The 1031820-nt window shown below is 41.5% G+C and overlaps 4 protein-coding genes and 1 long non-coding RNA gene across 18 annotated transcripts in view; 2 read left to right on the forward strand and 3 right to left on the reverse strand.

Moving 5' to 3' along the window:
• TBC1D7 (TBC1 domain family member 7) overlaps nucleotides 1-2398 on the forward strand; it is a 19668-nt gene extending 17270 nt beyond the window's left edge. For all 5 annotated transcript variants that reach the window (XM_060163673.1, XM_060163671.1, XM_060163675.1 and 2 more), the window contains 2 exons: nucleotides 455-584; nucleotides 1617-2398. In XM_060163673.1, the coding sequence (XP_060019656.1) occupies nucleotides 455-584; nucleotides 1617-1703 (217 nt within the window). In that variant the 3' untranslated portion in view covers nucleotides 1704-2398. The remainder of the gene's footprint in view (nucleotides 1-454; nucleotides 585-1616) is intronic.
• Nucleotides 2399-2509: 111 nt separating this feature from the next.
• On the forward strand, nucleotides 2510-18828 carry LOC132527702 (uncharacterized). Its single transcript, XR_009543051.1, has 3 exons — nucleotides 2510-2740; nucleotides 3010-3102; nucleotides 18741-18828. It is a non-coding gene; the product is annotated as an uncharacterized LOC132527702 (long non-coding RNA).
• A 5705-nt stretch (nucleotides 18829-24533) lies between these two features.
• Nucleotides 24534-327407, reverse strand: PHACTR1 (phosphatase and actin regulator 1). Of its 8 annotated transcripts, XM_060163677.1 has the most exons (13): nucleotides 273617-273872; nucleotides 229167-229331; nucleotides 133144-133224; nucleotides 106706-106873; nucleotides 104410-104613; nucleotides 90262-90583; nucleotides 67414-67652; nucleotides 65517-65673; nucleotides 38505-38560; nucleotides 33600-33661; nucleotides 28973-29113; nucleotides 26195-26271; nucleotides 24534-25373 (listed from the first exon to the last, which is right to left on the reverse strand). In XM_060163677.1, exons 1-13 carry the CDS (start codon nucleotides 273870-273872, stop codon nucleotides 25358-25360), a joined length of 1944 nt encoding a protein of 647 aa, XP_060019660.1. In that variant the 3' UTR covers nucleotides 24534-25357. The 8 variants fall into 8 exon arrangements, with proteins under 8 accessions (XP_060019660.1, XP_060019664.1, XP_060019665.1 ...); XM_060163681.1 differs by lacking the exons at nucleotides 24534-25373; nucleotides 273617-273872 and adding an exon at nucleotides 327178-327407 and having other exon boundaries at nucleotides 25858-26271; XM_060163682.1 differs by lacking the exons at nucleotides 24534-25373; nucleotides 273617-273872 and adding an exon at nucleotides 326682-326795 and having other exon boundaries at nucleotides 25858-26271.
• Nucleotides 282130-563634, reverse strand: LOC132527706 (phosphatase and actin regulator 1-like). 3 transcript variants are annotated; one of them, XM_060163687.1, is made up of 3 exons: nucleotides 563506-563634; nucleotides 527130-527276; nucleotides 282130-282190 (listed from the first exon to the last, which is right to left on the reverse strand). In XM_060163687.1, exons 1-3 carry the CDS (start codon nucleotides 563606-563608, stop codon nucleotides 282153-282155), a joined length of 288 nt encoding a protein of 95 aa, XP_060019670.1. In that variant the 5' UTR covers nucleotides 563609-563634; the 3' UTR covers nucleotides 282130-282152. The 3 variants fall into 3 exon arrangements, with proteins under 3 accessions (XP_060019670.1, XP_060019669.1, XP_060019668.1); XM_060163686.1 differs by lacking the exon at nucleotides 282130-282190 and adding an exon at nucleotides 418663-418731; XM_060163685.1 differs by lacking the exon at nucleotides 282130-282190 and adding an exon at nucleotides 470070-470191.
• Nucleotides 563635-932561: 368927 nt separating this feature from the next.
• On the reverse strand, nucleotides 932562-939623 carry EDN1 (endothelin 1). The gene is made up of 5 exons (XM_060163688.1): nucleotides 939082-939623; nucleotides 937363-937531; nucleotides 935890-936048; nucleotides 935620-935733; nucleotides 932562-933804 (listed from the first exon to the last, which is right to left on the reverse strand). The coding sequence occupies exons 1-5, from the start codon at nucleotides 939143-939145 to the stop codon at nucleotides 933702-933704; spliced, it is 609 nt and encodes a 202-aa protein (XP_060019671.1). The 5' UTR covers nucleotides 939146-939623; the 3' UTR covers nucleotides 932562-933701.
• Between the last annotated feature and the right edge of the window lie 92197 nt (nucleotides 939624-1031820).

Consider the following 1031820-nt stretch of genomic DNA (forward strand, 5'->3'; position numbering starts at 1 on the left):
TATTGATACTTTCTAGCCATGGTTCCTTTTTTCCTTCCACTGCTGATTGTGTCTGAAATAGATTTCAAACGGCTGATCTGTGTTGTTTTCCTTGGTGATGATTTCTTCATAGCTCTTCTCTGAAGCTCATGAACTCAGCCCTCTGTATCCGCAGATGCGCATCTGCAGATTCAGCTGATCCTGTGCTGTGTTTATAATTTGTGGTTGGTTGAATCCTTGGATGTGGAATCTGCAGATATAGAAGGCTGACTGTACCACCTCATTTTACACAAGGGACTTGAGCCTCCACGGATCTTGGTATCCACAGCAAGTGAGTCCTGGAACCAATTCCCTGGGGATACTGAGGGACGATGGTACTTAAAAGAAAATGTAATTTGATTTAATTTTGAAATTTGAGCTGTTTAGATAAACATAAACGTCAAACTCATAATTTGATTATATCTTTATTTTGCAGGGTTTGGGATAAAGTCATAAGTGGATCCTGTAAGATACTAGTTTTTGTAGCTGTAGAAATTCTCTTAACCTTTAAAATAAAAGTAATGGCACTGAACGGTGCAGAGAAGATAACAAAGTTTCTGGAAAATGTAAGTGTACTTTGTTTTGTTTTAATTTTGAATCTAGAAGGGAAGTCAGTTTAGCAAGCCAGATTTTTCTACTGCATTAAATTATTTCAGAGACAGAGTATACTTTTACATCATAAGAAACAATTTTCCCCTGGAAGTTTCAAGTTGGTCTGTGCATTGTAGTGCAGTCCTTTGGGGTCAGTGGTCTGAGCAGCAAGTCTCCATGAGTGTATGCGCCTGGGACTGGAGTCTCATCCCCTGATGTGACCCCTAGGATGTTTGTCAAGAAAAGGAAGAGGTGAGATCTTTATTTTAGGGTGACTGATCTTTGTTGCTGGAAAAGGAAACCTGATGTTTTGAGGGATTTTGTAAGTCCTTTCATTTCTGTTGCTATCTCTGGTAGAGTCCCAGTTGGATTTGTTAATGTGCTGAAATGTAAACTTAGAGCATGTTGAAAAGGGTCAAAATGAATCTGTTTTTCCCCGTCTTTGTATCTTAGAATACCCTTAACCAGGCAAGAAGAGGTGGAAGTAAAGAGACTTAGGTGTGAGTGAATTTCACCGGACCCCAAATCTATATATTTTAATCAGTCAATGTTAACAGTTGAACAGTGGCCCAGTAAATAAGTACTAAGTGAAGGTATGTTGGATCAGAGAACCGTCATCGTTGTAATAATTAGTGGCTCACAGTGCCAGGGCCACTGCTAAGTATTTTTTGTGAATTATGTCATGTAACCCGGTAAAGAGCCCTGTGAATTGCGGCTATCATTTGCCTCATTTTAGAGACGGGGATCTGAACCCAGGGAGCTCAGATAATGCCCAGGAGTCCACAAGTAGTGGGCAGTGCAGGATTCGACCCTAGGCGGTATGACACAACTGCTCCTTGCTGCGGCCTCAGGTGGCGCATGAAACAGATCCTGGCACTAGCCTCCTGTGCGATCGCTTTCTGAAAAATGCTGAAAACTCCAGTGGAAATGAGATTTGTACCAGAATGAAAATGAGGGAGATACTGAAGTCGGAAACACATTTCAGAGATTGGTTTGCTTGTTTACAGATCCCCCAGGACAGCTCGGATGCGATTGTGAGCAAGGCCATCGACTTATGGCACAAACACTGCGGGACCCCGGTCCACTCCGCCTGAACATTCCTGACATTGTGGACAGTCTGCCAGGCCTGCCCAGAGGGCTTTTTTGGGACATGGTCTACTAAACTGATAATAGGGTTCTCACTTTGGTACTCAAAGTGTAATTGTTTTCCCAGCAAAATTTATTTAAGATACCTGGAGTCGCTGTGTTGTGGAATGGCATCTTCTGATTACACAGAACTACAGAGTTCAACTCTGAATAGCATTTTAAAAAAAAATTATTTATTGAGGTATATAGGTGATTTACAATGTGTTAATTTCTGTACAGCAAAACGATTCAGTTATACATTCTTTTTCATATTCCTTTCCGTTATGGTTGATCACAGGCTATTGAATATAGTCCCCTGTGCTTATACAATAGGAACTTGTTCTGAACAGCATTTTGAAAGCGTTGTTTGAAAATAGCTCCCAGCTTGTACAGCAGTTGAGTCAGGGTGGGTGGGTGCTTCAGGAAGCAGGGTGTAACCAAGCTTGCCCTGCTCCTCTCTACTTAGCACCAAGCTAGTTACTTTCTAAGGTCTATTTCTGGAATGACAAACAGCTTCCTTACGTTGACAACTCAGAATCGGCTTTTGTTGATACAGTACCTCTTGAAATCTAAGCAGAGTTTCTAAATCTTCTGAAATCTAAATCTGTTTTCTGAGACTTTGTCTTGCTAAATAGGTTTAAATAAAGGCCTTACATTTTTTTTTCTCTTTATGCCAGTTGGAGTGAAATATTACTGAACAAAATGTGTCTAAATTTACCTGCTAAGAGAGGACTTGTTTATTTTGCTGGACTCATGCTTTTTCTTGATGGGCCGTTAAATGTTGGGTGAGCATCTGGGGAGGACTCTGCTACCCGGAATAGGAATGGGTGAAAGGGCAGGTTCAGGTTAATAGCTAATGCCCCCACCCCCACCCCCGCCCCGGCCGTGTCGTCCCCTGATGGTAACTATTGGTTGAACAGTTGCAGGCTTTGAGCTGGGCGAGTGAGACGGGGCCCTTTGTTTGAAACTGATTCATGCACCTGTCAGACCTGCAGGAGCCCGAGTGGTGAGTTGGATTCTCCACGCCCCCATCCCTCTGCCCAAGAAAGAGGAGACATGGAATTATGGAGCTCTCACTCTTGAGAGTTCAGTCCCTGCCTAATGTGGAAAATAGCTGTAGAGAGAGTTCAGAGCACACGGAGTTGTTGAAACCAGCTGGCCCATGTGTAAAGTCACATATCAAAGAGTATTTAATTTTTTTTAATCAAAAATACACTCATAAGAAAACTTCTTAAAGCAAACTGTGCTTACAGTTAATACTTTACATTTATCCAGTGATCGCCTCTGCCCCGAAGAACTTTGAATCCTGGAGTAGGGGATGTGAGCAAAAGCGCATGAGGAGTTCCTGCTGCACTTGTCCGCTACCTAGTGAGTGAACATGGGGTTTATGTGAAATTCACAGAAGTCATAAGCGCTTTACTTCTATCTAATTTACGAGCCACATACGGTTACAAACCATAAAAGTTTGCACAACTTTTTGGTAAAGATTATAAGGTCAAGTGATGTTAGTGAATCCCAACTGCTGGCTCCCACCTCGGCACTGGGAGAAGCAGGGGCAGGCCTCACAGAGCAGGGGGGAGGTGGGGGGAGAGGGAGGGAGTGCACCTGGCGGGGAGGGGGCTGAAGGGGCTGGAGTTCCGCTTAAAATTCTGGTGAGGGTCCAGATGAGCCAAAACGGAAGACTGTTACCCTACTGCTGAGGGATAGAAAATTAAATATTCTGCAAGTACAGTATATGCTGTCAAACCCTGTTCGGCAACACCTTGTCTGCTATAGGGTGTGGGTCTTGGGTCTTGTTTTGTTTTGTCAATCTGATTATCACGCGTTTTCCTTAGACAACGAAAGGGCTGCATCTGGGCAGAATTTAAGGCCCACTCTAGGGACACAGAGTAGGTGAGGGTCCAATTCCATTTCAGTATCAGAATTTTATTTTACTGAGAGTGCAGTATTTTGAAGATGTTTCTGCTCACTGCCTGCTGCGAGAAGCACAGCGCCTGATGAAAATAGCCCCACGTTCCCTTTATCCGAGACATTTTGTCCGGATACTGCAGAAACCCAGGGTTTCGGTTGTGGCCAAACCTGTGGCGGCTAATGTGTGGGGTTCTCCCCCTGCCTCGGAAAACTGGGATTTAACGTTACTAAGTTGAGTTTCTAGTTCTTCCTTCTTACAGCGTCGCCTTAAACATAGATGAGAGAAGCTCTAGATCTGAGGGCAGGGAAGGTTGGGGTGGGTGTGTGTGGCTTTTGCCTGATGACAAATCAAACTGACAGATTGTACACACGCAGGCTTGTGTGTGTGTGTGAGGCCACTTCAGGAAATGAGGTCAGGGTTCATTAGCATGAAGTGCTTTTTTTGTTGTTGTTGTTAATGGAAAGTTTGCCTGAAAACTGTGGGCAACCCTCAGATCCCGTGATGTGTGGAAAGAGCTCTAAAGGCCTCCATCCTCTTTTGTTCTGGGTGTGAGACGAGCCGGCCTCGTCTTGAATTGCTGCAGCATCACCCTGGGCCCTGTGGTCGTCAGCTCCCCACTGTGACTGGGGGTTTTTTCCTCCCTGAAAGTGCAGAATGTGGAGTGAAGTCTCTGAGGATGGGGAGGGTAAAAATAGAGCACGTGTGCCCAGGACTATGTCCAATCTCCTGCCTAAGTGACAGCCTCTGAGCAGCGCTGCGGCGTCCTTCAGCCCGAGGCAGCCTCTGGGAGGGGTTAGGGGTGTGGATGGCTGGCAGGGCCTCTGCCTCTGCCTTTTGCATCCTCCAGTGGTCCCAGAGGAGAAGCAGCTTTTGTCTTCAGCTGGGTGTTCTGGGTTTGGAAGGCCTAGAGGCTGCTTTTCTTTGCCTTGACAGGTGAAAAGGTGTCTTTGTAGCAGGAGTTGGGGACCTTTTCCTCTGGTGGATGGAACAAAGAGCTGTTTCTCCTTTAGAATCTGTGCCAAGTGAAACTGCTCGTGGCTCCTGGCAGGAGGCCAGATTGAAGAGGCCAGGGAGGGGTGGGTGGAGGAGGAGGGCGATGTGAACAGAGAGGGGAGGAACTTTCCCGGAGGCCTGCAGGGCAGGTTGGGGTGCCGGCCCCTCACTGCCTTCCTCACCAGTCACTCCCTTTCCTTTTTGGTCTGCCAGCCTTGCCCTATAGAGGTTAAAAAGTGAGTGGGCGGTTCCTTGCTAGGTGAGGTGACAGTTCCTCACTCGGGGCTGGTCTCACTGTAGGGCCACCACCCAGAGGGGGGGGTTGGAGAACGTGATCAGAGGACAAGGAAAAAATCCTTCAAGAAGCTTGTCCCGACCGAGCAGAACCCCCAGCAGAATAGCACAGCAGGCGATCGGGGTTCAGACCTCAGCATCACACCTAAGGCCTAGGGATTACTTGGTCGTTTACCAGGAACTCATACAGGGGTGCTCGGGCCTGCTGGAGCTCATGCTAACCTCTGACCCTCCTGTTTGGTCTCTTTCTGCTCGTCTCCCGTCACCCTTCTTTCCCTAGAGTTTTACCAAGTAGCAACCGGGTACTTGTTGGAAATGTTGGTATCCCTTCCCTGCCCGCCCCCCCCCCCCCCGCCCTCTGGGCTTAATGCCATGAAGGCTTGTGAGGGTGGCAGTGAGGAGAGCTTTGGATGATTCGCTTCCGTCAGAAGGCTGTGTCCATGCCCCGGCAGGCCTGCGTCCCCACCTCCTCTCTCCCCTTTCCACTCTGTGGTTCACTTGTTCTCGTCTTCATTCTCATTCAATCATGAAATAGATTTGAACACACTCCCATTAATGGCCCAGGTACTGAGTTTAATTGCTAAGTTGTATTTGCCCTGTTGGAGCTTGTAATCATGCAGGGAAGACATATTAAACAGGTATGTATTTTGTTTTCTCAGTCTTTAAGAGGACCTCTCACTCCTGAGCTGCCACACAAGGGTGGAGGTGACCTGGGCTTGCCCAGAAGCTCTGGAGGAAAGTTAGAGTTACTCTGCAATGCATGGGTCTTCGTCCCCTTCTCTTATTCATGCAAGAGTGACAAAGAGCCTTGGAAGGGGTGGGCGCTGGGGAGGGTCTGAGCCTCTGCGCTGACCCGTTAGTTCTGTGACCCAAGATCACTCAGTCTGCAGCTCAGTTTCCCCATTACCTTCAGGAAGGTACTGGAATTGCTTACTCCTCAACTTGCTGTGAGCATCAGGTGAGCTTAATGTGAAAGCACTTTAAGAAGTACAGGGCTTCCCTGGTGGCGCAGTGGTTGAGAGTCCACCTGCCGATGCAGGGGACGCGGGTTCGTGCCCCGTCCGGGAAGATCCCACATGCCGCGGACCGGCTGGGCCCGTGAGCCATGGCCGCTGAGCCTGCGCGTCCGGAGCCTGTGCTCCGCAACGGGAGAGGCCACAACAGTGAGAGGCCCGCGTACCACAAAAAAAAAAAAAAAAAAAGTACAGAGCTCTGAGGAATGTTGAACAATTTCGAATAGCGTGGTTTGCAAGCCTGTGGCCAGGCTCTGCCTCTGTTTGAATCTGCCCTGGGCTTCAAGGCCTATCTGAAACTGCCCCTTGTTAATTTCCAAGCTGCACGCACGTGCCTTCTCCTGCTTCTGAGCTTCTGTAATGTTTCATGCATAATGGTTCAGGAGTCTTTGGTTTGGTGGTCTCGAACTTTAATTAAACTCCATGTGCTTTCCCTCTAAAAAGCAGGCTTCTTGCGTCCAGGCTGTGTCTTGGTCCCTTTTGCACACTTCTGCTTTACCTAGTATAGTTCCTCATATGTGTTTTCTCCCTGAAACCGTGCTGTGCCCCACCCATCTTTGGGCATGCTGGTATCATCTTGGTCAGGAACACTGTCTCCCCACTGCAGGGCTACATCCTCCTATCTCTATTCAGCTCAAGCATCCCCTCCTCCAGGAAGCCCTCCCGACTCTCTGCCCCTTGGCTTCTGCCCTAGGCTTGTTTCCTTCCATGGTACTCTGTGTCTTTTTTACCACATTTAATACATTGGTTTAGAATGACTTGTTTATATCGAACACTAGCCTGTGAGCCCCTCGAGGGTATAGATCATGTCTTATTCTTTTCTTTTCCCTCGGTGCCAAGGACATCTCAGCCTGCCTGGGCTCTCCCTGAGTATTAGGTGAATACATGAATGCCTGACTCCTCTGGTGACAAGTAACAGAATTGTTCTGGAGCTGGCTTGCTCAAGGAGACTTGATCACAGGATACAGGGGGTGAGGTTCAGAACCCACTGGGGGTAGGGCTAGAATCTGGGACAGGACTAAAGAGACTCTGGCCCCCTTTATCTTCGACCTGCTCTGTGTGTCTGCTGTTTCTCTCTCTGCTGTCCGGGTTGCTCTGGTGGAAGATGCCTTACCCTGAGGTCCTAAGATTATCTGGTATAGGTCCAGCCTCTGGAGACAGTCTCTGGGCCCCGTTTCCTAAATCCATGGGAAAGAGCCTGTGGTCCATCCTGGGTCTGGTGCTGCCTGTGGATCGATCATCCATCCCCATGGAGACAGACTCACGGCCCCCAGGAGCCTCCCTATGTCCATGGCAGCGCAGGGCCGGTGAGCAAGGGACACTGTATAGGGGCCACTGTGAACGGGGAGACACTCTCAGAAGCTCCCACTCCATTTGACAAACCTGGTGACTGGACATGCCCTGCACAGGTGCCAGGAGGGGTACCAGGCGCCCTCCACCGTGAACTGCATCTGAGTGGTCTCCCTTCACTGCTTATTTCTGGTTTCTGCCGGCCGGTCTGAGGGTGGTATGGCCGGCCCTTTGCAATGAGGTGGGCAGAGTGGGGATGCCCCACTGGCAGCTTTGGCAAGCAGCGTCTGGCATGGCCAGGTGTTTCCTTGGGAACATTTCCGATCAAGTCTAATTCTGGAAGTTGACGGGAAGTGGGCTTTGCCCGGCTCCTTCCCCTGCACCTGAGTCCAGTGAGAAGGCTGGTGGGGGGGCAGGGGGCGGCTGGAGCAGCTGTGTGTATTCGCCTCTGATAGCTTGGAAAGATGTATGCGTCCCCTGGGGTGTCCAACATTGCGTCTGTAGACTGAGTTGGGCTCTGGCCAGCCCCGGTGGCAGTCGGGTGGATCTGATAAAGTCGGGGTTGGCCGCTGCCAAGGCTGGCTGACTTCGGGATCAGAAGGGAGGCACACCTGGACTTGAGCGTCCGCTGGAGGAGAGCGTGCCAGTCACCTGGCCGACACTCCCCTCCCCAGTGCTCAGAAAAGAAAAGCGAGGTTCTGGGTGGTGACGGGGGCTATACCAGGTCACCCACTGGGAGCTGAGAAGCCTTTAGAACGCAGGCCTCCTGGCTCCCATCCCTGTCTAGAGCGTGCTTCACCATGCCAAGCTTCTCCCTCATCCTGAAACACTGCCCTTACCTGTCCTCTGAGCTAACACCCCTGAGGAGCTTGCTGGCTGGGCACCTCGGCACGGTGTCCTCCTGTGTAACATGATAGTGATGGTAGCCACCTTACAGGATTGCTAGGAGCGTGTCAGTGCCTGGCGCATGTAAGCACTCAGTAAACATTAGGTGTTACTGAGTCACAGCGATAACGGGTAAAATGTGTGTTCTCTTCCAAGAGGCGACACTGTGACTTACAGTCTCACTCAGCATCTTAGAGAGGATGCTTCCTGAGAAGTGTTCTAGGAGATCAGAGGCCCACTGCAGGTGCTTTAAGTCTTCCATTTGTAAAGCTTACATACATGGCAATCCCCTAGGGCCCCTGTTAAAATTCGGATTCTGATTTAGTAGCTCGGGGGTGGGGCCTGGGGTTCTGCATTTCTAATATGCTCCCTGATGATGTTGGTCCTTGGGGACCAGAGTTTGAATAGCAAGGAGGCAGGGACTGTAGATTTCAGATTGTACCTTGTCAGAGCTTTAACCCGGGTTGCTAAAGAAAGAAAAGCTACAGAGAATGCTACCTGCCTGTGCCATTTTCTCATTTTTAAGTCAGTCTGGCTTCATTTCTAGGTGATGTTGGGGATATTGCTAAAAGTTTATATTCAGGATATGATGAAGTACCTTATAATCTCAGTAGTGAGACACAGATGTCCTATGAATTATTTGCTCTCCTCGCTGGGTCACTGGAGGTGGTTTCACTCTCACCTTAATCACGAGTCAGCTCGTTACTGAGGGTAGCTCTGTGGCAGCCAGCCACCCATATCTATCCTCCCCTTCCTTACTAACCAAACCTCAATTTTATTTGAGGCAGGAGTGTGTTAACAAAACTTTATTTCCCAGTCTTGATGCAGAGGAATGGACAATGAGATAGAAGCAAAGTCATTAGGTAGGGCTTACAGAAAAGGTTTTTATTCACGGAGGATTTACCCCACGGTCAGGTAACCGTTCCTCTTACTTCCTGCCTGGAACACATACAGAATGACTGGAACTCCAGCAGCCATCTTAGGACATGAGGCAACCTCAAGGATGGAAGTCGCATGGTGAGGATGGTGGGGCAAAAACACAGAGCTGTGGCACATTGATGGTACCACAAGCCCTTCCCTACTTAGCTCCAGACTTCCTTTACATTAAAACGAACAAAAAATCCGGTTGTTTCAGCCGGTATTTGACAGGTTTCCTATTACGTGAAGGGTGCTAAACCCAGTGGTAACTGACCCCACCAGAGCAGGTGCAGTTTAGCAGGGCAGACACGGGCTTAAATCTGTGTCTAAAACTGTCATTCTTCTGAGCATCCTTTGTGGGATCCCCTAGTCATGTAGAGGCAGGGGAACTGGATTGAGGGTCAGGAGCCCAGGGTGCTCAGCTCAGCTTTGCCATTTCCTAGTGGTAGGATCCTGTTCCTTTAACCTCAGTCCCCACTCCCGTAAAATGGGGGCGATGGATGACAGAGTCCAACATAGTGCGAGGTGCAGAACTCACTCTGCCGGTGTTGGGTGAGGGGTGGGTCTCAGGATGAAGGAGAGGATGCAAAGACCAGCTGGCCGCAGTGGCCGATGCTGATGTGAGCAGCGAGGGGCCGTGCAGGGGTGCAGCTCGGGGGCAGGCACTGATGCACCTGTCAGTGCTTCCATTAGAGGTGCCCACCTTGGTGCCCCGAGGGCCACGGAGCACTGCAGCCTCTGCTGGAACCGAAAGGGCTTGGACTGAGTGCCCCGTCTGCGTGAATGAGAGGCTGGTTTTGTTCAGAGGAAGTGGGGTGGCACGAGTAGCCTTCAGCTGGCCTTTGGGAAGCCTGCCTCAGGCCTTCCTCCGCCAGCCCTGAGCTTTAAGCCGAGGCCTGCGAGGTGGCTGGCAGCATCTCGGCTCCAGCACTGCTTTGCTGCTGAAACCCACAGGACTGTGCCCCAGCTCCTAACTTTGGGGCAGCCGGATGGGCTGGGGGGTCAGCAGTGAGTGTGCATACTCTCCTGCTGCCTGGAACCTGCAGTGAGCTGTCTTCAACCACAGCACAGCTGTCCACACCTCCTTCATCCAAACCAGAGCACCTTTTTGCTGCCACTTTCTCTCAACCGTCTTCCAGACCTGAAGCCATCTCCCCATCTTCCTCTCTTGCCCACCCCAATTCTTTACGTTGGGCGCCTGCACTATCTCCGCTCACACGGTGCCAGCTGGTCCCTGGAGGGCAAAAACCATGTCCTTACGATGAACTGAAACTATCAAGAGGCATCTTATCTCCTTGCACACAGAACGGAGGGCCGAGGCCAAAACAGGACTGCTGGCAGTTGGGGAGGGCCCCACAGCTGGGCCATGTGGGGCTCCATCTTTCTGACCAGCCGCTAGATGGTCTGAAAATGCCATTTCCTTGCTGCAGCCTCTTCTTGATTTTTTGATATGATTGAAACAAGGTCCGTCTGAGTGGACACGGTCCACATGGGTGAGTCTCCTTGCTCAGGGATGACAGAGGCAACCAGCACAGGTATGTACTTTCAATCCCCTGCCCACCTTTTTAAAAAAAATAGTTGTAACTAAACTTTTTAATGGGAAAGGGCTATGTGCACGTGGGAATAAAAGGCAACCAGGATAGGAGAGTATGCGACGCACGGCCCCTGTCCCTCCACCCCAGTCCCTTCCTCACAAGCAGCTTCTGTCAGCTGAGACGTGAGCGGGGTATTGCGCATACTTTCTAGGACGAAAGAAGGGACAGCACAGGGGCGTGCCCTGCCCGCTCTGGGGCTGTCACAACCAGGTCAGTGGGAGAGAACTGAGGAAAACCCAAGACAGTTAAACTGCGACCAGGGGCTTTTCTTGTGTTGCCCCGGCTGGGAGGGTTTGGAGCGGGGGCTGAGGCTGGCGGGGGTGACGGGAAGCATTTTAATGCTGGCTTGGAACAGACGTCAAGGCAGCACATAGTGTGAACGAGGCCAGCCCCCTGGGGAGCGGGGCCAAGGCCTTTACCCTAATGCTTTGGTGGGGGGAGTTTGAGATAAGCCCAACTCATGTGTAAAATACCTTTATTTGTGTAGCTGAAGAGACGGGGCTTGCCGCCTCCTGGGTGGAGACTCTGAAATCACAGCCCTCATAAGGATGTAGCCTCGCGTGGGACCCCCTGTGAGACCCGCCCTGGACAAGGTGTCAATGACAACCATCCTGCTCCAGGCTGGTAATTAAGGAACAGATGGAATTTTTTGTCCTGTCTTCCATCATTTTGTCTCGTGTGTGTCTGCGTGTGTGTGTGCGCGCGCTTAATTAAAGAAATTTAAAAAAACAGCAATGATCTCACCACGTAGGAAACACTGAACCTCTGCAATTACAAGATGCAAAGTTGCAATCTCTTACGGAGGAGAAAATAAATGGGTGTGTGCAAGTCCAGCTTGGAGTAGCATGCGTCTTAGCTGGTTGCCACAGCCTGGGAGGAGAATCAGTTAAATTCTGCTTTTGTGGTTTACTTTTCCTTCCTCTGCAAACGGATTCATGAGTTCACGTAACAAGACCCCTTTGCGTTAAACCTCATGATTGGATGATCATGGCTTCCTATTATGAAATGAGAGCATTTTTTGATTAATGGCACATAAAGAGCAGAACTTATTTTTAAAACCAAAAACAGCACTTAGGAAACGGCCTGGCTGCCCACCCACGACTGATTAAGTGTCAGATGTGTTCTTCCTCTGTGGACCCAGCGGCATGCTGCTCTCTTCCTGCCTCTGCCACAGTGCTAGGTGGACCCACGCCGTGCAAGAGCCTCGTTCGACATCATTTCCCTCGCAGGAAGTCATAAGTATTGGCTGACAGGCTGGTGGTGGGAGGTCCCCACCGGCGGGCACACAGGCAGGCAGTGCACAGGAGCAGGGAGGAAGAGCTAGGTTAAGGAAACAGCGTCTCCCTACCTGGAGGCTGGGAGGCAGGTGGGTATCTTTCCTGATCTGTGGTTCTCGGTGTCAGAAGGTGATGGTATCACCTAAGACAGGGAACTGGGATAACTGGAAGGAAGCTGAGAAAGTGTGAACTCAGCAAAACGGAGGCGAAGCAACGCATGCATCGGCCTAGCAGGGAGGTTGAGAGCAATGCTCTAGAGCTGAACACACTCGGCTTTGGAAGCTGTGAGGCCTTGTGAGGATTAAATAAAATTGTGCATGAAAATGGTGCAGTGCGGTGCCAGGTACACAGTGAGTGTTTAATGTTTGGGAGCTGCAGACGGTGGCGGCAACAGGAATCAAGTGCCCAGACAGCTGCAGTTGGAAAGTGGGGTGCCACAGTCAGGTACCACAGGGGACGACTAGGCATTCATACTGTGGCTTTTTTTTTTTTTTTTGGTATGTATGAGTGTTCTGACTTCTCAATAGAGTTCTGAGGTCATCAAAGTGAAGGCTCTCTTGGACTCTATTCAGGGAAGCTTAAGTCCACGAAGCCCCTAGTTAGCGCTGGCTGTCCCTGAGGGGGGTCACCGCAGCATGGTCACGTGGCCAGCCCCCTCTCAGGGCTCCCGGGCCACACACACCATGGGGGTCTGCTCCGGGACCCCTAGGCGGGAGAACCGGCCACACTGGTTCCGAGGATGGTGGACTGGAGATCGGGATGTTATTGGTCAGATAGTGGGGCCCGCTGCAGACGTCAAGCAGGAGAGGGGTGCGCGGAAGCTTGTGTTTGGCCAGAGGACTGGCAGCAGGATTGGACTGGCTACAGCCACAGGTATGGAGAACCACGAGTGTGAACATGCAGGCAGATGAGGACCTTAATTAGAGCAGTGGAAGAGCTTCTAGAACTAACTGGCAAGTGTTCACGATCAGCTGGAAGCGGAAAGGAGGGAGGTGACTTCTAGGTAATGCCATTCACTGAAAAAGGAAATAAGAGGAGAATGGGACTGGGGCAGAGGGGTGGGGTCTGAACGTAGGAAAACGATAGTCTGGGACACACAGAGTTTGAGGTGCTTGTGAAACGTGTGTCAAGCATAAGAGCTAACATTTATTTAAAAATTTTTTTAATGGAATATCAGTTTTTATTGGATTATATAAGATGAAAAAAATTAAAGACTAAGAAACTTCACATAAGAAAGGTAATTGAAAAAGTAGAATATAAGTGTAAGCACATATGAAATTAACATTTTGTGAAAAGTACAAATGATAAAACTTGGTAGATAACTCAGATATGAAAATCCAGTGGGGGAACTACGGATAATTGTTTCTTGGTAGGTTTGCTTAGTGTTGCAAATTTTATATTATTTTGTAAGGAAGTCATAAACCATAGTTGCTAAACATGATAGCAAAGCTTGAAGTTTAAAATCTAAAGACACTGTTTTCTTTCTGTAGTCAAGAGAATCATGTTTTTGAAGATTAATTAACTTTTGGTACCTCTTAATCCCCTCCCTATATCTTGCCCCTCCTCCCTTCCCTCTCCCCACTGGTAACTACTAGTTCTCTATATCTGAGTCTCTTTCTGTTTTGTTATATTCATTTGTTTTCTTTTTAAGTTTAGATTCCACATATAAGTCATAACATACAGCATTTGACTTTCTCTGTCTTACTTCATATTACCCTCCATATCCATCCATGTTGTTACAAATGGCAACACTTCATTCTTTTTTATGGCTGAGTAGCAGTCCATTGTATATATATACTATATCATCTTTATCCATTCATCTATTGATGGATACTTAGGTTGCTTCCATATCTTTGCTATTGTTGATAATGCTACTATAAACATTGATTGGGGTGCATGTATCTTTTCAAATTAGTGTTTTCATTTTCTTCATATATACGCCCAGGAGTGGAACTAATGGATCATATGGTATTCTGTTTTTAGGTTTTTGAAGAACCTCCATACTGTTTTCCACAATGGCTACACCAATTTACATTCCTACCAACACTGTTCTAGGGTTCCCTTTCCTCTATATGCTTGCCAACTTTTGTTATTTGTGATCTTTTTGATGATAGTCATTCTGACACGTGTGAGGTGATATCTCATTGTGGTTTTGACTTGCATTACTCTGAGGATTAGCGATACTGAGAATCTTTTCATGTGCCTGTTGGCCATCCGTATGTCTTATTTAGAAAAATGTCTATTCAGGTCTTCTGCCCATTTTTAATCAGGTTGTTTTATTGATATTGAGCTGTATGAGCTGTTTATATATTTTACATATTAACCCTTTACTGGTCATATCATTTGCTAATATTTTCTCCCATTCCTTCCTTAGGTTGCCTTTTGTTTGGTCAGTAGTTTCCTTTGTTGTGCAAAAGCTTTTAAGTTTAATTAGGTCTCAGTTGTTTATTTTTGCTTTTGTTTCCTTTGCCTTAGGAGACAGATCCAAAAGATACTGCTACAATTTATGTTAAAGAGTGTTCTGCCTGTGTTTTCTTCTAGGAGTTTTATGGTTTCTGGTTTTACATTTAGGTTTTTAACCCATTTTGAGTTTATTTTTGTATATAGTGTGAGAAAATGTTCTCATTTCATTCGTTTACATGTAGCTGTTCTATTTTCCCAGCAACACTTACTGAAGAGACTGTCTTTTCCCACTGTACATTCTTACCTCCTTTGTCGTAGATTGACCATAAGTGCTTGGGTTTATTTCTGGACTCTCTGTTCTGTGTCTGTTTTTGTGCCAGTACTATACTGTTTTGCTTACTGTAGCTTTGTAGTATATCTTTTTTGTTGTTAACATCTTTATTGGACTATAATTGCTTTACAATGGTGTGTTAGTTTCTGCTTTATAACAAAGTGAATCAGCTATGCATATACATATATCCCCATACCTCTTCCCTCTTGGATCTCCCACCCTCCCTATCCCACCCCTCTAGGTGGTCACAAAGCACTGGGCTGATCTCCCTGTGCTATGCGGCTGCTTCCCACTAGCTATCGATTTTACATTTGGTAGTGTATACATATGTCCATGCCACTCTCTCACTTTGTCCCTGTAGTATATCTTGAAATCAGGGAGTGTGATACCTCCAGCTCTGTTCTTCTTTCTCAAGATTTCTTTGGTTATTCAGGGTCTCTCATGTTTCCACTCAAATCTTAGATTTTTTCTGGTTCTGTGAAAAATGTCCTTGGTATCTTGATAGGATTTGCATTTGATCTGTAGATTGCCTTGGGTATTTTGATTATTTTAACAACGTTCTTCCAATCCATGAATGCGATATATCTATCTATTTGGGTTGTCTTCAGTTTCTTTCATCAGTGTTTTATAGTTCTCCAAGTACAGGTTTTTTTACCTCCTTAGGTCAGTTTATTACTAGGTATTTTATTGTTTTTGATGCAATGATAAATGGGATTGTTTTCTTAATTTCTCTTTGATAGTTTGTTGTTAGTGTATAGAAATTCAGCAGATTTCTGTATATTAATCTTGTATCCTGCAGCTTTGCCAAATTCATTGACGAGCTGTAGTTATTTTTTGGTGGCATCTTTAGGATTTTCTAAGTAATAGTATCATGTCTTCTGTAAACATGACAGTTTTACTACTTCCTTTCCAATCTGGATTCCTTTTATTTTTTTTTGTCTAATTGTTGTGGCTAGGACTTCCAATACTATGTTGAATAAAAGTAGTTACAGTGGGCATCCTTGATCTTAGAGGAAATGCTTTCAGCTTTTCACTGTTGAGTATGATGTTAGCTGTGGGTTTGTCATATATGGCCTTTATTAAGTTGAGGTATGTTCCCTCTATACCCACTTTGAGAGTTTTTAATCATAAATGAATGTTGAATTTTATGCATCTGTTGAGATGATCATGTGATTTTTATTCAGTTTGTTAACGTGTACTGTATTGATTTTCAGATGTTGAGCCATCCTTGCATCCCTGGGATAACTCCCACTTGATCATGATGTATGATCCTTTTAATGCAATATTGAATTCAGTTTGCTAATATACTTTGTTGAGGATTTTTTTGCATCTAGGTTCATCAGTGATACTGGCCTGTAATTTTTTTTGCTTGTGATATCTTTTCTGGCTTTGGAATCAGGGTGATGCTGGCCTAACAGAATGAGTTCAGAAGCATTCCTTCCTCTGCAATTTTTTGGTGTAGTTTGAGAAGGACAGGTGTTAACTCTTCTCTAAGTGTTTGTGAAGCCATCTGGTCCTGGACTTTTGTTTATTGGGAGTTTTTTATTACTTAATTTCATTTCTGGTAATTGGTCTGTTCATATTTTTTATTTTTTGTTCATTTTTAGGAGAGTGTACATTTCTAGGAATTTGTCAATTGCTTCTAGATTGTTCACTTTATTGGTGTGCAGTTGTTCATAGTAATCTCATGATCATTTGTATTTCTGTTTATAGGTTGTAACTTCTCCTTTTTCATTTCTGATTTTATTGATTTGGGCCCTCTTTTTCTTGATGAGTTTGGCTAAAGGTTTATCAATTTTATCTTTTCAAAGAATTGGCTCTTAGGTTCATTTTTCTCTTCTGTTGTTTTTAGTCTCTATTTCATTTATTTCTGCTCTGATCTTTGATTTTTTTCATTCTACTAACTTTGGGTTTAGTTGTTCTTTTTCTAGTTCCTTTGTAAGGCTAGGTTGTTTGAGATTTTTGTTTCCTGAGGTAGACATGTATTACTATAAACATCCCTTTTATAACTGCTTTTGCTGCATCCCATAGATTTTTGGATTGCTGTGTTACATTTTGATTTGTCTCTGGGTGTTTGATTTTTTTTTTCTTCAGTGATCCACTGTTTAGTAGAATATTGTTTTAGACTCCAAGTGTTTGTGGGTTTTTTTGCAGTTCTTTTCTTGATTTCTAATCTCATAGCATTGTGGTTGGAAAAGATGCTTGAAATGAATTTCATTTTTCTTAAATTTACTGAAACTTGTTTTGTGGCCTAGCATGTCACTATGTAAACTGGTGCAGTACTTTGATATAAGGATTGTTTACCTGGCTTTCTTTTCATTTCCATTTGCATGGAATATCTCTTCCCATCCCCTCACTTTCAGTCTGTGTGTCTTTAGATCTGAAGTCAGTCTCTTGTAGGCAGCATATATACAGGTATTGTTTTTGTATCCATTCAAACACTGCCTTTTGATTGGAGCATTTAATCCATTTACAGTTAAAAGTAATTATTGATAGGTATGTACTTATTGCCGTTCTCTTAATTGTTTTGGGGCTGTTCTTGTAGTTCTTGTTTCTTTTATTCCCTTATGATTTGATGACTACCTTTAGTGTTATGTTTGGATTCCTGTCTCTTTTGTGTGTATCTATTATAGATTTTTGGTTTGTGTTTACCATGTGGTTTATATATAGCAATCTATATGTATATATGTAATTACATTGCTGATCTCTTAATTTCAAATACATTTTAACAACCCTGCATTTTTACTCCCCTCCTCCCACATTTACTTTTTTTTGGCATCATATTTTACAACTTTTTGTATCCCCCTAACTACTTATCACAGATATAGATGATTTTACTACTTTTGTCTTTTAACCTTCCTACTAGCTTTACATGTGGTTGATTCACTACCTTTACTGTACTGCCTTTACCAGTCAGCTCTTACCATTCATAATTTTCATGTTTCTAGTTGTGGCTTTTTCTTTTTCGCTTAGAGAAGTCCCTTAACATTTCTTGTAAAGTTGGTTTGGTGGTGCTGAACTCTTTTTATCTTTTGCTTGTCTGTGTAACTTTTTTTTTTTTTTTTGGCGGTACGCGGGCCTCTCACTGTTGTGGCCTCTCCCGTGGTGGAGCACAGGCTCTGGATGCACAGGCTCAGCGGCCATGGCTCACAGGCCCAGCTGCTCCACAGCATGTGGGATCTTCCCGGACCGGGGCACGAACCTGTGTCCCCTGCATTGGCAGGCGGACTCTCAACCACTGTGCCACCAGGGAAGCCCTGCTTGTCTGTGTAACTTTTGATCTCTACATCAAATCTGAATGAAAGCCTTGCTGGGTAGAGTGCTCTTCATTATAGGTTTTTTCCCTTTCATCATTTTAAATATATTATGCCACTCCCTTCTGGCATGCAGAGTTTCTGCTGAAAAGTCAGCTGATAGCCTTATGGGAGTTCCCTTGTACATAACTTGTTTCATTTTCCTTTTAATATTCTCTTTATCTTTAATTTTTACCATTTTAATCACAATGTGTCTTGGTATGATCCTCTTTGGTTTGGTCCTGTGCTTCTTGAAGGTGGACGTCTATTTCCTTTCCCAAGTTAAGCAAGTTTTTAGCTACTATGTCTTCAGATATGTTCTCTGCCCCTTTCTCTCTCTCCTCCTTCTGGGAGTCCTATAATGCAAATGTTAGTGTGCTTGATGTTGTCCCAGAGGTCTCTGAAATTGTCCTCGTTTCTTTTTATTCTTTTTTTCTGTTCCACCTCGGTGATTTCCACTATTGTCTTGTGGGTCACTAATTTGTTCCTCTCTATCTAATCTGCTGTTGATTCCTTCTACGGTATTTTTAGGTTCAGTTATTGTATTCATCTGTTTGGCTCTTCTCTGTATTTTCTAACTCTTTGTTCGAAACTTCTAACTTCTGTATCTGTATTCATCCGTTCCTCTCCCGAGCTGTTTGATTGTCCTTGTGATCATTACCTTGAACCTTTATTGGCTAGCCTGTCTGTCTCCATTTCACTTACTACTTCTGTGGTTTTATCTTGTTCCTTCACTTGTAACCCATTCCTCTGTTTCCTCATTTTGCCTAATTTGCTGTTTTTATTTTTATGTATCTGGTAGGTTGGTTACATTTTCTGACCCTGGAGAAGTGGCCTTTTGTAGGAGATGTCCTATGCATCCCAGCAGTGCACTCACCTCTGGTCAGCAGAGCTGTATGTATGCTGTAGGGGTGCCCCCTATGTGGGCTGCCTGGGTTCTCCTGTTGTGGTGGGCTGACTGCTGCGGGCAGTCTAGTAGGTATGGCTGGCCCCTGGTCCAGTTCGTTGCCAGGCTGCTGGTTGGTAGGGCTGGGTCCTGAGACAGTTGGCTGTGGAATCTCAGAGTGTCCTGGGGCTCGGGCTGGCCCACTGGTGGGCAGAGCTGCGTTCTGGGGGTGGGGACTGGGGTTCCCAGATCTAGTGTTGACCTGCTGGTGGGCAGGGCCATGCCCCAGGGGTCCTGGTGTGTGGGGCTGGTCCTGGGGTTAGTGTCGGCAGTCTGCTGGGCAGAGCTGGATCCTGGCGTCCGGCTGCAGGGATGGGGGTCCTGGGGCTGGGGCTGGCATGCTGGTGGGTGGGTCCCAGGGCTGGTGTCGGCGCGCTGTGTATGGGGTTAGTTCTGGGGCCCTCTGGACAGGGCTGTGTCCCTGGGCAGCTGTGGGCTCAGGGGGTCCTAAGGCAGCAGCCCTGCTGGTGGGTGGGTCTGTATCCCCACGCTGTTAGTTGCGTGGCCTGAGGTGTCCCAGTGCTATTCCTGACAGGCTGACTGGCAGAGCAGCTAAGAAGCTGGTGCTAAGAAGCTGGTGCTAAGAAGCTAGAGAGGATTCCAAAATGGTGCTTGCCAGCCCCGGTGTTCTCCTGGTAGACAAGCTCCCAGAAATGGCTGCCACAGTGTCTGTGACCCCAGTGTGAGTTCCAGTTGCCTCCTGCCTTTCTGGAAGGCTCTCCAAGATCAGCAGGTGGGTCTGACTCAGGCTGCTTTCAAATTACCGCTTCTTCCCTGGGTCCTGACGTGTGAGCACCCTTTACAACTGGAGTCTATTTCCCGTGGCCCCCTGGCTCTCCTCAAAGTCAGCGTGCTGGCCTTCAAAGCCAAACGTTCTGGGGGCTTGTCTTCCTGGTGCAGGACTCCCAGGGTGGGAAGCCTGATGTAGGGCTTGGACCCCTCACTTCTCGGGGAGAACCTCTGCCATTGTAAGTATCCTTCCTTCTGTGGGCTGCCCACCCTGGGGTGTGGGTCTTGGCTAAACCTGCCCCTGCCCCTCCTAACCGTCTTTTTGTGGTTCTTTCTTTATATCTTTAGTGGTAGAAGATCTTTTCTGCTAGACTCCAGTCTCTCTCATCAGCAGTGGCTCTGCAAACAGTTGTAATTTTGCTGTGCCCACGAGAGGAGGTGAGCTCAGCGTCTTCCCGCTCTGCCATTCGGCCAGGTCCTCAAGAGCTAACATGTAGTGAGGCCTAACTCTGTGTCAGACCCTGTGCTGAGCACCTTACGCATATTTAATCCTGCCAGGCTAGAAATAGGTGCCATTATTCCCATTTTGCAGCTGAGGAAGCCGAGGCACAGTGAGATTAAGTAACTTGTCCAAAGCTGCACCGCTAGTAAGGGGTGGAAGAGCCAGAACTTGAGCCCAGGGCATCGATTTGACCCACACTGCTGCTCTGTGACATGTGGACACCTGGGTCAGGAGCCCAGGGTGGGCCTGAGTGGCAGCTGTAGACACGGAGTCATCTGAGGCCAGGACAGCACTTAGGCCCGTGGCGCCAGCCAGGGGACGTTCCCAGCATCAAACAATAATCAGGGGTAAGTACCCACATCGAGGTGCCCCTGAACTTGGGGGCACTGTAGGGGACAGTGGGCCGTTTCTTAAGCATCACTGCTCAAGCCTACAAGCCCCTCCAGGATGCTTTGCCCAGAGGAAGGGGGAGGCGGGACGGCATAATCGGGTTGACAGCAGCTTTAGGACAAGCCCCCACGGAGACACGTGCGACAGCGCAGGTCCCAGTGCCAAGCAGCCCTCCAGGAGGCCAGCCCAAGGCAGGGAGGGGTGGCAGGTGTGGCATCCAAGCTGTTCTCCGAGAGCCTTCCCCAGCAGGACTTACCCAAAGCTTACTCTTTGCTAAAGACTAAGTTTAGTGTTTGAAAAATTCAGATAAACCCAAATCTTAGAAAGCTGATGTCCTAAAGGACACTACAGGACACCTAGTTCAGTGTCCCCACTTTCCAGAGGAGGACATTGATGCCCAGAGAAATTAAGTGACTTGGTCAAAATTGTCCAGTTAGATGTTGTGGCAGGGCCACCACTTCGTAATATGATGATCCAAGGGTGGACACACCAGGTCCTCTACCTGTTGAGAACGTGTAGCCATGACCTTCTTCGTAAAGAGCTTTCTCTTAGGATGATGGCCAGTTTCCTTCTGTGTTGCAGGCCAGAGCCTGTTGGAGCTGTTCTTATTCTAGTCCTTTCACTCCCCTAGGCAGCTGCAGCCAAGTTCTGACTTAAGGTCAGAGAATTCTGGAGTGAGGAGACGGCAGAATGATGGAGAAGCTCTTAGCCTGCAACCTGCAATCCTTCCTGTAAACCGCTTGCTGCCGCTTTCTGCTGTGGCCCCGCCAGCTTGGCGTCCCTCTTCCTGCACAGGTGAGAGCTTGCGCAGACTGTGATGCAGTCACACGGACCCCCCAATAGGGCTTTGCCGCTGCTGCTCAGCAAAGAAAACAGTGCACCCCGCTTGTTACAAGGAGTGGTCACGCCGATCTTCTGAGGCTGGTGATTCCCAGGCACAGGGAAGGTGGCTCCCATTGGATTGATCTCCCACGCCCTTGCTGCTCAGAAGTGTGATTCCTGGACCAGGGGCATCAGCACGGCCCGGGAGCTAGTTGGAAATGCAGAATCCCAGGCCCACCTAGCCCTCGGAGTCAGCATCTGCGCTTTGAAAGGACGCCCAGGTGCTTCCTGGCAGTGGCGCAGGGGAACGGCGCTGTGCCAGGTCCTCTTGCCCAGAGCCACCTTCCTAGGTTACCAGACCAAGGGCATATTATCAACAATCCCACCACCTAAAACGCAGCCAGCAAGCACTGCAGCCCTTCCTGCTTCCCCTAAAACCTTCAAAAAGACAAGACAGGACCAAAAGGTTGAGCGGAGAAGGTCTTTGTCCTATAAAGCAAATTCTCAGGTTGCTCAAGAAAGGGGGCAGACGTAAGTACTCAAAGAACAAAGCTGCCTGGGGCCTTCCCTCGGGGCAGTAACTTATATTCATCAGGACAGAAAGGACAGAAAGTTGGTAAATACATTTAGATATTCTTTAGAAGTTTGGAAGAAAAAAACTTTGGTACGCTAGGACTCATCTAGAAAGTTATTTGTGTCCAACAGTCCTTCCTTCCCCGATAACACCAAATAACACGAGCTGGTTCTGTGTCCTCATAACTTGCTGTTGTGCCGATGCGCTGACCTACCCCTTCCCCCGACCCCTACCCCAGCCAAACCAAGAATTTTCGGTGGTTCCTGCTGGTGGTCGATAAAACAACACAGGAGTCAAGGAAATGATTTGTTTTTAAGACTTTTTTTTTTGGTTTGTTTTTAAAGAAACTGCATACATCATTAGAGACAAACAATAATTTAAATACCATGCAGTTTCTGTATGTACAAAACCTAGGCCATAGAGATCCAGTTTAATTTGTGTTCTATTCACACTGTCTTCCTCATACAGCCGGTGGCTGTTACAGCAGAACACAGGCGAGTGCTCTGGTACAAAGACAAACTATGTACAGACACCCGGGAAGCAACTGGAAAAAAGCAACCGGTTTGGGGATCAACAGACAACTGGGAAGAAAAAGTTGTTTAAGGTGACCTTCGCCCACTGGCTGTGCACAGGGAGAGCCTGAAATTCCATTCACCGAAGCACACACCATGATTTTCATTCGGCAAATATAAATACACGTTGATAAGCAGGAGAAAAATAAGCTCGGAGGTTTTCATCACATCAACCGTCACGTCGTTTGGTTTCTCTAATCTGACATAAAGGCTAAAGTTTTACAGAGCTTTGAGGCCCTTTGGGGAGGAAAATATCAACAATTTCGAAACAGTAAGTAGGCTGATGGCCGTCTCTTCCGTCATGGATGGGGTGGGGACTTTGGGGCGATTTGATTTCGAGAGGGAAACATTTTGAGAAATCTCAACGTTTTTCTTCTGATGCTAATGCAAATGAAAAAGGCTCTAACTGCAGCTTTTCCAGAAAAGGGATGCTTTGTAAACCAGCCAGCCCATCTTCTCTTTCCCCCTTAATATGGAATCGTCATCTTGGAAAGAAAGAAACACATTTTTCAATTGTCATAACAATGTGGCAACAAGGAAATTTGGATAGATTTCTATAAAGACCTCAAGATTTCAAGGAAGGAAAGACAGCAGAGGGCTCACCCTGTGACCTACGGAAGTTGCTGAGCTGCTTACAGCGGGCTTGGAAGAGCCCAGCTCGCGGGTGGTGACACGGGAGGGGCACCCTTCCACTTGCAGGGAGTTACTTCGGGACAAGGCTGCCCTGCAGGAGGAGAAGTGGAAACTGCGTTCAGTTTCTTCCACGCACAAAGTGGCTACAACCGTAGGGCACTTTGGGCGGGCACCCGGGACCGCTGGCTAGCTGCGGGGAACTCGATTTAGGCATCGTGTTCCCGGGGAATCTGAAAGGCCCGGAACCAAGGCCAGCAGAGAAGCCACTGGCCTCTGCGAGGCGTCCAGGCAGCGGAGTGAGGTCCCTTAGGACTCGCTCCTGGGCCAGGGGCAGGCTGACTGTCGCTCCAGGCCACCGCGAGCCCCAGGAAGCCCAGACTCAGATCCTGGCCCGGCGGGCACCTCAGCCTGGAAGACGCGCCCGCCGCGGAGGAGGTACACGGCAGGGCCCCACGTCCCTTGGCGTGCCGCCTGCACTTTCAAAGGTCAGTAAAGCCGCGCTACAGCCCTGGCCACATCTTCCCTGAATCAGTCACCCCACCCACGGCCGTAGCTATGCGGATTCACCATTCAGAGAAAAAAGGATGGGGTGACACGTCCTCCTGGGGCTGGGCGCCAGGCGCTGCGAGGAAAGCGTGCACCAGCTTGGCACGAGCCGGCGGGCACTGCCTGGAATGCTGCCCCAAGCTCCCTGCCAAGTGCACGGTGACGCCGGCCACAGGGGCCGTGAGCGCCAGCGGAAAAGGACCTGGCCTCACCCATGGCTGTGGAGCCCAAGAGTAAATTGATCCCACGCGTTTTGGGGCGGGGACCAGTTAACTCTTTTTTTGTGAAGCCCAAGCTTGGCATCTTTCTAAAGCCTGGGCCTCTGTGGCAGAGAGCAAGCCATCACTGGGAGAGCTGGTAGGACCTACAGGATCACGGCAGGACGCCAGGCAGAGCTGCACGGCTGAGGGCCCTACAGGCTCCATCAGGAAGGAAACCGGAAGCAGCCCAAGCGGCCTCCTTCAGAGCGCAGTCAGGGTTGGGAGAGGCCCCTCCTCCACTGCACATCCTACCCTCACCTACCCTGTCACCGCTGCTTTCCTGTGGTCCCGAGAGAGGAGGGTGGTCAGAGATACATCTCCAGTCACCCTCACCAGCATCAAGGGGGAGAGGAAGGATGCTCCCCAGCGAAGCAGGCATGGAAGGTCCAGCACAGCAGGTATGGCTGGCGTCTGCCCAGCGCTGGGGCTTCTGCACAGACTCTTCAGTGCAAAGCAAGCCTGGAAGGCCCTCAGGTGGTTCTGGAGGACCAGTCCACCAGCAGCCTTTCAGGAATGGTTTCTGGCCTGCAGGCATCGGTCCTTGACTCAAAGGCCATTAACGGCCAAGCCACCCGGTCACCAGCCCTGGGGCACGCAGAGAAAATGAACATGGGCCAAGCAGTTTGTCACCCCAGCCCTTATGCCCTCAAAAGGGGTCTCATGCTCACACGTGTGATCCCACCACGCCGCCCGTGGCTGTTGGTATGTGTAAGATCACCCGTGACACCGGGCTTTGCTACTGACAACTTTCCCCTTCTAAACCAGAGCTTCCTGGAAGGCAGCCCGGCTCAGCCTGAGGGGACAGGACAGGCGCTCGTGCCAGCCTTCCAGGCCTGGGGCACGCACTGTCAGCCACAGGCTCCCCCAGAAAAGGGCTCTCCCTTCAGTTCACGGCCTGGGTGACGGCTGGAGGGAGAGGAGGACGCTGCTCCCTCAGCAGCCGCCGCCTCGGGGCCCCCCCAGCCACATGGCACACCTGGAGCCAGTGTATCTGGCCAAGTCTAGAAGGCCAGCCGGCTCGCCCGCTTTGCACAGTCATCCCAGGCCAGATCCACCACCTTGGCTTTCCTTGGACTCTGCCTCCAAAGTGTCTGTCGCCTAAGGCTCGCCGGAGCCTGAACAAACGTGGTACCTGCCAGCCTGGCCGGAGAGGCCCAGGGCTTCTCCTAGTGCTGGAAAGTCTCCGGTGTCCTCGGCCCTGCCCGGGGCAGGGCACAGTCCCTTATCAGCAGTGGCACCAGCACCTCTGACCACGGAGCCGTAACCATCGCCATCCTGTAACCATCGCCATCCTGCTTGTGTTTCCTTTTCCTTTTCTTCTTCTTTTAAAAAAAGGTCGTTCAGAAGATTTACATCGTAATGGGGAAGTGAATAAATACCAGCACTTATGGTTCTTATAAACTTATGTTTTGAAGACAGCATAGCACTCAAGAGGAATTCGACTGTTAAGGTCGGTGAAACCTAGGAAAACAAATAATTCAGTCAAGACCCGGGGGCTGCGAAAGGTGTCGGATTGGACACTCCAAGATCTCCATCCTCGAATTCCTTGTTTCTGACAGCCACGGGGAGGCTTAAATCTCCACAGTACCCCTCAAGAACTTCAGGCCCACCGAGTTCACCTTTGGCTTTGGAGAAGTTTAGCCTGGAGCTCCCGGGGCCCTCAGCCCAGGCAAGGACTCAGCAGCAAGGTGGGGACCCCAGCCTCGCGTCTCCGAGTCAGGCACTGTTTCTCCAGATGTTCACCAAAAGAGAGGGTCAGAAGAACTCAGTCAGCGGCTCCGTCGCTGACTAGCCCTGTGACCTTGTATAAGCCCCTCCTATCTCTCTGTGCTTCAGTTTCCCCAGGTAGCATCACACACGACTGTCTGGGAGAAGGACATGGAATCAGGCGTGATCCCGCTTCCCAAGTCCCGTGTGGATTCGGTACTTTATCCTAGTTTGGTCTCCGCTGACTGGCTGTACATTGGCAAGTGATCTTTTCTCCTCAGCTTATGTTCTCATAAATACCCACCATGTTGGTGGTCTGGCATTTAGCAGATCTTCAGTTTGAATGAGTTAAAAACGAGGCTTTGAGAAGGCTGCGTTCAGCCTGGGCCTTTCATGCTCCTTCCCTTACTTTCAGAAACCACAGTGGAACCTGTGGATCCCCACGTAGCTCTTTCTTTTATCTTCTCCCCTCACTGCACCCACCTCACCACTTGTCCTCCAGAAGCAGCTAGGATAGCTCAGTTTGCGGGTAAATGTTATAATTGGAGGGGAAAAAAAACCCACTTGATACTAACCTTGTTAAATGTCTACTCAATTCGTGAACTTCCATTTCAGTGCTTTTAAATTCATTGAGCTCCTTCCGAATGGCAGCCTGCAAGGAAGAGAAGCCCATGAGAGTGCAGAGGATGGAAAGCAGCTCACCTTTTATTCCTATGTTTTCTTTCTTCGACAAAGCCATACACTTGCATAAAACGGATTCTTCCACCGGGAGAAACAAAATCACCTGAAGTCTACTTTTATGATTATAAAAGTAATGCATGAGAAAATGGGCAAGGGACTTGAACAGACATTCACAAAAGGCCAGTCAACGTATGCAAAGGGGCTTGAGCTCATCAGAAAACAGGGAAATGCAACTAACCGTCCTGAGAAACCACTACACACCCTCCCAAAAGGGCTAAGATGATACCACGTGTTCACCGAAATGGGCAACGATGAGAACTCTCATAAGCTGCTGGTGAGTGTGTAAATTCATACAATCACTTTGGGACACTTTGGCATTACTACTAAAGCAGCGAACCCTCTCCACACTGCAGGACACACACATTCTACTTCTAGATTCAACCTCAGCAGAAACGTGTGTACTCGTGAATGAAAAGACATGGAAAAAGAACGTTCCTAGCAGCATTATTCCTCACAGCAGCACTGTCCAGCAACAGTAAAGCAGGTAGACACATTTTGGAAGACTCGTAACTCTAAATACTATGGTATTTCTCTTTACAGTCCTCTTTGTGCGTATTTTATATTAAAGATACACACTCTGTACCCTTCCATTAAAAATGTAATAACACAAGCGTTTCTTCCTAAGATAGTTATTTGTAAACATTTTAATGGTCACACGATAGTTGACCGTATTCTTGTTGCTGTGATCATTAACATGCACTGTGTGCCAAGCACTGTGTTCAGTACTTTGTATTCTCTATCCAGCCTGATCCCAGAGCGCTATGCTCCAGCACAATCATTGTTTCATGTCCTCACCTACGGCTGAAGTCCAGGCAATCTGCTTCTGAGGCTGCTGGTCCGCTAGTCCTCAAAGCGTTTTTATCTCCTTATCAAACCATTAGCAACGAGGGCCACCACCTCAGGCCCACTGGCCTAGCCAATTCCGTCTACCAGAGCAATGCTAATACTTGGGACAAAGTGGACATGGTACCACACTTGCTGCTGGTGTGGCTGTCCTCCAGTTTATTCCTTTCTGGAAATTTCAGCCGTATCATCTCACTCTTACTCTCACAATTCTGCCTCAAAAATGTGACTGAAGACAGGAGATTAAGAACCCTGACAAGGTACTTCCATAAGCTTCCTTTTCTTTTTTTCCTTCCCACTATCCCCCAGGCAGGAAGGAGCTGACTTGACGTTCCCTCTTCTTGGTTGGGGGCTTCCCTCTTCGTTCCTTCCAAGGAAGCTCCTCTGCCTTAAGGCAGTAAAACCACATGGTCTAAGAGAGACCAATGGGAATGTCTTCTATGCCATGGAAGGAATGCTATAGTCTGAGTCCTCCAGATGTGGCCCTTGATATGGGACCAGAAGACTATACCAGCAATTGGTAAATATCCCAAACAAAAAGATACATTGCTCTACTCTCCAAAAATGTATCTTTGTCTTACAATTACTAGTTTTAGTGTAGAGTGAGTGCCTGTCTCACCTCTCTCCTGACCTGTATTTGTTTTTGTTTTTTAAAATTTTTTTATACAGCAGGTTCTTAGTAGTCATCAGTTTTATACACATCAGTGTATACCTGTCAATCCCAATCGCCCAATTCATCCCCCCACCACCCCCTGGAAAAGTCTTTACATAGGATCAGAATGGCTCCTCCCAAGGAAGGAAGGAAGGCACTCGGTTAAAGTGCCTGGCTGCGGGGGTGGGAGGTGTGGGCACTGCCTCCCAGCAGCCCCGGAGGAACTGGATAGGCTCCCTCACAGCTGCTTAGGATTCTAGCTGGTACCTTCCCTAGACGTTTGCCAGTTCCCTCAGCCTTGGTCAGCGAGCACGCTGCAGTGAGAGTGTGAACAACAGAGCGAGGTCACATCTACGTGACACAACTGCCCGGGGGGGGACGGAGGGGCCTGTCTCCTGCCCGAGGTGAGGGGTGCTGGTTCTTGGGGCTGCTCACCATGATTCCTATAGAGGGTAGAGGTGAGGTTTCCACTCGTCAGGACCTGGGGGCTGGCCTGCCCCGGGGCGGGGCGTGGGGAGGGGGACAGTTTCTGGGAGGTGCCTCTGGCCGCGTCAGTTCCCTCCCCCTCCCCGCCTCCCAAGTGCAGCGGCTTCCCTGGGCTCACACTCCAGCCAGAGGCCAGGCTCCGGGTGACCTCCTGCATGGCCTGTGAGGAAGCCACCTGCCCCGGGAAGGGATGGGGCAAAGGCAGGACTCTAGGAGAAGGTGCCCGGTGTCCCCGAGTCCCCTTCTTGTCACTTGCACACTGCACCGCGTTATTGTCTTACACTTTTTTTTAAAGGCCCTTACCCTCCAGTTCCTCATGGTGCCTGGGTAAGAATCACAAAGGACCCCCAAGCAGACGTCCCCTGAGATACGTGTACGGATGAAAGGCATCTGTCGTGAGCCTTCTCCAGGGCAGGGGAGGACCAGCTCAGCGCCCTCTCTGCATGCTGTCTGGAGCCCTTGGGGAAAGGTGCCGGGAGCAGCACCGCAGCCTGCCCGGCAGCCACTCAGCCCCCGGTACCGACCCAGGCGCCCTGGCTCTGCGCCCAGGCTCCACGCAGTCTCCGGGCGGCAAGCTGGAGACCCACACCCGGCTGGCCGTGTGGGCCCGCCCCCTCCCCGCCCCTCTTACTTTGTCGGCAGCGGTGAGGCGGGTCCAGGGCTTGTCGGCCCTGCGGTCATAGTCCTGAGCATCGGCCACCTCCACGTAATCGCTGAAGCGGATGAGGATCTTCCGTTCTCTCAGCTCTTCCACTGTGGGCCTCTGGCTGAGCTGCGGGACGGAGAGATGGATGTGGTCAGCCTATGACGTTTAGATCACTTGGTCCATCCGTGAATTTATAGGTGGGAAGACGAGGTCCAGAGAGGCAGCTGATGCATCACACACGTGAGGGGCAGGGCCCAGGGGACACAGGGCTCCTGATTCCTGGACTTCTCCAGGACTCCGTGAAGGAGTTTACTAACTCATGAGCGCCTCCAGGCCTATTCAGCCAGCCAGGCTGTCTCTTAATAACACTGCAGCGTCTCGGTCTGTACACGTGGGGTGTCTGTGCACGGGTGTGGATCTTCCCACGTCTGTCCTACCTTTCCCATCAGGTGACAGAAACCTTACACAACAGTTTTTCTTTTTTTTTTTTTGCGGTACGCGGGCCTCTCACTGTTGTGGCCTCTCCCGTTGCGGAGTACAGGCTCCGGACGCGCAGGCTTAGCGGCCATGGCTCACGGGCCCAGCCGCTCCGCGGCATATGGGATCTTCCCGGACCGGGGCACGAACCCACGTCCCCTGCATCGGCAGGCGGACTCTCAACCACTGCGCCACCAGGGAAGCCCAACACACAACAGTTCTATATTCTCGATTTGTGAATCCACATCTGTGTGTTAAATGTAGTGCTCTCTGCAAGATGGGTTTGTAATACTTTCTGTGTATGTGTCTTAGACACAAAGAAAGTGTATGTGCAAACGGTATGCAAACTCCGGGGTGTGCAGGAATGAGAGTATGTTGGTTTATGAGGTCAGGGAGACCCTACCCCTCAACAGCTCAAATGAAAGGTGAGTCCACAAAGGCAGAGCTAGCCCGCGTTGATGCCAAAGAAGACTCGGACGGGCCCTTTGGATAGGTCTGTGGTGAAGGAAGGAAACAAGTGAATTATTCAACCATCTCCCAGTGTTACCCGCTAGCATCCTTCCTTTGTACTTTAACAACATAAGGCTGACATTTCTATTATCTCTTCCTGTCACCAGATTTATTTCTTCTGGAGCAACACAGTTGCTCTCTCTTTAGGATGCTGTCAATTCATGTTCAACCGATGTTAGTTAAAAGCAATTTTTCTCTAAGCCCTAGACTGTATTTAATTCTATTCACAGAAGATGCAGTCAAATAGAATCTTACCACAAAGGCCTACAAAACAAACACACGCAAGTGAATCCAAACCACCCCGGCTGTTTTGACTGTATATCACGCAGCTGCCGTACACCTTGGCTGGTGCCAGGGTGTCCCAGCTTGCTACCAACCGGCCTACGATGGAAGAGCATCGTTAGATGACTGCCTGGCTGGTGCCGAGCAGAACGGTGACAGCTACTGCGAGGCTCCGGACAGGACCAAAGCAGCCTGCGGGTCCCCCTTGGCCAAGGGAGGAAAAACCTGGGGCTCAGAGGCCTACTGGGCTGTGGCACTGGTCACCTGTCTAGACGCTGTGTAGCTCCCCCACTCAGAGTGGCTGCAGTCTGTCCCGAGGTGGCCCTGGTTTTCCCGGGACAGGGCATTTTGGCATCAGCTGTGACCCGTCACAGGAAACCAGAGGTCTCCCACGCTCTATGGTTAGGGGTGCTGTAAACAAAACTGGTGGCCTATCCTGACTCCAAGATGTGAGTGCAGGGCGCTCTGTACTGTCGTTAGAGTACGTAGGCATTTACCGTAATACCACAAGGCATGAAGACTTCTACTCCAAGCCCCAGTTTGTGTTTCTAAGGACTTACTAGCTGGCCCTGGGGTGTTAGACAAACAGTACTATTTTCTAAGTATGCCATGACAGGAGAAAGGTTGTTAAAGTCGGAATTTCTAATTTCAATTTCTCACAGTCATGATGTGGATTCTATTAATAGCCTGTCTATGTAGAGTCTGGAGTGAACAGAAACCTAGAGGTTGGCTCTGAAGGTGAGGGGCTGTTCTTCATGCCTGAGTCTGGTGGGGATTGGACACGACCTCTCCAGATCAATAAGAGACCGGGCCCCAGTGCCACCAGGGAGTGAGTGAGGAGGACGCCGAGTTCTCCTGCCGGGAGAACCACTGCCCGGACTCTGCTGTGAGCCAGGGCTCACACCTCTGGCCACACGGGGCTCAGGAGAGGTGCCTTTGGCTCCTGGATGGCTCTAGCCCTTGGGGTGCGTGAACCCAACTTCCTTGCCTGGACACTAAGGAAACGATCTTTGCAGCCAAAGTTGGTTTTCTGCGGATGCTGGGCTGGAAGAAGGGGTGGGGTGCAGAGGTTGGTAGCGTTATGTTTCCATCTACGGCAGCAATAATATCGTTTGCAACCAATTACTCAACAAAAGGGTACGTTGAGACCCCAATTCCACTATTAATACAACCTGACCCAGGTACATTTCTTCCCTTCCTTCCCTCCATTCCTTCCTCCCTTCCAGCCATCCTCCCTCCAATACTTCTTCCCATTCATCCATCCAGCCAGCCAGCTAGCGAGTTTTTGGAAGTGGGAAGCAGGCATTTATCCCAAGATAAAGCATGGAAATTTTAGGTTAGTCTCAATTTGGCTGAAGAAAATGCCTGGTCTGTGGCTCTCAGCATCTGCTACTGTGTTTTATTTTTCTCAGTGTCTTAAATAGAATGATACTGAGGAAATCCTCGGGCTGAGGGTAAGCGAAGAGCATCCCCCACCACTGGCTTCTGGTCTTGGTGTGATAAAGGCTCCCGAGGAACAGAACGTGCCCAGAGCCAGGAGGCGACATGGATTCCCTACCTGCTGGCATGCTCCACATCTCTGTTCACAAAACCAGATGTGAACGCTGCTTCTGGTCTCTCCCTCATAAACAGTTTATCCCTTCACTCAGGCTCATTATTTCTAATTCCCCAAGCCAGTCCCAGGGGAGGCAAATGCTGAAATTACAAGGCAGTTTTCCTGGGAGAAGGAAAGAGAGGTAACCAGGGGGAGGAAGAGGCAGTTATCGATAGACTTGAGGACCTGCAGAAACCCCACCCCTAGCATTACCCCTCCCGGGGCAGATGGGTGTGGGAGGAGACCCTCTTCTCTCGGCCCGTCCTGCCAAACTATGCAATTAGTCAAGCTTTCCCTTGCAAAATCGAATGCTCTTTTTAAAGAGATGAGAATTAGGTGCATGTCCAGATCTTTCCCTATTACTAGTTTTTAGCAAGAAACCCTACAGTTTAGGAGAATTTTGGGGTCCCAGCAATCAAGTCCAATGAACTTTATGAAAATCTGATTAAACATTTTTTCTGAATGTCTAGACCTTTCTCTATCAGAAACGAGGGGTCATCAGCAGTCTCCCTTTGATAACCTCATCATTTCAAAGACACACTTAGAATAATGCATCTCCCCCGGTCCCCCTCACTACTCAGTCTCAGGAAAAGGGATGCCCTGCGTCCAAAGGCTGGGTGGTCTTAAGGATGTTAAGAGTCAGACCTTGACTGGAGGGAGGGCACCTGGAGGAAGTGAGGGCCCTTAGCTCTTGTTCGAGTTTCCCACCAGGGGACACCAGCCCGTCAGCGGCTTGTCAGGCCCTTGCTTATCCTACTCCCTTTAATTGGGATGGTGTCTGGCTTGTCACCATATGTTTGGGATGCTCTAAGGGCAAGAGAGTGTTGAGAAACACAAATCATCACCTGAATAATTGGTACGATATTTCAGGATCTCTGAATTTCTTCCTTTGCATAATATTTCTAGGGAGAAAAATCTATTAACAAACCTTTAGAAAATTAATTTTAATGGGTCTCTTAACTGTCTCTAAGCTTTGAGTATCTTTCTCTCAAGATGGTCACTGTAGGAGGCTGATGAAAAACACTCTAGTCAGACAGAATATAGTAGTACACCTTCTGTGTCATTAATTAAAGCTGTCAACATCCTCCAAGAGTAGCCTCAAATAAGAGTTTATTATCAAAGAGGCCACTCAGAATTAGATCCACTTGGGTCTCCATGACATTGCCAAGCCATCTACTTTGGGGGTTAAAAACATATAAAAATTCTAGCTTTCTTTTATCTAAGTGCTTTTCAAACATCTTCATTAGATTTATCAATACTTTTGGCATTTTCCTAATTCAGTAATTCAAATCGGATTTAGCATAATAAACTCAAATAGTTCTTAGGTAACAGTCAGGAAGAGTATCAGCGGAGACAAGGAAAACTCGCACTTTCCCAGGGTCATAGCATATAACTGATACATTTGAACTTGTGGTTTTGATAATGAATTTCCAGTTGCCTCATGGGGTTACAGTGAATTTTTAAAAACAAAATATTCACTGTACCTGCAAATAGAATGCACCTGACATCAAGTTGCTTGGGGGTAGGCCAGTGTCACCAGCCAAAAGGACTGAGGGTCATGAAGCTGAGTGGACCACTGGCCCCTGGAGAGGTCCTGGAGAGTCCAGAGAGCCGCATGCCCTGACACCCGAGGAATGGAACCATTAATGTCACTTCCAATGGGCCAGGCAGCTGCAAGGCCAACACAGGGCACAGCAGGGGAGGGTGGCCCCCTGTCCCGCCCCAGCTCGGCATGGAGAATCGTCTCACCTTCCGAGTTAATCTCCTCTTGATCTCTCGTTTCTCCTCTTGTTCCTCTTGTTCATTCCGAGCTGAAAGAAACATTTAAGACGCTTTAGATTTTGGCAGCAGTGTCGCACAAAGGTGCAAGCTCTGCAGGTTCTAGGCCAAGCAGCTCGGTGTGTTTTTTTTTTTTTTTTTTTTTGCGGTATGCGGGCCTCTCACTCTTGTGGCCTCTCCCGTTGCGGAGCACAGACGGGCCCAGCCGCTCCGCGGCATGTGGGATCTTCCCGGACCAGGGCACGAACCCGCGTCCCCTGCATCGGCAGGCGGACTCTCAACCACTGCGCCACCAGGGAAGCCCCAAGCAGCTCAGTTTGAAAAGGAGGAGAGAGTTCCCGTCCCCTACCCTGGCCACCCTTTCTGCTTGTGGGGACACTTTCCAAACTGCCTGTACTGTTTCAAATGGGTGGTGAGTGGGTTGACCTTATTTTGTTTTACGTCACACGGGGTTTCAAGTCTGCAGGCCGAAACGCTGGGCCAAGAGGAGGGGCTACGAGGCAAGGAGGTAGGTCCTGAAAGAGTGGGGTACTGTCTGCAGTGACACAGGCATCCGGGGAGAGGTAAGGCTCCCTTCTTTGGACAAGACCTGGGCCTCACGCAGCTCTGCCTCAAGCCTCACAGCGACCGAAGGGGACTCGCTGTGATGTGGCCCTGGTGCCCGGTGCCCTGCGTGGATGGAACAGAAGCCGGGCCCCGCGGGGGCGCCTGCCACCTGCCACAGAAACAAAACGAGGCACGGCTGATGCCAGACGCAAGGCTGGAATTTCAAAATGCTCACCTTTCACAAGCCCTGATTCCATGAATTCTTTGAATCTTCCAAGAAGTCCACAGAGCACGTGTGAGGCCACAGTGTGGGATACAACTGCCTACATGTAGACTTCTAAGGAGCGTCTTAGGAGAGCAGACCCCAGAGCTTAAACCTTCTCAGCTCAACATGTGGGGTGACTTAGCATCAGGTGTGTAAAGCGCCGAAGGGAGCAGAGATTCGGAGGACAGAGAACGCGGGAGTATCTAAGTAACGCAGTGACCTTGGGTACCTCACTTTCCTCCCAGGCCTTGCGATGGAAGCACGGATCGCAGCATAATACTGTCTAACTTGAAGAAAAACCACGAACGTCAGCCTGGCTCCCATGCCTCTGCTTCCTGTCTACTGCACTGAGGGTGGCATCAGAGAGAGACCACCACTGCCACTTGATTTTGCACCGGCTGCATCAAAAGGGCCCTTGTTCCCTCATTTTGAAGTCACCGTTGGAAATTATGGTTCCATAACTCCATTAACTTGCCGCGCAGTGCGCACTCACCCTTGAGTGGTCTCAGTACAGGACAGGGCTTTAAAACAGGGACCCCCTTGTGCCTAGAAGGGGGGTGCCCTCGCCCTTCCTGCCAGCCTGATGGCAGCAACCACAGCCTCAGCTAACTCACACGGCAGGTGGCAACAACTCCCGCCAGAAGGAACGGCGGTGGCTCAGAGCACAACTCACGTCCTTGAGTGATACCCCCGGGGGCACGGTTTGGCCAGTGTGACTGCCTGTGGTGACCGGGATCTTGGACCTTGGCAGCTCCAGAAATGGCCACATCCTGCCGTGGGCCAAAGTCCCCAGGGGTCCCCGCTGCCCCAAACCCCACGCGAGAGCTCCTTCCTTTGAATTGAAAGGTCCTCCTCCCCCCACCCCGCCCCAGGGTTCCTTTTAAAAATGAGAATTTCTCTTGGATAGAAACCTGTTCAGCTAGTCAGCCATCACTATCTTAGTATGAACTAATGTATCACAGAGAAACTGGGAGGCAGACTGCCAGCCCCAGAAGAAGGGAAGCCCCCAAGAGCTGCATTTGCAGGTGGGAGGGAGGACGGAAGGAAAGGTCTAGAGTGGATGGTGAGCGCCCGGGGGGCAGCTCGAGGGCACTGGGTTGAAATGTACAGACTTGTAGCCATATCAGGGCCAGGAGGGGCCCACGAGACCACCTAGGCTACTGCTCGTGGTCTGGAAATGAGGATAGGAAGGTCCAGGGGGGTTGAGCGGCTGGCCACACACTCCATGGCTAACAGAGAGACAAACAGTCCAGCTCCTTTTCTTGCTTGGCTACGCTGCCTCCCCCCATCCCATTTTGCTCAGGGCTAGCCCTCTCCTCCTCACTGGTTACTGGCCTCAGACTCCACTCGGAGCTGCCTCCTCCTACAGGCCCCCTCCCGAACCGTGAAGGTCGACATCCTGCCCAGAGCACCGAGCCCTCATCGCCTACAGGTGTTCCTGAGGTCCCTCCGAGGGCTAGGGGCCCCAAGCTACCACCTACGGAATCTATACCTTTAGTTCAAAGCCATTTACAAACCCAGGGTCATGAATTCTCAGGCAGCGGGGACCAAGACAGCCCCACTGGGCAAGTGGGAAGGGAGACCAGGAAAAGCCCTCGAGGTCATGGCCTGCTGCCACCATCAGAGAGTGCACTGTGTGCTCAGATGTGCCCAGGGTCTCACTGGCTGCCCAGTGGAGCCAGTACTGCCCACAGGGCCGGGCAGCCTGGGATGGGAGTCAGGCCCGGCTTGCAAAGCTCCACCGCCCAGCTAAGCCACCGCTCTGGGCCTCTCTCCTGCACACTTAGAGATGTGGTTCATCCCTTGACTTAAAAGCCCAGATGATAATTCTCAGAATACACTGTTTGAGGGTTGTCCTCTGATACCACGAAACATTTCTTGTTTAACAATCACACAAGATTTTAAAAAGAGAAAGAAAAAGCTATTTCGGAAAACAAAATTTCAGAACGCAGGAGGAAAAAAAAAAAATACCGACAGGAAAAATAAGCTCCTTTCCGGAAAGTTCTGAAACTGCGACATGATGACCCTGTTTGAATGTGGTCAAGTGATCCTTCAATTTGCAACTGCTCAAACGGACAAACACGCAAGAGGCAACAACGAAAGGGAACTGTGGGAACAACTTGTAAGCCCCTGGCTCCCCTGAACCTGAGCCCCCAGGCTCACTGGACGCAAGTAACTGTTTCTAAGACCCGAGTGTCTTTCTGGAGGGTGAGAAAAACCTAACTCGAGGGGCCTGCCCGCCGCCTCTCATGGATCTGGGCAGACGAGGTGTGGAAGCTGGTGCCTTTGGGAAGCAGGTGAGCTGGGGATTCTCTGCCTTCTCTTTCCAAAACCTGTGCCCTCGCCAAGAGAAGTGCTGTCTTCTGAAACGTGAACAATTCCACAGACGTTTTTAGCCCCTTCACATTTAAGAGTTAGGCTGGGGACCATGTGGCCCTGTAAGAAAGTTGTACAGAGATTCCTTCGGCAGGACCACGGATGCGTGTGAGGCACATCTGGGGGAGACGTTTAAAAGGAGAAGAAGAAAGCCCGTTCACCAGATTTCTGGCTTTAGGAACAAACGGACACCTTTTTATTTTTCTTTCTCTCTAAGGTAGACAATTTATAATGGATCAGCTATCAAGTTGGGGCAGAAAGGGAGACACGCCGGCCAAATGCTTCCCCAACCAGGAAAATCATCTGAAAGAATTCGAATTCTGTTTCACGGCAAAGTAAACTTAGAAACTTTTAAAGGCACCCCCTTCGTTAGGAACTTCCTAGAGATCTGGGAAATGGGGGAGGTGGCCTCAGGACTGAGGAAGGTCAAGGCTGAAAGGAACAGCCACTGCGAGGCGAGGGCGTGGCCGAAGCCGGAGCAGTGCGGCAGGATGACGGTGGAGGCACAGGGCACGCAGGTGGGTGCCCTGGGGCACGGGTCCTGTGGGTCACGACACCGGCCCCCCCATCACAGCCCTCGCCCGTGACATTCAACAGCAAACCATCTGGCGCGGACCCAGTCGCAAGGCCACAACGAGCAAGGCGAGAAAAGCAAAATCAGGAACACTTTCGTTTGGTCGAAGTGGAAATACCCAGCTACTCACGCAGGGGCCTCACGCGACCGGGGCGTGGGTGTGTGTGTACGTGCGTGCGTGCGCGTGCATAGCACAGAAGTTCTGTAAAACTCTGCGTAGCATGTATTTCTCTTTTCTGGAGCAAATCAGAAAGGGATGGACGTGTGGGGAGAAAGGGTCTGAAATTAAACTAAAAGTATCTGTTGACCATCTAGAGGGCAGTGTCGGTGAGAGTGTAGCATGATGAAGCTGAGAGGTTTTAGTTTTCAGTTGCTGAATATCTCCCCCTAAATGGAGGCATACTGGTTGGTGCCCATGAGATGCTTGGTTTCTTTCAGCATTTTAAAAATAGGTATTTTAAGCACCACATGGACTTTCTGTATTTAGGCAAATATCTCTGTGTCCTGAACCAAAGAGGCTTTTTTTGTCCACAGACACAGTGACAGCGAGTTTTCTTCAATGACAGCCTGGGCAGCTATACCAGCGGCCAGTTGGAGGAGGCCTGAGAGGAGGCCAGGAAGGATTTCCCCTTGGAAATGCTCTCTTAGACTTTAGGTTTAATGCTCAGAGGGAGGGGGGATTTTATCCCCAGCAGCTGGCTGCAGTGGAAAGTCACACTTTCTGGTCTTCGTTTTCAAATGGCTACTTGCCCTATTTTAGCCATCCGTATCATATTTGCAGTTTTTCAGCCAGTCTGGCTTTAAAGGTGACCCCAACTCTCACTTACTAGTAAGTTCTCTCACTCAAACCTTTCAGCTTCTCTGACTTGGCAGCCCGCTGAAGGGCAGGTTCTTGCAGACCCTGAGGTCCTCGCGAACCAAGTGCATTCGAATTTGCCTGCTCTGTGGGGATGCTCTCTCAGATGTTCGAACACACAAGGGCGAAGCCTCCACCACCAGAGAGGGTTTCGATCGTTTCCACACCACCACACAGGAGAAACCCTGTGGCCTGCCATCAAACAATAACCAAAGCCACCACGAAACAGCAGCGCTCGTCACGGGCTCGGTCACTTACGTTTCAAAATGTTCCTCTGCTCCAACTCCTCTGCAGTTGGCCTCTGGCTCAGTCGCCTGCGGAAGAAATCCAGGAAAAGTTTTTGGACCATATCATAGCCTCCTTGGGTCGTTAATCTCCCCGGCCGTCGCAGACACATGGGGCAGGGTCAGCGGCTGGAGGCCCTGTTCCATCCTGTGCCCTGAAAGACTGGCGCTCACCACCAATGCCTCCTGAGTTCCTCGTTTTCAACCCCAGGAAAGGCACCGACGTGATGTCACGTGGAGCCGAACCCCCTCCCTCGGCCCCTCCCCAGCCCTGCTCCTCCGGGCCTCCAGGCGCATGGACTCTTCTCACAGAAGTCCCTTTCTTTCGTGTGGCCTCCCAACTTCGGGAGCATGGCCTCTGCTTTTCTCCCCCCGGCCCCGAGGCTAGAGCTTGCCTCTTGCCATGTTTGTGCAGACTCAGAACACAAAGAGGCTCACGGCCCCATGGAGACGGGAGAGAGCACGTCTGTCTGCAGAGAACAATAGCTGCTCTTTTGGTCCCCACCCATTGCCACCAGAGCCTTATTAGACACAAGGTGGCAAATGAACAGGAACAGAAATGACACTTGGTGCCGGCACGTAATTTAGCCACAACAAGTGAAACATCACAGCCAGGATATGAACTTGCTATGGTGCAACAGCAGGGGCCGGGGGCAGACAATGGGCGGCACCAGGTAGGGGCAGAAGTTGCCAGAGAATGGGAAGGGCACCGAAGAGGAGACTACACGTTCTTAGAGATGCTTTGACGGATCTGACTCCAAAGGCAAGGGAAATGAGCAAAAACAAGTGTGACTACATCATACTAAAAAGCTTCTGCACAGCCAAGGAAATTATCATCAAAACAAAAAGGCAACCTACAGATGGAAGAAGATAATTGCAAACCACATATCTGATAAGGGGTTAAAATACAAGGTATATAAAGTGCTAATACAACTCAACAATAACAAAAAGCAAACAACCCGATTAAGAAATGGGCAGAGGGGCTTCCCTGGTGGCGCAGTGGTTGGGAGTCCGCCTGCCGGTGCAGGGGACATGGGTTCGTGCCCTGGTCCGGGAGGATCCCGCATGCCACGGAGCGGCTGGGCCCGTGAGCCATGGCCGCTGGGCCTGCGCGTCCAGAGCCTGTGCTCCGCGATGGGAGAGGCCGCAGCGGTGAGAGGCCCGCGTAACACCAAAAAAAAAAAAAAAAAAGAAAGAAATGGGCAGAGGATCTAAGTGTCCATAGACAGATGAATGGATAAAGAAGATGTGGCACATACATACAATAGAATATTACTCAGCCATAAAAAGAAATGAAATTGAGTTATTTGTAGTGAGGTGGATGGACCTAGAGTCTGTCATACAGAGTGAAGTAAGTCAGAAAGAGAAAAACAAATACCGTATGCTAACACATATATATGGAATCTTAAAAAAAAAAAAAGGTCATGAAGAACCTAGGGGCAGGACGGGAATAAAGACGCAGACATAGAGAATGGACTTGAGGACATGGGGAGGGAGAAGGGTAAGCTGGGACGAAGTGAGAGTGGCATGGACATATATATACTACCAGATGTAAAATAGATAGCTAGTGGGAAGCAGCCGCATGGCACAGGGAGATCAGCTCAGTGCTTTGTGACCACCTAGAGGGGTGGGATAGGGAAGGTGGAAGACGCAAGAGGGAGGAGGTATGGGGGTATATGTATATGTATAGCTGATTCACTTTGTTATAAAGCAGAAACTAACACACCATTGTAAAGCAATTACACTCCAATAAAGATGTTAAATAAATAAATAAACATAATATGTTGCTTTACAAGAAAAAAAAGGCTAAACAACAAAAAGAAACTGGCAGAGGATCTGAATAGACATTTTTCCAAAGAAGACAAACAGATGGCCAACAGGCACATGAAAAGATGCTCAACATCACTAATCACCAGGGAAACGTAAATCAAAACCACAATGAGATATCACTTCACACGTCAGAATGGCTATCATCAAAGAGACCACACAAAACAAATGTTGGCAAGCATGTGGAGGAAAGGGAGCCCTCGTGCACTGTTGGTGGGAATGTAAACTGGTGCAGCCACTATGGAGAACAGTATGGAGGTTCCTCAAAAAATTAAGACTAGAATTACCATAGGACCCAGCTATTCCACTTCTGGGTATTTATCTGAAGAAGAGGAAAATCCTCATTTGCAAAGATATCTGCACCTCCATGTTCACTACACCATTATATACAATAGCTAAGATATGGAAGCAACCTAAGGGTCCACTGATAGATAAAGAAGATGTGGTACATACACACAATGGAATATTACTCAGCCATGAAAAAGAACGAAATCTCGCCATTTGCAACAACATGGATGGACCTTGAAGGTATTATTCTAAGTGAAATAAGTCACACATAGAAAGACAAATCCCATATGATTTCACTCCTATTAGAATCTAAAAAACCCCCAAAGAAACGAACAAACACAATAAAACAGAAACAAACTCACAGAGATCAGATCAGTGGTTACCAGAGGGGAAGGGGAGCTGGGGGGGGGTGAAATGGGTGAAGGGGGTCACTGTATGGTGACGGATGGTAACTAGACTTGTGGTGGTGATCACATTGCAGTGTATACAGCTGTTGAATTATAATGCTGTAGACCTGAAACTTATATTTAAAAAAAAGAAAAAGAGAACCACATGCCCGGATAAAGTTCCAGGAATGATCACGCAACGGGCCTCAGCATCACAGAGATGTTTGTGTTTCTGAGGCTCTTGAAAATTATTTAACAATCCTGCAGCTAATTACTCAGCATTCTGCTTCCCCCATTGGGATGAGGTGTGTGTGAGACGAGAAAACTGTGGAAGGAGTTTGAGGCCCCTCTGAGTCCTACGACGGGACTAAGGGGTAAAAAAGAGTGCCGTCCCGGCAGCAGAGGCTACAGCCCCTCCCGAAACAGTGGCAACTGGCGTGTACTGTTGGCAAGATGTTTACACCATGGACTCTGGAGACCCAGAGTGAAGATAAGAAGTCCACGGAGTTGCCAAGTGTAACTATTTTAAACCCAGTGCTCACTGACAGCTCATTCTGTGATTCCCCAATATCATCACCACTTAGGCTGTAGACAGGGAATGGGCCTCAATGCCAGAGAAAGGAGTTTTGATCAGATACCTGTCTGCAAACCCCTTAGCACCCTGGAAACTGCTGGAAATGGTATTCCAAAGTGTTTTTAAGTCTGTAAGAACATTTTCACGTCTATTCTTCATTTTCTTCTCAAAACATCCCATGAAGGGATTACTTATCCACCCTGATAAGGGCCCTCTGGGTATCTGGAAATTCATGCTGGAGGTTCCAAATTTGGACTCAGCAGTCTTCCTGTCCTTTCTAAAACAGCATTCTCAGACTGTAGGAAGAAACTTGAGATTACACAGCTGGGCAAGCTGGTGTCATAGGTCTGGAATGCAACTCCTGACTCCACTTAGAATGAGTTTCTTAGAGGCTCTGCCTCACCTTTCAATTTATTTTCCCTGAGAAAACTGGTTTCTTTGGTAGGGACGCACAGCCACCTTTCTGGGACCATTTAGTAAAACCCAGGTTTTTACATGAAGCTTGGGTTTGGGGGCCGTATGTTTTGAAGAAGCCCTCCAGACTCAAGGTGGAGTTTGCATCTCAGAAGGTGGGGGGGAGTGTTTTGGAATCTTATGCCCTGAAGTGTCTGCAGAAGGTTCCCTCACCGGCTTGTGCTAAGCAGCCCGTGGATCCCACGACCAGAGGCGTTGCCTGCTTCTATTCTGGCCTTTTTCTGTTTTTGTTCTTCTTATGTGACATGTTTGAAGGGGACAAAACAATGCGTGACTGAAATCTAACCAGAGAAAATGCTGCTATTAACTAGGCAGCCTTATCATTAAACACACGATTTCAAATGAGGCCTTCTATTCACGTTTCACTTCTCTCGAAAGGGTCTGAGGACATCCAGGCTAATCACAGATATAAAATGTAGCTAAGCCCTCCCGAAAGGCATGTACTATAACTAGTTGTTTTGACTTTGAAAATGAGATTCGGTAGGAAAATGATATTGTGGCTTAATGACAAAGTGCTAAACAGCTCAGGAGTTAGGGGACCTGGGTTCCACTCCTGGCTCTGCCCTGAACCCACCTGGACAAGGTATTGGACCCGCTCAGCCCTATGTTTTTTTCTCTGCAAATAACAAGAGTAATTGAATAAGCTAATGCTGATTTAATGCCTAAGTACAGGCGTGGTTCTAAGAACTGCACATATATTAACTCATTTAATCTTCAGGTCAGCCCCTTGAGGTAGTACTATCAGCATCTCCACTGCACAAAGGGGAAAAGGGAGGCACAGGAAGTTGCATACCTTGCCCCGGGTCACAGAACTAGCACAGGGCAGAGCCAAGACTTAAACCCAGGCCCCCGGCTCTACAGTCTCAACACTCTTAACCAGTGTACTAGTTGCCTATTGCTGCTGTAACAACGTACCACAGATATAGTGATTTAAAACAACACAAATTTATTATGTTACAGTTCTGGAGGTCGGAAGTTTGGAATGCGTGTCTGTGGGCTAAAACCAAGGCGTCAACAGAGCTGCACCCCTTCTGGAGGAAGGGAAGAATCTATTCACTTGCCTTCTTCAGCTTCCGGAAGTGCCCTGCCTTCCCTGTGCCTCTTCCAAGCCCACAGTGTCGTATTTTCCAATCTCAGACTGACTGCAAGCGTTCTTGTGATAACACTGGACCCACCCAGATAATCCAGGATAATCTGTTCAACTCAAGATTCTTAACCACAGCCTCAAAGTCCCTTTTGCTATGAAAGGTTATAGGCTCCTAGGCTTGGGGATTAGGACACGGATGTCTTTGGGAGGGGGAGATATTCTGTCTACCACAACCATTAATACCCTACGCATCAGAGATTGCAAACTGATGTCCAGTGGGTTGCATTTGACTCTGCAAGTTCCTCTCCTTGCTCAGAGGTTACAGTTTTTGCCCCCCTGAATGACTTTAGAGAGGGTATGTTTGTTCTAGTTAGCCCGGTCCCCAGCCCTCGCTCAGATAATACCTGTCCTGCTTTCTTCCTTTCCAATCATTCCTGTCCCTGAGTTTGAGACCCCTGGATAAGATCATCAAGTCGTAAGAATCCCGACTTCTGTTTTCCTTCTTTCATCCACCCATCTACCCAACGCTGACTAAGAACCTCACTGAGGACTGAGCACTGATAGCTCTTAGGAGCTCAAAGCCTAGAGGGGCGCGTTAGTGATGAAAGTTTGCAGGTTAAAACTGGAGCTATACTTTTCAGGAGCTGGACTGCAATAGAATGCCCTCGAAACGGCCGGCAACTTGGACGTGATTTAGACCCTCATGGCAGTTTAGAAGACGCTACAGACTCTCTCAGTGTCTCAGCTTGGCTAGCAAGAGGGTCAGCCAAAAACAGATCAGCAGATGTGTGCGAGGCGGGCTGGGCGCCAGGCAAAATTGTGAAGGGGATCATGTTTTTGTCAGGGTTCTGTCTCCTGGACCCTTCCCCTCTCAGGTTCTTGGAATTACATCATCACTCTTTCTATGTCATTCCTGTCAAGACCGGTTCTTAAAACAGATGCTATATACTTAGCCACATTCAAATGTAAATTCATTCATTCGTTTCACAAATTATTTATTGAGTGCCGGCTCTGTGCTGGGCATCGGGGTCCAGTGACGAGCAGAAACAGATCAAGGTCCTGCCCTTCAGGAACTTAGAGACTGGAAGGGGCTGGGAGAGGCAGACATTAATCACATAGTGACAGGGGGATAAATTAGGAGTTTGGGATTAACATATGCACAGTACTATACATAAAACAGATAACCAACAGGGACCTACTGTATAGCACAGGAAACCATACTCAACATCTTATAATAACCTATAATGGAAAAGAATCTAAAAAAACAATATATATGTGTATAACGGAATCATTTTGCTGTGTACCTGAAACTAACACAATATTGTAATTCAACTATATTTCTTTTTTTAATTTAATTTTTTAGTTTATATTGGAGTACAGTTGATTTACAATGTTGTGTTAGTTTCAATGTTAGTTAGTACAGAAAAGTGGTTCAGTTATACATATACATATATCTATTCTTTCTCAGATTCTTTTCCCATATAGGTTATTACAGAATATTGAGTAGAGTTCCCTGTACTATACGGTAGGTCCTTGTTGATTATCTATTTCAACTATATTTCAATAAAAATTTTTAAAAACTACCAAAAAATTAAAAAAAATTCACATGGTCATAGAAAGAAGTATAAAACTCTAGTAAGAGGTTCCATGGTGAGGCATCTGGGGCAGTGATACTGGGACCTGACAAAATTAGGAGGTCAGGAAAGGCTTCCCAGAGGGAGTGATACTGTGTCTGGGCGCAGATCTGGAGGATGGAGGAAGCCAGGTTCCTGGAATGGACAAAGCAAGGGGAAGAAGGATGGTGGGAAACAAGCCAGGAGCCAGGCCATGTGCCCATGGAGGCTATGTTAAGGAATCTGATCTCCCAAGGAGCAATGTGAAGTCACTGAAGAGTTTACCTTTAAGGATAGGAGAGGGGAGGAACAAATGAACATTTCAGGTTTACAATAGATCACATTGTCTGTTGTACAGAGAATGGGTTGGGAGACCCAAGAGGCAGTTTAAATAGGAGCCTCGGAGGCTACTGCACACCTGGTAGAGGATGACGGACACCTGGGCTAGGCTATGATGGTCGATGTGCAAGTTCTTAGGGAGTCCAGCTGACAGACCATGGAGACACAGCAGCTACGGACAGAGGGGGAAGGAGGAGGTATATTGGATATCTCTTAGGTTCCATAACTTACACAGCTGGACAGATGGTTATATGCTACTCACCCAGAAGGCGGAAAACACTGGAAGGGAACTGGGGCATTTTGGGGGAGGACAAGGGAAGGGTGGAAGGGAACCATGAGTCTGAGTTTAGATCTGTTGAGTCAGAGCGATTGTGCGATGTCAAAGTGGACGCATCCAGTAGGCAGCTGGATATACAGAGCTCGGTGGAGAGGAGATGGCTAGGCCAGTGACAGAAATCTGGGGCTAGTTTGCAATTAGATAATATTTGAAGTCAGGGGTACGGAGAGAGCATAGAAGAAGAAGAGGAGAGGGCTTAGGATGGAGCCTTATAAAATTCCAATATTTAATTCTCAGACTAAGGAAGACACACCTGCCAGGGAGTTAGAGGAGGGGCAGGGCACGGAGACAGGATGAAAATTAGAACATGGCATCCTGGAGGCAGAGGAAGACGCGCGCGGCCAATGAAGTGGGCAGATGAGGCCTGGGAAGACTGCCCACTGGGTTTGGCACCGGGGAGGCTCTTAGCGAGCTCACCTAGAACTCTTTCAGCGGGTGGTGGGGACAGAAGCCAGGCTGCAGTGGGTTGAGAACAGAGGTGAGAAAATGGACACAACAAGTAGGAAGGCCTCCTCCGTGAAACCTGGTTTTGAAGGGACCAGAGAGTTGGAGGTGAAGGAGGCTCAGGTGAGGTTTACAGTTTTTTAATGGGAGGAGACTGACATGTCTAACAGAAAGAACCCAGATTAAGTGGTGGTGGTGCCGGTGAGAAGCTAAATATATAAGGAGGGCGGAGGCTCCACGGACAGTGCAGGAGTCCTGAGAAGGCAGGAGGGGTTGGGGTTTTAGGGGCAGAGAAGACCTTATCTTTCAACTGGAGGAGGGACAGCCCTTCACTGTGACAGGAGGCTGCAGGAGAAAGTGCGCCGTATGGAGGTTTGTATGTTTGGTATCGGAAGAAAAAAGGGTGCTCCCGACTGATGGCTTTTACTTATTCTTTCAAGTTGGACTGTAATAAAGATGACTTACACTAGTTTAAAATATTACCTTTCCTTGAGGGATTTGTCTTTGAACAGAGCCAAGTTCACGAAGCAAACGGGTAAAGCTCTAGCTTCAGTCACCAGAATTTTAGGGGCACGCCCGGGGCAGCCTGCCATCTTCACCAGGTGAAGCAGCCATCTGCTTGGTTCCTTTTGTTTGTTTTTTTGTTTTTGCATTACGCGGGCCTCTCACTGTTGTGGCCTCTCCCGTCGCGGAGCACAGGCTCCGGACGCGCAGGCTCAGCGGCCATGGCCCACGGGCCCAGCTGCTCCGTGGCATGTGGGATCTTCCCGGACCGGGGCACAAACCCGTGTCCCCTGCATCAGCAGGCGGACTCTCAACCACTGCGCCACCAGGAAAGCCCTGCTTGGTTCCTTTTAAGATCTACCTTGTGTGCAAGCTTTGGTTAACAGAAAGCTGAGCAAAAGGGCACGATGACCATATTAATGAAATGGGCAGTTTTATGAATAATCCCGAGGAGCTAATAATTCCGAGAAGAAAAGCAGAGATGCCTTCTGAATGCACTGAATCTCTTACGCTATCCTCACCTTGACAGTAAATTTAAGTAATTGTATCTGATTTAGACTAACATTAAATTAAAATTTTTCCTGATTAGATATTTAGACATGACCGTTCACATGCTAGATGACACAGGAAACTCCTTTTTTGGGAGCTAAACATTTATATAGAGTGAATTACCCGAAAGTAAAGGTTTAATGTCCTTTCAAGTGATGTGTTTAACTAGCTCTGCTATTATATATGTGACCCTGGTTTACACAACATCTCTGAGCAGCAAAACTGTTTGCACGCCTCAAATGATTTCTCCTTTACCGTGGATCACGGCTAAGTGATTTCCACTCACCGTGAACTTGAAAATCACTGGCTCCCATTTAAGTGCCACTTGCCATCCACTGCCACACACGAGCCTTTTATTTTCTTTCAAAATGTAAGAATGGATCTTATTCTTTATCAGTCTGAACAACTCCATCGACACCACTGACCATAAGAGAAAAGCAAACAAGCTAACATTTTTCTGTGAAACCAACCAACCAACCCCAAACAAATGGCACTCAGGTGTGTTGGCCTTGGAAGGAGGAGACTGCTAGCAAATGCAGCAGGAAGATGCTTTAAATATATGCAGAGCAGCGGAGAGCTGTCTTCGAGCATTACAGCATCTCCCCAGAGAAGTGACACGACCCCTGGAGGTTTTGCTGGTTTGACTTGACGCCGACAAGGATTCGTTCTGCGGCACGGATCTAATGAGCCTTCTCCAGGCTTCGGAACAGCAAGGTCACCGCTTTCACTAGTATTTACAACTGCTTATGGTTTGGAGGGCCCTGATTTCAAAGTCTGGATCTCTGAAGCTGTATCTGCGTTTCAGGAAAAAAGAAAAGCAGAATTGACTTCGGTTTGTTTGCTGCATCTCAGAGGGAGGTAACTGCCTTTTCAGACAGTTGGAAAGAGAAAAGGCAAAGGTGCTCGTGGAGATTGACAGAAAGCCAGGTCCTCTTTCCTAAGGCAGGAGAAGATGGGGGTTCCCCCCCATCTTAGACAAGCACGCTGGGGCCAGGTAAAGGGGGGAAGCACTGAATTCCATCCCCTGCACCTCCTTTGGCATCTTTCCCTAGGACCTGTCAGTGCCATGAAGCCTGGGGCATTTCTGTCTGGTCCTGGTCATCACGACATCGCCAGTTCCTAGGAGACCACCGAGACCATCGCAGGTGCTCATTTAGTAATTATCTAACCCAGATCCTACGAGTTCCGATGCCACACATGTTCCCTGGATGATGTCATCAACACTCACGACTTCAGTTAGCATCTGCGTGCCAGGGACTCCGGATTCCATAGCCCTAATCGTGCTTTTGAGTTCCAGACACCTTTCCAAACTGCCTTCTTAGACTCCTATAGGCCATCAAACTTAAAGGGTCCCAAAGGAATTAATTTACCTTCTTCCCCTCCTGTGAAGGTAGTTTTGCCAACTGGACACATTATTTTGTCTACCAATAATATTCTGACTCCCAGGGAGCTGCCCAGGAAACTGGGAATTATCCCCTCTGTACTTCACCCCCGGGGGTCACTCAACCACCAAGTCCCAACCATCTTTCCTTCCATCCCATCACCACCTCCTCCAGAAAACAGGCCTCCAGCATCTCCCCCATGCTGCCACCCTATCCTCTTCCACCCCAGACAGAATGGTCTTTCTAAGGGGCACATCTGATCCCTCCACTCCCGGCTTGAAAGCTATGCACACCTTCCCGATGCCTGCAGGGAGGAGTCAAAATACCCAAATGTCCTCTAAGGTTCTTTGTGATCTGGCCGCCTGCCAAGCATCACCCCGCCCTATTCTTTAGTCGTACCCACCTCCTCTTGGTTCCTTCCAGATTTGCATGCCCTTCCTTACATCTAAATATCCTTTCTCTTCCTCTTTATCTGGCGAACTGACAATAATCCCCAAGATTGCAGCTTAAACCTCAAATATCACTTCCTCTGTTCAGCATTTGGTTAAGGTGCTTTCACAGTCTACGACAATAGTCCTGTGTCTCTTGTATCCTGGTGCTTCTTATTCTTCCTACTGCTCATCTCGTCCACTGGAGCCCAGAGCTGAAGCTTTGTGAGGTGCGGCCATGTCTGCTCCATCCACCACCAGGGCTGCTTCATAAGTGTACGACCTGGGCAGTTGCAGAGAAACCCCCCACTCAGAAGGGTCCCGTGCCTGGAGCTGAATGTTCTTGAGGTCTCAACCGCCCATCACAATCTGGCTTCTGTCCACACCACTCTATCGTGCTGGTTTTCAACCAGGGACAACTGTGCCCCCCAGGGTGCATTTGGAAATGTCTGGGGACATTTTTGGTTGTCATGATGGGGGAGGATGCCTTTTCTGATTCCACCAGGCACAACTGGTCACTCCCTCTGCTGCGTCCTTCCATCTTGAGCACACCTCATCCACCACACTGATAACATCCACTTACACAAAGACCTCCTCAATTAGACCACGAATGCTTCAAAGGCACAAGTTACGTCTTATTTACCTCTGTGCTTCTAGACTTAGTAGAGCGCCTGGCGCGTGGAAGGGACAAGTCATAATACTGCAGCCTTGTTGTGCCCGTGGGGATGACCAGAACCCCTTGCTCCCGGAGGGGCTCCTCGGGGAAGTTGGGCAGCACTTTGCTTTTACACCTCACTCAGTACTCTGCCCTCTACCCTTCTTCTCTGTAAATGAGGCAGCGTGACTTTTTTTTTTTTTTTGCGGTACATGGGCCTCTCACTGCTGTGGCCTCTCCCATTGCAGAGTACAGGCTCCGGACGCACAGGCTCAGCGGCCATGGCTCACGGGCCCAGCCGCTCCGTGGCATGTGGGATCTTCCCGGACCGGGGCACGAACCCGCGTCCCCTGCATCGGCAGGCGGACTCTCAACCACTGCGCCACCAGGGAAGCCCGATTTCCAGGAATCTGAGTCAATAATTTTCCCCTTTTTCCCCCTCCTCCTCATTCCCCTCAAGCTGTTAACAAATAGCCCGGCTATAGCATAAGAAAGAGCACAGGCTGGGGAAAATGCACTGGGATTTGGAGCCCTGCCCTCCTGGCCTATGTCCACCATTAGCCAGAAGGCCCCCTGGGTACATCACAGTGCTTTACCTCTCCCTGCACCCGAGTTTCGCCAAATGACAAACAGCCATAACAACAATCTGAGAGAACTGAATGAGAAGAAGATGTGAGAGTCCCCTTTAAGATTAAGTATAAAGCATGAAATATTATTTCTGGTAACTTGAAAAAAAGTCTCTCACCTCAACTAGCTAAACACGTTACTCTTAATTCACTTTACTCTTTATTCACTGGAGGCTGTGGCCCCAGTGGCAAAGATAAAATATTGTAAGGAATCAAATCAGAAAAAACATTGGAATAATGCTGGTCGTGTTGAGATGAAATCAGTTTGGGGAAAACAATGGGACTGTGTGTGTTGCATAGCATCAAACTAAAAAAAACAAACAGCAGGGCTTCCCTGGTGGCGCAGTGGTTGAGAGTCCGCCTGCCGATGCAGGGGACGCGGGTTCGTGCCCTGGTCCGGGAAGATCCCACATGCCGCGGAGAGGCTGGGCCCGTGAGCCATGGCCGCTGAGCCTGCGCGTCCGGAGCCTGTGCTCCGCAACGGGAGAGGCCACAACAGTGAGGCCCGCATACCGCAAAAAAAAAAAAAAAAAAAAAAAAAAAAACAAACAGCACAAAAACTGAGAGCCTACAGCCTGAATACTTTTAGTGTTCTTAAGATTATTAGATATAAGCCCCCAAATGAGCAATCAGGAAGATTTCACTTTTAAAGAGTATATGAGTTGTTACCATAGAAATTAGATAGTTAAAGAAGTTAACCTGACTATACTCATCTCAATAAGGCCACGTTTACATGAAGAATCAACCAAAAGAAATGCTAAATCAATGTGATGTCAAAAGATAAGGAATGTGGGAATAAAAATAAATGTCCTCTATTCTACTTTAAAGCGACTGAGGAGACTTGGTCACCTTTATCTTATCTGTCTGTCCATCCACCCGTCCATTTGTCCATGCACCCATGCATCTGCCTGTTCATGAGTGAGCCTGTCCATTCATCCATCTGTCCATCTGTCCATTACATACCAGACATTGGTCTAGGCCTTCAATCAGAGCTAAGCATAACAACTAACAATATTAACAAGAATGACTGGGTGTGGATGATATGATAAAGTTCTGCCATCAGATATATACCGTGTTTTATCTTTTGTCCTTAGCCTCTTCCCAAAACATTAAAAACTGAAATTTGGCCTTTATTTTTGTTTTGTTTTGTTTTTAATCCTTCAATAGATAGCTCTACTGTAAAAGTTAACATTCTCCCTAGGAACACAAAGCATTTTTAAAATAAACTTCCATCAGAATCTTCAACAAGTTTAGTATGATCTGGTGAGAGGTCAAGGCAAAAGACTAAGAGTGAGGGCTTCCCTGGTGGCGCAGTGGTTGCGAGTCCGCCTGCCGATGCAGGGGACACGGGTTCGTGCCCCGGTCCGGGAAGATCCCACATGCCGCGGAGCGGCTGGGCCCGTGAGCCATGGCTGCTGAGCCTGCGCGTCCGGAGCCTGTGCTCCGCAACGGGAGAGGCCACAACAGTGAGAGGCCCGTGTATCGCAAAAAAAAAAAAAAAAAAAAAAAAAAAAAAGATTAAGAGTGAGGCAAAACAAGTGCATCAGTACAGCCCCTAAGCACCACACACCTCACTAGTCAAGTGGGAACAAAAAATATCCTCAAGTTGTCAACTTCAAGCTCATCCTTGGTCCTCTTCCTATAGCGTTTTGTCTGTTCTCCTGATCTCTGCCGTTTCTGAGTCAGTGGTTCTCAATCTTGTAGCACATTGGAATAACCCATATTACCTTAAAAAAGACCGATGGCTGGGCCACGCTCTGGACCAATTAAGTCAGAATATCTGAGGGTAAAGCACTGTTAATATACTTTTTAAAGCTTCCTAGGTCATTTTTCAGCAGTAGCTGGGAACTCCTTAACTGTGGCAAATTCCTGGGCGCCAGACCTACTGAATTAGGAACGTTTGGGTGGAACCCAGCAGGCTGTGTTGTTTGAACACAGGACATGACGACATACGGATCTTCAGGAGATCTGCATGCATATTCAAGTGTGAGAACAAGGGCACCGGCACCTGGATATTCCTTTCTTAACTTGAGCCTTCCCCCAGGTACCCCTGTACTTCTTGTCCTTACTTCTTTAAAGAATATTGCTTCTGATGAACAGATCTCTGGAACAAGGACAAAAAGGGATTCAAATGAAAAGAGGAAACTCCGGGGTTCACTGTTGAGTGACTGTCCTGGACAGTATCATGGTTAGGATGACTTGTGCAGTCTAGACAATACAGAAATGTCATAAGAATATATACTTATTCATCCACTCATTCATCCACAAAATACTGTGGTTCCAGATTTCCCCAATGCCTTGCTTTGTTGGGCGTCAATAAACAATGTATAAAACGCTTGACTACTTTCCAAAGCAAGGCAAGGGATGCAGAGTTGGAAGTAGGTCCCCTGATGCCTCCTCTTGTGCCTGCTCTGACTATGACACCTGGGCGACTCCAGGACCTACAGGGTCTGTGCAGCTCACGCTCTTTTCCTGTTCCCCCCAAAGGCCAATCTGTCATCTTGGGGCCATCAGCACCTCCCAAGGAGAGGCTGAAGGGTCTTATGTGAGACAGAGGCTGGGAGACAGCCGTCAAGCATCCCCAGCCCCTTCTCTCCTCTTCATTCAACAGGACTACAGCTATTTGCCTACAGCTGCCTCTCAGGGCCTCTTCTGAGCTCCTATTTCTGGAACAAATCACAACTCCAGCTCAGATGAGATTTCACGCTGTTTAGAAACCTGGAGATGAAAACACAAAAAACCCCCAAAGAGTCGCAGAGGCTCCAGTAGAGGGGATGTTGATCATCTGACTTTGCAAGGTTTTCTATAATTCTCCTTTGTTAGAAGTCTCATTTCCATACTGTTTCCTCATCTGTGACGCCACAGTTTTAACATAAAGCTTCATTTTAAAACCATTAGTCCTGTAGAACAAAAGAGTGGTAAAGAATATAGGTATCCTCATTAAAGTAGAAGTGCTTAACCATGATAATGTTCCATAAAATACATATATATGATGTAACAGACATCATAATACATATATATACACACATATATATGTATGTAACAGACATCATATATACGTATATATATACACATATATATGTATGTAACAGACATCATATATACGTATATATATACACATATATATGTATGTATGTGTGTATATATACACACACACACATACATCTTTTTCCCCCAGCAGCATGGTGGATTTTAGGAATGTCTAACCAGTTTGGATTTGCACTTTTGCATTTTTTGAAAATCTGTTTGTTAATTCTAAAAGAATCAGGAAAAATGGAGTTCTAATAATGGAATGGGTCTATTTGTCTGGGAAAGGATCTATAATATGGGAAAGGCAAAGAAGAAAAAGAATGTAAAAATGGAGCGTGATACGGCTGCTTCAACCGACTTTACCTTGGCTATACAGGAAACAAATATAAACGCGTTTACTAATTTCTTGGCCTTACCTGTACAATGGATTGGGAGACAGGTAGCTTGTAAGAAGAGACTGTATCCCCTCAAGGATGTTCCCAAAAAGAGACCATGAATTCATAGCACATGTCTAACATAGGATCCTTAGCTCCCAGCGTGGTGGACAGTAGGCCATATCCTTTTCTCTCGTGTGTGTGTGTGTGTGTGTGTGTGTGTGTGTGTGTGTGTGTGTGTGCGTGTGCATACATACATCAGCATTCTATTATTAATCAATTAGGAAACATACCATGTAACACACAATGTAAATGCAGGACAAATTTAAGCTACTTTCTTAGGTAGGCTAAACCTGACATTATATATATGCTTTTTTTTTTTAATGAATAAGCTTATTTTATTTCTGCCTGGACAAAGTTGTATGAATTTACAGCTCCTTCGTGGGAAACGCCTGAGTATTACCCAGGTGCTGCTGTTGACTGTGGGGTGAGAATCAGATTTCATAGGCTGTGGCCCCAAATGGCTACATGTGGTTAAAGACTGTGAGGAGAGAGGGTAACGCGCGAGAGAAATGAGATGGAGAAATGCTCCGAGGATGTGCTGCGCGGACACAGCAGGCTCCAGGCAGAAGGTACCCGCTCAGCCTCATTCAGCTTCCGCGAATCTAAAGGAAGTACCAGGTCACTCAGGGAGGGTGAGCTGAAGGCTTCCCGTGGATGGGACACTGCCTGGGCAGCTTGGGGTGGAATGTGCAGGTGGCAGACTCATTGGTTCAATCAAATTTGGGGAGGGCAGCTCTCATTTTAACTCACAGGAAGAGGTAATGACCTCTCTCAGCATCTTTCAAGGGGGAGCTTGATAAGTTACAATACGCAGACGAGCAACACGAGGAAAATCATAAGAGTCCAAAGGAGGCTTGGACTGACCGTAGGTAAAGCTCTTCTCAACACACTGATCACCTGTCAGTACCCAGTATTTATCTGTCTGCCTGCTGTTTTTTTTCCAAGGCACTAATAAGGCTGCCCGTTTTGAAGAACTATTGTTTTAGTGGTTCATTGGGCACAGAACATAAAATTTTCATGATCACACTTCCTAAAATAGAAGCGTATTCACTTATATTTCAAAGGAACTGCCTTCGGAATCAGAGGGAAAAGCGATTTTCCAGGGTTTGTATCTTTGGATGACTTCCCTTGTTTATATTCTGTCAAAAAAATCACTGTTTAGTTAGCATATATGCAATTTTCAAGGCTATTCTAAAAATCTTTGCATTCTAAACCAAGAAGAGTGAAATGAATATAATGAAGATAAATAAAATGAATTACTCTTATTAGCATTTTGCATGAGAGTTAGGGTTTTTTTTTTTGCCAGTCAACAAAGATGTGAGGGGACCTATGAAAAACAAGTGTTGTGCAAATGTCTCAGCTGTAATCCAGTTCTGCTATTTAAATATTCAGGACTGTGTGCAAGGTCTAAGGAGAGCTGTCGAAAAATCACCTTCAATCAAACCTGCAGCCAAAGTTGGTGGATGAGGGAGAAAGTACTCTACATACCATGGAAATTATCCTGGAGACGAGAAATGCCAACTTCACCGTTGAAACAAAGAACAAAGAAATCTTCCTAAGTATAACGGATTAGAGCTTCACTTATCATCTGAATGACAGAATCACTAGAACAGGCCAACTCCAAACTAAGGCATCAGATACAGAATCTTCAAAAGTACCTGATCAGTCTTCAAAAATTATTAACGAGATTTTCTCAGCTGTGATTAACTATTAAGATGGGGAAATGTCTCTCACTTGGGCACTTCATTTAAATGTTCTTTTAGCTATGTGGGATTGAGGAGGAAACAGTGCCCAGGAAAGAAACTACCTATGAGAGGATTCACAGATTCCTTATTCATGGGCTTTTTAACTTCTGAAAATGTTTCTTAAAGATTTAATTCAAAACCTTTGAGTCATTTCTCTCTCTTTCAGACATGAATTGAGAAAATCAACTGAGATCTATGACTTGTCATACTTTCTAACAAATAACTGGCCTGTTTCTTCCAGTGAGAAGGGAATACATCTCTCCCCTTTCTGGGGGATATTAATTTTTAGCACTGGCTGGGGTCAGAGGTCTTGGTTTCAGATCCCAGTGTAGCCAGATAACTGTACGAACTTGGCTAGCAGCTTAATTTCTTTTGGCCTCAGTTTCTTTAACTGTAAAATTAAGGGTGCTAGAGGCAGTCATTCAGGAGATGCAATTGTGAAGGAGGTAAAGAAACTCACAAATAGACTCCTTGTGATATAGGTACAAAGCTCACTGTGGGAAAAAAAACCTCCAAATAAGCTAATCTGAAAGCACTAGACCAGATTCTGAAGTACTATTCCAGGTGACAGAAGCATCTTTCAACCAAAGTCTGGTGCTTCGTAAGATGCTTTAACTCACTGTTTATTCATTGCCTCCCAGCAGATTCACAAATGGCTTTGAGAGCTCCTTTCATGAATAAAAGTTTGATAGCAATGACACATCCTTATGACTGTTTTAGTTTATAGAGGGATCAAAAGATTGTAGGAAAGAAAAAAAATATGTTACAAGAAAAATGGTCTGACAACTCAAGTTGAAGTTGTTCCTATTAACACATAAATGTTTAGATTATTCAGTGATTAAGTTATCCAGAGCCCTGTCCCGTCTGCATTCTCCCAGGAACATTGAAAGGAAAAAAAATGGAAAGAGAAATAGTCTAAAATACATTCCCACCAATAAAAGGATGTGGCCCAGAAGGACTCCCACTTTCCCCACAGAACCTGCCATCAGTATCTCTTTCCCAGGCTAAAACAGAGAACGATGGGTAACCTTGACTAATCTCTTTGAAGGAGGATTATCCAGCTATCTTTTTTTTTTTTTTCTGGCCACATTGCAGGGCTTGTGGGATCTGAGTTCCCCAACCAGGGATCGAACCCATGTCCCCTGCAATGGAAGCACTGAGCCCTAACCACTGGACCGCCAGGGAGTTCCCTCCAGCTACCTTTCAAATGATACCTCATACAGTGTTGTGCACCATCAATTCTAATAGAATTCCAACAGAATCAATTTGTCGAGGTTCCATGGTCTCCCTTGGTAACTTCTTTCCCTGAAAAGTTAACCTTAAACCCACAGAAAACAAACTTATTCAGCTCAAGGTGCACTGTTCCTTTCTGAGATCTCCCAGTTGTACTTAAGCTAGTTTTTTCTTTAAACAGGAGCAGTGTTTATTTTGGGCCTCATTTTTCTCTAATGGAGATTATTTTGATCTCCTGGCCCTCAGGAGCAGTCCACTCACTGACACAGCTCATGGGCGTATAGTGATGTCGGCCCCAGCACAGGCCCTCACAAACTTTCCACATGATCTGCTCCCTTCAGATGAACCATGACTCTGCACAGCAACCGCCAACTGGCTACCTTCTTCCTTCAGCCAATGTGAAAAGCCTTTTATTTATTGTTGTTTTTGCCAAATGAAAATTGTATATATTTAAGGTGTACGATGTGGTGTTTTCATAAATGTCTATATTGTGAAATGATGACCACAAACAAATTAATCAGCATCTCATTCTACCTCCGAACGGGAGAAAGTCTTTGCAAACGAATCAATGGACAAAGGATTAATCTCCAAAATATATAAACAGCTCATGCAGCTCAACATTAAAACAACAAACAACCCAATCCAAAAATGGGCAGAAGACCTAAATAGACATTTCTCCAAAGAAGACATACAGATTGCCAACAAACACATGAAAGGATGCTCAACATCACTAATTATTAGAGAAATGCAAATCAAACTACAATGAGGTATCACCTCACACCAGTTAGAATAGGCATCATCAGAAAATCTACAAACAACAAAATGCTGGAGAGGGTGTGGAGAAAAGGGAACCCTCTTGCACTGTTGGTGGGAATGCAAATTGATACAGTCACTATGGAGAACAGTATGGAGGTTCCTTAAAAAACTACAAACAGAACTACCATACGACCCAGCAATCCCATTACTGGGCATATACCCAAAGAAAACCATAATTCAAAAAGACACATGCACCCCAGAGTTCACTGCAGCACTATTTACAATAGCCAGGTCATGGAAGCAAGCTAAATGCCCATCGACAGATGAATGGATAAAGAAGATGTGGTACATATATACAATGGAATATTACTCAGCCATAAAAAGGAATGAAATTGGGTCATTTGTAGAGAAGTGGATGGACCTAGAGACTGTCATACAGAGTGAAGTAAGTCAGAAAGAGAAAAACAAATATCGTATATTAATGCATATATGTAGAACCTAGAAAAATGGTACAGATGAACCGGTTTGCAGGGCAGAAATAGAGACACGGATGTGGAGAACAAACGTATGGACACCAAGGGGGGAAAGCGGGGGGTGAGGGGGTGGGTGGGCGGTGGTGGGATGAATTGGGAGACTGGGATTGACATGTATACACTAATATGTAGAAAACAGATAACTAATAAGAACCTGCTGTATAAAAAATAAATAAAGAAAATTCAAAAAAAAAAAAAGAATGGCAATCAGTAATAACAGACAAACAAACAGAAACAGATGTGTAGCTGCCCTTAACTTTCTATCAGTCAGGTCACACTGTAGCCTCCACTCAACTCAGCACCTTTTAGAAGATGTCAGCCTTTCTGGAGGGCTTTTAAGAGAGGATTTTCTATTTTGCCCAGTGAGTTAATGGGAGATGTCAAACGATCTGAAAGCCACTGAGCTGCTCAAAGATTCCACATGTCTGTTATGCAAATGCTGCAAGATTCAATAACTCCATTCTCCTCCTATTTCACCCGATTTAGCTTGTTCTGATCACTCAGTTCAGCTTGGTGACTGGTACTTAATTCCAGTTTTCTTTATGGGAGGGTTCAGAATCCACAGAAAAAGCCCGCTGACCTGAGCCATTCCCTCCCAGGCTTTGCGGATATGAAGATGAGCAGACACAAGCGCCCTCTTTTTTTTTTTTTTTTTGCGGTACGCGGGCCTCTCACTGCTGTGGCCTCTCACGTTGCGGAGCACAGGCTCCGGACGCACAGCCTCAGCGGCCATGGCTCACGGGCCCAGCCGCTCAGCGACATGTGGGATCTTCCCGGACCGGGGAACGCACCCACGTCCCCCGCATCGGCAGGCGGACTCTCAACCACTGCGCCACCAGGGAAGCCCACAAGTGCCCTCTTGCCGCTCCGCTCTCCTCTCTGGTCCCCTCTCCACTCCATCCTTCATCACAGTCAAAGGTGAGGAGGGTGCAGATGCTGCTGCAAGGCTGCAAAAGCCAGGCGGACAAGGAAGCGCCTCCTAAACTTCACTCGGGTCTATTTTCCTCCCTTCTTTCTCTCAAGTGATTCACAGGGACACACGTCCAGGGCACCCTCAGTCAGCCAAAGTTGAACTGAATTCATAGAGCCTTTGATTGTTATTCCGTTTTTTAGAAAGTGCTTTTGCAGCAGAAGAAATTACCTAGCCTGGGAAGGTACCAGCTCACACTTAGCCATCAGCCCTTAGATTTGGGGGGAGATACCATTTGCCACCTTGGAACTAGGCTTCGGTGTATCGAGACTCATAACACTGATTTTCCCAAACCACCAACAGTATGCAAGCTACAGTCAGAAGTCAGGACTACTGCATTTTATTGCCTGTGCTATAAGCATGAAAAATGGATTTCAAGTTTCTCCCTTGAACACTGTATTATGATTTAAAACAGCACATAATCCTCTACACATATTATTATTATTTTTATTTTTGCAGTACGCGGGCCTCTCACTGTTGTAGTCTCTCCTGTTGCAGAGCACAGGCTCCGGACGCGCAGGCTCAGCAGCCATGGCTCACGGGCCCAGCTGCTCCGCGGCATGTGGGATCTTCCCGGACCGGGGCACGAACCCACGTCCCCTGCATCGGCAGGCGGACTCTCAACCACTGCGCCACCAGGGAAGCCCCATATTATTTTATATGCTGCCTATAGTGTGAACTACTTAGGAGCATAAAATACAGATTTAGAATACTCTTTCTTTCTAGCATATTAAATTCTGAATAAGAGAGAATAACACATAATAACACATTAACACCTAATGTGTTATTAGGGGATGATCAGGTCATCACTTTTCCACCTCCCCTATCTCATTCCCCACCCCCCTGCCTCCGCAAAGACAACAGCTATTTAAGAGGCGGCCATCATAAATACCAAGGAGGAAAGAAGAGGGAGATATTGGTAATTTTCAAAGGCAGGTCCTACATCTCATCTGCCCTATGATGCTTGGTGTGGAGCTCATGCTGTATGTATAGATTCAAACTATCAACAATTACCAGTGCTTTAACCTTAAACCCTTCTGATTCCCAGACTCAACACGCATTAAGGAAAAGAAAGCAGTGACAGCTATTTCAACCAATTTCTTCATTCAACTTAATGTGTTTTTCCATCGTCACAAACACTCTGAAAACCAACTGACTAAACTCCTGAAAGCTGGGTCAAAGTTCTTTCTAGGAATAGAGTATATTGCTTTAGTGATTAACCCACATAACCACATTCAAATTAACTTGGACCCTAGAAGACGTGAATTCCCAACTGCTACAGAGAGACACATGCACATGCTCACATTGACATTTATCACACACGGAAGAGTTCTATCTCATGTCATCAAAGTGCACAGTGCACGCCCATAGAATTTAGGACTATACGGTAGATAGGAAAACCTATGGTTTCCAGGTCAGAGATTATATCCAGGGGGCACAGGCTAAGACATCATCCCGGGGCTAAACTTAACCCATAATTATATTCTGCTTGGTCTGTCCAATGTTTAAAAAATTCAGAATTTTCATTTAAAAAAAATCCAGATTTTTAAAAAAATAAGATCTGACAAACTGGTCTTTCATTTCTCCAAAACAACAGGGGACTGAAGCTGAAGAGTGGTGACCCCTTTTGATAAAGGATGGACTTTCCATCTCACCCCAGTTCCCAGCACTCCCTGTTAACAATCTTAGAACTGCCCGCTTCCCTTATGTTCAATACCTGCCTGGCCCCAGGTGTGCATTGGAGTTTGTGGCTCCTTTTCTAGGTAGACCCACTTTATGCTTCCCCAAATGGTATGGGCTGAATTGTAACCCCCCAAAATACAAATGTCGAAGTCCTAACCCCCAGCATCTCAGAGTGTGACCTTATTTGGAGATAGGGTCTTTACAGAGGTCATCAAGTTAAAACAAGGGGATGAGGGTTGGACCTTAATCTAAGATGACTGCTTTCCTTATAAAAAGGGGAAATTTGGACACAGAGATACACACGCTGGGAGAAGATGAAAGCAGAGACCAGGAAGGCCAAAGACTGTCAGTGAACCACCAGAAGCCAGGGGAGGGGCCTGGAACAGATTCTCCCTCACTGCCCTTAGAAGGAACCAACCCTGCCGACACCTTGATTTCAGACTTCCAGGCTCCAGAACTGTGAGACCATACAGTTTTGTTGTGGAAGCCACTCAGTTTGTGGTACTTTGTTATGGTAGCCCTAGAAAACGAATACTCCCAGCAGCTGAAATTAAGTCAGCATCTCCTTTGATTGTTGGCAAGAATCATAGGTGAGTGGCCTGAACCACCAGCTATGTCTGGCCTAGGAAAAGGACATCACAGGAGAAACATCCTTTCCAAAACCCAGCACGGTTTCCAAAGAGTTTCCCCGTAGGGATGCTTCCCATTTTAAGGCAGGGCTATGCCTGCTCCAGCTCAGAGGGAGGCTGAAAACATCGTGGTCAACCATGACTGCAAAAAAGATGATGACAACCTGCTGTATAAAAAATAAAATAATAGAAATAAAGTTTAAAAAAAGGAAAAAAAAAGATGATGACAGTTCACCCGAGTGGGACATGGATATCTTAAGGGTGAAGAGATATTTTAGGGGAACAAGTATGTCACGGAGGCAAATTGCCCGAATCCTTATTTATTCCTGAGCTTAATTTAGATTAATATACTCTTACGTATACTGCAAGGCACCTCCCATTCTATTGTCCTTCCCAGGCTTTCTCTCCCCCTATCTGATCCAAACCTTACAGAAGGTATTGGAGGGGACTGAGGGAGGGGCCTCAGTTGGAGGGGACTGGACAGCTGGGTCTGAAAGGCTGGCTGTTCCCAAGAGAAGGCTTAGGCGCACTGGCTGTTGAGTAACCAAGAACAGATCACGTTTCAGGGTCTTAGCTCCTTTTTAAAAAAATAAGTAGTCTTAGTGACTTACAGGATGATTCACTTTCTAAAGGATGTTTCAGAAGCAAAAGGACAACTCCTTTAGGCATCAGACTTCTATTTAGTCCCTCAAAACTCCATTCCCAATGGTCTTGAGCGCCATCCTTTAGTTGTGTGTGGGGGGTCATTTCTTCAATCAATGCCCCAAGCTGGAAAGTAAGTGGCTTAGGCCATATCAGCTGTCCCCTGACTGATCAAGAAAGAGGTCATCCTCACTATGAACACTGAGAAGTATGTCTCCATGTCTAATTTTTTAAATAATGATTTTTTTTGGGGGGGGAGGAGGGGGTAGTAAGATGTATTTCAAATAAATAACATGGAGTCATGTGGGATGAATATTAATCTTAGGGGAGTAAAAAGCTTGGTAAATGAAGGGAGCTGAAAGTGGACTGGAGAGCTAAGATCACACAGGCTAACCACCTCCTAGGGTTCAGGTTGAAGGGCCCAGAGAAGAGACTCAGAGAGAAAGCAGCAGCATCCTGAATTTGGGGGCTTTGCTGGGGTGAGGGATGGCCCTGAGGTCTCTACCTTTCCACTGACTAGAGAGGTCCTTGGAGAGGAAAGGACCTGCTCACGCAGCCCTAAGAAGGGACCCTCAGACCTGTGGGCTCGAAGCTTCTTGAGAACTCCAACAATTTTATTTTTTAAGCACGTATCCCCACACATGCCATTTCTTTATTTATAAGTTATATACAAGTACTGATACTACTGCATTGATATATATGTGCATTATAACACAGACACAATCGACTTAAAAAGAATGACATAAAATAAATTTAAGTCGAAGTTCTACTATTTCATCCCTCGGACACCCCAGCGGACGGACGTGTTGACCCCTTGGTTCTCTGCAACCGGCCTGAGTCTGTAATACACAAGGAGCAGAGAAACGCACACCCAGCTGACAACGTTCATGTCTCAAGGGCAGCCCTCACTTCTCAAATGGCGGTTGGTTGAAACGGTTATTTACTATCAAAGCACCCAGATGACTTGACGACCAAGGTTTAGGAGAGTCTGCCCAATAGCATCAATGAGAAAACGTTTTTGGAAGAACAATATTTTTGCATTCTTAGGTAGAAACTCTCCCTTAATACTTGACATCATTTTACTTGATGTTTCTGCTCCCTTCCCCCAATTTGGGATTATCCTTGGAGTGCTACATTATTCTTTTATGCTATTAAAACTGTCAGACTAAAATTATGTTTTCTATCTTGCTCATTCCACGAGGACCGCAGACTTGGCCGTAGGCTTTTCAAAGAGCTTGAGATTTCCAGTACATCTTACTACCTCAAATAATAGCCAAAGAAAGCCGCAGCCTTGTAACTTCGGAAATGCAAACTCTACAACAGATTCCTACATACTTTTAGTTACTTTTGATGATAATGAAGTTCACAGTTTGCACAAAGTGATCAGATGATCTAATCCCCTCAGATTAGGAAATGCAGACCCAGAGTGAGCAAACATCTGCTTAGGAAACCCTCAGAACCAGAGCTAGAAGCCAAGGCTCTGGGCCTCAGATTAGTTCTCTCTCTACCATGGTCACCTTCCGGTTCTCAGATTTCTCCTTCATTCTCCCCTGGCTTCAGGATAAATGAGTGGCTGGAAGCACCAAGCTGGGTTCTCATTCAAAAGAGAATCGTCCTTAAAATTCCTTTCTAAAGAAGACCTTGAGACGTGGATTAGGCCTCCCCACCAGATTTGCTGAACTCTGTACAACTTTGTTGACTTGCTCAACACTCCTGATGTCCTTTCCTGATGCCCAGTTCCTGTAATCTGGCTGAGATGCCAAGGGTTAGACCAGAAGGAAATAAACTCCCTAGTTGAAAGAGTGAACAAAGAAGAAATGGAGTCAGAGCTCAACACTTGGAATATGCCCAATGCTGTCCTCTCTACCTCCATCGTTCTCTCCCTGGTCAGTGTGTCTTCTTCTACTGACCAGGGTGAACGAGGGTTGGGAATAGACATCACTATGGTGAACGCTCAGTGGATTTTATGAATCCAGAAAAGGAAAGGTTGGGAAAGGGATGATTTCCAAGGATAAATCTTCAAATGCAGAGAACTTCCTGCAGTGCATGGTGGCCTATGTCTCTTCCCACCTCTGGGTTGTGTCACTGCCATAGCCACGTACTAATCGTGGTGGGATGCTGGTATGGATTCAGGCATGAGAAGCTGGGCTGTGTCTTTTTAGGAGCATGTTCTGGGACAATGGCCTTTTTCACTTTGTCAGTTTCCTCCAGGTGGATGGTGCTCTGTGGTGGACAAGCAGAGTGGCCGGCTGCACACATCTGCTTTCCATATCTCCCACCTTTGTCTCTCTCTCCACAGAAGATGCCACCTTGGGCAGCTAGATGTGTTGGCATCTCACATACATCTGCAGAGAAGTTTTCAATTTTCCCCACAATCCTGGGGCTCTGCTTATACTGTCACAAAGCTGGGAAAATGGAAGTGAGGGAAAGAACTAGAATAAAGGATACCCATGCTCCTTTGTCCTAGTCAAAGGATAAGGGAAATGAACTTTTGGGAAGAGGGGCTGGGGTCAAGGATCTGCTTCTTCTCTTATTTCTAGTCCCCCAGTGGAAAGCCCTATTTGTATCAGGTGTAAAATTGAACAAGCTGGTTCAGGAAGCAGCCTAGAACTATATCCACCCAACCCACTGAACCCCAGAGAGAGAATGCGGCTATATGCAGTGTAGGAAAGGAGACTTGGGGAGCCAGTACCGTTGCCTCCAAGTGCCCGAAAGCATGTGTGTTAAGAGGAGTGAGGCAGCTGCAGAAAGAAAAGAATATGACCAATGGGTGGGAAATGCATGGACAGAGATTTCACTTCAACAGAAGGAACAGCGTTTAAAGTCAGGCTCTTCCACCATGGGACAGGCTCCCTAGAGGAAGTTAGAGAGACTGTTTTAAGTGCTTTACTTATATTGTTTAATTCTTACAACTCCCCATCTTATAAAGGCAGAAAACACAGGGGAAGAGAATAAGTGACTTACACGAGGCTATGGGGCAGTAAGTGGGAAAGTCAGGAGGAAACCCTGGGAGACCTCTACACACTGCATCCAAACAGCGAGCATGGTGCCTGGGCCAAAGTGAAGGTTCACCTGGTGACTATCATTACAGAGGCAGCATCATATATGGCCAAGAGGGAGCTCTCCACAGCCATCTGTCTGACATTACGCAGGTAACTCAAGTTCTCTCTCGTGTTCTCATCTGTGAAATGGGCATAGAAATGTCCATTTCATAGGGAAGCTCAAAGATTAAATGAACGAACACACATAAAATGTTTAGAAGAATGCCTGGCTAATAAGTGTGTCACAGATGTTAGCTAACACCATATAAAGATGCACTAGGTTATGAATACACACGTAAGTGTTTAACGTATTAATATGACATACTGCTTTGCCTGTGTCTGTAATACCCACTCATAGGGGCAATCACTCAAGAAGAGTCCCAGCTCAGTAATGAGGCACCTTTACCCACCACTGATGTCTTCTAGCTGCACAGTCTAGTAGAAAAGTCCACTTATTCGATTGCTTTGTGCTTAAGCAAACCACAGTGCCTAGGTATATAGGTCCTCAATTCTACTGGATGATGGGAATTATTCTACAGGTGCTTATTCTCCCTAGAAATCTTCCTCTCAGCTTGAACCTTTAGTCGAGTGAAATTTCTAAGACTTTGATGAGTGAAAAAGAGGGGACCATAAAAGCAATCCTGCAGAAGAAATGGAATATTTTCCACGGACTTTTTCTACAGGGAGCTCTTCAGAGACACTCAAAACAGATCTGAGGATGGAGACTGAATTCTTGCACGGAAATCCGTGGAGCCGGGGGCTGCGCTGTCCTACCTGGTGAGCTTGGTGCCGATCTGCTGCCTCAGCTCCAGCCGTTCCTCGTCCGTCTGCCTCGGAAGGATGTTCTTTTCTTCCAGCTCTCGCTTGGAGGGCCTGTTGCTGAGTTTGATGGCTAAGGAGTCCTTCCTGCACACCTTCATGGCCAGGGAGCCTGCAGGAAGGGAGACATGAGGTAATAAGGCTGTCACCAACCTGCTCGGGCTCCCCCCAGGGACAGCCGTGGACCACAAGGTGAGAGGCGGGGAGACAGATATAAGAGCCCAACACCTGAGCGTGGTCAAGACCTCGGTCAAAGGAGGAAAGCTACAGTATGTGACTTTCATACAGTTCCTGCAATCAGCATGTCCTTTCTACCTCGCGGTATGCTGGGCATGTGCGGGGCACATGGAGAGCCTGTGATTGGATCTCTGCTCCCCAGGAACTCCCCCCACAATGTGGGCAACATCACAAAGGAGGGGAGGACAGACTGCGGAGTGCAAAACAGAATGCAAAGGGCGGAGGAGGCGCGGCCGCCACGTGCAGGATAAGTGAGGCCAACAGGCAGCAGGCCGGTGGGCATCTGCGTCTGTGGACGCTCAGAGGTGAAGGATAGGCGGGGGAATCACAGGAAACAAAAGAGATCAGCTACAGTGGGGCTGGAGCGTACAGGCAAGTAAAGTTGGGCAAAGTGGGGTCCGTGTGGGGTGGGAGAGGGGGCAAGCTCATGGAAACAGGCAATATTCTGGGTCTGCTTTTCCTTTTATTTCCTCACATCTGGAATAAATCCATGATTCTCAATCAGGAGTGATTTCTGCCCCCACCAGGGACATTTGGCAAAGTCTAGAGACATTTTTGGTTGTCAAACTCGAGTTTGCTGGGGAGGGTGCTACCGGCACCCAGTGGGTAGAGGCCAGGGATGCTACCAAACATCCTACAGTGCACAGGGCATGACACGCCATGACAAAGAATTATCTGGCCCAAGATGTCACTTGTGCCAAGGTTGAGAAACCCTGGTATAAAGCGTTCCATTCTCCGGGCAGGAAACAGTGAGCAGAGGCTGGGCAACAGCTCCTTCCCTCACGGCCCATGTGGGCCTTCGGCTGCCCCTCCAGGGTTCTCTCCTCAACACCAGGACTATTTCCATCACTCAGGTTTAGCGAGCTGTCTGAGGCCTGGTGAGTTGTGAGGCAAGAGGAAGAGACCGGGAAGCAGCAAGTCTGGGGGGCTCCTTTGGACCTTATATAGTAAGTACTTATCTTCCTTCTTTTGCCACTGCTTTTAGAACGTGGGTTTTGGAATGAGACACAGGCAGCTTCAACTCTCAGCACTGCCACTTAGTAGACGTGAGTCTCTGGGCGAGTCCCTTACCTCTCCATTTTCTCCCCTCACCTGTAAAATGGGGCAGTAGTTTATGCCCCTGAGTGTTGTAAGATGTAGATGAGGATAAAACCTTAGCACATCGTCAGGCACACAGTCGGTAAAAGGTTGCTATCATATAAGTTCATGCATTAAAAAGCTGATCACTGAAATTTAAGTTCAGTGGTTGAGGTATGCTTAAAAATGAATTGGTTCCATATACAATGGTTAGTATTTTTATATATTTTGTAGACTGGAATTGAATTTTAAGGTGCCTCCCCTCCTTGCTTTTTTTTTTTTTTTTTTTTAATTGATGGGGTGTTGCAGCCCAAGGGAAGCCATCAAAGAAAAAAAGAGACATCTAAAAGAGGCGAGAGATGGAAGCACGATGCTGTCATTTTTAGAGCTCTGAGGCTGTTCAGAGGACAGTTACCCTTTCATCTTACTAATGAAGAAACAGTAACCTCGGACCTCAGATTAGAACCCACAGAGGTGGGCAGCTCTTCCCGCCAGCCACACCCCTTCCACCCTCAGCGAAGAGTTTAGATGCACCCACTGGTATACAGCGAGCTGTCGTCGTCCTCGTCCTCTTCCCCTTCTCGTGTGTACAGGCAAGAAGAGTCTTCGTAGTCTGATTCATGAGGCACATTTTCTTTATTGTCATCACATTCAATCACAACAGTTGGCACTTGTCTTATTTCCGGAAGGCCCAGAGGTCCTGCTTTTGTGACACTGTCACCCGAGTGCAAACCAGAGCTGTGGTAAGAAGTAGAACAGGGTACCCGCTGCTCAGAGCTGTTTAAAGAGAAAAGAGCACATTTATTCTGGCTAACGTGTCATATTAAATGCATCAGAACCTTTTAAAAACTTAGCCATTATGTCCTAAGAGACAAAAGGTCTACTGGGCAATTCAAGTCTCATTCCTCACCTACCAGCTGACTGTTTTGGGGCAGCTGAGTTACTGGATGCTGGTAGCAGCACAGAATAGGAAATGAGAATTCTACTGCCCTGCGGATGGACGGTGGTGACGGTAGCACAGTAATGCGAATGTACGAGAATGCCACTGAACTCCATACTTTAGAGCGGGGAAGATGGTGAATTTCATGTCCTGTGTATTTACCGCAATTTAAAAAATAAAAAGTTTTAAAAATAAATTTAACTCTTTTTATTTCTGGTTAAGAGCAACAACCCCAATGGTCAAAGGAAGGTTCATTTACAACCCACATGTCTTAAAGGAGTAAAAGGTTATAACTTGATGGTGAAGTGAGAGACCCAGGAAAGAAAGAGACAATACATGAAGCTCCAGCTTTCAAAGCTATACAGCATGACCGGTAGGGGCTGACTGAAATGTCACGGATGGAGATGCAGAGAAACAGAAGAGGTGGGACCATCAGGCTGGAGACCCACGCGTGACATCGGGGTGGACGTGGGCAAGGACGACTCAGACCAAGTTCTCTCCCAAGGACCATGTCAGACCCTCAGCAGACACAGGCAACGCCAGTCTGGTTTTTCAGCAGGTCAGTGTTCCCAGCAGCAATGATGATGATATTTTTGGTTTTACCTCTTTAGTTGAGCCAACTCAGATAAAAAATATTTTTTAATTAAAAATGATTTGGGGACTTCCCTGGTGGCGCAGTGGTTGAGAGTCCGCCTGCCGATGCAGGGGACGCGGGTTCGTGCCCCAGTCCGGGAAGAGTCTGGGAAGATCCCACATGCCACAGAGTGGCTGGGCCCATGAGCCATGGCCGCTGAGCCTGCGCGTCCGCAACGGGAGAGGCCACAACAGTGAGAGGCCCGCGTACAGCAAAAAAAAAAAAAAGATTTGCTTCTTAATAAAAGCCACGTGAGTTTCATTGTAAGAAAATCAGGAAATGTGTATTATCAAAAATAAAGAAAATTAGTTATTTTCTTATTAGAGTCTATCCAAGGTTCCTACAGCAAGTTAGAATCCTTTTTATGACCGGCTCTGAATGAAGTCCAGCAAGAATAATGGAGCCTGAAACACACAGTTAAATTTTATAACTTTTTTCCAGATGAACTTCAAGTGGAATTTATGTCTTTCATTTAAGGAATTTCTAAACATAGGAAACTGAATGCATTTTACCATCCAACAGTGTTTGACGTGTTAAGAAACGGAGTGTGAGGCTATGCTGTCTAGCAATAATTTTACGTTAGAACATCTTATCCAAAAGAAAACTCTTAAGGACACGTGAATGCATGCTAGGTCTCCTTTAAAACTTTCCTTACATTTTATTTTTTTTTAAATGTGTCTGATTTCTAAATCTCAGCTTTTCATTTCTTTTTTTAAAATTATTTATTTATTTTTGGCTGTGTTTGGGGCTTTGTTGCTGTGCACAGGCTTTCTCTAGTGGCGGTGAGCGGGGGCTACTCTTCGTTGCAGTGCACGGGCTTCTCACTGCAGTGGCTTCTCTTGTTGCGGAGCATGGGCTCTAGGCGCGTGGGCTCAGTAGTTGTGGCACACGGGCTCAGTAGTTGTGGCGCACAGGCTCTAGAGTGCAGGCTCAGTAGTTGTGGCGCACGGGCTTAGTTGCTCCGTGGCATGTAGGATCTTCCCAGATGAGGGCTCAAACCCGAGTCCCCAGCCCTGGCAGGCAGATTCTTAACCCCTGCGCCACCATGGAAGTCCCTCATTACACTTGATTGCTATGTCTAATTTAAATTCAATTCACTTTCTTCCTTCCATTGTTTCCAAAGGGCTGTTTTTCTCTTTGTATTTTTCTCATAAGTCTTTAGTGGCACAAATGGCAAATCTAGTTGACACATCATGAGCTATGGTGTTCAAGGAAATGAACTAAATCAACTTAAAAAAAAAACTTCAACCACTGAATAAGATTAAATCAATCACATGTTTATAAAAATGCAGCATCTTAATTAGACATTAGCAGGTTAGGGGGCTCATTTCCCACCTAGTTTAATAGGAATGGCAGTGAGAACAAGAAGGTGGAGTACAGAATGGATGGTCTCGCATGACAAATCCAAGAGCTGGCTGAAAGGTGACGGACTACACCACCTCCCGAGGCGGCCCTTCCATCAGACGACGACACCGGGCTCCAACCGCGCTTGGGTTTCTACACTGGGTATTAAGGGAAGTTGGTGTGGAAGAAGCAAAACTGTAACTCCATGGCCCCTGTTTTGCCCCACCCCTGCTCCCTCCCCTCCCCGCCATTTCTAGTTTAATTATTGGCTCCAGTGAAGGCAGGGCGCTGGGGATACGACAAGAGCAAGAATGAAAAGAAGCCAATAGCTATTCATGTCTGGTGGGAAAAGTCTTTTGAGGAAATAAAAGTTGGAAACTAGAAAGCACAAGAATTCCTTAAGGTGGACAGCTCCAACCTGCCCGAGAGGACAGAGAAAGGAGAAATACTATGCAAAGAAAGATAAGAAACTCAGCTTCCCAAGTAGTCTATGATAAAGAGGAGACTGTGATTTCTCCTCTCTCAAAGATCTACCGGGAGGGGCTTCCCTGGTGGCACAGTGGTTAAGAATCTGCCTGCCAATGCAGGAGCCATGGTTCAAGCCCTGGTCCGGGAGGATCCCACATGCCGCGGAGCAACGAAGCCCATGCACCACAACTACTGAGCCTGTGCTCTAGAGCCCACGAGCCACAACTACTGAAGCCCACGTGCCACAACTACTGAAGCCCGCGTGCCTAGAGCCCGTGCTCCGCAACGAGAAGCCACCGCACCGCAGTGAAGAGTAGCCCCGCTCGCCACAACTAGAGAAAGCCCACGTGCAGCAATGAAGACCCAACGCAGCCAAAAATAAAAAAAATAAAAATAAATAAATGTATTAAAAGAAAAAATGATCTACGGGAAGTGTGAAACCCTGAGAAGAAGGGGCTTATAAGGCAGATCCCTCAGCCCCTGGGGCAGGTCCTGCATATAAGACTGCCCGCCTTGGAAAATAGGGACCAGTCATAGAGACCAGCGACTGCCTGGTTGGGGCATCACAGCAACAGCTGAAGACCTTGCCTGGTTGATCCGGCCAGTCTAGCATGTGACAGAATGTCCAGTTTCCATAAGGACGAAGAAAGTGTTTTCCAGCAAGCTGGGTGAATCCACCAAAAGGGTCTTAACAAATATTCTATTGATAAATATACGCCAACTCTGTGTTAGGAAGAATGCTGAGAAGGAGGAAGACAAATACCAGATGATTCCACACATCTGGTAGCTCTGGAGGACCACAGGGTAGCAAGCAAAGACACAAGGGGAGAGAAGAGTTGGCTGGGAAGGAGGCCGGAAAGGTTCTGATGGGGCCTCGGTATGAGCAGTCAAGACACAGCTCCACAAGTTCAAGTTCCGTCACTGACTCTCTCATGACACTGGGCAGATTATTAACTTTTCTGAGCCTCAGTTTCCTTGGGTGAAATTGGGTCAACGGTATCTTTTTAGTAGGTCTGGTGCACGTGTGTCCCACTGGCATGGCCTCAAGGGAGCCCCTCACTTGTTATTTATAGAAAGGGCCCTTCAAGTGGTTTCCAAACATTCTCCGTTTCAGTCTGTCCTCCAGACTGTCGTCAAAGCAACTTTCGGAAACTCAGATGTAGCCATCTCATCTGTTAGAACCCTGAATGCCTGCCTCGGCTACAAAACCAGTGCTTCAAGAGTGACACACATGGAAAATTCAAAAAAATCCACATTACAAGCTATATTATTCACAGCAAAGAACTAAATCAACTGAAATGTAGCCGTGTCTTACATCTGGCCTCCACCGCTGGTGGTAATGGGCAGGAAGGGGGACACCAGTCCAACAGTCTTAGTAACGCTGGTTTTCTAGAATGGAGTTGTCACTTAGAAGACCTGCTCTAAATAAAAGGTGTCACTGCTAGAGGGAGAACCGTTAGCCTGGAAGCAGTAATTCAGACACAGCCTGACATGCAACGCCTTGCATAATCTGACCTGTATTATTCACCCAGCCTTGCAACCCCTCCACACCTCTGTCCCCATACAACTCACCCTTCGTTCACATGCAACAATGCGCTGCACACTCTTGGCCTGGGATGTGAAGGGATCTCACCTTCACCTGGTTAATTTCTATTTATCTTTCAATACTTGCCTTGGGCAACACTTTGCCTAGTTTCTCAGGAGATTCCACAATTGTGGAAATTGGGAACATCTGTTTGCTTACTAGCTTCCTCTCCCCAACCAAGCAGTTGATGCCTCCAGGGGCAGGGACCATATCTTCTTCATGTCTGTAGCAGGGGCCTGACACCATGGCTGACACTAAGTGGACACTCAGTTATTGTTTATTGTTTTTGCTGGAAGAAAGATGGGCTGGAATCACTGACATCTAGGTGCATTTTAAGTGGTTGACGAGTCATACTCAAAGGGTATTAGTGCAGAGATCATTCTTTAATTTTCAGGGAGTATTTTCAGTGTATTGTATTTTCAGTGTCTATTCAGTGTATTGTATAGGTGCCCCTGACTTGACTGACACTTTTATTAATGGCTTAGTAACAGAATCAAATATGTGGAAGAACTAAGGCAGAAAAGGAAAACAGTAAACATTTACTGAATGTGTTGCCCACTGTTCTGGAGACTTCCACATCTCATTACATTGTTATAGCAACCCTGCAGGAGAGGTGTCACTATCCTCGTTTTATTAAGCAGGAAATGGAGGCTGTGAGAGGGTAATAGGCCCATGAGGGCGTAGGTAGTAAAGGGAGGAGCTGGAATTTGAAGCCACTCTATTTCAATATGCTGTATCCAAACACTGAATTGTGATACTTGTAAGATTGTGTACTTTGGTTAAACACAAACCCCACTAACTGTACACATGCAAAGTGAGGAACACATCACACTTTGTCCACAACATGTGTACAAAACGGGTATCATGACTTTATAAATATTTTAAATCTTACTAACCAGGGTAAGTTAGAGTGTCCTTTCCTGCCACAGTCAGGCCATACCTGGGGCACTGAGTTTAAAGGACGCATCTTAGACACTGGGTTTAGAAAAGTCAGGATGGGAAAAGAACTCAGCTGTTTACCTATTGTCATGGTGACTTTTGTACCAAAATGGTTGAGAGGTTGCAGCAGAGCCTCAAATATTCACTACCCAGTTATTTTACAGAAAAAGTTTTCTGACTCCTCGTCCAAACCAATGGCTTCTAACCTGCATCATCCCACACTCCTTAGCCATATTTGATGTCCACTTACGCTATTATTTACTTCGTATTTTTAAGTCAACACTTAAAAAAAACTCAAATACTAATTTAGCCTCATCTTAAGCAACAATATCTTCGTAATCACTGGTTTTATGTTAAGTGTGTGTTTACAACTTACGTTAAAATAAGTACGTGTCCATTAAAACTTTAAAAAAGCTCGTCTTAAACTCACTTTGGGTACCACCAATGACGTATATATCACATTCTGGTTAAATGTTGGGCCAGAGTCTCTCAGCCTCGGCATGGCTGACATTTTGGACTGGACCCTTCTTTGTAGGGGGGGCTTGTCTTGTGCATCGTAGGCTGTTTAGCAGCAAACCTGGTCTCTACTCACTAGATGCTAGTGGCATCTCCTCCAGTGGTGACAACCCAAAATATCACCAGATATTGCCCAATGTCCTCCGAGGGGCAAAACTGCCCATTTGGGAACCGCTGGCCTGGAGTATGCATGACAGCTTTGCCACCTGCTGCATCTTCAGAGTTGTACCACCTGAGTCTCTTCACATGCAACTTGGGTATTAACTCTCGGGAATTTGCAGTATTTGCTGAAGGATGAACTGCCCAGATCTCATCTCCTAAGTTCCTGACCTGCTGTAGCTCAGGTTCCTGCTCTGGGGCGGTACCAACGAGCTGACACCATGACAGTTCCGCTGAGCATGTTATCTGTGCCACGGCTCTAGTCCCTCAGCAGCTACTCCATTAATGCAAGAGCTCCAAACCAATTCGAGGGAAGCAGCTTTTCTCATTATGTGGCCCAGATCAGTGATGTACAAAATGACACTCCGGTGGCCCGGAAGAGTCACCACATCTTCCAGAGTACCTGTCCAAGTCCCCGGGGAAAAGATGACTCACATAATCAGATCCATTCTAGACCATTCACGTCAAAACTCTTCAGAGATTAAGCACTGAGTTTGCGTGGAATTCAAACGGATCTCATCGCATGGGGGTTGTGGTCACTGTACCTCTTCCAGGTGGGTGAGCAGGAATTAAAACCGCAGGTAAACGTGGAGACCCTCATCCTGACCTCCTAGGCGGCGCCTCCCTAGCTCTTCCTGGATCGCTGCACATAATGGTGAAAAGAGCTAACACTTTAAATGCTCACATAGTGCCAGGGATGGGTTCACTTAAGCCTAACGACCACCACCCTATTAGACAGGTACTACTGTTACCCTCCACTTCAGAGAGGAAAAATGAGGCACGCAGCCACGGTCACAGCGAGAGGGGTGCAGGCATTACTGAACTCGGGCAGTAGGGGCTGTAGAGCCTGAGCTCGCACTGGTGTCATCTGGACAGAAGCAGAGCCCTGAAATGGATTCAAAACTTACTCTTTTTCCAGAACCTTCTCTCTTCCTCACCACCACCCAGTCCTCTCTCTACTGCTGTCAAACAGTTCCAGTCATATAATTCCAATTGAAAGACCTTTGAAGGGTCTCACTGTCAACTGGATAAACCTCACCCTCTTTGGAATGGACTAGGGAGCACCTCACCGTCTGGCCCCATAATTCCTCCCTATCTGATCTGTTGCCATTCTTTACCGCGCACCCAGTGTTCCAGCCGCCAGGCCACCTGTCGCTTCCCGAGCACGTTGTGAGCTTTCCTGCCATCCCCCCACCTCAGAAATAGCCCCTCAGAGTTTGACTGGAGCAGTCCACCCACCCTCAACGAGAGCTCCAATGCCATTTCTTTTGAGCAGCCTTTTCTGATTTTTCAGTGGAAAACAGTCCCTTCTCTGTGCTTCCACAGCTTCCATTCCCACCTGTTACAGCATCTGTCACGTTATGTTACAATCACACATCTAAGCATTTATCCCCTGCCCCCATGGACTGTAAGCCTGTCAAAGACAGAGCCTGATTATTAATTCTCTTCATATCTCAGCCCTGTTTTTGTGCACGTTTTGGGAACTGATGGAAAAGTCAATCAAATATTTGAAGTCTCTAGTAATCAGAGTAGGCCATAATATACTTAGCATCTTTTAATTCACTAAAATAATTATCCCTGACCCTTAGATAGTCTTGCTGTGTAGGGAAAATATCCTATGAAAGGAGAATTAAAGCTGTGGAAATAGTGATCTAGAGTTCTTCCCAAGAAGATAATCCCAAGAGATAAGGCACAGATCTGTGCAAGGAAGAATGCCAGGGTACCCGCGTGCCTTCCATCCCAGGACGGTGTGCGTACAGACGTAACAGAGACAGCTTAACGTCAGCACATTTCCTAACTCTACGCTCTCAGGCCACTTCAGTTAAGACTGTCCAGAGTTAGGCTGCTTTGTAAGGTGAGGTAGTTGGGCTAGATAAGATCTAGAAGGTTTCTTCTTGTATGACATTCTATGATAAATTTAAATTAACACCAAAGGTCCTAAATTATTGTCCAGCGAGGGGGCGGGGGGGAAGATGAAATTCTGTTCCCCATCTGGGTCGCTCCAAATGATGTAATTTTCCTGAGAAATGAAATAGGGATGAACATGCAAAAACCTGAGAGCCCTCCGTAACATTTGCAAGATGTTGGTCACTTGCACCACGTTGGAATATTTCCATTCTAGTAATTAAATACACCAGGGGGCTCCACAAATCAGGACAAAGGAGCAGGCCATCTTTCAAAACAGCAACAATAGTTAACACATAGGGTCCTGTATGGGTCCTATCAAAGTACTTCGTCAATGTTCGTTATCTCATTTAATCTTCCCAAAAACTTGCAAAGTTAGGAAGGGTATTGTTATTACCCTGATTTTATGGATGAGGATGTTACATTTCTGAGGAAATAAGTGATCACTCAGTTGTGATCACAACAGGGATATGGACGTGGGTTTTCTCCCTCCAGGGCCTGTGTCCCTTCCATTAACCACACTGTCTTCTCCCAAAGAACCCTCAGGGCCGTTATTTTCTTGTATATGGACATGCTGACTATGAAATGCAATTGGTACCACAAATTAAAAAAAAAAACATGGGAATATAATAATTATCGAATAACAAAAAGCAAGGACAACAGATGTTCACAGAACTCAGCTCCTTTTTTGCTATGAATTTTGCTGGGAAGAGCCCCAAGGTTGGAGACTCTGATGGGACACAGAGACAGGTTTGAACTCCTGACTTGGGTGGTACATCCGTGTTTGTGTGAGTAGCCCGTGGCTGGGGGCGAGTAGGCTGCAGAGAGAACAGGATACAAGAGAGAGCGGGGCAGAATAATCACGAGGCTGGATAGTCTAGTCTTGCGTAATGGTGCGTCACCAACAAGAAGAAGAAGGGATGCAGTGGGTTTACTGTGGCCACATCAGTGACGTAGTTCCCCGAGGACAGAAAGGTATCACCATCATAGGTGATGCCCACTCCCCTGCTTTATATTTTCTTCAGTGTATAGACGTATATACACAGCATATAATATATTCATTAGTGTATCATCTGTCTCCTCCACTGAAAGGTAAGTCTGTGAGGATGTCAACTTTGTTCTGTCCTGCTTTCTCCCCAGAGGATGGAAGTGCCTGAATGTCTTCCTTCATGAAAAAAAATGAGTAAACCAGGAAGAACAGACAGAAGTTTACCTAAAACAGGACGCCTGCCATTTACAAGAGACACACGAAAACAGGATTCAGAAAGTTTGAGAGTAAAATGCCAGTCCTAAATCAGTAAAAAGCACTCATTTCAAACTCTCTTTGCCTTCACTATGTCCCCATGCCATGCCAGGGAAGTGAAAAGCCGTATCCTCTCTCCTTGGTCCTGTCTCCAACAAGAATAACATTTAATGCGTCTCCTTTTTGGAAAACTCTTTTTTTTTAATTTTTTAAATTCAACTCTCCTTTTTGACTCTGCTAAACCAAGTAGGAGAGACATAAATTGAGAACACAACGGCACGCCTCAGTTTCCCTCCCCCTTCACCGCATTTTCCTATCATCTAAACAGTCACATGTTTCTAAGAAATCCCTAGACTTTGAACATTAAGAGACTGTTTTACCTTTCCTGTTCGTTACTGGTGAGGGAGAGGCAGCTTATTTTTTAATAATTCATCAAGAGATGAATGCAAGACATCTACAACAACTCAGGGTCAGTAAACAGCTGGCTGCCTTCCAAGGGAGCTTTATAACCATCACTGCATCTCCATCACATGATAATAGGTAGATGGAGCATCGTGACCCATCCCTGGGCATGGGGTTACCCATGATCAAGCACCTTTGATACTCTGCTAGGAAATCAGGGGCAGGTTCTGAAATTAAAAATTCCTATTTTAAATCCTTCCTCTTCCTTGAAAATACATGGGAACCGTTTCACCACCATTTTTAAAGAAAAACGTGTCATAAAGGGATACTGCTTTCCCACATATGATTTCAACCGCACCTATTGTTTAAAAAAAAAAAAGAAGACAATAATCTCTTGAAAGGACAGAGAACATTTATTACCCTCCAATATGATGCTGAAAATGAAATTAAACAGGGACAGCTTTCGTCATTCTGACTGCAGAGTTATAAAGAGAGTTTTCAGAAAGGAGAGGGAACAGTCAGACGTTTTCTTCTCGGAGCCCGAAAACGTGTGAGAAATTATGCTACAAATTGCAGCGCCTGCGGCTGGAAAATGACGGAAGTAACCTCTGACACCCAAGAAAACAGTTAATCAGCTTCATTTTAGGAAAGCAGGCACACATTGTGCGCGCTATCACAGCCTTCTGAGATAAGAAACTCAACATTGGAGCCTTTGTGTGTTTTTTTTGTTGGACCTTAGTCAGCAGGAAATGATGCCATTCTATATATAGACCAGGGGACTGAGCTTCCCTGAGTGGAGGATGTGTTTTGAGCTTCTTTTTTTCCAGCCATGGTAATGCATGTAAATTAGTTCACGCACATCCCTGTGTCTGTCCTTCCAGGGACCAATGACCCACACTTCTGAAATAGTGTCTGGGGTCAGGATGTGATGAATGAAACCGTAAGACACCCAGAATCTCACCAACAGCAACCTCCATTTCTGATGGAGGAACCAAACAGTGGTGGCTTTTCCACAGGCCTTTGTCCCTAGACCTCAGCCAATGTCCTAGGTCATGCTCGGCTGGATGTGATGCCAGGAGGGCACGATGTGGAGTGAGGACCATGTTTGGGTCCAGCTGGGCCGCTCACTAGTTGAGCATCTTGCTCTTTTGGTTCTTCATCAGGTAAATGGAGAGACCTTTCTACCTACCTCACAGCTGCTTACAAGATCAGAGGATAATGCTTTGTAAAACGTCAACGTTGGTAGTTGCTGTTTTAGCAAAGGATGTACTTAAACACCAGCAACTTATCAGAAACCATTTATTATGGATGTTATCCACTAGTTTATTAAAACACTTCCTTTATTTTTTATTTTTGGTTCTTTTTGGGGGGTTGTTTTGTAATAATTTTTTATTTTGTAATAATTTTAGCTTTACAGAAGAGTTGCAAAGAAAGCACAGATAATTCCCATATACCTTTAAGCCAGCTTCCCCTCATGTCAACATCCTTCATGACCATGGTATATTTGTCAAAACCGAGAAGCTAACATTGATGCCACATTGCGAAACACTTCCTTTCGCTTTTTAACTTTTTTTTTGGCCGTGCCACGTGGCATGCAGGATCTTAGTTCCTCGACCGGGGATCAAGCCCAGGCTCCCTGCAGTGGAAGCAACAAGTCTTAACCACTGGACCACCAGGGAATTCCCTAGCTTTTTAAATATTTGTGGTCTGCAAAATCTTTTTGGCCAAGGGTTTCCAAGAAGATCAAAGCATCTCTACTTATTCACTAAGCAAGGGCAGGGTTTCTACTCATGTACACATAGGAATTCAGGGGCAGATTCCCCCTTATAAAAATACATTTCCTTTTTTATCCTCTTAAGACTTTGAAAGATGTCAGTGGTTCATCTAGTCTCATTTTAACCTTCTTCTGACCAGGTGGCTCACCAGCCTTGCAGGGGAGGACCTGTCTTGCTCAGGGTGACATTACCTTGTTCTGAAATCTCATTCTGCCTCTTAAAGCAGCAGTTAAATTGCAAAACAACAGCTACAGGCAGCCACTTACAGATGATAAATACCTGCTGTAAAATCCAAGTACTGACCTAAAGTGAGACATTGCTAACTCCGGCCTCAAAGGGTCAGGGACAAATGTCTCACCAGAATTGGAGGAGATGTTGAAGAGACGGTCATCGGTATAAGAAAGAGAATCTTTCCCTGGAAACACATGTCATTTGAAAATACATGCCATTTGCTCTACGATGAACAAAATACCGAACTTCCTCAAATAAATGTCATTTCACAAGCAAACAACATTTAGCTATTCAGAGGTTCATTTTTCCTCCGGTACCAAGGCACAGCTACTCATCATCATGAACTCTGATTTGCAGGTGGAAACACTGACATAAACCACTGCGGTAATTACATCAGACTGTTAAAGCTAGAAGAAACCCCAGGGACCATCTAGTTCAGGACCGAGAATCCTTCTTTAGACTTTCCTGTGACCCTGAAGGCCACATAAAGTAACTGTCACCCCAAAATGTTTTTATACTAAGATTATAAATGAGCTGTCATCTTTGAAAAGTCTAAAGATAATTATGGAATAACAGAATTATTAAAGATTGAAGGGGTTTGCGGGGCTACTGATTTCAATTTCTTCTGTCCAATGCTGAAATTGTTCCTTTTTCAATAATCTTGACAGGTAGTAATTTAATCCCTAGCTAATGTAAGCAGTACTCAGTAAGTGTTGGCAAGAGTTCAAGATGGTTCTGGAAGCCTTTCTGGTTCTGGTTGACCATTGTTGGTCTGGACTATCTGTATTAACACCAATGTATAGCTAACTTCCCAGGAGACGTAAAACCACTCTATTTCTATAAACATTCACATTAGAGATCACTTCAGTATTACTGACATGGAGTTACAGGGTTGGACAGGACATCAGCAGACAATCTCACCTGTAGGGTTTTTCTTTAGGAAGCCTACAAGTAAACCATTTGGGACAGCTGCTAGCCTGATCTTTTCAAAAGATCTCTTGTATTCTCTCCAATGGTTCCCAGGCTCTTCCTTACATCAGATCACAATCTTCTGTCATTTCTCTCATTCTCTATAATTGTCCCTCTAAAAAGCTGGAGAGTAACTGTCAACTTCCTGCCTCTTCTTCCTAAAAATCTCATCACCTGTTTGGAGACAGTGTATCATTCCTTCCTCTAATCTGCCTAGAATATTCTCTCATCCCTTTTCTCCGTCTTCTCCTGGTTCTTTCTATCTTTGAGATTTCAGTTTAAATGCAGCTCTCCAGAGAAGCCCACCTACCAGCTGACCCCCTGCTGTGCTCTCCCCTCCCCCCAGCTCCCTTGCTGGCACTGACTCGCCCAGGTCACACTCCCAGCAGACTCTAGGCCACACCGAGGGCAGCCGCCCTCTGTGTTTTGTTCACCGCTGTATCCCCAGTGCCAAGCACAGAGCCCCATTCAGAAAAGGTGCTCGATAAAAAATTGTTGATGGACCTTCCGGTTGCTAAGGAAACACCGATACTTTCCTTTTTCTTCGCTGGGCCTGTTTTTCACTCAAGGTGTATAAATCCTTAGCCTCAGCGACTGCATGAAATTTTCTCCTGGGATTAAATTTTCTCCTGGCAAATGTCACAGCTTTTCTAATCTAACTGTTCAGGGATTCTGGGATAGGAAAAGGTAGAAGAAGCATGAGTTTATCAGAACTGTAATTTATTTGTCCACTTTTTCTTTTTTTTTTTTTGGTACACGGGCCTCTCACTGTTGTGGCCTCTCCCGCTGCAGAGCACAGGCTCCGGACGCGCAGGCTCAGCGGCCATGGCTCACGGGCCCAGCTGTTCCGCGGCATGTGGGATCTTCCCGGACCGGGGCACGAACCCACGCCCCCTGCATCGGCAGGTGGACTCTCAACCACTGCGCCACCAGGGAAGTCCTATTTGTCCACTTTTAAGGCTCATATGTAGGAAGTAAATTTCTCTCTCTAGGATTAAATGTATGATACTTAAACCAAAACCCAGTGAGTGAAAATAAAACACATTAAAAATATCAATTGGCTGTTGATATACCTAAATGATAATAGTGACACAAACTCAATATTTGGCTTTTTTAGTTTAAACCCGGAGATTTCAATTATTCTTTCCATGTGGCCTTACCTGCTTTACTATCTAATACACACCCTCCTAATAGGCACAACTCTGCCTAGGGTGTCCCACTCATTCTCCTGCCCCTTCACCCCGCTGTTCCCTTCTTCCAGACCTTGCTGTAAAAACCTGAAAGTTAATTTTAGTTTCAGGACAAGGATGCTGAACGGTCAATGATAAATCTCTACAACTCAACAATTTGCTGGAGGAGCTACAGACGATCGTTTTCCCCAACTTTATCACATATGCTGGCTATGCTCCAACAGGATTAAATGAAGAGACGGTGAACTTCAATGGGAAGAGTTCGTAATCAAAGTTACAGCATCTTCAACTCTAGTTTGACATGACAACAAGCAAAGACCTAGGGTTAAGTTTAAAGGATGAACTTTTTTCTTTGCTTCTAATATCTGCAAAAGCAAAACAAAACGGGCACAACTGAGCAACGGGCTGAGGAGCGTACCCACTGCTAGAGCCTATTTGCATCATTAAGGGAGTTTCCAATAAAACATCAGAGAGGAAGGGGTGGGGGAATGAGTGAAACAGGTGAGGGAAATTAAGGGGTACAAACTTCCAGTAACGAAATAAATGGGTCATGGAGATGAAATGTACAGCGTGGGGAATATAGTCGATAATCATATTATATCTTTATACGGTCAAAAGGTACAAACTTCCAGTTATAAGATAAACAAGTACTAGGGATGTCATGTACCACACGATCAATATAATGAACACTGCTGTCTGTTCTGCATAAAAGTTTCTTAAGAGAGTAAATCCTAAGAGTCCTCGTCACAAGGAAAATAATCTTTTCTCTCCTCCTTTTATTTTGCACCCATATGAGGTGAGGGATGTTCCCTATACTTTTACTGCGGTCATCGTTTCTTGATGTATGTAAGTCAAATCATTAGGCTGTGCACCTTAAACCTATACAGTGCTGTATGTCAATTATATCTCAATAGAACTGGACCAAAAAAAGCATTAATTATGCTCACAGATTAAAATACCTTTCTATTTCAAAGATCATAAGAACTTTTTTTTTTGCTGTACGCGGGCCTCTCACTGTTGTGGCCTCTCCCGCTGCGGAGCACAGGCTCCGGACGTGCAGGCTCAGCGGCCATGGCTCACGGGCCCAGCCGCTCTGCGGCATGCGGGATCTTCCCGGACCGGGGCACGAACCCGTGTCCCCTGCATCGGCAGGCGAACTCTCAACCACTGCGCCACCAGGGAAGCCCCATAAGAACTTTTGATAAAATTCATTTAAGAAATGTTTACTGAATATTTCGTATATCATGGGTCCTGTGATGAACTGGGGGGGCGGGAGTCGAGTGGGAAGGCAAGGATGGCTCCTGCCCACATCTAACAGAGAATACACCAAGAGACGCACAACAGGACGCAGTGGGTGCAAGAGGAGGATGTGCAGGCAGAGCTTCCTCTGGGAATCTGAGAAGCGATCACAAGAGGATGTGGTATTTTAATAAAGTCTTGAAAAATAAGCAGAACTTTTCTTTGCAAAATGGGGTGAATTCCAGACAGAGGGAATCATTCAAAAATTTTAGGATCATGAGCAAAATTAATACAAAAGGTTAAAGACACGGTTGCCGCACGATCAACACCACTTAATATTTACATAATGTGTGTCTTGTGAGAACTCAAAGCTCAAAAGTGAAAAAGAACAGCAGAAGCAACCTAAATATCCATCAGGACAAAGTGGGTTAATAATAAGGAAATACCATAGCAGCTACCAGGGGCTCTACATTCATTCTTCATTCATTCGTTCATTCATTCATTCAAAGTGGTTCTCACCCTTGCAGACTGCACCTTCTACTAGGTAAGAAAGAGCAACAAGGAAAGTAAAAGGCAAACGTAGAATGTTAGATGGTGAAAAATGTACGAAAGAACAAAGGGGGACTGGGGAATAGGCTGTGTTGGGAGGAGAGTTGTGATTTGAAATAGAGCAATCAGGGAGGGCTTCACTGAGGAGGTGACTAGAGACTCAAAGAAGGTGAGGGAGGGAGACTTTAGGATACTGGAGGGAAGAGCAGTCTCAACTGAGGGAACAGCCAACGCAAAGGCCCTTTGTCAGGAGGATGCCTAGCATGTCCAGGCCTTGTGGTAGGAGAGAGTAGCAACGTGGAGAACAGCAGATGTAGTCATGGGGCTGACAGGGGCCCAGGCCGTGGTGGGCTTCTGGGCTGAGGCGAGGACTTTGCTTTTTACTCTCTGTGAGCCGGAAAGCCAAGGAGCGCTTGTGCACGTTGTTATGGACTGAACTCCACTCCCACCCAATTCGTGCTTAAATGCTAATCCCCAGAACCTCAATATGTGACTTATTCAGAGGTGACTATGTTAAAGGAGTAATTCGGTTAAAATGAGGTCAGCAGGGTGGGTTTTAACCAAATGACTAGTGTTTTTATCAGAGCAGGAGATGAGGACACAGACCCGCAGAGGAGAGACCGTGTGAGGACACAGGGAGAAGACAGCCATCTGCAAGCCCAGGACAGCGGCCTCAGGAGAAACCAGCCCTGACAGCACCTTGACTGTGCACTTCCAGCCCCCAGAACTGTGAGACAGTAAATTCCTGCTGTTTAAGCCCCACAGTCTGCGGTACTTTGCTATGGCGACCCTAGCGAATGAATAGAGTCATGATCAGATTTTCGTTAAACCTCATCTCTTTGACTGTCATGTTAAGGACAGACCGAGGGGGCAGGAGTGGAAGCAGCAGACCAGGTAGCAGGGACCCGGCAAACCAGGTGAGGGACCACGGGGGCTGAGACCGCAGGGCGGCAGGAGCACGTAGGAGGTTGCCCAGCCTAGACAGATTCTCAGACCTCTTAGGACCTGCTGACCCCTCAGCCACAGGGTATGAGAGAAAGAAAGGTGTCAAGGGTGACCCCGAGATTTCTGGCGGGAGCCACTGCAAGCATGAAGTCTCCTGTCATTGAGAAGGGAAAGACTTGTCTGAAGTGCATTTCCTTAAGACTCTTCCTGGAATTCTTTCAGGGTCCACACGTGTTCACACCCCGCCTTCATTTTACTAAGACGGAAACCAGAGCACCCAGAACTGATCAACGGAACTAAGATGGGAAAGAAAGTTAGTGTCTGATCAGGATTTTCAGTCTGAATTCCAGGATGGACGCCACCTAGATCACAGAGCTGATTGCAGACATTAAAAGTAAACATCGAATAATATATTTCTTTTCAAGTTTGAATCATTTAATTGACTAATGCCTTTGAACGGGACACATTCAGAGCTTTTTCATGTGCTCGCTCAGGCTTCAGGGCAGAGGGAATGGATTGTACAGACATATCGAAGACGTAAAAATTTATAGAAATATATGTATATTTCTCTAATAGTTTAATGGAAACTAAAAATCAGAGGCCTTTGTTCTCTCCATTTGTAGCAAGTCAAGCTCATTTACCCCAGAGGACGAAGAAGGGTTGCCTCTTACACATCCTCCTTTCTTCTTTGGACCCTGTCTCCACCCAGTAGAGCAGCAAGCTCAGAAGATTCTGAGTATAAGGAGGTCGCAGAACGCTTGGCAGAGAGGGGAGGGAAAGGGACACAGAAGGCTGGCTCCCTCCCACCTCCAGCAGTGCCTGGATTCCTAGAGGCTTTGACCTGCTCCTGGCTCCCAAGGGCCACATTAGGAGCTCTGAGCAGAGCCGTGCTTACTGACTGTCCTCTTTCCCCGACTTACTGGGCACGTACATTACATGTCGCAGCATCATCTCTCCATCACCAAACGGGCAAGGGAAGAGAACACTGGTTTGCAGCAGCAGGGGGCAGGGCTCTCATACCACACCCCCATGCCTCCCAGCTCTTCTTCTGGGATGGGCTCAATCTCTCTCCTTGGTGGAGAAGCAGCAGCTAAGAGTGAGGGTCCTCGCTAGGCTCAAGCCCGAGTCCCTGTTGAAGAATGAGGACCAGGGCAGAAGGGGTGGCCCTGCGAGGCAACCACGCTGCTGTGGAAGGAGGCCCTAGGGCCACCCCTGTGGAGTCACCTCCAAAGAAGATGTGACTCATCAGTGAAGAGAAAATAAATGAAGATGATCGAATTCCAGGAAACCGACATGAAATTTCCAACAAGATTGGATCCAATCTGTTTGCAATATGCCTTTTAGGGGAACTGAAGGTCAATTCTGTGTGTTGAAGAATTCTGCTTAACATTCACTGTCATTTACTGGACACTTACTGTATGCCATGTAATAAGACGACTGATGTAGACTGTCACTTGTTCCTCACAAACAACCCCGACGAGGTTGGGGGTGTTATTACTATCCCTGTTTTAAAGATGAGGAATCAAAGGCAAAAAAGACGCGGCATCTCTGAGACTGAAACCCTGGCAATTAGAGCCATGATGCAGGGGCTGCCTCCAGATTGGCCATGCTGCCTCGTGACTTTGATAAACACGGAAGCTGGTCTCTAGTTCCCTCCTTCCCCCCAAATCTAGCGGGCCAGTGCTGTAACTAACTAATGTGATCCTTCAATGTCATTAAGTAGGGTCAGGTTAGGTTAACAGTTAAGAACGTCTTCATACAAGTCAAAACAGATTTAGAGTAATCTTGGGAGAGCAGGAACAAGACGGTAAAGGATCTAGAAACCATCTCAACAGACGATTCCATGAATTTGGGATTATCAGCCTGAAAGAGAGAAGCCACTAGATAAAGGGAACAGTAATTATTTTTAAAGATTTGAAAGCCTCTCACAGGAAAGGAAGATTAGAAATAAGACTGGGACAAGGGATTACAGTAAGTAACACTTTTCACTTAACATAAGAAAGAACTTCCTAGTAATCAGACCTTCTGGACAGTGGGGCAGGCTATCTTGGTACCTAGGGAGGGTCCCATTCCCACAGAGACCAGAGGACAAATCGTCAGAAAGGCTACAACAGGCAGCAGGCTGGCTGCCTTGGTCTTAAAGGTCCCTTTCAATTACAAGATGACTATTCATTCAAATTTATAGTCCAAAGTCAGGCATTCATGCTGTTAAATTCATCATTCGATTTTTGCATTACCCACCATGTTTCACCAGGATCAGACCATGGGTCTGGACTAACACCCTGTAGGGCACGAACGTTCTATGAGATCTCAGGTTCTCTGCGGGCAGAATGCCTGTGCATTCAGTAATGTTCCTTCCTTCTTGCGGTGCTTTTTGGGGTCACTGGAAATTGTCAGGAGAAAAAAGAAATCATCCTTTCTGGATGAAACTTGGCCAGAACAAGAGTGAAATCATGTTGACAGGTAGGAGGGAGAATTTCCAGGTAGTAAAAAGAAAGGTGACATCACTGGAGACAGCGGCAGTTCCTGCACTAAACTGAAAGGTGGCCTGTTCTGCTCCCAGATCCTTCCAGGACTCCTGGAAGACGACGTGGATCCTCAGAAAGATTCTCAGTCTTTGTCTGGCAAGGAGACCTCGCTTTCTCTGTAGGGCTATCTTTTTTTTTTTTTTTTTTCCCGGTATACGGGCCTCTCCTGTTGTGGAGCACAGGCTCCGGACGCGCAGGCTCAGCGGCCATGGCTCACGGGCCCAGCCGCTCCGCGGCATGAGGGATCCTCCCGGATCGGGGCACGAACCCGCGTCCCCTGCATCGGCAGGCGGACTCTCAACCACTGCGCCACCAGGGAAGCCCTCTGTAGGGCTATCCTGATGATATAGGCATTAATTCCCTGTGTCCTGGCTGGTTCACCAGAACAACACTATGCCTTGGCCTACCGTTGGTGGGGAGGGAGACAGGAGGTAAGGAGGGTCTGGGGGTGACACAAAGCACAGGAGATCGCCTTGGCTCAGCTGCCGAGACCATGCTGCCGTTCTTCCAACCTCCTCCACCTGCAACATCCCGATATCGCCTTCCTTTCCTTGCCCATTTGCTGTCTTTGATTCATTTCAATAAAGAACCTGACCCAGTGGAGGTCCAACAGACCTATTCATTGGTTTACACTCGACTGAAATATTCTGTAAATACACACGGAAATCACTGAACTGAGGAATATCACATAACTCATTGGTTAGTACTTTCAATGGAAACTTTAAATGGCATGTTTTAGGTGCAAATGTATTTAGCAATATCCTACTAATATGCTCTCATGAGTATCTTTTTCAGATGCTTATTAACTGGGGGTTACAGGAGACGTGAGGGCAGTAAATGACATTCACTGCTAGCTGTCTTTAGGAAAGCGGCTGTGCTATAGTCAAAGGAGTTCTGGATTTGCAGGAGGACAATCCAGGCTTGATGGCTTGGCCGTTTGACTTACTACCTAGGACAGTGCTTGGCAAAATGTCTATGGGGGTAAGGCCAGCACTATCGAAGTCTTAGAGGAAAACATAGGCAGAACACTCTATGACATAAATCACAGCGAGATCCTTTTTGACCCACCTCCTAGAGAAATGGAAATAAAAAGAAACAAATGGGACCTAATGAAACTTAAAAGCTTTTGCATAGCAAAGGAAACCATAAACAAGACGAAAAGATAACCCTCAGAAGGGGAGAAAATATTTGCAAATGAAACAACTGACAAAGGATTAATCTCCAAAATTTACAAGCAGCTCATGCAGCCCAATAACAAAAAAACAAACAACCCAATCCAAAAAATGGGCTGAAGACCTAAACAGACATTTCTCCAAAGAAGATATACAGACTGCCAACAAACACATGAAAGGATGCTCAACATCACTAATAATTAGAGAAATGCAAATCAAAACTACAATGAGGTATCACCTCACACCAGTCAGAATGGCCATCATCAAAAATCTACAAACAATAAATGCTGGAGAGGGTGTGGAGAAAAGGGAACACTCTTGCACTGCTGGTGGGAATGTGAATTGGTACAGCCCCTATGGAGAACAGTATGGAGGTTCCTTAAAAAACTACAAATAGAACTACCATACGACACAGCAATCCCACTCCTGGGCATATACCCTGAGAAAACCATAATTCAAAAAGAGTCATGTACCACAATGTTCATTGCAGCACTATTTACAATAGCCAGGACATGGAAGCAACCTAAGTGTCCATCATCAGATGAATGGATAAAGAAGATGTGGCACATATATACAATGGAATATTACTCAGCCATAAAAAGAAATGAAATTGAGATATTTGTAGTGAGGTGGATGGACCTAGAGTTTGTCATACAGAGTGAAGTAAGTCAGAAAGAGAAAGACAAATACCGTATGCTAACACATAGATACGGAATTTAAGAAAAAAAAGACATGAAGAACCTAGGGGTAAGACAGGAATAAAGACACAAACCTACTGGAGAATGGACTTGATGATATGGGGAGGGGGAAGGGTAAGCTGTGACAAAGCGAGAGAGAGGCATGGACATATATACACTACCAAACGTAAGGTAGATAGCTAGTGGGAAGCAGCCGCATAGCATAGGGAGATCAGCTCGGTGGTTTGTGACCACCTAGAGGGGTGGGATAGGGAGGGTGGGAGGGAGGGAGACGCAAAAGGGAGGAGATATGGGAACATATGTATATGTATAACTGACTCATTTTGTTATATAGCAGAAACTAACACACCATTGTAAAGCAATTCTACTCCAATAAAGATCTTTAAAAAAATTGTCTATGGGGAGGGACCAGTTTTGTTGGTCGGTTGGTTGATTTACATACTTTAATATTTAATCCATCACAAACTGATGCTTTCAAAAATATAATAAAAATGCAAAACAAATAAAACCCCTTTTTATCATAAGACGAAAAATTATCCTGTCAAATTGTTATGAAGGTATCTAAAAGCTTGTTCTCAATTTCTGTACAATTTCTGCAGATGGGCACCAAGTTTGAGCGGCTGGCATTGGGGAACTCAGCCTTCCTTAGTTTCTTGGCTGACTCAAGTCTCCCTAGGTGGTGTGAGGATCAAGATAATAACAAAGGTATGTATTCATAATAGACTACGAACTGCCATCCAGATTGTAAATTACGACTGTCCTCATTAACAGTAAGGGTAGTTGGAAATGATGGCAATGGCCAAATACATTTCGTTTTTCAGTGAAGGGAGATATTAACGTGAACCTATCAAGTCAGAATTCTTAGTGATAACTTCTCTTGGAGTCATTAATTTTCCAAACATAGAATACTTGGCTGACACAGACGGAGGGAAAAGCCACTGAGAGTCAGGAAACTACAACAGAAAGCTCTCGGCTGTGTCCATCTCGCCCCTGGCTCTCTGCCCGGTGACCGGCTGCGTGCTTTCCAGGCTGCAGTTTTCCTATCTGGTCTGCAGGACCCAGTTAACTAGACTAGGTTGGAATCACATTGGGAAATCTCAGCCACCTCTTGGGCACAAGCGAGGTGGTATTTGAACGCGTGCGCACGCGCACGCGCGCGCACACACACACACACACACACACACACACACACGCAAGCGATCCAGAACCAGCACGAGAGATCTCCCTGGGTGGTGGGGAGTCACGGTCTCCGCTGCAGGCCTGCCCTTGGAATACCCTTGGCAGTTCTCCCTGCAATGCTACTGGACGGAGATTCTGATGAAAGAGGGGACTTCACCAGTTGTTGGTAAATATCTGAGGCTCAAACTCGTATAATCAGACTACGTCTGCCGCTTCCTCCATCGGCAAGAACGAGGGCGTACCTCTCCACCTTTCCCTCTGTTATTTCACCACCGCCCCGCCAGCTCTCATCTCTTCTTATTCTACATTCACATTGTTTTTTACATCATGAAAGTAATATACACAAAGTAAAAAATTAAGCAGTACAGAAAGATACAAAATATAAAAACAAAAGATTTTCTCCCCATCTCCCTGCCCTAGGGGTTACCTCATTAATGATGATGTGCACCTGCTTCCAAACCACGTTAAGGTCTGCAGAAGCACGATAGGTACGATCTATCTATCCACCCGCCCACTCACGCATACTCAGATGTATACATACGCACTACTTTTTCTTTTTGATAAACGTGACTGTTCTATAGTTTGGCAACTGGCAACAGTTTTTTCTTCCATACTGTCCTTGACATTCAGATTCCGGTCTGATTTTACCTTCACCACCCCTCCCGAATCCCACCCCAAGTGGGTGTGAGCCCTTGCTGGCGCTGGTCTGCTCACTCCTTGGTCATGGCCGGAGCGCCAAGCCCTCCTCTCCTGCCCTCACCCCTTCCCTCCGTTACCTTTCCAGCCTCTGCATGGTCATGGCCAGCGTTTTGTTCAGCTCATCTATCATCCTGCAGCCCGAGGGGTGCATGGGGAGGGAGCCGGTGGCGGCAGGGAGGTGCTGGCTGAGGCTGCCGTACTGCAGCTGGTGCTGGATCTGGGAGGGCAGGACGGTGTGGTGGTGCTGGGCCCCGCCCTGCTGGCCGCTCTTCTGGGCCGCGTAGGACGCCAGCGAGAGGTCTGGCCCCCCCATGGGCATACAGATCATGACTTTCTTTGGAGGTAGCGGAGGCGACAGCTTCACTGGCAGACAAGGCAATTTCACAGGGGCGCCAGGATCTGCGGCAGAAGGAGGGCGAGAGGCAGATGTGAGTTTGGGGGCATCAGAAAAAACGTAGCACAGCACGGGTGCCCACGCAGGGACCGTGGTCCTGGAGGCGGGCCCCTGAGATGAAATGCTTCAACCGAAGAACCGGCAGGTGAGCGCTGCTCCACAAGCACCCAGCAGCTCTCACTTCCTGCTCGAAGCACGCTGCCCCCCAGGGCCCTCAGGGACCCAGGTGTCGGTGGCGTGTGTCACACAGCTGCCAGGCTGGAGCTCACCAGCAGAAAGGGGGAACGCGCTCTTCTGCTCATGGAAACCCAAGCACCTTCAAAGAGACCTTTGCTAGGACATGTGCGACGCCGACAACTGCGCCACTGTCACGTGGACATACCCTCTCGGCTGGCGCTTTCTAACAGGCACAGGATTAGCAGCCAGCCCTGGGTTCAAGTCCACGAGGAGTGTCTTCCTCCAGCGGTGACTTTAATGCCACCAACCTTAATTCCCTCACGTGGGGATGCTCGTCCCACCGGAGAGGAGGCTTTCTAGGATTCGTGGTCACAGAGAGGGCTCAGATGCCCCGTGCCGGGCCTCGGTGTGAGCACGGTGGCTGGGCTGACCACTCCCGTGGCATCCACGGTGGGCTCTTCCCACTGTCGGGAGGCTCCGACAGGCACTCTGGGGGCCTGATGGTACCTGCACCCACCCCACCCCTTGGTTCCGTGACGGTGGCACTGAAACTTCCCAGAGATGCTCCAACTTAAGGGGGGCTCCAGGTCAGACAGACCAGCCCTCAGGGTGTCTCTGGGCTGCCCCTGTAGTCCCCTGTCTGGACTTCACATTCCTAAAAATCACCTAGCCCTGGGGACTGCGGGTCCATGGCTGAGTCCTGCGGGCTGTAGGCCACCTGGGAGAAGCCGGGCCAGAGGGCAGTGGCAGGCGGGGCGTGTGTGTGACCTCACACCCGCTGTCCATGCCGGGAGCACTGCAGGCTCCTGCCTCTTGGTCTCTGAGGCCTTCGACTTTTTTCCAACTATCTGCCTGAGTGTGGCCTTCTCCAGTTTGACAGCCTCAGTCCTGCCAGAATGACATTCTTTTGGCACAAATCTGACCCTGTTGCCCTCCAGTTTGAAACCTACCAATGGCCTGGAAATAAAGCCCAACTTCCCGACACATCATCAAGGCCTCTTTGTGTCCCCACTTTATCTCTACAGAGTCTGTGCTGGTTCCCCCGGCTAGAAATAACCTTGCCTGTTGCACCTGAAAAGCTCCTTTTCTCCTGGGACACGGCCTGCTTTCCTCCTGTGGGTTTGACTTCCTTGCTGACCCACGCTCAGTCTCCCTCCTCAGCTAAGTCCCTGGCTGGCCTTTGTCCCTCACATGCTCAGAAGGGCTGCTGTGTCTCCACTGGTGGCCTCGAGGCTCTTCACCTCCACAGATTTCCTCTCCTGTTTCACAGAGAAGCCCAAGGAGGGCGCTCCAGGCCCCTCCTTCTCTTTGGATCGGCCTTCTTTTCTCCCCATCACCCCAGGTAACCACCCTCACTCCTGAACTGCTGGGTTCCCCAAACCACCTGATGTTTCAAACCCCAGAGCCTTGGTTACCTGCCCTCAGTTCTCTGGTTTGTCTTCTGGGTCAATCCCTACTCTCCGTTCAAGATTCAGCTCAAACGTTACCTCCACTGAGAACCTTCCTGATGGGTTACATCACTCCCCCTATTCTGCAGCCATTGGACCCACTGTGGGCAGGTGGTAGGTCAGTGCCAACAACCATGGTGACGATGATGATGACAGTGATAGATACTGCCAACCCTCCCACCATGAGCCAGACAGTGTTCTAAGTGCTTTTCTTATCTCACCAGCTTAATCCCCTCAACAAGCCAGTGACGTACACACTATGATCTTCTCACTTTTTACAGATGATAGTCCTGGACTCTGCAGACACTGTACCGTTCTTCCTGTTTACGCAGCTATCTCCTCCCACACAGAGCAAGGACCGTGAATAATTTGTCATTATAGCCTCAGCATCTCGTACAGTGCCCAGCTCACCTAGCAAGAGGCTCAACACGTTTACAGAATGAGCCGAAGCTGTGATGCTCTGCTATGGGATAAATTTACATGTTGTTCAGAAATAGAAACTTGGACAGCTCATCCTGTTCCTATGAGCCTCCAAGCACAGGACACAAGGTCACCACGTTCAGGACCAAAGCAGGCAGTGCTAATTCCAAAGTGGCTGAGATGCAGAAACTCAGCACCCCTGTCTGGGTCCTGTTACTGAAGGGTACACTCCTGTGGCTCTTGGAAGCCATAGCGTAGACCCAGCAAGTACAATGTGTCCTGAAGTGTTAGGGTTTTCATCCAGGGACCCTTAACCCACGACTCCTTCATTTGTGGGTCTGGTTGTCTAAGGCAGTAGGGACTCATTTGCTTGGGCAGAAGGGCAGCATGGAATTGTCTGCCTAAGAAGGATCAGTGATACACGATGGATTCCACCCATCTTGCTAAGCTACGACTTTCTGCACACACAGTATTTCTTGCCACTACTTCCACAGCAAAACTTACTTGGCTTCATCACCAGAAAAATGGACCAAGTGGATGCCAGGAATTCTAACAAAACAGGCAAGGAAGACATGACCAACAGGATCAATTTAGTGGAGGTGATTCCTTTCATTGTTCTAAGAAACACATGCCAGGGCCCATGGAGAACCCCTTTTTCTCCTTTCCTACCTGCATCTCTCTTCCGGTTGTTTCACTGCACATGGTCACCAATTAAATACGGGTAGAGAAGGAAAGTGAATCATGTCAAATAATTTTTGGCTCAGTGGATGTGGTACAAACAGAGGAAATGAAGAAAAAGGTTAAAGTCAAGTGAAACTGTCTACTTTCAGTGAATTAGCTCTGCAGCCCCCATCTTTCTATAACATGTGGATAACTGAGGAGAGCCTGGGAAGCTCAGATTGGCAGTACCTTGGCAAGACCTATTTTTATATTCTTATGACATCTTTTTTTTTTTTTTGCGGTACGCGGGCCTCTCACTGCTGTGGCCTCTCCCGTTGCGGAGAACAGGCTCCGGACACGCAGGCTCAGCGGCCATGGCTCACGGGCCCAGCCGCTCCACGGCATGCGGGATCTTCCTGGACCGGGGCACGAACCCGCGTCCCCTGCATTAGCAGGCAGACTCTCAACCACTGCACCACCAGGGAAGCCTGAAGAGTTGGAGTTTAATCTCAGCTCTAAGACCAAGAAGCCCTGTAGCTCTGCCTAAGACATTTATCCTCCCTGAGCTTCAGTTTTCCCATCTCTAGAAAGGCAGCACTGCCCGCCTTATAGGTCTGCTATGAGAAGTGAACAGATTAACGTCTACACAACCTCCATGTAAGGGGATAAGTGGGCTGAAATACAGCCTGAGGTCTGGCTTTGAGTCACCCAAGAAGAAGGGGCAGCTTTGTGTAATTCATTTCGCCAAAGGGCACCTTTTTATAATTTTATAAAATCCCCAAACTAGTTAGCAGAGGGCCTGAGTATAAAATACCCACAGTAGGTGGTGGTGGGATGAATTGGGAGATTGAGATTGACATGTATACACTGATGTGTATTAAATGGATGACTAATAAGAACCTGCTGTATAAAAAAATAAATAAAATAAAATTCAAAAAAAAAACACCAAACCCCAGTAGAGTCCTTGATACGTAACAGGAGTTCAACACATGTAGTCTTAATTCATTCTGAAATAATAATAATATGATATATTCCGGGCTTCTCCCACAGGTCATTGTGAGGGTCAGACAAGATAATGTGGACATGCTTTGTAAACTGCAAAGTGCGACACACATCTGCAGCGTTACAAACAGGACTCTTGGTATCCCTGTGACAGTCTACCTGCTTCCCAGCCTGGGAGGGAGAGACAGAAGCTGAGAAATCGACACAGTGTGTGGTGGTTCCATTGTAAGTAAGTGGGTGAAAAAACCTGGTGAAAGTGAATCAAGTAGCAGAGCAAAGAGGCTTCCGAGGCACCATCCTAGAAGTCTTCCATGTTTGTAACATGGCACTGCGGAAAGGGAAAAAGGCAAGGTTGTCCAGGTTTCAGCGTGTCGTTCTGATGCACACAGTCCTGCATCAGTACTGAGAGCTGGTGGAGAAGGATGCAGGACCAGGAGTCAGAAAACCTGGATTCTCTGGGATTAATTAGCTAAGCTAATTAGCTAAGAAATTTAGCTAAGCTTCTTGGGACCCAGGTACTTTTACCTCTAAAAATCCAGGAATTAAAAATGCCTTCTTGGGCTTCCCTGGTGGCGCAGTGGTTGAGAGTCCGCCTGCCGATGCAGGGGACACGGGTTCGTGCCCCGGTCCGGGAAGATCCCACATGCCGCGGAGCGGCTGGGCCCGTGAGCCACGGCCGCTGAGCCTGCGCGTCCGGAGCCTGTGCTCCGCAACGGGAGAGGCCACAGCGGTGAGAGGCCCGCGTACCGCAAAAAAAAAAAAAAAAAAAAGCCTTCTTTACCTTGATAGCACCTCCCTGAATACAATACTTTGCCTCTCTCTGATGCACGACATTTGCGGATTATGGGAGGACACACACTACCTCTTGCATTTATAACGACAGTGGCTGCCCCTGCTGGGGCGCACACAGAGCTCTCTGCTTGCTGACTTAGAAATGGATGAGTCTTTGGCAGCCAGACTGATCGAGAATGCAGTATATTCATAAAACTGTCTCTGCTGATAGAGTGGAAAGAGCAAAAACAACCAGTTCCAGAGAACAAGAAAAATAAACCCAAACTACGTCACAGAGCCAGAAAAGCCAAGGGGGCTATATTTCCAAGCCTGACACACCTCTGGCTTAGGACTTCACACAAGAAAGTGAAAACCCCCGATTACTTTTGTAGTTGAGACTGGTGCCAGAGGACTGTAGTCTATACACTGAATGAGTCTGGGCTAAATGCATACGCCCCTAGCCTCTCTCCTCACTTCTTAAATTAACAACAGCTGGAGAAGCATTTATCACTTTATAATAGACGATTCAGATACACTTGCCAATGATAGTAGCACTTAACGTCTTAATGAACAAAAGTGTTGTAAGAATTTCTCAGTCATTTGCCACCTGGTTCTAGTGGGTTAGAATCTCTGATCTCCTTTCATAGATACAGGCATCCATCCAAGGACATGAAGAGTCTGTAAGAAGTGTACTTAGAACTTAAATAAGAGTCCAGTACCACGAAACCACAGAATCAGATTCCCCTGGTTATAAGAAAGGTGCTTATAGGAGCCCCACCAATCACTTTGGGCCATCCTGGGGATTTTAAGGTAGTCTGGCCTTTTTTATTTTTTGGCCAGATGCCTGGAAAGGCAAAAATATGTTGACTGACCCCTCGTGGTGAAAGTGCTAGAAGAGTATCAAGTGATTTGTATTCAATGCCCTCAGCCTGGCTTGCTCTCCTAAGCCAGCCCAGCACACGGAAACCTCAGCAAACACCTGACGTTGTGGGGACTGTGTCCTGAGATCTTCCAGAATCTTAAAATGAGGGCCGTGATCATATTCGCATCACCAGCACCTGACTGTTTCAGAGCCACTTTCCACAAAGACACATTTTTGTTTTTAAATGGACCCTTCCCAAGGCCACCTGGGGAGATGACAGCAAGTAGGGAAGTGAGTGCCTCCCTGAGATGGTGACATGGGGCAGTGGAGGCGTGGCTCACCAGCTAACTGGGTCACTTGGGCATGTCAGCTCTGCCACAACTACATTCGATTTTGTAAAAGTCAAACTACACCTTATTCATTGTCGGGAAACTGCTCTCAAAGATTCAAAACTGCAGATGTCTCTATAATCACAAGAACAAACACCTGTTCATAAGATCGGTATTTTGTTAGAAATTGTAAGTCATTGATAAAAACACATTCTATCGTTTATTTTTGCAGCAATGCAGACTAGTGTCAGTGCTCCCAGGGAGACCAGGCAAGGAGATGGCCAGGCAATTGACAACTGGGTGGCTGAACCCGAGCCTTCCACGAGACAGGTGTAAAGGCAGGCAAGAAGGTCCACAATGGGCAATGGAGAGGAGCCTGGATTGGACGGTGCCCACCAGGGAGGACTGCTATCTTGAGCATCCAGCAAAAGCTGAGAGCGAGTCAAATCAAAGTCACAAAGTCATGGAGGCAAACATACACATGCTCGCCTGGTCTCAGAACATGGGAACCAGGGGATCTGTCTGTGAAGTTTTAAGCAGTAAATTTAGATCACATACAATGAAATACTACTTAGAGCATATCCCGATTAAGAGTTAGTACATTCATGGTGAAGGTATCAAGAAGTTCAAGCTAGATCCATAAATCTTTTTTTTTTTAAGTCTTAATTTATTTTTTATTTATTTTTGGCTGTATTGAGTCTTCATTGTGGCGAGCAGGGGCTACTCTTCCTTGCGATGCGTGGGCTTCTCATTGCGGTGGCTTCTCTTGTTGCGAAGCACGGGCTCTAGGCACACGAGTTTCAGTAGTTGCAGTACTCGGGCTCAGTAGTTGCAGCATGTGGGCCCTAGAGAGGATTCTTTCTTTTTTCTTTTTTTAAAATGTTTTATGTTATTTTATTTTATGTTTTTGGCTGCGTCGGGTCTTCGTTGCAGTGCGCGGGCTTCTCTCTAGTTGTGGCGTGCGGGTTTTTCTCTTCTCTAGTTGTGGTGCATGGGCTCCAGAGCATGTGGGCTCTCTAGTTGTGGCGCACAGACTTCTCTCTAGTTGTGGCATGCAGGCTTTTCTCTTCTCTAGTTGTGGCACGTGGGCTCCAGAGCACCTGGGCTCTGTAGTTTGTGGCACACGGGCTCTAGTTGAGGCGCACAAGCTCAGTAGTTGTGGTGCGTGGGCTTAGTTGCCCCACGGCATGTGGGATCTTAGTTCCCCGACCACGGATCGAACCCGCGTCCCCTGCACTGGAAGGCAGATTCTTCACCACTGCACCACCAGGGAATTCCCTAGATCCATAAATCTTATAAAGGCAAATGAGGACAACTACAGTTCATCTCTAACCCTACACCCATCTGATGCACGATATTTATTCACTGTCAGAGGTCACACTCAGATTTCTTGCATTTATACTGATGGTGGTAGCTGGTCTAACCATCTGCAGGGTATCCCCATATCCCCATGAAATGCCGAGTGTCCTCCCTGACACCTAAGGCTGGACCACAAGTTTGCCCGATGGATGACTGTCATGTTCTAACTGCTACCCTTACGGGAAGTTGCTTTTCTACCTGGGTTATCATGCTTCCTTCAGACACCACAGAACCCACGAGAATCAGATTTCATTTTTAGCAGCACTCAGAGCCGGAGAACAATGTGCCCAGCTTCTCCTAAAGAAGCAAGTGTCCTGCCAAGAACTCATGGGCAAATGACCACCCAGCTCCTCCTCCAATGCCTCTGCAGCGGGGCTCTATGCCTCTCATGGCCTCCTGTCCTCCTGCAGAACAGCACTAGCTAAGGACACAGCAGGGAACAAGGCAGACTAAATCCCCACCCCCGGGGACACTTCCCCCTCGGACACTGAAACAACGTCCACGAGGAAGAGCCAAGGGCAGCCCCAGTTACATTCATCCATCCAGTTGTAAATCCATCCAGCAGCAGTAGCATCCACCTTATCCGAACATCAAGGAGACAGGCTTGGTTGACATCAAGCAAATGCTGCTAAACGTCCACAAGAGATGCCCTCTTCCTCCTCCGAAGTTAAATACCTCGTTGTGGCTTTCAAGGTTCTCCACAGTTACCCTCAACCCACTGCTGGCCTGATCTTTCTCGACTTCCCTACAGGAATCCCACATCCCTGCCAAGCTGCGCTATTTGCTATGCCTTGAACATGCTATGCCTTGCATGCATGTGCCTCTGTGAGCCCTGCTTCCCACTTCCTGGAAAGCTCCTTACCCACATCCCTACTAGTTTTGCTTATCTTTATGGCCTGTCTTAAACATACATCCTCCTCCATGATGCTTTTCCTGATTCCTCCCAAAGGATTTGATCTGTTACTATTTCAATTTCTTTAGAACCATGTTTATACGTCTTCACGTTAAACATTTTCTGTAGCTTACAACCACCTACAACTCTGAGAAGAAAACACTTTTTGTAAATGATATCAGGGCTGGAAGAGCACTTTGCTCATGGTGCAAAAAATACACAAAATATAAGTGCCATTCAGCCTTACAAAGGAAGGAAATCCTGCCACATGCCACAACACGCGTGAACCTGAAGGACGTTACGCTAGGTGAAAAAAGCCAGCCACAAAAAGACAAACACTGTACGATGCCATTTATATGAGGTACCCAGAGCCGTCAAATTCATAGGAACAAGGAGTAAAATGGAGGTTCCCAGGGGCTAAGGGGAGATGAAAGAGAAAGGGGTGTTTTTAATAGGCAGAATTTCAATTTTGCAAGATGAAAAAGTTCTGGAAATCTGCTGCACAATGTGATTATACATAACATTACTGACTGTACATTTAAAAATGGTTAAGGTGGCAAATTTTATATTATGTGTTTTCACCACAAAAAGTGCCAAGTGAATTAAATCTCCAACCTAACAGCGCTCCAAAAACAGAAAGGTATCTTGTTGCAATCTTTGCCTTGATCATAGATGTCAGAGCAGAAAGCATCCTTTTAATCATGTTTTAATCCATAGATAGTCCTTAGAGGCACTAAGAAAAGAATTTCTGCATTTTGAGAAAAGAAAATCAAGACCGGAATACTATGGAGAAATGGGTATAAAGAGTAAATTCAGGCAAATTTCCCATTCCTTCAAAATCGCAGTTATCGAGAGATTGTGAACCTTAAACCTCTTTAAGAGGCCTCTGGGTTACGATTCATTTTGTCCGTTTAAAAGCACAGATGAGGTCCAGGGTCTCAATGCTCTAATCATCAGTTTTCTTGCACTTTCTGAGTAGAATACCAGGAGGGAAGGCAAGGACAGAGACAAAAGTAGTTAGATGATTTTGGAGGGTTGGAGAGGAAGCTGAAAGAGGAGAACAAAGAGGGTGGGGTGGAATATATTGGGGAGAAATGGGGACAGAGAAACCTAATGAAATTACAGATCAGAATGTGGGTATAGAACAGCTCACTGTAGACACTGTCCTCAAAACTAGAGAGACAGCTCTAAATAGAAATACCGGTTTTACCTTGACAAGCTCTGCAGAGAGGATTCTCATTAGACACATGCTGGGGCTGAAAAAATACCACGGGGCATGGCTGCTGTCTGGCAGGGAAATTTGCAGTTGCAAATACTTCGTAACGTTGAAACTAGCAATCAACCAGTTCTGATAATACAGTAAGCTTCCCTGTATTTCAGGTTCTAAAGACAGTGCAACTATACCCTGGGCCCGTCCACATTAGCAGAAGGACTTGTTTCTAAGGATCAGCAAGAGTTCCCTTTCTTTGCTGAGCTGTCGGTTTCTAACTGTGGTCAAGTGCTTCCCATGTGATCGGCCCCATTCTTGATTCTTAGACTGTCTCTTTCTAGCATGTTCTTTGAAACTCTTTATAATCGAGTGCCTTAAGAACGTTACTTATTTTCGAAAGGCTGGACAGTTTTTTTGTCTTTGAGTTATACAAACAAAGCAGATTTTCTAATTTCTTAAACAGATTAAAAACCAAAGAGAAAATAAAAAAGCAAACCAAAACAAAAAATAAACAAACAAAACCCAAAGAAAACGAATGACTCCGTTGTTACGAATTTCAAGAATAGGTATCTTAGTAGAGATGTTAGAGCATCTCACAACGGAGATCTCTTAGTAGAGATTCCGTTGTTACGAATTTTAAGAATAGGTATCTTAGTAGAGATGGTATAAACTAACGGTTAAGAGGAGGGCTCTGGGGTAAAACCAAATGGGTAGAGTCTGTCTCTGGACTCACTAGCTACGTCACCATGACTGAGTCATCTAACTTCTCTGAATTTCATTTTCCTCCTCTATGAAAAGGAAGGAATAAAGAAAATAGTATCTACCTCATAGGACTAAATGGTACGTTGTAAATTTCTCCAAAAATGGCGCCTGCCATTATTACCCAAGTGTGACTGTCAGACTGTGAAGCTCAGCTGTCACAGAAGTTGATTATCCTTCCTTCCAACGGCACTTGTGGGCTACCTAATCACAGGTACCTTACGCAGAAGGACTGGATTATTCACGCAATGTTTAACATTTGACTCCTGGAGCCAGGATGGCTGGAGAGGTGACTGATGGAGACTTAGAAAAGTAGGAGACAGTATTTTTTGCTTCCGCTACCCTTCTCCTCTGGGGTCAGCCATTATTCCAAGAAGGATGTGTTTTGAGAATCATTATCTCAGATCATATTCGTTATGCAACCAGCTCTGCTGGGCACTGTCCTTCCGGAATGGAAGGGAAGCTGACACCCAACAACTCCTGACCCTGTGATACAGGCCGCTGTGCATACTGATGTTGGAGATAAGAAGGATGAAGATGACAACAAGAGGAGTTTGGGAGAGCAAGAGGGCTTCCCTCTATCCGGCTAAAGAACAGAGAGAACGTATAAGGCAAATAGTCTCCAAGTTAATTACGATTTTCCTGATCAAATGGAAGCAAATGCCAAAGCAGAGATATTTCTGCATATCTTTCCCTGATCGCGCACCCAGAGGTAGCCTCCGCCCAGGCTCACGCTTCCTCCAGTATCTACAGGACCAGTAACCACTGTCACTCTTTACCAGCCATGCTCGGTGACTTTCAAGTTGTTGTCTGTTTCCTTTCAAAAATGTCAACAGAACGACGGACACTGAGAACATGCTAAAACTCTCAACTTAGGAGTTCTAGAATTCTCAGCTTATTAATTCCTGCTCACATGGCCCAGGTGCCTCTAATGAGTACGAGAACAGGGTTAATGGGGCTGCCTCATGGTGAGGCAGATTCATGATGACTGATTGCTGTCTTACAAAAATGAAGCAAGTCTAATGGAGTTTAAACCCAAAAGGGAAGCACCAGACTGGCAGTCCACACACCCCTGTGCCTGTCTTGCCTTCCGCATATTTAAGAGGCTACCAGGTACAATATGGTAAAGACCGTCAGCTTTTATGTATTTTTATCCATTTGACCCAAGCTCTATGGAAGTGAGATGTACAGATAACAGATAAAACCCGCTCTCTTGGGGAAAGAACAACGGAAGCTGGAGAGACTGGGCTGACAGAGCAAGAGAGGCCTGCGGATACCAGGCCACCCAAGTTCTGGGCTCATGGCTGAAGGTGACATGTGCGTCTATTAATTAGGTAACTAGATACATTAGATTTAATGTTAGTTTAAAAAAATGCTGTCAATTCTTCTTTGAAAATGTCTTGTCTACTGGTCCATTCCCTCTCTTCCCACTGCCATCAGTCAGATGCTTTGAGCTTCTATTTCAACAACTGCAGCGGCCTCTTAAAGTGTCTCCCTGCCTCAGGTTGTTCGATTTAATTCAACCAGTGATTTCGGAGAAAGAGACACAGGGCAGGCCTCGGCGGCTTCTCTGTTGGGCCTTCAACCTTCCCCTCTTCCTGTTCATTCTACACAGTGACCCAGGAGTAGACCTTAAAGTCTAGTTTTCATCATACCACCCACTCCCCAGCTCAGAAACCTCCGAAGGCCCTCCAGTGCCACGGGAATAAAATCTAAATCCTCGCATGCCCTACCTGGTGAATGCTCTCTCTCAACATACCCCAAGACGGGCCCGCCAGCCCAGCTCGGCTTCCTTGTCACTGGCCCGAAGCATGGCCACCTCTGAGCCTTTGTGCAGGTCTTCTTTTCTGGAATGTGCTCTCCTCATTCTCTCTAAAAGTCCTTCATGCTTTAAGGGTGAGCTCAAGTTTCAGGCTCTCCTAGAACCCTTCTATCAGATCGTGCTGAACCGCAAGTATTATACCCAACAGTAGTTATTCTGGCGCTCTATTTTTGGATATTTAAAATATATATTCATATCCGTATATATATATCATATACTTATACATTGAACCCTCATGTATTTGTACCCACTTTGATACCTAGCACAGTATTCTGCCTAGAGTTAGATGTGCTGAATAAATAGGTACTATATGCAGGAGTTTGTTTTTCAACATTTAATCTTTCTCAAGGGAAATCTGGCATCTAAGTCTTAAAAGGTACACAGCCCTTAAAACGTACATAATTTATTTCTAGAATTAGAATTAGCAATTCTCGTACCAGGAATAAGTGAGGAAAAACTCAGAGATGCTTATAAAAATACATGCACACTGTTGAGATGTTGCGTTTTTTACAACAAGGAAGATGGAAACCTCTTAAGGGGTCCATCACGTCAATCGGGATCCCCGCCACGTAGCTAACAAAATCACGTTGTGGGATATTCACTAACATGAGAACCAGTTCATAAGTCATCACTGAGAGCAAAAAGCAGGTGATAAAAGAAAATGTACAGTAGTATTTGATTTTTATTAGATAAATGATAGATGGACAGTGGTTATGTCTTACAGGGAGGCTTACAAGGGCTTTTTTTCCTTTGTGGTTTTCTATGCATTTAAATTTGGGGGCACTAAAGTGTTACTAATGTGTTGAAGGAAATTTGCTCTTTTGAACCACAAACCCTGACTTGGATGGATGTGTACATTGATAGAGGAGCTTGACACAAACTTATATTTAAATTGTAACCTAATAAAACTCAGTGCCATGTGAGAGACATCCTGCCACCGTGGAAACATTCATTGAACTAGGAGTTGGGAAACACAGGGTCTAACGGCGGCTCTACTGCAGAATTCCTGCCAGCCCTGGAAAAGTCACTTATTTTCTTGAACCTCAGGTTTTTAATGATAAAACAGGGGAATATTCTTTCATCCCCATCCCATCTTACAAAAGTATATAGAGATCAATAGAGACTATTTATAAAAATAGCAAACATATTGTAAGTCGATCAGTATCAGGTGGGATTATTATCAAGGTTGGAGAAACACCCCTCTGAAATCTTGAATCTCTGATTACACCACAACCTTAAATCACAAAGTCATGACCGATTCGTGTGCTAATGTGCCGTGAAGTGCAATTTCACTAAATGCTCAATTTAATAACTGTGGGTGCAATTTGTTAAATAACACTTGAACAATGAAAATACAAAATCATTTCAGGTTATTACAAGATACTGAATATAGTCCCCTGTGCTATACAGTAAATCTTTGTCATGTATCTATTTTGCATATAGTAGTTTGTATCTGTTAATCCCGATTATAATCTGAAAGAAATATATAACTGAGTCACTTTGCTGTACATCTGAAACTAACACAATATTGTAAATCAACTATATTTCAATTTCTAAAAAGTTATTTTAGGACAACATTCCTCAGCTTGCTCTTCTCTAAAAGTATTTCCCACAATACTCTGCAAATTACTGTCTTTGCCTTTTTCTCCCCCCCCCCCAAAGAGAACAGCACAGACATAAATTTTAATAGAAGAAATACACTGGGCTTCAGACGAATTATTTAAAGACAAAAAATTTAAAGTTTGGCAAACTCATTATGAAGGGAGCAGGCGCTACTCTTTATCTCTGCAAAGATTTTGATGGTGAATCTAATTCACCTACATGGGCAGGTAATCTTTACTTAGCCACATAAATGCCAATGTACATGTTTACAAATGCACACGACTGCAGCCTCTTAGCCTACGACTGGCAGGTGCATATCGCATGCTTCTGGACACGAACACACAAACCCAGGTCACGACGGCATGTACCAAGACACACACAGAAACCCTCAAATGTCCCACAGAGTGACCTGACCAAAGAGGTGCATCGGGCCCCAGAGAAAAAGAAAAAAAAGCACAAGAAAGGATCCCTTGAAGGGAAGGCACGGCTGCGGGTCCCCAGAAGACATCTTGACTCACCTGTTAAGTGGTTGGCAATCCTGGCAGTGGGTTTGGGAGGCAGGGCAGGGGGCTGCTTGAGGAGAGAGAGCTGCTTCACTGGGGTCTCCGCATGGTCTCCAGGGAAAGCAGCAGGTTTTTTGGGGGGCAGGAGCAGGACGGATTTGGCTGAAGGATCTTGGGGCAGGACTCCAGACTCACTGGCAGAGGGACTCTCTTCAGACACTGAGGGGACAACCACATGACACACAGCGACATTACACAAACGCAGTGCAGGTGCGGCCGGCAGAAGCCGGAGGGCACACAGGACAGGGTTAGCGACACAGCAGAGCACCGACTGCCCCAGGCTGTCAAAGTGGGGTGTTAAAGGGAGGACGCCAGAAATCCAATAAAGCCATGGTGAGGGTGGGGGAAGTAGCGGGGAGGGAGAGACAGAAAACAGAGAGAGCTGGAAGGATGAAGAGGGAGAAGAAGGAAGAGGACACTTCCTCAAACCATCCAAGGCTTCATCCCTTCTACCTTGGTGTTTATAATGCAAATTCTACAGGTGCTCCAAAATGTGACTCATGGGACCACAGTGACAACCGACAGACGGCAGGTGTAGCGGATCAAGGACCAGGAGCCCCCTCTGAACCACACCAGCACCAAACGCTGGCATCTTCCTTTGGGCCTGTTTGCCCTTTGCTGGGAAGGAAGAGAGAATGCATTCCGGGGTCTTGTTTTTGCCTGCTGGGTCTCCTTGTGTCCCTGCTCCCCGGGTCTGAGGACAGCCTAGAGGCTGACACTGGGCAGGTGATCCCCACATGCCTGGGGAAGCGGCTGCTCCTCCAGGTTTGGGGCCATCCGAGCTGGGCAGCAGCATCCGGGGGTGCTCTGCAGTTTTAGGGGCTCCTGCCAGCTCCGATACACCTGGGTAAGGTGAAGGATGCTCCAACTCAACACCTTTTTCATTTTCCACCTTCCTTTCTCCTGCACTCGCCAGAAGCATGGTTTTCTGGTTTTGATTCTGCCCACTTCTCATTGCTCTGCCCCGGGCCTGCTTCTTCCTCTCCCCCATGGTGGGGCGGGCGGAGGGCGGGGGGACCAGGACCGGCTCCAGTTAAGAGCTGTCACGGGTGGTAGCACAGCCTCTCCTACCATGCTGGCAACCCAGCCAATGACCGAATGAGACGCTACGACTTCCCTGGGATGACAGATCTCACTACAGCCATCACATCCATCCGATCCCAGTGTCACAAGGAAGGCTGGGAAGAAGTCTCAATATACTGCTTTAGCTGGAACGATCTCCCCAGCTTGGGGAGGAGGAGGGAAATGCAACTCAGATGCATCTCTCCCCCCCCACCCCCATCACTGCTACAGGATGAGAGCCTCCCTGGCCCTCCTCCCTCTCCCCACTCTGGGTAGCAGTGTTTCCGGCAGTCAAAGCCCTGTACACAATCCTCAGGGGAACCAGGTTCTCCCCTGTCTCAGGGGACACTGTTATCAGTGCTGGACACACCGATGGAGCAGCGACTCGCTGGGTCCCAAAGCGAAGCATGGCGCTGACTCTGAAACGCCATCCTGCTCGCCTCCCGTCTGAGTTCCGTGACGCAGACTTTGCACACGGTGTGGGGGAGGCCGTGGCCTCCTCCCCAGACTCCAGATATTCCCAGAGGCCCCATTCCCCAGGCTTGTCTCCTGACAGCAAGGACCTCTCCCTACTGGCTGTTGGGAGGGTACCGTCTTCTGGCTAATGAGGACCACTCTGCAAACCTTGCGAGGGAGTGAGGATCGGCCACTCAGAGGGCTTTGGACCAAAGAGGGAGTGACAGACGGCATCAAAATGATCTGTCAGCAGGATACCGGTAAATTGTAGACGATTAACACATTAATTGATTTTATATAGTAAATTGGCACAATTTACTAAATCGATGTAACTATTAACTGGTATATTGGGATTAGGATTCAAAGGAATACCAGGGCCTTGTGACCAGGTGGACTTAGACAGGTACCTACAGAAGCACAGGGCTCTCTAGCTTTATCTTAACAGAAACAAGGGTTAGAAAACAGACATTTTAAATCATCAGTATTACAAAACAAGACATATCTTCTTTAAAGAGATTAAGATTATAAAAGTGTTTTTAAAGACTGTAGAAAAATAAATGGACACATCCTCCATATTTTTACACTCAGCGCGTACTAACTGGTCACCTTCATCCCCATTTCCAGGAGATCCTTATGTTCAGGGTGGTTCAAGATAGAAGCCAAAGTCCAGCCAGGCTGAAGCCCCCTAACACCGCATGCCGGGGACCAGTTCCATGTCTACCAGGGGCATTACCTGTCCCATCCATGATGTCGGAAGGCTGGAGCACCTCGTATGAGCAGGGATCCCTGGGCATCGGGATTGGCTCCATCTCAGACAGGGCGGGCAGAGACAGCTGGCTGGAGCTCAGGGACTGCCCGTTTTCCAGGGAGTCATCTTCATTCGATATGGAGAGCTCCCCGTCTGTCAGAGCGAGGAGAGCGCAGAGTTAGACCACGCCTGCCTTCCAGGCAAGGGTGACACTCACAGCCTGCTACATGAGTCTAGATGCTTCTGAACAATTTGTATCAAGGCCAGTATGGAAAGTCTACACTTGCTCTTTTGCTTTTAAGGCATCTAACCACCAGGGCGACAATTTCCAGTGATCTTCAGCAATATGCCTGTTTTCTCTCCATTCTTCTAATTACCGACAGATGAATGGATAAAGAAGATATGGTACATACATACAATGCAATATTACTCAAGCATAAAAAAGAATGAAATAATGCCATTTGCAGCAACATGGATGGACCTAGAGATTATCATACTAAGTGAAGTAAGCCAAACAGAGAAAGACAAATATGATACTGCTTATATGTGAAATCTAAAAAAAAAGATATGAATGAACTTATTTACAGAGACTCACAGACACAGAACATAAACTTATGGTTACCAAAGGGGAAAGGGGGTGGGGAGGGATAAATTAGGATTTACATATACACATTACCATATATAAAGTAGATAGACAACAAGGACCTACTGTATAGCACAGGGAACTAGTCTCAATATTCTGTAATAACCTATAAGGGAAAAGAATCTGAAAAAGAATATATATGTGTGCGTGTATATATGTGTACATACAAATATAAAAATGTGTGTACACATATATATGTGTACACACATATATAAGAATGTGTGTGTGTGTATATATACACACACACACACAAACACACATACATATGTATAATTGAATCACCGTGCTGTACACACCTGAAACTAACATGATATCGTAAATCAACTCTACTCTAATTTTTAAAAATTTGTAAAAATCATTATCTACTATATTTTCTATGTGTTTTTTAAATGGAAATGAAAATAAATTTTTCTTCATAATTTTTGGAAAACCTGGAAAACCTGAGCAGGACTCAGAGATTGGAAAACCAGGTCAGGAATTCCTACTTCGAAGAGCAAAGGGCTTCAAGCACTCAACAAGCACCAGGACACGCTACACCAAGGCCCCAGGAAAAACTCACCCTGTCTTCTCTTTATCTCCGCGCACATCCCATTTCTCTAAATGTTTAGGAGCGCTCTAAGCTCCAGCTGAAGGGCTGCAGCAGCTCAAAGACTCTGGGAGGTGCCAGGATTCTCCCAGTGCCCACCAGTGATCCTGCCAGGCGGGGTGCAGACTTTGACCTTGCTCAAAGCTCAGCAAGACGAGGGGCAGCTAGTTAACACCATGGTGGAGGATCAAAGGCTCCCGCACAATGGCTGTTTGTCAAATCAAAATTCCCCCAGTGTGATTTCATCCTAGCCCCGGGGAGTCCTAGATAACTAGACATTAAAGTCAAATTAAGTTTTAAAGAGGACTGAAAGCTATTCCAGTCAGATGAATAAATATCCAGACGAAAGACTCTAAGTTATGTTTCGGTAGAAACACAGAAGCCAGCAAAGCAATTACCTGCCTTAAAATGGGAAGATGGATAATTTACTTGTAGAAATAAAACAGTAAAATGACTCCAAGGTTAATCTTGGATAAATAATCCTTTCCTTTCGTTATGTTCCTCCCAAGGCTTTAATTTTATACACAGTGATAATATGGCCGCAAAAGATTCCTCTGCCCACCCCCTTTGCCCCCGATTAGAATTGGCCTGATGAAATGTATGTTCAACAGAGCAATTTACAAAACAACAGGCTTTAGATAGCATATGGTTCAAGGACATATGATATTTGATCTGAATTTTTTATAAACATAGAAAAAATATATATATAATGGACACCAAAAAATCATCTGAAGCAGACAATATAAAGCACTGATTCTTGAAGATTGTGGGTTTTTTTCCCTTCTTTTCACTTGGCCTTTTTATGTGTCTCAAATGGTAATAGCAGTCACGATAATTGTGATTAACAATATGACGACTTCTTAATAGGAGAAGAGCAGTGCAGACTCTCAGGCCAATGCTATGGAAAGTACACAGCTGAACTGAGCATACGCAGGATGGGAAGGGCTGTGGGTGTGAGCGTTAGTGCATCAGCGTCCCATAATGGATGGTCCCTGGTCCTCTTAACATGCTTTGGTTTAGCTTGTTCAAACTAACACCGTGGGAAGTAGCTCTACTTCAAATTCCCAGTTGGTGGAATAATGATGTAGCTGCCATTAGGTTTAATACATCTCTGGGAAGCCACTTTGATTTTTGATGTTCCAAGTGTAGTCTTGGATAAGACCACCAGAGGAGGAAGGGGTTTCAGGGCTGTTGCCATGTTCTGCTTCTTTGGGGCAAAGATGTGATGGAATGATTGCTATACATTTTAACTGTTAAAAGTACCATAGATGCAATATCAGGGAAAAAAAGATACAACAGAAGTTGCATTACGTTAGATTCTATGAACCTCTGTTTCATCAAGGCAGTTAGCTTAGTGCTAGAAGTTTTGGTGGTAACAGAAGGAATATTACTCACTCCTCTTGGGACTGATTAACTCTTAAAAAATTTAGCTCCCTATGGATTAAAAGTGCCTTTACTAAATCACAAAGGCTCAAACCACTTCGGAGAGGAAACAATCTTGCTAATTCCACTGTCATAATTTCTAAATACACATTTTCATTAAAAAAATGAAAACAGGAGAAAAAAAGAAGAAATAAGACACTGATCTTATCTCTACCCTAACAGAAAATTTGTTTTTCAATATTTTCCATAGTTGTAACAAATTTTATTTTGTGTTTTGTTTTTTAAAACTTTTATAAGCATTATAATTTGTATAGTTATCATTTAATAAATTATACTGAATGAATATACATGTTTATTTAGTTATCTCTCTGTGGTTGGTCACAAAGGGATTTCCAGTATTTTATACTATTATGAAAACAGAAATCTCTGCTGACTACCTTCCTGTATAAAATCTTTTCTGCAATTAGAATTCTCCCCCTTTAGGAGAGATTCCAGTAAATGAAATTTATGTGTATTACTATTTTAATGTCTAGTGACACATACCTAGATCTTGTGAAATTGTTTTCCTACAGGGTTGGTCGATTTACACAGCAGCAATATACAGACCACACAAATTTCTTAGCTTTTGGTCATCTCCTCAACATTTACATTGATAACCATGTTTTACCTATTGACCTACCTACTTACATAAATATATGTATATACATATCTAGCAGAAATAAATTAAAACCATGCAATAGGTACAAATTTATTATTAATATCATTTATGACTAACTAAGATGGGAAGTGACAAAACTGAAATCTGAACTGGATTCATATAACACGGAGATAAAATGACGCTGCTACTGTGAAGCAACTGTTATTTTAAAATTCTTATGACATTTTCAAATGTCCACAAAAGTAGAAGCATTAATGTAATGGACTCCTTATACTCATCACCAAGCTTGGGAATTCCTAATGCTTGGTAATTCCAAGTTTGATTAATCTGAAGACTATTTATTTAATTGGCATATAGTTGATTGACAATGCTGTGTTAATTTCTACTGTACAGCAAAGTGATTCACTTTTACATATATATACACATCCTTTTACATACTCTTCTCCATTATGGTTTATCACAGGATACTGAATATAGCTCCCTGTGCTACACAGTAGGACCTTGTTGCTTACCCATTCTATATAAAATAGTTTGCATCTCTAAGACTGTTTAGGCTCTCCGTGTCTTTTTACTATTGCCAGCTCTGTTTACCAGCATCATGAGAAAAACTGTGTTTTCCCCCCAGGAAGAATTTAACCCTCCTGAATAAAATGAGTCTTACGGACTATTTGTACTTTCATCTATCTAGAGCATCACCACCTCTTGCTGTGATGAACGAGAAAGAGCTCACTGAGTATTGGAAATTATTTTGATGTTTTACATGGTCTTCTAAAATTATCTGGAATAATGGTTTCCAAAATGGTGCAATTACCTCCAAGCATAAAACGTTTCCTGCTAGAATGAATGAAGTGTGAATAGGAGGAAGGGAGAAGGCAGGAGACTAGATGGGTTAAGGTAATGGTTCTCAAACTTTAGTGGGCATCACAATTTCCGGGAGGGCAGTAAACACAGATGACTGGGCCTCATCCCCAGAGTTTCTGACCCAGTAGGTTTCGGGATGGGACTGAGGGTGTGCATGTCTAATAACTTCTTGCGTGACGCCAAAGCTGCTTTTGCTGCTCAGGGTTCCACACTCAAGAGAACCACTGGACTGGAGGTAAGGATCGGACAGGCAGGAGAACCTGGAATAGCAACAGTGCCTTTTCACGATGAGGTTTAGGGCAGGGAATGTTGTTCACCTGGCTAACATGGAACAAAGATGGTTGGTTTAAATCTCAAAGAGAAAGCAGGAGGTTGTATTGTCTAACCATGGATTATGAACTTGTCACAAAGGACAATGGGACTGGAGAGAGCAATAGGGTGGAGAAGAAAAGTGAAATGTAAGGCAGATGCAGACATATCTAAAAGGTAAAATCAGGTCACAGAATTGGTAGAGAAAAGAATGCAGAAGTGAGCGCGGGTCAATGTCATGACTTAAATGATGAGCGGTAGAAGGCAATGGATTAAGACAGAGAACTGGCCACGGCCATTGTCTTCTCTTTCTTGTGGGGCACAAGAAATGAAGACTCTGGTACAATCAGGCTAACACCAAATCAAGAAGAGTGAAGGGAAAGGTGAGAGTGAATGAATTCATTCAACTGACGAACACCTGTTGAGATCTGATCATTAACAACAGGGATCACATACCAGAAACCGCCAACCGTCAGAAATAGATTTGCTATTAGCTCCTTAGGATATACATGGAGAAACTACTGCCAGGTCTGCTGGCTCCAAACCCTGGAGGTGAGCCACACCCCGCCCTGCCTCTCCTCCCACAAGCCAGGCATTGTGCCAAATGCTAAGGAGAAAACAGACATGCCTTGGGGAAAGAGTGGGCCAAGACATGATGCAGAAAGGCAGACAGGGAGGAATTTGTGCAAGTTAGCTGGTGTGAGAGTTGAGATAAAGAAGCAAGAGTGAGAAGTTAAGCCCTGAGAAACGGATGAAGAAAAATAAGAGGTGAAGGAAGGTAGAAGATGTGTGTGCTCAGAATAGATGGAGATCACACAGAGGATCTTGTCTTGCATAAAGTTCTCTTAATGTTCTAAAAATACAGTCTATATAAAAGTTGTGTTCCAGAGGATTGGCTCAAAAGATATATTTCAAAATATTGTTTTTGCTCTAATTCAGTTTATTGAGGAATTACATCCACCTATCACTGGATGTCACCTTTGTGACTATATTCCAAAAGAGTTTTGTTTTGTTATTGTTATTGTTTTGCTTTAGGAATACTCTCGGTTTTAGGGCGACTGACATCAACTACTGATCAATTTAAGTTCTCAAAGCTTAAGGTTAACAAGTTGTGTTTTTTTTCTAATAAGTAGATGAATGTTGCCATGGGGAATGGGCAACAGGAATCCTTTCGGGTTCTCCTGGATACCTCCATGATAACAGTTTCTACTCTGTAAAAATTGCATGAAAGTTAGACATTTTGTTCTGAGAGAGCTCAGGGATCATGGCCCTTTGAAGCTTAAGACAAAAGAGTCTCAATTTTAATTCTGAAAACCAAAAATACTTTAATATAAACTTAAGCCTGTAATAGGGAAGAACAAATCTGACTCCATACTGGATCTGTTTCTTTTAACCTTTGTATTCCATTGCTTTTGCTACAAGTGAAGAATGTCGCCTAGCACCTGAAATATACAAGAGAGCCCATTCTCAAGACCCTGAGCTTTAAAGGTGTAAGGAGATACACAGGAGAGCCCATTCTCAAGACTCTGACCATTAAAGGTGTAACATTCTTCCAATCATAAAGAGTTAAAAAGTTTCAGAACAGAGAACAACATGTGTCTTGGAGGTTTACAGGAACATTGTAATAGGATGTGGACCTATGTGGACAGTTGCAAGAACAAAGGATTCTGGCACCAAGGAGTTTGCACCAACCAACTACACACCCTCCCCCCTTTGAGTAGGAAAGAAGCCTGAATTCCAACTTGGGGAAGATGTTCTTTGGGACACGAGTCCACCATCTTCTCAGTCTGCTGGCTTCCTAAATAAAGTTGCTATTCCTTGCCCTAACAACTTGTCTCTCAATTTATTGGCCTGTTGTACAGCGAGCGGTACAAGCTTGGACTCAGTAATAAGCTCACCACCGAATTTGATTTTCTAGGATATGCACTATGGTTTATATAAAATCCTATGCTTAGAAGTGTATTTCTAGTTGGATAAGAATTGCTTACTTGATAAACAATAGTTGAATATGAGTATAAAGAATTGCTTTACAGCTGTATATTGAACCATTATTGCAATAAATTTCACACAGATCAAAAAACTAAAACTTTAAAACTAGGATAGCAGATGGCAGAGAGAAGGAGCAAGAAGAACTACAATCCTGCAGCCTGTGGAACAAAAACCATATTCACAGAAAGATAGACAAGATGAAAAGGCAGAGGGCTATGTAACAGATGAAGGAACAAGATAAAACACCAGAAAAACAACTAAATGGAGTGGAGATAGGCAACCTTCCAGAAAAAGAATTCAGAATAACGATAGTGAAGATGATCCAGGACCTCGGAAAAACAATGGAGGCGAAGATGGAGAAGATGCAAGAAATGTTTAACAAAGACCTAGAAGAATTAAAGAACAAACAAACAGAGATGAACAATACAATAAATGAAATGAAAAATACACTAGAAGGAATCAATAACAGATTAACTGAGGTAGAAGAACGGATAAGTGACTTGGAAAACAGAATGGTGGAATTCACTGCTGCGGAACAGAATGAAGAAAAAAGAATGAAAAGAAATGAAGACAGCCTAAGAGACCTCTAGGACAACATTAAACACAACAACATTCGCATTATAGGGGTCCCAGAAGGAGAAGAGAGAGAGAAAGGACCAGAGAAAGTATTTTAAGAGATTATAGTCGAAAACATCCCGAACATGGGAAAGGAAATAGCCACCCAAGTCGAGGAAGGGCAGAGAATCGCATACAGGATAAACCCAAGGAGAAACACACCAAGACACATAGTAATCAAATTGGCAAAAATTAAAGTCAAAGAGAAATTATTGAAAGCAGCAAGGGATAAATGAAAAATAACATACAAGGGAACTCCCATAAGGTTAACAGCTGATTTCTCAGCAGAAACTCTACAAGCCAGAAGGGAGTGGCATGATATACTTAAAATGATGAAAGGGAAGAACCTACAACCAAGATTACTCTACCCAGCAAGGATCTCATTCAGATTCAATGGAGAAATCAAAAGCTTTACAGACAACCAAAAGCTAAGAGAATTCAGCATCACCAAACCAGCTCTACAACAAATGCTAAAGGAACTTCTCTAAGTGGGAAACACAAGAGAAGAAAAGGATTTACAAAAACAAACCCGAAACAATTAACAAAATGGTAATAGGAACATACATATCGATAATTACCTTAAATGTGAATGGATTAAATGCTCCAACCAAAAGACACAGGCTTGCTGAAAGGATATAAAAACAAGACCCATATATATGCTGTCTACAAGAGACCCACTTCAGACCTAGGGACACATACAGACTGAAAGTGAGGGGATAGAAAAAGATATTCCATGCAAATGGAAATCAAAAGAAAGCTGGAGTAGCTATAATCATATCAGATAAAATAGACTTTAAAGTAAGAATGTTACAAGAGACAAGGAAGGACAGTACATAATGATCAAGGGATCAATCCAAGAAGAACATATAACAATTATAAATATATATTCACCCAACATAGGAGCACCTCAATACGTAAGGCAACTGCTAACAGCTTTAAAAGAGGAAATCGGCAGTAACACAATAATAGTGGTGGACTTTTAACACCTCACTTACACCAATGGACAGATCATCCAAAATGAAAATAAATAAGGAAACAGAAACTTTAAATGACACAATAGACCAGATAGATTTAATTGATATTTATAGGACATTCCATCCAAAAACAGATTACACTTTCTTCTCAAGTGCGCACGGAATATTCTCCAGGATAGACCACATCTGGGGTCACAAATCAAGCCTCAGTAAATTAAAATATCTGAAATCATATCAAGCACCTTTTATGACCACAACGCTATGAGAGTAGAAATGAATTACAGGGAAAAAAAACATAAAAAAACACAAACACATGGAGGCTAAACAGTACGTTACGAAATAACCAAGAGATCACTGAAGAAATCAAAGAGGAAATCAAAAAATACCTAGAGACAAATGACAATGAAAACACGACAATCCAAAACCTATGGGATGCAGCAAAAGCAGTTCTAAGAGGCAAGTTTATAGCTATACAAGCCTACCTCAAGAAATAAGAAAAATCTCAAGTAAACAATCTAACCTTATGCCCTAAGGAACTAGAGAAAGAAGAACAAACAAAACACAAAGTTAGCAGAAGGAAAGAAATCATAAAGATCAGAGCAGAAATAAATGAAAAAGAAAACAACAGCAAAGATCAATAAAACTAAAAGCTGGTTCTATGAGAAGATAAACAAAATTGATAAACCACTAGCCAGACTCATCAAGAAAAAGAGGGAGAGGACTCAAATTAATAAAATGAGAAATGAAAGAGGAGAAGTTACAACAGACACTGCAGAAATACACAGCATCCTAAGAGAATACTACAAGCAACTCTATGCCAATAAAATGGACAACCTGGAAGAAATGGACAAATTCTTAGAAAGGTATAAGCTTCCAAGACTGAACCAGGAGGAAACAGAAAATATGAAAAGACCAATCACAAGTAATGAAATTGAAACTGTGATTAAAAATCTTCCAACAAAGAAAAGTCCAGGACCAGATGGCTTCACTGGTGAATTCTATCAAACATTTAGACAAGAGCTAACACCCATCCTCCTCAAACTCTTCCAAAATATTGCAGAGGAAGGAACACTCCCAAACTCATTCTATGAGGCCACCATCACCCTGACACCAAAACCAGACAATGATACTACAAAAAAAAAAAAATTACAGACCAATATCACTGATGAATATAGATGCAAAAATCCTCAACAAAATACTAGCAAACAGAATCCAACAACACATTAAAAGGATCATACACCATAATCAAGTGGGATTTATCCCAGGGATGCAAGGATTCTTCAATATACGCAAATCAATTAATGTGACACATCATATTAACAAACTGAAGAAGGAAAACCATATGATCATTTCACTAGATGCAGAAAAAGCTTTTGCCAAAATTCAACACCCATTTATGATAAAAACTCTCCAAAATTGGGCACAGAGGGGACCTACCTCAATATAATAAAGACCATATACGACAAACCCACAGCCAACATCATTGTCAATGGTGAAAAACTGAAAGCACTTCCTCTAAGATCAGGAACAAGACAAGGATGTCCACTCTCGCCACTACTATTCAACAAAGTTTTGGAAGTCCTAGCCATGGCAATCAGAGAAGAAAAAGAAATAAAAGGAATACAAATTGGAAAAGAAGAAGTAAAACTGTCACTGTTTTCGGATGACATGATACTATACATAGAGAATCCTAAAAATGCACCAGAAAACTACTAGAGTTAATCAATGAATTTGGTAAAGTTGCAGGATACAAAATTAATGCACAGAAATCTCTTGCATTCCTATACACTAATGATGAAAACCCTGGAAGAGAAATTATGGAAACACTTCCATTTCCCATTGCAACAGTAAGAATAAAATACCTAGGAATAAACCTACCTAGGGAAACAAAAGACCTGTATGCAGAAAACTATTAAAGGAAGAAATTAAAGATGATACAAACAGATGGAGAGATATACCATGTTCCTGGATCGGAGGACTCAATGTTGTGAAAATGACTATACTACCCAAAGCAATCTACAGATACAATGCAATCCTTATCAAATTGCCAATGGCATTTTTTATGGAAATAGAACAAATCATCTTAAAATTTGTATGGAGGGCTTCCCTGGTGGCGCAGTGGTTGAGAGTCTGCCTGCCGATGCAGGGGACATGGGTTCGTGCCCCGGTCCGGGAAGATCCCACATGCCGCGGAGCGGCTGGGCCCGTGAGCCATGGCCGCTGAGCCTGCACGTCCAGAGCCTGTGCTCCGCAACGGGAGAGGTCGCAACAGTGAGAGGCCCGCGTACCGCAAAAAAAAAAAAAAAAAAAAAAAAAAAAATTTGTATGGAGACACAGAAGACCCTGAATAGCCAAAGCAGTCTTGAGGGAAAAAAATGGAGCTGGAGGAATCAGACTCCCTGATTTCAGACTATACTACAAAGCTACAGTAATCAAGACAATATGGTACTGGCACAAAAACAGAAACATAGATCAATGGAACAAGATAGAAAGCCCAGGGATAAACCCACGCACCTATGGTCAACTAATCTGTGACAAAGGAGGCAAGGATATACAATGCAGAAAAGACAGTCTCTTCAATAAATGGTGCTGGGAAAACTAGACAGCTACATGTAAAAGAATGAAATTAGAACACTCCCTAGCACCATACACAAAAATAAACCCAAAATGGATTCGAGACCTAAATGTAAGACCGGACACCATAAAACTCTTAGAGGAAAACATAGGAAGAACACTCTGACATAAATCACAGCAAGATCTTTTTTGATCCACCTGCTAGAGTAATGGAAATAAAAACAAAAATAAACAAATGGGACCTAATGAAACTTCAAAGCTTTTGCATAGCAAAGGGAACCATAAACAAGACCAAAAGACAACCCTCAGAATGGGAGAAAATATTTGCAAACGAATCAATGGACAAAGGATTAATCTCCAAAATATATAAACAGCTCATGCAGCTCAATATTAAAGAAACAAACAATCCAATCCAAAAATGGGCAGAAGATCTAAACAGACATCTCTCCAAAGAAGACATACAGATGGCCAAGAAGCACATGAGAAGCTGCTCAACATCACTAATTATTAGAGAAATGCAAATCAAAACTACAATGAGGTATCACCTCACACCAGTTAGAATGGGCATCATCAGAAAATCTACAAACAACAAATGCCAGAGAGGGTGTGGAGAAAAGGGAACCCTCTTGCACTGTTGGTGGAAATGTAAATTGATACAGCCACTATGGAGAACAGTATGGAGGGTCCTTAAAAAACTAAAAATAGAATTACCATATGATCCAGAAATCCCACTATTGGGCATAAACCCAGAGAAAACCATAATTCAAAAAGACACAAGGGCTTCCCTGGTGGCGCAGTGATTGAGAGTCCACCTGCCGATGCAGGGGACACGGGTTTGTGCCCCGGTCCGGGAGGATCCCACATGCTGCGGAGTGGCTGGGCCCGTAAGCCATGGCCGCTGAGCCTGCGCGTCCGGAGCCTGTGCTCCGCAACGGGAGAGGCCACAAGAGTGAGAGGCCCGCGTACCGCAAAAAAAAAAAAAAAAGACACATGCACCCCAGTGTTCATTGCAGCACTATTTACAATAGCCAGGTCATAGAAGCAACCTAAATGCCCATTAACAGACGAATGGATAAAGAAGTTGTGATACATATATACAATGGAATATTACTCAGCCATAAAAAGGAACGAAATTGAGTCATTTGTTGAGATGCAGATGGATCTAGAGACTGTCATACAGTGAAGTAAGTCAGAAAGAGAAAAACAAATATCGCATATTAACGCATGTATGTGGAACCTAGGAAAATGGTACAGATGAACCGGTTTGCAGGGCAGAAGTTGAGACACAGACACAGTTGAGACACAAACGTATGGACACCAAGAGCGGAAAACCACGGTGGGGTGGGGATGGTGGTGTGCCGAATTGGGCGATTGGGATTGACATGTATACACTGATGTGTATAAAACTGATGATTAATAAGAACCTGCAGTATAAAAAAACAAACAAAAAACCAGGATAAATTGTTTAAATAAATACATGTATATACATACACACGCATATATACTCACATACATATTTATTGATTTAGTTTGCATAAGAAGGAAGCCAGATGGATAGTTTTAACTTACTCATAAACGTTTACATTTTTAATTTACAAAATAAAATGCTGTACACCCAATATAAGAAAAAAAAGGCAGCATAATAGGGAAATATGAACATAGCTAATAAAATAATGGCTATTCCCAGTATGCAGAGTATTTGTACAAATAAATAAAAATCAAGCCCCAGGGGCCACTTGTGAAATGCACAGCCTGGCTGGCAATGAAAGAAATGCGAGTGAAATGACCCTGTGGGTGATGCTGAACCCTACAAATGTGCTTGAAACAATGTCAAGTACAAAAGCAGGAATGGAGAACAAAATGGACATGTTGCTTACAATGCCCTCAAGATGAAATATGCATGCGTGCTGGCAGAGTTCTGAAGTGATTTTGGCTTTGATATGAATAGAGCTTAATGATCATTAACTTTTTTCCTGTGGAGATGCTTACATACATAAAAAAATAAAACAAAAAATGGCATGCTACCTTGTTAAGTTAAATGAAAACATAATAGTTTTGTTGGAGGAGAAAGCCTTCCTCACTCCTCTGGTTTCTTGAGGAGGTATTTTCCCTGAGCCCGGCTTCCTACCCCTTCTCCACAGTTACCTCATTGCTAGGATGCAACTTCTGCATGAAAGACTGTTAGCAAACTTGCAGTAGAGGAGAATAATGAAATGAAATCATGGTTACACTGGTGCTTCCATTATAAAGAAAAATGACTATGTACGTGAAGCGCCATGTGAGAATTTTAGACTGAAAACACTGGGAAGTGTTCGCTACGCTGCATCTCTGTTGTTAACGCAAATGTGTAGAATTCACACATGCAGGCCTGTGAAAATTCAAACACGTTTTAATTGACTGGTGATCACCAATGGCTATAATTACAGCAAAATCAAAAAGTGAAGCTACCTATGTTAAAGCAAACCACCATCTTGTGAGGACATGGAACAAGAGCCCTAATGCAAGTGTTTGCTAATTGTTTTTTTCCCTTTGAGACAAGAGCTGCTGTTGTAGCTTCCCAGACATACTCTTTTTTTTTTTTTTGCGGTACGCGGGCCTCTCACTGTTGTGGCCTCTCCCGTTGCAGAGCACAGGCTCCGGACGCGCAGGCTCAGCGGCCATGGCTCACGGGCCTAGCCGCTCCGCGGCATGTGGGATCTTCCCGGACCGGGGCACGAACCCGCGTCCCTTGCACCGGCAGGTGGACTCTCAACCACTGCACCACCAGGGAAGCCCCCAGACGTACTCTTTGACCAAAAAGGGCATCTCCACTGAGTGGCCGAAGGGTTACCCCACAGAGCTGAAGGTGTTTTCCCAAGAAGTGTCACTCTGGTGGTGGTGAGCTATGAAGCAAAGACTTCATTCAATGTCTTTTTTTTTTTTTTGACACTGATATACTTTTTCCATTACAGTACAAAAAAATTCACCCATTAAGGGAGCACAGCCATTGTTTTGTAACCCACAGAGGTGTCATTTTTGCAACAATATACAGAGTTCTGAAAAGCTTCTGTTAATCCCAATGACCTTTTAAATCACTGCAATCAAAGCCACTAGCTGCTCTCATTGTCAGTGAAATGATGTGCGGAGCAACAGTTAGCTAAGAAATAATTTATCTAAGGATTTCATTGAAAGATTAAAAGCTTTGAACCTAAGAAGTTGGAAATGGCTCCCTGGCCGTTGGAAGTATTTTCTTCAGTTTGCCTGAGTTCAGGGAGGTGATGTCATTAAACTAAATGGTGCTACAGATATCACCGTGTAGAATTTTAAACATACATCGAAAGCCATACATTTCTAGTAACACTGCATATTCACTACTTAATGTATTTGAATCTTGAGCATTTAAAAAGACAAACTGGGCTTCCCTGGTGGCGCAGTGGTTGAGAGTCCGCCTGCCAATGCAGGGGACACGGGTTCGTGCCCCGGTCCGGGAAGATCCCACATGCCGCAGAGCGGCTGCCATGGCCGCTGAGCCTGCGTGTCTGGAGCCTGTGCTCCACAACGGGAGAGGCCACAACAGTGAGAGGCCCGCATACAGCAAAAAAATAAAAAATAAATAAAATAAAAATAAAAAGACAAACTGAGAGTCTTATTTGCACAAACAAAAACTACAGTGAGTGTCTCTCTGTCTGTGTCTCTTCTGGTGCATTTTCTTTCTGAATGAGGAAAAGTCACTATAAGTGTGTGTCTGTGTGTCTAAAAGTATCTCTGTGCCACCTAGGATTTAGGGCAGACACTGCAGGATTCTGTAGGATCGCTGAACCTATATTTCCGGAATCCGTAAGTTATCTTCCAGTTTATCTTTCATGTCTGTTTGCAGCCAGAAGTCTCTGGATTATTCTGACCAGTTTACACGGAAGAACAATTTTGCAAGAGCCACGAGGTTCCTTTGTGTCTTCACACAGGCACCTTGGCAACTCAGAGAACCCTTCTGAACTTAATACCTTGAAAATCTATGCAAGATGGATTTCAATCTCAGAATGTAATCAATTGCGTGCTACTCTGATTGGATGATTTTAAACACAGAATGGAATGGTACATGTTTTTTTGCTTGGGGAATCAACTTACTTTTTTTTAATAGTTGCTATTGTTCTGGATTTAATATCCTATTTTGATGTTAATAATATTTCCCTTCTTGTTCAGAGGTCTTTGCCTAAAACCCTTAAGTATGTGAGTTGCAGTGACTTCCTATCACAGATGCGGTATTGACCTTGGGTAGCTTCTTTCAGTTACACTTCCTTGTGGCTGTACCCTGCTGGATTTATCAGCATTTTCTGCCTTTTACTGGACCTCATGGTCAGCAAACCACAGCTCATGTGAATTCTCAGCTGCTTCCTCGATCACAAACACCTCATCCCATCAAACCGTGGTGTCTGTTTCCCAGAGGTGTTTCTTTCATCTTTCTGGGTACAGTTATACCTCCTCACCAGTCTTCACGCCAAGCCCATCGGTTCTTACATCATCTATCCTGATGAAGTACGATGGTTCTGACCACTATTTCCAAATAATTACTCGTCTCCAAGGTTTGTAGCTGAAAGAGGATTTACCATCTTGCTATTCCTGGGCATTTTGATATCAAAAATGCAACTGGGGCACAGACTGAATATAAAATGGATGGAATGACACAGTTTCTCTCCTATGCTATTTTATGAGAGTGTGAATCTCACAGAATCATACCTCGTTGTGCAAGGGGCCCTTCAGAGTTAATAGGGAATCCAAGATTTTTTAAGAAAACTTTAATGGCTAGAGTTGGAGAAGGAAAGTGATACGGGCTGGCCGTTTCAAAATGTAAGCAGCTCTGTTTCTTTAGCTGAGCTCTCCAATAGCGTACCCACTTGCCACGTACAGTTACTGTTTTAGTTAAAATTTAAAATGCAGTTCCTCAGTCAGACTAGGCACATCTGAAGTGCTCAACAACCACATGTGGCTGCTGGCTGCTGTGCTGCCTGGCAAAGACGATGGAACATTCCTGTTATTGCTGAAAAGTCTACAGGACAGCACTGCTCAAGACAGACTGAAACATCACGATAATGGGCCTATGAATATGCAAAAGTGAACCCATTTCTGGAACTCGGAGATTAAAATGACGTTGCTAAACTGGTCCACATCACAATGAATGGTCAGTTCAGTGGATACTATTTCCTTTAGAGAAGCTGCAGTGGTGAGAAGGCTGCACCACAGGGAGGAAAGACGTGCTCTAGGGCACGTGTGCATGTCGGGGCCCTGAGAGTAGCAACACACAGGTACAGAGGTGGGCGTGGCCTTTGGAGAAGTCCCGAAGCCTCAGGATAGAATCTCAGCTCTGCCGGGTGGAAGCAGAGAGAGTCTAGGCTTGGGTCAAGGGGAACCGGGAAGGGGAGACAGGCATCTCAGAAGAGCAGAGGCGCAGTCCAGGTCACATGTCTGGTGGAGACCATTGCTGACATTTATTGAGCACGTACTCTGGGCAGGCAACGGTCTAAAAGCCCAAATTGAATTATGTCCCTTGATCCTCCAACAACCCTACGAGAAGATGAGCAAGGGCAGAATGGAGTTGAAGAGTATGCCTCCATGGGTGTACCCAGATCTAGGAGGACCAGCTGCTTGGTAACAGGCTGTCTTCAATCAAGCAGGCTGGGGGCTGGGAGTAGTGAGAGAGGATCAAAGGAAAGCATGGCTTTGCTGGTTGGAGCACAGTAAGATCCTGGGGTTACGTTCAAACAAAAAGCAGAGTCCAGGGAGATAAGAGGCTGCCCTGTACCTTCTACAGACAGAAGATGAGGCAGCTGGGACCAGAATCCTGGGCTTGGGGCTCCTAGGAGAGCTCAGTTGTTTTACAGATATTTATGTGGGGTTAAGGCTTGAATGCCCCCCTGACTTATTTGACTTTATCTGAGTCCTAGGCAAACGTATGAAATCAGGAAAAAAATTTTTAAGTACAACTAGCTTTCCCTTTATTAGCTATTACCTTCCAGAGTTTGGCTTGCCTTCTCATGACAAACACCAGTGCAGGTCAGTGGCTGTGGAATCAAGCATCAGACGTGGGCAGGGATGCTCACCGTGCCTGAGGTACCCTGCCCTGCCCTGATTTCATCGGCAGGGTCCAGGGACAGGCAGCTGGAAGGGTGATACCGTGGTGGGTCTTCCAAGGACAAATTACACTAGGTAGCAGCTCTCAGGAGCTGACTGTACCTGCAACACTTTGGTTTATGGAAACATCTGTCAAAATTAGGGGAAAAGATATCCAGGGGTTATCTCTAAAAATTCTGGTCAATGAGAAATGAGGGTAATTCTGGAGAACCTTTGGGGAAAGGTTTTCTTGCTCTTAGAAAGAGATACCAAGAAGGGGGATAGCCCTCTCTCTCCCATCTGGATGTTGTATCTGCATGTAATGCTGGAACTACTGCAGCCATCTTGTTACCATGAGGGGTGAGAGCTTGAGAATGGCATCCCTTCACCACGTTACTGAGCTGATGAATTCACCAACTCTGGAGCTGCCCTACCACTGGATTTTATGACGTGAGATTCATTCATTCACTCACTCACTCACTGATTCAATAAAAATTAATAAGCACTGACAAATGCCAAGCATTGCTCAAGGCATTTGGGATACACTAGTAGCAGGGGTCCCCAACCTCCGGGATCTAATGCCTGATGATCTGAGATGGGGCTGACATAATAATAATACAAATAAAGCGCACAATAAGTGTAATGCACTTGAATCATCCCGAAACCATCCCCCTTCCCCCAGGTCCGTGGAAAAATTGTCTTCCACGAAACTGGTCCCTGGTGCCAAAAAGGCTGGGGACCGCTGCAGAGGACAAAACACAGGAAGATCATTGGTCTAAATTTGCTTATCGCTGCAGCCTCCTTGAGTTAACTTTTTAGTTACCTGAAACTATAGGCCTTTTAACTTACACCCTGCTGACTGCACACTGGCTTCACAGGTAACTTAAAGAGCCTATAATTAAACAGCATAAACATAATCAAAAGGACACTTTCTATCTCGTTTGATGTGCCTGTATTTGACACTTCGGGGAATTTTTTCCACACTACGCCACTGTCCTTGGACTTCCATAATGCTACACATTTCTGGTTTACTTCCTATTTTTCTGTCCACTTCTCAGTTTTTGAGGGTTTTCTTATTCCCAGATCATTTTTTTTCTAACTTCCAGATCACTCAATGCTGGGTGCCAAGGTGTTTTCTATCAGGGCCACTTATTTTCTCATTTTACATCTTCTTTGAGAAATATCATCAATCTATATGACTTCATGACCATTTACACACGCACAATTCCAAACCTGCATCTCCAACCCACATCTCCCTCTTGAGTTTTAAATCTGTACCTGTAGTGCTCTGCTTAGCCATTTGGATATCGCAAACGCAATGTGGTCAAACCATCGCGATATTCTGTGCTCTGTAATTGCTTCTCTTAGGTCCCCAGCTCAGGGGACCTATATCCGTCCCCCGTATCTGTCCACCAAGTCTCCAAGCCAGAATCCTGAATGTCAGCCATGGCTTCAAGCTCCCCTTCTCTCCCCAAATCTAAGCAGTCACAGGCCTTCCTGACTCTACCTCCTACAATTCTCCAGTCTCTCCTCTCCCCCTCCCCCCATTCCTACTACCCTCATTCCTGCCATTTACCGTCACATCATCTGAATCCCAGCAACAGTCCGCCAACTGGTCTCCCCGACTCATGCCTTGGTGTCCCTCCAAGTCCTTCTCTCCCACGGGCAGAGGGATGAGGCTGCAAGTCCGATTGTGCAAAACACCCTTCCAGAAATCCTCATCAATGCTCTCAGGACAAAGAATAAGCAACTAATATCATATTCCTGCCTGCAAGATCTGCCCTGACTTCCCCTCACCATATACACACGCTGGACACCCTCTATCTTTCATTATCCCCAACGTGGTGCCTCCCCATGTGCTAGTCCTTCTATTTCTAACATTTCCCCAACCCATCCCACCTTCTCCAGGATAATTCTCATCACCCTTCAGGTTTCCTCTCAGACACTGCTCCTTCCAGGATGCCTTCCCTGAGTCTCCAGGCCTGGTGGGTGACGCTTCCACACCCCCCCGAACTTCCTGTACTTTCCTCATCATAACTGCCAAGCACCTGAACCCATTACGGGACCGTAAGTGCTGTTAGGGGAGCCCACCTTGACCCTCCTAGCATCCCTGGCGCCCAGAACGACGCCTGCAACATAACAGGTATTCAACAAACATGCAAGAGACAAATACTTTTGCTGGGGAACACTTGCTCACCGATATAATAATAACTTCATTATTTTTTTGCCTTGGGATAGTGGTTTTCTGAAAGAACACTGTTGCTTAAGAGAATGTGGACCACAATTTCTCTTTATCCGTTTTCATTTAATCTGCTTTCCATTTACCCCACTAGGGCAATCCACTGCATTAGGCGCTGAGATGCTACATAAATGATTCTACGTCACTGAGTCTGAAAGTAAACACTCTTTTCATTTTCACACAGTTACTCCAAATCACAGCTTCCAGAAGATGCCATTTCTAGGTGAGACATGAGAAACAGCTAAAAATGTGACAAAATAACAATGTCCGGTCAAGGCTGTGAAAAGCATTTCCCATAAACTTCAAGAATTTAAAAGTCTACACAACTGGGACACCAGATAAACAACGGGACTTAAAAGGCTCAAGTCTAAGAATTCGTCTCCTCTGATATAGGGGAGAGTTGTTATTTTTATTTTTAAAAGATGATGACCTTTTAATTTAAATACCAGGCTTTTTTCTCATGAATGCCTGAGAAGGGGGGAACTGTAGCCTCTGTATAAGAGAGTTATCCATTTCAGGGAGCTTCTATTTGCGTTGATAATTAAAAATAACACCTTCCAAAACGTTGCTCTAACTCGGTGAAGGAAAAAAGCACACCTCAGTGCACTTTATTATTTGCTGTGAAATGTTATCGCTAATTCCCAGCACACAGTGAAAAGGGAAGTTGCTCATTTGCACACAGTCAGTTCTGTTCTTCCGTGACCCCTGGTCTTCCTGCTCCGGTGGGGCTAGCTCTCCCGCCAGGTCTTCGTGGGACTGCAGTGAGCAACCACCTGGTGACCAGGGGAGCCGCAGCGGCCTCAACTCCATCCCTGCAGGTGGCCACACCTCCCAGCTCCCTGCCCCCATCTGGGGTGTGGCGGTGTGTAATATACAGGGGCGACAGTGTGTCCTTCCACACAGAGAGATGGTCTCCTTTCCCTCTTTTCCCTCCTCATAAGTGATATATCCACTCATGTGAATTAAACACACCCATACTGTACAAAGCACGTGACAGGACTGTGATAGAACTGAGGTTTCACTGGAAGATCCAGTGTTGAAAAATACGGAACAACCGCCATTGTTATCCCTAACATCCTTTATATACAACATCATGCTTATTTGTAGAGATCTTTTGCAATAACCACTAACAGCATTATTTATTAATATCCTCTGATGACCAACAGGCAATATATTACAAAGGTTTTTTGTGTTCCTATAAATTCCAAACAAAGGACAGAAGGTCTTAGCAGGGGTTTTCAGAGTCCACGCTCGCTGGCCGTGAACCCTCAGGCAAGTCTATAACCTCACTGGGCTGCAGCTGCTTCTACTCTACTTTGGAAAAATAACAGAAGCCAGGTCAGGTGACCTCTTGAGATCCTTGCCAAGCCTGAGAAATACCATCACGATTTTACTAATGGCCAAACAGTCCACTGCTTTCAGGATATTTTTCTCCATAACACCTAATAACCACTGTTCATAAGTAGAGTATGTGGCATCCATATACATGAATATACGCCCAATATAATACCGCCTATTTAAACAACAGGTGTACAGACCAAGTCGTGTGTACATGCAGATAGCCTCAGCCTGGCATTTGTTGTTTTTCAATAAACATACTGAGCACTGACTATGTCCCAATAGGACATAGTGCTACTGTAGGCAGTCGGATGCCACAACGTCTGTGAACAAACCAGACAGAGATCCTGCCCTGCCTGGTGGAGCTCACCTTTCAGTAAGGAGAGACCGATGAGAAAAAGGCTAATACAACACATATGTAATGTATAGATTGCAGGTGATAAGAGATAGAAGGAAAAAAAGAGAGAGAGAAAGAAAGAAAGAACACAGTAGAGCAGGGTCAGGGGATTACAGACCTATGGAAGGAGGTGACACTTTAAAATCTGGAGGTCCCAGGGAAGCTCCATTGAGAAGGTGGAATCTGAGCAAAGACTTGAAAAAGGAGTGAACCACGTGGATGGATATCTGGGGGAAAAGGGTTCTAGGAGGAGAGTGGAGCCAATGCCAACATCAGGGGCTGGAAAGCAGGGTTAGCAAGATGCCACAGAGAGGACGTTATGAGGAAGTACCGCCAGGGAGTTGAAGCAAACTTAGGGGTTGGAGGGCAGATCGTGGAGGGCTTCGTAGGCTGTCGGAGGAGCTTGAAACTTCTCTGAGTGAAGTGGGGAGCCACTGTAGGCTCTGAACAGGGGGTGTTGTGCTCTGATTTACGGAGAACTGAGAGAGAGGCAAGTGCAATACAGAGGCTTTAATTTAAAAGAAACATACTGAGTCAATTTAAGGAACTTAAGGGCTCACGAATTAGGTTACAGGTTGTTTAGAAGTAGTAGTAGGACCAATGCTCCTGTTTCAGCCACCCAAGCCCTGCATTTAGGTCTCTGTGCAAATATCACCTCCTCCAGAGGTCCTCAATGATTGCATTTATATAAAATCATGGCTCCCCCTCTGAATTTATCTCCTTACCCTGATGCTTTGTTTATCTTCGTAGTGCTCATCACTCCTTGGCAATATATCATAGGCTTATTTAATTATTTCCTATCTCCTTTAGTAGAATGTAAACTCTGAGAAGGTGAGAATCTTGCTTTTTTGGTTATCACTGTAGCTCAACACTAGAGCACCTGGCTCAGAGGGGGGATTCAGTACCAATTTGTTGAATGAATGAACAAATGTTCCAGGAGTCTAGGAGAACCCTTAAGTTCTAATTTAAAAAAACAGACTACGGAACCGGGGATTAAATAGTTAAAAATAAGCTGTCTACAAAATTATAGACCATTTTCCATCAGTAGTTGGTTTCACATTTTTACTCTTTAGAGTGATGACGGTTCACTGTAATGTTTCTTTGTGTTTTTCACAAAATGGTTATATCCATATTGTGGAAAATATGGAAAATGGGAGAAAAAGAATTTAAAATTTTATGTTCCTCTACATCGTGATTAACAATTTAAAGTCTTCTTTGTAGTTTTTAAAGTTTGCTGCATTTTTACATGGCCTTGATATATCCAGAGATCGAACGATTTTCTCTGATCTTTAAAGTTTTATCTAAACTTTCTTCTGAACTTTATTTTTTTCTATAAATTTATTTACTTATTTATTTATTTTTATTTTTGACTGCATTGGGTCTTCGTTGCTGTGCCCGGGCTTTCTCTAGTTGCGGTGAGCGGGGGCTACTCTTCGTTGTGGTGCAAGGGCTTCTCATTGCGGTGGCTTCTCTTGTTGCGGAGCACAGGCTCTAGGTGCGCGGGCTTCAGTAGTTGCGGCGCGTGGGTTCAGTAGTTGTGGCTCGCGGGCTGTAGATCTCAGGCTCAGTAGTTGTGGTGCACGGGCTTAGTTGCTCCACGGCATGCGGGATCTTCCCCGACCAGGGCTCGAACCCGTGGTCCCCTGCATTGGCAGGCGGATTCTTAACCACCGTGCCACCAGGGAAGTCCTCTTCTGAACTTTAAATGCATGTGGTTGTATATAGAAACCAATAAGAAAATACAAGCCATCCAGTAACTTAAGCTCTTTACATCTACATTCCATTAAATGAAGGATTCCTGAACTAGCTTCTAGAGATACTGAGAACATTTCCCCTCTTCAATCCAAGCTCTCATTTTGCCTGATTTAAATTTATTGACTAGTGTGGGATTTTAACCTGCTAAGAAAAACATAAAGAATTTCGACGAGAACTCTCAGAATAATAAAACCTCATTCGTTCTAAGTCCGCCGTGCCCAGTTACAGATCTCATATCCCTACAGTTTATCTTAATACTTCCTACAAACGAGTACGGCATTATTAAGCAAAATCAATAACATAAAGAGTTGGAAGAGAAAAGCTCATCTACTAAAGATAAACTGCTTCCCACCACCTTAGCAATATCATATACAAAACAGTGTAACTGCAGCATGAACAGGGGCCGGCCCTCATGGATGGGCTGACACAGTAACTGCACATTAGCGACCATACATCTCTGGTGGAAACCGTTTTGCTGCCAGGTGACCAGACTCATGGGTGCAAAATGAGGAATGACCAAGCCGGGCAATGTGGAAGGACTGCCGAAAATCTAAGAAATTTATCTTTGCAGCAAACAACTTGGAAAATGATGAAAGGTTCTTTGCCTCTTGCTGTTCACTCAGGATGTGGCAAGAAAAGTTCATTTGTTTTACTCACTAGAATCCCAGACACAGCAAGTTGAATGATGCTGTAGAAAAGGGAAGGATGAATGACAGGAAAACGATATGTTTAGAGACTAAAGAGGAGACAGGGTGGAGGGGTGAGAAGGTAATTCAATCAGATACCAAGGGGCTAGGTTCTCGGCCACCCACGTTGGTAAGGCCATTGTGAGGGGGGGTTGAAGATCCTTGCACTTAAGAGCTGACAGTGGTGTCCCTTCCTAACTCGTGGGCCTGAACTAGGCTAAGGAACATAAAGGGTTTTAAAAAATATAAAGGATGATGATGATACTACTACTAATAACGGGGTGTTAACAATTTCTTGAGAACTTATGGGATGATAGCCAATATTTTACTCTACATGTTGTTATGGACGGAACTGTGTTACCCCCTCTCCCCCCTGCCCAAATTTATATGTGAAGTCCAAACCCCCAGTGTGACTGTATTTGGACATGGGCCTTTACGGAAGTAATGAGGTTAAATGAGGTCCTAAGGGTGGGCCCTGATCCAACAGGACTGCGTTTCTTTTTTTTTTTTCTTTTTTTTTTTTTTTGCGGTACGCGGGTCTCTCACTGTTGTGGCCTCTCCCGTTGGGGAGCACAGGCTCCGGACACGCAGGCTTAGCAGCCGTGGCGCACAGGCCCAGCCACTCCGTGGCATGTGGGATCTTCCTGGACTGGGGCATGAACCCGTGTCCGCTGCAACGGCAGGCGGACTCTCAACCACTGCGCCACCAGGGAAGCCCCAGGACTGCATTTCTTATGAAAAGAGGAAGAGACACCAGGAGTGTGCACACACAGAGGGAAGGCCATGTGAGGACACAGCAAGGTGGCAGCCGTCTGCAAGTCGAGGAGGTGCCTCACCAGGAACCGATCCTGCTAGCACCTGAATCCTGGACTTCTAGCCTCCAAAACTGTGAGGAAATACATTTCTGTTGTTTAAGTCACTCAGTCTGTGGTATTTTGTTATGGTAGCCCTGGCAAACTAATACAGATATGTTATCTCATGTAATCCTCATTACAATATTATCCACACTTTCAAATACGGGAATAGAAGCACAGAGAAGTTATGCAACTTCACTAAAGTTGCACAGCTACTCAGTAGTGGAACTGGAATTGAATCCAAGCAATGATTACAGGACTCACGTTCTGAACAGCTGATGTAACATAATACAAGGTAATGTGATTAATATCCACAGTGATACAAAATGGATGCTTTTATCAGAAAAACCCACAGCAAATACAAACTTCTATATCTACTATGTGCAATTTTAGTTTCCCTCTACTCCCATTCCCATGATACAAACAATAAGCATTTTTTGAGCCCATCTATCTCAGCCACTTTCTGAGGGGGTCTCGCATCAAGCCTTATGAAGTCCATGTTCTCCTGGAGTTAACGTGCTAGTGAGGAAAGCCGGCCAACAACAGAACAGAAAAAAGCAGACAGCGATAAGTGCAAAGACAAAAATAAAACCGGAAGTTGTGGTGACAGGCGGCGGCCAGCCTGGTCCTTTCCTCCACAGCCAGTTACTGAGACCACAAACAGGACACAGCTCCGAATCCTCGGGCAACTCCTAATGGGGGCTGGCAGGCCCCAGACTCAATGTCCCCTGTTTCTTCCTCTATAAAGTGGACTTTTGCTCTAACAGTCTATGGCTTCTTTGATTAAGTCAGGAAGTTACTCCGGCAATATTTACCCTAACTCAGTTATTAGGTATGATGGAAATAATAAATACTATAATTAAATGTATCCTCTCCTTTAAAGGATTCCTGAAATTTTCCTGTAAGAGACATAAAGTTTGCAGGAAGAAAGGAGGGAGGGGGAGGGATCATTTAACTGGATCTGAACAGGCTTTCGCTAGGACAGTAATCTTTATTTAAGCCCTGGGATGCTGAGCGTGTAATACCATACCTGTGGTCAGACACTTCCCATCTTCACCAGGGAGGGAATATAGAGAAAGGATTTTGAGATGAAACATGGAAACTTAAGGTCAGTATAAGGGAGGGTTTGGGGGGCCTGTACCGAAATAAGACATTGGAGAAACGTGACAAAATGATGCATTCTTTTTCTCTGGAGAGCTTAATCAACCAAAGAAACTGTATCTTGGTATGTCTCGCCCAGAAGTAGAAGGACGATGTGACTCGCCGGAGGGACGCCTTGGGGCCAGGAGGCTCTGCTAATGAACAAAGGCGGTTTGAAACAGCACAGCTTCACACCCTACCTGCTGCATCCCCCGCCACTAGGGCTAGGGTGAGAGCAGCGCCACCTCCTACTTGCAGCGTTTCAGGGTGGCAATGTGTGCTAAGAAAAAATACTTCCAAAGTGCCGTCAGGAGGCTCCATGGCAGGAATGCATGGGGTGAACTGTACCACCAGAGGAATAAGGACCAACTCACTGAAGACAGTGGAATCAGACAGAAGCGCCCAAGTTAGAAACACAGCCTGCCTTTCTGTATCAGAACACAAACTAGGCAAGTAGAAGACCTACAAAAACATGGAAAACTGACTGCATGGTCAGAATTACAGGATCACTGTGATGATCAGGGTGGACCTTTAAAGCGGAACATGTGATTTAATAATCTGGCCCAACAAATAATACTGGCCTCAAATAATAAGATCTAGAACAGACAATTATTACTTATGACTGTAACAAGACTGGAATAACAGTTCATCATTTCTCTTAAAGCCTTAGATGAAGGATGGTGAGAGGAAGGGGAGGGGAGTGAAGAATAGTTAATGGGTAAACCACTGCATACCTTCATATTTAAAGGCAGTAGTTCAATCAGCAAAAGACACAGGATAAGTTCACCAGCAGACACTTTTGGACACATTCACAGCGCATTTGTAATCACTGGAAATATTATCATTTGAAATATGTGTACATTTATATTAAATTATATATAATTTTCTCCACTTTGATTTCTCCTATTGTTGGGAGATGGACGGCCCCAAAAAATCTGTTAGAGAAATTCTAGGTGCTTGTGGATTTTTAACATTTGTCCTGGGAACCCCTAGTGCCTGAAAGAGCCTGAGCAATTAAATTCACCCTAGCTGTGTGTGTTCAGACACCAACAGGCTCACCACCAGTACTGACACCATTCCTTGGGCCATATCATTTGTCTCAGCATCCTATGGTTTGATTCCAGTGCTGAGAAAAAGGGAGCTTTCGTTCCCTCTATAATAGCAATCACTTCAGCGCTGTCTGCTACATCCTCTGATCTCTCCAGAAGTGTCTGGAGTTTTAAAGGTTCAAACTCTGATAAAGTGATACAGAAAACTGAATCCAACTCCAAGAACTATGCACACAGATTCCATGCACGGCTTTTTTCTGGCTCATGGAGACTGGAGTGGTCCCCTTACCTTTATCATAGATTTCCTTCAAGACCCCTCGTTTTATTAGCTCCTCTCTGCTTTGCCTCATCGATATTTTCCTTTCCAGGGCTGCGAGCAAAACACAGAGAAGCAGGGGTGAGTAGGTAACAAAGACGTTTCTGAAAATCATCATATTTTAAGATGTATTGAAATGTCATATATGGGAAAGCTTCCGTAAGTTATACTTTACTAATGTAAGCTAATGATACCAGTTAATACGTTTTGATACTATGATCAGCATTTTAATCCAATTATTTAATCATCAAGACAATCAAATTACCTATGAGGTAGGCACTTTTAATCTCATTTTATTTAACCACGATATATGGTTGAGGAAACTGTACCATAGAGCAGCTCAACAACCTATCAGAGTCATACTGAGAAGAGCATCCAGGATTCAAAGCCAGAAAACACTACCTCTGCCCTCAGCTTAACCTCTGCATCACACATCTTCCTGAGTGTGGCCTCTCCTCATAGGTGGGATTTCTTTTTTAATTACCTAGTGCATACAGATCATGTCTCATTGGGGATTTTGTTGCTTCCCAACTATTTTAAAAGTCATTTGAAAATATCTCCTAAAAAGCTCCCTGGATTGGTACCCAGGTTCCCGAGGAGAGCCTAGGGGGCGGTGGGAGACCTCCATGCGACACCCACCCACTGCTCTCCTCTCTTGGCTCCAAACAAGGAACGGACTGTTCAGTTCCCAAACACACTTCCACTTGACCAGCCATTCACCTGAGCCGACCGTTCGGGCAGGTGGGAGCTGCAGGGGGGAGGAGGGAGCGCTTCCTCTCCGATCAGTGGGTATGATGGAGGGCAAGGCAAGGGGAAACAGAGCCCCAGAGTGGGGAAGTGAGGGCAGCACGAAAGGGCAGGCCTGTGGCCCCAGGTAGGGAAGGGGAAACCAGCAGAACCTGTAGAGGAAGGAAAGCTATTCCAGCAGCTGACATTTCAGTAAACACGGAATGGAGGAGGGGAGAGGTGACAGCAATCACTTTTGTCAACTTGAGATTCTTTATATCCTTTGGATACACAATTATTCAGGGGGGGGAAAATACCAGTTATAAAATAAGGAAACAATTTTATGCACACAAATTTAGATGCAGATTACACATACACACACACACCCCTCAACAGAATTTCATGCAAAGAATAGGAGTAAGGACTAGAAAGAAAGCAAGGAAACAAGAATTGTGATTGCAACTACGTTACCCACTAGCTGTGTGCCCTTAATCAAGTCACTGTGCCAGCCACCACGTGAGGGCAGGAAGGTTGTGCAGAAGGGCAAGGGTTAAAGGTGAGTGGGAGAATCAATGGAGCGGTGTTCTGTTCTGGGAGGGGAAGGAGTTTTATGTCCCAACCCAAATAGCAAGATATGGTGGGAAGAGGGCAGACGGGGTCTCGTGCAGAAGAGGGATGCCCGGGGAAGGGGAAGAGAGGTGCGTGCAGCTCGGTTAGAAAGTTCTGCCTGATTTTAAAAAAGAGTTGCTCAGCAGCATGGTGGGAAAGACTGAACAGGCAAGATGAAGCGGGGGTTTTTAAGTAAAAAGTTTGTTAGCGATCTTTTGGGTGAATAAACAGGTGCTCTGCCATCCTGTACTGAACCATGTAAATGAACAGATTTCTCTTCAACAAAATGAGGATTCCCAGGAGCTTTCAAAACCGTGGAGTAAAGAGGATGAACCTGACCCACGGCACTCGGGGAAGGATCTGCAGCGAGGCGGACAGAGCCCTAGACGCAGAGGTCTGAGATCTCAAGTATCAGCAGAATACGGTCACTGTCAGGCCAACCACTTAGGCATCCGGACCTCAGCTGTCTCTCCACACTCATTCAACAACTGAGAACCAGCTGCCTGGAGTGCAAAGCTACTCTGTCAGGGACTGGAGATGATGGTGACCAAAGGGACAGCCCCTCCCTCACAGGGATTATAGACTAATGTGTGATTCAGTCATCAAATGATGATATCGCCTAATGTGTGACTGCAAATTGAGACGGGCCTCATAAAAGAAGACCTGGTTCCTTGGGGCTTCCCTGGTGGCACAGTGGTTAAGAATCCGCCTGCCAATGCAGGGGACATGGGTTCAAGCCCTGGTCGGGGAAGATCCCACATGCCGTGGAGCAACTAAGCCCGTGCACCACAACTACTGAGCCTGTGCTCTAGAGCCCACAAGCCACAACTACGGAGCCCGTGCGCCACAACTACTGAAGCCTGCACGCCTAGAGCGCGTGCTCCGCAACAAGAGAAGCCACCGCAATAAGAAGCCCACGCACCGCAAGGAAGAGTAGCCTCCCCTCACCGCAACTAGAGAAAGCCCGCATGCAGCAACAAAGACCTAATGCAGCCAAAAATAAAATAAATAAAATAATTTTTTTTAAAAAAGAAGAAGACATGGTTCCATCAGAGCATATGATAAATAACCTCCTCCACTGGGGAGTTAGAAAAGGCTTTTCTGAGGAAGAAACCCCAGAGCTGAGTTTGAAAGATAAATATACCTTATCTTAGCCCAGGGCAGTTGGGTAGGAGCTGACGGAAACACTCCAGATACAGCAAGCTTGGCAACGGCTCCTGACGGAGGAATCAGGGTGCCGTGGACAAGCAGAAAGCAATCTGGTATGACTGTACCACCAGCACCAGGTGTAGAATGATGCTTTAAGATGTGGCCAAAGGGGCAGGGGGCCTGGGCCATGCAAAGGCCTTATTGACCATGTTATTCGAAGGGAAATGGGAAGAAGTGATCAGATTTAAGTATCTGAAAGACCAACGCCCATTTTAGTGTGGAGGATGGGTTGGAGGGAGGCCAGTTACCAGGTGATTACAGAAGTCTGGGCAGAAGACGATGGCAGCTACCCTAAGATGCTGAAGACAGACCCAGAGACAAGGGACACACTCCAGACACGTGAAGGTGGCAATGTTGCCACGATCCGAAGGTAAGGATTGGCCCTGGGGTGTGCGGGGGAGAGAGGGGTCAACAAGGACTCCTTGGTTCTTGACTTGAGTAACTAAATGGACAGTGGTGTCAAAGACCACGGTAGGGGACACAGAAGGAGAATCAGGCATGGAGGGAGGATGGTGAGCTCAATGTCATCAACACCCAGGAGGAGCTATCAGGTATGTGCTCGGGAAATGTAGTGGGATACATCATGAAACAGGGATGATGAGACTGTCCTATACGTGGCAGTGTTTCTCGAACTTTTCCATGTGATTACTCCTAATGGTAAAGGAGTAAGGCCAGGGGCTCCAAGGGTATGACTGAAGTTGCCTGTCCCAAGCATGCCATTTCTTTAATGTATTGAGTTTTTCCTTAAGAACGAAGGTGGAGCTCACAAAATATATCTGCTCTTATTTAAATAAGAAAGTACCCCCCCTCCACCCTCTCCCACATGCACACCAATTTCCACCTTTAACTGACATTCCGGGAAGAGGTGGCTTATTTATACCTTGGCTTTGTCCATTTCCTGTGCAGAACCCTGTGCCCAGAGAGGATACAAAGATCATTGTGAGAAAGGTGGATGTCATGTCATTTAATTTAATCTTCACCACAGTCCTGCGAAGTGTTATTCTTCCCATTATACAGATGTGGCACCTGAGGCCCAGCAAAATTAACTTGCTCAGGGTCACAGAGCAGTAAGTAGAAGAGCAGAAAGAGATTTTAAAGCCTGTGGGGTTCTTTTTTTGCCTCCACAATACCACTTTATTATGGAGATTGTTATTATGTATATAGGCTCTAAATATAATCTAATGTATACCGCTTTAAAAATGGAAGGCAAGAATAAACAACAAGGTCCTATTGCACAGGATACTATATTCAATATCCTGTGATAAACCATAATGGAGAAGAATATAAAAAAGAATATATATACGTATAACTGAATCACTTTGCTGTACAGCAGACATTAACACTGTAAACCAACTATACTTCAAGGGAATAAGTTTTTAAAAATAGAAGGCAATTTTATTACTAGTTTATCTGGGGCTGAGCATCACAGTAAAATAACATAATTACACTTTGGTTCAGGAGCTTCTTCCTTCTAAGACACTCTTCACTATCTCTCTTAACAAGGTATACGTGATGCCTCTCTGCTAATCTTATTTTCAGCAGTTCCTCCAAAGTTCCAGCTAAGTTTAACTGGGGTCAAAGACAAGCTCACCCACTGCCCGAGGGAGTGAAGTAAAATGGGCTCTTGGGGCAGGAGGACAACTCAAATCACCTGACCTGGGCTACTACTAAGCCATAAACCCCCCGGGGGAAGAGGATTCCATGTGGGGAGAAAGAAAATATAACGGTTTCCTTTTCACCGACCAAGGCTAGGTCCGATCCTCCCTCTCCAACAATTCTGGCTTTGGGTAAAACAAAGACAAAAAAAGAAGAGAAGAGAAGAGATTATGAAAAGTTAAGGAAGTCAGAAGACGAGGAACGATGCATCGGAGAAGAGAAAGTATAACGTGTACTGCATCTGTCCAAAGGATAGGAGGAAGAAATCAGGTAAGTGCGCACCGAGGTGTGATAGGGAGCTGATTAACTGGGGGATGTTGGTCTCTGGGAGATGGGAAATGGAAGTTAACAGAACAACATCATTTATCTCTTAAAAGGAAAATAAAACTGAAAAGCTACTTCGTTAAACTGGTGGCAAAAAGCACACAAGTAGGTAACATTTTTATATAAAAAAATAAAGTAAGGACTTAGTTTAAAATAAGAAGATCTACTATATAAGGATCACTCCAATATTATTCAGTTATTAAAGCACAGGGCAAATAAAATCTGAGTGACCACACACGGGCATGTGCTGGTGTAAACTTTTTGGTTATGAAACTGGAACGTAGTGATTGTTGCACGACTCTTCAGTTTTACTAAAATCATTGAGCTGTACTCGTCCAAAGCATTAATTTTATGTTGTGTAAATTACACCTCAATCAAGCTGTTATGAAAAAAAAAAATAGTGACCACCAGGGCAAAAACATGAGTTAAAAACAAAAATAGTAAATCTAAGCAGACGATTAAATTAAACTTTAGGCCACAGTCAGCAAGAGGACAACAGTAAAATACAAGGATTAGATATGTAGCATACAAAAGTAACTTTCTAAAAACAATTATTTTAACCTCTAACAGAATAAAAACAAAATAGAAAAAGCAGGAAGCTGGTTTCTCCCCAAAATGAAAATACAGCTCAGAGCACAACAACGCAACTCCTTGGATCTTTAGAAAAGAACCAAATCTCCAGGCGGTAGTAGGTGCAGAACACTGTAATAGGCTCTTTTTTTTTTTTTTTTTTTTTGCGGTACGCGGGCCTCTCACTGTTGTGGCCTCTCCCGTTGCGGAGCACAGGCTCCGGACGCGCAGGCCCAGCGGCCATGGCTCACGGGCCCAGCCGCTCCGCGGCATGTGGGATCTTCCTGGACCGGGGCACGAACCCGTGTCCCCTGCATCGACAGGCGGACTCTCAACCACTGCGCCACCAGGGAAGCCCTGTAATAGGCTTTTGAGATGGGCCTGTGGTGACTGAAACATCAAAACCAAATTGCATAAACCAGCAAGTGTGCCAAGGCTACTGCAGGGACACCCGGTCTAAAATTCTACGCCAGCATGTGAGACAGCCCGAAGAGGAAAAGGCTAAAAATGACTGGCTGGCTTTTAGAGGCAAACAAAGACAAATAATTAGTTGAGTAGGTCCAAACACATCTTAAAAAGCTTCACGTACCCCTCTTTCTCGCCTGAAATGAGTGCGAGAAGTACTTCTCAATTACTGTACAAAAAAAGGCCCCAGATGGCCCCCCAAAATTATATTAAAAGGTTGGCATGTCCAAGGAAGGCTCTCGAAGCTTGTCATTAAACAAAAGATTCATATAAAAACCATGCAGAAAACCTTGAAAGGCCTTTTTTTTTAACATCTTTATTGGAGTATAACTGCTTTACAATGGTGTGTTTCTGCTTTATAACAAAGTGAATCAGCCCTACATATACATATATCCCCATATCTCCTCCCTCTTGTGTCTCCCTCCCACCCCTCTAGGTGGTCACAAAGCACCGAGCTAATCTCCCTGTGCTATGCGGCTGCTGGCATAGGTATTCTTGCATTTTATCACCATCTATTGACCGTGCCTTTTTATTTTTCGTACTTCTGATACGGTGACATCTAGGAGCCATGCTGATCCTAGAGACAGACGGCCCCTCCCAGGGCTAACAGATTCCTACAGATAGTAAGTGACTTGCCTGTGAGCCTGCCTTTCATATGCAAAGCGACCACTCCAGAGCCCCTATCCTCAATCATCTCCTTTACGGAGTCCTTGCACTACAGGCCAAGGTTCTCCTGCCCTCATCACCCCAGGGCCAGGTACCAGACAACTAGAGACAGTCCTTATGCCCCAGAGCCACTAAAATGATTCACCCTAGCCAGGCACACCTGCTAACCCTGTCCCGCACATTCCTTCCTGTGGAAACCGCAATAAAGGCTCTTGCCTACGTTCTCCTCTCTTTCTGCTTCCTGAACAACCCCAGGGCTTCTCCACGTGGCTCTCCATGGCCTGGCATGACCCGTTCTCTTCGGGATCTGTGAATGTAACAGACTCTCTTTTCAATGGCAATTGTCTCTTGACCTGTGGGCTTCACCATACCTGAATAATACTAAAGCCTACATTTTAAAACACACCTATTCTTGCACTGGTTTGTAAACAAAGGGAAAAACTAATGAGGGTTTTGGTTTTCACAGCTTTATGTTCCATCCTATTGCTCTGAAGTCTGTTTACATTTGAGCGAGTGCTTTAGTCACAGAAAGTCTGGTGAAGGACCGATCCTCAGCAGCAAATTCCACCAAAGCACAGAGACTAACTCTGGTAATGGAGTGACCGCAGTTCTAATCACTACCGTAAACCTCTTTTGAGCCACCACTGCAGTAGATGCCATATTTACTAAAAGCCCGTTCCCCATCACCTCCCCCTAATTATTTTTTCTTCAGTCTCCCTATCCACATGGTACGTGCTAAGCCACGGAATCCTATGCTTCTTTAACATCAGTGAATTTAAAACAGGCATCTTGGATGGGCTTGTTCTGCTTAGTGAATGCCTGAGATGGATGACTTTGTTAAAAATAACTAGGACATTCTCTTTTTATTTTTTTCATGTGCTCACATACACGTGTTCTTTAATTTTTTTATTTATAAAAATACATGAAACATTTTCACTGTAAATAATTCAAGAAACAGAAAACAAACTCCTTTTTCATTGTCCCTCCTTCCATAGAGCCAACTCATCAAGTCTCACTACTGCCCTTCTTTGATATTTTCATTCTCTTTTCCTTCCTCCCTCTCTCTCTCCCTCTTTCCCACACACACCCAACACTATATAAATACAGTTTTTAAAACTATATAAATACAGTTTTTAAAACTCTTTTTTCTCCTCTCATTTATAAATATGTTTTAGAGATCTTCCCATCAGTACATACAGAAGCACCTCATTCTTTTTGAGTACCACATACCATGACATGGGATATAAGCGCCAGAACTTATTTCACCATCTGCAGCTGAAGAAAGTTTAAGTTGCTTTGCATTTTTGGCCTACAAATATTGCTACTGTGAATATGCCTGTTCCGGCACCCATGTGAACAGGTAAACGAATTTTTCTAAAATATATCACTAGGCTTACTGGGCAGGGTATTTTCGCTGTGCTCCCCATACTGATGGAAGAAAGAAACTCTTGTATTTCATAAAATGAGGAAGTGGGGAATAAAAATAATATTGATGCTTTTTCAGTCATCTGGTTCTCAGAGTACCAGAGCAGGGAGTTGTTCATATTTTTCTCTAGGATAAGCTATCTCTGTTGAATTCTCTGCTCAACTGCCTTTAAATTACATTCTGTATGGGATAGAAGTTTGAAGGGGGGAAAACAATTGAGAAATGATGAAATCTGCAGTAGCTTACTGCAGAGTCTTATGCTTTCAGTGGTTAGAATAGTCAACTTGCAAGTAAAGTCTGTAGCTTTTATCCCTTTAAAATTTGACAACTCCAGTGAAAGTGAATTTATGCTAGAGATCTACAAGTAGCAAATGGAGTGAGCCTGCAGAACCTGGAACCTACCTCTACTTCCCAGCTGACATCATCAATACGGAAAATTATTAATATGATGCAACTACATCCTAGAAGGACCCAACATGAAACAACCAACCCACATTTACACTATCTCCAGAGAAAATGCATCCATTTTCCTTAAGATGAAGAGACTCTCTTTCAAAATTAAATGTAAACGGGCTTCCCTGGTAGTGCAGTGGTTGAGAGTCCGCCTGCTGATGCAGGGGACACGGGTTCGTGCCCCGGTCCGGGAAGATCCCACATGCCGCAGAGCCGCTAGGCCCGTGAGCCGTGGCAGCTGGGCCTGCGCGTCCAGAGCCTGTGCTCTGCAATGGGAGAGGCCACAGCAGTGAGAGGCCCGCGTACCGCAAAAAAAAAAAAAAAAAATTAAATGTATACATACAATATATAAAAGAGGGGAAAGGAGAGCAAGGATTTGGAGGAAGGGATAAATCCAGAGGTCTTCCATTTCAAAAGATCAGATGACAAATACCAGTTGATCTTCTATTTCATAAGGAAATTAAGGAGAAAAGCAACAAGGTTGTCAATCTAAATGCTGTGTTGAAGAAAGAAGTAGAAAAGAATGCAATTTTAAACGTCTAGTTTCAGACAGAATGGTATGATGAACACATTCAAGAAGTCCTGTTAATCTAGAAGCAATCTGTATGAGCACCGACTTTTACCAACAGATGATGTTGAGGGGTCCTATGAACATCTAAACATTTTGCTAAATGTAGGATCACTAGGCAAGAAGGTTTTTGATTACTTGATTATCCAAAGAAAGCTTACTGAATTACTAATTCAAAATGAAAAATCGCTTTTAACATATTTGGCAATTAAGGCCGAGTGAGCCTCAAAATCAGAAAGACTGAACAACGTCCAACTGTATAGCACAGAGAACTATATTCAATATCTTGGGATAAACCATAATGGAAAAGAATATATAAAGAATATATATATATAAACAGAATCACTTTGCTGTACAGCAGAAATTAACACATTGAAATCAACTACACTTTAATAAAAAATTTTTTAAAAACCAGAGAGATTGACCAGTTTAGAACTATTTTCTCCTCTAAAAATCTAAACCATGTGGAAATTTCATCTAAAAGATTGAATCTAAGGTGTAATTGTCCTCATCACATAATGAGCATAGATCCTGATTCACATGGTTACAACGTGAACTCCAGCGACAGTCCAAGTGGATGGGGTGCATGAATAAGGTTCCTCATCTCTAACATGGTAACCTACCCAACGTACTCGTGCAACACTGAGTAGCTAGCTTACATAAACTCTTCCCGGCCCATGAGGTAGGAGATGAGATTGTTTATTTACTGTTGTTTGTGATTACATCCAAGTCATCTAGATCAGCACTTTCCACAGTCTGTTCTGCAGAATAGTAACCCCCAGAGATGCTCTGAGGAAAGGGTTGGAGGACAATAGTTTTGGGAAATGCCATGTACCACTGGAGAATCACAGTGTTCGTTAGCAGGAGAGGACCTAAAGAAACCAGTTTAACTCAGTTTAACCCAGTGTTTCTCCCAAATTCATGTGACAGTATGACCCTTTCATGGAGTACCGTGGGTCTTTCATTCCGAGGAAAATCTTCTGCTAAACAATGATCTAAATTCCAGGTTGCAGGAAGCAAATGTGGTTGTTCTGTTGTAAAAAGAAACCAGGGAGGTCAGCTTTTCTAACTCAGCAGGGACACAGGGGGGCCAAGATCTTTCATAAGGAGCTTTCTGGTCAATGTTTGAATCAAACACAACAGAAAACCTAAAGTCCTGCAATATTAAATGAGCAAAGGCATGACTGAAAGATCCAGAAAGATCCTAATGGAGCAAAGTGACCAGCCATCCATCTACCAGTCCTCCTGTGGTCCTAGTAGAGACTTCAGCTGGTAGACATCTGCATTCCAGTGACCTCCCCAGATGGCCAGTCCCCCATCCATTCTCCAGATAAGTAAAGACTAGACTTAAACTTGATCAGCTCAATACTTCAGAGTATCTGTCCAAAACAACAATCTGGGTTTTGACATAATTGGTATTAGGTACTTCTTTCTGACAGTAATGCAGACAGTATAATTTCCTCTGGAGTCAGAGAGCATGAGAGTTGGACATGTCATTAGCATAGACAAGGCGATTTATTTCCCTCTTACTGTGGGAGAAATGCCTGCAGTCAGGTCCCACAGGAGCCTTATCCACTGATGAAGTGTATGAGAAAAAGGATCACAGACTCATTTCAAGCTTAAGTTGTGCTGTTAAAAGCACCTTTTTCATGGATCTTGATTGGATCCTGGTTTGAACAAACTAGCTATCAAAGCATTTGGGGGTCAGTTGGGAAAATATGAATATGAACTGGGTATTAGACGATATTTTAGGGAATTACTATTAGTTTTGTTACCCATGATAATGGAATTGGGGTTACAGAGGACATTTTCTTGAGTTTTTAGAGATGAATGATTAGAGATGTCTGTCATTTACTTCAAAACACTTCAGGAAAAAAAAAAAAAAGCAATGAATATGGCCACATCTTAGTAACTGTTAGGTGATGGCTATATAACTCTACAATTAAACTGTGCAATGATATCATTATACAATTCTCTCATGTTTGAAAATTCTCAGAATAAAATGTAAACGCACAAAATGAATGAATCTCACAAGTAATGCTGAGTGAAAAGAGCAAGACAAAAGAACACACACACCGTGATTCCATTTATATAAAGTTCAAAACTGGCAAAACTAAATATATGGTTTAGCGATGCATCTCTCTAAACTTTAAAACTACAAAGAAAAGGATATGATGACGATAAAAAATCAGGACAGCGGCCACCTTTGGTGGGGAGGGAAATTGCAATCACAGAGGCACATTAAGGGGCTCCCAGATACTGTCAATTTTTTCTTTTTCTTTTTTTTTGATGTGGCAGCAGTTATATGCACTTTATAACCAACTGTTAAACTGTACATTGATGCTTAATGCATTTTCTCAATGTATGTTTTATTTTCCAAAGCAAAAGCATTCAAAGGACCTCGTTACTAATTCTGCTTCTCTTTTCACTGATGTATTAGCCTCTGAAGGGGAGTAAAAAACTCAGCCACCACAGAATGAAATTATACAGTTGGCCAGCAGACAACTCTTGCTGATGAAAGAAAGGGTGATCATAGGCAATAAAAGCCACAAGTTCTTTCCTGGTCATTTCTTCAAATAGTTCAGATACGAGCACAGAATGGTTGCTCTTAATGCCTGCAGGTATCTGGGCAGCAGAAGAGGGACCTGAAGTTTGAGGGGGAGAAAGCTGGCAGAAAGTTTTCGAGGTGAGTAATTTTGCAGAAGTAAGTATTCTGATTTTTGAAAGTAGGTTGAACTGTTCTTGGAGTCCATCCTTGAAGTCGCATGTAAGAAGCAACTTCGGGGAAATAGTTTTGCAAGGATCAGGCTCAACACTCTTGGGAGGGCACCGAGGAAAGCTTATGTTACAATTGGCAGATTCCATCTTCTCTCTCTCTACCCCAATCTGCACAGGAAAACTTCAGACCAAATTCGAACAGAATAACTATCAGTTTTCTCTTCGGAGATTTACAAGACACGGTAGAAATAATTCCTTCTCCATTTATTGGTCCCCTCTTATGGGAACATGGTAGAACAATGATGTAATAAAACTAAGATCTGAAAAGTAATGTAGGTTAAGCCCTGTTTACAACCTTCATTTTGTCTTTTCACCTATGTATCACCTATTACAAGGGACTTTATTTCATTAAATGTGGAACAGGTGGCCCTACGGTGATAGAGAATGCAATGTAATGGAAGTATTTATGTTAGAAATAAAGGTTTGATGTTTTGGTGTTTGCTTCTTTTACTTGCAGGGAAGTGTGTCCTAACATCTAATTTTTTGTGTGATTGTGTACCAAGCTACAATTCACATTTCCATCATATTCTCTGCTACCTCTAACACTCCGGTCAGGAATAAAAAAGAAAATTCATTGATTTAGAGCTAGTTAAGTGACTTTCTCTTCCAGATGTAGGAAGCATAATGCTGTACTGTATTTCATTCTAGACACCTAATTATTACTGATTGCTTTATGACAGAAAGGTATCGCCCAAAGCACTGAAGAAGGAAATCTGAAATCCTGCCCAGAACAGCTTAATAGCCCAGCTACCACCTGTTACCCCAAAGATAATAGGGCCGTTGTTCAAAGGGTTTTGTGCTGTCAAGTTAATGGAAATAGGTTTGCCTCTTTCACTGCTTGTTTTTCCTCTAATGGTCCAATCAACTCTGCTGCAATGAAGTCTTTAGAAGGTGGTGTTAAGATGGTTAGGCTTTAAAATCTTACTTCTCTGATTCTTTATAAGACAGAGAAAGACAGCAGTGTTAGACTGAGGGAATTTATTTGCTCTTAGTATCTAGTCAGATTAAAGTCAACTAATGATTTTGAACAAAAATTTTAAAAACCATAACTATATACAGTTACGTCAAATGTCTACTCAGACAAATATTTTGTCTGAAAGGGACATTTTTGTGTGAAGACTTGATTTCTCCCTTCCGTTGCCATGGTAACACTCACGCTGCATTAGGAACTACTTACTGCGCTTTCCACGTAGTACTTTATTGTAAGTTTCACAACAACTCCAGAGGCTTATCACCATTTTGCAGATAAACAAGATGTTAAGTAACTTGCCCAAGGTGCAAAATTGGACTTGAACCCAAGCCGTGTGATTCCAGTGTGTGAAAACTTAAGCATGACATTATACTGCCGGTCGCCTGACAACTCATCGAGACTATCCGTAAATAAACAAACACGTACAGATAGGCTACAGTGCATATGCAGAAGAACGAAAGATATGCCTTTTGCTATTTTCTGGGCCAAATTTTGTAGCCTGTAAACTCTGATCATTTCTTAAATCATCTTATTAAAGTTTAGCAGTGACTTAATTGTCACCAAATGAGGTTTCACAAATGAATACAAAGCATCCTGCCTCACGCATAAAACTCAATAAGTTGTGCGATTGTTTTTATGATCACGCTGTACTTTAGGAAAAAGTTAAACTGGCCAAAGGAAATATAGAGTCACACAGAAATTTATAATTTCACTCTCTTCTTTAATATGCGTATGTTAAGTAACATCCATGTTCTGGAAGGTAAATATCCACTCGGTTACTTCCCATCAGTCATTTCCGATGGAGAGAATTATAAAGGTAAGAAATGTGCAGATTTGCTATGTCCTTGAAAAACTGAGCTACATCAAGCCTTTTATACCAAAGCAGAACAGAAATGCTCACGAAGAAGAAATGCGTAACTGCATATAATTAAATAACAAAACCTTCCAATCTAAGAGGAAGTCCAAGTAATTTAGAAACATCCTTTCCTATTCTGCATACCAAACACAGTTTTTCATTTCTGTCTCAACCTTCTCCTCTTGCATGATAAGATGCTTCACCCAGAAACAGACTGGGTTTGGCTATTCTTTATCTAAGCATCCGCCAGCTAATGATAAAACAACATGGCCGGGCTTCCCTGGTGGCGCAGCGGTTGGGGGTCCGCCTGCCGATACGGTGGGCGCGGGTTCGTGCCCCGGTCCGGGAGGATCCCACATGCCGCGGAGCGGCTGGGCCCGTGAGCCACGGCCGCTGGGCCTGCGCGTCCGGAGCCTGTGCTCCGCAGCGGGAGAGGCCGCAGCAGTGAGAGGCCCGCATACCGCAAAACAAAACAAAACAAAACAAAAAAACCCAATATGGCCAAATAGCCATGATCTACAAATAGGAGAAGAGAGTTATTAATCTGTAATAGGGGGAAAAACTCAACCATTAGTACCTAGATATTATTCCCTGAAAATCCCGGAATATTTGAATAGCAGGTGTGTGAATCAAACATTTACCCAAGCAGCAATTGGAAAAACTGAAAAACATAACCACTGCCAAAAGAAGCAGAAATCTCTTAACGTATGAAACGAAGAACAAAGGTCTAGAAGCACAGGCTGCTCAAAGCTTTCCTTGAGGCTCTGCTTGTTCTCACAGATGCCATCAATACCCCCTCCCTTTATGACAAAGCAGCGAGACATGACAAGCAGCACGTTGCTCCCTTAAATGAACACGCAGCCTTCTCTGTTCCTCCTTTGTGATCGCAACTTCCGAGTTTTGTTTCTGATGGGTATTTCTGCGCTCCTTTGGAAGTAACTGTCGCGTGCAGAGTGAAAGGTGACAAATGTGCAACGCTTCATTCACCAATGGAAATAGCAGAACTCAATGTCTTTCATTTGCTTGACACTGATTCTTTATGACATCATGAATGGAACTTTTTTTTCCTCCATAAAATTACCCAGCAGTCTCTTAATTCTAGGGATTGACTCTGATTTGAGGAAATGTCTGGGCCAGGGCAGCAACTTAGAATTCAGATGTTGATTCTTAGTACCATCTGGGCTTGAGTGAGGGAGGGGATGAAGGATTTGATGGCCGTGGTCCTGATGGGAATCTAGCTGATCTCAATGGTGTTCAGAGGCGAAGTAAACCATCAACCCATTTTCTTTCTTCCTCACAAACCCACAAAAGTGGCTTCGCTGGCCTCATGGACAAGTTAATAGAAAAATCTTGCCCGAGGGTGTGTCTATACAATGTTACAGGAATGAGCCATGAAAACAGATCAATCAGCTTGATTTGATTGCTTTTCCTATCAAAACATCCTGTCACCTGGCAGCGCTATAACTAGATAAGCTAACCGCTGCGAAAGCGTGAAGACAGAGACAAAACAGAAACTGTCTGGACTTTGTCACACGTTCTGTCAGGGATGCGATCAGCTTAGCATTTTTTAAATGGTGATAAAATACACGTGACATAAAATTTACCATTGTAACCACTCCCAAGGGTACAGTTCAGTAGTTTAAGTATATTCATATTATTGTGTAACCAATATTTTCATCTTGTAAAACTGAAGCTCTATGCCTATTAAACAATAACTCCCCATTCTTCTCCCCTGCCAGCCCCTGGCAACCACCATTCTACGTTCTGTATCTATGAATCTGACTCCTCTGGGTACCTCATATAAATGAAATCATACAATATCTGTCTTTTTTTGTGACTGTCTTATTTCACTTAGCAAGGTACATCTATGTTGTAGCATGTGACAGGACTTCCTTTTTAAAGCTGGATAAATATTCAATTGTATGTGTATATATCACATTTTGTTTATCCATTCATCTGTCGATGGGCACTTAGGGTTGCTCTCACCTCTTGGCTATTGTGAATAATGCTGCTATGAACATGTGTGTGCAAATATCTCTTTGAGATCCTGCTTCAGAAGTGGGATGGCTGGATCATGTATGTAGCAGTTCTATGCTTGATTTTTTGAGGAACCACCATACTGTTTTCCTTAGTGGCTGCACCGTTTTACATTCCCACCAAAAGTGCACAAAAGCTCCAATTTTCCACATCCTCATAACACTTATTATATCTTTTTGGGTTTTTTTGGTTTGTTTTTTAAATAGCTATCCTAATGGGTGTGATGGGATGAAGTTAGTTATAAGATGTCAAAACTCAGGGAGAGGAAAATCATGAGACTCTAATACCTAATGTTTGGCCGTGAGCTTAAATGCTTTTAAAAGTTGCCATTTCTTCACCTCAGGTCACAGAAATAATATCACAAGCTAAAGGTCTCCTTTGACCCTCTGGGGTTATAAGACTTGATTTCTTTATAGAGGAAAAGGGGATAAATTTAATGGAAAGGATGAATAAGAGGAAAGTTTCATTTTTCAGAGAAAATTTTTGTTGTTATTGTCATTTTTATTTCCAAAATAGAAACTTATCCACAAGTGTCTTTATAATTCATGAAGGACAGTAGCTTCACTGCAAATATTTGTACCTCCCTCCATTGTGCGTGATGAAAGTCTTTAATTATATGAGCCAAAGTTTCTAGTTTATGAGGAAACCTGGCTACCTGGTATGCACATGGTTGCTTTCTTTGAAACTTCCATGGGGCTTGAAACAATGCTGTCCATTCAACTTGAGTTCCTCAAATGAAACTTTGGGGGGAAATACAACTGCGTTCAAAGGTAGTAAGTATGGATTCTGTAAGCATTTCAACTCTATGTTTCAAACAGGTAGAGAATATATTTATAATGAAAAAAAGAATTAGTTTGTGAATATGTAGAGCAGGTGTTGGCAAACTTTTTCTGTAAAGGGCAGACAGCCACCAGTCTTTAAGAAACTACTCAATTCTGTCATAGAAACTCTAGACAGTACACAAATGAATAAGGTGGCTGTGTTCCAATAAAACTTTATTTACAAAAACAGGGTGGGAGATGGATTTGGCCTGTGGGTCATAGTTTGCTAACCCCTGTTGTAGAAAACCCAAGAGAAAGAACTTTATAGAGTTCTCCCATAAGTTGAAGGAGGAAGAACAAACCTTCAAGCTGTGTGGCAAAAAAAAAAAAGACAAACGGCAAAAGAAACCTTCTTGACATCATTGCTTTCAAAACTAAGTATAAAACTGTGGCTTTCATATAAAAAAATGCATTTCCGGGCTCCATGTCATGTTCACACTTTTGATCCTTGAGCTGAAGAAGCTTATGATACATGAGAATCAACAGAACCTCGGATGTCGAACCTTGAAATCCTAACTTCTTCCAAAGCTAAAGTTTAACTTTACAAAGAAGAAAATCTCAGGTAGAAATGGCACGTTTCATCCTAAGTCACTTAACAAATTCTTGTTGTCAGTGTGAGGAAACGACGTTTTCCTCACTCACTACAAATGGAGGCTGCAAGGTAACCACTGGAAGGAAACGCTGGACCAATCCCTCTGACATCCGCCTCGTTTTCCCCTTGGAGTTTCTCCCGAAGTGGTGAGAAAGGCTCTCTCCTTGACCAAACTCTAGTCCAGAGGCTCCTCTAAGCCTCTTCTTGACCTGGCCTCTAAGAACTCAGTTTTCAACACTAACGATTTTGTCCACCCCTGACACTACGAGACTTGAAGCAACACATAGTTTCTAGCAGCTCAAGGCTGCATCCCCTGGACGATGACGGTAGCTCCCGAAAGTACCTGCCTGAGAAAGCTGAGTACTGCCCAAAGAACCTACTGTTTGTTCCAGCCGAAACCTGACACAGGCCCCTGGGCTCCCTTTTCTTTGGGCATTTACTTTAGAAAACTGACAATAGTAAATCCTTTCTCTGTGCCTTTGAGACAGAGGCAGATGTATACATATCTTCTACAACCCAGGAGTGTCCTTCTCAAGGATATGGAAGCCATTCCTTTGAAACATAATCATCAAAAAGGACCGAGCCCCTGTCTTCCGGTCTCTGTGGGAGGGTAGGAGCTGAACTTCAGCAAGAGCCAGTGAACAGACACAGACGGCCCATCACACCCCTTAAGGGCCTTCAGGGCTTTTTCTTTAGCTACCCAGTGTTACACGGGGTTCTATTTACTATTGCAGTAATTAGGAATAAAAACTGTCTTAGGGCCTGAAACTAACTAACGTCCAGCTTTCTCTTTGACAGTTACTTCTCCACACCGCCTTCAGGGGACACTGCTCCGTCTTTAATGCTGAGGCCCCAAGAGGAACAAAACTCCCTCCTCTTATCTTCCTTAGCATGTCTTTACACACATCACCCCTTCCTATCCCAAGAGGCCCAAGCAGACTCTCTGACTGATGCTTCACAGGTGAGCCCAAGAGACATGTTTTCCTCTCCCACCACCTGCAGCCTGCTCTCTCACTTTCGGATTTCTAGAGCCATGGGCCTCTCTGTCCAGGTGAATGACAACAGGAACAGACCCACCCATTCTCATCCTCATTCCCCGTCACCACGTGCACGGGCCACCTGTGTATTATAACCACATCTTAGTACAATACAATAGCACAGGATTCAAACCACAGGCATTACCAAATATAGAAACCAGACTATTACTTTATTTTTACTTTGGACAAAAGAGGGTGGGGGAAAAGGTATATGGATGACTTAATCCCAATAATTTAAACCTTCCAGTGAGGCAACTTTTTTTTTTTTTTTTTTTTGCAGTATGCGGGCCTCTCACACTGTTGTGGCCTCTCCCACTGTGGAGCACAGGCTCTGGACGCGCAGGCTCAGCGGCCATGGCTCACGGGCCTAGCCGCTCCGCGGCATGTGGGATCCTCCCGGACCGGGGCACGAACCCGTGTCCCCTGCATCGGCAGGCGGACTCTCAACCACTGCGCCACCAGGGAAGCCCATGAGGCAACTTTTGAAAGTACCATTGTACGCAGAACCTCTGAATTCAGATGGCTTGTGTCCAACTCTAGTTCACACATTCAGTCATTCACTTATTCGGTCACCAAAAACTGAGTATCTTTATAGTTAAGACACTGAACTAGTTTTAGGTGGTTGGCACATTTCATTAACTTGATTTTTTGGTACATCTTGAAAAATTAATTTTTATCTTCTGTACAAACAGAACAGAACCGAACCGATCCCAAATCTAATGCCTCATACTTCCAGGCTTCCGGGGCCCAAAAGACTGTCCACTGCTTAATTCAGCAGCCTTAACTGCTAATTTTCTGTACTGCCTCCCAAAGACGGTTATTCTCCTTTAATGAAATAAATAGTAATCATCACCACTACATCATCGAACACAATGTCATGGACACCTGCTAGGCATCACTGTGTATGAGCCGGACGTGGAGGGTGGTAGGAGGCCTCCGTGTTTGCAGGATGTGCAGTGTAGATGAGGGCACAGGTCTCTGGGGAAGGCTTTCCAGCTCAGGGCCAGGTGGTGGGGCTGCTGTGAGTTCAGGGGAGGGACGAGTCATCTAGTAGGTGCAGCCAGGTGGGACTTCAGCTGGGATCGGAAGGGAAGGCAGAAGTCAGCTGTGTGATAAACTGAGCCAGGAAAGTTCCACTGGTTAATCAGAACTAGAACAAAGGCCTCAACCAGTTCTGCCAGCAAGTTATTATTGTAACCTCTTCTGAGTTAATGATTCTGAAAGGTTCTTTTGAGAGGATTAGTACATGAACCTCTACTTTAATAGAAGAAACTGATACCTGAGATGTGAGTCAATCTTCAGTTTCACATCCATTTCAGTCATGTGGTGAGGGGCCAGGCGAATTTCTTTTCTTTTTGATAATTTCATTTTTTTTTTTAGTTCTATTATTTAATTGAAGTGTAGTTGATTTACAACGTTGTGTTGATTTCGGGTGTACAGCAAAGTGATTCAGTTATACATAGATATATGTATCTATTTTTTCAGATTCTTTTCCCTTATAGGTTATTACAAAATATTGAGTATAGTTCCCTGTGATATACAGTAGATCCTTGATAACTGTTTTTTTTGCGGTACGCGGGCCTCTCACTGTTGTGGCCTCTCCCATTGCGGAGCACAGGCTCCGGACGCGCAGGCTCAGCGGCCATGGCTCACGGGCCTAGCCGCTCCGCGGCATGTGGGATCTTCCCGGACCGGGGCACGAACCCGTGTCCCCTGCATCGGCAGGTGGACTCTCAACCACTGCGCCACCAGGGAAGCCCTTTGATAACTATTTTATATTAATTTCTTTTCTTAAAGAAAAGTCTAGTGCACTGTTTTACTTACAATGGTTCTTGGAAAGGATATGGAAAGAAAAGAGATTAGGGAATTTCACGGAAGTCAAATTTTGAATGACATCTGAGTTTAAGCTCCTTTTTCTAAACTTCTGGCTTTGCGAAAGCTCCTTTCTACATTATTAAAAGAACATGAGAGGATTACATGTTTGTGTTTGAGGTTTAATCAAATCATTGAAATGAATCCTTAAAAATATTTAACAGGTCTACCCAACAGATCTAACAAGCTAAGGAAGCTTTTAAAATATTTTAATTATTATTTTAAAAAGCACAATGCTACATGTTGTCAAACAAAATGAAGTTAAAATTTCATAAAAAATTGAATAGGCTTTTAAAACAGGGTAATAGTAATGGAAAGGATTTAAAAATAAACCTTGCTCTTGACTTAATTGAGAGTAATAGGAATTGTAGCATCTACATAGCTTGTGACTGAAGTTATTTTTAGAGAAATACCAGGGACAGGTCCCACCAGATGCGCTCAATCTCAATGGAAGATTCCTCCCAACCAGAGGCTGATTCTGCTTGCCTTCCAGTGCCCTGAGTCATCATAGGATTTTACACTAACAGGAAGGACAACCAAACCTCAACTGTCTGCTCTGCTTCAAGTCAATGAGCAAATTTTGAAATTTTTTTTTTTTTTTTGTGGTACGCGGGCCTCTCACTGCTGTGGTCTCTCCCGTTGTGGAGCACAGGCTCCGGACGCACAGGCTCCGCAGCCATGGCTCACGGGCCCAGCCGCTCCACGGCATGTGGGATCTTCCCGGACCGGGGCACGAACCCGTGTCCCCTGCATCGGCAGGCGGACTCTCAACCACTGCGCCACCAGGGAAGCCCAATTTTGAATATTTTATCTGTGCATTTCATTCATTCTTTCTTCCAAAAAAACGACTTGGTATGTGTTGATTTTACCACATCCTATGTCCTAGGCACACAGGTAGGCTCTGGTATAAAACCTGTGGCTAATCCTGCTGTGCCCAAGTATTCTGATCCTGGAACCCCAGCTGCAGTAACTGAGTCCTTTTCTCAGTTTCATCCTTGAACTCTATTCTTAAGGACTAAGATTCTCCTGTTTCTTTCACTTTTGCTAGGGATTTTTTTCCTGAGGATATTTGCTGGGGAATGCAATCATGTACTTGAATCCTCAGGCCTGTGTCTGAGTTTCTGTTGTGTTCTTTCCTGGCTCTGATGACCCACCTACCTAAATGGATTCAGATAACTTTCCATTACCTTTTCATTCTCTTAGTGATGTAAGCACCTAATTTCTTATATCATATCCCTTTCTGCACTGAACTTCAGTGATGCCCCAACCCTGATGGGGAGGTTAGGAAGGGGTCTGCTTTGGGCTGGGGGTGGGATCGATTCATCTTTTGAATGAGTTGGGATATCCCAATGAAAATGTCTTACGGTCAAACTGAATATATGTAATTGGAGAACTGACAAGAAATCAGAAGCAAAGGGACAACCAAAGAGGTCTCAGTATAAAATTAAGGGAGAGAACGGGCTTCCTAGGGAAAGTGGACGAGAAACAAGAGAAAGACAATGACTGAGCCTTAGAGACTATCACAGTGATGAAACTGGAAGAAAAATATTCACCGAAAGTGAGAGGGGAGGGCTTCCCTGGTGGCGCAGTGGCTGAGAGTCCGCCTGCCGATGCAGGGGACACGGGTTCGTGCCCCGGTCCGGGAAGATCCCACATGCCGCGGAGCGGCTGGGCCCGTGAGCCACGGCCGCTGAGCCTGCACGTCCGGAGCCTGTGCTCTGCAGCGGGAGAGGCCACAAGAGTGAGAGGCCCGCGTACCGCAAAAAAAAAAAAAAAGTGAGAGGGGAAAAGTAAAGTGGTTGGAAAGTGGGCTGTAACAAATTCTAGGTGTTTTGAATGTTAAGGAGTACTACTACGCTATTTCCTAGAGGTCCTCTATTTCATATGAGCGTTGTTTGAACTATTGTTTGAACAGCACCTTAAGGATTTACTATGTCGTTCATATTCAAAGTAGAATTTTTACCTTCTTAAATGCTCATGTTAAAGTTACTGTCATTTCCTAACTTGCATAGCTGAGAAAAGACACTTTAACTGTCTAAATAAGGAAATTACACATTCAAAACTCGTATGTATCTGCCTATGAACACTAGCCTACAACTGACTTATTCAGATATAGAGAAAATCCAGTCATATTCTCCTATCAAGACCCCAAAGATAAGAGAGATTTTTCTAACCCTTTTTTCCTCTTCAGATCTAAGTCTCAGCTTACAAATTTGAGGTGGAAATTTTACAGGACTAGCTTCCTTGAGAGCATACCAGGTTTTGTTCGTTTAGAATACACCTAAAAAGTTATTTTCAAATGCACCTGTCTAAAATCACAGGTTGGATGAATTTTCTAATGAGGTCATTAAACTATTTTCAAACCTCACGTTGCCAGTTTACGAGAAGGTTCAGTTAAAATTTTAATTTGCCTCAATGGAATTGCAAAATTTATAACGGGCTCATAGTTGCTTAGCAAAACTACGCAAGAAAGAAAAAAAGTCCTCTCAGATTGTGAGCTGAAGCTAAAGGAAGAAAAATCTTCCATACGTGTCCATTTCTTCTCAGTTTAAAGAAACCACTGGAATAGCTGGTAAGCCAGTTACATGAGAATATGATTCTGAAACTCAGATAATATTTTTTCTTCATATTGATGTATTCTAGTTCAGAGGGCTTTCACCTTTATTAATGATTTGAAATAGATTCAACAAATTGTCTTCCTCTGTATGAATCCAGGCATTACTTTAAAATACTTTCCAGAGTTTTAAGTCACGAATCGAAATCAGAGACAAGTTTCTAGCTAGCAAGAAGCCAAAAAAGCAACGCAGCCAGCAGTATGGATGGCACAAATCCATGCATTAAAACTCATGCAGTTAAATCATTCTGAGGGCTCCCCAAGCTCCCACTCCTAGCTAGTTTACTTTAATTTTAGTTACAAGTTAAATGGGCTTGGTTGTCTGGTTTTCTAGACCATAGAAACATAAATTACAAAGCAAGAGGCAGCCTGATAGGAGAAGTAGCATCTCAGAGAAATGGAGATGGGGGAGGGGACTTTAAAGCAAAAAAGACCGAACTGTCCTACACCCTTAATAGCCCCTTAATAGCATCATTATTCAGGGCACGCATAGTAATAAGTGTATTAATAAGGACCCTGAAGCATGAAGAAAATATAAAATTAGGTTTACTGTACTCTAAGGAGAAATGGGAAAACACATACTTCAAAAAGACTTGTATTGAAGATTATCTTAATTCTTTAAGGCGTTTAAGAGAGATAATCTTTTGGTAAAATCACTAATGCACAACCCCTAATTCCCTAATGCTTAATGAAGCATTATGATATTTCTGTAATGATGTAAATTGACATAAATCACATGGAGACAGGATTATGTCTACAGCGATGTAACACTGTGCCTGTGCTTAATTGAAAACATCAAAGAAATTAACAATTTAATACAGGCACGCTGATGTTACTATTTTCTAAGCACTTCAACAACTTTAGTACGTATTTCTGAAGTTCAGAGTAATCACTCAAAGTGACGAAGCCAGGACACAGTTCTACTTCTACAACATCATGACCATCAAGCCTAGTTCATTTACATCGAGATTCCTGAAGGCCAGTGGCAGTTAAAATTTCTGGGAGCTGTCACTAAAGCCATCTACCATTTAGAGAGTAAGAGGATACCTTGGGGGTCCTACCGGTCTCTGATTTTGAGTAATATCCTCTTTGGTCAAACATGACAGAATGCAAGTATGGCTCAAAATAAGCCATTTTTTTGTATAAGCCACTCAACCCCAAAACGAGACGAAGACTAGCACAGAAAGAGAAACAAAAACCATGGCCTTCAAGCATACTGAATCTCTACATGCAACACAACATCAGAGATACATATACGTTTATGTTTTCATACACATAAGTCACTTTAAGTTTTTTCTATAAGTTATAAGCTGGTGTACATGTCTTCACATTATACTAATACAGGGCAAATATCAAAGAGATATGAAATCATGTATTTTACGAATGGATGAGAAGTCAAGGACTTTCTATTCCAATCTTCTGAAAAACAGAAGCTGAGAGAGATTCCAATGATGTACATGCTCAAGTTTGACACTAAGCAACTATGACCAAAAGCTAAAACTCTAGGATACTTTGCAACCACACCAAGAATCGATCTCAGGAAGGTCAGATGCATGTACTACACAAATCTCTCTTACTTTGCATTTTCATCCTTCGAGTCTTCTTATTCCCTCAAAACAACCAGATAGGCATTTCATATGGACCTTGTACTAAGAAGTCAGGTGGGGGAAATGGAAAAGGAAGAAGGATTTCCCAAAGGTTAATAGTTTTCTCGAGGTAGTCAGTATCTGCCAAAATTAAAAAAACTTCTGGTCAGACAACTTACTTCTACTTCTATATGATTCTTTAGAAATAGCGGCAATTGTCTGCATTGTACAGAGCATTTTAAAATACATTAATTTATGCCCCCGACTTTCAGCGCCTACTACAGAGAGAAAAGGCAAATAAGAATGTTGATGCTGGGACTTCCCTGGTGGTCCAGTGCTTAAGAATCCGCCTTCCAATGCAGGGGATGCAGGTTTGATCCCTGGTCAGGGAACTAGGATCCCACATGCAACAGGGCAACTAAGTCCATGTTGCAACTACCGAGCACATGCGCTCTGGAGCCCATACACCACAACTAGAGAGAAGCCCACGTGCCGCAACAAAGAGCCCGTGCACTGCAACGGAAGATCCTGCATGCTGCGATTAAGACCCGACGCAGCCAAAGATAAATAAATAAAGAAATGTTTAAAAAAATATATTGATGCTTATCTCCAACAATTCAAATGCAAATCCAGAAAAATGGGTGGAGGTGTATGGGAAAGTTCTGACATACACAGATTGAGGTGAGGAACACAGATTTTGGAGTCCAACAGACCTGAGTTCAAATTCCATTGACCCTGGACAAGTTACTGAGCCTCTCTGAGCCTCAGTTTCCTTGTTTGTAGATTAGAAATGATGATGTTTGCCACGTAAGGTGACTCTGATGTTTAAACGAGCAGGCAGACACTGAACACATGCTGGACATTTAGCTTGGATACTGTGGTGGGTTACACGTTTTGGTTCTAGGGCTAAGAGGCTTATTCAAGGCCATCCCAATCCTTAGTGGGAACCAGGTCTCCATCTCTTGGTAGAAACCAGTCACCCATTCTCCTGACTTGAAGAGGTGTATCCAGCATTTAGCACTCTTCCATTGGCAAGCAGTATCATAAAGGCATCTGTGGTTATTTTCTTTCCTGCCCATCTGAAGAATCAAGTAGCTAAATTCCTTCTCTTTCATTCTCTCCCTTTCCCCTTTTTTCCTCCCCCACCCCAAACACTGGTCTGGTACTTACCAGATTCAAGATGCTTTGATGTTTATTATTACTTAAACATACATGCAATAATGCATCTTCACGATTTAGTAGACTGAGATAATTTCTACTTCACATACACACATAAATAGAGCTAACTCAGTCATATCATTTATGTTACTTTTGTGTCTTTTTCTCTTCTTCTTGCATGGTTATATGGTGGTCTGAACCCCAAGAAGAAGTCTTATTTGCATAAAAGAAATGTTACTAAATATTATCAAATTCTTAGTATTAAATATTAACCAGGCACAGATGCATGATCTGGACATCTTCCATGTGGAAATATCTTCACACAAAAGGCATTTATTTAACCTGGACTATGTTCAATGTAATATTTTTTTAAGACACAAGAACTACGGCTCTAAATGTTGGGAATTTCTCATTTAAATCCTTTACTACAGAGTAAAATTTTAATGGACTTTTAGGAATGATGTATTTCTTCCTCCGTTGGCGGGAGATAGAAGATGAAGTCCTAGGACTAACTGATTTTTCAGTGGGTTTCTTCCGTGGATTGTAACATTAAAAATAACTGAAAGGTAAACTAGAACACCCTCAAAAAGCTGCTGGCCTTGAAAACAAGATAAAATCAAGTTACAAAAATAATTGTGGGCCATGTCCTGCCCACCATCTGCCACATATAGTGGGGTGTTGCACCAGGACCTTGCTTCAGACAGGATGAGTTAACAAAGACTTTGGAGCCAGATTTGCTGGGTTTGTACCCTAGCCCCAATATTTATGTGCTCTATGGCTTTGGGCAACTCAGGCAGCATGAATCTCCTCAGCACAGAGAGAAAGCTTCACTGAAAACTCATTGCAGAGCGGCGGGGGAAGCCGGATGCCATGAAGCAACAGCAGGGTTCGCGGCAAGAATCACGGCTTGCAGGCCACCCGAGGTGGTCTCATCTTCTTGCAGCTAGTAGACCCTCAGGCTTACGAGCTGTTTCAAGCACACAACCTTGAGAGACTAAGGTGTTCTTGAGACCACCTGTACCAAATCTGTGACTGAACACAGTGAAGACATCTATATAAACGTTTAAGATGCCACATTCGCTGTCATGCGGCTGGCAGGGTGTGGGAACTCTAGCTGGGGACCAGGCCTGAGCCTCTGAGGTGGCAGAGCCAAGTCCAGGACATTGGTCCACCAGAGACCTCGCAGCCCCACATAATATCAATCGCTGAGAGCTCTCCCAGAGACCTCCATCTCAATGCTGAGACCCGGCTCCACTCAACAACCAGCAAGCTACGGTACTGGACACCCCATGACAAACGACCGGCAAGACAGTAACACAACCCCACCCATTAGCAGACGGGCTGCCTAAAATCATAATAACATCCAGGCACCCCAAAACACACCACCGGACACGGTCCTGCCCACCAGAAAGACAAGATCCAGCCTCATCCACCAGAACACAGGCACAAGTCCCCTCCACCAGGAAGCCTACACAACCCACTGAACCAACCTTACCCACTGGAGGCAGACACCAAAAACAATGGGAACTACAAACCCACAGCCTGCAAAAAGGAGACCCCAAACACAGTAAGATAAGCAAAATGAGAAGACAGAAAAACACACAGCAGATGAAGGAGCAAGATAAAAACGCACCAGACCTAACAACTGAAGAGGAAATAGGCAGTCTACCTGGAAAAGAATTCTGAGTAATGATAGTAAAGATGATCCAAAATCTTGGAAAGAGAATGGAGAAAATACAAGAAACGTTTAACAAGGAACTAGAAGAACTAAAGAGCAAACAAACAATGATGAAGAACACAATAAATGAAATTAAAAATTCTCTAGAAGGGATCAATAGCAGAATAACTGAGGCAGAAGAACAGATAAGTGACCTGGAAGATAAAATAGTGGAAATAACTACCACAGAGCAGAATAAAGAAAAAAGGATGAAAAGAATTGAGGACAGTCTCAGAGACCTCTGGGACAACATTAAATGCACCGACATTCAAATTATAGGGGTCCCAGAAGAAGAAGAGAAAAAGAAAGGGAATCAGTAAATATTTGAAGGGATTATAGTTGAAAACTTCCCGATTATGGGAAAGGAAATAGTCAATCAAGTCCAGGAAGCACAGAGAGTCCCATACAGGATAAATCCAAGGAGAAACACACCAAGAAACATATTAATCAAACTATCAAAACTTAAATACAAAGAAAAAATATTAAAAGCAGCAAGGGAAAAGCAACAAATAACATACACAGGAATCCCCATAAGGTTAACAGCTGATCTTTCAGCAGAAACTCTGCAAACCAGAAGGGAGTGGCAGGACATATTTAAAGTGATGAAATGGAAAAACCTACAACCAAGATTACTCTACCCAGTAAGGATCTCATTCACATTCGACGGAGAAATGAAAACCTTTACAGACAAGCAAAAACTAAGAGAATTCAGTATCACCAAACCAGTTTTACAACAAATACTAAAGGAATTTCTCTAGGCAGGAGACACAAGAGAAGGAAAAGACCTATAATAACAACTCAAAACAGTTAAGAAAATGATAATAGGAACATACATATTATTACCTTAAATGTAAATGGATTAAATGCTCCAACCAAAAAACATAGACTGGCTGAATGGATACAAAAACAAGACCCATATATACATGCTGTCTACAAGAGACCCACTTCAGACCTAGGGACACATACAGACTGAAAGTGAGGGGATGGAAAAAGATATTCCATGCAAATGGAAATCAAAAGAAACCTGGAGCAGCAATTCTTATATCAGACAAAATGACTTTAAAATAAAGATGGTTACAAGAGACAAAGAAGGCCACTAAAAATGATCAAGGGATCAATCCAAGAAGAAGATATAACAATTGTAAATATTTGTGCACCTAACACAGGAGGACCTCAATACATAAGGCAAATGCTAACAGCCATAAAAGGGGAAATCGACAGTAACACAATCATATTAGGGGATGTTAACACCCCACTTTCACCAATGGACAGATCATCCAAAATGAAAATAAATAAGGAAACACAAGCTTTAAATGATACATTAAACAAGATGGACTTAATTGATATGTATAGGACATTCCATCCAAAAACAACAGAATACACTTTCTTCTCAACTGCTCATGGAACATTCTCCAGGATAGATCATATCTGGGGTCACAAATCAAGCCTTGGTAAACTTAAGAAAATTGAAATCATATCAAGCATCTTTTCCAACCACAACGCTATGAGACTAGATATCAATTACAGGAAAAAATATGTAAAAAATACAAACACATGGAGGCTAAACAATACGCTACCAAATAACCAAAACGTCACTGAAGAAATCAAAGTGCAAATCAGAAAATACCTAGAAACAAATAACATTGAAAACACGATGGCCCAAAACCTATGGGATGCAGCAAAAGCAGTGCTAAGAGGGAAGTTTATAGCAATACAATCCTACCTCAAGAAACAAGAAAAATCTCTAAACAACCTCAGCTTACACCTAAAGCAATGAGAGAAAGAAGAACAATAAAATTGCAAAGTTAGCAGAAGGAAAGAAATCATAAAGATCAGATCAGATCAGAAATAAATGAAAAAGAAATGAAGGAAATGATTACAAAGATCAATAAAACTAAAAGCTGGTTCTCTGAGAAGATAAACAAAATTGATAAACCATTATCCAGCCTCATCAAGAAAAAGAGGGAGAAGCCTCAAATGAACAGAATTAGAAATGAAAAAGAAGTAACAACTGACACTGCAGAAATACAAAGGATCATGAGAGATTACTACAAGCAACTGTATGCCAATAAAATGGACAACCTGAAAGAAATGGACAAATTCTTAGAAAAGCACAACCTGTGAGACTGAACCAGGAAGAAACAGAAATACAAACAGACCAATCACAAGCACTGAAGTTGAAAATGTGATGAAAAATCTTCCAACAAACAAAAGCCCAGGACCAGGTGGCTTCACAGGCGAATTCTATCAAACATTTAAAGAAGAGCTAACATCTATCCTTCTCAAACTCTTACAAAATACAGCAGAGGGAGGAACACTCCCTAACTCATTGTATGAGGCCACCATCACCCTAATACCAAAATCAGACAAAGATGTCACAAAGAAAGAAAACGACAGGCCCGTATCACTGATGAACATAGATGCAAAAATCCTCAACAAAATACTAGCAAACAGAATCCAACAGCACATTAAAATGATCATACACCATGATCGAGTGGGGTTTATCCCAGGAATGCAAGGACTCTTCTGTATATGCAAATCAATTAATATGATACACCATATTAACAAATTGAAGGACAAAAACCATATGATCATCTCAATAGATGCAGAAAAATCTTTCAACAAATTTCAACACCCATTTATAATAAAAACTCTGTAGAAAATAGGCATAGAGGGAACATACCTCAACATAATAAAGGCCATATATGACAAACCCACAGCCAACATCATTCTCAATGGTGAAAAACTGAAACCATTTCCTCTAAGATCAGGAACAAGACAAGATTGCCCACTCTCACCACTATTATTCAACATAGTTTTGGAAGTTTTATCCACAGCAATCAGAGAAGAAAAAGAAATAAAAGGAATCCAAATTGGAAAAGAAGAAGTAAAGCTGTCACTGTTTGCATATGACATGATACTATACATAGAGAATCCTACAGATGCCACCAGAAAACTACTAGAACTAATCAATGAATTTCGTAAAGCTGCAGGATACAAAATTAATGCACAGAAATCTCTGGCATTCCTGTACACTAACAACAAAAGATCAGAAAGAGAAATTAAGGAAACAATCCTATTCACCATTGCAAAAAAAAAGAACAAAATACCTAGGAATAAACCTACCTAAGGAGACAAAAGACCTGTATGCAGAAAACTATAAGATACTGATGAAAGAAATTAAAGATGATACAAACAGATGGAGAGAGATGTTCTTGGACAGAAAGAATTAACATTGTGAAAATGACTATACTACCCAAAGCAATCTACAGATTCAATGCAATCCCTATCAAACTACCAATGGCATTTTTCACAGAACTAGGACAAAAAAGTTCACAATTTGTATGGAAATACAAACACCCCGAATAGGCAAAGCAATCTTGAGAAAGAAAAATGGAGCTGGAGGAATCAGGCTCCCAGATTTCAGACTAAACTACAAAGCTACAGTAATCAAGGTAGTATGGTACTGGCACCAAAACAGAAAGATAGATCAATGGAACAGGATAGAAAGCCCAGAGATAAACCCATGCATGTATGGTCACCTTATCTTTGATAAAGCCGGCAATAATATACAATGAGAAAAGACAGCCTCTTCAATAAGTGGTGCTGGGAAAACCGGACAGCTACATGTAAAAGAATGAAATTAGAACACTCCCTAACACCATACACAAAAATAAACTCAAAATGGATTAAAGACCTAAATGTAAAGCCAGACACTATAAAACTCTAAGAGGAAAACATAGGCAGAACACTCTATGACATAAATCACAGCAAGATTCTTTTTACCCACCTCCTAGAGAAATGGAAATAAAGACAAAAATAAACAAACAGGACCTAATGAAACTTCAAAGCTTTTGCACAGCAAAGGAAACCATAAACAAGACAAAAAGACAACCCTCAGAATGGGAGAAAATATTTGCAAACGAAGCAACTGACAAAGGATTAAACTCCAAAATATACAAGCAGCTCATGCAATTCAATATCAAAAAAACAACCCAATCCAAAAACACGCAGAAGAACTAAATAGACATTTCTCAAAAAAAGATATACAGATTGCCAACAAACACATGAAAGGATGCTCAACATCACTAAATCATTAGAGAAATGCAAATCAAAATTACAGTGAGGTATCACCTCACACCGGTCAGAATGGCCATCATCAAAAAATCTACAAACAATAAATGCTGGAGAGGGTGTAGAGAAAAGGGAACTCTCTTGCACTCTTGGTGGGAATGTAAATTAATACATCCACTGTGGAGAACAGTATGGAGGTTTCTTAGAAAACTAAAAATAGAACTACCATACAACCGAGCAATCCCACTCCTGGGCATATACCCCAAGAAAACCATATTTCAAAAAGAGTCATGTACCACAATGTTCATTGTAGCATTGTTTACAATAGCCAGGACATAGAAGCAACCTAAGTGTCCATCGACAGATGAATGCACAAAGAAGATGTGGCACATATATACAGTGGAATATTATTCAGCCATAAAAAGAAACGAAACTGAGTTATTTGTAGTGAGGTGGATGGACCTAGAGTCTGTCATACAGAGTGAAATAAGTCAGAAAAAGAAAAACAAATACCATATGCTAACACATATATATGGAATCTAAAAAAAAAAATGGTTCTGAAGAACCTAGGGGCAGGACAGGAATAAAGACACAGACGTACAGAATGGTCTTGAGGACACGGGGAGGGGGAAGGGTAAGCTGAGAAGAAGTGAGAGAGTGGCAGTGACATATATACACTACCAAATGTCAAATACATAGCTAGTGGGAAGCAGCCGCATAGCACAGGGAGATCAGCTCGGTGCTTTGCATCCACCTAGAGGGGTAGGATAGGGAGGGTGGGAGGGAGACGCAAGATGGAGGGGATATAGGGATATATGTATACGTATAGCTGATTCACTTTGTTATACAGTTGCAACTTAATTAACATTGTAAAGCAATTATACTCCAATAAAGATGTTAAAAAATAAAAATTAAATAAATAAATGATTGTAATAGAAAGAGTGTCACTGAGTTTACTAGTTACAACCTAAGAATACAAATCAAAATTAGAGCAGAGCAAGTACACAAGAATGTTCAAAAAAGATTCCTCCTAAAACCACCATAAATCTACACATATAGCAGGAAGTAATTACAGCCAATGCCCATTATTTGTTATGTTCTGTAAGAACACTGGATTAATGAACAGTGAACCATTGGTCCTAGGCGAAATACAGGGTTAGTTCCTGCGAGCCTCTGTCACAACGTTTTTGTCAAGGGATCAATACATGATTGTGTTTCACATGTATTTCTGGGTTTTCTTTATTTTTTTTTCAGCTTTACTGAGGTATAATTGACAAAATTCTAAGATAGTTAACGAGTACAAAATGATTATTTGCTATATGCATACATAGTGAAAGGACTCCATTACATTAACACAGCCATCACCTCACATATTTCTTTAATACATGTTGTTGGCACATTAACCTTGAACTCTGACAACAGCACCATAACTCATACCTGAAAAAAATCTTACAAACACACGTATTTCCCCCATAAGACATATCACAACCCTCCTGCATTGAGGAACACTAGACAGCACTTCAGCAGTACGCTTAGGGGCCATCTTAATCAGAGAAACCACCAACAAAAAGCATTAAAACACAAAAACATGGCACTAAACAGACTGCGAGAAGGACACATTCACCATACGAGAGCCGAAACAAGAAGTCAGATGATCGCCTTGTTGGCCTCAGCTGGGAATGTGTGTGTTGAGGAACTCAAATTTTTCACTGCTCTGCAGATGTCTGCAGATGATTGCAAAAGTGTCCCGAGTACTGATCTTGGGGTTACAAATAAATGTTAGTGAGTAGGTGAATTCGCAAACATCAAATCTGTGAATAATTCTCAACTCTATTCTCATTACAAAAGAAGCCACAATAGGGTGATCATTAAATTGCCCTAGTGCCTTAAGTATAATACTTGATTACAGGAACATGATTTGGAAGGAATCATGCCTTTTTTGTAAGATGAGGCCCAAATCTACAACCACATAAACATTAACACATGGAATCTCGAACCCAGATGAAGGATTACTCACTCATAAATAGACGATGTTACACTGACGCAGAAATATGGAAATCCAGCAGTGGTGGAAAGGGTTTGAAAAGAAGGAATCAGAACGAGATCACTGACTTACACACTAAGTGTGTTCGCCTGGCAGAAGGGAAATTCCTCAGGAATTGTTTGGTGGGTATAAAACTTAATACCACTGCTTCAGTAAAAATTGAGGTCAGAACCTTTAAAAAAAAACTAAGTCAAATTCTCAGTTGTCCTGACCTGTGCTGTCCAGTATGGTAGCCCCTACCCACCTGTGACTATTTAAATTTAAGTTCATTAAAAATGAAACAGAAATAAAATCCAGTTCCTCAATCCTACTAGCCACTTTTCAAGTGCTCTGTGGCTAGGGTCAATGTACTGAATGGTACAGAGTGAGGTGGGTGTCAGGTGAAGGGCTTCAGGCAGAGACCCCTTTGTTTAGTGAAGGAGCCCAGACTGTCCACATCTGGAAGACTTTCCTGTGGCCTGAACACACCCCCTGGTTGAGTCCTCTAGCCTTCTTAGAAAACACAAGCCTTGGCTGCTGGTATCCTAGCTCTTGGGGGTGGGAGAAAAGATAGGCCCCATCACAGGTCAGTATGCAGTCATGCTTATTCATTACGGAGCCCCTCTACCCTAGTGGGCATGGCCCCTATGTCCATAATCACTTTGGTTCAAGCTCCACAATGACTGAGTGTCATTTCTTTTACCAGGACTGCAGGGGAGCAGTTGTTTCTCTGCATGGGGTGAATGACGGGATCCAGAGATCGAATTGCTTCTTATATGATCTTTCAAAGAATCTACCTTTTCTAACCCCACCTGCACCCCTGTCTTTAGAGGTGCCTGAAACCTCCAGCTCCTGAACCTTTCTGGGGTTCTACAGGAAGGACGGTCTGGCCCGTGGCTTCCCCACTGCCAGGAGTTAGTTTTCACCTTTCTCTGGTCTGTTGAGTACACTCATCTGCTTTTCAACTTTGAAACTTTGTTGGATTTTCCCTCTGCTATTCTGTCCTCCACTGTTTTGTTTGTCTTCGTAGGTTCATGTCTCTGCTGCCCTTTAATATCATTTACTGGTGTTTCACGAGGGCGTGGGGACAAAGTCATTGTTCAGTCCATCATGTTACCTGGATGCCCTTAACTTGCACTTCAAGATTTGGGTCTTGTCACAGATTAAAAATTTGTGTCCCCTCCTCAAATTCATATGTTGAAGCCCCAGTGGGATGGTATTTGGAGGTGGGCCTTTGGGAGATGAGGTAATGAGGGTGGGGTCCCCATGATGGGATTAATGTCCTCATAAGAACTTTCTGTCTCTCTCTCTCTGCCACGTGAGGCCACACCAAGAAGGCGGCCATCTGCAAGCCCGGAAGAGAGTCCTCACCCGAACCCAATCATGCTGGTACCCTTATCTTGGACTTCCAGCCTCCAGAAATGCAAGAAAATACATTTCTGTCTGAGCCACCCAGTCTGTGTATTTTGTTATGGCAGCCTGAGATGCCTAATACAAGATGCTGTCTTTAATCAAAAAGCCTTTATGGATATAAATGAAACAATATTTGACTAAGAATCAAAACAAATTTGAATTGCACTAGTGGCCACAAGGCACAGAGGTGAGTGGGGTACCACTGACAATAAACTGACCAAGTAATTGAGTCATAATGAGCCTGCACACTGGACTACCACTGACGTGCTTGCTTCAATGCTCTCAAGTGGTTTCATCTCATAGGGAACACACATAATTATTTCGTTAAGAAAATAAATGGAAATAGACGTTACAACTGCTTTTAGTGAACTGAACCTTGGTGAACACCACTGGTTGGGGAATCCCATGGTACTGGAAGACATGCTCTGTGGTTCTTCCAAGTTGGTTGGAGATACAGCTCTGCCCCAGGATCCACACCTCACGATCCCAATGGTATGCATCTGGTTAAAACACTGGGCAGAGAGAGACCCACACGGATGCTGGAGCACTGCTCACAAATGAGCTCTTTGTGGCTCAACTCCCCCCAGACCCTTTGACGAAGATCTTACTCAGCCTTTTAAATGCTGGGGCATCTCCTTGGGTTATTTGAATATGGGGGAACCTGTCTCCCTCTTAAACTCGAGATAGCAAGCTCCCTTGCCCCTTTGAGACTTGGGCTGTCTGACCTCTGAGCAGGGTTCAATGCCTTCATCTGCAAAGCAGCAATTTGAAACACTGCCCCTCAGGGCTGTCTGAGCCCCCAGCCCCTGACCACAGGCTACTGCGATGTCCTGAATGCAAGTGACATCTACCCAGCGTGAGATGCAGGTAATGAAAGGGATATGATAAGGGCCAGCATTTCTAGCAATGTATGCAAATGCAGTTCATGATCGTTTTCTTGATTTCAACTTGACATTCTTTCATCTGTGCCCAACCCTGCCTCAAACCAGCAAGGACAGACAGAGGTCTGCCAATGTGATGGAAGATATTAACAACTTTCATGTTCCCCAACCAGAGCTGGCTGTAGGATCTGAATTTAAGTGGCCTTCCAGCTCTCATTTTGAGAGACACGCACTCATTATAAGCCTTTAAATGTTTAATGCTTTGCACCTGGGGGGAGAGAGCGAGACACACGCTGTTAAGCTTCTCCCTCCCTGTCCTTCATTTATATTCTGGTGACAACCCCATTCAGTGCTCACTATTTTTCCAATTATAAGAATATGCAGGACTTCCCTGGTGGTGCAGTGGTTGGGAGTCCACCTGCCAAAGCAGGGGACACGGGTTCGAGCCCCGGTCCAGGAGGATCCCGCATGCTGCGGAGAGGCTGGGCCTGTGCACCACAACTACTGAGCCTGCGCTCTAGAGCCCATGAGCCACAACTACCGAGCCCACGAGCCTCAACTACTGAAGCCCAAGTGCCTAGAGCCCGTGCTCTGCAACAAGAGGGGCCACCGCAGTGAGAGGCCCGCGCACCGCAACGGGAAGTAGCCCCGGCTCGCTGCAACTAGAGAAAGCCCGGGCACAGCAACGAAGACCCGACACGGCCAAAATTAAATAATTAAATTTATTTTTTAAAAAAGAATATGCAGATTTGGATTCTCCCAACATCTTTGAAATGCTCCCACTACTTCAGTCTGATCCCTTGGGAGCTTAGCTGTAATCTGGCCACTCAAGGAAAAGGCAATAAAACTCCCTTCTAAATCATTACCGGCACCCAGGAGCTGGAGACAAGCTGAGCTAGCTTTAGTAGAAATTAAGAAAGAAACATTTGTCTTCAGCATAGAAACTACTTTTTCACTTTTTTAGGTCCTTTTTTTTCTCCTTCCAAGTTCCGGGAGCCACCCTCCTTGGACAGTTTGCTCTGTTCTTCATCTTTATGTTACTTCTTCAGAATTCATCCCATGAGTCATTTCCTGGGAAGCCTAAATGTCACACCTCTGGCTTCCAAAGGAGCCTGTTCATTAAACAAATAAACCAGAGCAAACTGCTGCTGTCTGATGAATATCTGTGGAGCACTGTGTAAACTCACAGGTGGTAACCCTTGTTCATCTTCAAAAGGGCTCAAGGCATGATGTGAACTGATGGAGTCGGTATCAGCCTGGTGGGAACATCAGGCTGAAGGATAAGGGGTCTTTCCAGTGGCCCTAAAATCATCCCATATCCTCTCTCAGGAATGGTTCCTAATAGCATCTTCCAACTCCCCAAAGTGTAATTCTCCTTCAAAATGAAAGAAAAAAGTGCACTGAAACTCTTCAAAGTAATTTTTTAAACTCTTCAAACATTTTTTTCAATGTTTTAATTGTCATTGGATCTTTTTTTTTTTTTTTTTTTTTTTTTACTATTTACAAAATGCCGGCAAACATTTCAACACACGATGAGCGAGGGGTGGCCGGAGGGCTCAGGGACAGACTGCTCCCATATTACACAGAGGCAAACACACAATCACACCATAAACACACGGCAGGTCATAATATTGCCTATAACTTCTCTTACAAGACTCTGTGTATATGGATATATATACACACACACACACACACACAGATACAGAGACACAGTTATATATGCACACACATATATACATGCATGTAAATATATATATTTAAAGCCCAGAGTAGCCCTGAACTTCGTGTTACAGGATACAACACTGAATCCAATAAGTCCCCCTCCACCTGCTTCCCTCATCCACTCAGGGGGGAATCTTGTTCATATTCTCTCTGTCACTTCATCCACAGCCCTGTTCAGGTGGACGGCTGCAGCCCTGGTTACGGACCTTTTGAAACCCTGTCTCGAGGGAGAGAGGCATCTGACATGTATCTTCCTGCACCCAGTCTCACCCATTTCCCCCTCTCCCTCACACTGCTGCCAGGGTTATTTTCTAGAGACCACATCAGACCATATAAAATGCACCTCGAGCCCCTTTTGAGACTCCCCATCACTTACAGAATAAATTGACGTTCATCAGATTGGCATATTAGGCCCTATGCCACAGAACCTCAAATTATAATAGTCAACTATTACACTATACTATATGTATAGTATTACATAAAATTATACAATTATTACATATTATATGATCAATAATATAAGATCTCTGATATATTAGAGTGCTTACTACAGAACAACCCTATGAAGGAGGTACTATTATTTCCATCTTACTGAGGGGGAAACTGAAGCACAGAGTGGTTAAGTAACTTTCCAAAGGTCACCCAGCTATTAAGTGGCAGAATTGGGAGCTGAGCCCAGGCCATGCGGCTCAGGAGTCTGGACGCTAACCACTGCGCTCTCCTGTCTCCCCTGACAGGCCTCCCTCTTGGTGCCTCTACCCCTAACCCCTCCAGCACGCCAGTCACCCCCTCCGGGCACACGGTGCTTCTGGGCTGGCACTGCCTCCCTCACCTGGAAAACCTCCAATGCCAGAGAGTAAAATTTCTTTCTCCAGACTGCCCAGACCTGAGTTAACATCATCCTCTCCCACTGAGCACTCCTCCAGCGCCTCTGCACCTTCTCCGGGTCTGCCCGGTGTTGCCATCCACTGCACACCTGTCTGGACACCACACAAACGATTCGCTCTTTAGTCTGGGGAGCACGACTTGTTCTTTATCACCTGGAGGGCTGAAGCTGGCTCTCAACTACTGGTTACTGATTTGAATTATAAAAATGGGAAGGAATAGGGTGACCCCACAGGTCACAATGTTGGGTACGTTTTCGTTAACAGCAGCAAACACAGACTTTAAAATAACATCCATAACAAGAACTACATCAGTCCTGACAAACTATGTCTGGTCTTTCCTCAAACTCTGATTTTCCTACAAATGACTGGGTGATGGCAGGGAGGAGAGGAAGGGCAACACGTCCTGGACCACCATCTCCATCCCTGTCCTGCAGAATTAACCGAGACATGCACACAGCAGTCTGCGGAAGAGGAAGCGACGCCCCGTGCTGCGTGCTCAGGATGAAGAAGAAAGGAAACCTGCTCTCCCCACGTGTCTCCTTCAAATCGCCACCCTCGCACCCCCTCTCACGCCAAGGGGGACAGAAGCAGGCCAGCGACACACTTCAACAGTTAGACCTTCCTGACTCTGCTGAGCTCATTTCGAGCCATCATTTTCCTATCAACCCTGCACGCCAAGAAGGTGCATCTCAGCATCTCAGCAGTGTGGGTGTACGATGCCCCAACAGGACGCCTCATCACTCAACTTTACTGGGCCTTCTGTTTTCCTAGTTCGTTTAAAGGGATTCTTTTCCTTTTAGGAAAGGAGGACAGAATGGAGGGAGGGAGGAAGAGGTTATTTTAAAACACTAGACTGTAGACCAGGAGAGAAGCTCTTTATTCTATTTCTGTATTTATCCTTTATGTGTGGGAACAAGTCATAAAAGCTCTGTATGCCCCTGAAGCACTGTTCCCCTGGGGAACAAGAGAAAGGAATTTCCAGAACTAAGACTAAGCAGAAGTTAGGATTAGAGATGGGTCACGTGACCGTGGCCCCAAGCTGGTGTTTGCTGTTGACAGGGTGCGTCTTCACTAAGCCACCTCGTCATCAAATAGAGGTGAGGTGTGACTTGGGTGCCTCCTTGAAAGAAAGATCCTTCAGCATACTCCGGGCTTCTCTCTACAAGTTTAGATTCCTCAGAGATGACACGGGCAATAGTGATTGGGAAAAAGAAAAAGAGGGGTCAGCTTTTCAGGCACATGTCAGTACTGCTGGAAGCGTCCCTGTAGCTGAAGGTGTGGTGTTCGAGATCACAGGGGCTAATGCGTCAGCACGCGCAGCCACCTGAGACTTCTCCTTGGTGGGAAGCAGAGAAGGGAACACACTCAACCATGTGCTGTAGCTATAGCTCCTGTCCTGACCCAGCGGCCCAGGGAGGCCACCACAGGCGGAGATGTGTGTGTGGGGAGCCCTCAGCACTCCCTGTGCATCAGACAGCATCGACTTCCTCTAATTTGGGGTTCATAATTAAACTAAAAAGGTTCATAGGGGCTTCCCTGGTGGTGCAGTGGTTAAGAATCCACCTGCCAATGAAGGGGACATGGGTTCGAGCCCTGGGAAGATCCCACATGCCGTGGATCAACCAAGCCCATGCGCCACAACTACTGAGGCTGCGCTCTAGAGCCCGCGAGCCACAACTACTGAGCCCGTGCACCACAACTACTGAGACTGCGCTCTAGAGCCCGCGAGCCACAACTACTGAGCCCACGAGCCACAACTACTGAGCCCACGTGCCACAACTACTGAGCCTGTGCTCTAGAGCCCGCGAGTCACAACTACTGAGCCCACGAGCCACTACTGAGCCCACGTGCCACAACTACTGAGCCTGTGCTCTAGAGCCCGCGAGTCACAACTACTGAGCCCATGAGCCACTACTGAGCCCACGTGCCACAACTACTGAGCCTGTGCTCTAGAGCCCGCGAGCCACAACTACTGAGCCCGTGTGCCACAACGACTGAAGCCCGCGCACCTAGAGCCCGTGCTCCGCAACAAAGAGAAGCCACTGCAATGAGAAGCCTGCACACCGCAATGAAGAGTAGCCTCCGCTCACTGCAACTAGAGAAAGCCCACGCACAGCAACGAAGACCCAACAGAGCCGAAAATAAATTTATTTTTTTATTTATTTATTTTTAAAAAAGGTTCATAATAGGTGCAGGGCTCTACGGTGGCCTTCCAATGTCATGAGAAAAGTGACCTATGATCAGGAAACTGCTCATCTTGATCACTGAAAAAGCTCAAGCCAGTTCCAAAGCCAACGGGTGTTTTCCAACCAGTATCCCGAGCTTAAACTAATCCCCTTGGGTTCTCACAGACACACTGCATGCCACCGGGATTTCACTAGAAGAGATGCTTCTCCTCCCATGCACAAGGCCCAATTTGCTATTATATCTTCTGTCATATGAATAATACGCTTGGGAAGGAAAAGAGGGGATGTTGAAAAAAAGTACCTCACTCTGTTCCTTATGAGTTAGAAAAAACAGAGAGAAAGCCTGAAAAGGGAAAGCAGGGAAAGGAGTTTTCCTACAAACTCTCCAATAAAGGGAGAAGAAGTATTTGTTCAGGGCCTATTGTGTGTTAGGAGCTTTTAACCCATAGGTACCCTCACTACCAACCAGCATTATAAGAACTCTAGTTTCCACTTTACAGATGGGGCATCTGAGGCTCAGCACTGCAGGAACAGTGACAAAAGACTGAGTCTAGAATGTGGCTGAGCAGAGGTGCAACCCTGGTGGTTCTAGCTCCAGTGTGGAGGTTCTTTCCTCCCTACCATACTGCCCTGTGAGAAAGGTCCCTGCTGGAGCATGCATCAGAGCAAGGACCTCGTGGAGAGGTACAAAAGCCCCCAGGACTTGGGTAAAAGTCCCAGGAAACCGGCTTCTTGGGTTCTTGCTTTCCTGAGGCCAATGCCTCTGTTCTGGCCTTTCAGAAGGATAGAGGGAGCCACAGTGCCTGGGTGCAACGGATGGAGAACACGCAACTCTTCATGCACATCCAGGAAGCCTAGGTGCTTCCCAGCAGTAAAAATGGACGAAGAAGAGATCGATCAACACCATTATTTCACTTTTCCATTTTAGAAAAGTTTAAAATATTTCTCTGAAGTTTTGATTCCTAGGTAGAAACTGACTGAATATTGAGTCTGTCGTTTGATTCCATCTAGCTTCGAGGACCAGCAGTGAGGAAGGCATCCTGGTTTAAGTAAGAGAGTAATGTGAGATTCTACATGCAACGTGAATATTTAAACTTCTCCTGCTCATAAAAATCAAGCATTCGTGGAGAGGCTCTGGTGTGCATTAATTTATTTGAGACATCTGTTGAGTACTTACCAGGTGCAGAGCTCTGTGTGAGGTGCTAAAAGGGTGAGGAGAAAAGGCAGAAAAAAGAAGGTAGCTAAAAATGATTACAATACCCAAAGGGTGACAGAAGGAGAGAGTGCTACAATCACCGATGAACATAATGGAGAAATGTGATGTGCATGAGCTAAGATTACCAGGTGAATTACTGAAAATTATGTTATATGTCAATTTCAAAGCCCACTTTGGCAGGATTTAAAATACGTACACACATTCACGCATACCCCATCTTCCCGACCAAAGACCACATTTCTGTGAAACTTACAACACATACCAACTTGTCATAAAACAGATGCCAAATAAAAACTTGCTTGATTGTATCAAGCAAGTCAGGTGGTGACTGGGATTCAAATTTTAGCCCTTTAAGAGCTAAGGATATGTTTTAATTTGATATTTAAACTGCCCTTTATTAACAGTCACCTGAGATTATTCACAGACACCCATTTCACAAACACATCCACATGACATTGGTACTGAAGAAAAGACTGTTTCCAAAAAGCGACCAGACTTGACAGGATGGAAAGGTTATCAACTGAAACCAAATCCCAAACCCAATCAACATGGCACCCTGCTGGGGGGTCAAGCCTACAGAAACTAGATTAAGGGGTCTCTTGTCTTTGTAGCTACAATTAACTGGTGACTTTTAGTGTAAAGGAAAACCCAAGAGATGAGGAGAGTGGCTGGTTTCTGCAGAAAAATGTCAGCTGCTCTGAAACAACATGGTGCCCAAGTTCTTCCCATGGGGCACTGGGCCACTTTGCTCCCGTCATGTTGGGCCACAAGGCTCCCTCAGTGAGTGGCTACGTTAGTGCAGGTTGGCTCAGGTTGAGAATAAACCAAGAAGCTTCTGAGCACCTCTTCAATGGGACAGCTCTGACACTTTAAAAAGTGAAAGCATCATGTCTAGATAACAAAACTCACCAGCTGAAAATAGTGTAACTGTGCAGGACCCTATGGGGCCTTCCCGGGACAGACACCTCCCCCATATCCTCTGCAGTAGCTCCACTCTGAAGTACCTAGGTAACAGTACCTGGTGCACACTTGCTGAGTTGTTTTACAGATGCTAAAACCACCATCCAATGGAAGAAATGAACTACTTGATGACCATGAGCCCCCAGACCTAGCTGTGCCTAATGTTAACACCTGTGACACCGCCCTGTTACCTCACCATCAACCAATCAGAGAACTGTGCATGAGCTGATCAGATACCCTGTGACCAGCGCCTCCTTACCTGGTGTTTAAAAAATGCTTTGCTGAAACCCACTGGGGAGTCTGGGGTATTTGGAGCACAAGCCCCCTGTTTTCCTCGCTGGGCCCTGCAATAAACCTCTCTCTGCTCCAAACTCTGTTTCAGCTCATTTGGCCTCACTGTGCTTCAGGCATATGAACTTGCATTTGGTAAACAATAGTGTGACTCGGGACGAGTCATTTAATCTCCCTGTCCCTCAGTTTCCTTATCTGACGACAGGTATAACATTGTCATCTACTTCATAGGGTGTTGTAAGTATGAAATGAGATACTGCAAATAGAAGCCTTACAAGTTTCTCACTATTTCTCTCCTCCTCAGAAGCTATAGCTTTTCTATCTAGTCATTAAACACATGTTTAATATTTTAACTTTATTTCAATTGCAAAAGGTCATGCACTTAAAAAAAAGGTATATAAGACATGGATGTGTTGTATATTATGCTCACACATGTGTGTGAGCACCACTTGGAAATAAGAAATAGAACCTTGTCGGCTCCACGAAGGACCCTCACGTGGCTCTTCTCCACTCCAAGTGCCTCTATTCTTCCTGAAAATAAACACTGTTCTGTCTTCTAACAGACTACCATATTCTCTCAAGGTGGCCTTAAAAGACTTAATGCACGACAAGTGCTCGATAAATGTTGGTTACTGGTTTTTAAGGAAAATACAAGGTACACTCAAGCAGTTTTCTGCTTCCTTCTATCTCATTCCGTAATTGCGCTTATATGAAACGTCTCTCACTCAGCCTGTCTCAGGGCATCACCAGGTTGCATTTGCCATTCTGAATATGGTTTTCAGACCCCACAGCACACCGGGTTTGTAAAACTGTATTAATTTAAGGCACATCCTTCCAATTTCATTCTAGTTAACTACTATCGTAAGCACCCTCGAGAGCAGCCATGAGGAAATGTAGCCTTAATGTTGCCTCTTGTTCACTGGATTTGTCAACACTTTTATAGAAAAACCAGATAATTCCAGCAGCATTTTGGGAAAAAAAAAAAAAGTGAAGAGAGAATGTGTCAAGAAGAAAGTCTGTACACAGGGACCCACCTGATCACACACCCCAACAGCTCCGCATCACACCAGCAGATCTTTTTCTATTTGTCTGAAGCAGAAAAATATTCAGAGGACTTAGTGGAGAGATCACTGTGCATCTGCTGTTCTGTCCCTGGGCTTAGCGAACCCTTCAGAAGAAATGGGTTCATATCCTCTGGCCTAATTCTGAATTCAGCTGTAGCTTCAGAGCACAGTTCCACATGAACTCAGACCCAACTTCACTGAAATCATCCCTTCTCAAGGATACAACGCTTATCTGCATCATCCCACTATCTGTCCCAAGCCCTTTAATGTTCAACCCCAGTGCAAGAGGAGCCTGAAATGGGTGGATCTAAAGCAATACATACAGGAGCTCCCAGGGCACATGCTGGTAATCTAATAACGCACCTTTATACTTGCTTTTCTCTCTCCCTGACTTACTCTGCCTCATTCCCATTTCCTGAGCTCATGTCCCAAATAGAATACCTGCACCCAAACCCTTGCTCCAAGCCCTGCTTTCAGGCTATCGCAAACTAAGACATGGATGTAAGGGAAAAGGAGTAGCAGCTCTGGAAGGCATTCCTTTGTGGGGGACAGAATCAAGTGCCGTAAAGACTGATACCTGGGAGTGTGTGAAGGGGTTGGGGGAGGGCTTTTCTCAGTTCTACCTTTAACCAGCCACAGAGGTCACTGTATGTTAAGTCATGTATTAGTAAAACAAGATCTTCAACCAAACAGCTTTCTGGGAGCATAAAAATAACTCTGGGCTAAACTTGCCCCACATCATTAGAGCATTTAACTATAAGGACAGAGGAACAAGCTTACATTAGGATCGCACACAGTTCTGTCTTCTATGAAATGAGGGCACTGGCCCTAACTTGGGAGGCAGGTAAGCCTAGTTAAAATTTCTGGCTCTGGGGTCAGACAGATCAGTTTGAATTCCAGCTTTATCACTTAGTAAGTGATCATCTTACAAAGCTTTTGTAAACTTTGTAAACTTTTTGTAAGGTAATCTTACAAAAGTTTTTACACCTCTTTAAGCTTCAGTTTTCTCACAGGTATAAGAATAGTACCTTCCCATAGGAATAGCTGTGGAGGTTCCATGAGAATATATATGCGATTTATTTAGCACTGTGTCTGGGATATAGTAAGTGTTTAATAAATGTTCGTTGTTATTATTGTGATGGTGGTTTAAATTTATAACCTTTCTAGGAGTTGTTGGATTACAGCAGAGTTTCTCAACCTCAGCACTAACTGATATCTTGAGGAAGAAAATTCTTTGTTGTGGGGCTTGTATTGTAGGATGTTTAACAAGATTCCTGGCTCTACCCATCAGATGCCAGTCGCACCAACACCTGCCACCACCAAACCCTCATACTGTAACAACTAACAGTTTTCCAGACATTGCCAAATGATCCCGGGACATTTGCCTCAGTTGTGAACTACGGAGCTCGAGAAATTAGATTCTAACTCTAAACCTGTTGATTACTGATTCTGAAATGTATCATGTGACAAATTGTCTTCCTGCTGTATATATATTTATATATTTGTTTCTTAACACTTTTTTTAGTATTCAACTTTCCAAATGCAGCATATATGTCATAATGTTTTATTGAAATATAGTTGACATATAACATTGTTTAAGATATACAACACATAGATTTGATCACTTATACTGCAATAGGACTGCCACTTGGCTAACACCCCTATCCAGTCACATCATTTGTTCTTGAGGTGGCAACAACTAAGATCAGTCTCTTAGCAAGTTTAATATTTATAATACATCTTAATACTTACGGTATCTTGATCCTCTCATCCTCTAATAGAATAACATTTCCCAGGGGGAATTAGATGTCACTAGATGCTCCACATCAAGTTAGAAAGGAGCACCTGAGCCTGTGAGGACCAAGCAATTATTCTTATGTAGGTACCAAGACCAGGAGCTCTAGGGATGAACTCAGACCAGTTGCTTTCCCTACTCTGGAGACCTCTCTCAGTGGTCTCAAGCTAACAGAGAGGTTTCGGAAAGAAAAGAACTAGTCTTTCCTGCTCTTGCGCTAACCCACGAGAGCAGCGGGAACAGTGCCTGGCAGAGGGAAGAGAAAATGAAGCCACCAGGAAGACTCTGCTTATGGAACTAGAGGGCATGAAAGCTAAGCCTGAGTGGCACCAGCAACCTGTGCCTGGCGCTCGGCTCCTTTCAGCATCAGAAATCTGTGCTGTGCATGGCTGTGAGTGAAATGTTTTTGCAGATCTTTCTGTTTCCATTTTGGATTTTCCTAGTATTTTTGTTTTTCTAAAGTTAATAAAGTTTTATTGCTTTTTATCCAGTTGAAACCTGATTAGTTGTCGCTTCTCTTGCTCAATACTTTTATTACTTCTAATAACTAGTCTAAGAGCTGTGTGTGTTTACCTAAACTATCACTTAATCCGCAAACAATGACAGTTTGTTACCTCCCTTCCAATCCTCATAATTTTAATGCAATGTTCTTACTACACTGACTGAGGCCACTAGTACAATGATGAAACAGAAGGCTGAAGAGTGGGCATCCTTGCTCTTTTCCTGATTTTAAATGCCTTTTTAACATTTCAGAAAAAGGGAAGCACTCAATAAATATAAATACGCTAGAGCTAAAAAATAAAATTATTTTAAGGAAGACATTGTAGGAAGAAAAGAAAAACAATTTAAAACTCCAGGAAGGCAAAAAGTTTTCTGAGATGAGAATTGTAGTAATGTATCACCTCTGCAGAGAACATCATTACACAGACACAATAATGTAAACAGTGTTCACTGATTTAACTACACAAGTATATTGAGAAGACTGGGGAAGAAAGATAGAAGACTGGAGTAAGAGTCTAACCTAAAAGAATAAGAAGTAAAGAGTAAATATTAATACTAATAGTAGCATTATATTACAGTAGCATTATAAGATCTAATTTAGAAATCCAGAGTTAAAACTGGTTTCTTTTGAGCAACAGGGCTGGAATAATGAAGTCTGGGACGGGAGATAGCTGTTTTCCTTGTACGACCTCCTGCACTATTTGATACTTTACAACATGTACATAATTTAACTTGATGGGGCTTCAATAAAAGGCCAAGAGGTGTTATGCAAATTCAAGCATAGCAATAATAAAATAATGAATGTCCAGATGAACGATGTTCCAACAATAAGAGAGCAAGTTTTGCTTAAACTGAAGATTCTTTTAAAATCATTTTAATACAGCACTAGCAAGGTCATGGTGATATGCACAACCTCATATAGTGATGTTGGGTTTAAGCTAAAGTCATCTTTCTGGATGGCAATTCGGTAATCTGTGCAAAGAGCCACGCAAATGTCTACTTCCTTTGACATAATTTCATTTTATCCTATGGAAATAATTTTTAAAATGTACATTAATGTTAATGCGCTACAACTGGGGTCAATGTTCTTGTGTAAATTATGGGCGAGTCTTATGTAAATGATGGTATATCCACTCGAAAGACTGCTCTCCAGTCATTCACAAGAGAATTTCTGAAAAGCATGGAAAAGGGTTAGAATATGAAGAGAGAAAGAAAGAAAAAATTAGAGAACAAAACTCTGTAGGAAGGGCAGAATTTCAGCTTTCAGACATGACAGAGAAATCTAACTTGACCTGTGACTGTAAAAAACCAGAAATCTGGACAAAACTTAAAAATCAACTGTTTTCAAATAGTTAAAACACACTGAACAAGGCTGGGATCTATGAGAAAAGGAAAAAAAAAAAAAAGACCTGAGCCCTAAGATCTCCCCAGATTCCTGTCTCGAAGCACTTTACAGATTTGGTACTGATACCTGGATATCAAGTAGAGCTTAGCGGTCCTGTCGAGTTGAAGAGACAGAAATTGAGGAAGCTGGAATATGAGAATTAGAGTAGCAGAGATGAGAGAGCTACACAGAGCAGAGGTGCAGAAATTCTCTTGAGTTTTCAGCTGATATTCAAAGCTTTGAGCAAACTACAACCTCTGGGGAAAGAAAAATTACTGGAAAGGCAGATTCATTTAAATTCTGATCATTAAGAAGAGAGAAAATTCACTGAACACCTGTAGCATTCTGTACAGACTCCAGAAGGCTGTACTCGAAGGGCTAAACTAGCCCTGGAGGAAAAAAACACCCTAGACCCATCCAAAACAAATTTGAAAACAAGCTTTGGAAGGACTGTGCAAATAATTGCTAGCCAGAACAAAACTCAGTACTCTACAGTGGAGTAAAACAAAACACAGAGAGTCAACAATGTGACAGGACAATGCTCAGTATTCAATCAAAAATTACTAGGCAAATGAAAAAGTGGGAAAATGTAAACTATAAACAGGAGAAGAATCAATCAACAGAAGCAGACCTAGAAATAATGGAGATTTGCAGACAGATACTTAAAAACAACTATTTTATTTATACCCAAGGCTTGAAAAGTAAGCATGAACATAAGAGAAACTGAGAAAAATTTAAGATCTAAAAAAGAACCCAAAACTTGGAAAGCTAAAAAATACTATATCTGAATTAAAAGTTTCACTGAATGGGTTTAATAGACGATTAAACAAATGCAGAAGATCAGTGTACTTGAAGACATACGAATAGAAACTATCCAAACTGAAAAACAGAAAAGAGACAAAAAATTTGAACAGAGCCTAGAAGTCCTATGGGACGATTTTAAATGTCCTAGTACACACATAATTTGAGTTCTAAACGACAAAACGAAAGGAGAAGGTGCCGAAAATTTTTGTAAAAATAATGGTTAAATTCTTCCAAATTTGATTTAAAAAACTATAAAAGTATAAATTCACAGATCCAAAAAGCTCAACAAACCCAAGCACGTTAAAATAAAGTAACACCAAGATACATCACAAATTATTCAAAATTAATAATCAGGAGAAAGTCTTTTAAAAAGTAGACAGTTAAGGAGATATCCCACATACAGGTAAACAAAAATAAGAATAATCTCTAACTTCTCATCAGAAATAATGCAACCCAGAAGAAAATGGAATAATACCTTTAAATTGCAAAAGGAAAAAAATAAGTCCATCACCTATAAATCTATACCCAGAGAAAATATCCCACAAAATTGAAGGTAAAATAAAGAAATTTTTAGATAAGTAAAAGTTGTATGAATTCATTGCTAGTAGGCCTCCACTCTAAAGCATATTAAAGGAAGTCATTTAGGCTGAAGAAAATTATATCAGATAAAACTCAGATTTACACAAAAGACCAGAGTAGCAAAATAGTAACTTTTTTCTCAGTTTTTAATTTACTTAAAAGATAAATAACTGTATGAAAAAGTAATAAAGATACACTGTGGGGTTTATAATATAGGTAGAAATAAAATGTATTTCAACAGTAACGTGAGGATTGAGAAGAGAAATGGTATTGTTTACTGTTTTGAGGCTCTTATATTACACACAAAGTGCCATAATATTACATAAAGGTCGTCTGTAAATACAGTGAATCCTAGAGCAACCAAAAGTAATAAAACAAGGGAATATAGCTAATAAGCAAAATAAATGTCCAAAAAAAACTCAATCCAAAAGAAAGCATAAAAAGTGGTACACAGAACAGATGGGACAAATGGGAACTAAGCAAGAATGGTAGATTAAATCCAACCATACTGATAATTCCACTAAAAAAACACCCAAATTAAAATGCAGAGACCCACTACACACTACCTACTACAAACAAAACACACTTTAAATATAAATACAAAGATTGGTTAACAGTAAAAGGATGGAAGAAAGATACACTATTCAGACACAAATAGTAGGAAGCTGGAATGGCTACACTGTATCAGACAAAATAACTAACATTCATGACAAGGAATAGTGCCAGATATAAAGAATGCCATTACATTATGATACAAGTCAACTTTTGAAGAAGACATATATAACAATCTTAAACAGCAGAGTTTCAAAATACAGTCATCAAAAATTGACAGGGGGCTTCCCTGGTGGCACAGTGGTTGACAGTCTGCCTGCCGATGCAGGGGACATGGGTTCGTGCCCCTGTCTGGGAGGATCCCACATGCCGCGGAGCGGCTGGGACCGTGAGCCATGGCTGCTGACCCTGTGCGTCCGGAGCCTGTGCTCCACAATGGGAGAGGCCGCAACAGCGAGAGGCCTGCTTACCAAAAAAATAAAAATTAAAAAAATTGACAGGGACTTCTCTGGTGGTCCAGTGGTAAAGAATCTGCCTTGCAATGGAAGGGACGCAGGTTCAATCACTGGTCAGGGAACTAAGATCCCACATGCCTCAGGGCAACTAAGCCTGCATGCCACAACTACTGATGCACCTCAACTAGAGCCTGCAAACTGCAAACTACAGAGCCCACACACTCTGGAACCCACACATCACAACTAGAGAAGAGAAAACCAGCACACAACTAGAGAGAAGCCTGCGCACCACAACGAAGAGCCCGTGCACCGCAATGAAAAGATCCTGCATGCCTCAATGAAGACCATGCGTGCTGCAACTAAGACCTGACGCAGCCAAAAATTAATTAATTAATTAAATAATAAATAAATCTAAAAAAAATTGACAGTATGGAAAAGGGAAATAGACAAATTCATAATTTTATTTGAAAATTTCAAAACTCCTTTTGCCATGTTTGCTAGAAAAGTAGATTTACAAAAACAAACAAAATTTGAACAACACTGTCAACCAGCTTGACCTAATTGTCATTTATAAGATACCTTACCCCACACTGCAAAGTGAACATTCTTTTCAAGGGCACGTGAAACATTCACCAAGATATTCTATATACTGGTCTATAACATAAGTCTCAATAAATGTAAATGAGCTGAAATCCTACAAAATGTGTTCTGTGATTATAATGAAATTAAATTTGAAGTCAAAAGCAAAATTATTTTAAAATAGTTACGTATTACAAAATTAATACCAATATACATAACGGATAGGTCCAAGAAGAAATCATAAGGAAATTCAGAAAATATTTGAAACTGGATAACAATGAAAATATAACCTATCAAGCTTGTGGGATGCAGCTGACACAGTGCTTAAAGGGAAAAGAATAAAACTTTAAATACTTAAATTACAGAAAAAAATCAATAATATAAGCTTCCCATTTTAAAGGAACTGGGGAAGCAAAATTGAATTGAAAAAGTAAGTAGAGGAAAGAAAATAATAAAGACTGGAAATCAATGAGAAAGAAAATGACAATAAACAAAAATCAAAATAAAATCTGATTCTTTGAATAGATCAGTAAAATTGATAAGCCTCTAGTAAAACTGATCAAGAATAAAAGAGAATTTTAAAAGTTATCAATATCAGGAATGAAGGAAAAACTAAGGAATATCATTAGATACTAAAGAATAACTAAAGTATATTGTGAAAAATTTTAGGCCAAAAACTTCAACGACTTACATGAAACAGACTGCTTGAAAGACAAATTATCATAACTTATATAAGAAAGAAAAAAATGCAAATAGTCCTATATGTATTAAAGATATTGAATTTGAAACTGAAATCTTTCCCACAAAGAAAACTCTGGTTCAAGTGGCTTCACTGATGAATTCTATAAAATGTTTAAAAAGAAAATAATAACAATTTTTAAAAATTCATTCATAAAACAGAGGAGAAGGAAACCATTTTCAACTCATTTTACAAGGTCAGGTTTACCCTGATAACAAAACCAAAAAAAGACATTTCAGGAAAATTAAAGACTAACATCTCTCCAGAACATAAATATGAAAATCTTTAGTAAGTCCCACAGTATCTAAAAAGTACAATACAGCATGACCAAATGATGTTTATCCCAGGAAATGCAAGGTTGTGTAACATTCAAAAGTCTTTAAATTGCAATCTATTGTATTAACAGAACAAAGGAGAAAAATCAAATAATCATCTCAAAAGATGAAAAAAAAGTGTTTGACAGGGTTTCCCTGGTGGCGCAGTGGTTGAGAGTCTGCCTGCCAATGCAGGAGACGTGGGTTAGTGCCCCGGTCTGGGAAGATCCCACATGCCGCAGAGCGGCTGGGCGCGTGAGCCATGGCCACTGAGCCTGCGCGTCCGGAGCCTGTGCTCCCCAACAGGAGAGGCCACAGCGGTGAGAGGCCCGCGTACCGCAAAAAAAAAAAAAAAAAAAGGAGGGGGTTTGACAATATGCAACATCCATTTATGATTTTAAAAAAACTCACAGTGGGCTTCCCTGGTGGCGCAGTAGTTGAGAGTCCGCCTGCCGATGCAGGGGACACGGGTTCGTGCCCCGGTCTGGGAAGATCCCACATGCCGCGGAGCGGCTGGACCCGTGAGCCATGGCCGCTGAGCCTGCGCGTCCGGAGCCTGTGCTCCGCAACGGGAGAGGCCACAACAGTGAGAGGCCCGCGTACCACAAAAAAAAAAAAAAAAAAAACTCACAGAAAACTAGGGACAGAAGGAAACTTCCTTAATAAAGGGCATCTATGAATAACCTACAGCTAACATCATACTTAATGGTGAAAGACTGAACAATATCTCCTCTAAGGATGTCCACTGTCACAATTTCTATTTAACATTGTACTGTATTATAAAATGTGTTTTAAAATATACTAGGTAGCCAGCACAATGGAAAAGGACAAAAAATTAAAATAAGTACAGATTGGAAAGGAAGAAATAAACTTTATTTGCAGGCAATATGATTGTATGTTTAGAATATCCTAAGGACAAGGTCAACGTACAGAAATTATTTGCATTCCTATATAGTAAAAGTAAATGGTTGGGAAATGAAGTTTTCAAAAACACCGTTTGCAACAGCATCAAACATTAAATACTTGGGAATAATTTAACAAACTGTAAAAAATCTATAAACTAAGCCCCAATAATGCAGAGGAAAAAAATGATAAAAATGTATATGAGAATATTCAGTGGTGTTATCACTGTGTAGGATTATGGGTGCTTTTTATTTTTTTCTTAATACTGAAACCGAGCAGGACCCTGTGGGGCTCCTGGGCATGCAAGCCTTTCTGTGTCCCCCGTTCCTTATTTGTAGGGAACAGGCTTCAGCCTCCATGACCTTCCCTGAGTTCCAAAGGGCAGGTTCAAACAGTTGCTAATCAGGGAAGGGAGGGGATGCGGAGACAAGAAACTGCAGTGCAGTCTTGGGACAGGATCTGCAGAACTAAAACCCCCAACAAATGGCAGATGTTAACTACATCTTAAGATGTTAACATGATTCAGCACTTCTTCATTCCAGAGAGAAGATCCACCTCCGGAGACCACCTGAGGCCAGATTAAAGGAAGGCAGGCCCTGCACACACCCTGGTCCTTATCAGCAACTCCGCCCTTGAACCATTCCTATAAAACTCCTCACCAAATCCCCCCCATCCCCATGTTTGGGACACACAGCTTTGAAGGGCATGAGGCTGCTGTGTCCCCCTTTGCCTGGCAAAGCAATAAAGCTATTCTTTTCTACTTTACCTGAAACTCTGCCTCTAAGATTTGATTCAGCACTGGTGCACAGAGGCTGAGTTTTTGGCACCGATACTTTTTGTATTTTCCAAACAGTACGCTATATCACGTATTTTACTCTCAGGAAAAAAAAAAAATTAAGAAAAACAAAAACAAAACAGAATTTGGCCTTTGTCCTGGGAGAGAGCCTCTGAATCCTTGCAATTTTCTGAGCGACAGGAGTATCTTTGTTATTCATGGTTGGCCCTGATAGTTTATGCTAAAGAGGTGACCCACAGATACTTTCAGGATAGTCATGCTAGAAAGACCATATGATTAGAGGATTGAAGCTTTGAGCCACATGGTATCAGCCTGACCTTCCAACCTCCAGGGAAGGAAAATGGGGTTAGAGATTAAGTTCAATTAAGTGGTCAATGTTCCCTCCTAATGAAACCCTAATAAAGACACCACTCAGTGGAGCTTTCTGGTTGGTGAACACATGGATGTGCTGGAAGGATGACACACCCTAATTCCAGGAGGAGAGGGCATGGGAACTCTTCATTCAGGACCCTCGCAGATCCAACCCTATGCTTCTCTTCATTTGACGATTCCTCATCTGTATCCCTTATAATAAAACCATAGTCACAAGTGCTGTCCTGAGTTCTGTGACTCCGTTAAGGAAATTATTGAACTGGAAAGGGGCGCCCCTGGATTTGTAGGGAGTCAGCCAAAAGTGCACGTGGCCTGGGGGTCCCACTTGTTGCTGGTCTCTGAAGTCGGGGCAACCTTGTGGATTGTGTCCTTTAACTTGTGGGGTCTGAGCTAACTCTGGGTGGTTAGTTCAGACCTGAATTGCAGTATACCCAGTTAGTGTCAGAACAGTTGGAACAGAATGGAAGAATAAAACAATGTTTGTGGAACTGGGGCATGTGTGTATATCCATTCAACAGTCATTTACAAGAAGAGGTGCAGCATCGAGAATTCCTGAAATTTTTACCCACTGGACCACGTTCATAACCCTCGTGTATACTGTGTGCTGGGAGAAAACAGGCTGAGGACCAAGGTACTAAGATGAATAGATGAGTTTATAAATGGTTCAACTGCTCACCAAAATATTTTAGTAACAACTTTAAGTTTTTATATGATAAAAACCTATTAATTTGAATCACTAATTTGAAATTTATAGCATATGGGCAAGATTCTGATTGTGGTTTATCTCTGCTTAGCCAACATTTTTTTATCATTAAAAAAAAAAGGTAAGATCCTTCTCAGGGAGAATATTTAAGGAATAAAATTATTTTTTGAAGCTGAAATAATCTACTATATACAAATAATACTTATGCTAATTATAAACTGACCTTACATGTAATAATATCTCCTAGACCACAGTTAGAATGAAAAATCTATATCAATTTAGAGTTTTCTAAAACTAATGAAATGAAACCCAATCTATTTTTAATATATTTTAAAATTCAAATTCAACCTTTGTTTTTTAACCAAATCTTGGTGGCTTTTAAAATATTAATCTGAATTAGCAAAGTTTATTGAATAACACTAAGTCGTCATATATCATTAATGTATTGGAAAGGCCTCTGGAATATTTTTGTTCAAGCAAACAAGGAGTTCAAGTGTTTCCTATTCAACTATCATACCCACCCCCCAAAACTCACACATGCTCTTCCCACATATATTTCACCAAATGCACAAAAAAATCTACGAAACATTTTTATGAGAAAGACGAATGAAGTGTCATAGGTTACAGGAGGCTAAAGAGAAACAGCAGCTCAATTCAACTTGAGGGCCTAGAAAAGAAAAAATCCATAAAAGAAAAAATAAATTAACGGAAGAACAGATGGAATTTGAATAAACTGTAGTTTGGTTGATAATATGATACCAATGTTAATACCCTGTCCTGGATCGTGGACTATGGTTATATAAGATGCCAACATTAAGTAAAGCAAAGTTCAGGATATAAGGAAGCTCTGTAGGTGTGCTATTTTTGCAACTTTTCTGCAAGCCTAAAATTAGTTCAAAATTAAGAGTTCAAAACAAAGAAACATTTCTACCCCATATTAACATTCTGACATTTTTTACAAGTTCAGCTGGTTCTAAAAGAGAAAAGTTCATTTTAAGAAGCTACTACAGGTACTGGGGTGTCGGTGAAATAATGGTAGTCCTACAAATTGTATCACTTGTTATTTTTACTACAATTTCTTATTATAAAAGTAATATGATCACCCTTCAAACTTTGTGGAAAGTATTTGCAAATTCTCGCAACAATGAACCAACCGCTGGTAGGGTTGTGTCTGCATCTCTCCTGTTTTTCCTTGGAAAAGAACTCAGATGCTATCCTGTATCTAAAGCTGGTACAGAGCTCGTATTCTGCAGTGGTCACATCTAATTTCTACTATGCCTCCAATCAGACCCAGTGCTTAACACTAATATACTTGCCAGAAAAGCAATAAAATGAACAGCATGGCACTTTTTCCAACAGGGCAAAGTAATTTATTTAGAATGTTTTCAAGCCATATGTATGATAAACCTTAGTAGGTAGAAGTAAGTAGAAATTTATGTTTTTTTGTTTTGATAGTATCATAAAATGAATTCCAATCACATCTGAGCCTGGGCAGGCTGAGCCACTCCATGAAGAAATAAAATAGCACAGTTTGGACTGCCTTACGCTGCAGAGTGAAGTTAAGGTCGTGAGCTCCTTTAGTGAGCAACCTTCCTGGATAGAGGCTGACTGGCCAAAAACTAGGCAGTGGGTGTCCGTCCATCTGTCACTTTAGAGATTACTTTGAAAGGCATGGTTTGCTTATGAGTAATATGTAATGAAACATCAATTACATTTTCCAGGTTGTATACATTGCGATCACCCCAGGATGTTTTGTGAACTTTTCAAAATAAGTTTTTGCTGCTAAATGCAAGTATACATATGGAAACAATTTTTTTCCCCTCCAACCCAATTCTGTACATCCTCAACTTTGCACTCAATCTATCCAGACATCTACAACTGATGTGGCAACAGCTCTGGTTGCTCTGCAATGTTTCCAAACCAAAAAAATAAAAAAGACAAAAAATACACATACTTCTTAGTGTAACTGCTGTGAATTCACAAACAATGCTGTTAAATACTAATATTCTCCCTGACTGTCAGTTCTAATTACAAAACCTACTATGGCGATCTACGATTTTTATTCATTTCATTTTTGATCTTTGAGAATAAGAAAATATTCCAAACTGCTGAACCATGGTTTTTCACACTGTAGATGACCCGTTCCAACAAACCCAGAAACTCCCATACTCCAAGCCAAGGAGAGCGGTTTTAATGAATCTCTGGAACAAGTCAGTCAATGTGGAATTCTGATGATTAGTCTGAAACTTAATTGTACTTGCCTCTCCCCCAGCCCAATCCATAGCTCCTTGCATGGGGCTTATTAGAAGCTGCTTGTTAATTACCTGGCAACTGCTTCACCCTCAGGGAAAACAAAAGAAAGCGCTATTCTAATTGCAGAGGTGCAGCTCTGGGTCAAGGAGCAATACCAATGTTTTCCCAGTTAGCCCAATTTTGACAAGCTGGTAAGGAAAGCCTTTTCAGAGGCTCTCCGGGATATCTAGAAAGTGGATGTCCAGCGGGACCTCTTTGAAAGTGGGGGTGTTAACCCATGGGCAGCAAGAACCCTCCAGGGAAACTCAGCAATCTAAGCATCTGTCTCCCCCAGAGAGGCTCCTCCAAGGATAGGGTGGGCCTCCACTGGGTCAAGAGCTCTGTGTTGATTTTAAGCCCCACAGTTGAGCCTTACCATTAAGTTTGTGACTGGCATTCCTATTGCAAAAGTTAAGCTCCTGTTTTAATCTCTTGAGAGCTGTCTTGTCTTTTCCCACATATTCAGATTCTGGCAACGTACTTTCTGCATCTGGATGTACAATGTAGTTTCCACATGGTCAGTGTGGGTGCTGCTTGGACCAATGGTGAAATACCATCACTACTCAATACATTGTTTGAAGTTCCATGCCCACCATATTCTGACCACACAGCTCTGGGAGTTACATAACTAGAGGTTCTCCTATGTTTTCTCAGCTATTACTCCTCCTCTGTGAGCACAGATGGATTGCAAAAGTGGCAAAAGAATGGAGGGAGGAAAATCATGTGTCAGCTGCTGCTGCTGTTGGCCAGACTAAACCAGTTCTACTCAAAGTGTGATCAGAGCACCGGTAGCAGCATCACCTGGAAGCTTTTAAAGATGACAATATATGGGCCCTTATGTGGGATTTACTGAGTTAGAGTTTTTGGAGGGTTGCGGGGTGGTGAAGTCCAGGAACATGAGTTTTAACAAGACCTTCAAAAGATTCAGATGAACATTACAGTTTGAGAGGAACTGGGCTACAAGCTAGAACCATTGCAATTGCAATCTGGGGCACCTCTCCACCTCTTCTCTCTACCCTTTTCTTTATCCCAGTGCCCTGAGCCTTGTTAACTTTCTGGGGAGGTATGAACAGGGCTCAAGCATCTTATCACCTGTAGAGTCCTCATTTAAAGCTCATAGCTGCACAGTAAGTGCTTGTCAATTTATGAGTTCAACCTACAGAGGGTTTCCCGAAGCTGATAATCACATACTGTGGTAAGGACCATGACGTTAAAATACCAAGCAACCAGCCAGTTCACAATTTGGGATTTAAGAAGCTGAGAAATAAGAACATCAAGAGTGCCATTATAGGGTAGAAGAGGAATCAATAAATATATACAAAGTGCATAAATGTGGGGTTAGGGTACAGGGACACAGAATTTTGAAGGTAAGTAGGCAGAGCTGAAAAGAGAATTTTTCTCCAATTAGTTACAGAATAGCGTGTCTCCATAGTTTTGTGATGTATCTACCATAGGCAGACAATTCATTAGGTTTCAGGGTTAAGAATTAAACTGTTGGCCAGGTCTCTGAGGCTAGTAGTTCTTTTTTTGCAAATCCTAGAAAAATATTTTAGAAATCTTAGGCTCTTGGAATAACGTGACTGTTCAGATGTTTCAAGCTGTATCTTGACTGAATTGTTTGTATTAAACGAGACAGGTAAAAAAAAGATTCAGAACAGAAACAATGTGAAAGTTTCACAACCTTGCTTAATCAAGAGAATATGAAATATTCTGCTGGTGAGCGGCCTTGGGTGTAGTGCTATTGTCCAGGGCTTCAGTCTTTTGCATTTGTGTACAGCTTCCTTTTCTTAATTTTATTTCTATTATTCCTTCCCTCACCAGGATTTTACAGCACAGTGTTTGCTTGTTTAAATATTCCTGATTATTATGCAGTCAAGTAAAGCAGAACTAACCCTGGCTGTGACATTAAATCAGCCACCCTTCCTGACTTACCCTCTTCCATAACACTTAGAAATTATAGAGGACTTTCTTTGGGGCAGGTGCTTATTTTCAAATGCGTATTTCTTTTCCCAATTTAAAAAAGAAACCTATGTACTATCGTGGTAAAGTTAAAGCTGAAAAATGTGTTTAAGCATGAATAGCTCTTGTTGAAACATTCCAAGTTAATGCCATTTTACTGGGCCCATATAACTATGTTTGGATTTTAGCAGATAAGTTATCTTTCATGTCTATTTAGAAATTCTTAAAGGTTAAACACTCTTCAGAGGCAGAAGGTAAAAGGGCTCACATGTTTATAAAAACAGAATATCTCCATTAGGAGTGAGTTTTGATGGGAAGCAGGAACACTCATTAATATGCCTCAGATGCAGCACCATGGGAACCGGGCTCGTCCCACCACCAGCAGCACCAAAGGCGCCAGTGTGAGCCCCCGGCGTCTAGTTCAGTTCCGGGGGGTGGGGGTGCGTTTCTATTCATCACTCACTCACTGATTCATTCAACAACTCTCATTGGGCACCTACCCTATGCCAGGAGCATCTAGGACTGAACAGTCAGAGGGCCTATAGCTTGCAGTTTACTGGGGGTTACAAATGCTAGGTCATCAGAAGAGGAGACATATGACTGTAAATTGAAAAAGTTCTATGAAAACAAAAATGTATGATGAAGAGCTGTGACAGTGGTGCCTGATTTGAATTGGAGGATATCTGAACAAGGGACATGAGACAAGACTGAAGGAATACGTAAGGTTCATTCAGATGAAGACTGGGAAGGTGTGTGCCAAGGCAGTGGAGTAGGAACGATGAGCACAGGGTAGGCTGTGTGGCTGGAGCAATGGGGCCAGGGAAGGGTGGCAGGGAGTGCAGAAGGCTTGCAGGTACGGCTAGCTCAAGCAGGGCCTTCTGGCCACGCCAAGAACTCTGGACTCTATAAGTGTACTGGAAGCTACCAAAATGTCTTAAAGAGGGAATATGACCAGGTTTTCACTTTTATGTCATCACTGTTGCTAGAGGGCTGAGACATGATTGCAGAATGCCAAAGCGTATGTAGAAAGACCATCGGAGGCTATTGTGAAATTCCAGACAGATAACATAGTAGTTGACCTAGGAAGGAGTAATTGGAACTAGAAAAAAGTGAACATGACCTTTAAATAAATAGGAGCTGAAATTAACAGGATTTAGAGATTGACAATGTGAGAGGTGGTAGACAAGTAGGTGTTCAGAATCGCTCTCTGTGTATATCCTGAGTAAGAGTCAATGGAGGACAGAAACACAGAAGGAAGATCAGGTTTGGGAGAGGGATGATGAAGGTGATTGTGGTCATACTGAATTTGTAATAGGGAAGAACAAATCTAATTCTAATTCCATACTGGATCTGTTTCTTTTACTTTAACCTTTATATTCTATTACTTTTGCTACAATTAAGAATGTTGCCTATAGCTTGAAATATACAGGACAACCCATTCTCAAGGCTCTGACCTTTAAATGTATAACACTTTTCCATTCATATAGAGATTAAAAGTTGCAGAACAGAGAACATTTGTCTTGGAGGTTTATAGGAACATTGTGACCGGACCCACATGGACAGCTGCAAGAACAAAGGTTTCCAGCACCAAGAAGTTTGCAGCAACTAACCACACCCCCTCTCCTTTTAGTATAAGAAGCAGCCCGAATTCAGGGAAAATGGTTCTTTGGGACACTAGTCCGCCATCCTCTCGGTCTCCTGGCTTTCTGAATAAAGTCGCTACTCCTTGCCCCAACACCTCATCTCCCAACTTACTGACCTGTCCTGTGGCAAGCAGTATGAGCTCAGACTGGGTAACAAATTTGAGGTCCTCATGAGACACAGAGGAGATATCAAGTATGAGTCTGGAGCTTAGAAAAAAATCTGGAAATATAAACTTGGGTTTTGTCAGCATGTACCTGCAGCCACATGTGTGATCAAAACCCTCTAGAGAGGAAGTGCAAGAGGTGATGGCTCAGAACCAAACCCACAGGGGCTGTAGCAGTGAAGGACTGGGAACACATGGAGGAGTGGTCAGGGAGAGAGAAGGAAAAGCAAGAAAATGCAATGAAACAGAAGCCAAGAGAAAAGGACATTAAAAAGGAGGGATGGGTCAACTGGACAAATGTCTTTGGGATGTTAAGGTAGAGGAAAGCTTAGAAGGAGCAACATGGATGGTGTGAACCCTTTAAAGAGCAGCTTCAGAAAAGCAGGGAGCCACTCCAGAAGTTCAGCCATGAGAGGGAAAATGCCTGCACTGGTAGCTACAGGGTCAAGGGAGAGCATTCTAAATGTGAGGTGCTGAAGCATCTTTGACTGGCTAAGGGAAAGATCCAGTAATAAATGAAACGTGAGTTCTAGGAGAGAAAGGAGAGGAAGGAAGATACTGACTAGATGGGAGACTAGTATCCAGACAGTTCTTTAAAAGGTAAAGGGGAACTTCCCTGGCAGCCCAGTGGTTAAGACTCCACGCTTCCCATGCAGGGGGCGCAGGTTTGATCCCTAGGCAGGGACCTAAGATCCTGCATGCCGCACGGCATAGTCAAAAAATAATAATAAGAAGAAAAGAAATTTAAAAGGTAAAGGGATGTTTCTTTTATCACAACAGGACAACGCAGAGAACAGGTAGATTAGACAGTGGGAAGTTGGGAGCATCCCCCCCGAGGGCTACCATTCTCTGTATTAGGCTCAGGAGGTAAAATTGCATCCAGGAGACGAGAGTAGGGGGCTAGGAGCAGGGATGGGAATACAAGCAGGGAGGCACCGAGATCCTCGAGGAAGGATGAGTCACTAAGGACAATGGGACCATGGACATACTAGAGAAACGCAATAGGGTTGCCGAGTGGCACTGAAGCCACAGCGAGGCTGCTGGGCTTACAGGGAGGCGTTCTGCCGTGGCTGGATGTGAATCTGGTTATGAACTACTCAGTGTCCATTCTAGCCAGCTAGCCAGGGCATGAGGGACAGTCTTCGGTTTTAAGCCAGTTGCCTTATAGCTTTCTGGTTTTGTACGGCTCAAAAGTAAAATAACTTTCTGTTGCTCTACAACAAAGGAAATAAAATCTCAGAATTTTACTACAAGTGACTCATGATAAAGCATAAAAACAATAAATTAGCCCTCAATGAATTATCTTAGAGTACAATCACTGCTTTACATTGTTCCTGGTGGCAGCTGGGCAGGAGGTGAAGAAGGTTGCGGGGTCTGGGAGTGGTAAGGACGGGGGGAAAGGATCACGGAGGGCAAGCCATAGATTAATTTGCCTCAGCCTGGATAATATTTTCTTAGAAACAAACCCCTCTTTAACTGGTGCAATGCTTCCCATTCTGCATGGAAAACATAAAACGAAATCCAGTAGACCATTTGGAGATTTAGAAACAGCATTCCTTAACCAGAATACCAGCAGAACTCAAGGAAACTCAAACTGACCCTATCTGCAGCCTGTGGGTTGCAAGGAGCTCACTTTGTTCTGGAAAATTAGTGTATGCCTGACTTGTCTAAATTTGCATTGATGGGAAACACAGTTTCCAATTATGAATGCTTATGGCAACCAACAGGCTGAGTCTTTGAAACATCAGATTAGCTCTTCCCTATGCATCTAAAACTTATACTACCCTGCCTTTCTCTACCACCTTTGTTTTTTCCCTGTGGAGCACAGATGCAATGAAAGACCTTTTCGGGCTTCCCTGGTGGCACAGTGGTTAAGAATCCACCTGCCAATGCAGGAGACACGGGTTCGAGCCCTGGTCCGGGAAGATCTCACATGCTGCGGAGCAACTAAGCCCGTGTGCCACAACTACCGAAGCCCGCGTGCCTAGAGCCCATGCTCTGCAACAAGAGAAGCCACGGCAACGAGAAGCCCGCGCACCACAATGAAGACCCAACGCACCCAAAAATAAATAAATTTATATTTTTTAAAACCCAAATACTTTATTTGAATGTCTAAAATATTTTTTTAAAAATTTTAAAATAAATAAAAGACCTTTTCACGAGACCTCCCTAGTGGTCCAGTGGTTAACAGACTCCATGCTTCCAATGCAGGGAGCATAGGTTCGCTCCCTGGTCGGAGAACTAAGATCCCACATGCCTCGTGTCATGGCCAAAATGAATGAATGAATGAATTAATCAATTAATTAAAATAAAATAGACTGGAAAAGTGCAAATGAAGGAAAATTTTTTTTAAAAACTGTATGACCTTTGATCCAATAATCACCATCCAGAAATCTATCCAAAGAAAACTGAAATTCAAGCATAGATTTAAAAAATAAATAAAAGAGCTTTTCACTATTCGAGAAGTCGTGCATGACAGCAGGGAGAAACTACATGCCTCGTGAAACTATTCACAGAATACATCCAATCTACTTGTTACGTCTCCTGGCACCTGTATATCCGGAGCCCTTCCCTAAAAGTAATACAAAAAGCTACGCTTAATAAACAAATCTGTCAAAACCCTGACTTATACCCCAAATCCAAATATTTTAGAAACAAATGAAAAATGAAGATCACTGACGTTTCTGCACTAGCTTCAATTCTCTGGGTTTTGTCATGTCCTCGGTCTTTCACTTGCTCTTTTTCTGGCAGTGCGTATCTTTTTTATAATGTCTGCAATCTCACAAGTCTAACTACTAATATTAATTTGCACCCAGTGTCATTTGATTTGCTTTCCCCAAATAGGATTTCCCTGTTTGAAGAGTAAGAATGATGACGCATACGTAAACAGCCTTCCCTCCCCATGCTCTGCTTTCTAAGGGCTGTCCAACTGTTTCTAATTAGGCTGTGTACTTGAAGGATCTGAAGCATTAGTTTAATCTCTTATCAGAAGAGGAATTTCTCTTTTACCTTTAGAGTCTTGTGAATGAGCCCATCACTTATTTACTCTTAGGATAATAGAATTAATACCAGGGGAGTGGAGAAGACACGGTCACATTTATTTCTTTAATTTATCAACTTGATTTCTATCCAGGAAAGCATGTTGGGATAAAGAGGGAGATAAAAGTGTGGGTTCAAAAGACTCTCATTTTAACCTCTGTAGGTGGCCTAATACACTGGCTGACTGTGGAGTGGCACAAAAAACTCAAAAGTTCCCATCATTTGTGGGGATGAGTTTGAAAAAATAGGGAGCACAAAGGAAAAGAATGTCATCCCCAGTTGTGATTATTTCAGACTCTAGCTATTGGAAGGCATGTAGTTAGAAAAAAAAAGACACATAGATCAAAAGAGATCTCCCTTCTACCTTCTGAGTTTCAAAAACTAATTGTTCCTATCCACTCAATTTCTTCTACTTACATGACTTAACACACAGACATGAAATAAGCCAATAGATCAAAACCCAAGTCTTCTTTTTGATAAGTCATCCAGTTAGTTTTACGAGTCTTTGATCTAACAGAAAGCTTCAAAATAATCCACTTGAACTGTTAAAGTTTAGTATCAAGTACATTTCCAAATTAAGTTCAAGGTCATCTCTCTCCATCCACTCTTCACCTTCATCCTTCATGCACATAAATCTTTGGATGACCTTCCCATTGTGGGTAGGTTTATTTTTTCAGTCTCTTTATTCCTGCACAGGAATGCCACTCTAGAGTCAGGATATTCTGGAGATCCTATAACACACATTCTTTTTATTCAATGACTAAAATAAACCAAAACCCAAGGAAGGCAGAGACCATGCCTGCTCTACTTGCATCCTGTAGACCTAGCAGAGCAACCCGAAAAGTGAGCCAGAGAGAGTGTCAAGGATGGTGATAAGATCTACCATCGACACGTAATTTAAATCACTCACACTGAAAGACAATATGTTCTGTCCTTTATTTTCTTGTTTTAGGACTTCAACATATGAATTTGGGGGACACAACATTGAGTCCATACCAAGGAGAAAGAAGGGATGAAATAATGCTGCAGACCTTTGTGGTACAGGAGTGTAACCAAATGTACAGAATTTTATCCTCCCATCTGTGTCAAAACTTTGTAGTTGATTTGTGTTCTCAAAAACACTTATCAGTTTGGTGCTTCCATCTCTCTCATCTTTAGCCTTTTTTCTGGCTTCCTTACCTATATCCTGGCTCCCTCCTCTAAACCATGAAGACGCATTACCATTTAAAAAAATACAATTATGGAAAAAAGTAGGATGCAGATAATATGTTTTAATTTTAAAATGGAAAGTTTGCTCAGCTAACTTTAACCTAAAATAAAAACAGCAGACCCTGTTGGAAGAATGGCTCTTCACTAACAGATTCAGCCCTGCCCCCAAGCCTATTTACTGGACTATTTTAACTTCCATTCTGGTTTTCAGTCCATGGTTTTTGTTTTTGTTTTTTTTTTGTCTTTGCCTAATGCTTTTCATCAATGTAATATTAACAAAAGAACCTGACTAAAACCCAACACAGATGATACAGACTGAAACACCAATTTTAGTCACAACCGAATTAATTGAAGGCATGCAAGCTCCTGTTTTCAGTTTGTTATCTTAGTGTCTTATTTGCGCTAAGCTGGACAAATCAGTGCTGAGGGTATAGTTACTAACGAAATTGGCCTAAAATATGGAACATGGCTGCAATTTTCCTGCCATAGTGCTTGGTGTGGCATGCTGGCTGGAATAGCAATAATAGTGATAAGGTGAAGGAATGATGATAACAATTAGGTACTGAACATTTCTAATAATTGGAAACATTGTTTTTTCACATAACTTTTAACTTCACTCTTCATTTATGGACTTGGATACATTTGGTATTCTTCTGGCTAAATACAGCTAAATACTAACATATTTTTAAACTATTGTAAAAAATATATACACATAAAACCACGTGGCTGGCTCAGAAGACACCTCCTCTTTGTAATTCATATTAATGCACTAAGAAGTAAGCACAATAAAAAACCAGGTGCTTTTGATTTATTTATACCTCACCAGAGCTCACAGAAATCTCACAGCAGTTTCCAGCACCCCTAACTCCAGTTTCTAAATAACAAAGTAGATACCTATTGCTCATTATCATCAATCACTCTGTCAACCATACAAAGGTAAATCAAGCTTGGACTGACCCTGAGGGGTTTCCCAAATTGATCACTCAGAGACACAAACAAGATCCTGGCTAAACCACTCTAGGGTACTGGGTCTATTTTAAAGTTCGTCAGATAAGAAGATTCCATAATCTCCTCTAGACATCTGTTTCCTATTCTAAAACCTTTTCAAATATGGAAATGTTATTCTCCCTGTGAGTCTCTCAGGCTGTAGTTCACCATGTTCTCAATGAAGGTGAAAAGCATTTGCCACGTTCAGCGGCAAAGCATCTAGCATCTCCACCACCGCTTGCTAATAGGCAGAGTTCGTTCGTTCATTCAACTGTTCCTTCCTTCCTTCCTTTTCTCTCTCTCTCCTTATAATTTTATTCTATTTATTAAGCTACAGTATTGTGTTAGTTTCAGGTATACAGCTTCAGATTCTTTTCCATTATAGGTTATTACAGGTTACTGAATACAGTCCTATGTGCTATAAAGTAAATCCTTGTTTGTTTTACATATGGTGGTGTGTATCTATTAATCCCACACTCCTATTTATCCCTCCCCCTCCCCTTTCCCCTTTGGTAACCACAAGACATGGAAGCAACCTAAATATCTATCTACAGATGAATGGATAAAGAAAATGTGGTATATAGAGAGAGTGGAATATTACTCAGCCATAAAGAAGGATGAAATATTGCCATTTGCGCAACAGGGATAGACCCACAGATTATCATACTAAGTGAAGTAAGTCAGACAGAGAAAGACAGATATCATATGATATCACTTATATGGGGAATCTAAAAAAATAATACAAATCAATTTATTTACAAAACAGACACAGAGTCACAGACGTAGAATTCCTTTCTGTTTCTTGCTCTACCAGGCGCTTCTTAAATCTTGGTTTAGCTTTTTCACACACTTCCTTTCCCTCTTGAAGATCTCATATAATCCTCCTCATTAGACTGGAAGTTACTTAAGAGCAGGGACTATATCTGCCTTGTTCACCTCTACATTCCTATTACCTAACACACGATCTAGTACATACAAAGTATTCAATAAATATTTGTTGAAAGAACAAATAATATATAAATGAAAAGAGACCCAAGCTATGTTCCTCCTTCTTATCTCACTTGACTAAAGAATACACTCAGTGAACCACAGCTATAGCGTTCAAGGCTGAGCAATGGCTGACCTATGATGCCAAGTTGGATCCAGCATAGTCGTCTTGGGGATGCTACTCCGGAGGGACCTTTGAAGGGATAAAAATGGATTTAAAAAGAAGCCAACAATGCAGTGCTACTCCCTTCTGTTGTATTACTTGGCTTCCGACATTACAACCTATCTGAAAGTCCACTGGTGCCCACTTCTGATTCTAAAAGACATATCCCATTCATCACATATTTCACAATTAGGAGAAACCTAAATTATGTAGATGCTGCAGGGCATGTGGGTTGATTTTCCCCTGCCCTCCCCACATGCGTTCATTCCACTGTGGTTACAATTTGCCAGTTTTATTCTCTAGCAACATAGCTTGCCAAAGCATTCTGGAACTACAGTGATAGGCACTGAACACACAGCTAGAAGGACAGGAATGAGAAATACCATCTGGAATCTGGAGACCTGGTTTTCTATTACTTATTTAGTGCTGACCCCATTGTATGACTGTTGTTGGCAAGTCAGTTCATTTCTCTGGCCTTGGTTTCCTCAGTTGATGAAAAGTTCAGATAAGATGACTTCAAAGGTCTTTTCAAGCTCTTACATGTTATGATTATACCTAAAAAGATGACAGTATGTTGAGCCAGAATTCTTCAGGAAACAAGCTGATCTATGCCTGATGCAGGAAGCAGAGAAAGCCTGTCCTAAGCCTGGTACCCAAGGACACCTGCCCTCAACTCTGCCCCGCCATACAGGTAAGATGTCTGGGCCAAGGGAGTCTGCCCACCTGAAGTCTGCATCCCCTTTTAAACCATATTCTGGGTATTGGGTACTTGGGACCATTTAATTCTTTGCCTAGATGGCCAAGACCTTCAAGAAGATGGATCTTGGGCAGGTGTTCTGGTGGGTGTCCACACCTGTGCCCCAGAGGCTCCTCGTGGTGGGGGGATGGGCCTAATGTGGGAAGAGAAGGAGTCAACCCAAGGGCCAAGGGGGAGGGCGACTGCGTTTGTACTCTTGTCCAGACCTGACAACTCACAGTGGAGGACTCTAATTGGAGGTCACTTTATGACTGAACAATGACAGCAAAGGTAAAGGAGAGAGGGCGGATGAAGCAGCACCTCCCTACCTGCTTGTGGAAAATCTAAAACCAATCCCTCTGTTTTCTGGTCCTCTGAAGTTCTGTATATTAAAAAATATAATTGGCACCCTGTTTTTGCCAGAGTCTCTGTTAGGCTCAGAGGATACAGAGTTGAATAGTGTCACACTGTCCCAGCCCTGAGAGCACACGAGGAGCTGTTTTACTGTGTATTACATTGTATCCTCTGTCCTCCTGCAGACGAGGGAGTCATTTAAATGTTGAAGTTGACTTTAGAAGGCCTTTTTCAGGATTACTGGGGGGACAATTTTATGATATCCAAAAGGCTCAGAATCAAAGGTGGGCAAAGTTTGGGAGGAAAGAATGTTATATACAGAGAGTAGGGTCGAACCAAAGACTATTTGATCCATGTTTAGAAGGCAATGGAGAGCAGACATAGGAATTTTTCCAGATCTAAAAAAGCAAACCTGCTACATAGGTGCTGGATAAAAGTGAGTGCCTGAAACATAGTAATTATTTATAAAGATTTGGGAATAAAATTAAAAGAACCAAGATATACACATACAGAGGACAGAACCGGGAAACAGATATTTGTAAAGAAGTCAGAAGATTCAGGTCCTTTAGGGGTGAAATGGAGAATCAACTATATAAACCAGAATCACAGCTCCCAGTGGTTTTTTTGGGCGGTCAAGAATAGAATCTCTAAAAATTATCATTATGTTTTGTTATTACTTTTAGCTGATATATATGACCTCTATTGATTATATATACACATACACATACCAATATATATATACACATATACACATCAATATATATATACACGTATACATATCAATATATATATACACGTATACATATCTATATATATACACGTATACATATCAATATATAAACACACATATATTAACCTTATATTCAGCAATCTTGCCAAATCTTCCATATTCTAAGTTCTCTATAGCTTCTCTTGCACATGGATTCTCTATGTAGAAATCATCGCATCTCATTTCTCTAGGTAGGACCTCCAGACTAGGTTAAATAGAAGTAGTGAGAGTGAACATTCTTCTCTTTGAGCTATCAGCAGAAAAAAATGTTTCCAATATTTCACCATTAGTGTGGTGTGTTTTGTAGGTACACTTTACCAGGTTAAAGAAGCCTGCTTTTATTTGTAATGTGCTACCTTTTTTTCTCTCTTTAATATCATGAATGGATATTAAATTTCATCAAATGCTTTTGCTTCTTTTGAGATAATTATAGGATTTTCTCCTTAACATGGTCATATGGTAAATTACATGAAACATGTTCTAATGTTAACCCATACTTGCATGGATAAACCCCAACTGGACATATTTTCCCCACTTACTGGATTTAGTTTGATAGTATTTATTCTATGTTCGCAAGTAAAACTGATCTACAAATTCTCCTTTCTCACAATGTGTTTTTGGCATTGTGGTTATACCATAAAATGATTGGGAAGCTTTCTCTCATTTTCCGTGGTCTGGAATATGTAATTTGCAGTTGTTCCTTGACAGTTGGGTAGCATTTATCTAAATTATCACCCAGGCCTATATTTTATTTCTTTCTTTTCTTTTTTTTTTTAAAGAAGGGTGATTTTAAACTACTCTATTTTTTATCCAGAATATATAAAGCAGTCTGAAAACTCAGAACAGAAAAACAACCCAGTTTAAAAAAATGGTCAAAAGATTTTTAAAAAGATATAAAAATGAAAGTAAATACATGAGAAGACTCTCAACATCATTAATCATTAGGGAAATGCAAATTTAAACCACAGTGAGATGCCACTCATACCTAGTAGAATGGCTAAAGGAAAAGAATGGACAATACCAAGTGTTGCTGAGAAGGCAAAGCAACTAGCACTCATTACTTTGCTAACAGGAATGCAAAATGGTACAGCCACTTTGGAAACCAGTGTGGCAATACCTTATAAAATTAAGTATACCCTTACCATATGACTCAGCAACTTTACCTGGGTGAAACAAAAATATGTTTATACATAACTGTCAAAAACTAGAAAAAAACCCCAAAAGCCCTCCAACTGGTTTGATGAATACATGGCGGCATATCCACGCAATGGAATATTGCTCACAGGAAAAAAGAACGAATTGCTGGCATACATCGTAACAGGGATGAATCTGAATACATTCTCAAAAGGCTACAAACTTTCTGATCCTATTTACGTAACATTCTGGAAAGGACAAAACTATGAGGACAGAAGACAAATCAGCTGTTACTGGGGCCTAGGGTAGGAGAAAGAGTTGTCTACAAGGGCATGAGGGAAGTTTTTAAGAGCAATAAAACTGCATTATGAATTAATTGTGGTGGGGTTTACATTTCTATACTTATCAAAACTCATAGAACTGTACATGAAAAAGGGCAAAATTTACTGCATGTAAACTATACCTCAATAAAAAAAGTTTTAGAAAAGGATGATTTTTAAACGGCTCATTTAATTGGGATACTGGTTATAGTTTATTCAGGTTTTCTATTTCTACTAGCTCCTATTTTGGCAACTTATATTATTTTCTAGGAAGTCTTTAATTTAGGTTTTAAATTTCTGGCATAAAATAGTTCAGCTTTTTCTTCTGAATAAAAACCTGCACTCTGTAGTTATGTTCATTTCTAGTATTTTTAAAATTTGTGTCATCTTCATTTTTATGTAATTACTTTTGCTAGATTTTTATCTAATTCAGGTCTTTTCAAATAACTGTTTTTAGGTTTTATAGATCTTTTTTAATATGTAATAATTTATTTATCATTTATTTCTTAGTATTCTCTAGTTTTTATTATAAAGTTTTCTTTAATTCAGTAATCATTTAGAATTGGATTTTTTTTTAATTTTATTTATTTATTTATTTATTTATTTTTGCAGTATGTGCGCCTCTCACTGTTGTGGCCTCTCCCGTTGCGGAGCACAGGCTCCGGACGCGCAGGCTCAGCGGCCATGGCTCATGGGCCTAGCCGTTCTGCGGCACGTGGGATCTTCCCGGACCAGGGCACGAACCCGTGTCCCCTGCATCGGCAGGTGGACTCTCAACCGCTGCACCACCAGGGAAGCCCTATTTATTTTTTTATACAGCAGGTTCTTATTAGTTATCTATTTTATACATATTAGTGTATACATGTAAATCCCAATCTCCCTGTTCATCCCACAACCACCACCCCCGTCCCCCCGCCACTTTCCCCCCTTGGTGTCCATACGTTTGTTCTGTACCTCTGTATTTCTGTCTATAGCTCTTATTTATTGTTTCATTTTCTTTTTTTAAATTTTATTTATTTTATTTTTGGCTGTGTTGAGTCTTCATTGCTGCACACGGGCCTTCTCTACCTGTGGCAAGCGGGGGCTACTCTTCATTGTGGTGCACGGGCTTCTCACTGTGGTGGCTTCTCTTGTTGCATAGCACAGGGTCTAGGTGCACAGGCTTCAGTAGTTGTGGCATACAGGCTCTAGAGCGCAGGCTCAGTAGTTGTGGCACACAGGCTTCGTTGCTCAGCAGCATGTGGGATCTTCCCAGACTAGGGCTCAAACCTGTGTCCCCTGAATTGGTAGGTGGATTCTTAACCACCGCGCCACCAGGGAAGTCCCTGTTTCATTGTTTTCTGATTCATTAACTTTGGCTCTTTTCAATCTTTCTTCTTTTCTAAGGTATGCGTTTAAGGTCATAAACTTCCCTTTACTGCTTTAACTATATTTCACATATATCTGACATGTAATATATTTTCAGTCAGTTCTAAATATTTAATATTGAGTATAATTTATTCTTTCATCCATAAAGTAAATTTGTATTTAATCCATAAAATATAACTCATAACATATTTAATCCATAAAATAATCCATGAAAGATGTTAATTTTTAATTTCTAAACTTACGATGGCCTTTGGCCATCTTACAGCTTGTGTATTTTTGTTTTCTTTATCCTTACTTCTTTTTGTCGGTCTGACCTATCAATGATTGACATATATTAATAGGTTTATTCATTTATCTTTGTGTTTGACCAACTTTTGCTGTATATATTTGTGACCATGAGGTTAGATACATACATATTTTGAATTGTTACACCTTCCTACTGAATGGTCCTTTTATCAATACACAATGATCCAACTTTATGTTTCTTGACTTAAATTATTTTTGCCTGATATTAATGTAGATAAACTAGCATACTTTTAAAAAAATATTGCTTTGTCTATCTTTTATGTCCTTTTATTCTAAACTTTTCTTATGTTTTAGGTATATTTCATAAAGAACTTATATCCTAATTTTGTTATATACTTTTTAGCAACCTCTATCTTTTAACTGGTATATATAGACCATTTACTTTTATTATAATCACTGATATACTTGGATTTATTTCTACTCTTATTCATGCTATCATGATTTTTCTTTCTATTTTTCCTTCTTTTAGAGAGATGAGGTTTCTTTTCTTTTTCCTTTTCTCTCTTCACTAGTTTAAGTTATATATCTACTTCTGTTCTTTTAGTGGTTAGCCTTAAATATTTAATATGCTTACTTGACTTTGAAAGTTCAAAATGAATCTCTATCCTCACCTCCCATATAATACTGGAAGCTTAGAATGTCTTTACTCAGGTCTTGCCCTCCTTTTTTATATGTTGTTATCTAGTATACTAGTTCTGCCTTTATTTAATTAACCCTCCGATTGCTCATAATAATCATGTTTATTCTTAAACAATCAGCGCTTATTTATAAGGTTTTACCAACTTATTTGCTCATTATTGCTTCCTACATTCTACTCCTTTTTTATGCATTCTACTTTCTTCTTCCTGAATTATATTTTTTCATTTCTTTTTGTGATTATCTGTTTATAGTAAACTCTTTTAGATTTTTATTGCTAAAAATGTTTTTATTTCACTGGAATGATAGGTTACCTAAGCACAGAATTGCTGGTTAACAGTGTTCCCCCTCAGGACTCTAATGATATAATCTTCAATAGTCAGACATCGCTAGTATGTTGACTTGGAGCGAAGTGATGCCTTATGAGGGCCACTGGTGACTGGGTGGAGGAGAAGGAAAGCATGGAGAGGGCACCAGATGAGGAGGAAGGAAGGAAGAAAAAGGATGGCAACATTATGATAAACAGAGGTAGGAGGTAGAATAATGTGGAGTGGATGATAGAGGGCCATCAGTGGTATCCCCAAAAGTCTGTGCCTAGACCTTAAACTATCCCTTCTTGGCTCACAGTGTTTTTTCTCTTTAAGTATTAACATCTGCTCTGGCTCAAGAGAAAGGGTGGCAAGAATTATCTTACCTGCAATTCTTTGTGACTTGTTAGTCAAACTAGGAAAGGAACAAGAAATGACAAGTGGGCCATCATTTGTTATCATATTCCTAAATTCCCTGTAAGGGTAGCCTACTGCTATAGCATTTAAAGGGCCAAACCACACTTCTTTTTGGCTTCTTATTTACATAAGTCTTCAGATAACATCATACAGCCTTTTCAAATAGTTATAACCTGGAACAGCAGCTGGGGAAGGTGTTGTGCAAAGAGATATTTTGCTAACATTTGCAAATATTTTGTCTATCTTTTCTGCTGTTACTATATTTGAATGTAACAGAAAACTTAATAAAATTTGACATGTTTTTCCCGTATGTGTTAATTTAAAACCAAAGAGTGTTAGGGCTGGCCAGGGCCTCAGAGACTATCTATTCCAAACCCTTCACTTTATGCATGAGAAACAGAACAGCAGGGGAGTTAATCTAGGAGAACAACCCAATTCCGGAAGGAAACTGGGGATACACCAAGACATCAGGCAGAGCTTCACTCATAATAATTACTGCTCTAATTTTTTTATTTTCAACACTTTTTGGGTACATGAAAAGAGTGACACTCAGGATTTTCTCACCCAGTATTTTAAATATTGCACTCTATCCTACTCTCTCCTTATGTGGGGAAATAATCCATTGCTATCCAACACATTTTGATTTAATGTTGATGTAACAAATTGTCTGTACTCCGAGCGCTCGCTGTATTTTTCTAAAAATATTCTCATTTTTAGCTCAGCTTGAAAAATCCTCTGGTTTTCTATTAAGGAAGCAAGCCATTAAAAACTTTTACAAAGGGCTTCCCTAGTGGCGCAGTGGTTGAGAGTCCGCCTGCCGATGCAGGGGACACAGGCTCGTGCCCCGGTCCGGGAAGATCCCACATGCTGCGAAGCGGCTGGGCCCGTGAGCCATGGCCGCTGAGCCTGCGCGTCCGGAGCCTGTGCTCCGCAGCGGGAGAGGCCACAGCAGTGAGAGGCCCGCGTACCGCAAAAAAAACTTTTACAAAACTAACATTGCTGTACTACCTAATCCCTAACACCTCTTTATCCTCTTTTCCACCAGGTTTTCTTTTGATATTTTCCTTCCTGTGACACTGTTTATTGTCCTCAAGGACAATGTAAGGGAATTTCATTTTCACAGACAGCATTTCTGGCTCCTGATCAAAAGTTTATTCCCAAGATTACTACTTCTAGACATCAGACACAGGCAGTGCACAGTGCTGAAAATAGGGGAAATAAAAAAAAAAGCATTTATCCTATTTTGTTCACTGAGCATTTGAATTATTAGGTCTTGGAAGACCATCTATATATTCGGAAGGTTATCTCATCTTAGAGGACTTTGCAGAAGGAAATCACGTGCACCAGTGATTTGGTTACTTTAGCATCCTGAAAGCCTTATCCATTTGGACCCTGTACACACCCCAGTTCCAATTCAGGCAACTGGGTAAGGATTTCAATAAGGTTAATTTTACCAATGGAGCACGTTCGTGCTCACAGAGCCTCTAGGCTTATTTCAGAAGTCTCTGGCCCACTCTTGTCCTAGAGAACGTGAAACTCCAGCATTCTGACATAACTTTTTAAAATATCCCTAAAGAAAAGTGTTCAGTCTTCTAAATCAGGAGTGAAGGTTGTGTGGGTCTGGTGGGAAGGAGGGCAGGGAAGGTCTGGAGACAGTATTCAATGTCAAGTGTGCTGGCAACGGAGCTGTTCTAACAGGAGGATTTCTCTGGGGCATGTTTCTCACATAAAGCTGGATGCCAGTGAATTTTTTAGCCTTCCAACACATAGAATCTGTTCTTGGCTACAGCAATAGTGACAGTGAGAGAAACTGGTTAAATGATTTTCTCTGTACTCGTAGAGAAGAATGCCCGGCTGCTGTCAAAATGAGAGAAGGCTTAGATGTGACCGACCTTTGGACATGGTCCAATTTAAGCCTCACATTTTAAAGATGAAGAGATAAGGTTCAGAGAGGTGAACTCACTTGTCCATGGTCATACAGCTAGTAAGAGCTAGACCAGTGACCTTGCTAATATATGGCACTGCTACTCGTAACACCCAACTAAAAAAAGAAAGAGCAAATCACTGCACACCCTGATATTGGGATATAGTGCAACTTTCTCAAGGACTAATAGGAACCCCATAAATAGAGTGTGAGCAGATTCTGGGCATTTCCCTTGTCAAAATCCCTGGAGATATGTTTCTGAAACCTATCACTGGGCACAGAAGTGGCTTGCCAAACATTCTTTGGCCTGCAATCCTAGTACTGCATATCTGCATCTCCCTCAGGGAGAGAAGTGAAAAATTAATGAGGAGCTCAGAAAAGCTCATTTTCAGGGCTATAGAGATTGGAAGAGCAATGAAATTGGAAGTGAAGGGAAAGGTTTAAGCTATCAGCCTCAAGCTTTGGAAAATCATATAAATGGGGTATAAATGTAAATATACCAACAGAAAAATGGAAAACCACCAAAGAGCTATTTAGGGAAGGACTGGATCTGAATTATAAACACCCAGGGCAGAGCTCTTCGTGATTCACTCATGCATGCCCATCCATCTGAGATGCCCAAACTTATAGCCATCTGATATACAGAGCACAGCCAAGGTCTCCTTGGGTTGGCATTTCATGAGGAAGGGCCACGTATCGTGATCCAAATGTGTTTTCCTCTGATCCTGCTTGGACACACCAGCCTATAAGCCTTATGAGGATGAGTGTGAATCTGGAAAAACCAGATACCTTAACAAAATTTGGGGGAGGATATTATTATTTTTTTCAACAAGGTGAAATAATTCATTTTCCAAGAAGAAGAAAACCAATTTGAGTTAAAAGCTGTAAACGATTTTATGGACAAAGCTTGATGTCCGAAGCAGAAAAAATATGGGCACAAATCCATTTCTACTGGGTACTGACTGTGGGACTCTCTTTGCACCTAAACATCCTGGGTCCCCCCAGCTGGGGCTCTGGTTTTCACCTGTCCTTTCTCTCAAGCAGTTTATTCCCAAGTGAGAGTACTCTAGCTATTAGGCATGTGCTCCTGGCTATGCACTACTTTTCCTGGAGGAAAAGTCCTTCTTGGGAGAAGGACTGCCATTGCTTAGAAGTGCTCTAGAGCTGAGAAGCCAGGAGGATGCCGTTCATGGGAATAAGTGAGGTACTGACATTCCTTTGCTAATTAAAAATATTTGCAAGTCCAGTAAGGAGTCGCCACCAGACCTCAGCTCTTACTGACATGATAAAACATGTTAAGCCAATGATGACTTGCTCACAAACCTCCAGAAGATGCCTAAGAGAAGAGAAACCTGAGAGCAAGAAGGCCTTCATCTCTTTCACTGTTGGTGTGGGCTGAATTGTATTCCCCCCACATTCACACGTCGTGGTCCTACTCAGTATCTCAGAATGTGACCTTACTTGGCAATAAATCCATTAGAGATGTGATGAGTCAGACTAAGATGAGTTGGTGTTCGAGGTAGGATGGGCCTCTAATCCAGTCTAACCGGAATCCTTATACTAACGGGAAATTTGGACACAGACACACACACAGTGAAGATGAAAGCAGAGACCAGGGTGATGTACCCACAAGCCAAGGAATGACAAAGGTTGTCAGCAAACCATCAGAACCTAGGAGACAGGCACGGACAGATCTTCTTTCCACAACCTACAAACCAAGCCTGCTGCTTCCCTCGATCTTGGTCTTCCAACCTCCAGGACTCTAAGACCATAAATTTCTGTCGTTCAAGCCAGTCAGTTTGTGGTGCTTTGTTGTGGGAACCCTAGAAAACACACACCCCTGCCTCACGCAGTTAAAGCTGTTCTCTCAAGACACAACGGAACCCAGCCTGGGCACCTGGCATTCCCAGGAGATGGCTTCTCCTTCCTTGTGTGATGGGGGCCTTCTAGGCCCTCTCTGGCCACGAGGATTCCTTGTCAAAAATGGAATGCCCTTTCTCTTCTCATCACCTGAATTCAACTCTTACCTATTCCTGTTAAAAAAAAGTACCATCAATCATGAGGTACCCAGGGTCAAAGCTCCAACGCTATCTTTGATTTCTCATTCTCCCTCGCCCCCATATCTGTCTCCCAAGTCTTGTCATTTCGACTTCCTCCGTGTCTCTCAAATCTCTCTTCTCCTTTTCCTTCGGGATGACACCACCCCAGGCAGGCTCCAATTATCTCTTGCCTAGACTGTTACTAACTGGCCTCCCCCTGCCAGGCTCTCTACTGTCCCCGTCGGTTACATCTGTAACTGCCAGTGAGTCACCCACAGGCCAGCTGTGATTACGTCACCTCCTTGCTCAAAAGTTGGCAAGAGAATAAAAGCCCAGCTCCACAGTCTTTACTATTTTCCACGATCTAATCCTAACATATGTCCCAGCACCTGTCTATTATGAACCCTCGCTCCAACTAAGTCAAACTTGTAAAACACGCTTCTGACTTTCCACCGCTGTGTCTCTGCTTATCCCATGTGCTCTGTTTTGAATAGCCTCCCCCCTCGTTCTCTCCGTCCAAAGTCTAGCCATTGTTTAAGGACTGTGGCTGTGGTGCTATGGTTAAGTCTGCAGGCTTTGGAGGGCAAAGAACCAGCTCGATCCTGGCCCCCCTACTCACGAAGACGTGACCTCAACAAGATACTGAACTTCCCTGCATTTCACTTTCTACAAATGCAAAAGGAGGATAATAATACCTTGTGGGGCTACGGTGAGAATTAAATAAGAACATGCATGGACCACATCTAGAATAATAGTACCTGGCAGATTAAGTACTCACTAAATTTCATCTATTATTCACAAACACTTTTGTGGGAGTTGAAGGTAACAGCTTTCTCCCCTGACCTTGAATAGCATTCCAACTAAGTTGCTCTTAAGACACTTAACTTTCTGGGACTTCCCTGGTTGTACAGTGGTTAAGATCCGCCTGCCACACATACCCTGCGAAAACCATAATTCAAGAAGAAACATGTACCACACTGTTCATTACAGCACTATTTGCAATAGCCTGGACATGGAAGAAACCTAAGTGTCCATCGACAGATGGATGGATAAAGAAGATGTGGGACATATAGACAATGGAATATAACTCATCCCTAAAAAGAAACAAAACTGAGTTATTTGTAGTGAGGTGGATGGACCTAGAGTCTGTCATACAGAGTGAAGTAAGTCAGAATGAGAAAAACAAATACCGTATGCTGACACATATATATGGAATATATTTTTTAAAAAATGGTTCTGATGAACCTAGGGGCAGGACAGGAATAAGGACACAGATGTAGAGAATGGACTTGAGGACGCTAGGAGAGGGAAGGGTAAGCTGGGATGAAGTGAGAGAGTAGCATGGACATTTATACACTACCAAACGTAAAATAGCTAGCTAGTGGGAAGCAGCCACATAACACAGGGAGATCAGCTCCGTGCTTTGTGACCACCTAGAGGAGTGGGATAGGGAGGGTGGGAGGGAGATGCAAGAGGGAGGGGATATGGGGATATATGTATACATATAGCTGATTCACTTTGTTATACAGCAGAAGCACAACATTGTAAAGCAATTATACTCCAATAAAGATGTTTAAAAAAAAAAAAAGAATCCTCCTGCCAATACAGGGGACACGGGGTCAAGTCCTGGTCCGGGAAGATCCTACGTGTGCCACAACTACTGAGCCCGTATGCTGCAACTACTGAAGCCTACGCACCTAGAGCCCGTGCTCCGCAACAAGAGAAGCCACCGCTCGCCACAACTAGAGAAAGACCGTGCACAGCAATGAAGACCCTACACAGCCAAAAGTGAATTAAAAAAAAAAAAACTCTTTGAAAAAAAAAGACCCAAGTTTCTTCTTTCATTTCTTTTGGACCTGTCTCTCTATAACTTTGCAGCATTTTTCCTGTACCTGGAATATCTCTTCTCTCTTACAGAACTTCAACGCCCATTCCAAAGTCCTTATAGAACCTTACTCGGTCTTCTTTGCTCCTCCGTGCTCTACTACAGTCTCTCCTCCTGCACCAGTGGGGCCAGGCTCAAGTCCCTAAGGGTAGGAACTGGATTTTTTCATCTTTCTGTCCGAGGGCCTACCTCAGTGCTTAACGTTTAGTAAGTACAAAACGAATGCTCACAGAACAAACAGAAGACCAAATGGTGAGCCACTAGAAGGTTTAACTTCTCAACGGGCAATAACTCTATCATATTGTCTTCATATAGCTGCCAGTGCTTGCATTTCTAGGTGCCACATAAGTGTCTGTTGCATGCATGCACGCACAGGCACTGAAAAAACCCAAGTATTTCCCAATGGAGACTTCCGGTCATTTCCCCATGCAGTATTTCTCAATTGGAACTGAATTAAGACAATCAAGGAACTACTTCTTCTGTGCTTCCAGACACTCTGTGTATACTTCATGATCACTAATTTGGCAGCCTTGGAATTACTGGTTGCCAGTTCTCTTTCTTCCATTAGGGTGTGTTCAGTGTAGGCAGACTTTTGTCTTATTTAGCTCTCAATTTTCTATGCCTGGCATTTAGGAGATCTTGGGTAGGTATTTGTTGAACAAAGGAATTTGGAGGAGAAACCTCAGCTACACAACAATGGGGCACCGTGAGCCATTAAGTAGCATCAGACAGTCAGAAAAAGAAAGATGTTCCCTTGCATTGTTTTTTCAAATACTCCACTGCTAAGAAGGTTTACCTGATCAGATATTACTGTCATTTTCATGACGTAAGTTTGAAAAGAGTGAAAGTTTTACCTGCATTCATCTTATCACCCTGGCTTCAGATCCAGCTTAAGTTACACTATGTTGTTTTCCAAGCTTGATGTAGGTAGACAGAAAGCCAAAAGACCCCTTGGCATACGACCTTGAGCTGATAAAGCTTTCTGCATTGGGGTAGTCAGGAAGCTGAGGCTGGGAGCCTGCAGCTTGAGATGATAGAAGACAGATGTGAGTGTGTCCTAGCCAACCCATTGGTGGGGACTCACAGCATGCCTGGAAGGGATAACTCTGTGCATTTCCCTTTTGGAAAGCAAAACCAGGGTTGATAAAGACGAAGGAGGGGCTTCCCACCTTATATAATGGCCTCATTGTGGGCAGATGAAGGCTGAACAAATTCTGCACCTGAAAAAGAGGCACTTGTTGGAACAGAGGCCAGAAACAACCTCAGTCTCTTAATAAATAAAACTGTTTAGAGACTAAACAAAAAGTACTTCAATTTAGTAACAAGTAATCGTATATATTACCAAGACCTTACTCTAGGAACAGCTTCCTGTTTCAATGTCGACAAATTAAAATGATTGAATGAAGGCATAGTGGGCTGGGGTGCCGGGCTACTGGAGTTCGAGTTCTGTTTCTACTCTTTAAGAGCTGTGTGACCTTTGGGCAAGTTGCTGCTTAACCTGTCTGCACCTTTGTTCCCTCATCTGCAAAATGGGAATAAAAATAGTTCTGGTCTTATATGGGTCTGTGATTAATAACATGAGTTAATACATGTTAAAAGCTTAGATAAGTAAATGGCACATAAGTGATATATGTGTCGATGAACTAAGATTAAATCAGGCAAAGATGATGTCTGTTTAAAATTCACTAAGAATGTATCTTTTATAATTATTTTGCATAAGAGTAACATATACTTAGGGCAATCATTCAAATGCAAAGAAAGGAATACGATGAAATGCCAAGCCCTCATCCTTCATCTAACGACAATACTCAGTTCTGTTCCCCAAAGCCCACTACACTCCTAAATGTTTCTTCCATATTTTTGCAGAAAAAAATTTTATTCAGAAACCAACATGTCTACGTATAATCTGTCCAGTACTCAGTACAGTATTATTAAGGGAAATTTGCTAAGAGTAAGTTTTAGGTGCTCTCATCACACACACAGAAAAATGGTAACTGTATGAGTAGGTGATATGTTAATTAGCTTGACTGAAATAATCATTTCATTACATGTGTATCAAATCATGTTGTACAACTTAAATATATATAACTTCTATTTAAAAATAAAATTTAAAAGATGAAATACAGAAGTAAACAAATTATCATGAATAAGATCACAACACACCTACTGTTCTGCACCTCACCTGGCTTTTTACACTTAACCGTCCATCTTAAGGTTCTCCCCGTACCTGAAGATATGTACCTTAGGCTTTTTTTGTGGCTCACTGGCACTCTGTGTAGAAAGACCATGATTTATATAACCAGCCCTCCACCGATGACATTTGTCTTGTTTCCAGTTTTCTGATACAATACACAATCTGTAATGAACAGCCTTGCACATCCATCTTACTGCAAGCACACATGTAGGTTAAATCCCTGGAAACGTGTGACTCCTTCTGGGCATGCTCCTCCTCAAATCTGTAACTTTGCGGCATCTTCTGTCTGGAATGTTCTTCCTGCCTCACCATCCTCTGTTCGGAGGATGAATTGTAAGGTCAAGGGTAAGTGCATTTAAAATTTTGATTACTTGGGCTTCCCTGGTGGCACAGAGGTTGAGAGTCTGCCTGCCAATGCAGGGGACACGAGTTTGAGCCCTGGTCCGGAAGATCCCACATGCCGCGGAGCAACTAGGCCCGTGAGCCACAACTACTGAGCCTGCGCGTTTGGAGCCTGTGCTCTGCAACAAAAGAGGCTGTGATAGTGAGAGGCCCGCGCACCGCAATGAAGAGTGGCCCCCACTTGCCACAACTAGAGAAAGCCCTCGCACAGAAACAAAGACCCAACACAGCAAAAAAATAAAATTAATTAATTAATAAACTCCTACCCCCAACATCTTAAAAAAATTTTTTTTTTGATTACTTTTACCAAACTGTCCTCTAGAAAGCTTGCACTGACTGATTCATCCTTCCACCAACAGTGTATGGGAGTGGCTGTTTCCCAACCTACTCTTGCACCTGCTGACACAGTGTGGTCATCAATTTCTTTTATCTTTGCCAAAGTCATAAGCGAAAAATGGTAGTATCTCACTCGTGTCAATTTGTGTTTATTTATGAGTGCGAGTGATATATTTTTATATTTATGGGGCATTTATACTTTTCTTTGATTTGCTAGTTATTTCCTTTGCCAATTTGTTTTAAATTGAAAATATGAACTGTGCTTAAAACCCTGCTTAAAACCTTTAATGGTGACCCACTGCCTATAGGATAAAGTCTGGAATCCCTAACATAACAAATAGGGGCCTGTGGTCTGGTCCCTTCTAAGTCTCCTCTCTCATGTACTTGTTACCCACGCCTCAAAATTGACGGTCTAGTAACACCCAGTTGCTTGTGGTTCCGAGTCTGCATCATTTCAACTTCAGTCAAGACTCACGGGGTGACTGGTTGAAGGAATTCCAATTTTCATACAATTCACCTTAGATAAAGAACTATTATGAAACTTCCAACAATTTCTTGGAGTATTTTCTGTTTCTTATTAATCCTATTATCAGAGGCCATTTATAAATAATACATCTGTCATGGTTTCTGCTGGTTTACACTGGTAATGATATCTAGATATCTTCCAGCTGGCTCTCACTAAATGCTCACTAAAGTTCAATCATTTGATGGGGAAAATGTTCAACTACAAGTGGATTGCAACATTCACACCAGGAATTTAAAATTAACCATAAAAGAAGAAATTAGTCCAAATAGAGGCCAAAGATCACAAGAGCTTCCCCGAGGGCCACTCTGCACAGACTGTCCGATGCTGGAATATCCTAGACATCCCAGCCTACTCCTCCCTGCTTGATTTCTCACTGACCACACTTAGAACTAACCACTACACATCCCTATATTCCAGCCCTGCTGAGGGTGAAGTCATTACCCTCCACATCACATTACAACCTTTCTGGAATGCAAGGGCATTCAATGCAAAATGCATTGAATGCAAAATAAAAAATATTTACCCCCAATGTGCTCCAGAACCAATTTTCTACCCTAAAGACAAAAGTACAAAGGAAAGAAATGCTACAAACACAGATGTCTGTGGCAGGGTTATTTATAACAACACACACCCAAGGGAATATTTTACAGTCATTAGGAAGGTGACTTGGCTATGAGCAAGAGTTCTACTCCAAGGTAACATTAAGTTAAAAAATTAAAATGAGAGCGAGATCAAATTATATTTATGTAATAGGGAAGAACAAATCTGACTCCATATTAGATGTTTCTTTTACTTTAACCTTTGTATTCTATTGCTTTTGCTTTGAGTTAAGAATGTTGCTTATAGCCTGAAATATACAGGAGAGCCCATTCTCAAGGCTGTGACCTTTAAGGATATAACACTTTTCCATTCACATAGAGATAAAAAGTTGCAGAACAGAGAATAGTATTTGTCTTGTTGGAAGTTTACAGGACCTACTTAGACAGCTAAAAGAACAAAGGATTTTACACCAGGAATTTTGCAACAACCAGCCACACCCCTCCCTCACCTTGCCTTTAAAAATGTTTTGCTGAAACCCTAAAGGAGTTCAGGGTTTGGGGAGGCACGAGCCACCCATTCTCCTTGCATGGCCCTGCAATAAACCTTTCTGTGCTCCAAACTCTGACATTTCAGTTTGTTTGGCCTCACTGTGTGTCGGGCACACGAAGTTGAGTTATATTTTGATTTCATCTATGTGAAGTCACTATGAATGAATGTAAGCAGATATGTATAATGATCATAATTTGTAAGCATGCAAGGATGAAGGGTGAATTTTCTATTTTCAAGCTTTAATGGAATCTTTTATTTAAAAAAAGTTTTCTTATTTAGAATCTAGATACAAAATTATGACACTAATTACCTTACATGGGGAGGCAGTTTGTGGTAATACCATAACATGACTCTTTCTCTTTTTAGAGATATTTATATATCTACGGTTAGCATTCAACACACAAGAGCCCAGTTGTCTTTACAAAACAACCAGAAACTGATGTGACTACAGCCATCATGGAAGGCCCATTATCATGAGTATCTCTGTAAATATCGACCTGACCCAAATCTATCAAGTTTCAGTCATTCATGAGGCAGGCAAGAATGATCCTCATTGTAATGGCAAATTTTCTGTTAATAAATCTTTCCAGTTGTCCATGCACGAAACAGAGTTTTGTGCTACAGTGGAGAAACTGTATAACTTTTTTTTCACTTAGGAATATATTATTATAAAATGATGTTGTAAAATGACAGTTCATAGTTGCTTCACAGAATCTTCATAGAAACACCTGGAACTGTAATTACCATGCTGCTCAAACTACCTCATTAAACAACCCCTTCCCGGAGGCTGGGAAGCATTTAAAGGCCCTTTTCACGTGCGCCCTTGACAACCAGGTGCAGTGGTAGGAGGCAGCTTCCTACAATTTCAGAGCCTTTCACGGCTCCCAAGAAGCCAGAGAACATAAATCCTGGTACTATGGAACAAAGCAGCCTTTCCAAGGACACGAAGACGTTGCTATGCCACAGAAGAGACATTCATTCTCTTTAGAAACTCACGCTTGGTTATTGGAGGACAAAAATAGACTAAATGTTACAACAGTCTTCTATGCCGAAATCACATCTGCATCTCAACATCATCAGCCCTCCTCTCTTCTACTCCACAAAGACCTCTCAGAGCATCGCTTCATTATAACTCACTGGGACGAGACAGGAAAGTCCTCTGTGGTATTTGAGATTATCACCCAGGTCCTCCCTCCCCAGGTCAGACTGCCACTCAAGGCCAGTTCTCGCTACACAATGCTTTCTTTCATTCATATGATTTCATGAATACCTCACCCAGTTTATATTCTATTCATGCATTGCCCCCACTCTAACTCACCCCTGGGCTAACCAAAAGAAGAAGGAAGACCTTTAAAACTGACCTTCAGAAACAATTTGATTCATGTGTGGGCTGTGTATTCTCTTATTAAGGTTACTTGATATTTGTTTTAGGCAAACAAGCCCCAAATCATAATTGATTCACTGCCTAATGTCATTCTTCTATCTCCTACAACTTTACGAGGAAACCAACACCACACAAATCAACCAACACATAAAAGAAATCATCTTTTAAAGACACGCTCATATACATAATAGAGGTATTGTTCTCTGCCTGAGAAACGCCAGCATTAATCACTGAACACCAAGTCTTATTTCCAATATTATTTTGTTTTCTTAATGGGATCTGCTTTCTGAATTCAAGTGTGTTTAATATCTGTCTACCTAGATATACATACATCGTAACCTTTTCACTCTTTCTTGCTTCCAAGTCACGTGTAACAGTGAAATTTCCGAGCAAAGCCTAGAAGACTTCGGTGTGAGACGGGCTTGCATTCATATCGTTTAGGGCTTTACCACTGACCAGCCAAGGGACCCTGGGAAGTTACTAGCCCTAAGTCTTATTATGTATAAAACAGATATTCGGAGTAACTGCCCAGGACCGTTAAGGCTGTGAGAACTGTATCGAAGTTCATTCAGTATCTGCCATGCAGTGGGCACCCAACTATCCCCTACTACCACTGTTATGACTAGTGGTAATATGTTATTATTGTGTTTACAGTGAATAAAGTCCAAGGGAAAAGGTCAAAGAATTCTGGGGAAACACAGAAGGTGAATCTCTACAGGCAGACTTCAGAGACACTGTGGTTCGGTTCCAGATCTCTACGATCAAGCAAAGATCACAGTCAAGCAAGCCACATACATTTTTTTGGTTTCCAAGGGCATATAAAAGTTATGTTTACATTATACTGTAGTCCATGAAGTGTGCAATAGCATTCTAAGAAACAACATACATACTTTAATTTAAAGATACTTTATTGCTAACCGTCACCTGAGCCTTCAGCGAGTCGATCCCTGATCACCATAACAAATAATAAAAAAGTTTGAAATATTGCACAAATGACCCAAGTGTGACACAGACAGGAAGTGAGCAAATGCTGTTTAAAAATGGTGCCGATAGACTTGCTGGACACAGGGTAGCCACAAACCTTCAACCTGCAGAAAATGCATCATCTTCAACACGCGATAAAGCAAAGCATGATGAAACGAGGCGTGGTTATATATTAAAGCGACAGTCGTGAGAGAAGAGCGCACACTGTCATTGGACTGAATAAGGAACAAAAATAGATGCTTGATTTCCAGTGTCCCCAAAGTGAATGATGATTCAGAGAGTCAGGGTGCTTCCGGACTGGAAGCCTGTTAGGGCAGAAATGAGACATTTGGTGCACACATGCTTATTTAGGTGATGGTGGGGAGGTCCAGCCAAGGGCTAGCCTCAGGGCAGAGGCTGAACCTGCCACCAGAGATCTGAGTCCACTGCCACCGTATCGATGGAGCCAGCAAATGACTAAGAATGTAATGGACTCAGGAGACATCAGAGCTTCAGATGGGACAGATGAGTGCTCCCAGAAGGAAAGGGGAGGGTAAGAATGAGAAGGGAAAGGACGCGAGGAAGAAGCATAAGGAAAGAAGAATGTGGTGAGCCCAGCCGGGAAGTGCTCAGGGCCAGTGGAGCATGGCCGTCAGGGCTGGTCCAGGGAGAGTTGGCAGCAGAGCGTGAGGTGTGCTCCTGGAGGGCCTGGAGGTGGGGAAGGCATTGTGCTTGCTGGCCTGGGAGCTGACCAGGGTCACAGACAAGAACTGCGGGGAGAGGTGTCGAAGGAAGACAGAATCCATGATTAGCCAAAGAAACTGGCCCTGGGACAAAATTTCCAATCAAGACAGCCAGCAGAAATGCGGGAGAGGAGAGAGACACACAATATGAGGGCTGGGAACAAAGAAATTTACTTCTGTAAAGATGCTAAGGGACTCAACCACCAGTAATGGATTCCACTGAAATGGCAGGCAGTTGAGGGCTGTCTGAATGTTTTTATGAGTCTCAGTCCCGACGGCTGTTTCCACTACGCCTTGCAAGTTAACTGGTACTTCTACTGTGTCTGCAGAACAGAACTGGCCTCAGGGTCTGCAACTTATGTCCATGTGGCTTTACAGTCTCCATTCTCCCCGCCCTGCCTGGCACGGGCCCACCTCACGCTTATTATCCTGGCAGAAATAGTAATGGCATCTCATTTTACTGTCAAAGATGCCCAGGTCTGGAAAATAAAGCACACGGTATCCTGCCTACGTCTTTCTCTACATTTGAGCATTCTGACTTGCCACAGAGATCTGATTTTCAGATTACATGCTCATTGTTTTTTCCCCCAAGAACACCTCTTCATACATCAGTATTTTTGCCTACGATTCAGCAAAGGAAAAACAGGATGAAGCACTTCCTCAGGGGCCACTGTGTGTCCACTTAATTGTAAATTCTTAGAGAAGAGGAAATAGTTTAGTGACCTAACTTGTTGGTACCTAGGAAAACACGGCGTAAACTCCAGCTTGGTGGGATTGTACGATGTGTCTAAAAGCAAACTCCTACACCCAGTACCTGAACAAACATTCCCAAAATCTAAGAGGAGCTCATGAGAATTGTCATCTGAGACACACACACACCATCCAAAAACTGAAACTATGAAATAGAAGTCTTTTGTTCCTCCTGGATGTTTGCTTACTTTTTAATGCATTTCTAGAAAAGAAATAATGGTAGATAAAACTTACAAAAAATTTACTACGTGCAAGGGATGATTCTAAGAGCTTCCACAACTAGTTTTTTTCCCACCCTCACAGCTTTAGCAAGTGTCAGTTTTATTCCTATTTTAGCTCAGGGAACTGAACTCAGACAGTACAAATAACCTGCCTGAGATAGCTCAGCAGTCAGGCTGTGGGGTCTGTGCCCTAACCACTGGTCCACACGACCTCCTCACATAGAACTCCAGATTATCTTGGAAGTCAGTGGCCAAGCAGACACCTTATGACAAATGCTGTAAGGCCTGTGTCCTTGCAGAATCAATTCTGCAAATGTCTAGCCCTAAATCTAGCACCTGCTCCAGAGGCCTGCGTGGTCACTGTCTGCTTACCTAATCCATGCATCTTTTGTTTCTATGTACCAAATAGCAGAAAGACATCTTGTTCTACTGCAAACATAAATGTAATGGTTTTGAATGGTATTGTTTGCAGCCAGTGTCAATTATTCTTTCTTAGCCATTCAACAAACAGGAAGTGTCTGTGGTATACATGGCATTGAACTAGATACTGTATGATACGAAGATGGGTAAGCTGTTAACCCCTGCCTCTAAGGGCATTCAAGAAAGACATTAGGACCTCCAGGGTTGGTGCCCATTGATGAGATTCTCTTCCTTCACATTTCAGCTTTCTAGAGATAAGTCAGAAAAGGAAAGTGTCCTGTCACATCACTGTTCAGTGCAGATGAACGATACGTTTTCAAGCATCTGAATTATGAGTTCCCACACTCATGGACCCGAAACCCAATGTAAGTGATAAGATTCCAGGTTAAGTTCAAGTTCCAACTCTTCCGTTTCTAACTGGAAAGTATTTAGCTGCGCTAAGCCTCAGTTTCTTCACCTGCCAAATGGGCTTAATAACACTATGTAGGTCTGTTGTGAAAGTAAAGTAATAACGCCTGGACAGGGTCATGCACGTGTCACATTCACAGAAAACCCAACAGATTATACAGCAACTGCTGTTGCTGTTGTCCATATAAAATCGTAAATGCACGGTCTCCCTGGAAAGAAGGGAGTAAGGAGCACCTGCAGTTTTCTTAGGCCTCAGCAATGGAGGCAGCCGGCTTCCAATACTGACACCCGACGAACCATGCTCCTGGCACTCACACCCTTGTTTCGTTTGCTCCAACAATGAGTCTGGGCTGCTCCTGTGACTTGTTTTAAGCAACAGAATACTGCACACGGGATACTGCGCCAATTCTGGACTTGAGTCTTAACAGGCCTGGCAGCTTCTACTTTCACATTCTTGGGGGCCCTGAGTCATCCTGCTGGAGAGACCACGGGAAAAGACCACACGGACTGGCACTGAGAACGCCTGGAGGAGAGAGGCCTACAGCTCTCCCCATGGCCTGGTTAGTCTCCAAATGACTCCAATCCCATCTGCCTGCAAACACGTGAGAGACCCCAAGCGACACCAGCTGAGCAACCACCCAGCTGAGCCCAGTCACAGGACATACTACAACTGAGTTTGTTGCTTTAAGCCACTAAGTTTGGGGGTGTTTGGTCCCATAGCAACAGATAACCCAAGCAACAGTGCTGCCCAAATAACCTGACCTGTGTACGGCTCTGAGAAACTGAAAAGCATTCGTGGATGATGGTAAGTTCTTCCAAGGCCGGGACCTTCCAGCTTATGCTTCAATCACTGTCCTTACCTCTCCCCTTTCAGACCTATTAAACAGAGGACCTCAACAGTACGGTTGGCTGGCCACCGCATTCGGGTACCCGCTACATCAGGTGCTCTACTTAATGCTGGGGGACAGAGAGGCAAAGGCAGGATCGCTGTCATCAAGGACCATATAGTCTTGACATGCAAGCAAAGAGTGCTGGATAACATGCACTTTGAGAGGTAACAATGATATCTTTACAATCCCCACTCCGGGAGGGTGCCGATTCCCACAACCTTTAGCCTGTACCTCCTAGAGATGTCCTTTAAAAATAGGGCCTCTACACTTCCCGGGTGGCTCAGTGGTTAAGAATCCACCTGCTAATGCAGCAGACATGGGTTTGAGCCCTGGTCCGGAAAGATCCCACATGCCACGGAGCAACTAAGCCCATGCGCCACAACTACTGAGCCTGTGCTCTAGAGCCTGAGAGCCACAACTACTGAGCGCTCGTGCCACAACTACTGAGCACTCGTGCCACAACTACTGAAGCCCACGTGCCTAGAGCCCATGTTGAGCGGCAAGAGAAGCCACTGCAGTGAGAAGCTCGTGCACCAACACGAAGAGTAGCCCCGCTCGCCATAACTAGAGAAAGCCCGTGCGCAGCAACGAAGACACAACGCAGCCAAAAATAAACAAATAAAATAAATTCATTAAAAAAATAATAAAAACAGAAGAAAAAAACTCTTAAAAAAATAGGGTCTCTAAGTCTACTTTGCCTTCTAACCTCTAGATGTTCCCTTTGTGAGTCATGATGGATACGCAGGTAAGAAGATTCTGCGCCTGTCCATGCTCATTCTTTTTTTTTTAAAGAAACTGAGTTTTCCAATCGTACAAAGAGAACTGTGATCCAGCCAGGTGCTGAAAGCTACACAACTTGATGATTGCTTATTAAAATCAGATGCTCAACAGTGCTCTGATTATTTGCATGTCTTCCTCCTAGTCATGAGACTTGTCATCACTGAAAAATGCGTGGAAATACAGTTATTTGGCATCACAGTCAGTGCGCTTGTGTTTCTATTCCCCTTGGAATGCCAAAGCCATGTTAAGGTGAACTCTGCATCTTGACACAATCCAACCAATCTCAAACAAAAAAACACCTCCCTCAAGCTCTACCCCCTTCTGGTGATTACTCTATATTTCTCCTTCTCCCTCCCAGACGAACTCCTTAAAAGAAGAAGTCTGCTTCCTCAACTCTCACTCACACCATAACCATATGCTTTCTAAACTCCCAGCCACGCAGCTTCCCGAAACTGTTCTCCCCAAGGGCACCAGCAATGAGTTGTCACTGAACGCTCCAGACACTTCTCAGTCCTGACCATCTTGCCGGGACCTGGCAGAGTGGACCCTCCTCCTTTCTTGAACTCTCTCCTGCTCCGGTCAGGAGATACCAATGGCCCCCTCCTGGTTTTCCTCCTAATTCTCTGGCGGGCCTTATCTGCCTTCCCTGTAGACTCTGCTGCTCCCTGTGTTCATAACTTACAGGTGAGTGGTCCTCAGGGGGCTGCCACAACCCCTCTTTGCTTCCCATGTCAAATTCTCCTTTGGAGTTTTCATCCCATGGCTTCAACAAATATCCCTCCAACTGGGGTATCTTGGAACCACATAAAAGTCAGCATGCCCCCAAATAAAAGCTCATTTTGCCCATAAACCCGATGTACTATGTGGCACCTCCATCCATCTAACGGCATGTCACTGCTCAGAGAGAAACAAGAGCGTGGTTCTTATTCTTCCTTTATCCTCCACATCCAACCTGTAATCACGTCCTGCTCATTCTGTCTCCTAAATATCCCTTGCAACTGTTCACAGCCTGTAGCTCCTAATGCCACTCTTTTAGCTTAGGTTATCTTCATCTCTCCCCAACAGTAATAATTAACCACCTGCTAACCAGTTTCCTTGTTGCCAGAATCAACAGACACACGTAATATTCCGTTGGATGTGACAGCAACGAGGTATCTTCTTAATTCTCTCACAAGTAAATTTTCTCTCATTACAGACACAAATATATGGAAGAAGTTATATTAACAACTTGAAAATAACATTGGGTACCACTCCAAACTCTTCCCATAGCATAGAGAATGATCTTTCAGAAAGGCAAGTCTTCTGATAGCTTCATTAGGGTAATGCATCAGGATAAGGCCCAGACTCCACGACGTTCTACTAAGAACCTTTATGAGCAGACCCTTGCCCACCTCTTCAACCTCATCTCTCAGTACTCTGTACTCCTCCCTGCCCAACAGTCGTTTCCAAACCACAACCTCTTTCCAAGCTATAGATTGCCAATCTCTCCTCCTCTCTTTTCCAGGCTTTCTTACATCCTGTTCTTTCCACTGGGAGAGAAGACTTCCACACATTCACTGCCTAATTCCTTGGTTAAACATTCATTTCTCTAGGAAACCTTTCCTGGTAAGTTATAGCTCAGTTGGGTTTGTCTCCTTTGAGCTCCTGAAGCCCCTGTGCGTCTTCTGTTGCTTATACTTTGTTGTGAGTATTGGCTTAACTACCTGTTTTTCCCTCAAGACCATAACCTTTGGGAGATGTCTGTCTGCACTCTTACCTGTTTTTAGCGAAGGTGGCAGTGCTTGGCAAATACATAAGCGCAACACGTCAAGTGGGTATCGTTTCTGAACTCCCTACGGTTTACAGAAGTCTGAAACCCTAACCTCTGGCCAGGTAGATATCCTCAGCCCACCCCACACGCCTTGCTTTCCATTCTCCAGCCACTGGTCATCCTTGCCTTCCTAGCTGGCTGACCCCTGCTTCTTCCACCACAGGGCCTTTGCACATGCTGTTTCTGCTACCTGGAAGGCTAATTTTCTAAATTCCTACGCCTCCTTCACATCCCAGCTCAAACTTCTCTTAGGAAAGTTTCCCTACTCCCTCAAGCCCCGCCCCCCTCATTCTTTCAAGTAGCTTCCCTTCACTGTCCTTATCACAGCTGTGATCTTAACCTTTACTCTTGTAATTTGACTGTCTCTCCAGAGACACCGTGCATGCCATGAGCTCACCGACAAGGTCCAGTTTCCGCTCGCAGTCATACTCCCACGGCCAGTTTCAGTAAGTGATAGGCACTCCGGAAGAGGTTTTTATTTTTAATTTTTTTGCTCAAGGCCCTAGGGGTGCAGGAAAGCTTAGAAGCACAAAGCGAATTTTGGCACGTTGTAGACTTCCAGGGCCAACTCTTGCAGCTTATGATTTTCTTTCAAGAGGAAATAAAAGCATAACTCGGTGGCGTCTTCACAGCTTATTCCTGCCAGTTCTGCTTTTCTATAAATACAATCCTCATTTCCAAGGAATCTGGATAAGATGGCTGCAGCTGACTATTTTGGGGAGGCCCTGTCGATTCTATTTCAGAGGGGATGTTGTCATCTGTCTTTGCTCCTGGGGCAGGTGTGGAATGTGTCGTAGACCCCTGTCGCTGATTCTACAGAAGAAGTTGGACATGTCAGGCTAATTGCTTCACAGGCCCTGGACAGAGCCTCTGAGGACAGGCTGAAAGGCATGTTGAGATCTCCCCGAGGACCCATTATTTTATGTTCTATCCATTACTGTTTTACTCCTACTGTCGTGTGATGCGGGGATGCTTCTGAGAGAAGCTTTTTGTCCTGTAGTGTTTTCTCCACCAGAGTTCAGTGCTGAAGGCCGTTTAAGGACACCAGCCTCCAGCTTACAATAGGAAGATGTCTGAGCAGCATGGGACGTGGAGATCGGTCTTTGAAAAATTCATGTAATTGTTGATGCCAAAGTTAAGGAAAATGTTGACATCATAATTTTCCAATGTAGTTTTCTTATTGCTACCATGACTTACAAAGCAAGATTTCTGGGTGCACCTTTGAAAATGCTGCATACACAGGCACATACATCCTGTAACTTGAGTTACAGTAAAACTACAGTATAGCTAATTCCGGCAAATTATAAAGGTAACTAACTCACTGTGGAAATAATAACAGGCCAAGTATGCATTGTAATCATGTAACCTTTCATGTAATCAAGAAAGCACACAGCTTTAAATACAAATACATAATATAAATGTAATATCTGGACTTATTCTTTGTATTTAAAATTGTGGAAATTATTGTACATATGAAAGGACATTACAGACACACACATATAAGACAAGTAAATGCATAACAGCTAAAATTGGCCAACCAATTAATATTCCCACAGTCAACCCTCTTGTATATTTAATATTTGACTCTTATCCACACATAGGAAAGTCTGCACTTCAAAGTACTATTTGAACATATATACAATTTATCATGCTAAACATCCTTAAATTGTCAGTATTTTTCTCCTTGGAGCTAAAAACTAGCACAGAAAGTCTCTCCTTATTTCCAAAAATAAGGAATAATATTTCTGAATCCAGTTAAGAACAAAGGATACTACAGTGTAAACCACTGGTTTTAAAAAACCTAGAATAGCTTGTTATATCATATAACCATCCATCACAATATACGGATATGCTCTAGTCTATCCTCTATTTTCTCTAATTCAGGAGCTGAATATGTCTCTTTAAAATAAAACCACATACAAAAAAATAAAATACAATAAAACCACATACAAATATGGCATTCGGTTGCCAAATTAATCAGTTTGGCCCTCGAGATCACAAGAACTTGCTAAGAATAGTTAATAATAAGGATTAAAGCTGCAACTTTGCCTGTCTCATGTTTTAATTCTTTCTCTCAAAAGTTTTAAATGAAAACATTTTCAGACTTTTAATGGTTCATGAGTGGTTTGATGCCACTGCCACTGTACTTGCATCCATCAAAGGACAAGTTCTCCAACATCTTTTTTTTTTTTTTTTTTGGCTGCATTGGGTCTTCGTTGCTGCATGCGGGGCTACTCATTGCAGTGGCTTCTCTTGTTGCAGAGCACGGGTTCTAGGTGCGTGGGCTTAAGCAGTTGTGGCAGGCAGGCTCAGTAGTTGTGGCTCGTGGGCTCTAGAGCACAGGCTCAGTAGCTGTGGCGCACAGGCTTAGTTACTATGTGGCACGTGGGATCTTCCTGGACCAGGGCTTGAACCTGTGTCCCCTGCATTGGCAGGCGGATTCTTAACCACTGCATCACCAGGGAAGCCCTCCGACACCTTAAAAAGTCTGCACGATGGTTCAGGTGCCATTTCACATGAGACGCACCAGACCTTCGCCCTGTGGTCTTGCCAAATGGACTACGCAAAGCTCTGGAATGCCAGGAGGAAACGAATCTGCCACCGTCATGCGGGAATTCATGCTGACAAATGGCAACTATTTAAATGGATGTGTGTATTATTACAAACCATTTTCATAGCAGAGTCAGGAAGACCATCGTAAAAGAACTTGTGGAATCTTTTTTTTTTTTTTTTTTTTTACGGTATGCGGGCCTCACTGTTGTGGCCTCTCCCGTTGCGGAGCACAGGCTCCAGACACACAGGCTCAGCGGCCATGGCTCACGGGCCCAGCCGCTCCGCGGCATGTGGGATCCTCCCGGACTGGGGCACGAACCCATGTCCCCTGCATCGGCAGGCGGACTCTCAACCACTGCGCCACCAGGGAAGCCCGGAACTTGTGGAATCTTTATTGTTATTTTTTCCAGTGCTTACAGAACATTCCCTTCTTCTTTCCTGTTTACATGTCTTACCCCTCACTCTGCCTGAAAATATATTTCATTTAGATTTCTCCTCTCCAAGGCAATGATGTAAGTGCCCTATTCTGTTTCACTCTTAGGGGACACAGAGGAGTCATCCAGTTAGAGTTTTCCTTGCACGTAAATCTCTCAGTAGTGTTTACAAATACGTAAGTGACCTACACATTTTATGCCACCTTAACAAGTCTGTACAATGACCAAAAGGGAGAATGCAGTCAGGTGAAGAGTGGGGTGTAGTCAGGTAAATGTCAGCGGGGTGACAATTTAGAAATTCATGGAATTCGGAGGTTCACTGTAATCTCAGGAATGAACAAATTATATACAGCCACAGGGCACTGAGGTTTCCATCTCAGAAACAGTCAGAAAGCACGAAACTGGGGATGTCTACCATGAGAACTGTTTCAGATTCCAACTTCCCTATGTTTGTTCTTCTCTTTCATTCCCCAAAGCAGCTAGCATGAAAATTCTCAGACTTGTGGACGAGTATTCATGTACAAGAAGCAGATCATCGCCTATTTCACAGTTTAGACGTGAGCCAAAGAGGGGAGAGGACCAAGAAACAGAGGAGGTGATGATTCTGAGGAAGAGGGAGAACAGGCTGAATTTTTGAGGACACAGAGGAAGAAGGAAATAAAAGCCCCAGAGTATCCCTGGAATGACCCGGGTACCAAAATCAGGACAAAACAAACAAAAAGAATCTGCACGGCTCCTCCATCACCTCATGTCAAACCCGACAGGGTCAAATCAGAACTCTTCACGTTTCTTTCCCTATACATCTCCCTCTGCAATACTCTTACTTATTAAAAAATACCCACATAACGTGCCGCCATAAACACCCCACAAACACTAAGTCATGTAAGGTACTATTTTCACCCCTATCTTACAGGTGGGAAACAGGTACAGAGTTAAATTGAGCAAGGTCATGCAGCCACCAAGTTTCAGAGCTGGGACTTGAACTCATACAGTCTGACTCCAGAGTCTGTGCTCTTCACACCCCTGCCACGCTGACTTTACCCAGATTCCTTTGCCGTCCACTCGGCTATGAACTATATAGTTATCTTTGTCATTACAATGATGCTTCGCTTACTCAAGCTTTTGTCTCCATGAAATAACCTATTCCTATCTGCCAATAACCATATATAACTTACTTTCTGCTCCTGTGTTGATTTTTATGGGAGCAGGGAAAATAAGGATGAAAAATGAGAAATGGACTGTCGACGCTAGAATGAAAGCATACAGGTATGGGAAAGGTGGAGTTCTAAGTTCAGCTATTTATAGATCAAATAGAAGTGGTGGTTTTATAAATTGCAAAGCAACAACCAACAACCTGAGCCATGAGAACACACATAGGACCTAAAAGCCAATCTCCATCATTCTGAAGGATCACTAAACACAAGAGCAAGCCTAAGGCTGGATTCTCTTCCTTTGGTTCCGACAGCCTAGGGTAATTAAATTCTACGAATGAACGTACAGAGCTGAAGTCAACAAACGCCCGATGAGAAACAAAGGAAAACATAATCTTACCTGCAGACGTGTGTTTGAACTTTTCACTCTTCTTCTTCCTCCACTTCCAAGGCTTGAAAATCCTTCCCAGGTTGGCAAACTTACTCCTCCTCCGGATGGGTGGGGTGTGGGTACCCGGGACAAGGGAGTCAGATCGCATTGCCGCCAGCCTCTCCACTTCCTCAGCTTGTTTTCCCGAGAAAGAGATGGAAAAGAGCGAGAGAAGGAAAAGTGTTAAAATGGGAGCCTCACAGATGGCCAATGCTTGCCATGGTTACAGATGACAGAAACCACATGACCCAACTTCCGTTTCTCTTTCTGCCTTTTGGAATGGAAGTCCTACCAACGTGTTCTAAAGGCTGGTGACAGTCAGCCCAACCCTAGGAATCTGGAGCACCCCAACCAAATGTGCCCAGCCTTCACCTAGGCTTGAGCAAAAGGATGAGGTGTTGGAGGAGGAACAGAGCGCCCCTGACCCATCGGAGCCTCCCCTACGAGGCAGGGACAGGGCATCCAAAGAGTCAAATGACAGTGTAGCTACTGGCCCAGCACTTTCTCAAATAAGACTTGGCAATGCCATCACTATAACACCGTCAGCTGAGAAAAGAGGAGGGAGAAAACATTTATCAACCGTCTATTCCAGCGCCAACATCTCCACCACCCACAATGCTCTTTCCTACAGCCATGCTTCACCCAGACCTGCAGAAGTACTAGCATCTACTGAATGAGTGCCTCCGCCTTAAAATCCACTGACCATGTTTAGAAACACTTACACTTCATAAGATTTTACAATTGCCACAATTCGTCTAGGTCTTTTTGTTCCTGGTGCTTTGCTTTAATAAAAAAAAAAAATTCCTGTAAATTGAGAGTTGAGCGTGACATTAGGTACCATCTAGACTAATCCCAACAGCTTGACGTTTTGAGGACATGAAGACCTTCAAACTCATAATGCCCAGGGGACCCTTTCTTAAGGGCCACAATCACTCTGACCGCTTATCACTTGGAATAAAACTCTTTTCCAACGTACATGAGCATCTATAGATCTCAGTGAGGTAAAGAGGCCCTGACTTGAATTTTTATGACAGGCATACTCTGAGAAAATAACCTCCTTGGCGAAATCAGGCAGGTGGGAGGGACTTGCCGTTCCAGAAAGTCCAATTACATCTAGAGCTGCGGCCAATCCAGAACCACTCTGCTGGGCCTCTTGACACCATCCTTCAGAAAAATTTCCTGGACTTTGCAACACAGGCTGTTCTTGGAATCTCGATCTTACAGCCTGACGTTCTACCTGCTACCATCCAATATGGTTTTAACCAGGAGATTCAATCATTCAACAGATACATATGGAACCCTCAACCACATGCCGGGCCGTGTGCAATGGTGACAGATGACGACAGGTTGGCAAAGGCTCCTGGGCAAGACGGAAAGGAAGTAGATGAATCTGAGTGACAGCTGGGAAGCCAGGAGTCAACAGGACCCGGGACTGACTGGGTGGATGAGGGAGAGGAGGCAGGTCATTCCTGATGGCCATGTTCACGTCGGCGGAGTGGCCCCCTTCATTCATGGAAGCTGGGAACATGGGGGACATAAACTGGGCGGGGGAAGGCAGTAACGATTTGGACATATTGCATGGCGAAGGCACTTTGAACTTTTTTTAAATTAATTAATTAATTAATTATTTTTGGCTGCGTTGGGTCTTCATTGCGCGCACGGGATTTCCCTAGTTGTGGCGAGCGGGGGCTACTCTTCGTTGTGGTGCGCGGGCTTCTAATTGCGGTGGCTTTTCTTGTTGTGGAGCACGAGCTGTAGGTGCGCGGGCTTCAGTAGTTGTGGCACACGGGCTCAGTGGTTGTGACTCGCAGGCTCTAGAGCACAGGCTCAGTAGTTGTGGTGCACGGGCTTAGTTGCTCTGCGGTATGTGGGATCTTCCTGGACCAGGGCTCGAACCCGTGTCCCCTGCATTGGCAGGCGGATTCTTAACCACTGCGCCACCAGGGACGCCCGCTTTGAACTTTTGACTTGACGTGGTTCAATGCATGGGTAAGCCCCTCTTTTCAATCACTGTCTTAAGTGACCACTTAATAGTGCGCCAGACACTGATTATTTCTGGAGCAGATGCACAGAAGATCTGGACATGTTTGAGCAGAGTCTAGCGGAAGAGACAGAGGCATCAGTGTGGAAAACTGCTGTGACGGGGAACTCCGCCAAATTCAACGGAGGCAAAGAGAAGCTGACTCTGCTTCACAGAGTTGGAAAACACCCCCCCCCCCGGGCATGCCACGTACCATTTGGGGCTAGATTTTGAAAGAAAAGGAACTGTTCTCCCCACGTGAGGAAGAAAGAGGAGTGGATTCCTGGAAAGAGGAAGAGACCCAAAAGGAACAGAGAGGCCTGAAAGAACATGGCATGTCTGGGAGCTTCAAGAAACCCAGAGAAACCCGGAGTGTCAGCCAAGATGGAGAACCAGAGGTGAGAGGTGCGAGAGGGGGCTGGAGCCAGATCCTGCAAGCCTGGGGGAAGTTTATTAGGTGTTTGGGTTTTATCCTATACCCAGAGGGAGAAGGAAGAGAATTCGAAAATGGGGATTGACATTATGACATTCAACAAATATGTATGGAAAGCTCATTCTGTACCAGACACTTAGGCTATGTCCGTAAGCAAAACAGATAAAAATAGATAAAAATGCCAACTCAGGGAGCCTACCCTGGGAGGTAGGGTGAGCAGCAGACATTACACAGTCAAGCTAAATCAACTGCAGAGTATGGTAGAAGATATTTGCTTGGGCTTCCCTGGTGGCGCAGTGGTTGAGCGTCCGCCTGCCGATGCAGGGGACACGGGTTCGTGCCCCGGTCCGGGAAGATCCCACATGCCGCAGAGTGGCTGGGCCCGTGAGCCATGGCCGCTGAGCCTGCGCGTCCGGAGCCTGTGCTCCGCAACGGGAGAGGCCACAACAGTGAGAGGCCCGCGTACCGCAAAAAAAAAAAAAAAGATACTTGCTTGGGGGAGGAAAAAAAAAGTGACTATGATACAAGTTAAATGAGATCAAGAGTGCCTTGGTGGAGGAGGGGCTCAATTTTAATCAGCCTGACCGAGAAGACCTACCACCAGGACACAACCAGATGTGCTTCTTAGGAGAATCATTTTCACAGCAATGGCATCTTAACTGGAGTGTGAAGAAACAGGTGGCAGAGGAAGTAATGAGGAGGCTACTGCACTCGTCTGGAGGGACAGAAGGGACACAGAGAAAAAGATGCAATCCAGCACGGGGAAGAATTATCTTGGTAATTTTCCGGATACATGTGGGGGAGGACAAAGAAGCAAGAATTAAGTTTTTGCTTTCCATGACTGGGGAGATAACGAAGACTTTACATTTTTTAACAAACTCTGAGAATAAAGGGAAGAAGCCAGGCGAACAGGATGGTCGCTCAAGGACAAGGGCTTTGGAACCAGATAATGCAGTTTTTGTTTTTGTTTTTTGCAAACCTCTTTAGGGAGTCTGACTTTATTTCTTAAGGTAACGGAGCACAACTGAAGGAAATGTGTCAGGATGGGGAGACGGGATCACGTCAGTAGGCTGAGCTGCAAGAGCCAGTGCAGAGTAAGAGGCTGAAGATGTAGGGAAGAGATTGAGAACTTTGTGAAACAAGGTTCTTAGGGAGGAGAAGAGGTGGGATGACAAGTACTTATAGAAATTCATCATCGGAGGACTTTACTCTGAGTCACTGAACATCTGAACTGAGATATCTGGTCACAAATGGCACAGATCAGATGGGAGCCTCAGAAGGATTAATCTGGTAGCAGTGGATAAAATGGATTATTGGAGCCTGATGGGAAGAAGATAAAGATTGAGGTGACTTTAAGTAAGTTTGGGTTACAGAGAGGCTGAGGAGACTGTTTTAAAAAACCAACTGCAATGAGTAAACAGAAGCCAAACGGAGGAAGTGAACAGCCTCTGGAGCAACACTGAATTTGGAAATTATTCTCTTTAAAGGGTATCAGCTGCTGGAGTTGGTGCTCCCTCAACAACGCTCAGTAGCTGGGAAGAGCCCCACAGCGACAATTGTGGGAAACCACACCAGGGAGGTTTTGAGTCCAGGATGGAAACCAACTCAAGAGAGTCTGGTGATCTGATTCCCACAAGATCCCTTTCTCTTTTCTATGCATCACCTTTTAAAATTTTCTTACTTCAGTTGCTAATCTCATTGTTACCTGTCCAGATTTTGCAAGTCTCCAAACCTACCTTCCCAACCCTAATCTCCTGTCTTCAAACTTGTATTTTAAACTGCTGCTAGCTTACTCTTCCAGAAGCCCACTCTTCTCAGAGACTTTCAAGGAGTCCACACAACTTACAGTAGAAAGTTCTCGTTTCTTGCTTTGCCCTTCAGGAACCTCTGCCTGAGCTCCTGCCCAGAATGATCTTCCAGTACCTCTCTAAACATATGCTGCGGCCCAAATGAAACACTGTCTGGGTCCCAGTGGGCTTTGGGGGTGGGGATCAAACCCCCGAAAAAATACACAAAATTTCATGTCTATCTGAGTATCTACATTTGGTTGGAAGAGTTCCCATCTTTGAGTCTCCAAACAGACTAAGACACGAAACGTAAAAATTTTAAAGTATCCCTGTTGAGGCTTTATATGAGTTCAGCCAACTTACAACATCCTCTGCTATGGATTAAAGGGAGGGAGTATATACTAAAGCCAAAAAAAGATAAACAATGAAAAACAAAACCAAGATACAAGTTATTCAGGATTGACACGAGTTTGCTCTCATCGTTGGCACTCCCTAATGGTTTGTTTAATAAGTAAATGAATGAGAGCATCTGATGCAGCCCCTTCACACCATCTTGAGGTATGAAAATCAGCATCACTCTTCGACTTAAGAAAAATGTACCACAAGGACCAAAAACCTGCTTCATAATCACATTTTCCAAAAATGAGTAAAAATTATTCTGAAATTACCATGTTAAAACAATTATAAGGGAGAGACCTTCAGGATGGGCAGAGGAGTAAGACGTGGAGATCACCTTCCTCCCCACAAATACAACAGAAATACATCTACACGTGGAACAACTCCTACAGAACACCTACTGAACGCTGGCAGAAGACCTCAGACCTCCCAAAAGGCAAGAAACGCCCCACGTACCTGGGTAGGGCAAAAGAAAAACGAATAAACAGAGACAAAAGAATAGGGACGGGACCGGCACCAGTGGGAGGGAGCTGTGAAGGAGGAAAGGTTTCCACACACTAGGAGACCCTTCGCGGGCGGAGACGGCGGGTGGCAGAGGGGGGAGCTTCGGGGCCGCAGAGGAGAGCGCAGCAACAGGGGTGCGGAGGGCAAAGCGGAGAGATTCCCGCACAGAGGATCAGGGCCGACCGGCACTCACCTGCCCCAGAGGCTTGTCTGCTCACCCGCCGGGGCGGGCGGGGCTGCGAGCTGAGGCTCGGGCTTCGGTAGGAGCACAGGGAGAGGACTAGGGTTGGAGGCGTGAACACAGCCTGAAGGGAACTAGTGCGCCACAGCTAGCTGGGAAGGAGTCTGGGAAAAAGTCTGGAGCTGCCGAAGAGGCAAGAGACCATTGTTTCGGGGTGCGCGAAAAGAGGGTAAGATTAAGAGCGCTGCTTAAAGGAGCGCCAGAGATGGGCGCGAGCCGCGGCTAACAGCGCGGGCCACAGACACGGGAATGAGATGCTAAGGCTGCTGCTGCCGCCACCAAGAAGCCTGTGTGCGAGCACAGGTCACTCTCCACACCCCCCTCCTGGGAGCCTGTGCAGCCCGCCACAGCCAGGGTCCCATGATCCAGGGACAACTCCCCCGGGAGAACACACGGCGCGCCTCAGGCTGACGCAACGTCACGCCAGCCTCTGCCGCTGCAGGCCCGCCCCGCACTCCGTGCCCCTCCCTCCGCCCGGCCTGAGTGAACCAGAGCCCCCCGAATCAGCGGCTACTTTAACCCCATCCTGTCTGAGCGAAGAACAGACGCCCTCCAGCGACCTACACGCAGAGGCGGAGCCAAATTCAAAGCTGAACCCCTGGAGCTGTGCGAACAAAGAAGAGAAAGGGAAATCTCTCCCAGCAGCCTCAGGAGCAGAGGATTAAATCTCCAGTCAACTTGATGTACCTGCATCTGTGGAATACCTGAATAGACAATGAATCATCCCAGACTGAGGCGGTGGACTTTGGGAGCAACTGTAGACTTCGGGGTTGCTTTCTGCATCTAATTTGTTTCTGGTTTTATGTTTATCTTAATTTAGTATTTAGAGTTTATTATCATTGGTAGATTTGTTTATTGATTTGGTTGCCCTCTTTATATAGATAGATAGATAGATAGATTTTTTTCCTTTTTCTTTTTGTGAGTGTGTATGCGTATGCTTCTGTGTGTGATTTTGTCTGGATAGTTTTGCTTTTACCATTTGCCCTAGGGTTGTCTGTCCATTTTTTTTTAGCACAGTTTTTAGCGCTTGTTATCATTGGTGGATTTCCTTTTACATTTGGTTGCTCTCTTCATTTCTTTTTTTAATGACTTTTTAATTTTTAATAATTTATTTTATTTTATTCTTTCTTTCTCCATTTTCTACTGAGTCATGTGGCTGACAGGGTCTTGGTGCTCCGGCCAGGTGTCAGACCTATGCCTCTGACGTAGGAGAGCTGACTTCAGGACACTGGCCCACCAGACACCTCTGGGCTCCATGCAATATAAAACGGCCAAAGCTCTCTCAGAGATCTCCATCTCAACGCTAAGACCCAGGTCCACTCAACGACCAGCAACCTACAGTGCTGGACACCCTGTGCCAAAAAACTAGCAAGACAGGAACATAACCCCACCCATTAGCACAGAGGCTACCTAAAATCATAATAAGGTCACAGACACCCCAAAACACACCGCTGGACACGGTCCTGCCCACCAGAAAGACAAGGTCCAGCCTCATCCACCAGAACACAGTCACCAGTTCCCTCTACCAGGAAGCCTACAAAACCCACTGAACCAACCTTAGCCACTGGAGGTGGACACCGAAAACAATGCGAACTACGAACCTCCAGCCTGTGAAAAGGAGACCCTAAACACAGTAAGTTAAGCACAACAAGAAGACAGAGAAACACACAGTAGATGAAGGAGCAAGGTAAAAACCCACCAGACCGAACAACTGAAGAGGAAATAGGCAGTCTACCTGGAAAAGAATTCAGAGTAATGGTAGTAAAGACGATCCAAAATCTTGGAAACAGAATAGACATAATGAAAGAAACATTTAACAAGGACCTAGAAGAACTAAAGATGAAACAAACCACGATGAACAACACAATAAATGAAATTAAAAATTCTCTAGAAGGAATCAATAACAGAATAACTGAGGCAGAAGAACGGATAAGTGACCTGGAAGATAAAATAGTGGAAATAACTACCACAGAGCAGAATAAAGAAAAAAGGATGAAAAGAATTGAGGACAGTCTCAGAGACCTCTGGGACAACATTAAACACACAAACATTCGAATTATATATAGGGGTCCCAGAAAAGAAGAGAAAAAGAAACAGACTGAGTAAATATTTGAAGGGATTATAGTTGAAAACTTTCCTAATATGGAAAAGGAAATAGTCAAGTCCAGGAAGTGCAGAGAGTCCCATACAGGATAAATCCAAGGAGAAACACACCAAGACACATAATAATCAAAGTAACAAAAATTAAATACAGAGAAAAAATATTAAAAGCAGCAAGGGAAAAGCAACAAATAACCTATAAGGGAATCCCCATAAGGTTAACAGCTGATCTTTCAGCAGAAACTCTGCAAGCCAGAAGGGAGTGGCAGGACATATCTGAAGTGATGAAAGGGAAAAACCTACAACCAAGATTACTCTACCCAGCAAGGAGTTCATTCAGATTTGACAGAGAAATGAAAACCTTTACAGACAAGCAAAAGCTAAGAGAATTCAGCACCACCAAACCAGCTTTACAACAATTGTAAAGTAACTTCTCTAGGCAGGAAAGACAAGAGAAGGAAAAGACCTACAATAACAAACCCAAAACAATTTTAAAAAAATGGTAATAGGAAAATACATATCGATAATTACTTAAACGTGAATGGATTAAATGCTCCAACCAAAAGACATAGACCAGCTGAATGGATACAAAAACAAGACCCGTATATATGCTGTCTACAAGAGACCCACTTCAGACCTAGGGACACATACAGACTGAAAGTGAGGGGATGGAAAAAGATATTCCATGCAAAAGGAAATCAAAATAAAGCTGGAGTAGCAATTCTCATATCAGACAATATAGACTTTAATATAAAGACTATTACAAGAGACACAGAAGGACACTACATAATGATCAAGGGGTCGATCCAAGAGGAAGATATAACAATTGTAAATATTTATGCACCCAACATAGGAGCACCTCAATACAAAAGGCAAATGCTAACAGCCGTAAAAGAGGAAATCGACAGTAACACAATCATGGTAGGTGACGTTAACACCCCACTTTCACCAATGGACAAATGAGCCAAAATGAAAATAAATAAGGAAACACAAGTTTTAAACAACACATTAAACAAGATGGACTTAATTGATATGTATAGGACATTCCATCCCAGAACAACACAAGACACTTTCTTCACAACTGCTCATAGAACATTCTCCAGGATAGATCATATCTTGGGTCACAAATCAAGGCTTGGCAAATTTAAGAATACTGAAATTGTATCAAATATCTTTTCCGACACAACTCTGAGACTAGATATCAATTACAGGAAAAAATCTGTAAAAAATACAAACACATGGAGACTAAACAATACACTACTTAATAACCAACAGATCACTGAAGAAATCAAACAGGAAATCAAAAAATACCTAGAAACAAATGACAATGAAAACACAACAACCCAAAACCTATGGGATGCAGCAAAAGCAGTTCTAAGAGGGAAGTTTATAGCAATACAATCCTACCTTAAGAAACAAGAAAAATCTCAAATAAACAACCTAACCATACATCTAAAGCAATTAGATAAAGAAGAACAAAGAACCCCCAAAGTTAGCAGAAGGAAAGAAATCATAAAGATCAGATAAGAAATAAATGAAAAAGAAGTGAAGGAAACAATAGGAAAGATCAATAAAACTAAAAACTGGTTCTTTGAGAAGATAAACAAAATTGATAAACCATTAGCCAAACTCATCACGAAAAAGAGGGAGAAGATTCAAATCAACAGAATTAGAAATGAAAAAGGAGAAGTAACAACTGACACTGCAGAAATACAAAGGATCATGAGAGATTACTACAAGCAACTCTATGCCAATAAAATGGACAACCTGGAAGAAATGGAAAAATTCTTAGAAAAGTATAACCTTCCAAGACTGAACGAGGAAGAAATAGAAAATATAAACAGAGCAATCACAAGCACTGAAATTGAAACTGTGATTAAAAATCTTCCAACAAACACAAGCCCAGGACCAGATGGCTTCACAGGCGAATTCTATCAAACATTTAGAGAAGAGCTAACACCTATCCTTCTCAAACTCTTCAAAACATAGCAGAGGGAGGAACACTCCCAAACTCATTCTATGAGGCCAACATCACCCTGATACCCAAACCAGACAAAGATGCCACAAAGAAAGAAAACTACAGACCAGTATCACTGATGAACAAAGATGCAAAAATCCTCAACAAAATACTACCAAACAGAATCCAACAGCACATTAAAAGGATCATACAACATGAACAAGTGGGGTTTATCCAAGGAATGCAAGGATTCTTCAGTATATGCAAATCAATCAATGTGATAAACCATAATAACAAATTGAAGGAGAAAAACCATATGATCATCTCAATAAATGCAGAAAAAGCTCACGACAAAATTCAACACCCATTTATGATAAAAACACTGCAGAGTGTAGGCACAAAAGGAATTTAACTCAACATAATAAAGGTCATATATGTCACACCCACAGCCAACATCGTTCTCAATGGTGAAAAACTGAAACCATTTCCTCTAAGATCAGGAACAAGACAAGGTTGTCCACTCTTACCACTATTATTCAACATAGTTTTGGAAGTTTTAGCCACAGCAATCAGGGACAAAAAAGAAATAAAATGAATCCAAATCAGAAAAGAAGAAGTAAAGCTGTCACTGTTTGCAGGTGACATGATACTATACACAGAGAATCCTAAAGGTGCTACTAAAAGACTACTAGAGCTAATCAATGAATTTGGTAAAGTAGCAGGATACAAAATTAATGCACAGAAATCTCTTGCATTCCTATACACTAATAATGAAAAATCTGAAAGAGAAATTAAGGAAACACTCCCATTTACTACTGCAACAAAAAGAATAAAATACCTAGGACTAAACCTACCTAAGGGAACAAAAGACCTATATGCAGAAAACTATGAAACTGATGAAAGAAATTAAGGATGATACAAACAGATGGAGAGATATACCATGTTCTTGGATCGGAAGAATCAACATTGTGAAAATGACTATACTACCCAAAGCAATCTACAGATTCAGTGCAATCCCTATCAAACTACCAATGGCATTTTTCACAGAACTAGAACAAAACATTGCACAATAGGTATGGAAACACAAAAGACGCTGAATAGCCAAAGCCATCTTGGGAAAGAAAAATGGAGCTGGAGGAATCAGGCTCCCGGATTTCAGACTAAACTACAAAGCTACAGTAATCAAGACAGTATGGTACTGGCACAAAAACAGAAACATAGATAAATGGAACAGGATAGAAAGCCCAGAGATAAACCCACGTACATATGGTCACCTTATCTTTGATAAAGGAGGCAGAAATGTACCGTGGAGAAAGGACAGCCTCTTCAGTAAGTGGTGCTGGGAAAACTTGATAACTACATGTAAAAGAATGAAATTAGAACACTCCCTAACACCATACACAAAAATAAACTCAAAATGGATTAAACACCTAAACGTAAGGCCAAACACTATAAAACTCTTAGAGGAAAACATAGGCAGAACACTCTATGACATAAATCACAGCAAGATCCTTTTTGACCCACCTCCTAGAGAAATGGAAATAAAACCAAAAAGAAACAAATGGGAACTAATGAAACAACAGCTTTTGCACAGCAAAAGAAACCATAAACAAGACAAAAAGACAACCCTCAGAATGGGAGAAAATATTTGCAAATGAAGCAACTGACGAAGCATTAATCTCCAAAATTTACAAGCAGCTCATGCAGCTCAATATTAAAAGAACAAACAACCCAATCCAAAATTGGGCAGAAGACCTAAATGGATATTTCTCCAAAGAAGATATACAGATTGCCCACAAACACATGAAAGGATGTTCAACATCACTAATCATCAGAGAAATGCAAACCAAAACCACAATGAGGTATCACCTCACACTAGTCAGAATGGTCATCAACAAAAAATCTACAAACAATAAACGCTGGAGTGGGTGTGGAGAAAAGGGAACCCTCTTGCACTGTTGGTGGGAATGTAAACTGATACAGCCACTATGGAGAACAGTATGGAGGTTCCTTAAAAAAACAAAAGTAGAACTACCATACGACCCAGCACTCCCACTCCTAGGCATATACCCTGAGAAAACCATAATTCAAAAAGAGTCATGTACCATAACGTTCATTGCAGCTCTATTTACAATAGCCAGGACATGGAAGCAACTTAAGTGTCCATCAACAAATGAATGGATAAAGAAGATGTGGCTCATATATACAATGGAATATTACTCAGCCATAAAAAGAAATGAAATTGAGTTATTTGTAGTGAGGTGGATGGACCTAGAGTCTGTCATACAGAGTGCAGTAAGTCAGAAAGAGAAAAACAAATACCGTATGCTAACACATATATATGGAATCTAAAAAAAAAGAAAAAAGAAAATGGTTCTGAAGAACCTAGGGGCTGGAAAGGAATAAAGATGCAGATGTAGAGAATGGACCTGAGGACACGGGATGGGGGAAGGGGAAGCTGGGACAAAGTGAGAGAGTGGCACTGACATATATACACTACCAAATGTAAAATAGATAGCTAGTGGGAAGCAGCCATATAGCACAGGGAGATCAGCTCGGTGCTGTGTGACCTAGAGGGGTGGGATAGGAAGGGTGTGAGGGAGATGCAAGAGGGAGGAGATATGGGGATATATGTATATATATAGCTGATTCAATTTGTTATAAAGCAGAAACTAACACACCGTTGTAAAGCAATTATACGCCAACAAAAATTTTTAAAAAACAAACAAAAAAACAATTATAAGAAACTAGGAGTACCTTTTAAGAAATTTAGAGTGGCAAAGAGCTCACAAACATTATAAAGGCCTAACTGTAACTCTATCATTAAATAAAGCCTTAAGAAGTATATTAGTAAATTCAAGATGTTTAGCACTTAAGTCCAGATTTTTGAACAGACTGGATTACTTTAACTGGTTGATGTTTAATCATCCACGTGACTTCTTCCCCCAGTCCATCTGATGAGAGGGCCTAGACCTCAAACTTTTTTGCCACCACATAACGAATTTGGAAGGCTTGAGAGTGAGGAAAGAGACCAACTGCAAATACAGTTTGAAGAGGAAGAAAAGTAAGAAAACAGAACAGGGCTGAGAATAAAGTGGTCTCTATCTGACCCACCGCAGGGACATGAGAGAGAACAGCGTGAAGGTGAGCAGAGCCAAGGTGTGTTTATGAAATCAGCTTTCTGTCGAAACAGATCAAGAAAAAGCTGCTTGGCCCAAGCCCACTGCTCTCAAAGGTGGCTTCCTCCTGCTGCCGAGAGAGAAGACGGCGGTCTGGAGAAAATGCTCACTTAGACACGAGTCAGCTCGAGTGTCCACTGCCAGGACTGAGAACGCTGACCCCCAAAGGTAGGAAGCTAGCCGCTGAGCTCATTCAGAGAGCTGAAGGGGGCAGGCGAAGCCTGGACCAGATGACCTCTGGGGCCTTTATAGTGCTTCCATCCAAACAAACACCCTCCTAACAGACCAGACGGTCTGGGCTCCCTTTCATGACATGACTGGGGGTGGCTTTATCACAGGGAGGGTAGTGGCTGGGAGGTGATTTTTCTTTCTCTTTAGAAAAGCAGGAGACAACATTCCTGATGGATGCACTGTTGTAATTACCGAGAAGCCAAGTAGCTGTGTCTGTGGGTGTTCTGTGTGGCGGACCGGGGTTGCTCCTGGCGGGCTCTTAGCGGATGCGGTGGGGAGGAGTGGGCAAGGGGCACTTTAGCCGGCTTTACCTTACCATGGTATTTCTCACGGTGGCTTAGTTTTCAAAAGGCTTATCCAAAGAAAGCGCCAACTTTGGTGTCCTGCTGGCCTAGAATGTGTTAGTCATCCAGTGCCCCCCAGAGAAGTTTGGAAAAAAGGAAGTCGCAGTGTCTGGGCTATCTGATGTCTAGTCAACAGAAGAGGCAGAAGGGCCAGGACATCTGGGGCCCCTGCTCTAGATCTCCCCATATGCCAAGTGCTCTTAGGATTTTGGGGGGACGTGAGATGCTCCCAGGTTGGACATGTGCTTCTCAACCCAAAGCAATGCCCCAAACAGAGTGCTTATGTAGCAGGATCTGATAACATTCACTTTTCCTTCCAATCTCATGGGAAGGGGTTATGTTTTCATGATATCTCACCAGCCTAGTAATGGGAGCCCAAGATGGGGGTGGAGGTGAGGATAGCTGTCAGTTAACTACACTGAGCTGCCCGGAGCCTGAAACTGTCACCTTTCTGCCTCAAGCAGCATTACCTTTGCTTACAGCTGCAAAACGATGTCACACAGGTCCCTAGCCATTTAGAAAGTTCTCAAGGACTATGGCTTTCCCCTTTTAAAATGCACTTTCAGTTCTACAGAGACACCTTATCACAGGGAAATGGAGAATTGCTATGAATGAACAGGCATAAGAGGGCAGTGGTTTCCCTTTTTCACTCCAAAAGAAGTCATGGCACGCTCTCCTACAGAGGTCAGACCTCTTTGAAGAGTTTCTGTCTAACCTAGGACTCATCTGTGCTAACTACGAGGTGTCTTTAAAAAACAGAAGAGTGATGCTTTTTTTTTTTTTTTTTTTTTGCGGTACGCGGGCCTCTCACTGTTGTGGCCTCTCCCGTTGCGGAGCACAGGCTCCGGACGCACAGGCTCAGCAGCCATGGTTCACGGGCCCAGCTGCTCCGCGGCATGTGGGATCTTCCCAGACCGGGGCACGAACCCACGTCCCCTGCATCGGCAGGCGGACTCAACCACTGTGCCACCAGGGAAGCCCAGTGATGCATTTTTATTCTAAAAATCCTGAGACTGCCTAGTCCCAGGAGGTAAGGATGGGATGGAGATGGGTGTGCAGAGGGGAGGAGACTGGGCATTAGAGGCGGTGGCCAGGGGGGCAAATGGAGGCTCCTTTGTCCAAAGAAGGTTGCCCGGTTTAGAGAACACATGTAAGCCTAAAAGGGCTGAGAGGTAAAGCAACACTGCCACGTTGCCCATGGAGCTACTGAAGGGCTCAGTGCAGTGCCTGAAAACACACCAGCGTTAACACTGCTGAGGGCGAGGATGTATAGTGTTCACACCTTCTCTTCTCGCTCTGGCCTTCCCGTGACCTTCACTGTCCTTACACATTCTCCACCCTCTGTGTGCCACCCTCCTCCGCCCTATATCCCTCACCACCAGGTGGTGGATCCCATCTGCATATTAGAATTAAGGTACAGACACTGATACTGGAGTAGCACAATGTTAATGAGAACACAGCTGCATTAACCAAAGGCTTCTGTCCATCTTAATCTAAAGGCTGGCTAACTTGAATAGTGCTGGCCCCAACGAGGAGGGGAAGAAGCTCTGGAGGCCCTCGGCTACCTGGACACACAGGTGGCTGCCTTCTCTACTTGGGTCTCCCCAAAGGAAAAACCAATCACATGCCCCTCAAAACAGTACTCACACTCCAGATGCAACCATCACACACCATTAGGACACTTGAGTCTTAGCCACTGCACCTCTGGAGGGACAGGAACATGTTTATATTGAGACAGTTGCTAATCAGTCCTGTTACAGGAAGGGTATTCTTCACGGAGGAAGAACCATTAAGGGGTGTGTCTTAATGGCACAGGACAACACAGTCCTGAGGGCTGGGAGCAGGTAGAAAAAGAAAGTGAGGCTGCATGTGCCTGGGCCCATACTTCTCAGCATATCTGCTCAGGCACCGGCCAACTTGCTCCTTTCTTTCTGGCTCCAGAGATTTCTGCCTGGTAGGGGGTAGTCCAACCACTGCTGGAAGCGAGCCCCAAAGGGCTTTCCCAGGCTTGCCACTGCCTTCCACACCAGGGACAGCCATCCTTTATTGGCACCTTGGCAAAAGGACGCTATGACAGCATGGAATGGAGGGAAGAGAGAGGGGAATTCATGAATCCCATGGGACCAAAGACGGCCCAAGTCATGTTTCTGTTAATCTGCTCTTGAAGCAGTAGTTGAAATCCAAGAGGAATATGAGACTGTCCCTAAATCCTGTGCCCTAAAGATGTACTGATTTTTGAAGAGGGTAGCTCCACTGGTTCTGAAAGTGTAGGCCACTGTATAAGCAGCTATGACTAACATGGTCTACAGAACTCTGCAGCCTGTGAACAGGGTATCAGTTCCTTGTAACAGGAAGAGAGGTTCTGAACAGGATGGTGCTTCCGTGGGCATTCACGTCAATGATGACAGTAATCATGATGATGGTAACCGTATCAATAATAGCGGCCATTTTTAGTCACTTAAGTCTGCCAGGCACTTGACCTCCACCCTCGATACGTATTACCTTACGTCATCCCCACATTAAGCTGATGAGGTAGTGCTATTATTATCCCCATTTTACAGGTGGGGAAACTGAGGAGAAACTTAATGAACAGAAGATGTGATTCTCAGGAAAGAGAAACCCAGGCTTTAAATGAAGACTTGTCTATTTTCAAAAATCCCTTCTTACACTATGAAAGGCTTGCTTTTCAAATCCCTGTGTTAGTGACTAAAGTAATAGGAGGGCTTCAGGGACAGGGAGAAAATGAGCTCCATTTTGCAAAGGCTACAAAACAGATGCCAATATAAATTGATCCCACTCTAGCAACAGAAAAGTGGTGTCACCAGTCTTATCCTAAAATGTCATAAAATATACGCATATATAAAATGCATATGCATAAAATACAAGCATATATGCCCTGGACGATACCCACCCGAGGTCACTAGCACATTCGGAACCATGTGTAGGAAGTTCTCTATTAAGCACTTATGCCACAGGCTACAATTAGCAACTCAGCAGGTACCAGTTTGGCCTGGAAAAGGCTATACATTGTGTATGGTGGTGGCAAGAATCTTAGTTTTGAAACCAGGAGGATGTGGGCTCAGATCTACAATCTACTGCCTAATAGCTGTTGGTGGATAAGGGTTCTTTCTGCCTTCCAGGCAGGAGGCCTGGGCTTCCTGATTTTCCTCCAGAGGATCTCTCCTCCATTTCCAGTCCTGGACCTCTCCTCCATTTCCAGTCCTGGCAGCTCAGTAAAGGATGATCTCACTCCTGACACCAGAGGTGGGCACGGGACCCAGTGTCAGCGAATCAGAACATTTCATTCTCCACCCACCCTCCCACCCCTAGTAATCCATTCAGGGATGAGCAATTGAGTCCCTCCAGGCAATGAGACTCCATTACAGATTTTGTTGGGGCTACTGATAAGACGTGCTCTTTCAACTGGGACTGTATATTAGGCTCTAAGTCTGTTCGAAGCAGGGCCCATAAACTTTAAAACCTTCCCTCAGACCTGGTTAATGTTAAAATAATTTCTAGGGCACAATGGTAATTCATATGCTTTGAAAGGAAACAATTCTATTACATCAAATACTTTCTATTTTCTAAGAACTGTGCTGAGAGGATATTCATATTCCACGAACACAGTCAAGGGACAAAGCACATTGCTAACAGACTAGACAGGTGGGGAAATGTCTTATTTACATTTACACAGGTCTGTGGTGTATTTATTGAGATAGTATATGTTATCTGCGAAGTTCTTCCTGAGATATTCAAAACAAAATTTCTGTTTCACGTCCCAGGAATCTAACCTTCAACCACCAAAGCATGTAATGACTAAAAAAACTTATAAAACATTCTATCGTTCCTTTAATCTACATACTTGTGCTGGGAATGGAACTTGTGTATTTAAATTGTAAACGAACTCTCAAGTCTTTTGTTAATACAAAGTAATAATCTTTAAATAATGTAAATTCTTTGTTCATCTTAAAACCTCAGACCCTGGGTCTCGAAGTAAATAAACAGTGCCTCTCAGATTCAAATCAAAACCGCAATGAAACCTGGTTTCTCCTGCAGGGGTCAGCAAAACTTTTTCCATAAAGGCAAATCAAATACTTTGGGCTTTATGGGCCATACACCGCTGCTACAAATCCTCGATTCTGCTGTTGCTACATGAGCGCGGCTTCAGACAATCACATACAAATGAACATGGCTGTGTTCCAAAAAATTTTTATTTACCCAAGCAGCCAGCCTTTGGGACTACAGTTTGCCAAAACTTGCCCTATAGCATGGAGCTGCTGGCAATCTTTCTGCCATCTTGAGGAGAGAGGCTGCCTCAGAATTGAGCCAACAGAGAAAAAAAAAAAAAGGCTGAGGGAGGGATGGCTCAGGTGAGAATGAGACCTCATTATATCATTTGGGCCCCTGGATCCAGCCATGCCTGGAACCATTCTAACCCTGGACATCTGCCTTACATGAACCAATAAATTCTCTTTTTTACTTAAGCGAGCATGGGTTGGGTTCGCTTTCACTTGCAACCAAAAGAGTTCTAACAAATTAACTGTGTGACCACCAGTCTGCTCTCCCGTAAAATAAAGACAATACTGACTTGTAAGGATTAACAGGTATGTACTTAAAAACACTCTTTGGGGGCATAGAAGAGGAGCTCAATAAAAGTTATCTAAAAATGAAGTCTCCTCTGGTACCAGGCAGACCACCTGGCCAATGAGGGTTCCTCTAGGGCTACAGTCCCTTACCTCTTCACCCTAGGATGTCCCTTAAGGAATTACATGAATTTTTAAAATTTTGGAATCTCTGAACTATGCTGAGACCCTCCAGACTGATGTGACAACCAACCGAACTAAGTACCTATGAAATTTTTGATCGCTGGGCTCCATCTTAAACCTGCTGAACGAGAATGTGAATGTATAATACGTAGCCCAGGTAATTCTGATGCCAGCATTCCAAGAAGCGCACTTGGAGAAACATACTAGATAGAGCATTCCTACAGAAGCCTAGAATCCTACTCCCAGTTGAATCCATAGCCTTTGAGTGGCTGGCTAAGGAGAACGATCCCTAGTGTAGAAAATTAGGTCATACTTGAGTGCCATCAGCCGGCCCCCAAATCCTCAGATCACTGAGAATTCCTTAAAGATGTCTAATGCTCGTGGAGTGCTTTATTTCCAAGTGTTTTTACATCTGTTAGCTCATTAGATTTTCATAACCTCCCCGTTATGTAGGTAGGGTATCAAATTTCCTAACTTTGTTTCCTTACAATTATGATTGACACACTATTTTCTCATCGCAAAGAATCACATCACAATTTAGCCTTTTTAAGACTTGGAGAAGGTCCGGGATAAACCTTTTGTTTAACCCTTTGTTTCCCAAACTTAAGTTAATCGCAGATATGGTTGTTTGGTGTTTCCTTGTGGGACACGATTGAGGTCTCATCATAGACTAGTGTTCCACAGAACAAAATTTGGAAAATGCCAAGGCAGTGTCTTTTTTGTCCCTTTTTACAGATGCAGGAAGTTAGACACAGAGGGGTCAACTGACTTGCCCGGAATATGCCAACTCACACAGGAATTAAAGTGGTCCAGGGCTCTGAGTCTAGAGATGGGTCAATTGTCAGGCACACCTCGTATCTCTTGGATGGCTTGAGAATGCTTAAGACCAGGGTGTGTAGGTTACTGGATTCGACCCTTTTCCAACAGTCTTTCCCTCCAGTAATACCATCAAGGTTCATACACTTCTCAGCATTTTTCCTCCCTTGAGCTCATTCCGAGATCTCATAATAAGAGGTCACTCAGTTACCTATTGAATGTAGCATGACAGAGAACCTTATGAAGCCTTACGTTCCACTGAAGAATCATTTCTTGAGTCTGCTTCCTCTTAAGCTCAGACTTCTCATTTTCTTCCACTGACGACATTACACCGTTTTCTTATTTACCTCCCATTAGCTCATAGACCAGTTCTTCAGTGCCATTTGTCATCTGTGTAGTGACTGTGTGAAATCTAAATAGTACTTCTGGAAAAAAAATATTTTAGCAGGAATGAAGGTGCTTGATGAACATCCCTGTTTTCTTTCCCTTTTCCATGTGTGAGTAATTACCATAAGTAGCTCTAACTTGGGCTTCGCCTTGACCCTTACTCAAAAAGTAAGAAACTGCTTATATATATTTTTTTGCCTCTTTCATAAGGAATTCTTAATTTCACTTGTTTCAGAACACAGAAATTAAATTCCATTAGTCTTTTTTCAGAGGTAAATGGCCTATTCTTTTTGTCCTGTCAATAATTCCTTTGAGGACCTTTGATTATTCTTCTCCATGAAAGATGTTCAATTTCTAAAGAGGTCTCAGCAAGGAAAGTCATTGGTTCATTTTTCCCCATAAGAAGTTCTGAATTCACAAAGAATTTAGAGTTTATTTAAATTCTTACTTTTTTTCCTAATGACCGAGGGACACGAGCTGCCCCACTCACTGACTCCGACCCAGCTCATCTTTGTTTTCCTCAGACACAACAAGAAACACATCATTTCTGCATCAAGGCCTTTACACCTGCCATTCCCTCTGCCTGGATGATTATTTGTTTCACTTTTGAACACCACTTTCCTCCTTAACAGAGAATGTTGCACTCCTTTCTGCCCATCTTCCCTTCTAACAGAACCCACATCATCACGCTCACCTGTCTATCCCTTCTCCACAGGACCACAAGCTTCCTGGAGGCCCCGCCCCCAGCACTAGTGGGTGGATCTCTGATCAGTGATTGATGGAAGGGTGGATAGCCCGCGCATACCTGGCCATTGAGATCTGTAACGGGTGCCTATATAGGAGGTCGGGCTTCTAAGAATAGCTTCTTTCCTCTTAGAGAAAGGCACCAAGAGACAGTCTTATTTCTACTCTGATTGCTGTGGCATCAGGATGTAAGGTCTGAACGGTTATAAGCATCTTGCAACCAGCCTGGGGATGGAGTCCTGAAGCCAAAGAGGGCAGAGGAGAGAATCACAGGGCAATGGGATCACGCTCGAGCCTGTCCCACTTAGGAATTTATTATGTTAGACAACAGATGATCTAATTGTTTAAGGCCAAGATGTCCAGGGTCTTTCTTCCCTTACTGTAGCCAAAAGCATCCTAATTGACCTTCCCCTACTAGACTGATTACGCTGGAGAGCAAGGGCCATTTATGACACCTAGGAAATGATCAGTGAATATTTTTTGAGTGAATAAATGCATGAATGTTTCTCAGAAAAAGACACGATAGGAAATACTATATATATGCAAACCAGAGCCTATCCCCTGGAATGCGCATGGTGAGGACAAACAATTGTAGTTGAGATTCATTCTTTATTTACTTGCAGGCAGAGCCATGGCAGGATGTGGGGCTGCGGCAGAGGAGACAGTGTCTACCTCTAAAAGCCACAGGGAAGAAATGACACAGGGAGATTTCTCTCACATATTCCTGTTTCTTAGAAGAGTTGTCTTAGTTGTAAGTGTTATCCCAAATCTAACTGAACTGGGCATTTTGCTTCACCTCAGTCACTGGCTTTTCACAAAAGTTTGTCCCACATGCCACAAGAGATCTGTTGACCTGGGTCAAGTTTGATATATTATTGAAGGGTAACATCACAAACTAAACTCCCTGTGCATTTTATTAGCATAAAAAGACAGTGACCCAAATGGTCCAATCACTAGGGATTAACTAAATTAAGGGACAAGCATTGAACATAAACTATGTGGCCATTAAAAATGATGATGGACACCTCTAATTATTGACATGAAAGCTGCCATGGTTTCTTATTCAGTGGAAAGTAAGTTGTCAAGTATTATATATGGTATAATTTGATTTTTCTAAAAGAGGTTTACTTACCTATCTATCTATACATAAGCATAGAATCTGGAAGAAGAAACTTGGCTAAACAGTGGTTCTATTTGGGTCATAAAGTCAGAGATGATCTCAAATTTCTCTATAATTCTATTTTCTGATGGGGGGTAGATTAGATGTAATCCCATCTCTGCCATCTACAAACCACATACAAAGCCCCAATATCTTCCTTTGTACAAGAGAGGAAGTAAGAGAACCTGTCTCTTAAACTGTTATGAAGAATGAATATATTTGAAGCATTTATATCTAGCGTATCAGCCATTGTGATTATTCAATTATGAAAAGTTTATTGCCATTATTGTAACGTGAATATTGCATTTGTGGTTAAGTGTAACAGAAATCTACAAGTGGTACTTAGTGGAGGTGTGGTTGAGTGTATGGGGCATAAAGGAATTACTGATAACTGAATGTCACCTCTCCTGCCAGAGGCTATCACTGGGGTATGTGTGATGCAGCATTTAAAAGCCTGACTTTGGAGTGAATGTGCCTCATGAACTAAAGCAAGTTTCTCCACTTTAAATTGGGAATAATATCATCTTCTTTACAGGTTTTTGTATTACATAAGATAATGTACTTACATGTGGAATACAGTTCCTGGCCATAGTTAAGACCCCAACAAATATTACTATTATTATTACAAATTCATCATAAAATTATATTTTAAATGTAAAAATATTACCTTGACATTCCACTAATTATAATTCTTACCTAGCAAATTTATTGCATTTTAAAAAAGAGTTGTAGTTTAACCAAAAACTGGAACAGTGCACTAAAATGGTTTCCTGGGTTAAAAGAAAAAAAAAATCTGCCACATTTAACTTTTCTGGAATATTAATATTTTGAAAGGAGATAATCAACTCCTTTCTAAAAAGTGGATGGGGGAGGGAAGGGGCTCTTTATAAGTTCAAATTTAGTTGGATGCCAAATTCATATTTATTCTATAGGGTTTAATTTACATGAAAATGGCACTCTACTGAAAAAAAGGAAGTATAGTCTTTATAGATTAATAAACAACAAAAAAATCCACTAGCTAAAACCCCACTAGCTTATTAACCCACTAGGTTAATAAGACATAGTTAAAATTAATTTTTGTCTTGGGGAAAATAATTTGGATTTTAATCTTAGAGCTAAGTTGACTACAAAAGCAAAGAGTAATTCAAATATATTCACACCATTACCATGCAGTGCACAAAGCAGACACTCCACGCATCCTATGAAAGCTTCGGGGCGTGTATGTACATAGGAATTGCCCGAGATCTGGGGTAGATCCACTAAGGAGAAGGAAATACGACACCATAAAGTCAATATTTTCAGAGGTTTTCTAACAGTATTTGATATTTGTTGAACCATCCTTCAAGGAACATTGAAGGTAATTTCTTCATCTATTTCCTGGCTCTCTGCTCCCCAGAAAAGTAAATTTTTGCCATGCATACTGGCTCAAATGCAAATATAACTGTTTCCTTTTACGTTTACTTAAACATTAGATGCAGGGGCTTCCCTGGTGGCGCAGTGGTTGAGAGTCCGCCTGCCGATGCAGCCCCCGTCCGGGAAGATCCCACATGTCGCGGAGCGGCTGGGCCCGTGAGCCATGGCCGCTGAGCCTGCGCGTCCGGAGCCTGTGCTCCGCAACGGCAGAGGCCACAACAGTGAGAGGCCCACATACCGCAAAAAAAAAAAAAAAAAAAAAAAAAAATTAGATGCAGTAACATAATTGAATGTATTCGAGAAGACTCAACTCAGGAGAACAAACCCGGTTAAAAGAATCCTTATTTGCAAATGGAGAAGACACAGGAAATTTAAGTCTCACAAAGAAGTCCTCTCTGTAACACTCAGATACTCATAACCACGACCCCAAAACCAATAACAGGATTTTTAAAAAATATTATCTGGAGAACTCAGCTACACACCCACTGGGGGAAAAAAAACAGCTGTTTATTTTTAGCTCTTTCTCAGCTCACCAAGAGAGCAATAACTGAACTTCTAAGATAAAATATGAGGGGAAGTGGTTTGGAGGGAAAAAATTTCTATATTAAGTACTTGAACAAAAATGGGTTTCCCTATCAAACCACCTTTTATGAATTCAGTTCAACATTTATTGAGCATCTGTACTCTGTGCAGCTTTCTGAATTAGAAAAAGATAAGCCTCAGCTCTGCATAAGTACTCACAATATTGTGAGACACACACACAATCATCCAATAGCTTAGATAAGACATGGAGAAAACAATTTTCAGATTTTCTTGAAGGTAGGTTGTACAGAAATTTTAGCAGAAATATTTCTTGAGACAGTTTTGCTCTATCATATTTAGTATAGACAATTTTATTAAAAATCATAAACTAGGGCTTCCCTGGTGGCGCAGTAGTTGAGAGTCCGCCTGCTGATGCAGGGGACACGGGTTCATGCCCCGGCCCGGGAAGATCCCACATGCCGCGGAGCGGCTGGGCCCGTGAGCCATGGCCTCTGAGCCTGCGCGTCCGGAGCCTGTGCTCCGCAGCGGGAGAGGCCGCAACAGTGAGAGGCCCACGTACCGCAAAAAAAACACAAAAATACCCCCATAAACTAGCACTTAGCGAGCTAAGGGAACAGGAGTAGGCAAGTGAGCTCTATCTTTACAGCACCAAGAAAGTTCTTTTCTAGAACAGTTCAAACTGCAAAAGTTGAAGCAGAATGACAGTAGTCAGATTTGCATGAATTAAGCTTCAAAAATTCTGACAGATTGAATCAATACCATATACAGGGTTTTCCTGTCTGGTTCTGAGCTTGACCAATGAGGATAAACAGCTGGAAATAAACATTATGTGTTGGTCCTAAAATTTTTTTTTGTCTAATTGTCAATACATGCTATGTATGGCTGTTTATAGAAAGAATCAATGATATAATGGTACACTTTAACAGAATATACCCATACAAGACAACTTGTCCATAAAACTCTGGCAGTAATATTATGCTAGCCTGACATCATGATACAGTGCTATCATGTTAACAGTAACTATAATAGGTCAAGTGTATCCTGAAAGTGAAAAATGAGTTCAGTTACATGTCTGCAATTTATTTGGGGCCACCAAAAAAAGGAAAAAATATCCTCTATTATCAGTTTCCTGCCAAAAAGCAACGGTAAATATTTTGCTGACATTAAAAATCTAATGTTTAAGAGTCTGAAGATGATTTTGAGTTAGTCCTAATTTGGGGGGATCTGGTGGATGGAGGGGGACATTGAGTAACGAAGCCACAGGTCCTTTTGATGACAAGAATATGCACCAATGCTGTATTTATACGACTGCGCAGAAATTTTAGCTCATTTGGTTAATCAGCTGCTGTTCTCCACAGATTTTTCTCCTTATAAATGTAGTTTCCAGTTAAGAGTAGCGGCCAGGATGTTGCTAAACATCCTACAATGCACAGGACAACCTCCCATAATAAAGAATTATGTGGCCCAAAATATCAATAGTGCCAAGGGTGAGAAATCCTGTTCCCTATAACTTACAACACATGACTCAGAAGAAGCCAGGACCCGATCAACAAGCTCTGCTTTCACCTCTTGCATATATTACTGCTGGATCATTGGCTCAGCACATACGTGACTGTTCACAGTGGGTGCTCCCAACATGTAACACAGACTGTGCTTCACGACCAACAGACAGCTGTTTTGTTTGTGTGATTTGTCCTGTTTTTGCTATAATATAAACAAATCATTTTGAAAAGCAAATATCTCAACTCGTTGTAAAGTTCCTAGTTTATGAGCACTGGATTCCACTTTAGGAAATCACTGATTAACAGAGCCAAGCTATTAATTGATTCCAAATGTAAAACTAAGTCATTTATGCACAACGAATGCTAAAATCTTCCCCATCAGAATTCCTATTTAATTGAAATTCCAGATTTCTAATTAGTGAATTTCTTTACAGTCTTCATTTTAAAAAACTTACATTGTCAACTTCTTTTCTTCCTCTTCCTATTAGCTACGGCATATCGAGTGCCATGTCCCAGGCACTGCGTGCATTACTACACGTGAATTTTATATTTACAACAATCCTCACAGGCAGGAACTACAGATACCATTTTTCTTATTATTCTTTAAACTCAAAAATCTGCAGATAGAAAAAGAGGGCTGCAAAGAAAACATCTGACCATAGCACTCACAAGCACGAGTTCAATGTGAATTCATTTACTACAATGCAAAGCAAGAAGGAAAAAAGCCGGGAGGATATAAAGAACACTTAGGATAATTACAGTAACAGCCACAACCTACTGAGCGCTTACTGTATTCCAGGGTCAGTGCCAAGTGCTTTATTTATATTATCTCATTTGATCCCAGCCCCAAGTGTGGATGCTGTTAACTCACCATTTTACAGGGGCTTCCCTGGTGGCGCAGTGGTTAAGAATCCGCCTGCCAATGCAGGCGACACGGGTTCGAGCCCTCGTCCAGGAAGATCCCGCATGCTGCAGAGCAACTAAGCTCGTGCGCCACAACGACTGAGCCTGCGCTCTAGAGCCCATGAGCCACAACTACTGAGTCCGCACGCCTAGAGCCCATGCTCTGCAATAAGAGAAGCCACCACAATGAGAAGCCTGCGCACCGCAAACAAGAGTAGCCTCCACTCGCCGCAACTAGAAAAAGCCTGCGCGCAGCAACGAAGACCCAACGCAGCCAAAATAAATAAATAAATTTTATTTTTTTGAAAAAAGAGTCACCATTTTACAGATGCAGAAACTGAGGCGTACTCTGAATTAAAACCACTCAGTTAGCAAGTGGCACAGCTGGGATCTGCACCCTCTCTCTCACTTGAGAGTCTACACCAGGGGTTGGCAAATTATAACCCTCGGTTTACATTCAGCTTGCTGCCTGTCTCTGTAAATAAAATGTTCTTGGAACACAGTCACACTCTTTCATTTCTTTATTGCCTGTGGCTGCTTTTGGGCTACAACAGCAGAGCTGCCACGGATATCTTATGGTGAAAGCCTAAAACGTTTACTGCCTGGCCCTTTACAGAAGACATTTCCTGACACTGTCTAACCTCTTCAATAGTAAGTAACATCAACTCGACGCTTGTGCTCATACTATTAGACATTGAAGCCCTTTGCTTTCCACTTCCTAGGTAAGAAGCTTCCTTTCCTCTCAATGTGACCTCCTGTGTCATCTATTTTTGTAGCCATCCTGAGGGCTAATACTATTCTTTTCTTCAGGAAAGAGTTTACTTGAATCATGGTAACGTTATACACCAAGTGCAATGTATGAAATCTGATTTCCTTGGTCTGAAATCGTTAAAAAGCAAAAACAAAACACAAAATTACTGATCTTCTACTGGGAACACGTTATGAGCCAGGAATACAAAAATGAATAAAACACCATCTTGCCTTCAAGGAGCTCACAGGTGAGTACGAGAAACAGGTGCACAGAAAGCAGAATGCCTTTCCATGAACTATGCTCAGAGGCCTGGGATTCCAGGGAAGGGGTATCTCTTCCTGGGCCAACCAAGGCCTCAAAAGGAAGACTTTTGAAAAGGAAGACATTTCTTTTTAAGAAAAAGGTCTCCATTATAATAAATAACAGAATTCGGTCTGACTTGTTTAATAAGTAGAACTATTATTCAGACGTGGAACGATAGAGCTAAAAGGGATTTACAAGCTCAGCCCCTTCATTCTGTAGTTGGGAAAACCAAGAAGTACGTAAGTGGACCCAGTGATGATAGGAGATAACATTGCCAAAATGCCTAGCAGCTGGGCATTAATAACGTGCTCCAGAAGCTGCAAAGCTGAGAACGTAAAGGGCAAGACTCTGGAGCCAGATTTGGGGCGAGCTGTTAAACCCTTCTGAGCCTTGGCTTCCTCACGTGCCAAATGGAGACTGCATGCAGAGGTCATCGTGAGGAGTAAGTGCGTTCACATACGGAAAGTACAACGAGCAGTGCCCAACTCAGAAAGTAGAACAAGTGTACACTACTATGAAAAGTAAAAACGACGCATAGAAATGAACTAAAACCAAAATCTTCAAGTGAGCCCATATTCTACCCTGTTCCTGAGATCCCAGCCTGCTTTTCTATTACACCTGTACCCTTCCCCCTGGGGAGAAGGGGATGGGAGAGGACCACCGTTCTTCTTCCCTTCTTCATCTCTTCAGCCTTTAGTTCCTATTGTCAAGAAACATCTCTGACACCCCTTTCTGCTCCAATCCTATTGCCACTACCCTTGACTAAGCGCCGATCGCAGCTCTACGGCTTGATCCTTCCCGGCACCACCCCGCCTCAGCCCACCCGCGACCACTTCCTTCTGCCTGCTGCAGAGCTGATGCCACGAGCTGAACCAAAATACGCTTTGCACGTTATCCCTCCTCTGCTGAAGAACCTACCATCACTTCGTGTAACACATCCCTTTAAGTCCAGGCACTTCTGCCTATAATTTAATATCTTTTAACTTTACCTTGTATTAAAAAGAGACCTGATTTCAAATCCTAACCCCAGCACTTATTACCGGTGAGACCAGCGTGTTGCTTAATCCCTCGGAGGCTCAGTTTTCTTTTCTGCCAAGCTGAAATAAACAGTACCTATCTCATGGGGCTCTTGGGAAGATTAAGCCCATATTTGCCATCACTGACACAGGGCTTGGCATTGGGCAAGTGACTAAGACATTATTGTTGTTATTATCTAACAATGATACACTTACGCTTCCTCCCCCTCCTGGCTCCTGTTCTCGTGAACCCTTCCACTCAGGATCTCTTCCTTCCTGACTTCTGCCAATCCACATGAGCCCCTTCACACAAACCCCCCTCCTGGGATTTAGTCCACACTGATCTCTCGCTTTGGTGAACCCACTCATGGTTGGCACTGCCCACTCTGGCCATCAGTGAATCTTGATGATTCAGTGATTCAGTGATTAAGAATCAGTGATTCTTAACCCAGGAGCAACTTTGCCCCCAGGGGACATTTGGCACTGTCTGGAGACATTTTTGGTTGTCACAAGTGGGAGGTGGGTGTATGAAGCAGGTTTTAAAATATTTTCTCTACTTGATGAGGCGCTGACATCCTGGAGCCCGGAGAGGCTGCCCCTCCCAGAACTAGCTAATTCCTAGAGATAGTAAACAACTTGCCTGCCAGGGCACCTTCCTATGCAAACCAAGCGATCCAAAGCTTATCCCCCCAACCATCTCTTGGATCTAACTCTCACACAGCAAGTGAGTATTTCCTCTGCCCTCAATCACCCCAGGACCAGGTACTGAACAACTAGAGACCACCTTTACAACCCCGAGCCAGTCAAAATTATTCAAACTAACCAATCCGAAACTTGCTCAAACCTGCCTACCTTGATTCACCCATTCCTTCTCTGCAAAAAACACAATAAAACTCTGGGCTATGTTCTCTCCTGAGTCCTTCTGCCTCCTGACCAACCCTGGTACTTCCCCAGGGGGTGCTGCATGGATGGGGTGCCCCTTCCCCTTAGGAGTTGTAATAAACGTTTCTTTCAAAGGCAGTTATCTCCCTGTCTGTCCCCTTACCATACCTGATCAGAACAAACCCCGGGTACATTTTACGATAGTAGGTGCTACTGGAACTTAGTGGATAGAGGCCAGGGATGCTGCTAAACGTTCTACAATCCACAGAATACCGCTTCCCACCCCAAAGAATTATCTAGTCCAAAATGTCAACAGTCATGAGACTAAGAAACACTGACCTAAAGTATTCCACACTGAGATCACAGGTCTCTAGAAACCCCAGACCTGCCATACGGTTCTATCACATCGCCTAACTAGGGAAATAGAGGAAGTACCTAATTCCTGGATTGACTGAAACAAAGGTATAATAATTTGCATTCATAACTCTTTTAACCAAAAATCACTAAACATGTTCAGCAAAAGTGAAAGTATTTCTTCCCAATGACTATGAAGTTTCATGCCAAGAGCTCCTGGTCAGAAAGAAGAATTCATGAACAAACCTCATCGCTCTGTGTGATTCTGTATCTTTCCCAAGTGGGAAGGAGTCAATCAATGGAGTATTTTCTATGGGAGGATTCTGAAGCCATACATTAATTTTTTTCTAGGGCGTTCATCACCTGTGATGCTCCCCACTCCTCGAAAAAAAACCACTGTGTATGATAAAATACACTTGGGTAAAGAGGTATAAACACTCTGTTCCTGACGTTTCACTAGGCACATGGGCGCACCGAGGGCTCAGAAATTAAAACAATCTACTTAACTTTGTTTTTTAGCTCAGTTTTCCAAGTTAGTTTGATCTTGACATTGTCCACATACCATCTATTACCATCCCATGGAGCACGTGTTCTACGGAACACATTTTGGAAAACATCTCATTAAAGTTGACAACAATTCCCAATGCTGAACTTCAGAACTTGAGTTTTAAAATTTCTCACTCTGTAATCAGAGCCGCTTTGGGAAGCTCAGTAGCAGAGAAGCGTGACACAGCCTCCTTTACCGTAAGACGTCTTTGGCAGGAAGATCAGTGCTTCCGCAGGTCTCTGTTGGAATGGCACAGACCCTGGAATTCGGGCAGAGGCCATATTTCCAAATGGCATGGGAGAACTTGTCTTTTTTGCCTTGCTACCTTGGACTGGTTCTAAGAGTACAGACCTCAATATAGGTAGATGCCAGGCAGAAAATTATTATTCTCCCACAAGCAATACGGCTAATTTAAACTTCTGTGTGTCGGGGGAACCCATCAAAATAGGACCCTGCATGTCCATAAGGAAGCAAAAGGAGTAAATTAAAAGCAAAGGTGAAGGTCCAAAGTACCCCGATTTTCCCACCCGCTTCCTAACTAGTCCATAATCCACTCTAACATCTTTTACGCCTAAGTCACGGACGTATTTGTACACTTAAAAAAATGCTGTGATATCTATGGATTTAGTCAGACGGCAGAGGACTGAATTCTGAAGAGAATCTGTTTCCTTAGGGGCCTCAGCCCACCCGCTCTGGCTTGACTGGGCAGTCGCTGTCTTTTGGGCAGGGGGACCGGCCATGGGCAAAGGTACTTGGGTTTCTGGAATAGGCTTCAGGAGACTGCTCTTCAGAGCTCACAGCTCTGTGACCTGCAAGTCTGAAAAGGGCTTGGCTGGGCATGGGGGGAGGCCACACGCAGGCAGAAGCAGATGGCAGAGTCATCTGTTCATCTAGCTCAGGGGGTCCCTCTGCTCTTTGACCTTGAGAGAAAGGGACTATTGTTTTCCCAGTCCCGCAAGCCGGGAAGCCTTTTCGGTCCTCTACCCTTCCACCAACCATCACCACGAACAGAGAGGAGAATACAAGGAGAAAAGGGAAACCCAGTTCCTTCATCCCTTTAGAATGTGGAAACTAGCACCACGGATTTAAAAGCACAAAACCCCCTGTGTTTTCTATTTTTGAAAACTTTCCAGAAGCCTCCTGAATATTCTCAACACCCTCTGGAAAAACAAGCACGATCCTCCTCTCCTTCACCCCTTTTCGCAAGAAGGAAAACAAAGGCCAAGACTGAAATTTGTCTGAGGCCAGTTTGTACCAAGGTTACTGGCACCAGGACTTAGGGGCCGGATTCCCAGAGGATGCTTTGTTTTCCTAACCCTCCCCTGGAGGCTGCTAATTCCTTCTCTCTGGTAAACATTGCCAGGAATTGCACTCTTAGGATTGTGCAATAAAAATAAGCCATGTTGGGGCTTCCCTGGTGGCGCAGTGGTTCAGAGTCCGCCTGCCGATGCAGGGGACGCGGGTTCGTGCCCCGGTCCGGGAAGATCCCACACGCTGCGGAGCAACTAAGCCCGTGCGCCATGGCCGCTGAGCCTGCGCTCCACAATGGGAGAGGCCACAACAGTGAGAGGCCCGCGTACCGCCAAAAAAAAACAAAAACAAAAACAAACAAAAAATAAGCTATGTTGGCTTTCTAAAAGCATGGTGGAAATCCTCCCAGTTAAATCTTACTATAATTTAGGCTATGATATTTTCAAAGTAAATTTGTGTTATTTCATTCATGGCGAATTATGTACTTTGAGCTAGTAACACACACTGACCCATCTACTTATGGTTTAAATGCTAAGTGTCATTCCTGTTTGGTCCTCAACACTTGCTTATAAATCCAGTGGTGAATTCAACAACGTTCCATCAACAATGTTAAGGAGGAAGCAAAAAGGACTGTGCACCTGATCCAATTGTATATTGAGCAGCTGCCTTTTTTAAAGAGATGATTATTAATGTTGGCACGAGATTAAACATTCCTCGTGAAATAATTTGAAGCTAAAGATGTTATGTTACTACCCGTTTATATATGATGTCATGCAAATCTGCAGCCAATATATACACTTTCCCCCAAATTAGCTCTATTCTAGGGTGTACCATCTACATACACATGAAAAACCTACACCTTATTTGGTTATACCTGATTTATGTCACAAACTGCTCTATTAGATGTTCATCATCTTCACAGGATAAAAATTGGGGATATAATGTCCCCAGTTATGAGCTGATGTTTACCTTGTAGAAATGTAATTAATCATTCTACACTGTATCTCATCTAAATGGAGTAGAGCAAAGAACAACTTTAAAACTGTGGTTCTGGAAAGCTCTAGGACTCTACGGCACTCTGTGAGGGCAGGCCTTCCCCCGGCCTAAACCAGCAATCCCCCTTTTATCTGGTTTATATATGGGGGTCTTCCAAGATACTCATAAGTTTCCTCTTCCAAAGAGTAACTCTTGTCTTTGGTTATGTCTCTTGCCTTTACTTTTATTTCTTGAACATAGATGCTCCTTTTTCTATGTATTCCCTCTTCTGCCTTCTAGAAAAACTTGAAAAATTAACCTAGGCACACAGCCCAACGACTACTACACTCACCAGTATTCCAAGCTACTTCTATTGTCTTACCACAAGAAATCTGCATTTACGTTCCTGATGCCACCTCAAAGACCAGGGCAAGGATGGGAGGGGTCCAATAGCGCATCATTTCTACCTCCACTGCAAAGGGCTCCTTCAGCTGCATATATTAAAATCTGTTCCTTTGTCTTCAGTTTTACTTTGGGTGGTGGCGTTCTGACCACAGCCTGCTTAATAGTGCATGAAAAATTCATATCATGGCTAGTTGGAAACTGCAGCATACTATTCATCCTGGCTACGAAAACATTAGGGCTTTGGGCAAGCAAAAAGGTTCACTGCGTGTTCATTTGGGGGATGATAAGCTCCTGTCGGTGGCTTGTTTGGCTTTTTTAGTGAGCTGGGGAAGGGACCCATCAATCAGTGAGTTACTGAGATTTGGAGGGGCGATTCTTTTTTTTTTTAATTTTATTTTATTTATTTTGGGCTGCCGTGGGTCTTCGTTACTGCGCACAGGCTTCATCTAGTTGTGGCGAGCAGGGGCTTCTCGTTGCGGTGATTGTGGCTCACGGGCTTAGTTGCTCTGCGGCATGTGGGATCCTCGTGGACCAGGGCTCGAACCCGTATCCCCTGCACTGGCAGGCAGATTCTTTTTTTTTTTTTTTTTTGCGGTACGCGGCCCTCTCACTGTTGTGGCCTCTCCCGTTGCAGAGCACAGGCTCCGGACGCGCAGGCTCAGAGGCCATGGCTCACGGGTCCAGCCGCTCCGCGGCATGTGGGATCTTCCCGGACCGGGGCACGAACCCGCGTCCCCTGCATCGGCAGGCGGACTCCCAACCACTGCGCCACCAGGGAAGCCCTGGCAGGCAGATTCTTAACCACTGCGCCACCAGGGAAGTCCCTGGAAGCGGCGTTTCTTGAATATGCAGCAAATCCATCATGGTGCCCGTAGCCAAGATCTGCTTCCAGACACACTTCCATCATGTGGAGCAGCCCAGTTCATCAGACAAGTACGTTTCCAAACATATAAACATTATCTACAGTATCTGCTGCACGCGTTAGACAAATATTTGCCCGTAAACAGACTCCAAGTCTCTCAAGAAATAGGCAGTTCTGGTATGTGCCCAGTCCGTCAGTGATGGATGGTCGCTAACTGTGCGGCAGATTGCATTCCTCACTTAGTGCCAGGAAATCGCGGTGCCAACTCTTCCTGAGAACACCTTCAGCATCTGGAGGCTTCCCTACAGTGCAGCTCCCGATAATTCCAACCCGCCAGGCACCGAGTCTGGTGGGCGGTTCTTCCTTTTCTAAAGTTGATTTCCTATTACTGGAAGAATCAAATCAGGCTTTGCTTTTTCTTCTTCTTGCTTGCTTCTCTGTCTTTCCACTCATAACCTTGGAGCAGTACCACTCTTTAAGATGGTTGCCTCAAAAGCAGCTAATGCTTCATTGAAGACTGCTACTCGACTTAAAATAACTCGAGAACTGAGGTAAGGGGGCAAGGGAAGCAGAAGGTGACAGTCCTGAAAATGAAAATTAGAGGGCTTCCCTGGTGGCGCAGTGGTTGGGAGTCCGCCTGCCGATGCAGGGGACACGGGTTCGTGCCCCGGTCCGGGAAGATCCCACATGCCGCGGAGCGGCTGGGCCCGTGAGCCATGGCCGCTGGGCCTGCGCGTCCGGAGCCTGTGCTCCGCGATAGCAGAGGCCACAGCAGTGAGAGGCCCGCGTACCGCAAAAAAAAAAAAAAAAAAAAAAAAAAATGAAAATTAAAGAACAGGAACTTTGTTCCCCTCCCAAGAGTCACTGCTGGGGTTACAGCTTGTTTAGAAGCTAATAATTTGATTTTATAATTACTTTTGTGGGTTGCAAAATAATTACTATGGAGGCAAATCTCCATCTGCCCAAATAGCAGAGGCGATTGTTGTAAAGTTCACACCGAAACAAAAGCAGAGTCAGGATGGTTAGCTCTTAGGTGGGGATTAGAAATCCATCCCCTTTTGTCACATGTGACAGCCTGAAACCCACATAAAGGTCAGAGTAGGAGTGGGGAAAGGAAAGATCTCCACAAACCCCATTCGGAGGAGTTGTTTCTTTTTAGCTTGATTTGCATTTTAAATCTGTCCCTCTGCGTACACTAGGACATCATTTATAGCCTTTGAAAAGGACTAAAACTGCAGTTCTGGAATGACACCGAGATGTGATTGAGTCCCTTTCAATCCTAAGATTAGATGTGGTGTTAAAATGGTCAGTATCGGTATCTCCTAATTATAGGAACTGTGATGTATCAGGGGTCAGCAAAATTTTTCTGATAAAAGCCAGAAACTAAATATTTGAGGGTGTGCGGCTCTTTGCTGCAGCCCCTCAACTCTGCAGCTGTGGTGCAAAAGCCACCATAGACTGTACGCAAACGATTACGCATGGCTGTGCTCCAACAAAATTTTATTTATGGACACTGACATCTGAATTTCATATGACTGTCTTGTGTCATGAAATATTCTTCTTCTTTCGATTTCTGTCAGCCGTTTGTAATCGGAAAAAAAAAACATTCTCCACTACAAAAACAGAGGGAGGGCTCAGGGATCACTGCTTACCAACCCCTGATCTAGATGGGTTTTAGGCATCGCAACATCTTCAGGGAAGAGAAATATCTCACATGTGGAAGAAACTCAGGACAGAGGTGTCTTGAGAGCAGATAGAGGGTATCAGCGGCCCCTGAGGCTTCCCAATTCTAACCAAACGCACTCTCCGCCATATAATTCCCTCTTGCGCTTTTTAATGAACTGACAGTTTTCTTTTGGTGTTCCTTACCTGAATTTTCCTGAAAGAATCACTTTCATATGTAATTAATCACTTTAAGATGTTAAACCTCATTGGCCAAAACAAGTAGTCTCTTCTTAGAGGTTCACATCTCAGAAGCAGCCAGCCATGGCTGCAGAGATGGAAGCAGAGGGATGGCCCAGGTACAGTAGCAACAGCAGGTGACACGGAGGAAGCCATGACCACTGACCCTCTGTTCCCTCCTCCCTAAAACGGTCACAATAGTATTTCCAACCTTAAAAGGAAATGTGACGATTACAAGGAAATAATAGGTGCAAATTATAAAGTGTAACATAAATAGAGTTATGTGTTTACGTTTTCTAAACTTATCGGTTTTCTTAAACAGACTGAATCAGCTCTCTTCTTGACCATCAACTCAGAACCTTCTCACTCTCTCTCTTAATCCTCCAAGGTGACAAAAATCCAAAATACAGATAATGAAAATCATTGGAAATGGGACTTTATCTTCACTGCTGTTGGGAACATACAATGGTGCAGCCACTTTGAAAAAGAACCTGGCAGCTCCTCAAATGGTTAAAACACGGTGTTACCAGATGATCCAGCAATTCTACCCCTAGGTATATACCCAAAAGAAATGAAAACATACATCTACACTAAAACTTGTACATATATGCTCAAAGAAGAATTATTCATAATAGCCAAAAATTGGAAACAAGACAAATCACCATCAACTGATCAGTGGATAAGCAGAATGTGTCACAGTATAGCCAGGAGTGTACAAGGAGGAAAGGACACTCTTCATGAATGGAAAACTGAACAGCTACAAGCAAAAGAAATTAAACTGGACCCCTATTTTACAACCTACACAAAAATCAAATCATCAGGCCCCCTCCTTTCAGCCATGTCTTCAAACTCTATAAACACCTATTCACGTCCGAAAAGTTCTTACCATTTGGATTAACTAGCAAACTACAGAAATGACTATTGGGGGCTAGCAAACAAGTTTTGATCCTTCCCCTCTCAATACAGTTGTATGTGTATATTTTATCTCCTGATCTTTTTAAATTTCCTTTAGACATACGGGTATATTTTAAGCTATAGATTTTACAAATATTTTAAACATTTCTTCTCCTAAACTGAGTGAATATTTATAGATGTCTGTAAGTCAAAAAGATATTAGAGCAGAAGGGGAAATTATTTGCAAAATTACATATGAGCTCAAAGTTATGCTGAAAATAAGGCAAACTGACTTTGAATTGCTGGTGCTTGAAAGTGTTACTGGGCCTTTTTATGAGTCTGTAACAGAATAGCAGAATCTTGGTCTTTTGACACTTACCGCTTAAGGTCTTGAAATGACCCTTCTTGGCTATGAGTGTTGGACCCAGGCCCTTTCTCGTCTGGTCCCTGCTTAAGCTCTACCAGCAACACCATCACAAAAACCTACTCAAATTTGCTCCAATATAATATAGGAGTGGGGGGACGTAGCTGATGAATCTATAGAGATCATTCTCTCTCCTGTATACTTTTATATGTTTTTCATAATTTTTTATAAGTTTAGTTGTTTTTTTTTAGGTAATTTAATCAATGCTACCTCTGCTTTAAAATCCCTGTGCTACCTTCAGTGTAGCTGACCTAAAACAGACAGACTGCCAGTCACTTCTCCAGCAAAAAAGGTGGATTTATTCAGGATCAGCAGAGAAATGCAACTGGGAGTCTACAACCTGTGAAGGTCCCCAAACAGCATGGAAAGGAGGATGCTTTTATAGAAGGGAAAAGGAAGTTGGGAGGGCTTAGTAAACAGAGTCCCTGGCTTTTCATTGGCTGAATCCTTGCCAGGCAAGAAGAGGAGACTTTCTTTTTCCTGTTGGGCTCTGCTATCCTCCCAGGGCATGAAAGCTCCCCTGTCCAGTCTCCCAACTCTACTTAATTGAGACTTCTGTTTATTAATATTTTTACAGTGCTCACTGAATGAAATATGAACTCCTTCATAAACTGTACCAGGATTTTCCTGATTTCCCTCTTGCCCAAGTCGTCGGGCCTGACACTCTCTACTTTCTGCCTCCAAAACACCTGCCTCGGGCTTCCCTGGTGGTGCAGTGGTTAAGAATCCACCTGCCAGTGCAGGGGACACAGGATCAAGCCCTGGTCCAGGAAGATCCCACATGCCGTGGAGCAACTAAGCCCATGAGCCACAACTACTGGGCCTGTGCTCTAGAGCCCGCGAGCCACAGCTACTGAGCCCATGTGCCACAACTACTGAAGCCCACACGCCTAGAGCCCATGCTCTGCTACAAGAGAAGCCACCATAATGAGAAGCCCACGCACCGCAACGAAGAGTAGCCCCCACTCACCACAACTAGAGAAAGCCTGTGCGCAGCAATGAGACCCAATGCAGCCATAAATAAATTAATTAATTTATTTATTTTAAAAAAAACCACACACCTACCTCTCTCAAACATTTTTTTTTTTTTTTTTTTGGCGGTACGCGGGCCTCTCACTGTTGTGGCCTCTCCCGTGGCGGAGCACAGGCTCCGGACGCACAGGCTCAGCGGCCATGGCTGATCTTCCCAGACCGGGGCACGAACCCACGTCCCCTGCATCGGCAGGTGGACTCTCAAACACTTTTAAAACTGTGCATGTATCGGTCTACCTATGTCCCTGTGCTACATTTAAGATCTTTGAACACAAAGACCATGCTATCTTACTGATTTTTATATTCCCAATGCTTAACCTGGCACATAAAATTGCTGCAGAAATATATCATCGGGAAAAAAATGAAGAATTGCCCCTACATATGTTTCTAGACTACCTCATGTCATTTTTCCCTACATTCCACCAATTCTACCTGCTGAACTTCTCCCCTTTTCTGGGCAAGCTATGCTCTTTTGCAATTTAAACCATTTGCTTTTTTTTTTTCCTTACAAAATGTCCTTCCTTATTTATCTGAGAAAATTCCTCCATTAGGCCCTAGTGCAAATATCACCTCCTCTGGGAAGCCCTCCTACCTTACTCACACAGTTAATGGCTTCCTCCAATAATTTAGCAGTTTACTTTCCTGCTGCTCTAAGGTCGATTCTTCAAAGGCAACAACTGGTTATTGTACCTCTTGGTATCTGAAGGGGCCCTGCACACACAACCTGCTAATTTTATAAGCAAACATAAGAGAATCAATCAATAGGTCAGTTGTGTGAGTACAGTCTGCCCTCTGTATCCGCAGATGCAAAACCCACAGATGTGGAGGGCGGACTGTATTCACTGTACTGGCCATTTTATATAAGGGATGTAAGCATCCCTGGATTTTGGTACCTGCAGAGGGTGCCTGAAACCGATCCCCAACAGATACTGAGGGACGACTGTACGTGGATACTTTAGCAGAATTTTAAGAGCCCACCTTCATTAGAATTCCCCCCCTCTTTACACCTCTTCCTAACACCCCACTAAGCCCTTCTCCACTCTCTTCACTACTGTCTGAGCACATGCTTTTCTTTTCAGGGTTCCAAACAACCTTTACACCCTGCCCAAGCTGGAGCCTTTCCTAAGCTCTCCTGACTTCATGCAAGCAGTTTTCCGCCTCTACCCCTTGCTTCAGGTCACATCTTCCCTAGCTGTCCCTCTTACTCTCAGTGTCCATTGGGCCCATGTCGATAGAATTCTCCAGTAATTACTGTTCTGGAGAACAATACAGTACAACAGTAACAATACTTCATCCAGTTGTTCACTTTTCCTCTTCCGGAGAAACAACTGGATCTCACCTTGCCTATTTTCTGGAATACCCGACTGACCAAAAAGTGCTTAGTCATTGTAAATTTAGACACATACGTGAGCCCTTTTACCTAGAATGAACTGGTCATGATTGTTAAAATTCTAAAACCAGCACAACAAAATACTTTTGACATGCACAATGTTGAAGGGGCTCTTCCCCAACCTCACTTTTACTTGCTTTTATTAAAAATATGTTTTCACTGTTAAATACAGAGTAGAATTGGTGCATTCATCTTGGACCCAATCCAGGGATGTTTAATTACGGAAGAGACCAAAGAGCACACAATAGCAGGAGGAAAAATCCAAGACAAAATTGAACTTGGCAGTAACAATACAGACGACAGTAATCACAGCTAATATTTCTCCAGCACTTTCTCTTGCCAGGCACCATGCTAAGTGCTTTGTGCTAATTATCTCATTTAATCCTCACAACGCCACGCAGTAGATAATACCGTGGTGTCCTAAAGTCACCCAGCTAGCAAATGGAGGAGCCATTATTTGAAAACAGGCAGTGAGGTTCCAGGAGCCCCCTCTGGACCACCACTAGAAACTTCTTCATGAAGGAACAGTTCTGTGAGTAGCCCTGACACCAAATGGTGGCTGAATTTTGGAGGACTGCTCACCTCATCTTTATGCACCTCTGTTTTCTCATCTGCAAAAAGAAGGATTTGACCCACAGAAACTCATAAGGCATTCTTTTCTAAAAAGCTGTCTTGTGGAATGAACCCTACAGAGTAACAGAGAAGTATTATGGCAAATTGTTTTTGTTCTAAAAGTTCACATTGGAATCCATTAGAATAACGTGTGAAATATTTCAAACTCCGAAAACAAAATTTGGAAATGCATCTAGTGAGTCAACGGATTAGTGAATTTGTCTACGAATATTTGAAGAATAGAAATCATATTTAGTGAAATGAAAACAACCTTGAAATATTGATTAATCACATGTAAAAGGCACTGAGTAGCAGCTACAATCAATAGGTCTTGTTTCAACACCATACACAAGAATAAACTCAAAATGGATTAAAGACCTAAATGTAAGGCCAGACACTATAAAACTCAGAGGAAAATATAGGCAGAACACTCTATGACATAAATCACAGCAAGATCCTTTTTGACCCACCTCCTAGAGAAATGGAAATAAAAACAAAAATAAACAAGTGGGACCTAATCAAACTTAAAAGCTTTTGCACAGCAAAGGAAACTATAAACAAGACAAAAAGACAGACCTCAGAATGGGAGAAAATATTTGCAAACGAAGCAACTGACAAAGGATTAATCTCCAAAATATACAAGCAGCTTATGCAACTCAATATCAAAAATCAAACAACCCAATCCAAAAATGGGCAGAAGACCTAAATAGACATTTCTCCAAAGAAGACATACAGATTGCCAACAAACACATGAAAGGATGCTCAACGTCACTAATCGTTAGAGAAATGCAAATCAAAACCACAATGTGGTATCACCTCACACCATCAGAATGGCCATCATCAAAAAATCTACAAACAATAAATGCTGGAGAGGGTGTGGAGAAAAGGGAACCCTCTAGCACTGCTGGTGGGAATGTAAATTAATACAGCCACTATGGGGAACAGTATGGAGTTTCCTTAAAAAACTAAAAGTAGAACTACCATAGACCCAGCAATCTCACTGCTGGGCATATACCCTGAGAAAATCATAATTCAAGAAGAAACATGTACCACACTGTTCATTGCAGCACTATTTACAATAGCCTGGACATGGAAGAAACCTAAGTGTCCATCGACAGATGAATGGATAAAGAAGATGTGGCACATATATACAATGGAATATTACTCAGCCCTAAAAAGAAACGAAATTGAGTTATTTGTAGTGAGGTGGATGGACCTAGAGTCTGTCATACAGAGTGAAGTAAGTCAGAAAGAGAAAAACAAATACCATATGCTAACACATATACATGGAATCTAAGAAAAAGGAAAAAAAATGGTCATGAAGAACCTAGGGGCAGGACAGGAATAAAGACGCAGATGTAGAGAATGGACTTGAGGATGCGGGGAGGGAGAAGGAGAAGCTGGGACCAAGTGAGAGAGTGGCACTGACATATATACACTACCAAATGTAAAATAGATAGCTAGTGGGAAGCAGGTGCACAGCACAGGGAGATCAGCTCAGTGCTTTGTGACCACCTAGAGGGGTGGGATAGGGAGGGTGGGAGGGAGACGCAAGAGGGAGGAGATATGGGGATATATGTATAGCTGATTCACTTTGTTATAAAGCAGAAAGTAACACAACATCGTGAAGCAATTATACTCCAATAAAGATGTTAAAAAATATATATATATGTCTTGTTTCTAAATCTATCATTCGATTACTTTTTAAACAGGCCACTATAAGACAGAGGCTTCAAAATATTTCTAAAAACTGTTTTAAAAATGTTTCATTTCTATTAAAAATTACATGAAATTACATTTTAATACACAATAACACTGTAATTCCTACAATAATTCCTCACTACTAATAGACTCAGAAGGAATTCAAATAAGAATAGAAAATATATATGAAATTATATAGAGAAATACCTTGTTTTCTAGAATAGATTTCTCCCTAGAGTTGATTTTTAACTATTTGTAAATTAAATCATATTCTCCTATTGACTTCCAATATAAGTTAGGTGATACTTTAGCTATGTCTCTTGCAGTTTTTTTTTTTTAATTAATTAATTTATTTTTGGCTGCATTGGGTCTTCGTTGCTGCGTGCAGGCTTTCTCTAGTTGCAGCGAGCAGCGGCTACTCTTCGTTGCGGTGCGCGGGCTTCTCATTGTGGTGGCTTCTCTTGTTGCGGAGCACGGGCTCTAGGCAGCCAGGCTTCAGTAGTTGTGGCATGCGGGCTCAGTAGTTGTGGCTCCCGGGCTTTAGAGCACAGGCTCAGTAGTTGTGGAGCACAGGCTCAGTAGTTGTGGTGCACGGACTTAGTTGCTCCACGGCATGTGGGATCTTCCCGGACCAGGGCTCAAACCCGTGTCCCCCGCATTGGCAGGCGGATTCGTAACCACTGCGCCACCAGGGAAGCCCTCTTGCAGCTTTATTATGTTCATAACTTCTAATCTATTTAGCTAAAAATTTCTCTCTCTCTCTATTCCTACCAATGCCAGCCTCTCTATCAAGTATGTAAGGCAGATAAAATTAAAGGTACTAGGAAATTGCGTAGTTCCTTCTAGTTCTATAGCTTAATAAACCTGGCTTATCAAGACTGCACATGTATATAACACAGACACACACACACAAAACAGTACTTAATTTTCGACGTTCAGTATAGGTGCCATATAAAAAAATAATCAACTTGAGGCGCACTGGAAAGCACCTTAGTTTCAAAGACGAACAGAGAAGGATTTCAGTGTTTTTTCTACCCTTCACTTGTTTGTGGCCTTTACACCAAAGTGCTACATAAGCTTGTTTCCTCATCTGAAAAAGGCTTCGGTATTGAACCAAAACGGCAAAGGTGAAGCAAACACAAACTGTCTTTGGCCATTAATGGTGAACTGTGTTCTACAATTTTTTTAAGTAATTTTCTACTTAAAACTAAGGTCAGCAAAGCATCTTTGGTACTAGTTAGTGGACACCTGGAACTTAAAAAACTACTCTGAAGTAAAATGGCAAATGCCAAAATGTAATTTCAACTTTCATATGTCCACTGAGCCAGGGATACTCTTTCTTTTAAAATTTATTCTATATCAATCAGCCAAATACTTTTAGTTATAGATCGTCTTCAGGCTGAAAATTATTAAAATATGCTTTAAATAGGTTTCAATATATTTTATATATGAGGAAATTAAGAATGAGACTCAGTGAGCAACGCCTCTATAAAATTTTCCCTGCATAAAACTTCAAGAAAGGGCTTTCCAGCCGGACCAGTATTGTCCTTGATGGCTACTAAATGACCTCAGTGGTGCTGAGGAGAAACCTAACACATTTATGGCGCTGGACACAATGCAGGTATACCCCACCGCAAGAAACGTCCTCCTCTATGGAGCCCTACCGAATCTGTGAGCATTACTACAATCTTTACTACACACTTCCTTTAAAAGAGCTGGCATGCAGACAAGATGACTCAAATTGAAAACAGCTTCTGGAGAGCTTAGCTCACAGAACATCCACTCATGGCAAACTATCATTCAAGGTCAATCTCTGCAGAAAGTGAAATTCATGTGAACTTCCTTTCCTTTCACAGTGGGCAGTGCTGCTTTGGGCCCTAGCAGGGTTAAGCTCCTGACCTCATTTTATTTCAGTGACTGACGAAGCACACCCCACACTGGAAGGCAGGATTAGCAAGTGTAGAATTCAGCAAAAATTAGGTGCCACAACATGAGGTCTCCCCTAAACAAGAATCCTTTGAAATCAAATGCTTTAGTCCTATCAGGTAATATGTGAACATCCATAAGTAGCCCCGTAAGACATTCTGGAGCGTTTGAGGTGGTAGAGATGAGGCGTGTTGGAAGCGGAAGCATGGTGTTCATAATTACACACATGAACACACATCCTTGAGTGTAGAGACAGACCTTTCCTTACTGTAGCAATGTTCAGAGATCCTGATTTAAATAACCCCCCAAGGTTGTGGAAGTAGCCCATGTGGGAAGCAATTCAGTCATCAGAGTGACTCATTTAATAAATATTTTAGCCTGCATCTCATGCTCTATTACATTAAATGGTAAAAAGTCTGGCTTTAGATCGCCCCATTAATCCATTCATATTCCCTAGGCGTCCGCAGCTTATAGAGTAACCAAAGGACCAAACACATGTCAGTGTGTGCTTCTCATAAACAGATATCCTCCCCCAAACCTAACCGGAGCTGCCTCAGCGTGTTTTGTGTGCCTTCCTTCCTTGTGCACGATTTTCCCCTCGGATGCCTGGTACCATCGTGCACCGCCTCTCTGGCTGTTTAATCAAAGAAAAGTATAATTACGCTAGCAGGACTCTAATTCTGAAAAGACATTAGCCAAACCAGTCGCTTCATTACGCTGCACCTCAGAGGCCAGCAGGAACCGGAGAAATTCTAAGTGATAACGCGTTCTTCCGAAGGCAACAAGCGAAGCGGCCTGGTGGATAGGAAAAATCTGCCTGTCTAAGCAGGTGTGAGTGTCAAGGAAGGCGATGAGCTTCAGGCTGGCCAGTAGCTAATGCTTTCCCTGCAAAACCTGCTGCCTAAAACTTTTCCAAGACCTCCAGTGGCCCTCCGGAGTCTGCTCTTTGAGCTGCTTCGAACCGCCTGGGAAATGCACCGCCCCACAGCCGCGTCCACGTCTGCGGAGGCTTCTGCCCGGTCCGCGCAACGCGGTCCCTCCTCCGTGGCGCCTTCTGCCCAGAGCCGCCGGCAGCCCGGCCCCCTTTCACCGCCCCGCTCCGGACCTTTCGGAGGGGGCTCTTGGGCTCGCAGGGCACACCTGGAGGAAGCCGCCGCCGCTCCTCCCCCACCTTCCACATTTTGGCCCTTAGGCACCAGCGCAAGAGGGACCAGCGGCGGCGCTCCCAAAATCCCGGCCATGTTCCACTCGGAGCGGACATCATTCAACAACTCCACAAGTCTAGTCTCCAGGGCGCTGTGGCCGAGGCCCAACCACCGCTCCAAAGTGAATCCACCCGAAGGCCACATCTGTAACGCAGCCCAGCAAAGCTTATATCCTATCCTAACGCAACAATGGGAGAACAGCTAAGAAGCCCAGAAAGCTAAGAAAACTGGCGGAAGCATCTTCTTAAAGCTAATAATCTTGCCCCTTGTGAAGCCCCTAAAGCCCCACCTTCCCCAAGAGAAAAATCCCAGAGTTGCCGCTTTAAGTGTTTCAAACACCTCCTGTAGGGGAGCATTTCCATCAATGGTCTGTGCACGGATACGGTCCGGGTTTGGCTCCGGGCGGCACTCTGCAAAGTGCCGGACGGGCGGGCGTCACGCCTGGGTAGAAGGCGGATGTCCCCGCAGTTCTCGGGGCAGAGACGCCGGCGGCGCCCCCAAACCGGGGACCGGCACAGCCGCCTCCCGCGCTCGCCGCCGCCCCGACGCGCCCCGGCACTCACCGTCCCGGGCGTCCTCCCCACGACTGCAGTTGCTGCAAATGTGTTTGATCTCCTTGCCTAGTTGACAATGGATCACAAAGGACACGTTGTTGTTGTTGTCGTTGGGGGCGGGCTCCTTCAGGGGCTTCAAACTCAGCAAATAAAAAGCTTTCTTTTTGGGTCTCTGGGAGCTCGCGCCTGGCACCGCGCCCTCCCTGCAGCGCGGCGAGCGGAGCGCAAACCTCCCCGGCTCCGCGGTGCGCGTGGGCTCCGCCATCCGGCCCCCGGGCGTCCCGGGCCGGACGCTGCTCCGGCCCCCGCGCGCTGCCACTCGTGCCCCGCCGCCTGGCCAGCATGCCCCTGCCACGCCCCGCACCCGCGTCTCTACAGCGGCGCGACCGCGGCGGGGCGGGTCAGAAGAAGGCGCCGAAAGGGGCTTGACCTCGCCGACCTCCCTGCCCGAGCCAATCCGGATCCCGAGGCCCGAGTAGGGTTTCCGGAAGGCACTCAGTGGTCCCACCTGGGATGCTCCACTCCCGCCTCCCCCGTGGTCTCACGCACGCATCCTCCACCGGCAGCCCCACCCTCCGTAAGGCTCAGCGCCAGCGACCTGAGCCTGCCGGGTTTGCAGCTACCTTCGCTCTCTTCGAGCTGCAGGGCAGAACGCTAGCCTCCCCTCCCCCTTTTCCTCGAGCCTCCCGCTGCCAATGAAAGCAAGATACACCACACAGAAGGCTGCTACGCTGGGAGCCCTCGGGGTGCAAGCGCCTCTCTGGGACCAGCACAGATTACCATTCTCGGGTGGGTCCAACCCACAGCCCTTGACTTTCACTGGAGCCGACAACCTGTTACAACACAATTGATGTTTTCACGTTCAATAGAGATTCCCCGACCTGAAGGGCGGCCTTACACCAGTATCATTAAAACTTAGAGCGAAAAAGGACAGAAAAGGCTGCTTTCGTCAATCCTCAGGAACGACAACTTGCAACTTTGCGATCCCAGCTAATTTGGCTGAAGATTCCCCGCTGTCTTAACACCGTGAATAAGGCTTAGCAAGGCAAATGGCATCAATTGAAAGCTCTAAAGAAAGAACAGTGTCTTAAGGCAAACCCATGGCTCAATAATAATAACAGCTACAAGTTATCGAGCCTTTGTTTGATCTGCACGTTTCCCGTTTTTTTTTTTTTTTAAATGACGCTACATTTACACAATTAATCCTGACTCCGGTATTGTGAATCCTACATCACTTCTTGGAGAGCTAAGGCTTAGAGAATCCTCGTAGCACAATCACCTTGTGTGCTTATTTTAAAAAGAGACTTTGGGGGCCTCAAGGCCTGAGATCCTGGCTTAGTAGGTCAGTGCAGGGCTCAGGAACCTGTAGTTTTAACAAGCTCCCCAGGTGATCTTGATGCAAAGCCTAAGTGGGGAAACAGGTGTTTACAGCCAGGTGTGCCTGTTATTCCCTCCACGCCCCATTCCCTGTGAACCCTTGTCCTCCTTTCCAGACATTGAAACAGTGTCAGTTAAAGGATGAGATATCACCACCAATTGTTTCCAGGAACTTCTCCAAAGTGAATTTCATAATACCCTGTGTCTTCCACTACCACAAAAGGCAGGTCATTGCTACTCTCTCCTCCCACTGGGCAAATTCTACACATACAACTCACCTCATAGAGAAGTGAGTCAACCACCCACTGGGGGTATTAAATTACTGTGTTATAATATGCTCTGATCACCACAATTCTCCCACCCCGTCATTTACATTACTTCTCATCTGCAAAGCATTCTGCCCAAATCAGCACATTCCAAGCTTCATTTACATCCTGTAGTTAGGAACACCAGGTGTCCAGCTGCCATGGCCTGCTCTAGAAGGAGATGTCAGGGGATCCTAGGGTTAGAGTTCTGCTGCCTTTAATTACATCACAACCCAGTCTCTCCCTGTGCCCAGCGGGGCCTTCAGGGTCCCCCTCCCTTCTCGCCTGGATTACCAGCCAAAGCAGCCACAGATAAATCTGTTTTTTCTCATGTCACGTTCACATCAGTTGGTCCCTGACTGATTATAAGCCTCATCTTAGAGGTGGCCAAGGACGCACTTGCTCTGCTGGAGAAGTGTATGAGGGAATTTATTGCATTGTGTTTTGGGCAAATATTTCTTATTCTCTTTTTCAAATCCTAGATCCCTCTCCCAAATTGTATCACCTCTTAACTACCTTCTGAAAAGAAAAAATATATATACATCTTTTTCTTAAACGAGGTTTTTAAAATTGCATGCCTTTCCCACCTCTCTGCCCACAGATAAGAACAACAGACCTGCAGAAACCCCGCAGGGTCTTATTAAAACAACGGAACCCAAAGCAGTCTTATTCGCTTGCTGAATACTAAACCACACCTGAGAGCTCAGGTGTCTCTGTCTTAACTGGCCAAGTTATGATGAGAGAACACTGACACGACCACCAGCTTAGTCTCAAATATTGACGGTGATGCCCTGCAGCTCGGGGGCTCTTTATTCAGGTTTAGTGTGTAGTGGCCTAAGGTGACCCTCAGAGAGCTGTCCCCTTGTTCGGTGGTTCATCTTCCTCAACAGTCTTCCCTGAATCTGCAGCTTCTAACTATGCTGGCCAGTAATGGTATCCACTAGCCTCATGTGGATATGTACACTTTACTAAATTAAAATTAAATGAGATTAAATCTCAGTGCCTCAGTTGCACCGGCACACTTCAAGTGCCCAATAGTCACATGTACGTAGTGGCCACTGTATTAGGCGGGCCAGGTGGTAGAACATTTCCATCAGCGCTGCAAGTTCTACAAGACCTTGCTCCTCTTAGAAGGTATGAATGTTAGTGTCTCGGCCTGAATTAGAAAGCTGAGAAGCCCAGTCTTCTATTGTTACAACAGAAAGTGGGTGGAGAGGGGAATATACCTTAGTGCTGACTGCAGTTTGGAAGAAGATGCCTGTGTCTGGTGGCTGCCAGCACCCCCTTTCCTCTGACCCGCAGCAGGCAGAACAGGTGTGCACACATCTGACATTTTTTTTCTTGATCCTGCTCTGTACCCTGAATGCTGCCTCAGCAAAGCTGCCTCCTGCCACCCATTACCCTAATGTCCCTATAGCTCTCGATGCCAAGACATGTCACACAGAGTCTGTGTTCATCGCATCCCATAAGACAAACCTGTGTTTAATTATGATCCTTGTAATTACGGCTCAGCTCTATTGCTGCCTTTGATAATCATCTCCCTGCATTGACAGTGGGAAAAAATAAATGGTCATCCTACGGCATTCTTGGAAAATATAGATGGTATTGTGGCATTTTTTTTTTTTACTTTTAAGAGAAAGGAGGGAAACATTGAAGGGAAAGACAGTCCAGAGCGTTTCTATCACCTACCTCCGGGGTTCTCAACACAGAGCCTGTGTAACTTGCATGTGCTGTTTTACCCAGATGATCTACATGGGATAGAAGAAACGCAGCCTCTCAGGCTCTACCCCAGAATCTGCATTTTAACAGATCATCCTGGTGATTCAGAGGCACATTAAGGTTTGACAAGCACCTGCTAGGAATCAAGCCCAGTAATAGTATGAACTGCCTACCAGTGGAGCACATTTTTTGATTCTGAAGAAAGTAGCAGATAGGATCCCTGATCTTGCAGAGCTTAAAATTGAAGAGGAGAGAGGACGCACTCAATGAAAGGACATATAACACAACACACCCAACTGAAAACATGTGTGTAAACTTATAATTAGGAGCAGCCATGGAGAAAAGTACAGTTACTATCTGAGTGTGAGCGTGTGTAAAGGGAGTTCTGCAGTGATTTAATGTGGACGAGATGGAGTTGATGAAGGAGAATTTCCCCGGGAAAGTTCATCAGCACCAGTTGGGGTCAGAATGGTGGGAGTGGTGGTGGCAGTGGGGTAAAGACAAGCTCATTGGCTAGAAGGAGTTCATAGTGGGGGAGGGGATAGTCAAGGATGGTCATTAGTCTGGCAGGAGAGTTACACTCAGCAAGGCAGGGGGTGAAAACTGAGCTCTCCAGAAGACGCCACCGTTATGAGGATGGGAAGGCAACTGCAGACTGAGATGTTGTTCCGCTTATCTGCTTGTCTGTGCTCCATCCTACTTTTAATGCTCAACAGTTACTAGGCTCAAAGGAAGTCAGAATCAAAGTTAAGCGTAGAAATTTGGAAATGCTCATATAGCGCTTTAACTCTTATGAAAAAGAGTCAAAATACAAAATAGTGTCAATACAAGACAAAGCAGCGGAACCACTCAAAGAGAGATGTACTTAGAAGAATATCACTATACACATCTGATGAAAGAAAAGATTCAACATTTCTTTTCTTCCTTAATTTTTTTTCTTTGATTTAAACTCAAGCTATCTGATAAATTTTCTTCCTGCTTCTGTCCATCTGTCCGTCTCCTTTCTTGTTCCTATCTTCCCTACAGTGGGTTGAATGGTGGCCCCCCAAAGATATGTCCATGTCAAATCCCTGGAATCCATGAATATGACTTTATTTGGAAAAAAGGTTCTTTGCAGATGTAATTTAGTTAAGGATCTCATGGTAAGGAGATCTTCCTGGATCATCTGGGTGGACCCTAAATCCAATGGCAAGCGTCCTTATTAAAGACACACAGAGGAGAGACAGAACTGGTCTCCAGAACTGCGAGAAGATAAATGCCTGTTGCTTTAAGCCACCAACTTTGCGGCAGTTTGTTACTGCAGTCCTAGAGAACTAACACACTCCCTGATTATTAACTCATATAAGAAGAGCATCTATTCTATTTCTCACAGAGGAATAGCATCTATTCTAAGTTTGATCTAAATGTGTACTATGTTAAAGCCAGAACTGTAAGCTGATCTACGAAGTACAAATTTAAGAACAGCTTTAAAAATTACTTCCAAATGGATCACGAACACAGAATTGTGCAACATTACTGCTACGTCTCTGTGTGTGTGTGTGTGTGTGTGTGTGTGTGTGTGTTGTTTTTGTTTTAGTGTTTTGTTTCTATTTTTGCTGATGCTGGAATGGAAGTATGAAATGGAATGGAAGTAGACTGTCATTTAAGACGGGCATACAGCTTCCAGGCTTTTTCACATTTAATATACGGCATTTATATTCTGAGCAAGGAGACGTGATCAGAGCTTGCTGTGGGAGACTGGTAAAAATTCTTCAGGCAATTCAGTGATGTATCAGTAGAGCTCATATTCAGCCCCTGTGCACTGGTACAGCTGTATGGATTGTTTATGGCTGATATCTTTTTCTAATAGTCTCTTTGACTCTTGCCAAGTCTAGTTATTAAATATTTTGTATATCACTCCTGCAGATAGAGGTTAGAAACCATCTGTACAATTGGCAAGCCTTGATTCTCCTAAAAGAAGGCTTTCTACCCCAATGTTTTTCTTTAAACTGTGTTTAAGAGCCTATAGCAAAAGTGCTTTTGGCCCAAGCTTTTCCCTTATTATTTCTTAATCCAACCTGATGGGTTTTTGGTATAAGAGCCAGGAAGAGGTCAGTGGACAGTAGGTTTGAAGAAACAATTTCATATCTCTGTTTTTAGAACTTAAGCTCTTAAAAATATAAAGACATCTAAATGATGTGAGCAGTTTTTTGGTGTGCGTGTGTTTTTTTTAATTTTAGCTAAGGATTTGTTTTTTCTATTTTTCTCCTAAAACTCTGAATAGAAAGCAATTTTCCTTCTAGGTTTGTGATAATTGTGCTTACTAAGGGATTGTTCTGTGCAAATTGTTCGGCAAATACTTAGCAGATAGCAACCTAACGAGAAGGGGAGATTGGAAGCAGTTACACAAAACAGGTGGAAAAAGAGGTGATCAAGGGGAAATCATCAGAGTGAACTCCTGTAGTTTCTTGATTACAGTGTTATTTTGGAATGTTTCTTTCTTCTTCTGCATTGCCGTGGGTGGGAAGAGGACTGGAGTGGTCTAGTTCTTTAGTCCAAATAAGAGGACCTTCTCCATAATGGGCCATGCTTTCAGAGTGAACAGAATTTCTGTGACTGATCAAAGAAGGCGGGACATTTTCTGCAAAGTCTTGTTCAAGTCAAGCATCTTTAAAGGCTGTATTGCCAGTGTCCAAAGAAGGCTCTTAGTCTAAATTTTAAAATCTGGGATCGGATATTTCTGCTTATTCCCAGGGTAAAAGAGAGGATAGATAGGTACAGGTTGTGGAGTGTTGAAGCTTAGTTAAGTGAGGGGTCTGTTGTTCTGAACTATTTAGTTTCTTTACATTTTGCCGCAAATGACAAATCCTATTTAAACTGAGACTTACAGGCTTATACACATAGCCTTATGCTTTCCTTTCTGAACCAGGTTAATTTTGGCAGATTTAGATCCTTCTGGATATTTAGCTTATAGAAAGAAAAGCCCCAGAGTATAAAGATGTTATAAATATAACATAGGTGTGTTTATATTGCAATGGATAAAACAAAGTCCACCAATAAAGAAATGGCTGCATAGATTATAGTATGTTTATAGCATGAAGCCACTAAAAATACTGAGTTATATTTGAACAAGTTGGCTTGGAAGGATTTCCACAATGCACTGTTAATAAGAAAATTAATGTCCAGAGAACTGACCACAATACTATCTCATTTTTGTAAGACAAATATTGTAGGCATTAAGACTGTCCTCCAGATATTTCTGATTTACTATCTTCAGGCTTCAGGTACATGGTTGGATTGTAGTCTGTACATCTAGATCCCCTTGGGGGTGGGTGGAACCAGGTGACCAGTTCTGACCTACGTGTGATGAGCTGAAGTTCAAGGCGATGGCTGCTGCTACCTTTTGGGTTATGGAGTGAAACGAGCCTGCCTGCTGACAGGCAAGGGACATGTAGTATGCAAAATGAACTTGTGTTGCTTTAAGCCACTGAAATTTTGGAGTTGTTTTTACTGAAGATTAATCTAGCCTATCAAGACTAATACATCAATGACAAACGTGTGTGTGGATGTGTGGGGATGCGTTTGTATATTATAGATCACCTCATTTAATCATCACACCAACACTGTAAGATGGAACCATCATTTCCATTTTATGCTTCATGAAACAGAATTTCAATACCGTGAAATAAATTCCCCAGGTTACACAATTAGCATTCTGCCAAGTAGAAATCTGATACAAAATATGTGTAAGAGCCAAGCACACCTTTCCTTCTCCAACCATCCCACTGGCATGCAGAGAACTGCTAGGTAGTTTTTCTTCAGAGGACCCTCAACACTATTTTAGGGCAGACGCACATGGCATCATGAAACCCAACCAAGAAAGGGTATGAGACGGCAGGGCACAGGACACAGAAACCTTGCCTGCCACGCAGAGCTTAGCTGCTGGTAGTAAAGAGAACAGGGGTAAAAATAGGACACACAGTTCTTACCTATCATCTCTATTGTCAGATTTGTGCCCTTTCCATCTTTAAAACAGACAGCAGCTAATACTCACTGTTATCCTTTTAGGGCGGGATGGTATCTACAGTGTGTTGAGCACCTCAGGGCTGTTTAACAAAAGCTCATGATCAGCTAATGATAATTGGCCATTAGGACAGAATCACAATTGTGTTCGTACAGAGCAGGTGCAGGAACAGGTACTAGGATAATGTAACACTGGCAAGAAATGCAGATTGGCCCTTTTTCCAAGTGGCAGAACTTCGGTTATACACGAAACACAACTGAGCGTGCGGGGTAGCTGTCAGTAGCCTGCTACAGGGAGCTTCTAAGTGGGTATTGCGGGTGTGCAAATGTGTGACGTGCAAATTATTTCTCTCTCGGAAAATAAGATGGTCTAATTCACTGAGGGAAGCATTACAATATGCACTAAGACTTGTGAAGTGAATGATCAAAGGAATATCTCTGCTTCTAACAAGCCAGGTTGTACTCATCTTCCCAACAAGCCAGGATCCTGTGATCTCATGAGCTTCCAAAACAGTTTTTTATAATAGAGAAGCATGCTGAAGAGGAATTCTATTTATCTTTATACATCTTATGTCAATAGAGCTTTTTTCCTCTGTGATAACATATTTTATCCACACAAATTATTGTAATAGTTTGTTGCCATCTTACATGCAAAAGGACATGTTATTTACAGGAATGGAAGGGGAAATTAAAAAGCTAAGGAGAGTCTAAAGAGAGATCATATTAGAGCGAGTAATTGGAACTTAAGAGTAGAAGAACAGATCCACAGCATACGTAGATAAAGATATGCTTTCAAAGCCATTCACAAAGGATCACAAGGGTTCGTTTGCAGGGGAAGACAGTCCATTGTAGCAGGCAGGCAGAGAGAGACATAGCGCTTGGCTGGGCTTCTAGTACGTTTAAAAAACTCTACTGGGCTTTTTCCTGATGTATATATTAAATATTTTAATGTACGCATTCATTTATAAAATATATTTACATGATAATAAATATAGTAAATACTATATATGAACACTAAATGTCATAAAATTATATTATTTTTAACTAAAAAATTAGCATTGAATCCTCATAACAATTCCAAGAGTTGAGGTGTTCTGACCACCACCTGACAATGAAGAAGGCAGAGAGATGAAAGAAGTTGCTCAAAGCTGTCCAATGCGGACAAGGTTGGGCCCCAGACCTGAAATGAACGCAGATTTTCCCATTCAGAGACCAGTCACTCTCCACGATTTCATGCTGCTGTCCAGAAATGTGCACATAGGAAAGAGGGTATATTGAAGGTAAAAATACCTTTCCAAGCCAAGCTTGGAAGAAATTCCTGCAGGACTTCCTTAAAGATGAAGGGCAAACCTGTTCACATTCACTAGGATCTACCCATTTACACTGCAAGTAAATTCATCTTTCCATTTTATGGATTAAGAAAAACTACTGAAATGAACATTCTTTCATTTCCCAATCTGTAAATTATTTTTAAGACCATTTAAAATCATTTTTTTCCCTTGAAATTCAGCAGGTGAAAAAAAACAAAATTATTAAACCTTGACAAAAATGATCAATTTTTAGAAAATGTGTGAGTTATGATAAAAATGAAGGAGACTTTCAGAATCCATGGATATTAAATCAATATATTGTTATATTTTATCAAACCTAATGAATAGAAACTATTTAAAATAAACTTTTCAAAAATTTTAAGTATGCGAATTCCTTTTTTCCACACTCCCTTTCTCTTTCTTTTCCAAAATTGACAATATGTCAGGGGAGCCCTGGAGAGCCAGGTTAAGCTCCCCTGATTTCAAGGAAACAACCATGCCTTCGCAGGCTAGTGCCCGTCCCCCAAATCTATCAAGTCCTTAAAGGCAAAGAAGCCTTTTATTCTCCTAAATCCTAATCTCAACTTTACGTTAAAAATTAAACACTCCTGGGCTACCCTGGTGGCGCAGTGGTTGAGAGTCCGCCTGCCGATGCAGGGGACACAGGTTCGTGCCCCGGTCCGGGAAGATCCCACATGTTGCGGAGCAGCTGGGCCAGTGAGCCATGGCCGCTGAGGCTGTGCGCTCCGCAATGGGAGAGGCCACAACAGTGAGAGGCCCGCGTACCGCAAAAAAAAAAAAAAAAAAAAATTAAACACTCCCGCTTTGCTTGCAAGAGAATGGTGTAGGCATTGCCCTATAGCCTGCCTGACGTTCCAGAGTTCTCAGACATGCACAGAGGTATTAATGCATATGAATTACAAGCATCAGTCATAAAGCTTTCCTGCTAATATGCTCCTGAGCCCATACAGGACACACTAGCGTGTTTGTAGATTAGCATCTGCTTATGTTTCTTTGTTTTTAATTTATTTATTTATTGCTTATTTTTTTTTTAAATGGAGACTATTAAGTCAACTTGAGTTGTTCCGAACATTTTGCACATAGTTTGGGAACTATTACCCATCATTCAATTCATTTAGACTGAACTCCCAAGACAGGTATTGGCAACACTAAGCTTAGATTTTGACAGTCGCACAGCATGAACCAATAGCTGAACATTGATTGCTTCAATCTTAGGGATACCTTCCGTCAGAAACAGGCTTTGTAATTCGTGTTACTGTGCTTTTAAGCATGAGAGTAATACGGGAAACACACAAGACTCATAGGAAATGCTTTTTGCTTAAATTTTTCGTTAACATGTAAATAAGGATAGATACAGATATTTCCACAAGTAATATTGGAATAAAGAGAGAGCTGAGCTATTTTCCTTCGAACAAATATTGGCAACTAAGAAGGAAAATGAGCAAAAATGTATAAAATGCTTTGCAGTGAATGCTGGCATCCTGCCAAGTCAAGAAAGAAATTGGACAGCTGAACTAAAGCAGTGGGCATTTTTGCCTTTACCTGAGACACTGTAGTTTGCTAAAGATGAGCAGTGTGCTGCTGTGTTTTCCAAAATGACCTTAGCACAAAATTGTATAAAGAGGAGCGAGATCGGTAACCCAGGAAAGAATGGGTCCATTAACTGCAAAAGGATAGTTTTGGGTGTTACGTATAAATACAAGCCAACGTTTGATAACATGAAGAGACTGCCCAGAACTGTTGAGATCACTAATTGTTGGAGCAAAGAAGGAATGAGTCAATAAAATCTTCATCTTCAAACCCAGATTAATGCTACTCTCCACCCTAATCACCTGTCAGTTTTCACCTGGACCGAGTCTTCCATTATGGTAGTTTGATAAACTAGAGGAATTCTTCACGGACATTCTGATTTACCTATGGCTCAGGCATGACATGGAGGATCGCGAAACAAGGATTTCCGACCAAAGTGAGAGGAAAAAAGACCAGAAACAAGAGAGCACTTCCCTAAAGTGAGGGTATTCTATTTACTAGATTTCACTTTTCAGGCTGCCAAATTTTTCTTGAGAGATGGAGTTTGAATCAAGAAAAGGAAAAGATTGTCCTTTTATGGTAGAAACCATATTTCAGAACATTACATTGAATCTTGAGAAGGACTTGAGTATGGTTATCTGAGCCACCGCAAGCTGTGGTGCTGTGGAAGGGGCATGAATCAAATTGGAGCGTGTAGTCATATTCTGAAATTCAACAGTCTGAACGCAAACCATTCTCATTGTCTCCTTGTGCAAACCACTGCTCCTTCCCAGGTCCCCCATTCCTCCCAGTCACCTGGACTGGAATCCTCTGTGTTATCTATGGTCTTCATCTTCTGCATACAGTGACCAAGCCTTATGCATTCTTTATCTTAATTCTCTCACTTATGATAAAAATCCCCAAATTAGGGGTAGAATGAGATGGTACCCTATCTCATTCTTCAGAAAATGAATTAGAGACAACTTCTTTTATTAATTTTCATAATTAAGAATCCATCAAAATAATTTGTAATTTATTAAGCACCCATCTGTATATATCACAATATTACTTTCATGAAATCCTCTACCAGTGAACAACTTCTCTGGACACAGTCTTTCCCTGACTCTTTCCTAAATCTCTCCTAGGAATCCGTTCTTCCAGAAAGCCAACTGAGTTAACTTGGATTGCAAAGATTAAAAACTCTCAGAGTGGTTTGCCCTCAAAGTGACCAATACGTTCTTTGGTGGATAAAATGAAGGGATTGGACCAGTAGATGATTTGCTAAGGTCTTTCCAAAAATGCAGTTCTTTGACTCTAGGAGATGTTAAACTGCAACGATTGGAAGTGTCCAGGAGGAAAGAAACATAAAGAATCGATTGTGTTGGAAAAGGAAAATGACACTCTGAGTAAGAGCTTACAGTGAACGTCTAACCTTTCTAAGATATCAAATCTCAACCAACAGCTAAGCCAGGTCTGATCTTCCTCTGCAGCCACGCCTTCCACCACCTTGTGTATCTCCTACCACTTCGTGGTTAGCTACTCCAGGGCACTCACAGTTCCCACAATGCCATGCCTTATCCCACATGCTATCTCCTCCTCGAGCTTCCCCTTCCCTCTCCCAGGAGCCTCATTCTTATCACAGCGCTGAGTGCTCAGCACACTCGGGCAGACAGAGCTACCAGCTCACTCCTCAGCGCCACCTTGGAACCGACTGCCGATTGAAAGCTTACGGTAACATCCTGTAAATATTAAACTCTTAATTATGATGTATGTCAAAGATACAGAAAAAGATAGTGAATTCTATACTATCCACGTGTGCATTATTCAGTTTTTAAAATGTTGACATTGTGTTCTAGGCTTTAAAAATATAAAGGGTTAAAAGTTACAGGTATATTGGGGCTTCCCTGGTGGCGCCGTGGTTGAGAGTCCGCCTGCCGATGCAGGGGACGCGGGTCTGTGCCCCGGTCCGGGAAGATCCCACATGCCGCGGAGCGGCTGGTCCCGTGAGCCATGGCCGCTGAGCCTGCGCGTCCGGAGCCTGTGCTCCGCAACGGGAGAGGCCACAACAGTGAGAGGCCCGCGTATCGCAAAAAAAAAAAAAAAAAAAAAAATTACAGGTATAGCCAAAGACCGTCAATCTTCCCTTTTCCCACCCTCTTTCCCAGAGGCAACTACTATCCTGAAGTTGATGTTTGTGTATCCCATCTATTTTTATATTTTTACCATATGTGATACATTTGCAAGCATTATGTAATATTGCTTTGTGGGTTCAAATATACACAAGGGGTATCACATTTTAAGAATCATTTTGTAATATTCTATCTTTAATTCAACATTATGTTTTAGGATTATTGCACGTGGATTCATGTAAATGTAGTCATCCGTATTTCCTGCTGTATTAGTATTCCAATATACGATTATATCACAATTTATTTATGAATTCCTTCATGGAAGATTATTTAGCTGGTATCTACGTTTCTGGCAATTGCAAACAATCCTCCAGTGGGCATCCTGATGAAGTTCTCTTTTGTGCTCTTCTTATGCAATAGTTTCTCTAAGGAATATAACTAGAATTGGAATAGCTGTGTCATAGGATATGCACATCGTTAGTTCAACTAGATACTGACAGATAGCTCTCGAGGTGATTGTAACAGTTACCATCTCATCAATAGCATATGAGAGTTTCCATTTCCACGTCATTGCCACTGGGTATTACCAATATTTTAATTTTTCAGCATGCTGAGTATGATTTAATCTCTATATTCTGATTACCTCTTATTCACATTTCTTGGTCTGTAAATTGCTTGCTCATATTTTTGTCCATTTCGATCACTTGTTTATGTTTTGTTCTGTTCTCGGACTTTTAAAGAAATTCTTTCCCGCTATGAGGTTATATACATTTGTCGCCTATGTTCTGTTTGAAAATTCATATTATTTGGGCTTTCTGCTTTAATGATTAATCAAATAATTAAACCTGTATTATTTGGGCTTTCTGCACCTCTTGGTCTCTGATTGAGAGAGTTTTCTTTATTCCTCCTCGCCTTTCCTTTGGTTTGGAAGTTATATGTTTTATTTCTATTTTCTTTAGAGTAACCATTAAATATTTAACATATTCTGGACTTATCAGGCCAATATATCCTGAATAACCCCAGAATGCTTGAATCCAATCACCCCTCTCCACCTTCCATGTTATTATGGCCTTGATCTTGTTTATAATCCCCCTTATTTAAAAAACATTCCAACATTCCAGCATTTTTGTTTTTGTTTCACTTTTACAAACATACTTGCCAACTTCATGTCTGCTCCTTGAATTCCACTCTTTCTTTGTTGGTTCAATTTCTTTCTTTCTGAATAATATGTGGTTAGTTTGTTTAGTGCAGGTCTATGAATAGTAAACTCAGGGTCTGTCTGAAAACATCTTTAGCTCAGCAGCAATCTTGTATAACTGAATCATAATTATCCAAGAAGTGTATGTAAATAGCTTAAAATTTTTAATACGGCTAAATGTAGTAGTCTCACTTCCCCAGAAATAACAATTTTCAACTTTTGGGGGAGAATTATTCCTTACGGTATTTCCCTCCATGGTTTTAAATAGTGTGCTTATAATACTCTCTTAATTCACTAATTTATAATATTTTTTATCAATGATCTATTATGGTAGACATCAATTAAGTGCTAACAATTTATCTCAAAAGTACAAAGCCAGGGCTATAAGAGTGATAAAAGGGAGAAGTAAAGCAAAGAAGGATGGGAAGTGATGTTAAATAATGCATTGCTGCACTGGCTACTGCTTCACAATGAGCCAAAAGGAGACAATGCAGGTGGATCCCAGGTGAGTATGGGGAAATGGGACTTTGGAGCAGTTCATTGGGAAGAAGATGCCTGGTTCCCTCCTTGACCCTAATTCCCATCTCTTAACTTTACTCTGCATGAGTTTTCTCATCTGTAAAATTGGGGCTAGTAATAGTACCTACCCCAGAGGGTCATTATGAAGCTTGAATGAATTATTAATTATTAGAGAAGCAATGTGAACAGAGCCTGGTATACAGTAAGGACTTAACAACAGTTAGGTATCCTTATTACTATTATTTTCCAGGTCTCTTAATACATCATAGTTTTCTTCTTATTACTCTAAGTTTCCTTCTGAGTGATTTCCTCAGATCCTTCAGTTTACTAATTCTCTCTTTGGCTGTGTCCACTCTGCTATTTAATCCAAACACTTCATGCTTAATTTCAAAGACTATATTGTTTATTCATTTCTAGATGTTGTATTTTTTTCCTTTTCTAGTCTGTCTTTTGTTTGCTTGTTTTTTCCTAGGGGTCTATTCTTTCATGATGACTTCTAGTACCTCTTTAATTTTCCTATTGTAAGTATCTACATTTTACAATAACCTTTAGAAATAGATTTTTCTCCTTTTTCTAGCTCTTCCTTCATTGTATCTGCTGACTCTCCTTATTGTGGTCTATTTCTTCATGTGATTTGGAATTTGTCACTGTGAATTTATGCTCAACAGGATGGTTTTTAATTCCCTATAGAGTAATTTTTCATTTGCTTCTATCAGTATCCCAGTGATTCCAATGGCCCAGGACAAAAAGTTATGTTCATTTTTGGTGCTGGGGTTCCCGAATCCTATCAGCAGGATATATTTGAATACCACATAAAGAGTGGCACGGGCTTGCAGTTTGAATTTCTCCCAGGGGCCTTCCTGCCTCTACTCACATTCCCAGAGCTTAAAGTTCCTCACTACCTCCCTGCCCTTACAGACAGTTTTCTTGCCTTCATTTTCCTATTTCCTGGTTTAAGTTTGGGCAGACCCTTGAGGAACCTTCCCTGAAGCAGGGTCTTATCTCATGGCCTCAAGCAAGGCCAAGGACACTTCTCCTGTCCCTGAATTGGGCATTGAAACTCCAGCCCTCAGTGTCTAGGGTGTATATGCAGGCCAGGCACCCCAATGGAACATCAGTTCAGCCAGCTGTGCTGCTAAAAGTCCTTCTAATTGAGTCTCTACATGTTTGTCTCCCTCACTGGTCACTAAGCATCTCTAAGGCAAGGACCACAGTTTATTACCCATCCTTTGGCTCTGCTCTGCTCTCGTAGCTTCTAGCATAGTCCTGAAACTTCGTAAACAGAAGCTTGGTAAATATTAGATGGATGAATGAATGAATGTCTTTAATTTAGGTGAGTTTGACATCTACGTAAAAGTTTTCTACAACTTGTCACTTGCAGCACAAAGTAGAATATTTCCAAGACACAGATAAGAGATGTGTCTGAGAATTCAGAGGACTGGAAAAAGACACTTGGAGACGTATGTGGTACCTGACTGTTCTGACCGGGTATTCAACTAGTTTTCTTCCTCACTGTTTGAAACATTGTTGAAATTAAATAATTAAAACACAAGAACAGCACTCAGGTGCTACATATATCTTCTGGCTACCTAGTTATGCAGTACACTGAAATGAGGCAAGAAGCTTTTTGGCGATTTAATTAACATCTTTCCAGATCTTCAATTTCTTAAAAATACCGGGGTGCTTCATTTTCAAATGCTTACAAATTGCTTACAGTGCAAGAGGAAGGCACTCTGATTTGTCCTTCAACATCTGTCATAGGGGATCGGGGCGGGGAATTGGAGGAGGGAGAAAGAGGGAAGAAGAGCCTTGTCCTTTATTAACCTAGAACACGCCCTTTTCTTGAACTTTTAGTTGTTTACCTTTTGAACATGGTAAATAACAACGCATGTGTTGTCAGTGAATTTTGGATGCAAAAAAATAGCAACACTAATCGCTACTGAAAGACCTTTAATGATAGTAACACACACACACACACACACGCATGCGCGTGCGCGCAAACATAGTTATGTCAATGCCACAACTGAGAAAGGCCACGTATTCTGATGTGAAATTTGCAGGTTTATCGCGTTAGTACTTGACATTTTCATTATCTGAGCTCCTTGGCTCAGATATGATAGTTTAATTAAACTAAGTCCATTTCCTTCTTGAGCTCACCATAGTGTGCTGGCCACTTTGGATAATGTGCCTTGTCATCCAAGTCTCGTATTATTCCTCCGAGGCTGGCCAGCTCTGTACAGCAACACGATGCTGACGAAGTAGTTTGAGTTCTTTAGTTATAGTTGTTTTTTTTGCTTTTGTTTTTTTTAGAGGAAGAAAAAGATGTACAAACAGGACTGTGTCAGAGAATAAACCAAAGAGCTGAACCGAATATTTTTAATGAAATCAGAGAAACGGCAAAAGCCAACTTTTCTGTATTGCTGGCCTCTTCAGAAAGCATTCTGTTGGGCAAGTATTTTCGTCATAATGGAATGAGCTGTTGTAATTACTGAGCATTGACTTATTGGTCAGCTCTGTAAGTGGAAAATTTTCCCATGTGGGGCAAGCCTGTGGAGACCCATGCTACTGCTTTGCAAACCACAGCCATCCCTAGAGCGTGCACAGTCCTTGCCTATAGAAACTATTTGAGTCACTCCAAATCAGCACATTAGCACTGATCTCACCTGATTTACGAAAGAAATAGCTGGCCAGTGGGAGGAAACTGCTAGGCAGGCCACCCTTCTGGAACAAGGGACAGGCCACAGGGCCCACCACCCACCCATAAGTGGGAGCTTTGAGCTCCTTGGGACATCTGGTCAACCTCACATGCCAGGCATGGGGTGGCATGGAGTTTGAGGGTTGGAGAATATCCCAAAAAGGAGAAACAGGCATCCAAGGTCCACATGGGTTCTGGTCCAGGTCCAGGGCTCCCCATTCAGATACCCCTCCAGTCCCAGGCGCCTAATGAGGTCTTAGAAAATGTCAAGAAAAATGCTCCAAAGTGGGGATCAATGAGGTAGAGGACTGAAGGGATTATCCTAGGATGGTGGGCCTGAGTCAGGCACCCGGAATTATATTGCTATAAACAGCCCACAGTCTTAATATCCTATCTAGCTGGTCTCCTGGATATTGGTATGACCTGCAGCTCAGAGGTCATCTCCCAGATGAGACTTTCTTGCCCATGTGGACAGTTATTCATTCTTCCCTCTGTGCCTCAGCTCTCACTTGGCTTTGCGAATATGTGGTTCTCTCTCCCTCTCCCCTTGTAGGCTTGGAGACTCTACGGAGAATAATTACATATTGTGTTTCTTTATATCTCCAGTGCCTGGATGCCTGGAATAGCAGTGATGTTTGGAAAATGAACGAATGGTTTTTCCACCTGGTAGTCACCTCACGTAGTAGAATTCCATATGCTGATTGCTAATTACCATGTATAGGACACAAAGCTCTATGGCAGGCATTGTGATGCCATGTTAAATATTCATACTGAGCTGTTAAAAACATGAGTTTCCGTTAAAGCCTTTATTGTAGCAGCAGGTTGATCAAGAAGCACACTGTTCTAGGGGATCAATGTCTCTTAGTGGGCTGTGTGAAGTTCAAACATGTATATGGGAGCTTTCCATTCTAGTCACACTGATGCTGTCTTGCATTTGAACCCTGCTTTCACATCCATCATCTCTCTGATCCTCTCAAAACCCTGTGAGATGGGTAGGCTCTTTTATTTTATAGCAAAATAAAACAAGACAGACTGGTTAATTGATGCATCCCTGGTCCCCAAAATTTCGAACATGACCTTCTTGGCCAACTTGGATTTTTTCCCACTATACATTTGCTGTCCTGATGTTGGCCAACTTGTTTAACCTCTCATCAATCTTTTAATTTTTATTTATCTATTTTTTGGTTTTTTTTTGGTTTCTTTTCTGTTTGAATTTTATTTTATTTATTTATTTTTATACAGCAGGTTCTTATTAGTTATCTTTTTTTTTTTTTTTTTTTTTGCTGTACGCGGGCCTCTCACTGTTGTGGCCTCTCCCGTTGTGGAGCGCAGGCTCCGGACGCACAGGCTCAGCGGCCATGGCTCACGGGCCCAGCCGCTCCGCGGCATGTGGGATCTTCCCGGACCGGGGCACGAACCCGTGTCCCCTGCATCGACAGGCGGACTCTCAACCACTGCGCCACCAGGGAAGCCCGAGTTATCTATTTTATACATATTAGTGTATACATGTCAATCCCAATCACCCAATTCATCCCACCACCACCCCCCACCCCGTCATCAATCTTTTTAGATTTCTTGTCTAAAAAGAGGGAAAATGTACTCTACACAGTCAGGAGGTAAGATCAAGGAATTAAAAGGATACATAAATACTTTGCAGATATTATCATTTTGTATCTTGGTGGTAGTTTTCCACAACTGTCTCATGGACATGTCATTTACGTGCATTCATAATACATCACCCCCAGGAGCACTGTTGCAATTTTGTAGCTGAGGATTGAAGGGGAACCTTCTGCTTCAAGACTTCATTATGAATATTTAACATGGCATCCAAGCACTTTTTACACCCTTTTGCTACCTACCCATGGTAGCTGGTTATCTGTGTGACGTGACCTGTGGCACAAAATACTTTGAGATGATTCCTAAGTCATCTACAACAATCAGCCTGGATGAAGACTATTTAATTTGTAACCACTTACGATAATTCCTCCATCTTTTAAGAAGCTCTGAAGGAAAGGGTGCCTTTTTATTCCCTGTGTCTTTTGCCCACAAATATGCACTGCAAATGGAGCCCAAACCATTTAATTTCCAATATTAATTCACATTAACTACCTTTGTTGGCTGTCACATGGTATATATAAGATTACAGTTGGAGATATGCCCTATTATCAGGTAGGTTTGCACTTTCCCATGGTCATAGGCTAAATGACCCTTTTATAAATGCCCCACCATGGGCCACCAAGGGAGTGGTTAATCCAATCCAGCACAATTGCTGAAAACATCCACGACATTCAGGCCCACATGACGGGGATGGGTGTTGCCCCTTTCACGTGACTGCGATACTATGGTAATTTAGAGTCATCTTCAGGACTCCAGAATTCTGTTCTACAGTGGAAGCACCACGAGCTCTTTGCTCTCATTCGATCTCTAGCTGATCTTCATCCATTCAACTGATTTTTAGTTTTAAAATGTGCTACCTCTGCTGCTCCATTCCTACTGCTGCCACTGTCATCACCCACATGGAGATTATCAGTGCTTCTCCCACCACATCTCCTGGAACACTGCTGCCGAATGAGCCCTATTTGTTCAAGAACTATTTTTATCCCATCATTCTCCTGCTCGAAAATCTCCCCTGGCTTACACAATCAAGTCCAAAACCTCTCTTCTGGAACTAGAAGCTGTCTTAATCTGCCATGATTCCACCTATGCAGCCCAGATCTCATTATTTCCAAACAGAAACATTTGTTCTCATCACTTTGCTTTTGCTCACACTTCGCTTCTGCCTAAAATATCCTCCTCCCTGTTTTTAACCTCTACCTACACGTCACAAATCTTTTCAAGATGAGCTCTGATTCCATGTCTTTCCATAAAGTCTATCATTCACATTCTGGTCTGCAATGCTATTTTCTTTTCTGACCTATAGCATATGTTGATATAACACATTTTGGAGCTGAACCAAATACTGTTTTGAATTGTTCTCCATGTGTTTCGGTTGGTAATTTACTCTTCTGTAAAAAGGCCTTTCTCATTTCTTATTTCCCTATAGAATAAAATCCAAGTCTTTAGGATTCTGGATCCTTCTTAACCCAGTCACAATAGATCACTGACAGTGAGCTAATATTCCAAACTACATCTCTTTTAAAAGCATATATAGAGATTTTTTCTGATTGTGAATACAGTACATTCTTGTTGTAGAAAATATGCAAAGGATAGTCTTATATAAAGAAGTAGGAAAAAACCTACCCCTCTGAGGCAGCCCCGTTTAGCATCTTGGTAGGTGTCCTTCACATGTGTCTCCCACTACCGCTTTCGCATCCTTTGGCCTTTACTCACATCGTTCCCTCTGAATGTTATGGCGCTGCTAGGTCCTCTCAAATGAGCATGACACAAGAGCTGTCCAAATACCACCTCACCTGTGAAGCTCTCCTTAAATCCTATCCTCACAGGTAAGACCAATCCTGCTCCCCAACCCCAGTCTTCCCTGGGTTTCTAATATATTGGCATCATATTGTTCAGGTCAAAGTGACTTGGCGGTTACTGGAACCCCATGAAATTGTCTGCATCCCCAGAATTCATTTTCCTACATCTATTTGGCCTCTCTTTTTTTTTTTTTTTTTGCCCCAAATCTCAGTAAGCCTCTTTTCTTGACTGTCTTTGGAAAGAGATTAAATGTTTGCATATTGACTTTAATATGATCACTACTTTTTGTCATCTCACAGACACTAACCAGGTTATACCTTTCATTTATAGAATATTGGATAAAACTAGTTTCTACATATGTTTGTACATATCTATATCTCCATGGAGGTGAATAGTATATTGAAAGATACTCTTTTTTGGAACACCAGGGGGGAACAGATTAGAAGTGAGCAATGATATATGTTCCTAAGGTTAGAATTGTGAGTTTCCATTCAGGCCTGACATGGCATGTTTCTACAATCTACCCTCTTCTCTCCATTACCACCATCCATGCCCTTTGGCCATTCCAACCCAACCTGGACTAAATTTTTAGGTGTTAAATTATCTCATACACCAGCCTCTTCAAATACCCACAATGCCTGTCCATTTACCTAAAGGACCAAAGCTCTTGATGATACGGCCCCAAACTGTTTATGTTTTTAACCTAAATTCTAAATATATCTCCTTAGAAATCCTATACTCTACTTAACAGTAGTCTATGTTCCAGTCCACACCAAGCACTTTCAAGTCTCCAGTTTTTTGGGATTTTTTGGGGGGTACGCGGGCCTCTCACCGTCGCGGCCTCTCCCGTTGCGGAGCACAGGCTCCGGACGCGCAGGCCCAGCGGCCATGGCTCACGGGCCCAGCCGCTCCGCGGCATGTGGGATCTTCCCAGACCGAGGCACGAACCCGTGTCCCCTGCATTGGCAGGCGGACTCTCCACCACTGCGCCACCAGGGAAGCCCTCAAGTCTCCAGTTCTACTTCTGTAATTTCCTCTGCCTGGGATGTGCTTCCTACCCCCTACTTCTCCATGTATCCAAACTTTTCATAACCATCGAGACGCCATTATGCCATCTCCTCTTCGATTTAAAAAAATTACAAACATATTTTGCCTTTATTTAGCATTTCCTTCATCCTGCCTTGTATTAGTTAGCGGGTGACATATTTGTCTCCCCTACTTGTTCATAATCTTTTTGAGAGTGGAAACTAGGCTTGCTTTCTTTCTATTCAGTGCTTAAAACTGTTCCTTGCAGCAAGCACTAAATTAATTTGTATTGATTTGAATCCACAAACTCAGAATATTATATAGGAAAAAACCCAATGGACTGGAAATCTCGGGGCATGGGTTTTGTTCTCAGCTTCACTAGTGTCTGATTTGATTGTGGGATCTTGGGACATCACTTTCCTCACTTGTAAAAATCAAGAAATTGGTCTTCATTATCTTTAGGGGCTCCTAGCTTTCATGATCAAAGAAGAAATTTAAACCTCTCTCATTTACCTTGAATATAAGATCTTTACTTACACACTTATTGTGAATGTACACCTCATTTATTGCAGCTACAAAGGAAGAACTTTTGAAGGTCAAGAATTGATGCACTGGACAGACGAGAAAATAGAGGTTCTAATAGCGGTAAAATCTGGAGCTTGGACCCAAGATGATTGATTTCAAGTCTACTGGGGGTTTTTTTGTTGTTTTGATTTTTGCGATATGCGGGCGTCTCACTGCTGTGGCCTCTCCCGTTGCGGAGCACAGGCTCCGGACGCGCAGGCTCAGCAGCCATGGCTCACAGGCCTAGCCGCTCTGCGGCACGTGGGATCTTCCCGGACCGGGGCACGAACCCGTGTCCCCTGCATCGGCAGGCGGACTCTCAACCACTGCGCCACCAGGGAAGTCCAAGTCTAGTGTTTTTTTTATGCAGGTAAACTATCCCTTGAGAGCAAACCTAGAAAGGGAGCTTTAGATAGGTTAATCGTTACAGTAAGTAAATAGCTGACAGGCAGTAGAAAAGTCATCACTCATGTCCCAGAGGAAAGAACTAAAAATAGATTTAAGCAGTGGTTGAAAAAGTTGTGTTGGGGAATGAAATTTGGGCAGTTCCCGGTGGAAGAATATCAGGTGCACGGTGTTGCAAAAGCAGCAGCACATAGCAAGAAGAGGCCGGATTATTCAGGGTAAGTTGCACGATGGAAAGGTTTAAGAATTGGGATGTTGGGATTAACACGTACACACTACTATACATAAAACAGATAACCAACAAGGACCTACTGTATAACAGGGAACTCTACTCAATATTTTGTAATAACCTACAAGGGGAAAGAATCTGAAAAAAAAATAGATAGATATGTATGTATAACTGAATCACTTTGCTATACACCTGAAACTAACACAACGTTGTAAATCAACTGTACTTCAATTAAGAAAAGAAAAAAAAAAAAGAATAGGGATGTTGGGACCCGCCACTTAGATGAAATGTGACTTTACAGATTACTCAATTTCAAGTCAATATGCTATCGCTTAATCTCCTTCCAAAGACAATCAGGAAAAGAGGCCTATTGAGATTTGGAAAGAAAGAAGAGAGGCCAACTGGATATAGGAACATGAATTCGGGGGATGCAAACAACTTGATGTGGGTCAAGTAACTGCTCAGTTTTTCTGACCTGAACAAGACCCTGGGGATAAAACACAAAGGACTAAAAAAAATATGTATATAAATATATATGTCAAGACAAGTTGAGGCCCATGATTAAGTTACTACAACAGTCCACTTCTCTGTGGTTTGTACCCTAACGTTTCCTCCTTCTGTAGCTCAGGAACTTTCTGGTCGACTGATCATGAGATGGCCGAGTGAGGACTGGAAATGAACATGGGTTAAGACAGCTATCCCACAGTAAGATTCTGAACTGGAGAACTCCTAACCCTTTAACTGGGGTGAAAATGTCTACAATTTAAATAATATGTAAAGAAAAGTACCTATGCTCGGGGATGCTTTGCAGAATTTTTCCTAAATAACCAAAATAGAAATCTTTCCAAGGTGCGTTTTTCTCAGATAGCTTACATTCTAACAGCGGAAGGGACTTGTATGCCATTTCTTTCAGTCTAGAGGTTTTCCTGCTATTCGTGGGAGAAACCAGGAAGAGCCGAGTCATGCAACAATAAGAAGACGTGTGGCTGAGCAGCTCCCATTAGTTCACTTTGCAAGGAAGGCAGACGTCGGGAACAGTCTTGATGGTATTGTCTTTAGCATCTTCATTCAGGTTACTTTTTGCATGAGTACTTTATACAGTTATAGTCACAAAACCTGCCCCGAAAAATCACAAAGTTCTTGGCAATTCCAAAATTAGCCACGGAAAATGCCAGTATTCACACCATCTCCCAAAAATGTAGCACTATGCGGGTCTCACCATTGCCGGCTGCATGGCTAAAGGACTTCCAATTTGTAACCCTGTTCGAGAGCGTTCCCACCAGTAAACTCGGGGGAAGCTGGTCAGGTTTACGTCAGACAGAATGGCAGCACATCCCCAGACATCTGTGTAACCTGCGCACAGCTCAGAAATGGCAGGAAGAGTAGGTGGAGCTATGAATACTGATGTGCAAGTTTAAGTTTAAAGCAATTGTGTAGGCAGATTCAGTCCTACCTGGGAATTTCTGAAAAATTAAAATAAGACTAAGGAAAACTATTTTCAACCATATAAATAACAGCAAGACTATCTCCCGGCCATCTTTATCTTTGGTCTGCACCCATGTCTCTAGGAAACCGTAAAAAGAATTTGTGTAAGACTTAGGAGATGGGAGTCTCAAGTGACAGTTTTCAAGGACACACAGTGGGCATTGTTTTTAAAAACCTGCCCACTTCATCCTATCCTCCCTGCAACGACCACACATAGAGGTCCTTCTGCTTAGGACTCAGGAATCATGAATCCAAACTCTCCACAGCCCCTAACTCTCCTACGCACTCAATCCAATGCTTATTGGACACTGCTAAGCACGTGCCAGGCACTGTACTGTGCCGTTCTGGTGGCAGAACCCAAGGAAAGCTCATGCCCTTCCAGAACGTACAGTATGAAAACGAGAACGCAAATAGCAGAGTAATAGCAGTGCAACGAATGACTATGAAGAAAGACCCAAACCAACTGTTACTAGAGGGGAAAGCATCTGGCTTGGTGGATCAGTACGTAATCCTGGGGAAGGTCACACTTAGACGTGGGCCGGCAGCCTTGGGGAAGAGGGAAAAGGAATATTTTTAGCACGGAGCAAAGTGTGAGCAAAAGCAGAGAGGTCACCAGGCACAAAGCACATCGCCCCTCTACGGGGAGGGCATCACATATGCTGCCGGGCAGTGCTGGGGTTGAGGGCAGGGTGAGGGGTGGGAGATAATGAATCATCCTCTCAACCTGGTCACTTTAAGGCCTCTGGGGGGGATGGATGTGTAGGAGCAAAGCAAGTGAAAGAGGCAAAGTGATAAACGCTTCTAGCATTTGTCGCACACGCGGGTGCACGCGTGCACACGCACACACACATGATTTATGATTTTTTTTCTGTAAGCGTTTAGAGGCCCCAGCATTTTCACACTGTAGATGAGAAACTCTGTTACATCAAGGACTTCTCCCACCTTCCTTTTGCTGTGACACAAAACAACTCTCCATAATTTGACCAGGCTATCATAATTATGTCATCATTTTACCAGCAGTCGACTGAACGTTTCTATCTATCGTGAACAGTATTCTCTCCACTCATGGCTAAGAAATCATGCTAACTGTGAAAATGATATCATTCCTGTGCAAACAGAAAGGAACCATTTGGAGAGCCATCCTCGGAAAGAGAAACAAGTCTTAAATCACTCATTCCAGATCAGCTGTGTTATTTAGCAAGTATTTGACAGCTAAAGGATGGGCAAACTTTCATCCTTTGATTTTGTTTTGGAGAGACTCACAGTGTCTTACAGAATTCCCAGAATACACTCTAACATTGGTTGCATGGAGGTTTTTTGGTGGGGGTCATTGACTTGAAAGGAAAACTCACTGCCTTGGATCTCCTCCAGCACAAACATAGAAAGGGAATGTTTCTTGAAACAATGATGCCTGTGTGTGAAGCTCACAATGCTACCCAACTTATGCCAGCACCACACAGTGCAAGCACGGAACGCTTGCAGGGGTACGCAGGCTGGATACACTGCCAGTCTTTGGGGGAGGCGGGGCGGAGTCTCTCCCTACATCTGAGAACCCACCGCCAACTGCAAAGCGGAGCTCAGGAGGGCCCCCTGGACCTCAACGACTTTTCTCTCTTAAGCACATTTGCACTATGAGCTCCTGAAAGTAAGACCCACTAGCTGCTCTGTGTTCTTAGTTTGTGCCTAGAACAGCATTGCCACATTGAGAGAGGCACTTAATGGATTCAGAAACACATCTGATGATTATCATAATGATTAGAAGGAATCAGTGCAAAGGGAGAAAGTCGGGAGCAGGTGGAATTTCTCAAGCAGCAAAAAGAAAAGGAGGGCTCACTCTCCTTCTTCCCCCACCTGAAGAAAGAGAAATACAACAGTTCCTGGCCATGGCAGCCCCTGATCCCTCAGGAACAATGTGCTCGGTGGCCGGGTTGGAGGTGGAGAGGGGAGACAGCCATCTGGCCTCACCTTTCAGGTGAGAGGTCTCCAGGCCACTCTCTTCTTCAGCTTTTTTTTTTTTTTTTTCCGGTACGCAGGCCTCTCACTGTTGTGGCCTCTCCCGCTGCAGAGCACAGGCTCCGGACGCGCAGGCCCAGCGGCCGTGGCTCACCGGCCCAGCCGCTCCGCGGCATGTGGGATCTTCCCGGACTGGGGCACGAACCCATGTCCCCTGCATCGGCAGGCGGACTCTCAACCACTGTGCCACCAGGGAAGCCCTCTTCTTCAGCTTATTAACTCCTGTCCTCAAGCTTTGTAGGGGGAGAGATAGAGAAGTTCATCAGAACAATCAAGTGTCCCAGGAGTTAAGACACAGGTATGTGAAGGTGGGTGCAGTGAGGGAAGGAGGACCCATCTCTACTGGGGATCCTGGAGAGACCTCACCATCAGATGATTTGGGAGTGGGACAGGCAGGCACGTAGGCAGGAGAGCCCGACCGGCTTCAGGAACAGCAGCCATTGTGGATGGCTGGAGTGTGGAGGTGAGGCTGGCAAAAAAAAGTACTGGAGGAGCAAGTGAGACAGGGTGGCGCCCGGGGCCCTTTGCTGCAGGGTTTGCGCCTGGAAAAATGTCTCCTCCGGCAACCGAATACAAAGAAATTACAAGGGGCTAAAGATAACTGCACACATGCACAGTTGGGGCAAATTATGAACAGTAAGATACAGAAGGACTTCCCTGGTGGCACACTGGTTAAGAATCTGCCTGCCAATGCAGGGGACATGGGTTCGAGCCCTGGCCCAGGAAGATTCCACATGCCGTGGAGCAACTAAGCCCCTGTGCCACAACTACTGAGCCTGTGCTCTGGAGCCCGCGAGCCACAACTACTGAGCCGGCATGCCACAACTACTGAAGCCCGCGGGCCTGGAACCCCTGCTCTGCAACAAGAGAAGCCACCGCGATGAGAAGCCCGCGCACCACAACAAAGAGTAGCCCCTGCTCGCCGCAACTAGAGAAAGCCTGTGCACAGTAACCAAGACCCAACGCAGCCAAAAATAAATAAATAAACTTATTTAAAAAAAAACACACAAAAAAGACCAAAAATCCAACTGCCACTTCTGAGGTGCTGGGAGCAAAATCAGGGCCTTGCACATGATCCCTGCACACAGCACCACCAAGTGAGTGGGCAGACCAACTAAGCCTCCCTTCTGGCCCGACCCACGGGTCAGCCCCTACGCTTACCCCATTAAGTAACGAGCTTGCCCCCTTCTCTGGGAGCGAGCAAGGGAACCTGTTACTGGTTTTTCACTCTCTCGTGCTGCAGCACGAGTCCCAGTAAAGCCTTGCCTGAATTTCTCATCTGGCCTCTTCTCAATTTCTATTGATTAAAGGGTCCAAGAACCTGGGTCAGTAACGCAAGGACTGGCTCCTTCCGGAGGGCCTCGGACGCCTTTAAGGAATTTGGGCTTATCCTTAAGATATTGGGGAATCGGGAAATTTACATGAGGCTGTGACATGATTAGATTTAGATTCTGAACACTTGCTTGGGCAGCCAGTGCGGGGTGGACCCATGCAGTGGACTCCAGGCAGGCAGGGGACAAGCCAGGGCTGCTGCCCTCAACCCAGCCAGACAAGATACGGCCAGATTTCTTGGGATGGAAGGAAACATGGTGGAGGACAATGGGACATAGGGGCAGGTTTATCGTGAAGGTTATGATGCTTAAATTAGGCAAGGGCCCCTTCCAAGGTCCTGGGAGGGGACCTAGCAAGGTGTTCACAGGCATTTACTAAATTTCCAACGTCAGACATTTTTGTATGTTTTCTTAGAAAGACCCCTCCAAAACAAGATGTATGATTCAGACACAGGGAAGCTGAGGTTCAGAGATGTTAAATGACAATGACATTGGAGCGGTCAGGGAAAGAGAAGCTGAGAGAAGCAAGACAGACAATACAGAAATATTGCTTTTTTAAACTAAATGTTCTATGGTATGTTGTGGAGATCAAACAGAGACAAGGTCTGGAAAAGACTGTCTGTGACATCAGCCCCAAGCCCCTTTCTCTATTAGTGGCGTGCTCCTTCAACCTCTGTCCTTCCGTAACAGTCAGTTATTTTGTTCTTAGTGTTAAACAGATTCCACAGCACAAATCCTTGCAGACCTTATTTGACTGGAGGATTTCAATACTTTACATTTATCATTGTAAAGCCAAGGGCAACTTCATAACTTTCTTGGGGGGTTTTGTATGAAGCTGTTACATGTAGGGATAAGGTGAAAGAAAGAAATCCTAGATCCTTGTCCTTTCAAGTTAGGTGTTTTGCTGTTTAAATGAACTTCGTGTGTGTGTGTGTGTGTGTGTGTGTCTGTGTGTGTGTGTGTCTGTGTGTGTATGTCTGTGTGAGAGGGGTGGGGGTGAAGGAAGGGTGATGCGGGAGGAGAAGGAAGCGGGGGAGATATATAGCCATGTGGTGGAGTAGAAAGAACACTGGATAAGGCGTCAGAATACTTGAATCCATAAGCTCTGTGGTCCTGATGGATGAATCTCTGAACCTTTGAAGGTCTTGGTTTCTTTTGAGTCAAGTAAGAGAGTCGAATTAGATGCTCTAGAAGCTCTGTTCGTATTCTAAGAGTCCAAGTATCATGTAAGTCAAATCTTATTTAATATTCACCCAAGGAGTTTCACTTTTTTACCAGATTGACTGTTTCCTAAAGAAGTTACACCTATACTTGGCTTTATCGGCATATTCAATATGCCCTTCACATACCACCTCTCAAAGGAAATCTAACAGTCAGCAATCCTGCTCTCTTGTCATGAAATACAAAATGATTGAAGCTTAGAGTTGCTTGGCCAGCCTTCCTCTTCCATCACCTCCTCCCTCGTGATTGACTGCTAAGCCTCTTCTATATTTCATAGATATTGGCAAGTCGGGTTCTCAGAAAGTTCAGAAGGGGAAGAATGAATTGAATTATCCTATTTCTAAGAGCATATCTGAATGCTGAAGCATTTTAAGGAGGACTGGATGATCATAGAACCAACTGGCCCATTTCACACAAAGCATTGGCTATGCATTAAAGGAAAGACCCATAAAACATGAGAGAAGGCTCTTGGCCAAACTGAACCTTCGATACTAAGCAATTAAAAATGAGTTCCTTGTTAGTTAAAATGTCACAGCGTCATAACATTTTTATGTGATATCCTGAAGAATGGGTAGTGAGAGGAAATTTCATCACAGATTTTTGCAACATAGTGGTTTTTTAAGAATATTTTATTTATTTATTTTCTATCTTTTTTGGGGGGAGGCTGCATCGGGTCTTCATTGCAGCATGCGGGCTTCTCTCTAGTTGTGGCATGGGGTTTTTTCCTCTCTCTCATTGAGGTGCGCGAGCTCAGTAGTTGTGGCGTGCGGGCTTAGTTGCCCTGTGGCATGTAGGATCTTAGTTCTCCGACCAGGGATTGAACCACATCGCCTGCATGAGAAGGCGGATTCTTTACCACTGGACCAGGGAAGTCCCTGCAACGTCGTTTTTTAAGAGTATTTCTATGTAAATTATATAAAGCATCCGTAACTTACTAACATACACCCTTTTCACTCTGGTCGGGATTTTGGTGAGCTCTTCTTTAATGTTCAGCTACAAATTTATTCTCTTGTCCGTGCCCACTGTGAAGGTAGCATGCACACACTGCTAAACATTATAGAACAACGGCTTGGAATTTCTGGTACATTCATGGCAAGTTTAAAAGAAACCAAAACATCAGACCACTGCTTTCTCATTTCCCAATTGACCATTTCTTTCCCATACTTCCCCCACAGGTCTCACACACATTGTAGCGGATGTAGTCAGCACCCTGCCCATATCCTACTGGTAATTAGAAAACTTACTGGGAAAGGCTGCAACTCTACACAGAGGGCTTTTCTCTGACTATAGGAGAAAAGGAGCAAGAAGTGCTGGAGAGACAATGACCCTCAAAGCAGCATTCCACCAATGATGGAGAAAGAGTGAGTGAATAATACCCAGTTTCCACATCTCTCAATTGGAATAACTTGAACGTGTGTTGCATACGATGGTAACTGGCTTGATAACACACCTTTTATTGCCTTCTCTTTTCTCCTTCTCTTTTCTGTCTTATTTCCCCAAACTTCTGCCAGTACTTCCTGAGTGCACCTCCCAGACAAACTACTTGTACTCAAAATCTTATCTCTGCGTCAACTTCTTGGAAACCCCAAACCAAAATCTAACACATGGTTCCCATAACCACTAAATGTTCTCAGCTTCTAAGACATTGGAACTGAAAGGCACCTCACAGTCCTATTACACAACCCTGATAGGTTTGATTTTCATATGGAAACACTGAGATCCAGACAGACTGACCCCAAGGTCACATAAGCAATCAGTGGCAAAGATCAAACACCTTGAGCCCCCCAGGATTCTATTTGGAGAGTAAGACTTAAATCTGGCTAAGGACCAAGGACATTTTTGAACCAAAATACTACTTTTAGCAGAAGTCTGTGGCAGGATTTGAATTGAAGACTAGAAAAAGTCCATGGTGATATGCTGAGTGTAAGAGAACAAAAAATTAAGAGGATGATATATTCTGTGAGGGTGACAGGAGTTATAGAGAAAGGTATCATTATTAGTTAAGGAGTGCTGAGAATATACAGGGAAATCTTCATAAGAGCTAAGGGAACATCTGCATCGTCTTCAACTCTCAAACTCCTGCCACTCAATATTTTGAATGTATATGAAAAATATGGTAAGTCTTCCCACCTTTGGGAGGACAACCCTTTCAAGCCCCAGACCCTTGGATAATAGTAGAAAAACCCCTTTCTCTGTACTCTGCTTTTGGTCAGCAGGGTCAAGGTTTTGCTCTTCATCTTCTGCTGGAATTTGGCCCTTGACTTTGACAATTTCAGCTGTTGCTGTAGGAAGTAAACCTAGAGCCAGACACCAGAGAACCTTTCAAAAATAAGACCCTGACCTATTTAAAAAGTACCTTATGAAGCACACAGTCATCTTAAATGACACTGTAGAAGAGAAAGCATGCCTCAAAACAGTTTACGAGCAAATATCAATACTATTCTACATGTGCATTCGTTCTCATTTGTCCAAACATCCTCATTCCTTTGATGTGAGATCTCTGAGGGCTTGACGTATGAAAGCAATCCTGCAATTTATCGACTAATAATAACACCTTCAAAGGAAAGTAATATACTTAGTGGCACCTCATCAAGGTTTTAATTTATTTTATTCCTCTAAAGTTTCAAGAGACAAATTGGAGACAAATAATTAGTATTATTTGATTCAAGTCTTGATCTTGGTTGTTATGAATAAAGAGCAGCTTTTGAGTTTATGTTCGAGGTCAAAATATGGAAGATTACATTTATTCTGAGACTCCTTTCAAACATAGGTTTCTAGGGTGAGTGTGGGGTAGGCAGAATAATGCCCCCCCCATGATATTCACATCCTAGTCCCCTAACCTGTGAATATGTTACTTTACACGGTAGAAGGGACTTTGCAGTTGTGATTAAATTAGGGCTCTTAAGATGAAGAGATTATCCTGGATTATCCAGATGCTCCAATGTAATCACAAGGGTACTTATAAGAGGGAAATGAGAAGGTCAAGTCAGAGAGGAAGGAGATGCGATGACAGAAGCAGAAGTTGCAGTGATCCCATTGCAAAGAAAGAACCAGGATCCGAGGAACGCTGGTCTCCAGAGGCTGGAAAAGGCAAGGACATGGATTCTCCCCAAGAACCTCTAGAAGGAACCAACTCTGCCTTTATCCCATCGAGACTGATTTTGGTCTTCTGATCTCCAGAACTGGAAAGCATACATTTGTGTTTCTTTAAGCCACTAAATTTGTGGTAATTTGTTACATGAGCAACAGGAAACTAATACAAGGGGTATGTGAAAGAATTAATGCTGAACAATCTACCAAGGGGCTCCTTCAACCCATGCCGTGCACTCTAATTTGCCCAATCTCAGGGCAGCAGGGTGGAGCGGAAAAAGCAAAGCCTTAGATCAATCAGACATCCTCTGAGTTCCAATCCTGGCTCTGCCCCTTACTGTCTGTGTGCTTTGGGGCTGGTTATTTCACCTCCTTGAGCCTTAACTATCTCATAGGTAGAGCAGTGGTTGTCTGCATTTCAGATCCAATAGAATTACATCTCTATGGCAACAGCAATAAATCATCCAGCTAGAATAAAGGTACCAGTAGGTTGTCGTGAGGTTTAAATGAGATGATGTGTATAAGGGGTCTCTGCAGTGTTTATTTTACAGCAGATGCTCCACAGAGGCCAGTTCTCTTTACTTCACCTCAACCTTGCACAGCAGAGGTTGATCCCACAGGGAGCTTTCTAAAATGCAGGTGTATGAATCTCATCATCAATACCTTCCTGCCTCAACTGGGAGAACATCAAAACTTCTTATCAGGGTTTATAAGATGCCTTTTGATTTTTAATGGCATTATTGAGACATAATTTACATACCATAAAATTCACCCACTTTGTGTACAATTCAATGAATTTCAGTATATTTACAGAGTTATACAACCATCACCACAATCTAACTTTTGAACACTTCCAACAGTCTAAAAAGAAAACAAGTGCCCATTTACCATCACTCCTTATTCTCACCCTAGCCCTACACAACCACAATCTCTATTCCCTCAGGTGGATTCCAAATGCAGTTCACCCTTGCCTCAAGAAGAAACTTTCACTATTTAAGCAAATAGACACTCATAAGCTTACTGGCCATCACTTCAAAATTCTATACCAGCTTTTCTCAAAAATGAAAAACAGGGTCTTTTTTCAGTATCCCTGAAGGGACCTGGGTTTTATTGGTTAGAACTTCCAGTATTACAGGGAACCGAAATTTAAAGGGTACACTTTCAAATCATGACTTTTCAAGAATGTACAAATTTAAATGCTCCCCTTCTCACTTCTCCTGCCCAGCCCCACTCCAAAACTCTGGTCTCAGTGGTGAGAAGGCCCACTGTTCTAGAGATGAATATACATGGACCCAAAGTCCCCAGGGGCCCATCAGCTCCCTAGTGCGTGGAGGGTGGTTCCCATCCCCCTTCCCCTTCCCTCCATACCACATAGGTGTCTTCAGTAATCTGAGGGCCAGATCCTTTCCATTTTGCTTACCCCAGGCTTCTAGGTGGTCTGTTGTACTGTTGCTGGGGGGCCTGGCTTTTGTCACCATGGGAACGGGTTCCCTGGGGATAAGTTTGGGCAGGAAATTTCTAACCGGGGCAGTAGGGGATGTCATAAGCCACAGGGTGGCCAAGCCTGCATCTGTGAGAGAATCTGAAGTCTAAGTACTGACAAGAACACAGGTAAAGTATGATGTCCAAAGAGGTCAAGAGATGAGTTTCAGGCCCTGGAATACCAGGCGCACCAGGCTAGCATTGAGAGAAGATGAAATCAGAGAAGAAACAAGTGAAAGTGAGACAGGCTGGGACCTGGGACTCTTTGCTGAAGTGCTTGCACCTGGATAAACAACTCCTCCAGCAATAAAATACAAAGAAACTACAAGGGACTAAAAATAGCTGTGCGCATGCAGCAGTTGGGGCAAATTATAAACAACAAGATACAAAAAGACTAAGAACTCAACTGCCACTTCTGAAGAGCCCGGAGCAAAAGCAGGTAAGGAACCAGCTCGCCCCGTCCAGCTCCCCGAGTGCGCAAGCAAGGGAACCTGTTACTTGTTCTAGCTCCCTCCTGATCACTTTCTGTTGACTGCGGAGGCCAAAGAACCCTGCTTGGTAACAAAAGGGATCCCAAAATATTTCCTCCAGCACTAGCTGGTTTGCGCTGCTCGCTCTGGTACGTGAATGCATTAAGTTAACTCCAAGGGCCAGGGCAGAGCACACGGGCTCAAAATAGTGGATGGACTGCACTGAAGAACAAGAAATATCTCTTCACGACTGTCCCAGCCATGTCCATTCTATTACCGATCATTCTACCGATCATCTCTATACAGTTTCAATTCACGGAGATATGGTTTAGAAGACAACTTTCGCAATGATGGTTGTTTTTGTCATTCTTAGATTCATGCCCATGAACTACCCATAGCATAAAATGGGAAACATTTATATGGCATCCAAAATCTTAATGCTTTACCACCTGTCATCATAATACAACTGGCCAAAAAATGGGATGGGAGAAGAATGGCTTTGGGGAGGATTAATTCAACTTCTAAAATATGCTGGGCACTTAGGTCCTCTTCTTTTGGATTTAATATTTAAATAACTTGATACAGTTATTAGACAACTTGGGCCTGTAAACATCTACCAGGATAAACAGGGGTACATCCTTTTCTACCTTGCCATAGTTTGGATTTTCTTTTTTTTAATCAGAAATGAGGAGTGAACTTAAGAAGTAACTGCACCTGGGACTCCCCTGGTGGCACAGTCGTTAAGAATCCACCTGCCAATGCAGGGGACACGGGTTTGAGCCCTGGTCTGGGAAGATCCCACATGTCACAGAGCAACTAAGCCGGTACACCACAACTACTGAGCCTGCACTCTAGAGCCCACGAGCCACAACTACTGAGCCTACATGCCACAACTACTGAAGCTGGCGCTCCTAGAACCTGTGCTCTGCAACAAGAGAAGCCACCGCAATGAGAAGCCCGCACACCGCAACAAAGAGTAGTCCCTGCCTGCCGCGACTAGAGAAAGCCCACACGCAGCAACGAAGACCCAACACAGCCAAAAATAAATAAATTTATTTTAAAAAAAGTAGTAACTGCCTCTGTTGGCCAATTATTGTGAGAAAGAGAAGTTCAGCTTCAACCAGGCTACAACTGAAATAATTGTATTTGGCAGCCGGTCCCTCATGTTTAAGTGTACAATATTTAATTACCCAACCACAGATAGCACCTTCAGATACTTATGGGTGCGCTTGGTAAGTGACTCATCCAATAAGGTCCACTGGGGTGCAGTTATAACCAGAATCTGATGTTCCACAGAAGTAATATTATGTTTATTTTATGCTGGAGACAAGTGGATTGTAACATCTGCTCTTGACGTTTTTAAAGCAAATTTTTGACTTGATTTTTTTTTGTGCAGGGTTCTGAGTTCTCAAGTATATGTCTAAGTACTCAAGCATATACACATTTTTTTGTTGAGTATCAAAATGTTGGTTGTACCCCTAGTTATATCTGTAGCTCACTTATGAGAGTAAATAGGGAGACCCTCCATAGGGGAGAGAATACAAGACCAGTTGCTAAATTTTCATAGCTGAATGTCAACTCTGCAGTCAGCACATCAGGAATCTAAAGCATCTGGCTCTTTCTTTTATCAGCAACATAGAAATAAGTACTCAGGCTCTTATTAGAAAAGTCAAGTATGAATTCCCTGCAATCTAATACTCACCAAAGACTCAGGTGAGACACCTGACTTTGAGAGAGGCAGCCTAGAAAAACGAACTCTGCTTTTCCAGGTCAGAGCATCTCAATGCTGGCTGCACACTAGGATCACCTGGGGTGCTTTAAAAATACTTACGCCAGAGTCCTACCCTGAACATTTGATTTAGAATGTTTTAAGGGTTTCCTGGGGTCGGGAACCACTATTCTAGAACCTTGCTTCTCCAAGTGTGGCTCAGGGACCAGCAGCATTACCATCTCCGGGGAGACTGTTAGAAATGAAGTGCTTTTGAGCCCCACTCTAGGCCGGCTGAATCAGCATCTGCTATTAAAAAGGTTCTCAGGTGCTTATAATGCATTTGCAAGTTCGAGAATCACTTTTTAAAAGAAGGTTCTAGGAGCTCTTCATATTGTCAGCTCATGACAAAGCAGCCCGTGTCAGCAGACCTCTCTGGTGAAATGCCTTAACTGAGCCCCAGCTTCATGATGCGCCTGAAGACCAGTATAGTCCATTGGTGTCAACTATACAACTCTCACCAAAGACGTTTTCCCCATGATACGCCCAATATTCCTTAATCAAGAAGCCATGCAATGAAAGTCCTCTTACACTTTAATGACAGAAAAAGCTCATGTCACCATATGCATTTAGTTCCTACTTACATATAATTTTAAAGCCTGTAGAGAATCTAATTCACAAAAATCTCTGAAAATTGTAGGTGTTCTATATAAATGGGCTTGGTGGTACTCTTATTTCATAAACTAAATCTCTGTGGAGGCCACAGAGTTACACAATCATTCCAATAATTATGTAAACTACTTCATTTCTTTGGCCATCAATAACAGTCCACAGGAATTTCGAGAGGTGGCATCATTGTTAAGTCATTAAAACACGTCCCCAAGTAACCATTAGTGGATGCACCTGGAGTGCTCTCCACTTGCTTTAATACCCATCTCCCTGCCACTCAACTGCAAGTCAGCGGTGAGAAGTGGGAACAGTATAGACGAATGGTTCTTCAAGTAGGGCTCCAGGACTAGCAACATCACCTGGGAACTTGTTAGAAGTACAAGTTGTCAGGTCACACCCAGACCTACTGAATCAGAAACTCTAGGGGTGGAATTCAGCAGTATATATTTTAACAAGACCCTAAGTGATTCCGATGGATGTGTGATTTGAAAACCACTGGGAGCATTCAGTGTGAGGGGAGCTCACAGAATTTTCATTTCTAACAATTTCCCAGGTGAAGCTGATCAGTAAACTAAAAAACCACTGTTGAAGAGCATTGAGAGGGAAAACAGAATAAACATTATTCAAAGCCATTTTAGGAGGCTTTTTAAAAATTCTAAGAATTTTAGTTTATTTTTCAAAAATAGGCCGTCTTCGGTTGAGTGTCCTGTGAGGAGCTTCAGCGCATGTCCTGAGCTGAGGTGTTGGCTCAGCCATTTCACAAGGGACTCTGGTCTGAAGGGCTGGGGCAAGGCCTCTGCATGGGGCCCGCTATGAGCAACAGAAACAGACTAAGCACAAAGCGAAGAAAGTTGGAAGGGCTAGGCCTGAAGTGAGATTACCAGATTTATGTACTTTCCAGATGAAATGTGGATTCTCTAGCAACAGGAGCCGTGTGGCTGACAGAGTCTTGGTGCTCCAGCCGGGTGTCAAGCCTGAGCCTCTGGGGTGGGAGAGCCGAGTTCAGGACATTGGACCACCAGAGACCTCCCAGCCCCATGTAATATCAATTGGCAGGAACTCTCCCAGAGATCTCCGTCTCAACCCTAAGACCCAGCTCCACTCAATGACCAGCAAGCTCCAGTGCTGGACACCCCATGCCAAACAACTAGCGAGACAGGAAAATATACCCACCCATTAGCAGAGAGGCTGCCTAAAATCATACTAAGTTCACAGACACCACAAAGCACACCACCAAATGCAGTCCTGCCCACCAGAAAGACAAGATCCAGCCTCATCCACCAGACCACAGGCACCAGTCCCTTTAACCAGGAAGCCTATACAACCCACAGAACCAACCATAGCCACTGGGGACAGACACCAAAAACAATGCAAACTACAAACCTGCAGCCTGTGAAAAGGAGACCCCAAACACAGTTAAGTTAAGCACAACAAGACAGAGAAACACACAACAGATGAAGCAGCAAGGTAAAAACTCACCAGACCAACCAAATGAAGAGGAAATAGGCAGTTTACCTGAAAAAGAATTCAGAATAATGATAGTAAATATACAAAATCTTGGAAATAGAATGGAGAAAATACAAGAAACATTTAACAAGGACCTAGAAGAACTAAAGAGCAAACAAACTATGATGAACAGCACAATAAATAAAATTAAAAATTCTCTAGAAGGAATCAATAGCAGAATAACTGAGGCAGAAGAACGGATAAGTGACCTGGAAGATAAAATAGTGGAAATAACTACCACAGAGCAGAATAAAGAAAAATTGATGAAAAGAACTGAGGACAGTCTCAGAGACCCCTGGGACAACACTAAACGCACCAACATTCATATTATAGGGGTCCCAGAAGAAGAAGAGAAAAAGAAAGGGACTGAGAAAATATTCGAAGAGATTATAGTTGAAAACTTCCCTAATATGGGAAAGGAAATAGTCAATCAAGTACAGGAAGTGCAGAGAGTCCCAACAGGATAAATCCAAGGAGAAACACACCAAGACACATAATAATCAAAGTATCAAAAATTAAATACAGAGAAAAAATATTAAAAGCAGCAAGGGAAAAGCAACAAATAACATACAAGGGAATCCCCATAAGGTTAACAGCTGATCTTTCAGCAGAAACTCTGCAGGCCAGAAGGGAGTGGCAGGACATATTTGAAGTGATGAAAGGGAAAAACCTACAACCAAAATTACTCTGCTCAGCAAGGATCTCATTCAGATACAACAGACATATTAAAACCTTTACAGACAAGCAAAAGCTAAGAGAATTCAGCACCACCAAATCAGCTTCACAACAAATGCTGAAGGAACTTCTCTAGGCAGGAAACACAAGAAAAGGAAAACACCTACAATAACAAACCCAAATAATTAAGAAAACGGTAATAGGAACATACATATCAATAATTATCTTAAGTGTAAATGGATTAAATGCTCCAACCAAAAGACAGAGACTGGCTGAATGGATTCAAAAACAAGACCCATATATATGCTGTCTACAAGAGACCCACTTCAGACCTCGGGACACATACAGACTGAAAGCAAGGGGATGGAAAAAGACATTCCATGCAAATGGAAATCAAAAAAAGCTGGAGTAGCAACTCTCATATCAGACAAAATAGACTTTAATATAAAGACTAATACAAGAGACAAAGAAGGACACTACATAATGATCAAGGGATCAACCCAAGAAGAAGATATAACAACTTTAAATATTTATGCACCCAACATAGGAGCACCCCAATACATAAGGCAAATGCTAACAGCCATAAAAGGGGAAATCAACAGTAACACAATCATAGTAGGGGACGTTAACACCTCACTTGCACCAATGGACAGATCATCCAAAATGAAAATAAATAAGGAAACACAAGCTTTAAATGAAACATTAAACAAGATGGACTTAATTGATATTTACAGGACATTCCATCCCAAAACAACAGAAGACACTTTCTTCTCAAGTGCTCATGGAACATTCTCCAGGATACACCATATCTTGGGTCACAAAACAAGCCTTGGTAAATTTAAGAAAATTGAAATAGTACCAAGTATCTTTTCCGACCACAATGCTAAGAGACTAGATATCAATAACAGGGGAAAAAAAAGAACCAAAAAATACAAACACATGGAGGCTAAACAATATGCTACTAAATAATCAAGACATCACTGAAGAAATCAAAGAGGAAATAAAAAAATACCTAGAAACAAGTGAGAATGAAAACACGACGACCCAAAACCTATGGGATGCAGCAAAAGCAGTTCTAAGAGGGAAGTTTATAGCAATACAATCCTACCTCAAGAAACAAGAAAAATCTCAAATAAACAACCTAAACTTACACCTAAAGCAATTAGAGAAAGAAGAACAAAAAAACGCTGAAGTTAGCAGAAGGAAAGAAATCATAAAGATCAGATCAGAAATAAACGAAAAAGAAATAAAGGAAACGATCTCAAAGATCAATAAAACTAAACGCTAGTTCTTTGAGAAGATAAACAAAATTGATAAACTATTAGCCAGACTCATCAAGAAAAAAAGGGAGAAGACTCCAATCAACAGAATTAGAAATGAAAAAGGAGAAGTAACAACTGACACTGCAGAAATACAAAGTAACATGAAAGATTACTACAAGCTACTATATGCCAATAAAATGGACAACCTGGAAGAAATGGACAAATTCTTAGAAATGCACAACCTTCCAAGACTGAACCAGGAAGAAATAGAAAATATGAACAGACCAATCACCAGCACTAAAATTGAAACTGTGATTAAAATCTTCCAACAAACAAAAGCCCAGGACCAGATGGCTTCACAGGTTAATTTATTCAAACATTTAGAGAAGAGCTAACACCTATCCTTCTCAAACTCTTCCAAAATATAGCAGAGGGAGAAACAATCCCGAACTCATTCTATGAGGCCACCATCACCCTGATACCAAAACCAGACAACGATGTCAAAAGAAAAGAAAACTACAGGCTAATATCACTGATGAACATACATGCAAAAATTGTCAACAAAATACTAGCAAACAGAATCCAACAGCACATTAAAAGGATCATACACCATGATCAAGTGGGGTTTATCCCAGGAATGCAAGGATTCTTCAATATACGCAAATCAATCAATGTGATACACCATATTAACAAATTGAAGGATTAAAACAAATGATAATTTCAATAGATGCGCAAAAAGCTTTCAACAAAATTCAACACCAATTTATGATTAAAAACTCTCCAGAAAGTAGGCATAGAGGAAACTTACCTCAACATAACAAAGGCCATATATGACAAACCCACAGCCAACATCATCGTCAATGGTGAAAAACTGAAACCATTGCCACTAATATCAGGAACAGGACAAGGTTGCCCACCCTCACTGCTATTATTCAACATAGTTTTGGAAGTTTTAGCCATAGCAATCAGAAAAGTAAAAGAAATAAAAGGAATCCAAGTCGGAAAGGAAGAAGTAAAACTGTCACTGTTTACAGATGACATGTTACTCTACATAGGGAATCCTAAAGATGCTACCAGAAAACTACTAGAGCTAATCAACGAATTTGGTAAAGTAGCAGAATACAAAATTAATGCACAGAAATCTCTTGCATCCCTATACACTAATGATGAAAAATCTGAAAGAGAAATTAAGGAAACACTCCCATTTACCACTGCAACTAAAAGAATAAAATACCTAGGAATAAACCCACCTAAGGAGACAAAAGACCTGTATGCAGAAAACTATATGAAAACTATATGATACTGATGAAAGAAATTAAAGATGATACTACCACATGATGCAGCAATCCCATTACTGGGCATATACCCTGAGAAAACCAAAATTCAAAAAGAGTCATGTAGCACAGTGTTCATTGCAGCTCTATTTACAATAGCCAGGACGTGGAAGCAACCTAAGTGCCCATTGACAGATGAATGGATGAAGAAGTAGTGGCACGTATATACAATGGAATATTACTCAGCCATAAAAAGAATGAAACTGAGTTATTTGTAGTGAGGTGGATGGACCTAGAGTCTGCCATACAGAGTGAAGTAAGTCAGAAAGAGAAAAATACCATATGCTAACACATATATATGGAATTTAAAAAAATGGTTCTGAAGAACCTAGGGGCAGGACAGGAATAAAGACACAGACATAGAGAATGGAGTTGAGGACACGGGGAGGGAAATGGGTAAGCTGGGACGAAGTGAGAGAGTGGCACTGACATATATACACTACCAAATATAAAATAGGTAGTTAGTGGGAAGTAGCTGCATAGCACAGAGAGATCAGCTCTGTGCTTTGTGACCACCTAGAGGGGTGGGATAGGGAGGGTGGGAGGGAGACGCAAGAAGGAAGGGATATATGTATATGTATAGCTGATTCACTTTGTTATACAGCAGAAACTAACACAACACTGTAAAGCAATTATATTCCAATAAAGATGTTAAAAAAATAAAGTCTAGAGAAAGAATGCTTGGTTTTAGGTAAAGTTTCGGGAGAATGAGAAAAAAGTGGGTAATCCCTTACAAACGCGTATTTTCAATAAAGGTCTTCCCCCTCAACTAGTAAATCCAGGCTTGTACAGTACATATATATGTACATAATGTTGATAATCACCAATTTATTATTAAATGTCTTCTGGATGATTGATACTGCATGGTGAACTTCCCAGGGAAAGAAAAGGAAAAGTAGAATAAAAAGAAAGAGAAGCAAAAAAACCCCAAAAAAAACCCAAAAAGGAAAAAACTCGAAAATAAAGAGAAAAAATTTTTGTCCTATTCGTTCAGACAATGGCTCCTTCGAAGCCGCTGTTTTCTAAGAAATTCTACCTCAGGTTTGTAAGGGCTCAGATACTAACATTATAATTTCAGTAGAGAAGTTATCTCCTGAATAATCATTTAGCAAATGGAATGTGGTGAAAGGAATATGAAATTCCATAAAAGATAATGAGTTTGAGTGGAAATCATGGAAGCCAGCAGTCACCTTCCCCTCAGGTTATCCTCCCTGAAGGATTTCTGTAATTCTAGTGCATGGAGCACAGATTCCCCAAAACCAATATGAAGTCTGCTCTACCAGATTTGGAATCACAGCACCCAGGGCTCTGCCCCTACTGCCAACTCCAGAACCTCTGCTCAGGCATCTGTTGGCTCTTGGCAAAACAGGGCTTCCTGTTCTCAAGATACTGTTTAAAATGGCTCATAAAAGGTTTTTTGGACATAACCAGTCCTTGCAAAGCAATATTTTGATGATTAAACTGTAAATAAATCAGAAACATATGGAGCTAATTTCCCTTGGGCTTGGCAAAACACACTTTGGACTGTTTTCCGTCCAGAATATTTGAAGGATGGTTTCAAGTGTTTGTCGAATCAAACATGGCTTCATTTTCCCTAGTTCCCTTTCAGGCCATGGCAGTTTAAGAACAAGACAAAGATTCCTTAAGGTTCCTTTGTCTTCGCCTTTGTTCCTAAATTACCAGATCTCTACACAAATGCAGAATTTGTTCACCTAAGAGTCACAGTTGACTATCTAGTACAGTTGCCAGCAGCATTGCAACTCTCTCTCTTTTGGTTTCAGAATAGTTCAAGAGATTTCTTTTTAATTTACAAAGGAAGGGTTTCAGACTTGGGTTATTTCAAAGAATAGAAACTCCCTTGTAGGTGAACTCTTTCCCACTTACCTACAGAGATCCAAGCTATCTGTTCTCGAAATGTCTGGCCTTTGAGCTCTTTGGGCAGAAGCATTTTTGATGGAGTTCACAGTTCTGGAGGGCACTTTCCCTGTGGCCAGAAAGAATGCTCACCTTCTGGACATCTTGGGGGGGCATTTTAGAAAGAAAGAAGGAGCTCAAGATTCCGACAGGAGTCTTTTTTTTTTTTCCTATTACATACTGTTTAAAAGTTTTTTAATATAATAAACAGCTCTGGCATTTCTTAAACGAAACACCCTCTGTTTTTGGATACTATTATATCTCCAGGCACAGTACTACTAGGAGTCCTGTGGAAATAACCCTTAATACCTAAGTGTTGAGGGAATGTTTAATTTCTTAATGTCTCAAGGACATAGGCAAATAAGTCTCGATGATACAGATTTGGGAAACAATGAGAGACTTTATATCTTTACAAAAGTTCAAAGGTAACTGATATCCAAGAGGAAACACAAAACAAGGATCATGTTATTTCATGCCAGGTTATCCAAATCTAATACACAAATAGCATAATCATGTTTCCTCTGTTAATGAGAACATCTGTAAATAAACCATAACATTATTAATGTGAATTGTAAGAATGATTATGAGAACAATTCTTCTTTTTTAAATTGAAGTATAATTGACTTATTATATTAGCTTCACGTATACAATAGTGATTCAATATTTTAATACATTGCAAAATAATCACCACGATAAGTATAGTTACCATCTATCACCATGCAATGTTATTACAATATTATTGACTATAGTCCCCAGGACTCATTTATTTTGTAACCGGAAGTTTGTATCTTTTATTCTCCCTCTCCTATTTCACTCATCGCCCCACGGCAACCACCAGTTTTGCTCTCTGTATCTATGAGTCTGTTTCTGTTTTGTTATGTTTGTTTATTTGTTTTTTTAGACTCCATATATGAGTGAAATCATAGGATATTTGTCTTTGTCTGTCTGCCTTATTTCACTCGGCATAATACCCTCTAGATCTATCCATCTTGTTACAGATGGCAAAATTTAATTCTTCTTTATGGCTGAGTAATATTCAGAGAATAATTTTTCTTAAGTAACATGTATTACGTTCTAGGAATCCTTGAAACGTTCAAACTTTTTAAATTAGACAGCACAATATAACATAAAGTGTCCAACTTCTGAAGCTACCAAGTAAGTTTACCCCTCTGCAACATAAAAAGACAAAAAAGAATAAAAGCTAAAAGCTAAGAGAGAAGAACAACATTCTTGTGGGAGAGAAGAATTTGAACAAAAACATGAAAGTAGGAAAATATGCAGTGTAAAGACAGAATATTGGAAAAAATAACATTAAAAAGAAGAAACTAGAGAACAAGATACGGTATTATTAACATTAATGCTTCTCTTCCTCTAAGATCTCAAATTCCAAAACTTCTCTTTGGTATTACAACCTCCAGGGTCACTCTGCCTGGGTTTGAATCCTGTTCTGTTGTTTATAAGCAGGGTGTCCTTGAGCAAGTCACTATACTTCTTTGAGCCTCACTCTTTTCATCTGTACAATGGGCATAATAGTTCCTGAGATCATTTAGCTAGAGCCACTTAACAATACCTGGAGTACAGTGATGCTCAAAAATTAAAACTGGCATTTCTGTTCTCAAGCCCCAGCCCTTAATCCCAGTTGAACCTGCTGTTTACCCTTCCTGCAACCATCCACCCTCAGGCTCTCCTGATTTCAATAGGTTATCACCTCCACCTGACTTCACACTCCTCTCAGACCTCTTCCTGCTCTTTGCCCTCCATGTGCAATCAGTGGCCAAGTCCTGTTGATTCTACTTCCTAAACCATTTGTAATTCACCTCCTCTCCTCCATTCTTCATTGCTACACCTGGTCCAGGCCTTTGTTAAGTTATTACAAATGTATATCATCACAATATGACATTTGAATCTGACAGACTGGGTTTGTGCCTGTTGTGTGGCCTCAGGCAAGGTCCTTATCCCTCCCTCCCGACCCCAGTTTATACCTCTGGGGAGAGGGTGTTACCATTGTCTTATTTATTTATTTTTAATTTATTTTTGGCTGCATTGGGACTTTGTTGTTGCGCGTGGGCTTTCTCTAGTTGCAGCGAGCGGGGGCTACTCTCCATTGCAGTGTGCAGGCTTCTCATTGCGGTGGCTTCTCTTGTTGCAGAGAACAGGCTCTAGGCACACGAGCTTCAGTAGTTGTGGCTCTCAGGCTCTAGAGCGCAGGCTCAGTAGTTGTGGTGCACGGGCCCAATTGCTCTGCAGCATGTGGGATCTTCCCGGAGCAGGGCTCGAACCTGTGTCCCCTGCTTTGGCAGGTGGGTTCTTAACCACTGCACCACCAGGGAAGCCCAACCAGAGTCTTCTTGATATTCAAAGTAGCCTTGTTCTATGAAGTCACTGTGAAAACGGAATTAGTGAACACTGAACCATTGTTCCTAGGAGAAATATAGGGTTAGGTTCCTGGGAGCCTCTGGTCACAGTGTTTTCATCAACTGATCAATGTATTGTGTCTTATGTGTGGTTCTGTTTAAAGACACCTTGTTTAGTATATATTGTTGATCCATTAACCTTGAACTCATGGCCGACGGCACTATGACATGTCTGAACAGGCATATCTAACACACATATTGTCTCCCTAAAGCACATCACAGCCTTCTTGCATGGAGGGACACTAGACAGCACTTCAGCACTACACATGGGGACCATTTTAAACAGAGAGATCACCAACAAGAAGCAAAAAAAAAGTGAAAAGCATGAGACTAAATAGACCACAAAAATGACACTTGTTTACAGTATGAGCTGAAACGAAAAGGCAGAGTATCACCTTCTTTAACTTCACTGGGAATGTACATGTGGGGCAACTCTGCACACGTCCATGGATAACTGAGAAAGTACCAAGAGTATTGATTTTGGGGTCACAAATAAATTTTAGCGAATAAGCCAGATTTGCAAATACAGAATCTGTGCAGAATGAGGACGGACTGTATTTGTACCTGTCTTGAGGTTTGCTGTGCAGATTAAAGGCAATAATCTAAAGAAAAGGCTCAGCAGCTACTAGGCACTCAACAAGTGAGACCTATTTATGATCATTATCATTACTGTTAACCTTTATCATGTTCTCCACCACCACAGCTGCGATGTAACCACAGGGTGCACTCACCATCTCTCTCCATTCACCCCGCCCTGCATCTAGTTTCAAGCTCCGACCTTGCCATTCTCTGCTGGATATTCAGGTTTTTTCCAATGTTTCTACAACTGGTTGTTTTCTTCACCCTCTCCTCCAAAAGAACTGACCTGGCCTCCTGGCCTCACGTGCAATCCAGGTGTGCCTTCTTCTACAATTTTGCTTCCCGCTTATTACTCCCTCTCCTCTCTTGGAAATGTCCTCTGCCCCCTCACCCTTCACGCTGAAATATACCTATTCAGCCCTCAAGACTCTTGTTAGAAACATTTCTAAAACCTTCTCTAGCTGGAATTAATATTTCCCTCTTTTCAACCTCAATAACCATTTTTTTCTGTTCTCGTGAAGTTCTCATTTTCTATACTTTGTTAAAACTTGTATGGACATGTTTTATTTCTCTAGATAGATGTGGGTAGATCTGATTCATCTTACCTTGCAAAACTCTTGGCATAACACCCTGTCCTTAGCTGCAGTAGATAGTAAGTGCTTACTGATTAAATATAATAACAGCAACAACAAAAACTCCAAGGTAGGGCTTCCCTGGTGGCACAGTCGTTGAGAGTCCGCCTGCCAATGCAAGGGATACGGGTTCGTGCCCCGGTCCGGGAAGATCCCACATGCCGCGGAGCGGCTGGGCCCGTGAGCCATGGCCGCTGAGCCTGCGTGTCCGGAGCCTGTGCTCCGCAACGGGAGAGGCCACAACAGTGAGAGGCCTGCGTACCGAAAAAAAAAAATTAAAAAAAAAACAAACTCCAAGGTAGTTCTGTTTTATTTTGTGCTTTACCAAACACATTTTTGTTTGAGAAAGTCTACATATGAACAAACCAACTTAAATAAGAGTTCCTAATCTATGTTATTGATTTACATGAAAGCCAAAGGGAACCAATACTGGTTTTCTTAAAATCTGATGGTTTGTTCCTGAGTCTGCATCCTTATCCTTTTTAGCCTTTAGGTCCTTTTTCTGGCAAGTCATGAACCTTAAAATCAGGGCTAAATAATACAGGCACTGATATATTCTGAATTACATCATAGTTCCTTTCAACAGTTCCTTTCTAATAACCCAAACGAGAGTAGTTGACACTTAGAGAGCACATTGCATCCAAATAGTTTGAAAGTTGGGCAGACTGATTTGGTGCACTAACCCATGACTTCCCCTGCCTCTGGAATGGATCCTGGTGAAAGAGGAAAGCTACTAGTAATGGAGTGAGTTCTTGTTTGTGCTGAAATGGTACTGGGAAGGATCAGGAGGTATGATCATGATGCTTGGGGAACTGATTCTTTCCTCTTGGGCATTGGAAGCACCCCTTATTTTTAAGGAAAAAGGACACAATGGGGTTTTTACAAGTTACTAAATATGTGCTTCTTTGTTCCTCCCAGTATAATTTTTCACCACCATCAGTTGTTTAAAAAGGAAAATCAAGGTACGTGTCTTGCTTGCACGATGTCCTCATGTGTCCTGTGTGGCTCTAGCAACCACACTGCTAATAGGGAGCTACAATGTGCCCCACCGGAGGACGCAAGTGGTCCAACCAAAGGGGCAGCTGCGAGTGGGGAGGGGGAGAGGAAGGGAGGGGCACACCCACCCTTATCCGTGTACACCTGCGAATCACCTGCTCCTCCCCTGACATCACTTTCTCCTTCATGCCTTTTCACGCCTGTGAATTTAGAATAGGCATCAGCTCCCCTCACTTCCCATATTTGTGGGGTCATCTCAGCCACGAGCTGGGCCCCATATCCCTTTCTCTGAAATCAAAGATCTGAAATTTAGGAAGAAAGTAATGTGTACGTATCACTTACAAATCATCTTCCTCTCTATCCACAAATTCTGTTCGTGGAATAAATAAAGGTGCGTGTGTGCACGTGTGTGTACGTGTGTATGTGTGTGTGTATTTCAGGTAACCATATCACTGAATATTATGGTTCCTACTGAAAGGGAACTGGGAAAGTTGGGGACTGACTGAGGAAATTGTGGAAAGTATGCATGACCACGCTGCGCACGGCAGGAACCCAGGTTGTAGGATCAATTTTTGACTTCCTTTAAGAGACAGAATAGGGAAAGGAAGTGGGAAACTAGCCCATGAAATGCCATAATCCTTTTGACCTCAGAGGAGCATCTAATCCCAAACAATGTTAAATCCATCCTCCAAGAATAGCTTTCACCATAGAGATGCAACCTTGCTAGGGACAATCTGCTAGTTCTTTGACAGAACACCCAGGTGGAAGTGAAAAACCCAAGGTCCTTACTTTTCCTCTTAGTTGAAATATGCCTGAAAGTCAAGTTTCTCCTGAATCTTGGCCCAGGTCTACCAGGCTACCTTCCAAGGCATGGTCTCCCTATGGTTATTCAGAGATATCATTTTCCTTTAGACAGATGCCATTTTCTTTCATAAACCTTCTAAATTCCTAGAACAAGAATATACCTTTTAATTAATAGCTATTATAGGTTGAACTGTGTTTCCCCCAAATTCATAAGTTGAAGCCCTAACCCCCAGTACCTCAGAATGTGACTGTATTTGGAGATAGAGCCTAGAAAGAGATAATCAAAGTTAAATGAGGTCATATGGGTGGGGTCCAAATCCAATAGGACTGGTGTCCTTATAAGAAGAGGAAAAGACACATGGATTTGCACACACAGAGGAAAAGCCATGTGAGGACACAGCAAGAAGGTGACCATCCTCAAGAGAGGCTTCGGCAGACATCAACTCTTCCAACTCTTGATCTTGGACTTCCAGCCTCCAGAGATGCGAGAAAATAAATTTTTGTTTTTTAAGCCACCCCAGCTAGTGGTATTTTGTTATGGAAGCCCTAGTATAAGAGTAATTGGTTATTCATTAGCTATGGATTATCCAAAGGGATTTTCTTCTGCATTATTAAGAAGAAAATTCTGTTTCTTAGTAACACACACATTCTTTCCTTTTGGGTCAATTTTCCTTAATACTGTATAGTTATGGACACCTGCCTGTTAGGGCCAGATGGAGTTCAAGTTCTCAGCATTGTGGAGGGGAATGTTCTAAGGGTCTGTTATCTCTCTAGTTTTGACACAGTATCTCATCTGTTCCTCTCAGTAGCCTTGAGTGTAGGGTAGGAATTATTGTCATCTTTTCATAAATGAGGAAACAGATTCAACTGAGTGATTGACCCAGGACTGAACTCATAACCAATTCTTTCAATCCCACTCTCTCTGCTGTTTCTCTCACGTTCCACTCTTTCTTCCCCCTTTTTCCTCAGCATTATAATATTTCCAAGTTTGGGGTGCTTTTACATTTCAAAATTTGCTTTGTTATTTTTGAATCTAGAATCTTATTTTTCTGAAATTCTATTGGATTTTTTTCTGTTTCTCTTAATTTTAGACGTTGGTATTGTCCTTGTGGTAGATTTCTTAGAAGAAGTCACTCTACGTTATTCTTCACTCTGCCATTTTATGACCTATCCCAAGTGGGATTTTTTATTCAGTTAGTTTCCTTGAGAAACCCAGGCGATACCTAGAAGACCTTTTATGAAATCCCTTCTCTTAACCCCTTCCCTGTACCAGTGGATTCTGAATTTTGCAGGAAACTGAATACCTATGGAAGGCAAAAGTAAAGGTCTTTTGGCATCTTTACCCTTTAGATTAATTACATGACTGTCTTTGGACTTTATAGTATATGATGGGGAGTTTGTTTTATGGGAGGCATTAAATCCCTATGTTAGAAGTCTTCAAAGAGAAAACAGAAACACAGTCTTTAAGGGGTTGGACAAGGGCAGCAGATTCTGTATTGTCCCCAGTGGACACTTGGAACTGGGTACTCATGGTCACGACCACCCATTGGCATGAGCTGGCCAAGTAGGAGACACCTGTAGGGACTCTGAACTCAGCAAGTTCAGGAGGAGAAAAGGGAAGAGCCACAACTAATAGCAGGGCTGAAGCAGGGAAAACCAAGCCTTCAGCACCAAACCACAATACTTCCCTGGGAAGGTTATCTGAGGCTTTCTAGAGACAAGGGCTACTTTGCCCTTGTTAAACCACCCCTGATGTGGACACCCAGCAGGACCATCAGGAGGGGTGTGATCCTGGGGTAGGGCACAGAGTCTGGGGACAAATATCCGCCATCTGATGCTGCCACTGATGTCCTGGGTGCCTTCAACTACTTCAATGGATTCTTCTGTGTAAAACATGGGGATAACGATGCCTCCTCATAGAGAGGAATAGACGTGCTAATGACTTAATTCCAGAACATTCTGAGGATCACCAATGTTGATCTAAAGTTGCACAGCAAAGGGGAGGCGGGAATGAAGTGAGAGAGTGGCATGGACATATATACACTACCAAATGTAGAACAGATAGCTAGTGGGAAGCAGCCGCATAGCACAGGGAGATCAGCTCGGTGCTTTGTGACCACCTAGAGGGCTGGGATAGGGAGGGTGGGAAGGAGACACAAGAGGGAAAGGATATGGGGACGTATGTATACATATAGCTGATTCACTTGGTTGTACAGCAGAAACACAACATTGTGAAGCAATTATACTCCAATAAAGATGTAATAAATAAATAAATAAAGTTGCACAGTATATGCTTTGTCTCTGGCATATCAAAAGGTACCATAAGTGATAACAATAGTAACAGCAGATACTGATTATTAGACGCTAACAGTGCCAGATACCATACTAGGTGCTGTTGTATTCACACGGTATTTTATTTACCCCCATATAACCTCTGAGGTAAGTACTATCGCTATCCAATTTTACAGAGGAAGAAACTGAGCCTTAGAAAGGTCAGGAAACTTGCCCAATGTCACTCACTGAATAGGTGGCAGAATTGGAATTCGAACCTAAGTCAATCGGAACACCAAAGAACTTATGCTCTCAACCAAAGCATCTATATTTCTATGAGAACTGGATTTTCAAGAGCTTCTCAATTTCATACCTTCTGACCAGTTGTCCCATAAACTATTTAACTGTCCCCGAAACGGACATCTAAACTGCAACCTGGCATCTGAACCGCATTTCCCAAACTGTCCCTCACACTGAAAGTAACGTAACATAAAAATCCTCCGTAAGACAAGTCCTGAGTCTTGGTGTGAAATATATGGGCACCACAATTTAAGCAGATTACCAAATTTTCGAGAATTAGAGAGGAAGAAAGCGCACTCAACACAAAGTGTTCAGAGTATCATGTACTCTTCTGTGATTCAGAAGGCACTGATGGATCTTGTGGTGTCTGGAAGTCACCCTTATGAATTTCTATCCTCATTATATTATTGAAGTGCAGAAATGCAGATTTCCAGCAAGTTTCAACAGATAGAAATCTGGATGAAAGGAACTCACTGTGCTGACATGAATTATTTAAGCGGTGCTTTCTTGAGGGACTACCATGGCTTGCAAAAGGGGCTCCATAAACTGTTTTCTTATATTATGAATATTTATAATGTTATGCTGTCGATATTTCAAAAGTGGGCTTTAATTAGAAACCTCGCTATGCTACGCCTTTTAGCTTTGCTGTCATTGTTTAGTTTTGTTTGTTGAGCATCAGAAGATGGGGGTGTCAGGGCCACAGTAGAGAGAGGACTCTAGAAATTCACTGTCAGCTAAGTTTTTTCAATTCCCAAATATGGTCCATGATCTAAAAGATTTAAGAACCACTGACTCAAGATCATTTTTATTCTAGTACCCAAATATCCTCTCGCAGTGATAACTGTATCAGTCTAAGGAGTTGTTTATACCAGACATATTCAAATCACATAATTTGCCCAAAACTGGGAGTAGGATGGGAAAGAGGGGAAGGGAAGGGCAGCAGAAACTTGAACACATCTTTGTAGGCATCATTCTAAGCACATTTTCCCTCTGGTTCTAACATCCCCATATTTTGTTTAGAGCATCTTCTGTGGTCAAGAAGAATAGCAATTAGAAATGCACTCTTCCATCCAGCTCATTACAAATAACTGAATTTCGTTTCCTTTTATGGCTGAGTAATATTCCATTGTATATATGTGCCACATCTTCTTTATCCATTCATCTGTCGATGGACATTTAGCTTGATATTGTAAATAGAGCTGCAATGAACATTGTGATACATGACTCTTTTTGAATTATGGTTTTCTCAGGGTATATGCCCAGTAGTGGGATTGCTGGGTCATATGGTAGTTCTATTTGTAGTTTTTTAAGGAACCTCCATACTGTTCTTCATAGTGGCTGTATCAATTTACATTCCCACCAACAGTGCAAGAGGGTTCCCTTTTCTCTACACCCTCTCCAGCCTAGAGTCTGTCATACAGAGTGAAGTCAGAAAGAGAAAAACAAATACCATATGCTAACACATATATATGGAATCTAAAAAAAAAAAAAAAGGTTCTGAAGAACCTAGGGGCAGGACAGGAATAAAGACGCAGATGTAGAGAATGGACTTGAGGACACGGGGAGGGGGAAGGGTAAGCTGGGATGAAGTGAGAGAGTAGCATGGACATATATACGCTACCAAATGTAAAATAGATAGCTAGTGGGAAGCAGCCGCATGGCACAGGGAGATCAGCTTTGTGACCACCTAGAGGGGTGGGATAGGGAGGGTGGGAAGGAGATGCAAGAGGGAGGAGATATGGGGATATATGTATATGTACAGCTGATTCACCTTGTTATACAGCAGAAACTAAAACACCATTGTAAAGCAGTTATACTCCAATAAACAGGTTAAAAAAAAAAAAAAGAACTCTTCCAAACTCACATCCTGCCTATTTCTCCGGTTCTCTAGGACCCAGTGGGGAAAAAAAAAAAAAAAAAGAATCTTATTCATGCCAAGTGAGCTGTTATCAGTTTGCTTATTGATTTTTATCCCCATGCTGTAAACCTCAAAATGCCACAGCCCCAGCTGGGATCCCACCAAACCCATTCCTTTACTTATCCTTTCATTTTCCCAGTCATCTTTCTTTTTGATCCTTGACAACTTCTCCCTGCACCCACCTTCCGGGAATTAACAATTGCCCATTCAATTTTCCCTCTCCTGTCTCTTTAAGTCAGAAACTTCCCTAGGTTCCTAAGCGCTGGCGGCCTCCGCAGGCGTTCAGGACTCCCAGCAAGTCTCCATGGCAGTGAGATTTGCAAGTGAATCTCCCTGGTCTGAAAAAATAGCACCAGTTTCCTAAGCGATCTCTGACTTCCAGACATCTACAAGGGCACCAGTGGGTTTCAAGACATCCAGTGAACCAAGTCCGAGGACTGAAAAACCAAATCAATTGATAGCGGCAGCTCCAAAAAGGGAAAAGTCCCCAAACTGAACAAAATACAAAAGCAATATAAAATCCAACTAAAGGGCACACAAACAGCAGTGAAATGCTTTAAGATTCAAATGCCTACCTCACAGATTTCCCAAAGCTCTCCGCTCACACAGGCATCCTCCGCTGCCTCTGCCCTCTGGCTCCCCAAAAACTATGTTTTCTTAGCCTGAGCAACAGTCTTCTCAAGTGTCAGGCTCTGAAATACACATGCTACACACGCTCAGACAGCCTCTTCGTGCCAGGTAGCCCCTTCTCCTTCCTTCCCAGCCCCGGGCCAGCCCATGCCAATTCCCCGACAGGAGAGCAACTCCTCCATGGGATGGAACTGGGGAAGGGAAGAGCGCAGACAGGAGTTGGGGATCAATTTAAGTCACCAAGGACCGGGGGGCCACCCATCCAGGCGGGAAGGGTCCATCTTATCCCTTTCCTAACCTTAAAACCCCTCCACAGAAGGTTTCTCCAGCCTCGTTCAGATCCCAGAACAAGTTGGCAGACTCCTCCTGGCGTCCCCGGCTCGCACCCAGACCCCTCCAAGGCGGCAACCCTCAGCCTGCAGGACGCGGATAGCTTCTTACCTTTACAAAGCCCCGGTTCTTAAAAGCCTGGCTGGAGCCTCCAAGGAGTTCTGCGTTTTCCTTGACATTGGAAGCCACCAGTTTCAGAAACAGGGCACATTTCTAAACGAAACAGAAAGTAACCCGGGAACCCAGGCCAGACCCCCGACCTGCACTTGGCTTTGGCTCTCCGTAGCCTCTATGAGTCCTGGGACTCAGCCAGCCCGCCCAGCTGTTTCAGCCCGGAGAGAATTCAGAGGAAACTGCAGCTTGCAAGTCTGGAACTCACGGCCTGGGCTTTGCTTTTTTTTTTTTTTTTTAGTATTTGTTGAGCTTTTTAACATGCAGTTTGTCTCCTTCTGCAGGGAATTACTCAGTGAGCCTGTCACCTGACGCACAGCAGCTCCATTATATAATTCAAACTGTGTTACTTGAGTTCTGATCAGAAAACCACACTCCCCTTCCCCCGTCTCCCCTCCCCCGCTTCCTTGGCGTGGAGGGAGAGGCACTCAAAACACCAAACAGTGAAAATTAATCTTTCTTGAAACTTCAATGGAGGGCTTTCCCTGGCAGTCCAGTGGTTAAGACTTCGCCTTCCAATGCAGGGGCTGTGGGTTCGATCCCTGGCCAGGGAGCTAAGATCCCACATGACCGGCAACCAAAAAACCAAAAAAACCCCATAAAAAAACAGAAGCAATATTGTAACAAATTAAATACTTTAAAACTGGTCCACATCAAAAAAAATGTTTAAAAAGAGAAGAAATTTCAGTGGAGCTGCTGCATTTTTGCAGTGTATTTTTATTTCCCTTTGGTTTGATTTTTCTCCAGCAGAGGACTTCCTAAATGCCAATGCTGAGTTAGCAGGGATTTCTCAAGATGTAACATCTCAAGATGTAACTGTAGCAGTTTCCTTGACTTTCATTTAGGGTGGCTGTCTGCAGATGAGGTAAATCAGCCAGTGGGTTTGCAAATGACAGAGCGCATCATCAGTTGAACAGCCTCAAGTAGATTTATAGCACCTGTGCAAATGAAATGCAAAGCCTAGAATGTTTATTACTTTAGCCACAGTATCTAAGTTCCCTGAAATGTCAAAGGGGTAGATTGGGTTGAGAGGTCTTTAGCCAACCCCCTGCCCTGATCTTAATCTTCCTAGACCCTCTCCAGCCACCTCAAATAACATAACATCCAACTGAAAATTGCATGCTTGCTATGCAAACACCACTTAATGGCCAAACCCCATTCTCTACTATCAACAATGTGGAAATCCTTAAGGCCAATCTAGATGGATACTTTGAAGCCAGCACTTGGGTGAAAGTAAAAAAATTATTTCAGTCCCATTTTCCCCTTCTTAGCATCTGTCATCTCTGTTCAGATGATATATATTGAGGAGCAAGTATGTTAAAACAGAATTGACCCACGAATGAGATCTTTGAGAAATTTAGGTGGCATAAATAAGCATAACGTTTAAAGCACCATGAAATAATCAACGTTAAAAAACTCCAACCTGTTTGCTTTTTCCATGTCAAAGCTAGATGAACTGTATGCCTTGGAGGATCTGGGCTCCCAGTCTCCTCCCAGCCAGTGGAGACATTGCTGAATATGGGATATACTCCAAAAGAGCTGTTAAAGTCTAGGGGAACAAATGCTAATATTGGTCACCTTCTTTGGGTTTTTCCTGGTCTGAGCTCTTTTCTCCCTTCTGCATTTCCTCACTCATATCTACCCAAGGAAATTACCCTGTCTTTCCCGCCAGACTCCGGCAGTGTACTAACAGTAGATACCATTGCTATATTAAACTGTGTGACATTAGACTGATACTGTGCCCAAAGAATAGCTTGCAAAATACTTTGTAACTATCTATCCACATATCCCTCTGAAGTGGGCACGGGATAATCATTATTCTCTTTGTCCAGACCCAAAGAAAGCCAGTTATACAGGTGAGAATTAGAAGTCAAGTTTCCTACTCTCAGAGCTCTATTTTACAAAGGAAGACCAAGATACACATGAAAAAGCAAAACCAAAAACACATGAATGTGTAAACCTGAATGACAGATTGATGTCTGTTTATACCTTTCTCTCCAGCTGTGGTAAATACAATGTATTGTGGCAGTTGCTATGGTAACCACTTCTTTCTTAATGAGAATAAGGCTACATAGTAAAATATTAGAAAACATCAGGTGGTGAGCGTGGTGTTCCAAGGACAATGGTGCTGTAAGGACAAAGGACAACGCTGCCTGAAAACATGTCAGCGTCTCACACCCCATACCGGACTCCCTGCCATGTTGTGATGGTTACAAAATTCCTGAGCCCACCTGGGTGATGGGACCTGTCCCAAATAAGGAAACGCATCTGCCCTGTCCCACTCCCACCCTGTAGAAGGAAGATATATGTGCCTCGACCAATGAGTAAACGAAAATTTCATCTCAGACCATTCCTTTGTTTTCTGGCTATAAAAACTGATCAATAGCACATGTTCAGGCTTGTCTCTCCCAGACTACTAGGAAGTCGGCCTGCTGTTCTGACAGGGACCCTTCCCTCTAATAAATTCGATCTTCTTTACATTCTGCCTAGTGTCTGGAAATTCTTTTCCAACCCACGTTCGGACCACAACAGTGAGACCCATACTAGTAATGGGAAGAAAAGCAATAACGCAAAATATACCTTTGGTCTGAATATAGTCCTTCAATATTGACACTGCAAAAATCAAATTTCCTAGACCAGTGTTGTCCAACAGAAATACAGTATGAACCACGTATGTAATTTAAAATTTTCTAGCTGTTGCGTTAAAAAAGAAAAAAAACTGGTGAACTTAATTTTGGTAATATATCTTTGTCAAATATATATTTGACAAACACCAGCTGTCCAGCCCAGGGGCCCATCTACCTCTTACCTCAAATCCAATCTATTCAAAATATTGTTTCAGACTTCCCTGGTGGCACAGTGGTTAAGAGTCTACCTGCCAATGCAGGGGACACAGGTTCGAGCCCTGGTCCAGGAAGATCCCACATGCCGCAGAGCAACTAAGCCCATGCACCACAACTACTGAGGCTGCACTCTAGAGCTTGGGAGCCGCAACTACTGAGCCCACGTGCCGCAACTACTGAGCCCACGTGCCACAACTACTGAAGTCCACGCGCCTACAGCCTGTGCTCCGCAACTAGAGAAGCCACCTCAATGAGAAGCCTGCGCACCACAACGAAGAGTAGCCCCCGCTCACCGCAACTAGAGGAAGCCCACGCACAGCAACGAAGACCCAATGCGGCCAAAAATATATAAATTAATTAAATTTTTAAAAATCTTTAAAAGATATTGTTTCAACATGTAATAATATAAAATTATTAACAGAGTATTTTATATTCTTTTCTTCATACTAAATCTCTGAAATCTGCTATGAATTGTGTGTGTTTTACACTCACATCACATCTCAGTTAAGAATAGCTACAACTCAAGTGTTCAATGGCCACAAGGGGCCAGTGGCTACCACATTAGATGGCCCAGCCTCACGCTATATTTGGTCATGTTGGCTTAAAATTTGTTCTGTGAGTACACATTTGTCTATCTCTACTTGGAACTTTTAGAAAAATGAATTGCATTCATTTGGTTCTAGCTTTATGGCATAATTCAAGTGGTGTTCTCTTGGGTGGAGCAAGAAAATATCAAATAACTTGGAATTGAAATAGTATTAAAGATTCAGCTTCTTTTGTGCCATCAGAGGATCGTGAAGATTAAAAAAAATAAACTTCAGGTTTATAAAAAGTTCCTTCCTTGGGTTGTCCCAATCGCCCAAGTTAGGGACCTCAGAGTCATGCTGACTGTCCTTTCTATGTACCCCCTCTCTCTGCCCTCTTCTATCAGCCCCTCATTGTTTTTCAAGTCTGAGGACTTCTGCGATAATCTAGATGAACCCAAGAACTCGTGCCTGGTCTCCCTGCCTCCACTCTCCACCCATTCAAGTTCATATTCTATCCGGCCTTCAGCGTAAACATGCACTGAAAGCAGACATCAATCATGGAGCTTCTCAGGACTTCCCTGCTGGTCCAGTGGGTAAGACTCCATGCTGCCAATGCAGGGGGGCCCAGGGTCGATCCCTGTTCAAGGAACTAGATCCCGCACGCATGCCAAAACTAAGAAGTCCGCATGCTGCAACGAAGATCCCGCGTGCCGCGACTAAGACCTGGCACAGCCAAAATAAGTATTAAACAAAAAATTCATGGAGCTTCTCAGCTTAAAGCCTTTAATAGCAACCTGCTAACTTTCAAATAAAATCCATACTCCTTGTCACGATATAAGGCAATCATCAACTGGCCTTCTGGGAACTTTCTGGCCCATCTCCTGGCTAACCATTCTTTAATTTTACCCAGGTCTACATTCTTGACTGTGCCATGATTTCCACGACTCCATGACTTTGTTTAAAGTCTGTTCCTTCTGCCTGGAATGTCCTTCCTTAAAATGCCTACCCCTCACCAAACAGCAAAATCCATCCAGCCTAGCTCCAATATTTACTGTAGCTTTCCTTGATCTTGCAAAATTAACAGCCAACTCATCTATGTTATCATGGCACTTTTATAAACAGATGTGTTATAACATTTATCACGTTCTATTATAATTATATGCTATGCTAGACAAAGATTTCCTCAAGAAGGGAAACCACAGACCACTTACTTTTGAATTCACCTTGGGACATAACAGGATCTCAATAAATGCCTAAGGGATTCCAATACTCTTTTCTTTCCATTTCTCCTTCTTCTAATTGTCTAACCACATGGTACATCATCACCATCATTACCATCACCATCATTACATAGCAGCCAATATTTATTTGTACTACTGTGTACCAGACACTGTGTTAAGCATTTTACATAAATTTCATTTAATTCCAACAACAAATCTACGAGGTACGAACTTAGCCTCGATTTTTAAAAGCGGTGGTATCTTGAATGCCATTTCATTCTTTCAAGAGGTGTTTTAAGGTCATTCTTAGAAACACTGGTTATGACAAGTAGATATGCAGGTATGCTTCTAAAGAACACAAGATTGCATACTTGATTGTTAACTCATTTGTCAACAGGCTACTGCATGTGTCTTGTTTTACAGTTTTAGTCTCTCCATCTCTTCAAAGCTTCCAATTCTTAGCGGGCTGAGAAAACAGAAAACCTAACTTAGTAATATTTTGTACAGAATAAGAGTATGGTGGCTTTGAGTAAGGGCATGAGAAACCCTGCCTCATCGATATCACAGGATGTGACGTTTAGTTTTGTTGCTCAGTCATTTTGGGGTTTACATCTGGCTCTTGAGTCATTTCCACATAATTCAGTTTAGTCGTGCTTTAAAAAGTAGGGGGATCGACACCAAATGCTGGTGAGAACGTGGAGCAACAGGAACTCTCATTCATCGCTGGTGGGAATGAGACATGGCGCAGTCACTTTGGAAGACAGTGTGGTGCTTTCTTTCAAAACTAAACATACTCTTGCCTTGCAATCCAGCAGTTGCACTCCTTGGCATTTACCCAAACGGACTGAAAACTTATATCCACTCAAAAACCTGCACACAGATGTTTAGAGTAACTTTATTCATAATTGTCAAAACTTGAAAGCAACCAAGATGTCCTTCAGCAGGTGAATGAATAAATAAACTGTGGTGCATCCAGGCGATGGCATATTATTCACGCTAAAAAGGATGAGCTATGAAGCCATGAAAAGACACAGAGGAACCTTAAATGTCCGTTACTAAGTGAAAGAAGTCAATCCGAAAAGGCTCCGTAAGGCACGATTCCAGCTATATGACATTCTGGGAAAGACAAAACAATGCTGACAGTAAAAAGATCAGTGGTTGCCAGGAGTTGGGAGGACGGGAGGGATAAGTGGAGCACAGAGAGATTTTTAGGGCAATGAAGCTACTCTATATGATACGATAATGTATGTCATTGTACATTTGTCCCAACTCATTGAATGGACAGCACCAAGGATGAAACCTTATGTAACCTAAGGACTTTGGGTGATAGAGATGTGTCAGGGTAGTCCTTGTAGTACTGTGTCAGTGTAGATGTTTCAGTTGTAACACATATAGCACTCTGGTGCCTGAAGCTGACAGCGGGGAAGGCCAGCACATGGGTGGGGGTAGGGTATACGGGAACTCTCTGTACTTTCTGTTCAATTTTGCTGTGAGCCAAAACTGCTCTAAAAAATAAAATCTATTTTTAAAAAAGTGGAGGGACCAGAGAATGGCTTGTCCATGGGTGCCCAGGGACTGTGCTCACTGGCTTCTGGCTTGATGTACACGTTGTTTTCCTGCTAGGTTGTCAGTTGCTCAAATTTATTAATTGCTTTCTCCACTTTGTTTCCACAACACCACTAAATAAACGGCATATGCTCAGGGATTAATAAATTCTTGTTTAAATGAAATGAAGGGAAAACACACTTAGTGCTTCGAATAATAAATACGTATTTCCACCCACAGACACAGCATAATGGCTTTAGTGTCAACAGAAAACCTCTTACTGAGGCTGTTTCTGGAGACTCTGGAGCCTGGGACGGCCTCAGGCTTGGAGGAGGGGTTGCCCTGGAAGGTCTGGCGTTGTGGGGAGGGGGGGCAGCTAGAAGAACGGCTAAGTTGAGAAAATTTAACTCTCTCTTTGACTCAAGCCTGGACATGCTCTCTGTGCCCTCGGGGACCAGCCCTTGGTCACCACCTGGCAGATTTACAATACGTTGCCCAGAGCGGGGCTAACTCTGCTGAGCAAAGTACTTGCCCTGCAGCCCTCAGTTTCTTCATGTGTAAAAAGGGATGAGGATACTGCGGGTTACGGTGGGTGTTCCACGAGATCATGTCTATAATCACTCTGACGCAGCGACAGTGTTAACTGATGGACAATGTTCACTCTTAGTATTACATATTATTAGATATTACATGATGATAAAAAAGCACTGGAGATGCCGTTAGGGAGCTCAAATGATGGCAGTGCCTGTGTGAACCCCCCTTCTGCTCTCTCACCACGCCTTCTTTCTACTCAGTTTGCTGTTGGCACATATTGAGATGGTGAATTTATCGACTTCCATGACCTCTGTCTTCCTTCCCTCCCTCCCTCCCTCCCTCTTTCCTTCCTTCCTTCGTCCATCCCTCCCTTCTTTATTTTCTTTTTTCCTCCCCCACCTCTTCTCTTTCTCTCTCTCTTTCCAGTTATTATTTTTTAAACGAGCCTATTTTGTCCCTTGCTATTCTTGGCCAACCAACTAAGACTCTTTGTGTTGAGATCTTCTTGCCAAAGCCACGTTAAGCTCACCAGGTTGCTAAACTTAGACCAGCCTGTTTCTGTTCTCTCGGAAGATCTGCAATACCATAAATAAGAGAGGTAGCAGGTCAAAAGATTCTTGTTCACAGCTAAGGGGGCTGCTTCACACAGAGCTTCCCAGAAGGAAGACAGAGCCTGACAGGAGGAAGATCTCAGGTCTCAGGCATAATCTATAATAGAGCAGTTAATACCTCACTCCCTGCCAAGTCAAGGCGACTTGCCAATCTCAAAAGCCATCTTTCAAATTGCTTTTTGGCCAGCCCAGCATAGTGTCCATGTGACAGCTCTACTTTGTGAGAACAAGAGAAAAAAGCAGTTTCCCTGAGGGGTAGGCAGTTCCCTTTTCTTTCTACAAGATAAATACCCTTTAATTCTCTCCAAAGCACCATGTGGGATTTATGCGATGACCTGTGTCCAAAAAGGACTAAAGACCCAAGAAAGACACAAGAGGGGAGAGGGGACACACAGTGGCCTTAAAAATGGGGCGAGTGAGGTTTTGAAAGGTGGAGAATACGGTGGAGAGAGCTCTGGGATTGAACTCTAGTCCTGCCCCCTGCTCACTGGAGGCAAAGTAATTGGCCTCCGTTCTTCCCGTATGAGATGCTAATGATAATAAACTGGGGGGAAGTCTGGGGTGACGTCTGTAAAGCATATATCAGGTGGCCTGGTGGAGAGCAGGTGCAGAGTGACCCAGCCAGGTGGGTAGAGCCTCCATTCTTCGTGTCTAAAGTGTAAAGAGACCGCCGTGTTCTTTCTGTAAAGTTCTTTGGCGGAAGTTAAATGAAACCTCCAGCGAAGGGTAAAGACCACACGTGTGTGTCTTCCCTCTTACACCCCTGCCCCCCTGCCCCGGCCCCAGATCTCCATGCTGCAGATTATATTTTCCACAGATGGACACAACTATATCTCCCATCCCACATACTGGTCTAGAACCTCGCCACTCCCCTGTCAAGTGGTGGGATCGAATTCCTCTCCCTCTGAATCTGGGGGAGGGGAGGGGCGCTTGGATCATGCTTGTAGCCTGTGCAGGAGAAGTCTTCCTGTGGGACCACAGAGGCTAGGTCATAAAAGGCAATGCAGTTTCCACCTTATTAGTTGGAATACTTGCTCTTGAAGCCTTCAGCTGGCAGGTAAGCAGGTGACTGCATTGGGGCCACCATGCTATGAGGAAGCCCAACCTGGCCCATGTGCAGAGACCATGGAGAGAATTTCCAGAAGCCCCACCCTCTGCCCCCAACCCCACATCACTGACTGACGGCAACCTCAAGAGAGACCAGAGCCAAAAATCACACATCTGAGCCCTTCCTGAGCTCTCGATCCATGTTGATGGAATGTAGATGATAACACACAACAAAACCCCACTGGGGAACATCCCCAGCGGTCCAGCGGTTAAGGCTGTGCGCTTCCACTGCAGGGGGTGCGGGTTCAATCCCTGGTCGGGGAGCTAAGATCCCACATGCCATGCAGTGCAGCCAAAAAAAACCAGAAAAAAAAACAACCCCAAAACAACCATGATTGGAAGAGAATCATGGCCCCCGTTACACTCTCCTAGAGCAACGTAACATAGGGTTCAAGGATCAGACCTGGGAACTGGGGAGAGCCAGGGTTTAACTTGACCCTACTGCTTCAGCTTGTGACCCTTAACAAGTCCACGTGTCTAAAAAGGTGATAAAAATAATGCCTAGGGACTTCCCTGGTGGTCCAGTGGTAAAGAATCCGCCTTCCAATGCAGGGTCGATCCCTGGTTGGGGAACTAATATCCCACGTGCCACGGGGCAGCTAAGCCCATGCGCCACAACTGCTGAGCCCATGCGCCTCAACTAAAGAGACAAAACCCGCACGCCGCAATGCAGAGCCCGTGCACTGCAACAAAAGATCCTGCATGCCATGGCTAAGACCCGATGCAGGCATAAAAATAAAATAATAATAATAATAATGCCTAGGTCATAGGATTATTGTCAGGGCAAATGAGGTGGTCCATGTTAAGTTCTTAGTATCGTGACGGGCACAGAGCAGACACACATCTTAGATATTGTTTGTCATCACCGTCATCACTACCACTAACTCTTCTAATCATTACGATGAGTTTTGTTTCTAAGGCCTTAGAGCTGGCGAGAATATACCCCCTTTTCCTTTAATCACACTTTCTTCTATTTAGACATGTGCCCTTCAACCCATAATCTGTACAATTGCGTTTCTCAGCCTTCATGCTAATGTCGCAATCATGAGGAATTGTTTTAAAAATCCAATCAGTCTTAACTCCTTCATCCTGCTCACCCAGAATCAGCCATCACTTTGCCCTCAATGTTTTTGACTGTCTTAGTCATCATTACCTAGGAAACGCCAAATATTCTGGAGCAGGAAGTCTGTTTTGACTAAGGATGCAGACCCATCTATCTACGTCTGTTGGACCACTCAACTCAGCATTTCCTTCCGTGATGTGGAAGGGCCCATCCAGTACCTACACTGAGCCAACAGTGGAGAAAATTAAGGCTCAGAAAGATTGGAAACAGCATTAGAGTTTCATTGTTCATTCACTAACTCCTTTGTATATTCATTCGATCATTCAACAAATAGCTATTTACAGCTTTCTCTCTGCCAGGCTCTGGACATACAAACATGAACACTCTCATTACTTTTTTTTTTTTTGCGGTGCGCGGGCCTCTCACTGCTGTGGCCTCTCCCGTTGCGGAGCACAGGCTCCGGACGCGCAGGCTCAGCGGCCATGGCTCACGGGCCCAGCTGCTCCGCGGCATGTGGGATCTTCCCGGCCCGGGGCACGAACCCGTGTCCCCTGAATCGGCAGGCGGACTCTCAACCACTGCACCACCAGGGAAGCCCCAGTCTCACTACTTTTGATTTTGATTTTCCCCCAAGTCATTAATTCAATACATCACTCATTCAAAAATAAACATTCTGTTTTTCCATGTGTTTTTTTCCATAGTCTCTACTGCTATGAAGCTTATAGTTTTGCTCAAGGGCAGATAATTAAACATACAACAATGGTAAAGAGCTATTGAAGGGGAAACAGAGATTTGTGCTTAGTAATAGGACTTAGTCTGGAGGAATGGTGAAAGAGGGCTTCCTGGAGGAAGTGGCTTTATATGGGGACTGAAAGAGAAGTGGGAGTTAGCCAGATGGAAGGTGGGCAGAAAGGGAGAGTGATGTAGGCAGGGTGAACTGCTTGTGTGAAGGTCCTGAAACCAGAGCAAGTGTGGGAATAACTGAGGAACTAGAAAAAAAATCTCAACCCAAAGGTCACCAGGAAGTCTTCAATATTCCTTTGATCTCCACTCCCAGAATTTGCCTTTGTCCTTTCTACTTTTTCTGGCTTACAAAGTGCATGTTTAATAAATGCTCATGGAACTGCTGTTTGCCTTATAATAATCTGATGGCACTATTATTTTTATTTATTTATTTATTTATTTTGCGGTACGCGGGCCTCCCACTGTTGTGGCCTCTCCCGTTGCAGAGCACAGGCTCCGGACGCGCAGGCTCAGCGGCCATGGCTCGCGGGCCCAGCCGCTCCGCGGCATGTGGGATCCTCCCGGACCGGGGCACGAACCTGTGTCCCCTGCATCGGCAGGCGGACTCTCAACCACTGCGCCACCAGGGAAGCCCCTGATGGCACTATTATTTTAAGGGGACAGATGTGGTTTGTTGAAGCACACAGCTACACACACACATACAAACCCCCAACACTTTTAATAAATTCAAAATAAGGGAGTTATTTTCAGTTTATGTTTTTTTTTAAAAGTTTATGTTTATAGACATTGTTTAATTAATTTTATTTCCAATTTATTTTTTAGTTAAAAAATTAACTATAGCTATGTCGTTGTGAATGGTGAGGTGATTTTTCTTAATTAACTCCATTGCTGTTTAATCCCCTTTAATATGTTTTCCATTCCCAGGCAGCTGGCTTTTGTCACGAAGCAAATAGAGAGGTAAAACTGTAACTGGGCAGATTGAACTAGACGCTTAGAACTGAGTGTACCTAAGAGCCCAGAAGTTGGAATCAGCCTCTCTCCCCGTACGCACTACACTGGGATTTCTGCTATTAATGCCCAGACACACTGTGATTTCTGCTTTTCTTTCTGTGGCTGCTGTCTGGTAATAAAAGAAGAGCTGTCTGTTTTGTCATCTGTAGAACAGAGGGTAATGTCTCTTAATTAAAGAAAGGAAGTGGAGCAATGTAGTGAGAACATTGCAATTGTTTCCAATTAATTCCACATGCAGTTTGGCAAAGCTACTAATCCATAAAATGACCTAGGATCTAAATACGGAGAACAATAATCTTTTATCGGTCATTTTTCTATCTTCCCAGCAAAAGCAAGAAAAGTCCAAGGCCAGATGCATAGAAGGTCTACAGATTTACAGTATCATAAGTTCCTGACTATAATCTTAAATAGAAAAGAAATTTACATGTGCCATTCAGAGCTTATGAATTCCCACATGTTCTACAACCTCTATAATTCATCATGTATTGACAGGTGTCAGTTCAACCACCAGTGGAGCAGTTATTTGACTGTTTACATCATTTGTCACCAAAGCAAAGACATCTTCGTGGTCATGGAAGAGCAGGAAAGACCTTTTCATTCCATCAGACATTGCATTTCTAAATCCTACAAGGATAGAGAATGAGTGTGTCATGCACATCCATGAACCCCTAAAAAGTATCTCATGGAACATCTTACTCCAGCCCCATAATACCTTTTAAAAAAATTAGGGTAAAATACACATAACATAAAATTCACCATTTTAAGGCGTATAATTCAGCGCCATTTAGTACATTCACAATGTTGTGCAACCATCACCACTTTCTAGTTCAGTAATATTTTAATCAACCAAAAAGGAGACCGTGTAGCCAAGAAGCACTCACTCCCCATTTTCACAATACTGCGTCCCTGACTCACGTTGCAATGGCTCACCTGTCTCAACATAATTCACAGCTCTGCAGCTCCCCGGAATCCCAGGGTTACACTTAAAGGATTTTTAGCTCCCACCTGCTTTAGATGAGATTCAAGCAGAGAGGCAGGAAGCGATGAGAGGGCAGGAGTGGCGTCCAGCTGCAAGCTCCCCAAGGGTCCTGAGCTGGGTGCCAAGACTGCTTATCTCTTCTTTCCTTTCAGTCAGCCCTCCTGCACCAGGGTTTTCTACATGCTTCTGTTCACAGTTATACTGTGCAAGGAAGACGCTTCCTTTACTTTACCGGGGAGATTTATGCCATAACAAATGGTTATTAAGAGCACTGCATGCAATGGGCCAAGTGATGGACGCCATATAGGAGGCTGGTTAACCATCACTTCCTTGTCACGAATTTGCTGCCACTCTGGGGATACTCCTTAAAGGGATGTTTACTGCTGGTCTGGTTTAGCGTTTCACCAACTGAAGGTTTATCCAAATGTACCGGGGGCCCAAGGATTTTCCGTAGGTGGACTGGCATGGGTGAGTGACCTTGGCCGTAACCCTCGCCAGTAGCAAATGATGGCTCACATGGAATTGGTACCATAGGGACCCCAGGAAGCATAACATCCAAGTGAAAACTATATGCTTGTTATGCGAACACCTCTGAAAAACCAAATCCCCAACGAGCCTCTACTTTAAACCATACTGAAATTCCCAAGGCCCATCTATATAAATATCCTGAAGCCACCACTGTCTTGGGTGAAGGTAGTAAGAGTCATTTCGGTCTGCCCTTATTTTTCTGTCCCAGCACCTGCAATGACAGGACAGCAAGTGTCTCTGTCCAAATGATACATATTGGGGGCAAGTGTGTTCAAACATGGGAATTCATCTATTCGTAAGACGCTGAGAAACGTAGATGGCATAAACGAGCATAACACTTAAGAGCTTCATTAAACACGGCCATCATCGTAAACATTTCCAACCTGTTTGCTTTTTACATGGCAAAGCGAGGACGAGCTGTATGCAGGACATGACACAGGGAGGCTGGGAGTGGGCATTTCAGTCCCTTCTGGCAGCAGACGGTCCCCAAAGCTCTGTGAGAACTCATCCCTTCTTCCATTCAAGGTTTGAAGTGTATTGAAATTCTAAAGTGTTTGAATTCTAAACTGAATTCCGGCCAGCCATCTATAAAGCAATTTTATCTCCACTGAATATTTCACCATCCTAAATAGAAACTCTTCCAGCCTATTACTCTGTTATTTAAATTGTTACTAAAGAAAAGTCATTCTAAAACAAATATATTGAGGCTTCCATGAGTTAGAACGCAAACCTCTCACAACTGCACTCTGTGTGAGAAATTCATCTTTTAACACTGAAAGGTGAAAGGCGATTTTAAGAAGCCTGAACAATTCCATCCTACACTGTGAGTTATTTAATTGCGGTAGGAATACATGTACCAAGAAACATTCCTTAATTAGTCTAAACCTAAAACAGCAGTTGTTAAAAGTGAGACTTGAGCTGACGCAACAGGGTGTGCTCTAGCCGTGTGGGGCAGAGACCGCGATGCTTTTCAGGTTTTATTTTTGAAGTTTGGGTGACTACAACTTAAACCAATAGCAGAGGGGAAAGGAATCATTTATCTGTCTCTCTTATTACACCTCTGCTGCAAAATGTTTCCTTTTCTGTAGCATTTACCTAGCTAGCGAGGTGTTACTCTGTGTCCTGAGGACTGAAGCTTCTGCGGTTTGATCACAAATTGTATAGTAAACAAACTGAGACAGATGATTGCCACCCTAATTCATGATAAAATGGGAAAAGAAACGGCACTCATTTAATTCAGCACCCTTGCTTGATATAAAACTTGAGCAACCAACAAGCAGCAGTGTGGTGTAGAAGAAAAAGTTTTGGACACAATGTCAGGACACCTGGATTTGAGGTCCCCCTGCCACCTCGGGCACGCCCCTCACTCCCTGGGACTTGGTTCTCTTCGGTGCTTTCTTAGGTTGCACGCATTTCTGAGATGCTGGGACCCTGTGATCAGGAGGGTACAGCAATACACAGCAGTGGGGTGGCAGGAAGATTGGCCTTGGCTAATCTACTGCTTTCCTCTAATTAGTACGCGCCATGAGTAAGCCTTAGACTTGGATGGGATTGTACAGATGAGGAAATAGTTCTGGAGAGGACAAGTGTCTTGTTGACAGTCACACGGTTAGTTAATGTGGGAGAGAGTGCAAACCAGGGATTTCTGTGCTAGGTCATCTAGGGCCATCTCTCCTCAGATTACAGAGAAACCAGGCGCCATGTGAATGGAAGGCTTCACACCTGCACTATTCAGTGCTACTCACTAACCTCGGACTAGCAAAAGATCACAGCTTTTGGAATCGAGAATTCTCGGTTCTGGTTCATCGTGACTTTGCCACACAATGCAGCCTCTATGTGTCCTATTTGAACCTTTTTTTAAGAGAAGCTGTCTTATGCAGCGATCAACAGTGTGGGTCTAACACAAAGATTTGTATGTGAATGTTCATAGCAGTTTAATTTGTAATAGCCCCCAAATGGCTATTAATATAGCCCAATGTCCACTAACAGGTGAATGGAGAGACGAATTGGGGTATATCCAATACAACGGAACACTACCAGCAATAGAAGTGAACTGTCGATACCTGTGATGTGGATGAATCCCAAGCTAATTATGCTGAGTGAAAGAAGCCAGACGAAAAAAGAGTTCATACTATATGATTCCATTTGTATAAGACTGTGGGAAATGCAAGCTCATTTATAATGACAGAAAGCAGGCCAGTGGTTGCTTAGAAACGGGAGTGTGAAAAGGGATGGATTGGGGAAGAGGTGGTGAAAAGGAGGCGTGAGGAAACTTTTGGGAGTGAGGCAGATTCATTATCTTGATGATATGATGGTTTCATGAGTATATACATATGCTAAAACTTCTCAGATTTTACACTTCAAATACGTGCAGTTTATTGCAGAGCAATTATACCTCAATACAGCTGTTCCAAAAAACAACCCTCCCCCAAACCTCAAGGGGCCTGGAGTTGAAACCCAGCCTCACGATCCCCTAGCTATATAACCCTTGGTGAGTTACAAACCTCGTCTCCAGGAGGACGATACTCATTTCTATCTCACAGTGTTGCTGTGAGGATTAAATGAGTTAATCCTTGTAAGGTTCTTAATACAAACTAGCTCTTATTATTATTTTCCCAGAACCACAGAGAAAGGATTCTGTTTTATATTTTGCATCTCATTCCCATAAGATTTGAATTCATTAGTCTATTTAAGCCATATTAAAGTAAGGCTCATTCACGCAGGTTTTTCAGATCTCTACTCAGCAACCCTTTTGGGAGCTTTTTCCTGACCACACTCTAAAATAGCACCCCTTCCCCAGTCACTCGTGAGACACTTTATGATTTATTTTCCTCCCTGACACTTATCGCCATCTGACGCTATTTTATACATCTCCTTATTTGTTTACTCTGTCTCCCTTCACTGGAACATAAGCTCCCTGAGACTAGGGAACTTGGTCTGTTGGGTTCACTGACATAAAAGTCACTCAAGAAGTGTGTGTTGAGTGTTGAATAAATGAATGACTGCATTATCTCCAAGAACCTTCCTTGGTGGTGGTGGCAGTATGGTGGTAGCTGGCCATCACCATGGCACTGTGCATACTGGTAGCGTGTATATGTCCATGGTCCCCTGCGATCGCTGCAGCTGGCCTAACCCCATAGAGAGCTGGGCAAAAAGAAGACCGGAAATTGGTCAGATCAGTGAGTCCTAATCTCACTTCATTCCTGGCTCTGCAGGAGTTAGAGACTGCATAGGCTGAATAATGTATTTGAAAAAATAAGATCAGGGCCTGGGACTGTTACTAAAATGATGAAGAATAGAAATCTAAAGTTTTAGAAAGTTGTGAACATGTAGGCTTTGGTGGAATCCATCCCTAGACTCTTTCTTTTGATAGTCAATACGAAGGGAAATTGGATTAAAAATTGGGTCCAGGGTACAAAGTTACCCTTGCCCTCCAGGGGCCCTGTAAAGTGAAACCAATTGGTTTTGGCTTGGGTAACTCAAGACCTGCCCAGACTGTCTTTTTTCCTTCTTTTGAATTCTATGAATGCAGGTTACATGTCTAAGCCTCAAAGAAGTTAATTGTTGACTTGCTTCCATGTGCCTGTCCTGTCCTCCTCCTGCCATGTCCTGTAGATGCTATTTCTGCAAGTTTGAAGCTTTAGGAGAAATGTGGACATGGCATTAAGGTCAGTTCAGTGTTATATCTTCTAAAAAGATGCATCTAAACAACACTCTGTGGAAGGTACGCTTGGACCTGCAATTGTATTGCAATCAATCCTTGTGTGAGTCCGTTTATTTGGTATCTTTGTATGTGCAGATCACAGAATTTATTCTGCCTTGAACTCTCTCCTTAGGAATCTCCAAACAATGCCTTATAAATAAGTAGCACATGTTTCAATGTATACAAAAGACTTCCTGAATTAGCATTTGTCATCTTTTATGTTTTAATTATCTCATTTGATCTCTTTATTGTTGCAATTACATTCTAATTTTGTGTGCAGACACTTGAGTGCCCTGGGCTAGATGAATCAATTAATATTACAATTACTATGATAGCAATAGAAATATAAGTAGATAGGTGGCTGCAGTAGCTCCAGATCCATTACTTTATGAATAAAGGGAGTCTGGCTGTGGAAAATCTTTCAGACTAGTTTGAAGTTTAAAAAAAAAACGAGATTCTTCCTCAAATCCTAAAGGCACATGACGGGTTTGGATTTTTTTTTTTCGGTTTTGTTTTGTTTTGGTGCTAATACTTTTTTTTTTTTTTTGATGCAAGCATGCATAGCTCTTTAAGGAACAACACGACTCTCTTTATCTTCTTTTCTACAACCCTTAGTCTGAAATCTCACAGCAGAGGCCTTGATCAATGGCTCTCAATGAACAGGGAGTTTGAGCCGGTTGTCAGGGCATTAGGGTTCAGGCAAAATAAGGAGACATATCTCAGCCATGGGGTGACCTCCCTGTTCAGGGCACAAGTCTAAGAGATCTTCCAGAAGCCCACTGCCTCTCACACAAGACACACAGGCTGGCAGCCACCATGAGGGCAGGGCCCAACACAGAACTGAGTTCGTTCTTGCAGCTTTGAAGGAACCCTATGGTTAGATGGAAATAAAATGAGGAAGACAGGGTCCTAAGGTCTTTTTCAGTCCCAAGAAAGATATTCATCCTCCAGATTACTTCTCCCCTATCAGACTACCCCCAAAACAAAACACATACACATACAGAGTTACCAACATCTACATATTCACATGCAAACACATGCATGCCATAAATAAGATAATAAATCAATATCTGAGACGCTCTTTTCCCTTTATCTGAACTTCTATATTGTAACATCAATAGGTAGTATATTGTGCTTTTCGTTCTTATTTGTTCTCTAAACCATGGGTGCATTTTGTTCACACGTTGGTTTGAAGCCATCCGTAACATTTATCGAGTCTTTGCTATGGTCCACACAGTGACTATTATCTCATTTAATCCTTGTAGCAACCCTGTGAGGAAGATGCCACAGATAGGGAAACTGGGGCACAAGAGGGGTACATAACCTGGTGAGGTAGAGACAGGGTTTTGTACATCTTGAGTGTCCCTCAAAGAGCAGTACAAACACATACAAGGTGGCTAGCAGAAAACTATTAGAGTTTAACCCATCTGGTGAGTAAATGCATGCTTTGTCAGGGTCCTTGGGAGTTGATGCAAATCTGAAATGATCCTCAAAACCATGGCTCATCAGAGCCATGGATTAAGTCTTATGGACTGTCACGGGTTGAATTGTGCCCCCCCCCCAAAATATATGAAATTCTAAGCCCCAGAACCTGTGAATGTGACCTTATTCGAAAACAAGGTCTTTGCAGATATAATCGAGTTAAGACGAGGTCATTAGGGTGGGTCCTAATCCAATGTGACTGGTGTCCTAATGGGAAGAGAAGAAAGCCAAAGACAGACGTGTACATAGGAAAGATAATGTGAGACCCACAGGGGAGAAGGCCATGTGACAATGGAGTCAGGGGTTGGAGTAATGCCTCTACAAACCAAGGAACACCAAGGGTTGCAGTCTGCCACCAGAAGCTAGAAGAGGCAAGAAAAGTTCCTTCCGTAAATTCTTCAGACAGAGAACGTGGCCTTGCTGACACTTCGATTTTGAACTTCAAGCCTCCAGAACCGTGAGAGAATCAACTTCTGTTGTTTTAAGCCACCTAGTTTGTGGTACACTGTTGCAGCAGCCCTGGGAAACCAGTATACACACCAACCCGTATTTTCCCTTTTTATACAAGATCAAAGAATAAATGTCCTCTCTGACTTCTACAGGCTCCTTAAACAAGGCTCAGGCTGAGTAAAGAATTGCCCAGCTGCAGCTGGGACCCCAGTAGGTGTGGGCTAATGTAGTTTATGTAGGAGCTCTCTTGAGGAGTCCATGGTTTCTAGGGAATGCAACTCTAGTCGAAGGGTCCACTCAAGGTTTGGCACTGCTGGTCCTGAAACTGAGCAGGATCCTGTGGGGTTCCTGGGCACAAAAGCCATTCTGTGTCCCCCATTTCTTGGAAATTACAGGAAATAGGCTTCATTCAGCCTCCATGACCTTCCCTGAGTTCCAGTGAGCAAGTTCAAACAGTTGCTAATTAGGGAAGGGAGGGGATGCAGAGACAATGGAGGAACAGTCAAGAAACAATAAAGCAGCCTCGGGGCAGGGTCCTGCTTCCCCCTCAAGGGATACACAAAACAATATCTTTGCAATGTTTTGCAGATACTGAAACCCCACCAGGTGGGAGAAGTTAACTGTCTGCTGCCCACAAGCATGTAGATCCCAGACCAGTTGGAACCAGAAGGTTGATGATGTTGACCCCCAATTACCTCATCACCAACCAATCAGAAGAATGTCCACGAGCTGATCAGGACCTCTTTGAACACCATTGCTATAAAACTTCTCACTACCCCTTCCAGATGGGGACACACAGTTTTGAGGGCATTAGCCCCCTGTGGTCACCTTTGCCTGGCAAAGCAACAAAGCTATTCTTTTCTACTTCACCCCAAACTCTGTCTCCGAGATTTAATTCGGTGTCAGGGTACAGGGGCCGGATTCAGCTTCAGTCCCACTCTTGCTTCATCCATATTCCCCAAAAGGGAAAAGTCTGGACCTTTTGGGAATATGAAGACATTAAGATGTGTCTCCAGATGAGAAGGAGAAAAGCTATCCTGAGGTGCAGTCAGGTATCTAATATCCTGGCATGAACCTCATTTGTTCGCTCTTTCTGATTTGGCGCTGGAGTTCCAGACTCTGTCCTGTGTTGGCCCATCAAGAATCTTCACAGATCTTTAACAAAAACAGTCCTTTTGGGGGATATATTGTTTTTATTCTGAGATTATGCTTTTCTATTTTTAAAATGTTAACATGTCCTTTGTTTTGTGAAATGAAGGTGATTCTAAATAGTAAGTTTTTTTTTCTTTTAATAGCCTTCCTGGACAAAATAAACAAAGTTGGTATTCCTACGCCAATCCCTGATTGTTTATTGAAATTTTATAATCTGTTCCATGGAAGTTCAAAGTCTGACCTTCTCAGTTAGGTTGTTTGTAGCCCAGAGCTGTATCGGCTACCTTCTTCCTGATCTACTGTTTAGCAGGGAAATATAATGGAAGAGAGATGACAGAAAAAAGAACTGAGAAAACTGAGGGGTTTTTTTACATATAATTTACGTACAGTGAAATGCACACATTTTAAGAGTCATTTTGTTGAGTTTTGACAAGTGCAGAACCCATGTAGGAAAGCTGAGTTTTAATTCCAGCTCTACTCCTATTCACCTATAGGACATTGAACATGTTATGTAAAGTATGCTCATCTGAAAACAAAGAGGATGGACTAGCAGGTCTCTAGAGATAATTCTCATCCCAACAAGCAGATGTTGAGGGCCACCTGACTCTGATTTTTTTTTTTTGGAAGTCCTCTCTGAAGATCAAGAGTCAACTCCACGTTTATTTTTTCTACAAGTACATGGTGAACACATGCTAATAGCATGGCCCTCTTCTAGAGCTGGGGACATAGCAGGGAATTGTCCATGAAATAGTTTGAAAAGAAAAAAGTACTTTGATTCAGTTGATACTGTTGGTGCTCATCTCAATGAAGATAACAGAAAGAATCAGCTTGGAGACGTCCATTCGTGTCATGGATTCTAACAGATATATTTGCTACCTTTGTCTCCTTCTCTTTTCTCCTAGTTTTCATAGCATTTAGATTCTCAGATTATGATCTGACCATCATTTTTTGAAGTATCCCTTTAGAACAACTAGTTTTATTAAGTGAAATGTCTTTTCCCATGAACATTTTAATTCATAATCATTCTCGAGTATGCAGATATTTGTGGGACATTTACAGCTTATAACTTACGATTGAATTGCCAACCGTAAGAAAAATATGAAGTCAATACCTCATTAAGATTTGGAATGAATGCTAGACATACAGATAGACACTTAAGATCAAGGGTAATGACTTGTGAATTTCAGCCCCCCCTGCCCCGCCATTTCCAAACTCTGTAAGCCCAGGCAAGCAGTTGAACCTTACTGAACCTCAGTTTCTTTATGTGTAAAATGGGATAAAATAACAGTGCCAATTTCTTAGGGTTATTATGAGGATTAATGAGATAATGCTGATGAAGGATTAAGGAACTGTCTTAGCCCATTTGGGCTACTATAACGAAATACCACAGCCTGGGTGGTTTATAGAGAATAGAAATTTATTTATCACAGTTCTGGAGGTTGGAAGTCCAAGATCAGGGTACCAGCATGGTCAGGTGAGGGCCCTCTTCCGGGTCACAGACTTCTCATTGTATCTACACAAGGTGGAAGATGCTAGGGATCTCTGTGGGGTCTCTTTTCTAAAGCACTAATCTCATTCATGAGGATTTCGCCTTAATGATTCCCAAAGGCCCCATCTTCTAATACCATCATCTTTGAGGAGTTAGGATTTCAACATATGAATTTTGGCAGGGGAGGTAGAACACAAACATTCAGACCCTAGAGGAACGGTCAGGATCACTGAAAGAAGTTTATTATTTGAGGAATTGGAATTGTTTAGCTTAGAAAAGAGAAGAATAAACAATGATTTCACAAATGTCTTTGAGTATACAAATGATAACTAGAATGACAAAAGATTTGGAGATCTCTTGAAAAGATTAAAGAATACATGGGCTTCCATTATAATGAGAAGAGGTTTGGTTATAAAGAAAACAAAAGAAAGAAAGAAGGAAAAGATGTACTGCCTAAATACTGATTACACTGGAACTAGCTAACAAGGAGAACTTATGATTCCCATCCTTGGGGATATCCAGGAATACTGCTGGTCACTATTGCTATCTTGGATGGTCTGCATATTTACTATAGAGACAGGCAGATGAATAAGAGAGCTTTTTGAAATTCCATACTAAACTAGGATTCCAGAACAGGATCTGTGACTCTCTTCCTGTGAGATCCAGGCCAAGCCAAGCTACATCCTGGGCTACACTGTTGTTCTCAGAAGACATCACGTGGTAATGGCTCAGTCACAGGCAGGAGAATACAGGTAATCAAAGGAAAGCAGTTATCTAGAGTTGTGGGCCTCAGACTTGAATATGCATCCGAATTATCTGGAAGGCTAATTTAACACAGATTTCTGGGCCCCACCCCCAGAATGTGTGCTTCAATCGTTCTGGGGTGTGGGACCTGGGATTTGCTTTTCTAAAAGTTTCCAGAGGATGCTGATACAGTGGTCTGGAGACCATACTCTGAGAACCACTGATCTGTAGAGAAAGGGATGCTGAGAGGGGAAGAGTCCTACTGTCTGAGTGATGTCTGAATGCCAGAGTGGTGGCCTTGGTCCCAGCTGACTGAATCTCCCAGTGATGAGATGCTGAGATCACCAATGAAATGAGTGATAAACCCTTTCCTCTCTGTCCTCAGCACACCCCTGCCAACCTCTGCTGGTCTGCACTTTGCAGGAAGTATACAAGGGCAAGCCAGAGTGCACACTCCTAGGCCTTTGTGCTTATGTGAATCCGTTTGTGCGGGATTCTGCTTTGTGAATAGCACCTCTATTTAGCTGGAGTCTCGGGATGCTGACATGAACATTTTCATTTCATTCATCCCTTAACTCATTCACCCATCAAGCCAGGCTTTAAATACGTACTCAGTGTTTATGAGTACATAAACTATGTACTATGGTGTGTGCTTACTTAGACGCTATTTCCAGTCTTCTCCTGGATTTATTTTGGGTCCCTGGGCATTGATATTAACTTGCCATGGTAGAGACTGCTGACGCCTTTCTTTTAGTAAGAGGACCCCCTCAATTTAGTAGGACATATAGCAATTGTGCTCAAAACTAAGTTTGCCAACCCTCCATGCAGCTAGGTTTGACCATGAGACTAAATTCAGGCTAAAAGGGGATGAATCAAAGTAATGTGTATGGCTTTGGGGTTATCTACTTTAAAGAGAAACGTGCTTCTCCAAACTTCTCTCTCCTGTCCCACTGTCTGAGAAGTGAGAGTGGCTGGAACAATCCTGGAAGCCACATGTTGAAGATGGCAGAGCCACTCCACCAGTCCTGGACCACTCCTTCCTAGGCTGTTACGTTAAAGGAAAACAAATTTCTATCTTGCTTAAGCCACTGTATTTTGGGGCCTCTTTGTTATAGCAGCTTAGCCTCTACCTTAACTAATACAATTGCCTACATTGCTGTCTTTTGCATTCGTTTGGACTCAAGATTCAGCTCAAACTTTTCTTCTTCTTTTTTTTTAATTGAGGTATAATTGTTTTACAATGTTGTGTTAGTCACCTCAAACTTTTAGAATCATGGTACTGATACATTCTTTCTTAAGCCTAGAACTGGCCTTGAATTGGTATTTGTTTCCACCCCTTCCAATCAGAGTTCCAGACTGAGTCCCCCGTGCCCTCCTCTGTAGTGACTTATAACCTAGAGTACTTGTCCAAGGGACAAATAAATATTGAAGGACAGATGTGGCTGGTAATCCTGATATACACAAGCTGTTATAACAATCCAAGCAAAGACAGTGATTACCAAATACCTGAGTAATTGTTTGAGAACCGATCATCAGCTCTCTGACAGTTCCCTTTCTTTTTGTATCATCCTCAAAGAAGTCCTCCAGACACACAAAAAAGCTCTGTTTGAAGGGAGTGTTTGGAGGTTTCATCAATAGATAGAAAGTCTTTTGCTTGCAGCATTTTAGAGATAAAATATTTTATTTAAAAGAAAGTAGTGCACAAATATTTAAAGGGCAGCCATAGCCACGCTGGTGACTCAAAAGATATTGTCATTTGCATCAACATTTTAACACAATGATTACTCAGTCAAGGAGCGCCATGGAGGCATTTACAGAAAATTAAAATGATCACTTCCGACAAGCTTGAATGAAGGAGCAATCTCAGTAGAGGCTGATCAGTTAGAAACTATTCAAGAATATCATCTGGGGATCCTGGATGTGTTTTTCTAAACTAAGGTAATATATGAAGAAGTTGAAGGCTCTGGCTGTGAATAAACAGTCCTCAAAAGAGGTGAGCCTGGCGCTGCTCATGTGGTGTGACGGAAGAACCATGAGTCATTGCTTCTTCAGATTTGTCTGTGTCACACCTGAGAGTCACTGTGTTGCCTCAGTCTTCCTTGGATGGAACCACTGCCCTCTACGCTCTTCCAATAAAGGGACAATGCATCATTTGCAGATCATATTTCAGAGTCCATACATCCTCTGTCTGGGAAATTTTACCACCCTCACTACCAATAAATCCACGTCGAGTGTTATTGTGGATAGTTTGAAGGACTGGGGGATCAGCAGAGCCTAGATGGCGTTTCAGGTGTGTGTGACTTGCTAGGTGAATGCTCTCAGGAGAGAGGGTGCGTGGGGGCAGATTAGGGGCTAAAGGCAAGGATATGACCTCAGAAGGATTGTGGCACCATCCTGACCCACAGGGAAGCTCTGAAGCATGAACAGCTCCACAGAGTTGGTCCCACCTTTAGGCCGGGGGGCCAGCCCTTTGTCCCTCTGTGCTAGTCATGCATTCATTGCTGCCAGCTGCCCTGGCTGGGGCATGAGTGGAGGGTGAGTGCGTGGGCATAACTTCCCAGATGGAGCAGTTCTACTTTGCTTAGGGCAGGACCTCCTGGAGAGCTTTAACAAATACCACTGTACTTCTTCAATACTCAGGCATCCCTCTCTGCTCCTTCAAGACCTATGCACCCTTCCTCCGTGCAGCTTTTCTGTATCCCTGCCTCGGAGTGGGTGGACACATCAGCTCTGCTCTCTTTTAGCACTTTCGCCTCTCTTTGTTGTAGAATCCATCACCCTCTATGGAAGTGGTCTTTCTACCCATCCACCGTGCCCACTGGACTGGGCTCTCCCTTGAGGATACGGACAGTTTTAATTTGTCTCTCTCTTGGCCCCTATCCCAGTGCCTAGCACAGAGGACAATGTCAGGGTTTGTTATGTGAATGAACGGATGAGTGGAACTGCAGTGTTTCAGATGAGTGGTACAGACACAAATTCTCCAGGGCCTCTGAGCAGGAAGCAGTCCTTCAGGGCTGGAGCAGACTTTGAGGGAAAGGTGTAAATTAAACCAGGACTCTGAAGGAAAAAGATAAACAAATTCCTGTACTGTTCTAGTTTCTCCGTCATTCTAGAATCTTGGAGGTTAATTTCAAGCCAGTTTTGGGGGTGGGTTGCAGGATGGAAGCTGGATGAACCAGGTGTTTTTTAGTGCTGCTCTCAGCAGCCTGCCAGAAGGACTAACTGTGGTTTTTAACACACGTAGTGAAAACTGCTTTGGAAAGAGATCCTGCCATTCCCCTGTGGCTGTCTGAAGACGATCACTCACCCATCAGTGGGCCTTCCTCTCAGGAGGTATCTGTCCTTCTCCCCCTCAACTTGTTAATGAATCCCGGGTGAAAGAGTGGGGCATGTGGGAACGGAGCCAGCCAGCTGGTAATTATCAATGGCTCTACTGTCCCTCCTCATCTGAGCCTGACAGAGGGGCTCCAAAGCTTACACAGAGCCTGCATGTGACCATGACTTGGATGAGAGCCAACAACCCAGCTGAGGTTCATTGCTGGTAAGAGTGAGATGTTGCCAGTGGCAAGAGGCAGAGCAAGAGACACCCGCAGGCAGCACCGGAGGCCTGGCCCTCGTAACTCAGAGATGTGCTAGTCTGCCGGGAGGATGATTCCGCTTAGACTCCCAGGAGACAGCAGGGGCTGAACTCACCCTTTTCCTGTGCAGAAAGGTTACATCTACCTGCTTACAGGTGGGCTTCAGGATGTTCCTGGGTTTGCCCTTCATCAGACTGCTTTCTACAAAAACACTTCAGATTCTCCAATGGTCCTGAGCCCCAGGCTTTGTCATCACGGGCATTTGGTGTAGGCATGCACGTACCTATTCTATTCCCCATGGTGTATAAGGGACCAGGCTTCGGGACTTCCCTGGTGGTGCAGTGGGTAAGACTCCGTGCTCCCAATGCAAGGGGCCCGGGTTAGATACCTGGTCGGGGAACTAGATCCCGCGTGCCGCAACTAAGAAGCCTGCGTGCTGCAACTAAAAGATCCCATGTGCCTCAACTAAGAACCGCACAGCCAAAATAAATTAAATAAATAAATAAATTTTAAAAAAGGGTTCAAATCCTGGCTGTGTGACTTTAAGCAAATAACTGAGCTTCTCTGAGCCCCAGTTTTATGCTCTCTATAATGGAAGTAATAAGAGTACCTTCTTCATCGGCTTATTGTGTTAACTACGTGAGATTATCCATGCAAAAACATTTAGAGTTTTTCCTACAGCATTATAAGGGATTTAAAGTTTTGACAGTATTTTTGTTGTTGTTACTATTATGAATCTTACAAAATTGACAATCTTTGCAAGTCTATGCGAGAGACTGTACATTGAGGAAAAAGGCGAAGGAGATCTAGTTCTAAAGAAGTCATAGTCTAGAGGGGCAGATGTATTCAAGAGCACTAAACAGATGTCCCTTTTGACACTGGGTCACCACTAGCCTATACTGAACCTTTATGTGAATTAGAAAAACAGAAGATGGTAGAGTAGAAGGACATGCATTCACTCCCTCTTGTGAGAGCACGGAAATCACAACTAACTGCTAAACAATCATTGATAGGAAGACACTGGAACTCACCAAAAAGGATGCCCCACATCCAAGGACAGGGGAGAAGCTGCAATGAGACGGTAGGAGGGGGGCAATCACAATAAAATCAAATCCCATGGCCCCTGGGTGGGTGGGTGACTCACAAACTGAAGGACACTTATACCACAGAGGTCCACCCACTGGAGTGAAGATTCTGAGCCCCACATCAGGCTTCCCAACCTGGGGGTCTGGCAACGGGAGGAGGAATTCCTAGAGAATCAGACTTTGAAGGCCAGTGGGATTTGATTTTTGTGTGTGTGTGTGTGTGGTATGTGGGCCTCTCACTGTTGTGGCCTCTCCCGTTGTGGAGCACAGGCTCTGGACGCACAGGTTCAGTGGCCATGGCTCACGGGCCCAGCCGCTCCATGGCATGTGGGATCTTTCCAGACCGGGGCACGAACCTGTGTCTCCTGCATCGGCAGGTGGACTCTCGACCACTGCGCCACCAGAGAAGCCCGGCCACTGGGATTTGATTGCAGGACTTCGACAAGACTGGGGGAAACAGAGACTCCACTCTTGGAGGGCACACACAAAGTAGTGTGCACATCAGGACCCAGTGGGGGGAGTGGTGACTCCATGGGAGACTGAACCGGACGTACCTGCTAGTGCTGGAGGGTCTCCTGCAGAGGCGGGGGGTGGCTGTGTCTCACTGCGGGGACAAGGACACTGGCAGCAGAACTTCTGGGAAGTACTCCTTGGTGTGACCCCTCCCAGAGTCCACAGTTAGCCCCAACAAAGAGCCAGGTAGGCTCCAGTGCTGGGTCCCCTCAGGCCAAACAACCAAAAGGGAGAGAACCCAGCCCCAACCATCAGCAGCCAAGCAGATTAAAGTTTTACTGAGCTCTGCTCACCAGAGCAACACCCAGCTCTACCCACCACCAGTCCTCCCATCAGGAAGCTTGCACAAGCCTCTTAGATAGCCTCATCCACCAGAGGGCAGACAGCAGAAGCAAGAAGAACTACAGTCCTGCAGCCTGTGGAACGAAAACCACATTCACAGAAAGAGAGACAAAATGAAAAGGCAGAGGAATATGTACCAGTTGAAGGAACAAGATAAAACCCCAGGAAAACAACTAAATGAAGTGGAGATAGGCAACCTTCCAGAAAAAGAATTCAGAATAATGATAGTGAAGATGATCCAGGACCTCGGAAAAAGAATGGAGGCAAAGATTGAGAAGATGCAAGAAATGTTTAACAAAGACCTAGAAGAATTAAAAAACAAACTCCTAGAAGAATTAAAGAACAAGCAAACACAGATGAACAATACAATAACTGAAATGAAAAACACAATAGAAGGAATCAATAGCAGAATAACTGAGGCAGAAGAACAGATAAGTGATATGGAAGACAGAATAGTGGAATTCACTGCTGTGGAACAGAATAAAGAAAAAAGGATAAAAAGAAATAAAGGCAGATTAAGAGACCTCTGGGACAACACTAAATGCAACAACATTCACATTATAGGAGTCCCAGAAGGAGAAGAGAGAGAGAAAGGATCCGAGAAAATACTTGAAGAGATTATAGTTGAAAACTTTCCTAACATGGGAAAGGTAATAGCCACGTAAGTCCAGGAGGTGCAGAGAGTCCCAGGCAGGATAAACCCAAGGAGAAACACACTGAGACACACAGTAATCAAAATGACAAAAATTAAAGACAGAGAAATTATTAAAAGCAGCAAGGGAAAAATGACAAATAATATACAAGGGAACTCCTATAAGGTTAACAGCTGATTTCTCAGCAGAAACTCTACAAGCCAGAAGGGAGTGGCACAATATATTTAAAGTGATGAAAGGGAAGAACCTACAACCAAGATTACTCTACCCGGCAAGGATATCATTCAGATTTGACAGAGAAATCAAAAGCTTTATAGACAAGCAAAAGCTAAGAGAATTCAGCACCACCAAACCAGCTATACAACAAATGCTAAAGGAACTCCTCTAAACGGGAAACACAAGAGAAGAAAAGGACCTACAAAAACAAACCCAGAACAATTAAGAAAATGGTAATAGAAACATACATATCGATAACTGCCTTAAATGTGAATGGATTAAATGCTCCAATCAAAAGACACAGGATACAAAAACAAGACCCACATATATGCTGTCTACAAGAGACCCACTTCAGACCTAGGGACACATACAGACTGAAAGTGAGGGGATGGAAAAAGACATTCCATGCAAATGGAAATCAGAAGAAAGCTGGAGTAGCAATACTCATATCAGATAAAATAGACCTTAAAATAAAGAATGTTACAAGAGACAAGGAAGGACACCACATAATGATCAAGGGATCAATCCAAGAAGATTTAAAAATTATAAATACATATGCACCCAACATAGGAGCACCTTAATACATAAGGCAAATGCTAACAGCTCTAAAAGAGGAAATCGACAGTAACACAATAGTAGTGGGGGATTTTAACACCTCACTTACACCAAAGGACAGATCATCCAGACAGAAAATTAATAAGGAAAGACAAGCTTTAAATGACAGAATAGACCAGACAGATTTAATTGATCTTTATAGGACATTCCATCTGAAAACAGCAGATTACACTTTCTTCTCAAGTGTACACGGAACACTCTCCAAGATAGATCATATCTTGGGTCACAAATCAAGCCTCAGTAAATTTAAGAAAATTGAAACCATATCAAGCATCTTTTCTGACCACAAGGCTATGAGAATAGAAATCAATTACAGGGAAAAAATATAAAAAACACAAACACATGGAGGCCACACAACACGTTACTAAATAACCAAGAGATCACCAAAGAGATCAAAGAGGAAATCAAAAAATACCTGGAGACAAATGACAATGAAAACATGATGATCCAAAGCCTATGGGATGCAGCAAAAATAGTTCTAAGAGGGAAGTTTATAGCAATACAATCCTATCTCAAGAAACAAGAAAAATTTCAAATAAGCAATCTAACCTTACACCTAAAGCAACTAGAAAAAGAACAAAGAAAACCCAGTTATTAGAAGGAAAGAAATCATAGATCAGAGCTGAAATATATGAAATAGAAACAAAGAAAACAATAGCAAAGATCAATAAAACTAAAAGCTGGTTCTTTGAGAAGATAAACAAAATTGATAAACCTTTAGCCAGACTCATCAAGAAAAAGAGGGAGAGACTCAAATCAATAAAATTAGAAATGAAAAAGGAGAAGTTACAATGGACACTGCAGAAATACAAAGCATCCTAAGAAAGTACTACAAGCAAATCTATGCCAATAAAATGGATAACCTGGAAGAAATCGACAAGTTTTTAGAAAGGTATAACCTTCCAAGACTGAACCAGGAAGAAATAGAAAATATGAACAGACCAATCACAAGTAATGAAACTGAAACTGTGATTAAAAATCTTCCAACAAACAAAAAGCCCAGGACCAGATGGCTTCACTGGTGAATTCTACCAAACATTTAGACAAGAGCTATCCCACCCATCCTTCTCAAACTGTTCCAAAAAATTGCAGAGGAAGGAACACTCCCAAACTCATTCTACAAAGCCACCATCACCCTGATACCAAAACCAGACAGAGATACTACAAAAAAAGAAAATTACAGACCAATAACACTGATGAATATAGATACAAAATCCTCAACAAAATACTAGCAAACAGAATCCAACAACACATTAAAAGGATCATACACCATGATCAAGTGGGATTTATCCCAGGGATGCAAGGATTCTTCAATATATGCAAATCAATGTGATACACCATATTAACAAACTGAAGAATAAAAACCATATGATCATCTCAATAGATGCAGAAAAAGCTTTTGACAAAATTCAACACCCATTTATGATAAAACTCTCCAGAAAGTGGGCATAGAGGGAACCTACCTCAACATAATAAAGGCCACAGCAAACACCATTCTCTTATTTTTTTTAATATAATTTATATTTTATTTATTTATTTTTATTTTTAGCTGCATTGGGCCTTTGTTGCTGCACGTGAGCTTTCTCTAGTTGCAGTGAGCGGGGGCAACTCTTCATTGTGGTTTGCAGGCTTCTCATTGTGGTGGCTTCTCTTTATTGTCAAGCACGGGCTCTAGGTGCACAGACTTCAGTAGTTGTAGCACTCGGACTCCATAGTTGTGGCTTGTGGGTTCTAGAGCGCAAGTTCAGTAGTTGTGGTGCACAGGCTTAGTTGCTCCATGGCAAGTGGGATCCTCCTGAACCAGGGCTCAAAACCATGTCCCCTGTATTGGCAGGCCGATTCTTAACCACTATACCACCAGGGAAGTCCCAAACATCATTCTCAATAGTGATAAACTGAAAGCATTTCCTCTAAGATCAGGAACAAGACAAAGATGTCCACTCTCACCACTATTATTCAAAATTGTTTTAGAAGTCCTAGCCACTGCAATCAGAGAAGAAAGAGAGATAAAAGGAATCCAAAATGGAAAAGAAGAAGTAAATCTGTCACTGTTTGTAGATGACATATACTATATATAGAGAATCCTACAGATGCCACTAGAAAACCACTAGAGCTAATCAATGAATTTGGTAAAGTTGTAGGATACAAAATTAATGCACAGAAATCTCTTGCATTCCCGTACACTAACAAAGAAAGATCAGAAAGAGAAATTAAGGAAACAAGCCCATTCACCATTCCAACAAAAAGAATAAAATACCTAGGAATAAACCTACCTAAGGAGGTAAAAGATCTGTACTCAGAAAACCATAAGACACCAATGAAAGAAATCAAAGATGACACAAACATATGGATAGATATACCACGTTCTTGGATTGGAAGAATCAATATTGTGAAAATGACTATACTACCCAAAACAATCTACAGATTCAATGCAATCCCTATTAAACTACAAACGGCATTTTTTACAGAACTAGAACAAAAAAATCTTAAAATTTGTATGGAGACACAAAAGACCCTGAAGAGTCAAAGCAATCTTGAGGGAAAAAAAATGGAGCTGGAGGAATCAGACTCCCTGACTTCAGACTATACTACAAAGCTACAGCAATAAAGACAATATGGTACCGGCACAAAAACAGAAATATAGATCAATGGAAAAGGATAGAAAGCCCAGAGATGAACCCATGCACCTATGGTCAACTAATCTATGACAAAGGAGGCAAGAATATACAAGGGAGAAAAGACAACTTCTTCAATAAGTGGTGCTGGGAAAACTGGAGAGCCACATGTAAAAGAATGAAATTAGAACACTCCCTAATACCATACACAAAAATAAACTCAAGATGGATTAAAGACCTAAATGTAAGACCAGACACTATAAAACTCTTAGAGGAAAATGTAGGAAGAACACTCTTTGACATAAATCACAGCAAGATCTTTTTTGACCCACCTCCTAGAGCAATGGAAATAAAAACAAAAATAAACAAGTGGGACCTAATGAAACTTAAAAGCTTTTGCATAGCAAAGGAAACCATAAACAAGATGAAAAGACAACCCTCCAAATGGGAGAAAATATTTGCAAACGAATCAATGGACAAAGGATTAATCTTCAAAATATATAAACAGCTCATGCAGTTCTATATTAAAAAAAACAAACAACCCAATCAAAAAACGGGCAGAAGACCTAAATAGACATTTCTCCAAAGAAGACATACAGATGGCCAAGAGGCACATGAAAAGTTGCTCAACATCACTAATTATTAGAGAAATGCAAATCAAAACTACAATGAGGTATCACCTGACACCAGTTAGAATGGGCATCATCAGAAAATCTACAAACAACAAATGCTGGAGAGGGTGTGGAGAAAAGGGGACCCTCTTGCACTGTTGGTGGGACTGTAAACTGGTACAGCTACTATGGAGAACAGTATGGAGGTTCCTTAAAGAACTAAAAATAGAATTACCATATGACCCAGAAATCTCACTACTGGGCATATACCCAGAGAAAACCATAATTCAAAAAGACACAGGCACCCCAATGGTCATTGCAGCACTATTTACAATAGCCAGGTCATGGAAGCAACCTAAATGTCCATTGATAGACAAATGGATAAAGAAGATGTGGCACATATATACAATGGAATATTACTCAGCCATAAAAAGGAATGAAATAGAGATGTGGATGGACCTAGAGACTGTCATACAGAGTGAAGTAAGTCAGAAAGAGAAAAACAAATATCATATATTAACGCATATATGTGGAATCTAGAAAAATGGTACAGATGAACCAGTTTGCAGGGCAGAAATAGAGACACAGATGTAGAGAACAAACGTATGGACACCCAGGGGGGAAAGTGGTAGTGGTGGTGGTGGTATGAGTTGGGAGGTTGGGATTGACGTGTATACATTAATATGTATAAAATAGATTACTAATAAGAACCTGCTGTTTAAAAAATAAATTAATTAAATTAAATTAAAGAATAAATAAATGCAATGGACAGCAAAAAAATAAAGACAGTAAAATAAAATAAAAAGAAAAATCGATGCTCCCTCCTGCCAGTCCACTGGATTTTAGATGCTTGCTTTCTTGGCCAGGTATCCTCGCTCAGTGAACAACCTGAACAACCGTACATAATGACCATATGTTATGGGCTTCGCCAGTAGCATTAGCAAAACTCTGATCATTATATTTGGGGTGGTAAAAATAAAATAAATTTTCAAAGGGATGGTGGCATCTGAGCTGTATCTTAAGCAACGAGTAGATTTAACAAGCCTTGTAAGATTTGCCAGAAAGAGCAGTGAAACAAAGGCACAGTGGCATGGAAGAGGTTGGTGACTTTCTAGGCTAGAAAGCCTGGTGGCACCAGAGTGTGAAGAGCCTTGAATGTCACACAGAAGAGGTTGGTCTTTTGTCTATAAGCACTGTGAGCTCATGATCAGCTCTGTTTGAGCTCAGTGCCTGCGAGGTATTTGTGTTATGGATTTGTAAACAGACAGTAGAGAGAGAAGGCCACTCTACAAATCCTGATAAGAGGAATGAGGGCCCAAAGCAGGTTGTGATGGAGAAGCAGCCACAGCAAGAAATGCTACAAAGGAAGAATCTTCAGGACTTGACGGGCAACTTTCTATGGAGATAAGGAATATGAGTCTAAGGTGAGTCTAAGTCATCTAACCTGGGAGGCTTGATGGATACTGATGTTGCAAGACAGAGAAGGAAGCAGGTGGGGCAGGGATTGGGGGTAGCCAAGGACCTGGGTTTGGAGGAACATAAAGTTTGAGGTACCTGTAGAAAATCCAAATACAGATATGGATCTGGAATTCAGGTGAGGATCAGGGCATAGATTTGGAAGTCATCAGTTCATGGGGCAGAACTGAAGCAATGGGAATAAATGAGATTCACCAGGGAAAGTATGCAATGAAAAGAGATGATCCAAGACAATATTTTGGAAACACAAATAAAGGAATAGAAGGGAAGATGAGACAAAGTTTGGGAGAAAATGGATCCAAAATGGTAGAGAAGATCCAGGAGAGAGAACGGAAGGAGTGAAAGACATCAGGGCAACCATAATTCTAGAAGAAGAAGTTAGGCCAGTAGGGCTAACAGCTGCAGAGTTCTAGCAGTATGAGATCTGAGAGGTAGCATTTAGGAATTCATGGGAACCTAACTAAAGATGCTTCAGTAGTGAGGTAAAGTCAGAAGCCACACTGCAGAGGGAATGATATGTGAATTTAAGGGAAGAAAGTGAAGGAAGGAATATAGACTATCTTTTCAAAGATATTAGTGAAGAAAGGAAAAAGAGACATATGATAATAGCTCGAGGGGAAGGCAGGGTTTATTAATATGACTTTGAAGATATATAAGAGAGAGTCTCCTAGAAATGGATTATATATTTCTGCTGTGGGTGGCAGAGAAATGAGAGATCCTTTATTGGATAGTAGAGAAATATGCCATTTTTGTTTACCTTTGGATTTTAAGTCTAGGCTTCTATAATTTCCATGTAATTGCAAGATGGGATGCTATTTTCATGTGTTTTTCTCATAGGAATAGTCATCAGCCAAATCTAGGACTGCTGAAATAAAATATGAATTCCAAATATTAAGGAGAATAGGGAAAATATACCAATATTTATTGTACATACGCGAAATTCCACTCCATGGACTCGAAGTTTTATGTACATCATCTAACATAATCTTTAGAATCACTCTATGATGTAGGAATTTTTCTCTCAGAACAGGGGTTCTTAACCTAGGAATACATGAAGCGCTTGATATTTTCTTAAACTCTCTGTATATGTATATGTGGCACTTGGGAGAGTGTTCATAGCATTAATGAGATGACCAACAGGGTCCAACAAACTAGAAGGTGTTGACTTGAATGACTGTTCATCCCCCAAATAGTATAACATAGTAATGAGCATTATTTCTTTTTGTTTACTTTTATATTCTTCTAGAGTAGTTACTACATCTTATACCCCTTCTTTATCCCGGCCTCCATAGTCTTCAGCAACTAATAGGCTCTCAGTACTTATTGATTAATTAATAGGCTCCTGTCTGTACTCAAATATATTTATAATCTGGAGGAAAAAGAGAAAATTTCACTTTCAACCTATAGCTGATATCGCAACTTAACCTCTTATATCAACAGGTTAGTTGAGCCCTCAATAAAAAGGTGATAAAATTGTTGGGAGCTATTTGTGCTTGAGATCTGCATCACAAATTTCCTATGAGATATTTGATTGTATATAAAATAAAAATGACATCTGTGCATCTGTATTAGCAACTACCGCTAGGAAAACGTATGCCAAGATAAATAAGCAACTTAGGTGATATATCTGAAAGAGAATCAAACCCAGAGAAACAATCCATGCTGGCATAATGAGCTTCTCACAGATGATTTCCATCATAAATGGTATGTATTGAAGGGTAATGCAAAAAGAAATGACTTGAAAATGTCTATTTCCATTGTGATCATCAGCTTGTAATATAAATGCATAATAAAAAGCACTTATGCATTTTTAAGATGGGTCCAAACGAGTGTAAGCAACTGCTGAACATGATTACTTACTGTAATTTAACGATTTTCATCTCACATTATATCTCATTAAGAATTCATGGAAATTAGCGCATTGTCAAAAGCTTGGCAAATCAGTGTTAATGAGAAATTTAACAAGTTTAGCGTGGCTGCTTATAGAAACACAAAATAAAACCAATAATAAACTTGTATTTTTATTTGTATATGGTTTAAATAACCTAAATAATTATGAATCTACACATGTTGGTATATATGTGTGTACACTCATAAACACATTTATCTATATCTATACATATCCATAAAAATATGTGTGTATATATGTGTTTATATACATACACACATTACCTGGAACTCATAGTCTCTATAATCTATACTATAGGTCAGTTTAGCTTGAAGGACAAATCTTTTATATATTCTAAAATACTTTCAAAAAAATAAAAACCACAATTTGTATTTGGTGATCACATTTTTCAAGATTGAATTAATAAATTAAAGAGGTGCTCCTTATTTACTGAATGTACTTTCCAGAAAGCAGAGCACGATTACCTGAGCAGGTACCCAACAGAGTGGTCAAAAACATGAACTTTGGGTCAGATCTAAAATCTTCTTTGACATGGGGATATATGTATACATATAGCTGATTCACTTTGTTGTACAGCAGAAACTCACACAGCATTGTAAAGCAATTATACCTCAATAAAGATGAAAAAAAAGATTAATTGGAGAAAAAAAATCTCCTTCGACCATTTTCTTTTTAGTTGTGTGATCCTGGCAGAGTGGGGACCAGAGTGAAGCCAGCGAGGTACCTGGGGTGCAAAATTTAAGGAGGCACTCACTTTCCAATGGCAACTTGCACAAACCTGAGAAGTAATGCCTCCTTAAATTTTGCACCCTAAGCACCTCATCTGCCTCTGTTTAGTCCTGGTCTGGACCTTGGACAAGTTCCTTCATTTCTCTAAGACTCTTCTATAAAATGAGCTAGTTAGTACCAAACTCAAAATGCCAAACTCAATGTCAAGCTCCAAAGATTGCTTCAAGGATAAATGAGGTGTTTTGCACAGTGTTTGAAACATAGCTAATTACCCCAAATTGCGAACAATTAGTATTAGGGGTACTGTTTTCAGGTTCCCTGGACTTGAAGGCATAAAGCTCCCCTCTTTAGAGTTAATGACATGTCCAACATGGTTTAGGCACTGGCCAGGCAAGGTCAGGGCGCTTGCTTCCTGAGGACATGCAACATGAAATAATAATAGCTGTGACAGCTCTCACAAAACACGGCTAATTTTATGTACATGGCAGCTCAATGTCAACAAACACAGTTATAAATGCGCTGTCAAAATCTGTGCTCAACTTCTTTCACTAAATGAGGTGTAATTATGTATAAAACAATTTGTGTTTGCAATCTGAGGTTATGGATCTGTGTGCGTGATGACAATGGCTACAGGATGAAAAGTAAGTAATTCTGGCTGCTCAGAAGGAGTAAGGGGCGTTTTTAAATGTCAGCCCATGTTTCCTTAGAGCCGGCTGACAGTCCCTAGATTGGAATTGTCAACAACTCCTAGATAAAGGAGGAAAACTTTGAGGCGATTTGGGACTGGGCCAAATGGACAGCCCTCCAACTAAGACCCTGAACAAGTGTTGTCTGGTGGAGACCAATCTGTGGCTTCTGGTAGGAGTGATTTTTCCTGGACTGACTTATAAAGGTGGTCCATCGTGCAGTGCTATTGTTTGGCAAGGAGTTAACAGGGCACGTAGGGAGAGCATGGGATGAAAGCTCTGAGCCGGTATGCTCTTCTTGTACCTATCACGATGGGGGGTGCTAAGCTTCATGCCCTAGAAGACAGGATCATGTTTTTGTAGTTATTTTTGCTTCGCATCAAGCACAAAATTCTATTTTTAGTGCTACCATCAGAATAGCAATGCCTGGATGCCAGTCACCTCTGCATCCCTGCGTTCCGGGTTCCTGAGCACAGCTCAGTGCATGAGGGTCGGTGTTGAAATGAGAGGCAACATCCAGCTCTCTGTTTGAACTGCCTTTTTTTTTTTTCTTTTTTTTTTTTCTGCGGTACGCGGGCCTCTCACTGTTGTGGCCTCTCCCGTTGCGGAGCACAGGCTCCAGGCGCGCAGGCTCAGCAGCCATGGCTCACGGGCCCAGCCGCTCCGCGGCATGTGGGATCCTCCCGGACCGGGGCACGAACCCGTGTCCCCTGCATCGGCAGGCGGACTCTCAACCACTGCGCCACCAGGGAAGCCCTGAACTGCCTTTTATTTGTGGGTCTGTCCTTGGAGTTGACCAAAGGCAGCAAGTTCACAAGGAACACGGATGATTCTGCTATGGCCAAGTCCCTCCTTAGGGTCAACCTGAGAAGCTGTAGGTCTTAGCTGGGCTCCAACCTGTCCTGTGCAATGGCATGAAACAAGAAAAACCCCGGCTCTGCTGCCCGTCTCCTTGAGACAAATTCATTCAAGAATACTTATCAGCATTCTCACTCACAGGAAGGCTGATCTGGAAATAATACACTGGCGTGCTACTTGAAGAACTGTCCCTAGTCATGGAAAAAGGGATTGATTAAACCAAAGTGAGGATTAAGGGAGAGAATCCACGTGCAGCACTGAGTTCCTGGCACACTAATTTTTTTTTTAATTGACATATAGTTGATTTACAATATTGTGTTAGTTTCAGGTGTACAGCAAAGTGACTTGGTTATACATATATACATATGTATAGATCCATATTCCTTTTTTCTATTCTTTTTCATTATAGGTTATTACAAGATATTAAATATAGTTTCCTGTGCTATACAGTAAATCCTTGTTGTTGGTCTATTTTAGGTATAGCAGTGTGCATCTAGTAATCCCATACTGCCAATTTATCCCTCCCCTCTCCCTTCTGCTTCGGTAACCATAAGTTTGTTTTCTATGTCTGTGAGTCTGTTTCTGTTTTGTAAACAAGTTCATTTGTACTATTTTTTAGATTCCACATGTAAGTGATATCATATAATATTTGTCCTTATCTGACTTACTTCACTCAGTATGATAATCTCTAGGTCCATCCATGTTTCTGCAAATGGCATTATTTCATTTTTTAATGGCTGAGTAATATTTCATTATGTGTGTGTGTGTGTGTGTGTGTGTGTGTGTGTATATGTACACATACATACACTACATCGTCTTTAACCATTCATCGGTTGATGGACACGTAGGTTGCCTCCGTGTCTTGGCTACTGTAAATCGCTGGTACACTTACTCATTAGTGGAAGCCAGAATTATAATCACATATGTGCACTCTGCTTACCCGTGCTGCTCATTTTCCAACTAAAGTTTAAAACGTCATAGAACTAGAAACAACCCGATTTCTGAGTTACTGTGCGTGAAGTGCTACAACAGCCTCTAATGCTGATATGTTGAAAGTAGAAACCATTAATCACTGTATCACTGACAACTTATTCTACGCAGCAGCCCAGGCCCAGAAGCATCCAGTTCTCCTGAGAGTTAGCAGTTATTAATCATTTTGAGTTAGCAATTGTAAATTTCCAGATTATCAACATTATACTTTTAAGGGTGCATAGGTAGGAATGTCTAGCATTTTTACTTTGATCTATTATTCCCCCAACCCCACAAGACACGTATGCTGAGTCCCTAAATGATACTGTTCTCCCAGCTGCACAGACGTGGCAATAACCGTGTCACCCAGACTCTTGATGCTCCTCTGATCCCCCATTCATTCCCCATTCATCATTCAGCAAACGTTTATTGAGTGGCTACTCTACCCCAGTCAGTGTAATAGGTGCTGGAGATAAAGAGTTGAATAAGAAACAGTCCCTGCCCTCTAGTTTGTAAGCCGATGACAAAGTCTGACATGTAAACAGGTAATTTAAAATATTGCCTGTGAAGAAATAAAATGAGAGCAGAGGGAGATGAACAACTGGATTGTCCTGGTTGCTGGAAAGGTTTTGCTGAGAGTTAACGCCTGAGCTGGAACTTGAAAGGTGAGTAGAAATTTTCCAGAGGAAGGAAGCGAGGAAAGGTATTCCACACAAAGGGAAGGCCCTGTTCTGAAGGAGAGCCGTGGGAATTCAGAGCTTGGTATGGGAAACTCAGTCTGGTGAGAATGGAAAGATGAGGCTGCATGACATGAAGGTTGGGAATGACCTGATGCCAGGAGAAGGAGTTTGGCAAAGGAGGACCACAGAGGTGTTTTTTTTGTTGTTTTTGTTTTTTATTTATTTATTTATTTTTGGCAGTGTTGGGTCTTTGTTTCTGTGCGAGGGCTTTCTCTAGTTGCGGCAAGCGGGGGCCACTCTTCATCGCGGTGCGCGGGCCTCTCACTGCTGTGGCCTCTCTTGTTGCGGAGCACAGGCTCCAGACGCGCAGGCTCAGTAGTTGTGGCTCACGGGCCTAGTTGCTCCGCGGCATGTGGGATCCTCCCAGACCAGGGCTCGAACCCATGTCCCCTGCATTGGCAGGCAGACTCTCAAACACTGCGCCACCAGGGAAGCCCGAGGTGGGTTTTTTAAGTTAATAGACTTTCTTGGTTTTCTAGAGTCAGAAAGTACGGCAAATCCTCATAGTCCCACCCCAATGGTTCTTCCTGTTATTAACATCTGACTTCATCCAATTAGGCAGCAGAGGATTGTAAGCAAGAGCATAATAAGGATGCTTTGGTTATTTTAGGAAGATTCCTGGTATTTGTGTGCCGACAGGACTGGAGTCGGGATATCCTAGTGGCAGGAAGACCAGTCACAAGGCCATGGCCAAGGTCCATGTGACGGCCGAGGAGAGGACAAACCACAGCAGAGGTGCTGGGGGTAAGAGAGAGGATTCTATTCTGGACACATTTACCTGCTAAGTGTTCGCGAGATTTGATAGCTGAAGGTGAGGGAGGGAGTGGGAGGGAGGAGTTTAGTTCGGGCAACCACCCCAGCCATCAATTTATTACTGTTCAGCTCCAGAGTCACCCTTCAGTACCTGCTCTGCCAGAAGGAACTGGCCTCTGTCAGTATTTCTCCTTTACCCTGTGAGTAGAGGGTGCTGGAGGGACACTGCAGGAAGAAGGAAGCGTCTCTTCCTGGTGTCGAATGTTGAGTTGTGCTTTTTCTCCTCTTGCTACATGCCAACAGGAGCCAAGGAAGGAGACGATGTCTCAGATCACTCAACAGAAGCAGTTCATCTTCAGAGCTTGCTTGGAAGTTCACGATGTTCTCAGGAACAACATCCCCAAGAGGGTCAAAATGTGTAGGATGTAAACTCGTCACCTCCACAAACACTTCCCGTTTGCTAAGAGTGAACGATTATTAAGGGATAGCTGCTGTATGACGGTCTTTGCTTCACTGTGAAATACACCCACAGGCGCACAGCTCATGGTGCCTCTGGACTATAAAAAGCACTCATGTCCCTTGGATATGAGGCCCTGAGATCCTCTCTGACGCTGAGAAGGCAATGGGAACAAGTGTGCGATGCCTTTTGCCACTCCAGCGGTGGAGCTTAGCAAGGATACCGGAAAAATAACTCCACCCCTTAGGAGTCTCCTTGGACTCAGGGGCGTGCAGAGTGGATCTGGAGTCAGTTGGACGCCGCTGGTGTGAACTGAAGAGCTGTCTCCTCACTCAGACATTTCCCGGGGAGATCTGGTCTCAGACGCAAGCTGTTGGCATTTGATCAGTCGTACCAAATACCAAGCTGCCCAGTGCCTAATTGGCACACAGCTCTTGGATTTGAAACAAGAGGGTCTTGGGACTTTGAGTGCTGAAATTTGCATGCAGTTTTTGACACGTTATGTGCCCATGGGACACAGTGAGAACTCACGGTCAATTTGCCTGGCAGCATAGCTGCATAGACAAGTCACTTGACAAATCTCCGGATCCAGTGCTGTTCTGTATTCTGTATGGTCTCTCCATTGACACCTAGGAAATCATCTTCTGTGCCCTTATTAGATGGGGTCATTTGACTTTTCTGTTTTGGTCATATGTCTACATTGGGTTTTTCTGTAGGATACTTGGTTTCTCACCTGATATGCTCACCTATGCATCCTAGGGATTGGGGGGACAGATACGAAGCCTTTTGTAATAGGATGAAGCCATCCTATGAAATGTACTTATGACGGCTCTAAATGCCAGTTTAAAAAATTGTCATTTCTTGAGACACAAAGACTAAACAGAAACTGTGTATTAGAGAAGGCCAGCTATTGGGGTCAGGGAGGTGGAGGGTGTGGCCAAGATGACCTGGGCATGGACAGTGGCTGCTTCCCTAGCATCTCCTTTCTTACATGGGCATATCCTGGCTTTACAGACACGTGTAAATACTACCAGCTGACAAAACCTTTTTAAAACCAAACAACGGGGACTTCCCTGGTGGCGCCGTGGTTAAGAACCCGCCTGCCAATGCAGGGGACACGGGTTCGATCCCTGGTCCGGGAAGATCCCACATGCCGCAGAGCAACTAGGCCCGTGCGCCACAACTACTGAGCCTGCAAGCTGCAACTACTGAAGCCTGCGCGCCTAGACCCCGTGCTCCGCAGCAAGAGAGGCCACCGCCGTGAGAAGCCTGCACACCACAACGAGGAGTAGCCCCCGCTCGCCACAACTAGACAGAGCCCGCGCCCAGCAATGAAGACCCAACGCAGCCAAAAATAAATAAGTAAAATAAAAAAATAAAAAAACAAAAGTAAAACCAAACAATGGATTCTCTCTTTGGATAACACAATCTGTGCATGCACCACATAGAATGAAATAAAACCACTCACACGGACCCTCTGATTAGTCTTAGAAATGGGGCCCCGTAAAAGCCTGCCCTTGTCAACTCCTGAGATTAAACGCTTTGGGGGAAGGACAAGACATAAAATGTCTCTTTGTCCTCAATTATGTATTTTCCTTCAATCTTCCTCTCTCATCTGTTGGTTTTCAGGTAGTTAAGTTAATAGAGCTTTCAGCTGAGCATTTCACAGTTGGTGGTGGAGAAGGTTAGCTGCCCTGAATCACGTGGAGGTTATTGTGTGAATCTGTTTGGAAAGGGGACAAAAGCAATGATAAAGGTGTCCACTCTAAACCCTTTGAGAAACAGCAAAAACTCAAATGCTGCTGTTTTTCCAGTGAGACGCCTATGGGCTTTGTGGATTTTGATTTTTAAACAAAGACCCATTTGAGTATCCTACAGGCTCTGGACCTTGCTTTTGAACTAAAACAAAACAAAACAAAACAAACACACGGAAAAGCAACGAAACAAACAAAAACAAACTTGTGTCACATCCCCCAGAAAAACAGCCACATTATTATTTACCAGGGGTCGCCCTCTAGCAGATGATTCAGTATTGCAAGCATTTTATTCAGAAAGTTTTTCCTTACCAGCTCTCTGGCATATATATTATTATGCCTATATTATCGACCTAGAGCTGGTCTTAAGAAGACATGCAGAAAAGAACCTGCCCAGTCTTCCCTCTAGGCCGGCCTGGGCCCCCTAAGTGTTTACAAAGGCTGGACTGGGCTCTAATCTATGCAGAATTGAAGAGCAGATGGGCACACGTTAAGGTACTGGGCCAAGTGAGATTAAGCAGCGCCATTCCACAGATCTCACTGCTACGACCAGTAGAAGGGCTGCACAGCTTGCCAGGGCAGGGCTGGATGGCTACTGAGGACAACTGGGTTCTTAGGATGAGGGACTGGGAAGGATCACAAATGGCTGTTTGTTTTGTTAGAAGTGCGGGGCGTCGTGGGGCCAGAAGATGGGCATGTGTGAGTGGTGAGCCTAGCTCAGGAGTTACTGAGCATAACTCCTGGGGAAATTTCAAGTGTTCATTGGTGATGTCTGAGGGAACGCTCCCAAGCCTCAGCAGGACAACCAGGATGCCCTCCTGTTGCTTCGGACATGGGTCCATTTTCAAAGTGACTCTCGTGAAGACTCCACGTGGCAAATGCACTGAACAGTCACTGAACTTGGAAGGGGTGCATGGGTCATTGTATCGACATGGCCCTATTACAGATGAGCAAGGTTTGTTTTCAGCTACTGGTAATACTCATTTCTTTAATCTACTGATTCTGAAGACACTGCAACAGGCTCAATGTCCTGCCTTTCAAATTTTTTGATTCACTTCCGTGTTCAATTAACATGATTACAAAAATAAATTTAAAACTAATCGTAATATAATTCTGTATATAATCTGCATATAATCCCGTATCTCACAACCCAGCATTTGCAGTTACAGGAACTCATAGCTATTATGAGAACAGTTCCTAATAGCCCAGAAATGTGACTTAATTGCAGTTTAAGTTGACACTGTGATATAAACAGTGACATTGCTAGTATTTCAGGATCATTACACTGTGAGGAAGAATAGGTTGCAATTAAGCTATGGTAGAAGGGTCATCAGGTTCCATCAGTAACAAGACAGTAACCAAAATGGTGAGGAGATGGGAAACAGTGTGATACGGAATGGTTGAAAAGGCTGGAGTCTAACAAAAAAAAAACCTTCCTAAACATGCATTTTATTGACACCCAGTCAGGTACTGGGTCCTGGGGATTTTACCTGCTTGATAATTTGGGCCCCCATGTCGCTCCTCCATCCCCATTGCCCAGGTACGTTACACACCAATCTTTCTGCCTTTCCCCTTGTCCCACCATCCCTTCTTCTCCTCTCTACACAAACATCTGACATATTTTCCTAAAGTGAAAATCTGACAGTGTCATTTCTCTGCTAAAAGTCACCCAGTGGCTCTTCATGACTTGTAGGATAAGTGATTATCATGTTGCCAAGCAAACCTGTAAGTACCTTGGGGATGCTGTTTCCTTTGTAACATGTACCATTTCTTCTCTCCCTTTCCTCCTACCGCCCAGATGCTGACTCGCAGTTCCATGAAAACACTGCTCTTAACCCCACCCCCTGCCCCAACCTGTGATTGCCTTTGCCTGCGCTCCCTCTACATGGAGAGGCAGCCAGGCTCTTCTCCCTGCCAAGCTCCATCCCATAGGCACCTGCCCAATTCCTATCTGCCTTTCAAGACTCAGTTCAAACTCATCTCCTTGGTGATGCCTCTCTTGACTCCTCCAGGAAGGGTTATCTCCTCCATCTTACTGCCACACAGCATCTTGCTTTTAATCTCTGCAACTGCACTTATCATATTTTTAATTCGTTTTGATTCTGCATTGTGTCCTATGCTAAACTCTAAACTGTTGAAGATAGCCACCAATCTTTTTTTTTTTTTTGGATAGTGACTCTTTTTACTTTTTAATTTATTTTTAATATTTATTTATTTGGCTGCGTTGGGTCCCACTTGCGGCACTCAGGATCCCTAGATGTGGGCATGTGGGATCCTCAGTTGCAGCGTGCGGACTCCTAGTTGTGGCATGAGGGACCCAGTTCCTGGACCAGGGATTGAACCCGCGCCCCCCCCCAGCATTGGGAGCGCAGAGTCCCAGCCACTGGACCACCAGGGAAGTCCTGCCACCAATCTTTACACCAGAACTTAGCTCACTGCTTGATCTATAGGCAGTCTCTATTTGATCAGAAATTCTATTTTTGATAAAGAAAAACTTTGGTCTAAAGAACAGATGGGGCTTCCCTGGTGGCGCAGTCGTTATGAATCCACCTGCCAATGCAGGGGACACGGGCTTGAACCTTGGTCTGGGAAGCTCCCACGTGCCGCGGAGCAATTAAGCCCATGCACCACAACTACTGAAGCCCGCACGCCTAGAGCCCGTGCTCTGCAAGAAGAGAAGCCACTGTACCACAACAAAGAGTAGCCCCCACTCACCACAACTAGAGAAAAGCCCGCACACAGCAATGAAGACCCAACACAGCCAAAAAAACAAAACAAAACAAAGAACAGATATACGAGGGCTGGCTAACTGTCTTGCAGTATTTGAAGGTTGTCATACGGAGAAGGATTTGGGCTCGTTCTACCTGGTCCAGCGTGTGAAGCTTGGTCGATGCATGGAAGATACAGTGAGACAGATAGTGGATCGATATAAGGAGCATCCTAAATGTCACCGGTTCAAAGACAGAATCAGCCATCTCTTGAGACAGGTACTGAGTGTGTGATAACTGAGGTATTTAGGCTAAGCTGAAAATTTTGTAGGAATTATTCCAGTATCAAGTGGATGACCACACTTGTTGTCTATCTTGTGATATAATGATTAAAACATGGCATGGATGTTCCATTATCATAGCTGTCTATATCTCAAAGAAAATAAACCCATACATGAAATTGCTGGGAATCAAATCTGCGTATGTCATTCCCTTCAGATGCTTGATAATAATTATTGAATATTAAGGATATCAGTACTTGTTTTTACCAGGATAGTTACTGAATATATGAGGTAGTTCCAGAAAGATTTGTAACATACTTTAACTTTAAGATTTTGATTTTTTTTTCAAATGATGTTTCATGTTTACTGGGGTGTGGTCTAATGATCCTTGAAGATGGAAGTGAAAAGAAAGTTTTCACTTTCCTAACTTGATCCTGAAATGGCATCAAGATTGTGGTTACAGTTTTTATTTTCAATTAATAGTTTGAATTCATTCAAATGTTTGATTGAGACTTTTGCTTTTGCTGAGTTACCTGTACATTTTGAGAAACAACAGGAATTCATACCATAAAGTTTCCAAAGACTTCATTACAGTTATGAAAGACCCATCACTATACAAGATTTCATATATTACATCATTTTATGCTGCTTTTATTTTTTCTGCAGTAGTATGGGATGGACAAAATGATTACAGTGAATTTTAGATGCTGGACCATAATGGTAGTACAAAGCTAACTGATCATTTTTCCTCTCTTTATAAACTCCAGTTTTATTGCAGCAGCCAAACCTTATATAGTCCCTAATTTAGCTTCTTTATATTATTAAAGCCACATAAGAACAAATTTCTGTTACCTAAATTAAGCCCCAGAGGAAATTTGACTCACACTAGTTGGAAAGTGTCCTCTTAAAGATGTCTATGGGGGGAGCTTCAAGATGGCGGAAGACTAAGACGTGGAGCTCAACTTCCTCCCCACAGATACATTAGAAATACATCTACATGTGGAACAACTCCTACAGAACACCTCCTGAATGCGGGCAGAAGACCTCAGACCTCCCAAAAGGCAAGAAACTCCCCCACATACCTGGGTAGGGCAAAAGAAAAAAGAAAAAACAGAGACAAAAGAATAGGGACGGGGCCTGCACCAGGGAGGGAGCCGTGAAAGAGGAAAGGTTTCCACACACTAGAAGCCCCTTCGCAGGCGGAGACTGCGGGTGGCGGAGGGGGAAAGCTTCGGAGCCACGGAGGAGAGCGCAGCAACAGGGGTGCGGAGGCAAATAGGAAAGATTCCCGCACAGAGGATCGGTGCCAACCGGCACTCACCTGCCCGAGAGGCTTCTCTGCTCACCCGCCGGGGCGGGCGGGGCTGGGAGCTGAGGCTTGGGCTTCGGTCGGAGGCAGGGAGAGGACTGGGGTTGGTGGCGTCAACACAGCCTGAAGGGGGTTAGTGCGCCACGGCTGACCGGGAGTCCGGGGAAAAGTTTGGAGCTGCCGAAGAGGCAAGAGACTTTTTCTTCCCTCTTTGTTTCCTGGTGCGCGAGGAGAGGGGATTAAGAGCGCTGCTTAAAGGACCTCTAGAGACGGGCGCGAGCTAACAGCGCGGACCCCAGAGACGGGAATGAGGCGCTAAGGCTGCTGCTGCCGCCACCAAGAAGCCTCTGTGCGAGCACACGCCACTATCCACACCCCCCTTCCGGGGAGCCTGTGCAGCCCGCCACTGCCAGGGTCCCGGGATCCAGAGACAACTTCCCCAGGAGAACACACGGCGCGCCTCCAGCTGGTGCAACGTTATGCCGGCCTCTGCCGCCACAGGCTCGCCCCGCACTCCGTGCCCCTCCCTCCCCCCTAGCCTGAGTGAGCCAGAGCCCCCGAATCAGCTGCTCCTTTAACCCGGTCCTGTCTGAGCGAAGAACAGACGCCCTCAGGCGACATACACGCAGAGGTGGGGCCGAATCCTAAGCTGAGCCCCGGGAGCTGTGCGAACAAAGAAGAGAATGGGAAATCTCTCCCAGCAGGCTCAGGAGCAGCGGATTAAATCGCCACAATCAACTTGATGTACCCTGCATCTCTGGAATACCTGAATAGACAACGAATCATCCCAAATTAACAAGGTGGACTTTGTGAGCAAGGAGATATATATATATATTTTTTCCCCTTTTTCTCTTTTTGTGAGTGTGTATGCGTATGCTTCTCTGTGTGATTTTGTCTGTATAGCTTGCTTTTCATTAGTCCTAGGGTTCTGTCTGTCCATTTTTATTGTTTTGTTTTCTTTGGGGGGAGTTTTGCTATAGTTTTTAGCACTTGTTATCATTGGTGGATTTGTTTTTTGGTTTGGTTGCTCTCTTATTTCTTTCTTTTTTTATTACTTAAAAATTTTTTCTTAATAATTATTTTTTATTTTAATACCTTTATTTTTTATTTTAATTACGTTATTTTATTTTATTTTATCTTCTTCTTTCTTTCCTTCTTTTTTTCTCCCTTTTATTCTGAGCCGTGTGGATGACAGGCTCTTGGTGCTCCAGACAGGCATCAGGGCTGTGCCTCTGAGGTGGGAGAGCCACATTCAGGACATTGGTCCACAAGAGACCTCCCAGCTCCACATAATATCAAATGGCGAAAATCTCCCAGAGACCTCCATCTCAACGCCAAGACCCAGCTTCACTCAACGACCAGCAAGATACAGAGCTGGACACCCCATGCCAAACAACTAGCAAGACAGTAACACAACCCCACCCATTAGCAGAGAGACTGCCAAAAATCATAATAAGGCCACAGACACCCAAAAACACACCACCGGACGTGGTCCTGCCCACCAGAAAGACAAGATCCAGCCTCATCCACCAGAACACAGGCACTAGTCCCCTCCACCAGGAAGCCTACACAATCAACTGAACCAACCTTAGCCACTGGGGGCAGACACCAAAAACAATGGGAAGTACGAGCCTGCAGCCTGTAAAGGAGACCCCAAACACAGTAAGTTAAGCAAAATGAGAAGACAGAGAAACACACAGCAGATGAAGGAGCAAGGTAAAAACCCACCAGACCAACCAAATGAAGAGGAAATAGGCAGTCTACCTGAAAAAGAATTCAGAATAATGACAGTAAAGATGATGCAAAATCTTGGAAATAGAATGGAGAAAATACAAAAAACGTTTAAAAAGGGCCTAGAAGAACTAAAGAGCAAACAAACAGTGATGAACAACACAATAAATGAAATTAAAAATTCTCTAGGAGGAATCAGTAGCAGAATAACTGAAGCAAAAGAACGGATAAGTGACCTGGAAGATAAAATAGTGGAAATAACTACTGCAGAGCAAAATAAAGAAAAACGAATGAAAAGAATTGAGGACAGTCTCAGAGACCTCTGGGACAATATTAAATGCACCAACATTCGAATTATAGGGGTCCCAGAAGAACAAGAGAAAGAGAAAGGGACTGAGAAAATATTTGAAGAGATTACAGTTGAAAACTTCCCTAATATGGGAAAGGAAATAGTTAATCAAGTCCAGGAAGCACAGAGAGTCCCAGCAGGATAAATCCAAGGAGAAACATGCCAAGACACATATTAATCAAACTATCAAAAATTAAACACAAAGAAAAAATATTAAAAGCAGCAAGGGAAAAGCAACAAATAACATACAAGGGAATCCCCATAAGGTTAACAGCTGATCTTTCAGCAGAAACTCTGCAAGCCAGAAGGGAGTGGCAGGACATATTTAAAGTGATGAAGGGGAAGAACCTACAACCAAGACTACTCTACCCAGCAAGGATCTCATTCAGATTTGATGGAGATATTAAAACCTTTACAGACAAGTAAAAGCTAAGAGAACTCAGCACCACCAAACCAGCTATACAATAAATGCTAAAGAAACTTCTCTAGGCAGGAAACACAAGGGAAGAAAAAGACCTACAATAACAAACTCCAAACAATTAAGAAAATGGTAATAGGAATATAAATATCAATAATTACCTTAAATGTAAATGGATTAAATGCTCCAACCAAAAGACATAGACTGTCTGAATGGATACAAAAAAGATCCGTATACATGCTGTCTACAAGAGACCAAGTTCAGACCTAGGGACACATACAGACTGAAAGTGAGGGGATGGAAAAAGATATTCCATGCAAATGGAAATCAAAAGAAAGCTGGAGTAGCAATTCTCATATCAGACAAAATAGACTTTAATGTAAAGACTAATACAAAAGACAAAGAAGGATACTACATAATGATCAAGGGATCAATCCAAGAAGAAGATATAACAATTGTAAATATTTATACACCCACCATAGGAGCACCTCAATACATAAGTCAAATACTAACAGCCACAAAAGGGGAAATCAACAGTAACACAATCATAGTAGGAGACTTTAACACCCCACTTTCACCAATGGACAGATCATCCAAAGTGAAAATAAATAAGCAAACACAAGTTTTGAATGATACATTAAACAAGATGGACTTAATTGATATTTATAGGACATTCCATACAAAAACAACAGAATACACTTTCTTCTCAAGTGCTCATGGAACATTCTCCAGGATAAATCATATCTGGGGTCACAAATCAAGCCTTGGTAAATTTAAGAAAATTGAAATCATATCAAGTATCTTTTCCGACCACAACGCTATATCAATTACAGGAAAAAAAATCTGTAAAATATACAAACACATGGAGGCTAAACAATACACTACTTAATAACCAAGAGATCACTGAAGAAATCAAAGAGGAAATCAAAAAATACCTAGAAACAAATGACAATGAAAACACAACGACCCAAAACCTATGGGATGCAGCAAGAGCAGTTCTAAGAGGGAAGTTTATAGGAATACAATCCTACCTTAAGAAACAAGAAACATCTCGAATAAACAACCTAACCTTACACCTAAAGCAATTAGAGAAAGAAGAACAAAAAAACCCAAGGTTAGCGAAGGAAAGAAATCATAAAGATCAGAAATAAAAAGAAATGAAGAAAACGATAGCTAAGATCAATAAAACTAAAAGCTGGTTCTAGAGAAGATAAACAAAATTGATAAACCATTAGCCAAGATCAAGAAAAAAGGGAGAAGACTCAAATCAACAGAATTAGAAATGAAAAAGGAGAAGTAACAACTGACACTGCAGAAACACAAAGGATCAAACACAAAGGATCATGAGAGATTACTACAAGCAACTCTATGCCAATAAAATGGACAACCTGGAAGAAATGGACAAATTCTTGGAAAAGCACAACCTTCCGAGACTGAACCAGGAAGAAATAGAAAATATAGAGACCAATCACAAGCACTGAAATTGAAACTGTGATTTAAAATCTTCCAACAAACAAAAGCCCAGGACCACATGGCTTCACAGGCGAATTCTATCAAACATTTAGAGAAGAGCTAACACCTATCCTTCTCAAACTCTTCCAAAATATAGCAGAGGGAGGAACACTCCCAAACTCATTCTATGAGGCCACCATCACCCTGATACCCAAACCAGACAAAGTTGTCACAAAGAAAGAAATTACAGGCCAATACCACTGATGAACATAGATGCAAAAATCCTCAACAAAATACTAGCAAACAGAATCCAACAGCACATTAAAAGGATCATACACCATGATCAAGTGGGGTTTATCCCAGGAATGCAAGGATTCTTCAATATACGCAAATCAATCCATGTGATACACCATATTAACAAAGTGAAGGAGAAAAACCATATGATCATCTCAATAGATGCAGAGAACGCTTTCGACAAAATTCAACACCCATTTATGATAAAAACCCTCCAGAAAGTAGGCATAGAGGGAACTTTCCTCAACATGGTAAAGGCCATATATGACAAACTCACAGCCAACATCGTTCTCAATGGTGAAAAACTGAAACCATTGCCACTAAGATCAGGAACAAGACAATGTTGCCCACTCTCACCACTATTATTCAACACAGTTTTGGAAACTTTAGCCACAGCAATCAGAGAAGAAAAAGAAATAAAAGGAATCCAAATCGGAAAAGAAGAAGTTAAGCTGTCACTGTTTGCAGGTGACATGATACTATACTTAGAGATTCCTAAAGATGCTACTAGAAAACTGCTAGAGCTAATCAATGAATTTGGGAAAGTAGCAGGATACAGTATTAATGCAGAGAAATCTCTTGCATTCCTATACACTAATGATGAAAAATCTGAAAGTGAAATTATGAAAACACTCCCATTTACCATTGCAACAAAAAGAATAAAATATCTAGGATAAACCTACCTAAGGAGACAAAAGACCTGCATGCAGAAAATTATAAGACACTGATGAAAGAAATTAAAGATGATACAAACAGATGGAGAGATATACCATGTTCTTGGACTGGCAGAATCAACATGGTGAAAATGACTATACTACCCAAAGCAATCTACAGATTCAATGCAAACTACCACTGGCATTTTTCACAGAACTAGAACAAAACAATTGACAAGTTGTATGGAAACACTAAAGACCCCGAATAGCCAAAGCAATCTTGAGAAAGAAAAACAGAGCTGGAGGAATCAGGCTCCTGGACTCCAGACTATACTACAAAGCTACAGTAATCAAGAGAGTATGGAACTGGCACAAGAACAGAAATATAGATCAATGGAACAGGATAGAAAGCCCAGAGATAAACCCACGCACATACGGTCACCTTATCTTTGATAAAGGAGGCAAGAATACACAGTGGAGAAAAGACAGCCTCTTCAATAAGTGGCGCTGGGAAAACTGGACAGCTACATATAAAAGAAGGAAATTAGAACACTCCCTAACACCATACACAAACATAAACCCAAAATGGATTAAAGGCCTAAATATAAGGCTAGACACTATCAAACTCTTAGAGGAAACCATAGGCAGAACACTCTATGACATAAATCACAGCAAGATCCTTTATGACCCACCTCCTAGAGAAATGGAAATAAAAACAAAAATAAACAAATGGGACCTAATGAAACTTAAAAGCTTTTTAAGCAAAGGAAAGGAAACCATAGACAAGACGAAAAGACAGCCCTCAGAATGGGAGAAAATATTTGCCAATGAAGTAACTGACAAAGGATTAATCTCCAAAATTTACAAGCAGCTCATGCAGCTCAATATCAAAAAACAAACAGCCCAATCCAAAAATGGGCAGAAGACCTAAATAGACATTTCTCCAAAGACGATACACAGACTGCCAACAAACACATGAAAGAATGCTCAACATCATTAATTAGAGAAATGCAAATCAAAACTACCACGCGATATCATCTCATACCAATCCGAATGCCCGTGATGAAAAAATCTATAAACAATAAGTGCTGGAGAGGGTGTGGAGAAAAGGGAACCCTCTTGCACTGTTGGTTGGAATGTAAATTGATACAGCCACTATGAAGAACAGTATGGACGTTCCTTAAAAAACTAAAAATAGAACTACCATATGACCCAGCAATCCCACTACTGGGCATATACCCGGAGAAAACCATAATTCAAAAGAGGCATGTACCGAAATGTGTCATTGCAGCACTATTTACAATAGCCAGGACGTGGAAGCAACCTAAGTGTCCATCAACAGATGAATGGATAAAGAAGATGTGGCAAATATATACAATGGAATATTACTCAGCCATAAAAAGAAAGGAAATTGAGTTATTTGTAGTGAGGTGGATGGACCTAGAGTCTGTCATACAGAGTGAAGTAAGTCAGAAAGAGAAAAACAAATACCGCATGCTAACACATATATATGGAATCTTAGGGAAAAAAAATAAAAAGTTCATGAAGTACCTAGGGGTAAGACGGGAATAAAGACACAGACCTACTAGAGCATGGACTTGAGGATATGGGGAGGGGGAAGGGTAAGCTGTGACAAAGTGAGAGAGAGGCATGGACATATATACACTACCAAACGTAAAATAGATAGCTAGTGGGAAGCAGCCGCATAGCACAGGGAGATCAGCTAGGTGGTTTGTGACCACCTAGAAGGGTGGGATAGGGAGTGTTGGAGGGAGGGAGATGCAAGAGGGAGGAGATATGGGGATATATGTATAGGTATAGCTGATACACTTTGTTATAAAGCAGAAACTAACAAACCATTGTAAAGCAATTATACTCCAATAAAGATGTTAAAAAAAAAAAGAACCTAGGGGCAAGATGGGAATAAATACACAGACCTTCTAGAGAATGGACTTGAGGATACGGGGAGGGGGAAGGGTAAGCTGGGATAAAGTGAGAGAGTGGCATGGACATATATATACTACAAAATGTAAAATAGATAGCTAGTGGGAAGCAGCCGCATGGCACAGGGAGATCAGCTCGGTGCTTTGTGACCACCTAGGGGGTGGGATAGGGAGGGTGGGAGGGAGGGAGACCAAGAGGGAAGAGATATGGGAACATATGTATATGTATAACTGATTCACTATGTTATAAAGCAGAAACTAACACACCATTGTAAAGCAATTATACTCCAATAAAGACGTTAAAAAAAAAGAAAAGAAGGCTACTTGAAATTGATGTGCCTGAAAATCCATTTTGCCTGCAAATTAGGCAAAGTCCTTCAAATTATGCTCTGAACAGAGAAACTGGCTTTCTGAGTGAAGTCTGTTGCATTATTGAACAGAACACTAATAGTGTTTTCCCATTCTCCCAGTCATTCTAGTGATACACCACAGTATTGGAGAAACACCCTTCAAGATACTGAATCTTCCGGATCACCAAGCAGGCGCCAGCCAAATGGTGGCATTTCATATTCACTTCACATCTCTTGTCACCTAGGGACACATGACTCCTTTGTGCCATCACCTATAAGTCTGACCACAGTCCAACCAGCTAGACAGATGCCCACCTCATGTTCAGGGCAATCAGTCAACAGAAGGGTCTATGGAAATGACAGTATGTTAAGGCTTATCTTTAGAAGTTACTGCAAAGATGGGTTAGGATAGCTCGGGATTTTGGTAGATATTTGAAGTGTTAAATCCTTTTCTCCTGCTGCCCAATTTCTGTAAGGTTCTATGTGCTATTCGTAAATCTGTTTTCTCTTACGGTGATTTGTACTTCTTTGTACTTGCTTCTTCATCATACCATCATTAACAAAGATTTATGCAGCAGCGTCCAGATACTATTTTAGATAGTATAACATAAAGGTCTCACTGGGTCAATTAGTTAAACTAGTTGAAATCCATGCATGAAGAATGGAATCAGATACATATATAATATTTTAAAGGTTATTATCTATCTGTCTAGCATCTATCACCTATCTTCCTATCTAATCTATATTATAATCTCCTTAAAATTATCTTTTAAGGCTAAAATTGGAAAAATAGTGTCCAACTGGTTCCGTTACCATTTCTAAAGAAAAATACACCAGCAGAAGGGATATGGTAAATGTGAATCTTAAAAAAGTAGAATTAAGAAAAGGAGAAATTCAGAGTTAAAGGCCTGAGAAGAAGATTCTCTAACTAGCTGGCTTAATGATCCAGTCTACCCACAAAGAGGGTAGGCATGCATCAAACTGGCATAGATGGTCACCACTAGCCATTAAGATTATCCTAGTAATAGATCTCGCTGATGTTTCATGTTCGCCAATCAACATTGAGATTAAAATTTGGCTTCTCCTAGAAATTTCCTTTGACGGAGAGAAATTGTTGATTATCCCCTCTTTGAAGAGCCACTGCAAATAGTAGTACCATTTCAAGTATTAATTGAGGACCTGCTTACTTTGTCCCAGTGTTCCAGGGTAGGAAGTTCATTTCAGATTTACATTTTGAATGTGGATATTGACTTTAGTGTGAAGAGTGGATTTCATAAGGATGAAGGATTGAGTTGGGATATCAGAAGAGTAGAACCATAGCCTAGATTAGAGATTATGAGGGTCTGTATGTGGTAGAGGCAAAAAAGAGAGGATGAGAATGGAGAGAGGGATTATTAAGAAGACAGAATTAGGAGGGCTTGATCACTGTAGATATATACATGAAGGGACGTTTCCAGAAAATTCTCAGGTTTCTTCTGTGAGTTTGGTATTAGCCAGATTTGGAGATACTGATAATGCTTGAGTGTATTGGGGGAAAACAAAATTTCTGGATCTTCAAAGCTGAAGACCATCCTTAGACCAAAGTTGACCTTCCCAAGGTAGTTCTATCCTGTTAGAAACCAATGATTTTCACACTGCAATAACTATACAGAAATACAAATACATTAACAACTTTTTTTTTTAACATTTTTTGACCACGCTGTGCAGCATGTGGGAATCTTAGTTCACCGACCAGGAATCGAACCCATGCCCCCTGCAATGGAACCGCGGAGTCTTAACCACTGGACGGGCAGGGAAGTCCCTACATTAACAACTTTTCATAGAAGTTTTACACAATGAAGAGCACAAAAATAAAATTGCTTATCATTTTCAACCTTATCTCTTTCCTCCCCAATCCCCATCTACTTCTCTGGAGAAATAATAAACTCAGGTAATTAGGTTTGGTTTATTTATTTTTAATTTATAAAACCATAATTCTTTTTTCTGATATACTAGTTACATGAACTACTAAGAATTTTCTCAGCAATTGAATAACGAAAGAGTTTGTGATGTTACAGAAAAAGCCTATTGTTCACTGAAAACAAATGTGTCAGTAGCTGAAAGGATTTTCAAAAGGGAAGAAGTCCCACTAAATGTAGTAAATTTTTCTATTGGATCTTTATTTTTTATTTAGTGGAAATATTAAAAGTTTGAAGGCAGAACAAGAGAAACACTATAATAAGGAGGAAGGCTACCAGTAATGGTCATCTCTTAACTTGTCTGCCCCCATGTCCTTTCTCAAGGGAACTACTCTTTTCCCCTCCTATGGTTCTGGTGGGCTGGTCCATCAAGGATGCTGTCTCACCACAGTGGTGGAGCCAAGGGTCACTCTGAAAACATCATTTTCCTAGACACTGTGATTGGTCCAGAGTAGGCACATGGCCCAACCAGGGCCAATTAGAGTTCTTTTGGGGACTTGGAAGGTTCCTGGAGAGAGTTTCTCTTTCAGCTACCACGAAGTGTATTCATATTCAGGCCTTGGACCTGTCAGGGTCTAGCTTTCCCTCTGTGTAGAGGGAAATTGCTAGAGAATAAAAGCAAAACTGAGAGATGAAGAGACCCAGACAGAGTCTTAATGACATCGGTTGAGTCTCTGCATCCATCTTTGCCTGAACTATCTCCTGAGCCAACAAATTCTCCCATTTTTTACAGTTAAGTTTGAATTTCAAAGGAAAGCATACTGACTACTTATATATCCTGCACTGAATTGTGTTTTTTAGCTCTCAAAGCTATAACATACAGATTATCTGAGGGAAGGAAATATCCTAGTTTATTATCAATAGTGCTTTTCAGTTACAGATTTGGAAGCGTCTTTAAGCAGGAGGTTTTGGAAAAGGGAAAAAATTGACCCCTGAGTCATCTAACTATATGATAATAGGAAATGAGAACATGGAAACATAACGTATGTGGAGTTTAAGTCGAGTGTCAATTCTGTAATGCTTTGATGTCCCTCCCAATTCCTAAATTCAATTATTTATGGTCGAATACCACTGAACATAGGAAGTAATATATTTTTAAACCATTCTGACTAAATGGTTAAAATCAGAGCTGTCAACAGGCCAACTATCTGGGAATTGATTTTATACTTAGAGCACAACTGACCTTTCCACTCTTCTGTCTCATATACCGACAACGATAGGCACATAAAAGCTGTCTTCATTAGCCTATCAGATAAACAGAAAGGTCGGAATGAAGTAAGAAAAAAAAATTTGCAAAGTAATTCTACCTGTATTCTAGAACTTTAAAAGTTAGAAACAATATTAGAAGTCATTTATTCAACTTTTAAAAACATACTGTCAGGATGTTGACACATATATATTTTCCAGGAAATATAACTGATGGGATGTTGCTGTGTAGTGATACTCTAAACCCCTGTTATCCAAATACTATCCCAAATGTATGATAGATGTCCACAGACTTACACTAATAATTTTAAGACAGATTAAGATAAATCATGCTTCTTACATGAAATTGGCAAACTCTCCTTCCCACTCGTGCCACCAACATCCTGTCTTTGGATCTCTCTTCTCTGTTCAGGTAATTCCTATTCATCCTTATCATCACCTTCTCTGAATTTGCTCTCAGGCCCTCCCCTTCCCTAACCCTGGGTTAGTGGTCCTTCTCCAGTGCACACCGATGTGGGGACATATCACACACAACTGTCACTGTCCTTTGTTTTCTCCACTAGACTGGGAGCCACATGAGGCAAAGATTGTGTCAGGCAAAGATCCCACAAGAATAGCACAGTTCCTGGCACATACGTTCAATGAATTATGTGTTTACATGAACACATGAATGCGGATTCCAGCTCTAGAATCAGCATTGAAGACCTTTCTTAAAAGATATGCAACACACTACATTCAAACGGATCTCACCATGAAAAGGTGCTTGAATGGTTGCTTACCACCAGACCTCTGCTTTACCAGAGTGCGGGTACCCTAGGTCCTGATCACCTGTTAATTCTGTAGTTCTTAGCCTTGGATGGCCATTAGAATCCCCTGGGGAGGGACTTCCCTGGTGGCGCAGTGGTTAAGACTCCGAGCTCCCAATGCAGGGGGCCTGGGTTTGATCCCTGGTCAGGAAACTAGATCCTACACGCATGCTGCAACTAAGAGTTCATATGCTGCAACTAGGGAGCTGGCGAGCCGCAACTAAGGAGCCCGACAGCCACAACTAAAATCCAGCACAACCAGATAAATAAATAAAATATTAAAAAAAAAAAGAATCCCCTGGGGAAACTTGAGAAACATATAGATCCCTTGTGCCCATTTAAATCAGCCTCCCTGGGGGTGAGTACCAGGCATCAGAAGTTTTCAAAAGTTCAGTAGGTGATGTCAACATTTAGTCAAGGGTTGAGAAACACCGAATTAGCCAATGGGTGAGAAGGCTCCCTACTATCAAATCTGCTTTCCTATGACTTTCCTGTTATTTCTGTGGAGGTGGTTGGGATCATGGCCTAATAAATAACATAAATACTGAAGGCTTACCATGTGCCAGGCACTTTACATATGTCGTCTCCACAAAATCACAATTGTTTCCTTCTATGCTAAGGAAATGAGCCTTGGGGGTTAAGAAGGAACAGAGCCTGGGTTAGGATCCCCTTTTCTCAGAAGCCAGACCATGTCCTTTACATAATGGTATATTGTGCGGGTTGGATGGGATTCTGATTATGCTAGACTAAGAACTGGTCAGTGACCTCGGGGTATATAATTGGTTCACCCTACAGGTATTGAGCTATTTATCCTTCCCTGGGTCAAAGAGGTGTCAGAAAAATAAGATGGAAGGTTTGACGTTTAATGTGATTCTCATGCCAGGGAAACTACTGTGATAGGCAGTTTCTATAAAAGAAGCTAGCTAAAAAAATACAGCACCACCAAAAAAAAAAAAAAAAACCCTAGCTATGGCTTTTCTCATTGACTTGTTAATCCCTATGTATGTTTTATTCATTCAACAAACATAAATGTTCATTGTTCCAGATGTCCCAGTATTACACACTGGGAATATAAAAAAGAATAGCTTGATTACCCCCTAAATCCTAAAATAAATGTAGGTATTCTGTTAATCAACAAACTTTCCATTTAAAAAATATATATTTGAAGGTTCAAAGCAAGATTTTATCCTTGAAAGTTTTAAGGCAGTTACCTCCTTCAAAAGATGTTAAATTATGAAAACATGTGGTATCATGAAGAAATGAGAAGAAACCAAAAAGTCATAGATATTAGAACTGAATTCTTGACCTATTTAGAACTGTTTAGGAATGTTAATAGGCTGAAATCTCTCTTCATTTACCCCAGGCTTTTCACATATTTTAAAACGCAACTGGTGGAAAAATATCACTACGGCCAATGATTTTTAAACTATTTTGTTTTATACGACCTTTGGGGATTGCCATATTTCTGCCCTTTCATAAAATAATTAAAATCCCATTTTATTTGTGTTTCTGCGTTATGAGGGGGAAGCCATGAACTCCCCTGGGGCCAAGGAGAAGGTGCTGGGAAGAAGGCAGTGGGAAGCTTAGAGAACTGTACACCGTGTACTCATTCTTAAATAGCAAAGAGGAAACAGAATCAGGGAGTAGGACGAAGTCCAGTCCCGTTGCCCTTGTAAGGAGGTGAAACTCCTTTAGCTTTTCACTTAACCTTGGAGAGCGGCAACCTTTGGTCATGCTGACCATCTGGTTGAGATATTTGCAACACCGCTGTCTAAGGGTGGTATTGGCGACAAGGACATTCACTTCTTGGCAATTGATTCACGGCACAGCCTCCCTTGAGTCACCTCTACCTTTACCAGGCAGTGGTTGTGCCTGACCCTGTTCTAAGTGCTGCCCTGGTCCTGACTCACTCGAGCCTCACAACAGCCCCGTAAGTTATCCCCACTTTACATCTGAGGACCCTGAGGCACAGACAGGTGAAGGAATGTGCCCAAGAGCTGGGCATGGACTGCAGGTGCTGTGGCCCCAGAGCCCATGTGCTTCACCCCCCCTCCCTCCCCTCCCCTCCCCTCCCTCCCCTCCCCTCCCCTCCCTCCCCTCCCCTCTCCTCCCCTCCCACGTGGATGTCTGCTTCCCTTCGTGCATCACTCCTCATTCCCCTTTGCCTCAGACCTGTGAACTGAGTGGGTAGGAACCGCTGGGAATCTTCAGAGCTGGTGGAAGAAAGTAGTTACAGAAAACCTACTGGGTCTGGAAAAATGGAGCTGTCATCCTTGGGAAGCTCAGGGTTCTCCGGGGCTGGGCTGCTGGGGAGTGACCTGTTGAGATGGCCAGTGGGGTGTATTGGGCTCTCGTCAAAGCACAGATAGTCCATTCTGTGTGGTGAGAGAAGCTGCATGTTCCCTGGGGCAGACATGCCTTCTCCGTGAGAGTGGGCTGATTAAACTACAGCTCAAGAGGAAGAAACGGATGCTGGGCAGAGCAAGTCCCGGTCTAAGCTCCTCGGCCTGGGAAGGTGTGTGGAGAAATAACTTGCAGAGAAATGAGAGACACACTGGGATACCTGAGACATGGTTGGCTGATGGAGCTGATGCTGTGTTCACTAGAGGGGGTTTGGGGGAAAGAAGTCTTCAAATGGGAGTGAATAGAAGAGGCTGTAAGACGGGAGGAAGATTGTTAGGAAAACTGTCCTTAGAGCAAAGTTTTCTCAGCCTTGGCTCTACTGGCATTTGGTGGGGGGGGGGGGCGGTGATTTTTGCTGATTGGGGGACTGTCCTGTGCAATGTAGGGGGCTTAACAGCACCCTGGATTCTCCCACTAGATGTGACAACCAAAAACGTTGCCAGACGTTGTCAAATGTCCCCTAGGGAGCAAAATCTGCCCCCTCCACCACCTGTTGAAAACCACTTCGTTCAGGCTTAGACACTGGAGTTGAATTTTCAGGGCCTGGGTCTATCTAAGGTGCCGACTCTCTTTCCTCTCTTAGACTGTACAATAAGAAGGTTGGTAGAAAAACTCCTGAAATTTCATTTTCATTTTTTTCCCTCCTTTCATCCCTCTCTTCCTTCCTTTGCATTAGCTGTCCTCCCCCTCTTCTTCTTTTTTTTTTTTTTTAACATATATTACCACGTTTTGGGGAAGATTATAAGAGGAGCCTCTTGTTCTCAGGTCTCCTCAACTTTCTTCACTTCCTATGAAGGCCAAGGTGCCTGTGTCTACACCAAAATTACCTGTGATCATGTTCTTGGTAGTACTGTGTAGACATTGTTGCAAAACTGCTCTTATAAGCAGAAAAGAGAATCCTCCTTAGCTAGCTTCCCAACTCAGAGTGTCAGGGCCCCCAAGAACCCCTTCTTTGCCCCACTCCTGACTCAGCGTTCTTTCTTTCTTTATTCACACAAAAAGCTAAGCGAAGGCGAGCCACCGGCATGGGCTCCTGCAGCCCCTCCCCTCTGGCTGGGGGAGGACAAGCATCTTGTCTGCTCTCCCTCAAAACACAGGGCACCCTTCTGACTGTCTCCTTCATCAGCATGCCTCTTGAATTGCCCCTGGCAAAGTCAGAGGAAAAAATACCAATTTAAAAATAAAAATAGAAGATAACACTTGTCTGAACAGTATAAGAAAAACAAAGCAAAGGAGGCTTACACGTCAAGCTGGCAAGCAAAGTGTTGAGTTAAAATGAAAAACACACACACAAGAGTTAGGGATGATGAATGAAAAGTAGATAAAGTACACGCAAGGCAGAGACATTTATTTATGGAGTCAAACAGAGAAACTGGGCTTCAAGTGAAAAAAAAAAGGATAAAATACTACAATAAGCAAAGACCATATAAAAGGGATAATCATGTAAGCAACCAGGAAATCTAAAGCCTGAAAACCTCTCAGTGAAAAGATGAGAAGTAAAAGTAAGGTTAAAATAAGAACAAATCGCTAGATAAAGTGATCAGAAAAAAAAGAAAGAAAGAACGAGGGAAAAGAAACAGCCAAACACATGAATAGAAAGTAAAACAATAAACTAAAAACAAAGAATGGGGAAGGGATTAAGACAACTTTTTTTTTTGAAGTTCAAGCACTTTAAGAGACTAGTGAGGGCTTCCCTGGTGGCGCAGTGGTTGAGAGTCCGCCTGCCGATGCAGGGGACACGGGTTCGTGCCCCGGTCCAGGAAGATCCCACATGCCGCGGAAAGGCTGGGCCCGTGAGCCATGGCCGCTGAGCCTGCGCGTCCGGAGCCTGTGCTCCACAACGGGAGAGGCCACAGCAGTGAGAGGCCCGTGTACCGCAAAAAAAAAAAAAAAAGAGACTAGTGAACTTCAAGAGGAAAACTCAAGTGGGTTGAAAAACTGAAGCGAGGCACCAACAGGGGACCAGGAGGGGGTATAGATGGGTATGTTGGAGACAGGGCGGCCAGATAAAATAAAACATTTGCCAGAGATTTGCTAAATCTGGCAACCAGGCCTCTAAGAAGGCCAGCCGGGCAGAGGGGATCCCCAGACTGGGTTTTTCAGCTGCCAGCGCAGAGGCCACTGGCGGTGAAAGGGCCGGAGTGCGTGCCCAGGGGCGAGGTCTCCGTGGGGCCCCCCTGAAGCCCACACCTCTCAGCTGGAGGGAAGAAGGCAGAGCTCTGGGGGTGCAGACCAGGGAGCGGGGCTTCCTGCAGAATGAGCTCGCAGGATGCCGCAGGACAGTACAGTCTGCTGACTAAGGGTAATGTCGCACACTTTCCTCCCTGGGTTGTCCGCTACGCATCAAAGTGTGAGTTGCTGAGAACCTAGAGCCATGCTTTTAGGTGGGTCCTAAACGTTCCTTATGGAGTCTTTTCCACACTTAAGCTGTTCTCAGTCCATCCAGCAGAGGGCGCAGGCAAACACACGTTGATCCCTAAGAAATGTTAGCTTGCCTCCTCCACTTGGCTGCTTAATTTATTGTCAGAATTTTGTGAATGGCTGCAAGTATCTTCATAGAGAAACACCTTCATTTATAATTTCATTCACTTGGACAAATTAAATGAAACATATTCGTTGGGTAATTTTAACAGTTTTTGGCATACAGACATGACTAAAAATTATCAATGCATTAACTAGAGTAACAGATAAAGGGCTGATTTGTCATCTTTCTTTTTATTTATTTATTTATTTTTTGCGATACGGGGGCCTCTCATTGTTGTGGCCTCTCCCGTTACAGAGCACAGGCTCCGGACGCGCAGGCTCAGCGGCCATGGCTCACGGGCCCAGCCGCTCTGCGGCATGTGGGATCTTCCCGGACCGGGGCACGAACCCGTGTCCCCTGCATTGGCAGGCAGACTCTCAACCACTGCGCCACCAGGGAAGCCCAGTCATCTTTCTTTTGGGGGTGTAACAGGTAAAGGACTGATTTGTCATCTTTATTCTGGGGGTAATTTTATTATTTTTATGTCTTTAAAATGATTGTTTCCATCAGGATTCCATATACCACCCTGCACTAGGAAAGTAAAATCATGCTGCCTTTATTCAATTGATATTTATCCATCACTTACTGTACATCAGGCAGGTGATAGATTTGTGTGATGAATAAGATTCAGACTCTGCCTTTATGGAATTTACAGGCTTCTTAAAGCGAGAAGACACAAAAAGAGGTCATTTCAGTCCAGTATAATAGATGATATGATGGAATGACACATACATGCTCTGGGTGAACACAGAAGGCAAAGACCACAGCCTTGGGGGATACAGGAGGTTTTTACTGGGGAGGCCGTATGTGAGGATATGTAGATGGGAAGTAGGCAAAGCAGAGGAGTGGATGGGGAGCTCTGTTGGAGGGGGGTGTTTCAGATCCAGGGAACAGCATATGCAAAGGACTTGAGGTGACACACAGTAAGGCAAGTGCCTGAGTCCTCAGTGCAGTGGTGCTGGGTGACACAGAGGGCTGGAAAGACAAGTCGGAGGGAGGTCAGAGAGAATCTTGCAGAGCACGTGCCAAGAGGTTTGTATTCTACAAGCAATGGGGAGGTCCTGATAACTAGGATGGATTGTGCTATAGAGAGCGCGTTCTGGCTGCACCATGGTGACTGGATCAGCAAGAATGGAAGCGGGTTACAGCCACTATGGAGAACAGTATGGAAGTTCCTTAAAAAACTAAAAATAGAACTACCATACGACCCAGCAATCCCACTACTGGGCATATACCCTGAGAAAACCATAATTCAAAAAGAGTCATGTACCATAATGTTCACTGCAGCTCTATTTACAATAGCCAGGACATGGAAGCAACCTAAGTGTCCATTGACAGATGAATGGATAGAGAAGATGTGGCACATACATACAATGGAATATTACTCAGCCATAAAAGGAAATGAAACTGAGTTATCTGTAGTGAGGTGGACGGACCTAGAGTCTGTCATACAGAGTGAAGTAAGTCAGAAAGAGAAAAACAAATACCGCATGCTAACGCATATATATGGACTCTAAAAAAAAAAAGGAAATGGTTATGAAGAACTTAGGGGCAGGAGAGGAATAAAGGTGCAGACGTAGAGAATGGACTTGAGGACATGGGGAGGGGGAAGGGTAAGCTGGGACGAAGTGGAAGAGTGGCATGGACATATATACACTACCAAATGTAAAATAGCTAGCTAGTGGGAAGCAGTCACATAGCACAGGGAGATCAGCTTGGTGCTTTGTGACCACCTTGAGGGGTGGGATAGGGAGGGTGGGAGGGAGATGCAAGAGGGAGGAGATATGGGGATATATGTATAGGTATAGCTGATACACTCTGTTATAAAGCAGAAACGAACACACCATTGTAAAGCAATTATACTCCAATAAAGACGTTAAAAATAATAGCTATAGCAACTTCAAAAAAAAAGAAATAGCTATAGCAACTTGCAAAAAACAAAAAAGAGAATGGAAGCGGTATGTCCTGCCAGCAGGTGACTGAGATGATCCCAGTGCAAGACAACACCAGCTGCCTAGATTAAAGCGGTAATAATGCTATAGACTGAATGTTTGCAACCCCCCTCCCCCAAGTTCACATGCTGAAACCTAATTCCCAATGTGATGGTGTTTGGAGGTGATCAGGTCATGAGGGTGGAGCCCTCATGAATGGGATTAGTGCCCTTATGAAAGAGACCCTGGAAAACTCCCTCATCCCTTCCATCATGTAAGGTTGTAGTGAAAAGACGGCCATCTGGGGACTTGGAAGTAGACTTCCACCAGATATGGAATCTGCCAGCACCTTATCCTTGAACTTCCCAGCATCCAAAATGGTGAGAAATAAACTTCTGTTGTTTTATAAGCCACCCAGTCTTGGTATTCTGTTATAGTGGGATGAATGGACTAAGATAGTAGCTCAAATGAAGAGAGGGGTCGTGTCTGAGACATTTAGAAGGTAGGCTTGACAGGATAGGGTGTTCTGGTCATCAAGGATGATTGCCAGGTTTCTGATTTGGCAAATGGGCTTCTGGGGTCGCCACTCACAGAGACATGGAATATGGAAGTGAGTGGGAGAGCCGAGTTTGGGACACGCCGAGATTGTGGGGTCCAGTGGATATATGGTTTTAGGGCACAGGAATGCAATCAGGGCTAAAGTGGAGTTTGAGAGACATCAGCTCACAGCTGGTATTTGGAGACATGGGGCTGGATGGAGCCCCAGGCAGAGACTCTGCAGAGCGGAGAGAGAAGGGTAGAGGGCCGGGCAGTGTGTAACCACAAGATGTAGGGGAGCAGAAGGAAGCACAGGGGGCAACACAGGACCCCAGGAATGGCCAGAGAAGTGAGAAAAAATCCCCAGAGAATGTGGTGGCCCGAAGTTAAGGAAAATGGTGTTTCCAGGAGAGAATGGTCCACGGTGCTTCATGTTGCCTGGAAAGTCAAGTAGTAAAGACACCAAAGTGCCCCTTACACTTTGGAACAAGACATAAGGGGTCATTGGGGTGGAGAGGACTTAGTGGAGTGATAAAGGTCAAGCCAGATTGAGGATGTAAGTGATGAAGGATGTAAGGGGAGGAAGTGGACACTATAAATTAGGTGAAGTGTGTGTGTGTGTGTGTGTGTGTGTGTGTGTGTGTGTGTGTGTGATGGGTAGGGGGAGTTAGGCTGAGAGCCTGTGGCAATAATAAGAAGATGTGGGATTGAAGGGGGCTTTATTTTTTAGCGTGGGAGGGATTGGGCATGTTTCATGCAAATGGAAATCTTCTAGAGGAAGGGAGTAGAAGGCGAGGTTGTGAAATATTTTCTGTGTCCACTATGTAGCAAAGGGACACAGAAACCAAGGCTGATGATGACTTTCATTTATTATTCAGTTCAGTTAGGTGCTGTGTTCAGAAACGGCTCCTTTAAGGACATGATCATGTTGACTTGAGGACTTGTATTTGAATCCAACTTTTCCACATCTGCTGCTGACCCAAGTGACTGGATTTAGGTGGAATTCATTGTGACAGCACACTGCTCAAGATGGCATCCTGGGACCTTACAGTCCAATGTCAAGAAGGGATCAATAGAACTTTCGGCTACTTCCCTTTGAATTCTACCCTTAGCCCACAGGAGATATACACAAAACTGACCTTGCCAGTTCTCTAGAGAGATCTTCCCATCACTCCCCTAAAACAAAGGAGTGGTACTTAAAAGACAAGATAGAATTACAGAGATCAAAACCAACTGCGTAGGAAGAAAAACATATAAGGAACAGTCAGTTCACTGGAGATTTAAAAATGAGACTTTTATTCCCTAAAGAATTATGGTTAGAACTCTTTTCGGCACTGAAGAATGTTTCTCTGCTGTTTACGTTTATTTTTAACTACAGTCTCCCAGGGAGTACAGACTACACCAATGCCTTTATCTGGTTTTTGTCCCATGGGACTGTCTGGCATTTTGGTCCCATGTGAAGCGTTCACTGTACCTTGGGGTGGGGTGGGAGTGGGGCAGGTGATCCGGGCATGCTCAGTTCAGAAAAGGATACTCAGAAGTCTGGTGTATGTAAAACGAGAGCAACCAGTCATCAGGCTCAGAGAATTGTCAAAGGAAATATGTGGTCTATATTTCAAAAGAAAAGGGAAGAGAAACCCCCTCATAAATCTACCAAATGGTTCTAAACCAATTACAACATATGTGCCGTCTGCAGTTCCGAGGTTAATTTCCTCTGCCTTGCAACTGAAGCCTGTGTTAGTACTCATGTTGAGTTATAAGGTAATGCCTGCTGAAGGGTTTACTATACTACAATGGAGAGATGCAGTCCGCATCTTTATGCACACAAGGGTTATGATTGATGCATGTAAAGTCATTGTGGTATTGGAGGTTATCTAACAGATATTTACCTGTTTTTTTTTTTTTTTGCATTACGCTGTTAATTCCCTACAATAGCTCTGAGTGGTTCCAATTAGCGTGAGGATACAGAACTTGCTTTGTTGTCTCTGAGAAATACGTCACGCTGGGTGTCCTGGATTCATCCTCAGACACGCACTCACCGAGGGCTTCTTGATTAGGCTGTCTCCCCTCTTGTGAGGTCTCCCTGACACGAACTCTGTGGGTAACTCCATTCAAAGTAGAGTTTCTCTACCCTGGCTGCATATTAGAATTACCCTGAAGTTCTGGTAAATACACCCTAGTGAGATCCACCTGAGACCAATTAAATCACAAATCTCCAGGGGCTGGGACCCAGGCAGGCTTAGTGCTAAAATTTCCCCGGTAATTTTAATTTGCAGACAGACTTAAAAATCATGGATTAAGGTTCGGAACAAGATGATGTCACTTTGGTTGCACGTTGATGGGTAAATCTGCACCAGAACTTGCATTTTATTTAGAAAGCAATCACCACCATGATTGCTGTCGATCTTATAATCACAAGGTTGGCTGAGGGACCCTTTTGCCACTATGTAGTAAAACTCAAAACTCCACTGCCCTTGCTTATCATAGTTTTGTTAATAATAAAAATAAAAAGAAATGTATTATCAGATGAGAATAGATTAGTTAAATAAATAGGGGGTAGCCCCAAAGTGGAATATTATACAAGTATTAAAAGCAATTATGCAAACTGTTTATTCACAGTCACTTATTTAACAACTGCTTTTAGAGAACCCCTTGGGTACCAAATAGCGTTCTAGGCTCTAGCTATACAGCAGCGAGCAAGAAAGAGGCATTAACAATTTTTAAAAAGAAGTTTAAAAACAGAATGCGTGTTATGATACTACTTTTATAACACATGTCCATAAAAATATGGGAGATATATATTAAAATGTTAATCAAGACAGTTATCTCTGTGTGATGGGATTAAAGACGATTTTAATTTTCTTTCATGTTTTGGATTTTTTCTCTATGCTGGGCATTTATCACTTATGTAATTTATGTATTTAAGGTATACTCCATTCTGCTTCTCAGATACCCCACAACTCTAATGGGAACATGTTAAGTGACCTGTCACATAGCAGGACTTGTCTAGCTCTGTAGGGGCTGAACCGGCAGCTAGAGGCTGCGGAAGTTCAATGTCTCTTCAGACCTGGCCATACAAACCTGACTGCTGAGGATTAAAGAGAATTAAGTACTAATTTCAGTAATAATCATAGGCTTTCTTACTCTTTCCTTTTATCAGCTTGCTTTTCTGTGCAATGCCTGAGATATCAGGGGCATAAAAAGTACTTGAATAAAGGAGTGAATTGATTTGCAACAGCGGGTTAACCTGCGCCGAATCATTCACATGCAATATTGAAAGAAGCCACGAGATGGCGATAACGTTTAAAAAGTGAAAGTTAAAGGATTTTTTTTTTTTTTTTCAGTAAAAATTCCACAGGTCAGGAGTGGAAGACGTGTTCCCACGCAAATTGCCATTAATGTGAGCTAACTGTCACACGTGCTATCTTTCTGCCTGGGGTCTTCCCTCCCTTACCCCTGCTGGGCGGAGGGCATAACTGGCCTCAAGTAACTAGGAATGCAGGTTCTTGAATCTTCTCTGCCTGGAGTAATGGGGCTGCTTTGAGGAATCTGGAGGCCCATGTGACTCCTGATGCAGAAAGGGGTTTTGGTTTTGAGTGAGCTGCCTGTGTAGAGAGGACCTCAGCTGTTTGTCCCCAAGAGGGGAGAAGATGAAATCGGTTTCTTTGATCAGCCTGAGGCTGGAAACCAGGGGCTGTCACTTGGGTTGAAAGCTATTGGTGTTATCATCACGCGGGCTGCAGAGGCCCCAGGCACGGCGGGTCACAAGGAGGAGGGATGAGGGGGACCCCAAAACATTTAAAAAATCATACATGTAACAATGAAGGGCTCCCAGGGCCATCTTGACATATCTACAACCTGTCCTGGGAGCAGCTGGCCAGTTTGTGACTTATCTCTCTACTTGCTAACTTTTAAGCCATTCTGTTGTTTATATTATCCTGGTAGCAACTCCTATGGAGAATCTGGAGAGGTAGGGACAGCAGAACCTTAAAGCAGCAATTTTCTACCGTTGACAAATCCAAGTTCATTGAAAGATAACAGCAAAGTCTTGAGCTCCCCTTGACTCTAGTTTTGGATTTCAGTTTCCCAGCCTACCTAGCATTTGTGTATCTGATGCAAAGAGCATAGGCTCTGGAGTCAGACAGACATGGATTTGGCTTCAACTTTGCACCTGAGTGGCCACGTGACCCTTTTTGACCTCTCAGAGCCCTGGTTTCTCACCTGTACACTGGGGTTTACAGGCAGAGTCAGGAAATCGTGTTTATAAAGTGCCCAGCTCAGCCCAGCCCATAGTATGGGCTCAAATAATGGGATTTTCCTTCCTTTCCAATCTCATTTGCAGCCACATTACTGGCCTAAAAGTTTTGCCTGGATGCTCTTTATACTGTCAAGACTGTGTACTTTTCCGGTTCCTCTTCCCTCTCTGGAAGCCTCCCTCCTTTGCCTTAAGAAATCCCAGCCTTACCTGAAAGCCTGGTGCAGGTAGGTCTGACTCTTCCTCAGAGACCTATCACCCCATCCCTGAACAGCCTTCCAATAAAACCTATAATCCTTTCCTGGCATTATTCACATCACCTGTAGAATTGTCCTACTCAGTAATCCTACCCTCCCTTACTCCACATTTTGTATTTCTTGAGGACAAGATCATGACAATGTCTTTTTTTTTTTCATTTTTTAAAAACTGGGGTATATTTGCTTTACAGTGTTGTGTTAGTTTCTGCTGTACAACAAAGCGAATCAGCTACATGCATACATACATCCCCTCCTTCTTGGGCCTCCCTCCCACACACACACCCCCATCCCACCCACCTAGGTCACCGCAGAGCACAGAGCTGAGCTCCGTGCGCTGTACAGCAGGTTCCCACTAGCTATCTGTTTTACACATGGTAATGCATATATGCATGACGATGTCTTACAGGTTCTCGTATCTCTGGATAAGTAGAAGGATGAACTTTGATCACTCATACTGTTCTGTCTCCGTGGAAAGGAAAAACGTGTTTGTCAATGTGTCTGAAATGCTAACTGCCATTGCTGCCGCTCTGCTTTACCGTCAGCTCGAGATACAAAGAAAAGGAAACATTTTAATAGACACTATTATTTTAACAACCAAACTGGATCTTATACTTGAAGATTTTGCAACTAAGTCCAAAATACCCCCAACACAGCTATAAATCCATATGGGTGTGTGTTTCACCACTTCCCTCGAACAGGTCCAGATGCAGCTCTATCTTAATCTGATCCAGATCTGAAGAGCCACTATCCAGGCAAAAGAAGTTATGCGTGTGGAGTCTATTATTTGCATGAGGTGCAGCCCACATTAAGTGCATTAAAATGATCTGAACACTGCCCTGAGCCTTTCAGTTCTTTTTACAAAGAGGACAATGTTCTCTAGTGCGCTCCTTTGCCAAAGACTACTAACTTTGACGAGACTTCAAACTCAGTGAAACTGCTTGCCTGCTCCTATCATTGGGTCTAGCAAACAAGAGGGGCTCGATTTTTCAGTACTTTATTTGGAGAGGCTGAGAGTTCGAGGGGAGTGCTCTATCGCTCATGTACCCAATATGGACTTTTAGCACATCCCCATTTAATAAGCTGGTCGCTTTATAGGGAAAATGCAACTCTCTCATGTAGACTATTTACATTCTACTTGGACAAGATTGGTGGAAGAACTAACAGAAGCCATAAGTGTATTATCTCATTCAATCGTCCACCAACCCTAAAGTATGCCCATTCTACAGATGAGGAAACTGAGGCTTGGGGAGCTGAAATGACTTGCTGAGGGTTACACACCCAGCAGGTGGATGGAATTCAAGCCCAGTTTGATTCAGAGTGAACTGTTATACGTGCAAACCTTGTAAGACTTAGTAAAACCAGACTCTCTTTGGTTCATTGTTCATGATCTAATCAAGGTTGGGTTGTATGTTTGTAAAATACGGACTCTGAAAAATGCTGTCAATAGGGGGCACAAATGCTCTAATAGAAGCACCAGGCATTATGGAACTTTGTGGAAGGAGCAGGGGGATCAGGAAAGCTATTTGGTAGCAGGGTAGGTTAGGTCATGAAAAAATGGGAGTTATTTGGAGCAGCCATTGGTCAGATTTACCCATTGGAAGGCTCCGCTTGCACCCTCCAATTCCAGTTCTTTCTTTCTTCATGATAAAATGCAGATATTTCCCAAACCAGGCAGTGACAGCATGCCTGGTTTTGACTTTTCGTAACAAAGTCAAAGCACGAGGGAGTTTTCCTTCCTCTATTTGGCGTTCAACTCACGTTTGAGTAAACTACTGGGAAGAGGGTAGTTTAACAAGATTAGGGTTTTCATATGGATTCAATTACAGGGGACTTCACAGCTACCCCTTGCGCTCAAGGGTATGATCTGCAAGATGGGAGGAGTAAAGTCTAGTTTTTCACATTCATCACCCGAATGTTACACGATAATGTTCACATGTTGGGGCTTTTTTCCCCCAGGGGAAATTGACACCACTTTGGAAATTGCTCCTTACTCGGCCATGATAAATAAAGGCTTATGTTAGAATATTTCAGGTGCAAAGTAAGTTTTTATAATTTTTGTTTGAAAAGCTATGGAACATCCACTCTGTGCCGAGCGTGAACGTTGGCAATTGGGAGATTTTTCAGTGAACAAAATAAAGACGCCTGGTCTCATCAAGCTTATATGAGAGAGGGAAGGCAGGTATTTAAGAGTAAACATCGTAGGCAAACTACTAAGAAGGTTAAACGGTGATAAGGTTGCTTTTGAAAAAAGAACAAGCAGAGGAGTATCAGGAAGACCTGAAGGAGTGGGGCAGTTTTCATAATCAAAGTTGGGGACCCGCATATTCGAGTAAGGGAATTAACCAAGCAGATATCTAGGGGGAGATCACTGCAGGCAAAAGGAGAAGGAATGTCTAGAGCAAAGGCCCTAAGATGGGGACATATTTGGTTCCAGGAGAAAGAAGGCCAAAGAGGCTGGAGCAGAGTGAGTGGGGACAGAGGGAAGGAAATGGCAGGGGTCAAGGCCCAGGTCAAGTATGACCCCGGAAATGACTGGAGGGGTTGGCGTTTGCTCTGAATGAAACAGCAGCCCTTTTAGGGTTTGAGCACAGGAGGCATGCTCTGACTTCTGATTTCAAAGGCTCACTCCGGCTGCCATGCTGAGAACTGCAGGGGGCAAGGAGGTGAGCAGGAGAGGTACCAGGGGAATGAGGCAAGAGCCCAGGTGATCTGAAGGTGCCCTGGACCAGGCGGCAGCAGAGAAGCCAGAGAACCCGACAGGCCAGAGCTCCAAAAGTGGGATCCTGGTAACTTGACTCCGGTCAAGCTCTGCTAGTCTGGGGAGAGACTTAAAAAGAAAAATGGAACCATGGAAGATTTCGCTGTCATCAGGTGTCAAGTCTAACTTGGAGTTATCTCATTTGTTAAATGAATGGATCTGTGAAAATTAACACTATAAATGAATCAAAATGGCGATGAAATACTGGCTAAAGGAAGATCGTTTAGCTCATGAGTGGATCCTTCTCGCTGCCGTCTGCCCCCAAATGACACAGACATTGAAGAGAAGGCTGACAAAATCACTTCAGTTCCTTTCAGGGCCTCCAAAGTGCAAGGTGGAAGCACGTTAGCACCCTGGTGTCAGATTAGCATACATTCTCAAGTATCCTGTTTTCTTGACATTTGTGATTCTCCCAGCGTGCACTGACTAGTACAAGTTTGATCATTGTATATCTTTGAAATAGACATAGATATAAATACAGGTGCAGCCTCATCTATCCAGCAAAATAGGCTTACGGAAGCCCTGGGAATTCAGTAAACATTAGCCTTCCTCCTCCACCCCTTGCCTGTGGGAAGAATACATCCCCACCCCACTGATTTTGACCTTGATGTTGTGACCTGCTTTGGACACTGAAATGTGATTGAGGATGACATGCACCCCGTGTAAGGCACTTTGAGGGGCACTGTATGTTTCTACTAGCTCCCTTACTCTTTCTCTCTCAAAAGCTCAGCAGAGCCCAGATACCGTTGGCATGGGTTCTGAAATCAGAAGAGACATGGAACAGAGCCACAGCTTCTAAGAGAGCCCACATGTACCATGAGTGAGAAATAAATGTTACAAGCCACTGAGATCTTGGAGCTGTTTGTTACTACAGCCAAACTGACTAACATAAAGTCATTCTGGAGAAGTGCATTTTCTAGATAGCAAAAGGGTTTATTTCTTAGAGTGCAAATCTAATTAAAAACACACGTTTTATTTACCAGAAATGGGTTATTCAATTCATGGTCTTTAAAAAGAGTCAAATGGCTGAGTTAAATAAAACTCCTTTTTTTGAGAACTTTGGATTTTTAAACTTTATGATTAATTATAAAGTGCTAACCTAGATATAGTTGATTAAAATTTGGATTTCTGTTCACAACTTTTCTATTAAATGAGAGCTTTCTTGAGATTAGGAGTAGTGTAATAGACATCTTTGTATCTCCAGCACCTAGAAAATGCCTGGCACATACCACAACGCAAAAATACTTGTTAAAAGCACGTGGCAAATGAATGAAGTAATAATAAAGCGCTAATGTCACGTTTTCAGTGCTGGAGAACTGCTGCTCTTTGGACTAGAAAGGAAACATCACAAAGATGGGCAGAACCGGATGATGAGGGTCAGTGATGCAGCGGAGGAGAGAGGGCCTGAGCGCTTAGCCTTGCTGGTGGGTTTTGGATTAGCCAGGACGACTCGGAGAGAGGAAGAACAGAAGCCTTGAGCTGCGCTGCACAGTTCGAAGGACTCAGCAGAAAGGTGCAATGTATTAAGCTTATTATAACATCAAAACTCCCCTTCACTGTCTGCAGGCACTGGCTGTTCCGGCATGGAAGTCCCTTCCTTCTTCCTGTTGTTGCATGTTCAAAAGAGCCCAGAAGCCCAAGAGGAGAGGGACAGGTGGACATGAGGGCTTGGGGAGCTCAGGAGATGGCTTGATCTCTCAAACTTGGGAGGGAGGCACCTGCTAAACCAGAGGAAAAGGAAGCCCCCTTGTGCATGGCTGACTGAGAAAGTCTCCAGCTCATGAAAAAGAGAAAGTGAGAAGATGAAGGTAGAGGAGAGGAAACATCTCATCACGTGGAGCTGAACGCTGGTCTGAAGGCAACCAGCCACTTCCGTTGGGATCCCATGCTTGGAACCCAGCTTTCACGCCTCATGATCTCCATCCTCTATTCTTCCCTCTACTGTTTTTTGAAGTGGTAGCTAAAGCATAATACGGATCTGCATTCGTTAAGTTTCCACCTGCCTCAGACTCTTTTTTGTTTGTTTGTTTTGTTTTTTTGCGGTACGCGGGCCTCTCACTGTTGCGGCCTCTCCCGCTGCGGAGCACAGGCTCCGGACGCGCAGGCTCAGCGGCCACGGCTCACGGGCCCAGCCGCTCCGCGGCATGCGGTATCTTCCCGGACCGGGGCACGAACCAGCGTCCCCTGCATCGGCAGGCGGACTCTCAACCACTGCGCCACCAGGGAAGCCCGAGAGTGACCTTTTAACTTGCAAAAATGTTCCTTCATTTTCAGGAATGTAAATCTGTGACATTTGAATATGTTTTTTTTTAAGATGCTTTTTTTAGCAATAAGACAATGATTTTAACGTGAGGGTACATGCACTTGTGATTTGCTTTATCACAAGGCTACAATGAGCCTGTATCTTAAGGTCATAGTAGAATCAGAGAACCCTTTTCCATTCCATTTTGCTTCCCCAGACAGGGTTTTAATGGTCAATTGTGTCCCCAGACCTTATTCCCTGTGTCCCTGTCATTAGACGAGATCCCCCCTAGTTTCCCATGCTTGTAAGAATGTATGTAGAAAATGAACAGTATCTTCTCTTAGGAACACCATTGACAAGTGGCCGTGTCATTGTCAGGAAAACTTTCAAACAACAGTCCTGGGGAAGTGATTCACAAAACAAAACCTGCAGGAGGAGAGGCAAAGAGAGAAGGAAAATGCATCTTTGCCATTTTTAAAGCCAGACTACAATTTTAAACCTCAAAGTGAAATAAAAAGGCAAAGCCTCAAACACCCCACCCCAGCTTACTAGAAAACCAATTTTCCAGATAATAGGAATTCTCTGATCAAAGTCAAACAGGTATTTCCCATCAAATGGTTCAAACTGCCTACATTAAACACCCAAGTTCATAAATTCTTCAGCATTCTGGGAGCCTGCAAGGGATTTGAACAGCTTGCAGGCAACCATCCCCAAAATACTTTCCCAAACAGCACCAGATGAAGCAGAAAGGCTACTCTGGAGATGGATGAAAGCATTTCTTTACCATGGGGCTGTCTGGCCCTGATGCAGGGTATTCCAAGGAAGCTCCCTGTACTCCACAGGGATGTGTGGTAACCTCGCTCCAACCTGTGACATCAGCGGTGACTGCAGACTTGCACTGTCTTCACGTGAGTCAAAGGATGCTCCTATTCACCCCTCAGGACCCTACTCCCCTATGCCTAATTATCAAGGCAAATGCAGTGGCTCCTTTATCCACCACTTTTTTTTAGCAATATGTTAAGCCATCCTGTAACTATTTATGATTAGTCATTTTATTTATTTATTTTAAACAAAACTGAGTTACTAGAGAGCAGGGATTTGTGTGTGTGTGTGTGTGTGTGTGTGTAGTGTGTGTAGTGTGCATAGTGCCTGGAGATAACAGGCACTCGGTGGTGTTGAATGAATGAATGAATGAATGAATGAATAGATGATGTACTGGTGCCACTTTGAGGTGTAAGAAATTCCAAAATTTCAACGATCTAATTCTGCAGTTTTCTGGAATGAGTCATGAGGCTCATCTCTGTGTGTATATGATCCCTTTAACGAATGTTGTGCTAATTGATGAATGTATAAAAAGAAATGAAAATGGAAGTAAAATTCATATAGATTTTCTGGGCACAGAACTGGGCCAGGTCCTGGAAGATAAAGATGTGTGGCATAGGTCCTTGCCTTAAAAGCTTATGATCAGCTGTGAGAATGCATGCAGATGAAAACACATATAGACTGTGATCTTATAAGACGGGACATGATGAGGCCAAAGGACTGGTACAAGAGAAAAAGATGATATTTAGGAGAAAAGAAAAAAGGCTAGCAGAAGACTTGAAACCAGAGAGAGAGTGGGATGGGATCCTCATCAAGTTGCCATCATCCATCAGCCCTAAAGCCGCAGCTTCAGCCACCTGTGCCAACTCTGGCCCTGCAGGGGAGGAGGGGACAGCAGGAAACAGACCATCCCTGGCGAGCCTGCAACTCTGAGAACTCAGATCCCTGGGGGCCTAGAGTTTTGGGGCATTTCTTTTTCTCCACCGTGCACATTTTAAAAAATCACCTTATACCTTTAAAAAGAAACTTGACATTCTTGTTTTGAGTTACCTAAGTATGCGTGCTCCGGAGCTGGCTCTCCCTGGCTCTCCCTCGGGCAGGCTGCAGTGGGTGTCCTCTCGTCAGGTTCCCTCTCCATAACTTGGATTTATCACTGGGGTGAATAAATAGCGGGGAGGACCCCACTGCTGGCAACGCTGGATTCCTGCCCCCGGGGGCAGGAACATCCCACTAGAGACATTAAGCCTCCTGTTGGTCCAACGTTTCTTCTGAACAGGTGCTTTCAAAGTTCTTTGCAGGAGGTTGCTGGAGACCCATCAATCACCTCTCAAAGGGTGTTCACAAAGCTGTCTTGTTACATCTGGGATAACGAAATCTCTTTTAACCATTACCGCACCACTCGCGTTCATTTATAACATATTTCTAAGAGCCTTACGGTTACTGCCTTACAGCACATTATTTTTCTGTTGAACTTATGCAAAAACCTGTCAAAGAAGGTAAGAGACCAGGAACCATCTCATTTCCCAGAACGGATGGCCACAGTTCCAGAAGGGCGAGGAGTTTGCTTCTACCAGGGAGCTATAGCCAACATGCTGGCGAGAGTCCTGGTACTTCTCTTTCCTTCCTTTAACTACTTTTTTCTTTCTCAAATTATTTTCTCATTTTGTTTCTGATGCTCTATTTTGACCCTAAATTGATTTTAAGCAGGGGAAAACATTTCTTTCCATATGGCAATGGCATCGTTAGTATTTGCTTTTATGTCTTTTTATATTTGTCTTCAGAGGTCTGACTATATGGTAACAAGACAGATCTCCACAAGTCATCAAAAGGTCATGATGTGGATTTCGGTTGTCAGTTTCACGTCTGCCTCTCCTGTGGGGAGATGTCCTTGCCTTGTTACCATTGTCCCTTTCTCTTAAGCATCCTCAATCTCTCCCTTTTCATGCTTAATTCTCTCCTGTCTAGGAATTGCTTTCTCTTACATTTTTCTCCCCTCAAGCTACTATCTTAACTTTTCCACCCTGTTTCCCATTCAGAGATGCCCAGGGATGGGCAGGTAGCAGTACCTGCCTCTCTCCATCACACTTGTCTCCCCCTGTGCTCAGGTGTGTGTGCACCGTCCAGTGGAGCCTAAGCCCCCAGGAAAGCCTCGTTCTTGCAGTTCACTTTCCTTGCCGTCCCTGCAGTACTCGACCATGTTGAATTTTGTATTATTATTATTTTCTTTGGATATACTCAGCCCTTGGTCTTCGGGACACTTCTGTATCTTGCTTCTTTTCCTACCTCTCTGATCTTTGACTCTCTTTATCTCGTCCCTGCCTCCTGCACAGTGAATATTTCCAAGGGATTGGATCGTAACCTTCTAGTCTTCCCTCTCTTCCCTCTGCCTACATCCAACATTATAGTTTCATTTATTTGTTTATTCAAATATGTTTATATTTATTGAGTTTAACTGCATTCCTTCCCCCCCCCCCGCCCCCTGCCTCCTGGCTACACTCACTGTCACTGCAGGTACTGCTTGTCTGCAGCTAAACTCAGTGCTTCACGAACACTGGCTCGCTCTCTCTTTCCTGATTTCTCTGCCTCTTCTGTTAGTGCCAGTTTGGCTGGAAACTGAGGAGTCACCTACCACCTACCACTGGCCTCTTTTCTAATATTCAGTGTCAGTAAGAGTCCTTAGCGCCCTTTGCTTCCTAACCCTCCGCCCTTTCGTGCAGCCCCCAGTTGCTAGGTTGCTACGTACAGGATTCAGCCTGGGACCCACAGTCAGATGAGTAACTACCATCTATTGGGAACCTAACATTACTCCAGGCATGTGCTTGGCACTTTGCACACATCGGCTCACACCACTCACAGGGTAGAGTGAATAGCTCTGTTTTACAGATGAAGAAACTGAGGCTTGGTATATCCCTAGATCATGGCCTTCACTATGTCCTTTCTTTTCTTTTGAAAAGATTGTCATGAAAAAGACCACGTTTCTCAGCTTAATAAACAAAGGCCCCCAAATCTCTTTTGAACTGCAACTCACCCGTTCCTCTCAGCATCAGATCTCTGACTCTCCTAATCAGTAAATCCATTTCACTTCCTCCCGTCATGTTTTCTCACCCTGACCTCCTTGCCCTTTTCACTTTGCTCGTTCAGATCTCGCCTCACCTTCTCTCCTCTCCTCAATGACGTGTTCTCCATTCACTTAGGTCATGAAAACCCACAAAAAATAGGGTCCATTTTTTGGGGGTGGCTCTTGATCGTGCGTAAGTTTCCTCAACGTAACCGTGAGCAAACCTGTCTTGCAGGAGAGGATGATGCCTGAAAGTGTGAACTCTGTGGACAATCTCAGTTCGAATCCCAGACCTGTCCGTGGCAGTCATGTGATCTGTCCATTTCCTTGTCTATAAGCGAGAGCTGATGCTAATAGTCATTACCTCACAGGGCTGTGATGAAGTCAGATGAGCGAGTGCACATAAGCATGTCGTCAGTCTAGCGCATGTCGTCAGTCTAGCGCATGTCGTCAGTCTAGCACAGAGTGTGCTCGTTCAGTGATCGTCAGCTGTTCGCATCCCAGCCTAGCATGGTATTTGGGGAATAATGTGGCCTCCATGAATATCCTTTCAATATTGATTCATTCAAATCAATAAATATATGCATAGCAGTCTTCTAACTACTATGAAGATGGATAGAAGTACCCACATAAGAACAGAAGAACTGACACAGCGGACCAGATTCATCACCTGCTATTCATGTATGAAGTGGGGTAGTAAAGTGGGCGTTGTGGGTTCAAATCCTGATGCTTTGCCTCTGTGTTGCTTGGTTTTACCATCTGAAAAGTGGGGATGATAATATTATCTGCTTCCGAGAGTTCTTATGAGGACCCAATAAAGATAACTGTAAAATACTTAGTACTCAGTGATTGTTGGCTTTTGATATCATTATGTTTTGTTGTTGATCCGGCCCTGCATATGGCTCTGACATGGGCACAAAGGTCCTGAGGGAAGGGGCACAGATCAGATTTGAAGGAAATCACGAGGAAGGAAAGAATTAGAACAGGAGCTTTGAAGCTTCTGGAAGCTTCTGGAAGATTCCAGAGGATTCTGGGCACCTGAGAAAAGTGAGGCACCTGAAAAGTGGGCACCTGAGAAAAGTGAGATCAGATTTGAAGGAAATCACGAGGAAGGAAAGAATTAGAACAGGAGCTTTGAAGCTTCTGGAAGCTTCTGGAAGATTCCAGAGGATTCTGGGCACCTGAGAAAAGTGAAGGGAGGATGCAGAAAGGAGCCTCCCTCCCAGTCGCCTGATTCAGAGGCTTCCCTGCACGGGTTACATTTAAATTGGTTGAGTGGCCCTGGACAATGACATTCCTCTTGACTCCACCCTCCTGCTCAATTTCCACATTCAACTGGGCGAAACAGACCCAGGCTCTCTCCCCAGAGAGCTTAACCCTCTCCCAGGTCTCTCCCCTCCCCATCTGCCCCACCGCCTTGGCCTTGTTTCCAACTCATCGTGCAAGTTTCCTGCTCAGATGATTGCTCCAGCCCCCCAAACTCGCCATAGCCTCCAGCCACACCTCTGTCATCCTCTCTGCACTTGAGCAAAGTTAACCTGCTTGAAAAACATGACTGCAAGCAAGAACCGTATTAAAATATTGAAACTGTGAACCACCGCACGGCATCTCAAGACTATCAACAACCCCATGGTGCTACACGTGCCAATCGCAATGCTGTTGACCTGAGAAGAGGCAGAGGTGAAATTTTAAGTGGATGAAAGATTGATTGCACGGAGCCATAAATTCCAAATGAGTCCATTGAAAACAGTGCGTCTGAATCTGTCCCAAGGCTCTTTATCCACCTCCTCCCGTTTTAGACGACGGTTCCAAAGGATAATATCTAATACTTCCAAGGGAAGTTAAAAGAGAGAGAAGACAACTTGATGAGGCTGAGTTTGCAAAGGTGCTCTAAATATTGCAGAAGTGATTTAATTCTCAGGGGCCTCCTCTAGCATCCTCAGGGCAACCACGTTACCAGGCTGAGCTCCAGCTGCACTTGTACTTGTGGGCTCCCCACTCAGCCCTTGGTTATACACAGTATTCCACGTGTAAGTTAGCTCGGCATCCCGTCCCTGCAAGATGGTCAGTTCCTCGAGGACTGGAATCAGGGACTCAATCTCTATTGCCCAGTGATTCTATGACCCCGGTAATAATTTCAATCCCAATTTCCTTCTATCTTTCAATTATACGGGTTGAATTATATCTATAAGCCCCTGGCAAACAGCAGAGGTCTTTCAAAAGTTCTTCCATAAAAAAGTTCATCCATTCATGCATTTGGATCAATACATTCATAGTACCTTATTATTTTCTCAATCTGCAGATAGTTCAAGTATTTATGATTTTGTGGGCATCATTGAATTATGATTTATAAAGGGGTTCCTTATACACATGGCAGAGCATTAGATAAGATCCTCTGAGATCCTAAGGTTTATTCATCCCTTTATTTACTAAATATTCATTGAAGACTTCTTCCGTGAACTCTGCTAAGTGCTCTGGAATCAAGGGGAAAAGGTATGATTTTGACCTTACGGAGTGACAGACATTAAAGAGACAACTATGCCCAACATGATACGAGTAGGAAACACAGTTGGAGACTTTCTGCAATTTTACATGAGAAGTTCGCTTGCACTTTCCCCCCTGTAACATGGGTACACGGATCATCCTCATTTGCCCAAGAATCAGCTGATGCTGGAGAGTGAACGAGCCTGGGTGGGAGAAAACAGCATCTGACTCCAAAGCCTGAATTCTTGACACCAAACCCAAACTACTCTGGTGAACGTTTGGAGGGAGACAGGAAAGGTGTCACAGGGTGGTGATGTAAGAGTCACCCAATGACTGAGGAACAGTTTGCCAGGTAGACAAGCTGATTCCAAGGAGTGAGAGCAAATGCAAAGCCATGAGTGTGAAGGCCCAGAGCACACTCAGGGCACGTCCGGAGTGCTGTGTGCTAAACAGGATGATGGCTGTGAAGCAAGGCTGAGGGGTAGATAAGGGACCAGACTCTAGGACTCTGTGCGTTTGGTTCCTCTGTATACTGGATGGTCTGGTATACAGCAGGCGTTCTCTCTTCTCAGTTGGTTAATTAGGACTGGATCATGTGCCTCATTCCATTATGCAGTGTTTCTTAGTATTTTCTTCCAGGTGATGCATTGTCTCAAAAACTACTCTACTTTTACTCTAAATCAACACCCAAGCCTTTGATGATCATTTGCTGAACTTCAGAAGGAAACAGCCTCCTATTCCCCAAAACACACACATCATCAGCTTGACAACAGCACAAGCACACCTGCAAGTCATTTTACTGCAGGTGGTTGGTGGCTTTCGATGTCCACACAGATGGCTTTTCTATGAGCTTAGGCTAAGGGTGCGGCACGTTTGGGGCACTTTTTCCCATGATGTAAATTTTGGAATCAATATTTCTGAGCCTGGGTGGAGTCTCTTTAATCTGACTGTACAGAGTAAGTATCTTCATGCTCAGCCTTGCAGGAGACGTCTTTCCAGACAAGACAGTGAAGTCTTTCATTCCTACAGGCAGGGATACGCTGAAGCTCAGAGGATCGTTTTCTCACCAGAGCTGAATTCTAACTCTGAAGTTCACTAACTGTGTGACCTTGGGTAAGTCTCCTACCTGCTTCTTGCCTCAGTTACCTCATCTGTGAAATGGGCATAATAATGATGCTAATATGAGTATTGTTACAACTATAAATAACACATCGTTGGATTATTATGAAGGTTACAAAATTAACATATGCTTTCACTTAGGACAACACCAGGCACATTGTAAGCAGCATTTAAATATTTGTTCTTTGTATAGGAGGCCCTACAGACAGTATGCGTGAAATCCAGTCTTTGCTCTGCTCACGCAGCCCTGTGTGTGCAGAGGGGCGCCTTTTCCTGACTGGCACAGAGGCACTGGATGGACCAGCAGCAGCCCTGCTTGTAGAGGCGACGAATTTGTCCTTATTCACCTGCACTTCTTTGCTCTCTTTCTTTTCTGTTCATCGAGAAATATTTGTGAAACAGACACACTGGAAAGCTTTATTAGATTGGTTATGAAGTGTCCCCAATCTCCTGTCATGTTTCTAACCTGCACAGCTTTATCGTAACAGGTAGCCAAGAAACACACGGTGGACCAGACCACCATCATCATTCCATGCATGGTCTCTGGTCTTCCTCTGCGCTTGTACACAGAATGCTGCCACCTCACAAGCGACACTTAAGGCACCTGTTATCATGTGGTCACACTGGTTTCTTCAGTTCCTCTCCAAAAAGCTTGAAACACACGACAATGCAAGCCAAGCTTATTTAGCAATTTCCCCATTGATCTGAACTAACTGAAAGTCTCCATTGCTGCATGGGAGCGGACATAAATATCCAGTGTTAGCCCAGATTTCCAGTGTTAGCCCAGAAAACAGAAGAACAGCTGAATAACACGAGGGGTTATACTTACAGGTCAAAGGGGACTAGGCAGCTTCCGTTTACTGGTCTGTCAAGTACAAGGTAATAAATGGATGATTTTTATTCCTAGAGGCAGCACAGAACATTGAAGAAAGCCCTTGACTTGATACCAGAAGGCTGAGCTTGAGTATTGGCCCTACTTGGCTCTCAGTGACCTTGGGCAAATCCAACAATTCCGCTCTTAGAGCTAGAATGGGCCTCAGCGGTCATGATATTGAGCTGGTGAGTTTAAGTGACTTGCCAAACATAACTGAGTTAGTGACAGAGTGGAGACTCTCACTCTTGGCTCCTGGCCCAGGGCTCTTGGAGAACCAAGAAACCTTTGCTGTCATGATAAGGGATAAAAAAATTTTCCAGATAAATTGTAACATGCACTCTATTGAACACACTAAGTATAAAGTCCACATGTAAAGTTTCTGTGGGAATTCAGTCCTTATGTTTCTGAGTCATTTGGAGTTAACTCATCTAAATGTTATTCTTTTGAGAGCTATTGATGTCCAAAGTGCCCTTTAAGCTTGGTTCTTTACATAAGTCTTTTTTCTTTCTTTTTTTTTTTTGATGAAAAAATAGGAAATCCTTTGCCAGGAATAAACACATTTGAATGCCAGATGCTTTAAAATTTTCTTTCAGACTCAATATCTGCCAGATCTGAGTTGGTTCTAATGCTCTATTTTTTTTTATAAATTTATTTACTTATTTATTTATTTTTGGCTGAATTGGGTCTTCGTTGCTGTGCACGGGCTCTTTCTAGTTGCGGCGAGCGGGGGCTACTCTTCGTTGTGGTGCGCGGGCTTCTCATTGCAGTGGCTTCTCTTGTTGCAGAGCACGGCCTCTAGGCGCACGGGCTTCAGTAGTTGTGGTGCACAGGCTCAGTAGTTGTGGCTTGCGGGCTCTAGAGCGCTGGCTCAGTAGTTGTGGTGCACGGGCATGCTCTGCGGCATGTGGGATCTTCCTGGACCAGGGCTTGAACCCGTGTTCCCTACACTGGCAGGCAGATTCTTAACCACTGCACCACCAGGGAAGTCCCTAATGCTCTATTTTAAAATAAGAGGAGAGTAGGGGCTGGTCCCAACTTCAACTCTCAGAACAGCAAGCTGAAATAAGCAAAGCATATCTTAAGCCATTCGAGTATGCGTTCTTATTTTTCTGTAATGTTTATAAGGATTTTGTTAACGGGTAGGTGGAAATCAGGATTGCTATTCTATGTGTTATGGTTCAAGGTAGAGACCCACTGGATTTGCTCTTCTTACGTTTTACAAGAGGTCCTTTTAGTTTGATACTACATTTGGAAAAATGTTTGGGCACCATACTATTGTGGCTAAGAAAGGCATGTAGATGGGTGGTCCAGTGGGGATGAAGTAAATGGGAGGGAGCCTTGTGTAGCCCACCAATGAGGAGAGCTTTAGCTGAAAAGGAATAGAAGTGGAGAGAATGGATGCAGGCATATGGTACTATGGTATAGCCCTGTTTTGAGGATGAAGAAAGACATGATGAATGACCATTTGGTTTCTGAAACTGTTCTTCTAATAGCTTAAGCTGTAGTTACTGAAACAGGGCTCTGCATCTCAGTGAACTGCAGTAAGTCAGGTTGTATCCAGAAATAAGGTCAGCTCTGTCTATATCCTCAACTCTCAGGTGCTTTCTGATAGACTGTCCTTCCAGAAGAACAAGCTCTGAGAATCCAGAGTCTCTCTAGACCTTTGCTACTCAGAGTGTCCCCAACTGTCTAGCAACGTTGGCATCACCTGGAAGCGTCTTAGAAATTCAGAGTTTTAGGTCCACTTAGTCCTACTGAATCAGAATCTGCATTTAGACAAGATTCCCAAGTGATTTACATGCACATTAAAGTTTGAGAAATACGGTTCTGGAGAAGAGGTGGGGAAACTATTTCTGCAAAGGACCAGATAGTAAACATTTCAGGCTTTGCACACCAGAAGGTCTCTGTTGCAAATACTCAACTCTGCCATTGTCGTACGAAAGCAGCCATCAACTCTCTGTAAACAGACTGGTGTGTCTGTGTTCCCATAACTGTTATTTACAACACGGAGGGGTGGGGGGCTGGATTGTGGCGTCTGTGTTCCCATAACTGTTATTTACAACACAGGGGGCTGGGGGGCTGGATTTCGCCTGTGGGGCTGAGAGTCACAGCCATATGTTGTTCCTGAACAAAGCAGAAAACAAAGTCCCTTGCCTTATGTCCTTCTTGGTTCATACTCCTCTGCCTGTGGACATTCACCTCCCCCTCCCTAAATAATCCTCTCCTCTTCCCTTGATTCCATTTCCTTTCACTGTCTGGGTAATTCCTACTTATGTTTAAAGGCTCATTTCACATACTACCTCTTTTCTAGGCTTCCTGTGCTTCCTCAGAATTAACTGGTCCTCCTTTATGTTTCAAAAACCCTTTACAGGAGCATCTAATGCAGTGCTTGTATTTCACACAGAAAGTTTTTCTCTTCCACTAACTTCCAAGCTACTTAAAGCCTCTGTGGGCATCTACTGGTTTCCATGTCTTTCCTTCCCCTGAAAATGTAATCTCCTTGAACAGGCACTGTGTTTTATTTATGTTTGCACATCTGGTGCCCAGCACGGTGATACAGTGTGTACCAAATAAACATGTATTACTTTTTCATCTCTGATCTAAACTGGTCTTACTTTAAGAAATACATTTAGAATTCAAGAGAAAAATGGACCTAGAAGAATCGCACAACATGGGAGTACCAGGCACTGAAAATACAAAGATGTGGTCCCTGCCCACCTTGAGGAGGGTATACCTGGATCCAGCACATCTAGAGAACTATAGCAAAGAACAAGAATGACGAAGACCTTCAGGGGCATCCTCATAACATGAGGGAAGGCTGAACTAAAAAAGTCACAGGATTGAAACAAACCAGGTTCATAATTCATTAATGTATAATAGGGGATTCTCCTTTTTAGGGTCTAAAATACTCACGCTGTGTATCCCCCTACTTTCTTCCTTGTAACAAGATACTAAGAGAACTGAGTGATTAAGATGTTGCTCTATGTACATGAAATCAGAAAGAAAAGTGAAAAGGTAGGAGTGTGTGTGTGTGTGTGTGTGTGTGTGTGTGTGTGTGATATAACCCCTTTTCAAAACTTTTTATCATGGAGATGTTCAAACATCCAGTAAAAGTGGAGTAAATAGTTTGAAAAACATGCCCATCATTCACTTCCAATAACATTTTCCAAACCTTTTTTCCACCCCTCTGCTTTTAAAACGTTAGGATTTTTCAAACAAATCCAAGCCATCGTGTTATAATATATCACTAATAAATACTACAGTGCACACCTTTAACAGAGAAGTTTTCTTTCTATTGTAGTCACCATACCTTATATATTTCCTAGTTCTGTCCAATGATAAAGCTAAGAAGCAATGAAGATCCAGTAGTAATAAGCACCCCTAGCATCTCAATTGTGGTTTTAAAATGTCACTTCCCATTAAAAAGGAACGAGGGCTCCTTGGAGAGATGGATGACACTGGGAATAGGATAGGAAATGCACAAAACGAGCTCTGGACATCTTATTAGGCCAGAAAGCAAGAATGCTATCAGAGACTACTGGAACCATTTCAAAAGGCACAGGAGCTAACTTGAAGGGGCTCCTACTGGCCAAACATGACACAGTTTGAGCATCAAAAGGAATAATGACAGCAATGGATTAAAACACATTTGGTATTTTAAAACCCATGTGTTCATAATGGTACAAAAACTCATGGTGACTCACTGGTCACCAACTCATTATTCTGACTATTTATAAACAAAAGGAAAAATGTAATGAATCATACAGCCTGCCTTTCACACATCCTGAAATTGTATTTCGAGGTAACCAAAAGTTGGATGAGGGAACATTTTTCTTTAAAAAAAATTCAGCTAATAAATGCAGAAGAAATGAACGCATTATAAAAGACCATTTCAACCTGAAATAAAATAGTGAATCTCAGCAAGAATCGTTAATGGCTGTTAAAATATTTAGATGTAAATTTGATGAAGAACTTCAGAATGGATGAGAATACCTAACAATACTTGACAACTTCAGGCTGATGATACCTAAACCCATTAATCAATCTTAACATCACTAAAAGTGGGACAAGCAGATATTCCATGACTACCCATGAAGTGACTACCCACTTATGGCAAAGGACTGAACCTGAATCTAACTGAGCCAGTTTACAGGAAATATGGGGAATGGAATCACATGTTCAATGACACCACAGGGATGAAGTGAACTAAATCTAGAATGTGGGGAATTCTACAGATGAAAGAAAAAAAATTCTACTGTTACTTCCACAATAAATGGAATGATAAAGGGGGGAGACTTATGAATGAAAAGGGGTGTACGAACCAGATGCAATGTGAGATATTTGTTTGGATCTTGATTAGAACAAACCAACTATAAAAAAAATTGTGAGATAGGACATTTAAACACAGTGAAGAGTTTTGAGGCATTTGGGGGGGGGTACACCTGAGACATGTCAAAGCCTAGGGAATCAGGTGTCAGATCTACAGACTCATGTGCCAAGGTCAACGGCTCCCAGAGCTGAGTGAATGTTGGCAAATTCTTTATCTGTCCCCTTTTGCTTGAATTTGGCTTCCTATTCTCTGTTAGGAAGCCTTTCTTCTTCTTTAGCCTTCAACTTTCATAGTGACCATCATATGCCTTTGATTCCTCCCTGGATTGACTAGATTTGGGTCTCTGTGTTTCAGCCACATATTTACTGACAGTCTCCTGTGACTCCTGTGACTTCTCCACGAACCTAAGTTCATTCCTTATAGATGATAATTATAGTTCTAGTCCCAAGATGGTGATTTTATTTCCTGGCTTTGAGAACTACTTTTCCTCAGGGAATGATATTAGCACTTGGTTTTGAGAGCAAGTTGATAAAAAAAAATCACTTCGGTGAAGACCTTTAGAAGCTGATAAAAGCTAGCTTCCAACTCTTACCAGTCCAAGGATCCCCATCATAAAATGAACATGTGTGGCTCCTTACTTTCAGATGGAAGGGAAAGTATGTGTTATGAGGATGGGGTTGTGAAGCTTTGACATACTCAGAAGGGGAGATCTCATGTTATTCAGAAGAGAAAGAAACGAATGCACGTGTGTTGCATGTGCAATGATGCATGTACCTGTTGTAGACCCTCCAGGTAAAATTCCCGAGGGATCAGGCTCCATTGTGTTTTCTGGATGATGATCATTTTAAACTTTTCAGAGGCTGACATTTTCTAATAAAAATCATTGTACCAAATCCCTCTCCAAACAGGGGATTCATAAAATCCCCTTGATGAAACACGTAATCATACATTAATGAATCTTCCAGTTAGATGAATGGAATTAGGTTGTAGAGCAACATTCTGAAAAAAGGGGAAAAAAGGAAAAGAAAAGTGTTCCAAACAAGATACACATTTCCCCGAAATCAGTGTGTCAAAGAATCTCTTTGAATTGACAGAGCAATGTGTTATTACACCTACAGGTGCTGCCACAGTCTCTGACAACGTATTGAAGAAAATGTGTATGTTTTCTCTGAGCCAATTAGGGATGCTCTTGATGCATGGGAAGCGTTGGAGTTTTCTGCTGTGCCCCTCTTCAGCTACAGGGATCATTCAGCCAGCTCATTTGTTTTTCCCCTTTCATTCTATCCAACAAAAGGTACTGAGGATCTGTTACCGGCACTTTGTCAGGTGCTCTAGGGCCATATAAATTCTCAGACTATGACATAAGGTCATATATGGCCATGTCTTAGTCACCCTATAACCCTAGCACCTAGGACAATCCTTGGCACAGAAAAGGAGCTCAGGGACTTTTCGTTAAAAGGATCTAAGGCATTGCACCCAAGTTCGCCTTTACGATCTTGTGTGTGTGCAAAAGATACACACGAATGCGTATAATTATTAAAAGAGAATGTGCTCAATACTTCAAGCAGGGTAAAGAAGAAGAGCCATAGACAGAGAACATGGAAGGAGAGGTTCCAATCCAAAGGAATCTCACACAGGCGGTAAAATTTCAAGAATAGAGAGTATGAAGGGCATTTAGGCAGAGAAAACATTGTTAACATAGGCACCATGGTTGGCAGGAAAGAGGAGGATGGGCTTGCTATACAGCAAAGGGTCCAGTTTAGTTGAAATGAAGGGCACAGGGCTGAAACTCAGGCAGAGTTTCAGGGGATGTGAGATAGGGCTGGACCAGCAGGTGGGCTTACAGTAGGACCATCACTGTGGTACAGGAGTGGGAGGTGGGTTGGACTATTAGGTAGAGGTGTAGGGGGGGTGGGGATAGGGCTGGATCATTAGGGAGAAGTACAAAGGATGGGAGATAGTGCTGGACCACCAGGGAGAGGTACAAGAGGTTGAGATGGGGCTATGATATTAGGGGGTGGAGATAAGGCTGCACATCAGGTAGAGGTTCAGGGGGTGGGAAATAGGACTAGACTATTAGGTAGAGGTCCAGGGAATATGAGATTGGCCTGGGTTATTAGGAGGATGGTGCAAGGGTGGGAAATAGGGCTGGGCTGTTAGGCGGAGATAGATGAGAGAAAGACCTGAATGGCATAGTAAATTTGCTCCTCATTCTGTATGCCCTGGGGAAGCACTGTCAGCTCCAGGCTGGGGATATATCACTGCCTTGTGAGTCTCTCTCCTGACTCAGAGTGATTATTGCTGAAGTACAATCATGGCTTCAGATTTGAAGGAGGTGGATGCAGATCTGAAGGAGGATGTGGGTGGCAGTGGGAAGGGGCTTGGATGAAGAAGAGAGGATGCTGGACCATTGCTATTGATTATGTAATGAATTCATGAGGACAGGTTACTCAAGACCTGGATCTTAACAGGGGGCATGTTCTAGGTTACTCTCACTGTTAAGAGGTTCTAGATACTCTATGGATAGGATTGAGGTTCCTGACTTTTGGTGAAGGGACTACTCAAAGATATTAATTTCTCATCGTTTTAAATGAACGGGATGCCTGCCTGGGGTCTGGATCCTGGGCATGTCTTAAACTGTCCTTAAGTTTTCATACCCTCTTTCTAACTCTCTGCATGATCCTCTGGGAAAAGGCCAGGATGGTAAGAAAGAATTTGATAGCTTTCTTCTCTTTTCCCTCCCCGGCTTCTTTCTCTCTCTTCCATGTTGTATTTCTATTCAGTGTGTCCGTTATCTGCCCCTGGTGCTATTTTGGTGAAATTTGATGAGAAAGTCTTCATCCATATGTCTTGATAGACTATAGACTTTCTCCCATCCCCTCTGTCTTTCATGCATCCTCTCCTCCACCTCCCTATTGAGTTTGCCATCTCCAGAAATGTCTTTTTATACAGAATACATCTTTAGAGTGTAAGTTCAGATAGCATCATGAAAAACAATAAAAAAAGATGGCTTAAAATAGACAACTAGGGCTTTCCTGGTGGTGCAGTGGTTAAGAATCTGCCTGCCAATACAGGGGACATGGACGGGTTCAAGCCCTAGTCCAGGAAGATCCCACATGCCGCAGAGCAACTAAGCCCGTGTGCCACAACTACTGAGCCTGGGCTCTAGAGCCTGCGAGCCGCAACTACTGAGCCTGCGCACCTAGAGCCCGTGCTCCGCGACAAGAGAAGCCACCGCAATGAGAAGCCCGTGAACTGCAACAAAGAGTAGCCCACACTTGCCTCAACTAGAGAAAAGCCCGCACACAGCAACAAAGACCCAGTGCAGCCAAAAATAAAATAAACAAATTTTAAAAAATAGACAACCAATAACAACCTACTCTATAGCACAGGGAACTCTATTTAATGCTCTGTGGTGACCTAAATGGGAAGGAAGTCCAAAAAATATGCGGTATATGTATATGTATAGCTGATTCATTTTGCTGTACAGTAGAAACTAACACAGCATTGTAGGACAACTATACTCCAATAAAAATTAATTAAAAAAAGATGGTTATCGCTCTTTAAGGAATTGAAGAGATAAGTGTTCGAGGGGTCCTCTCATGCACATGGTCAGCATATAAACTCAGTCCAACCAAATCTGCCATTTGAAATGGGAACATTAATTGCTGTGAATCGTGTGGCAACGTTAGTCTGAAAACAAGAGGGCTTGGCACACAGACTCTCCCCTACCTTCAACCCCACGTGAATCGTGGGCCAGTTCTTCCTTCTCCTTCCTTCATTCTTCCAGTAATCTAGCTAAATCAAGCAAGAAACAAAAGGAGTGAAAAAAAAAAGCAACCTGTATAGCTCTATTTTTCCCTATTGGCATTCCAGGTCAATATGATTCCAAAACTCTTACTGTTGACAATGACAGTGACTTCAGGTTTCATGAGGAGCTGCTCTGTGCCAGGTGTGGGAATAGGGATGAGCTACTAGGCTGGGCCTCTTGAGTGACATTGCTCGGGTTAAAATCCTAACTCCCCCATTTTCTAGTAGCTTGGTCAACATCACATTAATGAACCTCTAGCTCCAGTCAGTTGCCCTCTTTGTACCTCGATGTCTTCATCAATGAAGTGGGGACGATGACTGAGCCGGAATCATTACTGTACCTATGAGGATAAGTGAATTAATACATGTTAAGCACTCAGGAGAGCATGGCAAAGAGGAAGGGCTCAACAAGTATCTGCTAAATGACTTTTCATTTAATCCTTGGAAGAGCCTGACCAGTTAGGTATTGCTATTTCCAGTATGCAGTGAGCCTAGTGAGGTTCGGCTCTCCTCCGGTCCCTCGAAGCAGCCAAAGACCCCAGGAGACACACGGGGTGGAGTCTGCCGATATGATCAGAGAGCTGCACATGGGTAACGTTGACCTGGCTTTGGGTCTTGTCCTCTAAACTGAAGGCCATAGGGCCACCAAATGACCAAGCTGGTGGTCAAAGGGAGCCCTGGACCAAACATGTTGCAAATCCCCCTCTGCTGGGGGTCTTATTGTTTTTCCACCAGTGCCTGAAGCAGCTTAGTAGTCTCGCAAATTGTACTGTTGGTAATTAACTACGTGAGTCCACACAAGCCACGAAATCTCTCCTAGACTCTCCTCTCACTCCACCTACAAAGGCTGGTGGTTAAACTATTGATAGATTACCTCCTCCTTAAATTCTGTGATTCTCCAGACTGTGACTTACATGAGTCAGGTTCAGTACCTCCTGGTTTACATCCTGTCTACCCTGCCCAGAAGAGCTGTCCACGTAGAGGTCATCTGTCATTCCCAGAACAGAGGACATTTGTGTCCAGTTCTCTCTCTCTCTCTCTCCCCTTTCTCCTATCTCTCTCCCTGTCTCCCTCTTTCTCTCTCTATCTTCTCTTCTCTGTCTCTGTCTCTCTCTACCTTTTTCTTTCTCTCTCTCTCTCTCTATATCTTTCTCTTTTTCTGTTTTCTCTATCTCTCTGTTTCTCTTCTCTCTCTCTGTATCTGTGCCTCCTATGCCCTCTCTCTCCTTTTCTCTCTATCTCTATACCTACATCTCCTATGTTCTCTCTCTCTCTCTCTCCCTCTCCCCCTATCTCTCTCTCTTTCCCCACTACCAGTTCCTAACGATTTGCTACACTCAAGATGTTGTAAACACAACAGGCAATTGAGAGGAGGGGATAAGAGGAGAAATAACAGCATTCTGCAAAGTGGGACTCGAGCTCAGGAACCCATGAGGGACCACGTGTTTCTTTCGAAAGCTTTACTTTAGCTCAACAGCAGTGAAAACCAGAAAGACTAGCTTGGCACCTACGGTCACTTGACTCCCTAGCATACAAGGCTGCGGAAAACACCTCCATCTATTGCTGGTAGTTCTTTTCTGTCACCAAAACACAGTCTCTTCTCAACAAGGCAACTTGCAGAATGTTTTATTTGCAGAGGGAAGTTAGGTGCCCTGCAGGGGCTCCTTAACCTTCGTGAACACAAATGGAACCTTCTGAATGTGCCTTTTCAGTTACCCCAGCTCAACCTGCAGAAACATGGCATGTGTGTGGGCAGAGAGGACTGAACAGGCTCAGCCTTTTAGGCAGAAGTTCTTTCCAAGAAACAGAATAGCAGCATTGGGCTGGAGGGGAGAATTCTTGAAACTTTTCCATTGTCTCTTGGGGAGAAAGGAACAGATGAGAGAACTTCAGAGTTGCGTGGAATCAGTCCTTCACCAGGGATGTGGGTGGAGGGAGAGAGGAAGAGGTTAAAATAGCCCACGTGTGAACGTTGAAAGGCAACCAGAATACTTTTCTAACTTCTTTCCTTTACCAGGAAAAGCTCAGGTCCTGTAACACATGAAATCTGCTGGCTTGATACACCATTTGTTCTGGATGAGAGGAAGTGAAAAGCTTTAAGTCTGCAAGTCACAAACCCCTCCCTCAGCTTGAATGACTTAGACACAGCAAAAGTACACACTCTTGGTGTATTTATCACAATGTTTCTTCCCCCAAACGGGAGCTCAGGCTGAAATTTGCTGGGTATGGTGCCTATTCACAGGTGACATCAAACATAATTGAAAAAGCTGTGTATCTCCTTCTTTCAGTCAGAAAGACAGTAACTCAGGGCCCCTTCAATTGTTCCCGAGAGCGCCTTTCTTAGGGTGAGGGTAGAGGAGAGAAAGGGCGAAAACTAAAGGATGGAAGGAAGGGCACAAAGGTTCAAGTTCTCCCATTGAGCTTCATTACTGGGTCATTTGCATTCCTTGGCGAATAGAATCATAAGGTTTCAGAGCTGTGGGAAAACATAATATCAAACTTCCCATGCCAAAAATTGCTCCCCCCGATCCAAAAAGGCCATGGATATTTGTGGGGACAATGTGACAAGCTCTCTGAAAGTGGGACTGTCCTGGGAAATCAAGGAGTTAAAACCTTTAATTTTATAGCTTTGCAAGCTACATTTGAATAGCACTGAGAACGAGGAAGCTTTCACAACGGCACATTATGACAGCTCTAGACTACCCAAAGACTAGCGCAGTAACTGCGGAAAGGGTGTACATAGGTGCCCACTAGAGAGAAAGAAAAGACCAGGGAGCTGGAGATGAGAAGAGCTTAGGGAGGAGGACTGTCTCTACACATGTGGACCCATTAAGCAGCTGCACGGTATTTCAACAATAGCTTCACCCTGGAATCTAGACAGAGGCAGCAGGCATGACCTTGCTGGTATTTGTCAGATCAATTCGTCATTTCTGAAGGATATTTTTTGCTCCTAGGATGCCATAATTGTCAAAGGATTTCACCAGTGTGCAGCAGCGATGCTAATATAATGATGTGATCCGTAGTTATTATCCTCCCTTCTCTCCACTTTCCCCCAAGGTCATTGGCAACCTTCTGTTAGTGTGATCAACCATCCTAGTTTGCCGGGGCTGGGGTATTTCCTGGGATGGGGACCTTTCAGTTTTAAGAGCTGGGATGGTACCTGGCCAAATTGGGATGTGTCATTGACCCAACCTTCCACCTGTTCTCCCTCTACCCTCTGCTTCTTGCCCTAGGCTAGCTCTACCTAGCTCTACCACATTAGCACCCACACGCCATACTTAGTTGTGTGGACAGAGAGGACAAATATTCAATCAATGACACAAAATAGAGAATCAAGAACAAAGAATGCAGTTGATTATAAAGTGCTGGGCTATACAAATGAAACTTGAAATCCTTTAACCTACTGAAGAAACCCACAATGGAAACTAAGTCCTGTGCTAATCTGTGGAGAGCTCCATGTTTATCTCATGATTTTTCATCTGATCTCTTCAAAAGCACTAATTAGCTTAAGGAGCTCTTTCTTAGAATTTAACACTCAGTATTGGGGTGTAATTTCTATCTTAATTACGTGGAGTTTGAAAGAGCATCACCCTTTTGAACCAGCAACGTTGGTATCACCTGGGAACATGGGGGGGCGAATTCTCAGGCCCTACCCCAGACCAACTGAATCAGATACTCTGGGGATGGGACTCAGCACTCTGGGTTTGTATGACCCCTTCAGGTGACTCTCATGCATGCAGCAAAAATTTGAGAAACACTGAATTAATGTACCTATAACCTATCTTCCTTACTTGTAATTGATACTCAGTGGATTAGTGAGACACCCACAGAATTCCAGTGTTGAGTCCAGCTTTTACATTACTACTCTATGTCAAGGACAGGTGATTAAAGATCTTGGATATCATCACCAAGAACCCCAGTTTTTCACCATTAGATGGGGATTCCCAATAATCCATGAAAGGGTTTTATGAACTCTAAAGTAATATCACTGTCAACGTCATTTACTAACCAGTAGTGCAGACAGAAAAGTAAGTATTTTTCATGGTACCAAATTCATCACACCTTAGCATCTATGCATGAAACTTAATGCTATCCTCTCTGCTCCTAACTTACCTTTCCTATGTTTGCTCACAAGTTAGTCTCATAAATAATGAACTGCTATAGAGCCAGCCTTCCCTGAACTGCCACTTAGCTCATGGTTGTTCCTGCAATTCTGCAAAGAGTTAACTGGGCTTTTCATTTATTTTAGCATCACATGGAAGATATTTTATTATTTTAAAATCTGGAAAAACACAACAAGTATATTTTATGAAAAAGATAAAACACCAAATCAATTATCATCCTATATTGCAAGACGAAATCATGATTACCCAAACCTGATTTTCTTAACATCAATTTAAAGGGCACATTTATTTCCTAAGGATGCCTTACCAGGCTGTCTTCCTCCGGTCAGATCCTGCCTGGGGCTCTTGGCTTGCGCTTTGAATGGAAAGAACTCATTCCAGACATTTCATAACCTCAAGTCATTACCTTTTTTCTTTTGGGTTAACAAAACAATGATTATCTCAACATGATGGTGTTATAGACTGTATCCCTCCAAAATTCATATATTGAAGGCCTAACCCCCAATATAATGGTATTTGAGGTGAAGGCCTATGCTGAGATCATCAGGTTTAGATGAGATGATGAGGGGGGGACTCTAATGATGGGATTAGTGCCTTATAAGTAGAGGAAGAAAGACCAGAGATCTCGCTTTATCAACCATGTAAGAACACAGACAGAAGGTGGTCGTGTGCAAGCCAAAAAGAGAGCACTTACCAGGCACTGAATCTATCAGCACCTTGATCTTGGACTTCCCAGCCTCCAGAACTGTAAGCAATACACGTCTGTTGTTTGAGCCACCAACTCTGTGGTATTTTATTATAGCAGCCCGAGATGATGGATGGATACATACGCAACTGCAGGACCAGCTCACACTGGTCCTACTCTGTGGATAACAGGATGTCTAGTTGTCTTGCAGAGACAGCAGAGCCAAAACTGCAAGTCGTAACCTGGGCATGCCCAGAGGAGGAAAGCCTTCCTCAAATAACACTCAGAACCCATGTTTCATCCCCGAGGAACCAAGAAAACTAGAACATGACCCGAACCCTTTCAGAAACGAGGGGTCCGTGGTCCAGGAAGGTCTGGTGCTGAAATCCACCATCCCATACCTCAAGGGCCAAGTATAAAGCCCTTCGTTCAAATCCTGCCCCACCAGCACTTCCTCATACCAGCCTGTCCTCCCTAACTCAAAAAAGTCTGACTGAATCCCAGATCCAAGAGACAGATTTGAGCCCCGCCTCCTGTCTGCTTGCCAGGCGACCTTGCAATAAAACTCTTTCTTCTCCTAAAAGCCGGTGCAATAGTATTGGCTTCTATGCACTTCGGGCTGCAAGCCCTTGCTGGGCAACACATACTGTAAAGGTTCCACATTCATAGCTTCTCTATCTACACTGCTGGCTAGTAAATGCTGTTGACAATGATATTTCAGAGTTCATAAAGCCCTTTCATGGATTATTGGGAGTCCCCATTTAATGGTGAAAAACTGGGGTTCTGGGAGCTGAATGACTTGCTCAAGGACACAGCTGGCAAGGGGAAGCACTAGGGTGGAACCCATGTCTTCCTAAGCAGAGGTCATTGTTCTGTCCACTGCAACAGAGTTGTTTCAATTGCACAGGTTATAAACTATCTATTAGTGTCTACTACATACTAGTATTGATATGAGTGTGTAAAGTACTATGTATATATATATATATATATATGTAACGTTTATGTAAAGCATAATTATATATATATAAATTCATATATATTTACAAATGTGTGCTTATATGTACATATTACATATTTATTTCAAATGTTAATTAAATAGATTTAATCAAAATTTTCTATTGTGGTATAGGGCCAGTTTCTGGCTTTGGTCAAAATGTGCATTTGAATTCTAGCTTGCCAGAAGAGATGATATTAGATCTTGCACTGATTATGTCTACATTGGAGAGTATGGTTAATTACAGGTTTAAAGACAAGGCAAAGAAAACAACTGAGAAGGAAAACTTGTGTAAACTGCATTTTCATAACTGACAATAAAACAAAGAGGACAACTATATGCATGTCCTTTGCATACAGCATGGATCCCCTATACTCTTTCAATACGCTTTTCTCTCACAGCAAAGTAACTCATTTGTCTAGAACAGCACAGGGATGGAAGGTCACTGGGTGAAGCATTTCCTCAGCCTCTGTTTCTTCTTTTCATCTCCATGTATATTTCACTACAAGAGGCTACAAGGCTTGTTTCAACTTGAGGTTCCTGCATCAGCTGTTCTAGTCTCAGGAAGACTGGGAGTTGGCCTTATCACCATTATTTGCATGTGTTGGTTTACCAGGACCCGTGGGCAGTCCAAATGAGATCCAGATTGGCAGATCACAACACACGCTGCTTTTCCTCTCTTGCACAGGAGCGCTGGGTGACCGTTTTCAAGCCCCTGCCTGGGACCTGTCTCTTAGGAAGTCAGGGCCATGACATTTGCCCAGCGGGCACGTTCCTGATGCTCAAGAAGTTCCATGTGAGACAGAGTGCCCACTGACTTTATTTTTAAACTCCTACATGATCAAAAATGTTTATGTTTTGGAAATTCGTTTCTAATATATTAAGGAAATAGTTTTCAGTCACCAGCATATCAAAAGTGTGTGTGATGTTTTGGGAAGAGAGGCATGGCCCCCTGGGATAGACTTCTGTGGACCACATGTGCTGGGCAATGACATTATGTGAGTGATCTGAGACTATAAATCTACTTTATAATGCTACCTTCCTTGTCCAACAAAATTGTATCGTTTATGTAATACACCAACGACTTATCTTCTAATAGTTAAGCAATCCTTATGTCATAAACTTGGGAGAACGGTGCACTTAAGATACCACTGTTAACCCATGTGGCGCCTTAGTGATGTTGATGTTTCTTAGCTCTGAAAGCTGTGTCTAATAATACCAGCAACTTTTAAAAGGTTCTCTCTGGAATCACTATCTGTTGTCCTCATGTATTAGAGTCCATGTTAGTTAACGATGGTGAACGCATTGGTTCTGGGCAAGGGTACAGAAAAATGGTTGATAAGGCACCATCCATAAGCAAGAGGAGAGCTCAGTCATTCGTGGGACAAGCAGGCTACTTGTGTGATGCTCTAATTCATAGCCCTGTTCCCTAAGAATGAACTCTGTACACATGGTTTTTGAAGTGTGCTTGCCACTGCTGTAAAAAAAAAACAAAAAAACCCCCCCTAGATTGCTATCTTCTCTCATTGCCTCTGGACTTTTGCCTACATAAAACCCACCATAGTATCAGATTTAGATATCAGTTAGTACAACATTAATGGTACAACACTGAATTCATGAAATATACAAGCCATGGCAAAGTCTCACCAATTTGTATAGAACAGGAAGGAAAAGCTCTAAATTACTACATAAATAGTATAGATTTACCATATATAATACATATATTGGCTGTACATACTATTTATTGATATAAAGCAGGCTTGGGACAGCTTTTTCATGGTTATATCCCAAGTGCTATATATTTCCATAGACAAAAAAGTATGTGTAAGGGGTAAAAATAAAGAATAGTCGGTAACTTGTGAAGCTGTTATTTTCCTTAGCTTTCCCTTGTTTCTTGTCACATCTTATTGAGTCATTCTTGTAAAAGTGTCTGCAGTTAACAAAGTTCTTGCAGGTATGTTTTTATTACTTCATGGGAAATTGTTTGCTTCCTGTCTAACACCACAGGTTTTAGAATAAGCCAGCCTCAAAAGGTGGCTGTGAGGCTGATTTGTTATGTGACCTTGAATTTGTTATGTGACCTTGGAGAATTATTTAAATTCTCTAACCCTTGGTTTCCTCCACTGTAAAACTGGCAGAACAATGTCTACATCTTAACACGGAGGAAAAGAATGGACTACATAAAGTCACTGCATAAAAGGACACATGTCAAGCACTTAGCACAGTACCTGGTTGAAACACTCAATGAATGATAGATATTTTGATAGCTAGACTTTCATCTCCAAACTTAGCCACATACTTAAGAGGTATATAGGGACTGTATTGTCTTTATTATTATTGCCATGTTGACAGATAAGAAATTAAGGTGTCAGGTGCGATTATCCAATCCTCTGGGCAGTTGTATGTTTATCTGTAAAGTAACAAGTTGGTTTTATGATTTATATATAAATACTTCAGCTTTCTCAGAGTACGAAGAGCACGTGTTGGTTTCCCGGAATCTGATGGGCACTGGGACCCTGACCAGAGAGAATTTCTAAGTCTGAAATGATGAGTGACATGCGGATTGTTGGGGAATTTATCAATATTACTGTCACCTTCTAAGGTCCCTTCAGAAGCCCCTCCCAGTCTTTTCCCAAACTCACTGTGTGCTCTCCATGCCAGCTTCTATAACCTCCGTTATTTTAACTCTCACATTGCAGGGTAATTTTATATCTGCTTCTCCACTCTACTGTAAATGTCTTGAGAATAGGCTATATCTTTTAATCTTTGCCTCCCAAATGCCCAGAACAGTAACCGGCATGGAAGAATTCAACACCTGTCTGTTGAATGATTGAAATGACCTGACCAAGATTACAGTGAATAAATGGTGAATTCAGGACCTAAACCTAGATCTTATAAATACAAATCCCTTATTTTGTTTCCACAGACTTTAGCTAAAGAAGGCTGATTGAATCTCATCTTAAGAGTAGGAAAATGATACCTAGTCCTGATAGGCATTAATCCTGGTAAAGGACTGAAAGATATAGCATAAAGCTTCAGTGATATAAAAACCCCAAACCCATATTGTTAGCTGACTCACTTGATTATTTTTATCACCCGTTGAGTACTATCCCTGCCTAGGAGAATGCTGATTGGTACGAACGTGCATGCCTGTAACTATATTAATCTGGCTCTAAGTGCTTTATGTGTAATTTACAGATCTTTTTCTTATGATGACATTTGACCTAATTTTTATCTAAGCAATAAATTCCCATCTAACTGTGGCCGATAAGCAGGAAATAGCTGATAGGAAAAAGAAATACAAATATCCTATAAATAAAATCAGCATTTGGTCCACCTCAAACACAGAGCTACTTATTGAGAACAGGAGATTGTTTTCAGGTTCTGTGTTTCAGAATCATACTTTTCTCAGTTGTCTGCTTGGTCTGTTTGAAACACAATATTCCCCAAACAGACTAACCCCCAGTTTCAACAGAGAATGAAAACGACTGAGGCCTCCATTTTCATAGACTGAGAAGAATTCTGAGGTTCCATTACTCTCACAGGGCCCTATTCTGTGGTCCCGCTGCTCAGGAGAGCACGTTCTCTGGTCATTAGTTAAGATGAGAATGGTCAGGCCCTTCTGGCTTATTTCTCATGTAAACACCGCATTCTGTTGAGAGCTTGTCCAATGGTGTGTCACTGCCCTTTCCTGGATGCTTCTGTCAACGGGTTGAGGCAAACAGCCAAAGCCGGTGGCAAATGGGATCGTTACAATAAAAATCCAGCAGGAAGTGGGATTCTTCGTAATCACAGGCAGGTCTCATATATTTGGCTAATCATAAAGGAAGATTGGCATTTGGTTGTGCAGTTATTTTTTTAGATAATTCAAGAAAGAGTGAACTTTTGGAATTAAACGTAAGTAGATGGTGACTTAATGAGTTGAAAAGACTAAACAATTATACTCCCCTGGGGACCCAAGAAGATAGGGCAATAGTTGAACTCAGATTAGCTTTTCCACTGATACCTTCACAAAAAACCTTCATCATTAAGAATATATATTATCTTTAGTACACTCTTAATCCAGTCTAGCAGCTTTTGATTGTGACTATTAATTTCAAGGTTTACTATGTGCTGGGCTGTAAGGCTCTGGAATTAGGAGAAATCGGGAATTCGCTATAAGCCACTCTGCCAGGAAGTAGCCAAAGTGATAAATTTATAACCTGTATTTCCATCCTCATGTCACCATTGTTCTCCTGTCCCTTTCAGATTCTGAGCCACATTTTTAAAAATTAGGTATTCAGGAAGCCCTTGGACAGAAGCCATCCATCACCCAGTGACATTTCCATAGGTACACAAAGAAGCATTCTATCAAGATTTGAGAGAAACAAGGAAAATGAAAACAAGGTACAAATATCCTTTGAGACAAACAGGTCAACCCAAAACACATCCTATTAGCCTGACCTACTACCCTACATCTGAGGAAATGAAATAAAAAAAGAAACATACACATTTCCATGACAAAACTGGAAGTAGATTTTGGAGGACCCTTGCAGTTGGCCACTCTTTGGAGAAATGGGTTCTTCCGATATTTATGGTTCTATTTTAAATGAATTGATTACAGTAATATGTCGTTATTGTCCCCTCAAAACACTTTTATTATTTCAGACAAAAAAAAAGTTAACTTTCCTAAGACACTGAAGGTCTTCCATGGCCTGACTCTTAAGTTACTTTTTGGTTGTCACTATATCCTTATATACACCCAGTCCTATGGAGCTGTCAATACATCTAGTTCCATACACATGCCCCATATGCTTTTGTTCCTGGTGTTGTCCTAGTCACGAATGTTCATGTCCCAAACATCTGTCCACTGACATCCTATTCATTCTGTAAAGTCTATTTAAATACATTCTCCTCCATGAAGCCTTCTTTGCGCCAACGATTTAGAATAAATTGTTCTTTCTCTTCACTCTCACAGCACGTTACTTGAATCTCTATTTAGCATTAAAAAAATCATCTTGACTGTAAAGCAATTATACTCCAATAAAGATGTTAAAAAAACAGATAAATTGTCATATATTATAGCTCTGTTTTGGTTCTTATTCAATCAATAAAAGAGGTGCTAAACTTTGAAACATTAAAAAAAATTATCTTGAGTCATTACTGGTGATATGCGACAGTGGTTAACAAATAGATCTTACCTCTTATGGCAAACCTGATCAATGTCTTTTGCCTACCTAGGTGTTGTGTTGAGGATTCTGAAACTGTGTCCACCAGTGGGAAAAAACAAATATAGTGATCAGTTAATAATGTATGCAAGGGACACAGGGCAGTGGTGGCACACTTGCCATAGGTTTGCCATTTCTGGGACTATTTCTTATTTGATTTTATATATTCTACAATATCTTGTTTCTTTACATTTAGCAGGTGCTTAATATACATTCTCTGAATAAATTGCATTGTAAGGGGCAATGCTGGAGACTTAGGTTAGAACTAAGGATGAATTATTGATTATTCAGGTTGTGATATGATAGAAGGGTTTCTGACAGAGGCCAGGGATTTCCTGCCTAGAGATTTTAGGACACAGGTTACAACCCTTGTGTGCAGGATGCTTTTTGTCCAGTTCTGTTGAAGCAAAGTGATATATTTAGTCATCTCTTGGGCACTCTTCAGATCCAAGAGCCAATGATTCCTAGAGATTCTTGCTATCTTAGCATGGATGGATAAGGAGTTTGTATTTCAAAACAAGTTCTATAAGCTTTGCACATCATAGATATATTAAGTCAGACTCTTCTGATTGAGTTTATAGCTTTCCTTTGTAAGATTTTCACTGTTTTCTTTTGTTAGTTTTTTTATGTATGTATGTGTGTTTGTGTGTGTGTTTTGTGTGTGTGTGTGTGTGTGTGTGTGTGTGTGTGTGTGTGTATTTAATAGGTTAGGGTGGAAGGAAGGGAGAAAGACATGAGTCATCCCAGCTCTGGGCCACTGCTTGGCCATAGTTGGGTCATTGACACTTTAAACTGGCTTTTCAGGAATTTCTCTTTAGGAACTCAATACTCCTTACCACATCTTAGAACATATTAATAAACGCTGTTCTCAAGCAGTAGTACCAAAGCTCATGATGTACATGGCAAGAGAGAAAAACCTTCAGGACAGCAGTGTCTAACTGTTTAAAATTTTCCTTTTTAAAACAAGAAAATTCAGAGTTTAAAGTTAAAATGCTTTAGAATAAGTAGGTGAAATCTTCAGATTATTAAAGTGATTTGAAAAATCAAAGTAGAGGAATGTGAAATATGTATTATTACTCAGATGCTGGATTCTGTGTTCTAACTTAGGTTTACCATTGCTCTGCCTTCTGAGTTATTGGGTACTTGTGTAATGAATGATAAAAGCGTACTTTTTATTGCATTATACTACTATTACTTATATTCATCTTCTTTAGGAAACTTACGGGGGGTTGATTAATTGAAAAGGAAAGATTTGAGTATCCTTGGATTCCCTTGCAATAATATTTTCTAATGCCATCACAACCCACCCCTATTCTCAACAGTACTGTATTACTTTATTAATGTCCTAGATTGTTATTTAAATCTTCATCCATGTTTTGTCTCCTAAGCATCTCTGTAAGTAGGGATTTAAGGTCCAAAGCTCTGTCTTATGCTCTTTGCATCTCCTGCTCAGTACCCACTTCCCTGGTATGTGGTAAGTATTCTTGTTGATCCGTCCACACAGGGGCATGTTGAGTTTCCATGAATCTGTTGTCTATGTATGAGTGTGGAATGATCATATCCAGTCTTTGGAATCTGGGGGAGGTAGAATTTTTTAAAATGTGTGAACACAAGAACTTTTATAAAATTGGGAAGAATAATATATACCTTATGGATGTATTAAAACAGGGCACTGGAATACTGATATGGGTTTAATTATGCCCCCCTCCAAATATAGTGAAGTCCTAAATTCCAGTACCTCAGAATGTGATTGTATTTGGAAATAGAACCTTTGCAGATTCAAGAAAGTTAAGTTGAGGTCATTAGGGTGGGCTCTAATCCAATGTGACTGGGGTCCTTATAAGAAGGGGAAATTGAGACACAGACTAGCACAGAGGGAAGATGATGAGAAGACACACAGAGGAAAGATGACCATGTGACAGTAGTGATGTATCTATAAGCTACGGAACACCAGGGCTGCTGGTACACACCAGAAGCTGAAAGAGGCAAGGAACGACCCTCCTCTAGAGCTGTCAGAGACAGTACGGCCCTGCCGACACCTTGATTTTGTACTTCTAGCCTCCAGAACTGTGAGACAATAAGTTTCTATTGTTTCAAGGCACTCGGTTTTTGGTGCTTTGTTATAGCAGCTCATGGAAACTAATACAAATACTGAGTGAGGTCCAAGCCCCCTGGGAGACCCAGTTGGGTTAAAAAGTGATGTTCTGCTAATGTGAAGACAAATGATGAAGTAAAGTTTCCTTCTCCGGGTAATGTCTTACAGGAGGAATGGCAAATCGATTCTGTCTTGTCTGCAAAGTTAATTTACTAGTAGTGGCTGCTGGGAGCACACGTGGAGAGGGATTTTGCATCTGTATCCAGGCTTGGTGGGAAACTTTGCAGACATCCCTTAGGAGAACCTGCAGTGAAGGGAAGGCAGAGGACGGAGGGGTAGCTACCAGGCTAGGGCAGCAGCAACTGTTGTTACTCTAGTTCTTCCCTGGCAGTAGAGGGGCAAGGAGATCCCATACGGGGTAGGCTTAGGGGTAAGAGTGCGGAGTAGCGATGAAGAGGTAAAATTGGACTGAGGCAAAAGGAAAAAGGACCCTTGATTGTTCTAGATCTCAGCCCAGGCAGTCAAATCCCGTGACCTGCTGGGAGAAGGGCCATAGAAGACAAGAAACGCCCTGGATCTCAAAGCCAGTCCGGGAAAGAGAAGCAGATACTGATGTTTATAGAATGAAGTTGCCCAGGAAACCTCAATGGCCCTAAGCAATCTGTTCACTTCATTTTGAATCAACTTGTGTCTTCATTTTCTGGAAATTTAAACCTCTTAACATAACTCTGTGGCCAGGAATTGTGTAAGTATGTTTTGTATTTTAATTTTTCCTAGGAGTCCTGGGGACAGAGGAAGGGAGACTTGTTCACCATGTTTTTCTGATTATTTGGAGTTTGGGGAAATCATTAAATATTGCACAGAATATAATAGTTACGAACATAATGTTGGTGTCAGAGCTGGTGAAATCCGACCTATCCCAGGCCTCACCGGCACCAGTATAGCAATGGAATCATAGTAACAGCAACATCTCAAAACTCCCCGGCTTTTGCCCGTCCTCCTCCTATGGAGTCTTTGGCCGCTTCCTAAGGTCCACGCGGTTATTTCTAGGAGTCCACAGACTACCTCTCCTGTATTCTTTCTCTGCAGAGCCGACCAATAATCCATGTGCCCACTGGGTTTTGCCTGCAGCCCTTCTCCACAGGGGTCACAGACCACAGGTCACAGAAGGGGTCACTTCGGGGGCTTTGCTATTAAGTCTCCCAGAACCACCAGCAATGGGGCAGGACTTTCCTAACTGGTTTGTTCTCTCATACGCTCCAGGGAGCTTCTCTTATTGCCCACAAGCTGGAGGAACTGTAGCATCTAACTCAGCGGTCTCCTCAATACCACCGCTGGGACTTCCTGCCGGGGAGAAGTGGCATCCAGCTCACCTTTACAGGGAGTTGCACTGTGGACAGTGAATTAGGCACCGTCTGCAAAGTGATTTGAGTTGTAGCAAAGGAGAATATTCCCTGTCTTAGAAATCCGAGCTAGAACAGACATTGATAATTAGAGGCAGTCAGATTAAATATGCTTTGAGACATACGTTTAGTGGCATTTTAGTGGTTTTAATGAATGTCTTTTGATTCTTTTTTTTCAGCTATTAATCCAGAATCTCACTGCACTTTCTTTAAAGAAATTGTTTTTTTGCTTCCTTTAAGTTGAGGTGGATTTCTTTCTCAGGGGAGTTCATGTAAGTGTTCTCTGATAGCAGAAAGCCATTTGAAAACAAGTTCAGAAGCAGAAATGGAGCCTGTGCTCCGCAACGGCAGAGGCCACAGCAGTGAGAGGCCTGCGTCCACAAAAAAAAAAAGGTAATGTATAGGAAATAGCGAACACTATTTTTAAAACCTCAGCTAAATGGTATCATTGAGGAATACATTGTTTTAAAGAAGTAAATTTTGAGGAATGTTGCTTCGTTCCTTTAAAATCTCACTTTAATTATTTAAAATCAATTTTAGATGAAAATATATCAGCTATTTCCTTGCCTTTGGAAATAGAATACACATCCTGAATATCAAGTAGCATTTTTAATATTTTAAAATAAAAAATTATGTTTCTTGCCTTGATATTCTGCCACTGAAACATCCTGGGACGTGCTTTGTAATTTTTTCTCTCATGTTACATGCTCTCGGATTGCTGTTCTCATTGAGGTTTCATGCTTATTTTCATAGTTTTACTGTTTCTTTCTCTCTAAGCTGATAAATCCTGGCCATTATCAATATCAATATTAATATTAACGTGAATATAAATAACTAAGTGTGTTAGAATTGCACATAAAATAAGACTAATAGATTATGATTGAGTACAGAAAAGTACTTAATATGATTAAGATTCATAAGCATTGTGTCGTCTAGTTTGGCTATTGAAAGCTCTTTTTAATTTGTTCTCTTCTTGTCTTTTGACTCATCAATTTGCCATATATGAGGTTGCTGAATATTTGATTTCCAAACAGTTGAGGGGAGATTATTTTTACATATCCATTTATATCTGTTAATATATGCATACACATATATATAGAGAGAGATGTATATAGCTGATGTTAAAAATGACATCACCAAATGTGATTATACCAGCTGTTGTAGAATTACCTACAACTGTGATGATTATGCAGCAACATAAAAGGCTTATGATGGAACATTATCTAAAAAAAAAAAGAGCAAGATGCTGAGTGGTATATAAACTATAATTAGAATTATCACAAATTCTCTAAAGTTGTGGAAAAAGGCCAACGAGAAATACGTGAAAAGAAGCATTCGTTATTGGGTTAAGATGATGGCATTATACATTTCTATATTTTGACATTTCCCACAGGGTTAATAATGTTAAATTAATTAAAGAAGGAGGCCATCAGCCTAAGGTGGTTCTAATACCTTAGCAACCTACCTAAGCAAACCAAAACCTAAGCCAAAATGCATCGAGGTTAAGAAATCAAAACCCAAGGACGACCAGTCACAAGCAGCCAACGGGGCTCTCTCAAATAACGCTACTGCTAAACCTGTAGCCAATCAAATAATTTCCTTGCTTGGCTTCCACGTATTCTCTGTAAACATCTCGCCCCTACCTCCTGTCTGCGGACTGTTCCTAACCACTTCCAGCTTGCATTGCCCAATGTGAATCAAGTTTTGCTCAAAAGAAACTCTTAAAATTTTTCATAGTCCTCAGTTTATCATTCAAGAATATCACTTCAAAAGTTAACAAGCAAGGAGATATGGGGATATACGTATATGTATAGCTGATTCACTTTGTTATAAAGCAGAAAGTAACACACCATTGTAAAGCAATTATACTCCAATAAAGATGTCAAAAAAAAAAAGTTAACAAGCAAATGTATAACCAAAAAGCCCAGTAAAGAGCCCAAAGTTCCCGCCACACTCTACTCTTTAGAAATCTGATTTTGATTAGTAAGCAACGTTATGCCTGCCATGCAGCTCTGAATCTTGGACTCAAGGCTTTGTTAGGAAAAGAGCATCTTCCCATAAGGTTCACTAACCTAGCAGCGGGGATCCTTAAAACGTGAAAGGAAATTGGACTTATTAGAGTACAGGGTCCTTAGAACTGTCACTGTTTTGAAGAAAATGTGCAATATAATCTCAAGAGGAGTATTTGATATATGGCATCAAATTTAAATTTTCGACATTTAAGATTGCATTTAACATTTAAGATCTTAATATTTAAGATCTCCAACTCAGTCGTGAATGTTTATCCATCAATCCAATCCCTCAGGAGATATTCATTAAACTCTTACTGTCTGCCAGGCAGTATAGCACACACACTGAACAACAGTTAAGTATCAACATGGGGCGAAACTCATCCTTCTGAATAGAAGCCTGCATTCCACAGCGTTTAGGCTTCGGTCTCGTTTTGTTTTGTAAAAAAATAACCTCAGAATGGGCATAAAGTCCTCTCCTTTCCACAGCCCTCACTTTTGCTATCTGCAGACAAATTACATTTAAACTATTCACCTCGTTGGCTTGATTTTGGAATAGGGTAAGGAAGAGAGACACGTTCCGCCGACACACGAGGTCTGCTCACAATTGCTTACTTTGTTAGAAGAAATTTTAAGCTCAATACAAGGGCTCTTTTATTTATTTATTTATTTTTTGCAGTACGCAGGCCTCTTACTGTTGTGGCCTCTCCCGTTGCGGAGCAACAGGCTCCGGACGCGCAGGCTCAGCGGCCATGGCTCACGAGCCCAGCCGCTCCGCGGCATGTGGGATCTTCCCGGACCGGGGCACAAACCCGCGTCCCCTGCATCGGCAGGCGGACTCTCAACCACTGCGCCACCAGGGAAGCCCACAAGAGCTCTTTTAAATAAAGAGGTCAAAGTCACTCCTACAGACTCTTAAGAGAATGCTGTCTTCTGGTGAAACAAATGGCCTTTTAAAAGGAATAAGATAACGTGCATGGCAAGGATGCATGTGAAAAATTCCATATCAGAGCCCATAGAAAGAACTTAATAAATTGTAAAGATCTAGTACTCAGGCATGTGGGGAGCATGCTAAACAGATGCATTAATCCCAGCAGTTATCTTCTTTTCAGGAGTATTTTTTGGTAAACAGTACACAAAAGCCATATATATGATAATAATCTCAGCACATTAGACAGTCTCCATGCTGAACAGAAATAGTAATCCGCCGAGGTGAAATATCTACTGTGCTGTGGGTGCTAGTACTGCCATCTGATGCTGCAGAGCAGCAGAAGAGATGCTCAGCGTTAAGGGGGATTTTTCACAATGATAGCTTTGCACTCCGTTCCTTTTGCCCTGCAAAAGGATGAGCAAGCACCTGGCAGCAGAGCCTCTAATGCACAGGAGAGAGTGGGGAAGGAGTCACAAAAGATCTGGTAGCATATGTGATGGGATATGCATCACAAGAGCTGGGGAAGAAGAAAAGAGACCAAAATAACTTAGGGCATGTCTGCACTTTCCTTTATATAGATCATGCAAAGATGTCTAAGCACATAATCAAACTGTAAATAAAAAAAGCATGGTTTTGAAAAATACAGACTCCTAGTCGCAGCTGTACGTAAACATGCACATAAAAACACACACGCCACATGTACACCATTATAGCTTTATTTAATTTCTTTTTCTTCAAAATGTTATCCCAGGGGAGAACTGAGACAACATAGGTGTCCCTTTCTGCAACCAGTTCATTTGTGGTTACCTGGGGGGCTCAAATCTTGAGTGTAGTTATTTGTTTCCACCAGTAGAGGGCTAACCATGTTTCCCCTACTAAGCCTACAGATTGCTTTAATTGTGGTCGTGATTTCATCCCCAAGCCACTTCTTTCTTGATTTTTCCAGGAGTACCTTCTGCTGCTACTTTTCTTCTCTTTCACATTTACTTCTTTTCTCAAATATTTATTGAACAGTTTCAGGCTCTAGAAGGCAGATATCCCATCTAGCGTTTCACTTCACTCTATAGTAGTGCTTTGCTTATATTAATAAATTCTATAATTTATTGAACCTGCTTACCAATCTATAAACTCCTAAGAGTAAGGGCTTGGTCTGTATGCTTAACCTCCGTCCTCAATGCTTAGAACAATGCCTGGAGCATTGCAAAGTACACCAAGACCTGTGCATTTACCTATATGATCACTGATCCTCATAGATGCAGAGTTGATTCTTATAGTCAGATTTTTAATCTCATTTTACATATGAGGAATCTGGGATTCAGAGACATCAACAACTTTGCACAAGGTCACACACCTAGTGAGAACAGAACTGAAATTCAGACCCACATCTGTTTGACTTTAAAATATATTTAATTTCTACTACAATATACTTATTCAAAGAAAGAAAGAAAGGGCTTTTATGACCATATAAAATTTTATTCAAATGTAAATATTAAATTGACTTGTTCTCAATGAAAGACAAAGGGAACTTTGCTTACGAACCCGTGTACCCTGCATCGGCAGGCGGACTCTCAACCACTGCGCCACCAGGGAAGCCCGAGTACTTATTTTTAAAACCATCATTTCTAGTCTCCCTTTTTGGGAGCTGGATGGCTACAGTAAACAATGAAATACTAAATTATTCCATTTGGCTAACATTTCTTCCCAAGCATGATGGAAATTTGATTTTAATCTAGTCATGAGCAGATCAAAATTAATCTTATTTGCCTAGTCATATAACAAAATAGAAAATCTTGGTATCTGATGCTCAATTCATATATATCATGCTCTTTTCCTTGTAAGTAAAAGTGTGCAGAGCTGTGGAACTTGAAGTCCTGCCTGCTTTAATCTTAATGATAGTCTCCTAGAAGTTGGCAAGTTCAAGGTAGTGGCCCGCTCATTTCACCCTAGGCAAATATTGTAGGGGAGCACTTTTGATCTTCAGTAGAATGATCGATCCTGTGCAGCAAATGAGAACAAGAAGGAAGCAGCACACTGGTCTAATGGAAGGTGAGGTCAGTGCCTTGTCTGTCAACATTAAAGTCTGACCTTGACTGTGTCACTTAACTTCTCCAAATCTCAGTTTCCCTCTCTCACACCTCAAAGACTTGCGGTAAGGATGAAATGATGTAACTATCAACACATTGGAAGAGCTTAACACAGAGCCTACTATGCAAAAAACAGTAAAACAACAAAGTTCTCATCATATTTCTCAGTATAAGTCACTCTAATGCAGCCAGGGTACCCTCACCTACAGTGTCACCTGTTTAAGGTCTTGTCTGAGCATGGCTGAGAGAAGGACCATGTCATCCACTAAGTCAGCTCAGCTTCAGAGTCTGCAGCATTACTTCCTTTACCAATTCAACGCAACAGCATTCACTGAATGCTTCCTTCGCACACAGTGCTCTTTTTAAAGCATTGATAACACCTCTGGAAATGTTTTTAAAAAGGCAAGAAGAAATGGTCACTACCTTTGAAGACACATAAGTTGGTGAATGGAGGGTATGGAGTTATGCATTTTTTTTCTGGCAGAGATAATGATATGGACAATATAGGCATAGGTATAGAAAATCCATGCCCATATTACTCATTAATACAGAGGATTTCACTCAAATATGCATTATAAGGTAGCCCAGGAAGTTCCCCTGCTGCTGACGCACTGGTGTTTCTCTCTGTGGATGAGGAAGCAGGTCCAAGCAGCAGTGCAGAGAAGGTCTCTGCATGTTCAGCTGTCTGGAAGTCTGCTTCTACAAGGCAATCCCAGGACATAAGCTTCCCTGGCCCCTTTCTCATGCACAAAAGCTTCTTCTCTGTTATGCTTAGACTGTGAGCGTAATGGAGCAAGTTCATGGAATGAACAGCCAGTATGTAAAGAAAACAGACTAGACATGCCAAAATACCAGTTTGACTAAAATCAGTTATTCTGCAGTTTTAGATCAATTTCTATAAAGATCTATACCATGCATTCTTGAGGAATTAACATCAAAAAGAACAGAATACACATGTTTAAAAATAATTTTTAAAGTTAGTGAGACAGAACTGGATCTCCCTGAAGTCTCCTACAGGACGCCCACATCAAAACTCAGTGCGTGATTTCTCATCAATATATGTAACTCCTCTACTTTGGGGCTGGGAGTGATCTCTGGTAACAGAGGAATAAGGTAACGATCCCTTGTTCTTGCTTGGTGGTACACTCTCGCCTTCTTGCCACAGACCTTTAATGTCTCCTTTTGCACAGCCTACTCTCACTACATGTGACTGAGGTGAAGCACCTGGAGTTTTGCCAGCTGGTCTTATTTCTTTCATTTCAATTTAATGAGATGTGTATCATGTGATATAGATGAACTCACCGTCCTTCAAAATGTGTATATTTTGATCTGTTCGTGACTGGTATTCTGCTTTTATTAACTGCATCCGACTTTGGGATCAAGTTGGGAGGCTAAGGCCTGAAGGGCTAAGGGTATCCTGGGTACACATACTTTGGGCCACTGGGACCAGGTAGAAGGGCCCATAGGACCCGTGAAGTATTGAGAAGGGCCAAAAAGTACCCTGGCTACTCTGCTTCCTGCCATAGTACAGGCCCGACTCTTACTGAATCCCACTAAGGACATGGTAGGGGGTGGAGGGGTTTGTGGATATCCTGCTCCACTCCCCACTGACTGACTCTGAGAGAAGGGGTACCAGCTTGTTGATGTCAGGGTATATGTTCACAGCAGCTAGCACGGGGTGAGAGTCAGAGCAAGGGCCGACGCTATTCCTTGGCCATAGATACAACTCTTATCCATCTTCAACAAGATAGTCCTATAACATTTTGAAGAGAATATTTGGGCCCACCTTTAGTCTTCTTGTTTGTGTCTTAAAGTTCTTGGTTTTTCACAGCAAGTTCTGAGGTTCTGAGACTGGACCTTTCTATGGTTAGAATCCAGGCCCTGCCACTTACTAGCTATGTGACGTTAATCTCTCTAAGACTCAGTTTCTGCATTTGTGAAACAGAGGTAATGACAGTTCCTTTCTCACAGGGTTGTATTGGATTGCTTATACAAAGCATTTTAGAATAACTGGCATGTGATAAACACATACCAAAAGTTAGCTGTCACTATAATCATCATCATCAGTAGAAGCAGCAACAGTCTTATAATCATTAAAATCCCCACCATCTTTGGAAGACCCTAGTCCCCAGAGACTGCAAAGACCAGAGATGCAGGTAGGGCATACCAAACACGGTCAAACTACCCAGGGTGATCAATTCCTGCACTGATGCCGTTCTGCCTCATGTTGGGTCTTGTGGCTACTTTTAACCACATTTAGGGGAACAAAACCCACAGCCATTTCTCAGCTATTTAGTGGAATTCTCTTCGAGTGCCTGTGTTTCATGAGTGCTTTGGTACTCATTGATTTAGAGTCACAATTATTTTCTGAACACACTCCAACAAAATGGCATCAAAAGCATAAACAAACAGGAGAAAACAAAAAGCCGTCTGTTTTATGACATTTTACTTAACTATTCATTTTACTGAATACAATTTAACTTGTTAGAAAACACTAATTTTAATATTTTCCACTGCAGGCTGTCTTTTCCTATTTTATTTCTATGAAGTTCTAAAGTGCTGTCTTTGCTTAGACAAAGAAGAATTTTATGGGCAGCAGAGGTCATGGTCTTCTGACCTAAGAATTAAAAAAAAGGAAGGGATGGTAAGATAGGAAAGAAGGAATTGGGTATTGGACACTGTGGTGGGCAGACCCAAGGTGGACCCTGATCCATCACTTCCTGTTTTCACACCCTTGTGTGATCCCTTCCTCTTGAGTGTGGGCAGGCACTATGACTTGCTTTTACTCAATAGAATATAGTTGAGGTAATGGGATGTCACATCTGTGATTAGGTAACCTAGGGAGACTCTCTCCCTTGCTGGTTTGATAAATTACGTGACCCTTGTTGGGGTGGCCCACATAGCAAAGAACCGAGGGTGCCCTCTAGGAACTGAGGATCCTTCAGCCATCAGCTCGTAAAGATCCAAGCCTTTCAATCCTGCAACTGCAAGGAATTGGATTCTGCCAACAATCACGTGAGCTTGGAAGTGGATCCTTCCACAGTCAAGCCTTCAGATGAGACTGTGGCCCTTGCCAAACCTTGACTGCAGCTTTGTGAAACCCTGCAGCAGAGGACCCAGCTCAGCTATGCCTGGAGTCCTAACTACAGAAACTGTGAGATAATAAATGGGTGCTGTTCTGAGCCACTAAGTTTGAGATAATATTGTTATGCAGCTCCAGATAAGTAACACTGACATCAATTACTGTCATTCACTGGATTGTTACTTTCACATATATAGTTTTACAAGACTCCCAGCAATTCTAGGAAGAAGGCTTTATTCATATTTTTCCAGAGAGAAAGCTGATGCTTGGGGATATTAAGTAACTTGCCTAGGGCTATTCAGCTATATTGAGGTAGGGTTGTAATTCTTAGAAAGCAATTTTTGTGGTTTGTCTTATCTTTTGTTTTAGTCAAAATATGCTAAGTTGGGTAAAGGGTGTCTCTTGTTTATCTTTTATTCTCCATAAGTAGTATGAAAAAGATTTTAAAATATCTGCTCCATTTTTTCATCACATTAGAATTAATAGGACTGATGAGATAATGCCTTTAAGAAACTCCTTGCTCCCTGGAGAAAAACTTGTAAATGCAGTTAACATTTGAAATAATTTTAAAGATTTTAAATTATAAATGAATGACTGAGGAAGTAATTACTGCTTTCTTAGAACAAGTCTTTCTTCTTTATAACTAAAAGACACAAGTATGTAATTTAGACGCTAGCAATATTACACAGAACGTATTTCAATTATCATTCCCAGAAATGGACACCAAAGGCAAATGAGTCCTTCTCTGAAATACACAGTATTTCTTTTTATCATTCTTTATTGCATTTGTTCTCAAAAATTTGCAAGGATGATAGTTCGATTACTACTCAGGGATGCCTCTCTACCTTTCGGTTCTCTAAATATTGCTGGAGACTTTCTACCCTTATGTTCAGCCTAAAATTCTGCATGTTGGACTAATGTTATTGGTTCATTCTGAAAGGGATAAAGCCCTGAAAACTAAGACTCAAAAGAAATCTAGTTTTTGACTTTGCTTTTTAAAATTCACCAAACTGTGCCACCAAGAAGAATTCAGATAAATTGTCTAGCCAATGGAAAAAAGTGGAATAGGAACAGAAGCAGTCAGTAGAATAGAAATAATATTTGTCCTGTCTACCTTACAGAGTATTGATAGAATAACACGAAACTATGGTAAAGGATAAACCACTATAGAAAACATAGCACATTTTAAACATTCAATCTGTCCCCCATCATATATCTCCCAAAAGGGGTCTATAAAATTTGTATAACATTAGTTGGTGGGAAGAGACTTTTTTCATTTGCATAGTCTTTTGAAACTTTTGAATTTTGAATGATATAATGTGTGGTCTATTCAAATATAAGTAAATAAAACTAAAGCCAATAAATGTTGAAAAAGAATGCTTCCTCTATTTGACCTTCCTTTAGGCGTGGCACACTGAAACAGTCACCTTCCAGACAGAGGATTAGATAAGCCAGCAGTTCAGACCTCCTCTCTCTTATACTTGCCTGTCCCAGAGTCTCATGTCTCATGCTCTGACACAGTCATCCCCAGAAATGTCTCGTTTTCCTTTGGCCAGATCCCTTTGATGGGTTGAAAAGAAGAAATGTCTTCATAATTTGGCCTGACCCACTATACCCGACCTGACTTCTCACTCCTCTGACAGGTATACTCTCACTCTCAGCACACATTCCAGTCAAGTTCTCCTCTGTCCACAGATTCTCTCCTCTGGGTTTGCCCACCTACCCCTGACTCGCCCAGCTCTTCACATGTCCTCCAGGCCCAGGCTTCACATCATCTGCAAAGCTTTTCACCCTAAGTCATCACTCACTTTTCCTGAATTCCCTTGATTGCTAACCGGTCATGAGGCAACAGCAAATCATTTCACCTTTCTGGGGATCAAGATCTTTGGAAAGGGGGCATTTGAAGAAGTGCAGGTGCTTCCTCTGCTGGTAATCCATCATTCTGTTCTAGGATGTTCTATGCTGTTCTAGCAACTCATCAGAAACAAGTCACCATCAGGAGCCTGATTCAATCTACTTGCCTACAAGTGGAAAAACCTTTATGACTATGATGTTCTGACTCATTCTGAAGACAGTATTAAGAGAACCATTTATTTAGATGTATACATTCTGACTCCCGATTTCACAATCTCATTTCCTAAATTGATGGCTCTGACCATCATATTCCTAAAGTAAGGATAATCTGTGTTAGTATCACGTTTTACTTGAATCATTAATGGTTTTGTTTCCATCCACTGTTATAGGTATCTGGACTTAAGTATGTACTGACCATATTTTTTACATCTGTGTGAATTCTCTGTCTGAAACAGACACCTTTTGCATCGGGTCTATTCTTGGGTGCTTAATTTGCAGATAGCTATATGTGAATTAAAAGTGTGAGTTACGTGAAGACACCTTGTACCCTGTATTTTAACTTCTGAGTTAAAACTGTCATGTCTCTCCATGAATTTAAACTTGTTTAACTCTGCCCAATCTGCAGAAATTTCAACTTATAGAACCAGACATCACCAGCTCAGGCCTCTCCAGGGAAGAAGATTGAGACGTTTCTTCTACTATCTATAGATCTATTGTGCCCATCAGGCCCCAGAGTTGACTAAACTAAATTAATTCACCCAAATGGAACACATTTTATTCTCTAACGTCTTCAAAAAATAGAAATAGAGCAACCACTATGTGCTAGGCAGTGTTCCACTGATGGAGAGAATATGCAAATCTCTTTATTTTGGGGTGGGTGGGAATAAAAGTGGCAAAGGAGTGGACACATACAAAACTATATGATTTTAGATACTAATGCTATGGCAGAACTAAAGCCAGATGACCAAGTGGAAAGTGACTAGAGGATACTGCCAGGACGGGGGTGGGTAGGAAAGGCTCTTTGAGGCGGGTGGGCAGCATCCAGGCTGTGACCTGAATCACAAGAAGGACCCAGCCACGTGGTGATCAGGGAAGATTCCAGATAGAGGGAGCCATTATTGCAAAAGCCCTAAGCTGAGAATGAGCTCAACATGTGTGAGAAGCAGAACAAAAGCCAGAGCAAGTGCGCCTGGTGAAAAAGGCAGGAGCAAGAGGAGAAGGCAGGGAGCAGATCACGCAGGGTTTCCTAGGCAGGTTACGGGGCTGGGATTTTATTTCAAGTCAGTAAGAGGCCATCAGAGGATTTATACATAAAAGGGCTCACTCTAGCTGCCACAGAGAACAGATCGTGTGTGAAGTTGTCTCTGTGTGTGTGTGCACGCACACGTGCAAGAATGGAAGCGGGGAGCTTCCCTGGTGGCGCAGTGGTTGAGAATCTGCCTGCCAATGCAGGGGACACGGGTTCGAGCCCTGGTCTGGGAGGATCCCACATGCCACGGAGCAGCTAGGCCCGTGAGCCACAACTACTGAGCCTGCGCGTCTGGAGCCTGTGTTCCGCAACAAGGGAGGCCGCGATAGTGAGAGGCCCGCGCACTGCGATGAAGAGTGGCCCCCGCTCGCCACAACTAGAGAGAGCCCTCGCACAGAAACGAAGACCCAAAACAGCAAAAATAAATAAATTAATAAACTCCTACCCCCAACATCTTCTTTAAAAAAAAAAAGGAAAGAAAGAAAGAATGGAAGCAGAAGACCACTAAATAACACAGATGATTCCATATATATGCGTTAGCATACGGTATTGGTTTTTCTCTTTCTGACTTACTTCACTCTGTATGACAGTCTCTAGGTCCATCCACCTCACCACAAATAACTCAATTTCGTTTCTTTTTATGGCTGAGTAATATTCCATTGTATATATGTGAAGAACCTAGGAGCAGGACAGGAATAAAGATGCAGACATAGAGAATGGACTTGAGGACATGGGGAGGGGGAAGGGTAAGCTGGGATGAAGTAAGAGAGTGGCATGGACATATATATACTACCAAATGTAAAATAGATAGCTAGTGGGAAGCAGCCGCATAGCACAAGGAGATCAGCTTGGTGCTGTGTGACCACCTAGAGGGGTGGGATAAGGAGGGCAGGAGGGAGATGCAAGAGGGAGGGGATATGGGGACATACGTATATGTATAGCTGATTCATTTTGTTATACAGCAGAAACTAACACACCATTTTAAAGCAATTATACTCCAATAAAGATGTTAATAAATAAATAAATAACTCAGATGAGACATAGTGTTTTCAAACACGATGATAGTGGTGAAGATGGAAAGAAGTAGATACATTCAGATTATGTTATTCGAGTAACAGAGGTTCCTAGAAAAGTGATTATCTGGTATATCAAACGATATCTTAGATGTACCCAGCTTTAACACAGAAAAGGAAATAAAAGGCCAAAGAGCGTGTGGATCGTTACTTTACATCATAGCATTTCCGAGGTAGAAGGGGGTCTCAGAAGTTACTCACAAGGGGTCTCAGAAGACATTGATCCTTATAGGTAGGATAACGTCCTCAAAGACATACAATTAACTGGCTTCAGAACAAAGACTACATCTCCTCATCGCCTGTCTTTCTCACCATGTTGAGGCTCATTACTAATTTGGAATTTGACATTTGGATCACACTATAGTTGGTACTCTAAAGCTGCAGGTTACTTAAAGAAAATCTCAGAAAGACCATTTACATATAAGCACCTCATATGTTCTAAGACTTTGGTTGTGATGGAAAAGAAGTCAAATATCTTTGCTCGGAGAGAGAAAGTATTTTAGCATTTAGCATAGTCAGAGATTTGCCTGTCTTTCTACATCCCTGAGTCTATTATTGGTACTACTGTGTGCCTGACAACAAGAGAATTTCTGCTATCTAATAAAATGAGTTTGTGAGTGTTCTCTCCTCTTCAACTTTCTGGAAGTGTTTGAGAAGGATTAGTATTAATTCTTCTTTAAATATTTGGTAGAACTCACCAGTGACACCATCTAGTCCTGGGCTTTTCTTTGCTGGGAAGTTTTTAATTACTGATTCAATCTCCTTAATCATTAATGATCTGTTCAGATTTTTTATCTCTTCATGACCTGGTCTTGGTAGGTTGCATGTTTCTAAGAATTTACCCATTTCTTCTAGGTTGTCCAATTTGCTAAGAGGAGTAAATGCAATTACTGTGAGAGCATTAAACACTGATGGTTCTAAATCATATGGTGGTTGCCATTCTTGTTACGTCAAGGAACGTGATAGAACAGAGAATAATCCCAGTCCGGCCAAAGTCTCCTAAGAGACAAAAACACTTCAGACCACATCTGGAGCACCCAATGTGAATTCAAACAAGGGGCAGACATCCGATCTTTGTCTTTGTACACAATTATGGATACAAAGTTAGTTTTGAAATGATAGATGAAACTTCCTCCTATTTCAAGGATGTCATCCCTTGCTCTAGGTCACCAAGGTGCAAGCCACAATTAATATGTACCTGAGCTCCTGAGTGAAGGGTTCTTTTCTGGATGATTCTCCTCATTTTGGTACCATGACACTCCCTATTTCCTAACAAACCTCATATCTATGAACAACAAAGATTGTATCCCTAAGTGTTCACATAGTTTTAAAAAATGCACCACAACTCAATGTTTATTCATTTATTTGCTCATTTATCTAGTTATTCAGTGGATATTTGCTGAGCACCTACTGTGTGCATTGTAATGGATTTTCAATCAGAAAATACAGAGAAACATTTCAACTTTATTTTCTTTCTCTGGGGGAAACTGATATATAATAGTGCTTTTCTATCTTCATAAGCTTAGGTTTGCATAACTTTTTAAAATGTTGTTTATGTCTTAGAAGAACTGAGTCATCAATTAGTATATGCTGCTACTAGGTGATAACAGATTGGTGGCCTAAACTCCATGTTCTTCATTTTTTAGTTTTTTTCATCTCTCTCTCTCTGTGTGTGTCTCTGTCTCTGTTTCTCCATCAGTTCATCATCTTAATTTACATATTCAATATAGAAATGATCAATGTGAGGTTCAAATATGTTGATTCCATAAAGCAGAGACTTAAGAAAATATCTTACTATCAATGCCTTTTCTTTTTCCTAAGACCCTTGAATCCTTTTCTGATGGCAATCTACAGAGAAAATAGAGTAAGATTCTAGGAAACCAGGTCAGCTGGGTATCAAACTCGATTAGAGTTTTTAGTTTATTTCCAGTTTTTAGATTCAGTCAGCTATGAAATAAATAAATGGTGTGTCTTAGATTAAGGGAACTAAGGACACCTTTACTTTTCTTTTATAATCTGTTATTCATCTCACCCATAACATTCATAAAACTAGAGCCCAATTCAAGATCTCATCTGGGCCATTTTAAAGAGTCTCAACACCTTATTAAGCTCATTCTTCTTTTACTCCATTCCCCAAGCCATTAACCCAGGGTTGCAGATTAATTTTTCTAAAGTATAGCACTAATATTACCACCCATCTACTCAAATGCTTCCAAATTAATTCTCATTACCTCCTAAATCAAGTGCAAAACTCCTTGGTCTTGTACTTAAAGCTATAATGTGGTCCCAAACTCTTCTATAGCCTAAGGCTATATTAGGCTGAGATTCAACTTCATGTAAATATTTCCTTCCACTACAAGAAAGACACTATTAGAAGAGCTTTTTCTCTAACTTCTAAATGTGTGTTTTTTACTGTATTTTTCTCTCTCTGTCTTTTTTTTAGAAACCCCACTCACACTCCTTTATATCAGGCATTGCCTGGCCTGGCCTCTGTCATGACTCCCCTTGTCCAAAGGCTGCTGTGTAGATCTTACCTCTATTTCAAGTTGCTTTTTAAAAGGACCTGCATCTTTTACAATAGAGCATTATTTTACCCCCCAAATGAAGTTTCTTTTGTTGCTTTTTTGCTCATTACAAAAGCAATACATTTCCATTTCAGAAAAATTGGAAAAGAAAGATAAAGAAACAGTGGGATATAGAAATCACCCATAATCCTACTTGTCTAGAGATAACTACAGTCGAATTCTCACGTATTTCCTTCTCCTTTTATAAGAATATTACTCTTTTCAAAGTTCCCAAATGTGGATTTAAAGTAATACTAAGACACCAATTATTACAAATAAAAAAACCAAAAATGAACAGAAACTCCAGCATAGAATATCCTTGATTGTCTACTTCTCATAGTCATTTTCTTATAAAAAGAACACACCCATCCCCATTATTTTACATCCTTTTATACAATCTAAATTTACTTCAATCTCAATCTCCGGGTTTTCTCACGTGCAATGGTTTTGTACTGAATACATATAGATATGCTACAGAAAATGTACAGTATCAGTTCTAATATTTAAGTAGGTAACTGCAAAAGTTCAGTGGCAAATCCTAATTAGTAGGAGAATAGAGAGGCATAATGTTCCACTCTAAATTGAGAATTTCATGACTGTCTATAAATAAATCTTTTGGGCTCACTGGCATCATATGCTGCAAAATCACAGAATGACAACTCTATTACCTACCCACTCGGTCAACTGTGATTTGTTAAGAAATAATCAAAGCCCACAGCTACTTCTTTGTATAGATAATGCTAGCGCTGATTAACCTGACAATCACATTCCAAAATTAAGTTTTCTGCTGAAAAAGAGAGACATTACACAATTGTTGAAAACCAAAGTGACTAATGAGTATCAAAAAGGTCCACTATTACATCATAATATATCCTAACTATTCTATTTATTGCAGGACCCCCTCCTTCACAGAAGACAAAAAATGGATCTCTTCTATTCACTCTTATATTGTCATACAGTGTGGACGCAAGGTTATATTAGAATCCACTTCCGCCTCTTTCATATCACTGGTATACTTGCTGAGGGCTAGTCTTCTCAGGAGGGGTGGACAATTCTAAGCTGGCTTTTGCTTCCATAAAATATTATATTTTGGCAGCTCCAGGTTCTGTTAGTCATAAAAATCAGGTTCTGTTAATTCTGGTAAATCGGATCTTCACTTGTGTTGGGTATTTATGTTGCCTTTCACGTGAATGAAAATACCTTTGCAATCTGACTATTGACGCTGATGTGTGGTCATTTCCAATTAAGTCCCAGAGCAAGATTTTCCATATACAGGCTTTCATTTATGTGTACATATCTTAAAATAATCAGAGTTAAGTCAGAACAAGTGGCATCTTTGAGTTAGAGGGCCTTTGTGAGGGCTCTAGGAGGTCTACAAAATCTCTGAAATCATATGTAAAATCTAATATTAAGAATCTTTGTGCATTGTTCTGGGGAAGGGGTCTATAGCTTTCATCACTTTCTCGAGAGTTTGTAACCCCAAAATGTCTAAGAACCCTTGCATTACATTAAATACAACAGTGAATTTGCTTTCATGTTTACGCAGTAAAGTTACAGCAGCTATTTGGCTAGTAAAAGATAGGAAAAGTTTTTCAAGAAAAGTGTAGGAATTTTAGTCAGTAACATAATTTCAAGATGTGCTGGTTGCCTACGTAACTGATAGCTTAATGACAATCAGCTATATGACCGTAAACAGTTCAGGAGGATGACAAGTGATGAAATGTAGGTGTCCTACAGAATTGCCTTTATATAGGTGCTTATTAGGATATTATTAGCAGCCCATTTTTAAACTGAGATGTAATCAACATATAACATTGTATTAGTTTCAGGTGTATAAGGAATATATATATGCATATATATGTATATACATATATCTATAGTGAAATGATCACCACAGTAAGTCTAGTTAATCTCCATCACCAGTCATAGCTACAAATTCTTTTTCTTGGGATGAGAAATTTTAAGACCTACATTCTTAGCAACTTTCAAATAAACAATACAGTATTGTTAACTATAGTCACCGTTATGTACATGACATCTCCAGGACATATTTATTTTATAACTGGAAGATTTTACCTTGTGACTACCTTCACCAATTTTGTCCACCTCCCATCTCCACCAATGGCAACCACCAATCTGTTCTCTGTATCTATAAGTTTGTTTTTGTTTTGTTTTTTTTAGATTCCATAGCATCCCATTTTTAAGGCTGTTAAAAGAATTAGTCCAATGGAACTTCTTGATACTTATGTCAAGATGTCATGGAGAAAGCTATTCATTGCATCAATATGATGCAATGAGTGAGCTCATTTTCATGAAGAGTCCCAAGAGAAATTCCTACTTGACCTTGATTTCAAGATTAATTGTCCTTAACTGAGTCATCATTTCCTTCATATTGATTTATGAACACTGAGAATTGCGCAAACCTGGAAGTTCTCTAGCACAGTATGTTTAAGACGTATTGCAAGTGATTTTGATTATTAATATTAATGTAATGAAGTTTATAAATTATGTACTTAAGGAATTAGAGAAGATTTAAGGATATCCTATGACTATGTCACAGTCATTTGAATTCCCATGTATTTTCCTCTTGAGTGGCAGAGAGAATAAATAACAAATAGCAAACTGGCTACAGTTGGGTCCCTCTGTCCTGTAAGTTGAGGCAGAGAATACATTGGGAATGTTACTAAATCTGATCAATTTTCCATTTTTCTAGCCAAATACATAAACTCAGTAAAAGTCACCTGTTCGAGGTCACGGGGGTGGTAAATGAGGATGGAGCCCAGATTCAAGCCCAGGTACCCTGGTTCCAGAACCTGTGCTTTCTTTTTTTTTTTTTTTTTGCGGTACGCGGGCCTCTCACTGTTGTGGCCTATCCCATTGTGGAGCACAGGCTCCGGACGCGCAGGCTCAGCGGCCATGGCTCACGGGCCCAGCCGCTCCGCGGCACGTGGACTCCTCCCGGACCGGGGCACGAACCCGTGTCCCCTGCATCGGCAGGTGAACGCTCAACCACTGCGCCACCAGGGAGGCCCCCCTGTGCTTTCTTAACCACTACAGTTATGTGTCAGATTGAAACACACGTTGTCAGAACACGTATATTAATGTTAATGCTCGGAAATTTCAAAACCCAAATATATTAACAGGCTCCATTATTACATGATCAAGAAGGGATTAAGTGTGCAATGAAAATAGTGCTAGGAAATAGGACAGAGTTATCTATTTCCTTTCCAGCCTCCATGTCTGCCTTCACTACCCCCTTCAAACTTTCTGAATTCCATCCATAAACCTTCCTCCAGAGAAGTAGATTGAGGATGGAAAGAATTTATATGGCTTCTCTCTTCTTTAATAGTATGCAGAGGTATAATCCCATTAGGGACATCAGGCAGGCAACAGAATTTTCCTTTCCTTGGAAGGAAAAATGAGTAACTTTTGCTCAAGTTATGTTGGGCAGGTAACTTTTCACTTCCTTTTCCTTGGAAAGAAAATCATGACAAAGTTATTTCAGGAATGCATCAGATCAACATATAGTCACACCCAACGAAGCAGCAAATGACCCCTAATAGCTCGTGAATTTTAGCTTGTATTTGTCTGCAAAATAAGGAAAGAAGATGGATATGATGAGCACTAAGTAGAAGCTTCTAAAGTGTTAGGAAACGATTTCTGCTGTATTATAATAACAGTTGAAACCCTGGTCAGAATCAAAATAGAGACTGAACCTTGAAGTTCCAACTGAGAAAGAGATCTTATAAAAATCGATTATTGTGGGCTTCCCTGGTGGCGCAGTGGTTAAGAATCCGCCTGCGAATGCAGGGTACACGGGTTGGATCCCTTGTCCGGGAAGACCCTACATGTCGCGGAGCAACTAAGCCCATGAGCCACAACTACTAAGCCTGCGCTCTAGAGCCTGAAAGCCACAACTACTGAGCCCGCGTGCCACAACTACTGAAGCCCGTGCCCCTAGAGCCCGTGCTCTGCCACAAGAGAAGCCCCCACAATGAGAAGCCCGCGCACCGCAACGAAGAGTAGCCCCCGCTCACGGCAACTAGAGAAAGCCCGCGCGCAGCAATGGAGACCCAACACAGCCAAAAACAAAAACAAATAAGTAAATAAATTTTAAAAAATCAATTACTGTAATTCAATACAACACTGTGATCTGAACATGAAAGGGGGTCAGCTTGCTTCTAGGACATCCACACAGATCTCCAATCTGTTCAAAAACCAGCAGGACAGATCCGTCCAAATCCATAGGCATGCTTGCTATGCCCATAATAACCAACAAAGTACAGTAAACAATTCTTTTCCACTTTACTCAAGAAATTCCATGCCTCTTATTGGTATTTGAATTAGTGGAACATTTCTTATATTTTATTTTATTTATTTATTTTCAGCTGCGTTGAGTCTTAGTTGCTGGCGCGGGTTTTCTCTAGTTGTGGCGAGTGGGGGCTACTCTTCGTTGTGTGCGGGCTTCTCATTGCGATGGCTTCTCTTGTTGCAGAGCACAGGCTCTAGAGCGCAGGCTCAGTAGTTGTGGCACACGGGCCCAGCTGCTCTGCAGCATGTGGGATCTTCCCAGACCAGGGCACAAACCCGTGTCCCCTGCCATGGCAGGCGATTCTTAACCACTGCACCACCAGGGAAGCCCTATTTTATTATTTTTAAACTCATCTCTCACTTAACTTCTTGGCTTCACTGTGCTGATTTTCATTAAGTTCACTTAAAATTCCAAATTAAATGCTCCCCATGTGTCATTCACTCTTCTAAGCACTTTAAATACAGGAACTTATTTGTTCCTCTCCCAAAATCTTATGAAACAGTGACATTATTCCTTCCACTTTGCAGAATTAGAAATCTAAGCATAGAGAACATGTGTAACTTGTTCAAGGTCATCTGGGTGATAGTAGATGACAGAGCCTCTGCAATTAGGTGGTGTCCACAGATGGTTAGATGTTATGACTTCGCCTTGATATATCATACAACCCTTCCTGATAGGACATCGAGATGCCCATTATATACTGTTCAGTAAATCCACTACCAAGGCACCATGAGGTTTATTTGTTGTCACTACTAAGCCACTCCTATCCCTGACCTAAATGTTACCATTAAAGGAGGACTTGAGGGTAAAATCAAAAGGCATTCCCCTCTCCATCCCATAAACTCTCTTGCAAACTCTCTCTGTGGACTCAAACAAAGCAAAAAATACTTTTCTCACTTAAACCTTGAAACAGTCTCCATTCAATAATTAATATGTCCAGCCTGGTCTATTATCCACATGCTGACCATTAGCTGAAGTCAAAGCTGTGGGCCAGGACTACTGCAGACCAGAAGCCTATCCTGGGGAAAAAAGGCCAATCTGCTTCCTTTCTTTTCTGATTTGAGCTTCTGTCCGCCTTACTGTCCTTGCCGCTGACCTCTAGCCACACACTCACCAGATGCCCTTGCTCTTCCAGGGTGTGAGAAAGGTAGGGAAAGAAGAGAGACAGGAGGAGCAGGGAATTTCGTAGCTGTTTAGAATTGTTGTGAGCTGGCATTGGTTTCCCCTGGCCATGGCAGAGTTTTAAAGTTCACTCTCTCTCACGCGGAACTCTGTGGCTTGTTGGGAGGTCTTCATCACCCAGCTGTCCCCCAGCTCTCATCACTTGGTTTCTCTGCCTTGTCTGGCTGGTTCCTTGTGGCTGCCCCTTAGGTCTCTGGTTCTCAGGAGTCTGTCATCACACGGGCTTTCCCTGTTGGGGTCTCACTGCCCCTCTGGGAGGTCCTTTATGGCAAAATCCGTTTAGGAGAGCTCCAGACTAGTTTTCTATTTCTGCCCACATCTTGTCCCCTGGAAACACACACCTTTGATTTTTATTTGATAAGAGTCCAATGACTTATAAAACTACAGACCTCTATTCTGTGCCCATAGTCAGGTTCTTGTCCTTTATGTTTTTTCAGGATGAAATTCTACAACAGCCCACTGTGTTCCGCAGCACCAAAGGACACATAACAAACTCTTGTGATTTTTTTTTTTTAAGCTTTTCTTATTTGGTTTGAAGTCAGGGGGATGCACATCAACTACGGTCTCCTTGTGTGGCTAACAATTAAAATCAGTTTCCCCCAAAGTTTCTTTCAAGGAATTTTCAGATTATCGAACACTATTTACAAAGACAGTAAAATCTGATTGCTGAGTTCATTTACTCACAGCTCTGTGTTCAAATATGGACCAACTTGGATGAACTTTGGCAACTTATTTAACCTCCCTTCCTGATTTGTAAAATGTGATAATAATATCTAGAGATGTTTTAAACATTGACAAAAACGTGTGTAAAGCATTTAACCCAATATCTTGGCACATAGAAGGCACTCAATAAACTATAGGTATTATCGTTAAAAAAAATCCTTAATTTTTTTCCACAAAATATCCTTTGAGTCACTCCACTTATATATAGTCATTGAAAGACTAAGTGATTGGCTGCAGGTTGGAGTCTGGAAAAGTTAGAGGTGAGAAATGCCCTGGGATTTCTGGTCTGTGGTTTAAGATCCGAGTCATGTTCATTGATGCTTAACTTCTCATGCATTTGTCCTTTTTCATTTGAGTATTTAAGACACAACCACATTGGTAGACCTCAGAAAGATTGTCTAGCTTATATAATTGCTCACAAATTAAAAGTCTTTCCTGAAAAGTTGAAATCTCCATACTAAGTTTTCCAATGAGAAAATATTTGAAAGTGGTTTGAAAAGGTGGAAGGAAAAAATTAAATAAGGCATTATTGTCATCACTCAAGAGCGATGGGAAGTTTCCTTTTGTATATTTTTTTATTTTTTGGCTTGGTTTTTGGTGATGATAACAATTATTTTTATAGAGAGTTTATACAGGTAGTTCTCATATTTTAGCATTTCAGTTTCTATTCTTAATCAGAAGAAGTACGTTGGAATATATATATTTTTTTTAAAGATTTTTTTGATGTGGACCATTTTTAAAGTTTTTTTTCAATTTGTTACAATATTGCTTCTGTTTTTTTTCTTTTTGGCTGCGAGGCATGTGGGATCTTAGCTCCCCAAGCAGGGATCAAACCCCGTACCCCCTGCATTAGAACGTGAAGTCTTAACCACTGGACCGCCAGGGAACTCCCGGAATATATTTTTAAGTTTGAAAAAATAAAGAATTCAAATTTTAAATGAAATGTTTAGCTCTTTGCTCTCAAATTAATTTCCATTTTCCCTTGCCAAAGTGGAAGCTGTGCCTTTGTAAATCTCTCTGGCGAGTAACACTTCTGTAAGGATATGGTACCCAAAGATAAGAGATCAGAGTGGAAGTAAGAGAAAGGAATTGAGGAGAGGAAAAACATACAAGTGAGGATTACAGGGATATTGTATAAGGCATCTCTTTGCTCTGAAACACGTTTTTATTGTTTTCAGAAACATTAAGGATACTTTTTCGCTGATGATGTCCTGACAGAGTGAACATTCAATCCCGTGGGCCAAAAGGTTAAGGAAATAATAGGAAATTTACCCTCATATGAAATACTCACCCCTACTCCATCCCCTCAAATATCTGAGTTCTTATTGTTTACTTTCTTTCCAATGTCTGAATCAGTGCTGCTAATGTGTAGAGTGGTTTCCTACGAAATGAGTTGCTGAAAATTTAGGCAGCAACTGAAAGCAAGTAATCCATGATCTGGATAATTAAATTCTGGTACTTTGATAATCCCAAGAACACGCCAGAATGAGGATAATGACTGAGTTGAAACTGAGATGGCTTTTTTGCTCCTCTCTTCATGTTAGATTTATCATTTATCCTAATCTGAAAATGGCGAAACCAACATTACTGCTTACTGAGTCACTTACTGCTTTGAATGATTACAGACCTTTTTGAAGCTAATAATGATAATAATAGCAACAACAATGCCATCTCTCTAAATATTTTTATTATTTACAAATAACTTTTCCATACATGATTTCATTGATCGTCACAACAATACCTCTTGGGATAGGCAAGAATTTATACTGCCAATTAACAGAAGAAGCAATTGAGACACAGTGATGTAGTTTGTAACGCCCAAATTCACACAACTAAGAAGGGATGAATTTAAATTAGTACCCAAGTTTTTCCAGATTCTAATCTTATTCCATAAGTGGGAAATTATCATATATTTCAAATACTCTGTCCTGTGTGGTTGAAATACACGAGGGACCGGGAAACTGGCTGTTTGAATTGCTCTAGTATTCCCCACGAGAGCTACTACAGAGCAAAAGAGAAAATCTAGTGACTCCATGGAATATTCTGTTTACAGAAAGTATAGCTATAAGTTGTAACTGCAGAGAATTTGCCATTCACGTGACACAGACAAATGTCTCTTTTCTCATCACCACTCTCAGATATTAAATGATGAGTCATAAAAAACCTATAAAAATCCATACAATCCAATAAAAGAAAATAATTTCCTGATATGGAAATAAAGCTGAAGACTAGACACACTGATCAATCTCAGGAGGCCGAGGTTTTTTCATGGAATACTTGATGCTCATAGTCTTCAAGCCACCATGATTTAGTGTTTTGGCTGAGAAGCTGGGAAAGGTGCAGCTGCAGTGCTGTTTACTTAGTTCAAATGTTTTCCAAGCTCTGATTTTTCTAGTTAATGTCCCCTGCAAAAACATCTCTGACATTTCCTATGCCTGTATTTGCTTGAATGAATGTGGAGATGCAGAATCACTCCACTTCTCAACATGTTTTTCAAAGAGTAAAGGGGAGACTGCCTTGTGTAGAAAGTTCTGGACCAATCTGTTTTGGCTACGATCACCCTGCAAATTTTATACCTACATTTGTAGTGGTCAAAAAGCCAAGACGTAGATGTAGATAATGATTCTGTATCCTAAGAAGTGTTTCACTTTTTCTAAAGGTTTTGATTTTTTTATCAGAGCAAAGTTGTAGACTATAGAATATTCTAAAGAACTCTCATTATAGCTGTGTAAGGAGATTAGAAGGACTGGTTAACCTAAAACCCCTGTATCATGGAGTATGAATGGCCAAAAGTTCTTTGCAGTAACCCCCACCAAGTGGTAGAAGCTGTACTCTTTCAATCTGGGTTAGCTATGTGACTTACTTTGGCTGATCAGCAAACAGAGGCTTAAAAAGTGCTTGCTTATTGGGGGTTGCCCTTTCTATCTGTTGGAAACCTTTTGCCATTAAATGAACAAGCCCAGGCTAGCCTCCTATAGGATGAGAAACCACTTGGACACAGGCTCCAGGCAGTCCAGCAATCTCAGCTGTCCCAGTTAAAGCTCTAGACATGTGAGTGAGACCATCCTTGACTACCCAGCTCCAGCAGGGCTGGTCCAGATCAGAAGAAGAATGCAGGCAACTCATAGAATCATGAGAAATAATAAATGTTGTTTTAGGCTAAGTTTTTGCACAGTTTTTTGCATAGTAAATGCTAACTGATAAATATTCACACACATCCCAAAAGGAAAATAATTTAAAAGTAAGCATTTGCTTAAAATGTCCATACAAAACAATCCACAGAGTCAATGCAATCCCTATTGAAATTCTAATGGTATTTTTCGCAGAAATAGAAAAAAAAATCCCAAAATGGTATGGACTCATGAAAGAACTTGACTAGCCAAAGCAATCTTGAGAAAGAACAACAAAGCTGGAAGCATCACACTTCCTGATTTCAAAATATATTACAAAGCTAGAGTAATCAAAACTGTATGGTACTGACATAAAAACAGACATATAGATCACTAGAACAGAATAGACAGCCCAGAAATAAACCTACACAATATGGTCAATTAATTTACAACAAAGGAACCAAGAATATACAACCAGGAAAGGATAGACTTTTCAATAAATGGTACTGGGAAAATTGGACAGCCACATGCAAAAGAATGAACATTGACCCCTATCTTATACCACACACACAAAATCAGCTCAAAATGGATTAAGGACTTGAATGTAAGACCATAAAACTCCTAGAAGAAAACACAGAAGACAAGTTCCTTGACATTGGTCTTGGTAATGATTTTTTGGATGTGACACCAAAAACACAGGCAACAAAAGCAAAAATAAACAAGTGGAACTGCATCAAACTAAAAAGTTTCTCTACAGCGAAGGAAACCATCAACAAAATAAAAAGGTAACATACTGAATAGGAGAAAATATTTGCAAATCATATAGTTGATAAGGGGTTTATATCTAAAATATATAAAGAATTCATACAGCTCAATTCCAAAAATCCAAATAATCCAATTAAAAAATAAGCAGAGGAACTGAATACACATTTTTCTAAAGAAGAGCAACAGGTACATGAAAAGATGCTCAACATCATTAATCAACAGGGAAATGCAAATCAAAACCACAATGAGATATCACCTCATACCTCTTAGCATGGTCATCATCCAAAAGACAAGAGATAAGTGTTGGCGAGGATATGGAGAAAAGGGAGAAAGGAAGCCTTTGTGCACTGTTGGTGAGAATGTAAATTGGTGCAGCTCCTATGGAAAACAGTATGGAGGTTCCTCAAAAAATTAAAAATAGATCTACCATATGGTCCAGAAATCCCACTTCTGGGTTTATATCCAGAGGAAATGAGAACAGGATATTGAAGAGATATCCTGGTGGTTTGATTTCAGTACTCACCTTTCCTGAAAAATATAACCAGTCTTCCAACTTACTGTTAGAAAGATCCCAAAGATTTGAAATCTCTTTTCTCACTTCTGGACCGTGTAATATAACAATAACAAAAGCTATCATTTATTAGGCACTTACTGTATCCCAGCTACTGTACTCAGTGCTTTAGATGCATTATCTCAATCGGAGCCAGGAAGACTTTATTCTTCCCATTTTCTAGTTTAAGAAACTGAGGCTCAGAAAAATAAACTTATCCAAGATCCTACAGTAAGTGGCAGAGCAAAGAGTCAATCCCAGATCTTTCTGATTCCTAACCATTTTAATTTATGGCTTCCCAAGCCATTTATTACTGCTATGAATAAGTTTAAAATAATTTTCCTGGAATTTAATGAATGGAAAAGTCTAGAGAGGTATAAAAAGCAGTAAAAAGTTTGCAGAAAAAGGAGACAGAAGATATGATGATAAACTTTACTTGCTTCATAATTTTACTTCTATTACTGTTTCTTGGTTAAAGTCCCCTTTGTTAAAGAGTCTATTCTCCTACTACTCACTGAAAATACCAAAAGGCAGTGATGGCGTATGAAAAATTATCGTCTTTAGACCATTATACAAGTATGACCAAACTTGTACTTCTCTGCCGATCAAGGAAACCATATTACCACCGAAAAAATCTGATTGTTTCATGCATACACACACACACACACACACACACACACACACACACACACACACACACACACAAACACACTGCCCCACTTCTTCTTTCTCTCCCTTCTTCAATATAAATTCTGAGTATCCTTTTGAGTCAATGCATGTTTTTTTTTTTCTTTCTCATGGATAAACCCAGTGGGAACCCTCACAGTTAAGACAAGCCGTAATTTGGAATTCTTTTGAAGTAAGACTCCTGAAGTCTTTTGACACTTTGTGAACATATCCTTCTGACAACCCTGGTTTGTTAATAGCATTGGGAAGATTTTTAAAAACAGCAACAACACAACAAATCAAAGCCTCTTTTTTGAGCTGTGGCTATCGCGATTTATAAAGACAAAAACAAGTTTACCACTTCTGAAAAACTGTACAATACTTTAAAGTTGTGAGGAGAGAAGAAAGCTGTCAGACATGATTTCTGACAGACAATGACACACAGACAGATGTCTCCGAACCATGATGTAATATAATGCAAGGCCCCAAGAACAAAAAGTGTCCTGTCTCAGAGTAATCACTTTCCCCTGGGGAGTGAGCCTAAACAGGCTTTATCTCTCCTTGACAGGAAACCCAAGGCACACATCCAGAGAGTTCAATTACATAAGTCTAGAAGACTGAAGAGAATGACTGAATTTACCTTGGAGAGAACTTCAAATTAAGAGAGGGATAAAATGTTTAAGAGATGACATCCATTCTTTGAAACTCAAAAAGAATGGGTCTGTTGAGACATCTCTCATAAGAGGGTACGTGGTTCATAGCTCTTTTGAATATAGCAAGTATTATCAGGTATATTAAGAAGATAAGTTGACAGCTTCTTCATGTAAATGCCAATGTTCATGAATCTCTAAATTAGAAACCATTTACTCAGTTCCAGTTCTGAGTTGACATGGAGTCATTTACGGTAGCATTGGTGGAAGGTTCTAGAATATAATAAGATTCATGTACAGCTCTTGTTCACATATCTAATAGGGTCCATTCTCAGGGGTGAAGAGCTGTGCTCACTTAACTTTCTTTTGTCCTATCCACACTGGAGAGATTCTTCCCCTTGGAAACTGAGCGTTGGCCCATGACAACCTGCCTCGCTCGCCTAGAAGATGGTCATGCACAAGGAGAAGGGAACTAACTTTACTCCATAGAAACTCTTCCTTTCTTGTGAAAAGGCTCTACATACTGTTAAGTAATAGAAGTAGGCTAGGCCAGAAAAGAGACAAAGGGACAAAAGAGACAACAAGACAATAGAGAGGAGAAAAAATAAATGAAGGACAATTAAAGAGATCCCTCCTTAATTACTTTCCCTAAAGACTGGTATTTGGCCCCCTGTTTTGGATGTGAGCTGGGGTCTCTGGAATTTGACTTAATTTGGGAGAAAGTAAAGTTAAGTAGACTGTTTCTGCAGCTCCACTTCCTCCTTCCCATGCAACTGCCAACCTACACTCAATAAAAAGGAGATGATTATTTTCTTCCTTTTCTATTCTAAAGCACAAGGAAGTAAGAGCAATTTCACTAGCACTCACTAAACACCTGGGAACAGATTCATTTGCCACATTCGCTGTTTATTAGCAGTGACCTGGCTTCAGAGAGAATGATCAGAACAGGTAAGTTTGGTGTAGGGAGATTCAAGAAGAAAAAATTCCAAATGTGTGGTTTTCAGTAGAGAAAAGAATCTTGGATAGCCTCGGGGGAGAGGCAGCACGGAGGCCTATGGATAGAGAAAAAAGGAATGCTGGTCACTACTCAAAGCTGCTCTTCAAATTTCCCTGGTTTGGGGCTCCTTGAGATGCTTTGGAGAGAAAAAGCAGTATCTATAGGTTGTTAAAATTTTTCTGAAACGGCAAACAAAGCATGGTGGCCCTCCTACTGCATGGGCGACGTGTCTACATCGAATTAGAATTCAAAGCAAAAGGCAATTAGAACAGAATCCTTGAGCATGATTTTTAATTGTCTGCACGGGAGACTATCATCACAATGACAGTTGGTACCATGACGGATAAACACAAAGTATTGAAGCTCAAAATTAATCTTTTCATGTTGTCACAGAGGAATTTGCAACTGTGCTCAATGCATGTTAAGTGTGCTGTGCTTTGAGACAAACTTAATGGAGGATATCTCAAAAAGGACCAAGGATTTGGGCTCTGGGTTACATAAAGCAGTCACAGCAACTCAGAATCACTAATGGAGGGGGGATTAATATCTGCGGAAGTGGAACAATGAAAGTATATTTGTCTCAAGGGATACCCTTCAAGAGTCTGACTAATTCTACACAGTACAGCTTTTTTTCACTATTTGTAGAACATCTGGTGGGTGATGGCTTCCTCTGGGAGGCAATACATAGAATGACAAAGTCAAAAAAGAACATTGTGGTCAAAGCCTCATTTTATAGGTTGGGAAATTGAGGGCGAAGGGACTTAGCTAAGTTCACACAAAACTAGTCAAAGCCTGATTAGGTACCAAAACACCCAGGTCCACTAGCTCTCAATTCAGCTCCCTTTCTGGAGTTGAATAAGGATACAAAATTTCAGTTACACAAAATAAATAAGATACATAAGTTCTAGAGATCTACTGTACAGACTAGTACCTAGAGCTATCAATGTACAGCTACACTGTATGTATGTATATGTACAATGTATGTATGTATACATATGTATGTATACTTTGCATATTTATTAGTAGAGGAACTGTAACGAGATGAAGAAAAACAAACATACAAATAAAACATAAAATAAACAGAGAATACTTTTTATACCACACTGTGTTCTTTGATTATATATCCTTCCTTTAAACATCTACCATGATTCTTTTGTTCCAAAGACGGTACATTTTTTTCTCTTTTAAACTGTGGTAAAAAATGCAAAAAAAGTAATAGATAAGTACATATTAAGCATACTTTGTATACTTAAAATTTGCTAAGGAGATAGGCCTCATGTTAAGTGTTCTTACCACTGAAATAACAATGATGATGATAAAGGGGGCGGGAGGAAACTTTGGGAAGTGATGGCTATGTTTTGGGGAGGTGATGGTGGTAATGGGTTCACATTGTATAATTATGAGTGTAAACTTGTCGAGTTATACACATTAAATATGTATACCTTTTTACTGTCAAACATATCTTAATAAGGTGGGTTGTTTTTTTTTTATAGAAAAGGAACATTTTGGAACATCTACTCTGTGCGAAACACAAAGTACTTTTCATAAATCTCTCTTTTTTTTTTTTTTTTTTGTGGTACGTGGGCCTCTCACTGCTGTGGCCTCTCCCGTTGTGGAGCACAGGCTCCGGACGCGCAGGCTCAGTGGCCATGGCTCACGGGCCCAGCCACTCCGCGGCATGTGGGATCCTCCCGGACCAGGGCACGAACCCGTGTCCCCTGCATCGGCAGGCAGACTCTCAACCACTGCGCCACCAGGGAAGCCGCATAAGTCTCTTTGATCCTTATCACAACCCTATGAAGATGAGGAAGCTGAGGCATGGGAGGTTGTGATTTGCTTATGACTATATCACTCATGGAGAAAGTGCCTGGAGAACTTAATCTTCTGATTCCTTTCTCTCTTCTTATCACAGCACCATCAAGAGGGGGCGGTCCCGGGCATTTGCGCACCAGAAAGGGGCTATTGCGCACCAGAAAGGGGCTAGAGCTCACACCACAAGTGCTAGAAACTGTGGTTTCCTTAGGTGACGTGAGAGAACAACAGGAATTCCATGTGACACAGAGGAGCTAGAATCAGCGTGGAGATGGAAGAGGATGAGGCTTCACAGGGGAGATGAAATCGAAGGCACTTGCTGGAAATGGACAGCGGTATCCAGAACAAAGCACACGTGTTTCTCAAACTCTGCCATGTTTAGGAATCCCCTGGGCGTCTTGTTAAAATGCAGATTCTGACCTAGTAGGTCTGGGTGGGGTCTGAGATTCTCCATTTCTAACACATCCTGGGGGGATGTTGATGCTGCGGGTCTGCAGACCACACTTTGAGATCCAAGGCTCTGATCGTTCTTTTTCGGCGCCTCCAGAAAACTGCCGCCAGTAGCTCACTTGCTTCTAGTGTTCACCTTCATCCAGCTGCTGCCAGTGGTTGCTGCAGTCTCTGAACTGGTTGTATGAGTTGGTTTACTATTAACAAAGGGGCAGGTGGAAAGTGGAGAGTGACCATTCCAAGGTCAGAGCAAGAGGAAGGGTTCCGAACCCCGGCCAAGAGGTCAGTTGGCCATCAGGGACTCTGGGATGGTAGAGTACCCCTCACACGGTGCAGATACACCTCCTCACGCTGTAGAGGAGTTCGGGTCCTTAGACTGGTAGACCACAGACCTGGCTGATGCCTCAGAGAGTCAGAGAGAAAGTTGTGACGCAGTAGTTCCTAAATTATGAAAATCTGACAAAAACTCTGCATATTCATCCCAGAAAAATGCACACACACATAACATTTTCCAGATAATTGCAAGGTATGAATAGACCCCATGAAGCTGGTTCATGACCCCAAGGTTAAGAATGCTGCCCTTCGACTCTCAGAACTTGTGTTTGGAACCCCACATCCCAGAAGAAATACAGAGAGCACACATCTATAAAAATAAAAACAAGTTTCATTGAAGTGCAATTTGTAAATCTTTAACCACCTATTTAAGAAATAGTCAGGGCCCTCCTGTCTGTTTTCATCTCTCTGTGCATTGTTAATACCCAAACTCCACCAAGTTTTACGTTTAAAAAAATGTGTAATTGTTTTTTAGTGTCTCCTACTTGACAAAGCTTCACAACCAATTAGAGAAATAAATCGGCCTAATGAATTAATTATTAAAATCCACCTCTGCTGTGGGTGATTGGTGAAGCTCATGCATATTTAAAGCACCCCCCAACACCTCATCCAACAGTCTAAAACAGAACCTGAAGAGGCCTTCATCTCTGATGATCGCCAGGTGATGACAGAAAATTGCTTTCAGGCTTCAACTGCATGAAACTCCAATTACACAGCACGGGAGTGCAATGGGAATTTCTATCATCTTTTAGGTATCCATATTGAGACCTAATGCATGTGATTTCAAACAAGCGAAAGCATAAGCAAGGGTCTGTTTAGCCCACTCTGCAATGTGGGGCTGTATCACTAATAGGTCAGCAGGTAAAGGAGAGACAGATGTGGATGTGAAGTAAGGATCCTACAGATACCGGGGCTGGACGAGCTACAGACATTCAGGAACTGGCAAGAGGGACAGCTGTAGTGAAGGGACACTGCACTTGGGGTCAGGAAGTTGGGTCCTAGACCTGGTTGGCTGGTTTGCTTGCTTTATAAACTTGGGCTAGACCCTTGACTTCTTTGAACCTTAGTTTCCAGATCTATACAATAGGGATAATGATACCTAAATCTTAGGGCTGTTACAAGGACTCCATAAGATCACATGCGTAAAGTATACCTGGCACGGTATCTGGTGCTCAAAAATGGTAGCAATTTAGCCATACAAGGGAATAAAGCACTAATACCTTGTGGATGAAACGTGAAGACATTATACTAAATGAAAGAAACCAGACACAAAAGGTCGCCTATTGTATGATTCCATTTATATGAAATGTCCAGAACAGGCAAAGCCATAGAGACAGAAAGCAGATGAGTGTTTGTTGGGGGCTGGGGGGACTGCTTACAGGGCGCAGGGTTTTTTGGGGGGCCACGAAAATGTCTTGGAACTGGATAGGGGTGGTGGTTGCACAGCCCCGTGAAGGTACTAGGCACCACTGAGTTGTATACTTTAAAACGGTCACTTGATCTTCTGTGCATACGTGAAAAAAATAAAAATTATAAATTTTTTGTTAATAAAAAAAAAATAGCGCTTGCTCATCTGTTTCCCCACACGCTACAGACCAGCTTTCTCTTTCAGAAAAAAAGGAAGGGCCACGAACCTCTATGGTTCCTTGCAGTTCTGGCATTTTCTGACACGGTATGTCCTTAATGAAATCCTTCTATGTATTAAGTCCTGTACTGGTGGCCAGAGAGACATAGAAAAAAATTGAAGATGGTTCCTGCCTTTAGAAAGTGTACTGCTAAGTAGGCAGGAAGAGACAGACCCATGAGTTATTTGAACAAGTCAAATAAAGTCAGAACCACACCAGGGCTGCTTCAGAGGAGGTGATGCGTATAGGGTAGGATGACAGGAAGAGAAGGGAGGGCACTGTGGGGTGTATTTAGGCTAGAGCCCCAAACTGGAGACGATTTGGTCAAGATAAGGATGAGAAGTTAGAAATAACTTATGTGATATCCTTCCAGATTGAAGGATAGCAGACAAAATGCATCAAGTACATTAATCTTAACTGCATAATTCAATGACTTTTATATTTGTATATATCCTTGTAATCCCCACCCATGTCAAGACATAGAATGTCTCCTGTAAGAAAACATGTAACCTTTAAACAAGTCAAATTATTAAAACCTACCAGTTCTTTTCAGTAATGAAACTATATTCTATAGCATAGCCTTATATAATCAGGGATGTAATTTATGTAATGGTTTTAAATAAACCCAGGGCTAGAACTTGTCGTGCATCTATTTTGAAGGTTTATGTGACCAGGCAAACCGTAACCCACTACATTTTTCAACATTTTCCCAAACTCTGACACTTCCTTCCTCCTATGATTTTGGGAGCTCTCTTATGTAATCTAGGATTGACAGTAAAACAAGCGATGAGGCATCTTCCTATCATGCTAAATCCCAGGACATCTTACAACTCACAAAATAATCTAGGAAATCAGTCTTGTACTGGACATGCTACAGAAGCAGTCTTGCTGAATCCATAGCCATTTCAAGTGTTTCTTAGGCAGAGGAGCACCTAATAGGCAAGAAGATGGACAACTGACACTGAGCCAGCCATTTATAGTCTGGGCGGCAACCTCAGAAGCCTGCTGCTTCATGGGAATTCTCCGTCTGCTACCCGAGGGTGACTGGGCAGCCACACGTGCTCTTTCTTGAGGAGTCTGAGTGAGACTCACAGAGAGAAGGGGCACACAATAGAGTGGGACAGGAGCAAAGCAGCACAGAGAGAAGGAAGTAAGCAAAAACCATAACAGGGAAAGGAGGCAGCAAGGAGGTAGTTGAAGGTAGAGGGGGAAGAAGATGCATTTAGTGAAAGAGGCAGAGTCGACAGCACAGAGGTATGAGCAGGGCACGCCAAGACAGTTACTATTGGGTCTCTCTGGAGAAGACGTTGGAATTGAAGCCATCGTCACCTCCCGACAGAGGAAATAGCCTTCCAGTTCTGCAGCTGCCGACACCTCTCAGGGATCTGTACCAGAAACTCCATCCACTGAGAGAATCTAAGTGCCTCCCCATTTCTTGAAACATGAAGGAGCTTCACACAAATTCCGTCTTACATGAAATTCAGTGACAGCATCTTTATAAATGCCCGGGGATACGGAGGGGGTGTCAGGTCTTTAGGAAAAGCACTATGAATTATTTTAGGGAAAAAATAATGCAGGAACAAGGCTAAATTGTCACAAATTAGGGAGCAATTTTAGCCCTCTTTTAAAAATTAATTATCAGTGAGAAAAAATGAGTTTAAAATACCTAGATTTTGAAATGTGTGTACCTTATGAAGAGAGAAATAATCCGAGGGAACATTTCATTTTTAACCCAGATAGATTTCATTTGATTAGCTCTGTTCCACAGCCTTCAAAACCAAATCCATATAAGACTTAGGAGAATTCTTGAGAAGCAAATATGACTAGCCAGGTGATGGAAGTAGGCTGTCTAGATACAGGTTTTAAGTAAATCCAGTTCATTTAGTCCATATTTTCATCTTTTAGTATTAGGGTCTTTCCAAGGGTGAGGCCTTGGACTTGAACACCAAGAAGATAAGAATTATTTTAAACTATATTTATTGTTCTTACCATTAGTCAGAAGAATAAGCAAATCATAAGGTTTGCTACCCACGAAAGACAATGTTTGATAAACTTTATATTTGCGGGGAGGGATGGAGAAAAAGTTCTAAGCCATAGGCCTTTCCATCTGTATCTGATCTTGTAAGAGCAATTGAACTATAACGCTTATTTAAAGCATCTTTTCTTTTTTTTTCCTCCAAGAAAGACATCTGTCTTCACATCTACCATTTGATTAGTCTATATTAGTTCTCTGGAAGGAAAGAGAAGTTTATACAAATGGAGAAATTAAAACATTCCATTGTATGAAAAAATCAATCTCAATTCTTGGGAACAGTTTTGTTTTGTTTTGAGTAGAGTTGGCACATAGGTTTCACGTCTCATGCCAACTTGGGTTAATGCATAACGGCTGCCAGAAGTATTGTGTGGAGAAAACTTGGGGTTTCATCAAGGTTGCTCAGGGCAAAGTGCCGAGATTGGTGAGTGGTGCCTGCCTGGGTGGGGAGTATTGGCTATTCCTGCACTGGGAGGGGCTTCCCTTCTTTTCATGTGAAAGACTCTAAGTAAATATCAATGATAGCTTTTATTTTCCCTATTGCTAAAGCAATCCCTGTTCACTGTAGAAAGTTAGAAAATACAGATAAGTACAAATAAGACAGCAGAAGTCATCACCATTCTATCACCTAGAGAGATGACAACACTGATAGATATCCTTTCCCCTTTTTCTGTCCACGTATTATTTTCTAAAAAAGGGGTTGTGCTTGTGTAATTCTGTAACCTGATGTTTTAGCCTTGATCATATCTCATGAAAATCTATGACATTTAAAATATCTTCCTTGTTTTCTATTGTACCAGTTTTATGTAGTTAATCACTCTTCCTGTATTTTATGATGGTCTCTAACTTTTACTATTTTAATAACCCCAATTCCATGAAATTTGTATAGCTACATCTTTTGGCACCTACACGATTATTACATCAGGATAAAGTTTCATGAGTGGAATTGCTAGATCAAAGTGAGTGCAAATTGGTTTTGATGTGTATTGATGAATAGCCCTCCTGAAATGCTATAAAAATTTATTCTCATCAACATTTTAAAAGTTGAAAGTATATTTTTAAACGTGCCCAAAGACCGAAGAATACTAAGATTTAAGAGACTGATAAAGAATTCTGTTGTATAGATTAGCAATTAGCTCTCTAAAAACTGGTTCCTGCACACGTGATTACAATGAATCATTTTTATGTCATGTCTGGAACTATATGGGTAACGAAATACGTTTTTTTAAAACACAAAGGTATAATGGAAGAGTTACCTGCTTGTCATGAATATTTTGACTCATTAGGTGGGTCAGGACTTGGTACTGAACTCTACTTTGAGATGTCGCAGAGAAAATAAGAACAAATTCCCCCAAATAGGAAAAGCAGAATTCTACAGTGAGATCCCTGCTTCCAATATGACCTGGTATATAAATTCAAACCAAACCAAACCTGTTAAAATTATGGAAGCAATTCTGTAGCCTAAATGGAAAATTCAATCTCTGAAGATTATACTTGTAGACTGTAAATCTCCGTAAAATAACTGAGGTTGAAGTGTGAATATCTAATATATTTACCCTCACTCGAACAATTCAACAGACTTCACTGGGCAACAAAATTATGCCAAACACAGTGGATGAAAATACTATTCAGACATGGTCTCACCCATTAAAGCTTATCACAAGGCTATTGGGAGAACATCACATAAATATTTGGGGAATCAGAGTAACAAGTACTAGGATACATGTAAGTAAGTGCAAGACACAGGGATGAGTGGAAGCAACACGCTATGCCTGTGGAACATGACTGAAGGCTTTATAAAGGATGAATATTTTAAGACAGATTCACTAGGAAGACTGTGTTGGTGTGAGATTTTTTTTTTTTTTTTGCTGTACGTGGGCCTCTCACTGCTGTGGCCTCTCCCGTTGCGGAGCACAGGCTCCGGACGCACAGGCTCAGCGGCCATGGCTCACGGGCCCAGCCGCTCTGCGGCATGTGGGATCTTCCCGGACTGGGGCATGAACCCATGTCCCCTGCGTCGGCAGGCGGACTCTCAACCACTGCGCCACCAGGGAAGCCCTGGTGTGAGATTTTTGATCAGAGTTTCTGCCGGTTCTTTGTAAGGATTTCACATGCCTCTCTTCTCACCAGTCTACTGACAAACTGAAATACCTGAAATCACACTGATCAACAGCCTGCATCTACCCACTGTCCATCTTTCCTCAGTTCCTTGTGTTTCCATGGGTTGACACAATAATTAACATTGTGAATTATTATTATCGTGGAGAATCAAACTATCCAATGCACACTAGTCTCTCTCCTGGTTTGAAATTCTCCAGAGAAACACTGTCTACCTCTTTAATGTCATCAGCCTGGGAGAAGAAAAGAAACTGGCATCAATAAATATTCTGATTTTTCTTTTCTAGTTACTATCATACATACACAACTGCTTTTAGAAAGATATGGTTAAATAATCCAAATATTAATCATTCACTCACCCATTCATGACCTACTCATTGGGTACCCACTCTGTCCTAAGCACTGTGTGAGGTTTTTTTTAAAAAGCCCATCTTCACAAGATAATTAAGCGCTGGAAAATCTGAGCGCACACATGTGCTACAACACCATCTTGAAGGATCAGACTCTTCATGTTTTGAGAAAAAGAGATTTGTTTGCCAAAATACTGTAGCATGGGAAGAAAAAATAAGAATCTTTGTGTTTTTAACCACAACAGCTGTTTTGAAAAAAAAAGTCATCATAAAAATAGTTAAGTATGGAATGGTAATTACTCAACTTGTCATCTGATTGCTAGATTAAAAACTACAGATTTGTAATTGCAGTTATCATGCAAACAAATTCACAGTTCTGAAAATATATGTCCTACTGGCTGTGTTTTTTAAGGATAGTCATTTTGCCCAGGGAATCTGATGTATGGTAAGTATGTGAATCATCCTAAAGATTGAATTTATAGCTATTACTAGTGCAAATGTATAATGCAGACCTGATTTATAAAATTTGTTGACTAAATAATACTCTATAAAAACAATTTCTAGTATTAAAACATGGTGTATATAGCACAAGCCATGTTTTTAAAAAGACATTAAAAAATCCAATTAGCATCGGTTAAAATATTCCGTTAGCCACATTTCTGTTATATAACAGACCAAACCTCTATATTCTATTACATAAACGTTCAAAAGATGTGAGATGATGTCTTCCAGGAGCCCTCGGTGTTGAGGATCAGTTTTGAGCTGAGAGGATCTATAACAAAGTGTAGAGGGGAAATGTGTAGTCAACTTCAAGCTGCGTCGAAGAAAAGCGCTCTCACTGGAGTGCTGAGACTAGTGTCTTGGATCTAAGAGTGCGGGGCGGGGGGGACCACATATAGCTCTATTCACTACCCACAGGACCCAGAGGGGAGTAACTCATGGATAAAAGGAGGACAGCTGAGGCTGCTTGCGTGGACACTCAGCCATTGCTTACTGGAGATGAGTTTACTCCGTAGTTAGGGTTGACTTGGGTCGTTCTGAGTCTCTGAATTACTTTAAATGCACGGCCAACATGTCTAGAATTCAAAAGGGCTGCAAGCACAAGAAGGCTGAGCATGACCGGAGTTAATCTTTTAAGGGGGTCACAGTAGTGCTTAGGTTGAAGTCCAGGTGCAGCCTGCAGACGCGGCATGAGGGTCTTAACCTCCCTTCGCCTGGGCATCTTCATTTGTCATATGGGGATGTTGTTTCTCCTTTCTTGGGGCTTTTAAGAATTAAAGTGCCATTTTGGAAGTGCTGGATACAGAGTAAATATTCTACAACTTAGATATCATTACCTTGAATTCTTTTTGATCAATCATTAGAAGAACAACTGTGCCGCTACATTAACTGCCCAGCCAATCTCAAATAAAGAAACAAACCAAAGCAAGATTTTCAGCAGTTTATGACTACTTCTGAAAATGTGGAATGGGGGCTTCCCTGGTGGTGGTGCAGTGGCTGGGAATCCGCCTGCCAATGCAGAGGACACGGGTTCGAGCCCTGGTCCAGGAGGATCCCATGTGCCGCAGAGCAACTAAGCCCGTGTGCCGCAACTACTGAGCCCACGTGCCACAACTACTGAAGCCCATGTGCCTGAAGCCCGTGCTCTGCAACAAGAGAAGCCACCGCAGTGAGAAGCCCGCACACCACGACAAAGACCCAACGCAGCCAAAACTAAAATACATTAAATAACTAAATTTATATTTAAAAAAAGAAGATATGGACTGGTTACCACCACCTGTGTGACACCACTAGATCTTACTACCTCCGGCCTTTTCTGTTTCTGTTCCCTCCCCCACCCATTCTTCTCCCTACCTAGGCCTGTAAACATTGTTTTATATTAATCATACATGCACAGTCATAGTGACTTAGACTTATAACTGAATAATACTTTAAGTGAATCAATAAATATGAACTGAACAAAATGGAATAAGAGTTTGAATCACAAATGTAGGTCAGTTGGGTTAATTTAGATGTATTAGTTTTAATATTTAAATTTCATGCATGTCTGGGAAAACGTTCTTTGTCTCCAGACACCCCTTTGGATAAAACAATCGTGAAAACAGCAACGGTAGCTGTGGGCTTTGTGTGGAATAAGGCACATCCTGAAAACACAACTTCTTGTCTCTCTGATAATACTGTGCAGTGGAATTTTTTTCCAGAGATCAAACAGTCCAAATGATCTGAAGTCAATACCACAGTATCAAACAGGCCTGACACAGCTGAATAAGCATGTGAGGTTAAAGAGTGGGTTTATTTTATTAGAAAATTAAAGCCACTCTGCCAAATTTTAAGTGGTATTTCTTTTTTTAAAAAATAAATTTATTTATTTATTTTTGGCGGTGTTGGGTCTTCGTTGCTGTGTGCAGGCTTTCTCTAGTTGCGGTGAGCGGGGGCTACTTTCCGTTGCGGCGCACAGGCTTCTCATTGCAGTGGCTTCTCTTGTTGCAGAGCACGGGCTGTAGGCACGCAGGCTTCAGTAGTTGTGGCGCACGGGCTCAGTAGTTGTGGCTCGCGGGCTTAGTTGCTCCATGGCATGTGGGATCTTCCCGGACCAGGGCTCAAGCCCATGTCTCCTGCATTGGCAGGCGGATTCTTAACCACTGAGCCATCAGGGAAGTCCTTAAGTGGTATTTCATTTCTCCTGATAACCTTCCGGATTCTGGTGAATTACATCACTCACAAATTAGAAAAGTTTTATTCACTGCTTTCAATTCTATTTTTAAAAAATAGAAAACAAATGACAAAATAATAAGACAAGGCAAAGTAGAAAACACACACACACAGAGGCACATACCTAAGCTCCCTATCCTTGAGCTTAGAATCTACCAGAGGAGATCGAACGTATGCATGTGACTGACGAACAAGGAAGGACATTGAAAATGATACGAGAAAGACACAAGAGGTGGCTGTGGGAGCAGAGCAGAGAATCAGAGACAACCTCATAGAAAAGGTCCTATTTAAGCAGTCTTCGAAAGATGGAGAACATTTTAGCCGGGAGAGGAGGAAAAGGCATTTCATGTTCGAAAATGTTAGCACACACCAGAATCACCTGGAGGGTATATTAAAGCACAGATTGCTGGCTTTACCTTCAGAGTTTCCGATCCAGCAGGTGACAGGTTGGCCTGAGAATCTGCATCTCTAACAAGTTCTCAGGTGCTCCTGATGCTTCTGACACAACGCTTGAAGGACCACAAGCAGACGCACAGGGATGGCCCAGGTGGAATATATTCAGGGAGTCACGCATCATCTGCGCTAGCTGGAGTGTGGGACATAGTAGATACAGGTAGTTGAGGTCAGAAAGTAGAAGGCATTGAATGCTCGGAGGGACCACTGAAGGTTTTTGAGCGTGGGGTAGGTATGGCCATTTCCCATTTTATAACTGAGGAAAGAGCCATTCTTTATAAAGTAGTGGGTTCCAGTAAAAGCTTGTAGGGTTGGTTTAAAGGGAGGAAGTCAGAGAGGTGCTTAGTCCCTAAGGCAGGGGACAAGGGCCTGAACTAGGATCTGGAGACTGAAGAGGAAGGGAAGGGGTATCAGAGACGCCACGAATGCCTCCTACTTGACTGGTAATTGATACAATATGTGGCATGAAAGAAAAAGGGGCATTAAAACTTTCTTCTAGATTTAAAGCAAAGACAACACTGCTCTCGTGAGACTAGAACAGGAGCATATCCGAGAGAGAGGACGGCAGACTTAGTCGTACAGATGTAGAAGATGGAGGCCCACGTAGGTTACAAAATGCAGACTGGGAACTCAAAAGATGTGTATTTGGTACTAAAGCCTTGAGACTGGACAATATTGCTAATGAAGAAAATATATAGGGAGAATTGGGACTAATATACAACATGGAGATGTATTTAGTAAGGGGAATAGGAGATTGGGAACTTGGGATTTGGGAAGCAGGAGATGGAGAAGAACACAGCGTTATGAAGCCAAGGGATGAAACTGTAGTCAACAGTGGCAAATGCTACTAAAACTCAGAGGGAAGCAAATGAGAGGCCATTCACGCTGACAGTTAGTAAGTTATCGGTGTCTTTCAGAGAATGACATTGTGGGGGCTGAGGTATGAATAGGAGGTGACCAAGGGGAGGGTTTTAAGGGCTGAAGAGGGTTGTTTTAAGAGAATGTGAGCCAGAGTTTCAAGTGACACAAGTGTTTCATGCTTTTAGAAAAGTGAAGTATTTGAGGCCCTTTGACCTCAAGCAGACCAGATCATTTAAGAAGAGATTTATTTTAAAAAGAAGTTGAAGAGTTTGACACCCCCAAAAGCACTGTTAAATAACTTCCATGTAACACAGTAAATGATGAATGCCAAGTGTGATATTTTCAAGGCACAAATGAGTCATTTCCTCCAAGATAAAATTTTCTGACTTAACTAACAAGATAACAATAGATTTACACCCAAACTTTACAAAAAAATCTTAACAAGCCAAATCCCAAACAATCCATGTATAACCAAAAAGAAAAATTCTTTTTCTATACATATGTTGAGGACAAGAGGGGTGAGATTCTGAATGTCATGTGAAGTAGTGATTGCTGCTACTGTCCAATTCTGTAGCAAGAACCATGTAAATTAGGATAACATTTTTGAATAAATTCCCTGTGAAGGTTGGTGGGCCCGGTCAGAGTGAGCAGCGCAGGTGTGAGGGAGGAAGGGAAGAGACGGGAAAGACAGGCCAGCCCTGAAAATCCCGCCACAGCCCTCCCAGCCCTTAGGTTCCACTCCTGGCTCCAGAGTTCCGTGAATTACTGAGTGCAGCAGTGTTGACACATACAACTTTCAAATAAGAGAACACACAGAGAAGTGATCAAACAATGGGACCAAACAGAATCAAGCTCAGCAGAGCACAGATAAGACAGTGCAGCTTGTCAACAGATCACAATTTAATACACAAGCTTCGAAAGGGCAGCCTGATGTTTTAACATGTGTGCTCATCTTGATAACATTATAGAATGTCTCCTCCTCCCTAAAAATGCCGCAGGTATGACATCTTCACGTAAGGTTTTTATTTGGCCGCTCTTATCACCCAAAAGCAGAGAATGGATTTAATTGATTTTCTTTTTAAAAAGGGAAAAAAATACCCCAAACTTGTGGTCACTTTAAAAACTTCTCCTCTCAGAATAAAATGGTAGAGATGAAGCTCTCGGGTGTGATGGGGCTTTCCATGGGGAAGGTCATCAAGTTTAGAGAGGTAATCAATTCCTTTGTGGTCAAGTTTAAGATATCACATTTCACTGATTTTACTATACATAGTTTAAAAAAAACCATTTTAACACTTAAGAAAGTAGGATGCATCTTATAATTGATCTGATTAAAAGGCACTGTATCACGGTTTAACTGGTTTTCTTTTGGGTGGCATGGTACATCCTACAACTGATGGCATTGCAGATTCAGTGAAACAAAGTATACGATTTCTAAATTTCCTAGAATCACTGCATCAGGCAGGTCAGCTCTAATACTGCTCCTTTTTAAAATTTGTTTCTTGTTCTGCTTCTATTTTAGCTTAGCTGTGTATTCCATTCGCCAGCACATAAAAATGATTAATTCTTTTGTACTTTTTGTTCCTAAGATTGCTTATTTCTTTTACATTATCATAAATTGCTAATGAGGACTATAAACTAATGAGCACTAAAAATATTTATTTCTTTCAGTAAATAAGTTAGGCTGGAAATAGAAAAGTATAGGTAGAAGTTAGTATCTATCAATACTCATCAACTTTGGCATTAACTGGCTACGTAACTTTTACCATAATTACATAAAATAACACATAGCTCATTTTTCCCATGATTTTAAGGGGTATATGAATCCAAGGGGTTATATGAGGTTAAATAATCATACCAGAAACTAGAAGTTATGTTGTCTCTATGCAAGTCCATTAATTTGAATCCCATGAGGCTACCAATATGGTACAAGTAATGCTAAACTAGGATATCAAAAGGTTAGATCCGACAATTTATTAACTTCTCAGGGGCTTAATTCTTGATTCGTATAAGCAAAGATATTGGCTTAAATGTTGCAGAAGAATCTCATATTTTAGGATTCTGGGATATTGGGAAAGAACTGCGGCAGAGTTTCTACTTCGCTCAATAAAGCTTTATTAAATAGTTCTCATTCACAGAAGGTTTTTCTTGCTTTTGATCTCAAGTTTGCCCAGCTTAATTTAGCCTCATTAAGTGCAACCAAATCTCCAGATGAACTCTAAGGTGCCTTACAGTTTTAAAATTCCAGGATTCTGCTAAATGCTTCCTTCCTAAACTTCTACGGACTTCTTAGCTCCTTTTTTGCAATTAATTCCTTCCACTTCTGCCATCCATGCCCTGGCACAGCTGTCCGCCAAGCAGAGAGGATACCTTGTTCATTTTTATTTTTATTCTTAGGTGTGAACCCCTATAATTCCTTTTGCGGCCTCATTCTGAACTCGTTCTCCTTTGCCTACGTTCCTTATGAGAAGGAAATGCCCAAGCCATACGCTCCTGGGTAGGTGAAATCTGCCAACATCTCGTCCAAGAGGGCATGTGGCCTCAATCCTGCAGCCTAGACAATCAGTCCTGTGGCCATGCTGACCATGTCACTAATATGACATGCACAACTGAGCTTTATCACCAAATTAGACTGTGTTTTCCCGGGATTCATCTGTACCCATCTTTTCAGTCTTTTGTACATTCTCCCCTCTAGACTATTATCAGAATATATTAACATGCTCAAAATCTTTCTCCAAATTACTTTACCAGTACAAATTATTAATTTAAGTCACACAGTTACACTTGTCGTTAGCTTCAGTATCTTGAACACAGAATTCAAAGGCCCTAACGTATTCCAATATATGATTACTGTACATTATCTTGCCAGTAGTTTCACCTAATTTTTTAAAACTATTATACTAAAAAATTTACTGCCACAATCCACTGCTTAGAAACTGAGAACTGGAAGGGACCCAGGGAAATGAATTACTCAAATTGACTTTTAAACTTTAACTCAATATTTTCTAGATCAAAAAACTCCCTCTCGGGCTTCCCTGGTGGCGCAGTGGTTGGGAGTCCGCCTGCCGATGCAGGGGACACGGGTTCGTGCCCCGGTCCGGGAAGATCCCACATGCCACGGAGCGGCTGGGCCCGTGAGCCATGGCCGCTGAGCCTGTGCGTCCGGAGCCTGTGCTCCGCAACGGGAGAGGCCACAACAGTGAGAGGCCCGCGTACCGCAAAAAAACAAAACAAAACTCCCTCTCTTTGTTACGACTGCCCTAATGAACTACACGTATTAAAATTAGGAATCACTCTGTTGACTTTAAGAGAAGAAACAATGGCATACAATAAGACAAAATCAATTTGTTTCTCTTGAGCCTAGGAAATGTTTGCGCAAAATACCAAAAGGGTCAAGTCAGTATGCCTGAATGTGTTACCCACTCAAAAGTCTTCTTCTTAGGTTGTAACCTTTTGGTGAGATGCGCAGACTATGAGATTTTTCTCTTGCATGCATTGAATGATAACCCATGGATTTACAAAATTAACTCCAGGGATTTATAGCCCCTAAAACTCATTCTAACCAAAGAAAAGAATAAACATCCCGCCTGGAGACGGTCAAGTTAAGGAGTTTAAATTGTTTCTTTGTCACTGCTTCTTGCTTCTTTGTTCCTTCTTGATAGAGTAATAGAATGAACATGGGGTTGAAGGTCAGAAGACCTGAGTTCGAGTGCTGTGTCTGTGGTTTATTTATTTTGGCACTCATGTTTTCAACAATTAAATGGAAATAATAAGAATATTTTAAAACTTGCACACAGAGTTGATGGAAAAATTAAAGGAAATAACGTATGTGAAAAATTTTGGTCAACTGCAAAATAGTATACCATGCTCTATAGCAGTAGAGCATAATGAGTTCTGAGTTATTATTACTATTATTATCATCTTCAGCTACCTTTCTTCTATGTCTTTGAGTATAAATGGCCACTAGGACGAAAGTTTGCCCATGAGCATTCTATCCAAATCCCTTTTCCTTTATTAGTTTCAAGGTCATATTAAACTCAGGTTACCTGATGACGAAATCATTGACACTAGATGGTCAGAAAGTCTAACTACACAGCCATACAGCTTGGCCAGGACCATCAAGATAACTGACACATCATAAATTTGTAACATGTCAGTTTCTAGCAATGAATCTGAGTCACAAGATGTAGGTGCCTTCTTCATGGGTCTCTTTTCCACGCCCAAAAGAAATTTCACTTCCTGTGGAATCCCACCAAATATTGGTATTAGGGCATCTAGCATTATGAGATGCCTTTTTTATTATAGCAAGAAGACAACACAGTTATTTTTCACCCAGAAAAATAATTATGAAAAAATCTAATATTTTGTATACCTAGTAACTGGTTCTAGCTTTGAAAGCTAATGATGTCCCATGTATATCTGTGTTTTGATTTTGGTGGTATTACACGAGATATTACACGAAAAGATGTGAAGGTGAATTCTCTCCAAATGAGTGTCATCTACAGTGTGGCTGGCTCCAGCTTAATGCTTGGCCTCACCTTTCATCACACGCCAGCATTTGGAAAACATCCTTTCCATGCATCATGATGAAACATCACTCTTGTAGAGATCCTTTTATAAATCTTTTATGCAGATGCCTTAATGAAGTGAATCACATGTACCAAACATGTTCCCAAGAAAGGTCAAATTTAAAAATGGATATTGCTTTTCCCAAAGTAACTCTGGTAGAATATGACATTTAGAAGGTGTCACTCAGCCTTTTCACAATTTGACATAATCTTCAGTCAATGAAATGCTTCAAGTTGCTACCTGGAGATCTTCACGAAGGAAAGAAAGGAGAACAATTTTAGAGTGAAAGAATCTGAATATTCTTTTGAGTGGGACTGATGGAATTTTTTTTTGGAAAGAGGAACCAATCAGAATAAAAGAATAAAGAGACTGTCCACTGCCACTGTACAGATTCAGGGAAGGCCCATAAACTGTTGACATTTTGAAATCATACGAATTTGTTCTAAACACTGTACCATGGTACATATGCTAATTATGCATCAAAAAATAACAGTACGAAGGTACGCTCTGAAAATTAGCCCAGAATTAAAAACATTTTCCTTGGGCTTCCCTGGTGGCGCAGTGCTTGAGAGTCCGTCTGCCGATGCAGGGGACACGGGTTCGTGCCCCGGTCCGGGAAGATCCCACATGCCGCGGAGCGGCTGGGCCCGTGAGCCATGGCCGCTGAGCCTGCGTGTCCGGAGCCTGTGCTCCGCAACGGGAGAGGCCACAACAGTGAGAGGCCCGCGTACCGCAAAAAAAAAAAAAAAAAAAAAAAAACATTTTCCTTTGCGATACTCTGACCTTTTAGGTGACCATCCAAAGTATACAGGACAAGTCACCACTCCCTTAATTAAAAGGCAGGATGTGTGCTCTTTATGAAAAACCTCGAGAAGTAAACAGTTGGTGCTGTCACCCAAGCACTCGCTTTAAATTGGTCATTTGTTACTCAAAGTCATTTGTGATATAAAGCCTTATTTACTTAAGAGTTAAGGAGTGAGGGACTTCCCTGGTGGTCCAGTGGTTAAGAATCCACTTGCCAATGCAGGGGACGCGGGTTCGATCCCTGGTCAGGAAACTAAGATCCCACATGCTGCAGGGCAACTAAGCCCGTGCGCCACAACTACTGAGCTTGTGCTCCTCAACTAGGGCCCACACTGCCACAAACTAGAGAGCCCGCGTGCCCTGGAACCCGCGCGCCACAGCTACAGAAGAGAAAACCCACACAGCACAACTAGAGAGAAGCCTGTGCGCTGCAATGAAAGATCTGACGTGCCACAACTGAGACCCAACGCAGCCATAAATAAATGAATAAATAAATAAATAAACAAACCTTTAAAAAAAAAAAAAGAGTTAAGAAGGCCTAGAATGCCCTTCCAATATTCACTAACTTTTTGAATCACATCAATCTTTTGGAATCTCAAATCAGTTCTTTCCTAGGTTGTCCATCCCACCTCAGGCAGAGGTAGAAACTTCACTTCGTCTATATCATTATAACACTGAGATCCATTATATACGGCTGCTCTCCCCCTACCCCTTTGCTTGTTTTATTCAAAAAACATCCACTCAAACCTCTCAGTTCCCTTCAGTGAAACCTTCTCTTCCTTCTCCTTCCTTCCTCCTCTCCCTTCCTCCCTCTTTCCTTCTCTCACTTATTCAATGAATGTTCATTGACTGGTGACTCTGTAATAAACACAGTGCCAGGCACAGAAGACGGAGGACAGATACAGCAATTAACCCAAACACCTTGTTTCTGGCACTTGTATAGTTGTGTGTGTGTGCACACGTGCACATTTGAGAAGGGGGGGGAAGCCCAAGAAAAGAACCATGGAAACAAATAGAAATGGTATTATGTTAAATGGTGGTATCATAAAAATGTAATAAAAACTGAGAGTAGAGGGAGGTTACTTTAAATATGGTCGTCTGGAAAGATCTTTAGATGAAGTGACATTTGAGCTGAGATCTAAATTCCCTATGATCATCTAAGGAGGGAGAGTCCCAGGTAGAGAGAACAGGTGGTGAAAAGCCCCAAGATAAGAATGAGCTTGATGTGTTGACAAAAAGGTCAGTGTGGCTGGAGTGTGGTGAGGGAGGGAAAATGGAGTCTAAGGAAGGATTGGGACCATAGCTGGGCTGAAACGGAACAGCACCTCCACTGGCCATGGGACAAGTAAAACTTACACCTGCCTGGACCTCCACTCCCACTGCCCTTGATATTTCCTCCATCAAAGCAATTAAAATGTTATTTTGCATTATTAATGCTTATTCCCTTTTCCTTCTAGTCTACAAGCCCCAAAATATTATGAAGAAGATGCTCAAAGAATTATTTATTGAGAGAAGTAATGAATGAGTTACCTTTTGCTCATGTGTCCCATAGTTAGAGCCACTGCCATTATCTAACCGAAGGGCCAGTGGGTGACAAATTTACTGGTTACCAGATTGAAAATTCAATGAAAGTACTCGTTCTTAAATCACTACACAATAGCAGTCTATTAATGTATGTTTTTGGTTGTTCATCTCTGCTAAACACCCTTTTCCCAGGGGCTTGTGGAAGTACCCAGTTACCCCTTAGCTGCTTGCAAACTGGATGCTACAGAATTATTATTATTATTTTAATTTTTATCGGAGTACAGTTGATTTACAATGTGGTGTTAGTTTCTGCTGTAGAGCAAAGTGACTCAGTTATACATATACATATATCCACTCTTTTTTAGATTCTTTTCCCATATAGGTCATTACAGAGTACTGAGAAGAGTTCCCTGTGCTATACAGTAGGTCCCTATTAGTTATCTATTTTATATATAGTAGTGTGTATATGTCAATCCCAGTCTCTCAATTTATCCCTCCCCCTTCTCCCCTGGTAACCATAAATTTGCTTTCTACATCTGTGACTCTATTTCTGTTTTATAACTAAATTCATTTGTATTGGATACTAGTGAATGACCAGCGGGTTTTCACCCCATCAATCTATCTCACTGCATCTATTGTGCACACCCTAGACTAGCCATCTCCATTACTCCTGGAGGGTCTCAGGTATTGTAAGATCAATTCTCTTGTCTCCAGCTGGAGTTCTGTCATTAGACACCCTCTCTCTCTCTCTTTCACACACACACACACACACACACACACACACACACACACACACACACACACACACACACACACACACACACACACACACACACACACACACACACACACACACACACACACACACACACACACAGTGCTAGGCTTTTCCTAGGCTTTCCTGAGTTTGATATACCAAAGTTCTGGCTCTTCCACTGAAAAACTCTGTGCCCTTGAGTGAGTGAGTTAGTATTTGTGTCTCAATTTTCTCTTCCGTAAAACGGAAGTGATAACAACTGCTCTTCCGTGTTGGTGTGCAGAGTATGTGAGAATGTTTTAGAAGTGCCCAGCCCAGCATCTGGAATACGACAGGCCAAGAGAGATGTTAGTTGCCTCCTTCTGCTCCTGCTTCAACCTGCCCGTGGACTCTAGCCTTGGGTGTCCTGCTGTTCACGTGCCATAAGGCCCCGTGAAAGTCTCTTCCATGATGTTACCTCCATTGACGCTGAATTACTCCTCCCACCTCTTTTCTCTCCTTAGATGTTTGTGGAAATTTTGGGTGCCCATGCCTAGCACGTATGCTGGGAATCTGACCTAGAAATCAAAGATACGACCTGGGTAGACACTGCTGCCAGTTCAGTCTGTGCTGAGCACCAGGTCTCGTGAGATAACAACATAACAGACAGTCCCAGGCATAAGCAATCTTGCAAGCAGCTTGTCCTGGGAAAAAGAAAATGCTTTCTTGCCCAAATTGTTTTGATCCAAATTGAGTTTTATATATACTTGCTATAAACCAAAAAGCATACTTGCTTATTTGAGTCAGAGGGTACTCAAAGTATTGTAAAAGAAAATGCAAGTATTTAGAAATGATAGCAATGAAATCCCCCCACCCCATACATCCCCAAAATGCTGGGTATTTTCCTTCTTTCCCAAGGTCTTTCAACTTATTTGAGAAAAAGAAAACCAGCTTTTTGGCCTTGGCAAAGTTTAAGTAAATGATACAGTTTAAATCTTCGGATTCCCAAGGAACAGACGTATATGTTGGAATTCTTCTAATTTAAAATATTAATTCTTTATTTACTTAACTTCACAGAATGGCCAAGAAGCATTTGGAAATCTTTAATGAATTTTGAAAACAATAATTACACTAATACGTATAAAATAGATAACTAATAAGAACCTGCTGTATAGAACAGGGAACTCCACTTAGCTGTACAGTAGAAACTAACACAACATTGTAAAACAACTATACCCCAGTACTAATAATAAAAAAGAAAACAATAATTTATGTTTCTTCATAAACTTGAAGATTCATTTTCCTAAAATATAAGTTCTGGTTAAGGGAAGACGAGTTTTCTGTCAAGAATTCTCCCTGAAGAAAATTCTCACATTTTTACCCCCCCTAAAAAAAGCCAACACAGTGGACTAATTTACTTTGCCCTTTTAAAAATGGAGGAATAAAAACGTATATAAAATAAACTTCAAAAATCATGATGTTACTCTCCATATAGATCAACTGACCTCCCAAATTACTTAACCTATATGGACACAATGAAAAATGTACCAGTTTTGCTGCCACGCCACCTCCCATTACATACATCAGATATTAGCAGCCATTAATCACGCTTCACCTTTACTTGGGCAATTTTGTTGCAGTCCCGTGGTTTCCAACTCATCTGTGAATCAAAATGTTCTTCCCCAGGAGCATTAAATCACAGGCCGTTTGTGCTCAGAATGTCTTTATCCTTTTAACATGAATTAATGAGTTTCCTGGAAAGGTTAAGAAAATTGAAATGCAAGATAATGGTTGTCATTCGCAACCTTACTTGACACAGCTAGTTACCCGGGAAGGGTGACTTCAAAAGGAGACCAGTGCTAAGTAGTTAGTTCTGGACTGTAAAGTACTAGTGTCATTTGTTTACATTTTGATTATTAACCAGGGTTTCTCCCTTCTCTCTAAGTAGAATAATCCTTTACATTATTTTTTTGTTTTTTTTGGTTTTTTTGGTTTTTTTCGGTACGAGGGCCTCTCACTGTTGTGGCCTCTCCCGTTGCGGAGCACAGGCTCCGGACGCGCAGGCTCAGCGGCCATGGCTCACGGGCCCAGCCGCTCCACGGCATGTGGGATCTTCCCGGACCAGGGCACGAACCCGTGTCCCCTGCATCGGCAGGCGGACTCTCAACCACTGCGCCACCAGGGAAGCCCTATTTTTTAGTTTTTATTCTCAATCCTTGCTACTCAAAGTGCAGTTAATGGACCAGTGGGATCAGCATCTTGTAGGACCTTATGAGAAATGCAGAATCTCAGGCCTCCACCTCACACCTAGAAAGTCAGAATCTGCATTTTAACAAGACCCTCAGATTATCGGTGTGCTCATCAAAGTTTGAGAAGCAATAGTCTATCTAGATCATTTGTGAGAGCCTCCTAAGCGATGGTCTTTCGCAAACCTCCTCCTACACTGTGATCTTTGTAAATTACAGATCTGGTACATAATTCTCCTACTTAAACATACCACGTCCATTTCCATAACCTGGCTACACTTTGTCTTCTGGTTCCTGCCTTCCTCTCTCTTATCTCTGCTCTCTCTCTCTCTCTCACCACTGATCTCTTTCACACCCACACACCCACTACTCTAGGCGTCCACTACAGTAGCCACCAGCCACATGTGGTTATTGAGCAACAGTGTAAAGTGACAGGTGCTCTAAGTGGGAAATACGCACTGATTTCAAAAGCTTAGTATGGGCAAAACAACGTAAAATCTCTATTATGTTACATTGATGACATTGACGTGATACTATTTTAGACACATATCTACATAAAATACAGTATCAAAATTAATTTCACTGTTCCTTTTGCTTTTTTTAAATGTGGCTTCTGGAAAATCTAAAGTTTCACTTACTTCTACTGAACAGCGCTGCTCTATACCCAACACATTCAGGCTTGTGATCTGCTCAGGCAATGCTCCTGGTTTGGAATTTTCCCCCTCACCCTGTCTGCCAGGAAAATGTCTTCCCCGTTCAAATACCTCCTCTGAGTTCACTGACACTTCATTTCAGGATAAAGCAAGGACGCCCTCAGCACTTCAGGAGTAACTCACTGTAGGTTTATCAAATTGTATCACTGTCATCTCTTCACTGTTTGGTCTCTCTTACCAGATTGATTAACCTGTGAATTAAAGGAGAGTGGTGTCTCACATCTGAGGGTCTAATATCTGTGAAGTGATCTAGGCATTTTACAAAGTGTCGTGTTCCACTTTGTCCTCACAAGTAGGATAAGTGGACTGAGGTTCAGAGAGATTAAGTTATTTTTCTAAGGCCACACAGCTGCTAAGTGGCTGAACCAGGATCCAAATCCAAGGCTCTCGAACTTTGAACCGTGCCCTTTCCATCTTATTTCTCTTTGTATCTCTAGGAGTTAGCACAGTACCTGGCATCCTGTTGGTGCACAGTAAATTCTTTTTAGATTAAGTTTATTTCTAGTTCACACGAATTCACACTTTATACTCTCACTCGAATTACTAACAGCCATAGGTTAGTTTTGGAGGAAGCTTTGGGAAAGTGGTATTGATTATATGGGAAATATGACTATTCATCAGAGAAAACAGAAACGTGAGTGTATCTCAGAAAAGCTGATTTACACTATTCATTTATTTTTTTCCTTTGCCTTTGGAAATAGAGTGTTATGGCTGAAACACCACTAAGTTGGTAATCACAAATCCTGGATTCTGATGTGGCTTCTACCACTAACCCAACTTTAAAAAGCCATCCACCTTCTGGGTTTGGGTTCTTATGTGATACAATCAGAGTTTGGAGCACTATGTGTCTTCCACCTCAAAGGTTCATAAAAATTTAATTTTCTCTGTGATTTTGCATTTCTTTTGAATCTTGAAGCATAAAAATGACATTATATTGAATTCTCCTTATGTTCACTTGATATACAAAAAGCATGGAGAAAAAGATACAGGAACTGAAATCCTGCAATATCCTATTTAGTCAAGCCTTATCCCTTACCAAATAGCTTTCTTTAAAAAATGCCAATGAGGGAAAAAAATAACAAATCTGAATAATGGAAAAACTATATACAAAGCTTTTCAGTTACAAGATTTTATAACCCAACAAAATTCTAGAATCCGTACTGGTGGGAACAGTTGCCAACTCTCACATAAGGAAACACTTGACATATATTCAACTTTGACTCTAAAACACTCATGAAATACAGACTTTATAATCTTTTATCAGAGCACGTGAAAAATAGGTCAGCAAAGAATGAAACACCTAATGTGAATGATACCCAATAAATATCCTTTTCTTTTTTCTTTTCTTTTTGTTAACATGGGGCAAGAATTGGTAATGACCTTGATAATTATCTCAGGGGAGAAATACAACTTTGAAAATAAAATGAAAATGACAAATCTCACCAACTTGACTGGAAGCAAGACAAATCTAAAATCTAAGCAACGGCTTTAACTAGGAGGGAGATTGCCAATAATAGCAAACATGTAGGTGTAAAGATAGAAGAGCTTCAGAATTCCTTTGATTACTCCTTGAAAAAAACTTTAAGATACAAATATAGTGGGAATATCAAGCTTCATGAATGCACAGCTTTATTTAATATCCCTAATCCCCTTTTTTTTTTTTTAATTTTCTGGCCGTGTGGCAGGTGGGATCCTAGCTCCCCGACCAGGGATCAAACCCATGCCCCCTGCATTGGAAGCATGGAGTCCTAACCACTGGACCGCCAGGGAAGTCCCAATATCTCTAATTCTTGAATTCCATCTTAATGGAGTCTAAAAAGCCTCACAGTCCAAAAGAATCCTAGCCTGAGTTTACATTTTCAGGATTCTGAACAGAAATTGGAAGAATATGAGCACAAGAGACTAATTTCTAGGACACAAAAACACTGACATTTTCCCAACCGTAGATATAGCATGAAATACATGGGCATAAATGTGATGTCTGCGGCATTCTATTTTCTCAGTAATAAAAATGATTCTGTAGATTTAAATTTATTCAGGATGATGGAAGAACACTTCATTCTTTTATTTCTAATCATAACCTATGATGAAAATATATTCATATTTGTAGTTACATAGTAAATATACACATTTATGTATATGCCTACATCTACTTTCATATACATATGTACATTTACATGTGTATATATTAATACCTCCTTTGGATCTCTGTTCAAATGTCACATTATCAGAGAGGTCCTCTTTGATCCCCCCCCTTCATGAAATATTACCCATTTCTACCCCATTTCTCTCCTTTTTTCTTTTTTTTGTTGCAGCAGAAAAAATATTTACTTAGTAGAAAAGTACATTTTGTGTTTGTTTTTTTTTAATTAATTTTTATTGGAGTATAGTTGACAAACAACGTTGTGTTAGTTTCTGCTGTACAGCAAAGTGATTCTGTTATATATATATCTAACCCATGACTTTCTATCCCTTTTGCCTATTTATTTATTTATTTATTCTTTCATGACACTTATCACCACTGGCATAATATGAAACATATTATGCTTTTCCTACTATGGTGTAACGCCCAGGAGAGAAGCAGTTTTTCTTCTTGGTCATTGCTACACCCAGAGCAGAAGCTGGACATAGCGGTCTTCAACAAACATTCACTGAAAGAATGAATATGGAACACTGCTTATTTTGTGTGCGACCCCACGCTAGTCGTTCTGCACACAGCAACTTATGGTCTCATTTAATCTTCTGAAAAGATGATGACCTTGGCATATTATTATCGCCTTTCTAGAGGTGAGACTTAAAGAGGTGAAGGAACTCTCCCAAGCACATCCCCGTCGGCCAGTGCATTCAACCACTCAACTCTGCTCCCTCCTTCCTCTGTCCCTTTGCTAAGGTCACTGGGCATGCACCTTCTTTTGCCAAAGGTTTGGTTTCTTCACTTCTCCCCGAGGACGCCATGCTCATGGTCACTGTAAAGCTTTGCCCAGGTCACTTCATTTGTGGAGGAAGTGAGATCAGTGACAAGTTCCTGGGGTCTTATCCATCTCCAGATATTTGGGCTGATCTAATTCCTTAAACAGATTCCTCCAATTCCAGGCAGAGAACAAAAGCATGCACCTCAAAATGCCATGAGAGGGATGAAGGATGAGATTGCTGAGATCCTCTCTAGTAAAATATCTCCCCATCTTCTAAAAACTTTCACCTACTTCTCTCCTCCCTTTCTGCAGAAAGAATCAGTCACTTGCTTTTCTACGTCCCCATTGAAGCTTAGCCTATTTTTTACACATAATTACTCACATGACTGTTTGCTCCTCCCCTGGACCCCCCTCTGTGAAGCCCCATGTAGGACATATAGTTAGTGGTCAACCAGTGTTGGTTGAATGACTACTGAATAGACTTCTATTGTATTTGTCTGCTTATTATTCATTCTCCCTTTTAAAATAACCATATATACAATGGAATATTACTCAGCCATAAAAAGAAATGAAATTGAGTTATTTGTAATGAGGTGGATGGACCTAGAGTCTGTCATACAGAGTGAAGTAAGTCACAAAGAGAAAAACAAATACCCTATGCTAACACATATACATGGACTCTAAAAAAAAAGGAAATGGTTATGAAGAACCTAGGGGCAGGACAGGAATAAAGACGCAGACGTAGAGAATGGACTTGAGGACACTGGGAGAGGGAAAGGTAAGCTGGGACGAAGTGAGAGAGAGGCATGGACATATATACACTAGCAAACGTAAAATAGATAGCTAGTGGGAAGCAGCCTCATAGCACAGGGAGATCAGCTCGGTGCTTTGTGACCACCTAGAGGGGTGGATGGGAAGGGTGGGAGGGAGGGAGACACAAGAGGGAAGAGATATGGGGATATATGTATACGTATAGCTGATTTACTTTGTTATACAGCAGAAACTAACACACCATTGTAAAGCAATTATACTTCAATAAAGATGTTTAAAAAAATAAACAAATAAAATTAAATAGAATAACAACATGCTGATTTTAAAGGTAGGAATGGGTCTTTCCCTATCTGATCCAGTATTGATAGAACAGTCCATCGAGTTGCCCCACCCTCCCCTGGCCAAGGGTCAGGCAGGTGACCAATCTAGGCCAATCAGAAGCTCTCTTTCTGGAATTTCAACTTTGATCCAAATGGAGCTCACAATTTACCTCGATGGTAGGGACCTGAGGAGATGGGTTCCTGTCTTTCTCGAAGCCTAGTTCATCACTTAGATTCTTTGATCCATCCCATGTGCTTCCAATAATATCCCCTTTTCCATAAGCTATAGCCACGTTCAGTCTCTGTTCATTCATTTGGCAAATATTTCCTGAGCACCTACTAGGTGGTCTTTAGCACTGAATGATTGCATCATCTAGAGAACCTCAACAGATAGAAATGTAACACAGCTGTTTAGTTCTTAACTTCTTCCCTCTCCCAATACTCTTGCTTCTCCAGTTTCTTTTTTTCAAAGTCCAACTCATGTTACCCCTCTTGTCCCTGAAGATGTGTTTTTGCATTTATTTCCTATGCCCTCAATTCAGTATTTAATCAAATTCCACCTCACATTGTTACTCTACTCTTTTCTTTTGTGTCTTATCTGTCTCCAAAATTATTAGCTCCTAGAAGGCAGAGATGATGTTTTAAATATTTTTGGTGTTCTTATAAATGAGTACTAGAATATTACCCACACAATGGGCACCCGACAAGGTCTTAGCTGCTGTTTTCTGTCAGATTAATATATATTCTCTGATAAATTAACCAATTCCTCACTTTATTAATATTTTGATAGATAAGAATAAATAACAAGTACAAAATTAATATTGGTGTCTTATTCCATGTCAAAATCAGAACAGTGTATCAACATGAAATAAAATTTCATAGAAAATCAGAGACTGACATACCCTCAATGTCCTGATGAAATTCTCTCATTTGTTATATTTCCTTCCTCTCCTTTGCCCCATGAAGTCCTCATTAAAAATATGAAATTTCATACGCCTTTCATAGGTCATTCAAAATCCCTAAAAATAACTCTGACAAGATAATATTCCTCTCCTGCCCATCCTTTCTAGGTTTTTCTTCTGTAAACAAGAGAAGGGGCTTCATTCCTGCAAAGTCCACATCTTGCTAAATGATACAAATTAAAAATTTCACTGGTAACTCACACCAGCGGATGTAGTGGGGAACTTGGGGAGGAAAGCCTTGGCTGTAGTAGTGTTGAGTTTCTCTCCTTTAGTTTGCCTGAACCTGCTGTTAATGGACCCAAATACCCTCTTGAAACCCCAGGCCTAGGCCAGTGCAGACATGGGCTCTGCAGTTTGCTCCCTTACTCATCCTGAGGTGCTGGTTCCGGTCTAGAAAGGTCACTCTGGGTAGAGAAGTGCAATTGATAAAAACCCCGGAACCTGGGCTTCCCTGGTGGCGCAGTGGTTGACAGTCCGCCTGCCGATGCGGGGGACACAGGTTCGTGCCCCGGTCCGGGAAGATCCCACATGCCGCGGAGCGGCTGGGCCCGTGAGCCACGGCCCCTGAGCCTGCGCGTCCAGAGCCTGTGCTCCGCAACGGGAGAGGCCACATCAGTGAGAGGCCCGCGTACCGCCAAAAAAAAAAAAAAAAAAAAAAAAAAAAAGCCCTGGAACCAGAAGCGGCAACATACCAGCCTTGTTCCTGCTAAAATCCCTCGAGGAGTGGTGCTATGATTTAGCATCTGGCCCCAGCCTGACGTGTGATGGGTTTTGAGTAGCATCTGCTGGCCTGTTATGGGAGCCTGACTATAAATTAGAACCAAATTGAACTTTTTCTCACTGCCTTCTTAACCTTTGTGTAAAGGCAAGTTGGTATAAACTCCCCCAATATATCCTTGTTCTTTGCACCAGTATTCTGGGAAACCATTTATTCAGGATGCATCAGACCTTTTCCATCTTGGCCTTGAATATTTAAGATTTGCTCCACAAAAGACCCTTTTGCCTTTCACATTCAAGTCATGGGAGGATACTGTTGTCTTTTTCAAAGGAAGTGGTACAGTGGTCAGAACTCCATGCTTTCACTGCCGAGGGTGTGGGTTTGATCCCTGGTCAGGGAACTAAGGTCCTTCAAGCCGTGTGCCCCCCTCCCCCCCAAAAAAAGAGGGCTTCCCTGGTGGTGCAGTGGTTGAGAATCCTTCTGCCAATGCAGGGGACACGGGTCCGAGCCCTGGTCTGGGAAGATCCCACAAGCCTTGGAGAAACTAAGCCCGGGCGCCACAACTACTGAGCCTGCGCTCTAGAGCCTGCGAGCCACAACTGCTGAGTCCGCGTGCCTAGAGCCCATGCTCCTCAACAAGAGAAGCCACCACAACGAGAAGCCCGCGCACTGCAACGAATAGTAGCCCCCACTCGCCGCAACTAGAGAAAGCCCGTGTGCGGCAACGAAGACCCAACGCAGCCAAAAAAAACCCCAAAACAAACCAGTCTTTTTCTACAGAGAAAGTTTAACTGTGTTGGGATGAAGTAAAAATTCAATTCTCATGCTTTACACTTGCTTTTAATCTCATACCTGAGTTCTAAACAATTCTAACTTAAAAAGACATCATTAGTAGAATGAAACTGACAAGTTGTCCCAGCCTTACATCTAAGGTTGGCATGAACCCTTGATTCAGCCTCCTGCTTTCTCGTGTCACGATCTCCTCAACTGTAAAATGAGGGAGTGATCTCCAAGCTCCCTTTTATCTTCTGCAAGAACTGTCCATTCAAATTACCTCTTTTGCAGTTAATTGGAAAATCATCCTGATTTTCAGTGGCTTCACTAATTGAAATATGTTCCTTGGTAGTAGTACTTTGCTCATGCCTTAACAGCTTATTTCCTAACTTCTCTGAATTTATATAAAACTTATCATTTTCCCTCCGTTATAGAAGTTAGGATAGTTGGGATGTCTGTCCCACCCTCTGTTTCTCAAAACTCACTACCATAGGTGATTTAACTTGGGAGTTTTAAAACATGTCATTTAACAGATGGAATCTTTTTATACATGACCATCGTTTCAAGTATGCCTTCTCCTGTCACTGGGGCTTAGATAAGTGCTTCTAAAATAGGAGAAAAAACAAACAAAATGACTACTTTTATCAAGACTGATGATGGCAGGGCACTGAGAGGTTTGCTCTTGTGCTCTGGAAACAGGTGTCACTTTGAACTCAGCTTCAGAACAGCAATTTCCAGATTGGTAGCTTCCTTGACACTTCAATACTCCAAATACTGTGGTGAGGGAATCTGTCAGTTGATACTGACCCCAAGCAACCTGAAGCACATATGTACAACGACTAACGATCGACACTTTCCAGAAACAAGGAGTTCAGTTTATTTTCCCTTTTCTACTCTCCTTACTTGAATACTGATTTCTCTTTTTTTTTTATTTAGAGGTTTTTTTTACATCTTTATTAGAGTATAATTGCTTTACAATCGTGTGTTAGTTTCTGCTTTATAACAAAGTGAATCAGTTATACATATACATATGTTCCCATCTCTTCCCTCTTGCGTCTCCCTCCCTCTCACCCTCCCTATCCCACCCCTCTAGGTGGTCACAAACCACCGAGCTGATCTCCCTGTGCTATGCGGCTGCTTCCCACTAGCTATCTACCTTACGTTTGTTAGTGTATATATGTCCATGCCTCTATCTCGTTTTGTCACAGCTCACCCTTCCCCCTCCCCATATCCTCAAGTCCGTTCTGCAGTAGGTCTGTGTCTTTATTCCTGCCTTACCCCTACGTTCTTCATGACCTATTTTTTTCTTAAATTCCATATATATGTGTTAGCATACGGTATTTATCTTTCTCTTTCTGACTTACTTCCCTCTGTATGACAGAATCTAGGTCTATCCACCTCATTACAAATAGCTCAATTTCGTTTCTTTTTATGGCTGAGTAATATTCCATTGTATATATGTGCCACATCTTCTTTATCCATTCATCTGATGAGGGACACTTCTGAGCCTTAGACCCAATCATGTAGCAAACATCACACTCTGGACTGTCTCAAGCCTTATATTTGATGCTTTGAAATTGATTATTAACAAACCCCAGAATTTGTATTAAGAATTATTTTCCTATTCAAAGGAGTCACCTTAACATGTAACTTATATAATACTGTACATCAACTATACTTTGATTAAAAAATAATAATAAAATACACTTGTAGAACAACAAAAAAAGAGACACCTTAGAAAGCTATAAATTGTAATGCTGACACTGCTCAGACACATACACACACACACACACACATGAAAAATTTGAGCTCCCGGTTTTGGACTACCATCAAGTTTATGGGTAGCATAAGCAAGTCGGTCACATTCCTTTATGGTCAAACATTTTGTTATAGTTAAGCCACTAAAGGTTCTGTGCCCAGACCATTATAACAAAGGTCCCATTTGTTGGAAGAAGATGCACTCTCTCATCACCATGTTGATATATTTTGAGTACCAAAGGAAGAGGGGAAAATTGCATTAAGAAAAGGTTTTCTTTTCCCTTCAATTCATGGTTTTAAAATCTCAAAACTACTATGCTGTTATGAGCACAACACAACCCTTGACCTTTGAAGGGCTGTTTTGTCAGGGATGTGAGAATAGACAGCAGCAATAGGGTGAGTACAATCAGTGAAATGTACCCCCCACTACCTTGCACAAAGTAGAAACTCAATAGATACTTGTTGAATGAATGAGTAAATAAATAAAACCATGAGGAATGATTAATGTGTGAAAAACATATATGAAAATGTATATAAATAATATATAAATAATATATATAATATATAATATATATATAATATATATAATTTATATATGTTATTACATTATATAATATATATTGATATATAATTAATGTGTTGAGTCAGAGTCTAGACTCAACACATTGTAAAAGCACTCTTGCTTCAAACACAAGGGAAGAAATTTGAATCTTCCTTCTGTTTTTCCGCTGTGTGTAGTGACTAGCCTAGCAGGTCTGCAGTGAGCTGGTTAACCCTGAACTGCTCCTGTACATTGTTTTGAGACATCCAGGAATAAGATACATCTGCCATCTGGGCAAAATATAAAAAAAAAACTCTACCATTACATGTCAACCTAATACACACACTTGCATTTGCTACCCTATGTAACAGCTCTCTATGGAATAGCAACCGAGACAAAGGCAGGGGGTAGATCCAGCAGCCTCTTCTATCCGAAGGCAACATATTCAATGACAGTTGGTGAGGTTCAGTACCTGTCTGTGTGTCAGCTCTTGCAAAACCCATTGTTTTCATGGGTATGTACTATATTTCTTCTTAGAACATAAACTCCTAGGAGGAATTTAATTTTTGTTTTCTCTTTCTCTGTATGTGTATGTGTTTATATCATCATGTATGTGTACACATATATATCATGTTTGCACGTATATATGCACATGTATATCCATGTATATATCATGTATATGTGTATGCATCTATGTGAATATATGTATATGCATATATGTGTGTCATGCATTCTAGCTTTATCTCCTATAAAAGCTATCAAACAAGTACTATAGGACTAATTGATCTCTTGTGTTGATCTTCCCTTTCTCTGAATTTCTAGAGTAATTACCCATACAATTGCCATTTATTATTAGACAATTTTATTTAACATGATATGGTATAAAAAGGTGGACTTAAAGTCAGATAACCTGAATCTGAATCCTATATCCGGTTCTTAGGCTTGCCATTTAACCCTGCTAACTCTTCATTTCTTCCTCTGTGAAAATGAGATAGTAATTTATATGTTTGTATATGGTTAGAAATACATGTAAAGCATTTAGCATGCAATAAACGTTCACTGCAATGACAGATTTTTATGGTTGCCTTTCTCCACGATTTGATCAAAAGCTCTTTGAGGCTAAAAAATGCTATTTTAAAATCCACCACAGATTTGTTTATCAAAGCAGCAAGCACATGATGGCACTCTATAAATATGTGTTTATTACATTGAACTATAGCAAAATAAGTTTAAAAATAAAGTAAAAAGTTATCCACTGTCCTAAGAACACAGGCAAAGCCCGCTCACATCCTCTATGCCTTTCTTACCTCACCTTTGCACCTTAGTCGTGGTTGTGTCCCATGTATTTCTGAGCACAAAGAGAGCAAAGAAATATGTCTTTAAATAAGCACATTGAAAAATTATTGTTATTACATATAATTCTCATACTTTGAACCAACTCTCATCCAAGGCAGATCTGATTTCTATAAATGTGAGGCATTAGACCCTCACAGATTCTGACCAGTGTCTTCCTAGTTACCTGCCAGGATGCACAACACAAAAGAATCTGTGCGTTTGGTGCCACCCACCAGGGCAATGGAGGCAAAGAGATGACAAGACAATTCGATGACTTGAAACCAGGGTTCCTAACATTAAACATGTAATACACAAGAAGAGCAATAGGTTTTGACAGCCTTCACTTTTCAGTCCACAGCTCAGACATTCTCATAACTCATGTAAACTCAAAGTGTTTCATCTACCTTGCCTAAAACATGGCTAAGTAAAGGAGGCCACAGTTCATACAAAATATTCAAAACTGATTTTTTTCAAATATTTACAATGATTTGACTCCAAAATGAAACAAGTTGAGAACAAATATTTATTTTTCTCCTCTCTATCTCCCAATTGAGTTTCCAGCTGGCTATATATCTTATAAAAGATTAGGCACTAAGATAATTACTATGTCTATTGAATAATTCTTCTTTTTGACAGCTACACGGCCCCTCATTTCCTACCATCAGGGTGCTATCCAGAATCGTTATTTTCTGTTTTTCTGTTACTCTGCCTAATTAATAGTAATTCTCTTTTTAAATTCTATTGCTGTTCACTCTCCAGCCTTACCTAACATTCCCTAAAGGCTAAATACATCTTCTTTCAGTTCTAGCAAACTGTTATTACTTCTTTTCCTATAATTATCCCATGTGCACCACAATCCAAGTTTATCAAAAGTAAAATGCTACATTTATAGACTTAGGTGGAAAAAAATTTATGCCACTCAATATTTTTACGAAAAACCTTAGCCACGTCCTCAATATTACAAATCTTTATGAAAACCTTAGAAACTGGATTAGAAACACAGGCTGGATTGTATTTCTTCCTCATGAATACAGTCTTCTTATGGTCTGACATTATACCAGAAGGGTCAGTCATGGTACTTGCCACATCTAATGCGCTTTCTGAGGTCATCGGTTGCCCACATGCCCTGCTGGAGAAAGCAGCCTTAGGCAGTACCCTGTGCAGGGGCTCACGTTCTGTGCCATGTTTTAAACCTCTAGATCTAATGAATTTGACCAAGTAGGGGAGGCTGACTGCCAAACCTTAGGTTGACCAGAAACCTAGGAGATGACCTAGTACCGAAGCCCAGCCCCAGTAGAGTCAATATTCACATGTTAGGACAAACACGTTCTTTCTCCTGGGATTTTGAAAAGAAAAAATTTGAAATAAACAGCCAATTGGTAATGAGAGAATAATAAGAATGTATTGCCTAGCTCCCTCCAGGAAGAAGTAGAGATGGCCAGAAGCAGGGCACCGGAGAAAAGGTTCATGAATGCTCTTGCAGCTGAAGTGGCAATGAGATGGGAAAGAACTGCTCTGTCCTGGATGACCCACCATGAAGATGCATAGACAGTGATTGACCTTGGTCTGCCTGCCTCCCGATAGCTATGCTTTTCGTTAAAATAATCTCCCATGAATTGACATTACCATTTTGAGCTTTTCTGTTCCTTCCGAATGAATACCCTAGCTAACAGCGGACAGGCTTGATGAAAGTGTTCTTTTGATCAGGGCAACCCTAGAACCTTTGTGGACCTGTTTGGGAAAAAGCTTGCCAAACATCTGAAGGCAGCCAACAGTTCTTTATGAGCGAGCATTGATTTGAAAATGGTGTTGTCATTAGAGGCTCACATGCTGGGTGGAATGAATATTTAGCAGCGAAGGAACAATCACAAACTTGATCATCAACAGCAGGTGCACAAGGGGTCTGGATTCTCCACCCGAAAATTATCATGGGACTCACAGTGACGCCAGAATCATCCCAGATGCAGAATGTAGGAGACAAAGGGAAGACTTAGAGCCACCAGCCTCTAAGTTCGTGTACAGAACACAGTAGGGGGGACTCCAAAATATTTGGAGAATTCGTCAAAAAATAATCTCCTTTCTTCAAGTATCCCAGTCTTCCTGAGAAGAGTTACAAGGAATGGGAGGCCTCTACATCCCTAGTTGGAATGAAGAATTTCAGTTTTTCATGAGTGACTTCCAGCAATTGCCTGGGAATAGTGTGAGTGTCAAACTGTGCTAAAGGTCCTTCTGTAGCTGAGGGGGAAAGAGAGCAAAACTATGCCTTTCCCTGACCCTTTCCCCAGTTTATCTGTCCTCCAAAACCATCTATCACATAGGGGATGACAAGGATGAAGTTTGGAGTCGGTTTGCACTCTAGTATTTCAGAAATTAGCCATTTGAGATGTGTATACCTTTTAAAAGTTTTGGAGATCCCTTTCTATAACTTTTGCTTAGGTGTGTTTAGATGACCTTAAGGTACCTTGAACGAATGTATGAAAACACCAGGAAAGCAGCATGTCAAAGTACCTGCCTTGAGCGTGCAGGAGTGTGCAGTTGCTTATTTGCTTGACCCAAGGAGGTCATTCTGTGCGCGAATGAAGGTATTTGGGGTATATCCAAGGCTTTGACTGTACACAGAAGGCAGCTCCGTGTGCTCTATGCCTTGGAAGGGCTCTGGCAAAGACTTACTCTGTGATAATGGCTATAATCGACTAAGTACAATTGCCTCTGCATAATTCTGCTGGGTCTGAAGCTTAGAGAAGAAAGGATTTACTATACAAACTCACAATCACATAACAGCAATTATCTGTTTCTGTGTATCAGGCCCTGATGCTCATATATAAAGTTGCCACTGCAGAATGTTTAAGTATGTGCATGCACACACACACAAAATGGAATGACTTCTCTCTGTCCCCAAACCCCCTTCCCCATGCAAAATGGAATGCTTCCATTGCTCTGTCTTCTAGATATTGGGCTTTTATTAGGCATATACCTGTCAAAGATTTTAAATAGTTAAGCAACAGTAACAATAATTTTTATTATTTTTAATATTTTTAAAATATTTTCGGGCTTCCTTGGTGGCGCAGTGGTTGGGAGTCCGCCTGCCGATGCGGGGGACACGGGTTCGTGCCCTGGTCCGGGAGGATCCCACGTGCCGCGGAGCGGCTGCGCCCGTGGGCCGTGGCCGCTGAGCCTGCGCGTCCGGAGCCTGTGCTCCGCAACGGGAGAGGCCACAACAGTGAGAGGCCCGCGTACCGCAAAAAATATATATATATATATTTTTTTTTTCACAGTCAGCTTCTTGAAATCCTAAATCCTGCTAAACTTCCTGATTTCTATCCCCAAGGTGTCATTTGAGGGATCCCTGCCTCAGTTTCTTGATATGTTTCTCTCTTCCCTCCTCTTGTCTGGGCTAGAGTAGAGTGGGAACACAAGTGGGCTTGCCCATTGAGAAATGACCTGTAAACAGCACTTAAAAGCTCCGTGAGTAATAGTCAAGATAACAGTATTACATAACTCTCCATGATGCATTCCTGTTCGAAATGCTCTATCTGTATGAAAAGGACACTTTATTTAAATTAAGCTATATATATATTGAGCAAAAGAGAGAAAAAATATATATCCCTGTATTGCTACTGAGAAACACTGTCATAGAAGATAGTAAAAACATTTCTTTCTAGCCCCTATCATATAATAAATCAGAGGTCTCATGACCAATTCCAATGTGTGGAATGGGGTTCCCCACACCAACAAGCGATGCTTGGACACCAGCTGGGTGTCCTACAATTCAATTCCATGTTGATATTATCTACCCTGGAGATAGCGTCAGATCCCACAGGTTAAGGGCTCAATTCTACAAGACTGCCCCTCCACCCCTGTTTGCCACCAACTTCAGAGGGAGTCGCAAGCCCAGGTTGTCACCTGTGTGTCTGACTGACTGGCTGACTGGCTATAGATTGGAGAGTCCACAACCCACTCCTTGGGTTCAATTTATTTGCCAGAGCAGTTCACAGAACTCAGAAATATTTTACTTCCTGGATTACCAGTTTATTATAAAAGGACATGATAAAGGATACAGACGAACATTCAGATGGAAGAGATGGAAGGGCAAGGTATGTGGGAAAGGGTGTGGCTCTTCCATGCTCTCTCTGAGGGTGCCACTCTTCCCAAATCTCCATTCTCCCCAAGTCTCCTTCAACCTGGAAGCTCTCTGAACCCTATCCTTTTGAGTTTTTCTGGAGGCTTCATTACATAGGCTTGCTTGACTAAATCATTGGCCATTGATGGATTCATTTGATCTCCAAACCCTCTCCCCTTCCCAGAAGTGGGACTGAAAGTTCCAGCCCTCTAATTACATGGCTGGTTCTCTTGGCAACCAGCCTTCATCCTTAAGTTACCTAAAGACTTTCCAAAAGTCACCTAATTAACATAACAAAAGATACCTTTATTGCTTTTATCACAGGATATTCCAAGGGTTTTAGGAGCTACCAGCCAGGAACCCTGAACAAAGACCAAATATAAATGAGAAATATATTTTGGCTGTCTGAATGGCCAAATATGTATTTCTTATAAATCACAATATAACAGATAGCAAGGAAATAGTATCTTCAATAAATAAAAAGCAACCAAGAAGGTGTGGGGAGCTTGAAATTAGGGTTGGACTTTGGTCAATTATATCAAATGGAAAAGAATGGGGAGAATGCAACGAAATTAGGGAAATTAGTAGAAATGGAACTCATGGGTAGAGGTGTCTTTTATTTAAGATGAGGTTACCAAGAATAATTTCCTGAAGGAAACTGCATGGAGTATCTCCCAGTGCATTTGCTTTAATTAACTGAAGTAAACATGACATTACAAAGAGGTTTATCTTAGCTAATGAGTCAGTTTGAGAGTCAGGATTTCTTTCTTTGGAAAATAAAAAGAAGAAGAGGATTCTTGCTTCCTTAGCTTTTTAATATACTGGGTCTGCCATGTACAGCTGTGCAGGTTGTCATAGCATGAAGGCATGGAGCCAGGGGGCAGAGCCAGAGGGCAGATCCTGTTGAAATCCTGCCTGGGCCCTGTAGCTAAGGCCCTGCCTGGGACTATGCCAGCTGGGAGGGGCACCCGGTTCTAATTTTCACAAAGGAACAATACGGGTTAGTAGTGAACCTGCAATATACTATGTAGAAAAATCACACTGCATTTAAATGCTTTGTAACATGACACTGAATTTCAAACTTTTGTGCTATTCTTACAGAGACTACCCTTTCACACAGTACAGGTTCAGAACAAGTTTACTATTGTTTTTAAAAAAAGGACTACAGGCCCAAAATGGAGTCACTTGTGCTAAGCTCCACGTCAGCAAACCAAGACTTAACACCTAACCTAACTGCAGTTTCAACCTCTCCCAGGAATATAACCTTTAATTGGACAATCTGGAATTTCTTGGTCAGCACTAGTGAGGTAACCTGCCTGATAGACCCCTTTTATCCCCCAAAGAAAGATGAGGTAATACACTCTTTCCTTGTCCCCTTCTGCCTATAAAAGTCCCTTTCTATGTAGCTCGCTAGAGCTTCTTTCTGTTTGCTATATGGGATGCTGCTCAACTCATGTATTGTTGAATAAAGCCAATTAGATTTTCAAACTTAGCTGAATTTTGCTTTTTAACACTATCTTCTAGGGCACTGGTTTCAAACAGGTGTCTGTGGTCATGGAGAAAGGGGATGCAGGAGTTCTTGGACATGTTTTTAAGATTCTGCAAATTTTCTATAGGAATTGATTTGATTTGATGCTTTTATTCAGATGATAGTCTAAAAAAATAACATAATCTCTTCTGCAATAGTAAAAGGTAATACTAAAGAGGACTGTAAGATGAACCTAATAAGTCAATGATTTATCTGCACCGAGTAAATCCAAAGAAGAAATGAAGACTTTACTATGTTCTACCAGAAAACTATCACCTGGCCCTTGAAATACATACTCATTCTGAAATCAAAATCCCTGTTGCCATAATAGTTAATACCATAGTCACGTTTTGAGTGGTAATTTAATTTCAGCCCAACATGTTTTGCCACATTAAATTAGTTTTGTTAATTTGATCTTAATTGATTTTGTATTCTCTATTTGATTGTTAATTTGTTTTGATATTACGGTTGGACAAGGGCTCTGAGTGTAAGGAGTTTACAACCAGGTTTGCATATGTACAGGTTGAACACGGTTATTATGTTGCATGTGTACGTGTCAAAAATAATTTAAGTCAATTCCAGTAATTTTGGTCCAGTAATCCAGTGGTCCAGTAATTTTTTTTCTTTTGAAAGGATCCATACATTACTCAACATTGAGAACCCCCTTATACCTTCCATACTACACCTGGGCCTTTTGAAGTGCTGTGGGACCACAGAGTTATTACGGGCAGTCATCCCATCCATGTGTAGGTACCGTTCATTAACTGTAGTCTGAATAAATCTCCAAGACGTCCATGCTATTATTCTTCAGATGTACACAACTACTCTTGTATTGAATGAAGCACAAAAATGTTTGAGTATTACTCAATTCTTCATCATTTCCACAGATCAATGGATATTAAATACAAATGCTATATGCATACCATGCACATCTTTACAATGGGAGCAGGGGAGAGTATTTGAAATTTTCTAACCTCAAAAGTGAGCATTTTTACTTAAAAATGAATGAAAATTATTACTCTGTGAGCCCATTGGCTATTTTGTGGAAAAAGTATGGGTCATAACTTCTTATTTCCAATAAAGATGATACTTGGCACCAGGCTGTATCATGTAAAGGACGCTACCTGGTTTTCTTCCTTTTCTAAAGAATCTAAGAATCTTTGATATTATTCTACAGTCCAGCATCATATTTCCTCAATCTATGAGTGAGCAGGAAGAAGGAGGTAAAGACCAATTTGATTACATAACTAGTACTTGAAGTTTCTTCTGTTCTTAAGTTAGAGAAGACAGTATGAATGATTAATGAAAATAAAAACAAACTTTAAAATAATATGTTCATTTTGTTTAAATAACTCTATTTAATGGTTGGGCAGGATTTTATTCAGACTATGTGAAAATGGAGTAAAAGAACTGGTTATACTATACACAAGGCATTTCTGATTTTCCCTAGAACCGGAGCCCACATCTGCCCAATGACAACTACTGTTTAATGCTTTTCAAAGCTGAGTGGAAACCTTTGCAGGATGGGGCTATGCAAATGCCAGGACCACTGGGAGTGTCAGCTGGTGGACATGATCCAGCACCTAGTTCAACAGAGGCTGCTGAAAGCAGTGATTCAGGTTTTACGGAGTAAGTTTTTCAGCAGAAATAGAAAGACTGTTTTCTTATTTTGGACTAACTTAAATCTGTAAATTGTAATGAGGCATTTGTTAAGACAACAGAAGAAATTCTCACTTTTTCCTTCAATCTATAAGTAAACAGGAAAAGGAAAATAAAGACAGTGTTGGCTACATAACCAATACTTTCTTCCGTTGACGGGGATATGAATAGTTAAAAGAAAAAAAATGGCCAAAAGATGGAGAAAAATACTCATGTTTGGTTAAAATAGTGTATATGCATTTTTAAGAAAAGAAATCTTTAGAAAACAGCTCTTTTTTAAAACAATTTTCATACATCACTTGAGTAAAATTTGACTAAGGTAACCTTTAAGATTGTAAGAGCCATTAGAACAGGGAATATGGGGATAATGTTCATCACTGTCTTTCTACCTCCTAGAATAACGCCTGGCATAGGCTGAGCATGTAATAAATAATTGTTGAAGTAATTATTTTTAATTATTTAATTTTAATTGATTTTAACATAAAAATTGATGAATGGTTTCTTGTCCCAAGAATCTATGAAAATAGTTGAGAATCTCCTGTCTTCTATTAGATCTGGAAGTAGGTAAGCCTGGTGATACAGTATATTCTAGTCAAAACTATTGGCAGGAGAAACTCTTAGACTCTGAGATCTTAAAATACCAAGCTTCTAAAAAATTTGCTAGAGTAAGAGCAAAAGAAAACCACCTGCTCCTGGATTCCCATATGTACAAACTGCATTTCATCCTGTTTTGCATCTCACATGAATTTGCATATTTTCTCCAACACGAGAGATTCAAAAACCCCAAAACATTGAATTTTATTTTAATTTGTTACTTGGCAATCACAAATAAATGATGTATCCCAGAACTAGCCTTTACCATCATAATCCAAGTTTAAACTGCGAGCGGTGCTGTGCAGTTACATTAGGGCCCATGATTAATGAATTAGTGAACAGAAATAGATTTATGTCCTCATATTGCATTTACTACATTACGAGTTAACTATGTGGCAACAGATGGCCAGATCCAACTTCCTCTAAATAAACGTTTTTTTAAAAATTTAAAACAAAACCACTAATTTGAAAAGATTCATGCACCCCGATGTTCATAGCAGCATTATTTACAATTACCAAGATACAGGAACAACCTAAGTGTCCATCAACAGATGAATGGATAAAGATGATGTGGTATATTTATACAATGGAATACTACCCAGCCATAAAACAGAATGAAATTTTGTCATTTACAGCAACATGGTTGGACTTGGAGGGCATTATGCTAAGTGAAATAAGTCAGACAGAGAAAGATAAATACGGTGTCATATCACTTATACGTAGAATCTAAAAAATACAACAAACTAGTGAATATAACAAAAAAGAAGCAAACTCACAGATATGGAGAACAAACTAGTGGTTACCAGTTGGGGGGTGGGGGAATGATATAGAGGTAGGGGAGTGGAGGTACAAAAAATCGGGTATAAGATAAGCTCAAGGATGTACTGTCTAACACGGGGAATACAGTCAATATTTTGTGATAACTGTAAATGGAAAGTAACGTTTAACATTGTATAAAAATAAAAATTAAAATATTTTAAAATTTAAGATGTTTATTGTAACTTTTTAAAAATAGTAGGTGTCATTTCATTAGGGGTGTTTTTTGGGAGAAGAACATTGGTTTACCGTAGGATTACAAATACTAGGAAACTGGTTATTTGAAAAATTGAATAAGATGTGATATAGTATAGGAGTTCCTGAGTAATTAATGTGTCAAAAAGTTTAAGAGACTAGGTTTGTTCCTGGGGAGAAGGACAGTAAAATCCCTTGCTCATCTTTTTAACAGACTACTCGGGCTGGTGAGGCCCTGGGAGGCTCTTGCCTGACATGCTCATCCCTTCAGCACTTCCTAAGTGGAAAGTCTTCTTGGAGAGACAATAAAAACTCATGGGTCCTTCAGCTGCAGACACACACTGTAACAGTGACTCAGGAACTTCTCAGCAACATCTGCTCTTACTTTATTTGGAAATGACTTTGTTTTTGAACTAAACTGGATTTGATGTCAAGGTCAGCACCTCTTTCTTGCAGCCTCCACTGAACACTGACTATAATATGTCCGTGTTTGTGGGTGAGATATTGCACTTAAATACCCCGCAGATACCTAACTGCTCAAAGAATTATCAGTTTGGTTACATTCAAATCTCTGTGATGTGTCAGGGAAATACAGACATGCCTCGGGGTGGTCAGGCGTTGCCACTGCAGTAGGTAAGATGATAGGATAAGATCTGAGAGCGGCTTTGTAAAGTGTAGGGGGTTATGCAAACATTCATCATGAATATTACATACAAATATGTATTATATACATACTTTTGGTATTACATATAATACCAAAAATATAGGTAAATATAAAACACAGAGTATTCCCAGTACAAAAATATGTATCCGGGCTTCCCTGGTGGCGCAGTGGTTGAGAGTCCGCCTGCCGATGCAGGGGACACAGGTTCGTGCCCCGGTCTGGGAAGATCCCACGTGCCGCAGAGCGGCTGAGCCTGCGCGTCCGGGGCCTGTGCTCCGCAACGTGAGAGGCCACAACAGTGAGAGGCCCGCGTACCGCAAAAAAAAAAAAAAAAAAAAAGTATCCATCTCATCTGAAAGAAACGCTACTGTCTCAAATATTACATTTTATTAATTCTCTCACCTTCCAGTTGAACCTCTTTCTTTTTCCCCACCACAGCTTTCTCTTGTCCTTTACTTCTATCTATACTCTTTAATTTCCGAGAGTGAAAGTCTTGAGCAAAAATTCTAAGAGAAAAATGGTTTTTGTGTTTAGAATGCATTTTTGAGCAGTCATTTTGATTACCTAATCAATTACCCAATCAATATAAAATGGATGACAAGTATGCTCTAGCCTAGAAATGGAAAGAAGAAAAACAAACAAAAAGAGATGTCTGACTCTCGGAATGTGATAAAATTGGATGTTTTAGTTAAACTGTTATATTTGTGAGCATTATATGAGAAGTAGATATTCTGGCAAAGTGAAATGTCCATGTGGTCTTAAAGATTTTTTTTAAATGCCAAGTTGATGCCTGAAGCAAATATTCACAGCTCAGATATTACGAGATCTGTGAAATCTGAGGTTTGATATTAGAATTGAGATGCGGCTTTAATTGACAGCCTTCTGGTTCTGTTGCACATGGTTCTTAGGGCTAGTTTGAAATGGGGTGTTTTTCAAGCATCTGATTTAAAACAAGGTAATAGAATTAATAAAATTGCATTTCCCGTCCCTCTAAAAAGGTGACAAAATTGTGTACGTCTGAAAAATACACTAGTGTTTCAAATGAGACTAAATGGTACAAGTTATATTAACTGGAAGTTAACTGGGAAAGTAGAACCAGTCGTCACAGCACTCAAAATATTAGCCGACGCAGAGTATACAAGCACATATACAAGGGGCAACTTCCAGATACAAAACACCGTTAAGAAACCTTGGTATAAAATGGAATTTGACTGAGATAACCAGTCTTTTTATTTGCAGATTTAAGCATCTTTTAACATCTACCACCAATTTCATTTCAGGAAAATGCAAACAGAAACCACCACACACTAATAACTATGTACTTTCAAACTTCTACTAATGAGAGGCTTCCGCTATGTATTCAATCAGTTCACCGGATTTTAAAGTTCTTTTTATTATTTTAAAGGGCATATTTTCTTACTTAAAGGTCTCTTTCTTCTCACGTCCATATTGTATCTTTGTATGAATGTCTGGAAATCCTACTAGATTTGGTACAAGCTTAAATTAAAAATGGGACTTGAAAATAGAGTCCATTTACTATGATCTGTAATCAGTTCTAACACTTTCCTGAGCTTAAATGACACATCCTAGTACAAACAGAAACTTTAAACATGTTTTGGGGGGCATGCTTTACCCAATATAAACCAATATATAGCTTTCAATTTAAGAGCGAAGATAGGGTGTTATTTTTGATCAACAAATTGTTGCCCAGGAAGAGTTGATTTCGTGCTTAAGACTAATTAGTAGAGTTACTTGGTATCTGAGAATGATGAAACCCACCCCCAAGTACCATTTACCCCACCAAAAATAAGTCAAAACACTACAGAAGGGGAACATATGGTCCAAGCACTATGGTAGAGAAAATGTTACTTAACAGATGAATGTAGGAAAAAGGCCAGTGTGTAGAGAAAAGTGGGCACAAAATATCTTGTTACACCTTCAAGTAAGTCCAGATAAAAGAAGAGAAAGAATATAATTATCTGTTGAACCACAATACTTTTGATAGCTTCATTATTGTTAGTTAACTTCCCAAAACCTGCTTTCTCGCCTTATGAAATGTTTCTATACATATATTTGTAAATGTATTCAGAAATTACATTTAAATTGATGCACACATAATTAATGTTGTTTGAATAATTCTGTGACAAAAATCAGCACGTAAATCTGCATATCCTGAATTAGCGTCTGGACCATGCCCAGCACTGTGGGCAACGCGGTTGCTTCTTCGGGGAGCTTGTAACCTAACCAGGGAAATCAGATTAGCTACAGCTCTGTGCATAACTGAAAAACAGAACCAGACCTCTTTGACGTTTGTCCCACTCTTGCTAGCTAGGGTACCTGCTCTCACCTTTCTTTCTTAGCCAACACCTTTGAACCACGAATCAATGTTTAGTAACTCCAGGTTCTAACCCCTGTTCACTCTTCCGTACACAGCAACCGGGCTTCTATCACTTGATAAACAACCTTTGATAAAGGCACCAAAGGAAAGGACCACAGTCAGCGCTCCCTGGGTCTCTGCTGCGTGTGAACCTGCTGGCCATTGCATTTCGCTAGAAAACCCCTTTCTCCCCTGGCTTCCTCTTTTTTTTTTTTTTTTTTTTGCAGTACGCGGGCCTCTCACTGTTGTGGCCTCTCCCGTTGCGGAGCACAGGCTCTGGACGCGCAGGCTCAGCGGCCATGGCTCACGGGCCCAGCCGCTCCGCGGCATGCGGGATCTTCCCGGACCGGGACACGAACCCGTGTCCGCTGCATCAGTAGGCGGACGCTCAACCACTGCGCCACCAGGGTAGCCCCTGGCTTCCTCTCGATTCCCCTCTGTCTTTCTGTCCTCCTCAGATGCTAGCACTGCCTCCTCTTCTCTCTGAACCCCTTTAAAATGGATGTTCCTTGTGGGGGGTGTTGCCAATTCTCTTCTGTCTCTCACCACGGTTTCCCTAGCATAAGGCTTCCTAATGTTCTGCTAGGTCATAGCAAATATAGAAAAGAATGGTGACGGACTAAACCTATGGTGCTGTTCATTTCACCACATGTGCATGTGTCGAATCATTATGTTGTACACCTAAAACTAATACAATGTTGAGGGTATCCATACTTCGGCACAATACAATCATTGATGAGCCACTGAACAAGAATCTGTGACCTGGGAAATCTTACCCATGTATGAATTTAGTAAATATGAACACTTCTCCCGAGTTCCTGACCCATGTGCTCACTTCTTGAGGCATCCTCCACCAGGATGCCACACAGACACCCTAAAACACACCTGCGTATGTATAAGCCCCTTAACCTGTCCCATGAGTATCTGCCCCAGCCTCCGTCCCCTGAACTGGTGAATAGAACTTAGGAGGTCAAGGGGGAAACTTAGAGGGCCTCCATTCCCCTTCCTATAGTTCCATAATCAGTTGGTTACTAGGTCGTGGCTAGTCCACATTTTAAAATATCTGGATTGTAAATCGATTTTCCATCCCTGCTATTACTGCCCCAGCTCAGGCCTCTATCACGTTTTGCCAAACCCTAAAGGTGAACTAAGTCTCTCCCTGCCTCCAGCTCTGGCCTTGGCCAATGCATCGTCCTCATTGCTGTCGAGTGTCACAGGGAGCCCTGCATCCTCTGATCCTACCCAGTCTCCCCTCTACAATTTCAAACTCACGCAATGTGCTCCGGTCCCACCCATCTTCTTTCTGTCTGTGGTGTGTGCACACGAACTGCCTTCTGACCTTCACACACATTCTTTCCTCTGCCTTCCTGGGGGACACCACTCATTCCATAAGCCCTACTCAAGTACCACCTTCACTGTGAGTTTCCACTGGATCCCAAATGCTCTGCTGGCTGATATCCCTATTTCCTGCTGACAGTTGGAGCACTTACGTTATGTCACAGTCTCCTTCCATAGCCGTCTTCTCTCTAGTCTGTGCTCCATAATGGCAGAGATATCCAGTTCAATGCACTGCAGATCATATGTGCATATTTTAAGGAATACGTGTGAAACCTAAAGGCCAAATGTATTTTGTGCAGACTGTTTCCTCTGATTAGAATGCTCTTCAATTCTTGAAACTCTTCCCCCCTCCAACGTGCCTCCACACCTGGTTTCATCCATGAGAAAAATCCTACTCATCCTCTGAGGATCAGCCCAAATGTTCTCCTCAATGAGGATTTCCCAACTCTCCCAGGCAGGGCTGGTCTCTTCATTGCCTATGTCCAGTGATGCTTTGTCTGTGCCCAGACTATGACACCGTCCCTTTCCATTGGAACCATCTGTTTACTCTTCCTCTACCCAAGCAGACTCAAGCTCCTAAGAACTAGGGGTCTGCCTACCTATCTTTTTGTTCCAAGTGCCTAGCCCAGGGTCTGGGTGTTGGGGATGCTAAACAGAGGTAGGATGTAAGATAGCTCTATAGACACCTAGAACACTGGCTCCACTATCACCCCTCCGGGATAATTGTGAAACCAAGTTTAAGAGTCCGCACAGTGGGAGGACACACCAAGGAGGAGGCTTTCCAAATGAAAGGGCAAAAGGATTAAGTCTTCACCGACTCATACCCTGCTTCCCACGTCTCGTGGCATTTCAAACTGCATAATCATCTCAAGCAGTCAGAAGTGACTAAACACTGGTATATCACATCTTTGACCTGCCTACTGAGTTAAATACGTAGCCCCACAAATTACCCAAATTACCTAAAAGAGGCTGTAATCTTGAACCTGCTTAGCCACAGCCTGAATGGCTTGGGACAGCTTGCCTCGGCCAACACTCAAACTAGGGGGTTAAAGAGGTTTTCCTCTGAGCCTCTGAGCAGATCCGCGCAGAACTGGGTGCCATGCAAAAGCAGCGGCTCACAGAGGGATCCCACAGCTGAGCCAGCTCCCTGCGCCCGCCCCAAGTCTGTCTGTGCTCCGCCCCCAGCAGGTGCTGAGGCTCTAAAGCTGATTAGCATCCTGGGCCAGCAGTTCCTACTAATAATACTAGTAAACACTTGCCAAGTGCTTACTGTGTATCAGAAACTCTTTAAGAACTTTATACCTGTTGCCTTATCACAACTGTAAAATAGGTACTATTATTATTATCCCTGATGTATTGAAAAGGAAGAAAGGCATAGAGGGGTTCGGCAGCTAACTCAAGGTCCCATACTTGGTGAGGGCCGGAATGGGATGCACACCCAGGGGGTCCCACTCCACAGCCCATGGTCTAACCCACAGACGCCAACCAAGACCAAGATTGGAACTCACTGCTTTCTCAAAGAGAAAAGAAATTTTTTCAAAAGGTGAAAAGAAATTCTCTGGCCATCCATATGAATTCATCCTACCAAGACCTTAACCAAGGAAAAATCCAATCTCTTCTCAGGTTCTTTCGCCCGACAGGGTTTGATGGTGATAATCATTCTTCCCAGGATCTGTTCCCTAAAAGGGGTTTGACAGCATTCAAAGCAACTGTCCCTATAGAAACACTGTTGTACCAAGTCACATCAAACTTGTCAAAATCAGGTAATTACAGGTCCCAGTTGACGTATCTATAGTTCCAATCCACCAGGTCTCCCTCTTTATATCAAAGTAAGATGCCAAGCCCATTATGAGATCATTTTAGTCCACGTGACACTAACGTCTTCTGCTTGATTTATGTATTCGGCTAGAATATGTTAAAGTAATTCAAACAGGATTTATTAACGCCTTTTAAGTTTGTCTTTTTTCCTGGAATTCTCCATTCTTTGGTCATTTTCCTAATTAATGACCTCTCCTTCTGAATCCCTTTACACGTTTTCTTCTAGATGTCAGAATGCTTGGAAATGACCCAGAGAGCTTTAAAATTCACCAAGAGCGCAAACATTCTCATTTAATACCATATACCACCCTGATGCATAAATTGCAAGGTTCTAGTCTGGTTTCTTAGTGTATGCACGCGTACCTCTTTATGATTGTCCCTGAGTCACATTTTAAAAAGAAAGAAGGGTGTAAAGAGGGTGGTTCAAATTCCCTACCGCAAGACAGGTGTTCCTCTGGGACGCTCATTTCATCTATAGCTGCATTTACTATCCATTAACAAGTATTCAGAAGACAACAAAAAAGCTTTCCCTCCACTGCTTGAAAAATACATGTGACCTGCAGAAACCGAAATCTATTTTTAGAAGTGTCTCTTTGGAAAGCCTACGTGTGATGACTTAAAAAAATAAATCTGATATATCTAGCAATTGTGCTAAGGACAGAAAGGCTAGGAGAATTCTAAATAGCTGTTGACTCCTGCTTCAAGATGCACCTTTCCAGTTGGTAAGGCTGGTATGGGGACATTATAACTGATTCACCATTAGTTTGATTGAAACTGGATTCCAAACCGAGTTAATGTATTACATTAGCTGGGAAATACGGAAATGCTGCATAAAATGTTGGAATGCTGACCACGTGATCTTATTAAATGAACTGCAAAAAAAAATCCACTTTCCTCTTCATAAGTGGCCAAATGACAGGGTAACAAGATAAAATATTTTCTATGAAAAACTGTTAAATTGTATCATACGTATTTATGTCTAGTTTAAAGATGAAAGCATATTTTCAATAGACATGCTTATAGCCATCACCGTAGCCATATTGATTATTCCATATTTAAATAACAGTAAAGCAATAATATAGTAATTTGACCTATCAGCATGTTCCTAGAGCCACTGAAGTAAATAAACACTTGAATGTTAAAGTTGTCAAATTAAATTGATCAAGCAAAACCCATCTGCTACTTTTCCTTTGATATTCTCAGCATCTAATAAACCATGCCTAAACCACTTATGTATTATACTCAGATGGTGCTTAAAGTATGCCTGTCAAATATTAGGCTCAGTTCTGTGAGTTGAGCAGTGGTGTGCTGGTAAATGTTTAACAACCAGCTCTCTAAAGAAAGTTCTGATTTGTAGTAGTGCTTGCTGATTTCCATGGCTGTAAATACTCCCTCCAAGGCTGATTTCAAACTACTGATATGATGTCACTGAATGTGGACTTGGGAAGACATGTGCCTAGTTGGCTCTCATGACCTTATATGAGCTGGCTTCAGCTCACCCCTGGGACTAAGTTATTTTTAAATGTCTAGATTCTGGGGAATTTCACTTTCACTGTCTTTTCTTTCTCTTCTTGGGGACCACAGAGTTCTCTGGGATGTAATTTCCTTACCTGCAAGATATGTTAATTGGAACAGATAACCTCTAAACTTCCTTTAAGCTCAATTCGTTAAATATTTCAATAATTTCCCTGCTCTGAATTTAAAGGCAGCCTGAATCTGACTCCAAAATTAAAAAAAAAAAATTCTGTTGAGTCCAAGTCTATTCTCTAAGAACTTGGAGATGAAGGATGACCTCCAACACAGAACATGTTATTCCTATTTTAGTAAGGTTTATTTTATAAAATTTAGGTATAGTTTTCAGAAATATGTAAAAAGGGAGGATCCCATGATCTTGTCACAATGATGTCAGTTCCTATAGTATGGCTCAAAAAGAAAATAAAATGCTGGGTCAGAGAGGAGAAACACATTAAGACTGGCTGTGCCCGCTTCATTTCTACTTCCGCATTTTCAAAATTGGCAAAATCAAAGGCATTCCTATTTCTGATGCATGGGAGAAGAAACAGCTCATTTCCTTCACAAGAACTGCACTTTAAACCTTTCTTCCTGTCTAGGGGATTACTTGAGAGGGGACCATGAACTGAATATTGATGAGAAAGTTAGTGGTATCATCACAAGTACTACTGCAATGACAATGGAGCGGGAGTAACAATCAACATAACCCTTTTTCCCACATTTTTCAGAAGCCAGACAAAAACTATAGAGAACGTCAGGCCTCTGGACCTTTCCCCAGAGGAGGAGGGGCTGAAGAGTTGGATACAGCAAGTCTGAGACGCCTGACTGGTTTGGAGGCAGCTCTGGGGGTAAGTTTGTCTCCTCCCTCTGCTTCTGCTTCCAGAAATTGTGAGAAGGAAATAAGGACACGATATTTGAAGATGTGTATAGATGTTACTAAAAAAGGAAAAGAAACTTCATTCATTGCGGATGGGAATACAAAATGGTATAGCCACTTTTGAGGACAGTTTGGAAGTTTCTTATAAAACTAAACATACTTTCACCATATGATCCAGCAATCGCACCCCTTGGTGTTTGCCCAGAGGAGTTGAAAAATATGTCCACACAAAAACCTGCACACAGATGTTTATAGCAGCTTTATTCATAGTTGCCAAAACGTGGAAGCCACCAAGATGTCCTTCAGCAGGCGGATGGATAGATAAACTGTGGTACCTACAGACAGTGGAACACTCCTCAGCACTAAAAGCAAATGAGCTATCAAGCCATGAAGAGCCATAGGGGAACGTTAAATGCATGGAAGTGAAAGGAACCATTCTGGAAAGGCTACATACTATTATTGCAATTATATGACATTCTGGAAACAGCAAAACTCTGAGGGCAGTAAAGAGGTCAGTGGTTGCCAGGGGTTTCGGGGTGAGGGAGAGAGATGAATAAGCTGATCACAAAGAATTTTTAGGGCAGTGAAAATACTCTATATGATACGATAATGGTGGATAGTTATCATTATACATTTGACCGAATCCATAGAAAGTGCAACACCAAGAGTGAACCCTGAGGTCAACTATGGACTTTGGGTGAACAGGACGCATCAGTTGTAACAAATGCACCACTCTGGTGGGGATGTAGGTGATGGGGGTGTCTGTATGTGTCGACGCAGGGGCCATAGGGGAAATCTCTGTACCTTCCTTTCAATTTTTCTGTGAACATAAAACTGCTCTTAAAAAAATAAAGTCCTTTTATCAACACCTTGTACACCTTAAACTTACATGATGTTATATGTCAATTATGTCTCAATAAAAAATGAAAAAAATAAAAATAATGTCCTTTTAAAAAATATGTAGAAGAAATCCAACTAGTTTGGTATAAAGACGACTGACTGATAGCAAAGTGGCCATTACCCTGATACATTTCTTCATGACAAGTACTTTTTGAGCACCTCTTATGGGCCACGGCCAATGCTAGGCACCAAAGATTCAGGAGCAAATCAGGCGACACAGTTCCTTCCCTCAGAAAGCTTGGAGTCCAGTGGATGTTAATGTTCCTACTGATGGATTTAGGGTTTTTTTCCTTTTTTAATAAATTTACTTATTTATTTTTGACTGCGTTGGGTCTTCGTTACTGCGCGCGGGCTTTCTCTAGTTGCGGTGAGCAGGGGCTTCTCTTGTTGCAGAGCATGGGCTCTAAGAGCGTGGGCTTAAGTAGTTGTGGCTCACAGGCTCTAGAGCGCAGGCTCAGTAGTTGTGGCGCACAGGCTCAGGTGTTCCGCGGCATGTGGGATCTTCCCGGACCAGGGCTCGAACCCATGTCCCCTGCATTGGCAGGCGGATTCTTAACCACTGCACCACCAGGGAAGTCCCTGATTTAGTTGCTGATGAAACATCAAATCCATGTTGAGCCTTTGATGAATGTTTGTTTTTTTGTTATTTAATGAAATAAGTCAAAATAAACTATAACAAGTCATCCTTTCTTTTTCTAAAATTTTGTCCAGGTTTGAGAAGGGGTCTTTGGTAATCTAATAAAATATTTATCACTGTGATACAACATCAAGATTTTATGTTAATAAACTAAACTGAGCATGTTTCTGGCTTGAAATGTTTGAATAGTGTTTATTGAGCACCTACTATGCCAGGTACTTTGCTTTATATCCCCCTTTCATGTAATTCTCACAGCAATTCTGAGAAATTAGTATTCTCATTTTATAGGTAAGCAAGCTGAAGTTCATAAATATAATAAACTTGCCCTAAACTTGCCCAACAGAGTCAGAATTCATACCTAGGTCTGTCTGACACAAGTCCACGGTTATTCCTCTACCCGCAATGTTTCAAGAGCTGTCAGAAGGGTTGTTACATCTTACCTGACCTTAGGTTCCCACGGGGACCAATACTCACTAGACATTTTTCTCCTTCTATGTATGATGATATATTACAAATCTGTAGGCACTCTAGGCAGTTCACCCCTGGGAAAACCAGAGCTCTCTTTTACTTGCCACTGTACTTTCTTTATCTGCTCCTAACTGTACGGCCTCTAGACCTTCATGACAGTGAGGCATTTTATTCTAACACTAGGCAGAGATAGGAATGTAACGGGAGAAATTATGTGGACCTAAGGCCTGAAACTGTTTTCCCACTTAGGGGAAGAAAATAATGAACTCCAGCAACAGATTTATGGAAACTGAGGCCTTACAGAAAAAAAATCTATATTTTCATGAACTCACATAAATAATACAATTGTTTTTCCTTAGGTCACTAAAGAGCAAGCATGAGAGATGAAAGGAGTTATAATCTTAAAAAGACACTAGCATGCCCTCAGGATTCATTGTGGTTACTCGACCGTAGTTGAGGTTTCTAGAGATTGACAGAGAACAAAGGCCACTGAGAAGCAGCAACTGGAAAGAGATTTACACCAGCTTTAATATACACCAGTGTTGAGTGTTTCTGTCCAGTTGCAGTGAATGCACCAAATATTGGATTCAATGTACGAGTAGCCGTAACATGCTTCTCATTTTTCCCCAGTTCTGAATGATGAGTCGTGTTGCAGGAAAGCTTTCACTTGAACATTACATCTGCTTCTCTACTTGATCCCTTTCTAGGCGTTAGTATAACATGTGATTTCTTCCCAAAACCAGTATCACCATTTCAGCTCTGTTTGAGATAACAAACTGAATATGAGTCCCTGCTGGTCTGAGCCTTGGTATGAAGTTAAAAGGAATCACATCTTTCACAATTGGACTTTTTCCCCCAACAATATATTTTTATCAATTTTTAATTAATGATATGGTTTATTAATTGTTATTCTTATTTTGCTCTCTGCCACTTGCCACCAAAGATCTTAGTTATCAAAGTACTATGATGGTCGAATTGAAATGAAATACCCAACTAATACTTTTGAATTAATCAAGTACAATTTTTTGCAAATAAGTCAGTGAGATATTGAAAATATATTCATATTTGTGTACAAAGGGCCTGCTTATAGTTTTTCTTTAGACAAATCACCTATTATAAATGAAGCTGATGACATGGCAATAAGAGAGAACTAAAGTTATGCCTGATTGAGTGATTATACCAGCCTTTTCTGTGTTGGCTAAATTCAGTCATTGTTTCTTTCCTCTACAATATTTCCAGTTCAGTGTCTTTAATAAGTGGAATCAAGGAGGAGATAGAATGCAGATCCTAGTGGCTATAACTCTGCTGAATTGCTCCTGTAATTGGGTTTATAAAAGGAGTCTGTAGATGATGTATTTCTTTATGAGGTAACGTTACAGCAGAAATCTTTCATACAGATCATATTATATGAGCTGTAACCGAGAGGCCAATGAAGTGACTTTAAGGCTGATCTGAGCTTACTTTGGGTTGACCTGGTATTATTTTTATGGATGGTTCTAGTTGGTCTGAGACTTAACACCCACTTCCGTCTATGTGGTTGCCTTCCTCTGAGACAAGTGGTGACACGGTTTGACTCAGACCTGGTGGACAAGAAAAATAAGCATATCTTCTATTTTGAGAAATACGCGTGTTCTTAAGATCCCTGAAAGGATATGATCTGAACTACAGGTGCAAACACATGAATAAACTTTGATAAACAAAGACAAATTTTCAAATCAATTAAACAAGCAAACCAAACATTATTTACAGTGACCACTGCCCATGTTATCTGTTTGCTTCATAAAATGGGGAGGATTTTTGTGGTGAGAATTGAGTGGTACATGGGGTTATAAGGGCCATCTTTGGCTAAAAGGTCAGAAACCACACTAATGATTTATTCCTGAATAGTGAGAATGAACTACTTACGTGAATGGATAAAAGAAAACTACCTCAGGCACTGCACAACCTGAAGAAAGATTTAGTCACTGTGAAGTTTCACAAAACTGTAATATTGTATCAAGCGTTCAATTTGCTTAAAGTCTATTAGCTAAATATCTTTACATGTCAAAATGCAGTAAAATACACTCATGAAAGTTATGGGGCATCATAAATTATGCATAAAGGGAAATCTATGGTTAACCAAAATTTGGTGTGGTCTGCATTACCCATCATAGCTCCAGACCCACATATCGGCTGAAAAATTCTGCTTTTATATGAATGAAATCCATAGATTAGAAGGAGCCTCCAAATGGTAAAAGTCAAAGACAAAAAAGAATAAAAATAAAAACTTTGTCACTCCTAATTTTGTTTCTGCCTGTTCTATTTCTATTGAACAAACTGAACATGGGGAAATTGTTTCTAGAACTGAGAAGTTTCCTTGCATGTAGGGCAGCTCTGAGCCCGATGCCAAAACTGCTGGTAGAAGTCACTTTTCTTACTGAAATAGTTGCCTCTTAGCTGATGACTGCCAGCGTCATGACCAGATATAGCAAGGATGTTGCTGGAAGGCCGCCTGGTGTGAGGTCTGGAGTGAATACAGAGCAGCTGGTCCCACAGCTGTGCAAACTATAATTCTGTGGTTGGAGGGGGAGGTAAGGAACAGCCCTAGACTTCCACGGAGAACACTGAGGACATTTAACCCCCTCTCTCTCTCTTAGGAATGAAGGTTTTGCCTTGAAACCTCTGGTTGTATTTTTTAAGGTCAAAACAAATAAGTAGAACATTCAGTTGGGGGAAGAGGGAGAGGGTGAAGAAAAGGGGAGAGGGGATTGTGAAAGAAGAGCTATTTGTCTGAGAGTCTGCAGAAGGCCAAGGTGACCTAATACCCCACACGGCACTGGCTGGCAGTTCTACTGTGCAGTACAGTTACTTGTAGCTTGAATACGACAGGTACCTTCTCGAGAACTACTATCAAGTGGAAAGTTGAAGTGAGCCTGGGACTACACTAAGAAGTGAAAAACTTCTGCAATTCACCAACACTTGTAAAAATTCAAGCCCTTTGTTTCTTATGGATGGATAATAGTATCCTAGAGTGACTGCATTTCATACAATAATGAGATTGACAGTGGAGGCATGAACAGAGCCTAAATTTATAAATCGGTAGATGCTGTATTCAGTCTTTCTGGACTGTTAGGCTATATTAAATTTTTGCCCATGGCAGAGGCATTATTTTAAGTAGAATTAGTCTATTTTTCACATTTTTATTCTTGTGCTTTATCTGTGTCAGAGCTAGGCATTTAAGCTGTCCCATTCACCCAGACTACATCTGTTTCTTGCCTTTTTAGGGCACTTAGCTATTGGCAAAGCATTTTCACATTTGGTCCTCAAAGTAACAGTGGGGATGAGACAGAGAGTGTTACCCCATCTCCCAGGGTTCAAAGATTCAGAGACGATTCAGCTCATAAGCAGCAGACTCAGATATGGGAACAAGCATATCTCCAACCACAGCACAGAACCCTTGTGTTGATTACTCAAGGAAGAGAAGATATTCCCCTTGACTCTCAAAAGCCAAGATTCTATGATTTTCGATGTGCTCTCCTGACCTACATGGATGCCTTTCTCAAACTGAGAAGTTTTGTTTTTCTGTCTCCCTCCTCTTCTCTCCCTGTATTTCTTCGTTTGCTCTTCTTTTTTCCTTCTCCCCTCACACCACCTCCTCCAAGTTTAGAGGATTGTTGGAAAGTCCAGTAGGTTTTTCCTCAGGTGGCCATTTCCATGTGGCCATTTGTGAAAGACATTTCAAAGATGATCCATTTAACTCTAGTTGGACAATAGACTATCTTTAATGTAAATTTCCTTAACTTTCAGAGTTTAAGGGTGACTTTCTCATTTTGGGCAGGTTCTATTCATTCTGCAGTGTAAGCAAGAAGGATTGAATAGGGGTGAAATTTAGTAAAGAAAATTTTTTCCTTATATGAGACTTTCTGAATCTGCAGCTCATTTGGTCTTGTAAGATGTGGTACCTAGAGAGGCAATTTTTTTTTTGGTAGTATGTTAGAAGAATAGAATCAAGGTGAGGCAGAACACAGAAACATAAAGGAATAATGGAGTTCATTCTTCACTTTGTGTAGTGAATACTCACTATGTGGCAGGAATTATTCTAAGTTTTTCCACATTTTTTAAATTAATTTTTATTGGAGTATAGTTGATTTACAATGTTGTGTTAGTTTCTGCCGTACAGCAAAGTGAATCAGTTATACATATACATATATCCACGCTTTTTTAGATTCTATTCCCTATAGGTCATTACAGAGTATTTAGTAGAGTTCCATGTGCTATACAGCAGGTTCTTACTAGTTATCTATTTACGTATAGTAGTGTGTATATGTCAATCCCAATCTCCCAATTTATCCCTCCCCGGCTCCAAGTTTAGCAAACCTCTAAGGTGGTCTCCATTATTTGTCCCATTTTACAGGTGAGAAAACTGAGGCAGGGTGGGGTTAAATGCCTTGCCCAAGGCCACACAGCTAGTAAGTGATAAAGTAGGGAGTTGAACCCAAAAAAGTCTAGCTCCAGAGTATATTCTTATAGACACTGTCCTACGTTGAAAAACAATTTTTTTCTCACTGCTTCTCTTTCCACCCTTTGTAGAGCTTCATTATGACTTTTGTGGGTCCTATGCACATTTGTCTTTTACCACAAAACATTTTTAAACTATACTTTATAAGTATTACAAAATATTATGTGTTGGTATAAAGACATATGTAAAACAGGCTGGATTATATTTATTTTTTCTTCTGACTTTAAAAAATTAAAACACTTTTGTGGGCCTCTAAATGTATTGTGAACCTGGGCTCTGTGTCTACTGTGTCCGGTAGCTAAGTTGGCCCAGACCTTAGGGTTTTTCTCTTTTACCTTGATTCACATCCAGGTAAGAGAATGAATTGACCACACTCTTACGGGGATAGTGGAAGTCCTAAAGAGGGATTGCCTTGCAAAAGCTTTTTCCGAGTTCAGAAATCACTCCAAGAAAACTATCAAGTAATGTTTTTTAAACTGGGGGTTACAAAATCATTTAGATGAGTTAAAACTAGCATTCTTATAACTAAAATATGTTAGAATAAAACAGAGTGGGAAGGGATGGGATAGGATAATATAGAAAACATCAGAGTACATTTGTGACTTATAAGGGTATTTTGAGAAACATTTTATTCCAATTCTCAATATGTATGTGAGGTGATATAAAATGCACTTCTTACAGTGAATCCTAGCCAAACATTTTATAAAATACTGAGCTAGGATGCACCCCTAGTTCCATCTCTTTCTTTCCCCTAGACATGTTCAGCTTCAAATGTAACCTCAAAGCAAAGCTGATAACGTAAGCTTGCTCTCTTATAATAAATCATCCCCATTAAAAATACAGATTTTGAAGTCATATAAAACAGGATCTGAATTCTAATTCTTCCTCTTACTCCCCTTATTAGCTTAAGTTATTTAACCTCTTTGTGGCTTAGTTTTCACATGGATGAAATAAGGAGAGTAATAATAATGCCAATCTCATAGGGTCATTACGAAAAATAAGTGAGGAAATGTTGATGAAGCCCTCTGTAAGGGCTCCCTCTATATATGCTGACAACTCAAGTATTTATTTCTGGGCCAGACTTCAGTTTAACCTTAGACCTGTATAACTGCTTGTTGGATACCTCCACTTGGATGTATAGTAGACATCTCACACTTGCTATGTCTGTATTTGCACTCCTGACCATACCCCATGCCCCTAAATGGCCCTTTCTATCCTTTCAGTTGCTCAGGCTGAACCTTGAGGTACTCCTTGCTCCTCTCCTGCTCTCACAACCCACATTCAATCCACCATAAAAGCCTGTTCGCTATACCTTCAAATACCTATAGAATCTGACCACTGCTCACTGCTTCCGCTGTACCCTGCTGCTGAGCCAGCACCATCTTTCTGGATTACTGTAATAGCTTCCAAACCAGCTGCCCTGCTTCCTCCTTGCCCCACTATCGTCTGTCCTTAACACAGCAGCCCAAGTGATCCTTTTAAAATCTATTTCAGATCATGTTCTCTTGTGCTCAAATCCCTGCCTTGTACCACATTTCACCATGAGTGGGCAATGGCCCACCGGATCCTCTGTAATCTAGTCCCCGTTCCCTCCTACCACTTGATTCACTCCTCTCCAACCAAGCTGGGCTCCTTGCCAAGTCCTAAACACACCGGGAACGCTCCTGATTTAGGGCCTTTACACTTGCTTCCCCTCCGTTCTCTCCGCCTTCTCTTCCGCCCCATATTGACAGTGCTCATTCCCTCCTCTACTGTGGAGAACTTTGTTCAGATTCCCTCTTCTCAGTGTTGCCTATCCTGCAATCCATCCTTTTCTTTGTCCCCATATGCCTTATACTCTTAGTTTGCTTTATTTTTGCCTTAACACTTAACCTATGAAATACTATACAACTTACTTAACTATGGTATTGTCTACTGTCCATAACTCACTTTTAGAAGTTAAAATTCATGAGGGTAAGATGTTTTTGTTTTCATCACTAATGTATCCCAAGGGTCTAAAAAGTTGTCTCAACTTCTAAATTAATATTTGTTGAATGAATGAATATTCTATATTATTATTTCTTCTCACCTTCCTCCATCCTCCCCTCATCTCCAAAACAGGCCCAGATGGAATAAGGGATAAATTCAAACATAGCAAGGCTTTTTCTATATTTTTGAATAAACCATGATGGAGTATTAAACCAACCTGTTGCCCTTTGATTGATAAACATCCAGAAATAATGTGCTCTCAACCCGCAGTCGGTTGAATCCGTAGATTCAGAACCATGGATACAAAGGGTTGACTGTATATTGAATCCTCATGTCTGCAATTACAGCCCAGGTATTTAATGTTCAAAGATTCTGCTACGGAATTGTTAGTATAAGGTATACAAATGTGAAAAGATCAATAGGAAATCTACAGGCTTTTACACAATACTTGCCTTCATAAATATTAAATAACTACTAGCATGAGATTATTCCTCTTGTCCTTTGATAACCTGTGTGAAAGTCATGCAACTGAATCCATCATCATTCAAAAAGACCACAAAATCGATTTTGCCTTTTATTTTAACTATCCTTCATTATATAAAAGACTTATAAATTAAAGCAATTAAAATGTCAACATGGCCCACAATTCCCCCCCACACCCCGGAAATCATATCCACTTTATCACCTACTAAAGTGGATGGAGGGGATATGAAACAAAATATGAAAATTCTAGAGTTTTTCTTGTATCATACAATGAGGAAAAACTTATATCTATTACTTGTCCCTTCAGGCCCTCTTCAGTTTATACGTAACACTGGCTATAATGTATGTTCCCTATGTCACTTTATTAATCAAAGAGAAAAATAGCTCTACAAGTTATCTTCTCTTCCCACTTGAATTTTAATTATTTTACTTGCGCAATAAATTATGACGAATTGAAGTTGCGTATATCAAAGAATAACTCCATAAGGAACTTCAAAATAGTTTTGGTTAGTATTAAAATGTATGTATGTAAATCTATTAATGTGCACTTATTCTGACCAACAGTTTATTTGCTCCTGTCAGCTTATATGCCTGTGAAGAAAAAGGAAACAAAGTTCTTTGTAGTTCATGGTCAAGTTTCACAGACAGTGCCTAGAAGTTAGGATTCTTCTATTTGTGAATTCCAAAAGGGTACATTGCAGCTTGATTGAATCTTGCCATTTAGCTAGTCTGCATACATATTTCCCTTCCCTGGTAATTTAAAAGGATAAAGGGAAACTATAGATCTTATAGGTATACTCATTTCATTTTAATTATGAAAGAACAGGCTACGAGACTTAAAATGCCAATTGGGAACTGGATTAATATTTAGTTTCCTGACTTTCCATGTATTGCTAAGCTTTCTCGAATACCATAGTCAACCATACAACAAACACTTACGGAGCATCAACTGCGTTAAAGACTCTAATCCCTGAATATTCAAATTTAAAACATTTTGATTAATATGGTACATATAAATGTGCCTTCTGGCAATTCTTAGTTATTATTAATAATTTATTTTAAATTACTACAATATATATTAATTATTCTTTTAATCAAACTTATTTTTGTAACTTAGCTTTGATCAAATATTTTAATTCTTATTGTAATTATGCTAGTCTATATGTTTTATACCATAAATTAGACTATACATAAAATCAGTGGCATAGTATGTATCCATTAGCACAGCCAGAGTTAGAAGGGCCAATTATTCACACAATTTTTTTAGATTGGATGGGACTTTCGAGATTTAAAAATCTAGAGCTGAGTGAATCAAACCCACAAAGGTTAAATGACTTGCCTACGGTCTTAGAGGAAGAGATTAGAATCAGTTCTTCTGACTCCTGATTCTTATTTTTTATATAAGACACACCTCCATCGTCTTCCATGAAATTAGAGTATATGGGCATATACAGACAAACCAAACAAGAAACTTAGCATTTAGTGATAATAGTAAATACAATACTTAGATCTTAAAAAAAATTTTTTAACAGTGCCCAGATCAAAAGATCCTAAGAAAACTGAACCATGCAACTCAGATTTCATGTTTTAGTTATCTCATAAATGTATGAATTGTTGTTGAAACAATGACATTGTAAGCAGACAAGTTAAACATTCACGGCAAAGGGTTTCCTGTTTTCTCTTGGTGTTAATTACTCACTTTTCTGTACCTCATGTATATTATTTATGTTATCTGGAGTGGTCTTCATTAGTACCACCTTAATGCATGACGTAGTGAGATTATCGGGTTAGCTAACTTTTCCAATGACACAGAAGGAGGACAAACCTTCAGAGAGCCCCACTATAGAGGCTCCTGGTCAGCTACATGGTCAGCTACTTGGATTCTGGCTACTGAAAGCTAGAAGCAATACTTTAAAGGAGATTTGGGGTCCACCATATAAAAGCCAGACCCACATGCTCTGCCTTCAATTTGAAATCAGTAACAAAAATATTGTGAGGGATACATGCATAGGCATTCCTCAGTGAAAGAGTGAAGGAGAATGTTTACCAAGACCTTCAGATTGGTTCAGCATGACAATATTCACAATTTCTTCTAGAGACAGTCCTCATTGCTAAATGACAATAGCACATTCTGAGATGTCACTTCTCAATATCAGGACTTTTATAATTTAGCTAAGGGATAAAGGTCTTCCTCCTCAAGAGAGGTAGAAAAGGGATCTCAGTTTAAAACTTAATATGACTGACCCAGCCATTCTTAAAAGTAGCCAGAGAGGGGGCTTCCCTGGTGGCGCGGTGGTTGAGAGTCCGCCTGCCGATGCACGGGACACGGGTTCGTGCCCCGGTCCGGGAAGATTCCACATGCCGCGGAGCGGCCACAACAGTGAGACGCCTGCGTACCGCAAAAAAAAAAGTAGCCAGAGGAAAGCCACTTCTGACTGCAATTTTCTTCTAGGCCTGAAAGAGTGGAGGAGACCAATGGGAGTCAGAAACAAATACCTCTGGCTAACATCAGGGACAAAAACAGATCTCAGCCTTCCGAAGAGGATAAGTATTCTGGGGTTGACGACGCTATTAATTTAAAGTCTCCTCCATACGTACAAAGCAATTCTGAGATGTCAACAAAGGTTAAACATACATACGATTAGAGAAGTACTTACTCTTCTCAACAGTGCAAAATATTGGTTTTGTGTTTTAAACAATCCTATATCATCCTAGGACTAGCTTTCCTCCTTTTGACATCCCTTTAAGAACTTTTAGATGTGCTTAAATCTTCTATGTATCACAACACTTTCATTCGTTTTGGTGTGTAATTATGGAGAACCTTTCTGTTTCAGTACCTTCTATGTATCAAATATTCTTCTATATACTGTTAAAGTAAAAATAAATAGAATAAACTAGCCCATGGGGAAATATTTGCTAGATGAGCTGCAAATCTACATTGCATTCACTTCAATACGGTGAATGAACGACCTCATGAGGCAGGGTAAGGTCTTACGAGCTAAATGCCAGTGATGTTCATTACGGAGTGAGAACACAATTAGAAACACTTGCTACGAATAGTGTGCACACACTCTTCTGTTACACGATGTCCTTTTAACACATTTGAATTTCTCAGGAAAAAAAAACTTCTTCCAGTGTTTTAAATGAGATCTAACGTGTCTGAGTAACTTTCAGCAAATACGTTGGCTTCATTCTCTCTAGCATGTATACTATCTTCAGCAAACAATCAACTATCAATGTTTGCATATACTAAATGCTAAATAGAAGGTAAAAAGCCTACAAAAGAGGCTCGTTTCGAAAAATGAAGTCATGGTTCAGAAAAAAATTGTGTTCTCTACTCTCTCAATTTAGACTGAACTTGAAATTAGCATCTTCATAAAGTGATGGAAGACCCACATTTTGCTGCTATTCTTTGACGGACTTGGGACTGTAGGATTATATGCTTCACTCAAGCTGTGGAGTTATTTCTGAAATGATATTAATAAGTACCATCAGGGACAGGGTGTAGTTGAAGGAATGCTTAAGTATTGAATCAATATTCAAAATGCTCATTCCACTTTATCTGGCAAGTGTACACATTAGTTTTAAGGGAGTTGGTCCCCAGATGATTTCATGATTTCATGATTTCCAAGTAAAATGAATATGTGTATATTTATTTCCTTGAAGCATTACTAAACCTCTCAAATGTTAAACATGGGCTTATATAAAATGAGTGGGTGTGAGAAAGGGAATGCTAAGCATAAATAGTTTAAACCAATAAAGAATTTCTCTGGAAAGAATAAAGAGTAAGTGACTAGGGGTAGGAGAGGAGCGGGAAGAAAGGGCAGATGAACGCTTCCTTGCTTAATCGTTTATAAATTGTTGTTAAGAGACAAACAAAATTCTCTCTATGCCCAAATTATGTAATTTATCCAGAGTATGCAGGCTCCTCTCTTCAGCAATGCTGATAACGACGCTAATAGTTTAATTGCAAGTTGCTGCTCAAGGAGATAAACAAGGCTGTTTGCTTTTTAAACCGGGGGTTACAATTACTTTTAAACGCGAGGGAAAGGCACATCTGCGAGTAGATCTTACTATGTCAGAAAAGCAGCCCGAAGCCAGCTGGAAAATCAACAAAGCCCCAGGAGTGAGCTGCCGGCACAAAATTAGAGCAAAACCTCCCGATGTGAGCAGTGGAGCAGTGGGCGTGAGGCGTAGTAAACAGGCGGCAAACGTAGGTGGGCAGGGATAGAAAAGTTTTCGGTGGCCAGACCGTGCGCGTTTTCCCTGGGATTCCATCACAGAGAGGGACTGAGCACCCCTCCCTCTGCTGTCGGGCTCACAGTCACGCCTCTCACCCAGCCCTTGGCTTCAGCACCACCGACAGGACAGCTCCCCTAGTCGCAGAGCAGAACCCTCAACAACTGCCCTCCTCCGTCCTTGAGAAACATCCTCTCCCACCGCATTCCTCTTTCTTGCTGCTGTCTTTCTTGACACTGTGCTTTTAAGGCTACTCTAAGGAACATATTCATAAGGGACTGGGAGCTCGTTTGGCTTGTTTATTTCCAGATGGAAGGGAGACAAGTCTTGTCTGAAAAGTCCAATCTTTTCATTGGCCTCCAGAGCAATTTACGCAGGATAAAAGACTGCAAGTCACTGGCTTTAATCTGGTGGCAAAAGGGTTCAGCCCAACTCAACAGTAGCAGAAACTTGAAACTCTTTTTTAGTGCTTTATTTTATTGTTTTGTTGTAAAAGCACCAGTAGTAGGTAAACAACCTTATTAACTGCCTCTTAAGCCCCCTTCCTTCTCTGCCAAGCCAAAGACACCAAGGGAATATACCAGAGTTTGATAGCAAAGGAATAATTCTTAATTTCTCTGGGTCAGAAAACAATCTCAATCCTAAAAGGAACTCTTCTCAGTCCTTTCCAAGACCCCTCACATCATATTCTGAACCTGGAACATACAAGTGAAGGATTAATAGTTCCAAACGAAGACCATAGGCTACTACAGCCTGCCACAAAAACTGTCAAAGCCTCCTCCAATAAAGTCCTCTTTCTCCAGTGCCAAATCCAGAGGCAAACATTTCAGGGGTGACGAGAAAACACAGGGTTAAAAAAATCAAAATCATCGAGACAGGAAAATTACACTCCAAAGAACTTGGCTACTTCGGCACATTCAGTTACCATCCTATCGGTCATAAAATATGGTTCCTTAGCCAACACATCTTGTTTCTTTATGCAGAGTTTTCTCTTTTGTTCAAACTTCTCAATAATGTGTAAAATAGTCATTATCCGAAGTTTCTCTTTGTTCCAGCACACACACACACACACACACACACACACTTTGTTTGATTCAGTTCCATTTTCAAGGGCTGAGTTTCCTAAAGAAAAAGGTATTGATATCATGTTCTTTTTAAACTTATTTTGAAGGAGGATCTTCAGGAAATGCCCTCACTCTTTTTGCACTGGAGTTGCGAGAATACCAAGGGATTCTAGAAAGGAAGAGACAGAAGCTTGGAGGGAGAGACTTAGCAGTCTTTCAGAAAAGGCAGCCCCGTGAAGTTAGTAGCGAACAACTTCCTCTGGGTGATAGTGACCATCTACTAGTAACAGGAGGTGAGGTCTGCCTGTGAATCCGGAGCTGCAGCAGCAGTGGAGACAGCGGACACTGGGTGCTTCCTTTCAGGTAACCCTGACAGCTCTCAGTTTGACTCCCTGAATCCCTCAGTCTTCTCTGTGGTTCATTTCTTCCTTCTTTCTTCCTCCCTCCCTTCCTTTTCCTTCCTCCCTCTCTCCGGCCCTCTCTCCTTCCCTTCCTTCCTCTGTCCTCTCTTCTCCTTCCCCCTTCTTTCCCTCCCTCCTCCACGTCAGTTACCCTTTTCACTTAATTCCATCTGGGCCACTTTGGGCACCAGTTCCAGTGACAGCTTCCTATCATCACCCCATATGCATCCTATAGACCATACTATTATTATCATCACTACGGTTGCTTGCCAAGTGCTTGGTCCCGTTCCCAGCTGTGATCCCCGCCCGGCCCCTCCTCACTCCAAAACCGCAGCAGGCGTGTATCAACCCGGCAAAATCACCAGAGTCTGAACGTCACCAACAAGTTCCACCCTGTAGTAGCCCCACCAGCAAACCACACCAGCGGAGCCTTGCCAAACCCTCTGCCCACAGCCGGTGGAGCATCCCGACCCAGCTCTCGGCTACGCCTACGATCATTGTTATCAGTGACAACACATCCTTCGCTTCAAGGAAGGGGAAAGCCCGCGTGCGACTCCCCGGCGGAGGCAGGGCTCCACGCACCACTACCCTCCCCCACCTGCTCAACACACACACACGCACAGGCACACACACACAAATACACACATACACACACACCTCCTTACTCGGCACACAAAGAGAGCGAGCGAGCGAGCGCCAGGGACCCGGCTGGGTACGAAGTGGGGCGGAGGGGAGGGCACGGCCGGGAGGGGGAGGGGGACCACAGGAGGGGCTGGGGGCCGAGCCAGCCGGGGAGGAGGGAAGGAAGCGGCGTGGCGGAGAGAGCAAGGCAAGAGCTTCGTCCTCACCTGCCCCCAGGGTGAAGGAGATCCTGGCCTCCGCGAGGTACGGAGTGTCGCTCTTGGAGCGGACTCTTCTGATGGGCCGCCGGTCTATATCGTCCTCCGAAGATGCCGCCATTAATGTGGGAGGCAGAAGCAGGGTCGCCCGGCGAGCTGAGGGAGGAGATGGAGAGAGACGGAGGGAGGCGGAAAAAGGGGGGGAGGGGAAGGAAGAGGCTCACCCGCAGGGCAAGGGGGAGGGCAGAGGGGGATGGGAGAGGAAGGGAAAGGGGGCGGGGAGGGAGGGGGGAAGAGAGGGGAAAGGAGAGAAGAGGGAGAGAGAAAGAAAGAGAGCAAAGGAGAGAAAAGGGTGAGGGGAGAGAAAGAAAACCTGTTAAGGATTTATGGACTGGAGCAGGGATCGGCCCAGGCCCGGCTTATGCTCAGGGCTCACCGTCATTGCACTCAGCCACAGGGCCAACGGGTCAGTGCCCCGGACGGACACCCCGCCTCCTGCCCGCAGCCCCAGTTCTCAGCTCTTGGCACAGGTAGGCTAATGCGAAAGGGAGGACTCCAAAGCAAGGATGCCCAGTCAGCACTGTGCCCTCTCCCGCCAAATGCACTTACTCCGCTTGCTTTTCAAGTGCACACGAGGGTCTCCTCAACCCACAGGATTGTCTGGGCTGAGGATGCCCGACCAGATAGCCCAGCTTCAGCTTTCCTTGCGTGAGTTATTATTCCTGGGGTGCGAGCCTAGGCCCAGCTGGTCATGGAAGAGAGCACGCTATATCGAGTACCCCTCTGCTCCCTCTTCCCCAACCTGGAGCTCAAATAGAGATGGAACCAGATCTGGACTCCCTGGAAGCTCTCTTGCAGGCCCCCGTTGAGCCCTAGAGATGGAGGACAGAGGGAAAGTGTATATAACTTTGGGGGCAGTTTGGCAGTAAAGTTTCTAGAGTTGATATTCTGAATGTAGACTAGACATATTCATGCAGAATTGAGTGGCTTTCTTACCACCACGGGTTTCTAGGATATGTTTAGCTCTACGGAAGTACCCATTCGGCTTTTTATTTGGCGATTTAGAGCATGAATAATAGTCTTTGGATTGGACCTGTAATCTCTATAACTCTCTACCATTGTTTCTGAAGGAGAGGGTGAAGATCAAGGGCACCTTACATTTCTTTGAATGTTTGCACTGCAACCTTCCCATGTTACACAGCAGCCAAACCTAGAAAGGTTTCTGGAGTGTGAGTCACAATGGTTCGCTGCCCCTACTGAACCTATTGATGGGCTGAACTCTTTGATGTGTCTTCCGGCAGCTTCAGTCACGTCTTCTTGTGGCCCAATGTTGCCACATTTCTTTCTAATGAGAGCCCACCTGGAGTACACAGATAAATGTTACCTTGATTCCCTCCCTGCTACAAAGGAAATCTCAGTGTCAATTCATGCCCTTCAATCTCAGAGGATGAAGTACTGCTTCAGCTCTGCAAGACTTCCCTCTCCATTTCACCTGTCGTTTCTAATTCTCACCCTGTATCCTTGCGCCCGCCCTAGAATCTTCAGTCTCTTTACGCTGGTCTCTTACTTCACACATAAGTAGTAACTCTCCATCTGCCCTAGCCTTGCCGCTTCCTCAATCTCTACCATACTATTTCTCTCCCATTCTGTTTACCCTTCCTGTGGAACGCTTGGCCCCATAGGCTTCATTTTTTCACTCTTAATCCCCTCCTTGCATCCCTACCACTACTTTTTATCCCCACCACTCAGTCAAAGTTACTTTAAAGGTCATCAACATCCTTTCAACAGTTAAGTCCATTGCTTTCTTGAGTAATCTATCCTTCTTGAAATAATCTCCTCCTTTGGCCTCCCTGTACTAGACTAACTTCCTAATCACTAGATTTCTAATAGCCGGTTCCCTGCGTGTTAATTTGAAAATGCATATCCTGGCATTCAGGGCCCTTTATGACCTGACTTCCATCTGGCTTTCCAAATTCATCTCATTATTTCCCTACAGTCTGTTCAGAGTTGTCCAAACAAGCCTGACTCATTTCTGCATCTATACATTTCCTTGTTTTGTACACCACGAATTTCTTCCCCATAAACTTTCCATGTTCTCCCTCAGGAATGTGAGATAACTGACCCACTAGTCTGTGGCATGAATCCAGTACGTAGTAAATGCTCAATAGATATTCTTTTAATACAAAAAAGAGAGGAGAGGGAGAAAGCAAGGGAGCAAGGAAGGAGAGAATGGGAAAAAAGGAGTGAAGGAGTGTTATGTAACTAATGAGTAAATGAGTAGCTAAATTGGGGACCAAATCCATGCCTGACCTCAAATCCTGTCTTTAACCAGTACATTGATTTGCTAAGTAGATATATTTGGTTGACTATCCATATTTTAAATTCATTTTCTATGATACTTGCCTCCTTATTATTTCCCATTTATCTCTGTTAAACATAGATTAAAAATGGGTGCCTCCTATCCCAGGAGGAACAACAGGGGTATTTGGCTCATCAAATGAACCATGAAGGTTAATGCTTTTCGATGATTAATCAGGCTGCAAACCAGTGTGATTTTAACATTTAGGTGCAAGCTCTTAAGGATGTGCAAAAGTAGGGAAATAAACTCCAACAGTTCTGCATACTGTATAAACTATACCTCTCTTTGAATTAATGCAGTGCTATCTGATTGTTCAAATTGTTTGGGATTCCCCAACCCCTTGTATTTTCATTCATCAGCCATGTCTTTAAAAAAAAAAAACAATAAAGTCATCTGAAGGAATACCTAGTCTTAGCTTTCTCTGTTTCTTTGATGTTACATAATAATGGTTCTTCACATAGAGAAATAAATATTTGAATTTCTGTTTCTTATTCATTCAACATTTTAGAGGATTAGGAACTAATAATGCTACAATTTTAGGTTTACCTCTCTTCAAAAGAGTTTAAATGTACTTTCATATTGTCTCTTTCATATGGACTATTACTATTGAAATAATTCTAGATATATTTTTTTCAAAAGAGACATAAAAATACTACATCTATCCCCATGTTCTTGAATTATCTTATGATATTTTCATTTCTGACTATTACCTTCCAGTTTTTTGGCTTCCATAATTTACTGTCTTCTTTGTCTCATCTAAGTTTTCCCATTATCTTTTCACTTTGCCTCTCTTTTTCTCTCCCATATTTCTTAGTTTTTTATAATTCCCCTACAAAGTCAGTCTCAGATCATGTATCTCACTCTTATCCTGTATGAAGGATTCACTCCTTTATGAAGTTCTTACTCTTGTGGGCTTGTCCCAATGTTTCCACATTCTTTATTCTTGGATTCCTTTCATATATATGACCTTTCATCATAAAATATCGGACTAAGTAACATCAGGGGAAGAGCCCTGGGGTGGGAATCAGGGCTGGTGGAGGCTGCTTCCAGTCCTACCACTACCTCACCAAGTACCACTGGGTAAGTCACCCTGTCCCCTCAGCTAGAGAAGTGCAACCTCTGGCACAAAAGCAGACACATAGGTTGTAGGAACAGAATAGAGCACCCAGAAATGAACCCACACTTATACGGTCAATGAATCCATGACAGAAGAGGCAAGAATACACAATGGGGAAAAGACAGCCTCTTTAATCAGTGGTGTTGGGAAAACTGGACAGCTACCTGCAAAAGAATCAAACTGGACTACTTTCTCACACCATACACAAAAACAAAAAACAAAACCCAAAAAACTCCAAATGGACTTAAATGTAAGACCTGAAACCATAAAACTCCTAGGAGAAAACATAGGAAGTATGCCCACTGACAACAGTCTTAGCAATATTTTTTTGATATGTCTCCTGAGGCAAGGGAAACAAAAGCAAAAATAAACATATGGGACAGCACCAAACTGAAAAGCTTTTGCACAGTGAAGGAAACTATCAACAAAATGAAAAGGCTGCCTACTGAATGGGAGAAGATATTTGCAAATGATATATCTGATAAAGAGTTAATATCCCAAATATACAAAGCACTCATACAACTCAACATAAAAAAATAATCAACTTGATTAAAAAATGAGCAGAGGATGTAAAACAGACATTTTTCCAAAGAAGACAAATGTCCAGCAGGCCCATAAAAAGATGCCCAATATCACCAACCATTAGGGAAATGCAAGTTGAAACCACAGTGGGATGTCACTTCATGCCTGTCAGAATGGCTTTTATTGGGGAGATAACAAATAGCAGGTGTTGTCAAGGATGCGGAAAACAGTGTGGAGGTTCCTCAGAAAGTTGGAAATAGAACTACCGTGCAATACAGCAATTCTACTCCTGGTATTTGTCCAAAGTAAACAAAAATGTGGATCTGAGGAGAAATGTCCAACTCTATGTTCACTGCAGCACTGTTTACAGTGTCAAGGATATGGAAACAACCTGGGTGCCCATCAATGGATGAATGGATAGAGAAAATGTGGTATATATATTCAGTGGAATATTACTCAACCATAAAAAAGAATGAGGTCTTGCCATTTGTGACAACGTGGATGGACCTGGATGGGATGGAGGACAGATACCATGTGATCACACTTACATGAAGAACAAATGAACAAACATAACAAAATGGAAGTGGAGTTGTAGATGCTGAGAATAGACTGGTGGTTGCTGGGAGAAGGGATTGGGGAGTGAGAGAAATGGGTGAGGGAGATTAAGAGGTATAAACTTCCAGTCACAAAATAAATGAATCTTGGGTAAGATATGTACATTGTGGGGAATATAGTAAGTATGTAATATCTTTGTGTGGTGACATATTGTAACTAGACTTATCAATGGTGACCAATTTGAAATGTATAGAAATATGGAATCACTATGTCATGCACCAGGAACTAACATAGTGTTGTAGGTTAATTATACTTCAAAAATAAACAAACAAATGAACTCATAGAAAAAGAGATCCGATTTGTGGTTACCAGAGGTGGGAGTGGGATGGGGAATTGGATGAAGGTGGTCAAACGGTACACACTTCAGGTTATAAGATAAATAAGTACCAGGGATGTAATATACAACAGGATAAATATGATTAACACTGCTGTATCTCATATATGAAAGTTGTTAAGAAGTATGTGCTAAGAGTTCTCGTCACAAGGTAAAATATATTTCTTTTTACTTTGTATCCATATGAGATGATGGATGTTCACTAAACTTACTGTGGTCATCGTTTCATGATGTATGTAAGTCAAATCATTATGCTGTGCACCTTAAACTTATACAGTGCTGTATATATCTCAATAAAACTGGTAGGAAAAAAATGTGAGCATCAGACAACATGACCTTAAGGCCCTACCGAACTCTAATACTCTATAAGTATTTACAGCTATTCTTGTATCTCTACTTCTTTCCATAAATATCCATGGCATATTTTGTCTCTTAATCTAAGAAAATACATTGTTCCTTTGATTTGTAATCAATTATATTTAGGAAACCACATGGTATCCATACTTCTCTCAAGTGATTTCATATTGTTCAACTCTGTTTTATGTAACTATACATCCTTCAGAATCTGTTTCTTTTTCCTCATACTGTTTGCATCAGGTGGCAACACCCATATGATTGTTGGTGGTTTGCGTGTGTGTGGATGTGTGGATGTGGGTGTGTGTATAGAAGGGATTGAATTCAACCATGACCTCAACAACTTCCAAATACAGTGGGTTTTTTTGTTTGTTTGTTTTTATTTTCTAAGATTGCTCTTTTTGAATGTGATTGCTGACTCAGGATAAGGGCCATTTTTGTTTCTTTCTGTTTTCTTTTTTTTCCTAAAGCCAGTCAATATTTTAACACTAAAGACACTTATATGCATGTTATATCCAGAGCTAGAGTCAGAAAAAGAGAGGCAGCACAATAAGGGGCTCAAAAAATAACATTTTATACATCTATCACCGGCATGGAAGAGGATGGAGATGGGGAGGGGAGGAAGAAAGAAGAGTGTAATATTTCATCCTGACTAACGCTTCGGGTGAGAAGCTTATCCTTTAAAAATATTACTCAGGGCTTCCCTGGTGGCGCAGTGGTTGAGAGTCCGCCTGCCAATGCAGGGGACATGGGTTCGTGCCCCGGTCTGGAAAGATCCCACATGCCGCGGAGCGGCTGGGCCCGTGAGCCATGGCCGCTGAGCCGGTGCGTCCGGAGCCTGTGCTCTGCAACGGGAGAGGCCACAGCAGTGAGAGGCCCGTGTACCACAAAAAAATAAAAAATAAAAATAAAAATGTTACTGAAAGTGTGCTTCTAGGATACCTCTACATCAATATCACTTGGAATACTTGTTAAAATGCACATTTTTCAGGCTCCCAACCTGGATCTATGGAATTCTGAGGGGATAAGACCCGGGTACCTAGATTTTCAAAATATTCTTAACTATGTCCACTCTCATCACTTGTGTTCAATATTATACTGGAGGTCTTGGCCAGGGCAATAAAGTAAGTAAAAGAAATTAAAAAGTATAATAACTGGAGAGCAAAAATACAATAAAATTGTGATTAGACATATATGTTATGATTGTATATGTACATAATCCATAAGGATCTAGACTATTATAAGTAGTAAGTGAATTTGACAGCATCACTGGATATAATAGCAGTATAAAATAATGATTTGTTTCTATATACTAGCAAAATAGAACATGTAATTTTAAAAGGACCATTTACAATAGCATCAAAACCATCAAATATCTGTGAATAAATCTAACAGTTGGTGAGCAAGACTTCTACATGAAAACCTACAAAAAAATTCCTGAAGGAAATTAACAAGACCTAAGTAAGTGGGGAGTGGGGGGAATATACCATGCTCATGCTCACGGATTGAAAGACCCACTAGTGTTAAGGCATCAGTCTCTTCAAATTGATCTATAGAGTCAATGAAACTCCAATCAAAATCCCAGCTTTTTTTTTTTTTTTTTGCAGTACGCGGGCCTCTCACCGCTGTGTCCTCTCCCGTTGCGGAGCACAGGCTCCGGACGCGCAGGCTCAGCGGCCACGGCTCACGGGCCCAGCCGCTCCGCGGCATGTGGGATCTTCCCGGACCGGGACACGAACCTGTGTCCCCCGCATCGGCAGGCGGACTCTCAACCACTGCGCCACCAGGGAAGCCCCCAGCCTTTTTTTTTCTTTCAATTTGACAAGCTGATTTTAAAATATATATGAAAATGTAAAGGGCCAAGACTAGTCAGGAAAATCTTGACAAATTAAAAAATAACTGGACTATTTATAGTAGAAGATACCAAGACATTATAAAGGTATAGAATTCAAAAACAAAGTAAGATACAGTAGTCCCCCCTTATCTATGGTTTTGCTTTCTGGATTTTAGTTACCTGTGGCCAATTGCAGGCTGAAAATATTAAATGAAAAATTCCAGAAATAAACAATTCATAAGTTTTAAATCGCATGCTGTTCTGAGTAGCATGATGAAATCTCGTGCCCACCCATTCTGTCCAGGCCAGGATGTGAAACATCCCGTTGTCCAGCATATCCCAATCTTAGTCACCTAGTAGCCACCTCAGTTATCAGATCTACTGTTGCAGCACGGCAGTGCTTGTGTTCAGGTAACCCCTATTCTACTTTATAGTGGCCCCAAAACGCAAGAGTAGTGTTGCTGGCAATTTGGATATGCCGAAGAGGAGCCATAAAGTGCTTCCTTTAAGTGAAAAGGTGAATGTTCTTGACTTAATAAGGTAGGAAAAAGATTATATGCTGAGGTTGCTAAGATTGACAGAAAGAACAAATCTTCCATCCTTTAAATTGTGAAGAAGGAAAAAACAATTTGTGATAGTTTTGCTGTTTTACCTTAGACTGAATAAGTTCCAGCCATAGTGTGTGATAAACGCTTAGTTAAGATGGAAAAGGCATTAAATTTGTACAATAAGATACTTTGAAATACAGAGAGATAGATCACATTCACATAAATTTTATTACATTCTATTGTTAAAATTGCTCTCTTTTATTATTAGTTAATGTTTTAAATCTCTTACTGTGCCTAATTTATAAATTGAACTTTAATATAGGTATGAATATATAGGAAAAAAACAGTATATATAGGGTTCAGTACTATCCAAGGTTTCAGGCATCCACTGGGGGGCTTGGAATATGTCTCCCACAGATAAGGGTGGACTACTGTAAATGGGCCAATGGAAGAGAATCTAAAAATAGACCAATATATAAATAGTCACCTGACTGTGACAAGAGTCCCACTGCAGTATTGTGGGGGAAAATATGGACTTTTCAATAAATAATGCTCGAACACTTGAATATACATGTAATGGAAGAAAATAAACTTTGATCCCTACCTCACAGCATACACAAATATCAATTCCAAATGGATCATGGACCTAAATGTAAGAGGTAAACAATAAAGTTTCTGGAAGAAAAATTTTTAAGAGAAAAATATTTTATCACATCAGCAAAGATTTTCAAACAGGACATGAAAAGCACTAACCGTAAAAGGATAAATAGGTATTTTGGTGCCATTAAAATTAAAAACTTCTTTTCATCACTAGACTATTAAAAATACAACATACCAAAATATGTGGGATGCAGCTAAAACAGTGTTAATAGGGTAGTTTATAGTGCTAAGCATTTATATTAGAGAAGAGTAAAGGTCTCAAATCAATTATCTAATTTCCTAACTCAGGAACTTAGAAAAAGAAGGGAAAAATAATCTAAAGAAAGGAGAAGGAAGGAACTAATAAAGATAAAAGCAGCAGTCAATGAAATTGAAAACATAAAGACAACAGAAAACTAAATAAAACAAAAAGCTCATTATTGAGGAGCTTCAAGATGGAGGAAGAGTAACACGCGGAGATCACCCTCCTCCCCACAAATACATCAGAAATACATCTACACGTGGAACAACTCCTACAGAACACCTACTAAACGCTGGCAGAAGACCTCAGACCTCCCAAAAGGTAAGAAACCGCCCACGTACCTGAATAGGGCAAAAGAAAAAAGAATAAACAGAGACAAAAGGATAGGGACGGGACCTGCACCAGTGGGAGGGAGCCGTGAAGGAGGAAAGGGTTCCACACACTAGGAAGCCCCTTCGCGGGCGGATACTGTGGGTGGCAGAGCGGGGAGCTTCGGTGCCGCGGAGGAGAGCACAGCAACAGCGGTGCAGGGGACGCGGGGGGCAAAGCGGAGAGATTCCCGCACAGAGGATCAGGGCCGACCTATTTTACTTTATAATGGCCCCAAAATGCAAGAGTAGTATAATGGCCCCTCACCAGCCCGAGGGGCTTGTCTGCTCACCCGCCGGGGCAGGCGGGGCTGGGAGCTGAAGCTCGGGCTTCGGTCGGAGCGCAGGGAGAGGACTGGGGTTGGCGGTGTGAACACAGCCGGCAGTGCGCCGCGGCTGGCCGGGAGGGAGTCCGGGAAAAGTCTGGAGATGCCAAAGAGGCAAGAGACTTTTTCTTCCCTCTTTGTTTCCTGGTGCGCAAGGAGAGGGGATTAAGAGCGCTGCTTAAAGGAGCTCCAGAGACGGGCGCGAGCCGCGGCTAACAGCGCGGACCCCAGAGACGGGCATGAGACGCTAGGGCTGCTGCCGCCGCCACCAAGAAGCCTGCAGGTCACTATCCACACCCCTCTTCCGGGGAGCCTGTGCAGCCCACCACTGCTAGGGTCCCGGGATCCAGAGACAAGTTCCCTGGGAGAACGCATGGCGCGCCTCGGGCTGGTGCAACATCACGCTGGCCTCTGCCACTACAGGCTCGCCCTGCATCCGTACACCTCCCTCTCCCCGTCCTCAGTGAGCCAGAGCCCCCGAATCAGCTGCTCCTTTAACCCCATCCTGTCTGAGCATGAACAGATACCCTCAGGCGACCTACAGGCAGAGGCGGGGCCACATCCAAAGCTGAACCCTGGGAGCTGTGCGAACAAAGAAGAGAAAAGGAAATTTCTCCCAGCAGCCTCAGAAGCAGCAGATTAAATCTCCAGTCAACTAAGATGCACCCTGCATCTGCGGAATACCTGAATAGACAACGAATCGCCCCAAATTGAGGAGGTGGACTTTGGGAGCAAGGATATATATATTTTTTTCCTTTTTCTCTTTTTCTGAGTGTGTATGCGTATGCTTCTGTGTGTGATTTTGTCTGTATAGCTTTGCTTTTACCATTTGTCCTAGGGTTCCGTCTGTCCCCCCCCTTTTTTTTTCTTTTGGTACAGTTTTTAGAGTTTATTATCATTGGTGGATTTGTTTTTTAGTTTGGTTGCTCTCGTCTTTCTTTTTTTTATTACTTAAAAAAATTTTTTTAATAATTATTTTTTATTTTAATGACTTTTTAATTTAATTTTATTTTATCTTCTTCTTTCTTTCCTTCTCTTTTTTTCACCCTCTTATTCTGAGCCATGTGGATGACAGGCTCTTGGTGCTCCAGCCAGGAATCAGGGCTGTGCCTCTGAGGTGGGAGAGCCAAGTTCAGGATATTGGTCCTCACTCTTGTGGACCAACCTCCCAGCTCCATGTAATGTCAAATGGCAAAAATCTCCCAGAGATCTCCATCTCTGGGATGGAGAAAGGATCAATAGCAGAATAACTGATGCAGAAGAACGGATAAGTGACCTGGAAGATAAAATAGGGGAAATAACTACTGCAGAGCAGAATAAAGACAAAAAAATGAAAAGAATCGAGGACAGTCTCAGAGACCTCTGGGACAACATTAAATGCACCAACATTCGAATTATAGGGATCCAAGAAGAAGAAGAGAAAAAGAAAGGGACTGAGAAAATATTTGAAGAGATTATAGTTGAAAACTTCCCTAATATGGGAAAGGAAATAGTTAATCAAGTCCAGGAAGCACAGAGAGTTTCAACAGGAAAAATTCAAGGAGAAACACGTCAAGACACGTGCTAATCAAACTATCAAAAATTAAATACAAAGAAAATATATTAAAAGCAGCAAGGGAAAAACAACAAATAACATACAAGGGAATCCCCATAGGTTAACAGCTGATCTTTCAGCAGAAACTCTGCAAGCCAGAAGGGAGTGGCAGGACTTATTTAAAGTGATGAAGTGGAAAAACCTACAACCAAGATTACTCTACCCAGCAAGGATCTCATTCAGATCTAGTGGAGAAATTAAAACCTTTACAGACAAGCAAAAGCTAAGGGAATTCAGCAGAACCCAACCAGCTTTACAACAAATGCTAAAGGAACTTCTCTAGGCAGGAAACACAAGAGAAGGAAAAGCCCTACAATAACAAACCCAAAACAGTTAAGAAAATTGTAATAGGAACATACATATCGATAATTACCTTAAATAAAAATGGATTAAATGCTCCAACCAAAAGACATAGACTGGCTGAATGGATATAAAAACAAGACCCGTATATATGCTGCCTACGAGAGACCCACTTCAGACCTAGGGGCACATACAGACTGAAAGCGAGGGGATGGAAAAAGATATTCCATGCAAATGGAAATCAAAAGAAAGCTGGAGTAGCAATTCTCGTATCAGACAAAATAGACTTTAAAACAAAGACTATTACAACAGACAAAGAAGGACAGTAAATAATGATCAAGGGATCAATCCAAGAAGATATAACAATTGTAAATATTTATGCACCCAACATAGGAGCACCGCAATACATAAGGTAAACACTAACAGCCATAAAAGGCAAAATCGACAGTAACACAATCATAGTAGGAGACTTTAACACCCCACTTTCTCCAATGGATAGATCATCCAAAATGAAAATAAATAAGGAAACACAAGGTTTAAATGATACATTAAAAAAGATGGACTTAATTGATATTTATAGGACATTCCATTCAGAAACAACAGAATACACTTTCTTGTCAAGTGCTCATGGAACACTCTCCAGGATAGATCATATCTTGGGTCACAAGGCAAGCCTTGGTAAATTTAAGAAAATTGAAATCATATCAAGTATCTTTTCTGACCACCACACTATAAGACTAGATATCAATTACAGGAAAAAATCTGTAAAAAATACAAACACATGAAGGCTAAACAATACACTGCTTAGTAACCAAGAGATCACTGAAGAAATCAAAAAGGAAATCAAAAAATACCTAGAAACAAATGACAATGAAAACACGAAGAACCAAAACCTATGGGATGCAGCAAAAGCAGTTCTAAGAGGGAAGGTTATAGCCATACAATTCTACTTTAAGAAACAAGAAACATCTCAACTAAACGACCTAACCTTACACCTAAAGCAATTAGAGAAAGAAGAACAAAAAAACCCCGAAGTTAGCGGAAGGAAAGAAATCATAAAGATCAGATCAGAAATAAATGAAGAGGAAATGAAGGAAATGATAGCAAAGATCAACAAAACTAAACGGTGGTTCTTTGAGAAGATAAACAAAATTGATAAACCATTAGCTGGACTTATCAAGAAAAAAGGGAGAAGACTCAAATCAACAGAATTAGAAATGCAAAAGGAGAAGTAACAACTGACACTGCAGAAATACAAAGGATCATGAGAGATTACTACAAGCAACTCTATGCCAATAAAATGGACAACCTGGAAGAAATGGACAAATTCTTAGAAATGCACAACCTTCCGAGACTGAACCAGGAAGAAATAGAAAACATGAAGAGACCAATCACAAGCACTGAAATTGAAACTGTGATTTAAAATCTTCCAATGAACAAAAGCCCAGGACCAGATGGCTTCACAGCCGAATTCTATCAAACATTTAGGGAAGAGCTAACACCTATTCTTCTCAAACTCTTCCAAAATATAGCAGAGGGAGGAACACTCCCAAACTCATTCTACGAGGCCACCATCACCCTGATACCAAAACCAGACAAAGATGTCACAAGGAAAGAAAACTACAGGCCAATATCACTGATGAAAACAGATGTAAAAATCATCAACAAAATACTAGCAAACAGAATCCAACAGCACATTAAAAGAATCATACACCATGAACAAGTGGGGTTTATCCCAGGAATGCAAGGATTCTTCAATATACGCAAATCAGTCAATGTGATATACCATATTAACAAATTGAAGGAGAGAAACGATATGATCATCTCAATAGATGCAGAGAAACTTTCCACAAAATTCAACACCCATTTATGATAATAACTCTCCAGAAAGTAGGCATAGAGGGAACTTTCCTCAACATAATAAAGGCCATATATGACAAACCCACAGCCAACATCATCCTCAATGGTGAAAAACTGAAACCATTTCCACTAAGATCAGGAACAAGACAAGGTTGCCCATTCTCACCACTATTATTCAACGTAGTTTTGGAAGTTTTAGCCACAGAAATCAGAGAAGAAAAAGAAATAAACGGAATCCAAATTGGAAAAGAAGAAGTAAAGCTGTCACTGTTTGCAGATGACATGATACTATAAAAAGAGAATCCTAAAGATGCTACCAGAAAACTATTAGAGCTCATCAATGCATTTGGTAAAGTAGCAGGATACAAAATTAATACACAGAAATCTCTTGCATTCCTATACACTAATGATGAAAAATCTGAAAGTGAAATTAAGAAAACACTCCCATTTGCTGTTGCAACAAAAAGAATAAAATACCTAGGAATAAGCCTACCTAAGGAGACAAAAGACCTGTATGCAGAAAATATAAGACACTGATGAAAGAAATTAAAGATGACACAAATAGATGGAGAGATATACCTTGTTATTGGATTGGAAAAATCAACAATGTGAAAATGATTATACTACCCAAAGCAATCTACGGATTCAATGCAATCCCTATAAAACTACCACTGGCATTTTTGATAGAACTTGAACAAAAATTTCACAATTTGTGTGGAAACACGAAAGACCCCGAATAGCCAAAGCAATCTTGAGAAAGCAAAACGGAGCTGGAGGAATCAGGCTCCTGGACTTCAGACTATACTACAAAGCTACAGTAATCCAGGCAGTATGGTACTGGCACAAAAACAGAAATATAGATCAATGGAACAGGACAGAAAGCCCAGGGATAAGTCCACGAACATATGGTCACCTCATCTTTGATAAAGGAGGCAAGAATATACAGTGGAGAAAAGACATCCTCTTCAGTAAGTGGTGCTGGGAAAACTGGAAAGCAACATGTAAAAGAATGAAATTAGGACACTCCCTAACACCATACACAAAAATAAACTCAAAATGGATTAAAGACTCAAATGTAAGGCTAGACACTATCAAACTCTTAGAGGAAAACATAGGCAAACACTCTATGACATAAACCACAGCAAGATCCTTTTTGACCCATCTCCTAGAGAAATGGAAATAAAAACAAAAATAAACAAATGGGACCTAATGAAACTACAAAGCTTTTGCACAGCAAAGGAAACCATAAACAAGATGAAAAGACAACCCTCAGAATGGGAGAAAATATTTGCAAATGAAGCAACTGACAAAAGGATTAATCTCCAAAATTTACATGCAACTCATGCAGCTCAATATCAAAAAAAACAACCCAATCCAAAAATGGGCAGAAGACCTAAATAGACATTTCTCCAAAGAAGATATACAGATTGCCAACAAACACATGAAAGAATGCTCAACATCATTAATCATAAGAGAAATGCAAATCAAATCTACAAGGAGATATTGTCTCACACTGGTCAGAATGGCCATCATCAAAAAATCTACAAACAATAAATGCTGGAGAGGGTGTGGAGAAAAGGGAACCCTCTTGCACTGTTGGTGGGAATGTAAATTGCTACAGCCACTATGGAGAACAGTATGGAGGTCCCTTAAAAAAACTAAAAATAGAACTACCATAGACCCAGCAATCCCACTACTGGGCATGTACCCTGAGAAAACCATAATTCAAAAAGAATCAGGTACCACAATGTTCATTGCAGCTCTATTTACAATAGCCAGGACATGGAAGCAACCTAAGTGTCCATCAACAGATGAATGGATAATGAAGATGCAGCACATATATACAATGGAATATTACTCAGCCATAAAAAGAAACGAAACTGAGTTATTTGTAGTGAGGTGGATGGACCTAGAGTCTGTCATACAGAGTGAAGTAAGTCAGAAAGAGAAAAAGCAATACCATATGCTAACACATATGTATGGAATCTAAAAAAAAAAGGTCATGAAGTACCTAGGGGTAAGATGGGAATTAAGACACAGATCTACTAGAAAATAGACTTGAGGATATGGGGAGGGGGAAGGGTAAGATGGGACAAAGTGAGAGAGTGGCATGGACATATATACACTACCAAACCTAAAATAGATAGCTAGTGGGAAGCAGCTGCATAGCACAGGGAGATCAGCTAGGTGCTTTGTAACCACCTAGAGGGGTGGGATAGGGAGAGTGGGAGGGAGGGAGATGCAAGAGGGAAGAGATATGGGGATATATGTATATGTATAACTGATTCACTTTGTTATAAAGCAAAAACTAAACACACCATTGTAAAGCAGTTATACTCCAATAAAGATGTTAAAGGAAAAAAAAAAGCTTATTATTAAAAAAACAAAACCAATAATATTGATTAAATTATAGCAAGGCTAACAAAGTTAAAAATAGAGAAGGTACAAATCACCAATATCAGGAATCAAAGAGGGATAATCACTATAGATCCCATATCCATTAAAAGGATAACAAGAGAACACTACAAAAATCTGTATGCTCATATATTCAACAACATGCACTCTTTAAAATAAAAACATCACTAGGAGAGTGGGAAGGCAAGCCAAAGACTGGGAGAAAATATTTTCAATTTTATATATGACAAAGAAATTGTAACCAGAATCTATAAAGAACTTCTAAGTCAATAATGAAAAGACAATTCCACACAAGTTTCTAATAAATGGACAAAAGACTTGAATAGACACTGCACAAAAAGTTGATATCCAAATGTCCAATAAGCATAAGAAAAGATGCCTAGCATCATTACTTAAACGTAAGTTCAAATAAAAACCTCAATGAGATATCACTTCACATCCACCTATCTGGCTAAACCTTAAAAATCCTTCAGTGCCAAGTTTTGATTCAGATGTGGAGGAATTGCAGCTCTCGTACATTGCTGGTGACAATGTAAAGTTGTAAAATCACTCTGGAAAACTGTTTATATACATGGTACACCTATGTTTATACATAGGTAAACTTATATATACCCTAGGACATGGACAAGCATGTCCATAGCAGATTTATTTATAATGTCCCCAAACTGGAACCAAAGCAAATGACCATCAATAGGAAAATGTACAAAAATGTAATATCTTCATACAGTGTCATAGTACATAAAAGTGAAAAGGAACAAACTATCACTATATGCAACAACATGGATGAATCTCATGGGCATGATATCAGACCTGAGAGAGTATATAGTGTAAGGATATGTATATATTCCATTTATGAAGTTCAAGAAAAAACAAAGCTAACATGTAGTGACAAAGCTAACATATAATGACAGAGAAAACAAAGCTAACATATAATGACAAAAGATTGACTACAGAGACATTGTTTTGGAGGGGCACAAAGGAACCATGTGGAATGTTGGAAATATTCTATATCTTCATCTGGGTGGTGGTTATACCTTTTAGAAAAGGTGGGTACTTTTGTAAAAGTTCATCAAGTTATACATTTTATATTTGTGTACATCATTCTACATATGTTTATATCATTAAAAATAAATTTTAGAAAGCTTCCAGCTCACAGAATGATGCTTACTTTAACAAAAATTTGCAAGCTACCATCAGCTACACGTTTGGGAATAAAATAGTTACATGATTCTTATAAACAAATACATCCTGGTGAAAATAATAGTATGTGGAATATCATACTTATTGGATATCAACCATTATCAATTTAAAAATAAATTATCAAGTTCTTTTTTGACAGTGAAAAAAGCTTCCACTTATTAAGATACAAAATAAATTTGAGAATTATTGCATTTAAATACCAAACAGTTATAAAACCACACTACTAATAACAATTTAATTTAATTTGACTTGATTTGATTAATTAAAATAATTTCTTAATGTCTTGGGCCATCTTTGTGAATACCAACCTTCCACTGTGTCGAAATTCTATAAGTTTTGTTTCTGTTTCAGCCTTATTTTTAGCCTATCATCATATTTATCTCTTACAACCATAATCTTTTAGATATTCTGCTCCCAGCATCATTGTGTGCTGCATTAAAACCAATGAAAAATAACCAGATTGGAAATGTATATAAGGAATAAAGAAAGAATGTTGACAGTGGACTTCTTGTTAGGACAGAAACAAGGCAGCATTCCCCCCAAATAAAGGAGGCATGTCACAAAAACACAGGAGCCAGCTTGAAGGGTCTTGCATTGGGACAGTTTGAGCACAAAAAACAATTAAGTTCACTAATGAATGATACACCATTATTATAATACACAGATATTCTCTCTCTTCCTCTCTTGTTCCTCTGTCTCTGTCTCTCCCTTCCTCTCTCTCTCTCTCTCTCTCTCTCCCTCCCTCCCTCCCTCCCTCCCTATCTTTATGTATACAGTTTTATACTCCTCTCTGGATAGATCAATTGATCCATCTATCGATAGATAGATAGATAAAGAGACATTAGAGACGAAACAGCAAATGCTAATCAAATGAGGTCAAATGTTATCAACAGGCAAATCTGAGTAAAGGGTACATAAGTATTTTGCACTATTTTATTTTTGCAACTTTTCCATAAGTTTTAAATTATTTCCAATAAAAGTTTAAAAGTACTAGTAAAAACATGTTTATTTCTTTCTATTGACAAATTTTCCAAGCGTTAGAGATGACGTCCCATCTTGCTTTAAATCTTTCTGAAAAATTATCATTGTCTGGCATCCCCACAGGCTGCGGATAAATACAGTATTGATCTTAAGGGTAATTGATTCTGCATTTATGCTAGAGGTGTTTGAATTTTTGTTAAAAAATTGATTCTGGTATAGTATTGTCAAACACATTAAGAATCTGGGCTGTATAGATGAAGTGTATATGTTACTGTTTGCATATCTAACATGAGTTAGAAATATAAGAACCTTTACACCTTGCAATTAAACCCAGTATGATGTCATTAATTAGAGTGATGTTACTGAAAATCATTCATGTAGAAAATACAAAACGCAAATAATGAAGATGAGTGTTATTAGTTACAACATGAAGCCAACAAGATTGCAGCAGTAGCCTGCATATCTTAAACAGGTTTAACACAAACGTACCAAAAAGTCTTTTGTGCTTTTTATTATAACTGAATTTAGTATGTAGCTGCTGAGATATTTTTTCTTTTCTATACATATGCATGCTTTGCTAGAGAACCAAGAATCTGAGGAATTGTTATTGGTACATCTGAGTTCTTTCTGCTTAAACTTGTAATTAAGGGAGCTGTCCATCCTACACAGTTGTGGTATTGATTCCTTTTTCTATCTGGCTAATTTTGCAGGGTCCACAAAGGAGCGGGGATGGCTGTCTAGTTTTGACCGCTGCTCCCCAACATCCCAGCCCCTCAGTGTTCCTACTAGCCCCAGTTTGGGTCTTCAGCATTGTGCAACTTCGGGTAGCTGTGCGCTGTTCACGCCACAGTCCACGTAAATAGAATTATGGAATTGTGAAGGCCACAACTTGTGCAGTCATACCCCAAAGGTGGTGGCTTCCCAAGGAAATGGTTCCATGCGTGGGCATTCAGGCCAACCCTGTTTCCTATAACCATCTGGGTCTAACATTGACTTTGTACTGACTCTTCTTTTAAGACTTGAATACCTAGCTCTCCTTGAATTGATACCTGGATAAAGATGAATGCAATACTATTTAATACTATTGGATAGCTACCATAACAATGCATAGTGGCTTCTCCCCCAGAAGGACTACTATTGTGGTTTATGTAAAATTGTGCCTAATTTTAAAACTACTTAACTGATATGAGATATATTAGCAACACCTGTTCAAGTATGGGGACCCTGTTCTCTATGTTTCTGGAGATTTTTCTACTTCCATAAAAACTTGTATGTTGTGATAGCCAGCCTCCAAGATGATGCTCAGTGATCCCCAACACTTGGTATTCACGCCCTTGTGTCGTCCCATCCCACATTCAATCAGTGTTGGTCTCTGTGACCATTAGAATATGGTGGAAGTGATGGTGTATCATAAAATACATTGCAGCTTCTGCCTTGCTTTCTCTTTGGGTCTCGGGAAAAGCCAGCTACAATGCCACAGGGACACCCAAGAAGCCTATGAAGAGGCTCATGTGGCAAGAAACTGAGGTCTCCTGTCAGGTGCCGTTTGTATGAGGCACCTTGGAAACCCCAGCTAAGCCTCTGTATGACTGCAGCCCTAGCCAACATCCTGACTGTGAGCCACCCAGACTCTGAGCCAGAACTGCTTAACTAAGACATTCTTGAATTTCTGACCTATAGAAGCTGTGAGATAATAAATGTTTGTTGTTTTCAGCCACTAAGCCGTGGGGTAATTTGATACGCAGCACTAGGTAAGTAATACGCATGGGTTCTCAATGGGCTGAGATCATCAATATGAATGCTAGATGCCATCTATGTCTACCACGAAACCCAAATCTTAACCAGTTTGATGGACTGTTTGGCAAGTTCTAAGACAGGAGACCCAAACAAAAATTAAGAAAACATTATCAAATGACAGTACCAGTGTTTCCGCTGGAAAACCTCTCTATTCTTTCTCCTCGCCAATCACTGCCTGTCTAAACTCTGCCCATCTTTTACGGCTGAAATGTTTTTATTCCCACCCCCAATCCAGCACCAATGTGAGAATGTGGTATTTTCCACTTTGTCTCTACCTGTGGCACTTTGTAACTTTCCCTTTGTATGAATATATAAATAACATGGATGTTATTTTCCTTCCAGACAATATGAAATAAAAGTTAACTACACAGGCTTTGAGGTTAGCCTTCCTGAGTTTGTACTCCAATTCCATACTTAATAGTTGAATGATTTCATGCAAGTCACTTACCTCTTATACATCTATAAGATGGGCCTTACATAGTAAGGGTTGCTTAGGGTAAGTAAGGGTACTTCTTAGGGTTGCTGTGAGGATTCAAACATGTAATCTATGTAAAGTCTTTAGCAAAGGAAATTCCCAATAAACATTTATTATTTTAAAACTATTATTCCTAGCCAGCTCCAAGTAAAGCTGTCACTGTGAAATTAAACCTTGGCATAATTCCCAAGCTTAATGCTTATTAGATGTTGGAAAAAAGTTAGTGAGCTCTCCAAGCTTTAGTTTCCTTATATGTAAACTAGAAATAAAATAAACTCTCTCACTGGGCCTTGGGAGGATAAAACATTACATAATAAATGTAAAACACCGAACACAGAGCCTGACAAATGGTAGGCGGGCAACAAATGTTCGTTGCTTCCTTTGCTCTCAGCTTCTTAAAGTAGATACCGTGCAGAGTGGCTGGGGGCTGGCTGCTAAAACATGCTAGATGCAAAAAAGAAAATGTGTTTCAGGCTTGGTGTGTTGAATTGAGTTGGACATAAACCTAAACAGCTTTTTATTGTTGAACATGCCTGGTTAAGATACACAAGTCACTTTTCCAGTCTTGCTTAATAGTACAGGTAATGTTAAACCTTATTTATTTTATTTTCATTTATTTGTATTTTCTGCATGGTCAGTTTTCAATATAGTTGCTGTAATTAATGACATAATTTGAAATCTAAAGATTCTAATGTTTCTAATTCTTGTTCAGTGAACGAAAGGGTGACAAATACTTGGACATATCTTTGTATGGCAAACTGCTGGGCTTGGTCACTTGCAAAGTGATCTTAGGGGCAAAGACTATGGGCTTTAATTCCATTTGAGCCCCACGTACAATAACAGGATGTAGAGATATGGGCATCAGACTAGACAGTAGGAGACGAGGTTCTAACTCCAGGTCTGCCATCATTCTTGCCGTCTCTTTCAGATAAATCACCTCTTTCCAGAAAGGCAGGATGTTGCAGGGGAAAGCTGAGTCAGCATTCATGTTTGAATCCTGGCTCTGCCTTTTCAGAGTTCTGTGATTCTGCTGAGTTTTAGTTTCCTAGAAATTGGGGGCAGTCATATCTAACTCATGGTTTTGTGATTTTGAATGAAATAAATATGAATAGCTTCTAGTATATGGTAGGTATTTCATAACTACTTTATTGCTTTTCTTTTCTTCCCTGAGCCTCAGTTTTTCACCTGTAAAATGGGCCAGTTGAATTAAGTTACTGCTGGTTCTAATGTTCTGTTACTATAGGAACTACACTGTTAAATGGCACTCGATATTGGAACGCAATGAAGCGCTATATTTGGCTATAATAAGAATAAAAGCATATTTTTGGTGGTGGAGAAGGGAAAATACAAAAATTCCTAAATGTATGTGTCTAAGAAGAAGGCCTGCCTGGTACAGAGTCAGCAGTTATTTAATTTGCATTCTGTTGTGTCTACAGATGCGCCAGTGATAGCAATCAAATCACAGGGTATTAGTCAGAGACTCTGTCTAGTTAATAATAGCAGAACAGACCCAGTAACATCAACCCAGCTGGCAAAGTCACCCTTGAGGCAAAAACAATGCGTGGGTTGGTTGACCTTTTCCTCTTTTCTACTAAACCATGTCCCAATTATTTTTTATGTCAGTTAGAATCAACTACCCCAAGATACAAATTATTCATTTATTTTAAATTAAGACAGAGTAAACTAAAAGTAATAAATCTGAAGAGCTTGATTTAGGTTGAAAAAATATGTATGTGCATGAGTGTGTGCCCATGTGTGCCCATGTGTGTAAAAAGGATGTAAGGATATTCACAAAGTTGTAAAGAATATTTTTAGATGATGGGGCTAGTTGAGTTTGTGTGTGTGTGTTTTGTTGTTCGTCTATATTTTCTAAATTTTCTGTAATTGTTATGTGCTACCTTGGTAGTGAGAGGGAAAAACGAGTTCTGAGTATAATAAGAAACTCCCATGGGGATGTAGGCAACTTGCCTCCCTCTCCATCACCCATTCCTGCAATTCAACCTAGAGGACAGAGGTCTCAGCACCCCCTACAGACAGTTTCCCAAGTAAATAAGGTAAAAATTCACTTTAAGAAACTGAATCTAAGGATCTAGTTACATAGAATGACTCAGTTGCCCCATTTATATCTTACAACATTGAGACATTCTGCCATTTGAATGTGTGGAAATACATAAACTTCTTCGCATCCTTGCATCTCTGTTCCTGGAAGTCTTTCTTAGTATTGCCACGGACACCAGTATCCTACAGGACGGCAAGATGTAGTAGGAAGAGTCACAAGGTTCAGGAGTATAATTCTGGCTCCATTCCTAACAGCTCTGTGAATTTGGGAAGTTACTTGATGATTGGAAACATGGATTACTTCATCTGTAAAATGGGGATAATAGCAAGTATGTCACAAATGTCCCATTCTAGGACTAAATGAGACAATAAATACCAAGCCCCTGGCACTGAAAACGTGGGTCTTCTCGCTGTCATTTCCTTTTGCAACTTCTGTGTGCATGTCCAGATTATTAAGCAAGCATAGGATGTGGGACTAATGTGAAAAATCAGCCTTCCAGTATGATGTGTGAAGTGTGGTCTTGCTTTCCAGAGACAAGGATTAAACTGGGACCAAGCCAAGTAACTTTTTCTCCACCTGTCACCTATCAAATTTAGTCACCAAATAGTGCATAATCAACTAAATGGAACAGATCTTACTGCGTAGGTTCAAAAGAAAAGTAAGGTCTATCTTTAACCAGCTATAGCTGAATCTCTTTTTTTCTTCCTTTGCAACGTTCTGAGACAGCCTATAGTTCTCTAAAGCGATTGAGTTGCACTGAGATTTCTTTTCTTTAAACTTGTTTTTTTAGATGCTCTTATAAGCGTTAACTTGGAATTTTCTTCTTATGAAAACACAGGCGAGAATTTGAGTAATATTGGTAACTTCAGACATTTGGTTGCTATAAATATTTCAAATGGACTATTAATTTTAAGTACTAGTTCTGGGGAGAAAATACTGTATTTACAGGAACAACTTTTAATTTAGAAAATAAATGTTTCCGTTAAATAATCTCCCTTCAAATAAATAGGAAAGGAAAATTAAAGGCCCAGAGGAACCACATATTCAGAGGCAGTTGTAAAACATGTTAGTGAAATTATCTTAGGAATTACCTAGGCACATAGAATATTTTTAATAGTTTTCCAAGCTTTATATCTGTAGAACTTACTCCCTGCTGGTAATCTGTGTTTGGATATTTTATAGGGTCCGAATTCAATATATTCTATATTCAATTTATGTTCCCCCCCATCTTTTTTTTTGGCTGCGGCATGAGGGATCTTAGCTCCCCGACCGGGAATGGAACCCATGCCCTCTGCAGTGGAAGAGCGGAGTCTTATTAACCATGGACCGCCAGGGAAGTCCCTCCCCCTCCATCTTTACTCTCTCCTTTATCTTCTTTCTCAGTGAACAGCTTCATTATCCATCCAATGAGTCCATGTAAAACATCTGGGGATCATGGCATGTACCCCTTCCTCACACTCAGTGTATTCATCTTACCGTCAGGTAATCTGGAAAGAACCGTCCTAATATTTCAAAGACCCCTCTTTCCTGCTGGATTCACTCTGTCAATTCCCTTTTCTGACTGTCTATACTTCTTGCTGGGATTTTACTGCAACAGATCTGACGACAGACCTCCTCTGCATTAGATTCCCTAGTGGATTCAGTGTCAGGTTTGGAATTCCTTAATTAAGCATGCAGAGCCTTACATGTCTTTGCTTCTGCCTACTATTCTAGTCTTTTTTTCTTGCCAGTCTAGATATCTACAATATACCTCTCATTCTGTAACATGTACAGCTCCCCTAAGATATTATACTCAATATGTCCAGGCCTTATCACATGCCAGTTCACACTGCCCGAAACATTCTTTTTTTTTTTTTCTTCCTTCTACCTAAATCTAACTCAAAGGTAGGTTAACTGTCATTTCCTTTTGGACACTAACTTGGAATCACATCTAACTTTCTCCCCAACAGACACACACACACACACACACACACACACACACACTTCTCTCTCATTTGGATGCCCTCATCCGTGCTTACAAAACTCCCAGTGTGCAGATTCTCCTAGCATGTATCTTTTGCAACTGAAATCATTGCTTTATCTGTCTCTACATTAGATAGTTAACTCCATGAGGCCAGGGGTTTTATCTGTTTTGAGTTTGAATCCCCAGCCTATAGATAGTGTTCAAAAAAACAGTGAATTTTCAATGAATATAATCGAATTTTTACTGCATTTCATTCATTTACCTTTCTGGGCTCCATTTTCCTCATTTATGAAAGTGAAGAGTAGACTAGTCAATGGGTCTCAAATTCTACACCTCACACTATTTGCATTAAAGCATCTGAGAGCTACAAAAATAAAACAACCCCTTAAAAATAGGAAAAACCCATGGAATTCCCTGGCGGTCCAGTGGTTAGGACTCCACACTTCCACTGCAGGGGGCATGGGTTAGATCCCTGGTCGGGGAACTAAGATCTTCCATGCCATGTGGCATGACCAAAAAACTAGGAAAAACCCATATTACCACACCTGACTCTCAAAGATTCTGACCAGTATACCCGGGGAAGGGCTGTAGAATTTGTTTCCGATATGTAACCAGGTTTGGAATCACCTGGTCTAGAAGCTCTCTGAGCTCTAGAAATCATTCAAATGTTCTGTGTTTCCTACAGAAGAGATGCCACATTTCTTAGTCTGCTGTTCAAGGTCTCTTTCCCTGAACCCTTTTTTTTCCCTCCAGTTTCGGGTGTCACTTTCACCTGCTTGCATTTTCTGATCCAGTCATGCTGAATTGCTTATAGAAAGAACTATACATGCTGGCTTTTTCTGCAAGGAAAGCCCCACTATTGTGCAAACTCCAGGATGAAGCTTAGGTAACAACACTTCCATGAGTAAGTCTCTGCTTCTTCCTTTCCCCCTTTTAGATCTGTTTTTTGCTTCTATAATGGTATTTGGTATTGTATTATATCATCCTTGAGCTTCTTTTTCTTTTCAATTTATTCTTCTATTTTTTTTTAAATTTTTGGCTGCGTTGGGTCTTTGTTGTTGCACGCGGGCTTTCTCTGGTTGCGGCGAGCGGGCGCTACTCTTCGTTGCGGTGCACGGGCTTCTCGTTGCGGTGACTTCTCTTATTGCGGAGCACAGGCTCTAGGCACGCGGGCTTCAGTAGTTGTGGCATGACGACTCAGTAGTTGTGGCTCACTAGCTCTAGAGCACAGGCTCATTAGTTGTGGTGCACGGGCTTAGTTGCTCCACAGCATGTGGGATCTTCCCGGACCAGGGATCGAACCTGGTGTCCCCTGCATTGGCGGGCGGATTCTTAACCACTGAGCCACCGGGGAAGCCCCCATCGTCTTTGAGCTTCTTGAAGACACAGAACAATTATTCAATGAGTGCTCTTTCAATTCTTTATTGTGGCAATTTACTTACTCCTTAAACAAATATTTATTGAGAATCTGCTATCTAAATTGAGAACCCACCAATCTAAATTTATGCCATTTTATCCTTCTACTAATAATATTGCAAGCATTGTTACCATTTTGCAAACGAGAAAACAAAGGCTTATAGAAGTTCACCACTTGAATAGCCAGCCACATTGCTGTTTAATTGTTGGAACAGAATTAGTGTCCAGGAGTTTCTGATGTCACTTTCTTCACACTACCATGTTTTTCTTAAGGGAAAAAAATTTTAAAAATAAAGAGAAATATGATTTAAAGTGGATTCTCCCAAACCTATTTCCTCATTCCTGGGTAAGTGGTGACTCACTTTTAAAAACTGAGGCAACATTGATCCATAACATTATATAAGTTTCATGGGCATGGCATTGTATTTTGACTTCTGTATACACTCCAATGTGCTCACCACCAAAAGTTTAGTTTCCATCCATCACCATACAGTTGACCCCCTTTACACATTTCAACCTCCCTAAAGCTGATTTAAATCACTTCTTGGAAGCCACATTCCGATAAACTAGAGTTTGCTGTAAATTCAGATGAAATCAGTACAGTTTAGCCCTTGTTTTAAGAGAGTTTGCAGGAAGAAAATTCCCAGTAGTAAAACCATAAAGAGGATTGCTTTGGGATTTGTTAGCAATTTAATTTAAAAATCAAAGTTTTTTTGCTTTTTCTTGTTCTTGTGTTTTAAGACAGGCTCACCTTTCCAAGGGCTTGGAAATTTGAATTAGGAATAAATGGTTGTAGAGAAGGCCAGAGATGGGACAGGATAGAGGTTTCTCTTGGGGAGCTAGAGGCCCTGCCACTTTCCTCTGAGGCTTGACAAGATTAAAAGCCAATTAAGGGACTTCCCTGGTGGTGCAGTGGTTAAGAATCCACCTGCCAATGCAGGGGACACGGGTTCGAGCCCTGGTCCAGGAAGATCCCACATGCCATGGAGCAACTAGGCCCGTGTGCCACAACTACTGAGCCTGTGCTCTAGAGCCCGCAAGCCACAACTACTGAGTCCGTGTGCCACAACTACTGAGCCTGTGCACCTAGAGCCCATGCTCTGCAACAAGAGAAGCCACCATGATGAGAAGCCCACGCACCATAGCCCTCGCTCGCTGCAACTAGAGAAAGCCGGCGTGCAGCAACAAAGATCCAATGCAGCCAAAAAAAAAAAAAAAAACCAAACAAACAAACTAATTAACATAAGAGCTAATATTTACTAAATGCATATTAGGTACTTGACATTTTGCTTACTTTCATACTTATTTGTTCAGTGTTTCCAAATGTTAGTCATTCCTGTATCACTTTTATGGATTTTGTTACCTCTAAGTGTCATCTACACTATTCATTACTTAATGTTTTTCCTTAAATGGACTTTAGTCATCCTTCTTTTTTCTTCTTGTTCTAAGCAGTAGTCCATAAGTATGAAGTCTAGTTATATATTTTTATATTTCAATTAAATATTTCTCACTTTACATTTTTCTGAAACATAATAAATACATTATTATTATTAATAAAATAAATACATTATTATTCAATTATTACCTGAAAATCATATATTGGACCATAGTTTGTGAGACACTTTGTTTCATTTAAATCCTCAAAATAACCCTTTGGGTTAAGAATGCTTATTATCATTTGCATTCAAAAGGGAAAAGTGAGGCAAAAAGAGATTGAATAACTTGCCTAATGTTATAAGCTGAGAAGTTTGAACTCAAACTCAAACTCACAGTTTGAACTCAGATCTGTAGTATTCCAAAACCCAAGCCCTAAAATATGATGACATTCTTCAGCCAGCCCTGGGAAAGATTTCACTCATACCTCCAATTTTGTATATGCTGTAACTGTAACCGTAAAAATATGAATGTGCCTGAAATTGACTGAAAGGAAAATAAAAAATTAAAATAGATGTGTGGGGTTGACTTTCCTTTTCATTTTTTCCCCAAAGACATTAATGTTACTCTTGTTTTGCTCTTATGATTGAAAAAAAAAGGTACAGAGATCTCTAAGATAATCTCTCTGTTCAGTCCCAACGTTTCAGAAGTCCAATTTAATACCAGTATTCATTCAGTGGTTTTGTAAAATTGTGTGAATCTAACTGCTTATTAAAATATTCTTAAACATATTAAGAATGGTATCAGCCATGAGTTGATTTTGATGTGCTAGGTGCCCCATCCTTGCCTCTGCGGGCTCAGTCACAGAGGGTGGTACTGAAAGTTTTTAGGAAAACAGATTTGTTTGAGCAATGAGGAGTGAGAATTTTTTCCAAGCACCTGTGAATTGTTTATGCTAATTGGGTCATAGCTGATGCTGACCATGTGTGGGCTGCATCTTTAATCCACTCTCTATATGCTGTATGCGAAAGCAGGAGTTATTAATTGAGCGGAATTATTTTATTGTATTTTCATCTGACTTTCTTCCTCTGTCATCCTCTCATCTCCTCTCTCTTGTTTGTCTCTTGTCCTCATGCCCTTCTTATGAGCCCTGAATCGCAATATGTGACAAAGCAGATGCTTGCTGGGGGCAAAAGCACAAAGAGCATTGGAAGGCCGTGTGTGGGTAAATGGTCAACACCAAGAATGCTCCTCTGTGTACAGAGAAATGTCCCGTTCAAGGGCACACTCCAGAAATGGAAGGTTGGATTTCACGGTCATCTGTATATGGATAGAATTGGCAGCCTGGCTAGCTCCACAGTATCTTTTCTCTAGATCTGCCTTCATCCTCTCCTTCACAATGTTCCCTGCATTAAACACAGGTTTGGAGAGCCTGAATGTGAGCAATTAGAGGTCGAAAATGGAGTGTGTGGGAAGTTAGGAGGAAAGGCTTGGTAGTTAGCTTGTCATCCATGACTGAAGTACAGTGGGCTGCTTCCTGGCTAGAGTTATAGAAAGAAAAAGCAACTAAAAAAAAAAAAACCCAAAGCAAGTATTTGTTGCAGGTGATGACTTGAGCACCATAAACAAAAGGCTGGAAACTATATAAGAAAAGCGTCATCTGAAGCACATCTCAGAGACAAGCGTCCGAAAAATAGTATGACGACATGTAAACTACTTGGTTAGGACATCACAGTGAGGGGATGTGGCCAGTTTTGCTGTGCTGGGCCTAGCAGGACTCTGAAGGGCAGATCAGTGAATGGAAAAGATGACAATCCAACTGGCAACTGTGCCCCAAATGAGAATACAGTTGCTTTACGATCACTGTTTTCGCCTCAATCCTTAAGGAGCAAATTAGATATGAGGTCCTGATACCTAAGGTCCAGATATGAGTCACATGTAAGACCATGACATTAAAGTTTTGGGGGGACAGGCCAGGAGAAGGAAGACAACTTGGCTCCCACTCGGCAAGACTCCTAGAAACACCGTGGCCAGGCTTTCAACGAGTGGTTCTCAGGATGTGTGGCTCCTATATGGGGCTTAGGTGGGTATCTACGGTCACCTTTCATTGAGTCTGGTCGGAAGCAGGAGTGGGAATGGTAGCTGGTTTAATCAACCCCAAAGTATAAGGAATAGACTAGGCAGTAAAGGTCTAAAGAAGGAAGGGGAAAGGAATCTTAACCAAGGTACAGCTCAGAGCTAGTTTCCAGAAGATGTTCAGAGCAACTTTTGAATTGATCTCAATTAAGTTCATCAGAGTTACGTTGAAGAGTTCCCCTCTTCCAGAATTCTACTTTTAGGCAGAGTAAGAACTCAGCCTCACAGACTGTTGTACACTAAAAAGTCCTTCTAAGAAGGGTACTATTCAGGAACCCTTGGAAACCTATCTTAAAAGGTTAATTCTCTTCAATAGTACACCAACTCCCTCCTGCTGCATTTTTTTCTTCTGCTTTTTTTTTCTGTTTTATAGAAGATATATCAGAGTTGATGACTTTCTTCCATTTCCTGCATCTCCATGTTTTGAAAATTATTTTTATCTGTCCCTCCCTTCAGCCTTAAGCAGAGTCTCTATTTCCAACTAAAGATTTTAATTCTTTAAAGGTCGTAGGAAGTTCTATTTTCTCAATCATGAATTGTCAGAAGTCCTTTCCCTGAATCCCAAGTTTCTCTTCATAATGCAGATTTAAGCATTTTCATTCCTTCAGTTCAACAGAGACCTTTAATACTTCTACTGTGTACTTCAATACTTCTACTGTGTACCGAGGATGGTACTAGGCACCCAGAAAATGGTATTTAAGGAGATCACCATGATCTAGGTAGGTAACAGGCACCTAATAACAAAACAATAGCATCAGTAGCTAATCAATAATAACAATGTACTAAACACTTCATAGGCAGACTTGCTTTCATTCTCAAAATCCCCTATGAATTTGGAGCCAGTGTTACATGCATTTTGATTAGGACCCTGAGGCTTAGAGAAGTGAAGCCATGTACGTGAGCTCATGCGTCTACTAAGTGGTGGAAGCAAAATAATACAGCACGCTAGTGGCTAGAATGTAAGCTGAACAGATTATGGGAGAGAGTCCTGGAAAAGTCAGGCAAGATTTCACAGAGGAGGTGACCTTGGGGCTGGGTCTTAAACACAGGAAACAAAATAGCATGAACTGGGGAATTCCCTGGCGGTCCGGCGGTTAGGATTCCGTGCTTTCACTGCCGAGGGCGTGGGTTCAATCCCTGGTTGGGGAACTAAGATCCCACAAACAAACAAGCAAACAAAAAAGCAAAAAAAAAAAAAAAAAAAGCACAAACACATTCTGTGCAGATGACTATTGTCAACGGTTTGCAAATAACTGAGTGCAACCAAATGTCTTTGTCTCCGGGGGCCGTGTGAATAAGTCCCAGAGGTTTAGAGTTTAAGTTTAGAGTACATTTAACTCAAAGCTAAAGATTGAAAAACCAGCTGTTCTGACAGATTTCCCAGGGTGGAGGAAAGGTAGAGCTGGAAGGTGGTTGAGGGGAGGGGCGGGGAGGAAATGGTTGAGAGGGGATTGTAGATGAATTTCTATTTCCAAATACAACTTGGAGAGACTCTTAGCTGCTCACTGTGGCATTCATCAGTGGTCAAAACCGGCATTTCCCTTTGTTGAACAAGACAATGTAGATGACAGAAAAGATGCATTATGACGATGTAACAATGACTACAGCACCTGGTTCCAACGCCCAGAGTTATTTAAAATGACAAAAGAGGGGAAATTGTGGGCAGGAGTCATAAATTTGATTGTCTAGTAACGTTAGTCAAATGGCTGCCTTTTAATGTGTTTTCCCCTTTACATATAATTTATTTTATTTATTTATTCTTTAACATCTTTATGAGAGTATAATTGCTTTACAATGGTGTGTTAGTTTCTGCTTCATAACAAAGTGAATCAGTTATACATATACATGTTCCCATTTCTCTTCCCTCTTGCGTCTCCCTCCCTCCCACCTTCCCTATCCCACCCCTCTAGGTGGTCACAAAGCACAGAGCTGATCTCCCTGTGCTATGCGGCTGCTTCCCACTAGCTATCTGTTTTACATTTGGTAGTGTATATGTGCCCATGCCACTCTCTCACTTTGTCCCAGCTTACCCTTCCCCCTCCCTGTGTCCTCAAGTCCATTCTCTACATCTGCGTCTTTATTCCTGTCCTGCCCCTAGGTTCTTCAGAACCATTTTTTTCTTTAGATTCCTTATGTATGTGTTAGCATACAGTATTTGCTTTTCTCTTTGACTTACTTCACTCTGTATGACAGACTCTAGGTCCATCCACCTTACTTATTATTTGTAATAACTCAATTTCATTTATTTTTATGGCTGAGTAATATTCCATTGTGCATATGTGCCACATCTTCTTTATCCATTCATCTGTCAGTGGACACTTAGGTTGCTTCCATGTCCTGGCTATTGTAAATAGTGCTGCAATGAACATTGTGGTAATGACTCTTTTTGAATTATGGTTTCCTCAGGGTATATGCCCGGTAGTGGGATCCCCTTGCATATAACTTAAAACACCCAAAGACATTGATGGTCTTGGAGAAAAGAAATCTAAAGCAGTAGAATGGGCATTCGTTGGTAAGAAGAGATCTAATTCTAGTCTCCACCTTCTCACTAGAAGCTATGTGATTTGGGCATGTGGCTGAACCACTCTGAGCTTCACCATCTCCGGAAGTGTGATTTGCTCACAAATGTTACCCTTACTACGCGGGGGGGCTGTTGGAGTCAGATATACTTGAATTCAAACCCTGGCTATGCTACTATCTAAATGTGGAGTCCTTTCTAATCTTTGAAATGAGCATTATAATTCCTGTTTCCCCAGGTTCCCTGAGGACTAACAGATACAGTGAATACACAGAAGGCAGCACCTGATACATAGTCCAGTCCTTTTTTTAAAAAAAACCAGTCCATTTGCACCTTTCCAACGGTTTGGACTTATTTAAAGGGAAAGACCTAGGTAAAGAAACTCAGGCAAGAATAGCTGCGTGATGTGCTAAAATGTCCTTTACCATAAAATGGGAGGTCAGTAGTTCATAGCCCTGGTTGCACATTTGAATCACCGGGGACAATTTAAAAGATTCCCAAGTATGGGACTTAACCGCCAGTGATTCTGACTTAATTGCTTTTGCCCTGGGACTCCAGCCTCGAGGGCATAAAGGCTCACCAGGTGTTTCTAATGTGCACTAGATTCAATCATTGCTTCTCAAGCTTTGCCATAAAGTACCCGGCAATCTTGTTAAACGTAGATTCTAATTCTCTAGGTCTGGGGTGTCTGAGTTCTGCATTTTTAACAAGCTCCCAGATGAAGCTGATGCTGCTAGTCTGGAATCAAACTGAGTAATTAGTGTTCCATAACAATTCTCAACCTTCAGTGTCCAGCAGGATAACCCAGCGGCTTGTGGCCAATGTAGCCCTGGGACCTGGGTCTGGCCCTCACAAATTCTGTTTTACTTGGTTTAGGGAGGGGCAAGGAAAGTCATGGAACTATAGTGTCCATTTCAACCTGAAAATCCTATGATGCCAATTTTGTGATTTTATAATATGATTTCTCTCCCAGTTTAACGGCTCTGTAAAAAAAAATTACAGCGTCTGTAGTAGAGCGTGTGGAATATCATTGTCAGAAACATGAAAGATGGGTGAACTCAAAGTATGTGATGTCAAGACATGGTTGATCTTTATATCACGTGCACCTTCAACCTCCAAAATTCTCCCTTTGAGTTCATGGGGACTTTTCACGGACTCTCTGTGTGAGCAGGGCTTATTGTTGACGAAGCACTCCCAGATGAACCGGGAGAGCACCCTTCACTGACAGAATGACCCTGGACTTTTTTCTGCTCTTCGCAGCACACCATGCTTTCTAAAGCAGAATCCCCAGAGAAGCGGGCTCACCTTCCTTACCTCCAAGGAAAAACGGAGATGGGAGAAAATAACAAGCTGTTGTATTCAGCAGAGCAGAGGACTGACTTTTGAAAATCTCTGGGAATTTCAGCAGAATCTGTCCCAGGATAGATATTAGATCATTTTCCTTCTTTTTCTTTTTCTTATCCTCCTGGATTCCTCTTGCTTTTACTAGCTCAAAACACCCTCTACCTAGCGACAGGTTTTTTGCCACTTTCCAAGAATAATTGAAAAACAACCATGATGGGGTCAGAAACATTGTTAATTCTGATACTGTTGCTTTGGATAACCGTTTTGCATTAATTAATATAGAAGGGGCTGGATCCCCAAAAGTATATGAATTTGTAAATCAACTGATGCAAGGATAGTAATGTGGAAAATGAAAGTCTTATTTTCTTCCTTTCCCCTTTAAAAGTATTTACACCTGTCCTTGATCAGTCTATAGAAATGTCTGTATTCCCTCGAGAATGGACATCTCAAGAATGCAATAACCACACACCAGTTTAGCCAAGGGAATCAATCCTAGGACATCCACATTCCAGGTACTTAACTCAATACTGTATTTCCATTTGGGCCTTTTTCATAGAAGAGGGTATCCAGTGGAGGCTCCTTGACCTCAGTAATATCCCTTTGAACCTGGGCTGGGCTGGCCAAGTAGAAAGCTGCCATGTGCTATGATTTAACAGCAGCACAAGGCCCTAATGGCCTCACATGCCCTTCTCAAGAGCCAGCCACCATGCTGCCCTCCTTCCACTGGTTCTTGGGATCTTGCCGGTGGTGAGATACGGGCTTTAGTCACCTACATGCACATTTGGTTCAGAAAGGGAGGGGTGTAAGCCATGGTCCTCAGCCACTGGGAGACCTTTATCAGGCCGAGGGGCTTGTTATCCAGGAAAGACTATGGCGTCGGTGCTGAGCGGAAGGGAGCTGCTGTGAAGGAGGTGGAACAACGCAGTGACAAGCCTCCCATCATAGTGGCAGCAAAACTCCAGCAAGGAGACCCTGGGGGTGACTGGTCCTAGGTGGTGGGGTTCTGGGGAAGGTGTTGGTGGGAGAGGGGCTTTCAGTTTCAAGTGATGTGTAGGACTAGGTAGATAGTAGAAGTTGGTCTTGGTTCTCCCTATTTTTCAGTTTTGCCCCGAGTTAGCTTTTGATGTGACAATAAAACAATCACTGTTTTTTTCAAATTAATTTTTTAAAATTAATTTTAAAATTAATTTTTAATTTTTAAAAATTTAGTTTTTAAATTTTAGTTTTAAAATTTTAAAAATTTAAAAATTTTAGTTTTAAAATTAATTTTTCTTTTTTTTTTTTTTGCTAAAAATAGGAGGTTCACTCCTATCAGGTAACATTCTTGTTTGCAAGGCAGTGAAATCTCCAACAGAGGAGAGATGGCCTTTTGCAAAGGTGTTTATTTCATTGATTTGCTTATGTATGGCATTTCCCATGTGGCAGTTTAAAGCACTTTCAATTCTTACCTCGTTATTGCTCTTAACAACTTATGAATTGGGCACTATTATTGTTTCCATTTTTCAGAGGAGGAAATTAAAAATTCAAAGGTTAGTTTTCCCAGGTTGACTGTGGCAGACCCAGGTTTGAACCTAGGCAGTAAGGATTTGGTTGTAACCACTGTGCTATCCTGCCTCTGAGGCTGGGGACATCCCATTCTGGGGTGGAAGGAGAGAAATCAGACAGGATGGACTGGTTCTTAAATGCTGGTCCCCAGAAGAGTGTGAGAGCTGGGGAATTGTCATTGGAGCTCTTGCTTAAAAGGCAAACCGCTAAGACTTATACCTGGATTTCTGATTCAGGAGGCCTGGGGGTTGTTTAGGAAACCCTCACTCTCACTACAGATCCAAGATTCCCTGATCGCAACATCATTCTGATTACCCTAAAATGAACGTGCTCTCATCAGGGAGCCACAGTCAGTAGCTTATGCTACCACCTCCCATGCCTTTTCCAGTCCTTCCAGCTCTGGTGTCTAAACCATAGTCACTGATGGCGACAATTCTGTCCACTCCACCCCAAACTCCATCTGGCGACAACCACCAGACTGCCTTGCGTCCTCTGAGTCTCCCACACCCTGACTGTTTGCCTTCCATAAATGCCTGGAGCCCACAGTCCTCTTAAAGGCTTAAACTGTGTCTACTGCAAGGCAAAATGGGCATCTTTATTATCTATAATTCACTGCCACTCCCCTTCTCTGCTCTGCCAGCAGAGACACGGCTCAGGTGTCTGACCCCAGCACCAGATGTTATTCTCCTGTTCAAATGGAAATGGACAGAGGCAGCAATGTTTAAACTCAGAGCCAGAGATGGGATTGAGCCCTGCCTCAGCCCCCTTCTCCTTCTGGCCTCCGTTCTCCATCTGTTCCCAGCACCTTCTGACTTGCAGACCCAGAAGGGGTTGGAAGTTCTGACCAGTCTCTCACCCTTCTTCTACCTCAGTAACATTTTCATGTCCCTTTAAGTGGCTGAAAGGAGCAACGCTGACTACACACACCCACAGGAATGAGGAGAATTAGCTATTGTCTCACTTTTGCTAATGGAGGCTCTGCTGATGAGCATACTGACCCCAGCCAATCAACCAGATGATTACCAGCCCCTCTTGACTTGAAGAAGACGGGATCCTGCCCAGGAAAATGGAAGCAGAGAAGGAGGCTTGCAAGCCCTTGAGTTTGCCATGAGAAATTGGCTTAAGAGCTAGGGAAAAACCACTTCAGACAAGACAACTGGGGAAGCCGAGGCAGAATATCATAAGCGCCCTCTGTGAAGCACCCCTGTGTGAAGTACCCATTACCACATAACAGTGAAAGGTGCCAGGATTACCAAAACAGCATTTCCTTTTCTGTCCTGCCTCGTGGCTTTGAAGAATTGAACTACTTCTCTAAGAAAATGAAAGTTGCCTTTCTTCTCAGTGCATTACTTGTACCATTTGGGATATGCCCATCATCAGGTTGCTTTGACTGTATACCCTAAATATTCTATGGAGAAGAGAAAATAGGCTTTAAAAATATCTCCTGCCTGTCAGGAGAGCCCAGTAAATACGCCATCTTCTTCCTGTACTCTAATATGCTGGCAGAACATTCTAAGTGCACCCTGGAACAGAAGAACAAGCCAACTGGAGCCTAACTGACCATCTTGAAATCTGTAATAAAAAGGTACCTATCAGCCACACTTCACAACAGGCGTGTTCCTTAGTGCTTCCCAAGTACACTGTTAATTCCTTGAGGCAGTAATTGATTTCATCTAAACTAGATAAGACAGCTGTAGAAGCTCAAACCTTATCTCAGGAGCCCCTCATCCGGCTGGATTTCAATCGATAGGTCAGGGTGCCCTAGACCTACTTCTCTAGTGCAGTAGCTGCGCACTCAACCTTTTCCTGTGGCTGAAAGCATCCTCGAAGCCTTTCAAACCTAGACTTTGGTTGCAAGGAGTTGGAATAATTTTCTAACATAGCTTTCCAAGGGTTGTTTGTGTGAAAGCTGGGTAGGTTGCTTTTTAACTACATCAAGAAGTTTAGATGTATTCATTCTACTGCATGCCTGCCTCGGTTCCAGAAACAGTTCGGTAGGTTACCGATTGGGAAATCCCAGTTGCTGAACTTCTGCAGTAGAGCTTACACTGCTACAGTCCACACTGCACTGTTCATATAAAACCAACATGCAAATGAGAGGAGTTTCCTCTCTTTCTCCCATTTAATTACCTTGAGCTCCTTGGCTGTAGAAGAATCTTTGAGCTGACTCAACATCCAAGAGTCTATGCGCAGACTCGACATCCAGAAAATAATCCATTTTGGGATAATCCATCTTCGATGTTCCAGAAACAGTTTTACGACAAAATAGTCACTTGTATTGCCTATGGAAGAGGAAGAAAATACACAGTATTTTAGACTGTCAAATATGATTTTGGAAGAAGAGATACCCCATTATAATAGCCCATGATTTGACTGACATTCCCCGTTTTAAGTCCATCCCTCAACAGAGCTTTCCTACTGTAGGAGAAAATGCAGCCTTTCACCAACATTTATTAAAAGTAATATATGCTACACAGAAAATACAGATGATCCAGGCTAAAGAGAGATAACATACCGGTCTTTCCTTGCTGTGTATTAACCGGAAAATAAACTTTCAAATTTACATGCTCTCTGTTTTCATTTATCTCTGTCTGATAAATGACATCATTAAGTATCAGCCATTCTGAGTATGGATCCTCAGTTGATCCAGGGAGTTCTAATTCCCCCGGAGCAGCGAGCATCTCCCGGGAACCAGAGCCTCCACCTCTAGATGCCTTGCGTTTATGACACAGGCTGACATGTTTGCTGTAAAAATGCCTCGCACTCCTTCCTTTTAGCGATTTCCTCTAGCACGTTTTATAAAGTGCTAAGGATCATCACCTGCTTGCCTCTGACAGGCTGCTTTTGAGAAAGAACTCTGGTTTGTAGAGCAACGACAATTATTTCAGAATTGCAATGATCCCCGGGATATTATCGTGCACTAGCTTGTCAGGAAGCTAATACGCTTCATTAAAAAACATTCAGCCTGTTAGGTTCTTTCTAGCATTTGTAGCCTTTCCCCCATACTTGCACAAATGAAGTATCTCTATTTCTGCAGGATGTTTTTGGAAAGAGTTAACAAGACAAAGTCATTAAAATCAAACTCAGAAGGATAATCCAATTGGTTTTTCTTTCTAACAGTGCATATTTTAATTTAAGAAACCAAGTCTGGTAGGCGGAAACTTTAAAAAATATCCAAAGCTACCCCAACGGCAAGTCATACTTACTGCAAAAAAGAAAAGAAAAATAAATAAAATCAAGGGTTAACTGCCGGCAGTTAAGAGCAGGAGCAATTTCAGCCACCGTGTCTTTGATCTCACTAAACATTCCCGGTGAAAGTAAACAATTTTGATTGTTTGATTAGATCGGCGATGAATAATGTATACGGTCCGCTGGACTTCCTTTATCAGATAAAATGGCCAGAGCACGTTACCTTAGCAACGGAAGGTGACGCCAGCCTCAGTCTCTTTGTATCCTCCACTGCGAAAGAAGGAAATGACCAGGTTCTCGGGTAAAACTTTGGCAGAAAACCATCACCGTCAAAATCTACATGTCACCATCACGCGGGTCCGATGCCCCATCCCGCCCCCGACCACTACCCCTACCTCCATCCCCCGGCTGCCGCCGCCCATCTCTTAGGCAGAGTACTGTCATAGTCATTTTAAAAAATGCTTTGGGTTTAATTATTTATATAGCTCCAAGTCCCAGTTTTATTTGCAATTATAACACAATTACACGATTATGCAGTTAATATGGTAGAAAAGTTGTCGGGGCACCAGTTCCTACCCTAACGCAGGCTAAGGGGGGGTGGGGAAAGGCTGTTTTAGCTAGCATCAGTTACACATTCCCCTGTTATAATTAATACACGGATCAGTCACCAGCATCTGGGCTGAAAATAACTCTCTCCCCTTGCGTAAATCAGTCCCTGGAAGAAGCTTAGAAAGCTGTCTGGAATTTCCTAGGTTTTGAAAGTTGCATTATAACATAAATCTTTTGGGAGATTTCCCCCCCGGTAAAGGAAAGATAACCCCAAAAGATATATATGAAAGAGTCTTGCAGTTAGCAGATACTCACCAGCACTTGTTGGCCCCTTTCAATAGGACCCCGTAGAGCATAAAACGAAGCTGCCTCACGCCGCTGAGCCCACAAGCCCAAATGAACAGCTTCTAATTTTTCCTTCAATCTCAGTTCAAGAGCACCAAGCAGAGGCAAGTGATGGCTTTGCCCATTTTATATTGTGATGAAATACAACCCCTAAGAAGAGATCTGAGGGGAGCTGTTCTTTAGAACACATTAGACTGCTAATTTAAGAAAATTGAAAGGTTCTGTTTTACTGTCTTTTATGTGTTCTCTCTGCTACCCCCTCAATTTAATTTGCATTTAAAATTAGGCTCGTGGCTCCTTGGTTCTCCAAGGTGTGGAGTACTTTCTAATCACAATGGCTGCTTGGGCAGGGTTTGGTGCAATGCCACTTTTATTCTGAGCTGCAAAACAAGGTGGGGAATTATAATTGCGAGCTGTTTTCTGGAGTGAAATACAGAGTGAACATTGGATTTCACCCCCTCCCTCTTCTCTGGCCTTTCGTCCTCTTCCAGCCTCTGATTGCTTGGTCAAATCGCCAGCCTCAATCATGCCAATTTGTCTAAATGAGTTTCACTCTGTCTGAATGTAACAAAGTAAACCTCACAGCAAAAAGAAACTTTGGTTTGATACCTGAGCTTATTCTGGTAGAATAGCCTCCTTACCAAACCTCAGTAAGGACTTTTAGGCATAATACTTTGAGATCCACTCATGAAAGGCATAATGATAGCCAAATACAAGATCTGTAGTAGGTTTTCCATGACCCTCTTGCACCCTTTGTTGACCAAGCAGAATTAGTAATAAGTGTGGTGTGGTGTGTGGCATGTTGTATTGTTAAGAAAAGAGAAGCTGAATTTAAGAAGCCTTGGAAGGAAAACCACCAGACTCCCTTCTCCCATATACACAGCTTTGTGGACTACTCTTGAGACAAACCTGAACATCTCCTTCTGTTTATCTTATGGGCTCTCCCACCCAGTCAGAACAAATTAGACACCAAGCTGGTGCTACAGAGTTAAGCCTGATGAAAGAGGAAGCTGAAACTACCAATCACATGCCCTTGTAGGAAGAGCCAACTTTGGACTCAGAATACTCAGAGCTGTGCCCAGACCCAAGGACTGACTTCTCTAAGGTTACATTTCTGTTCAGCCCCCAGTGGAGACATGCTGAACACTTGACATTTACAAAAGGAGAAAGCTGTCTTCTGGTTCCTTTAGCTTAAGGTGTGGGTGACAGGTTCTGAACTCTCTATTGTGCTTCTACTGAAATTGTAATGACTCAGAGGTGAGAGAGAGAGAGTGCACAATCCACTGTTGGTGAGCCCAGATGAATGTGTGATTGAAAAGGAGATGCTAAATTGGAAATGCGAAAAATAGAGTTGATCCCCAGGGGTTGGGGGATGGCTTTGGAAGTCAGTCATTTCTGGAGAGTTGACCAAGAAAGGGAATTTGAAGTCTTACAAAATGAACATGTAATGTGAAAGGGCAATGCTTTAAAGAAAACTTGGAGAGGAAAATTTCAACTTAAAGAAATGTATTTGGGAAGGGGATGATTATTCACTTGCAAAAAGTGACTTTATTTTACTAAGTAATTAACGGCTGAGTTCTTTAACATGATATGACCAGGTTCCGAAATAGATACAAAAGATGATTTTATTCTCTGGGGAGCATAGCTGTAGACCACATATAGCAATATCTGTGTGAGGCATTACTTTTAAAGGTGGGGAAGTATTGTAATGTTCAAAACCCAATGTCAAGACCTGATCAGCTCAGCTCTGTTTTATAACTTTAATCTACTCAAAAGCAGCATTTATAATGGCCCATTGTTCTGAGATATAATAGAACCAGACAGAGAAGAAGGCAAGGTTACAGCAAGTATTCAGAATAACTCTTATGCGTCACTGAACGATTCAGCCCAAAACATCCTTGAGACATCAGCTCTAAAAGTTAACTCACGGCTTCCCTGGTGGTGCAGTCGTTGAGAGTCCACCTTCCGATGCAGGGGACGCGGGTTCGTGCCCCGGTCCGGGAAGATCCCACATACTGCGGAGCGGCTGGGCCCGTGAGCCATGGCCGCTGAGCCTGCGCGTCCGGAGCCTGTGCGGAACAGCGGGAGAGGCCACAACAGTGAGAGGCCCGCGTACCGCAAAAAAACAAAAAACAAAAAACCCCCAAACACGTGGTATATAAATGAAAAATAATAGTAATCCAGAATTTTTTGTCTCCTTACTCACTCAGACAGTGTTAACATAGCTCAGTGAGCTAGAGATAAACAATCATTTTTAAAAAGCCAGAGTTACGTCTTTTACATCGATGGCATTACAATATGGAAGTTTAGCGCTGTAAGGATGAAATCAATAATCTCGTATTATTTAAAATACATGACTTGGCAGAAATGTTTATACTTTTCTGTCCAGTTTGGTGGTAAGAGAATATGTGTGTGAGCGTTCTATATACAAAAGGAAGAAGCGTTTGATTAATTAAAAAATGAAGGCATATTTCAAGATGGAATCTGGAGATCAGTAAAGATAACAGCTTGTATTAATTTATCTTTGAGGTGTACTTATTTATACAATTGGATGGCATAAGACCCAGACGATCCGAGAGAGAGGTTCATGTGATTTGCAGTTAGACAATTTGCTCTTTTAATATCATCCAAACAACTTCCATCAGAGTCAGTCTGGGTTTACTCTGTTTGCTAAGAGATAAAGAAGTTTGTGTTATTGACAATTTTACAATTCATATTTTTTTTGTTTAATTGTTTTACTATATTCCAGAGATCTCTAGAAGACCATGTTTTTATTTGTGTTGGACTACGTGAAGTTCTGCCTTCTACCTGCATGAAATCTTGGGGAAGTTCCTTTTTCCCCAAAAGACTCAACTAACTTTAAAAATATTAGGAGATCTCGAAGTGTGAGGATATTTTGGACCCCTTGGCGGGGAGCGGGGGGTGGTACCTAGACTGAAGATCTTTGATTAACTGCTAGCTCACTAAACAAGTATAGAAAATAATATATTCATTTATTTTTGCAAATAGTTGACCTGAGAATGATATGCTTCAACAGCAGCCGGTTCTCTCTGCTTGGCAAGTCACTCTCTTATCTCTTGATCCAACGCTCGAAAAGAATCTTTCCTTCTCTCCTCAGTAAAGCTTGTCCTTAGATGGTAGGGGAACTGCAGACACTTTATCTGGGGCTTTATTTTTATTGAAATCTCCCTGGGAAAGGAAACATGTTAAACCATCATCAATTACTTTTACTTTAGTATAAATTAATTTCCAATCTTTCCTTGTGAAAAGATTTTGATGATAGAAAGCTAAAGAAAGCTGGGAGGGTTGGAAAGATGGACTGAGAAAAAAAAAAAAGTCTCACAGGGAGGAGGAACCTAATTTTATTCCATGTAAGCATGTAGTCATGTTTTGAGGGCTTACTTACATATAAGGTACCAAGTATTCAGCTGGCAAATAAGGACGTTAAATCTGTAAACATCTTAGTTTGGACCAGGGCTTGAAACTCCCTTAAAGGACCAGAGGCAGACTCCTAAATCCTATTTCAAGAACACTATGTCAAAGGAGTTTCACCTTTGGCCCATCCTCAGCTAGCAGGAAAATTCTTCACAACAAAGTCATGCAGGCTTCTGTTCTTGAAACTGCGTTCGAGAGATCCACACTAGGAGAGAGGCTGCATTGGCCAAAATGGCAAAGGTCAGAGCCAAGAGCAGCGAAGCCTTTGGTTCCACGTGCTGCCCACTTCTAAAAATATCCTTTCCCCTCTTTTAATACTTTGTAGAAGGGTCAATTCACAGAGTGAAGAACAAAAGTTCAAAAATCTCATCTTGCCCTCTGCCAACTGGATTCTAGTAAGCCCATCTTGCTTATAATGTGGAAATTTCTTGGCTTGTCAGAAAGAATACTCATGAATTATATCTCTATCTCAGTGTTTATCTACTGATCTGGATATAGGGAAATGAAGAAATGTTGAGTAGGGAAATGAGGAATTCTCGAGCAACTCTCTACTTACTATAACTCTCAAAACCCTAAATATGAAGACATGAAAATGGCCAACTAATGTTGGAGAAATGTGTTGACAGTAGCAGCTCTTTTTTTTTTCTTTCTTTAAGCACCACTTCGAGGGTACGTAAGAACGAAATTTGACTTCATTCCCTCTGGCAAGAAAATCACATTGCCCTCAATTCTTGATGTGTGTGTATGTGTGTAATTTGTTTCAACTTTCCCAGAGGAAGCTGAAAAAATTAATCACAAGTTCAACTGTGTTTTCCTAGTCCTCCTAAAAATCCAGATGGCAACCTGAAAAGTAACTAAAAACATGTTGAAGAAAGAAAGAATAATGATTTCTATGTGCCATGAGTCTTACAGACCTTACACAGAAGATATGACCCCTGAACTTCCAGAACACATTAGGAAAAGAGGTTTGGCTATACCAGTGGGAGCCCACAGAGAGTGAATTGTATCAAAAGAGTAAAAGTCAATTTTAGGTCGTTGTGAGGTCATTTTTACAATCCCACATTACTATGCACAGTGAGGATGGATGATAGACAAATTCGATAGATAAATATTGAGGTAGATGTAGAGATTAGAAAGAGATAGAGATGGAGACAAGGATAGAGGTAGAGATTCATAGAAGAAAATGATCAAGATGAATTTAGGCATAGTAGTGACTTTGAACTACCTTTTTTGTGTTCCCAAATGCCAAGGTCAAAAACCAAAGCAGTGTAAGTCAAAGGAACTTTGGGAACTGTTTCATTCCTTTTAGGTTTTGAATACACTAACAAATTCTATAGCAAGGGTTTATGTGCTTAAATAGTGATACTAAATGTTTTCCTTATGCATATTGTGCAAGGTATTTGAGGCATATCTTTGCATAACAAATATTATTATTCACGATACAGTCTCTGGTTTAATTGCAGAGTTAAATGTCTTTAGGATATATCACCTGAAGGTACCGAGGAGCATCATATCCTAGGTACCAAGTTTCCAAATCAGCATTCTCTGCTCCTAGTGGATTGAAGATAACAGAAAACACCCCCTCCCTGATGCTCGTAAAATGGGGGTGATGGTAGGTGAGCACTTGCTTCTGAAACAAAGAGAACCTTATTGGTATTCATTGAGTTTTAATTTCTCACAAGCATTATTAGTATATGGGGAAAAATGTAATATTCAGCCTCACAGCACTCACTGCTGTATAATAAACACCAAAGAAATGTTATCCAGGAGACAATGTAGTAAAATAGCTAAAAGTACGAGCTTGGGACTCCCAGTTCTGCAGCTTCTTAGCTGAGCAAGCTAACCTCTTTAGACCTCAGTTTCCAGCTCTGTAGTACAGGAATAAAAATAAGAATCAAAAGGGATCATCTACGTAGACAACACAGCACTTGACACACAGGAAGTATTGAGGTTAGGTATTATTTTGAAATATTTTTAACAGCTTACAAATGCAAGGAGTTGCAGGCGGTGAGACAACCCCACCGCAGCTGCATCTGTCCCACATATCAGTCAAAATATTACCTCCATCATTTTCACTGCAAATAAGCTCTTGGTCCTCTGAAGTCCCATGGTATTTGGTCTATATTTCTAACTTGTGTTACAGTTAATCATGTATACATGAGGATTAAAGGAATTATTAGGTGTAACACATCTAGAATGGTTCGTGGTTCATAGTAAGTATTCCAAGAGTGTAAGTTATTATAATTATTTTCCCTCACAGAGAGCTGGTGGCCCTTAGTGAGCTCTTTAATGTGTGTTCTTTTTCTGGACAGTCATGCAAAGTAGGAAGCATTGAGGACCCATGTCAAGATAGCTCCACCAAAAGGGCCTTTGTTGTTCTTTTTACCACTCTGCTTTCCTGAGAGAAGTTTGCAACAGGGGATTACAAACTAGAGCAGAATTTTGTCCACTATTTTTCATAAGCTCATCTTCTCTTTCCTCAGCCGAGTTAAGTGTAGATGCCAGGCACAGAGTAGGAATTTTATCCACTGAGTACTGAGACACTCAACAAATGTTTCTGTTCTTCCAGGGCTGTGTCACAGACATTGTCTAATCCAAGCGTTCAGTCACTATGTGTTTATTTATAAGTATTTTAAAATATATTTTAATTTGATTTAATTTATTTATTTCTGGCTGTGTTGGGTCTTTGTTGCTGTGCGCGGGCTTTCTCTAGTTGCGGCGAGCGGGGGCTACTCTTCGTTGCGGTGCACGGGCTTCTCATTGCGGTCGCTTCTCTTGGTGCGGAGCACGAGCTCTAGAGCGCAGGCTCAGTAGTTGTGGCGCACGGGCTTAGTTGCTCCGCGGCATGTGGTATCTTCCCGGACCGGGGCTCAAACCCATGTCCCCTGCATTGACAGGTGGATTCTTAACCACTGCACCACCAGGGAAGCCCAGTTTATAACTCTTTATTGGCACATAATTGTTTATCATTCATTACATGCCAGGCATTGCACGAGCTGCTAGGGTTAAAATAATAAACTAGACCAACTCCTCTTCTCAAGGAGATTACAAATTAGCTGAACTTAGATTCTCCCAACTTTTTTCATATTAAGGCACGTATTTGAAAATGATCACATTAGTTCGTGATTCAGCAGATGTGTCCAGAGGCAGTCAGCTTCAGGGACCCAACCTGGCATGCCAGTCGGGAAGCTTTATGTAAGGTGCTCAATTCTTAATGTATTTAATTTCTCCATAACTTTTCAAATTAGATGAATAATACAACACAGTGTCTAGTTGGCAGTGGGGAGAAGGGAGGAGCAGCTACTAAAGAGCTATTGGTTTTAAACCAATTGTTTGGTTTTAAAATATTCTCCCACAACAATTTAATGATAATTAACTTGCTTGAGTTACCACCACGGGCTCTTTTGTGTATTTGACAAATCCCGTCTGGGGAAGAAACTATCGGAACTACATTGTGTTTCACCAGCTTGGAAGTTGTGGAGCCCAAGGTACCTGGGAGAAGTCCATGTTCTTTCGATTTTTGGGCCTTGAGAGTGACATTTTTGTTTCAGGTTAGTGTGACCTCCTTCGGTAGAGTAAACATGTGGGCTGCATTTTTAAAAGAGCCCCCATTTAAAAAGCTGGTAGCGGTAAACAGCAAGAACCCACTGTCACATTTTTAATGTAGCTCCAGAGGAGCGATGATTTAAAATCAAAAGTCTTCTCATTCCTATGGCAACCACAGAAGTGTTCAACTGATGCTACACGCTGTGTACATTAAGCCGTGCGTTGTGTTCCTCTCCCACCTTCTGCTACCTCCGTCCCTATGGATTCCACCTGAACTTCCCTAAACTGTACACCTTGAAAAAGGCTCTTTTCCAGACTCACAGTTGCTTTCCAACATGCAAGCAATCAAATACATGTAAAAGGGACGACTCCTCCCAGAGGAAACCTTTACAAACCCAGAGGGGAAAGGTACCCCAAAATAGAGACACCGTCTGTTTCCCTGATTTGACAGGTTTGAGAGCTCCTTGTTTTAAAGCCAGACATGAATCTGTGAAGAGATTCCTCTGAGTTACAACCCTTTTTGGGAGCAGCTACCATGAAGATAACATATGTGGAGAGACAGAGCCAAAACGCACCCACTGGGCTGCAGTGCGTCTCCGGGAACATTTATAACACATTCACAGGAAGCTAGAGTGGTTAGTCATGGATATGGAGAAAGACCCCCTCTGTGTCGACTGTCTCATAGCGCTGGGAGCTGGCTGTCATCATTACTGCCTGTTCTTCAAGGAGGACTCCAGTGGTTTTGTTCTCCTGAAGGGTTTGTTCTTTGAAAGAGCGAGAACCTGAAGCCTGGCATTCAAAGATGCAAAGGCCAAGTAAAGACAGGCTGAATCCTGGCTGAGTGCTTTTAAAATTTCCAAGGGAAAGAAAAATCATTTTCAGTTGAAAATGGCCTGGGATATTTTGCATATAATCTTGCTTAGATTCTAAGATATATTGACAAAATATGGACGAGTCACTCACTTCTGTTCCTTGGGGAAGGTTCAGAGGAACATTCTGGATCAGAATGAGGCACCATACCCCTATTGGCTTCTCTCTAGAGGCCGCCATTGTTCGTCTGTCCCCCATGCTTCCTCAATTAGGATGTTTGTTTAGGGGGGTGTTTTGTTAAGACTTCGTCCTCAATCGCTGTACTCCTGGTAAGTGTAAGGATTGCATGCTGGGAAACCCAGATGCTGGTACCAGATCTGTTGCTGTGTGATGTAAGATGTGGTGCTTACCAGCTCCGGGTTTTCCTTTCCCTCACTTGTAAGCTGGAGATGTTAAACTATTTAGTCTCTAAGTCTCAGGTATCGTATTGCTCAAAAAGTCTAGAATTTCCAGAGCTGAAATCAGTAGAATCGGGGTCTGATGAAAGCGTTCTGACTTTTTCTTTCAATAAAGTGGGACCAGAACATATAGAAGTGGGGACACACGGTAAGTCTTACTGCTCAACATGTGTCTTTGGATGAGTAGCTTCAGCAGTACCTGGGTCCCTGGGAACTGTAGACTCTTGGGCTCCACTCCAGACCCACTGCTTCAGAATCTGTATTTTAACAAGCTCTTTGGGAAATTGAGAGCCACTGCCGTAAAGTACTTACAGAGGCTGTGTTTCTAGTGATAAATACGTTGGCGGCAAGGTGAACTGTGTTAAGCACCATGATTCACCCTCCTCTCACCCTGATTATTGTTCCCATTTAACAGATGAGGAAACCAAGGTGCAAAGAGATTAGGTAACTTGCCTATAGTCACACAACAAATAGGTTATTTAGTGGGGAAACCGAGACAGATTTAAAGTAGACTTGCCCTCTATAGCTAGTCAGCTAAGAGGGGGAAGGACTGTCCACGAGGCCTTCTTCAGACTCTCTACATTAAACCTCCCTTGTTTTTTTATTATTTTTTAAAATAAATTTATTTATTTATTTTTGACTGCGTTGGGTCTTTGTTGCTGCACGCAGGCTTTCTCTAGTTGCGCCAAGCGGGGGCTGCTCTTCCTTGCGGTGCATGGGCTTCTCATTGCCGTGGCTTCTATTGTTGCGGAGCATGGGCTCTAGGCGTGTAGGCTTCAGTAGTTGTGGCTCGTGGGCTCTAGTTGCTCCGCGGCATGTGGGAATTTCCCTGACCAGGGCTCGAACCCGTGTCCCCTGCACTGGCAGGCAGATTCTTAACCAGTGCGCCACCAGGGAAGCCCATCCCTTGTTTATTAACAGATAGAGTCTTCCGGCATAGAAACCCTTTCTCAGACCTTACCCACCTCCCAACTTGACATAGCATTTTTCAGTTTAAAAATCATCACTGATGATTTTCATGACAGCATCACATGGGAATCCGGGGTGGAATTATTACTTAATTTTACAGAAGGGATCAGATTCAAAGCCTAGAGAATTAAATTGACTTGTTTGAGCTAATGAGTCACAGAGCCCAAGAAAAGCCTGGACATTTGGGAGCCATACCCAGTATTAGATCATTGCCTTCATATTGTGTTTGATTTAGAATATTTACCGTGCTGCCCACTTGCTGATCTGTGTGTCCGTGTTGACGTCAAAGATCAGAACAATGGATAGTGCCTTCTTGGGGGTGCTCTTTTTAAATTAAATGTTAATTGTGGTACAATATGCATAACATAACATTTACCATCTTAACCATTTTGAAGCATAGAGTTCGGTGGTATTGAATTCATTCACACTGTTGTGAAACTGTCACCACCATCCGTCTCCAGAACTCCTTCATCTTACAAAACTAGATCTCTACCCACTAAAGAATAACTCCCCATTCCCCCTCCCTCCAGCCCCATTCTACTTCCTGTCTCTATGAATTTTGACTGCTCTAGGTCCCTCATGTAAGTGGAATCATACGGTATTTGTGTTATTGTGACTGGCCTATTTCATTTAGCATAATATTTTCTAGGTTCATCCATGTTATAGTACGTATCAGAATTTCCTTCTTTTTGAAGACTAAATAATATTCTAATGTATGTGTATACCACATTTTGTTTATCCATTCATACATTGGTGGACACATGGATTGCTTCTACCTTTTGGCCATTGTGAATAATGCTGGTAAGAGCATAGGTGCACAATTATCTCTGTAAGATCCTGCTTTGGGTCTTATCCCACAAGTGGAATTGCTAGGTCATATGGTAACTCTATTTTTAATTTTGTTGAGGAACTGCCATACCGTTTTCCATACTGTTTGCACCATTTTACATTCCCATCAACAGTGCAAAAAAATTCTTTTTTAATTGAAGGAAAATTTAATACCATAATTGATTTTAATGTTCATTTTTCTATCTTCTTCCTTATAGTTAATGATCTGGGAAATTGAAAGGCTGACTTCTAGAGACTTAATCCAGCCCAACAGTATTTTCATTGCTCAGAAAGGGATTATAGCATATCTTTCTTACTCTTAAACATGTATAACCCATTGTGAAGCTCCTACATTAGACAAGTAGCAATTCTTCCTGTAATAATTTTTCATAGCAGCAAGTCATTTTGAACACTAATGCTAGAAGTAAACTGGTCTTAAAAGAGGTAAATATATCAAGGAAGGTGTAGTTTTGAGATATTAGGCTAAATCATAGTGATTTCAGAGTCAAAATGTCATTGAATTAGATATAAACGTATATCGAAAAGTAAAAAATGGTACTTTGGATGGTTAGGTGGTTATTTTGTTTCATAGAATGAGCAAGTGTTGAAATAGATTGTTAAATGGTGTAAAGGATTTCTCATATCATCACTTGGGCAAGGCAATTAACAGAAACATGGCTCTATCCTGTTGGATTTTGACTCTGGTGTCCTTTAGCTACCAGCTGGTCTGAATTTCTCTGAAGCTGTCATCAGAGGAAGCATCTTTCCCAAAAGCTCATTTAAACATAGAACATTCATTGGAGAACATTTCACATCTTCCAGGGTTCACTTTTTTTCCATTTTAGTTTCTTGTTTGCTCTTAAGAAATGTTGAGAAAAGGTTATATCTATCTGTCTATCTCTCAAACATGCATATACTAAATGAAAAATTCTTCCTAGGAACAAATATTCTCGAACTCAAAGGAGCTACAAAATTTTATTTTATTTTTTCTTTGTTTCTTCCTCTTCTTCTTCTTTTTTAATTAAAAAAAATTTTTTCCACACCATGAGGGTTGTGGGATCTTAGTTCCCCGACCAGGGATTGAACTCACACTCTCGGCAGTGAGAGTGTGAAGTCCTAACCACTGGACCACCAAGGAATTCCTACAAAATTTTAATTAATTTATCAGAATATAATGAGGCACAAAGGGCTTATTTGGTCTTTATTAGGGCTCAAATTTTTTATGCCATAAAAACTGGGCAAATCCTTGTTGTATTAAGGGAGAAATTGACTATTTGATAATTGTGTCATTTCATAATTGTAAAACATGAAATTCATGGAATAAATACTGGCTTTCTTTTTGAAAATCCAACACTGTTAAATGGAATGTTAATATAAAGTAATTGAGTACTCACTCATTAAATACTGAACAATTATTTGTTAAACAATATGAACTTGCTGGTATTGAACCACTTTTGGTCTGTACAAGCATCAGGCATTGGTGAGGTGCTTAACATTCAGAAATGATTAAAAATAAGATCTCTGCATTCAAAGAATTCACAGCCTACTGAAGTGAACAGACTCAAAATATGATTAATGTGAATGTTCTATAATAGAGACAGGTACGTGGTACTTTGGGGGCAAAGAGAATGGAGGGATTAACTTTATTTCAACAGGAATTTTACTTACTGCTATTCACCAATAGGGGTAAAATTTTTATTTTTTGCCCGCACAGCACGGCTTGTGGGATATTAGTTCCCCCACCAGGGATCGAACCCATGCCCCTGGCAATGAAAATGTGGAGTCTTAACCACTGGACCACCAGGGAATTTCCAAGGGTAAATATGTTGATAAACAAATCTACATTTTCTTTCCTGGGCTCACATATTCATTTTGAAGGTGACAGCATCAACAACATTATGCAGAAGGATAGAGGAGAATCGCCTGGGAACGTTTTCATCTTTTTGTGCTCAAAAACTTTAAACTGTTCTTCTGTCCTCTTAAAAAAATTCACTCAAAAGTCCTTCGGATATCAGTAAGGAGTCTGTCTTCCAATGGTTCTTGCAGGACCAAGCGATAATGTTGTTCCATGGCAGTCAGCTCTGTAGAATCACTCTCAGATCAAAGGTGCAGAGGTCTCTTCTAATTACCTGGGATTAGTATAATAATCCCCAAATTATATTTCTTGGGAGATGGCCATAGTCTTTCTTGACACCCCTTTCTTAGCCATATACACGATTTTACATTTGTTGGTGCTGACAGGTCTTCTAATCCTTGCAAAAAACTTCCTTCTTGTTAAAAAGAATTACATAAAGAAAAATAAGCTGAAGAGGACATTTTCTAAACATTGAAAAGTTTCAAACACCTACTCACCTTTAAAAAAAAGAAAGCAATTGCCCAGCAAACCTGCTGATGTCATTTTTCATGAATGTTGACGCATTTAGGTTGTCAATTCTATTTCTGTTCACTTAACCATAGCCTCCGATTTCCACTTATAGAATTTAGCTTGGAAATTGGGCTTTGTTCAAACTGTGGTGGCTGAAAAGGCGTTTAAAGCATAATACAATAAAAATACCCTTGAAGCCACTTAACCTTTTGTGGACACATCTTGAGTTGCTCTTATGATGATAAGCACGGCACTTTTATCTGGAGCTAACAGTGGAATGAAGGATACAGAGACAAGCAACCACATTACTTAATAAAAAACCCACAACTTATGCACCTGAATTCATCCTAATGCATGAGTATTTGTTTTTTCTATTTGCTAAACTGACATTCTCTTAACTCTGTTGCTCTCTAGGGCAGCCAAGCAATCAATTTGAGTTTAAACAAATAAGTGTTTCTTGAACAAAAGAATGAAGCAAACAAAACCTGAATTCTTTTAGAGAGTCAAAGAAGGCAACATGAGTGACCATTTAAGGCTACCTATTCATTTTGCAATTTCTTTAGTTGACTCAAGGATTGGTGCTACATAACAAAGAAACCACAGAGTTCCTTTCTCAGTGCAGAGTTCATTAAAGAAAGTGTCCTCAAACAACAATTGCAATTCAAAGTTTAAGGTGATTTAGCAGAGACACGGAAGTGGGGATTTGATCAACTCATCTCGGGCTTAAGAGGACGGGTGTTGTTTGATCTACTGAGCCGCAGCCAAGCAGGAAAATCAAGTGAAGAAGCGGGTCTTAAGGCAGAGGGGGCGGCCTTAGGAAGGCATGGAAACGCGGAAGAGCAAGGCATGGAAACGCGGAAGAGCAAGGCATGGAAACGCGGAAGAGCAAGGCATGGAAACGCGGAAGAGCCTAGCTTACTTCAAGAGGAATAAAAGATGGAGAGCCTCCTCCAGACAGGCTCAGGTCTTGGAAGAGGAGGATATGAAAAGGTAAGCTGGGGCCACATCGTGAAGGCGATCCTACTCTGGCTTCATTCTCCAGACTAGAGGCAGGGACTCTTTTTTTTTTTTTTTTTTTTGCGGTACGCGGGCCTCTCACTGTTGTGGCCTCTCCCGTTGCGGAGCACAGGCTCCGGACGCGCAGGCTTAGCGGCCATGGCTCACGGGCCCAGCCGCTCCGCAGCATGTGGGATCCTCCCAGACCGGGGCACGAACCCACGTCCCCTGCATCAGCAGGCGGACTCTCAACCACTGTGCCACCAGGGAAGCCCTGAGACAGGGACTCTTGCTAAGAGGCAACTGACAAAGTCCAGGCAAACTGTGATAAAGACCTGACTTACAACAGTGAAATTTAGTTGGAGATACTTTGAATTTCTAATGTCTCAGAAACATTCAAGCGTAGGTGTTTAAACCAGAAAAAGAAATTTGGGTCTAAAGGGAGAGGTCACACCTATAGATATGGATTCTCACTCAGCATATTTGGAAGTTGAAACAGTGAAAACGAGTGGGTTCACTTAGGAGATACAGCGTTCCACAGAGCAGCCTTGGTGTCACCCACGGCAGCTTGTTGAAATGCAGAACCAGGCCCCACCCCAGACGAACTGCATCATAATCTGCATTTGACTTAGGTTCACATGTGAGATCCATGCACATTAACGTTTAAACCCTGCTTCATATGTTAGTTGACCAGGGTCTAACCATTGCACAGATCATGGGTTATTCTTAGAAGATAATTGGGCAGACCTGGCCAAACCCAGCCCCAGTATCCCCTGAATTGCTCAAGCAGTAGTTTAAATCCTGGCTGCACATTGAAAGAAACTTCATAACTTAAAAATATACTGAAGCTCGGACTTTACCCCTGGAGATTCTGATTTATTTGTTCTGGGGCGAGGCCCAGGCATTAGTAATTTAAAAGCTCCCCAAGGTGATTGTAATGTATAACTAGGGAAAAGTATCATCATGCTAAGAAGTCTTAAGGGGAAGCAGAAATCTAAATTCAATGAAATATAAGAGGATTTTTTAAAATAATGAGAGTATAATGCTAGGGATGTATTATTATTATTATTTTATTTTTATTTTTTGTGGTACGCGGGCTTCTCACTGTTGTGGCCTCTCCCGTTGCGGAGCACAGGCTCCGGATGCGCAGGCTCAGCAGCCATGGCTCACGGGCCCAGCCGCTCCGCGGCATGTGGGATCTTCCCAGACCGGGGCACGAACCCGTGTCCCCTACATCGGCAGGCGGACTCTCAACCACTGCGCCACGAGGGAAGCCCGGGCTGTATTATCAATAGAAGCCTTAGTTGCTGTGCAGTGGATGGTGTGAAGGTAATTTTAATTTCTGGAAGGTATCAGTGATGACATAAAAGATGGCATATTCTTTAAGAAAACTTTGAGTTCTTATTAAGCTTAACTTGCAAGAGTTTCTGTTTGAAAACTTACACAACACTTTTTTAAAGTCAGCAGAGACAGGATAAAAACTTGTTTTATGTTGAAGTAGTTTGGGAGAGAGGGAGGGAGCAAGGAGTCAGGAGGGCTATTTTTCTCCCAGTGGTAAAGAGCTGTATGCCTCGATTTGCTAAACCTTGAAATGATGGCATTTTGTAAGACTGAAAGACTTTGTGTAGGTGTAAGTAGGATGTCAAGGATGAGTCAAAGATTAATACCTAAATTACAGAGCATGATGGGCATTTTATGCCTCTGCCGTGGAGATCAAGCTGGGGAGAAGGAAGTATTGACTGATTCGAAAGTACTACTTATATTGGGTTATAATTTAATCAGATAGATTATGCTCAATTCCAAGAATGGAGAAAGGCTTAAGCCATGTATTTTTAAATAGTACTGCAAATTATGTCAAGCGTATAGCTTATCCATTGTCAGGCTAGCTCCAACTATGCAAAAAGATCTCAAAAGTTTAGAAGTTCTTTATCTCAGAATGCATTACTCACTGATTGTGATAAGATTTTTCCAAATGCCCAAATCATGTTATAATTAAAGCGGTAATTTCAGGCACTTCCCTGGCAGTACAGTGATTAAGACTCTGCGCTTCCATTGCAGGGGGCGTTGGTTCCATCCCTGGTCGGGGAAATAAGATCCCATATGCCATGAGGTGGAGCCCCCCAAAAAAAAAAAAAAAGTGGTAATTTCAAAAGTGACCCACCAGCAGAATGATTCTTTATGAAATGTTTTTTTGGTTTTGTTTTGTTTTGTTTTGTTTTTTTGAGGTACGCGGGCCTCTCACTGTTGCGGCCTCTCCCGTGGCGGAGCGCAGGCTCTGGACGCGCAGGCTCAGCGGCCATGGCTCACGGGCCCAACCGCTCCGCAGCATGTGGGATCTTCCCGAACCGGGGCACGAACCCACGTCCCCTGCATCAGCAGGCGGACTCCCAACCACTGCGCCACCAGGGAAGCCCTATGAAATGTTTTATATCATGCCTGTATTTTTGTATCAATAGCTGCTTGTTAAATCCTTCAAATTACCCTGGGTACCTTTGGATGGTATGGAAGAATTGCAAGAATCTCTCTCTCTGTCCTTGAAGAGCTTAAACATTCAATAAAAACAATTAGAGTTGTGCATCTAGGGAAAATGTTTTATTTTCAAGATACAATAATATTGCACTTAAAAATTGAGAGAATCTGTAGTCATAAGGTTCTAAAAATTGAATGACAACAGTAATACTGGGAATGCAAAACAGCTACACATGGCTTAATATCTGATGCAATATTTTAAAGAAATCATTATATCAGCTTAAAGACACAGAATACTGGCCTGAGAAGTTGTATTATCCCAGAATTCTCTTTAGAAAATAGGCATACTTACCCGCTCACCCCAATTCTTGTAATAGGTTAGATACAAGCATTGTTGCTTTTCTCACCTGAACAGGTGAATTTTGCCAAGATGTAAACGGAGCCCATTCTGTAATATCCACCCTGTGCCCCATCTGTTCCCACTCCTGTTCCCTGAGCAGGGTGGCTACATTTAGAAGTGAATAGGCTATTGCAGATTGAAGAGAGTTGAATGTATGATAGACTTTTAGTGTATGCTCACTGTGTGCTCCACTTTCAAATACATCCACTTCATTTCATTCTCAGAAGAATCCTTTTAGGTGGTTGACAGATCAGACTTTGACAGTTTGAAAAAAGAAATGGAAGCTCCTAGAGATGAAGTTACTTGCCTAAAATCACACAAAGAATTTCAAACGCAGTGTTTTAACCTAAATTCTCTGTAGGACAGGACATTGGCTCCCTGGGTTGTAGAACTTTGCTACATGATGGAAATGCAAAAGAGTGAATCTGCTTTCAAAGGAGCCCAAGTATGGTTCACGGTTCTCATCTTAGCAACTTTCTTTGGGTCTTCAATCTCAAGGTTTAGGAATTATGAACGTGGTCTCTGATTCAGATTTTGGCTCAGCCATTTATTAGTTCTGTGACCTTGGGCAAGTCAAATCACATTTCTTATTAGACCTCTTTTTCCTTTTTTATGAAAAGAGTTAATGATAGCTCCAACGTCATATGGATGTTGTGAGAATTAAGTGGGTGAAGCACATAAAGTGCTTAGAACAGTACCAGGCATGTGGCAAACGATAAATGTTAGCTGTTATTATTCTCACGATTCTCAAATTTTGATCTCCAAACCAACTAGGTCTCCGAAGCTGCAGACTCATATATCCTCCTGATGCTGCTGGTCAGGATATTTTCCTGGAGAGTCACAGACTCATCATGTCCAAAAGAGAACTCACCTTTGACATAAGGTAATTCAAAGAGGTTGTCACAGTGAGCGGTGAATAAATGCTGAATAAATCATGGTTATCACTATGTATTCCTGACCTATTCTTTCTCCTGTATTCTTCTCTCTATAAAGGGCACATCATCGTCCAGGGAATCTCATCCAGAAAGCTGAGAGGCATCTTAAATGTCTGAATTTTTTCCTTCCAGAAAGATCCAGACAATCACTACGTACAATCAGTTTTTCCTATACATAAGTATCTTTTATACCGTCTGTTCCCAATGCCTCATCTTTTTCACTTCAGTTTTTTTTTTTTTTTTTTTTTTTTGCGGTACACGGGCCTCTCACTGTTGTGGCCTCTCCCGTTGCGGAGCACAGGCTCCAGACGCGCAGGCTCAGTGGCCATGGCTCACGGGCCCAGCTGCTCCATGGCATGTGGGATCTTCCCAGACGGGGCACGAACCCACGTCCCCTGCATCAGCAGGCAGACTCTCAACCACTGCACCACCAGGGAAGCCCCGCTTCAGTTATTTGAATAGGTTTCTAATGATCTCTGGGATCTAAGGCATGTCTCCCTCAACAATGATAGAATCAATCCTTAAAATTCAAATTGAGCATGTCATAAACTTGCCTGAAATCCTTCACTAATATGTTTCCAGCCCACAGGATGTGTCTCTCACTCCTTTCTTTGTTTACCATGGTAAACAAAGCCACATTCTGTTCCAGCCTCGCTTCTCAGATGTGCCTGAGGTTGTAGCCACATGGTCTTCTGAAATCTTCTGTACACTCTCACTCCCGAGGGCCATTGCAAATGTTGTTTTCCAAACCTAGACTGAGCTCTCCTCATTGCTGTAAACAAATATTTTCATCCAAAAGTTTGGGGAACACAGTGTTAATCTGAATACATTTTTAAAATTTAAGTATATGAAATCAAATTCAATATAATGACTCTTTTGGGGGGGTTAAAGATTTGCCAACACAGTGGGTATAGCAAATGTTATTACTAATGGCTTCCTAAGTAGAAACTGGTATAATCTTTTGGATGCTGAGAAAACTATCAATATAATCAGACAAAGTCTCTTTGTCAAAGAATTATGAACGTGAGACAAACGCAAACTTTAACCGTTACACTGGCGCCACTACCGCCGTGAGGGCGAGAGATTCATGTATAATTGAAATATGTCAGTCTCTCCTTATGGCCTAGGTGTCTTGCAGAAGCTGATGCTAGCTTTTACACTGGTCACTGGCACTGATTCAAACTACGTGAGCCTCTATGTACCACTGTCCTAGAAAATTATCCCTGGTCCCTAGAGAGGGACCACTTGGATTTGATCCTGAAGAAGACAATTAAGAAAAACGGCAGTTAACCCATCAACAACAAAAAAAGAAAAATGGTTTAAAAAATCCGGAAAAGTGTGGTTACAATAAAAATTTCACAGAAGGGAAGAAGCAAAGTGCTAAGCATTCCAGTAAGTGGTTGAGATAAATAGTCTACATGCAAAAATTCAATAACAGGTCATCTTTGCTGGGTCAACCTGTCTTTTTATACACAGCTTCTGACTGTAAACTTAGGTCATTCAAAATCTATTTCCTTTCAGAATCTTCTATCTTAAACAACCCTAAATTAAGAAGTCAATCTGAAGCCCTCAAAACAGAGAGATTTGGTCCTTGCTTAGGAGCAGTGATCTTTGGTGAGTCCTTCCTTCTTCAGGATACAGTTCAAACCCTCCAGTAAGACAGAAAGGACCTCTAGATATTTTTCTTTCAGCAGTTGTCCCATGTCATTGCAACTCCACAAACATCACCCCTCGAGTCAGACCAAAATTGCTGGTTTCTAAAGGCATATTGCTTTTTCATGCCTCCTTGCCCTTGTACATGCTTTTCTTCTGCCCAGGGTACTCTTCTCTCCCTGAATAAGTCTCTTTCATCCTTCAGTACTCTGACACCGATTCCTAAAGATTGAGTTAAGCCCCTGCTTATGTATCCCTCTCTGATACTCACATAATACTAGCCCATGTTTCTGTTGTACATATGCACTGTATGGCAATGGTGATGAAGATGACGGTGATGATAGCAAGTATTTCATTCTAGGCTGTGAGTTTCCTGAGAAAAGGACTCTTCCATTCTTTATCCTCAGTTTCTAACTCAGGGCCTCAAACATAATACTGTCTATAGAATGAATGAGTAAAGCATCGCAGCATTTGCTAGATATTTGCCTTTTAGATGGCCTATATCAAGAATTTTGTCTTTAAGATATATGGTTGGCTTTCAGGTGTCATCTGATTATAATGGTCATAAATCCAAATACACTTTTACGGCATGTCTGACGCATTGTCTTGTCTCTGTTGTGCACAATTTATGCTTGATTCCCGTATTTGAGTCTCCTACCATCCTCCTTCCTTTAAGCTCGTTCCTGGTGGATAAAATGAACTGTATATGAGATCCAAATGTCACTTTGGCTTTGACATCTGAGGTGGTATTATATCCATTCATTCACCATCCATCATTCATTTATACATATCTCTTGGGCTCTTGCTAGGTGGCAGGACCAATTCTAAAATAAGTTGTACTCCTATTGCATGTTGCATTACACTATGGTGTTCTCTTATAGTTATGAGTGAATGTGGTTGCTTTTGCTCAGCTGATACAGTTCCTGAAACAGACATTTAATATATGATAGGTGAATAACTGGATTGATGAATACATGACCCAATGGCTAAATTTGTTTTTTTATCCAGTCACCGTTTAGTTTAAATTCCAGACTTAATTATCAAACAGAATAAGTGGCTTAGGTATATTTTCCAGTTCAGATGCTCCCTGTTCATGCTTTCTTTGGGATTATAAAATGCCATGATTACGTCAGTAGTTTTCAAATATATGTTTAAAGTACTAGAACTTTGTTTTCAAATGTAGTTCAAAATACAGTACAGTATACAGAAAAAGTAAAAATAATTCTTAATCCTATTGTCCATAAGCAATGTTTCAGTTTCAATGAAAGTATCACCTGCAGATCCAGTTTTGCAAAGCACTAGGATACACCATTTACACAGAATTCAATGTGAATTGTGTCCCCTAGAGTTGTCCTATGTGGAAAACCTCATTACCTTACTATCTTTCTAATATGTATGTCTATGTATATTTTTATCTTTTTTTTTTCTTTTGCAGTATGCGGGCCTCTCACTGTTGTGGCCTCTCCCGTTGTGGAGCACAGGCTCCAGTTGCGCAGGCTCAGCGGCCATGGCTCACGGGCCCAGCATGTGGGATCTTCCCAGACCGGGGCACGAACCCGTGTCCCCTGCATCGGCAGGCGGACTCTCAACCACTGCGCCACCAGGGAAGCCCTATCGTTTTAATTTTTATTAACAAAGCATCCTGCTTTCCTAAATTATTTTCCGTATTATTATTTCCATAATATTTTCCGTATTATTATACTCAGTTGACTAGTTACCTCTTTTTACTTATCACTGTTCTGTCCACAAAATTTAGACTCCTATAGCATTTGTAGAGCCCCTGGAGAGATGAGTTCATGCTTTCTGTTAATTTTGTGTTGCTCCCATCAGGAAACTGACATATAGAATATTTCACATAACATCAAGGCCATATCAAAACAGTTTTGTTTCCAACAAAACATATTATATTCACCTGTGGCACGACGTTTCTGAGGGTGGGTGGTGTGCAGATGTGTGAAACAAAGTCTTACAGAACTAAGTGCCAACGGCATTCATTATTAGTTACATTTTGGTTAATACAGTCCTTTTAAAAAGGAACATATCTAAAAGCCAAAGACAAGTTTGACCTAGTGATACTAAGAATTTATCATAAGGAAATAGTTCAACAGTAGTGAAAATATATGCTCTATTTTTTAGTATGAGTTTTATGTACCATTTCTCTATTTATATCTTTATTTTATTCTATATAACAAGAAATTCCACATGGACTTTAAAAATAAATGTAAAAAAATGAAACAATCAAAAACGAGAAAATTTTATGTGAATATTTAATAAATATTTGGGTGGGGGAAACTTTCAATCCATCAAAATAACAGAAATAATAACAAATGACCATACTAGAATATTTGACTATATAAAACGAAAACTTTTATAAATAGGAAACATCATAAATAGAGAGGGGCTGAAAAGGATTAGCACCTTTACTATACAAGACCAATTATAACTCAGAAAAAAAATCATCAAAAGTCACGAAGCAGACAGGAAAAATGGCTCATAAACACGTAGAGATATTCAAGCTTAGTATCTAGAAATGAATACGTAACAAATGGAAAGCTATACTATATGTCTCTCTTTCCAGTGAGAAATATTAAAACTGTCTTAATAGTTTTAACTGTCATGTTTAAACCATTTGTCTTTAGCCTGTTCAAATACAAATGTATTTGGGGAATTCCCAAGAGGTCCAGTGGTTGGGACTCCGCGCTTCCCCTTCAGGCAGCATGGCATGGGTTGGATCCCTGTTCCGGGAACTGAGATCCCACATGCCACTGGGTGTGGTCAAAAAAATAAAAACAAAATAAAAATATCTGTTTATCTACTCTTAAAAAGACCCAGAAATGTATTTGTCCCAGCCCTCCACAGTACAAATTCTCCTGTGGTTTCTTCCCTCCTTCTCTATCTCTCCACCGGCATTGTACACAATAGAGCAGAGATGCCTCTCCCTCAAAAGCCACGCACTCAACCATCTCTGGGGAAACCAAGGTCCAGCTGTGTGGGGACAGCTCTCCTGTTTCTAGAAGTAGGTGTCATTTGTCAAACTTTTGGGTGAATTTCATCAGAGGAAATAAGAAGGACTCGTGGACTGCCACCCAAGCCAGGATTCCCAGATTCCTCTGACCTGATATAACTTATATAATCAGAAAAAATAGAAAATAATGATGCATAAATTGTCATTAGAACTATATGGAAAAATCTTTGCAAGAAGAAGAATATATACAAAAAGGAAAATAGCTGCGCTGCAGTGATGCAGTAGTTATTTATAGATTACTGTACAACAATGTGTTTTTTAAAGCTGGTTGTTTTTAACTTTTAACAGAAAGTAAGAAACATATTCGCAGTTGTAGCATCACACAATAAACCAGAGCTTCCAAGAGGGGAGATGTAGCCTGCTTCCCTCTGGGCTTCACTAAGCACCCTCCCCTATTCACCTCCCCATCTGAAGCCTAAACAATCTTTGTAGCAATTAAAAACAAGCAAACAAACAAAAAACAGAGTGAAAATCTCCTTGGAGGGCAAGGTAATGAGAGATACAATCATTATGATCCATTTTTTTCAGACATTTTAAGTCATAAAATCAATTCTTATTAAAAAAAATTTTTTTTAAGTACTAAGAATCATCAGTAGGAAACTGAAAAACTTTTGGTGAGGGGTTTATTTCATTTTGTTTTGAATTTTACTTTATATGTCCCATAAATAGTAGGAAATATTTTTGGTAACGTGACTAAATGATTTTATGTTTGAAAGTTTAAAATAAGATGGTGTGAATTCTTTACTTGTTAATTCCGTAAGTAACCTTACTAAATTGTGTTTCTCTACATTGTTCAGTCAATGACTGAGAGGGGTCACGCACACAATTTTCCTACTGAGAGACATATAGTAGAGCGTTCCATTTGTTACGTATTCACTTCTAGATACTAAGCTTGAATATCTCTACACGTTTATGAGCCATTTTTCCAGTCTGCTTCATGACTTTTGATGATTTTTTTTCTGAGTTAGAATGGGTCTTGTATAGTAAAGGTGTTAATCCTTTTCAGCCCCTCTCTATTTATGATGTTTCCTATTTATAAAAGTTTTCATTTTATATAGTCAAATACTCTAGTATTGTCATTTGTTATATTTGTTTTTTTCAATAGGGTTACTTTATAGACATCACAGCAATTCTTTGAACAACAGGGCAATTATTGTGTTCATAAGAGAGAAGGCTACTCTATTTTCCCATTAGAAAGACCCAGAAAATAAGAAATTTTGAGAACATTAAACTGCCTAAGAAGGACCTTACTGAGCCTCTTTCTCTGGTAGAATCTAGGGTGAATCTACACATTTGTTTCAGTAAATTTTTTTGAGAGGAACAGGACCTAGAAACATCCAGTCAATAAAATTTCCAATTTACAAAATTATACAAAGAGGTTTTTCCTTCATTTGAATGGGTAAATTCTCATTTTTGGAAAAAAAATTCTGATGGCCTAATATTCTCCCATGGGTAAAGAACACTACACTTAAACTTTGTACTTGGGACTTCCCTGGTGGCACGGTGGTTAAGAATCCACCTGCCAATGCAGGGGACACGGGTTCAAGCCCTGGTCCGGGAAGATCCCACATGCTGTGGAGCAACTAAGCCCGTGCACCACAACTACTGAGCCTGTGCTGTAGAGCCCGTGAGCCACAACTACTGAGACCGCAAGCCACAACTACTGAAGCCCACGTGCCTACAGCCTATGCTCTGCAACAAGAGGAGCCGCTGCAATGAGAAGCCCACGCACCGCAACGAAGAGTAGCCCCTGCTCGCTGCAACTAGAGAAAGCCCACATGCAGCAAAAGAGACCCAACGCAGCCAAAAATAAATAATAAATAATTTTTTTAAAAAATCAGGAGAGGGCTTCCCTGGTGGCGCAGTGGTTGAGAGTCCGCCTGCCGATGCAGGGGGCACGGGTTCGTGCCCCGGTCCGGGAAGATCCCACATGCCGCAGAGCGGCTGGGCACGTGAGCCACGGCCGCTGAGCCTGCGCGTCCAGAGCCTGTGCTCCACAACGGGAGAGGCCACAACAGTGAGAGGCCCGTGTACCAAAAAAAAAAAAAAAAAAAAAAAAAAATCAGGAGAAAAAAAAAAACTGTGTACTTGAATAGTCTCACCATTATAAGGGCAAAATATACCTCTGGAGCCCAAATTTTTATTTTTAAGTCTTTATAGTGCATCTTCCAATTGATCATATCATTGCTCTAACAAGCTGAAAAGAGGTAATGGTGAAAATTTTGAGCTTATGGCTCAAGGGAAGAAAAGCACTATTTTCAATGAAAGTGCATTGCATCTATCCTGGCTATTGGTCTCTTTGGGGCATTTTCGTAGAAGACCATGTAAGTAATGCTGCTTACTTACAGATATGGGTTTATAACTAGAACATTTCACTATTTGTTGTAAACTTTCATCTTTCCACAAATAGGTTTTAGACTTGAGCAGTGACTAAGGCAAATAGTTATATAAAGAATTTGCAGGTAAAACACATTTTATGCCTTAGTTTAAAAATAGCCTAAAGGCTCATTCTATGAAAACTGGCTTAAGCGGCCATCATAAGGAGGATCAGGCCCAGCAGCTTAGCTTGGGCACTGATGGATGGTAACTGCCTTACTATCTTCTGAGCTACTCTCTCTCCAGTTACAATGAGAATGAGGCTCTCCCCCGTTCTTTGATCTCTCCTTCTCCCAATCTCTCCCCCACATACACAGGAGTGGGCTTGTGCCGTGAGCTCACAGGGTCAGCCTCAAATCTTCCTTCGGATACCCAAAGATTCATTAAAACCCTCTGCTAAGTAATGGTCCTTCCACTTCAGGCTCCTGCTTTCTCCTTCCTTCATCAATTTTCAAAAGTGGAAGAGAGTAATATAAACATTTATGTCCTTGCTAATAAGATTATAAAAACCAATCCTTTCCTCCCTCCACTCACCTGATGGATGTCAGAACCCATCTTTTCCCCCTTCCCTCCTTTTACAAGTGACCTCAGTCTGTCAAGCATTCCTCCTCTCTCCTCAAACTTCTATTTGGATATAATTTCAAACTTAGAGAAATGTGATTAGAATAGTACAAGAAGATCCATGTACTCTATATCCAGATTCACCAATTGTTTACATTTTGTCCCATCTGCTTCTCTCTCTCTTTCTCAATTCAGAAGGAATCATTTCAGATACATTGGAGAGATAGCATGCTTCTTATCGCCTAAATACTGCAGGGTGTATTTCCGAAGACACTCTCTGACTTAACCACAGTTCAATGATCAAAATCATGAAGTTTAACATTGAAAACAATACCATTATTTAATCCATGGTCTGCATTCACGTTCCATCAGCTTTCCTAATAATGTCCTTTATAGCTATATTCTTTTCCTCTCCTGGGATCCAATCTCAGATGACTCTCGGATTTAATTGTCATATCTCTTAATCTGGAACAGTTCCTCACGCATTTTTTTTTATCTTTCTTGAGCTTGACAGTTTTATAAAATAAACGTCAGTTAAATTTTAGAATGTCCTTTAATTTGGATTTGTTGGTTATTTCCATATGATTTGAAATCAGTTTATTCATTTTTGGCTGGAATGGAACAGACAGGATGTTGTATCTTTTTCAGTGCACTTTGTCAGGAGGTTCATGATGTCGGTTTGTCCCAGTATTGGTAATATTAACTTGGTCAGAGGGGTATCTGCCATATTTCTCCACTGTAAAGTTATTACTTTTCCCTTTGTAATTTATAAGTTATCTGTGGGGAGACAATTTGAGACTATATTAATACCCTGCTCTTCATCAATATCTTACTCATGAATTTTAGCATCCTATTATTTCTATTCCATAGAAAATTGCCTATTTTCTAACTCTATCATTCCTTCCATATTTATTAGCTGACATTTAACTGAAAGGAAGAACTCTCCTTTCTCCTCCTCCATTAGGTAATTAATTTATTACATTACTATGGACTTATGGATTTTACTTTTAAAAAATGGGTTACTATTTCTATCATGATTTATTTTAATGCTCAAATTTTCAAGATTTGGTCATTGGCAGTCTCTCCTATATCTTTAACCTCTCCCTTTCTGCTTACTGCTTTCCACCAGCATTTAAACATGCTTAACTCTCCTTTCTAGACACAATTCTCTTTTACCACATCTCGTATTTCTCCTTCAAAGCTACATTTATTGGAAAAGTTGTCTATATTTGCTTTTCCCATTTCTTCTCTCTCATTCACTCTTCACCTACCTCGGTCTATTTTTCATCTATTGGCTTAGCCGAAAACTTCATTCGGATTTTGCCATAACATCTTACGGAAACCCGAAAGATCTTTTTGGCCAACCATATACCATTCCACTGAAACTCATTAAGGTGAAAAATGACTAAATTGAGAAAATTGAGAAATATTCATTTTTGATAACGACTCCTCCCCTCTCTATTTCTGCCTTTTAACTTCTTCATTATAAAGTTAAATAGATGCAGAAAAATCACAGAGAATAAATGTATAACTTAGTGCATTATTATAGGTTGAACACCCTGGTACACATCACACAGGCCAAGAAATAGAACTATGCCTACTGCCCAGCAGTCCTTCCTTCCATAAGTAACCTCTATCTTTTAACTCTTATAATAATAATTTCCTTGCATTTCTGTATGGTTTTATTACTCATGCGCATTCCTAGACACTATACCTGAGTCTTGCTCTTTCAAAATATTGGATGCAGCATTTAAGTTCTTTTCATCTACCTTCCTCTTCCATTCCTTTCTTTCCCTTACAGTTTGACTGTGGAAGAACCCTGGCCATTTCACTGCAGATTGCTCCACAGTCTGAATTTTGCTGATTGCACACTCCTGGTGCAGGGTGGTGTGTTGCTCTGTCTGCTCTATTTCTTGTAAATTGGCAGCTGGGCTCAGACACTTGATACGACTCGGGTTTGATTTCTTTGGCAAGGCTATGGGTGGTAGTGTGTTCCTTTTTTCAGGAGGCACATTATATCTGGTTGTTTCTTAATAATGACTATCAAATCTACATTGTCAGATCATATAGCCATTACACACTAAATTCCCTTCCTTTTAACTCCCTTTTGGTGTTAGTTCTACAAGTTGCTCTATGTTGAATGCTCATCACCTGTCTTCATGTCATTGGCTCTCTAGTTATTTGATCAAAACTTGCTCTCTTGTGGATTCTTTTGGAAGGGATCATAGGAGTTCCTTAGTTGTTTCCTAGTGAAAACATATCTTCCATACCCTTTGTACTTGGTGGTCTGTTTCTCTGGGTATAAAATCCTTAGTTCACAATCACTTTCTTTGAATATTTAAAGTATTTTATTCCATATTTATGCTTTATATTTATAAGTACAAAGCTTTGAGGTCAAAAAGTCTGAAGACTAATTTTCTTTCCCTTATAAGTCTCCTTAAAGTGCATCATTTTCCTTGAATATGTCTTACTGTTGGTTGTTTTGGATCTATATTTGCAGATGTTCTTGTGCTTTCTTTTTTTTTTTTTGCGGTACACGGGCCTCTCACTGTTGTGGACTCTCCTGTTGCGGAGCACAGGCTCCGGACACGCAGGCTCAGCGGCCATGGCTCACGGGCCCAGCCGCTCTGCAGCATGTGGGATGTGGGATCCTCCCGGACCGGGGCACGAACCCGTGTCCCCTGCATCGGCAGGTGGACTCTCAACCACTGCACCACCAGGGAAGCCCTCTTGTGCTCCTTCGATATGTAACCTCATATTTTTTTAAATTTTAGAAATCTTCTCTTGAATTTTTGTTCTAAGTATTTGCTCTGTTCCTTTGCTATTGGTTCTCTTTTTCTTCTTTGGTATTTTCTGTTTATTAGATCATCTTTGTTTATCTTCAATATTTGTCACTTTCTCTTGAGTCCTTTTAAAAATGTCTTTCTTTTAGAGTTAAAAAATTTCTGCCTTTTCACTTTATCTTAAGGCAGTGTCTGTTGTGTTTATTCACTCTTGTGTTTCTTCCGGTTTAGTTCTCATTTCTAAAATGACTTTTTCTTTTATTTCTAATCATTTTTGAATGCTGTCACCTCATGTGAGGTGTTCTAATTCTGATATATGTTGACCTGTGTAATTTTCTTAATGTCTTTCAGCACATTTTACATATGCAACCATTTTGATCTATTTTGAACATACTTTTGGCTTGTTTTGATTCTTTATAGAATGTTATTCTGCTCCTTATTCTCTTATAGAAACTTTGTAAAATATTTGAACTTGATAATTCTCTTGCTCATTTTCATAGCAACCTAATTTTCCTGAACTTTTAAAAGGAGCTTGGTTCTGATAGCTTTTCTAACTTTTAGAACCCCTCTGTCATTCTCACAGAGTGATTTGTATTCTAAGATTTCCTGTCTCTGTTCTTCTTCCCTACTTTGAACTAGACTTCTTCATATGCTCAATTTTGATTTCACTTCTCCAGTGTGGGGCTCTGTCCTATGTTTCAGGAGTTCAGAGGGGCTAGGCTACTCCAACTCCTTAAGACCTTCTTACTGTGGGTATTTCCACTTGAGAAATGAAGACTATTCAGAGTAAGGAAATCCCTGCCCATTTCAACTGCTGTTCTCAAATTGGCCCATCGTACTTTCCAGTGAATTTCTGGCTCTATCTGGGTTCTGCTATTCTCAGGTCTGTTGGGTGCCCTGCTGCTTCCATCTGTTTCTCCCACACAGATGCCGAAATCACATGCATTTTTGTCACTGTTGATGGTTTGTTGTCACATCCTTGTATTTTGGAGTTCTTTTTTTCGTTTCTTTTCTTTTTTTGGCCAAACTGTGCAGCTTGTGTGATCTTAGTTCCCTGACCAGGGATTGAACCTGGGCCCAGGGCAGAGAGTGCAGAGTCCTAACCACTGGACGGCCAGGGAATTCCCTATTTTGGAGTTCTTAAGGATATCTTGTCACTGAGTCTTCTTCTACATGTTGTCCATATGTTTTGGTTTCATTATCTAGGTTCTCTATCTCCTTTTATATTGGGAATTTAGGAAGATCTAAAAACTAACCTGCTGTGCGTCCTGCCACCATCTTCTGGACACTCTTGAAACACTATTATCTCAGTTTGCATTCCAAAAACTCCTTCTAGTTTTTTCCCCTACTTCTCTTACCGCACCTTTTCAGTTTTCTAGGCTCCTTTTTCTACCAGTCCCTTAAATGTTGGAGTTTCTTATAGCCCTTTGCTCTTCTAACTCTGGATTCTCTATGGTCCCTGAAGGACTTTGTATACAGTCTCACAGCTTTCATTGCCACCTAGCTTCTGCTTACTCCAAAGTCTGTATTTCCAGCTATGACCTGCCTGCTGAGCCTCAGATGTATATATATCCAATTTCCTACTGGTAGTCCCCTTGGGGCATCTTTCAGGCCCCTCACATTCAATGTATTCAGGATGAAGCCTAATCCGGCCTTTGTACCCCGACACCAAATTCAATCTCGGAGACAGGGTTTAGGGTGAAGTAGAAAAGAATAACTTTATTGTTTGCCAGGGAAAGGGGGCCACAGAAGGCTAATGCTCTCAAAACTGTGTGTTCCAACGTGGAAGGGGTAGTGAGAAGTTTTATAGTAATGGTTCAAAGAGGGCATGATCAGCTCGTGGACATTCTTCTGACTGGCTGTGATGAGGTAAGTGGGAGTTGGCATCATCAACCTTCTGGTTCCAACCGGTCTGGGGTCTACCTGCCTGTGGGCAGCATACAGTTACCTTCTCCCAACTGGCTGGGGTTTCAGTGTCTGCAAAACAGCTCAAATATATTATTATGTGTATCCCCTGAGGGGGAACCAGGACTCTGCCCCAAGGCTACACTATTGTTTCTTTTGACTGTTCCTGCTTGTCTCTGCATCCCCTCCCTTCTCTGATTAGCAGCTGTTTGAACCTGCTGTTGGAACTCAGGGAAGGTCACGGAGGCCGAATGAAGCCTATTTCCTGTAATCAAGAAATGGGGGACACTGAAAGGCTTTTGTGCCCAGGAGCCCCACAGGGTCCTGCTCAGTATCAAGAATGGAATTAATCATCTCACTCCACAAACAACTTCCTTTTCCTTGTTCCTTGGTCAGTAACAAGCACCATATTCCTCAGTTTGCTCAAAGCCATAAGTCTCTTGTTTCCTCTTTCTCATCCAAAACCAACTAGTCCTTCCAGTTACCCCCTAAGTATTTCTCAGTTTGGCAGTCTCTCTCTGCTTCACCCTCCACCCTAACACAGACCATAATCATCTATTTCCTAGAATATTGAAATATCTTCCCCTGGTGATACCCTGGCCCCTAGAATTGCTCTCTAGGGACATGTATTGAGTTGTGATGGGTAAGATAGAAGCATTTCCTCCAGTTTCTCCCTTTCCTCCCTCTTATTCTTGCCCTCTGAGGCCTAGGACTAGATCAGGGTTGGAAGGAAATTTAATAAGCAGGTGGAGCTGGGGCCCTATGAAATGATGTCACCAAAGGGGAACATCTAGGTAAATCAACTTAACTCAAAAAAAAAAAATCTATCTCTGTGTTCAGAAGCTGTGGAGAAAAAAAATACAAATGGGCTGTATTATATGTTGGCCTAGTTGGCTCTTATGACTGTAATTAAATCTGTTCAAATATATTAACTGATGACATAGAAACAGCAACAGCAGTAGACTTGCAGAGCTGGGTGACATTCAGGTCACAAGAGCTTGGAACAAGATAAGACCTGTTTCCCATTACTGCCTTTTTCTGATCACTTTCAATAATTTGAATTTACTTTTTTTTTTTTTCTGCCAGTTACTGCTGCATTTTAAGTGTTTTTAAAAGGCAAAGTTACAATTAGCAAACTGCTCTCCATCATTAATTCATTAACCGTGTCCAAGAGATCTGACTATCATAAATCAGGGACTTTCTTTTCAAAGCTGCCCTCTGCGTATTTCCTACCAACTCTTGCACTTCTTCCATGACTACCCCCACCTTTCTTGTATTTCTCTCCCTCTTCCTGTCCTTGTTTCATCCATTTCTGCTCTTCTGTTCTCTCACCTGAGCTCTCTTTCACCTCACATTCTTCACTATGTATTTCTTGATCTTTTCAACTTCTCTCCAGACAGAGTACTTGCTCTTCTCATATCTAAAAAATCTTCACAGTTCACAGCCCTTTCCCACTTATTGCCCAGCTCCTATTCTCTCCCCTGCCTCATATTCCACTCAAGTCTTCCTGATTAAAATCTCCATAGAAGCGTTATCGACGGCTTGACCACTTGATGGTCAGCTTTAACCCTCTCGCACTTCTACTCCATTTGGGGGCTATTCTAGGGTGGCTGCTACTGCTATTGCTGCTTCATCTGATGGGACACTCACACGAGGACCTTTATCATACCTGACCACCTCCTTCCAGCATTCCAGCTGCCTTGTTATGCTTGTGTACCAGGAAAGGAAGATGGTCTTCAAAACAGGGCTATGCTTCCACTTCTACGATTGAAGGGAAAGTCACACTCCTCTAAAATCTTTGTGGAGAATGATATTCTGCTCTATTCTCCCTGTTCATCTTTCTTCTGCACATTGTTTCCAACTTTTTTTAAACCATGACTTGGACCAGTACCTGAATTCATTGTTGAGCAGGAGACCTCTCCCCCTTTCCTAAACTCAACACTGAGATCCAGGGTCCTGTTACTGCTGGCATTGTGGGTTGACATGGCCTCCTGGCACCTAGTAATCCAATCTGGGTTTCCCACACTTGGAAGAGAGCTGGGATTTGGGGTGGAAGTGGGGAGGGGTGTGTGTGTGTGTGTGTGGGAATATCATGTTTTAATTGCTGCCTGGAACACCTCATTGGTGGTGGGGTTGGCTCTGGTGTTTGCCTGGTGATGGGTCTCTACTAGACAGCTTGATCTTGCTGTACCAGGAAACCCTGCCAGACACCATGCTGCTGTTCGCTGCTCCAGCAAAGAAAACGAGAGGGATTGACATTTCTTCTCCTTCTTAACACATAAGGACCTGAACCAAGCAAGTGGGGAAAAAGAAAACCCAAATTTCAAGGCGTCTTTTCTCCTTTGGGATATTCATTTCGTATATAAATTTTTCTGTATTCCTTAACTGGGTAGCACGTGATGCCCATTCAGAGTTGCCACTTGCTCAGTTTGAGACCCCAGCCAATCCCTGGTAGCGGAGAAAGTTAAGTCTACGAATGAAATGGAGAGATCAGAGGATGCATACCTGAAGCCAGAGGGTGTGCTGAGCATTAAGAAAGTAAATTTTGACATAGGAGCAAAAGACTGAGAAACTCCTTGTGCTTTGAGTATAGGCACAGCCTTTCACCCCCTTCACGCTTCTCACTAGTTTGTCACGACCCTCAGAAAGCCACCAAGTGGGATCCTTGCTGGACAGTCAGATGCAGTCCTCAGAGTTCACCCCAGGTTGCCCAGTTGTCCAAGGAGGGGAGAGAGAACACTTTTGCTCAGTGAATTCCTCAAAAAGGGTCTTGGCCATCATTTCAGAATTTTAAAAGCCTGGATTTCAAGGTCAATATAATAACAGTCCCAGTGAACCCTAACATGTTGCAAATCTGGCAATTCAAAAAAAAATCAGGCTCCTGTGACTGGTGCCTTCAGGCATTTAGCATTTCTCCCTGCCTTTTTCACTAGAGATCCAAATGTTTATTATGAATGCTGGTCAGAAAAAGCTGCATGGAAGCATAGAAAATGACTTTTACCGTCGAACATCAGTTGGTGTGAGAGCACCTGTAAATCTGTCTCAAAATAGGAAAGTGAAGAAAATGTACAGGAGTGTGAGGCGTCCATGTGTATCTTTTTTTTTTTTAACATCTTTATTGGAGTATAATTGCTTTACAATGGTGTGTTAGTTTCTGCTTTATAACAAAGTGAATCAGTTATACATATACATATGTTCCCAGATCTCTTCCCTCTCGTCCATGTGTATCTTAAGTGTAATACAAAAAGGGACGTTTGCTTCTGTTAATTGCTTGTCAAACACACTTATCTCTCCTCCCATTTACTATTGCTTCTTCTTCTACTTTTTAAACTCTGTAGGGAAGGACGCTTAATATTTATTTATTTACTTATTTATTTGGCTGCATTGGGTCTTCGGTGTGGCATGTGGGATCTTTCGTTGTGGTGCCCCAGCTTCTCTCTAGCTGTGGCGCAGGGGCTCTAGAGCACGTGGGCTTAGTTGCCCAGCAGCATGTGGGATCTTTGTTCCCCAACCAGGGATCAAACCTGTGTCCCCTGCATTGGAAGGTGGATTCGTAACCACTGGACCACCACGGAAGTCCCACTATAGCTTCTTAATTCACATTTATGCAGTATATCTGGGACTATAGTCTGAGGTCTTTGCATGTTCCAAAATATTTGTTGTCATTAAACACGAAAGACAGCCTGGGTGTGTCTATAATTCCTGGGTCACGCTCTCAGGTAGGCGAGGGTATGAGAAGGCAGTAAACACAGCAGGATACGCAGAGACCAAAATATAGACCTAAAAGCCTTTTAATATGCCCTGGGTTTTCTTAAACTGCCTCTTTGCCTGGGTTTCTTGGAAAACTGTCTCTGGGAAATGCCTTAGCAGAGAACCAAGGCCACTGGCCTAATGATTCAGCTTTATAGCAATGCTGACTGAAGCAAACTTAAAGTGGACACATGGCTGGCCTGTCTATTTTTTTTTTTTTTTTTTTTTTTTTTTTTTGCGGTACGCGGGCCTCTCACTGTTGTGGCCTCTCCCGTTGCGGAGCACAGGCTCCAGACGTGCAGGCTCAGCGGCCATGGCTCACGGGCCCAGCCGCTCCACAGCATGTGGGATCCTCCTGGACCGGGGCACAGACCCGTGTCCCCTGCATCGGCAGGCGGACTCACAACCACTGCGCCACCAGGGAAGCCCTGGCCTGTCTATTTTAATCAACCTAGTGAGGCACTTGCTTAACCATCCACGTCTGTGAGCCACCTTGCTCCATCCTAAGAACACCTGCTGCTGGCTGTGTCTCATTATCTGAGGGATGGCCAAAGGTCAGGGATCAAGGGATGGCTCTCATGGGGCTGCAGACGATTGGAGACAGGACATTTTCAAGTCTGCAAAGCTGATTTTATATCACCTCCCAAGTCTTCTGGTCCTGCTCTATCGTCCACGTGCTCTCCACCCGCACCAGCGCGGTTCTTTGAAAGGATTGACTTCAAACACACAGGCACTGCTCAGCTCTCTGAAGCTTTGCTGCTAGCTTCCTGCCCCACGCACTGACATGTTGTCATCTTAGTGAACGTTTTCTGTTCTTCTGATTGGCCACTATCACATACTCCCTCACTGTAAACCTCTACTTTCTCAGTTCCCCTCATACATTTCTGAACATTTTATCTCGGGATCCTGTATAGGGCCCTTTGTTTGCCCCTCACCCATTACAGTTGGTGTACCCTTGTTCTACCTTCAGCCTAATGTTTTTCTCTCATCCCATTCTCATGTGCACAACCAACTCCTAGATGCTGATGAGTCCCAGATCTATCTAGCACAGAATTTTCAGGCATTTAACTCCTGATGGACCTAAGCTCCACCCAGGTATTAGCTCCACTACAGCTAAACTCAACTGGTCCCATACTGACATCATCTTCTTTGGTACCCTGCATTTTCTCTAGGTTGACAACATCTCCTAGGCAACAGAACGTGGGAGCATCCTTAACTGCTCCATCCCTCTTAATCTCCCACAGAAAATAAACCTCTAAACCCAATCGGTTTTTCACTTTCTAATTGTCTCTTCAAGCCATCATGTCTTCTCTCACCTTACCAGCCCTATCCTAGAACAGATACCCTCTGGTGAGGAATATCGTACCAGCCCGCGATCACTTCACCAGCCTTTGGCATTTTCCGTCTCAAATTCATCTTGTGCAATGCCAGCAGGGTGATCTATCCAAAATATTAAGCCAACTATGTCATTCCACACCTTGGAATCCTTCGCTGGCTTTCCAGGTACCTGCAGGATGAATCCCAAACTCCTTAACGTGGAGCATGTGTCCCACCGTGTCCGGCTCCTGTATCCCCTCCAGCTTCACTTTCTGTATTTTGTACTGAAACGACACTGAACTCCTAGCGGTTTCTGAACACACAGACCACGTTTTGCTTTCTTGTTTTTACTCACGCTATTCGTCTGCGTGAAAAGTTTTCTTCTACCCTCCGCCCCATTTTGATATTCTTCTCATCCTTTAAGAAAGGCTTCAAATCCTACCTCCCTAGGAAGTCTTCACAGTTCCATCCTCCCTGCTCCCCAAGCCCTCTCTGGTAGGTTACAGGATCTCTTAGGATCCCATAACTTGTAGTTTTCCCTCTACTTGAACTAACAATAATGGCTGGCAATGTTTACATCTTTCTCCCACTAGGATTTGAGTTCCTTGAGGTCAGAATCTATTACTTTCATCTTGGCACGACTAGAGCCAGGCAGAGTGCCTGCAAGAGGGAGCGCTCCGCTAGTGATTGTTGAATGACTCACTGACTGTGAACATCTCTAGCTTTTAGTTTCCTTTGGTAACTTAAGATGTAGGTAAGAATAGGGAAGTTAGAAAAGGAGAACGTCACTGAAACAGGTTCGTTTTGCCCGACACACACTAAGCCAAAACGCTGAGACGCCGAGGTCTGCAGCAAAGAAAGTTTGATTCACAAGGCAACCGAGCTAGGAGATGGGAGAACACATCTCAAATCCACTTCCCTGAAGGTATGGGATAAAGAATATAGAAGCATGGTGGTCTGAGGCATGGGCAGCGTGAAGAGCCTGGGAAGCATGGGCAAGTGTGATTGGAATCCGGTGAGATCATTGTAGTTCTACGCAGGTGTAACTAGGCCACGGGCCTCTCCACATTCTGAAGGTGGAGTTTTCAGCCTTCGGATAACAAAAGGTGACGTTTGCGCATGCCCATTTTGGACAGCCCGTGGTCCTATCCGGTCTTAACTGGCTCAGCTTGAACTAGATGCAGCTGACTCCAAGTTCCTGGAAAATAACTCGGGCAAAAGGATGCTGTTTGAAGGTTATGCGAGCCTTAAAATGACCTTGATTAGTGAAGGCAGGTGAAATGGATTTGACTAATTACCCACCACGGTTTCAAGAACTCATCATTTGTAATTGTTACACCTGATTGTAATTGTAATTGCTTAATAGAAGCCCTAACTGACGGGGTGATGCAACGGGAGGGATTGAAGGTAGTAGGGATGGGAGATAGGCAGGAGAGAGGTCAGGAAAAGCAAGAGGAGGACCTGGCATTTACGCAGGAACTTGAGGGGAGGTCTCGCTGGTAGACATGGGCTCTGGAGTATCATCTAATGTGCGTTCTCTTTTATTTTTAATACTGCAAAAAATAGCAGTTACAAATGTAGTTTTTTTTTTTTAAAAAGACTAATTTCTTTGCTCATTCCTGCAGTGGTAGTGTACCAGCGAGTGAAGTACCGGGTTCTTTATTAGGGCCAGCACTTTGGAGAGGGAACCGCCATGAGAGGAGAGAGAAAAGTGGTAGGAAAGCGCCCTAGGAAGAGATTCACCCGCTTAGATGGGAGGGTGTCCCCTACCACTCATTACTAGGTAGGGAACAAGCTCACTTGCTTCAAGCCATAAGCCACTCGTGCTTGCTCTCTGGACGATGTCAGTGACCCAGCACCTTGGAATCAGCAGGGAGCCACCACCCACCAAAAGTACAAAACGGGATTCTCTCCAGGTAAGCTGTGCAGTCCTCTTACAGTCTATGGATGTTGAGACCATCGGGTCCTCTGGTTTGCTTTTGTTAAGGAGGAGAAGTTTTCCAAAAGCAGAAGTCATCGGAAAGAAAGGGAAACTTTACCCCAGGCCAGGAATACCAGGGGCTTGAAAGTGGAAAAGTGCGAGTAACGTCATCTAGCCGGTAGAGTGTAGGAATAATGGGAGATGCAACTGAATATTTGTTTCTAAATGTACTTATTTGTTTTTATTTTTGGCTGTGTTGGGTCTTCGTTGCTGTGCGCGGGTTTTCTCTAGTTGTGCCGCACAGGCTTTTCATTGTGGTGGCTTCTTTTGTTGTGGAGCACAGGCTCTAGGTGTGTGGGCTTCAGTAGTTGTGGCACACGGACTCAGTCGTTGTGGCTCACGGGCTCTAGAGCGCAGGTTCAGTAGTTGCGGCGCACGGGCTTAGTTGCTCCGCAGCATGTGGGATCTTACGGGACCAGCGATCAAACCTGTGTCCCCTGCATTAGCAGGCGGATTCTTAACCACTGCTCCACCTGGGAAGCCCCTGAAAGTTTATGTTAAGTGAGCTGGTACGATATTTGAACTCTGGATTTTTCCTCCTATGTTATGTGTATATATATGTGTGTTCTGCTGACCTGGGAATTTCCAGGGATCACCGTGGTAGATAAAAGGGTGGCTGTGGGTAAAAGGTCAGAACTGGGACCACTGCTGCAATCTCACTGCAGTTGAGTTAAGCGGGGACACTGCTACCGTCACCCCTAAACAATCTATGCCACAGGTTGGGTCCCTGCTACGCCAGCACTGCTATTGGGTGGGTCCTCTGCACTTTAGCCAGTGTGGTCCCTGAAAATGCAATGCGGCTGCTGCCCATCACCAGAAGTTCCTGGTAGGGACAGCTTTTCATCTGGAGCACCTCATTCCATCTTGCGTGGGTACATTTGATGGTTCAAGCCTTGGGTGGGTGCCCAAGCTGTCTCTAAGGGAGCCTGGCGAAACAAGCGTTTGCTGTTTTCGGTGTTCACTGGGAGGTGACTGCCTCTCTGAGAACTTATAAGGTGGTTTCCTCAAACACAGAAGAGACTAGGCAGCTTAAAACAATTTTTTTTGAGAGAAATTCCAACATACCGTTATTGAAGTTGAACTTTTAAGCTGTAATCATTCATTTCCTTACTAAAGTAAGGTTAGAATTGGAAGTAATATATTGTGTCAGTTATACATCAGTAATAGTACAAGCTAATTTTGATTTTACAGTCAAGGCAATCTCCAACCTCAGAATGAATTTGTTTCACAAATTTCTCTTGAAAATTAGTTTGGAACTCTTTTTTTTTTCCCCCAAAGAAATAATGTTTTTCACGTGTAGTTAGTTTTCTGGGCAGGAAACAAACTTCAGTTTAACTCCAAATGTATCAAGGGTAATAGAAAAGGAAGGGATGTCTGCTTATGTATTTATTGCTTTTTCAAATGCACGTTTCACTCTCTTTTTCCAATAGCTTCTTTAAAAATATATTTATTTGGCTGTGCCCCGTCTTAGTTGTGGCATGTGGGATCTTTCAGTTGTGGCATGTGGGATCTAGTTCCTTGACCAGAGATCGAATCTGGTCCCCCTGCACTGGGAGCACAGAGTCTGAGCCACTGGACCACCAGGGAAGTCCCTCCAATAGCTTCTTAATTCATTGTATGCAGTGTGTCTGGGACTATAGTCCCCAAGTTCTTTGCATGTTCCAAAATATTTGTTGTCATTATACAGAAAAGATGGCTTGGGTGAGTCTGTAATTCTTGGGTCATGCTCTCGTTCTTTGAGGATTTTGGAGCAGAGCTCCATGTTCTAACACTGTAGAAAAGTCTGAGACTGCACTCCACACCTCTGTTTTACTGTCTGATATCTTTATTTGGGGGTTCTAAATTTCAATGTGTCAAAATTTCAACCTCAAACCCTTACAAAACCAGTTTCTATCTTACTCTTATAATTTTTTTTTATTGAAGTGTAGTTGAATTACCATGTTGTATTAATTACTGCTATTCAGCAAAGTGACTCCGTTACACACATATATACATTCCTTTTCATATTCATTTCCATTATGGTTGATCACAGGATATTGAATATAGTTCCCTGTGCTCTACAGTAGGACCTTGTTGTTTATCCATTCTATATGTACCAGTTTGCATCTGCTAATCCCAAACTCCCAATCCATTCCTCTCCCACCCCTTCCCCCTTGGCAACCACCAGTCTAGTCTCTATGTCTGTGTTTCTGTTTCATATATAGGTTCATTGGTATCATATTTTAGATTCCACATATAAGTGATAATCATATGGTATTTGTCTTTCTCTTTCTGACTTTCTTCACTTAGTATGACAATCTCTAGTTGCATCCATGTTGCTGCAAATGGCATTATTTCGTTCTTTTTTATGGCTGAGTACTATGCCATTGTATATATGTATCACACTTTCATCCGTTCATCTGTTGTCTGTCTTCCTCTTGACTCTATTTTCATGACCATTTTTACTGGCCTGCTGATTACTCAAGCCCCCTGACTTCTTCCAACGTGTCTCTCAATACAATCACTTGCCAGGTTATTTTCTTCCACTTTTGTAATAGCCCTCCAATCACTTTCCTCCTTCCTATTCTCATAGACATCATGAGGCTTTAGGTCCTTATTTCTCCTTGGCTTAGATATTAAAGCAGCATCTCCTGCCGATCCACCTTCCCAACGTTGCATACACACTGCTGCCAGAATGATATTCTTCTCAAAAACATTCAGTGGCTCTCTATTGACACCAAATAAAGAAAAAAGAAAAAAATAAGCCCCAGAAAACAAAAGCAACAGCAAAGTAAAATCTCTGGTTTCCAAGGGATTCTGTAATATAATATCATCTTATTTTTCTATCCATCTCTCGCTCTAAAGCAAACTATATTTCAGTGTTCCTGCTTCTTCCCTGAGCACAGTGTCTGTGCCAGGAATGCATTCCATAGAGTGTTTAGAGATAAAATGCTATTCAGGGCAAAGACAAACATCACTTCCTCAATTAAACCTTTCTTGATCTCCTCAGCTGGGTATGTGAACTTTTCCTTTGAGCCGTCTTAGAACATTATTAGGACTCTTCTTGTGCCATTTATCTTTCAAGATATATTGTGGTAACTAATGAAACTGTGATATCTCCCACAGGAGGCTAGTATGCTAAATCCAGGAGTCACATCTGATATATGCCTACATCTGCATGATATATGCCTACATCTGCATGCCTACATGATACTTATCCCCGAGTACATACATGTGTCTGATAGAACAAAAGTGAGAAAACACACATCTTTCTTCAGTCCATTATTTTTAGAAAAGCAAAAATACTACATAATTAAGGTCATTTTAAAAAAATTGTTACCTATTATTTTAAAGAGATTGTTCCAAACAGTTTCCTTTGAGAGTTACACTTGGACTATTTAAGGATATTTTTGTCTGTTTTTGCCTTCTGTCCTTGAACTGTGAATTCAGAAGACAAGTGGAATGGAGGAAGCCAATGCAAGCTAATTCAGCCAGCACTGGCAGCTGTCTGTCACTGGAGCTTGTCGCCTTGAAAGAGGAAGTTTTTTTTTTTTCCATTGCTCCAGAAAAAGAGCAGTGCAAACACACTTGATGGAAAGGCTATCCCAGACATACGAAATTACTAAAAAAGGAAACCTTTTTGCTTTGCTCCCTTTCCAGATTGTCCTAAGAATAATGAGATCATTTGAAAAGAGAATGAAAGAGAAATTAAATTTCTATAAGTATTTGAAAATAAAATAATTTAGACATGTACATTCGGTTGTTGACAACAAGGAGAGTAATAAAATTCATTAATAATCAATTATCCCAAACACAAAGTATACTTCTCAAATTTCCAGAAAAAACAAATCTCAGCTTTCATTTTAGTAAGGTTAAAGTGCAATTTGGACAAATCAGCATTTTCCCAAGATACACAGTAAGGTCCCAGATGCCTCACTAGAATATAATTTTTATGTACAATCTTTCAAATTGTTTCTCAAGCAGATATAGGTAATTTGTATGTGTAGATGTGGGTTTCTAACATAAATTAGGTTAAAACTCCATTGAAAAGAATTTGCCTTTTTGGACACATTTTATTATATTTTTATAACATGCAGAACATATTCGAACATGCAGAAAAATTGAAAGAATTTTACAACATTGAATGTGCGCCAAGATTCCACCATTAAATTTTACTATATTCCCTTTATCACCTATCTATCTATCCGCCCTTCTGTCTAGAATATCACCGTCCCCTTATACTTTTTCCTATAAATCCTGCCCCCTCTCCACAAAGGCAGACTTTAGATTTTCACCCACCTTAGATTTAAAATTCACATTTAAATGTCACTTAAGGACTTCTTGACTGCTTATATCATTTTAAAGTAGTTGGAAATTTACATAATCCTTTTAATTTTTAAAAGTAATCTGTCTAATGAGTATTCTGCTTTCTAGACAAATCAGAGCCCACATTCCATGGAGAGTCATCGATCTTTAGATAGAACATATCTGGGTCGCACTTAACGTCACTTTGGGTGAGAGTTCACCTCTTTGGGGGTCGGTTTTTCATTTGTAAAATGGAGATATAAATACCAACTCTATACTCACCTCAGGACTGTTGTGAAGGTGAGAAGAAGAAGAAGCAGTTAAAACTTCCGTAGAAATGTACAATATTCTCCTTATTTGTGTAATCAGGCAAGTTGCAGGTGCAGCCTTGGAGATCACCTACTTTCCTAAATAAACATTCTGAGCTTGATTTCCAGGAAAATTTGGTACAATCACATAATTGGCTCAGTGTGCTATAGTTCCATTTTTCTCATTAAAGACATTCAAATTCTCGTACTGCCGAAACATGTGAAATCACTGTTTTCGGCAGTGGCCTTTAATAATAATATGCTTATTTTTAGTGGACTCTACTATTCAAATCAATTTTGTTTATTTATTTTTTATTGTTAATTACGTGGAGATTTAAGAATAAAATACAAGAACATTAAGGCCTTTTCCCTATATACTAGTTGTAGGTCATTTTTGAATTCTTGCTTCAAAGTCAACAAAAAGAACTGACAGCTGATCTTTGTGATTCAAAGCAATTGCCACCTGCTAAATTATTCTGGGTATCAAGCACATAAAGCATTTCAGATAAAAGTCAGTTAGAAACTGAGTCATATAACCATTTTATGTAAGTATCTAAATAGCTTTGATGAATGTTTCATTTCTCCAGTGAATATTCGCCTGGTGGTACATATCTATGTATAATTATGAATTCTACAGCAGTGATTTCAATCTTGAGATTTTCAATATGAAAGTCAACTGAAATGAAAACTTAATAAATTTTACTGTTTGCTTGAAGATCATATTTTCTTTAGGATGGAGAAAATTGAAAACAACCTAAGTATCCAACCATAGGAGAAAGGTTAAGTAATTAATGGCAAATCACACAAGAGGATATTATATTGCCAGCACGTTCATAGTTGCAGACCTTTGTGTAGTTTGCTCACAAGTTAGCATAGAAAAAAATAAGGATATATGCATCATAATATTAATACTGGTTGGGGCAGGATCATGGGATTACAGTGTTTTAAAATATTTCATGATCAAATTCCTTTTTTTTTTTTTTTTTTTTGCGGTACGCGGCCGGGCCTCTCACTGTTGTGGCCTCTCCCATTGCGGGGTACAGGCTCCGGACGCGCAGGCTTGGCGGCCATGGCTCATGCGCCCAGCCGCTCCGCGGCATGTGGGATCTTCCCGGACCGGGGCACGAACCCGCATCCCTTGCATCAGCAGGCGGACTCTCAACCACTGCACCACCAGTGAAGCCCCCAAATTTCTTAAACTACTTTTATTTATTTCTCTCAAGTTAACTATAATGCTTGCAATAGACTGTGCATTTTACTAGAAATATTCCGTTGTTATTTTTTCTTAATTAAACTATGAGCTTTTATTTAAAGATACAAACATTATAGACATTCATAATTAGAAAATAAAAATTCTTATCTGATATTTTAGAGAAAATTACTATGTTTTTTATACACACACCGGCCACACACACCATATCACATAAATGTTAAGAGCATGGAATTAGTCATACCTGAGTTTGATTCCAACTATGTTGTGTGGTCTTAGGAAAATTACATAATCTCTTTAGGCCTCATTTCATTTATTTCGTTTGTGAAATAAAGTCAATGATAGTTAGACATTGCATAAAGTGCCTAACATTATTTATTCAATAAAAATTACTGTTCATGTACATATATCCATATTTTAACAGAGATGGTATATTTTATGTGTTTTTTTAACCCTCTTTTCCTATATATCTTGGACAGTAATTCATGTCAATTCATTATATACGTGTCATTTAAAAAAATGACTTCATAGTCTTGTCATTGTACGTGTGGAACACAATTTACTTATCAGAACCCTACTATCACTATTTCAAGCCACGCTGCAGTGAAACATTATGTATACATATCTTTAACTTCTGCAGGTATTTCTACAGGTTTAATTCCTAAACATTGAATTGCTTTTTTATGAGATGTGAAAAGTATAAAGTTGGAAAAGAGCCATTCATAATAGCCCAACACAAATTGTGACAGCAACAAGACAGCTACTGTAATGCACATGAAATAGCTAGAATAAATTTAATAAGATTCAAATACACAAAAATGTTATGAAACTCTACTGAGTGACATGTATTAACAGATTAATAAAGGAAGATACATGCTTTTTCTTAGCTAGAAAGACTCAGTTATAAAATTGTCATTAATATGTAATTTAAACTACAAATTAAATTCACCAGTAAGATACTGTTTTATTCACAATAGCTTTATCATAAATGCTTGAAATCTTGGGGGCAAGTCTCAATTACTCTTCTCTTTCAGAATTTTACTGTCTGTTTTCCCTTGTTTTTTCTTCCAGGTTAAATTTAGGCTTTTTTTTCAACTCCTAAAAACATTTTGTTGGAGTTTTGAAACAGAGCAGGACCTGGTGGGGCTCCTGGCCACAAAAGTCTTTCTGGGTCCCCTTCCCTGAGTTCCAAAGGGCAGGTTCAAACAGTTGCTAATCAGGAAAGGGAGGGGATGCAGAGACACGGGAGGAGCAGTCAAGAAACAATAGTGCAGCCTTAGGGCAGGGTCCTGGTTTTCCATCAAGGGATACACATAACAATATCTTTGAGCTCTTCTGCAGAACTAAACCCCCCAACAAATGGAAGACTTAACTACTTGATGAAGCATTCTTCATTCCAGAGAGGGTCACAGTTCACCCATGACCACCTAAGGCCAGATGATCTCTGAATTGAAGGAATGTGGGCCCTGCAGGCGCCCGGATCCTTATCTGCAACCCTGCCCCTGGGCTATGTCTCCTCACAACCCACCCCCCACCCCACCCCCCTGCAATGTGGATTGGCACACACAGTTCTGAGGGCATTAGCCCACTGTGGCCCCCTTTGCCTGGCAAAGGAATAAAGCTCTTCTTTTCTATTTCACCCAAAACTCTGTCTCTGAGGTTTAAGTCGGTATTGGGGTACAGAGGCCAGATTCGGCATCAGTTTTAACTAGAAGTACACTGAATTTATTAAATTTATTCCCAGGTAGTCTATAATTTTTAGTTTTGTTGTTGCTCATGGTGAATGTTTTTATTTTTTAATTTTCCTTGTGTTTTTCCTAAATATGGTGTTTCAGCACCAGGCATACTTGACATAATTTAATCTTGTTAAGCATTCATTAGTCTGATAATTTTAATGAGCAGGAAAAGATGGGGGCTTTTTAACAGTTATTTCGGCCGCTCTTGTGATAATCACAACTTCCCATTGCATCTGTTTTATTACTTTGATGGTAGAGGAGCAGATAAAAGGAAATCAAGTAGAAAAGCAAGATCAGGTCAGGGAGGTACAAAAAGCATGAACAGGAATCAAAAGACCTAGATGCAAATCCTGGATTTACCTTTAACTAGCATTGAGCTTGGGCTGGTTTGTCACACTCTGTGTCTCAGTTTTCTTTCTGTTTTAAGATCCTCTAATTCTCTATTGGGTTAGTTAAAAACCTAGGATTCATGTATTTATAAATTCTTGAGTGGGGTTTTTTGGTTGTTTATATTTATGTATTTATTTAATGTGCTTGGCACTGCTTGGAAATCCCCACCCTGAAGAGGCAACACAGAACATTTAAGTAAGGTGGTCTTTAGTTTCCTCATGTAATTCCTCATGTAAATGTTACAGCCTTTAGATGTCCTAACTAGAGCTGTCAGTTTACATCTCTGAATTGTGACTTTGTAGGTTCTCGAGAGTGGATTTGTCCAGGGCATGGTTTGCAGCAAGGAGCCTGGGTTAGTTCTTCCTCTAAGTCAGTTCCTTCTCAGCTTCGAGTTTCTCCTCCTGAATGTGGAGCTTTCCCATTTAATCTTCTATGATTCTCTAACCTCCATGCGGTTTCACATTGATCAACCAGCAGAGAGAATCAGGAGCATGGCATTCTCCAGGTCAGTGATTCTCACGCTTTAATGCATCCCAGAATCACCTGGGATGTTGATAACACTTAGCAGGTCTGAGGTGGGACCCACAGTTCTGCGTTTCTAATAAGCTACAGGTGAGAACGAGTCTGCTGTTTTATAAAGCACATTTTAAGTAGCAAGGGGCTAAGTCAGTCTAGAAAAGGAGTGAGAACAAGGTGTTCCCTGAGCAGAATAGCGTACCTGGGCAGTCTTGCCACAGCTGGTCAAATTCAACTAATAGAGCAGCAACAAGTCAAAAATATAATCAATTCCTTTCCTGTCCTTCACCTTGCCCTGGAGCATTTTTTCCCCTCCAAGGCAAAATGACTCAATACTGAAAGACTCCTGCTGTCTTAAATCTCAAACTGTGTTATCAAGAATGAGGTTTTAAGTAATCATCAGCAGAGGGAAAAATAGTGGAAAAAAATCCAAACACCCACACATTTGCTGAACAGTGAGAATAGAGAAATCAGGCAACCTCTCTGAGGGACAAATAAAAATGTATCCTTTACCTTTACCACTCCCCAAATTTTAATTTTTTAATTTCCCCTCAGTTTTAGTTGAATTAGTAACATGCTTATCATTAATAATTTGACCAGCACTGAAAACAATAAACAATAGAGTAAAAATTACCGAAAATCCTTATATTCACATATAACCACTGCTAATACCTTGGAAAACATACTTCTATGTCAGTCGGACACACACACCCTATTTAATTTTACATAATTAAATGCATTTTTCATGTTATATTGGAAATTGGCTAATTTTACGAAATAAGTTTACCTATTAATAAGTCTTAACACTAGTACTTTATTTTTATTGAATACATTTGAAATGTAACATTGGGTAAGTTTAAGGTGTACAGCCTGTTACTCTGATACATTTATATATTATAATATGATTGCTGATGTAGCAATATTTATCATATTACATAATTACAGTACAATATTATTGTCTATATTCATTAGAGTGTGCATTAGATCTCTATGGCTTGTTTACCACTCAATAAAAGTTTGTACCCTTAAATACCATCTCTCTTAACACCACCCCACTCCAGTCGCCAGCCACTTGTAACCACCATTTTACTCTCTGTGTTTTACAGGTTTAACTTTTTGAGATCCCACCTATAAGTGATATCATACAGTGCTTTTCTTTCTCTGTCTGAGTTATCTTGGTTAGCATGATATGCGCAAGGTCCATCTATGTTGTTGTAAATGGGAGGATATCTTCCTTTCTCATGGCCAAGTCATATTCCATTGTGTATACCTACCACATCTTTTTTTTTTAAAGCTTTTTTTTTAAAGTAATTAATTAATTTTTGGCTGCATTTGGTCTTCATTACTGCTCACAGGCTTTCTCTAGTTGTGGCGAGCAGGGGCTACTCTTGGTTGTGGTGCACGGGCTTCTCATTGCGGTGGCTTCTCTTGTTGCGGAGCATGGGCTCTAGGCGCGCGGGCTTCAGTAGTTGTGGCACACGGGCTTAGTTGTTCCGAGTCATGTGGGATCTTCCCAGACCAGGGCTCGAACCCATGTCCCCTGCATTGGCAGGTGGATTCTTAACCACTATGCCACTAGGGAAGTCCCCTACCACATCATTTTTATCCATTCATTCACTGATGGGCATGTGGGTTGTTTCCATATCTTGCCTATTGTGAATAATGCTGTGATAAACATGCGAGTACATACATCTCATCAAAATCCTGTTTCCATTTGCTTTGCGTATATCCCCAGAAGTGGAATTGCTGAATAGTATGGTAGACCTCTTTTTATTTTTTGAGAAACCCCCATAGTGGCAATTCACATTCCCACCAACAATGTACAAGGGTGTCTGTTTCATCACATCCTCGACAACACCTATTGTCTCTGGTCCTCTTGGTAATAGCCATCCTAACAGTCAACACTAGTACTTTAAATAGCTGCTTAAAAATTCCTGGTATTGGTGCAAGAGAAGCATGTTTGTTTGTTTGTTTTTAATTAGGAGATGCTTTTAAAGAATATTTTATTAATTTTACATACCTTACTAATTATGTAAGTTCAAACAATATAGATAATTATAGAGCAGAGAGCACAATATCACCCCAAATTTAACTACTTGGAGTACCTTCTCTAATGTTAGGTGAGCAGCATTCCTGAACATTTTTCTATGCATATATATACAGTTTAAAATATAGCCAAATCAAAAATTTTTATAAAAATGAGACTATGGTATATATATATTATTTTTAAATTTTTTTTATGGTGGTAAAAGTCACATAATATAAAACATACTATTTTAACCATATTTAACAGTCTAGTCCAGTGGCACTAAGTGCATTCACATTGTTATGCAACTCTCACCATCGTCCATCACCCGAATTTTTCACCTTCCTAAACTGAAACTCTGTCCCCATGAAACACTAACTCCCCACTCCCCTTCCCACTGCCCCCCATTGGTACATCTACCAATGTACTTTCTGACTCTAGGAATCTGACTATTCAAGGTACCTTGTATAAGTGGAATCAAACAGTATTTGTCTGCATCTAATGTATAATATATTGGAGTGCATTTGTAAGGTTAACTTAATATATGTCCTGCAAACAGATTGTACCTTCTTTATTTTTTTTCCCCCTGTGCTATACAGTAGGCCCTTAGCAGCCATCTACTTCATACATAGTAGTGTACATATGTCAATCCTAATCTACAGACATATGGTATATATATAATTTTAATTAAAATGTTTCACATTGAATTATAATATAATGGGGAGGGGGAAACAAACTGAACTCAAAGTTTATAGAATTGGTTCCATACATCCAGGATCTACCACTTAACTTTCTATGGGAACTTGGGCAATTTACTTAATATTTCTGTGTCTCAGATTTCTGATCTGTAAAACAGGACTTACAGTACCTCAATCATAGGGTGTTCTGAGGGTAAAAAGAGATAATATAAACAAAACATTTAGAATGGAGCCTAGAATATATATTCATAAATGTCAGGGGTTTTTGTATTAGCTCAATTATACAGATTTATTTTATGGAAAACTGGTTATGAAAAATATCAGAGATAGTAGTCATGTTTTTGGGTTAGGTCCATTTTTGAAAAAAACTCATAGCTTCCTCCTATGAAAGGTGGAGAAATGTATCATGTTTTTCTCCCTCCTCCCTCCCACCTCCTTCCCAATCACATCCTGATTTCTATTTTATTATATTTATTTAACTAAGAGTTTTAACATCTACATTCTGTTCTACACCCATAATTCCAATAGTTGTCTCCCTTTCTGAGAACTTTATTTTGATTCATCTTCTGACTGCATGGATTTCACTTTGGAGTCACTGCTTTCAGCAAAGACCTACAGGTATACTACCCTCTGATAATTTCCAGATTAACAATGCCTGTCTCTTAGTTTAATACTTGAGCAAAAATGTAAGCTGAGTATAAATAAATAACATTTATTATTTATAAATAAATAATAAATTATTGATTTTCCTGATTTTTATAAATGTTTTTATATGATCTCCTGGAATTTAACAGCAGTGATTTTTCCTTTTGTAAGTAAATTGCATTTCCTTTGGATGACTAAAGATTTCTTTTCTCTCACTATACTTAACGTTTAGTAACTTCTTTGTGACATGTCTTAATGTAGATCTTCTATTAAAATACACCTTCCACAGAACACAAAATGTCTTTGTGTCTCACAGATTTAGTTCTTCCTATACTTAGGGAAATTTTCTTCTATTATAGTTTATAAAAATTAATTGTGAAAGATATCTACATACAGGTGCAGTTCTGGGCTCCCAGGGCCACAGAATGCAGCAAAGCTGTTGTGCTAACAATTACAGTTTATTACAGCAAAAGGATACAGACTAAAGTCAGCAAAGGGAAGAGGCGCATAGGGCAGCATCCTGGAAACCAGGTGTCAGCTTCCTGTTGTCCTCTCCAGGGCAGTCTTATGGACAGGGCTTTCCTATTCCAGCAACGATGTGTGTCAATTCCACGTGCATGGAATAGTGCCAAACGGGAAAACTCAACCATGCCCTGGTGTCCAGGGTTTCATGGGAGCCAGACGCATGGGCATGACTGACTGCTCACATGGCTGACCTTCATCTCCAGCCTCTCCAGAGTTCAAGCTGATATTGCATGGCACAAAGCCTCTAGATGATAAACACACTTTTACCAGGCAGGGCATTCTAAGGGCTTAGGGGTTACCTCTTAGAGCTAGTTAAGGGCCAAAACTTTCTGTGGTCCAAGTTAATCTTTAGTGCACAACAGGAAATTGGATATACTACATATAAGTAGACTAGATAGATAGATAGATTTAAGAATTTTCATAAAACAAAGAACTGTGTTGCCCGTGCTCACCACCCAGATTAAGCAATAGACTATATTATGTCCTTTTTAGTTTTCCCAGATGTATTACCATTTCTCTCTGCCAGAGATAACCACTATTCTTGACTTGAGCATTTCCTTTCTCTCTCTTTCTCTTATCAACTTGCTCTTAGTTTTGAAAATCTGAGTAGCAAGTACAAACCTACTTATGTTAGGAAAGGACTCATTGGATGAAGAAAACATAAGCTGAACATCCCGTGTCATAGTCTGCCTTCAGCTTCCCTTAGAAATAACAGCTGCCTCCTTTGGGGAAATAAGTGGACAAGGTCACAACTGAATCCTGGGAAATACAGGGCCTACCAAGACGGGGCATCTGGCAGATACGAACGATTGGCCAGGTTCTGGATACCTGTCAAAAATATGGTCAGAGGGATTTCCCTGGTGGTCCAGTGGCTGGGACCCCACACTCCCAATGCAGGGGGCCCAGGTTCATTCCCTGGTCAGGGAACTAGATCCCACATGCCTCAACTAAGACCCGGTGCAGCCAAATAAATAAGTTAATTAAATATTTTAAAAAAAAATATGGTCAGAGAGATTGGGCTGCTTTGCATTTTGTGCTTACCAGTTTATTTATTTATATTTATTTATTTATATGTATTTATTTATAAGCAGACATATTTATTGCTTACCATATATTCATGTGGTCTGACACATTTCCTAGAACCAGTGCAGTTAGGTGGGTCATGTTTCCAGTTCTTGCCAATGTGCAGGGAGTGTAGGAGATGTATGTTACTTCTGGGTGGCAGATTAAAGAGCAGGTAATAGGCCAACTCTCTTTTAACCCTTCACAGCAACTGTGGAAACAAGATGTTAGGAATCAGTGTGTTTATCAGCCTGGGTGCTCAGTGACTGTGTATAGCAGAATATCCATCGTAAGCTACAGTGGACATGTAGTGTGAGAGAGATAGGTCACCCAAATTTGAGAGTTAGCTTGTTACACAGCATAACCATGGATACGCTGATTAATACATCTTGTCATCTTGCCTACTTTTAGCCTCCAGGTAAAGGTGAATCAAGCACACTTCTGGTTTGAAATGAGTGTCTTTAGATGATCTAATACTGGGGCATGGATGGGAGAGCAAAAATTTCTGCAGCATGTAGCTAAGCAATCCAAGACACATAAGAATCTGGAGTGGGCACATCCAGGCATTCTGGGTTGGGTTAAATTGTAGGGATCTTGATCAAGATTACTTTCTACATATTTATTGCTTGAGGCACATTACTTCAGACTGGACCGTTGTCTTCTAGAGTATAACTATCATTCTGAGATTTCCCTTTTCCTTGGGAATTCCCTGAGAATTCTCTTTGCCTCTCTCCTGCATTGGATGACCCATTTCCTGTATCCATGCTTCCTCTGTCTTGGTTTATATGCTCATTTCAAAGGAGCACATCCTCCAGTAGCTTCTTATTCAAAGGGTTCTTAAGGCTAATTTTTTGAGATCTTGCATGTTGAAAATGTCATCATCTTACCCTCATACTTGGTTACAGTTTGGCTAACTATAGAATTCTAGATTGGAGATATTTTCCTTCAGAACATTGAAAGCATTGCTGCATTTTTTTAATGGTGTGGGTGCTATTGAGAAGTCTGAGGCCATTCAGGTTTCTGATTCTTGGTATTTAACCAGTTTTTCCTCCTTTAGAAGTCTATAGAATCTTCTCTTTCCTTGGTATTCTGAAATGTGGCAGCAATGTGCCTTGTTTGCACCTGTTTTTACCCATTATACTGGAAAACCTAGCCAATCATTTAGAAAATGCTTTAATGAAATATAGTTCACATGCAAACCACTTTAATGAGATATAATCTACTACCATACAATTCACTCACTTAAGGTATACAACTAAATGGTTTTCAGTTTATCCAAAGTATCGTGCAATTGTTATCACAATCAAATTTAGAATACTTTCAATAACCCCGAAAGAAACCTCATACTTATTACTACTAAATTCCCATTTCTTCAACCTGAACTCCCAGTGCTAGTCACCCACTAATCCACTTTATGATTTGTGGACTTGCCTTTTCTGTACAATTCATATAAAAGAAATCATACATTATGTGACCTTTTGTGACTGGCTTTTTTCACTTAGCATAATGTTTTCAAGATACATCCATCTTGTAGCTTGTATCCGTATTTCATTCATTTTTATTGCTGAATAATATTCCATTGTATGGATATGCTACTTTAGTTCATCCATTCATCAATTAATGGACATTAGGGTTTTCCCACATTTTGGCTATCGAGAATATTGTATAATTCACAAGTTTTTGTGTAAACATATATTTTCAGTTCTCTTGTGTAAATACCTAGGAGTGGAATAGATGTGTCATGTGATAACTCTATGCTTCAACTTCTGAGGAACTGCTAGACTATTTTCCAAAGCTACATTATTTTATGTTCCTTCTAGCAATGTATGGGGGCTCCAATTTCTCCACATCCTTGCCAATACCTGTTATTGTCTGTTTGATTATGTCCATCCTACTGAGTATGAAGTGATATCTCATGGCTTTTATTTGTGTCAGCCTGATGGCCAATAATGTTGACTCTTCATGTATGTTTTGATCATTTGTATATATTCTTTGGAGAAATGTAATTGATGAAAGACATCAAGCTACATATTCAAGAAGTGATAAGAACTCTAAACAGCTTAAATACAAAACACATCATATTTACACTTATCGTATTAAAGCTATTGAAAATGAAGAGGAATATAAAATCATTCAGAGGGATAAAAACGTAATGCTTACTTGTTTAAAAATTATGACAATATTGAAGTGTAAACTCTCTTTCCCAATTATATTCCTAAGTTTTATTTTTCTTTGCTTTTTTAATGAAGAATAAGATGATATACACACACTATTAGGAAACTTGCATTATTCTTTTCTGAATAACATATATTGTATATCTTTCAATGTCAGCAAATATAAACCTAGATTATTCTTTTTGATTGCTGCAAGGTATTTCAATATGTGGATGTCTACAATTGATTTAACTAATCTATTGAAGGAGATAAAGTAAACAGAACAAAAATTTACACTGAAACCAAAAAGAATGTTGAATATTAATTTAGCTCTTATTGTACATGGTACTGTACTAACTGTTTAACATGCATTAACTGACATTTAAGTAATAAGTTATTTCCATTTTTTAATTAATTATGCTCATATGAATATATGTATTTCCAGAAGCAGTATGCCAAGATATACAGATGGACATACATATACACACATGGAAATACTTCCAGAAGAACATACACAGATGGATATATTTTTGCACAGTATTTCTGGAAGTATCTATGGCCTAATTTTCTAGAAGAAATATTATACTGTGATAGATCTCTGCATTCATTTATGCATTTAATTATGCATTTGGTAGATACTACCAAAATGTCACAAAAATTTATAATTGATGCAAATTCATGACCCAATAAAGAGTTATTTTCTGTCAGGAAGGACAGGCCTTGTGTATCTTTAAAAGTTCTTCAGTAGTTTTTGGTCTAGGAGTGGACATGTATGTCAGTTCTGGTCAATGAGACTCAAGGGGAAGACTGCCAAATGATATTTCTCCTTAATGAGGACAGAGCCTCAGAAACCTGGGTCTTTGGCCCTAGACCTTTCTTCCTGCTTGATATTCCCATGTAGCAGCCTAGAGCTGCAGTAGCCACCTCTCCATCATGGGATGATAAGCATGGAAATAAAGAGCCACAACTCTGAAATGATGAGGCAGTAAGATTGAAAGACAGCAGTTAAACCAAGGCCAACAGCTTTCAACCTCCCAGACAGTTATGTTTTAAACATAACCACCATTTCTCGAATCCATTGTTAGTTGGGTTTTTCTATTACGCACAGACAAAACTGTCCTATACAAGGTTGTATCAATTTATCTACCCACCAGCATTTTATGAGAGTGCCCATTTTCCCACACTATTGCTGACACTGAATATTTTCAGTCTTTAAGATTTTTTCCAATCTAGTGGACAAAAATTATATCTCATTGTTTTAATTTTTCATTGTTGGTAAGGTTGATCTGCTTTCCACATACTTATATCATTTTTTGTTTTCTATTTAATGATTAATATCTATTAGATTGTCTTTAGGTCCTAGCAAACACTTGAATTTTCAGGAGCAGACTATATTGGTTCTTTTTCTTTTTTTGTGTTTCTCCTGGCTGTACCAAGCATATGGTCATTTCAGTGTTCATTAACACCTCTACCAGACAGTAGGTTGAAGGAGGAAGAGAAGATGAACTCCAATCCATCCATCTGTGGTCTTGTTGCATGAATCTCACCACCCTCGCATGCACTGCTAGAGAACTTTTTGAATTCATAGTGCAAAGTAGAATTGCTTCTTACTGAAAAATGATTCTTATGCAACCCAAGCGTAATGCTCATGTGAAAAAAATAGAGATCAAAAGGAAAATAACATACCCCTCATACAGAGTAAACGAAGAGTGTATGTGTATGCTTGTTATAGCTACAGGCATGGTTAAAAACAATAAATATTTTTCACTTTTTTGCTGTTTTCTAGTACTGCTGACTTTGAAATAATTATACAAATGTGGATATTCACCATCACAGATACAAATGACTTTGCAGTATAAATTGAAATATTGATAACCATTATACATTTTTAGCTCTTTTTGTTTTCTGTCTATTAGTTGATAATGTGCATGGTATAATATGCATAGGAAAAAAATACAATAAGGATTTAACTATTTTTTACTTCATAGTACTTTTTCTGTGCCCTGCCTAAATCCTGCTAGTCTTCCTTGCATTAACTGATGGTAAAACTCGCCCTCAATCAAGTCTTAATTTATTCCAAGATTTCCTCCATGGTCATTTTTCAACATTCTCTCAACAATGTTAGCATATTATAGAAATTAATTCTATTTGTAAAAAAATCTTTATCTATCATCACTATTCTTACCTAATATATCATCTATTGAGATATATAGATTCTTTTTTCCTATTATATATAAGTATTTGGTTATTTTAAGTTATATAAATATCTATCTGCTGATATATAGATATAGATACACACACATATATATATACACACACACACACATATCAAAACCTGAGATAGTATTCCGCCAAATTATCCTCCAATAAAAAGGGTATTACCTTATATTCAAGTCCTTAAAAATTCTCATATTAAGTTCCATTTCTTAGTATTCTGAATAGGAAATTGCTGTTTGGGAGACGGCATACTTTTTCCAGATGATTTCAATCAGTTCCCAATGATAATTGAATTGAAATGCTGTGCTGGATTGTCTGATGTCAAACTTATTTAACTTTTTATGACTTTAAATATTTTTATCAATATTCTTGAGTATCTTATATTGAAAAAGTTATTACTTTCAAATAATGATAATTTTTTCTAATATTGATATATTTTCTTTATTTTAATATATGACCTGTCACGTCAGAATACTGATAAATAGTTGTGGTGCCATGATATATTTTGTTAATTTTTTCTGCTAGTGATGTGACAAATCAAGTATTTCATTAAGTGCGGTGTAGTTTCTGGTTCTAGGCTAAATTATTATGTTTAAAAAATATACTGTTATCCCTAGTTAACTAATAATTTAAGAGGACTGTATTCTGTTTGGCATGAAAATATTTTAGGAGAGTTTAATTTGATATTTTGGTTTAAACTTTTTATAAATTTCTGGTGTTAATGTAATAAGATAGGAGAAAATAGTCTATATAACTATATTTCTCAGAATTTATTAAAGTTTTCTTTCTGGACTAGTGTATGATCCTTTAAAAATATTTCAAGGACATTAAAAAATAGGAATATGAAATACAAGCACGTACACACATATATGCATATACCTACACACATCTATAGTGAATCCAAGTTTATTGGCTGTATTTCACTTAGAAATTGTTTTTTGAGACTAAAAGTAAGCAAGACAACGTTTGAAGGCAGCCATTCCTGCTTTGTGTTTTATGGACTCACATCTGACAGATTTGTAACAATGGTTGTGATCACACATACGGAAGAGATTTGTTTGCAAGCTGGAATACCCAAGGTTCTGATGATATTCAAGGAAACAAAGCATTTTGGGGATTACTTTCAATGTGTTGAAAAGTGTAAGAGGTAACATTACACCATATGCAAGAAAGCTCACAAGATAATTATCTCAGTTACTTATTGCCATCATAACAAGCAACTATAAAGCTCTGCAAAGATTTATAATAAACAGTGATGTGTGTTTATCATGTGGGATCAGCTTTGAGTTAACCAGGAGTCTCTGCTGATCTTGTTTGAGTTCACTCACCTGTTGGGAATTGGCTGATCTGGGTTGGCCATGACCGAGATGATGGGCAACTCAGCTTTGTCAATATGTCTCTCACCTTCTGGCAGACTAGCCTGGGCATGTTCTCATGGGGACGGCAGGAAAGCAAGAGCAAGCAGGTACTTGCAAGGCTCCTTAAGGCCCAGGTCCAGAACTAGAGCACCATCACTTCTCATTCTACAGGTCAAAACAAGGCACATGGGTTGGAGAAACACACCATCTTTAGAGGAGGAATGCTAAAGTCACTTGAAAAAAGGTGTGCAAACAAGAAGGGGTAAAGAATTGGGTCCATAATGAAATTCATCTACCACAGTACATCCTTTGCAGGAGTTCTATTAGGTTAACCCGGCTTTCTCAGGATAATCAAAAGCACTGACCATTGCTTACAAAAGTCTTTGATGATTACAACATGCAATAATAAATTAATATTTAATATTCAGAGTTATATTAATCAAAAAATTTAAAATTAATTAAAAAACATTACGAAAGTTGAACTTCATTGTAGAGATTTTGTGTGCAATGGATACATTTGATGCTAATGAATATGTACAGGCTACAAAGTAATAAATATAGTGATTCTATGGTTCTTTGTATTCTAAAGTTCCTGTTTGTAGTCTAATTTCCTATATTCGTGGCCTAATTTCCCTCCAGCCTTAGTAGGACCTAGTTAACTCAATTTTCAGAGCAAAAAGATAGACCTCTTTTCTTCAACGTGTTTTATCTTTTTATTTTTATTATGTTGGACCAGGGGAGGATGGGGAAGGCACTCAGTACTTCAGGGTCTGAGACACTGCCTTTTTACTTACAGAGATAACAAAAAAAGTAAAGTTTGATTCTTTTTTTATTTTTGTATAATTGTGATAAAGATGGCTATTCATAGGCTATTTTGGCTTTAGAAGCTGTGAATTTTTTATTATGTAAGTTTTCAAGTATCTGCTGAGTTCTTGCAAGGTTTCTACAGAATCACAGCTTTGCAGAGCTAGAAGGGTTTTTACAGTCTCTCTACAAAAATTCTTTACCCATTGCAAAAATCCTTTATATGGATAGAACATCACTGTTAGATGATAATCTGACCTTGGCTTGAACACCTCTCATGATGGGGAGCTCACTTCAACTAAAAGCAGACTGTTTCATAAATATGGATAAATGTACATTACAGCAATTTATTTCTCCTTCCTGTAATATTCTTTGCTTGATACTAATATTATCCTCTGGAACAACTAATCTGTTCACTCTTCCAACATGACAGATGGTCAGAGTTTTGAAGCTCATTATCATGTATCCATTCAGTCTTCCCTTTCCCAGGTTAAGCTTGTTCTATCGTTCCTCATGCGCTCTGGCTTCCAGACTGCTATTGTGGCAATGATACTCTATATGCACTCCAGTTTGTTAATGTCCTCTTATAGAGAACTATCCTATTTTGAACCCCAAGCCCCCAGACACAACTTAAAGAGCATGGAGTCTTGTAATAACAGAACCTCCTCTAGAATCCTAATGGTTAGATGTGGAAGATGGAAGTAACTATTGAGAACGATTAGTGACCTAATGTTTCAGAGGAAGAGACTGAGAACCAGAGAAAGTTTATAACTTGCCAAAGGGTCATCACATAATTAAGTGGCAGAATCAAAGTGATGATGAGTTGACTGGAAATGCAAAATAAGGCCTAGAAATCGCAATGGTAAATGCATTTTTTAAAATTGAAGTACAATTGATTTACAACGTTGTGTTAGTTTCAGGTGTACAGCAAAGTGATTCATATATATATATATATATATATCCCTTTTCAGATTCGTTTCCATTATAGGTTATTGCAAGATATTGAATATAGTTCCATGTGCTATAAGTAGGTCCTTGTTGTTTATCTATTTTATATATAGTAGTGTGTATCTGTTAATCCCAAATTCCTAATTTATTCCTCCCCCTTCCCTTCCCCTTTGGTAACTATAAGTTTGTTTTCTGTGTCTGTGAGTCTGTTTCTGTTGTGTCAGTAAGTTTTCATTTGTATCATTTTTTTTAGATTTTGCAAATGTGATATTGTTAAAGTATTTATCTTTCTCTGTCTGACTTACTTCACTTAGTATGATAATCTCTGGGTCCATCCATGTTGCTGCAAATGGCAATATTTCATTCTTTTTAATGGCTGAGTAGTATTTTCCAATGGTAAATGCATCTTACTCTACCCCTCGTTGACATTCACGTAAGGGTCATGACTGACCAAGATCACTGAAGAGACACTGACCTATCTTGGTTTCCTCATCGGTATCAGGTGCTGCTCTAGGCATTTTAAGCTATCATCACATTAAATTATCAAAACAGTCCTTGCAAGTGAGTACTCATAAACCTGTTTTATGGGTGAAGAAATTAAGGTTTGGAGACATTTAATGACTTGCTCGTGTTCTTGGTAGTTAGAGGAGTAGCTGAGGTTCAAGAGAAATTTCTTCCCATTATAAAATGCATGGTATTAGGTGGTTTTAGTGTCCAACAAAGGATCCATATGCAGATGAAAGAAAAGTTAAAGCTGATGATTCCTGGTGTAAGGATAGTCCTATAAGGATATAGGACTATAAGGATATAGGACTATAAGGACTATAAGGATAGTGCAACAGAATAGCAGATCAAGACATGGACTGTTAAAGTCAACAAAAATTAGCACAACATTGTAAATCAACTATATTTCAAAAAAGTTGGTTGATTTTCAACAAACATTTCAGGGTAATTCATTAGGGAGAAAATAGTCTTTTTAACAAATGATGTCAGGACAATTAGATATTCATATGAAAAATGAATCTCCAAATTACCTCACAATATATTGTAAAGTAGTTAATATTTTAAATATATATAATCTATATAAACAATATAATAAAAAAATTAACTAGAAATGGATCATTGATATAAATACAAGAGCCAAAAGTACAATACTTTAAAAAGATAGCATAGTAACATTTTCTTCCCCCATGGGAGGTAAATATTTCTTTGATATGACTTAAAAAACATAAATCATAAAAGAAAAAAATATCGATAAATTGTATTTCACTAAAATCCTGAAGTGCTTTTCAAAAGACACTGTTTAGGAGGCATGTCACATAACTGGGAAAAATATTCCCAATATGCATATCAGAAAGAATCTTATTTAGAACATACAAAGAACTCTTATATCTCAGTAATAAGTTTTCTAACTTATAAGATGTACAGATGGTCAATAAGCACATGGACAAATACTAAAAATCATTAGTAATCAGGGAAATAAAATAAGAGATGCCACTCCTTACCACTAGGATGGCTAAACTGAAAAAGACTGATAATACCAAATGTTGGTGAGAGGGCAGAACATCTGAAACTTTCATACATTGCTGTTATGGAGATAAATTGGTATAACTGGGCTTCCCTGGTGGCGCAGTGGTTGAGAGTCTGCCTGCCGATGCAGGGGACAGGGGTTCGTGCCCCGGTCCGGGAAGATCCCACATGCTGCGGAGCGGCTGGGCCCGTGAGCCATGGCCGCTGAGCCTGCTTATCTGGAGCCTGTGTTCTGCAACGGGAGAGGCCACAACAGTGAGAGGCCCGCGTACAGCAAAAAAAAAAAAAAAAAAAAATTGGTGTAACTACTTTGGAATGCAGTTTGGTAGTTTTTTTTATAAAGTTAAATATTCACTTACAATGCTATATAGAAAATCCATTCCAAGCTATTTCCCTAAAAAAACCTAAAGCGTATGTTCACAGAAAGACTTTTACACAAATGTAAGTAGTAGCTTTATTTATAATAACCAAAGGCTGGAAACAACCCAAATGTCCATCATTATTTGGTTTGATAAATTGTCGTTTGTCTTTAAACTCAATACTAAGTAGTTAAAAGGAACAAACTATGGACATATGCATCATCATGTTTAAATCTCAAAGACATTATGTTGAGGGAAAGAAGGTGAACATAAAACGCTGCATACTGTATGATTAAATTACATGAAATTTTCAAAAAGGCTAAAATGACCTATAGGGATGGAATGCTGACCGGTGGGGTTGCTGGGGTAGAGGTGGACAGATCTGACGGCAAATATTCTCTCTCTCAGTTGTAATGGGTGTTATATTAGGGTACCATTTGCCAAAACTCACTGAATTCCACACTTAAATTGTCTACATTTTCTTGTATAGGAATTAAACCTCAATCAAATTGATTTTTTAACTCTGTAGTTTTTTTAAATTGTAAAAATAATGCAATCTCCTCTACAAAGTGTGAGAAACAAAAAAGAACCAATTAAAAATAAAACTATTATTCTACATCCAGAGAAAACAATATCAAATTAGATAAATTTTTCTTCCTTTCTTTTTTCTGCATAGGTATATTAAAATACATGTATATTTAAATTATATTGCATTATTGGATAATTGCATTATCCAACAATGCAATATTGGATAATTTGTGGTATATAATATTTGGCTGGAGTAAATAATGCCAGAATGAACTTTTCATACAAATTCTTTGACTAAGTTTCCAATAATTTTCAGAGACATATTACTGGTCAAAGGGTATAAAAATTTTTAATGGTCTTGCTATACATTGTGAAATTCCTTTCTAGAATGGCTATATATTTCTACTAAGCATGTGTGAGGTGTGACTTTGGCCTTTGCCGTGTCCTAACCACCATTGCTAACATTGAATTACTCTGCTAATTTGAACAAAGGTTATTTTAATTTGTATTTTTCATAACTAATGAAATTAAATATTCACTTAAAGTACATCTTTAGTTACTTGCGCTTCTGTAAGTTCTGTTCAAGCCCCTTGACTTTTTTTTTCTGTTAGGGTTTTAACATTTTTAATAGACACAACGAGCTCTTTATCTCTTAAGAACATCACCTTTTGTAAATCACATTTGTTGTAAATATTTTTCCCCCCAAATTTTCTGATATTTTGGATTTTCAAACGTTTAAATTTTGTGTAGTCACATTTTTCAATCTTTCCATTTGAATTCTGAGTTTCAAGGTGTCAGCAACCAAACCATACAGGAGTCAGAAATGTTCTTATATTAAGCGCAGGGTATGATAATTATGAAGACAAATATGAAGATATTAAAAAAAACTGGGCTGTGGTAGGAAGGAAAACATTGAGAAACTGTCACCTGCCTCAGGCTTGCAATGACAAATACTTAAGCCACCTTTTGAATAAGAAATGAGTGATAGTTTCAAAAAAGTGAAGTATGGAAAAGAAAAAGCATTAGATGGTGTTTTGGCATATGCCACTCCTTATAGACAAGAAGTACAGATAAGGAGGTGGGAGGTTAAGTTTGGCTGGTACCTGTTTAAGATCAAATGCTTGAAAACTCACCTGGTCCTAGGGAGCTATTGCCAGTAAATATGGACCTCGTAGTCAGAGTGGTATTTGGACATTGCTAACATTGCCAAGACACTGATATAAGAAGAATAACAATGAACTTGAATTTCACAGATTATTGAACAAACCATGACCTAGGTTTCCAGCAAGCAGCCCATGATGGTTCAAGAGCTTGAGATGACATGAATGGTGCCTAGTGCGTTAGAGTGAATGTGACCACAGGGATCTTTCTGATGTGTGTGAGCACCGCCTGCTGGCCACAATGGGACAACTGGACACTGGAAAAGTGTCACATACGAAAGCATTGGTCCAAAGATAAAATATCATAGTACTTAAAGTAATTGGGCTTTCTGCATATTACAGTGATGACTCACTAAGGAAAGAGATTTTTGCTTTCAAAGTGTCTTGGAATGTGAAGTTTTAAGAATCATTCTTCTAAGTGGAGCAGATGTAGAGAAAAGTTATTCTCATGAACTGTTTGCAAAAGCATAGATTGGTTTAATCTTTAGGATTAAACCAATTTTAACAACGTATCTCAAAAATCGAACTCCCAAATTCTGTTGTTAGGAATTTATCCTAAATAAGTAATCAGAAAATTTAACAGAGATATATTGCAGGGGTCTTCTTCAGAACATTTAGAAATAAAAAATGATGAGGGGGAAAAAACCAAACTAAACTCCATCTCCATGAAGAGATCATTTATATCATCTAATGGGATACTATGCAGCCATAAGAAGATGTATGCAGTTTGACATGTGTTAATGTGAAAAGATACCTATGATTTTTCACTAGGTGAACAATGGAGATCATGAACAATGCCTAATGTACTGTGGACTTGGAGTCAGACAGACTCCCTCATTTTATATGCTGGCTTCGCCAGCTCTTAGCATTTGGCTTTGGGAAAGCTGAGTTTTTTTGTCCTCAAAATTTCTTCATCTCTAAATTGGGAATAATAACAGTACCTACTTTTTGGGTGGCATTTAAAATTAGAAAGGAATTCATATAAAGTTCTGAAGCACACTGCACCTAAAATAAAGTCAATTATTCTCATTGTACTTTTGTATTCATATATATGTTCACATTTACATTTCTAACCGTGAACAGCTAGAAGCTCAGAAGGATACACCAACATAATGGTAAAGTTTATTTCATAATGTTGGAATTACAGGTAACTTTTTCATGTTTTCTTTATACCATTTTATACCTTCTGATTTTTTTACTTGGAATATGAATTACATATAAAACTTAAAATAAAAAAAATCAAAGCTATTTCTATACCAAGAAAGAAAAGTAACCTTCTTATAGTGTAGGAACAGTAGGACGTTATTAACAGCATGCTTTTTTACCTGAAAATGATCTAATTGCAAATTTCATATTGTGTTTAGGATGTCATAATAGGTTTGGCCAATGGCGTTAGTATTTACTGAAAATCTTATTTTTCTACTGAAAATCTTATTTTTCTAGCCTGAAATATCCATAAAAGTTGGGAAAACAAATTGAATTCTCCAAAGGAATACTCTCCTTGTGATCTGTATGCTTTAAAGCAAGAGTAGGACATGTTGATATGCATGTGATTATAATAATGATGAAATCAGATTGAATGCTACATATTGTTATTCTTCTGTCATATGTCATCTATGGAGAGGAAGGGACAAAGGAAGAGAAGGAAAGAGGTAATGCGTGATCATTCTAGAGGTTCTGCCTAAATGATTTGATTTTTATTCTCAATGTTATCTCATTTGAATTTTGATGTCAGAGTGTTGAAATAAGAAATTATCTTAATGTGAAATTCCCAAAGTTTCATGTGTATTTCTCTAAAGGGTCCTATTTCACAATACTCATTTAGCAAATCTTAGGGTCTGCACTTTGCCTCACACTCCAACTTGGGAGCAAGAAGCAATTTCTTTTGAGATTACCCTTTCCAAAAAGTCTGTGTTTTTACAACCAGAAGAACAATCCATTCATAAAAATATTGACCATTTTATCGATCAGCATAACAATTAGGCTTCTATGATTATTAAAGTTCATGGTGGAACATGAACTTGCCCGTTTGACCCTGTGCAATAATCCATTTTGTTTCAGATCAAGCAAATTATCCTGACTATCCAAGTTAGGTGGTAAAATGACTTATCACAGTCATCTACTATTCTCCTTCCCCCAATCCCTTTGAATAATGAATAGGAAGCTGCATGGCCACTGGGAACTAGAGAAGGGCACTGTGGGTCTTGCATAACATCTGAAAAATTTATGGGAGAGGTAGTGAGATGGACCCAGATTGGTGAGAGAGTTCTAGAGAGGGATCCACACCATCCCTCCTGTAAAAGACCAGTGTTCCCGGACGTGAGTGGAGGAGATCCTGGCAAACACTGGCTAGCCTCCAAAAACTCAGAGAAGCAAGGGTTGGAGACAAGCACGACCTATTTGGCAAGATTTGCACCTCACCAGTTGAGTTCCATTGTGAGATGTCAAATGGACATCTACTCACACATCAACTCCAGTTGAGTTATACTGACTGCCTCTTTGTGTTGAGAAGAATTTAGTGCTATGACTGGGATGAGCATTAGGGTTGCCAGATAAAATACAGGAGACAGAATTAAATTTGAATTTCAGATAAACAATGAATAATTGTTTAGTATAAGTCGGTTCCAAAGGTACACAGGACATATTAACACTAATATTGCAAAATTGTGTGGTTTATTCAAATTTAACTGGGCATCTTCTATTTTTAATTGCCATACCTGGCAACCATGTGTAGCAGCAAAGAACACACTGACCATTGGTTTTGTCTGCCATAGTTACTGAAAAGAAAAGTGGGAACTAAGCACTCCTAAGGAGATGTAGGGTTTTTCTACCGTTCATCCTCCACAATCACATGGAGAAATGACTTGGACAAAATTGACTGCTGGGACTGTTTGTGGTGCCGATATTTTCCCCACCACCCAGAATTCAGGACAGCTCAACTGACAGTGTAAATTTGTCCTAACAATACTTACTCTCCCTATTTACCTGGACCCAAAGAATTAGTAACAAGGACACATTATCTCTCACAAGCTCATCTTCACTTTGACTTGACTATAAGTCAGATGGGCAGCAATAACTTGTTTCTAGAAGGTTTAGTACATCACATATCCTGGAAAAGATTAAACATTCATTTTAGGTTAAACCATATAAAATCGCCATGTTTATAAATTTAAAAATGGCTAGAATCCTAGCAATTTTAAATGCTTCAACCTAATAAAAGGAACAGCTCTGAAGAATCAGTGCAAATGCTACCCTCCGAAACAGACTTGCCTCAGGAGACAGTAGGGAAAAAAGTTCAATGATTCCGAGTGTGCTTTCAGCGTGCCTTAAGAGAGTTTGCATATATGAATCCTAAATAAGTAGTCATGACATTCTAAAATCAGAGTGGTATATATAGAGATGAAAAACACAAGTGTTTAATAAAAACCACGATGTCTACAATTAATAGTAGACTGGATACTGAAAAAATAAAACTTCTGAACCAGAAGAGAAACTCAAGAATTTTTCCTGAAATTAAGGCAGAAAGTACAGAGATAAAAATGGGGGAGAGAATTAGAAAGAAAAGGGGAACAATGCAGAGCATAGTTAGGAGCTCACATTGATGTAGATCTGCATTTCAGAGGGAGACAGTGCTGTTGATGATCCCAAATCAGTGATCAAAGAAGAGAGAAGAACATTTTCCTGAGCACTGGAGCCTGCAGATGAGGAGGGCTCACCACGTACTGATGATAAAGCGTGAAGACCCCTTACCGGTATTTTGTGTGCAAAGGTGATGAAAGATGACTTGGGTCTCTCTCAGTTAGTCTAGCTAACTGAGCAAGAAATCAAAATAGAGAACTGGAAAATGTGGAAAACAAGTAGAGATACATCTAACTTACATAAATATGCACATACAACATAATAAAAATGTCGGAAGTTCCTTTCAGGGAAACTATATAATATTAAAACACTAATAATTAAATAGCTAATTGAATAATAATTACATAAAAATAATATGGGTCTAAAATTCCAGATTATGTCAAGGATAGGAGGAGGTAACACTCGTATTTTTCATCTCACACAGGAGGAATTGAGAGATTTTTTTCTATTCCATAAATTTATCTATCTATTTTGGGCTGTGTTGGGTCTTCATTGCTGCGCAGGCGTTCTCTAGTTGCAGCGAAAGGGGGCTACTCTTCATGGTGGTGCGTGGGCTTCTCACTGTGGTGGCTTCTCTTGTTGTGGAGCACAGGCTTTAGGCACACGGGCTCAGCAGTTGTGGCCCACGGGCTCAGCAGTTGTGGCCCGCAGGCTCAGTAGTTGTGGCCCGCAGGATCTAGAGTGCAGGCTCAGTAGTTGTGGCACACAGGCTTAGTTGCTCCGCGGCATGTGGTATCTTCCTGGACCAGGGCTCAAACCCGTGTTCCCAGCATTGGCAGGTGGATTCTTAACCACTGCACCACCAGGGAAGTCCTTTTTTCATTTTTGACTTTGTGGAGTAGAGAAAAATAAATTTAAAAATAAAATGTGATTACCAATAAAGCACAAACAAGCTATATAAAAAAATAAAGTACAGGAAAAAGAGAGAGGGATGGAAACAGTTCATTTGGTAAAAGACTAAAACAGAAAGAAATAGCAAGGGGGAAACATGGCAGAAGAGTTAGGGGTTTTAACTGCTGTATTAAGCCTCTCAAATGAGAGAAAAATAAATCCAGAATCCAATTATGTGGAGCTTTGAAGCCACAGATTTAAAGTAATAGTGCACAGCTAAGTCAAAAATAAAAGTAAGGGGCAATAATTTTCAGGTAAATACGGTCAAAATAAATATATGCACATATAGATACATGTAACAGGAAAGACACAAACCAGGTATTAATAGAGGTTATCTCAGGGTAGATTAATGTGGGCTTTTCTTCCTCAACATTTTTTCTTTTTACTTACTGATATTTGCTGATTTTTTTCCACAGTGACATATTTTCTTTTATCATTCAAAACAATTATGGTTACATTTACTTAAAAAATTAACGAGTTTAAAGAATAAGAATAAACCAGTCTCAACACTGCTACATTTATAAGAGGTTACTATCTTTAATATATGTATAAATGTTTTCACATCAATCAGAAAAATATGAAGGTTCCTCAAAAATTGGGGCAAATGTAAAGCAGAAATGCAAATGTTCAATGACTCTGTGTGTTATGATTTGAGTTTTTAAACACATGCATATACACTGCTAGAAATCTTGAAAGGAATATTTTAACATGTTCACAGTGGTTTTTTTAATTATCCTCTTTTTTTTAACATCTTTATTGGAGTATAATTGCTTTACAATTGTGTGTTAGTTTCTGCTTTACAACACAATGAATCAGTTATATATATACATATGTTCCCATATCTCTTCCCTCTTGTGTCTCCCTCCCTCCCACCCTCCCTATCCCACCCCTCCAGGCGATCACAAAGCACGGAGCTGATCTCCCTGTGCTATGTGGCTGCTTCCCACTAGATATCTACCTTACATTTGGTAGTGTATATATGTCCATGCCTCTCTCTCGCTTTGTCACAGCTTACCCTTCCCCCCCCATATCCTCAAGTCCATTCTCTAGTAGGTCTGTGTTTTTATTCCTGTCTTACCCCTAGGTTCTTCATGACATTTTTTTTTCTTAAATTCTATATATATGTGTTAGCATACAGTATTTGTCTCTCTCTTTCTGACTTACTTCACTCTGTATGACAGACTCTAGGTCTATACACCTCATTACAAATAGCTCAATTTCGTTTCTTTTTATGGCTGAGTAATATTCCATTGTATATATGTGCCACATCTTCTTTATCCATTCATCCGATGATGGACACTTAGGTTGTTTCCATCTCCAGGCTATTGTAAATACAGCTGCAATGAACATTTTGGTACATGACTCTTTTTGAATTATGGTTTTCTCAGGGTATATGCCCAGTAGTGGGATTGCTGGGTCATATGGTAGTTCTATTTGTAGTTTTATAAGGAACCTCCATACTGTTCTCCACAGTGGCTGTATCAATTTACATTGCCACCAACAGTGCAGGAGGGTTCCCTTTTCTCCACACCCTCTCCAGCATTTATTGTTTGTAGATTTTTTCATCATGGCCATTCTGACTGGTGTGAGATGATATCTCATTGTAGTTTTGATTTGCATTTCTCTAATGATTAGTGATGTTGAGCATTCTTTCATGTGTTTGTTGGCAGTCTGTATATCTTCTTTGGAGAAATGTCTATTTAGCTCTTCTGCCCATTTTGGATTGGGTTCTTTGTTTTTTGGTTATTAAGCTGCATGAGCTGCTTATAAATTTTGGAGATTAATCCTTTGTCAGTTGCTTCATTTGCAAATATTTTCTCCCATTCTGAGGGTTGTCTTTTGGTCTTGTTTATGGTTTCCTTTGCTGTGCAAAAGCTTTGAAGTTTCATTAGGTCCCATTTGTTTATTTTTGTTTTTATTTCCATTTTTCTAGGAGGTGGGTCAAAAAGGATCTTGCTGTGATTTATGTCATAGAGTGTCCTATGTTTTCCTCTAAGAGTTTGATAGTTTCTGGCCTTACATTTAGGTCTTTAATCCATTTTGAGATTATTTTTGTGTATGGTGTTAGGGAGTGATCTAATCTCATACTTTTACATGTACCTGTCCAGTTTTCCCAGCACCACTTAAAGGCTGTCCTTTCTCCACTGTGTATTCTTGCCTCCTTTATCAAAGATAAGGTGACCATATGTGCATGGGTTTATCTCTGGGCTTTCTATCCTGTTCCATTGATCTATATTTTTGTTTTTGTGCCAGTACCATACTGTCTTGATTACTGTAGCTTTGTAGTATAGTCTGAAATCAGGGAGCCTGATTCCTCCAGCTCTGTTTTTTGTTCTCAAGATTGCTTTGGCTATTTGGGGTCTTTTGTGTTTCCATACAGATTGTGAAATTTTTTGTTCTAGTTCTGTGAAAAATGCCAGTGGTAATTTGACAGGGATTGCATTGAATCTGTAGATTGCTTTGGGTAGTAGAGTCATTTTCATAATGTTGATTCTTCCAATCCAAGAACATAGTATATCTCTCCATCTGTTTGTATCAACTTTAATTTCTTTCATCAGTGTCTTATAATTTTCTGCATACAGGTCTTTTGTCTCCTTAGGTAGGTTTATTCCTAGATATTTTATTCTTTTTGTTGCAATGGTAAATGGGAGTGTTTTCTTGATTTCACTTTCAGATTCTTCATCATTAGTGTATAGGAACGCCAGAGATTTCTGTGCATTAATTTTGTATCCTGCTCCTTTACCAAATTCATTGATTAGCTCTAGTAGTTTTCTGGTAGCATCTTTAGGATCTATGTATAGTATCATGTCATCTGCAAAGAGTGACAGCTTTACTTCTTCTTTTCCGATTTGGATTCCTTTTATTTCCTTTTCTTCTCTGATTGCTGTGGCTAAAACTTCCAAAACTATGTTGAATAAGATTGGTGAGAGTGGGCAACCTTGTCTTGTTCCTGATCTTAGTGGAAATGCTTTCAGTTTTTCACCATTGAGGATGATGTTGGCTCTGGGTTTGTCATATATGGCCTTTATTATGTTGAGGAAAGTTCCCTCTATGCCTACTTTCTGCAGGGTTTTTATCATAAATGGGTGTTGAATTTTGTCGAAAGCTTTCTCTGCATCTATTGAGATGATCATATGGTTTTTCTCCTTCAATTTGTTAATATGGGTATCACGTTGATTGATTTGCGTATATTGAAGAATCCTTGCATTCCTGGAATAAACCCCACTTGATCATGGTGTATGATCCACTTAATGTGCTGTTGGATTCTGTTTGCTAGTATTTTGTTGAGGATTTTTGCATCTATGTTCATCAGTGATATTGGCCTGTAGTTTTCTTTCTTTGTGACATCCTTGTCTGGTTTTGGTATCAGGGTGATGGTGGCCTCGTAGCATGAGTTTGGGAGTGTTCCTCCCTCTGCTATATTTTGGAAGAGTTTGAGAAGGATAGGTGTTAGCTCTTCCCTAAATGTTTGATAGAATTCGGCTGTGAAGCCATCTGGTCCTGGGCTTTTGTTTGTTGGAAGATTTTTAATCACAGTTTCAATTTCAGTGCTTGTGATAGGTCTGTTCATATTTTCTATTTCTTCCTGATTCAGTCTTGGCAGGTTGTGCATTTCTAAGAATTTGTCCATTTCTTCCAGGTTGTCCATTTTATTGGCATAGAGTTGCTTGTAGTAATCTCTCATGATCTTTTGTATTTCTGCAGTGTCAGTTGTTACTTCTCCTTTTTCATTTCTAATTCTATTGATTTCAGTCTTCTCCCTTTTTTCTTGATGAGTCTGGCTAATGGTTTATCAATTTTGTTTATCTTCTCAAAGAACCAGCTTTTAGTTTTATTGATCTTTGCTATCATTTCCTTCATTTCTTTTTCATTTATTTCTGATCTGATTTTTATGATTTCTTTCCTTCTGCTAACTTTGGGGTTGATTTGTTCTTCTTTCTCTAATTGCTTGAGGTGCAAGTTTAGGTTGTTTATTCGAGATGTTTCCTGTTTCTTAAGGTAGGATTGTATTGCTATAAACTTCCCTCTTAGAACTGCTTTTGCTGCATCCCATAGATTTTGGGTCGTCATGTCTCCATTGTCATTTGTTTCTAGGTATTTTTTTAATTTCCTCTTTGATTTCTTCAGTGATCACTTCTTTATTAAGTATTGTTTAGCCTCCATGTGTTTGTATTTTTTACAGATCTTTTCCTGTAATTGATATCTAGTCTCATAGCGTTGTGGTCGGAAAAGATACTTGATACAATTTCGATTTTCTTAGATTTACCAAGGCTTGATTTGTGACCCAAGATATGATCTATCCTGGAGAATGTTCCATGAGCACTAGAGAAAAATGTGTATTCTGTTGTTTTTGGATGGAATGTCCTATAAATATCAATTAAGTCCATCTTTTTTAATGTATAATTTAAAGCTTGTGTTTCCTTATTTATTTTCATTTTGGATGATCTGTCCATTGGTGAAAGTGGGGTGTTAAAGTCCCCTACTATAAATGTGTTACTGTCGATTTCTCCTTTTATGGCTGTTAGTATTTGCCTTATGTATTGAGGTGCTCCTATGTCGGGTGCATAAATATTTACAATTGTTATATCTTTTTCTTGGATCGATCCCTTGATCATTATGTAGTGTCCTTCTTTGCCTCTTCTAATAGTGTTTATTTTAAAGTCTACTTTGTCTGATATGAGAATTGCTACTCCAGCTTTCTTTTGATTTCCACTTGTATGAAATATCTTTTTCCATCCCCTTACTTTCAGTCTGTATCTGTCTCTAGGTCTGAAGTGGGTCTCTTGTAGACAGCAAATATATGGGTCTTGTTTTTGTATCCATTCAGCCAATCTGTGTCTTTTGGTGGGAGCATTTAGTCTATTTACATTTAAGGTAATTATCGATATGTATGTTCCTATTCCCATTTTCTTAATTGTTTTCAGTTCGTTATTGTAGGTCTTTTCCTTCTCTTGTATTTCTTGCCTAGAGAAGTTAATTTAGCAGTTGTTGTAGAGCTGGTTTGGTGGTGCTGAACGCTTTCAGCTTTTGCTTGTCTGTAACGGTTTTAATTTCTCCATCAAATCTGAATGAGATCTTTGCTGGGTAGTGTAATCTTGGTTGCAGGTTTTTCTCCTTCATCACTTTAAATATGTCCTGCCACTCCCTTCTGGCTTGCAGAGTTTCTGCTGAAAGATCAGCTGTTAACCTTATGGGGTTTCCCTTTTGTGTTATTTGTTGTTTTTCCCTTGCTGCTTTTAATATGTTTTCTTTGTATTTAATTTTTGATAGTTTGATTAGCATGTGTCTTGCCATGTTTCTCCTTGGATTTATCCTGTATGGGACTCTCTGTGCTTCCTGGACTTGATTAACTATTTCCTTTCCCATATTAGGGAAGTTTTCAACTATAATCTCTTCGAATATTTTCTCAGTACCTTTCTTTTTCTCTTCTTCTTCTGGGACCCCTATAATATGAATGTTGGTGCGTTTAGTGTTGTCCCAGGGGTCTCTGAGACTGTCCTCAGTTCTTTTCATCAATTTTTCTTTATTCTGCTCTGTGGTAGTTATTTCCACTATTTTATCTTCCAGGTCACTTATCCGTTCTTCTGCCTCAGTTATTCTGCTATTGATCCCATCTAGAGTATTTTTCATTTCATTTATTGTGTTGTTCATCATTGTTTGTTTCATCTTTAGTTCTTCTAGGTCCTTGTTAAATGTTTCTTGCATTTTGTCCATTCTATTTCCAAGATTTTGGATCATCTTTACTATCATTATTCTGAATTATTTTTCAGGTAGACTGCATATTTCTCTTCATTTGTTAGGCCTGGTGGGTTTTTATCTTGCTTCTTCATCTGTTGTGTGTTTTTCTGTCTTCTCATTTTGCTTATCTTACTGTGTTTGGGGTCTCCTTTTTGCAGGCTGCAGGTTCATAGTTCCCGTTGTTTTTGATGTCTGTCCCCAGTGGCTAAGGTTGGTTCAGTGGGTTGTGTAGGCTTCCTGGTGGAGGGGACTAGTGCCTGTGTTCTGGTGGATGAGGCTGGATGTTGTCTTTCTGGTGGTCAGGTCCACGTCTGGTGGTGTGTTTTGGGGTGTCTGTGGACTTATTATGATTTTAGGCAGCCTCTCTGCTAATGGGTGGGGTTGTGTTCCTGTCTTGCTAGTTGTTTGGCATAGGATGTCCAGCACTGTATCTTGCTGGTCGTTGAGTGAAGCTGGGTGCTGGTGTTGAGATGGAGATCTCTGGAAGATTTTTGCCGTTTGATATTATGTGGAGCTGGGAGGTCTCTTGTGGACCAGTGTCCTGAAGTTGGCTCTCCCACCTCAGAGGCACAGCACTGACTCCTGGCTGAAGCACCAACAGCCTTTCATCCACATGGCTCAGAATAAAAGGGAGAAAAAGTAGAAAGAAAGAATTAGTAGGAGTAGAAAGAAAGAAAGGAGGGAGGGAGGGAGGGAGGAAGGAAGGAGGGAGGGAAGGAAGGAAAAAAAGAAAGAAAGAAGATAAAGTAAAGTAAAATATAATAAAGTTATAAAAATGAAAAAATAATTATTAAGAGAAAAAAAACGGATGGATAGAGCCCTCGGACAAACGGTGGAAGCAAAGCTATACAGACAAAATCTCACACAGAAGCATACACATACACACTCAGAAAAAGAGGAAAAGGGGAAAAAATAATAAAAAAAATAATAAATCTTGCTTTCAAAGTAATAAATCTCTAAAATAATAAATCTTGCTCTCAAAGTCCACCTCCTCAATTTGGGATGATTCATTGTCTATTCAGGTATTCCACAGATGCAGGTACATCAAGTTGATTGTGGAGCTTTAATCCGCTGCTTCTGAGGCTGCTGGCAGAGATTTCCCTTTCTCGTCTTTGTTCTCACAGCTCCCGGGTTTCAGCTTTGGATTTGGCCCCGCCTCTGCCGGAAGGCGTCTGTTCTTCGCTCAGACAGGATGGGGTTAAAGGAGCCGCTGATTCGGGGGCTCTGGCTCACTCAGGCCGGGGGAGGGAGGGGCACTGCGTGCGGGGCGGGCCTGCGGCGGCAGAGGCCGGCGTGACGTTGCACCAGCCTGAGGTGCGCCGTGCGTTCTCCCGGGGGAGTTGTCCCTGGATCCCGGGACCCTGGCAGTGGCGGGCTGCACAGGCTTCCCGGAAGGGGGGTGTGGAGAGTGACCTGTGCTCGCACACAGGCTTCTTGGTGGCGGCAGCGGCAGCCTTAGCGCCTCATTCCCGTCTCTGGGGTCCGCGCTGTTAGCCACGGCTCGCGCCCGTCTCTGGAGCTCCTTTAAGCGGCGCTCTCAATCCCCTCTCCTCGTGCACCAGGAAATAAAGAGGGAAGAAAAAGTCTCTTGCCTCTTCGGCAGCTCCAGACTTTTCCCCGGACTCCCTCCCGGCTAGCCATGGCGCACTAACCCCCTTCAGGCTGTGTTCACGCCGCCAGTCCTCTCCTTGCCTCCGACCGAAGCCCGAGCCTCAGCTCGCAGCCCCGCCCGCCCCGGCGGGTGAGCAGACAAGCCTCTGGGGCAGGTGAGTGCCGGTCGGCCCTGATCCTCTGTGCGGGAATCTCTCTGCTTTGCCCTCCGCACCCCTGTTGCTGTGCTCTCCTCCGCGGCACCGAAGCTCCCCAACTCCGCCACCCGCCGTCTCCGCCCGAGAAGGGGCTTCCTAGTGTGTGTAAACCTTTCCTCCATAGCTCCCTCCCGCTGGTGCAGGTACCGTCCCTATTCTTTTGTCTCTGTTTATTCTTTTTTCTTTTGCCCTACCCAGGTACGTGGGGGATTTCTTACCGTTTGGGAGGTCTGAGGTCTTCTGCCAGCGTTCAGTAGGTGTTCTGTAGGAGTTGTTCCACGTGTAGATGTATTTTTGGTGTATCTGTGGGGACGAAGGTGATCTCTGCGTCTTACTCTTCCGCCATCTTCCCGGAAGCCTTCTAATTATCTTCTTTGTATCTATCTGTGTTCTCTAGAAATGAGCATGTATTATCTGTATAATCATAAAATAATGTGAAAGAGAATAATCTCTCAAAGGAAAAGAAAAAAAAAGTTAAGAGCCATGTGTCCTAGAACCGAAAGTAAGTTTGTGGAATTTGAACAAACTTGCTCAAAGCTAGAGGAAAGATTAGATCTGGGATTGCTCCCATCCCCTTAGAATGTTCGTCCGCCTTTCCCATCTCAGCCAAAGTCTCCTTGCATGCCAGCTGGGCAGGAGCCTGGCTCCATCTACCAGTTGAACAATTATTGGTAGAAGTGAGATTAGAGGACAGATGTGCTCTCAAATTTAAGCAGAATAGATCAGATCATGTTATTTGGAAGAATCTCTAGGAAGCCACACTCAATTTCTGATGACTAATATAACTTTTCCTGAGAGGTGCTATTCTTGGAGCTTTAAAATGGTCATGCATTGTGCATCTCGCTTTATTGTAAATTTTTTTTTATAAGTGAAACTGTATTTATTCAGAGACAGCATTGTCATCTGCATCTCTCCCTAGGGCTGACTGAAGTTCTCAGGTGTCCACACACTGAGGAGAATGAAGTAGCAATTGGAAGGAAAATTGTTCCTATTAAACAGTTGCTTTTGGACTCTACCTCTTAGGAGTGGAAGACCCTGCATGACCCTTCTCTGTGTGTACATGCCTTGCTCCATGGGAAGTGGGATTCTCTATATCCAAACCCACTACCAGGAATTCCAAGTTCAGATTAAGACATTTTTCTGTTTTTATAAATACCTAATTGAGGGCCTCAAATCTAGAGCTGTATATCTATCTCTCCTCCAAAGATTTACCAGCACAGATGGCATGTAAGCCAAAGATAGATGTATCTTAGTCCCAAAGAAGGAAATGTGATTTCTTGAGCTACTTCCATTTCTGCAGCAAGCATTACTAGAACCAGTTCTGCATCCCTCACAAGCTCCTACAGATCCTTCAGATGGAGGAGGGATGTGAGCAAAAATCATGCACAGATTCTTTAAAATGTACCAGTTTTCTTCTATTTCTGTGTAAAATCTTAATATACAACAAGTATAATTATTTATGATCAAATTCTGACACTCTACCCTAGGCAATTCTCAGCTTACATTCGGAAGTCCAGACGTGCATCCGACCAGAACAGGAGATCAGTTATCAATCAGCAGCTGGAAGGAAGGGGCCCTGCTGTTGGGACAAAATTCCAGGGTTCAGAGAAGGGCTGTGACCATTTCCACAAAACCAATCATTGAGCAAAAACAGAAACAAGAGTAACTTAACATTTATGTAGCTATTTTATAATTCATAATATTTCACAGATGTCTTCCTTCAGCTCCACCAGTTCTTGTGAAGAATGCCAAACTGGGAGTCTTCATTCCCAATTCACACTTAATGGAAATTTACTCTGAGAAGTTAAGTGACTTGCCCAAAGTCACACAGTAAATGTTGGAACTTCAACTTCTTTCTGTTACCTAAGAATCATCATTCTCTTACTTATTTCTGGTATCTCTCCATCTGCATGGTACTGAAATTTCACATTAGGACTTCATCCCTTTAGCTGGAACCTATGCTACTTAAATTTTTCTACAGATGCCTAGATGATTGCAGAGGGACATGATAACAAATAACAGAGGAATGAGATGCTGTGGGGGCTTTAGCTCAAATAGCCTATCACAAATATAAGATTTCTTTACACGTTTGTGTTTTGTCTTTACAATTCTTAGGTTCTTTGCAATCTGGATTTATAAAACCATGCTTGTTTTAATATACAAATTCATATTTACATTCCAGAAGATTACCATATTTTTTCCCCAAGACTGCATACTCTGGCAGACCAAATGTACTTGTAGGATTAAAGGTACCCTGACATGAGAAGCTCAGGCATTGTTTCTTGTTAAAATACAGCTATCACTTTGTGGGGACATACATTTAGATAAAAGGAAGTAATGGTACATCAGTTTCAGTAGTTATTTCCAAGACAGACGTGGATAGGTTAAATCAGGTAGGTGGTACAGACGCAGTTCTCTCTGGAGGACCGGAGAGAAGATGGGAGGTGGGGATTGGAGAATGCTAGGAAACAGACTGGGTAACCAGACTCATGAGTTTATCTAAAACCAACCCTGAGTATATATCCTGGTAAGCATGACTCAGGACAAAGGCATTTAGACACGTTGGTCAATGTAAAAGTAAATTTACCAACAAGTTAAAGAAAAATGAAAAAAAAAATCATATCCTCAAGCATTGAAAAGAAATGATAGTTTCAAGATACATAGAAACAGTGACTACATTATCTGTAGTAACAGTTATAAGGGACAGGCGTATATTATTTCATAATTTGTACCATAAATCTTCCCTTGAGTGAGACTGGTTATGATAACATCTTTGAAATAATCCTGTCAGCCAAAACAAAAATCAGACCGTTTAGACTTCTACCATATAAAGGCTATTTTGAAAAAATTACAGTCCCAGTATCACTTAGAAGCCTATAGGAAACATTATTGCAGTTAATTTTGGGGTTTATTTTTCATGTTGGTACTATAGGATTAGAAAAATACAACATTATTTTATAATTACACATGGATTTTCATATTTGGGTTTTAAAAGTACTAAAAATATTATCCTTTGAAAAGTGAATGTATTTTTTTTCTGACAACAGTGATCTGGGGCAAAAATAGTGCCACCATTTTTGTAACAAAACACTGTCCCTTTTGCTCCGCACAGGTCACCTCTCCTCTCTAATAACTCCAGTTGATCTGGGAGTCCCCAGAGCAATGGTAAGCCCTCAAATGCAAGCGTATCTGATGACCCACCCTAAGACTTGTCTGGTTCGTGAAGAGTGAGACAGGACACAGACCTTCCTGGATACCAGCTGGCATCCTTCAGTTCCCTCATTTCTTGCTATCTTGCTGCCAGTGACAAAGAGGACACCTGTGCCATAGATGCCAATTCAAGATCCTGCTGGGTTGTTGATACCTGCCCAAGGTGTCCACCCCGAGCCCTACAGCTGCCTTTTCTCAAGACTGTTGATGCCTGACAGCAGAGGCCACCGATGGCCACCATCTGGTCCTTGCGTGTCTTGTTTCTCTGCCATCGCTGGTTCCAGTACTGCTGGTAAGTTTCTTCTTCAAGTTTTAGGGAAATTTTGCTGCAATAGTTCTCTTGGGTTTTATTGCTCTTTCCACTTCAGTCCGTTTGTTCTAAGGGAACAGAGTTGGAAGAAAATCTCCCACGTAGAATTCTTTCCCCATTATCCATGAGTCAAAGTTGTCTGCCTGGAATTTAAGGGTGGGATATTCCCTCCTGGGATTTTCATCAGAATCTGAACCCCAGTACCCCTGCTATAGCAATGAGGAAGGAAAACTAAATAGCTGGAGAAGGTATTGGTACTTACTCAGGAACAAGGAACATCCTATAATTCCCTATACTAATACTCATCACACTTTATAGTAATTACTTAATGTATGTTTTACTGTTGGACTCTAAGTACTGTTACATGAATGAAATAATAGTAATAAGAGCAACAACAACAACAACAATAGTAACAGATAACTAGCATTTATATAGCATGTGCTGTACTGGGCACTGTTACGCCTATTTTACTGTATTAACTCATTTAGTCTTTGTAATAACCCAATGTTGCCCTTTTGCAAATGAGGCAACTGAGGCAGAGAGAGATTCAGTTAGTAAATGCAAGAGCCAGATTCTCAGTTTTATCAAATGAAAATCAGTTGTTCAGCTGAAACCTTAACCTTCCCAGGCTGAAGTGATATTATTTCTTAGTTTCTTATGATTCCAAAGAACAACCTAGTAAAAATGTCCACACATGGAGATCAATTAATTTAAAAATTGCTTTAATTCAAACCCTGGTTGTTTGTAACTTTCCTTTCATTATTGATTGACTGAATTAAATATGTGTATATTTAATTGACATATATGTGTATATATGTAAATTTTTAAATTCGTTTATGGGTAGATGCAATCCAAGTCCATTGGAAGTGACCTCATCCTGCTAACATCTCCCTGTTATGGTCACAGTGACAATTATTGCAGATTGTCTTATGCAGCATATGCTTATAGCTAATGTTCTATATTTATGCTACAGAATCACTTCCACATTTTCCAAAATCAACTCAACCTTCATTTGTTAAGAGCCCACTGGGCTCAGGAACTGCTGTCAGGCACCTCCTCGTGCCAGATGCATTTGCAATGCCGGGATCCGTGCAGGTTGGCTGGCTGCAACTGAAGCAGAATCCTCCCAAAGTCTGCAGGCTGTGTTGCCATTGTCAGGATGCAAAAGTCAAACTCGTTCTCACATTACTTCTTGGACCGTTTGCCTCGAGTATTTAAAAGGTTAAAATGTCCTTACATCTCAGTTGGAAAACCTCTTTTTCTTTGATTTCCTCAGATGTGAAATAGTTTACTACTAGTCCCCAGCTCCTGTCTCCCTGCTGGGGTTCTGAACTTGGTCAGATAATAGTTGTAAAGCACTTTGTGCTCAGAAGAAAGGTCACACTTAGAAGGATAAGTATTATCCACCTGACTGCACTAGGGGCAAATGTCGTCACCGGCCAAGCTTTCTTCGGCCTTCACATGCCATGTACCAAAGGCATATGTAATAAAGAGAAACTCACTTTTCAAGCTCAAATACAAAAGAATAAAGCAACTCTTGTGCCTGAGGGAGCCTTGGGAGGCATGTGAAATAAAGCAGAAAGCAGTGGTTAGCCTTACAAATTGTTTGAAAAAAATCATCAGACCACAATATTCATAAGGCCATAAATTGCATTGGCCTTACCCAGGCTTACAAAGTATGCCCATAATTCTCCATGTTCTACCTTTGCAAATATTTTTCCTTTCTCTGCTCTCTTGAACTGGAGATTAAAAGAATCAATAAGATAACTGTTCAACTGCTCTTTGGATTTTAATGAACCACAGTCACAAGACCATCATATCACTAAATCATTAACCACTTTGAGAGTTCAACACATTTTTATCATGAACTATATTTTTATTACCATTCATTGCATAGGTTCCTGAGATAGAGATGAATAAAACAGTGAATGACTTCATTTATGAAATAAATAATCAACTGAACGGTTTAACGACTTCAGTTATCTTCATAGCCAAGCAATATTAACTGCAGCGTGAGAAATGGTTTTTCAATTGGCCATTAGTACAACTTTAAACCTATGTGCAGTGCTTTCTGTGGTGCTTGGCACATAGATTGTGTTCAATAAATGCTAACTTCTTCGGTTTCTACTAAAACATTCGAATCTTTGCCATGAGCTCCCTGAGCAGATCTTATATTCTTTTTTTTTTTTAATCATTCTACCTCCAAAGTCCAGCACAATTTCTGGCAACAAGTAGATGGCCCATAATATTTACAGACTGAGTGAGCCTATCACACAGCGGTAAACGGACATTCGAATGATTTCTTAGCACAGCTTACAGTGACGGTCTAATAAATAAGGTAAAGCACAGGAAAGCATATTCTATGAATTTCTTTTAGTTCTGAGCCGTCTGTTATTATTTTTTGGTAAATGGTTTATGTCTGTGGTTGCTGATGGATATTTCATCTCTTTTTAATGTTGATGATATAAATCTGAATTTTCTTTAAAGTGAGCACCAACAGAGGCATATTGTAACAGATTTATTGAGATATAATTCATATTCCATACCATTTACACATTTATTGTGCACAATTCAATGTCTTTTAGTATCTTTAAGGCATTCTGTAACCGTCACCACGGTCAATTGTAAAACACTGCCGTCACTCCATAAGAGAAATCGCATTCCTCTAAACCGTCACCTCAAGCCCCCTGCCCGTTGCCGCCAGCTCTACACATCCATGAATCTACTTTCTGTACCTATAGATTTGCCTATTCTGGACATTTCATATAAATGGAATCAGTCCGTGCCTGACTTCTTCTACTTAGCATAATATTCTCAGGGTTCATCCCTGTGGCAGCATGTGTCAGTACTTCATTTCTTTTTATCGATGAATAATATTTCCATTGTATGAATATGCCACATTTTGTTTATCCATTCATCCATTGATGGACATTTGGATTGTTTCCACTTTTTGGCTATTGTGGTAAATAATGCTGCTGTGAACATTAGTGTGTGAGTTTTGTGTGGACATATGTTTACTTTCTCACCTAGGAGTGGAAGGGCGTATTTATAAATCCACAAAACAAAACAAATGAAACAAATCCCATATCCATTTATGTACTAGAAGAAATGGTGGGAGAATTTTAGGCGGAGTGGAAAGTGCATTGACTAGGAGTCTGTCAGGAGACCACGGCATCCTCCCAATTCAGGCATTAACAAGGCACATACCCTGGAGGAAAGGACTTCACCTCTGCTTTCTTGTACATAAGTGGTTGGGCCCTTATTTCAAAGGTCAGCTTGCAATGCAGGTATTCAAAAAAATCTAATGTAATAGTGGCCTGGAATTAGTTTTAGTTAAAATTTAGGCCAAAATCCAAAAGTACTAGGTCAACATAACAAATAAAAATACTCCCTTGTTGCCTTTAGGAATAATTAAAAGTTATGTCAGACAGAAAGAAAAAAATTATATTCTTGTCATCTTTATAGAGCAGTGATAAATGACTATTAAAAAAGAACTAAGTGAATATTTATGCATAAAAGTAAAACACAGTGTTGCTAGTTAAACAGACTCTTCTACTTTCTAAGAAATGCAGATAAAAATTGGATTTGCAAGCCTACCTTTTTTAATCTAAGGAAACTTTCTTTAACTACAAAGAAACAAGAACATTTTATGAATACAACTGAATATGTAGTAACTATCTCTAAGAAGGGACTCTTCAAGAAGAGTCTTATGTTTTCATGAGGAAATGTCAAAAATTTTTAAAACATATTTATGGAGGGGAAAGAATCTTCATGAAAGTTTTCAAGGGGCTGTGCCTAGATAAGTGTTTCCCAAAGTGGATTCCATGGAACACTAGTCCTACAAGATGTTTCACAAAACAAGGACTTGATGATCAAAAGACTTTGGGAAGGGCTTCCCTGGTGGCGCAGTGGTTGAGAGTCCGCCTGCCGATGCAGGGGACACGGGTTCGTGCCCCGGTCCGGAAGATCCCACATGCTGTGGAGCAGCTCGGCCCGTGAGCCATGGCCGCTGGGCCTGCGCGTCTGGAGCCTGTGCTCCGCAGCGGGAGAGGCCACAACAGTGAGAGGCCTGCGTACCGCAAAAAAAAAAAAAAAAAGACTTTGGGAAGGGCTATGTACTCTACCCTTCCCTATCCCTGCGAGGTTGACAAGCATATTGACATATTAAGACATTACGATGCCCTGCAACAAAGAAACTCTTTTGGTATGTTAAAAAAATATATCCACGTGTAATATCTCCTTTGTTCACATCACCTAGTGGCTATATCGCAGGTCACAGCAAAACGTGGCAAACATATGCACTACTCATGCCTTTCTTATTTTTTCCTCTTAATTGAAAGCTGTCTTCACCCAGGGGTTTCCCTCACGCCTTCTGTTCTTCAATTTCACTTAAATATTTTTCAATTTCTTATTAAAATGGAGATAAGTAGAAATGTAATAGAACCTATACTTAATAGAAGAGGATGTGGAAAAGTGGTTAGACAGATTCCTGTTTAAAAAATTATGCTTAGTTAGTGGCATAAATTGATGTCCTCATGCCTAAAAATGTACACATTTTGTACAATATGCCTTTTCCTTCTCTTGTGCTCAGAAATAGTCCATCTTTTTAGGGAGACTGGGGGTTGCTTTTCTTGTCCCATATATGTCCCAGGCATTGCCTAAGTGATAGCTTGCCTATCACTCTAATAAGAAGACAATGAGTTGTTCTCACTGTCACATTTATCAAAGCCTTAATGCTTCCCTATCTTTTACAAACACACACACACACACACACACACACACACAGACACACACACCCTCTTGGTAAAAAGAAGTGGCAGATGGGGGACTTGAGAGAAGAATGTTGAAGAGGATTCCACCCCATTGCCCATGTGCTGTGCTTACCCCGGATTGGCTCACTCTTGATTTTCATGCTTTATATGAGTCTCACCTTCTTTGCTTCCAACCCTTCCCTCTCCTGTCGCCCAGCAGCCTCCCTGGGTCATTGCTTCAAGGTGTCTGGCCACTTGAGAAAGTCAGAGTTAAGGTAAAAGATGGGAAATGGGGCTAGGAAAGTTGATCCAAATCCAGAGAGTTTTAAGCATCATTTTTGGGACTACTTTTTTTTTTCCATTTTTGTTTTTAACACCAAAATACATGGCATTAGTTTTATAAGAAACTAGGCATTTGGAAAGAATGATTTTGATAGGTTTTTGGCCTATCCAGAATAAATTTCAATCTTTTCCAGACTTTGTTTATTCAAAACACGTTTTTTTTCCTTTTTTTTTTTTTTTTTTTTGCGGTACGCGGGGCTCTCACTGTTGTGGCCTCTCCCGTTGCGGAGCACAGGTTCCGGATGCGCAGGCTCAGCGGCCATGGCTCACGGGCCCAGCCGCTCCGCGGCATGTGGGATCTTCCCGGACCGGGGCACGAACCCGTGTCCCCTGCATCGGCAGGTGGACTCTCAACCACTGCGCCACCAGGGAAGCCCTAAAACACGTATTTTTTAAAAACTGAAGAAAAGTGAAAAATATTCATATTAATCAACAGTAGAATGGATAGATAATGGTATATTTTTATCATTGACTGCTATTGCAATGAAAGTGAATGAACTTCTACTATGCGAAAAACATGCATGAATCTCTAACATGTGATGTTGAGTCAAAGAATCCAGACACAAAATAACACATACTGATGATTCTACTTATATAAAATTCAAAAAACATTTTTGTAATGCATACTTAGATGGTTAGGCTATGATGAAAAGGCAGGAAAGTGATTATCATAAAACCCATGTTGATGTTTTCCTTTGCAGAGGAGAAAGTGGGTAAGGATTGAAAAGTGGTATGAAGGTGCTTTCCAGGGTGTAAAAATCTCTATTTTGAATTAGGAGGTAGTAATATGGGTGTTTGTTGTGATAATTCCTTGAAGGTATAAGGAAGGTATAATTCCTTGGAGGTATAAGATAAGAAAGAAAACAAAACATACATTCATTACTAATATTTGGAGTAGAGGGAACTCAATTAAATATTCAGTCAATCTAGGCATATCCCTCTGGCTCAATCCTATGAGGTTTTGGCAATTATCTCACTGGTGGTTCAAACAAAGTTACAAGGGTTGAGAGGTCTACCAGTGCTCTGGGCTTGGAAGTTCATCTAGGCCAAAGGTACAAAGACCGTGTCCAAAGTTTCCAGAACAGGATGCTATTCAGACTAGACTGGAGTGCAAAGCATTCTTTGGCTATATGTACTTTTCTTATGAATGCTGTGTTTCCCAACAAAAAATCCTAACTCTTTATGTAAGCAAGTACAGGTGCCGTCATACACAGTGACAAGTTCCCTGTTACCTTTTCCCAGGTAGAGCTATTCTAAAATCACCATGATTTACTATGTGGAACCACCCTGAACTGTGTTCCTTTTGACATTCATCCCCACAGGTTTATCCAATAATTCTGAGAAAATAAATTTAAAGGTTTTCTTTACTGCAGATCCTTGGGGAATGATAGAAGGCATGTTTGTGAGTCTCTATTTTGCTATATAAATTCATTTGTTTTATTTTTTAGATTTCACATGTAAGTGATATCATAGAGTATTTGTCTTTCTAAGACATTTTTAGACAAGACTGCTCAAATGGCTACAATACAAGGCAGTATGATACAGTTAGAAAAAGTACAAAAGAAGAGATGCTCTTTCACAATAAAGGACATATAGTAAAATCTCCTGATTTTATAAATGAAAAAATTGAAGTCCCAGACCAGTTAAGGAGCTTGATTAACAAAAAGCTAGTCAATGACAGAGCTGAACCTCTACTGAAATTTATTTCTGGTGCCTAACAGAATGGTTAACAAAGAAATGGTTCTCAGTATCTGTTGATTAGAGGTTCTTTTCATTGCAGTTATGCTAATTTATAAAATTATAGATTTTAAACAGTAGAATAGCTTTAAAAAACATGTCTAAAAATGTCAGTTTAAAAATAAGGAGATTGAAACCCAGCTAAGTGACTTAGGTAAAGTCATATACTAGCCAAGAGCTGGTCTAGAATTCAGATTTCTTAACTTCTCCATTATTAGTACTTTGCCCATAATACACATAGAGAGGACATCATGCAGAATGTTACCACAAATCAGAACCAGACCTTTGAAGCAAACTGCCATTCTTCAGTTTTCATTCAAGTGATAAACATATTAAGCACCTGTTAGTTGTAATATCTTATGCTTGATGCCAAGGAGCATATGGTTCTTGGCCTAAAGAAGTCTTCAGTCTTTTATTTACCAAATATTTATTGAATATATATATAGTGTATAAAGCACTGCAAGGGACAAAATGATAAAACAAACACAGCCTTTGACCTTGAGGGCTTAAAGCATCTAGTAGCCTTGATAAGACATATACACAAAGAATTATAATTCAGTGAGGGTACAGAAAACCAAAGGGGGTGGGGCAAAGTATTGTAGGTATTTAGAATACGGAGAAGTTACATCACCAGGGATACCATGAAGTACTTTTTTTTTAAAATTAAAGTATAGTTGCTGTACAATATTATATAAGTTACAGGCATACACAATTTTTAAAGGTTGTACTCTGTTTATAGTTATTATAAAATATTGGCTATATTCCCCATGCTGTACAACGTATCCCTGTAGCTTATTTTATACCTAATAGTTTGTACCCAGTGAAGTACCCTAGAAAGAGCAGTTGAGGTTGCCTTTGAAAGATGGGTGGGTTTTCAAAATAAGATGAAAGAGAACAAAAGAGACTTCTAGCTAATGCAGCAGAGTGAGGAAAGGCCTGGAAGCAGGAAAACTTCAGTCATGGGTCAAAGGAATGGTGCAGCTTATGTGGAACATGGGTTACACTTTAGGAAGCAATAGGAGGTAAGATGGAGAGGAAGGTTGGAAAGGAATAATGCACAACCTTGAATACTTGTACAAAGAGTTTGGAGTTTATTCTGCAGACCAGGGTTCTCACATGTTAGGGTGCATCAGAATCCCCTGCAGAGCTTGTTAAAAAACAGATTCCTGGGCTCCAAGTCCATGAGCGTTGGATTCAGTAGGTCTAAAGTGGGACCTGAGAAATTGCATTTCTAACAAGTTCTCAGGTAGTGTTGAGCTGCTTGTCTGGGGACTGCACCCTGGGAAGCAGTGCAGAGGGCATGGGGAGCCGTTGGAGGTCTCTCCTCAGGGCAGGAACATGCTCAGTTGGAAGTCTGGTAGCAGGATGCTAGAAGGATGCGGGAAGGAGATCCTGGATGAGGGGGACCAGGTCTAGTCCCGGCGTGAGCAAATAAGGCTAAACTAAGGTGAAGGGAACAAACACAAAAAGGACAAAATCGGCATGAGATACTTCATGGGAGTGAAATTAACCCAAGATAACTAAGAAAAATGATGTACAGTGTGGGATACTGTTTCCAGCTCTCTCTCTCTCTCTCTCTCTCTCTCTCTCTCTCTGTCTCTATTTCTCTCATATTTGTTGGTGAAGTCATTGTCTAAGTCCTCTAAGTCCTCTAGCTGAACTACCTTATAAAAGGCAACTGCATGTCTTTGGGCTTCAATTTTCTTAACTTTAAAATGAGGGAGTTGGATTAAACCCATGCTTTCCATCCATTTTATTTTTTAAAAGAAACAGAATGTGGGACTGTTTGCTTGAATTGGGCTGGGCCCTTGATACATCTCTTTAAAACTTAAGGGGCTTCTAGGAGCAGAGTTTGGAAACTACTGTCTTTTTCAGTCCTAGCATAAAAATGATTTCTGAATTATATTTATGAGCTGATAGAATTATTACCTAAAAAAAAAAGTTATAGGCCAGAGATTCTGAGTGCTCAAGACAAAAGCTTCAGAAAAGGCTGTCCCATTGTATTAATTATAAAATAAACAGATTTCAGCATTTCCTAAAATTGCTTTGGTGTTATTTATACCTATGGAGAGAAAGAATGAAAGGGAGAATAGTTTAGATCAGAGCCACAATGATGGTAAATTTCCAAAAGGTTAAGTAACTGATCATCAGCTCATCTATACTTAATCAGAAAATTAGTCTAAATTAGGTGTTATATTTTTAAAATGGGGATTTAGGTTATATTTTAGATTTACTCTGTAAGCAGCCTTCTGCATTTAAAGCACCTTGACTTAGGAAAGGAGAGCCTCTTATAGTTACTTATATGTTTGATTAGCAATTGAGCATATATCTGTTTTTACCAGTATCTGGATTTTTGCTTTTATTTCTACCATTATAGCTTGATATAATCTAGCTCTTCGTCTTCAAAAAGAAATACTCAAAAATTAGTATAATATCTGTTACTCTATTTATGATTAATAGAAAGCACTGCTCTCCTGGGCACATTGACAACAGTAATCATATTAAATGCCCAGGAAAGCAATTACCAAACACAATTTAATTGCCTCTAACACCAAAGCTGAATTTGGGGGCCAATAGTCTCTTTTAGAACTGTAGCTCTTTTTATGATTTAAAAAAAGTACTTTAGCAATAACAGGTTTCAACAGAAACAGTGGATGCATGGGAGGAAATTGAAAACAGGGACACGCATAACATTTGATTGTAGGTGGTTTTTTCCCTTTTCCCCTTCATGATGTCAATTCTGTACGAAATTAATCATAGCACATTACCTTTTCTTCGAGGGTTTTCATATCTTTTAAAACCCACCTGCTTGCTAATGTCAGTTCCCTTTTTTAAAAAAGAACAATTGTTAAGAGTTTGTGATGCTTACTTGAAAATGTTCAAATCTGCTAGGTTCATATGGGGACAACTGAAACTTGGTCTTAGATTTTAGCCAAAGAGATCATCTCAGACAAACTTGGTACATCTTGCATCATGAGAGAATTCTCAGAAATACAGAATTACTATTCTTTTCAAAAGAGCCCAGTGATGACAGCAAATATTAGACACAAAAGGGGTTGGCGAGAGCAATTCTTAAACTGTTTATGTTGTAGAGAAGAAGCTGAATATTGAGTACATTTAGGGGTTACTTACAGTCACACAACTAGTTAATGACAGAAGTAGGACACTAACCTTCTGACCAGTGTTCTCTGTCATCATATGTCCAAGTACCTGAAAGATTGGGTGCATTGCTATATCCTTTTAATGTACAGTCTTGCTAATGAGACACAGATCACCAACACAAAAGGGGGAAGGAATTTGTTGTGTATGTCATAGTGTTTTCTCCCATCTCTCCTTTCATTGTCTTTTTAAAGAAAATCTTTTCATCAGATGTCCATATTTATCCATGAGATGCGACGAAGAACTTTTACTGAGTAACAGGAGGATTGATGTGTTGACAGATTATTTGGGAGTAGACCCTATATCAGATAATGTGAACCATCCACCCCTTTTTCCATGGTCCACACTTTACCTCTCTTAGCAGGAATCATCAAAGTGTTGAATATTGTATCTTTCTTAAGCTAGAAGTTTGAATACCCACCTGATATAGCCTAGAATTAGATTACTTTAAAATTGATATAATTAATATACAATGTAATACAGACCTGTGTTCATTTTGATGAGTTTTTAATATTATTTTCAACATTTTATTAGGAAAATTCAAACACAGAGGAAAATTGAGATACATGTATAGTGAACACCCATGTCCTGCCACTCAGACTCAGGGTTGGCTTATTCTTGAATCTACAGATTTTGTCTTTTCACCAAATGTGGAAAAATTTCAGCCATTATTTCTTCAACTAATTTTTAGGGGGACTCATTCTCTCTTTCCTCTTGTTGTTGGGCTCCAAAATTTCTGTTAAACCTCTTGATATGACCCCAATAGCCCCTTATTCACTATTTTTAACTATATTTTTCTCTCTCTTCTACAGATTGGAAAATTTCTGTTTCTTTGTCTTAGAGGTTAATAACTCTTTCTTCCCCAATTCCCAATCTGCTATTAAGCTCATTCATTGAATTTTTAATTTCAGATATTTAAATTTTCAGTTATAGAATTTCCATTCTGTTCTTTTTTCTAGTTTCAACTTCTCTTCTGTATTTCCTGTCTTTTCTTTTATTATGAGTTCTCTTACATACGTTAGCAATAGCTGTAATAGCAGCTTTAAATTCTTTGCCTGCTAATTCCAATATATGGATCATCTTGGGACCAGTCTCCATGGATTACCTTTCTCTGGAGTGTGGATAATAGTTTCCTCTTTCTTTATTGAATAATTCTGGATTATATTCTGGACAAATGATATGTTGTTATAGACACTTTGAATTCTGTAATGTTTCAGCCAAAATACTGATTTTCAGTGTTAGGCAGATAACTTGACCGGACTCAAACAGCAAACTGATTGGTAACTGAAATTTCAGTTCAGTTCCTTTAGACTCAGCTGAACAGCTAGAAGTTTGCTGCATCCATGTTTTGGAACCAATGAAAGGCTTGGGCAAAGTGTATACACAGTATTTGAGACTCACTCTCTCTGTCCGTTTCTTCTGTGTTTTCCCTTCACTCCCCAGCTATAGTGGTCAACCCAACGCCTGCCATCTTGTTCTTCAAGCTAATAGCACAGCACATGTATATTTGAGTTTTAGCTGCTCTGAATGGTGCAGACCATGGCTTGCCCTTCATGAAATTTACTCAGTTTTGTTTTCTTTGTCCAAGTGTCACCCATCTTCCAGTGTCTGACTTAGCTGCTCTCTAATGCCTTCAGGTAGTTGCATTTTACATTTTGTCCAGAGTTTGTAGTTCTTGTCCGTGCATGGAATGTTCTGGTAGGAGCAACTTGGCTATTACCAAAGGTGGAACCCTCTCAGTCCCTGAGTTTTCACATTGTTTACACTTCCGTTGTGTTCATCCAAAACAAGATAGAGAGCATTTCCATCTCCACAGAACTTTTCTTTCTGTTCCATTCAAGTCCACCTTTCCTCTCAACCACTAAGTGATTTCTATAGCCGTTGGTTAGTTATGTCTGAATTTGAATTTCATATACATGGAGTCACACCATAACACTGTTGTTTCTGCCCAGCTTCTATCATTCAGTATGACACTTGAGATTCATCCAGGTGGTTGTGTGTATCAGTAGTTCTTTCCTTTTTATTATTGATCACTCCTCTATTATATGAATATGCCACAATCTGTGTATCCATTTTCCTGTTAAGGAACACTTGGGCTGTTTTCAGTTTTTGGCTGTTATGAATAAAACTGCTATGATTATTCTAGTACAAGTCAGTCTTTTTCTGGGCATAGTTATCATTTCTCTTATGTAAATATGTAGGACAGGAATTGCTGTTTTTCAAAGTAGTTTGCTGTTTTTTAAAGTAGTTTACCATTTTACACTCCCACCAGCAGTGGATGAGCATTCCAGATGCTCCACATCCTTGCCAACTTCTCATGTTGTCAGAGTTTAATAAACTATTCTAATGAGTGTAAAGTGATGCTCTATTGATTTTAAACTACATTTTACTAATGGATAATGATGATTACAACTTTTTCATGTGCTTATTGGCTACTTGTGTATCTTCTTGTGGAAGGTGTCTGTTCAAAACTTTTGCCGATGTTAATTGCATTTTTAAAATCAGTGATTTGTAGTCATTCTTTATATATTCTGGGTATGTGTCCTTGGTCAGATAGGTATTATAAACATTTTTCTTTCAGTCTGTGGTATGTCTAGTCATTTTCATAATGGAGTTTTTTAATAATAAGATATTTTTAATTTTAATAAAGTCCAATTTATCAGTTTTTTGTGGTAGTGCTTTTTAAATTCTGTTCAAAAAACCTTGCCTATCCAATTCCAATCATACCACTGAATATTGGTAGGCTTCTGAAATAGTTTTTCCTTTTTTGAAGCTTTGAAACTTTGTATGTTGTTTTTTTAACCAGTGGAAATGGTTTTTTGAGGTAAAATAAAATATTTTTTGCAGATTTTTAGAGTTCTGGGTAAGATAGCTGAAAAATTAAATGATGTTTATGCAGTGACTTGCACGAAAAGATACTTAATAGATGTTTGCAAAAGTAAATCAGCTTACACTTCCAGTACCAGCCTCATCCAGTGGATTTAAAATTTCTGACTTATTGCTGCAAAGTTATGTGGTGATCAGTCCAAGAGCACTGATTTGTGCAGCTGTTGTGCGAAGGCATGCAGGGCTCAGCACCGAATCTTACAGACACAGCAATTCTGCCAAAACGTATGGAGAGGCACCTCACTTCAGCTCTTGCTTAAAAGATAACAACACTTTTGCATCAATGACCACAGTGTCAAATTAAAATAAAAGTCCCTAACTTTATATTCTTGCTGAATGCTTAGTCTCTCAACTCAATAAAGTAGCAAAACAATGTCCAAATAAAAGTACCTGGTGTAGATTGAATAACAGATGAAATTCTGAATATGTCAACTTGGGATATGCCTAATGGGTGATGAAAATTAGTGTTTGCCAAGATGGTATTGTAGTTCATAAGGCTGATCTTGAGCATGATTATTGCAGAATGACATTTCCCCATGAGCACTGCTTTTTACAGTGCCTACTCTACAAGGGTCATTTGGAAATGTGTCTGCGATGTGATAGGCTATAGCAGAACAGTTCTGGTTTAGAGCAGTGTAATACCTTTACAAACTCTCTGTCATATAGCTTCCCTGCCTCCTTGTGCCACCTGGGTTTTAAAGGAACGTTTTGCTCCAGAAGGTATTGATTTATCCTAATTCCCAGCCTTTTGCTACTTGTGTTCTCAGCAGAATCTTCTCCTGTAGTCAACTCCCGTAACGCTCTCAATAATGGTTAAAGATGTAGTCTCAGTACTTTTCGTAAATTATCTCTAGTTTCCCACGCAGTAACGATAGGTATAGATTCTTATACCCATTTCAGTTAAGAAGTTCAGATTCAACATTCTGTAATAACCTAAATGGGAAAAGAATTTGAAAAAGAATAGATACCTATATATGTATAACTGAATCACTTTGCTGTACACCTGAAACTAACACAACATTTTTAATCAACTACAATATAAAATAAAAATTAAAAAAAAAAATGCCAAAGCCACCCAGCTGGTAAGTGGCTGTTTGGGGATACACACTTCGGTTTGTCTGTCAGCAAAATGAGTGTCTCTCACTGCACAGCATGCTATTTCCCTGGCTCAAGGGCACCGTAAAATTGACTGCAGTGGAAGGAAATTCCAGAGTTCCAACTATTGTCAAGGTAAGTCACTTATGTAGTCATATTAGTCATCTTGACAAGCTGTAAACAGCTTTGTAGATATTTCCTGTTGTTTCTCAATGGTAAATTTTGACTTACAGGTTTATAATTTGTCTTTCTGGACGATACCATTTCTCTTCTCCAGGGGGAGGTTTCGATATGTCACTAAGTCCTTTTTGGTGAAACAAGGAATAAGGTCACTTCTAGTTTGATTTAGGCAGGGTTGGATTGAAAAGATTGGGCAAATGGCTGGATTTTCTTTGTTTAGGCTATCTTTGTTTGAGCAAGTAGGAACAGAAGGTTAAAAGAAAAAAACAAATGGTTAGAAGAAACAAGAAAGTCATCTAGTTTGGTTTATTTTCTCAAGTCGGTTATTTGTGGCTGGCAATCTACAGATGAAGAATTTTAATGATCAAAACCTAGAAATATGCGTTGTGCTATTTTGAGTCCGTTTCATTAAAATATAAGCTTGCTTGAGGTACAAAGAGAAAGGTTTTGTTGTTTAAAATAGCATACAATATTGATGACCTCTTCATAGTTGCTCAGAATCACTGTGTAAGTCAGGGAATTTTATATCGAGATACCAGAAGACGTGGTGATGCTTTTGTTTCTTTTTTATTTTAATTTTTTACAGATAAATCACAACAACACACACTGTCTGCATGCCCTTTCATTATGCCCCGTTGCAGGAAATTAGCTAATCTTCTTGGAATGTGCAATCTTTCACTGCTCAAAGTTTTTGTTTTTCATCCTTTTACAAAAAGGATTGTTCTTAACATCCTACCAGGGACACATCAATAGAATCACCATCACATCTGGTGGATATTTTCTGTTATATTGACAGACCAGTGTGCCAAAAAATCTCCGCCTTCTTTATGTAACACTGCAGGTGTCAACAGATATTTTTTAAAGCAAGAAATAGACGTTTCATTATCATCGGGCTTATTATGAATACTAGCAATTGGTAACTCAAGTTCTGCACCAGAAAAGTGTATTTCAGGATGATTCTCTCACAAAAGTTTTTATTTGCTTAATATTTAAATCAAGATTCTTGTTCCTGGCTTCAGCACCTCTGTAATATGTATATCCCCCCACACATGGAATTTACATTATTGTTTATCATCTAAGTATTTTTCATCAATATCATAGGTTTAGTGAGCTATCTTCGTTAAGAATGTCATCAGACACATAGTGACACAAAAAGCCAGTAGATCAGATGAATTCTTCATCCAAAATCCAGTCTACCTTCAGCTAGGCAAGTACTTCAATGATCCAAACACAGAAAGAGTCTCAACTTTGCTAGGAGTGAAACTTGGTAAATGAGACTGTTAAAATAAAAATATTCAGAATTATAAAAGTAAAGATAAATTTTATGTTTGCTCTATTCACAGATCCTCTGTGTTATGCTCCGGCATTTTAAGTCTATATCCATGTAGGAAATGGATGAGGAAGATGGGCAGTCAATTTGGAAATTTAATGAATAGAAATAAAATTTATAACTGTAGGTTTGAAATAATTCAATAGTTGTTCTGCTACCAGGAGAGTGATTCTGGGGCACATACTTCTTGCAGAAAAGAAAGAGGAGAGATAAAGTTGTGGCTGCCTGTATCTGTATATGAGGGAGACCAAGCATGGATAAGTGTAAGAATTTTGAGGGGCTCAGGAGGGAGGAAGGGGCCAGATGAGAAGGGAGAGAGAGATTAGCGTGACTGTAACAGTGAAGCTGAATTTTTTCTTTCCCTTTCTCATTGCCTTAATTCATTTTTGGATCTGAGTTGCTTCTTTTGTAAGTTCTAATATTATAATATTTTAGTCCAGTGTGACATATGACAAACAAGTCTTTGCTTGTGACTAGATGGATTGCTGAAGAAGATTTTTCTGACAAGCAGCTTTCAAGTATTCTGAGAAGGTCAGCACAGCCCAAGTTCTCAAGGACACTGGGCTCAGTTCTTGGGATCTACAATAGAGGCTGGTGCTTGCAATCCATCATTCAGTCAGAGCAGGCAATTCTATCCTCCCACCTTTTTACTGATAATACATGCCTTCCCCTTCAAACACACTTCATCTTCAGATTTGGATAACTTCTGCCCACCTTAACGCCCATCAATCAGACTTTATGTAACATCACTGTGTTCTCTTCCCAAAATGAAATCTGTTCTTCAGAACAGCTCTAAGTGGATCAGGCTCAGAAAGAAACTGGATGTCAAATGCTGAAAGTCTAGTAACAAGTAGACTTTCAGAAGGAATACAGCATCCAGTGGTAGCCGGATGTAAATGGAAGATTTAAGTGGAGGAAGTCTAAAATTCTGTAGACAAAATAAGGAGAAATTGCCTTTGTACAAGGACCTCGTATCAGAAAGTACCCCTAAAAATAGAAGACAATGAAAAAATGCAAATCCCTCTGAAATTCTACCAAAACTTTTGTAATTCTGTTAATTAAACTCATGTGATAGGGCTGGGGCTATGAGAATTCTCATAATTGACTTCGTGCACTTTGCAACTTGGAGGCTTGGAAATGTGTAAGGTGGTTTTCTAACTTAATTTGAAACTGGAACTGACCCCCCAACCCCAGTTCCTGTTGTGAGACATGTATCAAGGAGAGTTGAATCTCCTGTGATGGCATTTTTGGATCAATGTGGGAACCATTATCATACGACCCATGCATGCTGGTTTTTGCATTGTGTGCCCTCCGGTAAGGAGTGTCCAGTTTGTCCTTGGGGCACCAAACCTTACTAGAAGACAGTCTTTCCTGGACACTAGGTGGCAGCAAACTGCTGAGATAAACAATTAGCCAAAGGACAAAGAAGCTCAAACCTCTTCATGATTCTCAAAGGGAGATGGTGCGTATGGGTGTGGATAAAACTGAACGATAAGAAAGAACACACTTGGTTGCCAGTTTCAAAGGCCTAACTATACTTACTATATCTCCCAATATTTTCTGAAGCTTCTTGAAGCTACATCTTCTGACCTCCACACTGTAGAGTTACACACCGAACAGACCCTAAGCCTAATGAAGGCCACCTCCAGTTTCATTATTTCTCAGGAGTCAAAAATAGGTATCCAGATATCATAGCTTCTGTCTGTCATCATGAAAGGTTGTCTTTAAACCTGTGTTGCCAGTTAATCTCTTTTATTTATTTTAGAACTGTGCTTATAGTTGTTTTAAGTGGTAATACTTAAATTCAAATAATTAACAGCAATACAGAAAAAAAAATATATTGACATATCAGCCCACTGCTTAGTACAAATGCTTAAAAAAGTATAGGCTGTTTAACTGTGTACAAACCACTCAATAGTGGCTCAGAATATAACCGCCTATTAAAGATTATTAGATTGTCAATAGAGATTTATTTACTTATTTTTAATTTATTTTAATATTTTTATTGGAGTATAGTTTATTTACAATGTTGTATTAGTTTCAGGTGTACAGCAAAGTGAAGTCAATGGAGTTTTAAATGTAAAGCAAATAAAAATTGAATCAGTACAATTTGACAATGAGAAATCAGACGCTACAGAAGCAGACAACATTCTAATTTTCAACTTGTGTTTTTCCCTATAAATCTTTTTCATAATATTTCTTTATAAAATGTTTGTCCCATCCTATTTTCTGTGCTCCTAATTGGCTTTTAACGATCCATTCTATACTCCCAGGACATAAGAATAGACATAAATGATGCTAAATATAAACCCTAAAAAGAAACAAAATTCCCAGTGATGGAGCCCAATGTTTCAGGAAAATTCCAGTGACATTGTATGCATAGTAAATCCTCTATATACTGTGACCAAAGAAAGTTGTTATAAAAGGAAATTTGAAGGTTTGTGAATTCATTTTGAGGCTTTTCGATAGAATTAGGCTTGAGGAATTTCTAAATTTCTGCCAAGTATAAACAGCTCTTTGTGGTAAGGCCATTAGCTTGTCAACTAGACATCATTAAAGGTCTTCGTGAGGAGAGAAACAAGACACAGTCATACTCTGCATGGGTAGCTAAAAATATTCTTGAGCTTCATATGGCCATGAAATAAAAATGCTCAAAGTATGGGTGTTATATCAGAGCACTAACATTCTCTTTGGGAATCTTACTTCTTTAGGCTTACATTGCCAATCTTCTACGAGATAAAATAGAATCTGACAAAATATTTTTCTGACTTGTGGACTTAGTTCTATGAAAATTTATGTAAAGGCATAAAAATTATCATTTTGGTTTGCTTATTTAATGCCTTGCTTTCTAGAAAGGAGTAAGTTTATTTGAGAGTAGAATTACCCAGAAAATAAGTGAGATACGGCTGCTTAATAAACAAGACAAATTTTAAATGACTGCTTCAGAAGACTTCTGAAGTTTGAATTTCGCTTTAACATTGATTTTCTTTAACCATAGGAGAGTACTTTTCTCTTTCGATACCTGGATCTATTCTTGGCTAATATCTTCCAGCCCATGAGAGAGAATTCTCTTAGATGTCAAAGGATACACATGCTTTATTCTGCTTTAGTGTAAGAGGGTCTGTTTCTTCTCCTATCAGGAAAGGAAAGGTTATCTATAAAGCCAGAAAGCATCAAATGGTGAAAATTCTTTGTACTGACATCTACTTTAGTGTTTTGGTTTTTGTTTGTTTGTTTGTTTCTTTAGTACATTCGTCCCTCCTCAAACTCCCAACCAAATAAGGAGCTCCTTGAGGGCAGGAACCTGGCCATTTTTCATCTTACTATGTCTCCTTCTGTCTAGCACAGTGTCTGACACCCAAAACCTTTTAATTGAATGTGAATGAATGACCCCCATGGCTCAGTAGTAATGGACAGAAACCCGGTCAAAAGTGAGGGTGTGGTGGTATTCACGAGGGATTATTGAAATTATCTGGAGGTAAAGTTCCCATTAATAAATTAGCCAATTCAATTAAACTATACATTTGTTCCCATTTAATCAACTTCTGAATTTTGAGTTTACGAGCAAAATAGTAAGATGATGCTAGCAGTGACCTTGAATTTGGTTGTCTTTTTTTTCCCCCCCCCAGGATGGAAAATTCAGTACCACTAGAGGTCACTCCAGTCATTAGCAACAACATGATTAGAATATTCTGTCTACAGGATAAGGCAGCTCTTGCAAGCCCTTAAAATTTACTATCAGCAGGAGCAGAATAAAGACTAAAAACTCATAAACGGTCAGGGCAAATATACAATTTGTTCTGCCTCTCTTCACCATCACAGTTTCCCTTCCTCTGTATCGTTCCTTTTGGCTCTAGCTGGAGATTGGCTAGCCAATAATAATCATGTTGTTTATTGTGTGCTTATTATGTGTCAAGCAATATTTTAAGCACGTTGCAGCACTTTACAGCCATCCCCAGAGGTCCGTACTGTTACTGTTACCACTTTACAGAAAACGAAATTGAGGATGAGACATGTCACATATCTAGTGAGGGATAGAGCTGGGATTCAAACCCAGTGCCCACACTTTTAACACTAATCTGATACCATTAGCAACAATGGAGTTTGTTTGACTCTCCTTTCCATTTAAATAACACGTTTCAATGTCATAACAGGAGAAAAGTTTAGGGGTGCATATATGTGGCGGCAGGAAGTATTTTGGCATCCCTTAAATGATATTGTATAGGTCCTGCAAATGACCAGTGTGGGGAGGTATCGTGTGTGTGTGTGTGTGTGTGTGTGTGTGTGTGTGTGTGTGTGTGTGTGTGTGTGTTTGGGAGGGGAGTTGGTTTAGGGGAAAGTATGGGAAATGAATTTAGCAAGATAATGGTGGGATTTGCTGTTCTACAGAGCAGAAAAGGCAGGCCAGCAGATCTATAAGTTCATCACTTCAGAGGGATTTATCAAAAAGAAAAATAAAACAGGTCTTCCCAACCCTGCCATTAAAGAGATATTCCTTGGTTCTGAGCTGCAGTTGGGTGATGCATTAAAAAGAAAGTACCTTCTCCAGAACATCTTCAGAATATCTTTAACAATTTGGAGTGAGACCCAGGACTCTGATTTACACCCTATTCTACACAAAAGAGAGCTCTGTTGGTAAAACAAAGCATTTATTTGTCAAGAAATAATGACATGTGTGTATTTACTTAATACCTGTCCCTATGGCATATCCAACTCAATAGTTGAAGAAACGGAGGCAGGGGTAGTTTAAAGACACTTTCCCCAGCTCGCCAAGCAAGTGAACACACACTGAGTTTAGAATCCACAGCCTTTGAGTTTCCACTCAATTCTTGGGCTCCCGGGACGCTGCTTAATGCTTGTTTGTACTGACCTTGGAGATCTTCCGTGTTGAATTTTCTTACAGGACACCTTTCACCCAGAGGTGACAGAGGGTGCCAGCTAACCCTAACAAGGCAAATACCTTAACCTCATAATGAATCTTCATGAAAACCCCCTCTGCTTTCACTCTGAGCCCCGTGAAAATCAGTAATCACGGATACTTCTCATCCAAGCAGTCGCCACAGTTGGCACCTGTACTGGCATGTGCCTTTGGAATGGAAAGTCAGGATGGTTTCAAAGTTCCATATACAATAACAGGAAAAAAATTAAACAAAGGAACATTTTAAGCATCAGTCCCCACCTCTGAGCTGTTTCTTTCCTATCTCAGCCAAAGCTCTGCATACTTAAATTCCCTTGAGAGCAGAGAAGACTATAAAACCGACATTGGAGCTTTTTTTGCCCTACAGCTGAGGAAATACAAATCATTATAAACTTTCTCTTCTTGCTGCCTTTCAAAACATGCTAGAATAGCAAGCAGAGAGAGTCGAAAAGGAGAAAAATAACTGAACTCCAATCTGTGTATCTCACACCCTTCATCATTTGTCTGAAAAGTGTTTTTTTCTGGAAATATGTTGAAACAGCATTTGCATTTCAGGTCAACCTTCACATTTTAGCTTTGATACATAAGGGACAGTAAAAGTAGCAGGTTAAAAACTTTCTAACTTGAAGGATGGGGAAATAAGATTTAAGGGAAAAGAAACCTGGTAATATATTGTGTCTTGTAATAGTCATCTATATTCTCTAGATGAGGTGTTTATTAGTTGTTAAAATTCAAGAGGCTTTCTATAGAAAATCACTACTCTTACTATGAAAGTACAACGCATGGGGCTTAACGTGGTCAGAGAGGCAGTGTTTGTGGTAGAAATTTCTCTGGAGAGCAAATCAGAAGAACCCGGACTTAGCTGCATGACGATTTCTCTGGGCCTTGACTTCCTCATTTGTAAAACCTGGGTAATAATACCTTATTGATTGTTCCTTTCTCATAGATCTTCTTTTTTTTTTTTTTTTTGCGGTACGCGGGCCTCTCACTGCTGTGGCCTCTCCCGTTGTGGAGCACAGGCTCCGGACGCGCAGGCTCAGCGGCCATGGCTCACGGGCCCAGCCGTTCCGCGGCATGTGGGATCTTCCCGGACCGGGGCACGAACCCGCGTCCCCCGCATCGACAGGCGGACTCTCAACCACTGCGCCACCAGGGAAGCCCTCATGGATCTTCTTCCTAAAACATTTTATATCATAGCTATTCTGTTGGGATCAAGTGAGCCGTTTAAAGTAATATATAGGGGCTTTCCTGGTGGCACATTGGTTAAGAATCCGCCTGCCAATGCCAGGGACACAGGTTCAAGCCCTGTTCTGGGAAGATCCCACGTGCCACAGAGCAACTAAGCCCGTGTGCCACAGCTACTGAGCCCGCGAGCCACAACTACTGAGCCCGCGTGCCTCGAGTCCGTGCTCTGCAACAAGAGAAACCACCACAATGAGAAGCCCATGCACCGCAACGAAGAGTAGCCCCGCAACTAGAGAAAGCCCATGCGTGGCAACGAAGACGCAACACAGCCAAAAATATAAGTAAATAAATAAATTTATTTAAAACCCAAATTAATATATAGATGGAATTTTTTTTATTATATAGCATCCTTCAATGAAAATCTTTAAAAATTCTCTGTTGTGTATATTTACTTTACCATTTGGAAAGATATATTCAAATGCAGAAGAAGAGGTCATGTTAAATTATTTGCCGTAAGTTCCCCGCAACTGTCACACCAGTGGAATTGTAATGACCAGTGCATTCTTCCATTCCCCAGGACAAAAGCCATGCTGTCAACCTTGACTCCTTTCTTTCTCTCACCACCCAAGTTCATTCCAGTAAGAAGTCCTATGGTCCCTCCCTACAAAATGTACCCAGAGTCTGACCACCTCTCGGTGCCTCCACTGCTACCTGCCTGAACCACTACCTGCATTACTGCATCTTTTAAGTCATAATCTCAAACCTACAGAAAAGTCGCAAGGGCGTTGCAGAGACTTTTTTCCCTGATGCTACCTGAGAATCTGTTGCTGACCTGTTGCCCTACAACCCTAGAATATTTTAGTGTGTCCTTTCTACAAAGCATACATTCTCCTATGTGACCACAATACAACCATCCAAACCAAGAGATTACCCTTGGTACGTTACTGCCACCATTGGTTCTAAGTGCTTCTACCTGGACATGCCGTTACAGATCTATTCTCAAAACAACAGCCAGAGGGATACCTTTAAGATGCAAGTCTGATCACTTTCCTCCTCTGCTTGGGGTCCCCAGGAGCTCCCCATCACCCTCAGAGAAACAGATCCTTTCAATGTGTTGGTTACAAGGCTCTGTGCATCTGGCTTCCTGCTAACGCTATGACCTTCTTCTACCCACTGGCCACCCTGGACTTTTGCTCTTCCTTGAATACACAGCTGTGCTCCCACCTCAAGTCCTTCACGACTGGGAGCCCTCTGCCCAGATGTTCTTCCCCCATGTATCCTCACTTTCACACCTCATCTCATTCACCTCCTCAAGTGCTTTTCAAATGTCACTCTCTCTGTGAGGTCTTCTCTGAGAATCATATTCAGAATTGAAATCCACCTCTAACCCCAGACTTTGCTGACCTTCTTCCCTGTTTTATTTCTCTTCCATGCTACCTACCATCTTCTCATCTTCTAATATACCCTTTACTTCTTTCTTTTGTTTGCTTGCTTTTCTCTCCCCCCCACTAGATGTTAGCTCTTAAAAGGACGGGACTTTTTTCCTCTTTGTTCTCTGCTCATCCTCACGCTTAGAACAGTGCTCCACCCACAGTAGACGTTCAATCATTATTTGCTGAATGAATGAATAATACGATAGAGATGCACATACCTTGGCCTTACAGTGGGGTGACTTCTCCTAAGAGCCAAGGTAACTACCATTTCACTTTTCAGACTTAATGCACAGTCTCTTTGTGAGGCAGTTGTTTTTACCTGTACTTTACTGGAGAATGTTAAGCACCAGATGGCTGTCTTCCTCTAAGTCATATGAGCAGTTAGAGAAGAACTGTAATAAGAGACCTAAAGCTCCTTTCAACTTTCAGACCCAATTTTTTCCACACCCTTTACTCCACCACCTCCCCAAAAGGACAAGGTAAAGTTTCAAAGTGGGGCTGGTACAATTTTGTGTGCATCACATATTTTTCACATGAAGTCTACAGTTTCCATTCTATATTATAAAACTGTTGCTTAAAAGAGTTTAACCAAGAATTTATCCAGGGAGTTTAAATTCTTTACAAACACTGCTATTTGCACAGGCATGTGTCTTTTTATATTTTACTTAACTGACACGTAGTAAATGCTCGGTTGGGTTTTCTGATACCTGCAATTAAACCAACATATTGGCTTGGCCAAAAAGTTCGTTCAGGTTTGTGAATGAAAGCTGTGAATGAAAAACCCGGAAGACGTTCCTGGCTAACCCAATATCCCAATGTATAATCTCACTAGGTTTGTAGCTGTATCTTCATTTCAATTCCCATTTTATTTTTTAATTTATAAATTTATTTTTATTTTTGGCTGCTTGGGTCTTTGCTGCTGCACGTGGGCTTTCTCTAGTTGCGACGACCTGGGGCTACTCTTTGTTGCGGTGCGTGGGCTTCTCATTGTGGTGGCTTCTTTTGTTGCGGAGCACAGGCTCTAGGCGCGCGGGCTTCAGTAGTTGTGGCACACGGGCTTAGTTGCTCCGTGGCATGTGGGATCTTCCCGGACCAGGGCTCGAACCCATGTCCCCTGCATTGGCAGGCAGATTCTTAACCACTGCACCACCAGGGAAGTACCACAATTCCCATTTTTAGAAAAGAAAAAGTTCTTTAGATCTCAAAAGCACCTTCATATCTGGGTTGATCTTCAGAAAGACCTTTTGATCTAACAAGCCAATTAAGCACAATAAATTCATTTCTACTACTCTGTATGCCACAGTAAATCACCACTCAGAAAGCCAACCACTCAGATAACTGTGGCCCGTTTCAGAATGATTCAGTTTATGGGACAGCTCTAAAAATGTCACTCTGTTTATCCAGCTTTGGGAATGCCAGCAAGCCTGAACACTCTCAAGAAGTCACCTTCAGTAACGGTGCCTATGATGTGGTAAGAGAGATGCTGGTTTTCCTACTGCTGTTCCCAGGGTGGCTTTTAGAAAACAAAGGCATCAGCTGTGTGGATTCTGTGGTGAAGCAATAGTGAAAGAAATTATTCCGAGTCATGGTAGTACAGGCAGAGACTTTCAGAGGTTATCAAATCTACTTCTTTCCCTTCTGGCAGGATGATGCCAGTTCTTACAACATGGCATAGGAGATGGCTCACTGGCTTTAAGTGTTCTAGGTCATTGTTGTTCCAATAGTGACATGAACTATCCATGCCATGCTGGGTTAGGACCTTAATTTCCCAGGAGGAACACAGCTATCATATGACCGTGAAACAGTCTGGCAAGGGCTACAGGTAGTGGAATGAATTAAGTATTGTAGGAGTGAAGAAGGAATCTAATTCAACTTGCCTGGCAGATGGGTTTGTGTAGGGTGGAGGGAGGAATATCAAGAAATGCTTTAACGTAGAGAATGGACTTGAGGACACAGGGAGGGGGAAGGGGAAGCTGGGACGAAGTGAGAGAGTGGCATGGACATACATACACTACCAAATATAAAATAGCTAGCCAGTGGGAAGCAGCTGCATAGCACAGGGAGATCAGCTCAGTGTTTTGTGACCACCTAGAGGGGTGGGATGGGGAGGGTGGGAGGGAGATGCAAGAGGGAGGGGATATGGGGATATATGTATACGTATAGCTGATTCACTTTGTTAAAAAGCAGAAACTAACACACCATTGTAAAGCAATCATACTCCAATAAAGATGTTAAAAAAAGAAAGAAGAAATGCTTTAGAGAGGATGTAATTATTTTTCTGTGTTTTGCAGAATCATTATAATTTATCCAGGTTGAGAAATTCAGGACAGATATTCCAGGTTCAAATTTAAGCAGGAGCAAAAACATGAGGTGTGAAAATCATGGCATGGTTGAAAATTTTCACCAAGTTTATGCTTGGAAGATAAAGAAGAGGAAGAGACATGAGAAAAATAGATTGGGGGCAGATCTTAAATGATTTTCTATGTCACAATGGGAATTTTTAATCACCGGAGCAAAATAAGATTCATCACTTTGAAAGATCACTCTGGCAAAGTGTAGAAGAATTAGAGGGTCGTCAGAATAGAGGCAAAGAGATGCATTGGGAGGCTTTTATTCTAACCCAGGTGAGAGACAAGCGTGGCGTACACTGAATAATGATAGGAAGTTGGATGTAGAGAGGAGGTTAGAATTGATAAATACAAAGAAGGAAGATCTAACAGAAATTTCTGTTGGTTGGGCATGGGAATTCAGAGACAGTAAGTCCTAAAAGTAAATAAAATTACTTGGGATAGCTAATGGAATTAGAAACAGGCCAAGGCCTGAACTCGGGGGACTACAAACTTTTAAAGGATAAAGAATGATAATATATCTAGAAGGAATATTGAGATGGATAAGAGAACGGGTACGGAGTTAATATTTTAGAAGACAGACCATTGCAAGAAGGAAGAAATGATTGTATTTTGAGAAGAGTTCATTGATTTGTCAGTGAGGAGATTAATAAAGCAATTTAAGAACAAGTAGAGGAACAACAGACTGGAATTGTTTTAATAAAAGTTTGTGTGAGTCTGTGTGTGTGTGTGTGTGTGTGTGTGTTTGCTTTTTAAGAGGGAGAAGAGCTGAGCTTCTTTCATGCTAAACTAGGGCAAAGGAAGAAGATGCAGACCCATGAGAGAATGGTATCACAGGTTCCAGATGAAATATGAAAGGTCCAAGTCTCAGTGATTTAAAGAAAGATTTGGAGAGATGGATACATTTTCCTGTAAGACAATGTGAGGGGGTGGGAGTGGGAAGAAATTGATGGGTGATAGAGAGAAATTGAAGAATTTTATGAATGGTGGCCTGTCCTTCTTCTGAGAAACTAGGACTAGGTCATCTCCTGACAGTAAGTAGATATGGTGCAGTGTTGAAGCCTCCAGGAGACCAAATGTAAAGAGGTAATCTGAGTGAAAGAACTGCAAGCAATACTTGAGGGTCCACTTGGACTGGATTAACCACAAATGACCATATCCTACTACACACTACTGCCTCTCTTCTGAATTCTCATTTATTCCTCAAAACTCAATTTAGATGTAATTTCCTCTGGGATATAATCCATGTTAAAAGCCATCCATATGTCTTGTTCAGTTTGGAATCCCTAGATTTTAGTTGAGTGTCTGGAACATACCAGGTGTTCAACAAAGGTTTTCCAGATGAATGGGTATTGCATGGCATTGCATGTGTTAATTCCTAGAATGGCCAGAACCAGTTCAGATCAAAGTTTTAAATCAGTGAAATTCATCTTCATCTTCCTCGTCTCCCTGTTTCTCTTCTGTCATTTTCTGTCTCCTGATGTCTTTGCCATCTCTCTTCTTCCTCTGCATCCCACACCCAGCAGTAGTTGTCTACTCTCCTGAAAGAGTCATGCTTGTTCTCACTGACTATGTTCTAATTTCTACCAAGACACCCCTTCAAAATTAATTCAAATGTCAACAACACTTAAAATGAGTACTCCTCCCAAGTGTATTTGTTTTAAAAAGGGGAAACACTGACTGTTGTCCAGAGAAGCAAATTAGCTTGAATATGAAAGAGAAGATCCTGTCCCAATACTTGGAAGCCTGCTCTCTGGGTGGCTTCCCTTTGGCATCTCTGTTAATATGCTCAGCTAGTTTCTTGAGGGGGCAGTTGCCATCACCACCTTTTCCATTCTGGAAAAGAACTGACCTCGCCCATTATTTGGAAAAGGAGTTGGGAAAAATAGACACTTGGCACACTGCCTTAATGAGGATTGAACAAGTATGTATATGGTGGACCTCCATGCTCTAAAACACAACTTGTCTACCTCTCTTCCCTGCTCCAAGCTGAACTCTGTCAGTATCTTTCCTTACTGAAAAGTGTCTACTTCCCAACTTAATTACTGTGACATTTATTGGAGTCTGTATTGACAGGGAGAAATTCTTGTAGGTTTCCCTGTCATTCTCCTTTATGTTCATAAGCTTGCATACTGGGTAAATATCCCTTTGGCCATGAAATGGCCAGGGATACTTTAATATATGACTTCATGACTCCCATCTCTTGCTAAGCTGAGACTAAAAAGGAGAACTGAATTCCCTATGTAGAAAAAAGGCAGCCTTTAAACCAAACAAAATGAAGACATCACTGATAATGTTTACTGAGCCATTAGAGTTGGCATTAATATGTTTAATCTTGGGTGGTGTGAGTCTTTTTGCTGTGAAGGATATTTCTTGGATACAGTGCATAATTTTTGAATATTTCTCAGTGATCCTTCTACACCCAGAGCTTAGAATACCTGGAACCAGTAAATAAAGTTTTCCCCTTGTAGCTAAACCATAATTTGATTGTATTTATTCACTTTGACTACCATGAATAAATTAGCAAATGGCATTTTTTTCCCTCCTAGGACTGTCCTGATTCCAAAGCTGGGAACCTGGGCATTTCTTCCTACTCATTCTCTTGAGTCAAATTAGACTGCTCATCTCCTAGTGACTCCACCATTCATGCTTTTCTTAAGATCTTAAGGCTGGGTTTGCCTGAGCAATACTGAAATCAGATCATTTGAATCCCATTTTTTCCCAAGAGTTTCCTACCTGGTCTCATGCCTCACCTTCCTCATCCACAAATCCACAGAGATACTGCGTCTGGGATCCCAATCAGATTTTGCCCATCCCAATTCAGGCACTGTTTAGAAAAAAAAAAATACAAGAAGAAAAATGGAAGAACCACCTTAATAATTTGTAGTTTTCCAGTTTCTGTGTGATCCTTCTTCCTCTGTGTTATCTCTCTGTCCCTTCCCTCTTTTTCTATAAGCTCTTATTCACTAGATGGTTATGTGGAAATTGAGATTTTGGAAGGAAAAAAATAAACAGAAGCTTTGTGATTTGGTCGTCTTAGGACAAGGTTTACGAAACAATGACTTCAGAGCTGAGACCATGTAGGAGAAAGAGCCTCACAGAACCACTTTGCAACATCGCAACATGCTTGGGGTGGTCCTGGTTTAGCCTTATGTGGTCATCACACCTAAAAATAGTTTCCTTTTGTTAATAAAATTGGAGAATGTTGATGAATTCATTGAAAGAGTCAAAAGAGGAAAGGTCAGGAATTATAGCGTTCCATGAACGCCATAGTGTTAGTTCCATGAACTAACAAAGCCACAAGAATGCATATTGGGAAATAGCAAGAACTGCAGGTCAGGAGGTCGGCCTGTGATGAGAGGGGAAGCTTCCATCCTTTTCTCCGCAGATGAGATGGAGGGCTCAAAATGAACCCCTCTGTGCTGTCTAAATCAACTCTGATAATTCCAGTTCCCAACTCTCTTTCTTTTACTCATCTTGGATGAAAAGGGAATTGAGGTGAAAGAAATGCCAGGTACACCCTTTAGAAGCTCAAAACCGAAGAAAAGTTGGTTAAGGAAATAATTGCTACTCCCATTGTATTTCTTTTTTTGATCTAAACAAACACAAATAATTCTCCTCCTTCTCATCCTCCCTCTCTCCTTTCCCCTTCCCCTTCTTCTTCCTCTTCTTTCTCTCTCTCTGATGATTTAATTTTTTTCCTCCATTCATCTTTGCCAATTAGAGCCATAACATCTAAGCTCCAGATTCTTCCTTTATACAGTGTGTTGCTGGATGAGCCCTTCAACTCCCACTGCACCATTATATGTTTTCCTTTATGTATGGAATGACCACCTATTTTATTGTCAAATTGGGACACTTTTGAGAGCAAAAGGGGGGTGCTGTTAATACTTATTCTGAAACGGAAGACATTGATGGGGCTCTAGCGGGTGAAGTGGTACAAATAGTCACCCTTCTTTCAGGTAGCTATTTAGTTGACAGCGTGTTGTTTTGCATTTGTTTGACATGCTGCTTTTGGAATCTTTCTCAAGCTGCTTCTTGCGGGCCAGCTGGGTAGCAAACTCTGGCTTCTCTTCTGCTAGTATTCCTCTCCCTTCTCACTGAACTCACAGCATCTCAGCCAAGGTGTGTTATTTGTTCAGGTCAGGGGGAAAGCATTTAAAATGTCTCTCCTGAAAGGTGTGTATGCAGAAAGGCTGAAATCTGAAAAAAAGTACAAGTGTGTGTAAAAAGTCTCACACCTGCCTGCTTGATTCTGGGACCTTTTTTTGGGGGGGGGGTGGTCATCTGAATTTGGAGGGTCCTCTCTGCTTTTTTTGTGTATCTAGATATGACTTCAGGTAAAATAAAACTAATAAAACTGTATTGTGAAACATATGTACAAAAGGGGCTATAAAAGCTTTAGTACAGTTTAAAGAATAACAATAAAAGGAATGGCTGAGTACCTATCAACTATAGTAAGAAATAAAATATCACCAGTATTTTAAAACCACTCCCTTCACCCAGTATATCTCAGTGATCATGTCCTCCCCCATCCCCTTGTCAGAGGTAACTGCTCTCTTTACTTTCCTGTTAATTATTTCCAGCTTCCCCTTATAGTTTTACACATATGTATGCATCCCTAAACAAAATTACTGCTTGTTGGTGTCAGATGGTACTTTCATGTCATAAGGAAAGAAAACACTGTCATTCTTCCTAGTATGGGAACAAACTGTTCTTTTTAGGGGGGACAAACGAAATATGATGTGCTTTCCAAATACTTAACCAAGGAGAACATCAACAGAGGTGTAAGGAAAGAAGTTTAGGGAGAAACCCCAGTACTTGCCTTCCCCTTCCCAGGCTGTCTTTGTTTTCCATTTCCTTCTATTTTGTGATTAAAATACAGCCTTCCATTATTCAGAATTTACATGAACAACTAATATCACCAGGGAAGTGGTGACTGATGTGGAATTTCCAACCTGTGGCAATTCTTCAGGCAAGGACAGGGCTTGGCGAAATTACTAACCATGTGAAGCATGTCGACAGTGGCACCCACTAAATTCTTGTCCTGTTACCCTACTGGCTGCCTCCTGTTACCCTGGGCAGCCAGTGCCCTCTCTCAGTATGTATCATCTCATCATTCCAAACCTTAAATCATTTGCACTGATTAACTTTAAGACACGGCTTTTAAACATTTCCTACCATAGTGGTCCAGTGGCAAAGAATAAGGTATTTGGGGAGCCTTTGGAAGTGAACAAGCTGAAGTAAACATAGATTTATTTATTTTTAGTGTGCAGTGTATCGTACATACACAAAACTGTCTAAAATACATCTGTACTATAGAGGATAACAATAAAATGAATATCTGCCTACCTACCACCCAGCTTTAAAACTAGAACATAACCTATAGTTTAAATCCTCCTACATGAACCTCAACAATTTCTTCCCCAAGCCCTCATCAGAGGTAACCACTATCTGGACTTTTCTGTTAATCATTCCCTGCTTTTCTTCTTAGTTTTCACATACATGCATACATCCCTAAGCAAACTATAGTTTAATTTTGCCTTTGGGGGGAATTTATATAAATAAATTATTATATTTATATTTGCTTAGAATTTAATCCTTTTGCCCAAAATTATATTTTAAGAATTCATCCACGTTGATGCTTGTGTCTGTAGCTCACTATTTGCACTGTTGTGTAGTGTTTCAGCATATGAATTCATTTATTCTGCTTTTGACAATCATTTGAACTTGTCCACTCTGCTTTATTCATTCTAATTTTGATCAACACGCTTATTTTTTCTAGTTTGGGACTACTGCAAAGAGCACTGGTATAATTTTGGGGGAACCTGTCTCCTGGTGACTGTATGTAAGAGTCTCTGAACTAGAATTCCACCTAGAAATGGAATGGCGAGGTCATAAACTATGAGTGTTCAAATTTCTAGGCAATTCCAAAGTGTTTTCCAAAGTAATAGTACACATTTAAATCCCTACCAGATGTGGATGAGAGTTCCCATTGCTCACATCCTCCTTAAACATGCTATTGTCCCCCTTTTTACCCCAAATCTGGTGCATTGTGACTCTGTCTTTTCCTTTCTCTGATTACTGAAGAAGCTGAGCATCTATTTTTTTTTTTGTTTTGCGGTACGCGGGGCTCTCACTGTTGTGGCCTCTCCCATTGCGGAGCACAGGCTCCGGACGCGCAGGCTTAGCGGCCATGGCTCATGGGCCTTCCCGGACAGGGGCACGAACCCGTGTCCCATGCATCGGCAGGTGGACTCTCAACCGCTGCGCCACCAGGGAAGCCCCTGAGCATCTTATTATGTGTTTATAATAAGCCTTATGTGTTTCCTTTTCTTTAGAATTCCTTTTTGGGTCTTTTGTCTATCTTTCTATTGGGTTGTTTCTCTTTTTCTTATTAACTGATTGGAGCTCTTAAATATCAAAGTAGGAACAGCAATAGGCAATAAATTTAACTGCTAAACTATGTATAGTTTATTTATTTTTATAAATTACATGTTAGGTAATTATCTTTTCTCACTCCATAGCTAATTATTTCACTCTTTTGGTGGGCTCATTTGACAAAGAAAAGTTCTTAATTTTAAAGTCATTAAATTCTTCAGTCTTTTTCTTTAGGGTTTGTTCATTGTGAGTTTTGTTTCTGGGTACCTCCTACGTTCTCTTCTTGGGGTTATGTAGTTCTGACTAGCACATTTATTTACTTATTACTCTTTTAATTTGAGTTTTGTATATAGTGTGAGGAGGGGGTGAATTTCAGCTTATGAAATTTGAATGTAGCATTTACTAAATAGTTCATCTTTTCCTCATTTATTTCAAATACAGTCTCTGTCATAAATCAGATTTCCAAATTCTCCATTCTGTCCTTTGGTCTATTTATCAATTAATGTGCAACATCACATTGTGAGCAACTTAATTAGTATAGTTTTATAATAAGTTTTGATATCTAATAAGACAAGTTCCTTCTTCTTACTTCACTTCCTCGGGAGCATATTGGCTACCCGTTATCTTTTTGTTCTTTTGTATGAATTTTAAAATCAGCTTACCAAATTCCATGAAAAACTTTTGTAATTGGTATCGTAAATATATTTACCATTTAGATCCAAGTGAGGAGAACTGACAACATTTTATGACCCTCCTTATTCAAGAACATAGTGTATTTTTCCATTAGTTGAGTTCTTTAATGAACTTCAAAAAGCTTTCTAATTATACATGCCTTGTATAACTTTTGTTAGATTTAGTCCCATGTGTTTATGTACTTTAATTTGTTGCTTTTATAAGACATATTTTAAATTACATTTTGTATGTGAAATATTTTGATATCTAGAAATACAATGGATTTTGTTTGACAGTTGATTTGTTGCTAAGTATTAGAATAAATGTAAATAATGTATCTTTTGATGTTTTGGGCTTTCTCTGTATATAATATCATCCGTAAGTAATGACAGATTTGTTCCTTTCTTTGAAATTCTTGAAATATTTAATTATTTATTATTTTTGTTTATTTTGATGCTTGGGATTTTTCTCACTACAGTGTGGGAAAGAAGTGATGATAGTGGCCATTCTTGTCTTGCTCATGATTTAAAAAAAAATATTTTCAAGCTTTCACCATTATGAATGGTGTTTTCTCTAGAGGCTTATAGGTTTTCTTATCAAGTTAAAGACATTGTTTTCTATTCCTACTTTGCCAAACGTTTTATCATGAATGGTTATTGAATTTTATTGGACATCTTTTTTGCTACTATGGGTGTAATTATGTGGTTTATCTCCTTTAACTTGGTAATGTAGTGAATTACAACAATTCTGACCTGTAATTTTCCTATTTTGTTTTGCCCTTAGCTAATTTTTGTTTTGACATTGTGTAGTCTCATAAAATATTTTGGGAAGTGTTCCATCTCTTTCTATTCCCTGGAAGAGTTTGTGTAAGAAATGTTTGGTAGAATTCACAAGTAAAACAATCTGGCATGTTATGTTCTTTGTGAAATTTTAAACTACAGATTTAATTACATTTTTAATTTGTAGGGAATTTCTGTTTCATCTTGAGTCATTTTTATATGCTATGTTTCTTACAAATTCATATATTTCATCATTTACAAACTTATTAGCCTAAAGTTGCTCATAATATTTTCTTATTTCTTTTTATATATCTGTGGGAACAATATTTATTTCCCTCTTTTTATGTTATTTGTTTTCATAGTCTCTTCTTATTTTTCTTGATAAATCTGTCTTTTCAAACAACTTTTATCTTTTTGACTACTTATATGAAATTTTACTTTCTGTTTTGTTTCCGAACTTCTTTTATCTCTTTTTTTTCTCCTTGCTTTGGGTTTATTCTCTTGTTCCTTTTCTAATTTCTTAGAATGGATAGTGAACTCATTTAATTTTAAGCCGTCTTCTTCTTTTATAAAAATAAAATTCCTTTCCTCTTTTCTACTGTAAGAATTGTAGACTATATTTTTCCTTTTAAAAACTGCTTTTTTGCACCCCACGTATTTTGTATTAGTATGTACAATATATAGTGTTTTTGTTAGCTCTAACTGCATAAATATTGAATAAATAAAGCAATTACCTGACATTTTATTTACATCATCTGACAACGTGTTGAGAGCATTTAGGGCACGGAACATAGTTTTCATAATTTCTAATGTATGTATTTCTCTTAACCAAGAGATATACCTCAAATAAATCACTCCATAATTTCCTTACTCTTTTACGTATGCATGTCTCAACAGGGTGAAAAATAAAATTAGCACAGTTAAAATCAGAAAATGTTCCTACAAAGAGCCAGTAGCCTTTTGCATTTTTGCCACCTAAAACATGGAGAAAACTGAAGGTGATATAGCAAGAAAAACCAAGAATTCTTCTCCATTGGGCACCACCGCCCTTGCATTCAGGCTGCTAAAGGAAGCCCTATTCCTGGAGCCCAAGAGCTTGATTTGCTTTTTTTGGTTGTTTTTCTTTTTAAATTTGTTTTTATACTCAAGCCCTTATCACTCTGTATCTTCAGCAAGCCTCAGTTTCCTTATTTCTGACATGAAAATCATAATATCAAAGTCCCAGTATTTTTCTGAGGATTTAATGAATGTGGGAGCACTTTTTAAAATGTGCTATGAAAATATAAGTCATTATTTTTCTTCCTATGGCAGGATTAATCTTCAAAATTTTATACCTCGGTTCTTTTTCTCATATGTGTCGTTCTCTATTCTTCTAGGAATCCTTCAAGCTCCCTCTTTATAGACTCTCCTGCTCTAGAGGCCACATGTTACAGATTCTATCTTTATAGATGTGACAGCTCTTAAAGGTCATATATTCAAAGCTCCTCCATTTGCAGATGAAAACCAAAAGTCTAGGGAATGATTACCCCAGTGTCTATAAACAGCAGAGGAGAAATTCCCAAGCAGTTAGTGCCAGAGCCAGAACCAGAACGGAGAACTCGACACTTCCGGTCTGGTGTTTCCTATTAGATCCTTACTTGATGAGCGGCACTTTTTATTTTAATTTAGCTTTGAGTGTTTTGACCAGCAATTAGCAACCATTTATGCCATTTATGAGGCAGTCATGCTCACCACTACATCCGACAATGGCTCTCTTTGAGCCAGCTTGAAAGAAATACATTTACCAAAAGGTTTAAAGATAGCTCTGCGATTTTGCCCAGAGCGTACTCATTAAAAGTAAAATTGGGCTTCCCTGGTGGCGCAGTGGTTGAGAGTCCGCCTGCCGATGCAGGGGACACGGGTTCGTGCCCCGGTCCGGGAAGATCCCACATGCCGCGGAGCGGCTGGGCCCGTGAGCCATGGCCGCTGAGCCTGTGCGTCCGGAGCCTGTGCGTCCGGAGCCTGTGCTCCGCAGCGGGAGAGGCCACAAGAGTGAGAGGCCCGCGTACTGCAAAAAAAAAAAAAGTAAAATGTATTCAACAAAATACAGCCCTCCATTGGGAAACCAGATATCGAAAACGGGTTTTGGCGTCCATAACGTGGGACTGGATGAAAAGTAACTCACTGTTGTCCATTTATTTTTCTACCCTGGAGGAAACAGCCCCTATGGCAAGTCACTTAACTTACACACTGCTAGGCTTCGTCATATTTATATTGATTGATTTGACAGCGACAATCACCCACAGAGGTTCATTCAGTCCTTGTGTGTAAGAACATTAGTGCTGTCATGTTTATTCTTAAGGTGCCGTGACATTGGTGCACAGCATTTCACATAGCTTCCGAAAGTTCATTAAGCCTGGGGAGCAGTGGGTACTCCTAGTTGAAAGGATGCGGACCCAGACAACCTGATGGCTACAGCATCGTTAACAACGGCTGTGGATTATCATGTGTTCAACCTGGCTTCAGCATTCTTCATGGAGAGGGAGCCGGGAGGGGTCTGGTCAGTCACGTCTAGTTGGGCAGCTACAAAGAGATTTGGGGGGCGCTGAAGAGGGAGGGTAGCAAGCAATGCTGCTGCCTCTGCGCTGGGAGCAGTTTGGGTGTCCCCTGTCGGGCTCCCGCAGCCCTGAGCCCAGCGGCACCAGGAATCTCTACACACAGTAGAGAAATCAAAGAATTCGAGAGAGCGAGGCCCTGGAATGCCTGGCTGCCAGCCAGCTCTCTCGCGAAGAAGTAATTTCCATTGTTGTCTCACTCTCCTTACCGCACTCTCGGAATCGGCAGTTACTGTATGCCAGCACCTTTCTCCCTGCAAGGAGACTGCTCAGCTGTATCAGAGAGCCCAGAAATCTTATAACATAAACTCAGAGCACTCCCCACATTTATCTTCCACACTCGCACCCGTCTCTCCCGTCAGGGACTGTGGGCTTCGTGACTTTCTCCATGCACTGGACTGTCGCGTGGTCACTATTGTTGGGGGCTCTTTGAAGCGAGCCCAAGCCTGTGTCAGAAAAGGTTGTGATGGATTCCCGGTGCCATCCTGAACAGATCGGGATATCGCACCTTTAAACTGGAGGGACTGGTAAACAATACAGCGTGTACTCAGCTTCATAAACACTCTGCGTTGTTACAAAGGGCATTGCAAACTCAGTGTGATAGGACTTGACCTTAAAAGCTATAGACAATCTAGCGGAGCACAGACGGTTTCATAAAGTACAATCACTTCCTGGAATTCTTGGGCCAGTGCAGTCGGAGCCGTGCAAATCCTGTTTTCCCTGCATTGTTTCCTGCATGTGAATATCATCAGTCTAGCAGGACCGTAACCATGGCGCTTGTAAATAGCAGAGGGGCGACTTCTGATAAAGGCATACAGTTTTAAGAAGATTTTTTTTTTTAAGACAAGCCTGAATCAAACCTCACAAATGCCATATGTCAACAACAAAGTTGACAAATTGCTGTTTCAAAAATGCACACATTCAGACCCAGATATGTTTTTAAATTGCCAAAGGAAACAAAATAGATCCCCGTAGTACTGAGAGTAGTGTGAGTTGTTTTTCATTTGTTATAATGTAAACTTACACAAATCCTTACAGGCTGAGCAGAGAGGGACTCTGACCAGAATGTAAGTGATTCTTTCCGTAGTATGGTTCCTTTTCTACTGAACAAGTTTGTGAATTTTTAATTGTTTAGTCCTTTGGTTTCTCTAATCAGTAATAAGAAGAAAAAACATTGATGTTACCCCTTGAAATACTCACTTTAAAATTCTTACTCTTCGGAAGTTTGACATCACAGTTGGGCAATTCTACTCCAACTTTATTTGGTACTTGATAGTTTCTTATTTACACATTGAAATGGTAGAAAAGTGGAGACAGACCAAAACAGATTACTTTACCTCCACAGAAAATCCAAAGATATATCTTCCAGACTTGATGTAAATGCCTCAGTATATAAAATTTGAACCTGCTGAATCAATCTTGATTTCTTCAGCCTTGTTACGTGATTGAAGGGTTGGTTGAGCTGACATTGTAAGTTAAAATTCTTAACAGATTTAAAACATGATGGATACTGGACAAATGTTGACAAAAGTGTTCAAGTTTCCGAGAAAGATTTCCTTAGAAAGAAATAAAGAAAAGAGGAGTTTGTAAGACTTTCAATTATGTTTTCATAGATGCTTATGTTTGATTTTTTGATATCTAAAACTCCAAATTATTTCTAAAACAAGCCATGGGGATGTAATGTACAGCATGGGGACTATAGTTAAGAATACAGTGTTTGGAGGCTTCCCTGGTGGCACAGTGGCTAAGAACCCAATGCAGGGGACACGGGTTCCAGCCCTGGTCTGGGAAGATCCCACAGGCTGCGGAGCAACTAAGCCCCTGTGCCACAACTACTGAGCCCACATGCCACAACTACTGAGCCCACATGCCACAACTACTGAGCCCACGTGCCACAACTACTGAAGCCCGTGCGCCTAGAGCCCGTGCTCTGCAACAAGAGAAGCCACCACAATGAGAAGCCCTGAGAAGCCCATGCACTGCAACGAAGAGTAGCCCCTGCTCGCCACAGCTAGAGAAAGCCCTCACACAACAATGACGACCCAGTGCGGCCAAAAATAAATAAATAAAATAAATAAATTTAAAAAAAAGGAATACAGTTTTGTATAATTGAAAGTTCCCAAGAGAGTAGAACTTAAAAGTTTTCATCACAAGAAAAAAAAAAAACTTTGTAACTATGTGTAGTGATGGGTGTTAATTAGATTTATTTTGGGGATGATTTTGTGACATATACAAGTATCATCATTATGTTGGACCCCTGAAACTAATGTAATGTTACATGTCAATTATACCTCAACAGAAGATCAACAAAAATTTTAATTATTTCTACTTCTAAATTTTAAACTAAAGTCAGTCATATCTGACCAATATTTTCACATGAGTATCAAGGATTAGTTTGATGCCTTTGGGGAAAAATTAAATCTTTATTTCTCTAATACATTATACCTAGTAAGTCCTAAAAGTCTTAGGATGGTAATTAACAAAATACTTCCCAGTTTAGTCCATCTTAAAAAAATTAGCACAAGTATTTTCAATGAGTTGTTTTCTCAAGACATATCTTAGAATAATGATCTGCTTTCGTAGCCTCACGTTCTCTGAAATTCCTCTGGGTTTCAGGTGTTATATAGCTATTTTATAAAATCTTTCAGAAATTGCTTTTTTAAAGTAAACAAGACTCAGAAAGTGCTTGTCTAAAGCTACACAGCTAGCAAGCAGCAGAGTCAATATTTGAGTCCAGATGTTCATGGCTTCAAAGCAATTTTATTTAACCCCAACAATGCAATTGCACTGACGACAGACATCGGACACAAATGTTCGGAAGAATCGGGGGAAATAGGAAAGGGTCAGACAAAACTGATGCACGTGGCAGAAGAGGCTGTGAATCAGGAACAGGGAATAAATGGGATGGTTCCCTCATGAAGCAACACAATTTCAACTTGACTTTCCTTCTCCTTTGTCCTTTCTCATTGTCTAGCTTGTAATGTGGTCATGGTTATGTCAGGTGGCTAAATTCCTGCGTACCTATTTGGTTTCCTCATGGGAGGCAAGTCATTCCTGATTGATTTTGATCAAGAAAATAAAATAAATGCCAGTTCTCCAAACTTCAGTGCCACAGAGCCAAGACCACATTTTTAAATTGATGTATTTAACCACATCCCCTATGTGAGCTAGTGATCTGATGCTAGTTCTCAAAGGATCTGAGTTCTCTTTATGTTATCATCAGTAGCCGTTCCCCCACCTCGTGCACAAGGTAAAGAACACTTTCCCGGCAGCCAGTAGGCTGGGACACCATGTCTTGGCACGCCTTGTTGGTAAAAACCACTTAATGGCGTCCTGTTACCATTTTGCCTGCAACCTAATAATGGCACACCAAATTTGGTCCTCTGATAAGCATGAGTAACTTCCTCATGGCCAAAGGGAGGCACATAACATGATTTTGGAGCCAGGCTTGGCTTTATATATTGTATTTACTTTGCAGAATTCATTTACGGGCATAGGCAGGGAAGATAAAATACCTCCTTTTCATGAGGGTCCCAGAGGGACAGCAGGCGTACAATGTCTCTTCATACCACACAAACAATACAGCACAGAAGACTCCTTCTAGCATAATAAACAACCCACAGTCTACAGTCTCCGTGTTCTTGACATTGACAATGCTTTTTAAAGTTAGATCAAAAAGGTACTTGGCCTTTTTTTGTTTTTAAACTTGGTGTCTGTCTGAACAGGGCAAAAATTCTGTCCAACTGTTGGATGCAACAGACCTGAAAATCTGATGATCGAAAAGAATTGTGCTTCCAGCATTTTGAGGCCATTTCTCCTTGAGAGCTACGAGGCAGAAAGAAATTTTAGGCTTTAGTTCTATCCATTGGGTTATATTAATTATAGATTATATCACTTTTCTTTGGGCAGTTTCATTATGCCTGGTAGAATAGAGACCAATTCAATAAAGAAATTAAAGTTTTTAGAGTATCCTTGGAAATATATGAGATTTGCAGTCTCGATTAACTATTAACTATAACTATTAACTCATAATAAAATACATAGTATTTTTGATAGGATTTTTAAGAATTGTTTTAAAGAAGAGCAGTGACTGACTCTTCTCTTTTAAAAGAAAACGAGCTTAAACACCTATAGGAAGTGAAGGCCAGATATGAGAGAAACATCAAAACGTTTCCATAAGTCAACCTGTCTCACTCTTCGTCGGTCCCTCTTTTTGAAATTTTTGAAAACCTATAATGGAAAATTTCCCCTAAAAGAATTTAAATATCATTTAATCCAGAAATAGGAACAAGGACATTCCCAGTCCGGAGATTTCACCTACAGTTGTCAATGTGTATCCATGTGTCTTCCTATTTAGAAAAAAAAGGAAATATACTTAGGACAGGACATATTTACACTCATTAAAAATTCATTTACCAGGAGTATGTGCTACGACTCCTAGAGTAATAGTGAGTAAGGAAAAGTAATTCAGACCTGTGTACAGCCAACATGGGATCACTGTCTGGTAAAGGAGTTAGGGCATATGAGCACATGCATGACTTGGGCACAAATCAAAAGAGGTAAATCCCAAATGACATATATAAAGTGCTAAAGGAGGTCCCATTTGAATGTTAATAGACTTAAATGCAAACTCAAACCATCACGAGGGTAACAGCACAGTTTCAGGTGTTGAAGTGCTTTAATCCATGAGTATCTCTGTTGAACTGTCTTGCATGGAATCCCCAAGATACTTGCTTCAGTAAGTTACCGGCTTGCAAAACAACCAAAATTCATTTTAAGTATGCCTTATTTCCTTATTCATAATTGGCAGTTGGAGTTTTTATATAGACTTCTGAGAAATCCATTTTGCCCCAGTTGAAGGAAGATGGATTGCCTGCTGTAAGCAAAGTGTGTCTGGACAAGCTCCATGAGGGTTTTCATGATTAGCAAATACATTGTCCCACAAAAGCCCGTAATAGGAAATCTCTTACTTCAGCCATCAGAAATACCTCATTGATGTCATGGTTGTTAAAGAACCATTTGTACAGCTGTGATGCTGACCCATAGTGGTCAATTATATCCAAGTTCCTCGCAAGGGTTCTTTCCAGCCACCCCTGTAAACAGCCAGAGCATCATCACAGTTTCCTGAGGTAGCCAATTTCAGCTCAGAGGCCGACCCAGCCCTCCTGAGAAAAGCTAACCTCAACAGGTGTTTCTCCTAATATAGGCAGGGAGGAAGAATTACCTGGTTTCCTTATAACATTGACCAACTCAACCCACACAAAAGCAGAAACTTTCCACTGTTTACAAGCTGTGGCACTTTTTATCAAACTTCTCTGCTCTCATTAATTCTTTCCAAGATGTAGGGAACGAACACAAAGAGACTTCCTTCCCTTCCCTTCCTTCTTCCCTTCCCTCCTTCCTCACTCCCTCCCTCTCTCTTTTTCCTTCTTTCTCTCTTTCTTTCTTTTTTCTTCCTTCCTTCCTCCTTCCTTCCTTCCTTCCTTATTTCTTTCTTTCTTCCTTCCCTCCTTCCTCCCTTCCTCCCTCTCTCTTTTTCCTTCTTTCTTTCTTTTCCTTGCTTCCTTCCTTCCTCCTTGCTTCCTTCCTTGCTTCCTTCCTTCCTTTCTTTCAAGTTTGTTCTTTAGGCAAAGGCAGGCAGTCTTTGAAAATCATAGGTTGGTCTTGTTAACATTGCTTCACTGTAGAAATAGAGACTATGTTACCTTCCAAGGTGAAGTACAGGCAGGGCTCCTGCTAGGGCTGAGGAAGAAGCTGCCCCTCTCCTCTGCCTTCTGAGGAATTTCACCCCCTTGTGAGCAGGATCATCCTTACACTGTCAGAGTGAGATAGCAGTCTCTCCAGATGTTAGAATTTGGAAAAAAATATTGGTTGGACCTCAAAACATAAGTGTAAATTGTAATTCTGAGACTTTGAAGAAGAAAGGGAATGTTTCCAAATTTTCAACATTTATTGCTCCCCAAATGGTAATTATAGAATAAGCAATGATTTATCAGTGATAAGATTAGAGTTACCTCAACCAGTGCAAAAAATTAGATGGATAGTCATAAGACAGATGTTCCTTGAGATAATTCCTGCCAATGAACTCAAATTTGGGCTTCATCCAAAGGGCATCCATAAAAAGACTCAGAATTAGATAACTGAAACTGGGGACAATGGAAGGATTATGAATATTCTGGTGTATCATGTTTTTTTTCTGAAAGGCTTTAGATATTACTAATTTTTCTTTAAGAACAATAGATAATAATGGTAAGTCATTTCTGATTCTCCTGGTCACTTAAAATAAAAGTAGAAGTCAAAATAACTCTCGTAATGTCATGGTGACGAAGTCTATTCTATACAGTTTCATTGAAATAATTGCTACTTGCAGGCTAACAAATTGTACCCAGCTCCCCTGGGTTTTGTTTTCTCTGAACAACATTTGGAACAAGAAAAAACAAATATAATTGCAGAGTGATGAATTGGATTTAGTCGTGGCTGATTCAGGCCTGGGCGATGGCTCTAAAATTCTTGCCTATGAGTCTGGACCTGTTGAATCATTGAAGATCAGCAGTGCTAGGGTGCTATATGCTGGTGTAGTGTAAACTCGAAGCCATTAAAGGACCTAGAGCAAGAAACAATTATGCTCTGGGTTGCCTGGGGGATGAATACACTTCAAAATGCCTAGACAGGTACCTAAAAATAGGAGGGCTCTTCAAACTCTTTAATAAATCTGGTGAGAAATGATTATTGGTGGATATTTCTGTGTGGGGCTTTTTCTTAAAAATAAAATTGACAGTTGATTTTCTGGCTCTTAGTTTAATAGTAATAGAGTGAGAATTGCCATGAAGATAAAAATACTGGGCTCAAAATATAGTTGAGATAATTAATCTAAATTCTCTTGACTTTATTTTTTTATTTGAGATAATTTTGTCATTTTTATTTAAGAAGTCTTGGAAGTTGTGGCATATGGGTTAAGTTACACTTACCTACACCTTCAAAACCTTGCATGTGCATGTGTCAGAAGTTTTCAAGAGTCTGGTGTCAACTGTTTTTTTTTTAGCAGCCAGTCCTTACCAAGAAACATATCAAACATGAAATTTACTTCCAAAAAGTTCAATTCCTTATTCAGCTAATGACTTACTAGATTAAGTCACCTATGTGAGGCAAATATACTCAGAAATGACTTATTCTACCAGGTGCTAGAGGAGGAAGTGAAGATAGGTTTGCCTTGAAGAAAGGATACACCTCAATTTGTCAACCTAAAATTCTGAACAAATTTTACACTCAATGGATATATAAATGGGTAGGATTTCATTCTTTCTCTATTGAATCAGTTTCTCCTACACAAGCATTAAAAACCAACCATGATAAAGTAGCAGGGTACAAAATTAATGCACAGAAATCTCTTGCATTCCTATACACTAATGATGAAAAATCTGAAAGAGAAATTAGGGGAACACTCCCATTTACCATTGCAACAAAAAAGAATAAAATACCTAGGAATAAACCTACCTAAGGAGACAAAAGACCTATATGCAGAAAACTATAAGACACTGATGAAAGAAATTAAAGATGTTACACACAAATGGAGAGATATATCATGTTCTTAGAACAGAAGAATCAACATTGTGAAAATGACTCTACTACCCAAAGCAATCTACAGATTCAATTCAATCCCTATCAAACTACCAATGGCATTTTTCACAGAACTAGAACAAAAAATTTCACAATTTGTATGAAAACACAAAAGACCCCGAATAGCCAAAGCAATCTTGAGAAAGAAAAACGGAGCTGGAGGAATCATGCTCCCTGACTTCAGACTATATTACAAAGCTACAGTAATCAGGACAGTATGGTACTGGCACAAAAACAGAAATATAGATCAATGGAACAAGATAGAAAGCCCAGAGATAAACCCATGCACATATGGTCACCTTATCTTTGAAAAAGGAGGCAAGAATATACAATGGAGAAAAGACAGCCTCTTCAATAAGTAGTGCTGGGGAAAATGGACAGCTACATGTAAAAGAATAAAATTAGAACACACCCTAACACTATACACAAAAATAAACTCAAAATGTATTAAAGACCTAAATGTAAGGCCAGACACTATCAAACTCTTAGAGGAAAACATAGGCAGAACACTCTATGACATAAATCACAGCAAGATCCTTTTTGACCCACCTCCTAGAGAAATGGAAATAAAAAGAAAAATGAACAAATGGGACCTAGTGAAACTTCAGAGCTTTTGCACAGCAAAGGAAACCATAAACAAAACAAAAAGACAGTCCTCAGAATGGGAGAAAATATTTGCAAATGAAGCAACTGACAAAGGATTAATCTCCAAAATATACAAGCAGCTCATGCAGCTCAATATCAAAAACCCAAACAACCCAATCCAAAAATGGGCAGAAGACCTAAATAGACATTTCTCCAAAGAAGATATACAGATTTCTAACAAACACATGAAAGGATGCTCAACATCACTAAGAATTAGAGAACTGCAAATCAAAACTACAATGAGGTATCACTTCACACCGGTCAGAATGGCCATCATCAAAAAATCTACAAACAATAAATGCTGGAGAGGGTGTGGAGAAAAGGGAACCCTCTTGCACTGTTGGTGGGAACGTAAATTGATAGAGCCACTATGGAGAACAGTATGGAGGTCCCTTAAAAAACTAAAAATAGAACTCCCATATGACCCAGTAATCCCACTACTAGGCATATACCCTGAGAAAACTGTAATTCAAAAAGAGTCATGTACCACAATGTTCATTGCAGCTCTATTTACAATAGCCAGGACATGGAAGCAACCTAAGTGTCCATCGACAGATGAATGGATAAAGAAGATGTGGCACATATGTACAATGGAATATTACTTAGCCATAAAAAGAAACAAAATTGAGTTATTTGTAGTGAGGCGGATGGACCTAGAGTCTGTCATACAGAGTGAAGTAGGTCAGAAAGAGAAAAACAAATACCGTATGCTAACACATATATGGAATCTAAAAAAAAAACGATTCTGAAGAACTTAGGGGCAGGACAGGAATAAAGATGCAGACGTAGAGAATGGACTTGAGGACACAGGGAGGGGATAGGGTAAGCTGGGACGAAGTGAGAGAGTAGCATGGACATATGTACACTACCAAATGTAAAATAGCTAGCTAGTGGGAAGCAGCCGCATAGCACAGGGAGATCAGCTCGGTGCTTTGTGACCACCTAGAGGGGTGGGATAGGGAGGGTGGGAGGGAGACACAAGAGGGAGGGGATATGGGGATGTATGTATATGTGTGTATAGCTGATTCACTCTGTTAAACAGCAGCAGCTAACATAACAATGTAAAGCAATTATACTCCAATAAAGATGTTAATAACAAAAAGCAACCCTGAATATCCAGGAAGACCTAACAGCCTATGTTATTCAGTGCCACTTCTCACTACAGAGTATACAGTATTTTGTGACCTTAAGGAGATTACAGAGCTATCTTTTTGTTGTCCCCCTTCTCCTCCTCCTTCCTTTAATTTTTGGCGGTGGCAGGGTCAGTAAACCAAATGGGGTATGAAGATTGGGCAATTTTAAAACATTTTCAAATCCTTTTGCTTTTAGTATTTGAGGCGAAGAAGCAGCCCTGTTTTTATCTAAAGAGTATGGGTTAGCATCTCCAAGCTGCCCCTGGGCAAGGAGTGAAGGACAAGAGACTGGCAGTTTCAGAGAGCACTTGGACTCACCTAGGAGGAGCAAAATTCTCTTTGTGAATTCCTTCAAATCACTGAAGCTGCCTGTCAGATTCAATCTGAGTGTTCTGGTACATCCATCAGATGGCCTCGGGCCATCCCCTGCTGCCAGGGTCCTGAGTCACCCAGAGAGCAACGCCAGGGAGGCCGGCCCTCTGACTGTAAGAAGTGTCAGTGGGCTTCGTTCCCCAAAAGTCACACATGCCCTGGGGTGGACAGCCTTCTGGAAATGAAGATTCTGTGCATAAGATGAAGAGAAAGATAGAAAGGAAGGAAAGAGGATGAAGAGAAAGGAGGAAGATAGGGGTGTGAGCAGAAAGAGATAAAGGAATAACTGGACATTTTGTCTTCAGGAATGAAACCCATTTCCATGCCATCCCCCTAAGATTCATTCATCCAAGTATCACTGTGCTTCTGGTAGCAAAAGTCTGCTTGACTCCAAACAGAGTCTCTCCAAGCATTTACATAATATATGTCTTGATCTGGGGATCTGCAGATGTTGGAGGGCAGGGGGTATATATCACCCAGAGGAATTCTTCCCAGGAGTGAAAGGGTTTTGCTTTTCAAACATGAGCTGCCCATGGAAGAACTTTCTCCTAAGAGTTGCATGTTGAACAAGTACTCATGAGGATTAAATAATTTTATGTCTCATGAGGATTGGGATGGCCATTCCCATGGGAAAAGGAGAGCAGCACACACAAGCTTGTTTTTGATAAGAGCTTAATAATTTGAAAGAGGGTGAGAATCTCAGCCAAGGTTAGCCACATAAATAGTGGGAGTCTAAAACAGACACCAACAGCATGATGTTGCTAATGATTCATCTGCTGAAGGATCCCTGTGATGGACAGCGTTAGGGGTAGGGTGGCAGGAATTGGTGGATCTCTCTCGACACAGAACTAGTAGATGAAGGTTCATTTGTTTAGTACTAGCTAGTTGCTACTGGAAACATTGGGTCTAGCCAATATTTCGGGTGGTTACATTATAAAAAGTCCAGTAGCTAGTTGCTATTGGAAATATTGGGTCTAGCCAATATTTCGGGTGGTTACACTATAAAAAGTCCAGTAGCTAGTTGCTACTGGAAATATTGGGTCTAAGCCAAAGTTCGGATGGTTACATTATAAAAAGTCCAAATCTTTGCATCAGTTTTCCAGGTGGGATGTAAAGTGATGAAACAAGTTTAAATACTTTTGCCATTTCTCCACTTTTTGATAATCATCCTTTTATTTTCCTTCTCTTCCTTACCCTCCTGCTCTTTTTAATAAAGTATTATCCATCTATTTATTTGTTTTCCTCTTTATCCTTTTAAATTGCACAAGAAATGTGAATACACTCATATGGTGAAAGTTTCAAATATTATGAACATACATAGAATAAACATGAAAGCCCACTGCATGTATCCCTGTATTCCCACTCCCCTCTTCAGAAGAAATCTCTATCAGTAGTTTGGTATTTATCCTTTCAGTTATGCATATGTACATATATATATACACCTACACTTACACTTATATATACACATGAACTACACACATGCATATACTACCTACATATATATCACATCCACATCTACATATATACATACATGCATACATATAAATATATATATACATACACATATAATCTACTTACTTAACCAGATTCATATTCTTCTTATTATTAAAATCTTCAAGAGATAGATGAAAATTTTGGTAATATATTATTATTTTAAGAGCCCCAAGTCTAGTAACACCTCAAAACTAGTGTGTAAAATATGTAATCAGACATGCTTTTTCAAGTACACATGCCTTCTATCCCCATTTAATAGTAAAAGTAGATCAGGGCTAAATTCTGTTAGCAAATCGTGGTTACTTCTTTTCATCTGTATGTTACGTGTACTGATTGGAGGGGTAATAAATAAGTTTTGGGGAAATTTGGTAAAATATTCTCCCAAATTTTTGAAATCGCCAATTCATTTAGAGAATTCCACAGGCATGAGTTCTTACATGAACTTGGAAGTACAACGATTAACGACCTAAGCATTTCAGTTTTAACTTCAAGTCTAAAAGTGGAAAGAGACCCACCCATAATTAATGAAGCAATGTTGATTTAGATAGGCTGGTAGGCCTTTTTCCATAGAGAAAATAACTATATCAGTTTTAAAAACAAAACTCAGGACTTACCTATTCGAGAAAACTTGCTATACGAAATCCAAACGTTTTAAAAAAAACTATCAGAGCTTGATGTTTCACCAATCAAACAGATTCCTAATTTTATAAATACTTTCACCATGGGATTAAAATAAAGATTAACTGACCTCACTCATTTACTCAATTACTCATTTAATTCAATTTTCAGAAGTGATCTACTCCCAAACCCTTAGGAATATCACAACCCTATAGTACAAGTTCTATCCAGAAATGCTGAAAATTCAATCTTTCAAAAGATGCAATATAATCAGTCATTGAAGTTACCCTAGAATAGGAGATAGCAAAGCTTTCAAAATTTAAAGTTGGAAGACAATTTCTAACCCCTATAACAAATATGGAATTGGGGCAGGTAAGAATTATATCAGCTTTTTTAAATAGAAGAGGCAAAAGAGAATAATTTGAACCTTATTTTACTTACATGCTATCTATATACTGATGACTGTCATGTTAATATTTTTGGCCATTTTTTTCTGAGTTCAGTCTTGTATATACAGAGGTCAACTTTCATCTATCTCCACTTGGATGTCTCACAGGAATTGCAAATGTAATATCCCAAATTACTGAATTCTTGATTTCTGCTGCCTTTCCCCCACCTTATAGACCTACTCTTTTCCAAGGACATCCTTCTCAATAAAAGACCCCAATTATCTGCTCAGTTCCTCTACTAAAAAATGTAGGATTATTCTTGTCTCCTACCTTTCCCTCAAACCTTACTCTTGGTTCATCACCAAACCTTGTTGATTTCACTTCCAAATAGGCCTCGAATCTTTCCATTTCCACTCTAGTCTAGGCTACTATTAAATCTTACCCAGAAAGCTGCAAGAACTTCCAAAATGGTATTCTTACTTTTAAAAATTTATTTATTTATTTATTTATTGGCTGTGTTGGGTCTTTGTTGCTGCCTGTGGGCTTTCTCTAGTTGCAGAGAGCGGAGGCTAGTCTTTGTTGCTGTGTGCAGGCTTCTCATTGCAGTGGCTTCTCTTGTTGCAGAGCATGGGCTGTAGGTGCGCGGGCTTCAATAGTTGTGGCTCACAGGCTCTAGGGAACAGGCTCAGTAGTTGTGGCACACGGGCTTAGTTGCTCCGTGGCATGTGGGATCTTCCCGGACCAAGGATCCAACCCGTGTCCCCTGCATTGGCAGGCACCTTCTTAACCTCTGTGCCATCAGGGAAGGCCAGTATTTTTATTTTTAATTTTACTGTCTCATTTTCCATTTTCCAGATAGCAACCAGAGTGATCTCAAAATCCTTGAATAGTTTCCTATTTTACTTGAAGTAAAACCTTGTCACCTTAAAGTGGCTTATATCTAGGGTGACCATCTGTCCTGGTTTGCCAAAGACAATCCTGTTCGTAGCAGTTGACTGTTTTTGTAATGACCGTTCCCTTTCATTTCTAAAGTGTCCTGGTTTGGATGGTGCGTTAGGATGACTTACTAATAGGGCTCTGCGTGATTTGGCATCTGTCCTCTCTTCAGCTTTAAGTCAGGCTGTTCTGGCCCTTGTTCATGCTACTCCAGCCACATCAATCATCTTTCAGCTCCTCAAATAGGACAAGGTCCTTACTACCTCAGGATCTACAAACCTGGTTATTGCTTTCCATCTTTTCAGTTTCAGCTTAAATACCGTCCTCTGAGGGAATCTTTCTCTAATTGATTGCCCAAACTATCAAGAAGATTTGCCCCCTCCTAAACCTCTCTGACAGAACCATGTGTTTTCTTCCCTAGCAACACACGAATATTTACAAGTATACGTTTATCTGTGTATTTGTTGGTACAATGGAGATAGGAGATAGTATTACAACCTTTAGATGAGAAGTTTACAAAGTTTTTGGTCTCAGGACTACTTTACACTGTTAAAAATGGTTGTGGATCCTAAAGAACTGTAGATTATAGAGGTTACTTCAATCTATATTTACTGTTAGAAATTATAGCTGAGGCATCTAAAATATTTACCCATTCATTTAAGAATAACAATAAATTTATTATATGTCAACATAAATAACCTGTTTTTATGAAAAGCGACTATATTTTCCAAAACAAGAATCAAATTCAGTGAGAACAGTGGCATTGCTTTACGTTTTTGCAAATCTCTTCTCTGGCTTGAGAGAAGACAGTTGGGTTCTCATAGCTGTTTCTGCATTCCATCTGCTGGGTTATGTTGATTTTTTTAAAGTGTATGAAGAAATTCCAGCTTCATAAAGATAAATCATTGAAAAAGTGAAAGAATTCACAGACCACCTGAAAGAGAACTGCTACTGAGACAATAGCCTCCCATTAGATTTTGGCTGGTAAGCGTTAAGCAGAGAAATGACTTGACCTGATTTGTGTTTTAGGTAGGTTATTTTAGCAGCTGTGTGGTCAATAAATTTGAATGAGTGAGGCCACGAATTCGGAGGCTAGTCCATATGGTAACGTAAAGGAAGTGAAAGGGCCAAGGCACTCTTAGTTGTTACAAATGAGGGAAAGAAAAAAGAAGAGGCTGAGTGCATAGAGGTGGAACACAGGTTTCTTTTGGGGATGACAGAGACTATACTGTTGCTGCCAAATGTACTAAAGATGACATTTGGAAGATTGAATCTTTGTGAGGTAGGAGGAAGGGGTAAAAAGTACTATGGTGAACTATTGTGTAGAGCATCCAGGTAAAGGTGTTGGGAAGACATTTTATCATGTGAGTCTGAGATACAGGGGAAATGCTCATGGTGGGGGAAGACAACTGTAAGTCATTAGTTAATAAGTGGAGGCTAAATATTTGAGAATGGAGTAATTTTCCAGAAAGAACAAATAGAGTGGGAAGAGTGAGCAAGAACAGGCACCAGCAAACAGCAAAGTTAGGGTTGGTTTTGGGCAGAGAGAATCCCACAAAGTGACCAAGAATAAAAATCACCAAGAAGGTGTGGTGTAACTAAAACTGTGAGAGTGGCAAGTTCGTGAAAGCTCTGATAACGGGTCAGCTATAGCAGAAAGATCAAGATAATAACAGAGACATGGTTATTGGTGTCCTTAGAACAGAATTAGTGCAGTGGATTGGGGAAGAATGTAATTCTAGATTGCAGAGGGATGAAGAATAAATTGGGGTACAAGCAGAATGAGCAAATATAACTTTTTCTTAAAACTTTGGCTGAGAATAGAATGAAGAACAGTGCTATAAACCAGACAGCGAAGAGAGTTTGTCTGATTAGCATAGAGGAGACGAATATGTTTATAGGGTGAGACAGTGAAACCAGTTGAGGGAAGAAGTTGAAGACATGTGTCATTAATCATCACAGAATATTCTGGAAGATAAAGGACAATACATTATCAAGAGAGCAAGTCGAATATCTTTCCCAGTTTCTGTCAAACATCACAGAATGTTGATGTATTTTCAGAGAAAATACAAAGTTGTAAAGACTAAGAAATTCAGCAATAAGCAATAAGTCATTTGTGTGGTTACTAACAGTTAGTAACTTTTCTACATTTACTAACATGGGATGAGAAACAAGAAACAAATACTCCACCCAAAAAGGGATGGGAAAGACCAGTGAATAGGAGAGAGAAGGAGAAAAGATAAAGATGAGACAGATTAGAAACTCTTTCCCTACCCCACTGATGATAAGGTGTTTCTTAGGAAGCAGAGGCTGGCCATGATACAATGTACTTATGCAGAGTAAAGTGCATGTAGTTCTCATTACACAGAGCAAGTGTGATTTTTCTCACATTTTTTGAGGATAATCTTTTTATTATCCTCAAAAAGAACTGAATTAAGAAAAAAACTTTTTAGGGAACTTTTTCTAAATTGTTTCTTGGAACACTAGTATCCTTTGAAATGTTAATAAATCATTAAAAATAAAAGGAGGTGGTGGTCTACAGGCAAATTAGTTTGGAAAACACTGAGTTAAAGCCAAACAGATTTCTTAACAGAAGGACTTCTCAGAATCATTAGTATAATTACATGCATTGGGAGTTATTCAAGTGAGTGATACAGTAGGCACCATTTCCCAAACTTAATCATTGTTTTCATTGAACTATTGTTTTCATTGAACACTTACTGACTTCTTGCCAGAAACTGGTGTACCAGTTTGCCAAACACTGCTCTAAGGTATTGTTAAAATCAGTAGTGCCTACCTGATTAATTAGGATCATGATTCTTGTGTCTAGAATAGTTAACTTGATAAGATACCCCTTTAAAGAACTCTGTCTTAAAGCTTATTTCTAAATAGGTATACTATAAGTCATCAACACACCACAGTGATTTCTAGTTTTGGTGCTATGATTTTCTGTTTGATTTTATATATAATACCTACCCACTTGTGAAAAATACTCCATGGCCATAGTGGACTCTCAATAACAATGTTTTAATTGATGGCTTTATATTTTAGATGAATTTTTAAGTAATTTTGCTGTTGAGGTCAGTGGTGACATCAATGGGAAGGGAAAACCAGAGGAAGGCATTATCAGTGTTTATGCCCCAGGAAGAAATATGCTGTGCCCAGCGCATCCATGAAGGCCACAGACAGGCCAACAATTGTTTGGCTCATCCAACAAGTTTTTGTCATTTGGTTCCAATGAGAACCAGATGAGCTTGTGGAAAATGCCACGTCTGGATTTTTTTTAATTCATGATATTCCTTTATAAGAAGAATATCACATGGACTTTTATTCATTTGAAATTCAGAATGTGTTTGAATTCCAGTTCAATCTAGATGCTGTGGGAATTACCAACAAGTAAAAGGCATGATCCCTGCTCATATAAGCTTACAGTTGGCTTGAGTAGGTAAGAGAAAAAATGAAAAAACTAAGATAATATCAAGGTTAAATTGTGTTACACATTAAATAGAAAGCAGGATAGGGCAGCACATGCTTAACTGAAATAAAAAGTAGACAAGGTAGTATGAGTCACATCTAAGTGCATATATGTGTATGAATTGAATTATCATCCACACATATATGTCTTCCCAGGACCATGCAACACCAAGTTAAAGTCGCAACAAGACAGTCAGGGCTGCTTTTGTTGTTTTGGGATACTGAGGAGAGAGCTGAAACACGTCTGCTCCTTCCACAAGTCAAGTAACAGCTGAGAGCACAGCACTACCCATGTGTCTCTGGAGCCCCCCAGCCTCCATCTCCATTGACTTGGATCTCAAAAAGTTTAAGTTCAGGTCTGGACTAAAGGAGAGACTACATCCCTCAACCTGGATCCCAAGAATCTGGTCTGACACCCCAACCAGACTTCTGCTAACAGCCAGGCATTCCTGACATGGTCTCCGGATGAGTCGTTTTCAGAACTCTCAAACTTGTGGAGAGCACTGCTTTATTTTCATTCTCATTTTCTTTTTTTTCCAGCTAAAAAAGCTTCCTGGCGTTGCCCTTCCTGTAAAGACATGATTAATATTCAGACCTTGATTAGATCCAAATTTCTATAGAGAGCAATGAACAGGTTGTCCTGTTCTTTCTCTCCAGCTGAGAACTCGGGGAAAGAACGTCATTTAATGTCTTTTCTGCTTCAGGGAGATCCTTGGTGACTTTGTCCACTGTGTTACAGACATCACAGGGATGTGCCCTGTGCTTTCAGTGAAAACTTGCATCCTAAATCCCTTTTGAAATGAGCCGGTAAGAATATATAGCAAAGAGGGCTTCCCTGGTGGCGCAGTGGTTGAGAGTCCGCCTGCCGATGCAGGGGACACGGGTTCGTGCCCCGGTCCGGGAGGATCCCACATCCCACATGCCGCAGAGCGGCTGGGCCCGTGAGCCATGGCCACTGAGCCTGCACGTCCGGAGCCTGTACTCTGCAACGGGAGAGGCCACGACAGTGAGAGGCCCGCATACTACAAAAAAAAAAAAAAAAAGAATATATGATAGCAAAGAAATGGTGGGCTAGTGAGAGTTGAAAGATTGTAGTTTTCAACCAGCAGCTCAATTTGATAGCTCTTTACCCTGTACAAATTGTTAGCATTTATTAAAATGTATAAAAATATGGAATGGAGGAGTTTCTAATTGGGCTAGAGTTTCTAGGTTTACTAGAACTAGATATACATGGCATCAAGGCATATTCAGGACATGTTAGGTCTAGACAAAAGTCAATTAACTAAAAAGATTTGACATATGAAAGATTACTGTTCACTGAGGTATATTCCAGGCATCTACTTGCAATAAAATATTATCAATGGTGATTTTGGTAGCAAATACCACTTCCTGAACACAGTGAAGCTCCTAACCATATGCTATAAATATATTTTTCACACTTTTTTATGATTCATATTTTATTTATTGGGTTTATTTGCATTTCATTTTTTTCCAAAATGCATTCTTGGTCATGATGTTTATTTAACAAATAATAGTCTAAGTAGTGTGACAAGAAAGTGATAAGCCAATCAATAAATGCATGTAACTGTAAGCAGCCAGCAACCATGGAAAGCTCAAATGGAGTTGACACCTATGCGAAAATAAAATAACATAAATAAATAATTCATAAATTTTATAATTAGATGTAAATACATAATGATAATATTTAGGGGTTGAAATATATGTCTACATAGATATATGAACATAACGTATAATCTATTATAACCATGTATATTAATAAATAAACACATAAGGGAAAAGAGAAGCAAAACTAATTCATTGGAATTACATGAAAGTAGGAACAGATATTTCAACTTTATTTCATTTTGACACAGTTGCACAGAAGTCAGTTCTGTGGAGTTTTGAGGGCATTTTATTTCCCTAATTAACTATTCCTGAGGATAGAAAATAAAGTACTCGTACTTTTAAAGACATGAACTAAAGTGAGGGGTTAGCAACTATCCATAAATGTTTATAACAAAACCACTTCCTTCCACCGCTCCCAGGTTTCAATAACTGTGGGTAATATTTTTAGCAAATTATGAGACATTTCAGCAGGTCTCGGCAGTGCTAGGTCCTGAGTGAATAAGGAGACAAAAAATTCTGGATTACCATTATTTTTCATTTATATACCAGGTGTTTGGGTTTTGAAAAGGAATCCATTATCGGAAAGAACAGATGATAGCTAAGCCCTATACATATCCTCTGGAACATAGCACTCCCGATAGGGATGCATTTGGAACATCCAGATATAACAATATTAAGAGAATAGTAGCATTTTCATGACATTAAAAATGCATATTTCCGGGCTTCCCTGGTGGCGCAGTGGTTGAGAGTCCGCCTGCCGATGCAGGGGACAGGGGTTCGTGCCCCGGTCCGGGAAGATCCCAGTGTCGCGGAGTGGCTGGGCCCGTGAGCCATGGCCGCTGAGCCTGCGCGTCCGGAGCCTGTGCTCCGCAACGGGAGAGGCCACAACAGTGAGAGGCCCGCATACTGCAAAAAAAAAAAAAAAAAAAGAAACATATTTCCAAAAATATAAGTTGGATTTATATATCATAGGCAGAAAATGAATACTATATGTTTGAAGGCCCCCAAATAAATTATTACCTCATCAAGAACCAGATCCATTTTGCCATTACTAGGAGACAGGTGATAGGACCTGGGGGGGAGGAGCATTCAGTCACAGAACGTTAGCTGTTTCTAATATTAAGTACCATGCTTTAAACAATGTAATTAAACAATGATTTCTTGACTTTTAAAGTTGTTCATTGTTATTATTTAAAAAAAAAACTTTGGCCTTGCCGCGCAGCTTGTGAGAACTTAGTTCCCCAACCAGGGATGGAAACTGCTCTTCTGGCAGTGGAAGCACGAATCAACCACTGGCCCTCCAGGGAAGTCCCAAAATTTGTTCATTAACATTTTTTTTCTCTGAAAATAAGGATTTAACATTTTGACATGCTTCCCCACCCCTATCCTAATTATTAGTAACTGAACCATGTAGGGTACTATGATTTCATTTCCCTTTTTGTATATCTGAGCATTTTTCCTGGAGTTAATTATTGCTTTACTTTTTGGTTTTCTATGCAGGTAATACAAATTCATCCCCAAATACACCCAATAAATGAGTAAAACCCCTTTTCATGTAGTCAAATACTTCAGTTGAGCCTATCGTTTCTGTCTTTTTCTTGGAGTCAATTCTTTTGGAACCTTCTTCCTCCTGCTCCAATCTGGATAGATTGCCCTCCAGGCCTTCTTCTTGGAATATTTCTTCTGCATGATGGGAATACCTTTCATTTCTCTTATGTATTGGAGTCCCTATTTCCTAGATCCCATATCTTCCTCTCTCCTGAGGTACCTACTTTTTTAGTAACTCCTCTAATGAGTTTCTGGGATTTATTCTAGATTGTTCAGCCTAGAAGAGAGCCTGGTATACTACAGCCTGTAGGCCAAATTCATGGCCTATTTTTGTATAATCCATGAGCTAAAAATGTTTTTTACATTAAAAAAATGTGGTTTTAAAAATTAAAAACCAACAAAGAATAGCATATGGAAGAGATGACATATGACCCATAGAGCCTCAAATATTACTATCTTGTTCTTTACAGAAAAAGTTTGCCAGCCCTTGCACGGATTTTGTAAAGGTAAGTACTCTATACCAAATACTTTTCTTTATAAATTAGCTGGAGTGATTTGCATTATTTATATTAATGTGCCTGGTGCTTTCTTGTTTGTTTGCTTCATGATTTTAAATCACTGATTCAGTATCTTAAATGGTTAGTTTTCTATTTCAAGATTATCTTTTTTTTCTTGAGTCAGTTTTGATAACCTATTTTTCAAAATATGTGAGTTTTTTTGGGGGGGGTTCTTGATTAATTCTACCAAGATGCTGTCAATTTTATTTGTATTTTCATAGAATAAACTTTCGGACTTGTTAAATCTCCATATTTTATCTCTGCCTAGTATGTTACTAATTTCAAATTTGGCTTTATCATTACAGTCTTCTACACTTTCTCCTGCCTTTTTAAATTTCTTAAGTTGGATGCTTATTACTTTAAATTTCAGCTTTTACCACTTTCTAACATGAAGATTTAAGCTCTCTACTTTTAAGTATGGCTTTTCAGTATCACTCATGTTGGATATGTGGTATTTTTGGCATTGAATAATTCTAATTTTTTACTTTCATGATTATTGTTTTGTAACTCAGAGGTAGAACTATGTGTTTTTAAAAAAATTTACAGATATATGGAATAATACTAATTCTATTTTATTTAATTTCTAATCTTGTGGTATTGTGGACAGAGAATTAAGGCTCTATGATAACAGGTTTTGAGGTTCATTGTTTTGTGAGTTGTGCTTATTATAGGCCAAATTTTGCAAACTTTTTTCTTTTGCATGATTAAAAACTATATTTGGCGTTCAATGTACTATGTGTCTCTCTTATATAGAATTTGTTGTGTTATTCAAATATCCATATCCTTACTGCTTGATTTATCAAGTAGGATGAGGGACAGGCTAATGTTTTCCAGATGATGGTGGCTTTATCTATTTCTTCATGTGGTTCTGTCAGTTTTTACTTTATACATGTTGGTGATATGCTATATATATTATCCTCCTGGTAAACTAAACATTGTATAGTGTACATTATGCAGTGACTCTATCCCCAGTATTGCTTTTTATAAAGTCTGTTGGAATTGATATTAATATAATGATGTTGGGTTTCTTTTGGTTAATATTTGTCTTTTACTCTCAAATTTTCTGCATTATAATTTATATGTATCTCGTATTAATAGCATAACTGGATCTTTTAAATCCAATGTAATAATCTTTACTATTTGGCTGCTAAATTTAGTTCATTTATATTTATTGTGATTATTGATATATATGAAATTATTTCTACTGTTATTCTTTCTCCTGCCTTGTATAAGTTTCTGAGTATATTTGTTTCTTCTCCTTTTTGTCTTTGAAATTATTTGAATGTTTTCCTCTCATTCCATCTTTTATTTATCCCTCTCCTAGCTTTAAGTTATAAACTCCCTTTCTTTTTCAACAGTAGTTACTGTAAAAATTTTACTGTTGCCTACTTAAATTCTGAAGTATGATGCTTAATTTTATATAACAATTTGACTAGGCTAAGAGATGCCCAGATAGCTGGTAAAATGATTCTGAGTGTGTCTGTGAGGGAGTTTCCAAAAGAGATTAAATGAACTGAGTAAAGCAGAAGGCCCTTCCCAGTGTTGGTGGGCTTCACCCAATTCATTGAGGGCCCAAATGTAGCAAAAAGGCAGAGGAAGGGTGAATTTGCTCTCTCTGTTGGAGCAGAGACATCCATCTTCTGCTGCCCTCAGACATCAGCACTCCCTAGTTCTTAAGCCTTCAGGCTCAAATTGAGACTTACACCATCAGCTCCTTTGGTTCCCAGGACTTTGGACTTGGACTGAATTATGCCACCAACTTTTCTCGTTCTGCAGTTTGCAGACAGCAGTTTGGAGACCTCTCATCTTTCATAATTGTGTAAGGCAATTCCTATAATAAATATCCTATTTGGTCTGTTTCTCAAGAACCCTTACAGATACATAGTCACTCATTGCCTTTGCCCTGTTACCTAACATTATAGAACCTAGTACTCCGTAATCCCAAACAACCCCTCCTTTCTTATATACAATATAACATCAGTGCACTGTATTTTTGTTCTTTCTTGTGTATTTTAACAAAATTACAAATTATTACTGTTATTTCATACAATCACTGCTTGTGTAAGTTGCCCATATACTTTATCAATTTCTTTACTCATCCTTTCTTTCTTCCATATGTGATTACTTACTCCTGCCTAAAGTACTTTCTTGATACTTCATTTTAGTAAATAGTATAAATGGAAAATGCTCTCATTTTAGTTTTTCCTAAAAATATCATTATTAGATAGTTTTTCTGGTATACAATTTTAGACCAATAATTGTTTTTGCATAGCACTTTGATATCATTCAAGGTGTTTAGGCTTCTGTCATTGCTGATGAGACATCAATTAATCAAATTGTTAATTTGTCAATATTATGTTTTCTCTTAGACAAATTTTCAGATTATTACTTAGTCTTTAGTGTTTTTCAGTTTTACTGTGGTAGGTATAATTGCAGATGTTTTTATTTATCTTGCATGGGATTCTTTGGACTAAGCTGGAAGTGCAAGATTGGGTAGCGAACCTACATATGTACCAGAGCGTGGTTATGAATTCTTCAGGGAGACTTTTTCCCCTTCTGTCCAATGCCAAGTTCAGGACAGGCACATTTCCTCAATGTCTCCTTCTATATGTGGATGTACTTCTAGTTTGCCTTGAAATGTCATGTTCCAGTACTTGTTAGCTGATTATTGGCTGCACCATTCATGTATAAAAGCCATCTTTTTCTTAAATGTTGATATGTGCACTCCAGTGTCAGAGTTGATTATTTTATTGTTAGCAGTAAGCTCCTTGACCATTAGAGCACAAAAACTTTGAAAGTTGATCTGAGGCATGTGTCGATCAGGAAAATGTTAGCTCTGCTGGACAACATTCAGTCACATCCTTCCCCATGGAAATGACCTTCCTTTTTTTCATTGGACGTTTTATGAAACATGAAACAACCGGATCACAAGGACAGTTCTAGAGAGCATTGTCATCAGTTTGAGCTATCATTATTGAAACAGCTTCCAACCACCAACATCTTTGAGGTGAGACGTGTGAGGGAGAGTGGGCCAGGCTTTCCTTTTTTCCTGCTGGTATTTGTTTTTGCCTCTGATGGTATTCCCTGCTCAGTAATATATGCTTTGACTTTGTGACCTGTCTTCCTGCAATAATTCTTTGGTGGAAAAATCCAGTAATACAGCCAAGAGTTAGTTCTTCCTCTGGCCCCACGTGCCTGGCCCAGAGATCACAGCTTTTTGGGTTAGCAAACACGTCTAGCTGGGTGACTGGGTTACTCATTCAGGACTTTTTCCCCAATGCTGGGCCAGCAGGGCATCATTCTGTTTCCAAGTTTAAGATTTTGGTTAATTTATGGATGGCGGAGGATGAATATAACCTGGCATAAATAATGACCAAAGAGCTGGTATACCAACTTCTATCGTTTTGTAGTATAAGGCAGTGTGGTGGTGCTGTGGGAAAGCAAAAGCAGAATTGAGGGACCAGAGAAGATTTATTCTTTCAAAGGGTAGAGGAATCCGTTGGCTAAAATTATCACAGAGACTCTAACAGAGATAATCAAACTTAGCAATGACAAAAAATAACATTTGCCTTGTTTGCTTTACTTGGGGCTTTGATGCAGTAAATGGAATGATATGAGGCACTAAATTGTGTCAAGAAGATCTATGGGCATGTTCCTATTTGGCCATGTATTATCTATGAGTCTGAAGCATATGTCTTGGTTTCTGCATGTATAATATTACCAATTTTAGAGTATTTAAGAAGTAAGTTTGACCTTTGTGCACCCACGCCTTTGTGGGAATCTAAAATGTAAAGTGGTGCAACCACTACGAAAAACACCACGGTAGTTCTTTAAAAAATTAAAAATAAAACTACCACATGATCCAGTCATCTTACTTCTGGTTATATATCCAGAATAATTGAAAGCAAGGTCTTGAAGAGATAGATACACACCCATGTTATAGCATGACTATTCACAATAGCTCAGAATGGAAGTAACCCAGTGGCTACCAATGAATGAACAGAAAAACAAAATGTGGTGTGTATATATGTGTGTATATATATATATACACATATATATACATATATACATATACACACACATACACACACTATGTGTCCTTATAAAGGAAGGAAATCTGTCATATGCCCCAGCATGAATGAACCTTGAGGACATCATGCTAAGTAAATAAACCAGTCACAAAAAGACAAATACTGTATAAATTCACTTACATGAGGTATACAGAATAATCAAATTCATAGAAACAGAAACAAAAATAGTGCTTTTACCACTATATGTGTTTTTTACACATACACACACACAGACACACACAGAATCTTTCCCTCATTTTACAGGCTAGATTTTGTGTGTGTGTGCCTGTCTTCTCTATGGTACTGTGAGTTCCTTAAGAATGTACTCTTTGCTTACCTATTACTTTACATATAGCACATATTCAAGAAGTATTCAACAAATGAACACAGCTTTAAAATATGGAAAAATCTGGGCTTCCCTGGTGGCGCAGTGGTTGGGAGTCCGCCTGCTGATGCAGGGGACACACGTTCGTGCCCCGGTCCAGGAAGATCCCACGTGCTGCGGAGTGGCTGGGCCCGTGAGCCATGGCCGCTGAACCTATGCGTCTGGAGTCTGTGCTCCGCAACGGGAGAGGCCGCAACAGTGAGAGGCCTGTGTACCGCAAAAAAATAAATAATAAATAAAATAAAATAAAATAAAATATGGAGAAATCTTATTTCAAAGAGAATAACCATACCATACATTGTTTACATAGTTAATAAAGCCACATTTTTTATGTACACATTTTTCTCAACAGAATGTCGTCAATTTTAAACAGTTCAGCTTTATGAGAAGGAAAGTATGTTATGATGGCTAAGAGGCAGCTCCTCCATTAACATTCCTTTTCAGTTTCACAGGTTTCTTACAGTTCTCTTAAGAGTTTTGTTTAGCACTCAGATAACTGAGTGCCCATTTTATAAAAAGCACTATACCGTGAGCTTTAGAGATACAAGGAAGCATTAGACATGGCTCACAGATTTGAACTGTGGTTGGAAATACAAGGAATCTCAGTCTTAAAATGTTGATAAATCATAAAAGGAGAACATTAAGTAATGAGTAAGAGGCAGTCTTCAATAAGAAAAAGTCGTTCTTTTGTTTACTGATGCAGGATGGTTGGATTCCCATAGGTAGAGTTCCTTCTGCTCTGGGTTGCAGGGGAATTTGATAAGTGAGATGGAAATCTAAAAGTTTGTTGGGGAGTATAATGAATAAACCAACAGGGCTGGACTGCATAACGGAACAACGTAGCAAATACCCTGAATGAGAAATGGTGTGGTCATTCCCTCTCCACATTGATACCTCCTACTGTGGGCTGGACCTACAGAGGGAATGCAGCTGGGCTCTATTGTATTAATCCCAGGGAACTGCTCAGTTGCAGCGAGTGCACTGCCATCAGTCTATGTGGAAGGGTGCTTTAATGAGAGGACCTGGAAAATTTGGCCATGTGCCTACTGAAGTGGTGTCAGAATGTGGTTGCCGGACAGCAGTGTCAGTAACATGTGGAAGCATATTAAAAATTTGTATTAAAAATACCAATACTCAGGCCCCACCCCACACATACTGCACCAGAAACTTTGGGAGCGGCGTTGGAAGTCTGTGTTTTAACCAGACTTCCAGTTGATTATGATGCATTTAAGGTTTGAGAACCACTGGTCTATAGTAAGTATATCATTAGGGATGTTATTTATTACTTACCCAGTACCGTCTTTATGAGGACTTATGAAGACAAATTTCTTTCTGGCATACTTTCTTGAGCATTTTAAAAAAATCTTAGGAAGACAGTGAATTAAGTAACTGGTCAGCTTCCTTTCTCTCACTGACCACTAAAAAGCTAAGAGTCATGTCAGTGTCTCCTATTACAATAGTTTACATTATGGTATACATTGTTGTGTTAGCTTCTGTCTTTGTTTTTATATCCCTATCTCTTTTCTCATGTACATTTGATTTATCTATTTTACTGTATTTTATGTGTCCCCCTAAGTTACTCTGTGTTTTTTGAAAATGTAGAATATGAGTATCTCAGTGTCAAAGTGTTAGTAGTTGTTACGTGTCAGTCACGGTTAGGCAGCATCAGGACGTTTGACATTCCAGTAGTGGTTAAAATGTTCTTTCCCTATATTCCAATCCACCCTCCATCTTTGGATATAACGGCTGTGGAGAAAGCAATTTTAAGTATGGTAGTTCTTAGGTTTTCCCTGATCTCCAGAGCTTGAAAGAGTCACATGCTTTAGAGGACTTCGGGAACTCTGGCTCCCAACTCACTGCCCTTAGTCACTCCTAAAACATGCCACATCAGTTGGCTGCTTTGCCTATCCCATGGTTGTCCCAGGCGAGTTACCTTTCTTGCACAATAGATGTGTTCCTAAAAAGTTGAATGTAATCTGAACCACATTTACACCCTAGACCACTATTTAAGGCAATCTTATGGTGAATCCTTCAGTACTACAAAGAATTGGCCTCTCCTGGAATGTATTATTTTGAAACCAGATTTTCTGATATCAGAATTTATACATGGTGAGATTTACCTGCCTGTGGTTTATGGTACTATACACATCCTTTTACTATAAGATAAGGTAAAAGAGTTCCCTCAGTCTGGGGAATGGGAACACTTTTTATAAAGAGTGGGGGGAAAACCCAAGAATCAAAACACCAAAACTTTAATAAGATAATGTATTTTCACTAGGGAAAGATTGAGTCTGGTGATAACAATAGAGCGTTTGTGAAGGGCTCATTTAGCCAGACTTTTTTTGTGTGAAAACAGAATTAAGTCAAACCACATCACTGCATACTAGGAATTTTTGGAAACACAGTGGAACATTCCAAGATAAAATATTAGGTCATTTCAGGGCTTGAGGTGGGGTGAAGTGAGCTACATTGGTCCTGAGACTTTTTTTTTTTTTTTTTTTTGAGAGCTAAAATGTGTACTTGAGTGGGAAGAACATGAGAAGGGGTATCAGGAATCACAGATCACTCATTCAATAACTATTTATTATGTGCCTACTGTATGCTTGGCACTGTGCTAATTGTGGAGATACGGTAGAAGAAAATGGACAGATATCCTGCCTGCACGAAGCCCACAATCTTGACTGTAAACCTTGCTCTGTTCTACGAGGGGAGGATGGTTTGGGTCTGGTCATTTATCTGTCTGGCCCTTAGTTTGCTCATTTGTTAAGTTGTGATCTAGATGACCTTTCTCTGTCTTTTATAGCTCATGATTCTTTGTCTTTGATTTTTTAGTGAAAGACTTTCTCTGATAATGTAAAAGAACTGGAAGGTCCAGAGCTTCTAGTTTTAGGGTACCAAACTGATTGGAAGGGGTGACTGAGGAATTTATGTTAAAGCTACATTTCTACAGCCAAGATAGTGTTTAATTGAGGTTGAGTTCCATTTAACAGGATGTACACATGGAAATCAAACGAAGGCTCTAGTCCCCAGCCATCCTCTTAGCACTGCTTACTGCTTTCCCTTCTTTCTATCCCTCTCCTTTCCTTTGCCTCTTTATCTCAGTTTAGTATGTGGAACAACTCGATTCGAGAAGATTAACGAACAAAGTCAGAGCTCCTTCAGAGCAGGAGAAAATGAACTCATTCAGTTCCATTTTGGGGGATAGAGTGGAAAGAAACAGGGGTGTGCTCCGACGTCAGAGTCCATTAGCATAGAGAGATGAAAAGCCAACACAACCTGACTGCATTATCTTGAGAGCTGTCTGGATCCAAGACGAAAGCAGGAGGTCCAGGGAAATTTCAAACAGGGCCTGCACTTTTCCTTCTGATGTCCACAGCAACATCGGGCTAAAGAGAACTTAAAGAATCATCTAAACCTACAAACCATTTGTGTTGGTAGTCCTAATGACATCCAGTTTATCCTAGTTGGACGAGAACTTCTCTGTTTTTTTTTTTAACATGTTTATTGGAGTATAACTGCTTTACATTGTTGTGTTAGTTTCTGCTGTATAACAAAGTGAATCAGCTGTATGTATACATATATCTCCATGCGTCTCCCTCCCACCCTCCCTATCCCACTCCTCTAGGAGGTCACAAAGCACCGAGCTGATCTCCCTGTGCTATGCAGCTGCTTCCCACTAGCTATTTTACATTTGATAGTGCATACATGTCCATGCCACTCTCTCACTTCGCCCCAGCTTACCCTTCCCCCTCCCCATGTCCTCAAGTCCATTCTCTACATCTGCATCTTTATTCCTGTCCTGCCCCTAAGTTCTTCAGAACCTTTTTTTTTTTTAGATTCCATATATATGTGTTAACATACGGTATTTGTTTTTCTCTTTCTGACCTACTTCACTCTGTATGACAGACTCTAGGTCCATCCACCTCACTACAAATAACTCAATTTCATTTCTTTTTGTGGCTGAGTAATATTCCATTGTATACATGTGCCACATCTTCTTTATCCATTCATCTGTCGATGGACACTTAGGTTGCTTCCATGTCCTGGCTGTTGTAAATAGTGCTGCAATGAACATTGTGGTACATGACTCTTTTTGAATTACGGTTTTCTCCGCGTATATGCCCAGTAGTGGGATTGCTGGGTCATATGGGAGTTCTATTTTTAGTTTTTTAAGGGACCTCCATACTGTTCTCCATAGTGGCTCTATCAATGTACATTCCCCCCAACAGTGCAAGAGGGTTCCTTTTCTCCACACCCTCCCCAGCATTTATTGTTTGTAGATTTTTGATGATGGCCATTCTGACCAGTGTGAGGTGATACCTCATTGTAGTTTTGATTTGCATTTCTCTAATGATTAGTGATGTTGAGCATCCTTTCATGTGTTTGTGGGCAATCTGTACGTCTTCTTTGGAGAAATGTCTATTTAGGTCTTCTGCCCATTTTTGGATTGGATTGTTTGGGTTTTTGATATTGAGCTGCATGAGCTGCTTGTATATTTTGGAGATTAATCCTTTGTCAGTTGCTTCATTTGCAAATATTTTCTCCCATTCTGAGGGTTGTCTTTTCATCTTATTTATGGTTTCCTTTGCTGTGCAAAAGCTTTGAAGTTTCATTAGGTCCCATTTGTTTATTTTTGTTTTTATTTCCCTTCCTCTAGGAGGTGGGTCAAAAAGGATCTTGCTGTGATTTATGTCATAGAGTGTTCTGCCTATGTTACTTCTCTGGTTTTTAAAGACCTCAGGAAGGTGATAATGAGGATGATGATTACATCCTTAACCGTAGAGTTCTGGTTTTGGAAAAGTCTCCTTATTGCAAATCTCATCCTCTTGGTTGATCTCATTCTGTAATTGCCTTCTGTTGTCTCCTTCTGCCATTTGCTTTACTGACTAAAGAGAAGGGAGCCCACCATATACTTCCTTTCCAGTTAAGCGTTGTACATGGTACATGCTTCTTTGGGAAAAGTACCATAGCTGTGCAGTGGTGACCTAGAGACAGAGTGGAATTCATTGTAAACCCCAAACAATTTTCTCCTGTGGTGTTATTTTCTGTATGTGTGCATTGCCTGGAACATATCCTTAAAATCTTCACTGAATTCCTCTCCCACATTGAATAAAATCATTCTGAATTTTAATTTTCTCTGGGTCAGCCTGGGGTCATCGATTAACAGAACGAACACAAACATGTTCTTGGTGCCACCGCTGAGTTGTTGCTGAAAATGTGAAACCCCTACAGACCTAGGACCTACTCAATAGATATCACTCCCGCACATTATCACATTTCCTTCCTGGACTCATTTGCACTTTATAGCTCTCTTGTTTAGGAATTGCATTGCTAGTCCCTAAGACTCTGGACATCTGTTTTCCTAACATTAATTTCATGTTCTTTTCCACGTCCCCCAGGTCCTTCTTGCAAAGGATACGCCTTGACACCAGGGAACACCGTCCTTTGGATGGACGTGATTGTTTGAAAATGCTTATTTTTAATTCTTTCAAAGCTTTGTGCAAACCTCTTTAAATGTGTGCAAATATCACTGGCTTGCAGAGATTCACTTGGGACTTATGTAAAAGGAGTGTAAAAGGAGTGTGTAAGATTCACTTGGGACTTATGTAAAAGGAGTGTAAAAGCCTGCTAACAGCTTCTGCATAGGAAAAGCACATTGCATTATGTTTGTGTCTCTTGAAATCCAAAAGGATGAGTCAGCTCTACATAATAGTTAATAAAAAGAGCAACTCATTAGAGAGTGGTTACTTCTAGGCAAGTGTCTGGGAGATCATCTTGCCTTTTGCCAATTCAAACAGAATGCTTTGTTTTCGACAGTGGCTCCATTCTGTCCCTTTTGTCAAAGCTTAACAAGTTAACAAGTATGAGACAGGGTCAAAAGACAACAGTAACTTATCGAATGGTTCCCAGTTGGGCAGATGGTACTTTGGACTACTTTAATGGACTCCCTAACCTGTGAATGTCTGCTGCCATTTTGATAGCAATGGAAAGCTTTCTGAAATGTTCCTCTCAATTTCACACCAGATTTAGAACTCAAAGAGAAGTCCTGTATTTACTTCAGCTGGTGCTTCTTTAGGGGTTGTTCAAAACCAGTTAATAGGAAAGTTGTCTGCAGACTGGAAGGTATGGAAACCAAGGCACAAAGAAACTAGACACTGATCTATATACACACAATGAGTCATCAGGCAACTTAGGAAATGAATCCAAGTTTCTTGCCTCATAATCCACAGGTTACCATCTCACTGACATAGGGTGTACCAGAGAGAGGTACATCTGGGTTCAAATCCCAACTGTCACTTGAAGATAATGTGACCTTAGATTAAAGATTTCTCTGAACTTGTTTCCCTATCAGTTGAATTGTAATAAAACCTGTGTCAGAGATTGAAGACAAAGAAATGATATAACATGAGGACAGCGTGTGGAACACGGCTGGATGCACAATAAATGGTAGCTGTTCCACCAACACTTACTCCTTTTACATATTTTTTTAGTGACTTCCTTTAAAAATAAATACATAAATAAAGAAACCCCAAGCATTGCTAGTTAATCTCCAGGTGTCTAATTCTACATACACCAAAGAGACAGGGGCTGTTGAGTAGGGGACCTTGCAATCAGAACAGGGGACCTTGATCTTGGACACAAAAGCAAGCCAAATTCAGAGTAGATGTGAGAAGGCAAACTTTTCTGGGTCTCCCTCTTTCTCTCCTTGTCTTTGTCTCTTTGTCTTTTTCCTCACATAGTCTCATATCCTAAGTTTCAAGTCACTACTCATTGCTGATATTATATTATTATACATAATTTAATTTATTTTTTCTCCTATCATATATATTCATTATATATGGTTTTCATGTCTTAACTCTTTTCCAGTTTCTCTTGTGCATTCCCTGTAAATATATGAAGCCATGAAACGGGTATACCTTCAGTTGGTGAGGTCATGATATTGGGATTCTATACCGTAGAGAAATATTTCACACCATTTCTTGATGTAAAGAATCATCTTATTACCAGTTTATATTCTTGAGCTCCAACCCATATCTAATGAGTCAATCTGAAGTGAGAGGTAGGTGTGTGAGAGTGTGAGAATTTATACGTTTAACAAATGCCCCTAGTAATCCTTCTGATCTGATATATTTGAGAAACACATCTCCCTGTGGCCAGGTGGCTTTACATAGCTTCCTGGACCCAGGTAGCCGTTACTAACATTGTGAGTCTGAGAGAGCTGGGTGAGAGAATGTGGATGAATCCACACCAATTCATGCCCTTTCTGAGAAAGTGTGTTCTTGGTTTTTCTTGTTGTTGTTGTTTGTTTGTTTTTGCGGTACATGGGCCTCTCACTGTTGTGGCCTCTCCCGTTGCAGAGCACAGGCTCTGGACGCGCAGGCTCAACGGCCATGGCTCACGGGCCCAGCCGCTCCGCGGCATGTGGGACCTTCCCAGACCGGGGCACGAACCCGTGTCCCCTGCATCGGCAGGCGGACTCTCAATCACTGTGCCAACAGGGAAGCCCAGAAAGTGTGTTCTTTAATGCAGGGGCCCCCAACCCCCAGGCCACGAACCAGTATTGGTCCATGGCCTGTTAGGAACCGGGCCGCTCAGCAGGAGGTGAGCAGCGGGTGAAAGAGCAAAGCTTCATCTGTATTTACAGCCGCTCCCCATTGCTAGCATGACCGCCTAAGCTCCACCTCCTGTCAGATCAGCAGCGGCACTGGATTCTCATAGGAGCGCAAACCCTACTGTGAACTGTGCATGTGAGGGGTCTAGGTTGTGCACTTCTTATGAGACTCTAACGCCTGATGATCTGAGGTGGAGCTGAGGCGGTGATGCTAGTGCTGGGGAGTGGCTGCAAATACAGATTCTCATTAGCAGAGAGGTTTGACTGAAGAGAGACCATAATAAATCAATTGCTTGCAGACTCATATCAAAACCCTATCAGTGAGTGGCAAGTGACAGTGAAGCTGCATCTTACGGAGTAGACTGGACGTAAGCAACACACTTCCGGTGTCACTGTCTCACATCACCCCCAGGTGGGACCATCTAGTTGCAGGAAAATGAGCTCAGGGCTCCCACTGATTCTGTATTATGGTGAGTTGTATAATTATTTCACCATATATTACAATGAAATAATAACAGAAATAAAGTGCACAATAAATATAATGTGCTTGAATCATCCTGAAACCATCCCCCACCCGCCCCTGTCTGTGGAAGAACTGTCTTCCACGAAACCCGTCCCTGGTGCCAAAAAGGTTGGGGACCACTGCTTAAACATATATCCTATGGGTCTCCGTTTGGAGAAATCATCTTATTTTTTGGCCAGTATGTTATGGAAGCTTTAGAATATACACACGGTAACATTCAAAGGGTTTTATTTTTCACACTTGAGATGTATGTAGATTCCTATTAAAGAAGGCAAGCTTAAGCAATAAAAACCAACCGAGTACTTTTCTTACAATTCTGATCGGTCTTTTTTTTGTTACTGTGGTTGTTCACCTTAAGATGGTTTGCCTTGTTCTTTCCAATACTGGCTTCCATCTTGGACCCCATCTCTTCTGGGGAAGAAACAAGTTAAAATATGGTGGGTCCCAGTAGAATTTATAACTTCAATGTGCTGCAGGTTTTTGTGCCTAAAAATCCACTGCATAGTGATGGGGATTTTCAGTCTATCCTACCCACACCCAACCTTATAAGAGATAATATCTCCTTAGAGATGTATTCAAAGATTTTTGGGGAAGTTGTCCATCACAAAGTTTTTCAGGAACCTAAAAGTTCCCGAACATTTTGTAAAGTTAGTTTTCTTGCTTCACGTCAGATGCAAAATTTTCACACCTAACTTTGAGGGGAAGAAATAGAACCACGATTTAAATCAGTCAGCGTGGATTTTGAGAGCTGTCCTGCCGTACGTGAAACATGTTTTCACACTAAGTAAGCTCACCTCAGTGGTTGACTAAAGCTCATCTAGTCAGTGAGGGGTACTGAACCTCAAAAAGGAAGCCCACACTCAGCTGCCTTTGATGATGGATAATTAAGAAGGGGTGTATTAAAGGTCACTGTCAGTAAATTGATAAGGGTCAGTGTAGCGAAGAAGCAGCACATGGAAGCATGCCAGTCTGTTTAGCCAACACAAGCTATGCTAACCAAATAGCATTCTGCTAGGAGAGCCGGAACAATAGAGGAACTCACCCTGTGGGGCAGACCACACACACCTGGGATGCCGTGCGTGCAGCTCGAGGAGATTCCATTCACACATGTCACCAACTAGGGAGCTTTAATTTCTGAACATTTCTAGAAGTCAGCTCATGCCATTTACTCCGGCGGGAATGGCAGTCAGCCATACTGGAGAATATTAAACAACTCTCTCCAGTCTCAACAGTGCCTTATTGTCTCAGCATAAAAACATTTGTTTAAATATTAAACAGTGAGATCTTGCCTGGTCATTAAAACCCATAAAGAAAAAGAACAGGACGGAAATTGGTTAATATAATAATGTTAGACTTTGGCCCACTGAGTGGCTAGAATGCCATTTGTTTTGGTGGCATGTCACCCACCCAGAGGAAGCCCTCGACATCACAATCCCAGTTTCATTCTCACACAATGTTTACAGCACTCTCATGATACGTGCTTTTCTTCTCATAAAACGTGCAGATGCTGAGCGCAATCATTTTCAGTTTTCTCAAAGTGTGTCTTGAATAACCGTGAGACTCAGGATTCTTAATTTCTATTGACCACATATAGTGTTTTGATCTGGGAAAGACAAACTGAATAAAAATGCTTCTTAAATCATATGTAAGTCAGTTAAAATTTACCACGATGCTTTAAAAAATTCCATTCCATTCCAAAGTATTAGTGGATATGCACAACGAGCTTATCTTCTGTTTAACAGGGAGTGGGGAGATAAGGGAGAAGGCTTCCCTGACACATATGCCACATGTTATCTGACCAGAGGAGATAACACCCTGGTTAATGTGTCATTCTAATCCTAATGACTTTCTCCTGAAATGGCTTTACTAATATGGCTTCCCACCACTGTGCCCATCACTGATATATTCCCAAAAGTCTTTTTACAACTTCTGTCAAATACAGTGTTGAGAAGAAAGATGTCAGGCTGTGTCTTTCAATCGGTGACCTACCCAGGTTTGTAATTATTTCCCAGAAATGTGTGGTAGTCTCGGTAGAATAAAATACTGTCATCACTTTACCCATAAAAACTTTACGGCTTCTTCAAACACGTTAAAGGAAGTCATTATATATATATTATATTGATGAGTGATGGTTATTTTGTTCAAAGTGCCTGATATTTTTGCATTGGAATGTGATGATTTGGATTTAGTGTGAGCATATTGTTCTATCTAGCTGTCAAATTACATTTGACACTATCCTGTTAGCAGTGGTGTGAATTTATTTTGTGATGCAGATGAGGTTAGATGTCCCAGTCTCCTTTATTTAAACAGTTACTTACTGAGCACCTACCATGTGCCGGGCACAGTTCCAGGTATAAACTACAACAAAACCAAAGGTCCCAATACAGTGTGGCATCCTGGAAGCCAAGGAAAGAAGGAATATCAAAGAGAATAGAGCAAGCAAGTGCACCAGATGCTGCGGGTAGTAAGTTGTAGAGCGTGAGGACTAAGAATTGAGTGTGGATTGAACAGCAAGGTCACTGCTGCTGCTTTCAGAACAATTTTTTTTTTTTCTTTTTTTGGCGGTACGCGGGCCTCTCACTGTTGCGGCCTCTCCCGTTGTGGAGCACAGGCTCCGGACGCGCAGGCTCAGCGGCCATGGCTCACGGGCCCAGCCACTCCGCGGCATGTGGGATCCTCCCGGACCGGGGCACGAACCCATGTCCCCTGCATCGGCAGGCGGACTCTCAACCACTGCACCACCAGGGAAGCCCCTCAGAACAATTTTAATAGAGTAGCTGGAGTGGGAGTGGAGAGGATGAACATCTGATTAGAAAAGTTTAAAAGGGAAGAGAGAAGAGGAATGGAAGAAAGATTTTTTGTTTTTTTGTTTTTGTTCTGTTTGCCTTAAGATGAGAGAAAATAAAAGCATGTTTGTAAGCTGATGGGAATGAATCAGTGGGAAAAAAAATAGATGGTACAGGAAAGAGTGGAACGACTGACTTCTTGTATGGTTGTTTGAAGATTCAGATGGAGAAGAATGCAAAAGCGATCTCATAAGCTATGAAGGAGAGATACATTGCTTATCATAAAAACCACAGCAAGCAACTGAAATTGTACCAATGGGGATTGTAGAACAACATTAAAACCTAAACCATGTTTTAATATGAATAAATCTGCTGAGTCCACAACCAGTATGTAGCTTTTAACTGTAGTGATTGGAGCTATACACTAGAGATTGTAGAATATTTTCACAGGAAGATTTTATTTATCCAGGGTGTTTGGGCCATAGGAGGTTTTGGCTAAGAGAATTGTACTAATTTTACCTAAAGTGGATTTGAATGGTGTAAAATATACTTAACTCTAACATTGCATCAGGTAGACTTGAATCTTTTATGATTTACACGATGCCTTAAGAAGTTGCAGGGGGTCTCAGGGTTCATACTATGAACACTGTAAAATACTGACTGAGTATAATACAAAGGCAGACAGATTCATTTTATACTAACCCTTTTATACTGATCTGTAAAAGACCAGGTAGTAGATAATTTCAGCTTTGCAGGACGTATGGTCTCTGTTGCAGCTACTCCACACCATTATAGCTTAAATGTATCCATAGACAATACATAAAATAATGAGCATATTCTGATAATATTTTATTTACAAGGGCAGACAAAGGACTGGATCTGGACTATGGGCTGTAGTTTTCCAGCCCCTGCCCTGAAAGATGAGTTAGAGAAATCTCTTAATATTAGATAAAGTCATATTACGGTTAAGGTTTCAGATCCTTAGGGACTCTTAGGTGTCATACCCGTCTGGAAGTTGTACATCTGATATAAGTAAATCCCTGACATGAAAGAGTATTGCATCATTAAGTTCTCAAGTTTTGGAGCCAGTGAAAGGCGATTTGGGATGACCTCGAGCAAGTCCCTTAATCTCTTTAAGCCTTAGTTTCCTCGTCGGTAAAATGGGGATAAGATCTATTTCATGAGACGGTTGTGAAGAGTTACGAGGGTTTTTTTGTTGTTGTTATCGAATGCTTATTTTACTTATAACACATTGTTTCCCTGGATTCTGGCTTTTTTCCATTAATGTTGAGTATGAAATTTTTCACTTAGAATTTTTCTAATGTCTGTTATCCGGATGCCACATAAGTGGAGGTTTATTGTCGATGTCTTAGATAAGAGACATTACTATCAACTCTAACTTCCCCCTCCCAAATGTCTTCATTCTATCTTGATCTTCTAGATCTAATGAAAATTTTTAGTCCTAATGTGGAAGTTTCTCACCGCTAATGACAATGTCTCTGAAAGAGTTTAGTCAGCTTCAGTTCTTTGGTTCACTAGCATGGCAAACAATTAAAATCAAAATCCTCATCCAGGGTCTTCCTTTGTCTGAGCTACTGTGTTAAGATGTGGCAACTTGAGATGGAACCATGGGGTAGAGGATCCTGTTTATAAAAGTGATTCTCACTCTTGCCGGTTGTGTGAATTACAACTGCCTTCTTTGCACTTGGATCTGTCTGGGCATAAAACACTAGACAAATGAGTATTCACATTCTCATGGCTTCTAAAATGTCTGGAGATTTGGTGAGCCACACATTGCCCAGGGACTGGTTCCTACCCAGCTGGAGAGGACTTGGTACATCTCTGTCTAACTTAACCCTACCAAGCACTGGAGGCCACAGGGGGAATCAGTCTTAATAAATGGAGAAAACCCAACTCCCCTTTCATTTCTGTGTAGGATACCTACCCCATTCGGCACTGGGAGTCACTGCAACTCAGGGAGTAAATGGGCAGGCTCCCTGAACTTGCTGGACCAGTGATGAGTTACATCTAGAAGATAGGTACTTTAAGCCAGGATACAGTTCCTAAGATGCTATAGAAAGTACTATTTCTGTCCCTATGTTACAGATGAGGAAACTGAAGTACAGAGATGTTCATGATCTTACCATGTTAAGGAACCTTTGACTACTTTGTGCTCAAGATCACCCCTTCAAGACCGTTACACTGGACTGTCCATCAGAATGGGTCATTTGCTTCCTCTTAACTTCCATAGCGCTTGCAGATTGCATTGTAATTACCTGTTTCCTTGTCCTGGGGCTGTGCACAGCGTCTGGTGTTCAGTAGGGGTTCTGTCAACTTTTGATGAGTACATGCAAAAACGGCATCAATGATACTAAGTAAAAGCAAGAAAGAACAGTCTGAGACAATATTTAGAATAAAGAATACTTGTCTCAAACTCATTAAGATGTATACGTTAAATATGTATGTTTTTTTTTTTGCATACCCATCATAGCTCAATAACAATAAGTAAGTAAAACCAAGGGGAGCCATTGCTGTGAGGGCAGTCATTGCTGTAAGGATACGCACTGGTAAACACCACATTTTATTTCAGTTGTATTCAGCATTCCCCAATCCCACCCATGGCCTAACTCTATTGCAAAAAATAAAATAAATAAACTCAGCAAGGTGGCAAAGAAACAGTAAGAAGAGGGTCTAACAGGGACAGAGGGAAAAAACGACTCTGAACCTTTTTGTGTTGTTCTTTCCTCTTTAATTCACTCATGTTCCCCAAGTCACTTCCCCTTCATTAAGCAAATTAACGAAGAGGCTCATTGCATTTCCCTCCTGTTGTTTCTTATCTAGATGGGTGGTAAGTCCATTGGGCAGAGGTCATGTCTACACTCTACAAACCTTTCAAAAATATTTATATTATAGGTGGGGGCCAGTCCTTGTTCACAAACCTGACCCACCAGAGAAAAGAATGCAGAGTCTGTAGGAACCAACCAGCCTCCTCCACTTGTGCTCAGGTTAAACCTTCCATCCTGATGCCAGACCACAAAGAACAGAGCGCCCAGAAGCTTCCTGGAAATTGGACAGCACTGAGATGACCTTGTGTCAGTGTTGCCTTGGAGACCGTTGCAACGTGTTGGAATTGGCTGTGGAGCTGCGTGCGTGCGTGTCTGCTGCGGCTGACCTCGCCAAAGGGAAGGGCAAGGTCAAGGTTAAGAAGCCTCGGAACGATTTCTGTGTGGCATATTGATTTGGGAAAATATGTTTACACATTAAACCTCTTTTTTTGGTGCTTCCATTTTCTGACTAAATGATCTCCTCTTCTAAGATACAGCACAGTTACTTCTGTTCTCAGAGAAGGCTTGTATTATGCTGGATGGGAAGGGCACCTGTGACTGAAAACTCTGGGTATTGGACAGACCTAACTCCATATCTGTGTTAGGCATTAGAGATATGATCAGATGCCAAAGAGAGAACTTGGTTTGCCTTTCTTTTACGCCAAGCCAAGACCCGTGTTCTCCATCCCTTTCCTTCTATACCACAAAAAGAAGACTGGATCTCAACACAATGGTACCGCTGTTGGATCTAAAATTCTGCTTCCATTGCCCCTGCCTCAAATGAAACCTTGGAAATCACAGCCTTGCTGGCTGTATAGATGCTTCTTATTTATTCTTAAGGAACAAAGAATTTGCCATTGACCTGATAGTAAAAAAACACCCAAAGTCCTTAAACATCAGTTTTACTTAAAGGGGAGCATTTAGCCTCCCAGTCATTTCAGATAGGATTCCTGAAAGGGACTTTCTTTCATTCTTCTCTCCCTACAGGCATAAACATTCTGCATTTTAAACTTGAAACATACAATGTTATCTACTTCTGGTGTCTTATGTAACTTTTCAGGAATGTTGCAAGACTTTCCGGGCTCTGTGAGATTGGGATGGAGAAAGGAGAGAAGAGGGCTGAAGGTATGGGGGGAGGGAAAAAAAAATCAAATGTTTCCATATATCACTGCGTTGGCTGTTTGTGACAAGAAGTTATTGCAATTAAGATACAAGCCGGATGTGTGGGCTAAACACTCTCAGCTGATATCACAGGCATTTATTGATAATGAAGACTTGGAGGAAGGGAACTGGAAAATTGTTGTCTTTAGTTGTTTCCAAGGCAAGAGGACAAACCATATGGATTAATCAAAAAATTACTTCACCTTATCTAGAAGAGAAAACTGTTTATTTTACTGCAAAAGGAATGTTTCTGTCAAGTTTTAAGTGTCAGTCTTCTAGGTTTGGGCTTTACATTGTACAGTTCACTGCATAAGCACATTGTCTCGCTTTAAACGATCATTTTGGAGTTGCTGAATGACTTGGCAAACAGCCGCAGCTATGAGAATAAGGAATAAACATTCCAGGGAGTTTACATACAGAAACCCTTGCTTACCTGGGCCACTTTAACCCAACTAAACCTGAATTTGCCTATTGGGAGAATAGGTAAATGTCCCCCTAGACTTACTAAAGCAAAATGGATTTCATTTGAAATCTTGCTACTTTCAAGCAGACATTATCAGGGAAAACCCTAAAAATAATATTCCAGAATGTCCTTTGTAAATGCAGTGCTAAGTTAATGGAATAATTAGTGAAAAGCAGAACTCTGCGAGGCTAATTTAAAAGCGAAATGTAAGAACAGAGTATCTCAGATACTAAGCAGAGAGTAAAAAAATCTGGAAATATTAATGTCATGCACAGAAAAACACAATGACAGAGTAGCAAGAGAGCATGAATCTTTCCAGAGAGCTAAACTTCAAGATCTTTTAGGAAAAAAATAAATGGTGCATGTGAAATGAGCTTTCATAATTAGACATTCACCACATGTTCTTTGCCTTCCTAAAGAAGGCACTCTGAAAATGTCCACATTTCAGATTTTTCTGAGTATGTCAGCCTGTTCAATATATCATCATCTATAGCATGAATAAGAAAGGCTACTTATCACCAATTAAACAAAAATTGGATGAAGATGATTCCTTGAAGGGTACTTATCTGTATGAAAAAGATTGGCCTGCTGGATTATTGAATTAATATACATATGGACTCATGATTATACAAATGGGGCAATATCTCACTGGGACTTTTATCAAACTCAAAATAGCCCATATCCAGTATGCATCAGCTCAGATACTCTTTAGAAATCACTCAGGTAACTTGTTTGGGTTGGAACAAATCTAAAATTACAATAAGAATTTAGGTTGCTTCAGAAAGTCCTTCCAATAATAGTGGACGGTCAGGGAATTCAGATGAGTGGTCCTGGCTTTAAAGATTTAGATAACTTTAGTGTCAAGTCTAGTTGCAGTAAAGCCCATGTTAAATTTACCTGAGTCATGGAAAATTACAATGCCCTCGTAGCATATGAAATGCATACATATCAGAAATAAGTATCTAAGCTCTCCTGTTCTCTGGAGAACTCCAGAACACAGGAAGGCGCTCAGTAGACAGGACGTTTTAGTGCCACCTGTTCTTTGTGAAGGGTGGAATGATCTCCTCCAGCTTTGCTTTCCCTCTTTCCATCAACAAGTTCTCATGAGGTAACCAGATATGGAGTTCTATGTCAGACACACAGTCAGCTGACAAACAGGTTTGTGCAATAGACGCATATGAAGAAAATAACTTTCTTAGATATAAAGAGATTCTTGTGTGTTGCAGACCAATCAAAAGACCCAGTAACTGGGATAGGGAATCTTAATGCAGCTGCATTCTGATGAGGCCCTCTGTTTCCCTGGCAACGGCAGCTCTGCAAATACAAACTCTAGATTCCCTTTAACGTTACAGAGAAGAACACATAAGCGACCATAGAGGGACTTTTATCTGAGTACATTTACAAAAAATCTTCCTATAGTTTCCCTTTTACAGGGGATGAAAGAGAAGCTTTATAACATTTTCCAGATATGGAACACATGATCACAGGGTTTAGAGGCTCTTATCCCAGTGTGTCTGTTCTATTATTCCTAGAGTGTCTTTAGAGGGTTCTTATGGAAGTTTCCAAAACCAAATTAACCATTAAACGGGCCAACCCATTAGTGAGACTCATGCCACTAGCCATTTACACGTGTGCGTACAAACATACATTTACAGATAGGTCATACTCTTCAGGAAATAGAGGGCAGGGAAGATTCTACAGCTGTCCAATATGTTACTTCCTCTTATATACTCAATTTCCAGAAAAGAAACAAATGTCATTAATGTACCACTCTTCATTTCTTCCTGCTCAACCTACACCTTACTGGGCAAAGACCACTGCTCAGAATTACACCCATTCCATGTGCTTTGCTTGCCTTCTTTAACCCCTAGTCTGGAGTAATCTGTCATTTTGCCTTTAATTTATTCTATGCAGAGTTCATTATAACTGTGGTTATTTTTTTGTAGCTCACAGAATAGCAAAATTGGAAGTAGCCTTAGATACTATCTACCCCAGTATTCTAACCTAACTAAGGCATGACTCCTCTACCGTCCATCATTCTGTGTAGACATATAATTGCAGCATGTGCCTCCCAATGACGGGGAACCCACTCCTATGATTAGCAATTTTAATTTTAAGAGAGATCTTCCTTGTACCTAAACTTGATCCTCTGAAGTGGTACAAATTAGTTTGCTCTTTCTTTCAGAGCAGATTTTTAAAATTAATTTTTATTGGCATATAGTTGATTTACAATGTTTTGCTAGTGTCTGCTGCACAGCAAAGTGAATCAGTTATACATGTACATATATCCATTCCTTTTTAGTTTCTATTTCCATATAGGACATTACAGAGTGTGAGTAGAGATCCCTGTGCTATACAGTAGGTTCCTATTAGCTATCTATTTTATATATAGTAGTGTGTATATGTCAATCCCAATCTCCCAATTTATCCCTCTTCCCTCCCCCTTTCCCCCTTGGTAGCCATAAGTTTGCTTTCTACATCTGTGTCTCTATTTCTGTTTTGTAAATAGGTTCATTTGTACCATATTTTTAGATTCCACACATAAGTGATATCATATGATATTTGTCTTTATCTGTCTGACTTATTTCACTCATTATGGCAATCTCTAGGTCCATCCATGTCGCTGAAAATGGCATTATTTCATTCTTTTTTATGGCTGAGTAATATTCCATTGTATATAACACCACATCTTCATTATCCATTCCTTCATTGATGGACATTTAGGTTGCTTCCATGTCCTGACTGTTGTAAATAGTGCTGCAGTGAACACTGGGGTACATGTATCTTTTTGAATTACAGTTTTCTCTGGATATATGCCCCGGAGTGGGATCGCTGGATCACATGGTAACTCTATTTTTAGTTTTCTAAGGAACCTCCATACTGTTCTCCATAGTGGCTGTACCAATTTACATTCCCAACAACAGTATAGGAGGGTTCCCTTTTCTCCACACCCTCTCCAACATTTATTGTTTGTAGATTTTTTGATGATGGCCATTCTGACTGGTGTGAGGTGATAACCTCATTTTAGTTGTGATTTGCATTTCTCTGATAATGAGTGACGTTGAGCATCTTTTCATGTACCTCTTGGCCATTCGCATGTCTTCTGTGGAGAATGTCTATTTAGATCAGAGCAGATTTTTAATCTAAAGGCAGATACTTTAGACCATATTTCCATTCCTCCCTTTTCAGTTAATGTTCCCTTGAAAGAAGTTTCTGATAAAGACTAGCCCGGGCCAATTCTAGAGGGAGTTGACATAGATGTATACTTGCCTCCATTTTTATAAATGATAGCTAGTGTTACTGGAGTGTTGTTTCCCTCAGGTTAGGACAATGGGGACAAATTAGACTACTCTTCTTTTTCTAGTGTAAAGAGATGAACACCATGTCATCTCCCAAAGGTCTACATGCTGTTCCTTATGGTTTACGAAATAGTAATTGTAGTAATAGTCATGTACTATGGTTTGGTAGCTCAGTCCTTTTCAGGAATTGGGCTGAATAACTGCAGAGGACTGTGGACTTCTAAAATGCAATTCAACACCCATCGATGGTAGAGAATATCAGTAATGGCATCAATTAGGACTAAATGTAACACAACACCCATAACATGAATTACCCTTTCTGTTCCCCGCAGGGGGAACTCAATCCCAGGTAAGCCCTGGCAGGAGGAGCAAGGGCATGCTCTCAGAAGGGCCTCCAGGAGCTTCCCTGGTGGCGCAGTGGTTGAGAGTCCGCCTGCCAATGCAGGGGACACGGGTTCGAGCCCTGGTCTGGGAAGATCCCACATGCCACGGAGGAACTAAGCCCGTGAGCCACAACTACTGAGCCTGTGTGTCTGGAGCCTGTGCTCCGCAACGGGAGAGGCCGTGACAGTGAAGAGGCCCGCGCACCGCGATGAAGAGTGGCCCCCGCTGTCCGCAACTGGAGAAAGCCCTCGCACAGAAACGGAGACCCAACACAGCCAAAAATAAATAAATAAGTTTATTAAAAAAAAAGAAGGGCCTCCAGATATTTGTGTGCTCTGGAGAGAAGCCCACCGCTGGTACCCAGGCAGAGCTGCAGACCTTCCACCACCCTCAGGAAGCACATGGAAGAGGTTCCCACTGGACATAAACCCTGCTGGGGAAAAAAAATAATCAAAGGGGGAAGGACTGGCAATCTATAAAGCTGTGTTGCATGTGGTTTTATTTATTTATGTTGGAGAGGTTTTTCTTTTCCTTGTCTAAGGAGATCTTTCTCAGTAGTATTTGTTAGAGAATGTATAAGTGGAGTGCTCTGTTCTTGCTTCTTTCTGACTATAGGAATTTACTGATACATCCAGCACTGAATTCACCTATCTAGAAAGGGAGCTCCAAATCTCTCAAGACAAATATGTCACCTCCACTCCATCCCACTCAGGTGAAATAGAATTGCCCCTCCTCTGTGCTGTATGTTGACATCAATTTTGCAAGTGATGATGACTGTCCCTCTTGTATTGGAATTAGTGGAAGTGCGTCTTTCTCCTCCACTGGCCCGTAGGCATCTTTAGAGTGGGAACCCTGTGTTGACTTCCTGGTAGCATCCCCCAGCGATTTCCCATCCTCCCCTCACACATAGATAAACGTACTATCTTAGAAGATTGTTCTTCCAAAGACCAGCAACTTACTCTAGAAAAAGCAGTAGTAGATTCCAGAATGCTCTAGGGTAATGAGAAAATGGACCCATCCAGCCCTGCCGGTCCAAGATGGTCCTGAAGACTCCAGCCTTCCAGAAGGGGAGGTGGTAAGAAGGTCCTTGAGTATTTAAAAGACACTTACTTAAATGCACCGTAAATGAGCAACTGACTCAAGTAAAAGAAAATGTTTTCATGATTTCAGTATACCACATTTGCTTTTTCACCCCAAAGTTAAGCTAGTATACACTGAGTAGCATTCTAATGTTTATGTAATTTAACATGCCTTGAAAGAGGAGGTAGTGAGCCAATATTTTGTCTTCTCTCCATATGAAATAGGTCAGGAGAAAAAATAAAGGTTGATGTCTGCAAAACATGAAACCCTTAATAACAACTATTTTATACTAAGAAGATATGGACTTCTGATGTGTAGATACAGTTAAGAACTAAAAGGTCAAAAGTATAAGAATGAGCCCACTCCCTAAAGTAGAGCAGAAAAACAAAAACCTCAGACAGATATCCAAGATTGGAATCAGAGTGATTCTACTCCACTTCTGTGCAGTCTGGGCCTGAATCCAAACTCAAAACAATTGTAATTTCAGAAAGTCCCACCCTGAAAGACAGGTTGAATTTCCCTCTGGAGAATTGACGGGTCAGTTAAAACATGGATCTCATTGATTTAGTTACATCATCTTTATAGGCATCAGTTGTCTTTGTAATTCTCATGAAAATCCCACATAGTAGCCAAAATGGACAATGTATTGTCCAATAAAGCTTCCAGAAATGGACTGTGGATATGCAGTCTCTCCAACATCCTGTGGGAAGGTTGAGCAACGTTACCTTTGGATCTTTACCTGAGTCACTGACTCAAGCAGAGAGGCCCCCACTGGAGAGCATACATACATATGGATACACACAGAACGACACACATTTCTATTTATGTTCAAAACAGAAGACGGCACAGATGGGAAACAATGTTTGCTATGAGTCTACCGTTTTGTGTTTGGAGATGCCTGTTTCTGATTTTGTATTTATTTTTACTTGCATTTAATATTATTTTCATCTTTGGTTATAATCTGTGAGAGATAAGGTATTTGTTTTTTCATTTAAACATTTGTTTTGTAGAACTGCTATTTACCAATGACAGAAGTAAGAAAAAAATTGGAAGAATTCATTTTAAGAAATCTTTATAATGACCTTAGATTGGAGGATTCATTTTTGATGATTTTAAGAATAGACTTTAGTGCCTATCTTGGTTTGGTTTCTAAGAAACCGAATCTGCCAAAATCATGAGAGAGAAGCCAGAAGGACACTTAAGTGAGTATTCTTACTTTGTGACAGTGTGGTTATTTATTTAGTAGTTAACATCTGTTCTACAGTTTTCCCAGAATGATTGTGAATATGAAATCAGATAACATATGAAAAGCATCATTACAAATTAAAAGTGTTATAAAAATGTGCCATTATAGAGGCTTCCATATAACGGACTCTTATTTTGACATGTTATAAAACCTAAGTTTACTACAAAACAGAAATCTGAGTAGCAGTCTTTGAAATCCATTTCCAGAATTATCTTGAGACCAGACTTTCAAAATCCTTTCAAGTGGAAATGTATTAAAGAAAATAAATTAGTCTATTATGTTCTTCTTCCCCGTCCTTACTTCACCAGAGACATTAGAACCTTTCTGAAGAGTTACCAGTTCAAAAGCCGCTAACGGCTAGATGCCAGTATTGAATTTATAGAGACCAAATTCTCTAAAAATGATAGTATGAAGTGTGAATTTCCACCCATTCCCCTTTCCGTTTGTAATAAATTCATTCAGAAATATTTTTATTTCATGGAATTGACTTCTTCATAAGTCTTCATGAAATCAGCATTAAATATTCTCCTTTCACTTAGGAAAGAGAAAATGCATTGTACTCTGTCAACAGATAGTTACACAATAAAAATTCAACTTAAAAAAAAAACAAGGGCTTCCCTGGTGGCGCAGTGGTTGAGAGTCCGCCTGCCGATGCAGGGGACACGGGTTCGTGCCCTGGTCCGCGAAGATCCCACATGCTGCGGAGCGGCTGGGCCCGTGAGCCATGGCCGCTGAGCCTGCGTGTCTGGAGTCTGTGCTCCGCAACGGGAGAGGCCACAGCAATGAGAGGCCCGCATACCACAAAAAAAACCAAAAAGCAAGTCATTGGGAACTGGGGGAAAATGGATCTTTAGGTGTTTTGAGAATGTATTGGGACAAAATGAGGAAATATTTTTTCCTCTGTCACTTTTTATTTTTTAGAGCTGTTTTAGATTTAAAGAAAAATTCAACTGGAAGTACAGAGAGTTCCCATAACCTCCCTCTCTCCTGTACTCATTTTCACCTGTTATTAACATTTTCCATTATTGTGGTACATTTGTTATAATTGATGAACAAATATCGACACTTTTTTTTTTTTTTCTTGTGGTACGCGGGCCTCTCACTGTTGTGGCCTCTCCCGTTGCGGAGCACAGGCTCCGGACGTGCAGGCCCAGCGGCCATGGCTCACGGGCCCAGCCGCTCCGTGGCATGTGGGATCTTCCCGGACCGGGGCACGAACCCGTGTCCCCTGCATCGGCAGGCGGACTGTCAACCACTGCGCCACCAGGGGAGCCCTTGACACATTAATATTTACTAAAGCCCACTGTTTACATTAGGGTCACTCTTTGTGTTGTATGTTCTATGAGTTTTGACAAATGTGTAATAACATGTACCCACCATTATAGTGTCATACAGAATAGTTCCCCTGCCCCTCAAATTTCTCTGTGTTCCAACTATTCATCCCTCTCACTCCACCCACCCCTGGCAATCATTCATCTTTTTATTGTCTCCATGGTTTTTTCTTTTCCAGAATGTCATAGAGTTGGAATCATGCAGTATGTAGCCTTTTCAGACCAGCTTTTTCCAATTAGCACTATGCATTTAAAATTCCTCCCTGTCTGTTCATGGCTTGATAGCTCATTTCTTTTCATCGCTGAATGATATTCCATTGTATGGATATAACATGGTTTATTTATCCATTTGCCTACTGAATGACATCTTGGTTGTTTCCAATTTTTAGCAATTATGAAGAAAGCTACTATAAACAATTGTGTACAGGTTTTTATGTGGACATAAAATTTCCAATTTATCTGGGTAAATACCTAGGAGTATGATTGCTGGATCATATGGTAAGACTATGTGTAGCTTTGTAAGACACTGCCAAACTGTCTTCTAAAGTGGCTATATGAGGGAAATATTTTTAAACTATTTTTGGAAGCAGCAAATGACATATATCACATGATATGAATTCATTCGTCATTAATATATTGCAAGACATTAAAGTATGTAATAGAAAAGAGTATGATGTTTTCTTAAAGGAAAGCCTAATACGATTCACATATGATAAAAAGACAAATATATATTTTCTTAATTTATTACATAATCTTCCATTTAACCAACCAATTCCATTGTATTTCTAGTCCTAAAACAGTGCCTGACACATAGCAAGTCAATGGTGAGTGACTCTATTTGCAATACATATATATATCTTATCCCATGTCCTTCCTGAATCTCAAAGTCCTTCAGCCTCAAATAAAAGCCTCCCAAAGAGCCCCCTGTTGTTGTCATGGCATCAGCACCATCTCTGCCATAGAGCCATGAAAACTCTAAGTGTGCAGGTGATGCTCACTATTTTGTTCCACTATGACTGGGCTGGATCCAGGACCTTGACCTAAGGCAAAGTCATTCATGTGACTGATTCCATTGTTGCTGCTGTGAGGATCAGTCTTTTAGGTTGTCACTGCAGGTAGCAGCCTCTGCTGCTTTCCCCAGCCACTAAGCTACTGTACTGTCCCCTCTGTAATCCCCCTCTACATACTTCTTGGGAGCAGAACTTCCTCTCTTTCTCCCTATCATCTTGCCTTCTTTCTTAATTGATTGAGTGTAACTTCTCAGGATGATAGACGTAAATAAGACACTGATTGGTCTGGAAGACCCCAAGTTTCATAGAAGGGGACAAACACGTAACCAGAAAAGTACAGGACCATGTGTTAAGTGAGATATGTGACCAAAATGCTCTCAGGTCACGCAGGAAGGTGGGGCAAGGTGGAGCTGAGCCTGGAAGACCTGGAAGACTTTATTTAAAACAGTTGGGAGTGTGGAAGGTGAGATTGAGTGAGAAGTGAGTCCTCCTGATAAACATATCCCGCAGAAGAAGTTAAAAAAATAGTAGCTGAAAGTAGTGATGTGGAGGAAGGAAAGAATATTTTAGAATGTTCTCACAAGGCCTTCCCAAAGGGGGAGAGGCCCAGCACTGCTGGAGGCCACCGAGACTGGCAGGGTGTCCACTGGTCCCCCAGTACCTTGAGATGTGTAACTGTCCACGTGTGAGAGTTAATTGTCTCTAACTTTGCCCGAGACAAGCCCTACTTTCCGTGAAGACAAGCCTTAGTATTCTGAATAGCTCTGAATACAGGACTGAGGCAATCACTGGCTGGAAAACAAAACTAAAAAATAAATATCCTTGGTTCTTCAGATGGAAGAACCCAATCAATGCTTTAGATTCTCGGACCAGCAATATCAGCATCACTAGGACCTTGTTAGAAATGCAGATTGCCGGGCCCCAGCCCAGATTTACTGGATCAGAGACCCTGGAGGTGGAGCCCAGCAACCTATGTTTTAACAAGTCCTCCAGGAATTCTGATGCCTGCTAAAGTTTTGGAACTGCTGCCTTAGACAACTGTAGTTGTCAGTGAGAGGAAGACTGAAATTTGAATCAAGGCTTTGTTTATATTATTAATAAACCAGTTTCTAACTAAAGAAAAACACATATAACTCTACGAATAGGACAGTTTCAGGATTTTAGCTCAACCAGGACTGAGTAATATAGTTAAACTAATCTAATCTAGTGCTTCCTTTCTTGAGATAAAGCAAATCCTCTGGACCTATGCAAGAGTGTAAAAAGCATAATAAAGGTGACTGAACTGTAAAAATTTACAGTGCTTTATTTATCCATGTTGACAGTTCAGTTGTAAATGTTTACAACACTTCATAGACCACATGAGAGAGCACACTGACCCACGTGAAAGACATAACAGTCATCAAAGCTTGAGAAATGTTGGCAGGGGCTGGGGGCTCATTGCAATAAAAGCAAGAGAAAAGGGGGCTAAGGGCCAAGCCATATTGATAAATATTTACAAGCAAATCACTGAAGAATGAGAGGGGGTCTATTATAGTCAAAAGGCAACAGGTCATTTTTGAATAGTGGCATCTGAAACTGGAAACAAATTTGTTGCTGAAATACAAATTGGAGGAAATTGCTTTTGTGGGAAAACATTTCCTCTCCTCAGTGGGTTTCTCTTTTGTGTTCTGCCTGTTCTGATCGTGGAATTTCAGAGGCAACTGGGATCTCCTGATAGGGGACTGGCTTCTGTTCCAAGCTCCCCACGGTAGCCTAAGGAAAAAGGTGCTTCTCCCCTAGGTCTGCTTTTCTCGTCAAATATGGTTACCTTACTACCTAACTCTCACTCAAAGGCTATAAGATCTTCAGATGATTGTTTATAACACAGAGCATTTAAAAAAATTGAGCGTAAAGCTCTCATTTCAATCCTCCCAATCTTCCCCTTCTCCCTTTGCGGTGAGTTCAGAATTCTGAAGGTTTAAAATCGTGGCCTTGAGCTCGAGGCTGTCAGGAATTTTTTTAGCATAGAAAGGAGTTTGTGTCTCTGAAAAGTATGAACAACAGGAAACAAAGACAGCTGTCGTTTTCTTGAAATAATAATACCGAGCACACACAGGTATCCTGCACAAGGACGTTTTAAAAAAACGCCCATTGAGTTTACCTCCTTGGAAGTTATCATTCAAAGGTCATTGGAGCAGAGCTTGAAGAGTGACATCGAAGAGTGACATCACAGAGTGAGGAGGAATGAAAATGGGGGAGGGCTATTGCTGCCACCCTATGACCAGGGCGGTGACCATCTGCAGGGCTAGACCATGTTCCACCATTGCTGTCAGCCCCCGGGGGGCTTAGGCCCCTCTTTGGGAGGGACAGGGTAGCAGAGGTCACTGCCCTGGGCTGACAGTGCCATGTCATGTTGTTAGGAGATGGCAAGAGCCACTTGCCTACCCCCAATCCAGATACCAATCGTGTAAAACATGGAGGGTGCAACCCCTTGGAGACTGTCCATCAGCCATGGGTTGGAGAAGTGGGCCTGTGGGAAGGAGAGATCCATTTCCCCACCCAAGTCCAGGGTCATATCTTCATTTTGCCCTTGTCTCCACAAATTATGTAATCAGCGTATACAGGACTAGTAAGTGAGAGACTAGACTTTGAATCCAAGTCTGCCTTACTCTGAAGCTCCTGCTTTTAACAACAACTATGTTTAAGGCATTATATTGGATTCCAGAAAGTATACAGGTAAGAACCAATTGTGGTTCCTTATGTCAGGGAGCTTAGAATGATGAACAAATTACAATCCCTTCTTTTCGCATAAAATACAGGTGGAGGAGGTAAAGAATAAGTAAAAAGCAATACAGTGTGACAAACGCAAGGACAGAAATAAGCACAGGGTACCTTGGAAGAATAGATGTGAGGCATCTAAACTTTTGGAGGTCAGGGAAGGCTTCCTGGAGGAGTTGACTTGTTAGCGCTAATCTAACTGATCAAATGGATAAAGCTAACAAAGTGTGTAAGGGGTAACAGAAACAAGGACTGGTGACAGAGTGTGTTTGGGGAGCACAAGTAGTTCAGTGTGTCTGCAGCTTGAAAAATGAGATCTGGGTTTGGGGGAAAGGGTGATAAGAAAGGCTGGACAAGTGGCAGTCACCTCTTGTGGAACAGAGGAAAGAGAATCACTGAGACATTTTAAGGGGAAAATGATATAATAAGATTTATATATAGAGGAAATCATTCTGATGATCAGGATAGTGAACTGAATGCAACTTCTATTTATCTGCCAGTCTCCAAACCCATGAACCAGCCAACAAAGTGATAGAAGGAGAATAAATCAGTAATAACATTAGGAAACAAAAAACGGCATCATTGGTAGACCTGAGATTTTGAGGAATTCATAGAGAATAGAAAGTATAAAAGAAAATGTACTTTCCTAGAGAAGTTGGAGCAGCTTTGGGGAACTCCAAGTTCAAAGGACCCAGTGAGGCAACATCATGGCACTCACTTGGGAGTTACGGTCAAAGCAGCTGAAACTGGGTCCCCCCACGTTGTCTTTCCGCATTTGGGCAGCACGTGAACAGGCATGGTGTGTACCCAACACTGAACCTCTGGGGGTGAACACTGCGGCCAGGAAGATGGCAAGGCACTGCAGGAAGACGCTGGCCTCTCAGAAGGACAGGGCTCTCTTTCTCTTCCCGGCTTATGTCACTTAGCAAAAGGTCCTCCAGATTCATCCATATTGTCACAAATGGCAAGATTTCTTTCTTTTTTATGGCTGCATCGTGTTCCTGTGTGTGTGTGTGTGTGTGTGTGTGTATTTATGGCTGAATAATATTCCACTCTGTACATATATATACATATCACATTTTCTTTATCTCTTCATCCATTAAGGACAGTTAGGTTGTTTCCATATCTAGGTTATTATGAATAATCCTGCAATGATCATAGGGGTGCAGATATTTCTTCAAGATTCTGACTTCAATTCTTTTGGATTTATACCCAAGAGTGGGATTGCTCGATCATATGGTAGTTCAATTTTTAATTTTTTTTTGAGACACCACCATACTGTTTTTCATAATGACTATAGTTAATAATATGGTATTCAATACTTGAAAGTTGTTGAGAGTACATCTTAAGCATTCTTATCACAAAAAAAGAGTAACAAAAAAAGTAATAAATTAAAAAAATTACCTATGTTAACTTCTGAGGTCATGGATGTGTTAATTATTTTGATCTTGCTAATCATTTTACAGTGCGTATGTATCAAATCATAACACCATACACTTTAAATATATACAGTTTTGGGCTTCCCTGGTGGCGCAGTGGTTGAGAGTCCGCCTGCCGATGCAGGGGACGCGGGTTCGTGCCCCGGTCCGGGAAGATCCCACATGCCGCGGAGCGGCTGGGCCCGTGAGCCATGGCCGCTGAGCCTGCGCGTCTGGAGCCTGTGCTCCGCAACGGAAGAGGCCACAGCAGTGAGAGGCCCGCGTACCACACAAAAGAACAAACAAACACACACACATAAATATATACAGTTTTATTTGTCAGTTATTCCTCAATAAAAGTTAGGACTCTTTGACACTCTATTTTTGTGGTTAACATTCTTTTTTTTCCATTCTTTATTTTTTTTTCTTTCTTAAATTATTTTTCCTTTATTTTATTTTAATTTTTTAAACACTCTTTAACAGTGATGCACTTTTGCCATCATCCTGTCCTCACCAGAACCAGCTGCTGCTAACTCAAAAGGAGCCAAGCCAGGGCTCTCAAATACAAAGCACAAAACACAAGATGTTTGGAAAGGACCAACAAAGATCTTAGATTAAAACTAGACTAAATATTAAAACAGAAATTTAATAATTTCCCCAAAAGCGAAAATGATTAATTAGAAAATGTTTTGGAAGAAAAAAAATTCCATTTGTAATAGCGAAAACAAAAACAGAAGCCTGAATAATATATCCAAGAAATGTACAAGAAACCATATAAAACAAAATCACAGAAATGTAGGGAGGGACATTTCAAAAGACCTAAATAAGTATCCATATTCTTGGACAAGAAGATTCATTGTTGCAAAATAGTTGTTTCTCTCTAAAGTATCCCATAAAATTAATATAATACCAATTAAAATCCCAAGAAGATATTTCATGTTACTTGATAAGCTCTCAATTTTATATGATATAAAAATTTATGAAAATAACCAAGAGAACTTTTTAACAGAAAAAAGACAAACTTGCCTTACTAGATATAAGAACATGTCATTAAGCTATAAATAATTAAAACATTGCGGCATTAAAACAAAACAAAAACATATTAGTAAAAGAATGGAAAGACTAGAATCAGACTATGTATACGTGGAGTTGTAGTTTATCATGAAGTAGCATTTCACATCATTGGGAAAATGACGAACTATGCAATAAAAGGTATTAGACCATTGCCTACCAATGTGAAAGAAAAAAAACCACAAAGGACTCTTCTACTTAACACCATAAACAACATGAATTCCCAATAGATTATCAAAAGACAATATAGGATAATTCTTAAATCTATGGTTGGGACAGTCTGAGCAAGAGAAAAAATCCAGAAGCTCTATACGTCAGATGAAAGAGTGATTGATCAATTGATAAATAGATGGAATTCATACAAATGAATTAAAGAATCTTTAAATGGACAAAAAAGTGTGTATTTGTCAAAACACAGAAATAGAGATATTGTCAAAAATATAACATGTTTAATATCTCTGGAATTACTAAGACAATAAATATCATATTTTACCATCATAATTAAAAACATTTAAAAGATAAACAAAATCAGTTGCAGAAACAGGCACTTTTGGTGAAAGTGCTAATAGGTAAAGAATTTTTACAATGTAATTTTGTGCAGTTTCTATCAAAAATGAGAGAATTCATAATCTTTTCTCAGCATTCTACTTTTAGGGAGTCTATTCTATAGAAACAGGCCAGTCACACAAATGCAGCATTTTTAAATTTTAATTTTAATTACTTATTTATTTATTCATTTATTGGCTGTCACACAGCTTGTGGGATCTTAGTTCCCCAACCGGGGATTGAAGCCAGGCCTCTACAGTGAAAGAGTGGAGTCCTAACCACTGGACCACCAGGGAAGTCCCAATGCAGCATTTTTTTAAAATAGCAAAGAACTGTAATAAGCTTTAATGTTTATCAATAAGTAAATCACAATATATTCATTCTATGAAATATTTTACAGTAGTTAAACAGAATAAAGTAGACTTTATATATCTAAATGGAAAATTCTCCAAGACAGATTTTTAGGGGGAAAACAAAACTGTGGGATAATACATATGGTATAATCATGTTTTTGCAAACACTAACAAAGGAAAAGATGTATGGAAGTGTGTGTGTGTGTGTCTGCTAAGAGGCATAGGAGACTGGAGGGAAATGAAATTTAGGATGGTGAATGTGTAGGGAAGTGATATGGGAGGGTGGGCAGGAAAGAAGTGTTTGGATAATTTGATATCTGAATTTTCTACATTAAAAATACATTTATACATAATATATAATACCTAATTGTAAAGCTAAAATATTTTAATGAAGGATCATGGCTAAGGCATTCACATGGATTGGGGGCTGCAGTGGGATGATATGGGTAAGCAAAACCAGACGCAATGAGACCCTTTAGAAGAGTAGCTCAAAGCTGAAGTGAGAGAGAATGGCCCCCCTAGGCTCTGGGCAGATTGGTTGGGGAAGGTCACTTCTCAAAGCAGACAAATTCTAAAGTCAGGAATAAGGCAATATTGAAAGGACTTGGTGTTAGTTATATCCAGGTGCACAGGGAGTCAAAGTTGATTCCAGCTTTCTTGCTCTATGGCCCTCACCACCTCATACATTCCCCATCCTAAGTTCCCTTCCCAGGGGCATTACTATTAAAGGCTTATTATGCACCTCTGCAGGCTTTCACTTTAATTTCTCTGCATTTTCACACAAACACATACAACAATTTTTCTTCCCTTCTTTCTTCCCTCTTTATTTTTTTCCTTTCTCCCTTCCTCTCTCTTTCTTTCTTTCTTCTTAATGAGGTTTCTACCTTATGTATTATTCTGCAAACTGAGTTTTCACTTAGTAAGATGTCTTGGAAAATTCTTTCTTTCTTTCTTTCTTTCTTTCTTTCTTTCTTTTCTTTTTCTTTCTTTTCTTTCATCTCTCTATCTCTCTATCTACCCATACATCCATGCTTTGAGTTCAGAGAAGCAGGCACAAAACAACGTCAACTATTAATAGTTGATGCCATGGTTACAGCTAGGGCTGTTGCCTTGAACCTTACTGTAAAGCCAGGGAGGGTGGAGCAGTTAAAACTCACAAATGTGATTTCGTGACCACACTACGAAGCCTAAGGGAAACAGTTATGGGAAAAATTTAATGTGGTTTATCATTTATTGTCAGGGGACTGTTTTGACTGTCAGAAAATGCAGAGCACTCAACAAATGTGTCCCTACACCACACAATCTCCTAAGCCATCTACAAAAGTACTTTCATTATTTCCTATTTACTCAATTAGAGAATTATTATGCAGGCTCTTTTAGGGTTAGTCCAACTTCCCTTGATGATGGTGGGAAGAACACACATTTGATTCTCTCCATGAGTGTTCATTTGCTTTAAGGTTGATCTGTCTATTTTAAGGAAATCAAAATGCTTCATTTATCTTACACAATTTGTGGAGTAAGATTTTTTTCATCTCATTGCATCATATGCTTTTTTGTTCATTTGTTTTTTTGCGGTACGCGGGCCTCTCACTGTTGTGGCCTCTCCCATTGCGGAGCACAGGCTCTGGACGCGCAGGCTCAGCGGCCATGGCTCACGGGCCCAGCGGCTCCGCGGCACGTGGGATCCTCCCAGACCAGGGGACGAACCCGCGTCCCCTGCATCGGCAGGCGGACTCTAAACCACTGTGCCACCAGGGAAACCCCCTCTTCTTTTTCCTGTTTTCCATCCTGTCTCACTCTCTTCTATACTGCCCAATACTCCCTCCTACCTATAGTTTGGCAGACTGCCAAAAGTTTAAAAAGAACCCAGCTACATATCACAACTTCTTTATCCCTTCATCTGTCAATGGACACTTAGGTTGCTTCCATGTCTTGGCTGTTGTAAACAATGCTGTTATGAACATTGGGGTGCATGTATCTTTTCGAGTTAGTGTTTTCATCTTTTCTGGTTATATGCCCAGGAGTGAGCTTTCTGGATCATATCGTTAACTCTATTTTTTGTTTTTTGTCTTTTTTTGTGTGTGTGTGGGGGGGTGGGTACGAGGGCCTCTCACTGTTGTGGCCTCTCCCGTTGCGAAGCACAGGCTCCGGACACACAGGCTCAGCAGCCATGGCTCACGGGCCCAGCTGTTCCGCGGCATGTGGGATCCTCCCGGACCGGGGCACGAACCTGTGTCCCCTGCATTGGCAGGCGGACTCTCAACCACTGCGCCACCAGGGAAGCCCTATTTTTTGTTTTTTAAGGAGCCTCCATACTGTTCTCCATAGTGGCTGCAAAATGGAATATTACTCAGCCATAACAGTGAAGAAATAATGCCATTTGCTGCAACATGGATGGACCTAGAGATTATCATACTAAGTGAAGTAAAACAGAGAAAGATAAATATCATATGATGCCACTTATATGTGGAATCTAAAAAAAAAGATACAAATGAAGTTATTTACAAAACATAAACAGATTCACAGCCATAGAAAAGAAATTTATGGTTATCAAAGGGGGAAAGGGGGGAGGGATAAATTAAGAGCTTGGGATTAACAGATAAACACTACTATGTATAAAATAGGTAAACAACAAGATCATGCTGTATAGCACAGGTAACTACATTCAATACGTTGTAATAACCTATAATGGAAAAGAATCTGAAAAAATATATATATATGACTGAATCACTTTGCTGTACACCAAAAACTAATACAATGTTATAAATCAACTACACTTCAATAAAAAAATAAAAAAGAACCCAGATACCTCCATAGAGTGTCTGGATTCTTGTAGCATTAACTAAAATTTTTAGTGTCTGAACATACATATCCATATAAATTTGAAAACTTTAAGCATTTAGATCTCTTTCACTATCACAATGCAAGAATTTTTAAAAACGTGTTTTGCAGTATGTCCTGATAGCCAATGAAAAACATTTTGTAAGGCTTAGGAAAAAATAGATTTCAAAGCAGAAGCCTGTTGTCCTGTTTTAGACAGTATAGTTGTCTAATTCCATGAATTTTAAACCCAAGAATTATGGGGTATCTTACCTGGACTTTTTCCTTTCTTTAACTTTACAATCATCCTTACATGTAATCCTCTATAAATTAAGATGATGCATTCAGTAAAGGCTAACTTACGCTTACAGTTAAGAGGTCTGATTACAAGTGACTGTTAAAAGAATAGTTACTTTTGAATATAAATTCCACTGAGTTGGATGGCTCTTAAAAAAACTTTTTTAAGGCTCTTAAAAAAACTCAGTTTGAAAGATGGAGGGCAATGTGTTCAGGACAAATCATCTCATATATTCAGCAAAGTCAAAATTAGAGTATTACGTGATGGTAGCCGAACATTTTTGTATGCAAAGATTCCAATTAAATTAGGTTATACAAAATAAATAGTTAAAGGGTAAAGCATCACGAGACACACATTCCAACTCTCTTGTGTGCTGATTTAACTTTCACATATTTTTCAGGAGCCTGTGTGTGTATAACATTCACTGCTGCTGACCTCAGTGGCACTGGTTGTGTACAGTTAATCACTCCTGAGACCAGTGAAGTCTGTCAGTTAAAAGCATTTTCTGCCCATCTTCTCAGTATGCATCCCTGTCCTGGGAGCTGTGTGTGTGTATATGAAGATATTGCAGAGGGTTAGAAGAGGAGATACCAAAAATCAATGCAAGGTATGTCAGGGCAGAATATATTTCAATATAGTCCTAGAGAGAAAACTCTCATGAGTGAAAGAAGAGAACAATTAAGTAATAAGATAAATGCCCTGACCATCGGCACAATAGAACTTCAAAGAAGGGAATGTTAGCCACCTTCTGGCTGGAGGTTTGAAAGTCTCCAACCTGAACTCCACCCCTAAAGTAGCCTTCCTCCATTCTCTGTGCTTCTTCCAGAGATTTTTCTAAAATGTGCATCTTTTCATTTGTTCTCGTTACTTTAAAATTTTTCAGTGGCTTTCTACTCCCTTGAGGGTAATGTCCAACCTCTGTAGAATAAACAGAAAACTCTGATGCTTCAAGCTGCTGTACCTTCACATACAAGGTCCCTCTCTGAGGACCATCTTCTACATTCACTCTACCTGATAGACACCTACTTATGCATACAAGATACTTGTGTGTTCAAGGTCAGGTTCATGTCCCAAACCCAATACATTAGGTATTTTCTGGAACACACCACCTTGACCAAGTTGAATTGACAATTTTGGTCCCCTTTATGGCTTCTGAATCCAGTTACTCTAGAATCTGTGATATTTTATTCCTGAGTCTCCATGTTAGGCTGTAAACCTGTAGAAGGACTCGTGTCTTTGTCTCCATAGCTAGGTGCCACGCATCTAACAATCCCTTCATTTGCTGAATAAGATAACAGACAAAGAATTACTGAAGGAGGTAGTACTTGATCTGGGTCTCCAGTTATTGGTAGGATTTGGGCAGGATTATGGGCAGGGGAAGAGGTATGAGCAAAGGTTTAAAGTATATATATAATTATATAATGTTTGTGTGAGAGAGGGAGAGAAAAATAAAGAGATGTTTGGAATAGGGGAGCTTAAATTTGATGTGTAGCATGAGACCACATTCTGAAACCCTGAGAAGCTACAACATGATGATACCACATGAAATAAATAACTTGGGAAAAAAGCCCTATGTATTATGAAGGGGCTGAAGAATAAAATCATGTTGATTTTGAGTTGAGAAGCCCCGTGATCTCTTCCTTTTCCTTGTATGTCATACCCCTTTATAAAATCTTCTTTCCAGTGCAATTGATAGGTATTAGACTCCAATGAAGTGTTAATTAAATACTATATGATTGGAAAAATAACACTATTAAAACATATTTAATCTAATGCCTTTGATTACAGTTATAATAAATATATTTATATTTATCATGAGCAATTTGCATATCATCCTTTGATGATTAAATCCACTAATAATAGGTAAAGTTGGTTATCCTGGTACCAAAGAAGCCTAAAATCTAGTTGGGGTTGAAGGGGTTAGAGGGGGAGCTAATATTGAACATCCACTCTAATCTAGGCACCAAAAATTTATATAGTGTATCCAGTTTAGCCCTCATAACTATCCTGGATGGTAGGAATCACTAGCCTCATGTATATATATGAAGAAATTAAAGCTCAGAGAATTGAAATACCATCCCCAAGATTACCTAGCTATGAGTAGAGGAGCTTTTCTTCAGCCCTAGGCCCACAGCGCTTGAAAATGAGAAACGAAAGTCAGCCTTTTTTTTTAGCATCCTAGCAAAATGGTTAGAAATAAATCTTATATCAAAGATATTTTAGTATCTTAGTAATCAGGAGAGCATTTCTCAAAGTAAATTCTAATTCTAATCAAGTCAGTTCTAATTCACACAAAAACATGTACTTTTTGTAAATTATGTGGAAATAAAGGCTTGGGGTGAGGGGAAGGAAGAGAGTTATCCTCTTAGAAATGTTGATTAAGCCAGTATTTTGTAGCCCTTAAAAAATTGTGTTATTTAACTACTTCGATTAATTTAGTTGCTTCACGTCATGCACTCCCTCCATAAAGCTCTATCCTAGTACATTTAAGAGACTCAATCTGGAAGTCACCTAGTGGCTTTTAAAATTAAAGTGTAGAATTCTTCCCCAAGGTTTTAAGGAAGACTGGGCGTGTGACATTCTTTAGTGAGGTGTTCTTCCCCTCTGGCCTGATCCTTTCATCCCACCCCTGCGGTAACATGTAAAATGACTAAAGCTATCTGGGCTCTCAATACCATAAATCTTCATGTAAATAGCACAGAGCTTAGCAAAGACAAATAGGGTTCTTGGGTATTTTTTTAGTAATACTGCCTCTGTCGCTAAACCATTTGCTTTTCACTCTTCTTGATCAAAGGCATAATTTAATTGAAATACAGGGTAGTCCAGTGCGCTTAGGGAATGTATCTTTAACTGGGAGAATTGTGGTCCTATAACCAGGTTCCCATGTCCTATTGGGCAAGAAGTTTACAGTTTTTTGTAACTCAGTTACAGTATTCTTGATATGGCTTACTTCTTTGCTGTAGGAATCAAGGATTCTTAAGCAGCAATGACTCACTATTTGGAGAACATAATAAAACAACTTTGTACAACTCTATGATGAAATGTGAATGTTTTTGGTAGACTGTAAGCTGTACAGGTAGATTTACTCCCAAGATATTTCAAATTCATCATTTATGACCTCTAATAATATTCCTTCTTAAAAGGAATCCTTGAATAGTCACCATCGGTATTTCAAAAACTATGCTGTAAACAATTTGCGTTTAAAAATATAAGGAAGCTCCATGGATGTTTATTATTGTGTGTAGTTTTAAGTGTCCACTGAAGTCTTCTGAGCAAGAAGTTCATGGCAGAATGGAGGGAAGAAGTTGGATTTTAGGAGCTTTCTTTTTTTTTTTTCCCTAAATGTGTGTGAATATTTTTTTTAATATTTCATCATCCAGGCAGGACAGAATTTATAATGTTCCTGACATCCCTGAGTGAACTCAGCTAACACAGATACATTCCACAAGTAGCTAGGAAGTGGCAGCCCCATTGATAAGCTTCCCCAGTTCACAGAAATTGAGCCATAACATTCCCATTAACTTTGTTTGGAGCAATGATGAATGATAAAGGGTAGAGACAAATCCAAGTTAATATAGATAGGGAACTGTTATTTTCCTCATCCTCTGAAATTTGGCTATCAGTGGATAAACATTCCTTCTGTGGAAGCCTTTCTTCTTCCTGCACACTGGCATGCCAGCAATGTTGTGGGCACTCTATAGAAGAATAAATTAGGAGTTTGGAATTAACTTATATACACTACTATATATAAAATAATCAACAAGGACCTACTGTATAGCACAGGGAACTCTACTCAATATTCTGCAATAACCTATATGGGAAAAGAATCTGAAGAAGAATGGATATATGTATATGTACAACTGAATAACTTTGCTGTACACCTGAAACTCACACAACATTATAAATCAACTATACTCTAATACAAAATAAAAATTAAATTAAAAATTTAGAAAAGAGGGGCTTCCCTGGTGGCGCAGTGGTTGAGAGTCCGCCTGCCGATGCAGGCGACGCGGGTTCGTGCCCCGGTCCGGGAAGATCCCACATGCCGCGGAGCGGCTGGGCCCGTGAGCCATGGCCACTGAGCCTGCGTGTCCGGAGCCTGTGCTCCGCAGTGGGAGGGGCCACAACAGTGAGAGGCCCGCGTACCGCAAAAAAAAAAAAACCAAAAAATTTAGAAAAGAATAAGAAATAAAAAAAATAAATAAAATAAAAGTATATTGGGAGTTAAAAAAAAAGGATATAGAATCTATCCTTGTCCAACTTAGTGCTCCTATCCTTTCTAAGAAGTCTTCTCTCTACACCATAATCACCTCAATTTCCCCAATGCCCACCTCCAATTTCATAATACTTTTGCTCATACAGCTTCTAAACTTCCCTAGAATAAAAATACAAAGAAGATGGTAAGAATTTTTAACAGTTCCCACACGGTGATAGCTGAAAATTGCCCCCAGGGGAGCAGACAAGCCGTCTGACTCACCAGGAGGGTCTCAGAGGAATTACCTACCATGGACCCCAGCCTGACTTTCAGCCTCGAGGACTCTGAAATCAGATTTTGTTAATGTAGTGACAGCAGGCAGACCTGGATTAACCAAGGTAGAACACCATTCACATGTATTCAGTGTGTTAATTTGCAGTGAGAAATACAACTGTCATAGAACTGGAATACTCATGTCGGCATCATCAGGGAAATTACTCGCTGAAGTCGGACCTAAATGGGGAGACAAATCACAAGCAGAATTCGCTTAGACTCAGAACCTGAGGAGTTCAAAGAACTGAGGGTAAAAATACATCAAACTGTCAAGAAGGGGGGTTTGAGCTTAACAAGGGCTTCAGCATTTAATGATATACTTATTTGTAAGACTCTAGTTTTGATGAGGCATAAAACTTGAATTATATTTAATTGGGCAATTACTTTCTGGTTGGTATAACACATAGAACGTTGCCAAAACCCAATTTCAACTAAAGGCTAATTCCTGTGCAAATAGAAAGGTTTTCAAATTGTCCATGGTCAGACAGGGAAAAAAATCCAAACATAAATCAATTCTATGAGGCTCTGACAGACCAGAAGTTAACCCCAAAAGGTGGAACATGCCAGGTGACTAAGAGTTGCTCTCATAACAGCAGAGCACTGAGAGTAATCCCCTACCTTGTAGCTTCATGACTCTTCATGAAGGAGAGACACTATCATCCAATCTCCGTTCCCCTGTCAGCCAGAGAGAGAAAGTCCTAGAAATGCCACGTGTCAGTGCAAATAAATATACTAACAAATAATAATCATGGTTTTCATGTCCTATGGCTTCTTTCCCCACCTAACCCTACCATTATGGGATTTGATAGATATTCTCTAATAGGCATTTTCATCTTTCCAAATAATACAGGGAAAGAGCAGAAAAGGCTTAGCCTAAAGGGCACTTTCCCTAGGAGGTTAATGACCTAAAAAATGGACTTAGGAATATACCTCCCAGAGATAAACTTTAGCGTTGCTCTTGCAGTTTACATCATGTGTAATTACTTCATGTTAAAAAAAAAAACCAGTTTGCTCCCTGAAGATGTTGTATAGAACAGGTCATTGCATGCAGCCCAATCACGGTTACTTCTTTCTAAGGTAAGATCAGGCACACGAAGTGTCAGAACTTAGAAATGGGTTTTATGCCCATTTTCTCCACATGCTTGTTCATATATATGGTATATTCTCCTTAGCCACTGCCAAAAGACTTTTCTAAAATGTTTTGTAATGCATGGTTGCTTGGAGACGTTTTAATTTCAAAATAAATAGTTGTACCTCGTCCAAAATGTATACACACTGCACTAAACATAGATTCTTGGCATCCTACAAACCTCTAAGGTTGACATTGCAAGGCCTGTTTCAAATGCATTTTTGGCAAAACCAAATCCTTGATTATTTTTGAAAGAGTGACACAGAAATGTGCATGCTATTATCCCTAAAAAATATCCTAAGCGTATCAAGAAGACCTTTCTCCCGACAGTATTCTAGGACTGCTAATTTGGATGTAAAGAGTTATGCAAGAACGCTGTACCGCAGACAGCAATGAATCACCCTTCAAGCAATTGGGTCTCACTCCCTCTCTTGCTTACGGGACTCAGCAAACTGTGATTAAGGAGGAAAATTTCATGTTCTTTCTAGTAATCCGTGCTGCCACCGATAATAACCTGGGATTATTGTGCCAATGCGTCACTGCACGAAAGCATGCCCGGGGAGCCCTGCTTAGAACTGACGTGTCTACTGTTTTAACAACCAGAAACAGATTTTAAAGTAAACACAGAATGTCTCGAGAGAAGTCCACCTAGGTCAGTCTGGGGGTGGGACAGTACCAGGGAACGCTTATCAAGGTTTGGACACAAGAAAATGCCAATTTGAGTATTTCTACCACTTTCTATTTTGGTAGAGTTATTGAGGGACACTGTGGGGCATAAAAATGGCACAGTTATACAGAGCAAAATGAGCTAGGTGGATACATGGTTCAATCTTTAAGTCACCCCTTCCAGTCCTATCTATCTCACATGCTATGCTAGGTGAAAAGCAGATAAACCGTTTCCAACTTATCTAAATTGAGATAATTTTTCTTGACACCAGATGCAATTTACAATTGTGATGCTTCTCAGGCATCTCATCTGGGTTGTTCTGTCACTTTTGCCCATCCCTATTTGGAAATCCTTTTCAGGGATTGAGAATAAAGATCTCATTAACCTCAAACATGATTTCTCTATTTGCTATGGACTTTTTTCTTCTTTCACTTACAATGAAATATAAATTTCAAGGACAGCAAAAATCTGAGTACTCTCTGTTCATCTCTGAGCCCTGTGGTCTCATTTTTGTCAGACTTAAAAATAGCCTAAATAATTCAATAACAGAAATCTCTGGCTGATTCAGAAACCAAGTAAGCATATCTCCAGAACAGACAAGACCCATCAATTTGTGAGCAAGGCTGCCTGCTTAACTGGGATTTCTGTCTACAAGGCTCAGCCCTGGTTAACTAACAGTGGAGACCTATAATTTTTTTGAAGCTCAATTTTTCTTTTCTCATCCAATGTTCTGAAAGTTTCCGGGTTTTCTTTTGGACAAAAGGGAAATAGCTTCAGATTTCCTGTTTGTATCAGTGTGTTTCTAATTAACTGATTTTAATTTGATTCTCCCTTTTTTAATCTCTGTAACTTAAGTATATGCCATTTCTATATTTTAGATAATAGCCTTCCTTCTGTTTGCCTCCTTACATCATAAATGTCAGAAAGAAAAAAGTCATCGGTAACACCAAGTCAATGGCCAAACAGAGTTCATGTAACATGTTTCTTTTAGGTTCACAAAACGCAATCTTATCTCACATCTATCTTCCAGTTTAGTTGAATTTTCAGCAGTTCTATAAGAGCAGCTGTGTTGTTGTCTTGTCATCTCTATATGCAATAATTATAATCAAGTTAGGTGATGGGGCACTACTTGAAGTGAGGTGGTGATAACATCAGCCTCCTGAATTGGGTTGACCACTTAGGATAGCTGCACATCTATTTGTTCTCTATGTGACCTTGTGTAAGTCACTGAACTTCTCAGAGCCTCAGCTTCCTCCTCTGTTAAATGGAGAAAATCATGTATTCTGTATCTATTGGTATTAAAGAGCATTTACAGGAATCACCATCTTCACATAGTGGCACTATGTGTTACTGCAAAACGAGAAAAGCATCTTTTGGGTAATGCTTGATTAACCTCAAATAAAAGATTAAAGTCAAATTAAAGTTGAGCAGATTTCTTTATTGTAGAGCTTCTTGATCTGTTGGTACAATAACATGACTCTCCAGTGGAGGTATGGATTGCATAGCATTAGCCAGACTTATTTGGAGACCCACAGGATACATATTCAGAAGAGTTTATCCACCTCCTAATGTGAAAAACTGTGATAAGTAAGCATAATAATGTACCTCAAATGTTTAGCTCAGTATCTCCTGCATAATAAGGGCTAACAATTACTGACCCCGCCAGGGGCTGCCTGTGTCACTATGTTGAATTGTCATCACAACAATCCTTAGAGGTAGGAGGTATCACATTCTTCTCTAGAAGCTAGAGATATTGACCAGCTGCCCAGGGTTGTATGCCAAGAAAGTGGCAATGTGGGATTTTTTGATGCCACAGGGTCTGTCTGACCACACTTTAAGATGCTGCTTTCCTGGACTTCCCTGAGGGTCCAGTGGTTAAGACTCTCGTGCTTCCACTGCAGGGGACTCCGGTTCCATCCGTGGTTGGGGAACTAAGATTCCACTTGCCCAGAGGTGCTGCTTTCCTGGCCCCTTCTTCTCCTTAGCGGGCCCTGGGACCAATGCTGTGCTGTAATGTGAGCTATTGGCAGGGTGGGCATCAACTTCAAGCTGCCCCTGAAGAGAGCGCTGTCTTTTTTTAGAACTTATCCAGACAGGCTCTTAGATGGCTCCAGGCTCCACATTCATTCAGCCATTTGTTTTCCTTCAACAAATATATATTAAGTGCTTACTGTATACCAAGTGCTCTAGGTAATATGGATACAGCAGTGAATAAAGCAGACAAAACATCCCTGCGCTCATGAGACTTATACGCTACTGTGAGAGACAGACCAAAACAAGTAATTAAGTAAAACAAACACAAAAATCATGGTAACAAGTGCCGTGTAGATAAAGGAAGCAGGGAAAAGGTACAGAGAAGGCCTTTTTTGTCGGGGGGAGGGATGGTGGTGTTTGCAATTCTAAGTAGGGTTGTGGAGCGGGGTGGGGGGGGGACCAGGTGAGATGGTATCAACTGAGCAAAGACCTGCAGGGAGGGAGGGAGGGGCCCATGACGTCACTGGGGGCGGAGCTCCAGACTAAGGGGCTGGGCAGTGGAAAGATACCAAGGCAGGGGCAAGCATGGTGTGTTAGGGTGCTGCAACAGTTTCTCTTTCCCTAATTTGATTTCAAGGTGATGCAAAGGCATGTAGTCAGGCAAATACTGTTTAGCCTAGCTCATAGACCTACCTTCCAATGCTGCTTGGAAGTGAAAGAACCACGCCATTGAATTTATTCTTTACCCAGAGCAGAGATCTTTCTTGGAAATACATATTTTAAAACTAATGAAAAAAATTCTAAATGCAATTTGCATTTAGTTTTTATGTGATTACATTTGAGGGTTTCTGGTATGCCCGAATTACTTCAGAATTTTCTAAAGTTCTTGATTAATAAGAGATCATTTACGAAAGTATTTGCAAACTTTTAAGTGGCAAATATAAGGGATTATTTTTATTCTTAAAGAGTGAACTTTAAGAAATTGCCTGCGATGTTACCCTGGCTATAAATTTGAATATATTTTTAAACTCCTAGCATTAACTAGTAATCTAAAGATGTCTTTCTCCATTTTATCTTAAAAATATATTTCAATAGCTTGTCTTTAGCACATGCTCTGTTTACCATAGTATAAATTTTCATAGGACCATGTTCAAATTAAAGAAAACTAAGTACGTTCTCTTGCTTACCTTCATAAACTTCTGTTGAGGTATAAATTGGTATAACCGTTATATTAAACAATTTGGCAACATGTATCAAGAGTTCTCAAAAAATTTATATCTTTGACCTTGTAAGGTCAAAGCATCACTCCTCTGCATCTTGAGAACATCATAAGTAATAAGGAAAGGGATACATTTGCAAGGACATTTTACCTAGAATTATTTATTTAAAAAAAACACTGCAAACAACCTTGATGTGTCAAGTATGGTATATTCATACAAAATGGATCCATTTATAAAAATAATCTTTGCATAGAGTTTTAATAGCATAGGAACTTGCTTATGACGTAAAGTTAAGAGGAGTAAAAGCAGGATGCAAAATTGTGGATAAATGTGGTCTAGTACAGGTAAAACATAAAATGCAAATGTAGCTAAATGTAAGCAGTGGCTGAACCTGAGTTTGGGGATTTTGGTGCATTATTTTGCATCATTGCAATTCCCTAATGTTGTAACAATAATACATTCAACAGTCTCACCCTCTGTTCCTTGGTCTCAGTAATATTTCACAATTGTTGACATAACCACATATTAAAAATTCTTCTCTCTGTGCCTTGTCAACAATGGATGACATCAGTGATGTCTTAGCAAACAAGGAAACTTACAATCAGTTGTCATGATTAAAAAGATGAAAACCATTCCCAGAAAAGAACCTTCACATTATAACCTAAAGAATCCCTCAGTGCACATATTTCGATACCAATATATGCTTTGACGATGTGTTTTAAGAGATTTGTGTCTTCAGTGACCCACTGGCTTTCTGACCTCACTTTCCTGTCTTTTTCAAAGCTACTAAAGAAGATAAACTTTAAAATGAAACATATATACTCCCTAACTATGTTTGCTGTTACAACATAACTTGAGAGAAGTTTGGGGAAGTATATTTCAATAGGCCAGCTAGCCCTTGGACTTGAACAATAGAGTATGTGATAAGCTAACAGGCCCTGGACTAAACTGAGTAAGGCATCTCCTTGCATATTCAAAGGAAAGATCCCATAGAAGGCTACTGGGTGCTCTTATTTCTTCTAGTCTTAGGGAGCAGCTGAACTGCAGTATCTTAGAGGCTATTGGAAATCGCTTCCAACTGCTTGTAGTTTGCCTTGTTTCAAGTTCACTCTCTAGAATGTTCTTGGACTAAAGTAGCTCCACCAAATGACCAGGGCTGAATGGCTACACTCTTAGCAATAATGGCTCTTCTGTCAACTTGTCATTTTTCACCATTTTCTGGAATAACAACAAATGCATGTGCCTCCCCTACCAGAAATAGAAGCGACAATGTAAGTTGCCTAGTCAAAACCATGCAATAGACAGTAATTTATGTCTTTAACAGTATGTGCTACATGCCTTCCAAAAAAAAAAATCTACTATTCAGTTCTTATCTGGCAAACTACAGAAATAGGAGTTTTGTTTCCTGTTATTGCAATGCTCATGGAGTTGGAGAAACGCTTTTGATTTCCTTTCATAAAGTTTTCTTTCTGAAACAATCAGGACTGTAGTAAACACTGACCCAAAAAAGAGGGTTCATTTCATGAATTTCCAGTAATGCCCATAGTTTGCATATTGTTTTTGTCATAAAAGATATGAGACTTTAATTATTAATGTCCCAAGGATATTTCATTTGTTTCTGACATTTTCACCAAAGATTTCCCGTATCCTGGGCACTGCTGTGTTCTTGGAGAAACCGGGGGGCACTGCCACACTTTCTGAGCCCCCTCCCTCCAAGACAAATTTACTGAGTTCAGAAATGACTTAACTAAATTGTGTTGCAGTGTGAAGTAATTCTGAGGTACCACTTGGCACAATCTTAAGGCACTGAAGAACTTTAGGCATTCCCTACTACGTTTATGCTGGGTGGCAGTTATGCCCCCTGGGTCATTGTATGTTTTCCTTTGAACTCAGTCTGAGTTTTTTCTTTTGGTCTGTTAAGTCTCTCAAAAAGTCCTATCATTCCTACTGGGCTCAAGCCACCTCTTGGTTTTAGTCCTAATGTCCTTAGTGTCTCTTAGTAGACATGGCAGATTTCCATGTTTCTATGAGATTTCAGACCTGCTAACTCACTGCAGAGGCTGCAACTCCATCACGATCTACACGATCTGGTTTGGAGCGCCATCAGCCGCAAGTGCATTTCTCCCTCTGCCTGTGCTTAATGTTTTTCATGAGCACTTTGACAAAGCTTTGCCACTTTGCCTTCAGCTCATTTCTCCAAAGAACCAGTCTTCGTCTTTCTCCACGGCTTCACCAAGTTTTCTTCTTTTTCTTTCTACATTCCTTACAGTTTCACTGTCTTATACAAATGTCCCCACAGCCAAACGGGACCACACCTTTTCTGACACAATGTTTGGTGTGTACTTTCTTTTGTCGGCAGTGGAGCTCAGGTGACAGGTAAATATTAAAAACGATGGCTATTTTACTGGGAGGAAAGAAATCCATTACGATTTCTTTCCTCCATATCACACATTCACAATGTAAAACCTTCTGTTTGCTGCTAACATTCCAATCTTCGTATCAGAATTAGCTAGTCCCACCCACTGGTTTGAAATTCTAGCCTGTCGTGTCTGTCTTGTTACTCCTCCAGCTTCCCTATCCCTGGTTTCCAGGAACTCAGGTCCTGACTTTACTTCCAGAGGCATCAAACCCCGGTCTTGATAACCAGCCTGGTATTCCAGTGTTTCTGAGAATAGGGTCTGGCTTAGACTTCATGGGGCCTGCCAAGAAATAGCCAAGTCCAAGGTATAGTCTGGGTCCTCTCCACTGCCGCAAGCCCCAGGCACAACTCCCTGGTGGCCAGTCTGGGATCCATCCCTTGACGGCATTCTCTTTCCTGAAGTGCTCCACCTGCTGGTCGACACTGCTTCCTGTCACCCGTGTTTCTCTCTGCCCACTCTCCCCCAGGGCCCGTCCGAGGACGTGTTCAGTCTTCAGATTGCGGTCCTTCTCTCTGCCTTCTCTCAGAGTGTCAGCTGAGTCCTGATTCGTGAAAGTTCTGCCTTGGCTGTGGGATTCACTCTTGGAGTGTGGCCTTAGCCCAGTCTCTTTACCCTTTGAACCTCAGTTTCTCCTTCTATGAAAAGACTGAGTGATAAATGTTCCTTATCAGGGATGATTCAGATGTGTGTAAGTTCTACGAAAATCCATGCCCTGGAACCAAGGCCAAGTCTTCAGAGATACAGGAACGATTTATCTTTGTGGTATGAAGATGCGGTTGGACATAAAACTCTCCCACGGATGAGCCACAGCCCCAAAACTCCCACCATTAAACTCTTTTGGGGTAACACTGGGGTTCTCAAACATTAATCTTTAGAAAGGGCTGCTTTGGGATGACACATTAAATGAGCTGTGGCTAATTCAGGCCATTTCAGTGAGTTTTCAAAAAAAATTGTAATTTTTAAAATTTGAGGAATTTTCTTTGAATATGAAACTAAAACTTTTCCAATTTTTTGGTATTAAAATATCCTTCCTTTTATAAAATTTTTGGTGATATTAAATTAAATAGTAGTTTTGTTGTGGCTATATTAAAGGTTCTTAACTTACCAAAATAAAATGCTTAAAAGTCTTAAACCAGCCTTAATTTTTCCTTCCCTCCTCTCCTCTCCTCTCCTCCCTTCCCCGCCCATCTCTCAAGCGTGCACATGCTCTCTCTCTCTCAATTACCAGTCTATGAAAAGCTCTAAGCCTGAAAGCCACAAGATTAAGAGAGAGCTTTTTTTGAAACTCATTCGTATCTTGTCTGGTAACAAATAATGCTGAGATTAGTTCACATTAGTCATCAATTCCCCTGGAGGTCTATAGAGTTTAAAGCATAGGGTAGGTCATTTTGGTAAGGCGTGAGGGGTAGAATCTTCATGTCCGTCCTTAGGTGCAGGACATCAGGGCCAGATGGCTTGGGATGCACAAGTGCTTCGGTGGACAGTGGGTAGAAGGGGAAAGAAAACAGGACCATAGAAACAAGAGATAGAGACCCAAAACACAGTGTAACTGAATTCACAATATTATCTAGGACCAGACCAACCAGCAAAGTACAATGACATTACTTGAAATTGAGTGTGCTCAAAATCCAGTCCACAACTCCATTCTCCAATTCACATCATGACTCATGCCAGCCTCATTCAGGACCCTCTATTTCTCTTCTTCTGGGAAGCTTCTAGTCTCCTTCAATGAATGTCCCATCAAGGTCTTCTCACGTGTAGTGGATGTACACTTCTCTGTATCTCTAATACCTCCAGAGGGAACCATCTCTCCCTCAGTCTTTAATAATATCTTTCAGTCCAAGTGATTCTTGGATTTCAGTCCAGGTCCCTGTCTTTGCCCAGCTACCCACTAGCTTTAAGAATGGACACTTGACTCAGTTCTGACCACTCAGGATCAATCAATCTTGCTGGCCACAAAGATTGATTTGGGGATGGGCATGTGATCCAATCCAAGCTAGTCTGAGCCCTCTCTTGACCCTTGCCAGAGCTATGGGAAGAGATGGTATCTCTTTCTCTGTGATCATGAGTTCAGAGGTCTGTGTAGACTCAGGGTTGCTGGGGAACCAGTCTGTGAAGGTAGGAGTAGACCAGGAATGTGCACTGCTCAGGACAGCCTTAAAATCCAGAGTTCAGTCATATCTAGACTTCTAAGAAATTCTTTTTCTTTCATTAAGTTAGACTGAGTTAGGCTTCTATCCCTTGTTATCAACAGTCTCAGAGGAAAGTACAGTTCTTGGTATGAGGGCCTTGCCACTAAGAGATCTCTGGCCTTAGGAAGGTCTGTCTGAGATCTCTGCAGTCTCAAGGAACATTCTCAATCAGATTCTTTCAATTGTGTCTTCAGCACACCTACCTCCTTGTAGTCCCATCAGGAGAGAGACTGGGCAGCAGAGTGGAGAGAAACAGGTCTCTCTGTAGGGACCCCTTCCCTCTTCACTGGTGTCCGGTTTAACCATAATGGAAAGCCCTATTAGGCCTGAGGCCAGTATCTCAGAGGACCTGTTAGAAAGTTGGCTGTGTACAAAACTCATGACAAAGACTAGAAAGGGACTGTTATTTTTGTCTTCTGCTCCTCTCTAGATTATTTATATTTCACTGAGGACTGGCAGGAGAGCTATTCTCTCCTTGCTAAGTGCCAGATCCCCTACTGGAATGTGCCCAGCCAGCTCACTGGCGATTTCCCTCAGAAGGCCAAGGAGCCATCTTCTGAGGAAAGATCCTGTTCTAGTAGAATTCAAAGTTGGAAGAGTTCTTTTCCCACCGACAGTTGTCTTTCAGTAAACAGGCAGCTCCAGAATACAGGTGCCTTGGCTGCTTGGAACGCATATTACTGGAACTCGGAGCGCATATTACTGCTGCCTGACTGGAACATTCCGGTGAATCTTTATCGGCCTTTCCATCCCCAGAAAGAATAAGTCTTAACCACAATAAAATGTATTCTCACATCAAGAATTTCACAAATGCTCTACCCAAGATCAAAAGTGAAAACAAAAACAAAAATAAAACAAAACAAAACAACCCTGAAGGAAAAGGTGAACCATATGGCCTAACATTAGGATATTTTGTCTCGGTGTCAACCTCTAACATATGGTAATTTTCAATGACTGACAGATGAAATGACTAAGAGGGAGAAGGAAAACTGTTTGCTCCTGGTAGCAAGGGACAGAGCTTTGTTTACCAAAATTCTTTAAGAAGGACATCAGGCTGTTTTTGCAATGAGAAAAATTTCACTTGGAAAGGAAAGCAGCCACAATCCTGAGATCTAAGGCATAAACACAAACGCACAATCAAAACTAAACGTCATAATAAAATAGCTTCCCAAAGAGAACCTAGCTTTCTACTCATTCATGCAAGAAAATCTTTGCTTGTATCTTATTTAGGGACCTGCTAACAAGGTAGTGATGGGAAGAGGAAGGAGTTGGAGAGGAAGATAAAAATGAGGAAAAACTATAGAACTCAATCGTCTTGACAACAGAGAGCATTTTTATTAATACGAGATAGTGTATTATCTAGCAATTAAAAGCATGAACGTATAATCCTCAAAATATCATCTTGATTCATGCTGCTGCTAATAAGGCCTAACAAATATTTCAATAATAGTAATAAATTGGAGTTAATAGTAACTGATCTGGACTGATTTGGACTCAGGTGTTTTTGGTTTATTTGGCTATGCAATACTTTTTTCTTTTATGTATAAGTTTCAGGTGTACAGCATTATAAATTGGCATCTGTATACACTACAGTGTGGTCACCACCACAAGTCTAGTTACCATCCACACTATACAGTTGACCCCCTTCACCCATTTCGCTCACCCATCAACCCACTTCCTCTCTGGTAACCACTAATCTGTTCTCTGTATCTATGAGTTTACTTTTGTTTTATATTGTTTGTTTGTTTCTTTTTTTAGATTTCACATATGAGTGAAATCATATGGTATTTGTCTTTCTCTGATTTATTTCACTTAACATAATAACTTCAAGATCCATTCATGTTGTTGCAAAGGGCAGGATTTCATTTTTTGTTGTTGTTGAGTAATATCCCATTGTATATATATACCACACCTTCTTTATCCATTTGTCCATTGATGAATGATTATCTTGTTTCCATATCTTGGCTACTATTAATAACATTACAATGAACATAGGGGTGCATGTGTCTTTTCAAATTAGTGCTTTCATGTTCCTTGGACAAATACCCAGAAGTAGAATGGGTGGGTCCTATGGAATTTCTATTCTTAATTTTTTGAGGCATTTCCATACTGTTTTCCATAATGGCTGTACCAATTTACAATTCCACCAACAGTGTTTTAGGGGTTCCTTTTCCTCTCATCCTCTCCAACACTTCTATTTCTTGTCTTTTCGATAATAGCCACTCTAGCAATTGTGAGGTGATATCTCATTGTGGTTTTAGTTTGTGTTTCCCTAATGATTAGTGACATTGAACATCTTCTCATGTGCCTGTTGGCCATCTGTATGTCTTCTTTGGAAAAATGTCTATTCAGATCCTCTGCCCATTTTTTAATTAAGTTGTTTGCTTTTTTGTTGATGTTGAATTGTGTGAGTTCTTTATGTACTCTGGATATTAACCCCTTCTCAGGGATGTATTTGCAAATATCTTCTCCCATTCAGTAGGTTGCCTTTTTTGTTTTGATGATGGTTCTTTCACCGTGCAGAAGATTTTTAGCCTTGGGTATGATTACTGTTGGATCTCCCAGGGCTCTCTTTAAGCTGGATTGCATCTTCGGTAAATAGGACCAGTACTGAAATCTAACATCTGGGCCCTAAAAAATCCAAACCTTCATATGGAAAGTCTGACTTTAGTATATACCTATCTTTGTTTCATAGGCTTCAATTCAACATTGTAGACAGTATCTCACACTTATCTCTTTTTCCAATCTTCTTTTTTCCAAACCAATTATTTTTTTCCAAACCCATTTTCATGAGCAGCTTGCTTTCTGTTGAAGCTCCTAATAAGGGGTGACAAAAACAGGGTTGTATCTTTTCATCATGGAACCACCACCGAAAGAGGAGAAAACAGGGAATCCAGTTATTGTGTTTCCCTTGTCAGAATTCTCCCTGTGTTAAATATGTTAAAAATCTGGGAATCAGTAACCATTCTTCCCCCCAACATACATCCCCTTTAAAATAAAACAAAAAAAAGCTATAATTCAAGCTTAGACAGCTATAGAGATGAAAATTAGAGAGTATTTTTAAGGACTGATACAAAGAAGTATCTCTATTTCTTAAGCTCTCAGAGGAGAGATGTATGTATGTGTCTCCTTGCTTGTTTTATTTTTCTCCCTTTGCCACAGAATCTGCAATGTCTGTACGAGGTCTAGAAATATTTTTCTTCAATTCTCAAGCATTTTATGCTTCTGATTCTTCCAACGCTGTTGCCCCTGACTGCTCTGCACACATCAGAATTATGCCCCTGGCTATGAGAGCATATCCACACAAACCAAATCCAGGATTGTGACTAGAGAAAAATGAAAGACTCTGAAAGATTGTTCCAGCACTGCCAACAGATTTTGGGGTGGGGAGGCAGTTGGTATGTATAGGTAGATGCAGTTTTCTTTAACTTTAATCATACATTTTGATGGCTCTAACACTGTCGGGAAAGAGACTCTGTTGATGCTGCGTTTGACTGTAAGAGAAATGGAAATACAAGACGATAAAGTTATATGGCTCAGTTTCATGAAGCAAATTTACCATGGCATGTTCCTCAACTAAACCTGTTCTCAATGTCCCCATGCTCTTTTTACCTGCATCAAGAAGACGATCCTATGCTCCTTTTGGCCTGGGAAATGTGGTGGAATTTGATGAGGAAGAAAGCTGACATAATTATGCATGGTTATCAGACTTCCAGAGTAAAGGAAACCCTGCAAGTAAATGGAACATTAACTCAGAACTAAAAAGGATTTGGGTTTTTTAACTTCACTGACCAGCTTGGACGGTCACCTGAGTGCACAAAGAACTGCTTACTTTATGGAATATTTTCATACTTGTAAAAATTGATAATGTGCCACTGTCAGGTCTAATTTTCTTTCCTGTTGTAAGAGGAAAGGTCATCCCCCTCCTTCTTATTAAATTTGAAAAATAAATATCCACAGCAGTATCTCAACAGACTTAATGTGTTTATTTTACACTCCAAGAATGTGAAATAATTGAGCAACACATCGCGGGGGCGGGTGGGGGGGGGAAGACCAGGAGAACAGCTTGTTGTGTTTAATAAACTAACTTTGACTCTACCTGCTGGAAAGTTGGTTATTGACAGTTATATATCTTGTCCATGAGCACAGACCTAAAACTTTTATCAGGAGGAAGTAAAACTACTCAAAGCTGTAGCTGATGAAATAGCTTTTACCAGCTTAGCGCAATCGCTTCAAAGGAAAAGTACAAATGTTCGAACTTCCCATCCTTTTGTTATTGGACAGGGGAAGAAGGAAACATTTCACAGACATAAACTGCCCTGTTGAATATTGAAAGAATTTAAAAGCAAAAATGTCATATTGACATAATTACAGATACAGAATTACAGATTACTTTAGAAAACACCCCTTTTTTTCTCCATGATTTAAGGAAAAACATTGCTTTGCCAATTTCAGCCGCTCAAATGCATTAAACATAAGATGGGAAAAGTTCTCTCTGCTCTCTTCAAAAGCTAAGAATATCTTCTTTAAAATGTATCCCAGGATACTGGCTGTCAGGGGCCAGAGAGTGGGGGGAATGGGGAGATTTTGGACAAAAGGTACATTAAAAAGTTGTAGTTACGCAGGATGAGTAAGTTCTGGAGACTTAAGGTACAGCATGGTGACTACAGTTAACAATACTGTATTGTATACTTGAAATTTGCTAAGGGATCTTAAGTGTCTCAACACACACACACACACACACACACACACACACACACACAAATGGTAACTATGTGAGGTGATGGATGTGTTAATTAGGTTGATTGTAGTGACATTTCACAATGTATACACATAACAAAACGTCACATTGTCCATCTTACATATATGTAATTTTTGTTTGTTAATTACACTTTGAAAAACTAGAAAAACTTCTAAAATAATAAAAAATAAGATGTAACTTACCTTTTATGATGAGTTAGATTAAGTAAGGAAATGTTTGAAACAAATTATCACTGAATTTCTAATGTATAGATGATTCACCTGTGATGAAAGTTAATTACTATTATTAATTATAATTATAAGGCTATGTTTTTTGGATCTTCCAGGGCTTTCTAATTCTGACAGCACCTGTCAGAGGGAGGTAATGGGGAGGAACTTGTCTCCAAGGCAGGAAGAGTTTCTGGGGTTTGTCAAAGGTCACAGAGTCCCAGAGGGAACCGGAAATGCACCCGTAACTTCTCTCCAAGCAGCCCGCACTTCAGCTGTGGATGGAGATTTAGTCACAGAAGAGAGGTGAAGTCAGCAATCTAGAGCTGAGATAGGATTCCTACAGATACCAGACCTATTACCCAGAATGTGGTTTTCTGCCAAAAATATCAGCTTGTAGACTACTTATCTCAAAGGAGCTCTGGTGTCCATGGGTGACATATGGCTTGATGACGAAACTGGAACGTTGAACTATTGCTCTAAGCAAAAGAATCCAAGAACCCACATGAGACTCCCTAATCTGAGGAAGAAGCTCCCTGATTTCAGTCCAAATCCATAAAACACTTGGGAAGCCTGAATATATTTTTACTTCAGTTTGTCATTATTGATTATTATGAAGTTCTGTGAATTAAATAACAACCAACTGTAGTGCTGACGGTGGTCCTCGTACACCACCCAACCGCTGCTTGTACAGCTGAAGTTCCGTGCTCCCAATAAAATGATCTTATCAGAAGACTGTATCACTTAAAGCATTTTCACCAAAATAAAACTGCTCCTTTCTCAATCGCCCATAAAAATAAAATGGCATGAAGTTACAACAGGCCAAACCTAAGACAATCCTGAGATTCCAGCTCCTAACACCTTAGCGTAGGAAAGAGATAAGAAAAGTCACGTGCCCACGTTTACGCAGGCAGGGCAATGATGTGTAATAAGAATAACAACAAAAACAATAACAGCGATAACATTCAGTACTGAGAGCAGGGTAAAAATTTTCTTGTAAGCCTGACAAGTAGAATGTGACCGAGGTCTTCTGTATCTAATTTGGTCCCCTTCCTCTTTCCATCCCATAGACTGTCAGTGGAACCGAATCCTTAGGGAGAAGAGGAATCTTTGTAATTCTTGTCTGCCTATGAAAAGTTGAGGAAATATACAGCCGACCCTTGAACAACAAGGGTTTGAAGTGCATGTGTCCACTTATATGCAGATTTTTTTCAGTAAATATATTGGAACAGTTTTTGGAGATTTGTGACAACCTGAAAAAAACACAAATGAACTGCATAGCCTAGAAATACCAAAAAAATTAAGATAAAGTTAGGTAAAATGAATATGTAAAATTGTGTACTAGATACTAGTCTAGCCTGCCTTCTTACTTCTTCTTTTGAAACACATTCTGAAGATATCTGCTAAAATAATTTTCACCAACTGTAATTCGTGTCTTATCAGACCCTTACTCTAAGGAAATCACTGGCTTCCCACTACCCATAAGAGTAAAGCCAAGTTCTAGATTATGAGCTGGTCTTTCCCTGCCTTTCTCTCAATCCTTACTTCCCTCACTGATCCCCATGCTTTTTGCAACAAAGCTTCCTTCCTTCAGCAACTACACTCATGAAGCTCTAGCCCAACTGACTAATAAGGAGCAAAATGTTAATAATGAGACTTCTGTTCTCACTCTCCCTCCCCATTCCTCATGGGGAACGATGCTAGGAATTGGGCTTCCCTGGTGGCGCAGTGGTTGAGAGTCCGCCTGCCGATGCAGGGGACACGGGTTCGTGCCCCGGTCCGGGAAGATCCCACATGCCGCGGAGCGGCTGGGCCCGTGAGCCATGGCCGCTGAGCCTGCGCGTCCGGAGCCTGTGCTCCGCAACGGGAGAGGCCACAACAGTGACAGGCCCGCGTACTGCAGAAAAAAACAAAAAACAACAAAAAAAACCCCCACAAAGATGCTAAAGGATTAGCAAAGCTTCTCCATGTAACACCATCCACAGTAAATCTACAACTTGATCTCTTTCATCATCTTCAAAATTCAAACCTCTCCACCAGTTCTTACTTCAATTAGAGTAAATAAAATGTTTATCACCTGCCAGGGTTTTGGGACCCTCCATGGCTTTAATATCAATTGAAAATATGTACCTTACACCATATCTTCGTAAATTATTTTAGAGTTATTAATTTCTTCCCGGGCACAGTAGAAGTTTAATAACTCACTGTTGATTTAATTCATAGAAGAAGACAGTACAGTAAAATGTCATCATTTGGATAACTATAGTAAAGGTCAATCTGAATTAAAAACTTAAATTGTAAAATACAACCATGGCTTTCAAAGACATATAGAATGGATTAAATAGGCCTGAGAGCAATGCCAAATGGCAATACTCCAGATTTTTATTTTGATGAAAAGATAAATTCAGAATTAGAGTACTAGTTAGAATGACCTGGTATTCTGAAGCTCTGGAAGCATTCCTTTTGGAGCCTTGTTTATTCTGTTCACTTCTTTGGCGGATATTTTCTTCCTAGAGGAAGCAAAGTTAACTGCAGCGCAGTCTCTGTCCACATAACCCCAGGTGTCAGTAGGGTGGAAGAGAATAGTGAGGTTTCCTTATCTAGGTCAGAAGGAGTGGAAAGAACATCTTCTACTGGATGCAACATTCACCCGTTGTAATAGAATTCATAACAGCCCTGATTTATTTCAATAGTTAGACAAGCTCCTCCTGCCTTCAGCAACTGGTCAAATTACCTTATTGTTTTTTTAAGGTCATGGCTCATAAGAATTAACCCCCAACAGGAACACCTAAAGGTGTTCTCTTCAGTGTGCAAAGGGCTCCACTTTTGCACGCTGTTCCTCTTATGGTCCCTAAAACATACACTGCATTTTCTACCTCTTTGCTTTTATCTGAGACACATCGGTCTTTTATTCTTAGCCAGTCTTCACTCAACTTTCAAAGAGTAAATCTATTTCCCTTCCTCCTTGAAGCCTTCCATGGTCTTTCCTTCTGGGAGCTTTACAGCCCTCACTCTTTCGAATACTCAGCACTTACCCACCTCCAGGTTATATTTCTGTGTGTATACCATGTATCTCCCTCCACATGGCTGTAAGCTCCTTGAGGAAGGAGGACTCCTTTGCTTTCTTTTTCTAGAATCACTAATTCATTTAGTAGAAAAAAAACTTTTCTCTGTGGGCTAGATTCATATTTTAAAATGATGGAAAAGTCCCAGTGGTTTCCTCAAGGACCTGGCAGCCCATTTTAGAGGTGAGTAAATCGAGGTTCAGAAAGACTAAGTATGTGGACTATGATTGTGCAAAGTTCAATAGAAGAGACTTGAGTGTGAAAATGTTGCCCTAATCATGCTTATCCAACCTTTCCACCCTCCTCATGATCCTTATGACAGTTTTTTTTTTTTTTCTTATGACAGTTTTAACCAAAGATGTTTGAGCCACTGTTTTTCTGCCTCTATGTGTCTTTAGTCTCTGGTCTCTGTATTACTTTGCTAAAGCTGCTGTAACTAATTACCACAGATGGGGTGGCTAAAACAACAGAAATTTATTTGCTCATGGTTCTGGAGGCTAGAAGTCCAAGATCAAGGTGCTGGCAGGGTTGGCTTCTTCTGAGGCCTCTCTCCTCGGTTTGTAAACGACTGCCTTCTCACTCTGTTTTCTCACCCTCTGTCTTTAAATGTCTGTGTCTGGTTTTCCTCTTCTTATAAGGACACCAGTCATATTGGATTAGGGTCTCCCCCGTCTGTGAAGATCCCATCTTCTAATACGGTCCCATTCTGAGGTACGAGGGCTTAGGGCTTCAACACATGCATTGAGGGGTGGGAAGGGGGACCATTGTGTCCATAATAGTCTCCTTAAAATTTTTTTCTTCCATTTATTCTGTGGTGGAAACTCTCTGGAACTATTAAAACAAATTGAAACCACACATTAGGCAGGCCTCTTCCAAGTCAGATCAATATCAATACACAATACTTTGTAATGACCTATATGTGAAAAGAACCTAAAAGAGAGTGGATATATGTGTATGTATAACTGATTAACTTTGCTGTACAGCAGAAAATAACACAACATTGTAAATCAACTATACTCCAATAAAAATTAATTAAAAAAAACAACATGAGACAGTTCTGCTCATATAATTGTCCTATGTCTCTTCCTATTAGACATTTATGTTGGCTAAAAACTTGTTTAAATCATTTGAGGCTAGAACATAATGCTCTTTCACAGAGAAACCAGTATTTTTGCAAGATATGAATCAAAATTTTTTTAGCAAAAAGAAAAAAAAAGAGCTAACTTTCCCAACAAATTGACTTTTTTAAAAAAGAAAATGGGTCCTTAACATTCTAATAGAAATAGCAGTGCCGTGACAGCTTTGGAAAGTTCTCTGACATTTTTCTTATCTGCTGAGGTGCCACCTGCCCTCTTATCCACAGAGTTCTTGATGCCAAGGAGCTGCGCCACTGCCATTCCCAACCCCGAGTCCACTCCAAATGAGACCAAGTTACGCTTGCTTTTTCTTCATAGCTAAGTTTTTGGCGGCACATCAGCCAATTGCCAAGACATGTCAGAAACTATCTGTCGGGTTACCTCAGTCTACACTCAGTCAGGCAGTGAAATACAACATCTAGCGTAATTACATGGAATGAAGAATCAAACACACCCCAGAGACAGCCCTTTCTATTCAAGAGCTTTCTGACCAAATGACACTACAAATAGATTTCAACCCAAGGGTATTGGAGGGTGAAATCTGTGGATCAAGGTATGGCTGGAACGCCATGACTCTGAGATTTAAATATCAGACCTTAGAGCAGCCAAGTTGCATATAGCTTTATTTTTCATCCCATGTAATCTCAAAGGACATTATGTGATGGGGTACATTTTACTTTCCACCTTAATTATCCATTATCGCTTAGGGCATAGATCTGTCTTGTTCTATCCAGATGGCCACCATGACAGTTAAATACCATAAGAGAGAAAGAGGCAGACAGTTTATGACATGTGGAACGTGTGAAATAATTTCATTTTGAATGGATACTCTTAACAATGAACTAAACATAAAATATTTCCTCTGAAATCTTATCTGTAAAGGAGATCTATTATTTTATTTCAAATCATATTTCCAAGAAGAATGAATACACCGATTTCACAGTTGACTTTTCATCCTGAAACACTCAGTAGTGAAATACCCCTAAAACCAGTTATTTCTGGAGGTAATAGAGGGAAGCAGGGGGATGACATAACCTCTAAAATTCCTTCTGCATGTTGGTGTTCACCTTCTTATGATGAATGTTCCCAAAGCAAGTAACATGCCAGCGAAAGACAACTCCAGGCATTCTCAAACTTGAGGAAGTGACACTAAACAGGAGAGGACTAGCTGCTGATCTTCTTTCAGGTTTCTGATCATTGTATTAACACAAGTAGGCTTTGGATCCAGTGTCAGATAACAGAAGAGGACAGGGTGGAGATTGCAAGCCTGAATATTAAGGAGGTGAAATCTTTCTTCATTTGATGATCTCTTGCTTGGGAGAAGCAGGCTTCAGTGCAGTGAATAGTTACGAGTGGCATGTGTTAACTGAGCCTCGGCTTATTACTTGCCTTCCTCATACAGCCATCCCCCAGCTCACCTTCGCCCTCCTGTTCCAGCAGGAGAGGGAGGCAATAATCAGCAGAGTGTATGTGGTCACATGTGGAGTTCCCCTCCAATTAAATATAGGGTTTCATGTGGGAGATAGAGTCAACTTGACTAATGTTACATAACCCCCATTAGAATGTTTCCTTCTGCCCCTAATTAGCAGTCCAGGAGTTTACAACCCTCTGAGGTCGTTTTAGTGACCAAAATCTTCTAAAGAGGGTAAAGAGAGGAAACATGGAAAAGGATGTTCACATAATTCACCTCACTTTTTCAGGACTGAACTGGGCTCTCTCTCCAGCCAGCCTGCTTCTTCTCTGAATAGCCTTGTCCTGGAAAGAACTGTCTCACCAACATTCTCTTCATAAATGTTGGAAAGGCTCCAAAAGTCAGGTCAGGAAAATCACTTCCAACATGTGGGTACAAATAAGGTAACGCTGAGTCATAGGCCATATTTACTGGCTCGCTGCACTGACTTACACGATGAGGTCCTCACCCCCGTCCCTCCCGCTGTCCTAAACCTCTCCCAGCTATTTCTGGGATTCCGTTGGTGCTTCTCACAGGTGCTCAGCCACTGAGGGCCCTCTTCCATTTGTCCACACTGGCCTGGGCAATGTCCTCTGCTAACTGTGCCCATTAGCACCTGGATCCAGCGCCAGGGTATAAATCCCGAGTGTCCTTCAGCTGTGGGCTTGTGGGCACCCATACTGTGCTGTTTGTGTCCCATCTGTACACAAGGAGAATGGTCTTCTCCTCATTCTATCCCTGCCCTCTTATGTTTTGTCCTTTGTCACCGAGGCCTCAAAGCAGTACTCCATGCCCCTCTGTTTCTCTCAATTCCCCTCTTCAGTTTCTGTCTTCAGTTCCTCTTTCGAGAAAGCTCTCACTTAGTCCATGGGCCAAGGGAGGAGAGAGGCCCATTGCTCTCCATAACCTGCTTTTCACCACCTCTACCTCCAAGCTTTTCTGTGCAAATCTTCTCCTCAAATGCCCTTCCTATTCCTGCAAATCGGTATGCAAATAGGCCTTGAGGCTACTTCTCCACCAGCGGTCCTTCATTCCTGGAGGTAATCATTTGAGTACAGCATCTCCGAAACCGGAAATGATATTTTGTAATTACTTCTCTTACGTCTTTCATAACCACCACCACAGGGCTGAGAATAGCTGTCAAACATGAAACCTAGTAAATGCCTGTTGCTTGGTTATGTACGCCAGTAAGTGCCTCAACTGCTAGGAAGTCATCTGAGGCCAGAACCTAATGCTCTTTCACAGAGAAACCAGTATTTTTGCAAGATATGAATCAAAAATTTTTTTAGCAAAAAGAAAAAAAGAGCTAACTTTCCCAACAAATTGGTTTTTTTATTTAAAGAAATTGGGTCCTTAACATTCTAATAGAAATAGCAGTGCCGTGACAGCTTTGGAAAGTTCTCTGACATTTGAAAAACCAGGATGGGAAACTAGAAGCCAGACCTCGATTATAAAAACCTACACGGCTAACGTAAACACTGATGGAACAGAAAAGTACTTAGTTCATTTCACTGTTTCTAGAGAACAGAATGAACTTGCATTCACCAATATGACACAGCAAACCTCTCAGTCAATGACATGAGCACCGTGCTGCTGGCTGGTTTATAAAACCTTAACCAGTATTTGTCCCCAAATCCAAGTCATCTGAGTCATCCGTGGTTGTACCAGGTAAGGCATCCTGATTTGGAGATGCCTGCCTCTTCGTGCACAGGCAAGCAGTCACTGGTTGTCTCACCTTTATGAGAAAAAGCATTTCAGTTGGGTGCTTGGGAGTAAATGTGGGCCAGAGGGGGCATTCGGATAACGGTTACATGGGCTTCAGCTGTCTGAGGACTTGTGGGAGCAGCTACAGCTGTCAGTGAGTCAGGACGTTGCCGAGGCAGGAGCAAAATGCTCTTTCTGGCAGGTTGGCTCTGCCTCGGGTCCAAGAGGGGTTATGAAAGAGTTGCAGTTTAGAAAATGAAGGTTTTCCCCTCCCACTGATTTTTATAATGTTAAGGCTTTTCTAGTCATCCAAGGAGACAGACATCTGAGAAAGTTCAAGAGTTCTACTCTGAATTATTTGGAAATAGGAGAAATGGAAACAGAACATATTAAACAAGATGACAAAGACATGGGTTCCTGAAAGGCTTCAGGAACCCATGTCCATGAGTTTATGGAAGTGAGAAGAATTTATTTGAAAGATTTTTGGTAGCAAGTTCATTCAGTCTAGGAGATTACTACAATTCTGTTAGGCAAGGGCAATAAAGTAAAGAATATTAGAATAAAGTACGAAGGCATCTCCGAGTCTCCATCTGATGGTGTAAACAGAAAGCTAAGAGGGAATCTAACTTTCCCCGTAGCCATGCAAAGAATGCCATCGAATGATTGACGTCAAAAGAATCAGTGCAATTCGCAGTTTTCAAACACTTTGTTTTGTTTTTCCGTGTATGGAAAGATAGGAAATATATGTAAGAATGAGGTTTGTTTTTTAAAAGATTTGAGAACCATGCTGCTGAGGATTGCTAAGTGTTAAGTTACAGTCTTACGGCATTTAACAAACCAGGAAGCCTGCTTCATTGCTAAGGGATTAACTAAACATGTGGGCTACTTATTTACTCTTATAGACAACAAACAGAGATGATGCTCACTTATTCAAGGGCCATTACTTTTCCTTTTGCTACTCTTTCTTCAACCCACATTTGACCATTTGGTTCTCATCAGTCACCTTCCTGAGGGGGGAGGCACATGAGCAAGTTTGCATAGACAGGTATGAGAAGTCGGGGGCGCCTTCCACAGCTGGAGCTTCCAATGAAAACGTCCCCCGAAGGAGGTGCTGGCATTTCCTTCTCTTGTGTGTCTTCCGTCACTTCTTCTATTCTCTGGATTGATCATTTCACCCCCGCTCTCCTTAGCCAGTTTAAGCAAACGATACAACCTAAAAAAGTTCAGTAGTTATTTATGAAGCACATGTTATGTACCAGACACTATTGCTGGCCCTGGGGCTACACTAATAAACAACACAGCTTAGATATCACTTATCGAATTATCTTATTTTATTACCTATTAAACTAACTATACAATTAAAATTATATACGTGTATGAAAAATGAGTGTATGTTCAGCACATTGCAAGGCAGAAAAACATTCACTAAGATTAGAAATGATAGAAAAAAATCAGAAAGGAAAAGGTTGATAGATCTGACTATATAAAAGATTTAAACTTCTCTTTGTACAAAAAGTAATCAAAATTCAGAGGTATTTCAAATTCAGCTATTCAATAAATAAAGGGTCAATTTCATTATTTTATAAAGAGTTCACATAAATTATATAAGAAATATTGATGAAAACTCAACGAAAACATGCAAAGAATATGAACAACATTCTAAAAGGTAGAACGATAACTAGTTCACTAGCATGGAAAACCATTCATTTCACCAATAAAGAAAGGAATTAAAATATTTTTTCGCTTATAAAATTAACAGTCTTTTATGGTAATACTGACAAATACTAGCAAGGAAACATAGAAGAAAGAACAGTTGAACTTTTGTCGTTGTTAGCTATGCAGCTTATTAGTGTCTATATTCCAGCTATAATTCCTCCTTGGCAAAGGCTTTTGCTTCTGCATTGAATGGAATTCAAAGTGGCTCTTCTAGTACCCAAGAATTTTGTCTCTGGCAAAATCAGCACAATGTAATAAAGCACACCTGGAACTCCCGGAAGGCCTTTTGCTGTTGGTTACCCTTGAATATGCTTATTTCCTCTTCACAGAAATGTACTCACACATTGAAGAGACCCTAAAGGTAATGCATTCCTAAAGATAACAGGAAAGAAATATCCTTGCAATCCACATAATGGCTAGAGCTGACCATTTTGTGTTTCTGAAGATTACTATTTCACATTCATCTGGAGACGGAAGAAGGAAGGTCCTTTAGCCTGTCATTGATGGTTAGGAATTTCTACACATTAGGATCCCAATCTTGATGTCCGTAAAAGCTCTGTTACTAGTGCCAGGGGCTCCTCCATTTGCACATGTATGACTATCGCTCACTCAGCCTCCCCCGAGTCTGGAGAGTGGTGCCCATGGAAGATGACATGGCATGTTCCAATCAGGATGTGTCCTAAGAGTCCCATGGGAAATACCATTTCACCCACACAAAAGACTTTTTTTTTCCCCTTACAAGATCTGCTGTATGTCTCTAACTTGCACATGAGAAGGATTTTTTAAGAGTGGTTTTGAAATGTCATTTGAAATATCTATATTATTCGGATGAAAGTTGTTAGAGTTTTGCTGGATACCATTTAGTTCGAGGCAAGTTGACTTCAGCAAAGAGTTGGGACTGGGCTTGTTTGAGAAGTGATATTTCCTAGAAACTTCTACAATTACCCATTTGATCTTCATAATAAATAAGAGAGACCAGGGCTTCCCTGGTGGCGCAGTGGTTAAGAGTCTGCCTGCCGATGCAGGGGACACGGGTTCGTGCCCCGGTCCGGGAAGATCCCACATGCCGCGGAGCGGCCGGGCCCGTGAGCCATGGCCGCTGAGCCTGCGCACCCGGAGTCTGTGCTCCGCAACGGGAGAGGCCACAACAGTGAGAGGCCCAGTTACTGCAAAAAAAAAAAAAAAAAAAGAGAGAGACCAATTTATTTTACCTAAGAAGATTTTACAGTGCCTTGTGCAATATACATTCACCATATGGAAAACAATTCCTTTACTAGGAAAAAATACCTACCAGATGTGAAGACAACTTACTCATAAATGAAGTTTCTTGGACCCAAAGCCCTGACTTATAACTTAGAAGAGACTAAGCTGTTTCAAAGAAATAAAACTCAGAGACGTTTCTATGATTCTTGGGTGTAAGAAAAGTCATCAGGAAAAAACAGACTACAGAATATGCCCCAGACAAACAGACAAAACTAAAACTCTGAAATTTTATAGTAAGATTAAAAAAATTATCATACAAACTATTTTATGGATCAAAATTTAAATCTACGTTCAAAATAAATGTATTTTAAGATATCTTTATGAATAAAAGAGTAATGCAAGGAATTTCTTAGTCTTGATTATGAATTTGTATATCTGAGTATGTAATGAGAAATAGGATTCTGGATGATAATTCCCATTTTCATGATAGGAAGGCCTTTAGTATCATTTTACATTTTCCAAAAACTGGGTTGCCTTGATGGGAATGGGGAAGAGAAAAATTAACATTTTTAAGTGCCTAATATAGGCCCTAAGCTGTTACAGACTTTGTTTCATTTTCAGCCTTTCAAAAATCTTGCAGGTCAGATATTTTCCTCGCTTCACATGAAGAAATATTTTGCCCAGGATCACATAGTTGATAACTTAGGTCGTTCAGACTCAAACGTTCCATGCAATTTCCAGCATTATGGCATGTTACAAAGTATATTCTTTTAGACGTTAATGTTTGGTGTTTAGAAATCCATGGTATTTTGGAAAAAAAACTGATTCCACATTTATGCACATTTAGTAAGACTGGAAGGCAAAGTTAAATGGATTTTTCCCACAGACGTCTCTATGATTTTAATATGCAAATGTAGATTTGGGGTGGTAGTGTTTAACAACCAACTCTCTCATTTAAATTTTATTTAAATCTAATCATGGATGATAAAGCTTGATTTGAACATTCACTTACTGCTAGTTGCTTATTTCGTGGTGTAAATATTCCCAAACACAGCAGATTTCAAACTACCGATGAAAGGGTGGGAAAAGCTGTGCACATTTGGCTCTTACGAGTCACCTCAGTACCCACTGACTCATCGTATTATTTTACTGGACCCAAGGGCTCATTTCACTAAGCATCTCCTAGGCGTGGGGTTCCAAGGAACATACTTCAGGAAACAGAGAATTTTTAACAGGAATCTAACCCTCAATCACCTCTTCTTTATTAAACAAGAGTTGAACTCAAACATTGATTCACTGACCGTGTAAACATTATGCATACACAGTGGTTTAAGTTAAAAAAAAAAAAATCAGTTTCTGGGGGATGAAAGTCTGCATTAACTGACTTCTTTGGATTTCTTTTTCCGGATGGCTGAAATAGCTCTTTATTACAACCAATGAGCTAAACTTTCCTTTAAAAAACTCACACTTCTCCCTTGGAATAGCGTGAAAAAATGGGGTAGATTCTCTGCTTTGAACCTATAATTTTCCCACAGACTGATATAGAAGAAGTGGTTACCTGCCCTTGAATCAGAGTCAGTTTATTTACAGCTCATTCATTCAATCGTTCATTCAAAAAATAGCTATTAAGGGCCTAGTATGTGTGGCCACTGTTCTAGGCACTTAGGACAGAATCACTGAACAACACACACAGATATTCCTGCCCTCAAAGAGGCAGATACAACATAAGCAGAGTTAATAAGTAAATTATATAGAATGTTTAAAAGACGATAAGCGCTACGGGGAAAAAAGAAGTCAATCTGTATCACGAGGAATGGGCATGCCAGCGGTGGACTGGGGACTCAGCACGAGGTATCAACATGACGGTCTGTTAAAGTAGGCCTCATTAAGAAGGTGACATCTATGAAGACTTGAAGGAAGTGAGGGAGTAAAAGTGCAAACGTAATCAAGGAGAAGGAAATGACCAACTGTGTCACTGATAAGTCAACTGGATGGAGAATGACCATTGGATTTAGCAGCTTGGAGGTCAGGCTGAGGTTTCAGTGAAATGATGGGGTGAGAGCCTGGCTGGGTTAGTTTAAGAAAGAATAGAAGGAGAGGCACTGAGACAGTGAGAATAGACAAATTTTTTTAAGGAGCTTTTCCTGCTCCTTAAGAAATGGTCCCATAGCTGTGGGGGGAATGGGGACAAGAAAGGGTTTTTAAACTTTGTTTTGCTATGTTTTCATGACAAAGATTCAGTAGGGAGTGAAAAACAGATTCTGTTCAGACAGAGGGCTGGCTGTGGGCACAGTTTTGTGGTAGCTTTAGTTTATGTTTGCTACTCTACAACCTTTTTTTTTCCCCCTTATTCACAATAACCCTGGAAGGTAGGAATTATTGTTTCTACAGCTGAGGAAAATATGACGTAAAAGAGAGTTTACAATATACACACTACTATATATAAAATAGATAATCAACAAGGACCTACTGTATAGCACAGGGAACTCTACTCAATACTCTTTAATAACCTAAATGGGAAAAGAATCTGAAAAAGAATAGATATATGTATATGTGGAACTAAATCACTTTTCTGTACACCTGAAACTGAACAACGTTGTAAATCAACTATACTCCAATATAAAAATAAAAATTTAAAAAAGCGGTTACCTAACTTGCCTAGGGCACACGCTATCCTAATGCCCCTAGGCAATGCCACCGATGCCCCCTACATGCACATACACTCCTCCAAGCTCCATCATTTCCACACTTTATTTAGATCTGTTGCTCCTACTTTTGGATTTCTCCTTCTGTCTGCCATCAAATTTTATGGCCCATTATCTTTGCATTTTCAGCCAGGGAAACAATTTCTGTACAAGGTGTGAATGTGTCGCCCCTTGAGGGTTATTTATATTTTGAGCAGTTCTTCCTAGAGAGAAAAGACAAAGCTGCTTCCAGAGCCCTGGGTTCAAGTGCCAGGGGTACCATTTCTAGCTGTGGGACTTGGTAAGTCATTTCACTGCTCCAAACCACATGTTTTCAGCTGTAAAGTGGAAAGAAAAATCTCTACCTTGCAGAGTTTTCATAAAGGCTAGAGTTAGCACATAAAAAGCACTATTGTGGGTACTCCAGAAATTCTTGTTGTTCTCTTATCATTAAAAGTGCTTCAACCAAAAGAATATCTCTTATGGGACATGGCACAATATCATGATATGTACCTGAGGGAGATTCTTTGGACAAGGTAACGTCTCGGTTTCTTCAAATTCTGCCACACAGCGGGGTTTGTTGGCAGTCATCTGAGATCTAGTGTCCCTACTTTTCAGGTGTAGGACCCTAGATAAGTCACCTCCTCTCTTTGAGCCTCAGTTTCGTTGCCTACGATGATAGGAACCAATGTTACGAAAGTGCTTTGTAAACCATAAAATGGAGTGAGGACAATGAGGGGGAAAGATTACCGCAAGCTTGTTAAGAATTAACATTTGGCTTTGGGGGTCATCTCCATCCTTCCAGGTTCCTGAAGCATCTTGCACAGTGCACTGTGTGCACAGGAGATGGAATTAGCTCTGAAGATGTCCTCCAAATGAACCCATCTGATCACTCAGGGAAGGCTCTATGTATTTTTAGATCTTTGGATATTATCAGTCGGCCAGTTGTCCCTGCCTAAAGGGAATGCTGCCTCTTATTCCTTTGCTGACCGTGTATAACTTTTTTAGATAAAGAGAATACTATACATATTTCAAATTCACATACTTCCACTGTTTTAGCTGTAAGGCATTCGACGAATGTTTTGCAGCACTTCTGGTGGTATGTAAGCAACTTGTTCTTATTTTTTGAGCTTCCATGACTAATACTAGGTATGTGTTAAAACTTTGCATTTTTCATCAAAACTTGTGCTGCCAACATTTAATACCAGGCCAGTTCTGTTAATAGAGGTGTCTGTAGCTGTAGAGCTCAAAACTAATTAAGCTGGCATGGACACTGTAAAAGCAAATACTGTATACCTTGCCACTAAGTTGAACTTTGTATTTCAAATCATCTTCATCTTATAGCAACCTGAGATTTTTTTGCCTACTCTAGTTGAATTGCTCACAGAAAATTCTCCTTTAAAAAGTAGCACTTACTTGTGTGTGTGTGTGTGTGTGTGTGTGTGTGTGTGTGTGTGTGTGTGTGTGTGTAGAATTTTCTTTCTTAACATCTTTATTGGAGTATAATTGCTTTACAATGGTGTGTTAGTAGCACTTAGCATTTAGGTTCTGGTTTCTCAGCACACCTTAAGCATAGTAGAGGCCTAAGGGGCTCATGGAGAATTGGGAAGTTAATTCAAGTGGAAAAAAGAATTTGGAGATGGAAAAGATAGACTGGGTGAAAAAGCACCATGAAGAACTTGGCATATCTTGTTGAGTAAAACATAGTGAATTCTTGAAGGTTATTTACTTCCAGTAAGAAGCAGCCATACCCTTTTACTCCCTTTTCTTATTAACAGAAATTTCCAAGAAACTCTAATGTGGTTGTTGTGTGCTTTTCTCTAGCTGTGTTTGTGAAATCTTTGGCTCTCATTCAAGAGAGTAATACTTTCAGTTTCTGAAAAGTAGTGCTATGAAGATGTTCCTCATAGCGTTATACACTACAGTGAGAACAAGCTAAGAGAAAATAATGCAATACATAATGGTATTTTGGTGAGACAGAATGTTACCTAGTCATTTAAAATGATGTTTACAAAGAATAAGTGATTACATCAGAAAATACTTATATTGAATAAAAATGGATGTGAAAAGATTAATATAAAATTATCGGTTTTGTGTGTATATCTGTATATATATACACAGAGATCGCACATTCTGCACACACGTATACATTTGTGTCTAGGTGTGCATGTAGAACAGAAATACATATATAGAAAATAGTTTAGAGGAAAATCAGTATAACATTATAATCATTTTCGCTGAGCTGTGGTATTAGAGAGACCTGTGTTCGTTTCTGCATTTCTAGATGGTTAAGTCTACCGTAAAGATTATTAAGGTGTTATTTCAACTCATTTATATGTGTGTGTGCATTTATACCCAGCTTTGTTGTGAAAAGGATTTAAAGTGGCTAGTTTTAGGTAACTAGAAGAATCTAAAATTGAGCACCAAAAAACTAAAATGTTTCACAAACTAAAGAAAAAAAAAGTTTTTCAGGGTTCAATGGCCACCATCTAAATCCCCTCCCTCAGCGCGCATGTGTGCAAGCATGCATGCACACACACAAACGCACACGCCCTCACAGCATACACAATTACATGTGCTCGCAAGGAACAAGCAATCCTCTCTTCTAGGGGTATTGCAAACCTGTGGGCCAAATCCAGCCCAGTGTGTGTTTTTTGCATGACTTCATGAGCTAAGAGGAGATTCGACACTTTTAAAGTGATTGGGAGGAGGGGGAAGAGATGCAAAGAAATGAAGAATATGAAACAGACAGTATGTGGTCCTCAACGTCTAAGATTTTGTATTTCATATTTACAGTACAGCCTTTTGCAGAAACAGTTTGCCAGCTCCTGCCCGATTTTCCTCCACACTTCTGGAATCTCTGTTGCAAATCCTGAAAAAGTCCTTTGCCCTGGGCTTTGTCGAAAGAAAAGAAAATCATGGAAACGTGGAGAGTTCATAGTATAATGTGGAGGCAGTTCTTCCTGTGTCCCCATATCCTGATCTGTCTTGATCTTTCCATTCAATTCTAAGGACAGTAGAAGCTCTCACTTGCATCGATAGATGGAGAATAAAATATATAAGTTCAAATATGAATTATAGAAACATTTTCAAAATGCATTTTTATTATTTTCACGTACATAAAGAAAAGTAGACAAATTTAGCAAAATGTTTCCAGATAAAAGCTTTGTTCACGACAAAAGAAAATCACACCTGGCTAGCAGGAGTCATTTGCTTTCAAACAATGGCTGTGTCTTTAAAAGTTCTTCCCTTAAGCAGATTGACTATTTCTTTAAACTCTTTGACTCTTAAAGTTTATTTCGCAAACCTCCTATTCATGGAGTGTGAAATTAAACTCCAGCCAGACCTGAATTTTCATAATTGCCAAGTAACTGGAGTTCAACACAGAGACCCACAGCGAACATATTATACAAAGAAGGAGTCAAGATAATCGCAGTGATGACTGGGAAGAAAGAAAATGCACGTGGCATACAAAGTGCTGGGGTGACAATTTGAATTACAAAATTGTGCTGTATATTAAAAGAGTAAATGGCAAAACAAACAAGCAGACATCACTCTTTTCAGTGTGAGGGATATTTGGCTCCAGGCTAGAAGCAGAAAAACATGCAGCAGAGAGGTTATCCGTAATGTGTTAAGAAGACTAATATGTCTTCATTGACTCCTACACTGAAATGACAGAAGACAACATAGCTTATGTACAAATGACGAAATGTCCCTAATCCTTGCCTCGCAAAGCAATCATCTCACCAGAACTGCCAGGCTGCCAGACAAGGCCTTGGACTGCCCTAGTGAAAGAAAATTTCCCCAACCAACGGCGGAGGGAAAGAAAACCATAGATACTAGTCGACTAAGCACTCACAGAAAACTATGGAAAACTTAAACAAGAAGACAGACTAATTAATTAATGAAATCTATAGGTATCCTGGAATATGTCAGCACAATTAAGCAACAGTAGTGGAAAGAGCAAAGTCATACACTGGGAAATGCAACCGATCCTCCTGGTAGGGCTCTATCATGGAGACTCTTAGGCCAGGTCTACAATACACCACCATGTATTGCTCTGGGTTCTGACCCATGCTCTTGTTTAATGGATAAGTGCATGACTGGAGTGGCAGACCGATTGGAGATGAATCATTCATCTAGCTGGCCATTCGGTGGAAATGCATTTACTTATTTATTTATACTTTTTTTGACAGATATAATTGTATGTATTTAAATTGTACACCGTGATGATGTGATATACATATACATTGTGGAAAGATTACCAAGATCAAGATAATTAACACATCCAACATCTCACATAATTAATTTTGTGTGTGTGTATGTGGTGAGAATGCTTAAAATCTATTCTCAGCCAACTTTCAAGTATACAATATATTGTATTAACTATAGTCACCATACTGTACATTAGATCTTCAGAACTTACTCTTATAACTGAAAATGTGCACCCTTTGACCTGCATTACCCCATGTCCCCCTCCCCCAGCCTCTGGCAACCACCATTCTATTCTTTTTTTTTTAAAACAAAATTAGCGTTTTTTGTTAAGATTTCACATATAAGTGATAACATACAGTGTTTGTCTTTCTCTTTCTGGCTTGTTTTACTGAGCATAGTGTCCTCCATTTTATAACAGATGGCACAATTTCCTTCTCTTTTATGGCTGAATAATATTCCACCGTATGTGTGTGTGTATATGTGTTTGTGTGTGTGTTCACATTTTCTTTATCTGCTCATTCGACAAAGGACATTTAAGTTATTTCCATATCTTGGCTATTGTGAATAATGTTGCAGTGAACATAGGTGTGCAGATATATTTTCAAGATACTGATTTCAATTTGTTCTAATACATGCCCAGGAGTGAAAATGCGGGATCACATGGTAATTCAGTTTTTAATTTTTTGAGGACCCACCCTACCATTTTCTATAATGGCCACACCAATTTACATTCCCATCAACAGTATATAAGAGTTTCCTCTTCTCTACATCCTCACTAACATTTGTTATCTCTTGTTTTCTCGATACTTGCCAACCTAACAGATGTGAGTTAATATCTCATTATGGTTTGATTTGCATTTCCCTGATGATGAGTGATGTTGAGCTCCTTTTTATGTAGTTGTTGGCCATTTGTATGTCAGTGGAAATCTATTAAGGGTCGCCCATAGTCTACGCACTATGCAAAGCACTGGAACCACAGAGATGACTAAGAATAGCACTTTCTTGTAAAGAGTTCACAGTATCATGTGGAGAAGGTTCTGTATGCAAAGAGCTACCATCCTGTATCGAAGTGTTGCAAAATGTACTAAGTGCTACAAGATTATAGGACAAGGAGAGCAAAACCACTTGTTTGGAGAAGGAACCTAAGGGAAATGGTCCTAGAGTGTTTCGTTAAGTCTGGACTTGTACTGGAGGTGTCTCTGGTGAACAAGTGTGGACTGAAATAACAATGCAAGAGAAGATGGTGAGTTATTCTAGAATAAGTAGTTGGGACTCACATATTCCCTAGAAAGACCTGAAATAGATCTGTCTATGCAGGAGATTTAGAAAAGCATGACTAGTCAGTATTTAAAATTCAATTTCAAAGAAAAAAACTTGGTTGAAATCAAGATGGTTATTTTGAGAATAATCCTTCTATTTCAGGCTGCAGTCACACTGGTGTATGTGTGAGTGTTGTGGAGTGTGTATTCAGTGTTTACAGTGGTGTATTGTGTGTGTGTGTGTGTGTGTGTGTTACTGTATGTGTTTGTAAGGGCTTCTCTGTGCCTAAAAGTAAGGATGACGTCTTCTTGCCCTAGGATCTGGGACAATGTTTTTATCTGGTTATTCGTTCCCATAATAATGGCTTTCCAAATTAGGCTGAATTAAAACTTATCAAAATAAGGATCCGTGCATGAGTGTTGCCCCTTTCTTTCTTTAGCGGGCAAGAAAGAGCTAAAGCTTTCTGCTGCAGACCCAGCTGGTAGAGTGGATTCCACGGAAGAGCTGGTGTGTCTGGCATTGGTGAAGTGTTTGAAATCGAGAGCAGGAAAAGACTCTGGAGTGAGAATCTATGCTTCACTGGAGAGCAAGTCTTCATGCTGTCTGACCGCCAAGAAGCTATTGCTTTCTGCTCAAAACCACAGGACAAGACAAACGGCCTGTCCAACCTGCTGAGAGCCACAAAAAGTCCACAGAGATCTGAGCATCAGTATGTGGCCGCCAGGTCCCAGAGGCCAAGCTGCTCGGTAGGGACTCTGGTCAGGCCGGCTGTGGAGCCAGGATCTGCTCAGTGGGACCAGGAGGCAGAAGAAAAAATACCGAAAAGCAATGAGGATGGACCTGGAGAGAATTAGGAATTTGATGAGTGAAGTCATCAGCCTGTGGCCCTGGGGGAGAATCCCTCAGAGGCTGTAAAGTTAGGAACCTTCCCTTCCAGTGCCCCCCCCCCCCAAAAAAGTTCAGCCTTCGGTGCAGAGTGGAGCGCTGTGCGTGGCGGGATCGGCACTGACACAGAACAACACAGAGCTCGCAGAAAGACACCACTCGGTCCATGTGACAGCATAGCACTCTTCCTGGAGAGGAGAGCACGGGATTACGCTGGTAAAATCAGATTTCCAGGCAGTTCGAAGGGTGCAGAGAGCTTTGACATCAAGAAAATAAGAAGTAGACAAGTACCCCTGAGGCGGCAAGGCAAAATCAAGGCGCTGTCATCAAAGAAGCAGGTCAGAGACTCAATACTTCTGTGCCCTGGTCAGAAGGACTCTCTTCCTTAATGAGGACAGATGGGCTGTGGGAAGGAGAAACGGAAGGAGCTGAAGGGACAGGGGAGGATGTAGGGATGAAAGTCCAAGTAATTAGCTGGCATTATATACAACGAATATAACCTACTGTTGTAAGAAAAAAAGGTTCCTGAATTGAGAATCCCCTGCCCAATCAGACAGTCAGGGCACTGATGCTCCCTGGGAGATCACCATCGAAATGGCACCTGGCCGGGATGAAGAGACAAATGGAAGCTGAGCATTGATCTGGGATTTCCAGTTCTACATACCAGAAGCCCTCAAATCCCATTCCAGAGCTCACGGTATCCTAAAATTATACTCAATGCTCACCCTCTTGGGATCTCAACTTCTTCTTTATGAAAAATGAAGGTCCAGGGTAATGAAGAGGCTCACACAAGCAATGGGGTTTCATCAAGAGAAAAATTAAAATGTACAACCTTTATAACCAGGTTAGTATTTAACAAAAACCTCTTGAAATGGATCAACAGATACACTGATCAGTTATAATCCAGGGAGTCCAAAATCATTTTATTTCCTAGAAGTCTGTTCGATTTGGTCCAATGTTTCATATGCAGAGATTCTGATGTAAGAATCTCCTTACTTTTTAACTAATGTACTCAGAAGATTGAGTACTTTTTTTTTTTCATTTCCAACCTGCAATTCACATAGGCTCCGTATTACATCTAGTCATGTAACAAATTAAGTAGGGAAAAGAGCAGGAACGACAACTGATGGGAGGGATAATACAGTGAGAGACCAGAAAGACAGCTCTGGTTAGGGTAAGAGTTGCAGTATTTTGCAAATCTGTCAGCCTCACAATGTGGTGTTTCAATAAAGGCTGAGTCATGACTCCATTTCAATTACTTCACAAAAGAAAGAAAATGGTACGTGACAGTAGACCATGAATATCCTAGAGCCGCTAAAGCTGCAGAAACAAAGGGCAGGACTTGTGCACTTCATCAGTAATGTGGTGAAGGGCACCCCGTTGTTTGAAAGCCAGGTGTGAGGTGTGTTCCGTGCGTGTGTTGGAGGTGGGGGAGAGAGAGATTAGAGAAGAAGGGACGTGGAAAGAGAACGGAAAGAGGAGAAACAAAGGGGCTAGACAGAGAAAAGATAGAGCAAAGAGACACAGAAGTAAAAACAATCAATTACAGTGACATCATAGAACACACACTGTCACTAATGATCTCTATGTCATCCTGCTAATTCAGTGGAAAATGATGGTAATAATAACAATAATAATTATTATTATTATATGAACAGACAAATGACTGGACGTTGGGTAAATATAATTCTGAGACAGTAGGTGTTGGTCTATCTGACAAGGTGAATAAAGTGCTAAAGGAATTCAGGTGTTCACAGTCTGCAAACAATGGAGCAGTTAGTTTTCCTTTTGAAAGAATGACTGCCTAGTTCAGGCAAACTCAGTTACACAAGCAAGAGTTCCCCTTTTCTATGACAATGCCTGCTACAAACTAGTTGCTCAATAAATACCTTTTATTTCATGAATTCCTAAAGTGGAGGGAGGCCTCAGCCTGATTCTTCCCAACCTGGAAAGAGGGCTCATATCCACGCGACACGCTTCATGCTTACTTGCTTCCACATTCTCTCTTTAGCATCCAACTTAAAATCACCCAACGGCAGACTTGCTGTTCCCAAGCCAGGAGAGACAGAGCTCATGTTAGTTATGAAGTGAAATGTGATAAAGGCCTTATTCAGGCTCCAGGAAAATCCCTGGAGAGCCCCTCAGATCTTGAGAGCAAAATATCCTTCCAGCCCTGGGATGTTGACTGGGGCCAGAGAGGAAAGCTTTCCTCTTGACTTCTAAGTTCCTCCCAGGGCTTTTCTCTCTCTGCTCCAAGCATCTGACAGCCAGCTCCCATGGTGAAAACAGACAAATCTCCACTCATTCACTGGATGTACTTTCTTTTCATTTACTGCTTTACTTTTTTTTTTTTTGCCAACTTCTAATTCAATTGACTCTTAGTTGAAAAATTAAAGAATCCATATGAGAGAGTTGAATATTCAATTACAGGAAAAAGAAAGAGCTTAAAAACGTGATTATTAATTTGGGGTCTGGCAATGTGCCTTTTCTACACTCTTCAAGTGTAAAACCCAGTGTCATACAGATATAAACTGCTTAATACTCAGTTGTAGACATGGACTAGGGTTAGGGCATGATGATAAACACAGCAGCAGACAAGAGGATCCTAAATTAGGAAAGTCTGAGAAATGATGACAGATTAACCTGAAGAAAAGACAGCTGTAATGCTCTTCTAAAGGAGGGATTTTCTTTGCATAAAAATAATGGGAAAATTCACAAAGAAGGATGAGATCTGACAAAATGAAAGATTAAAACCAAAAAACATAACAAAATCAATACTCAAACAGCAGACTGTAACAAGTATAACAACATGACTAGTAGCCAACATCAATATCCTTAATACATAAAGTACGCTTAAAAATCAATTTTAATAAGTAACTTTGAGAAAGCACGGAGGCGTGTGTATGCGTGGTGTGTAGCTATCATTGGTTGGTATCATGGAATTCAAAATGGAAGTTATCTTATATATTGGTAGGCCCTTAGTATTTTCACTTTCATACTCTTTGAATCTCCCTTCACACCTTCACCCCTCTTTTCATGTCACCTACACCCCCGTTCCTGACTCACTCTTATGAATGGCTTTGCCTCACACATTACAGAGGAAATGGAAGGATTCAGAAGAGAAACATCACTCCTTTTCCTCACCAAACCTCAAACTCCCTGCCTGTGAATTCAGCAGATCTGGCTTGTCTGCTGGTCCAAGACCAGAAATGTGTCAAAGGATGTGCCACAGAGGGCAGTGTGTTCCTGTTCCGGACAAAGGTCCGTTCCAGCCCTTCTCAACTTTGAAAGGGGGCAGCTCCTGCACTTGAGTACTCTTTGTTGTAAAATTAACTTCCAGGGAATCCCATGATTTAATATTTGTGATTAACAAAAATCTTTAACTACTGTCTCCTAAAACACTCATCTCTCATCTTTTAGGTCACCTGGTTTTCCTCTACCACCATCTCATGCTTCTTCCTCCTCTGTTTAGCCTTTAAATGTTGGAGCACCCCAGGGCCATGTCTTTGGACCTTTTCTCTATCTAACCTTCTCCCAGATGACCTCATTCAGTCTCATGGCTTCAAAGACCATCCGTTGTGAGTTGAATTGTGTTCCCTCCAATGATGTTGAAATTCTAACCCTTAGTCCCTAAGAATATGACCTTATTTGGAAATACATCTTTAGAGATGTATTCAAGGTAATGAGATCATTAGGAGGAACCTTAATCCAAGAAGACAGAAAGTTGGATACAGAAAAGGGCAGGGAGAAGAGTGCCATGTGATGACAGAGGCAGAGACTGGATTTATACAGCTGTAAACCAAGAAATGCCAAGGATTGCTGGTGACACCAGAAGCTAAGAGAAAGGCACGGAACAGACTCTCCTCTGGAGGCTTGAAAGAGCATGGTACTGTCAACACCTTGACCCTTGACTTCAGGCCTCCACAACTGTGAGGCAATAAATTTCTGTTGCGTTAATGCATCCATTTGAGGGTACTTTCTTATCACATCCCTAGGAAATGAATACCCCCTTTGTACGCTATTAATTCCCGAATGTTAACATCCAGCCCTGAACAGCTCTGAACACCACGTCGCATATGTGACTGCCTACTTGACATATCATTAAATGCCTGATAGGGATCTCAAAACAGAAATTGTGATTCCCACCCTACAACCTGATTTCTCTCCCGTTTTCCTCCACATTTGTAAATATCCCACAATTCACCCAGTTACTGAAGATAAAGATGTAGGTGTCATTCTTGAGTCCTCTTTCCTTAATCCCTCCATTTAATAAGCACATAAACAAGTCTTGTCAATTTTACTCTAAAAGGGATTTCAGATCTGTCTACTTTCTTTCATCCTGATTGCTACCACCCTAATGGGAACCAACAGCCTCTTCTCCCATCTGGATTTCTGCAATGATGTGCCGTCTGGTGTCCTGCTTTCACTGCAGTCCACCTTACAAATAATGACCTTGAGAAGTAAATAGCCCAGTTGAAGTTGGTCCCCTGAGCTGGTCCTCCGGTGCTTGAAAGAATAAAAATTATACAAGCTCTCTACATGCTCTCTAAGACCCTACCTGATCTGGCCCCTCTGAACCTCTCTGTTGTCATCTTGCATTATGCTTATCTCTGCCCTGTCCTCTCCAGCCACATTTGCCTCCTTTCCACTTCATAAAAAATGCAGGGCTGGGGCTTCCCTGGTGGTGCAGTGGTTGGGAGTCCGCCTGCCAATGCAGGGGACACGGGTTCGTGCCCCGGTCCGGGAAGATCGCACACGCCGCGGAGCGGCTGGGCCCATGAGCCATGGCCACTGAGCCTGCGCGTCCGGAGCCTGTGCTCCGCAGCGGGAGAGGCCACAACAGTGAGAGGCACACGTACCGCAAAAAATAAATAAATAAATAAATAAATTGCAAAGCTTTTACTGTCTTAAAGCCTATGCACTTGTTTCTTCCATTGCCTGGAATGATTTACCCCAAATCACTGCATGGCTGTCTCTTCTTTGTTTTTTTAGGTTTTAGTGAAAAGTCTGTCATATTATCTTGCTTAATCCTTACCAAATTACTAGCACTACTTAACATATTCTTATTTATCTCCTGTCTTCCCCTACTATATTGAAGTTTCATGAGATGAAAGTTCTTGTTGCCTTATTCACTGCTATCTTCCCAGATCATAGAAGACTGTCTGGCCCAGAATATTCCACAAATAGCTTTTGTATGGCTAAACTGTTGAATGTACTACAGCCCCCTTATTTTACAGAGGAGAAAACGGAAGCAGGGACTTCAGTATCTTCAAACTGAAGTAGTAGCTGGGTAGTAGTTTGGTTGCAGTCTTCTCCATTCCAAGTGTCCAAAAAGACAGTTGCTGTTGTACCTGTCGACTATCCTGTTCCTTCATTCTGGACCTCTATCTGAATTAGATGCAATGAAACTCTGGATCTGTTCACTCAGTCAATCCATCAATTAAATCATTGAAAACGAAGTGCCTACTGTGTGCCAGGGCCTCTGCTTTGTGCCGGGAATGTAGAGCCAAATTACAGACGGCTCCCACCCTTAGGAGTTCCGACATACAAGCTTAAATCAATTGCAATGTAAAATAAGCGATGTAGCGAAAGCTAGCATATAACACTGCAAGAGCCAAAATAATGTGATAAGAGAATGTTTGCTCCCTATAACAACACGGTTAACAAAACCTGTTCATAACATTTTGCACACAACACATTCCAAATGACCACTATTGGCTGGTAAGTGGAAAGGTTGTTCAAATTCTCCTCCTCTCTGAGAAGCAGGAGCCTTTTCTTTTTGTGGAGACCATTAAAGGTAGAACAGATTCCCACTAACTTGGGTGGTTTAAATAATAACAGCAACAAATAAAAACTGAGACCTTAACTATATTCCAGTCACTGTGCTGGTTCTTGGAAAGCCCTTTGACGTGGGGACTGTGTGAGTTTCCTGGGGCTGCTGAAACAGATTACCATGAACTTGGAGGCTTAAAACAACAGAATTTTATTATCTCACAGTTTTAGAGTTCAGAAGTATAAAATCAGTTTCCTTGGGCTAAAATCAAGCAGCCAGCAGGGCCATAACTCCCTGCAGAGGTCCTGGGGGAAAATCCATTCCTTGCCTCTTCCACCATCTGATAGCTCCAACATTCTTTGGCTGTGGTTGCCATCACTCCAATCTCTGCTTAAGTGGTCACACTGGCTTTTCATCTTCTGACTATAATCTCCCTCTGCCTCCTTCTCCAAAGGATACTTGTGATTGCATTTAAGGCCGATCCAGATAATCTTAGATAATCTCGCCATTTCAATATCCTAAACTCAATCACATCTGCAACACCTTTGCCATATAATACTCAGTGGTTCCAGTGATCAGGGCATGGATATCTTGGGCGGAGGGAGGTCATTATCCAGCCTATCACAGGTACCGTCATTAACCATACTCTACCAGGTTAACCCCAGTAACAAGTTCTAACATAGTTCTGAACCCAACAGCACTAAAATACTTGATTATAGTGGATTCCCCCTGTGGCAAAATCTTGGGACTTAGAACTGCTATATATTTATTTTCTTCCTCTCCTTTTCCTAGAATAAAAGAATACAACTTTATGATGTTTTTAAAATGAGGAAAACCCTAAATTAAAATGTTTTTACATGTTTGGTTGAACAAAATACGTTTATATCTTAATAATGGTAATAAAAAATGCAGTCCCCGGTGAATGAGAATTTGATGACTGACTAGGCAAAGAGAAGGCTTTGGAGGAATAATTAAGCAAAGAAAAAACCCTAAAGTAAAATGTTTTTACATGTTTGGTTGAACAAAATATGTTTATATCTTAATAATGGTGATAAAAAATGCAGTCCCCGGTGAACGAGAATTTGAGGACTGACTAGGCAACGAGAAGGCTTTGGAGGAATAATTAAGCAAAGAAAACCCCAGTGAGGATTGAAAGAACATAGAAAATACCACATAGGGAAAGGAGAAGAGGCATTGAGATGACGAATAAATTCTTAAATGACTCTTGCCTGCATAACATTGAAAACAGTTCTAAATTTTTTAAAGGAAGGAAAGCAAGTTCTTGAAAGAAATGAGCAAATGCATTACCATGGTTTTCCAGAAAACAGGATGTATAACCCATTGCACCTTTTTTATGATGAGATTATATCAACTTGGCTTTTTTGATTCACCAGCCACTTTTCTGGTCCTTGTCACCAGGAGACAGAAAGAAGTGAAGGGACTCTGGGGCTATTTAGGAAACATTTCAACAGGACATAGTTAGGAGGTAGGTTGAATGTGGAGACACAGAAAAATCAATGACAACTCCTTGGCTCATGTCATGAGCAGTGCGTGGGTGAAGGTACCATTTATTGAGATGGAAGAAATTGGAGACGGTATATTTTAGTTTGTAGAGAAAGTAAGCTTTTAAATTTTTCAGTATGAAGTGACCGTAAGACATTTGGATGCATAAATCTAGAACTCAGAAAAGTTGTTTGAGCTAGAGATGAAAGTTGGGAATTGTCAACATTTGTGTTGTATGTATTTGTGCATGTGGGAATGGATGAAGTTGTCCTGGTAAAGAGGAGAAGGTCCAGTCTGGAGCCCCGAATAACTCTGATAACAAGTTAAATAGAGGGAATGAGGTTAGCAAAGGACTGGGAATAGATCATGGAAGTGTTTCCCTGGAAGAGAGAGTGGTGTCTTGAGAAAAGCAAAGAGAGTGTTTCTAGACAATCTCACTTGGGTTCGAGTCCCAGCTCTACCACCTATCATCTTCGTACACCTGGGGAAACTATTTAGCTTCTCGAAACTCAAGGTCAATTTTGAATTTGGAGAGGTATTACATACATCTGCAAGCCTCAAAATGAGGCACCTGTAGTTCCCTGAGGCACCTATGAAAGCAAGAACAAATTCCTCTTTTGATTCGATTAAATTAATTTTTCTTAACATGTAAGGTCATTAGTAAGACAAATAATATGTATCCATAAGTTTTATATAATGCTCACAAGAATTTTATTCCTATTTTCAAATACTTTCTTTCTAAGGAAATGATTGACATATGTGCGCAATACCTAGAACAGGTTAACACATAATTTGCTTTATTCATACCTAGAAATGATTCTCCTTACCCGAGGCACTTCAGATGCCTGGCTCACCAAATCTTGAAGAATTTAAAAATTTTCTTTGGAAAGGCCAACTTGTCAGCCAAGGGATATCTCAAATGATTTTTCAATCAACTCCTGTTTGAGGAGGAAAATATGATGAATTTCTCTATTACAGAGGAAATTCATCTAATTATACCCACCTCATATAATTTATAACAAAACCCATTGGTGAATTTATCTTGATTTCTGGATAAGGTTCCCAGAACTTTGAAAATACATGTTGTATTTGAGAACAACTTTGTTGTCCAGAAAGAAATTTAAATTTCTTTTCCTTTAGGTTTCAATGACTCCTAACTTCAGCTATGTTTTAGAATCTTCCTTCCTATTGCGTCTTAAAAGTTGTTAAAGAACCTTAAAAACCACCATGTTGCCTCTTTCTAGTCTGTTAGTTAGAAATGTGATTTAATTTGTTAATATGTATTGCACTGAACAATAATATGAGCTGCCTACAGTGGATGATATATACACATTAATTTTTTTTTTTTTTTTTTTTTTGCGGTACGCGGGCCTCTCACCGTTGTGGCCTCTCCCGTTGTGGAGCACAGGCTCCGGACGCACAGGCTCAGCGGCCGTGGCTCACGGGCCCAGCCGCTCCGCGGCATGTGGGATCCTCCCGGATCGGGGCACAAACCCGTGTCCCCTGCATCGGCAGGTGGACTCTCAGCCACTGCGCCACCAGGGAAACCCCTGCACATTAATTTTTATACACAGAATCGCAGTTCTCATGATAGTTCTCGTTATGCGCACAGGATGGTTTTCAAAAACCACCCGAAAATATAGTTTATCCACATAGAGATAGCAACAATTTACTTTTTAATATTAATGAAATTCATATAAGTGTCTTAGTGGTAAATAAATTACACTAACATGCCTTCAAGGTGCCATAACTTAGATCCAGTGTTCTACTGGGACTCTGTGCTTTATAGAGGGTCATTTATCTATTTCTTTCAGGGAATATATATGTAAGTTGAGTTTTCATCTCGGGTCTGAAAATAGAAAATGGTGCATTCTTGCATTTCAGTTTAATTCTCTTTGGAGACAATAATTCCCTGTTGGAAAACAGCGTGTGCTTGGTTTGGAGCAATTAAAACTGATTTCTGAGTTCCAAATTAAAGAGAATGAACAATCTTTTTAAGTCTATAGCCATTCGAATTGGTGGAAGTAACTGATCTAGTGTTAAGAGATATAATTTTTCAGGTATAACTGGCTAAAATAAATGAACACATCCACATTAGAATTAAATGAACAAATTCTTTTGAGACGATTGAATTACAAACTCATGAAGAAGATCAGAATTAGGGATACTCTTCTTTAAATTAACCTCCTTTTTATATGGTTTCTTAATCACTTGGGCCTTGATTCTCTAGGAGATAGCAAGGTTGAGCCGATACAGGAAGGTGGGTGGAAAGGTTACACAGATCAGTCAGGTTACCATACAGACTCTGAATAGTTGAGCTAGAAGGAATTCACTCCCCCACTCTCTTGTTAGAATGCCTTGAATACAAGAAAACCCTTCCTCACAGTGAAGCAAAGCTACCTCCCAGGACCTTCTAGATATTAGTTCTAATTCTTTGAAATAATGGTACCTACTATCTTAGTCAGCTCAGGCTGCTATGAAAAAAATACCACAGACTGGGTTGTTTAAACAACAGATACTTATTTTCTCACAGTTCTGGAATCTAGGACGTCCAAGGTCAAGGCACCAGCAGATTCGGTTCTCAGTGAGGGCTTTCCTTCTGGCTTACAGATGGCCACCTTCTCACCATGTCCTCACATGGTCTTTCCTTGGTGTGCTCACTTTGTGAATGGGCTCTCATGCGTCTTCCTCTTCTTATAAGGGCACTAATCCCATCACAGGGTGCTACACTCAAGACTTCATCTAAACCAAATTACCTCCTGAAGGTCCCACCTACAAATACCATCACATTGAGCGTTAGGGTTTCAACTTATGAATTTGAGGGGACACAAACATTCAGTCCATAAACCGACCATTTGCCAGATAGTTTTAATACCTGTGTTTTAATCCTCTTAAGGCAGAGTATTATTATTTTATATACATTATATATACTAATAACACTATTATTATTATCCTCCCTTTACATATAAGGAAATTAAAATTCAGATAGGTTAAAAAAATTGTCCAGCTCCACACAGCTAGAAAATGATGTGACAAACCCAGTTCTGACTTCTGAATTAACTCAGCCTTCCTTCAAATGACTTGAGTTTTAATCTTCTCACCATTCTAGTTTCTCTTCTCTAAATACATTTCATGTAGTTAATGTCTCCTTAAAGCATAGTACCCAGAACTGAGCCCACAACTCCAAAAAATTCTGACTAAGACCGATCTGGATGGGACCAATATATACCTTGTTACAGGCATTACACCTCTTTTAATACAGCATAAATGTAAATTTGTTTGTGCAACAGTCATTATACATCTTGTCCATAAGCATATGACAAGACTTTGCCCAATGCCTTGCAAAAATTCAATATCCAAATTATATCAGAATCTTTTAGGTATCTACCCCACGCTAAGCTTATTAACTAGCTCTATCATTATCAAATAAAGTAAGTTAGTTTTCCACTTTTCTGGCAGTTAGGCAAGATTCATTTTCTTATTTGGCTCATAACAGAGCACGAACTGTGTCACTATACACAAATTGTTTTCTCCCTGGAGAGAGTCACCTTTCTAATGCAAGAAATAGTATACATTCTGCAGCTTGTTTTATAGACAGGAGCAGTCAGACAGAGGAAGATATAAGTGACAAAGCATTTCCATAGTAGAGTCCACAATACAAAGGTTTTTGAACAGAGAAAAATGTCATGGTAAGTGCTTTGTTTTAGAAAGATGACTAATGAAAACAAACTTTTTGCTTCTAAGTCGTCCTGACCTCTTGGCTTAATCCAAAGGCTACAGTCCTATGTCAGAAGAGTAATAGCAACTCAAACAAGAGCATAGGAATTGTTTTATTAAATAAGTCATTCATTCACTGGCAAACTGTTTTGGCAAGAAAATAGTAATTTTTTCACTTATTCACAGAGGCCTAAAGAAAAGGGCAAGATTCTGGACTAACATCTCACAAATTAATACCCATATCTGCAAGATACTCCCTATTTCAGTTAGTGACAATGACAATAATCTTGAAATAAAGTCCATGGGTTCACTGCATATATTCGCATATTATCAAAATAAAAGAATTGAGTCCTACAGGAGTTCTCACTGTGTATCAAATTCTAATATATTAGTGCCGTGACCTGAGAGCAACTTGAGTGAAGTCAATCTGTTTATATAATGTACTTAGATGCCAATCCCCAAATTCACTCCAAAAAATCCGTCTCAGGAAGGTCACCGCAGAGACATCTGCTGCATTTACACCAGGACAGACAATGTGTTCCGAAATCTAGAGGAAGATGACAATGGGTTAAAGATCGCTCCCTTTAAAAGAAAAGAATGAAAACAAGCTAAGAATTACATGTCACGAGGCCAATCATACAAAAGACTCCTTCTGAGTTAACGTGCAGCCTGTCAGCATCGCTGACCCAGAGTACATTGTCTGAAAACTCAGTCTGACTATTCTGTTCTGAAGCAACAGGAAACCCTTCAACAGTCTGCCCTCTAAGGTACCTTGATAACATCAGCACACACAGAACATTGAGCACACGCCTCCTGGTCACATACACACCCCAGATGAAAAGGTGAGAAGCCAGGGATTCTTCTGTGTTCTCATCAACAGCAAAGAGATACATAAGCAGAAGAATAAAGAAGATAACCTTGTTTGGCCACTGAATGTTTACATGGCAGTGGGAGAAAGCAAGCTGTTTTCACTGCAGTCAGAAAAAGCCAAGTCACAAGGACCTTTTACAGTTTGAAAAGCATGGTATGTTCACCATGCCCCTCTCTCTCCCTAGCTGCTTCTTCACAAGTCTCTCCTCCAGTGCCAAAGAGCGCCAGGAAAACAGACTTTTTGAGAGATAATTCCCATTCTTTCTTTGCCTAATAATGTCTTAAAACAGTAGGTAGACACATTAAAATCACTGCAGATGGTCAGAGAAATACTTAAGAAATGAAGATCCAAAGGAGAAAAGCTGGAGAGCAAAATCTCTGTAAATTACCTACAGATCACCGCTAATTTTGAATAATATGGAGCTATTTATTTAAGTGAAAAGATATAGTTGCCCTGCTGCCTGAACTGAAGCAGAAATAGAGCAGTATCATGGGAGGCAGACCCAAAGCCTGACTAAATGTAGACAATGTGATCTCCCTCACTTGTAGGCATTATCATATTCAGTTCTGAACACTATTATCTTTTATACATACAAATGAGTGCACCAAACCTAGCGCTTGAAGAAAGATAAGATAGCTAAGACTTGAGACTGTAAAAGAGCATCAGACAAAAAGCCCAAAGGATTATTTATATTGTGCTTGTATTATTTTTCTAGGGCTGCCATAACAAATTACCACAGAAATGTACAGTGGACCCTTGAACAACACGGGTTTGAACTGTGTGGGTCCACTTTATACTCAGATTTTTTTTTCACTAAATACATACTACACTACTACACTAACCATGGTTGGTTGAATCCTCAGATGCATACAGAACCATGGATATGGAGGGCCCACTGTAAAATTACATGCAGATTTCTGACTGTGTGTGGACGGTTGGTGCCCCTAACCTCCACATTGTTCAAGAGTCTACTGTATTCTCTCAAAGTTCTGAAGGCTAGAAGTCTGAAATCAAGGTGTTGGAAGGGTCAAGCTCTCTCTGAAGGCTCTAAGGGAGGAATCCTTCCTTGCCTCTGTTAGTTTCTGGTGTTTGCCATCAATGCCTTGTGTTCCTTAAACTATAGATGCATTATACAATCTCTGATTCTGTTTTCACATGACCTTCCCCATGTCTGTGCTCAAATTTTCCTCTTGTTATAATGAGACCAGTATTGCCTTATCTTAACTTGATTATATCTGCAAAGACCCTATTTCCAAATAAGGTCACATTCACAGGTTCTAGGGTTTAGGACTTCAACATACTTTGGGGGAGGATGCAATTCAACCCACAACAGTATTCATTCTAATCACTGACTCGCTCAAAAAGCCAGTTAGCAGTATTGATGTAACTCTTGGGTCCTGGAAGATGATAGAAATGGCCCAAAGAGAACAACCTTATCATAGTATGTGTTTTTGTATCAGGACCATGGACAGTAGCTCATGTTCCTTCCACCGCCTCCCCCATCCCACCCCAATATTAGTTATGCTTATGCCTGTGGAGAGAAATGCCTTGCACTAAACAAGGCTTATCAAAGGACTATTATATTGCTCATCTACTATTTCTAAACTTGTATTCTGTAAATCAGTTTATCTTACTATAACTTTGCCTGGTATGGTGTAAAGATTGTGGTAGTGGATAACAGTTTGCTGGCTTATAAAGGCTGCTGCTACCTTTTTTAATCTAGGGTTCTATCTTCACTGCAAAATGAACCTAAATGCTCAGCTTAGTGAAAGATGATATGATGGGGAAGAAATGGCACTCACAATTTAAACTTATTCAGAACTCGTTTGTTCCAGAAAATTATGAATTATTATAAGAGCACCTAAGCTATAAAACTTACAACATTTATGTTGCTTTTCCAGAATGAAGTGTGTTAAAACAATGTGTAAAGAAATACAAATGGATCAGAATTGATAAGTTTTAAAGCCAGAATGGGAGGATGGGAATGGGAAATGGGAAAGAAAGTGGGTAGAGTGGCCCTATCAAAGGGGGGTTAGGTGACAAAAGGCCTTATATACCCTTCTGAGGAGCCTGGACGTCTACTGAAGGAAATTAGGAGCTCTGTAAGTGCTTTAGGCAGAGGAGTGATCTGGTTAAATTTGTACTTTATTGAGATAATCTGTTGATTGTGTAAAGAATGATTTACAGGTTGGGAAGTTGAGAGTCAGAGACATTTAACTAGAACAATTATAATAAAAACAGGAGAATGAAATGAATTTAAGAAATATTTCGGAAATGGAATCGGTAGGTCCTAGTTACTGATTAAGTACAAGAGGTTCCATTCTGGCTTGAGTGACTTAAAATAGGAATTGGCTTTGCAGGGGCAGCAAATATGTTGCTGATACATTAAATTTGAATTGCCTTTAAGAGTTCAAAATCTGTATCCCTGTAGGCTGTGCTGCAGAAGCATTTCCCTGTTTTCTAAATCCCTCATATCAGAACTTCACACTGTTCTTTCACTCTCAGATCATAAGCTCTGTGAAGGTTATCTTCTCATGTCCAACCTTGGATTACTTAGAGCCTGAGAAAGTGCTTTGCTTGCTAACCATTTCTGGTACCATCCCCAAATCCCTAACTGCTTTAGGTAGAAGGATTGAAGAATTTATTTTTAACACTTAGTGGATTCTTTTTTTTTTTTCATTTCTTTTAACATGTTTATTGGAGTATAATTGCTTTACAATGGTGTGTTAGTTTCTACTTTAATAACAAAGTGAATCAGCCATACATATACATATATCTCCATATCTCCTCCCTCTTGCATCTCCCTCCCACCCTCCCTATCCCACCCCTCTAGGTGGTCACAAGGTGGATTCTTACTGTTTTCATTTAGGGGAACTCTCAGAGGTGCTTCCATCTAGGACAAGGACTTTCTTCTTAGGACTACAAAGAGAAAGGCTGAGGGCACTGGGCTTCCTATATTTACTAAATTACTGACAGCATTAAAGGCACATTTTCTTGACCTACTTTATATGTATATTGTGACTGTTCAGGTTATTTGGTTTCTTCTGAATGTCAGAGATTAGCAGAGTGGGGCAGAGTCCGGTGCCTCTCGAAGGAGCAGTTAACAGAGTAAAATGGCACCCTACCCATTATGAGATTTAGATTTGACAATCATGTGTTATCCTGGAAATGCCCACCCAGGGAACAGATACCTAACACTCAGATTCAGAGAGTCAATGCTGCCATGGCAAGACAGACGGCTGTGTAGGTGGAGATCAGGCTCGCTGGTGATTCATATCCCACCCTTCTCATCTCCACATATTGGTGGAGAGAATGGAAATTTAAGTAAGTAGAGACCTTTTTTTTTTTTTTTGCGGTACGCGGGCCTCTCACTGTTGTGGCCTCTCCTGTTGTGGAGCACAGGCTCCAGACGCGCAGGCTCAGCGGCCATGGCTCACGGGCCCAGCCGCTCCATGGCATGTGGGATCTTCCCAGACCGGGTCACGAACCCGTGTCCCCTGCATCGGCAGGCGGACTCTCAACCACTGCACCACCAGGGAAGCCCGAGACCATTTCTTTTTTATATCTCCCCATTCTAGGAAACAGGAAAGGAAACAGAAATATGTCTTATAAATTTTACTATTAGAAGATACTATGTAAACCATCTGGTTTTATACCTCTATTTTAAATATGGGGAAACTGACCCAGAAAAACAAAATGAAGTTCAAGGTAGTAACAAAATTCTAATCAGAATCCAATATTCCTTCGGTTTATAGAGAAGATTTCTTTCTTCTATATCATATTACTTCTAATGGCTTCTATTTTCTTATAGTTGGATACAGGGCAATATTAGTCAGAAAGACCTCATCTGGTTATTTTAACAAGCAATTATTCTCTATCTTAAGGAAGATCATTGCAATGAATCCTTAGTGTAGGGAACTCCTAGATGTTGACTTGACTTTTTTATTATTAAAAATCAGTTTTCCAGATAACTAATGATATGCCTCATTAAAAAAATTTAACATTTTCCCTCCTTGATCATTTTGATATGTAAATATAGACCCTATTTAATTATAATACATATTTTCCTGTCTTCTTGTTGGATCTAAAACCCTAGTCCCTGTAGAATTCTTATCGAATGAAGCACTTACCCAGACATGGCTTTCTTATCAATGGTATTGTACAAATAATTTTACTCTCAAGATACCAGTGAGAAAACAAATACTAAGAGTTTAAGTGACTTGTCCCAAGTGAGAGTGTTAGGACTTCAACTCCCATCTGTTGTTCTTTGAGAAATTGTTGCTTCTATATGATGAACACTTCACTTTTTTTTTTTCCTCAGAGCATCAGTTACAATTGATGATTGTTATAACTTGATATAATTCTGCAGTTATATCAAGATGATCCAGGACTTGCTGAGAGATGCAAGGATGTTTACACCAGACTTTTGTGCTTTTCAATATATTTACATGAGCTTTCAAAGTAAATTTGCTATCTTCTTTCTTGCCTTTGGGTTACTGCTTATTTGTACTATCAGTAAACCTGATTAATGCCATATTTTTCTGTAGTTACTGTTTACATTTCCTGCTTCAAAGCTGCTATAAATAATGTTATGGGCTGAATTGTATCCCCCAAAATTCATATATTGAAGTCCTAACTCCAGGTACCTCAGAGCATGTCTATATTTGGAAATAAGGTCTTTAAAGAGGTGATTAAGTTAAATGAGGTCTTAAGGGTAGGCCCTAATCCAATATGACCGGGGTTCTTATGAAAAGAGGAAATTTAGACACAAGCATGCACACACATGGAGGAAAGTCCATGTATAGATAAAGGGAGAAGACAGCCATCTACAAGCCAAAGAAAAAACCCTCAGAATGAATGAAATCAACCCTCAGAATGAAATGAAAGCACGGACTTTCCAGCTTCCAGAACAAAGCAGATATATTTCTTTTATTTAATTCATCTTTCATTTAATCAGTCTGTGGTACTTGCTAAGGTAGCCCTAGCCAACTAATATAAACAAGAAACAGAAAATAGGTCATTTTTAGAATGGTCCATGAAGTACAAATAAATAGATCTTGAAGGGGGCTTGCCACTGAGTGATGCTCCTGGGATTAGTGCATGAACATTGTGATATTAATTTTAGCTTGAGGTTACGCCTTTGGCTTATTTTGTAAATCCAGGTCATGTTATTGAGTGGGAGGAGTTACAGGCGAGGTGAATTTCAGATAGGTAAGGTCGTAGTTCCCAAAACAAGGAATTTTAAAATGAATACCAAGTAGTTCTTTAAATAAGGAAAGTTTCTTTTTTAATTTAATTAGAACGTTGTTTTGAAATGATCTCCTAGTCCATTTAAAACATAATTTGATATCTCAAACCTTAACCTACCCATACTCTTTCAAGAACATACCAGCTGTAGATATAGCACATGCATAGATTTTATTTTGTATTTTCTTCTCTCAGGCTGCACAGGTAGTTGCAGGCATCATACTCTCACTATTCCTAACACCTAAGGTGCCAATGAACGTTGAAATGAAATCTTCAGAGGTTCAGAAATGCTGACTCAAGTTCACTTGCCAGTGAGTTTGCTCTTCCTTTCCGCCCCAGAACTGCTTCGGTATTTTGGATGGAAATCAGAACACTTTATGCAGCAAGGGAAGAACAAATGCAGTAAGTATATTTCTGTGTTAGTAACGTAGACCATTAAATAGGCCCTAGCAGACAAGAAAGCCCATATGGATTTCAAAAATAGCACCCATCTGTCGGTGAGCTGCTAAAAAATGGATTTTATGCCTTGGAACATAGCCCTGGAAGCAAAATCTGACTTAGATTCTGGAAAAGCTATAGAGAAGCTTTTCAGAGAATTACAAAAACATGTACCTTTTGCATTCCAAGAATAATAACCCGGCACAGGGGGACACTAAGTGCCAAGTTTCACATTTAAAACAAGCAGCACACATGGAGTCGAGAGTTGAACTTTGGCCCTTCCCAGGTTGAGTGCTGGTAAGACATCATTCGTAGGTTCGAAGGGCAGCACTTACAAAGGCATCTTGACAAGACACCCCAGGCACGCGAACATCTGTTCGAGACACATAAATTAAACATAAATGAATAAAGAATATAGTTTAAATTACATCTCTCTCTATCTTACTTTATTGATATACATGCATACACATTTGTGAAATTTAAAAATCAAGGGTAAAATTCTAAGAAAACATATTGGCTGGGTTTGACTAAGTCAAAGGCATTATTTGGGGGAAATATTTAGATAACCTCGTGATGTTTTATCAGAAATGAATTGCCACTATATTCCTATTCCTGGCAATTAAAAAAAAAAAGATTACATTTAATATCTGTTTTGTAAAGGACATGTGGTTAACAAAAATAACATGCAAGATGTGGTTCCAGGTCATTTGCAAATCCCAACTTCCTTCAATTTTGTTATCTCTCACCTCCATATACAGAAATAGGAAGCACCACATCTATTTTATGAAGTGTAAAGTTTGCTGAGGATAGAATATCAGAATTTGCATGTGATGCCTAATGATTCAAAGCTTTTTGCTATGGCAGACATCCAGGTAAAAATTATTTGGCCATTTTACCATGCTATGGAAAAGTAGGATTAAGTATCATTTTCTAATGGAATAACATGTAAGATTGAGAGAACACCTTTAAAATCACATACACAAAAGAAATTCTCATGTCTCCTATGTGGTAATAAAATGTATGAGGAGTCACAGCAAAGTAGAGCATAATAAATGCAGTTCTTGCTTTTAAAAACCTCACAGACAGGTATTAAAATTCTTACAGGGACACACATAATAGAAAAGGAATAATGATCAGGTTCAGGATGTAAATGTAAATGGCAATCAGCTATTATGGTCTGAATATCTAAACTCTCCCACTGCAGGAAGTTTAGCCTATTGGGACTTTGTATGGTTTGTTAAAAACCTTGAGAACTCCAATTATCATATTTATCAGCTGGGAGAAATATAGACCATATTTATTCTGTTCACTGTAGTATCTTCAGCACTTCGCAATTGGCTGGCACAGGACAGGTCCACAATAAATATTGAAATGAATGGAAATAGGCCCTGGGACATAAAATATAGAGCTGAATTACTGACACAATTGGATTGAGAATGTGGATTGAGAAAGTAGATCAGCTCATGAGATGCTATCTCTATTGGGAGACAATTTCCGTAGGTCTCTCACATGAGAGCAGAGGCACTGACTGCCTTTATTCTAAACTATCTCTTCAAGGATATCGGCACAGCAAACAAGAAAGAAATAGTATTTCCCTCCACAGAAAAGGGCAGATATACTTACTGCCCATTATAAAAGATTTGGTTTTCTTAAACTCAGGGTTGACCTATAATACAACCCACTGCATGTGTAGGTACCATCTGGCTCTGTTTATTGCCCTATAAGAATTGATGCTTGGGGAATGGGCACAAAGAGGATGCTATCCTGCACCCCCCCCCTCGTTACTAGGAGTAACAAATTAACCTTTGTCTGACTCAGGAATCTTGGATCTTTGGTCAGCATCCATGAAACAGAGGCAGGCTACCCAGTTAACCTGAAAGTAGGGTGAAATCTCAAACCTTTCACAGTTTTGACAGTTTCCTATACCAAACAGATACTGATTTTAAGTTTCCTATTCAAATAAAGAGAATTTCACTTCCTTCTAGGAAACACTGTTGCTTCCACTCTGAAAACAAGAAAAAACTGGATAAACTGTAATATCAGAACTTCCCTTGCATGACTGAGGGACCTGAAGTTTCAAGGCAACCAACAGGCCTGAAACCTAAGTAGAAACAGGCCCCCTCAAAGAGACAGAATGTGGACATTAGCTGAGAAAATAGTGACTGAAAATTTTCCAAACACACAGAAAGATATCAAACCACAAATCCAAGAATCTCTAAGAACCTCAAGCAGAATAACCATCGAGCACCCCACACATGACACATACCTAAACACATTAGATGCAAACTTCTGAAAACCAAACTTGAACAGCAAGTCTGAAGGCAGCCAGAGAAAAAGACACATTACAAACAGAGGAGCAAAGATTAGAAACACCAGAGACTTCTTATCAGAAACAAAGCGAGCCTAAGATGTGGAGTGAAAAAGCTTGAAAGAAAAAACAAAACAAAACACCTGTCAATCTAGAATCCTTTGCTCAGTGAAAATGTCTTTGAAAAATGAAGGCAAAGTGAAGACTTTTTCAAGCAAATGAAAACTGATAGAATTCATTTTCAGCAAACCTGGATTACAAGACATGTTAAAGAATGTTATTCAATAACCTATATGGGAAAAGACTCTGAGAAGAATGGAGATATATATATATATATATATGTGTATATATATATATATATATATATATATATATATATATATATATACATGACTCAGTTTGCTGTACAACTAAAACTAACACAACATTGTAAATCAAGTATACTCGGATAAAAATTTTTTAAAAAAGAATGTTATTCAAGCAGAATGAATATGATAGCAGACAGAAATTTAGGTCAAATAAAGAAATGAAGATTTCCATGAATGGTTAAAATGAAAGTTAATATATAAGACATTTTTTTCTAATTTATCATCACTCTAAAAGATGTTACTTTCTAAATGAAAAACAATAGCAATATACCGAGGTTTATACCATGTACAATATAAAATGTATGATGACGATAGCATAAAATATGAGAGATAGAATTGGAAATACATTACTATAAGTATTTTACACCTTACTCAAAGCAGTACTATATTATTTGAGAGTAACTTGTAATTGACAAACATATATATATATAAATATAGTAAATGCTTAGTCAGCTACTAGTTTTTTAAAAATGACCTATAAGTGGGGATAAAATTGAATCATAAAAATAATCCAAAAGCAGGCTGAAAAAGAGGAGAAAAGGTATAAAGAATAAATAAGATAATTAGAAACAAATATCAATGCAGTAGATTTAATCTAATCAAATCTATAATCATATTAAATGTAAATTGTCTAAATGTACCAATTAAAAAGCAGAAATTTTTAGATTGGATAAAAAAGTGAGACCCAGCTGTATGGTACATACAAGAAACTCACTTTAAATATAAAGACAAAAAATAACTTAAAGGTGAAAGATGGCAGAAGATATACCATGATAACACTAATCAAAAGAAAGCTGGAGTGGCTATATTGATATCAGACAAAGTAGATTTCTGAGCAAAGAATAATACCAGGAATAAAGAAGGTCATTTCTTAATGATAAAGGGGTTGATTAATCAAGGAGATCTAATAATCCTATACACCAATTAATGGAGCTTTAAAATATACGAATAAAAACAGAACTACAAGGAGAAAAAGACAAATACAGAATTATAGTTGGAGACTTCAACAGTTCTCTCTCAGTAACTGATAAAAACAAGTAGGAAGAAATTCAGTAAGACTATAGAAGATCTGAACAACACTATCAACCAATCTAATCTAATTGACATCTATAGAACATTCCATCCAACAACAGCAGAAAGTAACTTATTTCCAGAACATTAAATATAGATCATAGATCATATTCTGGGCTACAAAACACATTTAAAGGAAAGGAAGACATTCAGAGTATGTTTTCTGACCACAATGGAATTAAACTAGAAATTAAAAATAGAAAACTCCCCAGTTATCTGAAAGTTAAACAACACTACAAGGTAGCTAATGGGTCAGTGAAGAATTTATAAGGGAAAATAGAAAATATTTTGAATTGAACAAGCATGACAACACAATATATCAAAATACAGGAAACACAACTAAAGTAGTGCTTAGGGGAAATTTGCAGTGTACACTACTTCTATTAGAAAAGAAGAAAGGTCTTAAATCAGTAATCTAAGCTTCCACCAAATAACAAGTCAGAGTATTTTATTTTTTAGTTGTTAGAAGTCTTTATTGAGGTATAACTTACAAATACAGTGTACCAATCTTAAGTATACATACAGCTCAATGAACTTTTTACATAAGTATTCACCCATGTAAAAGCTGCTAAGATCAAGAGATTAAACATTTCCAATTCCTTGTGCACCTAACTAGCCAGTAACCTCCCCACCTAGATACCTATACACACAGAAAAGTAACCAATACAAAGTCAGAACATTTAAACATCAGTTTGAAAAGATTTATACACACATTTCGCCATGTGACTAAGTTCTCCGTTTTTATTAGTTATTACTGAAATATTTTCTTCAAAGTAAACACACCACTTAAGATCATATGGAGTCCTGTGTTTTCAAAGACTCAGCCTCCAAAACATTTACCATTTCAAGAAGCATCCTCATTTAGGCAATACAATATTTGGCCTAAGAAACTTTGGAGCTAGTGAGACCTGGGTTCAAATAACATCCCTAGGCTCTTACCCGAGCCTCGGTTGGTCTCCAACCTACTCTGTAGGGTTGCTATGAAGATAGAATGAGACAGCAGATGTAAAACACTTAGCAGAGTGCTCTATACATAGAGCTGTTACCAGTATCAGTATAAACCCTATTTTTATGGAGTTATTGATCCACCAGTGTTATTTTTGTTGCCTCTCCAACTAGCAGGTACTTACTGATCAGTGGTAAGGCTGTGCTAGTACTTGATCAGGCTGAGTAACAAGGCCTTGGAAGGAGGGGTTGAATTGAACCCTTTCTGTTCAAGTTCCTTCGTCTGTGGATCAAAATTCCCTAAGATGGCCCTGGGCTCTTTGAAATGACTGCTGAAGCTCATTATAGAATAAATCTCCAAAGCGTGTCATGAACGGCCTCTTTTACTCCCTAACGTGCTGTGCCGAGACTGGCCCAGGGCACCACTGTCAGCACTGAAGCATTGGTCGAGGAAGGGCTCTTCTGTAATGTGTTTGGACAGAAAGCCTGAGTTAGCTCAGGCCACCTACACATTATAATAGGATTACTTATAATACCTCAAAACTGAAATAAATAATGAGGCAAGTTAAGGCTCTTCTATGAATGCATCTCATTTTAAACTAATAAATTCTGTGTAAATTCAAATCAAAGTTGCCAGATGAGGAAAGAGCAGGCAGTTTCTAGGGATTGTTTAAAAAATATTTTATAGATTATTCCAAGTGAGACTTGCTCTTGCTAGATCTTACTTTCTTCTACACCCACTCTAAATGCTCCCGCCAAAAAGAAAGCACTTGCAAGTTGTAAACAGAGCAACCAGATTTCACATCCTCTGCATCGATCTACACCAGACTTACAAAGAGGAACACGGTGCTGGTAATGGCTTGACTGGTGCATTTTCAGTGTGGCCTCAAGAGGCCCAGCTGGCAGGAGGGTGACATGACATTTCTTATACAGAGGAGGAGAGACACCCATGAGTTCATGGTATTCACATAACACGACCAGTCAGCATGGCAAAGGTCCCTTTTCCAAACAGTAAGGTAAATTAAAAACATAAACCTGGTGGGCTGCTATTTGCAAAATTCTGTTCTACATGCTAAAGGAATATGAAGACACATCAGTAGTTTCTGTGCTCAAGGAGCTCACACGGTTTAGCCGAACAGACTAAACACGTGAACATAAAAAAGTTAACTAACCACGCAGGGCAGTTCATAGGAAACCCTAAATTAGCAGTCTAGACAATATGTGTTGTAGATTTTCTAAGGAGGAAAGAGAACTCTGAGTTGGAAAAAGACATCACCCAAATATCAAGACCAGAGTTGGATTTTTAAGATGGGAAGGCAGAGAGGGTTAAGTTGACTATTCAGAAGCAAGCAGCTTCTTAAGGGAAAGGATGGGAATGAACTAGCCTAATTTACGTCAACTCTTCACATACATTCCATAAACTTACATAACTTCCAGGTGCTTTGCATATATTCCATTTGTCTGCACATATTCCAAGCTCATTTTTTACATTCCATTCATAATATTTCATTTACTTGTTGTGTTTTATTTACATCCAGACTCATTCCAATAAGGGCTTGAAGCAGCTAACATACATCATTTCATTTCATACTAATAACAACACTATATAGAATTGTTACTCTCCAGTTTTGTTCAGATGAAGAAAGATTAAGTTACTTGTTTCAGGTCACACAGAGCTGGGATTGGAAACTAGATCTGAAGGTGAACTGGGTCTGTGAAAAGTAAGGCATGCTTCTTTTTTTCCCCACTCCTCCCATCTCTCTATCATACTATGCTTGAAATGGAAACTAAAGTACAGATGAACTTTGGGAGGGTAAAAAATAAAGGTGACCACCCACGATGGCATCAGGCTGGGGAGGATCTTGAGACAGACCTCACTCAGCAAGAGGGACATGATGGAAGTATTTTAGGAAGATGATGAAGATGTACTGGGAGGCTGTAAAAAAGAATAGCTGGGAGGCAGATGGGAGAGTCAGAAAGTTATACAAAGGCTGATAATAATAATAATACCCAATGCTGTCACACTGTAAATGTGACAGGACTATTCTAAGCGTTTACATGTATAAATTCATTTAATTCTCTAACAAGTCTGTAAGATGGATACCATTATTATCTCCCTCTGACCAATGAGGTAACAGAGACACAGAGAGATGGTGTGAGTTATTCAAAGTTACATAGTAAAGAGTAGAGCTTGAATCCAAATATAGGTGGCCCAGCTCCAGAGCCTGTACTCTTACCTCTACCCTATAGGTAATAGCCCATGCCTGGCCAAAGTGATAGCAATGGAAAGAAAAAGAAGATAGACATGAGAGGTGTTAAAAAAAAAAGAATGTATGCCCTTTGATGGCTGGTTGGATAAACAGCTGAGAGAGAGAATGAAAAATTAAAGGTAGTTCTGTGGCTCAGCACATTTCCCATGGATGAGAAGAGCTAAGTCAAATAAAGGAGTCAGTATTGTGAGAAAAATGGTGAATTCAGTTTCAAAGTATGTTCAGGGTTACAGTGATGAAGTATGACATCCAAATGGAACTATTTAGAGGGTTATTGGAAACAATGTAAGCTCATAAGACAAGTGGGGATAGTGGGGGAAGAAGCATGGTCAGAGATGGTCACAGATTTGGGGATTGTGAAGCTGTGGATGTTTGACTGAGATCCCAGAGAGAAAGCGTAAAACAGAACAACTGAAGACCAAGGTTAAAAATTTGGCTGGAGCCCACAGGGAAAGATGTAGAACCAGGAAAAGAGAAAGAATGACCAAAATTAACTTCCCACAAACAGGAGAGTGCTTCATAACAAAGGATATGATCAACAGTCAAATGTCAGAAGTGGCAAAGAGGATGAAATTGTGGAAAGTGCGTTAAGTGTATTCTTTCTGTGTTACTAAAGGCTTCCAAATAATAGCTTCTGAGAGCGGTAGAATCTGAAGTCACATGTTAGGGAGATTACAGAAGTGCAGGGGTAGGGATGAAACAGAGAAGTTGCCATAATAATAACGAGGCATCTTTCCTTGTACATCACAATGTTGAATAGCAGACCACTTGGTCATCATGTCAAGCATAAGTGTGAGTATTTTCTGGGGTATACACAAGTTACAAGATAATTGTAAAGGTTCACCTGCTACCACCGTCAACTAACTCAGGCCCAACATATATTCATTGCTCTTAAATTAGGCTGGTAATGAGACTGATGCCACCACTGAGTGCTACACAAAGCAGCAGGGATGGATGATACTTCAAGCCTCTGAATTAGCTACTGCATTTTCTTTTCTTACCCTTGGGCTGCTTACTGAGTGAACCCAATTTCCCCCATGACTCCAGCTACTACCTGTAACCATCCAGCTCTCAAATTTCCTCTCCCCAGGTCCAGGCACCTGTTCCCATGTGCTTATCAGACACCTCAAACTGGATGCTCCATCGGCATCTCACGTTCAAAATGGCCAGTACTGAACTAATCATTTTACCTCTAAACCTACTCTCTTACACCCCATGTTATTTCTCTCACCAAATGGAACTGCAGTCAGCCAGTACCCCAGAGCAGAAAGCTTCCTCGCACCCGCATTCAATTATCACCAAGTCCTGTAGCCTCAATGTCCTGCTCCGGCTCTTCATTCCCAGAGCTACTGCTTTGGTCCCAGCATTCCTCCTGCTTTGCCCACATCTGTTCAGTCAGTTAGTCATTTGGTCATTAAGTACATCCTTACTGAGCACTTACTATGCCAGGCACTCTGCTATGAGTTAGAGAGACAGGGAAGAAAAAAACCCAAGTTCCTGACTTCATGGAGCTTACACTCTAATGAGGAGACAGATACTAAACAAATTAATATAAAATATTAAGTAGTCATTAGCGCTTAAAAGAAAAAAAATAATAAAGGGGGTAAGATGGAAAAAGAAAGACCAGGAAAATTCTGGAGCCTGAATAAAATGAAGAAAAAGACACGTAACTGACTGGTGGCAAAGCATTAAAACCAGAAGGTAACCAGTGTGGAGGCCCAGAGGCAGGAGCCCGTTGGGTGAGTCCAAGAACCAGTAAGAAGGCCAGTGTGGACAGAGGAGTTAGTGAGGGGAGAAAGGTCAGAAGGAAGTAGGAGGGCAGCCAGGGACCACGTGTGTCCTGTACGGCCTGGGGCCGTGACATGGAATTAGAGCATGAAGGAAGGCTATTGAGATATCTTGAGAAAAACCAATTACCTGATTAAATTTAGAGTTCTAAAGGGCCCCTCCAGGTGCTGAGTGTAAAATAGACTTTAGGAAGGCAGGTAGAACAGGAAAATCCGTTCAGAAGTTATTCTAATTGTCAAGGCAAAAGATACAGAGCTTTTGACTAGTGGTGAAAGTTGTGAGAAGTGCTCCGATTCTGAGAACTACCAGGATTTGTGGATGGACTGGATGGAGAGTGAGAGAGAAAGAAGGTCTAGAATAATTCCTAGGTTCACAGTCTGAGCATCTAGGTGAAGTGGATGCCATTTGCCAAGATGGGAATTCACAGGGGTGAGTATGGTGAAGACCAAGAATCCACCGTTAGGTTCGGTGGCGGTGAAGACACTGAGAACTTGGCAGGTGTCATTTCAGTGGAGTAGAAGGAGGAAAGCCTGGCTGGAGTTGAATAAACAGAGCTCAGGTATCTCTTCCTCCAGAAAGCTCTGCCGATACCCAGAGCTTCCACTTCTCCCGCCACCAGACACACAAGGAGGACACACACCTCACACACCCATATACATATATATCCCATCCACTCATTCCATACCCACACACTTCACTCTCTCTCTCTCTCTCTCTCACACACACACACACACACACACACACACACACACACACTCACATTTCATTCGCTGTGAATTTGACCCCCCTTTACTGTGCTACTTGAGTTCTTGGGTTCATTTCTGCCTTAATTCATTTAATTTACAGTTGGTCGCCCAACCACAAGGTGACTGTGGCATCTAGCTCTAGGAAGCACCATTCACATAGACTGGAGAGTGGCTGGTACCCTTGGGGTCCAGCTGTGCAGGGCTCTGTCTCCACGTGACCATCTGCAAATTGAAGAGAGAGACTGTGTCTTATTCATCCATATGCTAATCTCTTGGCCAACGTGGGAACCTAGAAGACATTTGTACACAATTGTTAAAGAAAGGATTATCAGACAAATTTGCCACAGTCCATATTCCTCTCTCCATCCCCCTCAACGTCCTCTAAATGTGGATCCTAAAATGAAAACAATAATATCATATTGACATGTACACACTGCTATATTTAAAATAAAATGCCTTTCCATGAAAAAAATAAAATAAAAATTAAAAAAACGAATAATATCATACAATTCAACAAACAAAAATACAACACCACGTTTTTGTATAACAGTCTATTATAGACACCAAATGACGTGCTTTCACATATTTTATTCAATCAACTTTACAAGTTGGAGTGGTACTTGAGAATCAATAAGATTTTAGGAATTCAGTTATAAATCTCAATCCAAATCTAACCAGAGAGGACAAATAATACAGTGAAACATCCACCAGTTCCCCAAGTGGATGCATTTAAACATATCCACTATAAAGCAGGTTTGAGTAGACCAACCTACACTTTTAAGTAATAAAAAAGTGGGGTCAGGGAAGTGCATTTTTGGTCACTGAAATTCTATAGGCACCACATTCCAGGTATAAAAGAGATGGCAAGAACATATACTGTGGCAAAGAATGATTTATGGGCACCTATAACAGATGCAACTATGTGATAGGTGGCCCTTCCCAGTCGTCTTCTGAAATTTCAACATAGTACACATCCCCAGAGGCTCTTGTTAAAATTCAGATTTTTGTTCAGTAGGTCTGGGGTGGAGCCTTGAGTTCTTCTGCATTTTTTAAAAAAAACTCCAAGGTAATGCTGACGATGCTGGTCCATGGGCCACAAGACTTCATAGAAAAAGTTCTAAGTAAAGTTCCTTCTTAGCTCCCTATTTACACTGAATTGCCATGTTTCATTACACAAAGAATCTGTTTCAACAAACCGGTGTTCCTTTTTACATGTGGTATCACTTTACAGCCACCAACTTGAAGGGGGTGGGTGTGCAAGGGGCAGATTTCACCCAGTTAGCGCAAATGAGGCAAAGAGATTTCCTCTAAGCGAGCATGTTTGGTAGGAAAAAGTTCGGTTTGGTAGGAAAAAGTTCTGTTTGGTAGGAAAAAGTACTGTTCCTCTAGAATCAGGGGCACCATCTTTGTAAAAGTTGTCCCTGGCCAGAACCGGCTCTAATCACGTTTCATGCCTAATACTATAATAAGCATTTTTTCTTTAATAAGTGAACTTGGCAATGTAGACAGCCTCCTTGGTGTGATTTCCAGAGCTCCTGTGTGATTACAGTCCCTACTGAATTAAAGTAGAATTTTACAAGGGATGGAGAGAGATAGACTAAGGCTACCATGGAGCAAAGAAAGAGCTTGAACCCATCAAAAAAAGAATAGTAAGTGGGAACTGTTAATCCACGAGGGCAGAATTGCTGAGCCAAGTAGCAGTAGTGGTTGAGAAAGAAGTGAAGGGAAATGACGATAACTATGTACCATAGAGATATCAGTAATATCTACCTTACTGGGCTGCTCTGAGAATCAAGCTTGATGAAGTTACTTAAAATGCGTCCAACATTTTAAAGGACTAGACAGATGTTTACAGGTATTATAAGAGCATCATCACTTACGAAATGTTATTTTACACTCTGTATACTTCAAAAGGGGGCAAGGCATAAAGCGTGATCGTAGGCAGTTAGAAGACCTGGGTTAACTTTGCTCTGTTACCCTTTTTGAACCCAAGTTTCTTCATATGCAAAATGAGAATATAAAATCAATAATGTAAAATATACATTTTAGGTTATCTCTGTGTAAAATTCTTACAACCAGCTTAAGAGGAAAGGGTAACCATGGAACAATATGTTTGGCTGCAGGAAAGTGAATCCCTGACTAACAGAGACCTAATAAAAATGGGGTGCATGATGCTTTTCTTACATAACAGGAAATCGGGAGGTCAGCCATGGTTGGAGTCAACCCAGTTGCTGAGTAATCTCTTCTAAGATTCAGACTTTTCTATCTTTCATTCAGCCATCCTTAGCACATTGGATTTTGTCCTCTACTTATCATTTTATAGTCACAACATGGTTGTCATACTTCAGTTATCACAGTTGCATTCAAGGAAGAGGGAGGGAGAAAATGGGCTTGAGATGTGGCACTAGCTGTGTCTGTGCCATTTTACGAGGGAAGTAAATGTTTTCCAGAATTTTCCACCCCACCTCAGCAGACAATTACTTACAACTCGTTGGGTACTTATATCTCTACTTACATCAACTTGCCGCATCACACATCTCTGGCTGCAAGGCTGGCTGGAAAATTCATACTTAGCTTTTCAAGATGATAGTACAGGTAGGCTAGGGTAAAAGAGAATGAGATTGGTAACTTAACACTGTCTGAAGGGCAGGAACTATCAGCATTTTACTTTCAGTGAAGGCTCAACAGTGTTAAATGACTCACCTGAATTCACTGAGTAAATCTTGAAATAGAACTTGCTTTGGGGACCACAATAAGTTGAAAATATTATATGGCCTGTTTTAAAATATGACTTTAATTAAGTTTAATTAAGTTTAACTTAAATTAACCTGGGCTTGTGCTTGACACCTGGCATATGCCGAATAAGTACTTGTTGATCACCTGAATGGCTGCAAACCAAACCCCAAATTTGACATGTCATCTTCCTTTTCTTGATAAGCGTTTTTTTTCTTTGGAGATGCACAGTCTAGAACCCCTCTACATCTGAGGCTCTGGGTGTAAGAACATTGTGTTCTCCAAAACATACACTAATAATTCTTTTAAATGCGCTAATCTCTTAAATTACGTAGAAGACAAAACGTGGAGTTCCAAACCAAAGTGACAGTAATACTACCTTTTAGATTAATAATTTTTAATGTATTAGTCTCTTAAATCATGCAGAAAATAAAAAGTGGGGTTATAAATCATTGTTGCAGTATCACCAGCTTTTATATTTGCTCAAGTCTCTACCTTCACTGAGATCTTTGTCTCTTCATACAGCTCTGAGTTACTGTATAGTATCCTTCCATTTTAGCCTGCAGGACTCCCTTGAGCATTTCTTGCAGAGCTGGTTTAGTGGTAACAAACTCCCTCAGCTCTCATTTACCTGGAAATGTGTTAATTTCTCCCTTACTTTTAAAGGACAGTTTTGCCAGATACAGGATTCTTCGTTGACAGTTTTTTGCTTTTGTTTTTTTAGCACTTTGAATATATTGGCTCACTGACTTCTGACTTCCAAAGCTTCTGATGAGAAATCTGCTGATAATCTTATTGAGGATCCCTTGTGTATGATTGTTTCTTTATCTCTTCCTGTTGTCTAGATTCTGTCTTTTGAAAGTCTGATTACAATGTATCTGGGTTAGGGTCTTTTTGAGTTCATCTTTCTTTGAGTTTCTTGGTTGTTTATATTCATGTCTTCGTGAAATTTGGGAAGTTTTCATCCATTATTCTTTCAAATATTCTGTTTGCCCTTTTGTCTCACTTCTGTTTCTTTGTTTTGTTGGTTTTTTTTTTTTTGCGGTACATGGGCCTCTCACTGTTGTGGCCTCTCCCGTTGCAGAGCACAGGCTCCGGACGCGCAGGCCCAGCGGCCATGGCTCATGGGCCCAGCCGCTCCGCGGCATGTGGGATCTTCCCGGACCGGGGCACGAACCCGTGTCCCCTGCATCGGCAGGCGGACTCTCAACCACTGCAGCACCAGGGAAGTCCATCACTTCTGTTTCTGAGATTCCCACAATTCATGTGTTGGTCTGTTTTGTGGTATCCTGCAGGTCTATTAACTTAGGCTCTGTTAACTTTTCTTCAGTCTTTTTTCTTTCTGTTCCCTAGACTTTATAATTTCTATTATCATGTCTTCAAGTTTGCTAATTCTTTATTCTACCTGCTCAAATCTGCCTCTGAATTCCTCTAGTGAATTTTCCATTTCAGTTGTACTTCTTAGTTCTAGAATTTCTTTTTGGTTTACCTTTATGTTTTCCATCTCTTTATTTGATATTTCTGTTTTGTTCATACTTTGTCTTCTTGGCTTTATCCATGTACCTTTAATTCTTTGAGCATTTTTAAGACAGTTATTTTAAACTCTTTGTCTAGTAGATCTGCCATCAGGTCTTTTCAGCAGCAGTCTGTTGATTTATTTTTTCCCTTGAATGGGCCATACTGTACTGTTTCCTTCTATGCTTTGTGATTGTGTTGTTGTTGAAAACTGGACAGTTGAATGTAATGATGTGGTAGTTCTAGAAATCAGATTCTCCCTCTTCCTCAGGGTTGGCTGAATTTTTGCTGTCTTTTTACTATCCTTTTTTTTTTAATATTGTTGGAGGCTGTATCTGTGCCAAGGATCAGCTTGAGGTGTAAACTTAAGGTCTTCTTAGGTCTTTTCTGAGTCTTTCCCTTTCTCTGCGCATGCATGGTGACTTTCTATGTTCTTTTTTTGATTTTTATTTTATTTTCTAGCTTTATTGAGATACAATTGACATTCAGCACTATACAATTTTAAGGTGTACAGCATAATAATTTGACTTACATATATTGTGAAATGATCACGATAATTAGTTTAGTTAGCATCCATCATCTCCTATAGATACAAAAAGAAAAAAATATGTTTTTTCCCTTGTATTGAGAACTCAGAATCTATTCTCTTAACAACTTTCAAATATACCATACAGCAGAGTTAGCTATAGTTGTCATGTTGCACGTTACATTCCTAGGACTTATTTATCTTGTAACCGGCAGTTTGTATATTTTCACAGCCTTCATCCAATCCTCCCTCTCCACCCTACCACTTCTGGTAAACTCTTTTCCTCTGTCTGACTTATTTCACTGAGCATCATGCCCTGAATTCCCATCCATGTTGTCTCAAATGGCAGAATTTCCTTCTGTTTTATGGCTGAAATATATATATATATCATATATATATCATATATATATGATATATATATGATATATATCATATATATATATCATATATATGATATATATATGCCACAACTTCTTTATCCATTCATCCCTCAGTGGACACTTAGGTTGTTTCCATGTTTTTCCTATTGTAACCAATGCTGTTATGAACATGAGGGTGCAGATATCTCTTCAACATAGTATTTTCATTTCCTTTCAATATATTCCCAGAAGTGAAATTACTGGATCAGATAGTAGTTCTAGTTTTAAGATTTTGAGGTTCCTCTATATTGTTTTCCATAGTGGCCGCATCACTTTACAGTCCCACCAACAATGCACAAGGGTTCCCTTTTCTCCGCATCCTCACCAGCATTTGTTATCTCTTGTCTTTTTGATGATAGCATTCTGACAGACATGTGGTGATGTCTCATTGTGGTTTTGATTTCCGTTTCCCTTAGGATTAGTGATGTTGAGCATGGTGACTTTTCTAATTTCCTCTTACATGTGCAGTTGCTTTTGAATATCCTAGTCTTTCATATCTGATTCCAGAGGAAAACCAAAAAATAAGGAGGAGGAATAAAGGGCACCAGCCCTTTTAATCCCCTAGGAGTCATGTCAGCCAGAGGTGAAGGAGCCTGCAACAATGGGGGAGGTGCAACAACAATGACTGCCCACCTCTTTCTCTACACCTCTGAGATCAGAAGTAACAATCAGCAATCAGAGCATAGATCCCTGATATTTGTAGAACAGGGTCATACAATAGTTTTTGCCCTCTGTGATGTTAATTTTGCATGTCAACTTGACTAGACAAAGGGATGCCCAGATAGTTGAATTACACCTTCAGTTTTAATGGTTTTCCAGCTTGCAGACAGCAGACTGTGGGACTTCTCAGCCTCTGTAACCACATGAGCCATTCCTATAATAAATCTCCTCTTCTTTTAGCTGTATCTATCCATATCCTATTGGTCCTGTTTTTCAGGAGAACCCTGATTAAAATGCCCACCCCTGCTCCCATAGGTTGCATTCTAGCTGCTCCTGGAACACCTGCACACCTGCTTGCCATGAGGCTGGTGTTTGGGGAGGGGTAGCAGCTACTGTGCTAAGAGCTAAAATTGACTGAAATTAACCACAATTTACCATCCAAGTCTTTCCCTGAAAGTTTCAAGCCTTCAACAGACTCTAGAGTTTCAAAATAGTTACATTGGACAGATTCTGCCAATACAATTTTTGTCTAGGTGGGGAGACAAATTCCTCATGCTTCCTACTCTGCCATCTTCCCAGAATCCCAGGAATAATGATTCTTACAACTATGGAGTCTAAATCTCCTTTTCAAGCATTCAACCTTCCCACACTTATTTTCTGGGAAGTGAAAGCCCTACTTTTTAGGAGAAGGGACTAGAGACAAACTGAATTAAGGTTAGCCACCCAGAGAAAATATCCAAAATCTTCCCTTAAAATGTCTAATTTTTCTTCCTCATTAATAAAAAAAAGGTTACTGTATATTCTTCAAAAGGCAACTCCAATTTACATTAATCACTGGCATTTTAGGAGCCTGGCCCTGAGATAAAATATCTGCACAGGTTAAAATAAAATAAAATAAAATACATTGTATATTTCATCAAATATAAAGCTATTATGAGGAATGGTTTTCGTAACATTCTTTTTGAAACTTGAGCACTATAATACAAATGTTTTGATCCAATTGGGTATATTAAGTAGATATAGTGGCTGTGAAACTTGTTACAGAAAATATACTCAAGCTGCCAATCGTAGTTATTAAAGTATGTCTATCTCCACTGCAATAATCAATTTGGTCTTCTCTTTAAATATCAAATTAGGGACTGCTTGTACAAAACAGAATGATTTTGATTATGTCGTTTTGTTTTGTTTTTTTTTGCGGTACGCGTGCCTCTCACTGTTGTGGCCTCTCCCGCTGCGGAGCACAGGCTCCGGACGCGCAGGCTCAGCGGCCATGGCTCACGGGCCCAGCCGCTCTGCGGCACGTGGGATCTTCCCGGACCGGGGCACGAACCCGTGTCCCCTGCATAGGCAGGTGGACTCTCAACCACTGCACCACCAGGGAAGCCCGATTATGTCGTTTTTTTAGATGAATTTTTATTGTGTGAAAAATCATACTTTTTACCGTGGTGTGCTGACAGTCAATGTGCTCTGAGTCCCCTAGATCTGGTCACTCAGTCTCTGCTGACATTCGGTCCTCTTCACCCCCCCACCAAGTACTGGGTCGCTTGAACATCTGTCATTGCTATGGATTAATCGCTTGATTTTGTGGTTTATTATTTGGTAGTGAAATTTTATAAACTCTCCTAATTGTAAGTTCTTCAAGGATAAGGACTGTGCCTTCCATTTCCTGTACAAATGTCCCCACGTTACCGAATAACAATCAACATAAAAGATGGTGTTGACCAAATTACTTGTGTGGGGATGACATTAGATATCAGTTTACTGCATCTATGAAAATAATATTTATTCCGGCTTCTTGACAATGGTTCATTACAACTTTCTTGAGCTTTATTTCTTTTCTCTTTCTGATGAGCTAAATCAAGCAACTATAATTAAAATTTTAATAAAGAAAAGGAAAGAGATTCCAAATGACAGAGCATACAGCATTATATAGATAAATATATCTGAATAGTTGACTAACATTTATTTTTTATTCGGTGATTTGCATTATTTCAACACAACGTTGGCTCGGTCTGACTAATATGATCAGTTCTCCCTTCCCTTCGTTCTAAGAAACAGAGGTTGTAAAACAGACACCTAACTAGTTTTCTTAAGGGACATATGAGAAAATAGTTATTGGAGTCCTGATGGCCCATTTGGTTTGCTTTCAAGTCCATACATTCTCCTTTTACATTCTTACTCTTTTCTTATTCCCACAAGTCAATTTCTGCATTCATCATGGGGTATATGGAAAGTAATGTTGTCATAGTTTTGTGCTTATGTTTGCAAGCCAGCTTTGAGATCCTTGATAAAAGGTACCATCACAAGCTCAAAATATTTTTCTTTTATTACTAAGCAACACAAATAACAATTGTTCCAAAGAGTCAGAAAGATTGTAATATACATGCATTGATAAGCTCCACAAAACGGAAAAAAAAGAATCTATGGATGGGCAGATCTGCCGCATTCAGGGTCATTGAGAGTCTCACATTCATTTTTAAAGGGATTTGGGTACTAAAAACAAGCAGGAAGTCACATTTTTGGCAAATGTGAAGAAATTCAAATCCCTAACAGTGGTCAAAATTCTGCGTTCACAAAAGCTGAGTGGGCTCTAAACTTGGCAAACATGCGATTTCAGCCCCTTTCAAAGAGGGGGAAAATGCTTTAAAAGGCTAAAAAGCAAAAGCATCTTGGACATTAAATAGGTTTTTTTTTTTCCCAAAATAAAGGCTCTGATGAGTTATGTGTAAAGGAATCAGAAACACATGGATTAAGCTTTACTTAAAACAAACATAGGTTTAAATGTGGAGAGAAAGCCATAAGCAAAGTCTGTTAAGAGCTTCTTTCAATCCCAAATATTTGCAGAAAGTGTTGGCTTTTCCAGCACATCACAATCTTTCTATATCTAGTTTGATGGCATCATGCACTAGAAATTGCCACTTACCTAGTATTTCTCTGGCCCCAATACGGCTGCCATTTGCTCCCTATTGTTCATCTTCCCCAAATCCTAATTGATTGTTCTCTATGCCATGCGAATGCTCATTTACAGAAGCAGACTCACAGAGCCGCAGATAGCCAACTCCATGCTTTTGAATTTGAGGCATGTTCTGTACCTGAACAGTACCTATAAACATTACCAGGTGTATCTTATAGGCGTTGTTTCTAGAATGGCCATCTCGCTATGCTCTCTGATGCTTCTCTAGCCACTCTGGCTAAATGGGTTTCATGTGCCATTCTCTCTCGATTCGTGGAAGGCTGGTTTTTCTCTGGCAGTGGGTGACATTTTCCTGGCCCAGCAATCACATGCCTAGGAGGTTTCTACCCTTGCATGAAGGCGAATTCTGGCCAAAGGAGCCTGGCTGACATGCTGGAGGCTCAAATCCTCCAGACGCACAGAGCATAGACAGAGAGCAACTGGCGCCATGCTGCACATTCCCACCCGTCTTCAGCGTTCCCAGCACATGGGGGTGAGTCAAAGGTCTTCCCTTTGTTTTCAACAAGTGAAATTAGGTCTCAATGATCTAAATGCTGAGTTAGAGCTCAGCTCACGGAGAAAATGGGGAGAATCGGAATACAATTGTCTGAGTTAAATAATTAAAGCAGTGGGTCTCTAACTTGACTGTGCATTATTGGCATGGCCTAGGAAGCTTAAAACACCCCGATGTCCAGGTCCCATGCCCAAGAATTCTGATACAATTGACCCCGTATGTAGCCTGAACATCTAGATTTTTTAAAATTCTCCAGATGATTCTACTGTGCATCCAGGGTAGAGAAACTCTCAACTAGGGCTTCAGGGTTGAGTATCATAAAGAAGCCAAGTATTGGTATAGAATCATGGTGTTCAAACCTGGCTGCATATTAGAATCACCTCTGGTGACTTTTTAAACTATAATACTAACGGCCACTCCTGGAATTTCTTAGTTATATAATATTTACTATGGTCTAAGCTCTGTTCTAAATGTGAGGTATATACACACACAACGTATTATGCTCTGGTCTACGTGTGTTCTAAGCTATTGGTCTAAGCTCTATTCTAAGTGGATATATACATAACAAGCCTATAAACTAGGTACTTGTAGTATCTATCTCCAAAATGGCCCCCAGTGACCTTTGCTTACTGACACAAAGGTATCGCCTCCTCCCAAGCTGAATCAGTGTTGGTCTGTATGACCAAAGGAATACTGCAGGAGTGATGGTGTACAACCTTAAAGGCTAGGTCATAAAAGGCATTGCAAGTTCCACCTTGGTCTCTTGGGTCATTTGCTTTGGAGAAAGTCAGACAGCATGCCATGTGGACTCTCAAGCAGTCCGTAGAGAGGGCTTTGTGGAGAAAATCTGAAGCTTCCTGCCAATAATACCATTGGCACCATTTTGTCATTCGTGTGAGCAAACCACCTTGGAAATGGGTCCTCCAGCCCTAATCAAGCCATCAGATGACTGCAGCCCTGGCTTAGAGAAACCCTGAGCTGAAACTGCCCCACCGAGCTGCTCCTGCATTCCCACCCAGAAAAACCACGAGAGATCTTAAGCCATGAGTGTTTTGGGTAATTCATTATGCAGCATTAATGGGATACCATTATTATTTCTATTTTACAGTTGAAGAAACTGAGTCATGGAGAAATTAAGTAACTTACTTAAGATTATACAGCTATAAAGAATATGTATTTGGGAACTAAATTAGGTGATTTATCCCAAAATCTGTGCTCTTAAAAATGATGCAGTAAAGTCACTCATGAATTTGTTAAGAAACTCTTGATGGAGAAGAAGTTAAAATGGCAATGATAAGCCCAAAAAAGTTGATTCATGCAAATATCTGACCTATTTTGCATGCACTGTGAGTTGTTTCAAAATTATTAGATTATCAAAATCGTATCCTTCCCATAGTCATCCTACACTTTCTATTATTTCCTTTAGCACATGGCTTTGAAGGAGCTCTCAGAGTCTCCTCCACTCCAGCCCTGTGGATTTTTTTTACCAATATACCAAAACACAGACTCTGGAGTCTATATTCAGATGGATCAACAAATATTTCCTCATATCTAAAATTGTTTTCTGCTTTAACTTAAACCTTCGTTTAGGTTTTTGCAATCTTTGAGAACTAAACAGCTGTTTATATTTTAAAGAAATCCTTCCACGTGGTTTAGGGAAAGTCCAGATGTTTAAGAGGCAAAAGGACTTTTCCTCGGTCTTTGCTGTGTGACTTCAGGCAAAGTATTGGGTGCCCAGGTGTCACTCTTAGGGATGCTGATTAAAGTCCTGGGATGGAGCCTAGGCATTCTGGGTCTTTTTAAAGCTCCCTGTGTAACTCAGTGTGCAACCAGAATTGTAAACTACTGATGTAACCTCTTGCAGTCTCAGTCTCCTTACTTGCTAAGTACAGGTAATAATAATACTGAGCCCTTGGTGTTTTTTTCTGTTTTTTGTTTGTTTGTTTTGTGAGGATCAAGGTTAAGCAGGGAACAAGTTGCCACTTAAAGCAACAGGACAAATACATCATTTCTACCGAAGCACTATTTTAGTTGAAAACAAAAAAGTAACACTAAAAAGAAATGAACTGTCAAGCTATGAAAAGACACGAAGGAAACTTAAATTACTATTACTAAGTGAAAGAAGTCAATCTGAAAGCCTATGTACTGTATAATTCCAACTATATGACATTCTGCAAAAGGCAAAACTATGGAGACAGTAAAAAGATCAGTGGTTGCCAGGGGTTAGGAGGAAACGAGAGATGACTAGGCAGAGCACAGATTCTTAGGGCAATGAAACTATTCTCTATGATGCTGTAATGGTGGACATATTTCATTATGTATTTGTCAAAATTACAGATTGTACAGCACCAAGAGTGTAAACTGTGGACTTTGGGTGATAACAACACATCAGTGTATGTTCATGAATTATAACAATGTACCACTCTGGTGGGGGACATTGAAAATGGGTAAGGTTATACATGCAGGGATCGGGGTAGGAAGCATATGGGAGATCTCTGTACCTTCAGCTCATTTTTTTTTTTAAAGAAGATGTTGGGGGTAGGAGTTTATTAATTAATTAATTAATTTTTGCTGTGTTGGGTCTTCGTTTCTGTGCAAGGGCTTTCTCTAGTTGTGGCAAGCAGGGGCCACTCTTCATCACGGTGCGCAGGCCTCTCACTATTGCAGCCTCTCTTATTGCGGAGCACAGGCTCCAGACGCGCAGGCTCAGTAGTTGTGGCTCACGGGCCTAGTTGCTCCGCGGCATGTGGGATCTTCCCAGACCAGGGCTCGAACCCATGTCCCCTGCATTAGCAGGCAGGTTCTCAACCACTGTGCCACCAGGGAAGCCCCCTTCTGCTCATTTTTGCTGTGAACTTAAAACATCTCTAAAAAAACATTAAGTTTATTTGAGAAAAAGAGTAGATGTATTAGAAAATAGATTTTAAATTGCTTAGATTTTAAAGATGAAACATTAGACTTATGTAGAATGTTGGACTTCCAAATGGGCTGCTTTGGATTATACTCCCTGATCATGAATAAATAATTTAATTTCTCTCCATTTGAGGTGACTGAGTGGAGGTATTAGTTTTATATTCCAGTTTATTTGCATTTAGGGATCAGGAGAGGTGTATGAGTTTCCTAGGGAGTGTCATTAAAAACTACCACAAACTGGCTGGCTTCAAACAACAGAAATCAATTCTCTCACAGTTCTTGAGGCTAGAAGTCTACGATCAGTGTGTCAACTGAGTCATGCTCTGAGGGGAGGATCCTTTCTTGCCTCTTCCAGCTTCTGCAGCATCAGGCGTTCCTTGGTTTGTGGCTGCATAGATCCAATCTCTGCTTTCCTCTTCACATGGCTTTCTTCCTTTATCTTCATGTGGCTATCTTCCTACAAGGACACCAGTCACATTGAATTAGGAGCATGTTATACTCCAGTATGACTTCATCTTAATTAATTACATCTGCAACAATCCTAATTCCAAATAAGGTCATATTCTGAGGTCCTACGGGTTAATTAAGACTGCAGGGGTGTCGGGGGCAGGGCACAATTCAACCCATACCAAGAAGATACATGACACGAGATATGCTCACAGATCTTGGTTCACTGAAGAGATGTGCTAATAGGTGTCTGTCCAGAGATGGCTTCAATTGTTTCCAATCTGGGTGGTAGTTAGCCCAGCTATTAAAATGCATCCGGTTCCTTTCAGAAGAGCATGATATCAATAGCTGTAGTGTAACTAGGCTGATATCTGTGTCCTCACTCTGCCTCACTTTGGATTCTTGGCGTCTTTGAACCTTCACTGAATTAGATGAGAAAGTGGGGTCATACATTCACTTTAATTGCAAAAAAAAAAAAAAAAAGATACGTACTCCTGATGCTATCCCTTTGAAAACACGAGGGATTAGCACACATTGCTAGTATCTCTGTCATGTTGCAAACTCTCTTTCTGTACTACACAAACTCCTAGCCAACCTAAAAGCTTTCATACAGATGAAGCCACTTTTGTAAATTAATATCTGATTTAAAAAGAGAGCCTTTAAATATACAAGCCCTTCCCTGGTTTCCCTTCCAGAGAATAGAGAAGCTCTGAACTCGTTCCTAATCTGAAGGACCCATCAGACCAGCACAGAACGGGTATTATTTTTGGCTACTGTGGTGTGGATGTTTATCTATCACAGAGAAAGTTAAAATGACCTGTACATACTTTTGAGAATGCCAGGAATGATTATCTGGGTTGAATGAGAGTGATGGCAATGTTTCACAAAGCACATTGAGACTTAATAAATGGTAAAAGCACTTTTCTTCAGAAAGTGTGGTATAAGTAGAGGCTTTTAGATACACTGTCTTACTGAATCTTCTCAAGGTACTGTTGTGTCAAAATAATCAACAACTATGTATTGAGTTCCTCTACGGCACACGAGTCTTATAGGCAACATACCGCATACAACAGTCAAGGAGCTTCTTTATGAGATTTAAGGCTCTTCTTGTGAAATATCTGGAGAATTACTTGCTTTTGATTGCATTCTCCTCGGAAGAGTTCTTTGACTCTGGTATCCCCTGTTTCAGGTGATAGAGAACCACTTCCCAGACTCCCAAATGAAAAAACTTGGAGAAAACCTTCAAAGCTTCCAAGATCCTTTATGCTCTGGCTTCTACCTCACTCATATGCCTCTTTTCCTACACCTCCTCTCCTTTATTTGTTGCTCCAATCTGCAGAATGTCTAAATCAGGCCATGTCATATGTCCATCTTTTTTTCCAAACCATTTTCTCTGCTTTGAATGGCCACTCTTTTTCTATGATCAAGGGGAAAAATCAAAGTACCCATTAAAATGCAGCTGAAGTGTTATATCTCTGTAAAACTTCCTCTGATTTCCCCAGGATTAGTAATATATATATATATTTAAGTTAAACATTTTTTAGTTGGTCTAAGTGAAGAGGAAAAGTCTTCTATTAGTTCCTTAGATCCCCAGGCCCACTTCCAAGAGCAAACCATGTTTAACTTGTTTGTGTTTAGATTTGTTATTTATTGCCACATTTCTAAGGAAAGTTGATTTATCACTGTTCTGAATTATTTTTTGACCACTGCTGTGAAAGAAGAGGATTCAGCTCTCATGTTCTTCCCTACCTTCCTAATACCCCTAAATTTTTCAGTTACCTTTCTTCTGTTGCCGTTTAGGTTCATCTGCTATTTTTATAACTTTGATGTTTGTAAATTCTCTAGTTTCAGTCCCATCAACTTTAGGCAAATATGTCTTGAATCCCTGGTTTGTAAAATGAGAAAATTATGACTCCTATACTCCCCTCCATTTTTCCTTCACTCTCCATTTTCTTACTTCTTTCACAGAAACCATTACTTCTACATTATCAAGTTTTTTTTTGTTTGTTTTTGTTTTTTTGCGGTACGCGGGCTTCTCACTGTTGTGGCCTCTCCCGTTGCGGAGCACAGGTTCCGGACGCACAGGCTCAGCGGCCATGGCTCATGGGCCCAGCCGCTCCGCGGCATGTGGGATCTTCCCGGACCGGGGCACAAACCCATGTCCCCTGCATCGGCAGGCGGACTCTCAACCACTGTGCCACCAGGGAAGCCCCATTATCAAGTTTTATAATATGTATACAAAATATGTCTTTAAGTTTCTAGATTTCATATAAAATATTTTGTCACAATTAGAAATCAATAAAAGAGAGTTCTGCTTCCAGTAACGGCACCCTAGGTAATTCATACCAAGGAAGTAAATCCAGCATTTGGGGCTGTTTCTCCCCTAGGGGTAGGTTCTAATTCAAACATAGATTGCTTAGAAGATGAGCTAGACTTTTAAAAATAGTCTTACCAAGCTACAGGATAAAAATTAGAGCTCAGGATTTGCAAACTGGATGAGCATGGTAAACCACTGAGATTTTGACTTGGGACTCTGAAGGGCTGTACTCTAGGAAAAACAGTGAACCAGAAATAGGATGGAACTGGAGCCCAGCTCTGGAAACATCTCAGTTCTTCAGAAGTAGACATAAATTCTCTCTGGAGAAATATAACATTATCTTAGACCTCAAATTAATTCTATATTTTTTCATAGACAATGTCTAGCACTCAAATAAAAGTAGGAATAAGGAGATAAAAAGTGACTTAAGAAGAAGAAGAAGGAAGAGGGAAACAAGGGGAGGAAGAGGAGAGAGAGGAGGAGGTGTCAAAATATAAACAACATACAATAGATACAGACTCACAGGGATTCAGAAATAGTTATCAGACACAAACTTTAAAATAATCATGCTTGATGTGTTCAAGGAATTAAAAGACAAGACTGAGAATTTCAGCAGAGAAGTGGAAACCATAAAAGGGGAAAATCAATAGACAGTACTTAGAATATATTGACTGCAAAATATTTTTTTGCAAAGGATTGCAAAATATTGTTTACTATAAAACCAACTAGTATGATCGGAGATAAAATAATTTCTATGCCTTTAGAGCAGTGCCACTCAAATAGAAAAATGTTACAAGAACACGAATGAATGAAACCTCTTTTCTTTCACCATATGTGAATTCTTCACAGCACTTGAATTCCTCCAAACCATGCCAAATGTTTGGTTGCTTCATAATATAGATTATAATTAGCTTATAAAATGTAGGTTTTTTCCTATAGTTTCTGACTGTCATGCTTTTTGTTTTGTTTTTTACTGAGAAAAGAAATATATACCACCTTTACTACATGAATGGGCTATCCCAACTTCTTCATTACATTATTCAGTTAACTGTATAATATTTTCATTTTGAAAATTCTTTTTTCTCTGAGGAACAGATATTCATGTTCAAACTTGGACTTAATGTTTTCTTTGCTGTGTAGTTATCTCCCAGTATTCTTCTGTGCACTGAATTAGCTCCCTTCTCTCTTCAACTCTATGTTCTTTTTTCGTATTCTTTTCTTGTTTTGCTACTTTATTCTCATATAATTTTTACAACAGTGGTGCATGGGAGATAAACTTTCTAAGTCTTTGCATTTTTGAAAATGCAGAATGCATACTTCTAGGATCATCTTATTAGTTACACCATTCTGAACTTTTTAACATAACGTGTCTGGTTTTGCTTTTTTCCCCTATTTATATAGCTTAGCACTTAATGTGAAAATTGATAATGTTACAATTTTTCCTTCTTGGATTATTTCTCTTGTTCATTTTCTCTTTTTTCACTTTTGACATTTTTATTAAACATGTTGGATGTATTAAATTCATTTTACAAATCTTATAATTTTTTCTTTTTTTCAGGTTTAATTTTTCTATTGAAGTATAGTTGATTTACAATATTGTGTTAATTTTTACTGTACAGCACAGTGATTCAATTATACAATACATATACATTCATTCTTTTTTTATATTCTTTTCCATTATGGTTTATCACAGGATATTGAATATAGTTTCCAGTATACAGTAGGACCTTGTTGTTTATCCATTCTATATGTAATAGTTTGCATCTGCTAAACCCAAACTCGCAGTCCATCCCTCCCCCACACCCCTCCCCCCTGGCACCCACAGATCTGTTCTCTACGTCTATGAGTCTGTTTCTGTTTTGTAGATAAGTTCATTTGTGTCATATTTTAGATTCTATATATAAATGATAGCATATGGTATTTGTCTTTCTCTTTCTGACATACTTTACTTAGTATGATAATCTCTAGTTTTATCCATGTTGCTGCAAATGGCATTATTTCCTTATTTTTTATCGCTGAGTAGTATTCCATTGTACATATGTCCCATGTCTTCTTCATCCATTCATCAGCCAATATATATTTAACCTGTTTCCATGTCTTGGCTATTGTGAATAGTACTGCTATGAACAGAGGGGTGCATGTACCTTTTTGGATTATAATTTGTCCAGATACATGCCCGGGAGTGGGATTGCTGGCTCATATGGCAACTCTATTTTTAGTTTTTTGAGGAACCTCCATACCGTTCTCCATGGTGACTGCACCAACTTTCATTCCCACCAACAGTGCAAGAGGGTTCCCTTTTCTCCACACCCTCTCCAGCATTTATTGTTTGTAGATTTTCTTACGATTGCCATTCTGACCAGAGTGAGGTGATACCTCATTGTAGTTTTGGTTTGCATTTCTCTAATAATTAGTAATGTTGAGCATCTTTTCATGTGCCTGTTGGCCATCTGTATGTCTTCTTTGGAGAAATGTCTATTTAGTTCTTCTGCCCATTTTTTGATTGGGTTGTTTGTCTTTTTTTTTGTTGTTGGAGTTGTATGATGTGTTTGTGTATTTTGGCTATTAAGCCCTTGTGGGTCTCATCGTCTGCAAATATTTTCTCCCATTCCAAAGGTTGTCTTTTCATTTTGTCTATGGTTTCCTTTGCTGTGTAAAAGCTTGTAAGTTTGATTAGGTCCCATTTGTTTATTTTTGCTTTTCTTTCTATTGCCTTGGGAGACTGACCTAAGAAAACATTGGTATGATTCATGTCAGAGAATGTTTTGCCTGTGTTCTCTTCTAGAAGTTTAATGGCGTTATGTCTTATGTTCAAGTCTTTAATCACTTTGAGTTTATTTTTGTGTGTGGTGTGAGTGTGTGTTCTAACTTCATTGATTTACACGTGGCTGTCCAGCTTTCCCACCAGCCCTTGCTGAAGAGACTGTCTTCTTCCCATTGTATATTCTTGCCTCCTTTGTGAAAGATTAATTGACATAGGTGTGTGGGTTTATTTCTTAGATCTCTATTCTGTTCCATTGGTCCAGAGTTCTCATATTTCTGTTCCAAAGAGGAAATCGTTTGGAAGTTGGTTTGCTAAGAATGGCATCTAAAAGGATCAATAGTCAGAAAACAGGAGCCTCAAGAATGCCTTGATATTATTTTTTAAGTTAGGAATATGAAAAAATATTTTAAAAGTCTAGTTTCACCTTATGATCTCACTTTCACACTGGCTTTAATGTAAAATTATTTCCAGATACATTAAGATATATTTGGGAAAATTCTATGGCTACAATTTCCTTTATTATATAGTCTCCCTATCTACCCTCCCAGACAATTTTTAGAGGTTGAGGGTTGTTCTTAATGGACACAAGGCTCATGATTCACAAAATCTAGGTAAATATTTTAACTTTGACCAGTAAGACCCCTTTCTCAACCTTTTAAAAGGGCTTATGGGCCCAACTGTTTAATTATAATTTTCAAAAATTCCACAAAAAATATTGAAGCTTATTAAGAGTACTTAGTTAAAGGAAGGAGCTAATAGCGGTGGATTTCAAAGAACAGAACCTGGTAGACTCTTGCTTTAGCTATAAAACATCCCCCTGTCCTGCCCCAGGTATTATTTCATTAGTTGCCAAGTAGGTATCTCTAGTGATAGTCTTGTCCCTTCCCACCTATGCTCTTCTTAGCTCACCAGAGTAATTCTTTCTACTTGAAAATCTGAACCCTTCCTGTGAAGAGGGAGAGAGTCACAAACCAGATACCGAACACAGTATAAACCTTAGTATTAGACCAGTAGTTCTCAAACTCTAGCATGCATCAGGTTCACCTGTAGGACTTTTAAAAACACAGATAGTTAGCCTTCTCTCCCCCAACCCCAAATCTCTGATTCACAGGTCTGGGATAGCATCCAAGAATTTGCATTTCTAACATGCTCTCAGGTGGTGCTGATGTTGCTGATAGGGGATAGCATGCTAAGAACAAGTGCATTAGAATTCTACCAATGTGACAGATTTGGAGAATAGCTGAGTTTGAAACAGCGCCCCTGAGTTCCCTGAAGGAGTAATAAAATCCTAGTAGGCCACTGGATAGACAGGTTACGAGCTAGAGGAATAGGTCAGTTTTGGAGATAAAAATTTGGATGCCAGCACATAAGAAATGCTATAAACTAAGCCACGGAGATGGGTAAACTTGTACAGGTAAAATGTATGCAGTGAGAATAAATTAAAAAGAGAAGAAAGCTAATCTTCCTGAAATTTGTTTTCATCATGTCACTTTTTGAAAAACTATAATTGCTTCCTATTTTGACTATGTGGTTCTCAAAACTTTTAATCCAATATCTTACAGTATTCTTTGTAGACACAATAAAACGTTAGTACAATTAATTATGGCACAATGTGAGGGACCCTTTTGCTACAATAAACATAGCTAGTACCTACTGATGGCTTCTTCTGTGCCAAGGACTCTTCTAAAAACTATACATATATATATACACACATTATGTATACTATACTATACTATAGATATACATTTAATTCTATGAGATAGGTATTATTATTTCCACCATCATTCTCATCCTCATCTCTTCCTCATTTTGTATAGGAGGAGACTGAAGCACAGGTAAATAAAATAACTCCTTGAAAGTCTATCCTGGTAAGAGGTGGGGCTGGGATTCAATCGAAACTTACTCTGACTCTAAGGTTTGTTTTCTTAGTTATTACACTGAACAGCTGCCATATCTGACTGCGATAAATATATGTGACCAAAAAATGAGAGCCCCAGGCACAAGCCATTTTTAAAAACAAAGCAAAATGCAAGCTGTCACATTCCGAGTGATTGAATGGTTCTGTCACTCCTAACATCTTTTAGAATTAAGCTAGAGAACAGTCATCAGCAGTCACCAAAAGTTTAAGAAAAGTTATGGGTTAAAAATAAAACACCACCACTGAGAATGAGATCATTTTATCTCCCTACTTACTTCTATAATGGAATTGAAAGAAAACACATGCTTTTCTACTAGTAGCGAAATGCCTTATCTGGCTGGGGGTTCTCCAACTTTCTTCAGGATTGTATGGGAGTCAGGCATCCGTCTTATCACTATAGATTCATCTGCCTAAATGTCAAAGCCCACCATCACCTGGTCACACCACAGCTACTGATTCGCTTGTGTCCACTATTCTCCAAGGATATCTCTACTCCAGTGAGGAAGGGTTTTTTGTTTGTTCGCTTGTTTTGAATGTTTCTTTCTGTTTCTCTGTTTGATTAAGTGATTGTTTCTCACTGGCCATGAACAGAAAGGTCCCTTTTCGATGTTTGTCGCCCTCAAGCCCGTCTCAAAGATCAGATCAGGTCGTACTTTCTTCTGAACATTCCCTCATGGCTCTGATTCCCATTTATGCATCTCTTACCCTAAGTGTTACGACTCTGAATCACTCAAGTTTGATCTTGTTGCTTTATTAGGTCACATGTAGGAGTCTTCTTTCTTTAGCAAGATGGAAAGCTCTTTGAGGGTCTGGAACAAGGCTCACTTCCTAATATATGAAACAGTAATTAGCACCAGGCTGCGTACACGCTCTACAAATAATTGTAAACTTTTAAATTTTCCCCAAGTGGATGAAGCTGGGTGCTTATTGTACATCAATTTTGCTTCCTTCTGCCTCCTCCAAAATGTAAAGACAAAAAAAGCTGTTGAAATTCAACTTGTTAGAGAACAAATTAAGTGGGAAGCTTATCTTATCAATTCTAATAAAATGTTTAAAATAATAGGCCAAGAAAAAACTATTATTCTATCATGAAACTAGTTTATAATATTTGGGTTCTAAACAATACTTTATATTATTAAAAATGTTTGCAAGAAAGAGAAGTCTACCAGAAATGTATATGGGTAGCATAGAGAAGCTATTTTACTTTCAAAATAAGAGACTAAATATAATTTTGCTCATCTATTTAATTTTAACAGAATCTTAGTCATGTTCTGTCACTGAATCTGGATTATTTACGAGTCACTGGAATTTTATGCTAATAGAAAATATGGCACATATGGTGAACAGAAAATGGAGGAAGTTTATGTTTACCAAATGTTACAAAATGCAGAAATGCAGTACTATCCCTCAAATTCTCCCTTATTATTCATATTGTATTAGAAGGAATCACACTAGCTATTTTCAACAATTTCAAAATGTTGCAATCATCATCCCTTTGATGATACTGACCTAGAGTTTCTGAGGTATTAATTTGCCTCCAGCTGTTTCTTCTTATTTTGGTGACTGTTAGGTTGAAAATACTTAAGCGTAAACTGAATGAATGATATAAGGATGCTGAAACATCACCAAGATTCTTGAAGACAGGGGTTGTCAATAAACAATTCCCCCATTAAGGTATCTTTCTGAACTCTAGCTGTCCTGTAAATCTACTTCTGGGTTATCTTCTATGTTTCTGCTTACTTTTGTGATCTGAGAGATGTAGGAAGCAACAAAAGGACTTACTATTCTGGGCTGATTTCTGATTAACCACAAATAGATAATTAAATGGAAGCAGTGAGAACACATAGGTCAATAATTTCTTCAAAGGACAGTTCAAACTCCACTTCTTTAATGAAAGTTTTCCTCAGCATCACAGCCTGGGATGTTCTCTCCTAGATCTGAATCCCCACATTTCTGGCAGAGCTTTGGGCAACAATTTAGTATTTAAAAATTAATTTTCTATCTATCTGTGACTTGTTTCTTCAGTAAATATTTCAGTTCATTGAAGGTGTGGGAAATGTCTTTAGTTTCCTGTTATAATAAAATGCTTAGTATAGTACCTGATACATTGTACACACATAATAAATAGGGTTGAGTAGAAAGTCATAAACAACAGTTTTGTTTCAGCCAACAGACATTTCTACAGATTGGCAGGTAAACTTGAAATGTCCTTAATTGAATTATATGTTAAATATATAGGGGTGCTCGTATTTAAAGGAGTCAGAGAAAAATTGGATCTTAGAGTTGACATTAAAAAGCCATATAGGAATTAAAGATGATACAAATAGATGGAGAGATATACCATGTTCTTGGATTGGAAGAATCAACATTGTGAAAATGACTCTACTACCCAAAGCAATCTATAGATTCAATGCAATCCCTATCAAACTACCACTGGCATTTCTCACAGAACTAGAACAAAAAATTTTGCAATTTGTATGGAAACACAAAAGACCCCGAATAGCCAAAGCAATCTTGAGAACGAAAAAAGGAACTGGAGGAATCAGGCTCCCTGACTTCAGACTATACTACAAAGCTACAGTAATCAAGACAATATGGTACTGGCACAAAAACAGAAAGATAGATCAATGGAACAGGATAGAAAGCCCAGAGATAAACCCATGCACATATGGACACCTTATCTTTGATAAAGGTGGCAGGAATGTACAGTGGAGAAAGGACAGCCTCTTCAATAAGTGGTGCTGGGAAAACTGGACAGGTACATGTAAAAGTATGAGATTAGATCACTCCCTAACACCATACACAAAAACAAGCTCAAAATGGATTAAAGACCTAAATGTAAGGCCAGACACTATCAAACTCTTAGAGGAAAACATAGGCAGAACACTCTATGACATAAATCACAGCAAGATCCTTTATGACCCACCTCCTAGAGTAATGGAAATAAAACCAAAAATAAACAAATGGGACCTAATGAAACTTCAAAGCTTTTGCACAGCAAAGGAAACCATAAACAAGACCAAAAGACAACCCTCAGAATGGGAGAAAATATTTGCAAATGAAGCAACCGACAAAGGATTAATCTCCAAAATTTACAAGCAGCTCATGCAGCTCAATAACAAAAAGACAAACAACCCAATCAAAAAATGGGAAGAAGACCTAAATAGACATTTCTCCAAAGAAGACATACAGAGGGCCAACAAATGCGTGAAAAGATGCTCAACATCACTAATCATTAGAGAAATGCAAATCAAACCCACAATGAGGTATCACCTCACACCAGTCAGAATGGCCATCATCAAAAATCTCTACAAAAAATAAATGCTGGAGAGGGTGTGGAGAAAAGGGAACCCTCTTGCACTGTTAATAGGAATGTAAATTGATACAGCCACTATGGAGAACAGTATGGAGGTTTCTTAAAAAACTACAAATAGAACTACCATATGACCCAGCAATCCCACTACTGGGCATATACCCTGAGAAAACCAAAATTCAAAAAGAGTCATGTACCAAAATGTTCATTGCAGCTCTATTTACAATAGCCCGGAGATGGAAACAACCTAAGTGCCCATCATCGGATGAATGGATAAAGAAGATGTGGCACATATATACAATGGAATATTACTCAGCCATAAAAAGAAACGAAATTGAGCTATTTGTAATGAGGTGGATAGACCTAGAGTCTGTCATACAGAGTGAAGTAAGTCAGAAAGAAAAAGACAAATACCGTATGCTAACACATATATATGGAATTTAAGAAAAAAAAATGTCATGAAGAACCTAGGGGTAAGGCAGGAATAAAGACACAGACCTCCTAGAGAACGGACTTGAGGTTATGGGGAGGGGGAAGGGTGAGCTGTGACAGGGCGAGAGAGTCATGGACATATACACACTAACAAACGTAGTAAGGTAGATAGCTAGTGGGAAGCAGCCGCATGGCACGGGGATATTGGCTCGGTGCTTTGTGACAGCCTGGAGGGGTGGGATAGGGAGGGTGGGAGGGAGGGAGACGCAAGAGGGAAGACATATGGGAACATATGTTTATGTATGACTGATTCACTGTGTTATAAAGCAGAAACTAACATACCATTGTAAAGCAATTATACCCCAATAAAGATGTTAAAAAAAAAAAAAAGCCATATAGGGCAGAGTCAAGATGGCGGACTAGGAGAATGCAGAATTCCCATCTCCACACAACTAGGGCACCTACGAGGCACTGGTGGGGGACCATGGACACCTAAGGGGTTTCCCCTGCCCACTTGGGCCCCCAGGAGCCTGCTGAGATCCCGGGCCTGATCTTCTGCCCACCGAGACCCCCTCCAGCCGGGTGGGGGTCCTGAGGGAGTGGGAGAGAGGGAAGGGGGAGCAAAAGTAAAGGCCGGACCTCTGGGACCAGCACCCCTGAGAGGTCGCTGGGGGAGGGGAGGAGTTCCTACACCCAGGGGGACCCACCCATGGTTAGGGGTCCAGCAGGGATCGGGGAGACCCCAGGGGAGACGGTGGGGAAGGGGCACAGAGCAACAGTACGGAGCGTGGGCCAGTGCTCTCCCTGTCCACTTGGGCATTAGGGAGCCTCTTGGGCTCCCGGGCCTAATCCCCTGCCCCCGGACCCTCCCTCCCGCTGTGCAGAGCCCAAGCCCCCCCCCACCCAGGGCCCCACCTGTACACTCAGAGACCCTCTCTGAGAACCCCTCCAACTGGGCCTAAAGCCCACCCACACACCCTCACTGCAGGCCTTACCTCCAAACTCTGGAACTCCACTCTCCAGGCCCTCCTTTCCACGTGCTGCCTCTCCCCTTCCACAAAGGTCCTAAGCAGAGGCCCTGCCCCATGCTTGAACATCGGCCCACCTAGGCCCTGCCCCCAAGGCCTTTTCCAGCTGCCTGGGTCCTGAGCCTAGGCCCTGCCCCATGCTCAAATGTCACCCCCCCCACACCCGCCTAGGTCCCACCCCATCCTAAACCCTGCCCCTACCTAAGTTCCACCCCCACCTAAACTCTGCCCCCATAGCCAAAGCCTTTATTTTTTTTTCCTCTTTTAGATTGGGGTTCTGTTTTACCTTGTTGATTCATTGTTGTTCACTCATTTATATTTTTCCTAATAAATCTTTTATTATTCTAATTTTACTTTATTCTTTATACTTTGTTATCGTTCTCTCCTTTTGGCTTGTTCCCCCTGCCTTTTTCTTTTTCTTTTGCTGTTGTGGTTTTATTTTACCTTGTTGCAGTTGTTTCAATTATGTTTTTATTTTTCCTAATATATTTTTTATCTTTCTAATTTTATTTTGTTTTTTATTCTTTGTTATTGTACTGTTCCTTTTTCTTTCTTTCTTTCTTTTTTTTTTTTTTTGCCATGCCACACAGCTTGCAGGACCTTGGTTCCCAGGCTGGAGGTCGGGCCTGAGCTCCTGCAGTGGGAGCTCCGAGTCCAAACTGCTGGACTAACAGAGAACCTCAGACCCCAGGGAATATTAATCGGAGTGAGGCCTCCCAGAGGTCCTCATCTCAGCACCAAGACCTGGCTCTATCCAACTGCCTGCAAACTCCAGTGCTGGACGCGTCAGGCCAAACAACCAGTAAAACAGGAATACAGACGCACCCATCAAAAAAAAAAAAAGAAACGACAAAAAAACATATTACAGACAATGGAGCAAAGTAAAAATCAACAAGACCAAATAAATTAAGACAAAATAGGAAACTGACCTGAAAAAGAATTCAGAGTAATGATAGTAAGATGATCCAAAATCTCAGAAACAGAATGGAGAAAATACAAGAAACATTTAACAAGGATCTAAGAGAACTAAAGAGCAAACAAACAGTGATGAACAACACAGTAACTGAAATTAAAAATACTCTAGAAGGAATCAAGCAGAGTAACTGAGGCAGAAGAACAGATAAGTGAGCTGGAGGATAAAGGGGTGGAAATAACTGCCAGGGAGCAGAATAAAGAAAAAAGAATGAAAAGAATTGAGGACAGTCTCAGAGACTTCACTAAATGCACCAACATTTGAATTATAGGGGTCCCAGAAGAAAAAGAGAAAAAGAAGGGTCTGGGAAAATATTTGAAGAGATTATAGTTGAAAACTTCCCTAACATGGGAAAGGAAATAGACAAGTCCAGGAAGCACACAGAGTCCCACACAGGATAAACCCAAAGAGAAACACACTGAGACACATATTAATCAAGCTGTCAAAAATTAAATACAAAGAAAAAATATTAAAAGTAACAAATAACATACAAGGGAATCCCCATAAAGTTAACAGCTGATCTTTAAGCAGAAACTCTGCAAGCGAGAAGGGAGTGGCAAGATATACTTAAGATGATGAAAGGGAGAACCCTACAACAAAGATTACTCTACCCAGCAAGGATCTCATTCAGATTCAATGGAGAAATTAAAACCTTTACAGACAAGCAAAAGCTATGAGAATTCAGCACCGCCAAACCAACTTTACAACAAATGCTAAAGGAACTTCTGTAAGTGGGAAACACAAGAGAAGAAAAAGACCCACAAAACCAAACCCAAAACAATTAAGAAAATAGTAATAGGAACATACATATTGATAATCACCTTGAATGTAAATGGATTAAATGCTCCAACCAAAAGACACAGACTGGCTGAATGGATACAAAAAAAAGACCCTTATATATGCTGTCTACAAGAAACCCACTTCAGACCTAGAGACACGTACAGACTGAAATGAGGGAATGGAAAAAGATATTCCATGCAAATGGTAATCACAAGAAAGCTGGAGTAGCAATACACATATCAGATAAAACAGACTTTAAAATAAAGACTCTTACAAGAGATAAGGAAGGACACTACATAATGATCAAGAGATCAATCTAAGAAGAAAACATAACAATCATAAGTATTTATGCATCCAACGTAGGAGCACCTCAATACATAAGACAAATGCTAACAGCCATAAAAGGAGAAATCGATAGTAACACAATAATAGTGGGGGACTTTAACACCCCAGTTACACCAATAGACAGAACATCCAGAAAGAAAATAAATAACGAAACACAAGCTTTAAATGACACAATAGACTAGATAGACTTAATTGATATTTTGAGGACATTCCACCCAGAAGCAGAAGGATACACTTTCTTCTCAAGTGCACACAGAATGTTTTCCAGAATACATTACATTTGGGTCACAAATCAAACCTTGGAAAATTTAAGAAAATTGAAATCGTATCAAGCATTTTTTCTGACCACAACACTATGAGATTAGAAATCAATTACAGGAAAAAAACAGTAAAACAAACAAATACATAGAGACTAAACAGTGCACTGTTAAATAACCAAGAGATCACTGAAGAAATCAAAGAGGAAATCAAAAAATACCTAGAAACAAATGACCACGAAACCATGACAATCCAAAACCTATGGCCTGCAGCAAAAGCAGTTCTAAGAGGGAAGTTCATAGCAATTCAAGCCCACCTCAAGAAACATCTCAAATAAACAATCTAACCTTACACCTAAAGCAACTAGAAGAAGGAGAACAAAGAAAACCCAAAATTCATAGAAGGAAAGAAATCATGAAGATCAGAGCAGAAATAAATGAAATAGAAACAAAGAAAACAATAGCAAAGATCAATAAAACTAAAAGCTCGTTCTTGGAGAAGATAAACAAAATTGATAAACCAATAGCCAGACTCATCAAGAAAAAAAGGGAGAAGACTCTAATCAACAGAATTAGAAATGAAAAAGGAGAAGTAACAACTGACACTGCCGAAATACAAAGGATCATGAGAGATTACTACAAGCAACTATATGCCAATAAAATGGACAACCTGGAAGAAATGGACAAACTCTTAGAAAAGCACAACTTTCTGAGACTGAACCAGGAAGAAATAGAAAATATAAACAGACCAATCACAAGCACTGAAGTTGAAACTGTGATTAAAAATCTTCCAACAAAAAAAGCCCAGGACCAGATGGTTTCACAGGCGAATTCTATCAAATATTTAGAGAAGAGTTAACACCTATCCTTCTCAAACTCTTCCAAAATATTGCAGAAGGAGGAACACTTCCAAACTTGTTCTACGAGGCCACCATCACCCTGATACCAAAACCAAAAATATCACAAAGAAAGAAAGTTACATACCAATATCATTGATGAACATAGACGCAAAAATCCTCAACAAAATACTAGCAAACAGAATCCAACAACACATTAAAAGGATCATACACCATGATCAAGTGAGGTTTATCCCAGGGATACAAGGATTCTTCAATATACTCAAAACAATCAATGTGATGCCCCATTATAACAAATTAAAGAATGAAAACCATATGATCATCCCAATAGATGCAGAAAAAACTTTTGACAAAATTCAACACCATTTATGATGAAAACTCTCTAGAAAGTGGGTACAGAGGGAATCTACCTCAACATAATAAAGGCCATATATGACAAACCCACAGCAAACATCATTCTCAATGGTGAAAAACTGAAAGCATTTCCTCTAAGATCAGGAACAAGACAAGGATGTCCACTCTCACCACTATTATTCAACATAGTATTGGAAGTCCTAGCCACAGCAATCAGAGAAAAGAAAGATATAAAAGGAATCCAAATTGGAAAAGAAGAAGTAAAACTGTCACTGTTTGCCGATGACATGATACTATACATAGAAAATCCTAAAGATGCCACCAGAAAACTACTACAACTAATCAATGAATTTGGTAAGGTTACAGGATACAAAATTAATGCACAGAAATCTCCTGCATTCCTATACACTAACAACAAAAGATCAGAAAGAGAAATTAAGGAAACAATCCCATTTACCATCACAACAAAAAGAATAAAATACCTAGGAATAAACCTACCTAAGGAGGCAAAAGACCTGCACTCAGAAAACTATAAAATACTGATGAAAGAAATTAAAGATGACACAAACAGATGGAGAGATATACCATGCTCCTGGATTGGAAGAATCGATATTGTGAAAATGACTATACTACCCAAAGCAATCTACAAGGTCAGTGCAATTCCTTTCAAATTACCAATGGCATTGTTCACAGAACTAGAACAAGAAATTTTACAATTTGTATGGAAACACAAAGGACCCCAAATAGCCAAAGCAATCTTGAGAAAGAAAAACGGAGCTGGAGGAATCATGCTCCCTGACTTCAGACTATACTACAAAGCTACAGTAATCAAGACAGTATGGTACTGGCACAAAAACTGAAACATAGATCAGTGGAACAGGATAGAAAGCCCAGAGATAAACCCACACACATATGGTCACCTTATCTTTGAAAAAGGAGGCAAGAATATACAATGGAGAAAAGACAGCCTCTTCAATAAGTGGTGCTGGGAAAAATGGACAGCTGCATGTAAAAGAATGAAATTAGAACACATCCTAACACCATACCCAAAAATAAGCTCAAAATGGATTAAAGACCTAAATGTAAGGCCAGACACTATCAAACTCTTAGAGGAAGACATAGGCAGAACACTCTATGACATAAATCACAGCAAGATCCTTTTTGACCCACCTCCTAGAGAAATGGAAATAAAAATAAACAAATGGGATGTAATGAAACTTAAAAGCTTTTGCACAGCAAAGGAAACCATAAACAAGATGAAAAGACAGCCCTCAGAATGGGAGAAAATATTTGCAAATGAAGCAACTGACAAAAGATTAATATCCAAAAATATATAAGCAGCTCTGCAGCTCAATATGACAAAAAGAAACAACCCAATCAAAAAATGGGAAGAAGACCTAAATAGACATTTCTCCAAAGAAGACATACAGAGGGCCAACAAATGCGTGAAAAGATGCTCAACATCACTAATCATTAGAGAAATGCAAATCAAAACCACAATGAGGTATCACCTCACACCAGTCAGAATGGCCATCATCAAAAATCTCTACAAAGAATAAATGCTGGAGAGGGTGTGGAGAAAAGGGAACCCTCTTGCACTGTTAATAGGAACGTAAATTGATACAGCCACTATGGAGAACAGTATGGAGGTTCCTTAAAAAACTAAAAATTGAACTACCATATGACCCAGCAATCCCACTACTGGGCTTATACCCTGAGAAAACCATAATTCAAAAAGAGACATGTACCACAATGTTCACTGCAGCACTATTTACAATAGCCAGGACATTGAAGCAACCTAAATGTCCATCAACAGATGATTGGATAAAGAAGATGTGGCACATATATTCAATGGAATATTACTCAGCCATAAAAAGGAAAGAAATTGAGTTATTTGTAGTGAGGTGGATGGACCTAGAGTCTGTCATACAGAGTGAAGTAAGTCAGAAAGAGAAAAGCAAATGCCGTATGCTAACGCATATATATGGAATTTTAAAAAGTAGAAGTGATGAACCTAGTGGCAGGGCAGGAATGAAGATGCAGATGTAGAGAATGGACTTGAGGTCACACGGTGGGGGTCGGGGGAAGGGGAAGCTGGAATGAAGTGAGAGAGTAGCATGGACATATATACACTACCAAATGTAAAATGGATGGCTAGTGGGAAGCAGCCGCTCGGCACAGGGAGATCAGCTCGGTGGTTCACGAAGACCTAGAGGGGTGGGATAGGGAGGGTGGGAGGGAAGCTCAAGAGGGAGGGGATACAGGGATATATGTATACATATAGCTGAGTCACTTCGTTCTACATCAGAAACTAACACAACATTGTGAAGCATTTAAACTCCGATAAATATGTGAAAAAAAAAGCCATATAGTGTAGTTTCCAACCCGCATAAACATTCCCCTCAAAAATGTTCTTTAAAATGGGCATTGAGCCTCTGTTGAAAACCTCCAGTGAAAGAAAAAAAGCTATCACACTGGAGTCTGAAAAATTCCTGTCTTCCTTTTGTGAAGATTCCATAAAGCAAAGCATCATTTTAAATCTACCTTTTAGAAAAGAATTTGAATTTTTAACACGTTTATTTAAATCTACCCCTTCTTGAACCACAGACTACATTGTACTTGCTTACATGATTCTCAGTCAAATAGAATTTCCTGAAATATTGAGATAGTTCAAAAGTCCTTTGGAACAACCAGAGATTTATAGTTGCCAGTTAATAGTGAGAGAATTAGCCAGCATGAAGACAATATTTACAACCACCAATGAAGTGATTGCTGCCTCCAGAAATGAAGGAACAATGTCCTCTCTTGGGAAGGAGTCTCGGGTAGCCCTGTGGAGCCACAGGTAGAATGCAAATTTGGAAAATTGTGCTGCCAATAATGCTTCAGCTGGAGAAAAATCTGTCGTAAGATGCTTATCAGACATCCTTTTATTGTCTCCATAACAATGGAGAGCAGTTCCACAAGCAGTCATTTTGCATGCCATTCTGAGCAGAACAGAGGTTGCCAAATAATAAAAAAGAAGAAGAATACAGGAATGCACCATGGGAGAGTGTGCGCCAGGAAGATGATGTGGAGTTATCAGGGTCAGGATGAAACTGGGAGGGGTGGGAGGGAATGGTGATGAAGATGGTATCTGGTTTGCACCCACCTTACTTCCCTGATTCATCTTAAGTCATTTGAAATAAGATCTATTTTAAATGTGCTGTATTAAGGACAGTGATTCACCCTGAAAGGATTTTTTAAATTGGTATTATTGTTTTGGCTAACAATTTGCTTACAGGAATCTTTTTCCAACCATAACTATTTTTATGACAACTTGTCAGGAAAGCTGAAAGAGGAAGAAAGGAGCCTGGGGAGGGTAAAAAAGAAAACCTCTCAAACCAGGATGAATTTTGGTTTTGATACCTGTGTGGTGCTAACGCTTCAAGACCCCTCTTCCCATTTTGTTCTGACGCTGTCAAGGGCTGGATTCCCTCGTAGCTCATTTATAAAAAGATTCTCTCAGTGCTTCTTGTGCAGCTCCCTGGGGCATCCTAGGTCATCCTGACTGGTCAACCAGCTTCGAATCTCATCCTAGCAAGGGAAGGACACGATCAGTCACAATAATAAGGCGCTTTGGTTTGGTACCTCATTGCCAAAATTGGCAACATAGGCACTGCATGAACTTCAATCTTTCTTGCTCCCTCTGTATTCAAAATTATCACTTACTCTCAATGGTCACAGGAATAGAAAGCAAGTAAGTCACACCTAGCTTCTAATTTAAGGATTTTTCATCAACTGGGCAAATAGCACAATTATTTGTTTTACTGCATTTTATCAGAGGAAATTGTTCAGCTCTTTTCAAACAATATTTCTTAAACATACTAAGGGCCGGGCCCTGAAGTAAAAAGATTAATAAGTTGGTCCCATGCCTGAGTGGACTCATGTGTTGCCATGAGAAAGAGTCCATTTCACTGTGTGGGGCAAGGGCTGAGATACTGGCTTTTCACTGGGAGTTGAAGGAGCGAGGGGTGTGTGGCCAGGTTGAGCTGCACTTAGGGATGACTTTCTGTGCTAATGGTCCCTCTTTCTCTATCCCCGAAGAGACAGTGTTAAGGACAGAAAGGACAGAGGTTCCAATAGGAGATATAGCAAATTTTTTACTTAGTAAAAGAGTATTTCAACTCTTGGACCTCACTTTTAGATCAGCTGATCACCAGCCTCCTGATAACTTCTCTCCTTCCTCTTGAGGCTTTTTCCTTGTGAATTGCTTTCTTCTCTCCTCATCTTGAGTCTGAATCAAAAAGGCTGAGATAAAATAAAACAACAAAAATACGGCGTTCCAGGTGACTTCAGGCAGCTTGGATTTGTGCCTTAGGAGATATCCTTTATCTTGGGGTGCACGTTTCTGTCCTTTGCTCACCAGTGATAGTGTGCAGTGGCTGAGAGATTTGTTGGGGATAAGAAAGATGGCTGTAGCCACAGCTAGAGCAGGACAGAGTCACAGAATTTGGAATATTGGCTGGTTCCTCTTAGAAACATGACTTTCCACGTCCCAGGCATTGTCACATCTATTGATGGTTTGTCACAAGGGCGAGAATCAAAACAGCCATGTCCCAAATTCTGCATCTAATGCTGTTTAACAAGCACATGAGAAAAGGTCCCTTTGGGACCCTGTTGGTAAGTGGTGCTGTTGACTTGTTTTCATTCTCTTGAGGCGCAGGTGAACAATTGAAAGGATGCCAGCACTGCTGCCATGCTCGGGAGTGCTGCGAGATGTCTGGAGCATACATGTCAGTCCCTCCTCACCCACAGCCCATCCTGCGTCCTGCTTGGCCAGTAGGAGTGGAGGAAGGGGGTACTGAACAGTGTTGGTAGCATTGGAAGTTGATGTCTCAAAGAGATACTGCCACAGACCGAATGTTTGTATCCTCCCAAAAACAATATGTTGAAAACCTACACCCTCTGTGATGGTATTTGGAGGTAGGACCTTTGGGAGGTGATTAGATCATGAGGATGGAGCCCTCATGGATGGGAGTAGTGCCCTTATAAGAAGAGACCAAAGAGCTAGCTAGCATTCTTTCCACCATATGAGGAGGCAACAGGAAGTTGGCAGTCTGCAGCCAGGAATCAGACTCTCCCCAGACCAGGATCTGGCAACTCCTTGATCTTGGACCTCCCAGCCTCCCAGGGCTATGAGAAACAAACTCTGTTGTTTTATAAGCCACTCAGTCTATGGTATTTTGTAATAGCAGCCTGAGCTAAGACAGAGACAGACAGGGAAATGGCGGCATGGATGACAGACATCAGAGTGGAGATGCATGCAGACTGAGGTCCATGCCGTCCTGAGCTCCAGAAGGCACCCATGCACATGGCCTCTTTTCTTGGATGCCATGTCATCCTGCCTCTCCTATTAGTGTATACTTCCCTAGAAGAAAACCCTCATCCCATCCCTGACTAGTCTCAGTAACCAAAGGTTAAGTTAAGTAACTGGCTAAGAGGGTGAGATATACTTAGAAGCTCCCATGTTGGCTTTGGGGCTACACGGGCGACTCCAGAAATGACCAGGAGCTGAATCTAGCAGGACAGACAGACAGACACATAAACACATAGTTGCAATATTAACGTGAGATCTGGATTAGGACACCCTACAGCCAAAGCAGCCGTGACTGAAACATACGCGGGCTTCTTAGGATTTTGTGAATTAACTTTATAGGTTATTGATTATGTCTTCAAGCTTTTTCTTTCCTTTTTTCATTTTTTAAAGTATTGTGTGCTAAGAGAGAATTTGGATCTTGGCTTGGGGGCCCTGGATGACAAAGGACAGAAACCAAAATTAATAGAAGTACATGGTGAATCAAGCTCGACAATTAAATAATTGTGTTAGAAGAGCAGCCAGTGGAAGGAAATGCACTGGGTGCGTGCGTGCTCTACTGCATCAAGACAACCACCTAAGGCCTAGAAGGTTCCTGGAAATAAGCCCCTGCCTTGCGGGTCCCCAAATGCCCAAAGTGAGAAAAGATGCCTGCTACTTCATTGTTATTCTTTCAGTTTAGAAACAAACAAAAACAGAAGCCTCACCTATGGGCAATATTCCAAAGTTAGGCCCCAATCCTTTACTCCTCAAGCCTCAGAGGGGAGCAATGACGGGACCCAAGAGTGATTTCTTTGTGTGAAGCACTCTTCTAAACGTCTTTGTACACACACTTTTACCTGGAACTCTCCTGAAAGATGGTACCATTTTTATTACACCCATTTTATAGATGAAGAAAACCGAGGCACAGCTGTTTTAGGCCACTTGCCCAAGGACTTCCCTATAGCTAGGAGAATATAAATAAAGACATGACAGAGGCACTTCTGCACCAGCCTAGTTTCTTCCCTGGGGAAAAAAAAAATCAGGATTCTTTGTTGGAAGTTCTTCGACAGACCTTTGGCAGTAGCCAGTGATGGTTTCCAGCTTGAATTCACACTTTTCAACCATTCCCCCTGCAGCGGACCTTATCTGAGGAAGGAGCAACCCTGTGATTTCAGAGAATCTGGAAAATCCCACTAGTTCCCAAAGTATTGCTCCATTGCTGCCAGGGGACATGACCTTCTCTGCATCATTTGAGGAAAACATGAGAGTGACAATTCCATTCAAAAAGGTAGTGGTCGGGCTTCTCTGGTGGCACGGTGGTTGAGAGTCCGCCTGCCGATGCAGGGGACGCTGGTTTGTGCCCCGGTCCGGGAAGATCCCACATGCCGCAGAACGGCTGGGCCTGTGAGCCATGGCCGCTGAGCCTGCGCGTCCGGAGCCTGTGCTCCGCAACGGGAGAGGCTGTGACAGTGAGAGGCCCACGTACCGCAAAAACAAACAAACAAACAAAAAAAAAGGTAGTGGTCAACCTCAGCCTACACTTAAATGTCAGGCAAAGATCAGCACACTTTCTAAAGCGAGTTTGGGTAGAAAGAAATAAGAAGCTCAAAAAGTGGACTTCCCTGGTGGCGCAGTGGTTAAGAATCCACCTGCCAATACAGGGGACACAGGTTCAAGCCCTGGTCCGGGAATATCCCACATGCCACAGAGCAACTAAGCCCGTGCGCCACAACTACTGAGCCTGTGCTCTAGAGCCCACGAGCCGCAACTACTGAGCCCACCTGCCACAACTACTGAAGCCCACGCACTCTAGGGCCTGTGCTCCGCAACAAGAGAAGCCACCGCAGTGAGAAGCTCACACAGCACGATGAAGAGTAGCCCCCGCTCACCGCAACTAGAGAAAGCCCCGCACAGCAACGAAGACCCAACGCAGCCAAAGATAAATAAAATGTAAAAAAATGATAAATAAGAAGCTCAAGAAGGTCTCATGGAGTAGAGGAGATAGCAAGAGGGCAGGGGCCAGACGCCAAACCTCAGTGATGTCCAAGGGTGCCAAGGCCTGACTCATGCTGACCAGGCAGCCTCAGAAGTTGCAGGGCCCCTGCAGAGAGGCAGGAGTGACCAGGGGCGCCCTCAAGTCTGGGAGCCCTAATGAGCCTCAGAGCCTGGCCCAGCAACACACAGCCCAAACCTCGGCCTATTCAAGTCTTGGTGCCCATAAGATCATGAGGCCTCCAGACCACTGCTGTCGTTCCATTCTCCTCTGTCCCTGGAGGGAGATGTGTGAATTGTCAGGACCAGATGATATCTGACAAGCCGAAAATGTTTAAAGGGAGGGGGTCATGCAAAGCCCTTTCAGATGTTGGAATTAATATCCTCCACCCCATTAACATGAATCACAACTAATTCCTAAACACTCGGAAGGCCCAGGCATCACCGTGCCTGTCTAGTGGTTAGGATTCCTAAGCTTTTCTTCTTGGGTCTAGTTAGGAATTTTCTCATAGGCGCTAATTCCCTGTGATGAAGGCTATTAGAGAGATTCCAGCATCTTCTCTTTGTTTTTTAAATGCTAAAGCTCCCCCTTCATTTATTTGGAATACAGATGCACAGCGATTGAAAAGGAAATTTATTTCTCAGAGATAAGAGATGACTGTTAAAGCATCAAGAAAATGAAAAATCACCAGGAAGAAAAAAAAAAAATACTGGTATGGGATGTTCTCCACAACCAACCTTCTGTATTTGTCACTATTCTTCCTTGAGCAGGAAGAGGGCGATAGAAAAGGAGGAAAGAGAAAAAGAGAAAAGAAAAAAAGAAGAAAAGCTTTCTGGATTTTGGGATATATTCCAGAAGAAGCCTCTTAGTCAGCCCTCTGGCCTCTGCAGAGGCCCTGGGTGAACCAATGAACCAGATTCTTACTCCTTTCCTCATTTTCATTGGTTAAGAATCCCCTAAACTCACAGTGATTGAAAGGGTTAACCTGGGCCATGGGTGGCCCTCAGACAGAGTGCTGATTCTAAATGAGTCCTTTCCTAAATTCGTACAGGCAGGCGACAGGCAGGCGGCAGTGCAAGGCCATAGATTTCCATTTTACATAGAGCCAATCTGCTAAGTAAATGATTACAAGTTACACAACTTCACAGTCATAAACCCAGAGTAGCCTATTATGGGATTTTACTGAAGATTCTAATCTCACATTCTATAAAAAAATGGAGCCTCATAGCAGCACTGCCAGGCCTTATGGCATAGGCATACTACTGATATTTGGAATTCCATAATTTTTGAGAAGGTGACTTTCACAACAGTACCTCGTCATTTTTGTCTTGGTTGGTTGGTTGGAGTTTTTAATGGCTGTCAATCTTGCTCTTCCATGATAAATGACTCTTGGTCCAGCGTTATTATTACCCATCTACTTTGATGTAATTTATTTGATGAACCCTGTAATGTGTAGTGATGCATTTTTACATAAAGTTTATTTTTGGCCTATAATTTCCTAATTACTAAACTAAGATACGTGTGTGTTCTGGTGTGCGCTCTGGTTAGATATGACTTACCCACAACCTTGTGCTAGAGCAGACGTAAGCCCCGAGATCTACTTGAATGGTAACACCTCCAGGTGTTACGTGCCATCTATGCATTTGTTCTATTTAAGTCATTTGCCACTTACTAGCAAGATAAAAGTAATAACACTACTGGGTTAGTGTAGGTTTACATGACATGCTTTACAACTTTTAATCATGTATATAAGCTCACTGATTTTCACATATAGTAAGTACTTCTTACATATTGCCAGCAACAATTTGACTGGAATGGGTTTTGTTTCTCTCCAAATGTATATGACCAATGGAAAGTAGAGAGGGTAGGTCATGGGATTTTCCCTGCTTAATTGGGCTTTGATCTTTTTTTTTTTTAAATCCAAATTTTTAATGTAAAAGGAGTTGAAAACAGATATTTGTGAAGATAGCTCAAGATACTTTAAAATACATTATAACTTGTTAAAAGAAAGGTTGGCCAGTGCAATAGCTATAATCGCTCAGATGTAAGTATTTTTGTTCTTTTTTTGACATTTATTTTTATGAGTGGACCAATTATGCAAAAAGCTCCTTTCTGGTTTCCTCCCTTGCTATAACTAGTATTGTATCTAGATGCCTCGGTTATATGATACATTTTCCTAAGAAGCCAATAGGCTTTGAGCTTAAGAATGTTTGAAACATTACCTTCAGGTAGTCTAGAAGAAAACATTTTTTAAAAATCTTGTGCTTGAGCTTCCCTGGTGGCGCAGTGGTTGAGAGTCCGCCTGCCAATGCAGGGGACACGGGTTCGTGCCCCGGTCCGGGAGGATCCCACATGCCACGGAGCGGCTGGGCCCGTGAGCCATGGCCGCTGAGCCTGCGCGTCCGGAGCCTGTGCTCCGCAACGGGAGAGGCCACAACAGTGAGAGGCCCGCGTACCGCAAAAAAAAAAAAAATCTTGTGCTTGATGAAGTTTACAATAGACCCAAAGGACTGGAAATACCACATGTAACAAGTCTTCAGAGTATTATCCTCCCTGTTCTCACCATTGCACTGCCTCTTAAGGTCTAGAGTGCTACGCTACATCTTCAGCTTGTGGTGACTATTCCAGAAGCATAGTGAAGAAAGAAATCAGACTTTAAATAATACTTCTGTCTCATTACAAAACCAATATATGTCCCTGTTCAGATTTTTCAAAAGTACAATAAAAACCAAAGAGAAAAATACCAATGGCCCAGTCATTTTACCACCCACTCTTGATATACTGGAATATTTAATCTGAGTCATTATTTTAAGCAAGTACAGGTATAAATATAGATTTTTATTACAAAATTAGAATCATTCTGTATACACTGTATTGTAAGGTACTTTTCCTGAGCAATATATCAAGAACATTCTCCAAGTTTATCAGGTGTTTTTCTTTTTCTAAAACTCCATTTTTACAGTTCTAAAATAAACAATGATACATGTAAATACACTGTCGTTTATTTAAGCAGTTCCCCGGGTCCAAGATCATGTTGTTATCAAAACAGTGCCATGCCATCTTTGTCCCTAAATCTTTGCCTTCATCCAGATTTTTTCTTCGTGATTAAATTCTAGGACTGTGATCATTGAGTTAAAAGTCATGAATATTCACCAAGCTTTTGAAACTTGTAGTCAAATGCCCTTCAGAAAGGGAACCAGTCGTTCTCTGTACTTCAGAGAGAAATATGGGATGTTGAGTGGCAGAAAGCCCAGTTTCCTGCCTCTCTTGGAAAGTTTGTCCTATGGCTGGGCTGAGGGGGAATTGGCCAGCCTGCTTTGTGAAGGCGCCTCTAAATAGTCCGGCCATGACCTTGAACTATGGAAGGACTGCCTTTGCTTCATATCTATTGTTGGGAATCTAGAATGCAGTGCGAGGGGTACCAGGCTTGGAGACAGGATGTCGGAGTTCAGGTCCTGAGCCACACACGAAACATACGACAAAATTGAGCAGATAATCTAATATCTCTGGGTTTTGTCTCCCCACCTGTAAAATGAAGGATTTGTTCTAGATGATCTCTATAATATCTTATAACTAAAAAATTACATAATTCTGTTGTATGTTTTAGACAAACCATCAATCTCTTCACCAGCACACAAAACTGTGAACTGTGGGCTCAGTTTCTGGAAAAGTTCCAAGTCTGGGTCCCCCAAGATTGTTGACCATAAGCGAGGGCACAAGATGACCTTCAGGATAAAAGATGTTCCATGTTTTATGAATGTCACATGAATTTCATCACCTCCAATTGGTGATATTGAGAAATAACAAGACTTTTGGATACTCATTAAAGAAACAACTGTGTAACCTTTATGGAATTCCTCTATCGTGGAACACTCTAAAAGCCACTTTATTTATCAACAATTTATGCTTTTCTTCAGGATAATGACCTGAAGCAGAGGTGGGAAGAGGGATCCCGTTCAGGGCAGTGAGTTGTCTCAAGTCAGCAGCCAACTTACTCACCCTAAACAGAGACACCATGTTCTTTAGTTTTTCAACTGGAAAACAGCCCAGAAATGATACAGCCTCTTATCCAGATTGAAGTGGCAGTTTGAAGGAGGTGAATGTGAGCTGAGATCAACTTTTATTCTTTGCTGTCTGCGCTAATTTATTATTCTTACCAAATACCTAGGTTCTCAGGGATAGGTAAGGACAAAAATGCAACCTGCCCAGAGGTGGAGCTCCGTGTTCGTTTATTAGCCATCACCTAGCTTGTTCTGCACTTCAGCCTCCTAAATTAAGAAGGGAAGACTGTTTAACTGTCTTTTAACCATGAGAACTATCGTTTATTGAGAGCTTACTATGTCCTGGGGACTGGCCTAACCACTTTCCATACATTAGCTGATATAGTAAAAACAACTCTGTGTGCAAAGCACAATTACCCTATTTTAAAAATAAGGCAACTGGGCAGAAGGAGGCTAAATAATTTTCCCAAAGGCACACACATAGGGAATGGTGGATTTGCGATCGATGCAGGTCTGACTCTGAAGCCAATAATCAGTTTATGAAGGTTTTAAAAAGAGAAGAAAAGGGAGTCATAAGAGAGGAAAGTGCTACAAGTTTCAAGGTAAAAGATATTGGTATCTGTGGATGAAACGGAATGTGTTCTATTTCTTCAAGAGTATTAGGTCTATAATACTTATTACTCTGGTTTATCTGTGTGTCTTGCTGTGCTCTAGCAAGATATTAAACTATAATTTCCATGTCAGTGTAAAAATATTTTAAACACTTAACCCTAAAAGTAACATCTGATCCCTTAGACCAATATTTCTCAAAGTGTTTGACCTCTACATACAGTGTGAAATAAACTTTATATTGTGATTGAGTACTCATCCCCACGCACATAGATACGAAGCAAAATTTCATGAAAAAATATTTCTTATTACGCGGAATACACTCTGCTTTCTATTTTGTTCTATTTTAGTTTTCAGTGCTATTTATGATGAAATAAACTGATTTATGACCTACCCATGGGACCTGTAGTTTGACACAATTCACTATACACTAAACATTCGATTAACAGTGAGCATTTGCTCCAGGTTCAGTGGACGATTCCTTCACTGTCTCCACTGTTCTCCATTCCCTCCTTCTCTGATGCTCACCCTTCAAGAGAAGAATCCAGTGCTTCATATCCAATATTTTAATTTCTCAAAACTCTCCTTCATTTTCTACTCCAAGGGAAGTCTGCCCTCTAATGATACAAAAGCACTATTGATTTCAAAGACTCATCTAACAAACGAACAAAAAAAGGAAATTCTGAATGTAAGACGGTTGAAGAGGACTTTAGCGTTCACTTAGTCTAAACTTCTTATTTGGAACTAAGGGAAACTGAGGCCCAGAGAGGCACCTGCCCCATAGACTCAGGTGGAGTGGCTGCAGACAAGAGAAGGGTACCATCTACATCCCGGTGTGGACCAGGACGGTGTTCTCTGGGACTCGCTGAGAACTGTCTGAGAGCCAGCAGCTCTGAACAAGGAGAAGAAGTGGAGAGTGTTACACACCAAGGTCCTACTTGCTGGAAAACAAAATCGAATCCATATTTTAAGAAGGACCCCTTAATTTGGACTTCTGGGAGAAAAACAGGAGGATGAATTTAGCCTTAATGCTGAATCTTTTGATCAAAACTATATCTGATAATTCTCCTAAGGGACTCCAAGAAGTAAGTTGCTTTGTCACCCTGGAAACAATAACAAAAGAACACATACTCTTCCTTCCAGCGAGCAAGGGCCAAAGGAGAGGCAGCGTGGAAGCGAGAGCCTGATTTTCCTCCTCCTTCTACTATGTGCTGCTAAAGCACACCGTCCCTCCTTCCTAGTCCTTAGTCCTTTTTATCAGATAGTGTTGTAATTATCTTCTTGCTTGTCTGTAGTTCTTAAACAACTACATCATCTTGTGTGATGAAAACAACAAAATCCATCTTATTAATCATTATATCCCCAGTGCTTAGGTAGGTTTTTCTGGTGAATGAATGAATATTTAAGCACACCAACACTGTGCCAGGTATATTTGGAAATAGGCACCTGCTTATTTCCTACCCATCCTTCACAATCCAGCTTAAATATCACCTTTTGTATAAACAAATCCTCCACTTGCCCAGAAAGAGTCAGAAATTGCTCTTCTGGGCTCCTTTTCTACTTTGCATAAGCCCTGCTTACAGCCACTAGATTATTCAGGCATTTTTGATTCTTTATGTTCTACCATTTAATATCGCAAAGAATAAATGACAAATATAAGTCATGCTAAGTCTGGATGCAGAATTCAGAAGTCTCGATGTCAATCTAGAAAGTTAGAAATTCAGATCCAGCCCCGGTCTCTAATTTATTTACCCTGTCTTTCTCTGGGGTCACTGGGCCGCGTGACGTCTGAGAACGGCTATGAGGAGAATAGCTTTCATGTTTGTGTAGATATACATATATGTGTACAGTCGGCAGTACCATTCAGGCAGGACAGCCAGGAACCATCCCCTCAAAAACATTTTTAAAAAATTATAAAAACTCTCCTGGGATCCACTTAGCTGTCCTTATTTGTGATTGGAACAATGCACTCTCTCAAAACAGATGCTATCAACGGCCATTGTCACAGCAGGTGTGGGGACATGAAGGCATGTCTTAATTATTTGGGGGGAAGGGGCCCAGAATCCTGGCAGAACTGATTAAACCGAGAAATATTCCATTGTGTAGCATCTACAGTAAATCTTACCTCCTTCAGCCCTGGCAAAGCAAGGACTTATCTATCCCCCTCCCTGATAGAGTCTTAGAAAGGCGAAAGGAATTCGGTATTATCAATGTGCCGGTTTATCAGATATGAATTCATTTGTTTTTCTCAAAATGACTTATCAGCCTGAACAGAGCTGGCTGGCCAACGTGTGAATTGTGCTCCAGCTACCCTTTCTGAGTTCCCCGGAGCTCAAGAATGTTTTATCTCTCCGTTTGGTTCCCCTGTTTGTTTGTTTTTTTAACTTCTTACCTATTGAGGTGCATTTCTGGGTCAGGATTCTTGTAAAGACACTAGGAATTAGCGCTGCTGCAGGAAATGCCCAGCTCAGGCTGTCTGGTGGCCAGCGTGTCGGGTAGGATGTCAGCTCTCGTGGGAAAATACTGAACAGTTCAAAGTGAGATGAATTGGTTGGAGATGGCTCCTGGGGCTGAGCCTTGGGGACCCTTCTTCGTGCAGCTATTGTTCCTTCTCTCTGGGCACAGTGGAAAATATCCAACATGAAAGGCAGGGGCCCGGGCCAGCAGCCCTGTGTGCTAAACCGACACACCAGGAGAAAGAGAAGGGCTTCCTTCAGCCTAATCCCTTTCCCTGCCTCACCTCACCTCTGAGGGGTCCTGCACGTCCCACAGTGGTTGATATAGGATAGCCTGACAAGGGCATGTCCTTCCCAGACTCTGATGTCTGATGTCCGTTCATCTTGTTCTGTGTTTTCAAGACAATGCTCTTGCCTTGCACCTTTCTGGGCCCCAAGGTCAAGGTATAGAAGGCTTCACTGCTATCTCCTTTACACAGATGTGTGAGGGAGGCTTCATTCAGAAAAGCCTGACCTGCTTCCAATCCCTTGAACAAAAAGCAAGCCACCACAATTTACAGAAAGTTCAGAAACCTCTCTAAAGGTGAAATAAATGATAAAGGATGTCAATTTAGATTTCTTACGAGAAATATTTAACGGTTAGAGGAGAAATGGAAGTCCTTCATTTTTGCGGTTCTTGCTTTAGTTTACATCATGGTAATTCTACATTCCTTTTCGTATTTCTAAGACTTATATCCAAACAAACAGGACACATCTCCTGTGACGGAGACCTGAAGTTGAACCTGAGATGAGATTGTCAGAAATTTTTCGTAACCCACAGAAATTCTTCCTTTCTAGCTTGGCCCTCTGTGGTTTGTAGCAACCATGTTGGTAAGGGACAGAGAATTATAAGGATGCCTCTGAGGCCAAGGCTAGACTTGTTCTACCTAAGCAAGTTTATTCAGCCTTTCTTATGAAAACTTCCCAAGGAAGTGAATCCACAGGCCTCCGTAATGAGGTCTTGCTGAAGTGTGGTGTCTGAGAATGGTAGTTCAGGAAATCAAAGTCAAGGTCAGGACCAGCAGGTGTGACAACTGGATGGGAGTGTCCTCTTGGCTTCACGCCCGCACAAGCCAGGTGTCGGAGCTCAGGTGGTGAAGGTAAAAGTCCTACGGCAGTCCCCAGAGGCCAGAGCAGGAAAGAAAGGCAGGGATCCAAGGTGATCAGTCATAGGTTATTAGGAAGATAGGTATCTGAGGTCCAGGTAGGGGAATGCTGAAACGCTAAGAAGAAAGTCATGTCAGACCACCTGCAAGTATATAATGCTGATGTAACTCTGATTCTTAGACAATGTCAGTCACCAACGGGGGTTGCTTATATGGTCGTTGATGTGAGGCTTCAGTTAGGATGGGGAGAGGAGGCGTTTCCCCTGAACCACCTGGTGAGGGCGAGGACCCTATCTTTAGACATCCTTACAAGCACCATACCTCACTGGAAATATGAAAGCTGCCTCACCTCCTTTAGCCTCGGTTTCCATTTCTCTAAGCTACCAAAGTCATTAACACCAAATCCTGTCATGCTTAGGTTTTTTCTAGAATGGCTGCTATCCAAGTTCACAACACCTTCTCACTCCCCTAAGCTGTGAGACTGAAAAGCTCAACAGGGAAAGATATCAAGTTCTCTTAGCCGAAGGCAAGTTCCTCACCCACACATTAAAATTCTGGATAGATTTGTTTTCTTGAAGTTCACTTTTAAAGTAAGTTACACGTCTAGGAAGGGCAAGGTGTCTCCTCTGCGAAACTCAGCCGACCTTAAATAGTCTCTTGTTACTTGGAGGTTGAAGAACCATGGTTATAGACTTAGGAAAAAACATGGGTCTTTATCAACCATATTTTAAAATATGTTTTAACATTGTGATAATTATCTACAGTGCCCAAAACTAAACTGGTTACTTATTGGCTGTTACTACTCCCTAAAAGGGGGTAAAAATGATGAAAATATTCTGCATGTGCCCTTCATCTTCATTTCTACAGTCACTAAAATATAAAGAAATCTTAGTTATTTTCTATTATATGTTTTGATGGAAGGAGAGATACGTGTTGTGTTAAGGAATTCAATGACTTTTTCCTGTGAGTTTTTAAAGACCTTGAAAATAATTTAGAGGTTTTCTACATGACTCATGATAGATTTGGACACTTTGGAAAACACGAATAATTAGCACTGCCATAGGCTGTCCGGTGCCCAGTGTATCGGGCAGGATTTCTGGTCTCGTGGGAAAACACTGGGCAATTAGAAATGAGATGAATTGCCTGAAGACGGCTCTGGGGGCTGAGTGTCTGTGGCTGTTCCTCCTGCAACCATTGGTTTTTTCCTCTCTCTGGGCACCAACTTGAAAGGCAGGGCCCGGGCCAGCAGCCTTGCATGCTAAACCAACGTAGATAGAATCAACAGCCGTATCCTAATTCCCATGTTCATCAGAGCACCAGTCACTCTTGTGTCACTTATTTCTATGTCTGTCCTTACCTTTTGTCTCTAGCATCTCCCCTGGAGTCTAGAAGTATCTGGTGACTGAATGAATTCTATTACTGTAGAGCTCAACATTGTCTAGAAGATAAAGTCTAAACCCTTCCTCTGGCATTCGAGGCCTGCTTCCTCTGCTAAACTAATATCATCACTGTGCCCAGAACACACCCAACATAGCTCCATCTCTGGGCCTTTATTCCTATCACTATCCCGCTAGGGATACCCTAACATCTTCTCCAGTTACTGAAATCCCACTCATTTTTCAATATATAGCTCAAAGCCAACTTCCACCAGAAGGCCTTTCCACTGCTGGAGTTCATGAGAACTTATCATCTGTACCACCTGTTGAGCATTTACCACCCCCATGTCAATGTTTCCTAGATGGTGTATTGTTTCCTCACCTACATCTTAAGGTTCTTAGGGACAGAGACTATGTCTTTGATACTCATTTTTAATTCAATCTTTCATTTATTAGTTGAGCTATTCATTTGCATAAGAAATTTTACTGAGCATATAATATGGGCAAATACAATGTAGTAAGGAAAGAAAGATGAATAAGATACAACCCCGAATTTCAAGGATCTTAAAATGAACAAGAAAGCTCTTTCCATGTAACAAAGTTAAAAACCTAACAATGATTATTGACTGATTACCATTAAAAGAAGTCCTGTTTCTCTATTAACGAAAAATGCAGAAGTACCTTGCATCAGAATCATAGAGGCAAGATTACATTTTTGAATCTTAATGCATGCATGACATCATAAAAAGTTGAATTTTGGCCAACCCAACAAAGCTATCAAAATAGATTGCATATCCTATGACTAGTGTCTCTACCTAAGAAAAGTCAGAAACAATAACAAGCGAGGCTAGTTATTCAGCAGCACATTGATAACTTGACTGACTTGTTCTATAAGAGCTGCTGAAAGATGAGCTGCTGGGCAGGAATCTCTTTAGGGCAGAAGGAAAGCAACTACTTGGTTCATGTTTGCAGTATCTCAGTCGTGTCCTGGAAATGTGTGACTTAGGAATGTCCTGCGAGATGATAATTGGTGCATGACCTCTTCCCTGAAGGCTTTCCTTGCCGATAAAAGAGTGGTAGTAACAGAGCAGAGGAAATAACTTAGAGGCACCATCATCCCCATGAGTTATTTCCTCCATTACCTTTAGGCCAGAATTAGTTTGATTCCTGAGAGAAGGAAATATCTGTACCATCAATTTCCTTTAAAGTGAGCATTTTCTGTGAAGACTGGTAATAACTCTGATTATATTTCTGCAGAAGTTCTTTTTTTTCTACTGATAAACCCCTGCTCTTCGCTCATTCCCTCAGTTCTCTCCTCTTCTGAAAGACAGATTTTTCCATAAGAAAGAAACTGAAGTTGACGTTACCCTAAAGCTGTATCTCCTCTCTACTGTAATCCCTAACATGTGTTGTTTCCTCAGTGGGTTCACCCAATCATATTGCTTCCTAGATTATCCCATGGTACCGCTGGAATTTAGTTTTTCCAAAAATCAAGTGTCTTGATAATGCCACAAGTTAGTTTCCTTCTAGTTCCTTCTCTACAGCAAGAGAAAATCAATGAAGTCATTTCTTTGAATCTGTATTATTTCCAATTCTGCATCCATGAACTTATCCTCTGTAGGGACTCTGTAAGGACTCTTAGAGAGGGTCTCAGCATTTTTACATAGAGATCCTAGAAATAAATGTATCAAAAGGAATTCTTCTAAATGTATTTCTGGGAATTTTAAAGATTCATAGGTCTCCCAAATTAAATATTTCATATGTTGAAAGCCCAAATTATTTCTGGTGAAATCTTTTGTCCTATTCTCAAATATGATGCATCAAAACGACAGTATTGATTGCTTCCAAGAAGTTCTAGTCCTTGAGTGAATCAAACCTCCCTTTCCATACATTATAAAACTATTAGAGTTAAATTATACTATAGTTAAATGACAGTTGTCATTGAACTAACTTTAAGGACAACATACAATACATGTATGTATTTATTTATTCAATAAAGATTTATTAAGACTCAATTATATGCCAGACAGTGTCTAGGCATTAGAGATAAAATAAAGAAAATGTTCTGCCCTCATGGAGCTTACATTGTACTAGAGGATGATAGACATAAAACAGATAAATAAAATAGATAGTATAGGGGCTTCCCTGGTGGTACAGTGGTTAAGAATCTGCCTGCCAATGCATGGGACACCAGTTTGAGCCCTGGTCTGGGAAGATCCCACATGCCTCTGAGCGACAAAGCCCGTGAGCCACAACTACTGAACCTGAGTGCCACAACTACTGAAGCCCATGCACCTAGAACCCATGCTCTGCAACAAGAGAAGCCACCGCAATGGGAAGCCTGCGCACAGCCACGAAGAGTAGCCCCCTCTCTCCACAACTAGAGAAAGCCTGCACACAGCAACAAAGACCCAACGCAGACAAAAATAAATAAATAAATAAATAGATTTGTTTTTTAAAAAATAGATAGTATATTGGATGGTGGTAAGTGTCTAGGACATAAGTAAAGCAAGAGAAGAAGATAGGAGCAACATTGGTTGACCAATGAAGGCCTCACTAAGAAGGCAATAATTGAAGAAAGACTAAAGTAGGTAAGGGCATCAATGATGTGAAAATCTGGAAGCAACGAAAGCCTGAGGGAGGATCCTCCTGACAGGTGCGAAGAGCAAGGGTGCCAGTCAGAGCGTAGCAGTGTCCGTGAAGGTGGGGAGAGTTGTAGTTGATGAGGTAAGGAGGGAGAAGTGGGAAGAGATCCTGCAGGGCTTTGATGGCCACTGGGGGGTGTCGAGATGGGAAGGCAGCGGAAGGTGTGGAATAAAGATATAATGTGCTTGGCCTTAGTTTCACAGTATTACAATGTTAAGGTGAAGTTGGCCTAGCTGGCATTTCCATTTTAAAGAGGAAAAACAGAATGAAGATGCCATTGAAATTAGAAGAAATTTTAAAGAGAAAATCATGGGAGAGAAGACAAAGAAAATTAATGCCTTTTTACTTGTTGTACAATGATATTGAAATGTTTCTAATATAAATTTGCATAAGAGTGTCCTGCTCTTTCTTCTTCATCTCAAAGACCTCATTTCTAACATCTTTTTTGGCCATTTATTCCTATCAATACAAAAGTACTAAATAAATGCATCTATATATGCACAGTTCATTATTTTAAAATTATATGTTTATATCTACATCATATATGACTATAAAGCATACATTTTAAAGGAATAAGATTAAAATCAAATATGTCCTTAAAGTAACTTTTATTTCTTATTGGTACTATTTTGTTAATGGTTTGTTCTCTATTTATTAATGGCACCAAATAGTTTTTAGCTCCCACTTAAAATATTATTAATAATGTTTGAATTCTTTTAAAATGTCTTTCTAATTGCAGTGGTTGATATCTCAAACCACAGATATATATGTCCTTAAATGAGATTCATTCTTAACCATAAGGACTTTAAATCCATGTATCAAATAGTCCTCTTGATAATTTTGGATTCTTTTCTGAATTCTTGATTATTTTAATTCCTGTTTGACACCAGATTAAATATTCATTATTTTTACCTCTGAATTTGGCTGATGAGAGCTTAGATGAGGAGCACGAGAGTAAGCTCTTTTTTTCTCCTTTTGCCAGAATTATTAGTATTAACTTAATCCGTGATCTCTTTGCAGCCATTTTTGTATGCCACTTAACCATATTGTGAGATTTAATTTAGTAAAGCCAAATAATGGCATCTGTCATCTACTCAACCAGGGAGATACAAATGACAATATATGCCACTATGCTGCCAGCCGGTGACCAAGTGCCCGTCGAGCCTCCAGGACTACTTTGCTTCAGCACCTCTCATGGACCATGTGTGATGTGGCACTGAGGGCAACAAGAGTCAAGACAAAGAGTAGAGACTATAACGTTTACTGTTTACTTTTCTTTAGATGAAACATAAAAGAAAACACCAGTTCAGTATTTTCTTCCTCTGCTGCCAGAAGATTGCCTTGCTCACTGACAAAGGAAAAAATATCCCAAGTCAGAGCCCTCTGGTTAGGAGCAAAGGGCTCCAGGAGCGGCTGCCTGGTGCACCTCCCATATGGGGATGTATTGTTGACCTCATTCAACCTAATGATAGGGAATTGTGTCCTAGGAAAGGATGACAGTATAGAAACGCTATCATAAAAGACAGAAGAATGGGGACACCATATTGGTTGGGAGTTGGATGGGTAAAGGCGGGGGCTTTCAAAGTGTTAAGACTGGGGTGTCAGAGAGTTAAGAAGATCTGACAGATGATCGTTGAAATGAGAACACAGGAGAAAAGGCATGAAAAAGAGGAGGCAGAGGTCCCAGAGCAAGGGCCTAAATCATGGGAACAGCAAGAATTCAGGCATGCCTGGGCCTGTCTGGAGGGCCAAGTGGCCTCAGGAAAGATACAGTGACTAGACAAGCCAAGGTTGAGGGCTGAAGTCCAGAAACAGAGCTGTCCTGGAATCGAGGCCAGTCCTTAACATCCAGTGGGGCGAGAGAGGCATGGTGACTGAGCTTGGCGTGAGACTCCAAGTGCAGTGTGGGACACAGCACTCCGATTGCCTTCCAGACTGCTCTGTGGGAGAATGAACTCGCCTAGAGAACCAAGGAACCACAAAGAAAACTGAGAAACTAAGAATTCAGAACAGCTTGGTGTCCCAGGAACAAAATATGAGGGTGTTATCCATCCAGTTCAGTGAGCTGAACAGAAAAACAGGGAGGGTCATGGCAACATGATGGAGATGTGAGAGAGAATGCCAGTGGGGGGAGCGCTGGGGGAAGCGGAAGACCAGAGACGAACCTGAAGGGACAGGAGAAGAAGGCCATCTTGAAAGGTAGGCGGACATGGAAACCTCTCCAAGGAAAGCTCACTAAGGAGCCTAGGCTTCTAGTGACCTACTGTGGGCACTAAACCATAGATATCTGTTTTATGACTGCTACTTATCATAATCCTATAGAATCTCGGGCTGTTATGACTCAGGAAACTTCTCAAATAGGGGTTTTCTGTAAGAGAAGTTACTCTGGTAACTTCTGAAAAGTTAGACTAAGTTTCTGAAAAACAGACTAGTAGAGAAACAATGAATATGAAAGCTTCTCTCTCATCCCTTCTTAATTTATATGTAGGATGGGGACAGATAGCACCTTTAGGCCAGCCTAGATGTCAGAACTCCGGAGACAGTCTAGCATAGGAGTTAGAAGCAGGCATGTATCTTGAGTCCCACAGACCCAAGTTCAAACTATTCACCAGTCCTGAGACTGAGGCCAGGGTAATCTCTCTAATCTTCAGTTTTCTCAACAGTAGAATGGAAATTGTAATGGTACATAACTCTTGAGGAACTGGGAACTATAAATGATAATATATCCTCAGTAAATCTAGTATATTAACCCTGCGGAGCATACAGAACACCAGAAATTAAAAGGGGGCAGCCCAGATACGGAGTAAATTTCCAAATATTGCAAAACAGATTCTATTCAGTGCTAAGTAAGGACAGCCCCAGAAGGTTCACAAAGCAGATAAATGAGCTAGGAACCTGGGAAATCTACTGCTGCCTGTTTGCTATACACAACAAAAGATGTACTGTATCCGTTAAACAGTTCATCTTAATCATCTTCAGGGCAGATTCCTAAAACATCCTTCCTCTTTTCAACCCTTCAACTAAAGCCCTCACAAGTAGCTTCCGATATAAGGACCATGCATAGAGCACAAGGTATATTTTGGGAAGAACTGAATATTCCTACTGCCAGCCCCTGAAATAGTGCATGTTGAGTGTGCACACGTGTGCCTATGCATACATGTCCTCTTGAGTACATATCCTTCTGTATGTGTTGGTGGGAGGTAAGCGTATTTCAGAGAGCATCTTTAATAGCCTTGTTTTATAACCTGGAATAATCCAGCTAATCTTAATCCCTGATGAAGGTAAAACAGGAGAGAACAGGATTTTATAATCTCCACAGGACAATCGTAGATTTCCCCCTGATAGGTCCAAAATTAATAACTAGGATAGTGCATAAGAACAATAGCTGTGAACTTTCAGGGAATGGATGAAATACCAGCAAGTAGATAAATTCCCTATAATGTAGGAATTCAAGACAGAAATCTGAGATATTTCCCATCAGAGTTCAATTTTCCACAGTTCTTAGTTTAAACTTTGAGGAAGTTACAATGTTGTTTTCACATTGTTTCATGTCACTGTTATTATGATTAATTTACATTTGTGTTTTGTTCCGAGTACATTTATTTATTTTCATAGTGCTTACTATGTGAAAATGGTAATAATATCCTCCCAGAGACTTGTCCTCTCATGGAGTGGCCTGTGAGAAAGAAAGAAGAGGTGTAGGCCATTTTACAAGACTCCAGCCTAACTCAGCACACATGAGTTAGAATGAACATACAAACTTGTATGCACTTTGTTAAAATAAATTTGAAAGGGACCAATGGAAAAACATTCCGAGTCTCATCAGATTCTTAAAAATATGTATTAGTTCCTATTGTATGGGGAGCCTGTGCTTCTTGGTATGTCCTTTTCTTGTGAATTCTCAAACCTGATAAAAATCAGAAGCTGTGATGCTCAAATGTCCCCCAGGACAAAGGTACAGATCCTGAAAGAAACCGGGAGAGGGCTTTTATAAAAGTCAGAGTAAATTAAAAATAATTTAAAAATATTGGAGAAAAAGACATGTAGAGAATTATTATTTTGAGAAAGAGCCCAAGGCAGGACTTAAACATCTCATTAGTGCTTGGTCCACTACTACAGATCGTGAACATCCGCTCTTTTGTAGAAAATATGAGATGAATTCCTCACATGTTCCTACAATTTACAATAGCTCTCTCCCTATCATTTCTAAAAAAGGATTATGTTGGCCAAAGCTCCACAAAAGTTAAAGAGAGGATTAAGATAACTTGAGGGCTTCCCTGGTGGTGCAGTGGTTGAGAGTCCGCCTGTCGATGCAGGGGACACGGGTTCATGCCCCGGTCCGGGAAGATCCCACATGCCGCGGAGCGGCTGGGCCTGTGAGCCATGGCCGCTGAGCCTGCGTGTCCGGAGCCTGCACTCCGCAACGGGAGAGGCCACAGCAGTGAGAGGCCTAAGTACTGAAAAAAAAAAAAAAGATAACTTGAAATTTATATAGATGTGTAGAATTTTTATATTCTATAAAAATTTAAATAAAAATAAGACTCACCACACTTGGCTCTCCATGAAATACTGATGCCAAGAATGAATACAAGAGTAGAGTTGTATTGGTTTAGATTCTAGCATCTAAACACCTATAACATTATTATCTCTACTTATAATGGGCACCACTAAAATTCTGACCTCAACATCCAAGCATCCAGGAGAAGGCATGGTTGAGTGAAGGATTTTTGTGAAAATGCAGGGATTTCCTTATTATACTCGTTATTTTATCTCAACAACAGGGAAACTACGCCGATCTGAGCAAATTGGTAAAAGGAGCCAACAAGGCAACTGTGGGACAGGAGGTTGACACTGATGACCCACAGGGAAGATGGCAGAATTCACACTTGCAATTTGGCTGCCAAATTTGGACACACCCACAAGGAAACTGGGGAGGGGAAGGGAGATGGAGGCTGGGTGGAGGTGTGACTAACACTGGAGATCTGACTTCCAGAATGATCCAGGTGTCATGTCCGCAGTCCAGACCAGCCAGGTGAGCAGCGTGAATAGAAGGATGGATGCCTCGATTGTGGACAAATGTCCATCAGCTGGATGGCACGAAGCCATGGACGCTGCTGCAGCCAGCTCAGCGCTTCTCCGGGAACAGTTCTGCGACTTGCAGAGTTACTGAGAGCTGGCAAAGCCAGGGTACATTGGTCCTCCTCCAGCGGTTTTGTTCAAACAGATTGTGGAAGCTTTCCAGATGTGTGGAAGGCTGGTTATGCTTTACACAGAGAACTCTTTATGTCTTCCTCACTGGAGGGAGTAACACATTCATGAAGACCCCCTCAGAGAGAGGGAGGAAGGCCTGGATGCTTCAACATTTGATACCCATGTCCTATATGGACACTCTGTTGTCTGCATCTCGTAAGCAATCCCAACGGCCTCCTTTGATGTCTGTCTGGCACTACAGCAAATTTAAGAGAGAGAGAAAACACTCTGAATGTTGGGTCTGAAAGGACAAGTGTTCAAGAGAAGAACAGAGGCCATGGGGCCAACCCCACCTCTTTCATGGGGTCATTTCCTAAATGCACAGGGGAAATATTGATGGACAAAATTCCAAGGAGCTTTTGGTGGAGGGGGGAAGGTCCCTGAAAGAGAAAGAAACTGGCTGGTGTGAAAAGAAGAAAACAATGACATCAGCTTTGTATTTTGAAACTTGTCCCTCAGCAAGCAGAAGTGTGTGTGTCCTTTTCCAGGATTTGCCTGAAAAATGGCAATGGAAGATGTGAAGACAGAAATCACCAATCACGGCTCTACGAGGCTATCTCCATTTGGCTGGGGTTTGCACCAGGGTGCCTGTCCAGCTAATGCTGAAGGCTTACAACCTGCTTTGCAAATCAGTGACTTTCCCAGCATTTTATCAGCAAAGTGGGGTCCTACATTCTCTTTTCTAGGTAACGATTTATCTCCAAATTTTTGCTGGCCTTAAGGAGCTTTCAGTTTACTTGAGTATAAATATGCAAATGAATCCAATAGACTATCACCGGCGTTATTACAGAGAACCATAGCTCTTTAACCCAGATCCTAACGTGAACTCCAGACTTTGATATTCAACCTTCTACTTGAAATCTCCACTGAGACATTGAGTGCGCAGCTCAAATTTAATACTCCCAGAACTGAGTGCCTCCTTCCCTCCCAGAGCTGCTCCTCCAGCTGGTTTCCACGTGGCAGGAAATAGTAACCCCAGCCTCCCAGTTGCTCAACCTAAAACCTTGAAGTCGTTCTTAAATTTCTCTCTCTCTCTCTCCCTCTCCACCTCCCTCACAGCTAATCCTTCAATAGATCTGTTGGGTCTACTTTCAGAATACATCTTAAATTTCAGCACTTCTCATCACCTCCGCTGCTGGAACACTATTAGACATCACCATCATCTTTTTCTGGTTACTACAACACCCTGTATCTGGCTTCTTTGTTTCTACCGTAGCTGAGTTATAGACCACTCTCAGCAGAGAGCCACGGTGATCCTTCTAAAACATGTCAGATCACGTTAGAGTTCCACTCAAACCCCCCAAGGGCTCTCCATCATTCCTTGAGTTAAATCCAAGTTTCTTCTGAGTTTCCTATATCTCTGATCTCATTTCCTATGCTTCCCTGCAGCAGGTGCATTTTCCCACCACTCGGCCAGCTTGCTGTTCCTGTAAAGTGCCAAGTGCATACTTACCACTGGGCTTTGAAATGGCTGGATCCCTGCCTGGCCTGGTATTCTCTCTGTTACCCACACAGCTTGCTCCTTTACTTCAGATTCAGAGATCTGCTCAAATGTCACCTTATCAATGTGACTTAACCCTGACCATCCTATATATATAAAGTAGTATCCCCTCCCAGGAATCCCAAGCCTCCTTAACTTGCTTCGTGTTATTCCCTGGCTTTAATCATAAACTTACCTATTATATATGTAGCTGTTTTTATTTATTGTCTTTGCCTCTCTACTATATTGCAAACTTCAAGCGAGTAGGGACCATGCCTGTTGCTTTCAGTACTATATCTTCAATGATAGAATAGTAAGTGTTTATAAATATTTATTGAGAGAATGAATGTAAATAGTGACATAAATTCAACATGGTTTTCAAGTAAGTCAAGAAGAGGTACATACAGAAGTTAATATTCAACTTGTGCCTTGAAAAATAAGTACATGTTATCAGGTGAACAAGGTGAAGAAGGGGGAGAGACGAATCAATTCATATAAAACATAGTTCTACATTTGTAGCTGGTCATAAGACCAAGTTGATAAACATACCTGCCTTCTTTTACTACCCATCCATCCCAGGTTCCCTTACATTCAATGTGGCCTGACAGGGTTCTCTATAAGGATGTAACTAAACCTTCATTTTTATGAGGTATGAATGCTCAGTCATTCTATTATTGGGTTGCCACAATTTTCCTTTTACTAGAACTACTGGCAAGAGAGTGGTTCTCAGAGGTACCCTGGTGATAAGTTCCAAGCATGGCCCTTCAAGCCCTCATTTTGTAGTCATGCAGGGTGATGGGAGAAGGAGGCTGGCTGAGATCCACAAGGTGACTTACCGTGACTACCTGATTAGTGAAGTCTCTGAAATGGAGGCTGGACCTTTATGTGGGATACTAATATCTACAGACTCATTCTAAAAGTTCAGCCAGCTACTACTTCCCCCAGAGCTTCTTGCACAAGGATTTCAATTTTCCAAGTTCCTATCCAGCAGATCAACTCACCTGCCACCTCTCATGAATGAATACCAGTCCATTCCTCCTGCCATGTGACCTGGACAACTCCATATAGTGTATGAAGTTAGGCCCCCTGGGAGGCTTCACCACTTTCACTGTAGTATAGATGCTGTACAGATAACATCTGTAAGCCAGACTCACGTGATTTCCTCCTCCTTTGGCTGCTCAGAAGAAACCTCCGTGTGCCTCTAGATATGGGTCCAGGCAGAAGTTACAAACCAGTAGGGGCAGGTACCATGGGAGTCCGAGCTGCTGGCTTGTACAGTGTCCTTGTGCTTTCTGGACCTATTCAGGTCCAGTTTTGTATATACCATCTCCATTGTATGCAGATGGAATGCTATGATTCAGCGGATCAGGTAATACCCAGTTCATTAAAAGAGTTGCATAATCATTTCATCTCCCACGATCAGATTCCCTGGAGCCGCTTTTCAAATGGAGAATTGTTCGCAGAAGAGGACATGTCCTTACTCTAAAACCTACAACTTGTTTTATAAATCTCCTCTTGGGGTTCTCCAGAGACTTCTAGGTACCACAGGTGTTTCTGATACTATTGGATCTGGAGGAACATATGACCCAAGCACCAGGACAGCTCGTAATACAGCATGAACCTTCTACGGAGCCTTCTTTTCTTCTGGATCCATTGAAACCCAGCATTCTTATGGAATATCTGATAAATGAATTGGAGCGCCATGCTTAGTGTAATATATGTTGCCTTTAAAATTCAAAGAGAACTACATCATGTGCCTTTTTCTTTAGTGAGTGGTTCAAGGTTTGGCAAATTGTCTCACCTTAGAGGGGATATCCCAAATGCCACAAGGAATTGGACTCCTAGAAACCGCCAACAATATTTCAAGCCCCCGAACTTTTATGGTTATTTTCTCTCACTTTTGGTCACTCTTGTGTTTTTTTGTTTGTTTGTTTTTGCGGTACGCGGGCCTCTCACCGTTGTGGCCTCTCCCGTTGCGGAGCACAGGTTCCAGACGCGCGGGCTCAGCGGCCATGGCTCATGGGCCCAGCCGCTCCGCGGCATGTGGGATCTTCCCGGACAGGGGCACGAACCCGTGTCCCCTGCATCGGCAGGAGGACTCTCAACCACTGCGCCACCAGGGAAGCCCCGCTCTCGTGTTGAATTGACACTAAGTCATCTAGAGCTCTTGCTGCTCCTGCCAACCAGATCCAATAAGCATAATAGCACCAAGGCATGTTGTTTTGAGGCATATCAAGTATCAGATTCCTTTAAGCAGAGTTGACAAAGCCCAAGGCAGAGCAGGAAAACAGAAGTATACGACTAATTCTGCCCTGTGAATGCAAATTATTTCACACTATCTTTTCTGATTGAAGCAGGGAGAATAAAAGCAATTTCCAGGTCAAAACCTGCATACCAATCTTCAGGTATTGGTTTGCTCCAGAAAAAAAAAGATGTCATTATAATTAAAATCAGTACTTGATTACATTTGCAATAATTTATAATCATTCTTTAAAACACACCTGGCTTTTGCACTAGCCAGATAGGTGAGTTAAATGGTGATGTAGGAATCACATCTCATGCATCTTTCAAATCAATGATGGTGGCACTAATCTCTGCAATTCCCCTAGGTATGTGATACTGCTAGTTTTTAATTTAATTTTATTTTTTCAACATCTTTATCGGAGTATATTTGCTTTACAATGGTGTGTTAGTTTCTGCTTTATAACAAAGTGAATCAGTTATACATATACATATATCCATATCTCTTCCCTCTTGCATCTCCCTCCCTCCCACTCTCCCTATCCCACCCCTCTAGGTGGTCACAAAGCACCGAGCAGATCTCCCTGTGCTATGCAGCTGCTTCCCACTAGCTAGCTATTTTACATTTGGTAGTGTATATATGTCCATGCCACTCTCTCACTTCGTCCCAGCTTACCCTTCCCCCTCCCCATGTTCTCAAGTCCATTCTCTATCTCTGTGTCTTTATTCCTGTCCTGCCCCTAGGTTCTTCATGACCTTTTTTTTTTTTTTTTGGTTCCCTATATATGTGTTAGCATATGGTATTTGTTTTTCTCTTTCTGACTTCCTTCACTCTGTAAGACAGACTCTAGGTCCATCCACCTCACTACAAATAACTCAATTTCATTTCTTTTTATGGCTGAGTAATATTCCATCGTATATATGTGCCACGTCTTCTTTATGTGATACTGCTTTTGATTTACCATACTGCCTAATTCGTGGTGGGCCAGTTCCAAGGGCCTGCACTTGGCCTTTCCTACCACAGTAAATTTCACTATAAGGGTTGGGAAATCAATATGGGAATGTTGCCAGTTAGTAAGCATGTCTTCTCCCATTAGTATTCTGTGACTGGGGCGATAACTACCGAATAGTTTTTTGATCCTTCTTGACACGTGTAGACAAAACTCTGTCAGCTAATCTCTGTAAGCTCCACTCTGACTGTGGATCATGGTAATATTTTGGATTTCCAAGGATTAGCATCAATTCAGAGCCAGTATTCAATAAGCTCAGATGATCTGGGTATTTCCCTTTCCCGAGTACACAGTTTCATGATAAATGGTCATGGAGGAGGATCCACAGGACATATTAGTAGCCTCGCTGCAGAATCCTTTCTGAAAGGAACTTGGCTCCCCCTTCAATTGACAGGTTCAAAATCTGTGCACCAGTTTAGGTTTGAGAACTGAGTAAGAAGTTATGGACCCCCATGGTGGCAACTAGAGTTACATTTCTGCCCGTTAGACCTAGAATTTTCTTACCAATATTCATCACTTTAGTGTGCTGCCCACTAATATTCCTAGGAATCCTGGGATCAATGAGCCATCACCACAGATCCTGTGGCCAAAATACTTTGAATATCACTCTACCCTTTTGGATTATTGGGTGATTAAACCAACATTATCTCTGAGAGTAGAGTACAGCCGCCTCATGTCTACCCCTTAAGAATCTCATTTCCCATTGAGATTAGAGAACTCAATTCCATTGCAGAATCCCCCACAGTCATCTTCAACCTTCATAAGAAAACCACCGCATAGGTTTTTTGAGAATGCTGGTGCATTTCTTAATGCCTTGGTGAAGGAAGTGTCCTCCAGGCCCTCAAGGGATTATGAATAGGAAGTAGCTGCTCAGGTTGCAATAATAGGTTTATGCCAAATTTTCCATCTCCCTGAGCCTTCACACTCCCTCCTGTATAGCAATGATTCTCAGTCAGGGAGAACCTGCCCCTCTCCCCCTAAGGGACATGTGGCAATGTCTGTAGACTTTTTTGTTGTCACGACTGGGTGTAGGGTGCTCCTGGCATTTAATGGGTAGAGGCCAGCATTGCTGCTAAACATCCTACAATACGTAAGACAGTCCCCTACCAACAAAGAATTCTCAAATCCAAAATGCCTGAGGGTGGAATCAGAGGTGCTGGGGTGACATCTGGACCTGGGCTTGAACTCTGTAAGGTTGCCGGGCACTTAATTGTACCACATACACAAGATGACTGCCTCAAGTTGAGCCACTGATGCAGGTGTGTAATCTGTGGGGCTTAACAACCAGAGAATTGTCCAACGGAAAGAGAAAAATCCACAGAGAAGGTGGGTCTTAAAATTCAGAAAGTACACAAGTAAGGTGAGGACCATAAAAGGCAGTCAACTAAACCAACAAATTGAAGAATTTACACCTGAGGGAAAAAAAAGAAATAGTCAGTTTTAAAAAGGACTTTAAAGCAAGTATCTTTAAAATACTCCATGAGATAAAAGGGTGTTGACATTTTAAAGCAAAAAAACCCATGAGGTTATAAAATAAAAACCACTTAGTTGTAAATCTAAAAGAATAAATATGTAATATTTGAAATAAAACTCATAATGGATAGGCAAATGGTAGACTTGTCGATGTGACTTAACCCCGACCATCCTATATAAAGTAGCATCCCCTCCCAGGAATCCCTTTTTTAGCAATTAACAAAGCTAAATAAAAGATAATTGATGAATTGGAAGGTAGAAAGGAGGAAATATCACAGAAAAACAAGTCAAGACATGACAAGTAGAATGAGTTTATCCACTGGTAGTGCCAAAACTTAAAAAAGAGAGAGAGAGAGAGAGAATGGGAGACAATAAGCCAAGAGAAAATGACTTCAGATCTTCCTGAAGTATAGAAAAACGTAAGTCCTCAGTTTGAAAAAGCATCCTAGCATACACCAAGCCAGATGAATAAAAATAAATTCACAATCAGAATAATCACAGTGAAGCTTCGGGACAGAAAAGAGACAGTATCTTTGAAAAAGAGGAGAGGCAGAGAGACAGACATTGCCATCTACCCTCTCATTAGCGGAAACATGGCTGAAATCAGTAGAAAATCTCCAATGTACATAAGGAAAAAAAATTCAAAAACGTGACCCTAGAGTTCCAGACTGCATTAAACTGTGATTTAAGAGCAAGTGAAAAATGAAGATATTATTATTATGTAAGGAGATACAATGACTAAGGGAGATTTGACCCTGTTCATCAAAATAACATTAAAATATGCACTTTTGAGGGAAAAAAAAAAAAACACTAAAGGAAGTAGTAAGCTCCAAAGGCAACAAAGTGGTAAAAAATCATGGCAAGTATAAGGAAATGTTCAATAGAAACATAAATAATGTTGACAATACTTTTTTCTTTTGTGTTTAAAATGCACTGAACCTAAAACTATACATCACTGTCATGAAAGGAGAAGAGATTGGGAAAAAGTTAGAGCATGCTCAGAACCTTCTCTTCTTTAGAAAGGAGGATAAGGATACTGATTAATGGCTTGTTTTGTCTTGTGTGGGGATTTTTGCATAAACAACAGCGTTTATTTTATTAATGAAAGTTGCGTGTGTTTAAGTTGCACAACATTGATGATTTTATACGTATGTACATAGTGAAATAATTACTACAGTCAAGGTAATTAACATAGGTACCTTTCTGTGTGTTTAAGTTGCACAACATTGATGATTTTATATGTATGTACATAGTGAAATAATTAACTACAGTCAAGGTAATTAACATAGGTACCTTTCTGTGTGTGATGAGAGCATCTGAGATCTACTCTCTCAGTAAATTTTCAGCATTCAATACAATATTATGGACTATAACCACCATGGTGTACATTAGATCTCTAGACTTATTCATCCTACATAACTGCCAGTTTCTAACCTTTGATCAATATCCCTTCATCTCCCCTACCTTCCAGTCTCTGGTAACCACCATCCTACTCTCTGCTTCTGTTTATTGAACTTGTGTAGATTCCACATACAAATGAGATAAGGCAGTTTTTTGTCTTTCTGTGTCTGGTTTATTTCATTTAGCTTAATGTCTTCCAGGTTCATACATACTGTTGCAAAGAGCAGAATATCCTTTTTGAAGGCTGAATAATATTGCATTACATACGTGCACCACAATTTCTTTATGCTTTCATCAGTCAAAGGGTACAGACTCTTTCCCAATCTTGGCTACTGTGAATAATGCTGCAATGAACATGAGAGCATGAGAGTGCAGATATCTCTTTGAGGTACTGATTTCATTTTCTTTGAGTATATATGCAGAATGGGGATTGCTGGACCATATGCTAGTTCTATACTTAGCTTTATGAGGAACTGCCATTGTTTTCCATAATGGCAATACCAATTTAATTTCCCACCAGCAGTGTACAACGGTTCCATTTTTCTTCACGTCCTCACCAACACTTTTTTTTTTTACTTTATTAGAAAATAAAATTAAGTGTGTAGGTAAGATTTAAGAAGGACTACTGAAAGGACCAGATTATCAAAAATTAAAATGCATTTCTCCATTAGGTTGGTGAAGCTATGGAGAGAAAAGCTGCGGGGAGGTAGTTAAAATGGTCCTTGTTGAAACAACTGTAAAAGCATCAATCTAACAAAGGTCAAAAATAAATTTAAAAATTAAAGGGAGAAAACTAAGTAGTAGAGGTAAAAATGTAATGAAAGTTTGTAAAGAAGGTACAAACAAAACCAACAGCTAGTTAAACACATATCAAATAGATAAAATGTCATAAATAAGTAAAAATAGTCATTAAAAGGGATATAGTGCAGAGTTAGCAGAAAGACACTAAGCAGAGAGTTGTAAAAATTGCTAACTATCTAATATCTATTGAGTGCTTATCTTGTCTCAAGCACCATATTATAACTTTACATGTGCTTACAAAAACATTGTTATTTTATTCATCATCTCAAGGGGAAAGTGTTTAATACTCCAACATTCAGTATAATGTCTGCTGTAGGTTTTTTCTGTAGACATTCTTTATCATTAAGGAGGTTCTTTTTTATTTACCGTTTGCTTAGAGTTTTTGTGAGATGTTTTCCTGGTACCTATCATGATAATCATTGATTATCTCAGTGCTAATATGGTGAAAATCCAACTTGGTATGGTGTATTATCCTTTACAATATCACTGGATTTGTTTCGCTAAAATTTTGTAAAGGAACATAGCATATACGTTCATGAGAGAAATTGATCTGTAACATTACTTTCTTGTAATGCTCTGGTCAGGTTCTGAAACCAATGCTATGCCACCTCATGAAAAGTGTAAGTGTTCCTTCTCTTGCTTTCACATCTTTTTAAAATTGGGGTATAATTTCATATAGTAATATGTACAGACATTGAGTATTTGATGTCTTGACAACGGTATAGACCCAAAACAAGATATAGAACATTACCATCACCCTAGTAATTCCTCTTAACTTATTCACCCGGAAGAAGCTACTTTCTGATTTTTAACAGATGCATCAGTTTTGCCTGTACCCCACCTTTTTGTAAATGAAATCATACCATATATATTCTTTTGTGTATGCCTCTTTTGCCTAATATGTTTGTGAAATTCATCCATGTTGTTAGATGTATCAGTAATTCATTTTTATTGCTGAGTACTGGTTTATTACATGAACACATCACAGCTTCTTTATCCATTCTCTTGTTTATAGACCCATAGATCATTTAGAAGTATATGTTTATTTTCCATGCCATTGGACTTTTCTGTTTATCCTTTTGTTATTGATCTCTAGTTTAATTGCATTATCGTGAAGGACACACTCTCAATAGTTTCAATCTTTGAAATTTGTTGATGCTTTCTTTATGGCCTAACACATGGTCAGTTTTAGAAAATATTCTATGTGCCCTTAAAAATGGTGAATTTTATCACTTTTGGATGCAATATTCTCTATCATCAACTAAATCCATTTAGTTAACGTTGTTATTCACATAATCTATATCTTTACTGATTTTTTAATTTGCTTTTAATATTGGATATTGAGGAAGTGTCTTAGTATCTCCACTATAATTTTGGATTCATCTATTCCACCTTTTAATTTTGTCCATTTTTGCTTTATGTATTTTGGAGTATGTTTTTCATACGCATGTATACTCCGGGTTGTGATTTCTTCCTGCTAGACTTCATCTATTATGGCGAAATGTCCTTATATCTTTAGTAATGTTTCTCATCTTAAAATATATTTTGTCTGATACTCGTATAAAATTACCAGGTTTCTTTTGATTGATGTTTGCATAGTCTATCTTTTTCTGTCCTTTTATTTCCAAACTTTATGTTTTTGTAAGCATTGTATATTTTTGTTTTGTTTTGTTTATTGAGTCTAACTGTATTATTCTTTCACTGGGAGTATTTGGTTCATTTATATTTTACTTAATTATGGATAGGTTTGAGTTTCTATTGACTACCTTTTAATTCATTTTCCATTTGGCCTTTTTATGTTTCTCCTTTTTTTCTTCTTTTCTTACGTTCTTTTGAGATAATCACTTTTTCATTATTCAATTTTTTCTTCTATTAACTTGTTAGTTTTAAATTATTGCTCTTTTAGTGATTATAATAGGCATCCTTGACTTGTTACAGTACTAATATAAATGATTCCTTTTACCACTTTGCTGATATTGCTAGAAACCTTTATATTCCATTTACTCATGGGCACTGTTGCATTACCACTGTCATGCCTTTTTAGTTCTGCTTATAATTTACACTCCACCAGACATTAAAACTATTTGTTTTGTACAGTCCGCACTTGTTTACATTTCCACATATTTTCTTACTATATTATTTATTTCCTCCAACTTTTCCATGTTTCCATCTGGAATCACATTTTTTAGGTCTGAAGGATTGGGCTTAGTGTTCTTTAGTTTTTCCTTTGGTGCTGCCTGTTTTTCACTAATTCTCTCTTTGTCTGAAAACATATGTATTTCACCTTCACTTTTGAAGAAAGTTCTTTTCTGGATATAAATTCTATGTTTTTACTGGATATAAATTGGCTATTGTTTTCTTTCAACACTTGAAAAACTATTACTCAATTGCTTTCTGACTTTCATAACTTCTGTTGAGACATAGCTCTCAGTGTTACTATTGTTTCTATAAAGGTAATAGGCTTGTTTTTCCTCTGGCTGCTTTTAAGATTTTGATTTTAAGCAATTTGACTATAACTTTCCTAGTCAAGGTTCTCTTTGTGTTTATCCTGTTTAGAATTTGTAGAGTTTTTTGGTTCTAAAATATCCACCTAATCCCTTTTTGTAGATTTGATTTATCTATTAAAATTATCCATACTTTCATTGATGTTGTCCTTCCTGTTCTCTTTTCTTTAGCAAAGTAATCATAGTTTTATTAAAGCCCTTGTCTGATAACTCCAATATATTGATCATCCATGGGTCTGCATCTATTGTATTATTTTTCTGTTGTTTATCAGTCAGTATTATATATTTCTTAGCATGATTGGTAATTTTACAATTTTTTTCCGGATGCTATATACAAAATAACTCTAGTCACTCTAGAAGATGCTGTCTTATAACAGAGAGTGTTCCCCCTTTCCTCTGCTGGGCAGAGAAAGTGAGGCTCTGATCAACTCAGTTCAGTCAGAAATTCAACTGGGTCACTGCTGGGTTACAGTGTAGTGAGAATCATCTCCTCTCTCGTTTACCTATGCTCCTAGGACATGGACCTCTGACCTTTTGACTAAAAGCCTGAAGAATCTATCTCCTCAGTACTGAAAGATTAAGAGATCCCAATCTGCCTTGCATAGATTCCAGCCTCATACCACATGTGTCTTCAAAATATGGCAGATATCTCAAGGGGCCCAGTGGCTGTGTAGTGAGGTCAATGGCTATTCCAGCAGTTCTTTGCTTTCCGAGCACAAGACTGTGAGAATATTATTCTGCCTTTAAGAATCTTCCATCTTAGTTCACCAGTCTTCCACACAGAACCCAGGAAATGTCCCATGGGGAAATCCAGTGGTGCATTTATGTCCCTGTGAGTTTCCATCCTTTCACATCAGCTCCTCATGACTGCTTCAGTTTTTCTAATTTTCTTTCCCCCAATAGTCTCTTTGCCTAGGGAAGTCCAGTTCTTAACTTATGCCCATAATTAACAAACGCCCCTAAGGTTAAAAAAAAAAAATGTCTAGGTATCTTTAGTGTCCATTGGAAACATTTTCCCCTTACTGGAAGTTAGTTCATCTAATCCTCCTAACCTCCACAGTTCCCTTGTATCTTTAAAAACATAATGTTTTTGTTAATGTTCCCTTGTATCTTTAAAAATATAATGTTTTTGTAATTTATCCAGATTTTTGTTGCAGTGAAAGCATTAGCCTATATCCAGGCTGAAAGCAGAAATCTTACTCATTTAACTTTATATATATCTTCATGATTTAGTCTGGAATCACTAATGATAAACTTGGTCACTGCTACTATTTCTGATTCATTATTTGTCATACATTTCAGTAGGAATTAAACCAGAACATCTGAATGCTGCAATCAAAATTCAATGTTATAGTTAGTAAATCATTATGGAACTGCTGCATCGATAGACAAATCAGTAGAACATAATAGAAATTCTAGAAATAAGCCCAAAGAGATATCTACCTATGTGATAAAATTAGCATTTTAAATTCATGAGAAAAAATGCAGATTATTAAGTAATGATGTTGGAACAACTAGAGGTATTTGGGAATAAAAGTAAAGTTTTATCCATACCTTTTACCTTATATCAAAATAAGTTCCAGGCTGATCACAGATTTAAACATAAAAATAAAAGAAAAATAAAACTATATAATACTGAAAGAAAACAGGAGATTTAAAATATATAATCCCCAGAGTAAAGAAAGCCTAAATATACATCAAAATCCATATTAAATTAGAAACCATAAAAGAAAATATTGATAAATTTGAAAATTTTTGCCTGGTAAAATGATGATAAGCTAAGTCTCAAAATGCACTAAATTAAGAAAAAGTATATTTATAACTTATATGAAGCAAAGGACTGAGTCTCCTGATATGTGATTAAAAATTCCCGTAAATCAATATGACAAAGACCAACACCTAAATGGAAAAATGTACAAAAAAGATATAATCAGTCACTGCAGATTCTTAAACATATGAAAAGATGCTCATCTTCACTTGCAATAAAAAGAATGCAAACATAAACCTCATTGACATCCATTTTCAACTTTCACGTTTACAAGGGTCAACTAGTTTTACTTACACACAAGCTGGTGAAGATGTCAAGAAATAAGGACTTTTATTGCTTTGGTGAGTGTAAACTGGTACAAATTCTGTGGGAGGAATTATGAAGATCATTTTCTCATTCAACAAACAGTTATTATTAATACCACTGTGCTATTGGGACCATGGATGTTCTGAGAGACCTTACAGATTAGCTCAGAAAACACTAATTGAGTACCTATAATAAAAAGTGATACATTTAATGAAAGGGCCATAGTTGGAAATGATATTTAAGTTGAATCCGGAAAAGAGGGAATTAGTTGAACACACAGATTGCTTCCCTGTCCTTCTCTGCCTTGCTGTGTGCCGGAGGGATTCATGCCTCCCAGGCCTCTTCTCCTGTGGCTTCAATGTAAATTCACCAATGAGAAGAAATGTGGGAGACCAGATGGTGAGGGAAGGAAAGAAGACTGGGATTTGACCCTGCCTCCTTTTTCTCTCAGTATGGTACCAAGCAAGAGCAGCATCTCCTCCATGGCTCCAGGTCTCACAACATATCTCCTCTCTCTCAGCTTCTGCTCATATTTTAGCATCTACCTGGTTTCTGGGATCAAAGAACACCATCTCCTCCTCTGATCCCTCCAGGCATAAAGATGGTAATTATTCACTGTTCTTGGCAATCTCTGAGTTGTGTCACCTCCTCTGCTTGCTTCTTCAGTTCTTCCATCATCTCTGTGACCAATTCCCTGTATTAAATTTCTTTCTGTCTGAAACTACAGTGGTTTTCATTTTCCTGAGTGGACCTGGACTGGCATACAAGAAAAAGAAGGCTAGCGCTGCAGAGAGAATATACCATGTCCTAAAAGTAAGTCTAGCTAGAGGAATAGAAAAAAGAAATAGGATGGAGACGGGGGAGAGAAAAGGGAAGTGATATGATTCAAAATCAAGTGTTTTCAGGTGAGAAGATCCATTGATGAGATTTTTTTTCAGGAGGATCACCCTAGGGGGAGACTGGTAGACAGGGTCCAGTCAGCAGACTGCAGTAGTCATTTAGGCAAATGATAACGGTAGCTTGAATGGAGATAGTAGCAGAGGATACAGAGAGTGAATGAACTTGAGGGATATTTAGGAATAAGAATGAGTAGAATTTCGTGGTTAATTGGATAGATGGAGAGAGAGGAAGGAATGCAAAACCACTCCCTTTTTCCTCCATCATCCCGTCATTTGTCATTTGATTGCATAGAGAGTGTTACAGAACAAACATTTTTTTCAGTACTCTCATTTGGGGATTTCCCCATTGAGTTACTCAAACCCTGCCCTAATAAAACTGGTGAAACATTAGAGTATTTCCACATGCATTTTCAAGTCTCTGATACCGGGCTCATGAGAGAGATTATCATACTAATACCCGTTGGACACCTGAAGTAGGTTAATGCTACCATGCCAGATATAAATGAAGTCTCCATTTGACCCGTCGGTTTACTGAGGTTGGTTATACAAAGGGATACTTGTACAGTCCAGACATATCCATAATAAGGAAAATGCCAAAGTCACCACGACAAAGTTCAGTTTAAAAAAGTTTATTGCTGTGTGTACAAACCAGTTTCTAATCATTTATTGAAATTACTCTGGGAAATTGGAGTAAAATGTAAAAAAAATTTTTTTAATTTAAAAAATAAACAAAAGTAGATAAGAGTGATTCACAGTCCAGTTACAAAAGGAAGGAAAAGGGTCACTCTAAAGAGAATGGGCTATAAATCTTCATCAAGCTTCTAAAGTTTGAAAGCTGAAAGTCTGTTGTTTACAATTTGTCTCCCTTTCATAATGAACTGTTGGAAAGAAGTCATTTGGGAGGGTGAAGGAAGGACAGGGAGGGGTGGTCAGAAGCCACAGAAACCCTGATTTTCCACTGTAAAGCAGCTAGAATTCTTCACCATCCTGAAGGCCCTTGAGTGTCCTTCAGTCCACTTCCTGCAGTGACAATGCAGTGGGGCATTCAAGAACACAACTCTGGAGTCATGCTGCCTGAACTCAAATCCTGACTTCACAGTTGGGTGGTAGCATCAAACTACTACTGCTACTACTGCTACTACTGCTACTAATGGGGCAAGTTACTTAGCATCTCTGTGCCTCAGTAACCACATCTGTAAAATGACATATCAATAGCAAGATTAGAAAACGATTCCATTTCCAATAGCATCAAAAAGAATAAAATAGCAGGAATAAATTCAATCAAGGAGGCAAAGACTTGTACACTGAAAACTATGAAACATTGCTGAAAGAAATTAAAGTCAAAAATAAATTAAAGACATCTTGTGGTCATGGCTTGGAAAACAATATCATTACAATATCAACACTACCCAAAGTAACCTACAGACTCAGTGCAATTCCTATCAAACTCCCAGTGACTTTTTTATTTTGCAGACATAGAAAAATGTACCCTAAAATTCATATAGACTCTCAAAGAACCCCCCAAATAGCCAGAACAATCTTGAAAAAAGAACAAAGTTGGAGATCTCATACTTCCTGATTTCAAAACTTCCTACAAAGCTATAGGAATTAAAACAGTGTGGTAGTGGCATAAAGACAGACATTTAGAGAAATGAAATTAAATAGAAAACCTAGAAATAAACCTTAGAATATAGGGTCACACGATTTTTGACAAGGGTGCCAAGACTATTCAATGGGGAAAGGATAGTCTCTTCAATAACTGGTGTTGGGAAAACTGGATGTCCGCATGCGAAAGAATGAAGTTGGACCCTTACCTTACATCATATACCAAAATTAACTGAAAATGGATCAAAGACCTAAATGTAAGAGCTAAAACTATTAGAAGAATAGCAAGATTAAATGCATCTGAAGCTCTTAGAGCCAAGCCTAGAACTGAACAAACGGTACAGTCACTGCAAAGATCATGCATGGATGGCTCCACTGGGCAGATTCTTTTCCCATATAGGTTATTACAAAATACTGAGTATAGCTCCCTGCGCTATACAGCAGGTCCTTGTTGTTTATCTATATATAGTAGTGTGTATATGTTACTCCCACATTCCTAATTTATCCCTCCCCCCCCACCTTTCCCTCTTGGTAACCGTTAGTTTGTTTTCTATGTCCGTGAGTCTGTTTCTGTTCTGTTCATTTGTATCATTGTATCTTGATCGAACTCCTGTTCTTCAAAGATTATCCTGGAGCCCACAGTGGAATGAATGCCATTTCCTTCTCCTAGGATTCAGAACCAAATGGCTGAAGGACACATAGAGAAACTTCTCGTGGCACACTTCTACCCTTACCTATTTATATTTTTGATGTACAGATTTCTAGACACTTTAATCACACAGAATATCTCAGCTCCAGGCATTATAGAGACTTCCAGACCTCAGAAATGTGAGTGAGAGATGGACAGTCTTACCAAAAGTTTCCTTTTCCACATGTGGATCAGATTAAATAATACCGTGGTACTGATTCAAGCAATGTCACCAAATTCATAGATGGTCTGTGTCCTGTCCCTAAACTACCTCAATGCCTTCTGGCCATCTCCCTGTGTATTGTTCTGAAATGTGGAAAAGGTGGCATCACTAACACTCCCCAGCAACACAGCTCGTTGGCAATTCTCAACACTGAGAAGGGCAGTGGTAACTGCTGATTCTTCAAAATGAAACACTGAATAAGCACTTAGGACAAACACCAAAATTCATTACCCTCAGGATATATATGCCTGAAACAGACTGCTGATTCTGTCACATCCCATTTAGAAAAATTAGAGAAAACATAATACAGAAATCCCTCGTAGTGAATTTAGGAAGAGGGAAACTATGTCGCTGAGTAGATTGAGGCCCCTGATGGGAACAGAGATGTTCTGGTCCTATTCCTCTAGGCCACCTTCCCAACCCAAGGTTGCTCAGTGACTTTAGGCAACCAATTAGTCCCTCTTTGCCTTAGTTTTCTCAAGAATAACAGAGAGAATAATACCCCTCTCCTCCCATTCTTGGCTTTTGGGAGACTGGATAAATTTTGTATCTCTTCTCTTAATCCCACCAAATCGTTTTAGTCGGGCTCTCCAGGGCCCTTTATCTGGTGCACACACAGCCCTGGTATTATCTCTGACCTCTGCGCCACCCATAAGAAATCAATATGCCTTTCTGTGTTTCCATGAATTAAAGTTAAAGCGAGGACTTCAACAGAATCCTTGGTGTGCTTGCTGTCTAAGTCTCAGATTTGGCAAAAGACAAGATGCTGCTGCCCTTAGCGAGCTGAGGCCTCTGATATGGTATCAGGTTAGTAATGAACTAGCTCCAAGGTCACCTCAATTTCTGAGACATTTATGGCATTTCTCTGTTGATTATTTACCTTGGGTGCTAACTCAGTGAGCTGCAATGACCTGAAAAGATAATACTGGCAAACTGATGATTCAGCCTTTCATAGGAATAAGGTGACTTCCCTAGGCAATGCGGTAGATTTTCCTAGTGTTCTTCCTCAAGCTCTGTTTTTAGGAAGGAGTCTGAATTTCTTGAGTGAGACCCTACTTCTTCAGTCAAAATACATTTTAGAAAAAGAGCCAGAGAAGACATGCTCAAAGATATACTCTTCTGGGCTTCCCTGGTGGCGCAGTCGTTGAGAGTCTGCCTGCCAATGCAGAGGACACGGGTTCGTGCCCCGGTCCGGGAAGATCCCACATGCCGCGGAGTGACTGGGCCCGTGAGCCATGGCCGCTGAGCCTGCGCGTCCAGAGCCTGTGCTCTGCAACGGGAGAGGCCACAACAGTGAGAGGCCCACGTACCGCAAAAAAAAATAGATATACTCTTCTTGCTCATGGAAAACCCTGGGCAATTCTCACTTCTGCTTCTTGTCTCACCTGAAGCAGAAAAAGTGGTCGAACTGTCCGGGCTTCCCTATTGTCCTTCATTCAACAAGTATCTATCAGCTCCCTTCTCTGTGTTAGACACGGTGCTACGTGATGAATGTAATTTATATGGAACAAGATAGACATTGTTCCTGGCTTCTTGGCACTTACGCCACTGGGAGGGACCATTGTGAAAACAAGGGCACAAATAAATAAGTATTAATTGTGATAATTCTAAGAAGTAAACAGACAGAATATAGTGCTAAAGAATTATAGAGAAAGAGGGTAGAGATTACTCTGTATTAGGTGGTCAGGGAAAACTTGAAGGACTAAAGGATGAGAAGCCATCTTTGCTGGGGATTTCCAGGGAGCTGATTCCAAGGAAAAAAGAAAGAGCCTGTGCAAAGGCCCAGGGGCAGGAAAGTTTGACACATCAGGGGCTAAGGGAACGTTATTGCTTGCTGCTCCAAGTGCAGTCTGCAGACAAGCAGTGTTGACGTTCCCTGGGAACTTTAGGAAAATGTAGAATCCCAGACCCCACCCCAGACTCACTGAATCAAAATCTGCATTTTTAACAATCAGGGAACTCATTTTCTCATTAAAGTTGAAGAACACTGTCAAAAACACTGGTTCCAACCTTGACTGCACATTGGAATCTGCTGGGGAATTTTAAAAATGATAATGCCTGGGTCTCTCTTCCCCAGAGATTAATTTGGTATGGGCTGTAACACGGGCCTCAAGATTATTTTTAAGTTCCCCAGGGCATTCTGAAATGCAGAAAAATTTGAGAATCACTTGGCTAAAGTACAGTGCCTGGCACACTGTAGGCACTAGATAAATATTTGTGAATCAGATACTTGACCCTTTAGTTTTCCCAGAGATTCCCACAAGAGGCTGCAGGTAAGCAGAAATGTTACCTTCCTCTGACTTAGTGCCTTAGAAGAGCCACTCTCCCCGGAAACATGAAGCCAAACCCTAAACCAATTGGAGGAATGAGTTCAAGGAAAACTATCCCAGAGAGCCATCAAACTCTTCCAAATGCCAGATAGCTATTAATTTGGGCATGTCTGTGAATTCACCAGAGTCATAAGAGATCATCTATCTAGTGGGGTGACACAGGTGAGGAAATGCAATCCTGAGTTGAACTCAGTATAAAGGCAGCCTGATTTTTCAGATTCTCTGCACAGCTCTGGGAGAGCCCACTCCAGAGAAAACCCTCTTCAGGACAGTATGGTAACATTCTTGACTAATGAGCTCAGAACAGAATGTCCCTACTCCGGCATGATCAGGGAAGACTTGAGGGAGGGGACGTGTGAAGAGGGTACAGGATGTGATCAAGCCAGAGATGTGCATGATACAGAGCTGTGGGGAAGCCCCCTGGGTACTCCCTGCACCTGTGGGTGGTAAGAAATACGCAGCCAACCACGTGTACGTTGGTGACCGTGACACAACCCCCGTGTCAAGGACCATTTAGTGACCAGGGGCACAGTCAGCTTCCCATTGCCCAAGAGTGGCCCAGCCACCAGGGAGAACTGAAAATGCACAGAGCAACCCCTGCACTTGCCACAGGAGGTTGCAAAAGATTTTCAAGAGAATAAACTTTATTCATTTCCTCCCCGTTGGGGCCCTAAGCTTTTAAGGTTTCTTTTGAACATTGCTGCTCCAGGTAAAGGACAGGCAGGCAAGTTGGGTAATAACGTAAGTTGACACTGTGGAGGAAGGGAGCAGAAAGGAAATTTGGGTGACACAAATCTGTCTCTAAGGACTTCCTCGATCTTGTGGGAGAAACAAAAGGTTTTGATTCTGAATATAAAATAAGCAATATCCTGACATAGAGGAGATGCCGTAAGCCCCAGAAATAGCTGCTTTAACCCTTTCAGCCTTTTCAACAAACTACTGAGTCAGCAGAATAAAAAGATTTCCAGTTGTGGGAGCCGCCCATTGTAGAGCATAGGCACTAGATAAGGTCCCCATGCTTTAAGGAACAGGAAAATGCTCTAAGCAGGGTCGAAATGGTCTAAGCGGAGCTGGAAATTACATGGGCAAAGGAATATGTGAATATATGTTACTTCCTCAGAGATAAATGTCTTTGAAAATAGAAATGTAGAAATGTAATATGAACAGGTAATACCAAGGAAAAGGCGTATTCTTTGAGGGTAAATCATTTCCCATAATGTAAATAAATCGTATCCAGTGAACTTGTTTTGTGAGTTTCCTAAGCAGCTGGTACATCTAGTCTTTCCAGTAGCTGTGTGCACATGGTACCAAACCACAAGTTCAGCCTCGTGAGGTGCAACTCCTGGCCTATTCCACACCTGCATCTTCATCTGGGTAGCTAAGAGACCAAAGAAAAAAACCTCTAATATGCTACCTGGTCCCACTTTACCATCATGACCACAAACCCCAGATGGATCTTACTGCTGCCAGGTGGGCATTCAGACCTCATTTCCTCTCCCCTTCTCCTTGGTGACTGTTTCCCACCTTCTCTCCCCAAAATCTTTCAGCTCTCTCCCTTATTCATCTCCCTAAGTAGATACCTACTTTGCTTCTTATTTCAATTTTTTTTTTTTTTTTTTTTTTTTTTTTTTGCGGTACGCGGGCCTCTCACTGCTGTGGCCTCTCCCGTTGCGGAGCACAGGCTCCGGACGCGCAGGCTCAGCGGCCATGGCTCACGGGCCCAGCCGCTCCGCGGCATGTGGGATCCTCCCGGACCGGGGCACGAACCCGCGTCCCCTGCATCGGCAGGCGGACTCTCAACCACTGCGCCACCAGGGAAACCCCCTTATTTCAATTTTTTAAAAGTAACACTCAGAAGAGAAACTCCCCATTCTCCCACCATCACGTTTACCCAGCTGCTGGCATCTGTGCCCATCCATATATTCTGACATCTCTCCTTTCTCTATGGATAAGCTGCCATTGCTGCCAACCAAGACAAACTACAACACTTCAGCATTAGATCCCATATTTTCTTGTTATCTCAGGGAGTGAGCCCCCCCCCACCTCTCTTAGCACCCTGTCTGGATGTCCATGAATTTGCAAACATTCTGTAATGTCCTCCAGCTTTCTAACCTTCTCTTGACACCCTACCCCATGATCTCCCTCCATGACAACCTAATTTCTCTGCTTCTCTTTAGAGCAAAACTTCTTAAGGGATTTTCAAAAGATTTGTTTCTGCTGCATCTTCAGCACCTAGGACAGAATCTGGAACGTAGTAGGTGTGCAAAACTTTGCAAATGAGACAATGAACGAGTGTATGACTACAGCCAATTTATTCATTGCAGCAGTGGAAGAATATCAAGCAAGTCAAATCAATTTTAACTCTCAGAATGGCTGTGCACATAAACATAGATAATTCCACGATACTGACTAAGAATTCACTGTATGCCAAGCACGGTGTTAGATGAAGTTATGGGAAGACAGTAGTTGTTTTTCACTCTTCCTTCAAGAAAACCAAAGATCGGTAGAGAAGGTCGTATGCAAATGCAAACCAGATGATACATTCAAGGAAAATATCATAGCAATTCTCACCCTCACCTGGCAAGAGTTTAATAACATAAGTATTTGTGGAGACCCTGCTGTGTTGTATTTTTACCTAACATTTATTGGGCTCTTGAAATATGCCAGTCACAGTATGACAATATGAGTGTTTCACATTTATTAATTCATTTAAAGCTTACAAGAGTGTTATGAGATAAACACTAATTAAAATCCCATTTTACAGAAGACAAAACTGAGTCACAGAGGGTCAAGTAACTGACCCAATATAGCACAGCATAAAAATAGTGTAATTAGATAAATAATAAACTAGAAACGCACAGACTAAAAAGCAGGAAGAAGCTAGACCTATCAGTCATCAAAACACGCCTGTTTGTTCATCAACTACTCAACACCAGGTACCACATGAAAACAATCCCTAATACAGTATCATACTTTTGTATGTGGACTCTACCTTCCAGAAGAGTCACTAATGGGATGTCAGGGCCTTAGACCCACTGCTTCTCAAACTTTAACATAAATAGAGCTCAACTGGGGATCTGGTTAAAATATAGATTCTAATTTAGCAGGTTTGGGTGGGGCCTGAGGTTCTGTATTTCTCACAAACTGAAAGGAGATGTGGAGTCTGATGGTCCACACATCTAAGTGCTTACTACTTAGACTAATTAGTACTTATATACAATCTTTTTTAATTGACCCATCTGTAACTAACAAGTAGGGAAGTCACCTCAAATGAGTAAATATGGGTTATAGTGAAAGATAAGCTCCCTCTGCCCATTATGACTGTATATCAAGGGAAAGGTCAAGATTTCTTGAAAAATCTCTTTTCGAGTGAACAGTTGTTGCCAATTTTTATGTCATCTATAGTTTCTTAAAAAAAAAATTACTCAGAGGTGAAATTGGCTTAATCCCCAGACCTTTAACTTATCTATTGTTCGCACTGGACCCACAGCTAGCTTTTAAAATACCTTTTCAGTTTATCTTTAACCCAGAAGCATGGGTCTTTTCCTGGTCTTTGGCTGGCTCCCTGCTTTCTCAGCCTAAACAGAAGTCTACCCTGCTGTGGTCACTTTTGCTGCTGGCCGCTAAAGGAATTTTAGGGAAACAAAAGCATAGCGCCTCCATCCCCCAAGCAGGAGGTCTTTTGGCTTTGAGATTCTACTGAGAGGCTCCAGGGGTGAAGTTGCCCTGGGAGCAGAGCACCTCCCTTCCTACTTAAACAGGCATGGCGAGGTTAGAAGTTGAAGGTAGGCTGCCCTTCAAAGCATTTCGCAAAGATTAACTGATCCAGACAACAGAGAGCCGCTGGCAGAGCAGAGGAACATGAGATCTACGGTTACGGGGGAAGCTGCCCCAAGCAGTAAGGGGGCTGGGCTTTCTACAGAGAGAAGGAAGTTTCAAGCACAAATTGAACAGCGTCTCAGAATCATGTGTGTGTATGCATATGTATAAGGATACAAATATATTACATGTAATATGTTACATATAATATAATTTTTAAAACAATATATTTTATTTGACACATTTTTATATGTAATTTATCATATGTATATGTGTATATATGTATATATACACACAAACATACATACTACTATGGGCTGAATTGTGTCACTCTGATATTCATATATTGAAGCCCTAACCCTAAGTACCTTAGAATATGACTGTATTTGGAGACAGGGTTTTTAAAGAGGTAATTAAATTAAAATGAGGTCATCAGGATAGGCCCTAATCCAATATGATAGATGTCCTTATAAGAAGAGGAGACTAGGATGTAGACACTGCACAGAGGAAAAACCATATGAGGACAAAGGGGGAAGACCACCATCTACAAGCCAAGGAGCGAGATCTCAGAAGAAACCAGCCTGGACTTCCAGCCTCCAGAATTGTGAAAAAGTATACTTCTGTTATGTAAGCCCCCTAATCTGTGGTATTTTGTTATGGCAGCCCAAGCAAACTATTACACACACACACACACGGTGACCACAAAGTCTGGAAAGAGATTTTTAAAAGATTTATTGCCATAACATTACAGTAAATGATAAAATAATATTACCTAAGAGTCAAGACTTTATGACCACCCTCTATAGGTATAAACACGCACAAACATCTCCCCTTGTCCATGACCTAGGAGAGAGAAAGGAGTGAAAAGTAAACATAAAGTCAACTGATGAGGCTGGGAAAAGACTTAGGAATGCAACCACATAGCTTTCTGCCAGATTTGGGAGTGGGAGGGAGTGTTCTTTTTTCTGGAGAACAACTTCTTTGGAACTATTTTTCCTGTTGGCCGTTGGGTTCTCCTTGACTTTATTCCATAAAGTGGCCCAAACACATGCCTCCACTTTAACTAGACGTCCTCCTCTCCTTGGACTTCTTTGTACTTTGTGAACGTCCTTCCCAGACACCCTCCAGTGAAGCCTCAGCTTGGGGGAGAGTTATCCCCGTTTGAGGATGGTTGATCTTTTCCAAGAATTTGTAAATACTTTGACCATCATTACATATAGAAACTAAAATGTCAAAGTGAAAACAAAACCCCAGAAACGAGAAGAAAGATGACTGAAAGGAGAATAACCCAGCTTGACCTGTCTGGCTCTGGAAAATATGTGGCTTTAGAGGAAAAGGAAAAAAATTCTTCTTTTCTGTCACAGTAGTGATTGTAAAAATTGCAGTGTCACTATTTCGTTAAATGAGGAAGTCCAAAAATAAGTATTTTAGACTGAGTTCACAACTTACTATGAGACCTCAGGTCACTGAAAGGGAACGAAGGGGAATTCAGATATTTAAAGAACATGTTATATAAACCAGGGCTTTCTGTAGCCTGCTTCATGTAATTTTCATCATAATCTCATGAAGTAGGTTTCATTATTCTCAATTTGTTCGTGAAGAACCAAGGAGAAATTAAGTACGGACATTGCCAGTTGAATGACTCAACAGACATTAGCCTTTTCTCTCGTGCTGCCCTTCACCATGGAAAACGGAAAAGGTAAACATTTGTTTTCTCTGCCTTATTGCAGCTTAGGGATAGCCTGACTATAAGACAAAGTTCTAGTTAATGATATGTAAGCATATGCAGAAGATTCCCAAATTGAGATCGATAGTCTAGACTTCTAGTCTAAATCCAGACTTATGTACCCAACTACTTGCTCAACATCCTTGTGTAGCTCATCAGAATCTCAGCCTAACGGGTCCAGTCTCTCCTGAGCTGCCTAACTGTATCTGTCCTCTGCCAGTCTTTGCCATCTAAGTAAATGCCAACTCTGTTGTCCCATGTGCACAGGCCTATCAACGTGCTCATCTTCGTCCCCCTTTCTTTCACACTCCACCCATATCCAATCAACCCTGCAGCTCTATTGCTTCTCCTTGCCCCCAGTGCTGCTGTTCTGCTCCCAATCACCAGCATCTCTTTCTCAGAAGCCTCCTACTGGGTCTATAGATTTCCATCCTGCCACCTCCTTAAGTGTAGTCTCAACACAGTACCCAGAATGAGTCTGTTAGAATGTAAATCAGACCACGTCGTTCCTCTGCTCACAATGATTCCATGGTTTCTTGTCTCACTCAGAGTAGAAGCCAAAGTCATCACAGAAGCCCAGAAGTCTCTATGTAACCTGGCTTACCTACTTGATCTCTTGTCTCACCTTCTCCTCTTGGCTGTGATCCAGCCACATTGATCTTGCATCAGAAATTTGCACTTGGTAAATCCCTTCTCTGGAAAAATTTTCCACAATCTAGTTGTATGGTTTACTCTTTTAATACCTTCTTGTCTTTATTCAAATGTCACCTTCTGTGGCACCTTTTCTGAGCCACTCCATTTAAAGTGCAACCTCTCCCCACTACCACCACCTGGAACATTCTACCCTCTTCCTGGCTTTATTTTGTCTATAGCATTTATCATCATCAAATACTATATATTTTACTTATTTATCTTGCTTACTGTCTGTCTCTCCCCAGTAAAATGTCAGCTTCATTTAGACAAAGATTTGTTCTGTTTTACTAACTATAGGATCTCCTAGAATAATACCTTACCTGAATAGCTACTCATATATCATAGTTAGATATATGATTGATTATTTCGTTCATTAATCCTAGGGGATTTGGGTAAAATAATTTTCTCCTTTATGTAAAGGATAGGCAACGGAGAAGTCATCGCTATCTGTTTTTTGTTTGTTTGTTTTACGGTACGCGGGCCTCTCACTGTTGTGGCCTCTCCCATTGCGGAGCACTGACTCCGGACGTGCAGGCTCAGCGACCATGGCTCAGGGACCCAGCCGCTCCACGGCATGTGGGATCTTCCTGGACCGGGGCACGAACTCGTGTCCCATGCATCAGCAGGCTGACTCTCAACCACTGCACCACCAGGGAAGCCCATCACTATCTTTTAAAGTGCTGAGAATAAATGGAAAAGTGTTAGATCATGTTGAGCCACTGAAGCATCTCCTGCAACTCTTAGCTCTAAACATCTCATCATGTGAGGAAAATATCACCTTATTCATGTAAACCGGGTACCAGAAAACTAAGCCCCACAGGCCAACTTTGGTCTCCAGCCTGTTTTTGTAAATAAAGTTTTATTGGAATACCATCACACCTATATATTTACATAATGTCTATGGCAGCTCTCATCCTACAACAGAGTTGTACGGCTCACAAAGCCTAAAAGATTCACTCTCTGCCCCTTTGCAGAAAAAGTTTTTCAACTCTTGATTTAAGCTAGAGTTAGTAGAGTTTTATTTTCAGTCAAAAGTATTGTGGTGGCCGTGGGCTATTCAGATGTCCTGCTATGGGGAACATAATTGAATGACAACCCCAGCTGCTGCCATCTGGATCCACGACCACATTCTTGGCATCCACGCTTCAGGCAAACTGCTTTTACCCAATGACTAAGCACAGATGCCATTTCTGTGAGATTCAGGGATCTTCCAACAAGTGACTTTGGCTCAAAGACTCCCATCAGCTTGGCCAAAACTTTCTTGCAACTGTTCAGGAATCAAAGACTCTCCCTAACCAGACCTCCTTCCTTCCCTCCTTCCCAGGGGTCAGACTACATCATGGTCTGAGGGCTCTCCCTACATACTCTTCTCCCTTCTCTTTTATCCTTCACGGGTGTTTTCTACAATAAATCTCTGCCATGTCTAGTCTTGTTTTGCCTTCTGCTTCTCAGAGGACCCCAAATAACATAAGTATCCTTGACCCAATTCTTGTGTTAGTCTGAATCCTTGACTGCAGTCACAGAGCTGGTAAGAAGTGATTTTTAGATTTGAACCAACATGGACCTGACTCAAAAACTCATACTTTCGCAGCATTGCCCTAATATCACTATTCCTCTAGAAACTTATTTTGCTTCCCTCCTTACATTCATTCATTCAGTAAGGAATCCACAGAACCTTTATGGTCATGGACTGTATTTTATTCACCTTTATACTCTAACACCTAGCAGAGCTTATCAAACACTTGGCAACTTTATAACATTGGTTGGATGAATGAATAAATGGGTGAAAGTACATTTATTGAATGTGTAAAATGTGTGCCTTTGGTTAAAGGTTTCACTGTGTATACAATCTAGCTGAAGAAATGTTATACAAATGACAATGTACAAGAATGACTCAATTGTGTTGCCTAAAATGTGCTAATAGATAAGAGCCTGGTGACAATGGGATCAGCAAGGAGATTATCACAATAACACTGACATGATATAATAAGGGGCTGAACTTGGTCACACAATGAGAAAAGAATTAAAAGGAAAATAAGAGCTAGATTTAAAGAAAAGAATGATCAGCAGGCCATTAATTGGTCGCAGAAGTCAAGCAAGATTAAGGAGCAAGATGACTCAAAGGTTTTGAGCCTGGATGACTGGACGAAAACCAGTATCATTTGCCAAAATGAGGATTTTAAAAAAAGGAGCTAGTTTGTTAGGCAAGAGTTTATGAATTCTGTTAGGGAATGGGAAGACCATTTAATAGGAATCGTTTAAAAGATGATTAAAAAAGTGAGATTAGCCTCAGGAAGGGCTGTCAGAGCCAGAGACAGTGTTGAAAGGCATTCCACTCAGAGAAGACAGTTGAAATTATAAGAGTAAATGAGTTCTAGGATGGAGAGTATTAAAAAGCAAAATTAAAACCGAGTGTGATGCCTGCATTTTGGAGATGAGAAATGAAAAAAAAAAAAAAAACCTAAACTTTAAAAGGAGAAGACAGAGAAAGGATGAGAACCAAAATAGTGAGGTGATCCAGAGACCAAGAGAAAAGAGAATTTCACAAAGAGAGTGGTCAATGATGGCAACTAATGCAGAGAACTCAGAGCGTGGACAATACGGTTTAGAGATTTGGGAGCACATGAAAGAGTTTAAATAAATGAGTGTGAAGAGTCCGCATGGTCGAGCATCAGCTTATTGGTTTGGTTTGGTCTCTTTGTGTTTACTTTCTTTTTCTTTTAAGGAAACTAAACTATTCATGTTTTCATGTAAAACCTCTATGGAGGTAAGAAATTGGAGAGAATGAAAAAGAGATGACTGAGTTAGCAAGTTTCAGGGGAGGAAGGATGGGGCAGAGAATAAAAATGAGGAGTTTAGTTTTGAAATGGAAGATGAAGCAATGCTTCCTCTAAGTTAGAAAGGAAGGATGAGAGCATCTGTCCTTCTCCGCGTCAGACCAAAGCTGTATTCAGAGTGTTATTCGGTATCAGAGATCCACTGTAACTGAATGCCCACATTTGCCAACCCTGAAAGAAGGTTAGATCTGATGTAAACCCACTCCTCATTTACATGCACTTATCCAACCATATTGACACAGAGCCTAATGGATATATCTTTCTTTTGTATTTGAATATGCTGTGTACCCTTGTTAAAAATATAAGGATCATCCAGCTAAAACTTTCATGACTACCCAGACGAAAGTGATAAAATAAAGAAAAAAATCAGTCATCACATATGAATGCTGAAATTGCCCTGATTACATCAAAGGAAAGAAATGGTAAAAAGCAGTAGGAAAATGGACTACCTTTGGTCCATCTGGGTCGTGGATTTCTGAGCAAGTCCTGCACATTTGCTTCTAAATTGTCATCTTACTAATGAATTTCCTGTGGGTTATTAAAAACAGACGTTTTGTTCAATGTCTTAAATATCTTCGTGTAGATTTCAAGTTACCATTATAGAGTGTCTTGCGGTCATTTTTGTTGGGCAGTTCATATACTGCTGGAAGTCTTAAACTAGCTTGCAAATTTCCATTAATGCCCTTTCTCAAATAGATGTTTCAATATACATCAGTTTCTCAATTAGTATTTTTCTTTTCCTCACTGTTCTGGTTTCTCTGCTGTATTTTAACGTGGTCCGCAAAGTTTAAGTTAAAAGTATTAACCCAACCGGCAGATCTTATTACTGGGAGGATGGGGACAGGCTGGTGAGGAGGGAAAGGGAGAAAAAGACCTGGGAGGGCTTTACTGTTTACTCATATCAAGAAGAACTTGAAAGAGTAAATTCCACCCTCCCAGATTCTTTCTAATGTTTCCAGTCAGTGGGGTTGTTCTAATGAGTTCAAATTTAGATTAAAGCAACTGCTGCAATTTTGATTTCAAAAGCTCTTGCCAGTAATGATGTCTCCATTTGGGGGAGGTGAAGTGGAACAAACTAGAGGTTAGGAATCAAAACACTTGGATTTTATTCCTGGCTCTGACCACTCACTCCTTTGTAACCTTGAGCCACTGGCTCTTCCCAGGCAAGAGCACACACCACATGCTCCCCCCGGTACTTGAGAAGTGCAGCCAGAAGCACTGCCTTAGGCAAATCATTTAAACTTTGTGAAATTCCATTTCATTAACTCTATAAGGAGGGCCTGGGGCTCACTAGGGATTCTGAATTCTTGCTGCACGTTATAAAGCACCTGGGGCACTTAAAACAAATTACAATACAGGGTCCCATCCCAGACCAACTGTATCAGAATCTCTAAGGGTGCGGTCCATGCACGGGTGTTTCTTTAAGAATGCCTCAGGCGGTTCTACTGTGCAGCCAAAGTCCAGAACCACTGCCCTGATCTTTAGACATTTAACCAATAATTCAGCATTCTAAGAATCACTTACTCCAGGGCTCCCATGCCCAAGAGAAGACAAGAATCCATTCAGATGGCTTTATGCTCACTTTATGCCCATAATAAAGGTATCCAGCCTGGGTTCTAGCGACCTGTGCATGGCACATTCCTGGGGATTTCTATGGGAATAAGAGGACATGCCCAGAGCCAAGGTTTTACTTTGCTTACCATTTTTGTGTTCCAATTTAAAAAACCCACATTTAAAAAAAATTGAGGTATAACACATGTACAACTTGATACATTTTTATGTATGTATACACCTGTGTAGCCATTACCCAGATCAAGCTGTAGAATATTTCCAGCCCCCCAGAATACTGGTCCTACTGTTTTGAGAGGACATAGTAGTTCTATAGAATTTGGCACATGATCTGTCTCCATGACACCCATGCTGTTTTCTAATTGTATTGTTGCATCATGAAAGAAATAATTGGATGTAATTCTCCCAATTCTTTTGCCGCTATATGTGAAGCTATCTCACATGCTTGCTTTCTTTTTTTAGCATCTTAATTGGAGTATAGTTGCTTTACAATGTTGTGTTAGTTTCTGCTATATAACAAAGTGAATCAGCTATACATATACATATATTCCCATGTCCCCGCCCTCTTGCGTCTCGCTCCCACCCTCCCTATCCTACCCCTCCAGGTGGTCACAAAACACCAAGCTGATCTCCCTGTGCTATGCAGCTGATTCCCACTAGCTATCTGTTTTACATTTGGTAGTGTATGTATGTCCATGCCACTCTCTCACTTCGTCCCAGCTTACCCTTCCCACTCCCGGTGTCCTCAAGTCCATTCTCTACGTCTGTGTCTTTATTCCTGTCCTGCCCCTAGGTTCATCAGAGACACTTTTATTTTTTTTTTTAAGATTCCATATATATGTGTCAGCATACGGTATTTGCTTTTCTCTTTCTGACTTACTTCACTCCGTATGACAGACTCTAGGTCCATCCACCTCACTACAAATAACTCAATTTCGTTTCTTTTTGTGGCTGAGCATTCCATTGTACATATGTACCACATCTTCTTTATTCATCTGTCGATGGACACTTAGGTTGCTTCCACGTCCAGGCTATTGTAAGTAGTGCTGCAATTAATATTTTGGTACATGACTCTTTTTGAATTATGGTTTTCTTAGGGTGTAAGCCCAGTAGTGGGATTGCTGGGTCATATGGTAGTTCTATTTTTAGTTTTTTAAGGAACCTCCATACTATTCTCCATAGTGGCTGTATCAATGTACATTCCCACCAACAGTGCAAGTGGGTTCCCTTTTCTCCACACCCTCTCTAGCATTTATTGTTTGTAGATTTGTTTGATGATGGCCATTCTGACCGGTGTGAGGTGATACCTCATTGTACTTTTGATTTGCATTTCTCTATGATTAGTGATATTGAGCATCTTTTCATGCATTTGTTGGCCATCTGTATGTCTTCCTTGGAGAAATGTCTATTTAGGTCTTCTGCCCATTTTTGGATTCGGTTTTTGTTTTTGTGATATTGAGCTGCATGAGCTGCTTGTGTATTTTTGGAGGTTAATCCTTTGTCAGTTGCTTCGTTTGCAAATATTTTCTCCCATTTTGCACATTCTCTTTTTGTCTTGTTTACAGTTTCTTTTGCTGTGCAAAAGCTTTGAAGTTTCATTAGGTCCCATTTGTTTCTTTTTGTTTTTATTTCCATTTCTCTAGGAGGTGGGTCAAAAAGGATCTTGCTGTGATTTATGTCATAGAGTGTTCTGTCTGTGTTTTCCGCTAAGAGTTTTATAGCGTCAGCCTTACATTTAGGCCTTTAATCCATTTTTTAAACATCTTTATTGGAGTATAATTGCTTTACAATGGTGTGTTAGTTTCTGCTTTATTACAAAGTGAATCAGCTATACCTATACATATATCCCCAGATCTCCTCCCTCTTGCGTCTCCCTCCCACCCTCCCTATCCCACCCCACTAGGTGGTCACAAAGCACCGAGCTGATCTCCCTGTGCTATGTGGCTGCTTCCCACTAGCTATCTGTTTTACATTTAGTAGTACATATAAGTCCTCGCCACTCTCTCACTTCGTCCCAGCTTACCCTGCCCCCTCCCCCGTCCTCAAGTCCATTCGCTACGTCTGCATCTTTATTCCTGTCCTGCCCCTAGGTTCTTCATAGCCATTTTTTTTTAAGATTCCCTATATATGTGTTAGCGTATGGTATTCGTTTTTCTCTTTCTGACTTACTTCACTCTGTATGACAGACTCTAGGTCCATCCACCTCACTACAAATAACTCAATTTCATTTCTTTTTATGGCTGAGTAATATTCCATTGTATATATGTGCCACATCTTCTTTATCCATTCATCTGCCAATGGACACTTAGGTTGCTTCCATGTCCTGGCTATTGTAAATAGAGCTGCAATGAACATTGTGATACATGCTTCTTTTTGAATTATGGTTTTCTCAGGGTATATGCCCAGTAATGAGATTGCTGTGTTGTTTGGTAGTTCTATTTTTAGTTTTTTTAGGTAACCTCAATACTATTCTCTATAGTGGATGTATCAATTTACATTTCCACCAACAGTGGAAGAGGGTTCCTTTTCTCCCCACCCTCTCCAGCATTTATTGTTTGTAGGTTTTTTGATGATGGCCATTCTGACCAGTGTGAGGTGATACCTCATTGTAGTTTTGATTTGCATTTCTCTAATGATTAGTGATGTTGAGCATTCTTTCATGTGTTTGTTGGTAACCTGTATATCTTCTTTGGAGAAATGTGTATTTAGGTCTTTTGCACATTTTTGGATTGTGTTGTTTGTTTTTTCATATCGAGCTACATGAGCTGCTTATAAATTTTGGAGATTAATCCTTTGTCAGTTGCTTCATTTGCAAATATTTTCTCCCATTTTGCACATTCTCTTTTTGTCTTGTTTACAGTTTCTTTTGCTGTGCAAAAGCTTTGAAGTTTCATTAGGTCCCATTTGTTTATTTTTGTTTTTATTTCCATTTCTCTAGGAGGTGGATCAAAAAGGATCTTGTTGTGATTTATGTCATAGAATGTTCTGCTTATGTTTTCCTCTAAGAGTTTTATAGTGTCTGGCCTTACATTTAGGTCTTTAATCCATTTTGAGTTTATTTTTGTGTATAGTGTTAGGTTGTGTTCTAATTTCATTCTTTTACATGTACCTGTCCATTTTTCCCAGCACGACTTACTGAAGAGACTGTCTTTTCTTCATTGTATGTTCTTGCCTCTTTTGTTGTAAATTAGGTGCCCATATGTGCATGGGTTTATCTCTGGGCATTCTATCTTGTACCATTGATCTATATTTCTGTTTTTGTGCCAGTACCATACTGTCTTGATTACTGTAGTTTTGTGGTATAGTTTGAAGTTGGGGAGCCTGATTCCTCTTACTCCATTTTTCTTTCTCAAGATTGCTTTGGCTATTCAGGATCTTTTGTGTTTTCATACAAATTGTGAAATTTTTTGTTCTAGTTCTGTGAAAAATGCCATTGGTAGTTTGATAGGGATTGCTTTGAATCTGTAGATTGCTTTGGGTACTATAGTCATTTTCACAATGTTGATTCTTCCAATCCAAGAACATGGTATATCTCTCCATCTGTTTGTATCGTCTTTAATTTCTTTCATCAGTGTCTTATAGTTTTCTGCATACAGGTCTTTTTTCTCCTTAGGTAGGTTTATTCCTAGGTTTTTATTCTTTTTGTTGCAATGGTAAATGGGAGTGTTTCCTTAATTTCTTTTTCAGGATTTTCATCATTAGTGTATAGGAATGCAAGAGATTTCTGTGCATTAATATTGTATCCTGCTACTCTACCAAATTCATTGATTAGCTCTAGTAGTTTTCTGGTAGTATCTTTAGGATTCTCTATGTATAGTATCATGCCATCTGCAAACAGTGACAGTTTTATTCTTCTTTTCCAATTTGGATTCCTTTTATTTATTTTTCTTCTCTGATTGCTGTGGCCAAAACTTCCAAAACTATGTTGAATAATAGTGATGAGAGTGGGCAACCTTGTCTTCTTCCTGATCTTAGAGAAAATAGTTTCAGTTTTTCACCATTGAGAACAATGTTGGCTGTGGGTTTGTCATATATGGCCTTTATTATTTTGAGGTAAGTTTCCTCTATGCCTACTTTCTGGAGAGGTTTTATCATAAATGGGTGTTGAATTTTGTCAAAAGCTTTTTCTGCATCTATTGAGATTATCATATGGTGTTTATCCTTCAATTTGTTAATATGATGTATCACATTGATTGATTTGAGTATATTGAAGAATCCTTGCATTCCTGGGATAAACCCCACTCGGTCATGTTGTATGATCATTTTAATGTGCTGTTGGATTCTGTTTGCTAGTATTTTGTTGAGGATTTTTGCATCTATGTTCATCAGTGATATTGGCCTGTAGTTTTCTTTCATTGTGACATCTTTGTCTGATTTTGGTATCAGGGTGATGGTGGTCTCTTAGAATGAATTTGGGAGGGTTCCTCCCTCTGCTGTATTTTGGAAGAGTTTGAGAAGGATAGGTGTTAGCTCTTCTCTAAATGTTTGATAGAATTCGCCTGTGAAGCCTTCTGGTCCTGGGCTTTTTTTGTTGGAAGATTTTTAATCACAGTTTCAACTTCAGTGCTTGTGATTGGTCTGTTTATATTTTCTATTTCTTCCTGGTTCAGTCTCGGAAAGTTGTGCTTTTCTAAGAGTTTGTTCATTTCTTCCAGGTTGTCCATTTTATTGGCATATAGTTGCTTGTAGTAATCTCTCATGATCCTTTGTATTTCGGCAGTGTCAGTTGTTACTTCTCCGTTTTCATTTCTAATTCTGTTGATTAGAGTCTTCTCCCTTTTTTTCTTTATGAGTCTGGCTCTTGGTTTATCAATTTTGTTTATCTTCTCAAAGAACCAGCTTTTAGTTGTATTGATTTTTGCTGTTGTTTTCTTTATTTCTTTTTCATTTATTTCTGATCTGATCTTTATGATTTCTTTCCTTTTGCTAACTTTGGGGTTTTTTTGTTCTTCTTTCTCTAATTGCTTTAGGTGTAAGGTTAGGTGTGAGATTTTTTTGAGATTTTTCTTGTTTCTTGAGATATAAACTTCCCTGTTAGAACTGCTTTTGCTGCATCCCATAGGTTTTTGGTCATCGTGTTTTCATTGTCATTTGTTTCTAGGTATTTTTTGATTTCCTCTTTGATTTCTTCAGTGATCTCTTGGTTATTTAGAGAGATCTGCTAATGGGTGGGGTTGTGTTCCTGTCTTGCTAGTTGTTTGGCATGGGGCACCCAGCACAGGAGTTTGCTGGCTGTTGGGTGGAGCTGGGTCTTAGCATTGAGATGGAGATCTCTGGGAGACCTCTCACTGATTGATATTATGTGGGGCCGGGAGGTCTCTGGTGGTCCAATGTCCTGAACTCAGCTCTCCCACCTCAGAGGTTCAGGCCTGAAATCAGGTCAAGCACCAGGACCCTGTCAGCCACACAGCTCCAAACTCTGGAACTCCACACTCCAGAGGCAACCCTTTGGACGTGCCAAAGCCTACCAATTTTATAAGTTGTCCTTTTAATTTTTCCTTGCTAAGAGTCTATATGGGAAAATGGCAGGTGGTAGACTGGGGAGAAATATGAAGGGTTAAGTGTCCTAGTTTGAGCAACTTATAGTTCAGTTGGTAGGCTGACCTCTTTGCTTATCATCTTTTCCACTGGTGGCTTTCAAACTTTATTGACCCAGACCTGATGAAGCAGGTTCTCTTTGTATTATATGGTGCCAGTTAGCATGACAGTTTCTTCCTCTTAGTTCATTTAATTCTGGATTCACGCTTTAAAACTAGGGCTCAGGTGTTTGGATCTACTCTACTGTCCAGTCCAAAGGAAAAGTTTTTCTACTAGTCTCCAAACCATCGCTAAGGGGGAACAGAAAACTGCCAGAGGTATGAATATTATCCAAGTCATCCCCAAAGAAACTCTCCTCGAGCCAGTGAGCTTCTCAACAGAGAATATCCCTTTGTGGGCTCCTCCTCCAATTCAAGCCTCAAAGAGCACATGCTTCCTTAATTCTTTGGACAATATGTGCCTAATGTTCCCTTTATGTTCCAGGAATATTAGCTCTATAAGCCCAAGCCCACTGGCCCTTGAGGGCAAGGACAGAGTTGGTCTTCCTCACTCATGTATCTGCAGCTCTTTGTGTTTATGAACATTTGTTGAATGAATGCTAAATAGATGCATAACATTTGGAAGGGGGCATAAAGAACAATAGGAGACATGCTCCTGCTTTCAAAAATTTTTCTATCATGTTGATGAATCGGGGGAAGTTTGGTTGAGGTACATTCCAAATGCATTAGGAGTACTTTGTGAGCACTTATAAAACAAAATATCATCAGTGCAAATTTTTCTAATATTGACCCAAACTTCAATAGATTAAAAACTTACAGGGGACAGAGGAAGAGGTAATCAAAGTGGGAGCCTAATTAAAGGAAGTAGCTTCCTGCATGAGGAGTTTAGGTCTTGAGAGCTGAAGAGACAGGAGAGAAGAGAGAATTCCAGATCAGTGGAAAGATTTGAACAAGCCTTAAGGGCAAACTTCTAGCCGGTCTTGTGAAGGAGGTACAAGCACATTACCTGAGTTGAAAACAGACCACATTGAAGAGAAATAAGAGAAGAAGGAGAGACGTAAAAATAAAGCCAATTAGTAGTAATGATTAGGAACACGAGATGACGCACAACTTTAGAAGGTGAAGGGGGTCAGGTGTTCAAAATCATACTGAGGATACAGGTATTAGTCACACAGATGACAAATCTGGGACTGGGTGACCACCTGTTGGAGAAACTGATGGTTTTAACTTGTTCTGTTTGACATTCAACAAGTTTTAGGCCTGGTATTTGGGCAACACCAACTCACCTTTGCAGCAACTGGACCACAGAGAAGGAAAAAGGAGGATAATCCCACTCCGTTCCTTCCTCTGGGATATTTTGAATCAGTAACGCTCACGACTGCATAAAGTTGAGACCATTTCACCCACACTTGCTATCCTCTAGGCACATTTAATGTATACATTTGCCCTCCAGGAGAAATATAAGAGAGACAATTAAGATAAACCTGGAGAAACTGATGGGGTCATCACTTTCTGGCCAGGTAAAAGGGGCCTTTGCAGCTTACAGGTCTGACTGAGCCCTTGTCTGCAAACATTTGAACATCCCTGATTTGGAGCCAATAAACGAGAGCCCAAGAACCTCCCACAACTGCACATCAGAACTTAATAGCAGCAAAAGCTAGACAGTGAGATGATCGTATCCCTTTAAAAGGTGCCCTGTGATTAATAACTGTGTTTATATCTTACTGTAGATATGGCAGCAAAGATAGACACAGTGAGAACAGATTCTTCAGGGTGAGAACTGATACACCATGGAGTTCATAAAATCCTCGCATGCCATGGAGAGCAGTTATTTCATAATTGCCCAGGTGCATCACCGGTGGTCTCTTTTCCCTAAATTGTCAAATACTAGAAGCAAAGTAGCAGAACTGAAGAGGCAATAACGAAGTCTGACATGACCATTCTTAGATAGAGAAAGTGGGAGAGTATATTTCACCTCTCGTGTCTCTAAGCTGCTGACTGTGGATGTGAAAATAACAACAACAGCAACAATAATACCCTCCAGGCTCTGGAGGATACACAGTGTCCTTGTGGCAGCAAAGAAGGGAACATAGGGGCTAGGTGACCTTTTTACCAGGAACTCCTCCAGAAAATTGTTCAGGTAATTTATGTCACTGAACTATACAAATTGTCATCTTTCAGACAGCAAAGAAACAAAGGAAAGAAAAGGAAATAATCAAAATAGAGCACAGAATAATATTCTTTGCAATATAGGATTTTCAATGCAGTTTGCCCCTATGATCTTTTTTTTTTTCTTAATGAAATGAAGGACTCCCAACATACTTGTTCCTGTTCTGGTACAGTGTTAAAAAAAATATTTTATTGTCACTAAGATGGGATGAATGAATTTTTAATTTGGGCATAGCATTTCTCTCTCTTTTTTTTTTTTTTTGCTACTCTATATAAATGGTTCACCGAATTAAGCTAAGATTTGTTGCTTTGCCATGATTACACCACAACCAGACACCCACTTTTCTGTTGCAAGCTACTTTGATCAACTACAGTGACTAAATGGCAATGGTAGCCCAAGTTCATGATAGGTAATGAACCTAGCATTTTAACTCAAGATATGCACCATAGAAATGTGGAAAATATTCATCATTTCAGGCATACTTTGCCTTGTACAAGTCAATCTCAGATTCCACTTGGTCAAAAATTCTGTTACACAGTATGGACGTTCCTTAAAAAACTAAAAAGAGAACTACCATATGACCCAGCAATCCCACTACTGGGCATATACCCTGAGAAAACCATAATTCAAAAAGAGTCATGGAAAACAATGTTCATTGCAGCTCTATTTACAATAGCCAGGACATGGAAACAACCTAAATGCCCATCGACAGATGACTGGATAAAGAAGATGTGGCACATATATACAATGGAATATTACTCAGCCATAAAAAGAAACGAAATTGAGTTATTTGTAGTGAGGTGGATGGACCTAGAGTCTGTCATACAGAGTGAGGTAAGTCAGAAAAAGAAAAGCACATACCGTATGCTAACACATATATGTGGAATCTAAGAAGAAAAAAAAAAGGTTCTGAAGAACCTAGGGGCAAGACAGGAATAAAGATGCAGACGTAGAGAATGGACTTGAGGACATGGGGAGGGAGAACGGTAAGCTGGGATGAAATAAGAGAGTGACATGGACATATATATACTACCAAATCTAAAGTAGATAGCTAGTGGGAAGCAGCCGCATAGCACAGGGAGATCAGCTCGTTGCTTTGTGTCCACCTAGAGGGGTGGGATAGGGAAGGAAGGTGGGAGGGAGACGCAAGAGGAAGGAGAAATGGGGATGTACGTATATGTATGGCTAATTCACTTTGGTATACAGCAGAAACTAACACACCATTGTAAAGCAATTACACTCCAATAAAGGTGTTAAAAAAAAAATTCTGTTACAGCTGAAACAATACTGTTGTGGGAATTGGCAAAACTATAGCAGACACCAGAGAAAATTCTGTGAAGCCTCTTAAGTTATGACTGAAGTTGGGATTGGCTCTAAGTAACATTGTGAAAGAGGCAAAATGGGTCAATTTCAGAGGTATTTTTATGGAGGATGAAGGGCAAGGAAAAGTGACCAGTAGACTATGTTCAGAGGATCATTGGTGGAGGAGAATTAAAAGATAAATCAAAGGGCTCACTTGCCAATCAGGATAAAGTATAGTCTCTGTTTGCAACAACAGAGGATCATTGAGAACAAAAACAACAACAAAAGCACGTGTCTGTTCATGTGCACCCAGACTCCATTACCTTTTGTTCCCAGGGATCTGTCTTCATTTCCTCCTTTTGTAATAGAAAGATTATTTAAGTTAAGGTGGGGAGAAATGTGTCCTCCAAGCTGAAGCTACAACAAAAGTATTTTCTCACTTTGGTATTTTTAACATTCCTTGTCTTGTCGTGGAATTTGTTTGGTGGGAGCTAACGTGTGCATCAGGTCTTAAATCCAGGAATCCCGGTGTAAACAGAGGCCGTAGAATTGGCTTCTGCTAAGGACAAGTCTATTGTTCCTTGGGCTCTAAGTGTTCAACAAGTAAAAGCATAGTAAAAATACCTCTGCGACTAAGAATAAAACACCCATAAAAGTGAAAATGAGTGACCAAATCCAGTTTACAATCTGTGTTATTCAAGTTTCTTGCAAATAACACTGAGCAGTAAGCTTCGATGCTTGTCCATAAAGTTAAGGTGGGGAGGAATATTCTATCTTACCCTTAGCCAGAACATCCCATTAGGGTGTTAAGAGGGATTCAGAGAAACTCAAAACCCATTCAAAACTCTTTCAGAATACAGAGCAACTCCTGGCCTGAGCATAAGTCTAGAAGTTCAGGGGTTCTAATCCCAAATTGCTAAACACACTACGGTTCGACTCCCAGAAGCCACCCAACACCCAAAACCAGCCATGGTCACACATTCTTTCATTGACTCATTTAACAAATATTTATTGTACCTTTGGTGGGAGCAAGGTACTCTGTTAATGCTTTGAGGGTGAAAAGATGAAAAGACACAGAATCAAGGGTGGGAGGGACGTGTAAATCAGCAATGAGATTGTACGGTGCTGGCGGGCTGTGACGGAGGTATGGCCCAAGGAGACCACACAGGTGGTGGCACCTAGCTCAGCCCGGGAGGCGGCAGGGAAGCTGGGGGATCGCATTCCAGGTGTGAATGAACACAGTCCCTCGAGATCAAGAACTTCAGGAGCACGAGGTGTGTGTAAAAGGGCAACAGGAGATGACGTTGTCTAGTTTAGGGCATGTTAAAGACCGCTGCGCCTCAAAATGTTTCCTCATTAACTCGATGCTTGAAATGCTCTCAGTCTCTGATGACTATAAATGAAGGTTCTGTTCATATGGAAATATTTCCTTGAATGAGTAAAATATCTGAGTATTATTTGCCACCAGCATTTTAGCTTAAATAAACAAGGCTTGAGAGAAGGAAACATTAGATAAGAAAGTGTCATGGGGGAGATAAAAAGAAAGACAAGATTAGTCTAGGCATAAAAGGTTTACAATGGACCAGTTCAGTAGGACACCCAAAGTCAGGGAAAGTGGTCCTGGATGCTCGAAGAAACTGTAGCAACAGAGAAAAGGAGAGTGTAAGAAGAAAGCAAATAAGACATTAAAAACAAGCAACGTCATTATTGCCAGCTCATTTAGATAGATGTCGTGGCACCAGAAAGCACTGGCCATAGTCACTGAGCTGTTGTGATGCCTGAACACAGGGTCAAGGTCTTCTCTCATTTCACCCTACCAGGCAGGCAGCCTTAAAGCAGTGCTTTCGGAATTTCAAAGGGAGCACATGGGTCACTTGGGGGTCCTGTCAAAATGCAGAGTCCGATTCAGTAGAACTAGGGTGGGATCTGAGAATTTACCTTTCTCACAATCTCCCAAGTGATGCTGAAACTGCTGGTCCCAAGACCATGCTTGGAGTCACCAGGGTCTAGCAGGCTGACCTCCCTGGCACCACCCACATCTGTTCTCTTGTAACCGTGCCCTCTGTTACTGCCTTAGTTCAAGCCCTCCCTCTCTGCCTCTCTCCTGGAGAATTATTTCTGGGCCAATTGATTGCCCACACAGCCCAGAGTGATATATATTTTTAAAAATAATTATGTTGTAGCCCCGCTTAAATCCCTTCAAATGACCCCCTTTGCCAAAGAAGCTATTTTAGAAGTTTTTCTAGTTGAACTCTTAATACAGAAGCTTTCCTGAAATCTAATATTTAAAATATATACAAGTGGCACTGCTCTGGAGAGGAGAAAAGCCTAGATGCTGTATCCTCACTCACCCAGCCTACTCTGTTTCCTCCTCACTCACCCAGCCTTCTCTGTTTCCTCCTCACTCACCCAGCCTACTCTGTTTCCTGGTGAAGCCCTGAGAGACCTCCATGTAATCCTGGATTGTGATGAACCAGGGGTCTAACAATTAAGTCCAGAAGCTATTTCAGGCTGAAATCATTACGTACCTTAAGAGAGGTTACTCTCGTTTTCCTCCTTGGGTAAATGAATATAAAACTGCCTCCGCACAGAATTGTTCTGAAGATCAAATTAGACCATGTGCACAGCATGATACCTAGGACATAGTAAGCACTCAATAATTGCTTGTTCCGCTACCCTTGAAACTTTGCAGTTAGATATGTTTTCCTTTGACTTAAATCTTCTTTCCCTTGATAAAGATAACATGCCAATATTATTGGAAGAGGTAATATATTGAACTTTTTAGTGTGAATGGACTTGGTTTCGGCTTTTTTCCTGTGAACAGGTTTTGACTGGGGGTGTGTGTTGTTCAAAGAGATGAAGAGACCACCTCTGAGCAACTAGAGAGAGGGGATGGAGAGCTGGCCCGGCGGGTAGAGAAATGCACAAGATATGGGGCCTAGGCCATTGGAGGGGGGACCAGTTTCACACTAGTGTTTATCATCAGTCCGATGGCCTTCATATTAATTTGTATATTGAATGCTTAGAAATTTGGAGCAAGTTGAAAGTAACTAGACAAAGCTCTTGCAGTATATACATACTCAAGGCATCAAGCTTCCTAGAAAAGGGTCTAGTCCTGTTTGCCTCATTCAGGCTGTTTGTGGCAGCAAGTTAGGGCTGAAGCAGGTTCCTCAGACCTGTAGCCGTGCTCCACGGACGTGAGCACTATGTGGAGTCCTCACGACTCACGGGCAAAAGCGGGGGCAGTGGTCCTTCTACTTGTCCACGTCTCTCTCCCTTTGACCCCCTAACCCTTCTCCTTGCCTCCCAGCGTCCACGTCGCATCCGCCCCACAAGAACTCTCAGTATACAGTCCCAGAGGCCTGACTCGAGATGCATCTCCAGAATCGTCCCTCCCTTACTCTCCGCAAGGAGCAGGTTGCACAACACGTGTCAGAGTGTCCTCGGGCAGCCCGGAGAAGTGGGCCACAATCCACGTGAACAGGCTGCTTATTTTCACCCAATAGGACAGCTCTATCTGAAACCCGAACCTTGTTGCCACAAGGCTTTTGGCTGTGCGAGGTTCCTGGTGTCACAGAAGGGCACTCTCCCTGCCCCCCTCCCCCCACTGCTCGCCGGCGGAGCGTCCCCTCTGCAGGAAAATGGGTCAGGCCCCCTGTAGGGCCACGGTTCCATGTCAGGCTCCTGGGAGCCCCCAGGAGCACAGCCTCAGAAGGTCTTATCAAGCCTCGGCATCTCAAAGCCCCCTGCAGCGCTACTAACATAAAATGATAACCTATCCTATCCGGCAAAGTTAATAATTAGTTACAAGCCGTGAAAAGCCAAACACATCCCCGGCTCCAGTCAACAAAAGGGAGGCAGTAGAAATACCAGCCGGCCGGGACCCTGGCAAAGCAGATGAAAGACAGACAGTTAAGGGCAAAGGAAATATCCACCCAAATCCACAGACTCGAGGTTATGTAGGCCAGGAGGGTGGAACTCATCTCACAGACTGATGCAGTCTCTCTCTCCCTTCAGAAATGCGTTAGTAGCTAAAATTTTGCACAGACAAGAACCGTGACCGACCATATCTTTCCGCACAATGGGACTGATTCCAACAATGCCCGCCGAATCCCCACCAGAAGCAGCTGGCTGTCTCTCAGCCCTTTTGCAAATACAACGAAATCAGAATATGTGCACCTAGAAAATCTTTCAGGTGTCAAGCAACTGCAGATGGATTTTCCTGACACTCTCCTTACACTTGCTTCTGACAACACCCAGGGGTAAATGTCTAAGGCAATATATCCAGAGACTATCACGCCACCCGTTTCTCCAGAGAGCTAATTTTGTAGCAAGTGAGAAGAAGCATGGAACTCAGTATTATATCCAAAAGATGCACAGAGGACCTCTGCAAGTTTTCTGGGTTGGATGTTAATTGTAGCAAGTCCTCAAGGAGTAGGAAGGGCACGTTCTACTCCTGTGAATTGCAATTCATTACAAGCCCAGATAATAAAACCTTTATTCACGCTTTTAAAAACTGCTTTCCTGTGTGGTCTCCCAGTGGCCACACACCACCTTGAGAGGGAGTCACGACGTGGTGAAGGAAGAAAAGATGCTAAGTGGTCTGAGCTTGGCTCTTTTGATCCCTGGCCTGGTGCTTCTCCTCTATGGGCTGCTATGACTCAATTCAAAGCCAGGCTGAAAAAACAGGGAGCGTCACTGAACAAAAGTAATCCAAAACCCTGACCTGAGCCAGTACGAGGGCTTGGGCCACAGCAAGTCAATCATTTGTCAGAAACAACACTGAAGGACTTAAAAGACGCTGGTAAACATGGAAAAGAAATAATACTTTCATTTTCCCCTTTTGATTTTCCTAATTTTTTAGCAGAAGGAGACTTCAGAAAAAAGAAACAACACAAATTATGCAATGAAGGGGGTTCCTTTTCATTTCTTCGATTAACAGAAACACAGACTTGCTGTTCCTTGATTGTGTGTTTTTTTTTAAGTAAGGTTCCAAAGTAAGAAGAAGGTGAAGGTTTTTAGGGAGTGAGGTAGTATATTTGAAAGCATTTTGTATATGACACAAATGAACTTATTTACAAAACAGAAACAGACTCACAAACATAGAAAACAAACTTATGGTTACCGAAGGGGAAAGGCGGGGGAGAGATAAATTAGGAGTTTGGGATTAGCAGATACAAACTACTATAAATAAAATAGATAGGGCTTCCCTGGTGGCGCAGTGGTTGAGAGTCCGCCTGCCAATGCAGGGGACACGGGTTCATGCCCCGGTCCGGGAAGATCCCACATGCCGCGGAGCGGCTGGGCCCGTGAGCCATGGCCACTGAACCTGCGCGTCCGGAGTCTGTGCTCCGCCACGGGAGAGGCCCCAGCAGTGAGAGGCCCGCGTACAGCAAAAAAAAAAAAAAAAAGGGGGGGGAGAGTGGGGAGAAGTGAAATACAAAGCTTGTCACTCCTGTTACTTTAAAAAACAAAAAACAGGACTTGCAGCTTCAGGGTAAGTGCAAACTCCTTAGACAATTCATGGTGCCGCTCATCTCTAAGTCTCCCTTTTCACCACTTGCCCCAACGAAGATGATGCTGTCCCCTCTTCCCAGAACACCCTCCCCTCTGACCTCAGCAGCAGCGCCTTCCTCAGTCCTCAGGTGCCATTTCCCCCACCCCGCGGTGATGTGTCCCTTCTCTAAGGTCACAGGCTCACTGGACCTGTGACCCATGGCTCACGTCCTGCCCTAAAATTGCACTTTTACCGGCTGGCCCCCTTGACTGTGAGGCTTTGAGGACGGAAACATCCACTTCAGTAACTGCGGCACCCAGCCCCGGGCCTGCCACACAGGTGCTTTATTAATGTGGAATGAATGAGTGGATGAATGTACATTTTTATTCCCGAAAGCAGCACAAGGGAAGCGAAATGCATTAAGACGTCCCCTTGGGAGTCTGTTAACTGTTTAGATCCCTGGGCCCACCCCAGTGCCCCTACACCAAAGGGAATCTAGGAACACATTTTATTTATTTATTTTTATATTTGTGTCTCTATATTTTTTTAAATTTTTATTGGAATATAGTTGATTTACAATGTTGTGTTAGTTTCAGGTGTACAGCAAAGTGAATCCGTTATACATATATCCACTCTTTTCCCATATAGGCCATTACAGAGTATTGAGTAGCGTTCCCTGTGCTATACAGCAGGTTCTTATGAGTTATCTGTTTTATACATAGTAATGTGTATACGTCAATCCCAATCTCCCAGTTTATCCCTCCCAGTCCCTGGTAACTATAAGTTTGTTTTCTACATATTTTCAATAAGTGTTCCCAGGAATTCTTTTTTTTTTTTTTTTTTTTTTCGGTACGCGGGCCTCCCACTGTTGTGGCCTCTCACTGCTGTGGCCTCTGCCGTTGCGGAGCACAGGCTCCGGACGCGCAGGCTCAGCGGCCATGGCTCACGGGCACAGCCGCTCCGCGGCATGTGGGATCTTCCCGGACCGGGGCACGAACCCGCGTCCCCTGCATCGGCAGGCGGACTCTCAACCACTGCGCCACCAGGGAAGCCCTCAGGAATTCTGATATGGAGAGGAGCTGAGGGTAGCACAAACCACACTTTGGAAGGCATATGGTCTATTACCGCCAGAAAGAGGTAATTACTGATGGACAGGGAAACCGAGTGCCAGAGAAGGTTAGTGACTTATTCAAGACCACACGGCAAAGTCATGGCGTGACCTGCATTTCTGGGAGAGGAGTGGGGAAGGCTGGGGTCACAGTGGTTCACGCTGGCCCATGGTGCGGTGTCCCGGGTCCAGGGCCAGCCCCAGGCTGCCGTGCCTCCAGGACAACACCCTGATTAACAGGATGGGGCCCCTGGTGTCCGAGAGAAAGTGAGGGAGGAAAAGCACCTGCTGTCTCTCTGCAGCAGCCAGGCCTCAGCAGACCCACGGCCCTGAGGACTCACTGGTGACCCCAAGTCAGCTCCCACCCTCATTTTTCTCCTGACTGGACAGTTCATTCCAGCCACTGAGCTGCTCCACAGGGGACGTCGAGCTCTCTGCTGGGCTGACAGAGAAATGTCATCTGCACATTGTTACCCGGTGGAATGCCTCTTCCCCACGTGTCAAATGAACAAATGAATCAGCTGACAAATGGCCCAGGTGGGGACACAGCCAGGCGCCCAGCCTCCGGCTCCACTTCCAGGCAGGCGGCATTTTCATGGCACCTCAAGCAGAACTTTCTTTCTCCACCTCGACAGACCCAACAGCTGATGAATCATCGGAGCGAGTTGCCGCCATCCTGATGAACTTTGATCTTCCCAAGAGTCCATTTATCACCGATGAGCGGACCTCCCATGGATGAGGCTGCAGAGAGAGAAGGGATGTCAGTTCTCCCCAGAACAGAGCAGAGTCTCTGCAGCCCCCTGTCCCTCCCCCCTCAACAAAAGGTGACACTGAGTGACCAGAGTCCTCCGGCCTCTGGCCCCAAGACCAGAATCCCAGGGGAGACAGGACTCGAGCCAGCCCTCCAGGGGAGTCTGTGTCCTGCATCACACATCTTTACCATGGCAACACACAAGGGCTCCCACCTCCAATTCCACTCAGTCCCCTTGAAGTCCCTGACAACTCTCGTCTACTCCCAGTATGGATCAGAGAGATGGGGTGTTGGGGATGCAGGGGTCCTCAGCTTCACTCCAAGAGCCTCTCCTAGCCTTAGAGGCTCACTGTGAGAGGAAGCAGACGGTGAGGTATTTCTCATGCCTGTTGGGCAAGCCACTTCATCCTCTGGGCTTCTGTTTCCTTATTTGTAAATCAAAGGGTTTGGATTAAGTTGCCTTTCAGTTCACTTCCAGCTTTGTAGGTTATGAGTCCGCCCCTCCCTTGTCAGAGACCTTGAATTTGTTTTTTTTGTTGTTTCCTACTGGGTGCAGATCCAAGAAGGGCGAAGTTCTAGCAATCATTCCAGGCAGGAGGGTAGAAACCTGTTTATAAGATTCTTAATGGTAGAGCCCTTACCTTGCTTATCTTTGCATCATTAGGACAAAACAGGTGTTCAATAAATGCTTGTAAAATGCTTGTGCAACTCATCTGAAAAACATGGCCTATTCCTGACCTGCTAGTCTATTCAAAGGAACCATGTGTAGCCACCAATAAAAATGTAAAAGTAATGACCATCATTAATATGTCCCTTGAGGAAGTTTTAGGGAGGAAGTCTAATTCACAACCCTCAGAAATCCTTCCTAAAACTGTGCTCCGCAACGGGAGCTGTGCTCTGTCTGGAGCCTGTGCTCCGCAACGGGAGGGGCCGCAGCAGTGAGAGGCCCGTGTACCGCCAAAAAAAAAAAAAACAAAAAACTCCCGTCTGTTTCTCTCCAGCTCCCTTCCACACCTGCTACTCATGAACCTCTTACACTGTAAAAGTCAGATGCAAGCAAAGACCACATTTCCTTTGCATACTTGGGGGAGTAAGAACCGGGAGAGCAAAGGAAAAATTGTTTCTAGGAGACCAGGGCTGAGGGAAGGGCTGGAGAGAAGTATAAGAGGAAAGATTAGGATGCCCTAGTTATTAACTTTTTTCTCTCTTATTGAGTGAGTGTCAGTGTCAGTGGACAGATACCGGGGTGTCGGCATCATCAGTTTTGTAGATCTGTTGCCCACACATCAACAGTTTTGAAGGAGCTACCTAGGTGCTCTGATGTCCAAAAGAGTCAGAAAGTTTTCCCAGCCTCTGTCAACTGTAAGATCTATTATTCTAAATAGACACCTTCATTGCCTTAAGTCTCAGAGGCTTCTGGGCTTCAGTCAGTCAAATAACAAAGGAAGCAATGCGACCAGTAACTTTCCGGGGACCCTAGACAGTTACCCAGCGTCTCCAGGGTTCTGTTAAATTGAAAGCACAGGATTGGGTGAGGAAGGATGACACACGATTCCACCAGAATGGGCTGCAAGAACGGGCTTGGGAACGTTTTTAACGCTTAGTTTCAGACCGTTCCTGCATTAAGTGGAGACACTTAGAGCTATCGTGAGGTTTCAATCAAATAATAAAATATAAACATTTAGCAAAAGTCTTGGTCCGTAGAAAGCACCCAGTACGTGTTAGCTGTTATTATTAATACTATTATTATTGTTAGTGTTGTTGTGATTCTCCAATGTTGCTTTGAGCTTGAATGGCCCATGGATCTCTAGGTGTTGTCTGACTCAAACTAGGAACTACCTAGGTGAAGATGGTAAGTAAAGTGAGTATGGGTAGCCAGAATTTACATATGACAGTGTCTGGAATGGAAGAGGTCTCATTAAGTGGGCGCTTGATTAAGTAGTCCATCAACTCTAATTGGAAAGAGAACTACACAGGAGGAAATAAACATTCAACGCTAAATTAGTACTGGACGATTCCCCACTTCACCTGTCAAAAGGTAAATTTTCCCTGTAGGAAAGTGACAAGGAAACTGTGGTATCAGCTGGCAACCGATACCACAACACTGCCTAGGTGAGGGGTGTGGGATGAAGACCCAGAGACAAACCCTTCATTCTTTCCCTGCCGTGCTTAGGGCATCTCTGTGGCCTTGTGCCAAGCAGGTGAAATGTAGCTGCTTGTAATAGCTTCAAGGACTGTTTCTAGGTACTTTCAGGTTTAAGGCCAGGGTTGCGTGACTGCAGAAGCAATTTCAAGTGATTTCTTGACTTCCAGCTGTTTCTCTGTTTGCTCTTGTGTTATGGCTACTAGTAAAAACTCCTCCTTTGTTTATTTGTTTGTCAGTAGGTATGTGAGATTAGGTCAGCTCTCAGCCAGGCTCTGCCCTGAAGGACTCTGCCCGGGAAAGGGTTCACTTTACCACCAGGGACCCACCGGGAATGTCTGGATGTGGTCTTTCCTCATTCCAGCCCAAAGAAGCAAAAAGGGAAGAAGCATACGAATAAGGAACTTTTGAAAGCAGGGAAGATCGAAAGATTGGCCTGAGAAAATAGGGCAGTTGGAAAACCTGGGCAGTTGAGAAAAGGCAAAATCCCTGAGTTAATCGCAGAAGAGGACAGATCTCCATCCGCTTCTGCGGGGAGGAAACCTAGGGTGGGATTGACATCGGCTCACATTTTCTTCTCTGACCTCTCTCCAGGGCTGAGGGAGCAACCCTTGAGAGGCTCAGTTAATCAATCCACCTAAGGAAACCCTGGAAGCCCAGAGGACTGGTGTTTTCATTGTGAGTGCAGTGTTTTCAGGAGCCTGGAGGGACTCCAATAAAAAACCCACTGTTCGCTTTGATAAGCGAACCCCTTGTGCTAACCCCTGCCTCCATTTGCCCATCAGCCTGAGCAATGAGCAAAGCAATACCACAGCATACCCGCTGCCATGTTCCCGACCTTTGCCCTGGTCCTCCTTTGGAGAAGCAATAATCCCACATGGGCGACGGCAGAGTAGCACTTTGCGAATGGCTCAGTGGCGTTCATCCCAGGAGCCACCAGCTCTTCTTACTCCTTCTTCAGCTCCTTTAATAATTTTGTTTGCAGCTGCTTCCCAGTTTGGCAGGGCCTCTTTTAAGGATGAGCCCCGTTAGCGAGAATGTGTCTACAATCAGCAGAGGCCCCTGTTCTACCGCCCCTCATAACATGATGTGAGACAAAACTTTAAAAAGGTCATTAGTTCTGAACCTGTACCTCCCTAGTCAGAGCTCAAGCTGGACTCTTCTGCCCTCTTTCCCTGTGCATGAACGCTTTGCTGATCCTCGGGCACCACTCCCCCAGCACCCCTATACCTGGGTGAGGGATGTTGGACAGAGCCCATTTTCACGTGCTGCAGGTGGGAGTGTGCTAACATGTTTGCTCTTGGTTGATGGACAAGGTAGAGGCCAGGGAGTGAAAACAGTCAACTGTGAGAAGGGAGAAGAACTAGGTGTCTGACTCATAGCCACTTCCCTTCGTGTGAAGGTTAGGGTAATGGCCTCTCCCCCCTTTAGTGTTCTCAAGCAGACTCTGGATACCTTCTCTCTTCCCAGAGCCCAAATGTCTTACAGGTGAGCTCTGATGTGGAAACAACAGGAGGTGTGGGAAAGGAGTGGGACTGTGTGTGTTTGCACGAGTGCGTTTAGCTTCGGGCCTTGGGAATTGGCAAGATGGGGGGAAGGAAGGAGAGCAAAATCTTTGGAACGTATTTCTTGTACCTGCAGATCCTGCTCTGAATCTCCTCCACTGAGGATTGGGATGGGGATGAGGGAGCGAGGGGGCGCTGGGGGATAAATCTTGTGTGAGAACAACAACAAAAAATGTCTCCTATGAGATAACAGGTTCTAGTGAACAGAACAAGGGCTTTGGAGTCTTGGCTACAACTCTCTCTGTTTACTAGTTATGTGAGCTATGGCAAATGATTTAACTTCTCTTAGGCTCTCTTTCATTACCTATAAATAATAATAATAATAAATTAAAAGAAGAAGAAGAAATGTATTACAGGGCTACTGAACATTAAATCTGAGATAAGAGATGACTTGTACTTGGCACAGTGTCTGGCCCAGGGCAACCCTCAATCAAAGTTATTTATTGAACACCATGTAATAAACTGGCCCTTTTAGGCTGGCCCTTCACATTGAATGCTCCTGGACTTGCAAGAACTTTTTGGTTGGACTTCACATGTGACCTTCCAGAAAGGAAGCAAACCTAGCAGCCTATTAGCGTATAGTGGGCCAATTTCTGTGGTTGAGTAAATAAGTTACTCACTAAAAACATGAAAGCTACTCTGGGAGCATTCTGGTTGCTATTTGGAATTACAGGAGTAATATAATAATTGTCATAAGAATAAACATACTGGGACTTCCCTGGTGGTGCACTGGTTAAGAACCCGCCTGCCAATGCAGGGGACACGGGTTCCAGCCCTGGTCCAGGAAGATCTCACATGCCACGGAGCAACTAAGCCCGTGCGCCACAAGTAGTGAGCCTGCGCTCTAGAGCCCGCGAGCCACAACAACTGAAGCCCGCGCACCTAGAGCCCGTGCTCCGCAACAAGAGAAGCCACCACAATGAGAAGCCCACGCACCACAATGAAGAGTAGCCCCTGCTCACTGCAACTAGAGGAAGCCCATGTGCAGCAATGAAGATCCAACACAGCCAAAAATAAATAAATAAAATATAAATAAATTTATTTTTTTAAAGAAAGAATAAACATACTAATCCAGACAAATAAGTGAAACCTCTAGGGTTTTATTATTCAGTTCCAAGTAATTAGAAGTGCCTGAATCTTTAAACATAGAGTAACAAGAAGTGGAATCAAAAGGCTGGGATTTTCCCTGAGCTTTTTTAGGGATACTTTAGGGTAAATCCTGTGCTTCAGATTCTAGATGTATCAGATTCCAATACACAAGTTGAAAAATGTGTCTTGAGGTGGGAATTATTTCTCTCAGAGGCCAAATTGCTAAGGAAGCGTTTGATACTCTGCCTTAAGGGATTAAAGACTATTTCCTGGAGGAATATAACAACCAGTTTTTAGTTTACCATTCACAACGTCATTCATTCGTTCGTTCATGCATTCCATTCATCATAAAAAGAGCATTTATCAAATTGAAATGTTACATGTATTATTTACTTATATTAAACATCAGTAGTACGGAAAAAAAAAAAAGAGCATTTATCTACTCTATTTCAGGCACCATGCAAGATGTTGGAGATACAAACGTGAACTGGACAGGAACTAGACATGGTTTCTGCCCTCAAGGCGCCTGTGCATGAGTCAGGAGTAGGAGCCCACAGAGTTAAAGGGCTTAATGTGACAAAGCAGGACAATGGGTATGGGGTACGCTGTTGTGACAGCTGAGGGGAGGTGCCCTCGAACAGAGGCATTGGGAAAGTCTTGAGAATGCATGAAATCGCTTTTGAATTGGTTCTTAAGGAATAAGTGGGGTTTGTTAGGTACAAAAGAGGAAACATGAAAATCCAGGCAGACAGAACAGTCCGAAGGTATAAACCACAATAGATGTTCCAGGTACAGCATTATGCGGATTTGTGCCAAGTGGGACATGGGACTGGGAATATGGGCAGCTGGAATTCACTGTGAGAAGTTTAGAATGCCATCCTAAGCGAGAAAGAAGAAGAAACACGTGTAAAATGGAAAAGAGGAGTTAGGTCCAGGGAAAGGAGGACTTTCTCTCAAGACAAAAATACTCAGACATTGGTAGAATTAGGAGAGGGGCATCTCAGGCGATGAATCATTCCTTGATGAACCCCAGGACCAGAGATGAATTGTGCTGTGTGATTTCTCAGCCTTCCCTGGTCCTCCAGATATGTGTTTATGCAAGTTTTTGAAGGTAGGTTGGAGATTTAATAGCAAGTGCAAAGAAAAGTCAACCTAAGGGCTTCCCTGGTGGCGCAGTGGTTGAGAGTCCGCCTGCCGATGCAGGGGACGTGGGTTCGTGCCCCGGTCCGGGAGGATCCCACGTGCCGCGGAGCGGCTGGGCCCGTGAGCCATGGCCGCTGAGCCTGTGCGTCCGGAGCCTGTGCTCCGCAACGGGAGAGGCCACAGCAGTGAGAGGCCCGTGTACAGCAAAAAAAAAAAAAAAAAAAAAAAAAAAAGGCAACCTAAGGTGGGGAAGGGGATTATATTTTGCCTGGTGTGAGATGTTATGGAACGAGTGCATATTTCATTTGTTTTAATTATTAAACACAAGTTCTTATATTTTTTAATTCAAGAAATTTTATATTTTCAATTCAAGAGTCATATATGTTAGTGTTTAAAATATGAAAATGAAGGCTTGAAGAAGGAAATAAAGCTTTCTATGTGGATTCTGATATAATACATGTGAGGTGCTCTTTTGTTATCGACTTTCTACTTGGGCTTTTGTGCTTAGAAATGGTTTCCCTTTCAAGAGATCAGATAAAAGTGATCCTCTTATATTTTCGTACAATTCTTTTATTTTACTTTTTTGGTACGCGGGCCTCCCACTGTTGTGGCCTCTCCCGCTGCGGAGCACAGGCTCCGGACGCGCAGGCTCAGCGGCCATGGCTCACGGGCCCAGCCGCTCCACGGCATGTGGGATCTTCCCGGACCGGGGCACGAACCCGCATCCCCTGCATCGGCAGGCGGACTCTCAACCACTGCGCCACCAGGGAAGCCCTCTTTTATGTTTTTAGTTTTCATGTTTAACTCTGAAGTCCAGATTGAATTTATTTTTATGAATGATCTTAGGTAAGGTAAAGTCATGGTACATTTATGAGCCTTGGACCTCTTTTTTCCCATTAAACTGTTTGTTTATTTTTTCATCATGTCATTAGTTTTGGCCATTTCCTGTTTTTGTAGTTATCAACAGTAGGACATGCATTTCCTGGGTAGTTTTCTTGCATTCATAATAAAGTACCATTGCTAAAGCCAATCCTTCTGCTCTTGTTATTTCTGTCCCCAAGCTTGGCCTTTTGCCCCACTGGCCACCTCCTTGACTCATTGAGCCTTTGCTAGCAGCTTAGAAACTGAAAGCAGGGCCTGTCAAAGGGGCCCCCATTTGGGTTCCTTGGGAAGATTTGCAGCAATAGTCAGGCATCTGTGTGACATATTCCTGTGCTTATCTGGGGAACTTCCAAGCTGAGGATGGGGTGAGACTATCCCCAAAGGTTATCTCACATCCACCCCTTGAGCAATACAGACCTCCACTTGTTCCCTAAGCAAACATTGTGCGCCAGATACAGGGATGCATGAGCGGCTGTCTCTGCCCCCAAGGTCCTCACTCGCCTTCTAGAATGTTCCAGAGGAGCTGCCGAGCTGAGCTACCTCATGGGCTGAGATCATGGGAATCTCCCCAATCTCATTCAATTGACTCAACAAATATTTGTTAACCTCCTGCTACTTGCCAAGAACTGTGCTGGGTGCTGGGCTACAAGACCTCAAGGAGCTGAGTGCCGCGTAAAAAACAGATAAATAAATAGGTGGGTCCACTACAGTGCGACAGAGCTAAAGTAGGTGAAAGCTTAGGCCTCAGATGTTATGGGTTTCTGGGTTATTCATTCTCGCCTGCCAAGGACTTATCAGCTATGTTAACCAAAGCATTTCTTTTGTGTTCAAAGCAACAGCAACTTCATTGTACTCTAGCTCACTCCCTTCAGACCCAACTATTAGAGTTACAGAGGAACGCTGCTAAGGTGGGTGAATGGATGGATGAAAAAATGACTCAAAGGATGACAAGAAGTAAGGAATGAGGGAATGATTTAGTCCTCTCAACCAGGAATTTCATTGGCTACTTGGCCACAGAGCAGTCAACGCCAAGAGCAGCAGCCTGGGAAGAGATAACACAACCCAGGCAGGTTATAAATGTCTTTTCCTTTTATCCCAGTGACCCAAATCCATGGGCCCCACTGATGTTTGTTTTGGGTTCTTTGCTCTGAAGCCTAGGGCAGCTCTTGTGCGGTTGGCTGTTTAGCTGACAAATCTTTTAATGGACGAATTAGCAAACTTCTTATGTGGTCACCTGATACGTCAAACAACTTTCAGCCACACACAAAAAACTGGAGAATCAGCTTTTTTTTAAAACCCCCAAACTTTAAGCAGCCAAATCTTGATCATTCTATGATAAAATCTTGGAATAATCTGAGCTCCCTTTGCCCATTTTCCTATTAGGAAAGGAAGAGAAAAGACATAGAAGGAAAGTAAAATGTAAGTTATGAATTTAGCTACTTTTTAGCAGTCTTTCAAGCAGGTTGGTTGAAGGAAATTAAAATGAGGTTTTGATATTGTTTCATTTTATTTTTTATTTTTATGTCCCTCCCTTCTTCCTGGGACCCTTAATGACAAATAATCAAGAGTGGGTTTTAGAACAGATCTTTGCTTCCTTATAATCCCCTTGAAATATTCTCTTACATCCTCTTTTTTTTTTTTCCCCAGCAACTACTTCAAATCTTCTTGCAGTCTCCTCTGAAGTTCTAACACTTGAACCTCCTTCCCCAAAGAAATAAGTCTGCTTATGTTTAACATTGATAATTCACATTTTTAACCACACAGTATTGTCATTCTAACATGGCGGTTGGGGTAAGGTGGGGAGGTATATATGCAAGTGACCCCCTCCTGTTGCCACCCTGTCTGCTCTCATTCCTCTTGGATATTTTTAGTCATTCCCTGAACTCCAGTCTGCCAGGTGTGTATTAAGGCACAGTGTCACATGCTACTACACTGTCAAAGATAATTAGAAGCTAGTTTTTGGAGATTTCTTTTTTTCCTTCAATTCATTACTGCTTAGAGTAACTCTCAGCTCTACTCAAGGCTATACGTGGGCTTCTGTGAGAGAGAAAATAGCAGAGAGAAAGGTTTCCAAGCAACAAAATTTCTAGATTCATTTAGTGTTTCCCAAGCCTCGATTTCTTCATATATAAAATAGAGAGAATCCCCACCTTAGAATGCTATTGTGAGAAGTGGGGATAACACATGGAAAGGGCATTCTACTGAGCTTAGTGAGGGGAGGCACTCAACAATCAGTGGACATTACAGCTGACCATTGAACAACATAGGTTTGGACTACGCGAGTCCACTTATACGTGGATTTTTTCAATAAATATATCGGACAATTTTTTGGAGATTTGCAGCAGTTTGAAAAGAAACTTGCAGACAAATCATGTGGACTAGAAATATCAAAAAAAATTAAGAAAAAGTTAGGTATGTCTTGAATGCATAAATTATATGTAGATATTAGTTTATTTTATCATTTACTACCATAAAATATGCACAAATCTATTACAAAAAGTTTAAATTTATCAAAACTTGTGCACACACTTACAGACTGTACATGACACCATTGCTTAGACTAGACTACCATGAAGCCATCGGATTGCTGCTTCTTCATTATCGATGCATGAATCATTATACTTGTAATAAAATGAGTTTCTTTTTCACATTATCTTTTCATTTTTAATGTCTAACATTAGTCATATGTATAACATTACAATGGTTTTTATCATTTAAGACAATACTCATGCAGGTACTGACAGACAATTCATCTTGTAAACAGATGATGTACAGTTATGGTATCGATAAATACAGTGCAGTGCTGTAAATGTATTTTCTCTTCCTTATGATTTTCTTCATGAAGTTTTCTTTTCTCTAGCTTACTTTATTGTAAGAATGCAGTATAGAACACATATATAGAACACATATAACATACAAAATAGGTGTTACTTGACTGTCTAGATTATTGGTAAGGCTTCCACTCAACAAAAATTAGACTATTAGTAGTTAAGTTTGGGGGGAGTCAAAAGTTATATTTTAACTGTGTAAGTGGTCAGTTCTTAAGCCCCACATTGTTCAAGGGTCAGCTGTATTGTCATCATCATGTATAACATGTGTAGTGCCTTATTTTCTGAGATTTAAGTTGTGGGGCAAGTATCCGTGATCCAGCAAGAAAAAGATCCAAGCAACTGCTGTGTTTCTTCTCCCAGTTGGTGATACACAGTAGAAGGGACAGGAGAGAAGCAATCCCTAATGGAGAAAAAGCGAGCGAATTCTCACACCCTCATCCCTATTCCACCTGGCTGGTTTTTTATATCATACTTACACCAAAATCCTTTCTTGACTCCACTACTTGCTTTTCTTCTTTCCTCTCACTCTTCTTCATTCTCTGTTTTGCTCATTGAGTTGTCACAGCTACAGTTTCTTCTTTATGCTCCCAGCCTAAAGAGACCTTCGTCACTTGAATAGGAAGTGACCTGAGTCTCACAAGACATGGAAGGACAGACAGGCCGAGTGATGGATGACAGCACACACTTGCTTAACTTCCCCCACTGCCCACCCCACCCAGGGCTGCCTGGCTTGGAATTCCATTGTCCAGAGGCCACTTTTGCATCCCATCCCCAGAGAGGGGGGTCAGACCAACCCTCACCCCTCTGTCTCCCTCAGGAAGGCTTGTTTAATAAAACAAAGCGCATCACCGATGTGCCTTGTTCCAAGCCAAAAATAAAATGAATAAGATTATTTGAAAACAATTCCCCACCACTGTTGTTATGAATCCTCAAGGGAATCCTTAGTTGCTGGCTAGGTTTTCACTCTATTTCAAGTCTGTCTTCTACTCTATGGTCTCTCCCTATACAACCTCATTCATTCATCCATTCATTCAACACTTATTTATTAATTACCTACCTTGTACCAGGGACCACTGTAAGCTTTGGAGATTTAACAACCACAACAAAACCCCTACTCCTACAGATTTACATTCTAATGGGGTCAGGGGAGGGGAGTTGGCAGGTAGTAAACAAACATCTAAACTCTGTAAATTAAAGAGAGTCAGGTCAGGGGTGGGAAGTGAGAGTGCAGGAAAGCTCAGCCGGAAAGGGGAAACAGGGATGTCGGCAGCAAGGAATTGGCATTTGAGAAAAGAGGTCAAAGAAAGGAAAGATGAGGCAGGCGGACTTCTGAAGGAAGAGCATCCCTGCCGAGCAAACAATGAATGCAAATGTGCAGCCTGAAACAGTGCTTCAAGTGTTTGAGCAACAAGGAGAAGAAAATGAGACGACAATAGAGTAAGAATTAGGGGAGCGGCGGGAGATGAGCTCAGGAAAGAAGCCAGGGACCCATCCAGTAGGAACTTGTTGGGTAAGGTTACGGAAGTGGATTTCATTTTAAATGAAACGGCTGCAATTGGAGAGTTTTGAACAGAATACAATCTGACATGTTTTAATACAATCATTTGGGCTACTTGGTGGAACAAAATATTGGAGAGCAAGGGCAAAAGAGAGGAGACTATTCAGCAAACAGTGGATGGCGTTGTTCGTCCTTGGTGGTAATGGAGTCCATACCAGCTGTGGTACTCACCCCTTCTTCCAGCAATCCAGACAGAACTCCACGAGGGGTCTCAAATTCTTCACAAAAAAAAATACACAAAAGCCATATAAACCTTTGTCTATTTTACTGAAGATTCCCTGGAGAGGCCTGAAGAGGGGGACTAGTTATCTCACAAACACCACAGGAAGCCATATGGAAAGCTTTGACCATTATGCTCCCCTGTGCTCCTCAGTGGTACATAGCTCTCTTCTCCCTCCTGGATCCCCATTCCCCATAGACTTAAGATTTCCTTCCTCCCAGCTGTGCCAAGATATCCATCTCTGCCCCAGTTTCTGTGCTCAAAAAGCACATAATAAAATCTCCCACAGAGTTTGGAAAATAAAGCCCGCCATCAGTTAACAAGGTCTACCCTTCCCTCAAGGCAATGCAGAAACCATCCATGGTTATGTCAGTATATTTTTGCAATTTTACTCCCTACCCCAAATAGTTGCTCCAAACAAAGAATTTTCTCCAAAAAGAATTTGGCTAATTGAGATTTTCTACATCTGGCCACACCTATATTTAGTATATATTTCTTTCAGTCTTACAGCGAAACTGTTTATGACAACGTGCTTCAGTAGACTAAAACTTCCTGAGAACATGCAATCCCATCTCACCCCACACCTCCGGCATTACTAGCACATGCCTGTCACTTAGCAAACATCAGTGGAATAGAACCAAACGGACTGAAGTCTTTATCTTCTTATCTTTTTATGAACCACACTATATAGATTTGGAGCTGATGGGTTGATGTTTTTCCGAGTCTTGTACACTGCGTGTGAACTAAGAACCCGGGATTTCAAAGTGGAGTGTGGAAGTTTAAGTATCAACTGTTCTCGTCTGAGAGAGTAATAAAATCCTTACTTCTTCTCTTCCTTCTTCCCTTCATTCCTGGAGTGTGGGCACAGGTTTCTGAGCCTTCCTCTTGCTTTGCCAGTTCAAGCGCCTGCAGTATTCTTGGGGGAAGGGGAAGGAATATCAGTGTTCCATGGAAAATGGAAACTTCTCAGGGGTGGGGACCTACTGGCTCCATGTTCTTCCGTTCAGTACCTGGGACATGTTTCTCTTACCACTGCACCAGGATACACACTTTCCCGGAAATTTGTCTAATTGCACTGAACAGAATATGCATGGATTAATTCGGTAAGTCCCTGTGACCTATGTGCATCCGGTTACAGAACTCTGTATGAAGGGTGCCCGGTAACTACTGTGGATCGGCTGCCATGTATTCTACTCTCACCACCTCTCCCTCAACAGCTCTTTGAATGTAGAGTTGAGGGCGGAAGGCAGCCACAAGGCAGCAGAGTAAGAAGCCAAAGAGGTGAGCTGCGACCAACACACAAGCTCATCTGTGAGACCAATCTTTAAAAAAGCAAACTGTGATGTATAGAGGATCTCTGGCATCTAGCCTGATCTATATATAATGCCAGGCTTTAAAATCTAGTTTGTCAATATTACTATGTATTTTGTACTAAATAAAAAACAAGACACCTTAATAAGTCATTGCATTCTATGGTGGGTCGATTATGAGCTACATGAGGGTTAAAGGGTGGGTGCCGCTAACTTCTTATTCCCCAGGCTAATCTTGCACACTCTCTGTCTCTTGGCAGGTGCTTGAGTTAACTTTTCTGAGTGAATGAATAATCGTCCTCTGTGTGCTTCCTCTGGCTTTATCTTGCTAATTGTAGAGAAATTATGCTTCATCATGTTCTTTAAGATAGTTTGGGGAAGAAGAATCTCACAATATTCTTTAGTCTTAACATCAAGTGCCCAGTAACTCTTCCTGCTGGGAGTCTTTATTACTCTCTTCCATGTCTCAGCAGTTACTGTATGTTTAAAGATTGTCATATTGTCACCCCATTCCTGTTCCTTTTTCTTTTTTTTTTTTTTTTTTTGCGGTACGCGGGCCTCTCACTGATGTGGCCTCTCCCGTTGCGGAGCACAGGCTCCGGACGCGCAGGCTCAGCGGCCATGGCTCACGGGCCCAGCCAGTCCGCGTCATGTGGGATCTTCCCGGACCGGGGCACGAACCCGCGTCCCCTGCATCAGCAGGTGGACTCTCAACCACTGCGCCACCAGGGAAGCCCCTGTTCCTTTTTCTTAAACCACTTAAAAAAAGAAATACCTCTAATTCCACCAGAAAAATTCTAATTAGATACTGGGATCCTGAAACAAAAACTTAATGAGTGAGCTCTTGTAACAAGCCTTGGGATGTTGACAAGGTCCTTCCTCAGCCCAATCTCCCACCATGAGCTGGGGCTCCTGCCACCCAGAAAGTGATAGACAAACCAACTTTAGATGCCTTGCCCCTCGGGCTGCTACAAACTGGGAAAACAAGGCAGGGCCACCTCCAGAGCAGTGAGATAACCTGCTAGGCCTGCAGTGGGGAGGGGGTTCGGGGGCTCCCTGTCTCTGTATTTCCTCACTCCATCCTTGCTGGAAGAGCAGAGGAGGAGGTGAAGCCTCAGTTAGTCACCAGCAGCCCTCAGCGTGTATCTGCTGACCTTATCTTCATGACGATTACACAGTAACAGCTTAAAGCGCAAATACCACTGTCTCCTTTCCCAGAGTGAAGGAGAAAAGAGAACTACATGGCGGGAAATAGGAGACATATTGATTTGGGCTCCATTCTCCATTGACGAGATCAGCATTCCTGAGTCCAGACCTTCTGAGAAATAAAAAGGAAATGATTCCCCCACAACCTAAGACAGGGTAGGTGCACCAAGACCAACAGAGATCCAGCCTTTGGGATTACAGATCCTCTCTTTCTAATTCAGGATCATGCAGTCCTGTTTGGCAAGCCAGGATCCTGGCTGAATGAAGAGTGCTACAAGGATAGCAAATACTGCCTGTGGCCTCCTTAGGCTGAGTTAACAAATTCCATGCTCCTGAATCACACCTGGGACACGCCTTGTCTCCAGAGGCCCGTAGAAATGAGTCGCTAGGCACTGTATGCCTTTCACTTTCTTGTATTTCTTCCGTAGACTGACCCCTTCATTTGAGATGGGCTTTCTCCTCTTTGACTTACACAGTCATTTAAGAGGCCCCCATTCACAGTAATATACCTGGGAGGTGAATATGTAGAACGCAACCACAAGCAGCTGGAGCTGGCTGGGGTCCTATGTCAGGATGGGTTTGATGGGGACAGGTGTGTGGTCCAAATACTCACCTGGTCACCAAATACTCACCAGGTCGCCTGCGACCTGGCAATGACATGTCCTCAGTCCTCAACCAGAACTCTTAAAACCATAGCAATTTTAAGAAAGAGTTCTAAATCTCATGGACCCAGGATATCTATTTTAAAAATCGAATAGGTAAATAAGGGGACAGTAATTAAAAGAATTAACGAAAAGATGAAGAAATTGTATTTCATCCATTGATGAGATTTTCATTATTTATTAGTCTGAGAAGCTTTTTAAAGGAAAAGGAAAACTGCTGGAACTTTCTGTGAGAAAGTTGTATGACAATACAGAACAAAAATATACATGCCCACACACACACACATCATTTACTTAAATGGTTTGAATTGAAATATATTTGAAAAACATTTCCCCACTAACTATTCAAGCCTCAGTGAAAAAGCCTCAGAACTCAAGCATAATAATAAATCATCCATTCAAATATTTACGTCAGATAACTAGAGCAAAATAACAAAAATAAAAGCCAGCAACCCACATAGGTCTAGCTCATAGTACTTCTCTGTCTGGGTAAATTGGTTGTAAGACTTATCTTGTCCCCAAATTGATTTTGGAAAACACAGATTTCTACTGGTAATTGAAAAAATGCATTTAAAAAAAATGCTGAGTTTCAACAAGTGAGTTAAATTTATAACTCAAGACTACAGCCTACTCAGTTGTTTATCTTTTCACAATGTAAACAGTATTTGAGGCGATGCTTTCAGAATAGCCATGATCACGAACATGGCTTCACTGACACGCTTTTCTGTTGAGCACATATTTCCTTCCTCCAAAGGCAAAGTCTGAGTAGTCACAATATATTATCTCAGGGTCCAACACAGTGCTTCAGAGTAGTAGCCGATCACAACTGTGGAAACGAAGGGATGGTTTTGCAAGAACAACCAAATGAAGTGAGGAGATACTTGACCTAGTTAACTTCAAACTACAGAATGTAACTGTATTAACTCTTGGGACATGTATTTCAAATGCCCTAGTCCTTTGACAAGTACTGGAATGCAAGCACTGGAGTGCTTGGGGAAAGGCTTCATAGAAGCGACCTACCAGCTGGCAGGTGGCATCTAAACTTCATTCCCTGAGTCATTCACTCACCCATCCATGCGTTCATTCAGTCAGCATTTACTACCAACCTTACCACGGCAAGTCATTGTGACCAGGGATGTGGCCGTGTGTAAATCCACTCACTGCCTTCCCAGGATGAGGTAGATCTACTCTTCCTTTCCTTCCCATTCCTTTTTGATTTGCTTGGTAGCCACCAGAACTTGTTGATGGGAAAACAATGACCGAATCTGCTGTGGGCATTTGTTCATGATCCTTTCAAACAAGGTTTCTCAACATCAGCACCATTAACATTTTGGATCAGATGACTTTGCTGCTGGGAACTGTCCTACTCATGGTAGGATGTCTGGCAGCATCCCTGGTTTCTACCCACCAGATGCCAATAGCACTCTCTTCCCATCCACAACCATCAAACAAAAATATCCCCTGGGGGTCAAAAGCATCCCCAGTTGAGAACCATTGACTTAGAAGAGGTGGGCATAGAAAGTGATGTGGATGGCTGAGTAGGGAAAGTCTTAAGAGAAATTAGGAAATAGGGAGTGGCTTTGTTCTTTTTTTTTAATGGGTGGTATAGAAATACAGTTGCCAAATGATTTTTTAATATCATTTTTAGACATTTGCTTCCTGCTAGGATATAAAAAGTAGCAAGAGATGATTGCTTCTACCTTTACAGCAAAACACATCCAGACAAGCTACGTAATGATAGTTTTAAGAAACCCATCAAAGAACCGTGGAGCAAAAAAACCTAGATGAGATGGATTTCAGGACAGAGAAGCCCATGACCTTGACTGAAACCCTGGTGAAAAAGGAAGAGTCTTCTGATGCCCACGGGTTAGCTGGGATGGTGGACTGGAGTCTCAAGGAAGCCTAGTCACAAATCGAGGGACTCACTCTCCCCGTCTTTCCTCCACGCCTTCACCGGCTGCACGGGGACAGTGCACAGAGGCTGGAGGGCAGGGCAGAGTCCTGATAGAAGCCATACGAGATACAAGGGGAGTTGACTAGTGCAAGGCAGAGGCTGCCGAGGGCTGGAGGCCAGGCAGGAGAGCTGATAGGATCCCAAGAACGCACTCTGGGCTTTCGCTGGAGGCAGGGTAGGAGCCCTGCAAGATGGACCCCTGGCACCAGGACCTCACAAAGGGCAGCCCAGTAGCCTGCTGAAAGCTGGGGTCAGGGTGCAAGAACTGAGATAAGTCCTTTCATGGTACAGTTACCCACAGTAACCGCCTGTTTAGGAACTGAACGCAGGGAGGAGAAAGGCCTCATAAAGTGCTGGAGACCAGAAGAGTGACCAGAGAGAAAAGCCTGATAGGAAAATCCGGCAACCAGACGAAAAAGCAGAGAGATCTCAAGAGTCAGAAAGCTGAGTGTCCCAAGCCCAGGTGAATAAAGAGTCCTGATCGTGCCTTCAAAGATTCGAGCCAGGGCTTCCCTGGTGGCGCAGTGGTTGAGAGTCTGCCTGCCGATGCAGGGGACGTGGGTTCGTGCCCCGGTCCGGGAAGATCCCACATGCCGCGGAGCGGCTGGGCCCGTGAGCCATGGCCGCTGAGCCTGCGCGTCCGGAGCCTGTGCTCCGCAACGGGAGAGACCACAACAGTGAGAGGCCCGCGTACCGCAAAAAAAAAAAAAAAAAAAAGATTCGAGCCAATGGTGAATGGAAACTAACAAGGCACACCAACTACCCAAACCTGAAGGGAGAGCAGAAGAATCGAGAAACTGCCCCCTCCCCCAGGCCTTACACCAAGCCCCAGGGAGTGACCATCGACAACAGGGAAAGGGCTGGGAATTCTGAGGAACGCAAGAGAATGCCATGTGCCTGTGTGAAGGCGGCGCGGGAGAGTGAAGAAATCTGCCCAATCCGTCTACACTCCAGAACCCACACTGAGTATCAGGCAGGAGCAACCTGCCACCAGGGGGGTCAGAGCATGGAAAGGGACCTCCCTGAAGCACAGGTTCTCATGGCCTGCGGAAGTCTGAGGGCAGAGCCTGAAAACCAAGAGAATCCTTCCTGGACTCTAGACCAGATGCTAAGTATGAGGCACCATTGTCTGCCTGTGGAGGAGGGGCGGGGGGCGGGGTAGCAGAAAGCACAGGTGCGGGAGGCTTTTGAGAGTAGAGGTGGGTCAGAAGAGCTCAGAGAAACCCGATCTCCTGGCTTTACACCAAGGGCCACCTATCACTGGGGTAAGGGAGAAATACTAAGAGAGACCCCCTCCTGCTGTGCAGGGCACAGGGACTCCTGAAGTCTGAGGGCAGAACAGGGGAACTGAGCGACACCTTCTGGGACCCCTGTGCTTATAATAAATAGGAGTCTGCAGAGGGTGTTGCTGGGAAATGTGTGGTGTACCGGCATAACTAAAACAACATGGAGCTCAGCCCAACCCAACTGCAATCGCTACTGACCAAACCACTCTACTAAAAGTTTGACAGAAGATGAGACATGCCCTTTCCTGGATGTAAATAAATTTGTCTTGGTCTCTACTGTTCTTTTTAATGCACAATGTTTGCAGTAAATCTAAAATTAAGAAAAGTATGGGGTTGCCCTGGTGGCGCAGTGGTTGAGAGTCCGCCTGCCGATGCAGGGGACACGGGTTCATGCCCCGGTCCGGGAAGATCCCACATGCCGCGGAGCGGCTGGGCCCATGAAACATGGCCACTGAGCCTGCACATCCGGAGCCTGTAATCCGCAACGGGAGAGGCCACAACAGTGAGAGGCCCACGTACCGCAAAAAAAAAAAAAAAAGTATGAAAAAGCAACAAAAACAAGCAAAAAATTTAAAAAACCAAAATCATTGTCAAAAGAAAAAAAGTCAATATAACTAGACCTCAAAAAAAATTGGTATTTTAAAAGAGAAACTTTAACATTATATAAATATATATATAAGCCTTAATGAAATATTAGCAAATAAAATCTAGTGACATACAAAAAGCCATAATTAACAAATAATAAGTCACAACAAGTAGGGCTTATCCAGAAGTGCAAGATAGATGGCTTTAACATGTGAAAGTTAAAAATCAATGTTATTTGCCATATTAGGAGAATAAAGAAAAAAAATCTCAATATATGCAGAAACTGCACTCAGCAAAATCAAACACCCACTCATCATAAAAACTATCAGCAAACTAGAAATAGGCGAATATTTTCTCCATCTAATTACAAACTATTGTTCAAACTAGTAGCACTGAATGCTTTCCCTCTAAGGTTGGGAGTAAGACAAGAATGTCCCCTCATAACAGTTCTAACATGGCCAAATCCCAAAAACATTATGTTGAGCAAAATTAGCTAAACCCAAAAGAATACATATTGTATGACTCCATTTTATATAGGCAAAGCTAATTTATGATAAGAGAAATCCGAACATGATTGGTTTTTCTAGATGATGGTCATGCTCTGTATCTTGGTTTGAATGGGTGTATGGAATTGTCAGATCTCACTAAACTGAATAAATAAGGTCTGGGCATTTTATTGCATATAAATTATACCTCATAAAATTATTTTAAATAAAAAAGGTTCATAATTTGCCAAACTGCTTGAGAAACCAAAGGCAAGCCCTCTGAAAACATTTATTGGAGTAAAACAATACAAAAGCATCCTGAATCCAGTTGGCTGCAACACTATTGCAACCTGATAGCAAAGGTAACTCTTGGCATCTACTTCCTGTGCACTTCAGCACAAGCCTTTCTAGCGTTGCAGTTGTGTCTAGCTTAGTAGAGGTGCTAAGTTCTCTGGCCCTGGGTCAGATAGTCATGGAACTGACCAAGTGGAAGGACCGGAGGAATTGACTGGAAGAAAGCAAATGGTTGGTTTGATCTTGAAGTCATGTGTCAACCGACAAACACTTACTGCCAAATGATGAGCATCCTCATGCCTGGTTTCAGGTCACAGGTGGAGAGAAAGACGTTCTCAGGGAGCCTACTTCTGTCTGTGAATTCCAGGAGTCAAATTCTCTAAGCTGCTCAAGGCAGTCAGCGACAGCAAAGAATTGCATACCCACAGGGCAGACCTTCCTGATGCTCTTTATTTTTCTGGATGTATGTGTTGATGGGCATGGGCAACAAAGACAGCTTAGAGCGAAACCCAAGCATTAGTAAGAAATCACAGTTGGGGCTTCCCTGGTGGCGCAGTGGTTGGGAGTCCGCCTGCCGATGCAGGGGACGCGGGTTCGTGCCCTGGTCAGGGAAGATCCTGCATGCTGCGGAGCGGCTGGGCCCGTGAGCCATGGCTGCTGAGCTTGTGCTCCGTGGCGGGAGAGGCTGCAGTGGTGAGGGCCCGTGTACCGCAAAAAAAAAAAAAAAAGAAATCACAGTTGACACATCAGTGTGGAGTGGGTGGGGAAGGAAGGAGTGGGAACAGCATCTCTGATGTCAAGCGTATTTCCCACTAGTTACAATGCTCCGTATTCTCTGATGTGTCCTTCCCCACCCAGGAAGTCCTCTGGGATGGGGGTTGGGGATTGAGCTAGCTCATGGGAAAGTATGTCTCAGGCTGTGAGCAATAAACTGGCTCGTGCCCAAGCAATGTCCTCCAGGTGTACCACGAGAGGTGAAATCACCTGGCTCATTTTACCATCTTCGGGACGGTGTCAGGACCTGACAAAGCCAGGCAACACGTACAAGGAAACTAATCTGAGACAGGGCAGTGGTGCTCATGGAGCCTTTTGTATGCAGCCAAGATGGGGACCTTATTCAGGAAAAAAATGCTAAGGAGGCCTTTACTCCGAAGAGGAAAGCCAGGTTGTGGAACAATGAAATGAGTTGCATCAAGTGAAATGCACATCTGATGCCCAGACAGACCCAAACACATATGCCCCGTGAAGCGTGCTACACCTCTGGAACCACTTCAAACTATTATTCTGCATATATTTGTTCAGCATTTATTTACTGAAGAAAGGGGAAAAAATGCTTTAAGGGAGGGAGAAGTAAGCGTTCTTGAAATATGACACACCCAGAGAAGAGCATATGTCATGATGTATAGCTCAAAGAATTCCCCCAAAGTCAACACAACCGTGTTTTCAGCGCCCAGAACAAGAAATAGAACATCACCAGTCCCTTGTGCTCTCCGCTAGTCATGGCCACCCCTCTAAGGGAGGGACTCTCTTCACTCCTAACGTTGAAACACCTTTCCTTTTCACGTGTGTTCACGTGATACTAAATTTATCATTTGAACTTATTGGGAATTATCTTCCATTTCATGGCTTATTTGGTTGCCCATAGCTAGAGAGTAATGTTTATTTACACTCTTAAGTGCAGGTCAGCAAATAATTACAAAACATTGTTCCCTAGAACGAGCACCTCCTCCTGCTTTATTTGGTTTCAGAATGGCGGCCGCTTGTTACCACTGACTCTGGGTGACTGTCAGCTGGGTGCCCTCAGAGATGGTAGCACCCTGTCATGGCCCTAGCAACATATGATTCATGCACAAAAGTAGCAGAGATAGGTTGATGCTAAGAATGTTTTTACTTCTACTCAAAGGCACTGTCTACTTTGGCAGAAGTAGAATAAATGTCTATTTTACCAGTAATGGAATGAGTTGCATGTGGAAACCTGAATTAATAGGCACCATTCTTCGAACTTATTACTGTCATGTGTTAGCATCCTTTCTTGGAGACTGGTACCCCAGAGAGATGTCCCGTCTTTTATCCAATATATGCGTTGCAAATGTTTTTTTCCAGTCTGTGGCTTGACAGACCTCACTGCCTTCGGGCCTGAACCTTTGTAAGACTCTCAGTTCAGGATTTTAGATGAATTTAAAGCCAAGGACAGGAGACATTCCAATCATTCTCCTCGAAATTTAGTGTTGAGATTGTCACTTCATTTAGCAGACATTCAAAGCCTACCTCCTCTTGATGCTGAGGACACAGAGATAAGTTAAGACCCAGCCCTTCCTCTACAAGAGTTCATTGTCAGTGAGGAATTAGACATGTAAACAAATGCCAGAGGAGAGATGACAAAGCCCTTTTGCCTTGGGGAGTCCAAGAAGACCTCATATAAGAGAAAACATTTGAAAGGAGCCTTGAAGAATAAATAAAATTTCACCAGCAGAACCCCCTGAAGAAAGAGCATTCTGCTCTGAGAAAGCAGCATATGAAAACGCAGGGTGGAGACAAAGTCCGCGAACAGCTTACGTAATATTTTTTTCAATTGTAATCTGAAGACCATCTACATTGGAACCACCTGGATGGTAGCTAAAGCAAAGTTTTCTGGATCTTACCGTGTACCAGATTATAATTTCTGGGGGTTGTGATCTGGGAATCTTCATTTTGGCAAACTTTACAAGTAATTCTATTGCACCCAAAATTTGAGAAATGTTGCCCTAAAATAGTACCTAAAATAGAAGGTAGAGGTGAAGGTTGAAGATAAAAGAGGAAAAATAAGTTGAAGGTACACAGCAAAGGGTTGATATCATGTATTGAGGGCTGGTATCTGGAGTTTTCTTTTATGTGGAATGTCAACCTTTACAATCACACTGTGCAGTAGGTGTTATCATCTCCATGTTATGTATGAATAGATGGGGAGTCAGGACAGTAAGAAAGCTTCCCAATGGTCATAGAAGTGGTCTGGACCAATGGTATATCTGAACCCCGTGACCATGCTTTTAGCCATTTAACTGCATTTGGGCTACTTTCCTTCATACATTTGTGCTGACCTGGCTCCCCTCTTTCTTCCCACATTCTCCTGGGAAACAAGGACTCTCTCATTTGGATGCGATGACTTGGATAGAGCTGGATCTCACTGTCAGATCCCGGTTCCACCCAGGGCATGAGCCATCTGGAGCCCTTTGTGTCCCTGACTGGCAATTCGGGGACCCAGTGGGGAATTTGACTCCCCTGCTGCAGACCCTTGTCCATAGGGAGTACAGTAAAGACCTGATTTCGATTGTTTTTGAGCACTCGATTTCTGATGCCATCTCCTTTCGGTTTCGTGGTCTAATCATTTGATGGTCTCTGTAAACAGTTGATGGTTTATAGAGATCTTGTCTCTGCTGGGTGAACAGTAACGGGGAATTTGACTTGTTAGTCTCTTCTTATTACCTAATTTGAGCTCAGATCAACTAAGAATTTCATGCCAATCAGGAAGTAAATATCCGGACTAGGGAGTTTTTTATTCTGGGTTTATGCTTGACCTATGGCTGAAATTTTAGAATTGAAACTATAAGCTTTCTCTGTGTGTGTGTCTGTATGTTTATGTCTGTAAATTAGAAAGGCTTTTGCCTTTCATTGTTTGAGTATATAATATTTTCTTATCTCCTGGTGATATTAATAAACTGATTAGAAAATCTTTTAAATTAAAAGAGCTCTAGTCTGATTGGCTTAGAGATAAATAAGTACTTCTATAAACTGAATATTCCTTAAATTCTCAGAAATTAAGAAAATCGAATCTCTAATACTTTCCATGTGAAAAACAGTGGTATTTTTATAGAAACTAACTCAGAAATACTTTAAGAATAAGTTAACATAATTTAGATAAACAATACTAGTTTAATAATTTTGGTTTAATAAAAACAGCTATGTTTTCTCTGATTTGTCCGTGTTAAATATCAGTGTTAAATAAGCATAGATTTTTATTCTACTTGTATATGTTATTCCTAAACTTATACAGATTTACTGAATGAATAAGCTAGCATAACTTCTAGTATATGTTTAAGACCATGACAAATGTAAATTTGTGGTTAACCCACTTGAATCATTACTTTGAAATTTTTTTATGTTTTACATTATGTCAGCTTGAAGATAATTTGCAAGATATTTAGTAAATTTAAACCTTTAACTGATGCTAAATTGAGTTAATGAGTGGATCTTCATTAGATGTCTGGATCATTATAATTTTGCCTCTTATTTGTATGTGGTACAAAGATGGTCATATGTATGTATGTATATATGTACGTATGTATTCCCAGAGGGCTTCTGGAAATACACCAAGATTTGCTTTCATCTTTGTAAAAGGAAAGGTGCTAGAAATAATTAGATATATTTGATATGTTACTATCGATGAGTTAGCACATCAGAAGAGACACTTAGTTGTTCCCGGATAAAATGTGCATGGATGAAATGTTATAAACATTTGAGAAATTGTGTGCAATGTGAGAAGTTCCTAGAGAACTGTCAGTTCCATAACTGTCCATGATATGTTTCTTTCTTTTTTTTTTTTTTTTTTTTTTGGTACGCGGGCCTCTCACTGTTGTGGTCTCTCCCGTTGCGGAGCACAGGCTCCGGACGCGCAGGCTCAGCGGCCATGGCTCACGGGCCCAGCCGCTCCGTGGCATGTGGGATCTTCCCGGACCGGGGCACGAACCCACGTCTCCTGCATCGGCAGGCGGACTCTCAACCACTGCGCCACCAGGGAAGCCTGTGATATGTTTCTATTTATGAGTCCTAGTGCTGCTCTGCCTAATATTATTTAACAGCTTATAGTGCTATTGGTCATAATTTCAGTTTTTTAAAATATTAAGTTGTCACAATTTCACTTATTTAATTTGCACCTGGCATCTTCCAGGCCACTGATTTTCATTTGGGATTCCCATCACTTACCTATGGAGTTCTATGGAGTTCTATCTATCTATATAGATGTTTAGGACTTGCAGAATCTCTTTACTTGATATTCTTGATATATCCTTGTATGTTCTAACTATATGCTGGATATACTATATTCATGATTTATTGTGTCAGGATCATTACAATTACATCTGAAGAATTTTTTTCTCTGTAAAGATAATATTCATCTATTTTTATAAATTAGATGTAATATCCACTCTTCTTTGAAAATAGGGGTAATCAGTATGTTTATAATTATTTTGTCCAGAACTTCTTGGGCTAACTTTATTACCTTGTTTTTTATGCCACATTAACAACCAAATGTCTTTGTCAGTTGCATTATTTTGTAATGAACCATCATCAGATCTTTCACTATTAAAATGAGCAGTAATAAGTTAACCACAGCCATTTAAAGTCTGTTGTCATCTTCAAGTAGGTTTTTGTTTGTTTTATTATTTAGTCTATAAATAATTTTTTGTTTGTTTTACTGTTTGTTTGTTTTATTATTTAGTCCCATAGGAAAGGACTATGTCAAGTACTTTTGGGCACAGAGTTCCAATGGCACTGCTTAAACAGCTCTGAGATCATACCAGTGGAGTGAGTCAGGATTTCTAGACTCTAGTTGAGAAACAGATGGGTTATGACACTGCTAACTCCAGACTGAGCAGAATAAGATTTAATTACATAACACTGAATGAGCTGATGAGGAAAGACGGTGTTGTTTGTTTGGAATACGGCTGTTCTAATACTCTACTTTCTGGATATATAAGGAAGCCTTTTCTTTTTCCTCTTAAGCTATCTATATAGCTCATGGTAATTGAGTAGAGATGCCTTTTGTAAACTGAAATGAAACATTTATACATGATATTTTATTTTCCTTGCCTGACTCGTCCAGTATTCAGAAAATCTTGTTAGTATTTTTATTCCCATGGCAATGTACGTGCATAGGTTCAATAAGAATCTCTCCTTCTTGTTATTATGACATAATTTAAATCATGAAGTATGCAACCAGGACCTTGCCTGCAGTGTCATATTTGAGAATGATGCTCATTTAATCAGATATGACCAGATACTTTTAAGGAATTAAGGCTGGCTTTATTTATTTATACCTTGTGGTATTCACAAGGTCCTCATGGGTGAATAGGTCTGATGGCTTATAGATTCCCAGCCTCACAGGTGAGTAAGAAAGGCCTCTTCCTGGCAGACCCAGTAATCGTAGGGTATTTGGGAGACTTCAACAAGAGACAAATTTGCCCAAATTTATAGCTATTCCAGGTAAAATCTGGTAGCAAGTTCTTGGCTTGACTCCTTGGCTTCTAAAGGCTTTTATAAAAGTTCAATCTGAAATTCCTATGAAACATTCCAGAAAGCAAACTTAATATTGTCTATATGGTACATCACCATTCTTGCTGTGCCTGTCTAAATAACTGTGCCAAATTTAATGAGACTAGCCTTATTTTGCCACCAAGAATAATGTTTCTTTGAGATTATCTTTCATCAAAAGTATGGTGGGGCTTCCCTGGTGGCACAGTGGTTGAGAGTCTGCCTGCCGATGCAGGGGACACGGGTTCGTGCCCCGGTCCGGGAAGATCCCACATGCCGCGGAGCAGCTGGGCCCGTGAGCCATGGCCGCTGAGCCTGCGCATCCGGAGCCTGTGCTCCGCAACGGGAGAGGCCACAACAGTGAGAGGCCCGCGAACCGCACACACACACAAAAAAGTATGGTGACTGTAGAGGGAAATTATTTGTTTCAATAGAAAACTGTTATATAGCACAACCTTCCAGGTTATCCGATTCTAGCCCTGCTCATTGTCTTTGAACTAGTTTGGATCTCTTTTCAAATTGTCTCCATCTTGTCTGTTGGATAGATAATGGACTTGCTCCCCAACTCTGGAAAAATCGGTTGGGTATCCATTTGTAAATGGGACTGACTCTTGTTACTTTCCCAAATTGTCAATCCTTATCAGATTTTCAATCCTTCCAGTTTCCTTCAAGGTCTAACTATAATCTTTCAAACTCATGTTTTCAATTTTTCTCCCTGCTGCCTGTCTCTGTGTCACTGAGAACTAAAACCAGATTACCCTGGGTCCCTATGGGACTCCTGGTTGCCGGGCCCTTTTCCCTAGGATTTGCAGAAGCCCTGTGAGCTAAAGCCCAATGGCTTGATATGTACTTTGAAGGACTGACCACCATAAAAGACCATTCATGGGTCTGATTTCTCCCTGGAAAAGGCACTGACTGGACCATTCGGCAAGCCTAGTGGAATTCTAGGGTCAGGTATACCCTGTAGACAACATGACCCAAACCACCAACATCCTAGCTCAAGAGCTCCAAGAAACTCACTTAGCAGTACTGCATAACTGGAAGATGTTCCTCCACTGACCTCCTGGAATCCACTGGGCTGGTTCCCCTTCAGGCTCAATTCCTGGCTCTTTATTTTAATACAATCTTTAACATTTCTAATTCTCAACATGTGAAAGGACATTTATGACCATGTGACAAACAGTAAGAGAATAGCAGAGCACTTGAACTATACAATAAATTCTCCATTTGGTTAAATACAGAGACTTCTAGTGGAATCGTTTCCTCTTATTAGCCACAAGTTTCAAGAAATTTTCTAAATTTAGTTGAAATCTATTCAAATTGATTTCTTTTTATTTTTAAAGGCATGTCCCCAAATTTCAATCCAGTTGATGCCACTTGAAATTAAGAGATTTTAGTCCCGTTTGCTGTTGTTATGCTCTTTAAGGATTTTCAATATCATTGAGTTAATTACCCTTTCTGGGTTTTAGCAGCATAATTTAGCAGAAAATATCAATGTCACTTAGGAAAATGAAAGTTTTATTCTCTTTCTTGTGGTTGTGATGCTTGACGATTTTCAGTATCATTGAATTAATTATCCTTTCTGAATTGTAGTAAGATAAATTACCTCTTGATGAGATAGATAGCATGTTAGGCTACATTCTTCTGATCAAGTCCTCTGTAGACGAAGCATGTTATTGAGACTCTTCTATACTTTTGATTGAGTTATAAATCTCTCGGGCGCTTTCTTGCTTAGGTAAGGGTCAAGGCCCATCCTCACAGTATCTTCCCAAGAACCCATCACACTTCCTGTCTTCACCCCCACGCAGAATAGATCACTGTAACTTTTACACCATCATAGGACTTGTTCCTATCCCTCAATGTAGGCTTTATCGCTGTATTCTTCTTAGGCACAAAGCATAGTGAACTAGTTTATCTGGGTCATACGAAGCTCTGTCTTTAATTAGCTGCCTGACCTTGGGAAAGTTACTACTTAATCTGTCCCTGAGTTTCCTCATCCATAAAACAGGGCAAATAAAAGTACCTACCTCACAGGGTGATAGTTAAGGAGGAAATGAGTTGATCCCTGCAAACCTCTCAAAAGAGTATCTGGCATACAGTAAGCACTGCATAAATGTTAGCTGGTAACGTATTTGTTTCCCGTGTTATGATGGGTCCCATGAGGTCCGGGGACATTTATTGTTCAATCCCTCTAAGCTCCAGACCCCCATATCCAATTGGCTATTTCACATTTTACTTGGATGAACAAAGCATATCAAATGCATTATATCCATATTGAAATATTGACAGAAGATTGGACAGTGACACCTGGGGTTGCTTCAAAGTCATCCAGGAAGGGAGGACAGAGTGTCGGTAGAGGTGAAACTGTATCAGTCAAACCTTGACAACTGTTAACCCTGTATGATGGGTATACTGGGTTTATTATACTACTCTCTCAAACGTTGGTGATGTTTGAAGATATTCGTAATAAAGAATTAAGAACTTAGAAATCATCGTACCTCTTTCTAACCTTTCTTTCAATCTGGTCCTTCTCCTTGCTCACTGTCAGTAGGTAACATTTTTTGTTCTATAAGCTGAGAATAGCAATGGGAGACTTTTTGAGAAGGGAATCTATAACATCATTTATTTTTAAGTTCTTTCTAGCTGTGCATTTATGGAAATTATGATTGAAGCGCTTGGGGAAGGTTATTATGATGATGGTGATACGCAGGGTGAACTGGAGTACAAAGAGATAGAAAGACTCACCCAGTTGGGACAATTACCACTAAAGTGGAGCTTGAATAAAGGAATTTTTTACCTATGCAAACTCTCTAAAGAGATTCCTGTAAATGGGTCTTATAAATCTTCTGTAGTCTAGTCTCATTATCACCTTTGCCCCTCTCTTACTGAATGAACCCTGTAACCCATCTGTACATTTATTAATTCATTGATATATTATGCCTGAAATTCCACACTCAAGGCTGGAGGCCCTAGAAAAGGTGAAAGTTCTCTGTCCTCGCCTGGTCTGCAGATAAAGAGATACAGACATTGAGTCTGCTTAAACAGAGCCAAGGTCCAGGTCACCTCTAAGAGATCAAAGTGGGTCTGAAATTCTGACCTCCTTCAAGGCTTCTCCTGTTCTAGGGTGACCATATGTCCCAGTTTGCCCATGACAGTCTGTGGTCGTTGTTAAGAGCATCACCAATCACTATCCAAAGTGTCCCCATTTTAATGAGAAATTATCTGGCCACCCTTTCAGGGTCCAAAGTTAATCTAAGAGGCAAAGACTCAGCCTTACAAGTAGCTCCTTCATGTGAATCCTAGAGCAGATCTAAGACCCTAGCAAGTTCTGGTCTGAGGCAGACCCCAGTGTAGGCCACCGTAAAATTGTCCTTCTAAAAACCTCCAAGGAGACGAAGAATACCTTAGAGTATTTCCACTTCTACCAAAGGAGGTCAGTGTATGAGTCACTCATGGAGAGTGAGAGGATGATACAGAGGGATGAAAATGCAGCAAGACAACAAAGGTCCAAGGACAGAAAGATGTGGGGCTAAACTTCAGCAGGTGTGAAGACCTGCGGGCCCACTCAGTGAACGTCAGGAAGATAGCTGACCAAGAGTTTTGATACTTCCAAATCTGATATGCACGGGTTCATGTACCAGTGAGACTATATTAGTTTTTTTAAAATTTTATTTTATATTGGAGTAGAGCTGATTTACAATGTTGTGTTAGTTTCAGGTGTACAGCAAGGTGATTCAGTTATACATATAAATGTGTCTCTTCTTTTTCAAATTCTTTTCCCATTTAGGTTATTACAGAATACTGAGCAGACTTCCCCATATTATATAGCAGGTGCTTGTTGGTTATCTATTTTACATATAGCAGCGTGTACATGTCAATCCCAAACTCCCAGTCTATCCCTCCCCCCACACCCTTACCCATGGTAACCAGAAGTTCATTCTCTGTATGTTTCTGTTTTGTAAATAAATGCATTTGTATCATTTTTTTTTAGATTGTACGTATGATATTTGTCTTTCTCTGTCTGACTTACTTCACTTAGTGTGACCATCTCCAGGTCCAACCATGTTGCTGCAAATAGCTTTATTTCGGTCTTTTTAATGGCTGAGTAATATTCCATTATATGTATATGTAACACTTCTTTATCCATTCATCTGTCGATGGACGTTTAGGTGGCTTCCGTGTCTTGGCTATTGTTGAAATACTTTCATAATTGCTGATAACTAGCTGTAGAAGCAAGAAATCTGGACATTCCATGCTGGCTGCCCATGCCTTCTCAGACGGCTGGACCTTCCCACAATCGAACACCTGGAGGTTTAACATCTGTTCTAGCTGGGGACCACCAGGAACCTGCTGGCCTGGGGACCACAGAACCACCCCCCGGCTCTGTCCCTATCAGTGCCCACGCCATGCCAGTGATGGCTGTTGTTAATTTCACCCCTGGATATTTCCACAGCAGTTTAGGGTGGAGGCCTGGAAGGATTCAGAATATGAAAGAGAAAAATAAGCTGCAGAAACACAGAAGACTCTGAACCCGCAAAACTGCATGTCAGGTTCCCGATGTGCTGCCGCTCAAGAGCACGCTGCCTGTCGGGCTTGGCACACGTCACTTCCATCAGTCAGTGACCCCCAAGGCTGAGGCCCTTCTCTCTTCATTATCCAATGGCACCAGCCCTAGATCTTTCTCTGATTACCACCCGGGATTTGAGGAAACGCTATTGCCTCTGCCATCGCATTCATCACTGCAATTTCTTCCCGTGTGTTAGATCTGTTTCCAGAAGGAGTTGTCAGTGAAGCACTCATGGCACCAGATTTGGAGGCTGGCATTGTAAATTATAGTAATTTTTCTGCCAACTGTGTATTGGCATCATGAGGATGATATAATAAATATTTTACAACTAAAATGTTTGTGACCGGGGCTCAGGGGCACATTGATATTCCTGAGAGGGTAATAAAAAGGATGGCTCTGGCAACCGTCATCTGTGAGGCTGGAAGGCAAAGCTTTTGTGAAGAGCGATTTTGCTTTACCACCTAGAACCCTCTAATGAGGTTGGCTTGGGTGTCTGTTTCCACTGACCTCTAGGTGCCTCTGAGTGAAACAGCCGTGCTCAAGGGTTCAGGCTCCAGAGATGCTACAGCTTGCTGTGTGACCTTAGGTAAGTCACTTCCCTCTCTGGGCCGTGGCTTTCTCCCCTGGAAAGACCAAAGATTGCTCTTTCTTTCCTGAGGGAACCCCTGCTTAATGTAATACCTGGAGTTGTGAGAACTCTACTTAGTTTCTTTGTCTAATACCCTGAGTATTTCAGGGAAGCACAGGCAGGATAAAAGCCAATCGTTTCCATCACAAAAGAAGCCAATCCCTGGAGTGAAAATGACCTACCCCTGGAGTGGGTACCTCTCCCTTCACCAAAGTTCACCTCTCCCCATCCAGGAGCCTTGGGTCCTTGGATCCCTGAGATCAGAGCTCTGCCTGTTCGTTAGTGTGTAGAGAGAAATCTGTTCTAAGTGGGCTTCCAGAAACCATGCTTTTACTGGAAGAGCAGCAGAAAGCATGACAGTCCGGGCCATCAATTCACCCCTCGAGCTGGCATGATCCTTGAGTAATAGTCAATCTTTCCTACATACTCCAAAAATATTTATTTCCTATGAGGCTGTTTTACTACTGACCCTCATGCCCTAGGAGCGCTGCTTCACACTTTTTACTTTTCTTGCTGGTTACTGAGGCAGAAAGCATCGGGGAAGAGGATTTAAACGTCTGAATAGTAAAAAATATTCTTAAAAAAGAAAAGAAAAGGAAAATCTCATCACCGTTGCTTGCCCTGTTTTACTTTTTCTCAGTGGCTTCTTCCCATGCCAACTCCCTCTTAAATATACTAGAGTCATGTCCTCCAGGCTCAGATCTTCACTCTTTGCTGTCACCTCCACTTCTTCCTGCCATCTCAGGCTAGCTCTTGGAGTTTTAGAGACATTCCTCCCCTTTTTCATTTAATGGATGAGGAACTTCATGATGCCAGGGGATGGAATGGTTGCTCACAATTAACAGGGGCTAAGTTCAGGCCAAGTCCCTTGTCAATGTGGACAAAACTTCACCCTCCTCTTGAGAACCGCACACTGAGAAACAGTTTGCTAGATGAAATGAGTTTTATAAGCAATTGCCCAAAGACACTGGACTGTCTCCTAAAAACAAAAAAATGAAAGATGAAAAGCAATGCCAGTAAAGATAGAAACTCTGCCCAGGACACTGGCTGTGCGCACCTGAGGACTGTTACTTAACATCCTTCAGATGTGTCGCTGTTTGGACAACAGTGACCCCTGTGAGCTACTATTTGAGGAATGCCAGGCATTCTTTCAAACACTGTAAGAGAAAGGCGGTGAAGATTCTCAGAAGCTGATCAAACTTCATGGGCTTCTGTTGGTAACAACCGTTGGCAGCACTATTCTCCCCAACGCGTTGGCAGGTCAGCCAAGGCCAAGTAGGGAGGAGGGAGGTGCCGAGATGCAGGAGGCCCAGAAGCAGCATTTGGGATCTCTGGCCCCAAGGGCACGTGTCCAGTCCTACCCTACCATGAAAGAGAGAAGGTGCTTGGTGTTCCTCAATAAACACACTTCTTTTTTTTTTTTTCTGCGGTACGCGGGCCTCTCACTGTTGTGGCCTCTCCCGTTGTGGAGCACAGACTCCGGACGCGCAGGCTCAGCGGCCATGGCTCACGGGCCCAGCCGCTCCGCGGCATGTGGGATCTTCCCAGGCCAGGGCACGAACCCGTGTCCCCTGCATTGGCAGGCGGACTCTCAACCACTGCGCCACCAGGGAAGCCCAGTAAACACACTTCTTAATCTGAGCAAATAAAAAGCCAGTGGGAGCCCTCACTTGCTGTGAGAAGGCCATTTTCTCAAAGCAACTCTGGTGTGGAATGTGTATAATTAGGTACCTTTGGGGAGGTCACCTTGCCATTGCTTCCTTCAGTCTATTAACATGGAGAAAGCACCTCTCACCACATCATCAGCTTAAACTGTTGGATCCCGTCTAATAGCCAAAGCATAGCTAATGGATCAAGTCCCTGGAGAGTTTGCAGGTGAAGGGGAAGCAGAGGCGGCTATGCAGGGAAAGACAGAGGTGTGAAAGCTGGGTTTTTGTTTTGTTTTTAGCTTAATGCAATCTAAAGGCAACTTTTAAGATATAAATCAAATTCTTGTTTTCATTAGCCATGATTCTTTTCCTTCTAATTGTCACCTTTCCAAAAAACCATCTTTAATCACCCCCCTACCTAATTCTTACCCCTTTGGCCCACTTCTCAGAAATTTCAGAAATGATTCAAAGTCAATACAGTAGGGAAAAAAAATATTTATTTTCTAAAGTCATTACCTTGACAGGCAAAACAAAGCATTTTCTCAATTTCATTCAGAAATACATTAAAAAAAAATACATAGACCAATATGGCCTGCCCAAACATATATTTAACATGGTAAATATAAGGAATAAATTGTTTGAATATAAATATCTATAAAAAAATAAGTACATCAAAATGTAATCCAACCTCTTCCATGAGCCAGTTACATAAAGGAAAACAATTTGACAGCTTTAAATCACCACAATGTTTACCCTTCAGTGTCTCTCCTAAACAATCCTATACCATTGTGTCCAAAAATCAAGGTAAGGGAATCTGCTGATTCAATTGATCTTTCTTTTCTTATGGAACAGAGCTAGTAGATTACCCTGAAAATGTTATATCTACTATTGACACATTAGACAGACTTCCATGAGGCTAGGGCTTAGTGTGGGGATTTTAGAGAGGGAAGAGTTTGGGGTAGCAATAATTAAAGGTGGGGAAATACTTTGCCAGAGTGCAATATAGGTGAGGTAGACTCATATGCATGGAACTCATCCTGATTTACAGTAGTAACAGTTTCTTTCAATTTTGCATTTTATGAATTTAAAAAAACAAAGTCTCTCTCTTTTTTTTTTTTTTAACTCGAGTGTTTGTCCTTAGAGTGTTTTCAATTTGTGCATTCCCTAGAAAAATCTTTGCAGGGACTTTGGAGTTTCTCCCTGAAATGTGCCAGGCGCCTGAGTGAGACACAAACACTCCCTTCGGAACCTCTTCGGGGACGGGGACGCCGCCCGCAAGTGGAATCTCCTCTCCTCCTCCCTCTAAGAAGGAGGTCACCCTAATTTGCAGGTCACTGCATCTCTCTGCCTTCTTTGCATAGCCCGCTGTCACCCCAAAGGAGGAGAGAAACGAAAGCAGTTCCCACTGATGGAGGCAAATGAAGACGGGCTGGGGGACTCCTTAACCTTTCCTGGAATGTTTGCACCCAGGGCGCTGGTCCTGTGCTAGTCTGGAACGAGAAGTGGTCTAAGCAGGGAGGATGCATTTGCTCTGATCCCAGCCACGTGGAGAGAGCGCAGAGTCAGGCCCAGGGCTCTTGGTGGATGAGAAGGCTTCAGACAGGCCCCAACAACCTGCCATCAGTGTGTTCGGTTGTAGGTCACTTTCTTATCTCTGTAGAGCTTGGCTTTCAGCTTGGCAACATGAAAAGACGTTTTGATGCTGTTACTGATGGCTTCCAACCTATTAAAACCAGATAAGAGAAAACGATGTTATTATTTTTTTTTCTACAAAAATCATTCCTAGGCAAAAGAGACATCTAAAATTAGAATCTGGTAAAAACAAATCTAAATCTGGATCCTGAACTTTCACCCCCAACCAAAACCACATGTTACCCTGCTAACCTCAAGTGAAAATAAACTACCTCTTATGCCTAGAATGGCAGTGGGTGGGGCGGTGAGCAGGGAGAATAAGGGTGATATGGTCATATCTAAAGGGAATTGGGTATTAAATACAATTTTAAAGTACAATTTTTAAGGTCAACTAGAGATCTTCTCTTTCCTTCTTTAGCCCTGTCCCAAGCACTATCCCAACCCCTGTGGGATCGTATGGAGAGACTCATTCGGCAGAGGTTTCAAATAGCCAGGAGTGTCTTCTTAAACACATAAGAAATTGAAGGGGGCTTCGTGGGAAAGAAATTCAAAGAGAGGAGACCTACAGGCAGGCCCAAAACAATATTCTACGGCAAGTAAAGAAAATTTGTTTTTGCAGGTTTCATGTTTTCTGTTTCTAGGAGAAAGAAAAAGGGAAGGACTGTAACATTGATTTAATAGTTGATGTAATGGAAGCTAATAGAAAAAAAAAAAGATTTCCAAGTCAGTCCAGAAACGGTGATTTACGTAATCTTGCGATCTGAAGGCGCACTAGTGGCCTGAAGTTATAAATATGGAAACTTCAACAGCACATGGGAAGTGCTGAGGATGGCCCCGCATCAGCAGTAAACAACTCAGAAGTCATTCATGACTGCCAGGCCTGTGCTCGTAATACTTGGATCCTAGGACTTCTTGCCACTGGATTTCCGGGAAAAGTTGCCACTGACCATGATAGGGAAACGTAGAATATGGGGCAGATCTGAAAGCAGGATTCCTCCCTGCAGCTTGTGAATTCCAAAATGTTTAGGACTTGGAAGACTTATCACTCTAAAACTGCTCAGGGGGCTTCCCTGGTGGCGCAGTGGTTGAGAGTCTGCCTGCAGATGCAGGGGACACGGGTTCGTGCCCCGGTCCGGGAAGATCCCACATGCCGCGGAGCGGCTGGGCCCGTGAGCCATGGCCGCTGAGCCTGCGCGTCCAGAGCCTGTGCTCCGCAACGGGAGAGGCCACAACAGTGAGAGGCCCACGTAACGCAAAAAAAAAAAAACAAAAAAACAAACAAAAAAAACTGCTCAGAGCAATCCTATGGTATTACTAATCCAGATCCCAGCTCATGATTAAAAAATGAGAAAGCTTTTGGGAATGACATTGGGTCTCCACCAAATGCATTTCCCTATTTAAAAAGTAAATAAACCTGAAAAAATGGCATGCTCTAACTCTTACCAACCCTGACTTTATTTTCCCTTTGGCCATTTGAATAACTGCTGTGTTTTGAAGAATTTGATTATATGTGACACTTTAATTAAAAAAAATAAAAAACTCTCCCTGAAAGGATTTTTAATTTCTCAGGGAAAGCTGTAAATATATTGACTCAGAGAGGCAAAAACTAGATGTGACCAAATGACAAAGGTGTCTCTAGATAGATTTTGTTTGGAAAATCTACCTTTAGGATGAGTGGTGTGTGTGCTAGAAATCACCAAAGTGTACAGAGGGCAGCAGCCTGCATTCAAGGCCTTCAAGAAAACATTTGAGAGGGATTCCTTTGCTCTCTTCAATCTAGAGAACACAAAGATTCCCCTTTTCTTTGTTACTGTCCTCTGGGCCTTTCTCCCATCAAGGCAAGAATGACTAGGAGAGTAGACCATTCATAGGTGACGGGGACCAGCTGCTCTTAGGAGCCTCTTACCTTCTTATTTTCCTTCCCTCCACCAGCTGCTGCTGAAGACACTTCTCTCCAAGCTTGGAACAGTCTTTCCCTTTCTTTTGTTTATTCCAGCCTTTCTCCATGGTGTCTTGGTCCCTGTTAAAATACACATAGGGAGAACATTTCAGCAATAGGAACTTCAGTTGTTCTCAATGCCTCTGTTAATCTCTTTTAAACAAGAAGACAGCATCATAAGAGGAAGACGGTCAGGAAGGCATAAAACTGAAGGAAAACAAAGGTGTTTCTACTCACCTGAGTTCTTTTCCTGCTTGGCAAAAATTCCAGCACTTCTTGTCTTTTTGGCTAGCACATTGGCATCTCTTCCTGTGGTCTGTTGCCTTTGTAGGAAAGAAATCCTTTAAGGATCGCTTGGTCCTAGAGGGGCTTCCGAGTCCATATGGAACAATGTGCCTATCATGGAGAGAGAGGAACAAAAGTTATGAGCATAACTGATCGTCTCCAGAGGTTGCATTCTTTGGGGCAAGCTCCTAAGGAGCTCACACCACAGGATTTGGCAGCGAAACTCAGAAGAGTCAAATGTTGCTAACAGTCAGGGTGGCATGCCGGTCAACGGCCTCAAGTGTGTGGACCCACCCAGGAGAAAATCAGTTTTTCTAAGTCAATGAAATTCCATGTCAACTCTCAACACAGCAGCCTTGTCTTTTGGCCGAAATTATGACATCTCTGCTTTGGTATCTGTTTCATATTTTCTTCCTTTTTCTGACTCTCTACTTAGTTAACAGGTCTTGGGGTGGGGGTGGGGGACTTCCATGCAAAACCATGACTCACAAGATTTCGAAAACCGATTTTCAATTCAAGTGATACATGGTAATGCTAAAAGGGCCCCCTGAGGAGGCTGGGGGGGACACACTACCGCGTGCATGGTTCACGCCAGGTTTGCACACCTCCTGTGATTTGGTGATTATCATACAACTGTAGAGGGACTCCTCATCAGAAGGCTCTCCAGTAATTTCCAGGGTGTCCATTGTGATTCTCGCCTAAAGAATAAAGTCCTCCCCTTGGAAGTATCACCTTACTAAGTGTGAGGCTCGCTGTGGTTTTTGTTTGGTCTGATTTGATTTTGTTTGCATTTCAGTCACCCCTCACCATAACGGGACACCGCAGGCGCGATCAATGTATTTTTGTTTAGGATTCCTTCTGATGGGTGAGCTACTTTTCAGGGGGAGATGGGGGAAACTGCTTTCTTCGCTCGGGAGGCAGAAGGGAACTCTAAGGACCGCGTTTCTACTGCTGTGTTGAAATAGGCTTTTCCAAAGCAGGGAGTCGGGACACCCAAGTTCTAGGTCTCGCTCTACCATAAATTCATCCTGGCAAGTGACTTCAACGTTTCGGGTCTTAGTTTTTCTATAATTAAGATAAAGACATTAGACTATAACTCTCTATCATCCTTTCTGCCTCTTCAGTCTATGCCCTTCCATGAGAAGCACAGGTTGGACCAAGCCACGTATGACCTCAGCAACGTTTTCCCTAAACCCAGGCAGATCCCAATGGAAAACATTCTCCCCGGAGGCCCAACACAGAGTTTCTCCCCCGAGACGTGTGGTAGCCTCCTGAGGGGCATTTTCCCCACTGGGGCACTTTCCTGGGGTCAGAAATGCTACCTTCAGAGTCCAAACCCAAAAGTAATGAGAGTAACTGGGCTCCAGTCTCCCGTGAAGCTGGAGGGGAGGAAGCCTGGAGTAACGATGCCCTCTAGAGACTCACTCTGGAGTGTTGACCCAAATGATGTCCAGGTGGCAGAAGTAGACGCATTCTTTATCCATCAGGGAAGAGCAGGAACAGCGCTTGGCCCGGCGGGGCCTCCAGGGCGCACTGGGAGAGGGCTTCTCCCCTCCGCTCTCGGCTCCTGTGCTGAGCTCGGCACCCAGGACCGCTGGGGAGACAAAGAGCAGGTCAGTGGGCGGCGTCTCCCCCAAGGCCCAAAGGCACACTGGTCACATCGTCGATGCCACATCTAGCAGAGCAGATAAAAGCAGATGAAGCACCCAGCCAGCCTCCGGCAAGAAACACAGAGCAAAAAGGACTCTATTATTTTCCCTCCTTAACATGACTTCACCTTTATCGCCACTGGCTTATCCAGCTTCAGAGAGATTATACAAGTGCAGGGGAAACAACCACCTGAAAAGGGACTTACCAGCCCCTTGAAGCAGCCTTCAAGGAAATGCTTAGAAATACTGCCTGTTAGACATTTGGGTTGCCTTCTGCATGGAACTTAGCACAACCTACGGTGGCTTAAAATTGGCTGATGACCAAAAACCTGAAACTAAGTAAATCATGACTCAGAGCCACTTCCTCATGCGGGACAACCTTCCATTTAGGGCAGTACCCACCACTTCACACCTTGTGTAAGGTGGGGAGTAGCCCAGATGAGACACACCTCTTGAACTTAGGTGGAGGTCCAGAGCTTCGGGGAGGTGATTGGAGAGAGAGAAGAGAAATCAGCTCTACAATAAAACCACTGACCTAAGGGAAAACTGAGCAGCAGCTCCGGGGACCCAGGCAAGATTCTGTGGGTTTTGAATTCTGAATCCCCGGAGCAGGATGGTGTGGGCGGGATTTGCCGTCTCCCGTTCCCCACGGCAGCATGCTTCCTCTTACTGACAAGTTAGCCACGCAGCTTATCTGCCTAATTTTGTACATTTCAAATGATCAGACACATTCCAGGATTTTCATTCCCTTGACATCCTTTCTCTTCAGTCAGGGTCATGAAAAGACAAAAAAGTGCGCTGACCTTAAAAGAGGGAAACGGGCAGATGCACGCATGCTATCTAAATCCTTCAGCAGCCAAGATTTATCCTAGCTTCCCTCCCAAGACAGGTGAATAAAACTGGAAATAGAGCCCACACTGTTCCGAGTGCCAAAAACTTGCCAAAAGAAATCTAAAGTCAACAATGACAATTTTAAAGAAAACATCTGCTTCACCCTGAAACCGCCTGGGGGTGGTTTTCACCAGGCTGTTCTGCAGGTGGCTTTACTGCTCATACATTGCTTGAATGACTTGAATAAAATTCCTTGGCTTCAAGCTGAAATGTTTAAATATTTCACACATTAACACACTATTAAAGCAGTATTTGAATAAGATATAAATTCCTATATGTCCTATTACCTGTATGAACACATATATTGCAAACATACATTTAGCTAAATTGCATCTCGCTTTAATTGAGTCATATTTTTAAAAGCCAAGGAAATACACTAGGCAATAATAATAATGTTATTTTAATGCTAGAGGAACAATGGTCTTCAACAGAGGATTTTTTTTTTCCACTAGAAAATTTAAGCACCTTTGAGCAATAATTCCCCTACACTTGATATCTGAGTGGCAGTCATAAAAAGAAATGGGGGAAAACACAGAAGCAAGAAAAGCATTAAGGTGGAAAAGAAGACGGCAGCATTCAGGGATTTACAAGTCAACGTGCCTACCTGCTTCTGGAGCTCCTTGGAAAGCCACAAACAGCAGAGCGAAAATCATGGGGAAATAATCCATTCTGGAAAAAAAGGGATCAAAATCCTTCCCCACTGCGAACTAAACCCGAAGGTGGGGGGGGGGGAAACGCAGAAAAATCAGCTTCAGTTCCTTCCGAGCGCTTCGGGTTCTTCGGATCTCAAAGTGATCCTTCAGCCCGAATGCTCTTTAATGGGGAGAAAAAAGAAGCGTCTGCCAGGAGAGAAGGCAGTGGGAGCGGTCCGAGGACGCACGCGGTGGCGGCCGTGGCGCACGGGGACCCGGGGACCCTGGCGGCGCTGGTCCCAGCGCAGAGGCAGAAGCGCGTCTGACCTGGACAGCTCTCGGCCGGCTTTTTATACTGAACCCCTATAGAGCGGGGGTAAACAGCTCCAATTTTATTCCAGCCCCAGACAATGTTATTGTGTCATTAGTCACCACCAGGCAACGTGCAGCCGGAGATAAGGCCGGGCTCTAAAGGAAATCACTGCTAACTTCAGAGGCAGACGCCCGCCGTCTGACAATTCGGGGCAGGGCTAAGAAAAAGAAAATACCCATTGGAGACCTTTGGTAAACCTGCCCGTGCAGCGCTGCCGTCTGCTTCCCCTTTGCAAGCTGCCAGCCCCGGAGTTCAAGCATCAGAAGAGGGACTCCAGAAAAGTCATACCATTGGTATGAAAAGTATGAGCTACAGTTTAAATAGATTGTATTGTTGTGTGCGGGGGAATTTTTTTTTTAATTGTTGTTCGCTTCATTTGCCTTTTATGTCTCTCCGATTTCTTAGTGCTGATCAGTCCAGGGGACGCTCTCGCTCTTTACTTACGCCTCCCCCCGCCCCCGACTCGGGGTCAGATCATTTTGGCAGATAGATGGACGCACTTTGCTCTTTCTTCCAGCCCCCGCCCACCAAGGCTGTTCGGCTCAAGTTCTTTGCGTCCACAGTGGGAAAGATAGGAGAGGGGTTGGCAAGAAAAGGAAGTTTAAAAAAAAAAGGATCCTTTTAGGCACATACCCAGTCCTTTCAGGATTGCTGATTAGAAGCCCCCATCAGCTTTTCTTTTTGCGCCCACCCTCTTCCCGTCCCCGGATCCCCCCATTTGCCGGGGCACCAATCTAAAGAAATAGCGAGAGAGGAACGCCAGAGGGAGACGAAGAGCTACCGGGGCTGATGTTTGAGGAAAAAAACCACAGCCTTGGCTTCCAAATAACAGAAGGAAACGCAGCCACCTGAGGTGGGAGCCTAGAAAGGGAGGAATGACACCTGACGCGGAAAGCGCGGTTGCCCCTCGGAATATTCCATTTACTCCCTACATCGGGACAGCTTTTCTGGATCTTTGTTTTCCTTTGGCTTTTTCTTGTAAGTCGAAGGGGTGTTCTTGCAGAGGGTTAAGTATTGGGAAGGAGGAAATGCCTGCCCTGAATAAGGGAGCAGACGATACCTCGCCTTTAATAACGTGCTTATGTTTTCAAAGCAATTTCCTGTCTATGTAAGCACGAAATACGCCTTGAGGTCCTCACAGGGCAGTCACTGCGGAGGAAAGAGCATGCTGCAATGTGTACAGCAGAACATGAATGTAAGACATCTGGCTTTTTCAATTAGCCTCATTTGTCAAGTGAGAAAGCTGGGGTCCCCAGAATTTCCCTGCTCCATCGAAGTTCTCGGTGTGCCTGAGTAAGGCCCGTGGGACAAAGGTAGAGAATCTTCCCTGCACACGAAAAAGATGTGTCTACGTCTAGCTCCTAGGGACACCATCAAATAGATGCTGCTTCCATTTCCTCACCTTGTTTTACTCTAATCCACCCACCCACACCCACCCACACAAACACGCACACGCAGGGATTCAAAGGCAGACTCATTTGCAGTTCTCAGGAGGATCCCACAGAACCATTTCCTCCTCCTCTCTGTTTATTCTTCACCCCTAGAATCAAAAGGACAGATTTTATCCCAACACCTAAGCCGTGGACCTGGGCACACTTGGTCTGCCTGGACATCCCTCAAAGTCACAGCTGGGGGGACAGTAGCGGTAACAGATCCGTAATGAGATCTGTCCCCTAAAGCAGCCACTGCAGCCAGAGTGGAGGTGGGGGGAGGCAGGGACCCTCCCCCCCACATCCACACCCAGAGAGGCCTCCTCAGCGTCCCCAGGGGTCTCTGCTTGGGCCCTCGGTCCCTCCTCTATATGCTTGCCTCAGCCCAGCCCCAGGGGCCGGGGAGGGCACAGCTTCCCCTGGACTCAGTGGCAGCCAGCAGGGAGCCAGCTCTGCTGGCCTCAGCCCTGGCCAGTGCGTTCTGACTTCTTCCCATCCGCAGAACACAGGAGAGCAGAAGAGAGCTGATATCACATTCACAGGATCCAAGCTTCCCCCAGGGAGGGAGAGGTGACCTGGGAAATATGTCTTGGCCGGGGTCCCACCCCCACGCCCCCAACTCTTTTTTTTTTAACCTCCTGGAAACTTTACAAAACACTGGCCACAGTCAGGACCAACCTGTCCTCAGCTCCTCCCTGGAAACTACCGCCCGGTCCCTCCCAGTCCCTCCAGGTCCAGCCTGGGCCACCCTCCGGCAGGTAGGGAAGCCCATCTCTCGACGCCACACCCACCTCGCTGAGGTTGCCCAGACAGGGGCCAGCAGCGCCCAGCGATCAGGTGGAGAAGTGAAGCAAAATGAAACTGCCCACAAGCCTTCCCACAGCCCACCCGCCCTCCTCTCCTGTGAACTATTTGAATGACAAATAAATACAAAATGTGGGCAGCAGTGATCCGCCCCGACCCGTCACCCCGGGCCTTCTGCTCAAGTCAATGCGCAGGATTTCAGATCCGGGAGGGTCGCACTGTTCCAAGGCCCATCTTGCCCCCATCTCTTTGAATCGTGAGTTTCCAAGACGCACCCTCACGTGGGTGTGCATGTGCGCGTTTCCATTTTTCTTTGTGTGTCTTGGGGCAATGGTGGTATCTGCCTTCCCTGTCTGTCCATCTCTCCACTTCCAGCTCTTGCAGCAGCCTCTTTTCTTCCTAGAGGAGGAAAGGGGGGAGCCTTTCTCTGCAGAGAAGGCAGCTATCCTACTGCCAGGCAGCTGCCCAACAAAACAGTTTGCCAAGAAGCAAGAGCGGGAGGGAGGAAGAACCCCAAAAGACCAGTTTTACAAGTTAGATGCTGCCGCTGCTGCTCTGCCTGAAGCCTTGCTGGGGAGCGTGGAGGAGACGAGAAGGTTAAAGTTGCTGGACAAAGTAATAAAAGTGGAGATCCCAGGCTTCCCTGGTGGCGCAGTGGTTGGGAGTCTGCCTGCCGATGCAGGGGACGCGGGTTCGTGCCCCGGTCCGGGAAGATCCCACATGCCGCGGAGCGGCTGGGCCCGTGAGCCATGGCCGCTGAGCCTGCGCGTCCGGAGCCTGTGCTCCGCAACGGGAGAGACCACGGCGGTGAGAGGCACGCGTACAGCAAAAAAAAAAAGAAGTGGAGATCCCACCTCCATCACCAACCCCCAGCCCAGCCCTCCAGGACCTAGCAGGGGAAAGGCTCTCTGAGGCACAGTCCGCCTCAGAGAGGAAAGGGAAGGGAAGAGAAGGGAGAGAAGAGGTAAAGAAGATGGCCTTTTCCCCCAATAGAACAGTCTTCTGTTGCTGTTTTTGCTTTTAATGTTACACTTGAATACTGGAAACTATTTGATAAAGTATTTTTTATGTGTTTCTTTCTGTATCATCTCTTGCTGTGTATTAATAGATAGCTATAAATAAAACACCCTGGGCCCCAAGTACAGATACTACACAGTAGCAAAGTGTGCTGTTTTTAGCACTCCTCAGCTTTGCTGTTTCTCAACTTCTGCGTAAAACAATTTGCAACTTTGCCCAGCCAATAAATCTGGGGCGAGATGTGGCAATGAGCTCAGCAAAAAGAACAGCCGTTAGGTTGCTTGATGAGAGAGAGCACAAGGCATAAAGAGCTGGCTTAGTGTGGGGTCGGTGAAGCTGTCCAGGCCACTAGCTCGATCATATACTGTTGACTGTTTTACATTCCTACTTTGCATAGCACTGTTGTGGAAGACTGCGTAATACAGACATTACTCCATGACATATTACACACCTCCAGGAGTCATGAACAAACACAGCTTCTCCCTGTGTCCAAAATCGAGTGGTATTTAGCACAGGAAACAGGGTGCTGCTCGGCAGAGATTCATCCCATGTATCTAAAAGCATAGAACTTAAGAGTTCGTCGATAGGTCAATGGATAAAGAAAATGTGGTATATATATGTACACCACATGGAATACTTCTCAGCCATAAACGAAAACGTGGATGGACCTAGAGGGTATCGTGCTAAGTGAAATAAGTCAAACAGAGAAAGAAAATACCATATGATTTCACTTATATGTGAAATCTAAAAAACCCGAAACAAACCAACAAAAATAACAAAACAAAAACAGACTTGTCGATGCAGAGTCCAAACTGGTAGTTGCCAGAGGGGAGAGGGTAGGGGGCTAAGTGAAATAGGTGAGGGAGATTAAGAGGTACACGCTTCCAGTTATGAAATAAGTCATGGGGAGGTAATGTACAGCGTAGGGAATATAGGTAATAATAACTTTTGTGATAACTTTGTATGCTGACAGATTATCACTAGGCTCGTCATGATACTCATTTTGTAATGTATAAAATTATCAAATCACTATGTTGGATGCCTGAAGCTAATAGAATATTGTAAGCCAATTATACTTCAATAAAAAAGAAAAAAATATGTAACATATGCAACTTTGCTTCCCCAACACTTTCATCCATAAGACGATGACAGATAGCAGCTGTTTAGCTTAAAAGAATATGTCCAATTCTCTAACCTAGCGTTTCCCAAACCTCAGTCATTCGTAAACCTCTCTCACAACTTTTGCCATATTGGTGTGCCACCCATATATTTTTACTGAATATTTTTCTTTCAACTGACTTACTTCTTTTACTTGAATAGTTTTAAGGAAAGTTTCTATTGCTTCTATCCTAAGCAGTTATATATATGGAATCATGGTCTGTATGGTTAAATCATATACATTTTATATGGTTAAATAAGGCACCTGAAATCATGGTTTAATACATGTTAGAATAAACGTCCTTATTGTGTGCTCCTTAAGCTATTAGAAATAAAAAGTGTTCTGCCATGTACTGTCACCTGATATACCAACACCAGCACGCTTACCACTCCTGGGGAACACCATTCCTTCCAATCTGATGTCTTATGTCTTATTATGTTAAGAATTAAGCCCTGGTTTAATTCCACTCTCTGACCTCTACTTTCAGATAATCTCCAAATATTCTACATCAAAACTCTCATATGGGGCTTCCCTGGTGGCGCAGTGGTTGAGAGTCCGCCTGCCGATGCAGGGGACACGGGTTCGTGCCCCGGTCCGGGAGGATCCCACATGCCGCGGAGCGGCTGGGCCCGTGAGTCATGGCCGCTGAGCCTGCGCATCCGGAGCCTGTGCTCCGCAACGGGAGAGACCACAACAGTGAGAAGCCTGCGTACCGCAAAAAAACAAAAAAGAAAAAACAAAAAACCTCTCATATGGATGCATTCCAAAGAAACAGAAGTTCTGGCATCCAGAATCCAGAAAAACAAGGAGTTCACATCCAAAAAGTTCCTAGTTCGTACTTCCCCTTGGTTTATCACTTCAATGTTTTGGTAGTTGCCTTTTATCTTATTTTGATCCTCTATCCCGAATTTAAATATCCTCTCTGAGTGTTTCCACACACACACACACACACACACACACCCCACATGTGAACCTATAGATTGAAATGAGATAGTAGTTGTAATATTTCACACATCAGGGAGACCAGAAAAATGCGACAGCCAGTAGCTGCCTCCTCATGTTTTTCTCTTTAATTTTAATTCTATGTCATTCATGATATGTTGGAACTGAAGAGATTCTGGTGCAGGAGTTAAAAAATAAGACTACTTGGAGGTGAGTGGAATAGAGTCAAGTGATTTCATTAAACCTAATTTATGTAGTCATTCTAGACAAGCTTTCCTTCCACATGTTTGAATGGGATAGTAAAAGGAAATAATTCTGGAAGGCAGATGCCATATAAATAAGATGGCTACCTTCATGTTTTCTTAAGCAAACTGCATGTGTGTGACATTCAGGGCGGTGACTGTGGTTAAGTCCGCTGTTGTCAGAACCCTTTTCATGACACCATTTCATTTCAAATTATGCATGTCTTTTTTGGTTTTTAAAAGTTTCCTGTAGAATGGTGGTTATCATGGATGGAGGTGAGGTGGGTGAGGGAAATGGAGGGTGATGTTGGTCAAAGAACACAAACTTACAAGATGAGTAAGATCTGGGGATGTAAGGTACAGCATGGTGATTATAGTTAACAATACTGTATTATATGCTTGAAAGTTGCTAAGAGAGTATATCTCAAATGTTCTCACCACAAAAAAGAATGGTAATTATGTGATGTGTTACCATCAAATGGTAATTATGATGAAGGTGTTAGCTAAAGCTACAGTGGTAATAATTTGCAATATATAAGTGTATCAAATCAACACCTTGTACACCTTAAACTTACGTTATATGTCAACTATGTCTCTATAAATCTGAAACAAAAATTTTCTTTCGCACCTCATATATAATGACAAAAAATACGCCAGAGGTCTTAGCTGTTTCCCAGCTTTGGTGTAATAAAACTCCTTTGGTATCCTGCTGACATTTACAAAGCTACCCTAGGAAAGTAGCAAGAAAATGATTCATTCGAAATTCATTTTTATATTAGAAATCGGAAAGCTTCCAGTATTCAATTTCATGCGCACATATGTTTATTGAGTCCCCATGGGTGCTAAAAGTAGTTCTAGGTACTCTGTGGGTTCCAAGTTCGATGACTTCATATTCATCAGTCAACAGACTGACATAGGATTCATAAAAGCCACCAGGGGAAAAGCAACACCAGGGAGGAAAAAGGACCATCATTGAGGTGGGAAAGCTAAGGTACCTACAAGAAAGCAAGGGATATGATTATACCAGGTACTGAATGATTCAAGGAGTAATCACAGAATGAAAGAGGCTGAATGAATGTTTTAAAAGATAGCAGGAAAGATCTTCAAAGATGAGAGGAGTTAGGAGCTGTGGCAAAGAGGCTAAGAAGGGGCAGGGAATGTCAGCAAGATGGTTTGGTTATTGGATTGACAGTTTCACTGGGACCAGATGGCTGATGATGATGAAAGAGAGAAAGAGTGTGTAGGTGACATATATGGTTAATAGTTCTAATATCTCTGTAATGTGACAGCATAACGTACAAGGTCTGTAGTTCTCACACTCTGAAATCCTAAGGATGGACATGGGGCACAAAAAGGAAAAGGCACGGAAACCATGAAGGACTCCTTCCTAGTGAATAAGCTGAAATGATTTTGACAGTTCATTGTATGGACTATGTCACCATTAGAAGGTCTGGATTTTATTTGTATTAGAAAATATTAAACGAGTTAAAATTATCCCCATATTTTGCAAATCGCCTTTTTAGATTCAGTCATTTGCAAGAGGGGGAAAATCTTCAAATGGAGTTTTAGAAACGTTCTCTGACTGCCTACATTTCTTCTTGTCCCCTTCCTTTCATGAGAAAAGATTTGATACAAGGATTATTTTTATTACTCTCATCTGCTGCCTACCTACAAGTAATTCAAGTCTCCCTCTTTAAACAATGATTTTGATAAAAGTAAATTTCTCTTCAAATAATATATTTTCTTAAATATGAGTATGCAGTGAAAAAGGAAAACTAATTACTGGTTGTCATTGTAGGAAAAGAAATTTGGGCAAAAGGGGGTTACTTTTTTAAAGGGGCATTTGGATTCATTGAAAAATGCTAATTAACTTTCACAAGTTCCAGAATATATCTACCGCTAAGGGTTTTGTTTGATTTGGCATTTGCACTTTTTTTAGTTTGTTCTTTTAATGGGAAAAAAAACACTTTTTGGACTGGTTACAAGAATAATTTTCCTGTAAATTGATGCCTTTAAATTTTGTTTTTCTGTGAAGCTTAAAAAACACCTGTATACTTTTCGTTCATATTGTTTAATATCTATTAATTATTGTCTTTCTGAGTGTAGTTTTTACTAAGGACAGTGAGATAAGTCAAAAGACATTGAAGGACTTTCTTTTCTACATGTGACTCACAAGAGCAAAGAATGTGGAGTGATGACATTGTGTTTGTTGCTACCTTATTATGTTGATTTTATTTTAGAGAAATATGGGGAAAAGAAAAATGGAATAAAATGAAAGCTTATAGGAGGTGTTTGCTTATGGCTGAATTTGAGGCTGTGGTAGGACTCCAGGGAAAGCAGTATTGAAGACTCACTTTATTTAATTTTTTGTCTCTTTTTTGTTGATTTACAATATTATATTAGTTTCAGGTATACAACATAATGATTCAATATTTTTATAGACTATACTTCATTTAAAATTATTATAAAATATTGGCTATATTCCCTGTGCTGTACAATATATCCTTATAGCTTATTTATTTAATTTTTTCAAGTATAGTTGATCTCCAATGTTGTGTTAATTTCTGCTGTACGGCAAAGTGATTCAGTTATACATATATATATACTCATTTGTATATTCTTTTCCACTATGGTTTAATCACGGGATATTGACTATAGTTCCCTGTGCTGTACAGTAGGACCTTGCTGTTTATCCTTTCTCTGTATGATAGTTTGCATCTGCTAATCCCAATCTCCCAATCCATCCCTTCTGCAGCCTCTCTGCCTTGGCAACCACAAGTGTGTTCTCTAAGTCTGTGTGAAGACTCACTTTAAAGGGAGGAAAAGAGGGGCAGGAGGAAGGTCAGGCATGAAGCCGTGGCCCAGTTCTCAGCCCTCCTTCTTCCTAAGTTGTGAGGGAAGCAGGGAAGTATGACTTAGAGAATCTTGAAGCTGATAATGTTCATGTAAAGCACATTATCTTGCTACAAAGTAGAAAAGATTTGGGGAACTGCGAAGTAGCTTGTTTAAAGACTTTTTTCCAAAGTTATTTCGAGACCAGTCAGGGAGGGCTAAAGTTTTCTAGATAAAGCCGTTAACAGCATTGTTTCTTTCTGGCTGTTCTCTCTCCCTCAACATCCATTCTATTTTTGTGCATTATCTGAAAGAAACTATCTTTTTGGACTAATGACCAGGTCTCTGCACCAGCAGCCTCCTTTTTCCCAATTCCCTCCCATCCCCCTCCCCTTTCCAAGGAGCATTTTGCCACTTTATGGTGACTTGAATCCCACAAAATGGGCCGCAGAGTACAGGTTCCCAACACACACACAGATTTCCAACCAAGCACCCACCCCCCCTTGAATGATTAACATCTACTATATATATATATCTTGAGATGTGGATTGTTTATTTCCTGCTCTCAAAGGATGACTGGAAAACACCTAGGACAGTTTAATCCTAATATCCTTTTTAGCTTCTTTCAATCAAATGTATACCTACTTTATTCCTCTCACTTAAAGGTAAGATGATATGGGTTCAAAACCCTAGCTACATAACCTAACAAATGATACATAAGTAATAGATTCTTAGTAATTTTTCAAGGGCTTTGTTTTCTTCCAAGGAACCCAGAATCTGAAATGCATAGCCACCTTTGGAAGAGCCAGCACCCACTAAGTTAAGAGAAGGAGGAAAAAGAACACATTGAAAAAAATAGAATCTACGGAGGGAAAATGACCCAATCTATAATTAAGCCAGAATGCCAAATTATGAGAACACCCAATCCTTAGGAAAGTGAAACTCTTAATAATAACATGGTCCAAATGTAAGTTATACAACTTATTAGGAACTAGCATCGACTAATTAAACAACCCCTCACTCAGCAAAGTACTTAGTCTCTGTCTGCCTTTTCCCAATATAAAAGGAGAATATATCACCTGCTACTTATCTCAGGATGCCGAAATGAAAGTGTTTAGCTGAGGCTCTTTAGCTGAGACAACCATGTCAATTAGACAGGTTTAATTAGCGAGGGATACAGAGATCCCCGTCAATTCCTTTTAAGTCAAGGATCCAGAAAAAAAAAGAGCAAGTTGTTGTCAAGGGCAGAATGTAGAAAAAGAAGTAAAGAAAAGCAGAAGAACAGTTTTATATAAGCTCTATTACTGGATGCTGACTAGGGAAAAACACTTAATATCAGAATCACAAATATTGGCAGAGATCTTTAATTTGAAAAATCAAAAAACAAACAAACAAACAAAAAACCCTGAGACACTGTGTAAACAGATATCTGAAAGAGGAAGGATTAGGCAATCAGAATGAAGGCATGGTTTCTAGATTGAGCATATGAGATCTTAATTCTAGCTGAAAATGTAGGACTCAAGCTACGCAGGGGCAGTGGAGAAAACATAGTTTGTAAATATCTACAAAAGAAAAAATTATCAGAGGAAAAAAGCCCCTTTCACTTTAATGGACTATAGTTGTTTCTTTATATGAGATGAAATTTGTTATAGAAGTTTTCCTTTGGGCTGTATAGATGTTAAACCAGTCATACATAAAGCAAGCACTAAATGCCTTAAGTGAGAAGATAGAGAATGAAAACTTTTGATTTTCTCATTTATGACAATATGTTAAAAAAAAGTCAGATATGATTAAAAACAATAGTGTATGTAAAATGTTATTGTGGAGTATGAAATTATTAATAATGAAAATATGCTATTAATAAGACCAAGTTATTATAGACTATAAAGAAAGAAACGTTCTCTCCTGGTCATTATTTTTATATTATTATAAGTCCCAGAAATACAGAAAGCAGAGCTAGTACTGCTCATCTTCACTGAGAACATAGGTCCTAAAGACCCTTTTATTGTTCTGCTTGAGTATTTCTGCAAGTTTCAGCTCACTCCAGAAACTAGCTTTTCTTTTATTTTATTGCAGAACTATTTTTTCACAGATTAAAGCCATCTTTACATCTGTACTTGGTTATATTCCTCTCCTTACATTTTTTATGTGGGGTTTTTACAAGCAACTCCAGTAAGACTTCTTCCTGGTTTATTATACAAATTTCTATCTCTCTTTTTCCTTCTTTTTTTTGCGGTGCATGGGCCTCTCACTGCTGTGGCCTCTCCCGTTGCGGAGCACAGGCTCCGGACGCGCAGGCTCAGCGGCCATGGCTCACGGGCCCAGCCGCTCCGCGGCATGTGGGATCTTCCCGGACCGGGGCACGAACCCGTGTCCCCTGCATCGGCAGGCGGACTCTCAACCACTGCACCACCAGGGAAGCCCTCTCTTTTTCCTTCTTTATCAAAATGGTTTCTGATTGGATTTCTCATAGCTATACTTTATTGAGTCATATTTTTAACCCTCTCATTCTTCTTGAACAGTTTCCCTTTTAACAATCTTGGAGGTTGATACCTAGTTTTTTGTTTTCTGGTGGGTTTTTTTTGACTTTCCAGAAATCTATGGTGTCTGTCTGCACCTTCTTTCACTGTTGAAAGGAATAGTAGGTTGCAGTTTCATTTAAGGTTCTTAGCATTTTTGTTTCACCAGTCAGATTTTCCTGTTCAGTTCAAATTTTCCTAATGGCATCTTTCTGAGAAATGACATTGCCGAGCAAGAGAGTGTAAAATGAGAGATAAAGAGGGAATCTGTTCTCAGACTCCCTGACTTAGCAAAATTTATCCTACACCAGCCCTACATTGCTCTCTCTCTGGCTCCTGATCCCATCCTTCCAGTGTGTAAGTAAGTGCTCATTTTAGCTCCTGTCTTGGTTTACAGGCTCCTATATCCTCCATCCCAACACTTCATCTTCTAGTTTCCAGCTCAAGCTAATCCCCAACTCCAAACTCTAACGGACCCCTCCCTCAAACTGACTACCAACACTGAGCTTCTCTGGGTAGCTTCAGGAGTGGACAAATCCGCCCATCTCATCTCCATTTCTAGGGACCAACTTTCTAAGATGTGCCTCCTCTTTTTGTCTCTGGTACAGTGTGCTGTAGTTTTCAAAAAGCACTGAGCTTGAATTGAAAATAGAATTTGCACTGTTGAGTTAAAAAAAAAAAACACAATTCCTGTCTCTTTAGATCTTTAAGGTAGGGGGAGAAACAGCCAGACAAGTAAACAGATACATAAAAATTGACAAGTTCAGCGAAGGGCTGTACAAGCAAAAACTCTGATGGTTTTCTGACACTAAATTGGGAGTTTAGCTGCAAACACTGCCAGAGAAAGGGGGAAAAAATAAAAACGTAAACATTCAGGTAGAAAGGCAGTATTCTTTCAAAAAGCAAGCCAAGTGTTTAACTTATGAAGGACTCAAGTATTTAAGTTAGCTTTTCCAAGAGAATTTTAAATATAGAACTTGAAGGAAAAGTAAATATGTGGTGTGAGTGACATATATAAAAGGCCTACGTGGCTGTGACTAGTCTCAGAAGAGAGAGTGGCCAGGCATCAGGGATTAAAGACCCTCGGGGACCCCCGGGAGCTGCCCCAGCAACGCTGTTGCAAGGACAGAGACTGGCGGATCACAGCCCCTTCTCGACCTGACACAATTCAAGAAAAGGAGAGGGAATGGCCAGCTACCCGGTGGCCTGAGAAAAGCAGAGATCCCCGAGAATTGATGTCGTTTGCTGAATTTTAATCCAGAGAAAATAGTCAGTTTACCTTGGTAATTATTGTAAATAATAATGATTGCCAACAAACTTTGTGAGCTGTAAACTGTCAAGGCTAACCGTACCAACAATGAGTATTTGGAGGATAATTGGGGCTGTCTCCTTCTCCTCTAGATACTTTCTAACCAATTTTCAGTGGTGAGAAAAGAGGAGATATAATAGAAATCAGTTAAGTTTCTAACCCATGAAGTGTTGTAGTAAAAAAATTCATGCAGAGGAAATTAGACTACCAGCCAGCACTTATAATAAAGGCATAATCTGAATTGTGGTGCATAACTAAGTCCCAGTCCCTCGTTCCTTATCATTCCACATAACCAAGAACCCAAAAATAAAAATAAGAATCACGTGTCAGTCCTCTGAATGCTGCCTTGATGACAAAGGGACCATGGAGCAGTGGGAAGCACAGGACGTCCAGGGCTGCAGTGAATTCCAGCTCTACCGCCTCCCAGATTCCATTTTCTCCTCTGGAAAAGGCAGGTGGCAACCCCAACCTGCAAGCCCTTGGCATCTATCACATTACTGTCTTCTGAGGCCTTCAACCTCTTGGGCTGATCCAACTCCATGTCTTTCACAGACATCTCTTCCTCTGCCGGGAATTTCCTGAGGTCCTGCCCTGGGCTCTTTCCTTTTCTCACCCAGCAGATGCTTTTTAGGTAATTCCATCCATTTGTTTGGTCTTCAGTACCTCTATAAACTGACTCCTCCTAAATTTGTTTCTTACTAAGTATGTAACCTTGGGCGAACTCCTTACCCTTTTCTTGTTTCCATTTCCTCATCTGTAGAATGTGGAAAGAGGAGTACTTACATCACCATGTTTTTGTAAGTACCAAACGAGTTGCATATATGTAAAGCGTGTAGAATGGTACCTGCACATAGTTAGTGCTCAAGAAATGTTAGCTATTGCTTTATCACCATCCTCCTAGCTAACCGCCTGAGCCAGAAAGGCACAAGTCATCTCTGACGCCTATGTCTCTCCCACCCACTCCTTCCCAGTTTCATCCATTCTGTCTCCTGGCAGCATTTGCCACTCCTTCTTTGCTCAACAACCTCATGACTGGTCCCCTGCCTCCAGTCTCACTTTCTTCAGAATCCATTCACCGCATTGCAAGACAATGAACCGAGATCAGTTTATCTTATAACTTACCAGAAGTTCCAATAAAAAGTTTCACGGGGAGAAAATTAGGCTGACAGCCAGCGTCATAATCAGGAGATCATATGAAACAACGTGTATCGCAAGGTCCCCGTCCCTCATCATTTATCATTCCAGACAATCAAAAATCAAACAAACAAAAATAATCATATGCCTTTATTCAAAATGCTGAGATTTACTTTTATAAAATGCAAAACCAATCCTATTTTTCCTCTATTTTAATCCTTTGCTGCTTTCCCACAGTCATCAAGATGAATCTGAACTCTTTAAAATGGCCTTGCCTCCCAGCCTTACATATTTGAGCAATGTCCTTGAACTTGTCAAGCCCTCTCTTGCTTCTACCAGCTTCCTCGTGCTTCTCTCCTCTCCCTGCAATGAAGCTGTCTCTACAGTTCTGCACCAGTGTTTCAAAACTTACGGTGGAAGTAAGGGAAGTCTTCCCAAAACCCCTTAGGGAAGACGTCCTAAAACCCTCCACATACATATTTACCAAGCCTGCTCTGACTGCCTGTACTAAGGCTTGGCGTCCTTCGGCTAAGATTAAGTGGCAGTGCCCCTCCTAAGCGCTTCTGCATAATAACTCTGTACAGACGTCTTGCATAATACCTATTACACCCGATTATAATCACCAGTTGTTCTCCTGCCTCACCTTCTAGACTGTAAATTCCTTGGCGTAAAGGAATGTACTTTATTCATCTTTGTTTCCCAGCCTTTGCCTAGTAACTCACATTTAGAAGGTACTTGGGAAAACAGAGTTTTAAGTACAAGTTGAATTCATGATGCACGTAAATTCCCTAACACAATGCCTGCACAAACAGTCACGGGGTTCCCTTCTCTTTCCCCTATTAGAGCGTGCCGGCTGGATAAAAATTTTCCCTCCTAGAAATTGTTCTGAACATATCAGCATCTTTGTGTAAATAAAACTCTTTGTGTGCTAGGGTTCTTCTTTTTCATTTGTATGCACAAACAGGTGTACGCGTGCGCGCGCACAAACGCACACACACTGAACACACAAGCCAAGCCCCTCTCACTCCAAGTCCTCACTTTGCACCCTAACCAGCTAATTAAGAAGGAAGATTTGAATGCGAGGCCTCTGCCTTTTAAATGCCCCTTATAAAATTTTCCAAAAGTAGCGTTTCTTTAGCCTACCTGAAGGTGTATGCCCTAGATCTTCTTATGAAGAAAGTGGGGGGAATTTTATATTTTTATGATGAGTTATCATCTTCATGGTCAAGTCCAAAGGTGGGAGGAAAGTGAATTTTGGTTACAGTAGAGAAGAAAAACACTAACCGCACATCTGCTGCGTCGAGTGAAAGATGTCTATTTTAATCAGGATTTTATAACAAAAGAAATATGTGTAACCAGGCTAAGTCTCTCTCTTCAAGAATTCACGCCCAAACTCCTTCCCATCCCTCTCCTGCCTCTTGAGTGAGAAGTGGCTTCGGGGCCAAAAATGACTCATCAGGACAGTACTTTCTGTTTGCCCCTGTGACTCTTAAGGAAGGCTGCGTGCAAAGAAAGGAGGAGGGTACCAGCAGCAAGGGGTCAAGTGAGGGGTCCTGGAGCCCTAGTGGCTCATGTATGAGTAAGAGCCCTTGGGGGGACCCCGTGGATACCACTGGAGGTGCTCTTGGGATAGAAGTTTGTGGAGGTTGCATGGAATCTTGGCATATCACTAAACATTTAGGTCTGGAAGGACATTGATTAGTAACTTCCGTAGTTCACATCATGGGTCTTGGAGGATATATATACCAGCAGCAGAAGAAAAACTTCCATAAGTTTTGCAGTAGTCAGGACCCAGTCCTCCCACCAAAGAACCAGAATTATTCCCTAAACTCAAGGTAAACAGAAACATTATTGAGAATGAAGTTAGGAAACCTGGGTGGAATCCCAGATCTGACACTCACTGGCTCTTTTCTTGGACAGTTAGCCTTTCTGAGGCTTAGTTTCCACATGGACCAAGGGGAGACCTCACTAGCTATGATGAGAGTCAATGAGATGAAGATTGCAAAACCCTCCCACACAGTGCCTGGCCCGAAGTAGGTGTGCAGATGATTTTAGTTCATCCTGGGTATATTTATGTAGCATCTGTTATGGACCAGGCCGGCACTGCAGTGGTGAACCACACAGTTCCTGAACTCAGGTCCTTAAATTCCAACTAGGGGAGAAACACAAGAAATTAGAATTTGGGCTGAAATGAAATCAACATTTTGAAAATAAATTGCCACTTTTCCATCAGGAACCTACCTTCGTTTACTGGGGACTTTCCATGATTTATTAAATATGTCCGATGGATTTCAATTCCATCACAGGGCGCTGTTCTAATGTGCAGTTAGTCACTTTCCATTGCGCTCCCTGCCTAAAAGTCAAGGAGCCTTTTATTTAAAAGTTCTTAAGTTGCTACTTACCTCACAGTCCTTCAAATTTTAGTATTTATATCTAAATATATCTGAACCTATTAGCATCAGTTGCATCTCAAACTCCAATCTTAGGTGGTTTAATACATCTTGCAGGGTGTGGTGTACTTCTTCATAATTCACTAGTCAAAAGACAATTCTTTTAAGCACAATGAAAATGCACCAATACCTGCTTCTGAGAGCAAAGGATTGTTTTTTCTTTTTCTTTTTTTAAGTAACGGTGAAGACCATGTGTAGGTAACAGATGAAATTTCATCCAGGTGCAGTGGAAGCCAAATACAGCACAAGCATAAGAAAAAACTCTGCTCCTTCAGTCCCCAGCTCCACCTCACCCAGCGGTATTTCTTAACCACAACTGTTCTTTTATTGTATGACCACTTCACATTTCCTGTTAAAGTTGGTGGCTCTTTTTGGTTCCATTTTCTACATTAGAAGACTTTCTTCATAGCTCCAGTTCTCCAGTATCCTTGACAGAAAGGGCACTTACTGAAATTCAAGGATAACACAAGAAACTCCCTCGAACCCTGAATCCACTAAGTCTTTCCAATGCTCTAATGAATTGGGGTGCTAACTCAACACCCTGAAATTTGCAGATCCCTGAGCTATTGTTAGAACCAGGAACTTTGCAGGTAAGCCATAACTTTAAAACATACGGTCCTGCCTACCATTCTAGTTACATTTCTCACCAGTGTCTCAACACATCCCTTTAAAAGAAAAAAATATATATTGCTAAGTTTCATGTTGTCCTAGTCCACCTTTATGGTAATAGCCCTCAAGCATACGTGAATCACGTAGAGGATTCCCAATATGCATATATTGATGTATGCTACTAAAATAAAGCCACTTTTGAGTTCTGAGAGAAGCACTGTGGGTTTCTTCCCTTGTGCTTCCTCCCACCTCTGAGAAAACACAAGATCCAGAAATACTGTTTTCTACCCCAGCCATAATAACCTACCTGTAGTTCCACAAGTCATGCACTGTCATCTCACGAACTTTTCACAGGCCTGAAAGGCACCTCCACCTCTCTCTGTATTTGCCTAACCCCTGCTTTTCTCATAGGATTTGGCTTGGACATCACCTTTTCTGGGGAGGCTTCATCCGATCAGCCCAGCAACAGGCAAGGCGTCCCTCCTCTGTGCTCTCTGTGCTGAACACCATGTGTTCCCGCCTTAGCACTTACAACACTGTAGTCAAGCTGCAGTTTATTTGTCAGTATTCCTCACTGGACTGGAAAATCCTTGGGAAGATGAGCTGTGTCTTTTGTGCCTGGATCCCCACTAAATAAATGAGAGCAGTTCAAGGGCCTATAATAATAACTGGATCACCACCACTCCCATGACATTATTCTCTACAGCTCTCCTCTACATCCTTTGCCCATCTGGCAAAGCTCCCTCGGGCCACCCCTGACATTTAATTTAGAGCTTTCACAGTATCTTCTCCACTTGCTTTCAAGGCTATCTTTGCTACACAGTCCCCAAAGAGTACAACTCAATCATTATTAGCTCCCTTTTCTGCCTTGATGTTTGTTCTGAATTATTTTGCATATATAAAAATGCAGGAGGCAGTCACATGATGATTTTTCCCTGACCCCAGCTCTTCCTCTGGTCTCCTTATTTCCCTAACCAAGGCCCAAATTCCAGCTTCTCATCATCATCACCTCCCCCCGGTCCCATATGTGAAAGAGTGAGCTAAAATGATGGTCCTAATGCCTGCCTCCTCTTCAAATATGAGTCAGTTCTCTAGAAAAAAATTCTGTCAAGCAGTGACCAGTCTCTGAGTCATTGGAAAAGTGTGGAAAGTGTTCCCTCAACTTTACATCCATCTCAATTACATTTTTCTGTTCCTCATTCATGTATGTCCCTATTTCTTCAACTTAATTTCTTCAACTCTCACCTAGCTTAGTCATTTAGAATGTTAAAAAAAAAAAAAGTTGCTACCATGGGGATAGACAACAAATATAACTAAGGCGTAATTGTCATCTGGAGGGATATTAAATGAGAGGCGTGGTGTATTAGTTTACCAGGGCTGCCATAAACAAGTACTGCAGATTGGATGGCTTAAACAACGTAAGTTTTAGTCTTGCAGGTCTAGAGTCTGGACGCCCGAGGCCAAGACATCTGCTGGGTTGTTTAAGGAGAGGCCTCTCTCCTTAGCTTACTGATGGCTGCCTTCTCACTGTGTCCTCACACGGCCACTCTCTGTGTGTGCACATCTCTGATGTCTCTCTCTGTGTCCTGATCTCCTCTCCTTATAAGGACATGCTGGGTTAGGACTCACCCTAACAATCTCATTTTACCTTAAAAGCCCTTTAGAAGCCCTACCTCCAAATACAGTCACATTCTGACTAATGGGGAGGCATAGGGCTTCAACATATGAATTCGGAGGGGACACAATTCAGTCTTTAACAGGTAGATTCTTATTTTCATTCATGCAACAAACTCAGAAATTATTACACGTCAGCTCAGGCACCTAGCTTGGCATTGGACAAGGTCTGGTACAAAGCTTCCTATAACCCAGGCAGAGCTAACATCAAGACCTCCCATTTCTGTTGGCATCTAGGCAGCTTCCTCCAAAGCTCCGTCCTCCTTGGAGCCTGCTGCAATACTCCATCCCATGCTCATCTCCAACTCTGCATTCCTATCACCTTCATCATGAGGCTAAGTGCTATGGCCCTTTGTTCCCTCCTTGTTCCCTCGGCGATAGACTTTTCTCTTCTGATAAATGAAATCGAAATGGAACACAGTTGAGAATATGGCTCACAAAGGAAATCCCCAGTTAGGAAATCAAGTTCTCTATGATATTAAATTCTACTGAAAGGATGTCATTATTCATATTATGAAACACGTGGGCAGAGAAGATGGCCTTAGTCACATTTGACTTTCTTCATCTCCTCCTATTCCCAACTCATCTTCCCTCCACTTCTCTCATGGTCCATGTCTGAGGCTGCTGACATGCCACGCCCTATATCTAGAACCTCCTATCTTTAGTCACCTCCCTTCCAACCTGCCCACTGAATTTAAACAAGAAACTCAAATAATATCCCCTTTTAGATATTCTGCCCTCATTGTTAGAAAAGTGGTTCTCCTGTTCTTCAGGACCATTACCCAGAATCCACTTGACCACATCTCATCTCTTACACTGAAGCTCAGAGAGGCTAAGAAACTTTTTCAAGTTTATACAGTTATTGGAGCAGTGGATTCAAGCTCAGGTTGTTCTCACACTCATCATGATCCCGTGCTTCTAACCACATTGCTTCAGGTGCCTGGTTTCTTCTCTCACTACAGTCATGGGGCTCTTGATGAGCAGAGACCTAACCACAAGAAAGATGAGACTATTCATACCATTATCAGAGCTTACCTACATCTCAATGTTACATTAGGACTTACTCTTTATTCTTTACTCAATAGAAACTCTTGGGTGTTACAGGTAAAAATAGTTATATAAGAGCCATTGTTAAATGACATTTTGTTTCTTAAAGAAAATAATACTAAATGTTCCAATGAGTTCAAAAGAAAAATTGTTCAGTAAGCTCATACCTAAGATTAAGGAGCGTTAGACCTTCATGATTACTTCTCCTTCCACTCATTTTAGAAATCAAGGCAACAGAGCTTAATATGCAAAGGTCAGTTCACAAAGACAATTTCTAAGAAACACATTTCTTTCTTTTTTTTAACAAAGAGCTGGACAGGATAGAGAAAATGATTATACTGAAATTAAGAAGCCACTCAGAAAAGGAAAACCCAGCAGAGAAATGTGAGGAGCATGTAACTGTCATGAAAGATGTCCAGAATTAATCCATTTAACCCTCTCTTCCAAGATCTCATAGTGTTTGTGTAACTTCAGGCCAAGCATCAATAACAGCCAAGTTGATTTATGGTGGTGAAAGATTTTTCCATGAGACCGCTGATGATGGAAGTCAAGTATGAGGAAGACAGAAGCCTCTGTGCAGACCCAGAGTGGTGGGCTGGACAATGTCAAAGGGGTGAAAAATGAGGCCACTCTGTGAATGCCCATACCGTGGATGAAGGCAGAGGTAACACACAGAACTTGGGTGTATTTTTGTTCTCTTTCAATCATTTGCAAAATGTACCTCCTTTGTAACAGGTTTCTTTTGTGCTAAGCCTCAAGGAAATTGCTCCCATTGGTTCTGGTAGGTGTGTTTGTAGGTAAATGATACACAATACGATTTCTTTCAAACACTGGACAAACTCTGCTCTGTAGATTTACCAAAACATACATTTACCAAGTCAAATTCAGAACTCAAGTGCCGCAGCTTAGGATTCTGGGATGAGGTCACATGCTGGTCCAAGAGGGTTTGAGTTGCTCTGAATCTTCTTTGTCAGAAGATGCTGTGCATTCGCTGTTATCTACATGAACAATTTCTCAACACTTGGGCAAACGAAACATTAACAATGCTAATGATTATAAGATGATAGGACTGTCTTCTTCACAGTTATATGGTTACTCTAAAGATAATTGTGCACATTGACCCTTTATAATCAGCCAGAAATATGAGAACACCTGCAAATATACCTCCCACTACCACACCCACTTTGAATTATGCCCTAGGTTAAACCTAAACACTTCGGGGAAGTGGGAAGGCAAAACGTCACCAGATGGGTGACTGAAACTTTTGTGTGTCTACTTCTAAAGCATGAATCCTTTTTGCTCCCTTTTTCGGTCTTCCTTTACTGTGTAACAGTTGCTCCTTCCTTTAGTCCAAAAGGAGAGCCATTTCTGAAAGATTTTTCCCTCAACAATGGGGTAAGTTCCATTCTGCTAGGAAGACAGATCCATACCTTGCTCCACCCTGACTCAGAATTAAGCCCAGATTTCACATAGTCCCAGAATATTCCCATGCAAGCACCCAGCCTGTCCCAGCTATCTTGAGCCAATGCTGGATTTTCCACCTTTTACAGGTGCACCTCGAACACTCTCTCATCTGTGCTTTTTCCTTTAATAAACATATAATCCTACAAACCTCTTAGATAGCCTCATCCACCAGAGGGCAGACAGCAGAAGCAAGAAGAACTACAGTCCTGCAGCCTGTGGAACAAAAACCACATTCACAAAAAGATAGACAAAATGAAAAGGCAGAGGCCTTTGTACCAGATGAAGTAACAAGATAAAACCCCAGAAAAACAACTAAATGAAGTGAAGATAGGTAACCGTCCAGAAAAAGAATTCAGAAAAATGATAGTGAATATGATCCAGGACCTCGGAAAAAGAATGGAAGCAAAGATCGAGAAGATGCAAGAAATGTTTAACAAAGACCTAGAAGAATTAAAGAACAAACAAACAGAGATGGACAATACAATAACTGAAATTAAAACTACACTACAAGGAATCAATAGCAGAATAACTGAGGCAGAAGAACGGATAAGTGACCTGGAAGACAGAATGGTGGAATTCACTGCCATGGAACAGAATAAAGAAAAAATAATGAAAAGAAACGAAGACAGCCTAAGAGACCTCTGGGACAACATTAAACGCAAAAACATTCGCATTATAGGGGTCCCAGAAGGAGAAGAGAGAAAGGACCTGAGAAAATATTTGAAGAGATTATAGTCAAACACTTCCCTAACATGGGAAAGGAAATAGCCACCCAAGTCCAGGAAGTGCAGAGAGCCCCATACAGGATAAACACAAGGAGAAACAGGCCGAGACACATAGTAATCTAACTGGCAAAAATTAAAGACAAAGAAAAATTATTGAAAACAGCAAGGGAAAAATGACAACATACAAGGGAACTCCCATAAGGTTAACAGCTGATTTCTCAGCAGAAACTCTACAAGCCAGAAGGCAGTGTCATGATATACTTAAAGTGATGAAAGGAAAGAATCTACAACCAAGATTACCCTACCTGGCAAGGATCTCATTCAGATTTGATGGAGAAATCAAGAGCTTTACAGACAAGCAAAAGCTAAGAGAATTCAGCACCACCAAACCAGTTATACAACAAATGCTAAAGGAACTTCTCTAAGTGGGAAACAAAAGAGAAGAAAAGGACCTATGAAAACAAACCCAAAACAATTAAGAAAATGGTCATAGGAACATACATATAGATAAATACCTTAAACGTGAATGGATTAAATGCCCCAACCAAAAGACACAGGCTTGCTGAATAGATACAAAAACAAGACCCATCTATATGCTGTCTACAATAGACCCACTTCAGATGTAGCGACACATACAGACTGAAAGTGAGGGGATGGAAAAAGATATTCCATGCAAATGGAAATCAAAAGAAAGCTGGAGTAGCAATACTCATATCAGATAAAATAGACTTTAAAATAAAGAATGTTACAAGAGACGAGGAAGGACACTACATAATGATCAAGGGATCAATCCAAGAAGAAGATATAATAATTAATATATATGCACCCAACATAGGAACACCTCAATACATAAGGCAACTGCTAACAGCTATAAAAGAGGAAATCGACAGTAACACAATAATAGTGGGGGACTTTAACACCTCACTTACACCAATGGACAGATCATCCAAAATGAAAATAAATAAACAGAAGCTTTAAATAACACAATAGACCAGATAGATTTAATTGATATTTATAGGACATTCCATCCAAAAACAGCAGATTACACTTTCTTCTCAAGTGCACACAGAACATTCTCCAGGATAGATCACATCTTGGGTTACAAATCAAGCCTTGGTAAATTTAAGAAAACTGAAATCATATCAAGCATTTTTCCGACCACAACACTCTGAGGTTAGAAATCAATTACAGGGAAAAAAACATAAAAACCCACAAACACTTGGAAGCTAAACAACATGTTACTAAATAACCAAGAGATCACTGAAGAAATCAAAGAGGAAATCAAAAAATACCTATAAACAAATGACCACGAAACCATGACAATCCAAAACCTATGGAATGCAGGAAAAATAGTTCTAAGAGGGAAGTTCATAGCAATAAAAGCCTACATCAAGAAACCAGAAAAATCTCAAATAAACAATCTAAACTTATGCCTAAAGGAACTAGAGAAAGAAGAACAAACAAAACCCAAAGTTAGTGGAAGGAAAGAAATCATAAATGTCAGAGCAGAAATAAATGAAATAGAAACAAAGAAAACAATAGCAAAGAGCAATAAAACTAAAAGCTGGTTCTTTGAGAAGATAAACAAAATTGATAAACCTTTAGCTAGACTTATGAATTAAAAGAGGGAGAGGACTCAAATCACTAAAATTAGAATTGACAAAGGAGAAATTACAATGGACACCGCAGAAATACAAAGCATCATAAGAGGATACTACAAGCAACTCTATGCCAATAAAATGGACAACCTGGAAGAAATGGACAAATTCTCAGAAAACTGTAACCTTCCAAGACTGAACCAGGAAGAAATAGAAAATATGAACAGACCAATCACAAGTAATGAAATTGAAACTGTGATTAAAAATCTTCCAACAAACAGAAGTCCAGGACCAGATGGCTTCACAGGTGAATTCTGTCAAACATTTAGAGAAGAGCTAACACCCATCTTTTTAAAGTCTTCCAAAAAATTGCATAGGAAGGAAAACTCCCAAACTCATTCTATAAGGCCACCATCACCCTGACAAAGATACTACAAAAAAAGAAAATTACAGACCAATATTACTGATGAATGTAGATGCAAAAATCTTCAACAAAATACTAGCAAACAGAATCCAACAACACATTAAAAGGATCATACACCATGAACAAGTGGGATTTATCCCATGAATGCAAGGATTCTTCAATATATGCAAATCAATCAATGTGATAAACCATATTAACAAATTGAAGAATAAAATCCATATGATCATCTCATTAGATGTAGAAAAAGCTTCTGACAAATTTCAACACCCATTTATGATAAAAACTCTCCAGAAAGTGGGCATAGAGGGAAACTACCTCAACATAATAAAGGCTATATACGACAAACCCACAGCCACCATCATTGTCAATGGTGAAAAACTGAAAGCATTTCCTCTAAGATCAGGAACAAGACAAGGATGTCCACTCTCACCACTATTATTCAACATACTTTTGGAAGTCCTAGCCATGGCAATCAGAGAAGAAAAAGAGATAAAAGGAATACAAATTGGAAAAGAAGAAGTAAAACTGGCACTGTTTGCAGATGAAATGGTACTATACATAGAGAATCCTAAAGATGCCACCAGATAACTACTAGAGCTAATCAATGAATCTGGTAAAGTTTCAGGATACAAAATTAATGCACAGAAATCTCTTGCATTCCTATACACTAACAATAAAAGATCAGAAAGAGAAATTAAGGAAACAATCCCATTTACCATTGCAACAAAAAGAATAAAATACCTAGGAATAAACCTACCTAGGGAGACAAAAGACCTGTATGCAGAAAACTATAAGACACTGATGAAAGAAATCAAAGATGACACAAACAGATGGAGAGATATACCATGTTCTTGGATTGGAAGAATCAATGTTGTGAAAATGACTCTACTACCCAAAGCAATCTACAGATGCAATGCAATCTCTATCAAATTACCAGTGGCATTTTTTACAGAACTAGAACAAAAAAATCTTAAAATTTGTATGGAGACACAAAAGACTCCGAATAGCCAAAGCAGTCTTGATGGAAAAAAACGGAGCTAGAGGAATCAGACTCCCTGACTTCATACTATATTACAAAGCTACAGTAATCAAGACAATATGGTACTGGCACAAAAACAGAAATATAGATCTATCGAACAGGATAGAAAGCCCAGAGATAAACCCATGCACATATGGTCAGTTAATCTATGATAAAGGAGACAAAGATATACAATGGAGAAGAGACAGTCTCTTCAATAAGTGGTGCTGGGAAAACTGGACAGCTACATGTAAAAGAATGAAATTAAAGCACTCCCTAACACCATACACAAAAATAAACTCAAAATGGGACTAGACGGCTTCCCTGGTGGCGCAGTGGTTGAGAGTCTGCCTGCAGATGCAGGGGACACGGGTTCGTGCCCCGGTCCGGGAAGATCCCACATGCCGCGGAGCGGCTGGGCCCGTGAGCCATGGCCGCTGAGCCTGCATGTCCGGAGCCTGTGCTCCGCAACGGGAGAGGCCGCAACAGCGAGAAGCCCGTGTACCACAAAAGAAAAAAAAAAAAAATGGGACTAGAGACCTATATGACTAGAGGCACTATAAAACTGTTAGAGGAAAACATAGGAAGAACACTCTGACATAAATCACAGCCAGATTTTTTTTGATCCACATCCTAGAGTAATGGGAATAAAAACAAAAATAAACAAACAAAAAATAAATAAATATATAATCCTAAATCCATCCTCCTTACTGCTTCATTCTCTTGCAAAGCATTCATTCAGATGACTAAGCCATAGGGTTTTCTCCCAGATACTTGTGCATGAAGTCATCCTTAAAGCCCTGGTAAACAATCTGGTGGACCTGAGAGAGTTGAAACAAAAGTTTGTGGAGGCATCTCCACAATTCGTTCCAAAGTTTCAGTTGTAATCCTGGGGCTGTCAGTGCCATCCTATTGGTTCTGTTGATGCCCTGGGTCTTTACCCTCAATTCCCGGAATTTCTCATCTTCAGGGTCGCTATGGGACAAATTTCTGGTGGCCCACCCTTATCTCTGCTCTTCATTCCATGCAGAGCAGCCTGACTGTCCTCCAGCACATCCTCCCCTCTGACCCTCGCTGCACCCTGTTCTGATAGCCAAGAAACTTTCAGAAATTTGGAAACTTTGCCTCAAATACACACTCCTCTGCCTCACCCCAGCTGAAACTTGGATTTCCCCCAATGACATAATTTCCCTTATCATTCTCAAGGTGAGTGTACTCATTCCCCACACACCTTTTGCCCAGGACCTTAGAGCTTGGGCCATTGTTTGCGGCTCCCTGTGAACTTTCAGCCTTTCTCCAATAATACCTCTTCCCCTCCTTGTCAGTTTCACATACCTACCTAACTCCTCATACCCATTCATTCTCAGCTGTCTTCCTCGTTGTTTGGAAGCCTCACTACCATCATTAAATGAAAAATAAAGCCCCTGCGACCCACTTGGGGCATGCATGCTGCAGAGGGTTGCCCACGTGAGTAGCCACACTACAGTGATTCAGGACTTAGGACTTGCAGACTTTCCTTGCTCTATCTAGGTTTTCCCAATGCGTGAAACACAGACCCACTGTTTGACAATCACGTGGTTTTCTTATCACATCTCCCTTTATTACAGTTTTAATATACTTCAGTATACCTCAGTTTTAGATGCTTGAAGATAGCCACTTCTCTCTTTGAGGTGTTTCCCAAAAGTAGATTTCAAAAGCTGTTCTACTGATAAACTTCAGTAAATCCAGAATACTCCATAATCTATTAATAATTCAGGAATAAATGGACATTTAAGTCACTTCCAATATTTCACATAAATATCATTGAGTAGTTGTCCTAGAGCATAACTCTGTATTACGTCTCTGGTTGTCGTCTTGGAAGACATTTCTAGAAGTAAAACATGGGGTCAAAGTCTTTGATTGTTTATAGCTTTTGACACGTATTGACAAGAGTGCTCTCAAGAGTGTTGTAACAATGTACACTCCACCAGCACTACTGGAGTGTCTCACCACACCCTTTTTTTCTATATAACCTTTTAAACAAATCTTTGCAGAGCAAGCAGCCCAGATTGGAGTAGAAAACTCTAGGATTCTGGGAGGGTAGTTTAAGTCCAGGAGAGGATTTGCTAGCATGCCTTGAAAGTATAAAGAGTTTGAAAAAACCTTGACAGTATGATAAAGGCAATTACTGCCATAAAAAAATAAAAGCAATCAGAAATTCCAGGGGATCAGGGGGCAAAACTGTAAAAGACATATAATCATAAAACATTGCCTGGTTTTGCAGGGAATGACATTTACATGGTCATAACAATGTAATGATTTAACTTTAAAAAGTGATATAATTCCATGGGTAGGAGAGGAGAGGAAAGTGTATATTGTAAGAGAGCTGAAATTGTATTTGTTACTGTAGCGATCAATAACTGAGGTATAAAAATGATAAAAATAGGGAAAGCAATGTAATCTTATTACTCAGAGATATGAACATTAATATGAGAAGAAACAAAGAGTTAAGTACTTGCCTTCAAAGAGTGGGACTTGGAGTAAGGACGAGAAGAAAAGAAGCCTATTGATTTTAATTATGAGACCCTTTTAACCAGGAACATGTTTACTTTGATAAAATATATTTTAACAGTATTCTAAAATGTTGAGATTATTGGAAGTCTTTACCAATTTTTAAAGTTTTTATTACTTTAAATTCGTATTCTTATAAGTATCAGAATTTCATATTTCTTTTGTAACTTGTCTGCTCATGTACTTATTTATCAAGAGATGTTACTGGTTTTCTTATTGATTTGTAAGAACTTTTTATATATTTGTCTACCATGTTTGCTAGGAAATATTTTACCCAGCTTGTTGTTTGTTTTGTATTATGTTTCTGATGTTGGACAAAATTCACCAAGTATATCAATATTTACATTTTTGTATAGAAATTTCCAAATTAAATTGTATTTTCTTTATTTCTAAAGGTTTGATGCTTTACTTCAAGTTCTTAATTTATCTTGATATCTTATGTTTGTTTTTTTTTAATAGAACTACTATGTGCCAGGCACTATTATAAGCTCTTCTTAAACATTGATTCAGTTAATGGTATATGAGAGAGAGAAGGCACTTAATTGTTTCTCCCCAAAGAGCTAATTTTCCTATGGTATTACCACAAACACCATTTCTTCTCCATAGGTTTGGGATATATTTCTGACTCTTTTGTTTCAGATCTATTTTTCAATTTTTTCAGTAAAATCACACTATTTTACTTAATGCTACTTTATAACATAGTTTATAGATGATAGAGCAATTTCTGCCCATCACTTTAATTTTTAAAAATATTCTTAGCCAATTTACCCACTTATTCTCTAGCTGATCTTTTGACATTTTAAATGTCAAAATAAATTCCATTGCAAGTGTGACCAGAACTTTGTTAAACCGACAAATTAATTAAGAAGTATTTACTCTTTACAGTGCTATTTTGTGTCGATAAAGTTATATCCTTCTAATTATTTAAATCTTATTTTAAAACTCTAAGCTGCTAAAATTTTGAGTTGCTAGTGAACTCACGTTAATTCTAAGAATATTTCAGTTGGTGCTCATAAGATTTCTACCATTATATTTGTATCATCTACAAATAATGGTGACTTTACCTCCTCTCCTTCAGGAATTATACTTCATTCCTATTTCATGATTTAATGCCTTAACCAGTATTTTCTGAACCATATTAAATAGAGGGATACCGGCTACATATTTTGGAAGAATATAGAAAAGCCAAGTGTTAAAATTTGTTATTTACCCAAACCATGGCAAAATCATATATCATCAACATAGAACAAATTGCAGGAGTACAAAATTAATCTAAAATTTTTTTTTTTTTTTTGCAGTAAGTGGGCCTCTCACTGTTGTGGCCTCTCCCGTTGTGGAGCACAGGCTCCGGACGCGCAGGCTCAGCGGCCATGGCTCACAGACCCAGCCGCCCCGCGGCATGTGGGATCTTCCCGGACCGGGGCACGAACCCGTGTCCCCTGCATTTGCAGGCGGACTCTTAACCACTGTGCCACCAGGGAAGCCCAAATCTAAAATTTTATTTTAAGTTATCATTATAATTTTATCACTAAAGTTTTTAGTAGTTAACTTTTTTAAATTTGATATTACAGTTTAGAACTGGTAATTCCTCAGCTCTGTTGGACACTACATTCCTCCTGTACTTACCACACTGCACATTGATGATATTAAATAAGTGCTCAGTTTCACCAAGACTGGTAGAGGAGAGAAATTTTCTGGGTAGTTATACAAGAATAGGCACTGCTGGTGGACATGTTGCCACCAAGCTTTCCTTCGTCTCTGACAGTTACAGAGTAGGCAGTTTCCTTCCCTTTAGCTCCTGGCCTTGGAGATTTGGTTGATGATGATGCTGTAGTTTCACTAAAACGATTGCACCAACTTAAGTTTTGTGAACTGCTGGAGTGAGAGCTTTTGAAATACTTCCATAATCACACTTGAGATTTTTACATTCACTTATGCTACATTTCTAATATACTTTGCATTCAGATAAATCATTTGATAAAAATCTGTCTTCAAGCTTTGAATCTAAAAATGCCGAAATGGAATGTAATCAACTTATGGGATAACAGAATAATCCCTGATTTTCCCTCTGCATCTCAGCTTCTATTGCCTATAAAGAAATTGCAGCAATCTTTTCTGGAGTGGAGTAACAGGAGTATTTTTATAACAGGAATCATGTAATAAGTATTTGCACTCTTAAGACTCACCAGTTTGATTATTTCTTGAGAATGTTCCAAAGAACAAACTACTTTCTCTGAATAAAAAAAAAAGTTAGCAGCTAGTACCCCCTGCTAGGCTGGTATCATTAACTGTAACCTGCAGTACTGAGGCTTTATTTGGTTCAAGCAGCCTTTTTATACATAATAGCTACATTCTTATCTTTTTAAACACAGCAAGCCTGTTCCAGAATCTCTTAAACATCATGAAGTTTGTCTTTGATTAAAGAACAAGAAGTCTTGTGGTCTTTCTTCTTGGGTAGATAATTCTGTTAAGATACACTGTGCTAGGATCAGTTTCCAAACATAACTGAAGGTTATGAATAAAAGAGTGTATGCCCATCATTCCTAAGTCAATCATAGCCTTCATCATGTCTGTCCATCATTGGTAATAATTATATTTACTGATTTTTCCATTCTATAAATATTTCTTCATCAGATTCATTAACTGTGTCCTCAAATCTCTCATTCAGCACATAAAAGAGAAACTTAGCTAATTCAGCATGAACCCACAACATTGTCAAATTTAAAAGGACTTCTGGTGGCTTCTGCATGTCCCAATGACTGAGAAACAAGATGCAGAAGTAGCACATTTAAAATGTTAATAAACTTGTGCACAGTAAAATGGAATTCCGGAAAATATTTCTTAGTAATATACATCCCAAAAGTGGACATTGTACCTAGGATTCGTAGATTGTGGAAATCTGAATAATCCTTCTTTTTCACATCCTGAAAATGATAGCAGTCTAGCAATCATTTCAACAAGATTTATAGTAAAACTTTTACCTTTGGAGACTCAGAGACATGAAGGATTATCTTCTTAGAGCATTCTTGTGAAATCTAGTTTTTGAAAGTAGATTAAACCACCATCAGTAGATTAAACCAAACCACCATCAACTGTGGTTTGGTTCCTCATTTTTCTCTTACATTCTTTTCTCATACTCTTCACTATATTATTCTAAATCATCAATATTATTGTTGTCCATGATTTTCAAGATTTACCTCCTCATGAAAATTTAAGGCGGTAGTGCTGACATTCTGCTGTTAACTCATCTTCACAAGAGATGAAGAATTCCTAAGCAGCACATTTCCTGAAATACCCACAGCTTACACAAAGTTAAACAACTGAAAATTCAGTACAGTTCTTTTTTTTTTTTTAAAGAAGATGTTGGGGGTACGAGTTTATTAATTTATTTTTGCTGTGTTGGGTCTTCGTTTCTGTGCGAGGGCTTTCTCTAGTTGTGGCAAGCGGGGGCCACTCTTCATCGCGGTGCGCGGGCCTCTCACTAACGCGGCTTCTCGTTGCAGAGCACAGGCTCTGGACACGCAGGCTCAGTAGTTGTGGCTCGTGGTCTCTAGAGCACAGGTCCAGTAGCTGTGGCTCACGGGCCCAGTTGCTCCGCGGCATGTGGGATCCTCCCAGACCAGGGCTCTAACCCACGTCCCCTGCATTAGCAGGCAGGTTCTCAACCACTGCGCCACCAGGGAAGCCCAGTACAGTTCTTCATGATTATTTTATTCCATGATGTGAGTACTAGTATGCAAACAATCCAATGAGGATTACTAGCACTATATAATCTAATTCCATTATTCTCCTTATATTGTTATTTATTGTTTTTTATAGAATAGCTAACCAGCTAAGGCTGGTTCAAAATGGCTACCGTCATGTCATAGACTCAGGTAAACTATAGCCAGGATCACTCGGTGAAGGATGGAGCTCACAGGAAGAAAATCAGCAGTTTCTTATCCATCTTTTTGGCCTCTTGGGGAAGAAGATGCTTTCCCTGGTCACAGCTGCATGCACCCTGGAACTGCATCCCAGCAGAGGGACCCCATGCTTTGTTACTCTCTCTTTATTAGGTTGATGTTTCCTTGAGGAATGGAGTGAGTTGTGGGGAAGAATATTTTGAGTTCAGAGGACAAGCAGTCTCGTTTTGTGGCAGATTTTCAGGGGAGGGGAGGGAAACACTGGTTCCTAAGCACGCGGGTAAGAGAAGCTGAGTTTAGGTATAGACCCCTCCTTACCACACACCTGCTAACAATTTCTGGTTCACTCGTGAATTCCTGCTTATCTCCACAGATATAATGCTCTCCCTAAAGTTATTTAACAAACATATTTCTCTTCAATACTTGTATTAGACTAAACCATAAAAAAAAGGCTGCCATTTGAACATTTTGACCTACAAGTGAAAAATCTCATAATCGCAATATTAACTGTTAATCATTGATTAAATGTGATGGTCATCTACATAAACATATAATTTTTGATCAGGCAGGATCTCAGGATGCCAGAAGTCCAGCTGAAGCAGGTATTTATCTATTCAGTCTTCCAAAACCAAAATCAAAGCAGAAGCATACCAGCAGATTTTGGTCAATTTTAAGTCAAAACTGATGTTCTGGGCATTTCTGCCCTGTGTACGGAAATGGTGATATTAGGCCTTCTAGTCCTAATCCTGGTTTCTTTTTTTTTTTTTTTTTTTTTGAGGTACGCAGGCCTCTCACTGTTGTGGCCTCTCCCGCTACGGAGCACAGGCTCCGGACGCGCAGGCTCAGCGGCCATGGCTCACGGGCCCAGCCGCTCCGCGGCATGTGGGATCTTCCCGGACCGGGGCACGAACCCGTGTCCCCTGCATCGGCAGGCAGACTCTCAACCACTGCGCCACCAGGGAAGCCCGCATTCAGTTTTTAAATCACTAATTTCACTGTTCATTGGCAATCTGTTTCTTACACAATTTAAGCTTTAATTTTATTCAATTCTTGGTTGCTATAGCATGCGTTCAAGCATTTTTTTCTTCTGAAAGAGAGTGGGGACATATTTTCTGTATTCTCTCACCAGAGAGACTACATATAGAGTGTGGTTTGATCACAATTCTACAAGTTGCTCCATTGTCTTTGGCATTTTCAGTTTTGAAGAAAAGTTCTGAGGTTATCTGGATTTCATTTCTTTTTTGTACATTTATTTTATTGAAGTATAGTTGATTTACAATGTCGTGTTAGTTTCAGGTGTACAGCAAAATAATTCAGTTTTACACACACGGACATATATTTATACATATACTCTTTTCCATTATGGTTTACTACAGGATACTGAATATAGTTCCCTGTGCTATACAGGAGGACCTTGTTTATCCATTCCAGATATAATAGTTTGCTGGATTTCATTTCTTTATACGTGACCCTTTTATTTTTCTTCTGGGATGCAAGCTGGATATTTTTCTTCATCTTTTAACTTTAAAATTACTGGTTCCTTGAGGACAAGTTCATTCATGTTTGTGTATCTTGCAGATCATATGGTTTATGGTAGGTGTGGAGTGAATATTGGATAAACACACACGAATTATGTTTAGGTAAACTTAAAAGCGTGCCACCATTTCTCTTCCTGACTATCAGTCTCAAGTTCAAGTGACATTGATACAACTGAAGAGGAGTCAGGCATGCCACCTTCTGTTCCTGCAGAATTACTAAAACCTGAAAGTTCTGGAAAGCCATTATGACCATGCAGAAAGCTTCACCGCTCTTGGAATCCAAATCAAATTAGCCCCTCTTTCAATACCTTTATTATCTAATAAACTTCAGAGACCTACTCAAAATGCTTAATTTTTTTTTTTTTTTTTTAGCTGTACACGGGCCTCTCACTATTGTGGCCTCTCCTGTTGCAGAGCACAGGCTCCAGACGCGCAGGCTCAGCGGCCATGGCTCACGGGCCCAGCCACTCTGCGGCATGTGGGATCTTCCCAGACTGGAGCACGAACCCGTGTCCCCTGCATCGGCAGGCGGACTCTCAACCACTGCGCCACCAGGGAAGCCCCAAAATGCTTAAGTTTTTACCTTAGAGAGTTGACATGATAAGGGACAGAAATGGAACCTCATTTTTTATTGCTTTTATGATTTGTATGAAACAAAACACTGTCAATGACACAAATTATGTGTGAAATTAAAATATCTTTCTCTTGTTTTCCTTTTTTATTCTTCCCTTGGCTGCCACGAAGTTGGTTTCTGTAGTAGGTATAGAATCCCATCAGGATCAGCAGCGATCATTTACATTTACACAATATACCAAGAACTTTTTGTTACCACCAGATTTTAGGAGCAAATGAGTTGGAGAACAATGCAAACTGAATCCACGTCAAACAACACCTAACAGGTATATCAATCCGACCTAATATAAATGCAGAAAGCTAAAAGGATATTTTAGTGACATACTTATACGTGCACAACTGAAGACTTGTAAATTTAAAATGCATTTGTCAGTCATCTAACAGTACATTCATTTTAGACAATATAGTAATCTCTCCTAGGAAATCAAAAGACAGAAATTGCAAGTATGTCTTTTTGAGTAACACCTCGAGTTTGGAGTGATGTGCGTCAAAGGCATGTGATCCACATTCATTAGTGTGATACGTGGCTTTACTTGCTTTATCGACTTTTCAGCAAGACCTATGTCATTTATGGCTTCCGTCGTGTAAGACTTTGCAACGTTCCTACTAAAGAGATATTCATCACTGGTCTATGCATTATATCAAATGATGAAATAACTCGTCAGTTGAATAGGTTTTGTTGAGGATGGCTGAATACATCTTTTGTTTTGTTTTCATTTTAATATCTTTTGAGTTACATGTGAGTATTGTGATATGTATGCATCTAATATTTAACTTCAGAGGCATAGAAGCTAAGATGGATCTTCCCTAATTATGTTATTTTGCTGATTTTTGCCTTTCCTCAGTCCACTATCCTTTTATTTTGTACTTGCAGTAATTTTCGAGACATCTGCCCTAGTCAGATTCATGCTAACCTTTCAGTCTCAGGAAGCATGGCTTGATCTGTGTTACATCAGTTAGGCAGGAATGACTTGCTGGATTTCATTATATGTTTGAATGGTATTATAGGCAATGATTGTATGGATAACCTGTTGGTATACACACATGTGCTAGGAGCCATTGGAAATTTGTGCTTAGGGAGCCCTGGACTTACAGAAAAACAAGGGTAATTGGTCTCATTCTTTAATTCCAGCTCCTAGAGAGAGAATCTTTTGAAAGAAACCTTTTAAAGGGGTACTATATTTTTTTTTAAGGAATACTTTTATGATGAGTCAAAAGGAGTACTTTTATGGTAAAATGAAATTTGGACATAGAGGAGATTAAATTCCTTATTAACAGTTGAAAAGTTTGTTTAGATGTATGTTTAATGTTTAAACGCTGTTTAACATTAACAGCGTTCCTTATAAACAGTTGAAAAGTTTGTTTAGATGTAAGCAGGAACAGGCATCCCCTAGGTTATGCAATATGAAACTTCCTCAAAGCTCAATCTTACCCCAAATTTCTCTCACAGAACATAACAACTTTTAGCAATGCTGAAAGTTTCTACTCACTGAAAGTTTCTACTACTCACCCAGAAATTTGGAATTATTTGAGCAAAGAGTTGAAGTGAGCTGAGGCTGAAGATACCTGCTCCAAGTCAATCATCTGCACAACTTTCAGTTGTTTTCACCACTGGCAGGTGTCATAAAGACCTCTTGGTAGAGTATCAATTCCAGGGTCAAGTCTAACTTACAAAAGAAAACAAAAACAAAGAACAACAAGCAAATACAAAACAAGTGCACCACCTTTATCCAACTTAAGCCACTGACAACCAATGTGACACTATATTATTTCCAACATTCAACAGTCTTACTTATAATCTGTGAAATTGATTTATCTTGTATACCTCTGAGGAATCTGATTCAGTAGGAGTAGGAAGATAAAGCACATTTTTTTCTGTCAAGAATGCTCTTAAATTTCAATTTTACTTTATGAATTATAATCTCTTACCCAATACACATACATACATATGTGTATGTGTATGTACATGTGTACAAATTCTGAAAGGGTACAAAAGATTGCTTCATGGAGGCGTTTTAGCCTTCCCTTGACCCCTGGGAATTTCCTTGTTTCACCCACAGGCAAGCCTGGTTCTGGCAGTCCCTAGTGTCTGGAGGGAAAGAGGTCCCAAGTAGGCCATAATCACCAATAGGTATAATCGGCAATAGGAATTTGCTTGTCATAAATCACAATGAAATAAGCAATAACACACCCATATGCATACCAAACCTTGCAGATAAGGACTCCAGCTTTACTAGCTCTTGCCAAATTTTTCAATGCCTTTCCTTCACTCCAGGAGGTACCCAGTCATAAAATTATGAAACAAACCTTCCTTACCGTTTCCTAAACTAATTGCTCACCCCAAGTGAAGGACTATTTGCAAAGGAGCCGTAGTGCTAGTCTCAGATTCGTCATGCTTTCTCACTGGTTCTTGCAGTGTTAACTTTGTCTTGTCTCTGAATGCACAGGTTTCTAGAGCCCCTACATAGGGATGTGTCATTATGTATCACTGGGAGACATTCATCACACATCTCTGAAGATCTACTTTCCGGAAATCAACTAATCAGTAGGTATGAAGCGGATTTTCACATCAAGCATTTGAAGCTCAAATCACTTTACAATCCCTATAATGTAATTCTTCAAAGTGGAAGTTTGAACCATTCTTAGAGAGGAATTATGATGTACTACAAAAGAGAACAACAACTCAAGCTCACACGGTATTTTATTCATGGAGAAAAACAATACAGTTCAACAACATTCTGTCTAATACACAGTATACGTGATCTTCACTAGATCAGCGGCAGCAACAGAAACAGAAACTCGGAAATGCAGAATCTGGGGCTCCATCCAAAACCCACCGGACCGAATCCATCTCTTAACAAGCCCTTTGTGTAATATGTAGGAGCATTAAAGTTTGAGAAAGACTGTGAGAGACTGACTCATTTATGTCCAACCTTTTCAATATTTGTGCTAAATAATAAGACTGTAGCAACAATCTTTCAAAAAAAGTTAAAAGTGGAGGTTTAAACCCGAGCTCCAAAAATTCAGTCTTCACACTTATTCTGTTACCATGTTATATAAAATACACCTTTTTCACTTTCCCAGATAATAATTTCCGTGTGCATGTACGCTACCAATACCACCTAGCTATGGCTTCAAGTAGTGATAGCAGTGGTGTGAGCAAAGTTGATTTGTCACAATTAACTTTGGTTCAAAAAACCTGATGCAAGAGAAAGTCATTGACCTTACACATGTGCTCTTCAGAAAATTCCACAGGCTACCTGAAACAATCTTTCACTCTCCTGAAGTTTAATGATTATCTCTTTAATGATTATCTCAAATTATCTCTGGCCAGGCAGGTAACAGAGCTGCCCTCAATTTACTGTCATTCAGTGGATTGTAACTGTTCTCCTCTTTTCCATCATGCTTGGATCACAAGGATATTCTAACATACATTCAAGTCACTCCTGGACTGCAATGTGACTTTGCATGTGAGATGGAGACAGCGCTGTCAATTGCAGAGAAACTACTCACAAGTGAGCTGGAGAAACCGAAGGAGAGGAGGATTGTCTTCGTCCGCTCAGGCTGCCATAACAAAATACCACGGACTGGGTGGCTTAAACAACAGAAATTTATTCCTCACAGTCCTGGAGGCTGGAATTCCCAGAAAAATGTGCCGGCCAGTTAGGTTCATGGGGAGATTTCTCTTCCTGGCTTGCTGACAGCTTCTTGAGTGATTCTCACATGGTTTTCCCTTTGTGGCACAAAAGTGGGGGGATTTGTGGGGAGAGAGAGAGAGAGAGAGAGACATGTGGAGTTCCTCTTCTTATAAGGACACCAGTCCCATCGGATTAAGGCTCAATCCTTATGACCTCATTTAATCTTTATTACCTCCTTATAGAAACTGTTTCCAAATACAGTCACACTGGGAATTAGGGCTTCAATATATCGATTTGGGGTTGGGTGGCAGGGAAATACTGCTCAGTCTATTTCACCCTCTGGCTTCCCGATACTCATGTCCCTCTCCCAAGCAAAATACATTCACCCCATCCCAACAGCCCCAAAAGTCTTAATTCACGCCAGCATCAACATTAAAGTCTAAAGTCCAAAGTCTCATCTAAATATCACCTAAATTAGATATGAGTGAAGCTCGAGATATGATTCATCCTAAAGCCAAATTCCTCTCCAGTTATGAACCTGTGAAACCAGACCAATTACTTGCCTCCACAATACAGTGAGACAGGCAGAGGATAGACATTCCCATTTCAGAAGGGAAAAACCAGAAGGAAGAAAGGGGCGTTAGGTCCCAAGCAAGTCCAAAACCTAGCAAGGCCAACTCCATAAGATATTAAAGCTCAAGAATAATCTTCTCTGGCTCTGTGCTCATCCTTCCAGGCCTACTGGGGCAGCAGTGTCATCCCCATGGCCTTTGGTGGTGGCCCTGTCCCTGAGGCTCCGGCTCGTTAATATCAAGACATAGCCCCACCCTTTGAAAGCAAGAAGGAACCAGCCCTGCTCCCTGGGCCTCTGGTGCTAATCCTGGTGTTCTCTGAATCACCTTTGGTTCCATTCTTCCCTTTTCTTGAAGGATAATTCATGTTTACAACTGACTAGCTCTATTGTCCCGTCCTGCAGAATCCCAGAAGTCTGACAGCCTTCCTTCACTCTGTTCTGTTTCTCTGTTCCATTTAGTCCCAGCTGGCAGTGTTTCTGATGGTATAATCCCATTTCTATGCTGGGTTTCAGCTGAAATGGCTCATTAAATTTGTGTTTTACACCCATACTAATCTCCTTATCAAATGAATAAGAACACCTATCGCGCTCTCTTCAGAACGCCTTCCTCATTTTGTGCAAAATGGATAGGCTGAGAATTTTCCAAATCTTGAAGCTCTGGTGCCTTTTGCTTAACAATTCCTTCAACTCACCTCTGTCCTCTTTCATTTTACTATAAACCATAAGGAGCAAGTAAGCTACTTCTTCCACTTTGCTTAGACATCTCCTCAGTTAAATACCCAGTTTCATCACTCACAAATTCTACCTTACACAAAATACTGAAACAGAATTGAGCCAAGTTCTTTGCTATTTTATAAAAAGGATGGCCTTTCCTCCAGTTTCTGATAATAAGTTCCTCGTTTCTGTCTGAAACTTCATTAGAATGGCCTTTAATATCCATATTTCTGCCAACATTATATTCCTGATGAAATACATATTCCTTAAGATGATAGAGGCTTTCTCTATAGCTCTCCTCTTTTCTCTCTAAGGCCTCATTCAGAATTGCCTTTAATGTCCACAATTCTATCAACAGACCTTTCAAGGCAATCTAAGCTTTTTCTAGCATGCACCCCAAAACTCTTCTAGCCTCTACCTTTCACCTGACGCCAAAGCCACGTCCACACTTTTAGGTATTTATTATAGTAGCACCTCACTTCTCCGTACCAAAATCTGTCTTAGGCTGCTGTAGAAAAATACCGTAGACTGGGTAGCTTAACAGAAATTCATTTTCTCATACTTCAGAAGTCTAGCAGTCCCAGATTCAGGTGCTGACCGAGTCACTTCCTGGCTTGCAGACGGTTGCCTCCTGGCTCTGTCCTGTCCTCACATGACCTTTCCTCTGTGGCCCCCAGGGGTGGGGGCTGGCATGGGGAGAGAAAGAGCTCTGGTATCTCTTCCTCTTCTTATAAGCACAAGTTGTAGAGGAGAACTAAGCCCTTACGACTTTGTTTAACCTCAATTACCTCTTTATAGACCCTATCTCCAAAGATAGCTCCATTGGGGTTTAGGGCTTCAACACAGAATTTAAGGGGAACGGTATTCAATCCATAACAAGTGTGTAAGTAGGAATTCTTCATAAGAATACTTCTAAAATTCTTCTTTTTGCCATAATCCTGGTATTTACTATTGTCCCTTTTTTGATCTGGAACTCTCTTGAAACTTCCCAGACTAATAAAATTCCCACTGCCAGTATCTGTGTCATTCTGTGTTATATGAAAATGTGTTATGAACGTATAAGGCCAACCCTCCTGGGGACCACCCTTTGCCCTCCAGCAACACATTTACATACCAAATGTCCTTTATCGCAATCTGCTGGGCAGTGGTTCAGATCCACATGAGGAGATGGCATCTCGGAAGAAAAGCAGATGCCGTGGCCTGGAAAGAGATCCCTGCAACCCCAGCCAGGGCAGGACCCCGCCGGCTCCCGCACCACACATCACAGAAACAGGGGTCTAGAGCATTGCCCTCTACTAGGATAATCTACAAGAAGTATAATAAAAACATTGTACAGTGCTTACACACTTTACAAAACATTTCTGAAAATAGTCATTCATTTAACTAATGTTTATTGAGCACCAGCTATGCACCGTTCTTGGTACTGGAATGAAGCAAATAAACAATGTCAGATAGTGTTACATAATATTACACAATAACAATTGATTCTTACACAGATCTTGGAAAGCAGACAGAGTAAGGATTATCATGCCCAGTTTAAGGTGGAAAACTGAGACGAAGAGACGTTAGTGGCTTTGTGTAAGCTAATAACTGACAGGGTAAAGTCCAGCCTGGGTCTTTCGGACCATGGTCCAGAGCCCTCTCCTTTATACTGTAAGATACTTCTCGATCCTGCCCAGATTTTATATCACCGTTCATCCCAAAGGGCTTACACTTTTAAACTGAGAACAGTAAATCTAGAAACAATAGAATCAAGAGATGGGGGGGCGGACGGGGAGAACGTCAAGAGATAACGTAAAAGGGGTGAGGGTGGAGGAGATAGGAAAACCAAGTACTGGCAGAATAATCCCAATATTCCTCCTTGACATTCACACTAGCACCAAGCATAAGGATTACACATGCTTGTACAGACATATGCCAAGGATCTCAAGGGAGAGGGAATTCTGAACTGACTGACATTCTTGGCACAGAAAAAGAATGTCCTTGCAGCTCTGAGGCAAATTGCTATCTGAGAAAATAGTTTTCCACCCCGGCAAGCTGTTTTTCATCGGTAAGAAGTGATTGCATCCGAACAATGTGTATTCTTGTGATCTCTCTCTGACCCCTGAGACGAGGGCTGCAGAAGGGCTCTTAGATGCTGCCCTGCCTGCCAGCCAGCTCGGGTCAGGCAGGTTCCATTCAAAAACACTTCGCCTGTGCCTTCCATTTATTTATATTTATTTATCTGTTTATTTATTCATTTATTTACTTATTATCTTGGCGGGGTAGGTGGGGTAGGTGGTCTGCGGGATCTTAGTTCCCCGACCAGCGATCGAACCGGGCCCTCGGCAGCGAAAGCGTGGAGTCCTAACCACCGGACTGCCAGGGAATTCCTATGTGCCTTCCATTTAGGTCCAGTGTTAGGATTTAGAGTGGAGGGAAAGATGGAAATAAGAAGGAAAAGTTACGGGTATTTTCAAGAGGAAAAGGTCGTATGACTTGGAAGAGGAGGGAAGACAGTCGCTCTTCTCTGCACACAACTGGAGGTCTATGTGTTTCTTTAAGGATTTTCCTCTGCCTTTGGGAGGTAAAATATGGGTCACATAAATACAGCGTTGTTATGGCAACTACTCACTGGTGACAGGTAGGAAAGATTCTGTTACCTGTAACAGGCTAGGAAATTACGAACCTGACCACTTTAAAACTGCTCCTGCTTATAGGACCACCGGCTCCCATTTCCTTGTCTTTCACTCATCACCGGTCCCCACCCACGTCCCCTTCCCATTCAACACATTCTGCCTAAATCTCGACATAGTGTCCCCATCACTCCCGAGGGCCAAGGGCGGCAGCCGTCTTAGCCAGGTTTGCCCTCTGGTTCCAAAGGGGAAGGAAACATGCATCTGTACTTTCAGAATGAGCATCTCCAGGACATCAGGAATGGAAGGCTCAGTCAGCTGAGGGTGTTTCTCTAATCTGGAATTCCAAATTTAGCAAGTGATGTGACCCCGGCTGAGAGAATTTCTTCCTTTCTATGAACTTCTGCATATCAGCAGAAATAGAAACTGGAAAAATCTCATGGGAGTCACACTTGCCCTGCAGGTTTTCAGTTATTTGGCAAACTCCACCTTAGGGATTTCTACGGTTTCTGAGTTCATTGGAATCGTCTCTTTTTATTGAAATGAAATATGGCTGCTGAGGATGGACACACCAAGTGGTTCAGGGTGGTGAAAAGGAAAGGGCTTTAAAATGTTCACCAGGAGGACCCCCCTGGTTCCTCCCCTCTTTCCCATTATGACTGTGGCTAAGTCTCATATTCTCAGACTCTTCACCTGCAAAATGAAGCTGATACAAAGCCCTGTGCAACCACATCACAGAGACGCTTTCAAGTTAAAATAAAATAACGTAAACCTTTAGGAAAAGAGCTGCTGAAAATGCACTCAAAGGGGATTTTTTAGTTATTTATTTATTATTATTATTATTATTGCCTCTTAAGTTCTGAAATGTTTTCAGGGGTAGAAATTTTTTAAAATGTATTCTGAGGCTGCTTTTTTACATTAGTAATTATTGGTAAGATATTTCTTGTATGTTGATCAATTTTAGATCATAGCAGTCATCATAAACTTTTGTTAACAGTTTACTCTTGATTTGCTCCTGATGGGGTAGACAGTGCAGAAAAGATGCTTAATTAAAAGACCCTATTGTTGTAAATTTCATCCATGTAATGTTGATGAATCTTAATTTAATACTAGAATCGTCTACCACAGCCATTCTCAAAGTGTAGTCTGTTTCCCCCTGGGATTCCCTGAGATCCTTGTGTGGGTCCAGGAGAGGAAAACTATTTTTATAATAATACTACAATGTTATTTGCCTTTTTAATTGCGTTGACATTTGCATTAATTGTGCAAAAGCAAAACTAGGTATAATAGCTGCTGCCTTTGTACCAACCGGGGCAGGGGCTCCAGCCTGCATCAGTCGTCACTGTATTTTTTTTTTATCACCACAAACTTGTAGGAAAAAACGGTGGGGGGACTATTTCATGTCCTCAATAAAACAGGGAAATGATTAACTTAGTTAATCTTGACCCTTGACCAGATGTCTTTTCAATATTCTATGTGATAAAATAGGCAGTATGTATAAAGCACGTCGACAACTATACTCCATCATGCATGCAGTCGTTTGAGTTGCAAGCTGAAATAGCCTATTTTTTCATGGAACACCATTTTTCCCTGAAAGACAGCTGACAGCAAACTATTGTTATTTGAACTTGTCTTTTGACAGACTTTTTCTTGAGAGTGCATAAAGAGAGCTTGTCACTTCAAGGAAAATGACAGACATTCTTTGCTGCCAAAGATAAACTTTGAGCCTTCAAGCAAAACTTGGAATTTTGGAAAACTTGTATCTGCTAAATGTAAACCTGATAGCCTCCTGATGATTAAAGACTTTTCTAATGAGCTCAGTGATATTAACAAACATGATTTAAAAAAAATATTGTATAGCCCGTATGTGGAAGCTCAAATGTTCACTCAGTGAAACAATAGTTTCCAGTGATTGATGCATTATACGGCAAAATCGTGCTTGGGCGAAAGATCCATTAGGAAAAAATAATTAACTTCATTAAAAAGGGTTATTTTTTGCTAACACGCACTGAGTTTGTCAGTTATTTGAAACAAATAAATATCTTAAATTTCTTTCAGTTTTAACAGCATTACAAATTATTTTATTTTAATGTACTGGGTTTCTTGTTATTTTAAACAAAAAATTAATATTTTAAATATTCTTCAGTATTATTTCTAATATGTTAAATATAACCCACATAAACAAAAGCTTTTGGGGGTCCTCAATAATTTTTAAGGGTATGAGGGATTCTGGGTTAAGTCAAAACCCCTCGCCACTCTTCTTTATGTCCACTTCTGTTCCCTGGGTTGGAAATCAGCCTGGTGAAGACTGGCTGTCAAACTGCACCATCTACTGAGAAACATTTTCAATATCTTGAAAGATCGCCCACCTCCAGAAAGTGTTTGGTATAAGATGGGTGAGGGATTCCAGGTTTCCTCCTATGTCTCAACTGATGTTTGCAGCAAAGAGAAATATGCTCTTGAGGAAACTCTTTCAAAGCTGAGTCTCTCTTCCTCATTCCCCATAAATTATATTAATGCACAGCCTATTACCTAATGGGGTTGCAGCTTAACTTCCTTTTCTCAAGCCTTTTATGGGAAAGCAGTAAAGATAGGGGTGGCCCACAGCATACACTCGAGTGCTTCAGGAGCAATTCCCACCACCACGCCCTTGCTTTCTTTGGTTTACTGAATTTAAATTTGTTTCAAGCATGTGTGATGATGCAATTTGTGGAAGTTGCTTAAGAAAATCCTTTGCTAGGGAATGTAAGAGAGTGGAAACAAGGATTGAGTCTTCAAAAAAGTGTCACTCCCGTGATTGTCTCCTATTGAAAGAGCAAGAGAAGAAAGACCTGGTTTCAATTCTGAACTATATTTAATTTCTGAAGAAAGAAGACAGGTGAGCAATTATATCGGTATTTCACTCACCATAGAGCAATGGGCAATCTCATCAGGAAGAAATGTAGACCCATGATTCTTGCAAATAATTTTTATAATGTGAGCGCTGAGCCTGCAGCCTTTTCTGAGCCATCTCTCCTCCCATCATGATTTTTCAAGGTGTCTGCTCAATATGTATATCCTCAAGTCTTCATAATGAAAATGTTTTCTTGGAGGAGTTGGGATCAGGTTCAACTGAGAGTGATTGAACAGTTAAAATAAAAGTGGCTTAAATGAGACGAAAATTTGTATAATCTCTTTTGTGAATGCGGCTGATCCAGGACTGGAATGATGACGCCACCATAATCAGGGCATCCAGTGCTTTCTACCTTGATGCTCCATTCGTCTCATCAGGACCCAGCGCCAGCCATCACATCTGCATTCCAGGCAGCAGGATACAAAAAAAGGAGGCAGGCTAAGGCTACAATATCTCCTTTAGTGACACTTCCTAGATATCATACACATTACTGCTGCTTACAACCCTTGGTTCTTTCCCTGAGGATGACAGGGAAAACAGATATTGGAAGACAAGGAAATAGAGGTTGTCTTCTAGGTGGTCATGACTACTAGCATTCAGAGGTTTTATTACTGAGGAAGAAGGAGAACAAGAACACTCAGGAAAGATTAGCTGTTCTATGTGTCTTTTTAAAATGAGTTTAGGGAAATGAACAATTGCTGCAGAGACTCTCATGTGTATCACGGCAAGAGAAGAGCAAGCAGTATTGAGGTGACATTCTGAAAGACATGCTGCTTACTTAGTTTGCCTAATCTGCGCCCAGAAGTTAACAGTCATGGTTGATCGGGGCTCTTCAGCCAACCTGGGTCTTGCCATGCACCTAATTTATCCTGAAGAAGTTTCTAGAAGCTAGAATGTTATGCCAACTACTCAAAGATCAGTCGAGGATGGTTCAGCTGACCTAACTGAGATATACAGTTTTCCAAACAATTGGCCTGTGCACTGTATATATTAATCGAGAAGTGATACAGAGTATGGTTCTCACGTAAGTTCTAATTCATCTTCACTGAGGAACTGGGAAGCTTTTAGTCAGGTGGACCCTAAGGAAACGCCTCTCGCAGCTCTTGCTGGCACGGTGTTGCGTTTTCCTCTTCGATGTCTCGTCTGCGTTAACACTGGTGAGTTCCTCACATCTAGGCTTGCAAACTGATTGCAGTAAAAGAGTCTCAATATCTCTTCCTACGAGAGCTAAATGGCCCTGCTTCACCCACGGTTGGCATCAACCACAGTTCTCAGAGGAGGTTTCCTCTCCTCCTACGAGGATTCTCAGCAGCCCGAGGATCATGTTAGTCAACCCTGGCAAGGGTTTTCTCTCCCTGTGTGTTCTCTGGTAAGTCTCTGACAAGTGCTGTTGACCAACTTCCTCATGGCTCTGAGGGCCACGGAGTCCAGGGCCATTCCTGTAAGAAGGTGCTGAATATTCCCTCGTCGGCTGCAGCCACGTGAGTGGGTGTAGAGTGGGCTTGAAGGGCTCTCCGCTTCCTCTACATCGGACAAATGACTCAGGGCTTGGGAAGGGACCCCACCGGGGTATCGTCTGGTTTGTATCATGGCGTAAATGTGCCTTCAGACGCCGGTGAAACTTCTACATCCTCTCAAGTACAAACTCTCCTGAAAAACAAATGACAAAGAAATAGGGCTTCCCTGGTGGCGCAGTGGTTGAGAGTCGGCCTGCCGATGCAGGGGACGCGGGTTCGTGCCCCGGTCCGGGAAGATCCCACATGCCGCGGAGCGGCTGGGCCCGTGAGCCATGGCCGCTGAGCCTGCGCGTCCGGAGCCTGTGCTCCGCAACGGGGGAGGCCACAACAGTGAGAGGCAGGCGTACCGCAAAAAAAAAAAAAAAGAAAGAAAAAAAAGAAATAGAAGCATGGGCTACCTTTGTTTTTCTGCAGCAATTTGGCTTATTTTAAACTCCTGAAGTTGATTTCCATTCATTTGTATTTGGGCACATAATACATGTTTAATCCCAGGAAATGCAGTTTGGGGGTTTTAAGTCACTTTCTGGAGTGGGGATGATTTTCTGCACCAAGGTTAAAAGTGTAGGAAGAATCCTTCAAATAGAGCTCTGGTCCCCTAGGATAACGGTGTCTGCTTATCATCATCATAAAGCCAGGACAGGCCCAGAGCAGCAGACCATCGTACGGTCCCAGCTTGACAACTTCATAATGGAGGGGACAAGGAAAGACACTAGGGGTACCGCTCCTTCGTTGCAGGGGACAGAATCTCTTGTTTGCTCGTTGCCACCATAGACTCTGAAATGCATCAACATGCTTTCTCATGAGAGCTTCCGTGCATTTGTCAAAATTATTTACAGGACGTTTTAGTCTTCTCTTCTGATATAGGAGTCACTTTCTCAGGACTGTCACCTATCTGAAAACCTCTTTATATTTTTGAGGGTAAAGGCTTTATTTTGAGATTAATGGGTATAATGTTACCCAATCTTTGTTCCAGTTGAGAAATACTGGACTAATTAATTAGAAACATACTTGGAATGTAACGTGAGCTTATTCAAGATAGGAGTTATATAATAAAGCATTGAGAATTTCACCAGTTTTTTTTTTAAATTTCATCCTACAGATCAAATATTTTAGGAAAAAAATACCTTATATATAAATCCCTACTTCTAAGGACAGGATCTATTTTTATTATTAAATGTTTGACATCAAAAATACTCATTAACTGGAAGATATTCTAAGATTACATTCAAATTTATTCCATTATTAACCGGAAAAAAATCTACAGAGTGAGAAAATACTTCTTTTTCTACTTAAACTAAAGAATAATTTCTATTTCCATGGAATCAAACCAGAATTCTTTTTCTATCATTTAGGATAAAATTAAGAAAAATTCAGTTATCTCAAAGATAGATATTTTACAAAGACTAATATACCATTACATTTTTTTTTTTTTTTTTTTTTTGCCTCTCACTGTTGTGGCCTCTCCCGTTGCGGAGCACAGGCTCCGGACGCGCAGGCTCAGTGGCCATGGCTCACGGGCCCAGCCGCTCCACGGCACGTGGGATATTCCCGGACCGGGGCTCGAACCCATGTCCCCTGCATCAGCAGGCGGACTCTCAACCACTGCGCCACCAGGGAAGCCCCCATTACATTTTTGAAACCCTGTTTTCAAGAAAAACAACACAGGAAAAGAATCTTTTAAAGGTCTGCTTATAGAGCCAGGATTAAGGATAGCTCTGTTATAATATATGCTTGATGTCCTAGAAAGACCACAGAGTCTGAAGCAAAGACCTGTGTCATAACAATGTTATAGAGCTGTACTCATCAATGTGGTAACCAGCAGCCGTATGTGGCAACTTAAATTAAGATTTAAATAAACTAAAATTAAATAAAATTAAACATTCAGTGCATCCGCTTTCGAACCTCATTTCAAATGCTCAGTAGTCACCTGTAACTGTTGGTTTTTGACTGACTGCCACATTGCAAAGCACTAATTACATTTTCAACATTACAGAAAGTTCTATTGGACAGCCCTGTCCTGGGGTCTACGCTAGTACAGATTACCTGTTAAAAGAAGGGCTCAACGAATAGATATCCAGAGTGAGAACACAGGAAGGAAATAGAAGGTGAGAGACTTTGAAACGAACAGGCACTGTCTTCGTGTCACATAGTAACCCTCCAAGGGAAGGAAATCCAGAGCAGTGCTTCCTCTTTTTATAGAACTTTAAAACACTGTTTGGATTGCTTTTTGGTGGATGAAAAGGGACTAGGAGGTCATGAACGATGTGGATTTACCTCCTCTGGAAAAACAGACGCATATGTCTCCCCAAGTCATCGTCATTAGAAAATGTTATTGACCATCTCTGTGTGCAGGTCACTGTGCTACCAAAATTAGCAGCAGATTCAGTTGAAAATAGGAAGGGAGCATGGGCAGGATAGACTTTCTAAGGAAATGGAGAAAGCTGAGGTTCTTGACTCAGATCTTCCACAGTTGCGTTGTGCGCTATTTTAGAGCCATCTACCTTTAGTCATCTCCAACCCCCTGTTCTACAAATGAGATCATTGAGAGCCCGAGACAAGGAAGTGACTTGCCCAGAGATACTCACAACGTCACAGGAACAAGACCGGGGCCAGGTCTCCCTTCTAAAAGTATTTTACCTATATTACTACTACCTACTCACCTTATATACTAACCAAACAGACTCTCCAACCCTCCCTTTAAAACAAACTACATGATAAAATAATTACTTTTTAAAGAAGATAAAATATCATGGTTCAGGAAAGCACTATAATTGTACAAGTGAATATTTGCCAAAGATCTCTTCCTGGTTTTGTTTCTTCGTGAAATGGTTTCGGGTCTGGTTGCTTGCTCAGCCACTTTCTGGCTCATCCTCAAAATCCCTCACCTCTGGCCATCTCAGAAGGTGGATGGGCACCGGTGGGGTCTCCACGTCTGAGTACAGACTTTCCTTACCAAGTAAACCTTGGGGAATGGGTTACTTCCAGCCCCCTGAGTGAATTTCAGGTAAGACTTTAGCTGTTTGTGATTTGAGTCCAGAACCCTAGGAGAGAGAGCTTGAAGTGGACCCTGGTCTTGGTCTTGGTCTTGGTTTGGGGATCAGCAGAGCAGTGGTTAAGAGCAGAGACTTTGTGTCTGAAGGGCTTGACCCCTAATCTAAGCTCTGCACTTAAGTGCGGTTGGATCATGCAGTGACCTCAGCTGCAACCTCTAAAGTTGAAATATTAAGACTCATTTCCCTGTGGTTTTGAAAGGATTAAATTGGTTACTCTATGTAAATAACATAGTATTTTAGTGTCAGAAACGTGAAACTCACACCATGGAAGGTGATGCTGTTGTTACCTGATCCGAGAACCCCCGGAAGGAGCAGAAAGACATTTTGGGGCTCCTGCTACCTTCAGCCACCCTGGAGTCAGCTTTCAGAACTTGGCTTCTCTGCTGCCAGGTGGGGGAGCATTTCCAGTCTCAGCTCTCAGATTTTTGCCACTTTAATAAATGCATCAGACCACAAGGTGGTGCTTTATTCTAATGTATGATATTAGGAGGATTTTTCCAACCACAAAAAGTGAACAGCAAAGTGCATTCAGCATCACTACCAAGTGTCAACTTCCCAAACCTAACACAAATATCCAGATAGGCTCCTGTCCTCTGTGACTGATGACCAAGGAGTACAGGGCACTAGGGAGTACCGGGTCCTCCCCATTCTTCCGTCTCCAGCTGGGAGGGAGGGGAAGACAGCCCCAGCAAAGCTGACAGTTTTATGGGGTTTCTTTTCCTATAGCGTTATGTAAACTCTCGTCAAACCGACACACACACTGTGTGATTTTCCCCGGTTTCCATCTTACTCAATCTCCTGGTGAGCAGTGGTTCACAAAGAGCAGTGATGAGGGAGAGAAGGAGGGTCTCTTGGCGACATCCACCCTGAGGCGGTGAGAAGTCCGCTTCCGCCTTGTGGTGCAGTGACTGGAGCCTCTGGCCATGAGTCCAGATCACGGGGCTCTGGGTGTAAAGCGGAGCCACCACTCTTCATTTAGAGCTTGCCAACACGCATGCCACCCTGGTCTCATTGAGTTGGCGTCAGGACAAGTACAGCAATCTTGCCCACTGGGTTAACTGCCTTAGATTAGGAGAGCAGCTGGACTATATAAAGGACTTTGCAACCAACGTGCAGCCATTATTAGAAGCCATGGAGAATGAACAGTTCTGAGTCCTAGTCTACGCTCAGCCACCACCTGGCTGTGTGACTTCGGGCAATTCCATGAATTTTGTTCACCTATAACATGGTGGACAAACAAGGCAGGTAGACCAGATGATCTTTAATACCAGCAATCTGGAAGTCAGTGTCTTTTCTCCCTCAGAAGAGGTTCTGCCTCAGCTAAGGTTTGGGCTCTTGTGGAGGCTAGGAGGGCTTTACAGGGAATCCCAGATAAAACCAAGCAAAGATAGTAAGAGGTCAGAGAAAGGCAGGAAGAGGACAGAGTGAGGAAGGAAGGACTAGCCTTGGAGACCAAGATGGTACTGAGAAAAAGTGAGAGAGCTGGAGAGAGAAGGACTCGGATCCTGTAAACCTAGGCTAAGACATCAAGGCAAAGTGAGAAGCTTTTGTGGAAGATGACTTCTGTAAAGGGAAAAAAATGGGGGGGAGAAAAAAGGTAAAGGGTTTTCTTTGGATCCAGGCAGAGGATTAGCTGGAAGATTGGTTTCTAGCTGATCCTCTGATAACAATGTTCTAAAGGCTTGTGTAGACGTCCCTTCACCAAGACCTTTGACCTTTTAATCCTTCTGAAAGTGACGTGCCCTCTCTTTTCCCTGAAGAGAACAGAGACAAATAAAAGAAAGTTTGCCAGCAGTCATTCCAAGAACATTCTGTTGATTTTCTCATTGCTTTTAAGGCTGCACCCAACAATCTTTCGTTATAACGAAAGAAAGGCCGATCCAATGAGTCACAACAGCTACAGTCAGTAAGCCACATCACTAATTCACATCTTACAGCGGTTTCCTCCAGTCTATTTATTCATAGTTTGAGTGAGAGAATCAGGATCAATTAGGATCAACTTCATTTTCATAGACTCACTTTCATTTTAACTAAGAAATTCATAAATTTTTCTCCCAACTATAAAAACTAACACTTGGTGGAAGGCACAGGAGATGAAAGATGAGCGTGACAGCACCAGCCTGCTTGGCTCAGAGGAAAGACAAGGCAAGATTGCTACATTCCACGAGTTACTGAATTTGGAGGAGAGCTGCATTTGTCCTTGTGAAATGATCTAACTCAGCTTCTTCGAATCTTATGAACACTCTGGTCATGCTATTTGGGAATCATCTGACCCTTATTTATTTGATACTGGACACTTTATTGTCTGCGAAAAAAAAATAAACTCAATTACTAAAAATATGAACAGACTTCCCAAACAGTGATCTAGTCTAGTATTAATGGAGACTGTGATCATGTTACTAGAAATTATATATATATTGCATATATATGGCATATATTAAGATATATAATATATATTGAGATGCATATAGTATATATTAAAATATACATATATAAAATAAGATATATATATATATATTAGATGTTATATTCTAAGAGATTATATAAAGAAGGTAAAGAACTGCTCTCTCTTGGAGGAAATGTCAAGATTTTGCCCTTTCCTTCTTTAATGCAAGGGTTAATGTGTTCTTTGTAGTTTTAAGTCTATGGATTTTTGGGAAAAACTTCTTTTAATCCAAATTCATCACTGAATACATCAGACTTTTATGAGAGATAAAACCTTACCAAAAAGAAGGGGTTACCACTGGTGTGCATGTGATATCTCTAAGTAAAAACTAAAGGAATAAATCAGACGAGAATATTATTCCAAGAAAACAGGGTCAGGGTTACAGTGTCTTTAAATTTCACCCATTCCCTTTCTGTTTAATAAAATAAATTTATAGCTTTAACCTACGACTCCACAGATAACCATGTGTTTTCTTTTGCAGTGGTTGTCAAATAAGCCCCTGAAATATTTTCATTTTGTTTCTGTTCAGAGCACAACCCTGGAAGAATCTAGAAATCAAATTATAGGCTAGTTCCAGTAGGAGGGAAAAAAAATAACTTTTACTAGTCGAGCTTGAGCAGCAAATGCATATGGGAACTACGAGAAGTACATGTTTTTTTGTTTGTTTGTTTGTTTTGCGGTACGCGGGCCTCAAACTGTTGTGGCCTCTCCCCACAACACAGGCTCCGGACCCGCAGGCTCAGCGGCCATGGCTCACGGGCCCAGCCGCTCCGCGGCATGTGGGATCTTCCCGGACCAGGGCACGAACCCGCGCCCCCTGCATCAGCAGGCGGACTCTCAACCACTGCGCCACCAGGGAAGCCCAAGAAGTACATGTTTTGAATGGATTTCATGACATGATTTTTCCATCAGTTTTTAGATTTGGGTCATCCCTTTAAATCAGTGATTTTTGTCTTTTCCTGTTAAGTATGGATTTGGCTTTTGATTTATTGAATTGGAGTTTTGATGCCCTGTCTTTCAAGTGAAAGTACCCAGCAAAGAATGTGGCTTGCAGGAGCCCTCACAGCCCATTGTGGGTCAGCGTGTCCGGTCACCCAGCACCGGGCAGAAACTCAGGGCTGCCGTAGGGGCAGGAGGGCCGGGGTTTGATGGCTGAAAGTTCACAGCCGCTTCTGGGCTGTATAATCTCATGGCTCACTGTCGAGCTATTTTTTATTAAAATATAATTCCACGTACAGGATGACAAAACTTGCATCTTATAGCAAGCCATTTTTCACACTAGGAGATCTGCCGGCAGATTGCTGGAGATGTAAGGAACTGTATGTCTCCACCTTAGGCCATTTAGCTACTGTCCAGGTACAATATCTCTCACAAAATCATTTTCAACAATCTTCTGGATCTCCAAAAAAATGCTCAGTTCCCTCCTCTCACCCTTTTTTCTACCATCTGTAAAAGGCCCTGATCACTTAACAGAAAGGAACAAACACAGTCAAATCTACCTACTTGCTAAAATGTATTTGCAACCCCCAAAGCAATACTCGCAGCACTTTCACGGTGATATATGGACACAGGCAGGACAGGGAAGCCGATGAGTTACCAATGTGCATGTTCCCAGCTTCTTGTTTCAGCTCCCATACTGATAAAGTGTCGTCTTTGCTATCTCTTTAGTGCCACGTTCTTTGCATTTCTGTGTCTTTGGAGTGGTTTCACTGTTTAAAGTGTCCCCCAGGCATAGTGCCAAAGGGCCATCTAGTGTCCTAAGCACAGAGGCTGTGTGATGTGCCTTACGGAGAAAATCTATGTGTCTCATAGGTTTCATTCAGGTGTGAGTTACAGCTCTGATGGCCATGAATTCAATGTCAATGAATCAACATGATACTTGACATAAAGTGTCTTTCGACAAAAACACACATAAAACAAGGTTAGGTATTGGTTGATTGATGAAAACATGACCAGAGGCTCACAGGAACCTAACCTTTATTTCCCCTGGGAACAATGGTTCAGTCTTCATCAATTCAGTGTTCACAGCAACCCTGTAGAACACAATACCACCAAGAACAGGAATCCGTCGTAACTACCATTGCTGGCTTTTCTGTTTCCCAAAACGCATATTCCTACTTTTTTTTTTTTTTTTCAGAAAGGAAACTGGAAAGGAGACAGTTCAGAGAAGAGAAATGAACACTTTATAAAGAGAGAAAATGAATCCTAGGGTAAACTTTAAAAGGAACTGGGGTTTGTCCAGTTCAGAGAAGAAATACGTTTAAGAGCCTTTCCGACCTCCCTTCCAACAGAGGACCAAAGAAGGGAGAGATGGTCCCATACTCAAGATTGAGTTTGAACTCAGTGGAACATTTTACTGATCAGGGTGATGAAACTTTGGAATACAGAGTTCCTCCCCTAGAGAGCTTCCAGAAAAGAAGAGAAAACAGCCATTAATTCACAAAACTGCTCAACTGAATTTGAGAGTTCCAAATCGGGTACTCCGACCGGCTTTTTACAGCTCTGGGCTCCTATGAATAGCATTCACTTTCGAGGGGCCCTGCTAAGCTGAAGGGAAGGTCTGTGATTATGGAATGTTTTCACCCAGGACAGAATTAACTTGTCTGAATAAGCTCATATAGGGTTTAAAGCTAGGCCCCTGGCCATATTCTGACCAATACTTTCCAGACTGCATTTTCTGGAAAGTGAGGTTGTATTTCACTAGTGTGTGTGTGTGTGTGTGTGTGTGCGTGTGCTCAATTAGTGATTTATCTTGCTTATTTTCACGTTTAAATTTTTTGTAAGGACATACACTGTTCAGCATTTTGCTTTTTTCTCTGTAGTGCCAGCCTGTGGGATTTATGACCGCAAGATATGAGTTGGAAACTGTGTAGCAGTGGGTAAGTTACTTCACCTCCCTTCCTTCAGTTTTCTCATCTGTATAATGGGGATCATCATGTCTGCCTCACAGGGTTGGTTATAAGATTCTCTCTCTAGTTCAAGAGGCTCCTCCTACCTGCTGCCGGCCCGTTTTCTCACCACTAAACTGTAGCTTCCACCAGTGCAGGCACCTATCAATGTGCGCCTCTCACGTGAGCAGGAGCTCAAGAAGTGTCTGCTGAGTAAAGTTCTGTGGCAGCGTCATTTCCAAGTTAAAGTTCTTCAAAAGCTCATTGCTGGGCTTCCCTGGTGGTGCAGTGGTTGAGCGTCCGCCTGCCGATGCAGGGGACACGGGTTCGTGCCCTGGTCCAGGAAGATCCCACATACCGTAGAGCGGCTAGGCCCGTGAGCCATGGCTGCTGAGCCTTGTGCGTCCGGAGCCTGTGCTCCGCAATGGGAGAGGCCACAACAGTGAGAGGCCCGCGTACTGCTCTAAAAACCAAAAAAAAAAAAAAAAAAAAAAGCTCATTGCTCACAGAATGAAGTTCAAACTCCTTATGGGGCCAGAAAGGCTGCCTGTGGGTCTGTCCCTGCTTATTAGAGCTAGCTCGGTTCTGGCCACCCACCTACCCATTGCCAAGGCTACTGGGCCAGCTGGGCGGGTGGCCCCGGACAAGGCGAAGACACAGTCAATCATCCTGGAAGAAAAGTGTCTTTTTTCTAATTGGTTGGTCTAGAGAGGGGGCGCCTTCCGGCAACTTATCCACCTGGTGATGGCGCCGTTTTCTGTTTTCCACTAAAATCCGTGGACCTAACAGCAGCCTGAGCTCCAGCTGCGCGGGTCCCAGTTCCAACGGGATGCGCGCTGAGCGGTCTCGCCTCCCGCACTTTAAGGGGTTTGCTCCTTCTTGTAGGATTCAGGCTTTGGTCTTCCCCAAAGCCTCCCTGAGCCCCGGGATAGAGTTAATTGTCCCTCAGGTCTCCATGCTTGCCTCTCTTCTAGCATTTGGTGGTTTCCTCGCTCGGATATTTAGCGATTATTTATTAAGTGCCGTGTAGAGCGTCTGCAGGACGGACTCAAGCCCTCTGCCTCTTGGAATAACAATAGATCAGGGGAGGCGTGTATGAAACAAATCACTTCCCCAAAAAGGTCTTTGGTTTCAATTTTAAGGAGACTCTAGGATGCTGTGAAAGTGTGCATTAAACTGGCATAAAAATCACACTTTTCAGACTGTGTGATAACTGCCTGATTTCTTGTCTGTCCCCCTGGTAGACTACAGTGTTTGTGAACTCTAAATTTCACTTTTTCTCAGAGCTGAAGCCCCAGAGCTGAGCGCAATACACTTCATATGCACTCAGTACATTATAAATATTACTAATAGCAATATTGCTATCTTGGAAACAGCTTCTAGAAGGCTCAATTGTGACAGCATGGGATTTGGAGTGCCTCTGTCCACAATTTTCATGTGTCCCTGAATAGATAGATATAAGGGGCACAGGCATGGAAAAAATTGTGTGAAGCTCAGCTCGAGGCATTTGGTTTTAGAGTTTCTGAGCCCCCTTTCTCCCTTGCCCCTCCCCCCAGCCCCCTGCACCTACAAAGCACGGGGCTGTCACCATTTAGGCTTTGCCTGAAGCTCATTCATACCAATGTGTCACCTCTCTCTGGTAGCTGCGTTTTTAGCCTTCCTGTCAATGTCTAGCATGAAAGCTTTTGTCTTCTACAAAAGGAATTTCAGGTAATCGTGAAAAGTTAGTGGAAACTGAGTTACAAGGTCCTCAGTGGACATGTGAATCTCAGGCCCACAAGTATTTAGGTTATCATTTTGTGACAAAACTTACTTGAGTTGCACATATTCTTTTTGCATGAGTTGAATACTACAAAAGATACAACTTTTAAATGAAAAGACTCCCAGAGCCTGAAGGCAATCTTGGTTTAGCAATTTCAAGGTAAAAGGGTGTGAATTTTGGGGAGTCTGAGCTGCAGGTGCTGGAGAATAACTGCGTTAGTTCCTCTCCATCATCCTTCACTGCTCCCTCCCTTCCCTCTCCCTGGTTCCCAAACACCCCGGGCTCTGGGGCTCAGGGTCTCTGTGCCCCCGTCTTTGTGAATTTTACCTTCACTCCTGCAGCTCGGCATGTGTGTGTCATGCCCTCAGGCAGGCTTCTGAGAGCACCCTCTAGATTCCGAGATCCCTGGGGAGCATGGACTCAAGGACAGGTGAAGTGAGTGTGTGTGTGTGTGTGTGTGTGTGTGTGTGTGTGTGTGTGTTGGGAGTCATGTGAAAGAAGATGGATGCAATGGGAGGACGAGGGCAGATGCAGGGTCCTCAGCTCTGGGTCACAAGAAAGAACATCAGAGCATTTCGGGACTAGGGAATCTCAACTATTGGTGGCATGAAGTGAGGATGTGATCATCTGTGCATTAATGGAAACTCCTAGACTCAGTGGAGATTTGGGGCACAAAAGCCGATTATAGACATCAAAGAAGAGAAAATACATTATTGATTTGCATAAATGAGCTCCACGTCATATATGCCTACTGTGTGTAGGATGAAATGTACTGCAAATTGGATTGGATTAAAATGGTAAAATCTATACTTATTAACGTAACTTATAGATCAGTAAACAAAACAGAATTAAACACAAGAAAACATGGCAGAAACATGGTTTTTTCCAGCCAACACCAGCCTTTGAGTAGGAACATGTGACCACAGTGAAGAAACATGAACCTCTGTTTTGTCTCTTGGGGAGATGATCTTTCTGGAGGGCTTTTCTGAGGTCTGTGGTTTCTCCCCTTTTCCCTCTGTCCCCTCAGTTCCCACTCCCTCCTCTCTAATATTTATAATGGTGAGAGTCAGTCACCCAGGAACAACTCCAAACAATGGGCAACTTCAGAGCATATGAGCTTTCAGTTGAAATACCAGATAGAGAGCAGACTCAGGGAACAATCCCAGCTACGGGGAAGGAGGGCAAAGAGAGCAAGAGATACACTTATTTGCTACTTTTAGTAGTTGATGGAAAAAACCACAGTAAAAAAGAGAGAGCCTACTACAATTAAAGAAGACTGTGTAGGCTGTAGAAAATATATTTTTACATGTATGAGACAGGGATTGTGCGTTTATAATGTACATACACCAATAAGACGTAAAAAGAGATATCTGATTCATTCATGTAAATATAACACTAACTTTAGTCCTTTACGAAACTCCTCAGAATTGATGCTTAAAAAGCATGCAGCACAATCTATTTATTTCCTGGGTGCTGATTGTGTGCTAGGCATTGTGTCAGGAAGCATCAGGAACAGTGATTACTCAAGCCAGACATGGGTTCATGCCCTCATGGATCCGACGGTCCACTGGGCAAGGCATGGGCAGTGTCTAATCAGGGAATCACCCAAGAGAGAAGGTGAGGCTGCGTCTCCGATGGAGCGTTCCATGGTTCTATGCCAGCGTCTCAGATCAGAGTGTAGCTTGTCCTCTTGGGAGGGATTGGAAAGGGCCAGGGAAATCTCCCTGAGTAAAATTCCATATCCTTGGGAACATATGTATATATATAACTGATCCATTTTGTTGTGAAGCTGAAACTAACATACCATTGTAAAGCAATTATACTCCAATAAAGATGTTAAAATGAAAAAAAAAATTCCATATCTTGAGAAACAAAATCATTATGGTCAGGATTATTATTTCATTTCATAACAGAGTTCATGTTCCCTGGTCTTCCGTTTGTTTGTTTGTTTTTTTAATTTGGCTGTCATACCCATGAGTCTGCCAGGTGAAATCAGCAAGTTGGAAATTCACTGTAAATGTTAGCTTCCTGGCTTCTTACACGTGGCTAGAGTTTCAAATATCAAACATGTGACTTCAGGACTTTATTTTTTCTTATAGCTTTATACGCAATGTCTGGTGTTTTTAAATCATTCATTTACCCACTCAGTAAATAACTGTGGCCCTAGATATGTGCATGCCCCGTGCTGAGTGTTCAGGGCATAGAGGCTAGCAGGAGATACCAGGTAACAAGGCAATGTATGAATAGATATAAAATTACAATCACGGTGAGTATTTCTTTATGGGTCAGGTTCTTAATTACAGACAACAGGATCCACCCTAGACAACTTAAGCAGAAAGGGACGTGTTAAAAATTATAGCTGGCTCCACATTTGAAAGAGACCTAAAGAAACAAACTCTTCGCAAACATTCCTACATCAATGCCCCAAACCATATTGCAAAACTAGGCCACGAAGGGACCTGGTGCCTTTGTCAAGGTGAAAATCACATTTCCTCCTCCAGGTTCCCAGCCAGCAAATAGCTCCTCTAGCCACCACTCTCTGCTCATGCAACAGCGTGTGAAAACCATCTCTGCATGTATGTCTGATAGGCAGAATCTCAACCACTTCTAGAGCCCAGTTTCCAGGAAGCCCGGAAAAGGCAGTTTCAGTCTCAGTCCCTGCCTTCTAGAAGGAGGTTGGAATGCACATTGAGGGAGCCCACCCCGTCAGCCATAGTCACCGAGGAAAGAGCAGGGAGCAGTCAGAAGGCGTAGCATGCGAGATCTGCTTTAGATTGGGTAACAAAGCAAGGCTGTTATGAAGAAGCTGCCTTAAAGCTTAAAGCTAGGTGTAGAGGAAGGAATAGGATAGAGTCAATGTGTGCAAAGGCCCTGTGGTAGAAATTTGGCCAGGATGGAAAACAAGAAAGAAAAGGAGGGCGTGGGTAGGGAACATAGGACAAAGTCTGAGTCCTTGGAGAGGTGGAGGGGTTAATGCACAAGGCCTGGTAACCCAGGTAAGGACTCTATACTTTATTCCACCTGCAATGGAAGCCCACCCAAGGGGTCTATAAAAGGGCACTGTGATTACACATTTCATTACTACGTGGCATAATATGTTGCAATTTATCATGTTTTTTAAACATCTTTATTAGAGTATAATTGCTTTCCAATGGTGTGTCAGTTTCTGTTGCAATTTATCATTAATACTCTCTGCTGCAGGAAATAAAATATCTGACTAAAAAGGGCTTAGAAAAGTTCATCTTTCTTACCTAACAAGAAGCCTAGAGACAGGGATTTCCAAGACTGGTTCAGTTGCTCAGCGATGTCCAGGATCTGGGTCAGCTTCTTCATGATCTTGGGGCTGTTTCCACATGATCACAAGACAGTGGCTGCAGTTCCAAGCATCACACGCTTCTTCTACGGAAGCAAAAAAAACAAAGAGAAACCTCTCTTTGGAATTAGGAAACGTAAGATATTTTCCTGAAACATTCAAGTTCCTTTGGCCAGAATTGGGTACGCTTGCTCTGCTGGGCTGCAAAAGACACAGGGAAAATGATTATCTGCCATTGTCAGATGCTATAGTGGCAGGAACACCCTGCCATGAAACGGGGAGGAAGGAGTGGTTTTGATGGGGAGCTGTAGTGAATGTCAGAGCGGGATTTTATTACAACAGTACCCGCCATACACCCGGGTCACCCACAGAGGATGAGCGTCACGGGGTGAGAGACGACCAAGACAAGAGCGATGGTAGCCTAGACTCACCTGGCTAGAGAAAGGCATGGAATGGGATGGTTAAAATAAATCCACACTTGCATAAGTCGATCATTTTTGTTTCCTGTGTAGTTGTGCTACTTAGACACTTTGTTCATAAATGTCTCCATAGACTATCATACAGACTGATGTAAGTCAGAAAGAGAAAAACAAATACCACATGCTAACACACACATACAGAATCTAAAACAAAAAAGAAAATGGTTCTGAAGAACCTAGGGGCAGGACAGGAATAAAGAAGCAGACGTAGAGAATGGACTTGAGGACACGGTGAAGGGGAAGGGGAAGCTGGGATGAAGTGAGAGAGTGGCATGGACATATATACACTACCAAGTGTAAAATAGATAGTGGGAAGCAGCTGCATAGCACAGGGAGATCAGCTCGGTGCTTTGTGACCACCTAGAGGGGTGGGATAGGGAGGGTGGGAGGGAGGCGCAAGAGGGAGGGGATATGGGGATATAAGTATACATATAGCTGATTCACTTTTTACACAGCAGACACTAACACACCATTGTAAAGCAATTATACTCCAATAAAGATGTTAAAAAAATAAAATAAATGTATCCATAAACATATCTGTAGGTGATGCAAATCAGTGATGTGGTGCTTGCAACACACTCTCCCAGGCAGTAGCCATAGGCCTGGGCAGGGCCAGGCTGACCTGCACCCGTGTCTACCTGGGGGCTTACGGACGGCTCCCCTTAGTCTACTGCATTGCTGCCTGGTGCACACGTATGTACGCCGGACGTCCTATCCCCTCTCTATCCGCCAGGGTGCCAGTGTGAGAGGATTCTACCGCACGATTGTACTCTTTGCAGTTGATCTTAATAAAAATGAATCATTTCTCTTTCTCAGACCAGGAACAGCATTTGAACCTCTTCATCTAGCTCCATTCTTTCATCATCTCTTTCATCAGAACAGTTCCAAATTTCTCCCTCCCCTGAGGGATTGGGGGGAGTCATATTTTCCAGTTGTCTGCACAAGAGAGAGGCAGGCAGGCGCACCCCCAGATACTTGTCACTTTCTGTTTCTTTCTTGTGCTTATTGGAAATATGCTAATGGCCCTGCCAGACCCCAAGGTGATGACAAATCTGGAATGCTACACTCTTGCCCTCTAAGATGGAGTGGTGACCAGTCATCTGCCTCTTTTGTTCTCATCACAGACTCTGCCTAATGTATTCCCATCTCCCTCCACCAAATCCCTGCTCGGGCTGCTCTCCATCTGGGAAAGCAGGGTTTACAGCTGTCTCCACGTCTGACTGTGGTTTTGTGACTCCAACTGCTAGAGGGGCTTATTGTTAAGTAGAATAGACTCCACTCCAGAGATTTGTTCGTGAAATGTCCAGTGGAAGGTGTAGAGAAAAGGGAAGAGGCAGAGGGAGGGAGGACCAGAGAGGAGAGTTTCTACAAAACCCTTCAGTTCAATGAAAGATAAATCGGAGGATATCATCCTATGTTTTTAATGTTGCAGTGTAAGCGTTAGGTCTCCTGCTCTCTCCCCAGCTTGCTGCACTGCGATTGGAAGCTTTAATGCTCAAAACTCAACCTGATATCCCCCCGAACTCTGATTCTGGAGGCTGGTGTGAATGGTGAAATGGGGGTAAGAGAAAGGAAAGAGAAACTGGAAGAGAGGTGAATAGAGAAGGGAAAATAAAAGGATGTTATAAAAAAATACAGTCAATGTGCCAGGAAATTTGAACTTAAAAGCATGCAAAACTAAACAATAGTGTGTAGAGGGATCTGCAAATAAAAGAATAAAGACATGAGTAGGAAAGACAAGCACAAAGTTCTGATAGTGTTTATCTAGGGTTACGGTTGGGAAGGCTACATAGTGCTGTTCAATGCTACTGGTAATGTTTTATAGTTTCACCTGGGTAGTAAAAATAAAAGTGTTGTATTTTCTTCATACTTATATATATATATATATATATATATATATATAAAATTTATTTTTGACATCCAAATCCTGATATATTGCTACATTAAAGAAAGATACTTTCTCAAATAGAAATGTGGATGGTGAGGGTACAAAGGGGATGACAGACCCCGCCATAGACCCTGATTGTAAGGGCTACATACTATTCCATCCTATGGATATATCGCAACTTACTTAGCTAACCTATTATTCCAAGAATTTAAGCTATTTCTTTATTTTTTGGTTATAAATAACAATGCAATGAATATTGTATTTTCCTCCAACAGTTTCCCTAGGATAAATTCCTAGAGGTGAATTATGAAATCAAGAATATAAACATTTTCATGAAACTTAGTTCAAAATACCCTATGACTATCAGATAGATACAGTGTGTACTCCACGGTAGGTGATTCCTTTCTGTATGCTTCCTCCCCCTCCCCCAGCCCTGACCCTAAGACGGGCTCTTGTCCCTTTCTGCTCTGCTTTGCGTCCTAGAAAGTTCACCAGCAACAACTTGATTACATCACCTGGGCTTTTTTGTATATATGAAATGTTTCATGATATATTTTAAAATAATAATAAAACATGATAAAAGAACACAAAGACCAATGGATTGATGGTATCTCCTCTTCGGCGTTCTGCTATATTGCCCCTTGCTAGCTGTATATGATCTCCAGTGAGTTACTTAAGCTCTCTGTGCCTCGGTTTCCTCAGCTTAAAAATGGGGATAGATGTGCCTAACTTCTTAGGGTGATTTAGGAGGATTAAAAGAAAAAAAATATATGTATACGTACTTAGACTAGTAGCTGGTTCCTGGCAAGCACTATGTAAAGGTTAGTTGTCATTATTATCATTATTACCTCTTTCTGGGAAATTGCTCAAAAGATTGGGAGACATTAGGTGATTCAAAGCACTCATCTAAGTTAATGGAAGGTGTCAATCAAGAACTAGAAAAAAGTAATTACTACTGTCCTGTGCCTCCTATTGAAATATCAGTATTAATGAAGCATCGACTTAAATAATCCTTATGGACTTTCCTTCTTTCAGGGAATCAACAATTGCTTCTTCAGAGGCAAAAAAATTCTATAGCCTTTCAGTATTATTATTGAGGGGAGCAATGGCTTCAGAAGGTATTTCTAAAAATATCACATAGTAACACCCTGTAGTGAGTAATAGCTGCACTAGCTACCTACCAGTTGAAGAGTGCTTGCTGGGTGTCAGGCACTTTATGTGTACTATCTCATTTAATTTTCAAAATAATCCCGACTGAGATATTATTATCATCCTTATTTTACATTTGAAGTAACAGAAGCCCAGAGGGATTCAATAACCTGACCAACAGCTCGTGGGTGGCACAGCTGAATTCAGATCAAGACCTGCCGTATTCCACACCATGATCCTTAAATCTAGATTGTTGATTACAAAGTAGTTATGAAATTACTAAGCAATGGATCAGACCTTAAGTTGGCCGCCCCAGTCTGCTTCAGAGGTTGCTTCTCAGCAGTTATGGGCAATGTAGTATGCATTTGTAGAAGAGTGTGCAAACTATAGGAATTCAGTGGAAACCTCTGGTTTATTAGTAACACAGGGAATTTAAATTGTCTATGGGAAGAGATCAAGGTTGAGGGAAAACATCAAGTGTAATAATGAAAATGATATTTATTGAGCACTTACATGCCACCATACTGCACAAACATTTAAAAATTAAATAAAGGCAGTGTCCCTGACTAGGTCTTTTTAATGGAGAGTTTAGTGTGGTTAACTCCATCTTCAGCAGGTGCATGACCTCTCGGTGTGCATGCTGTGGAGATCAGTTGTGGGAATTAAGATCTCAGGCTAAAATGAAACCACACAACAGGCAATTAAAATGAAGCGACTTACCAGGCAGGCTATCTACCCAGGTGCGGGCAATCTCTACTCATCAGGGATGATTTGTCCTACTTAAAAAGTCAGCAGAATCAGAACAGATTTTAAAAAATGCTTCTGATACTTTGATGTGACATTTTTCCATAGGATCCAATTTCCTCACGTTTTACTTGATCAATGTTGGCAACCCCCTAGGTTTATTAACAGGTGGTGTTGACTGGGTAATTACAGGAGGAAATGAGAGCACGTCAGAGACCTAGGTGAGCGATGCCACTCGCCATCACCTTTAATTTTAAATGATTGGCTACAGCTTCTCAGTCACCTGTTGGGCAAAGGGTTTGGACAGCAATGAAGTTGGATGCAACTCAGGCCTCTTAGCTGGGCAGGGAGTCCAGCACTGGGTCTTTGCTAGAAACTTGGCAAGGATTAATTCGAGCATATAAAATATTAAAGATAGCCTAAACACAGGGTATTAGTCTCCTATGGCCGTTGTAACAAAGTACCACAAGCTGACTGGCTAAAACCACAGAAATGTATTGTCGCACATTCTGGAGGCTAGAAGTCAGGATCAAAGTGTCGGTGGGATGTGCACCCTCTAAAACTGCTGAGGAAGGATCTTCTCCAGGTTCTCTCCTGGCTTCTGGTAGTTCCTGGGCTTGTGGCTGCAAAACTCCAATCTCCACACAGCCTTCTCCCTGTGTGTGTGTCTCTGTGTCCAAATCTCCCCTTTGTATAATGACACCAGCCATATTGCATTAGGACCAACGCTAATGACCTCATTTTAACTTGATAATTTCTGTAAAGACCCGATCTCCAAATAAGATCACACTCTGAGGTCCTGGGGGTTAGGGCTTCAACACTGGAATTTCGGTGGGGCGACAATTCAACTCATAACCTGCAGTGTTACTATCCCATTAATGATGGCTCTAGCAGCCTGGGTTGCGGAGGGAAAGAGGCAGGTACCGTGTTGTATGGTAAAGTATGGGCATCAGGGTCATGCAGACCTGTATATAAATCCTGACCTGGTCATCTGCAAGTTTCGGCCTTAGGTAAGTCACTTGTAGTAATTGCTGAAAAATAGGTCAAAACTACCCTGCAAAAATTTTTAAAGAGATCCTTTAAAAATACATTTAGTTTATATATTTAACAAATGCATAGTTTATATACACATTAATTTATAGAATCCTTATAACAACCCCAGGGGTTGGGTAAAGTTATCATACAGAAAGCACTAAAGTAACACGCTCAGTCACAAAATTAGCAAGAAGCAGAGGCATGATTCAACACTGGCAGCCTGGCCTCAGACCTCAGGACTTAACCACTGGGTGATACAGTAGATCATATCCTACTTGCATTTGCTCAAAAATTTTTACTGGCTTTCCATCTGATTCAGAGGGAAAGTCAAGGTCCTTACCATGGCCTGCAGGACTGCAGGAGATCTCACCCCTGCCTGCTTTGTGACCTCATTTCCCATTATCCTTCTCAACCCTTCTGCTCTGGCTACACTGTTGTTCTTGAACACCCAGCCACTCTCTGACTCAGGGCTTTTGCCTTTGCTGTTCCCTCTGGCTACAATGCTTTTCCCCTTGGCTTCCACAGGACTTGTTCCAGTCTTTGCTCCAAAGGCATCCGTCTCTCCACCGGCAACTCTCTATGCATCTCATGCATAGTTTCGTTTTTCTTTGTGTCATTCATTCCCGCCTGATGTGATATATGTTTACTGATTGTTTGTTTGTATATTGCTTCTCTCTCCCACCCCCCGAGCTTCATGAGGACAGTCTTTGTTGTTTATCTACTGCTGTAATCCCAGAGCTTAGTGGATAACAGGGGCATGATAAATATTTGTGAATGGAGAAATGAAGCAATGAATTAGGTGACTACGACTGGGTCTGATCATGCTGAATATATAATCATTGCCAGTTTTAAAATGCAGAAACCGGGCCTCCCTGGTGGCGCAGTGGTTGGGAGTCCGCCTGCCGATGCAGGAGACGCGGGTTCATGTCCCGATCCGGGAAGATCCCACATGCCGCGGGACAGCTGGGCCCGTGAGCCATGGCCGCTGAGCCTGCGCGTCCGGAGCCTGTGCTCGGCAACGGGAGAGGCCACAACAGTGAGAGGCCCGCGTACCGCAAAAAAAAAAAAAAAAAAAAGCAGAAACCAAAATGTATTGAAAGTGGCACAGAAGTGGGCCGAAAATAAATTGCTTTGGCAAGGGATTTTTTTTTTCTTAAGATTTAGGAGGATGCCTGTTGCTGAAATTCACCCTGCATGAGGCTTTGCAAATTGTTCTTGAGCACAGTGCCTGAGATAGAAGGAAAGGAGTGGGCTTGGGGTGGGGGTCGGGGGTGGGCGGGCATGGAAGGAGAGAACAGGGAAGGAGGGAGAGAACAGCAAAGGAGGAAGAAAGAGAAGGGAGGAAGTTTGAACACCCACCATGCACTGAGCTGTGTACCAAGAAGGTGGCGACAAAGATGAGAAACAAGGGGCGCCCTTGAGAAGTCTGGTAGCCTGGGATGGGTCCTTGTCCCAGATGGTACAAAATGACAAGGCCACCTTACTTTGTGCTGGTCTGGCTGTCTGCTTGGACGAGCGCTCTGAGTGCCCCTGCTCTTCATTCCCATTTACGAGGAGAAAGGATATTCTCTGAATCCCTGAACTTCACTTGCCCAATAGTAGCAAGATGAGCAATGAAGCTTCTAGATGTGCGGTCACCTTCAGAGGCATCTTCTGTCCTCAGGACACAGTTGCTCAGCTCACTGGTTTACAAATGTCTAGATACATTATTTTCTGAAGGGCTTTTTTATCTCCTCCTGCTGTTCTCAGCAAAGGAAGCAATAGCTCGCTAGTGACTCTGTGTACCAGCGTCACCCCTATAATAATAAACGGCTGCACTGAAAGGCACACTCACTCCACGGGATGCATATTGGCTGGCAATTCCAAACGTTTCAAAGGAAAACGGGCCCAGCCCAGGTCACAGTGTCTATGATGAATGAAAACTCTGCTGCTACTGTTCACAGGTCTGAAACAAGGACTATGTTTAATGGGTGATGGTGCTGCAGCCATCCTTCCTCAAGCCGACCCCAGCATCCATCCTCCTGTGGAATGTCCTTATCAGCAGTCGAAGTCACCACATTCCAAACCGATCTTTCCAACACTGGGAGTGTGAAGCGATGCTACTATATAAGGTCATTTCCAGCTGCCAAAGTGGTGCTCTTGGTGACAAAGCTTCATGTGTCAGACCATCCTCCCCACAAATCAAGGGCAAGAGGGAGAGACTTTTTCTTCGATGAGATCTTTTGGGAGTTGGGCTGCAAAATGCAAAAATGTGCTGCCATTAATGATGTCTGACATCAATGTGCATTTGACATCCAAAAATGCATGCCCTTTTTTGGAATTTAGAAAGCCAGATCTTTGGGGTTCGCAGTTCACAAATGCACTTTCTGTACTTACATTCATTACAGAGATTTAGAGGTGTGTCCCTGTGATTACTTCATTTTCAGAAAATTGAAGGAGGAGGGAGCTCTGATTTCCACGTAATTTCCTAGTAACTGTAACTTTTCTGACATTTAATTCAAGGTTCACACTGTAGACGATGGATCAAGGGAGACAGAGAGATCCAGCGTGTTTGGTGCAAGTGGTAGGGTGGAATGCACTTACCTTCCTTGGGATACGTTTTTAAACTTAATATTACAATGAATTTGCATATTCTGGGTATGCATCAACTCTTTTCTATTCAGCAAGCATTTACCTACAACCTACTCTGCTGACATAGAAGATTTTGAAAGAAAGAGAGAAAATGCAGGAAGGGGAGAAGTGATCCAGAAATGTCCTAACTCAATTATGGGGGTAAATTAAGAACAGACAATACCAAAAACAGTCAATAATTTTGCATCACTGGAAACATAGCAAGAAAATGAGAAATGTGCTCCAAGTTATGAAATAGAATAAATCTTTCAAAGTCATAAAATATGGAAGAAAAGACTCTCCATGTTAGAAGAGAGTAGAATATAAAAATTGTCTACTGTAGTATTTAAAGTTGTTTAAAATTTTTTTGACTCCAAGAAAATATGGATTTAGATCAGTGTTTTTCCAAATATCTGAATTCTAGAAAAATAACTTCTTAAGTGCAGAGGGGACCATTTTTGTTGGACACATTTGGATTTCTTCCCACTACCTTTTATCCTCCAAGTCAGCAAAACCTTATTTTAGTGTCATTCTCATGAGACCCCTCTACATAGCCATAAAACCAAACAATAAAAAGTTTACCAAAAAATCTTAGAAAGAAGCAATTAGGAACAACTTTTTTAAAAAGTAACTTCTCATATTGGAGATATATGAGTTATTTTTTTACCTCCACAAACTAAGCTTTCTTCAAGTTACCATAATGTGGGTGGGCCTCATCCAATCAGTTGAAGGCCTGACAAACAAGACTGACCATCTCTGAAGAAAAGGAGGATAATCTGCCAGCAGACTCCTTTATACTTGAACTTCAACCCTTTTCTGAGTCTCTAGCCTGCTGGTCAACTCTGTAGATTTTTGGACTCGCCAGCCTTCACAATTGTGTGCTCCAATTCATTAAAATCAATCTCTCCCTCTTTCTCTTTCTGTCTCTCTCTCCATATAAACACACACACACACACACTCACACCTTACTGGCCCTGTGTCCCTGAAGAACCTTGACTAACACAGCTTCCAACAATCTGTCCTCAGCCTCAAAATGACCCTTCAAAAGCTGTCAGACCCTGTTCCTCTTCTGCTCACAGCCCTGCGGTAGATTCCCATCTCGCTCGGAGAAAAGGCCACGCTCCTTACAAAGACCTACAAACTGCCCAGAACACTGGAAGTCTGCATGACTCTCTCCTTTACCTCCTTCAAGTTTTTGTCATCTCCCCAGGAAATTCTCCCTGATCATGCTTTAAATCACATACATATACTCTCCCCACCCCCACCCCCATCCTCCTAATGCAGCCTTATTTTCCTCTGTAGCATTTGTCCCCTTCTAACATACTCTATCACTTACTAAATTTTTCTGGCTGTCTCTCATCACGGTTGGAATGTAAGCTGCATGAGGGCAGGGGTCTTTGATTCCCAGCTTCGAGGAGGACTTCAGCAAATACTTGTAATGAGCAAATGAATGAAAACCTTCTGCTCCCTCCGGAAAATCACTCTGCACTTACCTGCTCTCTTTTGCCTCTTCAGACTTTCTCCTTCGGCTCTTTCCTCTCAGCATTAAAAGAAAAAAATCTACCAAAAAAAAAAAATTCTTCAGGGGTTTCCCTGGTGGCGCAGTGGTTGAGAATCTGCCTGCCGATGCAGGGGACATGGGTTCGAGTCCTGGTCTGGGAAGATCCCACATGCCGCAGAGCAACTGGGCCTGTGAGCCACAGTTACTGAGCCTGTGCGTCTGGAACCTGTGCTCCGCAACAAGAGAGGCCGTGATAGTGAGAGGCCCGCACACCGCGATGAAGAGTGGCCCCCGCTTGCCAAAACTAGAGAAAGCCCTTGCACAGAAACGAAGACCCAACACAGCCATAAATAAATAAATAAATAAAATCAAACTGCTGAGTTCCAACCCTGACTCAGCTGCCTGCTTAGCCTTGGAGAGTTTGCCTAGCATCTTGAAAAAAAAAAAAATCTTCAAGAGGACCCATTTTAATAAAACAAAACAATAGAGACCAACCACAAATGTTTTCCTAGGGCTCCATCCTCAGAGGTCCTCTGACCTGATCACTCTCTACCACCTTCCTGGGTGATGTCATCAAAACCCAGGGTTCCAGCCACCATGTCCACGCTGGCCATGTCTATTTATATCATTCTCTCTAGCCCAGCCCACTCATCTGCAGCCGCAGATGCTTTAAGACAACTGCCTGATACGCTTCCCAGCCTCACACTCCACGTTTCACGAACATCTCAAACTCAACATTTCCAACGCTGAAGCCATTGTCATTCCCCGAAACCTACCCTCCTCGTGTATACTCTCTATATGACATCCTCAGCCACCCAACTTGCCGAAGCCAGAAATCCAGGTTCCCTTCTATCTCCTCCCTCTTCCTCATCCCGTAGACAAATCTTCATGAAGTTCTTTGTTTTACCTCCTACGTCACTCTCAAATCCATCTTTTCTTCAGGAGCCCTATTCAGACCCCCACCACGTTTTGTAAACATTACTTCCTAACCCCTTAATCGTCCTTCCTTCCTCTTGCCTTTTCCCTACTGTCTCAACCTTCCATGGCTGCCAGGAGTGGTCCCTCCAATATGCAAATCAGACCCTGTGGTTCCCCAGCCTAAAACCCTCCCTTGCCTCCCCACAGCATTAAGAAGTAGTCTAAAGTCTTTTAGGATCTAAAGCCAATCTACCTTTCTCACCTGCTTTCCCACCACATCCCCCCTGCTCTGTACCCTCCCTGAGCCAAACAGAATGCAGTTCCCAAAGCTTCACCTCCTCAGGCCTTCTTGCCTTCGTTCACATTGACACTTCTGCCTGCAACACCCATCGCCCTTTTATTTACACAGCCAACTGGTACTTACTGCTAAACATTCACCTTGTGGAACTCCCTCACCTGGATGATTTAGATCCTCTTTCTAGGAGCGCTCACAGCATCACCTATATACTTCTCATCGTATCTAGCATCTATGACGCTGAATTGAAGTTGATTTACTCACTAACTCCATCTTCCTAAACTTAGCATTTTTTGAGGGCAAGGAATATGTCTTTCTATATTTTTATCCCTTGTTCTTAGCTCCATTCCTGGCATAGAAGTGTTCAATAAATCTTAGTTAAATGAAATAGCTGTTTTTCTTGTCAGTTCCCAGCACAGCATAAAGCGAAATAAATCTTAATTAAATGAAATAAATGGATTGTGACAGAGCAACTTGAGATTAAGTAAAAGACTGAGGCTACTTTCACCAGGAGTCTGGGAAGAGGATTCGACCACTGGTCCTCTATCTCTATCGGGGCAACGCGCCAGAAATGGAAAGAGCGATTCAGAGCTGTGATGGGGGATGGCAAGTGCTGGTGCGGAAGGGGAGAGGAAGGAATGATTTGGAGCAGGGACTTGTGTCGATGTGACAGAGACTAAACCCAAAGTCAGTCTGATGTCACTTCCCTTTAGCAGGAAAAATAACAGAGTAGTGAAGATATTCCAAAGTGGTGCGATACAGAGAACAGGACCAGAGGCGGAAGAGAACGTGAGTGCTTACCTCAGACAACACCTGGTCCACACCCAAGAATTCTTTTTGGAGTAATGACCAAAATGAGGAAACTACGATTGTGCTGATTCTTTCTTGAGGGCTAAAGAGTGAAAAATTCCATTTAATGTGTGCTTAAAAATAAATGGATTAAATGCCTAAATATAACACATCGAGGTCACTTCTTGTTCTACTAGAGGAAGAAGTAGAAAAGAGGACATGTGTAATGGGAGTGTATTGGTTAATTGTCCACGTGTAGGAATTAATATAAAATCATGTGATCAGATAAAAATGGGAATGTTATTACTTTCTCCAAGTCACTGACATTCTTTAACACAAAAAGATCAGGAACAGAGCTTTATTCCCATGACTTCCTATGCGTTTCATGTCAACTTATTAATTCACACTACTCAGATCAGTGGTTCCACATACTGCTAATTGGTCTGAATGTCATAATCCAGCCTTAGTTGCAAAACCATTATAAGTGACCTTTATCAAATGCCCAGCTGAAATCTGAGTATATGTTGTTTATGACAGTGGATTATACCATTCTGCAACGGTGAATGGATGGCTTTTTTTTTTCTTTTCTTTTCTTTTTTTTGCTGTATGCGGGCTTCTTACTGTTGTGACCTCTCCCGTTGCGGAGCACAGGTCCGGGACGCGCAGGCTCAGCAGCCACGGCTCACGGGCCCAGCCGCTCCGCGGCATGTGGGGTCCTCCCGGACCTGGGCACGAACCCGCGTCCCCTGCATCGGCAGGCGGACTCTCAACCACTGCGCCACCAGGGAAGCTCCATTATTTCCTTTTAATATTAAATTAATTCCCTTAAACTAATTCATTTAGTTTGTAAAAACTTTAACAAAGGATAAAAGTCCCTTAAGATCTAAAACTGAGCCAGGGTGAAGTAGTTTTTCACTATGAGCTCAAGTCTTATGACTTTTGTTTCCTCTTTTTCTCATAACCTGACTATTAATGTACCCGACAATATAATCTGAGATCATCATCACCTTGGTAGGGGTTGTTGTCACTTCTGCCTCTGTTTTCCTCATTTCTTGCTCTTCATTCTTTTTCATCTTCAGTGTCATAGCTTGCCTTAAAAAAAGTATTAGATTAATCTAGGCTTAAAAGATATCAGGTAAACAAGTTGGAAAGTGTTTGAGCTCAATAACAAGTAAATAAATGCAAAATAAAAGAACAATTGGGAGCTATTTGCCTATTAAATTAGAAATGTATTTTTAAATGAAAATACCCAGTGAAAATAAAACCTAGGGAAATGTTTCTCACACACTCTTGGCGATATTGTCACATCCTTTGAAGGAAAACCCTTTGACAATGTGAGTCAACGACTTTAAAAATATTCATTTTATTTGGTCCTGTAATCATCTTTCAGAGAATCTGTCCTATAGAAATTATCAGAGGTATTGACCAAGGTATTTACTTGGAATGTTTACTTCAGAATGGTTTGTAAAAGCAAAAAGTAAAAACAACCTCAGTGTCCAAAATGGAAAATGGAATAAGTAAATTACAGTACATTAATTAGTCAGCATATTAAATATGTATTAAAATTATGATTATGAAGACTTTTCAGCACTAAAAAATGAGATAATAAAATGTTAAGTGAAAAGCATAGAATGAAATTTTATATACCTTTTAAATATATATTTTAAGATATGTATTTTTAATATATAATATATAACATTATTATATAATGTTACTGATATTAATGTATTTATGCAAATCAGAGAAAGATACTAGAAAATAATATCCCCAAATGAAAACTATGGTTCTATCTGGGTAATAGGATATAGATGATGTTTTTTATTGCACTGTGCTCCATGTTTTAAGAGAAATGGGTGCAATTTATTTAAATAAATAAATTTGTACATTTTTAAGGTCATTTGTATGATGTTAAGGTGTTGCAGGAGCATATTCAGTCATTTCCCAGTTGCCCAAGAAAGGACCTGGGTCCTGATCCTACTGAGCTGTGAGACTGGAACACACCTTTCTAATGCTTCTTGGCCTCAGTTTTCTTACTTATAAACTGAACAGAACTACATGACATTGTAAATTTCCCAGGTCTAAAACTGTATGATTTTACAAAAGCAAGGGCCAAAATCATCTCTGTTGTGTTTTTATAATGAGGATCTAATGAGATAATATTTATGAAGGCAATTTGAAATATGAAAAGCATCATGCCATTTACATTGGTACTACTCTCAAAATTCAGCCCTATAACTACACTGTGAGTTGGACTTGGCAAAAATAATCAAACAACATTGCATGTTAACTTATGTACAAATTTTATGGTTTCCTTTATGGGTTGGGCCACGTGGAAGATATTTCAACAAATTGATGTAGATGAAGTAACAGCCCCCCTACACAAGTGTGGTTCCTCCACATCTTATATGCATCAGCTTCCTCTTACTTAGTTTACTGTTATAAGAAAAATTAGTTGAGAATTATGCTTCTTAAGAATTTTTTAAAATCACCACTGGAGTTATTAGTCCATTTAGTAGTTGCTAAAATTACACTTTTCTGTGCTTTTCTCTTTTCTGATTTGTTTGTCAAAGCACTGAGATTGTTAAGAAAAATGAGCAATGTGCATGAAAGTTGAGTGTATAAAGCAGTAGAAAATATTGGACATCATGGGAGTTTTAAATACTAAACATAGGGGCCACATTTTTACACTTAAATACCAATCAGTAAGACAGTTCTTCTAACTTGTAATAAAACTTTTGGTTTTTCATGAATGAGTTAATTGACTCAAGAGATATTTGCATTCCAACCAACCTGCAATGTGTCAGGCACTATCATAGAAGTTGCCCAGAGAATAAAATAAATAAATCAAATAAATCAAAGAAGAAATTAAAAAGTACATAGAAACAAATGACAACAAAAACATGACAACCCAAAACCTATGGGACTCGCCACTCAAAAGCAGTTCGAAGAGGGAAGAGGAACAACAAATATCATTGTTCAATTTTTTTCACGTGTGAATATGTAAGAATAAATTCCTACAAATAGGATAAATTCCAAGACATGTTATCTTTAATGTTGGTATCTAGTGTTAAATTGCCCTTTGAATTGGTTGGAACAATTATTTTATTCTAATTAGCAATGTATGAAACTAATGGTTTCTCCATATATTCCCTCAATCAGCCTTCTTTTTTCTTTAATTTTTTTTCTTGTGGTAAGAACATTTAACATCAGATGTACTCTCTTAAATTTTTAACCATACAGTACAATTCATAGCAATTCAAGCTCACCTCAAGAAACAAGAAAATTATCAAATAAACAACCTAACCTTACACCTAAAGCAATTAGAGAAAGAAGACCGAAAGAAACCCCAAAGCTAGCAGAAGGAAAGAAATCATAAAGATCAGATCAGAAGTAAATGAAAAAGAAATGAAGAAAACAATAGTAAAGATCAATAAAACTAAAAGCTGGTTCTTTGAGAAGATAAACAAAATTGTTAAACCATTAGCCAGACTCATCAAGAAAAAAGGTTGAAGACTCAAATCAACAGAATTAGAAATGAAAAAGGAGAAATCACAACTGACACTGCAGAAATACGAAGGATTATAAGAGACTACTACAAACAACTATATGCCAGTAAAATGGACAACCATGAGTAAATGGACAAATTCTTGGAAAGGTAAAACTTTCCAAGACTGAACCAGGAAGAATTAGAAAATATAAACAGACCTATCACAAGTAATGAAATTGAAACTGTGATTAAAAATCTTCCAACAAACAAAAGCCCAGGACCAGATGGCTTCACAGGCGAATTCTATCAAACACTTAGAGAAGAGCTAACACCAATCCTTCTCAAACTCTTCCAAAAAATTGCAGAGGGAGAAACACACCCAAATTCATTCTCCAAAGCCACCATCACCCTGATACCAAAACCAGAGAAAGATATCACAAAGAAAGAAAATTACAGACCATCATCACTAATGAACATAGATGCAAAAATCCTGAACAAAATACTAGCAAACAGAATCCAACAGTACATTAAAAGGATCATACATCATGATCAAGTGGGATTTATCCCAGGGATGCAAGGATTCTTCAATATATGCAAATCAATCAACCACATTAACAAATTAAAGAATAAAAAACATATGATCATCTCAATAGAAGCAGAAAAAGCTTTTGACAAAATTCAAAATTCTCCATCAAAAGATGGAGAAATATACCATGTTCTTGGATTGGAAGAATCAATATTATGAAAATGACTAGACTACCCAAAGCAATCTACAGATTCAATACAATCCCTATCAAACTACCAATGGCATTCTTCACAGAATTAGAACAAAATATTTTACAATTCGTATGGAAACACAAAAGACCCCGAATAGCGAAAGCAATCTTGAGAAAGAAAAACGAAGTTGGAGGAATCAGGCTACCTGACTTCACACTATACCACAAAGCTACAGTAATCAAGACAGTGTGGTACTGGCACAAAAGCAGAAATATAGATCAATGGTAGAAGACAGAATGCCCAGACATAAACCCACGCACATGTGGGCACCTAATTTATGACAAAGGAGGCAAGAACATACAATGGAGAAAAGACAGCCTCTTCAATAAGTGGTGCTGGGAAAACCGGACAGCTATATGTAAAAGAATGAAATTAGAATACTCCCTAACACCATACCCAAAAATAAACTCCAAATGGATTAAAGACTTAAGTGTAAGACCAGACACTATGAAACTCTTAGAGGAAAACATAGGAAAAACACTTGTTGACATAAACCACAGCAAGATCTTTTTTGACCAACCTTTTTTTCTTTTTATTTCCAGAGTAATGGAAATAAAAAGAAAAATAAACATATGGGACTTAATTAAACTTAAAAGCTTTGGCACAGCAAAGGAAACTATAAACAAGACAAAAATACAATGCTCAGAATGGGAGAAAATATTTGCAAATGAAACAACAGACAAAGAATTAATCTCCAAAATATACAAATAGCTCATGGAGCTCAATATCAAAAAAACAAACAACCCAGTTAAAAAATGGGCAGAAGACCTAAATAGACATTTCACGAAGGAAGAGATACAGATGGCCAAGAGGCAAATGAAAAGGTGCTCAACATCACTAAGTATTAGAGAAATGCAAATCAAAACTACAATGAGGTATCACCTCATGCTGGTCAGAATGACCATTATCAAAAATCTAGAAACAATAAATGCTGGAAAGGGTGTGGTGAAAAGGGAACCCTCCTGCACTGTTCGTGGGAATGTAAATTGATACAACCACTATGGAGAACAGTATGGAGGTTCCTTAAAAAACTAAAAATAGAACTACCATATGACCCAGCAATCCCACTACTGGGCATATACCCTGAGAAAACCATAATTCAAAAAGAGACATGTACCACAATGTTCATTGAAGCACTATTTACAATAGCCAGGACATGGAAGCAACTTAAATGTCCATCGACAGATGAATGGAGGGAGACGCAAGAACCTAGTTGCAGGGCAGGAATAAAGAGGTAGACATAGAAAATGGACTTGAGGATGTGGGGTGGGAGGGCGAAGCTGGGGCAAAGTGAGAGTAGCATCAACATATATACTACCAAATGTAAAATAGTTGGCTGGTGGAAAGCAGCAGCATAGCACAGGGAGATCAGCTTGGTGCTTTGCAATGACCTAGAAGGGTGGGATAGAGAGGATGGGAGGGAGGCTCAAGAGGGAGGGGATATGGGGACATGTGTATGCACATGGCTGATTCACTTTGTTGTGCAACAGAATCTAACACAGTATTGTGAAGCAATTATACTCTGATAAAGATCTATTAAAAAAATATATACACATACACAGGAGGATGTATGTAGGTTGTATGCAAATACTACGCCATCTTATATGAACGACTTGAGCATCTGTAGAGTTTGGAATCCAAGGGCGTCCTGGGACTAATGCATAGCTGGAAACCACAGAGTGTGAGGAGGACAAAGGAATAAGAAGTGACTGAAGAAATGGGGGAAAAGTCAGTTCAAGGAGGGTTTGTAACTCTGGAAAGAAGTTTGACTTTTATTTTGGGTGCAATACCCCTCCACCCTGCTTATTCAACTTCGAAATTTTTTATTTTCTATTTTTTTTGAAGTAATGCATACAAATAGTAAATATTGTAATTCAAAGGGAGCAAAAGGTTATAGAGTAAAGAGCCAGCCTCTCCCATTTCTCCTTGTCCCCAATCCTGAATCCCTGCTCCAGAAGATACAAATGCTATCAGCATTTTGGATCTGTGTCTGGGGCAGGGGGTGGAGATGTGGGCCTACAAACATGTTTATAGTTTTTCTCAAATGGTAGCATAATACATACATTGTTCTGCACTTTGCTTTCTTTTTTATCTAATATGTCTTAGTGAGTGTTCCATATCAATACATATAGATTTGCCTCATTTTTTTCTAGTGGCTGAATCGCATTCTATTGAAAGAATATCTCATCATTCACTTAGTCTGTTTTTCATTTGGACATTTCAATTGTTTCCAACTGTTGCCATTACACATCAGGACACAACAAATATCATTGTTCAATTTTTTTCACGTGTGAATATGTAAGAATAAATTCCTACAAATAGGATAAATTCCAAGACATGTTATCTTTAATGTTGGTATCTAGTGTTAAATTGCCCTTTGAATTGGTTGGAACAATTATTTTATTCTAATTAGCAATGTATGAAACTAATGGTTTCTCCATATATTCCCTCAATCAGCCTTCTTTTTTCTTTAATTTTTTTTCTTGTGGTAAGAACATTTAACATCAGATGTACTCTCTTAAATTTTTAACCATACAGTACACTATTGTTGACTGTAGGTAAAATGTTGTACAGAAGAGCTATAGAATTCATCTTACTCACCTGAAACTTTATGCCCATTGATTAATGACTCTCATTTCCCCACTTTTTTCAGCCCCTGAAAACCATCATTCTACTCTTTGAGTCTATGAATCTATGAATAGAATCATGGAGTATTTGTCTTTCTTTGACTGGATTATTTCACTTATCATAATGTCCTCAAGTTTTATCCATTTTGTCACATATTGAAGAATCACCTTCTCTTTTTTTTCAAGGCTGAATGGTATCCCATTGTATGTATAAACCACATTTTCTTGATCCTTTCATCTGTGGATGGACGTGTAGGTTGTTTCCTCACCTTGGCTATTGTGAACAGTGCTGTAATGAACGAGTGCTAATATCTCTTTAAGATCTTTATTTCGTAGTGCATTCTCAACCACTTTTGTTCTTATCGGTAATCATTTGTGGGGTGTAGTGTACAGTAGTTTCATTTATTTATTTTTATTATTTTTAAAATTAAAGTATAGTTGATTTACAATATTACATTAGTTTCAGGTGTACAACATAGTGATCCAATATTGCTATAGATTATACTCCACTTAAAATTTTAAAATATTGGCTCAATTCCCCCATGTTGTAAAATACACCCTTGTATCTTATTTATTTAAGAGGTACAGTAGTTTGTACCTCTTAATCCCTACCCTGTATCTTGCCCCTCCCCCCTCCCCTCTCCCTACTGGTAACCACTAGTTTATTCTCTATATCTGTGAGTATATAGTCATTTTAATTGACATTTCCCTTACAAGTGAGGTAGAACATTTTTCATAGGTGAAAAATTTATATGTATTTCTCTTCTGATTAATCATTTCTTCATGTTTTTTTGCTGACTTTTCCATCAAGTTATTGGCTTTTTCTAATTAACGTGTAGATGTTTTCTCCATTTATTGTTTATAACTTACTTTGCATGTTCTATTTTTTACCCAAGCAAAATTTTCTTTTAATTTTTATATCATCAAATTCACTAGTCTTTTCTTTTATAGTTGCTATGTTTTGTATTATGTTTAGAAAGGGCTGTCTTACTCTCATATTATTAAACATACTTACACGTGTTATACCACTTGATATGTCTCATACGTCACTTCATTTTAAAGAAATCTTTCTCTATACTTAAGTTTTCTGTTGCCCTGCATTAAATTTACCGTTACTTCTTTCTGTCTTTTCCAATCTGCTGATCAACCCACCCAGCAAATTTTTCATTTCTGACTTTTCTTTAGTTCCAGATCTGCCATGTATTTAATTTTTATAGTTTTGATTGCTCTGCTGAAATTCACTGTACCTTCACTCAAAATGTCTGTGTTTTTCTTTTAAACCTCAGACAGATTTATAATACTCTTTGAAGGTTTTATTGCATAATTCCACCATCTGAATCATCTCAGGTCTGTTTCTATTGACATTTTCTCCTCCTGGCTATGGGCCACATTTTCTTGTTTCTTTACCTGTCTAGTAACTGTTTATTGCATGTTGGACAGGGCAGCTGCTATGTTGCTTACAGTCTGGATTTTGCCTCCCTTTAAACAATTGTGGGTTTTATTTCAGAGGCAGTTAATTTACTGATGGAGCAGCTTGAATTTGGCTTTACTAAGAAGGCTCTAGATTGGCACTTACTCTATGGTTAGTTAGTATAGCCCGATTTTTTTTTTTTAACAATTCAATGATTTTATAGAATTGTGTCACCATCACCACAATCCAGTTTAAGAACATTTCCATCATCCCCAAAAACTCCTTTGTGCCATTTACAGTCAATTCCAGCTTCTATCTTCAGTCTTGGGCAGACACTGACCTGCTTTCTGATGATAAATTTGCATTTTCTAGACATTGCAAATAAATTAAGTAGCCCCTTTGTTTCTGGCTTCTTTCATTTAGCACATTTTTAACAATATATTTTGTAACATGCATCAGCAGTTCATTCCTTTTAGTTGCTGAATATACAGTTGCATTGTATGGATATATTCATTTTTGTTTATCCAGTCACCAACTGAAGAACATTTAGATTGTTTCTCATTGGTTAGCTATTATAAATAATCTGCTGTGAACATTTGCGTACATATCTTTGTGTAGACCTATGTTTTTATTTCTCTTGGGTAGATTTCTAGAAGTGGATTTGCTAGGTTGAATGGTAAATTTATGTTTAACACTTTAAGGAACTGCCAAAATGTTATTCATAGTAGCTGTGCCTTTTCATTCCCACAAGAACGCATGAAGTTTCCTGTTTTTCCACATCCTTGTCAACACTTGGTATTGTCTGACATTTTATTGCAGCCATTTCAGTGGGTGTGTAGTGGTATGTCATTTTTGTTTCAACACATATTTCCCTAATGGCAAATTTTACTCAACATGTGCTTATCAGCCATTCATGGATCTTTTTTGTGTGTGTGTGTGGTATGTGGGCCTCTCACTGTTGTGGCCTCTCCCGTTGCGGAGCACAGGCTCCGGACGCGCAGGCTCAGTGGCCATGGCTCACAGGCCCAGCCGCTCCGCGGCATGGGGGATCTTCCCGGACCGGGGCACGAACCCGTGTCCCCTGCATCGGCAGGCGGACTCTCAACCACTGCGCCACCAGGGAAGCCCCACGGATCTTTTAAAAATGAAATGTGTATCAAATCTTTTGCTCACTTTTTCGTTCGGCTGTTAGCCCTACTTTTAAGGTGGCTTTCCTATGAGTTCAACAGAATGCCTGGGGGATTCAGTGAAATGACTCCACTGTGGTCAGAACTCCAGTACCCCCTTGCATAATGGTACCTCCAGGAGCCCACCCATTGCAACTGCCAGCCTGTCAGTGGCTCTTCTCTGATGGTAATCATGGAGTGTCGCTCTGAGCACACCCAGCTTAGCACCTGGCGAGAGACTCGCTCAAAGGAACGTCGTCTATGAGAGGCTCAAAGGAATGTCTCTGCAGATTTCTAAAGCCACTTCTCTGTGCAGCTTTCATCTCTGGATACCCTCCTCCATGAATTACAGATGACTCAGCAGCCCTGAACTCTGGTATCTGTTTCCTCCACCCAGAAGACCACTGCTCTCAGCCTGGGTTAAATTCCTTGTACTACAGTTTGGAAAGTGCCCCAGGCAGAAAGATAAGGTGAATGTAAGATGTCTGTACAGTCCTGTGTTTTTCTTCTCCTAAGAACAGTAGACCTGTGTGGTATATTGTCCAACGTCTGAAAACAATTATTTCATATATTTTGTCCAGGTTGATAGTTGATTACTCAGGGAATTAAATCCAATACCTGTTACTTAGTCATATCCATAACCAGAAGTCCCTTCTTTTTAAATACTAAAAGGTTTATGTTTATCCTAGAAATTTTACTTTAAAAGTATGTATTCATAGAGAATATATATATGTATCTCCATCTCCACATACATCAATTTTAGCCTGAAATATTTTGAAGACCTCCACTGCTTTTCTATTTTTTTTTTTTTTTTTTTTTTTTTTTTTTTTGCGGTACGCGGGCCTCTCACTGTTGTGGCCTCTCCCGTTGCGGAGCACAGGCTCCGGACGCGCAGGCTCAGTGGCCATGGCTCACGGGCCCAGCCGCTCCGCGGCATGTGGGATCCTCCCGGACCGGGGCACAAACCCGTGTCCTCTGCATCGGCAGGTGGTCTCTCAACCACTGCGCCATCAGGGAAGCCCTGCTTTTCATTTTTAAATAAATAATACTTTCTTCTAGGAAGATTTTTAATTTTTTTGGGCCATGCCACGTGGCATATGGGATCAAACCCACGCCCCTGCTGTGGAATCACATTGTCTTAACCACTGGACCACCAGGGAAGTCCCTAGATTTTAAATTTTTAATTATTTTAATGCAATAAACTAATAATACATATCACCTTTCGCTGAAACGTCTACTGTATGGAACGATAAAATAATCACTTATAAAAGTTTTGGTCTTGGGGCTTCCCTGGTGGCGCAGTGGTTGAGAGTCCGCCTGCCGATGCAGGGGACACGGGTTCGTGCCCCGGTCCGGGAAGATCCCACATGCCGCGGAGCGGCTGGGCCCGTGAGCCGTGGCCGCTGAACCTGCGTGTCCGGAGCCTGTGCTCCGCAACCGGAGAGGCCACAACAATGAGAGGCCCGCGTACCGCAAAAAGAAAGAAAAAAAGTTTTGGTCTTACTGATGGAATTTAGTGAGTGTGAAGAGATTTTTTTTTCCAATTCTAACTGCTTCATAGAAACAAAAAAATGCATGCTAAAAGATTCCATCTGTGACAACAGTTTGATGCACAAAAGGGCCACAGTTCAAATTGAAGAGGCTGTTCAAAGAGAAAATGGAAACATCAATAGCCTCATTATTCTGATGATAATGAAATTAAAATGTAAATTTAGTCTGCCAAAACTGGATTGTTAGTGAATGCCGTACTAATAGAGGACCACGAATACAGATCAAAATATACCTCGTGTGCACGGCTGCAATAGTGGATGTTTGTCCTAGTCTGTATTTGGTATGATGATACATGATTGTAAGTACGTGGTAAAGAAAAAAAAATTTTATATTTACGCCAAATGTTATTACAGGGATTAATATCTCAACTTTGGGTAGCTAACATTCTAGAAAATTCCAGATTAGCCCACAAATGGATCACCTGTCTTCTCAATACAAAGGTTTGCAGAGATCCCAAACTAGGATCTTTGCTGAAAACACTCTGCCTATAGTCTCTTGAAGGCAAAAAAAGAAAGGCAATCCCATTAAATCTGTAACTGTTTCCCAACTGCAAGTACTTGACAGGAGGATGGTAACAGTTCCCTTTTAAATTCTGACAAATAGCTCACACATCCCCAAAAGATTATCAATGAATTCATATCAATAGTGTGATTTAGCCTACAATCCCTGCCAGTGTAATTTCTTAAAGTTATACTGAGCTTAATCATCTGAAATTCTTTAAAATTTATTTTTGCTAGCAATCTGTATTTCAAACCTTTTTTGCTTCACATCAAAAACTATGAGCATAGATTCTACCCCTTGTGTTTGTATCTCTAATTTCAAGGGATGTAAGAAAATTATTAAGATTATACTTCACTTTTATTCATATCCGTATATAAGCAGTGTGTGCTGGAATATGATGTTGAGTGGTGGTGGTTAGACAGGGTTTCCAGAAATGAGCTGAAATCCCTGTCCAATAATGAAAAGATCTTATCTTGTAAAAGTGAAAAATGATGAAAGTCGGCAAAAAGATTAGGAATCAGGGAACCTGAATTCTAGCCCAAGAAGGACAAAATTAAATTAAGTGATTATAACTTAGTTATCTCAGTATCCTTCTCATCTAAAAAGTGAGGGCTTTTATCTAAAAGATAATAGCCAAGAACTCCATAATGCAGCTTTGCAACCCAGACGTTTGCACAGAATATTTAATAAACAAGAGAAGTTGCTGGAGCCAGTTTGCTCCACGGCAGAGTCATACCCTTTAAATGTGCCTTTCTGTCTGTCTGTCTGTCTGTCTCTCTCTCTCTCTCTCAGCTTGCTTCCTGAGACTTTTGTGTCAATGATTAATACTGCAGAGGACGTTAAGACCAGTACCAACAGCAGCTTTGTTGCACCATGTTTATGAATTCATCAGCTCTCAAGTATTCTTGCTTCTCAAAATGATTAAAACTGGACTTGGTAGCCTCCCAACATTTCTTTTGTTTTCCTTTGGCTTCATACTTTCCTAAAAGTGAAAAAAAAAATCCTCTTAGCTGTTCTAGTTGAAAGTATTTCATCTTTTTAAATTTTCTCTTTTTAAATGTCCTGCAGCAAACTCTCCCCCATAGATAACATTATACTGCAGTTTGGTCTCTGGCATTGTTCCTTGTTTCTTCACTTTAAAAAATTAGGTCTCCTTCTGTGCTAAGATGTATATCATTTTCTGAGTCACTGGGGAGGGCCACTATCTGAGCTGACACCTCATCCCTGCAGCAAGGACTCACACAGTGCCACACTCATTAGTAATCACAAGGAAATTCTGATACGAATGGTGGCTACGTCTACTCATACAGCGCTGCTTATTTTATTAGGCGATTCTAATACATCTTCATCAGCTCTTCCTCACAAGGCTCTTTCGAGGCAGGCATGACAGGCATTTCCTTTCAGAAGGAAGAAATGAAAGATCAAAATAGTGGGGGAGTTGCAGGGAGGACCCATTTTCTCCAGCCCCTGGTCAGGGACACAATCCACTAAGCCATTCTTCCTCCCTGAAGAAATAGGCGTTTCCTTCAGCTCTGAATTCAATTAAAACTTTGACATCGCTATGAAAATACTTGGCTTCATATTAATTCACACATGATCAGAACTTTTGCTCCTCGTTGGAAGAAGAACAAAAGATCTCTTAGAGGCGCCAATCATCTACCAGCGTTATGACCAGTGCACTGATGATTCTGATTTTTCTGCTTCACACCCTGAGGCATGGGATGAGGAAGTAATTTCTCAGTGTGATTCCTCAAATACCTTTCTTTGGCTCTTCTTTTTTCTTTTTTAAATGAAAGGGGAAATTTAAAGAACAAAATAGAAAAAAAGGGGTACGGCTATTACATGTGAATTGCTTTCTCTCTGACTTTTCAGCCTGACAGTTTCCTAGAAAAAATTTCTAAATATCTGCTTTAATCAGCATCTTAAATTGCTTTTCCCTTTGAAGTGATATTTTATTCTCTATTGTTAATACAGAAAGCACTTACGCTTTGTTCCTGGTGTATGGACTGTCTAATCCCCAAATCTTAGGAGCTGTGAATAAGCTACAGAATTACTGGATTTGGATATCTAGGGAATCAAGTTTTGGGAAAAGAAACACGAGGTATCTCATAGTTTCTATATCTTGGCTTGTCATAATCTCAGTGTGTTTCGGCAGATTTAAAAAAAAGCAGCTTTTCTTGTCTGTACTACAAAATACATTATCATTATCAAAAGAGGGGAAAAAAAGGATTTTTAAGGTGAGTCATCAAGATGTCAGCTTTCCCGTTTTATGACATGAGAAGAATCAAATCTGCACTAGACAAATATAGACTCTCACCTTTGCACACTTGCGTTAGCCCAATGGCATCCAGGATAATGCTCACATTTTCATGTGTTGATTTTAGCGAGGAAGTCCATGCTTCGGCATGTGGCTCTATTTCTGTTGGCTCAAGAAGCTACTGGAAGTCCCCAAATACTTTTCCTTTGCATTATCTCAGTTCTCTGCAGTAACAGCTTGGATCAGGTTCATAAGCCAAGCTAAACATACATACAATCAGAGGTATAAATAGTCTCCACATTCGGAGTATCAGCTCTTACCTTGAATCTGACCCAGTTGCCAGCATTACTATACTATACTTACTACTACTAAGGAAATCGTATGTTGTTTATACCTGTACTTGATATAGCCTTTCAAGCCTATTCAACGTTAAACAGCATTTACAATTTAAAACAATCCTTTGCTGCAAATGAAAACAAAGATATGTTCATGTATTTAAATATAAATCTGTGTAAATTTCTGACATTGCAGAGAAGATCTGTAGTAATCTAGAAGGAAAAGAATCTGCGGCAGCTTCCGGGATAGATTGGGCCCCTGGCGCGGCCTAACACTATTGCATATCACAAATGGAAATTGTGATGAATGGAAATTATGTGGTGTTTATGAAATACAGGAAACACTGAATATCTTTTCTCATTTTTCATACCCAAACATCTATTTATAATTACTTGTTAAGAAATTTAGAAAACAATAGTAATTTGGGAGAAGCTGACAATTAGGGCAAATCTGTAAGTGCTTATTAAACACCTAGTATAAACAGATACATTTTTCCCTCTAAAAATATTGAATGCTTATAATTATAGTTTATAAGAATAAAGGACTCTCTCTTCTCAGTAGATGAAGGTTCAAGTTTGTGAATCACTGCAAAAGTATATAAGAAAACAATTGAACTTACTTGAATTTAATATGCATATATTCAGCTTACCCAGTGTTGGCCTGGCAGCTGGAAGAGTATATGGGTGAAGAAAAGGGAAGACAAATACACAGTTGAAATGGGCTTACCTTTTCTAGAACCTTCGGCAAATATTTATCCATCCCAAGTCTCCGTTTCCTTAACTGAAGAGGACTGCTCACCCCATAGTGCTACTAAAAGGATTAAACAAACAAACAAACAATGTAAAGTGAATAACAGAACAACTGGCATGCAGTAACTGTTCATATATTTTAATAATTATTATTTTTATTATTTCACAAATGCTGCTCAATTCTTGAATGTATATTGATGTTGCTGTAAAGCTTATTGAAATTCTACATGTTAAATTTCATAGAAATAATTTCTAGTCTTTTCAAAGAAAATTCATGTCATAGCTCATTAGCCTCCCATTCTGTTTTCTATCTTAATTTTTATTTTATTACATGAATGTAACATGAATACATTTTCCATTTTGGAAGCCTTAAAACATTACCTATAAGTGACTACTGTTGGGAGAAAAGCCTAAAGTCCATTGTAGAATTCTACTCAAATTTTGGTTTTGTTCACTTGTGCTACAAGAACACATTCCTTTCTAAACACATTACTTGTTGGTAATACTGTTAGAACAAACACCCACCATTCTCATGGAACAATAGGAAAAGTAACAATAAAAGCAGCAATCACGGGCTTCCCTGGTGGCGCAGTGGTTGAGAGTCCGCCTGCCGATGCAGGGGACACGGGTTCGTGCCCCGGTCCGGGACGATCCCACATGCCGCGGAGCGGCTGGGCCCGTGAGCCATGGCCGCTGAGCCTGCGCGTCCGGAGCCTGTGCTCCGCGATGGGAGAGGCCACAACAGTGAGAGGCCGGTGTACTGCAAAAAAAAAAAAAAAAAAAGCAGCAATCACAAGAGGGCTCTTGGTTTCACACCCTCCCTGCTTCCTCCCTTCCATCCTCACCTCTCCAGAGGATGACAAGGAGAAGTAAGCTTGGTGGTGACAGTGTTGGTCTGTATTTTTTAAGTAAGGTGGGGCTCATCTATTAAAAGGCAATGAGACTGAGGAATCAGTCTCTTCACTTTCCCCTCTGGCTCTGACCAAGATGAAATTATGCAGAACTAAAGTTCCCTTCTCATGGACTGTCCCAAAGCCTGGCCTGGCGGGGGGACGGGACAGGCAGGGCAGGTGAAAGTGATGGGAGGTGAGGGAGCAAGACCCCCACAAGCCCATTTGGTTGTGAACCTAAGCCACCTGCTCTGCCCCAGCCTTTATAAGTCATAAAGTTGACATTTTTGTGTCCATCCATGTATTCATGTTTTACATAGTGGAAAACAGGTGTATTCTTTGCTGGCCCCATAAAACCCAAGCATCCCCTAAAAACCTTCCCCACAATCCTCAGCTCCTCTCCAGTGATGCCCAGTATCATTCCATGCCTTCTCCTGTGCTTTTCCATAAAGAGCTATGACTCCAAAAATCTATACTTCGTTTGTTTATGTCTCTCTATACATATTTTTAAAATAGATTTATTTATTTTATTTATTTATATTTGGCTGCGTTGGGTCTCCTTTGCTGCGCGCGGGCTTTCTCTAGTTGCTGCGAGCCGGGGCTACTCTTCGTTGCGGTGCACAGGCTTCTCATTGTGGTGGCTTCTCTTGTTGCGGAGCACGGGCTCTAGGCGCACGGACTTCAGTAGTTGTGGCATGCGGGCTCAGTAGTTGTGGCACACGGGCTTAGTTGCTCCACGGCATGTGGGACCTTCCCGGACCAGGGATCAAACCCATATCCCCTGCATTGGCAGGTGGATTCTTAACCACCACGTCACCAGAGAACTCCCACAAGCATAACTTTTATATCTCTTCTCTCAAGTACTTTGCTGACTTGGGAGACATACAAATTAAAAACAAAACCAAATACTCCTAAGCATAAAAATTCTCCTTATCATGTAGCCAACTCATTAGAGGTTTAGAGTGAAGGGATGTTGGATTGTCCGTCATTGTCTACTGGTGTCTAACTTTCATTTCCCCCAAATAATACCAATAAGTATAATAGTAATAATAGTAAGAGGTAACTGTGATTGAATGCTTATTACAGGCTAGGTAGGCGCTTTCCCAAACACCCATATGAGATCTCATTTAATCCTCACGCTGACTTCTGAGGCTGGTGTTCTTGTACCCATTTTATAGATCAGGAAATTGAGATACAGGAGGGCTCAGTGACCTCACATTTAGAAAGCTCATAGGTGGAGGGGGACAACTATAATCTCAGGCACCGTCTCTCCAGATCCCATGCTGGCAGCCAGTACGAATGTGGCCACTTTGTACTTTTCTTAAAGGATGTATTTTTCCTCTTTGGACATTATTCTCCGCATTTATTAAATGAGGAGATTGAAGGAGTTAGCTTGAGTTTGCTTTTTACACCTAAAATTCTGTGATTCTTAAAAACACGCCCAAGACTTAAAAAAAAAAAAATTACCTAGAATTGAACCATATCACTCTCTGACTAATCAGCTGTTTTCAATCCCCACTTAAGCATCTAATTTGAATCTTCTCCTATCCCACTCTGGAGTAAGCTGCCAGGTAATGAAAAACGACCCCAATTCCAGAATAACTAGAGATGCTGAGATACACCAGCCTAATTCTGCTGATGGGTTCCTCGAGCCTCCGGGAGGTTTAATCTTTATCCTACGCTGGTCTCCGGGCAGGTCTGGGGACGCCTGGGCCCAGCTGTGATGTCTGCAAAGAAAACCCTTGGTGCCCACTTGCTGCTAGGCCCTACCAAGGATAAAGGCGACCACAGGACAGCCCGGGGAAATGGGTACCTTCCCTTTGGGAGTGTGCTCCATCATCTGCAAATGTCACACACACCTTTTTTGCCAGCTGACAGCCCCTCTTCTCCTTGAAAATGAAGAGGGATAACTTCCCCTTTTTGAACGTTTAGACAGAAGAGTTCATGTAAGCTGCTAGAAATCACCTATTTGGTTTATTCATCTTACTTTGGCTTTGTCTGGTTTTCCTGCAAAGCAAAATGTTAGAAAACATTTTTAGCCTAATGCAGCATTTTAAAAAGGGTATCAGTGGTTTTCAACATAGTCACAGATAAAGATCTGACCATGGTCTTGCATGTGGTAAGTGCTTCATAAGTATTTGTTGGATGACTATCAGTATCTGTCCTATTGCAAAGCATTCAAAATCATTGAAAAACTCTAACAATCAGAGCTAACATTTATTCAGATAATGTTATGCACCAGGAATGAACCGTTTTACATACTGTCTGCTTTAATCTTCCCCCAGACCCTGTGTGGTGGCTACTCACTTTTGCCCTAAATGTCAGATGAAAACCTTGAGGCATAGAAAATAAATCATTTGACAATTAGCTGATAAGTCATTGACCTGGAATTTAAATTTAGGCAATCTCTTCTTAAGATTGTTTGTTTCCGTATGCAATATGTTATTTGTTTCCATATGTAATATTTAAAAATAAGAACAGAAAATTAAGCTTATGTTTTGATTGACAAACAAACTATAGGACATCAGTACTATCTGTGCTAATAACATTGTTGCAATGTGTAGATCATGAACCTGAGATATGTTTTGCAAATCCCTTCTCCCTTGTCCATACCCCATGTGATCATAAATTTGTAAGATGATTTACAACAATAAGGATACAATCTTATGGCCACTGAAATAAGCCTTGAGCAGAGACTGAACCAAAATTCAAACACACTTCAGCCAACAGATCTAAGTGTTCCCTAACTCTGGACTGAATTAATGAGATGTGGAAGTTTTACAAATCATTTATTTACAAATCTTTCACATTCAAATCATTTGCAAATACTTTCAGCATGTAGAATACATGCCGCAGAGAGAGTTATTTAAATAGCAACATAAAAACAACAGCAACGAAAGCTTTAAGTGCCTCTGAGAGACATTAATGAAAGTCTGTTATGAAATATTTAATCTATTTTAGCTGAAATTCTAAAGAATATATGTCCTTACCTACCTAGAGCAGAAAGTTTACATGTTTTGATGCCTGAATCTGTTTTGTCTTCCAAACCCCTCTTTTTTTGAAGGATTTAGAAAAATGACAACAAAGAGTTCGAAGGAATTTGTTTAGCTACAAAACAAAACAAACAAAACATTTTCCAGGATAGGCCCCTGGGGTCCCTGTGTCAGTTCTGATCTTTATCTCCATTTAAAGGACCTTCCGAGCATTGACCTGAAGGCATTCAGGGCTGCTTAAGCATCAAAGAGGACTGATGCACCATGTACTGAACATTTTACAACTATTTCCAACAGAGGCCGAGACAAAGAAAAGTATATTTTATTAAACATTTAACTTCATGGCCATTAACAAAAAAAAGTCATTAATAATTTGGATCTGAAATTCATCTTTAAAAAAGTAAGTTTAAAAAATTATTTTATTTTTCTCCTCGTAGATTAGTTTTTGGAATTCAGTTTCTTATCAGCAAAATGATGAATTCAAAAGGTTGGAGCCCCTTTCTTACTATGGAGTGATGTCAGTTATTTTATTAGAATAGTTAATATATTCTTAATGAAGACTGGATCTTTCAATCAATAATGATTACGATTATACATGGCTGGTTATAAACGCAGACTCTGCTTGAAATCTTAAACTACTTCTAAGGAACTACTTTTAAGGAATATAAGTGTCAAAGTAACAAAAAATGTCTCACTGTATAAGGTATAAAGATGTTCTGAAATAACTAAATTCAAATGTATCAAAGGATACAACTGTTGAATCAAACCCAGTCTTAACATTTGACCCTTCAGGGGAAAAATAAGCCTTGCTATTAGCAAAGAAAACTAGGCATGCCTGGCTAATTGACTGATCCCAAAGCTGGCTTTTCTTTCCATGACTGACCTTCAGGAATGTGAGGTCTTCTTGTCTTTCACCTACAAGGTTTCCTTAGATCCCATTTGGCAACATTCATAGGTAAATAACTAAACACGCTGTCTTTCAAGTAACTGAAAACAATGAATGCAAGATGTCTTGTCTCAAGCAAAACCAACTTCCAACAAGTGTCTATTGGTCTTTATATCTTTATAAAACCCACGAATATCTGAACATCATAAAAGGTATCTAATTATTCACTTCTGTATTCCAGATACCAAAATTAAGAAAAAAAGTTAAATTTTATATAGTTAACCTCTATTGGTTTATCCTGAGATATGGAATCATTTGCTAAATAGATCAATTATTTTCCTCACGGCCTTTGTAAAAAGAATTTATAAATGTCTTCATTTCCTTTTAAATTCCTATCTTTGCTTTCTTTACATTATTTTTAAATCGGTACCTTGGAAAAATAGTACAATTTGATGTCCCCTCTCATAAGAGAAATGTGTTTAAATAATTTTCCTTTCTATCAAAAGTAATGGAAAATTGTTCTATTTCTTTCTGGAAATATTTCTGAAAGGATCAAGTTCAGAGACTTAATAACATTATGTTATGCTGTGCTCAGACCTTTTCTACACCCTAAACAATGTGAGTCCACACTCAACTCTCCTCCTTTCAATTTAACTTTTATCATCATAATATGATATGTAACAGACTTCTTTCTCAATAATGAGTAATAATCGAAACCTAATACACTTTGGAGATTTACATATTTTATGCTTGATTAGAATTGTCACTTTAGATTGCCATTTTATCTCCTGCTATTAAAACTAAATATTTCCTCACTAAATATTTTTATGACTCCTATTATATCAATTATGAGAAAGGGTATAGAAAAAGGTTATAAAATCTATTAGCTATACAAATATGCCTGGCACTGGACATGTTCATTTCAGTAAGAAATTTAAATGGGATGATTTATGAATACTAAGTAGACTTTCACCTAGAAATGAATACAATACAACCCAATTACTATAAATCATTACTGAAAGCAGCATGGTAGAGTGGAAAAAACAGACCTAGTTCTAAATCACAGCGTCACTACTTAACTAGCTTTGTGACCCTGAGACATTTTCTCAAACATAAAATGCGGATAACATAATATGGTATTCGTTGTAATTGTTAAAATTAGAAATACTGCGTTATATATAATGCGATTTACCCATAAAATACCATTATGGTGTCAATGGAGCATAACTGTGTATAATCTCAAAACTTAAATCTATACGAATACCTTTAAAGAAAATTTACCTAATTTTGAAAACTAATTTATCATATCCTGTTAAACCAGGAGATTTTCACATTTCATTTGAGGTTTCATCATAATTACCTGAATTCATTACGTCTTCTCAGAACTAGGTGTATCACCTGAGTGTGGGAGGGGGGAATAAAATTTTAAACTTCCTAGATCTTTAACTTCCGTTCTTCCGTCATTTCCCCAACATGCACTCCCCACCTCTGCCACAATCAAGTGCCTCAAGAGAATAATTCTTCAGTGCCCTGAAATAAATCCTTATTTTCTAATGTAACCCTCAAGCATTATGGAATAAGAGAGCCCTAACTTCTCAGACAACAAAAGCAAGGCAATAAGAAAACTTCTGTTATTTTTCAGGGGGACTTTTAATTTAGAAAAGACTCAAACTACAAACTAAGCCACACTTGATCCATGACTTTGACAGAAACATCGGCTTGGTCTTTCTCCCTGATATTAAAATGTGGGCGGATCACTGACTGTTCAGACTCTTGGGCTCTTCTTAGCTGCCTCTGTGCTTTGCCAGAGTACATCTGGTCCCCAGCACCCGAGCTCTTGGGAGTCGTGCTCTTTCAGAACTGGCTTCAGAATAAACTGGAGGGAAGAACATTTACACGTTTCCTCCCTGGTCGATCCTGATGTATCTTAAAGGATTGGTGTGAATAATGCTAGAATTTTTAATCTTGCAGTCTCCCTTGACGATAACTATGTTCCTAATATTTATTCCTGGTTCTTATGCAAATGAGTTTTCGTTTGTGAGCCCTGAATGCCCACTAGCTGCTTGCTGTGAGGTTAATCCTGGTTTTACACAGAAATTAATGGAGACACAGGATTTCCCTAGTAGTCTGACTTCTTTTTTGATAATCCCCAAACTCTCCCCCTTACTGAAAGAAAAGGTAACTTTCTTATTATTATTTACTACAATTATTCCTTATATTTCTGCTGCTGGGACTCTCCTGATGTGACTTCGTGGCTGAACCATCAGGATGAACCATCTGGGCTGTTCTGCCTCCAGGGCTTGGTGGCCTGGAAATGTGCTCATTTGTCTCTATCTTGTTCAAGCTTGGAGTCCAGAAATCCCCGTCAGAAAGGATATTCCCATGATGCTCTGTTCATGAGGGTATAGAGTGTGGATGCTTTTTACCTGGGTCTAAGTACTGTATTTCTAATATCTCCAAAGAGATGCTTTGGGGAGGGGGTGAGGATGGCACGTGCTGAACTTTGTATAAAGGAAACGGCAACATTTAAAGATACAGTTTAATTTTTCAACACAAGTGGCAGAGCATCTGCTCATGTCATCTCTCCGGTAAGTCCAGTCTTCTTGGATGCTGGTCCTTATTTATTTGGATCGTCAACAAATGTCTCCTATAATATATTGAGTTCACCAATTAAAGAGATACTGTGGCCAGCGTGGCAATGGATAACGTATTTGCTTTTCACGGTCGCTGCATTACTCCCCTTTCCTCTTCACTTTTGCTGTCCTATTTCCCCGCCCCCCATAAATTCTCAGCACATTAATGATATGGCACTCCCTTCCCACCAACTCTGACCCACTGAGTGCCCTTTTCACATGAAGAGCCCCTG

This window comes from Lagenorhynchus albirostris, chromosome 10, assembly GCF_949774975.1.
Source record: "Lagenorhynchus albirostris chromosome 10, mLagAlb1.1, whole genome shotgun sequence".
NCBI classification, from domain to species: domain Eukaryota; kingdom Metazoa; phylum Chordata; class Mammalia; order Artiodactyla; family Delphinidae; genus Lagenorhynchus; species Lagenorhynchus albirostris.

What these genes read in the sequence shown, in the direction of transcription:
- LOC132527706 (XM_060163685.1), bottom strand. Translation starts at nt 563,608, where the DNA reads ATGGATTATCCCAAAATGGATTATTTTCTGGATGTCGAGTCTGCGCAT. An exon ending in CTACAGCCAAGGAGCTCAAG is followed by an intron (nt 527,277 to 563,505) that starts GTAATTAAATGG and finishes CTCCTCCCTCAG; the next exon opens with CTCGCCGGGCGACCCTGCTT. An exon ending in CTCCTTCACCCTGGGGGCAG is followed by an intron (nt 470,192 to 527,129) that starts GTGAGGACGAAG and finishes ACTTTGTTATAG; the next exon opens with ATCCTCTCAGCTCAAAACTG.
- EDN1 (XM_060163688.1), bottom strand. Translation starts at nt 939,145, where the DNA reads ATGGATTATTTCCCCATGATTTTCGCTCTGCTGTTTGTGGCTTTCCAA. An exon ending in CCAAGGAGCTCCAGAAGCAG is followed by an intron (nt 937,532 to 939,081) that starts GTAGGCACGTTG and finishes TTGTCTCCCCAG; the next exon opens with CGGTCCTGGGTGCCGAGCTC. An exon ending in CAAGCAGGAAAAGAACTCAG is followed by an intron (nt 935,734 to 935,889) that starts GTGAGTAGAAAC and finishes GTATTTTAACAG; the next exon opens with GGACCAAGACACCATGGAGA.
- PHACTR1 (XM_060163676.1), bottom strand. Translation starts at nt 273,872, where the DNA reads ATGGCGGAGCCCACGCGCACCGCGGAGCCGGGGAGGTTTGCGCTCCGC. An exon ending in GATTGCCAACCACTTAACAG is followed by an intron (nt 90,584 to 104,409) that starts GTGAGTCAAGAT and finishes CTTCTGCCGCAG; the next exon opens with ATCCTGGCGCCCCTGTGAAA. An exon ending in GCCTCACCGCTGCCGACAAA is followed by an intron (nt 26,272 to 28,972) that starts GTAAGAGGGGCG and finishes TCTTCCTTGCAG; the next exon opens with GCTGCCATTCGGAAGGAGCT.